The 980967-nt window shown below is 42.5% G+C and overlaps 5 protein-coding genes and 1 long non-coding RNA gene across 7 annotated transcripts; 2 read left to right on the top strand and 4 right to left on the bottom strand.

Annotated features, from left to right (window-relative positions):
• Window positions 1–28563: 28563 nt before the first annotated feature.
• Window positions 28564–115516, top strand: RASSF5 (Ras association domain family member 5). Its single transcript, XM_040337530.1, has 5 exons — window positions 28564–29010; window positions 78561–78665; window positions 88837–89125; window positions 107117–107232; window positions 115036–115516. Exons 1-5 carry the CDS (start codon window positions 28906–28908, stop codon window positions 115180–115182), a joined length of 762 nt encoding a protein of 253 aa, XP_040193464.1. The 5' UTR covers window positions 28564–28905; the 3' UTR covers window positions 115183–115516.
• Window positions 115517–120816: 5300 nt separating this feature from the next.
• EIF2D (eukaryotic translation initiation factor 2D) lies at window positions 120817–216896 on the bottom strand. Of its 2 annotated transcripts, XM_040337529.1 has the most exons (13): window positions 216696–216896; window positions 208353–208543; window positions 202125–202208; window positions 198648–198738; window positions 197899–198006; window positions 189469–189514; window positions 175983–176086; window positions 157225–157380; window positions 155276–155365; window positions 146963–147058; window positions 131116–131236; window positions 125533–125707; window positions 120817–122624 (listed from the first exon to the last, which is right to left on the bottom strand). In XM_040337529.1, exons 1-13 carry the CDS (start codon window positions 216749–216751, stop codon window positions 122554–122556), a joined length of 1389 nt encoding a protein of 462 aa, XP_040193463.1. In that variant the 5' UTR covers window positions 216752–216896; the 3' UTR covers window positions 120817–122553. The 2 variants fall into 2 exon arrangements, with proteins under 2 accessions (XP_040193463.1, XP_040193461.1); XM_040337527.1 differs by lacking the exons at window positions 198648–198738; window positions 202125–202208; window positions 208353–208543; window positions 216696–216896 and adding exons at window positions 192923–193040; window positions 196352–196606 and having other exon boundaries at window positions 197899–197985.
• An 8934-nt stretch (window positions 216897–225830) lies between these two features.
• DYRK3 (dual specificity tyrosine phosphorylation regulated kinase 3) lies at window positions 225831–256254 on the top strand. Its single transcript, XM_040337526.1, has 3 exons — window positions 225831–226066; window positions 243679–243794; window positions 254458–256254. The coding sequence occupies exons 1-3, from the start codon at window positions 225958–225960 to the stop codon at window positions 256003–256005; spliced, it is 1773 nt and encodes a 590-aa protein (XP_040193460.1). The 5' UTR covers window positions 225831–225957; the 3' UTR covers window positions 256006–256254.
• Window positions 256255–311121: 54867 nt separating this feature from the next.
• On the bottom strand, window positions 311122–312014 carry LOC120928636. The gene is made up of 3 exons (XR_005747268.1): window positions 311763–312014; window positions 311443–311621; window positions 311122–311347 (listed from the first exon to the last, which is right to left on the bottom strand). It is a non-coding gene; the product is annotated as an uncharacterized LOC120928636 (long non-coding RNA).
• Window positions 312015–318629: 6615 nt separating this feature from the next.
• AVPR1B (arginine vasopressin receptor 1B) lies at window positions 318630–327217 on the bottom strand. The gene is made up of 2 exons (XM_040339661.1): window positions 326162–327217; window positions 318630–318928 (listed from the first exon to the last, which is right to left on the bottom strand). Exons 1-2 carry the CDS (start codon window positions 327054–327056, stop codon window positions 318648–318650), a joined length of 1176 nt encoding a protein of 391 aa, XP_040195595.1. The 5' UTR covers window positions 327057–327217; the 3' UTR covers window positions 318630–318647.
• Window positions 327218–377373: 50156 nt separating this feature from the next.
• Window positions 377374–856765, bottom strand: PLXNA2 (plexin A2). Its single transcript, XM_040337525.1, has 32 exons — window positions 856379–856765; window positions 778308–779590; window positions 759632–759814; window positions 642574–642708; window positions 579553–579653; window positions 574118–574241; window positions 566530–566683; window positions 561818–561914; window positions 557704–557818; window positions 542776–542976; window positions 534475–534571; window positions 531180–531370; window positions 515834–515985; window positions 512130–512247; window positions 504786–504922; window positions 500595–500762; window positions 484813–484906; window positions 483807–484046; window positions 481964–482107; window positions 480471–480705; window positions 470219–470361; window positions 451838–452106; window positions 432695–432761; window positions 428888–429034; window positions 428365–428524; window positions 423793–423896; window positions 402490–402589; window positions 389220–389410; window positions 387801–387970; window positions 387406–387618; window positions 387123–387273; window positions 377374–385201 (listed from the first exon to the last, which is right to left on the bottom strand). The coding sequence occupies exons 2-32, from the start codon at window positions 779550–779552 to the stop codon at window positions 385106–385108; spliced, it is 5742 nt and encodes a 1913-aa protein (XP_040193459.1). The 5' UTR covers window positions 779553–779590; window positions 856379–856765; the 3' UTR covers window positions 377374–385105.
• Window positions 856766–980967: the final 124202 nt, after the last annotated feature.

Below are 980967 nucleotides of genomic sequence, written 5' to 3'. Positions count from 1 at the left end.
CATTTAACATGTCTGCCTAGTCCTCTCCTGATAGACGGAACATAACCCTACTGTCAAGATTTGGAGCTGTGTCCGTCCATGAAGTGGCAGCTTTTTTACACTTTTTTTTATTTCATCATTTCTTATTTTTATTTTTGAGTTTTCATCAGGCGCAGTGGTGGTATTTGGTATCAGGGGCGGTCATATATGGATTACCAACAGCTTTAGTGTCCATAAATTACATTGTCTAATATAGTTACATAGTAGTAAGATTCTTCTCCACTGTACATATGGCACTACAATATAGGCCTCCTCTGTGGTCCACACCTCTCCTTCCATATTTTGGGGTTAAAATGTACCTGTTGTGCACTAGGCAATGATGTTTGGATTACTATTATATTACATAATTGTGTGTTTTCGAACGAGGGCCTGGCCAAACAAATGGGTTGCATAGCAACGCTGGGTGCACTGCTTTCATTTGAACCCACGCCCATTGAGGTGGGAAGTGTCTGACCCCACCCCTACCATATCATTCCTGGTTATTTAAGAAAAGGTTGAGCTACAGCTCAGTTGGCTGAGGAAGAGGTTCTACCTCAAAACATGTCAGCCAGTCTTTTTGTGGGACCTTCATCTGTTATGTGACATAATGGACGTGAAGCTGCTCTACATCTTATATGCTATTTACAAGTGCATGTTTGAGAGTATTATTCTTTCTTTTTGAATAAAGACATTTTTGAGGATAATGTACTAGGACAGTGCACCCTCTGTTTATTTCTCATCTTAGTGTATCCAGGCATCCCTAGTCTTATGAGGGCAGCAAGGCAACATTTATTCGAATCTACCAGGACAAGAGCTTAGAGTAACACCACTGTGGGCTCATCTCCGAGCACAGGAAATATGTGTTGTGTATGTTAAAGTTCTCTGCATCTATGTCAGAATTTCTTGGTCAGATTAGGGTCCTAATACATGGGTCTAGAGCCCAAAAATGGCCTGCCTCTTACTTTTCTTTTTCAAGCAGAGTCAGACCCTGATATTCTGGTCCTAGAAGATTCAGAATCAGAGGAAAATAAGGAGGATATTGGGGCAGTTTTGAAGGAAACTGCAGAAGATTTCTCTCCCCCACGTTGTCCATGTTGAAGAAGGAGCTTCACACAACATGCTTGCTAACATTAAAAAGCTCATTGCCACTGTTCTCAAACGTCTTAGCATACCAGTAAAAGAACACTTTTTTTCATTATACCTAAATTCATCATTACCTCTCTACCCTTATCACTCATTGCCCTTCCACGCCAAAACAATTGACCTACTTTTGAAAATTGGTGCAGGTTGAACCCACACTCAAAAGGTCTAGTGTCTGCTCGCTACGCGTCCTTTACAAACTCCCTAGGTTCACATAAACTTGCTACATGGCAACATGATCTTGTATATACAGGAATGGTAATCTATATGGCTGGCTCCCTCTAAATATTCACTTATCCACTTCAGCCCCGGACCATTTTGCTGGTCAATGACCGGGCCACTTTTTGCGAATCGGCACTGCGACGCTTTAACTGACAATTGCGCGGTCGTGCGACGTGGCTCAAAAACAAAATGGGTGTCCTTTTTTTTTCCACAAATAGAGCTTTCTTTTGGTGGTATTTGATCACCTATGCGGTTTTTATTTTTTGCGCTATAAACAAAAATAGAGCGACAATTTTGAAAAAAAAAAATACTTTTTGCTGAAATAAATATCCCCCAAGAATATATATATAAAAAAAAGGTTTTTTTTCCTCAGTTTAGGTTCAGTATTCTTCTACATATTTTTCATTAAAAAAATTCGCAATAAGCGTTTATTGATTGGTTTGCGCAAAAGTTATAGCGTCTACAAAATAGGGGGTAGTTTTATGGCATTTTTAAATATTTTTTTTTACTAGTAATGGCAGCGATCTGCAATTTTTATCGGTACTGCGACCTTATGGGGGACACCTTTGACGCATTTTTATAGCGATCAGTGCTATAACAATGCATTGATTACTGTAAAAATGCCACTGGCAGGGAAGGAGTAAACACTAGGTGGCGAGGAAGGGGTTAATTATGTTCCCTAGGTGTGTTCTTACTGAAGGGGAGGTGGAACTGACTAGGGGAAATGACAGATCACTGTTCATACATTGTATGAACATGCAATCAGTCATTTCTCCCCCTGAAAGGACCGGGAGCTGTGTGTTTACACACACAGCTAACGTTTCTCGCTCTGTAACGAGCGATCGCGGGTGCCCGGCGGTAATCGCGCCCAACGGGGACGCGCGTCGGCACAAGGGTGCGCGCCCCTGGTGGCTGAAATGCGAAATTACGTCCATATTACGTGATTTTGCGCAGCCGAGCCGACCTGCCGCCGTAAAACTGCGGCGGCTGGTCGGCTAGTGGTTAATATACTTGCTCAAGAAAATGCTTATGAATTAATGCCTCGTTTACTACATGACCCCAAATCTCATATCCACTTTTAATCCTGATATTTCACCTCATTCCTTCTGAGGCTGTACTAATCGTGGTACTTACATTTTTCCCTCTTTCGTCTTTCAGGACAGCACACTTGAGACCTCGGCTCCTCCCTTCCCAGGAAACACTGCCTCATCAGTCTTAAGCCACACACATTCCCATCAGCCTCTCAGTTTTGGTGTTTCCTCCGGTGAGGAGACATTGCTACAGGAACCTGGGCTATTTTCAGCTGGGGAGGCTGAGGCTGGTATATTCTGGAAGGAGAGAGAGAGGTCTCTCAGGCACAGCAGCAGGGCTGGGGAGTCCGTTACCTGCGGTGCCATGTCGCTCCCTTGGGGAATGTGGAGGCCTGGGTGCCATCTTCCGCTGCCTGGGGAGGGTGTTGCGGCAGTGTTTTTGAATTTCCCTCCCTCTGGGGGACCAGCATGGAGCTGACGCTGGGCCGGATGACATAATTTCTGGCGGGGAATAACACTTCCGGTTGACCCGCGGGTTCTGGTCGTGGAACGGAAGACGAGCGACGCAACGGCGGGTGTGAGCTCCATTATAGCCGTAGCTACGGCCGAAGGAGCAGCTTGGCGGACCACGTTCTACTCCACGGGATGTCAGAAACGGACAGTCCCCATTCTGTGCCGGGTGATGCCGGCACCAGCCATAAAAAAGTAAGTGGAACCCTGGGGTGGTGTTCCCTTACTATCTTCCCGTACAGCTCCACGGGTAAAAAAAACCCTCTGGGTGTTGGGGGGGGGGGGGGAAGGGCACTTCTGGGAACCTGGTGGTGGTCGGTCCTGGGGGGTGCACTCCAGGTGGCGGTCTGAGGTATTGCATTGCACTGGCAGACGTTTTACTGTTCTGGATTTTGTCATTTCAGAGCAAGTCCAGGGAAAAATCCAAGCCCCCCAAGAGAAAGTGCCCATCATGTAGGAGTACTTTTGGAGATAATTGGACAAAAGTCCTATGCAGGGTTTGCATTGAGGGATTAGTTCAGGAACATTCTGCGGAACAATGTTCTGACTTGGCAGCGTCTGTTAATGAGCTCTTCAGCACTTTTCAGTAATTTAAAATGCTTTGAAAATTTACAACTCCTGCAACCCTCAGCTAATCCTCTGCCAGTGCAGCAAGATGTCGCACCTGTTCCGTCAACAGGTCCCTCCGTCAGTGAAGGGTTACCTGGGGGCACTAGAGAGGCGTCGGAGGACGATTCAGACAGTGCATCCTCACACTCCACAAGGGAGTCAGACGGAGAGAGGGGGGATGGTGAGTCCTCCAGATCCTCCCAAAACAAACTCTCCTTGGAAGATGTGGATGAGCTCCTGGGAGCCATCCACACTACCTTCGGTATCCAAGTGGAGAAAAAGTCATGATAAAATGTATGAAGGTCTTGGAGAACAGAGGAGGAGGGTCTTCCCAGTGCACGAGGTCCTGGTGAATTCCATTAAAAAGGAATGGAGAGACCCAGAAAGCACTAAAAAGCAGATTCCCCTTTTCAGAGGATGAAGCGGCTGTATGGAACAAATCTCCCAGATTGGACGCAGGTGTCCAGAAAAACTGACTTAGCTTTTGAAGATATGGGGATATTAACAGACCCCATTGACAAAGGGATGAATTCCCTCCTCAAGAAGACTTGGGATTCCTCCCTAGGGAATCTCAAGCCGGCCATGGCAGTCACAGTGGTAGCGCATAACATGGAACACTGGCTAACACACATAAAATAGCACATTGAGGCAGGAACTGCCAAGGAGACGATTCTGTCTCCTTCCCAATGCTTTTGCAGGGGATCGCATACATTGCGGACGCTTCAGCGGAGTCAGTCCGCATGTCGGCTAGGTCCTCTGCCCTGGCTAATTCAGCCAGGAGAGCGCTCTGGTTAAAAACTTGGCAGGGGGACAATACTTCAAAAGTTAAACTTTGCGGAGTCCCTTTCATGGGGGACCTACTGTTCGGTCCAGACTTAGAGACTGTTCTTGATCGAACAGCCGATAAAAAGAAGTCCCTTTGTCAGGGCACCAGTCCTGCCCAGCCTGGAATCCCGCATATGCGCGGCAGATCAGCGATATTGCGCTCGCCTGTATTGTGTGCGGTATGGCCGCGCGCACGGGCTCGCTCCACTCTCGACCAATCAGAGGCCTGAGCGGCCTATTTAAACCAGCCTCTCCCTCCTGTCAGGTTGCTGGTTTGTCACAGCACCTGAGATTCCTTTCTGCTGAAGTTCCTGTTTGCTACCTGGATTACCTGACCTTTGGCTGACGTTTCCCGGATTGCTGCTATCTCCTGCCCCTTGACCTCTGGCCTGAACCTCGGACTTCCTGCTCTCTTCAACCCCTGACCACGGCTTGTCTCTCGGACCTGTCTTCAGCCCTGCTTCCTGTTTAAAGTGCCTTGAGTACCTGGACTGTCTTTGTTTGATCCTCAGCTGTTCCCAGCGGGCTGCTTCCTACTCAGTTCCTGCTCTACGCATCAAACCTTCACCTCTCTGCCGGTACCGGTGCCTTCCGGCACTTCCTTCCCCCTGTTCCAACCCCAGGGGGCGGATCGCGCTAGGTCACAAAGGGGAGCCGCCCTCAGCATCTCGGCCTTGGTAAGTTCACCCGTAATAGTACAAACCAGCCAGATGTCTGAGGCCGACAGGGCGCGCTCACCTTTTAAGACTCTCTGCCAACAAGTCTCAGCACTGACCGAAGCAGTACAGAAACTACAAGAGGGGTACCTGCAAATTGATGGCCGCCTCCAACAATTGACTGTCGCACCTGGACCTTCGGTCCCCCCGCGGCTCCCGGTACGGGGGCATCCACCTCCCAGTCTCCCACGGGGCCAGCGGTGGTCGTGACCCACCCGGAACCTCGTGTACCAACACCGGAACGGTTCGCGGGCGTCCGTAAGAAGTTTCGGGCTTTCAAAAATGCTTGCTCGCTGTACCTGGCCCTGCAACCCAGAACCTTTTGTTCAGAAGCCGTGAAGGTGGGCTTCGTAATCTCGCTTCTCGCAGATGAACCGCAAGCTTGGGCACACTGCCTGATGGAGCAGAGAAGCCCAATACTGGACACTATTGACACCCTTTTTGAGCATATGTCTAAGCTGTACGATGACCCTCTGCGCTCAGCCACAGCGGAAGTTACTCTTCATAATTTGAATCAGGGTAGGAGGCCCGTGGAGGACTACACTGCGGAGTTCAGAAAATGGTCCGCTGACACTGGATGGAATGAGGCAGCCCTAAAATATCAATTCCGCCAAGGACTTTCGGAGTCCCTTAAGGACGAGTTAGCAAGAACCGATCCCCCTGCCTCATTGGAAGGATTGAATTAGTCAGTCGCCCAGCTTGACAGACGCCTACGGGAACAACGGACTGAACGTTTCCAGGCAACCCGTCCCAACTGTACCCCGCCAAGGTTCTTCCAGCTCCTTCGCCTCTCCCGGTCCTGCCAACCTCCTCTCTTCCAGACCCTGAGCCCATGCAGCTCGGCTTGGTCCGTGCTCTTCTCACTCCCGAGGAAAGACAGCGTAGGTGCCAGTCAAATCTTTGCCTGTACTGTGGCGGAGTGGGCCACTTCCTCCGCACTTGTCCGGTGAGACCCAGTAAGTCAAAACCTCCACCCGCTCTCAGTTACCACATCTCCAACTTACCACAGACTTATGTTGTTCTCTTTCTCTCCTAACAGCTCCCGGAGGGGGCAACCCGTCTGCCGGCCATTGTTGACTCCGGGGCTTGCAGCTGCTTCCTGGATTCTGCCCTGACCCAGAAGCTGCATGTTCCCTGCAGCCCCAAGGACTTCCACTTGCAAATCCACTTGGCTGACGGCTCCCTTCCTCGTTCCGGACTAGTTATCCAGGAAACCCTTCCTATCTATGCTGTCTCTGATGCCGGCCATCAAGAGTTTCTTCGCCTGGACCTCATTCCGTCCCCTATGTTCCCCATCATTTTGGGACTCCCATGGCTACAAGTACACCAACCCTGTATAAACTAGCTCAAGAAAGAGATTAAGTTCCCTTCCTCTTATTGCTCCCAGCACTGCTTCATGCCCACCAAAGCCTCTTGCTCTACCTTGACTTCCGCACCGGAAAACCTCCAACACGTCCCTTCTTTCTACTCCGAGTTCAAGGACGTCTTTGACAAGCAGCAGGCTGACCGCCTTCCCCCACACCGGCCATACGACTGTCCCATCGACCTTTTTGCCCGGTTCCAAGATTCCATTTGGTCGTATCTTCCCCTTGTCAGAGACTGAATTAGTAGCCCTTAAGGCTTATATCAACGAGAACCTGGAAAAAAAATTAATTCGCCCTTCTTCTTCCCCAGCCGGGGCTGGAATCTTTTGTTGAGAAGGACAGCTCCCTCAGGCCTTACATCGACTACCGGGAATTAAATAAAGTTACTATCAAAAACAGATACCCGCTACCTCTCATCCCGGGAACTGTTTCAGCGTTTCTGATCAGCCCAAGTCATCTCCAAACTTGATCTTCGGGGGGCCTACAACCTCATCCGGATAAGGGCTGGGGATGAATGGAAGACCGCTTTCAGATCTAGATTCGGGCACTTTGAATATCTGGTGATGCCCTTTTGCCTCTGCAATGCCCCCGCCACGTTCCAGCACCTGGTCAATGACATCTTCTGCCAATACTTGGATGACTTCCTGGTCATCTATTTAGATGACATCCTCATCTTCTCGGCCTCACTTGAGCTGCACCGGTATCACGTCAAAGTTCTGGCCATTCTCAGGGAACACAAGTTGTACCTCAAGGCGGAAAAATGTGAGTTTGAAAAGACTTCGGTCCAATTCTTGGGGTTCATCATCTCCACCAACGGGATAGCCATGGACCCGCAAAAAGTCAAGGCAGTCCAGGACTGGCCAGCTCCGGTCGATAAAAAGGGGGTACAACGGTTCATCGGCTTCGCCAACTTCTACTGGAGATTTATCGTCGGCTTCTCATTCATCGTGGCTCCTATCACCGAACTGACCTGTCAGGGGCACCGTTTCCATTGGCCTCAGGAAGCACAGGAGGCATTTGCAAAACTTAAAGCAGTGTTTTCTTCCGCACCTGTTCTGCGGCACCCAGACCCAACACTTCCCTTCATTCTGGAGGTCGACGCCTCTGAGACTGCCACTGTCGCTATCCTGTCACAGAGACAAGGACTTAAATCCCTACTACATCCTGTAGCCTATGCATCCCTGGAAGAGTGGAGATATCTGCTGGAGGGGGCTCTCCACCCCATTTTAATCTTCACTGACCATAAGAATTTAGAATACCTATGATCTGCCAAACGCCTATGACCCAGACAAGCCCGTTGGGCCTTTTTCTTTACCTGTTTCAATTTCCACATTACTTACAGACCTGGCTCGAAGAATGGGAAGGCAGACGCCCTCTCTAGAATGTTCACGGAAACCCCTGGCCCGTCGGAACCTAGTACCGTCCTAACCCCCCAGAACTTTTTTCTAGTCTCTCAAGCGGACTTACTAACCTCCCTTAAAGTGGTTTCCAGACAATGTTCCGACCAATTAACATCTTCTCTGGAAAAACGGGACGACTTACTGTGGTCACGGGGCAAGATCTTTGTACCGGTGGAAACAAGGCAGCTGGTACTGAGCACCTTCCATGATCATAGGTTGGCAGGCCACTTTGGAACACGGAAGACCTCCGAGTTGATTGCCCGTTCCTTCTGGTGGCCGAAGTGGAGGCACGACTGCAAGACCTATGTTTCATCATGTACCCGCTGTCAGCGCTACAAAGGGCCAAACACCAAGTCCTGGGGCTTAAACCTCTCCCCATCCCGGAGCGCCCATGGACAAATTTTTTCATGGATTTTATTGTAGACCTGCCCCCTTCTGAAGGCTTTACCACAATTTTAGTCATGATCGACCGTTTGTCCAAGTTGGCACATTTCTTGCCCATGATTGGCACACCCTCCGCGGCAGATACGGCCAGAATCTTTTTCAAGGAAGTGGTGAGGCTCCATGGGGTACCCAAAAGTATCGTGTCTGATAGAGGTGTTCAGTTCACATCTAAGTTCTGGAAGGAGCTCTGTAAATCGCTGGAAACTAAAATTTGCCTTTCCTCTGCCTACCACCCGCAGACCAACGGAGAGGACCAACCAGACGTTGGAACAATATCTTCGCTGCTTTTGTTCAGTATCCCAAGATGACTGGTTGTCCTTATTACCGTCGGCGGAATTTGCCTATAACAACTCTGTTCATTCTTCTACCAACCAAACTCCATTCTGGGCCAACTTCGGCTACCACCCTTCCTTCCGGATTCTATCCCCGAAGCGCCTGTTCCAGCCGTCCAGGAGCACATAGCCTCTATTCAGCAAAACTTCCGGAAGCTCCAGGAGGTCATGCAGCAGGCCCAAGAAAATTTCAAAAGATTCTATGACAAGGGGAAGAAGGAGTGTCCGGCCTTTGAAGTCGGGGAGAAGGTCTGGTTATCTGCTACTAACTTCAAATTGCCAATCCCTTCACGGAAGTTGGGCCCCAGGTTCATCAGCCCATTCAGAATTAAGCGGAAAATTAACCCTGTGTCCTTTGAACTGGATCCACCCTGTCTTCCACGTCTCCTTGCTCAAACCTGTCATATCGGATCCCTTCCCTGGGAGAGAAGAACTTCCACCTCCTCCAGTGGAGGTCGAAGGGGAAAAGGAATTTGAGGTGGAGTCCATCCTGGGTTGTAGAAAGAGAGGGAGGCAACTCCAGTATCTAATTAAGTTGAAAGGATACCCTCCAGAAGACAACTCTTGGGAACCTTCCAGAAATTTGCATGCCCCCTGTTTAATCCGAGCCTTCCATCGGGAACATCCGGAGTTGGACAGTTTGGGCGGGGGGGGGGGCACTGTCAGGGCACCAGTCCTGCCCAGCCTGGAATCCCGCATATGCGCTGCAGATCAGCGCTATTGCACTCGCCTGTATCGCACGCGGGCTCGCTCCGCTCTCAGCCAATCAGAGGCCTAAAGGGCGGCCTATTTAAACCAGCCTCTCCGTCCTGTCAGGTTGCTGGTTTGTCACAGCACCTGAGATTCCTTTCTGCTGAAGTTCCTGTTTGCTGCCTGGATTACCTGACCTTTGGCTGACGTTTCCCGGATTGCTGCTATCTCCTGCCCCTTGACCTCTGGCCTGAACCTCGGACTTCTTGCTCTCTCCAACCCCTGACCAACGGCTTGTCTCTCGGACCTGTCTTCAGCCCTGCTTCCTGTTTAAAGTGCCTTGAGTACCTGGACTGTCTTTGTTTGATCCTGAGCTGTTCCCAGCGGGCTGCTTCCTACTCCGTTCCTGCTCTACGCATCAAACCTTCACCTCTCTGCCGGTACCGGTGCCTCCCGACATTTCCTTCCCCCTGTTCCAACCCCAGAGGGCGGATCGCGCTAGGACGCAAAGGTGAGCCGCCCTCAGCATCTCGGCCTTGGTAAGTTCACCCGTGATACCTTTCCCTTGAAGAAAATGAAGGGGGAACAGTCTAAAAAGAAGACTCTTCTGCAAAAGAAGTTTGGTTTTCCGAAGATGGAGTCTCAGAAAAAAGTTTGGACCAACAAGGGCAGGGGGCGTGGAGGAGCAACTTTTCGCCCTCCTGAACAGCCCCGAAATGCCCAATGACAATTTAAATTTAACCCCAGTGGGAGTAAGACTGAGGGCTTTTCTCCCACAATGGGAGCCAGTCACCTCCAGTCAGTACATCCTAGGAATTGTAAGAAGGGGATACAAACTAAGTTCTCAAGCCCCCCCCCCCCCCCCACACACACAGGTTTTTGGTTACAAACATGCCAAAGTGTGCGGAAAAAGCAGCGGCACTACTTTCCTCACTGAAAGAATTGGAACAACAGGAAGTAGTCACGCAGGTCTGACCAGGGGAGATAGGCAGAGGGTTCTATTCACACATGTTTGTGGTGAAAAAGCCCTCTGGGAAGTTCAGGCTCATCTTGATCCTGAAGCCTTTCAACCGATTAATCGCCTACAGAAGATTCCGCATGGATTCAGTCTTCTCGGTGAAGACACTGCTTCCCTCGAATTGCTACACAGCATCCATAGACCTAAGGGATGCCTATCTGCACATTCCAATTGCAGAGAACAGTCAGATTTCTCAGACTGGCAGTAAGGGCTGGGGAAGAAACAATACATCTGCAGTTCCAGGCTCTCCCCTTTGGGCTATCCTCTTCCCCCCGTGTTTACCAAAGTCATGGTGGAGACTCTGGCCTCCCTGCGAGGAATTGCAGTGATCGCATACCTGGATGACCTGCTCCTGTTTGCTCCCTCATTGGAGCAGTTGGTCCAGGATTTACAGATAGCAAAGACTGTGTTGAAAGATCTGGGATGGCTCTTGAATTTGGAAAAGTCCAACCTACCGTAGTCCCATCTCAGAGAGTTACCTTCCTAGGCTACATTCTAGACTCAACCCAACAAAGTCTTTCTCCCAGAAGAAAAAATTCTGAAGGTAGACAAAGCCTTGGCACTTATTCAGAGAAGCCAACTAATCTCAATAAGAAAGGCCATGTCAGCCCTAGGTCTACTGACCGCTACCCTTCCAGCCATAAGGTGGGCAGGAGTACATTCCGTCCCTTACAGTGGTTCATTCTGAAAGTTTGGGACCACACCCAAGGGTCCTTGGACTCTATGGTTGTTGTACCAGTAAGGGTGAAGAGATCCCTGTGGTGGGGGAGAAGGGCAGTATATCTATCCCAGGGTCTGGAATGGGTACTGCCAGTATCCAAGATCATCTCAACGGATGCAAGCGGCACCGGTTGGGGAGCACACCTAGGAGCAAGTCTAGCACAAGGATCCTGGGGAGTAGAGGATGTAGGAAAGTCCTCGAACTGGAGGGAGCTGAAAGCCATTTTTCTGGCTCTCAGAACTTTCCAACAGGAACTCCAGGGACATCATGTCCAGATCTGCTCAGACAATTCTGCAGCGGTTGCTTACATCAACGGACAGGGGGCACTAGAAGCAGTTCCCTGTGGGCCCTGATGGAAATGATATTCAATTGGGCCAAGGTCACGGTGCTCTCTGTCCACAGTACACCTGCAGGGGGAGTTAAACCAGCTGGCAGAGTTCCTCAGCAGGAGGACACAGAGCAACTGGATACTCAATCAGAGCATCTACCAGATGATTACCAAGAGGTGGGGGGTCCCTTGTATGGACCTCTTCGCTTCAGAGGAAAACACAAAAACTCCCCTCTTCTCTGTGAACGGTGGGACGGGGCATTAGGGGTGGATGCTCTTTCCCAGAGCTGGCATTTTGTGAAGTGTTATGTCTTCCCCCCTCCAGTACTGTTGCCCGCAGTCCTAAAATTACAGTCAGAGAACACCACCCTGATCTTGATAGCTACACACTGGCCCAAGAGGCAATGGTTTTCTATCCTAAAAGATCTGGCATTGGAACCTCCTTGGATATTTCCGGTCAGGGAAGATCTCCTCTATCAAGGCCCAATCTGCTGTCCTCAGGTGGAGAGGCGGAAATTGGCAGCCTGGCTTCTGAGGAGGAATTGCTGAGAAGTAAGGGATTCTCTGAAAGTTTGATAGTGACTCCTCTGAATCGTAGAAAAGAAGAGACACGCAATATCTACCTAAAAGTCTGGAAGAAATGCAATACTTGGTGCGCAGAGAGTTCCTTAAACGTTACCAGCCCAGTAGCAGTTCTGAAGTTCTTACAGAGTGGGGCAGATAAGGGTTTGGCCCTCAGTACTCTTAAGGGTCAGGTTTCTGCCCTAAGTGTATTTCTGGAACAACAACTAGCAGTAAACCCTTGGATAGCTAGGTTCTTTAAAGCTCTGGGTAGGCAAAGACCAGTCAGTTCCCACCATTTTCCTATGTGGGATCTCTATCTGGTACTGCAGGGTCTTACAGGGGATCCCTTTTGAGCCTATCGAGTCTTGTTCTGTGAAATTTTTAATGCTCAAGACTGTTTGTTTTTATGTTTTTTTGTTTTTTTTGTTTTTTTTTAGTAGCATTCACTACTGCAAGGAGCTAGAGGCCCTCTCTATGAGCACTTCTTTCTTTCAAATTTTTCCAGATCGGATATTTTTTAAACCCGATCTGGCATTTTTGCCAAAAGTGGTTTCTAGTTTTCATAGGGCTCAGGAAATCTGTTTGCCCACTCTTTATTCTAATCCTATGAGGGAACAGGAGCATTTGTGCCACAGACTAGATGTCAGGAGATGCATTCTAAAATACTTAGAGGTTACAGAACATTTTAGAACGTCCGATTTTTTTTTAGTTTCTTTTTCGGGGGCAAAGAAAGAGCATAAAGCTTTTAGAAATAAGATTGCCAGGTGGCTAAGGTTGGCAATTAGTCAAGCCTATGTAGTAAAGGGGGCGGAGGTCCCAGAAGGTATTAGGGCCATGGCAACGTTGCAAGCAGAGTGGGCTGGTGCTACACCCGAGCAAATCTGCAGAGCAGCGACATGGTCAAGCTTTAAGACCTTTGTTAAACACTACAGGCTGGATTTGATCTCTGCTCAGGATCAGGCCTTTGGGCGTAAAGTCCTGCAAGCAGTAGTCCCACCCTAGGATAAGTGCTCGCTTATCCACTCAAGTGTGCTGTCCTGAAAGACGAAAGAGGGAAAATAGAAGTTACTTACCGGTAACGTTCTTTCCAAGAGTCTTTCAGGACAGCACCGGTACCCACCCAAATATTTCTGCCACTAGGACTTGGGAACATCATGTGTTTTAAAGACCTTTTTCGGCCATACACCTTGGACAGAAGCCGGCCGAACGGCCAGCTTTTGTCGGACCGACTGCAGTTCACACCGACTACTGGCCGATGCCGCCTGACATTCGGCCCATGTGTACTGGGCTTTAGGTGCTAACTGGCCACACTGTGCACCACAGAATCATTCTCATCAGTGTACCTCAGGTTTCTCAAAACACTAGCAATGCTTCTCTATTAACAAACATGTCTCTGTATGACAATATCCATGTGGCAATCAAAGCGTTTAAAAAAAAAAAACAGGTCTGAAGCAGGGGTTTACATCTTGATCAGTCAGGATCAAGTCAGCACATTTAATCCAGCCAAAGTATTAGTAAATCTGCAGTATAAGAAAAAACTGCAGCAAGTCATTGCAATAGTATCAGCACAATAAAAAATAAAAAGCATTTATTTAGTGAGAAACTGTTTTGCTTTCAACAAGGAAATAATAAATGCAAAGAAGTCTTGTGGGCAAAAATGTTATCACTCTTGCTAGCAGCCTCTCCGGATGTACACAGAAACACTTCTGCTGTGTTTTTGCAAGAGGAAGTTAGGAAAGGTACAGAAAGTTAACTACTCTTGTGAGAATGAGTTTACAGATAGAGTAGAGAAATATTGCTAGGGTAATAAGAAGGGATTGAATGAAAGCTAAAGATATGGTCATGCAAGCAAACATTTTGAACCAAGAATTCATGAATAACAAGACAAATAACATATTCCTTATAGCAGATGATTAAGAAGGGAGTTTTAGCACAAGTTAACAGCATTCTCTTGGGTCAACTCAATCAAAACAAACAAACTGTTTTTTAAAGCTGCCTGTGCCCAATTTAAAAACGCCTACTACCTGTTCTGGTAAATTTACTGACACATACGGAAGATTCAGATATTTTTCAATAGCACCACCATCACAAAGTGACACTATTAATAATAAAAAAAAAAAAATACCTTAAACACTTCAATGAAGGGCATTTTCACCCCCTTCATGCCCAGGCCAATTTTCAACTTTCAGCGGCGTAACATTTTGAATGACAATTGCGCGGTCATGCTACGCTGTACCCATATGACATTTTTTATCATTTTTTCTCCCCACAAATAGAGCTTTGTTTTGGTGGTATTTGATAACCTCTGCAGTTTTTATTTTTTGCGCAAAAAAAAGAGTGACACTTAAAAAAAAAAAAAAAAAAAAATATTTTTAACTTTTTGCTTTAATAAATATCCCAATTTAAAAATAAAATAAAAATGTTTCCTCAGTTTATGCCAATATGTATAAAAAGGAGATGGTGGGATTGTTTCCAGATACAGATGACAATATCTCACAATCCCATTGTTAAGTACAATAAAAAAGAAGAGACAGTTTGAGAGAGATATCCACTCTCCCAAAATAAGGGATTTTAAAGTGAGAGATGTCAATACTATTTAACCACTTAAGCCCCGGACCATATTGCTGCCTAAAGACCCAAGGGGTTTTTACAGTTCGGGACTGCGTCGCTTTAACAGACAATTGCGCGGTCGTGCGACGTGGCTCCCAAACAAAATTGGCATCCTTTTTTCCCCACAAATAGAGCTTTCTTTTGGTGGTATTTGATCACCTCTGCGGTTTTTATTTTTTGCGCTCTAAACAAAAATAGAGCGACAATTTTGAAAAAAATGCAATATTTTTTACTTTTTGCTGTAATAAATATCCCCCAAAAACATATATAATTTTTTTTTTCCTCAGTTTAGGCCGATACGTATTCTTATACCTATTTTTGGTAAAAAAAAATCGCAATAATCGTTTATCGGTTGGTTTGCGCAAAATGTATAGTGTTTACAAAATAGGGGATAGTTTTTTTGCATTTTTATTTTTTTTATTTTTTTTTACTACTAATGGCGGCGATCAGCGATTTTTTTCGTGACTGCGACATTATGGCGGACACTTCGGCCAATTTTGACACATTTTTGGGACCATTGTCATTTTCACAGCAAAAAATGCATTTAAATTGCATTCTTTATTGTGAAAATGACAGTTGCAGTTTGGGAGTTAAACACAGGGGGCGCTGTAACATTTAGGGATCACTGTGTGTGTGTTTACTAGTGTAGGGGGGTGTGGCTGTAGGAATGACATCATCGATCGGATTTCCCCTATAAAGGGGATCACCCGATCGATGCGCCGCCACAGAGAAGCGCGGGGAAGCCGTGTTTACACACGGCTCTCCCCGTTCTTCAGCTCCGGGGAGCGATCGCGACGGAGCGGCTAAAAACAAATAGCCGCGCCGTCGTCCCGGATCGCTCCCCGAGCAGACCCAACCTCCGCATGTACCGGGGGGGTCCCGATCGGACCCCCCACCCACGTCTAGCAGAGGACGTACAGGTACGTACATGTGCCTGTCCGTGCCATTCTGCTGACGTATATGTACATGAGGAGGTCGGGAAGTGGTTAAAGGTAAACACACATTGTAGACACAGATTGTTCAAAAAAGTATATCAAAATGTAATAATAATTGTTAAAAACAAATATTCAAGTATTAGTATGGACCACAATAGTTACAAAAGCAGGATAGATAACAGCGTGCAGGTAGCCAACAAGTTTCATACTAGAGTGCTTCGTCAGGGCCTTGCAACTTTTCTTTTGAATTGTGTGGTCTGTGTAGGACATAGAAATACGTCATTAATACACATTATATAATATAATACAACAAGTTACATATTCATATCAGATAAAAGAAGAAATTGCTGTGTGCTCACCATCTCTGCTAGTAACTGAATTAAATGTACCAAAACGCAAACCAAAGGTCCCAATGGCTGAGAGGAACATACGGCCAAGGCAATGACCAGTGGTAGTCAGATCCACTAGGTCACAAGATGTGCAGATATTAGAGCGTTCAGAGACCCCATCAACAGAACAAAGGTCTGTAAATTATTAGAATAATAAATATAATAAGAAAAATAAATATGTATACATATAGTAACCGTAATGAAAAACATACAGCTAAACCAGCTTAGTACAGATACAATATGTAAATTGCCACAAAACTATTACATTGAATTAGCTTAGACCAAACCAATGGATACCCCAGATCTAGCACTTGCGTATATATATACACTCAGGTAAATGTAAAAGAGGAGAGCTGGACCGAAAAATAAATATAAAATATATATCATTTAAAAAAACAATCCTTTATATATTACTACAAACAGCCCCCCGTCCTTCTTTTCCTCCTACTCATCTCCTCCTCCCTCTCCCCCTCCAAGATGATGGTGGATAGGGTTAACATATACTAAAGATGGCATAGCAGGGTTTAATTACGGCAATGCCATAGTGATATAACATTATAGTTTCCCAAAGTAAAGCCCTGGATATAAGCTACATTGCAGAGCCATTTAGATAGAAGGGGTGATGAGATAAATACCTGTGAGTGATAACGATAATGTTTACTTTCGACAAATGTTGGGGATTGTCCAGTGCAGCGCACAGAAAGTGCTCACGGGTGGCTTAGTAGGGGTTTATGCCTCCTCCTCCCAAGACAGCGTCTGACATGGATGCTGTCAGTGCCGTTTTAAGAGCGAACACTCTCACCGGAAGTGAAAGGTCCATGGACCCCCGACATCACATCCGGTCTGCGCATCCCTAGTTCTGCGCGCACATAGCACCGCACGCATGGCGCATACGTTACGACTCCAAGTAACACCTCCTGTTACTTGGAGATTTCAACCTATGGGCCAACTCTACACAGGATCCCGTCGCAGATGCCTGCATTGACCAATTGGAAGGACTAGGTCTGCAGCAACTGATTTGCGCGCCCACACGTTTCAGGTCACACCCTCGACCTAATCTTCAAACAGGACATGGACATCAACATAACGGAGAATAGGCCCTTACCTTGGACAGATTATCACGCAATCGAATTCAAAATTACCACCAACATTGTCTTAAAAAAACGCCAAACCCGCTAATAACACACTGGACAAGATCCCAGAAGAAGCTCCATTCGGAACTCTTCAGAACCACACTATTAAACAAAATACAATTAATAGAGCAACATCAAACAGCAGTAGAAACACCATCAACAAAGCACTATTACAGACCGCAGACATAATCGCTCCGAAACGCAGAACGCTCATCCGGAAAACCAACTCCGGCTGGTTTAATGACGCGCTCACATTATTGAAGCAAGAACGCAGAAGAGCAGAAGCCGCCTGGAGAAAAAACCGAACAAAGGAAAACCACACAATCTACAAACTAATCACAAAAAAAGCCTAGAGCATGGGTGCTCAACCTGTGGCTCTCCAGCTGTTGCAAAACTACAATTCCCATAATGCCTCAGCCTTTGGGAGACATGCTTGTACCTGTCAGCGGCTTGCAATGCCTCATGGGAATTGTAGTTCCGCAACAGCTGGAGAGCCACAGGTTGAGCACCCATGGCCTAGAGGCTCCGAATTATGAAACACAAGATTTTTGCAATGAATTATCGGATTACTTCATTAACAAAATGTTAAAAATCCGTAAAAACAATTCAGCAAAAAATTACCAGCCCCACCCCCGTAAATCAACAAGTTAATTACAATACAAGTACGCCACAATCGACAAAGGTCACACTAAAGTCTATTTCCATCGACACCACAATAAATATCATCAGAACTCTGCGAGACAGTACATCGCCTAATGACATTATTCCCACAAAACTGCTGAAAGAATGTGCCGATATTTTGGTACCGGCAATCACGCACCTTATAAATTTATCATTTAAGGAAGGTACTGTACCGACCTCCCTAAAACATGGCATAATCAAACCCATTCTAAAAAAAAACAACCTCGACCCCAAAGACCCAAACCATCGTCGACCCATAACAGGCCTAAACGTCTTCTCCAAGATAATGGAGAAAGCAGTAGTGCAACAGCTACAACACCATTTAGACACCCACAAATTATTGGACCCACTACAATCGGGTTTTCGTCCAGGTCACGGGACGGAAACAGCACTTCTCAAAATATGGGCTAATGCTCTCGAAGCAGCAGACGAAGGAGAATCATGTCTTCTGATACTGCTGGACCTGAGTGCGGCCATTGACACAGTAGATCACAAAATGTTGCTGTCGCGCCTAGCAGAAGTAGCTGGAGTTGCAGATTTGTATCTTCCCTGGTTCTCCTCCTTCCTGGAAAATCGATCCCAAACAGTGAAACTAGGTCCTTTCACCTCAGAACAATGTACCGTGTCATGCGGGGTCCCCCAAGGTTCACCCCTGTCACCCGTATTATTCAATATTTATCTCCGCCCTCTACTTAAAATGTATCAGTAACCAGGAGTTACTCTACCACTCCTACGCCAACGACACCCAGATTTATTTTCGCAACAGCAGTAAAAAGGATCATTCTCTCGGGCTAGAAAAATTCCTCACTTTGATAGAGAACTGGATGACGGAGAGTTACCTTAAACTGAATGGATAAAAAACAGAACTGCTCCACGCAAATCGAAAGACTAGCGACGCCGACATGGACCCCCCCGTCCATTTTGGGACAAATCATCACCCCCAGCACCAAAGTCAAGAGCCTCAGAGTCACCTTTGACTCCGACATGACAATGGATGCACAAATAGGATCAGTAGTCAGCGGATCCCACCATCTGCTGCGCCTGCTACGTAGACTCGTCCCCTTCATCCCAAAAGAAATCACAGCAGTAGTCGTGGGAACAATAATCAATTCCAGGCTCGACTATGCAAACACCCTCTACCTTGGTCTTCCAAAATTCCAGGTTGTACGTCTACAAGTCGTCCAGATTACGGCGGTACAACTTGTAACAGGAAAAAAATCCTGGGAATCGATTACCCACTCCCTCCGGTCCCTTCACTGGCTGCCCGTGAAGGACCGGATCACATTTAAGGCCCTCTGCCTTACCCACAAATGTGTAAAAGGAACTGCTCCCCAATATTTATGTGAGAACATAAAATACCACAACCCCAACCAGGTTCTCAGGTCAACTAACCCAAATCTACTTAAAATCCCCAAGGCCCGTTGCAAAACAAAAGGAGAGCGAAGATTTTCAGTCCAAGGACCCCGACTATGGAACGCATTGCCAACCAATATCCAGACGGAAACGAATCACCAGGCCTTCAGGAAAAAACTCAAGACCCACCTATTCTGAAGGCCAAATTAGAAGTAAATGGATACCAAGCGCCTTGAGGCGATTCAGTTCGCATGTGTAGCGCTATATAAGTTTTTTTTATTCATTCATTCATTCAGTGCATGATGCACCCGAACACGTGGAACGCACGACGCACGCGTGGCGAGTGCATCGTGCGTTCCACGTGTTCGCGTGCGTCATGCGTTCCACGCATGCGCCGCGCGTGCGGTGCTATGTGTGCACGCGCACAACTAGGGACGCGCAGACCGGATGTGATGTCGGGGGTCATTGGACCTTTCACTTCCGGTGAGAGTGTTTGCTCTTAAGACGGCACTGACGGCATCCATGTCAGATGCCGTCTTGGGAGGAGGAGGCATAAACCCCTACTAAGCCACCCGTGAGCACTTTCTGTGCGCTGCACTGGACAATCCCCAACATTTGTGGAAAGTAAACATTATCGTTATCACTCACAGGTATTTATCTCATCACCCCTTCTATCTAAATAAATGGCTCTGCAATGTAGCTTATATCCAGGGCTTTACTTTGGGAAACTCTAATGTTATATCACTATGAAATTGCCATAATTAAACCCTGCTATGCCATCTTTAGTATATGTTAACCCTATCCACCATCATTTTGGAGGGGGAAAGGGAGGAGGAGATGAGTAGGAGGAAAAGGAGGGGGGGCTATTTGTAGTAATATATAAAGGATTGTTTTATTAAATTATATATATTTTATATTTATTTTTCGGTCCAGCTCTCCTCTTTTTCATTTACCTAAATGTGTGTATATATATATATATATATATATATATATATATATATATATACACGCAAGTGCTAGATCTGGGGTATCCATTATACCGGCTTGGTTTGGTCTAAGCTAATTAAATTTAATAGTTGTGTGGCAATTTACATATTGTATCTGTACTAAGCTGGTTTAGCTGTATGTTTTTCATTACGGTTACTATATGTATACATATATATTTTTCTTATTATATTTATTATCCTAATAATTTACAGACCTTTGTCCTGTAGATGGGGTCTCCGAACGCTCTAATATCTGCACATCTTGTGACCTAGTGGATCTGACTACCACTGGTCATTGCCTTGGCCGTTTTCTCCTCTCAGCCATTGGGACCTTTGGTTTGCGTTTTGGTACATTTAATTCAGTTACTAGCAGACTTGGTGAGCACACAGCAATTTCTTATTTTATCTGATATGAATATGTAACTTGTTGTATTATATTATATAATGTGTATTAATTATGTATTTTTATGTCCTACACAGACCACACAATTCAAAAGAAAAGTTGCAAGGCCCTGACGAAGCACTCTAGTGCGAAACTTGTTGGCTACCTGCACACTGTTATCTATCCTGCTTTTGTAACTATTGTGGTCCATACTAATACTTGAATATTTATTTTTAACAAATAATATTACATTTTGATATACTTTTTTGAACAATCTGTGTCTAGTGTGTTTACCTTTAAACAGTATTGACATCTCTCACTTTAAAATACCTTATTTTGGGAGAGTGGTTATCGCTCTCAAACAGTCTCTTCTTTTTTAGGCCAATATGTAATCTACATATTTTTGGTAAAAACTAGTAATGGCGGCGTTCTGTGATTTGTATCACTTTTGACATTATTTTGGGACCATTGACATTCTTACAGCGATCAGTGCTATAAATATGCACTGATTACTGTATAAATGTCACTGGCAGGGAAGGGGTTAGCACTAGGGGATGATCAAGGGTTTAACTGTGTGTCCTAGGGAGTGATTCTAACTGTGGGGGAAGAAGACTGACCTAGGGAGGAGACCGATTGGTGTTCTATACACTAGGGGGGTTATTTACGAAAGACAAATCCACTGTGCACTAGCTGTAAATCGGTAGATCTGAAATGAGGGGAAGCTCTGCTGATTTTATCATCCAATCATGTGAAAGCTAAAATGCTGTTTTTTTACTTACCTTGCATGTCCCCCTCGGGTTTAAAGCGACTACACTTCCTAGTGCACTTTCAAGTGCAAAGTGGATTTGCCTTTCATAAATAACCCCCTATGTGTTTACACACAAATTCACGTCCCTGCTCTGTGACATCGCAGCCAGCAAGAACACGCATTGGCTCTCGAGTGATGCGGTGGGCGGGCGTGCGCCTCCTATACGGCCAAGAAGCCACGGACGTCATATGACACTCGTCCAAAATGGGAGATCCCACCTGCGGACATCATATGACAATGGACGGGTAGGGAGGTGGTTAAAGCAGTATTAAGCACAAAAGCAAACATTTATTATATTGCAGCATACCAATTCTTAGATTCAACACTGACAGGGGTGCTCACAATGATCAGTATTTATGTTAAACCTTTATCCCAAAAAGAAAACAAACTGCTTGCTGTAACTGATTATAAAGTGTTAGCTGTAGTCTGGCCATACATTATTCAATTTTTTTCATTTATTTTTACCAAAAACATATAATATGAGTTTAAACCCAAACACTTTCAATTTGTATGCAATCAGGCAGGCCCTTGCACTACATAGTTGAAGGTCTAAAGGAAATTGAATAAAACCAAATGGTATAATGTATGGCCAGCTTTAGTGTACAGTATTTAAATCTGCTAGTACATCTAATACTATCCCCCCCCAGACTGACAGTGCCGCTCCCTGCTGTGCCACATGTGCTCATTCATTCAGAGTGGGGGCACTGTAATACAGTAGGCGTGTTACTGACCAGGGGAAAGCAGGGGGGGGGGGGGAACAAGTGCAACCATCACATCTAATTATTGGTAAGTTGCAATCTATAACATTTTTGGTTTGGGGTTTAATACTGCTTCAAGTTTGTAGATAACAAAACTAGAGTTAATTAAGCCCTACTTTAACAAAAATATGTCAGAGTAAGGCTGCATTGACACCTCGGCGACAAGTAACGTATTTTGCCGCGATTCGTGTAACTTTTTTTTTTTTTTAACAAATCTTTCCCATTGCTGTCTATGGCCGAACGCCAATGCCGCCTGAAAAAAAGGGTCCGGGACTTGTTTTCAGGCAGCAGGCGTATGGCGTCTATGAGATGTGAACCATTCATAGACAGCAATGGAAATTCACCCCTCCAGCGAATCGAGCGTCGGGCGTCTGGCGTTTTGTCGCCAAGGTGTGAATGGAGCCTAATAATACTACAACATTAGCAGCGCTATTAAAACTATCAAGAATAAAACTTGATAAATATAGAAAAGATGTATATATGAAATCCGGAGAAATTAGCACAATATAAGCTTCAAGTCCGTTTAAAATATGATGATTCACTTGTTGAACAGTCCATAAAAAAGATACAAAAAAAAGGTGAAATGTGATATAAATCACCCAAATCGGAAGGTATAAACACTCATTCCAGCTTGATACGATTTCCTCCACCACACCACTTTGTGTTCACGCCCTATGGGAAATCCACTTACCAGATTGCACTGGTGTGTAAGCCTGTCAGTCCAAGGAGATAGTCACAGGCATTTCCATCTGTATTAAGCTTGTTATGAGCCATAAACAAGAGTTCCACATAGTGTAATACCGTACAACACTCATTTATTGATAAAAATTCTCACGATAAAACACTCACATTATGTGCATAAATATAGGGCATATTTGCTCACTGTGTAGCAAAGTGACTTATTTGCAGTCACATCACTTTTCTAGCACTTGTGTGGTCTTTATTAACTTTAACTGTAACTTTAAAAACATGTTTTAATGTGTTTTATATTTACCTCATTGGTTGCTAGCACAAAGGCCTCCTGTGTGCTAGCAACCAATGAGGCAAGTTACACCAAATTGATAGTGGGCGGAGCCTGATGTGGACCTCTGATGCCTAGTACACACGATCAGTTTTCCCGACGGTCAAAAGACCGCTCGGTCCCTTTTCCCCTGTACACACGGCCAGTTTTCCCAACAGGAAAACTGCCAGGAGAACTTTGGTTGGGAAAACCGGCCATGTGTATGCTCCCTCGCAGTGTTTCCCATAGGAAAACTGCGGGGGGAAAAAAAGCCACGATTTGCAGCGAGAAAAAAGAGAACATTTTTTAAACTTCCGTTTTTCTATCGGGAAAACTGCTAAGGAGCATACACGCATCCGGTTTTCCCGGCCAAAAGAAAAACACTGCAGTTTTCCCGACAGGAAAAACGATTGTGTGTACTAGGCATGAGAGACTAGTTCTGCATCAGGTCCACCTTGTCTGTAATTGACAGTGAATGGCAGTGGGTGGACAACTCAAATTTATTATTGCTGCTCCTGGTGGGTGGGCAGAGCCTGATGGGGACCTCTGAGACTAATTCCCCATCAGGTCCGCCTTGCCTGTGATCAGTGTTGCCAACCGTCCGTATTTTTACGGACAGTTCGCAAAAATGGGCACTTTTTCCCTCCGTTCCTAAATGTCCGTGGTTGCGGGAATGTGCCAGTAAAAGTACCCGAGATCGGTTTGGCTTAGAACTGCGCATGGAGATTGGAGGCAGGGGGGTGATTGGAGGCAGGGGGTTATGGTGGCTGTGGTGGCACCGCAGAGGGGGATGGAGGCAGGGGGAGATTGGAGGCAGGGGGTGTTAGTGGCAGGGGGTGATTGGAGGCAGGGGGTGTTGGTGGCACCGCAGAGGGGGATGGTGGCACCGCAGAGGGTGGGGGATGGAGACAGGAGTTGGTGGTGGCACCTCAGAGGGGGATGGAGGCAGGGGTTGATTGGTGGCAGGGGGCCTGGGGGAGATTGGAGGCAGGGGGAGATTGTGGTACCACAGAGGGGGGTGAAGGCAGGGGGTGTTGGTGGCAGAGGGGGATGGAGGCAAGGGGTGATGTGACTAAATAGTTTGCCCTTATTAAATCGAAAATAACAAAAATATGTATATGTAATATATATTTTACCTTTAATATCTACCTAAAATCACATTGCTATTTGCCTTGTGTACTTGTTTGTAGCCTAAATACTGAAATTTGCATCTAAAATTTTTATTTAGTAACTTTTGTGAAATGCCAGTAAAAACGTGGCTGCGCCAGTAAATTTCAATCTGGTAGGTTAGCAACACTGCCTGTGATTGACAGCGTATGCCATTATACAGATTCCAAAACCGGTACTGGACTGAAAGTGTTAATCCGCCCATTGCCATGCACGGTCAATCTGACCTGATGGGAAACTGATCTCTCAGTTCCCATCAGGCTCTGCCCGCCCTTAATTCAAAACTCCTTGGCCATGCGCCTTTCACACTGATGGACCGATTAGGTCCACATGTCCGTTTTTCACCACCCATTGTTCTCTATCAAATGGCAAATGTTAGCGGACTTGTCCATCGGCATCCGTTCCGGTCCGCTAAAAACAGATGGATAGTGATCCGTCCCACATCCACCTATCAGATAAAAGTTGGATGGGAACGGACAACAGTCCATTTTCAGCTGACTGCTGTGGGCTGGCTTGTGTCTGTGTCCACTCTGCATAGTAGAGCAGACACAAACCTGTCATCCGCTTGCTCAGCAGGGATCAGCGGAGAGATGACAGATTCTGCTCTGTCTGAAAGGGGCCTTTGCGTGACAAGTGCAGTGGCTGGGAAGGAGGGAGAGGGAGTATGAAAGGAGAGTACTCCATCTTTGCTCTGTGTCTTTGCCCCATTCCCACCTATCTGATAATCTGATATTTGGTTAATGATGAGTATCCATTTGTCTTGTGACTGACAGTCTTATCTGAATCATTGCTTGCTTTGTGCTAGCGTAGATTACATTTACAAACCATCTAGATAGAAGTACAGTAGTAGAAATCCTAATACCTATTTATACTGTACTTGTTGTAAGGCCCTGTTTACCACTCCTCCACCAGGAGCTCTGGTCTTGCCCTTTTCAGTGTACTTTTAGCACCCCTTTCCTGACACAACTTCAAGTCATCTGTTTACCCAATCATTGATTATGTGTCAGTTGTCTTGTTTTGGAATGCTTACACAGTTCTAAAATCTAATATCAGTTTATTTCTTGCTTGGACATTTGACCCTTGTCTTTAGACTAGCCAGTCAGTTTCCAATTATGATATTGTCAATGCTTTCCCTCCTTCGGCACAAGGATTGCCCAATACCTTCCTCTGGCTTAAGCAACCCCCTTCTGCCTATAACATTTTTAAGGGAATGGTTTATGCAGGTACAGTTGCAATAAAAAGTATGTGAACCCTTTGGAATGATATGGATTTCTGCACAAATTGGTCATAAAATGTGATCTGATCTTCATCTAAGTCACAACAATAGACAATCGCAGTCTGCTTAAACTAATAACACACAAATGATTAAATGTTACCATGTTTTTATTGAACACACCATGTAAACATTCACAGTGCAGGTGTAAAAAGTGAACCCCTAGACTAATGACATCTCCAAGAGCTAATTGAAGTGAGGTGTCAGTCAACTGGAGTCCAATCAATGAGATGAGATTGGAGGTGTTGGTTACAGCTGCCCTATACAAAACACACACCAGTTCTGGGTTTGCTTTTCACAAGAAGCATTTCCTGATGTAAATGATGCCTCGCACAAAAGAGCTCTCAGAAGACCTACGATTAAGAATTGTTGACTTGCATAAAGCTGGAAAGTGTTATAAAAGTACCACAAAAGGCCTTGCTGTTCATCAGTCCACGGTAAGACAAATTGTCTATAAATGGAGAAAGTTCAGCACTGCTGCTACTCTCCCTAGGAGTGGCCGTCCTGTAAAGATGACTGCAAGAGCACAGCGCAGACTGCTCAATGAGGTGAAGAAGAATCCTAGAGTGTCAGCTAAAGACTTACAAAAGTCTCTGGCATATGCTAAAATCCCTGTTAGCGAATCTACAATACGTAAAACACTAAACAAGAATGTATTTCATGGGAGGATACCACAGAGGAAGCCTCTGCTGTCCAAGTAAACATTGCTGCACATTTACAGTTTGCACAAGAGCACCTGGATGTTCCACAGCAGTACTGGCAAAATATTCTGTGGACAGATGAAACCAAAGTTGAGTTGTTTGGAAGAAACACACAACACTATGTGTGGAGAAAAAGAGGCACAGCACACCAACATCAAAACCTTATCCCAACTGTGAAGTATGGTGGTGAGGGCATCATGGTTTGGGGATGCTTTACTGCGTCAGGGCTTGGACGTATTGCTATCATTGAACGAAAAATTAATTCCCAAGTTTATCAAGACCTTTTGCAGGAGAACTTAAGGCCATCTGTCCACTAGCTGAAGCTCAACAGAAGATAGGTGTTGCAACAGGACAACAACCTGCTAATTTTAAAGGTTAATATGCAAGTTATTGTCATAAAAAGTGTTTGGGGACCCGGGTCCTGCCACCGGGGGACATGAAACAACTGAAGTTTTTTTTCAGGAGCAGTGATTTTAATAATGCTTAAAGTGAAACAATCAAAGTGAAATATTTCTTTAAATTTCGTACCTGGGGGGTGTCTCTAGTATGCCTGTCAATTAGCGCCTCTTTGCCATGTTTATAACAGTCTCTGCACAAAATGACATTTCTAAAGGGAAAAAAAGTCATTTAAAACTACTTGTGGAATTGTCGGGTCCAGGCAATAAGTAATTGAAAAAAAAAATGCGTGGGGGTCCCCCTAAATTCCATTACTAGGCCCTTCAGGTCTGGTATGGATATCAAGGGGGACTCTGCGCCAAAATAAAAAAAATATGGCATGGGGTTCCCTCCAAAAATCCATACCAGATCCTACTCTGAGCACGCAACCTGGCAGGCCGCAGGAAAAGAGGGGGGATGAAAGAGTGCCCCCCCCTCCTGAACCGTACCAGGCCACATGCCCTCAACATGGGAAGGATGTCCCCATGTTGATGGGGACAAGGGCCTCATCCCCACAACCCTTGTTGAGGGCATGTGGCCTGGTATGGTTCAGGAGAGGGGGCGCTCTTTCGTCCTCCCCTCTTTTCCCATCAGGGTTTATTTCCTCTTTAAGAACAAACCTACAGACTCTATCTTGTTTGTAACCCGGGGACCGCCTGTATTCAGAATGTTCCGAGGTGGAAAGTGGGGTCCCCCAGAGTTCTGTCCTGGGGCCAATCCTATTTAACTTATTCATAAATGACCTGGAGGATGGGATAAACAGCTCAATCTCGATATTTGCGGACGATCCTAAGCTAAGCAGGTCAATAACTTCTCTGCAGGATGTGGAAACCTTGCAAGAAGATTTGAACACATAAATAATGCATTTGGGTGGCAAAAATATGAATGCAGACTATACACTGGGGGGAGAACCTCTGGGGGAATCTAGGATGGAAAAGGACATGGGGGTTTTAGTAGATGACAATGCAATGCCAAGCTGCTGCAAGCAAAGCAAACAGAATATTGCATTAAAAAGGGGATTAACTCCTGATATAAAACGATAATTCTCCCACTCTACAAGACTCTGGTCCGGCCGCACCTGGAGTATGCTGTCCAGTTGTGGGCACCAGTCCTTAGGAAGGATGTGCTGGAACTGGAGAGAGTCCAGAGAAGGACAACAAAACTAATAAAGGGACTGGAGGACATTAGGTATGAGGAAAGTTTGTGAGCACTGAACTTATTCTCTCTGGAGAGTGGATTTCATATTTTCAATAGGGATAAAACTTTTCCGCTAAAGGGAATTTAATAAGACACACGGCCATTCACTAAAATTAGAAGAGAAGCGGTTTAACCTTAAACTGCTTAGAGGGTTCTTTACTGTAAGAGCGGCAAGGATGTGGAATTCCCTTCCAAAGCCAGTGGTTTCAGCGGGGAGCATCGATAATTTAAAACAATTATTAGTTAAGCACCTGAACTACCACAACATACAGAGATATACAATGTAATACTGACATAAAATCACACACATAGGTTGGACCTTTTTTTGGTTGACTACTATGTAACTCTGTTGTCAACCCTGTTACACCACTTTCACCTACAGGTAATCCTTTAACAAGGCTTACCTGTAGGTACCGTGAATATCTCCTAAACTTGCACAGTTTAGGAAATATTCAGTAAATGGGCTTCTGCCAACGTCATGGGCACATGCACACTGAAGAATTGCTGCCAATCAGAGCTCCGGAGCCGCCTGTGAAAACTAGGTAACCGCCTCCCCCTCAAAAAATAAAAATAAATGACATGCCAAATGTGGCATGTCAGGGGGTCACCAGTACTTAAAGTGGAAGTTCCACTTTTGGGTCTAACTCCGCTTTAAAGTTTGTGTGTAAAGGCAGGCGTCCCAATACTTTTTGCAATATAGTATATATGTGTGTTGTTTGTGTATGTAAATGTCCAAAGTCACAACTTTCTAACTCAGCCTTACTCCTTCCAAAATATAAAAAAACAGGTAGTTGTGCAAGAGAGAAAAGCAGGAAGAACACATAGAAGGTAATGTGAAGCCCCTCACTATACAGTGTGCACTTGCCGACTTCCTCTCGCCCTTCTGACTGGCTGTGTATAAGAGATGATGAATCTACCTAGAAAATCGCGGCATGACACAGGCAATGAAGGGAAGTGGTTTACCCGAAATAGAGCCAGAGAAGGGAGGGGTCAGAGAGCGAGCAGAGAGCACGGAACTGAGGTCGGTGCGGAGCCCAGTGATGAGCAGAGCCGATGAGGAGGTAGCTCAGCTGTACGGATGAAGATGTAGGTGGTGGTACTGGAGACATAACTCTTATCTGATGTGATTGGTCCTCTCGGATTATTCCAGTTTTAGAGACTACCTATGATGGTCAGTGGAAGTATGAGCAGTGGTTACAGTAGCCTGGAGGAGGACATTGAGGACTACTTCTTCACAGCCAAGGAGAACCTGTCCAGGAGAAGTGCTAAGGTAAGATGTGTGTGATAAGGGGGTACAGGCAGAAACACGACTTCCGGAGAGGATCTTCTAGGGCACAGGTGTCAATCACAAGGCCCACGGGCCGAATCCGGACCATTTCATGTGGCCCTCGTACCTCTCCTGAAGCTGCAGGAGAGCTCCAGCCCTCCTCTGGTCCTCCTCAAGCCCTCCTCTGGTCCTACTCCAGACCCTTACTTTCTGCTTTCAAGCAATGAATCCAGCTTCTTCCCAGAAGCAGCATAAGGAAAGGGGGGTGCACCGTGATGTAAGGGATGGTGGGGTGGCTCTTGACATTTAATGTAAGGGGAGGGGATGCACTGGACAGCTAATCTTACAGATACAACCGGCCCCTTTGAGGACAATCATAATGCTGATGCGGCCCACAATGACACCCCTGTTCTAGGGGGACTATTCTGATCTGTGCAGTGCATGGTGTACCATGTGCTACTCGTGCACAACTAAGTCATTTGTATTTATTAGGTATAAATGATATATATGGCACCGACAGTTTGCACAGCCCCTGACAAAATGGAGGGAGACAGTATAGTTTCAATCCAATTTAATACACACAGCGATCAGCCATAACTTTATGACCACTGACAGGTTAATAAAACAAAATTGATTATCTTCTTACAACTGGCATCTGAAAGTAGGTGAGATATATTAGGCAGGAAGTAAACATGTTGTCCCTGAAGTTGATGTGTTGATAACAGAAGAATTTGGCACTGCAGTTTGTTGTGTATGGGGCTCCGTAGCTACAGACTGGTCAGGGTGCCCATGCTGATATGTGTCCACAGGCAAAATAACCTACAATGGGTATGTGAGCATCAGATCTGGACCACAGGGCAATGGAAGGAGGCGGTCTAATGAATCCTATTTTGTTTTACACCATGAGGATTACCAGGTGAGTGTGCATCACTTACCTGGGGGCGAGATGGAACCAGAATGCAGTATGGGAAGGAGGCAGGCCAGTGGTGGCAATGTGATGCTTTGGGTTGGGAAACCTCAGATCCTGCCATTCATGCGGATGTTACTTGACATATACCACCAACCTAAACATGTTGCCAACCAAGTACTTGAAAATAGTATTCCCTGATGGCGTTGGCATTTTCAGAAGGATAATGTACCCTGCCACACTACAAAAAAGGTTTAAAAAAAGGAAACAAAACAACAGGTTTGAGGTGTTAATTTGGCCTCCAAATTCTTCACATTTCATTCTATCCAAGCATCTGTGTGCTTAAAAAATTAAGTCTGATCCATGGAGGCCCCATCTTGCAACTTACTTATAGGATCTGCTACTGATGGCTTGGTGCCAGAAACCACAGCATTCCTTCAGAGATCTAGTGGCATCCATGGTTGTTTTGGAAGCAAAGGGGGGGGGCACTCGATATTAGGTTGGTGGTCATAAAGTTATGACTAATCTGTGTGTATAGCAACTCTTTTTATTGAGTGGTACAGATAAAATGATACAATGTAAAAGCCTGAGTGCTTTCACACTAAAGCTCCTGAAAAAAGTCCCAGTGTGAAAGGGGTCTTAGTGTTAAAAAAAAGCGCCTGAAAGAAGCCTCATCTGTAATCCCAATGTGAAAGCCCGAGTGCTGGCAGGGCGTCAAAAAAAGTCCTGGAAGCGGCTTCTTTGCAGCGCTTTAGGAGCGTTGAATACACCGCTCCTAAAGCCCCCTTCCCATTGAGGCTCTTTTTTTTTAACGCCAAAGCGCCTGAAAAAATGCCCCAGTGTGAAAGGGGTCTTAGCGGAGCTTCACCAGCGTTTTTCGGGCGCTGGCAGTGTGAAAAGGGCTCTGAAAGCACTCATGCCCCGTACACACCATCACTTTATGTGATGAAAAAAAACGACACTTTCTGTGAAGTAAAAAATGACGTTTTTGAAACTTCAATTTTCAAAGACGAAGTTGCCTACACACCATCGTTTTTCTCACAATGTTCTTGCAAAGTGAGGTTACGTTCCACCACGTTTTACCATTGAAGTAGCTTCATAAGTAGCTTCTGGGCATGCGTGGATGAAAAAACGTCTTACAAAACGACGTTTTTTGCTACACACGGTCAATTTCTGTGAAGTAAAAAGTGCACTTTTGAAAAACGACACATAAAATTGAAGCATGCTTCAATTTTTTTTGGTCGTTTTTTACAAGACATAAAACGACGTTTTCCCCCACACACAGTCAATTAAAGTGACGTTTTTAAAAACGTCATTTTTTTTCATCACATAAAGTGATGGTGTGTACGCGGCATCAGGCTTTCACATTGGGATTGCAGATGCTTTACAGGCGCTTTTTTTTAATGCCAAAGTGCCTGAAAAACGCCCCAGTGTGAAAGGGGCCTTACAGCTGGAATGTCAGGTGTATGTGAATGTGATCAAATAGGGGAACAGCGCTAGCAGTGCAATACTAGGGGACTAGTACCAATTAAATATAAGTGACAACAAGTGTAAAAAAAGGTGACAAATGTAGCAAAAGAGACCATATAAATCGATCACATACTTGAAGTTGAAGATTTGATCATATACTTGAAGTTTTAGCACTTTTTGTTCAGCAGCTGCAGCCTCTTATTCACATTTATTTTAGTTTTAGTTTTTCACTTCAGCGCACGTTTTTGTATTATATTAGGTGTATGTGAATAACTTGTTGTATGGCTTCATGCCTTTCATTACCTTGTACAGGCTAGGTGACCACCGCTATTAACATGCACCTGTCATTCCAGCTGTAAGAATCAGGTGTTTACGGATAAACACCTGTGTGAAGGAGGCCTTCAAAGGGTTGTAAAGTTTTAATTTTTATTTTTTTAAATAACAAACATGTTATACTTACCTCCACTGTGCAGCTCGTTTTCTGGGGTCCCACGGTGGCTGTCTTGGCTCCTCCCCACTTCTGATAACCCCCTCTGGGAAGCGCTCTCCCAAGGGGGTTACCTTGCCTCCATAGCCGCCTACTACAGGAATCAGCCCTGCCCCCGGCGGCCGTGTCATTGGATTTGATTGACAGCAGTGTGAGCCAATGGCTGTGCTGCTATCAATTTATCCAATGAAGAGCCGAGAAGACAGGGGAGAGGAAGAGCATGTTGCAGGGCTCAGGGAAGTAAAATGGGGGGGCTGCAGATCTTAAAATGCTTCCCTCCTGATTGGCTAAGACACACAGTCGATCACAGTCAGTAAGCCAATGAGGAGAGATAGTGAGTGGGGCTGGGTCACAGCTCCATGTCAGAATGGGGACACAGAACTGTGGCTCGGCTCAGGTGCCCCCATAGCAAGCCGCTTGCTGTGGGGGCACTCGGCAGGGGCTAGGAGGTACCCGAGAAGAGTAGGATCTGGGCTGCTCTGTGCAAAGCACAGGGCAGGTAAGTATAACAAGTTTGTTATTTTTAAACAAAAAAAAAAAAAAACAAGACTTTGGTATCACATATTAAGTATCATAGGATGCATTAAGGTGAAAAAACATGAGCCTTTACAACCCCTTTAAGCTGCAAAGATAGCCGGACAGGGTCGTACACTAGCAACAGCCAAAATGTTCCCCTCTTTTGTGTTCAGTTGGCTTGTGGTTGTGGCACAGTGGTGCTGGATTTAAAGGTTGAAACTGGCAGTGTGGAGGCAATGCCTCCTCACCACCTGACAGATGCCTCTGAAAAGCTTTCCACCTCAAATCACTTTCTAGAGGCAAGGTGTGTCACAAGTAGAGACTTAAAGTGATACTAAAGTCCTGTTTTTTTTTTTTTGTTTAAAAATAACAAACTTGTTACACTTACCTGCCCTGTGCTTTGCACAGTCTTGTTTTTTTTTTGTTTAAAATTAACAAACTTGTTATACTTACCTGCCCTGTGCTTTGCACAGAGCAGCCTAGATCCTCCTCTTCTCGGGTCCCTCCTAGCCCCTGCCTAGTGCCCCCACAGCAAGCAGCTTGCTATGGGGGCACCTGAGCCGAGCCAAAGTGTCCCCATTCTGACATGGAGCTGTGACCCAGCCCCACCCACTCTCCCTCCTCATTGGCTTACTGACGTTGATTGACTGTGTGTCTTAGCCAATCAGGAGGGAAAATCATGGACAGCCGAGTCTCTCATGCAACATCGCTGGATGGAGATGGGTCTCAGGTAAGTATGAGGGGGGCTGTTGCACACAGACGTTTTTTTTTTTTATCCTAATGCATGGAATGCAAAAAGATAAAAAAACACTTTAAGCTGCTCATAGATGGATCACAATTTTAATCCATCTATGGCCATTCCCACTTGACAAAAGTCAGTCTAACAGAAGACTGAAAGGCTCTTGTCGGTCAGCCAGCTGAAGCTACTGATCAGTGTTTACTGACAGAAAGGTTCTCACTGTCAGAATACAATGGCAAAGCAGAAAGGATTCCTTCTTCCACCTCGCTTATGTGTTTTCTTTTTATGTTTTGGAGAGTAGTGTAGAGTAGAGTGGGATTAGAACGCCTGTCAGGTTTTTATTGCTGTCTTTGTCCTCGTTAGGGTATGCATCCTCTCTATTATTCCTGGTGACTGTTATCATCCAGAGCAAAAGTGAAAGAAAGTCTTAATTTGGGGTTTGTCACTAGAACAGGAAGGAAATAGGAGGGAAATCTTCCAATGGGGACACTAGTTCTGGTGAGAATCAGGGATTCCCTCACTTTGGAGGAATTCCCCCTCACTTCCTGTTCTGGCTATGGGACAGGAAGTGAAGGAAAATCTCCCCAGTGGAACATAGATAGCAAAAACAATACACCTGGAATGGGTTATATACTGTAAATAACAAAAATAAAAGTACAGCGCTACCCAAAATTATACATGTGCAAAAATATACTCTCAAATATTACACAAGTATAGAATGGGAATATCAACAATCCAAAATGTGCTTGATGCATATTTTTCACTTTGCACATTTTGGATTGTTTGTTTTCCACTTTTACATTAGTGTAATATTTGAGAGTATATTTTATATATATTTTTGCACATTATTATTCTGTGTAGTGATGCACTTTTTTGGTATTCATATCATTGTGGAGGTGTGATGAGATCATATTTTTAGTGTTAGCTTGCTCCCCTTCGTATATTGGTTTCTGATTTAGCAGATTCATTTTCAAGTGGAGGTTCACCCGGAAATGACAATTTTTAACCTTAGATTGATGCTCATTTTGTTTAGGGGAATCGGGTAGTTTTTTTAAAATCGAAGCAGTACTTACCGTTTTAGAGAGCGATCTTCTCCGCCGCTTCCGGGTATGGGCTGCGGGACTGGGCGTTCCTATTTTGATTGACAGTCCTCCGACAGGCTTCCGATGGTCGCATCCATCGCGTCACGATTTTCCGAAAGTAGCCGAACGTCAGTGCGCAGGCGCCGTATAAAGCCGCACCGACGTTCCGCTTCTTTCGGCTACTCGTGACGCGATGGATGCGACCGTCGGAAGCCTGTCGGAAGACTGTCAATCAAAATAGGAACGCCCAGTCCCGAAGACCATACCCAGAAGCGGCGCAGAAGATCGCTCTCTAAAACGGTAAGTACAGCTTCGATTTAAAAAAAACTAGCCGATTCCCCTAGACAAAATGAGCATCAATCTAAGGTTAAACATTTTTTTTAGGGTGAACTCCCGCTTTAAGTTATTTATCTGGAATGTGCTATAATCATCCCTTAGGCCCCTTTTCACACTGGCAGAAGTCCACCAGCAAATCTGCATGCCCCACTGAGCAGGCGGATGACAGGTCCACTCCGCTGATGCAGAGCAGGCACAGACACAGCCTGCTGTTCTCTATGGGGCTGAATTATATAAAACGGATCGCCTGTCCGCTTTAATCCAACTGACATCCAATCCGATCCACCGGATGGATGGGGAAAAGTTCCCTTTTCGTCGGTTATTAGTGGACAGGGTTGGATCAGATGTCAGTCTGATCCAAATTAATTTTTTTCTTGTTTTGGACAGAGTAATGACGCGTACACATGATCGGTTTGTCTGATGAAAAACGGTATGATGGACCGTTTTCATCAGACTAACCGATCGTGTGTGGGCCCCATCGGTTTTTTAACCATCGGTTAAAAAAATAGGAACTTGTTTTAAAATTATCTGATGGATAACTAACCGATGGAAAAAAAACGATTGTTTGTAGCCACGTCCATCGGTTAAAAATCCACGCATGCTCAGACTAAATTAGGGGACAGGAGCGCTCGTTCTGGTAAAACTAGCGTTCGTTATGGAGATAGCACATTCATCACGCTGTAAAAGACAGAAAAGCGCGAATCGTCTTTTACTAACACAAAATTTAGCTAAAGCAGCCCCAAGGGTGGCGCCATTGGATTTGAACTTCCCCTTTATAGTGCCGTCGTACGTGGTTTACGTGACCGTCTTCTGACACGATCATTTTTTTAACCGATGGTGTGTAGGCGCGACAGACCGTCAGTCAGCTTCATCGGTTAACCGAGGAAAACGGTCCATTAGTCAGTTCTTATCGGATGGACTGATCGTGAGTACGCGTCATGAGTCAGCTGCCGATCAGGCATCTCGGCAGAACCTGACATTATTGTCGGGATCCCTGTAGAGACCAGAACTGGCTCTGCGAAGTCAACTAACAGCGGGCTAAAGTCAGCGTCTGAATCTGGGTAACAGGAGTGCAGAACTAAGTGCACTTTTATGACCCAGATGAAGAGTTTTACACCTCTATTACTAGCAATAGGAGTGATGTTCATACGCCAACCCATGGCCCAATGCCCTTACAAACGGTATTTGCCTGTATGTTTGTGTGATCGTATATAGCAACAAATATATAAGGCATATTTGACACCCAGAGTGAATTTTTTTTACACCCTACTTATCTGTAAAAATCATAAAGTAAAGCAAACAATACTAATGACTAGAAAATAAGTATAAAGTGTTAAATCTTTAATATACCTTGGTAAATGTGTTATATTAATGGTCAGTGGTGAAATGTCCCCTTACATTGGTGGTCAGAGGAGAAATGTCCCCTTACATTGACGGTTAGAAAAGAAACACCCTCTAAGCAGGGCTTTTTTTCAGGGGGAACTTGGGGGAACTCAGTTCCACCACCTCTGGCTCAGACCCTTTGGTGCCTGCTCACCACAATCACTTGTAAACACAGAAGTATGGTTTCTGTGTTTACAAGTGACAGCTCTGCACTCTGTGTGTAACCCCCCCCTGAACTCTGCACTCTGTATGTAATGCAATCCTGGTATTTAATGCCCCTTTAAGACCCTTCTACTGTTCGTGAAATCTGAACGGGTCGTGGTTGAGTTCCTGCACCTATTTCCTGAGAAAAAAAGCTCTGCCTCTAAGGCTCGATTCACACCAATGCATGTTGTTTTTGAACGTTTTTGCGGTGCTTGCTGCGTGCGTTTTTACCGCGATTTGCGCTGTTTTTTCTTTTAGCCTGTAATTTTTAATTTTTTACATTTCCTTTAACAACCAGCTATAAACAGTTTGGAGAAAAAAACGCAAAACGCGGCAAAATGCGTTTTGGATGCAGGTCAATTGAATTCTATTGCATGCAAAACGCTGCTTTTTGCTGGAAAAAAAGTCTCTGACCCTTTCCAAAAACGCAGAGGCACAAAAAAGCATTGATGTGAACATGTTCCATAGGAAAAAAATGTCCTTGCATTTCTGCAAAATGCAAAATGCATCAAAAAAAGCATTAGTGTGAATGGAGCCTTACATTTATAGCCAAAGAAGAAATGCCCCCTTACATTGATGATGAGTAGGGATGAGCTTTATGTGTGTGCATGAGTTCGACTCGAACATTGGCTGTTCGCCGAAAAGCAAACAATTTGGGATGTTCGCGGAAAATTCAAAAGCCGCGGACAATCCTTTAAAAGTCTATGGGAATAATCAAAAGTGCTCATTTTAAAGGTTAATATGCAAGTTATTGTCATAAAAAGTGTTTTGTATCAATGCAAAAAAAGTTTTAAAAACTAATGTTTTTTCGGGAGCAGTGATTTTAATAATGTTTAAAGTAAAACAAAAGTGAAATATTCCTTTAACGCGACCCCGCCCCCCACGTCACGGGTGGCCCCGCCCTCAGTTATTTAAGAGCTGTCAGACGGGTCACGCGTCATTTGGCAGGCGGTTCCTATGGAGGCTGTATTGATCGTGGCAGCGGGTCGTAGAAGGATTACAGCACTGGAATTATTTTTTTTTTTTATTAAAGGACTTGTCCCAAGCTGTGTATGTGTGTTTTTTTTTTGTGGCCTGGTACGGTTCAGGAGGGGGGGGCGCTCTCTCGTCCCCCCCTCTTTTCCTGCGGCCTGCCAGGTTGCATGCTCGGATAAGGGTCTGGTATGGATTTTTTGGGGGGAACCCCACACCATTTTTTTTATACTGGCACAGGGTTCCCCTTAACCACTTCAGCCCCGGACCTTATTGCTGCTCAATGACCGGGCCCCTTTTTGCGATTCGGCACTGCGTCGCTTTAACTGACAATTGCACGGTCATGCGACGTGGCTCCCAAACAAAATTGGCGTCTTTTTTTCCCCACAAATAGAGCTTTCTTTTGGTGGTATTTGATCACCTCTGCGGTTTTTATTTTTTGCACTATAAACAAAAATAGAGCGACAATTTTGAAAAAAAAATAATATTTTTTACTTTTTGCTGTAATAAATATCCCCAAAAATATATAAAAAAAAATACTTTTTTCCTCAGTTTAGGCCGATATGTATTCTTCTACATATTTTTTGTACAAAAAAAATCGCAATAAGCGTTTATTGATTGGTTTGCACAAAAGTTGTAGCGTCTACAAAATAGGGCATAGTTTTATGGCATTTTTATTATTTTACTAGTAATTGCGGCGATCAGCGATTTTTTTCGGTACTGCGACATTATGGCGGACACTTTGGATACTTTTGACACATTTTTGGGACCATTCTCATTTTTATAGCGATCAGTGCTATAAAAATGCATTGATTACTATAAAAATGCCACTGGCAGGAAAGGGGTTAACACTAGGAGGCGGGGAAGGGGTTAAGTATGTTCCCTGGGTTTGTTCTAACTGAAGGGGGGGTGGACTGACTGAGTGAAATGTCTGATCGCTGTTCATACATTGTATGAACAGACGGTCAGGCATTTCTCCCCTGACAGGATCGGGAGCTGTGTGTTTACACACACAGCTCCCGGTCCTCGCTCTGTAACGAGCGATCGCGAGTGCCCAGCGGCGATCGCGCCCGCCGGGCACGTGCACCGGAGTTGGGGGCGAGCAGGGGGTGAGTCCGCCCCTATTGGCTGCTCGGCGAGATGAGGTATAGCTACGTGATCTCGCCCAGCAGAGCCGACCTGCTGCCGTATAACTGCGGCAGGTGGTCGGAAAGCAGTTAAAATCCATACCAGACCTGAAGTGTCTGGTATGGATTTTGAGGGGGACCCCTATGCCATTTTTCTTAATTTGGTGCAGGGTTCCCCTTAATATCCATACCAGACCTAAAGGGCCTGGTAATGGAATTTGGGGGGGGGGGGACCCCCACACATTTTTTGGGGGGTTCGGGGTTCCCCTTAATATTCATACCAAATCCAAAAGGCCTGGTAATGGACTGGGGGGAACCCATGCTGTTTTTTTCAATGTCTTTTTTTATCTGTATTGCCGGGACCTGACAATTCGTTATAGCCGTAGAGTAGTTTTTAAGTACTTTTTTTTCCTTTAGAAATTTCATTTTTGTGCAGGGAATTTTATTTCAGTATAGAAAATAGACTGTCTTGTCAGTCCAAACAGGAAGTTAGAAGTACACTATATTTTTTGGCAGATTAGCAGGTCATTATCTGTACTTGCAGCATTTTTAAATAAATAAAAATAAACAACACATGGAAGTGCATTGGAGACATGTACTGAATATTTTCTTTGTTTTTTAATTGAAATTTGCCCTGAAAATAAGTTATTAAAGAGCAGCTGTGGTCCCTTTTTGTGCTCCTACGACAATCCTCTCACAATAGAAGTAGTGCAAACAGAAGAAGTGATGTGGGAGGAAGCGAGTCACACACCACACAGCTACACATAACTTACACAGCACACCCCATGAAAATCATTTAGAACTAAAAGATTATTCAAATACTGTATATGAATCCTTTGCTTTACACTTCCTAAAACTGTAAATTATAGTGTATCATAAACCAAAATGTTTCCTTTTTTTTTTAGTTTTAGATAAGTAAGGAAGGAACCCCTGCTGGGTTATACTGTTATCTGGGGCTCTGTTGGAGAGCTTTCCTTTCACTATAGTGGGGACAACATTTTACCAAAAAAAGTGAGGGCAAATCTAGAACAGGAAAACAGACAACATGCACACAGGGCATTTATTTAACCCTCCTAGAAGCATGCAGCATTTTTGAAGAAAAAAGGCCTGATGTTTGTAAAAGTGTCTAAAGCTTTTGCAAGCTTTTAGGAGCTTTTACAGACTTCAAGCTCTTGGGCGTTAATTAATTTCAGTGGCCTAAATAAATCCTGCATTCTGGCCATTGAAATTAATAAATACTTAGGCACTTCCTGAACGCACTGGCAGTGTTTTTTTTCTTGCCTCAAAAAGCCCCTGCCCCTAAACTCTGCTGAAAGCCTATGTGTGCATGGACTTCTAGGCTAACATACAGGGGAGTTTAGCCAGATGCCCCTAGGAGCAGCTTTAACATGTCCAGTGTGCATGAGGCTGTCAAAGCTGTCAGTATTCCCATTTTTTAAAGAGAAGTGTTTTGGCCATACTTCTCTTGTGGGTCACAGAAGTGCACTTGCATTTTGTTCTCTTGTGATCCAGTATCAGCTGCAAGTATTCTGATATATCCCAATATTTTCGGGATCTATCCAGCTGCTGGATCGACAGCATGGCTAAAAGCCGAAACCAGCTGCACCCACCCCCTCTCCAGCCAGGCACTCCAATGACCGTTGGAGAGGCAGAGCAGAGAGCAGTGACAGACTGTCACTGCTCTATGCTCCAAGCAGACTGAGAACTGAGGGATAAGCAAGCATGTGATCACTCCGTTCTTGGTTTTGGATCGGACGTGGGACAACTGCAGCCTCACAGCAATGCTGCAGCATAGAGTATGGGGGTTTATCCTTTTAGAAACCTCAATTTCTCCTTTAACATCAGAAAAAAAGCAAAGCACTGTTTTTTATTATTTCTGACTGTGTTGCCTTTTGGGAGTTTCCTTTACTTCCTTGTCTGTTAAAAAAGTTGTCCTTGAGTAAGTAGGGAATATCTCTATAATATAGCCCTGGACACCAGTCTTGTAATCTTACAGAGCTTGAGCTATTTTGCAAAGAAGAATGGGCAAAAATGTCACTCTCTAAATGTGCAAACGTGGTAGAGACATCCCCAAAAAGACTTGCAGCTGTACAGTTGCAATAAAAAGTATGTGAACCCTTTTGGAATGATATGGATTTCTGCACAAATTGGTCATAAAATGTGATCTGATCTTCATCTAAGTCACAACAATAGACAATTACAGTCTGTTTATCTAATAACACACAAATAATTAATTGTTACCATGTTTTTATTGAACACACCATGTAAACATTCACAGTGCAGGTGGAAAAAGTATGTGAACCCTTGACAACTGGGCACTTAAAACCCCTTAACCTCCCTGGCGGTATGATTCTGTCTGGAATTACGTACCAAAAGCGGTACAATTATTTTGCAAGGAAATTTGGCGTTTTATACTGTAGGCCTGTAATTTTATGAATAACTCACTTAAATCTGACCAAACAAGAGACTAGTAGGCATCCCGGGTATGATTTTTTTTTTTAAAACAAAATTATAAATTATAATATAATAAATAATTATAAATAATTATAACAAATAATAATATAATTATAATAAAAATTATTCAATAATGTAATCAACTCAAAGTCACTGAAATTTGCTCAGTTGCAGAATTGTCGCTGTCATTACTTTTATTTTTTTATGACGTATTTCCCCACAAATCGCTGTCGCACAATTCTGCAAGTGATTAGAATTTATTATCGCTGTTTTCTAGCTGATCTAAAACCATTTTTGACATAAAGGGACACTTTTGGACAATCTACAGTTTTCAGGCAGAAAGAACAGTTTGTATTATATAAAAGTACATGCAGGGCACTGGGCAGACCACTAGGGACAAGGGGGTGTGTTTTTTTTACATACAGTACTGTAATCTATAAGATTACAGTATACTGTATGTATTGTGTTTGTTTACTTACTTTGAATTTGGCGCCGTTCTCCGCTCCCGTGCGTCGTAACGTCGCAGGGAACGGAGATCGGCAGCACACAGGGAGACTGTGAATCGAGTGAGGAGGACCCGCTCGCTCACACAGCGCGGTGGCATCGCTGGATCCAGGGACAAGGTAAGTAACTTGCCTGTGGATCCAGCGAGAAGGTAAGCCGCGCCGCTGCACACTCTGCACGTCCACCCCAAGCGTGACTCGGGGATACCGATCCTAACATGGAAAACCCACCCCGAGTCACGCTCGGGTTTACCGCTAAGGGGGTTAATAACCAGACCAATTTTCAGCTTTCGGTGCTCTCACATTTTGAATGACAATTACTCAGTCATACAACATTGTACCTGTCATGGACCTTGAGATATTAAAGTGTTTCTACTTGACATATGTTACACAGGAGAGGGACATTCAATGCAAGGCTTTTGAAATGCTAAGTGGAACCAGCTTGCGAAATACCTTTTATTGTGTTCTGCAGGTTAAGAGCGGGTGTCGGAGTCAGGCCGTCTAGCTGGAACCAGGTTATTGTGTACATTGATTACCCCCTGGGGCTTCTGTCTCAATACACAAGTCTTTCTATCCAAGCTATTGGACCAATCCCTGTTGACAATTTCAAGTCCTCATTTGCATGGTCAAGGGGGACCTGAGTGAAGACTGGATATACTTTACAATTGACCAATAGGAAAGCGGTTGTTGGGAGTGGGATGTTCCAAAATTCTGTATAAAAGTGTGCTGTGTACTTGAAATAAAGAGTCCTGTTGGAACTTACATACAGCCTGCCTGGTGTTTGTTCTTAATGGGTCCGAATGGCACATAGCTGTAATTCGGATCCCGGAACCTTGGATGACTGGACCATCAGACGTTGCAATCTGCAAGCTGACTCACTGGTAGCAGAGGAGTGTCGGGAGAGCAGGACCTGGGCGAGGAAGGATCTCGTCACATTGGTTGGCAGCGGTGGGATTTGCTCTCCAGTTACTGGGACAACTCCAAACCACCACCATGAATGACCAGCTATGCAGCCTGGAGGAGAACCATGCTAAAAGACTTGCTTGAGAGCCGTGGAGGGACCGGTGGGAAGAACAAGGCCACCCTGATCATTGCGCTAGCCGAGATGGATCAGAGGGATGGTGATGCAGGACCCCGGTCAGTTGAAGACTTGTTCCAGCAGCGAGTTCAACAGCGGTTGGCATTATATGGTGCGAACCCATCAGAGACCGCCATACAGAATACCATTAGAGACCTCCAGCGGCAGGATGAGAGAGAACGAGAGCGACAACAGAGAGAACGAGAGCGGCAACAGGAGCTGAGAATTGCAGAAATACGGCGATCGGTGACAACGCCTAAAGAAGCAGCACCAAATGAAAGAAGAGGAGAGGTACAGATATCAGTAACCATGGAAGAGGAATTCAGAAGGAGGTTGCGAGAGAAGCAGATACAGCGCAGAGGACCAGTATCAGAGGAGGTCCTGCTTGGATGGTCTGATTCGATCCGCTGCGAACTCTGGAAAGAAGCGCTAGCCCGCGAGCAGCGACACCAGGGAAAAGCTCTCCCCTCCATCCATGTAAGGTACTGGTCACAGTATGAAGTACGGATGCTGTTATTGGGGGAACAACCAAAGCAGGAGTGGACAGCAGAGTTAAGCAGGCTGATCCGGGAAGAGATGCGGTTGGACGAGAGCTACAGAGCCCTCCGGTGGTATGTAGTCCAAGAGTGCCCGTGGTCAGCGGATGACAGCCCCACGGAAGGCTTTGACTATGATGGCCTGGGATTGTTGTATTGGAGGATGTCCAGGGATCCCAACTTTGGGAGCGATCGGGAGTGGCGTTGGGAGGAAATAATGGAGCACAGAGAGCGAAGACTGAATGTCCCGGAAGTGCACTGGTTACAGGAAGATTTGGAATTCCTGGCCGCTCAGGAATGGGAACTGGAAATCGCCTACAAACAGCTGCTAGACTCCGCTCAGCAGCAGGGTGAGGTTCCCTTTACCTGGGACTATGAGGAAATATCAGCTGACAGTGATGAAATCCTGGCTGATGAATCAGCAGTGGAAAATCGGGAGCTTGCCATTCCCAAAGCTGAAGTGCTGACCGCAGGGCCGAGCTCTGCTAACCTCTGCTCAGTGCCCATAGCATCTTCTGGGTTCCATGGACAGGAGATGGTGAACCTCTATCCCCAGACACCAGTTGTAGAGACAGGGGATTTGATAGACTTTTCTGCTGAGGAAGAACAACCTGGGGAGCCTCCAACAGAAGAGCTGGTATCAGGGCCAAACTTCACTGTGCTCTGCCCAGCACCAAGTACAGTATTTGTGGAGTTACAAGGAACTTCCCCAGCTGAAGCGCTGGTCACCGGACAGAGGGATCAAGACCTCTGCCCCACCCCTGTGGCAGTTCCGGAGGCTCAGGGTGAGAAGATGGCGATCACTCCCCAGCCACAGATTACAGAGTGTATGGACTGTTCAGAGGATGTTATGGATTATGCACCCCCAGCAGAAGTGCTGGCAACAGGGCAGAATGCTAGCCATCTCTGCCCAGTACTGGGACCAACTGTGGAGTTCCAGGGAGCCGGGGCGGTTGGCCCCCCTCCCCAGCAACAAGCTGAGGTGGTAAAGCTCGTACTCCCAGCTGAATCACTGGCAGCAGGACAAGATGCTACTGGCGGCTGCACCCCACTACAGCTTGAGCGGATATCGGTGGATGGGACTGTGGTCTCCACTCACAGCAACCCAGCGGAAGAGCTGGCAACAGAGCAGAGTGCCCCAGGCCTCTGCTCTCAACTAACAGGAGAGGGGGTTCCTGTGGTAGTGGATGGGACTCCGATCTCCATGGACACAACCCCAGAACATGGTGCGGCACTGAGACAGGAGGATGTCGGCTTTGCTTTGCAAGCACTGGGGGATTTTTACCTAGCATCAGTGGATGGGACTGCAGTCTCCACTGGTATACCCCAGGAATGGTGGCCAGTTGGCCCAGATTCCCAATGGCATGATGAACTGAGCCCAGCCACCCTGTCTTCTCTCCAGCGGCTGAAAGGACTCCAGGGAGAAGGGCCAGTCCAGGCCTCTCCCCAGCGGCAGGCGTGTTCTCTGAGAGAGGCAGAGATTGGCTGGGTGAGTAATGCTCTCTTTGGGACAAGGTATCTGGGGTACTGGGTGGGTACCGAAATTGGGGTCTCTCCCAGTGTTAGTCTCCTGCCAAAGGGGGAGATGTGTGACAGACCTAGCCGGGACAGGGGCTTTTGGAGAGGACTGAATGTGAGCCTCTTGCCGTCCGATTATGGGCCAGGACCTCAAAACAGGAAGGCAGATGGGTCATCCCAGCACAGTCCTGGAACTTTAAGACTACTTTTCCAACATCCTCGAGTTGACCCGTTTGGGTCCCACTGCGGCTGTTGGACTGGTTCCCAGGGGAAGTAATGTCATGGACCTTGAGATATTAAAGTGTTTCTACTTGACATATGTTACACAGGAGAGGGACATTCAATGCAAGGCTTTTGAAATGCTAAGTGGAACCAGCTTGCGAAATACCTTTTATTGTGTTCTGCAGGTTAAGAGCGGGTGTCGGAGTCAGGCCGTCTAGCTGGAACCAGGTTATTGTGTACATTGATTACCCCCTGGGGCTTCTGTCTCAATACACAAGTCTTTCTATCCAAGCTATTGGACCAATCCCTGTTGACAATTTCAAGTCCTCATTTGCATGGTCAAGGGGGACCTGAGTGAAGACTGGATATACTTTACAATTGACCAATAGGAAAGCGGTTGTTGGGAGTGGGATGTTCCAAAATTCTGTATAAAAGTGTGCTGTGTACTTGAAATAAAGAGTCCTGTTGGAACTTACATACAGCCTGCCTGGTGTTTGTTCTTAATGGGTCCGAATGGCACATAGCTGTAATTCGGATCCCGGAACCTTGGATGACTGGACCATCAGACGTTGCAATCTGCAAGCTGACTCACTGGTAGCAGAGGAGTGTCGGGAGAGCAGGACCTGGGCGAGGAAGGATCTCGTCACAGTACCTAAATGAAATTTTCGTCCTTTTCTTCACACAAATAGAGCTTTCTTTTGGTGGTATTTAATCACCGTTGGGTTTTTTATTTTTTGCGCTATAAGAGAAAAAAGACTGAAAATTCTGTAAAAAATGAATTTTTCTTCGTTTCTGTTATAAAATTTAGCAAATTTGTATTTTTTCTTCATCAATTTTGGTCAAAATTTATACTGCTACATATCTTTGGTAAAAATAAGTACAAATTGGTGGATATTATTTGGTCTTTGTGAAAGTTATAGAGTCCACAATCTATGGTGCCAATATCTCAAAATTCATCACACCTGAAGTACTGACGGCCTATCTAATTTCTTGAGACCCTAACATGCCAGAAAAGTACAAATTCCCCCCCAAATGACCCCTTTTTGGAAATACGATATTCCAAGGTATTTAGAAAGAGGCATTGTGAGTTTTTGAAGTTGTAATTTTTTCCGACAATTCTTTGCAAAATCCAGATTTGTTTTTCCTTTCTTTTTTTTTTTTTCACAACATTTTCATATTTGCAGGTTATTTCTCACACACAGCATATGCATAGCACAAATTACACCCCAAAACACATTCTTATATTCCTCCCGAGTATGGCGATATCACATGTGTGAGACTTTTACACAGCGTGGCCACATCAAAAGGCCCAACATGCAGGGAGCACCTTCAGGTGTTTTGGAGCACCCAAGCCAATTCTGACATTTCTCTCCTACATGTAAAAATCATCATTTATTTGCAAAAAAATTACAGGGAACCCCAAAACATTATATATGTTTTTTTAGCAAAGAGCTTTGAGAATACAATGGTGGTCGTTGCAACTTTTTATCTCACACTGTATCTGCGCAATTTTGTGCTTAAAAAAAACAAATCCGTAAAGTTAGCCCAATGTTTTTGCATAATGTGAAAGATGAAGTTACGCAGAGTAAATAGATACCCAACATGTCACCCTTCAAAATTGCACACACTCGTGCAATGGCGCCAAACGTCGCTACTTAAAAACCCCCATAGGCGACGCTTTAAATATTTTTACTGGTTATATGTTTTTAGTTACAGAGAAGGTCTAGGGCCAAAATTATTGCTCTCACTGTAACGTTCGCAGAGATACCTCACATGTGTGGTTTGAACACCGTTTTCATATGTGGGCGGGACTTGCTTATGCGTTCGTTTCTGCATGCGAGCACACGGAGACAGGGGTGCTTTGAAAAATATATATATTTTAGTGTTCATTTTACTTTGATTTATTTTAGATTGACATGTTTTTCCGTCAAAAATAAAAAAAATTGATCACTTTTATTCCTATTACGAGGAATGTAAACATCCCTTGTAATAGGAATATGGCATGACAGGTCCTCTTTACAGTGAGATGTGGGGTCAATAAGACCCCACATCTCACCTCTAGGCTGGGAAGCCTGAAATAAATAAAAAAATAAAAAAAACAATCCTGGCTTCAATTGTAGCGTTGAGTCGGTAGAAGCAGGATGGGGGCATATTGCAGAGTATTGCGGGGTATTGCAGAGTATTGCGGGGTATTGCAGGGTATTGCAGAGTATTGCGGGATATTGCAGAGTATTGCAGAGTATCCTCTGGACCCGGCGGTCACGGACACTCCCGTGTGCACGCCCCCAGGGGAGCGCGATTAATTAACGGCCTCCCAGAGTTAAGCAACTGCCCTGTAGCTGTACATTGGCTATGGGGCAGTTGTCAAGTGGTTAATAATTGGTTGAGCCTCCTTTTGGCAGCAATAACTTCAACCAAACGTTTCCTGTAGTTGCAGATCAGACGTGCACAATGGTCAGGAGTAATTCTTGACCATTCCTCTTTACAGAACTGTTTCAATTCAGCAATATTCTTGGGATGTCTGGTGTAAATCGCTTTTTTGAGGTCATGCCACAGCATCTCAATCGGGTTGAGGTCAGGACTCTGACTGGGCCACTCCAGAAGGCATAGTTTCTTCTGTTTAGGCCATTATGTTGTTGATTTACTTCTATGCTTTGGGTCGTTGTCCTGTTGCAACACTCATCTTCTGTTGAGCTTCAGCTGGTGGACAGATGGCCTTAAGTTCTCCTGCATAATGTCTTGATAAACTTGGGAATTCATTTTTCCTTCGATTATAGCAATCCGTCCAGGCCCTGACGCAGCAAAGCAGCCCCAAACCATGATTCCCCCACCACCATACTTCACTTTTTTTTGACAGCAGTGGCTTCCTCTGTGGTATCCTCCCATGAAATCTTGTTTAGTGTTTTACATATCGTAGATTCGCTAACAGGGATGTTGGCATATGCCAGAGACTTGTGTAAGTCTTTAGCTGACACTCTAGGATTCTTCTTCACCTCATTGAGCAGTCTGCGCTGTGCTCTTGCAGTCATCTTTACAGGACGGCCACTCCTAAGAAAAGTATCAGCAGTGCTGAACTTCCTCCATTTATAGACAATTTGTCTTACTGTGGACTGATAAACAGCAAGGCTTTTGGATATACTTTTATAACCCTTTCCAGCTTGATGCAAGTCAACAATTCTTAATTGTATGTCTTCTGAGAGCTCTTTTGTGCGAGGCATCATTCACATCAGGCAATGCTTTGTGTGAAAAGCAAACCCACAACTGGTGGGTGTATAGGGCAGGGCAGCTGTAACCAACACCTCCAATCTCATCTCATTGATTGGACTCCAGTTGGCTGACATCTCACTCCAATTAGCTCTTGAAGATGTCATTAGTCTAGGGGTTCACATACTTTTTCCACCTGCACTGTGAATGTTTACATGGTGTGTTCAATAAAAACATGGTAACATTTAATTATTTGTGTGTTATTAGTTTAAGCAGACTGTGATTGTCTATTGTCGTGACTTAGATGAAGATCAGATCACATGTTATGACCAATTTGTGCAGAAATCCATATCATTCCAAAAGGGTTCACATACTTTTTATTGCAACTGTAATTGCAGTGAAATGTGGTTCTAGTGTTGAGGGGGGCTGAATACAAATACATGCCACACTTTACACATATTTATTTGTAAAACATGTTGAAAACATTAATCATTTTCCCTCCTTATGTGCCACTTTGTGTTGTTCTATGACATAAAATCCCATTTATATTTACGATTGTAACATGTATAAATATTTCTTCAAGGCACTATACAGTAACTCCATCGGCATACTCAGTGGGGTTAGGCTGGAAGAAGATATCTGTACTGCGAGAGTCTGTACTGAGGGGTTAGGTTGGGAGGGGGTATCTGTACTGGGAGAGGTTTGTACTAAAGGGGGTGGCGGGGGGGGGGAGAATTGGGGCAGGGGGGAAATCTGTACTGTGGAGAATATGGACTTTGGGGGAGGAGAGGGTAATTTTTGGTTGTATTTCGTACAGTTGCTCGGCTGTCACAAACTCCGGAGCTTGCACTAGTGCAAAATGCACTCAGATATGCACTTCTGGCCCCTTCACTCTTGAGCCCTACACCTAATGTGTTACACACTCTTGAGCAATGAACTACACACTTCAGACCCCTGCACTACACATTCCCAACCCCTGTATTCTCTCTGTGTTACACACTCCAGAGCCCAGAATTCTCTGCGTTATGCACTCCTGACCACTGCATTTGCTGTATTATGCATTCCTAAGCCCTGCACTATGTGTGATACATCCATCTGACCCCTGCATTGCACACTTTAAAGCCTTGCACTCTGTTTATTATGAACATTGTGTGTTGTATTGAGAGTACCTGTGTATTGTGAGTATCTGAGTAGTGTGTGTGCATTGTTAGTACATGAGTGTTGTGTGTATTGTGAGTACCTTGGTATGGTGAGTGCCAGAGTAACTGTGTATTGAGAGTATTGTGAGTGCCCGTGGACTGTAAGTGGCCGTGGACTGTGAGTAAACGAGTGCTGTGAGTACACGAGTGCTGTCAGTGTACATGGACTGTGAGTGCATGTGTGCTGTAAGTTCACGTGGACTGTGAGTGCACGTGTGTTGCGAGTACCTGTGTATTGTCTTGTTGAGAACCTGTGTATTGTTGAGTATTAGTGTCAGGAAGCTAGTTGTTAGTTAATTTGGAGTATAACACCCAATCCCTATTAAATTAGTGGATGCGATGCCCGGTGGGTGTGAAGATGTGACTCGGTTTACATCTTGCATCATCTATGCGTTCCTTGATCATCCGATCGAGGGCAAAAACTGCAGTGCAAATGTTTCCCTGGAATCCCAGGTTAAGAATCTAGGGAAGCAACTGTCAACACTGAGAAGTCCCTCCATACTAAAGAAGAGTTGGGATTGTACTGTAAAGGAAATTTGTAAGTACTGTGTATAATTGTATTCTACTTTGTATGTATTGCACACTTCTTTGCAAAATAGCTCAAGCTCAGATTGGATGGAGAGTGTCTGTGAACAGAAATTTTCAAGTTTTGCCACAGATTCTCTATTGGATTTAGGTCTGGACTTTGACTGGGCCTTTCTAACACATGAATATGCTTTGATATAAACCATTCCATTATAGCTCTGGCTGTATGTTTAGGGTCGTTGTCCTGCTGGAATGTGAACCTCCGACCCAGTCCCCAAGACTCTAACAGGTTTTCTTCTAAGTTTTCCCTGTATTTGGCTTCATACATCTTCCCATCAACTCTGACCAGCTTCCATGTCCCTGCTGAAGAAAAGCATCCCCACAACATGTATGACTATCACATAAATTACCAATAAAATACATTTACGGGGTATGAATACTTTTTCAAGGCACTGTATAGCTTTCCTGCCAAGATCAGTTGTAGTGAGGACTGCTGAGCCCAGTTAGAAATGCTGAGGGAACATGGCATAAGTAGGGGTGGACAGTCTCTGCTGACACTCCCATATATGCTGCCCATCAGTGGCGGTTCGTCCATAGAGGGCGCTGGAGCGCCGCCCCCTCTGGCTCTCACCGCTACTAAGTCTAATAACATAGATTCATGCATTGCACGAATCTATGTTATTTTCGCCGCTGCCGCTGTTATTCAGATGGTCGGCGCTCATGTCCGCCCATCTGAATAACGCCAGCTGGTTGGCTGTACGGAAATGTCTATCAAAGCCAACAGCTCTGATAGGCTTTCCCAATACAGCCCTCGGGTCCCGGAAGCTTATTCTCTGAGCGCACATCATAAGATGACAGGCGTCTCAGCCAATCAGGTTGGCCGGTTCTGGCTACCGGTAACCTGATTGGCTGAGACGCCTGTCAGTCATCGAGGGCGGGAGAAGACATTGTGGGACGTGGATGCCTGACTCCAGTAAAGGTAAGTGCCGGGCAGGGGGGGAGAAAGCAATTTACAGGGCACAGTGGGGACAATTGGCTAAACCCCCTACCCAGAACGAAAAGGAAAATGCTTAGAAAAAACTTTAAAGCTCGTTTTTATTCCTGTTTACTACTGACGTTTCTCCAGCAAACTGAATGACAGCACTGTACTAACAGAAGCCAATAAACATTTCTGCTAAATGAATACATTACCATACCATACATCTGAACATTCTTGGGCCAACAAAAAGCAGCCATAAAATTGCTATACAAATGCAAATGTCAAGTAAAGATCAAACAAGATTACGGTATGCATTGTACAAAGCAGTTCTTTTTTAGTATTCTATATCAGATAGTAAAAAATATTCCATTCACTTTTATTGCTTGCAACATTTATTTACATGGATTCCAAATGCAAATCCTGTTTCTCGTTTGTTCTTCATTTATTTACAGAGGATATTGCCTGCTTCATATTCAGAAATGTAATCTGGGAATGCAGTAAAATATACAATATTTATATATATTAGTAAAATACATGAGAGAGTTAGGACTCATACATTCAACACTGAATGCAGAAGATCATTCGGAGTATGTGTCACCTCAGGCAGTGTTCTGCTCTTTCAAAGAGGAGATCTGTTGGGAGAAGCAGCATGCTTCACTAGTCTCCTATGGCCCCAACATTGCATGCCAGTGCAAGCATGGCTTAGTACAGTTTCTCAGAGAAAACATTTATAGGTTGCTCAAAGAGCATCAAAACCAGCGGCGACCATTGGCACAGCGGCGACCATTAAAGGGCACAGTGGTGACAATTGATGGCACAGTGGCTGCGTTTAATGGCATGGCACAGTGGTGACAATGGATGGCACAGTGGCTGCGTTTAATGGCATGGCACAGTGGTGACAATGGATGGCACAGTGGCTGCATTTCATGGCATGGCACAGTGGTGACAATGGATGACACAGTGGCTGCGTTTAATGGCATGGCACAGTGGTGACAATGGATGGCACAGTGACTGCATTTGATGGCATGGCACAGTGGTGCAAATTGATGGCACAGTGGCTGCATTTGATGGCATGGCACAGTGACTGCGTTTAATGGCATGGCACAGTGGTGCGAATTGATGGCACAGTGGCTGCATTTGATGGCATGGCACAGTGGTGCAAATTGATGGCACAGTGGCTGCGTTTGATGGCATGGCACAGTGGTGCAAATTGATGGCACAGTGGCTGCGTTTGATGGCATGGAACAGTGGCTGCGTTTGGGCACAGTGAGACTGCAATTTTTTTTTTCCTTTGCGCCCCCCCAAAAATTTTGAGCATCAGCCGCCACTGCTGCCCATGATATAAGTTGCTTCTGGCTGAATGTGCAGGAATTACAATGACTCCAGCTCAATCATCTTGTATCCTCGTTGAATACCTTTATGATATGCAATGCAGTTGTGGCCGTTTTTGTCTCTTTACATTCGCTGTCTTCCAAAGAAAGACCTTACAATTTGTTCTTTGAGCTGCTTTCTTTACCCAGGTATAGTACTTTAGGCATTTTAGTACTTTAGGCATTTTTTTTGTTTGCTACTCTGTCTCTTCTTAAAGCAGAGTTCCACCCAAAAGTGGAACTTCCTCTTTAAGCACTCCTAGCCCCCTGACATGCCATTTTTTTTGTGGGGGGGGGGAGTGTGTACCCTCTTTTTAGTGGGACTTCCTATCCCCCTTCTTGGTTCTTTTTTTGGCCGCCTATGTGACTCCTCCTCTCGCCCTAGGCGATCCCTCCCTCCCATCGATCTTCTGGGACACAACTCAGGTCTCAGAAGATCGGCTGGCCAATAGGAGAGCGCAGTGCGTGCAGCCATGAAGCCGTAAGCTGTCATGGCTGGGTGCCCACAGTTACTATGACGGCGCAAAGGAGGGGAGAGGAGCGAGCCTCCGTGCGGCCGCATCGCTAGACCGTGGGGCAGATAAGTGTCGGTTTATTAAAAGTCAGCAGCTATGCTTTTTGTAGCTGCTGACTTTTAATAAACTAAAAAACGGGTGGCAATCCACTTTGATTGATAGCCTGCTTCACTGCCATAATAAATAGCCTTAGAGGTGCAAGATGAGGCCTGATTAAATTGTACAGGCTTTTCCTTCCTGCTTTTTCTCATCGTTGAAAACTCACTTCCTCATTATATATTGACAGGCGTCATAACAAGGTAAATAACATAGGGAATGAAGACAAATTCCTGAAGTGGTTCTGCTTTGGGAGGTTGGTGGCAATGGTGTAATTTGCTACTATGCACCTTATGATTTTAGTGATATCTCGACTGTAGTATGTTTTGACAGAACACAATTAAAAGCATGTAAGGGTATTGTGCCTGATCTGGATTTAGATGCGATACCATTGTGCCATGAGGTCCCTTTGTGTTAGCAGATGAAAGGAGGTGCATCTCGAAAAGATTGTCGGCATAAGAATCCAAAGAAGACTGTGGCCCCTTCCGTGGGTATTTACCTTGCTTTTAACAGAAAGGGTTCACTTTTCAGAGGCGTGGACAGATTTTCGTATATTATTAGCTCACAGGATGAAGCTAAAAAAAAGAAAACTCCTGCACTCCTGTGGCCCATTTTCAACCGACAGTGGACTTTAGGTCACTCAACCTGTCAGCATGCTGCTCAGGGCCTGAGCCAGCTCCTCCTGCCCCTTCCACAGCCCAGCTTTCCGGTAAGCATTGGAGAGGCAGAGCAGAGAGCAGTGACTGCTTTTAAGTGCTCAAAAGTCTCTTCCAGATGAATAAAATAAAGGAAAGTGTCCCATGCATGGCTGAGTTTTTGTCATTCAAAGTGTGGCAGCGCTAAATTTCGAACAATTAGCTGGACTGGAAGGGAGTGACAAACTCCGGACTTGAAGTGGTTGAAATGTTTTAAAAGCCCAACTTTTTTTTCCGATAGAGTGTGTGGGGGGAGGGGGGGGGCTGCTTTTATTTATGTATCTTTTTTTATTCCATTTGTGTCTCTTTAGAAAGATTTCCCTTCACTTCCTGTAGACTGATGTGAGGAAGAACCCCAGAGAGTTGTCACAGGAACAAGTGTCTCCAATAGACATGAGCGTTGCTAATGTGACACAAAAGCCTTTTAACCACTTGAGCTCTGGAATGTTTAACCCCCTTCATGACCAGGCAGTTTTTTGCTATTCAGCACTGTGCCACGTTACCTGGCAGTTGCGCGGTCATGCAACTCTGTAAACAAATTACATTTATATTTTTTTTTGCATAAAAATAGAACTTTTTTAATTTTTTATAATTTAAAAAAGACAGGAAATTTTGAAAACAAACTCAGTATTTTCTGTTATAAAGCATATCCAATAAAATCAAATTTCTTCATAAGTTTAGGCCAAAATATATTCTGCTACAGGTGTTTGGTAAAACAAAATCTAAATAGGTGTATATTAATTGGTTTGTGAGAAAGTTATAATGCCTACAAACTATTGTATATATATACTGGAATTTACACAGCTATAGATGCTATATTTGTAATAGTGGTGATCAGCGACTTATAGTGGGACTGTGATAGTGTGGGGGCAATCTGGTGCGAACAGGCTGGGAGGGACAATAACTGACTGATACTGACACAGTTTGTGACAGTGATCAGTGACAATACTGTGCACTATGCTTATGACACTGGCTGGAAAGGGTTAACATCAAGAGGAAATCAAGGCGCTAACTGTGTGCCTAACAAGTACAGTGCCTTGCAAAAGTATTCACCCCCTTGGCCTTTTTCGTGTTTTGTTGCCTCACAACCTGGATATAAACATGGATTGTTTGAGGCTTTGCATCATTTAATTTACCGAACATGCCCACAACTGTGAAGATGTTTTTTTTTTTTTTTTTATTGTGAAGCAAACAACAAATAGGACACAATAACAGAAAAAGTCACTGGCCCAGATTCAGGTAGATCCGCGCAATATTTGCGTGGGCAAAGGGCAACGATTTTTGCTCTGCGCCCACGCAAATATTTCGATTTGCCCGCGATTCACGGAGCAGTGGCTCCGTAAATTGCGCGGGCGCTATGCTAATTTGCCCTGCGTAAGGGCGCCTAATGTAAATGATCCCGCCGGGGGCGGGAATCATTTAAATTAGGCACGCTCCCGCGCCGAGCGAACAGCGCATGCTCCGTCGGGAAACTTTCCCGACGTGCATTGCGGCAAATGACGTCGCAAGGACGTCATTTGCTTCTAAGTGAACGTGAATGGCGTCCAGCGGCATTCACGAATCACTTACGTAAACGACGTGAAATTCAAATTTCACGAGCGGGAAGGGTGGCTATACTTTAGAATTGGCTGCGCCTACTATGAGTAGGAGCAGCCTTATGCTAAAGTCGCCGTACGGAAACTCCGTACCTTGCGTGCGCAGGGCCCGCGCAACTTTTGTGAATCGGTGGTAGTATGCAATTTGCATACTATACGCCGATCACAATGGCTGCGCCCCCTAGCGGCCAACGCAAGAATGCAGCCTGAGATATGAAGGCATAAGGAGGCTTTTGTCTGTCATATCCTAGGCTGCAGTCCGCGTAGCGATGTTCCTGAATCAGGGGCATTCGCTACGCGGGAGCAAAACAGCTATTGCGCCGCGCAACCTATGGTTGCGCGGGCGCAATAGCTTCTTGAATCTGGGCCACTGTGCATAACTATTCACCCCCCTAAAGTCAATACTTTGTAGAGCCACCTTTTGCGGCTATCACAGCTCCAAGTCTCTTTGGATAAGTCTCTATGAGCTTGCCACATCTTCCCACTGGTATTTTTGCCCATTCCTCCTTGCAAAACTGCTCCAGATCCTTCAAGTTGGATGGTTTGCACTTGTGAACATCAATCTTTAAGTCTGATCACAGATTTTCTATTGGATTGAGGTCTGGGCTTTGACCAACTAGGGTGACCACATTTCCAAACTGCCATTCAGGGACACACCCCCTCTTTCACCTTCCCCCAAAAAATGAGGGGGGGGGGAATGTAGTCTCGAGGTTGATGGGGAATTTGGCGGCGGGTTATTTGTCAGGTGAATGTACCACTTGCCACCAGATGCAGTGCTGCTGTCACTCCCTCTGCATGAGCCATGTGCGTAGAAGGAAAGGAGTGGAGTCGCTATCTGGAGAGTGAAGATCACACCAGTCCCTGCTGCTTGCCACTGGGTGCCGGAGAAGGAGGAGGTGCCGAGGTGGGCGGGGACAGCTGTGCTGCACTAGGCGCAGGTCTCGCTCCCGGTCTCACTGTCTGAGAGTAAATTGTCACTGGCTGCAACCAGTTCCGGAAATGTAGTTACTAGTTAGTAGGGGGTGGCTGTGTCCTCTATTTCATTCCGGGACATTGTATTGTCCCGGAATGAAAGTGCCCGGGACCCAGGACAGACATGTCAATTGCGGGACAGTCCCGGGCAATCCGGGACACGTAGGCACCCTAATTCCAACACATTTACATGTTTCCCCTTAAACCACTCAAGTGTTGCTTTCGCAGTGTGTTTGGGGTCATTGTCCTGCTGGAAGGTGAACCTCTGTCCTAGCCTCAAATCACACACAGAGTTGTACAGGTTTTGCTCAAGAATATCCCTGTATTTAGCACCATCCATCTTTCCTTCAACTCTGACCAGTTTCCCAGTCCCGACTGCTGAAAAACATCATGAGATGAAATAAAAATCCTGGATTGCTGCACTCCTCAAAAAACGATGTCTTTATTCAAAACATGAAAAAACAACAAAAATTCAAATGGAAAAAACAGCCAAAATTCATGCAGTCAACCAAGAAGTGGATTAGGAAAAAAGAGCTGACATGTTTCGCATCCTGTGATGCTTACTCGTAGCTGAAAAACATCCCCACAGCATTTTTTTTTTTTTTTTTTTCCCTCCTTGCTAGGGCCGTGAGTTTTGGTGTGCGGCCGTCTCTTGGCAGGTTTGCTGTTGTGCCATGTTCTTTCCATTCGGTTATGATAGATTTGATGGTGCTTCTAGGGATCATCAAAGATTTAGATATTTTTTTATAACCTAACCCTGACTTGTACCTCTCAACAACATTGTCTCTTGCTTGTTTGGAGAGTTCCTTGGTCTTCATGGCAGTGTTTGGTTAGTGGTGCCTCTTGCTTAGGTGTTGCAGCCTCTGGGGCCTTTCAAAAAGGTGTGTATATGTAATAACAGATCATGTGACACTTAGATTGCACACGTCGACATCATTTCACTAATTATGTGACTTCTGAAGGTAATTGGTTGCACCAGGGCTTTTTATGGACTTCATAACAAAGGGGGTAAATACATACGCACATGCCCATTATCATTTTTTTTTTCTGAAAAATAGTTTTATGTATATATTTTTCAAGCTTTACTTCACCAACTTAGACTACTGTGTTCTGATCCATCACATATAATTCAGATTTAAAAAAACATTGAACTAAAGGCTGTAATGTAACCAAATAAGTGAAAAGCCAAGGGGGTGAATACTTTTGCAAGGCACTGTATAAGGTGTGTAATGTGTGCTGCTTTTTCTCCCTGGAGTCAGATTTGATTTCAGGGAGAAGAAACAGACAGATCACTGTCCATGTACAGAATTTTGTGTTTGTCAACTTTTTACTTTCTGTTATAGGGGCAACAACTCTGTCCCTGTCTCTCAACTGTGCTTCTGTATTGTAAACCTTTTACACAGGCTTTCAATGGAGACTATGAGTGGCTATGACTATGCTTGTTTTAACACAGTTCAAACATACCATTCCAGGTCAAGGTACTTCAGCATATGGGCTTTGGAACAACTTTTCTATGTTGGCTTGCCTTCCTATATAACCACCCAAGGGCAGCCCTGAGAATAGGACACACCCTTTCTCCATACTTCCCCCATTTAGAGAGGTACTAGACAGGGTTGCCCACCGTCACCCTTTTTGTTTGATGATGATGGCGCCTATGGCCATCGCACTTAGATGATCCTGTAAGATACAAGTGCTCTAGGTGGTGATGGAGGGGGGGGGGGGTTGTAAGAGAATACCTAGCATTGTAGGCCGATGACTTACTCATGTTCTTGATTGATCCTGGACCCTTATTGTAGCCATTTTACTGGATTTTTGATGAGTTTACTAGATACTCCGGGCTAAAGGTCTAAATTGGTCTAAATCCTGTATTCTGCAGTTAGATCTTGGTACTAGGTCCTCGGCAGACCCCGGTCTACCTCTGAAATAGGTGACTGAGATGACATATTTAGGGGGGAATATTACAGCTAATGTCTCAGATTACGAGGCTCTATTTGTTTCAGCATAGTAGGCAAGGGCAATAGATTTAGACGCTTGGCAGCGGCTTCCTCTGTCTTTAAAATTGTCAGGGTTATTCTAACAAGAATTAAGATCCTACCAGTTTTCCTTTACTACCTGAGACATACCCTGATATGGCTACCCCATTTTTTTTTAAAACAAATACCAGACTAGTCAGTTGAACTCTGGGCACTGCATGAACCTATAGGCCAGGTTGGTCTGGCACTACCTGACCTTTAAAAATACTTTCTGGTCAGACTAATGGTCTTTGCCTGCACATGGTTACTGGGGGACGCTGCCACGATGCTTGAGGCTACTCTGACAGGCTCCTATGAGAGTGTGAAATACTTACCTTTCAGAGGTCCCAGATACCACATTGTGTTACAGGCACTATGAAACTTACTATAAAAGCATGAGAGGAAGCCCATAAAATCCTGTACCTGAGGGGAAAGAGTTTCTTACCTAGGCCACTCTGGCTAAATATGCAACTACCCCATTTCCTCATATTGTCGGATTTAGCCATATGGGCAAATAAAGAGATTAAAACTATTGGGTATATAGTTTGGGCAGGCAAACTTATGACACGCTTAAGAATAAATATGTGCTTACCGACTAGTACTTTTTTTTCGGTATCTAGAACTGCACCATGCCTTTGTGTCATACTTTGGCTTGCTAAACTAAGTGACTCAGCTCTCTTGTCTGTAATCGCTGCTACGTTTTGACTCTCTGCTCAAATCATTTTCCGTGATTTACAAACAGTTGTTCCCAGTCAGACCTCCCTCTGTTGAACGGTGTAGAGTGAAGTGGATAGCTGATGTTCCCGACTTACTGGGGGATGACTGGGACGATGTGCGTCTATCAATTTCAGTACCTGTCTGACAAAAATCCTGTAGATTGATTCATTGTAAGTTCATTCACTGTATATATTTCACACCCACCCAACCTTATGGTATTTACCAGTCCTTGTCTGCAGAGTGCTGGCGATGTACCTTTGCCTCGGCTGATTTTATACATACAGTTGTATAATAGTAGAATTTATGATTTCTTGGCCATTTTTCAGAGAATATGAATAACACAAAAAAAATTCTTTCACTCATGGTCAGTGTTTGGCTGCAGCCATTTATTGTCAATCAACTGTGTTTTCTCTTTTTAAATCATAATCACTACAGAAACTACACAAATTACCCTGAAGTTTGCATACCCCAGTGGTTTTGGCCTGATAACATGCACACAAGGGGGTTTGAATGGCTATTAAAGGTAATCATCCTCACCAATGATCTGTTTGCTTGTAATTTGTGTGTGTGTGTTTAAAAGGTCAATGCATTTCTGGACTCCTGAACAGAACTTGCATCTTTCATCCAGTGCTGCACTGATGTTTCTGGATTCTGAGTCATGCGGAAAGCAAAAGAATTGTCAAAGTATCTGCGGGAAAAGGTAGTTGAACTGTATAAAACAGGAACGGTATATATAAAAATATCCAAGGAATTGAGAATGCAAATCAGCAGTGTTCAAACTCTAATCAAGAAGTGGAAAATGAGGGGTTCTGTTGAATCCAAACCACGGGCAGGTAGACCAACTAAAATTTCAGCCACAACTGCCAAGAAAATTGTTTGGGATGCAAGGAAGAACCCACAAATAACTTCAGGTGAAATACAGGACACTCTGAAAACATGTGGTATGGCTGTTTCAAGATGCACAATAAAGAAGCACTTGAAGAAAGATGGGCTGCATCGTCAAGAAGAAAGCCATTACTACGCAAATGCCACAAAGTATCCCGATTACAATACACCAAACAGCACAGAGACAAGTCTCAAACCTTCTGGCACAAAGTCATTTGGAGTAATGAGACCAAAATTTGGCCACAACCATAAATGCTACATTTGGAAAGGAGTCAACAAGGCCTATGATGAAAGGTACACCATTTATACTGTGAAACACGAAGGTGGGTCGCTGATGTTTTGGGGATGTGTGAGCTACAAAGACACAGGAAATTTGGTCAAAATTGATTGTAAGGTGAATGCAGTATGTTATTAAATAATACTGAAGGAACATTTGCATTCATCTGCCAAGAAGCTGCGCATGGGACGTACTTGGACATTCCAACATGACAATGATCCAAAACACAAGGCCAAGTCAACCTGTGTATGGCTACAGCAGGTTGAAGGTTCTGGAGTGGCCATCTCAGTCTCCTGACCTCAATATCATTGAGCCACTCTGGGAAGACAGCCCAAGAATTTACAGGAAATGGAGGATTTTTGCCAAGAGGAATGGGCAGCTTTGCCATCTGAGAAGATAAAAATCCTCATCCACAAATACCACAAAAGACTTCAAGCTGTCATTGATGTTAAAGAGGGCAATACACGGTATTAAGAACTGGGGTATGTAAACTTTTGATCAGGGTCATTTGGGTAGTTTCTGTTGTGATTATGATTTAAAAAAAGTAAACACAGTTGATTGATAATAAATGGCTTCAACCAAACACTAACCATGAGTGAAAGAAAATTTTTAGTTTTATAATTCATATTCTCTGAAAGAAATCATAAATTCTGCCAGGGTATGTAAACTTATTAGCACAACTGTATATTCTGGCACTTCCCTCTAATTTAACAATTTTGAACAGAGGTCACTAAACTACCAACACTGCAGCCTTTTTCATTTTTCTATTCACTTCTGTGACTGGGTCTGTGACCCAGCTGCAGCTCCCCGGCCACAGGAAAATTATGCATTTTCTTGCCAGGCTTATTTTATGCCCAGTTACATCTCTGTGCATGAGACCTTATGCCGCATACACACCATCACTTTATGTGATGAAAAAAAACAACACTTTCTGTGAAGTAAAAAATGACGTTTTTGAAACTTCAATTTTCAAAGACGAAGTTGCCTACACACCATCGTTTTTCTCACAATGTTCTTGCAAAGTGAGGTTACGTTCCACCACGTTTTACCATTGAAGCTTGCTTCATAAGTAGCTTCTGGGCATGCGTGGATGAAAAAACGTCTTAGAAAACGACGTTTTTTGCTACACACGGTCAATTTCTGTGAAGTAAAAAGTGCACTTTTGAAAAAACGACACATAAAATTGAAGCATGCTTCAATTTTTTTTGGTCGTTTTTTACAAGACATAAAACGACGTTTTCCCCCACACACAGTCAATTAAAGTGACGTTTTTAAAAACGTCATTTTTTTTCATCACATAAAGTGATGGTGTGTACGTGGCATTAGAGTTGCCTGTTACATAGTAGGTGAGGTTGAAAAAAGACACAAGTCCATCAAGTCCAACCCATATGTGTGATTATATGTCCGTATTACATTGTATACCACTGTATGTTGTGGTCGTTCAGGTGCTTATCTGTTAACCTGCTCCTGACTTAAAGCGGTCCTCCACCCTAAAGTGGAGTCCCGCTGATCGGAACCCTCCCCCCCTCCGGTGTCACATTTGACACCTTTCAGGGGGGAGGGGGGTGCAGACACCTGTCTAAAGACAGGTATTTGCACCCACTTCCGGCCACACGCTACGGGCGAAAGACGGGCATTCCGTCACATCCCGTCTGTCGCCCGTTGTGTGCTGGGAACACTCGGCTCCCAGCACACAGCGTGTGAGCCAATCGGCGGGCGCAGCGCGACTCGCGCATGCGCCGTAGGGAACCGGGCAGTGAAGCCGCAGCGCTTCACTTCCTGGTTCCCTCACCGTGGATGGAGGGGGGAGCAGCAGGGTGACGAGCGATCGGCTCATCCTCTGCTGCGATCACCGCTGGACTCCAGGACAGGTAAGTGTCCTTATATTAAAAGTCAGCAGCTGCAGTATTTGTAGCTGCTAGCTTTTAATATATTGTTTTAGTGGCACATCCGCTTTAACTACCTGAGGAGTATCTGATCTGGGACAAACACACAGGATGGGAATTCAGATTTATTTTTTTGATGCATGGTTGTTACAGGAACTTTGTAGGCCACGACTAGCCATTAAATTTTACAATACCACTTAAGTGCAGAAGCTGTGGAGTATCAGACAATTTTGATAAAATCTTGGCATCATAGCTATACAGACAACCATGAGTACTATAGTACACATTACAGGAGATTTCTGTTTTTATTGTCCAAGCTAAAGTGTGAAGCTGGTCACTTGGCACAGCTGCACAGCTGCACCAGGTTGTGTGTACAGCAGTTTTAGTAGGTCTCCCCCATCGTGCTACTTAGCCATATGTTAAGTTGAGTATTTCCCAAGAATAACGTTTGGATAATCATTTTAGTGGTGTGCTCTTGGTTGCACCTTTTGTCTTTAATTCAATAGGTACTAAAGCTAGGATCAGGATAATGGGGCATGCAAAATATAATATTAATTATATTTCCACAGATTTAAGTGGTGTCACTGCAGCAGGCATTCTCTAAAAATAAAAACAAGGGTAATTGGAGCGCTAGGCTGAAGCGATGATGCGTCTGCTGGGGGGTATGGTGTGTATGCAACAATAGGACACATCAATCAGGATACAGGGTTGGGGTGATACAGGGTTGGGGTGAAAACAAAGTCCATATAATCTACTTTTCCTCCTGGTAGCCACAGGAGGAAAGGACAGGGATCATTGTGCACATACTATGGAGGCAGTCCTCTGGAGAAACTGTAGATACGGGGAAAACGTTGAGAAAAACGTAGTGCCAATCTGAGTGTAGCATTGTCACAAACAGGTTTATTTAAAGGCAATGCACTCACTAGACAGTGATGATTCTAGGTGCATCTGTAACTATCAGCTAAGTTGTTGGCAGAGATCCAGGGTGGCAGCTGGGAGGTGAGGTGTCATTGTACACCGGAAACCGGCAGCGCCGCCGTGTATGATGACACTGCGCATCCCAGCTGCCACCCTGGATCTCTGCTAACAACTTTGCTGACAGTTACTGCCTCTCATTTTAGACATGCCTCTCATTGTAGTATTGTTTTTGGTATTAACACTAGTGACCCTTGTGCTGCATAAAAAAGTGAGGTCCAGCAACATTTCTGCAACAAGTGTGAGCTGCACACCCCAACCAAAGGCCCTAGCAGAATAAAATAAAATAAAATACCCCACCCCCCCCCCCCCAAAAAAAACACATATATATGGTATATATATATATATATATATATATATATATATATATATATATATATATATATATATATATATATATATATATACTGTGTGTGTGTATATGTATATATATATATATATATATATATATATATATATATATATATATATATACTGTAAGGGGTTAGCTCGGTAGCGGGGTGTGTGACCTCCTGAGTGGGTTCACTACACACTGAATTATACAGAGAGGCAGCCGTGGGTGGTTGAAAAACAAGGATTATGGTTTATTCTTCCATATTGCTGGAAACAAGTGCAAGCATCAAAACAGCATAAACAAAATAAAACATCAAATAAACCCTGGCCACTTGGGCCGTCTACCTTCACAACACAGGAACCTACCTATGGAGTCTGGCTCAGCCTACTGCTGGGCAGACACTGCTGGTCTTCCAGCAGACAATAGTCTTTTTGATTTTCTTATCACACAGCAAAGATATCAACTACCACTTCACCTTCAGAAGTCTTCCTCAGCTCACTGCTCTCCTTAACTCAACAAGCCTCAGGATGCAGCATTGATTAGTAATCCTCTGGACAATTTATAGAGGCATTAATTTCCTCATTCTGAACAGCTGAAGCTATCCAACGTCCTTAAACCTTTCTGGCTACTTCTGCAGCTGACACCCGATAGTAATTGGTGAATTTTCTAAACAAGGCAGAAATGTATCTCCCGTCTGTGACAACACCCCCAGATTTACCTGACTTCCTGTCACATACCCCCCCTCTTGTTTCAACCCTAGGGTTGGGACACAGGTTGCCAGGCACGCATGTACTCGGGACAAACCATCTGCATTCCCTATTTTAATACCGGGCTGATGTGTTACCACAAAACTAAATTCCTGAAGGGCTAGGAACCACCTATTTATTCTCCTATTGGTCTCCTTGTTTTGTGCCATCCACTTCATTGGGGCATGATCCGTCACCAGTTCCAACTGTCTACCCACAAGGTAGTACCGGAGAGAATCCAAAGCCCATTTCACCGCCAAACACTCTTTCTAAATGGTGGCATAATTCTCCTCATGGGCCTTCAACTTTCGGCTGAGGGAAAGAACAGGGTGTTCCTCCCCCTTAATAACCTGGGACAGTACAGCTCCTAACCCCACATTTGACGCATCTGTCTGAACCACAAAGTCCTGTGAAAAATCAGGCGAATTTAAAACTGGCTGACTACATAAGGCCTGTTTTAAAGCCTGAAAAGCTGTTTCTGCTTCGGGAGTCCATTTGGTCATGACAGACTCCTTCCCTTTGGTCACATTGGTCAGGGGAGAGCAGCCTGTGAGGCAAAATGGGGGATAAAACGGCGATAATAATCCGCGATCTCCAAAAATGCAGGAACCTGTTTCTTATTGGCTGGACGTGGCCAATCCTGAATAGCCTTAACTTTGTTTATCTGGGGCTTGATTAGACCTCTTCCAATGGTATACCCCAGATACTTCGCCTCTTCTAACCCATGGGTACATTTTTTTGGATTGGCTGTAAACCCGGCTTCCCAGATGGAATCCAACACAGCCTGAACTTTTGGTAAGTGTGAGTCCCAATCCTCACTGTGGATGACCACTTCATCGAGGTATGCAGCAGCATAGGCTCGATGAGGCCGAAGGGTCTTATCTATGGTGCGTTGAAACGTGGCGGGAGCATTCTGTAACCCAAAAGGCATCCTCCGATATTGAAAAGATCCTTCTGGAGTTACAAATGCTGTTTTTTCCCTGGCCGACTTCGAGAGAGGAATTTGCCAATAACCCTTGGTCAGGTCTAACGTCGTCATGTACCGGGCAGTGCCTAGGCGATCAATCAGTTCATCTATGCGGGGCATAGGATAGGTGTAAAACGTAGTGATTTTATTCAGGCGGCGAAAATCATTACAAAACCGTCAACTTCCATCTGGTTTGGGTACTAAGACAATGGGACTGGACCAATCACTATTTGACTCTTTCACCCCTAGCTCAAGCATTCTTTTTACTTCCTGGCGAATTGCCTCTCGCCGGGCTTCTGGAATTCGATAAGGCTTCAACTTGACCTTATCCGCTGGTGTGGTGATAATGTCATGTTAAACTCCGGAGACCCAACCTGGCAAGTCTGAAAACTTCTCCCTATTTCGGAGCACAAACTCTTTAGTAGGGTTGTCCCGATACCGATACTAGTATCGGTATCGGGACCGATTCCGAGTTTTTTCGGCGGTACTCAGACGCCGATACCCCGCCCCGATACACAAATAGAATACTTAACCCCCCCCCGCCGCCGCAGACCGCCGCCACCGGAGCCGCAATCCGCCGCCGCGATCCGCCGCCGTTACGCCGCATCCACGCTACCGCTGACTGTGTAATACGGGCGGGAACATTACAGCTTTGAATAGCTGTAATGATTTGCGCCACGCATAAACACTCCCCCTTGCTCGGGTGAACTGTCAAATCCCGAGCGAGGGGGAGTGTCTATACACGCAGCGCGGCGCCAATCATTACAAAGCTATTCAAAGCTGTAATGTTCCTGGCCGGCCGTAGTACTGTACACAGTCGGCGGTAGCAGGTAAGCAGGCCATGGCTGCATATGGGGGGGAGACATGGCTGGATGGGGGGGAGACACATGGCTGGATGGGGGGAGACACATGGCTGGATGGGGGGAGACACATGGCTGGATGGGGGGGAGACACATGGCTGGATGGGGGGGGAGACACATGGCTGGATGGGGGGGGAGACACATGGCTGGATGGGGGGGAGACATGGCTGCATGGGGGGTGACAATGGCTGCATGGGGGGTGACAATGGCTGCATGGGGGGATACATTGCTGGATGGGGGGTGACAATGGCTGGATGGGGGGTGACAATGGCTGGATGGGGGGAGACAATGGCTGCATGGGGGGTGACAATGGCTGCATGGGGGGTGACAATGGCTGGATGGGGGGATACATTGCTGGATGGGGGGTGACAATGGCTGCATGGGGGGTGACAATGGCTGCATGGGGGGTGACAATGGCTGCATGGGGGGTGACAATGGCTGGATGGGGGGAGACAATGGCTGCATGGGGGGTGACAATGGCTGGATGGGGGGGATACATTGCTGGATGGGGTGTGACAATGGCTGCATGGGGGGTGACAATGGCTGCATGGGGGGTGACAATGGCTGCATGGGGGGTGACAATGGCTGGATGGGGGGAGACAATGGCTGGATGGGGGGTGACAATGGCTGCATGGTGGGTGACAATGGCTGGATGGGGGGAGACAATGGCTGGATGGGGGGAGACAATGGCTGGATGGGGGGAGACAATGGCTGGATGGGGGGATACATTGCTGCATGGGGGGAGACAATGGCTGGATGGGGGGAGACAATGGCTGGATGGGGGGATACATGGCTGGATGGGGGGAGACAATGGCTGGATGGGGGGAGACAATGGCTGCATGGGGGGAGACAATGGCTGCATGGGGGGGGATACATGGCTGCATCTGTGGGGGGACATCGCTGCATTTGGGGACACATTTAAAAAAAAGTATCGGTATTCGGTATCGGCGACTACTTGAAAAAAAGTATCGGTACTTGTACTCAGTCCTAAAAAAGTGGTATCGGGACAACCCTACTCTTTAGCCTCCTGTTGCTGAGTTTTGGACAGAGTCTCCGCTATCCCAACTTCAGGGACAGCCAGACTAAATGGAGCAGAAGATCGGGTAGTCTTAGCGACCAAGGACTTTTTATCCTTCCATGGTTTCAACAAGTTCACGTGATAGAGTTGCTCAGATTTTCCTCTTCCCGGTTGGCTAATTTTATAATTCACCACCCCCATTTTCTCCAACACTAGAGACCCTGCCATTTGGCTAGGAATTTACTTTCGACCGTGGGGACCAACACCAACACCCTATCACCAGGTGCAAAGGAACAGACCTGGGCCCCACGATTGTAAATCCTTTGTTGAGCCAACTAGGCTTGGGCTAAATGTATCTTCACAATCGGCATCACTTGGGCAATTCTATCTTGCATTTGTGCCACATGTTCAATCACACTTCGATGAGGGGAACTCTCACCCATGTTTCCCTGGCAATGTCCAGTAGGCCCCGGGGGTGCCTCCCATACAATAACTCAAACGGAGAGAACCCTGTGGACGATTGGGGAACCTCTCTTATGACAAACATCAGATAATCCTAACTATTTCCGTCTTTATCCACCACCTTCCTCAACATTTGTTTTAAGGTTTTATTAAACCTTTCCACCAACCAGTCTGTTTGAGGGTGATATACTGATGTACGCAATTGGGTCACTTTCAGGAGTTTACAAAGTTCTCTAGTCACCCCAGACATAAACGGGGTGCCCTGGTCAGTTAGGACTTCCTTAGGGAGACCCACACGGCTGAAAACCTGAAATAACTCTTTTGCAATGGTTTTAGCAGAGGTGTTTCTGAGAGGAATCGCTTCTGGGTAACGGGTAGCATAGTCCATTATTACCAAGATGTGCTGGTGCCCTCTAGTGGACTTCAGTAAGGGGCCAACCAAATCCATGGCGATCCTCTCAAAGGGGACCTCAGTAATGGGCAGGGGTACCAACGGACTGCCGAAATGTGGCATGGGTGCAGTAATCTGACACACTGGACAGGAAGAGCAGTACACTTCCACTTCCTTAGTGATCCCAGGCCAATAAAACCTCTGGGTGATTCTCTCCCAGGTTTTTTCTGCTCCCAAATGTCCCCCAAGAATGTGCCCATGGGCCAGTTCCAACACCATCTTGCGGTACGGTTTAGGCACTACCAGTTGCTCAATGGTGTCCTCTATCCTCTGTGACACTTGATATAACAGGTCCCTTTCAATAATGAAGTAAGGGAGGGCAACCCTCTCGTCAGGGTTAACTAACTCCCCATCTATCTTCACTACATTCTCCCGGGCTCTTAGCAATGTGGGGTCCCTCAATTGCTCAGTGATAACATTTTCTCTGTGCACCTCGAGGTCATCAAACCTTATCGGCCGCTGTTCCTCTTCTGAGGTAGCCGGCTCCTCCCTAGGGACTGGTGTTTCCCCTGCTAGGACTGAGAATGAAAATTCAAGAGAATCCCCACAATTAGAGGATTCTGTAGTAGATGGTTCAGGCTCAGAAGAACCACTTACTGGGGAATCTGGGCAATCCCAGAGTTCCCAGAACTTTGTGAAATCCCTTCCCACAATGGCGTCATGTGGCAGTCGGGGAACTAGACCCACTTGGTGACACAAGTTACCGAGGGAGGTTTCAAAGGAAACCGTAGTCACCGGATATTCTCGAGTGTCCCCATGTATACAAACTACCAGTGGCGGCTGGTGCTCAAAATTTTTGGGGGGGCGCAAACGAAAAAAAAAAAATTGCAGCCTCACTGTGCCCATCACATGCAGCCACTGTGCCATCAAACGCAGCCACTGTGCCATCAACTGTCACCACTGTGCCATGCCATCAAACACAGCAACTGTGCCATCAATTGTCACCACTGTGCCATGCAACACAGCAACTGTGCCATCAAATGCAGTCACTGTGCCATCAATTGTCACCACTGTGCCATGCCATCAAACAGCAACTGTGCCATCAATTGTCACCACTGTGCCATGCCATCAAACGCAGCCACTGTGCCATCAATTGTCACCACTGTGCCATGCAACACAGCAACTGTGCCATCAATTGTCACCACTGTGCCATGCCACCAAATGCAGCCACTGTGCCATCAATTGTCACCACTGTGCCATGCCAAACACAGCAACTGTGCCATCAATTGTCACCAATGTGCCATGCCATCAAATGCAGTCACTGTGCCATCAATTGTCACAACTGTGCCATGCAACACAGCAACTGTGCCATCAATTGTCACCACTGTGCCATGCCATCAAATGCAGTCACTGTGCCATCAATTGTCACCACTGTGCCATGCCATCAAACAGCAACTGTGCCATCAATTGTCACCACTGTGCCATGCAACACAGTAACTGTGCCATCAATTGTCACCACTGTGCCATGCCATCAAACGCAGCTACTGTGCCATCAAACGCAGCCACTGTGCCATCAATTGTCACCACTGTGCCATGCCATCAAACGCAGTCACTGTGCCATGCCATCAAACGCAGCCACTGTTCCATCAGTTGTCACCACTGTGCCATGCCATCAAACACAGCCACTGTGCCCCTCAATTGTTGCCACTGTGCCAATTGTCACCACTGTGCCCTTTAATTGTCACCACTGTGCCCCATGATGCCACTGTGCCCATTGTCACCACTGTGTCCCATGATGCCACTGTGCCCATTGTCACTCACCACTGTGCCCCATGATGCCACTGTGCCAATTGTCACCTCTGTGCCCTTTGTCACCACTGTGCCCCATGATGCCACTGTGCCAATTGTCACCTCTGTGCCCTTTGTCACCACTGTGCCCCATGATGCCACTGTGCCCATTGTCACTCACCACTGTGCCCCATGATGCCACTGTGCCAATTGTCACCTCTGTGCCCTTTGTCACCACTGTTCCCCATGATGCCACTGTGCCAATTGTCACCTCTGTGCCCTTTGTCACCACTGTGCCCCATGATGTCACTGTGCCCCTTTCCCTGTAAAAAGCACTTATCTGAAGATTCCATGTCCTCCCTCGATGTCTTCTGCCGCTGTGGTGAAGCTTCAGCCAATCAGGTTCCTGATAACCAGAATCCAGGAACCTGATTGGCTGAAACGGCCGTTTGTCTTATGCAAGGAGTGCAGATTGCTTGCGCTCCGAGTATAGACATCTGAGAGCCGGAGAAAAGCCTATCAGAGCCGCTGGCTTTGATAGGCAGTTCCCCTCAGCCAACCAGCTGCCGCTATTCGGGTAACCGGCGTCCCGCGTCCGGTTACATGAATAGACCAGGCAGCTGGCAACCAGCAATAACATACATTCGTGCATTTATGCACGAATGTGTGTTATTTGCGAGAGGGGGTGGCGCTGCAGCGCCCTCTATAGACGGCCGCCAGAACTGCGGTTAAAATGTCAAAATGACATTTTAGCCGAATAAAAGTTCTTAAAGGGCCCGTTTTTGTTTTTTTGTGTGACTGTGGGAGGGGGGGGGGGCGGCGCCCGTGCGTCCCTATGGACGGGCCACCACTGCAAACTACAGCCATTTTCCTAGGATGTAAGGTTTTTCCCACCACTAGATAACTTTTCACTAAGGTGACCAGGCTACCTAAATCTAACAATACCACAACATCTTTACCATCTAAGCACATTCTACATAAAGGTTTCTCATTCCCCTTTACTGCAGTGCATGTGGTTGCAAAAAGGGACTGTCGTCTCTCTGTCAAAGTCACACTGCATGGGTTCATCAACCTCTGGGCAAACCGCTGCTACATGTCCCTCTTCCCGGCAAGGGTAACAAATCAACCTTCTGGTCCTCTCTTGTGGGATGGGTCTTCCAGGCCGCTCTCGCCAACCACTAGCAGTGGTCCCGATAATACCTCTAGTTGTTCTTTGGTCCCTCTCTCCACCCCCATCCCTTGATGCAGTCTTACCTATAGGTGGGGAGGGTCTGGTCTTGGGGTGGAAAGTCTGTGCATCTCTGGGGAAAGGGGAAAACATTTCTGTTGTTAGGTACCTTTCGACCAGGTCTACTAGTTTGTCTGCGGTTTCCGGACCGCCATGGCTCACCCATTTCTGCAGGGTGTTAGGCCCCATACACACGATAGAATCCATCCGCTGAAAAATCCCAGCAAATGGGTTTCAGCGGATAGATCCTATTGTGTGTACACTCCAGCGGACCTGTTTCCGCGGATATTTCTCCCCTGGGATGGATTCCAGCAGATCGAATATTTGCTGACATGCCAAACAAATCCATCTGCTGGAATCCATCCCAACGGATGGATCCGCTGGTCTGTATAGACTCACCGGATCCATCCGTCCGAAGGGATCCCCCGCATGCGTCGTAATGATTCGACGCATGCGTGGAATTCCTTATATGACAGCGTCGCGCACGTCGCCGCGTCATAATCGCGGCGACGGCGCGACACGTCATCGCCAGAGGATTTCGGCGCGGATTTCAATGCGATGGTGTGTACACTCCATCGCATTAAAATCTGCTGAAATCCTCGAGAGGATTTATCCGCGGAAACGGTCCGCTGGACCGTATCCGCGGATAAATCCTCCCGTGTGTATGGGGCCTTAGGAAGAGACCTAAGAAATTTGTCCATGACTACTCGTTCCCAAATTTTTGGTCCGGACAGAGTTTCTGGCTGCAGCCATTTCCTGGCCAAATGGATGAGGTCATACATCTGTGATCGAGGTGGCTTCTTCAGCTGATAACTCCAATGGTGGACCCGCTGAGCACGGACAGCCAGGGTTACACCAAAACGTGCCAATATTTCCTCTTTTAACCAATCATAGTTTTTTGAATCTGCAAGCTCCAAATCAAAATATGCCTTTTGGGCTTCTCCAGATAATAGGGGGGCCACTAGTCCAGCCCACTGTTCTTTAGGCCAACTCTCTTTTTCCACTGTTCTCTCAAACGTGGTCAGAAACATCTCAGGGTCATCATCTGCAGTCATCTTTGGCTATAAGTGGCTTACCCGAAAAGTCGGTATGTTACTGGCCTGACTCCCAACCTCGGCCTGCTGTCTCTGAAGCTGTGTCACGATGGCCTCCATTTGCTGCTGGTGTCTCTGTTCCAAGCCTGCAATGCTCTCTTGATGAGCTTGTTGTTGAGCTGCAATGCTCTCTTGGTGAGCTGCAATGCTCTCTTGGTGAGCTTGTTGTTGAGCTGCAATGCTCTCTTGGTGAGCTTGTTGTTGAGCTGCAAGGCTCCGCTGCAAACCTGCATTTGTCTGCTGTTGATTTGCATTTGCCTGCTGTTGATTTGCATTTGCTATAGCCAGCTGCTTAAGCATCTCCTCCATTTTGGGTTTACTTTAACTTCCCGGCGGCACTCCACCATGTGTAAGGGGTTAGCTCGGTAGCGGGGTGTGTGACCTCCTGAGTGGGTTCACTACACACTGAATTATACAGAGAGGCAGCCGTGGGTGGTTGAAAAACAAGGGTTATGGTTTATTCTTCCATATTGCTGGAAACAAGTGCAAGCATCAAAACAGCCTAAACAAAATAAAACATCAAATAAACCCTGGCCACTTGGGCCGTCTACCTTCACAACACAGGAACCTACCTATGGAGTCTGGCACAGCCTACTGCTGGGCAGATACTGCTGGTCTTCCAGCAGACAACAATAGTCTTTTTGATTTTCTTATCACACAGCAAAAATATCAACTACCACTTCACCTTCAGAAGTCTTCCTCAGCTCACTGCTCTCCTTAACTCAACAGGCCTCAGGATGCAGCATTGAGTAGTAATCCTCTGGACAATTTATAGAGGCGTTAATTTCCTCATTCTGAACAGCTGAAGCTATCCAACGTCCTTAAACCTTTCTGGCTACTTCTGCAGCTGACACCCGATAGTAATTGGTGAATTTTCTAAACAAGGCAGAAATGTATCTCCCGTCTGTGACAACACCCCCAGATTTACCTGACTTCCTGTCACAATACACACATACACTGTTTTTATATATTTATAAACCCAAGACAGGCATACTATGTTTATTTTTTTAACTTTAGCAGAAAATACCATAGAAACATTTTAAATTAATGAAAAAAGACACTAACCACATAAGAAAAAGCTGCAAAGGGATAGCAGAGAAGTGATAGAAAAAGAAAGGGAGAGTCCTAAGAAGGTTAGGTCTATGAAACTATAAACATGGGGGGGGGGGGTACACAAGGGAATGAAGTTCACCACAGTGCACTGTATGGCAAAGGCGCACTCCCTTCACAGATTTTCCCAACCAGTTCCAACACACCACCAATATGGCTGCTGATAGCCCACCGCTTTATAGTGAGGGCGCTTACTTGTGTATTCTTTTAGATTATTGGCTCCCATGGACCCTTTTTACAAGGGACATTGGTTATGCAGTGCAAAAATTCAGTTTCACTGAATTGTGAAACCATGAGGTCCATCTCAAACCTAAGGAACCCAAACCTCATCAACACCTTAATAAGAATGTGTATGTAAAGCTTCTGCGCTTAGTGTTAATTCCCCAAAAAAGAAATAAAATAATATAATAAATGGAGAGAGGCAAATGAGTATTTTGACCACATCATTCTCTTTATGCATGTTGTCTTCCTCCAAGCTGTATAGGCTCGAAAGCCTACTACCAATTAAGCATATTAGGTGATGTGCATCTCTGTAATGAGAAGGTGTGTGGTCTAATGACATCAACACCCTATATCAGGTGTGCATAATTATTAGTCAACTTCCTTTCCTTTGGCAAAATGGGTCAAAAGAAGGACTTGACAGGATATCTTGCAGAGGGATGCAGCACTCTTAAAATTGCAAAGCTTCTGAAGCGTGATCATCGAACAATCAAGCGTTTCATTCAAACTAGTCAACAGGGTCGCAAGAAGCGTGTGGAAAAACCAAGGCGCAAAATAACTGCCCATGAACTGAGAAAAGTCAAGCGTGCAGCTGCCAAGATGCCACTTGCCACCAGTTTGGCCATATTTCAGAGCTGCAACATCACTGGAGTGCCCAAAAGCACAAGGTGTGCAATACTCAGAGACATGGCCAAGGTAAGAAAGGCTGAAAGACGACCACCACTGAACAAGACACACAAGCTGAAATGTCAAGACTGGGCCAAGAAATATCTCAAGACTGATTTTTCTAAGGTTTTATGGACTGATGAAATGAGAGTGAGTCTTGATGGGCCAGATGGAAGAGCCCGTGGCTGGATTGGTAAAGGGCAGAGAGCTCCAGTCCGACTCAGACGCCAGCAAGGTGGAGGTGGAGTACTGGTTTGGGCTGGTATCATCAAAGATGAGCTTGTGGGGCCTTTTCGGATTGAGGATGGAGTCAAGCTCAACTCCCAGTCCTACTGCCAGTTTCTGGAAGACACCTTCTTCAAGCAGTGGTACAGGAAGAAGTCTGCATCCTTCAAGAAAAACATGATTTTCATGCAGGACAATGCTCCATCACACGCGTCCAAGTACTCCACAGCATGGCTGGCAAGAAAGGGTATAAAAGAAGAAAAACTAATGACATGGCCTCCTTGTTCACCTGATCTGAACCCCATTGAGAACCTGTGGTCCATCATCAAATGTGGGATTTACAAGGAGGGAAAACAGTACACCTCTCTGAACAGTGTCTGGGAGGCTGCGGTTGCTGCTGCACGCAATGTTGATGGTGAACAGATCAAAACACTGACAGAATCCATGGATGTCAGGCTTTTGAGTGTCCTTGCAAAGAAAGGTGGCTATATTGGTCACCGATTTGTTTTTGTTTTGTTTTTGAATGTCAGAAATGTATATTTGTGAATGTTGAGATGTTATATTGGTTTCACTGGTAAAAATAAATAATTGAAATGGGTATATATTTGTTTTTTGTTAAGTTGCCTAATAATTATGCACAGTAATAGTCACCTGCACACACAGATATCCCCATAAAATAGCTAACACTAAAAACAAACTAAAAACTACTTCCAAAAATATTCAGCTTTGATATTAATGAGTTTTTTTGGGTTCATTGAGAACATGGTTGTTGTTCAATAATAAAATGAATCCTCAAAAATACAACTTGCCTAATAATTCTGCACTCCCTGTACATGTAAATACACAAACTCTCCAGAAAACATCCAAAAACTAAATAGGAGTTAGTAGTGCATATAGTATTTGGACCTTAACTGGAATACAGGGGAAATCTTCCAATGGGGACTGTTGTGGTAAAGACCTTGTAAGAGGGAATTTACATCAGGAAGTCTTGAGATGTAGAACTCGGCCCATTTGTTGAGGTGTTGTTTAGTCTTCCCAATGACTACACTGTACGGCATGTGTCACGTTTTTTACACACATAATGCTGCTTTAACATTTATAATCCAGTGTTTTAATAACACTTCATGCATTCAGCTATCTAAATTGAAGGAGTAACACCTACAAAGCCTTCCTGACACCAATGGATGGGGTTATGAAACTAGAACAACAACTTTCACACCCTCCATCCGGTTCTTAGACAATAAGATCTGTATTTCCATGGTGACAAATGGACACCTTAGTCTGTGGTACATTTGTGGATGTTGGAGGAAGTGGTTTGGATGTTACAAAACATCTTTAACATTACAAAACAAGTCCAGGCAAAAGAGACTAACTACTATTAGCTATTTTCTATGGTGTGTTAACCTATGTTAAAGTGTAAAGCATTTAGCAGAGGTGTGGACATTAAAAAAAAAAAAATACTTGTCCAAGGGACTAATTCGGGGTCCAAGCTACTTGTTCCTTATGACTATTTACTTGTCCTGATAAGAAAAATAAAGGATGAAAAATATAAAGGGTTAATGTTTTTTATTAGGCGGAGGTGCTTTTAGGAATGTCTGGGGCTCTTAAAAAAAAAATTGTTTTAACCACTTGCCGACCGCGCACCGCCGTTCTACGTCGGCAAGTTGGCTCTGCTGGGCGAGAGCACGTAGTATAACGTCCTCTCTCTCAGCCGCCAATAGGGGCGCGCGCCGCCCGCTCGCCCCCGACTCCCGTGCGTGTGCCCGGCGGGCGCGATCGCCGCCGGGCACACGCGATCGCTCGTTACAGAGCGGGGACACACAGCTCCCAGTCCTGTCAGTGGGGGAAACGCTGATCTTCTGTTCATACAATGTATGAACAGAGGATCAGTGTTTCCCCTAGTGAGGCCACCCCCCCCCCCACAGTAAGAACACACAAGGACATACTTAACCCCTTCCCCGCCCCCTAGTGTTAACCCCTTCACTGCCAGTGGCATTTTTATAGTAATCCAATGCATTTTTATAGCACTGATCGCTATAAAAATGCCAATGGTCCCAAAAATGTGTCAAAAGTGTCCGAAGTGTCCGCCATAATGTCGCAATACCGAAAAAAAATCGCTGATCGCCCCCATTACTAGTAAAAAAAATATATTAATAAAAATGACATAAAAATACCCCCTATTTTATAAACGCTATAACTTTTGCGCAAACCAATCAATAAACGCTTATTGCGATTTTTTTTTACGAAAAATAGGTAGAAGAATACGTATCGGCCTAAACTGAAGAAAAAAAATGTTTTTTTATATATTTTTGGGGGATATTTATTATAGCAAAAAGTAAAAAATATTCATTTTTTTCAAAATTCTCGCTCTATTTTTGTTTATAGCGCAAAAAATAAAAAACGCAGAGGTGATCAAATACCACCAAAAGAAAGCTCTATTTGTGGGAAAAAAAGGACGCCAATTTTGTTTGGGAGCCACGTCGCACGACCGCGCAATTGTCAGTTAAAGCGACGCAGTCCCGAATCGCAAAAAGTACTCTGGTCTTTGGGCAGCAATATGGTCCGGGGGTTAAGTAGTTAATGGTGACTTAAACCTTTAACCACTTCCTTACTGGGCACTTAAACCACCCCTCCTGTCTAAACCAATTTTTAGCTTTCAGCGCTGACGCACTTTGAATGACAATTGTGCGGTCACACAACACTGTACCCAACATTTTTTTCACACAAATAGAGCTTTCTTTTGGTGGTATTTACTCGCCACTGGGGTTTTTGTTTTTTGCTAAACAAACAAAAAACCATAGAAAATTGTGAAAAAAAAATTTGTATCATTTTTTGTTATAAAATTTTGCTGATGAGGTGGTATTGGTGGGCACTGATAGGCTGCACTTGTGGGCACTGAGATGCACAGATAAGGCGGCACTGATGGGCACAGATAAGGAGGCACTGATGGGTGAAACTAATGGGAGCACTGATGGGTGGCACTGGTAGGTGACACTGATGGGCACTGGTAGTGGACACTGTTGGGCGACAATGGTAGGTGACACTGATGAGTGGCAATTGTTTAGGTCACACAGTATTTGCACAGCGTTTTTCAAATGCAGTTATGGGGAAAAAATACACTTTTTTTAAGTTTGAATGCAAAAAAAACCACAATACATAACCCAAATTTTGGGTAAAATATAAAAGATGATGTTACGCCGAGTAACAAACCAAACATTTGACGCTTCAAAATTGCGCACACCAGTGCAACAGCAACAAACAACGTTTATTTTTACTATCCATAGGCGACTTTAAAAGCCTTTACAGGTTAATCCTTTAGATTTACAAGGGAGGTCTAGTGCTAGAATTACAGCCCATGATCTGACATTCATGGTGATACCTCACATGTGTGGGATAATCGCACTTTTTTTGCTGTCACAAGGAATGTAAACATTTCTTGTGAGACAGCAATAGGCAGTGACAGGTACTCTTTATGGAGAGATCTGATGGGAACAAAGGCCCAAGGTCCCTCCTCTGCCCTTAAAAGCATATGATCGCACCAAGATCTGTGTGATCAAATGCTTTACATTTTTAAAAATGGCGCCAGGCAAACCGGGAGTGATGTTTGTTCACTGTTGCCGGTTTCCTATATCATACAGTGGAACAGAGCGGTTCTGTTTTTTGCCTGCTTCTATGATTAGCTGACGGAAGCTCCGGCTGGTCGATTGGGTTTCCCAGGTGGGTCAGAACAGTCCGCAGAAAGAAGCTAGAGGGAGTCGGGGGGGGGGGGGGGGGCACATCTTCTCCTGCTTTCTATAAAAGCGATCTATAAGCATGGTGCTTATATATTGTGTTATGGAATAAAAATTCAGTTTACATTTTGACTGGGTGGATTTGATTTTAATCAAGTCGATTTAAATCATGCTTTAAATCACTAGTAAAATGGCTTGATTTAAATAAACTTGATTTAAATCATAATTTTTAAAGAGCAAATGTGATCTCTGTCCTACAGTGGCTCCTCCTCTGAGCTGCTGTTGACTCAAACAGTCCCATTCACTTTAATGGGATGGCTGGTGATGTGGCAGTGACACAACAAGGTGAGGGACGTGGCGACAGCAGGTGAGTGGATGCCCGCTAACAGGTGCTGAAATGAATCTGAAATAATAGGGCTCTTTAAATGTAAGGACTCATTCTTGCTGGCAGTTAGAATCTTTAATGTTTGCAAACAAAATTAAGATTTCCTATTTAGAATAATAAGCTGTCAGGTTAGTAAAGAATCCCAAAATATCTCTTTTACGACCTGCTGCCATTTTGCTCCCACACATCTTTAAACTATGTGCAGAAAGGAAAGATCACAAGGTTTATAAGCTGCTTAGAAGCTTTCACTTTCATTTTTACTGCTTTACTGCTTGCCCTTCCTCCTCACACTTAGAGCCTGGTACAGATGCATTTCTCTTCAAACAATCATACAGTTTGTTGTGTACATAGATTTGAAAAACAATGGGATAAAGGAATTTTCCTGAATTTTGTTTTATTTCATGGTTACTGTGAAATTGTGTGAATGCCTCAATGCAGTGCATGTTATCTCAGCTTGCAAAGCTTGGATTCATTGAATGAGTTTACAAAATATTTAAATGTTGCACAATATACAGATTCATGCTACATAACTAAGCTCAGTTTCATGTTGAAACTATCTTTAGATACATTTTTACTCCAAAAGCATTTTATTAAAATAAATTTGATAAAAATCAAAAAATGTGATTTAAAACAAAATAAAATGATGATGGTGGTGATTTAAATATAAAACAAATCATTGACTTTTATACACCCTGCATTTTGAGTTGCTATGCTTTTAGAGTATCTCTGCCCTTCTCCATATGGAAGTGAACACAAATGCCACACAGTGTGTATGCAGCTTGTAGAATGTAAACATTTCGCCTTTCTCTACCGAAATATTAATCCAAAAGTTCAAACATTTCTCAGTGCCATAATAACAATCACTTTTTTTATTTTAAATGCATATATTTCAGGTCCAGAATGTACAGTCAGAAGAAAAAAAGCCTGACCTACAGGAGCTGATGCGGAAGATAGAAATCTTCAACAATGAGGTTCAAAATGGCCTTGTAATGAAAATGGTAAGGTTGTTTAAAACACATATATACTGGCTTTTGATCTTTACAAATGCAGCAGTTTAGAGCTTTTAGCACTGGGAAACACTTTTATGAAAGATAAAAAGTGCATTCTATATGTTTTTTTTTATATACTGTGTAGCACTACCCCTGAAGGAGCTGCTGGATATTTTCGGGCGGCACATTACCTCTATTTCCTCGCCGTCCAGGGTGATGGATGAGAGTAGAGAAAGTTTAACAGGAGCAGGCCGCTACATACTCCCCCCGCTAAATTAGAGACTGTCCCCAGTGTCAAGAACCATGGTGTCTCAAGCCTGAGCGCCAACACCTGAACCCATTTATTTTATTTTTTTAATGCAGAAGGGGAAAAAAAAGAAATAAGAGCACAACCGTTATCATAACATTATGATAAATCACATTTTACAGTGTTATTCCTATCTATCTATTGTGCCCCATTATCCGACAGTCTTGATAGAAGATCAACTGGACCTGAAAAAAAAAAAAAAACACACACACATAATCCTGTGTCTAAATTATATACATTTCCGAAGCAGAGCAAAACTGCACCTTCTGTAAAGGTGAAACTTTACTTTTCCTCCTAAAGAGCATTAGAACCTAAATGCTAAGCAAAGATATCAACAATCCCAAAAAAAAAATTAAAGTCTTTTCCTGATATGACTGAACACTGCCCTATGATGGCAGAGTTTAGAATTCACAAGTGCTATATAAGCTCTTAAGCAAAGATATCTCTTGATCATGAAGTCCTTGAAGTCCTATCCTAACTGACTAGGTTATTTCCCCCCAAAGTCAAACAGCACTCTCAATAGCAACAGGGGAAAAAGTGTATTTCCTCATAGACTTCTTGGAAAGGGAAACAAACCCCTGCAAACGAGATCTGCTAGTTCTTTTTTTTCTACAAATAGAACCGGGGATCGGGCAAAGTTAGGGTGTTTCCCTGATCTTCAAGGGTAGTGATTGAGTCGACCCGGTCATCCCTTCCAGGCCTCTGGATAACCACCCTATCTGAATAAATGTGCCGACCATAGCTCCAATATTCCGAAGCCAGGATTACAGGAACACGCACCTCCGGCCAGGAGGGCCACACACGGGGTGGTGGGACGACAGACCCAGGATCTGCGACGACCCCGGACCAGTGATGTCTGTCCCTTAAGTACCCCCCCAGCATGCACAGCGGGACAATCAACCCCCACTGATTGGCTGCCGAACAGTGCTGACATCCTTGCACCAATAGGAACTTTCTTCATCGCGCCTGCACAGTGTCCTTGCTTACATCTCTATGGTTTTTTTTTCCATACTTCCTCCCCCCTTCTTTTTGACTCCACCTAGTTTTTCACTAACCCATCATGTAATTTTATCTGTACCTCATTGGTTCCTTATACTCACACTTGTAATTGAGTGTACTGTTACCCATTTTCTGTATAGCTTTTTTCTGCTTTTTGTCATCACATAATGTTCCTTGCTCTTCAAATTACCCTAGCTTGGCATTGTACTGTATAATACAGTGACCACGGGCATTCACAAGCGTCTTTACTTGGTACATATGTGTAAAGCACAGTCATATCTGCTTAGAGGGTTCTGTTCATTTTATACTTCTCCCGTCCTACTTTTCTTCCTTTACAATATGCGTTTTTCTGACCTGCGTGGAAACTTTGAAGATTAGAACGGGAGTCCGTATATCTTTTTAATTTCATAAACATCCAGTGCAGATTGGGATGTTTTTAGTTTAGTGTTCATATTTATAAACTAAAATATGTTTTTCTTTTTATATCTATGGGATGCTTTCGATGTTCAGTGGTATGTATTGTGTATGGACAATGGATATTTAACAATTATAATATATATTTTTTTCTACTTGTGTTTTTTTATTCATTCATTGGTCCATACACATTGCACATTTTTTGTTTTGATTTGACTGCGATCCCATATGGACATGTGTTTAGTGTATGTAGACATATGTTGAAGAATAGGTGCCTGTTGGATTCACCGTCCAAACATACTGCAATATAGACATCGGTAAGATACACAACTTGGACACCTTCACATTCTCATGTCTACTCACTATATCCTAACATGTCAATATGGGAATTCTGGAATCAAATTGTAGTTATTTCCATTTTTTTGGTTAAATCCGGGATATTTAATTAATTAACTTTTTTTAATTTTTTAAAAATTTCAGTTCTTTTTACTATGCCTGAGATTTTTCTGTTTGTGGTCACAGCTATTTTAGACACCTGTACAACTTTGTTGGTGTCACATGGTTTACGTGCCGGTTAGGATATTTTATGTCCTCCTACATACTATATACATGTGCCCAATACCTAGGCTTGAAACAGAATTATGGCCATTTTACCGTCCCCGGTTTTTCGCTCCTAGCATGCGCTATTGGCCCATCAACGGTCTAATTTACGGCCTTTGGCTAATCAATAGCCCAATTTACAGGAATATATAGGTGTCATTTCTTGTACCTTTCTCTATTTCATCCTGTCCCATCCTTTCACCATGTTTTATTAACTTATTAATTCATGAATTTGTTTGGTGACAAATATGTTTGGGTATTTTACGAGTAAATAATACACGATATAAAATACAAGGTTTAGAAAATAAAATAAAAAACATTAGAGGTGGTAGAGGTATTATTCAACTAAGGCTTTTTTCTACATTCACTATTATGTTCCTTCAATTATTGAACTATGGAGGTATACATATACACATATATATAGTTAATGTGGTAGGTTGGCCGACCCTCTCTTTTTGCATTTATTGCGGATGGTGTTGTGCTTTTTTCACACCACCACACATTTTAGTTTATTTTTATTTATTTACTTTTTCACATGACACTACTAATTACATATGCTTTTCACTATATAATTTGTTTATATTATCATTCACCATATAATTTGATTTTTTTCCCCATTTTTTTCTTTTTGCACTTTTTAGACTATTCAAGTTTAATTACCACTACATGTGCCATTGGCAATGGCTACTTATATTAATCACTGTAGATGTATACACATGATATTCACTTAAGCAGGATACATATTGTTGTTTTTCACTTAATGGCGTTTGACACTTAATAAGTAGTAGGGAAACCCCTACCTGTATTCACAAACCATATTTATTTTCAAACTTACTCTATGTATGTATTTAATTATTTTTGTGGTTGCCTGTATTAATTTATATGTAACATATATGTATTTTTGCATTGTGTTTTCATTATTAATAACCTTAGTCTATTCCTTTTTAATACATTTTGATCACCTGCGACCTGTTCTATAAAATAGAAGGTCTTTATGACCTCCACTACAGCAGGTTTTTATTAGTCCTGATTGGATTGCTTTGGCAGTCCTTAATTGCATTTTCAATTTCACCTGTTTTTGATCACATGGATAGGATTGATATATATATATTAGAGGTTCATTTTATGAGAAATCAGTATGAGTAAACACTGAAGTTAGTGTGATATGCGTCAGCTGTCCTAGGTTCCGTTGCTGTGACTTGTAGTGCCTGTTTCCAGTTTTTTACATTAAAGTTACGTTGGATTGGAGTGCGGCTGTCCTGATCATCTTTTGTTCCTAGGAACTTTCTTCCACACAGCCAAGACCTCCATGTGCTCAGGTGGGGTCCATCTGTCTGGTAAGTAAGAAGAGGAAAAAGAGTGCCTTTCCGTGAGTGCGGCTTTCGTCTAATGATGTAACCCAGCCCACTCTCGCTTAAAGTATTTGTTAGTGAGTCTGTGAGTTCTCCAACCACTTATGCCAGCAGACTCCTGGCAAAACGTCAAGGACGCAGCCCTGCAGATAAGTTCAGAGAATCACAATTAGCCCTCCTATTCATGGAGGCCCCAAGCACATTACAGCGATCTTTGTTTGGCTCTGTGGGCATTTTTATCCAAGCCATTCACCCCTGTCTTACACCTGGCTGCACCAGAGGTAAAAGAGGGTCAGTTGTTCTTCTTGAAGAGACTTTTTGAGTGTCTCTTGCTTCCAGTCATTCATTAGGGCGCTTAATTAGGCCAGGATTGGATGACACAGATGACTGCCTTCAAAGTCAGAACATACTTCACGTGGAAGTAGTAATATGAAGTTTTACATAAGTAAGCAGAAGCAAAATTATACCTTACCCCGGAGGGAAATGCAATGCACCATGCTAATGCACTTAACATGCATTGCAGTAACACACACTTTACAGCACTGCACCTTATTGCAATGGTATGAATGCTACCATTATGCATTTTGTCAGGAGAATTATTATTCCGTTTCTTTTGGCTGTATGCTTGATCGATGAATTGACAGATATCTGAGAGATTCATGTCAAGAGGCAGGGGGCACTTGTAAGCCAGTGAACCCAGGACTATGTGACAAGCACAATACAGTTGGGACCCAGAATCTCGAGGTCGACATAACCCATAAATTGCTGAAAGAACAGATTATTAGGGCTCTTGGTAGCTTAAGTGCCTGGCAGATTTTGTGGATGAAGTAGTATTTGTTGTTATCAGTGTTCCCCTAAGGCAGTTCTACATTCAGTGACAATGAAGAGAGCCTAAGCCCAGTCCTTAATCAACAAACCTATCTTTAGGCAGGGTGGTTGTAAGTGCCTGTATGGCGACAAGTTTAGAGATGAGAGACTCATCGCTGCTCAGCCCTGGATGTCCACAGTTTGCTTGCAGTTGGTTCTTGATGTCCATTGTAATAAAGTTTGATTATACATTTTAGCCCTTCCTGTTTAGCTCATTATTTATCACATGTATGCTGCCATGTTAGAATCAGGAAAACAGAAAATTGTTACCGTAAAGAAAACAGAAAATTGTATAAAATACTGTAATTTTCCTTTCCTGATGCCAATCCATGGAAGCATATGAACCTCCCTTTTTTGATCATGTTATTTTTATGGAGAATACGGGAGGTTGCTCTAGCTTTTCTTTGTAGATTTAAATAGGTCCTGTGGCGTGAATATGTGGGGGGAGCTATATCATATGTATGCTGACATGGATTGGCATCAGGAAAGGAAAATTACAGTATTTTATACAATTTTCTGTTTTCTTTGTAGAAATGCAGCACCAAAGTTGCAAGGAACCTCCATAATTCTCTGCTGTCTGCAGACACTCATTATGGTACCGCTCTCTAGCCCTTCGGCAAACAAACTGCCTCCTGCTACAGTCAACTCTTTCACATTTTAACTCAACAGTCCAGGGCACCTGCTGTCATTTTTCTATGACCCAGTTCCTATGTTTAGTGCATAGTTTGAGTCACTTAGTCTCATTTCTACATTGGAGGTATGGCTTTTTGGCCTCAATTTTTCCATGAAGACCACTTCTCCAGACAATGGATGGGTGTATCTGGGTTTCACTGGTTTAAGCCAGTTCTGTGCTGATGGCAATGCTGGGCATCTTCAGATGTTGAAGTGAAGTAAGCATGATATGTCTTTCATCTGTTGCATTAAGTTTTCTTGGCCAACTATTGCATCTACGGTCCTCAATGTTGCCCGTTTGTGCTTCTTCAAGAGAGTTTGGATAGCACATCTTTACCCCAGTCTGCTTTAAAATCTTTGTCATTTGGATAGTTGACTAAAATATTTATCTATCTCTGTTAGGCCGGCCATACATGGTTCGAATCTCAGCTGGTTTAGCAGGAACCAGCTGGCCAGGCATGATTCAAATCTCAGCCAGTTCAGCAGGAACCGCCCGAGATTCAAACTGTTAATGGGCAGGCGGAATGTACCATGTTGATTGATCGATCAACTTGGGCACAACCAGCCTGTCGGATTCTCTTGCTATAGCTACTAGCGGTAGTCACAGACTTCCCCCGATGGGAGCAGACAATGTCTTGGCAGGAGGGATTCCCCTGTCAGCACTGTCTGCGTTGATAGGGGAATCGACCCGTGGTTGCAGGAAAGAAGTTTGCACCGTGTATAGGCCTGCCTTAGTTAGCTGATGTTAGTTCAAAGCTTCCTTGTTTGGACAAAGTAATAAATTAAGATATTTTGATAGACTTTTTTTTTTTTAATTCCTTTATTGTTATTATGGCAAAGTTTCACAAATACAACAAGTCATGTCAGTCTTATGAGCAGGGGTATATTTAATCAGCATACACCAATAACCGAAAACCAGCAGGACTTAGGAAATCATTTAGTTCCAACGTTGTTGTGAGCATGCGCAGGGGGATGCGCCCACGTCTCGGCGCATGCGCAGTTCGTGATACGTATTTGTCTGGCGCTCGGCCCATCATTTGCATGGGGTCACGCCTCATTTGCATGGCTCACGCCCACTTCCACCTATGCCGGCGTACGCCTTCGAAGCGCAGCGTTGGGAGCACTGGCTTGGTGAATTCCATGCTTTCCTCTCTGCGCTGCGTTGGCATAGCATACATTGTTTGCGCTATGGCGGTGTAATGTGCGCCCGCTCTCTGTGAATCTGGGCCCTACTCTGGAAGACCACAAATTCTATTATCACTTATAATTTTTAGAACCGCCGTAAAAACAACGACTGATGCCCTGTACACAAGATCGGTTCATCCGATGAAAACGGTCTGATGGATTTTTTCATCAGATATCCGATGAAGCTGACTTTCATCAGTCTTGCCTACACACCATCAGTTAAAAAAACGATCATGTCAGAACGCGGTGATGTAAAACACAACAACGTGCTGAGAAAAATTAAGTTCAATGCTTCCGAGCATGTGTCGACTTGATTCTGATTTTTAACCGATGGATTTCCCCATAAGACGATCGTTTTTTTTTTATCTGTGTTTTAACCATCAGATAATTTTAAAACAGGTTCTAATTTTTTTTACCGATGGGGAAAAAAACGGATGGGGCCCATGGAGGACCTATGTGCCAAAATTAGGATTTTTTTCCACCTGCTGTGGTGTAAACCGAATCTCTAAGTCCTCTTCCCACTGGCGAACAAATGTCAGGGCCAGATCGTCATTCTGGGTTGTCAAGTAGCTGTAAAGCAGAAACAGTGTAATGATTCAAAGGAGGTGAGATCACGTGGAGCATATGATGCCTTCTACAGAGACTGCAGAAAATGTCTGAGTTGGTTGGTGCTTAGACTATCTAACGGTGGGTCCGAGAGCCTGGATATGGCTGACAATTAGGGGAGCCCCCTCTGTGACCAAACATCAACTACGCAATGTTTCCCTGACAGTCTCATACTTCTGCTGGTCAGTCCGGGTATGAAGTCGGGGTTTCCAATAACAGGGGTTATAGGGGAAGGTAACGATGAAACACCCGAGTTGCGGAAGATCGACCTAACTACTGTAAGAGTGGCGCCGATCAGGGGATGGCTTCTCATATCTTCCAGAGGTGGGGAAGTGAGCCATGGTGACGTTATTTGGATAGTCTTTAAAAAAAAAACTAAAATTTTAGACAACTTTCCAGTCAAAATCCAATTTTTTGCAGCCTACCTATCCCTAAATTTACTTTGGCTGTATCAAGTTTCCTATTTTATGCTGTTATTTATTTATTTTTTCACTTAGTGATCCAGCCAATAACACCCTTCCTGTCTTAGGGTACCTCCACTCTGGGTGGAGGAGGAACAGAGACACCCTAGACAGATGTTTTGGAACTACATTCCCATGATGCTCAACTACACTGCTGAGTATCATGGGAAATGTAGTTCCAAAACATCTGGGGTGCCAAGGTTCGTCATCACTGCCCTAGGAAATTAGCATTGTCAGTCTGGGAAAAAAAAGATGCTCTAGCAGATTTAAATGATCTTCTTGACTAACAAATGAAAGCCAAATTCAAGCTAACATATTTTTTGCTTTGTGGGCGGTTTTACCCTTTGCGCCGCAAAGACGACCGTAAAGCACCGCTAAAAATAGTGGCGTTTTAGCACTAATCCCACGCGCTGGCAGTGTGAAAGTAGCCTTACTGAGAGGATCACCAGGTAAATAAACAAAAAAGGAAACAAATGCAGCCACCAAGTCTAAGAATTTGTAAGCTGCAACATAACAAATATTTATTTTTGAGTTTATTTAGTTTATTTATTGAGTTTATTTATTGAGTTTATTTAGCTTTAAATGGTTTAACCATTACAACCACAGCAAAAGTAACAATGAGAAACAAGGTGACCATCCTCTGCATAGTCTCACCCAAGCAGACCTAACTGGTGGAAATCACTGGAACCTTGGTACTCTTATCTACAGTCAGGAAAAGACATTCAAAGTACTCTTCACAGAAAAGTTGTGACTAAAGGCTCATACACACGGTAGGACATCCAACAAAATTTCCCTTGGATTTTTGTCCTAATTGATTTGTCCTGCCACACCCATAGCATACACACAGTCAGACTTTTCTGCAAACTTTTCTAAAAGTTTCCTAACATCACATGTTTTTTTTTGCTCTTTTCTGCTCTTTACCGCCACCCTTTGGTTAACTTCTGCTATTGTTTGTTGCTTTTAACATTGGTTTTCAGCATTCGTATTTGCACTTTGTCCAAAAGTTGGTTGGATTGCTGTACACACAGTCACACAAAGCACCGTCGGACTTTTGTTGCCGAAAAGTTGGTCCGTTCGCAGACCCAACTTTTTGTCGGATGAAACCAGAAAAAGTTGGTCCGATGGAGCGTACACACGGTCGGACAAATTTGAAAAGTTGCAGATTTTGAAGTTTGTTGGCCAAAAGTCCGACCGTGTGTACGGGGCTTTAGATGCCATTCTTCCAGTTCTGAAACAAATTCAAACAAATGGCATATGCATGAAAACAGAGACAGAAAGAAGGAAGACAACCAAAGTCTATACAGTATCTTTAGAAATTGCATGAAAGTGTCATTAAGAAATTTAGTGCAGGGGACTTACACCAAATATTGATTTAATTTCCATTTTCTTGATTAATAAAGATTTGACAGCTTCCCAACACTCTATGCACTGTTCTAAATATATTGGCTCATTGAGGTGTTAGTCCTATGAGGGCATGACTGTGAGTAGTAAAAAAAAATTAACACAAAAAATGTTAGTAGGTATCACATACCTACTAACATTTTTTGTGCTAATTTTTTTTTAGTTCTAGGCACACAGGCCCAGATTCTCAAAGGGCTTACGACGGCGCAACGCCATGTACGCCGTCGTAAGTCCTCATCTGGGCTGTCGTATCTATGCGACTGATTCTTAGAATCAGTTACGCATGAATAAGCATTAGATCCGACAGGCGGAAGGCTCTTACGCCGTCGGATCTTAAATGCAATTTTTTTTTCCGGCCGCTAGGTTTCGCCTCCGTCGTTTTCCCCGTCGAGTATGCAAATTAGCTAGATACGCGAATTCCCGAACGTACGCGCGGCCGACGCAGTGAAGTTACGACGTTTACGTTAGGCTTGTCCCGGCGTAAAGTTGCCCCTGGATATATGAGGCGCAATCAATGTTAAGTATGGCCGTTGTTCCCGCGTCAAAATGTGTAAATTTACGTTGTTTGCGTAAGTCGTCCGTGAATGGGGCTGGACGCCATTTACGTTCACGTCGAAACCAATGACGTCCTTGCGACGTCATTTGGAGCAATGCTCCCTGGCATATTCTTCGGACGGCGCATGCGCAGTACGTTCGGCGCGGGAATTTGAATTAGGCGGGCTTGCGCCGGGTGATTTACGCTACGCCGCCGCAACTTTACAGGCAAGTTCTTTGTGAATAAAGCACTTGCCTGTAAAACTTGCGGCGGCGTAACGTAAATGAGATACGTCACGCCCCCGCAGAGATATGCCGATCTCTGTGAATCCGGGCCACACAGTTTAAAGCCTATACCTATTTGTTATACATGAATTTAGAACATTATAATATTTTAATTTGATAAAAGCTTAGGGGCTTATAGGGGATTATATTGTATTTGGGTACATCAAAATAATGTGACCATATTTTTTATTCAAAAATAAATATTTAAATAGATACGTTTCATGGAACATACAAAATCAATACTGTCCTTGAATTCTATAGTGTTTCTTCAGAAAATCTAGGGCTTGGGGGGAGTTCCAGGATGTGTTTTTATTGTGCATGTGAAAAAAAAATGAACAATTGGTCAGGCAGTGAAAACATTAATGCCAACAAGTTGCAAAGACAGACAGTGAAAACTAGGAAGAGGGCAATTGTTTTCACAGCACTGTAAATGTAGAAAGATGCTTTATTACAATTTATAATAATGGCTTATATTAATTTATTCTTGAAATTGGCAGGCAGAGGATGGAACATACACTGGATTCATTAAAGTGCATTTGCAGCTTCGGCGTCCAGTCACTGTATCCTCTCAGACACCATCCGTTTACACCAAAAAAGAAGCATCATCGAATAAAGCAAAAGAAAACTGGACCTCCATCAACGTACCACTGGATGCAATGAAGCAGTTACATATTAGCAGTATCACAACAGCCAGTGAGGTCATCCGTGGGCTTTTACAAAAATTTCAAGTGGTAGATGACCCTCTAAAATTTGCACTATTCAAGAAAATGCAGAAGGAAGGACAAGGTGAGTACAGTAACTATATGTGATTTTATCAATGTGTCCTAGGATATATCTCAGTGCATGCTGCATGGGTATATGAATGCAGCAAAGGCCCCTTTCCCATGGATAGACTGCTCATGTTCACCTGTCAGATTTTCAGGTGGACCCGATCAGACCATCCAATGCCCTCTATGGAGCAGCGGAAGTCAACGAACATGTGTCCATTCACACTCGCTGATATCCAATCCGCTAAAAACAGATGGATGGGGATCTATTCCCCATCCATCTGGCAGACAGGCAGTCCATTTCCATCTGACAGTCCATAAAGAACAGCAGGCTGTATCTGTGTCCGCTCTGCATCAGCAGAACGGACCTGTCATTCGCCTAATCAGCGGAGAGACCCCCGCTCAGCAGGCAGATCTACTGGCGGGCTCTGGCAGTGTGAACAGGATATAAATATATAGCATACAATTACACTGTGTATTCATATAATATACTATAAAACACTTTTTTTCAAAGGTGTTTTATTCAGAATTTTCAGCCTATCATGTTCATAGCAAGATACACAATCAGGTTCAATAGAAAGTTCAGTAGAAATTTCTATTTCAATTCTATAGAATGTGAGGGGAGGACTTGAAAGAAATTTTGGCCAAGGTGGAAACACAGCTAACTAGCCTCTCTAGGATTTAGCAAAGATGTCATAGCAATTTGAAACCGGCCAATAAACAATAACAATACTGAAAAAATGACAGCAATTTTTTTTTTTAAATGGCATGTTTAACACACCACATTAAATTGCTGGCATCAAAAAATATTGTGTTTAAGGCTGGGTTCACACCTATGCAAATTGGATGTGGATTTCACCACATCCAATTCGCATAGCAGGAGATTGTGACCGGCTCTCTATGGAGCTGGTTCACATATCTCCATTGCGGCTGCGGAGCGCATTGCACAGAAATGCTGTGTGTCTTTGGCTCAGTTTCAGGGCCGAATTCAGGCATAGATTTGGCCCTGAACCGGAGAACAGGGATACACAGTGTTCCTGTGTGTTCCGCAGCCGGTTCCAGTGTGAACCGAGCCTAAAGCCCAGCTTAACTTTCAGGCCTCATGCACACAGTGATAAGATAAATAGGGGGCGCTAGAAAAAATTATTGATAGTACATATAAGAAAATCCAAAACAGTGACAATATTAATCACAACTAAAGTGCATGTGCAATTAGATTGCTCAAAAAAGTGCAGTAGTGCAATGATCCATATGCTGAATCCATAAAAAACTCAAAAATAAAACACAAAATGTCCATAAACAGAGTAGTAAGTGTTCATATAATCTTTGTAGATCACTGTGCAAGTGACAAAGAAACAAGCAGGTTTCCACCTTCACCGAACTAAGTCACCCAAAAGTGCAAATAAAGAATGGCCCCTTACCGCAAGATATTGACCTAATTCGCTAAAAAAAGGTCAAATAAGGCTTGTTGTCACCACGGACAAAGTTAAGGACACCTGGATTTCCTGTGGGTCAGCTGCTTAGAAGCGTCATGTGAGGTATAAGAACGAAGCAGAGAGATACCGCCATGACATAATAACGTTTTTTTTTTTTTTTTTCTTGCCACTTCAGACTTCACCACAGCGAGAGGCATGCTCATGATTTTATTCATAATTCCGTCTCTACATCTGGTTTAGCATCATTTGTGGTCTATTACTTATCATGTTTTATACTTGTTAATTTATTTTTATAGACCGTTCCCCCTTTTTTTTTTTTTTTCCTCCTTCGTCGGGAACTGTATCCAGTGTATTAAGTACGGATTTTCAATACAAAAAGAGAAGTTTTTTTTTTTTTTTTTTTTTTCCTTCCTTCCCCTTTTCCTTTCCTTTTATTTATCCGCGTGACAGAGAAAAAAAACAAAAGCCCCTTTACCCCCCCCCCCGACCAGAAAACCACCCCTCCTCCCCCCACCCTACCCCCGCCCTGGACCATCCCACGACTCCACTTGATGAATTCCTTCCCTTAGTTACAAATACATTCCTATTCCTCTCTCAGGTTTTCTGCGAAACTCCAGGACTTTTTAAATTCCAACCAGGGTGCCCACATATCCTTTTCCCCTGCCTTGTTTTTATAAGTTCCATATTTTAATTTCTCTCTCCTATAAGTATCCTCAACGGAGTCGATCCACTCCCACATTTGCGGACTTTCCAGATCTCTCCATTTTAGGGGTATCAGTCGTTTCGCTGCATTAAGCAAATGAGGGATCAATGAACCCTTATATTCCTTCTCTGGAACCTCCCCCCCGTGAAAGAGAACTACCCATGGGTTATCTTCTACTTCATTTTTTGTTATTACTTTTATCAGGGCCAAGATTTTTTTCCAATAGGCTTTGATTTTCAGGCAGTCCCACCAAAGGTGCGCCATCGTTCCTCTTGACGCAGAACATCTCCAGCATTTCTCTGACTCACCCACTCTGAATTTGGCCATTTTATCTGGGGTGGCGTACCACCTCGTCAGACATTTAAAGTTCATCTCAGCGGTTCTTACATCCACCGCCGAGGTGTGAGTCATGTTCAGGATTCTTCCTATGGACGTTTTCCCCCTTGGGACACCTAAATCTCTTTCCCAATCTTGGATGTATTTTAACGTGTCCAACTCTTCCGTTTTCTGCAGATAATTATAGATTTTAGATATATTTCCTTTTGAGCTTTCGGTGCTACACATTTGTTCCAAACTAGTGTACTCATCTTGTGACCGCAAAGGGTGTGGGAGGCTCTTGACGAATGACACCAACTGCAAGTATCTCCACTCGTCAAGCGCCCTAATTCCAATCCTATATTTGATATCGTGAAGTGTCCTAATTTTACCCTCTAGTGTTATATCTTTTAGTTGTATTCTATTTGTAATCCAATTTCCGCCTACTTCTTTTGTCCCTGGTGGAAAATATTCATTTTCTTTTAAATCTATTAAAGGTGAGTTAAATTCTGTTTTTAATTGTTTATGTAATCTATCCCAGATCCTCCACGCATTATGTGTAATTGTGTGTGTTGACTTGTGTAAAAATCTATATTGTGGTGGGTTCCAAATTAATCTCCCTAGCTGTGCCCTCGCTAATGTGCATTCAATGTGGATCCATCTTTTATCCTGGGACTCTTTAGCCCATTCTATAACCCGTGAGAGAACCGAAGCATTATAATACAATCTGATATCCGGTACCGCTAAGCCTCCCTTTTTCTTGGCCCGTTTTAGTGTTTGAGCAGACACCCTGTGTTTTTTATTATTCCAAATATAGTTCATTATGAGGGAGTTAATTATTTTGATGTATGACGGTGGCAGATAAATTGGGACCATTTGAAACTTATATAGAATTTTTGGGATAAGGACCATTTTTACCACATTTATCCTCCCGAACCACGAGATTGGTTTATTATATATGTTTTTAATTTCTCTTTTAATTTCGTTAAGCAGGGGGATAAAATTTATTCTATATATTTTCTTGAAGTTATTTGCCAGTTTTATGCCCAGGTACTTTATCTCTCTTTGCCATGTAAAGTTATATTTCTTCCGCAGATATTGTTCTTCCTCTTTAAGAATGTTAATGTTCAGGATCTCCGTCTTTTCTGTATTCATTTTAAAGTTTGATACCTCACCATATTGTTTTAAGGTAGCTATTAATTTCGGGATAGTGACTCTTGGGCTGCTTATAAAAAATAGAATATCGTCTGCAAAGGCGGACAATTTGTGCTCGTCTTCTCCTACTTCTACTCCATTTATTTCTGGATTTTGTCGGACCATTGCCAGCAGGGGTTCCAATGAGAGGACAAAAAGGAGGGGGGACAGGGGGCAACCCTGCCTAGTTCCATTTCTCATCTCGAAGGGTGCGGAAAGAGATCCGTTGATCTTGATCCTAGCACATGGATGGAAATAGAGAGTTTTGATCCATTTGATCATCCTTGGACCTATTCCTATAAATTCTAATGTTTGTATCAGGAACCCCCAGTCTACCCTGTCGAACGCTTTCTCAGCGTCTACTGACAGGAATAGACCGGGGGTCCCTTTTTCTTTGATCTGCTCCAAGAGAAGAAGTGCCCTGACCCCGTTGTCCTTACCCTCCCTCCCAGGTATAAAGCCAACCTGGTCTGGGTGGACCATAACTGTCATCATCCCCTTCATTCGTTCGGCCAAAATTTTTGCATACAGTTTAGTATCAGCATTCAGGAGTGAGATTGGTCGGAACCCTGAGCAAATCGTGTTGTCCTTTCCCTCTTTTTTAATGACAGTGATCGTAGCTGTTAATGCCTCTCTACTCATCTCGTAGTCTAGCCCCAGGCCATTGAAGTATTGGCAAAGTCTAGGGACTAAGATGGTACTAAACCTTTGTATGTAGGCTGACGTGAAACCGTCTGGTCCGGGGCTTTTCCCCTTAGGGGTATTTTTTAAGACCTCACTTATTTCCTGCTCAGTTATACATTCCTCCATTCTTTCTATCTCGTACTCTTCTAACTTCGGTAGGTTAGTTTGCTGTAATACTTCCCTGATCTTATCCTGTTTTTCGGCTGGGTCCCTAAACTTCTGTTGAACGTCGTATAGTTTTTCATAATAGCTTCTAAAAGATTCTGCTATTTGATTTGTCGCGTATACTAAGTCTCCATTCCCGTTCCTGATTTTTTCAATAAAATTCCTGGTTTTCTTTTTTCTTACCATTCTGGCCAAGTTTTTACTAGGTTTATTTCCCCAGATGTATCTTTCTCTCTCTATCCTGTCTATGAAATTCTTGGTTTCTTGCCCGGCAAGGGCTTTATATTCATCTCTTGTTATAGTTAACTTACGGAGTGTTTCCCTCTTTTGGCCCTGTATTTTATGTTCCTGTTCCAGCCTATATATCTCCTCCTTTAATGTTTTTAGTTTACTCATTCTTATTTTCTTTTTCTTTGCCCCTTCTGCAATAAAAATCCCTCTTATATAGGCTTTGTGGGCGTCCCACAGGGTTGCTCTTGAAATACCCTCCCTGTCATTCTCCTGAAAATACCATTCCAATTCTTTCTGTACTCTTTCGACCACCTCCTCGTCCCCCAACAGACTTTCATCCAATCTCCATTCCGGTGGGATGGTTTTTTGTATAGATGTACTTATTTTCATAGTTACAGGAGCATGGTCTGATAGTGTCGTAATCTCACAACTTGCTTCAACCACCCTCTCCAAAAGTCTGTGGTCCACGAGGATGTAGTCGATCCTCGAGTACGTCCCATGTACAGGGGAAAAAAACGTATAGTCACGTGTCTTGGGGTTGAGAATTCGCCAGACATCAACCATTTGGTTTTGTGACATTTGTTTTTTCAATAGCTTAAGATGCTCACCACTATTCCCCTGTACCTGGGACGTACTATCAAGGCTCGGGCACATGCAGAAGTTAAAGTCCCCCATCAACACCACATGTCCCTCTTCAAAATCTTTTAATTTTCTGAGGATTTTACTAATATATTTAACCGGATTCACATTGGGGGCATACACATTTGCCAGGGTGAAATCCTCCTCTCCTAGTTTTATTTTCAAGAACAGGTATCTCCCCTCAGGGTCTATCAGTCTGTCCACCAATGTGAATCTAACTCCTCTTGAAAATCCAATGGCAACCCCACGAGATCTCGATGAGACTGTATCTCCATAATACCAAACAGGATATTCAAGTGAGTGCAGCTTTATATTGGACTCTAAGGTAATGTGGGTCTCTTGTAGGTAGACAATATCTACTTTATACTGCGTTAATTCGCCAAGAATTTTATGTCTCTTGATATGGGAGTTTAATCCTTTTACATTGTATGATAGGAACTTAATATCTGTCATTTATCTTTTTTTTTTTTTTTTTTTTTTTATAAGTTTGAAGAGAATTCTTGTGGAGTCGTTCAGATGGTCCCCCTCCCGTTTCCCTCCCTCCCCCCCTCCCCCCCAAATCCCCATCCCACCCACCCCCACCCTGGCCCGCTCTTGGCCTGGGAGCCGCTGGTAGAAGACTCATCACCTTCATCCTCGGCTCCTCTTTTATGGTGGTGCTCAAAGCACTCCACTGACTCCCCCTCATCCCCCCCTCCCCCCCCCCAATCCAGCATCCTGAGATTCTAGGCCAACCAGTGCCCCGCTAGCCCACCCACTCCGGTAGTTCTGGAACTGTTAAGTCCATTTTCGAGCAGAAATCTTTTAGTTCCTCTGGGTGCCTTAGTCTTGCTGTTTTACCCCCCTTTATGCCTATCAGGCACGCCGGGAAGCCCCAATGGTACTTTATATTTTGTGCTCGCATCAGCTCTAAGAGGGGTTTCAGGTGTCTTCTTCTTGCCAATGTTTCTTTCGACAGATCGGAGAATATTTGTAGCTCAGTCTCTCTATATTTCAGGGGAGGTTTCCCCCTAAGCCTTCCCCAAATTTCTGCTTTATCGACGTAATTCCTGAAACGAACCACTACATCCCTGGGACCGAATCTTTCTATCTGTTGGGGATTCCCCACTCGGTGGACTCTCTCGATCTTAAGGGGCTTAGATTCTACTGGTCTCTCCAGCAGGGGGTTAAAAATTGTGTTCATGATCTCTCTGAGGTCTTCATCTTTTCCTTCTACTAGCGCTCTGATTCTAAGGTTCTGTCGCCTGTTGCGATTCTCCTGGTCCTCGATCCTATATACCATCAATCTCTGATTTTCGGTCAGGGCCTTTACTTGCTTTTTCAGGGAGTTTATTTCCTGGTCCTGTTCCTCTATTCTCCTTTCCGTCTCTACCACTCTATCGAGGAGCCCTCCGAGGTCTGTTCTTACCTTGTTAATTTCCGTCTTTATAATATTTTCCATGACATTTTCCATCCTCTGCAACATTGCGTTCATCTCCGCCTTTGTAGGGGGGTGTGTATCTTGGGCTGGCTCCTCTACGTTATTTTGCTCTTGCTCGCTTTCTAGCGTCGTTTCACCTCTAGAGCTCTCCGCACTACCTGCACCTTTTTTTTATCACTCTTCTTCTTTTCATTCTTCTTTGCGAGTCCCGGGCTTTTAAGGCTCCCTTCTTGAGTCATATATTGCTGTATGGAGCTATTCCCCGAATTAGTCTTAGTTGGTTTAGTAGTACCACCTCTCGTCGATCTATTCATTTTGTTGGAGGGTCTGATTCTCTTCCCCAGTTTGGAAATGATGTTATTTTTCTCTTTTCTTTTTTTTTTCTTTTTCTCCTTCCTTCCCTTTCTTCCTTCCCTCCCCTTCCTTCCCTTCCTCCTTCTCTCCTCTTCCCCTCTCTCCTTCCCCCTCCTTCCTTCCCTTTCCCAATCTACCGTTTATTTCTTATACTCGGCCTTGGTGGTCACTCCCCACGACACTATCTCTTCCTTTCTCGCTTTATCCTCCTCTCCCCTCACTCCCTGCAATCTAGCAGAATCTATTTTCGTTACTCAGCTCTACTATACTTATGGAGTTTGACACTTCAGTGACCGATTAGGCTGGTCAGTCTGTGGGGAGAGGATTGTAGAGCAACGGGGAAAAAAGAAAGGGCCCCTAAAAAAAAAAAAAAAAAAAAAAGGCAGGGGGAAGAAGGAGAACAAAAGAAACGTAACAACCAGAAAGAAGTCAGTGAAGAGGCGCCAATGAAAGAGAGAGCCCGGAGCGGGGCTGCCTCCACTGCCAATCCGACCCTTTTTACCAATCCGGTTCTATCTGTGACTAACAATGGCTATTATGGTCAGGCCAGCCGTATCTTCCAGCTTGTCCTCTTATGCGGGGGGTACCAGCGGTGTAGTTTAGGGATTTGACCCCGGTATTTTCCTCCTTGCACAGAGTTGTCAAACCAAACAGGTAATTTACTGATATAGACCGACCGCCTTTAAATCTTACATCAAATGTATCCTGCCTGGTTATGTATTTATAACCATTGGGCCGTTATTACTTCGGGGACAGAGTACAGCATGTTCACCCGCATCTCCCAGCCCAGAATATCTACGCTGGGACAAACACTACAAATGTCCTGTGAGATTTTCTACAGATTTATACAGTAACTGTACAGTATATGAGGGTTTTGCGATCTTTAATCAGTTAATCAGTTGAGGCTTTATACCGGTTTATCTCTCTCCCTTTTTGATCATTGCTTTGCATCATAGTCCAGGCTTACTTATCAAAGCTCCCAAGATCTAGGCAAATAATGCGTTATATCACAGCCCCGACTTCTTTATCAGTACTGACACAATGTAAGTATTGCATTATAACACAGTCCCGCTTACTTTTATCAGTAATCCCACATTCAAGGTAAGTATTGTATTTAAATCACAGTCCATCAGTATTCCCCTTATCAAGGCAAGTATTGTATTGTATCATAGACCAGACTTACTCATCAGTATTCCCAACATCAAGGCAGGTAATATGTATATTTTATGTAGAATTTTTTTTTTTTTTTTTTTAGATCACAAAAACCGTCAGGGGGGGAGGGGGGGGGGTCGGGACGGCGCCCGGTCCGCTCGGCTCAAATGAGCGTCTCACCCAACCTCGGGACCATTCGCAGACCCGCAGCAGCTGCTCCGTCTCTTCACATCTGATCACCCGACGCTTCCATCCGTCGGGTGTCTGTTGAGTCCCGAGTCCCGTCGGAGAGTTTGGGTCACGCTGAGCGGGACTGAGCAGGGCTCCGACTCCGGTCTCCGGGGTGTCAGCCTCACAAGCTGGCTTCCACCGGACCAGCGCTGGCTCCGTCGGATCCCTGCCACTCGCTGCCTCGGGCCATGGAGCGCTCCGGCACCTCCCACCTCACGCACGTCACGTCCTCATCACGTGACCCTCCACTCTAGGTCTTGACATAATAACGTTTAATAAAAAAAATTTAATAAAGAAAAAAAATGCACACAGGACATTAAAATAAATTAATAAAAACGGCAGTAGCTTTGCAGTGAGTTTTTCAACTTTTTTCAATGTTTTTGCAATAGCGATTTTTAGCGTTTATTAGCGTTAGCGTTTTTTTCCCCAATGGATCAACAATGTTAAAAAATGCAAGTGAGCAAAGTTTTTGAGCATTTATCGACTTTTATCAGCGTTAGAACGATTTTACAGCTGAAAAACATCTCTCAGAACCCACTCGTTTTCCATGCACACTAGTATTTCTTTAAGCTCCTCGTTTTTTTTTTTTTTTTATCTGCTCCTAGAAGTTAAATTCACCACAAACAGACCACAGAAACATACACAGTCTAGACCACACAACACTGCAATACAGTGCATTTTAGGACTTTACAACCCTTCCAAACTAGGGATTATTTTCACTGTAGAGCTTATATTGCAGTCCTCCCCGAAAATCACAGTAGGGCTTATTTTCGGGGTAGGTCTTATTTTCAGGGGAACACAGTAGGCAAACGTTTTAGGGAGGTGTGAAAAAATGCTGTAAATTAGGAATGCTGTCAGAAATAGAAACGTTAATTATTTATTTTTATCAGTTAACAAAATGGAGAGTAAATGAACAAAAGAGAAATCAAGAAATCAATATTTGGTGTGACCACCCTTTGTCTTCAAAAACCGCAGCAATTCTAGGTACACTTCATACAGTTTTTTAAGAAACTCGTCAGGTAGGTTGTTTCAAAAATCTTAGAGAAACTACCCACAGATCCTCTGTGGATGAAGACTGCCTCAAATAATCCTTTGGTCTATTCTTGTAATCCCAGACAGACTCGATGATTTTGAGATCAGGGCTCTGTGAGGGCAAAACCCTCATTCTTCTGTACGTTGAGAATAATTCTTAGTTATATTGGTTGTATGTTTGGGGTCATTGTTCTGCTGCAGAGTAAATTTTGGGCCAATCACAAACGCTTCCTTGATGCTATGGTATGACGGATAAGTATCTTCCAGTAGTTCTCACCATTGAGGACACCATTGATCCTGACCAAATCTCCACCTCCATTTGCAGAAATGCAGCCCCAAACCTCCACCATGCTTCACTGTTGCCTCAATGAGACACTCATTGTACCACTCTCCGGCCCTTCAACAAACTGCCTCCTGCTACAGCCAAATATTTCAAATGTTGACTCATCAGTCCAGAACACCTGCTGCCATTTTTCTGCACTCCAGTTCCTATGTTTTCGTGCATAGTTGAGTTGCTTATCCTTGTTTCCACATCGGAGGTATGGCTTTTTGGCCAAAAATTCTTTAATTAAAACCACGTCTGGCCAGAATTCTCTGGAATTTAGAAGGGTAGACCAAGGTCCAACTGGTTTCCTCCAATTCTATGTTGATGGCGCTGCTGGACATATTCTAATATTGAAGGGAAGTAAGCATGATGTATCTATCATCTCCTGCATTATGTTTCCTTGGCTAACCTCATTCTGTAAACTCTGGGGGAAGATTCTCTTGTGTGCATTTTCACTTGCAAAGCAAACAGTCTATTTGCTGTTAGTAAAATCAACCCCTATGGGAATGTAACTGAAATTGATCTGAGGTACCACTGTGAATGCAAACATGAGAAATGGTAGAAAACAGTACCAATCTCTCCCATTCTTCAACATTTTCTTTAGGGTTTTGTAAACTTACAAAATAAGCCCATCTGTGAAGTTGATACAAAGAAGAATCTATATTTTTTTACATTCCTCACTAGCGTAGCCTCAAGCTACCAACCAAATCAATTTATTTGTTCCTCCTAAGACCTCCTGCTCTCTCTCTTTTGTTTATTCAACAAAAAGTTTTTTTTATTAATGAGAACACAAGGCATTACTTGGTACATTCACATTTGCATGAAATACATGAATAACAGGAGTCTCAATCCTCATATCAACATAAGAGTGGTGATAACTGTATAGCAAACACTGCTATCATACATCTGAGAAACATTGCATAAAACCCTGAGTTCCTAGTGCTCTTGAACATAGGAAAGTGCAAACAGTCAAATAAACAGAATAGTGCTAGAAGAAACAAAACAAAATTAAATTAAAAAGGTTTTTAATCCGAAGGATATACAAAACACTACCAGCACGTCACCCACTGTTCCTTACATTACAAGTCTCCAAAGTCAGCACTAAACACCAAGGCCCAGATTCTCGTAGATGGGCGTAAATTTGGGCGGGCGTAACGTATCTCATTTACGTTACGCCACTGCAAGTTTTTCAGGCAAGTGCTTTATTCACAAAGCACTTGTGTGTAAAGTTGCAGCGGCGTAACGTAAATCACCCGGCGGAATTCAAATTTGGCGGGTAGGGGGCGTGTATCATTTAAATGAAGCGCGTCCCCGCGCTGAACGAACTGCGCATGCGCCGTCCCTAAAAAATCCCAGCGTGCATTGCTCTAAATGACGTCGCAAGGACGTCATTGGTTTTGACGTGGACGTAAATTACGTCCAGCACCATTCACGGACGACTTACGCAAACAACGTAAATTTATAAATTTTCGATGCGGGAACGACGGCCATACTTAACATTGGCTGCGCCTCATACACCCAGGGGAAACTTTACGCCGGGAAAAGCCTAACGTAAACGTCGTAACTTTACTGCGTCGGCCGCGCGTACGTTCGGGAATTCGCGTATCTAGCTAATTTGCATACTCAACGGGGAAATCGACGGAAGCGCCACCTAGCGGCAAAAAAAAATTGCAGTTAAGATCCGATGGCGTAAGAGACTTACGCTTGTCGGATCTAAGGGATATCTATGCGTAACTGATTCTAAGAATCAGTCGCAAAGATACGACGGGCCAGATTAGGACTTATGACGGCGTACATGGCACTGCGCCGTCGTAAGTCCTTTGAGAATTTGGGCCCAAGTATCCCATCAGCAACCTGTCCAGGGCCATCTGCGGGGGTGCCACTTCTGGGGAGTTCAGGAAACTCTGCCAGATGCTAATGATTTTTTTTAGGGATTTCCTATGATGATAGGTGTTTTTTTTCCCAAATGAGGATAGCATTAACCATTTAAATCCATTGCGCCTCTTTCGGGGTTTGTGCCGATCACCACAGACGGGCAATCAGCTTCCTAGCTAAGCATAGGAGCCTTGTAAGGGTGATGTACACTGAGGGGGAGGTACAAGTCTTCATCTATATTACCTGGCAAACATATCAGCGGTTCCACCCCCAAAATCTGGTCCCACTGTTCGCCATCAATGGGGCCAACATCTCGCTCCCATCCCTCCCTACATGGTAACAGGTCAGGGGCCTGTATATGGGACAATAGGTGAATATAGATTCTAGAAATGATTCCCTTCTTTTCCAGGTCAGAATATATGGAGTCGAGGAACGTGGAGTCCTCTAGTTTCAAAATAGTCTACTCTGGTACCTCATGGCATGTTGTAGTTGTATATTGAAAATGGTATCCTTTGAGTGCAGGGAATATGCACAGTAAATGGGTATACGGCTTTAGGACAGGCACGTTGAGTATTTGGGTAAGGTAATACAAGGAACTGCCATTCCTCCCTGGTCCTTGGGGAGTTGCAGAGTGACCAGTTTAATTCTTGCCACTCCACCTCTCCCTATGAGAGCCCTGAACTGCGAGTCTATGAGTCTATGAGTCGGAACCAATACTGTGGTGTCCAGATCGGGGTATTGTGTAAAACGTAGAACAGTTGCGGTGTCCAGATCATCTTTATGAGGTTTACATGACCAGTCACAGACAACGGTAATCTACTCCAACTGGCCTGCTTATTTTAAAAATGTTGTAGTATTGGTTTCAAATTCAGTGTTACATAATCTTGTGGGTCCCCAGTTACCACTATTCTCAAGTATTTGAAGGAGGAGACAACGTGTATGTGAGATACATCATTCTGCAATGGATCCATTGGCAACAGTGCCGACTTGTGCCAATTGATGGCAAAGCCCGATAACTGTCCAAACTGATCTATTAGTCGTCTGCGTACAAGGATATTTTTTCCTCTCTTTGTCCTCTATGGAAACCTGCAATGTTAGGGGGGCCTGCACCATAGCCGCCAGAGGTTCCAATGCCAGGGCAAACAGCAGGGGTGATAAAGGGCACCCCTACCATGTGCCACAAAACAGGGAAAGGCTCCGATAGGGTGTCATTAATCCTCACCTTCAACGTAGGTGCAGCGTATAGAAGCTGCACCCATGAAATTAATTTGTCGCCCAGACCAAAGCGCTGCAAAACCTCCCACAAATAGTTCCACTCAACGCTGTCGAAGGCTTTGGCAGCATCGAGAAAAAAAATATGGCCCTGTTGCCAGGGTTATCCACTAGGAGTTGAGTGTTGAGGAATAGTCTGCGAATGTTCAGTGCAGTAGATCTAGCAGAAATGAAGCCGGACTGGTCAAAGTGGACCAGCCCCACCACAATCCTCGAAAGTCTAGTGGCCAATACCCGTGCCAGTAATTTGACATCTGCATTGAGCAGCGAGATAGGCCTATAGGAGTCCAGCTGTAATACGTCCTTGCCTGGTTTTGGGATGACTATGATAATGGCCTCATTCTTGGAGACATGCAAGCTACTTTCCTGAAGACCATCGTTTAGGGATTTTAATAGATTTTAAGAGAGTGTCCACGTACTTCCCATACGTTTCTGTGGGTAGGCCGTCAGCTCCCAGGATTTTGTTTTTAGCCATCTGTGCCATCGCTAAAGACAGTTCCTCAAGTTTCAATGGTTCATTAAGGGCAGCAAGGCTCTGTTGTGATACCCGGGGAGGGAACACAGGTCCAGAAAGTTGCCCAGCTCCTTGTGTGTGGGATGTACTTTAGACGTGTAAAGATCCTTAAAGAGTTGTGAAAACACTTCAGGTATGTGGGTCTGGTCAGTAACCATTTTTCCTGCTACATTCTGAATGGCCTCTATATGTTTCGTGCCCTGCTGGGCTTTAGCTATCATTGCTAGTAAGAGACAGGTGTTTTCCCCTTTGTTAAAATATTTTTGCTGCAAGAAGAAACTCTTGTAGTGGAGACCTGCTGGTACAAGGCCTGTGCTTCCGGCCATCTACGCTCTGACTCTGAAGAGGGGGCAGCAATGCATCTCTCCTCCACCCTGGCGGCCTCACCCATCACCAAATTCTCCCATTCCTTCATCTTAGTTTTAATAGCGTTATTCTGCTTGATAAGCAAGCCCCTTAAATGAGCCTTCATAGCATGCCCGACCACCGTAGGCCTGGTTGTGCCCTGATTGAAGCGTACTAATTCTGTCAGAGCCTTGGGAATGGGATCCGGGAAAATTGTGAACCAGAAGGGATTTACATTCCATAGCTTCCACTGAGTGTTTGGAGAGACTGCTATACTAGCACTTATGAGGGAGTGACCCAAGATATTGCGCGGAGCATACTTCACAGAAGTGGTCAGTGCGTGTGTCAAGTCATTTCCCAGACACAAGTCTATGTGGGATAGTCATTTGTAGGATGAGTAACATGAGTAACACTGTACATTAGGATTCTGGTCCCTCCACACATCTCGCAGAGCAATTTCAGCAAGAAATCTAGCAAAGCGGGTGGGCCACCCGGCTGTGGGATTCTTCCAGCTCTGGATGTAAATGTATCTAGTTGTTTATCCATTACTTTGTTGTAATCTCCCATTGCCCAGACTGGAATGTTAGGGTGTTTTGCTAAACATTTCAGACTGACAAAGGAGAAGGGTGGAGGGATGTAGATATTTGTGACAATACATGTCAACCCTGTCAGTTTGCATAATACAAATATGTGCTGTCCCTGGTCATCAATCAGGGAGTGCAGAGTAGTTAAAAGGTGACAGCACGCAAAATAAGCATGCTGACACCTCTCCAGTAAGCTGTGTGGGTGGAGTAGAAAAAAAAAGTCTGTGCATCCCGTAAACAGTAAAGAAGCTTGATATCATTGGTATCATAGCAAGAAAATAATGGATATTAAGAAATGTCTTGGATTACTTAAAATGGGACAGTAATATTTATCCACAATATCTCCCAGGATATATGCCAAATTGGAAAGAGTGACTCATTCTTACTGTTGGGACATATACTGTAATGAGATGCTAACATATTAAACTCCAGACATCTGTCTGTCTGTTATAATGTAAATGAGTCTAGGATAACTTCTAAGGATCTTTCATTGTGGCTTGTGCTAATTGACCCCATAATTGTGTGAAGGAGTTTTGTGATTTAATGTGTATTTTAGTTAGGGAGAGAAGACAGCCAAGCTAGGAAACTCAAAGGTCATACATATTAGTCATCCTGGCTGCTTAAAGTGATTAGTTAATTAGCTCATGTAAATTTACGTCTCTGTGTATTGCAGAGTAATATGAGCAGAATGTAGGACCCTCCTCTTTTGGTGTATATAAGAGCCTGTATTCCTCAATAAAGATTGTGATTCCTGCTTGAACCTCAACATGGAGTGTCGTCTCGTATGTGGGGGAGAATTATTAGTATGGGTTTCTTGTTCGCCTGGTTGGAGTGTCTGGTAGCTGCCTTGGTGTTTGGGAATGGAATGTCCTAAACAACTTTAAACCCTCTCATACTCGGGGTGTCGTTACACGCACCACCCAGTAAAAAGGCAAAACACTATCAGGCCATAGGTACCGGCGCTCTTTTGAGGGTGTGCTCCACACAATATATTAGCAGGCTTACCAAAAAAATGCGCTTCGCTGTTAGCAGCGATCCTGACTTTGGCAGGGAACAACATAGCGTATGCGACAACATATTTGCGGAGACGCTTCTTAACTTCAGTGAACTTGGCTCTGCGACACTGCAACTCGGCAGAGAAATCCGGGTAGAAAGATATGCAAGCATTATCTGTTTTCATAAGGGCACCTCTGGTTCTGGCCTGATACAGAATGACATCACGGTCTTTAAAGTTCAGCATTTTGAATAAGAATGGCCTTGGAGGTTCACCAGGTTTAGATGGCCTTGGTGGGACTCTGTGGGCCTGCTCCACAGCAAACAAGGAGGAAAACGATTCTTTGCCAAATGTGTTAGTTAGCCAGTTCTCAATAAATGCCACAGGATTTTTCCCCACTGCCCTTTCTGGTATGCCTACCGCATGGACATTATTGTGTCTCTGTCTATTCTCAATGTCCTCAAAATGGGCTGTGTGGCCAGTGATAATGGATTGCATATGGCGGACATCTCTCTGCAGTGGAGCAACATCATCCTCCACTTTACTCACTCTGTCTTCCAGGGCAGCTGTGCGGTCATGCAGCTTCTGCATGTCCTGTCTAACCAAATTTAGCTCCAGTTTAACCCCTTTAATCTCATTTGTTAGTGTAGTGATGCCTTGCAGGATGTTACAGCTGCAAAAATATCTCTAACGGTCGGTTCAGAGGCCAGATTTTCCTGATCTGCCAGGGCCCTGGCAGTATTGCCAGAAGCTAGTGTACTCTGAGTCCTCTGGCCATGCCTGCTCTGAGTCCTCTGGTCAATGCCTGCTCCAAAGCCTCTGTGGGGGAGTCCCGATCGGTGGTATCCAGGAGATGGGAGGGTGTTTTAGGCAAGCCACCATTCCCCAGAGCGCCGCCAAACATCCGCATTGCTGCCTCCTTAGCAGAGCACTGGGTCCGGGCACCATCTTGGCCACCATGTTCTGCTGAAGGCAGAGATTCCTTGCCTCCTTTACGGGACATGTCCGCATCCGAATCGCGGAGAAACTAGCACCGCTGGATCGGGGATGATGAGGGGAAAACTCCGGAGACAGTAAGGAGTACCTGTGACGGGACAGGAGTAATAATCAGGAGAAATGCTCGGAGTGTCGGCGAAGCTCACACACCATGCTGCTTACTCCACCTCCTGTTCCCTTGTCACCTCCTCCCATGCTCACCTCCAGGACTTTTCCCGAGCCTCTCCTATCCTATGGAACGCCCTACACCAATCTGTCCGACTATCTCCTCTTCTGTTTGCTTTTAGGCGATCCCAGAAAAACCCTTCTCTTTAGAGAAGCCTAACCTGCCTCCACCTAACAGCTGTACTTTTCTCCATCAGCTCACCCCCCACATTTATTACCTTTTGTATCACTTGACCCTCCCTCCTAGATTGTAAGCTTTAAGGACCTCTGATTCCTCCTGTATTGAATTGTATCGTAACTGTACTGTCTACCCCAGTGGCGCCATCTGGTGGTGAGCTGTTGGTATTACAAGTTATTACCACCAGATGTGAGCTGGCGCCATCTGGTGGTGGCCGTTGGTATTACAAGTTAAGCATTACAAGTTAAACAGCAATTCTAATGTCATTTTACACTATTAATAAAATAGCGATCGTTGCAATACTTTCTGTTACGCCGTATTTGCGCAGCGGTCTTACAAGCACACTTTTTTGGGAAAAAATTACACTTTTTTTAATTAAAAAATAAGACAACAGTAAAGTTATCCCCATTTTTTTTAATATTATGAAAGATAATGTTACGCAGAGTAAATTCATACCCAACATGTCACGCTTCAAAATTGTGTACGCTTGTGGAATGCCGACAAACTTTTTTACCCTTTAAAATCTTCATAGGCGACGTTTAAAAAAATCTACAGGTTGCATGTTTTAAGTTACAGAGGAGCTAGAATTATTTCTCTCACTCTACCAATCGCGGCGATACCTCACATGTGTGGTTTGAATACCGTTTACATATGCGGGCGCTGCTCACGTATGTGTTCACTTCTGCGCGCAAGCTCGTCGGGACGGGGTGCGTTTTCTGGCTCCTAACTTTTTTAGCTGGCTCCTAGATTCCAAGCAAGCTGACTTACACCAGTGCTGGTGGTAATAATGCGCTCGCTGACACCAGTGCTGGGGGTTAATAATGTGTTCGCTGACACCAGTACTGTTGTTTTTGAAGTTTGAAAGTTTGCATGCGGCCCCCCATGGCATATGAAAACTTGTCTTGTGGCCCTCAGGTAATTTGAGTTTGAGACCCCTGGTCTACCCTAAGGTTGTAAAGCGCTGCACAAACTGTTGGTGCTATATAAATCCTGTATAATAATAATTATGAAGATGAATAGAAGCCTAAACTATGAATGTTGTCAGAAAAGTGTGATTGGAAGATTAGGGTTCCTCATGCAGCAATAGGGAACCTTTATTCTCTATTTGTTTTTTAAAAAAACATTTTAGTATTTTTGATCTAATCTTTATACTTAAAACATTTTGTTTTTGCAGCACACAAATATTAATGTTGATAGTTTTACTAGTTTTTTTTCAGAAGCTAGCAGTGACGGAGCACCCACTTTATGTCCGCCTTTTAGCTGGTCCAGACGCTGATGTACTGAGTTTTGTACTAAAGGAGAACGAAATAGGAGACGTACAGGTGAGTAATCCACACAAAACAAAAATGGCAAAAACCCCAATAAATTACTCGCTTTTAGCTTGAGGTGCATATGGAAAGGCTTTGCTCAGCACAAACAAAACAAAATGTATTTCCCAGCACACTTTTCCATTAGCTAGCAAACAAATAAATAAATTAGTTAATAAATAGCTTTAAATATAATCATGTGATTTTTACATATTTATATTATGTATTGTTTTCTCGCCCTCACTGAGATCCCTTCACTGGTTGCCAGTTTTTACTTTTGACAGAATTACATTTAAGACACTTTGTCTGACGCATAAATGTGTTCAAGGAAGTGCCCCCCAATATCTATGTGAAAAATTTAAATGTCACAACCTCAATCGCGTTTTCCGCTCCACAAACTACTCCGGATACAAGTCCAAAGGAGAACGCAGGTTTGCAATCCAAGGACCTAGACTGTGGAACGCTCTACCAACCAGCATCCGAACGGAAGTGAATCACCAGGACTTCAGGAGAAAACTCAAAACCCATCTACTCTGAAGGCTAAATACAGTAGGGAATAGATACCCAGTGCCCTGAGGCGATTCAGTTCGCATGTGTTGCGCTATATACGTTTTTTCACTCACTCACTCAAGATACTCCACTCTGTGCTATATGTCAGTGGTGGTGTGTCTATAGAGGGCGCAAGAGCGCCGCCCCCTCTTTCTTGCACCCGTCAATCAACAATAGATAGATTCATGCTGTAAGGAGACCCTTGCTCGCTCGGTTCCACTCTCCCGACACTCCTCTGCTGCTATTGAATCAGATTGCCACATCTTCCAAGGCTCCGGGATTCAAACTACAGCTATGTGCCATTCGAATCCAGCTGTGATAGTGTTGTGTCCTGTGTGTTGTGAGGGACACAAGACTCTGGTCTGGAACAATGGATGTTTATTCAGTACAGGCTGTACACTGCAACATGCATCTCAGGACAATACATATCTCTGCTTCCTACATGTGGTCTCTCTAAGATGGATACTATGCCCCTTGACCCTTGTCATCACTGCTGGGTGGAGCCAGCCTTAAAGTGCCAGTACATGTGAAACCCTTCAGGTATAACAGATAGCTCCGAACAAACACCAGGCAGGCTGTATGTAAGTTCAAACAGGACTCTTTTATTGGATGCACACAACACACTTTTATACAGCAGTTTGACCCCCCTGGCCCAACAACCACTTTCCTATTGGTCAATTGTAAAGTACATTGTAGTTCTCAATTAGGTCCTCTTAGCCATGCAAATGAGGACTTGAAACCGGGTCAGCAGGGATTGGTCCGATAGCTTGAATAGGAGGACTGCTATGTGTAACTGAGACATAATCCCCAGGGGGCAATCAATGTACACAAACAGCCAGACACAATGCTTTTCCTGCATGAATCTATCTATTGTCGCCGCTGCAGCCCCCTATTCAGGTGTCCGGCCCCTTGTCGGGCGCCGGGCAGCTGAATTACAGTAGCCGGGTGTATTTGGAAGTGCCTGATTAGAGTCATTGGCTCTAATAGGCAGCCTGATTAAAGCCATGAGCTCCAATATTCTTCCAAATTGTTAAACAGCGGGCACACTGCTGTGCGTTCGCTGTTTACACAGTGCTGTGTTAGGGAATCGAATAAATTGCTTCCCTAACACTGACACGCCTCTCAGGTGCACTGGGTCTGGTTACCTGTCACCTGATTGGCTAAAGCGACAGGCGATGTGACTGGACGCCTATAAGGCGCTCAATCATAGCAGAAGAGGATGGGAGAAGACATCGAGGACTCGGAGGAATTGTGGAGGACAGCGCTGACCCAAGACAGGTAAGTGCCGGCCAGGGGGGCACACTGGCAGCAATTGATGGGGCAACCTGGCGGCAATTGATGGGGCAACCTGGCGGCAATTGATGGGGCAACCTGGCGGCAATTGATGGGGCAACCTGGCGGCAATTGATGGGGCAAACTGGCGGCAATTGATGGGGCACACTGGCGGGAGCTGATGGGGCACACTGGCGGGAGCTGATGGGGCACACTGGCGGCAATTGATGGGGCAACCTGGCGGCAATTGATGGGGCAACCTGGCGGCAATTGATGGGGCAAACTGATGGCAATTGATGGGACACACTGGCGGCAATTGATGGGGCACACTGGCGGCAATTGATGGTTACAGTAGCTGTGTTTGGCGGCAATTTATGGGTACAGTGGCTGCGTTTGATGGGCACAGTAGCTGCGTTTAATGGGCACAGTGGCTGCATTTAATGACACAGTGGCAGCGATTGATGGGCACGGTGGCTGCAATTTATGTTTTTTTTTTCAGTTTGTTTGCGCCCCCCAAATATTTTGAGCACCAGCCGCCACTGCTATACGTTCTCAACTGCACACAAATCTTGAGTGTTCTAAGGTGTGTATTGCACAGCACTTGGAATGCTAAGCAATACATATAATACTCTACAACCTACCATTTACATACAATTTGCTGTATATGATATACATTTATCCATTTAATGTACTCTGCTACACATTATATACCCCGCCAATATCTGTGGTCCTGCTTCCAACTAACCAAAGAACAGATTTTGTTCATAAACATGTTCCCCCAACACACATTTGCTGGTCTTTTATTAGTGTTGTTTTGTAACTGCCATAGAGGGTTTTTACTAATCACCTTAAAATGATTGTTTATTTTATTTAAAAAAAAAAAGCTTTACATGTTATACTTACCTGCTCTGTGCGATGGTTTTGCACAAAGCAGCCCCGATCCTCTTCTTCCGGGGCCCCTGCTGGTGCTCCAGGCTCCTCCTCTTTAGTGAGTGCTTGCTCGCTCCTGAGCCAGCACAGTTCTCAAGTAATAAGGGTGGTGAGGGGAGTATTCTGTGACACAGAAGGTTTTTTTCCCCCTTAATGCATAGAATGTATCAAAGGTAAAAAATATTTAGGCTTTATTAAGCTAGAATACTAATTGTTGGGATACTTTTTAAAGAAACTCACAGGAAAGAGAGTATTTGTTGACACTATTTCTCATTTTCAATACAAACCCCTAGATTTTATTTTTTGAACATGCCCTCCTTAATTTAAAAAAAAAGGCAGAAACCCTTTAATTATTATACAGTGCCTATGCATACCCCTTGAAATTTTCAACATTTTGTCATGTTACAACCAAAAACGTAAATGTATTTTATTGGGATTTTATGCGATGGAGCAACACAAAGTGGGACATGTGACGGATCTCGGATACCCCGGCTGAGCACCTCCGCCAGACCTGTGTCTCCAGTCCTCCAAACGCACCACAGCCGGCAGACTCGCCCTAACCAGCCCTTAACCCCCCCAATCACAAGGCAAACCACACAGGTATTGACGGTTGAACATGCAGAGCATAACACTGTTTTTTGTACCTAATACATACACTTTTAAACACAGTTAGGGACACTCCCCTTAGCCTTGTAATAGAGGGGGTAGGGGACAAGGAATAACCAATGGGAACTCAACACTTGTACTTTGAAACAGAAACTACAGTTCAAACACATAACACATTCGCTGCTGGGATGTGTCTACACACCTTTTGTCTACGTGCCATGACCTAACATGATTAAACACAATAACAAGAGGGGGAGAAGGAATGCAATGTATATGGAGACATTACATTATCCTAACGCCATTTTGTACCCAAGTCTGCCAGTCTTTGGGTAGGAGGCCAGCCCACAGCACCCAAAAAAACACAGTGACAGTAGGTTCTGTCACATTTCTCTCCTCTTAAAAACAGACTAACCAGGTCCCTGACCCTCAACTGGTCTGAACCTGCGTTAGTCACAAATTCCCACCCCAGGCAAACAGAAAAAGGAACAGTACGACTCTGGCACTGGGGAGAAAAACCGCACATATGGTCTCCCGTGAATAAAAACAGCCGCTGCAGACCGGCTGTCTACATTCCCGTGATCCGGGCCTGGGTTGCAGTTATTGGGGAGAGGTGAATAACCCTCTGCTCTGATGCCAGTGCTTCAGCTGGTAGGGAACGTAGGCTGGTAGTGCTAAGCTGTTGGGGAGGAAGAGGTACTTGCTTTCCTCCCGGAGTAGTTACCAGCCACTGTGGAGGTATCTTGCAGGGACTATCTCCCGGAATCTCCATCTCTTTTTCTGATGGTGGACAGCGACCAACAATGCACTGCCCGGTAGCCAATGCTTCTGCTCGGGGGACGGATACAAAGGTAGAGATCGACCGCTGGAGGTTCTGTGACCTGGGGCGACTTCTGACAGGGACTATCTCCCAAATCCTCCAAAAACATACTGAGGGCTGGGCGGAGGACAGCGGTACGCTTGCCGTTAGCCAGTGCTTCTGCTGGATGGATGAACACTGGTGTAGTGTCCAATTGCTGGGGAGGGAGAGCGGATTCTCCACTCCCCGTGGGGATATCTTCTGCTGGGGAAACGGCTCACAGAGATCATCTCTAAGACTCTCCAGATCCAACTCTGAGGGTGGGCAGAGGCCAGCGGAGCTCTGCCCCATAGCCAGTGCTTCTGCTGGGGCACTGAATGCGATACTCAGGACTTGCTGCTGTTCACCATCTAACAGCCTTCCATCGCCCATCTCAGCTCCTCCTTCCGAGACCTTTATGCTATTCAGCTCATCTCACTGCCTGGAGAACCTCCGGTTTTGCATTGGCATTCTAGCACTCGCAGTGCCCTCTGTATTATCGCCACTTCTTCCAATGTGGTTAAGATGGGAAAACATAGGGGCACCCCTGGTCCCATTTTTTCCGCATCTTCACGATTGTCTGCTATTTCTCTTGGACAGTCCCAGGCAACGGGAGCTATGCTGATCAATGTCAAACAGCCGCTTTGTAGGCGATCTCAAGCTCCCATTCCTGCTCAACCAGGAACTCCAATTCCTCCAGGTCACACGCCTCTTCAGGGAGGTCCAGCACCTCATCTCGGAAGTCCAGGATGTCTTCCAGCCGCCACTTCGAAAAATCTGGGTCTCCGTACATTTTTTGATGGAGCAGGCCCACGCCACCATAGCCAATGCCTTCTGTCGGGCTGCCATCTGCTGTACCTGGCCACAGTTGAGCCGTGAACCACCAGGGCTCTGTAGCTGGCATCCAGCCTCATCTCCTCCCGGACCAATCTTCCGAACTCCGTCTTCTACTCATCTTGCGGTTGTTCCCTCAGGACCACCTCTCATGCACGGTACTGCGCCCAGTACATCTCTGTGGAGGAGGGAAGAATCTTCTCCTGATGGTGCCGCTCAGTGCTTGGCGTCTCTTGCCAGAGTTGCCGGCGGGTCACATCACCCCAGCTGAGCATGATGCGCTCCATCGCTGGTCCCCGATGTTGCTTCCGTATGCCTTGCAGCCTCCTCCCAAACTCCACTCTCATGCTGGCCGGTCCCCGTATTACTCTTTGGCGGCTGCCCGGATCTTGAATCCTGGTGGTGGTTTGGATGTCCCGGACTGCAGGATACATCTCACTGCTGCCACCAATGTGATGGATACCACCCGCCAGACCTGTGTCTCTTGTCCTCTGAACGCACTCGCAGCCGGCAGACTGGCCATAACCAGCCTTTAACCCCCCAATCACGCCATTTTGTCCCCAAGTCTCTCATTCTCTGCTGGGCCATGGTTTTTTGGTAGGCCAGCCCACAGCCCCCTCCAAAACACACATGGGTAGATTCAGGTAGGGGCGCGCTAATTTGCGGCGGCGTAGCCTAGCGTGTTTACACTACGCCGCCTTAAGTAAGAGAGGCAAGTATATGATTCTCAAGGCACTTCCCCCCTTACTTAGGGCGGCGTAGTGTAAACGCGGCGGGCGTAAGGGCGCCTAATTCAAATGGGTTGGAGGGGGGCGTGTTTAATGGTAATGAGGCTTGACCTCACGTTTTTGACGTTTTTTTGTCACTGCTCATGCGCGGGGCGACTACATTTCCCAGTGCGCATTGCGGCTAAGTACGCGGTACGGGCCTATTAATTCTGACGTGGACGTAAACAACGAAGTTTCGAATTTTGCGGCGGGAACGGCGGCCATACTTGACATTACTATTCCACTAGAGCCTAGCTCTATCTTTACGCGGCCTATCTCTTACGTAAACGGCGTAAAAGTACTGCGTCGGCCTGGCGTACGTTCGTGAATCGGCGTATCCCCTCATTTACATATTCTACGCCGACCGCAATGGAAGCGCCACCTAGCGGCCATCCAAAATATTGCAATCTAAGATAGGACGGCGCAAGCCGTCGTATCTTAGATATGTTTAAGCGTATCTCTGTTTGAGCATACCCTTAAACTTAGGTCGGCGTAGATTCTGAGTTAGGTCGACTTATCTACTGATAAGCCGGCCTAACTCTTTGTGAATCTACCTAACAGTGACAGTGGGTTCTATCACAGCACGTAATTGTAAAGTTATAACTTAGGAAAATTATAACTGTTTTTCACATAAAACAAAAATAAAAGATCTGAAAAGTGTGGTGTGAATCTGTATTCAGCACCCCAAGGCAATACTATTGTAGAACAGCCTTTCACTGCAATTACAGCTGCAAGTCTTTTTGGGTATGTCTCTATCAGCTTTGCACATCTAGAGAGTGAAATTTTTGCCCATTCTTCTTTGCAGAAAAGCTCAAGCTCTGTCAAATTGGATAGAGAGCATCTGTGAACAGCAATTTTCAAGTCTTTCCACAGATTCTCAATTGTATTCAGGTCTGGACTTTGACTTCTAACATATGAATACGCTTGGATCTAATCCATTCTGTTGCAGCTCTGGCTACACGTTTAGGGTCGATGTCCTGCTGGAAGGTGAACCTCCACCACAGTCTCAAGTCTTTAGCAGACTATACACACGCTTTGATTTTGTTTTTCTTGTGGACAGATTCTCCCACCTGAGCTGTTGTTCTTTGCAACTCCTCTAGAGTTACCATGGACCTCTAGGCTGCTTCTCTGATTATTGCTTTCCTTGCCCAGCCTGTCAGTTTAGGTGGTTAGCCATGTCTTGGTAGGTTTGCAGATATGCCATACTCTTTCCATTTTTGGATGATGGATTGAACAGTGCTCCGTGAGATGTTCAAAGCTCGGGATAAATCATTTTTTTTTATAACCTAGCCCTAAACTTCTCCACAACTTTATCCCTGACCTGTCTGGTGTGTTCCTTGGGCTTCATGACGCTGTCTGTTCACTAAGGTTCTCTAACAAACCCGAGGGCTTCACAGAACAGCTGTATTTATACTGAGATTAAATTACCCACAGATGGACTCTATTTACTAATTAGGTGACTTCTGAAGGCAATTGGTTCCACTAGATTTTAGTTAGGGGTAACACACCACACATTTAAGATATTTTTTGTAAAAAAAATTGAAAACCATTTATAATTTTACTTCTACTTCACGATTATGTGCCACTTTGTGTTGGTCTATCACAAAAAAAAAAAAATACATATACATTTTTGGTTGTACAATGACAAAAATGTGGAAAAGATCAAGGGGTATGAATAGTTTTTAAAGGCACTGTACTTTAGACAATATTGTGTTTGTGTAAAAAAAAAAAAAAAAAAACGTATTTATTAATTAAAGACTGAGAAGTTGGATATGGGTTTTCATCAGAAACATATTTCCTGAATGTTCATGGTGAATGACAATCTAACTGTGGGATCAGCTTCCATTTCAAATTACAGACAATATCTACTGTTCTCACTCTTTATTGGTTTGGGGTGGTAATAGTTTTTGAAATGGTTCTGTTGAATCAAATGTATACAATTCTATAAATGAAGGCATTACATATCAGTTTTTAGTAATTGGGGAAGGTTAAGACTCTTATCTGTGTTTTTGTTTCTGCTGACAGTGGGATGCCTTTACAGTACCAGAATTGCAAAACTTCTTGCTTATTTTGGAAAAAGAAGAACGGGAGAAAGTGCAACACGTCCAAAAGAAATTTGTAACCTTTCGTCAGCATTTGCAAGAAGCTCTTAAGGATAACAAAAAGAAGTAAATCTTTTGAACATCTTCAAAACAAACTGGACTCATTCAGTCTATTCCTACCTCTAAAATTACCATACCATTTTAAATTAAACGTGGTCTTAAAATTTTTAGGGGTACTTTCAATGGCAACTGGGAAATTGCACTTTTTTACCCGTTTTGTTGTATTTTTTACTGGAGCAAAAAACATGAGGTTTATTGCCTTGGTTTGATACTTGGTTGCTGAAGAGGTCGGATTAACCCTAGTACCTGCTTTGTAACAAAGCTTTCTAGTATTGGGTATCTTTAAAGTTTATACAATGAAAACCCTGAAGTTCATGTATCTTTCCATGCATACTATTTATTGTGAAAAAATGTGAAACAAAGGCTTTTTGGCATCTGCTGCATGCAACAGTTTGGTAATGCACCACACATAATTCCTGTAAGAGATCAGGATGCAGCATACTATTCAGATATACTATTCAGGTGTCAATGCAAACAACTACCTTGTTTGCAAAAAAGGAGGCAGAATCAAAATTGATGGATATTAGTGTTTATGTTCCAAACAGGAGTTTTTTTGTTTTGTTTTTTATATTACAGCACATCAAAATAAGATTTCAGTTATAAGTGCTCATACAATCATAAGAGGTTACATCTGTATGAAGCATGTTTCAATGATCAACTGTTTCGCATGCTTTTCGTGAACAGGCCTTCCCATTGAATACTACTGAGTGTTACTTCTGAGTATCTCATCAACCACAATACATTTTCAGATCTAATCTGACTCCCTCCAAGTGCATTAAGTGTTGTGCTCTCCAGTTGCAGAAGGACACTCTTTTTTTAAGGGAGCCTAGATGCAGTATTATAATACCAGGCTCACGTTTTCCGTTGCACTTAAATATTTCTCTTACATTGTTATTGCAGTTTGTTCTAGCTTTCAAAAACGTAAAAATATGGTATACAACCAGGGTTAGAATTTAAGTTGTATATACTTTGTTATTAATTTAAAAGTTCCTTCAGCAAAATTATTAAAAATTAAGATCTGTTAAAAAGCTGGTGTGAATCCTTTATTTTTAATCACGTGCAACCAAAAGCAGAATTCCAAGCAAACAGCATCTTCAACTCTTTCAGTTTCCTAACTGGGTGATGGCGGAAGCAATAAAGTCGAACCAATAAGTAAACTGCTCAAAAAAATAAATAAATAAAGGAACACTTTTTAATCAGAGCATCAAGTCAATTAAACTCCTGGGATATTGATCTTGTCAGTTAAGTTGCAGAGGGGGTTATTAATCAGTTTCGGCTGCTTTGGTGTTAATGAAATTAACAACAGGTGCACTAGATGGGCAACAATGAGACAACCTCCAAAACAGGAATGGTTTTACAGGTGGAGGCCACTGACATTTTTTTTTCCCTACTCATCTTTTCTGACTGTGTTCACTAGTTTTGTATTTGACTAGGGTCATTGTCACTACTGATAGCACGAGGCAATACCTGGACCCTATAGAGGTTGTACAGGCAGTCCAACTCCTCCAGGATGACACATCAATACATGCCATTGCCAGAAGGTTTGGTTTGTCTCCCAGCACAGTCTCAAGAGCATGGGGGAGATTCCAGGAGACAAGCAGTTACTCTGGGAGAGCCAGACAGGGCCGTAGAAGGTCCTTAACCCATCAGCAGTACCAGTATCTGCTCATTTGTGCAAGGAGGAACAAGATGAGCACTGCCACAGCCCTACAAAATTACTTACAGCTGGCAATTGGTTTAAATATCTTTGACCAAACCATCAGAAACATGGGGAGGGGAGCGGAGCTTCGGGTGGCCGCGTCGCTGGAGCATGGAGCAGGTAAGTGTCTGTTTATTAAAAGTCACTAGCTACACTTTTTGTAGCTGCTGACTTTTAATAAACACTAAAAGGCTGGAACTCCCCTTTAAATATATAGTACATTGAATGGTACAGAAGTAAAAGATGGGAAAGGTATAAAAGTACAACACATTACAGTACATCAGTGCCTATCCATGCCGCCTATCAGTTCCCATCCGTGCTGCATATCAGTGCCACCTATCAGTGCCGCATATTAGTGCCCGTCAGTGCAGTACCATCAGTGAAGGAGAAAACGTACTTATTTACAATGTTTTGTAAATGAAACAAAAAACAAAAATTTTTTTGCAAAATGTTCGGTAATTTTTTATAGCAGAAAATAAAAATCCCAGAGGTGATCAAATACCATAAACATAAAGCTCTATTTGTGGGAACAAAATGATAAAAATTTAGTTTGGGTACAGTGTAGCATGACCGCGCAATTGTCATTCAAAGTGCAACAGTGCCTGGTATGAAATTGGTTAAAAACAGACAAATTACTGCAGACATGTGGCACGGGCAAGCTAGATGACGTATATGTACATCAAGAATTTTGTGTTACTCTTTTTTGCAACCTGTCATTAATTTCAAATTATTTTTGTCTTGATTTCCTTTTTACATGTTCTGTTATATTTTTTGTAACTTTTAACGGATGATAGTGTTCGGTCATTTTTTTTTTAAATGCGCTTTTCTTATTATTTATAGCTTTTTTAACTTTGAATGTGAGACACAAATGTTTAATTTTTAGCCTTTTAACCACTTCCGGACCGCCCCATGCACATATACGTCGGCAGAATGGCACGTACAGGCACATTGGCGTACCTGTACGTCCCTGCCTAGACGTGTGTCGGGGGTCCCATCGGACCCCCCCCCCCCTCGGTACTTGCGGCGGTCCCTGTGGCTCTGGGAGCGATCCGGGATGAGGGGACGGTGGTTCGTTTTTGTCCGATCGCTCCCAGCCAATGCGCGTCCTCCTCCGCCTGCACTGTAAACACAGGCAGAGGAGGAAGTGATGTCTCCTCTCCTCCGCCGGACGAAAATACCGGCGGGAGGAGCGGTGACATCACACAGTGAGTACACAAGCACTACACTGACACCAGTACACATAGGCACACAAATCCCCCCCAGCCCCCCTGTCACTAAATAGCAGTGATCATTTATTTACTGATCACTGCATTTAGTTTCAGTGTGTCAGGCAGTTAGTGTTAGGTCCAGGGCAGCCCCCTACCCCCCCAATAAAGGTTTTAACCCCTTGATCACCCCCTAGTTAACCCTTTCACCCCCCCTTTTGCCAGCGTCACTAAGCGATCGTGACACTGGCAATAGGGGGTGAAAGGGTTAACTCTAGGGGCAATCAGGGGTTAAAACCTTTATTAGGTACCCCCATACATTTTCTAATAAAGGTTTTAACCCCTGATTGCCCCTAGAGTTAACCCTTTCACCCCCTCTTGCCAGCGTCACTAAGCGATCAATTTTCTGATCACTGTATTAGTGCCGCTAGGTAGCTAGTTATTTTTTTGAGGTTCGCCCGCTAGGTTTTTATAGCGTTAGGTACCCCCATACATTTTCTAATAAAGGTTTTAACCCCTGATTGCCCCTAGAGTTAACCCTTTCACCCCCTAGTGCCAGCGTCACTAAGTGATTGTTTTTCTGATCGCTGTATTAGTGTCGCTGGTGCCGCTAGGTAGCTAGTTAGTGCCAGCAACGCTTACACCCACGCGCAATGCATACTATATGTGGAATTACACCTCAAAATACATTCTGCTGCTTCTCCTGAGTACGGGGATACCATATGTGTGAGACTTTTTGGGAGCCTAGCCGCGTACGGGACCCCAAAAACCAATCACCGCCTTCAGGCTTTCTAAGGGTGTAAATTTTTGAATTCACTCCTCACTACCTATCACAGTTTCGAAGGCCATAAAATGCCAAAATAGCACAAAACCCCCCCAAATGACCCCATTTTGAAAAGTAGACACCCCAAGATATTTGCTGAGAGGGATGTCGAGTCCATGGAATATTTTATATACGGGGATACCACGTGTGGGACTTTTTGGGAGCCTAGCCGCGTACGGGACCCCAAAAACCAATCACCACCACTTGGGACAAAAAAAAAAAATTATTCAATGGACTCAACATGCCTCTCAGCAGTTTCTTTGGGGTGTCTACTTTTCAAAATGGGGTCATTTGGGGGGGGTTTTGTACTGGCCTGCCATTTTAGCACCTCAAGAAATGAGATAGGCAGTCATAAAATAAAAGCTGTGTAAATTCCAGAAAATGTACCCTAGTTTGTAGACGCTATAATTTTTGCGAAAACCAATAAATATACGCTTATTGCGATTTTTTTTTTACTAAAGACATGTGGCTGAATACATTTTGGTCTAAATGTTTGACTAAAATTTAGTTTATTCGATATTTTTTACTTTTTGTTATAAGAAAAATCTTTTTTTTTCAAAATTTACGGTCTTTTTACGTTTATATTGCAAAAAATAAAAATCGCAATTTACTACATTCCTGTATTCTTTCACAAAACCACAGTAAAGCTCTTACAACTGTACATGTTTCTGTTTATGTCACTGCAATACACATTGAGTGAAATTTATCAAAACTGGAGCAGCCAGAATCTGCAGTAGTGGTTTAAAACAGATGTCCCCCATAAAAAAAAAATATTAAAAGCCAGCAGCTACAAATACTGCAGCTGCTGACTTTTAATAATCGGCACACTTACCTGTTCTGGAGTCCAGCGCCGTCCGCAGCAGAGGACGAGCGATCGTATTCACAATGCATCAGGCCAGCTGCTCAGCATGGGACCCAGAAGCAAGTGGAGATCACTTCAGCAATTTCCAGCTTCCAGCGGCATCGGCCAGGTAAGTCATATACATAGTAACACAAGTCTAAGCTGGACCAATGTAACTATGCACAACATGTCTGGAACTATTCTTTACATAGAAAACTTTTCTTCTTTGGGAGAGGGAAGATCAAAAAAAAAAAAAAAGGATGTTACCTGATAAACACATAATCACAAGTCTTTCAAAGTCCTGTAAAAAATACACTACTGGTATCCATTTCCCTGCAATCCTTTTTTATGCCACCGAAATTAATATATATATATATATATATATACACACACACACACACACATACACACACACACACACACACACACACATACATATATATATATATATATATATATATATATATATATATATATATATATTTATTACACATACTTTTTATATATATATATATATATATATATATATATATATATATATATATATATATATTGCGTGCAGATTTCCAGCTGTGTAATCCACAAGACTTTCACTGTATTTTTAATAAATAGTGAACAGCAACCCAGTATGGTTTTACTGGCTTTGATCAATAAATCACCTGGCTTATCATTCTTTTACATGTATTTTGAAGGGATACCCAAAAATTGAGTGATATGAACAGGAGCATGGCAGGTGCCTCCACATATCCACAGATAACTCTATAGGCAAGCATGGTGTGACATACTTTATCTTGAGGTCCAACAATCTGGTAAGCATTTTTAGTGGTGGAGAATGCATCACGGAGGAGTCTTACTCCTTCCGTTGAAGCAAAGGATAATAGATTGGAGGACTTTGCTATTTATTTTTTCACCTTTTCGTTCCTCTGGACTTTTATTCACAGGAATTCTGGTGAAAATTACCGGTAGTTAGAAGCACAACCATTTTTTTTTTTTCTTTAAAAAAAAAGTTAGCGCTCCTTGTTTCAGAGACTATACCCACATCAAAAATGTAATATTAAAAAAAAAAAACACACACACATTGAAAAACTATACATTTAACTGGATTTAAACATACACATTACAGTAATTGGATAGATACATCAGGGAAGAATAGGTAGCAAAAGAGTTTTGTAGCTCCTGAGCTTTATTAACTCATTGCCCCAGATAATAGACAATAGCAAGATGCATTAGTGATTTCAATTTACAGATTTATACTTGAGCAGAATATTGGAAATCGAACCTCCAACATGGGAATAATTAAAAGGGAAATACAGCATAGTTTCACTGTGCACATAAATTGCATTATTTATGCAATGTGTTTCTTAATGTAAATTTTGATGCAGTGTTCACATGCCTGCACTTTTTCTTCTGTATTAAATCTGAAGTTCATAGATTATCTCATCATGCGACTACAGCATGCAGACCCTTCAACTAAAGAAGTATGAAGTCAGATGAATCTGCGTCGGTCAAACAGAAGCAGGTGTAAGTTTAAATAAAAACTGGCTAAAATCCTTGCAATATATTGACCAGCCGTTGTTGTCTACTGAAAATTTTAGTAACCTGGCTCTCACACTGAGCTTTTTCCTTTAAAAGTGGTAGCAAAGCCACCCTTCTCTTCACTTACAACCATGCTTACCTGTAGGTACAAGGAATATCTCCTAAAACGTACACTGTTTAGGAGATATTCACATCAGCAATAGCGGAAGACGTCACCCGCGCATGCGCAGTGATGCTCTGCATTCAGGTCACGCAGTATGCCGTTGAATGCAGAGCGTCACGCTGCGGCAAGGGCACGTGTGGGAGTATGGTCATCGTGGCCCCAGCCATTCAAACAGCTGGAGCCCATGAACCCAGAAGAAATAGTGAAGATGAAAGCACCAGGCTCCTCACCACATACTAGCACATTATGGCTTAGACCTGCAGGAGACCCTTTTTTTTGGCTGTTTACTAGCGCTCTAATACTGTGAGTCACAGATCTGGAATACTTATGCAAATAAGACTTTATGACTTTTCTCTGACTTTTGTGATTTGCATAGAAGCCAGGTGGTCAACACAAAAGTCAAGCATTTAGCACCTTTCAGCAATGGCTGACTCCATATTTCCCACATAACAAGGTTACTTTAAAATGTAACCCTTCCAACTTAACCTGAATACTAAAGATTTGTACACACTGGCTGAAAATCGGAGGGTGCAGCAAGAACTGTCCACTTTCAGCCCATGTGTACAGCCGTCTGTGCTAAAAAAGCTGTGGGGGGGGGGGGGGGGGGGAGGAGGAGAGCAGTCTGAAAAGGCACAGCGGGGGGAGATTGCTGCATGAACATCTTTTTTATCGTTCAGTCTGAGGTTGGAAGGGAAAAAAAAAAAACTCCTGGTGTGTACTAGGCTTTAGACTTACCCTGACATTTATGCGCCTAAACCTATCCGCCAACACTGACCTTGTCATACACTGTAACTATCAGTATCAAAATCTCCCTCTTCTCCCATATCTTGTAGATAAAAGTCACAGATGCTTTAATAAATATTGTCTTTTATTACTGTTATCTTATCACTTAGATAAGGACCAGATTGCATTCCAGGAGTCATTCACAAAAACTCAAGCAACTCCTAAAGGGCCACAAATGTTTTCTTACAACTGGTGTGCAATCTCAAAACTATCTGGAGCTCATACATACTGGTGTTTAGTTCACTAATGCCATCGTAATGTCTGCTGTCTCTACTTGTTCAGACTTAAAAAAAAATCATGTCCACATTAAAATTGGGTACAAGTTTTGAACTTATTTCTTCTTGCCAGCTTTCCCAGCCAGATCTAGGCCATTTATGTATTTCCGAGGAATCTTAAAATGTTCTGTTAAGAAAAAAAAAAAAAGATATACAATTTCCTTGTAAAGCTCACAACCGTTCAATTGGTTAAGATACAGCATATCGATAAAATTGACAAGACAATGGTGGAAAGGTGAGGCTCACCCCGAAAAAAAAAAAGGATATGGAAGATCCCCCGATGGGGTTTTTAGACACAGTTGATTCTAATTTTTATACAATAAATCTTATTATTATACACCTTTGCAATTTTTGAACTCAGCTGCCTAAAAACCCCATTGGGGGATCTTCCCATATCCAAGATATCAGCCTTCCAATATCTTTTTAACTTTAAAATACAGTATATGCATACGAAAGGACAATACTTTGTACATACCAACTAATTTATAAATGAAGGGCTGCAGGGTAGCTACCAGGGGTGTTGAAAAGAAATTGGCGAATCGATGCATCACGATTCAGCATTTCTCCATTTGGCAACGATGCACAGATCAGCTGAATTGCGATGTGTGCTGACGTCATTGTGGCTCCTCCCCCTTCTCACATTCATCTTAAAGGCTGTGAGGAGCCACGCTGTGTGCACAGGTTGACGGAGTTATAGAGGGCTAGGGGTGAAGGGCGGATCGGCCTGTCCGTGCTGGCGCTGCTGCTGATGAGAGTGGTGGCGGCCGTGCTTGTGGAGCAGGGAGCTCTGAAAAGCAAAGCCATCAGTACATTGGTCCTGGGAAGGGTTCAGGGCGGCCACGGCGTTCCCAACCTGAGGTGTGATGGTGGAGGACGACTAGGCCGAGCTGGAGGAGAGCCTGGAGAGTGGCAAAGCCGGATGAGGAGGTCACAGGGAGGACACTGAGGGGACTGGACATAGAAAGGGAGGTGCCAGACTGTCCTGTCCAAGCTGACCTATACCCCACCTCACCAGCAACCTGTTCCAGCTGCCACCCCCCCTGCTTATTACCATAGCGCTCCCCTGCCCAATGTCACCATGAACCAATTCCTATCCTTGTCGACCAGCATCCACACAGTCCTATATGACAATAAAACAAAAAATGGTGTGCAGTGCTTTGTTGGTGATAAATGTACAAGAGAGTCTTAAAGTGGATGTAAACCCAATTCATGAAATTTGAGCTAGGCACATATATCTGCAGTATTTTGTTATCTCTCTTCAAAAAGCTATGTCCCGTAGCTCTCTGCTGAACCGTTCCTCTGTTATCAGCCTGATAACTCCTGACAAATTCTCAGACACATCAGATAAAAGCAGCCTGACATTTCTGTCAGGGGAGGTTGCTAAAATAGATTAGCAGAGAGCTGGCCCTGTTACAAAACACCTCTGAGAGTCTGTCTAGGAGGAGAGGGGGTGTGTGCCTTTCCTCCAACCAGCAATTTTAGCTATCCTAGCTGTATGTCCTGACATCACATTCTGTGTTAAACGGGAAGAGAAAATTTCCTACCATGATCTGAACTTTCTAAACAGTATATAAATGTGAAGACAGCAGATATACATGTAAAACCTATGTAGGGAGATTTGGTTCATCCCTGTGTATAATCTGAGGCTGTTCAATTCACTGGGTAGTGAACAAATTTAGTGCTGAATAATATATAAGTCTGTGACACGATTGAAAGAAATCTTCTGTGTATTCAAAGTAATTCCAGTGCTGATTGTGCTGTTTTCAAACTATTTCTGTTTTTTGGTGAGTGGTTTGAACACAGCACACTCAGCACTGGAATTACTTTGAATACGTAGAATATTTTTTTTTCAATCATGTCATGGATTTATATATATTTCACGACTATATTTGTTCACTACTTAATAAGACTCTCTTGTACATTTATGACTGCAAAGCACTGCACAGCATTTTTTATTTTATTGTCAATTAAAGGTTGTATATTCACTGTGTGCTAGCTACGAACTATACATACAGTGCCCATTTTTTTGTTTTTAATGCAGATATGGCAGCATGTTCCCCAGCTGGCTGTCAAACTGCCTGATGTTCTCCACAACCTGTTCCTTCCACCTCAGTTTCCACTGTCACTCGCCCCAACCCCCCCTTTTATAGGTCTCAAACTGCTCCCACTAACCCTAGATCACCCAAATTCCACAGACGGACAAGGCTCACAGCCCATGCCTCTTCCACCTTCCCATTCAAAACAATGCCACCGCATAGCCACCACCCTCAACCACCCCACCTATATTCACAGTCTCCTAGTCCCAACCCATGCAGCCCTGAACAATCTAAGGTCCCATCCATTCTTATCTCTGGACCCCTCCATCCTTTAGTTCCTATCAACCCCCCCCCCCCCCGATTCTTCCATCAAATTAAATTACTGGAGTCTTCCATTCCTATCCCGGGATTCTTCCATCCACTCTCTTATTCATGGATTTCTCCTTCCCTATCCCCAGACTCTTCCAGTCTCTATCCATTGATTTCACCATTTTTCAATTGTCATCCCTTGACCCCTCCATCCTTCAGTTCTATCCCTTGACTCTTCCATCCTTTAGTTCCTATCTCCAGATTCCTCCATCCTTCCTTTCCTATTCATGGATTCCTCCTTCCCTATCCCCAGACTCCTCCATCCTTCCTTTGATTCATTCATCCTTCAGTTCTTCTGACTGCTTGAATTTGTTGATGAAATCCATGGGCAGTAATTGTGATGCATCGCGGAATCCAATTGAATCGTTGACATGATAATCATAATCGAATCATGAGACCACTGAAGACGTGCACCTCTAGTAGCTACTTTTCTAGGTGTCTAACCCAATAGATATTACCAGGACAGTGGTGCATCAGATTCTGATGTTAGTTTGACAGCCAGCTCCCACAGCTGTGTCCTCCTAAATTATCACCAAAGGAAAAAGCCTCTCCTGCCCTTTCATGAGCAAGACCCTGCTAACCAATAATGTAGCAGTCAGTCCTTAAGTTTGTATGCACCAATATACTCACCAACCAACAACTTTCCAGTTTGTGACACTTGATTGCCCTGAATCTGCACCTGTACTCTGTCTTTTGTTCCAGGGAGGACTGTACAGGAGAAGCTTGCCTGAACTCTTTGCTGTAATAAGCTGCCAACTGAAACAGGATCTAGGCCATAAAGCTCCAGGTTCTTGATGATGGTAACCTGTAGTAAACAAAAGACAGCAAGCAAAGTCACATTTAAACAGTTTTTTATGAGTTTTAGAAAATATCACCTGAGAAAATTACCTCTGATTTGACTGTAACAAGTTGCTCACTATTTAATCCAAGGTTATTCTTTAATTTGATGCATTTAAACTAGCAACCCAGGATCAAGACTCCTGTGGGGTCCATACCTGCATCCTGAACATACTTCCAACACCTACTGCTGCCTACTACTATTTACCACCTTATTGCTGGTTGGATGCCAATTTACCATTATGTTCTGGACTGCCCCAAAGATTCACTGTGGTGTTTTTCTTAACATCCCACCCCATAACTTACTGCCTACATATCCTTTTCCTAGACAAATGGCATAATGACTGCAGACTGAATGGCTAAGTATCTGAATAATTTCCTTTCTGCTTTCTCAGCCCTTTCCCTCCTCCTGTGGAAAAAAATATAAACCCCTTTATAGCACACATTGAAGGTACCAGGATAATGGTCCTGCAGTTATACATTTATTACAGGTATAGGTACAGGCAGTTGTGCCACATGGTGCTGCTGTGATAGTCGCTGTATTGTGATTGGGCTTCTATCTGTGTGTTCATGGTGACACTCGCCGGAGATGGTTCATTGGTCGAGAGGTTACTACAAAGGACCCGCGATTGTGTTGGCGGTTTCTTGGAGTTAAGCTGTGAGCGATTACATGCATCCTTTGATTCTCTGTCATGGGGGATTGTGGCAAGCTGGTAAGAAGTAATTTCTGCTGATTGGTGGTGGATTCAACATGTTTTTTTCTCACAACCATATGGACTTTTTTTTTCACAAAGCACTGATGTACAATTACTTTAAATGGGTGGCCCCGCACCTTACCTATTTAAGCATTTGTTTCATGTATGTTAGCCAAACATTGCAGGCGACCACTTCACATCCTCAGCTCTGAGGGGCTCATGGGGACGTGTAGTCCATTAGGAGGATGAGGTCAGTGGCAGCTGTGGGTAGTGTATGAGTGTCAGTGCTTGAGGGGGGGATGGGATAACTCTCAACTGTTAGTCAGTGTCCACTTGGGAGGAGTTAGTGGGTTGGTGAGGGGGGTGAGAGAGATGGGATGGGTGAGCGAGAGGGAGAGGGGGGGAGAGAGGGGGGTGGTGAAAGAGAAGGAGGGAGGTGAATGAAAGTGACCCCCTATCCCCTGCCTGCAGTCCTCATGCTCGTCCTCTGGGCACTTGGTCAACCTGTCTTCCTTCTTGTTGATGACAGTGACAGATAGGAGAGGAGGCTGGAGAAAGTGTGCAGGCTCTGGGAGTTTTCTGGGGATGCTTGCACCCACTGCTGCTCAGGTTAGGGTGGCCGGCAGTGAGGTCTTCTCCCACTCCCTCCTGAGCTATTGATTCTAGCCAGCATCGTGCTGCTCACCGGGGGCCGCCTCTCGCCGTTTCAAGATGCTGCTGCTGCTGTTGGCACCGGCTTTAGCTCTGCTTCCCCTGCCCTGCACCCCGCCACCACTGTCACTCTCTAGGCTGATAGCATGGCAATGGAGTGGCAGCAGAGCTCAGCTCAAAGGGCAGCTGCTTTGGGCCCCAGGAGCACTAGTGAAATCCTCCTCCGCTTTCAGCGCTGGGCAGGGGGGGAGTCACAGCCGTGACGTCACTGGTTGCCAAACGCTAGGCAGCTATAGCAACCAGTGATTAGGAATACAGTCAGGTGGAGGTGAAGCCAGACCCAGGGATATGGCGGCTTGGTCCGCCACTGTCCAAATGAATTCCTGAATGTTCCCAGTGTCAGTTTCATTCCAGGATTCTGTATTGTCCCGAAATGAAGGTGCCCGGGAAACGGGGACAGAGGTCAATTACGGGATAATCCCGGGAAATCTAAGACACATGGGCACCCTAATTACATACCTCCTCCTCAGACTGTCCATGTCAAGAGCATTGTGTGCATTACAAGCCCCCTCAGAGCACTGTGAATTACAGGCCTCCTCAGACCACCGCCTACAGCACTGTGAATTACAGGCATCATCAGACCACCATCCAGAGCACTGTGCAGTATTACAGGCCTCCTCAAACCACCATCCAGAGTACTGTGAATTACAGTCCTCCTCAGACCACCGTCCAGAGCACTGTGCAGTATTACAGGCCTCCACAGACCACCATCTAGAGCAGTGGTCTCCCAACTGCGGCCCGGGGGCCAGATGTTGCCCTTTGATTACTTCTTTCTGGCCCTCTGGACACTATTCCTCCCACTGACACCAATGATGGGGCACTATTCCTCCCACTGACACCAATGATGGGACACTAGTCCTCCAAATTACAATAATGATGAGGCAGCATTCCTTCTCCCACCGACACCAATGATGGGACACTATTCCTCCCACTGACACCAATGATGGGGCACTATTCCTCCAACTGACACCAATGATGGAACACTATTCCTCCAAATGACAATAATAAGGCACCATTTGTCCCATTGACACCAATGATGGGACACTATTCCTCCCACTGACACCAATGATGGGGCACTATTCCTCCAACTGACACCAATGAGGGAACACTATTCCTCCAACTGACACCAATGATGGAACACTATTCCTCCAAATGACAATAATGATAAGGCACCATTTGTCCCATTGACACCAATGATGGGACACTATTCCTCCCACTGACACCAATGATGGGGCACCATTCCTCCCACTGACACCAATGATGGGGCACCATTCCTCCCACTGACACCAATGATGGGGCACCATTCCTCCCACTGACACCAATGATGGGGCACTATTCCTCTAACTGACACCAATGATGGGGCATCATTCCTCCCACTGACCCCAATGATGGGGCACAATTCCTCTTACGAAGACCAATGATGAGGCACTATTCCTCCCACTGACACCATCTATGGAGCAATATTCCTCCTGTTAAAACTAATAGCATTTTGTTGAAAAAGGCAATGCGATTTCTCAACTGAAATTCATGGTTATAGATGGAGTCAGTCGCAGTTTGAGAGGTTGCAATCGTGAGTTAATTTTGAGAAGGAAAGTACGGTGGATTCACTCTTTAGATACTATGTACCCCAAAGGGTTAAACTGATTGATCTGTATTTGTTTTTTTGAGTGACTCATGCAGTATGGGTTGCTCAACATATGACCACTTTTAAATTATATAGTATTTATTGAATATGAAGATAAAAGAGCATTTTTTTCTCTATTTTTTCTATTTTATATCACAGGTTGTCACCAGGGATGTGTGTTCGACTGAATAGGTTATTTGTATCCAGCTTCTAGCCTTTTCATTTTGCTATTTTTGATTAAAGAGATCTTTGATGTGATGATGGCTAATGACCCTGTTAATGCAATTGATTCCAATTATGCTTTCTTATAAATGGTGTGAAAAGAATACTTCATTTGTAATATGTTCAAGTCTGAGGAAGGGCGCTAGCAATATAGCCCGAAACTAATTATATAATGGAATGTTTTTGATCATTTTTTTGTATGTTTTTCATTTCAATAATTTTTTTTGTGCAGCAATCCTCTGAACTTTATTTCTATATACGACTGTTTGGGATGGTCCGATTGCACTGGGAGACTGCTGATGTTCTGTCCATCACCACCTGTTTGCTGATTTTATTTTATATATATACAGTGAGGAAAATAAGTATTTGAACACCCTGCTATTTTGCAAGTTCTCCCACTTGGAAATCATGGAGGGGTCTGAAATTGTTATCGTAGGTGCATGTCCACTGTGAGAGACATAATCAAAAAAAAAAAATCCAGAAATCACAATGTATGATTTTTTTAACTATTTATTTGTATGATACAGCTGCAAATAAGTATTTGAACACCTGAGAAAATCAATGTTAATATTTGGTACAGTAGCCTTTGTTTGCAATTACAGAGGTCAAACGTTTCTTGTAGTTTTTCACCAGGTTTGCACACACTGGAGGAGGGATTTTGGCCCACTCCTCCACACAGATCTTCTCTAGATCAGTCAGGTTTCTGGGCTGTCGCTGAGAAACACGGAGTTTGAGCTCCCTCCAAAGATTCTCTATTGGGTTTAGGTCTGGAGACTGGCTAGGCCACGCCAGAACCTTGATATGCTCCTTACAGAGCCACCCCTTGGTTATCCTGGCTGTGTGCTTCGGGTCATTGTCATGTTGGAAGACCCAGCCTCGACCCATCTTCAAAGCTCTAACTGAGGGAAGGAGGTTGTTGCCCAAAATCTCGCAATACATGGCCCCTGTCATCCTCTCCTTAATACAGTGCAGTCGCCCTGTCCCATGTGCAGAAAAACACCCCCAAAGCATGATGCTACCACCCCCATGCTTCACAGTAGGGATGGTGTTCTTGGGATGGTACTCATCATTCTTCTTCCTCCAAACACGGTTAGTGGAATTATGACCAAAAAGTTCTATTTTGGTCTCATCTGACCACATGACTTTCTCCCATGACTCCTCTGGATCATCCAAATGGTCATTGGCAAACTTAAGACGGGCCTTGACATGTGCTGGTTTAAGCAGGGGAACCTTCCGTGCCATGCATGATTTCAAACCATGACGTCTTAATGTATTACCAACAGTAACCTTGGAAACGGTGGTCCCAGCTCTTTTCAGGTCATTGACCAGCTCCTCCCGTGTAGTCCTGGGCCGATTTCTCACCTTTCTTAGGATCATTGAGACCCCACGAGGTGAGATTTTGCATGGAGCCCCAGTCCGAGGGAGATTGACAGTCATGTTTAGCTTCTTCCATTTTCTAATGATTGCTCCAACAGTGGACCTTTTTTCACCAAGCTGCTTGGCAATTTCCCCGTAGCCCTTTCCAGCCTTGTGGAGGTGTACAATTTTGTCTCTAGTGTCTTTGGACAGCTCTTTGGTCTTGGCCATGTTAGTAGTTGGATTCTTACTGATTGTATGGGGTGGACAGGTGTCTTTATGCAGCTAATGACCTCAAACAGGTGCATCTAATTTAGGATAATAAATGGAGTGGAGGTGGACATTTTAAAGGCAGACTAACAGGTCTTTGAGGGTCAGAATTCTAGCTGATAGACAGGTGTTCAAATACTTATTTGCAGCTGTATCATACAAATAAATAGTTAAAAAATCATAAATTGTGATTTCTGGATTTTTTTTTTTTGATTATGTCTCTCACAGTGGACATGCACCTACGATGACAATTTCAGACCCCTCCATGATTTCCAAGTGGGAGAACTTGCAAAATAGCAGGGTGTTCAAATACTTATTTTCCTCACTGTATATATATATATATATATATATATATATATATATATATATATATATATATATATACACACACACACACACACACACACACATACATATACACACACACACGTATTTAAATATTAATATGCGTACATGCCAAACATTAATTGAAATAAAGTTTTTCACTTGTATAGTTACCTTCTTGTTTGATCCCCTCTGTGCCACAGCGACATCAATGGCCTCAATATTTCCCTTACGGACAACGGGAGAGCTTCCAGGGAAGGAAACTCTATGTGAAGGTTGCATTCTTTCCAAGCACCTAAGACAGAAACCAAAAAGAGGAAAGTCAGAAAACAAAACCATTTTAATATTCTCCAATACAAAACACACGAAAAAATTGAAAGTGCACTGATCAACATTTAATTGGATCCTCCAGCTTGCTGTATATCACAATTTTTTAGAAAGGATAAGTCAAAGGGGTGCTTGCTGCTCTCTATTTATCCAGCGGGTGGCAGGAACATATCTAAACAAAAACACAAGAAGACAGAGCGCAAAGCCACCCTAGTGAAACTTGGCTTTATTAAAATATCAATAAAAGACACACTTCAATGTCTGAACTGACATGTTGTTGTAATAACTGTTCAGCACTTTATTATGGAAGTCCAATCATTTAGAGAAACACCCATTAATCTAGGCACCTAATCCCAAGCAAAAATATTGGAATTGTACAAGAGGAGAGGAGGGGGATATATTACGGTGCAATTGATGTTACTGTAAAGATGAGAAAGAACTTGTCTTATTCATAAAAATTACAAAATGGTTTTATTAAATACATAGAAAAACATTTAAAATGAGTGGTCCAATCAATAACACGGATATTGGTGGTCGTGAACTGAAATCACAGTTTAAACCATACAGAAATCGCACATTCCCGACATGTTTTTACAATTTTCGCTTCTTCAGGGGAAAGCGATATCCATTGTAAAAATTGCAACTAGGTAGAGAAAAACACACAATTAGCCATATAGAGTCACATAAGGAAACTACATGGGTACAAGATGTATATAAACAAAATATGTAAACAAAAGTATATATATCTAGTGGCTTGAGGAATCTACAGGTCCTGTAGATTCCTCATGTACCACGGGGACCCACACATAGAACCCCCAAAGGAACGCAGACCTCTTTTCTCCAACGTATATCCAAAATAGTAAAGAAGAATGAAGAATATGGTATAACCTTGAGTAGGGGTATATAAATAAATAAGCTTCCAAAAGGTGAGCATGCAGCATGTGTGTGAGGAGAGGGGGAACCCATATGCCAGGCACCTAGTGTATGATGTGCTGCTCATCATCCTTTACCACTCGGACCAAGTCTCCTATGGCTTTGGTCTTCAGTGTCAGAAGGAATACCTTGCTTAGGGTCGTGTCTATAATCATGCCCAAGTACTTTGGCATTTTTTAGAGGCTGCAAGGAAGATTTCTTCAGATTGAGGACCCAGCCTAGGTACTCTAAATATGCCACTGTGCTGTGCACATTGTGGCCCAAGCGTGCGGCGGACTAATCTATGATCAACAGATCATCCAGGTAGGCTTTTAATCGCTATGCCTTGTGCCCTTAGCCTTGCCAGGGCAGGGGCCAGTATTTTCGTGAACACTCGTAGCCAACTCGAGGTGCTGTCCGACACCTCCGTTTGGTTTTGGAATCATAAACAGGTTTGAATAGAATCCTGACCCCGGATCCTCTGGGGCTAAATCCAAGATTACCCTTTGGGACAACAGGTGTTCCAAGGCCAATAGTAACGGCCTTTTTTCTGGATCTTTGGCAATTCTTGATCTCAGAAAACGGGGTGGCGGAAGTTCTCTGAACTCTAGCTTGTAGCCTGAGGACACTGTGGCGATGACCCACGTGTCCTGAACCTCGTTTCGCCTGGCGTTTGCAAAACGCAGCAGCCTTGCCCCCAATCAGCCGAATGGGGGCATCCCTTCATAGGGAAGTTTTGGGGGTCTGTTTAGACCTTGAACCCCAAGTTCTTTTCTGCCCTTGGGCTTGGCTATGTGCTTTCCCCTAGTGTTATACTGGGGCGGCCGTCGCCACTGCCTGGAGACTGAGTTTTCAGGGGCTGGAGAAAGAGTAGGTTTAAATGAGGGACGCTTACTCTTTTTCTTAACCAGCAATAGGGTAGACTTGCCTCCGGTAATCTTTTGGCTGTATTTATCCAGGTCATCTCCAAAACAGGCATTGTCCCCCAAAGGGAGATGCTGCCAAGTATTTCTTGCAGGAAGCCTCGGCCTCCCAATGTTTTAACTAAAGGGACCTGCGCATGTGTACCTGTAGGATACTCAAGCGAGATGCTTGTTAAACAGAGTCCATAATCGCATCAATGGCAAAGCACAAGGCATTAGGAAGGTCCTCATATACCTCAAACTCTTCTGTAGGGAGGAGGTTAATCAGCTGCTTCATTTGTTCCTTGAGGAATTGACATTCACCAATGGCTGTAACTGCAGGTTGTACTACAGCCCCAGCCATGGCAGAGAAGGCTTTTAATAGGGACTCCAGCTTTTTATCAGTTGGATCCTTAAAACCCTGCACATTGTCTAAAGGACAGGTCAGGTTTTTGTTTGCACAAGAAATAGCTGCATCAATAGCAGGTACCCCCTATTTCTTGGTGAAACCTTCCTCCATAGGATAAAGGAGGGAGAACTGCTTAGGAGGAGAAAACAGTTGAACTGGGTGAACCCAGTCATCATACATCAGTTTATCCAGCAAGGGACGAACTGGAAAGGTGCATGCAGCCTGTGGGGATTTCCAGGATCCCAAAGAGGAAACAGAGGGCCTAGAAGCAATTTGTAAGTGGCACGCACCATCTCTGCATAATATTGCACCTGCATCTTTAGCGACTGAGAAGTCGCAGGAAACCTCTCATCCTCTGAGTCCTCAGACTGCACATGATCCTCATCTCCAGAGAGGGATTTTTGACCCTCAGAAGGCTCATCTAAAAAGAGAGCCAGAGCAGATGAAGGGGATCTACCTCGTTTTCTGCCATCTTTCAAGGAGGTTACGACAATATTAGCAATCCTTCCTTCCAGGCCATCCAAAGCAACTTTTAAAGCGTCCTCAGTGACGTATACAGGAGCTGCCATAGGAGAAGCTGCAAAACCAGACAGGGGTTCATCCTGTGAGGCTGTTATCAGGCTGACAGAGGGGGATGGTAAACCGTAGGCAAGCTCAGAATCCTTAGCCGTACGTGGGGATTTTCTGGAGCCTCTTTTACTCGCCCTAGACCCTCTTCTCGGGGACATAGTTCTTACTGCAAAGCAAAGGTACTATCCACAAATATAAAAGCAATCACTGTTGTGCTATAGTTTCACAATACATAAAAATATCAGTTTACTGCACAACCTGATGCAGAGTAGGAGTCTTAGGTTTACCTGGTTCAATCCACAGGGATGCTTACAGTCCACGGCTCTGTGTCCATGATGCTTACAGAAGGCTTTGGCGTGCTGGGCTTTTGAACCAGCCTCTTGGCGCTCTCACACAGGTGTCCTGCATTGTGAACGGGCACTAGCAACCACTTTTGGCCCTCCCCCATCCATGTCTCGATCTGACAGAAAAGCACGCTCCGGCGCGCGCGCATGTGCCGCTGTCATGGCGGCGCCCAGTAGACGAGGAAGAGGGGGTAGAGATTACTGGGGGGCATCTTGTGGACCCCTGTAAGCGCATCGTGGCAGAGCCTGCAGCGGAAGGAGGTGAGTGGTGTTATATTTGACCGACTTCACTGAGCATGTTATCCTGGAAGGCTATGTAAGAAAACACCAGGTTGTACTTACTCCCTCAAGTGGTGGGAACCAGGAAAGACATCCTACTCCAAAGAAGATAATACATAAATAAAAATGATCTTCTTCTTACATGATCCACGTTGCAGGAAAGCTACTAAAAGTAGCTCCAGCATTTACCCATCATGGCGGGCAAGTTGTGCCAACCTTCAGGTTTACCAAGAGTTTTATTAGAGAAAACCTCATACCTGGACCTGTAGAAGACTCTGCCAGAAACTTTTTGTGCCACAGATGTATTATTACACCAAAGTCTGGATCTTAGAGCCCAGACCTCCGCAGAGAAGCATTACAGGCGGCGAACCTTGTTCCTTCTTACACGAGGCCCGGGTACCGACCACCTTAGGCCTTTGATATCAGCCCGAGGAATGGATCCAGTTATAGCGCCTAGGTCTCCGCAGCCAGACCATCAAAAGAGCATTTTTCTTCTTGGCACATGTTGAACGTGACCAACCACCTTGACACTGGCGAAAAAACCGAGGTACTCTCCATTTGGGAGGTGTTATACAGGGGAGGAACTCAATTTTAATTGGGTTTGCCAGTGTCCAATCACCTGTGGTGACTACATAACCCATTTAGTAATTAAGGCTCTGTGTCCCGTGATGTATGATCAAGAAAGTGTTATTTTCTGCAATTTTTATTTATATTAAAGACATCAACATCTTCAGGAATGTTCTCAAACCAGGGGCTCAATTCTCTAAAATACCACATGAACATTAGTAGTAAAATATTGCATGTGGTATTTTTCAATAAAGTTACTCATTCATAAAAAATGGTACTAAATAACACATGTGCTATATCATCAAATGGTATGGCATTTTATTTAGTAGTTATTCTTTAGTGGCGGCGACCTAGAGATCTAGAAGAGGTGCATCTCGGAGGTGCCACGGCTTAACCACTTCCCACCCGGCCTGTAGCAGATTGACGGCCGGGAAGTGGTTTTGTTATCTTGACTGGGCGTCATATGACGACCAGCAGGAGAACATGGGGGCGCGCAGCAATCGCATGTGCGGTGTGTCAGTCTGACACGCCGCATCTCTGTTTGAGGTAAGGAGCCTCTGACAGAGGCTTCTTACCCCATGTTCAGCTGTGACCAATCACAGCTCATCATCGCGTGAACCAGGAAGTGCCGGTAAACGGCATTCATCAGGTTCACGCTGATAAGGAGAGCCGATCTGTGGCTCTCCTTGTTAGAGGGGGGGGGGGGTGTCAGCACATTGATTATCAGCACAGTCCCCATCAGAAGCGCCAATCAGCTGCCCCCTCAATAAAGTCTCACTGCCCACCACAGTGCCAATCAGAGCCCAGCAGTAACACCTGTCAGTACCTCATCATCAGTTCTGCCCATCAGTGCTATGTATTAGTGCCCATCAGTGCTGTGTATCAGTGCCCATACATTCTACATATCAGTGAATCCTCACCAGCACCCCTCAGTGCCGCCTCACCAGCACCCATCAGTAAAGGAGCAAACAAAATTTTATGACGACAGAAACAAATATTTTTTTTTTAGTTTGTTTAGGAAGAAATAAAAGCCCCAGGGGTGATCAAATAGCACCAAAAGAAAGCTCTATTTGTGGGAAGAAGATGCTAAAAATGTAGTTTGGGTACAGTGTTGAATGGCCGCGCAACTGTTATTCAAAGTGCGACAGCACTGAAAGCTGAAAATTGTCCTGGGCAGAAAGTGCCTGGTATTGAAGTGGCAGATTTTAAAGTAGAGGTAAACAAATGAGAGACGCCACCCAGATGACATCAGGTGACCCCGCCTCTTGTTTACTTTAGTATTGAGACCCTGAGAGGACATCCGGTTTCTCTCCTCGCACCAAAATGACACCTCTGGGTCTTCGCCGCTCAAGTAAACAAATCGTATATTTGGTCAATGAAGTAATTACTATTACCAATTACTACTTACTAATTACCATGTTGAGATGCCCCCCCCCCCTCCTTTCCTGACCAGCCAGGTTGTACACTTGGTGAAGAGTCTTATATGGAACTTGGCTTTCGGCTGTCCTTAAAATTCATAGCAGACAAATTTAAGAGCAAGTATGGGGCCAAGCTCCCAGAAGGAATAGGTCCTAAAAGCAACATGTGGGGAAAAAATGGACCTGGCGAGAAAGTCCAGCAGGTCCATGCGGGAAGGCCTCAAGTCCTTGCACCCCTGGCCTCTTTTGGATCATGGGAAGGATCTCTATGTCTTTTACAATTAGCCAAGCAAGACTTACCTCCACTACATAACAGAGTGCATGAACTTGATCCCACATACTGTAGTAATTTCGAAAGTAGGGGGAGAAGAAAACACTCTCCAGAAAAGGGAACAGGATATGGGATGTAAACTCTCTTGAAACTGGCAAGATCAAACACTGAGGGCCACGGTAAAGAATACGGTCACTGATACAGTGGAGGTATCCTGGGATCCTAGTTAGGAACTATTCTGCCTATGACCTGCTTTTAACCTTTCAGGGGTTGTGAAGGTTAGTGTTTTTTCACCTTAATGCATCCTAACGCATCCTCTTCTCCAGAGTCTATGCGTTGATTGGCTAGAGCGATAGAAGCGCATTCATTACTCCCGCTGCTGTCAATCAAATCCAATGACATGCCTGCCGGGGGGGGGGGGAGAGTCAGACACTCGGTGGCTATGGACGCAGAGTGTATAACATGGAAGTGCACCCGCAAGGCAACCCCCTCGGGAGAGAGCTTCCCAGAGAGGGGAGCAGCCGCGAGAGCCGCAGGAGGATCGGGGCCATTCTATGCAAAACGACCTGCACAGTAGAGGCAAGTATGATATGTTTTTTTTTTTTTTAAATAACAAACAATCTTTACAACCACTTTAAGTCTAGACATGCTCCTGAACTCTAATGATCCAGCAAATTGTTTGCCTTCGTGAGCATGGTATATTGGAACCTTAACCTGTTTGCTCTGTTTGATGATGATGATGATGATGCCAACGTGACTTGGGTGCCGGATTGAGCAGAGGAGGAAAATGAGAGGGAGGCACAACCCCGAGGCAGAATGTCCACCAAAGGCAGCCATCATGAAATAGAAGAGAGCAGCCACTCTATTCCATCAGATTGTGGAGCAGTTATCTCCAAGCTCACTTCCCACAGCTCAGCTGTGTGGGGCTTTTTTTTTAGCACATGTGAAGCTGATCACACTGTTGTAATTTGCAATTTCTGCCACAAGCAGATCAAGCGTGGCAAAAATACCAGCCATTTGGGTACCACATGCTTGCAAAGGCGTTTAACTTCCCACCACTCAGCCCATTGGCAAGAGTCCCCCACACAAAAGGGACAATTCTTTTCCTCCTCGCTCCTTATCTTTCATGTCTACTCCCCGCTATATCTCATGACCTCCCAGAAGCCTCCACTGACAGGGATGATTGTATAGCAAAGGGTGTCACAGGTACTTGCAACACGTCTGCCAGTAGCACACCACCAGCTGTAGAATATAGCAGGCAAAATTTCTCTGCCCTAGCATCAAAAAATAAAATAAAAAATACACTCCCTGTCACCCATATGCCCAGCGTCTAAATTAAAATCATTTTTTTTGTTAGAAAATTACTTAAACCCCCCCCCAAACATTATTATTTTTTTCAGAAACCCTCGAGAATAAAATGGCAGTCGTTGCAATACTTTATGTCACATTGTATTTGCGCAGCGGTCTTACAAACACAATTTTTTTTTTTTTTAAAAATACACTTTTTTGAATAAAAAAAAATAAGAAAACAGTAAAAGTTAGCTTAAAAAAAAAAATTATATTGTGAAAGATGTTACGCCAAGTAAATTGATACCAAACATGCCATGTTTCAAAATTGTGCCCACTAGTGGAATGGCGACAAACTTTGACCCTTAAAAATCTCCAAAGGGGACGTTTAAAAATGTCTACGGGTTACCAGTTTTGAGTTACAGAGGAGGTCTTTTGCTAGAATTATTTCTCGCACCAATGATCGCGGCGATATCTCACATGTGTGGTTTGAACACTGTTTACATATTACATAATTATTTACACAATTCTGATTTAAGATTTTACTTTTTATTAACACTGTTCCTTTAAAAAATTTGGATCACTTTTTTCCCCTATTACAAGGGATGTAAACATCCCTTGTAATAGAAAAACACCATGACAGGACCTCTTTAATGTGAGATCGGGTGTCAAAAACACTTAAGTGCAATACAAGGCCGAAGAGACGTTTTACTTTGCATCAGTCATCCAACATTATTGAGTTGAGTGGGGGCCATAATTCCCTCACAGCCTATGAGGGGAAAGGATCAGACTGTCTCCACCGCTTACAGAAAATGCAGTGGGAGGGGGGTGGGCATCGCTCCCACCACCGATAAAAGTGATCTTTTGGCGAATCCGCCACAGAGACCACTTTTATCTGAAAGAGGACTGCTCGCTATTTCTGAAAATACCAGTTATGTCAGCCATCAGCAGGAGGTTTTAAACAGATTTAAAAAAAAATGGGTCTGTCCACAGACTCCATTGACCAGCTGACATTTGTCAAAATGAATCAGTCCTGGATTAGCAGCAGCCATCAAGCCCCTGATGCCTATGTTGCTGCTTAAATGTTTTTTGGAATCTGGAATCTCTGCAAGACTGTCTAGGCTGCCTTGCTTTGTGGATGTTAATTTTATCTTGAAGAAATTTTTTGGTATAGGTTTCATGGCCACACTTAACACCCAAGGACCAATTTTTCGACACCCGTTTCACAAGTGCATAGAATTGAATTTTTTTACAGCTAGGCCAATCCTTGCTGTTATCAAGAGTACCTCTATAGGTTTACGGTGCGAAGGCACCACCAACACCCACATCCCAATATTTCTGCATCTGTTTGACAGGTGCATATAATTTCATTTTTTTACAGAAAGGCCAATTCTTGCTTTCATCAAGAGTACCTCTAGCCATTTCCTGCTCTCTCCAGCAATGTGTTCTCAGAGCATTCCTCTGAATTTTTTCTTCCTTTCATGGGTCTGTAGATCAGCGGTGGCTTCAGCAGCAGAATGAATTTGCCACTAAACCCAAAACCATTCCTTAATGGCCTTACTGGTAAGGCCAGTAATGGTGAAACTGAAGTGGGGTATGGAATACAAGGGATACCTGGTCTCTGTGGATGGCTACATGAACATGCAGGTCACCAATACAGAAGAGTATATTGATGGGGCATTGTCTGGACATACTGGAGAAGTTCTAAAAAGGTATAATAATGTATTGTGTAGAAGAAGAGGAAGAATTGTACATTTATTATGAAACTTCTCTTTTGAGGTTATTGTTTGACATGATTTTTCGTAACAAAAACATACAAAAACGTTTTTTTTCAAGAGTGCCTCTATAGGGTTACGGTGTGAAGGCACCACCAACACCCAAAGCCCAAATTTTCCACAACTAATACATCAATCAAAAGTCTGTGAAAGAAATGCCAGACTGTCAAAAAAAAAAAAAAAAAAGAGAGTTAGGTACCTGGTAACTTTTTCTAAGAAGTCTTCCAGGGCAGCATCCGAGAGATAGGCTACTCCACCCTGAAACAAGAAACACATAAGTCCACCATTATAAATGTCACAGTCTCACCTGCGTGCCTTAGTTGTATCAAAGTACCGAAGGACATCTCAGTAAGCTTAAAGCTCCCCCATTGTACCTGGTATTTGTCTTTTAAGGGAGGGAACTAGTGCTGCACTGGTAGACTTTTTAGAAAAAGAGTTACCAGGTACCCAACTCTATTTTCTCAAATCGTCTTCCAGGGCAGCAGCCGAGAGGATGCATCAAGCAATACTTATTAGGGTGGTGGTAGAGACTGGAGTACCTTGCGACCAAATGGCTGGTCTTGGTCAGATAGCTGGTCTATACGATAGTGCCTTGCGAAGTTACTGAAGCTCAACCATGTCGCTGTCCTGCAGATCTGCTCCGGAGTCGCCCCTGCTTACTCTGCAACTGAGGTTTCCCAGGCTCTGGTTGCGTGTGCTCTGATCCCGTCTGGAGGAGTGGGGTTTTGTTCTCATAGGTCGTCTGTATGGCCATTCTTATCCATCTGCTGATGGTATTCTTGGATGCCTGCTTCCCTTTGCTAACTCCCGCATAGAGGACAAAAAGAGAAGTTGTTCTTCGTCAATTCTTCATTCTTTCGAGGCATGTTAAGAGTGTGTTTCTTACATCAAGTTTGTTGCTGTCCATGGTTTTTGGAAGCAAAGGGATGATGATATTTTTAGGCAGTATGGTTCCATCATAGACAGGGCTTGGATTTCACTCACTCTTCTGGCTGATACTAGAGCCACAAGAAGTGCAGTTTTTAGAGTGAGGTTTTTGTCTGAGCCATCTTCCATTGGTTCGAATGGAGGGGAGAGAAACCTAAGCACCGTGGTTATGTCCCAAGTTGAAGTGCTATTCATTTAAGCTAGTCTAGCTCTTTTAAGTGACATCAGGAATTGCTTTATCAGCGGATCCTCTGCGAGTCTGGCATCCATGAACGAAGAGAGTGCTGCCACTTGTACCTTCAGCGTGCCTTGGGAGATATTTTTGTCTGCTCCATCTTGTAGGAAATCCAGAATTGTTGGGATTATCCCTCTGTTGGGGAACGGTTTGTTTTTGTTCCAGGAGACAAACTTTATTCTCACTTTCTTGTAGCTTGCCCTAGTTACAGGCTTCCAGCTGTCTAGGATGGTATTGATCACCTTATCTGACAGCCCTTTGCTCTGAAGTCTTACCCTTTCAGTAACCAAGCCAAAAGCTTCAGGATTCTGTGGTTTGGATGGTTGACTGGGCCCTGTGATAAGAGATCTGGTCAGTGTCAGTTGAGATTGGATGCTGAGGTTCTTCAAGTGGCTGAACCATGCCCTTTGGGGCCAGTGCGGTGCTATTAGTATCACCGTTGCGCTCTCTGGCAGTTGGAGGGAATGCATAAAACAGTTGCCATCCCCAGCTTTGGCTGAAGGCATCTACTCCGCTGTTGCCATCTGTAGGATCCAGTGAAAAGAATGTTGGTGATTTTACGTTTGCTTTGGAGGCGAACAAATCTACCTTGGGTATCCCCCATGTTTGAGTGATTTATGCGATGGTCGTTTGGTTCAGTGACCACTCCTTTTGTTTTATGGTCTTCCGGCTCAGGAAGTCTGCCAGCGTATTGTCTGTTCCTTTCAGGTGGGTGCCCAATATTGACCTTGCGTTCGATTCTGAGCCTAGCAGGATTGTTTCCGTCAGCCTCATCAAGCTTTGGGACTTTGTGCCTCCTTGCATGTTTAGATATGCCACCATTGTGGCATTGTCCGATTGTACATTTACGCCTCTTTGAATGCTTTTAAATGCTTCCCCACAGCTTTTAGCCCTCTCATATTTGAGGAGGCTTGGGATCATCTGGGACTCCATTTTCTCCTGTGTGTGGAGGCCCTCCATGTGTGCCCCCAGCCTAGGGCTCTGGCATCGGTGGTGATCCTGACTGGGTCGGACTGAGCCTATTTTTACCCTTCGATGTATCGAAGTGGATTGAGTCACCATTGGAGTGTTTGTTTGACTGTGGTTGGAACAGGAATGGACTTGTCCAGGGATGAGTGGTTGCCATCCTACTGGGACAGAATGTAATTCTGTAGAGGTCTCATGTGAATCTGTACCCAGGTGACGGTCATTCTCTGATTGTAATGGCATTAGTATCTCTTAGAGAGGTTACTGCTTGCGTGATCCATTTGTTCTTTTCTTCTGTTAGGAAGGTCTTGGTTAGTCTGGAGTCCAGTACATAGCCCAAATATACCACTCTGGCTTGGAGTCATCTGAGATTTTTCTGCATTCACTATCCACCCCAGGTTTTGCAGATAAAACATACTTGTGCGCAGGTTGTTCTTTAGGGTCTCTGCTGAATCTGCAAAAAACAGTAGATCGTCTAGGTATGGTATTATGCCAATGCCCTGTTGTCTTAGAACTTTTAGCGCTTCTGCCATTATCTTCGAGAAGATTCTGGGTGCCAAAGAGATGCCAAAAGGGAGAGCTGTATATTGCAGGTGAAGAGTGGTTGCTGGCCCTTGCATTGCGAATCTCAGGAATTTTTGATGATCTCCTTTATGGGTAGGCATCCTGTAGGTCTATTGTTGCCATAAATGTCTCCCGTGGTAGGATGTTTTTGATCGAGTAAATAGACTCCAATCTGAATTTTTTGTATTTTATTACTGTTGAGTGGCTTGAGGTTCAGTATGAGCCTTCGCTTGCCTGACGTTTTTTTTCTTTGCAAAGATATGGGAATAAAACCCCCTTTGTTCCTCTTCTTGAGGTACATGGCAAATCACTTTCTGATCTAGTAGATTTTCCAGGGACTCTAAAAAGGCTTTTGCTCGATGATGAATTTGTTTTTGTTGCTTCCATCCATTCGTGGGAAAAAGCTGCGAGTCTGCCCCCCCACCTGATGACAGTCATTGTTTTTTGTTCTTTGGGTTAGGAGGCTTGAGGATGAATTCACCCTTGCCTTTTTTGTTTTGTTGTTCCCAGCGCTTCTTTGCTCCCAGCTTGTTGAATTTCTTGAATTGCAGAAAGGGAATTTCTTGAATTGCAGAAAGGGGGCCTTCCCTTGTTTTTTTGGTTTGGGGAAAACCACTTTTCTTTACTGTGGTCCTGTCTAGTACCGTTTCTAGTTCAGGCCTGAACAATAGGTCTCCAGTGAATGGAATTCCGCACAGTCTATTCTTGGAAGGGATATCACCTTCCAAAGATTTCAGCCACAGGGCTCTTCGGGCGGAGTTAAGTAGCGCTGTGGCCCTTGAAGATATTCTGACGGTTTCAGCTGAGGCATCTGCTAGAAAAGCTGCCACTCTGGTTAGTGTAGGGATGGTTTTTATTAATTTCTCTCTAGGTGTGTCACTTTCTAGCAGATCCTGAAGCTGGGTTAACCAGATTAGCAAGGTGCGGGCTGTGCAGGAGGATTCAGATTCGCAGCCCCTGCTTCCCAGACCCTCTTTAAAAGGGCTTCTATTTTCTTGTCCATGGGATCGTTTGGGGTACCCGCATTGCCAAAGGCCAAGTCAGATTTATTTGTAACTTTTGACAGAGAGGCATCCACTTTGGGGCATTTAGCCCAGGTTTTAATGTCTGTCCCTGAAAATGGATATCTGCGCATCGCAGCTGGTATGAAGAGTTTTCTCTCTGGGTCTTCCCACTCTTTTTTGACGATATCTTGAGTTTGGTGTACAGGAAATGTTCTAGGTTTCCTGGGTTGTAGCCCTTTATACATCTTGTCATGTAGTGTAAGCTCTGCGGCTTTCTGTTCTTTGATACCTAGCGTGTCTGCTATAGCTTTGAGAAGGTTATCCGTGTCTTCTGAGAGAAATAAGTTGTTCTCTGAAGTCGGGTCTTCCTCCTCAGAGTCTGAGTAAAGTCGATCCCCTGATTCAGATTGTTCAGATTCGTCGGAGTCCTCCTCTTGTTCCTGTTCTGCCTGTTCCCTGAAGGGACGCATGTCCTGCTGGTAGATGGGGTACTGGCCTGACTGGCATTTGTTGGTGCTTCTAACTTCTCAATTGCTGATCATAGCGGTGCCATGGTGTTCTTTATTTCTTTTTTAAAAGAGCTGAGCAGATCTTTCAGGTAACCTTGCGACTCTTTAGCCACCATTTTCTCTAGGGTTTTTTCCATTTAGGGGGAAAATCGGTGGCTGCACGAAGCACATGTTTTGTTGCTTTTCGTTTTCCTTTGCTCTGGGGTTCTTGCCTGAAATCAAGCACAAAATGGTCCCTGTGAGTAAGGTGGTTAAAGACTGCCTGTAAATGGGCATTTTTTTCAGTGAGGTTGAGACAGAGGTGACCCAGGAGTATTTTGGCTTACCTTCGAGCTGTCCTGGCTTGCAGGATCTGCAGGGCAGGGTGGAGAAGCGTCAGACATGGTCAGCCACCAGGATCCTCTGCTTAAAGGAGCCTTTTTAACTGCTTCCTGCTTAAGCTCTGGCCCCACCCCCAGCTGACCCTATGCAGGTTGGTAGACGTACCTGCACATGCCATTGTTGCTGGTGTCCTCCTTCCTGAAATGTCATTAGGGAGGGGGAATCTGCTGCTTTTTTTTCTTAAAAATTCTCGCCTTCCGGAAGTGATGTCACAGGAAGTGCTCGCTCTGCTCATGACCGGAAACTACGTCCCAACACCCCCAGTGCTATCTTGGTACTCCCTGCAGAGCCTCCACATGCTGCTGGGTGCGGTGGTACAACCAGGTGGAGCTAATCGGGCGGGCAGTAGGTAGACACTTACCCGCATGTCGTCATCTGTGGGATCCAGTGTGGCCTGTGGTCAGGGGCAAGGCATCCTTATTGCTAGGGAACAGATCACCAGCAACGCCAGATTGAAGCAGCAGCAGGTCCCTCCAGCATGCGGTATGGGAAAAAATGGCAGTGCATTTGTTTCAGGCTGGGGGATGATTGCAGACACCCCTGTAGGGTGAAATCTCAGGCAGAGCAAGTTTTTGCTCAAAATTTGCTGCACCTGCACACCTTCCCAAGGCCCACTGGGCTGAATGGGATGCTGGCAGGGGGTCTCCTGCAACTAGCACAGAGAGGTAAAATAATAAACGTTTCTTTGCAGCTCCTGTGGGTCCGGAGGAAACACAAAACAACTGAGGCACACAGGTGAGACTGTGAAATTTATAATGGTGGACATCTGTGTTTCCGGTTTCAGGGAGGAGGAGCCCATCTCTCGGATGCTGCCCTGGAAAATGATTAGAGAAAAAAATATTAATCTTGGCCAGAGTGTACAATAATTTGGCTTCTTCACGTAAGGCTTGCTCACTGTGGTGTAAAAATTTGTTATTTCCATCTGAAGTCTGCCAAAGAGACACCGGAATTTAGCCAAAAAATCTCTAATCTTGGTTCGAGTGCACTAAATTGTGGCCTCATCATACAGACTGGCTCCCCAAGCCATTGTTTACAAAATAAAGAAAGCTTGCAGGGAAAATCAATTTAAGCCTGGGTTCACACATATGCGAACACAGACATTGCATGTGATTTGCACCGCATTGCTGTGCCGATCACATGTTATGTCTGTGCAATGCGAATTCAGTCATACAGGTGTATGGCTGTACTCGCATTGGAATTGCACAAAAAAGGTGAGGAAATCCTTTTTTTCCCGCCGGACTGGAATCGGATCACATGGGTATTCACACCCATGCAATCTGATTCCTGTCCAAATTCAAAGTTCGCACTGTGATCTGTGAATGCAGATCGCCACCATTACCAGTAAAAACAATTAAAAATAAATAAAAGTCCCTAAATATATGCAGTAGTTTGTAGACACAATAACTTTTCCGCAAACCAATGAATATACGCCTACTGCAATTTGTTTTACCAAAAATATGTAAAAGAATATACATGGGTCTAAACTGATGAATACATTTTTTTTTTTTGGATATGTATTATAGCAGAAAGTAAAAGAAAAGTTTTTTTTTTTTAAATTTATAGCAGGAGGATTATGGCGATCAAAGACCACCAAAAGAAAGCTCTATTTGTGGGTAAAAAAGGACGTCAATTTTGTTTGGGTACAGCGCTGCACCACCGCGCAATTTTCAGTTAAATCGATGCAGTGCCGTTTTCGCAAAAATTGGCCTGGTCATTTAGGGGGCAAATTCTTCCAGGGCTGAAGTGGTTAAACATTATTTTTTTACATTGGTGTCCCCATGGTACTACCCGGGCCCCCATACCCTTTTTATGGCCAATAACTTGCATATAAGCCTTCAAAATTGGCACTTATTTTTTATGTTCGAGTTCCATAGAAATGCTGCACTGTGAAGTAAACGCTAAAGCCTGGAGTAAAATACTGAAAAATTTAGCTCCACACCAATCAAAACCTTTTATAGAATGAATGCAAAGTGATGGCAAAAGGAGGTTGAGCAATTTTGTTTTTTCATTTGCTTTTAGACAGACAGATGCAAGGATTCATGCTTTAAAAAAGGAAACTGTGTAAAAAGACAAATCCGGGAACCATGTTGTTCTATATGTCCTGTACTGATCACTTAGGGTCTCGGTGTACAGATGTAGGATACAAGTTTAAAACAAAGAAACCGGCTGGAATTTATGCTTCATATAGTACATTGAAATAGCAGATTATTGCTATGGAAGCCACTTTACAGTAACTTTGCAAATTGCAAAAGTATTCAATACTTAACATCTTTAATGTTTAGATGTTATAAAGTGATAAAATATGCATGCACACAAACACAATATACTTTTTCACTTCAATCAGCCTTTAAAAGGAAATAATCCTGCACTGTACCTTGTAACTAAATCATCCCACTTGAGAAGGAGGAGGTCATATTTTTCAGATGCATTCAGCAAGCAGTCACATATAATAGGGTCAACTGTTACAAAGCTGAAAAAAAAACAACAACAGATATTCGCTTAATAAGATTATACAGTTTAGCCTAGTCATATATTTATTAAAACATAATAAAAGACATTTTTAAATACAGCTAGGGTAGTTACCCGAGTTCTGGTTACAACTACATTACAGTCAAAATTGAAAAAGTACGTCCTAAAGTATATGCAGTCAGGTCATCGGAAAATAGATGCCTATATCCCCGAGAGCTATGAATATCCAACCAATATCCAACGTGTCATGTATCAACTTAGTGGTTGGGAACCCCCGATTGTCACTTTTACCTATATCTAGGCTTACCTATAGGTAGTGGAAATATCTCCTAAACTAGATATTTACCTCATAGTGCGCCGATGATATTATCGGCAAATGCTCTGTGAAGAAACGGACCTTTGTGACATTTTATCACTCGCAAGTAGCGTCACAGAGTCTGCGGCCCGGGAAGGAAGAGGATGCCACCACTAGCGGGGACAGCGTGGACTTCCTTTGCAGGAAAGTGCCACATAATGGGCTAGTATGTGATGCATACTAGCCCCTTATGCTTTTTCTTTGCAGGGGAAAGAAAGAGTAGGAAAAATCGACCAACTGTGCTTCCAATTCCATCTCTCTAACAGAAATCTCCTGGGGATGTAGCCCATATGACTCTGCTCTGGAATGGCAGCAGTCATAATACCTAAGGTCTGCATGATTTGCCAGACAGACACTTCTCCTCAAGAGCTATAATTCACCTACAGAGAAAATGATTTTATAGTAAATCCTTTGCTATACTGTGCCTTGTTCTGTAACCTATGAAGATTACAGAGTGAGATGGTTCAGATTTAATTTGCCAACATTTATCTTCCAACACACACTTTGGAAGGGAGGAGGCCAATTCTCCTTGTCCTGGGAGAATATCAGAAATGTGTCTACAGGAGAACCAAAACATAAAAAAAGCCATCACTTCTGCCAAAATGTTTGTACAATTTCAGAGAACTGTGTAGAGATCGCAGGCAACGGCCCTGAATTGCTGTAAGCATTTTTTGGGTTTGGATGTCAAATCTTTTCGGTGTGCTGGATGAATAGAAACATCCAGGTAAGCATCCAGCAGATCCAATGAGACCAAATGAGTTCCCTATGGCACTTTTTGTTGAGGTACTTTTCGGGTTTTACAATCAATCATTCTGTACTTCCCAGAGGTTTTTTGGAGACTGTCTTTGAGAAAAACATGGGAGTAAAACCGCTTAAATACTTGGTCCTCTAGGACTTGCAGAACGACTTGACCTTCCTTCAGATAAGAAAAAAATTCCCTATGGAACTTATACCAGGGAATCCTGCAGACTAGCAGTGAAGGCAGGGACACTTTGCAATAAATGCTGTCCTGCCAGAAGCCACTCATGAGTGTCCTGAAAGTATATCAGCCCATACCCCCTACCACCAACCTGCCAAACAGGGAGCACCAAACTGCCCCACAGGGTAGAAGACATGCAAAATGTTATTCTTCTAACCCCACCCATAAGCTGGAGGGAACAAACTGAGCACAGATAGCATGGACACCCCAACACTTCAGAGGGGGGGGGCAAGGTCCAGCCCAACAGAAAGGAAAGTCCCAGTAAGAAGGGGAGGACAAAGTTCAGACACTGGCACCTGACTACACCGAGGAAGGTCAATGACTACAATCACTAGATTCAGGGAAGCAACAGAACGTACGTTACGATGTTTAGTCCTGGGTGTTTGAAATCACAATCACGATTATGGGAAAAACTTAACATTAGGATATTTATCAGTGCTATAGCTATAGTCAGGCTCCCACAGGACAAAGGAGCATTGGAAACTAATCCTTATTTATGCAATAAGTCATGAAATCGCTCTAAAAGGGCATGGACTTGAAAACTTGAAGCATCTGAAGAGGACAGAAAAAGTGTCCCCAGTGTGCAGAGTAGAGTGGGATCAAATAACATACTACTCTCGAGAAAAACCTGTAAGGGATCCATGCTCTCATGCTCTGCCGGGGTTTTTTGCCTTCCTCTGGATCAACTGTGGGTATGGAGTTGGGTGTATGGGATTGTATTGTGTTATTTATTTTGTTTATTTTTTTTGTGGTTGAACTGGATGGACTTGTGTCTTTTTTCAACCTGACTAACTATGTAAGGCTGGGTTCACACTACGGTTTTCCCGTCCGTCAGCCGCATACGATTTCAGTATTGAAAACGTACGGGCCCGGACGGGAAAACGTATAGATAGACAATGCATTGCAAATCGTATGCACTCAGATGCATCCGGGTGCGTACGATTTGCTGGCAAAACGTTTTTTAAACGTACGCAAAAGCGTGTTCAACCACGGTTTTGCGGTCGTTTTTAAAACAGTATGGCAAACGCATACGTTTTCCTTTAACATTAATGTCAATGGAAAACGCACATATGTGCGGTTCCATACGTTCCCGTCCGTTTCAGCCGCATACGGTTTTTCATATAAATCGTATGCGGCTGACGGACGGGAAAACCGTAGTGTGAACCCAGCCTAACTATGTAATCCAGCAGGATGAGCAAACAACCTCTCACTTGTAAAAGCAGATAGGAGGATGGCTGAGAAGATTAACAAGAGGACTTCTGAACACAAGATCTGCAGTTTGAGCGAGAGGTAGACTGACAATTTGTCAGGTACTGCTGCAATACTAGAATCACTCAACTAATTTAATAGCGCCAAAAAACTCAGAGTTTAACCTCGGAATAGAATCGTATTGAACCGATTCACAAATCTGAGTTACTGCCAATAGGGTAGAGACTGCTATATCAGATAGCAATAGTTGATACTTGAGTCCAATTTGTGTTCTGTCATTTAACTACATAAGCAGGAAATATAACCGATAATCAATGAAATCCATAAAGTCTACTTCACACAGACTTGAGTTTTTGGCAAGCTTTGAGCAGCGTTCTTGAACCCTTCAGCTGTAGTTTGGGAATGATAATCTTTGTAATAAAAGTGGCTGTAAACCTTAGACATGAATTCTGAACAAAGCACATATTTCCATATGTTTACTTGCCTCTCTCCAAAGCATCATTTCTCTCTGCTGCCTCGTTCCTCTTACCAGTATGACTGACTTTTGACAAGTTTTGCTGAAATCAGGAGCTTTTTAGGGGGACAAGGTAGGGAGTGTGTCTCCTCCCTTCAATCAGCTCTCACTTGTACAGTGTGTAACTGCTGTTCCCTGACCCCTGCGTTGTGTGTGTGAAAATTCCTTTTCATCTCTGAGTTTTGCTAGGATGTACAGGACATATGGCATCAAATAAACAGGTGTAACTTATGAAGGCGGATTTGTTTCACTTCTCTGGATCACCCGAGTCAAATCATTTCACTGAGTATAGGTGAAGGTTTACAACCACTTTAACATTTTGTTTTTATAATATATACAGGCAGGCATCGGGATTCATGATATACAGAACTCCTAACAAGAGTACCAACTCATTTTAAGTAATCCGATAGCAGGCTTTTCAAGTTCTGCTAAAGCTTACGGAAGCCTGCTACCAGCCTGACTAAAGTGGAACTTTAGTCAGAAAATTAAGTCCTGCTAGATCACTTCAGCCTGGACCCTTTTGCAGGTATAGCTATGCAAAACATAAAAAATAAGTGTCTATGCTGGTTACCTGCTTGCCGACCAGAGCACGACAATTTACGTAGACAGCATGGCACGGACAGGCAGAAGCATGTCCCCTTTAAGAAGCCGGAATTGTTGGCGCGCCCGCCGGGAGCTCCGTGACTCTGACCACGGGCATACCCACGATCGTGTCACGGTGAGGAAGAAGGGGGAAATGCTTATGTAAACAAGCATTTCCCCAGTCTTCCTAGTGACAGGACAGTGTACACGGCTTCCTGTAATCAGAAGCGGTGATCACTGTCGTGTCACAGTAAGCCCATCCTCCCTACAGTTAGGCACTGGTGAGGCTGCATTGATGGGCACTAATCAGGCTGCGTTGATGGGCACTGCGCTGGTGAGTCTGCACTAATGGGCACTGTCTGCACTGGTGAGGCTGCACTGATCAGGCTGTGTTGATGGGCACTGTCTGCACTGGTGAGGCTGCATGGATGGGCACTGATGCCTGGACACTCTCTGCACTGGTGAGGCTGCACGGATGGGCACTCTCTGCACTGATCAGGCTGCACTGATGGACGCTGTCTGAACTGATCAGGCTGCACTGATGCCTGAGCACTCTCTGCACTGGTGAGGCTGCACTGATAGGCACTGATCAGGCTTCACTAGTGAAGCTGCACTGATCAGGCTGCACTGGTAAAGGCTGCACTGATCAGACTGCACTGGTGAGGCTGCACTGAGGGGCACTGATCAGGCTGCACTGATGATGGTGAGCCGATTCGGTGGTTTAACTACTTCAGCCCCAGAAGGATTTACCCACTTCCTGACCAGGCCATTTTTTGTGATACGGCACTGCATTGCTTTAACCGACAATTGATGTGTGATGTTGTACCCAAACAAAATTGTCATCCTTTTTTCCCCACAAATGATATTTGGTCATTTTGCGCTATAAACAAACAAAAAAAAAAAGAGCGAAATTTTGAAAGAAAAAATAAAATCCATATTTTTAACTTTTTGCTATAATAAATATCCCCCAAAAATATATATTTCTTCATCAATCTAGGCCAATATGTATTATTTTACATATTTTTGGTAAAAAATAAATAAAAAAAAATAATCGAAAAATTTGCGCAAAAGTTATAGCGTCTACAAAATAGGGAATAGATTTATGACATTATTTTAATTTTTTTCTAGTAATGCCAGTGATCAGCGATTTTTAGCAGGACTGTGACATTGTGGCGGACAGATTGGACATTTGACACTTTTTTGGGACCAGTGACAATTATACAGCGATCAGAGCTAAAAATATCCACTGATTTTTGTATAAATGTCACTGGCAGGGAAGAGGTTAACACTAGGGGGCAATCAAGGGGTTAAGTGTTCCATAGGGAGGTGTTTCTAACTATGTGGGCCGTGTAGTGACTGGGAGTAGAGAGAGATCGATGTTCCCGATCATAAGGAAAAGCAGATCTTTCTCCAACTCCCCTGTCAAAACGGGGATGTCCGTTTACATTGACAGATCCCCGATCTGTCTCTCTCAGGAGCGATCGCGGGTCGCAGGCGGATATCGCAGCCGCTGGCCATCCGCATCTGCTCTAGTGTGACGCCGTGGCCAACCTGCTGCCATATAATGATGGTGGCTGATCGGCAAGGTGTTAGTGGGCCACTTGACTGGACTTGCCCCCCAAGCCTAAGGCTGCCAGCCCTCCCCTGGTTCTATAGCAGCTATTCTCAACTTTTGGTATCTTTGAAATCATTTTGGGCTTTAAGGAAATCAGGCTAAAAATATATTTTTTTTTTCTACAGCTCAAGACACATTAGCAGTAGTTTGCACAACAGAGCAGAGAGTAATATTAAAGTGATTTTCTCAGGCACTTTTTCAGGTGTATTTTTGGCATTTTTTTACTTGTGTCAAGCATCAGGGGTCTATTTTCCAGGCTGGGCAAGGAAAGAGAGTAGTTCTATAGGAGGAGAGAAACTCTTCAGGTGTAAAAACATGTGTATCGTGCATTTACAGAGTTCCAAATAAAGTCTATGGGATCAAAAAACCTAAATACACAAAAATGAAGAAAAAAAATCATCCCATTTGAGTGAAAGGCGTAGAGCAGTGGTCTCCAAACTACGGCCCGGGGGCCAGATGTGGCCCTTTGCTTGCTTTTACCCGGCCCTTGGGGCCATAATTCCCCCCCAATGACACCAATGAAGGGGCACAATTCCTCCCAATGAGACCAACGATGGGGCCCAATGACAACCAATAATGGGGCACAATTTTTCCCAATGAGACCAACAATCTGGCTCAATGACACCCAATAATGGGGCACTATTCCTCCCAATAAGACCAATAGAGCCCAATGACACCCAATAATGCGGCATTATTCATCCCAATAAGGCAGACAATAGGGCGCAATGAGGCCCAATAATAGGGCACTATTCCTCCCAATGAGACCAACAATGGGGCCCAATGACACCCAATAATGGGGAACAATTCCTCCCAATGAGACCAACAATGTGGCCCAATGACACTCAATAATGGGGCACAAATCCTCCCAATGAGACCAACAATGGGACCCAATGATGGGGCACAATTCCTCCCAAGGAGACCAACAATGGGGTCCAATGACACCCAATAATGGGGCACAATTCCTCCAAATGAGAACAATGGGGCACAATTCCTGCCAATGAGACCAACAATGGGACCCAATGATGGGGCACAATTACTTTCACTAAAACAAAATGATAGGGCATACCGCCCTCCCACGGATGTCAGGACTTTTTCTACTCCTGATGGTCACAGTCCGGCCCCCCTAAAGTCTCAAGGACAGTAAAACGGTCCTTTGTTTAGAAAGTTTGGAGACCCCTGGCGTAAAGCGTAAGGTGACACAGTACAAGTGTGAATAGGAACTATTAGAAAGAATGGGATTCTGCTCAGTACGGCATAATAAGGCATAGGAAATGACCTGAAAAACGTCCAAGTGTAAATGTGGGGCTAAATTATGGGAGATTTAAAATAAAAGAACGTAGCATACCAAGAGTATTTGACACCAAGCACACTTGCTCTGTGCGACAATATTAATCTTAACATGAAAAAATAATTGGGAAAATAAAAATTTGACTTAGAAAAGGCTGGTCAGTGTAGCATCCTATAGCACTGATGTTAGGTAGAAAAGCCCCTTTACATTGGCGGTCAGTGTAGAAGTTTTCACTTGTATAAAAGGGGGATGGTCAGATACTATTGATTAGCATGCTAAAACAGAAGATCGGGAACTGCAGACATGTGGCAGGAAATGGTCAGAGATTGGGGGACATGATTCAGGAGACAGGAGAAAGAATGCATTAGACTGCTGGGGATCACTGCTTTTACTGTTCCTCGACCTGTTCTCTTTACAGCAGTGGTTCTCAACCCGGGGTCGGGACCCCTTCGGGGGTCGAATGATGATTTGCCAGGGGTCACCGAATCCTGGGCTGTTCCTAAACCCCCACTGCTCTCCCAGCCTTTTTGCGGCTGCCCAGCAGAGCTGTCCCTGGAGCCTTTGGCTGCCCAGCTTGGTGTTCCTGGAGCCTGTGACCGGCCACTCTGTCTCTTTGCAGCCGCCCATTCAGTTCACAGCATGACTGGGGGACAGAGACTAGAGGACAGCTGACTGGTGAGTAATGTGAAGTGGGAGGGGCTGGAGGAGACCCTATCTCCTGATTTCAGCATAGGTGTCACTGCTATGAGACACCACAAAGTCAGAGACACAGTGAGTAACACTGCCTGTGATTATAGTTGCCATTAAAAGTCCCCACTACAGTTCTCAGGACAGCAGATGACCTTGATCAAGAGCACCTAAGTTGGCTGATCAGAGCTCCCCCGCGGCGCATCCCAACTCCCCGCGAGCACGGCCACTTATCCCAACTACCCACCAGCACTGACACTCATCCCATTCCCCCCACTCCCCACCAAGAGTAAGAGAAGGAATAAAATAGAGAATGCATTGAAGGGAGAGGTAAAGAGTGGAAGGAACAAAGAACAGGGAAAGAAAGAATAAGAGAAAGGATAAAAAAAGAAGGCTAGAGATAGGGATGGTGGAAAAAAACAAAAAATTGGGATAGAGAAACAAAGGAGAACAAAGAGAAAGAGTGGCACATCATAAAATGTACCATAAGGGGTTTCAATACTATACGGGTGGAAGGCACTTGGGGAGCACTAAATGTCCATTAGGGGTGAAAATTACTTGTCTTGGCTTGGATGCCGACAACCTATGCTACGAAAATATTTTTACTGTTAGGGGTCCCCACAACTTAAGTAATTTTATCAAGGGGTCACAGCACTAGCAAGGTTGAGAACCACTGCTTTACAGCCTCTTAAAATAGAACTTCCTTTCTTTCAGCCAGATCCATTATGGAAGATCAGAGGAAAAAAACAGACATAAAAATGAAAGACAGCAGAAAAAAGTAAAAAATCCAAAACCAAGCAACTACTAAAAGCCTGTCTAATGATTATTTTTCTCTACTGGCTTAAGCAAACAAAATGCAGACCAATGTCGACAGTGGCCCCAAGGTCCGCACAAAAGGGGCCAATGTGCCACAGAGGTCGGGCACCAGAGTCAGGAGAAATCTTTGTGACATGAATCAGTTTACTTGTGGGTTTTGTCAGCATACTCACTTTTTGTTATCAGAATGAACCAGCTCATTGGTCTTCACATATGTTATGATGACACTTCGGACATCATTCGGAGTGAGCAGGTCACCCTTCCTGCAACATCAAAAAACAAACATTGTAAACCATGAAATCACAAAGGATTATATGTTGTCTAGGCTTAAATGCTGATCACTGATTTAAATACTTATGAACTGAGGCTAGCATGGTTCATATACCAAATATGCACCAATACATCAAATTATTTAAAAGCAAAATACTCAAAATGTAACTGTTTCAGTAACATCTCTGTCCGCCTTTACATCGGTTGCTTTAGATTTACTTGCTGCACATGCAGTCTTTTGGACCTTGTTTGCTGCACACTTGCCATGCACATCCATTATTTAGCAAAGGATTTGTGGAACAGCCTATATTATTAGTCAATTGAGTTAATGGAGCCATATAGGTCATCAATGACCCACACAAATCATTTACAGTATTTCTACTTTCATACACGTCTTATACAATATCTTGTAATTTTTCATTCTGAACTTTCTTCACGTGAGTAGATACAGACTATTAACTCTGAGCAAGCTAGATGATCAGCAAAGAAATGAAAAGATTGGGAAGTGGGTATTAAAAGTAAAACTACGAGGAGAGCGAAAAGTGGGGAGTTGCAGAAAATGCGTGGATAGAAGTTTGGAGGGCTAGATTCAACACCTAAGAATTATTATTTTTCTCTGAGAAAATATCTCTTCCTAGAATCATATATCTTAACAACTTATGAACTATAATTATTCAGTAATAAAATGCTTTAAATAAATTAGCAAAATCATAGGGGGTATAGGTAGGATTACCAAAATGAAAAAAAAAAACATATATAGCTGACATATATATGCATTTTTACAAACTACTATCTTAGATATAGGTAAACCACTTAAGCCCCGGACCATTTTGTTGCTAAAGGACCAGGCCCCTTTTTGCGATTCAGCACTGCGTCGCTTTAACTGACAATTGCGCGGTCGTCCGACGTGTCATTTTTACAGTAAACAGTGCATTTTTATAGCACTGGTCGCTGTAAATATGACAATGGTTCCAAAATGGTGTCAAAAGTGTCCGATATGTCCGCCATAATGTCGCAGTCACGATAAAAATCGATGATCACTGCCATTACAATTAAATAAAAAAAATAATAAAAATGCCATAAAACTACCACCTATTTTGAAGACGCTATAACTTTTGTGCAAACCAATAAACACTTATTGCGATTTTTGTTACCAAAAAAATGTAGAAGAATACGTATTGGCCTAAACTGAGGGAAAAAAATGTTTTTTTAATATTATTTTTGGGGGATATTTATCACAGCAAAAAGTAAAAAATATTGATCTTTTTTCAAAATTGTCGCTCTATTTTTGTTTGTAGCGCAAAAAATAAAAACTGTAGAGGTGATAAAATGCCACCAAAAGAAAGCTCCATTTGTGGGGAAAAAAGGACGTTAATTCTGTTTGGGAGCCACGTCGCAAATTATCAGTTAAAGCGACGCATTGCTGAATCGCAAAAAGCGCTCTGGTCTTTGGCCAGCCAAATGGTCTGGGGCTTAAGTAGTTAAACTGGGTATACATGGCCAAATTTTTTTTTTCAACCAGGAGATTGAATGGAAAAGAATTTGAAACATTCCAGAATCCATGCAAGCCATGTGGATGAAGGGATCTCCCCCACTGTGCTATTGAATTATGAAAGTGGGGTCTCCCCCGCCCCTTTCATTATTATTATTCAGGAATCATATAGCACCAAGTGTTGCAGCCATTGGCTGCATGTTTTATTTGAATGCTAGTTTTCCAGTATGACTGTTTAAAAACAGTTTCTAACAGAAGAAAGGGGTATGTGTGTACCAAAATGAGTCTGATTCCTGCTCAAACAGCCGAATTTAGATACACTGCTTTACTCTCAAGAACTTATCACCTTCTGTTGCTTACCTGTGCCCCGATGCTTGGAACAAAGGAAGCATTTTCGCATTGATTCCATACAAAGAGAGGATTTCGGGAGGCTGATAAGGCTGCTTTCGACCACCATCTGATGTTTCACAAGTCTCTAATGGAAGAACAGTTTCTGGAGCAACAAATGATATCACACTGCCAAGAAGAAAAAAAAGTTACAATAAAATTAAGATGCTTAGGATTTTTGTCTGTACTTTTATGGAAAAAGATGTGCAGAATGACTTGATCAAACGTGCGTTCTAAATAATGGCACTCAAAGTCAAATTGAAGGAAATGATGTATGTCTAATCATTTTAAAATCACCAACTGCAAGTTTCAGTTTCAAGGTCTCTGGCAACGAACAGTCCCAGTTACCTTGGAGATTTTCTAGTCTAGGAAGTAAAGTAGGGCTGAAACAACTAATAGACATAATCAATAAAAATTAGGAATAAAAATAGTTGTCAACAATTTTCATTATCGATTATCGGTACACAACTCAATACACCATTCATACATGTCAGTATACATAGTACAGTACACCATTCATACATGTCAGTATACATAGTACAGTACACCATTCATACATGTCAGTATACATAGTACAGTACACCATTCATACATGTCAGTATACATAGTACAGTACACCATTCATACATGTCAGTATACATAGTACAGTACACCATTCATACATGTCAGTATACATAGTACAGTACACCATTCATACATGTCAGTATACATAGTACAGTACACCATTCATACATGTCAGTATACATAGTACAGTACACATAGCGCAGTACATCATTCATACAGGTCAGTATACATAGTACAGTACACCATTCATACAGGTCAGTATACATAGTACAGTACACATATAGCACAGTACACCATTCAAACATGTCAGTAAGAGGGAGATTTACTAAAACTGGTGCACACAGAATCTGGTGCAACTGTGCATAGTAACCAATAAGCTTACAACTTCAGCTTGTTCAATTAAGCGTTGAAAATTAAACCCAGAAGTGGTTACTATGCACTGTGTGCACCAGTTTTAGTAATGTGATGTGCATTGCCATGTACATCCTGAGGAGCAGAGAGGAGACATTTTAGACCCTGGATGTCTCAAACAAACTTTATTAAAAAATAAAAAATGGCTCCCAACTTTTAGCTGGCTCTTAAAATCAAAGCAAATTTGTCCATATATATAGTTTGCATCAGGTTGACTTAATAAAGAATAACAATGAAAAGTTTTTGTACTGCAGCATGCGGTAATACTGAGCTTCAGTTGATATACCTGACATGGAACGAATCAGCGAAGCACAGTATTGTTAGCTAGTGAAGAATAGGGGAGCAGGACATGATTCAGACCAGCGGATGGGAAGAGATATGTAAGGTCCAGTGCAGGGCGGTTAGCTCCATGCCCCATGTAAATTAGCCTTTTACCAGCACAGGGATACAGAGGTGCTGCATGCATCCCTGTGCCGGAGTCCCATTTTAGTCTATTGGGACACACGGCTGCATGGACACAGCCGCTTTGTCCCTACGACATACTGGTCTGTGTTCCCCAACTCACCCTGTGTGCATTCATGGGAAAAGCACCTGCATTTCATATAGGGAAACACAGCCACTGTATCCGTGCATCCGCATGTCCCGATAGCGGATGGGATGCCGGCATGGGTATGCACACTGCACCTGTGCATCGCTGTGTTGATAAAAGACAGACCTGCACAGGCTTAATTACCCTGTGTGAAAGGGGCATAAGCCAGCAAGAGGAGTCAAAAGTACAACCTCAGTTCCAAAAAAGTTAGAAAAAAAAAAAAAGAATGCAATGTTTTACAAATCTCCTATCACAATAGAAAATAGAAAACATATCAAATATTTAAAGAGTTACTAAACCCACACCAGTAAAATCAGTCTGTATATGCAGTAAATAATGGTTGTTAGACTAAACTGTGGAACCTAAAGGGTTAATTCTGTGAATTGTATAAAAAAAGGTTGTCTTCTCTGATTATCCCCTTCTTCCACAGTCCCCAATCCATCTCCTGATAGAAAAGAGCCCTGGAAGCACTCTGTACATGCTCAGTTTGGAGTGTACTGCTAGAGATTTATTTTTTTCCTGGGAGGGTGCATGTGATCGGTACAGGGCCAATCATCACTGTCCAGACAGAGGGTCAGGGGTCCAGCAGGCTCATAGGAGCTTTAGCCACTGATAGAAGTTACAAGATTGAAAAAAAAGAAATTTATAAGTTTACATTTACTAAAATAATTGCATTGCCATGTTCTGTGTACTGTGGGGGGCCAGATATAGTGGATAGAGGGTCCTGGGTTAACTAACAATTTAAAACTGTAAAAACATACCATTTTAAGAAAAAAAAATAAGGCAATTTTGAGGTTGATGGTAGCAACACTCAAAAAAGTTGGGACAGGGCCATGTTTTCTTTTAACCATTCCTGCCAACCACTTCCTGGCCCCTTAAAGGAGTTGTAAACGAAAAAAAAAAAAATTTGGCTAAAATTAATGTCTGCAAGGTAGACAGACAGAATAGTGTAATGATTCTGTTAAAAAACAAGTAAATACCTATTAAATTCCTTCATCTATATCACCTCCGGCATTCTAGTTTCTGTTCTCTCATTCACTTCCTGGTTTGCGGCGCTCGTTCATGCAAGAACTACATTTCCCAGTATGCATTGCAGCACGCCCATGTTTACATACAGACACATTTATGGGGCTACTTTGCATCAAAGCCCGCCCACCCACTGAGAGGCCGCATGCATGTGTGCAGCCAGTAGGAAGGTTAACAGCACTCTGTAAACGTCTGGCAACTGAGGAGTTTTGGGAGAGTAAAGTTGTCCCATTCTTGCCCGATATAGGCATTCGAACTGTTAAACAATACTAGGTTGTCTTTACTATATATTTTTAGTTTCAAGATGAGCCAAATGTTTTCAATTGGTGAATGGTCTGGACTGCAGGCAGTCATATGACGTCCTTGACTTTCGGGGGGGGGGGGGGATCTGAATGATGCCTGCAGCTACAGGCATCATTCAGATATCCATCTTTTCAGCCAGCGATTCTGTGCACCATAAGAACGATCATAGGGGCAGTTCCGCCGCTTGATTGTTCTTATAGGCGACGGAAGGTGACATCCACCCCCCCCCCCCCAGGGGACCAAAGGTTTCTTTAATGCTAGAGATCACATCACAAAGGAAAGTGTAACGTTTTGTAGCTGCGCAGGGCCCCTTCGACTGGTAATCGGTGCAGCACCCACCATTTTATGGGCCATATTTGCCAGGAACGTGTGCGATAGGAATATTGACCTTAATGGTTCAAGACAGGAACCTTTTGAGACAGGATTCTAGCCATCCAATTTGTCCCAACCTGGCTGGTGCAACACTGCATGGGCTTAAAGTGATAATAAACCAAAACCCAAAACATAAATATATTGCAGCTTACCAATCCTCAGATGTGGTGGCTGCTTTAGTTTTCTTCTTTTCTTTATCGTACATCACGGGACACAGAGCAGCATAGCCATTACATATGGGTTATATAGTGTACCTTCAGGTGATGGACACTGGCACTCTCCGACAGGAAGTTCCCTCCCTATATAACCCCCACCCATAGTGGGAGTACCTCAGTTTTTTCGCCAGTGTCTTAGGTGTTGGTGCACGTTGAAGGTTGTGCCTGCAGTTTGTCCTTGGGACCAGGGCCAGCCGACCGGATCCGTCCAAGGTGCTTCATAGCCAAAGTGGACGGTACCCGGGCCCCAATTCGTGGATGGGGTTTTGCCTATAATGCCTCTCCTTGGAGGGCTGGACTCTGGGTTCCAGGACTGGGTTTTTTAACCTATGAATACCTGCTGCCAGTAGTGCTGTATAGGTCCAGGTGTGTGGTGTTCCTGACTTGGACCCCGGTCCCTGAAGGTCTATGACCATACCCACGGTGAAGGGGGAAGATTGGGCCTCTTGCATGAGCAATACCCTGCGGCGTGGAAAGGTAAGCGGGGGGCCTACGGAACTTGGTTTGTCAGTGGGCTCCCCACAGGGGACTCTGGGGAAAAGCCTTTTTTATGCCTCTGTGCATGGGCTAAAAGAGAAACCACAAAGTCTGCATGACTGGATGGCTCAAACACCCAGGTATACTGTTCCTCTGGCTGGGCTAATAGACTGCTGCTGCTGCTACAAGGTGTTTTGCTCCATGAAATGTAAAAGGGAGCATGTCAGGTTTAAATTACTTACTTCCTGATGTCTGTGTATCTCCAGCAGCTCCCGGGCTCCTCTCCCCACATGGATTCTGCTTCCTGCTTCCTGAAAGCGGCGTCGGGAGCGTGCGCGCGCGCGCACTGTTATAGGCGCCGACGCTGCGTGGAGGGGCGGGGGACGCCCAGGGAGTTCCCTCCCCTCTGTACATCAGAGGGAAAAACTCTATTTAGCCTGACAGTTTGCTGAAGGCTGTGAAGGGACACGGAGCAGCGATGCTGAGCTGAGCAGGATAGGTTTGCCTATGTTATGCTGACACAGTGACACCTAGTGGCCGTTTTTTTGTACACACCTTGCTAAAGAGCTGTTTAAGCTCATATTTTCTCTAAAAAGCCGGTGTACTAAGTAGCAGTCAGAGTACTTAGTATTTGGTACTCTCTTAGCCCAGCATTAAGGGAAGCAATATTAGGATATGATTAAGCCCTTGGGGCTCAATATTGCTATCTCTTGTTAGGTTTTGGGAAGTTTAGTTTCTGTCTAACATTACCCTAGCCTAAATTTTTTTCCTCATTTATTTAAATGTGTGTTTTTCTCCAGCTATTACAGTTAGTTGTATATTAGCGGAGTATCTCAGATTTGTTATTATGGCTCCTAAGGGTGCAGGGAACGCTAAAAATGCTAAAGGTGTTAAAAAGCCGAAGGGTTCCCCATCGGGCTCGGAGGATATTTCCCAGAATCCACCTGCCCCTACCTCCCCGGAGGATCCGGAGGTTGCTGCCCTGGGTGAGCCATCGGGGTTGCTAGGTGCTATGGCGGGCCCTATTCAACCAACTCCTTCCTATGTCACGGAAGAGATGTTAGCCTCCACCTTGGGTGGATTTGAAAAGAGGATGGCCGCTCTTATTACGGCCTCTTTATCCGGGAAGAAGCGGGCTAGGTCCCCGTCTCCCAGGTTTGAATCTCCTGAGGAAGATGTCCTTTCCACTGAGGAATTGGAAGATACAGGAGACCAGGCTGAGGATCATTTGGACCATTTGGGTTCTGAAGATTCTACTATAGAAGAACCTTTTTCAGCTTCTCACGCAGAAAAATTGTGGGTTCAGTCCTTAACGGATATGGTGCGGTCAGCTTTTAAAATGCCTTTGCCTCAGCCTCTGGCCTCCGCTGTGTCCTCATTGGGCTCCCTAAAAGCGCCCCAAGCCAACCTGGTGTTCCCGGTCCATCCTTTGTTAAAGGACCTGATATTTCAGGACTGGGTTAAGCCAGACAGGATTTTTCTGCCTCCTAAAAGGTTCGCAGTTATGTACCCTTTAGAGGAGGAGTTTTCAAAAAAATGGGCTGTCCCCACTGTTGACGCAGCCATATCATGTGTCAATAAAGCTTTAACATGTCCAGTGGACAATATTCACATGTTCAAAGATCCTGTGGATAAAAGGCTTGAGACCTTACTAAAGGCATCCTTTTCCACAGCGGGGGCAGTGGTCCAGCCAGCTGTAGCTGCCATTGGCGTCTGCCAGGCTTTAAAAGACCAGGCCAAGCAGGCCCTAAAGGACCTCCCGGCTCAACAGGCTCAGGACTTAGCCGATCTACCTAGAGCCTTATGTTTCGCGGTAGACGCTATCAAGGATTCAATCCAACAGGCGTCCCGCCTATCCCTGTATTTGGTCCACATGAGAAGATTACTTTGGTTAAAGAACTGGTCTGCAGAAACCCCCTGCAAAAAACTCCTTACAGGATTCTCCTTTCAAGGAGAGAGATTGTTTGGAGAAGATCTTGACAAATATATTCAAAAGATCTCTAGTGGTAAGAGCACCCTTTTACCGGTTAAGAAAAGGTTCCGAGGTCCCTCTTAAGCGCCCAACCTCTCCAGTTCCAGGGCCCTCATTCTCTAGGCAGTATCGACGGCCTCCTGGACGCGCAGCTGCAAACAGGCCCCAGGGGCAAGCTGCAGGGAACAAGAGACCGTGGAACCGTAAGCCGGTTAAGGCTGCCCCTAAGGCAGCCTTGTGAAGGGGCGCCCCCACTCTCTCGAGTGGGGGGAAGACTCCGGTTGTTCTCGGAGTTGTGGGGGGCCCAAGTTACCGACCAATGGGTTCTGTCCTCAGTAACTCAGGGGTACAAGCTGGAGTTTCGGGAGTTCCCCCCTCCTCACTTTCAAATGTCAAGACTTCCAGGCGACCCTCAGAGACAGGCATCGCTTCTGTCCGCCCTAGAGCGACTCCTATCTCAAGGAGTGATTATGGAAGTACCAGCAGGGGAGCAAGGACAAGGGTTTTACTCAAACCTCTTCGTTGTCCCGAAGCCAAACGGCGACGTCAGGCCTATTCTGGACCTAAAGTTATTAAACCGCTTTTTAAGAGTCCGGTCTTTTCGAATGGAGTCCATTCGTTCGGTGGTGGCCGCCCTCCAAGGAAAGGAGTTCTTGGCCTCCATCGATATAAAGGACGCATACCTGCACGTTCCGATTTTCCCAGGCCATTACAGGTATCTGCGTTTTGCCCTAAACTATCGGCATTATCAGTTCGTGGCTCTTCCGTTCGGACTAGCCACGGCCCCTCGGGTTTTTACGAAGATCCTGGCCCCCGTATTAGCCATCCTAAGGGAACAGGGCATTCTGATCATGGCCTACCTAGACGATCTTCTGGTAGTCGACCACTCAGCGGCCGGTCTAAATCGGGCAGTGTTGCTAGCAGTAAACTGCCTAGAGTCCCTGGGTTGGGTTCTAAACCGGGACAAATCGGCTTTACAGCCCACAAGAAGGTTGGAGTATCTAGGTCTGATTTTAGATACAAGACAACAACGGATCTTCCTGCCCAGTCCAGAGTGGACTCGATAAGGGAGTTAATCCACATAGTCCTAAGCAGCACAAGGCCATCTATACGCCTCTGCATGCGCCTGTTGGGAAAGCTAGTGGCCACCTTCGAGGCAGTGCCCTATGCCCAGATCCATTCTCGGAGACTACAGAGAGCAATTCTCGCGGCCTGGGACAAAAGACTCCAGGCCTTGGATCTTCCCATTTCCCTTCCCTATGAGGCAGAGCCTGTGTTGGTGGCTAGTCACAAAAAATCTTCTGAAAGGAAGATCGTTCAATCCCCCCTCATGGAGGATAGTAACCACGGACGCCAGCCTATCAGGTTGGGGTGCAGTCCTAGACGATTTAACCCTACAGGGGAAATGGTCAAGGGCAGAATCAGCCCTACCCATAAATGTCTTAGAGATCCGAGCAGCTCGGTTGGCTCTTTTGGGCTGGACGGAGGTTCTGCAGGGCTCCCCAGTAAGGGTACAATCCGACAATGCCACTGCCGTAGCATATATAAACCACCAGGGTGGCACCAGGAGTCAGGCAGCCCAAAGGGAGGTAGATCGGATCTTTTCATGGGCAGAAGCCCATGTCCCCTGCATCTCAGCTATCTTTATCCCCGGGGTGGACAATTGGCAAGCGGACTTCCTCAGCCGCCAACAGATGTCCCCAGGGGAGTGGTCCCTCCATCCCGAAGTGTTCCAGGTCATTTGCCGGAAGTGGGGTACTCCGGAGGTGGACATTATGGCGTCCAGATTCAATGCCAAAGTAGCAAACTTTGTCTCTCGAACGAGGGATCCATTGGCCTGCGGGACAGATGCCTTGGTGTGTCCTTGGCATCAGTTTGCGCTAATCTATGCCTTCCCTCCAATACGGATGCTACCCCGTCTTCTTCACAGAATTCAAAGGGAACGCAAGCCAGCGATTCTAGTGGCCCCAGCGTGGCCCCGAAGACCTTGGTACTCCTTGATAAAAAGGATGACCGTAGAGGAGCCTTGGGTCCTCCCTCTACGTCCGGACCTCCTCTCACAAGGGCCATTCTACCACCCTGCCTTACAGGCCCTAAATTTAACGGCCTGGCGGCTGAGTCCCTGATTCTCAGAAACAGAGGCCTTTCAGGGCAGGTCGTTTCTACCCTTATAAACGCAAGAAAACCAGTTTCCAGGTTAATATACTATAGGGTGTGGAAGGCCTATATTACCTGGTGTGAAACCAGGAAATGGGATCCCCGCAAATATACTATTGGGAGAATCCTGGAGTTTTTACAGTTGGGAGTGGAAAAAGGTTTGGCGGTCGGCACAATCAAGGGGCAGGTGTCTGCCTTGTCGGTCTTCTTCCAGAGATCGTTGGCTGCCCATTCCTTAATGAAATCCTTTTTACAAGGTGTTATTCGGGTGAATCCCCCGATTAAAGCTCCCCTGTATCCTTGGGATCTAAATTTGGTTCTATCGGCCTTGCAAAGGCAGCCCTTTGAGCCCTTGTCCGTGATTCCTTTGGTCCTTTTGACTAGGAAACTAGTGTTTCTGGTGGCCATGGCATCCGCCAGAAGGGTGTCGGAGTTGGCAGCCTTGTCATGTAAGGCACCTTATTTATTATTGCATAAGGACAGGGTCGTTTTGCGGCCGCTTCCGTCCTTCCTGCCTAAGGTGGTATCAAATTTTCACCTTAATCAAGATGTGATTCTTCCATCATTTTTTCCAAGGCCTTCTTCTAAGGAAGAGAGGTTACTACATTCCTTGGATGTAGTTAGAGCTGTAAAGATTTACTTGGAAGCTACAGCCCAGATTCGTAAGACGGACGTCTTATTCATTCTGCCGGAAGGGCCCAAGAAGGGCCAGGCAGCGTCTAAGGCCACTATTGCTAAGTGGATTAGACAGACGATTATTCAGGCCTATGGCCTGAAGGGGAAGAGTCCACCCTTATCGGTTAAGGCTCATTCCACTAGAGCTATAAGTGCCTCTTGGGCAGCGTATCACCAGGTCCCTATGGCTCAGGTCTGCAGGGCAGCAACCTGGTCATCTGTCCACACATTTGCAAAATTTTATCAAATGGACGTTAGGAGGAACGCTGATTCAGCCTTTGGGCAGGCGGTACTGCGGGCCGCAGTTTAATCTCCTCTTGTCCGGTGGCACCTCTTGTTTGGTTTTTTCTGGTTGTCTCCCTCCCCTCATGGAGCATTGCTTGGGGACATCCCATATGTAATGGCTATGCTGCTCTGTGTCCCGTGATGTACGATAAAGAAAAAGGGATTTTTATTAACAGCTTACCTGTAAAATCCTTTTCTTGTAGTACATCACGGGACACAGAGCTCCCACCCCTCTTATGGGGAATTTTGGGATGCATATTGCTTGCTACAAAACTGAGGTACTCCCACTATGGGTGGGGGTTATATAGGGAGGGAACTTCCTGTCGGAGAGTGCCAGTGTCCATCACCTGAAGGTACACTATATAACCCATATGTAATGGCTATGCTGCTCTGTGTCCCGTGATGTACTACAAGAAAAGGATTTTACAGGTAAGCTGTTAATAAAAATCCCTTTTTTTTGGGGGGGGGGGGGGGGCTTTTCTACCTCTGTTTTTACCTGGTGATCAAGCCAGTAAACACACCTCCTGTATTAGCATGCCCCCACTCTGGATAAAGGAGCATTGGGGCACCTTTGGACAGCAGCATTGTCAGTCTGGGGAGAAGGGGGGTGTAAGCTGTGCTAGCAAATTTAGAATTGACAAATTTACGCCAGTTACATCAACAGTATTTTCTTTTGGAATAACCTTTTTACGGGATGTCCCCTTCCGCCCCTTAGGGTAACAGCCGAGCAGATTTTAGCCGCTTCAGTTGTTACCCCTAAAGAGCTAACCGTCAGCTTCAAAAATAAGGCTGGGGGGATGCCTGCAGCTGAAGAAATTACCCGGTAGAACCCCTTCAAGCCTGAACACAAATTTGCGTACGGTTGGCATGAAGGGGTTGAAGATAGCTTCGCAAAGCGCTTTACAAAAGGAAGCACAAGAAATATACAGGATAAAACAATGGGGGAAAAAATAGGATTTTTATAACAGCTTACCTGTAAAATCCTTTTCTTGGAGTACATCACGGGACACAGAGAAGCATAGTAATTACTATGTGGGTTATAGAGAGTACCTTCAGGTGTGGACACTGGCACGCCCTTAAGGCAAGAAGTCCCCTCCCCTATATAACCCCTCCCATACTGGGAGTACCTCAGTTTTGTAGCAAGCAATAAGTGTCCCAAATACCCCAAAAGAGGGGCGGGAGCTCTGTGTCCCGTGATGTACTCCAAGAAAAGGATTTTACAGGTAAGCTGTTATAAAAATCCTATTTTCTTTATCGTACATCACGGGACACAGAGAAGAATAGTAATTACTATGTGGGACGTCCTAAAGCAATGCTATGATGGGAGGGAGACCCCAAAAAATAAGCCGGGCGCCATCAGACATGAGGAATCAAACTGCAGCCTGCAGCACACTGCGCCCAAAGGCGCTCTCCTCATTTTTTCTTATGTCCAATTGATAAAATTTTGTGAAAGTATGGACAGACGACCATGTTGCGGCCTTGCAGACCTGAGCCATGGAGGCTTGATGATGCACTGCCCAGGAAGTACCCACCGCTCTAGTGGAATGTGCTTTAACCTTAAACGGGGGAACCTTTCCTCTCAAGCCATAGGCTTGAGTAATGACCTGCCGAATCCATTTGGAGATAGTGGACTTCGACGCTGCCTGCCCACATCTGGGACCTTCTGGCAGTATAAACAACGTATCAGTTTTCCGGACCTGAGCAGTAGCCCTAAGATAGATCTTAACTGCTCTTAATACGTCTAGCGTATGCAAAGCCTTCTCCCTTGCGGAACTAGGTTCTGAGAAAAAAGAAGGGAGAACAAGATCCTGATTCAAATGAAACTTTGAAACAACTTTAGGCAGGAAAGCCGGGTGGGGCCGTAGAACCACCCTATCCTTATGGAATATAAGGTACGGTTCCTTACAAGATAACGCCGCCAACTCCGAAACCCTCCTAGCGGAGGTTATGGCTACCAAAAAAATCACCTTCCTGGTCAGAAGGACCAAAGGAATATGAGCCAAGGGCTCAAATGGTTGTTTCTGCAAGACAGAAAGGACCAGATTCAAATCCCACGGACACAAGGGAATCTTGACTGGTGGATTAAGTCGGATCACACCTTGCAAAAAGGTTTTGATCAGGGAATGTGTAGCTAGTGGCCTTTGGAAAAAAATCGATAAGGCCGAGATCTGGCCCTTAATGGTGCTTAGGGCCAACTTCATGTCTGCCCCTAATTGTAGAAACTCTAGAATTCTGCCAATGAGATACCTTCGGGATGCCAACCCCTGGTCTCGCACCAGGCCACATAAGATTTCCAGACTCTGTAATAAATGAGTCTGGATGCCGGTTTTCTGGCATTAATCAAAGTAGATGCCACCGAATTAGAGAGACCCCTTCTCTTTAAGATATGGGACTCAATAGCCAAACCGTCAAATTGAGAGACGGTAAGGAAGGATGGAATATTGGCCCCTGGGACAATAGGTCTGGCCGAAGCGGAAGGGACCACGTTTGCCCCACGGACATCCTTACAATGTCCGCGAACCAGGCCCTTCTGGGTCATGCTGGAGCCACCAGAATCACTGGTCTTCCTTCCGATTTCACCCTGCGAAGAAGACGGGGTAATAATTGCAGCGGAGGAAACGCATACATTAGGGAGAACTGGTCCCATTGGAAAAAAAGTGCATCCGTGCCGTAAGCAAGTGGATCCCTGGTCCGGGACAGAAAGTTGCCCACCCTTGCATTGAACCTCGATGCAAAGAGATCGACATCTGGTGTTCCCCACCTCTGACAAATGTTCTGGAAGATGTCGGGGTGAAGCGTCCATTCCCCCGGAAGCACCTGTTGGCGGCTTAGGTAGTCTGCTCGCCAATTGTCTATTCCCGGAATGAACACTGCAGATATGCATGGGACATATTTTTCTGCCCAGGTCAGGATTTGATTCACCTCTCTTTGGGCTGCACGACTTCTTGTGCCCCCCTGGTGATTTATGTATGCCACGGCAGTGACATTGTCTGATTGAACCCTGACCGGAAGACCCTTCAACCTGTCTGACCAAGCTGACAGGGCTAGATAAACTGCTCGAATTTCCAGCAGATTTATGGGTAGAGACCTCTCGGAGTTTGACCATTTCCCCTGGAGAGACAAACCTCCCAGGACTGCACCCCAGCCTAGCAGACTGGCGTCCGTGGTCACAACCTGCCATGAAATGGGAACAAAGGACTTCCCTTTTAGTAGGTTCCGGGGAACCAGCCACCAACAAAGGCTCTGCCGGACAGACCGGGAGAGGGACATAGGTAGATCCAAGGCTTGAACTTTTTTTTCCTTGCGGACAGAATGGCATGTTGAAGCTCCCTTGAGTGGAACTGCGCAAATGGAACGGCCTCGAACGAGGCTACCATTTTTCCCAGTAACCTTATACAGAGGCGAATGGGAGGCTGACGCTTTGCTTTGACTAGTTGAACTAGTTCTCTTAAAGCCTCAAACTTCCTTTGGGGCAAGAAGACCTTTTTTAGCTTTGGGTCTATGAGTAGACCTAAATATTCGAACCTTTGCACAGGCATTAAGGCTGACTTGTCCAGGTTGAGAACCCAACCCATGGATTCCAGAAATGTTACGGTTCTGTGTACCGCTGAGTTTAGATCGGCCACTGACCGGACTACCACCAATAGGTCGTCTAGATAGGCTACTATGGATATGCCTTGAGACCTTAGATAGGCTAACAGTGGAGCCAATACCTTCGTGAAAACACGAGGAGCGGTGGCCAGACCAAAAGGTAAGGCCATGAATTGGAAGTGGAGCTGATTTACCGCGAAGCGAAGCAGCTTCTGATGGTCGAGGAAGATAGGAACGTGCAAGTATGCGTCCTTTATATCGATGGACGCTAGTAGTTCCCCTCCTTGCAGGGAGGCCACCACCGACCTGATCGATTCCATCCGGAATGATTGGACCTTTAGGAACTTGTTTAAGGCCTTGAGGTCCAGGATGGGCTTTACATCTCCGTTTGGTTTGGAGACGGTGAAGAGATTGGAATAAAACCCCAAACCTTGTTCTTCCACTGGCAGCTCTCTGATTACCCTTTGGGATAACAGATGATCTAAGGCCAATGCTAAGGACCTTCTTTTGCCGAGGTCCTTTGGGACGTTCGAGGTTAAGAAGCGCGGTGGAGGAAATTCGCTCAACTCCAGTTTGTAGCCCCCGGAGACCGTAGAGAGGACCCACCTGTCTTGGATCCTGTCTAGCCAAGCCTCCGCAAACAGCTGAAGCCTTCCCCCCACCCGACTGAGTGGGGGAGAACCTTCATAATGCTGACTTAGATGCTGGCTTGGCCTGTGGCTTACGGTTCCAAGGCTTTTTGGAAGCCTGAGGCTGGCCCTGTGGCTTCCCACCTGCATTGAATCGCCCAGGAGGCCGTCGGAACTGCCTGGTACCGGAAGTACTAGGGATAGGAGAGGAGGATCTCTTAAAGGAGGGGGAACCCCTAAACCTTTTCTTTACTGGCAACAGTGTACTTTTGCCACTGGAAATTTTCTGAATATAAGCATCCAGATCTTCCCCAAACAAACGCTCTCCATGAAAGGGAAACCCCGCCAGTAATTTTTTACACGGGGCTTCAGCAGACCAGTTCTTCAGCCAGAGTAACCTGCGCATATGAACTAGCGAGAGAGTGAGACGTGAGGACTGCTGAATGGAGTCCTTGATAGCATCTATGGCAAAACATAATGCTCTGGGAAACTCAGCCAAATTCTGGGCCTGTTGTGCCGGCAATTCCTTTAAGACCCCCTTAAACTGGTCTTTCAAGGCCTGGCAAATCCCAATAGCCGCAATTGCAGGCTGGGTTATTCCTCTAGCCGAAGCAAAAGAGGTTTTTAATAATGTCTCTAATCTCTTGTCTGTCGGATCTTTGAATACCAGAACGTTGTCTACTGGACAGGTCAAAGATTTGTTTACGCAGGACACAGCTGCGTCAACCTTGGGGATGCCCCATTTTTTAGTGAATTGTTCCTCCATAGGGTATAAAACTGAAAATTTCTTAGGAGGATGAAAATATCTATCTGGATGTTCCCAATACTTGTAGATAAGCCCTTCCAGCAGGGGGTGAACCGGGAAGGAATAATTAGCTTGGGGAGCTTTTAAGGAGCCTAAAGATGAGACTGCACTTGAAGCTGGCTCTGAAAGTGGCAACTTGAAGGCCGAACGGACCATCTGAGTGAGGGACTGGACCAACAACTTTTCGGATTGCGACGCCGAAAAAGGTTCTCCCAAAGTGGAATCCTCCGAGTCCACTACTTCCAACTGACCTTCTGCCAGATCTCCAGAGGGTAAATCAACCTCTTCTGAGGATGCATGCCCCACATCGAGGGACTCCTCAGAGGGAGAGGGGGACCTTGTGCGTTTTTCCCTTGAGAGAGAGGATGCAATCAAGGTCGCTAATCTCTGCTCCAGACCCCCCATAGCTGAGGCCAGAGCCTCCTGTGTCACAAAAACTGGAGCAGGTGGGACAAGGGCAGAACAGGCATCTGACAGCCCTGATGGTTCACCCTGGGCCTCCTCCAATTTATCAGGAGCAGCCGCAGGAGCATGCCCGAGATCCTCTGAGCCAGATGGCGATCCCTTTGCTTTTTTGCTTCTAGCCCCTGAGCCTTTAGCCATGATAAAGCTGAGGTACTCACAATAGTTGCAGCTACTTGCGAACCTATAGACCAGCACTGACGCTGCTATTTGATGGTTGGCAAGGTGCAGAGCCCACTATGCGCCTTAAGCAGATGTCACTGTCCACCACCAGTACTAAATACTGAAAGTATGTGCACAAGATCTCTGTGTCTCCACCGTCAGCCAGAACCAGTTAGGTGGACTGGAGCATATAAGGACTAGGTGTAAATCACCTGACCTGCTCTGTCCTGTAATCTCGAGTCTCATAGAGAACAGCTAAGATAGACCCCCTGTGCGCACGCGCCGCTGCTAGGCATGCACCACGAGGCTACGCGCGCACATGTCGTCACACGCTACTCACGGACCACGCCGCGCACATTCGTGCGCACCGAAGCAGCGTACAAAAAAATGTCATTCGCGCGCGCGTGCGCCTAAGACACAATCAAGGTCGTGCGCGCATGACGCCACGCGCTCATGCATGAGGATGGAACACCGCAGCTCCAAGTGAGGACCAGGTAAGCCAAGTGAAGCCAAACATTTTGGACAACTTTCTTTCTGCTTTTAACCTGCACAGGAGGGGCCAACTACCTGACTAGAGATACCCCTCCTCCCCACAACACACAGGACCATATAGGAGATAGCACAGACAGATAGCTTAGGCAACCATAATGGCTCAATAAAGGAAGGTTACTGCTAGGACCAAGTCCTGAAGCATCTTCACTTACCTGATCCAACGCTGCAGGACTCTGCATAAACAGACAGTCCAATCTTCGCCCATCACGGAGAGCAGCGTCTGTAGACCTTCAGGGACCGGGGTCCATGGACAGGAACACCACACCCCTGGACCCATATCGCACCCTGTCAGTAAACTTTTGGTATTAGGAAATTGACCAAAGTACTGAATACCCAGGATCCAGCTCTCAAAAGAGAAGCATTACAGGCCAAACCCCGTTCTTCTTAACCGGGGCCCGGGTACCGTCCACTTTGGCTCAGAAGCACTTTGGACGGATCCGGATTTTATGGAGGCTTTTTACATCCAATATGGATCCCTCCAGTGGAGCTCCTTGGAGCACATGTTCACTCGTGACCAACACCTAAGACACTGGCGAAAAAACTGAGGTACTCCCGGTATGGGAGGGGTTATATAGGGGAGGGAACTTCTTGCCTTAAGGGCGTGCCAGTGTCCACACCTGAAGGTACTCTCTATAACCCACATAGTAATTACTATGCTTCTCTGTGTCACGTGATGTACGATAAAGAAAAGGGACAATTAAGTAAAAGCTTGTCTAAAGAAAAAAACGTTTAGATTTGATTTGAATACATTTAGAGAAGATGACTCTTTGGAAGCGAATTCCAGAGTTTGAGCATGGCAGGAGAAGGCTCTGTCTCCCATCGTGTGTAGGCAAGTAGGGGGGACACACAGAAGACCAGAATTTTTTTGAGGAGTAGAAGTTATGAAGAAGAGGGTAAGTATATAAAAGTCCAGACAGATAATGGGGTGCTAAGCCTAAAAGGTGAGCAAGAGGATCTTAAAGTCTTTTGGCAAAACCCGACAGGTAGCCAGTGCAAGGACTCCAGGATAGGGGTAATATCAGGGACGATCCACCCTATAGGCTCACTATGCAAGCTGCTTAGGGCCCCGCAAAGCTGCGGAGGGCCCCCCAAATTACTAGAGGCCCGCCTGGTGAGAAGTAATTTTCGGCCCCTCACCCCCCTTCTCAACTCGCTGGCTGCATGGGAGAGGAGGTAAGAAGTCAGTACCCCCCCCGCTTCTCACTTTAATGTAAGATGCCATTTTCGACAGCAGAACACCCCCTCCCTCCGCTTCTCAACTTTAATCTTTAATGTGACATGTCACTGTCGGCAGCGCCCCCCTCCTGCTTCTCAACTTTAGTGTGACATATTTTCGGCTTCTCAACTTTAATGTGACATGTCATTTTAGGGCCCCAGGAAGGTCAGGATCGGCACTGGGTAATATGATCACTTGCCTGCAGAATATTGTACGGTTAATAGTGGATTTAGGTACATCAGGAAGTAGAGCATTGAAGTAGTCAAGTCAGGAGAACACAAATTTATGGATTGGCTTTTTGGCTACAGTGCATCACAGGATAGGACGCAGTCTAGCAATGTTTCTCAAGTATAAACAAAGATGGTCTGACAACATTTTGTACATGTGGATCAAAGGTTAACCTAGCATCAAATATCACCCCTAGATTTTTGAAGCTTAAAGCGGTGGTTCACCCTCAATAACAACATTCTAGCATTAAATTAAGCATAGTAGCGCGAGCTACAGTATGCCTTCATTTATTTTTTTAGCCCCGTACTCACGGTTTAATCCTATAGTGAAGATTCAGACTCCCCGCGGGGAATGGGCGTTCCTATCCAGAGGGAAGATGATTGACGGCCGGCTATGGCGTGTCACACTCCCCGAAGATAGCCGGAGTAGGTCTCGGCTCTTCACGGCGCCTGCGCACAGACTAGGCACAGGCGCCGTGAAGAGCCAAGTCCTATTTCGGCTATTTCCGGAGAAGCGTGACGCGCCATAGCCGGCCGTCAATCATCTTCCCTCTGGATAGGAACGCCCATTCCCCGCGGGGAGTCTGAATCTTCACTATAGGATTAAACCGTGAGTACGGGGCTAAAAAAATAAATGAAGGCATACTGTAGCTCGCGCTACTATGCTTAATTTAATGCTAGAATTTTTTTTTTTTATAGGGTGAACCCCCTCTTTAAGTACAGTGCCATCTATAGATAAGCTATCAGGACTGGTCTTACATAATTGATGGGGGGGGGGGGGGGGGGTGCCAATGAGCAGGACTTCAGTCTTGTCACAGTTTAATTATAGGAAGTAAGACCAATGTGTTGGCTGAAAATCCTAGTTTATTTTTTAGGCTTTCCCCCCCCTCTATTTTCCCCTGTTTAATTGAGCAAGTCTGTTATTCTCCAAAACATTTTTTTTATAGTCCACACTTATAAACAAAAGTGGCAGTTAGAGGATTTAGACATACCATTTAACAATGACCAGGGGTTACAATAGTCAGTTTGTATTCATTCATTTTATTCATTTATGTAAAACCTTTATCCCAAAAAAAGCCTGTTGTTGCAACCAATTAAGGCCTTATTAACACAAGACGTTAAAAATGCAGCTGTCAGAGGTGTTTGACTTTTTTTTCCCTGACTCGAAGGCCCCGTACACACGAGAGGATTCACCATAGAGGTGAATGTTAAATCATCCCTCTGGCGTCTCGGGGCTGCAGCGGCGTCGCACTACAGGCGTATATACGCCTAGGTGTGAACGGGGACTAAACGTCTCTCTGTGTTAACCTATATATCCTTGCACACAATGCTTACAGGCATTTCGAGACATAAAAAAAATCTCACTTGCGCATGACAGGAGCGTTTTTAAAGGTTGATGTGTCTAAACAGGTGTAAATGCGCCTAAATACTTGCGCGTTTATTCATTCCAATGACCAGAATAAAATGAAAATCCTGCCCAATAAAATGAAATGAATGCCTGAATGGTTAATGCGTCCAACAGGTTTGAAAAACAGTGTTAAATTGGAGTTCCACCCATAAATATAACATTACATCAGTAGTTTTAAAAAAATGTCATTAGTCCTTTACGAAAAAAATTTTTTTTTTTAGATGCCTTCAAAGTGTTGTTGCTAGGCAGCATAGTTAATCTTCCCACTTCCTGCACCTAGGTGCTTAATGTGTCCTAACCTACACCGCACAGACTCCTGGGAATGTAGTGGGTGTAACTTTCCAGGAGTCAGTGCACTCCCCAGTCTCAAAGAATCATGTGACTTGGACAGATCAGGTGCTGAAACCTGATCTGACACTGCTTGTGCAGTACTGAGCATGTACGAGATCTGCAAGGCTGAAATCCAGGAAGTCATACAGTCTGGCTTCATGATGCCCACACTTAAGATGTTTTTTTTTCTCCCCTGGTGTAAAGGGGAGGGAAAAAAACATCCTGGGTGCACAAGGCCAAAAGGTTGCAATAGTGTGCTTATCCATGTCGTGAATTACAGGGAAGGATATAAATTGTACTTACTCTGGGTGCTTCCAGTGTATTTCAACAATGCTCTCTACCCCTTTACTAAGCTCCTTCACCTGCAAGATGTTACGTTGCTGCATGGCCTGTAGAAACTTGGACAGCTGGTGTAGGAAAAAAAAAAAAACACATTAGCAAAGAAGACTTAATACATAAAATATGTACAGTATACTAGTTGATCAATGACAATATGAAGAGATCCATTAAGATCAAAAAGAAACCCCCACAGGAAGAAATTTGCTGGAAACTACAAAGATATTGTCTGACAATAATAGAATATGTGACACCTATAAATAGCAGAATTATGAATATTGGTCCCTTAAACCATAACCACTTCAATATCAGGCACTTTCCCCCCTTCCTGCCCAGGACAATTTTTATCTCTCAGCGCTGTCACATTTTGAATGACAACTGCGTGGTCATGCAACACTGTACCCAAACAAAATTTTTATAATTTTCTTCCCACATATAGAGCTTTTGGTGGTATTTGATCACCTCTGCGGTTTTTATTTTTTGCGCTATAAAAACTGAAAAAAAAAAAAAAAAAAAAAAGAAGATGGGCACTGATGAGGAGCTATTGACAGGCATTATAGGGTGGCACTTTGATGGGGCACTGATCGGTACTGGCATCCATTTATTATGCAGACAGGCTGGCAGAGGTTGGGCACTGATTGGCAGCTGATGGGCACCTTTTGATGGCAGCTGTGCTGATAATCAATGTGCCGATCATGAGCAAAGACCCCCCCTCTGACAATGTGCCAATTATCAGCACAGACCCCCCCCCCTCTGCACAGGGAGAGCCGCTGATCGGCTCTCCCTGTCAGCGTGAACCGAGGAGAAGCGTTTATCGGTACTTCCTGGTTCACGTGATGATCAGCTGTGATTGGTCACAGCTGATCACGTGGTAAGAAGCCTATCAGACTGACACACAGCACCTCCGATTGCCAGGCTGTGCGGGTGCGCGACAGCTCCAGTATCCCGATCACATCATACGATGTCCGATCGGGATAGCACAACCACTTTGCCGTCATATGGCGGGCAGCAAGTGGTCAAGGAACAGGCCTATTTTCCAAACTTGTTGTTTACAAGTTAAAAAAAAATGTTTTGCTAGAAAATATAAATGGCGGTTGTTGCAGTACTTAATGTCACACCATATTTGTGCAACGGTCTTACAAAACACAATTTATTTGGGGGGGAAAAAAACACACACTTAAAAAAAAAAAAAAAAAAAAAAAAAAAAACAGTAAAGTTAGCAAAAAAAAAGAAAAATTATATTGTGAAAGATAATGTTACACTACGTAATTGGAATGGTGACAAACTTTGACCCTTAAAAATCTCCATAGGCGACATTTATACATTTCTACAGGTTACCAGTTTTGAGCTACAGAGGAGGCCTTTTGCCAGAATTATTGCTCTCGATAACCGAGATACCCCAGATGTGTGGTTTAAACACCATTTACAAATAAATGCGGGCGCGACTTACGTATGTGTTCGCTTCAGCGTCCGAGCACGGCAAAACGGATCGCTTTAAAATGTATTTTTTTTTTTCCATAATTCTTTTACTTTTTTTTTTTTTTTACACTGTCCCTTTAAAAAAAAAATTGGATCACTTTTTTTCCTATTACAAGGGATGTAAACATCATGGCATGACAGAACCTCTTTAATGTGAGATCTGGGGTCAAAGAGACCTCAGATCTCACATGTACACTTAAATGCAATAAAAAATAAATAAAAACAAAGTCTTTTTTTTCCCCCCTCCCAATAAAAAATAAATTCCCCTTTAAGGCCGTTGGCCATTTGACTATGCTTCTGTGATCCAATGTCATTGAGTCGAGTGGGAGCCATCATTCCCTCATTTGACTCACAGCCTCAGAGGAAAGGATGGTCTCTGCCGCTACCAGCTGCTCCGGTAAACAGATGACCCAAGGGGGGTGGGCACCTCTCTCGCTGCCAATAAAGGTGATCTTGTGGAGAATGCACTGTAGACACCACTTTTATCCTAAAGTGGACTGCCCGTCGTTTCAGAAAATACCAGGGTTTTGGCAGCTTATCTGCTGCCATAAACCCGATATTCTACTTCAAAGTATAGCTTTGGTTAACATCTTTGATTACCATGGTTCTAAAGTCAGAATATTTTTTATCTTTAAGGCTTCATTTCCATGGACGTTTTTACAGACACTTTTTTTAGCCTTTTTTACAGCTTAAAAACGCCCGTCCATGTTTATTTATTTTTTTTTGAGCTGGAGCTTTTTGCGCGTTTGAGCGTTTTTGAGCGTTTAACGTCTGGTGTTTTTACAGCTCTAAGGCTGGAGCTTCAGAACACCACTGGTCCTGTTTTTTTTTTTGCAGCTTAAAAACGGCTCAGCCATCTACAGCTCAAAAACGTCATGGTGGGCATGAGGCCATAGACCAGACCTGGGCAAACTACGGCCCGCGGGCCGTATACGGCCCGGCGGACCTTTTAATCCGGCCCCCCCCGCCGCAGCTGCCACGTTAATCACCGCGGCGGGGAACATTACAGACAGCGTTCGTTTGAACAGCTGTTTTCCCTGCCGCGCATAAAACACTCCCCCTTGGACGGATCTGTCCAATCGTGAGCAAGGCGGAGTCACATAGACACTCCCCCTTGCTCGCGATTGGACAGATCCGTCCAAGGGGGAGTGTCTATGCGCAGCGGGGAAAACAGCTGTTCAAACGAACGGCACCTAGCAAGCAGAGTGATCAGGACATCAGGAGGAGGAGCCGAGGACGCCGCGGCCGCCCCAGCATTCACAGCGCGCCTCCGCGCCTAATTGCAAATTGCGTCCGCCCATCTCGAGTCCACAGCGTGAGGGAACTCAGGGAAGTGTGGGGTTGAGGACTGAGGAGTGGACAAGGAGGTGAGAGAGCTGCAGTGCTGACTGTGCTGAGTGTGGCCGACCACCGACCTGACTGACAGTGTGAGCCAGCCTCTCAGACACTGAAAGAAAACTAAGTATAGCTGTGGCATGTGTGCTGGGGGCCTGGGCAGCTTTTACTTCCTCATGGTACTGTGCACTGTCTGTCTGCATTAGTTTGTCCAGTGGCCTGCGGCTGGTGCTCAAATTTTTTTTTGGGGGGGGGGGGCGCAAATGAAAAAACAAACAAAAAAATTGAAGCCTCACTGGGCCCATCAATTGTCACCACTATGCCATCAAACGCAGCCACTGTGCAATCAAACACAGCCACTGTGCCATGCCATCAAACGCAGCCACTGTGCCATCAATTGTCGCCACTGTGCCATGCCATCAAACGCAGCCACTGTGCAATCAAACACAGCCACTGTGCCATTCCATCAAACGCAGCAACTGTGCCATCAATTGTCGCCACTGTGCCATGCCATCAAACGCAGCCACTGTGCCATCAATTGTCGCCACTGTGCCCATCAAACGCAACCACTGTGCCATCACACGCAGCCACTGTGCCATCACACGCAGCCACTGTTTGATCAATTGTTATTGATTAAATAGTGGCTGCCTGTCCCCAGCGTCTGTCCCCCTCCTGTGCCATGTCCCCAGCGTCTGTCCCCCTCCTGTGCCATGTCCCCAGCCTCTGTCCCCCTCCTGTGCCATGTCCCCAGCCTCTGTCCCCTCCTGTGCCATGTCCCCAGCCTCTGTCCCCCTCCTGTGCCATGTCCCCAGCCTCTGTCCCCCTCCTGTGCCATGTCCCCAGCCTCTGTCCCCCTCCTGTGCCATGTCCCCAGCCTCTGTCCCCCTCCTGTGCCATGTCTATAACAAGTACTTGTACCAGTTGTCCAACAATGATATTTACTGCTTTTTATAAAGAAATACAATTGATTTTATGCAGTATTGAGTTTAGCCTTTTGGCCCGGCCCTCCAAAATATTTTTTAGTTTCTCATGTGGCCCCATCCAAAAAATAATTGCCCACCCCTGCCATAGACTAACATGGAGAGCCGTTTTTAAGCTGCAAAAAAAGCTCAGAAAAGTGGCTGTAAAAACGTCTAAAAACGTCCATGGAAATGATCCCCTGCAGTAAAAACATGTTATGACTTATCCAAGTACTCTACTGTCTGCAGTGCTATTGTTGCACAGAGCAGGAGAAAAATAAAACTTTTCTTATTTTAAAACAAAAGAACATGTTGCTTTATTTTTACTTTAAACGTTGCCAAGTAATTCTTTAAAGGGTCGCTAAAGGAAAAAAAATTTTTTAGCTGAAATGACTGTTTACAGGGTATAGAAACATAATAGTTAACTGATTCCTTTTAAAAATGATTAAAAATAGATAAAAATCAATCATATAATGTGCCTGCAGTTTAGTTTCGTTTTTTTTGCTGGTTCTCTGATGTACAGAGAGCCAATAGAGGGCAGTGATACTTTGTCTAAAACTCCTCAGCACCAATCCAGTTTCGTTTTACAAACTGTAATCACACCTCCTTCATTAGTCACCACAGTGAGAAATCTCCCAGTACTGTGGTGATCAGGAAACAGACAACCAGGAAGTGTCCAGAACAGAGAGGAATTACAGCAACATCAGAGCAAAAACGAACAATGAGGACATGAAACCAGGACTGCAGTAAGGTAAAGGAAGCTATTTAGCTAAAAAAAAAAAAAAAAAATCCTTTAGTGACCCTTTAAGCATTCTTGCCATATACTTTATGTTCCAGGAGCTATGTACACTAGCACTTCTGTGTTTAGGTTATCTATATGCAGGAGGATTAACTGGGAAGTATAACGAAACTTTATGCTTCCAAATTAGGTTCTCTTGCATCTAGATGTATTTGCTTTCTCCGAGTTTACTTGCATTATTGCGCAGTTACGTCTTTTTTTAGCTGCGTTTAGATTATCTAATCTGTCTCTAAGCACAGAAGTCTGTTTTCTCTAAACAATACAATATAAATCCCATAATTGTTAGACGTATATAAAGACACATACAAAGAACATTCATAAAAACTTTCAAACACTACGTAACAGAAAGAAGACAAGACTTACAACATGTTAAAAGAAAGCATGCAAACTTCATAGCCTGGATAGTTAAAGGATTGCAAATTAGGAATCCATCAACACTCACATTTCAAAAATGCCTTCTCTAAATAACCTCCTATCACTAGGGCGGATTCCATCCAACATACAAAACCACAAACATGTTGCATGTACAACATGTTTAAGACAAAATGAGTAGCTACTGGAGAGCTCAAATTTACGCTAAAGATGTGATAAAAAATGGTTTACAAATCAGGATCAATAATAGCCTTTTAATTTTGCCTTGATAAATTACGTTTGTGCTTAGATGATACCTTTCAGCCCTGCACTCTGTAAAAAGATCAGTGCACCCACTCTTTAGGTACCACCACTGCGCCAGGAGTACCCTCAATGTGCAAAAGCCGCTACTTTAAATAGAATGATATATATATATATATAAGTATTTACAATATAGGTTAAAGTAAATCGTAGCGCTAATTAAAAAAACAATATAAAAATCAGTGAACCCAGTGACAGGTGATAGTGATTAAATAATGAAGTCCATGATTAAACAGTCCATCAATGAAACCAGGATGTTTTAAACAAAAAAATGAATGAAATTGTCCCGATCTTCAAAGCTTTTTACCACACCACTTTGCACTCTGTTTTCCACTACCATTTGGTTATGCACTCACCAAATAACGAGTGCATAAGCCCGATCCATCCGCAAAATTGGTCTTTGATAACAACCCAATACAGAGTTACCCGGATCTTATTGGATCACGCTTCAGAAAACGATGACTACTGCAACCCCTTCTCCACACCATACAAGATGAGGACATTGGCCCGGATTCACATACAGCGGCGCACATTTATGCAGTCGTAGCGTATCTCCTTTACGCTACGCCGACGCAGCACAGAGAGGCAAGCACTGAATTCACAAAGCCAGTGCTGCCAAAACTGGCGCTGGGTTTCCTAGGCGTAAGCCGGTGTATGTGGAAAGTGGGCGTGAGCCATGCAAATGAGGCGTGACCCCATGCAAATGAGGCGTGACCCCATGCAAATGATGGCCTGAGCGCGCCAGACAGATACGTATAACGAAAGGCGCATGCGCGTCCTGTGGACGCATCCCAATGCCGCATGCTTAGAATCACATCGGAAACTACTCTCTAAGATACGTCGGATCACTGCCTACGGCGGAACGTAACCTACGCCTAGTCATATTCACGTCCTACGGTAAACTACGTAAAATACGCCGGGCTTTGGCGTTCCCTGGTGCAGTCCTTTGCAGGGATGCTGCTGAGTTACACCTCCTTTATGGGGCATAACTTTACGCCCGACGGTATGACTTTACGCGCACTGTGTCGGTGTTGCACGTACGTTCGTGAATCGGGCGTTAGCTCCCTCATTTGCATATGTGAATAGAAAATCAATGGGAGATCAAATGCGTCCAGCTTAAATATGTGCCCACTCTCTACGCGGGCGTAGGGGCCACGTACGTCGGCGGATGAAGCCGGTTTTTAGGCGGTATCTTAGTTTGTGGGGCACGGCGCATAGATACGACGGTGCCAAATTTGGCACTTACGCGGCGTATCTGGAGATACGTCGGCGTAAGTGCTTTTGTGAATCCGGACCATTATCTATATAGATGGGGATACCCCTTCAGCCTGACGCACAACGTCAGGGAAAATCTGGCTACTTTACGGCTACCCAGAAGATCTGCATACCTTCTGCGACACCCTAAGCATCCAATCCCTGTTACCAGAATGGGACTGGTGGCCACTCCGCCACCCCCACCAGTGGTCTGGCAGAAGGTTCATCCTTCCAAATGACCCAGGGGACCAGACCCCCTCTCCTGCAAACCCAACTAAACACAGAAAATCCTGATCCCACTGGGCAGCAGACCCCTGATCTCAGTTCACACCAAAAATGTTACCCCGGTCGATGATCCATTCCGCGCTCTCCCTTAGCACCACTCCCTGTTGCCTTTGGAAGAAGGGAGTAACCGCTCAGGTGTAATTAATGAACCTCTTCACTGCATCCAAAGCCACGGGTGCTGGCAATGCATAAAATAATGCAAGAATAAAAAGGAAGGTTTGGAGACAGCCGCACTCCAAAAAAAATGGTTCCTTTTATGGCAGCTTGCATTCTGTTTTTTGCTGTGGCATGTATTTTTTTGTGATTTGATTTTACAATAAAAAAGGGAACAATTTTTTGGAGTGGTGGCTTGCCCAAACCTTCCTCTTATCCCCGGTTGCCTTTGCTTCACACTACGAGCAAGTCTCGACAGAGACACCAAAGAGGTTGACTTTCTGATACCAACCCCCCCCTTGGTTTAGCATCCAAAGTTCCATTCCTAACGCCCTTACGTCATACGGGGGGGGAAAACAGCTGCGTATGACGGTCACCCACTGCTGTACAGTCCACGAGGGTTTTACTACATGCCGTCTTTGACTCGATCGTTTTGTGAGTAGCCTTGTTTTTTAATAAATACTTGTGTCGTTTAAAAAGCAGAGAGCACTTAGATTGTTCTTTTTGTTTCCTACACATTATACATTGCCTGCTGAGGCCTAAAGGAATTTCATGTTCTCTGTGGGAATTTTAAGCAACGTATTGAGGATTCATTGTGGAGGTCCGATCTTTGACAGTATCTGCTTTGCATGACTTCCTGGTTATTCAGGGATCCAGGCTAGGAGGTGAGAAGTACCTAGAGAGAACTCATGGTGGAGGGATTTACACTTTATGTGAATTTTCAGCACTGGTGATCATCTTTATGGACTTTTCACTTGCAACATGCTTCATTTTCATTTTTGTCTTTATTCAAAAATCTTTTTGAAATATCATATTGCACTAGTTAAATTTTATATTCATATTTATTATAATTTATTTATAGTTTATATTGCGTCTTATACTATTTTGACACTAGAATCTTGTGTTATTCAAACAGGGTGTCAGCTTGCATAGGGTTTTTTTTTGCTCTACTAATTATTTTATTCTGATTGGCACCTTCTTGCTTTTGTATGCATTTTTTCGATGCCTGGAAGGCTCTCCACCCAGGCGATCGCCGCTCTATCTTCTACTCGGCCCTCATACCCACTCACGCATAGACTACTTATTTGTGAACAACCACGCTACACATCACCCGGATTTCGCACAGATACTCCCCATCTCCTGGTCCGACCATGCCCCCATTACAATAACACAACCTCGGCGTTCCCCTACGTAGGCCATACAACTGGCGGATGAACAACTTTTTTTGCAGCACGTCACCTCTAGAACTGAACTAGAAATCCACCCTAAATTATTATTTTACCGAAAATGACACCTCGGACGTATCCCTTACCACTCTCTGGGCCTGCCCATAAGACGGTCCTTATGGGTCGCTGCCTTGTCCTCTCCTCGGCTCTTAAGAAAGATGCCAAGGCCGCCAAGCTACAGGCCGAAAAGTAACTTGGGGTCCTGGAGGCCCGGCTGCAATCCTCCCCATCCCTATTACTCCCTAAACGAATCACTCGCATATGGTCAACGCTGAGGGAACTCGCGATGGGTCAGGTGGAGAAATTGCTGATCCGATTGAAGCAGCTATATTATGACAAGGGCAACAAGGCGCAAGCACTACTGGCCAGGAAACTGACCGTATGCTTACCTCTACCCCACACCATGTTAGGAAGAGATCAGACGACCTGCTGTCCCATCCCTAGGACATAGCGAACACGTTCACAGACTTCTACACTGACTTGTACAACAAACCTGAGATACCACATAATCCCCACACCTGACCTAGTTGACAGAATGATTTACTAACTAGAGCAGGCTGGAATTCCCCAGCTTCAAGCCTCAGACTTACTCACGCTAAATGCTCCTATCACCAGGGAGGAACTTACAATAGCTATAAAAGCCCTACCCGCCCACAAGTCCCACGGACCGGACGGGCTGCCCTACGAATATGTCAAATCCTTCCTCCCCCCTACTGCTCCTGCATATGACTAAACTATATAATGCCTTCCTTCAGCAGACCCCCATCCCGACTGACATGCAAAGCTCCTTTCTCACCCTAATCCCAAAGCCAGACAAAGACTCCTCCTCCTGTGCCAGCTATAGACCCATAGCCCTACTAAATTAGGACATAACATTTTCCCCAAAAATCCTTTCAATACACCTGAACACGATACTACCCTCTCTGATCCTTAAGGACCAGGTGGGCTTCACCCCCGTTCGCCAAGCAGGCGACAACACGAGAAAGGTCATAGACCTAATCGGCGTGGCAAATAGAGACAATTCGGAATCACTGATCCCGAGTTTAGATGCAGAAAAGGCATTTGACCGCCTTGGTTGGCCGTTCATGCTCGCCACTGTATGCCACATGGGGTTTAGGGGACCTTTCTTGCGGGCGGTACATCTCTGCACTAACCCCACATCGCAAGTATAAACTCTATTTGCCACCTTGCCCACCTTCCCAGTAACTAATAGTACCCGCCAGGGCTTTCCGTTCTCCCCCTGCTATTTGCCTTAAGCGTCGAGCCCCTGACGGCGACTATTCGGGGAAATCCGAACATTTGGGCATATCCGTGAAGGGAAAAGAATTTCAAATATCTGTTTGCGGATGACATTATCCTTACCCAACCTAGGATTTCCTTGTCCAACCTACACTCTGAACTTGATAAATATGGTGCGCTCTTGGGCTACAAAACAAATGCATCAAAGTCAATGGTCCTCCCACTTAATATCCCGGAAAAGGAACTTCTCCATCTACAGTCCGGGTTCCCCTACAACTGGGAGCGAACTTCCCTAAAATACCTGGAGGTCAACCTCACGCCGTCTTTTGCCTCCCTATACCAGACCCACTTCCCTCCCTTATATAGGTCGATTAGGGAGCTGGTCCAAATAGGACGGATTGCATCCGTTAAAATGGTTCTCCTCCCTAAGCTCCTATACCTATTCCAGACTCTAGCCAACCACATCCCCTATGGTCACCTGTGTAAACTAAAGGCTGACCTCCTACGTTATGTATGGAACTACAAGCGACACAGGGTCCCGTGCTTTGTCATTATGGCGTCCCACATTGACGGGGGCCTGGCATTCCCCAACCTGGTTAAATACTACCAAGCAGCTCAATTGCGATCGATAGAGTCCTGGTTCCCCCAAAGGTCATACAATAAATGGACAGAGATAGAGAAAATCTGTCTGGATCGCGTACACCCGAATAGTCCCCTCTGGAATGCGAATGTGGAGGTAGAACCTGGTCGATTGTTGGGGTCTAGGTCTCAGTTCGGTAATGATGGAAGCTGCCCTGTGAATGCGAGCTTAAATCTGAATGTTCACTGATGACTTCCTTCCCAAAGTGCCAGCAAGTCTCACCCATCAGATGTCGAGGCCCTGGGCCTCGCGGAAACCTTTTCCACTTTGGACACCTAGTGGATCCCAGGTCCCGTAAGGTGCTCCCTTTCTCTGAGCTCCAAACCAAACATGACCTCCCCTGACAGGTGTTCTACAGCTACCTACAGATCCGTCACTACGCCCAAACCGTAGCCCTACGCCTGCAGTTTTCTGCACGTTCCTCGTTCGAACGCATCATACTTGAGGGGCATTCATGTAAAGGACTGATCTCAGATATATACCATATTCTAAACAAGCACTCCATACAGGCCAGGGCAAATACGCATACATGCTCCTTTGGGAGAGGAGATCCCAGAGGAGGCCTGGAGGGCGGTCTGGAGTCAGGCTGCCAAGAGCTCCTTAGGTACCCTCTATAAAGCAAATGCTTACATGATTCTCTTTTGGTACCTGACTCCGAATGTACTTCATAGAGTTTACCCCTCTACCTCTGATCGCTGCTGGCGCTGCCAGCGAGCCAGGGGCACCCTTTTCCACAACTATTGGACATGCCCCTTAATAATCACATTCTGGACCTCAACACAGCAATTACTGTCTCGCCTCATCGAGGCACCCATACCTCGGACCCTGAAACTCTTCCTGTTAGGTCTCTCTCAACCGAAAATAGCCAAACCAGACAAAAAACTGCTCAGGCACGTTCTCACGGCTGCAAGGTGCTTATTAGCCCTCCACTGGAAGAAAACCGTGCCCCCATCTCAGGAGGACCTTTATGATAGGTTCAAAGGCGTGGAACTAATGGAGAAAAATTACGGCCAGAATACGGGACAGACTGGACGACCACAACGGTTTCTTGGGAGCAGTGGCATTCTCTAGAGGACCAGTTATGAGCCGGCAATAGAGTCATCGAGGTAACTTAGTGTCTTCTTCCAAATGGTTTCCCCTTCTTCTCCCCCTGCCCCTGTCTTCTCTTCTTTTATCTCTGGATGCTACCTATGCAAAGTTAAGTGAGACATCAGTCTTAGGGTACTGCACACTATATATTTTATTTGAGGCATTGTTAATACTGTTTAAATGTGTGGCGCCAAAGATCGGAGGAAGGCTTCCTCCTTCTCAACTTTATTGTATATACACTAGGCATATTCATAATCTCATTTCTGCTTTTGTCAGTTTACTACATTTGTACCTGTGTACTGCCGTTTTAGCTTTCTCAAAATAAAATAAAAACATTATTTGAAAGAAAAAAAAAATGGCTTGGTCATGCAGCATTTGTAGTACCCTGTATTCATCTGTCTCTGCTTTCGTGAGCACACAACTAGCTTTTTAATTGAGTGGTCTATAATTTACTACACTATGTGGATCCCTCCCCTCTTTTTATGCTACAGATCGACCTCCAAACCATTTGATGCTTTGCTGTGGGTCAATCATCCATCCTGCCAAGAAAGACTTTGTACTATTCATTCTGTTGTCAGATTGTAAGCGCTACTTGACCTCCTCAAATGTGGGGTCTTAGGTTCTGCTAAAGCCTGTTGGTGACGGCGATTTAAAAGGTGGATGCTTTCATAAAATCACTGCAGGACTCTTTTCAGGTGGACTTCCCCAAACTTTACCCACAAAGTTAGGAGCATGAAATTTTCCAAAAATGTCTTGGTATGCGGACGCCTTAAGAGTTCCCTCCACTGGAAATAAGGGGCCAAATCCAACCCCTGAAAAACAGCCCCACACCATAATCCCCCCTCCACCAAATGATTTGGACCAGTGCACAAAGCAAGGTCCATAGATAAGAGTTTGGGGTGGAGAAACTTGACTGGCCTGCACAGAGTCCTGACCTCAACTAGATAGAAAACCTTTGGGATTAATTAGTGTGGAGACTGCAAGCCAGGCCTTCTCGTCCACATCAGTACATGACCTCAGAAATGTGCTTCTGGAAGAGTGGTCAAACTTTCCCATACATACACACACACACACACACACACTCCTAAACCTTGTGAACATCCTTCCCAGAAGAGTTGAAGCTGTTATAGCTGCAAAGGGTGGGCCAACTCAATATTGAACCTTACGGACTAAGACTGGGATGCAATTAAAGTTCATGTGAGTGTAAAGGCAGGCGTCCCAATACTTTTGGTAATATATGTGTATATTGGTCTAATATCAAGGTATTCAGATATCTGTGAATGCTGCGGTTATTGATATTTGTGCCCACACTTCATTATATATTTTGTATTTGTTGCACTTAAAAAAGTATTTTGCGTTTTTAACCACTAGCCGACCAGCCGGTTATACGACGGCAGGTCGGCTCGGCTGCGCGAGATCACGTAGCTATACGCCATCTCGCGATTCAGCCAATAGGTGCGCTCGCCCCTGGTCCCAACGCATGTGCCCGGAGGACGCGATCACCGCCGGGCACCAGCGATCGCTCGTTACAGAGCGAGAACCGGGAGCTGTGTGTGTAAACACACAGCTCCCGGTCCTGTCAGGGGGAGAAATGCCTGACCGTCTGTTCATACAATGTATAAACAGCGATCAGTTAGAACACACACAGGGAACATAATTAACCCCTTCCGCGCTCCCCGTGTTAACTCCTTCCCTGCCAGTGGCATTTTTATAGTAATCAATGCATTTTTATAGCACTGATCGCTATAAAAATGGCAATGGTCCCAAAAATGTGTCAAAATTGTACGAAGTGTCCGCCACAATGTCGCAGTACCGATAAAAATCGCTGATCGGCCGCCATTACTAGTAAAAAACAAATATTAATAAAAATGCTATAAAACTATGCCCTATATTGTAGACGCTATTACGGCCTAAACTGAGGGGGAAAAAAAAAATTATATATTTTTGGGGATATTTATTATAGCAAAAAATATTTATTTTTTTTCAAAATTGTCGCTCTATTTTTGTTTATAGCGCAAAAAATAAAACCTGCAGAGGTGATCAAATACCACCAAAAGAAAGCTCTATTTGTGGGGAAAATAAGGACGCCAATTTTGTTTGGGAGCCACGTCGCACAACCACGCAATTGTCAGTTAAACCGACGCAGTGCCGAATTGTAAAAAGTGGCCCGGTCATTGAGCAGCAATATGGTCCGGGGCTGAAGTGGTTAATAAGGTAAAACATACATTTTAGATATCTTGATATCTTGCGCCTAAACTTCAGTAAGTGCTAGGCTATTGGAGAAGGACAACAGGCAAAATGTAAAGCTAATAAACCATATTACCTTTTTGTAGCTAGACTTTTTAATATCCACTTGCTGTCCTTCAGGGCTAAAGATAAAAACACAAAATTACAAGGTCATCACATTCTTTAACCAATTCAATACCGGGCGTGTTCACCCCCCTCTTGCCCAGGCCAATTTTCAGCTTTCAGCACTGTCACGCTTTGAATAACAATTGCGCGGTAGTGCGACATGGCTCCCAAACAAAATTAATGTCCTTTCTTCCCCCCACAAATATAGCTTTCTTTTGGTGGTATTTGATCATCTCTGCGGTTTTTATTTTTTGCGCTATCAACCAAAAAAGAGCATCAATTTAAAAAAAAAAAAAAAAAAAAAAAAACATTTTTTACTTTTTGCTATAATAAATATCCAATAAAAAAAATAAAAAAAGTTTTTCTCAGTTTAGGCCGATACGTATTCTTCTACATAATTTAACATAAAATAAAAAAAACATTCTACATAAAAAATAAAAAAATAAATTGCAATAAGCGTTTATTGATTGGTTTGCGCAAAAGTTATAGTGCCTACAACATAGAGGCTAGATAGGACATTTTTTTTTACAATTTTTTTTTTTTTACAAGTAATGGCGGTTATCTGCGATTTTTGTTAGGACTGCGAAATTACGGCGGACAGATCGGACACTTTTGACACTATTTTGGGACCATTCACAAATATGCACGGATTACTGTGTAAATGTGACTGGTAGGGAAGGGGTTAACACTAGGGGCGATTAAGGGGTTAAATGTGTTCCCTAGGGAGTGATTCTAACTGTAGGGGAAGGGGACTGATTGGGGGAGGTGACCGATCAGTGTCCTTATGTACAAGGGACACACCATCAGTCTCCTCTCCCTGACAGGATGTGGGTCTCTGTGTTTACACACAGAGATCCAAGTCCCTGGCTCTGTAACTGGCGATCGCGGGTACCTGGCAGACATCGCAGGAGCCGGGCACGTGCATCGGCACCCTAGCGTCCGGGAGGGGGTAGGGAATAGGCAGGTGGTTAAATATTTCTATACAAAGGAATACATTGACATTTTATTTCATCACTATACTAGCCTCTTTTAGTTTTATTAATAGAAAAGTATGGGCTTCTGAAGAAAAAGAAAACCTACACATTCACCTCCTTGCTACAGAATCTGTGTGATGCCACAGTTGTCCCACGTTGGCTCCAAAACTAGACCGAGAGCTGAGCGACCACATGGTTGCTCAGTCCGCTCTAAGGCTCCAAGTGGAGAGCAGTGACTGTCAGTCACTACTCTTCACTTTCCACAGCGCTCACTTGAGGACCTGGGGTGAATAAAGGAGCAGCTGATAGCATTAGCCCGCTATCAACTGATCTCTGGGTCAAAGGAGGGGGAGAAAGAGCAGTGTACTCCTTTGACCAAGAAAAGTATGGCCAAAGAAGCTTTGGCCAGTCTTCTCTTTTAACCACTTGACAACCGGGCCTATTTTGGCACTTCTCTCCTTCATGTAAAAATCAAACTTTTTTGCTAGAAAATTAAATCAGAACCCCCAAACATTATATATTTTTTTTTAGCAGACACCCTAGGGAATACAATGGCGGTCATTGCACCTTTTTTTCTCACACAGTATTTGCGCAATAATTTTTCAAACGCCTTTTTTTTTTTAGGGAAAAAAACTGTTTCATGAATTAAAAAATAACAAAAAACAGTAATGTTAGCCCAATTTTTTGGTATAATGTGAAAGATAATGTTACGCCGAGTAAATAGATACCTAACATGTCACGCTTTAACATTGCGCACACTCATGGAATGGCGCCAAACTTAGGTACTTAAAAATCTCCATAGGCGACGCTTTAATTTTTTTTACAGGTTACCATTTTCGAGTTACAGAGGAGGTCTAGTGCTAGAATTGTTGCACACGCTCTAACGCACGTGACGATACCTCACATGTGGGGTTTGAACGGCGTTTACATATGTGGGCGGGACTTGCATGCATGTTCACTTCTCCGCGCGAGCTACCGGGGACAGGGGCGTTTTAAAAAAAAATATTTTATTTTACTTCATTTTTTTTTACATATTTTTTTATCACTTTTATTCTTATTACAAGGAATGTAAACATCCCTTTTAATAGGAATCACTGTGACAGGTCCTCTTTATGGAGAGATGTGGGGTCAATAAGACCCCACATCTCTCCTCCAGGCTTACAAGCATGAAATTGGTGGAAAAAAATTCACAGATCACTGCGGCTTTGTTTACTTCCGGGTACCAGGCGTGATGTCATAACGTCACGCCCGGGCCTCTGACGGTCATAGAGATGACTGGTGACCATCTGGTTGATTAAAAGCAGCGCAGCCATTTGCTCGCGCTGCTGTGAATCATATCCAGTGACGCGGCGCGCCGGGGGCCTATTGATACAAGCGGCAGCTATGGCCGCCGGCTGTATCATGGGAGCGCGCACACAGAAACACAACACCATGCGAGCTTGCTCGCATGAAGGTGTTGTGTCCGTGTGGGGGGGGAGCCGAGACAGTCGCTGAGGGACCCCAGAAGACCAGGTTTGGAGCCACTCTGAGCAAAACGAGCTGCACAGTGGGAGGTAAGTATAACATGTTTTTTTATTTAAAAAAAAAATATGTAACTTTAGTGTTCCTTTAAGCTTCTGTTGAAGAGGCTTGACCAAAAAAGGCCTGCTGATCGGCATCCAATCAACGCTCTCAGTCAATGGTTGAGAGCGTTGACCGGTGTGTTCTCGCGGGGGGGGGCGAGTGTCAGAACACAATAGCTCAACGGGGGAGGATCACTGTACCCAACATTGCATTGTTAGTACAGATTTCTTCCTGGGCTCTTCAGTTTTTTTCTCGTTCAGCCCGCTGGGTTGAATGAAAAAAAAAATTAAAGTGTGTACTAGGCCTAAAGCGGTAGTAAACCGCCATTTTTGTTTTGTCTTTTTCCATTTTTTAAATCCTGCAAGGTAATGTCAAGGCATACTAGCACATTATGTGAAACTTGCCTTAAAACAAAGCCCTGCAGCGGCACACTGTCACCACTGAAGGCACTTCCATCTCCTCCCGGTCTTGCTTCCAAGTTTGCGGACTTTGCAACGTTACTTTCGCGCATAAACAAGGTGGGGGGGGGGGTGCTGTTCAGGGCACATGGCATCACTGGCTGCATCAATAGTAAATATCTAATAAACAGTGCACATTAAGGACAGATTTACTGTTCCTATAGGCAAGCCTATACTAACTATAGTCATGCATGGGAGTTTACCGCCACTTTAAGGATCTTTTACAACGTGGGAAAATGCTCAGACTGCCCTTAACATCAGTGACAAATTAACATCCAGAACACAGTTGTGACAGGCAACCTACTACCAAATTCGTCCTGGATGACTCCTATTTTGCAATGATTGATTGCTAGCATGATCTGGCACTATTTGGACCATATATGTTTAATGTACATTCATGGACATAGGATAATGAGAACCTAGAACTCACCAACACGCAAAGAGGTAATTCCTAAGAAATGCACTTGTAAGCAGGGGGAGGTCCGATTTCTTCACTTTATACTTCAATGCATGAAAAAAGCACTGGTGTAACAAGTCATCCATGGTTTCTAAAATGTGACAAGAATGGATAAACATCAAAACATAGTTTTATGATGCCACAGTAAAAAGGACAATGGATCATTCTTGACTATTGCCAACAAATTGGAAAATAGAAAAGGCATTTTTCAGGAACAACTTTTTCAGCACGTTATGGTAAAAGTAACATATAGCGATCGTAAAGTAAAAGTAGATCTAAATTATGCAAGAACTTTTTATGCATCAGTGAAAATAAAACATACTGATTATAAAAGGTAAGTCTAAATTCCTACTGGATGATGTTTAGCAAGCAGTGTATCAAACTGATTTGTTTTCCAGAAAAGACTATCTTTACCTCGTTTATACCCCTCTATGCATCTTAATGCCAGCGGCTTTCTGTTTAAATGCATGCGCCGACTCCTGCGTTGTCCGCTTATATTCTTTGAGCAAGTTTTCTGTTAAGCAATGGTGCAATTTTCTTTCCTGCAACTACAATTGCCCTATCAACCCAGTCAGTGATGATCCTGGAATCCCTCCCAGCAGGGGGGGCACGGGGATCAGTCCCTACTGGAAGAACACAGCGATTATTGCTAGTGGCTATATACCCACCAAACCTTCACTTGTATTAAATATAAACAGATTAAACAGAACAGGACCCAGTACAGAGCCTTGTGGTACACCACTAGTGACTGGTCTCTGTTCCGAATGAACCCTTTTTTAGTATGTTAAAGTGAAGTCCCACCCAAAAGTGAAACTTCCGCTCATTTTACTCCCCCCCCCTCCGGTGCCACAGGTATGCTGTCCCCACTTCCGGGAGCCTCCGCCGCGGGTATCAACGTCACCTTCCCGCATGCGCAGTAAGGGGTTCCCGGTGTGAAGCCGTAATGCTACACTGCTGGATTCCCTTACCCGCAATGGAGGCGGCAGCACCCGACAGTTGATGGAATTATCATCTGCGGTGTGATATCACTGGACTCCAGGACAGTAAGTGTCCTATAATAAAAGTCGAGCAGTTGCAGTATGTGCAGCTGCTGGTTTTTAATTTTGCAGCGGTGGCAGACCTCTGCTTTAAACTCATCGCCCTGTAGTTGCCTAGTTCCATCTTTAGTACCCTTCTTCTGGACCTTTCTGCTAACTCAGCAAAGCAGCACAAATCATTTGTGCACAGTCTGGGAGGGATATGAGCAGCCTTGTCATCTATAATCCTCCCCGTTTGCTACTGGGGAAAATTTGACACACGCAAAACATATTTGTCGCCACCTCTCCTTGACAGACATGCAAAGGAGACTCATGCACGTGCAGGAGTGAATGGCCATGAGTGAAGTGAAGATTAATTTTAGACCTATTTGGATGAATACTACATACCCAGAACTGGCGAAACATACTTATGCTCCCAAGTGGGCTGCATGCCACAGCCTCAGTGGAAGTCCATTTAGTTGTTGTAACCCTCATATACATTAGTTCTCAAACGAACCATTTCATAGCTTGTTCATTCTTTCCTGGATTCTTTCCTAAATGTACATAATATAACTGGATACTAACATTTATAGGTAAAGTTGATCTGGAGCAAATTGGATAATGCTCTGCTGCTGTTTTTTGCCTTCCTCTGGATCAACTGTGAGTATAGAATTGTGTGCATGGGATTGTATGATTCTTTTTTTTTTTTTTTATTTACTTATTTTTTATTGGTTGAACTAGATGGACTTATGTCTTTTTTCAACCTGACTATATATGTTTAATAAAAAACCAAAGCGCTGTATTTTTACCTCAGTATTTTCATCTCTAAGCCTAACACAGCTCTTTGACAATCTTCAGGCCATGGGCAGCGGAGTCCTGACATCACTGGCCCCAACTCCTAGGTGCACATACCACCTCCAAGCGGGGAGCGGCATGCGCGTACACTTCCACCACCAGGCACGCTGCTAAGCCGGCTTAGTGTGCGAGTGTAGAGCTGAGAGGTGGGGCCAGTGATGACACAACTCTGCCTCCCGAGCGCCGGTGCATAGACATGCCAACGGACCAGACATTTTCTGAGAGCTGTGACAGGCTTACAGATGAAAATACAGAGATAATAATGCATATGAGGTTTACAACCACTCTAAGAAAAAATTGATTTCAGCCCTATTTGGATTAATACTACTTACCCAGGAACAGGCAAAAAAACGTACTTATGCTCCTAAGAGGGATATGCATCACATACTTTAGACAGGTATCTGCACCCCCCACCCCCCTCCCCCCTGAAAGGTGTCAAATGTGACAACGGAGGGGGGGAGGGTTCCGATCAGCGGGAGTTCCACTTTAGGGTGGAGCTCCGCTTTAAGACCCGTCCTGAAATTTTTAAGTGGGGACACTAGTTCTTAGGGCCTGGGTGGAGGGGGGGGGGGGTGGATTCCCTTAATCTGCATAGATTTCCTCTCACTTCTTGTTTGGCTATGGGGCAGGAAATGAAGGGAAATCTCTGCAATGGGACAGGGAGGGTACAAAATAAACTGACCGGGGCTATAACCCTCCCTTACTCTATCCAAACTGAAAAAAAAAAAAGTTTGCCTATAGTTCTCTGTGTCCCTTGTACATAGGGACACAGATTGGTCACCTCCCCCAGTCAGTCCCCTTCCCATACAGTTAGAAACACTATGCAGGGTACACATTTAACCCCTCCCTCACCCCCTAGTGTTAACCCCTTCAATGTCAGTCACATTTATACAGTAATTAGTGTATATTTATAGCACTGATCGCAGGATAAATGTGAATGATGCCAAAAATGTGTCAAAAGTGTCCGCCATAATGTCGCAGTCCAAAAAAATAAAAAAAATAAATAAATCGCAGATCTAGTAAAAAAAAATAATAAAACAAAATAATTCTGTCCCCTATTTTGTAGGCGCTATAACTTTTGCGCAAACCAGTCGCTTATTGCGTTTTTTACCAAACATATGTAGAATACGTATCGCCTAGACAGAAAAAAAAAAATGGGATATTTATTATAGCAACAAGTAAAAAATATATTTATTTTTTTCAAAATTGTCACAATTTTTTTGTTTATAGCGCAAAAAATAAAACCGCAGAGGTGATCAAATACCACCGAAAGAAAGCTCTATTTGTGGGAAAAAAAGGACGTCAATTTTGTTTGGGAGCCACGTCACACGACCGCGAAATTGTCAGTTAAAGCAACGCAGTGCCGGAAGCTGAAATTTCACCTGGGCAGGAAGAGGGTATATGTGCCCAGTAAGCAAGTGGTTAAACGCGAAATGTATATGTTTGAGCAAGTAAATACTGTTTTGTCAAAAGCATGTTGTACAATAAATAGTATATGTACAGCGGTTTTAATAAACAGAAATGTTACAACCTTGTGAGACGGTATTGCAGTTCTCCACATTGGGCATGTCTACTTTCTCTTCCTCTAATGTCTCAGTACTCTCTTTTATTTCTCCACCTTCCTGCTGGGCTGTTGCTGCAACTTCCTCCAGGTGCAGATTTTCCAACTCTGCGATATAAGCTGGGCTTTCAGAGTCTAAATACCCTTCCTCCAGGTTGGCAGATTGCGCAACCCCGATCTCCTCTGGTGGAATGTTAGGAGGACATGACTCGTCCACCATAAGCCTGATGCAACATTTAAATGTCAGAAATAGTAGAATGAATGGCCTAGCACTATACAATTAGCTTTGGAGATAAAAACGGCTAAGTAAAAAAAGCTGGTTTTTTTACGTCATTGTATAGCTTCGCACCAGCATCTGTAAATTATGGCTAAATTAGTAATATATGTGGAGGGCCTAAACAATTACCCAGAAACTCCCCACTATAAATATCAAGACTAAAAAGGTACAAAAATAACTTTTCCAATGATCTAGTGCCACATAGTATAACTATACAATATATGACTGGCAAATGGGAACTCTTACGTTACCTTATCTAGAACTGCTTATTCTAAATATTAGCTTGACCAATGAAGGCAATACAATCACATTACAAAATGGATCAAGTGTAAGATAACTTTCCTACATTTCTGTTCACACTACAATAACAACAAACAACAAAAGTGTTAGCAATTATAGGACAGATCTACAAAGAAGTTACGTTGGCGTATCTATTGATACGCCGCGTAACTTCTAGGATGCTCCGGCGTATCTTTGTTTTGTATCCACAAAACAAGATACGCCTGAATGGGGGCTAGATCCGACTGACGTACGTCTTAGTACGCCGTCGGATCTTTGGGGCATATTTAACGCTGGCCGCTAGGTGGCGCTTCCGTTGATTTCCGTGTTTAGAGTATGCAAATTAGCTAGATACGCCGATTCTCAGAACGTACGTCCGGCCGGCGCATTTTTTTACGTTGTTTACGTAAGGCTTTTTTTCCAGCGTAACGTTACCCCTGGGTCTATGAGGCGTACGCAATGTAAAGTATGGACGTCGGGCCAGCGTCGAATTTTCCGTTGTTTACGTCATTTGCGTAAAACGTTCGCGATTAGGGCTTTGCATAAATTAAGTTCACGTCGAAAGCATTGACTATTTGCGACGTGATTTCGAGCATGTGCACTGGGATACCCCCACGGACGGCGCATGCGCTGTTAAAAAAAACGTCATTTACGTGGGGTCAAGTTGAATTAACATAAAACACGCCCACATCTTTTTAATTTGAATTCCGCGCCCTTACGCCGACAAATTTACACTACGCCGCCGTAACTTACGGCGCAAATTCTTTGTGGATAAGGAACCTCTGCACTTAGTAACGGCGGCATAGTGTATCTAAGATACGCTACGCCCGCTTATATTTACGCCAAGCTACGTAGATCTGGCCCTATGAGTGCCTATTGGAGGTTGAGCATACAAGAAGAATTGTATTTATCCAATTTAATCAGTTATTATTCACGGTAACACATAAAAAAAACGATTTACCAAAGCTGATCTTTATAGGTGTGCAAAATGTTAAAACCTTTGCCCTTCATTCCTGAAGCCAGCATGCCTTTTGTAGACATAGTGGCCACACCTATTGCCACAGGAGCCCTGTAGAAGAATAAAACATTTTTCATTAGAATAAAAAATAAAAAAATAAAAACGTATTCAAAGTCCTGTTATTTACTGGGGATATAAATTAAAATTATTTTTAACTGAACCATAGAGCACAACTACATTAGTCATCTTTTCACTGTGTGAATTCTATAAAGACTCTTCAAGAATTCTAATTTCTTTTAGGCTGCAGCCTGCATTACTCAATGCCACCCAACACAGCTTACACAACTTCATCAATTACTTTCCAAGTCACATACACAAAACATGTTTTACTGTATGGACTACCACCTTCCTACAAAAACTAAAGTGTATGTACAGCCATAACTTTGTTTCATAACTTTTCAGATTGTTTTTGTATTGGGTAGAGTGAAGCAGTTACAAAGCTCGTTGTATATTTTGTCATTATATTTGTCCGCACTACAGAAATGCACCCTCCTTTCCTTATTGGTCTTTTTAAGACTATGTTCTCAACGCTTACTGTATGCTTCTATTTACCTTTTTTATGGTGAATTTAAAAAAAGTAAAGCAAGAGGTTTACTAACAAATAAAAAAATGTAATAAAAAAAGTATAGCAACATTTCCAAGAATAAAAAATATGATCTATTCTACCCAATTACATATTATATACTGTGTACCTGTTTCCCACTAGGGTGATTGCACATACGGTGCCCTGCTGTACCTCAGGTAAACCAAAAGATGACATCAAAATGCCAGGCAGCATCAAATCTGAAAGAAAAGAAATATACAATATATATATATCAATTGTGCAAAACTCAAAAGCTAGAACATACAACAAATAATAAAAGTATATAAAAAAAAAAAAAAACAACAGCAATATTTAATATGATATATTCCTCATTTACAGGGGTGGTGGCTCCTATTAATTTATTTTCTTCATTGAAGAGCAAAGACGAGCTTCTTTGAGCAAGAACACTGTCAGTCCATGGATGTGGTAAAGGAGCCAGTCTGGAGCCCTGCAGTGGGTTTGCAAACAGATTACGTTTGGCCTATCTGGTACCCACAGAGATTCATTCCACTATATGTTCAGTAACTGCATTTCGGCAGGAATGAATCTGAAGTATGATGGGGACAGACATACCTTTCAACTTCCTTGCTACGAGTTTTAATCTACATACTGACACTGCTGGCTATATATCAGATATCGTGTGTTTTTCTTGTAAATAACCTAATCTTGTAGCACAGCAAAGCTAAGAACTACCTTAGGGATCCTCAAACTACGGCCCTCCAGCTGTTGCGGAACTACACATCCCATGAGGCATTGAAAAACTCTGACATTTACAGACATGACTAGGCATGATGGGAATTGTAGTTCCTGAACAACTGCAGGGTCATAGTTTGAAGACCCCTACTAGCCATTCCATTTCACAAATAGGCATTCTGAATGCTCCTTGTGTGGTAAGATCTGACAATACATACTGCAGTTTGTTTAGGTTCATACAAAGGGCTAGATTCAGCAACAAGTTACGGCGGCGTATCTCCAGATACGCCGCCGTAATTTCAAATCTGCGCTGTCGTATCTTTACGCCGATTCTCAAAGGCAGATACGTTGAAAAAAATAGGCTTCCTCCGCCGACGTAACTTGAATACGGCGGCGTATGATTGTGTGCAATTTTACGCTGGCCGCTAGGGGCGCTTCCGTTGTTTTCGGCATAAAATATGCAAATCACCTAGATACGCCGATTCACAAACGTACGTACGCCCGGCGCAATTTATTTACGTCGTTTACGTTAGGCTTTTTCGACGTAAGGTTACTCCTGCTATTAGGAGGCGCAGCCAATGTTAAGTATGGACGTCGTTCCCCGCTTCAAATTTTTTACGTTGTTTGCGTAAGTCGTCGCGAATAGGGCTGGACGTCATTTACGTTCACGGTCGAAAGCAATGACGATCTGCGTCGAATTTCGAGCATGCGCACTGGGATTCTTTCCCGAACGGCGCATGCGCCGTTCGTAAAAAACTTAAATACGCGGGGTCAACATTAATTTTAATAAAACACGCCACCTCATCCTCATTTGAATTAGGCGCGCTTACGCCGGCCCCATTTACGCTACGCCGCCTTAAGTTAGGAGGCAAGTGCTTTGTGAATAGAGCACTTGCCTCTATAACTTACGGCGGCGCAGTGTAAATACGATACGCTGCGCCACCGTAATAATGCGTGCAGCTACCTGAATCTAGCCCAAACTCTATATCTAGCAAACAGCTTTTAAAAGTGCAGTAGATTCATACAAAGCTATCAACTAAGGTCATATTTGACTGAATGTCTTATGTTGCTGCTAATTTTTATATGATTTTCTTTCAAATCATTTAAAGCCCAAGGCTGGCCATACATGGGTCGAATTTCAAAAGAATTTGCTTTAAAAAAATCAGAAATTTTGTGCGTTTTGTGATCCATGGTGCCACCATCATTTCAAAATTCACCAACCAAGCCTCTTCTTGCACTCACGCGCATTTCTTTTTCGAATAGATTTCTCACACGATCCTGCCATCATTGATTAGAACATCTTTTGTGTTTCAAACAATTTCCAACATGCCCGATTACTCAAATTTGATGGCCGCGCAAAAATCGGCTGTTGCTGCAGGCCACTAATGGTGTGAAATTCGAACAAAAATTCTTAGATAAGATTTTTGAAAAAAAATTAAAAAATAAAAAAAACTTTTGAAATTCGACCCATGCATGGCCAGCCTAAGTGTAGCCATAAAAAAAAAAAAAAACATAAACATACACATCAGCACATAACTTACAGTCATTAGGATGTGTACCTATTTATTTTAGGTAAAAACTTCTTCCGTCCATGACCCCCCCCCCCCCATCCCCACCTTTACTGCTGTAAGGTATAAGCTCATAACCGAGATCTTTAACCGCTTCCTGACCGCCGCATGTAGATATACGTCGGCAGAATGGCACGTACAGGCACATTGGCGTACCTGTACGTCCCTGTCTTTCCGCGGGTCGGGGGTCCGATCGATACATGCGGCGGTCGGGTCCCCTCGGCGCGGCTATTCGTTTATAGCCGCTCCATCGCGATCGCTCCCCGGAGCTGAAGAACGGGGAGAGCCGTGTGTAAACACGGCTTCCCCGTGCTTCACTGTGGCGGCGTATCGATCGAGTGATCCTTTTTATAGGGAGACTCGATCGATGACGTCAGTCCTACAGCCACACCCCCCTACAGTTGTAAACACACACTAGGTGAACACTAAATCCTACAGCGCCCCCTGTGGTTAACTCCCAAACTGCAACTGTCATTTTCACAATAAACAATGCAATTTAAATGCATTTTTTGCTGTGAAAATGACAATAGTCCCAAAAACGTGTCAAAATTGTCCAAAGTGTCCGCCATAATGTCGCAGTCACGAAAAAAATCGCTGATCGCCGCAATAAAACTATCCCCTATTTTGTAAACGCTATAAAGTTTGCGCAAACCAACCGATAAACGATTATTACGATTTTTTTTACCAAAAATAGGTAGAAGAATACGTATCGGCCTAAACTGAGGGAAAAAATATTTTTTATATATGTTTTTGGGGGATATTTATTATAGCAAAAAGTAAAAAATATTGAATTTTTTTCAAAATTGTCGCTCTTATTTTTGTTTATAGCGCAAAAACTAAAAACCGCAGAGGGTGATCAAATACCACCAAAAGAAAGCTCTATTTGTGGGGAAAAAAGGACACCAATTTGTTTGGGAGCCACGTCGCACGACCGCGCAATTGTCTGTTAAAGCGACGCAGTGCCAAATTGTAAAAACCCCTTGGGTCATGTAGCAGCATATTGGTCCGGTCCTTAAGTGGTTAAGGGATGAAACTCACAAGCAAGCCCATAGCTAAAGTAAAATGTCTCAGCTTGGCTCCACCAGGTGCCACATTGAAAATACTTAACCAATACTCAGTGCAGTAGACACTTATCTAAGCTCAAGACTCATGGAGTGGTCAAAGGCGCTTGATGCCCACATGACCTTTGGTTAAACCGGACACTCAAAAATCAAATTAGAACAAGGGGGTTCATCTCCAGGGTTTACTGTATAAAATCTATATTGGCCAATGACAGTTAAGTTTGAAACAGCCTTTTAGAACCATACACAAAGCAAAAAAGTTACCTGCACCGCCAGACATTCTTTCAAATACAGGTGGCCAGGTGGTGAACACTGGTAGAAGATCTGGATAGCGCCATAAAGTGTAAACTGTTTGGAACACAAAGTCAAGCATGATTACAAACATTATATATATATATATATTTGTTATAAATTTACAATGCAAAGTATATATAAGGCAACCATAAGTTAAGGGGTAACCAAGACCAAACTTTAGGTAGTTTAACATTCATCCTTTAGGCACTGGCCATTATATGCCTACAAAATTCTTATACAGTAAAACTTTGGATTGAGAGCATTATTCGTTCCAGAAACATGCTTGTAATCCAAAGCACTCTTATATCAAAGCAAATTTTCCCACAAGAAATAATGGAAACTCAGATGATTCGTTCCACAACCATTTATTCATAGGTCTTTCAGTCTATAGTCCATATAAAAAGATTTGATAGGTTGTGCAACCATAAAATGTCCATCCACAAAGCAAAATCCAGCAGGATAGAGTATAAAAGAGTAGAGAGGCATCTGAGGTCAAGTCTGCAATCATAACCGGGAAGACTACCCTGCAGTAGAGCGATCTGAAAGCGAGGCTTGAAGTGCTCATGGAGCACAGCGTGGAAGGGATGACGTTGATGGTGGGGTGGAGAATGGTCTATGTCAGTGATATGCAATTAGCGGACCTCCAGCTGTTGCAGAACTACAATTCCCATGAGGTATAGCAAGACTCTGACAGTTACAAGCATGACACCCAGAAGCAGAGGCATGATGGGACTTGTAGTTTTGCAATAGCTGGAGGTCCGCTAATTGCATATCCCTGGTCTATGTGGACAGCTTCACCCCGGATGCCTGCATACTTGGTGTCTCTTTTTAATCATGTGAGTTGCTCAATGTTGTACCTTCATTAAATGTAACCATATTGCTACACTTAGAGCCGCCTCTCTCCTCTTTTATACCCAAGCCTTGTACACACGTACGGGTTTCCTGGCGGACTTTTTACCGCCGGGAAACCTGAGGGGAAAACCGAGAACCTGCTCGGTAACTTTTTCCCCCTACACACGACCGGGTTTCCCGACAGGAAAACTGCCATGAGAGCTATGGTCAGGAATCCCGGCCGTGTGTATGCTCCACTGCAGTGTTTCCCATAGGAAAACTGCCGGGTTAAAAACCGCCGGGAATCCCGGCGGGAAAAAAGAGAGCTGGTTCTCTTCTCTTTCCCCGCCAGTTTTCCTGTCGGGAAAACTGCGATGGAGCATACACACGGCCGGTTTTCCCGGCCAAAAGCTCTCATGCCAGTTTTCCCGACGGGAAAACCTGTTGTGTGTACGAGGTTTCAGTTGTGACATGACACTACTCTTATTTTAAGACATCACTTGTATATCAAGTCAAAATGTATTGTAGCGCCCCCTTACTTTCAGTATGGGCACTACGCTAAAGTTAGTGGGGAATGGGAGAGTTATTTTTGCTCCCATTCACAATTTGTCAAATTTGGGCTGCTGTCATTCCAGAACTGTCCTGTAGGTCAGCCTGCGCTCCAGGGGTGTTGTTTCCACCCCTGGGCGACAGGTGGCGCTAGAGGGGATCTGGCAGAGTTTCCCCAGCAGCCAATTAGAGGAGTTTTCCCTCGCGGAGCATGCTGGGGAGGGGTATATCTGTGGCAGACGCCATCTTTATTGGTTCTTCCCGCGGGTTCCAGGTGCGGCATCCACCTTTAGGGTGTGCGCATCCAACGGACCCCCGCGATGGCCTTCCAGGCCGGGGTCAAATGCTATGCAGAGTTCTATATTGCTGAGAGGGGCCCCAGTGACTTGTTGGGTCCCCCGCTTTACTGAGCCGTTCGATTGGGGGCTCGGCTTGAGGAGAATCCAGAGGCAGGTTGTTCAACAGAGCTTGAACCAACCATCAGGGATCTGGTGACCGGAATGCTGACAGGTACGCTTTGCTGTCATCCGGTGACCTATGCTAAAACCTACTGGGAGGATTCGCTCAATTCGTCCATTTAGCTCATCTGAAGTAATATTCCTGTGGCAGAGGCCCTAGAGCCAGGTCTGTGAGAGAGATCTGTTCCTCCCAGCAATTCAAAGTGACACTTCGGCTGCCAGGCTTGTGGCAGGAGTCTGTCCGGGGGCACTTCACCCACTCTGGCTAGAGTGGCGACGAACTGCAATTTGATACTACTGAGAGCAGGATTGCTCGGTTCATATCCAGGCCCTTCTGCTTCATCAACCCTTTTCTTCCTATTTGACATTGATGTTGACCGTGTTGGCCTGGAAATAAAGCATTGGAAAACCTTTATTCATTGTCTGGACATTCGCTCACTACTCTGTTCTCTAACTGCAGCCCTAGACAGCACTAAGGTAACTCAATACGCCGATCCCAACAACAAATCAGCGGCTCCTTCGGGGGTAGCGCTACAGTATTTAAAAATTTTGCTCGTCTTCCAAAACGCTCTCAAACCAAGTTGCTGTCAAACCAAGGTTTTACTGTATATAACTGAAAAGTGATCCGTTTGCTTTTTTTTTTTATAAACTTGGCTACAGTTTAACAGAAAAGTGTTGACTGAGGTTTTATCCCTTCTGTGCTGCAACCAAAACCTGGGAAAAAAAGAAATTGGCTTTACATGGACATTCAAATATCTCAATAGATGGTGTCATACTGCTTTCCACACAGCACTAAGAAGGTGAACTCATGCTTCATGCTTACAATTACAACAATAGATTTTGAACCTTGGATCAACCGCACATGCTAGGAGCTCTATTACCTAGCATGAGCCCTGGGTAAATCAATGCTGGCCTATGATACTTATGCCGCATACACACGATCGGAATTTCCGACAACAAATGTTTGATAGGAGCTTGTTGTAGGAAATTCCAACTGTGTGTAGGCTCCATCGGACATTTGCCGTCAGAATTTCCGACAACAAAAATTTGAGAGCTGGTTCTGAAATTTTCCAACAACAAAATCTGTTCTCGTAAATTCCGATCGTGTGTGGACAATTCCGACGCACAAAATTTCCACGCATGCTCTGAATCAAGTACGAGAAGGAAGCGCTCAGTCTGATAAAACTAGCGTCTGTAATGGAGATAGCACAGTCATTACGCTGTAACGGACTGAGAAGCACAAGGCTGAAAAGCGCAAATCGTCTCTCACCAAACTTCTACTAACACAAGATAAGCAGAAGGAGCCCAAAGGGTGGCTCACCGGGTATTGAACTCAAGTTTGAGCCAACATTCCGTCGGAAAAAAATCCACAGTTTTGTTGTCGGAATATCTGATCGTCTGTACGCGGTATTAGATTGCATCAGGTGCAGACCACGTGACTCAAACAGACATAATACAAAAGGAAAGATAAACTCTCCAAGGATAGTCACTAAGTGGCACACTTCAATTGAGTAAAACACACATTGCTTTATTGAAAAAATGTTCAATTAAAATGGCAAATCCAATCCCTTCACCAACACTTGGTAAAATAAAAAGTTGTCTTGCTGACAGGAAGCAGCTGCACACTCGCTCATCCAAACCGCTACAATATAAAAGGCATCAGAGGAAGTTAGCAATAGGCTAACAAAACATGTCAGTGTGTTAACATCACGCAGGTGATGCTTCTGGCGGCCAAGCAGCTAGCGGGTCAGCCTCAATGGTGAGAATGCGGCAATTCATCTGAAACATTTTTACCTTGCTATTGGACTTGAAGGACCCACTTGGAGGCACTGGATGGCTATTTGGATGCAGGGCACTGGATGGATGGACTATATAGAAGACATTGGTGGTGAGATCTCCTGCTTTGTCTATACTGACCCTCTATTGTGCATTAAACTTTTCCAAGTGCATCTACTAGTTGGGGGCTGTATTTTAGCAATCTATTCACCACACCTGAAGAGCAATTTAGTTTGCAGGTTCTTCATACATAGGAGTATTGACTTGCATTTGCACGAGCACCCTCCTAGTTTATTTTGGAGCCAACCAGCGGACCCAAACTTACCTGGCTGATTATCTCCAACATCCTGCCCCCAGCATGACCAGAACTTAAAGCGGAGCTCCACCCTAAAGTGGAACTCCCGCTGATCGGAACCCTCCCCCCCCCCGGTGTCACATTTAACACCTTTCAGGGGGGAGGGGGGTGCAGATACCTGTCCAAAGACAGGTATTTGCACCCACTTCCAGCCACAGTCTGCGGGCAGGATGTCACCTGCCGCCCCCCGTCCCCCCCGTTGTGTTCTGGAAACACTCGGCTCCCAGAGCACAGCGGGAGCCAATCAGCAGCGCAACTCGCGCATGCGCCGTAGGGAACCGGGCAGTAAAGCCGGAGAGCTTCACTTCCTGGTTCCCTCAGCGAGGATGGCGGGGGGGGGGGGGCAGCAGAGTAACGAACGATTGCTCGTCCTCTGCTGCGGATGGCGCTGGACTCCAGGACAGGTAAGTGTGCGGATATTAAAAGTCAGCAGCTGCAGTATTTGTAGCTGCTGACATTTAATATTTTTTTTTTTTTTCAGCGGACATCCGCTTTAATACATGATGTCACGCAGGAGAAATCAGGCGGTTTATGAGTGGACTATGGGCTAAGAGTCTTTGGGACACTTGCTTCACTATCACAATCCCCTAAATCCTTGATTACTAGAACTCATTAACTGGATTCCCCTGTGAGTGAATGGTGGTTAGGATGGGCAAGTATGCAACTGCTTCCGGTCAGCAAGACAACTTTGTCTTTTTATTTTAAAGGGGTTGTAAAGGTTTATTTTTTAATTTTCTAAATAGGTACCTTTAAGCTAGTGCATTGTTGGTTCACAGCATCCCCCCACAGGGATGTAGTCCCAAGGGAGGGGGCAAGCAGGCTGACTAACCCCCAGCCAGAACGGCTCAGATGATGGGGGCAAGCTTACTGAGGAGGAACAGGAAGTGAGAAAATCAGACAAAGGAAAAAAAAATATTTAGAAGGGAAATCAAAGAAAAAGGTAAGTGAACCAACAATGCACTAGCTTAAAGGAACCCATTTAGAAAATAAAAAACAAACCTTTACAACCCCTTTAACAAGTGTTGGTGAAGGGATTGGATTTGCCATTTTAATTGAACATTTTTTTAATAAAGCAATGTGTGTGTTTTACTCAATTGAAGTGTGCCACTTAGTGACTATCTTGGGGAGTTTATCTTTCCTTTGTGTTATGCTTACAATTACTGCCTTGCATATCAGACATCGCCTCTTTTCCTCAACATTCATTTGTGATTTTTCTCTGCAGAATATTAGGCATAATATATATATTTTTCTTCACTGGTAGGACAAGTGGATAGACTTAGCTGATGACCTCTTTAAAAAAAAAAAAAAGAATTAAAAAAGAGCATATTTCATGTTTCAAGCTTGTAAAAGTATGTCAATTGAATTATAAAAGTGTCACTAAGTTGCCATAATTGTAACTGAACAAGCACCCCTGCAATTGTTGTAATTTTTCCAAAGCCTTGACACAATCATTTTTCTGGGCTGCTTGGTTTGAAGGAACAGAAGGAAAAAATATAAGAAGGCACGAGAAATTAAATATTTATTCATACAGTATAATTATTATCATCAACACAGCTCTGACTGCAGTTACAATGCAGTGCTGGTGACTCACATAAAAAAAAAAAAAAAAAAAAAGAAGAAGAAAAGCAAAGTTTTAATGCTCTTCACAACTGATAAAATATGAATTTGAGTCTGCGATGCCCTGGCACAGCACTCTGGATTGATGGTACATTCAGTGTGCCCTTAATTCAGAGTGCATGTCACTATCTCCTAAACATGCAAATATTTATTTTACCTATAGGAAAGCTGAATTATAGGTGACAAAAGCAGAGTTTACTACTGCTTTAAGCGTAAACGCAATTGGATTATGGTTAATAACAGGTTATCAAGCATTTTTAACACGTTACAATTCAAACGTGAAGACATCTGGTACCAATACATCTCACCCCTACGACCCCATGCAGAGTTTCCATTGCACTTGTCCCCCTCTTCCCCACTACTCGTTTTCCTCCTTCTTGCCCTTTCTTCTTTTGCTCTTCAGAGTTTGCTTGTACCTGGTTTAAGTACATTCATCCCTGTTGTACTTTCGCATGTGTGTTGGTAAAGCAAGACCAATATGCTCTGTAAAATACTGATGACCATTTCCATGTTTATTCAGGATCATGCAAAATTTAGCAAAAATATTGAAGCAGAAATACCGAATTGTGACAGTTACAATCTGACAATTGTCTAGTGTATACAAAATCAAACCTGTTGGGTAGAAATTTTTTCCTAGTTCAAATATGATAGGATTCCTGTTGTGGACGTAGATTGACACTGCATCTCCTTTGTGGACAAATACTTTAGCAACGGTCAAGTCTTCTTTGGGTGGCATTAGTTCAGCAAGCTTTTCAGCAGTCAGTGAAGGAAATGTGGAGCTAAGGTCTCCTCGCAACTTTTTCCTATTAAACAAAAAACATGAATAACTGAAACACAGATTCTTCTTAAATTAGTTTAAAGGCGTTGTAAAGGTTTGTCTTTTATTTTCTATATAGGTTCCTTTAAGCTAGTGCATTGTTGGTTCACTTACCTTTTCTTTCGATTTCCTTTCCTAATTTTTTTTTCTTTGTTTGAATCTCACACTTCCTGTTTCTCCTCAGTAAGCTTCCCACCATCATCCGAGCGGTGGAAAATGATTTAGAACAGCTTACTGAACACCTTACTGAGGAGAAACAGGAAGTGAGAAATTCAGACAAATAAAACAAAGAAAAAACATTTAGAAGGGAAATTGAAGGGAAAGGTAAGTGAACCAACAATGCACTAGCTTAAAGGAACCTATTTAGAAAATAAAAGACAAACCTTTACATCCCCTTTAACTTTCTTTGCATTGCTTCTTTAAATTATATCAAGTAGCCCACACATGCAAAAGACAAGCATTGAGTATACAATTTGTGTATTAGTTTAAGGACTTCTACAGACAAAGAACGTGGGGTATGCTCTCCCATTGGCACCAAAAATAAAGGCACAATCTCCATCCACTGACACCAAAAATAAGGCACAATCTCCATCCACTGACACCAAAAATAAGGCACAATTCCACCCACTGACACCAAAAATAAGGCACAATTCCACCCACTGACACCAAAAATAAGGCACAATTCCATCCACTGACACCAAAAATAAGGCACAATTCCATCCACTGACACCAAAAATAAGGCACAATCTCCATCCACTGACACCAAAAATAAGGCACAATTCCACCCACTGACACCAAAAATAAGGCACAATTCCACCCACTGACACCAAAAATAAGGCACAATTCCACCCACTGACATCAAAAATAAGGCACAATTCCATCCACTGACACCAAAAATAAGGCACAATCTCCATCCACTGACACCAAAAATAAGGCACAATCTCCATCCACTGACACCAAAAATAAGGCACAATTCCACCCACTGACACCAAAAATAAGGCACAATTCCACCCACTGACATCAAAAATAAGGCACAATTCCATCCACTGACACCAAAAATAAGGCACAATCTCCATCCACTGACACCAAAAATAAGGCACAATCTCCATCCACTGAAACCAAAAATAAGGCACAATCTCCATCCACTGACACCAAAAATAAGGCACAATCTCCATCCACCGACACCAAAAATAAGGCACAATCTCCATCCACCGACACCAAAAATAAGGCACAATCTCCATCCACTGACACCAAAAATAAGGCACAATCTCCATCCACTGACACCAAAAATAAGGCACAATCTCCATCCACTGACACCAAAAATAAGGCACAATCTCCATCCACTGACACCAAAAATAAGGCACAATTCCACCCACTGACACCAAAAATAAGGCACAATTCCACCCACTGACACCAAAAATAAGGCACAATTCCACCCACTGACATCAAAAATAAGGCACAATTCCATCCACTGACACCAAAAATAAGGCACAATCTCCATCCACTGACATCAAAAATAAGGCACAATCTCCATCCACTGACACCAAAAATAAGGCACAATCTCCATCCACTGACACCAAAAATAAGGCACAATTCCACCCACTGACACCAAAAATAAGGCACAATTCCACCCACTGACACCAAAAATAAGGCACAATCTCCATCCACTGACACCAAAAATAAGGCACAATCTCCATCCACTGACATCAAAAATAGGGCACAATTCTTCCCAATGATTTCAAGGATGGGGTGCAATCCCTCCCACCGACGCCTGCAATTATTATTATAATTATCATTATACAGAATTTATAAAGCGCTAACAGTTTGCGCAGTGCTTTACAACATGAGGGCAGACAGTACAGTTACAATACAATTCAATACAGGAGGAATCAGAGGGCCCTGTTTATTAGAGATTACATGTAAAAGGCAGGGTCAAGTGATACAAAAGGTAATAAAGTGGGGCACTATTTCACCCCTAATACCGCAAATAGGACATGGTTTTATCCAACTAGCGCCAGGACATTTTCTACTCCCACTTGTCACAGTCTGCACCCCCCCCTCAAAGGTCTGAAGGACAATAAACTGGTCCTTTGTTTAGAAAGTTCGGAGACCCCCCGATATCCTTATTCAAGTTCAGCATTTCATGTTTAGATGGCATTAGTGTACCTACTATGTGCAGAGAAAATTCACACGCTATAATTTTGTTTTTACAGATTCCTTTTATTTATGTAAAGGGTAAAGTCTCTGTTCGATCCGATACCTACAGGCACAACATTTTTTACCATTAGCAGCCACTGTTTGAGGTTGCTTAACGTTCATCACTGGTATTTAGGTGCCCATAATACCTAAAGCATTTCTAGAATCATACCATGGTATATACATAGTTTATTAAAAATGCTTCTGACATTAGCAAGGGCTCACAGTGGAGAGCTTCGAGTCAAGAGCCCCTGTCAGTCAAGCTGTGAATTTCTGGGAGGGGGTATGTCAACAGTAAACAAGCTATAAGAGAAACAGGCATGTCATGTGTTGAAATAGCATACTGTAACTCCAAGCAGCAGCCTAGGTATACAGACCGATCATGCAAGCACAGATCTGCTTTGATGTTTGGCAATTAACAAGGGAAGTTAGTTGAATCACCAGGCATTTTACAGTAAATGAACAAACAGGATAGATTTCCAATAACTACATACACATATATGCAATATAAATTTGTGCTGTGTTGTATGCAAATTTTCCCAACTTTCGTAACCTATTGGTTTTTGATACAATACTAGCATGTGTACTAAGCTTTAGAGTCTGTGTTGGGTTATACCACTGTCTCTGTCTTTACTGGGAAGTTTTTCCCCTCACAGAAATAGGAAATCATTTCAAGAAGAACACACACAGCACATTTTTTGTGGTCCCAGGCAGGAATACAAACTTTAAGTTTGATGTCTTCTTCATTGTATTTAAAGGGGGTGTAAAGGTTTGTTTTTTACTTTCTAAATAGGTTCCTTTAAGCTAGTGCATTGTTGGTTCACTTACCTTTTCCTTAAATTTCCCTTCTAAATGTTTTTTTTCCTTTGTCTGAATTTCTCACTTCCTGTTCCTCCTCAATAAGGTGTTCTGACTGACTTTCCACCGCTCGGATGATGGTGGAAAGCTTACTGAGGAGGAACAGGAAGTGAGAAATTCAGACAGACAAAGAAAAAACATTTAGAAGGGAAATTGAAGGAAAAGGTAAGTCAACCAACCATGCACTAGCTTAAAGGAACCTATTTAGAAAATAAAAAACAAACCTTTACAATCCCTTTAAAGCCCCATTTACACTTGTGCGACTTGACATGCGACTTTGGACCCCAAATTCACACCCCATGTTTCCCAATGAGTACCATTCACATCTGTGCAGCTTAAAGTAACAGCAACTTTAAAGTAGTTCCAGCACTTCCAGTTTTCTTAGACTTTCTTGTGACTTGAGGGCCACAGACTTCAATGTAAACCCTCTTAAGTTGCCTGAAAGTCGCACCTGCACGATATACATGCGACTGGTGTGCAAAAAGAATGCCAGCAATAAAAAAAAGAACTACAAATAAATAAAAAAAATAGCATGGGATCATATTTGTTATTGAAAAAAATAAAATAAAAAAACTAGACTTTCACATCACTTTAAGAATGGTCAGATGGCAGGAGCCTTCATCGGGACCAGAGGTTTCTTTTTTTGGGTCGGCACTTTTTTGGTGAATGAGTAGGGGTACCATGTATAGGTTCTGATAAGCGCCCCCACCCCCAGAACCACCGGCCAGAGTTGTGGGGAAGAGGCAGAGCCCCCACTGCTACAAAGCACCCCCTCCCATGTTGAGAGCATATGGCCTGGTATGGTTCAGGAGGGTGGGGGGCGCTCGCTCATCCCCAAACTTTCCTGAACTGTCAGGCTGCATGCTCGGATAAGGGTCTATGTATTTTGAGGGAACCCCATGCCGGTTTTAATTTTAAAAACTTTGGCATGGGGTTCCACTTAAAGTCTATACCAATCTATATTCAGCTATCAGTGGGGAAACCTGCTGACAGCTGATGAGTCATTGTTAAAGACGCAGCAGCTTTCCCCCCTAATTCCCCAACAACCAGCTATGCTTCACATAGAATTCAGATCAGTTGACACATTTTTGTCAAATTCAAATTCTGAAAATATGGAATGCGTTAAAAAAATTTAGAAACCAAAACAAAGCATTTTTTTTCCATGATTTTTAAGTGCCACAAGTGTGAATGGACGGTAAACTAAAAAAGAAATTTGGCTGAAGTTTGGTTTTAACTGGTTTTGGGTTCGAAGGATGAAAAGCTTTTTTATTTTTGATTAAGATTTATGGGCAGGTCTTTTTAAGGCTATCAAAGTTATAATGTTTGTTTGCACTAAAAATCAAAGCCACAAAAGTATCAATGTGTTCTATAGTCCTTGAAGAGTATTACTGCTTCTTAATATCAATGCAAAAGTAATATGAAGTTCAAATTTAATTTGACATTTTGGAAGCCATGTTGCTTTTAATGTCCTTGCTAACATTGCATCAGCCTGTTACAAGTTATAGTTCTGTTTACAGGACTTTTGCTCCGCTGGTAACATGCATACCTGGGAACTCACCAGAAATTACCCAGCAATGCCTGAATTTCATTCACATCGTCATGTCATTACTTGATCTATCAAAATCGCCAGAATGCTTTTAAACCAGCCATCATACTCATGATTCATGCACATTGTACTGCTTGAAGCTATCACTTCAAGAGGCGTAAGGGGGGGGATGTGGCATGCATGAGAAGCCCAATATTGAGAAATAGGCTGCTTGCTACCAGGAGGTGGGTTAAGAAGAAGGGTGGGATAAGGTCTGGGTCTTTGGACTGAGGAAAGGGGAAGATGCGACAGAGGGAAGAGAGCAAGGATCTGAGGAGGGGATTGAATGACAGTTTCCAATTTATTCGATTTGCATTCCTTAGGCTTCATTTCCACTGGTGTTTTTACAGCCACTGTTGTTAGGCTTTTTTACAGCTTAAAAACGCCTGTCCATGTTTATTTTGTAAAAAAAAAAAAAAAAAAATTTTTTTGTGAGCTGCAGCTTTAAAATTGCCGCGGTCGCGTTTTTGAGAGTGTTTTCGCGCGTTTTTGAACGTCTGGCGTTTTTACAGCTCTACTCTGGAGCTTCAGAACGCCCTGGTCCTGCGTTTTTTTTACAGCTCAAAAACGCCTATGCCATTTGCAGCTCAAAAACGCCTATGTGGGCATGATGCCATAGAATAACATGGACAGGCGTTTTTAAGCTGTAAAAAACGCTCCGAAAAGTGGCTGTAAAAACGCCAGTGGAAATGAAGCCTTATAAGTAGAGCTGCACGATTAATCATCGAGTTCTCTGCTCACTGCTCACAGCTGACAGCTGTCTGTCTGTCAAGAAAAAAACAACACAAAACACAGGCAACCCATGAAGTTTATGACAACATCGCTAAGGCTCCTTTCACACTGGGGCGGGAGCCATGGTGGCAGTATAGCGCCGCTAAAAATAGCAGCGCTATACCGTCGGATTTGCCGCGGGATTCGGCCGCTAGCGGTGCGGTATTAACCCCCGCTAGCGGCCGATGAAGGGTTAATACCGCCCGCAAGCGGGGGGTATTGCTGCGGTTTCCCATTGTTTTAAATGGGAAGGAGCATACCGCTCCTCTCACCGCTCCAAAGATGCTGCTGGCAGGAGATTTTTTTTCTCTCCTGCCAGCGCATCGCGCGCCTCAGTGTGAAAGCCCTCCGGCTTTCACATTGAGGTTGCTGGGCAGGAGTTTTTCAGGCGATATAGCAGCGCTATTTTTAGCGCTGTACCGCCTGAAAAACTCCTCTGTGTGAAAGGGGTCTTAGACAGAGATAAGGAGAAACATTGTATAACTTCTTCCTCTTAGATCAAATGAATGAACTTCGGTCTGCAAATGAAGGAAGTTTAACCACTCAAAGACTAAACTTTGTTAAAAGTTAATTTAGCAATGGAAGCTGCCTGCCCCTTCTTGGGTCCATTTGGTAAAACAAAAAAAAAAAAAAAAGATCCTCAGATCTCCGCAGACCTAGACAAATATACCCTGACTGCCCGGACAACGTCCAAAGAATGCAGCCGTCTCTCTACCGCCGAACAAAGCTGAGAGAAAACAGAAGGCAAAATAATGTCCCGATTTAAATAAAAAGGTTGACACTACTTTTGTCAAAAATTATGGAACAGGTCGTAACACGACCCTGTCATGGTGAAGGATTAAATACGGTTCCCTGCATGACAGGGTCGCCAACTCCGACACCCTCCTATCCGAGGTGATATCCATCAGGAAGGCTAGCCTGCGTGCCTGCAAGTCTAATGGAATTTCCTTAATAGGTTCAAATGGTTGTTTCTATAACACAGATAGCACCAAATTCAAGTCCCAAGGACACATGTGACCTAATAGGGGGAAGCAATCGAGTTGCCCCCTTGCATAAAGGTTCGGATCAGTGAATGGGAGGCTAAAGGCCTTTGGAGGAATACTGATAGGGCTGAAACTTGACCTCTGATTGTACTCAAAGCTAATTTGATTTCTACGCTGACTGTAAAAAAGAGAGAATTCTCCCAATCATGTATTTCCGAGGATACCATTTTTGGGCTTCACACCAAGCAGTATAAATCTTCTAGACCTGACGATAGATTTTCCTAGTGACAGCTTTTCTAGCATTTACTAGGGTAGACACTACTGGTCCCGATATTCTGTGGTCCTTTAACACCCTGGCTTTAATAGCCATGCCATCAAATTTAGAGACTGTAAATTGGGGTAGAATATAGGACCCAGAGACAGTAGATCAGGGCACTGTGGAAGCGTCCTTGGCCATCTACTGTCAGTCTCACAATCTCCAGGTACCAGGGCCTTATGGGACAGGCTGGTGCCACCAGAATGACTGGAACTCCTTCTTTCTCAACAAACGTTGAAGGAGAGGGATTGGAGGGAAAGCATAAACCAGTGAGTATTGGCTCCATGGAACTATCAGAGCATCTGCTCCAATTGCCAGAAGATCCCTTGTTCGAGACACAAACTGCTGTAGCTTTTTGTTGAACCTGGATGCCAGTAGGTCGACCTCTGGCCATCCCCAACGTAGACACTGGTAAAAAAAAAAAGTGAAGTAACTTCCTGTATGGGAGGGGTTATATAGGGGGATAATTTCCTGTCTAAAGTGGTCTACCAGTGTCCATTCACCTCATGATGGAGTATAACCCAGCAGGTAATGAATATTAGCCTGTCTCTGTGTCCCCTGATGTATGAAAAAGAAAGATCATAGTTTTCAGTGGTAACTTATCTGAGTAGCAGAAATTGCTCAAGCTGGCAACCTCTAGAGAAATCCGGTTGGGAAAATACTTACTGCAATTTTCCTTTTTAAGCACCAAACCACGACAGCACATATGTGGTAGTGTTCTGCCCTGTTGGTGCCAGGAGAATAGAAATGTATACATTTTTCTAATGCCATTCTAACTGTACTGGGGCATTATCTGCCCTGCGCATATACAAGGGGCATGTATAAATGCAGCATGCTGTGGACGCCAATGATTGGTCCTGTACAGATGACAGTTTCTTAGTGGGCCCTCACATGTGTGTTAGGATGAGCTCAGGCGTGCCCGCCAGAAAGCTGACACTTCGCAGCACTAATCACAGGCAGTAAGACATTTCTCAATCCGGAGTTGCACAGATCCGGAAATGTCTCACTACCTGTGATTAGCGCTGCAAAGTGTCAACTATGCACTCATTTTTACGAAAGCCAACCCAAAACAGTAAAAGATCTAACGTTTGATCTAGCTAAATCAATTCCCTAATGACACAAGCAGTATTAGATTTCCAATTGCCTCGGATCACAAGCAAAGTGACTTTTTGTATAACAATGAATAGTGAAAGATCGTCAGAGATCAGAGCAGCTATAGTAGAGGGATATCTGCACCCAGCAGGAGAAAAAATAAAAAAATAAACTCCCCCCCAAAAAAATATACACGCATACTTCCTCTGCCTCTAATTAAACCATACTGCATCTGCATGGCCTTCCTAAACACAACCAAAACACATGTCTATGGCCCTGACCATACTTCTCCAGAACACCGAGCAATCACAAAAGTACAGACAACACTCATCATCACCTGTCCGAGCTTTTCAAGGCACTGTGTGACTTCACTCTGAACGCCTTACAGAACATGGCCGGCGACTGAAAGACAGGGCAGCAGAATAAAAAATAAAATAAATAAAAACTGCAACCAATAAAACCAGTTATGGCATGGGAACTATCGCTTCCGGTCCGTCATTGAATGCGGTCCGTCTGGAAACTGCGTCTTCCTGTAGAATAGGTCCTTCCTCACCCTCGCACGCTGACGCTCTATTCTTCCTTCTACAGTACAGTGCTGTATAGGGAAGGGACAGAAAACAAGACCTGGGCTATTTACTGTGCTTAGAAATATTCTCAGCTTCCTGAGTGTCCCTCTGTATAGAAAGAAAGAACTTGGTTTAGCCACTCGAAGACCAGGCATTTTATGACAGATTTTTTTTGCATTTAACAACCTTTTTTTTTTTTTTTTTCACTAGAAAATGACTTGGAACCCCAAACATTATATATATATATATATATATATATATATATATATATATATATATATATATATATATATATATATATATATATATATTTTAAAGCAGAGGCTCTAGAAATTAAATTGGTGGGTTTTGCAATTATTTTTATGTCACACAGTGTTTGCGCAGCGTTTTTTTTATAATTTTTTTTTTGGGGGGGGGGGGGGGGACTTTTTATTTTAATGCAAAACAAAGAAACAATACATAACCATAGCTCCCAACTTTTTGAGATGAGAACAAGGGATACCTGCTGTAGGCATTGGGCACACCTCGTGCCACACCAGAGAAGTATACAAAAAATGATTAGTTAAACCATATTGCAAAAAATGGCCTGTTCGTAAAAGGGGGGTAAACCTTCCAGAGTGCAAGTGGCTAAAGTGGTTGTAAACCCTTACAGACCACTTATACTTACAGGTAAGCCTAGGTGCAACAGATATCTTCTAAATCTACATGTTTTAGAAGATATTTGCAAAAATGACAGCACCGATGTCTTCGGTGCAGACAACGGCGCAGGCGCACTGAGCGTGAAGTTTTTTTTGTGAATGGGGTCATGCCGTTAAAGGTGGCTCTCACACGACTCTGGCCAGTCACAGAACTGGAGTTCGCGGACCCCGGAAGAAGAGGGGTGAAGATGGACACCCGCTACTAGCAAGGAAGAAAGGGACATCGCGGGCTTCTCCTGCAGGTAAGTGGCACATAATGGGCTACTATGCGATGCATAGTAGCCCATTATGCTTTACCTTTGCAGGGTTTACTTCCTCTTTAAAGTGGAGTTCTACCCAAAAATGGAACTTCCACTTTAAGGGAAGGTGACCCTCTGACATGCCACATTTGGCATGTAATTTTTTTTTGGGGGGGGGACCCCGGTGACTGGATGCAAGTCACTTCTCCCCCCCCTCCCTCTCCGCAATCACCTGGAACACAGCCAGGCGCCCACAGTAGTGATGCCGGCGCCACGGAGAGGAGGGGAAGATGAGCGGGGCTTCGTTCCGCCGCATCCCTGGACCCTGGGACAGGTAAGTGTCTGACTATTAAAAGTCAGCAGCTGCAGTATTTGTAGCTGCTGACTTTCAAAAAATGTTGTTTTAGGCGGAACACCCCTTTAATAATAAACATAAAATACCTGCATTTTTATTTTTATTTTTTACAAATTCCCCCCTCAGAGCTACCTTTCTATAATTGTGCCCTGGTTCACACTGACTGCAGGAATGACATTGTGCAAGTTAAGCTGGTTTCTGCACAGATGTCAATGGAAATCACACCTCGAAATCGCCAAACGTAGTCGAGAAACTACTTTTGGTAATCGGCAAATGTCGATGGCATCGCATCGATTTGGACACTGCAATTGCCGCTGATTTGGCATGCGATTTGACATCGCATCAATGTGAACCAAGGCTCATTCTGATGGATTTTAAGGTTAGCAGAACAATTTGCAGGACAATTTGCCTTTGATGGTTGGTTTACCCAGCTATACTCCAAAATGTAGTGTTTCTTTCTGTGTTTAATAATTGTTAAAAAAGACTGCATGCAGTGACGTCTATAACTTTTGTTGACACATTTCACCACTGCTGGCTTGCTCACAAGTAAGGATGAGCTCCAGCGTGTTCGCATAGTACACATGCAGAGCCCGCCAGGAAGTCTGCACGGCGCTGCGCTAATCACAGCCAGGGAGACATTTCCCAATTTCTGCAGCCGAGCATCGGGAAATGTCTCCCTGGCTGTGATTAGCGCAGCGCCGTGCAGACTTCCTGGCGGGCTCTGCACCTGTACTATGCGAACACGCTGGAGCTCATCCTTACTCACAAGGATAGGTGAATATCTCCCATATCCTTGTCAATGAAGGTTGGTTTTGGGTGGAGTCATCAATGTATGCAGTCTTTTTTCAAATAGACCCCAGATGTTTGAAAAAAAAGAACCTTTTATCTACACATGCTATCAAATAGGGGACTTTGTAGCCCACTTGTGGAAGCAATAAAGTAAAATAAATAATTCTGAGCTCCAAATTTGAGTTGCAAATTCAGAGTTCTGTGTTCCGAATTTTAAATTCTGAGTTCCAAATTCCAAATTATAAGCTTTCAATTCTGGAATTTTGTATTTACCGTAACTCTATTGCTATCGCTGGCATCTATGAGACCCACAATGTCTCCCCTGCCCTTCAGTGCAGCTAATCAAGGAAAGCTTGTGCTTAATTAGCTGCATCTAGCTGAGGAATATCAGCTGTGAATTCAGAAAAGATGTAATGCACATTGCTTCCGGGTTCATTAGTTGTAGAAAGGATCAGGGAATGGATGTTTCCCAATCTGTACATTTAGTTACTGTCACTAACCACGGTCATCACCTTTGGAGCTCTGTAAAAGGGATCTGGTGAGCCACCTAGATCACCGTTACCCTAAATCCCCTCACCAGCTGTAAGCCGTGAGCTTGTTTTAACTCCTTGGAATTTCAAAATTTGAAATTTTAGAACTTGGAATTTGAAATTCAGAATTTGGAATCTGGACAATGGAATTAGGAACTCGCAATTCAGAACTCGAAATGTGGAACTTGGACTTCAGCTTGTGCATCTAGCTGAGAAGTGGCAGCTGTGAATCCAGAAATGACGTAATATACATCACTTTCAGGTTCATTAGTCGTAAGCATAGGTGTGCGCAGCCTATGGCATTAGGGTGTGCACCCCAAAGCTCAAACACATACGTGTGTATGTGTATATATACTGATGGTGTCAGTAGAGCAGTGGATGATGTCAGTAAGGCAGAGATTGGTGTCAGTAGGGCAGTGGATGGTGTCAGTAGTTTTAATTTATTAAAAACGTTTTTTTTTTTTACAATTTTTTTAGGAGCCCTGTTAGGGGGCTTTGGCAAAATATAAGGGGTCTAAATGGGGAATCTGCAGCACATGGAATTATTAGGGTGTGCCCTGGCACATCCTGTGCGCGCACCTATGGTCGTAGGGGTGATTAGGGAACAGATGTACTCTTAGTTACTGTAATTTACTCCGGTCCCGCCTCACCTTTGGAGCCCTGTAAAAGTTATCGAGTGGCTCTAGAGCGACCAGGATCATTGTTACTTTAAAACCCCTTTCTCACTGCGTTTTTCAGGCGCTTTAGCGTTAAAAAAACGCCTGTAAAGCCCCTGAATGAAGCTGCATCTGCAATCCCAATGTGAAAGCCCGAGTGATTTCACACTGAGGCACTGTGCTGGCAGGGTATCAAAAAAAGTCCTGCAAGCAGCTTCTTTGCAGCGCTTTAGGAGCGGTGAATACACGGCTCCTAAAGCCCCCTTCCCATTGAGCTTTTTTTAACGTCAAAGCGCCAGAAAAACGCCCCAGTGTGAAAGGGCTCTGAAAGCACTCAGACTTTCACATTGGGATTGCAGATGAGGCTTCTTTCAGATGCTTTACAGGCTTTTGTTTTTTACGCCAAAGTACCTGAAAAACGCCCCAGTGTGAAAGGGCCCTTAAACCCCTCGCCAGCTATAAGAATCAGTACCAAGCTCACAACTGCAGCAGCAGCAACAGCCGTGAGCTTGTTTCAACCCCTTCAAAAACAGAACTGCAATAGGAGTAGTTGCAGCGTGGCGTGAACATTTTCGTGTGGTTGCGGCAGCGCCCTGTTTACTTGAATGGATCACATTTGGTGGAGTGCCTGCTGAACACGACAGGGGATCATTTTTGCCATGCCTTGCTGTATGGCATGTATGTACAGTAAAACCTTGGTTTGAGAGTAACTTGGTTTGAGAGCGTTTTGCAAGACGAGCTAATTTTTAAATAAATTTTGCCTTGATATACAAGCGATGTCTTGATATAAGAGTAGCGTCATGTCACAACTGAGTAGAAAAGAGAAGAGAGGAGCCTCTAAGTGTAGCAGTATGGTTACATTTAATGAAGATACAACATTTGGCAACTTATTGCTACACTTAGAGGTGCCTCTCTTCTCTTTTATACCCTGTAAAAAAAAATGCTTTGATATACAAGTGCTTTGGATTACAACAATTATTCTGGAAGGAATTATGCTTGCAAACCAAGGTTTTACTGTATCCCCATATGGCTTGGGGGGGCTGTACTGCCTGTTTTTACTCCACACCACCATGGTTGTGGAATCTATGTCCAGTGAACACTGTGTACTGGCTCAGACTCTAACTAGCATACTCCCTGTGTTCAGAGCAATGTGGCGCCATATATTGTCTCCATACCTTGGTGTCCCTTTCCTTAAAGTAAAACTGAAGATCATTTTTTTTTTTTCCATTTTAAATAGAGTATGAGATAGTTTATTTTTTTCCCTGTAACTTTATTTTGCAATTGGTGTTTGGTCGGAGAGATTTCTCCGCACTTCCTATGCTTTGTCCACCATAGGAAGTTAGAGGAAATCCTTGTTAGTCACCAGAACTAGTGTCTCCAATAGAAAACTTTACCTTTATTACTGTTCTGGTGACTGGAGATGATTTTGGGAGTCCTGCAAACTCCTCTATAACCCAGACTCACACTTTTTTGTACTCCAATGAGCGGCGGGTTGGATCATTCCCCACCCTCCAGCTTCCATGAGCTGTCAATCTGGGAATGACCTGGCCCACAGCTCAATGAAGTACAAGAAAGTGGAAGTTTGTGTTAGAAATGGGTTTGAAAGACGCTTGTGTTCATCTCTTTTGGTGACCGCTCAAGTTCTGGGATTTCCTTTGCACACCTCCCAACATTTTAAGATCGGAATGAGGGACATAGCAAACATATGTAGGTATATGACACGCCTCTTGCCACACCCCCTTAAAGGAGACTTAACTGGAAAAAAAAGGTTAATTAAATCCACAAGGGCATTTTTTTACCACTACTATTCTTTCTATATTGGCTTTTAAAATGTATAAATGCAGCAATTTATAAATCAGATGAAAGGTTTAGCATTGAGAAAGATAAAACATGCATTTTATATACATCTATATAGATCTGACCAAAATGACGGACAACTAAGGAGGAACGAGGGACAGAGGGACATTGCTCCAAATCAGGGACAGTCCCTCGAAATCAGGGACAGTTGGGAACTATGTCTTTGTTTTTCATTTTCGGTGATAAAGATCACGGTTCAAATTGGGTGAATCTCCCTAGGACTCTGGAGGCTTGTCCCAGCATCACAGCTTCCCTGGCTTCTCCTCCCAGCCAACCCGTTCTACTTTAGATGATTGACTGGGAGGAGAAGCCGAAAACCGATAGCGAATATTGATTCGCTAGTATCACAAGTGGGAGGGTTTGGGGTGCAGTGCTCTGCACTCGGAGCCCAACCTTTTTCAATCCAATTAGAGCCTCAGGCTTTAATCATGTGCGTGAAAAAAAGATCTAATAACATGCACCATTTAGGGGATATTCACCCTGGATGGATGCAGCCGGTGACGTCGCTGGTGCATGCGCTGTGAAGGTCCGGAATACCATGACGGTACTTGAGCAATTCAGGCCGGAGCCAAGGTTTCCCATGCACATGTGTCACGTCATTACGGCCACTCATACTGCCGGACCCTGCGAACAGGAAGAAAGACCAGGGGAAGATGGAAGCCCTGTCAGCGGTGACAGTGCGCCGCTGGCGGGCTTTGTTCTAAAGGTAAGTATTTCATAATGTTGCCAGTATGTGATGCATGCTAGCACATAATGCAATTGCCTTAGGGCTCTTTCACACGGAGCAGACCGTTTCTGGGTCCGCTCCGTGTGTCTCCGTCGGCTCAGCGGGGATCCCCGCTGAGCTGTCGGCAGATAGGGCGGTCCCCGCACACAGTGCAGAGACTGCCCTGTCTCAGCTCCGCTCTGCCCTATGGGGAACCGGATGCAGACGGACCGTGTGTCCGTCTGCATCAGTTCCGTTCCGCCGGACGGAAGAAAAAAAGTGTTTTCTTCCGTCCGAAAACCGGATCCCGACAGACGCGGACGTTAGCGGATGCTCCATCCGCTAACGGACGCGATCCCATAGGGATGTATTACAAGTCCGTTAACGGACTTGTAATAACGGACAGGCAGAGCGGACGTCTGAAAGGGGCCTTACTCGTGTTTTTTTTTTTTTATCTAAACTGTAGCGGTTTATCGCTTAAAGAACTATCTACATGTTTGTAGCTTAAAGTGGTTCTAAAGGCCAAAGTTCTTCTTTTTTATCTTAATACATTCTGTGTTGCACAAGTGCCTCAGCTGTCCGGGACTCTCCCTCCTGATTGGCTGAGACACACAGTGGGTGCCATTGTCTCCTGCTGCTGTCAATCAAAGCCAGTGAGCCAATATAGAGAGGGAGGGGGCAGGGCTGAGCCATGGCTGTGTGTCTAAATGGACACACAGAGCAGGGGCTCAGGTTTCCCCTCATAGCAAGCTGCTAGCTGTGGGGGCAATCAGTAGGAGGGAGGGGCCAGAAGCGCAGACAAGGGATCTGAAAAAGAGGAGGATCTGGGCTGCTCTGTTCGATGGTTGGTCAGGTAAGTATGACATGTTTGTCATTTTTAAACCAAAAAAAAATAAATAACTGTAGCGCTACCCCCGAAGGAGCCGCTGGTTTGATGATGGGATTGGCATATTGAGTTACCTTGACATGGGCCGCGGGTGCAAATAGAGAACAAAGCAATGAGCGAAGGTCCAGACAGTAAATAAAGTTTTTTTCCAATGCTTTATTTTCTAGGCCAACATCAACATAAATTGGGAAGGACAAGGTTGATGAATAGAGAGAGAGAACCTTGCAGTATCAGGCCTGGATATGAATGGAGCAGTCCTGCTCTATGTAGTACCAATTTGTAACTCGTCGCCACTCCAGCCAGAGTGGGTGAAGTGCCCCCAGACAGACCCCTCTCACAAGCCTGGCAGCCGAGATGTCACTTAGGATTTGCTGGGAGGAACAGGTCTCTCTCACAGACCTGGCTCTAGGGCCTCTGCCACAGGCCAATTACTCTAAGTAAGCTAAGTGGATGGATGGAGCAAATCCTCCCAATGGATATTAGAATAGGTTACCAGATGACAGCAAAGCGTACCTGTCAGCATTCCGGTCACCAGATCCCCGATTGGCTCGTTCAGGCCCTGTTGGACAACATGCCTCCGGGTTCCCCTCAAGCCGACTCCCCAATCGAACGCCACGCAGCCTGGGATCTTCTCAATAGGACCAGGAACCCAGCAAGTCACTGGGGTCCCCCTTTACCTCCGGATGAGGTTCCGTGTAGTCTGCAACTTTGGCCTGGTGGGCCACGCCGGCGGGGTCCATGGATGCGCGCACCCTGAAGGTGGATGCCGCACCTGGAACCAGGACCCCGCAAAGATTTTAGAACATGACACCTGTCACAGATATACTCTCCCCCAGCATGCCCCGCGAGGGAAAAACTCCTCCAATTGGCTGCTGGGGAAAACTTGCTCTGCCAGAACCCCTCTGGTGCCAACTGCTGGCCAGAGATGGTATCAGACTGACCCAGTGGACATTTCTGAAAAGACAGAAAAATTGTAAATGGGATCAAAGTAACTCTCCCATTCCCCACTAACTTTAGCGTAGTGCCCATACTGAAAGTAAGGGGGCACTACATAACACTTTAAATTTTTATACCAATTTGCACTAAATACTGTAATTTTATGAACCTTTTTGAAGTGCCAGCAAAGAAAATTGGCTTTGTCTGTAAATTTCATGATTTGTGTCAGTAAAAAAAATGGCTCTGGGGGCTACTTCACACCACATGCAGTCTCGTGCATTTTTTTCTGCATCAAAAACGCATGGAAAGTAGGTTCTATTGTTTCCAATGCTGTAGTTCACACCAATGCGGCCAGTTCCCGGGCTTTCCGGTTGCAGAAAAAAGGTAGAACATGGTGCATTTTTCCTGCAGTAAAATGCTTAAAAAACGCAATGAAACGCATCAAAAATGCACTGGACCCTCGTATAGTGAAATAAAAAGACAGGAGAAAAGGATTTAAAAAAAGCAGCTGGAATGAATCCGGTACTGCATCAAAAATGCACCGAAACGCATAAAAAATGCGGTAAAAAACACACATGCATCTGGAACTGATCTGGGGTGCGTTTTTGTGGTGTAAACCGGCCCTCAGTAAACTTCATGATTTGTGTCAGGGAAAAAAATTGGTTGCTGTCAGTAAATTCCACTTAGCAGGGTGGAAACTCTGGTTCTCTCATCTCTATCCAAAACAATTGTCATCAATTCTACTTTAAGTTCTAATTCACTTCTCCTGTTATTCCTGATGAGCTCATCTTGCCCAACCTCCCCCTACACACAGCTATTTCCTCCTCGGGAGACTTCCCTACAGAACCCTATGGGAAGCTGCTGTGCAGGCGTGACGGCTCACATGTAAACAAACAAGTATTCCTTCTCCTGTCCCTAAAGCTCTTATATCCGTTGCTTAGCTGTGCACGTCACTTCTCCCTGGGAACTTTTCTCTAGATAGCCTCCGCCTTTCCCTACCAAGTCTCCGCCTTTCCCTACCAAGTCTCCGCCCTTCCCTACCAAGTCTCCGCCCATCCCTATCTAGTCTTCGCTCTTCTCTTTCTAGCCTCCACCCTTCCCTACCAAGTCTCCGCCCTTCCCTATCTAGTCTTCGCTCTTCTCTTTCCAGCCTCCGCCCTTCCCTACCAAGTCTCCGCCCTTCCCTACCAAGTCTCCGCCCTTCTCTGCCTCGCCCTTGCAGATTACTGGTAAGCGGATACAGTACTGTTTTTTCTCCAAAATGGCCCGGCCCCCTTCCCGCGGCTAGCCCCGCCTGTTCGGCCTCTGTTTGGGTGTTGTATGGAACGTTTCCTTGCGTCAGGTGTTTAGAACGGGCCGGACAGGACGGGATGTGACGCGGATGAGCCCGAGCAGTGCTGGGGATGGATTACAGCAGGCGGAGGTTGCTTCTGTCCCGGCGGCAGATATGATGCTCCTTACAAGGAAGCCGGAGGGCCCGATCACAGCAGGTAGGTGGGCCGGCAGTGCCTATGTTTAGGTTGCCAGTGCTGACCTTATATAGATGTGAGATGAGGGAGAATGCGGTTGCCTAGGATCCGGCTGTGTGTGAGTGATCGATGTGCTCATCTCAGTGTTAGAGGAAGGAAGGAAGGAGTGTGCAGTCTCCTGTCATAGGAGGCTCCTCACTCCTACATCATGTAGGTAACCAGTAACGCCTTGATTTCTTCTTGCATTGGTATTAATCCCCTGAATTATTATTGTATAACCACCTTAGATGATCCTATTTTCTGCTTCCCTTAGCAACAGACGTTCCACCATGTAAGGTCGCGCTATTTTTAACCCCCGCCTCATGCAAGACCGTAAAAAAATATCAGAGAAACAAAGAGACACTCCCCTAAGATCATGGCTTGGTCCCCCCTTGCCTAGGCACCGATAAAACGCACAAACGCATTTGTGCGACATTTGCGTAAGTGACAAAATCATGGCGAACCTTGGCACCCCAGATGTTCTGGAGCTACATTTCCCATGATGCTCCCCTACACTGCAGAGTGCATGAGCATCATGGGAAAATGTAGTTCCAAAACATCTGGGGTGCCAAGGTTCGCCATCACTGGTTCCCCCCTTGCCTAGGCACCGATATAACACACAAACACATTTTTTGTGACATTTGTGTAAGTGACATCATCATGGCCTAGGACAGTGATGGTGAAACTCGGCACTCCAGATGTTCTGGAACTACATTTCCCATGATGCTCACCTTCACTGCAGAGTGCATGAGCATCATGGGAAAATGTAGTTCCAAAACATCTGGGGTGCCAAGGTTCGCCATCACTGGTTCCCCCCTTGCCTAGGCACCGATATAACACACAAACACATTTTTTGTGACATTTGTGTAAGTGACATCATCATGGCCTAGGACAGTGATGGTGAAACTCGGCACTCCAGATGTTCTGGAACTACATTTCCCATGATGCTCACCTTCACTGCAGAGTGCATGAGCATCATGGGAAAATGTAGTTCCAAAACATCTGGGGTGCCAAGGTTCGCCATCACTGGCCTAGGCAATGGGACCACAAGCCGTGGTCTTTAATGGTTAAAGAAAGTAGACCGAGGTCGGCATAGAATTAATCCTAATCAATATGGCACCAACATCCTTGAAATTATGAAACAATTTTATACAGGATATGGGACTTAAGTGTCAGTTCACACAACAGCGACTTGGGATCCGCCTTGTCAGACCTTAAGTCGCCCCAAGTCGCTGGACATAAGAAATTCCATTGAAGTGAATGCAGACATCTTAATGTACACTACTGAGGTCGCTCCGACTTCGGAAAAGGTTCCCGTACTACTTCAAGGCGGCTTGTACCCATTGATTTCAATGCATACTTCCCAACATTTAGAAAATACAATGCGGGACATCTTGTTGAGCGGGGAGGGGGAATCAAAGTTGATGAGCGGGGGGGGTCTCCTACCTGCATATTCCTCTGTCCCGACACCCCGCCTGCGCCATTCAACTGTAGCCCGATCCGAATTTCCCGCCGCACTGTGATTGGGCGTATAGCGGTCATGTGCGAAGGCGGGACTTCTAGACGATCAATGACAGGCCAGCCCCACGCCGCACATGACCACCATATGCCCAATCACAGGGAACCGGAAACCAAAAATGGCGGTGAAACGCAAACATGGAGGTGGAACGCAAACATGGAGGCACGGAATGTCTTGCCCTGTTTTGCTGGATCGTAGTCTAGTCCGCGGGACCCCGGGACAGACTTTGAATTGCGGGAGGATCCCACGGAATCCGGGACAGTTGGGAGGTTTTTTATAGCGGGACGCAGTAGCCTAGGCCAGAATGACATCTCTTCTTCCCACTTGATGCCCATGCTGTTCTCAGGAGGTTTGGCTATAACCTACTCCATATAGGCATTGCCGTGTCATCGGGGGAGGTGGTAGGACCTGGAGGTCCTGCAAATAAGATGGCAGTGTGGGGCCTGGCTGTACAGCAGCTTTTGGTGGATGAAGATGCAGAATTGGGTGGGTAAGTGTTATTTCAGCTCACCCCAACACACCTGGTAAGAAGGGGTTAATATTAAAATTAAGAAGTAAGGTTCCTGTTTGAAATAAAATGCTCCCTTTCCCTTTAACCCCCTTCTAACTGATCGCCAAGGTCTCCAAACTATGTTCAGGAACTACAATTCCCATCATGCCTAGTCATGTCTGTGATTGTGAGTTTTACAATGCCTCATGGGATGTGTAGTTCCACAACAGCTGGAGGGCCGTAGTTTGGAGATCCTTGGTTTAGGAATAAATAGGTAGGAGCAGAAATGTGAAGAGGTCCTGTGTGACCCCAAAACATTGCACCTTAAGAAGGGTATACGCACACTTTTTATTTATTTTTTAATTGAAAAGAAAACGGGACAGATCCCCCGCATTGTTGCCAGTTCTATGGATCCAGGGACCTCCGAGACCGTGGGTGACCGCGGGTCGAGGGAGGTCCGCCCGGGTAGGGGGACACCTCGGCCGCGTCCAGGGACCTCCTTCAAGATAATACTATTTGTATTCTGACAGTGGGGACTTCACTCCCACCCCTTACCATCAGAATGCACAGATCATCGCTGCAGGCACAGATCCAATGCTAGCTTCTGTCATGTGACTTAATGACGTTTATTTTGACCATCCATGGTGTTCTGGCATATATGTACGTCGTTCTATAGTGTCACCCATCCCCCCAGATGGCATCTGGTACAGTACCCGCTTACTTTATAGCCTTTTCCAGGAACGTGTTATGGGAATATTGCCCAAAAAATTGCCTATGATTTAGTCACAGGCTGGGGGAGGCAAAATATGCAGGATGCTTTTTTTTTTTTTTTTTATATATAGTATTATTATTAAAATGTATTTACATTTTTTTCTTCTTTAAACATTGTATTGATGTTTTATTTATTTTTTTCTCACCACAACAAAAGGCAGTTTACTTTATTTTGATTTCTTTAACGTGTGCTGGCACATTGGTGCATGTGCCATTTTTCACCCTGTACATATCAATGCTGTGTGTTGATATCGGTCAGATTGTCATTGTGTTGGTCCTGCTGTAGACATTTCATGGGGGACTAGAAAATAGTGTGAGCCATGGACCGGAAAAAATGTAAGGTCTGCGTTAACACTAGCCAAAAATAGGCATTTTAAAGAGTGGTTCAAAACACAATAACAATTTATGTGCCGAAAATATACATTATATTGCACAGGAATGAAAATACTGTATGTGTATGCTTTCCTTACAAATGACATATTACAGATGTCATGGCTGTACCCTTTCTATGGGCTCTTTCACACGGGCGGACCGCATGTCCGCTTTTTCATCCATTCGTGTACGGATGATAAAGGGACATACATTGGTCCCTATGAGATCGCCGCTGTCAGCGTATGAACATCCGCTGACACCCTATCTCGCCCGGTTCCACAATCCTCCGATTCTGCAGACAGATGGAAAACCCTAGTTTTCCATCCGTCTGCGGATCGGGTGAACACAGACAGAAGGTCCGTGTTCATCCGAACCCCCACCCCCCCCAATAGAGGAAAGCGCAGAAAAGACAGTGTGCAGGGACCACCCTGTCATCCGCCGGCTCAGCGGGATCAGCGGAGCGATCCCCCGCTGAGCAAGCGGAGGTTCACGGAGCGGATCATCACTGATCCGCCCCGTGTGAAAGAGCCCTATGGCTACTTTCACCCTGAGGCGCTTTACAGGCGCAATAGCGCTAAAAATAGCGCCTGCAAAGCGCCTGTAAATTGCCTCTCCTATCACTCCAGTGTGAAAGCCCGAGTGCTTTCTCACCTGAGCAGTGCGCTGGCAGGACGCTAAAAAAAAAAAGTCCTGCAAGCAGCATCCTTGAGGTGCTGTGGGAGTGAGCGATGTATACACTGCTTCTAAAGCGCCCCTGCCCATTGAAATCAATGGGCAGCGCCAGCAAAGCGATACTGCGGCAGCGTTTTGCCGGTGCTTTTTTTTTTTTTTTACCGTTTTTTGGCCTCTAGCGGGGGTTAAAAGTGGCCCGCTAGTGGCCGAAAAATGCTGCTAAAGTGACGGTAAAGCGCCGCTAAAAATAACAGCGCTTTACCACTGACGCCTCAGTGTGAAAGTGCCCTTAGATCGACCTTGACAAATGTGAGTTTTCTAGCATAGTTACATTAATATACCTCTAGCCTATATAAGTGATATTCCTGGCTGACCCCTGTGGAAGATAGAAATCACTGTAGTAGTCCTCATTACTAAAGTGATCGCTGCTTCTTACACGTCCCTTGCCGATTGGCTATACCATTTCATAGTGAACACAGGAGGCCAGCTTGGCATAGGGGTCCATCATTGAATGTCTTGCAATTTTCTTGAAGTACGGCCAAAGCTCGTTTGACTTTACTTCTGTGGATCACAGGAGTGAAGTTCATTCTGCACTCCTGTGACCTGTTTTCAGCAGACAGACTGAAGCCCGCTGTCGGCTAACATCAGAGCAGGTGCAGGCCCGGGGCAAGATCGCGACAATGATGTCAGGATTTGTGCACACGCATGAACCGCCACCCAGCTCAGCCCCTCAGCGAGCCTGAGCCGGCCGATCCCACCCCCTTCACAGCCCAATGAGCGCGGGGGGCGGGGTAGAGCAGAGAGCTGGTGACTGACAGTGCTCGGGGAGCCCCGAGAACCGAGCGATCAGCTGTGTTTGATTGTTGGGTTCTCGTTGTTAGTCATACTTTTCTTTTAATGAATGCAAGGTGCTCTTTGATTGGGCAAGGTGAAGATTGTGACGTTACCTCCCTGCCTTTCTCATCCAATCAGAGGATGCTTTAAATGCAGTACGGAGTGTTCCCTGAATGGGGCCCCAGCTGGACCAATATAACTATGCAAAAAATAAATGCCATACCAAAATGTTAGCTTTAAAAAAGCTTAAGGAATTAACTTGATTTTGACATTGGCCTCTCCTCAAACTATAGAAGAATACCCCCTGTTCATAATGCAAACAGAAATCTTCTTGTGGCATTTAATTCAGTTCAGTTTCAGTACAGCAACAGAGGAAAAAGGAGATCCAAGACTCTGTATCCGTACGCTGCACATGCAGCACACAGGGGTAGGCACATCTCCGATAAGAGGACCGATTACTCCTTGGGGATACAGTGAGGGAAAAAAGCGTTTGATTCCCTGCTGATTTTAGAATGATCCGTCTATAATTTTAATGGTAGCTTTTATTTTAACAATGAGACAGAATAACAGCAAAAATATCCAGAAAAAGGCATTTCAAAAAAGTTATAATTTGATTTGCATTTTAATGAGTGAAATAAATATTTGATCCCCTATCAATCAGCAAGATTTCTGTCTCCAAGGTGTCTTCTATACAGGTAACGCGCTGAGATTAGGAGCACTTAAAGGGAGTGCTCCTAATCTCAGCTTCTTACCTGTATAAAAGACACGTGTCCACAGAAGCAATCAATCAGATTCCAATCTCTCCACCATGGCCAAGACCAAAGAGTTGACCAAGGATGTCGGGAACAAGATTGTGGACCTGCACAAGGCTGGAATGGGCTACAAGACCATCGCCGAGCAGCTTGGTGAGAGGGTGACAACAGTTGATGCGATTTATTTGCAAATGGAAGAAACACAAAATAACTGTCACTCTCCCTCGGTCTGGGGCTCTGTGGAAGATCTCACCTTGTGGAGTTTCGTTGATCATGAGAACAGTGAGGAATTGGCCCAGAACTACACGGGAGCATATTGTCAATGATCTCCAGGCAGTTGGGACCATAGTCGCCAAGAAAACAATTGGTAACACATTACGCCATGAAGGACTGAAATCCTGCAGCTCCTGCAAGGCCCCCCTGCTCAAGAAAGCACATGTACAGGCCCCTCTGAAGTTTGCTAATAAACATCTGAATGATTCAGAGGAGAACTGGGTGAAAGTTTTGTGGTCAGATGAGACCAAAATCAAGCTCTTTGGCATCAACTCAACTTGCTGTGTTTGGAGGAGGAGGAATGCTGCCTATGACCCCAAGAACACCATCCCCACCGTCTGGGTGGAAACATTAATTATGCTTCGGGGGTGTTTTTCTGCTAAGGGGACAGGATAACTTCACTGCATCAAAGGGACGATGGATGGGGCCATGTACCTTCAAATCTTGGATGAGACCCTCCTTCCCTCAGCTACAAACGTAAGGGAGTTACAAACGTCAGCCTCGAAACCTTAATGATTTGGAGAGGATCGGCAAAGAGGAGTGGGACAAAATCCCTCCTGAGATATGTGCAAATCTGGTAGCCAACTACAAGAAACCTCTGATTGCCAGCAAGGGTTTTGCCACCAAGTACCTAGTCATGTTTTGAGAAGGGGTCAAATACTTATTTCATTTATTAAAATGCAAATCAATTTATCCCCTTTTTTTTATTTTTATGCATTTTTCTGGATTGTTACCTTATTCTGTCTCACTGTTAAAATAAACCTACCATTTAAAATTATAGACTGATCATTTCTTTGTCAGTGGGCAAATGTACAAAATCGGCAGGGGATCAAATACTTTTTCCCCCCCTCCCTGTACTTGTCAACCCTCTTGTTACATTAAAAAGAAAAAACCCAATCTAAAAAGTAAGTAATGTGTGATGAAATAATACTAGTCCGTTCACACACAACACACCTGGAGGAACATAACATATGCAAAGGCATAATTAGCATTGACAGATGGACTTGTCCCCATTGCAGTACACAGAATAGCTATCCCTTGTACATAAAGGGCCTGTTTTGTTGCTAGGTGGTGTTTTTAGGTATGTGTTTGAGAGAGGACTGAGACCCAAACAACAATAACCACTTTGTTATAAAACACCAATCTTGTTGAGCAGCTTAACGTGAGGTGATATTCGTAATTCCAGATATTCTGCTCCAACTCATTTCGCAGAATATAACTGCTTCCTCTGGGAACGTGTGTGTGTGTGTGTGTGTGTGTGTGTGTGTGTATATATATATATATAGCGCCAGCTTTAGACTAATGCTTGGTACACAGGGGCCGAATATGAATATCAGTCTGCATCGGCTGGTTCAACAGATTCCAGCGTTCGCCCCATATGTACAGCAGAAGCCGGCCGAACAGGCATGCCAGAAAAACATTTGCTGATCGGCATCTGATCAGCGCTTGTAGCCAATGGCTTTAATAAAATTGCATCGTTTGTACAGCAACCTCCTTCTGAGCTCTTCTTCCTTCTTCTTGTTTTATTTATTTTAAAAAAAATATATTATATTATATTTTTTTTTTCAGTCTGCTCAGCTGAATGAAAAAAACTCCATAGTGTGTACCAGGCCTACCCTTTTTTAAAAGATGAGGAATGATTATGGATCTAGTGCAGGGATATGCAATTAGCGGACCTCCAGATGTTGCAAAACTACAAATCCCATCATGCCTCTGCCTCTGGGTGTCATGCTCGTGGCTGTCAGAGCCTTGCTATGCCTCATGGGATTTGTAGTTCTGCATCAGCTGGAGGTCCGCTAATTGCATATCCCCGATCTAGTGGGTGGTGTTTTAGCTGTTTGCTCTTTGTGAACTTTAGCTGTTGCTGCATCCAAAATTACCCGCTGTGTTGGATAGAATGTTACCCATTCTGCTTCCTCCATCCCTACGTCACTACTATGTCATGTAGTGGTAGAAGGATCAGCAGGAAGACCCACAGGTGGGACATTTCATCCAAATCACCCTGAAGTGTTGTATGGCGTCAGCTGCTGTAGCTAATGAACGAATATTTTTCCCCCCTCTCCTCCCTTCTTTTTCCTCCCCTCTCCTCCCTTCTTTTTTCCCCCTACCTTCCCCTCCCTTCTTTTTTCCCCCTACCTTCCCTTCCCTTCTTTTTCCCCCTACCTTCCCTTATTTTTTTCCCCCTACCCTTCCTCCCCCCTCCCTTCCCTTCTCCCCCCCCTCCCTTCTCCCCCCTACCTTCCCTTCTTTTTTTTTTCCCCCCCCCTACCTTCCCTTCTTTTTTTCCCCCCCCCCCCTACCTTCCCTTCTTTTTCCCCCCCCCCCCCCCCTACCTTCCCTTCTTTTTTTTTTTTTTCCCCCCTACCTTCCCTTCTCTTCTCCTTCCCCCTCCCTTCCCTCCCTCTTTCCCCCCCCCCCTTCCCCCCCCCCCCCTTCCCTTCCCCCCCCCCTCCCTTCCCTTCTCTTTTCCCCCCTTCCCTTCTCTTTTCCCCCCTTCCCTTCTCTTTTTCCCCCCTCCCTTCTCTCTTTTTCCCCCCTCCCTTCTCTCTTTTTCCCCCCTCCCTTCTCTCTTTTTCCCCCCTCCCTTCTCTCTTTTTTTTTTTCCCCCCTCCCTTCTCTCTTTTTTTTCCCCCCTCCCTTCTCTCTTTTTTTTCCCCCCCCCCCTCTCTCTTTTTTTTCCCCCCCCCCCCCTCTTCTTCCCTCCCCCCCCCCCCCTTCCCTCCTCCCCCCCCCCCCTCCCTTCCCTTCTCCCCCCCCCCTCCCTTCCCTTCTCTTCCCCCCCCCTCCCTTCCCTTCTCTCCCCCCCCCCCCCCCCCCTGTCCTTCTCTTTTCCCCCCCCCGCCCTTTCCTTCTCTTTTCCCCCCCCCGCCCTTTCCTTCTCTTTTCCCCCCCCCCTCCCTTTCCTTCTCTTTTTCCCCCCCCTCCCTTTCCTTCTCTTTTTCCCCCCCCCTCCCTTTCCTTCTCTTTCCCCCCCCCCTCCCTTTCCTTCTCTTTTCCCCCCCTCCCTTTCCTTCTCTGTTCCCCCCCCTCCCTTTCCTTCTCTTTTTTTTCCCCCTTTCCTTCTCTTTTCCCCCCCTCCCTTCTTTCCCCCCCCTCCCCCTCCCTTCTTCCCCCCCCTCCCCCTCCCTTCCCTTCTTTTTTTTTTTTTTTTCCCCCTTCCCTTCTTTTTTCCCCCCCCCCTCCCTTTTCTTCTCTTTTTTCCCCCCCTCCCTTTCCTTCTTTCCCCCCCCCCTCCCTTCTTTTTCTAATGTTGTGTTAAATCTATCTCCATCTCTGTTAAGGGTTCCAAAGCCCCAGGCTCATTCTCTACCCTCGTTGTCGGTAGTTGAGGCGGACCCTGATATGCTTGCTGTAGAAGGAGGTAGACATGGAGAGGAATAAAGAGGAACTGTAAGCGTTGGTAATGGAGGCCATGGAAACATTTTCAATGCACTTCATGTTATGGTTTCAGGCAGTATGCTTCCCAATGTTGATATGCTTGGTTTGCTGTGTGCTAGAGCCTCTGTATTGTCACACTTGGTTTTCCTGTCTCTCCATGTCCTTTGGGTAAAGAGACCTGCTAAGTCTACAAAACCATTCCCCGTTCATGACTAAATAGAATGGGCAATCTATGACAATAAGGTCAATCCAGCAAATACTTCTACCCCTCCAAGAATCCTTGCCGATCTCTATTCAGAGGAAAATAAATCAAAGTAGGTTGTAGACCCAATCATTTCAGCCTTAAACATCTTCCTGTACCTATTGAAGATTTTATTTCAGGCAAAGATTCTGCTGACAAAGTTTTAGAAGCTTTAAAGGCTCTTTTTATTGTCACAGGCCCAGCTCTACAACCATCAATTACTGCCATTTCTGTTTGTCAAACCACAGCCAATTGGGCTAGAGCACTAGAGCTGTATACAAGGTGCCTCCTATGTGTTCTTGTATAGCTTATTACAAATCTGAGTCACAAAGTAAGGTGGTTTTATAGGCGGGACACCTAGGGGACATGTCCTCAAAAGCTTTGCTGGTGTCCAATGGCCTGAGGATGTATTCGCGGTATGTGTGGTGACAGATGGTTTTCTGCTTAGTTAAACAATTGTTTCCTGTGTGTCCCATTCACACTGCAACTCGGCTTAGGGCTCCAGTAAAATGCAGACATGCTGCATATTATCGTAACTAGGGTTTCACCGATACCACTTTTTTTTTTTTTTTTTTTTTTTTTTTTTTTTACAGGTACCGATACTTCTTTTCTCCTTTTTTATATATATATATATATATATATATATATATATACCGTTACTTGTGCAAATGCTTGGTATCGGCACTGATGCTGGTATCGGTGCAACCCTAATTGAAGTGTACTGTGCTGAATCGCATTGCAATGTACAGCAGCTCACCGCATCACGCTTCAGTACATTGCCATGAATGTAGTGTACATTTTGAACATTTACATTGCCCTCAATGTAGTGTACACTTCAAATGAACAAAAAAAAAGGGTGTGATGCTTGCACTAAATCTCACACCACGCTGCCCCCTACCTCCGTCGCCAATGGAGAACTGCCAGGGCAGTGAATCGCTCACTTGGTCTAACGTCTGCTGCAGACAGCAACAGAGTCGCTTGAAAGTCTAAATTCACATTTATGGCGTCCACAAACCATGATGCATGCTTTGGAAGATGTGAAGCGTGGTAGAAGAAGATCTGCACAAATACTCGGCATCAGGAGGAGGTTGTCACTCAAGATAAGAGCACTAAAAGTACACTTATCCTTTAGCTACTAGCAAAGCGATTAATAAGTGACCGCACAATATGTCCGTAAGCTACATGTGCAGCAAGATCAGGTTGGAAGGTAATCCCTGCATAGTAGGCTGTAGAAATGTTTGTTTTATTTGCGGTTTATTTTTGATACTGTGTACATAGTCTAATATTATGTCTTTCTTTACCAGTTGATTTGTTCAATTATGAATTTGACTAGAATTGTCTAAGTGTATTCTGATTATAGGAAGTACTATATAAAAAGCACAAACTTCTTTGGCAGATCTACTTATTGTTAAGCTTCTTATGATTATATCGTTTTTTTTTTTGTATTGATGGCACAGATGTAACTAGCAGCTGCTACTTTTAGCAATCCTTTATTTTTGGTACCGTATTTTCCGGCGTATAAGATGACTCGGCGTATAAGACGACCCCCTAATTTTCCAGGAAAAATGTTGGTTTTGGGATATACTCACTGTATAAGACTACCCCCTTCTTACTGTCTTTCTGGAAGCTGAGGGGGAGCCAGAACCGCTGACAGAAACAGGCTTTTTCAAATCTCACTGTGCCATCACTTGCCCCTCACTGTGCCATCACTTGCCCCTCACTGTGCCATCACTTGCCCCTCACTGTGCCATCACTTGCCCCTCACTGTGCCATCACTTGCCCCTCACTGTGCCTGACCTTGCCCCCCAGTGCAATCACTGCAAACACTCACTTTTTTGCAGGCGGTGACAGTCTTCGTGCTGCGAGCGTCAATGATTTGAAAGCCGCGCCTTCTCCTCAGACTGTTCTGTGATAGGCGAAACACAAATGTTCCCAGCAGCGCCTCTGTTCTGTGTTCCGCCTATCACGGACGTCTTCTCATCTCGTCCGAGGATGAGAAGGCGTCTGTGATAGGAGGAACACAGAACAGAGGCGCTGCTGGGAAAATTTGTGTTCCGCCTATCACAGAACACTCTGAGGAGAAGGAGCGTCTTTTAACCAGTTCCCGGCCCCCGCATGTACATATACGTCCACAATATGGCACGTACAGGCACATGGGCGTACACGTACGTCCTCGCCTATTAGCGGGTGGGGGGTCCGATCGGGCCCCCCCCGCTACATGCGGAGGTCGGGTCCGCTCGGGGAGCGATCCGGGACCACGGCGCGGCTATTTGTTTATAGCCGCTCCGTCGCGATCGCTCCCCGGAGCTGAAGAACGGGGAGAGCCGTGTGTAAACACGGCTTCCCCGTCCTTCACTATGGCGGCGCATCGATCGCGTCATTCCCTTTATAGGGAAGACACGATCGATGATGTCATTCCTACAGCCACACCCCCAAACAGTTGTAAACACACACTAGGTGCACCCTAACTCCTACAGCGCCACCTGTGGTTAACTCCCAAACTGCAACTGTCATTTTCACAATAAAGAATGCAATTTAAATGCATTTTTTGCTGTGAAAATGACAATGGTCCCAAAAATGTGTCAAAATTGTCCGAAGTGTCCGCCATAATGTCGCAGTCACGAAAAAAATCGCTGATCGCCGCCATTAGTAGTAAAAAAAAAAAAATTAATAAAAATGCAATAAAACTATCCCCTATTTTGTAAACACTATAAATTTTGCGCAAACCAATCGATAAACGCTTATTGCGATTTTTTTTTTTTACTAAAAATAGGTAGAAGAATACGTATCGGCCTAAACTGAGGAAAAAAAATGTTTTTATATATGTTTTTGGGGGATATTTATTACAGCAAAAAGTAAAAAATATTGAATTTTTTTCAAAATTGTCGCTCTATTTTTGTTTATAGCGCAAAAACTAAAAACCGCAGATGTGATCAAATACCACCAAAAGAAAGCTCTATTTGTGGGGGGGAAAAGGACGCCAATTTTGTTTGGGAGCCACGTCGCACGACCGCGCAATTGTCTGTTAAAGCGACGCAGTCCCGAACTGTAAAAACACCTTGGGTCTTTAGGCTGCATATTGGTCCGGGGCTTAACTGGTTAAATCATTGACGCTCGCAGCACGGAGACCGGACCCGGCGTATAAGACGACCCCCGACTTTGGATGCATGTTTTTGCATCCAGAAAGTCGTCTTATACGCCGGAAAATACGGTACATTTCTAAAATTATCAAACATGTCATGTTTTTTCCCCAGACATCCTGGTCTTTATGAAAGCTTTAGGCCTCATGCACACTGGATGTCGGTAGATTCAGCTGTAGAATGCTGTGGTAAAAAAGCTGCTTTTTCAGTGTTTTTTTACAGCTGAAAAACTCTTCTTCAAACCCACTAGATCTGGGGGGAGAAAACGCCCCAGACAAATAATGCTGATAAAAGCCCTGTGTGCATGAACACGGGACACTGGCTGTAGAAAAAAGAACATCTAAAGCCAAAAACAGCAGCTGTAAAAAAGAGGAACTGTAGTCTGCTCACATAATTTGTAATAAAAACATTTGCCATTTTGAAGCTTCCCTCCAACCACCTTGCATATAATTTTATATATACTGAGATTCTGTACTTGCAAAATATACTGCCAAAATCTCCTTCCACTGAGTCTGGCTGCATCCATTTTAACTGTGGGCAGCTGAAGCTGTTGCCTGTTCGCTTCCTGGATTTACACAGACACACACCTCCCAGCTCGGCAGCTTTCATTGGCCCTCTTATGACTCACCCCCCTCCCTTCCTGGCAAACTCTCACAAGAGTGAGAGAGAGAGCCTAGGCTAATGACCAGGCAAGAAACAGGAATTGGGCTGTATAAGGTATTTACTGGCAGAAATAAAAAATGTTTCACTATCCAAAGATAAAACAAGGGCAAAAGTTTAAAAATATACAATTTTGATATCTGTTTAAAAAGGGCAAAGAAATACCTGTTGGTATTGTCAGAAATCCAGCAAGCATCTTGCTTGTGCTGCACGAAAATGCTTAAAGTGGAAGTAAACTTTCATCATTGAATTTTACCTATAGGTAAACCTATAATAAGGCTTACATATAGGTAGTGTGAATATCTCACAAACGTGCACCGTTCAGGAGGTATTTACCATACATGCAGCCAGCAAGATCACTGGCACATGCACTATGAAGGAACAGCCTCCTGTTTCTTCAGAGCCCCGTGCCGTGCATGCGCGGGAGGTGATGTCATCGTGGCTCTGGCCAATAACCGAGCTGGAGTCCGCAAACCCGGAAGCAAGACGGCTGAGGACGGAAGCTGTCTCCAGCGATTGCATCGCTGGAAGGCTTTGTTTTCAGGTAAATTTCACATACTATGCTAGGCTAGGCACATAATGCATTTGCCTTGCAGGTAAAGGGGGGGGGGAAACCCAAGCAGCAGTTAAGTACCTTTTTAAAGTATTATTAAACCCTCAGCATTTTGTTAGCATAATACATTGAGCACAATAATGAAAACATTCACCAGAAAATGTTGTTACCTCAGCATTTGCAGTTCACCACTTTTAATGTTGCTGGTGCTTGCTATCTCAGTGCTACTTCCCTGAACTTCTGGTCCTCATAGGAAAGAGATAACAGTGGACAGTACAGTCTGCAGTCAGTCTGCTAGCTTGGAGAATGAAGGCTACATAGCGGTGTTCTTCTCTTGATGCATATATTATTGATAGACCCAACTACAGTCTCTGCATGCTGGGATGGCTCCATAGGATGCTGTAGGGGAAATAAACCACCCTGAAACAGGAAACCATATACATGGCAACTGCTTACCACCCGAGGGAAATGTATAAACTGCCCGTTGGCAGCTAGTTAATACCAGAATTGTGGCTTCGGCTGCAACCATGATCTTGGTCCTGTGTTTTTCAGCCAGCAATCGGCTGTTATGTAAAAAACATCTGGCTGGTTTACAGCTGATCACTTTTACAGTGCTACAACGGACCCGTTCCTTCAGGTAACTTGGGATCACGTTAAACAGTCAGGACAGCTTCCTGCAGAGGAGATGGAGGAACATCTGTTCCACCATCTCCTCTGTGACAAATAAAGCTGGGTGCAGCTGACCAAACACAATGTGTGTTTGATTAGCTGCTTTGAAGGACAGGGGAGACATGAGGGATCTATTGGCTTTGGGCAAGTGACCGCTACTCTTTATCTAACACAAAGTTTCTTGTTTGTCCCCTTGTGATGGCAATAAATTTAAACAATATTCTTTTTAAACTTTAACAAAAAAAGGTATGACAGCAGGCAGTATGTGTGGGAGAGGCGTGCACAAGGTATGACAGCAGGCAGTATGTGTGGGAGAGGCGTGCACAAGGTATGACAGCAGGCAGTATGTGTGGGAGAGGCGTGCACAAGGTATGACAGTGACCTATAAATGTGAAAGACTGGTGCACAAGGTATGACAGCAGGCAGTATATGCGGGAAAGGGGTGCACAAGGTATGACAGCAGGCAGTATATGCAGGAACGGGGTGCACAAGGTATGATAACAGGCAGTATATGCGGGAACGGGGTGCACAAGGTATGACAGCAGGCAGTATATGCAGGAACGGGGTGCACAAGGTATGACAACAGGCAGTATATGCGGGAACGGGGTGCACAAGGTATGACAGCAGGCAGTATATGCAGGAACGGGGTGCACAAGGTATGACAGCAGGCAGTATATGCTGGAAAGGGGTGCTCAAGGTATGACAGTGGGCAGGAGATGAGTGCGCAAGGTATGACAGCAGGCAGTATGTGTGGGAGAGGCGTGCACAAGGTATGACAGTGACCTATAAATATGGAAGACTGGTGCACAAGGTATGACAGCAGGCAGTATATGCGGGAAAGGGGTGCACAAGGTATGACAGCGGGCAGTATGGACAGGAGAGGGGTGCACAAGGTATGACAGTGGGCAGCATGTGTGGGAGAGGAGTGCACAAGGTATGACAGTGACCTATAAATATGGAAGACTGGTGCACAAGGTATGACAGTGGGCAGTATTCTAGTGAGGAGTGTGGAGGGGTATGAGAGTGAACAGTATATACAGTACAGAAGAGGTGTAAGGAGGGTATAACCGTAAGCAATATGTGCAGAAGAAGAGTTTGAAGGGTATGATTGTCGCAGGGTGGATTTGATTTAAATCGCTAGTAAAAAGGCTTGATTTAAATCATAATTTTTAAAGAGCAACTGTTATCTGACCCGCTATTGACTCACCGACCAGTCCCATTCACTTTAATGGGATGGCTGATGATGCGGCAGCAGGTGAGTGGATACCCGCTGCCATGATGGATCTGAAATGACTGGTCCTCTTGTAAGGACTTATTCTTGCTGGTAGAATCTTTAATATTTGCAAACAAAATGAAGGTTTCCTATTTAGAAGAATAATCGGTCAGGTTAGTAAAACGGCGACATCGGAACCGATTCATTCATACATTTTGAAGTATGAAATTGTGTGAATGCATTAATGCAGTGCATGTTCTCTCAGCTTGCAGTGCTTTGGTTTTATTGAATGAGTTTACCAAAGATGTATTCCAGAATATACAGCCTCATGCAGCATAACTAAGCTCCATTTCATGATGAATAAACAACGTTATTAAAGCGGATGTGCCACGGGAAAATAATATTAAAAGCCAGCAGCTACAAATACTGCAGCTGCTGACTTTTAATATTAGGACACTTACCTGTCCTGGAGTCCAGCGCCGATCGCAGCAGAGCACGAGCGATCGCTCATCTCTCTGCTGCTCCCCCCGCCATCCACGCTCAGGGAACCAGGAAGTGAAGCGCTGCGGCTTCACTGCCCGGTTCCCTACGGCGCATGCGCGAGTCGCGCCGCGCCAGCCGATTGGCTCCCGCTGTGTGCTGGGAGCCTAGTGTTCCCAGCACACAACGGGCGACAGACGGGATGTGACGGAATGCCCGTCTTTTGCCCGTAGCGTCTGGCCGGAAGTGGGTGCAAATACCTGTCTTTAGACAGGTATCTGCACCCCCCTCCCCCTGAAAGGTGTCAAATGTGACACCGGAGGGGGGAGGGTTCCGATCAGCCGGACTCCACTTTAGGGTGGAGAACCGCTTTAATGTAGCCTAAATGGAAAGCTATCTTTAGATAGATTTTTTACTCCAAAATGCATTTTTATTATTCATTTTTTTTTTTTCTTCATAAACACATACCACATACACTGCATATATAATTTCAGGAAAATATGCTTATAAAATAGTTTACCATTTGCCAATAAAAAAAAAATGTTCCCGGATTTCATTTTAAAAATCTGGTCACCTTATGTTAGTGGGGCTCTAGGTTAGAAAGCCAGTGAGGGATGTATGTGAGTGGTAGGCTTGTGTTGGGGGAGCTGGGATGGGCCTCACAGATGGAGGGTGGAACTGGGAAGGGATGACTGTCACTTTATACTTGTACCAATCTTGCCTATGTCTATACAGTCATTGTTCAATCTTTTTATAGAAAAACAGGCAAAGTGTGGCAATGAGTACAAAGGAAATGGGTCCAGTGGGAGGGAAAGCTCTTAAGCGGCCTATTACTCCCTCAGGGATGGGGCAGGCACATTACAGGATGAGGGCAGTCACGCACATTGGGTTATACTGTTGTCTTCAGGAGATTGGACATTGCCAAAACATAGCTGTAATGGCCTCCTACTCCCAGCATGCCTAGGGTTTTTTTTTAGTAGGTTTCTTCAGCTGCTACAAAGCCAGAAAGAGCTCATATTGCAACTCTCATGATTGGCTGATCCTCGGCTCTGCCACGGAAAGCCATACCCGGACATACCCTGATCTGTGCCAAAACAAGATTGTGTCAGGCTGAGCGCTGCTTATCCATTCACAGGAAGCCTTGTATTTTATCAGTATATATGGCTTTCTCTGAATGGCTGAGAGTGCGACATGTGCTTGATGTGAAGAAGCCGGCAGAAGACATTACGATCTCCTCCACCCTAGCCATTTAGAGGCACTTTTGTGTCCATTGATAAAATGAGCAACTCGATTTTAGTTCTGGCAACAGACAAGAAGGCCCGTACTGCTGCTGGAACCCAGTACATTTTAAAGTAACATCTTGACAACTGACTTTTTGACATAGTATGTGCAGATGCATGCAAATTCCAGTTCTGTTATTAGATTTGTATTATAAGATTGGTTTTAGGGTTTGTGAGACTATGAACTTGATGGCAGTGTCTTGTGCTCATGGTGTTTCAGAAGATCGGGGGGAGGGGGGGGGGTTACATAGTTCAAAATCTGTAAAGGAGATAACTGTATGGTTTTGTTTCTTGCAGTACGATATGGAGATGGATTGTATGATTCCTATATGAGGGTCGACCATGAGCTAGCACAGGATGCTGCAGCAGGAAAAGAGAGTCCCTCCACTTTACCTTCTATTGGTGGACTTGTTGTAAGTAGCATGTCACTCTTCCACTATTCTTTTATCCTTACTGTCCTGTCATCATGATCTGATTTGTTTATATTGTTGCTTAAAGGCTAAGTTCACCTGAACTTGTTACACCTGTATTTAGGGTGTTACATTTAACATGATCAGCACCCCCTCCCCCCCCCCCCCCCTTTCCCTACAACAGTGGGTGGAAATTCTTCTCCCCACTGTTAGATTTTGAATCTGTGCAACTCTGCGGGTCTCCAAGATCTGTGAATGAATAAACTACAAGTACTAAACTGTGAGCGCACTAATCCGCACCCTGGTAGTTCACTCTCACACTGCAGCGCAGTAACTGTCCGTTTTGAAGTTTGTGTGTGCAGGAACCTGACATTGCACCCATAATTTAATGCTTTGCAGTAGGGTTGTCCCGATACCGATACTAGTATCGGGACCGATGGCAAGCATTTCCCCAAGTACTTGTACTCTGGGAAAATGCTCCGATACTTTACCGATACCTGACTTTCCCTGTATCCTCCTCCAGTTCCCCCATCTGTTCTGCTCTCTCCCTCCATGCTCCTGTGTCCCCCCCTCCGTGCCGCTGCTCTTCCCCCTCCGTGCCCTGTGTCCATTCTCCGTGCCGCTGCTCTCCCCCCTTCGTGCCCTGTGTCCATTCTCTGTGCCGCTTCTCTCCCCCCTCCGTGCCCTGTGTCCATTCTCTGTGCCGCTGCTCTCCCCCCTCCGTGCCCTGTGTCCATTCTCCGTGGCGCTGCTCTCCCTCCTCCGTGCCCTGTGTCCATTCTCTGTGCCGCTGCTCTCCCCCCTCCGTACCCTGTGTCCATTCTCCATGCTGCTGCTCTCCCCCTCTGTCAGGATGGAGAGCAGAGGTAGAAGCCGCTAAATCTGGCTCCTACCTTATCCGAATGAACAGAGTTAGTGATCACTGACTCTGTTCATTCATATAACTGAGCATTGTAAACTTTGTTTACGATGCTTCAGTTTATGAATGGAGAGGAGCTTCTGTCTCCTGTCCATTCATTTCCAGTGCAGCTGAGAAAGGGACTGGGGAATCTGTGTCCTTGGTCCCTTTCTCTGTCTCAAAGGGGAGATGTCAGAGGTCTATTAAGACAACTGATATCTCACCAAAGCCCCCCAACAGGGCTAAGAAAAAAAATTAGCAATAAATAATAATACATATTAAAATAAAAAACACACTGACACACCCCCCCCCCCCCCCCCAAGGAAGCATTGTAAAAAAAATCAACCAAAAATTGTGAAAAAAATAAATTGTAAAAAAAATAATGACACATGACAAAAAAAAAAAAAAGAATCGGTATCGGCGAGTACTTGAAAAAAAGTATCGGGACAACCCTACTTTGCAGGCTCCAGTATAAAAAAAATGCATATTTTTTTTTTTTTACCGGCAACATCATATGCTATTATTATTATTATTCAGCGGGGGGGGGGGGGTATACTCTGTGAGGCCTCTATACTTCAATATTACTTTCACTGTGTCCCATACTCTCACCATTTAATTCAGAGTGGGGAGTTCTGTAGAAAAGGATCTTGCCACAAGGGATTCAACTTCTTGCAGGACCGCCCTTCCAAATCATTTCCCTAAACACAGTATCTATCCTTTTGAAACCACTTTTTATACAGCCAGATTGGGGAATTATGTAATGCATAGAGGAGCTGCGGCATCCAAATCATTTAAATTAAATTACAGCGACCTGCCACAGATATTGGCAGGCGTTTTTTCACACTTTTATTTTTCCCCTAAATTTGGCCAGTAACAGGTCAATATTGTCTGCAGTGTAATGTTGGGGGTCTCTAGAGATATTTATGCCTGGGAATTTAAATTTGTTCACCACTTGGATCTGGGCCACTTTCTTGGGCAGGGGGCCTCCCAAAGGGTCTACTGGTAGAAAACTGGATTTTGCCCAGTTTATCTTTTTTATCCAGGACAAACTGTAAGCCTGCAAAGAATGGAAACATCAAATGGGGGAGGGAGGTATACATTTGCCAATACGCAAGCTCTGTTTTCGATCTTGCAAAATAGGAAAATGTGTATCGCCCTAATTCGTCTACCTTAGACTGTAGACAAGTAAAAACCACCCCGGATCTAATAAAAATGCTCACCCCTCTAGAGTAGGAGGTGTGAACTGAATGGAATTGTATACCATAGTCCCGCCACCTCAATTGAGGGATAGAGGTTTTGGTGAGGCGTGTCTCCTGTAGACAAAGGATAGCTGCCTCATATGTTTTAGCAATCAGGATAACTGCTGCTTTTTTCACTGGGTCTCTGATTGCCCGGATCATTCCAAGAACACAAAATTAATTTTTTTATCTGGGTGCTTTTAACCATCAAAATTTAGTTTTCTGTGAGCCATGTGACCAATACCCTTTTCCATTTATGTGACTTTATTGTGTCAACTTTTTCTAACTGTAATTGGTTTCAAACAATCTTGTGCACCAAACATACCACTTATTCCATCTCGTGCTCCCATACATCCCTCTCACCTGCTGGCTAGGCCTATTTGGGGGCGTCCTAATGTGATCGTTGCATATTCATATCATTTTTAGGTGTTACTGACATCCTTTAAACTTGTTTTCTTACATGCTTCCCACCCCTCTGAGCCCCTTGCAACCAACATCTATAAAAACAAACCGCAAAAAACGGATATGGAGAAAACTCTTCGCAATACCCCTTAATAACCAGGTGTAAATTGCCCATTGATCCCTCCCACCTATCCACCCCCCGCCCCCTCTCCTCTCTCCCCCTAGTTATACAACAGTGTACTAATATGTACCACCAACTAAATCATATTATTAATAGAGTTCAAGAGTAGTATGTCTACAGTCTCCTATTATAGGTTGCTATCCTGTCCTCCCACTCCCTCTGGTGTATCGAAAAACGCAGTCTCCCCCATAGCATGTATCCGCAATCTAGCTGGGTATAACAGTTAGGGCCGAAACAACTAATCGATTAATCGACAACTAATCGATTATTAAATGAATCGATTACAATTTTCATAATCGATTAATCGGCCAGTAACATAATGGGGTTAAAAAAACTGAACTTAGCCCTTTATAGTACAAAAAAAGCAAATTGCTATTGTAAATATTACTTTCACTGTCCCACAGTAAACAAATGAACCCCTTACAGTAGCGATTATTTGCTCTTTTTGTACTTATTTTTGTTTTTTTAATCCCATTATGTTACTAAACATCTCAGGCCCGGGTCACACCTCTGTGTTTTTTGGTGCTTTTTGCAGAAACACACTACAGTTCATTTACATGTTTTCCTATGGGACACGTTCACATCCATGATTTTTTTTCAGTTGCTGCGTATTTGGAAAGGGCAAGGACTTTTTAACGCAAAATGGTGCGATTGTTTTTTTTTTTTTGGTTCAATATACTTCAATGGAGAAGCTGCAGAAAAGCATGTAATGTGTTTTTGCGGCAATTTGTGTTTTGTAATCTGCCCAACAACAAATTGGCCCAAAAAAATGCTAATTTCTTTTTTTTATCCAATTAATCGAAACAATTATCGGCCAATTAATCGATTATGAAAATAATCGTTAGTTGCAGCCCTAATAACAATGCATAGTTAAATTTTAATTGTTGCAGTTTGTTTGACTTCTCCAAAATTTTGCCCTCTGTTTTTGTAGGTCAGGGTACATGGAGACCCTATTACCATTGTACAAGATATTACCCATTTCTCTGGCTTTATTTAATATAGTCACTTTGTCCCTGTAATAAAGTATTTTTACCAGGAGAGATCTTGGACTGTTCTCCAAATAAAGTCTTTGAACCATTTTTCTAAAACATGCAATGAGATCTGACCCCTCACTACGTTCGGGGAGCCCCACTATCCTTACATTCTTCCTTCGCATCCTGTTCTCCATTTCATCAATTTTTTTATCTGATAATTAGCCATTTGTTCCTTTATAGTTCTCATCTCCCGTTTTCAAAGGGTTCAGATCATCCTCTATTAAACTGACCCTTCCCTCGAGAGCGGTGGTCCTCTCATGCACTTTTTGCATATCATGCCCAACGAGGTGCAGTCAGGGGCGGACTGACAGCTCATGGGGCCCCCGGGCAAAAGGAGATCATGGGGCCCCCTGTGTCTCTGTCCATGTGTCCCCGCTCCCACATTAAAGCTACATCCACACAAAGTCCCACCTACATATTGCACTGCCCACATTGCATGCGTTCAAAGAATTTCTCTACACAATGTTTAAAATAAATGTTTATTATAGGAATTAAAACATTCTTCTCACTGATCACCAATGTAAGGAACATTCTTCTCACTGATCACCAATGTAAGGAACATTCTTCCCACTGATCACCAGTGTAAGGAACATTCTTCCCACTGATCACCAGTGTAAGGAACATTCTTCCCACTGATCACCAGTGTAAGGAACATTCTTCCCACTGATCACCAGTGTAAGGAACATTCTTCCCACTGATCACCAGTGTAAGGAACATTCTTCCCACTGATCACCAGTGTAAGGGACATTCTTCCCACTGATCACCAGTGTAAGGAACATTCTTCCCACTGATCACCAGTGTAAGGAACATTCTTCCCACTGATCACCAGTGTAAGGAACATTCTTCCCACTGATCACCAATGTAAGGAACATTCTTCCCACTGATCACCAGTGTAAGGCGCATTCTTGGTGTACAGATGACCGTGTTAGGCCACTTCCACACTGGGGCGGCGTTGGCGGTAAAGTGCCGATATTTTTAGTGGCGCTTTACCGTAATTTTTGTGGAGGTATTCAGTCGCCAGTGGAGCTTTTTTAACCCCCTGCTAGTGTCCGAAAAAGGGATAAAACAACCCGCAAAGCGCCGCTGCATTTCAATGGGCAGGAGCGGTGTGTACACCGCTCCAAAGATGCTGCTTGCAGGACATTTTTTAACCACTTCAGCCCTGGACCATTTTGCTGGTCAATGACCAGGCCACTTTTTGCGATTCGGCACTGCGTCGCTTTAACTAACAAATGCGCGGTCGTGCGACGTGGCTCCCAAACAAATTTGGAGTCCTTTTTTTCCCACAAATAGAGCTTTCTTTTGGTGGTATTTGATCACCTCTGCGTTTTTTTGCTATAAACAAAAATAAAGCAACATTTTGAAAGAAAACTAATATTTTTTTACTTTTTACTATAATAAATATCCCCAAAAATATATAAATTTTTTTTTTCCCTCAGTTTAGGGAGATACGTATTCTTCTACATATTTTTCGTAAAAAAAAAATCTCAAGCGTTCATTGATTGGTTTGCGCAAAAGTTATAGCTTCTACAAAATAGGGCATAGTTTTATGCCATTTTTGTTTTTTTACTAGAAATAGCAGGAATCTGCGATTCTTCTTCCTTTTTTTTTTTTTTTTTCGGTACTGCGACCTTATGGCGGACACTTTGGACACTTTTGACACATTTTTGGGACCATTGGCATTTTTATAGCGATCCGTACCATAAAAATGCATTGATTACTGTAAAAATTTCACTGGCAGGGAAGGGGTTAACACTAGAGGGCGAGGAAGGGGTTAATTATGTTCCCTAAAGTGTGTTCTAACTGAAGGGGGGTGGGACTTACTAGGGGAAATGACAAATCGCTGTTCATACATTGTATGAACATGCGATCAGTCATTTCTCCCCCTGACAGGAAACACACAGCTCCCGGTTCTTGCTCTGTAACGAGCGATCGCGGGTGCCCGGCGGTGATCGCGGCCGCCAGGCACGTGCGTCGGCACCAGGGGCGAGCAACTGGTTAACGTCCTGCTAGCGCATCGCCTCAGTGTGAAAGTACTCGGGCTTTCACATTTACACTGCAGGGGAGACGTTTTTCAGGTGCTTTACAGGCGCTATTTTTAGCCCAAAAGCACATGAAAAACATCCCAGTGTGAAAGGAGACTTGGGGGAAAAAGCACTCGTTGTATACATTTCAATTAGATTTTTATATATAATGTGTGTGTGTGTGTGTGTGTGTGTGTGTATATGGAATAACACTCACTTAGCCCAGGTTCACACTGACAGCGGGAATAAAATCGTGCGAGTTCAGCTAAACTCGCACGACTTCATACCCGCATGTCAGTGCGAGTTTGGCGGGCGATTTCAGAGACATCTGTGCGGGTTGCTGCACAGATGTCTATGGAAATCGCACCCAGAAGTCACCAAAAGTTGTACAGAAACTACTTTTGGGAATCGGTGCGGCGCCCAAATGGGGCATCGCACCGATTCGGGTAGTGCCATTGCCATGCGATTTGGCAAATTGCTCCAATGTGAACCAGGGCTAAGTGCTATTCCCTATATATAACACTGACATCTATACACTGAGTGCATTAAGTGGCATTCAGTGTACCAGATATCAGTGTGCACTAGTGAATAGCACCTGACCTGTCACCTGGTAAATAGGCACACAGCACAGGGCAAGAAGGAAGGAACCAGGAAGTAACACTCAGCATGGCTCTTCTAACAACACAGACACAGTAACTGCAGTGCTTTCATTATCACACTGACCTGCTGCTGCACACAAGACACACACTCCGCTCTATGTGCAGTGCTCTCTGCCTCCAGCTCCTTCACAGACTGTACCCCACGGCAGTGACTTGTGGCCCCGCCCCCTCAGCTGAATTCCCCAGGGGGAGAGGTGGCCAAAACGCCTGTCACTGAACATCCCCGCACGGCTCACGGCTCTGATGAGCCATCCATCCCGAGCCGCTCATACAGCCACAGCCAATGGTTCAATGGCACTGCGTCCTTGGGGGGGGGGGGGGGGGGGTACATTTTTTTTTTTTTTATATTTTGTGTATAAGCTGCTGCGGGCACCTTCAGGGGCGGACTGAGCCGGCCCGGGCCCTCCCACCACGGGGCCCTCGGGCATTGCCGACTGACCGAATGGTCAGTCCGCCCCTGGGTGCAGTTCTTCCCCAACGGTTTTAAGCTGATCAAACATTTCATTTATGGAAGTTTTGCAGGAGTTAATTGCTTGCAATATTTCCTTTAGCAATGGTTTGATTTCCTCCAGGACTACCATACTAGGTGGTGACTTTGATCATCTCTGAACGTCCTCCATCCCTTCCCCCAGTGGATTTCCTATGGAGACATTCACCCCCTTCACAGGGGTTGCCTGGCCATGTCCCTGACTCTTTTTCTTGTCACATTAGTCCCAGACTGTGGTTTGAACAACAAACTGGAGTGTTGGCTTTGTTGGCTACTTTTTGGGGGGGTCTGTCCCTGCGTGTGTGAAAATTCTTTAATCTGGCAGCCGCTGCCTGGCTCACATTTTTGCAGGATATACATTTGTCTCAGTCCCTTTTTCCTCTCCTCTACCATCCTCCAGGCCGGCCGTCTAGAACAAAAAGGAGATAAAAAAAAAAAAAAAGGAAGAGGGGGAGAAGTGTGCCACAAAAGAATAAGGGGGGAAAAGCTTCGTCCCCCACAGTTAAAATAATAAAAAAAAAAAATGATCCTTTTACAGTCCCAATCTTCACACCATAATGCCGCGTACACACGGTCGTTTTTTGTGATGAGAATAAAAACGTCATTTAACCACTTCCATACCAGGCACGTACGCACCTTCCTGCCCAAGCCAATTTTCAGCACTGTCGCACTTTGAATGGCAATTGCGCGGTCATACAACACTGTACCCAAACAAAATTTGCGTCCTTTTTCCCCACAAATAGAGCTTTCTTTTGGTGGTATTTGATCACCTCTGCGATTTTTTTTTTTTTTTTTTTTTTTTTTTTTTTTTTTTTTGCGCAACAACTAAAAAAGACTGAACATTTTGAAAAAAAATTACGTTTTTATTTTTTTCTGTTAATTTTTTTGTAAGTAAGATTTCTCTTTCAATTACGGACACTGATATGGCGGCACTGATGGGCACCGATGAGATGGCACTGATGGACATCGATGAGGTAGTACTGATGGGCACAGATGAGGTGGCACTGATTGGCAGCACGGATGGGCACACATAGGCGGCACGGATGGGCACACATAGGCGGCACGGATGGGCACACATAGGCGGCATGGATGGGCACACATAGGCGGCACGGATGGGCACACATAGGCGGCACGGATGGGCACTCATGGGCGGCACAGATGGGCACTCATGGGCGGCACTGATGGATAATTATGGGTGGCACAGATGGGCACTGATAGGTGGGCACTGGGCACGGATGGGCACTGTGGGGTGGCACTGATGGACACTGTGGGGTGGCACTGATGGACACTGTGGTGTGGCACTGATGGACACTGTGGGGGCGGGACTGATGGACACTGTGGGGGCGGGACTGATTTACACATGTTGCCAGTCAGTGCCCATTTGTGGGCACTGATTGGCATCTTTTTTATTGCTTTTTTTTCCCCAGACTTTTTTTTTTTTTTTTTTTTTTTTCCGCTTCCCTGGTGGTCCAGGGTGGGCTTCCCTGGTGGTCCAGTGTGGCGATCCGAGGGGGGGCTGCACTGATAAACAATCAGCGCGAACCCCCCCTGTCAGGAGAGCCGCCGATCGGCTCTCCTCTACTCGCGTCTGTCAGACGCGAGTGAGGAAGAGCCATCAACGGCTCTTCCTGTTAACATCGTGATCAGCCGTGATTGGACACGGCTGATCACGTGGTAAAGAGTCTCCGTGAGAGACTCTTTACCGAGATCGGTGTTGCGGGGTGTCAGACTGACACGCTGCAACAACGATCGCCGCGATGCGCGCCCCCGGGGGCGCGCAGCGGCTCAGAATCCTGAGGACGTCATATGACGTCCAGTCAGGATTCTACAACCACTTTGCCGACGTCAATTTGTCATTGGCGGGCGGCAAGTGGTTAAAATAAGCGTTTGTGGGCAAAACGTCATTTTATGTCTTCTGAAAAAAAATTCGAACATGCTTCAGTTTTTTATGTTGTTTTTCAAAATGTCGTTTTTTGTGTCATTTAAAATGATAGTGTATGGGTAAAACGACGTTATGACGCGAGCTTGAATGGAACAGAGTGCCGTCGTACGTGCTGAACGTAACCGCACTTTGCTAGAGCATTTTGAAAAAACGATGGTGTGTGTAGGCAACGTTTTTCATGAGAAAAAACAACGTTTTTTTACAAGACAAAAAACGACCGTGTGTACGCGGCATAAGACACAAACAAGGGGGAGAGTATTTGGGATTTTCCCATAGATGAGCTTGTGTGTAAGGTGTTTTCTTGTGGCTAATGTGCGAGATGAGTCTCAGAACTGGCAGCTTTATCCCAAAAAGAACCCGTCTTTGTTCTTCATAAAGACGAGGTGGTTTTGAGGCCTCGGGTGGGCCTGAGGAGGGAAAAAGCTGTTGCGGGGAGCTGCACTTGGGGTGTAGGGGGTTGCTTGGCAATGTTTCATCCTGAATAATGCATGTTGCTGAAGCTGGAGTTAGCCTTTGAACAAACTATATGATTTGTGACAAAATTTATCTTTACCTGATATTATACCCTCTCCCTTCATGACAGAAGTGACCCAACTAAACTTTTCTAAAAAAAAAAAAGTGTTTATCCTGTTTAGAATCTGAGTTTCAAAATGTTTCTTTCCTCTTGCATAAGTTAAGGCCTAGGTAATTCTCAAACGACCTGTCCTGCCAAATTAGATTGCTATATTCAGACCAGCTTAACTCCTAAATACTGACCTCTAATAATGTTATCTAACTTTTATAAACCACGCTTTGAACTAATCAATAGGACACCTGCACCTGTAAGCATTACCCAATTGTATTTTCTTATGTGAAAATGTATTTTTCTTGTCTTGAAAAATTGCTTTTTTTGTAACCTAAGGCCCAAAAGGCATTAACTAATGAGATTATATATAATGTCATTAATGCAGTAACGGTCAGGTCAATTTTAGTAATGGCAGTGTGTCTGTTTCTAATTAACAGCAGGGACCCCTGCAGTCAGTGACAGCTGCAGTTGCTGGTGAGCAACCACGCTTTTGGCTGCTTGCTCTCAAAGAGAAGGTGTTTTATTAAGCTATCTCAGGTAAGGGGCATCGTTACTGGGCAATGTACAGTACATAAACCAATTGCAGATGAAAAGGGTAAACTCTTTGTTTAGCTACTTCAGATCCGCGATATAGCCAAAGGATGCCTATAGCGTGGACCTAATTTGCCAGGAGTGCGTTCATAGATGACCTCCAATTCTCGAGTGGCATGCTCGGTGATCAGCGAGTCAATGAGACTCAGCTGATCACAGATCCCGACCCATTACCATGTGATCAGCTGTCACAGCTATAAAACAACAAATTCAGTTAAAAATAGAAATAAAAGACGAAACATTTTTTGTATGGATATTAAAATACATTATGAATACTTATTTATTTAGTGTTTTTTATTTTTTAGTGATCATATTCCCTTTGTTCTCAGCTGCATAAGAGCTGGGGGAGGAGAAGCAGGGGTGAGTCAGGACAAGTCTGATTGGAGGCGAGTACACTGAGTTCCCAGCATAGCTAGAGAACTGACCATGGTGTGCTCTTTTTAGTGTGGTCAGTTTTTATTAGGAAAGCAAGGGGACTGGCAGGAACCCCAGGGATTTCACATGAAGGAAGCAATATAAAGGGAACGGGATACTTTCTCGTAAAAGTACATGGTACAGCAGGCACATATCAATAATGAAGTGTTGGGTTAACAAACGTTTTTATGCAGTTTACCAAGTTTACTCTCTTTTTGTTTGTTTTTATAGATAAGTGGAAATAAATTCACAATGAAGGATCACCAACAGGTAAAAGTTCAGCAATTATTTGAGAACTCTGGAAACCATAGAGTTGGTGCCAAAATCCCTGGGAATGACCGGGTATTGCCAGTACTGACCAAAGAGAAGAGTTCGGACAGCTCAGGAAACTCAAAATCTAGTGATGGATCTGTCAAGTCTGGAAAGGCCACCTATCTAACCCCTGACCAAGTGCTGAAGCTACACAAACCTCAACTGACATCTTACGAACTGCAAGAGATCAGCAATTTTCATGAGATTTACTTTGTGGGTCCAAATGCAAAAAAGAGACAAGGCATTGTTGGGGGTACAAATAATGGAGGGTATGATGATGACCAAGGAGGATATATTTTAGTCCCTCATGATCACCTTGCTTACCGCTATGAAGTGATAAAAGTCATTGGAAAAGGTAGCTTTGGCCAGGTGGCAAAAGTTTATGACCACAAACTTCATCAACATTTTGCACTGAAGATTGTTCGTAATGAAAAGAGATTCCATCGCCAGGCAGCAGAAGAAATCCGCATCCTGGAACATCTGAAAAAGCAAGATAAAACTGGGAGCATGAATGTTATCCATATGCTGGAGAGTTTTACGTTCCGTAATCACATATGCATGACTTTTGAGTTGCTGAGCATAAATTTGTACGAACTAATTAAGAGAAACAAATTCCAAGGTTTCAGTTTGCAGCTAGTCCGTAAGTTTGCTCATTCAATCTTGCAATGCTTGGAAGCACTACACAGGCATAACATTATCCACTGTGACCTTAAACCAGAAAATATATTGTTAAAGCAACAAGGACGCAGTGGAATTAAGGTAATAGACTTTGGATCCAGCTGCTTTGAGCACCAGAGGGTCTACACATATATACAGTCTCGTTTCTATCGTGCACCTGAAGTCATCTTGGGAAGTCGTTATGGAATGCCAATTGACATGTGGAGCTTTGGCTGCATTTTAGTTGAGCTATTGACTGGCTACCCTCTATTTCCAGGAGAAGATGAAGGAGATCAGTTGGCATGCATGATGGAACTTCTGGGAACTCCTCCTACAAAGCTTTTAGATCAAGCAAAAAGATCAAAGAACTTTGTCAGTTCAAAGGGCTATCCTCGCTACTGCACAACCACTACACTACCTAATGGATCTGTTGTCCTAAATGGAAGCAGGTCACGAAGGGGCAAGATGCGTGGTGCTCCTGGTAGCAAGGACTGGGTGGTTGCTTTAAAGGGCTGTGAAGATGCTGTTTTCATCGACTTCCTAAAAGGTTGTTTGAATTGGGATCCATCTGCACGCATGACCCCAACTCAGGCGCTAAGGCACCAGTGGATATGCAGGCGATTTTCTAAGCCGCCGGGAACGGACAATTCCACTGGAAATAAAGTTACCAGTCACATCAGCTCTTTCCCAGGGATTAGTTCTAAGCTTCCCCCTGTCGCAGGTCTGACCAATAAGTTGCGGGCCAATTTGCTCAGTAACTCAGATGGTAGCATACCACTCAGAACTGTCTTGCCCAAATTAGTCAGCTAGCCCTAACAAGTTTTATTCACACTATAGTCCTTATTTTACAAAAAATACTGTATTTGTTTTTAAATGTATTGTTTAAAAGAAGAAAACAAAAAGGAAATTCTTGAAGTACGAAGCTATATGCAAACCAGTTGAAACAAATATGTTAAGGGCTAAGCATTTTAAGCAACGTGTGGTACAAACATGCGTACATTGTGTACGTGTCACGCAGAAGCACACAAATAATTTGTTAGGAGTAAATTTAGGCTTGAAGATCTTTGAAGTCATTTTATACTTGCTTTCTTGCACTTTACTTGTTGAAAAATATCAGGTTACTAATTTTACACATTGACCAGGTAATGGGCCCAGGTAAAAATACTTTTGGTAGTAAAAGTAGATCCGTAATGCCGCGTACACACGATTAGGCTTTTGCCCGGCCAAAAGCACATCGTAATTCCGACAGAGTTCCAGCGGAGTAAAATAGAACATGTTCTATATTTAAAGGCTGATGGAATTCATCTGAATTTCCGATGGAATTTCTCCGATGGGGCATACATACGGTCGGAATTTCCTATGGGAAAAAGTCAGTCTGACTTTTTCCATCGGAAATTACGATTGTGCGTACAGGGCTTTGGTGAACAAAGGTTGTAATTTTAGAGTTTATACTTGCTTTCTTCCACTTGTGTGAAAACATCAGGTTACTAATTCTGCAATTGTGCGCAAATGTTACTGCTTGACAAGGTCATATGTCCACATTGCCAGGGTGATGGGGCCAGGTAAAATTACTTTTTGATAGTAAAAGTAGATCAGTTATTTAACAAAGGTCATCCTAGAGTTTATCTTTTCTTTCTTACACTTGTTGAAAACATTTCAGGTTACTAATTATGCAATTGTGCCCATATTTTCCTGCTTGCCATGGTCATATGTCTGCTTTGCCACAGTGATGTACTGGGCCCAGGTAAAAATGCTTTTTAAAATGAAAATGAGTTCAGCTATTGAAGAAAGATTGTCATGTTAGTCTTTATACTTCCCTGCACTTGTTAAATAACAGGTTACTAATCCTGAAATTGTGCCCATGTTTTCCTGCTTGACAAAGTCATATGTCCACTTTGCCAAAATGATGGGGCCAGGTGAAATTACTTTTAATACCAAAAAGAAGTTAGTTTTAAAGTAGTAAGTTCATTATTAGACAAAGCTTGTCATTTTAAACTTTATTTGGTAGTAATCAAGTCCTTGATTTGCTAAGAATCGTAATTTTCAAGTACAAATCTCTCTTCTCTTGCTTTCTATAAAAGATCACAAAATGTGGTGAAGATCAAGGTTTGTAGATCTGCCTACATCTTTTGAACATTTTCATTATCCACTCCTAAGGCTGCATTTACACCTGAACGCTTTCAGCTCATAAAACGCACAACAAGCAAAATCCCATTCATTTCAATGGCACCTGTCCACATCTGAGCTCAAAAAAGGACATGAGCTTCTTTGGGGCAGATTATAGGCATTTTTTCTGCTTTTTACATTGGTGACCTGTACAAAATCGCGGTAAAAACGCGACTTTGAAACGCTCAAGTATGAATGCAGCCTGAAGGGATGTTTGATGCATATTTGTGCTGTGTTCTGTGAGGTTGATTTACTAAAACTGGAGAATGCAATATCTGGTGCCCCTGTGCATGGTAACCAATTTGCTTTCAGTTGTGTTTGTGTTTTTTTTTCTTTTTCTCAAAGCTTAATTGAACAAGCTGAAGTATACAGTTGATTGGCTACCATGCACAGCTGCACCAGTTTTTTCACTCTCCGGTTTTAGTAAATTCAACCCCACTATGTTGCCAGATGAGAGCTGCTAGTGCCACCATCTGATAAATATCTAGACTTCATTCCCTGTGTAATATGTATTCTGCAGCAGATAGATATTTGTTCACGCTGATATTTTATATCACATGACTAACATGCCAAGAATACTGTCAATAGTTGTCTATTCTATCACTTTGGGATTTATACTGCAACAATGTGGTGGTCCAACTCAGATCGTATAAAGAGTGTGTTTGCCCCCATTTTTCCAGTTTTCATTGAAATGTAAACATTTTTAGTCTTGTGAATAACATGAAATATTGCAAACTAAGGCAAGCAGTAAACTACAAGATTAGGTTAACAAAAACTGAAAAATAATGTATGTTTCAGAGTTTTACAAAAAAATACTTTTTCGGGGTAGAAGTAATGGGTTAACATCTCGCAGTTCTGCAGCCTTGAAGCCTTAAAGGTTTATACTAAAAATTCCTACAGTGTGTCCCAAACTTTTGTTTATTACTTACAAGCTCTCTGTAGAAACGCACTGTTGAAACAGACTGTTAATACACTTTCTTAGGCAATATTTGGACGGTATTGTACTGCAGGAAGTATTATATTGCTCTCAAAATGAGACAAAGGCAATTAACAGACCAACCATTATAACTCTAAGACCCCTTTCACACTGAGGCGTTTTTCAGGCACTTTAGCATTAAAAAAAGTGCCTGTAAAGCGCCTGAAAGAAGCTGCATCTGCAATCCCAATGTAAAAGCCTGAGTAGTTTCACACTAAAGCGCCTGAAAAACGGCCCAGTGTGAAAGGGGTCTTAGTGTTAAAAAAAAAAAGCACCTGAAAGAAGCCTCATCTGCAATACCAATGTGAAAGCCTGAGTGCTGGCAGGGCGTCAAAAAAAGTTCTGCAAGTAGCTTCTTTGCAGAGCTTTAGGCGCGTTGAATACACCGCTCCTAAAGCCCCCCCGCCCATTGAGGCACTTTTTTAACGCCAAAGCGCCTGAACGGCCCAGTGTGAAAGGGGTCTTAAAGTGTAGGTCTTTCCTTTTAGAGAAATTGCAAAGAAAGTCAAGATGTCACTGAGTGCAGTTCCCCTCTACACAATCAAAAGGCACGTGGGATGGAAACTAGAGGAAACTCTGGCAGGAGGAGGTCTGGCAGACCCAAAGCCACAACAGAATCAGAAGATAAGTCAACAGCTTGTGTGACAAGCGGCATACAGAACAACAGATTCAAGCACCGCTTAACACTGATCGAAGTAAGCAAGTCACAGTTTCAACTGTGAAGAGAAGACTTCGAGCTGCGGGTGTGACAGGTCAAGTTGCTGTAATGCCTCGTACACGCGCCCGGACTTTCCAAGAAAAAGTCTGACGGACCTCAGAGAACCTGTTCTCTTTCTTTCCGGTGGACTTTTGCATTGTCAAAAGTCCGACTGTGTGTACAAAGGCATTAGAAAGCCTTGGCAAACTAAGAAAAAGAGGCTTGCCTGGGCTATGAAGCACTGCCAGTGGACCAGGGGTCAAGTCCTGGCGAAAAAAGTGTGGGAACTCCCACCCAAGATCCACTCCCCCACCAAAAAAAAAAATGATACGCTCATATGCATAATTACTAAACCGCATGTTTTTTTTTCGATCCACTGTACCTTAGTAATCCTTTATGTTACTGGCCGCTTCCTATATATGGATTCATTAGGTAGTGTGTGGGTTTTCTGTCACTTCCTTGATGCCGCAATGTCTCCTGGGATTTTTTGTCATTGTTCCCAGGAGACATTGCGGCGGAGAAGCAAGTTCTTTCTAAATCCCGCGATAACTCACGGTAGACCTCCGCAATGTCTCCTGGGAACAATGAAAAAAGCTCCCAGGAGACATTGCGGCATCGAGGAAGTGACGGAATACCTGCACACCCGATACCCGATGAATCCATATACAGGAAGCGGCCAGTAACATAAAGGATTACTAAGGTTCGCCTGCCCCTGACAGTGACTCAAACTGGGCATTGCCGCTTGGTGAAGGATTGGCTCGGGCGGCTCAGCTGCTTTAGTTCTGCAAAGGGAACTGAGTTCCTGCTGTGAAAGTGCAGGAACTCCGTTCCCACGTGTTCCCGCAGGACTTGAGCCCTGCAGTGGACTACTTTAGACAGAAAGTCTCATGGACAGATGCATCGAAATTTGAGATCTCTTGTTCATCAGGCAGGGTTTTTGTACACCATTGAGTAGGTGAAAGTATGGTTCTGTGTGTGTGGCACCAACTATGAAACATAGAGGAGGAAGCGTGATGGTCTGGGACTCTCTTGCTGTATCCAGAATCGGCGACTTGCACAGTGGGTGGCACCCTAAACCAAAACTAATACCATAGCATTTTGCAGCACCATGCAATACCCTCTGCAAAATGCCTAGCTGGTCATGGTTTCACCCTACAGCAAGATAGTGACCCAAAACATACATTGAGACTGTATCAGAACTACCTTTTTTAGTAGAAAAGTACAATATGGTAGGCTTCAAATCATGGAATAACCAGCACAGTCTCCAGGCTTAAACCCCATCGAGCTGGTTTGGGATGAAATGAACTGAAGGATAAAAGCAAAGAATCCTACAAGTGCAACATATTTGTGGGAACTTCTGCAGCAGTGTAGGGAAAGAACATTCTGAACAATATTTGATATCCACTGTAGAAAGAATAGCAGGAGTGTGTTTTGCTGGCATATCTGCAATAGGTGGCCACTTTGAGTAAAACATTTAGATTATTGGTAAAGAAAACAATTCTAGGATTTTTGTTTAAACTGTAAATTTTCATAAAAACTGGAACAATGGGGGCGTTTTAAAACTTTTGTCCTGTAAAAAAATATATATCTCCTAAAATTGCACAACAATCTAAGCACAGGTGAAGACAGAAATATGTAAGCAGAAAAGCCCTGCTCCTTCAATGGTTTCTTAGCCACTTTATCCCCTTCCTGCCTCCCTCACACACACTTTTCAACACATTTGGTATTTCCCCACATGCCAAGGAAGACAAATAATTATACCACCATTTACAATTCGCTCTAGATTTAACTGAGGTTTTTAATTTACAAAAAAAGGGGGGGACTAAAGCGCTGGTCAAAACTAACAAAGTGAGGGTGAAAATTGGTGTATAAACTACCTAAATAAATATTAATGCAGCTCAAATCTAAATTGTGCGAACAACAAATATGGGAATGAATAAAAAGTGATGAGCGCAAAAATTTGGATAAATGGTGCATATATCACATCAACAATGTGTATAATGAATAAAATATAAGCAGTGAATGAGATCCACCACTAAGAAGGGTCTGACATGAACATTTTTAATTTACAGTTTGAGATTTTGTAGTTTTTTGAAGTTTGACATTATGATAAACGTGTCAAGTAAAAAAAAATAGGGCTGGGGAAATTAAAGATTAATTCCTCAATTAATCTTTAATTCTTTTGATCAATCAAAATTCTTGACGTCACCGGACAGTGAGATTACCCTGCTGGATGCAAGCAAACTGCACCCATTGGATTGAGGTACCTTTGCATCTGTGGAGCAGGAGGATGCATCAGGCTCCATCAGGGGAAGGGGGCAAAAATAACCACCGTTTTCCTGTCCTAAGCAGTTTTGTGCAGACAATTCTTTGTGTATCGGCAACATCTGTTCTGTGCGAAAGACTGTTCAGTTCTTCAGGGTATAAAGTCAATAAAATACGATCATGTCTAGCTAAAGTGATGCCTACTATAAAGTGACTGACCGTTAATATACTAGATACGTTTTATAATTAAAGTTAAATTAACTTTCTACGTTTTTCTTAAAGTTTAATAAGAAAAAATTACTTACGTCAGTGCTACAGTTTTGAATTTAAAAAGTATTTGTGTAATCTGTGAAGTTAAGTCATGGATTGTGGAAACTAACTAGTGTCGGGTGATTGTATATCCACTTAAGCCCCGGACCATATTGCTGCCTAAAGACCCAAGGGGTTTTTACAGTTCGGGACTGCGTCGCTTTAACAGACAATTGCGCGGTCGTGCGACGTGGCTCCCAAACAAAATTGGCGTCTTTTTTTTCCCCACAAATAGAGCTTTCTTTTGGTGGTATTTGATCACCTCTGCGGTTTTTATTTTTTGCGCTATAAACAAAAATAGAGCGACAATTTTGAAAAAAATGCAATATTTTTTACTTTTTGCTGTAATAAATATCCCCCAAAAACATATATAATTTTTTTTTCCTCAGTTTAGGCCGATACGTATTCTTCTACCTATTTCTGGTAAAAAAAATCGCAATAATCGTTTATCGGTTGGTTTGCGCAAAATTTATAGCGTTTACAAAATAGGGGATAGTTTTTTTGCATTTTTATTTTTTTTACTACTAATGGCGGCGATCAGCGATTTTTTTTTCGTGACTGCGACATTATGGCGGAAACTTCGGACAATTTTGACACATTTTTGGGACCATTGTCATTTTCATTTTCATTTTCTTCGTACGCCTTCGGATCGTAGATGCAATTTTTCGGCGTCCGCTGGGTGGCGTTCCCGTCGTAATCTGCGTCGAGTATGCAAATTAGCTATTTTCGACGATCCAAGAATGTACGGCCGTCGCATTCTTTTACGTTGTTTCCGTTCGGCTTTTTTCGGCGTATAGTTAAAGCTGCTATCTGGTGCCGTACGCAATGTTAGGTATGGCCGTCGTTCCCGCGTCAAATTTTTTTATTTATTTTTTTATTTCGTTTGTGTAAGTCGTCCGTGAATGGGGCTGGACGTAATTTACGTCCACGTCAAACCAATGACGTCCTTGCAACGTCATTTAGTGCAATGCACGGCGGGAAATTTAGGGACGGCGCATGCGCAGTTCGTTCGGCGCGGGGACGCGCTTCATTTAAATGAAACACGCCCCCTATTTGCCGATTTAAATTACGCGCCGTTACGCAGCGAGAGATACACTACGCCGCCGTAACTTACGGCGCAAATTCTTTCTGGATTCAAAGCTTTGAAAAGTAAGTTACATCGGCGTAGTGTATCTCGCATACGCTGCGCCCATGCAAATGTACGTGAATCTGCCCCCATATCTACTAAACAGTCCAAGTCGTTATAAAAAGTCTTACTTGTGGGCGCAATTCTAAGCTTACCTGTAGGATAATAATATTTTGACTTTACTACCACTTTACAAAATGAAAAAATTGGTTTAGTAGCATCTTAAGGCCTAATGTTCACAGAAGTGAGCCATACATTGTAAAAAACAAAACCATCCTATTCTCTGTACCTGGGAGTGACAGTGTTTGCTCTACTGTTAAACTTAATGTGGGTGATGTATAGGGATTTGAGCTGAAGCCTGTCATTCATTTACTTCACACTGGAGTCTACTACATTGGGCAGCGATACGTGTATGCAGCAGTGTCTCACGTTTTTGTGAATATTTTTATTATATCTTTTCATGTGACAACACTGAAGAAATGAAATTTTGCTACAATGTTAGGTAATTGGTGTACAGCTTGTATAACAGTGTAAATTTGCTGTGCCTCAAAATACCTCAACACACAGCCATTTTATGTCTAAACCGGTGGCAACAAAAGTGAGTACACCCCTAAGTGAAAATGTCCAAATTTGGCCCAAAGTGTCAATATTTTGTGTGGCCACCATTATTTTCCAGCACTGCCTTTACCCGATTGGACAGAGCTTCACAGGTTGCCACTAGAGTCGTCCGCCACTGTTCCATGAGGACATCCCAGAGCTAGTGGATGTTAGCGACCTTGGGCTCCTCTACCTTCCATTTGAGGATGCTCAATAGGGTTTAGGTCTGGAGACATGCTTGGCCAGTCTATCACCTTTACCCTTCGCTTCCTGAGCAAGGCAGTGGTCGTCTTGGAGGTGTGTTTGGGGTTGTTATCATGTTGGAATACTGCCCTGCGGCTCAGTCTCCGAAGGGAGGGGATCATGTTCTGCTTCAGTATGTCGCAGTACATGTTGGTATTCATAGTTCCCTCAATGAACTGTAGCCCCCCAGTGCTGACCGCACTCATGCAGCCCCAGACCATGACACTGCCACCACCATGCTTGACTGTAGGCAAGACACACTTGTCTTTGTACTCCTAACCTGGTTTCCGCCACACACGCTTAATACCATCTGAACCAAATAAGTTTATCCTGGTCTCATCAGACCACAGGACATGGTTCCAGTAATCCATGTCCTTAGTCTGCTTGTCTTCAGCAAAACTGTTTGCAGGCTTTCTTGTGCATCATCTTTAGAAGAGGTTTCCTTCTGGGATGACAGCCATGCAGACCAATTTGATGCAGTGTGCGGTGTATGGTCTGAGCACTGACCGGCTGACCCCCCCCCCCCCTTCAACCTATGCAGCGAAGCTGGCAGCACTCGTACATCTATTTCCCAAAGACAACCTCTGTAGAGCAACAATTATTTTTTTCAGATCCTCAGAGTGCTTTGCCATGAGGTGCGATGTTGAACTTCCAGTGATCAGTATAAGAGTGAGAGCGATGATGCCAAATTTACCACACCTGCTCCCCATTCACACCTGAGACCTTGTAATGCTTCACATGACACCGGGGAGGGAAAATGGCTAATTGGGCCCAATTTGGACATTTTCACTTAGCGGTGTACTCACTTTTGTTGCCAGTGGTTTAGACATTAATGACTGTGTGTTGTTATTTTGAGGGGACAGCTAATTTACACTGTTATACAAGCTGTACATTTACTACTTTACATTGTAGCAAAGTGTAATTTCTTCAATGTTGTCACATGAAAAGATATAATAAAATATTCTACAAAAATGTGAGGGGTGTACTCCACTTTTGTGAGATGCTCTATTTAGTGTTTGCGTACAGTTGCCTCTACAAATCAATGAAAGGCTGTATGCTGATAACTGCACATCTGAGAATTTGTTTTAGAACAGCAATGGATGTGCAACCCTGGACGCAGACCGTTTGCATTCAAGGCTGCATCACCCATCTCTGTACACTGCTAAATGCGCAACTGCTATGTTACCAGCCTGTCATTGCTTTGTACAAGCGGCTGTATACAAACCTCTTTCACTCACTGACACCGAGATATATATCCTCTTGCACCCATGCAAATTAACCCTTAGCAGAGTGTTGGCATACTTAATGTATTATGCGTGTAGCACAAAGCTGGTGCTCTGTTTTGTTTATATTGGATGGCTAACGGGTCTCCATTTGGGGCAGAGTGAACTACAGGCACACTCTCCTAACATTGCCTAATGGGTAATTGGGATGGCTAGTATCTGCAAATCTACATTTAAAAAGTGCACCGTGACCAATGCTAGACTAAGAGCCCCAGGTTTATCATTTATTTTTTTCAAGTTTTAAGTATTGCCCAATAAAATCCTTTTTTGCATATTTGATGTATTACTGTACTGTCTGTTTTTTGTTATTGTTTTTTTTTTTTAGTACACGTGTGATGCATAGTAAAATAGATTTTGCAAAAAGTATATTTATGTTTTTGTTCCTTATTTTGTTTTTTTTAGTGGTACTTCAATAAGTAACGCACCTAATGGATATCTATTTAATTTTTTTTTTTAGGTAATAGTAAAAGCATAACAGAATAGTACAGCAGTAACTAGAGGTCGACCGATATGGGTTTTTCTCTGGCCGATGCCGATGCCGATATTTAGAAATCGGGGCAGCCGATGGCCGATATATGAGGCCGATTTTTGCGGCCGATATTTTGGGCCGATTTTTGGATTGGGATGCATTGTGGAGGAGGATGGATGGTGCTGGGCGTGGGTGGGAGATGCGTTGTGGAGGGGGAAAGATGGTGCTGGCTGTGCCTGGGGGATGCATTGTGGAGGGGGATGGCTGGATGTTGCTGGCCTTGGAGGGGGGATGCTTTGTGGAGGGGAAGAGATGGATGGTGCTGGCTGTGGATGGAGGGAGGGGGTGGATGGATGCAGCTGGCCGTGGGTGGGGGATGTATTGTGAAGGGGGATGGATGGAGCTGGCCGTGGGTGGGGGATGCATTGTGAAGATGGATGGAGCTGGCCGTGGGTGAGGGATGCATTGTAGAGGGGGGATGGATGGATGCAGCTGGCCGTGGGTGGGGGATGCATTGTGAAGGGGGATAGATGGATGGAGCGAGCTGGCCGTGGGTGGGGGATAAATTGTGAAGGGGGATGGATGGATGCAGCTGGCCGTGGGTGGGGGATGCATTGTGAAGGGGGGTGGATGGATGGAGCTGGCCGTTGGTGGGGGATGGATGGATGGAGCTGGCCGTGGGTGGGGGATGCATTGTGAAGGGGGATGGATGGATGGAGCGAGCTGGCCGTGGGTGGGGGATGTATTGTGAAGGGTGATGAATGGAGCTGGCTGTGGGTGGGGGATGTATTGTGAAGGGGGATGGATGGATGGAGCGAGCTGGCCGTGGGTGGGGGATGTATTGTGAAGGGGGATGGATGGATGGAGCTGGCCGTGGGTGGGGGATGCATTGTGAAGGGGGATGGATGGATGGAGCGAGCTGGCCGTGGGTGGGGGATGTATTGTGAAGGGTGATGGATGGATGGAGCTGGCCGTGGGTGGGGGATGCATTGTGAAGGGGGATGGATGGATGGAGCGAGCTGGCCGTGGGTGGGGGATGTATTGTGAAGGGTGATGGATGGATGGAGCTGGCCGTGGGTGGGGGATGCATTGTGAAGGGGGATGGATGGATGGAGCGAGCTGGCCGTGGGTGGGGGGATGTATTGTGAAGGGGGATGGATGGATGGAGCTGGCCGTGGGTGGGAGATGCTTTGTAGAGGGGGGTGGATGGATGGAGCTGGCCGTGGGTGGGGATGGATAAAATGAGTGTGTATACAGGAGAGGTGTGTGCTCTAACATGTACACACTGTTCCCTCCAGCACTGTCCATTGGATGACACCTGTGAGCTCCCACGTGAGTTGGAGTACAATCACTAGAGAGCCGAGGCACCTATCAGAGATGATAGGAATACTGTACATTACCCCAGTCTCCAGCAGCACGAGAAATGAATCCTTCAGCCACGCTGCTGGTAGCCTGCGCGCCGGCCCCGCCCCCCCTACCTCGACGGGCTGTAGCAGAAAGCAAACTTGTCACAAGCCCGAGCAGCTGCAGTAGTTGCTTGTCTGCGCGAAGAGATCACAAAAGCTTCCTGCATGCTGGGACGGTGGCGGGATTACTTAACATGGGCTCTAGGCTACGGCAGCCGTAGCCTAGAGCCCATGTTAAGTAATCCCGCCACCGTCCCAGCATGCAGGAAGCTTTTGTGATCTCTTCGCGCAGACAAGCAACTACTGCAGCTGCTCGGGCTTGTGACAAGTTTGCTTTCTGCTACAGCCCGTCGAGGTAGGGGGGGGGAGGGGCCGGCGCGCAGGCTACCAGCAGCGTGGCTGAAGGATTCATTTCTCGTGGAGCGGGGTTTAGCGCGGCAGCCGAAAATCGGCCGATTTTTTTACAATAATCGGCCGATGCCGATTTCTTAAAAACTGCCAAATATCGGCCGATATATCGGCCGACCGATATATCGGTCGACCTCTAGCAGTAACACAGTTATTACTGCTCAAAACTAGACACAGAAGCTTATCATTGACCCTTTAATTCATCCCACACTCTTTACTGCATTCTTGGTGCAGTGATATATTTTAACTTTTGTCATACTGGATGCTTTTCGAGTTATTTTGTAGAAGGCTTCCTGCCATACAAAGTAGACAGGAAATCCTGTATGTTTCTAGTTATGCAGATGGGACACAGTCACATCTGTGTTTAAAATATTTTAAAAATATATTTAAATGTCCTAATTGTGCCAGTGTTTTCATCACAATTGTATACCCGAATTTAACCGCATATATACCTTTTTTATTTTTATTTTAAGAGGCCTCTATTTTCATGAATTAATCGAATAGAAACTTGCTACACTTTCTAGCGCTGCTGTTTGGCGATATTGTTCCACTCAGAACTCCTACTGATAGGTTGCTTTACCAAAGCAACAGTGTTCATTTTGTAGACAAAACACTATTTTAGTTGACTAAAACGAAAACCATTCAGATGACTAAAACGCCATATTAGCCAAAAGCCTATGACTAAAACGAAATTTTTTTACATCAAAATTAACACTGGTTATATATCACAATGGCTTAATCTGTGTCTGTAGTTCATGTTCAAACCTTAATACCATAAATAATATGTTTATATTACTTCAGGAGTATATGAGTTTGCAAATTTGAGAGAAATGCTTAAATAATGCATTAACAATTTAACTAAACCCATTAAGATTTTAAAATTGGGGTGTGGGGGTAGTGGCGCGCCACTACCCCCACACCCCAATTTTATTCCTTTTTTATTTGTATCCTCTTGGGGATACAAAAGAGGGGGGCTGCAGTCTTATAATTTACATTATTTACATTTCCCACCTCTTATCCTAAGCGCGGGTATTCCATTTATTTTCCATTAAGGTTTTAGTCGGCTACAATGTACTAGAGATTTTAATCAAGTAAAAGACAACTAAAACAATTCAGATGACTAAAATACGATATTAAAATTGCATTTTAGTACTACGACTAAAACTAAATCAGAATTTGACGTAAAAAATAATACGGCAGAGCAGCCAAACGGCGCTGGGAGTAAAACAGCTTAAAACTGTGGAAAGAAGCGGCACAAGCAGGCAACTGGTTCATGTGCTGACAAGGAGCATGTTGATAGGATAAAGCAGAACCATAAGCTCACTTCTTTTTACTATCAAGTTAAGTTTTGGTGGGCCTATGCGTCTGGGCTCTATGGAAATTAAATAAATGATGCTGGTTGTGAGCTTGAGGAAATCTTGTGGCAAAAAAAAAAGTTCTTTGCTTTTAATCCAGAAGTCTCGACCAAAGAAGTTTTTTTTTTTTTGTTTTTTTTCTGACCATATTTCTTGTTGCACCCATATCTACACTAGATAAACATGATCCCCAACCCCACCATCACAAAATCTAGGGCTTCCCCCCCCCCCTCCCCATCAGCTCCTGCTAGATTTGTATTTGTCTTGGCTGTACTTGGATCCACCCTCCACAGTAATGTCATTTGTTCACACAGTGAATGGAAAAACACCATGGCAGAGGGGACTGTAGTCTCAATGATATCACTGTACTTTTAGTCTGTGATATTTCCTCCAGCTCTGTCAAGGTCCATACCTGGGTACGGACCTGAAGTGGGTGAAAAGTCTGCAGGAGCCAGGGCATTGCACCCTTTTGTTGCAGATTTTGTGCAGCACTCACGTGCCACTAGTCAGTATTTTTTCCTGCCTAGGTGCTTGCTTGGACCTGACCAGCAACAAAAGTTGGAAGTTTGTAAGAAGTGTTGCAATAAATATCTCGGAACACATCCCCTCACTCTGAGAATGTGCTCCCTATCACAATACATGTACTATGGGAATTGCTGCACTTTACTAAGATACAAACACTGCCAAAACATTTGCACCATGCTGCAATACCTGCACTATGTGGACCAGAAATCTTTTCAGTGCACACATTATTTCACTCCAATTTCTGTGCAGTTCATTCCATTTTGCCTTTGAGAAGGGAGGCATAAATGTGTTTTTAATTGTAATGTAAAGGAACCATAAAGGTGATCTCCAGTCACTCTTGTAAAATGTCTGAAGTCTCTGGCTGTTTTTTCTATGGTGGTCTATGTCTAAAACGTTCACAGTCCAGCAGTGACAGACATGCGCACCGAACAAAAATTACTGTTTTATCTGTAATACGTTCCCCCCCCCCCCCCCGAAATACTTCTATCTAGGGGAAAACATACATTATGAACACAAAATGGCACTGAGAATATAGGAACAACACATAACAAAGGACAGGTTCATTTTTGATGTGACCAAGAGAGAGGTTTTAATCTCGCAGAGCCTGTGCATCTAGGTCTGTGCACCTACAATGCACGTATGTCAAACCAATGTGTGGGTGAGTTCATATAACTTGTATCTATGGGCTGCCTGCACACAGCTCAACAATGTAAAAAAATTGGCCACTGCTTGGAACAGAGTGTTTGTGTCAATGACCACTAAGTATCAGCCTAGGTTCACACTGCTGCGAATTCAAAATCGCGGTAAAATGCGCAATTTTACTGCGATTTCGGCCGCAATTTAATGTAAATCGCAGCCCAAAATCGCAAAAGGTAGTACAGGAACTACTTTTTGAAATCGCAGATGCGGCGTCGCACTGATTAGGACAGTGCCATTGCCGACAATTGCCGCCGATTTGAGATGCGATTTGACATGTCAAATTGCATCTCAAATCGTACCCAGTGTGAACCAGGGCTTAAACATCTGAAAATGTTCCATTACAGTTTATAATTTTTATAAACCATTTCTTTATTAACCATTTTTTATTTAAATATAACTTTCAGCACTGTATTTTAATCCTCCTAATGCTATTGCTTGTTACATTCAATTTGCTTTCACACAGTGTATTATTGTGTTTTTATATTAAACGTATGTTCCTTATAACCAACATAAAGGGCTCGGTCAGCGGTGTGGTGGGGTCGAGATCAGTTTAGTGATTATGTGCTAAGCTCCCTGCATCACATGGTTTCCTCCTGCTCTCTTCATATAAAAAAAAAAAAAACTTTATTGAGATGTTACAGAAGACATCTAAAAAAGTACAAGTGTCCATCACGCAGTGCAAAGCAGTGAATTGCCTCGCTAAGCAATAAGACTAACCTGCTGTTTCACAGACGTTCCTTTTTCATCTTTATTTTTTTTTTTTGAGCCACTTCCACGAGTCTATTCTCATCTGTGCCCCCTATACAGTACTGATCCTATGGAGGCAACTGTGCATGCACACTCTCAGGCTTAGGACTACATATTGGCACCCTAACGTTGCCTGTCCTCGTATACAACGGCATCCCTGCTTTAGAGGACACTGGAGCCTCACATACTATGCTTTGTGATTGACATCTGCTCCAAGGCTCCTTACACCAGCCCTGCATTTGGTCTGGGACTGGGAGGTGGGAATGGACATGCCTGGTAAGAGAAGCTGAAACCGTTTTCTTCAGCTGCTAACAAAGTCTGTTCATCCTCAAGTCAGCTGGTATCAAAGTAAAGAGGTTTGCATGCCTGTTCGCACACAGCATTATGGAAACTGTAGTCACGAAAGCTGGGCCACGATGACGTAGGAGTGTGCTCTGCCAGACAGAAATTTTATATGCAGCAAAGCAAGGAGGGAATATAATACAGCTAATAACAGTCATATATTATGATCAAAAAATCACCAGAAAAGCTAAAAGTGATCAGCAGCACTAAAATTAACAACATACAAAAATACAGAAACTAAACGCTGTGTAAATGGAAAATCGGCAAATGAAAGTCCATAAAACAGTCAACAATGATTAAAAGGATGTCCAAAGAAGTGTGTCCAAAAAAGTGTAGGCGATCTTCTAAAGAGTGATAAAGTCTTTACACCACACCATAATTGTAAGAAGCACCAATATTAGAAATAGGTTTTATAAAACCGTGTTTCCCTGCATTTTAGAATGTACATGGTAGGGACCCATCACTACTGCAGTTCTGTGGTATTGATGGGGTCTAATTGGAGAGGGTCTAATTTAGTGAGGGACCTGTCAAAAAGAGAAACTAAATTTGGATATTTTTATTAAATACTTTAAATTGAGTTCAATATTCAACCCATTGGGTCTGGCAAACAAAATAACGAAAATGCATTATACTAGTAATCGCTGATGAAACAATTTGATCTTAGAATGTGTCAACATCTTCCTCGGACTAGGATTTGTGGATGGGATAGGGTTCCTGTCTGGAGGAGTATTATGATTGCTCTAAATCTAGGTATGGTGTCACGATTGCCTTTGCTTAGGGTGCATTATGGCTCGTGTGGCTGTTCTATCCAAGGTACTATGTTACCTGTGATGGATTAGGAGATGGGTGTGTAAGTGATAATTAATTGCATCCATTACGTTCTATTAGGAATGTTGCCTTGCCGTACAGCCAATCCCAAGTCAAAGTAAAGGCGACAAAATGTGTCGGGGGATGGCTGTACGGAAACTAGTAGGAAGGCTTGAACATCACGAGAGACGCTCTAGCCTGTATCTTCAGTGTGGTGAGATATTACCGGCTGGATTTTCACATTGGCTGCTGTAGCGTTCTGGTTTTACATGTTCTATGCTCATTTTTATTAATGTATTTTGTAAAGTGCAATGTACGAAGATTTTATTAAACAAATGGATTAGTATGTTTGACGTTATCGCACTAGTGGAGCTTTCTTTGTTATCTTCCCCCCGTCGGTAAATCTACCTGTCTTCACCAAGTGGAGAGGAGCAATTTGTGGATTTAACCCTTTAGGGGTAACAGCGCTGCTGCCAAACACGTGAGTGTGAGGCAACTACTCTAGGTGAGCCCAATACTAATGGGTGTGGTGCTTGTGACACTTATGGTATGGTGTGAAGACTTTATAGCTCTTTAGAAGATCACTAAGGCCCCATACACACGATAGAATTCATCCGCTGAAAAATCCCAGCGAATGGGTTTCAGCGGATAGATCCTATGGTGTGTACACTCCAGCGGATCTTTTTATCCCCTGGGATGGATTCCAGCAGATAAATATTTGCTGACATGCTAAACAAATCTATCCGCTGGAATCCATCCCAACGGATGGATCCGCTGGTCTGTATAGACTCACCGGATCCATCCGTCCGAAGGGATCCCCCGCATGCGTCGTAATGATTCGACGCATGCGTGGAATTCCTTATATGACAGCGTCGCGCACGTCGCCGCGTCATAATCGCGGCGACACGTCATCGCCAGAGGATTTCGGCGCGGATTTCAATGCGATGGTGTGTACACTCCATCGCATGGAAATCCGCACAAATCCTCGAGAGGATTTATCCGCGGAAACGGTCCGCTGGACCGTATTCGCGGATAAATCCTCTCGTGTGTATGGGGCCTTACACTTTTTTGGACATCCTTTTAATCATTGTTGACTTTTTATGGACTTTCATTCGCTGATTTTCCATTTACACGCTGTTTAGTTTCTGTATTTTTGTATGTACCGTAGTTAATTGTAGCAATGCTAATAACTTTCATTTTTAGTTTTTATGGTGATTTATTTTAAGTTATAAGCAGCTGCAGTTTTGATTTCTTCAGTATATATGTACATAGACATATAATTTATAGGTTTATTTTATGTTCTTTGGCACAATGGTACGCAAGTGATTTTTTTTTGGTTACTCATCTGTTCTTTTTAAATTTATAATAGGCTTTTTTTCTTTCTTTTTTTTCATTTAAAGGATGATTGATTTCATGAAGGTAATAGGTGTATTTCATGTAAAAATTTGCCTTTTATAACCACTTTCATCTTTTGGACTTACCCCTTGGCCAATCAATAGCGTAACCAAAGCCATTACTATGGTGGGCTGACATTTCTAACCTACTGTGTGTGCTGAATGTAGTGAAACTAAAACCCCTATAAGGATTTGCAGTCAATTTGCACTGCTAGAGATCACACTAAACTGTATGACTGACCATTTGTTCTTCTCTGTTGCAGTAGGTTCACACTGTTACAGGTCCTGTATGCTGCATTTGCACAGGCACAACAGCCTATTCATTTGAATGGACTGCTGTACCTGTGAAAAAACGCAGGGAAAAGGTCCCCAACTCTTTCCAAAACGCAGCTGTATGAAACTGCATGGTGCTATGGATCTTAAAGTTTTGCACACCTGAAAACTGCATTTTTAGATGTGGGGGTGCCATAAACAATTAAAGAAGAGTTCAGGAAATGACAGGAGGCTAATCTCAGGAAATATTCAGGCACTTATGCAAATTCTATGATGTGTCTGATTCTCTTGAGGAGACTGTTGGAATAAATTATGTTTTTGTTACACATAACATTCAGCTTGGTTTATTATTTGAGAACTGTGCAAAAAAGTTTTTACTGCAGTGATGCTATTAATAGCTATAATAACAAATGGATAACTTATTTTGCCCTTTACAGTGGCATAGTAAAAGCTTTTGATGCAGTATATGTTCATTTTGACACATTTAAACATTTATAGGGAAGGATAACTAGGAATGTGCTTGCCTTTCTTTAAAAATTTTTTTTTTCAAAATAGGAGATTATGGAGATGTAGCAAATGTGTGTGTGTGTGTTTGTGTGTGTGTGTTTTTTTATAATCTACATAATCCACTTCCAACCCCAAATAAAGCTAAAATTGAAAACAAATTACCTTAATTGCTACTAAAATCGCATAGCATGAACCTAGTATGCAGGTTTTTACCTAGTTCCCTAATCAAGAGACTGGCAGCATCCTGTCCCACCTTGTAAACCTAAATTTTGTTCATCGTCACTCAATAATAGTAACGGCTTGAGAGATAGCAAGGGGATGCATAGAATCTCCTAACTGGGGAAGCTGGGTCAGTATTTTATTAATGGAGCAATTTAGGATTCTGGCCATCTAGGATACCAAATAGTATAAGTTTTCTAATGCGTAACTCCAGGTATCTGCTATGTGGTTTCATTGGTTGTTTAGGTAATTTTTACATTCTAAATGGCCCTTAAGTGACATATAATCAAACATTTTGTGTATATATATTTCCTTTGGTGTAAATTGGTCCAGAATGTTTTTCCATTGGGCTCTGTGCAGAATATAACGCTTCAGCAATGCTATTCCCCAGCTGATGTACATTTAATTGTTGCAATATTTCGATGTTTCCATAATCAATCCATTCAGTACTGAAACTCTAAGACCCCTTTCACACTGAAGCATTTTTACAGCGTTTTATAGTTAAAAATAGCGCTATTAAAACGCTCATAAAATGCTCTCCATGCATCTCAATGGACCCTTTCACACTGAGCCCTGCAAGCAGCATGTTTGGAGCAGCTTTTGAGCGCTAAAAAAAACGCTCCAAAAACGCCCCTCTCCATTGAAATAAATTGAAAAGCGCTGTAAAAACGCGTTACCCTTTCACACTGAGGCACTGCAATATCGCCCTAAAACGTTAGGGTCTTAGCGGTGCTTTACAAGCGTTTTTCGGGTGCTGGCAGTGTGAAAGGGCTTTGAAAGCACTCAGGCTTTCACATTGGGATTGCAGATGAGGCTTCGCTCAAACGCCCCAGTTTGAAAGGGGCCTTAGGGCGAATCCACACTATAACACAGAGGAGCGGCAGGAGCGATTCACCTCTCCGGCCGCTCTGCATTACTGGCTGCACTAGGGTGCAGTGTGTTGACATGACACGGTTTATTTTTTTTGTTTTGTTTTACACAAGCTTTATTTGAAGTGTACAAAATGTACACTTCACTGCAATGTTCGGCAGGTCAATGCCCTACCCGTCGTTGCAGTGCAATTCGGCCTGGTGCGCTTGGCTGCATTGCAGTGTGAATGGGACACATGGGAAACGACTGTTTCCTGTGTGTTTTTGCAGTGACAGAAGTTTTTCCATGCTGTAAGACATCTGTCACCACATATAGTGTGGATTTGGCCCTAAGGCAAAGATGTGCAGTGAAGAGGCATTATACGCCCTGTCACCTTCTGGTTTATCCTTATAATGCCACACTGCCATGCTGCAATCGCATGCATATTGCGAACTGTTGCGGCACAGCCCCATTTAAACTTGAGTGAGTGAGTTTCCTGTCATACTCTGCCCCATATTAAAAATGGAGGGAAGCAAGCATTGCAGGTGCTACGTTTGTACAACCCCATCTGCTGTATTGGGATAGTTCGAGTGGGTGGCTGGATGATGGTAAAATTATGCCCCCCCAAGCTGCCTGTCTGAAAGTGCACAAAACTCATCAATTTTTGAAACCTCTGTTTTTAATGTCTCAAAAAAGGTATTCCCATCGTAAATTTTGTTCTAGACTGTAGGTTTTTTTTTTTTTTTTAAAAACCTGTGCTCTAAACTTTGTTGTGTGTGTACTTTATAGTCAGCTGTGTATTGTATATATGTGGAACTTTGAAATATGCATGGTTTTTGTGGTTTTGGATATTTTTTAAGAATGTATGAAATTTTGTAGGCTTTTGGATCCAGGGCTGTGTTTCTACCAAAAAAAAGGGCCAGTGTCAGTGGGCTTTAATGAACAAGTGCAGCATGCCTTTGACATTTGGAATTCATTGCTTTTGCAAACCCCTAGACTTTTATAAGGAAATAATTTAGTTGTGAAGTCAACAGAAGACTGTCAAACACTGTCCCTAAGATAATAACTGAAATATGCAAATTTTTGTTACAATAGTAAATTAATACGAACTTTGTAAATTAGGGGCCATTTGTATTGAGACCATGATAAAATAAAACCTTTTTTAAAATGTGTTCTGTTTTGTTTATTATGTAAACCGTAATCCCCCTAGAACAGGGGTAATGAATTAAAATCAGTAAAACTTTCTTCTAGAGGTCTGAATTGCATTTTCTTCCAATCACTCGGGTCTTCACATCACAGCCCCCTCTACTCTTGTATTACATAGTTAGTCTGGCTGAAAAAAGACACAAGTCCATCTAGTTCAACCAATGGAAGGGGAATAAAAATCCCCCACCCTTCAGAGCCAGGTCCTCTTCTCCCCTTACCCCGCTACCGGATAGGTGCACACAGTGGAGATTGGGAGGCAGGACAGATTGTGAGAGAGGCACAGTATCGCTGCATGATGGACAGCAGCGGGATCTGCCGAAGTTAACTTTGCATATTACTAAGCTGGGGATTGGTTGCTAGGACCGCTCTGTGTCCTAGCAACCAATCACCTGCTAGTTCATCTGCAAAGTTATCTCAGGCAGCTCCCGCGCTTCATGCAGTGCTACTGTGCCTCTATTGATCTGTCCTGCCTCCCGATCTTCACTCTGCTGTTATAATGACAGTGGCGGAAGCTGGGGGGCAGAACTAGCTCCTAAATGGCATGACCATGGGGCAGTGTCTCGGTTCGCCATTTAGTAGTACATGTCCTAGAGGGAACCTCTGCACAATTAGTGGGACAATCTGTACTTCATGCAGCTAGCACCTATTGTTCACATGAGTTCAACTTGACCACCATGCCTAACCGTAAATTTACAGATTTTCTTTGTTTTCTCTGTTACTGGTGTGCAGATTTCCTTGCTGATATTTTTAATCATTATAAGTATATCATTTTAAAGTTGGATTTGGGCACAAAAATGTTCATTCAAATATTCATATATTTAGCGCTACCTTTGTGAGGGCCACTGATAAAATCTGTACCCCACTGGTTGCCCCAACTCTGCAAGTTTTCGGACACCCTGGGTTCAGTCATTTTTACCGACTGTCACTAATAACAGGAAACTTGCACAATACCAGTGAAACAGTTGGTTTGTTTACTGTATTAAAAGTGACACACGAAAATGCATAACATAACCCTGCAGATCACAAAAGTATTTTATGACGGATATGACACTATTTGCTATTTGATCATTTTAGAACCTTTTCAATCGTAAAGGAAAATACAAAGTAGGCAGTATGACCAGAACTCGGTTCTGGTCATAACCTATGTGAACAGGTTGGCAGATGGTTAGAGAACTGACACTCGGTTTCCTATGTCAGATTTGCTCCCTTCTATGTCCTCAACCCACAGGCCAGTACATCAACACAACATGACGAACACTATCCAAACCATTATGTTTAAAGTGGTTGGCTCCTTTTTAAATAGTTTCAGGAAAAGTAAGAGCAGACTTTGTGTTAAGAACAACCTTAGTCACTTTAACCTCTTGGGACCCGCGCTATAGTCAAATGACGGCTACAGCGCGGATCCCAAAATCCAAGTGGACGTCAATTGACGTCCGCCCCTTTGCGCGCTCCAGAGCGCGCAGCGGGAAACTGCTGTGCTGGCCGTGTCCCTTGGACACAGCCAATCACAGATCGCCGCGAACGGCCAATCAGAGTGGCCGTTTGCGATGCGATCTGTGCGGCCAATGAGAGATTATCTCATATGTAAACATATGAGATCATCTCTCATTGCCGTTTTACACAGAGACAGCGGTGCTGTCTCTGGAGAGGAGACCGATTTGTGTCCCTTGTACATAGGGACATAGATCGGTCACCCCCCTTCCCCCACAGTTAGAACACTAATTAGGGTACACATTTAACCCCTTCCTCACCCCCTAGTGTTAACCCCTTCAATGCCAGTCACATTTATACTGTAATTAGTGCATATTTATAGCACTGATCGCAGTATAAATGTGAATGGCGCCAAAAATGTGTCAAAAGTGTCCGATGTGTCCGCCATAACGTCGCAGTCCCAATAAAAATCGCAGATCACCACCATTTCTAGTAAAAAAAAAAATAATAAAAAATAATAATTCTGTCCCTTATTTTGTAGGCGCTATAACTTTTGCGCAAACCAGTCGCTTATTGCGTTTTTTTTTTTTACCAAAAATATGTAGAAGAATACGTATCGGCCTAAACTGAGAAAAAAAAATTGTTTTTGTTTTTTTAAATTGGGATATTTATTATAGCAACAAGTAAAAAATATTGTATTTTTTTCAAAATTGTCGCTCTTTTTTGTTTACAGCGCAAAAAATAAAAACCGCACAGGCGATCAAATACCACCAAAAGAAAGCTCTATTTGTGGGGAAAAAACAACGTCAATGTTGTTTGGGAGCCACGTCGCTCGACCGCGCAATTGTTAGTTAAAGCGACGCAGTGCCGAAAGCTGAAATTTCACCTGGGCAGGAGGGTGGTATATGTGCCCAGTAAGCAAGTGGTTAAGCAAATCAGGAGAGGATAAAAAGGGTTTGAATATTTACGCCTTGAAATTCGTCAATCTTCAGCTAGCTTTGAAGTACTGTGAATAGGGTAATCCATTGATGGTATGGTAGAACAAATTTAGTGGATCTGTGATTTATCCCTGTTTTTACTTTAAACTCTTCCTATGTGGCTTAATGTTGTATCAATAAGATTACAGGTGGTAGAAATGTGAACATGGCACAGATTTCTGCATACAGTATTCAGTGAAGAGAATAAACTGGTTTCAGTAGTACTACAAGTACCAGGAAGTTGGGCTAAGTAAGTGATGTCTATATGCAGGAGAACTAAATGGTCAAATGATCGCTCACCACCTGCGTTACAGAGATTGCTGGTAACAGTGCAGATGATAAGAAAGACTCCTTCAGGGACTCCCTCTGGATCCTGGCTCTGGGAATGGCTTCTGACCTCCGTCACACTCCACCGTGGCCTACCCGGATCTGAAGTGCAGAAGCAGCTGGAGGACCCAGATCAGCCTCTGGTCCGCTAGAGATAGGAAGCGATGCTGTCTGCAGTTGTCCCTCTGGATGCAGCGGTGAAGTTACCTTCTGTACAAGCCACAATTCAGCAACAGCTTTAACTAACACAGCCCCTGCTAGCAGATTCAAGTCAGCGTCCCAAGAGGGCGATCTTGGCCACAGCCACTCTTTTTTTATGTCCTCTCCCAGCATTCCCTTCTCGCCTCTATCTGGCAGTGGTAGTTAAGATCAGTTCTGCTGTAATTGAAACCTCAGTATTCTGAACTACACATCCCACAATGCTTTGCTCTGCTCTAAGTTTTGTCTCGATGGAAATGACACATGGAGTCCAAGCCAACACTAAAGGGAGACCGCTCCACAATAATAGTGCTGTACACTGTCCCTGAATTGCAGGCATAACCGCCAGCTCCTGAATATATATATATATATATATATATATATATATATATCTCTATGATTGATATCACACCAGCCCATTTTGCACATGTGTTAAAGGATAAGTTCACCTTTTTAACATCAGCCCTCAAAATTTCCATTTACCTGCTCGCATTTGGTGAGTGGAAATAAGGTTAGGGGGTGTGGACCTGGCGCACCTGCAGGGCCTGGGAGGCACATGGCTGAAGTGTCTTTCTCTGACATTCATTCACAACAGAAGAGTCGGCAGCTGCTGCTCTGTTATTTGGCTCACATTGGGCTCTTTACTGCCACCTGTGGCTGCTTCTTGCATGTGTTCTCCTCGTGTTGCTGCTTTTATCCTTGAATGTGATCGACTGCAGCTCCTCTGAGACTCAGGGACATGTCAGCTTTGTGGAAACAAGCTGGGGTTAGGAAGACCTCCTTTACAAGTAGGGTCTGTGTGTATAAGTGAGGGGAGGGGCTGTTTGTGTACAAGGGGGGCAGAGTTGTGTGTGTGTGTTTTATGTATGTGTGGTGTTTGTGTCAGAGGGGACTGAGTGTGAGCAGCTGTGGGTTGGTCTTGTGGAATATTGGTGGTCAGGCCCAAAGCTGTGTAAGGGGCCCTAAAATTTCTGATGGCTACCCAGTCTGCTTTCAGCCACCTGATACCGACTTCTAGAGCCAACCCCCAGGATACCTAGCTGATCTTGGAGAAAAGTCACTTCTGGGAGAGGGGAGATCTGCGGCCAGGTACAAAGGGGAGGAGGCAAGGTGAGTGCACTGCTGTCCCCCCAACTAACCAAGAGAAGGGGGAAGAAAAGGGACACATAGATAGACCCTGGAGGGGGAGGAGGGCAATTCAATGGGGGGGGGGGTTAGGACACAACCATGGCAGGGTGAAAGAACATTGAAGGAGAGAGCAGAAGACTGTATTGGAGGAGAGGGATGACAGCACACTGGGGGGGGGGGGGGAGAGTTACAGAACACTGGAGGAGGAGAGGGTAGACTGGACAGTGTGTGTGGGGGAGGGGGGCATTATGAATGGGAGGGGGTAGCAGTATAATGAAAGGGGTTGGAGAGCAGGGTGCTGCAGTGAGGATGTGAGGGGCAGCATTGAGATGGAAATTCTTAGCCCTGTGTTACATGTTACGCCCCCCGATCCCCGCTGTGACAGCAGACTGTTTAATCTTCTCTCTCTGTCTGCTACCACAATTTAAAAAAAGATGCCGTTGTGCGGGGCTCTGTCCACCTGGCCGCATTCACATTATTATGTGAAAGGGAAACTACAATTACCAACAGCCTTTGTGGCTGCCAGGTTGTAATTATTGATTAACTACCACAGCACTGTTGAGTGTGGTAGTTAAAAAAAAAAAAATTATAGACAAGGTAAAATCTTGAAAAATCAGGGAAAATCTCAAGGGCACCTCATCCCAAAATAATATAGAACAGGATACTTGGGAATGATCTTGTATAAGAGCTGGGATTTTTTAGGTGCCAATGACTCCAGTCATGGTCACATGTTAAAATAAATCAGTTTATTAGGTGTGTTCATATTAAAAAAAATAGGCATGCTAAAAACATGGACAAAATTCATGTTTAATATACATCTCATGAATTCATTGCAGTTGCTTATCATGGTGTAGCAAATCCCGACATGTTTCACCAATTGATAGGTTTCCTTAGGGCAGGGGTGCCCAACCGCTGGCCCGTGGCGCCCTCCGATGTGGCCCGCAAATGTCTTGCTCTGAGATGGCGGCTCGGCAAGCCCAGATCGCGGGTTCCCGACCCATCATCTCCGAGCATTAGTGCGAAGAATGGGGTCATGTGCGGAGGCCGCGGTGGGGCTGGCCTATCCGTGATCGCGGCCAGCCTGGAGTCCCTCCACCGCATTGTGATCACCGCTGCCTTCACTTCCCTCCAGGCTCTCCCTCTCCTATGGACTGATGAAAGCTACAAGTTGCAGGTGAGGGGATATACACAGTCTGGGGAGAGAGAGAACAGCCAGCCAGAGTTAGTCAGTATAAATAAAAAAAACGTCTGGTGTCAGTATAAGTGTAGTGTAGTAGTCCGTGTAGTGGGCAGTGCAGTGAAGTGGACAGTGTAATTGTCAGTGTGGTGAAGTGTATTGTAGTGGTCAGTGTAGTAGTAAGTGCAGTGTAGTAGTCAGTGCAGTGTAGTGAAGTGGACAGTTTAGTGGTCAGTGCTGTGAAGTGGACAATGTAGTGGTCAGTGCAATGTAGGTGACAGTGTAGTGGTCAGTTCAGTGTAGGTGTCAGTGTAGTGTAGTGGTCAGTGCAGTGAAGTGGACAATGTAGTGTAGTGGTTAGTGTAGTGGTCAGTGCAATGTAGGTGACAGTATAGTGTAGTGTTCAGTGCAATGTAGGTAACAGTGTAGTGGTCAGTGAAGTGGACAGTGTAGTGCAGTGGTCAGTGTAGTGCAGTGTAGTATAGTGGTCAGTGTAGTGTAGTGGTCAGTGCAATGTAGGTGACAGTGTAGGAATCAGGTACTGAAGTGGTCAGGATAGTGGACAGGTAGGTCAGTGTAGTGGCAAGTATAGGAAGCAGGTAGGTTAGTGTAGGGGTCAGGTAAGTCAATGTAGAAATCAAGTAGGTTAGTGCAGTGGTCAGGTAAGTCAGTGTAGGAATCAGGTAGGTAGGTTAGTGTAGTGGTCAGTGTGGGAATCGGGCTGGTCAGTACTATTGTAGGAAGGGAGGGGACTCAGGGAGTGCTAAAACTCCACAGGTTAGGGGGCGCAAATTACTTGCCTTGCCCTGGGAGCTGACAACCCACGATACGCCACTGACGCTCATTGTGGCCCGCGACCGGTTACTAAGTCGATAAAGTGGCCCTCGCTCCTCAAAAGGTGTACTACCACACCATAAAGGGCAGTTGGAAAAATCCCTTTGGATTCAATGTTAAATGCAAATGCCAACTGCCCTTTATGGTGTGGTAGCATACAGTACATGAGATGAGATGTTTTTTTCAAACATGACTTGTGTCCATGTTTTCAGCATGTCTATTTTTTTAAATGAACACACTTAAAGGGGTGGTTCACCCTAAAAACTACTTTTTTTATTACACTGCCCCCCCACATTACAATACGATTAAGGCTATTATTTTTTTGTTTGATGCTGTACATACCTTTGTACAGCATATTCACCCGTGGCATCCGGCTTGCGAGTCCCACGGGAGTGGGCGTTCCTAACATGTCTGTGATTGACGTTTTGACCAAAAACGAGCTGCGTCACGGTTGGCGAAAGGAGCCGAACGGCGAGTCGGCGCTATACTGCGCATGCGCATCGCCGTTCGGCTCATTTCGCCAATCGTGATGCGGCTTACGCGACGGGGGGAGCTCGTTTTTGGTCAAAATGTCAATCACAGACATGTTAGGAACGCCCACTCCCGCGGGACTCGCAAGCCGGATGCCACGGGTGAATATGCTGTACAAAGGTATGTACAGCATCAAAAAAAAAAATAATAGCCTTAATCGTATTGTAATGTGGGGGGGCAGTGTAATAAAAAAAAGTAGTTTTTAGGGTGAACCACCACTTTAATAAACTGAATTTTAACATGTGACTACGACTGGAGTTATTGGCATCTAAAAAATCTCATCTTATACAAGAGCATTCCCAAGTGTCCTGTTCTTTGTTAAAAATTCCTGTCAGTGTGTAACTGAATGCTCATACGAGCACACAGCTCACATACAGTGTGCAACAGCCCTGCCTAGCACCCAAGATCTACTGATCGTGGGTGCAATGCTTTGCAGGCTCCCAATTAAAGCTTCCAATTAAAAAACAAATAGTAAATGCATATATTTTTTTTACCTGCAAAAAGATGATCATTTATAATAATTTTTAACCTTTAACCACATAAAGACCCAAAGTATTTACCACCTTAATGGCCAGGCCATTTTTATGCGATACAACACTGCGTTACTTTAGCTGACAATTGCGTGAGCTTGCAACGCTGTACCCAAATAAATGTTTTATTTTTGTCCCATAAATGGAGCTTTCTTTTGGTGACAATTTTGGGAAAAAAAACAATATTTATTTTCTGCTACAAAACATATCCAATATCATCTCCAATGGGAACAGGAATTGGGGAGACAGTTGGACCTGGAGGACTATGGCCCTCTCCAAGTGCTCTAGAAATGTTCTTATATTAGAGAATGCTTACAAAGTGTTATATCGGTGGTATTACACTCCAGCTAGGTTGGCTCGATTCATCCTAACCTACTCCCCACTTTGCTTTCGAGGCTGCTCACAGGAAGGCTCTATGGCACACATTTGGTGATCTTGCCCGAGGGCATGCAGACTATGGGTCAGAGTTTATACCATTCTTCATAACATGTTTCATACAAATCTTAAAAGGGACCCCTTTGAAGCCCTCCTCGGGAAACCTATTGTAGAGTTATTACACCCAGAGCGGCAATTGGCTCAGCATCTCTTTACTGCAACTAAATTGACCATTGCGAAAGCTTGGAAAGCCCCAGCGCTTAGTTTTGAAGCGGTAAAGAACCGTATGAATGAGCATGGCTTGAAATTGCCCGAATCATCTTGCCTGAGTAGAGCAGCTGTTCCTCCAAACTTCAGGATGACAAATGTAAGTATTGTTTTCACTTTCTAGATTGGCTATCTTTCGACCATTCTTGTTTTGTTGGCTTCTTCATCACCAAATTCTTCAGTTCTTCCCATATGAATATGAAAGTTTCATGAACAATGCCACTAATGCCGCGTACACACGACTGTTTTTCAGGTTCTAAAAAATGAAGTTTTTAAGGGTCTAGAAAAAACAACGTTTTTTTCAACCCGATTGTTAAAATGGCCTTGCCTACACAGGACCATGAAAAAAAAATGCTCTAGCAAAGCACGGTGACGTACAACACGTACGACGGCACTATAAAGGGAAAAAAGGAAACATTGTTGCGCAGACCCAACGTGTGATACAAACATAAATTGTCAGCCGCGTCTTAAGTGTGCCATACAGCACAAACAAACATAGTAAAAAAAGGGAAGTCGCGCTAATTAGATTGATATAAATACAGTGAAACACCAGTGATTAATGAAAATAAACCATACGTGAAAATAAACAATTCTATATATGGTGATAAACACCCTCAATGGGGTAGGTGTATATTATGAATAGCTAATAAATGGCATAAGTGTCTATTCAGTTAGTATGGGCAAATTGACAGTCCAGACAAGCCAAGCAATTTGTAAAGCAGTCCACAGGTGTAGTGATGAAAAGAAATCCTTAGGTAATAGTGACAATGACCACTCTGTGTTCAGAACAAACAGGAGACCTCCACCACAAATTGTACTGACTCTTACCAGAATTCAGTAAGTAATAGGCATAAAGATAAATCCAGCAGCAGCCCGCAAGATTAGACTTCACCCAGCGATATCCGTACTTAAGTAATCACCATTGGAATCCAGACTCCTTGCGTCGGCGGTCCTCCCTTCTCTGACGTCGGAACAATCAGATCTTGAATCTCCTATTTCCATCGAGGATATATCAGCCACAGTAAAATCTTTGCCTCTAGTGCCCACCCGACATCTCTAGTGAACAATATTCCATACAGCCAGTATTTGAGAGTTAGGCGTAATTGTACAAATGATGATGAAGAAAGTTGTGGCCCTTTATAGAATCCTTGGAGATTTCAGACTTCTACATGTTCCAGTAAACACAAATTCTGACTGTGGTCCCGAAGATAGTCTGAGAAAGGAGATAGACGACTGCTTTTATTCTATTCCTTAATGAATGTCTTTTCCTCTGGCACTCACTGCCTCTTCACATCAAAAGCAGAATCCACTTCCAGGCTGTTCTCAGTTCGTCAGAGACCAAAATTTTTAGGATTTCTTTATCTTCAACATTTGACAGATTCTGGCGGCAGTTGTCAGTCTCCTCACTCCCTGCGCTCCTCTGAGGAGCGCAGGGAGTGAGGAGACTGACAACTGCCGCCAGAATCTGTCAAATGTTGAAGATAAAGAAATCCTAAAAATTTTGGTCTCTGACGAACTGAGAACAGCCTGGAAGTGGATTCTGCTTTTGATGTGAAGAGGCAGTGAGTGCCAGAGGAAAAGACATTCATTAAGGAATAGAATAAAAGCAGTCGTCTATCTCCTTTCTCAGACTATCTTCGGGACCACAGTCAGAATTTGTGTTTACTGGAACATGTAGAAGTCTGAAATCTCCAAGGATTCTATAAAGGGCCACAACTTTCTTCATCATCATTTGTACAATTACGCCTAACTCTCAAATACTGGCTGTATGGAATATTGTTCACTAGAGATGTCGGGTGGGCACTAGAGGCAAAGATTTTACTGTGGCAGATATATCCTGGATGGAAATAGGAGATTCAAGATCTGATTGTTCCGACGTCAGAGAAGGGAGGACCGCCGACGCAAGGAGTCTGGATTCCAATGGTGATTACTTAAGTACGGATATCGCTGGGTGAAGTCTAATCTTGCGGGCTGCTGCTGGATTTATCTTTATGCCTATTACTTACTGAATTCTGGTAAGAGTCAGTACAATTTGTGGTGGAGGTCTCCTGTTTGTTCTGAACACAGAGTGGTCGTTGTCACTATTACCTAAGGATTTCTTTTCATCACTACACCTGTGGACTGCTTTACAAATTGCTTGGCTTGTCTGGACTGTCAATTTGCCCATACTAACTGAAGAGACACTTATGCCATTTATTAGCTATTCATAATATACACCTACCCCATTGAGGGTGTTTATCACCATATATAGAATTGTTTATTTTCACGTATGGTTTATTTTCATTAATCACTGGTGTTTCACTGTATTTATATCAATCTAATTAGCGCGACTTCCCTTTTTTTACTAGGCACTATAAAGGGGAAGTTCCATTCGGATGACGCCACCCTTTGGGCTGCTTTAGCTGATTTTGTGTTAGTAAAAGACGATTTGCGCTTTTCTGTCTGTCACAGCGTGATGAATGTGCTTACTCCATTACAAATGGTAGTTTTAATAGAACGCTCCCTTCTCATAACTTGCTTCTGAGCATGTGCGTTTTTTTCACGTCGTTCAAGCCCACACACGACCATTTTTTACAACCTTAAAAACGACAACGTTGAAAACGTCGTGAAAGAATAGAGCATGTTCGAAAAAAATTTGCCCATTTTTTAGAACCCGTAAAATGCTCTGAAGCCCACACACGATCGTTTTTAATGACATAAGAAAACGTAATTTTTTTAGAACCCGAACAACGGTCGTGTGTACGCGGCATCATAGTTGATTTTGCCAACTTGAATTTGCAAGTCTGCACTTTGAAAATTAATTATCTTTCGGTTTGCTTTTAGGTACCTAGGTACAGGAAATATATTAATTCTTCTGATTTAGAGTGCACTACTACAGACAAGGTGGCGCAGCATGCGGGATGCATCCCGCAAGTATCTACGCCACCTAAAAGAAGTGAGGATTGGCTCATAGGGCAATGGCTAGGGTACCCTATAACTTTGTCGGGGACTTAGTAACTTTTCATCAATATCATTATCCTGCAAGCGATTGGTGCTATTCCCTGCAACCCTCTAAACTTATATTAGGCTTTGTTAACTCCCATCCATTTTTTTTCCCCAGCACACGAGCCAGTTGGGAGGAACAAGATGTGCTGGAGGACCAAGCAGAGCCCCCAAGAACAGAATATTAGAAGAAGGTCCTGAGGATCTTTCACAAATCCAAATATCATCTAATATTAGGGGACCAAATGGAGGGGTAAGAGTACAGAATGTACACAGTAGCTGGGTCTGCTGCCTAAGCCACGATCCGACGGCTCCATCATCCATGTGCACTGGGGTCACAGGTTCACAAGACAGGAAGAGAAACTGACCAGCTCTCTCACTGGTCTCCCGTCCAGATATGAAATTAAGTTTTAAAAGTTATGAACTTAGCATTGATGGAATGGAGGACAAAAAGACTGAAGATTGGGAACAGATGTAATTTCTTTCCCTCATGTTTCAAACGTGTTCAACCCTTCCCCCTACTACATTCTAAAGTGGACTTTAACCTTCCCTCCCCCTTCCTGTCTTCAGCCCACCAAAGGGATTTGGTGTCTCGTGAAAAGCAGAACTGTTTTCCAAATAAGGACTTTCATTCCTTGCCCCCTTGCTCCTAGACAAGCTCTTTCCCTAGCTCATATCACCGTCTGAAATAAAGATGGCTCCTGGACTTTAGCAATATGTGCCATGTGCTACAGAGTCACAGAGGGGGTGGGAGAGAGGGAGGATTAGTGGGTGTGTCTGTATTATGTGAACCAATCAAATGCATGTATTTGTGATTCTATGCTTTTATTAAAGCTGTGTGGGCCATAGCTCGCCCCTCTTTGCTGGTGAATGTTGGAAAGGTGAGATGTGGTCTGTTTTGTCTATAGATTGCACTGTCTCACCATATTAATTTGAATCAAACGGCAGGATAGGTTTCACCCTGAGAAATTGTGTCAGGAAATTAATTAATCCTTTACATTTTCTTTGTGAAAAAGAAGAGTGGCGAACTGAGACCCTGTATCGATTTTATAGGGGTCTCAATTTCATTACTGTTAAGAATGCTTATCCAATTTGATTACAGAATTATTTGACAGCCTCAAGGTAACAACGGTCTTCACTAAGCTCAATTTGAGAGGGGTGTACAAACTCGTAATGATTAAAGGGTTTGTAAAGGTTAGTTTTTTATTTTCTAAATAGGTTCCTTTAAGCTAGTGCACTGTGCACTACCTTTTCCTTCGATTTCTGTTCTAAACTTTTTCTTTGTCTGAATTTCTCACTTCCTTTTTGTTCCTCAGTAAGCTGTTCTGACTGACTAAACACCGCTCGGATGATGGTGTCAAGTTTACTGAATAGAAACAGGAAGTGAGAAATTCAGACAAAGAAATAAACATTTAGAAGGGAAATCGAAGGAAAAGGTAAGTGAACCAACAATGCACTAGCTTAAAGGAACCTATTTAGAAATTAAAAAACAAATCTTCACAACCCCTTTAAAGAAGGTCATGAATGGAAAACTGTATTTAAAACTAGGTATGGACACTACGAATACCTTGAATTGCCTTTTGGTCTCTTCAATGCTCCTGCAGTTTTCCAGAAATGTATTAACAATGGCCTCTGAGATATGCTGCAGCAATGTGTGGTGGTTTACCTTGATGATATTCTCATATATTGTAAATCTCTAGAGAACCACCACATCGACATCTCCCGTGTTCTTCAGAGGTTAAGAGAGAACAACCTGTATTGCAAGATAAGTTCAAATTCCATTGTGAACAGGTTACATTTTTGGGTTATGTCATTTCTGCTGCCGGGCTTTATGAATACATTTCCGATAATAATTTGCAATTTCTCCCTGACTGATATGACCAGGAAAAACGACAACCCACAGGATTGATCCCCAGCTTCCATTAAAGCCTTTGATTTCCTTAAATCTGCTTTGGCTACAGCTCCAGTGCTGGCACATCCTGATCCTATGTAACCCTTCATTCTTGAAGTTGATGTGTCTGAGACTGGAGTAGGCACTCTCCTGTGTCAACGTCCTACCTCTGAGAGCTCTATGCATCCCTGTGGCTCCTTTTCTTTTTTTTGTCATAAAGATTTTATTGAAAAAGAAGAGTTTTTACAGGCATCTTCAACATCATCATCAGAAATAAGTCAAAACATACAGACCAAGGGGCTTCATTTGCATGTAGGACACAGATACATATAGTGCATTCCTAGAATATCCAATCAGAACTGCAGTAAATAACATGAACAGCAGCATATGTAACATACAAGTTAGGTAACCTACCCGGCAATAAGGCTTATGTGGGTCTATACTAGCTCCCATGAATTGCGTCCCGGTAATGTAGACCAATGGGTCTACCATATCCATTTTAAATCTTTATATTATCGTTTCTTTCCCGGAAAGGACCCAAACCCCTACAGGAGTGGAAAGAAGTAACCCCTAAGGCAGGTCTATCTCCTCACTAAACCTTACCAGTAGATCCCGTACAACTTAAAAAAAAAAAGGGGGATAAAATAAAATGGATGATCAGTAAGGAGGGGAAGGGGGAGAAGGAAATAGAGGGGAGAGAAGAGAAGAAAAGAAAAAAAAAAAAAAAAAAGGGGGGGGGGGAGAAGAATCATTTACAGGAATTCTTAATGCACGTATTCGGGAGAGGGGATGGGAAAACCACCAACTACCCTCTCCGGCTTCTATATCTAGGTATCAGTGCAGATCCACCAAACCGTTATTTTTTTCCCCGGACTGGGCATCAAAGTCGCTTTTAGCTCACAGTCTGTGTAAGATCACGGTAAGCCGAAGAATCTCGAAACTTAAGCCAATCATCCCAGATATATGTAAATCTGGAAATTCTATCTTGTGCGTTGTATATCAGCTCCTCCATCGCTGAAATGTGGTCAATGCGTGTCACCCACTCCTTAATAGATGGTGACCTCACAGCTCTCCAGTGGACAGGTATGCAGAGCCTAGCTGCATTAATCATGTGTATCGCTACTGATCCACTGTATCGTTTCTTGGAGATTTTTGAGAGATGGAGAAGACATTGTTCTGGGGAAAACTCCAGGGGTAGCGAGGATACTTCAGTCGTCACTCTGTGAACCTCCCTCCAGTAAAGTTGGATAATCGGGCACTCCCACCAGATGTGGAGGAAAGAGCCTGTGCCCTGTCCACATCTCCAGCACTGATCCGACACAGACGGAAAGAATTTGTGGATAAGATCTGGGGTCCTATACCATCTAGTCCTAATCTTGTACCCGTTCTCTTGGGTGTTCACATTAAGCGAGCCTTTATGTATGTACCAGTGAACTCGTTCCCAGCTCTTTGCTTCAATTTGTTTGCCCAGCTTATTTTCCCAAAAGGAATGCTCCTTCTGCATAGCCGCAGAAGGGTTTGCGAACATGGATGCATATAATACCGAGATCACATGTCTTTGAGGAGCCGTGCCCACGCATAAAGACTCAAATGCCGTGATCGGCCTCATAAAGTTTTCTCTGATCTTTGGGTTGTCTAAAAAATGCTGTATCTGAAGGTAGGGCATAAGGGGAAAGTCTCCAGTCCGAGACGTCAAGGACAGCTCTCTTATGGAGCAAAATTTACCCCTAAAGAAGAAGTGCTTGGCCAACATTTCCGAGTGGGGCCATGTGCTCATCAAGTAAGATCCATCCATTCCCGGCTGAAAGTCGGGATTCCCTCTAAGGGGAGTAATGCCACATTCCGTCGCCGAGATTGAATGTGCTCCACAGGCTTTCACAAAAGCTGTCAAGGTTGCCCCAACCAGAGGGTGGGACTGAGCATCGGGCTTCCAATGCTTCCTGGACATCCAAGGCACCTTGCTCAGATCTGACCCAGTGACCATGCTCTCCAAAAGTACCCAACTTTTGTGTCGGGCGTGTATCCTCCAGTCCACTACTTTCGTCAGGTGCGTGGCCCAGTAGTATCTCTGTATGTCCGGGAGGCCGATGCCCCCATCTAATTTCGGGAGCACCAGTTTCGACCAGCTGATCCTTGGTCGTTTAGACCCCCACAAAAACTTGCTACATATCTTCTTGTAAGTCGCAAAAAAGGGGGGCGGCAGGGAGATCGGCAGTGTCTGCATCTTATACAACATTCGGGGGAGCACCGTCATTTTTAAGATAGAGGCTCGTCCGAACCATGAAATTGTGGGAACATCCCATCTAAGCAAGTCTTGTTGTACGGCCTTCAACTCACACAGGAAGTTCTTATCGTAGAGATCTGATAAGTTGGTCGGTAGCCTAATGCCCAGATAGGTAATGTCATCTGGCTTCCATCGGAAGGGGAAGTTCTCCTGACATAAACTGACCATCGAGGGTGGCAGCGACACATTCAGAGCGAATGATTTAGAGTAATTAATTTTTAAATGAGAAATAATCCGGAATTGCTCAAGCGTATGCATCAGGTTGGGCAAGGAAATCAACGGGGAAGAGAGGAATAGCAAAACATCATCGGCAAAAGCCGCTATCTTATATTCTTTCTGGTGTACTCTAATACCTGTTATGTCTGGGTGTGCCCTTATGCACCGTAGAAGAGGTTCCAATGTGAGGATATACAAGATGGGGGAAAGGGGGCATCCCTGTCTGGTACCATTATGGATGGAGAAGGCCTCCGACAAGTGGCCGTTGACCCTGACCCTGGCCCTCGGTCTCATATATAGGGCCTCAATATAAGCCTTCATCTTGACCCCTAGGCCTAAGGCGTCCAGGACCGAGTACATGTAGTCCCATGCCACTCGGTCGAAGGCCTTCTCCGCATCCATGGACAAAAAAAAACCTTCGAGCTTGGAGGACGTGAGCCAGTGATGAAGATTGAGGGCCTTAATGGTATTGTCCCTGGCCTCCCTGCCAGGGACAAAACCGACCTGATCTAGCCCCACCCAAGCCGGGACATGGTGAGCTAAACGGGCTGCCAGGATTTTTGAGAAAATCTTGACATCCACATTCAAGAGTGAAATTGGTCTGTAATTCGCTACGTCAGAGGGGTCTTTGTTTTCCTTGGGTATGACTGAAATATATGCCTCTAACAGAGTGTTAGATGTACAAGGAGATGTTGAGAGAGAGTTGAAGGCTCTGAGAAAACCCGGTGCTAAAAGGTCTGAGAAATACTTGTAATATTGTGCCGTAAGGCCATCAGGCCCTGGACACTTGCCAGGTTTCATAGCTTTTAAAGCATCAACCCATTCCTCTAAGGACAGCGCTGAGTCTAGGGCTTGTCTATCTTCTGCGGATAGGGCTTTCGGACAATGTTTACGCAGAAAGCCCTCCATCAAAGTATCCCTCTCAACTTTCGATCCAGAACTGTCCTCACTCGCTTTAATATTGTACAACTTGCTATAAAATTCCTGAAATTGGCGAGCAATGTCTTCGATCTTAGTATGGATCCCCCCTTGTCCATCTCTTACATGATGAACAGTAGAGGTAAGAGTCTTCCTCTGAGTGAATGCAGCCAGCAGTCTACCCGGTTTATTTCCCTGCTCATAGAACAATTTCTGCGACAACATAAATCGCTTTCTTACTTTTTTGTACAATTCCTCACGCAAGAGAATTCTCGTGTCTGCTAGTTCCGTCGCAACCACAAGGGCTAACGAGCTTTTGTGCTGGGCTTCTAATCTAGCAATCTTATCAGACAGTGTCCGAATACGAGCCAAATGCTCTTTTTTTTTTTCCTAGCCGCAATGGACAAAAAGTGCCCACGCAGCACACACTTGTGTGCCTCCCATTGGGTCATGGGAGGAACATCTTCCGTATTGTTCAGGACAAAGTATTCTCTAATAGCTTGCTTAAGTGTGACAACATCTGGGAGATCAGTAAGGAGGGAAGCGTCCAACCTCCAAATCTTCGTGGACGTTACCTTTTGCGGGAATCGGAGAGTCACAGTCACTGGGTGATGATCCGACAAGACCATATTCTCAATGGTAGCTTCAGAGAGATACGATAGATCTTTTTGGGAGATGAAAATGTAGTCCAGCCTCGAATAACGCTGGCGTGGGGCAGAAAAAAAGGTATAATCTCTACCCTGGGGGTACAGGGTGCGCCACGTGTCGTGGAGGGTTAGGGAAGCCAGTCCCATTTTAGCTTGTCGCAGGGCCGAGAACGGGAGAGAGGAAGTCCCCGTGGACGTATCCAATGTCGGGTCTAGGGCCATATTTAGGTCTCCACCCAATATCAAGAGGCCCGATTTAAATGAAGTGAGCTTCAGCAGAGTATCCTTTAAGAAGGGTACTTGTTTGGAGTTAGGGCAATAAATGTTGGCCAGTGTCACTGGCCTGTCTTTCCAGGTCCCCTTGAGAAAGATAAATCTCCCTTCCGAGTCGATCAGCTTGTCTATGAGGGAGAAATCGCACGATTTAGCAAGTAAAATCGCCACCCCTTTGTCTTTGAATCAGCACAGGTTGCATGGAAAGCTTCTGGAAATCTCTTATTAGTAAGGCGTTGGATAGCACTGGATTTGAAGTGAGTTTCTTGGAAAAAGACAACTTGGGCTCTTTGTCTATGAGCTTCCAGTAAAAAACTCGAACGTTTCTCAGGGAGGTTGAGGCCCTGAGCATTGACCGAAAAAATTTTCAGCGACAGAGGAGCCGACGACCGCACTACCGAGGCCATACTGGCGCACAGTATGATCAACCACGCACCGCTTTCAAGTACAGCCAGAGAGGGTAGTTAGTGGCACGTGCTTTGGTGGAAGCAAGGGACGAGAGGGGGAAGAAAGAAAGGGAAGAAGAAAAAAAAAAAAAAAAGGGGGGGGGATTTGTAAATAGGGAACTGTCAAGAGAGAAGAGAAAGTAGGTATGTATCCGTATCCTATATTCTGGATAACTTGTCGAACAAACCAAGAAGCCTACCTTGGTCAAGAGGGACCCTAAAAAGGGGGGACCTCAGGAAAAATACCGGAGGTAGTCTAAGTCCTGCCTAACTACCTAAGAAGAGTAGTGGAGTGCCGAAATTGGAACCTCCACCACTGCGCCGGAAGGTTCAAGAGGGGAACCTGCCTCTCCCGAGGTGGGGAAAATAACCTGTACCAAAACCTAACAATCCTCCTTACCACCCAGACTCCCCATATGTATATTTAACCATTTCAACATAGAACCCCCATATATAACCCGGGTAGGGGTGCCCTGCAGGAGCCCACCCAACAGTTTTAGGTGGACTCCTCCAGTGCCTCCCCCCCCACGTATCCCTCCCCAAGAGAGCCAGGAGGGAACAAACCAACCACCCCCCCAGTCCACAAGACCTCCCCTTTTGTGACTTCGGGAGCTATAGCATGGCTCGGGGGGCCTCCAAGTGCCTCCCTCATTCCTGAGCGGGACCTCTCCATGTGAGCATCCCCCGCTCCCGGGCCCATAAGGCCTAAACGTGGAGCAGAAAGATAACCGTAGAAAGGGGGAGGAGGAGGAGGATCCTCAACGCACGGAGAGGTGCCATCAACCAGTAGTATATTAGTTCCTATTAAGGCTAAGTGTTGGGCCATACGGTAACATAAAATGGCGACAGGGAGAAAAAGAAAAAACACAAACAGTAACATTAATAATTGACATTAAGGATAAAGTTCCAAGCTCCCACACTCCATCAATCTCCTGCTGGGAGCATAACATAAATTGGAATCTTCCATACTGTATTTACATTTCAAGTTTAAAACGTAAAATGAGGGGGAAAGAGTGGCTCCCCCTTCCCATTTTAATCATATAAGGCACAGTAACCTAACTACTAGCCACAGGTCTTTCTCATCCACGGATGAGTCTCCCCGGTTCCCAAGTCCGATCCCAGTCAATGACCCTGGATCGGGCCCCGGGGACCACAGAAGATCCACCACAATCACATTAATGAGATGAACACAGAATGAACATGAGGTGAACACAAAATGAACATGGCAGAGAATGAACTCAAACAAACAAACAAACAAATCCCCACCACCCCACCTCTAGTCCCCCATACTCCAGTTAAGATAACTCCCATATCTACTAATAAGCGATCCCTATACACATCGGGGAAGGAGGGATGTGGCAACGAGTTGGCGGAGCAGGGGTAGAGGCAGGGCTAGAAAATCAGGGAAAAAGGGGAGGGAAGGAAGGGTAGTGAAGGTAAGGGGGAGGGAAGGAAAACCAGGGATGGGATAGAAGGGCAGGGGGAATACGGTATCGGAAACCAGGGCACGGGGGTACCAAGATAGGGGTAGCAGCTGGCCAGGTACCATTGCTTATAATAACCAACTTAACTAAAGATATGGTGTGGAACTATGCAGTAAATCCCAATAGCTGCAAGGGCATTCTATGGTATCAGGCCATCCAGACCTGTGATAGCAGAGCTACCTACTAGGACCATTAAACCACTTAGCTATGTTTAAAGCAAAAACCCACATGAAAATCAAGATCCTTGTGTCAGGTATAAACAGGGACCCTGCAAAACAAAAGATACACTGTGGAAAGCAAAGCTTGCCTCCCTGTCAGGAGGGGCCGGTGCGTCGGGTTATGCAGGACCAATTCAATGCATTGACAATCCAATGTCCGAGTCTATACTCACGAGCCCCAAGCCTGGGGTACATTCGTCTGGGGATCAGCAGATGAACAAGCCCTTGCATGCATCAGGTTGTCCTGGTTCCACCGTGCAAAATAGTCCAGCATCAGACACCAAGTGGTACTCGGCAAGAATAAAGTTGCAGCGGTCATACCCCCAGCAAAAAAAAAAAAAAAAAAAGGGTTCTAGGGGGGAAGGGCAGTCAGGGGGTATTGGGTAAGTGGTGGGGCAAGGATCATCTTACCAACCATGTTCAGTGTCCTCATTTTTCCGTCCGTCTTCGGACCGACGACGGCGATGCTCGTGGGCTTTCTTCTGTTTCCATATCCCCCCGTCTAGCGGGTGGCGAAGCATCCGAGGGTCTGCGACGTCTCTGTCGATTTCTCTGGGACCGTGGGGTGTCATCAGGGCGAGTGGAGATCCAGGGCTCTGGTTGAAAAAAGACGCCATACCAATCAGGAACATTGACGGTCGGGATGCCCAGCGTGTCGCAGAATAGTTGCAAGTCCGCAGGTGTCTTCAGGTACGCCGTGCGATTACCAGCAGTCGCTTGGAGACAAAATGGAAACTTCCATTTATAAAGGATATGTCTATCACGCAGAACTTGCAAGAGGGGCCTCAGATCTCTCCTATGCTGCAGGGTAATGGCGGATAAGTCCTGATATAGTTGGATGCGTGCCCCCTCATGCTCCAAGTTAGCCTGATTTCGTGCCAACCGCAGAATTTCTTCTTTTTGAACGAAATTCACCAGGCAGCATACAGTGTCTCTGGGTGGATCTGTGTCTCTACCCCTGGGCCTGAGTGCTCTGTGACATCTCTCCATCTCCACTGGAGCATCCGGTGGTCTGCCCAGTAGTGTATTAAAAATAGCCCAAACAGCCTGTTGCAATTGTTGGGGTCCCTCTACCGACTCCGGGATCCCCCTAACACGTAGATTCCGTCTGCGGCCTCTGTTGTCTAAGTCTTCCATGTATCTATGCATGTCAATGAGATGGTGTGCGTGAGCAGTGGAGGCCCTTTGCACTTGCTGGATGGCTACTCCATGCGTTATGGCGACTGACTCCACGTGTTCAATGCGCGTGGCAACCACTCTGATCTCTCCCTTTAGCTCCGCTATAGCGGCGAACATGGCCGTTTTAATGTCTAGGGCCACTTGTTGTAGGTCAGCCATGCAAAGAGGGGGCGGCATGCGACCTGCCTCTGTACCTTGTGGGGATCCCTGACGAACAACAGACGCGGCCGGCGTCGGATCCGTACCAGAGGCCGAGGCTTGAGTTGCGGCCTGCAAGTCCGTGGGCTGGGTGCGAAACATCGCCGGGATGGTCTTCCCCAACTGCGTGGAGGGGTCCAGCTGTGACCGGGTGACAGGCTGACTCCTCCCGGTCATCGTGGAAGAAGGTAAGCTAGTTTAATTGCTAATGAAAAGCAAGTTAGGGAGTCTGGGTGACGGAGCTCTCCTACTAAGCAGCCATCTCGCTCCGGTGCCAGGCCACGCCCCTGTGTGGCTCCTTTTCTAAGAAGTTTTCTCCAGCAGAATGCAATTAGGAGATTAAAGACAGAGAATTACTAGCCATCATTTTAGCTCTTATGCCTCGTACACACGACCAGTTTTCCCGTTGGGAAAACGGCCATGACAGCTTTTGGCCGGGAAAACTGGGCTTGTGTATGCTCCATGGCAGTTTCCCCCACAGGAAAACTGCAGAGAATTCCGGCGGGAAAAGTGAGAACATGTTTTCTTTTTTCCTGCCGGGATTCTCGGTGGTCTTTTTCCCGGCAGTTTTCCTATGGGAAACACTGCGGTGGAGCATACACACGGTCTCTCATGGCAGTTTTCCTGCCAGGAAAACCGGCTGTGTGTAGGGGGAAAAAGGTGCTGAGCAGGTTCTCGGCTTTCCCCTCGGTTTTCCTGGCGGACTTTTTACCGTCGAGAAAACCGATCGTGTGTACGGGGCAATAGGCTGTGTGGAACGGCTCACAGCAGGGGTCAGGTGCGTCCCTGTTCACTATTTCAGGTCCGATTTCGGTCCGAATTTTTGGCTGAAATGGACCAGAAGACGCACAGGACTAGTGTGAAATTTACTCCACAGCCGTTCCGGAGTTGTGTGAACCAGCTTCATTGACAGCCGGTCACAATCTCCTGACATGCGAATTTGATGTGGATTTTCTGCATCCAATTTGCAATAGCGTGAACCCAACCTTAAGGAGTGGAGGCATATCCTCAAAGGTACCACTGGGCCGCTCCTCATTTTGATGGACCATAAGAATCAAATTTTTTTCATATAGGCTAAACTGCACAATGCTAAACTGCCATTAAAAATGTATTACACTGCAAGTGCGATCTGGGTTTGCAGCACATTTACAAAACGCGCAGAAAGTTGCACATCTTTGTGTGGTTTGTCGCACATTTAGAAATTATGCAGGTGTGAATGCAGATTAACTATCTTTTGGATAGAGTTTTTTTTCCCCCTAAATTAATGGTGGTACATTTCCTGTGTGTGTGGTTTTAAGAACCATCCATAAACTCTTATAATGACTAGTAAGATTGAAGATTTTTGGGGAGGGGGGCATGGCCTGCAGCCGAGAAGAGGGCCAAATAGGAGAGCGGGTCTAAGAGCACCTGTAGGTTCCCCCAACTCCACAGCAACGTGAGAGCACCCATACCACTTTCTGCAGCTCGGCATAGAAAAGGGGAAGCCCGCACACCCAATGGGAAAGCAAAAAAACAAAGAGGGGCCCCGATGCTTCCTCTCCCCAAGATGGTGCCAGACCAAGCAGATCTCCTGCTACACAGAACAGTAGCCAGAAAGGTGGGCAGCCCCAGAAGAGGAGTGGCTCCTTCTCTAGGCAGAATGACTCTCAATTCTGCAGCCCTCAGAAGTCTTGGCAGTGCTATTCATCAGGAGACAACCAGGTGGGTGATCACACTGACGATTCCTTCTCTCTTGACTCCACCAGACAATTCACTGAGCAGTTGGAAGTTTTTCAGACAGTAGATCTCCCTCCCACAATTCAAAACATGCTGTCAAGTACCTGATGGGTAAAGTCTGGTTTTTGCAGAGGAAGGCCTCTCTTGCACCTCTCACTTAGGGCCCCTGGTAGTGTATACAGGTAGCGCAGGAGTGCAGAGTCACACGAGTGCTGGAAAAACATGCTTGCTGTTGGGCTGCTGATCCAGTAGTCTGCCAGATGGCTGTGGGGGTATAGTGGAGGAAAAAAAACCACCCTCCTACTTACACAGTACGCACAAAATGTGCTGGTGGCACTGCATCGGCGACAACCGTCACATATCTCTGCCGGGAGCTGAGGGGGCGTGGAAACCCAGGGGATAGGGAACCCAACAAAGAGCCTCCAGCGGGAAAGTGATGCCCACATTGGCACTGGTGACGATGCCGGGAGGGGACCTGTGAAATGTGTGGGAAAGATGTAAAAATATGTTGGGAACAAGAAAATGTATACTAATGTGTGGGCTCGTGTGTGAAGGGACTGGGGTAGTGAGAGAGAAAAAAAGGGAGGAAAATAAGAAAATGTATAAAATAGAGTAAGAAAAAAGATGGAAGGGAATGGGGAAGAAGAAAGAAAGGGATAGAGGGAGGTGAGACTGAAGGGGTGAGGATAGGTGTAGGTGAAAAGGACATGGAATAGCTGGGATGAAAGAAAGTGTATAAAGAATAGATATAATTTTCAGCCCCAGATTGCTATTCTATCTCCTGAATGCACACGGCCTTAAAGTGGATGTAAACCCTCACATATACCCAGTGAAGTGAACAGCCTCAGATAATACATGTAAAACTTACATAGGGAGATTTGTTTCATCTCTGTGTATCTGCTGTCTTCATCTGTATATATCCTTTAGAAAGATGTTTTTTCATTCACTTTGCACATTTATTCACCTATTGTGTGTTTCCTCATGTTGTTTATGAGTGCTACACTATTTGTTTTTATTTGTCTGTATATATCCTTTAGAAAGTGCTCCTTGTGTTAAAGTTTTTCTCTTCCTGGTAAGCACTGGGAGTGGATTATTGGCATGCAGCCAAGAGAACTGATTGGAGGAAAGGCACACACCCCCTCTCCTCATAGGCAAAGGAAAAAAGGAATGTGCACAGCTCTGCTCTTAGACAGCAAGCTGAGTGCTAATCTTTTTATAGCAACTTCCCCCGACACAGACTTTCTATCTCCCGTCTTGGAGAATGTGTGAGAAGTTATCAGGCTGATAACTGAGCTACGGAGCAGGAGACATCTACATTTTTGGTATGGGACATAGTGCTTTGGAGAGAGATAAGAAAACACTACAGATATATGTACCCAGCTCAAATTTCATGAATTGGGTTTACATCCACTTCAGTTTGTTTAAATGGAAGCTCATATGGAATGACGCTAGGAAACTACAAGGGGATGTTTGTTGTGTCCAGGAGACTCATTTTCATGCTCAGAAAGCCCCAAAGTGCTCCCCACAAGCTTTATCCACATATTTTTACCGCCAAAGCATCTATCAAAAACTCTGTGTTTTGATAGCTATTGAAAATTCAGTGTCTTTCCAGCTGCATACCATCATCACCAACACGCATGGCAGATACCTGATACTGGTGTGCGATCTCAAGAATACCACTTACACTATAGTGAATTTGTATGCACCCAACATGGGACAGCTCCCATTCCTGAAAGCTTTACTTAGAATTTAAATTGCCACTGAACAAGAGAAGTCTGCGATGTACCTGTGAGATTTTTCTATTATAAATCCTCATCTGGACTCTACTTCTACGAAAACGTCCTATAGGCACACCCTATCCTCCTTCCCAAGGGGCAACAAACTGTATGACCCATGGAGATTTCTGCATGCATCAGAAAAGGCTTACACCTTTTTTTTCATATCCTCATCAGTCATACTCCAGAATAGACTTCTTCCTTATGGATCCTCAATTACTCCATAGAACCACATATGTGGACATTTATAGCACTACCTCTTCGGACCATGCTCTAACATCAGTGACCATCGAGGATTAATGCATGATCTCTCCAACATACTTTTGGCGCAATGACACCACCTTGTTCTCGTAGCCTTCTACCAAACAAAATTATTTAGGCTGGTCTTTTAATCTAAATCAATTTAATGCTAAAGAGAACATGGTCTTCTTTGCACTTTGGTGCTCGCATAAGGGTGTACGTTTATCAAACAGAGAAGAGCTGAGATCCTGATGATCACGGGTGATCTCTCAGGTGTGCCAGTTTATGAAGCTGAGATGAGGAGTGGAGAACATGTTTTTCACTTCTCATCACAAGACACACCCTTCTGTCATTCACTTTTACACAGATGACCAGTTTATGAAAGTGAGATCTGAGGATCTTACTGGCTATCTCTGTAAAATATCTCCGTCCCAGATTCTCCAGCTCAGAGGTTGAGAATATGGGTGAGAAGCTGCTGTGATGTGAGAGAAGGAGGTTTCTTTCCTCCTAATATCAGCAAAAGCAAGCTTTAAGATTTATATAAATATTAACTATATATGTTTATTTATGTATATAGGTGATTATATATATATATATATATATATATATATATATATATATATATATATGTATTACACACACACATACACAGTATAGTTATAATGTATTTTCTTTTAGGACCCATTCACATCTGAGCAATGCAGAATTGTGCTATTCTTTCCACAATTCCAAATTGCTCTAAAATTCTGTCAAAATACGCAATGCGTTTTTGGGTGCCATTCATTGTTAATGGCACCCCAAATGCAGTTAGCAAACATGCATTTTGCCACACATTTTGTCATTTGACAAATACTCTAGCAACTTGCCAAAATGCGCATTGAAAAAATGCACAATGCTCCATGCCCAAAATGTACATTTTGGTGCTTTTTTTTAACATATTTTGGCTCATTTCTTTACCTGCGTTTTGGAGTGAGTTCCAGAAACACATGCAAAATGCATGATATGCTTGCGGTGTCATTAATTGTTAATGGCATCCCAAAAGTGGCTAGCAAATGTGTGGTTTGCCAAAATATGCATAAAAAGCAAATCAAAATGCACGTTAAAAAGGTGTCAAACTAAAAAAAGCGCCAAAGTGTGCATTACAAACCATACCAAAATGCATCTTAAAATAACCTGTGCCAACATGTGTGTTTAAAAAAATGCACAATAAAAAAAAACCTACTACCAGATGTGTGTTAAAAAAATATGCCATGTTAAAAAAAATGCCAAATATGCATAAATAATGCCAAAATTAGCAATTAAAAACACACATTTAAACAATGTGCCAAAATGTGTAAAAAAACTGAGTTAAAAAAGCGCTTATTATTTTCATGTAATAACACAGCCTTTTTATTTTTGGTTTCACTTTTAAAACTCAGCTGCTCTGTAATCACACAAGTTTCTCAGGAGATCACAGGCAGCCCCCTCCCCCTTCTCCTCAGATCTCAGTGTTCTCAGAGGAAAAACTTCTCATCTCTTCTGAGAACAAATGTTCTCCGCTTCATAAACAGGGTGCCAGAGGAGAAAATTGTTCTCTGATACCGGCTGAGAACTGAAATTAGATAAATTATCACCGTTTGATAAACGTACACCTTTGTGATGTTTCGCTCCACATACTTGTTTGTTTGTTTCTTGTTGTGTATTGAAAGTAAATAAAAATGTACCCTTAAAAAAAAAAAAAAAAAAGTAAACTGTGTCTATAGTTTGAAGATTGACACAGAGTCCTGTGAATTCACAATTTCTTTCTGAAGTATTCACTTTTGAGACAGAAAAAGGTTGAGGATTCTGAAAATAAATAAAAATAAATGAAGGACTTATTTACATGGATGCTATGGCCCTTACAGCATGAGTGAGCTGTTTGTTTATGTGGTCGGAGCTGTGTACAGGCAGCCTACTGTATGTTATTCCATGAGAACACAGTGACTGTAAGGGCAATAATTAGAAATTCACAAATATATGTTATTTATTAACTCAAAATCATTTTAGCTTTTTTATTTTTTTAGCAATTGTATACGTGATGTTTTGTTTGAGTGCTAATAATGATTTTGGTGTACTTATATTGAAAATATTGTATTAGGTAAACATTTGCAAAACTGTCATTTTATTCTGCCAGTCCTATGCTTTTATAAAACGTATGGTTTTAGGAGTCTTTAACAAACTCTGGGATCTATAAGTGAAAATAAAAAAAGGAACATTTCAAAAAAGTCCTGGCTGTCTGAGGTTTACAGTAGAGCGCAGGGCCTGGCAGCAAAGGGGTTAAACATACTACACTATGAAGCTGCTCTTCTATTTGATATTCTTATGGTGGTGTTAAAAGTTTTCTATGATGTGAGTCTGACATCTAGTGGTCATTTAATGTATTGTACACCTACATTTCTTCTACAAAAGGCTACTCCTACTCTATATATTGAATGGCATCTTTCTGTATATGTGTACTTAACACATCAACTATTGGAAGAAAAATGTAACATAGTAAAAGTACTAAATTGTATAAACAGGGCTGGAAATACACTATTTTAGTGAGGCTTCTGTTGAAATTCTGAAGTTTTAGGTGAAAATTATTTTTAACCACTTCCGGGCCAGGCCAATTTTCAGCTTTCACAATTATATGGTCATGTAACACTGTACCCATAAGACATTTTTAGCATTTTTTCCACACAAATAGAGCTTTCTTTCAGTGGTCTGCTACATTATACCCAAATGCAAAATGCCCTGCTTTTTAATGGACGCACAGGGGTGTCGAATAATTAACGGCATGTCCACGCATTGGTAAATGGGGCACATTTTTATTTCCACAAAACCATAGGGCACTGCAGCACCATGTGTTGTTGTTTTTTTTTAAAGGGTGAAGGATTTTCCCCCCACATTTTTAGTGTGTTTAGAGCTGCGTTACCTGTGATGTTCGTGTGCAAATACGTATGCACGACCCACACATGTGAACCTACTCTAAGCTATTGTGATGTTATTGCCTGTAACGCCCACAGAATAGTTTTGGTAAGGTTTTTATCTTTCAAATATAATTCGGAAAGCATGTTATATTTCATGGACTATCAAGAGCTACTGCTTTAGGTGTGCAAAGACAGCGCACTCTTTCTGATTTAATGACAGTGGAGATCTGAAATAAATATCTTGGTAAAGGTTTTAGCTATGTCAGTTCTAAATATATAGATGATGATGATAATGATGACTAATAATAATTATTGTAATTATTAGGCCAGTTCACACCACATGCAGTCCAGTGTGTTTTTTCTGCATCAAAAACGCATGGGAAATAGGTTATATGGTTTCCAATGGCATAGTTCACACCAGTGCTTGCAGTTCCAGTTCCAGAAAAAAAGTATAACATGCTGCATTTTTCCTGCACTGGACTGTACTGGACTGCACTGGACTGTACTGGAACGCTGTAAAAAGCATCAAAAACGCACAGGAAAGCAATCAAACGCACACCAAAAAATGCACTGGAACACACACATGTCCTTATTTAACCGCTTTCAGACCAGCTGCCGCAGTTATACTGCCTCAGGCTGGCCCCCCTGTACAAGCCATCGTAACTGTACGCAGGCTCTTTAAGACTACTCCGGCGTAAGCAACACACATCCTCTGAAGGGCAAAGAGACAGATCGGGGGTTCATACAATGTATGAACACACGATCACTCTCTTCCCCTAGTCAGTCCCATCCCCCCTTCAGTTAGAACACACAATAGGGAACACATTTAACCCCTTGATCGCCCCCTAGTGTTAACCCCTTCCCTGCCAGTGTCATTTATAATTATACTATAATCGGTGCATATTTAGAGCACTGATCGCTGTATAAATGACAATGGTGCCAAAAAAGTGTCTGATGTGTCCACCATAATGTCACAGTCACAGATCGCTGTCATTACTAGTAAAAAAAATATTAAAAATGCTATAAATCTATCCCCTATTTTGTAGACGCTATAACTTTTGCATAAACCAATCAATATACGCTTATTTCGGCATTAGTGTCAGATTCATGTTTATCTTCTGACCACGAGTAAGCCAGAGAGTCCTGTTTTACTTCCTTCTTTTCTTTCAGTGTGGACATCTGTGTCATCTTAGTTGTTCTTTCTGTGTCGAAAAACGAATTTTTAGCTGACTTCTGCAGCTTTTCCAACTAGCCTGAAGCTAGGATGGACCGTTGGAACGTTTTCATCAGACGAACCGATCGTGTGTGGGCCCCATCGTGTGTGGGCCATATCAGTTTCGACGGATTTTGACAGAGTACTTGTTCGGAAATTCCGTTTGTATAGAACTTCGACGGAGAAAAAAACATGCATGCTCAGAATCAAGTCGACGCATGCTCAGAAGCATTGAACTTCATTTTTCTCGGCTCGTAGTAGTGTTGTACGTCACCGTGTTTTGGACGGTCGGAATTTGGTGTGACAGTGTGTATGCAAGACAGCTTGAACGGAATTCCGTCAGAAAAAAACAGACGAAAATTCAGATTGTGTGTACGGGGCATTAGACTTGGTGCTTCCACATTATTAGGCAGTGACAACAGGAGCTTAGACCAAGGAAGCCACTTTCATACCTGGGCAGGGTGCTCCCTAGTAGCAAAACATTTTCGTGCTCTTTCGTGATTGAAACTAGACCCACTATACACAATCAGGTGAAAGAAGTGATTAACTTTGCTGCTGTCTCATTTTTCTGTGACACATCATGTCACCAATATTAGTAGAGCTTTTTTTGCCAGGAATGTCCACCACTGACAGATGGAAAAAACTAAGATGAAAAGAGAAATTGGCCTTAAATTATTATTCCTTTCTGTTTATGGTCAGTATGGCAGTCCTAGTTTTATTGTACTTACTTACTTTATGGATATGTCTCACAATATATTCTTGATTTGGTTCAGTTTACATTACCTGTGACCACGGAGAACAATGCTTGTGAAACTTGCTTGAAGCTTATACAGCAAGAGGACTCCTAGATTAAATTTGTAGATACTAATCGCCATACAGAGATACAGAAATTGATGGCTACTTACCTATTCAAACGCATTAAGCAACAATTTGATCTTTAGCACGATGTTAAACGTTTAAAAAATAAACTCCAGCAACTATCTAAGAAAACTGACATGAAGTTTTTACTCTTCATTATCATGGATTGGCCTGTTAACTTTTAAAGCAGTAAAGATACCTTTAAGGAAAGATGGGAATCACTTTTACAACAATACAAATATTAATCTTCTTACATGAAAATCCTAAAAAGAGCACAGTGTTGCAAGTCTTCATATGTTAATAAAAACTAGTTTGGAAAGACATTCCCCATTTGATGTACTTCTGCCAAGCTGGTGCTCTGGAGATGTCTCATAACATGATGTTGAAAACAAAACAGAAGAAGATCAATTACAGTTTTGACTACATGAAGGCAGGAATTAAACTGCTGGACGTTACACACAACAGTAATGTCCTAAGGACTAAAGGCAACTTTGAAAATAGGCAAGGGGATCTCAGTGCATTCTCACAAACATGTAAAAATTGGATTTTTCCACAGGAAGAGTGTATGCACATCCTCATATTGCTTCAGGTGGATTTTTGTCTGATAATACTTTGTCATATCCAGGTGTCGGTCAGTATATCATGCAGATTCCTAACAAAGGGATGTCACAGAAACTGAAATGTATTTTATTAATTCATGGAAAGTAGGAATATTTCCCACATTCTGGCTTGCTTGGTGCCTTGGTGCTCAACCTGTGGCCCTGAGGCCACATGCAGCCCTTTGCACTTTTTGTGCAGCCCTCACTAATTTGTACTTCCCTATTCCCCCATTGTAGCAGTAATCTGTTGCAATCTCATATAATGTGTCTCCAATTTATGACTCCCTTGAAGCATGTTCCCAAGTCTCCAACAAATGGTATATCATGTTCACAGTCTCTAACAGTCGTCTGAAGAATGTCCGCAGTCTTTGACCATCTCTTGTTTCATGTTTGCAGACTCTGACCATCTCTTGTATGATATCAACAGTCTCTAACCAACTCTTGAATCATGTCTGTAGTATTTGACTATATCTTGTTGTGTGTCTGCTGTCTTCATGTCCATGCAGCCCTTTGGTGATATTGGGGGCCACACTTCAGGCCCTCATATCAAGAAAGTTGACCACCAATGGCTTAATGTTTCCCCTTATTGTAAGGAAGAAATTGATAGTCTGTAAAGTATATGAAAGATGTTGACATATCACACTATTCCAATGATGTCTGACATACAGTTAACTAGTGATGGGCGAGTGGTGCGAGCCATGCGTAAGTTCGACCTGAACATCGCCCATTTGTCAACCCCGAATTTTGTGGTGCGCTGGGTCTGGTATGGATTTTAAGGGGAGCCCACGGCACATTTTTTTTTAAACAATGTGGGGTCCTCCCCAAAATCCATACCAGACCCTAAGGTCTGGTATGGATTTTGAGGGGAACCCTCAAGCAAAAAAAAAAATAATGAAATGGTCTCCCCTCAAAATCCACACCAGACCCTTATCTGAGCATGCAGACTGGCAGGCCAGGAAAGGGGGGGTGAGCTCCCCCCTCCTGAACCAAACCATGGGGATGATGGGGCAAGGGCCTCTCTAGGCTAGGCTGTAGTTGTGGGGGGTCTGCGGGCAGGGGGCTTATTGTAATCTCAAAGCCCCCAGATCCCAGACCTCCCCTATGTGAATGAGTATTGTCATTCACTAAAAAGTGTCAAAAATAAATAAAATTACACACACAGTTTTTAACAATTCCTTTATTGAAATTAAAAAACATTGTCCTCTGATGTAGATCCAACATCAATCATGACGGCCGCCACACTGTCTAACCCGAAATGAGAAAAAAAGAAAGAAAAGCATTGCCCATGATGAAGGCTAACTCTGTTACCCCACTGCTTGCATTTTTTTTTGCTGTTGTAGTTTTCTTTTTACTGGAAAAAAGGCACAATTTTTTACACTTTATTGGAGTGCGGCTGTCCATCATCTCCTCCCTCTTATTTATGCTTTGTGCATTGCCTGCACCCATCGGGTTTTGAACCATACTCACCGCTGAAGTGCATTTGTCTGGAGCGGCGGTTTTCTTTCTCTATGAAGGCTAACTCTGCTGTGCTGTTTGACAGTTCTTAAATAAGTAAGGAGTGGGGCCACCTGGCGAGGTCACCTGGTGGCAACGCCCCATGTGACATCACCGACTCAGCATGCAACGATTGGTGATGTCACACGGGGCAGTGCCACCAGGCCCCCCTTACCTTTTTGAGAACTGTCAGATGGTGGAGCAGGCGCTTAGCCTTTGTCACGGGCGTAACTTTCTTTTTGTTCGTTTTTTTGGGTATGGCGGACATTGTGATTAATGATGGATCTACAGTGGGGGACATTGTTTTTTTTTTTCATTTTAATAAAGCAATTGTCAAAAACCGTGTATTTTTGACACCCCACACTAATTTACGTGGAGAGGCCGGGGTCTGGGGGTTCAGGAGGGGGGCACTCGCTCGTCCCCCTCTTTCCTAACTTGCCTGGGGGTTGCATGCTTGGATAAGGGTCTGGAATTATTTTTTTTCTTAATTTTGGTGTGGGGGTTTCCCTTGAAATCCATACCAGACCCAAGGTTTTTTTTTAACACTTTTGTATTGCATGCACTAGCTTGCAGCCAGGAAAACCAATAAAAAAAATGTCTTTATATATGTCAGTTTTGCTGCAGCAGGTTGTATACACTTTACAGGTAGACTAAGGAGACTCCACAGGCACTATATTTAAAGGAATTTTTCATTTTTGTTGTTTCACTTTAAATCATTGCTCCTGTAAAAATGATCTGTTTTTAACATGTTTTGTTGCATTGATACGTGTCCCCCCTGGGCAATACCTGGGCCCTCATACCCTTTTTGTGGTCAATAACTTGCATATAAGCCTTTAAAATGGGGACTTTTTATTTTTCAAGTTTGGGTCCCATAGACTTTAACCACTTCAGCCTTGGAAGGTTTTACCCCCTTAATGACCAGGCTATTTTATGCGATATGGCACTGTGTTACTTTAACTGTCAACTGAGCGGTTACGCGACGTTGTACCCAAATACAATTGATGTCCTTTTTTTCCACAAATAGAGCTTTCTGTTGGTGGTATTTGATCACCTATGCGGTTTTTATTTGGATTTATTGCATTTTTTATTTATTAATTTTTTACCAGTAATGGCAGTGGTAAGCGATTTTTAGTGGGACTACTACACTGCGGCGGACAGATTAGACACCCAACTGACACCTTTGACACTTTTTGGGAAACCAGTGACATTACTAATCAGCGCTAAAAATATGCACTCTTACTGTACTAATGACAATGGCAGGGAAGGGGTTAACACAAGGTGTGATTAAAGGGTTAAGTGTGTCCCTAGGGGATGCTTTCTAACTGTATGGGGGATGGACTCACTAGATGAACTTGTGATCTTGTGTTCCTGCTAATCAGGAACACAGATCACTGTGTTCCTGATTAGCAGGAACACAAGATAACAAGTTAATCTTTGACAGAACGGTGGTCTGGCAGACCACTGTTCTATCTCTCTGGGGAGCAATCGTGGGGGGGCGGTGGACCCGCTGATTGGCTACCTCTCTGCCCAATCAGCACGTGCACCTCCATTGGCTATTACACAAAATGACGTACATGTATGTAGTTTTGCGCAATAGAGGCGACCTGCTGCAGTATATGTACTGTGGCCAGTCGGCAAGTGAATAATGGGGTTCGTGGCTCAGGTCCAAACTTAATATGGTTATATGTTAAGCTAATGCTGTTTTTTATCTTTTTCTTTTTCTTTTATGCCACTAGAACGAGTATACCAGTTGATAATACAGATTTAAGTTTCTTGTTAAGCTGTGACTTTCTTTTATGATAAAATCCCTTGAAGCTAGCGTTAGGTAAATTGTGTGATTGTTACTTGGAGTTTAATAACTAAATAAACTTAAGCACAGGAGTAACAAATTATACTGGGTTTACACATTAGTGTGAGAGCCGGTTCACACTGGGGCAACTTGGGATCCGACTTGAAGTCGCCTCAAGTCGTCCCAAGTCGCGCTGTCGAGTAAAACAATGCAAGTGAATGGGAGTGGTGTTAATACACACAACTCGAGTTGCTCCGACTTCAAAAGAAGTTCCTGTACTACTTCAATCCGACTTGTAGGCGATTTGTACCCATTGATTTCAATGGAAGTCGCCTCCAAGTCTGATCACTGTCTTAACTGAAGCGACTTTCCAGGAAGATAACATACATTTCTCAGGCAAACCTCTCCCTCCCCCTCCCTCCCCTAGAGCTGATTGTTGTTTGATTGGCCACTGGAAAGTCTCCTGTCCTGGAGACGACTTCAAGTCGTGTTGTAAATCGCCCCAGATCGCCCTGTGGTTCATGCTCAAGTCGTGTCGGAGTTACCTCTGAAAGTCGCGCTGGAAGTCGTGTCGCCCTAGTGTGAACCGACTCTTAGGCTGCATTCACATTGTAACGCCGCGTACGCAGCGTATTTTGCCGCGATTTGTTTACTTTTTTTTTTTTTACACAAATAATTTCCATTGATGTCTATGCCCGAACGCCAATGCCGCCGGAAAAAAAGGGTCCGGGACTTGTATTCAGGCGTACGGCGTTTCGGCGTTCGGCGTGAGATGTGAACCATCTCATAGACATCAATGGAAATTCGCCCCTCCAGCGGCACGAGCGTCGCGCTTCAGGCGTATATACGCCGAGGTGTGAATGCAGCCTTACAGAACAAGTTTGCACATGTTGATGTTACTGTGACATGTTTCTTGGAAAGCTGTTGGTTGACCTCTTGAAAGGATACATAGAATAAATAGAAGTACAACAGTTAAATTATTGTATTGGTATTTTTAGTTTGATTAATCAAAGTAAACTGCTAGCAATAAAGTTGAGGTTACATTACAGTCAGTGTTACTGAGTTTGACAAACAATTAAAAAAAAGTAAACATTGCGAAAGACTTATAGTGTAACAAAACTGCTTATTAAAGAGACCCCCCCCCCCCCAAAAAAAGTCTTTCATTCCTAAAATGTACATGTCTTGCAAGACAAGTGAGAGAGCACAGACATATTAGCAGCAGTGGAAAACATAGATAAGCCTAATAACCCTTGATAAGTCTAATAACCCATAATAATCTACAGTATATGCTGAAAAGCTTAAAATTGTAGCAACTTGAAGAAACAGGTTTGTATGTAAGTCTGTGGGCTGTGGCTACTTGCAAAAACTCCTAAATATCACCCCCTCCACTTACTAACACTTATGCTTTGTCAGCAGATTTTGACACTTCAAAAAATAACTTTTTTTTTATCAAGGGCGACTGTCAATTTTGTAGGTGGATCTTCCATCCTGTTTATAGAGTCGGTTACTTGTAACCAATGTGCCCTGTGCAGCCTTATCTCCCATGACCATAAATAAAAACTTACATTTGCTGAATTGCAGTTCTGAGTTGTTATTAAGATTACAAAATGTGCCACAGAGGCACTCTTGCTTAGCATTTGTAATTTTAAAAATGCAACTTTTGAAAATGACCATGTTTAAACCTGAAATACATTGTTCTTTGCTAATATTTCATGGTATGTTACAATTTGTGAAATTACTGGCAAGATTAGTGTTGCATTATAAATGCCTTAACTAGTGATGATAAATAGTACAGTATGAAAAATAAGCAAAAATATGTATAATTTTTATATATAGAAGAGAGGAGTTTGTGGGACTTTAAATGAGGGAGCGCCATGTAAAAAGAAATACCATAAAAAGTAAATTACAGTACATGATTTAATTTTACAATCTTATATACATGTCAAATATTTTGTATTAAATAAATAGGTAGTCACAAGGCTTACTCTAGATATGCTGCTACATAGCATGAAATACAGAAATAAAATCATAGACATGGCAGATATATGTAGTAAAATCGGTAAGTATGTGGAATATGAACAGGTGATTGTTGGCATCTGGGGGCACTCTACGCGTTTCCTGGCATTTCAGCCAATCATCAGGAGTGTTTTTAGGACAGTATACTGGAAATGAGAATAAACAGAAATAAATGATGATGCATGAAAAATGGGAAAGTACAGGGACTGTCCAACAGAATGGAAATAGTTGGGAAACTTACTATGCCACCACAAGACCCGGTCCGGTATCTGCCAAGGAAAGAAGGGGGGTCCGGGCAGGATGTCTCCCCCGGGGTTGAGACGGGGAACCCATGAGAACGAGGAACAGTGCCTGGAGTAAGACACGGTGGTCACAGCCTGATCCAAAATGTTATGTGTGCACGTAAAGTGCATAGTGTACCTAAAACAATGTATCAAAAATAAATAAGTAAATAAAAAATAATTGTAAAGAAGGGGTAAGGAAATAACAATGTGTTCCCATAAGGGGATGCATGGGAAAGTGTGCAAAGAGGAGAGCCAGACAGGGGAAGAAAAAACATACCATAAAATGGTGACTAGGCTCCCAACAAGGGAGGGTGACCTGTGTGCAGGATCAGATGTGTTGTTCTTAGTGGTTGAGTCAAGCAAATGAACCACCAGCCACTCCAAGGCTACTATATACCTCCATTCCCAGGTGGGGCCCCCATCAACATCATGCCTAATTGACCATTTAGCACAAGGAAGGCGGGGAGGGAAATCCCAGCTGCGTATGGTGAACCATCAGCAGTGGGTTCCCCGCCCAGCTAGTATGGTCAAAGATGGAATTAAACATCAAAGTGATGTCAGTGACGCTGTTAACCACTTAAGCCCCGGACCATATTGCTGCCCAAAGACCCAAGGTGTTTTTACAGTTTGGGACTGCGTCGCTTTAACAGACAATTGCGCGGTCGTGCGACGTGGCTCCCAAACAAAATTGGCGTCCTTTTTTTTCCCACAAATAGAGCTTTCTTTTGGTGGTATTTGATCACCTCGGCGGTTTTTATTTTTTGCGCTATAAACAAAAATAGAGCGACAATTTTGAAAAAAATTCAATATTTTTTTACTTTTTGCTATAATAAATATCCCCCAAAAACATATATATATAAAAAAAAAAATTTTCCTCAGTTTAGGCCGTATTCTTGTACCTATTTTTGGTAAAAAAAATCGCAATAAGCGTTTATCGATTGGTTTGCGCAAAATTTATAGCGTTTACAAAATAGGGGATAGTTTTATTGCATTTTTATTATTATTTTTTTTTTTACTACTAATGGCGGCGATCAGCGATTTTTTTCGTGACTGCGACATTATGGCGGACACTTCGGACAATTTTTACACATTTTTGGGATTTTTGTCATTTTCACAGCAAAAAATGCATTTAAATTGCATTCTTTATTGTGAAAATGACAGTTGCAGTTTGGGAGTTAACCACAGGTGGCGCTGTAGGATTTGGTGTACACTGTGTGTGTGTTTACAACTGTAGGGGGGTGTGGCTGTAGTAATGACGTCATTGATCGTGTCTTCCCTATAAAGGGGATGACGCGATCGATGCGCCGACACAGTGAAGCACGGGGAAGCCGTGTTTACACACGGCTCTCCCCGTTCTTCAGCTCCGGGGAGCGATCGCGACGGAGCGGCTATAAACAAATAGCCACGCCGTCGTCACGGATCGCTCCCCGAGGGGACCCGACCGCCGCAAGTCGCGGGGGGGGGGGTCCCGATCGGACCCCCGACCCACGTCTAGGCAGGGACGTACAGGTACGCCAATGTGCCTGTACGTGCCATTCTGCCGACGTATATGTACAGGCGGCGGTCGGGAAGGGGTTAATACAGCATCAGAGCATGATGCCGATGCGCAGGAGGCTGACCCGCAACCCCCACCTAAGGGTGGGGGGAGGGGCCGGACTGCCACGCATCGCAACCCCGGAGCCAGAAAAAACACCCAGGCCCCCCCAAAAAACCCAGACCACACCAGACAAGGAGTTGGGAATTGGTCTGGTAGCAATAATGGGTCAAATATAACACATGGAAAAGTAGTAGCTAAAGGGTCTATTGAAAAAGGAGGGGGTTTAATAACAGTGTTACTAAACACTGATAAAGGGGCAGTAAACAAAAATGAGGAAATTAGTCTATTATCAGTAGTAGACCAAAAATAATACATGGGAAAATAGTAAATGCAGGGATTTGTTCAAAAATAAAAAAGTGATCTAATAACAGTGTTGCTAAACACTGGTATAGGAGCAATAAACAAAGGTTGGGAATTGGTCTGGTAGCAATAGGGATTAATAATATAGGGATATATTCAAAGGTAGGGAAGGGATCTAATAGCAATGGGGCTAAACATTGGTATAGAAACAATGAACAAAGGTTAGGAATTAGTCTGGTAATGCATAGGAAATTTATAAGTAGCAGTATTGCTAAATGCCAATATGGGGACAATAGGCAAAAATTAATAGCAGTATATTAGGTGTGACAGGTCACTTGGCGGGTGTCTTCCACCCAAATCTTTGTTATATAGTAAATGGATGTGACCTGACACACACTATAATAAAAGTAGAACACATGGCGGCCTCCATCCCTAAATTTGTTATATAGAAGAGAGGAGTTTGTGGGACTTTAAATGAGGGAGCGCCATGTAAAAAGAAATACCATAAAAAGTAAATTACAGTACATGATTTATTTTTACAATCTTATATACATGTCAAATATTTTGTATTAAATAAATAGGTAGTCACAAGGCTTACTCTAGATATGCTGCTACATAGCATGAAATACAGAAATAAAATCATAGACATGGCAGATATATGTAGTAAAATCGGTAAGTATGTGGAATATGAACAGGTGATTGTTGGCATCTGGGGGCACTCTACGCGTTTCCTGGCATTTCAGCCAATCATCAGGAGTGTTTTTAGGACAGTATACTGGAAATGAGAATAAACAGAAATAAATGATGATTTTTCATGCATCATCATTTATTTCTGTTTATCTGTAAATAAATAGTGAGTTCCTGGCCCTAAAACAACAGCAGATTTTGTGAAAAAATATCCAGAACATTTGCAGCATTTAGTTCACTGGTTTGTAAATAAGCACACCCCAGATAAAAACATCCATTTTGTCAAACCATATTTCAAATAGAAGCTTTTACATTGGAAATTAATTGTTCCCTCCTCAGACTAAAAGAAAATAAAGGATAAATACTTTTGCTTGGCAACCCAATGCACACTTCCTACTTCCACCCTACACAACCTAAATTTGTATGCTGGGCTTTTTTATGGGGAAGGTACTATACATTTCACCTTTGCTGATTAGCTGCTGCAGGTATTAGGTAAAATAGTTCAGAGAGGATGTGTCAGGAAAGTGGTACCAGCCGTCAGGCTAGAACATGCTGTTTACGTAATGCGTGTGCGCATAGGTATAAGCATTTGTTCATTTGCCCACACATATGAGCACTTGAGCATGTGTGAGCACAGCTGAAAAGCAGCCTATTTAAACTTAAATCCTGCACTGGTTCTGTGCAAGATTTAAGTTTAAATAGATTGTGATCCAGTCTTGATGTATATCTGTGGTCCTGTTACTGACACGGCTTCTGCTCTGACGTTGCTCTGGGGTTATCACTACCTGCTCATGTTTGCTGTCTGCCTCCATTACCAACCCTGACCTAGACTACTGACCATGCTTCTGCCTAGGGATTCTGTACCTCGCTGCCTGATTGTTTTCAACCTTTGCCTGTTCTTGACTTTTATTCTGTGTATGCCCTAGTGTATGCTATCCACTGAACTTGCCGCTACCACAGTGCATCACCAGCTGAACCTCTGTTCATCAGAGACCAGCGCTATCAAGTTCCTGTTCACAGCGGCTACACCTTGGCACTTGTGCCTTTCTTTTTCCCTTGTACTCTCTGTCTCACTATCCAGAGCTGCTCGGATGGGAACTGTGCAGGAGGCCACCTTCATCCTCTCAGGCTCTGAATACAGGTACGTGACAGGATGATAGTTATTGAAGGGAATGAAACCATGGAGTTCTGATCTATAAATCTTAGTGTGAAGCAAACAAGCTAGATACAGTGATGAAAATAAGTATTTGAACACCCTGCTATTTTGCAAGTTCTCTCACTTGGAAATAATGGAGGGGTCTGAAATTGTTATCGTAGGTGCATGTCCACCTGCATGTCAAAAAAAAAATCCAGAAATCACAATGTATGATTTTTTTTAACTATTTATTTGTGTGATACAGCTGCAAATAAGTATTTGAACACCTGAGAAAAACAATGTTAATATTTGGTACATTAGCCTTTGTTTGCAATTACAGAGGTCAAACGTTTCTTGTAGTTTTTCACCAGGTTTGCACACACTGGAGGAGGGATTTTGGCCCACTCCTCCACACAGATCTTCTCTAGATCAGTCAGGTTTCTGGGCTGTCGCTGAGAAACACGGAGTTTGAGCTCCCTCCAAAGATTCTCTATTGGGTTTAGGTCTGGAGACTGGCTAGGCCACGCCAGAACCTTGATATGCTTCTTACAGAGCCACTGCTTGGTTATCCTGGCTGTGTGCTTCGGGTCATTGTCATGTTGGAAGACCCAGCCTCGACCCATCTTCAAAGCTCTAACTGAGGGAAGGAGGTTGTTGCCCAAAATCTCGCAATACATTTCCCCGGTCATCCTCTCCTTAATACAGTGCAGTCGCCCTGTCCCATTTGCATAAAAACACCCCCAACGCATGATGCTACCACCCCCATGCTTCACAATAGGGATGGTGTTCTTGGGATGGTACTCATCATTCTTCTTCCTCCAAACACGGTTAGTGGAATTATGACCAAAAAGTTATATTTTGGTCTCATCTGACCACATGACTTTCTCCCATGACTCCTCTGGATCATCCAAATGGTCATTGGCAAACTTAAGACGGGCCTTGACATGTGCTGGTTTAAGCAGGGGAACCTTCCGTGCCATGCATGATTTCAAACCATGACGTCTTAGTGTATTACCAACAGTAACCTTGGAAACGGTGGTCCCAGCTCTTTTCAGGTCATTGACCAACTCCTCCCGTGTAGTCCTGGGCTGATTTCTCACCTTTCTTAGGATCATTGAGACCCCACGAGGTGAGATTTTGCATGAAGCCCCAGTCCGAGGGAGATTGACAGTCATGTTTAGCTTCTTCCATTTTCTAATGATTGCTCCAACAGTGGACCTTTTTTCACCAAGCTGCTTGGCAATTTCCCCGTAGCCCTTTCCAGCCTTGTGGAGGTGTACAATTTTGTCTCTAGTTTCTTTGGACAGCTCTTTGGTCTTGGCCATGTTAGTAGTTGGATTCTTACTGATTGTATGGGGTGGACAGGTGTCTTTATGCAGCTAATGACCTCAAACAGGTGCATCTAATTTAGGATAATACATGGAGTGGAGGTGGACATTTTAAAGGCAGACTAACAGGTCTTTGAGGGTCAGAATTCTAGCTGATAGACAGGTGTTCAAATACTTATTTGCAGCTGTATCATACAAATAAATAGTTAAAAAATCATAAATTGTGATTTCTGGAATTTTTTTTTTTGATTATGTCTCTCACAGTGGACATGCACCTACAATGACAATTTCAGACCCCTCCATGATTTCCAAGTGGGAGAACTTGCAAAATAGCAGGGTGTTCAAATACTTATTTTCCTCACTGTATGCTCTAAGGTTTAGCTCATCCCTCATTACAAGTAATTATAGTCATCGGGTATAATTACTAAAACATAGTAAGGAAATATTTTAATATTTTGGTTCATGAAACTGATACTTAATGGGATCAGGAAGAATGTGTTTTGTTCCCATGTAAGAAAAACATGGTCTCAGTTACAGCTTCTTCAACATAGTTTAGTATGTTACAATTATTATGCATTTTTTCTAAGTCATAGAAATAAACCTGACTATATTTTTGTAAAAAATACTTCCATTCAGTAGAAATCCTATGTGCACGTGAGCCTGCTCAGAGCAGGATGAACATCAGAGGAGTGAGCTCTCAAACTCTGAGCTAAGATCAACTGCATTATGGGAGAATTCGTTTTAAACCTCTAAAATAAATTGGTAATCAAAAGGTTTTTAAAAGAACAGTACCATTATCCAAAGTATAGTAGAATAGCAAGAGGACTCAGGGAACCCCAAGGACCCAAGAGAACTAAAAAGTAGAGTGGGCAGGGAGACACGACTCCTATTCCCCAACATTTATTATTAATACATGTTTTCCATTGCTGGATGTTTCGCATGCAACGGATCTGTTTTGTTTTCATTTATTGTCATTGTATTTATGTTTGTTGTCTGTATATCAACTTGCAGATCTCCTGATGAAGCGATTTTGAATCGTGAAACTAGTTGAGAGACTTCTCGTATCGTGACTCCTAAATTAACCCGAATCCCATATCAGGGAACTGCACCCCGGTGACTTAATCGGCTGTCACGCTACATGTATCATTTTAATTGTCATTGATGTTTGATGTTTTTTTCTTTTGTCCTGTGTCTGTTACTATGTTAATAAATTGATTTATATTTTTTGATAAAACTGCTTTTCTTCGAGTTCACTCACGTATCTTGAGTGAAGATACGTGAGTGAACTCGATAGAGTTCCGCAATAGTCCTCCCTGCCCACTCTACTTTGTGGTTCTCTTGAGTCCTTGGGGTTCCCTGAGTCCTCTTGCTATTCTGCATTATGGGAGAGAAAGAATATGTGAGGGGGTTTGAATCAGAGAAAGAGCTTGCTTATGTACTGGTGGAGGTGTACAGCAAGCTAAGAGTCTCTTAGCAATGTCCTAGCAACAAGGCAAGAGGGAATGATGCAATCTCTAGGAGTTTTTCAGTCAGTCTTTGTGAAGTACATAAATGACCTACTACTATAGAAATGGTATTATTACATTTTAGTCAAATATACACAGTTTGTTTTTATATACAGGTGCCCCTTACCTCCATAGGCAGCTTTTTGGAAAAGGTAAAATATGCTTTTAACATTTTGTTAGTGCTTGCAAATGTTGGGCCTAACACACATGTTTTGCAGAGAGCTCCAGCAATTCAAAAAGACGTGTGTGTAATGTAAGCATTCTTGATCTTGCTCATACAGGTGTCCATCTTATTTATTCACTATGTAGGTAAATGCTTAGAACCCTCCCTGCTCTAAAGGGAATCTATTACACTGCCCTGAATGGGCAAGAGACAAATTTGCTTAAATAAGTAAACATTATAAGTAGATGCACAGAAATATATACCGTAATTATATAGATACCAAAAGCAACAGTGCAGATGTGCATTGCTCAATACACTGTCTATAGATAATCAATCAACTATGAAGCAAAAAAATATTAAAGAGCAGATTTAAAAATCCTTGGTTATTTTATAATTCTTTCTTTTATACATTTTTTTTTTATTATTATTATTATTATTGTATAGGGCTTAGAGGAGACCCGTTTCTATGACTGTGTCATCAAATGCTGGATACAGGTCCCTAATGCTCTGGCATGTGGCTTGCATCTGCATTGAGTGTGTCCGAATCTGAATCAGAAGGGTATCTCGATGGCTTGATGCACTTCCTGTAGAATTCTGCCTATGGGAATGAGGGAGACGAATCCGTGGACACAACTGGGGACTACTGTAGAACATATAGATCCAAGGGTTACTACAACTGCTTAGGCAGGCCAAGAGCATGGTGATAGTAAATGCAACATCTGAAGAATCTGAGTAGAAAAAAAGAACAAAATAAAAAAAAAAGACATGATGATATGACACATAGATTCTTTACATGTTTTACACATGGACTTGCACTTTAACAAGATGGCGTGAGAATGGTTATCATATGTGTTCTGTCTGTGAGAATCGGCATAGTGTTATATCAAATTATCTAGAAGTGACTATGGTGGTAAAAAAAGACATTGTTATTTAATGAACTGAAGATTTACCTTTAATGGATGGTATCTGTTTGCATTCCTTCAGCATGCTTTGCACACTTCCTATTTATATTGCCTGTCTGTGCAACCAGGATCTGTGCCGTTTCCTGTCTGCCTTCCAGTTTCTGAGCATGTGCAGAGAAACGGCTGCAGATTGGTGTAACCAGTAGAGGGAGCTAGATGGTGTTTACTGGAAAGGGCAATTTTTGCAAAGTAATTGGATCTTTAATTTTACAAGAAGGGCTAGTTAATGAAAGATTGTACAGGTGAAAAGGGTGGAACAGTGTTATCGAAGGGTGGAATCTTGGTCCCTAAAAAGGAAACCTAATGTTGCTTTTGTGGAAGCATGTCCATAAATAAATACAATTATAAATAAATCATGAATCCTTTGAATCAGGGTCATTATACAATTGGTGTACAATTAATTACAAGTAATGCAATGTCTGTTTGACAGGAAGGTTATAGTGAATAATATATGTTTCAAGACCAATAAGCATAAAAGGGGCTAATTTCATTATAGAAAATGTATAGCATAGTTATGTGGAGTCTTGGGATGTATCTAAATAAAATGCTGCTGTGCATTGAAATTTAAAAATAAACAAATATCAATGGTACTATCACTCTTCTATAATTTCAGTGATCTCAAATAAACCACCTGGGAGCAGTGTTTTCAAGGTTAAGATCAAGTAGGATTCCTATGATTTTAACCTTCTGTATCATATTGGTCTGATGTTTTGATATGTTTTATAGGTGTCACTTGTAGTTGGCTGGCTGTAGTATTTTGTACTAGAGCATAATGCCCCCATGACTTCTCCTATCCAGGTATACAGGGGGACCTGCACAAGCCCGCTGCAGCATGGGACCGGGTTGCAATTGTGACCCCTGTAGGTATGCCCCTGGCTGTGTTGATAGCAGATCTTTGTGGACCAGGACACATAATCTAAGGACTAAAAGGGTGGTTCAGCACCTATTTTTTGTATTCTTATGCTAAATGTTTTCTTACACCAATATTTAGGGTGTAGCATGTTACATGTTCCAACCCCCCCCCCCCCCCTACCCACTAAGATCCCCTTCCTGTGACATAGGGCAGGCGTTCTTCTCCCCCACAGCCGCTGTCACATGTAAAATTGGCGTGACTGTGCAGAGCTCCACCTGCCATGTCATAAATTTACAGGGATCTGTGAAAGAATAAACTACAAGTAGAAGATGTCACGCAGTGCATAAGGATGCCAAATGAGATGATGAAGCTGTGTTCCAAAGGTGGGGGACCTTTGGAACACAGCTTCATCATAATCTCATTTGGCATCCTTATGCACTGCGTTCCATGGTTGTAAAAATAGATACAGATGAAATAATATTAGGGCAAACTCGCACAAGCCTGGCCTAATCCAGCATTAAAATGAGTCTGCATATATTACACTAAATGGATGCTAAATTCCCATTAAAAATCAATAAAAAGATGATATCAAAATGCAATGATAAAGCTAATTTCAAGACAGCAAACTAGATTCCCAGAAGCAGTCACTCATCACATGATGAATCACCTTACTCAATGGGGTAATAGAATGTAGACACAGCAATGCCCATGCATACATTCTAGATGGAGCTCACGAGTCATGAGTGCAATACTCACAATCCAACTGTCATGTGGTAAACACAGAAGCATGGCAATGTTAAAGACAGCTGCCAGTAAAGGCAAGTAGGCTTGGACATGAGAGTGTGCAGTGATCCTGGCCATGGATAAGCTGGCCGACAGCACCGCTATTCAGAGAGCACAAAAAAGAACTCCCCTACTTAGGTGATGTCATTATTGCACTCAAACTGACACATTTCAATTGGAAAATGCTGCTCTTTATCAGAATTTATTTCACCGGATTTTGATGTACTTTTTCCTCCCTTACTAAAATGTTAACCCTGTTTAGCCTCTATGGTGCAGTCAACACTGATTAAAGCAAACACTTACACACAGGGGGTTATTTACGAAAGACAAATTCACTTTGCACTACAAGTGCACTTGTGAGTGCAGTCACTGTAGATCTGAGGGGAAGCTCTGAAATTAAGGGAAGCTCTGCTGATTTTATCATCTAATCATGTGCAAGCAAAAATGCTGTTTTTTATTTTCCTTGCATGTCCCCCTCAGATCTACAGTGACTGCACTTCCAAGTGCACTTGTAGTGCAAAGTGGATTTGCCTTTCGTAAATAACCCCCACAGGGAGCAAGTTTATCAAATAAAGTGCAAATTTGTCACATGTCCTGAAAAAAGTAAAAAGATGTACGTCAATACAATGGACGACAAATATGGAGTTTATAAATTAATTAAAATATCAAACCTTTGTTAGGAGAAAACCGATTAAAAACAAGTCTAAATAAAACTATAAATCTTAATAGCCATAATCTCAATTTAACTCAGAATGTGCCACCATGGCAGACGGCTTGTAGTTCTTGTTTCCACAAGAAATAAGTCTTTGCTTGGCAACCTCTTCATCATAAATGAGTGATATTATGAATTTGATAGACCTAATCATTCTTGAAGATTTATCATAACCTGCAGAATTTTCAGGTTGTACTGAAAAAACAGTACAACCTAATATTCATGCTGCAGGCAGTGTATACCTGCGTGTAAGGGCTTTCAAAACTTGATAAAACTTGGGAGACCATGACTTCTGGTCTCTCTCTTCTCCCCCTCTGACACCAGTGACCTCATTCAGCCTCACCAGGGGATTCTGAGAAAGCCAAAGATTCCAAACCTCAGGAGAATGTGCTCACTCAAACTCACTGTGGTATGACAGCTCACAGTCTCATTAGAATGTGCTCATCCGCTAAGGCTGAATGATGTCATCAAAGCCTGGTTGAGGAGTGACTATGTGTTTTCACATGGTGGCATGCTGCTAAATAGTGGGTCCTTAAATTTTCATGGCAAACCTTTACAGAGGACTACTATATTACCCAATTTGAATTGAGAAACCCTGTTCCTGTTGAAATAGGTGCCTGATCTGCTGATGAAAATTATGTTATATTCTGTGGTTGACAAGAAGTAAAAAAAGTAAAAAAAAAAAAAAGCTGATGTCAAGGAACACACACACTTGATTTTATTCTGATAAAGAACATGTACTGGTTAGTAGGGATGAGCTTCGAGTTCGAGTCAAACTCATGTTCGGCTCGAACATTGCCTGTTCGCCGAACAGCGAACAATTTGGGGTGTTCGCGGCAAAGTCGAAAAGCCGCAGAACACCCTGGAAAAGTCTATGGGAGAAATCTAAAGTGCTAATTTTAAAGGCTTATATGCAAGTTATTGTCATAAAAAGTGTTTGGGGACCTGGGTCCTACCCTAGGGGACATGTATCAATGCAAACATTTTTTTTTTTAAACGGACGTTTTTTCAGGAGCAGTGATTTTAATAATGCTTAAAGTGAAACAATAAAAGTGAAATATTCCTTTAAATTTCATAACTAGGGGGTGTATAGTATGCCTGTAAAGCAGCGCTTGTTTCCCGTGCTTAGAACTGTCCTTGCACAAAGTGTACTTTCTGAAGGATAAAAAGTCATTTGAAATCACTGCTCCCGAAAAAACTGCCGTTTTTAAAACGTTGTTTTGCATTGATACATGTCCCCAGGAGCAGGACCCGGTCCCCAAATGCTTTTTAGGACAATAACTTGCATATTAGCCTTTAAAATGAGCACTTTAGATTTCAAACCTTCACACAAACTTTTGGTCTGTTCACAGGTTCTGGTGCAAACCGAACGGGGGGGGGGGGGGGGGGCTGTTCGGCTCATCATAGAATTTGGACCAGAAGCAAGGTGTGCAGCAAGCGACCATTTAGAAGTAGGTTCACTGAAAGGCCACTGTTGCCTCTCAAGTCTGGTTAACCTCCGGTAATTAGTCTATGTCTGCAATAGAAGGGGTTGAATTTTGGATGTCAGTAACTAACTGCAGTGTAGCTTGTAAACTCCCAAGAAGTCTCATGAAGATGTAAGGCTGGCCATACTTTAAAGGAGTCGTAAAGGAAAACATTTTTTTGGCTAAAATTAATGTCTGCAAGGTAGACAGACAGAATAGTGTAATGATTCTGTTAAAAAACGAGTAAATACCTATTAAATTCCTTCATCTATATCACCTCCGGCATTCTAGTTTCTGTTCTCTCATTCACTTCCTGGTTTGCGGCGCTCATTCATGTAAGAACTACATTTCCCAGTATGCATTGTGGCAAACTGACAACCGGCCTTGTTAAACTGGCCGAATTTCAGTCTGTGAATTGCTAGCTTAACTATGTGTAAGGTGAATGTGTATTGTTTCCCCTTCACATACAACTCTCTAGGCTTAACATAAAAGTTTCCCATGCTCTAGAAACAGGGCTTGGCTGATCAATATTTATATTGATGAGCACAACATCCCTGGGTTGGTTTTGAGCAGGGTAAAGCAAACTAGACTACAATTCGGGTGCCTAATCTGAACAACACAGAAGTCAATAGGCGTTGAAAATATATATATATAAAAAAAAGTTCTAGACATTTTCTAGGCTAATAAGCAAGAAATTGCCAACCAAATGGCATGGTGGGTAGGGCACTGCCATGGGGAACATGTATCAGAGCAAAAAAAAAATTGGTTGGGAGCAGTGATTTTAGTGATTTAGGTGTTTAACCACTTGCCGCCCACTAACAGTGCATATACTGCTAGCTGGTGGCACAGACATATACTTCAATATTCCATATACAGCAAACATAGAGCAAGGTAACAGTCTTAAGATTATTAGTAAAGTGTATGCAGTTTTTAAAAACTGATTCTATTGCACTTGCTCCATATGGCTGGATGCAATGTACTACAATACACTGAAGGATTACATTGATTGTGTGGAGGATTCACCTGGAGCAGCAGCTACATAAGTAATTCCCCCTTTTGACAGCAGGGACGTGTGGTGAGGTGAGTGGCTGGTGAGGCACTGGCGATTATCAGAGCTAGATACATACACACAGGTTACATACACCATGATTGTTGGAGCGAGAGCAATAATTCTAGCACTAGACCTCCTCTAACGCTAAACATGTAACCTGTAAAAAAAATTAAGTTTTACCTATAGAGATTTATAAGTACTGAAGTTTGGTGCCATTCCACAAGTGTGCACAATTTTAAAGTGTGACATGTTAGGTATCTGTTTACTTGGTGTAGCATCTTCTTTTACATTATACAAAAAAATCGAGTTAGTGTTTTTTTATTTTTTATTCATGAAACATTGACACGTGACACGTGTCACGACACGTGACACGAAATGTTGCAACAACCACCATTTTATTCCCTAGGGTGACTGCTAAAACAATATATATAATGTTTGGAGGTTCTGAGTAATTTTCTAGAAAAAAAAATTATGATTTTTACATGTCGGAGAGAAGTGTCAGAATTGGCCTGGATGGCAAGGGGTTAGTTACCATAAGTAAGTAATACACAAATAATTAATATATATTGATTTTAAGGTAATTTACTATATTTTCAAAATCTGTACTCAAGCAGGTGGCTTAAGGGAAAAATTACTGAAGTTTGAGGTTATAACTTTCAACCAGTAATTTCACAATAAATAGATAAATAATAAATTATGTTATAACATATAACATATAGCATATAAATATATGATTTAGCTTGAATATAACAGAACCTTTTCAACAGAATTTGTTTCTCCTTCTTAACTGTGTGAGAAAAACATGGGATTGTGGGTAAATCTTATACCTATAAACACATTTTTTCCTTGTAGTTAAGAGGGCTGGGCTGAAATGGAGCATTTGTCTTTTAGACACATGCTCCTTCTTTGACACTGCAGTGAGAGGCGTGCCTCCACTACAGCATTTTTATTTGACAGCTGGGACCAATGGTACTTTACCATTGGTCCAATACTCCAAGCTGTTCATTGAGATCAGTGCCTCTGACATTCTTGTGAGAGGCACTCTGAACTGAACCTCTCAGTCTGCTGCAAACAGAGTGTGCCAGCTTGTATTTAAAGTGGCTGCTCTGTATTCAGGTTCTGATAGGCTGTGCAAGGAGTCCCATATCTCTGGAACCATAGGTCATAGGAGCCCCAAGTGATGGGGTAGGACTTGGGCTACATGTCCTCCAATTTTGGGACCCCAGGTCACCAAACTACGACCCTCGAAGCGCAATTTATTTTTATTTTTTTTGTAATGTTCATGGCAGGTGCTTTACCTGCCTCCTCTGATTGCACGTCCCTGTTTGACAGTAATTTCGATAAGTCTCGTTGAAAGATTTATCCCATTACTTTCTGTCTGGGGGCACAGACAGCAATAAAAACCTAATGGGTTATAATCCTTCCCCACTCTATCCAAGAAATGGCTATACATAGACTTTATGAAAAAAACAAAACAAAAAAAAACATAATTAGTTCATACTATATACTGTATGTAGAATGAAGCATATTTCCAATTACACACTGCAAAAACTTAAAAAATATATATTAATCCCCTTATACCAAATGTATTACATTTTTTTAATGTCCTCATTCTCAACATTTTCTATTGTTCTACATCAGTTAAACACTTCAAAGGAAGATAATTATTTTTTGGGGTGGACAATACAGACTGTCTAAAGCCGGTCATATACAGATTGAAATTCAGCTGTTTCAGCAGGGACTGGCTGAATTTCGATCCATGTAAGGGCAGGGAAGTTGCACAGAAGTGGATCTACCGATCCACTTCTGTGCAGCTGCCCTGTTGGATTTCCCCCACTCAATCAGCACTATAGGCAATAGCCTGCAACACTGATCTGTGTATTCTGATAGGAGGTAAGTCTCCCTGCTGTCAGAATACAGTAGCTCAGCACGGAGGATTTCCCCATCCACATTGAGTGACTGGTGAATGAAATAATGGAGTCAGTTTTTTTTGTTCAACCCACTGGATAAATGAAAAAAAATAGCCTTATCTACAGGCTGCTTAAGACTAACTAACTAATGTACACCTTTAAACCAAGCTCAGTGTAAATAAGTTCTAATGATATTTGATAGTTTGTACAATCTTAGTACTTACCATCATCTGGGGCATTTTCATCCCATACAGACCACATCTGAACACTGAAGAAGGGTGTCCAGCATATAATATATGAAATTACAATGACAAAAGTCATCTTCACTGTCCTGATCTTGGCTCTGGAAATAGTTTGTACGCTGCTTACTCTAGAAGGCATCACTTGTCTCTGTCTTGATGTCTGAATCTTTCCTTTCAGGTTCTTGCAGATCTCACAGCAAATTAAACTGTAGCATACTACAAGGATTCCAACGGGCACAGCAAATAAAGAAATGGTGGTCCATGTAATGTAGGCTTTAGCACCCCATGGATATCTAAAGTCAGCCCAGCAATCTACAATTCCTATGTGCTGTTCAATTTCTTTTAGAGAGAAAATGAAAATCTGAGGAAGACTTAAAAGGCTACTGATGATCCATGTAACCCCAATCATGATATAAGCATGCTGTGTTGGCTGTTGCAAAGTCTTTAGTGGATGACATACTGCAATGTACCTGTCTATCGTCATCATCATCAGCATGTAAGTAGATGCAAACATGCTCATAACTTGAGTATATTTCACAGTCCTACAAACAAAATCAGAACCAATGAATCGAAAAGTAATATCCCAGATCAACTGGGGTAAGATCTGAAACAGGGCTACTGCCAAGTCAGTGATAGCAAGATGAACAATAAAGAGATGCATCCTGGTCATCTTCTTCACTCTTCTGTATATAGCAAATATTACTCCTACATTTCCTAGCATTGTGATGGCCAAAATAATACTTAAGACTGCCACTTCAGCTTTAGCTAGATCTTCATCTCTCAAGTCTGAGGAATTCACAATATTGTATAATTTCACAGATGAATACAGAGGATAACGGTCCAAATCCAAAGCAGTAGTGTTATAATTAGAACTCATATTCCTGTAAGCAATAGAGCAGAGAATCCAGTAGTTATGCAGAGTTGTAGTATATTTTCCAAAATGCCTACAAACAACAGTTCAGTTGTGGTCCAAATTGAGAGATATTATTGCAAATTATACAGTAAAATAGATAGTCCTGATGAATGTACAGTTTCCATTAATGAATCAATATTTTGTAGTGTTCCTTACTGATATGTCTTTGCAAAGTTGACTTGAAAGAGTTGATATGTATGTCCAGTTATATACTGATGTCAAGGCACATGGGTGTACTTGTTTTTCAATTGCTGGTAATACACCAAGGTGATTAATACTTGTTCTACAAACAGAAGAATCAGTGGCAGTCCATACTTTTCGAAGAGCATAACATCAGCAGAGTATTGAAGTGCAGGTGCAGGTCTAAAGCACAACCATACCTATATTAAATTTACTTCTGTCTGCTCTCGGTCCCCACCTCTGACATCATGAAATCAAATTCTGTAAGACTCTATGGAAACACCAATCAGGAAGAGAGCAGAGAATTCAATACAGAGTTATGAGAACACAATGGGATACACGTTGTTCGCTTCCAATTTACTAAAAACTGATAATGTTGTTTTATAACTTCTAATACACTTATTTAAACATAGGGAATTTATTTTTATTACGTTTTTTTATTTATTTTTGCATGTTTAACATTTAAGTATCCTTTATTAAAAAATATTATAAAGGATATTGACCACAATATCAGCCAACAATATGGCACGTTCTAAACAAAGTCAGTAGCTTTCTTGTGCCTCAGGTGACAGCTGTGCTAGAAAACAGGGTCACAGAGAATACAAAATGCATATATTGCAGAGGGAGCCACAAGGGAAAGGCACACTGCTCCCTCAATTTCTTAATCTCTCAATTTTTATTTTTGCAGCTGTGATAAATATAGGTACATTTTTAAACCTAGTGTCAGGACCTGGATTAACTGCTGGTAACACTGTAGTTCCCAGAGCTGAAGGGAACAGTTCCTGTGGCCACCAGCATGTGTCCCCTAGCAATTTGTATTTAGGTTTAAAAAACCGATGTCACAATTACATCATCAGCAGGTGAAGGGGAAGTACAGAAAGTAGTTTTTTTCATTTTGGATAGAGTAAGGGAGGGTTATCGCCCCTGTCAGTTTACTTTTTACGACCCCCTTCCCATTGCAGAGATTTCCCTCTACTATACAAATTATGGGAATACATTGTCCCCCCAGGCCCTAAGAACTAGTGTCCCCTTAAACAGAAAGGGGAGTGGCCTTGACAGGAAGGGGTGGGTCATATTTAAATTAGGGGGTCACGAGTTTAGTCAGGCCTAGGACAGCACAAAACCTAAATACACTACTGGTGTATAGTGTGGTCACGGCGGACCCGAGGTGTACAGCTTAGATATCACTCTCACCCGCTCCTCTAGCTTGAACCATAACCCTCTGATCTGGTGTACAGAGTGAAGTGCTTACGATGGTTGCCGTTTAGCCACGCCCCCAACATGTTTAGTCATTGTAACGGTCACCACCGTTTACGACCTTCCATCCCAGTCACGACAGCTTATCGACACTCCAACCAACAGGACCCGATCCATAAGAGTTCCCCCCAGACACGAGACACACAGCTCTGTGCTTCTGGTTTCAAATGTAATGATACTTTAATGGTTTCTTCTCAGCTTTTAATACAGTACCAGGCATTAAAGCAACAATGAGATCTCCACCCCCCTAATCACACACTAAGGCTAATTACTAAACATTCCTTAATTAACAGCATAACAACAAAACCCCATCACACACTGAGTTCCCTAGGCAGACATTTCGTCTCTGCATACAGCTTGACTCCTATTCACACCTCTGAGCATCAATAGGTTTTAGACAGTGTTATCACACAATTAAATGTCTTCCAGGAGCCTGACTCAATTAGCATGTCACTAGTCAGGGCTAATCATAGAATGAGTCACTATTGACTGGTTGGGCCAACATCCTGCAGTATCTCAAAATCCTGCAATACGAACTATCAGTGATGTCAAATCTCATGTAATACATGAATTATGATTCACTTGCCACCCCATGCCCAAAAGGCACAGGGTGGACTCAGACCCAAGAGTTATCAGTCACGCTGACACAGGAGTATCCCCCATCCTCACAAAGTCTCTGGGTGTCCCGGGTCATTCCGTTACATCTCTCCCCTTTCAGTGGGAGACTGACACAGGAGGAGACCCCGAACGGGTTGACTCCGAAGTCAGTCAGTAGATCCAGTCCTCCAATGCTGGTATCCATACCGTACCCCAAATAAATTGCTCCAAACAGAGCATTACTCACCCTGCCAACCTCTGTCTCTCTCAGAGAACCTGCCTGCCGCTGGGGAGAGGCCTGGACTGGCCCTTCTCCCTGGAGTCCTTTCAGCCGCTGGAGAGAAGACAGGGTGGCTGGGCTCACTTCATCATGCTGCTGGGGATCTGGGCCAACTGGCCACCATTCCTGGGGTATACCAGTGGAGACTGAAGTCCCATCCACTGGTGGTAGAAAATCCCCTGATGCTTGCAAGACAAAGCCGACATCCCCCTGTCTCTGTGACGCACCATTTTCTGGGGTTGTGTCAGTGGAGACCACAGTCCCATCCACTGCCCCAGGAACTCCCTCTCCTGCTAGGTGAGAGCAGAGGCTTGTGGCACTCTGTTCTGTTGCCAGCTCTTCTGCTGGGTCGCTCTGAGTGGAGACCACAGTCCCATCCACTCCCACAGGAACTCCCTCTCCTGCTAGTTGAGAGCAGAGACTTGTGGCACTCTGCTCCGTTGCCAGCCCTTCTGCTGGGTCGCTTTGAGGGGAGACCACAGTCCCATCCCCCGATGTCAGCTCAAGCTGCAGTTGTGTGCCGCAGCCAGTAGCATCCTGCCCTGCTGCCAGGGATTCAGCTGGGGGTAAATGCTTTACCACCACAGTTTGTTGCTGGGGAGAGGGGCCAATTGCCCCGGCTCCCTGGAACTCCACTTCCATGGTGACTGGCATCTGTACCTCTTCCCTCTCTTCAGTTGGTGCTGCTGTGACTTCTGCTGCTGCAGCACCTCTTTGCTCTAGCCAAGTGGCATCCACAGCCGCTATAACCCGGTCTATGATCTCCAGTGGAGGATTAGGTCCATACTGTGCCAGTCCACGTCTAACAGCCCGGTCAAAAAACTCTTAATCGGGTGTCCTGTCTGTTACGCTGGGCCTCTCAGCTCTATCCATTTCGACAAGTTGTGCGATAATGTCCCTTCTCTTACGGTTGCTGGCCGATCTCCCCCGGCTCTCCAGTAAGTCCTTGAGGGAAGAGAGCTTCAGCCGTTCATACAGCGTCTCCATCGTCCTGTGTCCTTGTCGCCGTCCTTTAAGCGATGGAATTATCCCACTGCTGTGCCACCACTGTAACGGTCACCACCGTTTACTACCTTCCATCCCAGTCATGACAGCTTATCGACACTCCAACCAACAGGACCCGATCCATAAGAGTTCCCCCCAGACACGAGACACACAGCTCTGTGCTTCTGGTTTCAAATGTGATGATACTTTAATGGTTTCTTCTCAGCTTTTTATACAGTACCAGGCATTAAAGCAACAATGAGATCTCCACCCCCCTAATCACACACTAAGGCTAATTACTAAACATTCCTTAATTAACAGCATAACAACAAAACCCCATCACACACTGAGTTCCCTAGGCAGACGTTACGTCTCTGCATACAGCTTGACACCTATTCACACCTCTGAGCATCAATAGGTTTTAGACAGTGTTATCACACAATTAAATGTCTTCCAGGAGCCTGACTCAATTAGCATGTCACTAGTCAGGGCTAATCATAGAATGAGTCACTATTGACTGGTCGGGCCAACATCCTGCAGTATCTCAAAATCCTGCAATACGAACTATCAGTGATGTCAAATCTCATGTAATACATGAATTATGATTCACTTGCCACCCCATGCCCAAAAGGCACAGGGTGGACTCAGACCCAAGAGTTATCAGTCACGCTGACACAGGAGTATCCCCCATCCTCACAAAGTCTCTGGGTGTCCCGGGTCATTCCGTTACAGTCATACAGACTTATTCATAGGATTTGGCCAAACGGCACGGCAACCCATCCTCTTATACCCCCCACGTGAACCACTGGCTCTGACTATTTAATGGCACATGCGTTCACCTCGTGTCTCCGTGTCCACAGTATTCCAAACACCACTTCAGTACAAAATGGAACATAGGTCCTTTCACAAGGAGCTACCATATTCACATAAAAAGTACTCTATTTGCATTTAGCTTAGACATAATTTTTGTTAAAGTGTTTGTTAAAGTGTCGACCTTGTTGTGCAAACCAACAGTAACTAAAAATTGTGGAATTTCAATGTATCAAATGCATGTCATAATATTTCCTGTTGATGCCTAAGTAAAACAATATTTCTACAATTAATATGAAGACATGGGGGTTGATTTTAAAGGAAAATATACCATGCACTGCAATTGCAATTGCTCTAGAGCAGTGGTTCTCAACCTCTAGTGCCGTGACCCCTTAAAGCGGATGTGTGCTCAAAAAAAAATATTAAAAGCCAGCAGCTACAAATACTGCAGCTGCTGACTTTTAATATTAGGACACTTACCTGTCCTGGAGTCCAGCGGCGTCCGCAGCAGAGGACGAGCGATCGCTCGTCACCCTGCTGCTCCCCCCTCCATCCACGGTGAGGGAACCAGGAAGTGAAGCGCTCGGGCTTCACTGCCCGGTTCCCTACGGCGCATGCGCGAGTCGCGCTGCGCCCGCCGATTGGCTCACACGCTGTGTGCTGGGAGCCGAGTGTTCCCAGCACACAACGGGGGACAGACGGGAAGTCAGAAAAAACCCGTCTTTTGCCTGTGACGTGTGGCAGGAAGTGGGTGCAAATACCTGTCTTTAAGACAGGTATCTGCATCCCCCTCCCCCTGAAAGGTGTCAAATGTGACACCGGAGGGGGGAGGGTGCCGATCAGCGCGACTTCACTTTAGGGTGGAGATCCGCTCTAATAACATTTTCCAAGTTGTGGGGACCCCTAACAGTAAAATTATTTTCATAGCGTGGGTTGAAAGCACCCAAGGCAAGACAAGTAATTTTCTCCCCTAATCCGCGGACATTTAGCGCTCCCTGAGTGCCTTCCACTCGTACAGTATTAAAACCCCTTATGGTACATTTTAGGATGTACCTCTCTTTTTCTCTTTGTTCTCCTTTCGTTCCCTTTCATCTCTCTCTATCCTAATTCCTTGTTTTTTTCCCCATCCCTCCCTCTAACTGTCTTTCTTGCTCTCTCTTTTTACTTTCTCTCCCTTTTTCTTTGGTCCTCCCCCTCTTATCTCCCTTCCTGGGAGAACAGTGCGGGCTTCAGGAACAGCCCAGGATTGGTGACCCCTGGCAAATCATCATTTGACCCCCAAGTTGAGAACCACTGCTCTAAAGCTTAGTAAAGGAGGGGAAGCTCTGCTGTTTTTTTTATCATCCAATAATTTTCATTGCATGTGATTGAGTATTCTTTGCAAAGTGAAGCTTTACCTCATTTACTAAGCTCAGGTCCAACTGCACTTGCAGTGCACAGTATATCTACCTTTAATAAGTCCACCTCCCTGACTTTCCCTGCAAGGGTTCATTATGTACATACATGCATTGTCAGTAAAATTCAGTTGTAAATTATTTCTATATCTTGTTAAATAATGCTGTATTCTATATAACTATAACAAGTTGTGCTAGAATCAGTCATTTAAACTGCATGTCACTGGATATAAAAACAATGCTTGCATAGATGGTGAGGTTATGTTTCTGCATACCCTGTTCACAGTACTTGCTGTGATTAGATGGGTGCAGTTAATCCCCCCTTCTTTGTCTTTCCTGACTATACAAGCACAGCTTCATCTCAGAATTCTTGATATCTTTATCCCTGGGTGTGTTATTTCATCCAGGATCTGTACTCTGGGCAGATTAGTTTTTGGAATCTAATAAAAGGATTTAACACAAACAGTGTCAGTGATATTACAGTTTGTTTGGCACCTACTTGTTCATAAACAAATTTTAATCTTTAAGGGGTAAGCTTCATGGGCAATTTTAATCTCTTGCTCCTAAAATATCTAACCACTTGTTGGTAATCAGATAAAGCTATCATCTATCTCATTCTGCAGTTAGCTCCCTGTCCCTAGCTATATACAGGTTCACTTTGACAATATGCAGGACTATATGGGAGTGAAACGTAAAAAAAAAATTAAATAGACATTATATACCTTTTGAGTATTGTGTAAATATACATGTAAATGTAACTTTAATTATAGATTTCCAAACAAATTTTTCTGTATTTTACCTTATTCTGGGAGTCACAACTTTAGACTTCATAAGGAGAAATGCCACTTACCAGGAGAAATGATAGACACATCTTTATAGAAAGTATCTCACAAAAGTGAGTACAACCCTCACATTTTTGTAAATATTTTATTATATCTTTTCATGTGACAACACTGAGAGCTGGTTCACACAGGGACGACTCATCAGGCGACTTAGCCGCCTGACAAGTCGCGCTCCGTTCTGTACTACGGAACTGTTCTAATAGGAGCGACTCAAGTCGCTCCGACTTAGAAAAAGGTTCCTGTACGACTTTGGGATGACTTCAGGTTGACTTGCATTGACTTCAATACAGAAGTCATTTTGCAAGTCACCTCTGAAGTCGTGCGCAGATCGCCTTGCCGAGTTGCTCAGCAAGTCGTGCTGCCCATGTGTGAACCGACTCTAAAGAAATTACACTTTGCTACAATGTACAGTAGTGAGTGTACAGCTTGTATAACAGTGTAAATTTGCTGCCCCCTCAAAATAACTCGACACACAGCCATTAATGTCTAAACCACTGGTAACAAAAGTGAGTACACCCCTAAGTGAAAATTACCAAATAGGGCCAATTAGCCCCCCCCAGTGTCATGTGACTTGTTACAAGGTGTCAGGTGTGAATGTGGAGCAGGTGTGTTAGATTTGGTGTTATCGCTCTCACTCTCTCATACTGGTCACTGGAAGTTCAACAAGGCACCTCATGACAAAGAACTCTCTAAGGATCTGAAAAAAAGAATTGTTGCTCTACATAAAGATGACCTAGAGCTAGGCTATAAGAAGATTGCCAAGACCATGAAACTAAGCTGCAGCACAGTGGCCAAGACTTTACAGCAGTTTAACAGGACAGGTTCAACTCAGAGCAGGCCTCACCATGGTTGACCAAAGAAGTTGAGTGCATGTGCTCAGAGTCATATCCAGAGGTTGTCTTTGGGAAATAGACATATGAGTGCTGCCAGCATTGCTGCAAAGGTTGAATTGGTGGGGGTTCAGCCTGTCAGTGCTCAGACCATATGCCACACACTGCATCAAATTGGTCTGCATGGTTGTCAAACCAGAAGGAAGCATCTTCTAAAGATGATGCACAAGAAAGCCTGCAAACAGTTTGCTGAAGACAAGCAGAATAAGGACATGGATTACTGGAACCATGTCCTGTGGTCTGATGAGACCAGGATAAACTTATTTGGTTCAGATGGTGTCAAGCGTTTGTGACGGAAAACAGGTGAGGAGTACAAAGACAAGTGTGTCTTGCCTACAGTCAAGCATGGGGGTGGGAGTGTCATGGTCTGGGGTTGCATGAATGCTGCCAGCACTGGGGAGCTACAGTTCATTGAGGGAACCATGAATGTCAACATGTACTGTGATATACTGAAGCAGAGAATGACCCCCTCCCTTCAGAGACTGGGCCACAGGGCAGTATTCAAACATGATAATGACCCAAAACACTCCTCCAGGATGACCACTGCTTTGCTAAAGAAGCTATGGGTAAAGGTGATGACTGGCCAAGCATGTCTTCAGACCTAAACCCTATTGAGCATCTGTAGAGCATCTGTTGGGTATCCTCAAATGGAAGATAAAAGAGTGCAAGGTCTCTAACTTCCACCAGCTCTGCTCTTGTGTCATCATGGAGAAGTAGAAGAAGACTCCAGTGGCAACCTGTGAAGCTCTGGTGAACTCAAGAGGGTTGAGGCAGTGCTGGAAAATAATGGTGGCCACACAAAATATTGAAACTTTGGGCCCAATTTGGACAATTTCACCTAGGAGTGTACTCACTTTTGTTGCCAGCGGTTTAGACATTAATGGCTGTGTGTTGAATTATTTTGAGGGGACAGCAAATTTACACTGTTATACAAGCTGTACACTCACTACTTTACATTGTAGCAAAGTGTCATTTATTTAGTGTTGTCACACGAAAAGATATAACAAAATATTAACAAAAATGTGAGGGGTGGTGTACTCACTTTAAATATTAAAAATTGTAGAAACTTTTTTAAGACCCTCGTCTATCAGAAATAAAAAGTTATTTATGTTATTTCAGGAAGCCAATCTTTTGCAATAGTTTTGAGTACATTGGAGTACTCATGACATCATGTTGGTGTTTCTGCCTGCCTGAACTCTACAAAGTATAAATCTATATAAAATGATTCAGTCTCTTTTTCTTGTTTGTTACTCAATCTCAACCTGCTCCATCATCTTAACAGTTCTGGTATGAACTTCTGTGTCTAGGTCAATAAAGTAGTGTGCGATTGACCTAGAAGTAGAATCCTTTCTCCCTTAGCTTGCTTGAGCAGCATACCCTCCATGAATCAGAATAGAGAGTGGATCCCAATTTAATACCTTGGTTATAAGATGTGAGAGATTAGTCAAGGGTCTGTCGGGGACTAAAATGAAGAAGTATTTCATACTCCGTACAAATACCAGTTGTGAAAACACATAGCCTGCGTTACTGCTCATGCTTGTGAACAGTTTCATCCAGTTCTACAATTAGGTTTGGTCCTCCTATTTTCTTCCCATCCTTCTTACACAGTTCAATGATGCACACTTGAAGTCATGTGACACAGTCATGCCTCATGAATTCCTCTAGTCCACTTCAGTTGTGTGACTCGTCTTCCATTGCTCCTTATACCATGCTATGGAAGTTAACTCCTTGTACCAAGAATAAATAAACCTTGCTGCTGTGATGAAGGGTATCCTACTTCTCTCCATCCAGTTGCCTTCTTAAATCCTTATACTGAACCTACAGCTCCTCATGTCACACTCACACTGGATCTTCCTGGAAGTTTAATGTCATATTGGGAATCTTCTTGTAAATTTTTCTCATCGGAGGGACTCCTTTCCTCTTGAAGAAACATACATCTACCTGCTCCTTGCATGGATGGTCCCTAGTTAAAATTCCTTCATTAGAAAAGCACATAGAGGGCAATAGAATCACAAGAATATTGGCAAGAATAATGGGAAATTCAGGGGATGCAAATTACTACAATATTTGGCCTTCAGAATGTATGTTGCAGTTATGTGAGAGTGGTGAGAGTGTCTCTTTAACACCATGGGCAAATAATTCTCCTCATAGGAGGCTGTCCTCATCTTACTGGTTCTAGGGGTGGGGCAGATTTCATACTGCCCAATTAGATGAGGGGAGAGGCAGTCAATTACAACGCCAAAGTAAACTTGTCGATCTCAGTCAGACAATAGCAATAATGGCTCCCGCACAATGGAAAGGCGGAGCTACGTGCTGACATCACCGCGCTCCATACGATCCTGGAAGGATGGGTGTACAATTAGCTTGTTGGCTAAAGAGATTCTCATGCGCATACGATTTTAAACTTTGTAAATTGCCATTTGGCTTTTTTATCTTAATAAATACTGGTTGAATGGTATTACACTATCTGAGCCTTTTTCTTTCCCATATAATTCTGTGAATGGTCTGGAGATAACGCTGCCAGCGAAGTGGTGGCCTTAGTAAGAGCTACCTGTAATCCGATTTCCTTTAAGGATATCCCTTAATATCTTGCAGAGGTCATTCTGCTTGCCCAATTGACCATCCTAGTGATAGGGTGTCCCGAGTATCTAGTAAGAGTTTCCTATTACCACTCTTCGTGTGACACTGAAGATAATTAATCACTTGGTGGAGGTCTCTACTATACTGATTTTTCTTTTTTTTTTACCATCATATGGGCTTATAATTTATCAATCTATTGATTTATGTTTTTGTCAATTTTGCACCTTGCACTTTATAACACTTAATGTGCTGTTATGAATTGTTTACAGTGAATATTTTTTATTTTAGCTATCTAATCTATTGATTAGTCTTATTGTGTTAAAGGGGAGTTCCAGCCATTTGTATGTTTATTAAAAGTCAGCAGCAACAAAAAGTGTAGCTGCTGGCTTTTAATAAACAGCACTAACCTGCTCCAGCGACGCGCCGGCCGGGGCTCCGCTCCTCTCCTCTCCCCCCCTCCCCGGCCGGCGTCTTCATTTTCAGTGTGGGCACCCGGCCGTGACAGCTTTCGGCTTCACGGCCGGGCACCCACTGCGCATGCGCGAGCGTGTAATTGGCCAGGAGATCGCCTAGGACCTGTGACGTGTCCTAGGCGATCGCCTACAGCAGCCACTTCCTGAAGGCGATTAAGCTTAGTCGCCTACAGGAAGGAGGAAGTGGGACAGGAAGTCCCACTCGTGCTGAAGCCCCCACCCCCCCCCCAAAAAAAAATTACATGCCAAATGTGGCATGTAAGGGGGAGAGGAGTGGGTTAAGAGGAAGTTCCAAATTTGGGTGGAACTCCTCTTTAATATTGGATCTTGGTGATATTAAAAATGCACCACCTTCTAATTTTATAGAACAAAGAATACTTATAAGGCAGACAGATGGACTTTGAATTGCCTCTGTTCCTTAATTCAGTGTCAATAAAACACTATTACTAATTACAAAACTCTTAAAGGGGTTGTAAAGGAATTTTTTTCTCCCCTAAATAGCTTCCTTTACCTTAGTGTAGTGTAGTCCTCCTTCACTTACCTCATCCTTCAATTTTGCTTTTAAATGTCCTTATTTCTTCTGAGAAATGCTCACTTCCTGTTCTTCTGTCTGTAACTCACCACCGTAATGCGAGGCTGTATTCTTGGTGTGGAGAAAGCCCCTTGAGGGGGGATGGGGCGAGCAGGAGTGTCAGGACGCCCACTAACACACAGCTCCTTTCTCTATCTGCAAAGTAGAGAGTGTCCTGACTTGCCTGCTCGTGCCCCCCCCCCTCTCAAGAGGCTTTCTCCACACCAGGGAGAAAGCCTTGCATTACTGTGTGGAGTTACAGACAGAAGAACAGGAAGTGAGGATTTCTCAGAAGAAATAAGGACATTTAAAAGCAAAATTGAAGGATGAGGTAAGTGAAGGAGGACTGTACTAAGGTAAAGGAAGCTATTTTGGGAAAAAAAATGTTTCCTTTACAACCCCTTTAACTTTTATTTCACAAAATATTAAAAACAAATTAAAAGTACAATAACTTACCAACGAGCATTGGATTTCTAAATATTGTGTAACTCTTCTCAAAATAATGTATTCCATCTCTTTATATCAAGTACATGGATGAATCACATCAAACCTTTTTATCTGATTTATGAAAAAAAAAGATTGCTTTAACATTTTATCAGCTAAATGGTATGGTTTCTTACCAGGCATAAGAGGGCCTTCATTCTTTTTTATATTATAATGTGATATTGCTGTTATTCAATCAAATGTCATAAATTCAATTCATTATTTCCTTTCCACTAAAGCATATAGTCCACTGCTATAATAACATACAATTCCACTACAATGTGCTTTTGTGTTGTCAATCAATCGTGCATAAATATAATAGCAACAGGGCACGTTTCTCTTTAAACGGTACTCTAGCCAAATACTCTATAACTAGGTAAATCTGCTTGCATTTTAAAATATAATATGTAATAATGATTACAGAACTGCCATGCATCAATGTCATGAATTCAAGTAAATATTTATTTTCTGCTACAGCTTACTACTATAACAAAATCATAGAGAAACTTTGTAGTGAAATTTTAACAACCATGCATAAATGTAAAAACACCGCACTTTTCTCAAAATTGTTAGCATTTAAAGCGGTTGTATGGGCTGAAGGTTTTTTAGGCATTCTATGCATTAAGATAAAAAACCTAAATGCAGCTCCCCCCCCCCCCCCGCCCCTCTTTATGAGCCAAGAGGCTTGCTATGGTGGAAACTTCATGAGGGGGAGGAGTTAGGAGCGCCGGTGAGGGACCCGAGAAGAGGAGGATCAGAGATGCTCTGTACAAAACCATTGCACAGAGCAGGTAAGTATGAAAAATCCTTATGCTGTACAGACACTCCTCAGAAACACTTGTTCTCGATAATATATAGGTATTTAACTAACTGTCAGCTATAATGGGGATGGCACGTGCAGTGTGCAACAGGAACCTGGAGATTAAGCTAATGGAAGATGACTGGTAAGCCATCAATATAGTGACACATAAGGGCAGTGCCGATCCTGGGGCCCTAAGCAAAATGACATGTCACATTAAAGTTGAGAAGCGGGGGGGGGGGGGGGCTGCCGACATTGACGTGTCACACTGGTACGATTTGAGATGTCACTGCCATTGCCGGCAATGGCAGTGTCCTAATCGATGCAACGCCGCATCTGCGGAGCTGCACCGATTTCTCAAAGTAGTTCCTGTACTACTTTTTGCGATTTCGGTCCGCGATTTACATTGAAACCTGCACAGATGTCTCTAAAATCGCGGCCAAAATCGGGACTGCCAGCGGGAGTGAAATCGTGCGCGTTCAGCTGTACTTGCATGGCTTCACTCCCGCAGCCCAGTGTGAACTGGGGCTTAAGTTGAGAAGCGGGGGGAGGGGGTGTGTTCTGCTGTCGGAAATGACATCTTACAGACATCTTGAGAAGCGGGGGGTGCTGACTTCTTCTCCCATGCAGCCAGTGAGGAGGTGAGGAGCGGATTGAGGGGCCGAAAATGACTTCTCACTAGGTGGGGCCTCTAGTAATTTGGAGGCCCTCCGCAGCTTAGCGGGGCCCTAAGCGGCTTGCATAGTGTGCCTATAGGGCGGATCGGCCCTGCATAAGGGAACCTTGATTAAAACAATTTAGGAAAACAGTTGTAAAGTTAGGTCTCTACTTCTGTCTCCAATCAATATATTTCAGGCATTTCTATGCTCTTCCTGGACTACACCCCAGCTCAGTATCTCCTACATCTCTATTTTCTGCCTGCCCAGTGTTATCACAAATCTTTAGCAATACACATGGTATATACCATCAGACTGTGTATTCCCTAACACTGGCATTCAAAGCAAACTCCTTCTGTGAAAGAATGGTTTACTAAACGTAATCACATTGCAGATATAGAAAAGTTGATGCACATAATACAAGAAAGACTATTTACATTTACTGTATATCAACTTGGACGCATTGGATGCATTTCAATACAACCCCCATGTACCAGACCCTCATGACAAATCCCAGTTAATTGAGAATCCTGCATATGTGTCATGGAAACCTAAAAAACTCAACGGTAAGTTTTTTCTGCATAGAGTGAGAGTGGGGAACAGGCAGTTTTTTGTCCCTTTTTTCTTTTTCTCTCAGTTTTTTTTACGCTTTTCTATTAACTTAAAAATGACTAGATACCTATCCTTAGTTTTGAGAGTCTCTTTTCCTGTCATTAGACCATGCCGAGATTGCAAGGACCCCGAACCCTATTAACACATCTCTGTTCCTAAACATACACCACTTCTTATCCTCTTTACTTTTGCCTATTCTCATACTCGACACACTATCATGATAAGAGCTGTCTTGCTCTTGCCCTGTCCTAGGCCACTAGGTCTTACACAAAGAGGGAGGAATGGTTTGAGACCATCAGGCATCCTGTAACAGGTCCTTTTCTACCATATATTAGCTTTGAATATTTACTCTACTTAATTCTTTCTCTGTTGTTCCTTATCTTTTTCATTGACATATACCCTATACATTACATTTTACATTGGTAAAATATACTTCACCTTGTTATGACAACAATGTAACCATTCAATATGTATTGGAATAATTATACATCTGTTTACAAAATAGAAATTTTATCTGTGACACTTAATAAAATACTTAGATAAGAAAAACGATTATAAAATAGATAGAAGCCCCTCTTTTTTTCATTATAAACATGTTCATAAATTGCACTTATGGTTCAGTCAGGGCCGATCCACCATATAGGCTCACTATGCAAGCCGCTTAGGGCCCCGCAAATCTGCAGGGGGCCCCCCAAATTACTAGAGGCCCCGCCTAGTGAGAAGTCATTTTTGGCCCCTCACCCCGCTTCTCAACTCGCTGGCTGCATGGGAGAAGAGGTAAGAAGTCAGCACCCCGCCTTCTCACTTTAATGTAAGATGTCAGTTCCGATAGCAGAACACCCCCTCCCTCTGCTTCTCAACTTTAATATTTAATGTGACATGTCACTGTCGGCAGTGCCCCCCTCCCCCACTTCTCAACTTTAATGTGACATGTCATTTTGCTTAGGGCCCCAGGGAGGTCAGGATCGGCACTGGGTTCAGCATAACTCTTTTGGTGGTTTTGCAACTATTAGGTGGCCACCTTGCACAACGAATCCTCCAACAGTGTTCCACCTGGCCCAATCAGTGTATTAATACCCACAGTTTTGAACTTTAATGAAATTCACTGTACTAGTCCTCCAAAACGAATATACAGTGCCTTAAAATGTAAAAGTAAATTCATCAATAGGTGGGGAAGAGGGCGCTAGTAAAGAATATATGGGCCTGATTCTCAAAAGAGATACGCAGACTTAACTGCTGTTCAGCCTGCGTATCCCTGTGCCTAACTTTGGAAAAAGCCTTTTGAGAATCGTTTCCAAAGTTAGGCAGAAAATCTGACATGTGTAAGACACTTACACGGTCAGATTTTAGGATGCAGTACCGCATCCGCCACTGGGGGCATTTCTCATTGAAATGCAGCTTTGCGTATGCAAATGAGGACTTAAGCAGATTTTCAAAGCATTTCAGCACTGTGATTTCTGCGTAAGTTCCGAATTTGCCTGCGCAAAACTAGGGCTGGTTTTATAATGTGGAAAGTTAGTCACACATTGTAAAGGCCCATTCCAGCGACGGCATTTGGTATGCATTCCTGAGGGAGAACTCCACGGCAATTTTTAAATTCAAAACCGGCATGGGTTCCCCCCCAGGAGCATACCAGGCCCTTGGGTCTGGTATGGGTTGTAAGGAGACCCCCCTCCGCCGAAAATTCGACGTAGGGGGTCCCCCTACAATCCATACCAGACCCGTATCCAAAGCACGCTACCCGGCCGGTCAGGAATGGGAGTGGGGACGAGCGAGCGTCCCCCCCCTCCTGAGCCGTGCCAGGCCGCATGCCCTCAACATGGGGGGGTTGGGTGCTCTGGGGCAGGGGGGCGCTATGCGGGCCCCCCCACCCCAGAGCACCCTGTCCCCATGTTGATGAGGACAGGACCTCTTCCCGACAACCCTTGCCATTGGTTGTCGGGGTCTGCGGGCGGGGGCTTATCGGAATCTGGGAGTCCCCTTTAATAAGGGGGCCCCCAGATACCGGCCCCCCACCCTAAGTGAATGGATATGGGGTACATCGTACCCCTATCCATTCACCTGGAGGCAAAAAGTAAAAGTTAGTAAACACACAACACAAGGCTTTTTAAAATAATTTATTATTCTGCTCCGGATGCCCCCCCTGTCTTCGTTATTAGCTCAATTACCAGGGGGGGCTTCTTCTTCCACTCTCCGGGGGTCTTCTCCGCTCTCCGGGGGGGTTTCTTCTTCCGCTCTCCGGGGGGGGCTTCTCCGGACTCCGGGGGGCTTCTTCCATCTTCTCCCCTCTTCCGCTGTTGACTCGGCGAACCCCGGTTCTTCTGCAGCTCTCCGGTGCCTTCTTCTTCAGCGCTGGCTGCCTGCTATGTTTGTGTGTTAGCTCAATTAGTAACAGGCAGCCGGCGCGGTCTTCTGTGACGTCAGGGTCTTCTGTTCTTCTCCCCTCTTCCGATGTTGACTCGTCGCCTGTTGTCGCTGTAATGATGGAAGCGCGCCTTGCATCCCATTTATATAGGCATCACTGTCCCATCATGCCCTGGCAGGTACCCACGTGGTGGGTGCACGTGGGTAGGCACCCACCACGTGGGTACCTACCGGAGCATGATGGGACGGTGATGCCTATATAAATGGGATGCAAGGCGCGCTTCCATCATTACAGCGACAACAGGCGACGAGTCAACATCGGAAGAGGGGAGAAGAACAGAAGAGAAGACCCTGACGTCACAGAAGACCGCGCCGGCTGCCTGTTACTAATTGAGTTGTGTGTTTACTAACTTTTACTTTTTGCCTCCAGGTGAATGGATAGGGGTACGATGTACCCCATATCCATTCACTTAGGGTGGGGGGCCGGTATCTGGGGGCCCCCTTATTAAAGGGGACTCCCAGATTCCGATAAGCCCCCGCCCGCAGACCCCGACAACCAATGGCAAGGGTTGTCGGGAAGAGGTCCTGTCCTCATCAACATGGGGACAGGGTGCTCTGGGGTGGGGGGGCCCGCAGTGCGCCCCCCTGCCCCAGAGCACCCAACCCCCCCATGTTGAGGGCATGCGGCCTGGCACGGCTCAGGAGGGGGGGGGACGCTCGCTCGTCCCCACTCCCATTCCTGACCGGCCGGGTAGCGTGCTTTGGATACGGGTCTGGTATGGATTGTAGGGGGACCCCCTACGTCAATTTTTCGGCGTGGGGGGGTCTCCTTACAACCCATACCAGACCTAAGGGCCTGGTATGCTCCTGGGGGGGGAACCCATGCCGTTTTTTTCTTTGAAAATTGGCATGGAGTTCTCCCTCTCAGGAATGCATGCTGAGCGACGCTGACATTTTTTTTTATAATTATTTGTTTTGGCGCGGTCTTTTTTTTTCACCCGTCGCAACTTTAGTGTCCCGTCGAAATTCTCAAAGCCGCCCGGCGTTAATTACGTTCGCGCGCTGCACGTCGGGAAAATTACGCCACACGCATGCGCAGTACGGCCGGCGGGGAGCGCGCCTCATTTAAATTTTAAACGCCCCCAGGAGAGGAGGACCGCCTTACGACGGCGGCACTTAAAGTTACACGGCGTGTAATTTCTACCTAAAGTGCTTTGACGATCGGGCACTTAGGTAGAAATTTTAAGTCAGTGTAACTTAACTGCTGAAATTTAAGTTAGGCAGACTTTTTGAGAATTTGGCCCATATATACCTAATATTGGGACACCCTCAGTGCGAGGATCCCAATGGTATAAGTGGGAAAAAAATTGAAATTGGTATTAAACACTCTAGTGAACATAAAAAAACATATATCTATTATATATATATATATATATATATATATATATATACTAAATTGTGTACAATGATTAGTCACACAAAAACTATAATGCATGCAGCAAAAACAAATATCTGATAAAAAATAAATGCGGCCAGTGATAGTGCAAACACCTCACTATGCAATTAAGTGTCTCTTGAGTGGAACCTCAAAAACGCAATATAACAGAAAGAAACGGAAAAAAAACAGTCCATAAGTGATTCTTTCCACAGGTGAGTTCAATCCAAAAGACCATCAAAACATGCAAAAGGTCTTGAGTGCTACTGCTGCCACCACCATCTAATACGGCTTCACCCGAAGTGATCTTGCCAAGAGATAGGCTTACCAGATGCAGCGGACCCCTTTTGTGAAAAATGGGTCTAATGAGCTGAGCAGGTTTAAGTGCCTGCACACTGTTCACCACCTTTCAGACTGCTATCGATCTTTCAACCAATGGTATCCAGGAATCCATCCAAAAATTAAACAGGAGAGAGCTATAGTGCATTACCTTTTATTAAAATATTAAAATATGACAAATATAAAAAGCTCATTGGCCCCTTACTTGGAGGGTGCCTGCCCGGCACTAGGACTGCATGCGTCTTTGTCAGGACCCAGACTGCCTCTCGTATTTGTTTTTGCCACATGCATTATAGTTTTTGTGTGACTAATCATTGTACACAATTTAGTATATATATATATATATAATATATATATATTTATATATATATATATATATATATATATATATATATATGTTTTTTATGTTCACTAGAGTGTTTAATACCAATTTCAATTTTTTCCCACTTATACCATTGGTATCCTCCCACTGAGGGTGTCCCAATATTAGGTATATATATTCTTTACTAGCGCCCTCTCCCCCACCTATTGATCCTATTGCACAACATATATGTTTTGACACAGAGGAGCAGCTTGTCACATAAGCATATATTATTATTCCACCTGTGATTAATTATTATATACTTATATAAGTTTGGCGCGGAAATACACCCCACTCACAAAAGTAAATTCATACCCCTTGAAATTTTCCACATTTTGTCATGTTACAACCAAACACCTAAATGTATTTCATTAGGATTTTATGTGATAGACCAACACAAAGTGGCACATAATTATGAAGTGGAAAGAAAATATTAATTGTATTTCCACATTTTTTACAAATAAATATCTGAAAAGTGTGGCGTGCATTTGTATTCAGCCCCCCTTACTCTAATGCCGCGTACACACCATCACTTTATGTGATGAAAAAAAACGACACTTTCTGTGAAGTAAAAAATGACGTTTTTGAAACTTCAATTTTCAAAGACGAAGTTGCCTACACACCATCGTTTTCTCACAATGATCTTGCAAAGTGAGGTTACGTTCACCACGTTTTACCATTGAAGCTTGCTTCATAAGTAGCTTCTGGGCATGCGTGGATGAAAAAACGTCTTAGAAAACGACGTTTTTTGCTACACACGGTCAATTTCTGTGAAGTAAAAAGTGCACTTTTGAAAAACGACACATAAATTGAAGCATGCTTCAATTTTTTTGGTCGTTTTTTTACAAGACATAAACGACGTTTTCCCCCACACACAGTCAATTAAAGTGACGGTTTTTAAAAACGTAATTTTTTTTCATCACATAAAGTGATGGTGTGTACGCGGCATAATACTCCTAACTAAAATCCAGTGGAACCAATTGCCTTCTAAGTCACCTAATTAGTAAATAGAGTCCACTGTGTGTAATTTAATTCGAGATTTTCTAGCTTGTGACGGAAAATATTAATTATATGAAGACAGAGGCGAGTATCTTATGCATTATCTTTCTTTAAATACTGCCCATAGCAGAAATACAACTTTTACAGTGATTTCAAGTAGAAACGTTTTAACTTGAAAGAAAAAGCAAAAAACTACAATACCCAGCAGCCCTAGGCTGGGTCTGCCAATCAGAGGCAGGACAGCCGGTATATAAGGGGCTGCCTCCTTAGAACCTTCCTCTTTCTTGAGGCGAATCGGCAGGAAAACCTTGACAGAAAACAGTTCGAAACATCGGAACCGTGACAAACTGAGCTTCGGTACAGGAGTCAGTCGACGATATCCAGATTCCGGATCTGGAACGCAGTAGGTACCTCCACGTTCGGTCTGCGGTGAACTAAACCCCATGGATCGAAACGAGAACAGAAATCCCACGGGGATAGTGAAGAACGAACTCCCGGGACGTATCAGCCTCCGACTTGCAGGATGCGTGATTCAAACCGCCTAGAACAAGAGAGACAACACCGTGATAGGGTTGGGTCGGGAGGGAAGATACTCGCCTCCTGTCTTCATATAATTAATATTTTCCGTCACAAGCTAGGAAAATCTCGAATTATACATTCAGACAGGAGGCTCTATCTTATGCAAGTTCAAAGCTATAACATGTAAACATGACCAATAACAATCGAAATAATCTACAAAACTGACATAGATTGTGTTCCTCCGGTCCAAGCGGAATTGACGGAAAGCGGTCGTTGACGACAGTCCGTCGTTTAGCAGCAAGTCACAGAGGGAGGGGGCCTCCCGAGGTGACGACCTTAGAGTCATCGCCCCTCCGGAGGAGTGGGCACGAACAGGATTTTGTCAATCCCTGCCATATCCATGACCGACCCTACCGCTCTGGCTAGCGTAGCGAGGAAAGCCGGAAATGAGGTATAAACGCAGGAAACGAGGAGTTGGAAGAATTGCGAAGATGCAGCGAGGCTGTCAAGGACTCCTAAGTCTGTAGACAGCGGACCCACACATAGGTGTGGATGCGCGGGGAAGACGGGTAGAAAAACCGATTGAAGTTCCGTCTTGTCCAACGCACGACGGAAGGATTTAACTCTCCTGAGGCGAGGAATGACGCCTGGGTATGTCCGACCCCCAGGAGCCCTGAACCCCCATGCTGAGCTGGAAATCAGACACAAGAGGACAGTAAGCTTGACAGACAATAACCCCAAACAGAGTGTCAATGTCCCCCAGTCCGGAACATGGTCAGGACCTTGGTCAACTCCCAAGTGTGCTGGTAATTTGGGCGTTTAGGCTTAACGCCTTCAAAATCGACACACCAATGGATGTTTACCACTGGTACGAGCCTACAAGGGAGTGGAAGGTTGAGATCGCAAGCGATGGAAGTTAAGGGAGTTATAGGACCTCCCGGAATCAAAGAGTCCGCCCTACAGTTGGCCATAGCAGACCTAGGCGCCTGAAGGGATCAACCAGTCGTTGATCACACCAACAAACCCAGAGACGCCAGGCCTGATCGATATGTCGATCTAATTCCGGGGCCCAGGCCAAGACAAGGCGATCCCATTGTTGTTCTTGAAAGGTCGCTGTCTGCGACCAGCGCCCCGAAACCAACCATACGAGGAAAGATAGGTTGTGTTACGTGATTAGAGAGCGTAGGTCCCCGTACGGCTCGGCGAGGGAAATGAGCGATGTGAGGAAGCGACCTGGGGGATCCACAGTCATCCCAGAGGGAAGGAGAATCATGGTTGAGTCGGCCATCACGGAGTGATCAGTACGACTGGTGCTCTCAGGTTCACTATGTGAAGGAGAACCCTAAGGATCGTCGAGAACAGGGGAAACGCGTATGAGTCCCATGCGGTCAGTTTCGGAGGAGGGCGTCCACAGCGTGCGCCCCCGGATCCGGCCTCCAGCTGTAAGAGTGCGGGAGCTGATGGTTGAGACGGGAGGCAAGCAGGTCCATAGAGAAAAGGACCCCATAAGTGAGCGAGGGCCATGGGCACTGACCGGTGCAGTCGCCGGTCGCTGGAATCAGTCAGGTGACGAGAAAGCCAATCAGCCACCCTATTGGAAGTGCCCGTAGCCGGGAGAGTTGCGTACCGGGCAGAAGTGCCAGGAGTCTTTTGCTAGATCCGCTAGGAGTTAGGATCTGGAGACCCTCCAAGTGATTGATGCACCGGCCTGCGGTTACGGACCAAGGCGACTTCGTCTGGCATTAGCGAAGCCCTGGTGAAGATGAGAGCTTCGAATCTCTGGAGGGCTCGAAAAAGAAGAGGGTTGGAAAATTGGTCCGGATTGACCAAGAATCTCAAAACTCCATCTCCTAAGATGGGGAGAGAATAGATTTCCCGTGATTTATGAGGAATCCCAGATCCTGAAGCAATCTAATCGTCCAGGAGGCGAGTTTGTTTGCCAGGCGAGGGGAACGAGCCATAAGAGTAGGTCGTCCAAGGAAATGATAGACCTCACCCCAACCAAGGGGCGGAGGAGGGATTGAAGGGAAGGCAAGGAAATTGCCTCGTTCTGTTTCTCCCCAGGAAGCAAAGCAAGTGTCGGGGTATGGGTGGATGAGTCCACCTTTACTAATCAGACCCCGGGGCGTAGGAGAACCCGTCGGCAGCGGATGCTTTCCATTAGAAATGTCAGAATACAACATGTTGGTTGAGAGTTCTCAAGTTTATTACTGGGCGATAACCGCCACCATTTTCCTGACCAGGAAGACGTTGTTGAGGAATCCCGGAGAAAGCGGGTCCCCCTCTGCTACCACTCGTGAGGTCCGAAGGTCCTGCAACTCGTTGTCTATTAGGACGATGCCGAGGTTTGAAAACCGCATGGGGTGGGGGACCCGGGTCATGTCTGGTAACATAGCTCTATCTGATAGCCCACTATTGTACTGTGTTAGACCTTTTAAATGATGTATGGGCTGCATCCAGGTTGGAGTAGAGCCCTACCCACTGTCAATATCTTAATCAGCGTGTCCCCGAATAACCTACCTACGGCGACCAGTCCGAGTTCTGATTCGGCTAGGTGGGATAGCTGGGGGTCAAGGCTGATCAGGAATGAGCGGCGGCGCTCTGGAGAATGTGTAGTGTTCGCGCATCCCAGGAGGCAAACTGCCCATTGGGCCCAGCCCCTAAGGTGGGATAGGTCAACCGGCTATACAGGGATGTTAGCCTGTTCAATAGGGCTTAGGATTTTGGCGATAGGTGCAGGCGGGTTGGGATAGCCGACGCCATGGCCGCCCGGACGGATCTACCGATCCGTTGTTGAACCTGTGCGGCACTGTCGAGACTGGGTCTATTAGGACTGTGTCCACCACTTCAGGGGCACTAGCAGAATAGGGTCTTGTCGTCAGTCATAGGAAAAAGGTCTGCGAACAGCACAATAACACAGCATAGTAGAATCTGGAAATATTTACAGGGGCAATGCTGTGATATATTTATATATTTGTATAATACATTTATTTATTTGTATAATTTATTTATTTATATATTTGTATAATTTATTTAGGTCCAAAAGAGACTAAGACCTTTGTCTTGTATGGTCCCAAAGGACCTCTCTATTCCCTTTTAGGAATACTCCCCGTGCTTGGTGGGATACCTCAGGTATGGGGTCCACCTCGGGAGTGCGCACAACCTTTTTGGCACTGGAAGGGCGGGGGTATACCGCTTTCAACTTGCCGGGTCCGGTATTCAATACCTTGGGCCACCTCGGGAAGAGGTGGCCAGTCACCGGAGCGTGATTGGCTAATCGCCCCCTGGGAAACGGGGTTGGCGTCGTCATGAAGCGCCATGTGCCCACTGCTCTCATAAACATCACCTTTCTCCTCAGACTCGAAGGAGTTAGCCGCCTCGGACTCCGCGGACGCCTCTGGAGAAGAGTCCACGAATGAGTCTGGCTTAGTCCATCCAGCGGACCGTTGCCTCTGCATGTGTATCTCCCTGAGGCTCAGGGGTCGATAGGAGTCTGGAGGGCAGTGGGTCGGCAGTCCTGGGAGGGTACTGCCTGGTACATGTTATAAACTTCCCCTGCCGGGGAGTCGGAGGCCACATTAATGTGACGGCGTATATGGGACACCTAGCCCTTCATGGGGTGGTATACCATCGCCGGATGGTCCGGACCCAGTGGGTGCAGGCGGGGTTTGGAATGACCGACGCCATGGCGTCCTGGACGGATCTACCGATCAGGCCTGGAACTGTGCAGCACTGAGGTAGACTGGGCCTACTAGGGCTGTGTCCACCACTTCAGGGGCCCTAGCGGGGGTAACGTCCCGCCTTCAGTAATAGGAGAAGAGCCCGCTGTCTGCTGACAGCACAGTAAAATAGTACAAGGTGCTATATTAAGTATTCATCATTATTATTTCAGATTATTTGGATACATCAATTTCCAGAAACAGGATTGATGGAGATGCTACTATTATCATATATATATATTATATATATATTATATAATATATAATATATATATATATATATATATATTTATATTTAAGTATTTGTAATTTACATTAATAAAAATATCATAAAATAATTAACAAAACTAAATAAACTATCGTGTGGGAAAAGCAGTGGAGACAAGCCCCAGCAGATAAAGTCCCAACACAAATAATAATCTAAAGCAGTAAAATAATTGAATAATGATAACTTATCTGAGTTCTGGCTATGAGCAGAAAGAAAGAGGAAGGTTCTAAGGAGGCAGCCCCTTATATACCGGCTGTCCTGCCTCTTGATTGGCAGACCGAGCCTGAGGACTGCTGGGTATTGTAGTTTTTTGCTTTTTTCTTTCAAGTTTAAAACGTTTCTACTTCGTGAAATCACTGTAAAAGTATGTATTTCTGCTATGGGCATTATTAAAGAAAGATAATGCATAAGATATGAGCCTCCTGTCTGATGTATAATCTCAGTATAGATACAGCTGTTCTGTGAAACCCTCAGAGGTTAGTTGAAGAACCTTAGTGAATAAACAGCGTCATGAAGGCCAAGGAACACACCAGACAGGTCAGGGATTGGAAAGTTGTGGAGAAGTTTAAAGCAGAGTTAGGTTATAAAAAAATATCCCAAGCTTAGAACATCTCACAGAGCACTGTTCAATCCATCATCCGAAAATGGAAAGAGTATAGCACGACTGCAAATCTACCTAGACATGGCCATAAACTGGCAGACCGGGCAAGAAGAGCATTAATCAAATTAACAGCCAAGAGGCCCAGAAAGGAGCTGCAGAAATCCACAGCTCAGGAGGGAGAATCTGTCCACAGGACAACTATTAGTTGTGCACTCCACAAATCTGGCCTTTATGGAAGTGTGGCAAGAAGAAAGCCATTGTTGAAAGAAATCCATAAAAATTACAGTTTGCAGTTTGCGAGAAGCCATGTGGGGGACACAGCAAACATTTGAAAGAAGGTGCTCTGGTCATACAAGACCAAAATTTAACTTTTTGGCCTTACCTTTTTGTGGCGGAAAACTAACACTGCACAGCACCCTGAACACACAATCCCCACTGTGAAACATGGTGGTGGCAGCATCATGTTGTGGGGATGCTTTTCTTCAGCAAGGAAAAGGAAGCTGGTCAGAGTTGATGGGAAGATGGAAGAAGCCAAGTACAGGGCAATTTTAGAAGAAAACCTGTTCCAGTCTGATGCCTTTCAGTATAACAGCAGCGTGCAGCATGGGGCGATCAGTGGTGCGGTGTGTCAGTCTGAAAAGAGTCTCTGACGAAGACTCTTTACCACGTGATTAGCTGTGTCCAATCATAGCTGATCACAGTGTAAACAGGAAGGGCCGGGTATCGGCTTTTCCTCACTCGCATCTGACAGGCGCGAGTAGAGGAGAGCCGATCGGCTGCTCTCCCAAAGGGGGGGTTTTGCGCTGATTGATTATCAGCACAGCCCCACAGTGATTCCCACCCGGGACCACCAGGGATGCCACCAGGACCACCTGGGATGCCCACCACAGATGACCACCAGGTATGCCACCCATGGCCACCAGGGATACCAATATGTGCCCAAAATGATGCCAATCTCTGCCCATCAGTACAGTGATGCTCATCAGTGTCCATCAGTGTCACCTATCAGTGCCCATCGGTGCAGCCTTTCAGTGCCCACAGTGTTGCCTATCAGTGCCCATCAGTGCCACCTATGAGTGCAAATCAGTGCTACATATTAGTGCCCATCATCAGTAACCATCAGTGCCACCTTATTGGTGACACCTCATCAGTTCCCATCAGTGCTATCAGTGCCCATTAGTGAAGGAGAAAACATATTTAATTTACAAAAAATTGTATTTGTTTAGCAAATAATAAAAACCACATAGGTGATCAAAATACCACCAAAAGAAAGCTCTATTTGTGGGAACAAAATTATAAAAATTTAGTTTGGGTACAGCGTTGCATGACTGCGCAATTTGTGATTAAAAAAACAAAGCGATGAAAATTTCCTATCAAATACTTACTGTAATTTTCCTTTACTGATAGACTCCTTGGCAGCATACGTGTGGGTTGGTCCCACCTCCATAACTACCCAAAAGGACACCTCTCCCATAAATCTTTGCTCTGGACTACCAGCCATGTTCCGTAACTAGCCTACTCCAAGCATTGGGAGGGACTCCTGCTGCCATAGAGCCTATCAGGAAAGGAAAATTATGGTAAGTATTTGATAGGAAATGTTTTCGTTTTCCTGACAGTTTCCATGGCAGCATACATGTGGGAAATAACTCGCCAAACACACCCAGGTGGGCACAATGCTGAGCAAAGAAAATACATTTATTAAAACACAGTCAACTGACAGTACTTGAAAACCAAAATTAACAGATGGCAAGGCGGCTGGTTCAACACAATAGTGGGACACAAAAGTATTAATAGACGACCAGGAGGCTGCTCTACAAATAACTTCAGGCGAGACATGACGTGAGGCTGCCCAGAAAGTTGAGATGCTCCGAGTTGAGTGTGCAGGCACTGCCTCTAGAGGAGCCAGCCCCTTTGCTTCATAAGCTTTGTGAATGGTCTGTACTATCCAAGCAGCAATGGATCTAATTGAAGCCCATTTTCCTTAGTTTTTTCCATGTATAAGAATGAAAAGAAAGTCTGATTCCGTAACTTCCAAATATTGACTTAACGTGTGAATCACATCAAGGGGATGGATATCTTGACCCTCTGATGTCCCAAAGGTGGGAAGTACAATTTCTTGATTTTCATGGAAAATAGATGTAACTTTAGGGTTTGAGCCCAGTATGGGAATTAATACTGCTCTGCCTGGAAAAAAGGTCAGGAAGGGTTCCTTTGAACCTAAGTTTCTGATATCAGACACTTTTTTAGCTGAAGTGACCGCTACTAGGAAGGCAGTCTTGAGAGTAAGGTCTTTAGCTGATAGAGGTTTGTCACGATCTGTTCCGAGCATGGAAATCCAGTACAAGAGGGAGATCCCACTTGGCAAACCTTGGTTTGCTTTGAGGTCTAAGCCTAATAGTACCCTTGAAGAACTGTCGAACCAGGAAGCGATTGGCCCATGAGACTCCTGTAAATGTCGAGATGGCTGATATTTGTACCCGAAGTGAACTTACTGCTAGAGACAAATCCAGCCCTGTTTGTAAAAAAGATAAGGATATCCTGGACTTCTGGAGAACTGCAAGGATTAGGTCTGGAAGACACTATGATCCGTGAACTTAGACAAGATACGTTTCATAAACACTATTGGTGCTTTTCCTTCTAGCATTAAGAAGAGTCAGAATTACTTCTTGTGGACAGCCTAAGGCAGGGGTGTCCAAACTTTTTTGAAAGAGGGCCAGATTTGATGAAGTGAACGTGCGTGAGGGCCGACCATTTTGCCGACATTCTTTGAACCAATAAAATTCTGTGTCAGTGTGTTCGTCCGAGCATAAATACACTGCCCAAAAATAATTCTCCTACCTTTGTGGCTGTGTGTGGTGAATATATATTATATATATATATATTATAATATATATATAATCCTCTTTGGCCCCCAACAAATCCCAGAGCTCCGCTCAGGGTAAGGGATGAGGTCAGGCCTGAGAAATCTGGCCTTTATCTCTCTGTGGCCCCCAAGCTCCACTCAGGGCAAGGATGAGCCATTATTATTAATTTTTTTATTTTATTATTATGAGAATATATATATATATATAATTTTTATTTATACCAAGCTCATCCCTACCCATGTGGGGCCACAAAAGTGAAAAAAGCAATTGCAAATGGTGGCCATATAAAACCAGGTCGTGGGCCGCAACTGGCCCGCGGGCCGGACTTTTGGACATGCCTAGCCTAAGGTTTTGAGCCTTCCCCTCTCAAAAACCACACCCTGGGGTGCAGATGAGCAGGACATGGGTGCAGAGTTGCGCCTTGTGACAGAAGATCCGGCCTGAGAGGTAAAGGAATTGAGTCTTGATAACTGAGGAGTATTTAGAGGGGAAACCATGGCCTGTTGGGCCAGAACGGAATCACTGCTATGACTTCCACTTCCTCTGATCTGAGCCTGCGGAGAAACTTGAGCATTCACAGGTACTGGAGGGAAGGCATAAGCCTTGCTAAATCTCCACTGGTCCGTGAGGGCGTCTATCTCATAGGTTTGGGGATCCCCGGAACCTCGAGTAGTACTTGGTCAACTTTTATTGCATGGGGACGCAAAGAGATCCACTTCTGGAGAGACTCCCAGAGTGAATTGAACACCTTTTTGTGTAGAGAACACACATTGTTCATTAGAACTCGGACAGAAAATACGCCTGTACGTCTGGATCCCCAGAAATATAAACCGCCAAAATGTTGGACAAATGTTTCTCTTCTGAACATGGGAGACTTGTAGGAACGAATCTGAGTCTGGGGTGTTGTTGAAGACCCAGGTGTGGCCTGAGGACACCGTCTTGAGTGGTCAGAAGTCAAAAATTGAGGCCGCCCAAACTTGCCAAAAGTGGAGAGACGAGCCCCCACTCGACATGTTTGAGCGGACCCAACTTCCACAGGACTTAGTGGAGTTTTGGCTGCCAGAGTTACCACTTTTTGTGGGCTTTTTAAAAGAGGATTGCTTGGACTTCCAGGACCTTATAAATCACGACCAGGCCTGTAGCTGGCATGCTTCCCTTGCACAATCGGTATTCTGTGTTCTCGGAAAGGTGCGTTTCTGATTCTGTAAAATGTCTATCCTGAGGGAAGAAACCCTGACTTACCCCGTGGCCTGGGTTAGACGTTATCAAGTTTGCTTGCCAAGAGAGATGTGCCCTCAAAGGGAATATGGCACCAAGCATGCTTGGAAGCTGGATCCGCCAGCCAGGGACTGAGCCACAGGGACGGGCGGTGACTGCTGACATCACCCGGGCCACTAGGCAAATTGCATCAATAGAGGTCTCCCCCTAACAAGGTGGATGCCAGCCCTGAATTTCCTGAATAGAGAGCTTTTTGGCCATCTCCTCAGAGATACTTCTAAGAGAATTGTCCATATTATTAGACCATGCCTCCAAGGCTTTTGAGACGGCTGCCAAGGCCAGGACTGATTTACAAACTGTCCCTGCTGTTTCAGGTCGGAATCAATCCGTCTCTCCAAAGGATCTTTAAATGAGACCGTATTTTCCAAAGGAAGCGTCACATACCTAACAAGTCTCATTAATGCTGCATCGACCAAGGGAGCTGAATCAAGGTGTTTAATCTGTTTTGAAACTTTAGACTGCACAGAGCTTTTGTATCTGTTTTGCCCCATTCATCAGAATTATGGCACCAACTTCAGTGAGAAAAGGAAATTATTGACGTTCCTTACTGAGCTGTTTAAAGAATTTCATATGCTTAGAAGGAGAACTAACTGGATCTTCCCAAATCAGAGCTTTTTTAAACAGCTTTCACTAAAGCAGGAACTAAGGCGTAATCAAACCCCATCCCAGGATCATCTGCTTCTGAACCGCTCTCCGAGGGAGGAACTGAAGGGTGCTGGGTTTGGAAGTTTCCAATGTCTCATGCACTTGTACCTCTCCTGAGAGAGGAATCAGTGGGTCTGGAGGGGGAATCATGAGGCTTCCGAAAACATTAAAGTTGAGAAGCAGGGTTGGGGGGGGTGTCTGCTGCCGAAAATGACATGTCACATTAGTGAGAGGCGGGGGGTTCTGACTTCTTACATCTTCTCCCATGCAGCCAGTAAGTTGAGAAGCGGGGTGAGGGCCGAAAATGAGTTTTCACCTCTAGTAATTCTAGCTTGATGTTTTTTTGTTTGTCGAATAGTGAACAATATGCAGTGTTCGAAACCCGTGGAACACTGTTAAAGTCTATGGGAGATTTACATAGAAACATCAAAAGTTCTAATTTTAAAGGCTTATATGCATGGTATTGTCATAAAAGTGTTTTGGAGACTTTTTTTTCTTTTTTTAATAAAGGATGTGTCCCAAAGTGTCTCCTGTGTTTTTTTTAACATTTTTGACACTTGTTTTGGTGAAATGGTAGGAGTACAATGTACCCATTACCAATTCACATGGGGGGGGGGGGGTTCCAAGATCTGGGGGTTCCCTTGTTAAAGGGGGATTCAGATTCTGATAAGCACATCGAACCGCACACCCCACAGCCACCAGGTTGTGGGATAAGGCCCTTGTCCCCTTTGTGAGGGCATGTGGCCTGGTACGGTTCAGGAGGGGGGGCGCTCTCTCATCCCACCCTCTTTTCCTGCGGCCTGCCAGGTTCCATGCTCAGATAAGGGTCTGGTATGGATTTTGAGGGGGACCCCATGCCATGAAAAAAAAAAATAGCGCAGGGTTCCCCTTAATATCCATACCAGACCTGAAGGGCCTGGCATGGAATTTATGGGGGGACCCCCACGCCATTTTTTTTTCTCAATGAGTTTTATCTGTATTGCCGAGACCCGACAATTCATTACAGCCACGAGTAGTTTTAACCACTTAAGCCCCGACCAATATGCAGCCTAAAGACCCAAGGTGTTTTTACAGTTCGGGACTGCGTCGCTTTAACAGACAATTGCGCGGGTCGTGCGACGTGGCTCCCAAACAAACTTGGCGTCCTTTTTTCCCCCACAAATAGAGCTTTCTTTTTGGTGGTATTTGATCACATCTGCGGTTTTTAGTTTTTTGCGCTATAAAAAAAAATAGAGCGACAATTTTGAAAAAAATGCAATATTTTTTACTTTTTGCTATAATAAATATTCCCCAAAAACATATATAAAAACATTTTTTTCCCTCAGTTTAGGCCAATACGTATTCTTCGACCTATTTTAGTAAAAAAAATCGCAATAAGCGTTTATCGATTGGTTTGCGCAAAATTTATAGCGTTTACAATATAGGGGATAGTTTTATTGCATTTTTATTAATTTTTTTTTTTTTACTACTAATGCGGCGATCAGCAATTTTTTCATGACTGCGACATTATGGCGGACACTTCGGACAATTTTGACACATTTTTGGGACCATTGTCATTTTCACAGCAAAAAATGCATTTAAATTGCATTCTTTATTGTGAAAATTACAGTTGCAGTTTGGGAGTTAACCACAGGTGCGCTGTAGGAGTTAGGGTGCACCTAGTGTGTGTTTACAACTGTAGGGGGGTGTGGCTGTAGGACTGACGTCATCGATTGTGTCTCCCCTATAAAGTGGATGACACGATCGATGCGCCGCCATAGTGAAGCACGGGGAAGCCGTGTTTACATACGGCTCTCCCCGTTCTTCAGCTCCCGGATCGCTCCCCGAGCGAACCCGACCGCCGCATGTAGCGGGGGGGGGGGGTCCCGATCGGACCCCCCACCCGCTAATAGGCAAGGACGTACATTAACGCCCATGTGCCTGTACGTGCCATATTGTGGACGTACATTTACATGCGGAGGTCGGGAAGTGGTTAAACTGTTCCAAACATGGGAAAAATCAGCCACTTGCATACTATAGACACACCCCAGGTACGAAATCTAAAGGAATATTTCACTTTTATTGTTTCATTTTAAGCATTATTAAAATCACTGCTCCCAAACAATTTTTTTTTTTTGCATTGATACATGTCCCCTGGGACAGGACCCAGGTCCTCAAACACTTTGTATGACTATAGCATATTGTATGTATAGCTTGCATATAAGCCTTTAAAATGAGCACTTTTGATTTTTCATGTTCGTGTCCCATAGACTTTAACTGTGCTTGCAGACCGCTCTACGCTGAAAATGGGTCACAGGAGTGCAAAACTAATTGCACTTCTGTGACCCATAGGAGAAGCCCAGTCTAAAAAGCTCAGGCTGGATTTCTCCTTTAATAGCCTTCTGCTGCTCATGCAGCCTGGTCCATGTTGAGTTCCAGCCTAGGCAGTACCACATATCAGGCGGTTGGCAGGCACCGTGTGTTGGTGCCCATTCAACAGTTATACAGCAAATACAGTTATGCTGATGCAAACAAAAAGGTAGCCCTAGAGGATTGTTGGGTCCTTAAACTTTAAAGTGGTTCTAAAGTCAGAAGTTTTGAATGCATTCTATACGGTAAAAAAAATAAAAAACTTCTGTGTGCAGCAGCCCCCCTCATACTTACATGAGCACACTCTCAATCCATCGATGTTACACAAGAGTCTCAGATGTCTGGGACTCTCCCTCTGCATTGGCTGAGACAGCAATGGGGAGCCATTGTCTCCTACTGTTGTTAATCAAAATCTGTGAACCAATAAGGAGAGAGAGGGGATGGGGCCGAGACGCGCCTCCTTGTCTGAATGTACACACAGAGCAGCTGCTCGGCTCGGGTGCTCCCATAGCAAGTGGTTTGCTGTGGGGGCACCTGGCAGGAGGGAGGGGTCAGAGGGAGGGAGCGCTGGTGAGGGGCCCGAAAAGAGGAGGATCTAGGCTGCATTGTGCAAAACCATTACACAGAGCAGGTAAGTATAACATGTTTATTATTTTTAAAGGAAAAAAAAAACAAGACTCTATTATCACTTTAAACATAGGGATAACACCATAATATGTAGCAGATCACACTGCAATTCACAGTAATGTAACACAGTATAGTATTGTATAGCTCTGTACAGCAGTAACTGACTTTCCCTAATCACAGACTGTCAGCTACCCTATCTACTCCAACACTGACAAACATACCTGGGAACTCTTTGTACATCGTAATTCCTGAGATTGTGGGTGGGGGAGGGGGCTGAGCAGGGCAGAGGGAAATAGTTTGACTAATTCTAGCAAGTTCCCAGATAGTCTGACACATTGCTGATGGGAACCCAGTCTGTTATGTGCGAGCCCCTTCACTATAAAAAATAAATAAAAAACATTATTTGCCTCGCTAAGCCACATGATTTACGTTTAAAGGCCATGAAGTGCATGAAGTGGGACATAGGGCATGGATTAAAATACCCCTCTGGATTACAGCATATAGGGCAGACCAGAGTACGAGTTGCACTAGATTCAGTAAACTTGGGAATTTAAAGAAAATATTGTTATATCATGGTGTTTCCAAGACTTTTGGATAAATGATTTTGCGCTTAGTTTAGCATCTTACGTAGACAGTAAACGATTTTTACATGAGATAAAATATCACCAGAAGATCTCAGAGAAGAGATAGAAATAAATATAATTTTATGAGAAGCTTTAGCCAGACTTTTGTATGTGTGTCCTTCTATATTATACCATACATTGTAGCTGCCTTGAAGGATAATACAGGACAACAGAGTTTAGACCAGAGTAAAAAACAAAGTAATTTGGCTCCATCTAGTGGATTTTTCTAAATATTACACAGTGCCTCTTACATGTTTGGCAATCTATCTTTCTCTTTTTTTTGTTTTTGTTTTGTAGATTGCAACTAAGGAGAATATTTATAAGACATTGGCAGGGACTTTCACTAATGAATCTTTAAATTATGATTTGCTGGTTGTGTATTTGATGACCCTGCATGTTATGGCTTTATTCACTTTATTTAGAATCTGTGCCTTTTGGGGCAATGTCGTGAAAAGAAGGGCAGTCAATGTTAGAAAGAAAACTAAAAAAAAGTTGTCTTTTGTATTTTTGTTGTGCAAATTATGGTTTAAAAATATGTTACACAAATTTAAAATGCTTTCTGTGGCCAGGATGATCTTCCTTTTCCTGGAATATGGCAGGCAACATATCCAAGGGTGCTGCTGACAGCTTCTTATGGAGGAGGAAGCAGAGAAGGGTTTTTGTGCCCAGTCACAAATCCTGACCTGGTCCACCCAGGAGAACAACGTGCTAATCACTGCCACTTCTTCACACTTTGAGTTGAAGAGCTAACATTTTGGGGGCCAGCAGGCATTCAGAGCCAGTGGCGGCTGGTGCTCAAAATTTTTGGGGGGGCGCAAACAAATAAAAAAAAAAAAACAATTGCAGCCTCACTGTGCCCATAAAAAACGCAGCTACTGTGCCCATCAATTGCTGTTACTGTGCTCATCAATTGCAGCCACTGTGCCCATACATTTTTGCCACTGTGCCATCAAATGCATCCACTGTGCCCATCAATTGTTGCCACTGTGCCATCAATTGTCGCCACTGTGTCATGCCATCAATTGTCGCCATTCCATCAAACACAACCACTGTGCCATCACATGTCGCCACTGTGCCATCAATTGTCGCCACTGTGCCATGCCATCAAACGCAGCTACTGTGCCATGCCATCAAACGTCACCACTGTGCCATCTTTTATCAACTGCTCCTAAACTCTCCTCTATGTTATCTTATCTATCCATGTACACAGGGTCGTTTATAGTCGTTTCTAGGCAGTTGAGTTTAGAGGCTTTTTTGGAAAGCAAAAAAATGAGTTTAGACGCTGAGTTTAGAGGCTTTTCAAGCACCAAATGCTTAATAAAAGCGGCAAACCGCATTTAGCCGCATTTCGTTTACAGCCCTTTTAAAATTTTTGGCTATTTAAAAAAAAATATATATATATTTTTTTGGAAGCGCTTCTAAACGCAAACGGGGCAAAACACCGCTAAACATTGCATATAAATGCAGCAAAACGGACGTTTTAAACATATGTGTTATTATCTGTCAAGTTAAATCATTCAGGAGAGGTTGTAAAAACATCCCGTGTACATTAGGAGCAGGAACTTTTGATTCCTACTGACTGTATTAAAGTGTATTGTATTTGTACGGTCTACCCTCAAGTTGTAACGCGCTGTGTACACTGTTGGTGCTATATAAATCCTGTATAACAATAATAATAATAATAATGAGGTGAACACACATCGCCACTAAATCTGAAATAAACATACCGGTACTTCCAGAATTAATTGAAGGTAGATAAAATGATCATAGTACCTCAAATGCATATACAGAAATACCAAACCTAAAGGTTATAGCTACAATGTATAATACATGCTTAACCACTTCCGGACCGCCTCATGTACATATACGTCAGCAGAATGGCACGGACAGGCACATCAACCGTACCTGTACGTGCTCTGCTTGACGTGGTCGGAGTCCAATCGGGACCCCCCCCCGGTACTTGCGGCGGTCCGGTAAGCTTCAGGAGCGATCCGGGATGAGGGGGCGGCGGTTCGTTTTTGTCCGCCCCCTCCGAATCGCTCCCCAGCCAATCCGCTTCCTCCCCCGCCCTCCTCCGGGCCTGCATTGTAACACAGCAGAGGAGGAAGTGATGTCACCGCTCCCTCCACCGGTATATTGGTCTGGGCGGAGGAGCGGAGACATCACACAGAGTGTACACAAGCACTACACTGACACCTGTACACATAGTCCATACAATCCCCCCCCCCCCGGTCACCCCCCGATCACCCCCCCAGCCCCCCCTGTCACACTGTCACTAAATAGCAGTGATCATTTACTGATCACTGCATTTAGTGTCAGTGTGACAGGCAGTTAGTGTCAGACAGTTAGTGTTAGGTCCAGGGTAGCCCCCTACCCCCCCAATAAAGGTTTTAACCCCTTGATCACCCCCTAGTTAACCCTTTCACCCCCCTTTTGCCAGCGTCACTAAGTGATCGTTTTTTTGATCGCTGTATTAGTGTCGCTCGTGCCACTAGGTAGCTATTTTTTTCGCCGCCATGTTTTTATAGCGTTCGAAAATTTATGGGGGTACCTAACGCTATAAAAACATGGAGGCGAACCTCAAAAAAACCTAGCTACCTAGCGGCACGAGCGACACTAATACAGCGATCAGAAAAACGATCGCTTAGTGACGCTGGCAAAAGGGGGTGAAAGGGGGTACGGGGGTACTCAGGAGAAGCAGCAGAATGTATTTTGGGGTGCAATACCACATATAACCATGGCATGTGTGAGAAATATATCATTTAGTGACAACGTTTTGTAATTTATTTTTTATTTATTTTTTTGGTCAATATTCAATCACTTGGGGCAAAAAAATTAAATATTCCATGGACTCAACATGCCTCTCAGCAAATAGCTTGGGGTGTCTACTTTCCAAAATGGGGTCATTTGGGGGGGTTTTGTGCTATTTTGGCATTTTATGGCCTTCGAAACTGTGATAGGTAGTGAGGAGTGAAATCAAAAATTTGCGCCCTTAGAAATGCTGAAGGCGGTGCTTGGTTTTCGGGGTCCCGTATGTGGCTAGGCTCCCAAAAAGTCCCACACATGTGGTATCCCTGTACTCAGAAGAAGCAGCAGAATGTATTTTGGGGTGCAATTCCACATATAACCATGGCATGTGTGAGCAATATATCATTTAGTGACAACTTTTTGTAAAATTTTTTTTTTTTGTCATTATTCAATCACTTGGGACAAAAAAAAAATATTCAATGGACTCAACATGCCTCTCAGCAGTTTCCTTGCGGTGTCTACTTTTCAAAATGGGGTCATTTGGGGGGGGGTTTGTACTGCCCTGCCATTTTAGCACCTCAAGAAATGAGATAGGCAGTCATAAAATAAAAGCTGTGTAAATTCCAGAAAATGTACCCTAGTTTGTAGATGCTATAATTTTTGCGAAAACCAATAAATATACGCTTATTGCGATTTTTTTACTAAAGACATGTGACTGAATACATTTTGGCCTAAATGTTTGACTAAAATTTAGTTTATTTGATATTTTTTACTTTTTGTTATAAGAAAAATATTTTTTTTTCAAAATTTTCGATCTTTTTCCGTTTATATCGCAAAAAATAAAAATCGCAGAGGCAATCAAATACCATCAAAAGAAAGCTCTATTTGTGGGAAGAAAAGGACGCAAATTTTGTTTCGGTACAACATTGCATGACCGCGCAATTACCAGTTAAAGCAGCGCAGTGCCAAATTGTAAAAAAAAACACCTTGGGTCTTTAGGCAGCGTATTGGTCCGGGGCTTAAGTGGTTAAGGGTTACAGATGTTCATACATGTTAATACAAGGTATCTAAATTTTACATGTTTCTTAAGCTACCGCTCACATCAGTTTTAGAATATAAACCATGATGGTAAGTTATGTCTTGCGAGAGACCCACCCTCGGTCTCCCTTCAGCTCCTGGACCAGATATACCTCACCATCACCTGACAGAAATTTTGCCTTGGTATTCTGGCTCAGCCAATTTGTAAGTATGGGGTCCCTTAAGGGGTCCCCTTTGACTCGCAAGACATTTCTTAGGCCCCATACACACGAGAGAATTTATCCGCGAATACGGTCCAGCGGACCGTTTCCGCGGATAAATCCTCTTGAGGATTTCGGCGGATTTTCATGCGATGGAGTGTACACACCATCGCATTGAAATCCGCGCCGAAATCCTCTGGCGCGACGCTGTCATATAAGGAATTCCACGCATGCGTCTAATCATTACGACGCATGCGGGGGATCCCTTCAGACGGATGGATCCGGTGAGTCTATACAGACCAGCGGATCCATCCGTTGGGATGGATTCCAGCAGATGGATTTGCTTGGCATGTCAGCAAATATTCGATCTGCTGGAATCCATCCCAGGGGAGAAATATCCGCGGAAACAGATCCGCTGGAGTGTACACACCATAGGATCTATCCGCTGAAACCCATTCGCTGGGATTTTTCAGCGGATGGATTCTATGATGTGTACAGGGCCTTACTATCATGGTTTCTATTCTAAAACTGATGTTTTACTTTTTAGACATGTTTTATATGCATCCACTCCTGAAGAAGTAAGCGGTAGATCAAGAAACGTGTCAAATTTTGATTCTTTTTATTAGCATGTATCAACATCTGTAACATTTAAAAACATTTTTACATTTAAAAACACAGAATCTAGACATATTTAAAAAACTGACAGCTACACACATAGGGGCAGATCCACAAAAGAATTACGCCGGCGTATCTATTGATACGCCGGTGTAATTTTAAATTTCCCGCTTCGTATGTTTGTTTTGTATCTACAAAACAAGATACGACGGCATCTGGGATCGATCCGACAGGCGTACGTCTTAGTACGCCGTTGGATCTTAGATGCAATTTTTCGGCGGCCGGTAGGTGGCGTTTCCGTCAAATTCCGCATCGAGTATGCAAATTAGCTAGTTACGGCGATCCACAAACATACCTCCGGCCGGCGCAATTTTTTACGTCGTTTGCGTTCTGCTTTTTCCGGCGTATAGTTGAAGCTACTGTTATGAGGCGTACTCAATGTTAAGTATGGTCGTCGTTCCCGCCTCGCATTTTGAATTTTTTACGTTGTTTACGTAAGTCGTTCGCGAATAGGGATTTGCGTAGAATGACGTCACCGTCGTGAGCATTGGCTTGTTCCGGGTTAATTTCTAGCATGCGCACTGGGATACCCCCACGGACAGGCACATGCGCAGTTAAAAAAACCATTGTTTACGTCGGGTCACAACGTATTTACATAAAACACGCCCCCATCACAGAGATTTGAATGCTGCGCCATTACCCAGCCAAAGATACACTACGCCACCGTAACTTACCGCGCGGATTCTTTGTGGATTTGAAAAATAAAAAGTAAGTTACGGCGGCGTAGTGTATCTTAGATATGCTACGCCCGGCTGATAAATGCGCCGCTGTACGTTGATCTGCCCCATAGTATGGATACTACATAGACATACAGACATATGGAAATATAAAACCGTTAAAGTATTTATGAAATGAAAATAACAAATGAACATATAGACAAAAATAAGTATTACACATTATGGGCCGGATTCAGAGAGACTTATGACGGCGTATCAGTAGATGCGTGCTGTCGTATCTTTGCGCGCATTCTCAAAATGAGATACGCCTCACTGTTGCTAAGATACGACCGACTCCTACGGCGTCGTATCTTATGTGCATATTTACGCTGACCGCTAGGGGCGTGTACGTGGATTTACGCGTTGAATATGTAAATGAGCAAGATACGCCGATTCACGTACGTACGCCCATCGCAGTAAGATACACTGTTTACGTAAGACATAAGCCGGCGTAAAGATAAACCACCAAAAAGATGGCGCAGCCCATGCAAGGTATGGATGACAGAACAGCCGTCGTATTTTACGTTGTTTGCGTAAGTGTACGTGAATGGGGCTGGGCGTAGGTTACATTCACGTCGATAGCATTGAGCTGACGTCGTTATGTAGGGAGTATTTGCGATGTGATTCTGAGCATGCGCGTGCATGCGCCGTACAAACGGCCCTCATTTACATGGGGTCACGGTTAATTAAAATTTAGCCCACCCACTACATGCCTACTTTGAATTAGGCGGGGTTACGGCGGCCAATTTACGCTACGCCACTGCAACTTACAGAGCAAGTGCTTTGTGAATACTGCACTTGCTCCTCTAAGTTGCGGCGGCGTAGCGTAAATAAGATACGCTACGCCCGCACAAAGATGCGCCCAGGTACGTGAATCTGGCCCATCTAGACTTACTCCAGTAAGGCGGTGCAAAAAGCAAAGCTAAAGTGCAAACTGCAACAAATCAGAGCAACCAATTAGGATTTCAGTTAACGTTAGTAGGATAACTAGAGAATTAATTTGGATAGGTGGCACATGCGTTTCTGCGATTATTGAATAATATTGACTGATTGAGGAGTTCATGGACAGGAAAAATTGAACAAAAAGGCCAGTACAGAGAAGTACATAGCAGAATCCAGAGCTACAGAGCATGTGTGTAATGAACTACAAGTACCAATTGTAAAAGTTGGTTCTACACCAGCTGTTTGCCACCATTGCTGCTGAATTGTGTTACAAAATGGAGACGCCAGTGAGAGTCTTCTAGAACCTGTGCATTGAGCAGTCACTCAGGACTCATAACCACCATTGGTACTGAAAGGTTTTCCTTAATATGGTTCATAGAACATGCTAACTCAGAGAACCTGTGGCCAGAGGGCATATACCATGTAAAATAATATTTTTTAAGGGAATTATGAAAGAGGAAATTACCAGGTCAACCATATCAAGGTAAACAAGTCAGTACCATAAAAGTGCTAAACAGGCTTAAGCAGTACAAGTAAGTGGGCCCTGGGCAAACATTTTTTTTGGGCCCCCCTCCAGCTTATTTTGGGCCTGGCTGGTTCACATGTATGTGTTTTGGCGGTCCTCATTTGTGCAGGTACAGCAGCCCATTGATTTGAATGGGCCGCCATGCCTTCATTTCCTGCAGAAAAAAGGTGCATTCAGCATTTTAAAAATACAGTTGCCTTGAAATCCATTCTGCTTTTGCACCATGCTACTTACCTGCAGTTCTTGCACACACAAACGCACTGTGTTTTTAAAAGCGTGACCTAAATGTCTAAAAATGCAGCAAGTTTGACAGTGCGGGAACTGCAGATAAGTCACAGCAGACAGCAAAATGGACAGACAGTGCTGTATTTCAGTGTTCTAGGAAGGCTGTCCACAAAGTTTAGGAGTGTGTCTATGGAAATGCACATTTGTGAGGTCAGGCACTGATGTGTATGAGAAGGCCTGGCTCGCAGCCTCCACAAGTCATCCCAAAGGTGTTCTATCAGGTTGAGGCCAGGACTCTGGGCATGCCAGTCAAGTTCCTCCACCCCAAACTCACTCATCCATGTCGTTATGGACCTTGCTTTGTGCACTGCAGTCATGTTGAAACAGGAATGGGCCGTCCCCAAACTGTTCCCATGAAGTTGGAAGCATGAAATTGTCCAAAATATCTTGGTATGCTGAAGCCTTCAAAGTTTCCTTCACTGGAACTAAGGGGCCAAGCCCAACCCCTGAAAAACAGCCTCACACCATAATCCCCCTTTCACCAAATGATTTGGACCAGTGCACAAAGCAAGGTCTATAAAGACATGGATAAGCGAGTTTGGGGTGGAGGAACTTGACTGGCCTGCACAAAGTCCCGACCTTATCCCATAGAACATCTTTGGAATGAATTGTAGCAGAGACTGGGAGCCAGGCCTTCTTGTCCATATCAGCGCCTGACCTCACAAATGTGCTTTTGGAAGAATGGTCAAACATTCCCATGGACACACTCCTAAACCTTGTGGACAGCCTTCCCAGAAGAGTTGAAGCTGTTATAGCTGCAAAGGGTGGGCCAACGCAATATAGAACCCTACGGACTAAGACTGGGATGCCGTTAAAGTTCATGTGTGTCAAGGCAGGCCTCCCAATACTTTTGGTATTATAGGTGTGAGAGGTTAATGTTTCTATGATTATACTGGGTTTAGAACCTTATAATCTATTAAAAGCCTTCCTTTATTAATTTGGATATTGTTTTTACACCAAAATACTCAGTTGTGGGTAGTCTTGGGTAAGCTTTGATGCTCTTCTAGGACCACTTTAGGCATATCTTTCCCATCACTCGAGTGGCTTTGTTCAGTTTTATACTAAATAGCAGTGTTCCTGTTTTCTACATACAGTATATTTTTTTAAAGAGGCCAGTCTGGTAACATCAGGGTGATAATTGTACCCACATCATCTGATTGAATATGGGTTTCATAAAATGCCCTTTTTCCAGCTGCATTTTATGCACAATTGCATAAAGTAAAAATGAATGTGCTACCAAACAGGATACAGCTGCTCTTCAAATGGTGCAGGACAGATTGACCACAGTATTCAGCCACTTTCCTGCAATTCTAATGCTCTATGCATTTGTTATTGTTTGTGTTTAAGTTAACCATAGCACTATAGGAGAAAAAGTGTACCGAGTTGAATGTATTTATTTATTTAAAACGAATATTATGATTATACAGGATTTGTATAGCGCTGTCAGTTTTACCGAAAACCTCTAGGGCAAACACTAATATTTTCTACACCTTGTTGCCACTTCAGTAGGCTGCTTGGTATAGTTTTAAAGTGGTTCTAAGGCTGGACATTTTTTATCAATGCATTCCCTGTATTAAGGTAAAAAATGTCTCAGTGTTTGTATCGCCCCCCCAAACCGTATACTTACCTGAGCCCGATGTCAATCCAGCGCTGTGCCCATCTGCAGTGGTTCTCTCCTCTCTTATTGGCTCCTGCTGTTGTCAATCAAATCCTATGAGCAGAGAGCTGGGGCTGAGCCGTGCTGTGTGTGTCAGTAGACAGAAGCAGCAGGAGTAGCCCAGAGCACGGGTGGAGGTCCAGACAAGAGGAGGTTTGGGGCCACTCTGTGCAATACTATTGCACAGAGAAGGTAAGTATAACAAGTTTATTGTTTTAACCACTTGCAGACCATAGGATGTCCATGGACATCCTCGGTTTGCAGTGGTTATACCGGGATGAGGCCTGCACCTGCAAGCCTCATCCCAGTATGATAATTTTCAGCCAGTGATTCCCTGTAATGCAGAAGTGATTCAAGTGGCTCAACAGCCACTCCACCACTTCTGTGGGTGGCTGAAGGGGTCCCACCCCCCTTCTGCCCTTGCCTTTCCTGGGCTCTGCCATCCGATCAAGAAGCCTGGAAACAATGCAACTGGCAGGGACGGCTGCACAGAACAGAGAGAGAGGAACTGATGTTGTTCCTCCCTCTCTGTGACCCTGAAAACAGGAAGCAATGAGTATGTTGTCACTTCTGGCTCCGCCTGTTTATGTGGCCGCTAGCGGCCAGGAAAGCAGCCGCTCAGACCGATCTGTGTCTGATCGGCTGCATTGGAGGCCAGAGGAGAGATTTTGGGACTCCACATCTCTCCACAAAGAGGACCTGTCACAGCTCATGCTGTCACAAGGAATGCTGCTTATCCCTTGTGATAGTAATAAAGTTAATACAAATAAAAATAAAAAATAAAGTAAGTGCAGAAAAAAAAAGTTTTGCATAAAATAATAATCATTTTTGTAAAAATGTAAGCGCCCCTGTGCTTACGTGCAAATGTGAATGCATACATTACTCCTGCACGCATATGTAAACGGTGATCGCACCACATATGTGAGGTATTTCCGTGAACATCAGAGTGAGAGGAATAATTCTAGCACCAGACACCTCCTGTTTATCTCTAAACTGGTAACCTGTAACATTGTACACATGATATTTTACAATTTTTTTTTATTATATAGTGTTTGTGTGCAATAAAATTAAAGTGTATTTTTTCCAAAAACATTGTGTTTGAAAAACCACTGAGCAAATACTGTGTGACATAAAAAAATGTCACACGTTAGGGCCTCTGCTAAAAAATATATTTCATGTTTAGGGGTTCTGAGTAATTTTCTAGCAAAAAAAATTTAGATTTTTACATGTAGTAGAGAAGTGTCAGAATTGGCCCGGTTGGGAAGTGGTTGATAAAATAATATTACGCTTTGCAATCACTTTAAGCATATATTTAGTTGAGATCAAACAATTCTGGCCATTTTACAAACCAGTTATTATGGAATGCTTCTTCTGGAAAATGGTAGCTGTTGTCTAGAACATGTTAACAATTACTAATGACTTCCTTTGATAACACAGAAAAATGGAAAGCAAGTGCTATAAGATACCTCTAATTTCTGACATAAAAGAAAGTTGATCCCTATTGGCCTGTATTTAATCATTATTTATGAATGTAGACTTAAATTAGCCATTTTATTTTATACTTCATATCTTTATTAATCCATTTTCCATTATACGTCAAAAACACATTCAATCCCCCTTCCCACCCTCCTCTGGAACATTCAGATACAGTAATCATAATATATCTTTAAAAACACAGATAGTTCTCAATACCTTATAATTGAGCGGTTTATTCCAGCATTCGTTCCCTTATCTTCCCTTCAACTAAGCTTCCCTCCACAGAAACATTTATCTCAGGCCTCGTACACACGACAGAGTTTCTCGGCAGAATTCACCGAGAAACTCGGTCAAACCCGGATTCTGCCGAGAAACTCTGTCGTCTGTACACTTTTGGCCCGATGGAGCCGCCGAGGAACTCGTCGAGAAAATAGAGAACATGTTCTCTATTTTCTCGTTGTTCTATGGGAGAAGGCGTCCCGCCGAGCTCCTCGGCGGCTTCATCCCTGAACTCACCGAGGAACTCGACGTGTTTGGCACGTCGAGTTCCTCGGCCGTGTGTACGGGGCCTCACACTCTCATCCATCTACTTTCATTCCTCTACCATTTCCTTTTTGTCCTTTACTTCCTTAAATCATCACTTCCCTTCTTCACCAATTTTTCATTGTATTTAAATACTGCTTTTCTCCCACCACTGTCTCCAAATGTTATCATATTTTTTAAGAGCACCTTGTCTGATATACGTAACTCTTTCTTTCAGTTTTTTTCTCTTCATATTTTGTTCCCATTCATTACTGGTCGGTGGGAGAGCTGTTTGCCATCTCTGTGCAATCAGCTTCCTTGCCTGGAATAGGCATCTCAGAATTGCAAGCTGGTTGTTACAGATTTTCCCCACTCCATTTGTCCAGCCTAGTAGTACACATTGTATTGGCTCCAGTTCTATATGAGTTTTAAAAGTCTGCTCAATGATTCCCACTACCTCCCTCAAATACTGAAATAGTTTTGGATATCTCCAAAACATTTGGATCATCATATCCCCCTCTGTTCTCCTGCATCTGGGACAGCTGGCATCTGGTCTGCGACCAAACCGAAAGAGCTTATACGGGGTATAATAAGCTCTATTTAATAAAAACAGACATCCTCTGGGAGGGTTATAATGAAACCAATGAGGCGAGTTCCAGGATTCCTTCCCACTGTATCTCAGATATATTACCAACATCTCTTTCCCACTTCTTCTTATATGTCAGGCCTTGTGTTCCTCTCAGACTCCCCTTATATATACTAGGATAAACTTTTGATACTAGGCCCTTTGATGTTCTTGTATTGATAATTTCCTGGAGCAGTAGGATCTTACGCCATTCCATTACCGTTCCTTTATAGTGAGCTGCAAGTGCGTGCCCAATCTGTAAATATCTATAAAAAAAATATTTGATATTGCATATTGTTCTCTTAATGCCTGAAAGGTTTTTAATATACTGTCTTTTTTTTTTTTACCACTTCAAACTCCACCAAAAAGGACAACGAGACTTGCTCACGGTTTATTTGACCATTACGTCTCTTCTATGGTTTCGCATCATATGTGGTTTATCCCGTCGTTTGCTTTTTTTTTTTTTTGTTGTTTTTTTTTTTTACTTTTTTGAATATTCCTTTTTTCTTATACATATATATAAAAAAAAAAGTCATTCCTAAATGAGCAACCAAAATTAGTTGTAACCGTCCTTTCCTCAAGAGCACACTTTCGTCAAGTGGTCCCATGTTGCTTCCATTTATTCCCCCCTAATCCAACCCCCCACCACCCCCCCTTCCCCCCTCCAGATCTGTAGATCACCATTGGTATTCAACTTATTTATTTGTATCTCACCTGTCTGTTTCTATCATTGCCTGCGCAAATTTTCCTGAAGTTTTGAAAACTCTCCATTTCTCCCAGACTGTTCTACATCTGGCATCTCCTCCTAGTTCTCCTTGCCCCAGATATTCCATTTCTGCTATATAGTCTACTCGTTGTATCCACTCTTTTATGGATGGCCTCTTTGGGTGTAACCAATTTTTTGGAATTAGGCCCTTTGCTGCGTTTAGCAACACCGGAACTAGAGTCATTCCATACTGTTTTTTTGGCCTGTCTGTTCCGTGAAACAAACAAGTCAATGGATTCCGCAAGATCTTCTCCCCTGTTATTTCTTCTATTTATTCTAAAACTTCTTCTCAGTACTCTTGTATTCTCGGGCAGTCCCACCAGATATGCATTGTCGTTCCTATTTGTTTACACTTCCTCCAACACAACTCAGAATTATTTGGATGTATTTTACTCATTCTCTCAGGGGTCAAGTGCCAACGTACCATACATTTATAATTTGCTTCGATTGTGGTGATGTCAGAGGCAAAATTGAACACTGCGCCTATCATTTGTGAGTCCTCTAGTTTTTTGCCAATATCGTGTCCCCACTTTTCTACACATGTCAGTGTTCCCTGCGTCTCTAAGTCCGTTAGTATTCCATATAATAACGCTATTCCGTGTTTTAGTGTTTTTTCAATGGAACATAGCTTTTCTATTGGGTTTAAAGTTTTATCATCTCTAATTGGCTGTGGTAACGTGCTCACAAAGTGTTTTAACTGAAAATACTCCCATTCGCTAAAATGTTGGGTCCCTTCTAGTGTTTTTAAATCATGTCTTAGCCTTATTTTACCTTGTGTGACAATATCGCCTAATTTTCTAACACCCAGTTGCTTTCCCATCCGTGTATTATTACCTGGTAAAAAAAAAATTGTGCCTGCTAATGGAATTAATGGGGAATTGTATTCCCATTTTTCCCGCCTAAATAATGTGTCCCATATTTTAAATACATTCTTCGTTATACTGTGAGTGTCTGTGCCCAATTTTCTAACTTTAGTTGGTATCCAAACGTTCTTATTTAATTGTGTCATACTTATTGTGTCTTCCATCTGTACCCACTTCTTTTTAGTGTATATATCTGTCCATTCTGCTAATATTGCCGCGTAACAGTATCTCTTTATATCTGGGAGCGCCAACCCCCCATTTTTTTTTTTCGACTTAGAAATGTAGGGCCAGATCCACAGAACAAGTATGCCGGCGTATCTACTGATACGCCAGCGTACTTTCAAATTTCCTGCGTCGTATCTTTAGTTTGAATCCTCAAACCAAGATACAACGGCATTTGTGTAAGATCCGACAGGTGTATGGCTTCGTACGCCTTCGGATCTTAGATGCAATACTTCGGCGCCCGCTCGGCGGAGTTTGCGTCGTTTTCCGTGTCGGGTATGCAAATTAGTGATTTACGACGATCCACGGACGTACACGCGGCTGTCGCATTTTCTAATGTCGTCTGTAGTCGGCCTTTTCCGGCGTATAGTTAAAGCTGGTATTTTGCGGCGTATAGATAGACTTGCCATGTTAAGTATGGCCGTCGGTTCCGCGTCGAAATTTGAATTTTTTTTTGCGTAAGTCGTCTGAATAGGGATGGATGTAACTCACGTGCAAGTTCAAAAAATGACATCGTTGCGACGTCATTTCGCACAAAGCACGGCGGGAAATTTCAAAACGGAGCATGCGCAGTTCAATCGGCACGGGGACACGCTTCATTTAAATGAATCACGCCCCCTACCCGCCGATTTGAATTCCGCTGCCAGAAATACACTACGCCGCCGTAACTTAAGGCGCAAATTCTTTGAGGATTCGAAGATCCGCCAGGTAAGGTACGGCAGCGTAGCATATCTCCGATACGCTACGCGGATCTAATTCTATGTGGATCTGCCCCGTATAGTTTACTCTGGCCTTTTTGCCCTGCCAAATATATTTCGAGATTACTTTTTTAATTATCTTGAAGAAGCTTTGTGGGATTCTTATGGGAAGCATTTGAAATTTATAAATTATTTTCGGTAGTATCATCATTTTAAATGCATTGATGCTACCTATCCAAGAGATCGGTTTCCTTGCTAAGTTTTTCATATCTTGTTTTATTTCATTGACTAAGGGGATATAATTGGCCAAATATAGTTTTTCTACTCTGGGAGTGATCTTTATTCCTAAGTATGTTCGTGTTTTTTTCTCCCAAGTAAATGGGAACTCTTTCTGTAGATCTTTTTCTTCTTTTATATCTATACCCAGGTTCAAGATTACCGTTTTTATGGGATTTATTTTAAAATTGGAGAGTTCCCCGTATTTTTTTATTTCTTTCATTAAGTTGGGAAGAGAAAGTCTAGGTTTGGTCACATATAGGAGTATGTCGTCTGCGTATGCCGCCACCTTATGCTCCTCCTCCCCCACTCTCACCCCCCTATATCTGGATTATTTCGTATTTTAGCCAATAGTGGTTCCAGCGATATTACATACAGAAGGGCGAGAGCGGACAACCCTGTCTGGTTCCATTCATCATTTCAAACACAGACGACACACTCCCATTGACCTTCACCCTAGCCGTCGGGTAGTTATATACGTTTTTCACCCACTTCATAAATCTGGGTCCCAGGCCTATAGTTCGCAAAGTATCCATCATAAACCCCCAGTCGACTCTGTCAAATGCTTTTTCAGCATCTATTGACATGAGTATGACTGGGGGTTTCTACTTGTAGTCCTCCTGTAATAACAGTATGGTTCGTAAACTATTATCCCTCCCTTCTCTCCCTTTTACAAATCCCGCCTGGTCTATATTTATTAAATCGGGCATTAATGACTTTATCCTAGTTGCCAATATTTTTGCATATACTTTTAAGTCAGCATTCAACAATGCTTTTGGGCAGTAATTGGAGCATAGAGTTCCATCTTTTCCAGTTTTAGGTATAATCGAAATGTTGGCAAGGAGAGATTCTTTTCTTATTTCTTCCTCTTCTCCCAATCTTTTAAAATAGTTGCATAACTCTGGGACCAAAAGTTCTTTAAAAAATTTTATAATACTTAATCGGTAATCCATCTGGACCTGGGCTCTTACCTCCTGATGTTTCCTGAAAGGCTTTATAGATTTCCTCCTGAGTTATTGGATCTTCTAGGAGTTTCACATTCTCTTGAGATATCTTTGGTAAATTGGCTTCCTCTAAGTATTCCTTAATTTTTATTATGGGTTTCCCTCTCTCTGATAGAATATAATGCACTATAAAAAGTCTGAAAGGCCTCTGCAATTTCAGAAGTTGTATATTTCATCTGTCCTACCTGATTTTTTATTTTTTCAATATAGTTTATATATTTTTTTTCTTTAGATATCCTGGCCAAATATTTCCCTGGTTTATTCCCCCATGTATATCTTTCTTTTACAACATTCTTGAATATATTTCTAGTTTCTAGTTCCATCAAGTCTCTAAGTTGGGCCCTCTTTATCACTAATTTCTGATGTATTTCACTTTCTCCTTGATCTTTATGTTTTTGTTCGAGTTCCTGTAACTCCTTTATTATAATTTTCATATTTGCTTCTCTTGCCTTATTTTTCCCTGCCCCTATGGAGATCAACTTACCCCTGATGTACGCCTTATGTGCTTCCCATATTGTTGCAGTACTAACGTCAGGTGTATTGTTTGTCAAAAAATATTGCTCTATCTCTTTTTTTACTACCCTACTTACTTCCAAATCATCTATAAGTTCTTCATTCAGATTCCACGTCCCTTTTCTTTGTTCTATCTCATTGAACCGTATTTCAACTATTACCGGAGTGTGGTCAGAGATTGATATTATACCTATTGAAGCATTAATTACATATTCCAATACCCTGTGATCTACCATTATATAATCCAATCTTGAGTATGTACCGGTACGTACTTAATATACCATCTTGATCCAACTGGATAATTTACTTTATTTCTTGTCTCTCCCATTCCCTAATTGTCCCCATCTTCTGTATTTCCCCTAGGTTATTATTTTCCCACAAGGGTGTGTATTCTTTTAGTTAGGTATATCCCAGTGCTGCCTTCGTTGCCCTCCATATTCTCAACATTAGATCTAGTGTAGGTAATTTCCGAAGGAAGGATCCTGCCTCCAAGGTTTCTACTAAGGAACTATGTGTAGTATTCTGTAGGAATAGCCTCCTCTCTATTTCTCCTCCTCCCGTATTACATCCCTTCATATGTTGGAGTTGTACAGCAAGAAAATAACTAAACGGGTTCGGAAGTGCCACTCCTCCTTCCTGCTTTGATCTTTGTAAGGTGTTTAACCAAATTCTTGCCACCTCTCTCTTCTAGATTAATTCCCTAAAGATTGTATCTATCTTTTGGAACTACTTTTTGTATATCCAAACTGGGGAGTTTTGTAAAACAAAGAAGTTGCAGCATCCACACCATTTTTATTAGATTACATTGGCCTGCCACTGATTGTGGGAACCGCTTCAATACTTTGATTTTCCTCTTATAGTTATCCAATAATGGGGCCATATTGTCTGCTATATATTGATTAGGGTCTCTGGAGATATTTATCCCTAGATATTTTATTTGACTTGCTATTTGTATTTGTTCCGCCTCTTGCGGCAGGTTTTTTTTCTAAAGGATCCACTGGTAGTAACATTGGGCCAGATCCACAGAGCAAGTACGCCGGTGTATCTACTGATACGCCGGCATACTTTCAAATTTCCTGCGTCGTATCTTTAGTTTGAATCCTCAAACCAAGATACGACGGCATTTGGGTAAGATCCGACAGGCGTACGGCTTCGTACGCCTTTGGATCTTAGATGCAATACTTTGGCGCCCGCTGGGTGGAGTTTGCGTCGTTTTCCGCGTTGGGTATGCAAATTAGCGATTTACGACGATCCACGAACGTACGCGCGGACGTCGCATTTTCTAACGTTGTCTGTAGTCTGCTTTTTCCGGCGTATAGTTAAAGCTGGTATTTTGCGGTGTATAGATAGACTTGCCATGTTAAGTATGGCCGTCGTTCCCGCGTCTAAATTAGAATTTATTTTTTTGCGTAAGTCGTCCGTGAATAGGGATGGACGTAACTCATGTCTAAGTTCAAAAAATGACGTAGTTGCGACGTCATTTCGCGCAAAGCACGGCGGGAAATTTCAAAACGGAGCATGCGCAGTTCAATCGGCGCGGGGACGCGCTTCATTTAAATGAATCACGCCCCCTACCCGCCGATTTGAATTCCGCCGCTAGAAATACACTACGCCGCCGTAACTTAAGGCGTAAATTCATTGAGGATTCGAAGATCCGCCAGGTAAGGTACGGCGGCGTAGCGTATCTCTGATACGCTACGCGGATCTAATTCTATGTGGATCTGTCCCATTGATTTTCCCCATAGTAAGTCCAGTGAATTGGCCAAAGTTTTCAATTTCTTCTATAGCTTTCCTAAGTGAGTTCTGCATATCTCCTATAAGCAGGAGAAGGTCATCCTTATACAGTATCACTTCCTCTTCTAACTCACCTTGTTTAAACCCTCTTATCTTAGGATACGCTCTAGGGGCTATTGCTAAAGGTTTGATTGCGAGGGCGAAGAGAAGGAGGGACAACTGGCTCCCCTGTCTCGTTCCCCTCTCCTATTTTTGTTTAGTATATTTTTTTATCTTTCTATTCTAATAACCCATTAAGAGACTATGAAATTGTTTCAGATTTGTAAGGCTAAAGCTAAGATTAATTATATTCACAAAGTTTAGTATACTTTATTATTTTAATTATGTAAAAATAACACATTTTTCCAGTAAACTTTATTTATATATAACAATAGTACAAAGTGGGTCCTTGGCTTGCAAAATAGGAGTGTTTCATATTTACAATAGGTACACAATAATATATTAAAATAATAACAAAACTTTTTTTGTCTCCGAACAGTTTTTAAATAATTAAAACTTTCTTACATTTTTTTCACAACAACTGTAAAAATGACAGAAAAGAAGCAAAGCAGATATAAAAAATAGGCAAAAACAAAGACACAATACTCTTACAGAAGTGCAGCAGAACTGGAGAGCAGGGTGTCCCAACATTCAGCAATCAGATTGGTTGGTGTGGTTCATCTTGTGACACACTGAGAAACAAGAGCATTATCAGTGGCAAAGTAGAGTAGTCTATGTAGTAATGAACCATCCAGATTTTGGCAAACATTTCTGCCCTTCAATATTATCAGCAATGTTATTCCGCCTTCTGACACTTGGGAGTAGATAACTCAAATAACAAACATAAACTGACATGAATGAAATACAAACATTACAGTTCAACTTTCATTCAGCTACCAAAAATACAGCAACTATTTAGTTTGATTTGGCAAGAAGGCATATGGTTAACAAAGTCTGGAATGCAGGAGACACAGTGGATCAGTATATTCTGAAGTAAAGTTCAGCAACTGCAAACATCACACACAGATAAAGCCTTTGATATGCAAGAGGCCAGCAAATATTGCCCAGCAATATGTTACTTGGTCTCCTAGTTTTAAGAGGGACTCAGCAACAGACGGTGAAAAGGGGCTTTGGTCTGCAGGTGGGAGACTAGCAAGCTGCATTAAAAAGTGGGTGGCATAAGTCACATTCTTCTGATGGTACGTAAAAAGTACCCTTGACACAAACAAATTTCTATTGGCTACAACACTTCTCTGAACATAATTTACCTAGTTAAAGACTTTGAGAGATTCCCTGATACTACTTACATTTGCTATATCACTGTACAAAACAGTAAGTTAGGAAACGTTGCAACAGACTTAAAATTACTAATTTAAAATTATACATGAGGCAGGTGTTCCAAGAGCAAAGATTACAAAGAAAGAGATAGCAAATGAATATCCAACATTTCAAGTAATAGTTGCTGTAAACATATCATTAAATGGCCTAGCGGGCAATGATTTTGATGACACAAATACTTAGTAACGGATCCCCTGCTTGTAGGCATCTTGTGAGAAACCTCACAAATTATCATCATAACAAACACGATATAGGAAGAGAGAAAATTATGACTTTTTTTTCAACTCTATTTTCATTTTGCAAAATAATAATTTGCTAAATGCAAAAGTGTTTTACAGTGTTTGGTACTTTTACAATGTACTCACAATGTGCGCGAGCGTGGCCATAACTGGTTATTTGGCACTCATAGCTCCCATGTTCATCATTTCATTTGGGCTTTTAAGGACAAACATAGTTCTTATGAAAAAACAAATTGTACATAAATGTATACTTGTTTATCGGCTTTTCTCAGTCATAATAAACTGCTTGGCGTTACAAAACTCTGTTATTTCCCTTAAAACATTTAAATGCAGTGCTTGGAAGGCAACATAATATGAACAACATGAAGTTGTGTAGATATTGTAGATTGATGTGAACAAGCTGCTGCAGTTTTGACAAAGACCTATACTTATATTGTTAACTTTACCTATTATCAGGGTTTAATTAGTACTATCTAATGTGGTACAAAATGTACATTTAACATATAAATTCCCTATTAGAAGCTGTAAAGTAATTTAACAAACCTGACAGTGCCGAAGCAAACTCTGTTTTTCAAGCCTCACAGTAGCCTCTCAGTAGTTTTCAATTATTAGGAGCATATCCCACCCACTCCTGCTTTTTATCACTAGATTAGATAAATGGCATTTGGAGAATAGGACTAAGTTCTAGAAACAAGAAGTGCTGTCTTTTAATAGCGTAATAGAGTAGTGCAGAATGAATACCAAAGAGGAATTTGGCAAAAGAACGGCTGCAGAATTTCCATGAAAAAAGCTGTCAGTTACAGCAGACTTGACTTCCATCTTTGAAGTGCCCAAGCTTAGATCTGATTTAAGTGTGGCTAAAGCACATCTAGCTCATGTTATACAATATTTTCTGATTGGTAATATCACATGCGTGCGTTCTACTACAGCTAGTTTAAAACGCACGGTCCTAGTAATACAACTATTACCTATATTATTACACTTCAATGTGTGCCCATTTAGGTGCAGCCCTCAGCTTCCCCACAGACCTGGCTCAGACCATAGCAAAAGTTTAGCTAGATTTAAGATTATTATTATTTTGCAATATGTACTCATGTTTTAGCATATGGGGCATAACAATTTATATGGCACTGTATTAGTGGCAGGGGATGGATCCCTAGCTTTTGCAGTAGCTGTAAAACACGTTTCATAAAAAGTGCATAATGTAAATTCAACAATTGTGTTCTTTTTAGCCTAACACTATGGCATTCGCTGGCCTGAGAACAATGCAGAATAATACTACATTTAACACAATCCGCCACTTATAAGATCCCTCATTTAAAAAAATAACAGCTAGGAATGGCAGTCAATTCTTAATAATGTCCTGTTTCACAATCAATTTAACATCGCAACGACATATACATATAAATTCTGTAACCTGCACAGTGGATTGTTTGCAATGTAACTAAACACTTTTGTGAAATAATTACTTGTTTCACTCAGTGGTGTTTTATTTGACATTCCTAGCTACAAAATGTATCATATTATTGGAAATATGGACTGTTAAAATATCAATATATTAGCTTATCCTAACTTTAAAAAGCAGAATTCCTCTAACTTATTCCTTTCAAGGGCTCTGCTGTAAATATCCTGAGAGGCTCAAAAAGACATTATAACACCATAATCAAGCAAGGGGATGTTTGAGAAATTTTTTTTTTTTTTTAATTTACAAATTTGAAAATGGATCATTTAAATGTTTTATATTACTTTTATAAATCTGTATTTTACAAATAAATATTAAGTGAAGGGCAATTCTATGACACTTTGCAGAGCAACCTAGCACTGCTCTTTATCTTGTTGTCTCTGTTAAACTTAAGATCCATATAATTCTGAATATGCCAATTAAGAAGGCGGGGTGATATTCCTCCTCTGTCACATTTAGCTGATTTTGTGTGATTCCATCACTTGCATTCAGGCCTATTCATAACGCATACTTTTCAGACTATTCACAGCTTACAGTAAAATAATATGCAGAAAACCTAAAGTTGCATTTCCTAACTCAACATCTGCTGGAAGTGGTAACTCTTAGATGTTTATTTAAAAATTATTTAATTGTCTTGTTAAAAAAACAAAAACATTTTTTTCCAGAAAAGAATAAAGAAAATAATATAAATAAAATGTTCAATTAGGTTTAGGCAATTATCTGAGGATTACAAATAACATCCTCAAAACACCACCACAGGAAGACAATTCAACCAGCTGGACTGGAAATTTGTGGTTGGTCTTCCATCGTTCTCAGCTCATATTAGTTAAATGCGTTGTTTAGTTAGTGACTGGGTTAGGGATATGTTTGACTTTTAGGTTCCCTATAGAAGGTCCAGGCCTCAGATGGACCTTGCATTCGGCCATTATCTCAAGGTGGACCTATTATGCCACACAAAAGTTGTGAGTATATGGGTATTTGTTTGCATCAGAATGGCTTTTTTCCCTATACATATCAATGGGGATGCAAACACTGCCTGGTGTGGCTTATGAGGTCAGCAGCCAGTCAATGGCACCTCTGAAGAATCACAAAAGAATCTCTAAATCTTATAAAACGAACCTCAAAAGAAAGTGAAAAGCACTTGAAAACATGCTGCATTTGCCCATCTACATAGAATCCCCAACAGCCAACCACACTGTTTATGATCATCAGCTTTTTTTATCTGAAGATGACGTGAGCAACAAAACAACAGAAATGAAAGCTGATGAGCTCATGTAAACATACCCACATACAACAGTGACAGTCATTACCACATTTGACTGTGGAATAGTGGTATAGTTTGTAATTTTATGTGTATGGGACTTGGAATGTATTAATGTCAGAGAAAACTAGACAAATGTGTAGACATACAACCTACTGATGCATGTGATGTATGTTTTTTTTTCCCACTAAGATCACCTGACCAGCATTAAACTATGCTGTACTGCTTGGCTACACGTGAGCTGCCAGTCACGGCATGACCCTTTTAGAAACAGGACGATCGTGCCCTTTCTAAGGTGCGCAAGCGCCAGACATCGGCGCACGGGTATATTGAAAATATCTCCTAAAACGTGCAGGTTTAGGAGAATTTTTTCAGCACCTACAGGTAAGCCTGAATATAGGCTTACCTGTAGGTAAAAGTGGTTGTACAGCGTTGTCTGTAAATATTGTTTTAAATTATGTGAGACCATGGTCATGGTTCAAATGCTTCAAAGCAAAACACAGCCAACAGTAACACTACAATTTTGGACTGTCCCTCAGTCTGCACACAGGTACACAGGGAAGAAATAATGATGATGAGATTTCTCACGCAACTACAAACAGAAAGCAGAAAGCACATTTTACCCTCTGCTCTCATTACTTTTCAGCTAATTTATCAGTTCTCTTTTTTGCATAGGTGTAACATTAGAGCAGAGTGGGGTCTTTAAAGGCTTGAAAGAGAAGACAACCATATAAGAGGTTTTTGCACAGTTCAACATAACACAGTCCTCAGAAGTACAGTACCAATAAATACATCTGGAAAGTACAATTTTGCAGTATATTTTTGTGTAATCTTTTACAAATTATCGGTTTTCATCAGGAATGGTGTCATACAAAGGACCAAAAAAAAACAATACTTTACATACTTTTAGCAGGGGAATCTTGGAAATAAAGATGTGTATGAACAAAGCAGTTGGGTTCCATTTTACAACAGCACTGGGATAATTAGCTTTCCCAGTGACATTTCAAAATGGCACTGGGGATTCAAGTGGTTAAAATATTTTAAGGGAAACATTTTTCCATTTTGGACAAGGTAAAGGTTAGACCTCTGCCAGACTTTTACTGCTGTGTCGCCACTGGGGAGATTCATCCTTTCAATTTATCCTAGGGACCAGTATCATTGGGCCTCAAAGTGAGGTAAAACATTTAGAATTTTCCATATGTCAGGAATAGTAACAAAGATGATTTCCCTTACTTTGGAGAGACCATTTCCCACACCAAAAAAAGAAAAGTCTCCCCAATAGAACACAGGCAGCAACAAAAGAATTGTCACCCCTCATTATTATTATAATTATCATTCCCCCCCCCCCCCCCAAAAAAAAGCAAAGAAAAAAAAAAGAAAGACAGATAAACATTAAAGTTTTGTCTTTGGATATACTTTAACTGCCAAGAATCAGATTTATGAGCAGCACACAAATAAAATGGTGGTTCTGCTCTATCATTATTTTATGTTAAAGGAAAGATGTACCCAGTTCATGCACACTAAAATATTTACATATTCTAAACAAGCAGTAAAAGCATATTAAACAATCCCTCATTCATTTCTAATTTCTTCACTAACCTTGTGAAGAAATTAATTTTCAAAGTTCACAACACCGGGATTAAAATCTTAACACTTCCCTCCATACTTTTTGTTGTACCAAAAGCTTATCAAAGCTGCCAGCCTTCTAATGTAAACTAATAGCAAAGTTACTAAAAACCAACCAACCAAAACCAACTCATCTTTGTTGCAATCTGTAAATAAAATACATTTACAATAAAAGCATTTAGAGAGGTAATGAATGTCTTGTTTTAACCTGTTATCACTGGCTGTACATTTATATATGTGGCCGCATGGTAGTGTTCGTTAACACCATGCTGCTACACATATGCATTTAGCCGGTGCCACTGATTTGCGCTGTCACTGATGTCATTAAAGGACTAACTCCCAGCAAGATGTTAAAGCTTTTTCACTGCTTGTTATGAATCTATAAATAGTTTAATGTTTATAATCTGGAAATGTGCTCTTTAATCATGTTGGATCAACCTATGTTCTTAGATGTCTACTGTACATGTGTGTTATTTCAAAATCAGATTTTTGGGGGGATCTTTGTATGACATCATGCCTAGTGAAAACAAAATATTCTTCAAAGAATGCACTTGAATGCAATCCATTTCCCAACAAATCAGCTATATTTTTAATGTCCTGCTACAGGGCAGTACTTTGCTGATAACAACATTTAACATATTGTACATTAACCCCTTTTACAGTTAACAGAACTGTGCTGAAGTCAGATTTTTACGTTGTAAAAGGTTTGATTCAATGTGAATAATACACAAAGAAAAAAAAACAGGTTTGTCTTTAGCCTGGTTTGAGGTAAGCTAGGGGACCAAATATATTATTGTTGCCTAGGGCCCCAATTGGAATATATCCAGTTTTAGACATTCCATAGTCTTATAGCATCTATGGGCATTTTAATGTTAAATATATTTTATCCTGTTGACTTATAAGGCTACTATAGTACTTTTGGGTAGGTAAGTTTATAGCCCCTTTGGCACACATGGAACTTTAGTAATGGTGTAAAAAGAAATCACAAACTGCAAAAAAGCCAACAAAAAAATAAGCTTTCATATATATGTATCTTATGTACTCAATGGATGTCTATTTCAAAAATAATATCATCCCAGAAAAATATGTACTAGCTTTGACAGATTTAGAAATATTTCAGTGCTGTATTTATGTCGATAGCTTCCTTTCATAAGCCACTGAACACAATGCATAGTGTTATTATGATAAACCATATGCATATTATTAATAAAAAGGCTTGATTATCATGCCTGTAACAAAAACTGTTAAATAACTATTGGTCTACAGCTAACAATTTAAACAGACCATATTCAGCTGGGATTCATAACATGGCATTTTTCAAAATCTCTTATACCGATACCCTCTCAATGCGCTAAAGTGATTGTAGAATGAAAGAAAACAAACTAATGCACATTATTATGCTCTCTTAAGACCAACTGCTATACGCATCTTCAAGGATCTCAAAACTTTCTTTGAAAGCAAGCCATGGTGTCAGCACAGAATATGTTACAGGTTCATAAAGACTGATCATTTTGCTGTGTTATTAGGCCAATGTCTCTTACTACAAGGAATCCATCACATAATAAGCTGGTGAATTTAAGTGACACTCAGTACAGTTTCAACTTAGGCTATAAAGTTCTCAAGTAGACCAGCTGGTAGTGGAGGTATATCACCCACTCATATAATTAAGGTTATCAGATGAACCAGTGCAAATTCAGCCAAGAGTGGCCTTTTATGAAAATTCTGTTCCTTTTTCTCCTTTTTGGGTGAAAAAACAATGTATCCTTCAACACATTTCTCACCCATCCAAAAAACAATAAATAAAAATAAAAAAATAGTCTTTTGAAGAAAAAACAAGTTAAACAACAAACTGAACCAACAGACATAAAAGTTGAATCTTTTCTTTTTATGCAGTCTCTTAATTTATGTTGCGCATGCAATCAAGGTTCTGCTGGGCTCACTGAAATTCTAGTGACTTCTTCAGGCTTTCAGAGGAAATTGGAAATTTGGAGAAGGTTTGCATTCCTTCCCATCCATTCTGTTAGGCAATCAGTTGTTAGACTAACTCATGCCTTATTCACTTTTTCACAGTTGGAAGGAAAGTCCAGGGAACCCTGCAGCTCTATATCCGAGTCTTTACCAGGAGTCTGTCTCCATTTTGTGGATAAAAGGTTGCGCTATAATTCAGCTGTCAAAACTCATGGACACTATCAGCTGCTCCACTTTGTAAGCTAAGCGGTGTCGTCGCCCCTGTTCATCTTCTTCCAAGGCTGTAATTAGCTGTAAGAGACAATACAGATTTTATTGTCAGTGGTTTGCAGAAAGTGTATACCGCATATTCCATACTAAATGATGGGTTCATGTAAGTCTTGATGAGTATTTTTGAATGCTTTTTAAAGTACAACCTTATCAAGACCTATTTACTCCATCAGGTAAAGGAAGTCTTTGAAAGCATCATGAAAGAGCCTATGAAATCACATATATATTTATATAATGAAACCGATGGTTAGTACAGAAAGCATCGGTTCAAAACCCGCGCATACTCAGAATCAAGTCGACGCATGCTTGGAAGCATTGAACTTAGTTTTATTCAGCACGTTGTGTGTTTGACGTCAGCGCGTTCTGACCCTATCGGTTTTTGGAACGATGGTGTGTACGCACATCAGACCATCAGGCCACTTCAGCGGTGAAGCGATGGAAATGGCCCGTCGGACCATTCTCATCGGTTTGGAACGACCGCGTGTACGCGGCCTCACATTTTCTACACACACACATATGGGTATGTACATGTCATTAGAGAATTAAAGTTGATTTCCAGGCAAACACTGTATGGTCTTATCTGCAGAAAGATTCAGGGTGTTTCTGGTGCCCTGTGTGGCAAGAACATCTCAATGCCAAAACTGGGGAAAAAAATCCTGCTAAGGGATTAACATACATATTCTGGCGAGTGGTCACAAATGTGTAAATGCATATTCTGGTTACACTGAGGAGTAAATACACATGCTCTGGAGACTAGAAATTAAGGCTTTAATTAATTCTGGAGGCAGGTAGCTGAGGGGCTAATTCACAAATATTGTAGACTTGACATGCAATAGGCAAATGACTTAGTTAAGTGTTAATGCACATACACTGTAGACTGGTCTTTGGAGTGTAAATAACCATACTGTGGAAAATAGGGACAGATAGGTTAATGTAAACACTGTGTATTGTTATATGAGTAATACTGAGTTATAAAAGCATATAAATCAAGGGATACCAACAAACTCCAGACTGGTGGAGAGTTATGATCGTACACTGAAATGGGGTCACTGTAGGTTTAATGCACATATTAAGGAAACTGGTAATTGAGAATTTAAAAGGGTTGTAAAGGTTTTTTTTTTTTTCTAAATAGGTTCCTTTAAGCTAGTGCATTGTTGCTTCACTCACCTATTTTTCTTTGTCTGAATTTCTCACATCGTGTTTCTCCTCAGTACGCTTTCCACCATCATCCAAGCTGTTCTGGCTGGGGGTTAGTCAGCCAGAACAGCTTACTGAGGAGGAACAGGAAGTGAGAAATTCAGACAAAGAAAAAAAAAATTACAAGGAAAATCGAAGGAAAAGGTAAGTGAACCAACAATGCACTAGATTAAAGGAATCTATTTAGAAAATAAAAAACAAACCTTTACAACCCCTTTAACATATGGATCCCTGGAGAAGAGAAGACTGGAGAGGTGTACAAGGCTGAAAGAAATGTAGTTTTGTTTTTCGGGACCATATAACAGGAATTACAGAGGAAGAAGTAAAAAGTCGAAAATGTCTGCAGGAAACATGATACTAGAAGAAAAGGAGTTAGGAAGGATATGAGGAGCATTATTTTGACCTGAGGGTCCCAGTGCTGCAAGACAGAACTGCTAACTACTAAGCCACTTTGCTGGAAAAAAGTTTTCACTACAAAAGAGTTATACACATATAACATTTATTAATTACTTGTATTTGGATTGACTGTAAGGCAAACACTTTTCATATTTCATTCATTTTTGAAGATGAAAAGAAAAAAAATGATAGTTATGATACAACGACTAGCTAGTAGTAGTGTGTTTTAGACTGCACATATTGCCAAATGGAAGAATGATTTGCCACATTTGGTAAATGTTCAAAATTTACAACTAAATTGATTCTTCACGGATCCCATCCCCATTCTAGCCAACTTGTCATGTCTTACCTCCACACTGTATTTAGTGATATACGAGTAGATCTCATTTAAAGCGCTTAGCATATTAAACTCTGATGCATGCATACGAGACTGCTCTGCGAGGTAGGCATTCATGTCTTGATCACTAATGGCTGGGAGCTTGGCAATGTCAGCATAATACCTGAAAAACAAACGTTATCTTATAATACCATTGACCCATGGAGTTTTGGCATACATATATCCAGTAGATAATAAGAATAATTTATTTTAATTTAGAAACACCATTGTTGCACCAGTGGTGATGCACACTGACCTTTCAACCCAGTTCTTGTAATTAGGAATATCCTTGGCATACAGAAGCTTGTTGCTAGGGGAATCTTTTCCAAGCCGATGCTCTGAGGTGGAACAAGAGTCCATGAATGTCTGTGCCACAACAGACAGGCAGGCATCTGTGATGCTACCCTTGTGTATGTCAAACACAAACTGAGGGTTCTTAATGACATTCACCCAAAACCGAAGTGGTAGGCTGTTTAGGAAACAGACAAAAGAAGACAATGTTTCATTAATGGGTTCATATTCAGTATGCCTTTTTTCCCTTTCTTCCCCTTCCCCGTTTTATAGAATGGTCATACTTTTTTGGATTTTTATTTCTCACTTACTCATTACATATTTTCCTACTTTAAGGCATTTCTGTCCCTCTGTACTTACCAGTTGCTTTTCCACGTGTGTCTTACATCCGTATCATAGATGCCATGTCTGTCTGCCTGTTCATCCAGAAAGTCAAACATATACTTGATGGCAAGAGGCAGAGCACTCCCACGATGCACAGTACTGAACAATGTTTCAAACAAATCATCCACAAATTTTTGCAATGTTCCCTATGGGACAGAATAAGTTATAAGTGAGAGTTTCATGTTTTATACTGCTGTTTTTTTTTTCAGATTATATGATATTTAAAGATGAACCCTAGAAAAACAGCTGAACGCATGCTTGTAATACATATTTGAAAGCTGTTTTATCTATCAGAGGATTTGTAATTCTGTTTGGTCAGCCCTGAGATTTACAAAGCACTGCCACACAGCACAGTCAAGTTGGTGACCACAACTTTCTCTACAGTTTAAGGGAATATTAGGTTAAGCAATATATCCAAGTCACCTATGTGCCCCCATCCTGAGAACGGATAGCCAAGAAGAAGCGCAATGATGAGTTCATCACTGTCAGAATGTATATGTTTCACACAGCCCCTATATCAGTGGTTCTCAACCTGGGGGTCGGGACCCCCTCGGGGGTCAAATGATGATTTGCCAGGGGTCACCAAATCCTGGACTGTTCCTGAAGCCAGCACTGTTCTCCCAAGAAGGGAGATGATAAGAGGGAGAGGAACAAAGAAAAAGGGAGAGAAAGGAAAAAAAGAGAGAGCAAGAAAGACAGAGGGAGGGATGGGGGAAAAAACAAGGAATTAGGATATAGAGAGATGAAAGGAAAGAAAGTTGAACACAGAAAGAGAGGTACATCCTAAAATGTACTATAAGGGGTTTTAATACTGTACGAGTGGAAAGCACTCAGGGAGCGCTAAATGTCCGCGGGTTAGGGGCGCAAATTACTTGTCTTGGGTGCTTTCAACCCCCGCTATGAATTTTTTTTTTACTGTTAGGGGACCCCACAACTTGGGAAATTTTATCAAGGGGTCACGGCACTAGAAGGTTGAGAACCACTGCCCTATATCCTTACTTTGTCCTGTATTGACCTAGGGACCAGTACAAAAAACCATAGCATGTACAGTGGGGATAAGAAAATCAACACTCCCGGAGGTCAAGATTCAGCAGGATATTTGGAGAGTGTTTTTCTTATTCAGAGGTACAAGGAGCAGGAATAGTGAATATTCCATGTCTCCTTTGCAGGGGTGGGTTTATTTTGAAGATTGATATTGATATAGTCACTTTAAGAGGTGAAGCTGAAGAGCTTCCAAGAATAACTGTGTGTTAATCAGAAAACAACATTGTCAAAATTATTCCAGATTTGTATTTTCCAGCTAAATAGTACATTATGCAATCAAAGGTTATGCTCAGGAGTGAATTTAATTATAGCAAAGAAAAATATCAGTATGGCCTTTTACACTTTGTATACCTTAGTGGCCAGAAGCCGTGTCAGATAAATTTCAGATACCATCTTGCTCCCCCGATCACCCTCCTTCTGATCTCCATGCTCATGGTTTTTTACCAGATGCCAAACTTTAACACCACTTTCTAGATCTGGAGTTATCATAGGCGCACGAGACCGGAGACTATCGGGGCTGCCAGTATATCGGAATGTGGAGTCTGTAAGAGAGTTAAGTAGCATGTTTAAAGGTACTAAAAAGTAAACTGATATAATACTTTTGAAAAATTCAATTCAAGGTCAGATCTGTTTAAAAAAATGTATATCTTGTTTTGTCAATATTTTTGTTGGTTAAATTTCTTTTTCATATCCATCTATCTACATATGCATACATACAGTGCCTTGAAAAAGTATTCATACCCCTTGAAATTTTTATACATTTTGTCATGTTACAACTAAAAATGTAAATGTATTTTATTGGGATTTTATGTGATAGAGTCTAGACCAACACAAAGTGGCACATAATTGTGAAGTGGAAGGAAAATTATAAATGTTTTTCAAATTCTTTTGCAAATAAATATCTGAAAAGTGTGGTTTGCAATTGTTTTCAGCTCCCTTTACTTTGATACCCATAACTAAAATCTAGTGGAACCAATTGCCCTCAGAAGTCACCTAATTAATAGAGTTCACCTGCGTGTAATTTAATCTCTGTATAAATACAGCTGTTCTGTTAAGCCCTCACAGGTTTTTTAGGGGACCTTAGTGAACAAACAGCATCATGAAGACCAAGGAACACGTTAAAGCAGGGTTAGGTTAAAAATAAAATAAACAATATCCCAAGCTTTGAACAACTCACGTTCAATCCATCATCCGGAAATGGAAAGAGTATGGCACAACTGCAAACCTACCAAGACATGGCTGTCCACCTAAACTGACAGGTTGGGCAAGGAGAGCATTAATCAGAGAAGCAGCCAAGAGCCCCATGGTAACGCTGGAGAAGCTGCAGAGATCCACAGCTCAGGTGGTCGTGCACTCCACAAATCTGGCCTTTATGGAAGAGTGCCAAGAAGAAAGCCATTGTTGAAAGAAAGCCATAAGAATGTGGGGGACACAGCAAATATGTGGAAGAAAGTGCTCTGGTCAGATGAGACTAAAATGTAAAACTTTTTGACCTAAAAGCAAAACGCTATGTGTGGCGGAAAACTAACACTGCACATTACCCTGAACACACAATCCCCACCGTGAAACATGGTGGTGGCAGCATCATGTTGTGGGGATGCTTTTCTTCAGCAGGGAAAAGCAAGCTGGTTAGAGTTGATGGGAAGATGGATGGAGCCAAATACAGGGTAATCCCAGAGGAAAATCTGTTCGAGTCCCAGTCTCTAGAGTCCTAGAGACTGGGACAGAGGATCACCATTTAGCAGGTCAACAACCCAAAACCCACAGTCAGAGCTACAATAGAATGGTTTAGATCAAAGCATATTCATGTGTTTAGAATGGCCCAATCAAAGTCCGAACCTAAATCCAATTGAGAATCTGGGGCAAGACTTGAAAATTGCTGTTCACAGACACTTGTCATCCAATCTGACAGAGCTTGAGCTATTTTGCAAAGAAGAATGGGCAAAAATGTCACTCTCTAGATGTGCAAAGCTGGTAGAGACATCCCCAAAAAGACATGCAGCTGTAATTGCAGCAAAGGGTGGTTCTACAAAGAATTGATATTTATTTGTTATGTTACTTGTTTAAACCAGATCCACAGCATTTACATGGTCTTGTGCAATGAAATTCTGCTTTTTATAAGGATTGGTGACATTGAAGATGTGGTAAACCTATAGATGTGTGAATGCACTACCAAAATGTATGCATGTGGTCTTACAATAAATATATGCTGTGGTAGTAAATACTTCACAAGAAAACATCTTAATGGCGTCAATATTTATCCATGAACAGGAATTATGGTGGAACGGTTCTAAGGTATATAATGGTTCCCAAATTAAACCAAACAAACACATTAAACTTAGAGCACACATTTGCAGGATACTTGTAATACAGTATACATCACACACCCAATTGTAACTACACTAAAACCTTGGATTGCGAGCATAATTCGTTCCGGAAACATGCTTGTAATCCAAAGCACTTGTATATCAAAGCGGATTTCCCCATAAGAAATGGAAAGTCAAATGATTTGTTCCACACCCGTGTAACGCGGTGACGTCACCGCGTTACACGTGCGAGGACCCGGATCTCTGGGCACGTGCTTCCTTACACAGACCGGCCGGCTGTGTGTTATTTTTACATGCTACTATTCATCGGATTGATGTAAGTGTACTACTTTTTTTTATTAATAAAACATCTTGCAGTATTACGCTATGAGTTCCTTTTAATCTCGTTTCATACGCTGGAGCATTTTATTGGGCTGCCATTAGATAGGAATACTGCTTATCGTGGTGGTTTATTGAATGAAAGTTTTACCTGTTCCTTAGTGGAGGCTGGATATCGTTTATGCTGATCATTGATTGATCTCTGGTAAGAGTCAGTGTGATCCATTGGTGGAGGTCTCCTGTCTGCTATTCATCACAGCATCTGTGGATTCCCCCTTTTTTTTCGGCACTTTCGGGACACTCATTATTTGGGACTGTGTTTTATTTCTTTTTAGTTCATTTTGCTTTCGGTTTATTCCCTTTTTTAAATTTCTCACATTATGGACTATTTTATGTTGGAGCTGGTATGAGAACATCAGTTCATGCCCTATATATGTGCACTGTTCATTCACTGTGTTCATTCTACATTTGCATTCACTTCAATTATTTAGCGCGACTCCTTCTTTTTTATAATTAGTAAAAAGTGTCTGGTATATAAATATATTCCAGAAACATGGAGTGAAGTGGTGATTGCTGCATTCCATCACTGAGATTTATTTATTTTTTTGAAAGAAGATTCATTTGAAGAGCACACATTTGCTGTGGAATATATTCATGCACTGGACACAGATTACAGAACTATTGCACTGAAAATGTACAAGAGAATTCATGTGGCACTCAATATTGATTTTATTTATTTACAGTGGAGTTTCATATGAAATGGACTGGTTTATCAATTTTGGTATGAGATTAAATAATTATTAGATCTGTTTAGTTATATATTTTATTATTGCAGAATTTACACAGTATTTGATATGACATCTATATATATATATGTTTTATTTTTTCTTGTAACTCATTTGATTAATGTTAGCTTTGTGTCTGAGTTCATTCCTTCCACACAATTCTAAAAAGTTTAACCCTATAAATATTGTTTCATCTACTATAAAAAAAATTGTAAAAGTCAATAAATAAGAATACAAAAATATATTAATGTGTGTGTATTTTAATGCCCAACCTTTATGATATTTTGAAAGTGATTTCCTGAGGTAGAAAGCATGACCTGTAACCTAGGCACTTTTACAATTGGCTTTGCCTGCCAAGCATATCATGTGAGAGGTACATCGTCAGAGGTTAGTAGCACAATCCCCCAGTCTTACTGTTACAAACTATACAGAGTCTGTCATGCAAGTACAATAAAATTTGCTTACTGTGGGCACATAATAATAAAAAAAATAAAAATAGATAACTGAAGATTGGAAAAATGTTGCCTACTCTAATGCCGCGTACAGACGGTCGTTTTTTGTGATGAAAAAAAACGACGTTTTAAAAAACGTCATTTAAAATGATCGTGTGTGGGCAAAACGTCGTTTTATGTCTTCAAAAAAACGACCAAAAAAAAATTCGAACATGCTCGAATTTTTTGTGTCGTTTTTCAAAACGTCGTTTTTTGTTTCACAGAAATTGACCGTGTGTAGCAAAAACGACGTTTAAAACGACGTAGCTTTATATAGTATATAAGCTCAGTTTACTGGTAAAAATACATGTAAAATACAAGACTTTGGTGGGTGTAAAAAGATGTCCGCTTGCCGACTTCTAACTGTAGCCTTGCTGCGGACGAGAGTACCAAGATGGCCACCACTTCCGGTTAATATAATAGACGGGTTGCTGATGCTGACGGAACACCTGAGGTAACCTGAGGTACTTTGGCAAGCCAGGCACTAAATACCGGTAATTAAGGCATTTTTGTACTGTTTGTCACAGCAGTATAATTAATACATCGATTTTGATTAAATAAGTCTGACATGACTGTGAAAGATATAATTGTGGTACAATACATATCATTTATATATAAATGTCCCAGTTGGTTCCTCAAAAGTGGTTATTCCGTGTCAGTGCTAGATTCATGTTTGGGTGCTATACACTTTGAATATCTGACACGGAATAACCACTTTTGAGGAACCAACTGGGACGTTCATATATAAATGATATGTCTTGTTCCATAATAATTTTTTTCTTGCATAGCCACGTCATGTTGGACTTAAAAAAAAAAAAAAATGGCGGAACTCCGCTTTAAGTCCAACATGACGTGGCTATGCAGGAAAAAAATTATTATGGAACAAGACATATCATTTATATATGAACGTCCCAGTTGGTTCCTCAAAAGTGGTTATTCCGTGTCAGTGCTAGATACATGCTTGGGTGCTATACACTTTGTAAATAATTTTACTGTTGGGGATCCCCACAACTTGGGAAATTTCATCAAGGGGTCACGGCACTAGTAAGGTTGAGAACCACTGCTTTACAACCAACACATTTCATAACAGCCTGATTGGATAAAGGTAAAACTAGATTAAGTCACAGTCTACTCTTTTTTTTTTTTTGAGAAGGGGGACAAGCAAAAGCAGAGAGATAGAGAAAGATAAACATTTAGGACAAATGTAAGGAAACTCAACAATGTTAATGTATGTACAGTAAATGTTTTAAAATAACAGATTTGGATTCATTCTCCTACACTACTCTGTTTTATGAAAAGGCCACACTTTCTTACCAGTTAATAATAATAAATAATAAAGTCAATAAAGCTTAGTTTACAATGTACAATTTTTCTATATTTACAAAAGGCCACATACCAGGTTATGTGTAGTATGAAAAAGCAAAAGGAAACAAACATAAAATGAAATAAGCGTTCGCAATCGGATAACAAATCATAGGGAATTCAAGACAGAAACCAAGTTTTTGAGATTTTTGGATTGTGAGGACAACTTAACCACTTAACGACCGCCCACTGTATATATACGTCCTGTTTTTAAAGATGGATATCTCGGTAACAGCAGCAGCTGCTGCCACAACCGAGATATCCATCTCTTCAGTGAGCGGTCCTGTCAACGATAACGGCGGTCTCCGCAGCGGATTCGCGGCGAGATTGCCATTATCGGTGGCGGGAGAGGGCCCCCCCTCCTGCCGCTCTCCCGCGCCCTCCGCCACTTACCGGAGCCGTCGGTAGTGGCGGAGGCGATCGGGTCCTTTCAGCTGCTGTGTGGGGATGCGAGTGAGGGCAAGATGGCCCCCACCCGTCCCCATAGCATTGCTGGGCGGAAGTGACGTCAAAACATCAGTCCCGCCCATGCGTCTTAAAGAGACATTTTTTTGTTGTCATCTTTTCAAATGACAAAATTTCAATTTTTTTTTTTTTTTGCATTTAAGTCTAAATATGAGATCTGAGGTCCTTTTCACCCCTGATCTCATATTTAAGAGGACCTGTCATGCTTTTTTATAAAAGTGATACATTTTTTTTTATTCCAGTGTAAAAAATTATAAAATAAATAAAAATAAATAAGAAAACAAAACGTTTTTTTTTTAAAGCGCCCCGTCCCGACGAGCTCGTGCGCAGAAGAAAATGCATACGTGAGTAGCGCCCGCATATGAAAGCGGTGTTCAAACCACACAAGTGAGGTATCCCCGCGATCGTTAGAGCGATAGCAATAATTCTAGCCCTAGACCTCCTCTGTAGCTCAAAAAATGAAACCTATAGAATTTTTTAAACGTCGCCTATCGAGATTTTTAAGGGTAAAAGTTTGACGCCATGCCACGAGCGGGCGCAATTTTTAAGCGTGACATGTTGGGTATCATTTTACTCGGCGTAACATACTGTGTGACAAAAAGTATTGCAATGACCGCCATTTTATTCTCTAGGGTGTTAGAAAAAAATATATATAATGTTTGGGGGTTTTAAGTAATTTTCTAGCAAAAAAAACTGTTTTAGTCTTGTAAACACCAAATCTGAAAAACACCTTCTGTCCTTAAGTGGTTAAGGAGTAAAAGTAAATCAAGTAAGATGCCAATACAACTGGAATGTACAGTTTTCCTGTCTGAGAAAGTAGAGAAAAAAATAAAAAAAGTGAGCAGGCAAGAAAAATATGTTTAAAATCTAGCATGGGATGACCCTACGTCTTTCAATGATTGAAAGCGAAGTTTCCCCATAGGAGTCAATGGAAACTCAGATAATTTGTTTCACATTGACTGCTATTGTATGCAGTACCACATTTGGCCAGAGGTGGGGGGCGTCGGAGACACTCAAACACTCGGAGACTGCTAGGAGACACCCGGGAACGGAGTGTTTTTAAGTGTCTCCGAGCAGCTTTAATTGTCACCGGCGCCCACACACCTCTAGCCAAATGGGATACTGCGCACCCCATCGGCTTGAATCCTGCTCCTCTTGTGAGACAACGCTCGCAAACCGAGTAAAAAAAAAAATAACTCTTATTGCGAAACGCTCACAAACTGCGTTACTCGCAATCTGAGGTATTATGCCGCGTACACACGATCGGACATTCCGACAATAAAACCGTGTATTTTTTTCCGACAGATGTTCGCTCAAACTTGTCTTGCATACACACGGTCCGACCGCGTGTACACGGCATTACTGTATATTACAATTCCCCATGAGATGAGCTGGAAAGATTGTGGCAGTTTCTTTATTAAAAAATTCTCTCTTTTGATGGGGATATTGAATTTGTGGTTGAGTCTTTGGAATTTGTCATGTACGACCATTACTTATTTTTTGATAAATGTTAGTGCCTGAAAAATTTGTGTAAAATGTGTGCTTGTGCCTAGACAATTAGAAGGCAGTGTGGCTATGGTTTCACTATATAGATTGTGTACTGGTGGAGTGGTGTAGTAGAGTAGTTTTGCCAATCCCTCGTCATTTTTTGATCTTGTTTTCAATAAAAATAAGACAAAGAATAGACCCAACTCCACATCTTTAGTCATTTATAATTGAAGCTGAGATTTTAGATATGGCAATCCTATTGTTTTTAAATTGCAATGAGCAAGCATTTTGCTTAAATTTTTTCCCTAAATATCTTCCTTTACCTTAGTGCAGTCCTCCTTCACTTACCTCATCCTTCGATTTGGTATTTAAATGTCCTTATTTCTTCTGAGAAATCCTCACTTCCTGTTCTTTTGTCTGTAACTCCACACAGTAATGCAAGGCTTTCTCCCTGGTGTGGAGTGTCGTGCTCGCCCCCTCCCTTGGACTACAGGAGAGTCAGGACGCTCTCTATGTTGCAGATAGAGAAAGGAGCTGTGTGTTAGTGGGCATTCTGACTCTCCTGTAGTCCAAGGCGAGCACGACACTCAACACCAGGGAGAAAGCCTTGCATTACTGCGTGGAGTTACAGACAGAACAGGAAGTGAGGATTTCTCAGAAGAAATAAGGACATTTAAAAGCAAAATCGAAGGATGAGGTAAGTGAAGGAGGACTGCACTAAGGTAAAGGAAGCTATTTAGGAAAAAAAATTAAGCAAAATGCTTGCTCATTGCAATTTAAAAACAATAGGATTGCCATATCTAAAATCTCAGCTTCAATTATAAATGACTAAAGATGTGGAGTTGCGTCTATTCTTTGTCTTATTTTTATTGAAAACAAGATCAAGCTATTTAGGAAATTTTTTTTTACCTTTACAATCCTTTTAAGAAAAAAAAAAAGTAGGAAAGGAATGGAGTATTCACTCCTCCCAATAAAACATAAATAGGAGTTTATATAGTATTTTGTGTATGTGCCCTATAGAAGTCCAAAACCTTCGCATTTTTTATTGGCAGTTTATCATGGACTACAGTGGACGGAGAAGAGAGTTTTTTTAAAAACTATGTAGGGGGAGGTGGACACCATGCTGAATCCTGTCACCCTTTTAATACAGATTGAAGTCTTTATGTGTAATACAGCAAACGTGGAATAACTGGTACAAGTCTAAACTGACAACACATCTGACCCTATTGCGGAAAGGTTTTATTAGTAGACAAACCACTATCTGTCATCTAAGATGTATAAAATGAGTATACAGCAAGCATGGAATGAGCAAACCGGGAAATAAAAGATTGAATATCATTGCCTGACCCAAGGAGACTACCTAATAATTTATAGTTGTACATAATATAGTAGACACAAAATTTGAATGCCATTTGTTTTTAAAAATCCTTCACCATCCCTATGAATAAAGACAAGAACCGTGTCAGGGATTTATGAAGGAAGTCAGATAAGTTTGGCCCTCCTAAGCTACCCATGTTAATGAAAAACAAGCTCTACAGTTTATCCACATGAACGGCCACTGACATAGAAGTGATTAGAAAAAATGCACTAGATAGTAATACAAATGCCATTACTTAAACAGACTGCAGTGGATATTTAATTTAGATGGTCTCTGTTGTCAGGCTAAAGCAGATACAATTATACTGTGTAAGTGAGAGATGCAGGAAACATGACCAGACACATTCTTGCAGTAAATGCCAAACAGAGAGACTGAACAGACTCTAGTGCTTCTGTCAGGAAAGAAATCTTCCTATTCTCATTTGCTCTGTGCACAGCTCCATCAGTTGGAAGCAATGCAGGATTCATATTAACATTTCCAATATCCAAATGTAATACCACAGCAAATGTCAGATTTTCAAATGTTTTATAGAGTGCTGTGCTCAAACCAATTGTTAATTCTCAATAAAGTGTGTTGGTGTTTTTCTTTCAAACATAATCCGTTTTGTATTGGTTGTCATTGTTCAACGAATGAGACAGACAAATTGTATTGACACTGCCATCTTTTCAGACAGCTAGGGGCTAAACCATTGATGTTCTTGTTTGTTGATGTTTAGGATAAAAAAAATGCTGAATTCATCTAAGGCCTCGTACACACGACTGGACATGTCCGCTGAAACTGGTCCGCGGACCAGTTTCCGCGGACATGTCCGACCATGTGTAGGGCCTACCAGACAGTTTTCTGGCCTAGCGAACAGGTTTCCAGCGGACAAAAGTTTCTTAGCATGCTAAGAAACTTGTCCGCTGGAAACATGTCCGTCGGACATGTCCGATGGTTAGTACACCTAACCATCGGACCGAAATCCCCCGCATGCTTCGAAGTGATTTGACGCATGCGTGGAAGCATTGAACTTCTTGGGTCGCGCACATCGCCGCGTCATCGTCGCTGCCACATCACCGCGTTTTCAGTCCGCGGGGATTTTGGTCTGATGGTGTGTACACACATCAGACCAAAATCTCCCAGCAGACATGTCCGATGAAAACGGTCCGCGGACGGTTTTCATCGGAAATGTCCGGTCGTGTGTACGAGGCCTAAGAGTTGTAACCCTGTAAGAACATGTTTAAATGTCTTATTTATTACTAAGTAGCTAGCTCACATCTATGTAATACAGCTTAGGCTGGTCATACATATATTTTTTTTTTTTTTCATTCAATCAGTAGGTTGAACGGAAAAAATAATTAACCGATTTCCCCATCCACACATTCAAGGTGGACAGGGGAATCACTCCCGCTAAGCTATTGTATTTTGAAGGCAGGGAGCATACCCCACCAGGAGAATACAATGATCAGTGCTGCTGACTATAGCCAGTGACACTGTTTGTTTAGGAAAAAAACAACAGGCTGGTTGTACACAAGGTGGCCGACAGATGGTCTTGTGTACAACCAGCCTGCACATACAAGGATCAAAATTTGGCTGGTTCAGCAGGGACCGGAATTTAGATTCTTGTATGGCCAGCTTTAGTGTGCTTTTAAAATCTGTGAAATGCTAAATATTTGTGCATTTATCTATGTTAACTGATTGCCAACCGAACGACGATATACGTCAGCACAATGGCACAGCTGGGCAAATGGTCGTACAGGTACGTCCCCTTTAAGATGCAGCATTGTGGGCACGCACACACTGCCGGTCCGACCGCGAGTCCCTCAGACTTGATGTCCGTGGGGAGACCCGCGATCGTCTCACGGAGAGGAGGAACGGGGAAATGCTCATGTAAACAAGCTTTTTTCCATTTTTCTTAGTGACAGGACACTGATCACAGCTTCCTGTAATCGGGAGCGGTGATCAGTGTCCTGTCACACATAGCCACGCCCCCAAACAGTTTGAATAACTCCCTAGGACACACTTAACCCCTTTAGCGCCCCCTCACTGGTTAACCCCTTCACTGCCAGTGTCATTTTTACAATAATCAGTGCATTTTTATAGCACTGATCGCTGTATCAATGACAATGGTCCCAAAATGGCGTAAAAAGTGTCAGATGTGTCCGCCATAATGTCGCAGTCATGAAAAAGATCACTGATCTCAGCCATTACTAGTAAAAAAAAATATTAATAAAAATGCCATAAAACTATCCCCTATTTTGTAGACGCTATAACTTTTTGCACAAGACAATCAATAAACGCTTATTGTGATTTTTTTTAACCAAAAATATGTATAATAATACGTATCGGCCTAAACTAAGGACATTTTTATATATATATATATATATATATATATATTTATGTATTTTTTTTTTTGGGGGGGGATATTTATTATAGCAAAAAGTAAAAAATAGACTTTTTTTCCAAAATTGTTGCTCTATTTTTGTTTATAGCGCAAAAAATAAAAACCGCAGAGGTGATCAAATACCACCAAAAGAAAACCTCTATTTCTGGGGAAAAAAGGACGTAAATTTTGTTTGGGAGCCACGTCGCACAACCGCGCAATTGTCTGTTAAAGCGACACGGTCTTTGGCCAGCCAAATGGTCCGGGGCTTAAGTGGTTAAGCAGGCACATTGAAATTAATGTATCATGTAGCTTTGTGTGTTTTTACTGCATATGCATCATGAAAAAAAAACAGTTCTAAATGTTTCTTTCTAAATTCACATGAAACATATGCAACATAAAACATGAACAAAAAACTGATTATAAATAAATATATACAGTATAACTACATGCAGCAGTACATCAAAATGTAAGGTACTGCATGTGCCTGCGTTCAAAAGGGTCGGAAGTGCTGGAATAACCATCTGATTTTGTAGCAGCCTTTCAGCTTTAACCACTTGCCTATAGGGCATTTTTCAGCTTTCAGCGCTGTTGCACTTTAAATGACAATTGTGCGATCATGCTACACTGTACCCAAATTCAATTATTTATAACTTTCTTCACACAAATAGAGCTTTCTTTTGGTGGTACTTAATCACTGCAGGGTTTTTTATTTTTTACAAAAAAAGGCCAAAGATTTTGAAAAAAAAAATTCTTTACTTGGTTTCTGCCAGTACATTTTTTAAACAAGTAATTTTTCTCCATTGATAGGCTGAAATAGTGGGCATTGATGAGGTGGCACTTATGGGTACTGATTAAGTGGCACTGATGGGCACTGATAAGTGGCACTAATATGCCACACTTATGGGCACCGATAGGCGGCACTGATGTGCATTGATGGGTGACAATGATGGGCGACACTGATGGGTGACAATGATGGGCGACACTGATGGGCATTGATGGACAGCAGTGATGGACATTGATGGACAGCATTGATAGGCAGCACTGATAGCCAACACTGACTGGCATCACTAATGGGCACTGATTGGTGGCACTTGTGGGTGCTGGTGGGTACTGATTTCTGGCACTGGTGGGCACTAATTGCTGGTACTGATTGGTGACATGGTAGCGCTATATTGTAATCAGGGTACTGATGATCAGTGCCCTGATTACATGTTTTGTTGTTCCCTGCGAAGAGATTCCGCTGATCGGCTCTCCTCACCACACACCCTGTCAGTGTGAGGTGAGGAGCGCCAATTACCGGCATCTCCATGTTTGCATGTGACCGGATGTGATTGGACACAGCCAATCACATGGTTAAAGGAGCCGCGGACGGCTCTTTACAGCGCCCACGATTGCCGTACGCCCCCGCTGGTGCGCAAGAGCAGCTGTTCTGGGATGCTGTTATATGACGGCGTCCCAAAATGAGAACATTAAAGCTATGACTAATAAATTATACTATATTTTGCATGCAAATATATGGGATTCCCTTTCCAAGGATTTGGATTTTACCAGCAAAAATATCAAAACGTATGTGGTGGAACTCCGGTAGGTTCTTCACACTGCTTGAAACAACATAGCAGGTAAGCACCTTTAAAAACTATATGCAAGTGTACCTTATAGAACTGTTGCCGAGGATGGTCGCATATTAATTATTGATTTAATTTATGCTTTTTTCAGTAGATGGGTTTGCTCTGTGTTTGTAAAAAAAATTACCATCTATGCCTCATCTTTCCTTTACAATCTATTCTATGTTGCAAAAAAAACTTTTTTTGGCTGAATCCAGCCCTGAAATGGACCAAAAGATGCACAGGACTCCTTTGCAATTCGCACCGGAGCCACTGCGGAGATGTGTGAACCTGCTCTGTAGAGAGTAGGTCACGATCTCCTGACATGCAAATTGGATGTGGAGAAAACCGATTCCAATTTGCAACATTGTGAACCCAGCCTATAAGTGCCATCTGCCACTGCTGCAGATGGCTTGTAGTTCTTAATGAACTATAATGGCATTGATGAGCACCCTCATAGTTTATTCACATTTACTCCAGCCTTCTAATAGAAAGCCCCTACAGAGGTATTGGCAATAAAGCTGGAGGGAGAGTGACATTGCACCTGCAATACACTGATCGTGGTGCAATGCTCTGCAGACTCCTGGAAAAAATTATAAATGAGCATATTTTTACCTGCAACAACATTTATTATATTTTTAAGTCGGAAACGTTATTACAGATGAGAGAAAGCAGGGACGAACGGATTGTGGAAAATGTATTCAGTGCAAAATTTTGCATCCTAGTTTTAGTATTTTAGATGTTGAGGTGCTTATGTATCTATCTGCAGCCAAGAGTTTTTATTTTTACACTTCATACAGTAAATGATATCATGCTTGCTATCTTTCTTCCTAATCACTTGCTTGAAGGAACAGATACAAAGCATTTTAACTAAATAATTTCCACATGGTGGGACCACACAAATTCACCACAAGGGTCCATTATTTGTAGCTGCTCTCCTTATTTAAAAAAAAATGCTTTTGCACGTTATCAAAAAAGGTTGTACTCATGTATATATTGTATATATTGAAATAATTTAATGAAGATGTATTTTCTCACCATATCTGCTGATTGAAGTTCGTGATATGCTAGCTGAAGCTGGGATATTGTATGATGAAGTTTGTTTGGGTACCAGTGCCACCACCGATCGATCAGAGACCTATACAGAAAGAATAGAATAGAAAAGTTTTCTTAGATCTTAAAGTGGATGTAAACCCTCACATATACCCAGTGAAGTGAACAGCCTCAGATGATACACAAGAATGAAACAAATCTCCCTACATAAGTTTTACATGTACTGTATATCTGCTGTCTTCATCTGTATATATCCTTTACAAAGTGTTCTTCATGTTAGGAGATTTTCTCTTCCGGTTTAACACTGCAGTGAAGCATGGCCAAGACAGCTGATTGGAGGAAAGGCACACACCCCCTTGCCTCATTGGCAAAGAAAGGAAGGAATGTGCATAGCTCTGTTCTTAGACAGCAAGTTGTGTGCTAATCTTTTTTTAACAACCTCCCCCGGCACACACTTCTATTTCCCTCCTTGAAGAGCTTGTCAAAAGTTAACAGGCTGATAACAGAGGAACTGAGCAGGAGACAGCTACGGGACTCAGTGCTTTGGAGAGAGATAACAAAACACTGCAGATTTATATGGCCAGCTCAAATATCATGAATCGGGTTTCCATCCATTTTAAGGTAGCCTTGTATAAAGAGTAGTGTTGCTCACGAATATTCGTATTGCGAATATTCGGCTCGAATATGGCATATTCGAGTATTCGCAATATATTTCGAATTTCGCGGTGAATATTCGCTATTCCGAATATTCGCATTTTTTCAATTTTATTTTTAAAACAGATCACATCCTATCGACGTCTAAAAGCATTGCTGGTATGATTAGAGACCCTGGGCCGAGTAGCTAAGCTGAGGCGATCCTTTTATGTTGCCGAATATAAAAAAAAAAAATTGCGAATTTTCGCTAATGCGAAAATGATTGCGAATTTTCGATAACTGTGGTAGGAGAACTCTGATTGTCTCTGATGCAAAAGGGGGGGGGGCTTTGTGTATGTTTCTGTTATGAATATTTGTATGTTTGATATTATTTTTTTTTGTAAGAAGGAAAAAATTGCGCATACCTTAAAAAAAGGGGAGAATACAGCAGCAACTCAAAAATGTTATACAACATAAATTAATATAAGACAGAAAATGGAGTCGCTCTACAAGAATAAAAAATATGTCTAGTGACAAGACATGTGGGCAAATTATAAAATAAGCAAGCGCAAATAACTTGTGAAATACACAGTGAAACAAATATATAAAGAAATATAGTCCCAATAATAGAAAAATAATCTTTCATAAAAATGTCTTTGATATGTGAAGTGAAAAAAAGTCCAAAGCATGCAGCATGAACGTGTTCAATCTTCAAGGTGTTTGATTGACAAACGGCTGTGACAGATGGATAGAGTAAAGAATCACCACCAATGCAAAACACTTTTTATTTTCTATTGTAAAATATCACGAATATTCTGAGCCAATCAGAGTGCTCCTTCCGCATTTGCCGAATATTCGCAATTATTTTGTATTGTAAAATATCAAGAATATTCTGAGCCAATCAGAGTGCTCCTTCCGCATTTGCCGAATATTCGCAATTATTTTGTATTGTAAAATATCAAGAATATTCTGAGCCAATCAGAGTGCTCCTTCCGCATTTGCCGAATATTCGCAATTATTTTGTATTGTAAAATATCACGAATATTCTGAGCCAATCAGAGTGCTCCTAGCGCTGTTGTCGAAATTTCGCCATCAATATCGCATTCGCATTTTGCGAAATTTCGATAAAATATCAAGAATATTCTGAGCCAGAGTGCTCCTACCGCAGTTATCGAAATTTCGCAATTATTTTTGCATTCGCAATAGCGAAAATTCGCAATCATTTCATTTCGATAAAATATCACGAATATTCGAATTTAGCGAATATATCTCGAATATTCGACTATATATTCGAGATATATCGCGAAATCGAATATGGCGTATTCTGCTCAACACTAATAAAGAGTAATGATTTCATTTTTTATGAATATGTACTAAAAGCATATAACTTCTAAAGCTGGATTAGTTGCCACCAGTTGTTGTTAAAGGCCTTTATTAATCAGGATATTTAAGAACAGGTTAAGTATCATTATAGCAGTTTTTATTAAATACAATTGTCATTTTTTTATTTCCTTGTTAACAAGTAGGTTTAAAAGATGTTTTGGACATACTTTTTTTCTGGGTCACAGTAGTGAACTTATTTCTGCACTCCTGTGACCCAGAATCTGCCATTCAGCTGATGTCAAGGAGCCGGTCCAGGCTCTGGAAGGATCTCTACTTTAAGGTTGGTATATAACCATATACCTGACCGACAGCCACTTCTGCCCCCCTCCACAGCCTGCAACTCCAGTGAGCTCTGGGGAGGTAGAGCAGAGAGCGGATGACTGACAGTCGCCACTACCTGCTCAGTGAAGACAGAGAACTCAGTGATCAGTGGTCATGTGATCCCAGTTCTAGGTCTTAAAGTCAGAAGGGGACAGCTGCAGCATCGGACTTAAGTTTCAACCATATAGGTATGTAGATTTTTTACCACACTTCTACTTTAAGGGATTCTAGTGTGGCTACTCTTATTTACAAGCGCACCATACCCAACAGTGTTATGAAAATACCCATAGCAAACGAGTGTATAGTGTATTCTTGCAATTTGAATGGCAATGTGTAAGCAACTAAAGTATATTGTTTTCTCTGAAAATGTATTTTATTAAATATTATCTTTGTGTTTACACTTAATACATTTAGTGAAAGTAGATACATGTTAAAATCAACATTTTATGTTCTAATTGTGGTTGGTTTAGAATTCCTTGAGAATGTTCAAATCCTCTAAAGTGTTTTTAATCTAACTTTGTCATCTATTGGGGATACTTTTCAGAAAAGCGCCCTTTAGAATATGAACTGTGACACTGGCTGCACTCTTAATAAAATAACATGGGAAAGAACATATTTAAACTGTCAAATAACTATAAGATTCTAAGTATCTTGAGCTTATTTCAGGTGACGTTTCTTTCTCAAACACTGTCAGATTCCACCCTACTGCTCTCGCTGCTCTGTCTGTGTGAGGATTCTCTCTGAAGCTGCTGGAGTCTGTAGTCCATTGCACTAGCAGCTCAAAGAACAGATCTCCAGAGAAACTTTATGTCCTTTTAACCTCACAGAGGCAATAAAATAGGCTAAGAAAAAAGAGGCTAAGATCAAGAACCCAACAGGGACATGGCCCCAAACTAGCAGGAGGTTAAAAAAAGTTCAAACTGAATTTTTAGCAAATATTATTTTCATGAAAGAGTAGTTGGATTCACTACCTCTACTGGAAGTATATTCTATCAACAGTAAGTCGATTCAAGCATGCTTGGGACAAACATAGATCTATATTCCGAAAAAAAAGTAAAAAAAAAAAAAAATGGGGTAGACTTAATGGACTACTTATAAACAAAGAAAAGTGATGGTCGAGAAAAGACTAAAACTGTTAAGCCTTGTATACACGACCGGTTTTCCCCCCCAGGAAAACCGGAAGTGTGTATGCTTCCTGGCAGTTTTCCCCGTCAGGAAAACAGCTGGGAATCCCGGCGGGAAAATAGAGAACCTGCTCTCTATTTTCCCGTCGGGATTCCCGGCGTGTTTTTCACTGCCAGATCTACTACTTACCTATGGGAAACACTGCGAGGCAGTGCCGATGGAGTTTGCACACGGCGGGGATTCCCGGGCAAAGCTTATGGCAATTTTCCTACCGGGTTCTCGGCTTTCCCCTCGGTTTTCTTGGCGGTAAAACTTTTACTTTTACTTTTTACCGCCGAAAAAAACCGAGCGTGTGTACAGGGCTTCAGTTTTACATAAACCCTAAAAATGCAAAACTTCTTGATTCATGAGAAAAATACCCCTCTAATGTAATTAATAATTTACATTACTTCCAAGATACCACTGTATCTGAAGCCTCAAAACCTGATTAGTTTTGCACATGAATGTTTCACACAAGTCAGTGTTTGTAAGTAATCCCTAAATCTATTTTGCAATGAATGATGTTAGGCATCATGCCTCACAGTACACTGTGAATCTATTTCAATTTTTGTATCTGGAGATTCTGCCAGTAACAAGTATGTCCTTTGCAGGCTGACAAAGTTAAGCCACTGCCTCTCAGTAGGCAACAGCACGGTCAGCCTGCCATAGTTGCATCTTCAGTTGGTCATTTAGCTGCCTATGAGGTCTGTGCATGCCTCCTGTAGACCTGATCAGCACTAAATAAAAAAAAAAGTGTTTTTAGCATGATGTTGAATCTGCCCACAAGAGCTCTCCATGGTGCTTAAACTATGTTTATATAGTCTCAACACTAGTAAGTAAATAAACAGTAAATGCAAAAAAAGCATAGAACTGACAGAAGTATGACATACTTATCGGCAATCCTTTGGCATGTGTGAAACTCCTCAATGACAATTGCAGTTTACAAAAAAATGGTAAGTTGAATTTTTAGTAGTGCAGGAAATAAAAAATAAAATAAATATACCAGGGTTTGACAAATTTGCTTGGAATCTAGTAGCCACCTAAAAAAGTTAGGAGCCAGAAAACGCGCCCCGTCTCGCCGAGCTTGCGCGCAGAAGCGAACACATACGTGAGTAGCGCCCGCATATGTAAACGGTATTCAAACCGCACATGTGAGGTATCGCCACAATCGTTCGAGCGAGAGCAATAATTCTAGCTCTAGACCTTCCCTGTAACTCAAAACATGCAACTTGTAGAATTTTAAAGGGTAAAAGTTTGTCGGCATTCCACGAGCGGACGCAATTTTGAAGCGTGACATGTTGGGTATCAATTTACTCGGCGTAACATTATCTTTCACAATATAAAAAAAATTGGGATAACTTTACTGTTTTATTTTTTAATAAAAAAAAGTGTATTTTTTCCCCAAAAAAGTGCGCTTGTAAGACCGCTGCCCAAATACGGTGTGACAGAAAGTATTGCAACGATCGCCATTTTATTCTCTAGGGTGTTAGAATAAAAAAATATACATAATGTTTGGGGGTTCTAATTAGAGGGAAGGAGATGGCAGTAAAACAGTAAAAAAACACACATTAGAACTGCTGTTTTACTTGTAATGTCAACAGACACCACCAGATGGCGCCAGGTCACAGAAGCAAGCTTGGGCCTTCACAAGGCTGCAAAGCCGCAGCCTAAATTACCGTCCGTCACGGGCCCGCCGAGATCGTGCGGCGGTGGAGGTGGGGGCGCAGGGAGACACAGGATCCTGTGCCTCCGTGCGCCCCCACATCCTGCGACGGCCGGTAATTGAGGCCGCAAAGCCGAGGTCACAATTTCTTGTCGCAATTGCGACTGGGCGCCCGGATTTTGTCGAGCCCTGAAATATACACATTCTCACCTATATTCCTGCCTATATGACTTGTACATCAGGTGAGGAGAATATATCTACTCATTGTATCATCTGATTATATGACTACTCTTAGAAGTGCTCCCTTTTTCTTTAAGCTTGATTTTAACCTATATGACTGCGCCATAGGAGAACTGTGCCATCACATGACTTGCTGATCACTCAGTTCTCAGTCTTCACTGAGCAGAGAGCAGTGACTGACTCTCTGCTCTGCCCCTCCAGTGCTCACTAGAGTGCCGTGCTGTGGAGGGAGCATGAGTTTTGCTGGCTCAGGCTCTCAATGGTGTGCTTGTAGGCCGAGCAAGCTGCCAGTCAGGCATCTGGGTGTATCCTAACTTTAAAGTTGCGATCCTTACAGAGCCTGGGTCTGGCTCTGTGACAAGGTTTGAGCCCGCTGTCAGCTGAATCTGGATCACAGGTGTGCTCTCCTGTGACCCAAGAAGTATAGTCAAAAATGATTTGGCAATACTTCTCTTTAAATTTAAATGTACTGTTTCAGTAATTAAACAACCGCTAATTATGGCAGAGCACATTACCCTCTCAAAAGACTTTTTTGCATGACCACAGTTTTTTTCTGTCTAAATATTATATATATTTTTTAATAGCTAGAATTCAAGTATATTTTAAACTGCATCTTTGCATGCTAAAAGGTTGGTCAAACTGAAAAGAGATGCATTCTTGTAACACAGATGAGTAGAGATTTGTGCCCAGAATTTTTCTGGGAAGTGGATTAAAGTGTATCTCAAACCAAAAAAAAATTCTTCTGATTTGGAAAGAGTGGGGAAGGATTGGAACCCTTGTTACATGGATTTCCTATCACTTACTGCAAGGGAGCTTTTAATTGCTGACTGTGTTTTATTTCATTTTCTGAATTGTTCAAGCTTGTCACTCTAAGACCCCTTTTACACTGGAGGCGCTTTTCAGGCGCTAAAGGGCTAAAAATAGCACATGTAAAGTGCCTGAAAAATTCCTCCCCTGCAGCCCCAGTGTGAAAGCCCGAGTGCTTTCACACTAGAGCCGAGTGCTTTCACACTAGAGCGGATGTTAGAAAAAGTCCTGCAAGCTTCATCTGTGGAGTGGTTTAGGAGCGATGTATACATCGCTCCTCCACCACCCCTGCCCATTGAAATGAATGGGCACCTGTTGTCGAAGCACCTGCAAAGCGATTCAGCAGCGTCACTTTTCGGAGCTCATTTAACTCTTTCTTTGGCTGTTAGTGGGAGTTAAAAGCTCCCCGCTAGCGGGCGAAAAGCGCCACTAAAACGACGGTAAAACGCTGCTAAAACTAGCAGCGCTTTTCCGCTAACGCTGCCATGCTGCGAGTGTGAAAGGGGTCTAAGAGTAAAAGGAAAGGAAATCCTTCTGATATCCTAGGCTCCAATAGTCCAGGCTATCCAAAACAAAGAAAATACGTTTTTGCTGGAGATACAATTAAAATATATATATATTTTTATTTTTTTATCTTTCAAATGCTTTATTGAAACAAAAGTTGCATTACAATCGTGTACAATTGTAGACAAGACAAGTATTGGATGACAAAAATACATACACTGTGTTCGTCAGAGAACAGTGAGAACTTAAACATCAGTAACCGGTTGAGGAACAGGTATCAAAGAACAATGAAAGATTAACCAGCTACATTGAGCTAAAGTGATTGACAATAGTATTCCTCAGCTGCCATTTCAGCTAAATCGTCTTTTGTTTATTGTTGTTAGTGGGCTTGTTTTTCGGCTAAGGGCCGATAGAGGTTTAAGAGACAAGTGTAGAGGTAAGAAAAGTTGGAAAAGGTTCTAGAGGGGGTGAGAGTTTACTTCAACTGTATTCATCAGTGCCGTGTGTTGTTTATAGGAATCTCATACAGGTGATATATCATCCATGCGAGACAAAGGGTGTTTCCCTTCTCGCTGTGCCTAGTAGACATGAGGTGATAGATAGGAGAGAATTCTGGGTGTGTCAACCCAACTGCCGACCGAATCGGGTTAGCCTATTCATGTAATGGGTACTGTGAGTGTCCGCTCAAATTCTTCCGAGTACCTAAAGGCCACCCACGGGGACCAAGTGTCCTGGAATTTCACGGCTTCATCCGTGGCTTGTGCTGCCGTGTCCTCCATGTCATGGATTTCTGAAATTTTTTGTAACCATTCCTTAATAGTTGGAACGGAAGTGGATTTCCAGTATAACGGAATCAACGACTTAGCCGCGTTCAGCAAATGTCTGGTTAGAGATCTTTTATATCTTCTATACGAGAAGTTATTGACATGGAGCAAACAGCATGCTGCATCAAGCGAAAGTTCTGTTTCAGTTATGGTTTTTATCAACCTAATGATTGCCAACCAATACTTTTGTATCTGTGGGCACTGCCACCAAATATGGAGCAAAGTGCCCACGTCTGCACTGCACCGCCAGCACAGGTCCGAGGACTCCGGGTACCATTTGCGTAGCTTAGCAGGGGTAGCATACCACTGCGTGAGCAGCTTATATGCCGTTTCTTGGGTTCTGGTGCTAAGTGAGCATTTATGTGCGAATACGCACGCTCTGTGCCATTGTTTGTCAGTCAGAGAAATCCCAAGGTCTCCCGACCACTTATCTTTGAATCTGTTGTTGTCTATATATATTTTTTTTATGAATGATGAACTATAATATTAAAAGTATATTAGTAAAGTTCTTTTTTTTGGGGTTTTTACCTTCCTGAATGTCAAGCAAATGCACCGTGTATGTTCTATTTGTACATGATACATACTATGGCCCGGATTTACATACATTGGCACATATTTATGCCGGCGTAGCGTATATTTTTTACGCTACGCCGAACCAGCGCAGAGAGGCAAGCACAGTATTCACAAAGCACTCACTCCTAAATCTACGCTGGGTTCCCTCAGCGTAAGCCGGCGTAGGTGGAAGTGGGCGTGAGCCATGCTAAGGCGTGACCCCATGTAAATGGTTACGAATAATGTACGGCGCATGCGCCGTCCCGTGGATGTATCCCGGTGCGCATGCTCAGAATCACGGCAAAACTACTCCCTAAGATACGACGATCACTGCCTACGACGTGAACGTAACCTACGCCCAGCCCTATTCACGTACTACTACGTAAACTACGTAAAATACGACGTCTGTTCCCTGGTCCATACTATTGCTTGAGTTGCGCCTCATGGATGGGGAAAAACTATACGCCGGACGTAAGCCTTACGCAAACCACGTATATTATGTGCCGGGCGCAACTATGTTCGTGAATCGACATATCTCCCTCATTTGCATATTTGCAATGAGGCGGCCAGCGTAAATATGCGCCCACGATACGCCGGCGTAGGAAAGTTACGTCGGTCGGATGAAGCCTATTTTCAGGCGTACTTAGTTCTGTGGGCATGGCGCACAGATACGACGGCGCATAGTTACAATTACGCGGCGTATATCGAGATACGTCGGTGTAAGTGCTTTGTGAATCCGGGCCTATATTTATAAATTAGATGCCATTTTATATTATTTTATCATTTCAATTTATTTGAATTAAAGCTGCACAAAACACTACTAAACATATATTAGTAGTCTGATTTGTATGGAGGCGCCTTACAGTAGGACTATAAGCAAAATACATATAGTGCAGAAAATGACATATAACGTACATTCAAAGTATAAAAGGCTAAAAAAGATACAGGTCCATCCCGTTCAATTTGTGTGTGAAATTTTTACTCTCTAACAATCCTCATAGCCCTGTATATTCTTTTTCCCAAGGAAGACATCTAAAGGTTCTTTGAAATTGTCAACACTCCCAGCTAGTACCACTTCTTGAGGAAGGGAGCTCCACATTTTTACTGCTCAAACATGTAAATAAACCTTTAAGCAATCAATCAGCAATCAAGTTTACTACAGTTCCCGAAGCCACCTTTGATATATTTGTACATTGTAATCATATATCCCTTAAAGCCAAGTTCCACCTAAAAATTAAACTTCCGCTTTTTGGAATCCCCCCCCCCCCGTGTCACATTTGGCACCTTTCAGGGGGAGGGGGGAGCAGATACCTGTCTAATCCAGGTATTTGCTCCCACTTCTGTACATAGATTGCTGCAGGCTCCGCAGCGATCTATGCCATGTCCGGCCCCTCCTTCATCCCCCCCGCTGTGTTCTGGGAGACACATAGGACCCAGAGGACAGAAGGGACCAGTGAGGACGTGCAGCACAACTTGCGCATGTGCAGTAGGGAACCAGGCTGTGAAGCCGCAAGGCTTCACTTTCTGATTCCTTTACCGAAGAAGGCAGCGCCTCCACCCAAGAGCCAAGGGACAGATCAGCTTCGGGTGAGGACATCGCATGGCGCCCTGGACAGTGTCCTTATTTTAAAAGTCAGTAGCTGAAGTATTTGTAGCTGCTGACTTAAAAAAAAAAATGGCGGAACTCTTCTCCAGAGTGAATAACTGTAATCTATGTAATTATTAGTAATAGCTGAGATCTTTTATCCCCCTTATTAATTTTTATGCTCTTCACCAAACTCTTTTTTATTTAACAATTTATTTTCTGAAGATTGATGACCAACCCTGAACTGCATATGCAAGCTGAGACCAAACAAGTGTCCACAAAAATTTGAGTGCCAGTTAGGGATGAGCTTCGTGTTCGAGTCGAACCCATGTTCGACTCGAACATCGTATGTTCGACCATTCGCCGAAATACGAACGTTACGGGCCGTTCGCGCCAAATTCGAGTGGCGTGTCACGACCCATAATTCGCTGCGGCATCGCAGTGCGTTGCTGGCTGATGATTGGCCAAGAATGCACTATGACCCGCATGCTTGGCCAATCACAGCGCGCTAAAAAACAGAGAGCCATAATTGGCCAAAGCCAGAGTGGCTTTGGCCAATTATAGCTCAGGGGGATGAGTACACGCCCCACACTATAAAAGGCCACCTTCAGGTCAGCCTTGTGTAGTGTGTTGTGGCGGTGGTTAGAGACAGAGTGAGAGAAAGAGAGAGAGAGAGTCATTTTATCTAGGTAGATAAAGCAGGCAGGCTAGTCAGTTAAAGTTACAGTGTGTAGAGGATATATATGTATCCCAGGTGTTGTACATATATTTATACACTGTATAGTTTAGCTAGATCAGCTATTCCTAATTTACTGGCAGGCGGGCGATTGTGCTGGCTGCAGTATTCTCACGTGGTGTATTGCCTGTGTCCTCTGCAGTGGGCACCATAAAGCTACGTGGTGTGTGTACTGCCTTTGCCCTCTGTAGTTTGCACCTAAAGCTACTTGGTGTGTACTGCCCGTGTCCTCTGCAGTTTGCACATAAAGCTACGTAGTGTGTGTACTGCCTTTGTCCTCTGCAGTTTTCACCTAAAGCTACTTGGTGTGTACTGCCCGTGTCCTCTGTAGATTGCACCTAAAGCTACGTTGTGTGTACTGCCCATGTCCTCTGCAGTTTGCACCTAAAGCTACGTAGTGTGTGTACTGCCTTTGTCCTCTGCAGTTTGCACCTAAAGCTACTTGGTGTGTACTGCCTGTGTCCTCTGTAGTTTGCACCTAAAACTACTTGGTGTGTACTGCCCGTGTCCTCTGTAGTTTGCACCTAAAGCTACTTGGTGTGTACTGCCCGTGTCCTCTGCAGTTTGCACCTAAAGCTACTGTACATAGTGTGTGTACTGCCTTTGTCCTCTGCAGTTTGCACCTAAAGCTACTTGGTGTGTACTGCCCGTGTCCTCTGTAGTTTGCACCTAAAGCTACTTGGTGTGTACTGCCCGTGTCCTCTGTAGTTTGCACCTAAAGTTACTTGGTGTGTACTGCCCGTGTCCTCTGTAGTTTGCACCTAAAGCTACTTGGTGTGTATTGCCCGTGTCCTCTGTAGTTTGCACCTAAAGCTACATAGTGTGTGTACTGCCCGTGTCCTCTGCAGTTTGCACCTAAAGCTACATAGTGTGTGTACTGTCTTTGTCCTCTGCAGTTTGCACCTAAAGTTACTTGGTGTGTACTGCCCGTGTCCTCTGTAGTTTGCACCTAAAGCTACTTGGTGTGTAGTGCCCGTGTCCTCTGCAGTTTGCACCTAAAGCTACGTAGTGTGTGTACTGCCTTTGTCCTCTGCAGTTTGCACCTAAAGCTACTTGGTGTGTACTGCCCGTGTCCTCTGCATATTGCACCTAAAGCTACGTAGTGTGTACTGCCTTTGTCCTCTGCAAGCCACTAGTATGTCTGGAAGGACAACTAGGAGAGGCAGAGAGTCACGAGGGCAAGCAGGCTCTGCGTCTAGAGGCAACAGTGCTGGTCGTAGACACGGTGCATCCTCATCAGCACGTGGGCGTTGGACACGCTCGTCCTTGTTTCCGCAGCTGGCCGTGTTGAGCCGCAACATGCCGAAGACTTGGTAGAGATGATGACCAAGCCGTCTTCATCCTCTCTCACCCAGGCTCAGGGTACTTTGTCTGGCAAAGCAGCTGCCAAGGCGTCCTCTTCCCTCTGCTCAATGGCATCAGTCACTCCTTCCCTAGCCCCACCATGTCCTTCTGAGGAGTCCCCCCGAACTGTTTGACCACAGTGTTGGGTACATGCTGCATGAGGATGCGCAGCATTTTGAAGGCTCCGATGATGGTACACAGCTAGAGGAAGGCAGTAACGTGAGCCCAGAGAGAGAGGGTGCCTAAGAAGGACAGCAATCTGGCAGTCATATTCCCCCAGCTGCAGCATACTGCCAGGTTTTCTACAGTGATGAGGAGGGAGGGGATGATGAGGTCACTGACTCTACGTGGGTGCCTGATAGGAGAGAGGAGGAGGAGGAGGTGGCACAAGCACATCTCCAATGAGATAGGATGCCCTCCAGGGGCCAGACTAAGGGCAGCACACCAACTGCATCACAACGCAGAGCTACGCATGTGCAGGGCGCTGCTGTGTCTTAGCGTTATTCCAAAAGTTCTTTGGTGTGGGCCTTTTTTGAGACAAGTGCATCAGATCGCACCGCTGCAATTTGCAACATATGTCTCAAGCGTATCTCGCTTGGCCAAAACATCACCCGCTTGGGCACCACATGCTTGACCAGACATATGTCGACCTGCCATGCAGTCCGTTGGCAAGCGTACCTCAAAGACCCACACCAAAGAACAAAGCGGACCTCCCCTTGCACCTCATCAGCTGGGATCTCCAACCCCACTATACCCTCAGTCCTCTCTGAAGCCTGCTCTGATAGGACTAAAGGTGTAGTATTAGGTGTGTCACAGCCTAGTACATGTGGGCAATCTACTATCGGTACACCGATGGCAGATTGTACCAGGCAAATTTCGCTGCCCCAGCTGCTTCAGCGCCAAAAGAAGTTCTCTCCCAGCCATCCACATGCCCAGCGGTTGAATGCTAGCTTAGCTAAATTGCTAGCACTTCAACTGCTGCCTTTTCAGTTGGTAGAATCAGCCCCCCTCTGTGAGTTTGTGCGGTACCTCAGTGGCAAGTTCCCAAACGCCACTTTTTCTCACGGAAGGCGATTCCGGCTCTCTACCGCCATGTGGAAGGCAATGTCCATGCCTCGCTGGACAGGGCGGTCAGTGGTAAGGTGCATATTACCGCTGACTCATGGTCCAGCAGGCATGGACAGGGACGTTACCTATCTTTCACGGCGCATTGGGTGACTCTGCTGGCAGCTGGGAAGGACGCAGGACAAGGTACGGTAGTGTTGGAGGTTGTTCTGCCACCATGCCTCCAAAATGCTACTACTGGTTGCGACACACCTCTCTCCTCCACCCCATTCTCTTCTTCTTCCTCTGTGGCCTCTTACTGTGCTGATGTGTCCTCGGAACCAGCGGTGCTCCGTAGGCGATCAAGGGGCTATGCAGGTACGCAGGCAAAGAGATGCCATGCAGTGCTTGAGCTGGTGTGTTTGGGGGACAGGAGCCACACTGGGCCAGATGTTCTGTCAGCTCTGCAGGGGCAGGCTCAGAGGTGGTTGATGCCACGCCAGCTTGAGCCAGGAATGGTGGTTTTGCGACAATGGCATCAACCTCCTCTCCGCCCTGCGACAGGGACAACTGACCCATGTGCCCTGTTTTGCTCATGTCCTTAATTTGGTGGTGCAGCGGTTCTTGGGCAGGTACCCGGGCTTACAGGATGTCCTGAAGCAGGCCAGGAAAGTCTGTGTGCATTTCCGAAGGTCATATAATGCCAGTGCTCGGCTGGCAGACCTCCAAAGGGAATACAACCTGCCCAAGAACCGCCTAATCTGTGACATGCTCACCAGGTGGAACTCTACACTGGCCATGCTGCAGCGGCTGCACACGCAACAGAGGGCCATCAATGAGTATCTGTGCCAATATGGCAGCAGAACTGGGTCAGGGGAGCTTGTTTTTTTCCCCTCACACCAGTGGGCCATGATCAGGGATGCATGCACTGTCCTGTCACAATTTGAGGAGGCCACGAGGATGGTGAGCAGTGACAGTGCATGCTCTTATTCACATGTTGGAGCATACGCTGCGTGGAATAATGCACATGGCCCTTGAGGCAGAACAGAGGGAGGAAGAGGAGGACTTCCTTACCTTTCAAGGCCCCCTTTATCCAGACAGTGTTCCTGCTTGCCCGCCTATCACACAGGAAGAGGACGAGGAGGAGGAGGATTGTGTCAACATGGAGGTGGAGCCTAGCACTCAGCATCAGCAGCAGTCTTCAAGGGATCAATTACAGTCCCAAGGAACCCATGGACTTGTACGTGGCTGGGATGAGGTGGCTGCGGATCCTGTCGTCCTCAGTGACCCAGAGGACTCCGTACCGAATGCCTCAGCAAACATTGTATGGCCTCCCTGATCCTGCAAAGCCTGCGGAGATCCTCAAATTCATGCTATCAAGGAGAGGGATCATTACTGGCTGGCAACTCTCCTTGATCCACATTACAAGAATAAGGTTGCGGACCTTATCTTGCCGGCACAGAGGGAGCAGAAGATGAAACGTCTTCGGGAGGCCTTGCAGTAAGATCTGTGCAACGCGTTCCTAGAGACTGGGGGGTTACAAAATCCAGGTCCTGGACAACGTGTTGCTGAGGCTTCGGTCAGTCACAGAAGGAGCGGTGGAGAAGATGGCCGTCTGCCCGATTTTTTAGTCCACAGCCCCAAGGTATGACCGGTTCCAGCAACCATTGCCAGCGTCTGTTTTACATGGTGCGGGAATACCTAGGGGCAAGATCAGACTTGGACACCTTTCCCACTGAAAATCCTCTGGCTTACTGGGTCTTGAGGATGGATCACTGGCCAGAGCTTGCACAGTAAGCAATTGAGCTACTGGCTTGTCCTGCATCCAGCGTTCTTTCAGAACGCACATTCAGTGCTGCTGGAGGCTTTGTAACCGATAACAGGGTGCGTCTCTCCACCGATTCGATCGACTGACCTTCATAAAAATGAATCAGGCTTGGATCACCACCAGCTACCAAGCACCTGATGCTGATGTAACTGAGTATTTTTTTTTTAAATGTCAGATCCCTTCAAGACTGCCTAATGCTGATGCTGAGTGACTATCCTGTTATGCTGAGTGACTATACTTTTCCTCCTCAATGATCATGCTGATAGCTTGTAAGAACATTTTTGGTTCTGGGCACCGCCACCAGTGGCTAAGGCCCAATTTTTCTGCCCCTGTTTAACAGGGGCGTGTAATTACAATTTTTGATGCAATACTTTGCAGCGGGCTCATTCCTGCGCTCCAACTAGAGTATCTGTGAGGGGTTGCAGTGTTGTGGCACCAGCACCAGTGCCTAAGACCCAATTTTCTGCCCCTGTTTAACAGGGGCGTGATATTCTGATTATTTTTTCTCTCACTGTTAAAATAAAACTACCATTAAAGTTATAGACTGATCATTTCTTTGTCAGTGGGCATACGTACAAAATCAGCAAGGTATCGAATACTTTTTTCCCCTCACTTTATACTGTAATGCCCTGTACACACGATTGGTTCATCCAATGAAAACAGTCTGATGGATTTTTTCATCAGATATCCGATGAAGCGTGCCTACACACCATCGGTTAAAAAAACGATCGTTTCAGATTGCGGTGACGTAAAACACAACGACGTGCTGAGAAAAATGAAGTTCAATGCTTCCGAGCATGCGTTGACTTTATTCTGAGCATGCGTGGATTTTTAACCGATGGATGTACCCACAAACGATCGTTTTTTTCTATTGGTTAGTTAACCAGATAATTTTAAAACAAGTTTCTAGTTTTTTAACCGATGGATAAATAACCGATGGGGCACACACGATTGGTTAGTCTGATGAAAACGGTCCATCAGACCGTTTCATCAGACAAACCGATCGTGTGTACGCGGCATAAGAGAATGAAGAAATATTCATTGCCATGGACCTTTTTAGGTCTTTGCAGAACATAATTAGCATTTTTTACTAGGGCTGTTTTGTGTTCGATTAATCGTTTTGTTTTTTAATCGATTAATCGACTAATTTCGATTAATTACAAACCCACATACAGATCCAACTACTTTTAGCTGATCTTCTCCTTGCAGGCTGATTCCCAGTGCAGCTACCAACCACTGGAAAAAATGGATAGCAGGATACAAAAAACACACAAAGGCAGCGCTCGATGGGAATAGCATTAAAACTTTTATAGTCTTCAAGTAGGTAACAAAATAAACATTGCACTGGAGATAAAATCGATGTAGCTACATAAACTGTAAAAATGGTGCGAGTATTACCAAACGGTAGCAAAAGCAGTCATAAAAACATGTAGCCAAGTATGATACTGGTATAAAAATGTGTACAACGATGCCACTGCTGAATCCAGATGAGGAGGGGTTCACATCAATCCGTTGGCATGTAGATGTCCCGTGAAGGGAACTATCACAACTTCCAGTGGATGGCTGTAGAATCCCAGATTGATAGAGGGAAGTGTAACAGCCCTTGCGTGTGGCAGATAGTAAGGTCCCGCCAGCATGCATATATGAAGGCACAGCAAAGGAGCCCTTCAGATGGACACGGCAAGCCCCGCCGGTGTCCGTGACATCACCGGATCTCAGACAGAACTCCCTGAAGGCCCAGAAGCCGGCAGAGAGGTGATTACCAATCAAAATAATTTTGATCGATCAACAAAAAAATTGATCGATCAAAAAATTTTAAGATTAATCGATGAATTAATAGTTAATTTCCACAGCCCTAAATTCGACACATGCTCGGAAGCATTGAACGTAATTTTCTCGGCTCGTCGTAGTGTTGTACGTCACCGCATTCTTGACGGACGAAAGTTCAGAGATCTTTTGTGTGACCGTGTGTATGCAAGCCAAGCTTGAGCGGAATTCCGTCGGAAAAACCATCCAAGGTTTTTCCGACAGAAAAACCGATCGTGTGTACGTGGCATTAGGCTGGCCACAATAAAAGGCCACTTTAAAGAAAAGTTGTAGTTCTTTGAGTTCAGCTCACGATAAATAGGAGCAATCAAAGTGTTGCATTTATAATTTTGCTCAGTGTAGATATAACATACAATGTAATACTGACATAAAATCACACACACAGGGTGAACTTGTGTCTTTTTTCAACTACTACTACCACCTACTATGTAACTATGTAATATTTTATATTTCCCTTGCTATAAAAAAATAATTTTAGCTTTTTGTCCTGAGCTTGTAAAAAAAAAAACACTACATTTTCCTAACGTTTTCTCTTTTTTTCCTCTGTGCAATTTCTGCAACCTAAAAAAAACAGCTTGTTCTCTTTTCCATTAGGAAATCAACCAAATGACATCCAATATACCTGTCATTTATGACCACATAGAGATTTTTGATAATTTAACGGCAGGATCCAGATCACTGGAGGCTACATAGCTGACAACTTTGCCATGTGGTGATATAATTAATGGCATTGCTATCTGTAATTAGGAGCATACTGGAGTAGTTAAAACCATAAACAAACAAACTAGATGATTTTGGCAGTTGGCTCCACTGCTTCTCAAAAAAAATTATTGATATTCCAGAACATTCGCTGTAATAGGAAATGGAATAAATGCATGTATGTAGAATACATAAAACAATCTAACCTTATTGGGCAATCATGTGTCATTTTGAAATTGCATTTATACATAATACTATAATGATTTTAAATATTTTATCAGTTATTACTTGCTACAGCTAAATTGATTTTGAAAGCTCAGTATATTTTACCAATATGAACCTTTTTTTTTTCCAATGTGTGAAATGTTTTTCAAAAAAGTGTGTTTTACCTACAGACTTTAGTGTTAAACATTTGGTGAATAACCCCTATATTAACAATTTTCTGACACATAGGGGAAAAACTGTTGGCACGTCTAAATCCATTATGTTGTACTGCAAAATCAACTAAACAGTGAGGAATACATCACTGTATTAACAATAGTGCATGCAGTTTTCCAAAAGTTCATATCTAAGCAGAAGGTTGAAAATACTAGAAAATATAAGGATGAGTAGTGTAATCAATGAGAAAATGATTAAGCTGAAATTACTGATTTTACTTTCAGGCAGTACAACATGGCAAAACGTATGGGTTATGGAAGCTTGGTAAGATAGTGACAGACCATCAGGGATTTACATTTTAGTATTGGATGATCTCTGTCCAATCATTTGCTTTCAGCAGGACTCATATTTAAGTGCAGTGATTACCAATGACAATAAACAATTTCAGAAAACATTTGATTTCCTCTAGTGCATGGGTAGTGCATTAGCATAGTATTTGAATGGCAATTGGCAGTGTTCATTGAAAAAATCATGGCTGACTTATTAGTGTACTTAAACGCCACGTACTTTCTACTGAAAGATGTATTGAAAACGAATGGGTACGAGACATGGTCTTAAGCGGTTGTAGAAGTCGTAAGCGGTTGTAGTCATGTAGTATAGCATTACGACTGCCAGCTAAATATGTTAGTAAACTGGTGAACCTTCTTGTCATACCATTTATGAATACAACTGGAAACAAGCAACCTGGTTTGTCCCCAGGGTAACACAAACAAGCTGTTATTGATAGAGCCATTAGTTCAAACTGCAGGCTCAAAATAAGGACTGGTTAACAAGGGAAAAGACATAGAACAGCATACTTCGAAAAGTAATTTCAACATCTTTTCATTTAATTTACAAACAGAATAAATGAAAAAGTCCTGCAGAGGCCATATTTGATTCAAATTATTTTCTAATGTTGATTCAAAATCTATACATTTATAATAGGTGATTGCATTTGCATTACTGTCTATATAGATGAGATTAGCACAAAATCTATCCATGCAAATCTATTTTGTTAGCTCTGACATTATAAATTCTAACAAAAAATAGATCAGCCACTACCTGTTCGCTCATTGACTGCCTATGCTGAATTAAAAATAAATGAGTCCATATCTGCTAGTGCAAAGACAGAGGGTTCAACGGTGTGCCTGGTTGGAATTACAGGAGATCAAATTATACAGCTATTTAGGTGATTCACGATAAACAACAATTGAAGCCTTTAATGTGCCTCCAGCTGCAAAAGAGAACTATAACCATACATAACATTTCACATATCCTTGCCTGAAAAGTGTTTGTGTGTGTTCGTATGATTTTTTTTTCATCTAACCATGAACAAAAGAACATTTAACATGCAGTCACCATCAGTGATCTTAAAAACAAGACCTGATATTTCCAATTTTCAAGCCTCTCCTGTCATTTCCCCTTCCCAACCAAAACCTAAAATAGACAGCTCAGTCCTGCAAATTAAACAGTATAATCACTAGAGCTCTACTGTCTACTGTTGTCTCGTTCTGTATTGGGATCTGTTGTCTAAGTGACAGCAGAGTTTCACTGATCACATTGTGGCAGCCCAGTCATGCTCTCCATTTATGAATGGGTGCTGCTGTTATAGCATTTTTTCCTAAATTTGTGTTATATGTACATGATAATAGTTTTTTATGGCTATATTTATAATAGAGTTTGGCCATTACTCAGTGGTGAAAATTCACTGTATGGGGTTTATTTACTAAAGGCAAATCCACTGTGCATTGCAAGTGCTCTTGGAAGTGCAGTCGCTGTAGAGCTGAGGGGGCATGCAAGAAAGAATAAAACAGTATTTTTGCTTGTACACGATTGGATGATAGAAATCAGCAGAGAGTCATCTTATTTCAGGTCTTTCCCTCAGATCTACAGTGAGTGCACTTGTAATGCACAGTGAATTTGCCTTTAGTAAATCAACCCATATGAATCATGCCAGTTTACTAAAAGTTTGCCTAATATTCACCTAGTGAAAATTACATTCCCTGATTTCTGTTATTTTCTGTTTTTAATACTGGTTCAGTATTTTTATGGTCATGTATTTATTTAAAAACTTCCCTTCTGAGCTAACCAGCCCAGCATGCCAGCTGTAGAGTTTGTGTGTGCAGCCATCCTGCTATGCTTATTCCATTTTGCATGACTCTCAGCATTCTGGTGTAAGTGGTATATATGCCTCCTTTCTGGCATCCATTCATGGGCACTGGGTGTACCAAATAGCCTACTGTGGGCTTGATTTACTAAAACTGGAGAGTTAAAATCTGGTGCAGCCGTGCATGGTAGCCAATCAGCTTCTAACTTCAGCTTGTTTTATTAAGCTTTACAAAAAAAAAAAAAAAATGGAAGCCGATTTGCTTCTATGCACAGTTGACCCAGATTTTGCACTTTTAAGTTTAAGTAAATCAATCTCGTATGTCAAAATTGGTCAGTTTTTGGCTATGCTGTGCTATTTTTCGATACTATTTTTCCTGACAAAATCACATTAGTTTAACCATGTTGCAACCATTCCCCTCCATCCCATTCAGTTGTCCTTGGACCAATAGTTGGTATCCCTAGTGCTGGTGGACAGAGGCTGTCATTTTCGCACCCTGCATCAGCCTGACCACTTTACATACAGATGTGCAAGCATCAGGGTGGGGGCACTCTTTTGGCATCTTCATCCTGAGAGCACGAGAGAATCTTGTCCACCATGAATCTTCAAGAGGGCAAGAGTCAGATATAACTTTATAATCTGATGTATGAAAAGTATGCCCTCACAAACATTTCTTGTGGTCTAACACAAGCAATCAATTCATGTTTCATCTTTAGATCTACACAAAAAAATTATAGCTGGAAGCTAACTGCTTACTATAGACAACAATCTTTTTTGTTTTACTGATGCACACTGTTTATATATCAGTCTCTTAGGACAGTGCAAATTATTTGGACTTCAATCTATCAGTAATATTAATGGATCTGAGAATTTAAGTGATTCAGTACAAAATGTAATTATACTAACAAATGTAGAAAATAAATAGTGCTCTTTTAAAAGAACACAGCAATACTGCAAAAATAATTTATAACTCTCTTGACCGTCAACATTTATTGCTGTACTTTGCCAACATTAATTCACGTGCTTCCATGTCTTCCATTTATCTACAACTTTGCTTTGTAGAATGTCATTATTGGCCATGTATTTTCTACAATATTTAGATAGAAACATGCCCAAGATTTAGTATACTGAAAGTAGGATTCCTGTTGGTAGGACAAGTGACAGTTTGTTCTGCATGTGAGACAAGAATTCTGAAGTATAAAAAGTACAATTACAGAAAGGGAACACACATCAGGCTAATATTTCAAATCGGGAACAGCAATATTTTACATTTTACGTGTCCCTCTTTCCCATTGTGTTTCACCTTTTCTGAGCTTGTATCCATACACTACAGTGTATGCTTCCCACATTTGACCACTCCAATCTCCAATTTTCCTGTTGATAACTGATAGAGTGAGAATTTCAGGAATATTCCTATAAATGTCAGTGTATAGCACACTGATAGCCTTTTTAGGGAAGCTAACAGGCAGCTGTACACATTTAAATTAAATTTACTAATTTAATGATTAGCTTGACAAAGTGGATCTGCCCTGACACATTATTGCTTACTAAATTTTTACCAATTGTGGTAAAAATAATTAAATGATTATCATATAGGATTGTTTCGGTACCTGGTAGTGCATAAGGGTATTGAGCCTTTTCCAGTCACCTTCTATCTTAGTTGTTATATCTTCATCTTGCAAAACAACCCTTGCAATCCGCCCTTGTCTCCACTCTGTAATAAAGATGGTAAAAAAGCATGTAAACCTCTAATTGCAAGTAAACGAATTAACACAGTGTAAGGGAAGCATATTATCATATGTCAGTCAGTGTCAGCGGTGGAGTAGGGTGCTTCGGACCTTCCGCTTACGAGCCTGCTCTCACCCAGACCTGGCAGTCAGAAGCTAGGCAGACGCTCCATACCTGTGCTGCACAAGGAACAGCTCCTAGGAACCAGGAACCAGCTCTTTTCTCTCCTCGTGGACGCCATCTTTCTCCGCAGGTAAGACCCTGTCTCTCAGGGCCTGCCATCCTGGGGAATCACTGACGGCCGTCCTTCTCAGGGCAGCCGTCACACAGACCCCACACTGCGGCTCTCTGCCCTGTCTTTCGCCCGGCATCGCCGCCCGCACGGTCACCCACGATTGTGGTGGCCCCCAGACACCCCCCCCTGGGTGTATTTTCGGCGCTTTTCGGCGTTTCTACACGCCCGCGCCAGCCTACTCCTTTTCGCGGCCGCCGCGCCTCAGGAAAGTCCGCGGCCTCAGCCGCGGCCTACCGGCGCGCCGACCGTTTCTCTCTGCACTTGCTACCAATAGTGCAGATCGCTCTGGATTATCGCTCCCGCACCCCTAGAGGTTCCCTCCACCCCCTGTTCAGCAATCAGATCGGTAGAATTACTTTTTGCCAAGCTGACTGCCCCCCCAGCCTGGGTCCTGTGTTTTTGCCTGGCGGCCATCTTGGTACACCCCAGCAGCAGCGACACCCAGCATCCCCCCCTTTTCCCCTCCATAGGCCAACAGTCTTTGATCCAGGGTTTGAGCCGATCGCCTTTAGGGATCAGGAAGGAATTTTTTTCCCTGCCGCAGCACATTGGCTAGCTTGCCCAGGGTTTTTTTTGCCTTCCTCTGGACCAAAAATTGCTGAGAGCGAGGATTCTGCGAATCCTCTCTCACCCAACACCCGCACCCCCGCCCACGGTGACTGGCAACAATGGTTAAATTGCGATACTCTGCAGAAACCATTTGGGGTCTGAGACAATTCGCAACAATATTACCTGCCGTCACCACAAAAGCCTTAAAAACAGATCAACTCTTGAGGGTCGATCGTCGATCGATCATCAAAAATTTTAACCATTCAACACAGCTCAAGCACATATCATGTGCGTTGCTTAATACTAGATCGGCAGTAAAACACCGATCAGAAATCCATGATTTCTTACTACTAAACGATCTAGACTGCCTCTTTATTACAGAAAGTTGGCTTTCAGACGACTGCAACACCATTCTCGGAGAACTGGTACCAGCAAATTATCGCATCTTAACGGAAAATAGAATAGGGCAAAGAGGAGGAGGCCTGGCGGTGATTCATAAGTCTCATATTGCAATCACTAAACCGGTCCTTCAAAATCCTCTACCCTTTATGGAAACCCTTACGCTTCAACTTCAATCTCATTCCCAGGAGACCGTTCACATTCTCCTCTGCTATAGGCCCCCTGGGCCTAAATCGCAGTTGCTACCAGCATTAACGGAGTTCATATCCACTTACTCCCTCAACAGCAATCATCTTTTGCTGCTCGGGGATTTCAATCTGTGGGCCAACTCCTCACAGGACCCCATCGCGGAGGCCTGCATCGACCACCTGGAAGGGTTAGGACTACAGCAACTTATATGCGGACCCACGCATGCTTCAGGTCACACACTCGACCTTATTTTCAGACAAAATCTGAAAATAAACATTTTGGGTAATGAACCTTTGCCATGGACAGACCACCATGCAATTAGCTTCATAATTCCCAGAATTCCACTAGGTATAAAAGCACCCAAGCCGGTGACAATACACTGGGCTAGATCTCAGAAGAAGCTCCACTCGGAACTCTTCAAATCTACCCTGGGAAACCGAATTGGGGCTATTCCTCCTCAGCTAGCAGCCTCAGATACACTGGATGCCATAAATGCAGCTCTGCTACAGTCAGCCGACTTAGCAGCACCAAAGCGCAAAGTCCGCAGCCGGGAAAAAAAGTCCAGCTGGTTCAATAACCAGCTGTCGCTACTGAAGCAAGAGCGCAGAAGGGCGGAAGCCGCCTGGCAAAGAAGTCCTTCAGAAGACCGCCTCAACTTCTACAAAGCAGTAACAACACGATATCACAAAGAAATTTTCAAAGCCAAAAAACATCACTTTTCCATGGTGATTAACAGCGCAGTGAATCGCCCACGAGAACTCTTCAGGATGGTCACCCAGACCATGAATCCGGGATGTCTTGAAGTCCCCACTTCAGACACCCAAGAGTTCTGTAATGAACTATCGGATTTCTTCATCAACAAAATTGAAAAAATTCGGGTAAGTATTCTGCAAAACAATACTCCACTCAGCCCCCTCTTCAATCAACTACAAAACACCGACAGAAATCCTCTACAATCAACTAAGTTCATTCTGGAACCAATCTCCGTCAATACCACCAAAAATATCATTGGTGCATTGCGGAACAGCACAGCACCCAATGACATCATTCCCACCAAGCTACTGAAGGAATGTGCCGACATCCTGGCGCCTCCAATCACACAGCTTATAAATCAGTCATTTAAAGAAGGCATAGTGCCTTCCCTGCTGAAAGAGGGCACAATCTTGAAAAAACCTAATTTGGATCCTATGGACCCAACTCATCGCCGTCCCATAACAGGTCTAAATGCTCTGTCCAAGATAATGGAGAAAGTGGTGGTAAAACAGCTGCAACAGCATCTGGATACCCACAACCTACTTGATCCATTTCAATCCGGTTTCCGCCCCGGACACGGGACAGAAACGGCCTTACTGAAAATATGGGACGATGCGCTCGAGGCCGCAGACGAAGGAGAATCTTGTCTCCTGGTTCTGCTGGACCTAAGCGCAGCCTTCGACACAGTAGGCCATAAATTGTTACTGAGACGACTAACAGAAGTCGCCGGAGTCACAGAAGATGCTTTACCATGGTTCTCCTCTTTTCTCGGAAACCGATCACAAACAGTGAAACTGGGATCTTTCACGTCAGAAAAACGCACGGTGCCATGTGGGGTCCCCCAAGGATCCCCCCTATCACCGGTGCTGTTTAATATCTATCTTCGTCCTCTCTTTGATATTATCAGTAGCCAAGAACTACTCTATCACTCTTATGCAGACGACACGCAACTGTATTTTCGCATCTGCCACAAAAAGGATCATCATCTCAGATTAGAGAAATGTCTCTCTTCAATAGAAAACTGGATGACTAAAGCCTCGTACACACGGCCGAGGAACTCGACGTGCCAAACACATCAAGTTCCTCGGCCAGTTCAGCACTGAAGCCGCCGAGGAGCTCGGCGGGACGAGAGCTCCCATAGAACAACGAGGAAATAGAGAACATGTTCTCTATTTCCTCGTCGAGCTCCTCGTCGGCTTCCTCGGCTGAAAGTGTACACACGACCAGTTTCCTCTGCAGAATTCAGCCAGAAACTCGGTCGGAAGCTGAATTCTGCCGAGGAAACTGGTCGTGTGTACGGGGCCTAAGAGTTATCTTAAACTCAATAGCGCTAAAACAGAACTCTTTATGTTTGATGCCAGTCGGAAGAGTCAACTGGCAACAAACTGGACACCATCGCCCATTCTGGGACAAATCATCTCCCCTAGCTCCAAAGTCAAAAGTCTAGGAGTCACGTTTGACACCTTCATGACAATGGACGCACAAATAGGGTCAGTAGTCAGCGGGTCGCACCATCTGATGCGCCTACTACGCAGACTTATTCCATTTATCCCCAAAGACGTAGCAGTCGTGGTAGGAACAATCGTGAATTCCAGACTGGACTATGCAAATGCCCTTTACCTCGGGCTCCCCAAGTACCAAATCGCTCGTCTACAAGTCGTACAGAATACGGCCGCCAGACTGGTGACTGGGAAAAAATCTTGGGAATCAATCTCACCTTCACTGAGATCCCTTCACTGGTTGCCAGTGAAAGACAGAATTGCATTCAAAGCACTCTGCCTGACACATAAGTGCATCCATGGGAAGGCTCCAAGATATCTTTGCGACAAGATCAAACCGCACAATTGCAACCGCATTCTGCGATCCACCGACCAAAATCTGGTCAAGGTTCCAAAAACCAAATACAAGTCCAAAGGAGAAAGAAGGTTTGCGTTCCAAGGCCCCAGGCTTTGGAATGCTTTACCAACCAGCATTCGGTTGGAGCAAAACCACCTGTCCTTCAGAAAGCAGATCAAAACCCTGCTTTTCTGATGGCATGAGACACAAACAACCAGCGCCCAGAGGCGATTCAGTTCGCATGTGCCGCGCTATATAAGTTTTTCATTCATTCATTCATTCATATGATACATACACACACTAATAATAACTATTAACATCTATACTACAGAATATAAACAAAGAATAGTACATGATACAGATAACATCAATAAAATTAATAAAAACAATATTATAAATATTCCTGGTTTAGAATCGATTTCCAGTAACCTACCTAAGTCCATATCAACTGCTCTTGGCCTCTGAGAAAATGGTACATTTTTGTATACTGCATCCAAGATCTTTTCCTTGACCTGTGTGATAGTGTCACAGTTTAAGACTTTCACTGGAATCTCCGGGCTGTTCTCATTGTCAGGATTCACACAATTCAAGATCTACACAGCACAATAAAAGGACATATATTATAAATAAGGCTAGCTAAAATCTCATACAGTCACACAGATGCAATATAGGCACTATGCAAATAAAAACATTTACATGTTCTCCAAACATTTTGTGGATGAGTAACAACTCATTCACAAGATTATTTGCTTGGAAATTTGTTTCTATAATGTATTAAGATTAACCTCGACATTATATATGTAGCAAGTGTCTAATAATCAAAATTATTCGTTTTTGAAATTCCAAAAAGCGGTTTGTATATCACGCCACTGTATAGTACAGTACGCGCAAAGACATTTAACCTAACTGTATTATATTGACCCCTGAATTGGTTTGGGGTGTCTGCTTATAGTTACCAGCGTTTTGTATTCGATTTGTTGTCGAATTAGTTTATCTTCACTAAGCGAGTAGCGAGCTTCTCCAGTGATGGAATCAATAGGTCCTTTCTCCATCTGTTGCTTGATTGCACAATGCAACATGAATAGGGGCTCCCCAGCACACTCCTAAAAATACAATTTACAGATCCTATTATTGGCAAAACATATGAACCAGAAACATGAACACAGGGCAGCTGCAATGCACATATTTTATGTTTGGATGATTGATTACAGAGCTGTTGATTAACAAGCTTTTTATTTTCTTGAGTAATAAAAGCATATCCTTGTTATAAATGGGACCCAAATTTAAGTAACAAATTAAAAAATCATCTGAGAAGTTTTAAAATTTACAGCGGTGACAAAAAAAAATTGTGAACCCCAAGGGAGTTCTTGCATAATTGTATCCCATAATGAAGTCTTTATCTAGCTATAATAATAAATACAGTCATAACATACACATTTATTTAACAAAGTGCAAACGCAATCAAGGTCATTGATGAAAAAAGTATGGGGACTAAACTAAAGATATGTTAGATAGACTAGGATAAAGATATGAAGAGAGTAATTAATGTCATGTGCTTCAATCAAAATTAGTTATAGCTTTCCATTAGCAAAGCGAAAAAAGATAATTTACTGTAAGAAAAAAAACAGTTGCTATTTCTTCTCAGGATAAGCAACTTACAAATATCACTATGAAGTCACAAATTGCAATCCTTCATAGGCATGTGCAAAAGGGAAAATTTTGTTTCGTTTCGTTTTAATTCGTCATTTAATTAATTTCGTTAAGTTAGGTTCGTTACATGTTCGTTTTCGGAACTCGTTCGTTTTCGACCGAATTTTGAAAAATCCGGTCGAATTCGAAAATTCTCTCTTCGAATATAATTTCGAAATTCGATCGGAATTCGAAAAAAAATAAAAAAAAGAAATTTTTTTTTTCGAATTCCAAATCGAAAACCCGCGGAGGAAATTCCATCGGAATTCGAAAAAAAATTCGAATTTCGTCCGCGGGTCTTCGATTCGGAATCGAAAACGTTCGTTCGGATTCGGTAAATTCATTAATATTGCAATTCGGGAATTCGTATGCATCCGAATGTCCGAATAATGAAAAATTTGTCCGAATTTCGATTCGGAACGAAACGAAATGCACATGCCTAATCCTTCATCAGGTAACAAAGAAGATAAAGAAATCTGTAGTAAACCCTGTATGAGTAGGTGAACTGGTCAGCTAATATGTAAACTCCTAAAGGGGCATGGTTAAGGCTGTCCTTACATGGGCCCGCTCCACTCAGTTCAGCAGGGGAACTCAGTGGCGGTGTGTCCATTGTGGGCACAGGAGAATAACAGTGGTGGGTGTGTTTTGGAAGTTCCTGATTAGAGCGAGAGGCTCTTATGCCTTGTACACACGACAGTTTTCTTCGGCAAAAAACATCAAGAAAACTGCTGGCAGAGCTTTTTTTGCAGAGAAAAACGGTCGTGTGTATGTTTTTCATCGAGAAAACTGTCGTGGATCTCGACGAGAAAAAGAAAGAGAACATGCTGTCTTTTTTCTCGTCGGGAGTCTCAAATTTCTCGTCGTGGTGGCTGGCTTACGAAGAGAAACACGTTCGTGTGAATGCATAAAAACCCGCGCATGCTCAGAATGAAGTATGAGACGGGAGCGCACCTTCGGTAAAAGTAGCGTTCGTAATGGAGATAGCACATTCGTCACCATGTAACAGACTGAAAAGCGCGAATCGCCTCTGACCAAACTTTTACTTAACATGCGGTAACATGAGATTAGCAAAAGCAGCCCCAAGGGTGGCGCCAGTCGAATTGAACTTCCCCTTTATAGTGCCATCGTACGACACTGCGTTTGAGAACGACGAGATTTTGTCTCGACAGTGTGTATGCAAGGAAAGCTTGACAAGAATCTCATCAAGCTTGACAAGAACCTCGTTGAGGAAAACTACGTTTCTTTTACAACGAGATTCTCGGTCATGTGTACGAGGCATAATAACCTTCCCGATTACATCACACTATATATTTAACATTTTACTGTCTGACTCCCTTTTTGAGAAGTTTGCTTTCCACCTTTGAGCTTTGGCTTTTTACCTTGCATTCCTGACCTTTGCAGAATTAGTTAAAGATGCAAAACATCTTTACAAATTTTCTACACGCTATTGGATAATGAACTTTAGCATCCGCTCAGTTACATAATTAGCGGGATGCATTTTCTGAAATATATCACTATTTGTAAATTTCTTCCAAGACTGAATAAAAGTGGTGTTCAAAGTCATGGAAGAAATCACTGCTAGGATTTCAATTATCCTTCAGTTTAATTATGTAAGGTACATACAGATTTTATCTTAATAATTTAGGAACCATTTACAGAAATGTATCTAAGGTACCAACTTGATGTTGGTACTGAACATTTTTTTTTTTAAAAAGGTAAGTACACCTTTCATACGCATAGTCCTATTTTTAAATAGAGCACTAATGTACTGCAAAACACAGTATATTACTACTTGCAATAGGGGCTTGTACACCAGCTAAAAAAAAAATCTTTTACTCTACATAAGTGGCAGGTGTTTTAATGGTAAAGAAAAGATGAGAGAAAGATTTGTGTGAGCCTAATAACCTGGCACAAACCCAACCCCTCCATCTTTACCTCCTTATACACGTGGGCTGTGAAAAAGTGTACCAAAATGTACAAAAGCTACACAGCAAAATGGTTCATAAATATACTTGTCTATTTCTTCCAATAAAATGGTTGAATACTACAAAAACGCACAAGTATCTAATAAGAAATCTACACTGGCTGTTTGATAAGCTCAGGTCACTTTTTTTGCTTGTCATAATATTCTGCATGGATGTGAAAACCTCCCATCTGTGGCAGCATAACAGTTGTGCTACAGACATTTTTAGTTTTATTACACATTCCAAATTTTGGTTTTGGTAATAAACAGCTTCTAATTCCATGACCCACCCAGAGCTGCATAGGCAGACATGTCTTTTTTATTTCGTATGTCACAATTACACATTTTGGCCATGATCACATGGACATATCCATTCTTGATTTAGTGCATTTATGTTACAAAATATGGTGTTGGTACAAGCTTTAACTTAAATGTGTTGTATTAACCACTGGCCAATAAATAAAACATTAATTTAGAACACAAAAGGCTAAATTTAAAAAACATTAACACCAGCCTAAGGCATTCTTGTGACATTTTCAACAATAAAATTCTGATCATTGCAGACACTTAAAAATAAGGATAATTATCCTGGCATGTTAACTGGCTGTATTTTGTCCAGTATCACCCCATTCCAACTTATAAGGGCTACTGTATTTTTGAGCAGTGTGATATACATGCTGTGAACTGATAATACTAGCGAGAGAACCCTGGTAAGCAGGGTTCAAATTATCCTAAGCATAGCTAAGGCCCCGTACACACGACCAGTTTCCTCGGCAGAATTCAGCTTCCGACCGAGTTTCTGGCTGAATTCTGCCGAGAAACCCGGCCGTGTGTACACTTTCGGCCGAGGAAGCCGACGAGGAGCTCGACGAGGAGATAGAGAACATGTTCTCTATTTCCTCGTTGTTCTATGGGAGAACTCGGCCCGCCGAGCTCCTCGGCGGCTTCAGGGCTGAACTGGCCGAGGAACTCGATGTGTTTGGCACGTCGAGTTCCTCGGCCGTGTGTACGGGGCCTGAATGTTATTTTGAACTGAGCATTTTCGACTAGGCTACTTCTGGAAGTATGTAACACAATAAATTAAAAAAAAAAGTCATACTGATCATTGTACCTTAAGAAACTTGTGTAGAAGGAAAGCAAACCAATTAGTCAGCATCTTTTCTGCCACAGACTCTGTCCTGTAAAAAAAAAAAAAAGAATTATATTTTTACATTACATATAATCAAGTAAACATTTCTGCAAATCTGTAGTATCAGTGAAATACAAATGTATCCACTATCAGAGGAAATCCATAAAAATGTACTAAATAATAGAGGGGCTTTAAATGCCCATTACGGGTTTCTAAATTCTAAGTAAGGTATTCTCATTGTTTATGGCTCTATTGAATAACATGAGGAATAACTAGCAAATCCAGAAAGTCCAAGATACGTGAACAATGAGCCATCCATGGTTCCTGGGCTCACAATGTTTTTAAAGGATGTATGCATTAATGGTAACACTGGTGGACCTTATCATAATCACTAGCATGCAACAGCAAGAGCATACAGGGACAGACTGAGTGTTAACAGGCAGGCAAATTCCTAAAAGAAACTGCAAAGCTCTGTTCGACTACTCCTCATGTCCTCCCCTGAAGCGTTTCACCCCAATTGCACTTAATTGTAGAGGATTGAGGCAAATCAGGTAAGTGTTAAGCCTCGTACACACGACCGAGAAACTCGATGGGCGAAACACATCGTTTTGCTCGTCAAGTTCCTTGTCAGGCTGTCGAGGATCTCGGCGAGCCAAATTTCCCCATTCCCGTCGAGGAAAAAGAAGACATGCTCTCTTTTTGGCTCGTCGAGATCCTCGACAGTTTCCTCGTTGAAAAGTGTACACACAACCAGTTTCCTCGGCAAAAAAAAACCCAGCAAGTTTCTTGCTGGTTTTTGCCGAGAAACTCGGTCATGTGTACAAGGCCTGAGAGGGTGTGAACTAAGCCAGGAACTTTGTCTGTGGAAACCAATTACTTGGAATAGTTACTACAGTGTGATTTTACAGAGTGCATCTCTGTTTCTACTTTTTTGCAACATTACCAGGCAGGCAAGTTGGCAGATTATAAGCACATGCACTGGCTCACACATTTTTATCTTAACCTCAACTACAAACTATCAACTTCCAAATACAGTGTTCTAAAAAGTTGCTTATTTTGAGAAATGCATAGAAGTTCAAAAAGGCTCCTGGGCCTGTTCACACCATTTGCATTGCACTGCATTACTTCATGCAGTCCCAATGTATGAACAACTTAAATTGCCTTATTTTTATGTCCAGGTTCACACCAACATGGTGTGCTGGTTGAAAACAGAATGGCCCAGATTCACAAAGAGCAAGGCGCACATTATGCCGCTGTAGAGTAACCAATGTACGCTACGCCAACGCAGCGCAGAGAGGCAAGCAATGCATTCAGCAAGCTAATGCTCCCAACGCTGCGCCAGCGTGGGATTCGAAGGCGTACGCCAGCGTAGGTGGAAGTGGGCGTGACCCATGCAAATGAGGCGTGACCCCATGCAAATGATGGGCCGAGCGCCAGACAGATACGTATCAGGAACTGCGCATGCGCTGTAACGTGGACACATCCCCCTGCGCCTGCTCACAACCACGTCAGAAACAAATGCCTAAACTACGCCGGATCACTGCATACGGCGTGAACGTAACCTACGCCCAGCCAGACACACGTCCAACGTAAAATACGCCGGCTTGTGTTCCCTGGTGCAGACCTTTCCATGTCTGCTGCTGGGTTGCACCTCCTTTATGGGGAATAACTTTACGCCTGACGTACAACTTACGTGCACCTCGCGTAGCCTGCATCCGGCGCACGCAGGTTCGTGAATCGCTGTATTTCCCTAATTTTATGTTTGAATGGCTAATCAATGGGAGCGGCACCATGCACCCAGCCTAAATGTGCGCCCACCGTATGCTGGCGTAAGCAAGCTACGTCGGCGGGGTTTAGCCTGGTTTTAGGCGCATATCTGTTTGTGGGTCTGGCGCACAGATAGGACGGCGCACATTTGCACTTACGTCGGCGTAACTTGTTTTTACGTCGGCGTAAGTGCTTTGTGAATCTGGGCCAATGTGTTACAATTAAACATAAGCATTTATCTCCTGCTGTTAAAAAATGCACATCAATGCAACCTAATGCATTAAAAATGCATGTCGAGTTGACACAAGTTTGTTTAGTGTGCATTGAATTACACTTAATGCAACACAAATGGAGTGACTTAGTCTAATGCCGCGTACACACGATCATTTTTCGGCATGAAAAAAACATTGTTTTAAAAAAATGTCATTTAAAATGATCGTGTGTGGGCTTCACGTCATTTTTCCAGTTCTGAAAAACGACAAAAAAAAAAATTCGAACATGCTGCATTTTTTAACGACGTTTTAAACAATGTCATTTTTCAGGTTGTAAAAAATGATAGTGTGTAGGCTAAAATGACGTTAAAAACCTGCGCATGCTCAGAAGCAAGTTATGAGACAGGAGCACTCGTTCTGGTAAAACTACCATTCGTAATGGAGTAAGCACATTCATCGCGCTGTAACAGACAGAAAAGCGCGAATTGTTTTTTACTAACACGCAATCAGCTAAAGCAGCCCCAAGGGTGGCGTCATCCGCATGGAACTTCCCCTTTAGAGTGTCATTGTACGTGTTGTACGTCACCGCGCTTTGCTAGAGCATTTTTAAAAAACGATGGTGTGTTGGCAACGTCGTTTTAATGATGAAGTTGGAAAACATAGTTTTTTCTACATGCCGAAAAACATCATTTTTTTTTTCATGCCGAAAAATGATCGTGTGTAAGCGACATAAGTCCTAGGACTATTAATTCCAGTGTGCTAATTGCTGTGCTTGTTTACAAAAACATTAAGGCTTCTCTTGACAAAATATGATATTGTTTAATACAGAAGAAGGAAATTTATTTCCAGACTAATGTACTTAAAAAAAAATGTGTGTTTTGACCAAAAATATCGCTTACATTTTTGTGAGGGTAAAAAAGTGTATCATGCAATATAGAGGATCATTACACTGTGTGCATTTCTGGCCAATACTGCTTCTCTACTATAGCATTGCTGGAAATGAGTGCAATAATTTTGGTAAAACTGATTTCTCTGTGAAATTTTGCCAAAGTGTAAACTCTCAATTTAATTAAGCTCTTTAGGCAAAATACATTTTTTTTATTTAGGGGGCGTGTTTATAAGGAGAGGGCGTATTTCGATATGTTTACTTTATTTCAAATCAGTGGGGTTTATTTACTAAAACTGGAAAGTGCAAAATCTGCTTCCAGTTTTTTTTTGTCAAAACGTAATAAAACAAGATGAAGTTAGAAGCTGCCACCCACAGCTGCACCACATTCTGCTCCCTCCAGTTTTAGTAAATCAACCCCAGTATTCTTTGGTTTTTCCCTTTTTTTTTGGCTGGCCAGTCAAGTTCCTTCACCCCAAACTCGCCCATGTCTTTATGGACCTTGCTTTGTACACTGGTTCAAATCATTTGGTGGAGGGGGATTAAGGTGTGGGTTGTTTATCAAGGGTTGGGCTTGGCCCCTTAGTTCCAGTGAAGAGAACTCTTAAGGCGTCAGCATACCAAGACATTTTGGACAATTTCATGCTCCCAACCTTGTGGGAACAGTTTGGGGATGGCTCTTTTCTGTTCCAACATGACTGCACAACAGTGCACAAAGCAAGGTCCATGGATGAGTGAGTGGGGTGGAGACCTTGACTGGTCTGCACAGATTCCTGACTTCAACCCAACAGAACATGTTTGGGCGGAATTAGAGCGGAGACTGTGAGCCAGGCATTCTCATCCAACATCTGTGCCTGACCTCACAAATGTTCTTCTGGAATAATGGTCAAACATTTCCATAGACACACTACTAAACCTTGTGTACAGCCTTCCCTGAAGAGTTGAAGCTGTTATAGTTGAAAAGGGTGCGCCTACCTAATATTGAACACCACGGACTAAGACTGGGATGTCATTAAAGTTCATGTGCATGTAAAGGTAGGCATCCCAATACCTCTGACAATATAGTGTATGTAAACATATACACACACACACTGTATCCACTGTACACTGTTTACCTAAATATACACAATCCATCATGATACACATATGCACATACAAACACAATCCAGAACCATTCTTTTGCTCCTACAGAAAAAGGAGTGTGAATCTCTCCCCTGTAATGACGTATGCAGTTTTCTATAATTTCTACAGAAAGAAGAATATGGGAGGTAGATGCTGTTGATATGTGCTGCTTTTCCCCAGGACAAAATCTCTTGGTTTGTCGGGACTGAAGCTGGAATGGTGCAGATCTGCAGGTACAGGGGAAATTGGAGAACAGCAGAAAGCTCATTGGGAACCTGGGCAATGACAGGGGTTTTTTTCCCCCCATTTACAAAGCTGACCCTGACCATAGTTATAAAGAAATCAAAAAATTCAAACTCTCAATCTTTTTTGTTGCTGAATATTTAGTGGATATAGTAACTGAATGAAAGGATTTTAGTTCAGTCCCTTATTTCTACACTGAAAAACTGTGAAATATACTAAAAACTCTCCCACTACCAAACCCTGAAAATGGAAGGAACTGGAGGAGCCTCTACAAATGCAGGAAAGGTGGCATACAATGCATACATTAAGTGGGCTTTCTCTTTCCTCTCATATTGTTAATCCTGTGCAAGCTGTTCACACTCCATGTTAAGCTTTACAAAAGGAAGAACAAATCTGCTTTTCAAAAAGCAGCTGTAATTAATGTCCAAGCTGTGAGATTATAAAAACCTGAAAGATTATTCCAACAAATCTCTGCTCTCTTTATATTATTTCTGTACAGCAGCTGTGATTATTCGGTTTCTTTTCTCATCTTAACACAAAAAATAAAAATGCATCCCACTGTGCATTTAAAAAAAAGAAAATGGGGAGAGAAACTTTATTTAATTTTGTGGGTACATGCGTTAACTCTTTCAATAATGAAGGAGGGTACTATGGTTAATCCATACAATGTAAAAAATATATTGAACTTAGAGATGCTTTAATAAGTATATATTTTTGTTTTACTTTTTACTGTCATGATTGGGTTAATATAATATAACATAATATAGAGCCACAGCACTTTCACCTGAAAGCACTAGGGATGTCAGTTCAAATCCCAACCACGGCACTACCTGCATTGAGTTTGCATGTTCTCCCTGTGCTTGCAGGGTTTTCTCCAGGTACCACGGTTTCCTCCCAGACTCCAAAGACATGCTGGTAGGTTAAGTGGCACCTGTCTGAATTGGCCCTAGTATGTGTATGTTTGAAGGAAATTTAGATTGCAAGCTCCATAAAGACAGGGACTGATGTGGCTATATAATATACCGGTATATGTAAAGTGCTGCATGAATTGACGGTGCTATATAAGCACCTGTAATAAATAAATAATTTTGAAATCCTATCACCAAATACTGTAATAGCACAGTTCTTTGTATAAATGAAATAAGTATATCCTAAATAAAATAAAATAAAACATCAGGGAAACAAACAGAAATAAAAAAGCCCCCCCCCCCAGTCCATTATGCTTTTTATTACTGTCCCCTTATGATTCTATTTCTTGACAAATTGGTTGACCACAATACAAAGACACAGATAGCAATAAAAGCCTATGAATATATTTTAGAACTTTATTGATATGCTAGTAAACCGTATCAAATCCTTCAACTATTCCAAATACCAGTGTGCTGCAAGTGAAAAGTTGTTAAGTCACCCTTTTGTCAACTTGTGAGTCCTACAAATAAGGTGCAAATGCTTAGTGCATTATCAAAAACAATTTGAGAGATAAAAAAAGTACATATAGTGCCTTGAAAAGGTATTCATACCTCTTGGAATTTCCCACATTTTGCCATGTTACAACTAAAAAAAGGAAAATGTATTTTATTAAGATTTTATGTGATAGATAAGGGGTGCCAAACCAGTGGCCCCCAGAGCCCTCTGATGTGGCCCATGACCTTCTGCTCTGGGATGGAATAGAATACCGTTATTAACCACTTAAGCCCCGGACCAATATGCTGCTAAATGCCCAAAGGCGTTTTTACAATTCGGCACTGCGTCGCTTTAACAGACAATTGCGCGCTCGTGCGACGTGGCTCCCAAACAAAATTTGCGTCTTTTTTTCCCCACAAATAGAGCTTTCTTTTGGTGGTATTTGATCACCTCTGCGGTTTTTATTTTTTGCACTATAAACAAAAATAGAGCGTCAATTTTGAAAAAAATTCAATATTTTTTACTTTTTGCTATAATAAATATCCCCCAAAAACATATATAAAAACATTTTTTCCCTCAGTTTAGGCCGATAAGTATTCTTCTACCTATTTTTGGTAAAAAAAAATCGCAATAAGTGTTTATCGATTGTTTTGCGCAAAATTTATAGCGTTTACAAAATAGGGGATAGTTTTTTTGCATTTTTATTAATTTTTTTTTTTTACTACTATTGGCGGCGATCAGCGATTTTTTCTCGTGACTGCCACATTATGGCGGACACTTTGGACAATTTTGACACATTTTTGGGACCATTGTCATTTTCACAGCAAAAAATGCATTTAAATTGCATTGTTTATTGTGAAAATGACAGTTGCAGTTTGGGAGTTAACCATAGGGGGTGCTGTAGGAGTTAGGGTTCACCTAGTGTGTGTTTACAACTGTAGGGGGGTGTGGCTGTAGGACTGACGTCATCGATCGAGTCTCCCTATAAAAGGGATCACTCGATCGATACGCCGCCACAGTGAAGCACGGGGAAGCCGTGTTTACACACGGCTCTCCCCGTTCTTCAGCTCCGGGGAGCGATCGCGACAGAGCGGCTATAAACGAATAGCCGCGCCGTCGTCCCGGATCGCTCCCCGCGGGAATCCGCCCGCCGCACGCAGCGGGGGGGGGGGGGGGGTTGGTTCGCGATCGGACCCCCCACCCGCTAGAAGGCAAGGACGTATATATACGCCCTTCTGCCTGTCTGTGCCATTTTGCGGACGTAAATAGTCGTGCAGCGAGCGTTAAGTGGTTAAAGGTCAGTTTATTACTAAAATCACAATGTATATATGAGCATATCTGTTTTGCATTGGTTACTGGGCTGCTTTTAAACTGATCCGCAGGTGCAGAGCAGTTTACCTGCACTGAGCCATAGACTTCTGTTATTACCTGCGAGTTTGGTGAGCTTTCTGAAAGTGCACCAAACCTGCAGAATATAGTAGAAGTCTATTGCAAAGTGCAGTAAAGCCAACGGTACACTGTGTTGCACCCGTGGTGTGGGTAAACCGCAGCGCATCAGTGTGAAAGCAGCCTTGGGGCCCCTTTCACATGGTCAGTCCGACCAATTGGAGCCTCCATTCACCTCTAAGTAGTGGCAGACATAAACCAACTTGTGTCCTACCTCTAATCCGATTCTGCATATGCAGAGCAGACACGGACATGCCATCCACCCGCTACGCTCATTGTGGTTACCTAGTCGCTTAAGTGGCCCCCACTCTTCAAAAGGTTGGCCACCCCTGTGATAGACCAAAACAAAGTGCCACATAATTGTAAAGTGGAGGGAAAACGATAAATGGTTTGCAAAATGTTTTACAAATAAATATGTGAAAAGTATGGCATGTATTTGTATTCAGCCCCTCTGAGTCAATACTTTGTAGAATCACCTTTCGCTGCAATTATAGCTGCAAGTCTTTTTGGGGATGTCTCTACCAGCTTTGCACATTTGCAAAATAGCTCAAGCTCTGTCAGATTGGATGGAGAGCATCTGTAGAGCATTGTTCATGTCTTGCCACAGATTCTCAATTGAATTTGGGTCTGGACTTTGACTGGGCCATTCTAACACATAAATATTATTTGATCCAAACCATTCCATTGTAGTTCTGGCTGTATGTTTAGGGTCGTTGTCCTGCTGGAAGCTGGACCTTCTCCCCAGTCTCAAGTCTTTTGCCGATTCCAACAGGTTTTCTAAGATTGCCCTGTATTTGGCTCCATCCATCTTCCCATCAACTCTGACCAGCTTCCCTGTCCCTGCTGAAGAAAAGCATCCCCACAACATGATGCTGCCACCACCATGTTTCACAGTGAGGATGGTGTGTTCAGGGTGATGTGCAGTGATAGTTTTGCACCACACATACCCTTTTGCTTTCAGGATAAAAAATAAAATTTTAGTCTCATCTGACCAGAGTACCTTCTTTCACATGTTTGCTGTGTCCCAGAGCAAACTGCAAACGGGATTTCTTATGGCTTTCCTTCAACAATGGCTTTCTTCTTGCCACTTTTCCATAAAGGACAGATTTGTGGAGTGCTTGACTAATAGTTGTCCCGTGGACAGGTTCTTCCACCTGAGCTGTGGATCTCTGCAGCTCCTCAAGAGTTCTCCTTGCCCGGCCTGTCAGTTTAGGTGGACAGACATGTCTTGGTAGGTTTGCAGTCGTGCCAAACTCTTTCCATTTTCAGATGATGGATTGAACAGTGCTCCGTGAGATATTCAAAGCTTGGGAACATGTTTTTATAACCTAACCCTGCTTTAAACTTCTCCACAACTTTATTCTTGACTTGTCTGGTGTGTTCCTTGGCCTTCATTATGAGATACTGAGATTAAATGACACACAGGTGGACTCTACTTACTAATTAGGCAACTTGTGAAGGCAATTGGTTCCACTAGATTTTAGTTAGTGGTATCAAAGTAAAGGGGGCTAAATACAAATGCACACCATACTTTTCACAAATGTATTCGTAAAAAAAATTGAAAACCATTTATCATTTTCCTTCCACTTCAAAATTCTGTGTCACTTTGTGATGGCTTATCATATAAAATCCCAATAAAATACATTTACGTTTTCAGTTGTAACATGACAAAATTTGGAAAATTTCAAGGGGTATGAAGTTTTTGCACACACTGTAGCAACATACTGGGGATTTTCAGAAATGAGGAGATCATTAATGGTTTACATCCAAAAACAATGACAGTGGTGATCCATATTTTTTTGATCACACAGGATTTAGTCCTATACTACTGCGATTTCAGTGGGTAGAGAATTACTTAAAGTGATTGTAAAGTCTTGTTTTTTTTTTTTTTAAATAACAAACATGTTATCCTTACCTCGTCTGTGCAGTTGGTTTTGCACAGAGCAGCCCAGATCCTCCTCTTCTCGGGTGCCTCTTTGCTGCTCCTGGCCCCTCCCTCCTGTCGAGTGCCCCCACAGCCAGAAGCATGTTATGGGGGCACCCTAGTAGAGCCCTCCCCTGATTGGCTAACTGACTGATTGACAGCCAATGGCGCCGCTGCTGTGTCACAGCGAATCGGGAGGGAGAGTCACAGGTGGCTGAGGGATTTGTGGACATCGCTGGACAGAGAGGGGGCTCAGGTAAGTATTAGGGGGTGCTGCTACACACAGAAGGTTTTCTATCTTATTGCATAGAATGCATTAAGATAATAAAAAAAAAAACGTATGCCTTTACAACCACTTTAACCGTGTACACTCAGATTATCTTCACAGACATCTTGATAAACGAGGCACTTCATGGCTAACATTGATTCATTTTAATATTGGTGATGTCACAATAAATGTTTTTAAAGATTAGTTGATGTGCTGGTGACATATGAAGTATGATTGGATATGACATTTTGTAGATGTGTGGCATGTAGCACAAGTTTTCAAGAGATCTATAATGCTTTCAGTAACCTGCTCAGATGATTACTTTAGCTTCAGTGCATCTAGGTATTCCCAATCCCCGAGCACTCTATTATGCAAATACTGACAACTTCTTTGGTCAATATATGGCCTGCTTTTTCCCCAACCTCTTCACATTACTACTAGCCAATGAGATGTCACACTGTATTAGGATATAATATTGCAGTATAAAGTGAACTCCATGCTTTGGTCATGCAGAACAAATAAACATGTTTTCATTCATGCTGGATCCTGTAGAAGCTTATATTTTACTTTACTTCCCCACTACTCCATTTGCCGTATGAAACGAGAGAAGAAACTACAGTATATCATTAAACTTGCACAGGGTTCTACGTCACAAAGGGAACATCCCTGACTACCTGATCCTCCAACTTGCAAGCACCAGTACTGTAACATTGGAGGAAGAGGTGTGATCAAATGCACCTTATATACCCAAATGTACGGGGAACAGTGCAGTGAGAGGAAAGTATAAAAAAGTTGCTGTTGGAGTGGCCATTAAAATAAAATGGTTCACTTCAAACAGTTCAGATAATTCATGCCTAAAGCAAGTGGCCTTGGAACAAAAATATCTGCATACTAAATATTTTACGTTTTTGTAAAGAATAAAAAAATTATACCAAAAAGCGAAACATCAGCACATTACACATGCATGTAAATGTGCATGCAGAACTGGCCCACAATTCCCACATGCAGTGTGCAATTGTGTTTACATTTTTTTTTAATTAGTTGTTAAATTGTTCTTTTTATCCGTTGCTATGGCGCAATAGCTGGGTCTTGCCAGGAGGCAAGACAGGCTTCCCAATCATGTGATCACTGTGACTGGCTATCACAGTGGTCACATGATCAGAAGCCCACCCTGCCAGCTCCCAATCATTAACAAAGTTCAGGTGCTGTCTCTGACAGCTAAGGCCAGTCATACAGAGAGCGAAATTAGCTTGATAACCCAATTAATACAGAGATTGTTGATATCCCCTATCCCCCTATCAACAATCAGCCCTCCTACTGGGCCATTGTCTTCTGCCGGCAGGAGGGGGGCAGGGCAGAGCAAGCTGCAGTTTGAATCTCAGCCAGTTCAGCAGGTATTCGAACCGTGTATGGCCTGTCTAAATCACTGTTCTGGATGAGGGCTCTCAGCTCAGAAACCTTGCTTGAAATGGATGCATATGAGTGGTGTGTGGGTGTTAAGGCCCACACATTCTGCCCCTGGCAAATATGAGTTATGTGGTCATCAAGAGGTTAACATATAAATAAATACAAACAATTCGAGTTACAAAGATACAGAATAAGATCTCCCCAGCACTATAGGTTACCAAAAGAGAAAGCACAGCAGACATAGCATGCTCTGAGGCCCAGTTCATCTAATTTAAATCTCTGAGCAAACCAGTTGACGGGAGATATATTACTACTGTGGTGGTTCACCGAGTGCTAGCGCTCTCCCTGAAAGCTAGATAGTTAACTACATTCATATGACAGATTTCACTGTTCTCTGACCTACAAATCTGTGCAAACCGCATGTACTGAACACCAAAGCAGTGCAATGCAGAAACTAATATTTATTGCAGTTTATCCAATGATTTCAGCAAAGTGATATCACCTGAGATTTCATACACATTTCATGCTGATCTGGTTATTTTCATTGGAAAGTGTCTCCCATATCACCTACGCAGACACTGGATACATGCATTAGGTTGTTTGGTTAAGAGAAAAGTAGCACTTAAATTGTAAAGACACATTTAGGTTTGAAATAGTGCTAAAGTCCAAATAATTGTTATAACTATATATGGCCATAACAAATTAAAAAAAAAATTACATAAAGTGCACATATCTGGTAATCTTGTAAAGCAGCGGTCCCCAACCTTTTTGACACCGGGGACCGGCTGTGTGGACGAAAATTGTGTCAAGGCCTGGGGGGTTTGGGTTGGGGGGCGTGCACAGGGGGGGTAAGTGATTTTTAACGGGCAATTTATCGGAGCAACAGCTGGTGTTGAATCTTCTAGGTTTTGTGAGGCCTTAGGCAAAAAATATAGACATGAGGCCCTACTCACATGTCACATCCTTTGCAGGGGTTAAGGAAGAACCACAGGGTGGAGCATCTGGTGGTGCTGCTGCTTGTGTGGGTGGGATGTGTATTGCGCCAATCACATGGGATGAATAGGAGAGGAGGGTCAGCAAGGATTGGCACAGTACACATCACACCCACACAAGCAGCAGCAGCAGCAGTAGTAAGATGCTCTGCCTCAGGGTCCTTCCTTAGCCCCTGAACAAATGGGGGTGGGGATGGGTCTGGGAACAATGGGTTAGGGGAGAAGAAGGAGGGGGTAAAAAGGGGGGAGTGAATAGGAGATGAGTGATGGGTAGAGGAGAACTAGATTGAAACTGGGGGATCCTGGTCTGTATAGGGATAAAAAAGGAGGAGGATTTGTGCTGGCATGGGGGGGGGGGGGGGGTAGATGGATGTCAATGGGACTGGTGCGGGATGGGGAATACTGTTGGTTGGTGAGAAATAGCCATAGTATAATCCAAGCAAATAGGCTGGCAGGGAGGGGAAAAGAAAGAAAGAGTATGGCTGTGGGTGATATGTGCAGGAGGGGCACAGAGGGTATGGCGGTGGGTGGTATGTGCAGGAGGGGCACAGAGTGTATGGCGGTGGGTGGTATGTGCAGGAGGGGCACAGATTGTATGGCAGTGGGCGGTATGTGCAGGAGGGGGGCACGGAGTGAATGGGGGTGGGTAGTATGTGCAGAAGGGAGGCACGGAGTGAATGGTGGTGGGTGGTATGTGCAGAAGGGGGGTACCGAGTGAATGGGGTTGAGTGGTATGTGCAGGAGAGGGGCACAGAATGAATGGGGGTGGGTGGTATGTGTAGAAGGGGGGCACGGAGTGAATGGGGGTGGGTGGTATGTGCAGAAGGGGGGCATAGAATGAAAGGGGGTGGGCGGCATGTGCAGAAGGGGGGTGCAGATGGGTTGAAAGCCCTAATGCATTGCTCCAGTACTGCAGAGACCACTACTATGCACTGAGGAAGTGAAGCTAGCTTCACACACACACACAGCACCAGAACTGGCCTTGCACCTCCCTGCAGACATTTCTCTCACCCCCGGCATCTCAACACTCTTCCTCAAGTTGCTGCACACTAATAGCTCCCGGAAACTTGCAAAACCCTGCCAACTTACCACAATGCACACACCCTGCAGAATGGACTTGCGCTGCTTGTATCCCTCCCCGTGGGATAACGATCTCGGCCAATGAGCTCTCAGCATCTCATTCATTCCCAGTGCTTTGAGGGCGGAAGAGCTGTTATGCGGTGTGGACGCAGAGAGATTATATCATCTCTTTGCCTCAGACACCAGCGATATAAGGGCGGAAGAGCTGTGATGTGGGGCGGGCGCAGAGAAGCGGGTGGCTTCTCTCATCCACATGCCTCTGATCCCCCGGGCTCTCTCACCTGCCCACTCTTGTGATGCACCAGGCTCCCTCACCCACGGCCCTGCTGCAGAGACGCAACGGCCCGGGGGTTGGAGACCTCTGTTGTAAAGTATTAATGAGAACTACTGTTAATTTTTGGAGTCATTTCTTTAAGCAAGAATCGCCTATACCTATGCTCCCATATTTGGAACATTTTTGTAAAGAGTTTAGCTCAGAATGAAAAAGACAGATAGATTTCATCTATCTTTATGCACAAGAGATCTACATGTGTATTAATAATGTGACCCAATACAGGACACTAGTTCAATAAAGCATTGTAAAATAAATGCCACTTTATACCGGAAAATATGGTATACTGTAATACCAAGCTTTTCAGAAGCGGCATATTCTACCCTGCACTGCTTATTCCCTCTGATTGTGCACTCTTGCATCAGCAACCCCTTTCATACAACGTTTTACTTGGCCCTCCATAGACCTCCCCCCACCACCTTCTTGAAGGAAGCTGTCTGACTCCATATCCCATCACCAAACAAATTTCATTTTGAAACAGCCAACCATGTAATTAAATTGCAGGAATACGTCTAGCGTTTTCATTCTCTCTCTCCTTAACTGAGTATTTTCCCTCAAGCCATGGCTGATCTTTTGTGCTCCGCATTAATATTTACTATTTCCCAAAAATAATAGATATGTCCTTGCAGTGAGGCCTCTTGGATCTGCCAGTGTTTGAACCCTTGCAGACAATCCTACTGGTAATAAAATAAATAATACTTCTCTTTATCTTTCACAAAGGAAAACATCAATGGAAACATTTCTTACAAATGGCATAGTGGTACAGAGAGATAATTTGTTTAGAATATGTACTTAAACTAAAACAAGCATAAAATAAGCCTTGTGGGCACTTAAACATTGACTTATTCTCCAAATTTGTTGTATTAGTGGATCTGAATAAAAAGATAAATCTATAAACACATTGATACAATGAATTATGCTTTTATCCATCCTTTTTTCTTACATAATAGTATATTTTTGGTTTATGTGCCAGCACATTCTCAGTTTGGAACTGAGTGAGTTAACTACATGGTAGAGAGAGTCTGAATTAATATGCTTGCTGCACAAGGGTTAGTATTCCTCAAACGACACCTATTTTTAGCCCACTCGATAATAGTCATGAACTAATATTAAAAGCTTCCATTCTCTGCTTCCCTCTCCTACAATTCCCAAGGGAAATTAACAAAGGATTTCTTTAGAGTTTCTAACAACACACCGGAAGGAACATCAATTTCATGTACACAAAATCACACTTGTATTTCAACATGAAGCTTGTACCAAGGATAAGCTGTTAAAAAACCTCCAGTCAAAACTTTCTTTAATTTTTAAGTGGAGAGGTTTTGGAACCTCAGTCATGTGTTTGTTGCCATCTGTATCTCTGTTGATGAAAGGTTCCCTTTTTTGTCCTGGAGACTACCTAAAAGGTGAGAGGTAATCTGATAGTTGCATTTGAGGATTCTTTGAGGAGGAAATCAGTGTGGGAGATATCGTTTGTACATTTTTGCTCAATTGTATCACAGAGTATTTATAAAGTAGAAAAATCGACTTTATACATTTGCCGATGATCTATTACTCTAAGTTACAAACCCACACGTTTCTATACCTTCTATTTTATCTGAATTTCAGCGTTTTGGAACCTTGAGCAATTTAAAAGTAAATGTATCAAAATCTGAAATTCTCAGTGTGTCACTTACACCACAAGTTACGGCGAAATAACTTTTTATTTAAAATTTGTTCTTCTGCACTAAAATATCTAGGTATTATTATTCCCTCCGACCGAGCCAGTTATATTTAACAAATTATATCCCTCTTATGCAACGTACCCTACAGGATCTTATAAAATATCACTCTAATCAATATTCATGGTTTGGAAAGATCAATATATTGAAAATGGATACAATACCTTGGCTCTTATATCTTTTTTAAACTACCCCTGTCTTTGCCCCTAGATCTTTTTTTCCACTTTACAATCGGCTTTTACAAAGTTCATTTGGGGTAATAGGATACCAAGATTACACAGGAAAATACTATTGTAGCGCCTGGTTACTTCCAAGTACCGATGCTATTGAAATTTTGAGGGTGATCAGAGTGCTAATGACTCTGATTCCAATTACAGTGTTTGAGTAGGGTCTCTGTTTCAGCTTAGCTGTACTGTGGTCTCATTCTGTTGTTGCTAGGGTGTTATTCCACTACAGGACGACTGGTGGCAGCAGTCGAGTTGAGGCTTGGGTGTCCTTTACCAGCAGCCAGTCAGGAGGGAGTGTCCTCGCTGGGCATGCTGGGAGAGGGTACTTATGGAACAGACGCCATTGAGTCTGGGTCTTCTTCGTCCAGTGTGGCACCCACCTTTAGGGTGACCACATCACGGTGCCCCAGCATTATGGCCTACCTGGCTGGTACGTGTGTGCCACGCAGTGTTCCTGGACCATGTTGGTCCGGAACATTTGAGCAGGGACGGGGACCCAGTGATCGACTGGGTTCCCACTTTTGAGGATCCCAAGCGGTATAGCTGTTCGGTGGGGAGTCCATCTGAGGAGCGCCAATGAGAGGCTAGCGATCCAAAAGGATTTCGACAATCCACCGGGGTTCAAGGTAGCCGGACACTGAAGGATTGATCACCTGTCAGTCGGTACCTAGGGGACGTTAAGGAGATCCAGGCATAATTCACCTAAGGAGGATTGCCTCCGTATTTACAATCAGAGAGGGCCTGTGGCAGAGGTGTCTCCCTGAAGTCCATTCCAGGAGGGTATGTGGCAGAGACTTTTCCTCAAATCCAAGTTCATTCCAAGGAGGGTCTGTGGCAGAGACTTTTCCTCAAAAGGTTTGAGTGATACTCCGGCTGCCAGGTCAGTGAGAGAGGCCTGTCTGGGTATGCTAAGCTCACTCAGGCAGGAGTGGTACGGAAAGTGTTACGTATGGGAGCAGGACTGTTCCAAATACTACGCCTGAATCTGCTGTTCTTCTTCTTCCAAACTCTATCCTTTCATCACTGGCTCATTGTTTTTACCCGCCTGGGTAATAAAGAGCACAGAAAAGACACTTGTTGCGGACATTCCTTTACTATTGCTATATGCACCATTCACTCCTAGGAATTCGGAAGAACCACGCGGGAAAATGTGCCACCCAAAACAATCCAGCAGCTCCTCCAGGGGTAGTGCTACACTATCGTTACCTAAAACGAAAGGAGGAGCAGGCGCAGTGGACCTATATTACTACTATGTGGCGGCAGACTAGGCTAGTGAACTGGTATTAATAGAGCAATGGTTGAACCAATTTGATCTTAAGGCGCTTCTTTAGATAGATTTATCTACCAGTGATATTCACTGAGACCTATCCTTTACTCTGCCCCCTCTTTCATCCCATCTACTGAATATCTGGTTTAAAACAGCTTCACAGCTAGAGCCTCACTAGTAGGACCCTTTGACACCCCTATTTGGTAAACCTCAATTCCCACCGGCTTTAAACTGGATACGTTTCCTTGCATGGAATAAAGAGTCTCATCGAAGAGTGAGCCAGATTCTCTGCCAGGGAACACTTGCGTCTCTATTAAATCTATCCCCTATGCAGCAGCTCTCATTTATGCAATGGTTGAAATATCGGCAATTATTACAATTGTTGTCCTCTATCCCCTCAAATAAATCCTTCTATAGATTTGAGCCAGTTTGAACTTCTTTTGTTGCAAGACTCTAATCCAAAACATGTTCTATTAACAATATATAAGATGTTTACTATAAAAAATCATCCCGAGCCTCCGGAATACATAAACAAATGGGTAAATGAGCTTAATTTTCAAACTGAAGCTGGAAAGTGGGATAACCTAACACATTGTCTGTCACTAACAATTAAAGCACAAGAGACTAGCTATAAGCTCCTCTCCTGTTGGTACTGGAGTCCATTGTCACTCCAGCGTATATACCCAGATACATTTGATGTATGCTGGCGGTGTCATGTTGCCAAGGGTTCGCTGTTACATATCTGGTGGGAATGCCCTAAAATTTGACCTTTTGGGAAAGGATTATGCAACTATATACTAAAGTTACAGTTAGTCCCCAATACGCCTCAAATTACCCTGCTCTCTATCTTACCCGGACCATATAAAAACATCAAAAAAGAGTCTTCTTAGACATTGGTTAACAGCGGCGAGATTGGTTATACCGCGGCACTGGCGGTCAATACAATCCCCATCGGTTAAGGAATGGGCTATAGAAATGGATTGTATAGAGAGGATGGAGATACTCTTAGCACATGATTTGGACATATACGAAAAATGCCGCCAGATATGGACCCCCTGGAGGGTTTACAGGGAAACAACAACAAATTAGAAAGCTCCTAGGGAAATAAAGTAATTATGGATGTGATAAGTAAAGTTTCAATATAGTACATACATTTGTTGTGGTTTTCTTAGATCTGTGTATTTGTGTTTAAAATCTGTTTGATGAAATGACTATGCTATCTATATATGTATGAATTTGTTTATGTTTGTATTTTCTTATGTCTGTATAATAATTTTTAATAAGATTAGATTGAAGAACAAAATATGAAAACACTTTAGTATGTATTATCTAGACACAGGTTCACTTTAGAGTGGTAGTAAAGTCTTCCTTTTTTGTGTGTACCTACAGGTAAGCATATAATAAGGCCGTGACGTGGCTGTGACTCCCGTCTAATCATGTAAAATCCACATACATATTCATCATCACCAATAAATAATTCTGAGTGAATTTTCTACCACTGTGTAATAAAACAAACATTACACTGGTAGATAAAACTGGCTTCAAAAGCATTTCACAGTAGAACATGGACTCCTGCAGGGCTCAGCACTGTCAAGCAAGGATTGCCAGGGCATCCCAGGTATTCTCAACTCAAAATATAACACTGATTTCATAAAGCCACATGTCATGAGTGAAACATGGAGGCTGCTATCGCTACCCTATCTTGATTTAAGGCAGTGAATCAAAGCATTAAGGCCAGAGGCCAGTAAAGGCAGCCTCCCCAATTTATTTTATAATAACTTTATATTAAAAACACAGGGCATGTGTCATTTCCATCCTAAATCCAAATAACAGGGCCGATTCAGATTTAAACAATTATGGGTAGAGAAATGGTAATTATTTCTTAAGGATAGAAATATGTATGTCAGAACCTCACTTCAAAACTATTATTTTTCAGCACAGGTCATTTTAAAAGTGTTGATGGGCAAATCCCTCCAACGGAGCTATTGTGTTCACCCAAAAGTTATGCCGCGTACACACGATCATTTTCCGGCATGAAAAAAACGTGGTTTTAAAAAAATTCCATTTAAAATGATCGTGTGCGGGCTTCACATAATTTTTCGGGGTTCTGAAAAAAAAAAATTTCAAACATGCTGCATTTTTTCGGGTTGTAAAAAATTATCGTGTGTGGGCTAAAACGACGTTAAAAACCTGCGCATGCTCAGAAGCGCTCATTCTGGTAAAACTACCATTCGTAATTAAGCACATTCATCACGCTGTAACAGACAGAAAAGCGTGAATCGTCTTTTACTAACACGGAATCAGCTAAAGCAGCCCCAAGGGTGGCGTCATCCGCATGGAACTTCCCCTTTAGAGTGGCGTTGTACGTGTTGTACGTCACCGCGCTTTGCTAGAGCATTTTTTTAAAACGATGGTGTGTGGGCAACGTCGTTTTAATGATGAAGTTGGAAAAACTTTGTTTTTTCTACATATCGAAAAATGATTGTGTGTACGCGGCATTATTCACTCGGGTACAAAAACCCAAGATTTGATTCATCTATGGCCAGCTTAAGACTTTACACAACCTTCATCACTCCAGTAAAAGTCAATCAGCCAATCTAAATACATTCTAAAAATAATTTCCCATACCTCAAAAGGTTCTTGAAAGATTAAATACTTAAAAAAAAAAAAAAAAAAAAATACCTTTTCTCATGGCTAAAAAAAAAAAACACCCTGACCACAGATTGCATTTAAAGTATCCTGAGATTCTAAGTTCAACCATATCAGTGACAGAACTTTGTTTTCAGCATGATACTAACTGACATTTTTTTGTTTGCATCTGCAAATGTTACCTCCGCAACAGAAGCTTGGGGTGATTCTTGTTCTCCAAGTTCTTCTCAATTAGGTCCGACAGTAGTTGTTTCAAAACATCTGTGGCATATTCCAGCTTTCCTTGTAGAACAGTCATGATTAGAGATGCCACGTTCCCTCTATCACGCATGGAAAAACTACGCTGCATTTCCAGAGTGCGGATAAAAGTTAACAGGAAAATCTTGTTGTTGATCAACTGAGCAAACAAATTTAAAGCTTTCTCCACACTCTGCTGTCCTTTGCCCGACACCTAGAAAGGGAACAGAAAACTGCATAATTAACCATGATCATTCTGGAAGTCAGTTGCAATTGCCCAAAAAGTTACAATATTTAAAAAAAGAGTGAGATTTCTACATGTAGCCTTCAAACAACACAATCTTAAGCTGGGTATACGTGTATCAAAATTTGGCCAGTATTTTGGCATGTGTGTACTGTTTTCTGTTTAACAGAATTCAGGGAGAGTCCTTGTTGTTCTCCTTGTGCGGATCTGTCAGTTTTTTTCCATTGAATAAAAAAAAATTGGTCCGTGTTTACCCTGCTTTACAGACAGCAGAAACCAGTGTTATATTGTAGCTATACAGTAAACAATGATATGGCAGAAAGTAAGCTGGTCATACACCAGTAGGTAGATTTACACACCAACATGTTTGCGAAAATTCTCAATACATTTGGTGACTTGACAAATGTCATGCAAAAGTACTTAAAAAATGTGTTTGCATTAAACATTTTACTATTTTTAAATTAATGGACCTTACTGAACGAAAACCACGTACACTGTTAAAAATCTGTTAGTTTGAGATACATTTTCCATCATGCTCCTCAAATTTTCTCTTCACTGTGGTCAAAAATAACCATCAATTTGACCCCACTAACAACTGGAAACTTGAACAAACATTCCTAAAACAAAAACATTTTAATGAAAATCTACTAGTGTATGGCCAGCCTAACCACTTGCTGACTGGCGCACACACATATACATTAGCAGAATGGCACAGGCAGGCAAATGGGCGTACATGTAAGTCCCTTTGAACTTTCCGCCTAGCGTGCATGCCGCGCACTGTGGCAGTGTGCCTGCGGGGCCTGCGAACTCGATGTTTGCCGGTGGCCCGCGATTGCGGTGAGGAGAGGCAGAATGGGAGGATGCCTATGTAAACAAGGCATTTCCTTGTTCTGCCTAGCAACATGTCATCAGGAGCAGTGATCTCTATCATGTTGTAGTGAGCCCATCCCCCCACAGTTAGAATCACTCCCTCGGACACACTTAACCCCTTGATCGTCCCCTAGTGTTTAACTCCTTCCCTGCCAGTGCCAAAAAATATGTAGAAGAATACATATTGGCCTAAACTGTGGAAGAAGTACATTTTTTATTTATTTTTTGGGCGGCTATTTATTATAGCAAAAAGTAAAAAATATTGCGTTTTTTCAAAATTGACTGCCTTTTTTTTGTTTATAGCGCACAAAATAAAAACCACAGAGGTGATCAAATACCACCAAAAGAAAGCTCTATTTGTGGGAAAAAGAGGACGCAAAATTGTCAGCTAAAGCGATGCAGTGCCGAATCACAAAAAATGCTCTGGTCAGGAAGGGGGTAAAATCTTCCGGGGTTTAAGGGTCACAACTGGGTCCACAGAAGCGTACAAAGTCATCTGCCGGGCACTGCAAAAGGTGAATGTTTATCATATAGGCAGATAAAAGACAGTTTACTAGTGCCACAAGTCTATATACAACTTCACAATTATTATATATACAGGCAACAGTAATATATATTTTTATAATGTATATATTTTTTATTTTTAATAAAAACTGCACCTTTTATTAATAAAAAATGGTTTTACATGTGCTTCTAAAACTATAACAAACTTCAGTGCACAAAATTGTTCATAGGCAACACATTATTAGCTTTTGCAAATGATCAGTTTAGAGTTAACAGTGAACAATGGCCCTAGAATGATTGTTCTCACACCATTTGCAGAGATATGCAAAATGTGTAGCGCAATCCGCATCTGTTTATATTCTTATGTGCATGTCCGTATGGCCAGGGGGAACTTAAGAACATTTTTACATGTTTTTGTGTTTTTTTATGTATTATATGTTGCAGATCCAGTTTAAGCTCCATTAGTGTTACGGAACCATGAACCAGACGTACAACAAGAGATAAGTGAAAATAAGAAGGCTTTATTGAAAATCAAGCTGTAAAGCAAAAGTCCAACGGATGGTGAAACCAGAGGTCAGGAACCAGAAGGGTAGTCAGACGAAGCCAGGATCAGGAACCAGCAGGGAAGTCAGACGAAGCCAGGATCAGAACCAGAAGCAGCAGCAGTCTTAGAAGCATGTGCACACAGGAGGACCAAGCAAGGAACTGAAGTCACAGACCTCCTATATATGTGAGCCAGGCATCCAGCTCCTCCCAGTGGGAAGGAGGAGCCGCAGGGTGGGAGGCTACAAGAGACCTAGAAACCAAGATGGCCGCCAGCACATGTCAAACGAAGGAGACAGGAGAGAGGTAAGACCATGACAGTACCTCCCCCTCAAGGGCCCCTCCTCCGCGGTGCAAAAAACGGTTTCTGAGGGAAGCGTGCGTGGAAGGCTCGGAGCAAGGCAGGAGCATGGACATCTGCGGAGGGAACCCAGGAACGCTCCTCAGGGCCATAACCACGCCAGTGGACCAAAAACTGCACCCGACCGCGGACCAGGCGTGAGTCCAGGATATTGCTCACCTCATACTCCTCGTGATTGCCCACTTGGACCGGACGAGGCCGAGGAACCGAGGAAGTGAAGCGATTGCACACCAGTGGCTTCAACAGGGAGACATGAAACACGTTGGAGATCCGCATGCCAGGAGGAAGCGCAAGGGCATAGGCTACCGGGTTTACCCTGCGAAGCACTCGGAAGGGACCAACAAAGCGAGGAGCCAGCTTGGGAGTGGGCACTCGAAGGTTGAGGTTGCGAGTGGACAACCATACACGGTCTCCGACCTGGTAGGAAGGAGCAGGCGCTCGTCTGCGATCAGCCTGGAGTTTCTGGCGCTGCGCAGAGACCTCAAGGGACCTCTGGATCTGTACCCAAGAAGCACGTAGAGCAGAAAGGTGATCCTCCACAGCCGGAATATCCTGGGGAGAGAATGCCTCCGGTAACACGGCAGGTTGGAACCCATAATTGGCCATGAAGGGAGACGTCCCAGAGGAAGAGTTCACAGCCGTGTTCCTGGCAAACTCAGCCCAAGGCAGGAGGTCAACCCAATTGTCCTGGTGATCGGAGACATAGCAACGAAGGAATTGCTCCAAGGCCTGATTGGATCGTTCTGCGGCCCCATTGGACTGAGGGTGGTAGGCCGAGGAGAAGGAGAGATGAATCCCCAACTGGGAGCAAAAGGCGCGCCAGAACCTGGACACAAACTGACTCCCCCGATCCGACACTATCTCCTTGGGCAAACCGTGCAACCGGAAGACCTCCCGGGCAAAAATCGTGGCCAACTCTTGTGCAGAGGGTAACTTCTTGAGAGGAACACAGTGGCACATTTTGGAAAACCGATCCACAATCATGAGAATGACCGTATGGCCTCGGGATGCAGGGAGGTCCACAATGAAATCCATCCCCAGGTGTGACCATGGGCGCTCCCCGGTGGCTATGGGTTGCAGCAGGCCCAACGGAAGGTGCCGAGGGGACTTACTTTGGGCACAAACGGAGCATGCCGCTACATATGCGGCGATGTCGGAACGTAGGGAAGGCCACCAGAACAGACGTGAAACAGCCCAGGACAGCTGATTCTTACCAGGATGCCCCGCGGTCTTGGAGTTATGGTAGGTTCGCAACAACCGAGTGCGCAACTCCTCAGGCACAAAACATCTGCCGTTGGGTGTCCCAGAGGGAGCACCAGACTGAGCCGCCAAAATCTGCTCACCAAGGGGAGAGGTCAGGCTGGTGCGAATGGCGGCCAGGATCTGATTCGGAGGTATGACCGAAGTCGGTATAGATTCCTCCCTGGACAGCTCGGAGTACTGCCGTGATAAGGCATCCGCCCTGATGTTCTTGGAACCAGGTAGGTAGGAGACCACGTAATTAAAACGTCAGAGCCCATCTGGCCTGACGTGGTGTCAATCTCTTGGCCTCAGAAAGGTAGGTCAGATTCTTGTGGTCCGTCAGGATGAGAACCGGAACCACCGAGCCCTCGAGCAAGTGCCTCCACTCTTTGAGAGCCTGCACTATGGCCAATAACTCCCTGTCACCAATCTGATAGTTGCACTCCGCGGGTGACAGTTTCCGGGAGTAAAACCCACAAGGAAGCAGCGGACCCTCTGGTGTCCTACGCTGAGACAGAAGGGCGCCTACTCCCGTCTCGGACGCGTCCACCTCGAGGACAAAGGGCAACCCAGGGTTGGGATGAGACAGAATCGGAGCTGACACAAAGGCGGATTTTAGGGCCTCAAAAGCCCGGATGGCCTCGAGCGGCCAGACCTGGGAATTACTGCCCTTCCTGGTCAGATCCGTGAGAGGCTTGGCCAGCATGGAGAAGTCCCTGATGAACTTCCGATAATAATTGGCGAAGCCCAAAAAGCGCTGCAGGGAACGAAGACCACTGGGCTGGGGCCACTGTAAGACAGCCGAGACCTTCTCAGGATCCATGGAGAACCCCTCAGCAGAAATGATGTAACCTAGGAAGGTTACCTGGGATCGGTGAAATTCGCATTTCTCAAGCTTACCGAACAGCTTGTTCTCTCGTAACCGTTGCAACACTCGTTTGACATCCAGAATGTGGGCCTCCATGGATTCAGAATATACCAAGATGTCATCCAAATAGACCACCACACACTGCTGCAACAGGTCACGGAAAACATCGTTGATGAATTCCTGAAAGACTGCGGGCGCATTGCACAACCCAAAGGGCATAACCAAGGATTCATAATGACCGGTCCTGGTGTTGAACGCGGTCTTCCACTCATCGCCCGCCTTGATCCTTACCAGGTTATATGCCGCCCTCAGGTCGAGTTTGGTAAAGACCGTGGCCCCTCTCAGGCGATCGAACAGCTCAGAAATCAAGGGTATCGGGTAAGCGTTCTTGATCGTGATGCGATTGAGACCCCTGTAATCGATGCAAGGCCTCAACTCACCGCCCTTCTTTTTCACAAAGAAAAATCCAGCCCCTGCCGGGGACGAGGATTTGCGAATGTGACCACGGGACAGCGCCTCCATCACGTACTCCTCCATGGCCTCATTCTCCGCAACCGACAGTGGATAGACCCTGCCGCGAGGAGGAACGGCACCAGGTTGTAACTCTATTGCACAATCATAGGGGCGGTGCGGAGGTAGGGCAACTGCGCGTACCTTATCGAATACATCCCGGTACTCCTCGTATTCAGGAGGCAACAGAGAGTCCGAGGAAGTACACAGCAACTTGACAGGCCCATGGATGCACTTAGCCCCACACTGTGGTGACCATGAGAGGATCTCGGCCGATCTCCAGTCGAAAGTCGGATTATGCTTCTGGAGCCAGGGGTACCCCAAGACCACCGAGTAGTGTGGAGACGAAATAACTTGGAAGCAGACCGACTCTCTGTGAGCGACACCAATGGCTATCCCCACTGGAAGGGTCTCATGAGTCACGTGTGACGGCTGGAGGGGTCTGCCGTCTATCGCCTCTAGAGCCAGCGGGGAACCTCGAGCCTGTAGAGGAATGGAATTGGCGGCAGCGAACTCACTATCAATGAAAAAACCACCAGCACCAGAGTCCACCAACGCCTGGGTCGTCACCGAGCCCCCGACCCAGGAGAGGACAACAGTGATCAGTGGTTTATCAACACGGGAAACCGGGGACGAGGAGACTCCACCCAAGATCTGCCCCCGACAGGATCTCAGGTGCGAGCGTTTCCCGGACGGTTCGGACATGCCAACCGAAAATGCCCACCGAGACCACAGTACATGCATCGGCCCTCGCGTCTCCGGAGTACCCTCTCCCCCTCGGACAGGCGAGCAAACCCCAGCTGCATGGGTTCACCCCCAGACAAGTCAACACCAGGAGGCGTGGGAGGAGAGGGAGGCACGGGTGGGACAGCAAAAGTAGGCGCCAAACTGTTAGGAGGCCTCCGCAGGCGCTCCTTAAAGGAAGGTCTCTCCCTGAGTCTGGTGTCAATCAAAATCAGGAAAGAAATAAGAGCCTCGAGCTCCACTGGTAGGTCCTTAGCTGCAACCTCATCCTTCAAGGCATCCGAGAGACCATGAGAGAAAGCAGCGACCAGAGCCTCATTATTCCAACCTACCTCTGCTGCCAGGGTACGAAACTCAATGGCGTATTCGGCTACGGATCGTGAACCCTGTCTGACGGACATAAGGAGCTTCGCAGCAGAGGCGGCGCGAGCCGGCACATCGAATACCTTCCGAAGAGAAGCAACAAAACCGGAAAACTCGGCAACCACCGGATTGTTGTTCTCCCATAAAGGGCTGGCCCAGGCCAAGGCCTTGTCCGAGAGCAGCGAGATCAAGAAGCCCACCTTTGATCTCTCAGTGGGAAAGGCATGTGGCAGCAACTCGAAATAAATGCCCACTTGGTTAAGGAAACCTCGGCACTGAGTTGGCTCTCCCCCAAAACGTTGTGGAAGGGGGGCAGAACCGGACATACCCCGAAACACCGCAGGCGCAACATCAGGTGTCGGGGTAGACTCTGGCGCAACAACCGGAGCGGCAGTAGGAGCGGGCCCAGGAGCGACAACCGACCCATCGGCAACGGGAGCGACATGAGCCGTGCGTTCAAGCAGGGTTTGCAACGCCACGGCGAACTGACCCAACAGGGACTCCAGCTGATCAAGTCTGGCAACCAGCGTGGGTAGCGAGGATGGCTCTGTACCGTCAAAATTCATGGCTTGGTCCTAATGTTACGGAACCATGAACCAGACGTACAACAAGAGATAAGTGAAAATAAGAAGGCTTTATTGAAAATCAAGCTGTAAAGCAAAAGTCCAACGGATGGTGAAACCAGAGGTCAGGAACCAGAAGGGTAGTCAGACGAAGCCAGGATCAGGAACCAGCAGGGAAGTCAGACGAAGCCAGGATCAGAACCAGAAGCAGCAGCAGTCTTAGAAGCATGTCCACACAGGAGGACCAAGCAAGGAACTGAAGTCACAGACCTCCTATATATGTGAGCCAGGCATCCAGCTCCTCCCAGTGGGAAGGAGGAGCCGCAGGGTGGGAGGCTACAAGAGACCTAGAAACCAAGATGGCCGCCAGCACATGTCAAACGAAGGAGACAGGAGAGAGGTAAGACCATGACAATTAGCTTCTTTGCTGTCCAATGCAGCCAAGTAAAGTGACAGACAAGCCCAGAAGTAAAGTGAATTGCTTCCGTATTCATTTACCAGAGGGGTGATCAGCCAACATTCCTTTAATCCATCTGTCTACACCCACCATGCTGTTCCTGGGTCTGAAGAAAGGACAGCAGAGCTCAGGATACATGTTGTGGGGGGAAGGGGTTTAGGACCATTATTGAAAGTGAAAAGTGAAAGTGATTTACAGCTGCACAAATCACTTCCACCAGAAAGCCTATTACCAGCTAGGAGTGTGTTTAACCACCTCAGTACAGGGCACTTTCCCCCCCCTTTCCTGCCAAAGCCATTTTATTAGCTTTCAGCGCTGTCACACTTTGAATGACAATTGCATGGTCATGCAACGCTGTACCCAAATACATTTTTTATAATTCTTTCACCACAAATAGAGCTTTCTTTTGGCAGTATTTGATCACCTCTGCGGTTTTTATTTCTTGCGCTATAAACAAAAAAACAGTGACAAGTTTGAAAAAAAAAAAACACAATATTTTTTACTTTTTGCTATAATAAACATCCAATTTTTTTTAAACAAATGTATTCCTCAGTTTAGGCCGATATGTATTCTTCTACATATTTTTGGTAAAAGAAAAATCGCAATAAGCGTATATTGATTGGTTTGCGCAAAAGTTATAGCGTCTTCAAAATAGGGGATAGATTTATAGCATTTTTATAATTTTTGTTTTTTTTACTAGTAATGGCGGCGATGTGCGATTTTAATCGTGACTGCGATATTGTGGCGGACATATCGGACACTTTTGACAACATTTTGGGACCATTCACATTTATACAGCAATCCGTGCTATAAAAATGCATTTATTACTGTATACATGTGACTGTCAGGGAAAAGGTTAACACTAGGGGGCGATCAAGGGGTTAAATATGTGTCCTAGGCAGTGATTCTAACTGTAGGGGGAGGGGACTCACAAGGGGAGGAGACCCATCGGTGTTCCTCTGTAAAAGGACCACACCATCGGTCTCCTCTCACCTGACAGGACGTGGATCTGGGTGTTTACACACACAGATCCACGGTCCTGCTTCGTTACTGGGCAATCGCGGGTGCCCAGTGAACATCGCGGCCACCAGGCACGCGCTTCGGGTTTCCAGTGACGCGGCGGGAGACAATTAGATGGCCGGCAGGCAGCAAGCGGTTAAATTGCTGTTTTACCAGCCACAATTAAAAGGTGTTGGTAGAGAAGGAAGAAGTTTTTTTCACACGAATGCATTTTATGCTTCAAGGGAAAAAATCTTCTGCACCCATTTCCCCTCCCCAGCCCCCCTTATACTTACCTGAGCTTGATCTCGATCCAGCGATGTGCACGAGAGCAGAGGCTATTTCCTCATTGGCTCAGACACAGCAGTTGGAGCCATTGGCTTCTGTTGCGTTCAATCACAGCCAGTGAGGAGGGAGCGGGGGACTGGGCCGAGCCGTGCTCTATGTGTCTTCTGGACACATAGAGCCAGCTTGGGAGCGTGCACGTGCGAGTGCCCCTATATTAAATGGCTTGCTATGGGGGTACTTAGCGAGGAGGGGGGTGAGTTGGATAGCCAGCAGGGAATTCTAGTAGAAAAGGATTGGGGGTGATCTGTGTTTGTTATTAAAAAAAGGTGAGCCTTTAGAATCACTCTAAAACTCAGTAGCTACAACTACTATTATACTAAATATTGAGGAAGTGTGAACAGGTAAAATAAATGAAAAAGATATATTGATTAGCGTTCCATATTTGCTAATACAGTATATTTGTATTACATAATACTGTACAGTATTGGGGGTGTGTTTGTGAAACGTAAACCTGCCTGTGGAAATTAGCTATCATGCAACTACTGGCTCCATTTTCCTACAGGAGACTAGAGGAGCTGGAAACTCAAATTTGAAATCAAATAGTGTATAGTAAAGGCCTTAATCCAACGACTGTTCTTATTCTGAGGTCCACATGATAGCTGTTATCGACTGAGACATTTTTCGAGATCCTGGTGCAGAAATATACTTTGGTAATACTTTCATATTTTTTATTCATTTAAAATGATAGTTCTGCTTGCATGATTGTCTGTTAATACTTTTTATTTTTTACTTTTTGTATACTGTATAAACACCACCTGCTTTTGGGGCACTGAACCCACAGTTTAGTGATGTTACTGGTTTCAGTATTTTTTTTTTATTGCTAAAGAAAGTAGTGTGTGTGAGTTTTATGGCCCTCCAGTTGTTCAGGAACTACAATTCCCATCACGCTTAGTCATGTCTGTGAATGTCAGTGTTTCATAATGCCTCATGGGAAGTGTAGTTCCACAGCAGCTGGAGGGCCGTAGTTTGGAGATTTCCTATTGTCTACTAGAAAGCAAAACTTTCAGTATAGAGTAGGAGAGTGAGTCTTTCACAAATGTATAATTGTGAGCAGTGGCAGCCTGTTTATGATCCTGTGGGTTTTAATGTCCAGAAAGGGAATTTGTTGTCTTGCATTAATGAACAGCATGCTGGTACATTTTTTTCTTAGAGGATAAACATTTATTTTGTAGTTTTTTTTCACATTTCCGCCTCCCCTTTAGCTGCGACACCATGTAAAAAGTACTTTTTGGTATGCTGGTAGGGTAATTGGCTGCTGTCTAAATTGGGCCTAGAATGTGTATGTATAAATGTGTATGTATGAATGAGTGAGTGAGTTAGGGACCTTAGATTGTAAGCTCCGGGCAGGGCAGGGACTGATGTGAATTTTAAATCTAAATATGTAAAGTGCTGCATAAATTCATAAGTACCTGTAATAAATAAATGTGAATGTACGAAATGTAAAGCACTGCACTATATAAATGGCAATAATAAATAAAGAAAATAGCCATCATTCAAACCTATTAAATTAATTAAATGTACAAAAATATATTTATCAATGTAAGAAAATGTTTCCAATATCCCAGCACACAAATAAATCTACAACAAAAGACTGTTTTCAGACATCAATGCAGATATGTCAGCAATCTAGTGTATATGCCACCTTGTCCTTATGTCAAGATGACCGTCAGCAAGTCGGTGAAGCACAAAAGTACAGAGAAGCTGTTAAGCATTCCATCAGTCACTACAGATTATGAAATGAAACTGTCTTCAGGAAGCATTTTTATAACTTTTAGTACAAATACAGGGGGATTCAGTCTTGAGATGCTGTAAAACAGTAACAGTTGAAGACACGGACCACAACTGCAAACCGTTAGGTAGTTGTACTCAAAGTTTGTGTCCTGCCACTAAGAGAAGTCACGTGACTAGTCAGTCAAAATGGCAGTGTCTGCAGTGGAGAAAGCGTTTTGTGTTCTTGAGCAAAACAAAATCTATAACTCTTGTGCAACGGCATTTTCGATCATGATTTGGAGAAAAAAAAATAAGAATTTGGTTTGCGCAAAAGTTATAGTGTCTACAAAATAGGGGATAGATTTATGGCATTTTTATTGTTTTTTTAGAAGTAATGGTGGTGATCTGCGATTTATAGCGGGACTGCGACATTGTGGTGGACAGATCGGACACTTTTGACACTTTTTTGGAACCAGTGACATTTATACAGTGATCAGTGCTGAAAATAGCCACTGATTACTGTATAAATGTCACTGGCAGGGAAGGGGTTAACACTGGGTAGCGATCAAGGGGTTAAGTGTTCCCTAGGGTGATATTTTGAACTGTGGGGTCAGTGTACTGACAGGAAGTATAGATAGATCTCTGCTCCTGATCACTAGGAACAGCAGATCTCTCTCTACTTTCCTGACAGAAGGGGGATCTGTCTGTTTACATTGACACATACCTATTCTGTCTCTCTCTGGAGGGATCGTGGGTCGCCGGCCAGCGTCACGCTGCACGTGCTTCCGGCGGAGTGCGCGCACCCCCTAGAGCTCTTAAAGCAACCGACGAACACCTACGGCGATCCACGCAGTTGTGCCAACCTGCCACAGTATAATGACGACGGCTGGTCGGCAAGCAGCTAAACATCTTCATAAATTGATCAGCGATAGTAGCTTTCATATTTCTCGCTGAGACACCTGTTCCACTAACCCTTAAACCCTACGTTCACACCTATGTATTTTTCAGTGCGTTTTTCAGTTTGCAGAAACGTTCACTTATCATGGTTTTCTATGGTACATGTTCACATCTATGTGTGTTTGTGGAAAAGCTCAGGGACTTTTTCCCCCACGTTTTGCGTGTAATAGACTTCAATGGAGTCGCCATAGAAACACAAGTGTTGCGATCGTGATGAGATTTTTTATGCGTTTTGAGTTTTTTCCCTTTAAAAACACTGGCCCGGATTCAGATACATTTACGTATCTTTCGGCGGGCGTAGCGTATCTCAGATACACTACGCCGCCGTAACTTAGGGCGCAAGTTCCGTATTCAGAAAGAACTTGCGCCCTAAGTTACGGCGGCGTAGTGTAAATGTGTCGGCGTAAGCCCGCCTAATTCAAATGTGGCTAGTAGTGGGCGTGTTTTATGTAAAACTCATGACCCCACGTAATTGACGCTGTTTTCGAACGGCGCATGCGCCGTCCGTGAACGTTTCCAAGTGCGCATGCTCCAAATTACGCCGCAAACTGTCAATGCTTTCGACGTGAACGTAACTTACGTACAGCCCTATTCGCGAACGACTTACGCAAACGATGTAAAATACGACGCTGTTCGGTCGTTTCCGATGGCCATACTTAACATGACTTACCCCTGCTTTATGAGGGGTAACTTTACGCCAGAAAAAGCCTTACGTAAACGATGTAAAAAAATGCGACGGGCGGACGTACGTTTCGGAATCGGCGTATCTACCTAATTTGCATATTCCTCGCGTAAATCTACGGAAGCGCCACCTAGCGGCCAGCGTAAATATGCAGCCTAAGATACGATGGTGTAAGAGACTTACGCCGGTCGGATCTTAGGGAAATCTATGCGTAACTAATTCTACGAATCAGTCGCATAGATACGACCCCGCACACTCAGATACGCCATCGTAACTCCTATCTGAATCCGGGCCACTGTATATAGCTGGTTGCTAGGGAGTTGGCTGAATGCAGAAAAAAAAATAGTGAAAAAAAAATGGCGTGTCAGGAAAGGGAGAGGTTGAGTGAGCCCCCCCAACCATACCAGGCCACATGCCCTCAACATGGAGCTCTGCCCCCCCCCCAAAGGGCCTCTTCCCGTCAACCCTGGGCAGTGGTTGTGGGGGTCTGTAGGCAGGGGACATATTGGAATACCGCCCTCCCACATGAATGAGTATGGGGTACATTGCACCCTTACTTATTCACCAGAAAAAGTGTAAAAAAAAGAAAAGAAAAACAGTAGACGGTTTTTGACAAGTGCTTTATTAAAAATGAAGAATGCCCTGTCGTAGCTCCAATGTATCTTCTTTCTCCGGTATCGCCACCAATGTCTTCTTTCTTTAGTCTTCTCCCTCAGGTGATGTATTTCACTTCCTCTGTATTTCCCTCAATCAATCAATGGAGTACTTTTGCAGTGACAATTTCTGCAGAAGACTAGGCTAATTTGGACAAACTTTCCCTTGCTTCAAGTCGGTGGAGCATACAATAAAATCCTAGTGACGCCATGGATAACCTCACTGGCTTTCCTCTGTAGCCACAACTGGAACTGATTACATTATTCTCAACTCAGTTACTGAATTCAGCGCTGGGCCTTGGCTGTCACTGAAATAAACTGGAAGTCATTTTTAAAAGATGAGGTCACAAAGAACTACTTGTGATACAAAGTTTTAAACTGAACCTATGTCCTAAAGTGGTAAATAAAGCTGGTTTGTATTTAAATAAGTAATGTTTGTCACCTGTATCATTTATGTTTTTGTGTGCATATGATACACAAACATATCCGTCCCTGAATTCAAACCGCAAAAAAGCTCTATCCATGTAATTATAGTGCATGATGGCAATCAGTCGTTAACTATGTGCTTCAGTCGTTAACTATGTGCTTTATGGGTAAATTAACTAGAAAAGAAATGGCTGCCATGAGCAACAAATGCTATGCTTTTTGTTTGCATGCTGCTTGAGGTCTTTTTTTTTATTATATGTTATTCTGCATGACTGCCAGCAATTTCAGGAAATATAGTCTGTTTAAAACATCATTACTGAATATACCTTTTCAACAACAAGAATTTTTTCTGCAATGTGAGTTTATTTTACACACAGTAATAAAATGGTTAAAAGTTTAATTCAATAATAGTGTTGGAAACGACACATATCTACATAGGTATATGCTTACTCAAAAAAAAAAAAAAAGAATTAACGTGAAAATGGAAAATGCATCACCAATATAAATTACAGACACAAACACAATTACAAACACACTTTCATATGTATACGTAAACATTTTGTATATGCAGAAGTAGTTAGCAAACACCTGTATAACCACCATGAGCTCCAATGAATGGTATTTAGTTTGCTGAAGCACTGTGTATCATAAACTAACTTTTTTTTCAAAACACTCCTCCTGACACTTTATAGCCATGTTCTGTTTACATGCACATTCTCCAGCATTGGCGGCACATCATTTCTGTGCACTGGCATTATGACAGAAGTTGACCATGAGGTTGATTTACTAAAGACAAATCCACTTTGCACTACAAGTGCACTTGGAAGTGCAGTTGCTTTAGATCTGAGGGGAAGATCTGAAATGAAGGGAAAGCTCTGCTCACTTTATCATCCAATCATGTACAAGCAAAAATGCTATTTTTTTTTCCTCGCATGTCCCCCTTAGACCTACAGTGACTGCACTTCCAAGCGCACTTGCAGTGCACTTGTAGTGCAAAGTGGATTTGTCTTTAATAAATAAACCCCCATGTCTGCACAATGTGTGTTTGCAGAGGTACTTGCAGACTCAAACAGGGGCTCATGTAAAAAGTGGATAACAAAGGAAGGTAACTGGAAGACAGTTATCATCCCAGAACTTAAAAAGCATGCACAAAGATATTCATGACAGAATCATCAAGTATTATTTTAAATAATGTCACATTTGTAAAAAAAAAAGAAAGAAAAAAAGAAAAGGAAAACACATTTTTTGGAGTACAAAAACATAGTTAAGCATGTATGAGATTTTAGTGATTGAGTTTACATCTACTCTGTTTTGTGTCAAATTTTATATAAAGGAAAGTCATCAAGATTGTGACTAAAGCAGCTATTCACGGACTTGCATACTATATTCTAGGCAGTTACAAAGTTCCTTTGCATCAGGATTACCCAGAGACACAAAAGTAACAGAATTGCTGCTTCCAATAGGTGTTTTGCTGTCTTGACAGGGTGCTTTAAAATGCCCTTTATAAGGCTGATATTGGAAAAGTGGGGTGCAGCAATCTTAATCCGTGTGTAGTAAGAGCCAACAGCATCCCCCACTTGGTTCCATGTATATGCAATAGTTTATGTCTGCACAAAATAAAGCTGAATATGTGCTCAAAACTGAACCCAAAAAAAGCTGAGCAAGAGAAACAATCTTTATTACCCAAATGGCACTCTGAACAACAAGCTGCCAGAATGATAAAAAAATAAATTAACAATTGATTGCTACAATATTGAAAGAGCTTGTTGTCTTCATGTTTTGCACAGGTTAAGATTATGTATATTTTGGTTTTGTATCCAAAAAAATAATACAGAAGATTAAGCTCAAAGTCAGATAAAGAATGTGCCGCTTCCAAATCGCATTGTACATTTGTAAATAAAGTTATAATTTGTATCTATGTATGCTTTTAGTATATACACCCATAACATATTTCTTGTGGTTACAAAATAAATAGCTGCTGCATAACCAAATCGATTTTTGACTATGGCTTCCACATAGTTGGAAAAGTTGAATCTTCTCCAGAATTCTTAGCAATCTCATCATTTGGGCCTTGTAAGCGACTAGCAAGAGCATATCTTTAGGCAAACTTCATATGATTTGACTTATCATACATGCAAATGGTAGAGCTTTCTACTTTAAATGCAAATGTAATTGTTGAATAGGAAGGGCCAGTTGTAAGACACCTGTAAAGCAAACAAAAATAATAAATCCCTTTTGTTATCTTTACTACAGCAAGCAACCAAACAATGGCATAAAGTACACTAGAAGTGAAAGGTTCCCACCATCACAAGTAAACCATGAGCAGAGCAAAAACTACATCACATTAGGCATACTGTAATTTCTTTGCATTGAGTCCTTTCAGACAAATACGGGATGTTAAGTTTTCGATACAATGAGGTTGATTGAGTTGGGCAAAAAGGCTGCTCACATTGCAAGATAATTTTCATCTTGCAAGAAAATTTTCACTTAGCCTAGTGATAGTGTGGAAAATTCATTTTGCAAAGAAAACCCAAGAAACAAACGGTTTAGACAGAGACTGAAGCCTCGTACACACGACCGAGAAACTCGACGGGCGAAACACATTGTTTTGCTCGTCGAGTTCCTTGTTAGGCTGTCGTGGATCTCGGCGAGCCAAATTTCTCCATTGCTGTCAAGGTAAAAGAAGACACGCTTTCTTTTTGGCTCGACGAGATCCTTGACAGTTTCCTCGTCGAAAAGTGTACACACGACCGGTTTCCTCGGCAAAAAAAAACAAAACAGTAAGTTTCTTGCTGGTTTTTGCTGAGAAACTCGGTCGTGTGTACCAGGCCTAACTGCTACACCATTCATAAAATAGGCCTGAACCAATCAGACATCCCAATGTAATACAACAATGTGCCTATTTATCATTATAATGCAGCTCCACCATCTGTGGCTGGTTCTCATATGCAACAGTGTTCTCATATGTCTCAGGATTCTGAGGGCATTTTCCATGAATCTGCCCACAGCAACAAGCAGTAAAGGAAAACTTATCTCCCTCTACAACTATCCGGGAGTATTAAAAAAACAACAATGAAAAAATATTTATTTAAAGTTCTTGTGCTTGGTTTTAGTTTATAATAAAACAAGACCAGACAGGGTTGGTTTTCCTTGGCCACTACTTGTAATCAATAATACAACATTTTGACAAAATACTTAAATGTCAGACATGTCCTTCCTTTTAAAAACATGACTGGTATGGGTAATATTTGCACAAAATAAATACCCTTTTCCTACCATATTGTAACTTTAATGCCCTAACCATCTTCATTAACATTTTTTTTTAAACTATTTACTAATGCAATTTCACAGAAAAAGGGTTATAATGAAAACAGCACTTCCTTAAGAGTAGGCTAGATGTAAAATGTATATTGTTTTGAAAAATTATATTTAGCAATTGTTGACACCTTCTTTAGATAAAATCTGTGCTACTGCAAATACAATGACTGTCAAAAACACTGGGTAAAAATTCCTTTAATTATAGCCCATATAAGGTTGACACCATTTAAATAACATGGTGCTTCAGTGATTTGGTGCAAAGTAACATTTAACCTTTTCATTTAGGTATATGTTTATAAAAAATTCTCAAAAAGTAATTCCAGGCAAAGAATACATTTATGATATGTAAAATTTTAACACATTAGCAAAATATTCCCTTTCACGAAAAATTTGTTAAAAACAAATTTTAATCATTTTTAAAAACAAAACACTTACCGCTGGGCATATCATAGTAAAACTCCAATACTAGCAACACTTAATGCAGAACTCCAATAGCATAACGTAGTACTTTTTAGAAGCTAAAAAATAAAAAATTAATTTGTATAAGAAAATGAAAGCATAAATCAGAAATGTATTTATTGTGTCAAAAGCTGTTAACAAAATAAAAACTTACATGTCATCCAGAATATTTCTGAAACTTATCAGGATTCAGGCAAAGGTTTTCTCACAGCGAAAAGAATTAGACAGGGTAAGTACTTCTTTGTCTTTCGAGGAACATCTTTTAAAAGCGATTACCACCAGGATAATAATCGAAAAGGCTGGGCAATGACATATTTGCAAATTGACAGCAAACAAAACTACTGCCGATTTCAGATCAAATTGGTAGGAAATGTCACAGGAGGAAAACTTTTAAAAATGCATAAATAGTGGACATGCTGTAAGTGCATAAAAAAACAAAAACACAACAATATAGTAAAAGGCGCATTAAAAATTATTTGTGCCAGTGAACAACTGTCTAGTTTTTTTTAAATGAATGTAGTGTAGTGTAGTGTTGAAATGAATGTAGGGAGCAACAGTGCCGATAATGCTAGCTAGTAAGGAGATCGAAGGAAGAAGAATGGATGTAGTATCCTCTTAAATAATACATTTTCAGGACAAAAATATTATGTAATAAATTGCATGTATACAAAGTTAACGATAGGAGAATGAGATAGAAAACAGGGGTTATATTGATCAATAAGAAAATATTAATCAATGTATTTAGAAATTAATATAAGAGATCAAGAAGTGGAATAGCCATATTGATCCCCAATCTCTGATTGTATGCACCTAAGCTTATAACATTCTAGACTGCCGCAACATTCTGTAGAAATGTAATTTTGTTCTTTTGCTGCTTGTTAATTTTCCTCATGCATAAGCCAAACCACCTCTGTGCAGCCACCTCACCGCCTCTCCCATGTGAATATCTGGCCCCCTCTAATCTCTACCTCCTTTGAGACAGATTTAATATGAGGCCATTGCCTTCCCTGGAATTCATTACCAGCATATTTGCACTGAATCCTAGCTCGACTGCAGTCCATTGCCGTGGGTCAATGACCCATAACTGTACGAAGACAGAGAGTTAACAGAAAACAGCCTGCGCCATTAGCCTGAGAAATTATGGTTGAAATTCCCTAATGCCTTTGCTTTGCTGCCAGACACAAAAGCAGAGATGTGCAATTGTTACATATATATACACCCCAATAAAACCTATGCTTTATGCCTGATTATAAGCAAAACATATATAAAAAAATTCCCTATAAAAGCAGGTGCAATCTGTTAATATGTACTGGTAGGCTGAACCGGGCTGCACTACATGCAAATTTTTACCAAACGTAATCATGAACACTTCCATGATATATACACATGTGGCTTTATTAACCTTGCATGGTCCCACAAATATGAAACATACAGAAAAAAACAGCAATAATACAATATCAGTACATAACAAGAAGACAGAAAAAAAGAACAGTTTTATTGCTGACCTCTAGTTCCCGAAGTACAGGGTGATCTTCAATGCCAGGGAACAGCACTCGCATTGCATAGGTACGATAATCCAGGTAAGGGATTCCTGAGCGATCCAAGTCACTGGTTAATTCATTGATGTCAGTCTGCAGTTCTGCAAAAGCTGAAATTCCATAGCAAAAGAAACAATTAATTTAGCATAGCATGCATGTTTAAAGGTGCACTTTCCTTGAGTTGCAGACAAATCAATTACAACTACAAGTAAAAGTGGTTTTGACTGGCATGTACTGCGGTAGCTTGCTATTGGAGAAGTGTTTATAAAAAAAAAAAAATGTAAAAAATACAGTGATGACAAAGAATGATCATTGAATCTTGAGCATTATCTGACAAGAACACATCTCAACAGAGCAGGAATTCAGTGATAAACGACTGCTGTAATATTTGGAGCTACAAATTAAACCTAATTTTAAAACATACTGAAATTTTTTCTGTACATAAATAAAATAGGATTGAGTTATTCTTCAGCTTTAATGGCACTTACCCTATAAGAAAAAAAATATATGTATATTTGGCATATTACTTCAGTATCATAAGTAATGACATAATAAGTAAAAAGAATAGGCCTATAGCAAAAATGTAAATCTGAAAAATCATTTTCTTGGTCGACTGAAGCCTCCCACTGGTTTTCATAAAAGTAATTTCCTTAATTTCCTAAAATACTACGAGTTTCGCATTTGCCTCATGCAACTTTACAGTGCAGACAGTCATTTGAATCGGTCCTAGACAGCCTTGCTTTTTTCTCACCTTACTTTACCTAAACTCACCACCAAATGAGATTTACTAGAAAATTCTATCACTCTAAAGGCAGTGCTTGCGGCTACCAAATCACTTAAACTTAACAAACACCCTGGCCAAAATGGCTTGCCCATAGCTTACTATAAAACATTCACTGGCCTCCTAGCCCCAATGCTCACAACTGCCTTTAATAGCCTCCTCAAATTTGTAACACTGTCGTTTGGAAACCATGACTGCCATTATCACGATGATCCCCAACCCGAACACCGGCAGGCACCACGTCATTGTCAAATTTTAGGTCCATATCTCTACTCATTTTCAGTGTCAAATTACTGGCTAGCAGCTCATCTCAATCCTATCATCAGTTCCATAAAGACCAGGTGGGATTTATCCCAGTATGTGACAGCAGTGGCAATATTTCAATATTTCCAGAGCTTCTTTAATAGCCCACACAACGTGCACCCATTGCTTCCCTGCCCGCCTTCTTTGCCTCGATATTAGGAAGGCGTTTGACTCAGTGTCCTGGTCGTATCTCCATCACATAGTACACCTGTAGGGTTTTGAACCCGATTTTCTACAATGGGTAACCTCCCCATATCATGACCCGAAAGCCTATATAAAATATGTCGGGCATAGGTCAGATATGTTTCCCATCTGCAGAGGAACTAGGCAGGGTTCACCCTTATCCCCATTCTTGACATTGAGCCCTTAGCACAGCTGATCCGTTCAGACCCCAACATTCAGGGCGTTGAACTTGGAGGAGAGCACCATAAACCCTGTTTATTTGCAGATGATGTACTGCTCTTCATGATCTCATCCCTCACTTCCATGCCCAACCTTCACACTCTAAATAAAATATACCAGTATCTCTCCTGTCATCCTTCAAAATCCTAAGCCCTTAATATCTCTTTATTGCCCCTCAACCACCTCACAACTACAGACAACATTCCCATTCCCTTGGGCAACCAACCTCCTTCCCTCTCTAGGAAAAAAGTTATCAAACAAAGTGGAGGACCTATTTACAGCCACCTACCCTTCAATGTTATCCCACCTCTTCTCCCTCCTCTCTCACTAGGCCTCACTGCTAATCTCCTGGCTAGAGAGAATAATGGCATAATTTCTAAATCCTGGGTCTTTTTCGGGTACTACCTACCGCTGTCCTGGCCTATTATCTTTTTATCCTTCAACGCATCTTTTTTACATGGGGAACTCATAGACCTTGACTCACCATGTTTGCTGGAACTCTTCAACTTGGCTAAATACTATTATGCACAACCAGTTCAAATTATTAAATATCACTTGGTTTAGGAAACCTCCTTCTGGGTACACATTGAGGCAGTTGAATGCGACCCATCTTCGGTAGCATATCTGCTGTGGCTTAACTGTATGGATCACCAACAACTTATAAATCTGAAAATATTCTCTCATCCTCTGGGACTTATACCCCTACTGTCATTAGGATGGTACATACGGGCTGAATATCAGCTGGTAAAAACAGAAACCATCCAACATTTGGCCAGTGTGTACAGTAGTTAGTCCAGCTTCTGTCCAACAGGCATGCTGAAAAACCAGCAGCGACCCCACATCCAATTATTGAAATGGCTGCGAGTGCTGACTGGTGTGTTCTGGCGGAAGGGGGGGCGTCAGAAAACAATAGCTCAGCGGGGAGATCACTATACTAACATCACGCTTTCGTTCAGCTTGCTGGGTTAAATGAAAGAAAGTTGTACCAGGCTTTAGACCAGGGGTCTCCAAACTTTTCAATCAAAGGGCCAGTTTATTGTTCTTCAGCCTTTAGGAGGGCCGGATTGTGGCCAGCGGGGGCAGAAAAGCCCCAGGCCCAACATTGGTGAGAATAAATGTGGCCTCATAGTTTGCGATCAGTAGGATAAGGAGTAGTGCCCCTATTAGTAGGAGTAATTGTATCTCATCATTGGTATCGGTGGAAGAAAAAATGCCCCCTTGTTGGAGTCAGTGGGAAGAATAGTGCCTCATATCAATGGGAGGAATAAAGCCCTGAGGGCCGGATAAAGGCTAGCAAAGGGCCGCATCTGGCCCTCGGGCCGCAGTTTGGAGACCCCTGCTTTAGACTAAGCCTGATAGCCTATAAATTCTTCCTGCTTTTAGCTACACCTCTCTGGTCAGTCCCTTATAAAGTCCTATTTATGTTAGTACCAAAATCTGGACCACACCACTTTTACATGATCGCCTTCCAGTCTATTGTATTTTCATTTATTATGTTATACAATATTTACCTTATCTATTGAGCCACATTTTTGGTTGTTAAAATTGTAAACCTTGTGTTGTATAGCCAATGTGATTTTCTTGGAGAATAGTAGAGGACCCAATGCACTATATAACCCCTTCCACGCCCATCAGAGGGGAGGGACCTGTATCCTGTACTGTACTCCAAGAAAAGGATTTTACAGTTAAGTAAAAAATCCTGTTTTCTTATTCGTCTAGAACAGGACACAGGATCTTAGGGCCAGATTCACATAAGAGATACGACGGCGTATCTCCTGATACGCCATCATATCTCTGTTTCTATCTATGCGACTGATTCATAGAATCAGTTACGCATAGATATCCCTATAATTGTTTTACACTGTCGGATCTTAGGATGCAGTACCGCGGCCGCCGCTGGGGGGAGTTTGCGATCCACAACGGATTTTCGCGTTCGATACATCGCCGCTAGTCTAGTTTCCCGTCGCAAAGTTAGTCGTCGTTTTTGGTGCCCTAACTTTAGTCAGCAAACGTATTGCTGTCTAAAGTATGGCCGTCGTTCCCGCGTCGAAATTTAAAAATGAACGTCGTTTGCGTAAGCCTTCCGGGAATACGGAATTACGCTACGCGCGTCGCCGTTCGAAAAAATGACGTCACGGCGCGCAAAGCACAATGGGAATTGCGACACTGAGCATGCGCAGCAGGTCCGGCGCGGTAGCGCGCCTAATTTAAATGGCACATGCCCATTTGAATTGGCCCGCCTTGCGCCGGAGGCCGCCGGCGTAGGTTTTCATCGCAGGTACTTGGTGAATCAGGCACTTGCAATGAAAACTTGCGGCGGTGTAACGTATCTACGATACGTTATGTCGCCGCTCACCTACGTGAATCTGGCCCTTAGTCTTAGCCATGTCCAGCTGAGGAGCAGGCAACACAGGAAACAACTGTTAATAGGCCGTGTAACAATGGGACAAAAAGGGCTCAATAGAATTCATAAAGCAGCTTGCAGCACTTTTTGACTGAAACTGGCATCAGATAATGCCTGAACATCTAACTGGTAAAATTTAAAGCAGTGTTAAATCTAAAAACAAACATTTATTATGTTTTAGTTTACCAACTGTTATGGTTAAATTCGTTTTCTTTTTTTGGCTTTTTTTCTTTTCACCTGGTGATCTGGCCAGTAAGTTTGTTTTTCAAGAGAACACGCTCTCCTGCAGATGTAGCATTTAAAGGGATGAGAAAAAAAAACATTTAACACCGACAAAAGGAAAATAAACTGTTGCTGTAACTGCTTATAAAGCTAGAATTTGGCTTCAATTAGTGTATTTAAATCTGCTAGTGCATCTAGCACTCCCCTCTCCCTAGACTGACAACGCTGTTGTTCAAAGTTGTCCCTGTACTCGTCTATCCAGAGTGGGAGCATTCTAATACAGGAGTCATGTTACTGGCCATATCACCAGGTGAAAACAGAGGGAAAATAGCCTAAAAAAAGAAAGCTAATCCAGCCACCACATCTAATGATTGATAAGCTGCAATAATACACTTTTGGTTTTGGGTATAATACTGCTTTAACAAACATCTGAACAGAAGACAGGGTAGCAGCATTGAACAATGGGAGAAAACAGATCAATGATGCTAAGAAGCCTTTGACGCGCCTTTTTACCAGATCTAGTAGAATGAACCTTAACAGGGCAGTGATAAACCCTGTCCTTTAGACTTAAATGAATACTTGTCTAATCCACCTAGCAATGGTGGAGTGAGAAGCAATGAGCCCTCTGCAGGAACCTTCAGAAAGGACAAAGAGGAAATATGATTGCCAAAGAGAGGCCGTAGTTGAAAGGTAGACTCTCACGTATGTACCATGCCAATACAGTGGAGAAAAATGTTTTTTGTATGTTTTGGAGCAGGTGGGAAGAACAATGTTGTGGTTGAGATGGAAAGAAGAAACTATCTTAGTGAGAAAAGAAGCTTTATGCCGCAGGAGAATCCTTGTGTAACACTAGGAAAAGCTCTTTAGGGCAGAAGGCCGCTAACTCACTTGAGACTAACTTGAGAAAAAAAATGAATTTAAGATAGATAAGCTTCTCTCAGTAGAGAGAAGACAACCATCACAAATAAAATAGGTTAGCTGGTCTATAAATATCCAGTTATATTTCGTGCATTTAGGAATCTAACCAACTTGCTGCATATAAACCATGATTAACTTCCTGTGTCTGTACAACATGATTAAGAAACTTTCTTTTGCTGTTTTGACCAGTGGTAGTTTGAAAACCATGGGTCTATTTATAAACAGTTTTACCCAATATTCACACAACTATTCCTCAGGATTAACACAGTTTTCAGTTGAACCCAAAAAGAAAAATGTGTAAATCTTGAGTGAAAGTTGTACGAGTCTTGTATGACAACATTTATGAACAGACCTCTAGTATTACTATAGATATAGGGGCAGATCCATAAAGAAATTACGCCGGCGTATCTATTGATACGCTGCGTAATTTCAAAGTTCCCACGTCGGATCTTTGGTGCATTTTTTCGGCGGCCGCTAGGTGGCGTTTCCATTGAATTTCCGCGTCGAGTATGCAAATTAGCTAGTTACGGCGATCCACGAACGTACGTCCGGCCGGGGCATTTTTTTACATCGTTTGCGTTTGGCTTTTTCCGGCGTATAGTTACCCCTGCTATATGGTGGCGTACTCAATGTTAAGTATGGCCGTCGTTCCCGCCTCGCATTTTGAATTTACGTTGTTTGCGTAAGTCGTTCACGAATAGGGATTTGCGTAGAATGACAAGCATTGGCTTGTTCCGGTTTAATTTCGAGCATGCGCACTGGAATACCCCCACGGACGGCGCATGCGCCGTTAAAAAAAACATTGTTTACGTTGGGTCACGACGTATTTACATAAAACACGCCCCCATCACATCCATTTGAAATCCGCGCCCTTACGCCGCCAAAGATACACTAATTCTTTGAGGATTCGAAAAAAAGTAAGTTACGGCGGCGTAGTGTATCTTAGATATGCTACGCCCGGCGGTAATATGCGCCGCTGTACGTGGATCTGCCCCATAAAGTATAACGTACAAGGTACAAATGTGATTGAATGTTTTCTGACGCTAACATTTTCTTTCCCAAGTACAAAGACTGATAAACGAATTTACAAATAAAATAAATTAACACAAATATAACAGTTTGGATTTAAAGCACTAGCTAGTGCTAGAAGGAGACCGGAGTAAGTAAGACTGATGGTAAAGTGTAAGTAAAAAAGGAAAATCGTTCTAAAAGTCTTACTAGGGAAGATTTACACTTACTTGCTGTCCCAGTGAAAACATATGTGCTAGGGTGTGAAATACACATTAGATGATGGGAAATGCCCTTAACAAGGACATGCACGTGAACAAAAACTTAACAAAGCTTAATCATTCTCCACCCAACTAGAAAGGGTGTTTTTTTTGCTGTCATGTTTCTGCGAAAATTCCCCTCCTTTTCCAATGATTGGAACAGGAAGTAAGGGAAAAGGTTCCTAACGGAGACCTTGACAGCATTAAAACTGACAAAATGCTTTATCACTTTCCCATGCTATAAGAAAACTTACAAAAAAATATAAAGGCTATCATTCCTATGCAACTGGGCTGTCAATCATCCATACAGACAGCCTTTGAATTTAGATTACAAAAGTGTGTGTCCATAAAGTAAATTCAGTAAAATTTATTAGAGATTTTGTTTAAATTATTGGTCGGTAGAATTGATACTTTCATAGGGCCACATCTAGTGTAGTTCAGTCCCCAAGCATACTTATCAGTTTCTGTGCCAGTCAAAAGTAATCGAAAGGAGCGCTAGGGGTGGGCCTGCTATAAAGCTTGGTAGCTACTTTCTTGTCCTGCTGAAGCACCTCCAACCTGAAGTGGGTGTGGAGGCAAGTTTATTTTTTGTAAGAGATCCCAGAGAATATTTTGAACTGGGTGTGGAGGTGAGTTTAATTACTCTAGAACAGCGTTTCCCAACTCCAGTCCTCAAGGCACACCAACAGGTCATGTTTTCAGGATTTCCCTCAGATGAAACGGCTGTGGTAATTACTAAGGCAGTGAAACTGATCAAATCACCTGTGCAAAATAATGGAAAGCCTGAAAACATGACCTGTTGGTGTGCCTTGAGGACTGGAGTTGGGAAACACTGCTCTAGAAGACCCCACAGAATAGTTTGATCTGGGAAGTAGGTTACATGGCAGCAGTGAATGTTTGTAATGCCATCCTAGAACAGCTGTCAATGTCAAGGAAAGTTGCCTCCCTTTTCCTAAAAGCTTTCAGTTCTGTCAGTACCGTCTTCGTCCCTATAACAGCATTAGTATTCTTATTTCAACTTACAAATGTTATCACTGTAAGCTAGAAATCTTCTGGGATTTGTAGAGGACATTTATTTACTAGTCAATAAAAACAACAAGAAAGAAAGTGTTGTCGGGCTGCTTCACAGGTTTCAAAACAAATCTGTTATCTTAGTATTGACTGTGGAAACTCAAGAGTTTGTACTTGAGCCCCCAGCAGAGGAAGCCATTTGGGTATCCTTCCACAATTCAAAAGATCATTTAACAAACACAAGGCCATATAGCTAGGTAAGTTCTATTTATAGCCTAAAACATATAATGAGATAATAAAGCACAAAAATACAACAATCACTAGATCTCAGAGTACCCTGTCAGATTTGCTTTAATGCTTTTAATTCTTGCCTACAAAATACCATTCTGCAATATAAAATAAATCCCTAAATCTTCCGCTGCCTGAGCTGCCCTGTTGTGAAATAATCCTCCTCTTAAGTGTCTTCTGAAAGAGACACTATTGGCAGTGTCGATTTGCTGTTTTCTCTGCCACACTCAGTAATTGCTCCCTCTGACCTCCTACGTCCAGTAGTAACATGTAAATTGGAGGAACCTCTTGTGAGGGAGGGAGTGCATGTCATTTTAAATAATACCAAGTTTACACACGTGTAAAACCTCCTCTGGACCGGGAGTGTTCCACGCATCAGTCAATTACACTTTACATGTGCGAGGGAGGTAGCATGAACTACACATACATGGACACATTTTAATACCCTGCCTCCTCTAGACCACAACAGATGAATCCAGCTATGTTCATCGCAAATTCATATCCAAAAATACTATCTTGGAAAAATACAAATCAGTTTCTTGCCAGTTTTTTCTCTGATGCCATAGGGTCAAGGACTAACAACACATATAATAGGGTCCATCAGTTAAAAGGTCGACCTAGGGCAGGCCCATACTTTCAGATTTGGAATCACTATTGATCATTTTTGCTATTTTTTGCTTTTTTTTTGTTTGGCCCTCATATTGCAGTACCATTTTTTTTGCTTAGGGTTACTTATCCAAACTTATAAAGCTTAGAGCACAATATAAAAATATGCGTATTTCATTTCTCAAGTAGTTTGATATAGGTTTATGAGGAAATTGGGTGAACAGCAGGATATACTTTTTAGCATAGTCTTGCGTCTTGTGTTAAATGTGTACCATTTATGTATTTTAATATATAGAATAAATATATTTATTTTAATACAGTCGGGAGCTAACATGCATCTATATATATATATTCTCTTTTAATCTTTAAATAAGCCTAAACCTTCTTAATTAGTAATTAGGACAAACAAAGGCAGGGGTTGAGCCCATATCCATTCATTGTGGAGTTTTTGTGAGATTGGAGGAACCACTGGGCACTGTAATGGAGACAGAAAATCGTCACTCCCCTCTGCCAGAGGTGTCAGTTTCGGAAGCCACTTTAGAGGAAGATCTTTTAGTGGAACACTATCATTTAAAGTATTACTCAATTTTCTTATAGTTATAGTCACTAGATCTCAGCTATATAAGCTTCAAAGTATGACTTCAAAGCACTTTAATTCAATTTGCACATTTGCTGTCTATTGCCTCACCCATTAACATCCTAGACCAAGGATTAGTTATTGAAACAAAACCTATAAATCAGCCCCGGAAGGATATACCCCCTTCCTGACCAAGCCACAGTAAGCGTCTACAAAATAGGGGATAGATTTATGAAATTTTTATTATTTATTTATTTTTTACTAATAATGGCGGCGAAATGCAAATTTTATCAGGACTGCCACATTGCGGAGGACAGATTGGACACTTTTGACACATTTTTGGGACCACTGATAGTTATACAGCGATCGGTGCTATAAAAATGCACTGATTACTGTATAAATGTAACTGGCAGGAAAGGGGTCAACACTAGAGGACGATCAAGGGGTTTAATGTGTTCCCTTAGTGTGTGTTCTAACTGTGGGGGGATGGGACTGACTTGGGGAGGAGGCCGATCGTTGTGCCTATATACTAGGAACACAAGATCTGTCTCCTCTCCCCTGACAGGATGTGGATTTACACACACAAATCCTAAATTCTCACTCTGTCAGGAGCGATCACAGGTGCCGGGCACATGCATCGGCTCCATGCACCCCCTATACTCCTTAGAAGCGACTGCCCTACAGCTATGGCGATTCACGCAGGAGTGTCATTCTGCCACAGGGAGTCGGCAAGCGGTTTAACATGTTCAAATGTTCTGTTGAATGAAACATGCTAGAATACCAACATTCAGTACAGTGTGCTAATAATATTGAGCTTGATGCTGCTGTTCTTAACAACAGTCAATCAGTGTTCATGACAGCAGTCAAGAAATGTGAAAAAATAGGTACATTTACCACAGCGCAAAAAAAAAAAAAAAGCCATATCCTATAAGCAGTGCTAGTATGCAAAATAAATAAATAAAATTGTGCACAATAATGGGTGCAAATATGAATGAAAAAAAAAAATAGCAAGCATGTAGCCAGTGAAAGTTCAATGGTGTGCAAATAAACATAAACGTTCTAATTGCAGGTTTTCTTCACAGGTGCTGCTGTTGCTAGAAATAGCCAAAGTGCTGAAGTGCTCTAATAGCCAAACAGGTAATCTGTGCTCCACACCCCCTTCAAAGACGCAGACAAACTTTTCACCCATTATTGCTCACAATTGTTTTATTGTTGCATATTAGCACTGCTTATAGGATTGGCATTTTGGTTTGTTTGCACTGTGGTATATTTACAGCACAATGATTTGATCCAAACGGTACATATCAAATCAATTAAAATGTGGTGGAACAGAAAATCTTTCTTCACACAAGTAGAAACATACACAAACAATCCTGGATCTGACTCTTAAGATAGCGAGCAATGAAAAAGTATATTCTGACAAAAAATATATCACTTGCCTTCTTTGCACTCTAGAGCTACCCGTGACTCCAGGTTGTCCATCTGCATCTGCAGTCTCTTCAAGGTTAAGTCATTCTCTCTGGACTTGCGTTTGTAGGCAATTAACACAATGATGACAATGATAAGAAGGAGGCTTCCACCAGCAGCTATGCTTACAATAGCAGGAAGAGTTAGGAGGCTATCTGATAACACATTGATAGAACCAGGTGAAAACACCATGCCACCAACATGGACCTAGAGGAAAATAAAAAATGCTCAGGGAAAGTAGAATGGGAATGACAAATGATGCTATATGCAAATTACACCAAACACAGCAACCAGTTAAAAGGCCTCTTGCAAACAGGAGTGTCTGAAATGAGATGCATTGTTGTCTATGGGACATTGCACACAGCTGAGTAATGATCAGTAATACAGCACAGTAAAACAATACAGTACAGAGCAGTAAAACAAATTTTTTTTTTTCATTTGAGTGCAGTAATTTACTTGTATGCACGAGTTTACTCATCTATAAACATGTTTACGCAAGTATATTACAATACAGGCAATAAAGAAGAATTTTACTTGTCTATATGCTTATGCACCTAGCCTATACTCAACATTACTCAGGTATTTACAAATAGTATTTGGCTCCTTGTATGCGGTCATCACAAGTTCCTGAGTACACATTGGTAAGGCTGGGTTCACATACTGTATGTGTGCCCGCGGTTCCCAGCATGGGGTCCAATGCGTCCCTGTTCACTGGTGCAGGAGCAATTCAGGTTTGAATTTTTGTCTGAATTTGCACCTGAACCAGACCCAAAGACACACAGGACCCTTTCGGAATGCAGACCACGGCCACCACGGACCTGTGTGAACTGGCTCCATTGCGAGCCGGGTGTGATGTTTTAACACCAAGAATAGGCAGACAGCAAGAGTTTGAACATTAGCCTGGTGTTTATTCAGCAGGATCCATCTTACAACTAACAGCTCCCCGCCCCCAGATCACATGACCAAAACTGTTAACTGTTTCCTAACATGCATAAGGAACTAGGCGTAACAATTGAACTTGAATTATAACATAAAACCTACACATCATTACACCGGGCACACTTGCATGTAATGCGAATTGGATGCGGGAAACTCCAATCCAATTCACACATATGTGAACCCGGCCTAAATTATGATGCCTGTGTGCAAGAGGCCTAAGACAGCTTTATTTTACTGGCCCTCTGTAAGATGTTAAAATATGACTTCTGGCTAGTTTTCAAAGGTTTCTCACAACATGACAAGTAATTAAAATTGTGCAGATGTGCTTCAAAAGGCTAAAAATAATAAGTACCATTTTCATGCAATAGCAAGAAGGATGAATAGTCAAAATAGTTGAAAAATAGTGATAGTCATTTATAAAAATTATAGTATAATTACATTTTATACTTGCAACAGCCCCAACAATCCACTTGATGCTCAGTGTAAAAATATATGAAAATGAAGAAAGAAGTATGGAGGAACTTACAGTCACTTTATGTTGGCCAGTAAGATTAGGCGACTCGCAAAGAAGCTGGGTTTCCGAGACAGTGACATCACATGGTGTGTCTCCAATCAGAACAGTGTAATTCAGTTTTACCCCTCCTGCTGCAGGTGGACACAGATTCTTTCCCTGCTCAGAAAGTAACATCACATTACTTCAAACCTTTGAGGTTGCATTTGTCAACATTACAGAAGGCATGTCAAATGGTTTTGGACTGCATGCAGCCCCCTCTCTCCCTCTTTGTTGTCCTGAATGGTTTTAGCCCCCATTTACACTCAAGTGCGTTCCTGCTCGTTTCCCTATGCCTGTCTGTGACTACTATTCCATTCTTTACTATTCCACACTTGTACACTCAGTTGCTCAAAAAGTAAATGAGCTTTTTTGAACGTATTCAGGAATTTTTGATACAATAGACTTCATTGGGAATGCCTGTAAACATGCAATTGTTACTAAAATGTAGTGTACGTAAGTGCTATAAGCTTTTTATTTCTTTTTTTTTTTTGTAGTTAGCAGGCATGGCCCTTATAAGACAATACAGCCCCTACAAGATTAATTCCACTAAATTCAGGCCATTGTTTGAGATTGTCATGCTTAACGTACATGATTCCATGTTCATGCTTGCAACATTTCTATTGCTTTAAATGACTAATTATGCAATAACATTAGGTCTCATACTAATAAATGTTCTTGGAACTATGAATCAATAAATGTCACCTTCATAAATTCTGTTATTGCGCACAATTCCCCATAGCATCTCTATTGGAACTCTAAACCTTAAACTCCGTGCCTTATATACAGTAACATAACCTGTGCTTTAGAAAACACCATCATTGTCAAATCTTCCTTTTAGCATGCTTCAAATTTATTTTTCACAACAATTTGCTAAACCATTTTACACCAGGAAATTGCACATATATTACAAACACATATATACACAGTGCCTTGAAAAAGTTTTCATACCCCTTCAAATTTTCCACATTTTGTCATGTTACAACCAAAAACGTAAATGTATTTTATAGGGATTTTATGTGATAGACCAACACGAAGTGGCACATAGTTGTGTAGGGGAAGGAAAATAATTTTTTACATTTTTTTTTTACAAATAAATATCTGAAAAGTGTGGCGTGCATTTGTATCCAGCCCCCTTTACTCTGATACCCCTAATTAAATCTAGTGGAACCAATTGCCTTCAGAAGTCACCTAATTAGTCCATCTGTGTGTAATTTTATCTCAGTATAAAAACAGCTGGTCTGTGAGAGCCCTCAGAGATTTGTTAGAGAACCTTTGTGAACAAACAGCATCATGAAGGCCTAGGAACACACCAGACAAATCAGGGATAAAGAAGAGAAGTTTTAAGCAGAATTAGTTTATAAAAAAATATCCAAAGCTATGAACATCTCACTGAGCACTGTTCAATACATCATCCAAAAATGGAAAGCGTTTGACACAACTGCAAACCTACCAAGATATGGCCGTCCACCTAAAATGACAGGCCGGGCAAGGAGAACATTAATCAGAGAAGCAGCCAAGAGGCCCATGGTAACTCTGGCGGAGAAGGAGAGATCCTCAGTTCAGGTGGGAGAATCTGTCCACAGGACAGCTATTAGTCGTGCACTCCACAAATCTGGTCTTTATGGTAGAGGGGTAGTACGAAGAAAGTCATTGTTGAAAGAAAGTCATAAGTCCTGTTTGCAGTAAAAATTCCAATAAAATACATTTACGTTTTTGGTTGTAACATGACAAAATGTGGAAAATTTCAAGGGGTATGATTACTTTTTTGAGGCACTGTATACCGTATTGTTTTCATGTAGTTCTGATGTGCCTTCACCTTTAGTATAATTGGAGATCCGGGCTTTTGCTCAAGAATGCCTGTAATGCTGAGAAGCTCAAATGTTGGGTTGGGGTAATAGATGAATTTGGTATTATTGAAGATCAGTAGTGACTGCACATTATTAAAGATAAATCCAAACTCGTCTGGCCTCTCCACAGCATCCAGTCCGGGACGATATTCTGGAGTAAGGGCTGGAGCCCAGCACATCAGACAAGAAGCATTAACTATCTTACATACCTGGTGAGAAAACAATAATATTACAATACCATCTAAAATACTGGAGAAGTTTTATGAAACAGATTTAAAGGGAACTGAATTGAGTTATTCAGTGTTTGCTGCAAGTTCGTGATACTTTATAAACAAAGTCAATTAGGCACAATAATTAATGTATGATGAAATCTTTAATCTGTCAACGGAATTATTTTTGAAAATGGATAATACCGTACTAATATAATTTTTACCTGATGAAAAGTCAAGAAAATTAGTTGTGTTGGGTCAGCAAACTAGTCTTTTCTTCTAAACCTTATTAGGTTTAGTTGGATTTCTCATAAAACTGATTGTATTCAGAGAACATAGAGGTCAGTCTGGAATTAATCCACCTCGTTTCCCCTGAGTGTGGGATTTTTAGAAAAAACAATTTCCATGATTAAAAATAATTATATGGGTCTTTAAATTTGTACTTTACACACATATATTTCTGTGTTTTATTGATTTTAGAAATTTCTGTTTAGAAAACATTGCATTAAAACTAGCAGCATTTATTGCATTTTAGTTCCTCCTACTAGCAGTAGGTGGTGCTATATCATCTTAAAGCTGCACAATTGCTGCACATAGGCAAATAAAAATGTATAGACCAAATGGCAGTACAATAAACAATCAAAATCTGCATAAATGATCACACAACAGTACTATAAAAGCTTGATCATCCTTTCTCCAAGCTAAACAGGCAAAATCAGAAATCTTGTTACAAATTACAATGACAAACAGCTCGAGGCAGACGTACATTCACAGATTCCTTGCCATTATACTTCACTCGAATTCTTGGCTCCTGTATGATATCAAGGTTGGTACCAGTAATTGTAAGGGATGTGTGACCACTGTCAATTAAAAATAAAAATAGGTTGAACAACAGAAACACAAAATAACTAGAATAAATTAGACAACTTGCAAAATAGGATACTTTATGGATAAAAATTAAATACATACTTTATAAAAGCACTTCAATATCAACCAGAATTATATAACAAAAAAAAATAAGAGGTCAAGCCCTATTTGTGTAGACCTTCATATGATCAATAAATTGCTAGCTTACAATGTCTGCAATACAGTTCCAAACCCATACAATCACAGTTCTAAAGCTGACCACACGTTACCAGCAGTGGATCTGCTAATGGCAGCCCGTGGCTCCCAAGGGTCCACAATTTCCCCAAGGGTGCCAATCTCATGTCAGTCAGTAACAAGGGGTCCCTTATGTGGGTTCAGTAAAAGATGATTCTTGCATACAGAGCAGAAACAAGTCTGTGAATTTGTGCCTTTCCATCATTTTCTGCGGGAGAAAGAAGGCAGCTGAGCTTTTGATAAAAGGTATGAAGCCAGGTTCAGGTCAAGCTCACATAATGCTCTTGCTGTGGGGCATTAAGTGCAAAATCTGTGACAGGCAAACTGCTTGTTTTAGGCTGTCTTGTATCTTTGAAAGTGGAACTATCTAGACAAACGCTAAAGATAAAATACCTAGAGAGCTGTTTTACCTGTCACAGTATTTGTTTTTCTGCCCACCCAGTCAGTCTGAAATATACACTGTTATACAACACAGCTCTGCCTGGCAGGGCAGAGGGCCTGATTTTTTTTTCTGCTACAGTGAAGTAACATTACAGGGTAAGTCCCTCCTCCAACCTGTGACTGAACAGTGAAAGGAGAAGTAGCACACCAATGAATCTCTTTGCTACTATCAGCATATTCCTTGTTAGAACATGAACACTGCAGAAAAACTGATTGACTCCTCGCATTGAGCTTCTCTGTAAGGAAATTGCTAGTAGCCGATATCAAGTCAAATACAGGTACTTACACTGCCCCCATGCCACTGTAAAATATACACCTGATGCTGCACTTCAACTCCACTGTGTCCCATTTTCCTCTCCTGTGCACCCCTCCTCCTCCAAGTCTTGCTTCCTCCCAAGAACAATTCAACCTCTGCAAGGAACTAGGTGTGTGGCCACAATTTTGTGGTTTCATTTTAACAGGCTTGCAGGGGATTAAATTAAAGTAATAGGACCCCTACAAACAAACATTACACATCTCTTCCTGGTACATTCTCCCTGTACAAAGTCAACTTGCTGCTTCTTCCACTGTGTAACTGGAGTAGTGACATGAGGGTTGCCAGCTGTCCATTAAATTGCAGTCTGTAAAAATCAGAATTTTTTCTCTAGTCTCTTAATAAATGTATTGTTTCATTGTATTACTATTTCATTCATATGTAGGTTAAGGCCCGGTTCACACCAGTGCAGATCGGATGCGGGTTTCCCAGCATTCAATTTGCATGACAGGAGATTGTGACCGGCTCTCCTGTGCCGATCCTGACCTCCCTGGGGCCCTAAGCAAAATGACATGGCATATTAAAGTTGAGAAGCGGGGGGGGGGGGGGCTATCGGAACTGACATCTTACATTAAAGTGAGAAGCGGAGGGTACTGACTTCTTACCTCTTCTCCCATGCAGCCATCGAGTTGAGAAGCGGGGTGAGGGGCCAAAAATGATGTCTCACCAGGCGGGGCCTCTAGTAATTTGGGGGCCCCCCTGCAGCTTTGCGGGGCCCTAAGTGGCTTGCATAGTGAGCCTATAGGGTGGAACGGCCCTGCGGCTCTTTATTGAACCAGTTCACACATCTCCGGAGCAGCTCTGGTGCAAATTTCACAGGAGTGCTGTGCGTCTTTTGGTCCATATCGGGTCCAAAATCAGCCAAAAATTGCAGATGAAATCAGACCTGAACCGGTGATTGGAGACGCAGGACACCTGCCATGAGCCGCTCCGTTCCTCAGTGTGAACCCCTAGCCTAAAGGTTTGACTCTGCATGTGACATTACTTAAAGGGGTTGTAAAGGTAAAAAAAAAACATTTCCCTAAATAGCTTCCTTTACCTTAGTGTAGTCCTCCTTCACTTACCTCATCCTTCAATTTTGCTTTTAAATGTCCTTATTTCTTCTGAGAAATCCTCACTTCCTGTCTGTAACTCCACACAGTAATGCAAGGCTTTCTCCCTGGTGTGGAGTGTTGTGCTCGCCCCCTCCCTTGGACTACAGGAGAGTCAGGACGCTCTCTACGTCCTGACTCTCCTGCTCGCCCCCTCAAAGGAGGGGGCGAGCATGACACTCCACACCAGGGAGAAAGCCTTGCATTACTGTGTGGAGTAACAGACAGAAGAACAGGAAGTGAGGATTTCTCAGAAGAAATAAGGACATTTAAAAGCAAAATGGAAGGATAAGGTAAGTGAATGAGGACTGCACTAAGGTAAAGGAAGATATTTAGGGAACAATTTTTTTACCTTCACAACCCCTTTAAAAGGTTACAATTTATTTTTTAAATAAAATGTATTCCTATAAAATTAAATATTAACCCTTAGTTAACCCTAATCAGCCCCAAATAACTCCTTACTCTCCATTAGCAATCATTTGTTTTTTCTATGCTTTTCATTTTTATTCCTTTTGTTTACGGCTTCATGTGTCATATAGGAAGTAATGATATTATAAAAAAAAAAAATGCTATAGATTACATATGAAATAATAAAGGTAACTGCAGCTCAGGGACCCAGTAATCTGTGTTGCAGAATATTAGCTCCAGAGTTCCCCCCATTTCTATTTCCAGCTCCACTCATCAACCTCTGGAGACTTTCCAACCCTAAAGCCTCGTACACACGATCGGATATCTGATGGAATCTAATCCGATTGATTTTTTTCATCGGATATCCAATGAAGCTGACTTTTATTAGTCTTGCCTACACACCATCAGTCAAAAATCCGACCATGCCAAAACGCGGTGACATAAAACACTACGACGTGCTGAGAAAAATGAAGTTCAATACTTCCGAGCATGCGTCGACTTGATTCTGAGTATGCGTGGATTTTTGACCGATGGACTTCCACACAATCTTTTTTTTCTATTGTTTTTTTATCCATAGGAACAATTTAAAACATGATTTTTTTTTTTCACTGATGGAAAACAAACCGATGGGATCCCACACATCGGTTTGTTCGATGGAAACAGTCCATCGGTCCAAACCGATCATGTGTACAGGGCTTAAGGCTCTGTCCACATGTTTACACAGTTTGCATACACACATAAGTGTGTTTCACATTGTAGTACTGTACTGCCATTAATTCTTAGTGATTGTAAAAAAAAATTAATACAATAAAAAACATGTCATACTTACCTGCTCTGAACAATGGTTTTGCATACAGCAGCCCCGACCTTCCCCTTCTGGGGACCCCCTACTGACGCTCTACATCCCTGCTGAGTGCACCCATATCAAGATGCTTACCCTTGTCCATAAGACACACATAGCTCAGTCCTGCCCCTGCTACATCCTCACTGGCTGTGATTGACAGCAGTGGGAGCAAATAGCTCCTGCTGCTCTCTCTGAGCCCATGAGGAGGGAGAGAGCCAGGAGTACAGCCTTTAAAAAAAAAAAAAAAAAAAGGACATGCACAATTTGCATTTTAGTCAACTAGGGACCCTATTGAAATGAATGGGCTACCCTAACACAACACACATTATCACACAAAGTAACGCTTATTAACGTGCTTTGCTTTATTGCACCGCAAAGATGTAAACATGGCCCAATACAAAATGGCACTATTTTTATTTTAATTGTTGGGTTTCAACAGAATTCTAACAAGTTCGCATGGATTGGGGGTTGATTGCTGATTGCAGTGGGGACTGAACACAGCACACGCTGACACTTCCCAACGTCTGTTTTTTACTGGTACATGAATGCAATTTGCAATTTTTTATTTGAATAAATTAGTTAATCTGCACAATCCGGAGCGCTCTTGCTTATTGCTCATTTTCAGTTTGAGCAATTTCAAGGGAAACTAGTTAGAAGCTTGCAAGGATTAGTGTAATTGCTTGACTGTGATGTGGATCCTTCCCTTTTTACTTTGTTTGTCTGATCTTGGTGAGCGTATCAGAGTTAGATTTTTTCCCTATTTATCTGTATCTTCCCACCATACATACTACTGCTCACGTAACGATATCAGTACAGACAGACTGGTTAATTAAAAGAAATTGCACAGTGTCACACAAATTTTCCTGACAATTTAAAGCAACTATGTTGCTTGAATGATTCCTGAAATAAAGGTCTCCTTAAAAAGAAGCAGCTAGATTCTTACCTCTTCTGTTGCCCACACTGTTAAAGATTTTTTAGAAAGTGGCACTTTTGAGAGTGACGGGACAATCTGCTGGCAGTGGGAGGAATCACAGAGTGCAGGGGGGATCAGGAAACAAACTCCCAAAAATGTTAGCTTCTAATGCCCTGTACACACGATCAGAATTTCCGATGGCATAAAATCCAATGGAATTTTCTGTCGAAATTCCGTTCAAGCTGTCTTGCATACACACTGTCAGACCAAATTCCGACCGTCCAAAACGCGGTGACGTAAAACACTATGGCCCGGATTCACAAAGCACGTACGCCGACGTATCTCAAGATACGCCATCGTAAGTACAAATGTGCGCCGTCGTATCTATGCGCTGACCCAGAAACCAAGATACGCCTAAAAATAGGCTTCATCCGACGTAACTTGCCTACGCCGGCGTATCCTGGGCGCATATTTACGCTGGACGCATGTGGCGCTCCCATTGATTTTCGATTCAAATATGCAAATTAGGGAAATACGCCGATTCACAAACGTACTTGCGCCCGGCGCATAATATACGTGGTTTGCATAAGTCGTACGTCTGGCGTAAAGTTATTCCCCATATATGAGGCGCAACCCATGCAAAGGTATGGACCAGGGAACATAAGCCATCGTATTTTACGTAGTTTACGTATTTTACGTTGGACGTGAATATGGCAGTGATCCGACGTATCTTATGCAGTTGTTCCGACGTGATTGTGAGCATGCGCACTGGGATGCGTCCACGGGACGACGCATGCGCTGTTCGTTATATGTATCTGTCTGGCGCTCGGCCATGGGGTCACGCCTCATTTGCATGGCTCACGCCCACTTCCACCTACGCCGACTTACGCCTTGGAAACCCAGAGCAGATTTGGGAGCAAGTGCTTTGTGAATTCGGTGCTTGCCTCTCTGCGCTGCGTCGGCGTAGCGTAAAAAAGATATGCTATGGCGGCATAAATATGCGCCGATGTCTGTGATTCCGGGCCAATGACGAGCCGAGAAAAATGAAGTTCAATGCTTCCGAGCATGCATCGACTTGATTCTGAGCATGCATGTTTTTTTCTCCGTCGGAGTACCACACAGATGATCGGAATAAAACATGTTCTATTTCTAAACTCCGACGGGAAAAAGTCTGATGGGGCCCACACACGGTAGGATTATCCGATGAAAAAAGTCCATTAGACATTTCAGTGGAAAAAGTGTGCTGCCATTCAGTCTGACTTTTTTCATCGGAAATTCCGATCGTGTGTACAAGGCATAACAATTCTTCAGTGGGCAACTACTATTGCAGTGATCAGTGGCACAGGAAGGAGGAAAGATGAGTATCTAATAGAAAATAGTCATCTAAATACTTTATTTGATTGCCAGTGTTATTATTAAATACTGTAGATCATTAAGTTAATACGTTTTATAAGTATCCGTAAGGTAATTTATTTTTAAACCTTCTGATGTCTGCAGGAATTTCTGGTGTGTGTGTGTGTGTGTCTTATTATAGTGTGTAATATTTTTAGAACACACCTCATTTCTTTCTTTCTTTGTTTTAAGTGAGGTGAATTCACAAAGCAATATAGACTGTGGCGTGTAAAGCTGGCCATGCATGCACCGAAATTCGGATAGTTCAGCAGGGACTGGCAAAATTTCAATCCATCTATTGATCGATTTGTGTACAACCAGCCTGTCGGGCTTCTCCTGAACAATCAGAGTCACTGGCTATAGCCAGCAACACTGCTCCTTGTACTCAGATGGCAGGGAAGGCTCCCACTGTCAGAATACAATACAATGGCAAAGATTCCCCCCATCCACATTCAGTGTGTGGATAGGGGGAAATTGGATAATTTTTTCGCTCAATCCACTGGTTCAATGAAAAAATAATGATCAACGTATGGGCTGCTTTATACCTTGCTTTTATGGATGAATTAACTCCTATTCTGACAAAAAAAACTCAAACAGAGTAGTGTCAGATCTTGGCATTTTCTTCTAACCCCCCCCCATCCTACTTGTCCATTACTATGACTCTGTGGCCAATAAAATGTGAAGGAGGTAGAAATTAGAGGGCAATCAGAAAATGTTAAAGCTTGCCTGTAAAAACAGCATACCATTCAGCTATAAATACCGTATTTATCGGCGTATACCGCACACTTTTTTGCCCTGAAAATTTTCAGGGCAAAATCGTGGGTGCGCGATATACGCCAATACCCGCTTCCCGATCCGTGTTTGAATGCCTGCGCCGACATATACCGAGCGCAGTATACTCGGGTACTGCGGCCAGGCTCGGCTTCACTCGTAGTCACGCTCTGTGACGTTTATGCGTGAGAAGCCGAGCCTGGCCGAATATACCCGAGTGTACTGCGCTCGGTATACGTCGGCGGAGGCTTCAAACTGAGCGCGGGAAGCAGGGATTCGACATGAGGACAGCGCGGGAGAAGCCGGGAGGACACCACCGAGGCCGCAGGCGGACGCCGGACCGGACGAGGACGCCGATGGACGCCTGGCAAGACACCAAAACTGTAAGTAGTAAAATGTAATAAAATGTTTTTTTTACAGGATTTTAGGGTCAAAATTATAGGTGTGCGCTATACGCCGGAGCGCGCAATACCCCGATAAATACGGCACAATCTGTTTGTACTTTATACCTGCAATTTTTTATTCTGCTTGATCACACATTATTTTTAAACCAATTTTTAACACACAGCCTAGCAACTGCAATCTAATGCTTAAGAATTTACTCCCAAGAAGGTCAACAAAAATGGACCATCACTATAGTATGTAAAAATTATGAATTCCTGATTTATTAAAAGACAGAGAAGGACATTTTATCATTGACAATGTATTTGGGTAAGGCTTATCATGATGACGACTCAAGAACCACCCAAATGTCATTGTGAACCTTGTAAAGGCCAGCCATCACAATGTAAAGGTCACTATGTAATTGCGATTCCCCTGGGTTAAGATTTTAGATGTCTGGGAACTACTCTCTTTCTCTGCCATAAAAAGTATACCTTCAGTTATTGAAATGACCCCAAGTTGATATATTTTGTACCAATGTGTTATAGATAATAAAAAGTACAAAGACAGCAATATGATAGCAATCATAGCAGGCTATGCAGTGCTTGTGTATCTGTTGTATGTCTTCAGGTCCTGTGGCATTTTCAATACAGAAAACAAGTAAATAACTAATGGGAAAATCTCAGATCCCTGATATTCCCCAAACTCCACATTTCAAAAACCATCATAGATAAGTTTATAGGAGATATTCAATTAGAACTGGATATGATGAAAGTTTTACTTAACAGAATATAATCCGAAATACCTTATGGCATAATTTCAGTTCAATGTACTCTCCTTAATTTATTACATAGCACTGACAGTTAATATAGTGCTTTATATATTATACAATCACATTTTAGTGATTTTTGTTTATGCCCTCAAGGATCTTACAAACTAAGGTCCTGAACTGCATACATACCTGCACACACCAGCTAGGACAGGAGCCAATTAATCTACCAGCAAGTCTTTGGAGTGTAGGAGTAAACCAGAGAAAACTTACACAAGCAAAGGGAGAACATGCAAACACCATGCAGAGGGAGAACATGCAAACACCATGCAGATAGTGTCCTGGCTGGATTTTTACCAAGGACCCAGTGCTGCAAGGCAAAATCTGCAATTTATTTTCCAAATTGCACTTTATCTCCTCACCTGATAAAAACAACAAATCGGCAACCTGGCAATCCCATTAAAATAGTAAAAAGGTACTGTACCACTGCACTTATTTAATCAGATACAAACCAATGTTTTTCTTCCTTAAAATGTCAGGAGTATGGTAAATTGTTAAAAAAACTTTATAGGTTTTTAAAATTTACATCAATCAACAGTAAACTAAACAGTCTGAACAAATCATAAGATTTTGTAAAAAAAAGTAAAATGTTTCTTTATAGTGCACAATAAAATGCTTATGTTATCTAGAGCTATGACAACGAGGATCTCCTAGTCTTTAGCTAACAGGCTGTCTGTGGGTGTTTTTCACTGAATGAACAATCTGCTTTGTGGAGGGAGATCAGAGTATCAAGGATCTATATGCCTTTAAAGACAGTGTCTGCAAGTAATAGGACTTCCCTGCAGAATCTATGAATCTAAAATGGTACATGCCCTCACCATGGGACCCATAAGTTAGTGGATATTATTGCAGTAGCAGTGCCTAAAGTTTAGCCTTACATTTGTAGCCCTCCCATGTGGGTTGGTTACCCCAGCAAATAATTTAATTACATAATGATTTTTTTACAAAGGATCTTGGCAAATATCCAGGCATCAATGTTAACTGGGAATATAGGCATTACGTTTCTTTTGATACTTACTGGACTTTAATATCAGTACACTGAGCACCTCCAGCACTGATACATTAAGTAAATGGTAAGTAGCACAAAAAACACAAATGATTTCTGAAGTCTCCAAGATGACCTGTTAGACCTCGTACACACGATAGGTTAAACAGTGGACAACGGTCTGATGGACCGTTTTCATCAGTCAAAACCGATCGTGTGTCGGCCCCATAGGTTATTTAACCGGTTAAAAAAAAGCCAACTTGCTTTAAATTTTCCCGATGGATTCCTAACCGATGGGAAAAAAACGATCGTTAGTAGGCACAACCATGGGTTAAAAATCCACGCATGCTCAGAATCAAGTCGACGCATGCTTGGAAGAATTGAACTTAGTTTTTTTCAGCACGTCGCTGTGTTTTACGTCACCGCGTTCTGACACGATTGTTTTTTTAACCGATGGTGTGTAGGCGCGACGGACCATCAGTCAGCCTCATCGGATGGACTGATCGTGTGTACGCGGCATTACAGTGCCTTGACAAATTATTCATACCCCTTTTATTTCCCACATTTTGCATTTTGCCATGTTACAACCAAAAATGTATTTTATTGGGATTGTATGCAAGCCCGAAAAAAGGTGCCACATAATTGTGAAGTGAATGGAAAATGATAAATGGTTTTCAATTTTTTTTTACAAATAAATATGTGAAAAGTATGGTATGCATTTGTATTCAGCTCCCCTGAGTCAATACTTTGTAGAACCACCTTCCGTTGCAATTACACCTGCAAGTCATTTTGGGTATGTCTCTACCAACTTTACACATCTAGAGAGTGACATTTTTGCCCATTCTTCTTTGCAAAAAAGCTCAAGCTCTGTCAGATTGAATGTAGAGCATCTGTGAGCAGCAATTTTAAAGTTTCAGATTCTCAATTGGATTTACGTCTGGACTTTGGCTGGGTCATTCTAACACATGAATATGCTTTGATCTAAACCATTCCATTGTAGCTCTGGCTGTATGTTTAGGGTCTTAGTCCTGCTGGAAGGTGAACCTCTATCCTAGTCTCTAGTCTTTTGCAGACTCTAAGCAGGTTTTCTTCTAAGATTGCTCTGTTATTTGGCTCCATGCCTCTTACACATAAACTCCTATTAAGATTCCCATGACCAGCTTCCCTGTCCCTGCTGAAGAAAAGCATCCCCACAACATGATGCTGCCACCACCATGTTTCACAGTGGGGATGGTGTGTTATGTTAGTTTTTCTCCACACATAGTGTTTTGCTTTTAGGCCATCGCATCTCGCATCTCGCCAGTGCACCTTCTTCCACATGTTTGCTGTGTCCCCCACGTGGCTTCTCGCAAACTGCAAACAGGACTTCTTATGGCTTTCTTTCAACAATGACTTTCTTCTTGCCACTCTTCCATTAAGGCCTGATTTGTGGAGTGCACAACTAATAGTTGTCCTGCAGACAAATTCTCTCGCCTAAGCTGTGGATCTCTGCAGCTCCTACAGAGTTACCATGGGCCTCTTAGTTACTTCTCTGATTATTGCTCTCCTCGCCCAGCCTGTGAGTTTAGGTGGATGGCCATGTCTTGGTAGGTTTGCAGTGCCATACTCTTTCCATTTTTGAATGATGGATTGAACAGTGCACAGTAAGATGTTCAAAGCTTGGGATATTTTTTTTATAAACCTAACCCTGCTTTAAAAACTTCTCTACAACTTGTTTCCTGGCCTTCATGATACGGTATGTTAACAATGGTTCTCTAACAAACCTCTTAGGGCTTCACAGAACAGCTATATTTATACCGAGATTAAATTACACACAGGTGGACTCTATTTACTAATTAGGTGACTTCTAAAGGCAATTGGTTACACTAGATTTTAGTTAGGGGTATCAGAGTAAAGGGGACTGAATACAAATGCACACCACACTTTTCAGATATTTATTTGTAAAAAATTATTTATCATTTTCCTTCCACTTCACAATTATGTCCCGCTTCGTATTGGTCTATCAAATAAAATCCCAATAATATACATTTATCTTTTTGGTTGTAACATGACAAAATGTGGAAAATTTCAAGGAGTATGAATACTTTTTAGAAGCACTGTTTTTTGATAATTTATGCCTGACAAAAAACAAATAGTAACCTGGTTCTAATCCACTTTTCCAAATGATGATCACTGATGATCATCTAGTTATGCCAGGGCAATATGATTTGAAATGGAATAAAATTACATATGTATACTGCAGCTGATAGAAGTCTAATAAAAAATAAACACGTTTTATATTTCAAAGCAAGGTTACAATGAGATACGTGTAACTATTAGTCTTTGAACCTGGTGAAATAGGCCTGCAGACATACAATTATATGTCAGATTTAATATCTCAGAGACTGGGGGTAAAAACATTAGACCTGTTTTAGAAATTGTTAGGGTATGAGTTGCTTTTTATCCATCCACTTACTGCAACTGGCAACCATAGAATTTCCAGAGTAAGCTTCCTCAACATCATTTACTGCATTTTTTAACGTGAACATATTTACTTAAAATGTTTTATGTTTGTTGCTAGGGAAGTCAAAAAACGACTCCATGTGTAAAGGTAATCTACACACTACAAATCTGGATGCACTTTCTTCATTAGCTTCCTAAAAGAATGATGAATCAATCTGCCTTATTAAACACCAAAGCAGTAATAAAGAATCCTCAAAACACAAAAAAAGAATTCATCATCATCATCAACAACAAATAAATGGAACCATTTCATGACAGTCATTATTAATGAATACTCAGCTTTATACATTGTATAAATGAATACTCAGTAAATATACATTATATAAAAAGGTTTTACCATATGTACACAAGTAGCCTCATAACTAACAAATCACGGAAATTGGCAAGCTATAGCATATTTGTCGCTAAGACATTGTTATAAGTTGTTGAAAGGTACACAACCATTTTCACTATCACAACATAATTATCTGAAAAACACTTCATTCCCAATATGCATTTTAACCTGCCCCATTTATTAGTCTGTGACATGACACTGTGCCACATCTTGCATACAATTTTTTTTATCCAGCAGTAAAGTAGTACAGAAATGTATCTAATTTCTAAATTGCTACCATGTTTGTTTTATGGTTGCACTTGCTTTGAAACTTGACTTTAGTCCAAATAATTTGTGAAAATGTCTGTGTTTGCTGATTATTTTGCATTCCTAGCATTGTGTTGGGTAGCTATTCAAAATGAGTGGCACAACAAGACAGCAGTGTTCAAAAACATGCATAACCTTGCATTTCTGAAATGTAATGGTATAAATCTGCCCTTATATGTTACAATATAAGGGGATTATCAGCTGTGACTGGAGATTACTGGAGATTTTGAACTGTAAGTGAGGAAGGTTTCTTTTTTTATACTGTACCATGCTTAAAATGACAGATGTTTTTTCTAAATGTATACAAAGCTGATCTCTTAAGCAAAACTACACTATTCCCCCAGCTGCCTACTTTCCTTAAGCCTAGTACACACTACTAGTTATTTTTCGTTCAACCCAGCAGGGCTGAATGAAAAAATAAAAAACTTACAGCTCAGAATCCGATGTTAGTACAACATTCTCTTCTGTTGTGCTATTGTGTTCTGACAGGGGAATGCCGCCCCCTACCCCACCAGAACACTCAGGTCAGCGCTCTCAGTCATTATCTGAAAACGCTGATCAGGAGCCAATCAGCAGACCTTTTTTGGTTATGCCACTTCAACAGAACCGGCTGAAGTACACAAAGGCCTCTTCTATTGTTTACAACCTGACTTTAGCACTAGCTGATATAGGCATGGTACCAGTAGCACAAAGCATATATGTAACCTATATTTATAAAAGGAATCAAGGTGTTTAACTTTGAGTTCTTTCTCTAATCTCTAGTGGTAATTGTGCTTATACAGTACCCTGACAACTGTACCTTTTGGCTGTAATTTCTCTGTGAAAAAAGCAGTGCACTTCTTGGTGTGTGAGAGTGCCTAGGGATTTCTGTGCCTATTGTCTCAAGGCTCATGTCTAGAGTGAATCTAGGACACTGCTGAATCTGACTGCTAATAACAGGAGTGAGATTTGGTGATGTCACTTGCTTCTACCAATATGGAAGCCTCCATACAGAGACATAATGAAGAAAATGACAAGGTAAGTCAGTAACAGGAAAAGATCAAGATCACAGGCAATACTGGTGACAGGCCCATTGTTCTTTGCCTTTTTTTGGCACAGCTTCCAAAGTTCAGTTCCTCTTTAAAGGGACTGCTACGAGGATACATATAAGAGAATTATATGCAAGAAATATTGTGTTCACCTACAAGGGTTTATCAAAAGATAGATGATGTCAAACAAATCTACTTTTTGGACTTTGTTAAAGCATTTGGTACAGTTTCCCAGAGGTGACTAGTAAGTAAATGAAGGTCTATTGCTCAGAAAATTCAATTTGCTAATTGATAGAACTCTTACTCTTAAGACTGCATTAAGAAAGCATTGATCAATATTTTTTTTCATTCTAAATAGTTCAAGGAGTTTGCATCAGTTAATGAAATATCCAAACCTGCATAAAATGAGAAGGAAATCACATTATGCAAGAAGCCCTAGCTATGGAAAATACAATGTTGCAGGAAAGGCCATCTCATTCACAGTTGCACTGTGGCACTGAATACAACCTGTTATGTGTGTGGTGTAAACACTCTGGCAATAACACATTACTTAACCACCTCAATACAGGGCACTTAAACCCCCTTCCTGCCCAAGCCATTTTTCAGCTTTCAGCGCTGTAACACTTTGAATGACAATTACGCTGTCATGCTACACTGTAACCATGTGAATTTTTTATAATTTTCTTCATACAAATAGAACTTTCTTTTGGTGGTATTTAACCGCTCCTAGTTTTTTTATCCCCCCCCCCCAAAAAAAAAGACCAACGTTAAAAAAAAAAAAAACGTTTTCTTCTTCTTCACTGATGGGCACTGATAGGCTGCACTGATGGGCACTGATGAGGCAGCAGTTATGGGCACTGATTAGGAGGCACGGCTATCCCGCACTTATGGGCACTGATAGGCCGCACTGATGGGTGGCACTGGGCACAGATATGCGGCATTGGTGGGCACAGATAGACTGCACTGGTAGGTAGAGATATGCTGCATGGATAGGCAGCACTGATGTGCATTGATGGGTGGCATTAATGGGCAGCAGTGATGAGCATTGATGGGCAGCACTTGTGGGCACTGATTGCTGGCACTGGTGGGCACTTAATTGTAATCAGGTCACAGCCGGTCACATGGTTAAAGAGCCGCGGCTGCGTCTTTTTACACAGATCGGGGTAATGCCATGTCCTAGCAACACGGCACGGGCAGGGGCGCGCGAGAGCGGTCTTTCTGGGCAGCAGTCATATGACGACCACCCAGGACGAGAGCCGCATCGCCCAGCAGTCATTTGACTGTGGGCGGGTGGCAAGTAGTTAAACTACATAATAATGCTAACATAAATAAAATGTTTAAATAACATGGGGATACAACAGTCATGTCTGGCCATACGTCTCTATTAACTTCAGAAGTCAGATCTGCAGTATGTGTACAGCATACCTATGTGGATACAATGAATAGATTTTCCTAATTGGCTGGATTTTTTTTTAATTTGCTAGGAAAAGGTATAGATCACTTTGGGTTGATAGATGAATGTAAACACGGTTTATCCAGGTTTGAAAAAGTAAAAGGTTTTCGGTTAGAGATTTACAAAGACCCACATGTAATGCTTGGTGCAAAGTCAAAGAACTTTGTTAGGAGCAGTGGTGGCCTGTCCATTAGTGGTGCACGGGCGCCACCCCCCCATCCATGCATCCGGCCCCTAATCTACATGCAGGGCGCCGGATGCATGGATTCCAATGGGGAAGGGTGTTTTTTTTTAAGCATATGATTAGGGCCAGAGGCTCTAATAGGCTACAAAAAGGGTGGTTTTGGGGCACAGAGCACTGTGCTTCAAGCCCACCCATTTGTGTGACAATAGCAAATGAATATTCGCTATTTTCACATTGAATCTCCTTCCCGCCAATCAGGAAGCGGGTTGTGAGTTCCCAGTTGGCCAAAAGGAGAAGTCATCCTATTGGACTATGAGGAGGAAGGAGGAGGAGAAGGGAGGAGACGCACGGCTGAGGAGATGCATGTAAAACCCGACCGACGGAACCAGGACACAGAGGAGACTGAGTGGGGAAGCTGCCGCCACCTCCTTCACCTGTCAAGCACAGGGTGACTGAGCTGGAAATCTGGAGGGTGGTTATGATGCATGGTGTGGGCTGGAGAGACAGGGGAGCATGGTCAAGTCCATCCGCTGCGACCCCCCCCCCACCTGATGAAGCACCACCACTAGTTAGGAGTACAATTGTAGAACAAAAGCTTCATGAATTACAAGAACACAATATTACTGAGCAAGTAAACAAGCCCACCCTCTATTATCTCCAGAGCACAAAAACTAAAACTGTGTACACACTAGTATTTTTTTGTGCAAAACAAAAACCTGACAGCTCCAGTCAGAACCGCTGTACTAACTATGCAAGGTTAGTTCAGCGATCTCCCCCGCTGAGCTGTTGTGTTCTGATAGGGGGAAAGCCCCTCTGCCAGAACATTCCGATCAGCACACCCTGTCATTGGCTGAGAGCACTGATTGGGAGTCGGCCTGCTGCTGGTTTTTCAGCGTGCATATCCGTCAGACCGACATACACAAATGCTAAATGTCCAACTTTTTATTTTTTTTACTGGCTGTTGTCTCCTGACATTCTGCGTGTGTGGCTTAAAGCTGGACATAGCTGAATCAAATTTCAGCCAATTCAGAAGGGACCGGCTGAGATTTGATCCATCTATGGGCAGGCTGGTTGTACTGAATTTGATCCATTAATTTTCTAAAAACCCAAACAATAAACAAATAAGAAATGTTAATCGTTTGGGTTTTAAGAAAATTTAACCAGAAGCCAATTAACATAATAATATTTTCTTTGACTATGAATGGAAATTGGAGCACATGAGACAAAAAATAAAAGAACATTTAAACGCATTTAAATATGAAGTCAACATACCTTGCAATGCTCCACTCAGGTTCAATGCGGAAGACCTTAGGGTCATCAATGTATTCAAACTGTAGGTTGCTCTCTATCTGGGCTCTGTCCACGCTGACAAACACATGAACTGGACCCATGCCATAAATAGATGGAGCAGACACACACACAATTTCGTTAAGAGACCTCCTGTAATATGAAAAAGAGAAAACGTTCACATTTACCATTCATAGATGATGTACCTGTTGTTGTTTTCATTGAAATTGGTTGTATAGTGAGTAGTGTGGCAGCCAGGAAGTGTTTTTCCATTGCACATTGAAGGACTTTGTGTTCTTGCAATAATTGGCTGGTGTGTTGGTAAATGTTTTAGAAACACAGATTTACAATTTTTTCCCTCTATATTCCTTCATACCCCCCCCCCCCAACTGTGATGAAAATCTTTGGACCATTCCACACTCTGAGAAAATATTACTATGCTTGCAACCATTTGTTGAGAAAGCATAATGTCTTACAGAGCCAAACCCTTTTTTTGTATTTAAAGTCTATCTAAACCCAACCAAAAATCTAATATATTACAGCGTATCATTCTTAACTGATATGTGTGCAGCACAGGCAGAGACAGGAAATTATAAACTCGGTTATTGCAATTATTTAACAGATATACCAACATGCTTTCAATAGTATGTTTACCAGATCAAAAGGGAGAAAATAAGGGAAGTTCATTTTTAGGATTTATGTATACTTTTTTAGCATTTACAGCATTTATGTTGTTGGATCAAGGAGGAATTACTGGCTTCATGAGTGATGAAAATTAGTATATTAATCAAAAAATCGATATTTGCAAATATTGTGCTTATATAGTTGCATTCTTGGCTGTAGGAGCTGGAGAATGACAGCTCTGTAACCAGAATTGCTCAGACCTGAGAGCTTCCAGCTTTACAAACATCAGAGAAGACCAGGGAATGGATGAATTTTTCATTTATTTTATTATGGAGAATGCAGCAGCATATGTAGACCACAAAGGTGGGCCAGAGAAACCTAAATGCTAAGACTGACAAGAGGTAAGATGGCAATAATAGTAGACATAAATTAAAGAAAAAACTGCGCTAATATAAAAATAAGTAACAAGCTGCTACATACAAACAAACAAAGCCAGAAAAATAATAAACAAAAAATGTAGCGCTAACAAACTCAAAATTATATAGTACCAAGTGAGGTAACAACTCTCATAGTGTAAGAGCATAAAAATAAACAATTAGCATGGATGAAAGTGACTAAAACAATGCTCAATGTAAAACAAAAAATGAATAAAGTCTATGTTTAAAGATAAGTAGACATCAGATGGAATAGTTGATGCAGGAAAACAGGTGAGCTGCAATCCAGTGATTAAGATGCAACAGGTGTACAAGTTGTCTGTAGAACCCCGTGAAGATCACAATCACATCAAAGTATGAAATAGGTAAAACACTCTTACCAGATGGTGTTGGACTCTACTACCTTATAGCAAAGAGTCAGCCAAACGTTGTGGTCTTTGAGAGCCGGGACCACTAGAAACCGGACTTGGATCATATGCAGGGCTGGAACTCCAATGGAATGGACAACAGAAACCCGCAGTACTGGAATGGTGTATTTGCGTCAATGCCACAGGCTCTGAATAGGATCTTTGGACCATCAATCAGGAGATGCAAGCAGAGGACGTGGCTAGAGCTCACAATGAAGCCATGCGGTGGATGATATGAAAATAGGAAAGAAAAAGGACTCCAATGGTGCAGGTCAATAAAAACCAATAGGTTTATTTGTAAAAGTCATATAAATGACAAGGATAAAAGTGATCACGTACAGGGGTAGCAATGTGGGGTGCTCAATGGCAATACCCGACGCGTTTCGGCTCAGTAAGCCTTCAACAGGGGCATAAAGATGCACCCCCACATTGCTTGCTTAAATACACATAGTGGTTACAAGGCCCTCCCCCAACAGGGTGGTGCCATAAAACAGGATATGATGTAACAAGTATGCGTTGTAACAAACATATAAATAAATAAATAAAAAACACAATAGATCTCCAATCTAATATGCATAAAATACCGATATCACATGCATCAAATACAGTAAATCTCAACAAAATGCATATGTCATATTAATCGGAGCTAGTATTCTGCAACACTTTATAGTTCAGCAAAAAACATAATTTATACTGTGTCACCAAACGAGGAACTCTCTAATTAATGTCTATGGGAACACTATACCACCACGGTATATTCGTTGCATACTATGACATGATGTAGCTTAGAATGATATACAACATTTTAAAAAACAGCGGAACTGGACATAGCTCATAGTTGTGTCACCAGACAGGGAAACTTCCTGAATGTTGTGTATGGGGACACTACACTACCATGTTAAATTGTGGCCTTTACATAATCGATGTACTGAAAAAACGGGCCCATCAGCAACCTGTCATCAATAGGTGACAGTGCTGTTATATAAAAAACTAGAGTCCCCATGGATGGTTGGATAAATGGGGAACAACCCCGCAATAACTCCGATCGGTGCAGCGCTGGTATATACAAACCGCGCAAGCACCAATCAGACGTGCCAAAAGGCGTGGCCAAAAGCCGCGCCCGGCGCGGCTTTTGGCACGCCTTTTGGCACGTCTGATTGGTGCTTGCGCGGTTTGTATATACCAGCGCTGCACCGATCGGAGTTATTGCGGGGTTGTTCCCCATTTATCCAACCATCCATGGGGGACTCTAGTTTTTTATATAACAGCACTGTCACCTATTGATGACAGGTTGCTGATGGCCCGTTTTTTCAGTACATCGATTATGTAAAGGCCACAATTTAACATGGTAGTGTAGTGTCCCCATACACAACATTCAGGAAGTTTCCCTGTCTGGTGACACAACTATGAGCTATGTCCAGTTCCGCTGTTTTTTAAAATGTTGTATATCATTCTAAGCTACATCATGTCATAGTATGCAACGAATATACCGTGGTGGTATAGTGTTCCCATAGACATTAATTAGAGAGTTCCTCGTTTGGTGACACAGTATAAATTATGTTTTTTGCTGAACTATAAAGTGTTGCAGAATACTAGCTCCGATTAATATGACATATGCATTTTGTTGAGATTTACTGTATTTGATGCATGTGATATCGGTATTTTATGCATATTAGATTGGAGATCTATTGTGTTTTTTATTTATTTATTTATATGTTTGTTACAACGCATACTTGTTACATCATATCCTGTTTTATGGCACCACCCTGTTGGGGGAGGGCCTTGTAACCACTATGTGTATTTAAGCAAGCAATGTGGGGGTGCATCTTTATGCCCCTGTTGAAGGCTTACTGAGCCGAAACGCGTCGGGTATTGCCATTGAGCACCCCACATTGCTACCCCTGTACGTGATCACTTTTATCCTTGTCATTTATATGACTTTTACAAATAAACCTATTGGTTTTTATTGACCTGCACCATTGGAGTTCCTTTTTCTTTCCTATTTTCATATCATCCACCGCATGGCTTCATTGTGAGCTCTAGCCACGTCCTCTGCTTGCATCTCCTGATTGATGGTCCAAAGATCCTATTCAGAGCCTGTGGCATTGACGCAAATACACCATTCCAGTACTGCGGGTTTCTGTTGTCCATTCCATTGGAGTTCCAGCCCTGCATATGATCCAAGTCCGGTTTCTAGTGGTCCCGGCTCTCAAAGACCACAACGTTTGGCTGACTCTTTGCTATAAGGTAGTAGAGTCCAACACCATCTGGTAAGAGTGTTTTACCTATTTCATACTTTGATGTGATTGTGATCTTCACGGGGTTCTACAGACAACTTGTACACCTGTTGCATCTTAATCACTGGATTGCAGCTCACCTGTTTTCCTGCATCAACTATTCCATCTGATGTCTACTTATCTTTAAACATAGACTTTATTCATTTTTTGTTTTACATTGAGCATTGTTTTAGTCACTTTCATCCATGCTAATTGTTTATTTTTATGCTCTTACACTATGAGAGTTGTTACCTCACTTGGTACTATATAATTTTGAGTTTGTTAGCGCTACATTTTTTGTTTATTAATAATAGTAGACAGCTAGGGGCTGGTTTAGCACATCAGGCTTCACCTATATTTAAATGATACATTTTTGATATATCAACACTTTCAAAGGCATAGACTTCTATTAAGATTATTATTATTTATACTCACCCATAAAATTCACAGGTTTGGTTTCCAAAGCGGATAGAAACGGTACTACCAGCTCCAAGATTATAGCCTGTTATCGTTATCATGGTACCCCCAGATTCAGGACCCCTGCTTGGGCTAAGATGTGAAACTGTTGGATTCTGAAAAATGAAACAAAAACTTTTTATTTAAGCTTATATAATCACCTGTCCAAACTTTATTTAGTAACATGCACTGTTACAAAGGTATGTTATTTTTAAGTAAACACTTCATAAATATTCAAAGGTGACTGAGTGTTTCGCCCTATTGTACTATTATTTGTATTGCGAATGACATTGAAAATGACTGCAACTTGGTTGCCAAAAATAAAAACATAAGCCAAATACGATAGGGGTGTTTTTAGTGCCAGTCTACCCAGCCAAAAACCTTCTCTGTGCTTTGGTGGATAAAAGTAGGAGAAAAGTGACCCTGGAGCAGGCAGAATAAATTAGGTGGATGGCTCTATTGGTGGTGTCACAGACCTCTCTCAGGAATATAAAACCTATCTGGTCTAAGTGCATATCTGCATATGGAGAATAATGCCCTGTACACACGATTGGAATTTCTGATGGGATAAAACCTGATGGAATTTTCCATCGTAATTCCATTCAAGCTGTCTTGCATACACACTGTTAGACCAAATTCTGACCGTCCAAAACGCGGTGACATAAAAGACTACGACGAGCCGTGAAAAATTAAGTTCAATACTTCTGAGCATGCGTTGACTTGATTTTAAGCATACGTGGGTTTTTTCTCCGTCGGAGTTCCACGCAGACGATAGGTATTTCCGATAGGATTTTTTTCCATCGGAAAAAAATAAAACATGTTCTATTTCTAAACTCTGACGAAAAAAGTCTGACTTTTTTCATCGGAAAATTGGCCATGATTTTGGAAAAACTGCACATTAACATTTTAAAGAGTTACATCACAATGTAAGGGATTCTTGTCCTCCTTGGGAATGACAGCAATGTGTGCCCTGAGCATATCCACTAGGGGTTGGTTGTCATTAATTATGGAGTTACAGACCTGCAAGAAATATGGTATATGGATTTCCTGAAAGGCCTTTGAATAGGAAAGGGGAAGGCCATTAAGGCCCAGCTCCAAACTGATTTGGAAGGAGGAAATTACATGCTTAAGCATTTCAGCTGAGAGGAGGGCTTCCAGGCTGTTTTCCACTTGGGAGATAGTTGGGATAAAAGTAGGCAGTCAGTGGAAGAGTCAATGGTCTTTGTGGGGAAGAGACAAACAGTCCATATGCAAGTATGTCTGGCGCGAGGTGTAAAAATAATTTATGTATATCTCTCTTCTGAGGATTGGTTAATTGCCACATGTCTACTAGATGAGCCAGGCAAAGATAGTTTTTGAGTTTGTAAAGGTAAAATGTCCCCTGTAGAGACATTAGTGAAATTGAAGTCACCTCCCAGAATCAGAAGACCTTCAGGAAATTTCAATATGACCTGGGCAAGTTTTTTGAGAAAGGTATGCTGGTCAGTGTTTGGAAAGTAAATACTGACCAAAGTGAGGGTACTTTCTTCAGTCCTCCCCTTAACCCTTAGATACCTCACATTCTGTCTAATAATTGTGTTAGTGAAGTCCAAAGGACTGACTTTGCAATTAGTATACTGACTCATTTGGCTTTAGAGAACAAAGAAGGACCGTGGTAAACTGCAGGAAACTGATGATTAAAAGCTTTGCAATTTTCTCTTCTAAAAAAAGAGTTACTTGTAGGGATACCACTTAATTCCCCATTTTTGCCATGGCAAAAAAATAAACATGAGCTTTTTTTGTAATATTGAGCCTTTTACATTTTTAGGTCATCAGCTTAATGGGAGTAGTCCACCATGGAACATGGGTTAACAATTTTCACAATAGAGGTTAGTTGGGAGAGGGAAAAGATAAGAGCTGGTAGTAGAGAGAAATAAATAGCAGGAAAAGGGAAAGGCAATGTCAGTCAAGGGGAGAGGAGGGGGAGGAAGTGTGGGAGAAGCAAAGTAAGGGATCAGGAAGAAAAAAAGGGTAGGGGAAGTGGCTCTAAAATGTTAGGGTGGGAGAAGAAAGTGAAAAGGGATTAGAGAAAAGAGGAAAGATGAGCAGTGTGATGAGAAATACCAACAAAGCAAGGTCAGTCACCCAGTCAACAGGGCACGGATGAAAACTATGGCAGTTAACCCAGAAAAATAGCGGTTTCCTGAATACTGATCTGCTGTGAACCTATTTTTAAAGAACAAATATGTAGCCCCAATGGGGAGGAGAAGAGCAGTTCTATTGAAACAGATGTTGGAGGTTCTGTAACATGCAGAACTGCTTAAATAAACCACAGTTATGAATACCGGGTCCCCCATACCTACAAGGGAGGAAGGATGGGGTGCATGCTTTCACACCACTATGGCTCCTGTTTAAATAAGCAGAAAGCAAGGTATTGCTGAATAATGTAGTACTGCTATGATAATCAAGATTCGTTTTAAATAAGGGCCAATGATAGCCCCGGTTTAGTTCAGGAGGAAAAGGTAACCCAGAATCCAGTTTAACTTAGAGTGACCAATGGATGAGCCCTCCCACTGGCATCAATATAAAATGGCAATGACATGCCAAGTGGAAGTTTTGGTTTTGAAAAAAAAAGTCTTGGATATAACTGATGACTGAGGGAGATAAGTAAAGGTTTGTTTTAGGCTACTCCAATCCCGACCAAAGGTTTAGAGACCAAAAGTGGTGAAACAAATTTGAAGAGGAACAATCCTCACTGGGCTAGTGCTGGACAGGTACAATAATTGGGTGACCATGTGGGGTCAACTGCAGCAAGATAGGGGTCAGGAATCCAAATGAAAATGATAGTAACTGGTGTAGCTTCTCAGATAGATAGAGAGTAGTAAAATACTGATAATGTAAGTCTTGGGTCAGTTCAAGTGCAGTTAGGCAGGCACTAACAGAGTCAACTATGGGCTCCAATTTAGTTACCTAGGTCTCCATGCCCCTTCCCTCCTGTTTGAGCTTACACATCTCCCTACAAAAGGGTAAACTCTATTCAGCCTGATACTGCTTCCAGGTCCTTCTGCCTATGGGGAAATTGCAGGAGATCACAGATTTCCAGCTCCTCTGCCCATATGGATGCTGGGAGGCCTCTGACTCCAATGGGCAGAATTCCCATGGAAATTGAGAGATTGGAGATTGAGGAGAAGCAACGTTACAGCTGTGGCAAAGTCAGAGTGATGGAAAGGTTTAGTTTTCTCATTGCAGGGTGCTGGGCAGGTGGCCGCATAGCTGCCATATTGGCCTGCTTACATGTGGTCTAAACTGTTGACTTCAGGGTACATAAATTGTGGATCCCCGCCTTTACAGGTGTCAAGGCAGGACCCTGGTGATTTCTGCTTTTGGGAAAGGAAAAAAGGCTTTTCTGTACCTTGAAACACAGACGTTTAAGGCCAAAGTGGTGCACACTTCCAAGAGGTAATGTCTGCTCTGCTCTATTGCCAGGCCCTACCCCAGACCCCTCCTTTAGTTTATAAGGACACATAGTTCAAAGATAAACTTACTGAAGAATACATTTTTTTTAGGTTATCACTTACCCAAACTGATACTATATCCTTTTGTTTGTGTACAGTAGATATTTCATAAATTACAGAAATTTCGAGATCTGACTTATTTTTACCTACTATCTGCTATTACAGATATTAACTAAAATAAATTCTGTATAAACTGTATATGCTTGACACTGGGCTGTGAATTTTCACAGGTAGCAGATTAGCACACTAATACCATCAATAGCTTTGAAATCTGTCATGCTTCTAGACAGAAAGGATGATGCGAGGCAGATCTACTGGGAATAAAAGGTCAAACAGCCGCACACCACCATGACTAAGTCCTGTGGGCAGAGCAAAACGTTAAAAAAAATTCACGGGAGTGTCTGTATAGAGCAGAGACAAGATTTTTTTCTGCCTGCACCAAACAGTAGGAGTCACCAGACTTTTTTGGATGTTTGTCTGGAGCAGTGCCCCAAGATGTAATCCAAAGCATCAGGTAGCAACACAAGTGTGTCCCTGGTATGTAATTCAACTTTAATCTTTGTATAGTTGTATTCACTTATTACACCATGGAGATTTGTGTACTCCGCTGTTTAAAAACAGCCTGGCATAAGACAGATATTCTCTAAAATTGGAACAGTATTTGAAAGCCAAATTGCGGGACTAGCATTTATAAATGCCCTTTAGTCCTACAAAGTCAGGTTGTATAATATACGGATTGCAACCCTCAGTGGTGGTGCAGGTAAATTCAAGTGGTGGGCCACAGGGGTGGTAGTGTTTTGTTACATGACTGTCACGTGTGGCTTTTCTGCACATGCTCATGATGAACATGATGCCTGGTGGGAGAATCTTTTTTTCCTCACCACTGCATGTCACTAAAGTTCAGGTCCAGGAGAACTATGGCATGTAGAACCCCAACATACATTGCCAGACACCACTTAAGTTCACCCAGCAGGTGACAGGAAGATGTACTCTATTCTTTCTGCCCACAAATCTACATCTATTCACTGATATATTGTGACAAACCAGAATAAAGCTGTTAAGTTGGCAAGATATAATGGCATGCTTGGGCAGCAATAAAAAATAAGCATTACTGCAGGGTAGCCTTTTTATTAAATATACTGTAATTATAGACCACTTCTTAATAAGTGTAGAATTTCATTGAATTGTGTCCAACTAAAAAGCCTGAGATGTAGGGTGCAGAAATAAAAATGGGAGTTTAATGACAAGGTCAGTGAATGCATGGGGTTCTCTGACTTATCCATTTGTATCGAAACCAAACTCTACCAACATATGTAAAAAATGAATATTTTATATAAATTGGCTTCCTGATCTTTTGCCAATACTTTATCTAGTTTTATGCATTTTAACACCTCCTGCTTACTGCATCCTTAAAGCGGAGCTCCACCCTAAAGTGGAACTCCCGCTGATCGGAACCCTCCCCCCTCCGGTGTCACATTTGACACCTTTCAGGGGGAGGGGGGTGCAGATACCTGTCTAAAGACAGGTATTTGCACCCACTTCCGGCCACACATTCTCGGGTAAACTGCGGGCATGACGTCACCTTCCGCCCCCCCCCGTTGTGTTCTGAGAACACTCGGCTCCCAGAACACAGCGGGAGCCAATCGGCAGGCGTAGCGCGACTCGCACATGCGCCATAGGGAACCGGGCATGGAAGCCGGAGCGCTTCACTTCCTGGTTCCCTCATCGTAGATGGCGGGGGGGCAGCAGAGTGATGAGCGATTGCTCGTCCTCTGCTGCGGACGGCGCTGGACAGGTATTATTAAAAGTCAGCAGCTGCAGTATTTGTAGCTGCTGGCTTTTAATATTTTTTTTTTCAGCGGACATCCGCTTTAATGCAGTTTGATAATAATACAATACAGATTGCATAATCATAGAAGGTAATGCACACAAAATGCACCTAAAAATCACCAAGAACCTAAAGTGAACTATACCCACAATGGGCCAGATTCACATAGAACTGCGGTGGCGTAACGTATCATAGATACGTTACACCGCTGCAAGTTTTCATCGCAAGTGCCTGATTCACCAAGCACTTGCATGAAAACTTACGCCGGCGGCCTCCGGCGTAAGCCCCCGTAATTCAAAGGGGCGTGTGCCATTTAAATTAGGCGCGCTCCCGCGCCGGACCTACTGCGCATGCTCCGTTTTGAAATTCCCGCCGTGCTTTGCGCGAAGTGACGTCATTTTTTCGAATGGCGACGTGCGTAGCATACTTTCGTATTCCCGGACGTCTTACGCAAGAACAAAAACATTTTAAATTTCGACGGGAACGACGGCCATACTTTAAACAGCCCATACGTGGGCTGTGTAAAGTTAGGGCAGGTAAAAAGACGACTAAAATTGCGACGGGAAACTAGACTAGCGACGACATACCGAACGCGAAAAACCGTCGTGGATCGCCGTAAAACCTCATTTGCATACCCGACGCTGGAATACGACGCAAACTCCACCCAGCGGCGGCCGCGGTACTGCATCCTAAGATCCGACAGTGTAAAACAATTACACCTGTCGGATCTTAGGGCTATCTATGCGTAACTGATTCTATGAATCAGTCGCATAGATACTCTGAGAGATACGACGGAGTATCCGAGATACTCCGTCGTATCTCTGCTGTGAATCTGGCCCAATGTGCCTGCCAAAACAAAAAACGGTGAGAATCAAGCCTATTTTTCCTTGTCATTTCCAAAATACTTTTGTTAAATAACATCATAAAACACAGAGTGACAGTTATGGCCTTGTACAGTTCAGCTGCAGAAAGCTTAGCATTGATTTTTGCAAAAGAAATGTGTCATTTTATCATGAGCTTGAACCAACCCATAATTTGCTGCTAGGGATGACATAGTGCAGCTGATAAGAGATGAGAACTTACACTTTCATATTACTATTAGCTTTGAGCTTGCAAAGTAAATTATAGACAGTGTGCAGAAAAGAGGGCCAAAGGAAATATAATGGGCTGGGAAGAGAGCATTGTGGTAAGAATTATCCTGGCTTTTGAGGCATCTCCTGGATAGCAGTCAGCTCCAGAAAAGGTAATGTTTTGTGAGTATACCAACTCAGAGTACTACTGCAGTGAACACTGGGAATGATTAAAAGGGATCAATCATATGCCTAAATGCACAGGGTCAGTGACCTTCCCACACTTTCTCAGTAGATGGTGCATCCTGGGAAGCAGGGGAGAAAGTTACATATTCACCCCCATCTATATCCACCAAATATTCCTGAGGACTCTGAGAAAGTCACATTGCTTCATCATATCTGCACCAGGAATTTCCAAGGACTTACATAGCATTTGGACCAGCAGGGGCGCATGGCAAAATTAAATCTGTGGATGGGGGGGTGGGCAGTACCCAGCTTGTAATAGTCATTTTGCCCAATTTATGAAATCTTGCATGCAGGCTAGCAACTAGCTTCTGTGTGAGGGTGGCAAACTATTCTATGAATAATCATAAGATTAAAAGGAATCTCTAGTAATAGATGAGTCTTCCTTTATCATAGCCCAAGCCATGCAAACAATTGCTTCACGAGTGCCACTGCATTTAAATGATCAGATATACAACCTGTTCTGACAGATATATAGGCTGCAGCTGTTGACCTCTTTCTAAGAATGGCAGGCTGTCATGCTGATCTAATAGCGCTGACACAAGAAGTGTGCAAGAAGAAGTGTGCAGCAAGTGAAGTTGAGTTGTTTTTGCCAATTAGTCCAATCCCTTTAACTTATAAAGAAACAAAAAATTGTGGTAATGAATTAACTATGAAAACCATCTCAGGGACATCATTGATTACTTACCACAAAGCTGTACTGCTGCAAGGATCGTGCCATGAACTCTGGTTTACATTCTCCAACGCAAAGAAGCACTGGTCCAGAGCTGAATGCATTTTGAGCTGGACCCATTTCACACACAATCCTGCAAAAGATGGAAGACATGGGTAGTCTACTCATTTTAACAAGAATATAAAGTTTTCTTTATTATGAATAATTTGTAAATGTAATGCTCAGAACACTTGAACTGGCCAAAGAATATGCTGTCTAGTAAATCAAACATGTAAGCAAGCCGGTTTATTCAAATTACATACCAAACATTTTGTATAGGAATGGTAATGATGAGGGGGAGTAGGGGATGGTCCTTCTATGGAGTGTTGGTTGACGGGTGACACTGGAGTACTCAAAAAGCAGACGTGTGTCTTGTAAGTGAGAGTGTTGATAAGTGGAGATAAATGGGTGGAAAGGAGAATTCGATAAAAATTTGAAGTATAGTATGCCACTATTGTGACATGCTGGTCCCCCATGAATCCCGACAGTATAAGTTAGTGATCCTCAGGATCAGAACTTTTTACGGTGTGGAAGAATAGTGTTGATATTTTTTTTTAAGGCTGCATTTGCTGAGGGTGTGCAGCCGAAAAATACTTAGGACATGCATTTTTTAAATAATACATTTGCAGGCAGATTAGACCATTGTAAATGGAACAACAAATGGAAAGCTTTAGTTTGCTTGTTTGTGGAGTTTAGACCCTGAGCATTCAAAGTCAATAAATGTAGAGTTATTATTGATGGGAATAAGAGGCAGAGGGGGAGGGGGAGGGGCAAAAGATTTGAGGGGATCATGTGGAAAAGAAGTAAGAGAAAAAAAAGGGGCGAAATGAAGTGTGAAAGAACAATGAAGACAGACTGCTGTAGTTGTTTGGGGCAGTCAAAAAACAGTCACCATCACGGCATTTGGTGACACTGAGGCTGGCAGTGTCAACCATCTGCAAGTGAAACTGGGAATACATAACATGAATATAACATATGCATAATAATAACAAAGTATGGTAAAAAAAAATTAGAACATATTTTGTCAAAAAGTGTGCAGGAAACAGAAAGCAATATCAGGGCTAAAGACCAGAAAAGTAAATATTTCCAGGCTCCAAAGTGACCAATCCACATTTAGAATGAAAACTGTGAATTTGCTAATCCTCAGGGTTCAGCCCATACCGTAGAACGAGGTAGGTATGCTCATACTGGACCAGGTTCACTCTACCACATACATCAGGTCACACATCACCACAGGGGTCAAATAAATCAGGCCCTTGGGAGCTATTTGAGAGAGGTTCACATTAACTAGGTGATCCAGTGGCTTTATGGCATATAGGAAAGGGTAATTAGATTAGAATCAGAGGGTCTGACAAGCGAGGAGGCATATGATATTTAAGTGCAGGAGGTAGGCCCAATCAAGCACAAGCACCAGGGTTAACATGTACACATAAACATAACACCATGACTAGGTAAACAGAACAGAACAGTTAACTTTACAAGAAATAACATTTTTTAAACCATCTTGTACTACATATGGTCAGGAGAGAACCCCACAGCTACCAACTGACATTGAACACAGAAGGCTGAAAAGAGGAAAAGGACTGTTTGTGAAAAAGCAGAATTAACTAAGTTGAGCCCTCCTAGCAAACTGAGAGAAGTGATGGTGTGCTATATCTAAACTATGCTGTGGGTAGTGAGTCATGGAACTGGAACTGGAGAGAGTTCAGAGAAGGGCAACAAAACTAATAAAGGGACTGGAGGATATTAGTTATGAGGAAAGGTTTGGAGCACAGAACTTGTCCTCTCTGGAGAAAAAACTCTTGAGAGGGGATATGATTTCAATGTACAAATACTGTACTGGTGACTCCACAATAGGGATAAAGCTTTTCCAGCGAAAGGGAATTTAAAGGGGTTGTAAAGGTAAAACATTTTTCCCTAAATAGCTTCCTTTACCTTAGTGCAGTCCTCCTTCACTTACCTCATCCTTCGATTTTGCTTTTAAATGTCCTTATTTCTTCTGAGAAATCCTCACTTCCTGTTCTTCTGTCTGTAACTACACACAGTAATGCAACACTTTCCCCGGTGTGGAGAAAGCCTCTTGAGGGGGGAGGGGCCGAGCAGGAGGGTCAGGACGCTATCTACTTTGCAGATAGAGAAAGGAGCTGTGTGTTAGTGGGCGTCCTGACACTCCTGCTCGCCCCCTCAAGAGGCTTTCTCCACACCAGGGGTAACGTGTTGTATTACTGTGTTTAGTTACAGACAGAAGAACAGGAAGTGAGGATTTCTCAGACAAAATAAGGACATTTAAAAGCAAAATCGAAGGATGAGGTAAGTGAAGGAGGACTGCACTAAGGTAAAGGAAGCTATTTAGGGGGAAAAAATTACCTTTACAACCCCTTTAATAAGACGTGTCCATTCACTAAAATTTGAAAAAAAGCGTTTTAACCTTAAACTGTGTAGAGGGTTCTTTTCTGTAAGAGCAGTTAGGATGTGGAATTCTCTTACACAGGTGGTGGTTTCAGCGGGGAGCATCGATAATTAAAAAAAAAAAAACGATTAGATAGGCATCTAAACTACCAAAACATACAATATACAATGTAATACTGATACACACACAGGTTGGACTTTATGGACTTGTGTCTTTTTTCAACCTTGCCTACTATGTAACTATATTTAAAAGTAGTAGTAGTGTGTCTATTGGCAGGTATGGGATGTAGGTATCCCCCAAGGAATAGAGAACAACACATTCCCAATCAGGAAACCCATGGAGGATCGCAAATAAACACATTATATATCACAGAATATAACATGACACTAATGAACTACATTGCATTCAAAAAGGAAAAAATAAGAGTTGTCACTGTCTGTGTTATCACACTATGAGATATGTAGTTGCTGAGAAATCTATAATGTGGGTGAGAACAGGTAATTAAAACTATAGTGCACAAGTCACCAACTGCAGCATGAAATAAAAGTGCTGTCATAACAGCATCATTAGAACAAGCCATTTTCCCCTATGGTAAAGATACTTTAAGAGGGTTTCATCTTGTAAGTATGACTCAGTGGCAAAAAGAGTGTGAATAGCTAGAAGATACATATTTATACTGTGGCGTGCAACCAGAATAATGCAAATAAATGTAAATGCAAAATAATAAACAAGAACATTTGTAATAAAATCCTTTCTAAAATATATCAAATCATTTCACAAAACCTTTTTTAGAATCAGCATAGTGCATACCACTTTAAAAAGCCTGGCCACCCTGTTTAGGCATTCAGGGATCAGACAGTATCTACAAAGTTTATAGCAGTCTGCACAGAGTTCTTCTAAACCCATATTTGCATTCTACACCTTCTCTTAATGTGTGAAAACTGCAGGCAAATATGCCCAGACTCACCAACTCTTAATAAATATGTCTCCAAGTTAATAATGGTATAGTTATCACACTAAATGCAAATCAGTGCAACTGTAAAGAACTTTATCAAAAGTTAGCCAGGAAAAGTCCATGTGTGAAATATTATTGCATATTGCGCTCTTCACATTCTGTAACAAAATATATATATTTTAATATTTTCCAGATTGGTGTGTTTCTGGTTGTTATTGCAGGAAGATCAGGATTGTACAAATTATTTTATCACAGTTTTTATATTTCAGAACCATAACGTCCATACAATGCAATTTAAGATAAAATAAGACTCACTGTTCTGCGATTATGTATTCCTCCTGCACTGGAGTGCACTGTACTCCAGCTACGAGCACATTGTGAGCAATCTCAGAGAAGTCCAACCCAAGATTCATTCCACGGATTGTCACTAGGGTGCCTCCTTCAGGTGGTCCAGACACAGTGAGAATCTAAAAGAGGCATATTGAAAATTTCATATTTGTCATTTCTTTCTACCTAAATGCATGTCAATGTATAACCACAATACGCTAACACAGTGGGGTTTATTTACTAAAGGCAAAACTATTTTGCACTACAAGTGCTGTTGGAAGTGCAGTCGCTGTAGATCTGAGGGGGACATGCAAGGAAAATAAAAAACAGCATTTTTGCTTGTATATGATTAGATGATAAAATCAGCAGAGCTTCCCTTCATTTTAGATCTTCCCCTCAGATCTAAAGCGAGTGCACTTATAATGCAAAGTGGATTTGCCTTTAGTAAATCAACCCCAGTATTGCATAGTGTGTAAATGAATACCACATATTTAGATACAATGTTATATAGAAGTAATTCACAAAACACATTCTATAGCCCCTTTTAAATGCACTTAAGCATACAGAGTGCAGTGGTCAGAGGTATGCAACAGTGTTTTCCTTCGGATGCTGCTGCCGCCATCTTCGGTAAGGGAATCAGGAAGTGAAGCCTTGTGGCTTCACTTCCTGGGTTCCCTACAGCGCATGCGCGAGTCATGTTACACATTCCCACTGGTCCCTGCGGTCTTCTGGGACAAGTGTGTGTCCCAGAAGATAGTGGTGGGGGAACAAAGTAGGCGCCGGACGTGGTGTAGGTCACCGGGATAATCTATGCCCGGAAGTGGGAGAAAATACCTTTATATCACAGGTATCTTCATGTATCTTCTCCCTCCTCCCCCCTGAAAGGTGGCAAATGTGACACCTGAGGGGGGGGATTCCAAAAAGCGGAAGTTCCATTTTTGGGTGGAACTCCGCTTTAAAAAATGTGTGCTGCAACTGGGGCAGTTAGATGGCTAGGTAGAGATCACACGTTCCTTGCCATGCTGGGCTCAGATCCTTACAAGGGCACCATACTGCATGGAGATCATTTCCTTTCTGTTTGCAATTTTTTTGTGTATTTAGAATTTTCCCTTTTTGGCCTATGTACATTGGCCAAATCACAAGGTTAGTTCCTAGTTTTTACATGACTTCATATAACAGCAGCAAGTATACTCTTATTGTGAAGGCAAGGATACTAATGCACAAACCAACAAAAAAGGGGGGTGCTAATGGGTCGCTGCCAACATAACATAAGAAGGTGTTCTCACACTAAAGTCAACGTTCTCTGGTCTCGGATACCTCTGGATACTTATTGAGTGCTCTGGAGGCTTGGCTTGACCTGTAAATTCAATTAAATCTCCTGCCCAGAATAGTCATCAGGATTTGCATTAAAGGGGGCTGACTTATGTAGTAAGCCCTCCAATCACGATCCAAGCTATGCCAGCCAATGGGGCATCAGCATGCATGGATATACACAGAGTCTAGGGCAGGAGAATGCTCTCGTTATGGAACGACAGCCATCAGGATGGGACTAAAGGGTATTCATGGAAAAAGGTCTGTTTTACTTGTAACTGAATATGTTTGTACATTAATGTTTTAAAGGAATTTACTCTGTATTCCTTCATGTAATTATTTAACTTTAACCTAATATTTGCTATGTATTAGATAGCCATTACCAACTATACTCCAATAAATGTTATTTTGTTAACGCTTTCACTCCTGGTCAAAAGAACTCTCATTGAACCCACATCATATCTTTGAGATATTAAATCTTAAATATATACATTATTTACGGGTATCATATCAGATTGAAAAAAGCAGAAAAATTGCGCCAACCTAATACATGCAATAAAGTCCTTATGTGTATCCACAAAAATGTATCAAATTATTTAAGGAAAAGATCGCACAAAATACGTGCAAAAATAATTGTAAATGAGTCCTTAATAGTGCACATATGCAACATAAAAGTCCAAAATAATGAAATCCAGAACAAACGACACCCAGTGTGTGATTAATGACATAAGTGTGATCCGCCACCACATGGACTGAGGCTTACCACAAGGCAACCAAATAACAGCGTTATTTATGGTTAACACCAGGATACTCCAGAGTATGAGGAACAGCTTGGATTGAACCCGGGATGTAAACAGACCACAATACACAGAAATCCTCGGCGGGATATACGAGATATAATGTGCAGCACTCCTCCTCAAACCGTCTCTTATTGCCCAGTCTCTGCTTTACTATTATAGCTGCTATGCTGGTGGTAAGTATGGCTTAGCAGGCAGCAACAGTTAGGCTGTGTACAGACAGATCGTAATTTGTCCAATTCAGCAAGGACCAATTGCGTTTCGATCTATGTGGTGCCCTCCCCGTTTGACAGAAGTTGATTGGTAGTTCCTACTCAGTAAAAAAAGATGATATCCAGTGTTGTACACCCACATATAAAACACTGCAGCTTACCAGAGCATTATATCACTGGTGCATCATATCAGATTGCACCAGTGAGGTGTAATGGAGCTTCAAAGCTCTTCTCGCTTGGGCTAGGAAGGAAACGTTTTCAGGTGTTGGATGCGCCGTGAAGAGCTCCAACGCCATATCGTTTTGTTCAAATTGAGTGGTCTGCACTGTAAAGCCGGATCTCACTAAATTAATAGAGGAGATATATTCCCCTTGGGCATGAGCCTTGCCTGCCTCCCAGACCACATCAAGGGAAGTTGAACCCACATTGAGCACCAATTATTCTGTAAGTTTGGGTCCCACCACCTCCTGGATTTAAGGTTTGTCTATCCAATGTGATGCCAACCTCCAGCATCCCAGCTCAAGGGAGGTCCCAAGGGTCAAGCATAACTAACAGGGAGTGATCGGAAAGACCTGCCTGGAGGTAGGAGGCCACCCTGACATGTGACAGATTTGAAGAAGACCCAAACAGCAAATCTATGGATGATCCTGATTTATGTGGAGCTGAGATATGAGAATAAGTCCTGTCCTCTGGATGCCTCCACCGCCAAAGCTATTGAAGAACAAGAGTGTTCGCCCACAGCACCAGTGGGATGGGCAGATCTAAAAGGGCTAGAAGTGTTTTGGTATGGTCTAGGATGGCATTAAAGTCCCCCCCCCACTAAAATTTTAACCCATGCCCTCTTAAGAGCCACGATTTTACTGCCCATGAGGTGAGTTTCTTTCAGAAACAAAATGTGAGGTTTGTGAGACTGCAGAAACTTAAACAGAGTTATTTTCACTTTGTCGTTTAGACCTCTGATAGTCCAAGAGATCAACTTCAGATCTGTACCCATTTAAAATAGAAAACTTTGGCAACATTAGGAGCATAGGAGCCCACACCCCACAGTGTCCCGCTCGGAAGCCAGGGGAAGAGGCAGTCCAGATGATGTAGTCGTCTGGGTATTTTAAGGGGTAGATAACATAGTCCAGCAAGAAAAAAGCATTTTCAATCCAAAAACTTGATAGTAGAAAACGCCTACTTGAGCCTCAGAGTTCCAGGGGTATTCCCAACTCGTGTGCAATCTGTAACGATAGGCGATATTGGGGGGACATGTGTCCCATCATGATAAAAGGGACCGGGATAATTCCTCCAGGTAGATGGAGAGCATCAGGTCTTCTACTGCTTAGGAAACAAACAAACCGTGGGGATTAAGTGTGAATCTTGTGTCAATGTACCTTTGAGGTGGCTCCAGTGTTTACAGGAAGTTTGGTTGGATAGAGCAGGCTAGGATGTGGGAAATCCGTGCAGCAGATAACTTTGTGGGGGGAGACCTTCAATGCAAGGTGATCAGCCAGTCATCCGCTGGGTTGTCAAAGAACTGGATTGCTCCATCGTACTGAACCCACAGGCGGCTAGGGTAGAGCATGCAGTATTTTATGTTCTTATCTCGGAGCCATCTACAAACATTGAAGGTTTTTCTCTTCCGCCGCAAGTCAGCCAAAAAGTCAGAGAAGAGAAGAACAGAGGTGTTGCCATATTTAAGGGTGGGATGTTTGCGGGCTTCAGAGAGAATCCTGTTTCTGCCCCGGTAGTTAAGGAAGCGGAGCAGAAAAAGCCTGGGAAGGTTCCCTGGGATAGCACGGCCTGTGGGTACCCGATGGGCCCTTTCAACCATGTAGATGGGAGGGACATCTGTAAGGCCCAGGAGATATTTAAAGAACTCCACTGCAAATTCAGCTGGGTGATCCCTTCCTCCTTCTCAGGCAGCCCCAGGACTCTAATATTGTTGTGCCTGAGGCGGTTTTCAGCATCGTCTGACATTGCAACAAGTGACTGTACTGTGCGCTGAAATTCAGCAATGAAGGTGGTATGGGTGGCTGTAAGATCTTTGGTGGCTTATATTCTAGACTCAGATTCAGCCGTTCTCCCTCTTATTTTGTCGAGGTCATACCTTTATAAGAGCAGCAATGTCCGTACTCCTGAGCCCAGGCCAGCCGCGGCGTACCTCCACGGGGCAGCGGCCTAGGAAACAGCGGTGATCGGCAGGCTTCATTAGGCCGCGATGAGCAGTTTCAGCAGCTCAATAGACCACTGGCCAGGCAGGTGGAAGGGCAAACAGGATTACCTCTCAGCCGAGGTTGTCTCACTCCAGCAGGGTACAGGACGGGAAGATGGCAGCGGCCATGGGTGTGTGGGATTGATGGTGCCCTAAATCTTCACGGTGGAACCTCCAGACAATACAGGCTCAGGACTCGGCAGGGGATGGAGAGGAACAGGCAGGCAATCGGGTCTTTTTGAGCAGTTAGGTGCACGAATGGCTAAGGATGGAGTACAGGATTCCCGGAGATCCTCACTAACACGTCCACCGCCGCTCACATCCAGACACACCCCTGTACATTATTGTGTTTTGAATATATATATATAAAATGAATTGACTTGACTTTTGGTTTTAAAATTTGACCAGCAGTCTTTCCTTTGGCACATCTTGTTGCTTTAATTGTATTAATTACACTAGTGATTTTGTGCACATCTTGACACACCCAGAGTCTAACAAGTCAAGGTAAATACTGTATATGGAATTGCGTTTGTTTTGACACTATAATACTATCTCAATGAATCTTGCACTTTAGAGATGCCCTGGATCTTTGACAAGGACAGAGGACATACAGTACCTGCCTTGAGAGTCAAAGGGCACTAGATAAAAGACCAACACCAATGATGTGGTAGAGTGTCAGCTTGTTTCTTAAACCAAGTGCATAGAAAAATAAATACACAAGCTCTATCACTGTCAGTGATACGTATGTACATACAAAGTCATACGATTACTCCAACAGAAAAGCAAAATGGTTGGTTGTGCGAATTTAAAATGGATTAAACTACAAGCTGGGCAGACCAATTAAGGAGCAGCATTCCAAAGATTGATCCATGATCAATTCAAGGACAAGACCAGCTTGGATGAATGTAGGAAGCTAAGAGTGCAACACCAGTATGATATTAAGTCTGGAGAATGAATTATATAATTAAAAAATACAATTTATATTTCCTAGTGTTCATATTAGGCAGGCACAGTCTCCAGGCATTGGATAGATACTATTTTGGAAAACAAACACAAGAAGCACTGTCTTTTAGGTGCCTGTAATTCATTAGAACAAAGAAATGCTACAGATGAAGCCCAACTTTGTTGTTTAAAGCATAATTACCAGCATGAGTTATAAAAGAAAGTACATCATATGCCAGATGGTATGAAACACAAAGATAAGAGTTATTTTTTATTTATTTTTTTGTTAATGAAACATTGTAAAACCACGTGATAAAGGGGGTCCCTGGTGATTATGAAGCATTAAATGATTTTACAAACTGTTAGATAATAATGTATACTCTGCAGTAACAGGGGATCCAATATTGGGTTCAGACAAAATATTTAATCCCTTGTACACTGTTGGATTAGCTGCCATTCATTACCAAATGTGTCACTATAGAAAAAAAAGGCATTTTGCTAAATGTTTTTTTTTTTAACACTAATGCATTTTTTCTGTGTTGCCATCATGATTTATCATCTTTGGTACAACAAACACAGACATATTTCAGCGACAGAAATAACATTTTGAAGAAGGTTAAACATTTTAATGATTATTTGATATTTATTCAGTAACATGGAATTTTTCCAGCTTTTACACATCGATTTATCAGAAGTCTAGTATCAGAGTTCATCATCTATGATCAAAAGATGTGATTTACCCTTAATTTTTTTTAAGTACGGTACTTTGCATTTTATGTATGAGAACAACCACTTTTATCTAACACACACTACAACTAAGTAACCTTTATGTGAATCTATGACAGTACACAAAAATATTGCACAATAATTCCTGGGAATTCAGCTTGTATGCAGTGTATAGTCATTTCCATCCTAGGATATTGAGTTATTAACAAACTGATGTGTGAACAATAGGATATGTATCTTTCACTTTCTCAAATGTGTTATTTTCTTGCTTGATATTAACATATTTATAACACTAACCAATAATGTACTGTGTGAATTGTTTTTTTTCAGAGAGTTTTATTAAACGTGGTTTTGAAACAACACCACAAAATATTATAGAAAATAATAATAATACATTTCTTCAACAGATGACGTACTGTAATGCAATAGGGTTGATTTGCTAAAACTGTAGATTACAAAATCTGGTGCAGCTGTGCATAAAAGCCAATCAGCTTTTAACTTTAGCTTGTTCATTTTAAGCTTTGACAAAAAAAAAATGGAAGCGGATTGGTTTCCATGCAGAGCTGGACCAGATTTTGCACTCTAGTTTTAGTAAATCAACCCCAATGTGTACAATTAAAGAGAAGGGGAGATGTTGTACTTCATGGACTTGTGTCTATTTTCAACCTCACCCACTATGTAACTATGTTCATTGTAGTACTGTGGTTTTCCAACATCCCTTAATTGTATGCAACCAGAGGAAATATCCCCCATGGGACTTTTAAGGAAACCACTGAAATGGCATCTTAAAAACATATATCATTTATTGATTAACACATATAAAACATCTAAGATAAAAGACAATTTGTGGCCTACTGGTGTATAGAATTAACAAACATATAGGCATCATCATTTATACATGCAAATATTTACACAAATTACCATTCATATATGCAGAAAAACACCCTCGTTTTTGTTTTTTTTGGTCCCATGGGGGAGATTTTCTCTGGTTGAATACACTGTGTACTGTGTACTGGGAGTTACAACCTAAATGTTTTTACCACAGGTAGCCAACACTTTGTGGTACTTTAACCAGTAGTAAAATTGTGGATCTATTGTACTTTAGAGTTTTAGGACATCCTAGCTTTAGATAGTGGGAAAAGACTGTTATAACAAAATGTCTAGCAGCTGCTCCAGCAGTGAAGGAGTTACAGCCAAAAATCTTAGTGACACTGCAGCAAAGTGTGATTAATTACATCCAGACAAGCAGCACTGTCACTTATGTTGTCCAGACAACCAAAGAGTATTCCTTACAAAAGTTAAATTTCAGCTGGGAACATTGGGGAGATGCATACTTAAAATCATCAGTTCTGCTTCATTGATCATCATAGCTCCCTTAGCATCCCATGGTCTACACTACGGCATTCAAAAAAGGGCCCCCCCTTTACAGCTGCCTCCTCCTCTCCTCGAAAAATCAATTTCTCAATGGGCACATCTGCTCCACAGCGCTTGTCTCAGGGCCAGCATTTCCATAGCAAGTGTCTTGCTGACCTTTGGCACTGGAAGGGACACAGGACCCAGCAGGAGATTCAGTAATGATTAGTACTGCTCACAGGCATATAGAGGAAGCAGAACCATGGGAGCTAGATGTAAACAAAGGATTTCAATTGCCATGGTGCATATTGGTTTATTCTTGTAACAGCATATGCACTCCTGCATGTGAATTTAACGTGCCGGTGAGCAGATCAAATAGGAACAATTTAATGCATCTGTAAAGGTGGATCTCAAAAGGTACCTTGAGCTTTTTAATGGCTGAGCAAATAGAGGCATCCCACCTGTTAAAAAAGGTTGTTCTACATATTTAAAAATGAAACTCAGTTTACTGAAAAGGTCAGACCTTCATTCCTTCCTTACTGTAGAATTTCTCTTTTAAGCAAACAGTATACAGTGAGTAACTTGGTTTGAGAGCATTTTGCAAGACGAGCAAAATGTTTTAATACATTTTGCTTTGATATACAAGCGATGTCTTGATATAAGAGTAGCGTCACAACTGAGTAGAAAAGAGAAGAGAGGAGCCTCTAAGTGTAGCAGTATGGTTACATTTAATGAAGGTACAAAATTTAGCAACTTATTGCTACACTTAGAGGTGCCTCTCTTCTCTTTTATACCCTGTAAAAAAAATGCTTCGATATGCAAGTGCTTTGGATTACAAGCATGTTTCTGGAACTAATTATGGTCGCAATCCAAGGTTTTACTGTACTGCCTAAAACCAATTAATCTAACAGTTATATAAATGGTTACACATTTTTTACATAACTCCTTTGTCAATGAATACATTTAAAGTCCTATTCACACTCTATAAAAATAACAATGCTATTATCAACAATGAGATAAAGTGGAATTACAGTTAATACCAGGCAAAATCAAAATTAAACAGGCTTAACAAAAGTGGAAAGCTTTATTTTTAAATGGAAGGATATTAATTGAAAAAGATTAGTCTTGGGAATAAGAAATTAGGCACATAGTGTGACATTAGTGCAAAAAATTACTGTATAAAGAAATCACTCTTTTTTTAGTCACATGGCAAAGTTTTAGTGTTAGCACTATATACTATTTTGTTTAGAAATAAATACATGTTTTTAAAGTGCGGTATATTTTCAGCCTGGCTTCTTTGATTTTTTAAAGTATTCTGGTCATTGTGGTGCCAACAGGGTTAAAGTAATACTAAAGTCTCAGTCTTTGCTCTTTAAATTTAACAAACATGTTATGCTTACCGGGTCTCTGTAATGGTTTTGCACAGAGCAGCCCAGATCTTCCTCTTTTGGGATCCCTCACTGGCGCTTCTGCCCCCTCCCTCCTGTTGAGTACCCCCAAAGCAAACCGCTTTCTATTGGGGCACCTGAGCCAAGCTGCTGCTCAATGTGTCCATTCAGACGCGGAGCTGCAGTTTTGCCCCGCCCCCTCTCTTCTCCTCACTGGTGCACTGACTTTGACAGCAGTGGGAGCCAATGGCGCTGCGCTGCCTTCTCAGCCAATGAGGATGGAGAGTCCAGGGCAGCCGACACACTCCTGCAACATCGCTGGATTGAGATCGGCTCAGGTAAGTCTTAGGGGGGGCTGCTGCACACAGAAGGTTTGTTATCCTAATACAAAGAATGCATCAAGATAAAAAACCCTCTGACTTTAAAACCACTTTAAACACTAATTATATTTCTGATATATTTATGAACCAGACTAAATTCATTAATTGTATGGCCATCGTTAGGCTTGTGATTAGTATGATAATATTAAAAATATGGGGATTTTTCTGTGCAGCAAGCCCTAAGAAAACTTGTGAGGGTAGAGGGTAGAATCCTGAAGGAAAACTTGATGCAGTCTGCAAGAAACCTGACCCCAAGGAGAAGATTTGTCTTCCAACAAGACAATAAACCCAAGCTTAAAGTCAAAACTACACAAACTTCCTAAAAACATCAATGTTAATTTATTGAAATAAACAAAACAGAGTCCAGATTTCATTTCATTTGTGGCTGGATTTGAAAAACAGGATTCACGTTTTATCTCCTTGCACCCCAAACGAGCTGTATCAGTTTTACAGACAGGGATAAGGAAAAATTGCAATTTCTAGGTATGCAAAGAAAATGTCTAGATGACCTATCTAGAAAATGAATATGTACTGTTCTATAGGGATTTTCTCATGAGAGTATTGTTTTATGATAAAACTTAGGCCGCGTACACACGGTCGGTCAAAACCGATGAAAACAGACTGAAGGACCTTTTCATCGGTCCAAACCGATCGTGTGTGGGTCCCATCGGTCAGTTAACCTTCGGTCAAAAAAATTAGAACTTGCTTTAAATTTTAACCGATGGACGCCTAACCGATAGGTCAAAACCGATGGTTAGTATGCAAAAGCATCGGTTAAAAAACCTGCGCATGCTCAGAATCAAGTCAACGCATGCTTGGAAGCATTGAACTTTGTTTTTTTCCCGCACGTCGTTGTGTTTTACGTCACCGCGTACTGACACGATCGTTTTTTTAACTGATGGTGTGTAGGCACATCAGACAGCTTCATCGGTTAACCGATGACAACGGTCCTTCGGACCGTTCTCATCGGATGGACTGATCGTGTGTACAGGGCTTTAGACCTTGTACACATTATAAGATCGCCAGAGGAGAATGGTCTGAAAGACCGTTTTCATCAGTCCAAACCGATCGTGTGTAGGCTCCATCAGTTATTTAACCGTCAGTCAAAAAAATGAGAACTTGCTTTAAAATGTAACCGATGGACATGTCAAAACCGATCGTTAGTATGCAAAAGCATTGGTTAAAAACCCGCGCATGCTCAGAATCAAGTCGACGCATGCTTGGAATCATTGAACTTCGTTTTTTTCAGCACGTCGTCGTGTTTTACGTCACCGCGTTCTGACACTATCGTTTTTTTTAACTGATGGTGTGTACGCACGACGGACCATCAGTCAGCTTCATTGGTTAACCTAAGACAACGGTCCTTCAGACCGTTGTCCTCTGGCTATCCTATCGTGTGTACGAGGCTTAATAGGGGATCACAGGGAGATCACTGTACAGATATCTACCCCACCTAGCATTCCATGTACACCTGTGCACGCAATACTTCCCTCATTTAAAGTAAATTTGAACGTACACCGTAAAACAACCCATTACATTTAATATAACAATGCAAAGCAAAACATTTGTGTATATACTGTATTTAAAAAATGATAAATACCTTATTTATCAGTGTATAACATGCACAGGCGTATAACACACACCTTAATTGCATGGGGGGAGTTTCAGGAAAAAAATGTACATTTTAAATAAAGAGCTTTAAAGCAAAATAAGAGTCAGCGCTCAGCAATGCAGCCTTATTAGTGCCCATCTGCAGCCTCGCCAGTGCCCATAAATGCAACCTCACCACTGTACATCATTGCAGGAACAAGAATTGTCTCTGGACAGTCGCACTCTGAACAAATTGTAGCCTTTGTTAAAAGAAGGACAGCACTACAAGTCACAGCAAAATGAAATAAAAACCCGACTGCTGACACGTTTCGCACTGAAACTAGTGCTTAGTCATAGCCCTAGCCAGTGCGAAACACGTCAGCAGTCAGGTTTTTATTTCATTTTGCTGCGACTTGTAGTGTTGTCCTTCTTTTAATAAAGGCTACAATTTGTTCAGAGTGCGGCTGTCCAGAGACAATTCTTGTTCCTGCTTTGCTAAGTGCATTGCCTGCACCTGAGTTATCTGCAGCGGAGGATATTCATCTGGGTTCCCACCTGGAGCGGCTATTCCCTTTTCCCTTACTGTACATCATTGCAGCCTGATCTGTGGCCATATGCAGCCTCTTCTTTGCCCATTATTACAGCCTGATCTGTGCCCATATGCAGCCTCTCCATTGCCCATCATTGCAGCCTGATCTGTGCCAGATTACACAGAGGAATTTCCTGTTTACTCAGCACTCGCAGTCACATACAGTCCCACCTTCTTGGCTGGCTCTTATGATAGACAGAACACTGGTCCAATGCCGGGACATGTGACGTCTATCCTAAGAGCAGGTCCAGGAGGCAGGACTGTGTGTAACTGCGAGATCCCAGCACACACGATTTTCCCCCTGTTTTCAGGGGGGAAAAGTGCATATTATACGCTGATAAATATGGTACCTATTTTTTTTTCTTTTTAATCAGTGATCACATTACCTCTGTTTTCAGGTGCATAAGGGGCTTTGAGAGGTGGGGTTGGAGATTGCAGGGGGGCATGTCAGCAGGAGGCAGATACAGAGCAGCACACTGATCTTCCTGGTGAAGAGCTGTGCAAGTGGGCATGTCAGCTTAAATCTTGGTAAAACAGCCGGAAAACTAACCACACTGGGATATATGTGCCTAGTGTGGTCAGTTTGAAACAGTAAAGCAGGGGAACTGGCAGGCAGAGGCGGACTGACCATTCGGGCACTCGGGCACTGCCCGAGGACACCATGTCACTAGGGGGCCCCCATCAGGGTTGCCAGCCTCAGTGAAACCAGGGACAGTATGTAAAAATCTGTGTTTTTTTTTAAATCCCAAGATTATAGCTGCCCTGCCTCTCCAGTACCTTTTCATGTGTGTATGTGTATTCTGTGTGTATGTATACTGTGCATGTATACTTTGTGGCCCCATAATCTATTGTCTGGGGGCCTCATAATCTCATATTGCCCAGGGGCCCCATAATCTCCTATTGCCCGGGGGCCCCATGAGTTGTCAGTCCGCCCCTACTGGCAGGATCATCAGGTATTTCATAGAAATAAAAAAAATACACAGAGAACAAAATACTTTTTTTTACACAAGTTCTGTACATGGTACAACAGACACCCCCCCCTCTCCCTCCCGCCACCCGCTGGTGCCTCTGTGGGATCTCCCGCACCCAGAAGCGAGTCTGGAATGAAAGAGACTCTGCTTAGAACAGACATCATGGGGGACTGGAAGGTCCCTGATAATCTCTGTGGTACAGTCAACAGGAAGCGATGTCATGTCTGGTTTCCTGGATATAAACAGCACCACTTTGAAATGGGCAAAGCATTTGATCTTGGTGTGATCAGATGCTTTAAGGGCAGAGGAGAGATCTGGGATCTTCTCTCCATAAAGAGTACCTGTCACTGCCTATTTCTGTTATAAGGGATGTTTATATTCCTTGTAACAGCAATAAAAGTGATAAAACATTAACCACACGCATACGTAAACACTGATCGCACCACACATGTGAGGCATTGCCGTGAACATCAGGGCGAGAGCAATCATTTTAGCACCCAACCTCCTCTGTAACGCTAAACTGGTAACCTGTAGGAGCTTTTAAACTTCACCTATGGCGACATAGTTTGTCGCCATTCCATGAGTGTGCCCAATTTTAAAGCGTGTCATATTGGGTATACATTTACTCAACGTAAAACCATCTTTATTATTTTACCAAAAATTGGTTATCTCAGAGTCTCAAAGTCTAGATAGGCTGAAACATGTTCGTGTTGGCTCTGTTTGGAACATGTGTACTCCTTGGATGAAATAAAGAGACATTTTAGTCATCCTCATCTGGTTGCTGAACATGAACATCACTTTTATTTAATTATTAGTTTTATTAGCTTGTAGATATTGTGTGTAAAGCTGGCCATATGTTATACAATTTCCTGCCTGCCTGATTGGATACAAATTGAAAGTGTTGTTAAGGTTTGATCTCATATTTTTTTTATTAAGTGTAAGGGAAAATTGTACAATAAGGTTGTATAGTGTATTAAAGTTTGTTTTTTGTTTTTTTAATAACAAACATGTCATTACCTCCACTGTGCAGCTAGTTTTGCACAGTGTGGCCCTGAACGCTCCTCCCTGCCTCAGATAACCCCCTATGGGAAGCGCTCTGGCGTCCATAGTTGCCAAGTGCAGGACACGGCCCCGCCCCCCGGTGCCCTCATCATTGGATTTGATTAACAGCAGCAGGAGCCAATGGCTGTGCTGTTATCAATCTATCCAATGAGGAGCTGAGAACCCCAGGGAAACATCAAGCACGTTCTCGATGTGGGACTTTCTAGGTCTCAGGTAAGTAAAACGAGGGGCTGGTAAGTGTCAGATGTTCTTTCACCTTAAAGGATCACTAAAGGAAAACATTTTTTTTTGCTGAAATTACTGTTTACAGGGTATAGAGACATAAAAGTTAACGGATTCCATTTTAAAATGATTAAAAATAGATTAAATTCTATCATATAATGTGCCTTTAGTTTCACTTTAGTTTTTAAACTGGTTTCATGTTTATGTGAAGTAAAGAGACCCACAGAACAAAAACAAACAAATCCAGGGCAGTGTTTTGTTTTTAAAATTAATCTGATTGGTTCTGAGGAGTTTTAGACACACAGCTTGGACCACAGTGAAAAGCTGCCATGAGATTTTTCAGAAGGAGCCAGACAAGCAGGAAGTGTGGAGATCACAGCAGAATTAAAGCAACTTCAAAGCAAAAACGAACAATGAGGACATGAAACCAGTACTGCAGTAAGGTAAATGAAGCTATTTAGCTAAAAAAAAAAAATTCCTTTAGTGATCCTTTAACCTCCTTGGCGGTATGATTCTTTCAGAAAAAACATGCTGAAAGCGGTACCATTATTTGCAAGGAAATTTGGCGTTTTATATTGTAGGTCTGTCATTTTTAGAAATAACTCACTTAAATCTGACCAAACAAGCTTCTAATAGGCATCCCGGGTATGACATTTTTTTAAAAACAAAATTATAAATTATAATATAATAAATAATTATAAATAATTATAACAAATAATAATATAATTATAATAAAAATTATTCAATAATGTAATCAAATCAAAATCACTGAAATTTGCTCAGTTGCAGAATTGTTGCTGTCATTATTTTTTTTTTTTATGACGAATTTCCCCACAAATCGCTATCGCACAATTCTGCAAGTGATTATAATTTATTATCGCTGTTTTTTAGCTGATCTAAAACTATTTTTGACATAAAGGGACACTTTTGGTTGCTATGGACAATCTACAGTTTGCAGGGAGAAAGAAACGTTTTTATTATATAAAATGACATGCATGACACAGGACAGACCACTAGGGACAATGGGGGTGTGTTTTTTTTACATACAGTACTGTAATCTATAAGATTACAGTATACTGTATGTATAGTGTTTGTTTACTTTTTTGAATTTGGCGCCGTTCTCCGTCCCCGTGCGTCGTAACCTCGCAGGGAACGGAGATCGGCGTCACACGGAGGCACTGTGTGAATCGAGCGAGGACCTGCTCGCTCACACAGCGCGGTGGCATCGCTGGATCCAGGGACAAGGTAAGTAAAACTCCCTGTACATCCAGCGAGGCGAGCCCGAGTCTGACTCGGGGTTACCGATCCTAGCCCAAAAATCTCACCCCGAGTCAGACTCGGGAACACCGCCCAGGAGGTTAGGATGCATTAAGGTAAAAAAACATGAGGGTATACAACCCCTTTAAACAGTTAATACAGGAGCAATGAGAAGACAGGATATGTGGAAATGCTTTTAAGATGATAATCATGAAAAAAAGATGTGAAAAGATTACAGAAATCAAAAGGTTTATATGGTCACACAGGCTAACCCATGAGCAGATACAAAGCAAATTTTATCTATTACATATTCATAATAAAATAGCCTATTACAAACCTCAGTAATGCGTGGGTTGGTGCACTTTACATTCCTACTGGACCAGTCCAGCCACCGGTTTTGGTTAGATATACAATGATGTTGCAGGGTACACCGTCCTTCCCCAATGCACCATCCACATTCATATTTATGATCAGCTTTGAGGCAGAGACCACAGCTTTCTCTTTGAGCCGAACATTTGTATAGATGAACTATAGGAAGAACGAAAAATGTAAAAATAAAATAATTAAATCTTTAAATGCTGTAATATGTCATAAGCAAGTGCAATTAAGTGATGTGCATTTTAATACATCATCCCCTAAGCTAGCTGCCATAACCCTAACAACTTTGTTTTCATTAGGCAGGCAGCTTTCCAATAAAAGGGATCCCAGCTGTTGATTTGGCACGAGATGACATACATAGCTTCCGGATGGCTAGGCAGGAAGTTGAGTGAGGGCAAGATAGCCCACATTTGGCTCTTTGCCCTTGGAGGACCGGAGCGATCTTCTCACTTCTGGTTCTCGGGCTTAAAGTGGAAGTAAACCCTTCTAATGTTTTCAGCCAAAGAAGCTGCCATTTTGGCCTCTGTTTTATCTTCAGCTGCCATGATGCTGCACATGTGATCAGCCATTGGATGGTTTGATAGTTCGGTTGAGAACACAACCAATGTGACAGTCATATTCCCGCCACATACCCGCAATGTACCAGGTTCTTTAAACTGTTAAATCGATGAGTTTACTTTCGCTTTAACCACTTGACAACTGGGCACTTAAACCCACTTAATAACCAGACCAATTTTCAGCTTTCAGTGCTCTCACATTTTGAATGACAATAACTCAGTCATACAACACTGTAACCAAATGAAATTTTTGTCCTTTTTTTCCCACAAATAGAGCTTTCTTTTGGTGGTATTTGATCACCTCTGTGGTTTTTATTTTTTTCGCTATAAATGAAAAAAGAACGAAAATTTTGAAAAAAAATGAATTTTTCTTCATTTCTATTAATTTTTTTTGCAAAAAATGAATTTTTCTTCATAAATTTGGCCTAAAATGTATACTGCTACATATCTTTGGTTAAAAAAAAAAAATTTGGATATTATTTAGTCTGGGTGAAAGTTATAGGGTCTACAAGCTATGGTACCAATTACTGAAAATTTATCAATTTGATCACACCTGAAGTACTGATGGCCTCTCTCATTTCTTGAGACCCTAACATGCCAGAAAAGTACAAATACCCCCCCAAATGACCCCTTTTTGGAAAGAAGACATTCCAAGGTATTTAGAAAGAGGCATGGTGAGTTTGAAGTTGTAATTTTTTCCCACAATTCTTTGCAAAATCAAGATTTATTTTTTTTCACAAAATGTTCATATTCGCAGGTTATTTCTCACACACAGCATATGCATACCACTAATTACACCCCAAAACACATTCTGCTATTCCTCCCGAGTATGGCGATACCACATGTGTGAGACTTTTACATAGCGTGGCCACATACAGAGGCCCAACATGCAGGGAGCACCATCAGGCGTTCTAAAGCACCCAGACCAATTCTGACATTCCTCTCCTACATGGAAAAATCATCATTTATTTGCTAGAAAATTACATAGAAACCCAAAACATTATATATGCTTTTTTAGCAAAAACCCTAGACAATACAATGGCGGTCGTTGCAACTTTTTATCGCGCACGTTATTTTCGCAGCAATTGTTTCGAATGCGTTTTTTTTTAAATAAAACGGTTTTGTGCTTTTAAAAAAAAAAAAACATTAAAGTTAGCCCAATGTTTTTGCATAATATGAAAGATGAAGTTACGCCGAGTCAATAGATACCCAACATGTCACCCTTCAAAATTGCACACGCTTGGTATTGCAGAGTATTGGTGCGGGGGTATTGCAGAGTATTGGTGCGGGGGTATTGCAGAGTATGGTGCGGGGGTATTGCAGAGTATGGTGCGGGGGTATTGCAGAGTATTGGTGCGGGGGGTATTGCAGAGTAATTGCGCTGGGGTATTGCAGAGTATTGCCGGGGAGTAATGCAGAGTATTACGCAGGGGGGTATGCAGAGTATTGCGCAGGGGGGTATGCAGAGTATTGGTGCGGGGGTATTGCAGAGTATTGGTGCGGGGGTATTGCAGAGTATTGGTGCGGGGGTATTGCAGAGTATTGGTGCGGGGGTATTGCAGAGTATTGGTGCGGGGGTATTGCAGAGTATTGGTGCGGGGGTATTGCAGAGTATTGGTGCGTGGATATTGCAGAGTATTGGTGCGGGGTATTGCAGAGTATTGGTGCGTGGGTATTGCAGAGTATTGGTGCGGGGGTATTGCAGATTATTGGTGCGGGGGGTATTGCAGAGTAATTGCGCAGGGGTATTGCAGAGTAATTGCGCTGGGGTATTGCAGAGTATTGCCGGGGAGTAATGCAGAGTATTGCCGGGGAGTAATGCAGAGTATTGCGCAGGGGGGGTATGCAGAGTATTGCGCAGGGGGGGTATGCAGAGTATTTCGCAGGGGGGTATGCAGAGTATTGCACAGGGGGGTATGCAGAGTATTGCCGGGGGTATGCAGAGTATTGCGCAGGGGGGTATGCAGAGTATTGTGCAGGGGGGGTATTGCAGAGTATTGTAGGGGGTAATACACAGTATTGCAAGGGGTTTCAGGGATAGCTGAGCAGGGATGGATGGATCTGTGACTGCAATAGTCACAGATCCATCCACAGCGCTGCTGACACCCGCGCTCCCCCCTCTCACAGTGTTCCGCTCGGTACAGAGAGAGGAGGGAGGAACCGGCGTCTTCAAAAGACGCCGGTTTGTTTACATGTGATCGCTCCGTCATTGGACGGCGCGATCACATGGTAAAAGACCGCTGTTACTGGTCAATTACCTTGATCTGTGTAGCGCCGGGTCTCATAGACCCGGCGCGCACAGAATTTTCTGTGTGCGCGCCCGAGGCGGCGCACATTACTGCTTCTGCTGGGCGCCGTTTCAGAACGGCGACCCCCAGTTAAGCAACCACCTTGCCGCCGTTTTTGGACGGCGGCTGGTGGTTAATTGGTTAAAGGCATGATTTTTTTTGTTTCGTTTTTTTAAAGTCAAAAGTGTAAGAAAAAAAAAATCTTTTGCTTTTAAGGGTAAATGAGAGATCTGGGTCTTTTTGACCCTAGTTTTACTTGAAAACTAGTACTATCCATAGGGTTACCAGCACAATGTATCTATGGGTAACATGCTTACCTGGTTTATTTAGGTAGTACATTTTATTTTCTAAGTTTGCTATTTAAAATCAGTGTGAAATGAGAATATTTGCTTTTATTTTTATTTTTTACCTTTGATATCATGTGGATTGTCAATGATGAAATTTCCATTCCAGACGACCGAGAAAACCACAGGCAGGTCACTTATATCCATTCCCTCATAAAAATACTGAAAACAAAGTGAACATGAAGTTAGAACCGCTGTAAGGGAAATATATGTGCAGAATTAAAAGCTAACTGATACTACAGTGAACTGAACTTTCAGCCTGACTACCTAGAGATAGAAGCCGTGACATTTATAAGAACATATATACAGCTTGCCCAGATTCAGTTATGCAAAGTTTGGATCCATGCCAAATCTCGGGTCTACACTACACGGATGTGCTATATACGATTATCTCTCAACAACGTTACAGGAACAACTGTCTGCAAACTTAAAGTGGAACTTCCCCTTTAGGTGTTTGCACTTAATTATTTGGTGGTGGTGGGGGGGGGGGGGGGGGGGGGTTTTGACAGGTACCTGCTCCCACTTTCAGTCAGATCACCACACCAATCAACACGTCACATGTCCCAGAAGGCTGTGAGACCATTCAGAAAAAGCACAGCTCGCACATGCGCAGTGGGAAGCTGACTGTAAGGCGGCACACATTTATATTCTGTGACAGATATTTGTTACGCCCTGTTAAATATTTCACAGAGCCTGAGCTTTTAGGAGGCAGTACAGGAATCACTTCCTGCAGGCAGCAAGGTACAGTAATATAGGATATGCAAATCTAAAGAATATGAAAGAAATGATCAGAGGATAAGGTGAAACTTATTTAGGGAATCCAGGCAGTTTTGATAAGTGTTTCTATCACTCAAAATATGAATGGAGAATGGAGATTTAAAAAAAAAAAAAAAATTATATTGGATTGTCAGAAAAAACTATCATTTGTACTGCTATTACAATGCTGATGTAATAAAATAAAAAGATAGGCTATAACTATAGATCTCATTTAAAGTAATAACCAAGACATTCCTCTAAGCTCTCTCACAGAAAATGTACATGCAGAGAGGGATAGGGTGTATCCGACCAAGCCCCATGTAAATTACAAAGACTACTGGGGTCTTTTCTGGTGCCTATTTGTAAGGAATGTTTTTATTTACTGCCGTGGAATGTTATTTATTGTGTTTGGATCGCAGCTGCAGAGGCTTGTCAGGTCTAACCACCAGGTCACTCTCTATACAGTTAGAAAGTTTGGGGTTAAATCATCATATCCTCTTACCGATACCAACTTAAACTAGCTTATTACCTCATAAGCTGAAGAGAAGAGATTAATGAGGATACTGTTTTATGTGGACTATAAAGCAGGTGTTGAGATAATGATATAACTATATGAACATCCACAGTAGATAGGAACTAATGTTACTTCACATTAGAGTAGATAATAGATATAGATATAGTCCGTAAATATCATGAGACATGAGTAGTGTGAGACTTCAGTAATCACCAATGTAACTAGTAACAATGTTGGTAGGTAATCAGATTAAATATCAAGATACTTGAGGTTCTGCTGAGAGCAGTAGTCCATGGGGTTTATATACTTAGTAACAATGCTGACAGATAAACAGACTAATTATCAAAGATACTTGCGGTTCTGCTGAGAGCAGTAGTCCATGGGGATTAGGATCCTGTATGTATAGAGGGTGTCAGCAGTGAAGATGTTTTAGAAGGGTCAGTGGATGTCAGGTAAAGTCCTCTGAGGTCAGTGCGGTCCAAGCGCTGGTGGCTGTAGGTGAGGACTGGTCTCTGGAGGCGTCTGAGGTGGAGCGTGTAGGCAGGGTGTTCCAAGGTGACGGCAGGTATCCGACAAAATAACGGAACACTCTGCCATCATCTCTGGGGGTTTAAATAGCCGGGAATTCGCGGGGAAATTTGGAAAAGACGCTGGTCGCACTTCCGCGTTCCAGCGTGGAACGCACATGCCCGCGCACCGGAAGTGACGCGGGTAACTTGCAAAACTAAGCGCAGCTGTCTGAATAGGACAGAACGGGGTTTGTATCAGAGAAGTAGCATCATAGATGTTACACTATTAGACTGTGCAATCATATTTAGACACCCTGGCAAGAACAGTAGAGGTAAAACCATAAAAATGAAGGTTACAATATCTATCTGGCTGCATATCTATTTCTGTGACTTCAATTGGGCATCAAATGGCATCAAATAAAAAACTGAAATTAAAAAAGACCTTCTTCATAAAATCATACAACGCTGCTTAATGGTTTTTCATAGTGAGGTATTGGCATCTCCTGAAAGTAATGGATGATGTATTCTGACAGACTTAGACTGAATTCACACCTATACATTTTTAGTGCTTTTTGCATTTTTTGCATTTTGCAGATTTTCACTACAGAACGTGTTCCATAGGAAACCATGTTAAATGGACATCACATCAGCCTTAGAGCCTGTTCAAACTTGCTCGCACACTAAGCCAGAGAACTTTAGTTTGCGGGCAGCAGTCGTTTTGGGCTGCAGTTAAAGTGTTATTAAACCCAGACTAAAACTTTCATTATATGCGATTTAACAGAGTGTTCATACGCATAAAAGCCCCAAACTGTTTTGGTGCGATATTATGCAATCATGTTGCATTATATCGCACAGCTCTGGAACACAGAGAAAAAACATGTTCTTCTGTGAATATGACACATACAAAACTATTGTTTTATGTGTGTCATTGCACTTACCTGTGTTTATCCATGAAGAAATACGCAGGTAACTGCACATAGTGTGAATGGGCCCTTAGATTAGTGGACAAAGAAAGGCATGGCATTCTTCTGTCGCTCTGTCTAGAAATTCAAATCAATGAGAATATAACTAAACAATTTGTGCTTGATCTGGGCCAGTCTAATGTATACTGGAGCACAGGAACTTATTTGCTCAGGACTACTACTATTTAACCTATGAATACTGGGGTATTCTGATTTGACTTCTCGCTACAAATATACCAATGCTCACATAAAGATCTTTGTATAGATAGACAGGGTATTTAAAGCGTAACTCCACTTTTGTTGAGAAAAAAAAAAAACATTCTCCTCTGTGTGATCTACAGTATGTACATTTCAAGGATTTTAACAAACTTTGTTGCAGATTCCTACCTTTAGTTATTCTGGAGAAATAGCTGTTTGTTCCTCTGTGCCCCTGTGCTAGGTGAGTCTAATGGGAGTGGTTTCATTCAATTATCAATCAGCTGCTGCAGCTGTAGGGCTCGGATGAGGAAAGCTGCTGGATCTGCATCCCTTTAGACGTGGGATCCTATTCCTATTGGGAGTATCTCACAAAAAATGAAATTTTTGCTGCAGGGGGATGCCCAAAATCTGACTTGTATCTTAGTGTAGACATATGGGAAAATCAGTGAGCCAATTACACAAGCAGGAAATGACATTTCTGGGGGAGCGTTCTGTACACATTCTGTGTACAGAACACCTCTAGGTAGCCATATTGCATTTATCGAAAATTACAGCGGCTGCAGACTAAAAAGGAAAACTACTTTTTAATAACACTCAATTACAACATGACTTGTGTCACAATTGTTTTTTTATACGCCATTTTTATTTACCCATGAAAGTGGGGTTACCCTTTAAAGGTATTTTGTACTGTATCATACAGATATGCCTCAATATTGAACTACCCCAGTGCTAGCATTGTTATTATGGACCAACAAGCTGGAATTATTATTGGTAAAAATAAAATAAAATACTATAATGTAAGAGCTTTTTAAATACTTAATTCTTGTGTCTAGTGTCATTTCCAGGGTAGGTGTGTATGGTCTGGTTTTGAGAAATAACAGTAAGTTATTGGTTTAGAGTCCCTATTTTTGTCAAGTACCCCCTATTTGTTTTAAGTGAGATCTCAATGAAATGCTAGAGTAAATATCAGGGATAGATAGAGGGAAATACAAATCCTTTGGAAGGTAAAACCTCTCACAACTGCTTTGCAAGTCAGAGGGAGGAATCCGTGGAAAGCTGTGGGATCCCAGGAGACTGACAGTTCCAGAAGTGTCAGTTTCCCAGCAAACTTTCAAGGAAGCTTCTCAGCATTGAGCGGGTGGCAAAAAAGATAAGTATGTACACTCTGCTTCACAGGTATGTGCTTTTATTGAAATGTTTTTAATGTTACACTGTTTCTTAAAATTACATGATGTATAGGAAAGACACATTAAAAAATGGAACTCTTGCTCGAGACTTGCATAATAATATTTAAAACAATTTTTATCCTTTCTGGACCTTTATATGTTCCCAACTACCTAGTAATATAGTATTAAAGAGGAACTGCAGTCTGCTCACATAATTTGTAATAAAAACATATTTGCTATTCTGAAGCTTCCCTCCAACCACTTTGCATAATATTTTATATATACTGCGATTCTGTACTTACCCTCCACCGAGTCTGGCTGCAACCATTTTAAAGTGGAGGTTCACCCGGAAATTACAATTTTTAACCTTAGATGGATGCCCATTTTGTCTCGGGGAATCGGCTAGTTTTTTTTAAATAGAAGCTGTACTTACCGTTTTCTAAGGGACTGGGCGTTCCTATTTTGATTGACAGTCTTCCGAAAGGCTTCCGACGGTCGCATCCATCACGTCACGATTTTCCGAAAGTAGCCGAACGTCGGTGCGCAGGCGCCATATAGAGCCGCACCGACGTTCGGCTTCTTTCGGCTACTCGTGACGCGATGGATGCGATTGTCGGAAGCCTTTCGGAAGACTGTCAATCAAAATAGGAACGCCCAGTCCCGAAGACCATACCTGGAAGCGGCGGAGAAGATTGCGCTCTAAAACGGTAAGTACAGGTTCGATTTTAAAAAAAATAGCCGATTCCCCTAGACAAAATGAGCATCCATCTAAGGTTAAAACATTTTTTTACGGTGAACTCCCGCTTTAACTGTGGGCAGCTGAAGCTGCTGCCTGTTCACTTCCTGGATTTACACAGACACACAAAAGGCACGCCTCCAGACCTGCAGCTCTTAGCGCTCTTATGACTCAACCCCCCTGCCTTCCTGGCAAACGCTCACGAGAGTGAGAGAGAGAGAGCTATGCATGATGTCATAGCCTAGGCTTTTTTCCAGACAAAGAATTGGGCTGTATAAGGTATTGCCTAGCAGAAAAAAATGTTTTACTATCCAAAGTTAAAACAACAAGAGCAGAAGATTTATTAGAAGGAAGGTTGAGAAAATGACTGACGTTCCGCTTTAATTATATAATACTTGTACTTTTCAAAGCTGGTATAATAAAACAAACACTGTTGTTATGGCTGTTATTAGCAGCAGGCAAATCTTGCTGATGTTAACAAGGGCAATGGGGAGTGTATAGATGATCTTAACCACTTCAGCCCCAGAAGCTTTTACCCCCTTCCTGACCAGAGCACTTTTTACAATTTGGCACTGTGCCCTTTAACTGGTAATTTTACGGCCATCCAATGCTGTACCCAAACTAAATTTGCATCCTTTTTCCCCACAAATAGAGCTTTCTTTTGGTGCTATTTAATCACCTCTGCAGTTTTTTTTTGTATTTTTTTTGCACTATACACAAAAAGAGTGATAATTTTGAAAAAACAAACAAACAATATTTTGTAATACATTTTTGCTATAATAAATACCCCCAATTTTTTTTTTAAAAGACGTATTTATTCATCAGTTTAGGCCAATATATATTTTTCTACATATTTCTGGTAAAAAAAAAAAAAAAACGCAATAAGTGTATATTGATTGGTTTGTGCAAAAGTTATAGCGCCTAAAAACTATGGGAATACATTTTTATCGCTTTTTTTTTACTGGTAATAGCGGTGATCTGCGACATTGTGGCAGACAGATCGGACACTTTTGACACATTTTTGGGACCAATGACATTTATACAGGGATCAGTGCTATAAAAATGCACTGATGACTGTGTAAATGCCACTGGTAGGGAAGGGGTTAACACTAGGGGCGATCAAGGGGTTAAATGTGAGTTTTCTCAGTGTGTTCTAACTGTATGGGGATAGGACTGAGTAGGAGAGGAGACGTTTTGCTGTTCCTACTTACTAGGAACAAATCAACATGTCTCCTCTCCTATGACAGCACAGGGATTTGTGTGTTTAGACACACAAATACCCGTGATTGCATGCGAACAAGCGTGGCCAGCGGCGATTGAGGCCACCTGCCACGCGCATCGGGTCCCCCGCCGTGCAGCGGCTCTTAAAAGGAACACCGTACCTGCACAGGGTTTCACGCAGCGGTGCAATTGTGCTGCAGTATATGTACATGACTCGGTCAGGAACCGGTTAAAATGTCCTATCGAAAAAAAAAAAAAAAAAAAAATGTCCTATCGTTGTGCTGTACCAAATTATTATATTTCTTAGTCTAGAATTTTTTTGTGTTTTCATATATACCTGTCAGCTAGTTACATTAAGCATTGGATGCCAAACCCCAGACAAAACGGTGTTTTTCATACAGAGTTTTATCCCAAAAGAAAAGCCTGCTAGCTGCTGTGTATGAGCTCTTTGTATTGACTTAATTAAAAATCTATTATATCAATACATAGCCATGTAGTGATTAAATATGGCATATTGTACTTTGATCAAAAGTATAAAACTCTTGCCGCCTCCATAAATATAGTGGTTAGTATAATGATACATGATATTCATTCACATATTCATGCATCTACACTTCATACATTGAAAATACTTCCTGCAGCTGTTTGTTCAGTGAAAGTGTTTATTTACTTTTTTTTGCGGTTTGCTTCTGTCTCCTGCAGACCATATGCTGCACTGCCAGGAGCAACTGTATTAAGAATTCTGCTGAAATGAGCAGGGACTTACAAAGATAGATAAGACTTTCCCGCTCTGTTTTATCAACCTGCTGTGAATTAGCATTTGGTTGCAACCCTTTTGTCGGGTTGCTGTCTTTTTCCTCGAAGTGACCAACCCCCAGGCTGCAGCACCGAAAGACCAGAAAAACTTGGCAATTCTTGCAAAACATATTTATAATTTACGATGCTTAAGGTTAGAAACGCAACAGCAGTTTAATTTTATTGCAAACTATGTAGATTAGAGCTGCTTTCTTTAGAAAATGCTTAGGCCTCATGCACACTGTTTATCGTAAAATGCAGTTTCTCCTGACAGGGGAAAATCAGCGCTAAAAACTCACCTTATTCTCATATAAGCACTGCACTATTAAATTAAATATAAATATACCTGCTGCTACTTAAAATGCAAATAATAAAATAAAGGGTGAAAAATGATGTAGTGTCAAATTACATAATCACAGTCACGCAAAAGGTTTCCATAATAAAAAAAGTAATGAATTCAAATATCACAATTGATTTTTAGAATTTTTACAATTGATTCTTTTTGATATTAGAAATAATTAATTTATGATAGACAAATATTTTAGATTTTATTATAGACACTTTTTTAAAACATGTTATAGTTCTTTTGCACTACTGTGATTGTGTAGATTGACACTACATTGTTTTTCATACTTTATTTTAAAAACTCACTGTAGCTGCGTTTTTTCAAACCAGTTTAGCAGAGTTTAGCAATGTTTGGTGTTTGGGAATTTATTTCATTGGCAAGAATTTTTATTTATTCTGGCCATTAAAATGATTAAATGCTGAAGTGCTGAACACATCTAGCATTTAGGCGCGTTTCGCAGGGTCAAGTGTTTTTTCTGCTAAAACTTTGCTGCTCCTGGTTGCACTGGCAGTGTTTTTTTTCCTGCCTCTAAACCCTCTTGCCACTAAACACTACTAAAAGCCTATGTGTGCATGGACACATAGACTAACATGTAGAGGAGTTTAAAGGCAGGAATAAAAAACACCAGACGCCCCTAGTAGCAGCTGTAACAATGTCCAGTGCGCATGAGGCCTTAAGTGGTTGTAAAAGCAGAAGGTTTTATCTTATTGCATTCTATGCAGCAGCCCCCCTAATACTTACCTGAGCACTATCCCGATACAGTGATGTTGCACAAGAGTCTTGGCTGTCATGGACTCTCCCGCCTTATTGGGTGAGACAGCAGCTGACTCCATTGGTTCCTGCTGCTGTCAATCAAAGTCAGTGAGCCAATGAGGGGAGAGAGGGGGCGGAGCTGAGGCACAGTTCGATGTCTGAATGAACATACAAAGCAGCGACTCAGCTTGGGTGCCCCCATAGCAAGCTGCAGTAGTGGCGATGAGGCACCCGACAAGGAAGATTGGGGCTGCTCTGTGAAAAAACACTGTACAGAGCAGTTAAGTATAACATGTTTGTTATTTTTAAGCAAAAAAAAATTAAAAACAAGATTTTAATATCACTTTAATAACCAAATAAGTGCCATTTTGCAGCCAATTGTAGCTGACTTCCTCCATAAAAATACTCACCGAACTATTCTGGCACTGGACACTAGAGCTGTTGAAGCGCAAAGCAGGCATTCTGTGCATCACACCCTGTATGTTTAGAACACACTCATAACCCCTCTGGCCTGATTGTGGCTGGGGCAGGTTTCTGGCCTTAAGCGTGATTGGCTTCACTTCCCCAACTGGGATCAAGATCTCTTCTGTGGGTACAAGCTGTGGGCAGTCCTGGAAGAAAAATGCACTAGATCAGAAAATAAGGGATTTCTTTTTTTTTTTTTATTTAAAAACATTACCTTGCACAGTAACAGAGACACACAATGTAAATGTTCCATCTAGGATTCCCACACAAGCATAGTGCTGCATAAGGCTGGATTCACACCTATGCATTTTTAGTGCTTTTTGCATTTTGCAGATTTGCACTGCAGTCCATTTAACATGGTTTCCTATGGAAGACAATCTGTAGTGCAAATCTGCAAAATGCAAAAAGCAGTAAAAATGCATATGTGTGAATCCAGCCTCATGCATTGTACACACTATTGGAATTTCCGATGAAAAAAATCTGACGGAATTTTTTCATCCGATATTCCGACCGCTTGTGGGCCCAATCAGACTTTTTTCCATCAGAGTTTAGAAATAGAACATGATTTATTTTTTTACGATGGAAAAAAATCCTATCCGAAATTGTGATCGTCTGTGTGGAACTCCGACAGAGAAAAAACCCACATGCTCAGAATCAAGTAGACGCATGCTCGGAAGCATTGAACTTCATTTTTCTCGGTTGGTCGTAGTGTTTTACGTCACTACGTTTTGGACGGTCAGAATTTGGTCTGACAGTGTGTATGCAAGACAGCTTGAAAGGAATTCCGACGGAAAATTCCATCGGAAATTCGAATCGTGTATAGAGGGCATAAGAGTCAGCTCCGTTGCCAATCTGTGTAGAAACGGTGTAAAGTACCTGCACCTGCAAAGTAAGCAGCTATCCACTGGCTGCTGTTGTACAAGTTTTCCTTGTGGACTAAGGGCAACATTACATCAGCAATTCGGTAGCATTAATATACCAGCAATATGTTTGTTAAGTTGCTGAGTGACGGACTTTATATCACATATTGGAGCTGACTAAAGAACTACCAGGTTCAGTAACTAATCATGTTATCCAGTTTATATACTGATGATCATGTCACACCAGTGATTTATAGCTATATATGTTATACCTATATGTTTTGTTTTTTTATCACGAACCAGGCTTTTTTTCTGGTGATTTTCAACAATCTATTGACACTATGGGGGAGATTTACTAAAACTGTTGCATCGTAAACCAGTCAGCTTCTAGGTTTTATTGTCAAAGCCTAATTAAACTGAGCTGAAGTTAGAAGCTGATTGGTTACTATGCACAGTGGCACCAGATGGTGTATGCACCAGTTTTAGTAAAACCCCCAATTATGTAAAAGCATTCACTTTTTTTTACCAAAATTAATGAACTAAAGGAATTCAAACTGAAAAAAAAAAAATATATATATATATATATATATATTTTTTTTTTTTTTCTCAAAAAGAATGTTTATTGACACATATGACAACAATCACAGGTACAGGATATTTGTACTAAACTAGGTCAGTCATTCCAGAACATTTTTGGCATTGCATAGAACAATCCCCCCCCCCCAAACAAGAAAAGAGAGAAGGGGAGAACAGCATTATAAAACAAAACGTTGAGATTCCCTCCGCACTCCATACAATTGGCATTATTACACACGTCACCCACCAGGCCCTAACTGAGCCCCATCCTCCACTCCGGCACCATGCTTCCGCCACCCGCCTCAGCATCTAAACCAATAGTCTCTCCAGGACCAATTCAAGAGGTGCCATCCCAGGGGTATCTAGCCATGGAGCCCACAGGAGATCAAACTTCCCCCGTCGGCCCCTGTGCTGATAAATATACTTTTCCAGGCGTAACGTGACTCCCATCTGTGCTATCCATTCATTAATCTTGGGAGGCTCAATCGCCTTCCAATGATGAAGAATGAGTTTACGGGCCTGGAAAAGGGCCCTACCAATAGCCTGCTTAGGATTGTCCTCCACCGGTATATCGTCCAGGATCCCCAGGATACAGACCTTCGGGTCCCGGGGGACCGTGGCCGAAAACACCGCGGACAGAGTACTAAGAACCCCGCTCCAGTATAGGTGTAACTTGGGACACCTCCACATTAAATGAATGAGGTCCCCACGGTCTCGTGCACATCTGGGACAGATATCATCTTCCCCCAGGCCCATTCTAAGCCATCTTGCAGGCGTGTAATGTACCCTCATCAAAATATACAATTGTGATAGACGTTGTGCAGCGTTAAGTGAACACCCTTGAACTGCCTGCAATGCTCCCTCCCATTGATCCTCCTCGAATATACCAACGTCCCTCTCCCAAGAAGACAGCACCTTTGCAGGAAACCCCGGCAGAAACGAGGACAGCAACATGGAGTATGAATCTGAGATAAAACCCCGAAAACATTTCACTCCCGACATGTATTGGAAGATCGGGGCGGAGGAGAGGGTCCAGGGGTTATCTCCCGCTTGGGCCCTAACGGCATGCCTGAGCTGTAAATAATAGAAGTGCATGGACTGAGGGAGTCCAAATCTCTCCTGTAATTCCGCAAAGGAACGTAGCCTACCGCCCGAAAAAATGTGGACCAAATGTGTCACCCCCATCCTTCTCCATCTCTCCTCACAGGTCAGCTGAGCCAATTCCTTATAATACTGGTTCTTCCATATGGGGCTGTGCCTTGTAAAACCCTCAACATCCTGTAGCTGTCGTGCCTTGTTCCAAATTTTTTGGATCAAAGCATATGTGGGAAAGCGTTTATTAGATTTGGCAAATTGTAATGCTTCTAGGCCCATAATTACTGTAGCTGCGCCTGTGGTGTGCCTCAACAAATCATTTACAGGATCCCTTCCGCGACCTCCCGACACCCACCGGGCAATGTGCTGTAATTGGGCTGCCAGATAGTAAAGCCACAGATTAGGAAGGGCGAGCCCTCCAAGCTCCTTGGGCTTCAGTAAATGTTCTAGTTTGATTCTAGGGGACTTGTTAAGCCAGAGAAAGGCCCTGAATAGGGAATTTATTATCCTAAAGTACTTCAGTGGGATTACCATCGGGGTATTATGAAGGATATACAGGAGCTGTGGCATAAAAATCATTTTTATAAGATTTACCCTACCTACTAGGGACATTTTCAGTTTTGACCATATTTTCGCCTTGTCTCTAATCCGGTTCAGTAGGGGGGAGAGGTTCAGATTGATATAATCACGCGGTTGCGGTGTGACCCATACGCCCAAGTACTTAAATTTCACTGATACAGGGATATTCTGCAGCTCGGGTCCCTCTGGCGTTGTAGAGTCTAGCCTCATAATTGCTGACTTGGTCCAATTAATTTTCAGTCCAGAATACGACCCGAACCTTTGAATCACTGACATGGCCTCCCCTAGGGAGCCCGTCGTGTCCCCGAGCAGCAGCATAGTGTCATCCGCATAGAGCATAATTTTTTCGTGTATTTGTCCATATTGAAAGCCAGATATCAAGGGGTTGGAGCGCACCATCTCAGCCATAGGTTCTATGGCGATGGCGAACAACAGAGGAGACAGGGGGCACCCCTGTCGGGTTCCTCTGTGTAACGGGAATGGGGAAGACACTCTGCCCGCCTCTCTAATGACCGCCGATGGGGAGTTATACAAAAGTTGAACCCAGGATTGAAATATCGGCCCAAATCCAAATTTTGACAGTGTCGCCCATAGGTACTGCCACTCGATGCTGTCAAATGCTTTGTGCGCATCAAGCGACAGCAGTGCCCTATCCCCAAGACTGTCCGCCGGTGACTGCATGTTGAGGAAAAGCCTCCGGAGATTGATGGCTGTGGACCTTTCCGGTATAAAACCGGATTGATCCGGATGGATAATGGACTCTATTACCTTATTAAGTCTTACAGCTAATACCTTAGCTAAAATTTTAATATCGGTCTGGAGGAGCGATATCGGCCTGTAGGAGCCCGGATCTAGTGGGTCCTTTCCTGGCTTAAGTAGTAGGACTATGCTCGCCTGTCTCATAGAGTCAGGGAGTCGCTGCAAAACCCTGGCTGAGTTCAGTGTCCGGAGCAACCTGGGTAGGATTACCTCGCCATACTGCTTGTAGACTTCAATTGGGATGCCATCGTCCCCGGGTGCCTTGGAATTGGGGAAAGAGTCAGTGGCAGCAACCATCTCCTCCATAGTAATGGGAGCCTCTAGAGTCTCCGCCTGGGACTCCGTCAAAGACGGTAGCGCTATCCCCTGCAGAAAATCCCGAACCTCCTCCACTGTGTGTGCCTGCCTCGTGCCATAGAGCTCTGAGTAAAAATCCATATTTTTTTTTTTTTTTAAATTGTACTTTAAATCTGACCATTATTTGCAGATCAAAAGGTAGCAATGTTACCTTGTATCTCCAAATCACCCTACTGAGCAGTGTTTACAAACATCAGTGGGTAGAGCTGCCTGCTGTAATTATACATGTACCGGTTGTAATTTTGACAGCTAGGAATTGCAGGCAAATGTGTTATGGAGAGTGTTATGTATGCCATGTGCACCTTGGCAATATATTTTTGGGTGTATGTAATACGCCCAAGGCACAGACAAGATTGGTTAAAATAAAACATTGCTCTTTCTCAATACACATACTTATACAAAGTTAAAAATGTTGGTATAAAATCTGCTTTTTGGAATTTACATATTATTCTTTTACTTTGAGTTTATAAATTGATAAGCTTAACCTTTCTCCTAGGAAGTACTAACTACTATATATAATATTTTAGTTATCAAACAGACAAATTACAGATTGTTAAAAAAATATATAGGTTAGCATTAGAATACACTAAACAAAATGTATAAGAAAAGTGGGCAAAAATGTAATTGGTGTCAGTAGGGACCAAGTAAACTGCAGGTATAATTTTGTATGGTGCAAGTTAGACCATAAATATTTTTAGTGAGAAACTGAAATACTCCATTTCTTCCAGTCCATGAGTTGATTGATTTTTCACTCATTTAAAGCCTTTATCCACCCACTTTTTGTTTTTTTTAGCCCAAAGGGGTTAAATACTGATGTTTTTTCATCTATTCACCTTTGTGTATATTTGATTAATCTCTAAATTGTGTGTGTTTCTAGCTCTACAAGTCATGCATTATCCCAGTTTCTATTCCGCAGCAGTACTGGTAACTGACATTCTAAAGGTCTTTGCTCCCACAGAGAGTTGCGGATACATACACTGCGTGTTTAAACAAATTTCATTACTTATTCTGCTAGAGTGCTATTCATATGCCAAGCAACCCCAGGGAACTGGACCAATCCATCATAGCTTTTGCCACTAACTTCTAGTAAGTTAAATAACAGCCCTGGGATAACAAACACTTACAATCTGTTGTTTTTTTTTGTTTTTTTAACTGTGTTGGCTCTACTATAGAAAGTATGTAAATCATTTTAGTAATGGTTCCCATAATTAAATACCTTGTTTGTGAATTTTCATAAATTATACATGGAGCGTAAATAATTTGAGGTCAAAAAGTTCACAAAACACACAAATATTTTATATATATATATATATATATATATATATATGCATATACGTGCTGCCTGCTTTTGAGCCTATATCCTAATGTGTGTCATGAAGCCTAGGATGTAATTATTCTCACTACTGTTTGCCACTACTATACCCTAAAAGACAGGAAGGAACCCATATCATGGCCAGCCTTCCTTCTATGTCCTGCCTGCCTCTGTTCACTTAGAAAGTGAGGGATACAGGTGCCTGTACATAAACAAATAGTACAAATATATATATATATATATATATATATATATATATATATATATATATATATACATATATATAATAATTAAATACACACCCCCTTATTCACTACAATGCTTTTAAAATTCATAATTAGAACAATTCACAAGTGACAACGCTGAAGAAATTACACTTTGCTACAATGTAAAGTAGTGAGTGTACTGCTTGTAAAATTGTGTAAATTTGCTGTCTCCTCAAAATAAAAACACACAGCCATTAATGTCTAACCCGCTGGCAACAAAAGTGAGTACACCCCTAAGTGAAAATGTCCAAATTGGACCCAAAGTGCTAAAATTTTGTGTGGCCACCATTATTTTCCAGCACTGCCTTAACATTAATGGCTGTGTGTTGAGTTATTTTGAGGGGACAGTTCACTGTTATACAAGCTGTACACTCACTACTTTACATTGTAGGAAAGTGTAATTTCTTCAGTATTGTCACATGAAAAGATCCAATAAAATATTTACAAAAATGTGAGGGATGTACTCATTTTAGTGAGATACTGTATTTTGGTGAATGCTTGCAATTGCAACACCCATACAAATTATCTAAGCACTGGTAAGCCAAGTTCTGTTGCAAAAAATAAAAAGACACAAATAAAATGTGTGCATACGTGTTGATTATTTACAGTAAACCAGTCATCAGTGAAATGCAATAGCTGCTATTGCTGACCTCCTTCAAAAATCTTGACATCTGGTTGTTAAGGTTGTGCAACTTGTTCAATAGTTGAGTTACTGACCCAGAAAAAGTATGCAGATTGAAAAAAAAAAAAGTGAAGAGGCAGATTTCTTTATCTACAGTACACAATTTTCCTGGGTTACTTTGAACTAAGGAACTCAGCATAACACCTTTGAAACTAGTAGACATGTGCATTCGTTTTCGTTAGAATGCATTTTCGTCCGAAAATCTGTTTTTTTCGTTATCGTTTTAACAAACGATAACGAAAGTGCAAGAAACGAAAACCGAAAGATCCGACATAAAAAATGCTTTATTTTCGTTTTCATTGCGGTAAAAATTCGATATAGAGAGATTCGACATTATAGGGAAAAGATTCGACATTATAGAGAAAAGATTCGACACTATAGAAATAATAGATTCGACATTACAGAGAATAGATTTCGATTTATGAGAAAATAGATTCGACATTATAGAGAATAGATTCAACATTATTACTAGTCATACAACATTAGAATTCTTGTAGGCGGAATATTCGAACGGAAATGTACGATTCGGCGTAAAGATTCAACGTTTCGTCGAATATTTTTTAACCATTAGACAGAAACCAACAAAGATTCGACGTTCCGTCGAATATTCTTTTGACCATTCGACAGAAACCAAGTATTATTGGATTTTCGGACGAAAGCTATTCCCCAACAAAAAACGAAATAAATCAAAACGATTTTTGGGGAGTAACTAAATAAATTTATTTTGCAAACGAAAAAAACGAAACAAAATATTCCAGTCTGCACATGTCTAGAGGAATAGCAATTGTTTTCAGATTTCCCTCTTGACCGGTTTCTTGCAGGTTTTATATAAAAAAACACTACATACCTGCATTTATAATGCCTTGGATTATAAATTGTATTTTACACTTTATTTTTTTACACAGTACATATATTTTTCTGTATTTGACATATATATCAACACTAAACAATAAATCTTTATAGAAATGCACTTTAGATTCATTTTAAAGTAGAACTATGAAATTATGTGTTTCAGCACTTAATTATGAGCCCATCTACACTAAGGCTCCATGCACACGTTTATTAGCATTTTTGCAATAGCTTTAATCAGCGTTTTTCAGTGTAGTGTTTTTCAGTGTAGCTTTTTTTTTTTTCTTTTTAATGGATAAAAAAAACGCAAAAAAATGCTGGCGCCAGAGTTTTTGAGCGTTTAGCGTATTTTTTCGCCCGAAAAACAGCACTTTGAACGCAAATTTCGGGCATTCAGAAAAAAGCTAATAAACTCCAAAGCTCAACACTAAAAAACACCCAGGTGTGCATGGGCACATAGGCCAAGATAGAGTTCAGTTTATGGGCTTTAAAAAAAAAGCCAAAATGCCAATAAACTACAGTTTATCAGCTTCAGTGTGCATGGAGCCTTACAGTTTTCTCTTAGTCCCCCACAAACACCTGTTTATATATACTGTAATTTTTTGGGGTTTAAAAGAAATTCCTATCACCAAAACGCAGAATTTAACATGTTTGTGAAAATGTTTAAGAATTGCCCAGATAGACTAGTGTTTAAGCACTGATAGCTCAATGAATGAGTAACTTGAATAAATTGCCTCAAGGCGCTTTTGCAGCCAGTGTTCACCTGTGTCTTCAGAAGAGATGGGTCTTAAGCTCTTCCTGAAGGCCAGATGGTTTTCTTCCAAGCGGATGTCCGCGGGTATAGTGTTCCATAGCCGGGGTCTTTGGACTGCAAATCTTCGTCCGCCTTTTGATTTGTAGCGGGTGTTGTGAATGTGGAGGAAGTTCTGGTTAGTTGACCGGAGGGGCCGACATGGGGTGTAGTGCTTTATTTTTTTGCAGAGGTATTGCAGGGCTTTTCCTTGTGTACATTTGTGAGTGAGGCAAAGGGTCTTAAATGTAACCCGATCCTTCCCGGCTAGCTAATGGAGGGTCCTCAGGGACGGGGTGATTGATTCCCATTTTTTTCCCAGTTACCAGCCTGGCTGCTGAAATTTGGTATTTGGGAAGTCCTAAGTAGAGGGAGTTTGCGTAGTCGAGTCGGAAGTTCATGATTGTTCCAACTACTGCTGCTGTGTCTCCTTCCAGGATGAAGGGGATGGTCTATGCAACAGGCAAAGAAGGTGGTGAGATCCGCTGACTACTGATCCTATCTGTGCATCCATTGTCATGTCTGAGTCAAAGATGACTCTGAGGCTTTTGGCTTTAGTGCTGGGGGTGAGGAGTTCTATTTTGGATCCATTAAGTTTTAGGGAGCTCTTCGTCATCCAATCGTCGATCAATGAGAGGCAGTTTTCCAGTGCGTGGCATTGGTCTTTTTTGTTGGTGATGCGTAGGTAAAGTTGGGTGTCATCAGCATAGGAGTGATAGAGCAGGTCCTGGTTGCTTATGATTTTGAGGAGTGGACGGAGGTAGATGTTGAAGATCACAGGTGACAGGGGTGATCCTTGAGGGACTGAAGTGAAAGCTCCTAGTTTCACTTTCTGGGATCGGTTCTCTAGGAAGGATGGAAACTAGAGTAGTTCTGAGTCTGCCACTCAGGCTACTTCTGCGAGACGAGTGAGCAGGGTTTTGTGGTCTACTGTGTCGAAAACTGCGCTGAGGTCCAGCAGCACCAGGAGACATGATTCTCCTTCATCTGCTGCTTCAAGGGCGTCATTCCCAGATTTTGAGAAATTTAGTTTCTGTCCCGTGGCCAGGGCAAAAACCAGATTGTAGGGAGTCCAAGAGTTTGTGGGTGTCCAAATGGGGTTGAAACTGTTGTACTACTGCTTTATCGATAATCTTGGAGATGGTGTTAAAGCTTTGATAGGTCTGCGGTAGTTTGGGTCTTTGGGGTCGAGGTTGGGCTTCTTTAGGAGGGGTTTGATTATGCCTTGCTTGAGGGAGATTGGAATGATTCCTTCTTTGAATGATTGGTTTATGAGGTGTGTTATGGTAGGTGCCAAGATGTCGGTACATTCTTTCAGAAGTTTTGTGGGAATAATGTTGTTTGGCGATGTGCTGTCTCGGAGGCTTCCGATGATGGTTTTGGTGGTGTCAATGGTGATTGGGACCAGAGTAAATCTCGGTGATTGTAGAATATTTGTATGGTCTTTGTCTTCTTGCTCTGGCCAAGTGGGGTTGCTTTCTATGTTCTGCTGAATTATTTCACAAATGTTTGTGATTTTGTCAATGAAAAAAAATCAGATAGCTCATTGCAGAATTCTTGTGTTTCGTTTGCTGGAGGCTCTAGACAGGTGGGGTTCATAGTCTGTTCTTTTTTTGCTATGAAGATGGCTTTGTGGTATTTTGTGGTGAGTGATTTATAGTTTTTGTGGTTTTCTGTTGTTGAATTCCTTCTTCAGGCTCCTTCAGCTCTTCTGCGTTCTTGTTTCAGTAATGAATATAAGAGAGTCGTTGAACCAGCCCGAATAGTTTTTGTGGGTGGGTGCTCTGCGTATTGGTGCGACTGAGTCTGCTGTCTGTAATAGTGGCGTGTTAAGGGAGTGTGTCTTCAGTTAAGTAGTTTTGAGTTAGCATCGCTATTTTGTTGGATAGTGTGGTTTTGAAGAGTTGTGAGTGTATTTTTTTCTGTGATCTTGTCCAGTGTGTTGTTGTTAAGAGTGTTGGTTTTTGGCAAAAAGTGTTGGTAGTTATTTTGAATTTGATGGCGTAGTGGTCAGTCCATGGCAGTGGCGTGTTTTCCAGTGTGTTATTGTTGATGTTTTGTTTGAAGATGAGGTCGAAGGTGTGGCCCAAAACGTGCGTGGAAGCATTTATCAGGTGCTGCAGACCTAGTGCTTCCAATTGGTTGATGCAAGCTGTGGCGATGGGGTTCTGGAAGGAGTTAGCCCAGAGGTTGAAGTCCCCGAGTAGTAGGAGGTTTTTGGTTTTCAAGGTGTATGTAGAGATAAATTTGGTGAAGGGTGTGTGGAGATGTGTCTTTGGTCCCGGTGGTCTGTAGCATAATAGTATGGGTATGGTGTCCTGGGGTGTTGTTTAAAATTGAAGTGTGATTTTTTCCATGAATGGCAATGTGCTATGTAGAGTTGGTTTGGTGAAAGTGAGGTGAGATTTGTAGATTACTGCTAGGCCGCCTCCTTTTTGACCGACTCTGTGCTCAGTTAGGATGCAGTAGTTATCAGGCACTAATTGTGATACGATAGTGTTACAGTCAGGTGTTAGCCAGCTTTCCATGATAAAAAGACAGTCTGTGTTATATTAAGTAATGAAGTTGTGGAATTCGTGTTTGTGCTTGACTGCTGATCTGGTGTTGATCAGGGCGCATGATAGGTGTTGTACTGGAAGTGGTGCAGTCCTGTTTTGGGCGGTTAGTTGCAGCTTAGTTCTTAGAAGTTGTTCTTTTTGTAGTATTGTTTGGGTGGCGGTTGGTAGTGTTGTGGAGGTATTCATTAGGCTGTGGAGGGTGTCAGCTGAGTATTTGATTGTGCACATGATGGGAGAGTGCTCTGGGGTGAGTGTTATAGCTCTCCTTGTGCACCAGAGCTTCCAACTCACCTTATCTGCTTGGCAGAAGACTTCTGTCTTAACTCCTGTTTTCAACTCCTGGATATTAAAGGGGTTGTAAAGGTAAAACTTCTGAAAATTCCACCCCCCCCGAGCCGCCCGTTATACTTACCTGAGCCCTCGAAAGTCCCGCGCTTGTCTGGGGGGCGGGGCCGAGTGATACAGTGAGCGGCAATAGCCGCTGGCTGTATCACGGGAGCGCGCCCGCAAGGACTTCACACCATGCGAGCTCGCTCACATTAAGGTGTGGAGTGCTTGCCTGGAGAAGCCAAGACAGCCGCCGAGGGACCCCAGAAGAAGCAGTTCTACATGTTTGTTATTTAAAAAAATAAATAATAATAATTCTTTACTGATCCTTCAACTCTCCACTTTAGTTAAAAAATCCACGTATGTTCACAAAATCCACATGCAAGCCAACAACAGCAGGGAGCCAGCTTCACAATTAACCACTCCCCTTAATTAGCAGGAAGAAAAAAAAAGCCGTTTAAAAAGTGTCAGAAAAAGGAGGGAAAAAAAGTATTTTAAAAACTGATAGCAAACTTATCAAACAAGAAGAAAGAAAAAAAACACAACACAGCAGTCAAAAGCACAACTCCTGGATATTAAAGAGGAGTTCCACCCAAATTTGAACTTCCGCTTATCCCACTCCTCACCCCCTTACATGCCACATTTGGCATGTAATTTTTTTGGGGGGGGAGTGGGGGCTTCAGGAAGAGTGGGACTTCCTGTCCCACTTCCTCCTTCCTGTAGGCGACTAAGCTTAATCGCCTACAGGAAGGGGCTGCTGTAGGCGATCGCCTAGGACACGTCACAGGTCCTAGGCGATCTCCTGGCCAATTACACGGCGCAGCGCCGCACCGCGCATGCACAGTGGGTGCCCGGCCGTGAAGCCGAAAGCTGTCACAGCCGGGTGCCCACACTGAGAATGAAGACGCCGGCCGGGGAGGGGGGGGAGAGGAGCGGAGCCCCGGCCGGCGCGTCGCTGGAGCGCTGGAGCAGGTAAGTGTCTGTTTATTAAAAGCCAGCAGCTACACTTTTTGTAGCTGCTGACTTTTAATAAACATACAAATTGGCTGGAACTCCCCTTTAACTCTCCACTTTAGTTCAAAATTCCGTTTATGTTCACAAAATCCACATACAGTATGCAAGCCAAAATCAGCAGGGAGCCAGCTGATGTTGTCAATATTGTGTTTTTTGTTATGTGTAGCATGTAATCATGCACTGTTCATGTGGTTCCGTGTGTTTCCCTGATGGGATTTTTATACTCCTATATTTTTAGATGTTTACCATCCCTTGATTTTCAATAAATAGATTATTCATATTTTGGTGGAAGTCAAGCAGTCCACACTCATTGTCACTTATAAAGCCTTTTATATTTCCTAATCTAGGGGGGTATTTTTTCTTGTCTGATGTGTCAATATTATGCTTCATTGAGTTTTCCTTGTGCTTTGGCCTTGATAAAGTCCATCAAAGAAATGTAATAAAACAAGGTAGAAGAAATATAAACACATTTAAATAGGCTAATACCCGATTAAAGAGCAAATACAAATGCAGCTTCATAATAACTTTTAATATGCTTCTATATAGTCCACCACTTACATCAGTAGTTAGAGAATACTGTATCAAATCTCTTGTAATTCAATTGAATCATCAACATGTTAAAAGTCAAATGTATGTGGTCACACTGTAAAAAACACACCTGCAGGTGACACTGGAAACCTTTCTTCATTAATTATATTCTCAAATATTATTCATGTATTATTAAATCTAAAACTTGTGATAAGGATCTTGCATAAATTATACTTATAAAAAAGCCACATATATTGTAGTCCTTCTACACCGTATACAATGGGAATATTGCATGTAATAAATACAGCAAAGTAAAGTTACTAGTGAATAAAAAGAGATGGCAGGCTTGCTATAGTTGATAAAAGATTAGGATTTAGAACAAACACTGCAAAAATCCAATACGAAGTGATCTTGCAGTAATTTATTGCAATGCAGTTTTTCATTGTATAAATAGCTGATTAATATCACGCTAATTACAAACCAATATGTATCATCATATGGTTAATGGGGCAATATTCAAATAAAAGCACAATCCTAACCACTGGTCACTGCAATAATTGAGGTATATGATCCACAATGCCACTGCATGATGTAATCAACAGAATAGCTAGTTTACTATAGTTCACAGACAACTGAACAAACACTACTTGTTAAAGATATTCACTATATGCAGTGATGTTGTAATATTTTAAAATAGTACAATTTCTGAGAATTGTTTTATTCCAAAACTTGTTTTGGATTACAACTTTACTTTCTTATATTCATAGTAAGAAAGGAGAAAGAACATTGGGACTTTAAGAAAATGAGGCGGTGACCTGGTAAGATCAGTTGCCTCTATTGTTTTATAGTGGTTGTGGGGGGGTTATCCTAGGCAATATTACCTTATCCTAAACATCCTTTCCATGACAGGGTCAGACCTTGCAGATATTTGTGTTATCAACACACTACAGCATTCAATTTCCACGTGCATGCTCCAGAAGAGTGGATGAATCCACAAAATGCATAGCGCTACTATATGCTGTGTTTTATGTCAACTGTATATTTTAACTACATAATGATCACTTGTACTATGTGATTTGTATTATTATTTAATGGTAAATTGTAATTGCTGTATGGATATCCATTGAGTGGAATTTATTGGTTCTTTATGTTTACCCATGACTACCCAAATGCAACTCATGATTGATCTCCAATAAATTTAAACCTCTTACACCTGCCTGCTTCATTTAAAGTCCCAACCTTTAGTCATCTTGTTTGTGTTATATTCATAGTAAAATAAGAGCATTACAAATGATTTCCAACTTTGAATTTTAAAGTTTTCTAAATACAATTGTAAGTGGTGGAATAGTCCCCGCTGATATTATTTATTTATTTATTTATTTATTTATTGTGGATAAAGTATCCTTTTTGGAGCACTATTATCTACCTTTAAAGACTTTTTGATATGCATCTGGTTACTGAAAGAAAAATACCACTATAGGAAAATTGTATTATGTGCACATCTGACGATTTGTAAGGTAATGCAAATGTGCAAGCTTAAAGCGGGGGTTTACCCAAAAATACATTTTTAACATTACATTCTGCCGAGTTGCCATAATGACAATCGGCTGTTTTTTTGGGGTTTTTTTCGTACATACCGTATTTTCACCGCCGCTTCCGGGTATGTCTTCTGCGGGACTGGGCGTTCCTAATTGATTGACAGGCTTCCGACCGTCGCATACAGTGCGTCACGAGTTGCCGAAAGAAGTCGAACGTCGGTGCGGCTCTATACGGCGCCTGCGCACCGACGTTCGGCTTCTTTCGGCAACTCGTGACGCGCAGTATGCAACGGTCGGAAGCCTGTCAATCAATTAGGAACGCCCAGTCCCGCAGAAGACATACCCGGAAGCGGCGGTGAAAATACGGTATGTACGAAAAAGAAAAAAAAAAAACAGCCGATTGTCATTAGGACAACTCGGCTGAGTGTAATGTTAAAAATTTCTTTTTTGGGTGAACCTCCGCTTTAAGTGTAGGCCAAGAGTCCCTAACTGTGACTATAACATCAGCCATGCAATGTAATGGTGGAGAGCTCTGTAGCCAATTGGTATCACTATCTGAAATGGAATGCGTGAGCACCTGACAGAACACCAACACATCAACAGAGGTCTGGGATGGCTACACAACTAAACCAACCCTTGTTGCTATCATTGTTGGTAAGTGGACATTTTTCTGTAACTGTGGAGGAGTGAAAAAGATTGGCAGGGTTCTTTATAAGGAGACCAATATCTGTCAATACAAGCCAATAGATCATCCTAGGAAAAAAAAACTGTACAGTGTAATACCTCAGAGACGTTGACACGGCCTTCCTGAAAAGAGCATGTAGTTGGATCATGAGTGCAGAGGTTGCGGTATTTGCACCAGTGGCAGCGAAATGCACTATTCACACAGGACAAGCACCTGTAGAAAACAGAAAAAGCATGTCTCAGAGCTGGTTAAAAGTCTGACTAAATAAAAACAATATCCCTGGGCCACCAATATCGTATTTCAACATTTTTAGCAGTTGGGCAGTTTGTGGTTGTTAACCTACCCTACTGCTAATGTGTAATCTACATTTAAATACAATACATCTCTACATTTAATAAAGTAACTAATATATGGAATGGCAAGCAGGCAGAAATGTAGAATCACACAAAAAGTACATAAAAGGTAAGCAATACCTTAAAATACATCTAGCCTGAGAATACCCTTTAAAATTAAACATATTCAAAAAGTTCAGAAAGCCAGTGACAAAACATACAGTGGGAAATAAAATGGCTTTTTTTCCTGAGAGGTGTAAATGACAGATACATACACTGAAAGACAGACAGATGATTCAGTATACAAAGAGACCACCCGTGACTGGATGACAGAGGGATCTGTTTAGATTTCTGTGACAAGTCCATCTAAACATTTAGCAGCAAATGGCAAAAAAAAACACTCTATGGTCTAAGACAAAGTCTGGACTCCTCCTTTTACCGTGATTTTTGTATTTAACCATCTAGATTTAGCACTTCATGCAAGGCATAAACGTTTGCAGTAAAAAAGCATAGAATATCTCTAGAACCAGCCAACTAGTATAAACAGCGACTTCCTCTGCATATACACTGAACATGGACGAGCATAAACAGTACAGGTTTCCTGTAACCAAGAAAGACTCTTAACAGCATAAACACTGCATCACGTTGACATACTTTAAACATACATGTATTTGCTTTAAATATATCCAGTTACACACTTGTAGCAAGTATCGTCTGTCAATACAACCTCAATATTTATACCAAAGCATATCAAAATACCAGATTTAAATGCATCACATTACATATTAGTCTCTGCTCTGGCCCTGAACCTGCAATTGTTCAATTGCACAAAATCTTCTGCAGTTATGAACCATAAGAAAAAATTTAGATTTTTAAACCTCAAGAAAACCTGCATTACAGAAGAACTTGTCTACTGCCACTTTACCTAGGATAGATTTTGTATGGCAATAAAGTACAGTCTTTATGAAAAACTGTGCCATACTGCTGAAGACCGTGTATGTTGCTAGGTCCAGGCCAGCTGTGTGCCCCCGTAAGAGAAACCAGGCCTACAGGTCAATTGATCTGTAGCCATGGTGGATTGGTGCCTGCATAGTTTTTGAGCATACAATACTCAACAGAGCCAGTGCCATGGAACCAAAAGAGTCACTTGTCTCACCTATGAGTGAGTGATCTCAGTTGCATTCTGTACTGCATGCTGTATATTGCATACTCTGGACCACTGCAATTTGTATTCTTTTTTTCATGTGACATACTTTGAACTACTGCAATCTGTATGCTGTAATGTATGCTGTACATATTATGGAACACTGTATATTGCAAACCACAGAACAATGTGTACCTCACATAAGACAATTGTGATCTGCATTTTTTGCTTTAAATTGCAATGATCCTGTGGATTACTACAAAATACACCAGGCACACACTCTCCACCTCAAATAGCTGCTCTTTGTATATGATATGGGTTACATTCCCGAGCCTAAACTTTGTACATGCATACCACTAGGATATTTTTAGGATCCAGAATTTCATCTTGCTCAGAGAAGGGGCAAACTTTTGCTAAACATAACGTCAAATACAACACAATTAAGAAACTACTCACAATACTCAATACTTAAGCGAGAAAATAAAACCCTACCAATACCCACCAATCGCGTCCTCCGGTCAACCAACTAAAACCTCCTCCAAATTCCCAAATACCGCTACAAATCTAAGGGAGAACGAAGATTTGCAGTCCAAGGACCTCGGCTCTGGAACGCTCTACCCATGACCATCCGCATAGAAGAAAACCATTGGGCTTTTAGGAAACTAAAGACCCACCTCTTCTGAAGTGTCAGGACGACACTGGATGCAAAAAGGGCCTTGAGGCGATTTAGTTCGCATTTGTAGTGCTATACAAGTTACTCACTCAATCACTCACAATAATCACACAATTTCTGTGATTTGTATATATTTAGCTACAAAAGGAAAACTATGCTTTTAAACAACACAAGTTAAAGAACTTCCCCTCTCATTTCTCTACAAGCCACCTATACCCCATGTACTTAAATGTGGGCAAACCGGTCGGAAACATGCTTCAATTCTCCTCAGAGTGCAATTAAGCCCCACAGTAGTACAATTTTGCTGTCTAATCTCCAGATTAAAGCCTCTGGAAAAAAGCCACATATACGTTGTACTTCAGAGCCTGACCAGTTCAGAAGAGGACAAGACCACAGTCGGCATAGGTCATAACTCCTCCTGATCAGAGAAAAGTACAAAGAGGTATATGTAGTGGTTGGGGGGGGGGGGGGGTTAGGTCTAAGTAATACAGTAACCCACAGCATACATATTTTTTTGTAGTGACTCCATGAAAAAAAACAAGAGTATAAAGAACTTGATCCTGATTATGGCAGAAAGATGCATAATTTGGCCGTTTTGCAATGGCGAGATAACAGTGAACAGAGTAAGCCTGATTTACTAAACTGTGAAATGAGGTTTTGTGCAGTAAATTAACTTGGTTTACTTCAAAAATCCAATTGAAGACTAAGAGATACTCTATTTTTTCAATATGCATACACATGAATGCATGTGTATGTTGATTTTAATCCACTTCGCTTCACACTTTTTTTTTTAGGTCAAACCCAATAAAATGGCAGATTACACAGAATGTTTTAAGGTTGCATTTTATAGCTTCAATGCTGATATAAACTGTTATCCTCTTTGGTGAAATTATAGTTTTCAGTAAAACTACTATATATATAAATATTTTACATAATCTATACATTTTGTTTTGTAAGTCTGTTTCATTAACTACCAGCCGCCGCAGTTATACGGTGGCAGGTCGGCTCCCCTGCGCGAGAGCCCGTAGCTCTACGTCCCTGATCCAAACGCGCGTGCCCGGCAGGTGCGATCACCGCCGGGCACCCGCGATCGCTCGTTACAGAGCGAGGACCGGGAGCTGTGTGTGTGAACACACAGCTCCCAGTCCTGTTAGGGGGAGAAATGCCTGACCGTCTGTTCATACAATGGATGAACAGTGATCAGTAATTTCCCCTAGTGAGTCCACCTCCCCCTTCAGTTAGAACACACCCAGGGAACATACTTAACCCCTTTCTCGCCCCCTAGTGTTAACCCCTTCGCTGCCAGTGGCATTTTTATAGTAATCAATGCATTTTTATAGCACTGATCGCTATAAAAATGCCAATGGTCCCAAAAATGTGTCAAAAGTGTCCGAAGTGTCCGCCATAATGTCGCAGTACCGGAAAAAAAACCGCTGATCACTGCCATTACTAGTAAAAAAAAAATATTAATAAAAATGCAAAAAAACTACCCCCTATTTTGTAAACGCTATAACTTTTGCGCAAAATATGTAGAAGAATTCGTATCGGCCTAAACTGAGGAAATGCGCGCGGGAGACTTTTCCCCGGCAAGGTCCGGCGGCTGCCGGGCCTTCAGCCGAGGATCTCCGCTGCGCATGCGCCACTGCTGTCAGCGGCGCATTGCGGGGGGAACCTTACAGGTTTAGGAGATATTCTTTATACCTACAGGTAAGCCTTATTATAGGCTTACCTGTAGGTTAAAGTGGTAGTACAGAGTATACTACCACTTTAAATATTCTATGAGCAAGGGCCTCCTATTCCTTCTGTATTAAACTGTATTGTAATTGTACTGTCCCCCCATCTACATTGTAAAGCGCTGTGTTAACTGTTGGCGCTATATACACCCTGTATAAAGATAATATAATATAATAATTAGCGATGTTGGCACTATATAATAATTTACCCATAAGGCAGAAAGACAAAGTTGAGGGGGTTGCAGTTTTTATACTCAGCTGACTGTCAGGACAATTCTAAAAAAATTAAGCCAGAATGCATCTTAAACTTTTGAACAAGAGGTTTCTTACAGTTGATGACCACTGCAGTTGTAGAATTTGAAGTCTGTGCTCACAAAAATCTTTCCGGTCTCTTTGGAAATCAGTTGAAGTTCCACACCATACCAGTCTAAAAGAAAATTGACTACAATTACAAACATCATAAAAAGGCATAAACTGACATAAATTCAAGATGTACTAATAGTTTGAAGTTTCTCCCCCATCTGCTGGTCTTCATGTAAACATCAACAATTTAGGGAATTCTGCTAACCTACAGTATGGAAGTACTAATAGAGGCACATATCTAAAGACACATCTGCCAACCTCAAGGGTATAGGAAAACAATGGGAAGTCGCTTTAAGGAATAAAAAAAAGGTACTGTATTTGACATTGTAGACTTTTAAGTGTATCAAAAGCCAATGATGTTGATCTACTGTACTAACTGGACTGTTCACTTTGCAAGGGAAGTTGCACATTACTAAAGGAAATTTTCCCAAGAGCTTAGTAATTTAATTGCATTTGATTGGGTAGTCATTGGAAAGTGAAATTTTACCAAATTTACTAAGTTTTTTGGAATATCCCCAAGCTAAGGGCAACTTTCTATTCGGTTTTAGTAAAATAACCCAGTGCATCTAAGTTTTGCACAGTGTGGAAAGGTTAAAATCCAGGGTTCTGGGAACTATCTAGTCTGTGTAACATTGAGGATGTTCCCTTTAATAGTTTCCTGAAGACAGCAAGTGTGAGAAAAGCTCTCCAACACAAGTGAAAATGATTCCTTATCCTAAATCATAAAGTGTCTCCTTTAGAGAAGTTGGATTTCCCCAGGGGCAAAACAGACAGCACACTAAGGCCTCGTACACACGACCGAGAATCTCGACGTAAAAGAAACGTTGTTTTCCTCGACGAGGTTCTTGTCAAGCTTGACGAGATTCTTGTAAAGCTCTCCTTGCATACACACTGTCGAGACAAAATCTCGTTGTTCTCAAACGCGGTGACGTACAACACGTACGACGGCACTATAAAGGGGAAGTTCGATTCGGCTGGCTGGCTTCCTTGGGGCTGCTTTAGCTAATCTCGTGTTACCGCGTGTTAGTAAAAGTTTGGCGAGAGACGATTTGCGCTTTTCAGTCTGTTACAGCGCGACGAATGTGCTATCTCCATTAAGAACGCTACTTTTACCGAAGGTGCCCTCCCGTCTCATACTTTATTCTGAGCATGCGTGGGTTTCTAAGCATACACACAAACGTGTTTCTCGTCGTATACCAGCCTGACAAGAACCACAACGAAAAAATTGAGACTCCCGACGAGAAAAAAAAAAAAAAGAGCATGTTCTCTTTTGTTCTCGTCGAGATCCACGACAGTTTTCTCCACGAAAAACACACACACAAATGTTTTTCTCAGCATAAAAGCTCTGCCAGCATTTTTCTTGATGGCTTTTGCCGAGGAAAACGGTCGTGTGTACGAGGCTTTAGGCTGGGTTCACCATATCTGCTGAGCGGCTCACAACACGGGGTCCGGTGCGTCCCCGTTCATCGGTTCAGGTCGGAATTAGGTCTGAATTTTTGCCTGAATTCGCACCTGAAACAGGACTAAAGACACACAGAACCCTTCTGCAGTGTGTTCCACGGCCGCCTCAGAAATGTGTGAACCAGCTACATTGGGAGCTGGTCACACTCTCCTGTCATGTGACAGGACATCCTTTGATACCAGGGAGTAAATAATCCTTCTCCCCAAAAGTCATAATTCAAGCTCTTATGATTTTCTAAATGGCTGGATTTTTTATTTATCCTACAATGTACAATATTTGTAAAAGTGCTTTAAATCACTTTAAGGTGTGCTGTCGGCCAGCTAACCCTTGATGTGCCTAAAGTAGTTTGCTTTTGACCACTATTCACTTTTTTAAATGCACGCTCAATGTAGGAATGTAACAGTAGCAAGTGATTTAAAGAGACCCTAGAAAACTTTACTTACCAAAAAGTCTCAGTGAAATGTATGTGGTAGTGTATTGCACTGCACATGTACAGAAGTTCAGGCACTAGCCAGAATATGAGATTCCACTTATTGGTGCTTGATGTTATAGTGTATGAGCTTTATTAAGTACAAAACCCATGTACATTTTACACTGCCTTTTTCTTCCTGTAACAGCATAGCATTGGGATTTTATGACAAGCTGTTTGACATACCTTTGGCACATTTCACTGATTAGCATATTAATTTATGTGTACTGAATTAACTTTTGCTCTACTGGCTGCCTGTGTGAACACTTCCAATTTGAAAATTTGTTGTCTGTGTGAAACTCATCCTATGTCCTGTATCCCAAATTTAACTTTATCTTTTAACTTATCTATATTACAGAGACTGAATACCTTCCTGATTTGTTTGACTGGAAAAAACTGATGTTAGCTTTATGACCCTGGCTTGTATTGTGTAAAACGTTTGCACCCCACGCTGAGGAAGTTCCGCCCATAGGAACGTAACGCGTACGAGGGGGAGGAGCTTCGTGACGTCACCCGCGCTCGCCGACCCAACGCTGACGTGTGAGCTGTGTAAAGACTCGGAAGCCTTGGAGCTCCGTTTATGCTGATACGCTTCACACTCGGCTCTGAGTGTTGTAAAATGTGAGTTTATTTTGGTCTTTTTACCTATTAAATCCAGTTTGAGACAGAGAGCACTAGTCTGTCCCCTTTTTGTTTTATATATTTCTCCGTGGTCGTTGGGAGTATTGAGCTGTCTGCTGCCTGCTGGTAACCTTTAAAGCTTGGACGTGTCCTTACACTTACCTTGGAGGTTTTTCAAAAGTTTTGTGACCTAGCCATGGTCGAATGGCTGAGGTGAGGGGCCATCTTTAGCTATTGGTGAAGGAACCTTCCTGTAGATCACAGCTTTTTGAGATTTAATCACAATCAGTCACTTCATTATTTGGAGCACCTTTTGGACTTTTTTCACTGATGCACTTTATGGATTTCTTTTTGTGTTAATATTAGAGTTATATTTATATATATTTATATATATTTTATATGCTTTATCTGATCATCAATTGTGTTATTACTTAATTTATATGTTTTGCGCTGCACTTTATTGTTATTGATCACTATTGGGATTTCTATTTGAATTTATCCTCCAGTGCTGGCTTGCATTTTCTAAAGTTTTTTGTGTATTTTCCAGCGCGGAATTTCTTCTTTATTTTTGGTACTACTCTCTTTACCCTTAAACTGTGATTCCTGTACTCTGGGCCATATTCTGAGAGAAGTTACGATGGAGTATCTCAGGATACGTCGTTTGCGTAAGCGGAAACTTACTCCTGCTATATGAGGAGTAAGTTTCCGCATGTCCCACGTAGGCCATGTTACGGATAGCGTCGGGTCCGCGTCATGTTTTTCCGTCGGCTACGTTGTTTCCCTAAGTCGTTCTTGAATACGACTTTACGTCAATGACGCACACGTCGGCGTCATTGACGTTTTCCGCCGAGAACTGGAGCATGTGCACTGGGCTTTTTTAAGCCCGGCGCATGCGCAGTTACTTAGAATCGGGGGCGCACTTAATTTGAATAGAAGCCGCCCCCTTGAAGATACGCGTGGCTACGCCGGGCCATTTACACTCCGCCGCCCCAAACTACGGAGCAAGTGTTTGGGGAATACAGCAATTGCTCCTGTAGTTTGGGGCGGCGGAGTGTAAATGCCTTACGCGCCGCCTGCGGACATTTAGAGAGAATATGGGCCTCTATCTCTCCACCCCCACAGCTTATAATCAGTCTCACTCCTGAACGTTCCTTGTTACTGCACCCATCACCTCCTACTCATTCTGAACCCACATGCTGTTATAACCCTGAGAACATTGGGGCATGTGCATTTATATAAATCTTGCTTCCCTTATCATCATGCTTCCCCTGAGGCATATTTTATCCAGTCCTAGCCCTCTGCTATCTAACCTTTACCCTCGCACCTTGCAATAGAGTCTACACACTCTAATTTCTATTCCTGGGCTTCCAAGAACCAGCCTCTTTCCCTTCCAATCTTTTTATCTCGCATAACCTACTAGGTCATACTGAAACCTGGCTTGAGGTATCTTGACCCTACCTCTCCAGCTGCTCCCTCTCATGATGGCCTCTTCTGAACTCACTCACCCAGATTTAGCTGACAAAAGTCAGGTGAAGTTGGAATACTTCTATCCAAACAAAGCACTTTCAGTTTTTTTTTTTTTTTTATACCAAACTCTGTCACTCTCCTCTTTTAAGACTTACCGTATGTGTCTTTTTTCTCCAATTTATTCTAGGTTTGCTGTGATTTCTTTGCCCTCCAAGCCTGGGGTCATGCTTTAATAACGACATCTCTGCATGGGTACCTTACTTTCTCTACTCTGAAATACCGACCAATATTCTTTGTGACCTCAACATTCCTGTTAGTGCCAACACCCTGGCTACTTCTCAAACTAATCTCAACTTTTGACCTAATTCCTACTCAGTCTGACTGCAACAACCTTGTACGCTCCCACTTCTGCACTCCTTGCAACCTCTCCAACAGCCCTTTTTTCTCTACTATCACATTATCAATACTTCTTTAGTCAAGGATCAGGAACAATACATATAAGGTGTCAAGCAAGTCAGCATTCATACTCCTTTCCACACAAATTGGTTATAGTGTAATACCATTGCCCCAGTCTTACAGTTGCACACAGACTCATTGAAAGTCTATTGTGAGCTATAGATGTAAAATTAATTAAATACAATTGAAGGAAAAAGGTCATACCTTGATCTGCAGGAATGATGGGTACGTCTTTTGAGGATGGTGAAACACAAACAATTTTATTGCCAGACACTTGCCCCTCGACCTGAGTAATGTTACCAAATGAGCAAGTTACCCCAACAGAAAGATCTGGGACATCAGTGACTTCCAGAGTGAGCTAGAGAGAAGAGTAAGATTGCATATTTTATTCATTTAGACTTTTCGAATTTTTACTTTACAATTAGAAATCATACCAAATTGTATCAGTTTGTCTGTGTACAGGATGGATTAATATTGAAAAGAAGGAATAAAAGAACTGCTTACTTACATTTAGTAAGTGCACCTATTGTGGCTGTGCTTTTGTAATAAGTGTATATTTTTGACACCATTAGCAATGTTTACTATTGAAGGAAAGCCTGACTTCTACTGTGTGCAATTTCTTTGAAATTATTCTGAAATATTTTCTTATGATTTAAAAGAGAAATAAAGTATTTTTTTTTTTTTACAAAATCATACTTACCACGGTGCATGCAGCATGGGTCCAATGTTGCATCTGTCCCCTGGCGCCTCTGCACTGAGAACCGATTGCTCACCAGCTCTCTTCTCTGCCCCCTCCTCGCTTAATGGAGAGCTGCGCTGTGGAGGGGGCGGCCTGCTAAAGTCTCTCATTGGCTCGCTCAGAAACTGAGCCGAGGGTGTCAATCCAGGCACCTGGCAGATCCAGACATTGTTGCAATGATGCAGTGCCTGGACTGAAATCTGTGACGCCAGCATAGAGCAGACTTCAGACCGCTCTCTGCTGAAAACGGGTCACAGGAGTGCAAAACACATTGCACCATAGGAGAAGTACAGTCAAATTTGTGGAACCTGTTAAGTACACAAAAAAAACATCCCAGGGCATCCCCTCCAGCTGAACCCCACTCTGGCCATGTAATAACTGGAACCTTGCTGTAAATCTAACAGCTGGAGCATACTCTTTGTTACAACAAAATTTACAGTGGCACCGTGTGAATAGATAGTATGATGGCTGTTACATTCTTCACTCAAATATAACTTATCAATATTGTTAAAATGTATTTTGATGCAGCTCCTATGAGTAGATTAAAGCTTGCTCTTTGCTCACTAAAGAGATTGCAGTGATTTCCAATGTTTTAAATTAAAATAACAAACATGTTATACTTACTTGCTCTGTGCAACAGTTTTGCACAGAGCATCCGTATCACTTTTCGGGTCCCCTGCAGGCACTTCTGGCTTCTTCGCACAAGTCCAGCATCCCCATAGAAAACCCCTTGCTCTGCTTGCTCCAAAGCATCACTTTGTATGTCCAGTAACACAAACAATGTGGCTCAGCCCTGCCCCTTGCTCTCTCCTCACTATCACACACAATCACTGGCTGCGATTGAAAGCAAAGGCTCCCGCTGCTGTCTCTGAGCCAATGGGGAGGGAGAGAGCCACTGCTCTTGTACATATCGCTGGATCAAAATCGGGCTCAGGTAAGCATGGTGGTGGGGGGGGCATGTGTTGTATTTTTACCTTATTATTATTTACCATTAAGGTAAAACAACGTCTGCCTTTAGAACCACTGTGTCTGATGTCACACAATATGGGAGGAACAAAATAAGTTCCTCTTACTGTGTTAATGGAGGCCAATACCACTGGTCACATCCTTACCAGGCTCACTGATGGTATGGGAGAGCCTGGTAAAGGCGGCAGCAGAGGTAGGGGTGACACCCTTCTGCCACCTGTAAAAGTGATCCAGCGGCTGTATAGTCGCTCACATTATTTTATATTGTGCAGGATCGCCTGCTCTAAAAAATTATAGCGGGATCACAGTTGTAGCCTCCACCATGATCCTAGTTTAACATATATACAGTACATATGGCGGAATTGAGGTGGTTAGGGAGAGACTTTTTCTCAGATCTTCGTCTCCATCACATAGATTGTCAGGAAGTATTTTTACAAAAAAGATACAGAACATAAATCAGGAGTTCAATTTAAAAAAAAAATCTCTTCCTTCCCACCCCCCTTTTTTTTGAGTAACTTGGAAAAATATGGGGGGGGGGGGAGACAGACACACACATATGCGGTATGGGTTTTGATGGATGGGAGTGAAAATGAGGAACAAGTGGTGTGGGAAACGGTCACTAAAAAGCCCCTAGGGATACACCTAGATAGGTGGTGGGGGGAGGAAACACAGGAATAGATCACTTATTACCAGAGGCGAAATGTAGATTAAATGAGAGACCAAGAACTAAGTACACATCACAAAAGAACAATATAATGAATTGCACTTGGTGGTTGCAATATAATACACAGGGGGATAATGCTTGTTACAGAAATAGGGTGTTTGAAATTCACATGAAGCAGTTTTTGAATGCATTTTTTTTTTTAAAGCGGTGTTAAAAATAATAAAAGGTAATACAAAAGAGATGTATGCACGGGGGCCTCAACACACAATTAAGGGTATTAATGTAGAGATTAGTTATGATTTAAATATAAATTTATTTTTGAATGGGTATCTTCGACAGCTTTTTATACCTCCCCCGCCTCCATATGCAAGCTAAAACACTTCACATAGGATCCTGGAATGTTAGGGGCTTAGGCACATCAGCTAAAAAAGAAGCAGTATTTTCCATGCTGGAGTAGAGCTGGTCTGTCTGCAGGAAACACACCTAACAAAACATACAACCCAACAACTAAAGAACAGGAAATATCAACTTCAGTACCATTCGGTATACTCCTCTTACTCTAGAGGGGTAAGCGTCATGGTGAGAGCAGGGGTGACCTTTACCTGCAGACAGCAGCATAGATGAGAATGGACGATACATTTTTATGTATTGCTCAATTGAGAACAGAATGTATATCGTGGCAAATATTTACATTCCTCCACCATTTAAAATGGATGTTATGTTTAGATTAAACAAATTTATGTTAGATAAGGAGGATGTACCAGTCATAGTAGTAGGAGACTTCAATGAGGTCCTAGATAAAAAGGTGGACAGGTTTCTTATTCTTATACACTCAGAGCCTACAGAGAAGAGCTGATTGAGCCAATTCCTGGATGAAACTGGGTTAATAGACATGTGGAGAGCGCAGAACCTGGGCATCCAACAATATTCTTGCTATTTAAGCTCGTACTCCATGCTGTCCAGGATAGACATGGATATGGAAAATGGAAGAGCATTGTAAATTACAGAAAATATTGTATACTTGCCAAGAGGGGTATGAGATCATTCCCCAATGGTGCTCACATTGAATCTAGGGGGGAAAAGAGCTCAGAGAGAGTGGAAAATAAATCCATACTGATTCGAACTAATAAAGAAAACAGATGAGGTCCTGCGCAAACTGAAAGAATTCGTAAAATTCAATGAAGGTACAGTGGCTGCTGGGATGCTTTGGGATACCCTGAAGGCATATCTTAGGCCCCGTACACACGCCCGGATCTATCTGCTGAAACTGGTCCGACGGACCAGTTTCAGGGGACAGATCCGGTCATGTGTAGGCCCGAGCGGACAATTGTCGGGCGGATCGGACAGTTTCCTGCGGATAAAAATGTCTTAGCATGCTAAGAAATCTGTCCGCTGGAAACCTGTCCGTCGGACGCGTTCGGTCGTCTGTACAGACTCACCGCATGCGGCCATCCCTCGCATGCGTCGTACTGATTCGACGCATGCGTGGAAGCTTTGAACTTCAAGGCCTCCCACATCGCCGCGTCATCGTCGCGGCGACGGCGCGGCCACGCGTATTGTTTACGCGCGGATTTCTGTCTGATGGTGTGTACAACCATCAGACAGAAATCCGGCAGCCGGATGCAGCGGACAGATCCGATGGTGTGTACGGGGCCTAAGAGGCATTTTGATACAGCAGGTTGCCAAATTTAATAAAGAAGTCAGAGTATGGGAGGAAAACATTTGTAGAGGTGCTAGGGGCTGAAAATAACTATGCAACAGATCTAACCCTGGGGAAGAAAAAACATGGCTAGATAAACAACAAGAATAAAAGATAGCACTTATACGGAAGGTGAAGACTAGATGACTCCTCCTGCGGCAATCTTCGTTCGCAGAGGGTGAAAGCGTAGGAAAAATGCTGGCGCAACTAGTAAAGTCTAATTCCCCCCTCACCATCCTTACTATTAGTTCAATAGGAGGAGAGAATGCATCTACCGCTTTGGAGAAAGTGGAGACATTTAGGGCTTATTATAAAAAAAACTCTATACAGCACAGAAGGTGGGGGAGGAGGGAGTAATGGAGGATTTCTTGGGGAGACTGGAGATACTGACCATCGCGCAAGGGGAAACCCCAATAACTCTTGCATAACTCTAACAGGCAGTAGCTGGTATGGCAAACCAAAAGTCCCCTGGCCCAGACAGGCTTCCGAAGGAGACGTATAAATACTATGGAGAAATATTACTCCCGGAACTTCTAAAAGCATTCAGGGGAGCGGCTAAGGAGGGAAGACTGCCTGCTTTAATGCTAGACGCAACCATCATAGTTATACAAGTAGGGGAAGGACCCGCTGGACACAGCCTCATATAGACCAATTTCCCTTTTATGTTCGGACACCAAAATACTAGCTAAGGTCCTGGCAGCTAGGTTGAATAGTATTATCCAAAAATGTATCCATCTGGACCAGACGGGATTCATTGCTAATAGATCCACCAGTACAAACATTAGAAGGACATTCCTAAATCTACAGATCCCGATGGAGAATGAGGGATCAAGAGCCGTGCTGTCACTGGATGTGACCAAAGCTTTTGACAGTTTAGAGTCGGAATATATCTGGAGGGTTCTGGGGAAATTTGGATTTGGTTCCTCCTTTACGGGTTGGATAAAAATGCTTTACAACAACCCTAGTGCTAAGCTTAGAATAACTAACTCTAGGAAAAGATTGAGCTGGAGAGGGGGACGAGACAGGGGTGCCCATTGTCACCCCTGATCTTCGCCCTTGCGATGGAACACTGGCCACCTCTCTAAGATTAAGCTCTGAGAGAACTGGTTTTCAGAGGAAGACAGGAGAAGAAAGAATCGTGTTATACGCGGATGATATGCTGCTCTTCCTGGGGGATTACTGGGCAGTCGCTGGCAAATTCAATGAGTATAGTGGAGGAATTTGGTAGTTTTTTCTGAGCTTCTACCAGTAGACCCTATTAGAGATTTAAGAATACAAGGAATGTCACAATTGGCAGTAGTGGATACATTGAGATACTTGGGATATCCGTGACGAAAGACCCCAACCAATATACAAGTAAAAACCTAACACCATTACTGACCAAATTTAAACAAAAAAGTAACATCTGGAAGCGGCTTCCCTTGTCGGTCGCAGGCAGATGCAATCTAATTAAGATGATCTGGCTGCCACATCTAATGTACCTATTGCATAATTCTCCAGTCTGGATATGCAAGAAATGGTTCAACAAAATTGAAACCCTTTTCAGGGAGTTAATATGGAAAGGGGGACAAGCCAGGATCCGACTACGAACAATGCAGCTGCCGACAGGGGAAGAAGGCCTGGCAGTACCTCATCCCGAGAGTTATTACCTGTCGGCACAGCTGCAACATCTAATGGGATGTGATATTCCAGGAGGAGGCACCCCTAACGGGAGAATAATGCTAACTGGTGCTTTACACAATACAATCATTGATGCGTTAGAGGCGGACTCTTTCGGTTATAGGAATCCAACAATAAAAATGATAACAAAAATATGGAAAAAAATGTTAAAAAACAGATGGGATACACTGGGTTAACTGAATATTCCCCCATTTGGAACAATAGGAATCTGCAGGAAATCCTCCAGATAGGAAAGGTTAGAGAATGGGAAACACAAGGCATCAAAAGGTTGGGACAGCTGTATGAGGGCAACAACCTTAAAAAAATCTCAGGTTTGAGACGGGAATTTAACATATCAAAACATTCATTTTATACTTACTTACAGGTGGGGCATGCCCTTGAATCCCAATTTAAGACACAAGTCTTAGAGTGGAATAAAACGCCTCTCTTCCAAAATATACTCCAGGCAGGTACTTATATCCAAATTATACGGTCATATAAGCAAAAGAGTTAACACCGGATCTAAACCCCGTAAGGAAAGAGAGAGATGGGAAAAGGATATGGGGGAAATAACACAGGAGCAGTGGAGGAGAATCCTAGAGATGGGACCAATGATATCGGTCTCGCCCCTGCAGAAGGTATCCCATCTGATGCTGATATATAGAGCTTATTACACCCCCAAACGACTGTTTAAGTATGGTAGAAGAGCAGATGACAAATGTCCCAGATGCCAGGAGTCAAGAGATCTCATACATATGATATGGAGATGTCCAAACCTGTTTCGATACTGGGAGGGAGTGCTTAATACTGTGGGCGGGGTATTTGGAATAACATTGGAGATGGAGGCCGCACTATGTATACTGGGATACAGGAAGGAATGTGAGGAGAAGAAGAGCACCACAGTTGCAATTTTAAGATGCTTGTTCCAAACTACAAAAAATATAGCAATGAGATGGCAGTCGACAACACCCCCGACAGTGAGGAACTGGATTAGTGTAGGAAATGAGACCATCTGTAAAGAAAGAGCAGTTTATACAAAAAGAGGTAACCTCAAGGAAATTGAGAGGCTGTGGAGGCCCTGGTTGGAAAACATGGGTTCCCTTCTTTAGAGCGGAAAGTATACAGTAGGTCTGGAGAACCACTAAAAATAGTGTACTCGATAGGAAATTTGTATATTAAGACAGTTTAGATGTAACATGTCTCTTAAACTTATTAAGTGAGGCAACGTGAAGTGAAAGAAATGGTAGAGAGAAATTATCTATGAACTTAAATACAATGAGACTAACTGAATATTAATAGGAGGGGGATAATGAGTATTGCCATGTATACAATATTGGAACTAGGAAAGGTAATCGGGAGAAACTTGTTTTTATTCGCCCTTTTATTCTTCTACCGTTTCTTTTTGTAGTTCTTAAAGGGCTTCTGACAGGAGGGAGAGCACAACTCAGCGCACCTCCTGCTGGATGTTTCCTCTCTGCCTCTTTCCCTATCTCTGCTCCAGCCTCCTGTCTCCTGTCCCCAGCTGTGAGTACGGGCGGGGGCGGGGAAGGAGCTCAGTGACGACAAGCTCATCATCCAAGGAAGGGACGGCTAAGCCCCTTGTGTATCTCACCCAGAAAACTGGCTTTTAGTTACTGGGTGAGAGACAAGGAGGGCATTGTTCTGTCATCAGTTCTTCTCTGCTCAATTGAACCTCCTGCTGTCTGGGCCCCCCTGTGCACCGGGGCCCCTTACAGGAGGAATGGTGACCCCCCCATCAGCGGCCCGGTACACACCTATAACCCATGATATACGAATACTCTTAGAACAGCACGTTGAATGAGCAACTTGCATTGCCAGTATGCTAAGAGTTTTTAAATCACCCTAAAATCTTTCACACTAACTGGGTGTAAGGCAAGCACACATATAACCCCAGTTCATACCTGGACAAAAGTGGATTGATGCACTAATAGTTTTCAGGAGCACTAATATTTTAAAATGCATGAAAATCAATCTCTGCATCTATTCAGAATGCATGTTTACTTATTTGTACTAAAGCATCTGTTCATGCCCTGCATTGTCTTACCGGAAGGCTGTGCTCAGAAACTGGAAGGCTGTTGGGGTTCACAGTGACCTTAACACACTGTTCTATTTTAGAAGCAAACCGTGAAGGTTCCACTGCACGTTCACATTTATCCTTCCGAGAACACCTATGAGAAAAATAATACATATTTTACTGATTTATGAATACATTTTGTTGACAAAAATTCATTCCAATCCATTTAATATGAATGTTTTATTAGGCAAGCAGCATATGTCCATGCAATAGCAAAACAAACATCTATTACAGAGTGGAATGATGGGCAAAGAGCACTATGCCTTATGTTCTTAAAGTGGTTCTACATGCAAAATAATTTTTATCATGATGCATTCTCTGTATTAAAGTGGAGTTCCTACTAAAAAAAAAATGTAATACTGCAGCTGCTGACTTTTAATAATCCGACACTTACCTGACCCAGGGTCCAGCGATGTGGGGGGAACGAAGCCTCGCTCCTCTCCGCGGCGCCGGCATTGTGACTATGGGCGCCCGGCTGTGGCTTCACAGCCAGGCATGCACTGCGCATGCATGAGCTGCGCTGCGCACTGTGAATGGCCGGGCAATCATCTGGGACCTGTGACGTGTCCCAGATGATTGCCGAGAGGGAGGGGGGAGAGATGAACTTCCTTCCGGCGCCACAGTGCCCTAGGAGGAAGTGGGGGTTGGATGCCTTTAAAAAGAGGGTTTCTGCCCCCCCCCCCAAAAAAAATAAAAGACATGCCAAATGTGGCATGCCAGGGGGGTCACCATCCCTTGGAGCGGAAGTTCCATTTTTGGGTGGAACTCCACTTTAAGGTAAAAAAGCTTCCAATATCTGTCTCCCCTATCCCTAAATACTTACCTGAGTCCTCTCAATCTCCGGCACTGCTCTCCTCCTTACAGGAGATTCTGAGAGAAGCAGATTTCGATGGCTGTCAGTTATATCCTGTGAGCAAAGAGCATGACCAAGCCACACTGTGTGTCTATGGATGGACACAGCCCACCCAATGCCTACTTGGGTGCCGCAATAGCACAATGCTTGCTAAAGTGGTACCCAGAGGAAGAAGGAGCAGGCAGTTCCAGCAGTGGACTCCAGAAGAGGAGGTACAGGCTGCTCTGAGCAATATTGTTCGCATGGCAGGTATCTCATCTTTTTTTTATTTTAGCAAAAAATACGAAATTATTTCACTGGTTTGAGAAAATCCTTTTTTGATTGAGAATAGGCATTTGGTAATGTTGAAAGTACCCATTATGGTTCTCTGCAAAAAAGGATTATTATTTTTATCAAGTACCCCACATCTAAACGTAAGCAGGTTGAAAGAGAACGTTCTGAATAAGTCTTGGAAGCATTCAGTGGAGGATGTGCCCCTTATTCTGGGAGAAGAAACGGCCTAGCTACGGGTATCCTAACATAACAAAATATAAACATAAATCAAAATGCCAGCATAGATGTCAAACGGTACATTGCTGGCCAGTTTCCTGTGATTTTGTAATTTTGTTATCATAAGAAAGCATTAGGATGGACATATTTTCCAACTTTTCTGATACATAGTAGATAATCTATAACCCTGCTGCACTGCATATGCACACCATGTCATTTTTTTCAGCTTGAGCTATAGAACCATGACATAATTTGGCTTTAGAGCTAGGGAAAATTAAACATATTCACAAAAAAGATAAAAGTGTATCGTTAATTTTTTTTAGTCAATCAAGAAAAAAATGTTTCCTTTAAACACATGCCAGCCTAACACCCCCACACTTCCCAAAATGCTGAATCGATATAATCTGTATTATTAATCATCAATGCCAGCATATTAACAAGCAGATGGCATAAGCAGGAGGGATCATTCAACTTCACTCTGGAGCACAACATTCCTTATGGTGTCAAAGTGTAATGTATAGCCTCACCCTCTGTTTTGGATCTGTTTAAACCCAGCTTATCCATGAAGCCCTGTGCTTTGTAGCCATGTCCCATCTTATTTCTTCTTGATATTATAAACAATTGCACTTCTATGTGACAGGTCGACAAGCTCAGCTTGTTGCATTGTTTTTTTTCCCTTTATTTAGTGATTAAGTATGGCAGGTGCAAGTTGTATAAATTGCAAGATGTGATTGCATGTATTCAGTTTGTGCTTTATGCTTGGAAGAAGGATGGCCTGTCATCTCAAATGTCACAAGACGAAGGAATGACATTTTTTAAAGCTTTGGTGCCAGCACTGCACTATATTAGAGCCTCAGCACTGTTATTACCTCAGCACTGTCAGGGAAGAACAATAGGTTAATGGCAAAAAATCCTTCTAAAATGTGGGGGTTCTACATTTATTTTTGGAGTCTTATGAAACAGAAAATACTAAATGAAAGTCATCTATTGTTTTGGCTCCAGACAAGATACCTCATGTCGTGTACAACAGTCATGCGTGAAAAATGATTGCACCACCACAACATATTTAGAAAAAAATAACAGCCATGCATGAAAAACAACTGCACTACCATTTTCTATTTAGAGAAAAACATTGTCAATATATTATGAATAGTAGCAAAAGAATTATGTTGCATTTCAAATGTTTATTTTCACTCATTTAATAAATAAATTACTAAAAGTGTACCTGAATACAATGCTGTATTTTATTGCACTATGTAGTTAATACATGGAAGATCCAGCAAGCAGTCACCCTACATGGCAGAAAATATAGGCACATACCTATAGTATAAAGTAATGTAGGCTGTACAAATGACTCATTTAATCAAAGCTGGTGATAGTAAATAATACCAACATATGAAAGGGCACTAAAGGCAATAGAAATGACTGCAATAGGTTTATTTCTGTACTGAAAGATAGTTTAGTTCAAATTCTGGGCACCTAATGTTCTCTTGGAAGTCTCTATAATAATATGTTTTTTACTGTGGGTATAAATGCTAAGTGAAGGTTGTTACTCTTGCTCGATAAAAGCATTTTTCAGGTTTCATCACCTTTCTTTCTTATTTATATATTTTTTTAAAAACTGTCTGATCACTAAGCGACTTGATACCCTACCTAAAACAATTGACAACTAAAAGATTCAGGAGCAAGGATACTTCTATATGCTGTGCGGTATTATATCATTTAAGATGATTCAGGACTAGAACCTAAAGCGGTGTTAAACCCAAAATTGAAAATGTTATCTATTGCAGCTTACCAATCAATAGATCTAGTGGCTGCATTCGTTTGACATTTTTTACGCTTTTTTGCCCCTCTGTCACCTGGTGATCTGGCCAATAACATACCTTCTGTATTACAGTGCTCCCATTCTGGATGAAGGTGCACAGAGGCACCTTTGGAAAGCAGCATTATTTTAGTGGGGAGGAAAGAGTTGGAGGCACTTGCAGATTTAAATACACTAACAAATTGAAGCTAAACTCCAGCTCACACTTAATAAGCACCTGCAGCAAACACTTTGGGCCATATCCACAAAGAAGTTACGTCAGCGTATCGATTGATACGCCGCGTAACTTCTACGATGCCCCGTCGTATCTTTGTTTTGTATCCACAAAACAAGATACGCCTGAATGGGGGCTAGATCCGACTGACGTACGTCTTAGTACGCCGTCGGATCTTAGGTGCATATTTACGCTGGCCGCTAGGTGGCGCTTCCGTTGATTTCCGTGTAGAGTATGCAAATTAGCTACATACGCCGAATCTCAGAACGTACGTCCGGCGCATTTTTTTTACGTTGTTTACGTAAGGCTTTTTTCGGCGTAACGTTACCCTGGGTCTATGAGACGTACGCAATGTTAAGTATGGACGTCGGGCCAACGTCAAATTTTCCGTTGTGTACTTCGTTTGCGTAAAACGTTTGCGAATAGGGCTTTGCGTAAATTACGCTCACGTCGAAAGCATTGACTATTTGCGACGTGATTTCGAGCATGCGCACTGGGATACCCCCATGGACGGCGCATGCGCCGTTAAAAAAAAACGTCATTTACGTGGGGTCAAGTTGAATTAACATAAAACACGCCCACATCTTTGTCATTTGAATTCCGCGCCCTTACGCCGACACATTTACGCTACGTCACCGTAACTTTAGACGCAAGTGCTTTGTGAATACAGAGCCCGATGGCAAATTCAAAAAGTACAAAAAACATAACACATACAGTACACTGTAATATGTAAGATTACATTACTGTATCAAATCATTTCACTTCCCTTTTGTCCCCAATGCTTTGTCCAGGGCCCTCCATGCACTTTTATATTATAAATACTGTTATTCCTGCCTGGAAACTGGAGATTGTCCATGGCAACCAAAAAGTTTCCCCTTACATAATAAGTGGTTTTAGATAAGCTAAAAAACAGCTATAGTAAATTAGAACACTTGCCGAACTGAGCGATGGGGAAGTGATTCGGGGGGAAATAAAATATTGTATTATTATTTTTTATAATTATTATATTATAATTTATGATTTTGTGATTTAAAACTTTATCATACCCGGGATGTCTACTAGACTCTTGTTTGGACAGATTTAAGTGTCTTATTCCTAAGAATTACAGGCCTACAATATAAAAAGCCAAATTTCTATGCAAAACAATGTACTGCTTTGAGATTCAAAAATCTGACATAATCATCCCCCCAGGGAGGTTACCGTTTCCTGGTTAGGTATATATATGAATACATTTATAGATGATGGCCAAACAGATATAAAACACCATTTAATTCAGTTCTGTTCTTAAAGTGGATGTAAACCCGATTCATGAAATTTGAGCTGGGCACATATATCTGCAGTATTTTTTTTTTTTTTTCGAGGAGCTAAGTCTTATAGCTCTCTTCTGAACGGTTCCTCTGTTATCAGCCTGAGAACTCCTGACATATTTTTTGACTTTTTAGACAAAAGCAGCCTGAATCTTTTGTCAAAGGGGGTTGCTAAAATAGAGTAGCAGAGAGCAGCTCCTATTCCAAAACAGCTCTCAGAGTCTCTGCCTATGAGGAGAGGGGGTGTGTGCCTTTCCTCCAATCAGCAATTTTAGCTGTCTTGGCTGTATGCCCAGACATCACACTCTGTGTTAACCAGGAAGAGAAAATCTCCTAACAGATCTCAACTTTCTAAACAGTATATAAATGTGAACACAGCAGATATACATATACAACTTATGTAGGGAGATTTGGTTAATCTCTGTGTATCATCTGAGGCTGTTCACTTCACTGGGTGTATGGAGGGTTTACATCCACTTTAAGGGTATTTACAGTTGTGCTCAAAAGTTTACATACCCTGGCAGAATTTATGATTTCTTGGCCATTTTTCAGAGAATACGAATGATAACATTAAAACTTTTCTTTCACTCATGGTTAATATTTTTCAATTAACAAATGCTTTAAATAATGACACCAAGTGGCAAGGCTTTATTTTCTTGATAACTTTTTGTTTTACTGTTTGTGCCTGTATCTGTAATGCCTTAAAGTAATCATACTTACATGTTATTCAAAACACACCAGCCACAATGAGGATCCCCAGAACTCAAGCACTCCCCGCATGTAGTATATTGCTCACATAACTCTACCGGAACTCTGGACACCTGAAACAGAGCACAACAAATGCTAAATACAAGAGATAAGGTAATGTAAATATCTTATCAGTATTATAAATTAATATTACCGTAATTCCTAAAAATGATTTGTAGTTTTGAGAGAGAGAGAGAGAGAGAGAGAGAGAGAGAGACGGACGATAGACGCTGCCTGATCACTTTTACAGGGGGTGGCATAGGGGTTCCCCTCCACCACCTTTCCCAGGCTCTCTTGTTCCACCGGGGAGTCTGGGACTGTGGGTGATTGGGCCAGCTTACCATAAATTAGATGGAGGAACATGTGTTCCCCGATCATCTCTATGCTATATGGAACTGGAAGTGATGAGGATGCTTTTGGAGGGTAGAGGAGAGATCTGGGGTCCAATATTGTGTGTGAATGGGGAATAACATTAGAATTCAGATATTGTCTCTGGTGAGCCATGGTGGACAGCATAAAACTCTCTAACTTTTCCAATGCTGACTTGGCCCTCTGCTGGGACAAAATTGAATGTTACTAGACAATTTACAGATCAAATGTAATTCATTCATAAAAATAAAGTTGTCTGGGAAAATACCACATTATGGCTACTACTGTACGTGGAGATGATGATCATAGCAAATGGGTATTTATTTTCTATAATCAGCCCCATCTAGTGGCCCAATGTAGTATTTCATGATTCTCTTTAATCTGTATGAATTAATGACATTCACCCTAGAGAAATTAGACTAAACACTATATTTTTGCGCCAAAAATTCAGTCAGCATTGGAAAAGTTTGGAGAGTTTCTTGAGGTCCATCTTGGCTCACCTGGGACTGCAACATCCAAAGTCTAGTGTTTTGGAGTTACTGCTTGTTTTCACTTGCTGGCATCATTGTCTCCCCTCTGAAAAGTGATCCACAGTGAATCGCTTTGCAGAGGCATTTCACTGGCAGCTAAGAGGTGATATGTCGCCTTCTGGACACCAGTTTTAACCACTGAAAGCACAATCATGTGCGCTACACTTGGTTGCAGGGCCTATGTGGCATTGCCCAATATGCATAAATCGGTTGTAGCTTGTGGCCAGGTGAAGTACATGGTAAAACTGCAGTGCAACCACTTATATTTAAAAGCCCTCAGCAACCATATAAACCAAACCTTACCTCTATTCCCGTATACTCCTTCCTTAAAACTGAAGCTTACTCTGTTTATATTTGTCTTTCCTGGTTGCTTCCTCTCCCTCTCATTAACACGCTAATGAAAATTGTAAATGAAACCTTTCTGTTTTTATTACATACATTAGTTTAGACCAAACAATGTCATCACTGAGTCTCTGTGCTTCTTTGTAAATGCAGGTAGATCATGGCAGGTTGGAGGGGGTCATCAAAGTCCTGTACATAGCTTCCTGAAAACATCACAACACCCTTCCTGAGTACTGCTCTCATTAATCCTCAGCCCTTATTCAAGCAGTGTGCTGACTCTTGGGATAAGGTATGCAAGTATCAATATGCCTTAATATGTGGATGTCAGTCTGGAGGACCAAGAGCTCCTAGGCAGGCTAGATTTGCATGCAGACTGCCCTAGGCAAAACCCATATGTGATCGTGCAGCTCCGTGTTTAAATAAACTAAAATAAAATAAATGGGTGTGTTAAGAGCAGTCATGCTGAGAAGAAAAGGCAAGATGATGCTGAACTAATCAAGCCTTAAAGCGGGAGTTCACCCAATTATGTTTTTTTTAATGTTTTCCCCTTAGATGGATGCTCGTTTTGTCTAGGGGAATCGGCTAGTTGTTTTAAAATATGAGCCGTACTTACCGTTTTCAAGATGCATCTCCTCCGTCGCTTCCGGTATGGGTCCTCGGGAGCGGGCATTCCTTCTTGATTGACAGTCTTCCGAGAGGCTTCCGACGGTCGCATCCATCGCGTCACTAGTAGCCGAAAGAAGCCGAACGTCGGTGCGGCTCTATACTGCGCCTGCGCACCGACGTTCGGCTTCTTTCGAAAAATCGTGACGCGATGGATGCGACCGTCGGAAGCCTCTCGGAAGACTGTCAATCAAAATAGGAACGCCCAGTCCCGCAGCCCATACCCGGAAGCGGCGGAGAAGATGCATCTCGTAAACGGTAAGTACGGATCATATTTTAAAACAACTAGCTGATTCCCCTAGACAAAACGAGCATCCATCTAGGGGGAAATAGTGTCCTGTGCGGGTGAACCTCCGCTTTAAGAAGACTGGAGTTCAGGTTTAATTCACCAGAATTCCATTTAAACATTCAAAGATAAGTATCCCATCTTCTTTCCACACAAAATATTGAAGAACTGAGAGCATTAGGGCAGAATTTGGGCAAGGCTCCCCATTGCTTAGAGTTGGTTATAAAATTCCTCTGGCATGAGACACATGACTACAAATGCAAAGGTAGACTTTATTCACTGTATATACCGTTTTTATCGGCATAAAACATGCACAAGCGTATAACATGCACCTTCATTTTAAGAGGGAGGTTTCAGAAAAAAAAAACTTAAATTTTTAATAAAGAAATTTGAAGAAAAATAAGGGTCAGTGCCCATCAATGCAGCCTGATCAATGGCCATCTGTAGCCTCAAAATTGCTCATCAGTGCAGCTTGATCAATGCCCATCTGCAGCTTCACAATTGCCCATCAATGCAGCCTGATCAATTCCCATCTGCAGCCTCACAATTGCCCATCAATGCAGCTTGATCAATGCCCATCTGCAGCTTCACAATTGCCCATCAATGCAGCCTGATCAATGTCCATCTGCAGCCTCACAATTGCCCATCAATGCAGCCTGATCAATGCCCATCTGCAGCCTAACAATTGCCCATCAATGCAGCTTGATCAATGCCCATCTGTGGCCTCACAATTGCCATGAATGTAGCCTGATCAATACCCATCTCAGGGAGGGGAGCGGGATGAGCGCCATCAGATTACATACAGCGAGAATTTCCTGTTTACTCGATGGCCTCTTTAATACAAAGGCCCGCCTCCTGGATCGGCTTTTATGATAGTCAGAACACTGGTCTAATGCTGGCCCAGGAGACCCAGGTGTCCCGCCCCTCTCCCGGTTCTCTCCGAGGCAGCCCAAATTGCAGTATCGGCGTATAACACGCACACACTATTTGCAACTAATTTGCAGGGTGAAAAAGTGAGTGTTATACAGTACAATAATTATCACCTAGCATAACACCCGCTATAGTTCAAAATGATATATTTGCTTTGTTTTAATGTAGATTAATTATGCCATTTTGTAATATTCCTTTCCTAAACAACAACAATTTACAAAATAATTTTACCTTTCTGGGGCACAGGAGCATCAATAAAATTTGGACAAGATCATGAAGAAATTAAATTAAAACGTTAATTTGTTAGCTCAAAGGCAATGATTCGACCAGCGAACAGCTGATTCAGATTAGCCCCTTTGCTGTAAGGTAAGGCTTACAGGAAATCAACAGAAGATGATAGGTTTGAGCCCCTTCTGACCTCTGATCTCGAAGCATGCCACTAACCACTAGATTTTCATTCGCAAGCTCCAGGCTTGGCTAGTGACTAGGCACGGAAAAATTCTCTCTTTTTTAATGACATTGGGGAGAGCAAAGCGGCTCTTGCCGCAGTAATTCAGTGTAATTAAACCTATCTATCACTCCAGCAGCTGGAACACGATTCCTGATGAACTTTGCAATGGGATTTCGCAGTCACAGACTCGAAGCCTCAAATTCTCTAAGGGAGACGGGGTAAAAAAAACTCTCCTAAAATCACATTTTAATGTAGCCTCTGATGACACTTCCAAACCATTTTTCTTTTCTTCCTTTTAATATGGTTTCTAAATGTGATCACACACACACTGAAATTCATGTACAGACTACAAACATAAAAGACTGCTTCATGTATAACTATACACATCAACTCATCATCCATGTATACACTTGACTAACCAATAAAATAACTGCAGCTCCCACATTTCATTAAAATGATTTATAATTTGCATTAATATAAAATCTAAATGAATGTACAGGCAAGCATTAATGTGTGGATAGAAAATAAATAACATTTGTATTTATGTATAAAGTATAGTGTGTTAAAAAATATAGAAATGCAATCACACGCAAAAACTTTCAGTAGTCTTGCAATTCTCGAATAATTTTAGGTAGAAAAGGCTTTATTCAAACCTGTTATCCAACAAAGATGCGTGTTTTAGAACTATTTATTTTGAAGTTTCAAAATACAACTGTAACTTTGCACTGTATATTTAAATTCAAAGAGATTTTATATGCATAGTATTCGGTTTTGGGGTACAATCTCAAGTTCTCTCCATATTCAGATAACAAAGCCATACACCAAAAGGCGATGCCACTAGAGCCTTCTAATTGTCAACTGAGCCCATTAAGCAACAGATCTATCCAGTGAACAGCTGTACTGTGTATAGACAATAAAAGCATTGAAGTGGGCATATACAACAGCATACCTATGCCAATGTGACCTTTGTAGGAATTCATCTTTCATTCGTGTCATTTAATGCCTAGGAGAACATCTATCAGCTTTAAAATTAAGAGCAGCTCACACACCAAAGAAAAACATTACAAAATCTCTAGCATGACCCTTCTTGGCCATAAGCAACAATAGATGGTTTGTAGGAGGAATATGGAGGGAATGCTTTCTTACAACTACTAAAATGGGTTTCAAACAAATGTCTTTACTTCATACAGCAATAGCAGCGATAACAGTGTATCCTTTTAACACAATCATCTTCCACTAATTGAGCCTCAATAAACCAATAATTGTATCTATTTAATACAGGAACTTATATAGCGCCATCAATTTACACAGTGCTTTACAGATTATCCTGTATTTTGTACATTTACATCAGTCCCTGCCCTCAAGGAGCTTACAATCTAAGGTCCCTATCTCACATTCATAAATACACAACCCAGTGCCAATTTTTAGATAGGGTCCAACCAACCAACCTACCAGCATGTTTTTGGAATGTGGGTTGAAACCAGAGTACACAAACTCCATGCAGATAGTGCCATGGCTGGAATTCGATTCGTTGACCCTATTGCTGCCAGGAGGAAGTGCTAACCATGTGCCCACTGTGCTGCCCAGGATGTTGGGAGTTTTAGTTTATTAATGCTGCAGGGGAAAATCTCTGGATTGAAGGTGAACATTGGAGCAAAAGCTGGTTTTGTTATTTTACCTTTCATTGGGCTATTAATTTTATCTTGATATTTGTGGCTGGAATTCCATTTTAAAGAATTAAAAAAGACCCATATACATTTATGCACATGATATACAGTAATTTCCACTATGTCCATGGCCCCTAAAATCCTCAGCTTTGTTGTTTTGTCCATGTATGCACAATAGAGTGAAATGAATGGTAATGCAATTTGTAGTCTGTGCTTTGTTATACTGCACATTACAAAAGTATCAAGGTTAGCTAAAGACAAAATATGCACAACAAATATAATATGCCAGTATTATGATAATGTATTACATTTGTTTAATACACTTGGAATCGTTTTAGTAAATAAAATACATATAAAAGTATAGTGTTGAATAAATCAAATATGGAACACTTTTGTGAAAATGGTTCTTGCTGCTCGTATGTACACTGCATTCTATGGAAATTATTATGTACAGCTAACTGACAATGCTTTTAGATTTTTTTTTTTCATTTTTTTTTTTTATCCTGCAATTTCTTTAAATTTTATTTTTGCATTGTTTCCTTCACAGTATTATGGTTTTCATTGAACAACAGGGTGTGTGGAGGGGAGTCCAAACTGAATTTCTTCATAGAGACCCCTTGACGAGTTGTCCACAACTGTATTATGTAATGATTAGCCTATTTGCCGGTTCTTGCAGCTAGACCAGCCAATCCTTTTAGCAAATTAATCAAAGCATAATTGTAACTTGGTGTTCAGCTCAGCCATTTATCCCAAATATAGCACTTGGAATAATTTGGGAGTTTAAGCTGAAGTAATTAGGCATTCTGCAAACACCTACACAGTTGTGGAATGCTTATTAAGCCAGAGTCTTAAGCACAGGCTCACTGGGGACTCATTAATAACATACACAAGGATTTTAGTGCCACTGTCATTTATCCTGTATAAATCCTACCTAAGGGACTCCACCTGTGCTTATTTTATGCCTGAGGATAGTTAGTGCCTGCAGGATTTGGCCCCTCATCTAATTTCTGGGTCTAGTAAAATTCTGGTTGCTTAACGCTTTCACACTCACAGATCCTAAAATGCTCTGAGAGACCATGGATTTACCTAACCTAATGATAGAATTTAATCTGAAACGTTTCTAACAGTTGAAGACTTAGGTTTATATGTCTGTAATCTAAGAACTAGTTTCAGTTTTCTGTTAATTTATTTATTTATTGTATATGTTAATTGCAAAAATCCTTATAACTTCTCATGAAAAAAAAAAATCTTTTTCCTCGACGGGAATGGAGAAAATCGGCTTGTCGAGTTCCTCGACAAGCTTAACAAGAACTCGACGAGGAAAACGATGTGTTTCGTCCGCCGAGTTCCTCAGTCATATGTACGAGGCCTAAGATGAGCTTTGAACCACATTAAAATACCCCCCCCCCCCAAATACCTTCTGAGAATTGTCATCATATAGTATATATTTCTATTTTTAACTCTTTGAGTAACAATACAGTGCTGAATCAGCTGAAGTTCCTTTGTTTTATTAACTCATTAAATAAGCATACAATTATGCTGAAATATTGTCACACTCTGGTGGTTGCTCATCTTGCATACACTATATCCAATCTCCCCATGCCAATGTGAAGCAACTTCATAACAGAATGCTGCATTTCAGAGTAAAATATGGATAATTGTTTTTTCAAGGTTGGCATAATATTGTACTCCAACACTGGCCCATTGCCATTAGTGTCGAATGACAAATGCAGGCACACAGCCATACGTGCAGATGAATAATTTGGCTGATGTGGTAGCTCACGGCTTGGGCCAAGTAGCTGGTCCATTGGCTGATAAACCTTCACTGTTGGCAATAATGAACCATACATGAACAAGCAGCCATCATCTGTTGACCAGGAAAGAACATACTAGAAAATACTCCAAACAATCTCAGTCACTACAGAACAACAACTAGACCTAGACGCACATTAGCAATACTGCTAATTGTTCTAACATATGCATCTTAGCCCATTATCCTTCCACAGAGTTATCATGTTTTCAATCAAAACATGTTTGCTTGCCATCAAGTGTGTCTTTACTAAATGTAAAAACACACATACATACTTACTTATTTACTTGCAAGTTTCAACAGAAGACAACCAAATAGAACTTTTTATGAACAAGGTATCATGCAGTTTGATTATAGCAAAGCAATAAAAACTTTCATTGCATATAGGAAGTCAGTTCCTTTTAGGTCCCTGCTACCTAACCTGCAGCCTAAGCGCCACGAGAAACTCTGAGGCCCCGTACACACGACCAGTTTCCTCGGCAGAATTCAGCTTCCGACCGAGTTTCTGGCTGAATTCTGCCGAGAAACCCGGCTGTGTGTACAATTTCGCCGAGGAAGCCGATGAGGAGCTCGACGAGGAAATAGAGAACATGTTCTCTATTTCCTCGTTGTTCTATGGGAGCTCTCGGCCCGCCGAGCTCCTCGGCGGCTTCAGGGCTGAACTGGCCGAGGAACTCGATGTGTTTGGCACGTCGAGTTCCTCGGCCGTGTGTACGGGGCCTCACACTTGTTGTAAAGCCCATGGACCCAAAAAGTTTTTAGTGGGATTTGGAGCATTCCTTTGTAAAGGATTAGTAGCAGCGATCTCTACTAACCTCATGTAAAAGATCCCCTGTTACTGAAAGTTATGTGTGGACGTTTTGTAATGCCCAGGGCAACAGTTGAGGCCCCTATAACCCATTATTTGACAGCCACTGTTCTCTTCTGAACTGCAGAAGTACACACACAGGGAAAAATACAAACCTCACTACAGATTTCCTGAACAAAAAGGGGGTTCATAAAAAGGAAAATATCCACAAAAAAAGTGTTGTAAAATTAAAAGATTATGCTACATGGTAATTTTAAGAAACAAACTAATTTATTTCAGAATAATACAGGCATACTGCAACAGAACATGCTTCTCATTTATTAGTCTGGGAAATTAGGTCTTATTTTTAGTATTGTTACCAAAACTGTTAGGCTGGATTCATACCTATGCATTTTTAGTGCTTATTGCATTTTGCAGATTTGCACCACAGAACGTATTCCATAGGAAACCATGTTAAATGGTCTGTGGTGTAAATCTGCAAGATGCAAAAAGCACACAAAATGCATAGGTGTGAATCAGGTCTTAATTAAAACAGAATATTTGAAATGAAATTCATACAAAAAAAAAAAAAAAGAAGAAGAAGAAAAAAAGCAGGTTACTAATCAGTTACTTCTCCGTGCAGAGCTTGATTCGATCAGAACTCCTTTAACATAAAATTTTAGATCCAATTGGCACATTTATCTAATTGGTGCTGTAATCCTGATGCTGTTTTCAGCACCTAGTAAGTCCCAGATTGAAACAATCATGCAGGACTACTTTTCAGACTTTACAAGCTATATACCTGTTTTGGTTAGTGACTGTTAAGTAATAAGGTGGGCACCAGTCCTCAGGAAGAATGTGCTGGAACCGGAGAGAGCCCAGAGAAGGACAACAAAATTAATAAACGGTCTGGAGGACCTTAGTTGTGGGAAAAGATTACGAGCACTGAACTTATTCTCTCTCGAGAGAAGACTCTTGAGACTGGATATGATTTCAATGTACAAACACCACACTGGTGACACCACTATAGGGATAAAACTTTTCGGCGAAAGGGAATTTAACTGCTTAAAGACCAGCTCATGTATATATACGTCGACACAATGCCTCCTGTAGGCAGATCAACGTATATATATGACCCCTTTAAGATGCAGCATTGTGGGCGCGCCCGCCTTAAACTCCGTGAGTCTGACTCTATGTTCACGGGGATACCCGTGAGCGTCTCACGGAGAGGAAGAATGGGGGAAATGCTGATGTAAACAAGCATTTCCCCATTCTTCTAAGTGGCAGGACACTGATCACAGCTCCCTGTAATCGGAAGCAGTGATCAGTGTCGTGTCACACACAGCCCATCCCCCCGACAATTAGAAGCACTCCCTAGGACACACTTAACCCCTTCACGCCCCCTAGTGGTTAACCCCTTCACTGCCAGTGTCATTTTTACAGTAATTAGTGCATTTTTATAACACTGATCGCTGTATCAATGACAATGGTCCCAAAATGGTGCCATAGACTATCCCCTATTTTGTAGACGCTATATATTTTACGCAAACCAATCAAATGCTTATTGCAATTTTTTTTACCAAAAATATGTAAAAGAATACGTATCGACCTAAAATGAGGAAAACAATTGTTTTTTTATATATTTTTAGGTGGATATTTATTATAGCAAAAAGTAAAAAAATACTGCTTTTTTCTTCAAAATTGTCGCTTCATTTTAGTTTATAGTGCAAAAAATTAAGACCGCAGAGGTGATCAAATACCACCAAAAGAAATCTCTATTTGTGGGAAAAAAAGGACATCAAATTTGTATTATTTTTTGTATTACTCTTAGTACAATAGAGAATTGCAGTGACCCAAAACTGTTTACTTGTGACTGTTCTTTAGCCATTATAAGGTTCATATTTAGATCATGTGGTGGATTTACTTGCGGTTTAAATACTATAAATGCAGAACATTAAAGACATTAACACTGTTCTATAGAGTCATAAATCTAAATGTTGCAGAAGAGACATTTTATGATCCTATATTAAGCTATCATTAACAGGCCTTGCATCTGAAGAGACAAGTGTCCTACTGTCATAAAAATGAAAAGACGGTGTACCAAAGGACATCCTCTTATTTGCAATTTAGCTATCAAGCATTGAGCATCTCTTTAATTACAATTTAAAAAGGCATGATATAACATAGAAGGGTATTTCTATTTTAATATTCAACTATCTATATTTTAACCAGTACCACTCACATGTATTTATTGCACATTTTCAAATACAATATACCATTTCAATGGATGGTGAAAAAAATGTTGCACTGACTATATATTGTCATATAGAAATTTGTATTTGAAAAGTACAAAATATTGCACATATACAAATACTGAAACTAGTCAAACCATAACCACATAAAACACCCAAAAAATTTAAGTATCCCTGCCCCCCATGTACTTACTACATAAGCCTAATGTGTGCATAAGGATTGCACACACAGGGGCCAGGACCATAATTTTTGTTTAATTCTAAATGTATAACCTGTATAGGCTTTTTAAAGTGTCGCCTATGGACAATGTTGGTATTGTAGTCCACTGTTTCACAGGATGCTCAATTTTCAGAATAGACATATTTAGTATCCATTTACGTGACAATCCATCTTTTGTATTTCACCAAAAAAATTGAGATTATATTGCATCTGTGTGCCCTAAAATGAATTTGAGTCTATTTTTTTAAATATTGTAGGCACTAATAAAATGTTTCTAACAAGCCAAAAGATAGGCTAAGATTGTTGATTCCCAGATAGTAAACTTACGACATTTGATTAAAGCCCCTTTTAATTAGTAATCGGTGGCGCCTCACATGTATTTTTTTTTTTGTTTAATATTAGTATCGATCAAAGGCATCACAATGTGACAAAACATGAGACTCAATAGGATAGGTGGACTTTGCGGTGTGTAACAGATATACAGGATGCATTACAATATAAAATATATATATACTGTATGTAATTCTCTTATATAGAAAAGCAACCACAAGAATTGCAGAGCTTTTACATTTGCAACATGTAAAGCTGAATTCCAGGAAGTCAAGCACTTTGTAAAAAGTGCAGGCATGCAATGAGCCAAGTACATTGCGGTACGTGCCACCTCCTGGAATTACCGTATCTATATTATTTACATCTGACATGTTAATGGCACTCCCAGAGAAAACACTCATGGCTCTGAGAGGAGAGAAGCCCTCACAACAGGTCTGACAGTCCCTCCCCTTTTCTGCCAATTCAGAGAAGCATTTGTATTTTGTGAATGAGTCCACATAATACAAGGCTTCTGTGATCGGGCAGGAGGAGGGGGTGGGCATAGCAGCTGCATCAACTCTGCACTTGAAAATGCTGAGACCAGAAGGCCCAGTGTTGAAGGTCCAGAAGATTTCCTGGAGCGCCATAAACCTGTGAAATGTAAATAAAAGAGTTAAGTCCAGGAGGTGGCATGCACCTTGTTGGACTTAAAGATATTCTTCAGTCTGTAGAAAACAAATTGAAAGTCAGCAACTACAAACACTTACCTATCCAGGGATCCAGCGCCATCCTCACCTGAGCTGGTAGTTTGCTGTTTTAGAGTCGGGCTGCGCTTTGTGAAGTTGCGGGCAGGGAGGGGAACAGGGACAACTCCTGGCAGAATCGTCTAGCTGAAGTGGGAGCGGGTACCTGCCAAAACTAGGTACCTGCTTTTCCCCCAAAAAAAATCAGCTTCCCCGCTTTAACTCATAGTATGCCATCACTTATTACAAAGTAGCTGAATTCCTAAGTTCAGCTGTAAGGAATATTGTCTTTAAACACATTGGGGTTTATTTACTAAAGGCAAATCCACTTTGCACTACAAGTGCAAACTACAAGTGCAAAGTGCACTTGAAATTGCACTGAAAGTGCACTTGGAAGTGCGGTCGCTGTAGATCCGAGGGGGACATGCAAGGAGAATAAAAAACAGCATTTTAGTTTGCACATGATTGGACAATCAAATCAGCAGAGCTTCCCCTCATTTTAGATCTACCCCTCAGATTTACAGCGACTGCACTTCCAAGTGCACTTTCAGTGCAATTTCAAATGCAGTTTGCACTTGTAGTGCAAAGTGGATTTGCCTTTCGTAAATACCCCCCAATGTCTAAAAACACAGTGGAATGCAATGGGTCTAGTAAATTACAAAGTACTAAAATTAATTAAAAATCAAAAGTAAATTTCTCTTATTCTACACATTTGTACAGATATGTTTTAAAGTTGTATTTCTATCTGCAGTGGTTAAAGAGAAAAGATTATGGATTCTGGTAAACGCGTCACTGCCCTTGGTTCAGTTTTCGTCATATCATGGACTGATCCATAACAAGCACCAGAGAGCCTGCCAATGGTTTTGGCTCACAAATCCAATTATACATCGTCACCAAGGGCATGAAGAATGAATCTCTTTAAAGCATCTAATCTTTATATTTCCAAGTGCAAGGCCAAAAGGAAAAAAAAGACCAAACTTCTTAGGTGTGAAAAATGGCCCCAATGCAAATCTCTTGCTGCTGGAGATGACAGTCATTTATAAAACAGCAGCCTTTACTAGTGAACTCTGAGTTTGTCTATATTTTTTGTTGTCTTATCTGATCTAATTTTTTCTTTCCGATAATCTTTTGTCATTTGCACAAGAACTGATTACTTCAACTTACTTGCTCAATTTATCTCTTGTCTGCAGTTCAGTGCCTGACAAACACTTAAAAACTTTTCCAGCAAGACGCAGTCCTGACTGCAAGAGGATGCAGAAAGATTTACCAGTCTAAGCATTTAAATCTAAATCTAGCTACACACATTGCATTCCAATTGCAATATCCACTTAAATAAATCCTGTACTGGGATTTGTCATTGTTGGCTTATCGATGAAAATGCTTTTTGCCTGACTTTCATTTTATATTTATGCCTACGGCATGTTAAAAGTTAGAACTACTGATCTGCATCTGAGTCATTGGGGTTGATTTACTAAAGGCAAATCTACTTTGCACTGCAAGTGCACATGGCAGTGCAGTCACTTTAGATCTGAGGGGAAGATCTGAAATGAGGGGAAGCTCTGATGATTTTATCATCCAATCATGTACAAGCAAAAATATATTTTTTTCCCCTTGCATGTCCCCCTCAGATATACAGTGACTGCACTTCCAAGTGCCCTTGCAGTGCACTTGTAGTGCAAAGTGGATTTTCCTTTCGTAAATCAACCCCATTGTGAATTACCACTTACCTTTCTACCGTTTCTAAAAACATTGTTGCAATGCAGATGTCTAGCCACTATTGGTATCTAGCACTTTCAGGTGTGTCAAATACCTTGCCATGTGAACACAACGCATGGTGCGGGACCATGTCTTTGACACATCCAGAAGCTGAAAATCTACAATATAGCCAAGTTTTAAGACACCGCCCCCAAAAACATATTTATCTATGCCTTTTACAGGGTGGTCTTAGTTTAAATTTGCTGCAGTTAGTAACAGGGTAACTTTAAACTGTGTATCGGTAGTCACAACATTCTTTTCGATTTTGGATAGCTTAGGCAAACTTTAGAATGTTAGACAGACAGTCAGTATCCTATTAAAGAGATGTCCCTTGATTTCCTATCTGGATGAAGGCATTAGGCAGCCCATACATTAATCATTTTAGGTTGAATAAAAAAAAAATACCCAATTTCCCTATCAACACATTCCAGGTGGGTGGGGGAATCCTTCCCGCTGAGTTATTGTATTGTGACAGTGGGGAGACTTGCCCTCCATCAAAATATAATGATCAGTGTTGCTGGCTATAACCAAGGCACATCTGTCAAGACCTGACAGGGTGGTTGTATAGAAGTTAATTTGTAGATCAACTTTTATAGAACCAACCTGCCCATACATGGATTGAAATTTGGTTTATGTATGGCCAGCTTTAGGCCCCTTTCACACTGGGGTGGGAGGCGCGGTGGCGGTATAGCGGCGATATACCATCGGATTTGCTGCAGGATTCGGGTCACTAGCAGTGCGGTATTGACCCCCGCTAGCAGCCGATAAAGGGTAAATACCGCCGGCAATGCGCCTCTGCAGAGGCGCATTGCGGGCGGTATTGCCGCGGTTTCCCATTGTTTTAAATGGGAAGGAGCGGTATACACGCCGCTCCTCTCACCGCTCCAAACATGCTGCTGGCAGGAGATTTTTTTTTCTCTCCCGCCAGCGTATCGCCTCAGTGTGAAAGCCCTAGGGCTTTCACATTGAGTATGCAGTGCAGGAGTTTTTCAGGCGGTATAGCAGCGCTATTTTTAGCGCTGTACCACCTGAAAAACTCCTCAGTGTGAAAGGGGTCTTACTGTGAAAGGAAGTGAGGGAAAAGCTTCACTGGGGCACACAACAATAAGAGGTTCAAGCTTTTCTCCACTCTACTAATAAAGAGTGGAGAAATTATCGCTCATTACAGGAAGCAAGGGAAATATCTCCAGAACAGGGCCATAGACACACAAAACAAATATTCTAACTATTCCCTGCTCTAAACAAACAACCAAAAACATTTGCTTTAGAGACACTCTTGAGGGCCTATTTACATCTTTGAAAGGCACTGCATCAACGTGCATAATGTACGTTACTGTAACTCTGGCCTTGACGTCCACAGCACCCTATTGTGCACATAGCTAATAAACAGCCCATTTCATAATTTGCATGTACTAGGAATATTTTCCTATCATGAATGAACATTCCCAGAGTTGAAACACTGAAAAAGTCAAAATATTTAACCCTCACCAATATTTCTTTACAGGCTTCTATAGCATGTGCTAGTAACATGTGAGGCCCCGTACACACGTCCGAGGAACTCGATGTGCCAAACACATCGAGTTCCTCGTCGAGTTCAGTGTGGAAGCCGCCGAGAAGCTCGGCGGGCCGACTTTCCTCATTGAACAACGAGGAAATAGAGAACATGTTCTCTTTTCGGCCCGACGAGTTCCTCATCGGCTTCCTCGCTAAAAAGTGTACACACGACCGAGTTTCTCGGCAGAATCCAGATCCGACCGAGTTTCTGGCTGAATTCTGCCGAGAAACTCGGTCGTGTGTATGGGGCCTGAGAGTTCTCTTTGGACGACACTACTACTTACTAATTATTTTTCATGATTTTTTTTTGGTCACATAATCATTTTAGATGTTAGCGTTTAATAACATTTTAACAAGTACATTTGGTTGCTTGGTTAGAAACATTGCAAACTAAAAAGCGGTGCCATGGCCTAACAATAATATAAAAAAAATGGGTACCATATATTTATAAAGCACATCTTTTTGTTGCATTACAATTGTGCTTTGTGCTCCTCTTGCTTCAGTACTCTAAAGCAAGTGAAGCCCCATTCATTTTAATATTTGGGAAAAAAAAGTGCCTGAAGGAGGCGTCACATGACTTTTGATAGGGTGTTTGACAGGGTTCTCCTTCTCCTATCCATAAGTGTCCTCTACAGCATTATGATGAGAACACACTGTAGGACACCGCAGGCTCCATTTTATGAATGTAAGATGCAGGTGCACTCTAGAGTAATCATCAATGTCCTGTACAGCAAATGGTATCTGTTCTCGATTTAAAATGGGTCTACATTGGCTTTTTGTGTTGATGCATCGTAAACACAGAAAGGAGTTATTTACAACGTATTAAGATCAGAAGGAATATGTACCATTCTTACCCTAAGCTTAAAGAAGCATTTATAGTACCCTGCAGTTGATGGATAGGAGAGTGAGCGATAGAAGGTGTTGCTGAATCCTGTTAGTGACTGCAGAGGAAGTGTAAATTGAAAAAGCTCCAGGGTGAGAAAGCAAAAAACTAGCTGTCCTCCGAGCTAATGAAACCTTGCAGAGCCAATACATTTCACTCTTAATGCTCCAAGCGTATGTACTTCTTGGTCACCTTTGTTTTATTTTGTTATAGCTAGATCATATAGCATGCAAAGCGTTCTATACTGGAAAAAAAATTGATAGAGAGAGAGGGGAAGACACAGACACTCATTAGCTTGCTTATATTTGTGATATTTTAATTTACAGCCTCAGATCCTTTCTCTGTAAGGGAATTTGGTATTAGAGTATTATTCCAAGCAACAAATGAGCACGTTCAGTGAGCTGCTAATGCTATCCAGTAAACGCATCACTGTACTAAAGTCGCTCAATGTCGACATCAAATTTTGCAGCATCTGCATACATCAATTAACTAAGCTATAACTATATGACCAATTTGTCACATTGACAGAGCTGGAGAATTTGGAGCACACTCAGGTGCAAATTCCTAAATCTCTGCTGCAAAGTTAACGTTTTTACAGAATGGGATTCCGTGTCTGAGGACTTCGATGGGCATACTGTAGTCACAAAGCAGTTAATGGAGAACTCGAGTCAAGCTATACGATATATCAAACCAGGAGAGTCAGTGATTCAAAAATTGCAGCTGTGTCTAAAATTGACTCAATATTAAAATTCAAGCAATCATGATTCAAGAATTGCATGACACTCGGCAATTTGCCTATTTCTCTTTATTGATCTGAATATACTTGTACACATGCATAGTTGTTTAATTCTTTCATTAATATTAGAACTACAAATATCTTTTTTTTCCCAGCTCAATTATTTTTACATCCGAACTGACAAAGGACTTCTGCCCACGGTCGTTTTTTGTCTTGTAAAAAAACGTATTTTTTTCTCATGAAAAAAAAACGGCGTTTTTCAAACTTCATTTTAAAAAACGACGTTGCCTACACACCATCGTTTTTTCAAAATGCTCTAGCAAAACGTGGTTACGTACAACACGTACGACGGCACTCTGTTCCATTCAAGCTCGCGTCATAACTTGCTTCTTAAGCATGCGCGGGTTTAAAAATGTCGTTTTAAATGTCGTTTTAGCCCACACACGATCATTTTTTTATGACACAAAAAACGACGTGTTGAAAAACGACATAAAAAATTTAAGCATGTTCGAATTTTTTTTTTGCCGTTTTTCAGAAGACATAAAACAAAGTTTTATAAATGACGTTTTTAAAAATGTCGTTTTTTTTTTCATCACAAAAAACGACCGTGTGTACGCGGCATTACAGTATATTTCTGTCTGCCAAGTTCTGAGATTTATACAGCTCTGCCACACCACACAACCCTGTCCTGATTTTCCTCTGCTGTATTTTATAACACAGTTCTTTTCCCCATCCTGTGACTGGACAGTGAAAGAAGAAGAGGTAGACTTATGAGCTCATCTCTCTTTAAATTAAATTAAAAACAATCATGTATGAAAGAACACAGAACTACATTTGCTGCATTTTATATCTGCTCAAAGTTCAGCTCTAATTCTTCTCTGTTCTGACATTGTTGTAATTTAGATACAGCTGTCACATTGCATATCCAGGAAGAATCCTTTAACTCCTGGTTCAGCTTTACATCTTCCACGTACTTGCTCATGGGACAGGAAACCACCGTTTAATGTGTAATGACGCTGCTTTGTTTCTCAGTGAGCAGACTGTGGATAGGTGACATGGGAAGCTTCAAAGGTAAACTATGAAACAGCTGTGTGTGTGTGTGGCTGGAAAGTGTGGCTCACAAGACTGATTGAACAGAATTACAAATCATTTGGTGAGTAAAAATATTCACCTATAATCCAACTGTTCACCTGAAGCAATATAAGTAAACCGGCTGTGGCTGACATGCACATACTGTACTGGTAATTGCCTTTGTGTTAGATTTTCTTGCAAGAAAAATGGGCCCCAAGTCTGTATGTACATAGCGAGGCCTGACTGTAGTCCAGGGTTAGATCTCGACCACAAGACCTGCACCCCTAGCCAGCACCGTTGAGTTAGGCTGGATTCACACATCTTGCATTGCATGCAATTGGCACAGCAGGCTTTTTGTGTACATCTTTTTTTTTCACAGCATACCACAGTATGTCATATGTTGCAGCTGTGTTTTAATGCAGCAGGTTCCACTGTCACCCAGTGCACACCAATGCAGCGTGCAGTCAGCTGGAAATAATGGATTTGGATTTCGGCTTGTCATTGCATTGGGCAACACAGCCTAAGGTGTTTTGCGAATGAGCCCATAGTGACCATAGGATAGAGGGAAGAAGAGCTGGGAGGAGCACAGATTATTCTCTCTCCATTTATAACCACGCATTAGCAAGTAAGAAGATGGTGTAATGCCGCATACACACCATCACTTTATGTGATGAAAAAAAACGACACTTTCTGTGAAGTAAAAAATGACGTTTTTGAAACTTCAATTTTCAAAGACGAAGTTGCCTACACACCATCGTTTTCTCACAATGATCTTGCAAAGTGAGGTTACGTTCCACCACGTTTTACCATTGAAGCTTGCTTCATAAGTAGCTTCTGGGCATGCGTGGATGAAAAAACGTCTTAGAAAACGTTTTTTGCTATACACGGTCAATTTCTGTGAAGTAAAAAGTGCACTTTTGAAAAACGACACATAAAAATTAAGCATGCTTCAATTTTTTTTGGTCGTTTTTTACAAGACATAAAACGACGTTTTCCCCCACACACAGTCAATTAAAGTGACGTTTTTAAAAACGTAATTTTTTTTCATCACATAAAGTGATGGTGTTAGAGTAGGATGGCACAATCTGCTCTGTCCTGTCTATATCTTGCATTTTCTTCTAGTCTTCAGATGTAGAAAATCACAGCAATGAAAAGGTCCTGGTAACCTGCTTGTAGTATCCATTTGTCTTTCACTACTGACATTTAGGGTTTCAGTATGCATCCTGACACTGAAGCAACAGAGCGTTCTAAAGTGAATTGCTGTGGAGGGAATTCTGAGGAGAACAGTGCTATCCTACCTACAAAAAATAGTGACTAGAATAAATGTGTGTTGTCACACAGCACAGATAAGCATTCGTTCTAGTTATAGATCATGGGTTGGCACTTTATCTTCTTGTTCTCTATAGTCATCAGGGGAACAAGTTACCGATTTCACTAAAGAATGGGGAGGTTCCAGAGCTTGCTGTACTATACTTTTGTTGCTCGCTTCGTGTCTGATAAGGAAAAAAAGAACGAGTTGAGGTCACAGAGTTACACAGTTTACCCTTATTAAATATAGAGATCCACATCTTGGGAGTTGGCCTATACATTGTAGCTACAAGTACCAGCAATCTTGTTTTTCAAGGGGAGATCGCCAATACTGATAATGAAATAAGTACAATTGATAGATACAGAAGGTGGGAGAGTTTACAATTCATTAGGGTATAAGGGAAGGATTCAGAAAATGTAAGAGCTTACCATCTTTAAAGAACACAAAAAGGTGGAAAAGCTTACAACCTATTAAAGTATATATGGGCAGGGCCCCCATAAGGGGGGTACAGCCGATACAACTGTAAGGGGCCCCAGGGCTTGAGGGGCCCGATTGGGCTAGAAGAAGGCAGGAGGGGTGAAGGGGAGCCGTGTTGTGCACTATAGAATCAATTTTGCAGCTTCTGCTGCTCTCGGTGTCATTGAGCTCTACTTCCACCTCTGGCTACTATGTGCATGTGCACCCCTCGTGTGAGCTGTCTGTACTGTGCTCTTCTGTGAGAGCAACATGTCAGCTTTGTGAAAATGAGCTGGGACTAGGTAGGATGATTTCCTTTGCAAGTAAGGGCTGTTAGTGCACAGGGAGGGGCCAGAGGCTTGTGTGTTTACATATGTGTGTATGTGTGGGGCTGGCATATATACAGGTGTGTGGGGGGCTGACATATATACAGGTGTGTGGGGCTGGCATATATACAGGTGTGGGGGTGGGGCTTTACCTTTTAGATAATTTTGGGAAGCTTACAGGTGTGGGGGTGGGGCTTTACATTTTAGATCATTTTGGTAAGCAATTGGTGCTTACACAGGAATGGGCACATACAGCCATTCACTTGTATTGATGGCTGTACATGGCACCTGCGTGTCTGAGCATTGGTAGAATGCAAGGATTTTTATGCTGGAAGACATGTAAACATGTATATGCTTGAGGCCTTATTGTTTTAAGTTAACCTGTATTTATTTAGTATCTTTAGATGTACTTTTGTACACTGCACTTTAGTTTTCTCCTGCTATTCTCTATCAGACATGTTAATCAATCATGATCATGTTCTCTAAACTTTTTGCAGTGTTTTTCTGTATAATCTTTAATTAATATTGCATGCATTATCTGAGATATTTATGCTCCCCATGCTGACTTTGACAGTTGTTTGTAGCAGTCTGCAAGCCTTCTCAGTGGTGAATCAAGGTTAATACAGGAGAGAGTGCTTGTCAGTGCAGGTCCACAAATTATGAAAATAACTATGCAATTTGGTGCATTTCTTTGCCAGCTAATTAGCATATCTGCACTGATAAGCATTGTATTCTGTGATAAGAGTTACATGGGTTCCTGCAATCAGCACAGGAGAGCAGATATGCAGACACTGCTGCCCTTAAAATCACAATATTGTACTAGAGTATTGGACCTTTCTACTGCTGTTCAGCCATTTTTCTATTAAAAAGTGTTGTAGTAATCTTGCTGCTAATAAATCCTTTAATTTACTATAAGTTTTAAACCATATCCACTTGAACTTGTAGTCTACCCTGTAAAGCAATTGTAAATGATACAATTTTTTTTTTAAATAAACTTTTTATACTTACCTGCTCTGTACAATGGTTTTGGACAGAACAGCCTTGATCCTTCTCTTCTCGGGTCACCTGCCGAAGCTCCTGGCCCCTCCCCTAGTGCCCCTATAGCAAGCCACTAGCAAGGGGGAACTTGTGCATTCTCACTCACGAGCCAGCTGTGTGTGTCCATAAGACACACAGAGCGCAATGTGGCCATGCCCCGTCCTTAGCAGCAGGAGCCAATGGCTTCCGCTGCTGTGTCAGACCCAATGAGGAGGGAGAGTGCCGACAGAGCCTCTGCTCTCATGCACATCGCTGGATCGAAATCGGGTTCAGGTAAGTATTTAGGGGGGACTTGGGGAGAGCTGCTTGAATGTTTTTACCCTAATGCAGAGAAAGCATTAAAGCGACCTGTTCCTCAGCTCCCAGCATCTTCAGTAAGGGAATCAGGAAGTGAAGCTTTGCGGCTTCACAGCCTGGTTCCCTAGTGCACATCCATGAGTCGCGCTGCGTGTTGTCAGTGGTCCCTGCCATCCTCTGGGACCTGTGTGTCTCCTAGAAGACATCAGGGGGAGACAGAGGAGGGGCCGGACATGGCGTAGATCGCCGCAGATTATGCTGCGATCTTTCGCAGGAATTGGGAGCAAGTACCTGTATTAGACAGGTATCTTCTCCCCCCTTCCCCCTGAAAGATGACAAATGTGAAACCGGTGGGGGGGGGGGGGATTCGAAAACCAGAAGTTCCATTTTATGAGTCATACGAATCAGAGCAGAGGATGTGAAGAGTGTCAAAGCAGGTTATGGCGCTTGAGCGGTATTAGATTACATGTTTTGGGGTTTAACCCAGTGGCGGCTGGTGCTCAAATTTTTTTGGGGGGGCGCAAACAAATGAAAAAACAAAACCAATACAACAATTGCATCCGCACTGTGCCCATCAAATGCAGCCACTGTGCCCATCAAATGCAGCCACTGTGCCCATCAAATGCAGCCACTGTGCCATGCCATTAATTGTCGCAACTGTGCCATGCCATCAATTGTTGCCACTGTGCCATGCCATCAATTGTCGCCACTGTGCCATGCCTTCAAATGCAACCACTGTTCCATGCAACGCAGCCACTGTGCCATCATTTATCACCACTGTGCTCATCAATTGTCACCACTGTGCCATGCCATCAAACGCAGCCACTGTGCCATCAATTGTCGCCACTGTGCCATGCCAAAACGCAGCCACTGTGCCATCAAACACAGCCACTGTGCCATCAATTGTCACCAATGTGCCCATCAATTGTCACCACTGTGGCATCAAATGCAGCCACTGTGCCATGCCATCAATTGTTACCACTGTGCCCACATCAATTGTTACCACTGTGCGAACATCAATTGTCACCACTGTGCCCTTTAATTGTTGCCACTTTGCCCTTTAATTGTTGCCACGGTGCCCATTCATGCCGCTGTGCCAATTGTCCCCACTGTGCCCTTCGTTGCCACTGTGCCCCTTCCCCCCCCCCACCCGGGCACTTACCTTTACTGGAGTCAGCCATCCACGTCCTCGACTCTCGCTTCGATGTCTACTCCCGCCCTCGATGACGATTCAGCCAATCAGGTTACCGGTAGCCAGAACTGGCCAACCTGATTGGCTGAGACGCCTGTCAGTCTTATCCAAGGAACGCACACCCCTTGCAATTCGAGGATAAGCTTCCGGGGACCCGAGGGCTTTACTCGGAAAGCCTGGCTTTGATGGGCACTTCCGTACAGCCAACCAGCTGCCGTTATTCAGATGGTCGGTGCCTCATGTCCGGCCATCTGAATAAAACAGCGCAGCGGTGACAATAACATAGATCAGTGCAATGCATGAATCTATGTTATTAGACTCAGTGACGGTGAGAGCCAGAGGGGGCGGCGCACCAGCGCCCTCTATGGACGAACCGCCACTGGTTTAAACCCTTCCTCAGATAACACGCGAAACCCCGAAACATGTAATCTAATACCGCTCAAGCTCCATAACCTGCTTTGATTTGTATGACTCATCAGGCTTTGCTGACATCTGCCTGCGGTCGGACTGTGTGACGCGGCCGGGGAGGGGTCCTGCATTGTCCGAGACCCTGAAGCTCAGCCTCGCTCTCGCTGCTCCTCCAGAAACCACCTCTGGCTTCTGTGATGAGCCTTTCTTCTCCCTGATGTTGCCTGGCAGTTTGGATATGGTCACCGCTCCCAGCTTCTGGATTTTTTTTTAGACTTCCTACTTTTGGTCAGTAGCCCCCTCCTTCCATAGCCCCCACGGAAGCAGGACAGCCATCTCTTCACCAACTTTGGCTCCATTACCAACACTATCACAGTGAATTTGGCTCTTCTGACTGTCATCTCTATTTGTACTGTGTATTGGTTACACGATTTGTCAGCAATAAACTGGTTATAAACTTTGCATGGATTCTTGCTCTATTTGACCTTTTGCCACTTCCTGGATCTGTGCTTTCCAGCTTTGTTGTTCTCTTCGCTCCCCACACGCTTCAATGAGTCTTGATCGTCCATGACCCTGTTGCTGGTTAACCAGTTTCCCTGCCTTGGACCATCTATGGCAGGTTCTGACCTCTGCAGACAAGGAACATCCCACAAGAGCTGTAGTTTCTGAGATGCTCTGACCCAGTCTTCTAGCCATTATAGACTGGACCTTGTCAAAACCGTTCAAATCCTTACATCTGCCCATTTTTTCTCCTCTCAACACATCAACTTCAGGGCCAACATGCTCACTTGCTGCCTAATATGGCCCACTTTCAGGTGCCACTATAACGAGATTATCAATGTTATTCACTTTACCTGTCAGTGGTCATAAAGTTATGGCTAATCGGCATAAATACATTTATCCTTTAACATTACAATACATTCCCAATATGAGCAGCCTTTAAATTTAGGACAATAAATAAGTTTACTCCAAATAGTAATGATATTTGTTTATGCTGACACATGCCTTACTGATTCACATGAAGCATGGATTTTAATTATGGGCCCATTTCAACCTCAGTGTTTTCTCTCAGAAAATAATTGAATAAGACAAATAAGACCAGTCTACTGAGAACACAACATCAGTCAACGACTGGCCCTAGGGTATAGTAGACTTGGACTGAGCTGCATTTTCTAAGCCAATATCCAAACTCTCACTCTTCTAATAGACCATTGGTCCTTTAAAAACAAAGCAGTCAACACATTGTGACAGTGATAGACTGAAATGCATTATCAATATCTGATACAGCAAAACCCATCTAGAAGTTTCATGGCCTGCTTGCTTTACAAGCCAATGCGAGTTGATCCAACTGATTAACCCCAGCTACATGACACGGGGCCTATAGAAGGAACTACTGGTCCTTTCAGTTTCTCTGCTACCAATTTTGTTAAGAAATATTCTGCTTTCTATACACACAACTGTGTTTGCTGCCTTCATCTTGGATGCTGACAAGGAAACAGCTCCTGATGTTGGAAACAGAATATATATTATCTGTTTTCTTTTTATCCAACACTGGAATTAAACTCTTGAGAATTCAGAATAAGGTCTGTTACATTTCAATTAGAGTGATTCTCAAAATGGCAGCAATTTTAATTGCCTTGGGAAATAACAGACAGCAATTCATTCTTCTCTGCGCAACCATATTATTGTCTTTTACCGAGAAGCATGCAAGTTTAATGTATCAAATAATATACTAATTTAAATTAATATATTTCACCCACATCAGTATGTATTATGAGCCTCACAACTCGTCTCAGCTCTCTTGTCAAATTTAGTAAATTATTTAATATGCTACACAAAGAATTGACTTTACATTGTAGGCTATTTACATGCTGCACTACTCCATGCTCACACTAATCTTCATTTTTCTTCAGCTTCCAGTACTGCACACTGATCATTGCTAGTTCTGATTCTCTTTAGGAACCCAAGACCTAGGATTTTCTTTTCCATCTCTGTGTGATTTAGGGTCTCTCTTTCGACAGTATTTTTCCCCTTTAGCCACTGTCTGATTAGTGTGTAATGTGTGGCTTTTAGATTTTATTTTGAATAATCAATATTATTAATAGATGTTTCTATATACAGATAAATATTCCCTTGTGTATCAGGGGATCCTATTAGCATCCCTAGCAGAAGTAAACCGGTGTACTAAAAACTGCCAATATTCAACAATCCTGAAAATGATTCCAGTGCCTAATAGCAGAAATGCCATTATGATTGATCCTGTGTAATGTTTTTTTTTTTTTTATTCTGGTAGCATCCCATCATTTCCACTTGCCCTGTGTGAGATGTTTTCCCCACATGACTTCTATGAGTGGTTGACCCTCATATGGCAACCCAAATATGTTTATCTTTTCTTTCTTTCCTTTTGCTCTTTTCTAATTGCCTGAGTGTGCAGAATCTCATTCTTTATAATTGTCTCTGTCTATACTTATACACTCGGTCGCTCTATGCTCAAAAAACAACATGTGCTTTTTTTCCAGCATGATCAGGCTTTTTGGCATGTCTAAACTCTTGCTACACTCGTTAACACCCATTGTTGTGCCTGAAGAATTACTCTCCTCCTATATAACTGATCTCCTCACCTTGCCTAGGAAACAAACTTCTGAAGTACATGTGCAAACAATGTGGATAATACGCTTAAAAAAGTCTGAAGATCACCAGGAATACACTCTGCTCAGGCGTGAATGAAGACGTATGTTGTTTTAATTCATCGATCTACCACACTATAGGTGGGATATTTATAAAAAACTAACATCTAGGCACACTTACCTACTTATACTCACCAACATAGACTTTTATTAACCGGTAACATTAAGCTGCCTGCCTGTGCTCAAGCCAATAAATGTCAGAAAATGTTTAACCACAACTACCAGATTTTTTGACAGAGCAAGAAGGTGTTTGAACCCATTTGAACTTGTTGTTGCTGTATACATTAGGGAGATGCTCCTTCATCTCCTGCATGGCCACCAAGACAGAAAATGACCAGAACCATTCAAAAGGAGGCACCAAATTAATTAAACAAACAGTTCTTTTGTTTTAATTTCCTTTTTTGTGCTTATTGGGGAAATCCTCTCAGCTTAACCTTCTGCTCTCCATTCTGACATGCTAGGGTTCAATTGCTCAAGGAGGAATAAGGCGAGCCCTAGGATCAGTTCAGAAGTTATGAAAGTGAATTGGGAACTATTCAAGCTTGCAGAAGTGATCAAGTGACTTTACATCCCAAAGATAATTGCTGCAATAACAACTAAAGCTTGGGGGATTAAAAAAAAAAAAAAAGATCTTGGTCACTACTGAGTTTGATGTCAGCCTATGAATGCAATGCCAACATGGTTTTGGTCATAGCAGTAAAAAATTCTGTAAGAAAGTGCTAAACCTACATAAAAACACAGTTTCAGACTAATGAACAGCTGGCTTTCTTAGGGAATTATTACATTATAGTAAAATGTAATGGTTTGCTATTTCAGCATGGTGTAGTTATATATTTAACAGGTTACAAAAGGGTAAAAAATACAAATCAGCACAATTTTCTAAGAAAGAACAGATAATGGCAAATGTCAGCCAATGTTATTTGATTGTATGAATCCTATGTGGATATTAGAGGATATGCAAATTAAAAAAAATATATATGAATGTGCATTAGAAGCTCTGAGTCTGCTAGCAGTTTCTGAGACATCGGTACTGTAAGTGCAAAAGATTGCTGTACTGTAATTCTAGTAGAGATACATGGACACATGACGCTTGTTAGCAGTGGGTTGTGTGAGTGAATGTGTGCCACCAATCAATATGCTGTAGTGAGTTGAAGAGAAATGGTCTTCAAACATTGACTGCTATCAAAAGGTATAATTAAAACTTGTTGTTCAGTAAGTGCTACAATAAATGTGTCTATGGCACAGGAATTTATATCGCATTATTTCAAGAAATGTTACTGTGTGCTTAAAGGGGCACAGAATAGGAACATGACAATATTGCAGTATTCAGTAGTTAATGAACTGTTAACTTGCTATCTGTAGTTGAGATGTTACAATTCTGCTCGATAAATCTTTACATCTAGCAAGTGAGACTAAGTATTTTCTTTTCATTTGCTCTCATTGACATTTTACAGATTGTGAATGGTATATAAGTAGGGTTCTAGTAAATTTTTTAGGTTTTCTGCACGTATTAACTATACCAAAGAGGCACACACTATTGCTGGTCACTATAATAATAATCCTTGAATGTGGCCCCCACATGTCCAGAAGTCCCTTTGAATGGCAGAACATTTCTGATACTCATCAGTGTCATTCTTCCTTCTACTGACCACCTTATTTGGTGCATTCTTCCTCCCATGGACACCAGTGGAGGAACATTTTTTGTTACCTTTAACTGACTAGCAGCATGCACTATATTACATGCTTCCTCCTAAACTGCTGCTATACATAAGACGTGCTATAGGCTACATATGGAAATGGGGTACTACGCGCCAAAATGCTAAACTATATGATAAGCTGCTACCCAAAATAATCAGATGATTATGCAATTGTGTGTGGGTGAATGGGTGCGCTAAATTAATAATAATAATAAACAATATTTGTGCAAATAATACAAATACTATATCATCTTAAAGAAACAAATTAATGTGATAAACCAATGGATCCAGAGTCCCTGGATGCTAGAAGTGATTGTTTTGGTAAACCAAACGTGAGTCCACAGTAAAGAAGTCCAGTGAAAACGTATATGGCTGGAAAAAAATGCTTCCCATGTGTGATTCTTAATTGTAAGAAATAATGTGCTTCCAATCAAAGTTGTAATCCACCTTCACCATAACGTTATCAAACACCCAGTGTGAATAAATAGGCAGGCTCCTTACCAGATGGAGTTGCCCCCACAGGTACTGGAGCGTACGGTTGGGTGATTGGGTGCCGCCCCGACGTACGTTTCAAGATGATCGTCCTCAGGAGGCGTGGTGAGGACGATCATCTCGAAACGTACGTCGGGGCGGCACCCAACCACGCAACCGTACGCTCCAGTACCTGTCACTTCCTGCATTGCTGGCTCCACACCGCCGCGGCCGTGGAACGCACGCTCCGGAGATCCGGAGAGCATTCAGCTCACAGCACTCAGGATCTTCCATAGCTGACCTTACACTACTAAGCCTCAGTGCCGGGTTCAAGGCACCCCCAAAGACGCATCCAATCCTTATACAGGTGATCCTGTTAAAGCTTTATTTGTCCTCCCTTTTTGGTATCAAAACTGGGGGCAACTCCATCTGGTAAGGAGCCTGCCTATTCATTCACACTGGGTGTTTGATAACGTTATGGTGAAGGTGGATTACAACTTTGATTGGAAGCACATTATTTCTTACAATTAAAAATCACACATGGGAAGCATTTTTTTCCAGCCATATATGTTTTCACTGGACTTCTTTACTGTGGACTCACGTTTGGTTTACCAAAACAATCACTTATAGCATCCAGGGACTCTGGATCCATTGGTTTATCACATTAATTTGTTTCTTTAAGATGATATAGTATTTGTATTATTTGCACAAATATTGTTTATTATTATTATTAATTTAGCGCACCCATTCACCCACACACAATATAGGCTACATATACCAACTCCTGCATACAATACACTATATGATTTACTAAAACTGGACAATGCAAAATCTGGTGTAGCTCTGCATAGAAATCTGTGAGCTTTCAGGTTTTGGCTCCATGCACACTGAAGCTGATAAACTGCAGTTTATTGGCGTTTTGGCTTTTTTTTTTTTTAAAGCCCATCAACTGAACTCTATGTTAGCCTATGTGCCCATGCACACCTGGGCGTTTAGTGTTAATGAGCAGTGGAGTTTATTGGCTTTTTTCTGAACGTCCGAAATTTGCGTTCAAAGTGCCGTTTTTCGGCAGGAAAAACTGCTAAAAAACGCAAAATGCTGAAAAACGCTCATACATGCTCAAAAACGCTGGCTTACGCGTTTTTGTATCCATTTAAAAAAAAAAAAGTAAAAAAAAAAAACAAATTAAAAAAAAAGCTACACTGAAAAACGCTGATTAAAGCTATTGCAAAAACGCTAAAAAACGTTAAAAGGCTCCCTGCAAAGCTACTGTTGTTTTTTTAATAGCTTTTTTTAGCTTCAGTGTGCATGGAGCCTTTTTGTCAAATCTTAATTGAACAAGCTGAGGATAGAAGGTGATTGGGTACCATGCAGAGCTGCATCAGATTTAGCTTTCTCCAGTTTCAGTAAATTAACATCATTGTATCTTATATACGGTACTCCTGACCCTGCTGTGTTATATGCCAAGTCAATGCTCTTTGGTGGTATAAACGCTGAGTCTTGCTCATTTTTCTGCATAAATATGTTCTAACAGTATTCAGTTTTTCTTGAAAGTCCTAAAACTAGCTAATGAAAACCCAACTAAACAAAGGATTCAGGAGTGTTATTTTTACTGTATTTAGATTAAACACAAGTGTCAACATATACCTATATTTGTTCAACTGATACAAGAGATTTCAGGACCATTGTGTAAAAAAGGGGGAATGAATTGGGCATGACTGCTTTAAGTACAAATACAGTTATATGCAGTGAAATACAGTGGCCCATAGCAACTAACCCTCTTTATGATTGTACTCAGGAGATAAGACAGGATCCGTTTGGTTGCTATAGTCTACTTCACTATCTACATGTCATAATGGCACTACCTTAAAAAACATAGTAGCCTTTTTTTTTTTAGCACATTTCATTATAGGAGTTGAAAACAGGGAAGGCATCTGCATCTGGTTTGTTTTAATGGAGATAATTAGCTCTATTTCAATCATCCAATCATGTAAAAGAGAAATTCCTGTATATAATTGGGTGTTGAAAGTGAAAAATAAACTCTTTCACTAACACTTCCTTTACGGATGGAAAACATATCTTTAAGACCACTATACTGCAATGCACTCAACGTCATCAATGGAGATCAGAAACTGCTGGCCGTGCAAAAAGAAAAAAATCTGGCTGCATACAAACAATAAAGTGTTCAAAAACCTTTTTATTTCCTGCATAATGGGTTACATTTTTAAAAGCCTAAACACAGGGCCCTGCATATATTTAAAGCGGTTGTATACCCTCCGGTCCTAATTTAACCATGCATACGGTTTTGAATATCAAACAGTTCTAAAACGATCGAGCGCTATGGTTTGAACTACATTCGTTTACTCACTGTTTTACAGATGATCATGTAAAATCATTTCTGCTGTTATATCCGCGCCATGTTAGTTGTGGTCTTCCTTGTTTAGTTCCCTTTCTACTTCCACCCACAGTTTCTTCTGCGCTGTAAGTTAACTAATCAAACCATCTTGTATGCAGCCCAGATGCATACGTTTATCTGGCACTTCTCTTTAGTTCTCCTTTTTTGATAATGGCGCCGTCTGTCTCCTTTAGCCCTGTGACGTTGGAGTCACATGGTAACCATGATCCTCTTGGGGTGAAGATAGCTGCCTAACCATCGCGGAATGTCAGGGCTGACAACAACAGGAAATGATGCAGCCCCGACATAAACAGAGAATGTATCCGGCCGGGTCTCGGCTTGCCGGATCTAACGACGATACGGCGCCTGCGCGTGTCTACGCCATCACTCGGGATTACAGCGATTATATGGAAACAATGCAGGTAGGCAAAAATAACACATTGCAATTGATTAAGGAGATTAGGAGATGTATTTACATGTAAAGTTACATTTTTGGGTATACAACCACTTTAAATAAGCATACACCATAGCTGTTACCAGCAACCCATAAGGGTATTACATTTATAAAACTAGTATAATCAAAAAAGCAGAACACAGTATTCCCAATCTCATAGAAGGTTGTGCTTATAAACCTCGGCACATTATTATAGTTCAAAAATCCAATGCATGTGATATTAAAAGACATAAATATGGTCAACTTCTATGTTTTAATCATTTGAAATTTGCTAGGTAAATAGAACAGTCCACAGACACGTTTCGATTTTCCCTAGGGCGAGACCTCTATATCCACAAAGGTTAAAGCAAATATTTCCATAGAAAATTGGACATTTGTTATTTCCTTCTTCGGAGACTGATGCTCGGTTCCTATTGGTAGAAGGTAGTGTGTGCCAATAATGTAAAATAAGAAAATAGGATAATAAGAAAAAGTATAATATAGATATGAGGAAGTCTTGAACACAGGAGCTAACCGGCAATGAATTATGCTGGGTTCACACTATTCTATGGAGTTGGTTCACAAATCTCCGCAGTGGCTCCGGTGCGAATTGCACAGTGAATGGTAACACACCGGACTCCTGCTGTGAGCCGCTGTTTTCTCCAGTGTGAACCCAGCCTTAGGGAAGATCACATCATCTGCCCATGAAATTATCAATTCTTAGAGCTGGTTATGTGGCCTAGCAATCTGAAACATATCACTTGTTGATACAAGATGCTTAGACTGCATGTTTTTAAATATCACACAGTTCAAAAGCAAGTGTCAGAGCACCCAAAATTAAAGGGCCAAATCCTCAGCCAGGCGGTGTAACTTAACTTTCAGCAGTTAAGTTACACTGACTTAAAGTTTCTACCTAAGTGCCTGATCCACAAAGCACTTACGTAAAAATTTCAAGCCGTGTAACTTAAGTGCCGCCGTCGTAAGGCGGTCCTCCTCTCCGGGGGGCGTTTACAATTTAAATGAGGCGCGCTCCCGCGCCGGCCGTACTGCGCATGCGTGTGACGTCATTTTCCCAACGTGCAGCGCGCGAACGTAATTGACGCCGGGCGGCTTTGTGGATTGCGACGGGACACTAAAGTTGCGACGGGTGAAAAAAAAGACGCGCCGGGAAAACAAATAATTTTAAAAAAAAATGACAGCGTCGCTCAGCATGCATTCCTGAGAGGGAGAACTCCATGCCAATTTTCAAAGAAAAAACCGGCATGGGTTCCCCCCCCAGGAGCATACCAGGCCCTTAGGTCTGTTATGGGTTGTAAGGAGACCCCCCCCTCCGCCGAAAAATCGACGTAGGGGGTCCCCCTACAATCCATACCAGACCCGTATCCAAAGCACGCTACCCGGCCGGTCAGGAATGGGAGTGGGGACGAGCGAGCGCCCCCCCCCCTCCTGAGCCGTGCCAGGCCGCATGCCCTCAACATGGGGGGGTTGGGTGCTCTGGGGCAGGGGGGCGCACTGTGGGCCCCCCCACCCCAGAGCACCCTGTCCCCATGTTGATGAGGACAGGACCTCTTCCCGACAACCCTTGCCGTTGGTTGTCGGGGTATGCGGGCGGGGGCTTATCGGAATCTGGGAGTCCCCTTTAATAAGGGGGTCCCCAGATACCGGCCCCCCACCCTAAGTGAATGGATATGGGGTACATCGTACCCCTACCCATTCACCTGGAGGCAAAAAGTAAAAGTTAGTAAACACACAACACAAGGCTTTTTAAAATAATTTATTATTCTGCTCCGGAGGCCCCCCCTGTCTTCGTTATTAGCTCAATTACCAGGGGGGGCTTCTTCTTCCACTCTCCGGGGGTCTTCTTCCACTCTCCGGGGGTCTTCTTCCACTCTCCGGGGGGGGTTTCTTCTTCCGATCTCCGGGGGTCTTCTTCCATCTTCTCCCCTCTTCCGCTGTTGACTCGGCGAACCCCGGTTCTTCTGCAGCTGTCCGGTGCCTTCTTCTTCAGCGCTGGCTGCCTGCTATCTTTGTGTGTTAGCTCAATTTCTAACAGGCAGCCGGCGCGGTCTTCTGTGACGTCAGGGTCTTCTCTTCTGTTCTTCTCCCCTCTTCCGATGTTGCCTCGTCGCATCTTGTCGCTGTAATGATGGAAGCGCGCCTTGCATCCCATTTATATAGGCATCACCGTCCCATCATGCTCCGGTAGGTACCCACGTGGTGGGTGCACGTGGGTAGGCACCCACCACGTGGGTACCTGCCGGAGCATGATGGGACGGTGATGCCTATATAAATGGGATGCAAGGCGCGCTTCCATCATTGCAGCGACAAGAGGCGACGAGGCAACATCGGAAGAGGGGAGAAGAACAGAAGAGAAGACCCTGACGTCACAGAAGACCGCGCCGGCTGCCTGTTAGAAATTGAGCTAACACACAAAGATAGCAGGCAGCCAGCGCTGAAGAAGAAGGCACCGGACATCTGCAGAAGAACCGGGGTTCGCCGAGTCAACAGCGGAAGAGGGGAGAAGATGGAAGAAGCCCCCCGGAGTCCGGAGAAGCCCCCCCCGGAGAGCGGAAGAAGAAACCCCCCCGGAGAGCGGAGAAGACCCCCGGAGAGTGGAAGAAGAGGCCCCCCTGCTAATAGAGCTAATAAAGAAGACAGGGGGGGCATCCGGAGCAGAATAATAAATTATTTTAAAAAGCCTTGTGTTGTGTGTTTAATAACTTTTACTTTTTGCCTACAGGTGAATGGATAGGGGTACAATGTACCCCATATCCATTCACTTAGGGTGGGGGGCCGGTATCTGGGGACCCCCTCATTAAAGGGGACTCCCAGATTCCGATAAGCCCCCGCCCGCATACCCCGACAACCAACGGCAAGGGTTGTCGGGAAGAGGTCCTGTCCTCATCAACATGGGGACAGGGTGCTCTGGGGTGGGGGGGCCCGCAGTGCGCCCCCCTGCCCCAGAGCAACCAACCCCCCCATGTTGAGGGCATGCAGCCTGGCACGGCTCAGGAGGGGGGGGGGCGCTCGCTCGTCCCCACTCCCTTCCTGACCGGCCGGGTAGCGTGCTTTGGATACGGGTCTGGTATGGATTGTAGGGGGACCCCCTACGTCGATTTTTCGGCGGAGGGGGGGTCTCCTTACAACCCATAACAGACCCAAGGGCCTGGTATGCTCCTGGGGGGGAACCCATGCCGGTTTGGATTTTACAAATTGCCGTGGAGTTCTCCCTCGGGAATGCATACCAAATGCCGTGGCTTGAATGGGCCTTTACAAGGTGTGACTAACTTTACACTTTGTAAAAGCAGCCCTAGTTTTACACCAGGCAAACTAACACTTACGGCGAAAAAACTAGGCACAAAAGCTTTGAGGATCGCCCTAAGTGCCAATTTGCATACTAGAAGAGGCATTTCGACTCGAAATGCCCCCAGTGGCGGATGCGGGACTGCATCCTAAGATCCGGCAGTGTAAGTCCCTTACAGATGTCGGATCTTCTGCCTAACTTAGGAAAACTGCTTCTGAGGATCAGTTCCAAAGTTAGAACCAGAGATACGACGGCTTACGCCGGAGTATCTCTTTTGTGGATATGGCCCAAAGTTCTCAAATACAAAGAATGTCATATATAAACCACCATCAGGTACAATGGGATCATAGGTGTGCGCAGCTTATTGCATTAAGGTGTGCACCCCAAAGCTCAAACACACATGCCTTTCTCTGCAGCCTCAGCTGCACGGGACAGTGAATGAATGGGAAATGCTCTGTGCTGAGTGACTACCTGTTCATTCACATACTGAAGCATAGCAAACACTGTTCACTATGCTTCAGTTATGCACAAACACAGTGATTGACTGTGTTCATTTAGAAAAGGGGAAGGCACTGGTGAATGACATATCAATTAGCCTCTTTCCCCACTCTCCATCCTTAAACATCCCCCGCGGCAGCTGGGAGGAGAGGAGAGGAGGGAAGCCAGCAGCACTCTGGGGGGGGGGGGCAACATGGGGGAAGCTCGGACAGTAGGGGGAATCAGAACTTCTTGTAGTGATTAGGGTATGCCCAGGTAAACCTGGTACACCCCCTGTGCACATCTATGAATGGGATGTCTAACAAACCCAACACATTTCACAGTCAGTCATTTGTTTATTGTGCAGTTCTCCATGAGGTCCACCAAGGCTATAATTTCCCATAATTCCAACAATAATATACAAGAACAATTCCCAAAATGGAAATTATTAGGGGTCATTGTTATCAACAAGGATACAAGCATTTTGCACCAACACTCGGTGGCAACAGTGGGTGCTATTAAAGTGCCTAATTCTAATTCATGGGAATTCCAGAGATCTACAAACATTGACTTTTTTTCTGCCAAGCTTTCATATTTTTCCTTATCTACATATCATACACCAGTGGTTATTATTATTATGGATGATATTGGTTTCCCCCATATTCCCCCTCCCAGCTCGGGGTCATTATTCATGGCCTTGCTTGTATCCCTCTTCTTTTTCTCACCTCACCTATTATTTATGGACTTGGTTGTATCCCCCTTCTTTTTCTCACCTCACCTATTATTTATGGACTTGGTTGTATCCCCCTTCTTTTTCTCACCTCACCTATCAGTTTTTCAGGCGGACCTAAACAGACGCTCCATTCACCTCTATGGAGTGATGGATGTCAGCGCTGACATGTCCGCTGACATCCGATCCGCTTAATGCAGATGGTTAGAAACCCTATTTTCCATCCGTCTGTCGGACCGGATGAAAATGGACAAGCAGATCCATTTTCCTTTGATTCCCCATAGCGGAGAGCGAAGCTCTGACAGGTCTGTCTCCATCATTGGTCAAGCTCAGCAGGGATCAACGGAATGATAACTGTTGAGCAAGTGGAGTCGTCAAAACAGACAGCCCTGTGTGAAAGGGGCCTAAAGCATATTCAAGCTTAAACCCCAACATATCAAGATCAAGGTGTATGGGAATACCCTATACCAGTGATGGCAAACCTTGGCACCCCAGATATTTTGGACCTATATTTCCTATAATGCTTATGCACTCTGCCGTGTAGTTGAGTGAGCATCATGGAAAATGTAGTTCCAAAACATCTAGGATGCCAAGGTTTGCCATCACTGCCCTATATATAGTCTCTTGTATGTGGTGGTATAGGGTGAATTATTTGATTAATTTCTTATATTGTTTAAAATCATTCTGAATAAATGTATATGTTTTAAAATGTAAGTGGTGCCTGTAAAGTCCATTTTTGTAGATCTCTATAATTCCCATTGTTATCAGCAACCTTGTGGGTTTTTGATAGCAATGACAATATATCATTATATGAATAAATAAGGACCCTATGTGCAGTCTCTTACGAATTGTTAACCAATTTGGTGACAAAATTTTTTTTTTTAAACACTTTACCATTTGTATCTGCTCTGAAAATAATAAATTATCGAATATGCTCTTTCTCAGGCATAAGGTGCTTTTGGTTTGAAGACCTTTAGTGTGTACATTTTATAGTCAGACACAAACCCAGCATGAGCATGAAAAGTACGCTATTACACAATACAATTTGATACATCTTGTAAATGGTAATGACTACGAGTTAAGATATCAATTGGCTTTTGATGGTATCAGACATTTCTCTAGATGTGCTTTCCACAACTGGATGCCTGAAATTACATGGGATGGGGAAATATACAAACAGATTACCTAAACATATGGAGAGGCTGCATGATTCTACCAGCTTGTTTTTTTTATTCTGGCAGATGCCTTTACTGTTCTCATTTCTTATTTGTAGAGCTATGTTTTATTTTCAAAGTTGCTTCGTGCAATTTTTTAAGCCAATGTAGTTAAAAGGAAAGCTATCCTTAATTACATGTCGACTTTTTTAAAGACCCAGACAACCAATTTATGAAGCCCAAGGGCTAGTGCAGTACAAACCATTGTAACAAAAAATAGAAAGGTAATACAATATACTGTGCACATCTTACCCATAGTAGTTTCATTCAATGCCTTACTGCAGCAATGGATTTGTGCTTTGATTTAGGAAACAAATAGAACTGCCATCTTCTGTACAATAGCGATGTGTGAAGATCAATTGCTGGGTAGCATAAACTTGTTAGAGAAACAATGCACCCATGCCTAACCTCAGGGTTGTTTGGAAAAATGGGGGATACACCATAGAATACTGTAAACGTACACTAACACAGTTGCGGTCTAAAGAGATTTTCCATCTTGCCTAAATAAAACTCCAGCAAATGATGATTAGGCAGGATGATTGGGATATATACACATAGGCCCAGATTCACAAAAGAGATACGACGGCGTATATACTGATACGCCGTCGTATCTCTGTTTTAGGGTCTTCCTAACTATGCGACTGATTCATAGAATCAGTTACGCATAGTTAGCCCTAAGATCTGACAGGTGTAATTGAATTACACTGTCGGATCTTAGGATGCAATACCTCGGCCGCCGCTGGGGGGAGTGTGCGTCGTAAACCAGCGTCCGGTATGCAAATTAGTAGTTACGGCGATCCACAACGGTTTTTCGCGTTCGCTACGTCGCTGCTAGTATAGTTTCCTGTCGCAAAGTTAGTCGTCGTTTTAGCTGCCCTAACTTTACACAGCACACGTATGTGCTGTATAAAGTATGGCCGTCGTTCCCGCGTCGAAATTAAAAAATTTTTTGTTCTTGCGTAAGACGTCCGGGAATACAAAAGTACGCTACGCACGTCGCCGTTTGAAAAAATTACGTCACTTTGCGCAAAGCACGGCGGGAATTTCACAACGGAGCATGCGCAGTAGGTCCGGTGCGGGAGCGCGCCTAATTTAAATGGCACACGCCACTTTGAATTACGCGAGCTTATGCCGGAGGCCGCCGGCGTAAGTTTTCATGCAAGTGCTTTGTATATCAGGCACTTGCGATGAAAACTTGCGGCGGTGTAGCGTATCTACGATACGTTACGCCGCCGCGATTCTACGTGAATATGGCGCAGAACCTTTAATACCACAAAAGTTCTAAAAAGAGCCTTCTTTACACATAATTTGTACTCATTTGTGCACAGGGCAGACTGGGCCAGGTGAAAGTGGAGCAATTGCCCCCCAGCCCGCTGTGATCCCCCGTAAAAATGTGGCACGGCTTCCGCTGCAGACATGCCTAAAGGCTTCCTGGTGAAGGAGTGAAAAATGTCTGAGTGTTGAATAAGGACGAGGACAGAGCACAGGCAGCCCCCTAGCATGGATGGTGTATGCGGTGTCCAAGCAGAGGTTGGCTCTGTGACACAAAGGAAGCTCTCCTCCCCCCAGATAGCCCAGACTGAGCTAGTCCCTGCAGGCCCTGGCCTTCCCCTACTGCTCATTTTGGGAATAGGTGCAACAGGAGCTGTCCAGCCCAACTAGCCAAGTGAGCAGAGAGTACCTGGAGCAGAGCTTTGGCCTTAGATGACAGTTGGGAGGATACAGCGAAGAGGGAGAGTGGAAGGGGGGGCCAAGTCGCTGCACCATGGGCCTCTGGGCTGTACATGCCCCCTGGGCCAAAAGTTGCCAGTCTTCCCCTGTTTGTGCACCTATACAGCCTCTTAAATTGTTACCAAGCCAAAACTTAGTCTGAACCATTTTATTAAAAAAAAAAAACTTTAACCAATTGGCACCATTCAAGAGTATAAGGCAAGCAATAAATCATAAATAGAAACAATAGGTGAAGTTCAGCACCTATTTAAGACCCCTTTCACACTCAGGCAGTTTACAGGAGCTATAGCGCTAAAAATAGCGCCTGCAAAGAGCTTTAACCCTTTTTTGGCTGGTATCGGGGGTTTAAAGCGTCCCACTAGCAGCCAAAAGGGGTTCTAAAACTACGGTAAAGTGTCACTCAAAATAGCGGTGCTTTACCGCCGACGCTTAGGCGCTGGCAGTGTGAAAGAGTTTTCTAGGCAACATTTGCGATCCTCACCCAAATGAGTGTACTTTCCTATAGCCTATAACACTTATGTTCACATGATTGTTTTTTTAGAAAAACAGGCTACTCAGTTAAATAATTGTATAAGCTGGACTAACTTATAGGCAGCCAGGTTATTTTTTTTTTCCTGTTGCAGAGTATGGATTAATCAGTTTGTTTTTTCAAATACGTTTTTCATAATTTTCATACCATCTGTATAAAGGGAAGTGAGCCTTTTTATGTATTGATGGCTCATTTCTTTGGTGCAGCTGTGAACTCACAAAGCAAAGGGCTCCAGCTGTTAGAGGTAAAACACTTGGATGTTCCTGTGCTTGGGAAGGCTGGAGAAAAATCTGACTGTTTGTTTTGACATTTGACTGGTTACTTTTTTAACATTTGACTGGTTACTTTTTTAAAAGGATGCTCTGAATGTGAAAAAGGACAGAGGAGAAAAAATACGCTTCATTGAAATTCCTCACGTTTCAGGCCTCATGCACACAGACATTTACATGCCGATGGTCTTCTAGTGTAAAATTAAACATTTTCTGGGTCATTCCTCTGCTTTGGAACTCGCAGGTACTACATACAGCTGCCCATAAAATTGTATGGCTGTACCCACATGTGCGTTCATTTCTCCAGCTGCAAAAAGGTTGCATTCAGGTTAATACGCTGATGCCATTAAATTGAGCGGCTGTACGTGGCACCTGCAGTTCTCACAGGATGAGACACAACATGGGAAATTTTACACTGAAAGACCATCAGCATGTAAACATCTGTGTACAAGACCAAAACTGCGACAGAAGTATGAATTTTTTTCTTTCGCTCCCGTTTTGGTAAATCAACCCCTTATATTACAAAATAGGGTGTCTAGTAGATGGCAGGCTGGCTGACCAATATTGTCTTAATATCATTAAAAATAATATTATTAAGTTTGTATTTTGAGCCCAATCTGATTGTGCCTTGTCATTGTGGGGGTTATTTACTAAACCTGGAGAGTGCAAAATCATGTGCAACTCTGCCTAGAAACTAATCAGCTTCCAGGCTTTTTTTTGTCAAAGCCTAATTGAACAAGCTGAAGTTAGAAGCCGATTGGCTACCATGTACAGCTGCACTAGATTTGGAGTGCACTGGTTTTTAGTAAAGCAACCCGTTTGCCTATTGCATGTTTCTAATTGCCCTTTGAAATCAAATAAATATTTATTTACTCTTAAAAAATCGTAATAAGCTGATCGGAAAAAAAAAATCACATATGAACAGAGGGGCTCAAAAAAAAAATACGATCTAATTCGGAGTCACTGGCATGAGGGTGGGGATGGCCTAGATAAACCTTCTGAAGCCAGGAAGATACACCAGGCATGTAGGATATGCATTCTGATACTCTCTAATTATTATTATTATACAGAATTTATATAGCGCCAACAGTTTACGCAGCGCTTTACAACATGTTTTAATATTGTTTTACATGTAATCTGATTCTGCATATTGGGTCTATGTCGACTCTTCATGAATCGATCATTTGATAGCCCTCGGCACTCTGTTTTTTATGGTGCTGCTGCACTGTAATGCTTGTATATTTATTGTTACCTATTTATTTATACAAAAGATGAAAATAAAAGCTGCTTAAAAAACTAATCTGAGGTGATCAAGAATCCAGTAAAAATGTGTATGTGTCTGGGAAGAAACTTATTGCCAACAGGCAATAGATACAACGAGCAATATTTTTCAAGAAGCACCCAAAAAGTTGTCAGTTTTGGTTACAACAGAAACATTTCTTTTTTTCAGATGGCAGGTTGAATCTACAAATGTTCTATACAGACTTCTTTAGCATAGGTAAAATCGCCCAAAACACACAGGATGACTTGCAGTGGGGGAGGGAGCACTCTGCACTACTGCCTTGTACAGAGCTATCACTCAAAATTTGGATCATGCTTCAAAAGGAGAGAATGATCTCATCAGCATGCTGCTGCTCCTGTCCAGCTCCAGTCACAGGCTGCGGGCAGGCAGGTCACCAAGCTGTATTTTTTACCTGGTTTGTGCCCACGATCCGTAGATTAATGTTCCCCTTCTCAATGTCCCATGCTTAGGGAACATTAATCTACATCTACCCTCAAGCTCTTCTTTGCGTGCCAGAATTATGCATTTATCAGAAGACACAAATGTTACTTAAAGTGCAACTAAAGGAAAAATGACTAGGCAAGGTATTTCTCACAGGAGAGACATCTAATGTCTCTTCTGCAATAAACCTTACTACCTGCTTGCAATCTTGCACACGCACAGCTTAGTTGGCAAGGTCCATTTGTGGCAGGATGGCTGACTGCTGCCCATGCCCAGGAGCTATGACTTGTCATCCCACGCTGGCCAATCAAGATGGCCGACAGCCAGCAGCTGCATGTAAAAACCCATTATTTTAACGAACCAAAATGTTTAAAAAATAAAATATTGCACCACAACCAATGAAAATTAATAGCACTGCAATGCACTAACACATGTAACACATGTTAAAGTGCACTGCCGTAATGCATGAAACACAACAGTGTGAAAGAGATCAATAATGGCATGTCGTAAAAAAATAACTCCAGTCCAACAGCTGGGACTGCAGCTTGGTGGGGGGATCTAATGCATGATGATAGTAAAAGGTTTTCTATAATGAGCAGAGATTGTCAAGGTTTATTTGTAAAGAGGGATATTCTTATCACCCATCATAATCTCATCCCATTCACTTCCTAGTAGTGGCTGCCATTCAAGTGCAAACCATAATAAGCATATAGACTGTGAAACATCAAAAAGCCAGCTCAGTATACTAGGAATAAAACTGATTACAACTTACATGAAGAGTTAAGCTATTTCTGTAGCTCGCACATCTCCAGTTGTTTTCCTTGTGTAAGCATCATCAGATTATTCCGGCCAACTTGCTGAATGATTGTATTCAAATGTGTTCCATGCAGGGGCAGACTGACAACTCATGGGGCCCCCTGTGTCCCCGTCCAAACTCAATTCACACCCACACAAAGCCCCACCTACATATTGCACTGCCCACATTAAATGCGTTTAGATATCCTCGGACTCCCTACCCCCAGTTTTTCTCACAATTCCCCCCCCACCCAAGTATCCCCTCCCCTGGTGGTGTCCCTATTGTTTCTCTTACCCAATCCTTCATCCTCCAGATCTTGGCCAGGGATTTGCAGTTCTCGATGTGTCTCTTCTTCATTAAGGCAGCTGGTAGGTTCAAGTCACTGATCTTGGTGTCCTCCTCCCTGGGAAGTCCCGCCAGTACCGGGCTCTGTAGCTCCATCCCACCCTAGATGTTCTGCCGCCTCTCATCACAGACGGTCTATGGGTGCAGCAATATTGGCCGCTCCCAGCATGCACTGCATGGATGGATCCTCTGATCTATATCCCCCCTACACACCTCTGCACCCCTCAGAATACCCTGTATGCCCAAGTACCCCAGCACACCTCTGCACCCCCAGGATTCATTTTTACTCCCCAGCAAGCCTTTGTTATCTCTAGCAGGCCTCTGCATCCCCCTCCCAGCATATGTCTGCGTCCCCAGCACACTTCTATACCCCTTTGCACATCTTTGCACCCCCCGAATACATCCAAACCCCTTAGCATGGCTCTGTGCCCCCAGCACATCACCATACCCTCCAAAAAACCTGGGTATGTGACCACTTAGGTATGCCTTCAATCTTATAATTTAGTTCAAGCAAAGCAATGCCTAGACTGTGACAATAAAAACAGCTTGGCCAATATTATGACTGTGCACACATCAAAATAATAATGCAATCTCTTAAATTTTCCTCTCTGAGCTTTGAATTAAATTGCAACTGCACCATGAGCTTCTGCCATGTTGGACTGCTCAGGGAGAACCTGGTTTGCTGCATCATGGCAACCATGTATGCTAATCACATTCTGCTGCTACAGCCTCTGTTTACATAACACACACTGTTGGGGAGACCATAAATGATCAGAGAGGTGAGATGAAAACAAATGCAGTGTTACAGACAGGAGGGGGAATGAGTAGGGTTAGCCGGACAGTCTGAATAGAAGGGGCAATAATTAGGGTTGGCAGGACAGTTGCAGAGAGCAACTGGAACACAAGCTTCCCATAAAATTACTCCATAGAGTCAGCAGATATGTTTTAGAGGGAATATAATGCTTAGAATACAAATGTAATTAGTGGAATTTCCATACCCTGGTCACAGGCTCACCTTAGGTGTAATTTAAAGCAATTTTGATAGTAAATAACATTGTTCAAGACAAAAAAAATGTGTGAAAATGTTCCCACTGCCAGTCAAACATTGATATTTCCCATCTTTTATTTGTTATGGATGACCAGTCTTGTAATTTGTCTTTTGCCCCACACTGGGCTTTTTTGGAATTGGTCTCAAGAATCCCAACCCTGCTTAAACAGGGTTACCACTAACTGCTAGTGAATGATATTGGTACAACAGGATAAAAAAGGAGTAATAAAATCGGTTTTAAAAAGTCAGGCTCAAATTAGCCTGTTATCCAGATGGCCATAGATAATCAGTTTTAATATGTTAAAGATTAGCACCCGCACTTCCCCCGATATTGTGGGGTTTCGACGCAGGCATGGAGAGACTAGACTGTCCTTGTATGCGGATGATGCTCTGCTGTATTTGGGGGATACGGAGGGATCTCTGCTCGCCGCGATGCAACTCATAGAGACTTTTGGGGAACTCTCTGGATTTGCCATTAACTGGCATAAGTCGGTACTCCTCCCACTCGACGACCCACCATCGGAATTGCCAGGGATAGCGTCCAGGATACAAATTGTAGAATCCTTTAAGTACCTAGGAATTGTAGTGACCAAGGACCCAACAGATTATGTGTCCCTAAATCTTAAGCCTCTACTGCATAAATTTAAAACTAAATGTTCTGCCTGGTGTAAGCTGCCTCTGACGGTAACGGGACGGGTAAACCTGATTAAGATGGTTTGGGCCCCTCAGCTGTTGTATATCTTACATAACGCCCCGGTGTGGATCCCAAAATGTTGGTTTCAACGAATAGACTCCCAGTTCCGATCCCTTGTCTGGAACAACAGAGTGGCCAGAATAAAACTCCTCACCCTTCAATACCCTAAAGATCAGGGGGGAATGGCTGTCCCCCACGCCCAGACGTACTTTTATGCGGCCCAATTACAGCACTTTGTAGGGTGGAACCAGTCAACGGTGATGGATCCCTCTAGAACATTGCTCATTGACCCCACCACTTCGTACTCTGCAATGTCACACATGGAGATGGGCTTCCCTGAGGTCCCGGACGGTGGCCCCACGGTTTGCCTCTTAAAAAAATTGTGGAATGCTGTCAGGAAAAGGATGGGGATCACTGGTTTCCTGACTAGCACGCCCATTTGGAGGAACAGGTTCTATACCGAATTAGTCAAAATTCAGGACTGCTCCAGATGGGAGGCAGCGGGTATTCAATACTTACGCCAGATCTTCGATGGAGCGGCCCTGAAATCTTTTGAAAGGCTGAGGGAGGAATTCCCCTTATTGGAAGGGTCGCACTATCACTATCTCAGGCTAGCTCATGCAATTCGATCTCAGGGTCACTGTTCCATATTGCGACGGGAGGAATCCCGCTTCTTGGGTTCGGTCTTTGATGACACTGAGAAGAAGGGGTTTATCTCTAGGGCGTACCTGCAACTACTGGCACCCTTACAGGCACCCGATGTTCTTCCTTGTAGAGGGAAATGGGAGAACGATATAGGACCAATAGATGGGGAGCAATGGGAACAGATATTGAGTACAGGGCCTTTGGTTTCGGTCTCAGCTGCCCAAAGACTGTCGCATTTGTTTATTCTCCATAGAGTCTATCGAACTCCAGTACAATTGCACCAATGGGGTAGGCGTGATTCACCCATTTGTCCTAAATGTCAGGCACACCCTGGTGACCTCATTCACATGCTGTGGAGGTGCCCCAAACTAGTGAGGTACTGGAATGCTGTGGTCAAAATCATTAATTCTACCTATCAGGTCCAGTTGCCGGCAAGCCCACTGGTATGCTTGTTGGGGGGTATTGATGAGGACCTATACTTACCTCCTGTGTACACTGCCTTGCTTAGACTACTGTATTTGGCACGAAAGCTTGTAGCGAGATACTGGCTGTCTGCCCGGGTTCCATCGAGCCGACAGTGGATACAGGAGGTCAATAGAATTCTTATTAGAGAAAAGAACACGTACTTGCATAGAAAGGCACCGCACAAATTTGATACCATATGGCAGGGGTGGCTGAGTTCTCCGGAAGTGGCCCCCCCACAACTGGTCCTTGATAGATTATTGCTTGGTTGAGGACCTGGAGGATTGCAAAAGTGGGATGGGATCATCCCTCTAAAAACTGTGAGTCGAGGAGCTAATGAGATGTATGGGTTAACAGACAGGGTGCCTTTGGCAGCAGGCTGGGCTGATTCCCCCCCCCCCCCTTTTTTTTTTTTTCCCCTATTATTTGATCTTTACTTTTATTATTGTTTACCTGCCTTATATTTTTCTCAGGCTTGTAGTGCCTACAGAAGGAATGCCAGGTTTATGGAAATATTGTTTTAGCACCGTCACTGGGAATATGTATCATTCATAGGCTATGGGTTTGACTAATTATGTACTGTGAAGGTGCTTATCTCCTTTTTGTTGCTTATTCGTGTTGTACATTCCTGGTATTCTGTACTGCTACTGTACTTCTTTTTTATTTTTCAAAATAAAAACTTTTCTGATTAAAAAAAAAAAGATTAGCACCCAAAATGCAAAAAATAAAAAAATAAATCCTCCGCTTAGTTTAAAATGTTTTATTTAACTGCTACAAGACAGTTTCAAGTCAAGTTAATTTAATATCAACAGATTAATGGAAACCAACTATGACTTTCTACCACTGCCAAACAAACACTATTCTTTTCTTGCAACCATGGCAACAGCAGACAAATCTTACAATAATTTTCATATTCCTGCGCATGTAAGTGGCTCGCTGCTTTGAAGTAAAATTGCAGGCACCCTCAGCAATGACCTAAGGTAACCGTTTCATATTGGTAACATTTGTCAAGGGTGCTGTGTCTTTAGAAAGATGGCAGGAAAGTGCAATGTATGTAATTAGAGTTTTACTTAAACATTGTTATTGAAGGTAAGCAGCTAGATTAGCACACGTCAATAAGCAGCAAATATCAATTTATTGTATAACAAGTACAAATAAAATAACAAATGTCTGTCATAACAAGATGTTGATGTTTACCACTATGGTAATTGTGTACTTTGAGGAAGGAAGCCATCGAGGTTATGAAATGTCAGTATCTTGTTATAATGGCATTTTGTTTTTTATTCTATTTAACTGCAAATGAAAATCAGTGCCAATTGTTTTTTCCTGAATCATTCTTTATTATTTCCACCTGTTTTGCATCGTGGGCTGTAAACCCTTCATTGGCCCTTATCTTCCCAAATTGGAACGCACATAAAGCCTGAATGGCTGGGAGATATGGGGGGTGATTTATACAACATCATGCTGAGTGGGAGGAGGGATACATTTCCCATGATAATAATGTATTCCTTATGGGAATGTATTCTTGCAGTTATTATAATTTTTTTTATCACTTATGGGTTTATCACTTATTTTATCAGTTCCAGGAAGACCTCCTGATAAACTGCAGCATAAATTAAAGAGTCACAGCTGCTGACAAATGACTTCAGAAGAAACTTTAAAAAATGCTAGACTATCAAATACAACAGGAATGCTAGAGCTTGGGCAAGCGCTTCTTCAATAGGTTGGCAGGTACTTCAATTCAAAAGTTTATAGGAAATATTTACTGACTGGTTGGTCAAATATGATAATGAGTGGCGAGAGGAGGAGAACAGGGGTTAAGGGAGTTGTTGCTCTTTTGTGATACCTCCCTGTTGCTCATACTGAGGGCACAGTGGAGTACAAGAAGTACCGTAATATCAGAGGGATACATTTTAGACATAGTAAATACCTGAAACAGACAAATGCTAGAGTCCCTCTACAATATTTATTATACATAGATCTGCTGCTTATTTAGATTTTCTAGTGGCTTTCTTTCAATGTCTGCATTTGGGCTGGAACCATCTACCACCAATTGAAGAATATATATGGTTTGCGAAGTGGATCTACTGTTTAACCACCAAATATGCACCCAACACCAAACTCACCCATTGTCAATGTGTTTAATGATACTAACACTATGGGGGTTATTTACAAAAGGCAAATCTGCTTTGCACTACAAGTGCAAAGTGCACTTGAAATTGAACTGAAAGTGCACTTGGAAGTGTAGTCGCTGTATATCTGAGGGGGACATGCAAAGAAAATAAATAAAGCATTTTAGCTTGCACATGATTGGATAATAAAATAAGCAGAGCTTCCCCTCAGATTTACAGCGACTGCACTTTCAGTGCAATTTCAAGTGCACTTTGTACTTGTAGTTTGCACTTGTAGTGCCAAGTAGATATGCCTTTTCGTAAACAACCCCCTATATTAGATATATACTGTATTTGTTGTGGCCTGTTAGTTACTGATTTTTAGCACTGCAGGACCTCAGCCCTTTCAGAAAAAAAAGAGAGTTTACCCATTCTGCATGGATTGTCGTAACGAGAATTAGTGGAAACAAAATTCGGAATAGGTATCAACCACCACTATATCCAATAAGGTTATGAACAAATAAATGATAACCAAAAGTAGAATAAAATATGTGTTTCCAGATAACTTTGGTATCTGGGTTATTCGGATAACTTTGGTAGTCATTGTACAGGGCGTAACAAAGCTGCCATATTATGATGCATAATTACTGAAAGGAATATTGTATATTCCTGTAAAATTATAAATACGGTAGTTACCAAAAAAAAACTTCTTGCAGGCAAAATAGGAAAATCAAATGCCTCATTTTACTTCCTCTCCTCTGTCAAAGGCAGCAGTTCATTTCTGAATGTTATAGACTCAAGTGTACAGGTACTACAGTGAAGCAAGACAGATCTGTAATTCCCTGGTTATATTAATATACCAAAGAGACCCACCCTATCCCTTTTTCCATTTCACCCTTGGATGGGTTATTTTCCGCCACTATTCCCATAGCTAATTCGAACTAATTAAAGTATAAAATAGAAGAATTTGCGTTTCTTGGTTACTCTCCTGCCTACAAACTGAGTTATGTCTCCGTGTTAGCACTCAGTTTGAGCATTCCTCTTTCTGATCAGCTCACTAACCATGGAACTCATTTACTACAGAGTATTGCTACATCGAAAAGACCATGAAATAATGAACATTTGAGAAGGGAGAGAAGAATGAAAGAAAAATACAAGTACTAGGTGTTTCTGCTTTGATTTCAAATTTCACACTTCAGCACTTTCAAAAATGGGCAACATAAAAATTTTCATTCTCTTTGTAATTATCCAACATTGGTTAAATGGATTTTTCCTCTTGCTTTTATAAAAATGCATAGGCAAAAACCAAGGCACAGACTGAGCGGAAGAGTAGTAAAAGGAGGAGGAAAATTAGGTTATACAGAATACACTGTAAATGGAAGACTTAACCCCAAGGGCTCATTCAGATGGCATATAAGGCTGGATTCACACCTATGCAGTTTTAGTGCTTTTTTGCATTTTGCAGATTTGCACTGTAGACCATTTAACATGGTTTCCTATGGAGCATGTTCTGTAGTGCAAATCTGCAAAATGCAAAAAGCACTAAAACTGCATAGGTGTGAATCCAGCCTAAGGGCAGATAAGGGCCATATACCACCAATAATCTGCTTATGTCTGTTGTAGGCAGCACAGGTGATTGTGATCAGCCGCAGGCAGCACTCTGTACAGATCAATGATAGGTTGGAAGGTGAGTGGTTACATGCCGTTAAGAACAGACATGTTGTGTCCAGGGGCGCTCATGTATTCCTTATGGCATGTAACCACTCTATGTACAATTACATGCAAAAAGCTGATGCGACTGTTTTTGATTTGTACAGGTTGCTGGTCACGGCAAACAGCTGTGCTGCCCACCAAATAAATAAGCTGATTCTAGGCCTGGAATGACCCTTAGTGGCCATGTGAATGACCCCCAAATGAAAAGAATTTACAAACACATCTTAAAATAGAGACCTCAAGGACTCAAATTAATAAATAATAATTAAACAAATATATTAAATATGGCAAAAAATAAAATTGTAAAAACAAATTATACAAAAGCAGAAATATGTTGTTCCTTATGATGGATGCAATTCTTAGTATCTTTTCTAAGGCCTTATGCACACGGGCTTATGAAAATAAGCAGCATTTTTTTCTTTCAGGGTTTGTGACAAAAACAAAAAAACACCTGTAATGTCATAAGATGTTTGAGCGTGTATGCACATATTTATGCTTGTATGACATTTGAGCATGAGGCCGGAATCACACTAGTGCGGTGCGAATTTCACCTCTTTTATCTCTGCAGAGAGATAAGAGAAGTGTTCAACAGATCCATTGCGTTTTAGATGCAGATTAGCTGCGAATTTGGAAACCTGGGAGGGGGGAAGTGTATTGAGCTCAATGAGAGACATACTGAAGAGAAATGAACACATCTGCGATTCAGCAGCGTACCCATAGAAGATAATGGGACTGAATTCGCACCTGAGCCGCACCGCAAGACCTAAAAAACGCACACGGTTTGGCGGCAATGCGCAGTGCGAATGCATCGCACATATGTGAACCAGCCTCATTGAAAACAATGTATTTTGAAATGTTCTGCGAATTGGATGCGGTTTAAGCCGCACTCAATTCGCATAGGTGTGAACCTGGCCTCAATGAATTCTACCGGCCACAATATTAATTAATTCTGGCCATTGGAAAACATTTACATGCATACGTGTGCTTATGTGCATATGTGCTTTTTGTGCTCCAAAGCTACTCTTAGAATGTGCCTTTGGTATATTTTTTTTTAAACGCTCATCCGCAAATACGCTTGTAGACGTCTATATGTGTATTGAAAAATAGGCTAACATACAGCCTACTTTTACAGGCATTAGAAAATAATAAAAAGGGTGTTTTTTAAGCTCTATGCGCATGAGGACATATTGAATCGTATCTGTATATATGGATACTATACAGCAGTGGTGGTGCGTCCCAAAAGGGTGCAGAAGCGCCACACCCCCCCCCTCTCCTGTCACTCTCTCTCTCACATAGATTCATGCATTGCATGAATCTATCTACGGTCGCCGCTGCCACCCCCTATTCATGTGCCTGGCCCCTTGTCGGGCGCCGGGCATATGAATTACAGTGGCGGACTTCTTTGGAAGCGCATGATTAGAGCCATAGGCTTCCAAAAGGGTAAACAGTGGGCGCACTAACACTTCCACCCAAATAAACTACAAATTTCTATAACATACAGTCAGGCAATATATAGTGCATCCGTAAAGTATTCACAGCGCTTCACTTTTTCCACATTTTGTTATCTATCTATTATACCATTACTTGAACTTTGTGCAATGTCGTCGGAAGATTTGCCCCTAGCAATGAACGCCTATGTTAATCACACATGTAGTGTTTTCCTTTTCATTAATTACACTGCACCAAGACGGACTGTGATGGGGGAAGGACATCATATAAAAAAGGAACCCCTGCACACTGTCATCACGTCCAGATGAAGCTACGGACTCCAATGCGAAACTAGTCAACGTCATTTCTGCCCGGCCACAACGCGGCTACACTCCCCTATAGTAACCCTGAGCCTGAAGAAGGAAGTGTTACAAACCGGACACTGGACGGAGACCGCTTCTAAACAGCATCTGAACAGGATACAACACATAGGATATACCGTTCAGCCTTTCCCGGACCCGGGTCAGGGTCCTTCATCCTGTCCGTTTATCAGCTGTTTGTCACAACATCTTCACGATCCATATGGAACACTCCAGCCAGTGATGATACCGTCATAGACACAGCGGTTTAATGAACTCTCCTTGCAACTAATTATTGGGAGACATCAAACGGTCTGTATACAGAGTACTTGAATATATGGAAGTGGTAATGTATCAATTCATTACGCTGTGACATCTATAATTACTTGCTGGCTACACACACATGATGTATTGTCAATATCAGGACATTGATATCTATAGTACCGGGTAACCTCAGTTTGGTGGTCTTTACATTTACAGCGAACTTTCAGTGGAGAACTCTTTGACGGATGGAAGTTCCTGTTGTTTCCCCATTATCCACAGTATTGATCACCTCTAGGGTGCTTTTTCATCTGCTGCTAGTTCTGTCCTCTTCCCTTCCTCTTTCCTTTTCTTGGCTCGAGCCTCCAGGGGGATTCGGGAGGTGGCCTTTTCTCTTCATACAGGTTTTGCTATCCACATGGGATTTCCCGCAAAGAGTTAAGACCCACTCCCTAATTACCTGGCGTCCGGACATTGTTCATTGTTATATGTTGTGTGATATATGTCCTTGTCATGTGTGTATTTAGTGTAGATCTGGATATCATTTTTACCCAGGTCTTATTGCACCTTTTTTAGCCTCCTGTATGTACTTATCCACCAACCATATTGATCATCCAATAAAGTATTTATATTTTTTGATATGCCACAATAGTGTGTTGTTCTGTAGCCCCCTTTTTTTTTCAATCTTCTTTGGTTGCAATATTGTGTTTACGCAGTTAGGGGCTAAACTACACCTGGCTATTATATGATCTCACATGGTATATCTCTAGCCTCGATTCCTCCCCCACCTTTTTTCACTGTGGATGAGAAGGCCTGGCTTGCAATCTCCACTCTAATTCATCCCAAAGGTGTTCTAGCGGCTTGAGGCCAGGACTCGAGGCTGTGCTGCTTGTCAAGTTCTTTAACCCAAACTTGCTCATTCATGTCTTTATGGACCTTGCTTTGTGCACTGATCCAAATCATTTGGTGGAAAAGGGGGTTATGGTGTGGGGTTGGTCTTGACCCCTTAGTTGCAGTGAAGGGAACTCTTAAGGCGTCAGCATACCAAAACATTTTAGACAATTTCAAGCTCCCAACTTTGTTGGAACAGTTTGAGGATGGCCCCTTCCTGTTCCAACATGACTGTGCACCAGTGTACAAACAAGGTCCATAAAGACATGGATTGTCGAGTTTGGGGGGGAGGAACTTGACTGCCCTGCACAGAGTCCTGACCTCAACCCGATAGAACACCTTTGGGATGAATTAGAGTGAAGACTGAGAGCCAGGCCTTCTCTTCCACATCAGGGCCTGACCTCACATATGCGCTTTTGGAAGAATGGTCAAACAGTGTCACAGACACACTCCTTAACCTTGTGGACAGCCTTCCCAGAAGAGTTGATGCTGTTATAGCTGAAAAGGGTGGGCCAACTCAATATTCACCCCTACGGACTAAAACTGAGATGCCATTAAAATTCATGTGTGTGTAAAGGAAGGCATCCCAATACTTTGGGTAATATAGTGTATGTTCTTATTCTGTTTGAATGGATACTGTAGGAAAGCAATTTGTTTCCACCCAAATAAACTAAAATCTCTATAACATACAGTCAGGCAATATATAGTGCATCCGGAAAGTATTCACAGCGCTTCACTTTTTCCACATTTTGTTATGTTACAGCTTTATTCCAAAATGTATTAAATTCATTATTTCCCTCAAAATTCTACAAACAATACCCCATAATGACAACATGAAAGAAGTTTGTTTGAAATCTTTGCAAATTTATAAAAATAAATAAAAATCATAATAATACATAAGTACTCACAGCCTTTGCAATGACACTCAAAATTGAGCTCAGGAGCAACCTGTTTCCACTGATCATCCTTGTGGTAAATTTAGGTGATTGGACATAATTTGGAAAGGCACACACCTGTCTATAAAAGGTCCCACAGTTAACAGTGCATGTCAGAGCACAAACCAAGCCATGAAGTCCAAGGAATTGTCTGTAGACCTCTGAGACAGGATTGTATTGTGGAACAGATCTGGGGAAGGGTACAGAGACATTTCAGCTGTATTGAAGGTCCCAATGAGCACAGTGGCCTCCATCATCCGTAAATGGAAGAAGTTTGGAACCACCAGGACTCTTCCTAAAGCGGGCCTTAGTCAGGGAGGTAACCAACAACCCGATGCTCACTCTGACAGAGCTCCAGTGTTTCTCTGTGGAGAGAGGAGAACCTTCCAGAAGAACAACCATCTCTGCAGCACTCCCCCAATTAGGCCTGTATGGTAGAGTGGCCAAACAGAAGTCACTTCTCAGTAACAGGCACATGACAGTCTGCCTGGAGTTTGCCAAAAAGCACCTGAAGGACTCTGGGACCATGAGAAACAAAATTCTCTGGTCAGATGAAACAAAGATTGAACTCTTTGGCCTGAAAGGCAAGCATCTGGAGGAAACCAAGCACAGCTCATCACCTGGCCAATATCATCCCTACAGTGAAGCATGGTAGTGACAGCAATCATGCTGTGGGGATGTTTTTCAGCTGCGGGAACTTGGAGACTAGTTTGAGGGAAACATGAATGCAGCAATGTGCAGAGACATCCTTGATGAAAACCTGCTCCAGAGTGCTCTGGATCTCAGACTCATTGTGAAGGTTCATCTTCAAACAGGACAATGACCCTAAGCACACAGCCAAGATAACAAAGAAGTCATTGAACCTCTCTGGAGAGATCTAAAAATGGCTGTGCACCAACACTCCCCATTCAACCTGATGGAGCTTGAGAGGTCCTGCAAAGAAGACTGGGAGAAACTGCTCAAAAATAGGTTTGCCAAGCTTGTAGCATCATATTCAAAAAAGACTTGAGGCTGTAATTGGTGCAAAAGCTGCTTCAACAAAGTATTGAGCAAAGGTGTGAATATTGTTATCCACAGTTCCTTAAAAAATCAATGCAAGATGAGCGTATGTGCCTCCATAAATGCTGTTAGACTTGCAGACACAGACAGAAAACTGACTCTTTGCTAGTAAAGTACCACAGTCGAAAGTACATATTATTGGGGAAAATATTAGTATCTGGTTATTTTTGTGCAATGTCCAACCATAGGTTTTTCTGTTGGTGAGACAGGGCATGCACTCCTACCAATGCTAGGATCATCTCTGTAAAAAAAAAAAAAAAATGCACACATTTTTGGAGGAATATATATATATACACATACACACACACATATACATACACAGCCCTCAAAAATTGGAGAAGGCAGAAGCAGCCATGATGCTGCTGAGGGTGGAGAAGAGGCGCTCCGTGGATGCTGAGGGGATAACCCCCAACCATTCTGGCTTGCTAGCAATGTCTGCTCTCCCCTCTCCTCAATGCAGACACGGATCGCACAATTTTTCGGCCAGCTCCACCCTTGCTCTCGCTTTCTGCCCTCGTCTCATCAGCTCCCCTGGTACGGAATCCTGCAGCCCCTGGATCATGTTTTTATTTGCAGCTTTTTTTGTGCGAGCGCCAGGCACCAAGGGCATATGCCCTACATTTGCTGGTGGGTGTCCCGGCGTGGCGCTGCAACCACCCACATTGCTGTTCCAGTCCGAGGTGACATCTTTCTCAGACTGTCGGGTCTGTAGCATAGAGCCGAGTGAAGTGCCGTGAAACTTCTCCTCGGCTCTGTGCAACAGTCAGAGCTCTGTCAGCGACACTGTGCTGAAGAAAACAAAAAACAATCAGCACGGTGCCGGCTGCATTCTATATTTGCAAGAGGTGACAGAGCTGCTGGGGGGTATTCGTGAGAGCTGGGGGGGTATTATTGAGAGACCTGGGGAGGTATTATTGAGAGACCTGGGGAGGTATTATTGAGAGACCTGGGGGGGTATTATTGAGAGAGCTGGGGGTATTATTGAGAGAGCTGGGGGTATTATTGAGACATGGGGGGTATTATTGAGAGAGCTGGGGGGGTATTAGTGAGAGGGGTGTATTAGTGAGAGAGCTGGGGGGTATTAGTGAGAGAGCTGGGGTGTATTTATGAGAGAGCTGGGGAGCATTGGTGAGAGAGCTCAGGGTATTAGTGAAAGAGCTGGGGGCAGCATTGGTGAGAGAGCTGGGGGGCATTAGTGAGAGAGCTGGGGGGCATTAGTGAGAGAGCTGGGGGCAGCATTAGTGAGAGCTGGGGGGGTATTGGTGAGAGAGCTTAGGGGGTATAAGTGAGAAAGCTGGGGGTGGCATTGGTGAATTAGTGCATTTGCAATAATGGCATACCCATGTATGATCTGCATAAAATATGATAATTTAACAGGGTGTTTAGGGGTGGGGCAACTTCTGGCGATTAACTCTTAAGGCCTGGCGAGTAGCTCAGGACATGACATTTTGAGCCCTGATATATATATATATATATATATATATATATATATATATATATATATATATATATATATATATATATATATATATATATATATATATATATATATATATATGTGTATATGTATATATCTATATATATATTTTTTGTTTTGTTTTTATTATACACACAAAGCATTGGATCCACAATCAGTGGCAGAAGGCTTTTGCTGAAATAACCATAGTATTGAGAATATGAGGGTCACTGTTCTGGTGAGGAACTTTAAGATCCAGAGGAAGGGAAAACAATTGAAAATTATCCTAAGCTATCATCTTTGCATAGTTCACAATTCGGCTTCTAGACAGATAACATAAGAAATGATCAAATGTCATTACCAAATGTCAAATGTCCTGCTGATCTTTATCTATGTATCCTCATCTACCATTCTGTGTCTGCTGTTGTTAACCTCTCCATTGTACTTATGGGCATATGGTTATGATTTTACAGTGTATGACACCATATCTTAAGGAAACAAAGGAGTATAATAAAAAAAAAAGTGTCAGCATGGCTGCATATTTATAAAGCACAAGGATGAGCTTCACAAATATGATTTGAGTTTTGCTGGCTTTAGGAGTGTGTAGCTTAGACACAAGGGGCTAGTTTCAGCAAGAATTTACGCCGGCGTATCTATTGATACGCCGCGTAAATTCAAAGCTGCGCCGGCGTATCTTCTTTCTGTATTCAGAAAGCAAGATACGCTGAAATTAGGCTAAGATCCGACTGGCGTAAGTCTCTTACGCCGTCGTATCTTAGTTGCATATTTACGCTGGCCGCTAGGTGGCGCATCCTTCTATTTCAGCGTGGAATATGCAAATGAGCTGGATACGCCGATTCTGAAACGTACGTGCGCCCGGCGGATTTTTTTACGCCGTTTGCGTAAGGCTTTTTCCGGCGTAACGTTACTCCGGCTATATGAGGCATAGCCAATGATAAGTATGGACGTCGTTCCCGCGTCGAATTTTGAAAATTATACGTCGTTTGCGCAAGTCGTTCGAGAATAGGGCTTTGCGTAAATTCCATCCACGTCGAAAGCATTGACTATTTGCGACATGAATAGGAGCATGCGCACTGGGATACGCTCACGGACGGCGCAGGCACTGTTCGTGAGAAACGTCATTTACGTGGGGTCATGTTTTATTTGCATAAAACACGCCCACCTCTTCAGAATTTGAATTTGGCGCGCTTACGCCGGCAGATGTACGCTACGCCGCCGTAACTTAGGGCGCAGGTTCTTTGTGAATCCAGCCCCAGCCTCACTAAGTTACGGCGGCGTAGCGTATCTGAGATACGCTACGCCCGCACAAACTTACGGCGGGCTTTCTGAATCTAGCCCAAGGACTTTTTGTATTAGCACTGGAATACTGATTCATGGACTGTTGTATGCATTAAGTATTGGCCAATTACAATCACTGATGTAATGCAATTGGCACTTTGAAATATATAATGATCACTTTATAAAACTATTGCACTTCATAATTTTATATATACAGTATATATATTTTTTTGGTTCATAGTATTAGGTAGATATGGTACTTTAAAATTTTGTATGGTCCATATACAGTGGGGGAAATAATTATTCGATCCCCTGAAGATTATTCAAGTTTGCCCACTTACAAAAAAATGAAGGGTCTATAGTTTTTATCACAGGTGTATTTTAAATGATAGAGACAGAATATCAAACAAAAATCCTGAAAAAAACACATAAAACAAATCCCTAAGCAGAACATGACTTGGTACCTGGCAGAGAAACCCTTGTTGGCAAGCACCGAGGTAAGAGGTTTCTTGTAGTTGGTAACCAGGTTTTCACACATCTCAGGAGGGATTTTAATCCACTCTTTACAGATCTTCTCTAAATCCTTAAGGTTTCTCGGCTGTCTCTTGGCAACTCGAAGTTTAAGCTCCCCTACATAAATATTCTATAGTATTAAGGTCTGGAGACTGGCTAGGCAACTTCATGACCTTAATGTGCTTCTTCTTGAGCCACGTCTTTGTTGCCTTGGCCATATGTTTTGGGTCATTGTCATGCTGGAAAACCAATCCACAACCCATCTTCGTTGTTCTGGCTGAGGGAAGAATGTTCTCATCCAAGATTTTACAATACATGGCCCGGTCTATTGGCCAATGCAGCAAAGTTAGCCTGTATTTTTAGCAGAGAAACAGAACCAAAGCATGTTTCCAGCTTCATGCTTGACTGTAGGGATGGTATTTTTAGGGTCATAGTCAGCATTTTTCTTCTTCCAAACATGGCAAATCGAGTTAATGCCAAAGAGCTAAATTTTGGTCTCAACTGACAAAAGCACTTTCTCCCAATCCTTCTTTGAATCATTTAGATGTTCATTGCCATGACTATACATGTGCCTTCTTAAAGGAGGGGGACTTGCCATGTTTGGAGGAAACACCATCCCTACAGTCAAGCACAGAGGTGGAAACATTATGCTTTGGGGCGGTTTCTCTGCTAAAGGTACAGACTGACTTGCCATTGGAGTCCATGTATTGCAAAATCTTGGAGGAGAACCTACTGACCTCAGCCAGAACACTGAAGATGGGTCACAAATGGGTCTTCCAGCATGACAATGACCCAAAACATACTACCGAGGCACATTACAGTGGTTGTAAACCCTTACAGACCAGTTTAACCTACAGGTAAGCCTAGATTAAGGCTTACCTGTAGGTGTAACAAATATATCCTAAACCTACACGGTTTAGGAAATATTTGCAAGAGAAAGGCACAGATGTCTATGGTGCACTGAGCGTGCCGTTACTAACGGCAATCATGCCGTTAGTGGCGGCACCCGCGCACATGGGCGGGAGTGCCGTCATCGCAGCTCCGGCCAGTCACAGCGCCAGAGCCACGATATGCGGAAGGGACTCGTGAAGAGATGGTGCCGACGGAGGAGGTGACCGAGCACTGCTGCGGGGGCTTCGATCTCAGTTAAGTACTTCATGATGAGCTAGTATGCTATGCATACTAGCTCATTATGCCTTTACCTTGCAGGGTGTCTTTAAAAAAAAAAAAAGAGGATAAACTTCCTCTTTAAGGTCATGGAGTGGCCTAGCCAGTCTCCAGACCTTAATCCTATAGAAAATGTATGAAGGGAGCTGAAACTGAGTTGCCGAGTAAAAGCCAAGAAACCTTAAGGGTGTAGAGAAGATCTGTAAAAAAGAGAGGACCAAAATCCCTCCTGAGATGTGTGCAAACCTTGTCACTAACTACAAGAAACGTCTTTCCTCTATGCTTGCCAACAAGTGTTTCTCCACCAATTACTAAGTCATGTTTTGCTTGGGGATCAAATACTTATTTTACTCACTGAACTGAATTTATAACATTTGTATCCTGTTTTTTTCCTGTTTCTATCATTTAAAATACACCTATGATAACAATTTTAGACCCTTAATTTTATCTACATGGGCAAACTTACAAAATCTTCAGGGAATCAAGTAATTATTTTCCCCACTGTACACAATACTTTGAATAGTGGAAAAGATTTATTGCAGTCATGTATTATTGCACTGCAGTTTACAGAATGCTACTCCTCATATATACCGTATGTAAATATAAAGAGGTCTACATAAAAGTCTGTTTTTTGGTTGCATATAATTAGTCAGTGAAAGGTATGGCCTACATTTTTACTTTCCTACTGCTATCTATGGCTAACATGGTAAACGCTTCACTGCTAAGAATGTTACTTAGTGCTGTTACTTCATGCTAAGTACCACAAAATTCTTTATTGAAAATGTATAGATCTATGCAAAGATCCAGTATATCATTTATGAAGTGTGTGGCTTTAATTTAATATAGAGGCAAATTAATGTATAGAACCAAATTAAAGGGTCACTAAAAGGAAAACATGTTTTTTGTTTAAAATAACAAACATGTGCAGTTCGTTTTGCACAGAGTGGCCCTGATCCACATCTTCTGGGGTTCCTCGGCGGCTGTCTCTGGTCCTCCGCGCACGAACTACACACGTTCATGCGAGAGAGCTCGCATTGTGTATAGTCCTTACAGGCGGGCTCCCGTGATACAGCGAGCGGCCATAGCCGCTCACTGTATCACTCGGCCGCACCCCTCGGCGTCACTGGATGTGATTGACAGCAGTGCCAGCCAATGGCTGCACTGCTTTCAATCCATCCGCTCTAGCCAATCAGCGGCCAGGCTGAGCGGCGAAGAGGATCTCGGGACCGAGCACGGGACTTTCGAGGGGTCAGGTAAGTATAACGGGGGGGGGAGCGCTATACTCTAAAGTTTTTTCACCTTAAAGTGGTTGTAAACCCACTTTTTTTACTTTTACCTACAGGTAAGCCTATAAACAAGGCTTACCTGTAAGCACGGTTTAGGAGATATTCCCCTCGCAATGCGCCACATGCACAGGGGGGATCTACGGCGAAAGGACCGGCAGCCGCCGGACCTTGCCGAGTTTTAAATCTTCCGCGCGCATGCGCGGGAGTAACGTCATTGCCGCTCCAGCCAATCACAGCGCTAGAGCGGCGATACCCGGAAGACACGCCGAGGAAAGATGAAATCTTGCTCGGCGTGGACCAGGTAAGTGCTACACACCTCGTTCCGAGGTAAGTATTTCATAATGAGTTAATATGCAGTGCATATTAGCTCATTATGACTTTTGCCTTACAGGAGAAAAAATAAATAAAAAATTTGATGCGGGTTTACAACCGCTTTAATGCATAGAATACATTAAGGTGAAAAAACTTTTTCCTTTACAACTCGTTTAAAGCTACCTTAAAGGGGTGGTTCCCCCTAAAACAAATTTCTAACAATACATTCGTAAGACCCGTTACACTGCGGGTAGGCTGGCTTTTGTTTTTGTTTTTTAGTACATACCTCGATATCGGCGTTTCGTCCCTTGGCGGTGGGCGTTCCTAGTTGATTGACGTTCCTCCGACGGGCACATACGTGACGTCACGACTTTCCGAAAGAAGCCGAACGTCGCTGAGCAGGCGCCGTATAGAGCCGACTCTATACGGCGCCTGCGCAATGACGTTCGGCTTCTGTCGGAAAGTCGTGACGCGCAGTATGCGCCCGTCGGAGGAACGTCAATCAACTAGGAACGCCCACCGCCAAGGGACGAAACGCTGAGATCGAGGTATGTACTAAAAAAACAAAACAAAAGCCAGCCTACCCGCAGTGTAACGGGTCTTACGAATGTATTGTTAGAAATTTGTTTTAGGGGGAACCACCGCTTTAAAATGAATCTAAACCCAAGAATAAAATGGAAAATATTCCGGCTTTCGATCCTTAGATGTGGTGGCTTCATTATTTTCTTTTTTTTTTAGGCACCTCCCTTTATTCTCGCCTGGTAATAATACTATCTGCAACGCAATTCCTGTCCTAGGGTGACAACACTCACCTGTACTGTATTTTTGGAGATCAGCATTGACACCCTATAACAGGATTTCAGTTACAGTACGTACTTCATGGTTCACTCAGAAAATTCAGTACTTATTAAAATTCAGACACAATTATTGTGGGCATTTATGTCATGCATAGAGTTTAGCAGGGAGTGCTCATTGTAATTTTTAAGATTTGTCATTTCTATATACTTAGACATGGAATTCATACTTTTGAAAAGTGTCACCTACATCAGGCTTCCTCAAATTTTTCAAAACAGAGGAACCTTTTAAATACATTTTTGATGTCAGGGAACCCCTGCTAAAAATGACTGTATCTACAGCTCATGATACATTAGTGTAATGGTCAGTGAGAAGAATGCTCCTTAGGCCCCGTACACACGGCCGAGGAACTCGACGTGCCAAACACATCGAGTTCCTCGGCCAGTTCAGCCCTGAAGCCGCCGAGGACCTTGGCGGGCCGAGAGCTCCCATAGAACAACGAGGAAATAGAGAACATGTTCTCTATTTCCTCGCCGAGGTCCTCGTCGGCTTCCTCGGCCGAAAGTGTACACACGACCAGTTTCCTCGGCAGAATTCAGCCAGAAACTCGGTCGGAAGCTGAATTCTGCCGAGGAAACTGGTCGTGTGTACGGGGCTTCACACTTGTGGTCATTGGGATGAAATACCCCCTTACAGATAGCTATGATTAATGGTGTCAGTAGGAACTTATCTGACAGGCAGAAATTGCTCAAGGAACACCTATTAACCTCTGGTAGAACGCTAGTTGAGAAACCCTAATATAAATAGATATTGGCTTTTGTAGCCATTTTCATCCCACATACAGATTTCGGGTAGGCTAGTCTGTAGAGCAAAAAGGGGCACATTTATTGCACCTATCCTCATTTTCATAGTATACCTTATTTAACCACATTCATTTGCCAATATTACTACAGACAAAAATGAAAGTACAAGTGTGCACACATAAATGAGTGTTTGTATATAAAAACATGCATGAAAAACATCGCTCTGACCTCTAACCTGCTTACAACAGTATCAAATGGGACACATTGACATTTTCTTCAGCCTATTGCACATAGGTATACTGTTGCCCAACTGCCCAGTTACTCTGATTTGCATTTAGGCTTTCATTATACAGCTGCCAGCAGCCTGAATTACTTTCCTAAATTTGCATGAAATCTGAATTCTAAGAAGCTGCTATGCAAGCTGAACAAACCAAGGCTGCTCTAATCTTTACACTACGAAGTCAATTTGCAAGAGAAAAACGTGCATTAATGTCCCCTGCAGCGAGAAAGGGAAAAGGTTTAATATCTTTTGCTTTAATTCTGAATTATCATAAGCCCGACACAAACAATTACGAAGTGTGGAGAAAAGGCTTCCGTGTTTTGGATACAGGCTGGCTCAAGATGACACCTTGGTAAATGCGATTTGGACAAATTACACAGACCTACGTCAATGTATTTATTTTTACATTTTCCTCCACTTTGTTCAGAGGATTGCCAGAGCTGCCACTGCAATTATTACTGAAATCTTTTAGCGTGATTAATAAATTTACACATCAAAATAGAAAAACTGTGCTTTTGTATGATGGAAAAAATAATATTTGTTAAAATATTTGACGTGTGATAGGAAGAGAAGCTTATTAAACATGCCGCTTCTTTAAGTCCCAGCCAACCTTAACATAAAGCAGTATTTAACCCAAAAGCAAACATTTATTAAATTGCAGCTTACCAATTTTAAGATGTGATAATTGCATTAGTTTGAATTGTTGGGCCTTTTTTCACTTATTTTTCACCTGGTGATCCAGTCAGCAAGTCTGTTGTTTTTCAAAAGAACAAGCTCTCTTGCAGATGTAGTAGTTACAGGGTTAAGATAAACCATTTACCACTGACAGGAGTGCTTACAATGATCAGCTTTTATTTATGTTAAACCCCAGATCAATAATGCTACTGTCAAAAAGGTGCCCAAGTGCACCTTCATCCAGAGAGGGGGCACTCTAATACAGGAGGTGTATTACTGGCCAGATCACCATTGGTAAGCTGCAATATAAAACATTTTCAGTTTTTGGATTAGTGTCGCTTTAAACTGAAACTGTGGCAAGCCAATAAATTCCATTTGCATACATAAGCATTACAATATTTTTAAAGATAAACTTAAACCTTTCCTTCAGTTTTGCACAGTGGTACATGCTCCTCTCCTTTATTGAATTGTCAGCTTTTTATAATGTGCATTAAAAGATGGAGCAAGTCGGACAGAGCCTGCATTAGCCCTTTCCAACCCTGGCTTGCCTCTTTCTATCATTGGATTTCAGTTCTCTCAATCATGGAGGCTCAGAATTCCATGTGGGCATTACCACCGTTTCCTATTTTTGGGAAGATCGGTACAGCACCCTACGGGCCCCTCCCACAAACCATGATCTGCTTGCATTGCACAGAGAAGCACGGAAACCCAGGGAGCTTGTTTTTAAATTATTAACTCCTGGGTCCAAGAAAAGCAAAATATTTTGTATTAACAAAACTATATTTTTCTCCAAGAACAGCTAATCCATAAAGTTCAGAGATACATTGACAGCACTTGGACTTAACCAACAATATATTTTGTCAGAACAAGCATCTATCTTTTCCAAAGAAACAAAAGCTTTTACTACACAAAATGCACATATAGTCAGCTCCTGGGACTAAAACAGCAAGGTATTTAGAAAAAGGGCCTCTATTGATTCTCCAGGATGTACAGAGTTTGGAATATGGAGTTTGGAAACCGATTACAAGGCGATATTGGTTTGGATATCCATTGAGACAGCAAATATGCTTCCAACACAGGATGAGTTGTGGAACTACAGACCTCTCATTATAATCACCTATTACTGCGTAATAAGACATTTTTGCATTTCAATTTGCTATGATTTTCTAAATTGCACAAAATAAAAATAAAAATACAACAGGGATAACTATGTAAAATAGAAAATACTTAACGTCTGGGAAATTTCTACTTACGACCTGCTCTGTCTCGGTCAGTAAGTTAGGGGAAATTTTCTAGACATATCTTTCCTCTTAGGGATGGCAAATAATAAAACCCAATAGAGAAACAAAAAATGCTTTTTAACTATATGTAAGTCCATACCGCCTCCCAAATTTTGCAATCCCAAAAACCCAATAGAGGCTATAATCATTCCCTACTCTATTCCAAGCTATTAAAAACAAAAGAAACCAAGCACTTATGAATAAGAATAACTTTCTCTAGTAAGAGCCAGAAACTAGCTCTGGTTGCAGGATTTTCAGAAATGTTGTTAAATAAAGTATTTTGAGGATGTCAGTACAGATGCTTTCTGGAATTGGTACATTTCTCTAATTTGATTACCTGCCTCTCCGACATAACATAAAGGTATGTGTTGTCAGAGGAAAAAGCAATGTCTCTTAGAATGGGACTTCCATCTCTCATCACCGTTACCACTTCATACTGAATGCCACCATACGGAGGACCATCTGCACGAATCTGAGAGAAAAAAAAAAACGCTCAAATTAATTTTTTTATCCCTTCAAAGCATTTAAAAAGTAAATCCAAGCATTGTCTATGCATTTATTAACCTTACTATTTGTAGAAACGACTTTTTTAAATATTATTTTATAGATGAACTAATTTATAATTGTTCTCATCTTTTCAATATAACCTAAACATTATTCATAATTAGTGGTTTATTATAATCTATGATGACCCATAATGATTCATTATTAACTCCTTGTTGATTGACAGTAATTTTGTTAATAAATACAAGATTTCAAACCACAATTAACATATTTTAAGGGCTAGATGTATTTCATCTATGCCGATTAAATTTTATGAACACAAATATTTTTGATGGGTCTTTCAATTTCTTTTCTTTTTCTTTTTATATATCAGATATAACCGCTTGTTTTGTATAAACTGACCCATTTTATTTTAAGGTGTATGTAAAGCTTTGTTGTCTGTGCTTCAACAAGGAGATTTTCCTTCCCTTCCTTTACCAGAGAAAAAGCAGGCAGTATAGGAAGATCTCGTAAAGGGGGACATTACCCTCTTAAACACTTGTTGCCAGAACAGGTTTCCTCCTTGGCAGATCTTACCCTCATATTCCTGTAACAATTTAAAATATTGGCTTTTCACCAGAAACACTGATCTCCAAAACCAATAGTATGAAGAAATCTCCTTAAGAGGGGGCCCAGGCAACAATAAGAAACAGACAGGTGGATTTCTAATTTAATAAAGACTAAAAGCATATTTTTAGCGGCCTGCTCCTGTTAGACCGGCGCTGCTTTAAATTTAGGGGCAAGTCTTATGCCGCGTACAGACGGTCGTTTTTTGTGATGAAAAAAAACGACGTTTTAAAAAACGTCATTTAAAATGATCGTGTGTGGGCAAAACGTCGTTTTAAGTCTTCAAAAAAACGACCAAAAAAAAATTCGAACATGCTCGAATTTTTTGTGTCGTTTTTCAAAACGTCGTTTTTTGTTTCACAGAAATTGACCGTGTGTACCAAAAAACGACGTTTCAAACGACGTTTTTAAACCCGCGCATGCCCAGAAGCTAGTTATAAAGTGAGCTTCAATGGAAAAAAGTGGTGAAACGTAACCTTGCTTTGCTAGAGCATTGTGAAAAAACGATGGTGTGTAGGCAACTTCGTCTTTGAAAATGATGTTTCAAAAACGTTGTTTTATTTCATGATTTAAAACGTTGTTTTGTTTCATCACAAAAAACGACCGTCTGTACGCGGCATGAGAGTTAGTTGACTCAGACATGTATGATTTTTAGCAAATTGGGCCTCTGTTCCAGCCATGGCTGTGCTGTGAGTGACCACTATTGTTCGCCTGGGGTGTCGTTACCACCTCAGGCCAAGAGTGGCAGCAGCTAGGTCAAGGTGATTTTGGTGTCTCCCCTCGGCAGCCAATCAGTGGGGGTTGATTGTGCATGCTGGGGAGGGGTACTTAAGGAACAGACACCACTGGACCGTGTGTGGCCCTCCTGGTCAGGGGTGCGTGTTCCTGTAATCCTGACTCTGGATCACGTTGGTCCGGGGTTGTGATCTGTCTAAGTAGACCCAGTAGTCAGATTGGGTCTACGCTTTCAAGGGTGATCCTGTGCTGTCCGTCCTGGAGGGAGGAAGCCGCTTGATGAAGGACCTATCTTGAAAAGGACCTAGCACAAGGCTGGTATCTCGGGAGAGGCCTTGAACTTCATTGAAGGATGCACCGTTACTGAAAGGCTTGATGGTGATCGCCTGTCAGTTCTAAATTCGGCAAGACGTTAATCTGGAGAGATCCGGGTGCTGAATCCTGTACTACGAGGATTTTGGACCGAAAAGAGTCTCCATCTGTGGGAAGGTCTGTGGCAGAGACTGTACCCTATTCCGTGCGCCACTCCGGCATGCTAGACTAGTGAGAGAAACCTATCCTGGTGCGCAATACTCACTCTGGCTGGAGTGGCGACGAGAACTGTGTTGCTGGAAGCAGGAGTGTTTCCTGATTGAAATAATGCACCTGAATCTATCTACTTGTTACCCTTCCACCCCTTCAACCACTTCTTTCCTTATCAAGTTCTACAAATAAATCTTAGAAAAAGAAGTGTAAAGTGTGAACTTTTTCTGCAATAGCTACGAGAGATAACAAGGGGGCACCACCTTGCTCTTTTTGGCTGATTAGTTCTTATTGAGAAGACTGAAGCACGAGCCAGGTAATTAGGACTTTCCAAAACAGACAAATGTTAAGGCTCATACACACGGTAGGACATCCAACAAAATTTCCCTTGGATTTTTGTCCTAATTGATTTGTCCGGCCACACCCATAGCATACACACAGTCAGACTTTTCTGCAAACTTTTCTAAAAGTTTCCTAACATCACATGTTTTTTTTTGCTCTTTTCTGCTCTTTACCGCCACCCTTTGGTTATTCTGCTATTGTTTTTTGCTTTTAACATTGGTTTTGAGCATTCGTATTTGCACTTTGTCCAAAAGTTGGTTGGATTGCTGTACACACAGTCAGACAAGGCACCATCGGACTTTTGTTGCCGAAAAGTTGGTCCGTTCGCAGACCCAACTTTTTGTTGGATGAAACCAGAAAAAGTTGGTCTGATGGAGCGTACACACGGTCGGACAAATTTGAAAAGTTGCAGATTTTGAAGTTGGTTGGCCAAAAGTCCTACCGTGTGTACAGGGCTTTAGAAAACTTTCATGAGCTCTTCCAACACCGGAAGCATGTTTTAGTTAATTAATTGATATGTTAAAACTTCCTTATCAGCTTTTGATGTGTCAGACTTTAACTAATGAACCCTGGGTTGGATAATGCTTACATGGCCTATATCAATAGACTGAATAACAAAAAATGTTCACATTTCACATGTTACCATTAAAGGATGTAAAAATAAATGTTTAAAGTACTGTACATCTAAATTCAAAACGTTTTTAATGAGAAACACAACAGGAAACGAGACAGTTGATGGTGGTACCCAAGAAAAGATTTCCCCTATTTTCCTTTCAGTGTTTCAGCACTTCCCAGTTCTCCACCAAATGAAAAAAGATTTAGTTACACTTTAAATATTACATATATACTATAATATCAAGACTATCACTGCTTAAAATGCACTTTCCACTCCTATACATTACGCTAACCATAGACTGCTCAATTATTGGCTGATTCCTGCTGCATGGGCAGAAATACAAACCTTGGGTGACCCTGTCAATTTAAAATCAACCCCAGGTGGAAAATTATTGAAAAAAATGACTGCATCCAACTGTTTACTGCTGTCTGAAGACAATACCCCACAGTGACAATTCCTCAATCCACACTATTAGAGTAGAGGGGGCAATTGACTGATTTTCCATGGTTAAATCAGCCAGCTGAACAGGAGAACATCAAGCCTTGTATAGCTACTTTTACCCACCTTGTGTTTGTAGGTCTCTCTTTAATTCTTGCTAAATAAATGATTAATAACAGTTATATATGCTGAATTGTAGAAGGGGGGGGGGGGAAATACATGGACAGGATGGAAATTATTTTTTATATGATACATCGTATCTCTGTTTCTAACTATGCGACTGATTCATAGAATCAGTTACGCATAGATAGGCAGAAGATCCGACAGGTGTAATGGACTTACACTGTCGGATCTTAGGATGCAGTACCGCGGCTGCCGCTGGGGGGAGTTCACTTCGTAAACCAGCGTCGGGTATGCAAATTAGGAGTTACGGCGATCCACGAAGATTTTTCCCGTTGTTGCAAGTGTTAGATTTCCGTCGCAAAGATAGGGCACCTTTAACATGGTGTAAAAGTACTCCACCATGTTAAAGTATGCCTGTCTTTCCCGCGTCGCTTTTGAATTTTTTTTAAATCTTTTATTTTTCCCGGCGTAAATCTTTTTTCACGTCGCGATTCACAAAACGTCGGCGCGTCGTAATTTCGCGCAAAGCACGTCGGGAAATTTGCGACGGGAGCAAGCGCAGTACGTCCGGCGCGGGAGCGCGCCTAATTTAAATGGTACCCGCCCCATTTGAATTGGACCGCCTTGCGCCGGACCTGTTTACGATACACCGCCGCAAATTTCCAGGTAAGTGCTTTGGGGATCGGGCACTAAATCAGAAAAATTGCGGCGGTGTAACGTAAACCGGTTACGTAAACTTGCGCCCGCTGTACGTGAATCTGGCCCTTACTTCCTTATACTGGACCTGATCAGCAGGTCCTCCAGCTGGGTAAAGAAAAACTCTATCCACTAGGTAGACAAGCATGTAGGGCACCCCTATTACATATTTGCTATGTAGCATCCTGAGTTATCTGACTGCCTATTGCACAACAAGAAATTGGGTCCCGAGTTATTTTACTGCCTATTGCACAATGAATTAACTACAACAAGAAATTGGGTTTTCAGCTAAATGACTGACTATGCAGTGTAGCAAAGATACAATACTGGTTGAACAGAATAAAAAAACCTTTAGCAGGTAAAATAGTTCTCATATATGCATTTCAATGAGGTAATAATCTTAATGCCTAGAATTTTAAGTTGTAATGCATCACTGAAGCTTAGATTATAACAAATGTGACACATTTTGTCTACTGCGAGTCTTTAAAATGCCCACAGGAAATCAGAAACAGCACTGGGGAAAATGCACTAAATAGTCTAGATTATGGCACACTATTAAAACTCCACTGCCTTTAGGCACAAGGTGATAATTTGCATGTGACAGGATTTGCACTTTTAAAAGGCCATTTGACTGCAACAAGATGTTACCATATCTGAGAGACACATTGGAGAATGAAGCTGACATGTGTCTAGAGACAAGCCAGCCAGCCAAAGAAACCACAGGATTTTAGTAGCCTAGTGGTCTATTGTGACATGGATGCTGCCAAATGCTGTCCAACAAACCAGGCCCTCTGGGACTTTGTACGTCCTAACCCAAAGCAGCAAAGAAACAGCAAAGAGTAACCAACAGCTTAATAGGAAGAGAAATATTTCTGATTTTCCTCATGGTCTTATTCAAATTGAGGGGTGAAAGAACAGTGTTGACACAGAGAGCAGATCCCTCAGTTTAAGTAATGTTAAGATAATTTGTTTATAGGCCCCTTTTCACCTGAAGAAAGGGAACAACAAAGTTGGAAAATATCTGTATGTAAAAAAAGCTTCCAAACTTGGAGGACCACCATATACTTCTTTAGGCAAAACTTACACAGGTACAACAGCATGTGGTCTGCATAGCCACAGTATCTAAATTAGCTGCCAAAAACAAGAAATACCCTTATGTTTGGCAAAATGCCCATGTGGCCAACTGATCTAGATAGCAAACATCATGTGGCATGAAATTGCTTGCATAGTCAGTGGCCATATGACTGCACACGCAAGACTCAAGTAATAATGTAAAATAAACTCTGCTTTTACCTGATCTAATGAATAATAGAATTATTTGCACAAACTGAAGTCATTTTCAGTTAGGCATAATCTAATTAAATCCATGTGAATATAAATTCAATCTGAGCGATTATAGATAAAAAAAAAGGTCCTTTTTTTAAATATACAATTCTAAAGTTAAAACATTTAACAAGTGATCATTTTTATATAAAGCAGACTTGGATAAGCATGTCATTTTTAAGGCATAAGGTGGTGCCTGGAAAACATTAGGTGAGGGGTTGCTGGGGACAACTGTGCAAAAGTTAGGAGGGACTAAGGGCCTGTTCACATCGGAATGTGAAACCCATGTTCTGTGCGCATTTCCTCATCGTATTTCAAATGCACTGGTTGTGCGATCTGCTGCAGGTGTCAATAGCTTTCTAAAGACACAACAAATGCAGATCACAAATGCAATGCATTACATTTGACTGCAAACGATCCTGTTAAAGTGAGTTTCTAAAAGTAGCACACATAGTACTTTTGGTGCAATCCAGTGCAATTTCTGTGCTGGTAATTGCATCATGCAGGAACATGGAGTGCATTCCTGTGCAATTCAGGTGTGAACACCACTTAGAATGTATGTAAATGCAAAAAATCTACTTATTTTATTTGCACTGTTTCAGTGTTATAAATATACCATTGAAAGGGTCTGTTATACCCGATTGGAAAGTGCATGAAAATAACTGCTGACTTTGCTTTGAGCTCCTGAGCAATTTGCAGTGGTATTTCAAGCAGTGCCATCAGCACTGAACACGTTTACAGCACAAACAGAACACCTTACTCCTGTTAAAAATTACAAGGGGAGGTGTTATGTAGCCGCAAAAATCTTTGCGAAGTGTGTTACTGGCAGTATCACTTGATGGGAAAAAAAACCTAAAACAGCCACCACATCCAAGGACTAGTAAGTTGCAATATATAATATATTTCCTCTTGGGTTTAAGTACACTGAAGATAATGTGACTTACAACAAGAGTAAATAATTTGAGAAACCCTACATTAGATAACTGACGATTTTTTTAGATCTAGAATATAGTGGCGTCATCATAATGTTGTGTATTGTTAATGGCTAAGTAGAGGGAGAGGACAGGCGCACAAAACTGGAACTGCTTGCTGTAATAAAAACTGTTCTGATGCACCTGTGAGCCGGAGGAGAAGCTGACGATTTTAGTTCCAGCAGCTGCTCTGTGGTGCCTGCTGGAGTTCGGCTTTAAATTCACTGTCTCCTGGTTATACACCCCCCCCCCCCCAATTCATCTGCTGTAAAATGTTGTTTAGGAGATTATTTTGAAGGGGCATTAACAAGCATGGGCAAACAAAAAGGGGGCACAGTATGGGCCCACCTCCTTGGGATTGTGGCCACCACAGGTGATAAGGGGTAGATAAGGTTAATAAGGAGCATGCAGTTTGTTAATAAGCATATTTGAAAGAAGTGTACTGCCGCTTTAAATCTGGGTTCAGCAACCAGCCAATGGGATGACACAGAAGATGCTGGAAGCTAGGAAGCCTTTATAAGGAATCAGCTGAGCTGGGATTTCCCCTTTTCCTGCTTGGAGCACCAGTGGAAGAACTCCCTTCCCCAGTTGCATGCACTATTATGTGGTTGGGTCACCCTGGATGCCTAGGGGGGACGTTTTATTTTCATGTGATAATGTGGCAATGCTGCTTGAGTTCTGAAAACTAAGCAGTTACACAAATTTTGGTTTCATTAAAAGTTATGCTGTTTGGTGGTTAATAATAAGAGTATATGGTTAATTTATTTTCATATTTAAACCAATAAAGTGCCGCAGCCATTATTTGCCAAACTGTTGGTTGGGTATATTTATTTTAGGTGTACCTGGAGTAAGTATGGTTTTAAGGAGTGTGTCCTACAATCTCATTAGATGCCTGTCTGTCTAGAAGACCCGCAGACCCACATAGTCTAGTAAACTGTTTTTCATTGCAACCTAAACAATTGAATGTATATTATTTTCTGCTCCAAAAAAAAATAATCTCTCTGGTGCGGAAATATAAAAGGAAGGAAACACTGAAGAAAAACAAAACAAAATATATTTTATTTGAATGTAGAGCCTAATGCACCAGAAGCAAGTTCATGATCACACTAAAAATCATGGACGTGATGCTGTGGAAGAAGAAGACTGAACTGTAGTCATACAGAGGGTAGCCAACATATACCACGCAGAGAAAACATATCTGGCAGTGTGAAAATGACATTCAAAGAATTGGAGAATCAGAATCACGTGCTACTAAGGTGGTAAGTCACAGTTTAAGTCGTGTGCTCACTGAGACAGCTTAGAAGTAGCAGCTCTGCAAGAAGTCACCTCCAGCAAAGCAAAGGCTTAAGTATTACTTAGTCTCATGATGGTGCCTACTGAAGAAGTGATATATATGAGAGCACAATCAGGAATACTTCCCTCTAAATCCCATAATGAATGCTTCTACAGATGTTTCCACATCGAAAACAGCTGACGGTATTGGATTTTTTTTTTCAGCAAATACTTTTTTTTTTTAAAGTGATAAAACAATTTCCTATGATTAGCTGATATAATCATTCTCAACAGGCAGAGCATTATGTGTATCATGTAAACTTTAAATTTGAAGCATGCATTACTTTAAATATAACCAGTCCAACAAACAAAAATACTTGAACGTTAAGACTAGTTGCAGCTGCTCTGGGGTGCCTAGAGCTCATTGCCTAACATGATCCATTTTTTAAGGCCATATGTAAAACTATGGAAGATGCAGTGTCTTCCAACCACAGTTGATGGGTTTCTTCACTGGAGGAAATGTAAAAAAAAAACATATTGTTATAAGTATTGTATGTCTGCTATATACAATGTTTTACAAGCTAGAATTCATGAAGTTAATCCTCTCAATCCTCTCATGAATTTAATCCTCTCAATCGCTAAAAACTGCGCGTAGAAAAAAAAATGACTTGTCTTTTTCATCTTCAAACCATTGATAGGATAGGAAATCGATTTAGCAAAGCTCCTCTAAACATTTATGTAAAATTCTTGCCATTTACAAAATAGACTGCCCATTCTATGCTCCCAGATCATTACTGAAAGATTTTGAATAGACATATGAATATCATTATAAGCCTGAAGTATTGTTAGAATACATAAATGGTTTAGAACCTGCTACTCTGCTTGTTGTGTGGGGCACATACTAGAAAAGCTGCATGCTACAAGTTTTTCTTTTTAATTTGGTTGAATGTTGCAGTGCACACACACAAAATCAACACCAGGTACGGTGAAGTACACGAAAAAGTGGAGAGTGTACCAGTTGCTTGCCAAACACGGAACCCCCCGCAGCACACAATTCTTGACAGAGGGTGTACTCTTGGTACACTTTGCTGAAACCAGGCAGACTATTCTCCTGGGAACCTGCTGAGGCATGGTCCACCTGAGTAATGGATCAGGCTCCCCCCAAAAAAAGACCCAGGGGGCAGGAAAGGCTGCATGCCCACTAAAGTGACCTATTTCAAAAGTGCAAAGTAAGTGCTTTCAGGTGACAAAGTGCATGAGAATGCCTGGTCTTCCGGCAGGATATATAAAAATTCCTCCGGCCAAAGGGTCCAGTGTAGGAGGCAGGTGTAAAAAAAAGTGTGCAAGCATGATGTGACCTTGGTGCCATACTAAAAACACTGAGCTTCTCATCTAAAAAATCCCAGTGGATTTTTATGACAGTCCAGGGGCATGAGCATAGTGGGAGTTCTCATTTTGATCCTAGCCCCATCCCTACAACAAAGGCACTAGCACTAGGGGACTCCTACCTAGAAATGGGAGAATCCTGGTACAACAGGAGAGAATCAATCTGGGAAGAAAAGACTCCAAGGCACCCACCTAATACATCAAAGAATACTAACCCACCACCCTCCATCCATCCAAACATTAAAACACTACATAAAGTGTAAATAGCCAAGAACTACAAAAATATACATTTTCAACAAGATACGTTTGACACTTTCAAGACAAGCTGACAGTGGCTGTCTACTGTAGAAAGGAAGTACTTCAGCTAATACCCTGCCTGCTGCCATCGCTAAAGAAAATACTATATCCCTTTTCTGTCTCGGGAGAACTAAAAACAAATGTAACAACAAACTATGGGGCCAGATCATCTATCAACAGAGGGGGTTATTTACAAAAGGCAAATCCACTTTGCACTACAAGTGCACTTGAAAGTGCAGTCAATGTAGATCTGAGGGGGACATGCAAGGAAAAATGTACATTCCTAAAAACAGCACAGTACAATGGGGGTTATTTACTAAAGGCAAATCCACTTTGCACTACAAGTGAAAAACTACAAGTGCAAAGTACACTTGAAATTGCACTGAAAGTGCACTTGGAAGTGCAGTCGCTGTAGATCCGAGGGGGACATGCAAGGAAAATAAAAAAACTGCATTTTAGCTTGCACATGATTGGATGATAAAATCAGCAGATCTTCCCCTCATTTCAAATCTTTCCGTCAGATCTACAGTGACTGCACTTCCAAGTGCACTTTCAGTTTGTAGTGCAGAGTTGATGACCATGAGGATACTTTGGCAAAGGCAAAATCATGCAAGGTTAAACGTCAATGCCCAAATCCAGACAAAATGAATATTTCAGTTTTGGAGGAAGTGGAGAAGAATTGCAAAATCTGTCAAACTTAAATTGTTGTTTGTGGTCCCCCTGGGAGTTTTTTCTACTGTGACACATTCTAATGCTTTCTAACACTTGTAAAAGTATGTTTATATTTGTTTGCCTTGTAGAGAGATTTCCCACCGCTTCCTACCCTGACCAGAAGTGAAAGTAAAGCACCCACTATGAATAATTCAATAAAAACCTAACCGAGGCTCTAACCCTTCACTACTCTAGTTAAAACAAAATAAAATCTTTTGGCTGATGCTGGGCTTTAGTGTTAAGTCTTTACATGAATTAAAGCAAAACAAACAAGCAACACATAAGGTTATTCCTAGAAATTGCATATAGACAATTTGCCTTCTTCGTATGTGTGACTCACTTGCCAGATTCGGCCATTATGCATTGTAACTATGCTGCCAAAAATGCCACAAGTAAGAGCAATGCCTCACTTTAGTGCATGCTTTAAACAATGTCCCCCGTCATGAGTGTCAGGATCGCTAATCTGTTGGAAGTGTGGCATTGGCCTTACTTTCATTAGGGTGATATGTCGTATATTCTTCAAATCTAATTTTTTGGTTTACATTTTTTGGCAATTTGGTTTTCTATTATTGTTTCAAGGTGTTAAATGCTGCTAAATGTTACAAGGCAAGTCATTTTGTTTTGTTTAATCTTTTGGTTTAATACTATGTAGCATGCTTGTACTTTTTCACACAGGGAATTATGTATCTTGTATTTTAACAAAAATAATAATTTTAATAATGTGTACTTCGAGGTTCCTGTCTTAATTTGTATACTTGCAAATTAGGGATTAGAATGCACTGCAACCACCTAAAACAAGTTTATTGCCGTCAGCCACTTTTTAACTGCAACTATATTATCTGGCTAGATTATTACTGGAAAGTTTATCCTGTTAATATCAGGAAATTGCACTTCATTTACATGAGCTGAAACTTAGGCCTTGTACACACGAGGAGACATGTCTGATGAAAACGGTCCGCGGACCGTTTTCATCGGACATGTCTTCTGGGAGCTTTTGGTCTGATGTGTGTACACACCATCAGACCAAAATCCCCGCGGACAGAGAACGCTGTGACGTAGAAGACACCGACGTTCTCAAACACGGAAGTTCAATGCTTCCACGCATGCGTCAAATCAATTTGACGCATGCGCAGGATTTCGGTCCTCTGGTTAGACGTACTAACCAGCGGACATGTCCGACGGACAGGTTTCCAGCGGACAAGTTTCTTAGCATGCTAAGAAACTTTCGTCCGCTGGAAACCTGTCTGCTAGGCCAGGAAACCTGTCCGCTAGGCCAGGAAACCTGTCCGCTAGGCCGTACACACGACCGAACATGTCCGATGAAACTGGTCCGCGGACCAGTTTCATCGGACATGTTCGGTCGTGTGTATGGGGCCTAACACATACTGCACTACAGAACCTCTCTGCCCCTCCAGGTAACTATACTGAGCAGGATGGTAAGCATTTATCCAGCACTCAATTCTTATATTGTATGTGTGTGAGTGTGTGTGTGTGTGTATATATATATATATATATATATATATATATATACATATACATACACACATACACACATACACACACACACCTATATACACATACATACACACATTATTTATATATATATATATATATATATATATATATATATATATATATATATATATATATATATATATATATATATATATATGTTTGTGTATCAAGAGAGCGAGAGAGAGAGAAAGAAAAAAAGAAAGAAAGAAAATCATTCATAGGATATACTGTAATAGATCTTTCTGTGACTGTACCTCTAATTTCATGTATTTGAAAAAGTAACAAAAAATGTTGTGATCATTCCAGTTCATTCTGATGCCAAAAGGTACAGTACTTAAAACAGCATAGCAAACTCTTTCTGCACCTGTACACATTAATACCTTTTTACAACCTTCCACAGGGGTTTTACATGGAGCATAATAGAGCCAATTAAACTCTGGCCTTTGCAGGTGAAATTCCCATTGATAATAGTAACAATAATAATAATAATCATTATCATAAATTACATGGATAATCATTTCAAGTTGGCCTCTACCACTCAGTACAATCAGGGTTTTGAATGTGAAATAGAAGGCGTACAGACCTTTCTCCTGTACTGAAAATGCTTACTCTGATTTCACTGCACAATGTGAGTTTTTCACAGTGTGCAATAGAAGCACATCAGACAGAGGTTATCATTATCTGGCTTGGGGAGAACCAGCATTTTCAAGGCATTTTGATATTTGCATAACTGCTCCCAAAAACCACTGCTTGCATCAGGACTGAGGGCTCTCGACATGACTCCTAAGACACCGAAAGGCAAATCCACTTTGCACTACAAGTGCAAACTACAAGTGCAAAGTGCCCTTGAATTTGCACTTGGAAGTGCAGTCGCTGTAGATCTGAGGGGAAGCTCTGAAATGAGGGGAAGCTTTGCTGATTTTATTATCCAATCATGTGCAAGCTAAAATGATGTTCTTTTACTCTCCTTGCATGTCCCCCTCGGATCTACAATGACTGCACTTCCTAGTGCACTTTGCACTTGTAGTTTGCACTTGTAGTGCAAAGTAGATTTGCCTTTAGTAAATAACCCCCATTGTACTGTGCTGTTTTTAGGAATGTACAGCAACTTGCTTGCCCCTCACACCAGCAATGGCCTGCCTAATTTACACAGAGAAGCACTGAGACACGGTATTGATGTAGCTGGGTCTAAAAAAAGGTTTGTAAGGTATGTTGATGAATGGTGAGGAGGAATAGGGAAAGGTAAAATTAAACAGATAAACAACTTGCAGTCTGGTCGTTGTACTTTAACGGCTGGATGGCTCACTCTTACAGGAGGAAGGCTGGTTTAAAATGACCTACTACTCTCACCAATCATGAACACTCTTTGGAGGCTGTGATCAGTGTCCTTCCGGCAGTCACAGAATTTGGCCCTCTACCATTTGATTGCTCTGATCAATCACATAGTCTAACTAATACATGCTTTTTTGCTTGTTTTTATCAAAGAAATATAGCAGAATACAATTTAAATTTATGAAGAAAATATTATTTATTGGCAAATTTGTATTGGAGAAAGTACGGGAAACTGTTTTTTTTTTTCAAAATGGCCGGCATTTCTTTTATATAGTAAAATGTTTTTTAAAACAATGTGGTAAATGAATATTACCAAAATAAACATCGATCTGTCCCAAAACAATAATATAAAATGCATGAAGGTGCAGTCCTACACGACAAGTAATTGTCAGTCAAACTATCACTGCTAAATCACAGCTAAAACTGAAAAATTGCCTATTCGGGCAATTTTGTGTGGCGTGACACAGTTATCATGCTGGTCCTCAAATGGTTAAACCTCAACTTTAAATGTTGCAGATACTGTCCACTGAAGTGGGAATCCCAGTAAGCACTGTAGAAAAGAATTTGAATGGTAAAATACATCACACCATGGGGCAGATCCTCAAAGAAATTACGCGGCATATCTCTTGATACGCCGCGTAATTTCGAATTTTGCGCATCGTATCTTTGTTTTGGTATCCACAAAACAAGATACGACGGCATCTGTGTTAGATCCGACAGGCGTACGTCTTAGTACGCCGTCGGATCTTAGATGCAATTTTTCGGCGTCCGCTAGGTGCCATTCACGTCGTAATCCACGTTAAGTATGCAAATTAGCTATTTCCGACGATTCACGAACGTACGACCGGCCGTCGCATTTTTTTACATCGTTTTCGTTCGGCTTTTTCTGGCGTATAATTAAAGCTGCTGTATGGTGGCGTACTCAATGTTAAGTATGGCCGTCGTTCCGGCGTCTAATTTTGAAAATTTTACGTCGTTTGCGTAAGTCGTCCGTGAATGGGGCTGGACGCCATTTACGTTCACGTTGAAAACAATGACGTCCTTGCGACATCATTTGGAGCAATGCGCCCTGGGAGTTTTTACGGACGGCGCATGGGACGCGCTTCATTTAAATGAAACACGCCCCCTACCCGCCCAATTTGAATTCCGCCGCGAGAGATACACAACGCCGCCGTAACTTACGGCGCAAATTCGTTGAGGATTCAAACCAAAGCCAGGTAAGTTACATCGGCGTAGCGTATCTCACATGTGCGCCGGGCGCAGTCTATGTATGTGGATCTGCCCCTATAAGAATGTTACAATACCTGCTGCGTAAGATACATATTTTTTGTCTTGGAAAACGTGTTGGACACACTAAAATTTTTTTTCTTATAAACAAAGCTAATAAATGAATAAGTTGATCCAAAAAAAAGACAAGGTATTTTGTTCAAGCCAAGGTCACAGGTACTCAACAAGCGGCTTATTCGGTTTCAAAGACAAGTGTCACAGCTCCCATTTCTGAGAAAGGCAGGCAGTGTGTTGTCAGAAGGATGCTGCAGTCAGTCTGGCTCAGTTGGGGTCCCTTCTTCAAAGGTGAGTGATGACTTTCAGAGTCTCTGTGTCTTTCTTACTCCCACCCTCTCCGTTATGTGCCCACATCTTCAGGGCAGCTGTTTAATAAAGCCGTTGCCATGACAACTGCCTCTGAAGCCCATCCACTAAAAGACCTAATGTTATTTTAATGAACCCTTCAGCTCCCAGACTCTTAAAATGATGTGCCAGTGTCCAAAGGAAGAGCAAACACCATGGAAAATGATTCCTAACAGCCTTTTTGCTTTTAAAGAGACACTGTTATTAGGATTGGTGTTCTGTACTTTAACTAGACATGCATTGTTCTTCTAGGAAAGCCTCCATTGGATGGAACCTTCGCTCTCTTGCAGAGCTATTCATTCACTGAAGTCAGAAATAGTAAGTATAGAACATTTATTCTAAATGCCTTTAGACATGGCCTTTAACTATTTCCTTGTCAAAAATATTTATTGATTATACAATAATAAGTACATACATTGGTTATTTATGACGTTTACATAAAGGTTTTTAAAAAATAAATAATGCACAACATAGAATATTTAAAGAGAATTAATGGCCTTTAACTATTTCATTACCATGAAGATTCAAAGGCAGATGTTGCTTAACTGCTTTACTACCGGCCGCCGTCAATTGACGGCGGCACGATAATCCTCTCGTTCTGGGAGGACGTTATATGACGGCCTCGCCTAGCCACTAGGGGGCGCGCCGCCGCTGCTTTACTGGGAACCCGATGCGCGTGCCTGGCAGCCGCCGGGCCCCCGCAATTGTACAGTAACTGAGCAGGACCGTGGATCTCTGTGTGTGTAAACACAGAGATCCACGTCCTGTCAGGGAGAGGAGACCAATGCCGTGTCCCTTAAACATAGGGACACCGATCGGTCACCTCTCCCAGTCAGTCCCCTCCCCCCACAGTTAGAACACTCACTAGAATTCACATTTAACCCCTTGATCGCCCCCTAGTGTTAACCCCTTCCCTGCCAGTCACATTTACACAGTAATCAGTGCATATTTATAGCACTGTTCGCTGTATAAATGTGAATGGTCCCAAAATAGTGTCAAAGGTGTCCGATGTGTCCAGCCGTAATATCGCAGTCACGATAAAAATCACAGATCGCCACCATACTAGTAAAAATAATAAAATAAATAAAAATGCTATAAATCTATCCCCTATTTTGTAGCCGCTATAACTTTTGCGCAAACCAATACAAATACGCTTATTGCGATTTTTTTAACCAAAAATATGTAGAAGAATACGTATCGGCCAAAACTGAGGAAAAAAAAATGTTTATATATTTTTGGGGATATTTATTATAGCAAAAAGTAAAAAATATTGCTTTTTTTTCAAAATTGACGCTCTTCTTTTGTTTATAGCGAAAAAGTAATTAAAACCGCAGAGGTGATCATATACCACCAAAAGAAAGCTCTATTTGTGGGAAAAAAATGATTACAATTTTATTTGGGTAAAGTGTTGCATGACCGCGCAATTATCATTCAAATTGTGACAGCGCTGAAAGCAGAAAGTGGCTTGGGCAGGAAGGGGGTGAAAGTTCCCTGCCTGGCCGCTGACATCTTCAGGGCCGCTGGCCTTTGGATCTCGATTGCCATCCACTTTCATTGGCCGGGCAAGGATGTTGTCACTCCCGTGCATGCGCAGGCATTCAGTAAAATTTAGCATTGCCGAATTTGTACAGTTAGTGTGAATGCACGGCTCACTGTACAGGGGAGGACAGGCAGTTGAGTAACGTTAATGCAAAAGAGACAAAGCATGTTCGCCAATTTCAAATTTTGGCCTAAAGTTCCACTTTAAAGCAAAACTAAATCCTCCTAACGTTTTCAGCCAAGGAAGCGGCTATCTTGGCCTATGTTTGATCGTCAGCTGCCATAGTGCTGCACATGTGATCAGTTAGGACACCAGCCATTGGATGGTTTGACAGTTTGGTTGAGGGCAAAAGCTAATGTGACAGTTAGCATCCCAGCATGCCAGGAATGTAACTGTTTTTTAAAACTGTTAAATTGATGGGTTTAGTTCCAAGTAAGGCTCCGTTCACACTGCCACAACTTGGGAGATCCCAAGTCGCATAACATGTGAAATCCCATGTCTTAATTAGCACTACTGAAGTCACTTTAGAAAAGGTTCCTGTACTACTTCAAGGGGACTTCTATCTGACCTGCCCATAGACTTTAACCACTTCCAGCCCAGCCTATAGCAGAATGATGGCCAGATGGTGGTTCAGTTATCCTGACTGGGCGTCAAATAACGTCCAGCAGGATAACAGCCGCCGCGCGCCCGTGGGGGAATGCATCACGGCAATCAGTGGTGTGGTGTGTCAGTCTGACACACCGATACACCAATTTCGGTAAAGAGCCTCTGACTGAGGGAAGAGATGTTGATCTGACAGACACGAGTAGAGGAGAGCCGATCGGCTGCTCTCCTGACAGGGGGAGTCTGTGCTGATTGTTTATCAGTGCAGCCCCCCCTCGGATGCCCACCCAGGACCACCAGGGATGGCCACCACACTGGACCACCAGGTATGCCACCATAGACCACGAGAGATATGCCAATCAGTGCCCAGGCAGCTGCCAATTCGTAGCAATTAAAAATGCCTGCCAGTGCCACAAGTGATGCCCATCAGTGCAAGCCATCAGTGCCACCTATCAGTGCCGCCTATCAGTGCCGCCTATCAGTGCCACCCATAATTACCCATCATTTTATAACAGAAAAAGAAAAACGTTTTATTTTTTAATCTTTTATTAGTTTTGCAAAAATGAAAAAACACAGAGGTGATCAAATACCACAAAAAAAAAGCTCTATTTGAGGGAACAAAATCATAAAGCTGAATTTGTCTCCATACAGCTAGGCACTTTTACCACTAGTCATATTGCTCCTCTGTACTCATCAATTTAATGACTGGCATGGTACCACTGGATTGGCAAAAGGTCAATGTGGTGCCTACATTTAAAAAGGGAAAGTCTTTACCAAGTAACTGTTAGTTTAACTTTTATAGTTGGGAAGATACTGGAAAGTTTAATACCAAATAGATGAGTTTTTGCCAAAAAAAAAAAAAAAAAAAAATCAGAAAAGTTGTTAGACAAATCTGATTAATATATATTTTTTTAAATGAGGAGGTAAGTAAAACCTTAGATAAAAAAGTACTAAATGTGTAAGATAAAGTCTACAGGCTTGGAAATATCAATTTGTAAATTGGCTAAAAGTCAGAATTCAGAGAGTAGTGGTTAGTGATTTTTACTCTGAGTGGTCTAAGGGTATTAGTGGTGTACCCCAAGGTTCAGTGCTGGAACCCTTACTTTTTAATAAATATATATATAAATGATATAGGGTCTGAGATTGAAAGTACCATTTCAGTCTTTGCAGATGACCCAGAGATATACAGTAGAATAACGTTGTTACAGGATGTATTTAACTTACAAGCCGGCCTCAATGCTCTGTTTAATTGGGCAGCTGTGTGGACAATGAGGTTTATCGTTGATAAATGGAAAGTTATGCACTTGGGGCTAAGAATATGCATGCATCATAGATACTAGGGGGATTACAACTGGAAGAATCAGTGGTGGAGAAGGATCTGGGGGTTTTTGTAGATCAGAAGCTTAAAATGACCATGCAATTCCAAGCTGTGGTTTCCAAAGTGAGAAAAAGCCTTTTTTGTGGTATGGACGAGAGAAAGAGAGAGAGAGAGAGATTTTGGGCACCAAGAGGAGAAGCCAGGAGCGCTGCTGACGGACCCCAGAAGAGGAGGATCAGGGCCACTCTGTTCAAAACCAACTGCACAGAGGAGGTAAGTATGACATTTTTTTTTTTTTAATGAGACTTTAGATATCCTTTATACATTCTATTTCACAAATATTAAGCTACAGCTGATTTTTGCAATGCAATGTCTCAGTAGCATTCAGGCACACAATATGCAATGAACACTTGTGTACTAGTTAAAAAAAAAAAACTGCTACAGGCAGGACTTTTTTCCCCCTCATATAGACCAGATCGATATTTAAAGTGTATAAAAAAAAAACAACAATGAACTACTCTTATTTGGTCATTTTGGTCTGTTAAAGGAGTAGTATGGCCAAAATTCTTTAGGCTATACTTCGGTAGGTCGCAGGAGTGCACTTAGTTCTGCTTTCTTGTGACCCAGAATCAGCCGACAGAGGGCTAAAGCTGTCAGCTGACATCACAGAGCTGGCCAGGCTCTTCAGGAATACAGACAATAATGTTGGAATCCACCCTGATGTTTGACCTGCAGATGGCTCAGCCCCTCAGCATGCCACCAAGAGCCTGAGCCAGCCACTCCCATTCCCAGGTACTCCAGGAGATTTGAAAATTTTAATCACATGTGTAAAATAAAGATACTTATACTTGTGTTAAAGCTTTGTAAATTGAGCCTTTAGTCAACAGTAAAAGCTTCATTCTTCTTGCTACCTCTTCTATTTACTAGGTAATAGTGATGACACTAAGTAATACATAAAGTGGATGAAGTAATTTGCTTTAATGGGCTTCTTTGTTGCAGCTGTCCCTATGAAAAATGATGCCACTCTGCTAGCTTTCTATTTGCCAGTTTAAGTAAGTTATCATCACAATGAAATTGAAAATGATTAGTAAAAACGTTCATATGAAAAAAAAAAAAAAAAAAAAGAAAGAAAGGAAGATGAGTCTCTTCAATAAACATCTTTTTTATCCAAAACTAATTTCTTTGTTTCCTCCACCCGATCTTTACTGCTGCCCATGCGCCAAGCAAGGAGATCTTCTAGAATACTTATGCAGCTATTTTTATGGACAGTCTCTACTAAGCGTCACAGGACACAGAAACGGTTTCTACTATCATATATATATCTATATATATATATATATATATATATATATATATATATATATATATTCAGATGATATCTTATGGTAAGTTATTGCAACAATATGAAGAGTACCCACATGTCACAGATATGCTGAAAGGGGGAGGCAGGGTCACCGACCACACACATTCCTGGAGACATGAATCCTGTTGTACACCGTCCAAAACTGAAACATTTTGGATGAATTGCCTCTTTTTGCGCACTATAATACAGGCATTTAGCAGCAACCTAATGGCATAATGAGTTTATTTAAAAGTCCGAATTTACTAGGGCAAGTACAGTGAATGTTTAATGGGTATCATAAAAACAACACATTTGATCCATAAAGGTATAAAATCTAGGTTGCCGTTTTCGAGCAGAGATACCTTGGAGCAATACTTCTGGAATCCTTGGAATCCTAGGGCATTCTGGGAGTACCATCAACCAAAACTAAATAGGTTAAAACAGTTCTATTTGGATATCACACAAAGAAAATCCTTTATCTTGTGCCATTATGGTTCAATATTTATTGAAGACAATTTGTTTCCCTAATGAGAGAGAGGCGTAAAATCCCCAAGGCTTTACAGAGACATAACAAGGAGCAAGTGTTTACCAGCCTTTGTTCTAGCAGCTTTACAAAAATAAAGGGAGAAATTACCTCTCAACTTACAGAATAAAAGAATGTAAAAAAGGAAAACGTCTGCTCATATGAAAAGGTTCTTTGGAATAACCACTTAGGCATAATGTAGATCAGACTTAAATGCCTTTCCAATTCAGACTCACTTATTTAGTGAAAAGGAAAAATATAGCAAATCTCCTTTCTCTGGCTCTTTTGTCTCCCGCAATTGTAACAAAATGATCTAATCCGTCATGCAGGTCATTAGAAGAAGTGACAAATGGGTAATGACAGAGAGGGGAAGCAAGGGACTTCTGAAGACAAGCTGTACATTAAAGGACATTTCAAAGGAGTTTATTTAATGTTAACCTGTGTTCTTGTGCTACTCCTCACACATGCAGTACTAATGTTCTTAATTAGGGATATAATCCAAAAATAAAGTGCCAGAGCTGTAAAGGTGAAGGGGGGGGGGGGGATTTCAATGGGGGCAGTGTATTACAACTCATTTAAAGCTCAGGTTTACAAATTTCAACCACTACTACTCCCAACCCACATATCCTGGTGTATGTGTTACAGAACATGTAGTAACTCACGGGTGTAGGTGTGAATGGACTCGTATAGAATTCCTTTCTTTTTCATAAAAAACTGCAGTGCATAGATTTGAACCAACCAAAAAAAGGAAAGAATTACGTTTCTACATAAATTACATTTTAATGCAACAACGTGCATTGGTTATACTGTATCAAAATGGATAAGTATGAAGAGGCCCTTAGAGTCTTTTACCCCAATTTTGCAACACACGGTTCAACAATTATATAACTAAATTATGCACTTTAAGGGGATGTAAAGGTAAAACAAAAATCTCTAAATAGCTTCCTTTACGTTAGTGCAGTCCTCCTTCACTGACCTCATCTTTCGATTTTGCTTTTAAATGTCCTTATTTCTTCTGAGAAATCCTCACTTCCTGTTCTTCTGTCTGTAACTACACACAGTAATGCAAGAGAAATGTGGAGAAAGCTTCTTGATGGGGGAGGGGGCTAGCAGGAGGGTCAAGATGCTCTCTACTTTGTAGATAGATAAAGGAGCTGTGTGTTAGTGGGCGTCCTGACACTCCTGCTCGCCCCCTCCCTCCTCAAGAGGCTTTCTCCACACTAGGTAGAAAGCCTCGCATTAATGCGTGTAGTTACAGACAGAAGAACAGGAAGTGAGGATTTCTCAGTAGAAATAAGGACATTTAAAAGCAAAATAGAAGGATGAGATAAGTGAAGGAGGACTGCACTAAGGTAAAGGAAGCTATTTAGGGAAAATAAAAAATTACCTTTACAACCCCTTTTATATTCCTAATAGTTATATGACATAACAATTCAGTAACTATTAGCATGAAATAGTGAACATCTGTAACATCTAGGGATGTCCCGATACCGATACTTGTATCGGTATCGGTACCGATACCGAGAATTTCCCCGAGTACTTGTTCTCGGGGGAAATGCTCCGATGCCTCAGCCGATACCTGGGCAGTCAGGGGAGTTGCAAGTCTTCTGCTCTGTGCCGCTCTTCTCTCCCCCTGTCAGTGCCGCTCTTCTCTCCTCCCCCTGTCAGTACCGCTCTTCTCTCCCCCCCCCATCCGTGACGCTCTTCTCTCCCCCCCCCGTCCGTGACGCTCTTCTCTCCCCCCCCCGTCCGTGACGCTCTTCTCTCCCCCCCGTTCGTGCTGCTCTTCTCTCCTCCCGTCCGTGCTGCTCTTCTCCCCCCCCTGTCTGTGTCGCTCTTCTCTCCCCCCATCCGTGCCGCTATTCTCTCCCCCCCCGTCCGTGTCGCTCTTCTCTACCCCCCCATCCGTGTTGCTATTCTCCCCCCCCCCCCCGTCCGTGCCGCTCTTCTCTCCCCCTGTGCGTGCCGCTCTCCCCCCTCAATTTGTGAGGATTGAGAGCGGAGGTAGGAGCCGCTAAACCCGGCTCCTACCTTTTCCAAATGGACAGAGTCAGTGATCACTGACTCTGTCCATTCACATAACTGAGCATCGTAACCTGTGTTTACGATGCTTCAGTTTATGAATAGAGAGGAGCTTCTCTCCATTCATTTCAGCTGAGGCTGCAGAGAAAGGGACTGGGGAATCTGTGTCCTTAGTCCCTTTATCTGTCTTAAAGGGGAGATTTCAGAGGTCTTTTAAGACCCCTGATAGCTCACCAAAGACCCCCAACAGGGCTGATAAAAAAATTGCAATAAATATTTAAAAAATAAAATAAAAATAAAATGTAAATAACAAAAAACAAACACACTGACAATTAACCCCCCCCCCAAAAAAAATCACAAAAAAAAAATAGTAAAAAAAAATATTAAAAAAATACCGCCACTGTCACATGACATTAAAAAAAAGTATCGGTATTCGGTATCGGCGAGTACTTGAAAAAAGTATCGGTACTTGTACTCGGTCTCAAAAAAGTGGTATCGGGACAACCCTAGTAACATCGTAACTAGGGATGTCCCGATACCGATACTAGTATCGGTAGTACTAGTATCAGTACCGATACCAAGCATTTCCTCGAGTACTTGTACTCGGGGGAAATGCTCTGATGCCTCAGCCGATACCTGGGCAGGCAGGGCAGTTGCAAGTCTTCTCCCCCCGTGCTGTCTTTCCTCCGTGCTGTGCTGTCTTTCCCCCGTGTTCCGTGCTGTGCTCTCTTTCCCCCGTGTTCCGTGCTGTGCTCTCTTTCCCCCGTGTTCCGTGCTGTGCTCTCTTTCCCCCGTGTTCCGTGCTGTGCTCTCTTTCCCCCCGTGTTCCGCGCTGTGCTCTCTTTCCCCCCCGTGTTCCGTGCTGTGCTCTCTTTCCCCCCGTGTTCCGTGCTGTGCTCTCTTTCCCCCCGTGTTCCGTGCTGTCCCCTCTTTCCCCCGTGTTCCGTGCTGTCCTCTCTTTCCCCCGTGTTCCGTGCTCTCTTTCCCCCATGTTCCGTGCTGTCCTCTTTCCCCCGTGTTCCGTGCTGTGCTCTCTTTCCCCCGTGTTCCGTGCTGTGCTCTCTTTCCCCCGTGTTCCGTGCCGTCCTCTTTTTCCCCCATGTTCCGTGCTGTCCTCTTTCCCCCATGTTCCATGCTGTCCTCTTTCCCCCATGTTCCATGCTGTCCTCTTTCCCCCATGTTCCATGCTGTCCTCTCTCCCCCCTCAATTTGTCAGGATGGAGAGCGGAGGTAGGAGCCGCTAAACCCGGCTCCTACCTTTTCAGAATGAACAGAGTCAGTGATCACTGACTCTGTCCATTCATATAACTGAGCATCGTAACCTGTGTTTACGATGCTTCAGTTTATGAATGGAGAGGAGCTTCTCTCTATTCATTTCAGCTGAGGCTGCAGAGAAAGGGACTTGGGAATCTGTGTCCTTAGTTCCTTTCTCTGTCTTAAAGGGGAGGGGTCTGTTAAGACCCCTGATATCTCTCCAAAGACCCCCAACAGGGCTGATAAAAAAAAACTTGCAATCATTTTTTTTTTAAATAATAAATAAAATGTAAATAAAAAAATAAATAAAAACACACTGACAATCCACCCACCCCCCCCCCCTAAAAAACACACAAAAAAAAAAGCACTGAAAAAAAAGTGTAAAAAAAAAAAAAACACTGTCACATGACATTAAAAAAAAGTATCGGTAATCGGTATCGGCGAGTATTTGAAAAAAAGTATCGGTACTTGTACTCTGTCTCAAAAAAGTGGTATCGGGACAACCCTAATCGTAACGAAGCACAACGTATTACATGTTACAATAAATAGTACTTCCATCAGAGCAAAACTACATACAAGGCTAGGACTGTATAAGCAGCATCTACTGCCATCAACAACCATCTTACTCAGCTTTATGCCCATAGACACAACCACAATAAACCATAAATGATATTAGTAACAAAATAGAATTTATTGCAATATAATGTACCAAAACACAGGCTGCAAAATGGTAGCAAGATTTGTTGTGTGTCAAGTCTCATATACTGTAAATAAAGGTCAGATTTACCCCCTTTTTTGTGCTGTAGACTCTGACAACATTTCCCCATCATTACTTCATTGGATAAAGGGCTTTTTAGTCTTGCTAGTTTGTGGCTGGGGGGGGGGGGTTATTTACTAAAATATAAGTATACAGTATACAGTATACTATAAGATTACAGTATACTGTATGTAAGTTGTTTGTTTACCTTTTTGAATTTGGCGCGGTTCTCTGCCCCCGTGCGTCGTAACGTCGCAGGGAACGGAGATCGGCGGCACACAGAGGCACTGTGTGAATCGAGCGAGCACCCGAGACAAGGTAAGTAAACCATGCCTGTGTATTCAGCGGGGTGAGCCCGAGTCTGACTTGGGGTTACCAATCGCAGCAGAAAAATTTAACCCCGAGTCAGACTCGGGAATACCGCCAGGGGGGGTTAAACTATTGGTGGTAGAGTTTCTTTTTACATATAAATAATGGCTGGTGAAAGGATATATTGTATACTGTACAAATTAATACAATTTAGTATACACTAGCAAAAAAAATAAAAAATCCAAACAGGAAATGCATCAGCACCTGTAGCCCTTAAAATGTTACTAAACCCGGAACCTGCATTCACTATATCTGGTCTCCCACAGTACACAGAACATGCATATACAATAGTTTTAGTAAATATAAACTGCTAAATATCTTTTTTCATCAGCAGTTAGAGCATTCTTGTGACTTATATCAGTATCTGCTTAAAGCTTGTAGGAGGAGTTTTCATTCTCCCCTCATCCTCTGTCTGGACAGTGCTGATTGGCCCTGTGCTGATCACATGCACTCTCCCAAGAAACAAAAAAAAAAACTCTCTAGCAATAAACACCAAACTGAGCATGTGCAGCCTGACACCTAATGCTCTGTTCTACCAGTAGATGGGTTGGAGTCAGTTAAAGAAGAGGAGGATCACAGAGACAGGATCACACAGGCTTTATACACAATGCAGAGTATTAACCCCTTAGTTTCCACAGTGAGTGTAACAAGCATGATTTACTGCATATACAGACTAATTTTACTGTTGTGGGTTAAGTAACACTTTAGAACTTAGACAAACAAGCAAAAACCCACCCAACAAAATTGGCATCAAAATGTAGCTCACTAATACACTGTAATAGAAAAATACTGCTGAAGTTAATACTTAATATTATAATAAAAAAGAGGCTAGAATATGGGTCATCCTTTACACCAAACAGGTTTGAGCAGCAGGTCTCTGTACCAGGGATTTCTTTACAGGTACCACTCTGGTCCAAAACTCTTTACATGTGTAGAAACAAACAGAAAGCTATAGTCGGACATTAACATGGCCTTACATTGGCTGAGTTTTACCAGCTGCAACAGAACCCAAGATAGCTGTGGGTACGACTTGCACCAATGATGTTTCCAGTTAAAGAGGAATAGTAAAATACCATTGCCCAGATAAGTAATATATGGTCTTTTGATATCATTGCACGTTTACACTTATACAAATAGGGCTGTTCTCATCATAGGAGTAGATTTGTGTAGTGGAGAAAGAATAACACTTCCAGTTCACTTACAATTTCTATGTTTGAATATTTTTTTTAGCCAGAATCAAAATTAGATAGTTTTTAAAAGGAATTGCAAAGGAGGGAATTCATTCCTCCTTCCCTCATGTAGTGTGACATATCCTCTGCAACCGGGCAGGTGCCTGGACTAATAAATCATTCTGCTCCTTGCTGTATTATACTTCTGTTACTCTCCTAGAGCACCCTGGTGCCACTGCCTAGGTAAAAAAGTGCCAGGCAGTCCAAAAACCCACTTTTAAATACTATCCACCTGAATATAAGACACCCAATGGCCCTTAGTTATTGCATATAAAATATGACAGAAAAGAAGATGTTCTGTGTTGCGCTAGCAGTGCAATGTGCATCTCAGGCATACTGTTGCCCTTAAACATGTCTTTAAAGTGCTTTCCCAAGGAAATTAAAGCCCTAAGGATCAAAAAAGAGAACCTTTCTTGCTGGAGCACACAGCGAAGTCCTTTGAAGAAACCTATTTTAGCAGAAGGGGGTTCTTACTTTATCTTATTAAAAGTTGAGATAAGAGACTTATAAGAGATTTAGCAAAAGCATATCTTCTTGCCTGAAGATGTGAGCGCAAATAAACATTTATGGTCTGCCATAGTATACTTTGGTATCAGCTTTATTACTAAGCCCTCTGTGTTTTGATACATGCTCCTAACAAATATTATCTATAAGGGATTCAATTAAGTGTTAAACACAATGATATTTAACCAATAATTTATTGCACAACTGTGCCTTTACATTGAAGAATATGTATATTTTATAAAGAGCATTCTTAGTGCCGGTTCACAGAGGGGCGACCTGTCAGACAACTTATGAGCCTGACAAGTCACGCTCTATTCAGTACAATGGAACCATTCTAATCAGAGCGACTCAAGTCGCCCTGTACTACTTTGGGGCGACTTTGGTTTGACTTGCATTGACTTCTATTAACCACTTGCCGACCAGCTGCTGCAGTCGTACAGTGGCAGGTTGGCTCTCTTGCGCAAACCGGCATACATGTATGGCGATCCATGCATGTGAAACTCTCAGGGTGCGCACAATGCGGGAGCACGCCTGTTCGCCAGTGACCCGCGATTGTGTAACATCAAAGCAGATCCCCGTTCCGACAGGAGACATTTAAGAGATCTGCTGTTCCCAGTGATTTGTCTGCCGCAATCCCGATTAAAGATCCCAGCCATTACTAGTAAAGACATAAAAAATTAAAGTCTGTAAAGCTATCCCCTATTTTGTAGACGCTAGCTATAATCTTTTGCGCAAACAAATCAATATGCGCTTATTGCAATTTTTAAAAATTCAAAGCAAACCTCATCCATCCATGTCTCCATGCTTTGTTGAGCTGAGAAATCACTTAGAAAATCACCCCATTGCTTTTCTGGCAGCGGCCATCTTAAGGGTAGATGATTCATATTGCATTAACTTCCCAGAATCCATCTGCCCTTAGTTCAGGCATGCAGGCAGGAGGGTGTGCTTAGCTGAGAAAAACCCTCCTTCCCTCCTGAAGACTCCAGGGATGCATAACATCATTTGCCTAGGCAAGCAAACCAGAAAGTAACTGAAGAAATGTAAGAACGATTTTTATTTTTTAAAGTAAACATGATACACTTTCCTGTCTATTTACCAATGCTAGCAGCATAAGGATTAAAAATAGCCAATGTTGACTAAGAGAGTCACTTTAAGCGGTGGTGGCTGATTTCATTTTTCGTTTCTTAAATTTCACTGGGTGATCCTGTCAGTAACAGAAATTCTGTCCTAGAAACATTGTACTATACTGTATGCATACATTAGCAGCATGGAAGTGTGCTACAACTGAAGAAAACTTCCCCTTTTCCTCATTTTTATAACATAGAGGTAGAAAACTACTTCAGATATCACTGCAAAGTAACTTACATGCTCACTGAATTTTTGGCAGGATCAAATGGTATTTTTTCACTTTCTGAACAGATAAAACAAAACGATTTCAATGGTATATTCAAAAGACCAAAATGCAACAAATTCGAGTCCATTATCAGGGTTTGCACTGGTTCATATATTATATATAATTTATTAGGCCAGCCCTCAAAAATTCCACTTGCCTGCTCGCATTTTGCGAGTGGAATTTGAGGGCTAGCGAGGATGTTTTTTTTTATGGACACCCCGCCGGTCCTCAGGAGCTGAGGGCAGGAGTTTTTAGGCGAGGAGTCTTGCCTAAAAACTCCTGCCCGCAGCTCCTCAAGACCGGTGTGGTGTCAGCGCCAGTCCTGTGGAGAAAAAAAATCTAACAAATAGATTTTTTGAAAATATGGATCAATTTGACCTACCAACTCGATTTTTTAATTTAATCGATTTTTTTTCCCAGCCCTACTGGAATGAAAGTCCTTCTCCCTGCGATCACAGAGGGGAAGAGAGAGAGAGCTGCCCAGATGATCAGAGCGCAGGGAACACATCGATAACAGGTTTAATTTCAATTGCTGTGTTTCCCACTGCTCGCTGTCACATACAGCCCCTCCTCCTGGTCCCGGGACTTTGAAAGACAGATCACCCGTCCAATTCCAGGACAGGTGATCTGTCTATCAAAGTTTCCCAGCCAGGACGACGGGCTGTATGTGACAGTGAGTGGCGGGGAACACAGCAGAAATTAAAGCCGTTATCGCTGTGTTCCCTGCGCTCTGATCATCTGGGCGGCAATCATGTTCTTCTCTTCTCTTCCCCTGCACAGGCAGGCTGCATGGTGGGCACAGGCTGCATTCTTGGGCACGGGCTGCATTGGTGGGCACAGGCTACATTGGTGGGCATAGGTGAAGCAGCATTGTTGGGCACAGGTGAGCGGCATTGTTGGGCACAGATAAAGTTGTTAATATTTATTTTTATAATTTAATTCAGAATAAAATATTTAAGTGTCATTTCATGAGATAATTTATGAGGGTGTGATTAAGGGCAGGGCAGGGGCGGGATTGGGGAGGCAATTGGTGACGAGTAACCCTTGAGGCCTGGCTAGAAGTTGAAATTTTGAGCCTTGTATTAGGCATAATCAGGCATTACGCCTATTACTTAGGCATTGGAAAACCAAAAGATCAAGGCTGGTCCACCTACTCTCAGGGCAGCAAATATTCAAACCTATGCATGGTTTTCTATAAACTTAAACTGCTATTAAACCCCAAAACTATGTTTCAGCTTAGCAGTTCTTTGATGTGGTGGCTGCATTCGTTTTCATCTTTAAGGCATTTTTTTCAACGAATGATCTGGCCAGTAAGTCTGTTAATTTCCCTTTACCAGACAAACTACAGGGGTGCTTAGAATGATTTTTCATTTATGTAAAACCTTTATGCAAAATAATAATAAAAAAACACACGCTGTTGCTGTAGGTGCTTAACCACTTCAGCTCCAGGATTTATCTGCTTAATGACTAGGCCATTTTTTGCGATATGACGCTTTAACTGTCAATTGAGCGGTGGTACGACGTTGTACCCAAACAAAATTGATGTCCTTTTTTTCCTATAAAAATAGCTTTCTTTTGGTGGCATTTGATCACCTTGGCGGGTTTTATTTGCGCTATAAACAAAAAAGGCAGTCAACTTTGAAAAAAAAAAAAACAATATTTTTTACTTTTTGCTATAATAAATAGCCCAAAAAAAGTAAAAAAAATGAATTTATTCATCAGTTTAGACCAACATGTATTCTTCTACATATTATTGGTAAATAAGCATATATTGATTTGTTTGCACAAAAGTTATAGCGTCTACAAAATAGGGGATAGATTTATGGCATTTTTATAATTTTTTACTAGTAATGCCGATGATCAGCGATTTTTAGCGGGACTGCGACATTGTGGGAGATCGGACACCGTTGACATTTTTTGGGGACCAGTGACATTTATACAGCACTCAGTGCTATAAAAATGCACGGATTACTATATAAATTACTCTGGCAGGGAATGGGGTTAACACTGGGGGGCGATGAAAGGGTTAATTGTGTCCTAGGGAGTGATTCTAACTGTGGGAGAGTGGACTGACTGGGAGTACAGAGAGATCGCTTTTCCTGATCACTAGGAACAGACGATCACACTGTACTCCCCTGACAGAACGGGGATCTGCTTTGTTTATACAGGCAGATCCCCGTTCTGCCTCTCTGTGGAGCATTTGCAGGTGGCCGGCGGAAATCGCAACGCGCATTGGCTACAGCGCAGCACCCACTGTATATATTACACGAAGCGCCGTACCGGTACAGCACCGTACCGCTGGCTGGTTGGCAAGTGGTTAAAAGTGTTGGCAGGAGTTTGTTAGTCAAGTCCATCTAAATCTCCTAGTGCAGATGAGAACATAAGAAAAAAGGGTTTTGGAAAACAAATCCATCCACCACTTTAAAGATTGATAAGCTGCAATATATCATATTTCTATTTTGGGTTTTAATAACATTTAAAAAAATAAAATCACCATAGGTATTCCTTGTTTGGGTAATTATCAGACTGTTCAGTTGGCTGGGGCCACTAAGAAAACAAAACAGATCTAGGGCATCCAGAGGTCTGAATGAATACGCTTTTGCACTCAGGCTCCATAAGGTATAAAGCGTGAGATGTATACCACTGGAGGTACTTTCATTCATCTTATGTAGGGCACTGGATCACTCAGGATTTATCTGCATTATTGCCTTGTGGGAAAAAACAATTACCGCCAGGCATTACCGCAGTGGGGCACTGTCACTTCTAATTTGTTCTTGGTTGAGCAATGAAAGGGAAGACAACCTCTTTAAGATGAACATAAATAAAAGGGTATATTTTATTCATTGATATCCCTATGAAGAGCCTTAATACCTCTGCCTGAAAGGAAGTGTTTAGGTTGGTGATAAAGGTTTACCCTTAGATCAGCAGAGATGTGTTCCTTTCTCAGGTGGACTTTGAAGTTGCAGGGAACCATCATACTTCTCATCCAACTGCATCATCAGAAGACATGTGGTTCTGTGATCATCTCTGCAATTGCTACACAAAGGACATAAAAAATCTCCCACCTGTGGCAAGTCCTAGTGTGTACCTGTGTGCTAGTGACACTTTCCAGAAGTTAAAGCTAGCTCAGTTGTTGGAATGGACAATCCGTAATTTAGGCCATCTATGGCCATCCACAGCAGCAACTAAGATCTTTTTGGATTGTTAGCAGGTAAGTATCCTTCATGCCTTTAGGAATTACCTAACAAATACATATTCTAATCTATATGAAGTGGGGTATATGAACTTTGGTGCGGACAGTCAATTCTGACAAATACAGTATATATATTTTAGGGTTGGTAGTAACTAAACCAAGCATTTGCATGAGTACTTGTGCCCCGATACCTAAAACGAATACCTTTTTTCATGCAGTCCCGTGCAATTTGAGCTCAAATACGTATGGGCTCAAATTGCACTGCAAAGAATTACATGTGATTTGATGAGGAATGTCCAAAATAACATGCTGTTTCCTGCAATGCTTGTGTGTGAAGCCAGGCTGAAGTCACTATTATAAGCCTGCATTCACACAGGAGCGGTGCAGGAAAACCCATGTAATTCGGACAGAAATTGTTCAAATCATATGCGATTCTTTGCAGTGCGATTTGAGCCCTTTCATTTTGTATGGGTTCAAATCGCACCACACGAAAAATATAGGTGTAGGTAATTGGCATCGGCAAGTACTTAAGGAAAAGTATTGATACTCGTACTTGCTCTGAAATAAATAAACATTAATGCATCTCAAATATATATATATACATACACACACACACATACACACACTGTATGGTCAAAAGAATTGGGACACCTGCCTTAACACGCACATGAACTTTAATGGCATCCCAGTCTTAGTCCGTAGGGTTTAATATTGAGTTGGTCCACCCTTTGCAGCTATAACAGCTTCAACTCTTCTGGGAAGGCTGTCCATAAGGTTTAGGAGTGTGTCTATGGGAATGTTTGACCATTCTTCAAGAAGCGCGTTTGTGAGGTCAGGCACTGATGTTGGACAAGAAGGCCTGGCTCGCAGTCTCTGCTCCAATTCATCCCAAAGGGATGTGCAGGCCAGTCAAGTTCCTCCATCCCGAAACTCACTCATTCATGTCTTTATGTACCTTGCTGCATTGGTCCAAATCTTTTGGTGGATGGGGGATTATGGTGTGGGGTTGTTTTTCAGGGGTTGGCTTGGCCCCCTAGTTCCAGTGAAGGGAACTCTTAAGGTGTCAGAATACCAAGATATTATGGACAATGTCATGCTCCTAACTTTGTGGGAACAGTTTGGGGAAGGCCCCTTCCTGTTCCAGCATGACTGCACAACAGTGCACAAAGAAAGGTCCATAAAGACATGGATGAGTGAGTTTGGGGTGGAGGAACTTGACTGGCCTGCACCTCAACCCAATAGAACACCTTTGGGATGAATTAGAGCGGAGACTGTGAGCCAGGCTTTCTCGTTCAACATCAGAAATGGTAGGTTGAGATCCCATTCGGAATGTACGGTGCCACATTGCACCATCTTGCATTACACATTTCCGCAACGCAGTGGTGTGTGCCCCTTAGTGTATTTATTATTGACAGTGTTCTGTTGTGGAGGTTTTCCATTCACTTCCTGTCTAGAAGTTGCAATAGTAAATATAAGGTAAACTTTACAAAGTCTCACCTGTAGACAGCGGTGGCGGCTGGTGTTTCTTTTTTTTTTTGGGTGACAAATCCACCCAGGTTACGGGGGGACACGGGCGCCCCCCCCTCCTCCCCAGTTGGTCAGTCAGTAGTCGGGGCCCCGCACTTACCCCATCTCGTGGGCAGCGCTCCGGGCAGCTGCTTCCTCATCTCCCCTGCGTCTTCTTCCTACTCCTAGCGGCCAATGCGATTAGATCTCCTTTTGGCCAATCAGGTGATGAGTCTCAGGACACACTTACTGATTGGCCAGGAGGGAAATCAGTGTTACAGTAGCGAATATTCATTTCCTATTGCCACACAACTAGGTGGGCTTTGGGCACAGTGCTCTGCACCCCGAGCTCACCTTTTTTTGAAGCCTTTGGCTCTATGTGCTTAAAAAAAAAAAAAACCCCAATTGGAATCCATGCATCCGGCGCCCTGCATGTAGATCAGGGGGCCAGACGTATGGATGGGGGATCAGCACCCGTGCGCCCCTATGGATAGGCCGTCACTGCCTGCAGAGCATTAAATTGAGAGACCTAGGGATTATGGTATATGTATTTTCATCACAGGTTAGTTCATAGACTACAGACAGGTTATGCAGTAACCTATGCAGTACCAGGCAGCATGAGACCATGTAACTACATGATCAATGCACATCTTAAGCATGTGAAAAACAAAAAGGTGCAGGTAGAAAGGTTTATAATGCCTTTTGGATGACTAGGAAATCATAAAAAGTATTTTGTCACCTTAGTGTGATGATTTTTTCTTGCTTCCCTGTGACACTAGGACAAAAAAATGAAGTGACTGGATGTCAATTGAGTCAAGAAGACAAAGGAGAGTTTAAAACCGGACAAAATGTTCTATCCTTTCCACATTCTGCATTACAAAAAATGTGTTTTGCTCTTGTTGGAAGGATTTTCCATTATTTTCTGTCCTCCTGTCATGATTCATGCTTGTAAGCTGAACTCTAGACATAGTAGAAAAAGTTTAAAAACCTCAATCTACGTCTTTAGAACCATTAACCACTTGCTGACCGCCCTATAGCTGGAATGATGGCTACAGGGCGGTTCGTTAATTCATACATTGACATCCCCCCAGAATCGCACTCCCACTCGCCCCCTGGGGCGCGCACACAAGAGGACCTGGCGCATCACGGATCACGTTAACTGGCCGCTAATAGTAGTCGTTTTCCACGTTATCGCTCCGTCAGTGTCATGTCATGACGCCGGTTCCTCTCTCCCCTCTGTGTATCGATCGGCACAATGTGAGAGGAGAGGGGGAGAGATCGGTGGCAGCAGCGCTGTGTGCTGGATCTGTAGTGCCCACAGCGCTGCTCTGTGACAATTGCAGTCACATCCATCCATCCATGCTCATCGATTCCTCCATGCTCAGTCATACCCTGCCACACTCTGCGATACCCTGCCACACTCTGCGATACCCTGCCACCCTGCCACACTCGGCGATACCCTGCCACACTCGGCAATACCCTGCCACACTCGGCGATACCCTGCCACACGAACTGGATGGACTTGTGTCTTTTTTCAACCTGACTAACTATGTAACTCGGCGATACTCAGCCGTCCCCAGCCTTGTTTGGCCATACTCTGTTGTACTTGGCCTCTGTATGTGACCAGGCTGTGGAAGTCTCACACATGGTGGTATCGGCGTTCTCAGGAGGAGTAGGGGAATCTATTTTGGGGTGTACATGCTATGTGTTAGAAATATTGTATAAATGGACAACTTTTGGGTGAAGCTCCGCTTAACTTAGTTAATCAGGGAAAAATTCACTATTCATTTTTGCTTGCACATGATTGGATGGAAGACAGCAAAGTTTCACTTCATATATTACATGAAGGGAAAACAACCTATTTTCCTTTAGCAAATCAACCCCAATTCCTTTATTTTATGGTGCACAGGAATAACTATAGCTAAAAAGAAGACCTGATCTGCAACAGGTATGCCATATTACATTTACTTCTTTTTTTTCTTCTGCCCAGAGTTCAGCTTTTAAATGTTCAGTTCTCCCCCTTGAAACTTGAAAACCCAAACTAGCAATTAAGAAATATTTCACGTTTCATTTTTTCCACCTCATCAGACTACAATATATAATCAGAAGGAAATTAAGTTAAAGCAAAAGAAAAACACCTGTAACGAATTTGCCCCCAAGAGAACCTGATTTAATTAATTTGAACTATGTTTGCATAAAATGATGCATATAAACGCTTTCCTTATCACACTGTAGTAGGCTGCTTGATAGCAACCAGCATTTCACACTAAAACGCAAACAGGTAGAGTTAGAAATAGTGTGTAATAAGTTTATAGTACTTATTTTTTGCTTTTTTTTCACATAAAATTTCTAAAAACATTTTGCTAGATAACGGTTTCAGTTATGCAAATTTATGTAATTTAAAAGGCATTTCCAATTGAAATGGGATAGGGTATAACAACACTTTGGCTTTCCTGTTGTTGCCTTATTCCCATTACCTTTTGTCCAGGCTAGGGATAGATTCTGCCTTGTGTAGCAGAGCTCAAATACATCATTTTTATAGTAAGTATAGCCAGTAAAAAAAAAAAAAAAAAAAAAGAAGTGAATTCTACAGCTGGTTCATAAATTAATTTCAGCCATTTGACTTGGCCGTTTAACCCTTTCACGCCTAAGCTAATTTGAGACATTTGTTGCTTATTAGTTAAAATCCATATTTTTTGCTAGAAAATTACTAAGAACCCCCAAACAGGGAATAAAACGATGATATTTTATGTCACATGGTATTTGCGCAGTGGTATTTAAAAAAAAAAATTGGGGAAGAAAATACACTTTCATGAATAAAAAAAAAACAACAAGTAAAGTTAGCCAAATGTTTTTGTATAATGTGAAAGATGATGTAATGCTGACAAAAGAGATATGTACCGGTAAATGGCATGCTTTGAAATTGCTCACACTCGTTGAATAGCATCAAATTACAGTGCCTATAAATCTCCATAGGCGACGATTTAAAAAAAAATATTAATGGTTACCAGGAGTTGCAGAGGAGATCTGGTGCTAGAATTATTGCTCTCACTCTGACGATCGTGGTGATACCTCATGTGTGTAATTTGAACACCCTTTACATTTGCGGGCGTGACTTATATATGCGTTTTCTTTGCTGTGCAAGCACACAGGGATGGGGGTGCTTTGAAAAAACGTTTTTGCTGTTTATATATTTTTTTCTTACATTGTCCCTTTAAAAACAAAAAACAAATCGGATCACTTTTATTGCTGTGACAGTAATAGGTAGTGACAGGTACTCTTTATGGAGGGATCGGGGGTCCAAAAGACCCCAAAACCCTTATTTGCATTTCAAAGTATTCAGATCACCAAAAACGGCGATTGTGAATACTGTAATTTTTTTTTTAATCAGCGCCATTGGCAACTGAGTAAACCGGAAGTGACGTTGCTTCCGGGATTTTACATCAGAGCCGAATCCGGCTTCGTTTGGGTCCAAGCCTAGCCGGCGGACGTGTTGGCTGGTGACTCGGTTCTCCCAGGGGGACGGGAGGCCCGGGAAAAGTGGCGAAAGGCGGCGAGAGCTCCTTTAGAATAACAGCCAAGCAGCTTTTAGCCGCAACGTTTGTTATTACTAAAGAGCAAACCGCCCGCTCTAAAAACGGTAACGGGGTGATGCCTGCAGCTGAAGGCATCACCCCGGTATAACCCCAACAAGCCACGAAAGCACATTTGCGTACGGTCGGCGTGAAGGGATGAAATGTATTTAGCTTAGTTTCTTCTACATAAAGTCAGTGATACATTGATGTTGAGAGGTGAGAAGAAGCCTTTATGGACGTTTAGGAAGAGTTTCGGTGGCCATGAAGCTGGATCATTTGTAAATATTCCAACACAAGTTTGCCATTATATACATTTTTTATTAAAAACACGTCCCTACTCTTGTAAATATGTGTAACGACTATAACTTTTGTGGGGTACTGTATCTGATGCAGCCCAAACTGAACAGAGTGATCTCAATATTATTGGCATGTCGTGTTTTTCTCTGTACACACTTTTTTCCCCCCGTCATCATCAGTATGCAAAATTGGATTTGATTTTATATGATTGCATTTAATTTTGTAGGTAATGTTCTTGAGGCACACTCTGCCTGAAATAAATGCTTAATACTGCTGCAGTAAAAAAAAGTATATAATGCTAAGAATCCATCTTCTCACTTCAATTATGTATAACTTTTAGTGAATCATTTTAGCATCAGTTTTCACTTAACATGGAACTTTATGGACATTTTGCTTTATATTTGGTAATTTGTCCTTTGCTGTTTTAGAGAATGTTCTGGTACTTTTGTGCTCTATCTGGGGCACAGTTTTTTTTACTATATTATATATAACTACACAGTGTACCAACACATAAAGTGGTTTTAAACCTCAGACATGAAATCTGAACAAAGCACACATTGCTATAGTGTGCTCTCTCCAAAGCACTAAGTGCCATTTCTCTCTTCTGTCTGGTTCCTCTGTTATCAGCATGAGTCACTTCTGACAAGTTTTCCTGACAGTAAGAGCGATCTCCAGCTCACAGCCTGTGATTGACAGCCTCAGCTCTTTTCCTCTGTGCTGTGTGAAGGGGTGTGTCCCCACTTCCCTCTAGCAGAATGACAAAGAGTTGAGCTCATCGCTGTGCTGCATCTCCTTTCACTCTAAAACAGTGATTCTTAACCAGGGTTCCTTCAGCTTTGGGCAATTTCTGCCTATCAGATAAGTTCCCACTGACACCATTGTTTCTTTATCTATCTGTAAGGAGGTAATTGTTCCCAATGACCACGAGTAAAAGGACCATTCTTCCCACTAATGTATCATGAGTTGTAGATTTCAAATTTTAAGCAGGGGTTTCCCGAGACTGGAGAACAATTTCAAGGGTTCCTCTGTGTTGAAAAGGTTGAGAAAGGCTGCTCTAAAGTCACAGGCTGGCAAGCCATAGGTCAGGGATGAACTGGGCTCACAGGAAGTGACTGGCCATCAGACCAAGGACATTTAGTGGCAGAAAAAAGTAGGATTAAAAAAAGTGGAGTAAATCTCAAGATTAAAAGGTGAATATTGAAACACAAGCTAGTTGTGTTATTTTGTCTTTTAGTGCGCTATTATTTTTCAGTTTGCCAAGTGTTCTGTTTTAAAAAAAGACACAAGTCAAACAGTAAAAATTGTTTTGTATAACAGTACAACAAAAAAATTAAGCACAACAGTAAAATTAATAATTTTCCATCAAGTAATCCAATTTTATAAAAAAAATTCATAAAGTAGTTCTTTTTTTCTGGCATCCGCTAAGAGACACCTTAACGTTGCTGTAAATATTTTAGTTGAATGTACACTAGATATATATATATATATATATAACAGTTTAGTGAACTTTAGAGCACTATGTAGTAAGCATGTTTTGTTGCAGGAAATGCTATACTATAAAAGGATATAAAAAAAAAAAGCCACACCTCCGCATTATACAGGTCCTTTTAAATCACTACTTTTTAGTTTTGGAAAGAGTAGGGAAAAGTTAGGTCCCTGTCACTTCCTGCCTCAGAGACATAACAATAAGATATAGAAGGCCTCTCCGTGGGAGGGGATATTCCTTCTTAGACAATTGTAACTAAAACAAGTTTATCCATTGTAGGATTTTTCTCTCATCTCCTATTTGACAACGCTAAACTTCTAAATTTCCCATCTCTTGTAGTACCAGTGATGGTGGACACCAGGACCAACAGGTGGGGTGGATCTCCTTAACATGGAAAACAATATAAGTCTGATAGAGACCATTTTCCATATTCTATCAAAAATTTAAAAAAAAAATATTTACATACAGCTTCATTTAAATATTTTTTGTAAAAAAAATTCAAGTGGAATATGTAACCACACAGTTGTATATGGTGGACACTGGCTGTTTATGCCAAACAAAAGCAACCAAAGTAAGACTTTCACAAGGAAACATTAAGTAGACATCAGGACTGTCCACTACTCTTATTCCACACTTGAGCTCATAAAAAATGTAAACTTCTGGGTTTGCATTACACGTCCCTTAGGCCTCGCACAATGCAGTGCTTAATGTTCGAGTGGTCGATTGCCAGGCCTGAGTGCTGTCCCATGAGAGGGATTGCCTAGCCCTATGCGAAGATCAACTTGTAGAAAGTTGAAATTTACATAGTATTATTTCTTGGGGGTTCCAGCAGCAGATTTGGGTAGTGGGTGGCACTGAGTCCCGGTTCACACTTATGCGATGCAAGAAACGCACAAGATTTGCGGTGTGCAATAATCTGCTGCGGGTATCAATATTATCTTAATGACACCCCGAAACAGATCGCAAAATGCAGTGAGATTCCCAGATTTGCATTGCATGGGTGTGAACATCCATGCAATGCGATTCAGGTGCGGGGGAAAAAAGGAGTCTGCACCATTTTGGTGCGGATGCGATTTTAGCCATACAGACGGATATGGCTGAAATCGCTCTGTACAGACATTGCATGTGATGTGCACAGGAAAACGGTGCGAATCACATGCTATGTCTGCAATTGTACCAGCGTGAACCTAGCCTGAGATCAGAAAATGAAGCCTTGCAGTTCCTGCTATATAGTATCAGGCTTAGTTAACTTTGACATTGATAGAGGTTTACTGTAGGCTAGGGCCATAGACTTCAAATGACTGCACTATATCATGATGAGGACTGTCAGCGCTCCATGGCCAGACACAGAAAGGGTAGGGCAGGCCAGTCTTTACAACAATGAGATAAGGATTGCTACGGAATTTGTTTCTATAATGAATGCTGTTAAACTGCTGATATGGACCTGTATATTTAGCACGTGTACAAGAAATGAATACTTGCATTACAGTTGTGTTCATACAGTATTGATATAGGCTTCATCAATATATAATAATGATATTCACAAACATACAAAACTCTGTATGACAGCCATGAACTGTTTCTGTACATGTAAATGAATCCAAGAAAATTCCAGAATGTGCATAATAGAATTAGGAAATTATATTAGAAAATAAAACATTATATTGCTACCATCATTTCCATTGTGCTTTATATCTATAATTTCACTGTTTTATTCAAACAAAATCTAAACTCATTTGAGGCACAAGGTTTGCAGTGGTTGAGAATTCTATTAGATCAACATTACAGATTAGATGTACAGACAGGTCAACAGAAGGGGATGAGGAAATGCACCTTGGACAGCTGCCTGCAGATAACTCTATTACAAATGCCCTGCTCTTGTCTCTTTCTCTCCGAGGTCAGCAAGTGAGCATCTTGCAATTTTAACAAGGTTTAATAAGGTTAATGGAACTAGACTGCTACTCAAGGCACAGAATGAAGATGTAATGGATATAAAAAAAACAAAGAAAAATAAGATAGAAATACAAACTGTCTACTGTTCCGTTAAGACAGTATATTGCTTCTGTGGGGGTAAAACCGTTATTACCTGGAGAAGGTTAAACTGGGTTTTCATTGCTAATTTAGCTTTTTTTTTTTTTTGGGGGGGGGGGGGGGGGGGGGGTCACAAAAAACAAAATGATCCCAGAGCTGTATTAGACACCCTTTGGTGTTTACATCCTTGTAAATAATATAACCCCCTAACACTTATGATTGATACAGACACTTATATAGTGCTGTCAATTGATGCAGCACTTTACAGATTATACATTCACATCAGTCCCTGCAATTAAGGAGCTTACAATCTAAGGTCCCTAACCCACTTTCATACATACACATACTAGGGCCAATTTAGACAGGAGCCAATTAACCTACCAGCATGCCTTTTGACTGTCAACTGTCAACAAAAAAATTATCCCCCCACATGATTGGATGATAAAATCAGCAGAGCTTCCCCTAATTTCAGAGCTCCCCCTCAGATCTACAGCAACTGCACTTTCAAGTGCACTTGTAGTGCAGAGTGGATTTCCCTTTAGTAAATCAATCCCAATGTCTCAGTTGGAGTGATTCACTTGTCATCACTGATACCCATGGTTGCAGGAAATAAATTTGCTCCGTCTATGGTTGTCCTTATGCCTCGTACATGCTTCCGAGCATGCGTCGACTTGATTCTGAGCACGTGTGGGTTTTTTTATCCGTCAGAGTTGCACACTTATCTTACCGTTTTTTTTTCCCCATTGAAAAAAAAATAAAACATGTTCTATTTCTAAACACCGACGGAAAAAAGTCCAATGGGGCCCACACACGATCGGAATTTCCGATGAAGAGTCCCTCTGACTTTTTTCATTGGAAATTCCAATCGTGTGTACGCTGCATTAGGCCTCGTACACACGGCCGAGGAACTCGACGTGCCAAACACGTCGAGTTCCTCGGCCAGTTCAGCCCTGAAGCCGCCGAGGACCTCGGCGGGAGGAGAGCTCCCATAGAACAACGAGGAAATAGAGAACATGTTCTCTATTTCCTCGCCGAGGTCCTCGTCGGCTTCCTCGGCCGAAAGTGTACACACGGCCAGTTTCCTCGGCAGAATTCAGCCAGAAACTCGGTCGGAAGCTGAATTCTGCCGAGGAAACTGGTCGTGTGTACGGGGCCATAGACATTTCAGTGGAAAAAGTGTACTGCTATCCATCCTGTGTTTTTGCACACGATAATCACGTTATCTTACTTCAAATAAGCTACTGTCAAAAAAAAATAAGAGTCACAGTATATGTATATCTTAACATACATAATTCACTTCACAATATTCCTGAATGAAGAACCATGTATTCACCATGTATTCGTATTTCACCAACGCTGCAAAACATTTCACACTGTATCTTTACAAAACCTACTAGCATTGCCGGTAAATTAGAAATGACTAAAAGCCCACATACGTATACTGATTTTATACTGATTTACACTCAGGCTGCCATAATGAAAAAAAGGAATTAGTGATTAAAACTTCCAACATAACACCTCTTGGAGAATTCAACAACCATAATTCTTCCCTTTTGCCAGTGATCCTAATTCAGTCCTTTACATTGTGCCAAATGATTGAAAAGCCCTCTGTACAGCTGACTTCAGCTTTTATACCCAGAAAAATACCTTAATTGTCCTTTTTAGACCTTCCTTTGCCATCCCAGCTGGCTTGTGACGCATAATTTGTTTTGCCAAAGAAGTATGTTAAACACTATTATTGTGTCTATAAACCACACTTGTGCTTAAAAAAAACACGAAGCAGCTGTTTTTAGGAAAACACTGGGGACCTACAAATTAAAGCCCCAGTATAACTAAGGATAGGATCTTACATCTGTCACCCAACAACATCCCAACCTTAATCTCTGGAAACCCATCTGGCAGCACGGACACTACTATAGTAGGTCAGAAACATGCTACTTCTGCATCATTTGCAGAGAATAGGCTTCTCATACATGATTACTGGGGCTATGGCTCTGCTGACTACTGACAAAAGTAGTGACCTCTGAGGAAACCTATCATTGGAGGAGAGAAGAGGACTGCTAGGAGTTGTGGGCTTTGCTTTCTCCTCCTTCTGGCCTCCAAAGACATCCATGGCCAGGAGACAGGACTACCACCTGCTCCTCAGTAAAGGTATGGGAAGAGGAAAAGGGGAAGCAGACTTGGCCTCAATTACTGGCACTCTTATTTCAGCCAGGTATAGATGGTACTAAATAATGACACTAAAACTTAGCGAAGAACAACAGCAGATGCAGAACAATGGAGCCCATGTGCCTAAGCAGTAACCCAAATAGTGACTCTTTTTGTGTTGAACTCCCTAAGATTTGCAGTGAACATACTGTGCCTACAGCCTCATATCTGTACATATGCAGTGTGCAATTTAAGGCAATGATGCCTCTGACTGCTAATCTCTAGAGCAGCATTTTGCCCTTTTACTGGGCACCCTGGTGTCCCTTAAAGTGAAAAAAAGAGTAATAAAGAGTCCTAACTGGTACAGTGGAGCAGTGGTTCTCAATCCTGTCCTCAAGTACCCCCAACAGGCCATGTTTTCCTTTATCCTGCACAGGTGTTTTAAATCACAGTCAATGGCTTGGTGTTTTGGACAAGCTATTTTAACCGCTTAAGCCCCGGACAATTTTGGTGGTCAAAGACCAGGCCCCTTTTTGCGATTCAGCACTGCGTCGCTTTAACTGACAATTGCGTGGTCGTGCGACGTGGTTCTCAAACAAAATTGGCGTCCTTTTTTCCCCACAAATAGAGCTTTCTTTAGTGGTATTTGATCACCTCTGTGATTTTTTTTTTTGCACTTTAAACCAAAAAAAGAGCGAAAATTTGGAAAAAAAAAATCAATATTTTTTACTTTTTGCTATAATAAATATCCCCCAAGAGAATCAAAAAAACATTCTCCACAGTTTACGTATTCTTCTACATATTTTTGGTAAAAAAAAAAAAAAATAGCAATAAGCGTTTATTGATTGGTTTGCGCAAAAGTTATAGCATCTACAAAATAGGGGACTATTTTATGGCATTTTTATTAATATTTTTTTATCAGTTATGGCGGCGATCAGCGATTTTTTAAACGGGACTGCGACATTATGGCGGACACACCGGACACGTTTGACACTATTTTGGGACCATTGTAATTTTTACAGTGATCAGTGCTATAGAAATGCAACGATTACTGTAAAAAAATACACTGGCAGTGAAGGGGTTAACCACTAGGTGGCGCTGCTGGGGTTACATGTGCCCTAGGAAGTGATTCTGTTAGGGGGCGTGGCTACATGTGACACGTCTGTGATGACCATTCCCAATCAAGGGGAACAGTCATCAGTGACAGTGTCACTAGGCAGAATAGGGGAATGCCTTGTTTACAAAGGCATTCCCCTGTTCTGCCCTTGCAATCGCGGGACTCCTGGGAACATCGGCGGGTGCGCGAGCCCGCTGGGCGGCAGATTTGAAAGGACGTACCGGTACGCCAATCTGCCTACCCGTGCCATTCTGTAGACGTAAATAGACGTGCGGCGCTCGGCACGTGGTTAACCAAGAGAAATTCCCCAAATATGGCCTGTTGGGGGTACTTCAGGACAGGGTTGAGAACCACTGCGGTAGAGGATGTCAAGTCATCTGTGCCCAGTCTTGCCACAAAGAGATAATCCAGCACTGAGCAATCCTCTTGTCTTTTGGTAGTAAGATACAAAAACAACACTTAGGTACGTTTGTGTCGCCACATCCCCCACTGCTGTGACTGACATCTGATTTCTTTATCGCATGAATGAGCAGAGCGTGTGTTACAATTCCAGCTTCACATCCCTCCTCCTTTCTTCTCCAGCTCTCCCAGGATTGGCTGCTCCACACCTGAAGTCATGTGGTGCCTTTCCTAAGTTTTGACTGGATGTTACTGTTCATGGGGCATGATCAGTGTGACTGAAGAGTAGGAGAGTGTAGAGGTGGGCGGGGAGTCTTGTGACAGCATGACTCCGCCCACCAAGCTCCGGGAAAGAGACCCACCCATTGATCCCACAGTTTTGTGGAGCTCCTACTGCTGAAGAGGGTGGCATTTACAAGGTAGGGATACCTGCAGGAGGTTTGAATTAATACTGTACCATTCGTTTATATTGGGTGAGTGGTGTGTTTACAGCCACTTTAAAGTTTAGGTTTTAGACAAAATCCCTAAAATTGCTCAACAATTGTATACAAGCAGGCAAAAAGAACAATTGTGCCTTTTAGTTACACAAAGTCACAGGGTTTCATCGTGCACCATTACAGCCTTGTAGCCACTGGAATCCTAACAACCAATGAAGTCATCAGTTAATCAGATAAGAAAGATGTCAGGCGCCTGCACACCATCCTTGTTTGCCCTTCTCCTGCCTTTCTCAATCAGTACTGGGGTCAAATTAGCTAAATGAGGGAAAAAAATAACACTGGAATACTAATCAGTACCAGCGTGCAAGGGTGTATTTGCTCTGGAAGAATAAGTCACCTCCAACATTGGGCGTCTTCAGCAGGAACCGGGCAATATTTGAACCATGTACGGGCAGGCTGAATTTACCCAAGTTGATCAGTCAACTTGGATACAACCAGCCTGCTGGATTTTACACGTGATTATTGCTAGCAGCAGTTATAGCTGCTGGCAATAATCACTGTGTTCTCGCGTCGGGGGCGGCTTCCCCCTCCCCCACTGGGAGAACACAATAGCTCCACGGGGAGGATTCACCAGTCAACTTGGTCTGTGTTGATGGGTGAGTCAAGTCCTGCAGCAGTTTTCTTTTCTTGTGAAAATGAATAAATGCGCTACTATTAACTATAGTGGTAAGACAGTGTTAACTGAATAGTGTCAAACCTAACCAGGTAAATGAACACATAAAAACCAGTAAAATAAAATCGTGCCAATAATCAATATGATGGATACAATTAGTCCCAATACAAGTGATTATAAACCAACACACCCCCTGTGGAGGGAGAACAGTTCACAGTAATTGACTTGAATGGAAAAAGTCCTCTGCATTTCCTAACATCCGTCGATCCTGTCATTAGGCTCCTCCCCCACGCGTAACATCACTAGACACGTGACTTAGTCATGGGTAACTCATGTTATCCAAATGAGGAGATCATCTATCTGAGCGGCATTACGAGTTTCTTTCTGTTATCCGCGGATTCGTGAGTGTACATCCACACAGTGCAGTCTTTTGTCTCCCACTTGGTTTTACATATTGCACCATGGTTTTTTATTTCTCTATTCCTCTGTTTCATATGAGCTGTGCTGGTGTGAAGAGTCTCCACATTTAACCTGTGACAGCCAGAGGAAGTGCATAGGATTTTTTCCATTCAAGTCAATTACTGTGAACTGGTTCTCCCTCCACAGGGGGTGTGTTGGTTTATAATCACTTGTATTGGGACTAATTGTATCCATCATATTGATTATTGGCACGATTTATTTGACTTTTTTATGTGTTCATTTACCTGGTTAGGTTTGACACTATTCAGTTAACACTGTCTTACCACTATAGTTAATAGTAGCGCATTTAGTCATTTTCACATTTATTATTGGTTTAGTTATTTATTTATGCAGCAACTATTATTTGGTTATTGTTGTGGTTTATTTTTCTATATTTACATGTAATAGCGCGTAGTATTTCACATATCACAGTTTTCTTTTCTTACCATCTATGGTCGGCCTTAGTCATGCACTGGAAAATTAAAGCTAGCGACTTACTGTAAACGGCACTTTTTTTAAAGCAAATTGAACTTTTGAGGTGCTCAGGAGCTCTTGCAACCATGTGCAACTATAGGGAAGTTAGGATAAGGTTTGCATGAGATTTAAGACCTTTTGATTTAAGATACTTTTTTTTTCTTGAAAGGGTGCATTTGATTCATTTTTTCAATACTTTAAACAGAAATGTTGCTAGCGTTACTTGCGGGTCATCGACCATATCACCCCACACAAACTTAAGGCTATATTGCAGGGTTTAATGCGTGAGATTTCAAAGAAAAATGGACCTCCTTGCTAGTGTGACATGGCATTTATAACTATGCAATGAATTTGCATTCACATTCAGATTTGAAAAGGCTCTGTCTTGAGGCTAATGTCTGTAGTTATGGCTCATTTTGTTGAGGTGACATTCATCTAATTATTCCAGTGCTGACGCTGCATTGTTTGGTATTGTTCTATGGAACGTCTATGTTCTAAATGCTTCTCAGCATCAGAGTGATTTCCTGTGGGACCAGATGCACAGCTGTGTCATGGTTAATTTCCAGCTGTCCTCTTGACATTCCAGCACACAGCAATGACACACTGTTTTGGCAAGGGCAAAAGGCTTTCTTTTCATTTTAGGCACAAATTATTTATGCCTTAGTGATATTTATTTAACATGTCTGCTATCCAGGGTACACTTCAACAACCCACTCCAAAATAAAATTGCAAGACTGATAACCTTAAAGTGACCCTTGTTATTCCCTCTGCTATCTCATCTCACAGTACTTGCAGATAGGCAAATGTAAACGCTTTCTTTTCAGAAATCACATGTGCAGAGCTGCAGAATGTGCAGTAAATCGGCACAGTCGAAATGACACAATCCCTCCTTTCCTAATTGGCAAAAAAATTCTATTGTTGTAAGCTCACTGCCATATCCCAGTACAACTTACTGTCAGGCATTAGAAAAAGAATAGTTTCACACTGCCTATAGTGAACTTGTTGCTGAGTTATTCACTTTACGGGCACAGTGAGAATGGGCACAGTAAGGCTACAATGGGCACAGTCAGAATGGGCACAGTAAGGCTGCAATGGGCACAGTTAGAATGGGCACAGTAAGGCCGCAATGGGCACAGTGAGGTTGCAATGGGCATAGTGAGGTTGCAGATGGGCACAATGAGGTGTGCAAATGGGCACAGTGAGCCGTGCAAATGGGCATAGTGAGGTTGCAGATGGGCACAGCGAGCCGTGCAAATGGGCACAGCGAGCCGTGCAAATGGGCATTGTTGACCCTCTTTTCCGCTTACAGTAGCTGCTGCATTTTCACCCTAGGCTTATACTCGAGTCAATACGTTTTCCCATTTTTTTGTGGTAAAATTAGGGCCTCGGTTTATACTTGGGTATATACGGTATATCTAGGGGAAAAGAGATTTCATCTCTAAATACGGAAAGGTTTCTTCACAGTAAGAGCTGTGAAAATGTGGAACAGACTCCCTCCAGAGGTGGTTCTGGCCAGCTCAGCAGATTGCTTTAAGAAAGGTCTGGATACTTTGCTAAATGTACAGAATATAACAGAGTACTAAGATTTGTGGGTAAAGTTCATCCGGGGAAAATCTGATTGCCTCTCAGGGGATCAGGAAGGATTTTTTTCCCCTGCTGTAACAAATTGGATCATGCTCTGCTGGGGGTTTTGCCTTCCTCTGGATCAACTGTGGGTATAGAATTGGGTATATGGGATTGTACGATATTTTTTATTTTGTTTTTTATTTTATGGTTGACCTAGATGGACTTGTGTAGACTTGTGTAGACCCGATCGCCACGGGACTTGTAGACCCGATCGCCACTGGAGTCCAGCGATTGGTCCCTGGAGCTGAAGAACGGGGAGAGCCGTGTGTAAACACGGCTTCCCCGTTCTTTACTGTGGCGGCAGCATCGATCGGGTCATCCCTTTTATTGGGGGACACAATCGATGACGTCACACCTACAGCCACACACCCCTACAGTTGTAAACACACTTCAGGTCACACATAACCCCATCAGCGCCCCCTGTGGTTAACTCCCAAACTGCAATTGTAATTTTCACAATAAACCATGCATTTTAAATGCATTTTTTGCTGTGAAAATGACAATCGTACCAAAAATGTGTCAAAATTGTCCGAAGTGTCCGCCATAATGTCGCAGTCACGAAAAAAAATCGCTGATCGACGCCATTAGTATTAAAAAAAAATTTTATAAAAATGCAATAAAACTATCCCCTATTTTGTAAACGCTATAAATTTTGCGCAAACCAATCGATAAACGCTTATTGCGATTTTTTTTACCAAAAGTAGGTAGACGAATACGTATTGGCCTAAACTGAGGACATTTTTTTTTTATATATATATTTTTGGGGAATATTTATTATAGCAAAAAGTAAAAAATATTGAATTTTTTTCAAAATTGTCCCTCTATTTTTGTTTATAGCGCAAAAAAAATAAAAAACGCAGAGGTGATCAAATACCACCAAAAGAAAGCTCTATTTGTGGGAAAAAAAGGACACCAATTTTGTTTGGGAGCCACGTCACACGACCGCACAATTGTCAGTTAAAGCGACGCAGTGCCGAATCGCAAAAAGGGGCAAGGTCCTTTAGCTACATTTTGGTCCTGGTCTTAAGTGGTTAAAAACTGCAAATGCAGAATAAAAAATGTAAAGTTAAGAAATCTAATAACTGCAAAGATTTTGTTTGTGATCAGATATGGGGAGAAAAAAGTACTGTTGAGGTTGTGTGAACATGGTTTACTTTCTTACTTTTATCATAATTAGGTCAAAATAAGATTTTTCTAGCTTCCTTGCTTTTAGCATTGTAGGAATCACAGATGAGGAGATGCCACTGATGTACACCACTACCGTGGGGGTGTCTGACTGACTGCAGAATAGATAACCATCCAGCAGTATGGGCCAGTGCTGCAGAGACAGCCAAATCAGACAAAGCTCCAGAATGTTTATCAGGAAACAAGACTCTTGTGATGTCCAAGTACCCTGCACCAACAGGGTGCCTAGGACGATTTGCTAGCCATACAGGCTAGCATCCATTATAAAGATCCTGCAGACCCAAGATCCTCATGCAAAAGCAGATAGTCCAGTGAGTACTAGAATCTAGAGTGCTTGAATCTAGGAGGAGAGAATCCAAAGTTTCTCCTACGATTTAAGGACCCTTTCACTGCTAAAAAGACCCTTGCGGTCAGTTTCTGCATCTTTACACAGTGACAGGCTGTCCATCTATCAATTTATATATAATAGCTATATCATTTATTCTCTTTTGTGTGTATACACGTTTACAAATATATATATTAAGGTTGCAAGGAGGCTACACAACAGCTTGGTTTATATGCACTCTGACATGCTGCATAGTTTAATAAAATAAGTAATGTATTATGTTTTATTTTATATCCAAAATACATGTAACATTGATATTATTTAAAGTGGAATAAACTGGTAATATGTTTCACTTGCTTTGCTCAACCAAAAACTTCTTAGATTGGAGCATACCTATAATTATGCTTCATGCATACTAATCTAGGAACAAAATGCAGAAGCCTGAAAAATTAATGTAAACATACACAGGACTTAATCAATTGAAGCAACGGAAAGGGGAAAATGCCATCTGCCTATCACTGTAGACATCTCACATAAAGACTTGCTCATCCCAGGGGGTGAATGAAGGAAAAAATTATTACGGAGGAGAAAAAAGCTATCACACACACACATCCATATGAAGCAAGCAGTAACAATAATGAATTTCTCTGGGAGTTATTACTCTTATCCTAGGGATATAAATCCTATTACCATCTATTAAACACCAGCAGAGATGTAAGGGGGATGATTAACCCCTTCCCTGCACTGTGCAGAAATTGTAACTAAGGGGTTAATTTACACAAAGGCCTACAAACAGCTGATTTTTTATTTTACATTTCATGATACATGCTGGTGAACAGCTAAAGTGAATGGTAATGGCTTATAAAGTCAGTAGAGATATTAATGCCACGGTCTATGAATTCAGCCCTATTCATTATGGTCTGAGAACCTAAAGCTTTTTTTTAATAAGAGGTTCATAAAGCAGTACCATTGTTCAAATTGCAAAAACCCTTAATAAAAAGCTTTTTAGTCACTAAAGCCAACCAAGTCAAAAATGAATTGAGCTATACTGTAGGTTACTGCATTTCTTCTTACCCCATACTAAGTAGCGCCCATTTCATTAGTGGTTCAAAGGACAAAGATTTTCTGTAGCCCACAACAAACATGCAGATGTCAGAAATGAACCATTTAGCATTACAATCCAACATACATAGTGGCCCGGATTCAAGAAGCAATTGCGCCTGTGTAACCATAGGTTACACAGCGCAATTGCTTACTTGCCCCGGCGTTACGAATGCTCCCGATTCAGGAACTTTGTAACGCCGACTGCAGCCTAAAATCTGCGTGGCATAAGGCTCTTATGCCACGCATATCTTAGGCTGCATTCTTGCGATGGCCGCTAGGGGGCGCTCCCATTGTGCTCAGTGTATAGTATGCAAATGCATACTAACACCTATTCACAATGTTGCGCGAGCCCTGCGTACGCAATTTACGTTGTTTCCGTACGGCGTGTTTAGCGTAAGGCTGCCCCTTCTAATAGCAGGGGCAGCCAATGCTAAAGTATACCCGTCGTTCCCGCGTCGCAACGTTAAAATTTTACGTAATTTGCGTAAGTGATTCGTGAATGGCGCTGGATGCCATTCACGTTCACTTTGAAGCAAATGACGTCCTTGCGACATCATTTGCCGCAATGCACGTCGGGAAAGTTTCCAGACGGAGCATGCGCTCTACGCTCGCGGCGTGAGCGCGCCTAATTTAAATGATTCCCGCCCCCTACGGGATCATTTACATTAGGCGCCCTTACGCAGGGCAAGTTTACACAGCACACGCAATTTACGGAGCTACTGCTCCGTGAATCGCGGGTAGCGCAGGAAATTTGCGGGGTCGCAGGGCAAAAACTATGCCCTGCGCCTCCGTAACTAAGGGGCAAATCTACCTGAATCCGGGCCACTGTATTATGCAATGGTGTATGGCTGCTTGTAATGCATGCCCCTGCATAATATGAAGCTTCTGAGAGATTGGTATCAAACTGCAAGAGAAAGAGCCAGGGATCTCCGCATACCAGGCCCAAGCACACCTTTTCCAGATACTTTGAGAAAAGAAACACAAAGGTACGTTCAAACAAAATGGCAGCTGCTTTCTTACCCATATGCAAAACTGTATGTGGGGTTTCTTGCCGATGTTTTTCCTAAAACACAACAATATCTTCCCTCATGGGGTACATTAAAAACAAAATAAAGATGGTCAGCAGATTTAAATGTGTTTTGGGATCACCCAGATAAAGCCTGAAATAGCGCTTTTTTAAAGCCGCACCGGTGTGAACCAGAATTGACCGTGTTGATGGTGGAATAAAACAATGTTCTTTCCTTTTACCCGTTGCTGAAGGAAATACAATTTGATAATATACGGCCTGCTTTACCCTTGCATAGCAAAATTAAAGTGAGCTGGCACACCCTGAACCACACTAGTGAGCAAGCCAATTTAGATATCCACTGTTTGATAATAAACCCTCACACAGAAACCATACTATCAAGCCTATTGTTGGTTCATACCATGCATTCTGACATTTCAGATAGGCAGATAAAACATAACTGGCGTGGACTTAAACGTTTGTTTGTGTTGAACTATGCAAATACACATACGCACACACCTCACAAATTCTTACATACCTATGTGTCAAAGTTTACTATTAAGGGGAATAACAAATAGGACATGATAAAAGTACATACCAATAAGCAGAGCTTTTTTTCTCAGAAAATAGGTGCAGGAACTCAACCACGACCCTGTTCAGATTTCTCAAACAGTAGAAGGGTCTTAAAGGGGCATTAAATACCAGGATTGCATTACATACAGAGTGTAAAGTTCGGGGGGTTACACACAGAGTGCAGAGCTGTCACTTGTAAACACAGAAACCAGACTTCTGGGTTTACAAGTGATTGTGGTTAGCAGGCACCAAAGGGTCTGAGCCAAAGGTGGTGGAACTGAGTTCCCCCAAGTTCCCCCTGAAAAAAAGCCCTGCCAATAAGTGTTATTTTAGCAATGTATTCTGTTACCAGAAAACGTACTGGTCTATTTAAAATTAGGCCAACATTAAGCCCCACTGTAAAAAAAAATTGCTCGCAGTTTAGAATTTTTTTGGCAGAAGATACATACAATTACTCTTGTTAAAAACCTTTCCCCCATGCTGCTAGCAATTTTCTAAATTCTTATCTACAATTCTACACTACTGGCTCAATTTTAGCATAGTGAAAATGTGCCAGGTGTTGGTGACAAAGTAACTTTTTTGCATATGCGCAGGAGTTACATTGTCAGTGGCTATCCAATTACGAAAGAGGAGCGCGTCATAAGAAACAGGAGAAGAATAAGGAGATGGCGCCAGTGTCGGAGCATGTACCTGTCACCACTGGAATCGGGAATTGAGGTTAATCTACAGATAAGTGTTAGCCAGGGGTAAGCAACCTCGGCCCTCCAGCTGCGGTGAAACTACAAATCCCATTAACCTCCCTGGCGGTATGATTATTTCAGATTTTAGGTGCTGAAAGCAGTACCATTATTTTGCATGGAAATTTGGCATTTTATACTGTAGGCCTGTAATTCTTAGGAATAACTCACTTAAATCTGTCCAAACAATAGTCTAGTAGGCATCCCGGGTATGAAAAAGTTTGAAAAACAGAATCATAAATTATAATATAATAAAGAATTATAAATAATTATAACAAATAATAATATAATTATAATAAAAATGATTCAATAATGCAACTCAAAATCACTGAAATTTGCTCAGTTGCAGAATTGTCGCTGTCATTATTTTTATTTTTTTATGACGAATTTCCCCACAAATCGCTATCGCACAATTCTGCAAGTGATTATAATTTATTATCGCTGTTTTCTAGCTGCTCTAAAATCACTTTTGACATAAAGGGACACTTTTGGTTGCTATGGACAATCTACAGTTTTCAGGCAGAAAGAACAGTTTTTATTATACAAAAGTACATGTAGGACACTGGGCAGACCACTAGGGACAAAGGGGGTGAGTATTTTTTACATGCAGTACTGTAATCTATAAGATTACAGTATACTGTATGTAATGTGTTTATTTACTTTTTTGAATTTGGCGCCGTTCTCTGCCCCTGTGCGTCGTAGGGAACGGAGATCGGCGGCACACAGGGACACTGGGTGAATCGATAGAGGACCCGCTCGCTCACACAGCGGGGAGGCATCGCAGGATCCAGGGACAAGGTAAGTAACTTTGTCTGTGGCTGCTGTGAGACGAGCCCGAGTCTGGCTTGGGGATACTGCTTTTGGTACAGAAATCTTACCCCGAGCCAGACTCGGGAATACCGCCAGGGGGGTTAAGGATGACAATCACAGGCATGACTCCTAGAGGCAGAGGCATGATGGGATTTTCAGTTTCACCACAGCTGGAGGGCCAAGGTTGCCTTCCCCTGGTATAAGCGATGCTTACACTGCCTAAAAATGTTCTTAAATATGCTACTGATATGCAATCATTTATATGTAGCACTCATCCTCTTGGAGTGATGGCTGGATGAACTCTAAGTAGTATGGGAGGCTATATCAGGGTCCAGTTCTTGGTGTATAGTAGGCACCAGTCACTTTAGTCATATTTCCTTTTATTGCTCAATTCTAGGAGAGAGTAGGTTAGGGGTACCAGACACCCCAAAACAGGCCAGGTATTTTTTAACCAGTTAACAACCGCCCTATAGACGAAATACGTCTACAAGGCGGTTGCTTAACTCTGGGAGGACGTCCATGGACGTCCTCCCAGAATCGCGCTCCTGCACACCCTCTGGGGCGCGCACACAGGAATGTCCGTGATCGCCAGGTCCTCCGGACCCGGCGGATCACGGAGCACGGTAAATCGCCGCTGATAGCGGCAGTTTACCATGTGATCGCTCCGTCCAATGACGGAGCGATCACTTGTAAACAAACCGGCGTCATGTGATGACGCCGGTTCCTCCCTCCCCTCTCTGTACCGAACGGTACAGTGTGAGAGAGGAGAGGGGGAGAGTGAAAGCAGCAGCAGCTGCTGTGGGCTGGATCTGTGACAAATGCAATCACAGATCCAGCCATCCATCCCTCCCTGTGCAATACTCTGCAAGAACACCAATACTCTGCAATACCCCCCATACTCTGCAATACCCCACAATACTCTGCAATACCCCACAATACTCTGCAATACCCCACAATACTCTGCAATACCCCACAATACTCTGCAATACCCCACAATACTCTGCAATACCCCACAATACTCTGCAATACCCCACAATACTCTGCAATACCCCACAACGTCGCCTATGGGGATTTTTAAGTAGCGAAGTTTGGCGCCATTCCACGAGCGTGTGCAATTTTGAAGGGTGACATGTTGGGTATCTATTTACTCGGCGTAACTTCATCTTTCACATTTATGCAAAAGAATGAAGAAAAAATACAAAATTTGCTAAATTTTATAACAGAAACAAATAAAAAATCATTTTTTTTACAGAATTTTCAGTCTTTTTTCTCTTATAGCGCAAACAATAAAAAACCCAACGGTGATTAAATACCACCAAAAGAAAGCTCTTTTGAAAGCGCTTTGTGTGAAAAAAAGGACGACAATTTCATTTGGGTACAATGTTATATGACTGAGTAATTGTCATTCAAATTGTGAGAGCACCGAAAGCTGAAAATTGGTCTGGTTATTAAGTGGGTTTACGTGCCCAGTGGTCAAGTGGTTAAAGAGCAGTCTCAATTGCTGGCCCTATGAGAGCAGCTAGACAGATCAAGGACTCCTGAAGAGTAGTCACAGTGCATCTCTCTTTTAATAAATCTGGCCCTTGATCCTTTGATAGCAGTCACTTATAGTCCTTTAAGAAACGGTTGCCATCACGAGAGAGTACAGCCACCACTGTTACATAAGTACATCCTTATTTTACATATATTATATGTTTAATAAAACTTGTTTGATATGTTGGTCCATATTTTAGGATGTATTTATATATTTTTGAAGATTTTGGTAGTTTTGTGGGTTTTAATAAGTGTAACTTTGTTTTTGCCTTGTGTCTTTAAAAATCTCTAAAAAAAATGTTAGCTGCTTAAGAGTCAGATTTTTTCCTTTCCTTTTGTTTTTTCTTTGTAATTATTTAAGCTTTTGTGGAAGCTCTATGAAAGAACAAAGAACAAACACTATTCATACAATAGTAGGGTCTTGAAGTCTACTATGGACTCCAGATTTGTTATTATTTTCACTAATCTTGCAAGGTGTAGGGCCTGGAGGTCTATTCACCAGTTTGGTTGTCGATTTAAAAAGTTATGTCGCGTACACACGATCGGAATTTCCGATGGAAAAAGTCAGACAGACTTTTTCCATCGGAAATTACGATTGCGTGTAGCCCCATCAGAGTTTTTTCATCGGAAATTCCGATGAATTCCATTGGAGTTCAGATATAGAACATGTTCTATTTTTCTCAGATGGAATTCTGATGTGATTTGGCCGGGCAAGAGCCCAATCATGTGTATGCGCCATTATGCTTCATATATTGCACGCAAAATACAGCTTTCAAAAAGATCGTACAATAATCTAATCCTGAGTACACAGCTTTCGAGAGCTGAACAGGACAGGTCATAGAAAATTATCCGATGGACTCAATTTTTCACGTACGATACCAGATAGTACGATTTTCATTTAATCGGTACAGTTTTCACTTGAAAATATAATACAAATACAATACAAAACATTACTTCTGAATTTTTATTCTGTCATATAAGGATTTTCGTAATTTTAGTAACCTCTTCATTTTTCGATATGGAGAATAGCATGCAAAAAACAAAACAGACGATCATTCGTCCAATAATCTCATTGTGTGTATATGAGAACAGTGCAGAGCTTGGGGATAACAAATAAATGATTGCAAATTTCAGTCATATGATCTCATACATAGTCTCAAAAAAATAAACTTCAATCACGATATTCGGATAATAAATCCAAAGACATGCATTTAAAGCTAAGTTCCACCCATTTAAAAGTCAGCAGCTACAAAAAGTGTAGTTGCTGACTTTTAATAAATCAGACACTCACCTGTCCCACGGACCAGCGCTGCAGGCGCACAAAGCCCCGCTCCTCTCCTCTCCCCCTCTTCTCTGAGGCACCGACATTCTAACTGTGGGTGCCTGGCTGTCGCTTCGCAGCCGAGTGCAAGCTGCACTGTGCACTGTGAATGGTCGGGCAATATTCTGGGACCTGTGACGTGTCCCAGAAGATTGCAGCGAGGGAGGTGGAAAGGAGGTAAACTTCCTTCTGGCGGCTCAAAGCCCAGGGAGGAAGCATCCGCCCCCCCCCCCCCAAAACAATGACATGCCAAATGTGGCATGTCAGGGGGTTACCATCACTTAAAGCGGAAGTTCCATTTTTGGGTGGAACTCCGTTTTAAAATGTGCAAACTGTAGAAAAATATCCATAAAAACAAATGTGATGAAAAAAAAATGATGAAAAAAAGTCCTCATCTGTGCTTAACATGACAGGCACAAACCAAGAGAGGAGAATGTAGAAGTAATGTAGATCACAAAGAGTGACACTCCACACCCAATGTGAGTTTGCACAAACTGCTTACCAGCTGTGAATGACCACTAAATTATATGTGAAATAAGGTGAAATAAGTCTCCCTCAAACCATGTAGGCTCTTCTCATCTATACCACTCCACTGGAATTCAGAAAGTGCTTCCATAGTGCAGTACATAAAATACAAAGCAGCATAAAATTGTAGCGGCGTCCCTACAGGCTTTCTCATACATCAACCAATCAGAAAAGAATTACGTGATGAAATCACTGTCATAGCCCCCACCCAATCATTGTGTGTACCAGGCTTTAGAAGTGCATGCACAATATGAATAAATACTAATTGCAATACAATTATAAGTAAACTACCTACACACATAAGGGGAAGAGATGTACACACCTGGAACATATAATTTCTGGTTTGAGTCAATGCATCATAGGTGAAAAATTAAAGGTCACTAGGGTCTGTATCATACATGTATTCTTCAAATAGTATTTAGTCCCACTACATTATACTATAGTATATCTATTCCCCAACACTTTTTTTTAAGACTTAGATATAATAGAGTTTTGCTGCAGTTGGAAGCTCCATTTAAGAGAATCCTTCACTTCCTGTCTGGTAAACGCTTGTCTCTAGGGCAATAAGTGATGGAAAATCTCTTTTAAGCCCTGTACACACGGCCGGGAATCTCGTCAGGAAAAAAACGTTGGTTTTCCTGACGAGATGCCTGGCAAGCTTTCTTGCTCGCAGAGTGTACACAAACACCGTTCAAAAGAACCGCCGTTCTTTTGAATGGCAAGAACGCAGTGATGTCATCGACTTTCGATGCGGCGGTGACATTCGATGTCGTCACTGCCATCTTGCTACACCCTACACTATGCCTTGGAAGCTACCGCGGATGCGCCAAAGTCTTATCAAGCATGCGCATGTTTCCATGGAGGCAGGTAAGTATACACACGGTTGGGTTTCTCGGCAAGAAAACACTGCTGAGAATCCCGACGAGAAAATAGAGAGCATGTTCTCTATTTTTCTCGTGGAGATTCCCAGCAGTTTTCTCGACGAAAAACCATACGGTTTTCTCAGCAAAAAGCTCTGCCAGCAGTTTTCTTGCCTGTTTCTGGCCGAGAAAGCCGTGTGGGTGTACGAGGCCAATGAGCAACACAGACAGAAGTGAATATTTAAGTAAGGTAGGGGGATGCGAATACCTTGGTCAACCTTTCATGGTTAAACATAAAATAAGGGGTAATCTATCTAACGAAGCCCTTAACTAGTAAAGAGTTGGGGTCTGAAAGAGTTTTTCCTGTCTGTGACCCCAACTGTAGATATATTTCCCTTACTTCCTATCCCAGTGACACAACAAGAAGTGTGATGAAAAACTCCTGTATCAGCTGACATCCTACCTCTAATGGTTTTAGATTTCTCTTCTACTCAATGACTGGTGATGGAGGACCGGAAGTGAGAGTGAACCTCCCAATAGAGACACAGACAGCAATAAAAACTTGGCAGAGGTTTCTTCTAAAAATGAGAGAAACATTTTCTGGAGGTGTGTTGGCTTTCTTGCAAAACCTCTGTTTTTTGGTGGTAAACCTGCACTAACAGTGTCCTTTACTTACAGTGTTAAATGTTTAAAATAAACATCAGCTTCTATGCAGAGCTGTGCAGGGAAGCATGTCTACTGAGGCTCTTCTATAGAGGTCACTCACACCCCTGACACCACAGGGTCCTCAATTAAAATGGATGCCCAGCTGAAGAAGGAGCTTATCTGCTCACAGCGGACAATGAAATCACGTCTAATCCTGATCTCACTGCATTACCCTGAGCTAATGAGGACACATGAGGATGGTATTGCATCCCAGCATATTTTTTCAGACTGAACAACTTACCCACAAAACAAACATTACAGCTCATTAGGTGTTTTCTAACACAGAAGGAAATAGATTCACAGTTCAGGTCAAATGCTATGGGGATTAGGATGGTCCCACACTACACAATGTTTATGGCAAACCCAGAAGATAATTTCTGTTCTACCTGTAACATCGAAACTTGGGACTACTGCTGAATGGATATATTATGCTGGACAGCATTTGTAGACTCATAAATCATATTTAACAAAACAAAAAAAAAAACTTCTCTAAACTCCACACCATAAATCTAACTCAACTTTTCAGGCTATTATTTTCGATATACCAGGCTTTACATCCAAAAGAAACAAAGTTGACATCACTACATAAACCAAAAGGCCTCCCAGTCTAGCTCAGACAGATCAGCTCTTACTCTAAACAAACTAAAAGCAAAAAAAAATACACAACCCCTAAAATATACTCATACCTGCTCAAACACGCAGGACAAAAATAAATCATTCCCTTTCCTGTTGAGTATTTCTATATACCAAGAGCACAAAAGAGTTAAAGTACAAATCTCCTTTTGTCCTGTTTACCATTATCCTCAAAAGTGAAAGTAAATGATACTCCCAAATTTGAGGTTGTCCCCAGAACAGTAATAGAGGAGAAATCTTTCAATGGGGACATTAGTTCTGGTGACCTAGGTGGTCCGGATGGATTCCCTTAATTTAGAGAAAAGTGCAAGCAAAAATGCTGTTTTTTTCCTTGCACGTGATTGTTTTTTTTTTGCAAAGTGAAGCCTTACCTCATTTACTAAGCTCAGGTGCAACTGCACTTGCAAAGTGCACAGTTTTTTTGCCTTTAGGCTGCATTCACACCTAGGCGTAGGCGATTTGCGGCGTTTTTTACCGCGACAAAACGCTGCGTTTTTTACCACGATTTTCGCTGGAGGGGTGATTACACATTGTGTAATATGGCCGAACGCTGAAGACGCCTGAAAAAAAGGGTCAGGGACTTGTTTTGAGCTTCAGGCGTACGGCGTGGAGATGTGAACCATCTCCATAGCCGACAATGTTAAATCACCCCTCCAGCGTATTGCAGGCTGCAATAGCGGCGGACGTCAGGCGTGAAAACGCCTAGGTGTGAATGGAGCCTTAGTACATCAACCTCACTGAGTCCAGAAAGTCTATATGGACACACTGGGCCAGATCCTCAAAAGAGATACTCCGACTTAACTGCTGTTCAGTCTGTGTGTAACTTTGGAAAAGATCCTCAAAAGGCTTTTTCCAAAGTTAGACAGAAGATCCGGCATGTGTAATTGAATTACACTGCCGAATCTTAGGATGCAGTACCGCATCCGCCGCTGGGGGCATTTCGAGTCGAAATGCCGTTGCTAGTATGCAAATTAGCACTTAAGGCGATCCACAAAGCTTTCTAGCTTCGTTTTTGCGCCGTAAGTGTTATTTTGCAAGTGTAAAATTAGGGCTGGTTCTACAAAGTGTAAACTAGTCACACCTTGTAAAAGCCCATTCCAGCGACGGCATTTGGTATGCTTTCCCGAGGGAGAACTCCACGGCAATTTGTAAAAAACAAAACCGGCATGGGTTCCCCCCCAGGAGCATACCAGGCCCTTAGGTCTGGTATGGGTTGTAAGGGGACCCCCCCTACGCCGAAAAATCGACGTAGGGGTCCCCCTACAATCCATACCAGACCCGTATCCAAAGCACGCTACCCGGCCGGCCAGGAATGGGAGTGGGGACGAGCGAGCGCCCCCCCCCCCTCCTGAGCCGTGCCAGGCCGCGTGCCCTCAACATGGGGGGGTTGGGTGCTCTGGGGCAGGGGGGCGCACTGCGGGCCCCCCCACCCCAGAGCACCCTGTCCCCATGTTGATGAGGACAGGACCTCTTCCCGACAACCCTTGCCATTGGTTGTCGGGGTCTGCGGGCGGGGGCTTATTGGAATCTGGGAGTCCCCTTTAATAAGGGGGCCCCCAGATACCGGCCCCCCACCCTAAGTGAATGGATATGGGGTACATCGTACCCCTATCCATTCACCTGTAGGCAAAAAGTAAAAGTTAATAAACACACAACACAAGGCTTTTTAAAATATTTTATTATTCTGCTCCGGACGCCCCCCCTGTCTTCGTTATTAGCTCTTTTACCAGGGGGGGCTTCTTCTTCCGCTCTCTGGGGGTCTTCTCCGCTCTCCGGGGGGGGTTTCTTCTTCCGCTCTCCGGGGGGGGGCTTCTCCGGACTCCGGGGGGCTTCTTCCATCTTCTCCCCTCTTCCGCTCTTGACTCGGCGAACCCCGGTTCTTCTGCAGCTCTCCGGTGCCTTCTTCTTCAGCGCTGGCTGCCTGCTATGTTTGTGTGTTAGCTCGATTTCAAACAGGCAGCCAGCGCGGTCTTCTGTGGCGTCAGGGTCTTCTGGTCTTCTGTTCTTCCGATGTTGCCTCGTCGCCTGTTGTCGCTGTAATGATGGAAGCGCGCCTTGCATCCCATTTATATAGGCATCACCGTCCCATCATGCTCCGGTAGGTACCCACGTGGTGGGTGCACGTGGGTAGGCACCCACCACGTGGGTACCTGCCGGAGCATGATGGGACGGTGATGCCTATATAAATGTGATGCAAGGCGCGCTTCCATCATTACAGCGACAACAGGCGACGAGGCAACATCGGAAGAACAGAAGACCAGAAGACCCTGACGCCACAGAAGACCGCGCTGGCTGCCTGTTTGAAATCGAGCTAACACACAAACATAGCAGGCAGCCAGCGCTGAAGAAGAAGGCACCGGAGAGCTGCAGAAGAACCGGGGTTCGCCGAGTCAAGAGCGGAAGAGGGGAGAAGATGGAAGAAGCCCCCCGGAGTCCGGAGAAGCCCCCCCCCGGAGAGCGGAAGAAGAAACCCCCCCCGGAGAGCGGAGAAGACCCCCGGAGAGCGGAAGAAGAAGCCCCCCCTGGTAAAAGAGCTAATAACGAAGACAGGGGGGGCGTCCGGAGCAGAATAATAAAATATTTTAAAAAGCCTTGTGTTGTGTGTTTATTAACTTTTACTTTTTGCCTACAGGTGAATGGATAGGGGTACGATGTACCCCATATCCATTCACTTAGGGTGGGGGGCCGGTATCTGGGGGCCCTCTTATTAAAGGGGACTCCCAGATTCCGATAAGCCCCCGCCCGCAGACCCCAACAACCAATGGCAAGGGTTGTCGGGAAGAGGTCCTGTCCTCATCAACATGGGGACAGGGTGCTCTGGGGTGGGGGGGCCCGCAGTGCGCCCCCCTGCCCCAGAGCACCCAACCCCCCCATGTTGAGGGCACGCGGCCTGGCACGGCTCAGGAGGGGGGGGGGCGCTCGCTCGTCCCCACTCCCATTCCTGGCTGGCCGGGTAGCGTGCTTTGGATACGGGTCTGGTATGGATTGTAGGGGGACCCCCTACGTCAATTTTTCGGCGTAGGGGGGGTCCCCTTACAACCCATGCCAGACCTAAGGGCCTGGTATGCTCCTGGGGGGGGAACCCATGCCGGTTTTTTCTTTGAAAATTGGCATGGAGTTCTCCCTCAGGAATGCATGCCGCTGTCATTTTTTTTTTTCCCCGACGCAACTTTAAGCCGTCGCGATCCTCAAAACTCGGCGTAACGTAACTTCGCGCATGCGCAGTACGGACGGCGCGGGAGCGCGCCTCATTTAAATGGGACTCGCCCCATTTGAATAGGAACGCCTTGCGCCGGCGGAATTTTAGTTACACAGCCTGAAATTTCTAGATAAGTGCTTTGTGGATCAGGCACTTAGGTAGAAACTTTAAGGCAGTGTAACTTAAATTGGATTTTTTAAGTTACGTCAGGTTTTTGTGGATCTGGCCCACTGTCCTCAGTGCAACTGCGCTTCCTCTCATCGTGGTAGCTGTCACACAAACAACGCTAGACAGTGAGTTATGAAGCTGGGTGGGCCGAGCCTGATGGGGATTCATATATAATTATTATTATTATTTAGGATTTGTATAGCGCCAACAGTTTGTGCAGCACTTTACAAAAAGAGGGTAGACAGTACAGTTACAATTCAATACAATACTGGAGGAATCAGAGGGCCCTGTTTATTAGAGCTTACAATCTAGGCGTTCATAGACGCTAGTTCTCCTTTTGGTTTGCTCCCCTTGTGACGGACAGCAGGCAGTGGGCAGATCCTTAGCAAACAGACAACCTTTCATTGGCTATATAATCTGATGGCTGCCTGCTATCAGTCACAAGGAGATAGTGTGCCCAATGGGGAAGTAGTGTAAGGCTCACTAGGTGGCTGTCGACTAAGTAATTTTTATTTTTTCTCTCCATGTGTGTTTTAATTGCAGTTATCTATAACTTTTATGAAATTCTTTAAGAAAATAAATTTATGTCATGTGGACAGTTAGGCCTCATGTACACTGCTGCTGGTAAACGGACGCTTAGGAGCAGTTGGGAATTTTTTTCAACTACTCCTGAACTCTTATCAGTACATAGTACATCAGTACGTATATCATGTACACAGGGTCATTTATAGTCGTTTCTAGGCAGTAGACAGGGGTGCCAAACTCAATTTCATCGTGGGCCGCATCAGCATTATGATTGTCCTCAAAAGGGCCGGTTGTATCTGTAAGATTAGCTGTCCAGAGCATCCCCTCCCCTTACATTAAATGTCAAGAGCCACCCCACCATCAGAAGTTGAGTCCCCTACTCTCCTTTACATCACAGTGCACCCCCCTTTCCTTATGCTGCTGGGAAGAAGCTGAATGCATTGCTTGAAAGCAGAAAGTAGGGGTCTGGCGGAGGGCTGGAGCTCTCCTGCAGCTGCATAATAGGTGCGAGGGCCACATGAAATGGCCTGGAGGGCCGGATTCGGCCAGCGGGCCTTGTGTTTGACACCTGTGCAGTAGAGTTTAGAGGCTTTTTTTGGATGCAAAAAAAATGGGTTCAGAAGCTGAGTTTAGAGGCATTTCAAGCACCAAATGCTTCTAAATGTGGTAGCTCACGTTTAGCCGCGTTTCGTTTACAGCCATTTTTTCATTTTTGGCTATTTTGAATATTTTTTTATAGAAACGCTTCAAAACACAGGCGCGGCATTGAAAAAGAAAACAAAACAGACGTTTTAAACGTGGGTTACTATCTGTCAAGTTAAATCGTTAAGAAAAGGTTATAAAAAAAATGTCCTAAAGGGAAATATCCCAGGTGATCTTCTACTCTTTTACAGTCATCCTCCCAATTAAAGAGAGAAGGTGGGCAGAAATTACTTGACCACACCAACATTATCAAGCACATTCTCGAGCAAAAACACAATGGGGGTTATTTACAAAAGGCAAATCCACTTTGCACTACAAGTGCAAACTGCAAGTGCAAAGTGCACTGGAAATTGCACTGAAAGTGCACTTGGAAGTGCAGTCGCTGTAAATCTGAGGGGTAGATCTGAAATGAGGGGAAGCTCTGCTGATTTTATCATCCAACCATGTGCAACCTAAAATGCTGTTTTTTATTCTCCTTGTATGCCCCCCTTCGGATTTACAGTGACTGCACTTTCAGTTCAATTTCAAGTGCACTTTGCACTTGTAGTTTGCACTTGGTGGATTTGCCTTTCGTTAATAACCCCCAATGTGTACATATTATACAAAGATTAAATAAAAAATGCTATGCTTACAACAGTCCTATCACACTGTACTGCTAAAGATATTAATTACATTAACAGCAGCATGGCAGAAACAGAATTCACCGAGCAAGTGTTTTAGCTGGACAAAGACATAATCAGCCTGTTCAGCTTTTGAAACGTGTCCAAATTTGGAAATGTATTGTGCGGTCACAGACTGATGGCTTTTTGCATTGATCATAAAAGAGAAGCCACAGCTGTTCTGAGCAGGCTTGTAGATGGATTTGTAGGTGATGTGATCGTCCATCAATCTCAACGGATTTCAGCTCAAGAGATGGCTGTAGGTCATGGGCAACGTTGAAGATTGGTCTGGAAAGATCCAAAGCTGCTACTTTTCTAAATAATCTTCTGTACCAATAATAATTAAATGTAACTTTTTTGTAAGGGTGCTAGATTTGCTAGCAATATATTTCAGGAGGCTTCTAATTAATCTGCAGAGATTATTTTTTAATGTTGCATTCAAGGCATAGTTTTTTATTTTTGTAACTCCCACATGTTATCCAAAGAAACGTTCTTACTAAATGCTTTATACATAATATTGTTATTGTTCTGCCCCTCCAGAAACATAGAAACCCTATATACTTGAGTATAAGCCGACCCGGGTATAAGCCAAGGCATTAATTTTACCACAAAAAACTAGGAAAACTTATTGACTCAAGTATAAGCCTAGGGTGAAAAAATGCAGCAGCTACTGTAAGCGGAAAAGAGGGTCCACAATGCCCATTTGCAGCTTCACTGTGCCCATTGTAGCCTTAAGCCTCGTACACACGACCGAGTTTCTCGGCAAAAAACAGCAAGAAACTTGCTGGGATTTTTTTTTTGCCGAGGAAACCGGCCGTGTGTACATTTTTCGACGAGGAAACTGTTGAGGATCCCGTCGAGCCAAAAAGAGAGCATGTCTTCTTTTTCCTCGACGGAATGGAGAAACTTGCCTTGTCGAGTTGCTCGACAGCCTAACAAGGAACGCGACAAGGAAAACGATGTGTTTCGCCCATCGAGTTCCTTGGTCGTGTGTACGAGGCTTCACTGTGCCCATTCTCACTGTGTCTGTTCCCTCTGTGATAGTCAGTGTACCTGTCAGGTCGCGGGCGTCCATTTTTCAAAACTTGCGGCTTCCTCCTGGTCTGTGATAGGCGTTTGACACTGTGTTCTGCTACCGCCTATCATGGAGGTCCTCTCATCCTGGGACTCAGTTTCCCAGCAGACACTGTGTTCAGTGTTGTGCCAATCACGGACCTTCTTTCATCCTCGGACAAGAGGACGTCCATGATAGGCGGAACACTGAACACAGTGTCTGCTGGGAAAGTCACAGGATGAGAGGACCTCTGTGATAGGCGGTAGCGGAACACAGTGTCAAACGCCTATCACAGACCAGGAGGAAGCCGCGAGTTTTGAAAAATGAATGCCCACGACCTGACAAGTACACTGACTCGAGTATAAGCCAAGAGGGATGAAAAATGTGGCTTATACTCGAGTATATACGGTAAGTGGCTGTAGAAAAAGAAAGTAGTCCATTGAATCTACCCATTTTTTTATTTATTTTTATTTTTTAGGAGGGGGGGGGGGTTGTTAACATTTTTGTCTGACTATAGATCTATGTTTGTACCAAGCATGTTTGAAGCAATTTAAAGTTGACTGTCTCGCTAACTTTGCTGGAAGTTTATTCCAAGCATCAACTACCCTTTCAGTAAAATAATAATTTCTAAAATCAGAATTATCTACACTGGCAAAAAAAAAAAAAAACAGCTGAACCACAAAAACAAAACAAAAGACTGAACCACAATTTTTTTAAATACTTGATAATTAAGTTGACATTCCATAGCAGAGCACTTTTGCATACCAACCAGGCCACAGCAGAGAAAACATGACAGCATGTATATTGGAAGAACAATTCATAACTTCATTAACCTCCCTGGCGGTATGATTCTGTCTGAAAAAACATGCTAAAAGCGGTACCATTATTTGCAAGGAAATTTGGCGTTTTATATTGTAGGTCTGTAATTTTTAGAAATAACTCACTTAAATCTGACCAAACAAGCTTCTAATAGGCATCCCGGGTATGACATTTTTTTAAAAACAAAATGATAAATTATAATATAATAAATAATTATAAATAATTATAACAAATAATAATATAATTATAATAAAAATTATTCAATAATGTAATCAAATCAAAATCACTGAAATTTGCTCAGTTGCAGAATTGTTGCTGTCATTATTTTTTTTTTTTTATGACGAATTTCCCCACAAATCGCTATCGCACAATTCTGCAAGTGATTATAATTTATTATCGCTGTTTTTTAGCTGATCTAAAACTATTTTTGACATAAAGGGACACTTTTGGTTGCTATGGACAATCTACAGTTTGCAGGGAGAAAGAAACGTTTTTATTATATAAAATGACATGCATGACACAGGACAGACCACTAGGGACAGGGGGGGTGTGTTTTTTTTACATACAGTACTGTAATCTATAAGATTACAGTATACTGTATGTAAGGTGTTTGTTTACTTTTTTGAATTTGGCGCCGTTCTCCGTCCCCGTGCGTCGTAACGTCGCAGGGAACGGAGATCGGCGTCACACGGAGGCACTGTGTGAATCGAGCGAGGTCCCGCTCGCTCACACAGCGCGGTGGCATCGCTGGATCCAGGGACAAGGTAAGTAACTTGTGCCTGTGGATCTAGCGAGGCAAGCCCGTGGCTGACACGGGGTTACCGATCGTAGCAGGAAAATCTAACCCCGTGTCAGACACGGGAAGACCGCCAGGGAGGTTAAGATAGGAAAATCTGGGAGTGGAAAATTAGGTAAATCTTCAGTATACTGAAAGAAATGTTTAATTTAGGACCATAATTTATGTCTCCTTATGCAGACCTACTGCTTTGTCATACCCCATTTGACTTTTCACACTTCAATGCTAATGAATGAGGCTCTGAAAAAGATTTACTACATCTGGATCTTTTATTGCATTGATAAATACTGGTTTTCATAGTATTTGTTGTATTTACAAAGCAGCAAACGTCACTTATATTAAAAATGATTCACTAAGAGAAGTTTGCCACTCTGAGTTGGCTGATGCAATGATTTCATTTTGTTACCCGTCCTCTTTTTTACCTAAATTAACAATCACTGCAAGTTTGCCATATTCTTTCATTTGAACTCACTGGTGTTCATGTTCTACAGCCTTCTAAACACCAGTGAAAGTTGCTGGTGAATATGATCCCAAACCTAAGCACATGCTAGTACCAAGCAACAAGAAGGTATGAATGACTGGCACTTCAGTGCACCAATTTACATAAAATACATTGCTGAGTGTTATGACAACACATCACTTTGAATCCTGCCAAAGGCTCCGCTCACACTTGTGCGACTTGTCATGTGACTTTGGACATTAAAGTCATATGATTCAAATATGTGCACCTTAAAGTGGCTGTAAACCTCAGTCATGAAATCTGAACTAAGCGCATACAGCTGTAGTGTTTACTAGTCTATCTCCAAAGCTCTAAGTGCAATTTCTTTCTGGTGTGTCATTCCTCTGTTACTAGCATGAGTCACTTCTAATAAGTTTTGCTGACACAAGATACATTTGTGACGGGGTACTTGTCTGTTCAGAACACAGCTCTGTATCCTTCCTTCAGTCCTGTGCTGTGCCTGAAGGACCGTGCATCCCTTTCCTCCAATCAGTAACTACAGCTTTCCACCCCCTCCTCTCTGCTCCTCGTAGATGCAGAAGGATTTTATCACAAATCTGCACTTTTGAAGGGATGCAGGGAAGAGAAGACTGCAGATAAACAAGTAAAACTTATGTAGGAGGATTTGTAGGAGGATTTTGTTTCATCTCTATCACCTGATGCTATTCACTTCACTGGGTATATGAGAGGGTTTACAACCACTGTAAAGTCATAGAGACTTTAAAAAGGTTCATGTACTACTCTAGTCTGACTTTCATGCGACTTAAGTGCCAAAGACCAATGTAAACCCTCAAAAGCTATGCTAAAGCTGTGTAAGAGTTGTTCATTATCACTGATCAAAGCCAAAGTTGCATCAAGTTTGATTCACAAGTGTGAATGGAGAATAAAGCTTTAATCTTTTTTTCCAGAATTAAGCTAATTGTAAAGCTATACTTTTTTTTACTTTTTAAAGCTATACTTTTTTTGTCATACTAACCTGCTCTGTGCAGATCATCATTTTCAAGGGTCCCCCACCGATGCTCCTCCTCTTCAGCAAGTGCCCCCATAGAAAGTCACTTTGAATTGGGGCACTCGCTACTCGGACAGTGCAGCTTAGCTCTGCCCACCGTACAGTCTGCCCTGTGAGGAGAGAGAGAGTGGAGAGAGCTGCTGCTCTTGTGCCTAACACTGGATTGAGATCGGATTCAGGTAAGGATAAAGGGGAGCTGGGGGGATCCTGCAGCACAGAAATGTTTTATTTTGTAGCATAGAATGCTTAAAAGGTAAAAAACCTTAAGGCTTTAAAACCAGTTTAAGGAAGCAGTAAAGTTTAAAAATCTTCCTCTAAGATAACAGGTGCCATAGTTAGGGGTGAACATAATAGGCACAAGTTACTATTCTCTACTGGGTCAAAACACTCTGACTGTCACTGGCAATGCTCTAGATCTGGAGTGCATGTCTTGCCATTATGTAGCCATTTATGCCACTTAAAGTGATACTTATCTGCTCTATGTAGTGGTTTTTCACAGAGTAGTCCAGATCCTCCTCTTCTCGGGTCCCTCACCGGCGCTCCTGGCCCCTTCCTCCTGCCCCCACAGCAAGCGGCTTGCTATGACCCAAGCCGAGCCGCTTCTCTGTGTCCATGCAGACATGGCGCCGCAGCTAGGCCCCACCCTCGCTCTATCTTTTTTTGGGGCTCACTGACTTTGATTGACAGCAGTGGGAGCCTATGGCCCCCTCTGCTGTGTCTCAGCCAATCAGGAGGAAGAGTCCTGGACAGCCAAGGTTCTTGTGCAACATCGCTGGATCGAGATGGGGCTCAGGTAAGTATTAAGGGGGGCTAAGGGGGGCTGATACACACTGAAGGCGGTTTTATCTTAATACATAGAATGCATTTATATATTAAAAAAAACTTCTGCCTTCAGAACCACTTTAAAAAGACTACTTTGCTATATAGTAATGTCTGTTACAGACACGGTTTCTGTTCAGAAAATTATTAGAAAAAGTGTTTCAGTGTAACTAAATACGTGACCTAAAAGATTAAATGGAATTAAATTAATCTTACAAGTAAAGTTCCCTGAATGTCTCTCTTCTTCATATATACAATATAATGCATGAATGCCCTCTTTATCTACATAGAATAACAGCTCTCTAACATGAAATAATCATGAAACAATATACTAACTATACATATCAAATACCAGCTCTTCCTAACTTCTCACATTTGAATGATAAATCCAATGATCTTCTAGAAGACATACCAGGAACCACCACAACACATAATCGCTAATAAATAATTCCTGGGACAAAATGACACAAACAGGGGCTGACCCTTTAATAGTTATTTTGTGTCTGAATAGGATTTCTCTGGCCTAAATCATCACAAGTTTCTCACAAAACAGGAAATAAATTCCTGCTTTGTTATTGCTCTGGCTGCAGCGGATGTCTGTCTGCTAATTTGTACCTTTTACACAACAAAAGCATTTTTTTCCTAGGGTCACCATGATAATTTGAAAAACTACCATGAAGCACTGATGCCTTGCGTCATTATCAAAGCGTTAAAGGCTTGCAGACATACTTCCAGTGAAGTATGACTAGACGTGTATGCATTTCTACAACCATAGCAACTAATATGAGCAATTTAGCGATCACAGCCATGAAAAGAGATGTATAGATACAGTATCTCACAAAAGTGAGTACACCCCCTCACATTTTTGTAAATATTTTATTATATTTTTCATGTGACAACACTGAAGAAATGACACTTTGCTACAATGTAAAGTAGTGAGTGTACAGCTTGTGTAACAATGTAAATTTGCTGTCCCCTCAAAATAACTCAACACACAGCCATTAATGTCTAAACCGCTGGCAACAAGAGTGAGTACACCCCTAAGTTAAAATGACCAAATTAGGCCCAATTAGCCATTTTTCCTCCCCGGTGTCATGTGACTCGTTAGTGTTATTAGGTCTCAGGTGCGAATGGGGAGCAGGTGTGGTAAATTTGGTGTTATTGCTCTCACTCTCTCATACTGGTCACTGGAAGTTCAACATGGCACCTCATGGCAAAGAACTCCCTGAGGATCTGAAAAAAATAATTGTTGCTCTACATAAAGATAGCCTAGGCTATAAGAATATTGCCAAGACCCTAAAAACGGAGCTGCAGCCCGGTGGCCAAGACCATACATTGGTTTAAGAGGATAGGTTCCACTCAGAACAGGCCTCGCCATGGTCGACCAAAGAATATGAGTGCACGTGCTCAGCGTCATATCCAGAGATTGTCTTTGGGAAATAGAGTTGCTGCCAGAATTGCTGCAGAGGTTGAAGGGGTTGGGGGGGTCAGCCTGTCAGTGCTCATGGAAATGTGAAAAACAGTGCGCTTACCCAAAAATACAAATAAACAGCAGCAAACTCAAAAAATGTTATACCAAGAGATAGAGATAGACTTGGTCCCGTGACCAAGTCTATCTCAGACGAAACGTCGGGAGGAGACGTATTGATGTCACCACAAGTGAGGACGAACCTGTCCTGTTACCGGCCGGCTTTTATTACATGCTGTGTTTTTTCTACAACATTGTAAGTGTGCTACTATATTTTTTATTACATTTTCTAAACGATATCATGCTATGGTGAGCTTTCTTCCCTATGTCTACCTGACTGCTTGGTGCATATGAGGACTGTCTGGCCGTTTTGTGCTTAAGAGGATCACGTCTGTGAGAGGATCTACTGCTCTGTGTTATTCATATCTCCTCTGCTATTTCCGATCCTTGAAGGGATCCAGGGCTCTGGTAAGGGTCAGTGTGTCCATTGGTGGAGGTTTATGTCACACTGTCTGTTGCCCATCACTGGGGGATGTCCTGTGTCCTACCTATTATCCCACAGTATCAGGCCTCGTACACACGACAGAGATTCTCGGCAGAATTCGCCGAGAAACTCGGTCAAAACCCGGATTCTGCCGAGAATCTCTGTCGTCTGTACAGTTTTGGCTCGATGGAGCCGCCGAGGAGCTCGACGAGAAAATAGAGAACATGTTCTCTATTTTCTCGTTGGCCGCGTTGTTCTATAGGAGAAGGCGGCCCGCCGAGCTCCTCGGCGGCTTCATCCCAAAACGAGACGAGGAACTCGACGTGCCAAGCACGTCGAGTTCCTCTGTCGTGTGTACGGGGCCTCACACTATTTTAGTTTTTTTGTTTTTCTGGTCACTTTGCTGATGAGCTCCCGGGAGGATTATATCAGGATTTCGATCCCCTGTGTGGCCCAGGTGTTTGGCTTCTTGCTCGTTTTGATCCATTAGGATCCCACATCTCGGTAAGGGTCAGCATTATCAGATAGTTACGTCTCCAGAATTTGTTCCACCCGAGTAGCAGCGCGCTACTACATTATCTTTCTGATTGTCAGTGCTCATACCATACACTGCATCAAATTGGTCTGTAGGTCTGTCATCCCAGAAGGAAGCCTCTTAAGATGATGCACAAGAAAGCCCAAAGCGTGTGTGGCAGGAACCAGGTGAGGATTACAAAGACAAGTGTTGTCTTGCCTACAGTCAAGCATGGTGGTGGGAGTGTCATGTCTGGGGCTGCATGAGTGCTGTCAGCACCGGGGAACTATCATTCATTGAGGGAACCATGAATGCCAACATGTACTGTGACATACTGAAGTAGACTTCAGAGACTGGGCCGCAGGGCAGTATTCCACCACCTAAATCCTATTGTGCATCTGTGGGGCATCCTCAAGCGAAAGATGGAAGAGATCCACCAGCTCTGTAATGTCATCATGGAGGAGTGGAAGAGGACTCCAGTGCCAACCTGTGAAGCTCTGGTGAACTCCATGCCCAAGAGGGTTAAGGCAGTGCTGGAATATAATGATGGCCACACAAAATATTGAGACTTTGGGCCCAATTTGGACATTTTCACTTAGGGGTGTACTCACTTTTGTTTCCAGTGGTTTAGAAATGAATGGCTGTGTGTTGAGTTATTTTGAGTTAACTCACTACTTTTACATTGTAGCAAAGTACCATTTATTCAGTGTTGTCACATGAAAAGATATAATAAAATATTTTCAAAAATGTGAGGGGTGTACTCACTTTTGTGAAATACTGTATATGTATATCTAAAACACACACAGAAATATACACGGTACAGTAAATATTTTTTATAGATATACTGTACATATACAAATGTAATCAGTCACAAGTAAAATGCCAGTAATTTGATTTTTTTATGTCTTCTTTTAGTTTTGGAATACAGAAAGGAAGGATTAAAACCTCAATGAGAATTTTATCATGTGCAATTATCTCAGAGAAAGAAAGTGAGAATAAAATAAGATTTTTTCTGTAAATGAACGCTGGGAGAAATCTCTTTTTTCAAATGACAGTGGCAAAGAGTTTGAACGACTACTGGATTTTTGTTGCTACCTGTATTCCTTTTAGGGAGACTCTCTCACTTCTTGTTATGGTGGACAGGGCAACAGAGTGTCCTGTAAAATATTTCCGACAGAACACAGATAGCAGTACTTGCATTTTCTCAGCTTTCACTCTCCAAAGGGTCAATGTAATGTTCTGGCACATCATAGCGCTAGTAGGGCACACAGCAAAAGTAGGGCTTCATTTGTACAAGATACTTTAGGATTTTTACAGTGGCTTGTTATTGGGTGGTAGCAGAGCTTTGTGAAATGTGTATAAATCAAGAAAGTAAAGGCAAGGTTTTACATGATGGTGTCATCCACCAACCAACATCTTATGCCGCGTACACACAATCGGAAATTCCGACAAGAAAAACGTGAATTTTTTTCCGATGGAATGTTGGCTCAAACTTGTGTTGCATACACACGGTCACACAAAATTCCGACCGTCAAGAACGCAGTGACGTACAACACTACGACGAGCCAAGAAAAATGAAGTTCAATGCGTCTGAGCATGCGTCGACTTGATGCCGAGCATGTGTGTTTTTTTTGTGTGTCGGAATTGCATACAGACGATCGGAAATTCGGCCAAGAACTTTTCTTGTCGGAAAAATTGAGAAGCAGCTCTCAAATTTTTGCTGTCGGAAATTCCGACAGAACAAGTCAGATGGAGCATACACGGTCAGAATTTCCGACCAAAAGCTCAAATCAAACTTTTCTTGTCAGAAATTCCGACCGTGTGTACACGGCATTAGTCAATGAAGAGAATGTTGATCCTGGATGAACACCGAAAAAAAGATGGCACTGGCCATGCATTGTACAACTTTTTGCACACACATATATCTCAGACCCGCTTCCTGATTGGCCGGGAGGAGGATCAGTGTTAGAATTATAAAATAGTTAGACTATTCATTCGCTATTCTAACACATGGGTGCGCTGTGAGCGTATGCTCTGCACCCCGAGTCCACCCTATTTTGAAGCCTATTATAGTCTTTGGCTCTAATCAGTGCTTCAAAAAAACACCCCCGCCATTGTAATTCATTCGCCCCGAGAATACTGCAAGGGGCTGGACGCATGGATGGGGGGGGGGGGGGGTGGCACCCGTGCGCCCTTAATGGATGGGCCGCCCCTGAGTCTATTTGTATCAGTTATCAAAATGTAAAGTAAATGAACAGAAGAGAAATCCAAATCAATATTTGGTGTGACCACCCTTTACCTTCAAACCAGCATCAATTCTTCTAGGTACCCACAGTGCTTGTGTACACAGTTTTTTAAGAAACTCGGCAGGTAGGTTGCTCTAAACACCTTAAGAAAATTAACCACAGATCGTCTGTGGATGTAGGCTGCCTCAAATCCTTCTAGCTCTATTTATAATCTTAGACAAGCTCGATGATGTTGCGATCAGGGCTCTGTGGGGACAAACCATCTCTTACAGGACTCCTTGTTCTTCTATATGCCGAAGATAGTTTTTAATGACATTGACTGTATGTTTGAGGTTGTTCTCCTGCTGCAGAATATATTTGGGGCCAATCACACACCTTCCTGATGGTATGGCATGATGGATGCCATGGAAGTATCTGCCTGAATTTCTCAGCATTGGGGACACCACTGATCCTGACTAAATCTGCAATTTTATTTTCAGAAATGCAGCCCCAAACTTGCAAGGAACCTCCACAATGCTTCACTGTTGCCTGCATAACTCATTATTGTACTGCTCTCCAGCCCTTCGAGAACAAATTGCCTCTTGCTACAGCCAAATATTTCATATTTTGACTCATCAGTCCAGAGCACTTGCTGCCATTTTTCTGCATCCCTGTTCCTAGGTTTTTGCACATAGTGTGTATCGGGATTCAGAGACTGAACTATCAGTTTTCCTGCAGGTTTTTCTCTCCAGGTTTACCAAAACCATGTAGGGCCTGCTTGATTGCATACAAATTAAAACTCTTAAGGTTTGACCTCATATTAGATGGTTTTGGTAAACCTGAAGAGAAAAACCTGCAGGAAAACTGATAGTGGGTATGGGGCTTTAGCCTTGTTTCAATGCCGGAGGTATGTTTTTTTGGCCATAATTCTTCCATGAAGACCACTTCTAGCTAGACTTCTCTGGACAGTAGATGGGTGTACCTGGGCCCTACTAGTTTCCACCAGTTCTGTGCTGATGGTGCTGCTAGCCATCTTCCAGGTTTGATGGGAAAAAGGCATGGTGTGTCTTTCATCTTCTATATTACCCTTCCTTGCTTCTATGGTCCACAACAATGCCTGATCAATGATGTCCTCAATGCTGAGAAATTCCAGACATACAGCCAATGCCATTAAGAACTATCCTTAGCATAAAGGAGTCCTGCAAGTGATGGTTGGGCCTCCACAGAGCCCTGATCTCAACATCATCATTGAGTCTGTCTGGAATTACATGAAGAGAAAGAAGGATTTGAGGCAGCCTACACCCACAGAAGATCTGTGGTTAGTTCTTTAAGATGTTTGGGAACAACCTACCTGCCGAGTTCCTTCAAAAACTGTGCACCTAAAATAAGTGTACCTAAAATAATTGATTCTGGTTTGAAGCCAAAAAGGTGGTCACACCAAATATTGATTTTATGATTTCGATTTTTCTTCTGTACACACTCTTTGCTTTTTTGTATATTTAATAATAACCAATTAAAAGATATATTTTTGAAAGCGTTCTTACTTAACAGCATTACTTCTCACCTGCCTATAGCTTTTACACAGTAATGTATATCATTGTGTTGTCACAGAAGGAAGAGATGTTTATTTCTTATACATATTCCAGAAGGCCCACTAACCAGACTTCAGAGAGCTGTAGAATAATATGCCTTCTAAGGCAGAGCAGAGGAGAATTACTCTAGAGAAGCAGAGGCAGACAGGTTAGGTAAAAGGCAGAAAAACAGTGCATGTTAAATGTCATTTTTACTAAACATTTTTTCCTTTACCTACCCTTCAGTTTTCTGCCGATCTGCTGTGAGGCGCATTTATACTCAAACAGATGAAAGGCATGTGTATTTAAAATATGTGTATATATCAGAGGATCCAAGACAGTAGATTTTATACAATGTGTGTTTTTGCAGCAAGCTATTCAATTATTTATTATATGCTGTGCTTTAATCTCATAAGTCTGCTTCTGGCTCCTGTTTGCTATAGCCGCAGCACACCAGGGCTTATTGAAAGTGTTATTTGATATTCCTGAAGGAAAAAAGAATGTTATGCTGCCTCATAGAATAATAATAATAATAAATAATAATAATAATAATAATAATAATAGGACAGGAGCTGCTGAAAAACGAACTCCTAGAAATTTGCTCAATATTTGCTTTATCCACTTAAAGAAAAAAATAACTGTACACTGTATAAGAAATATATATGTCTGCTTTATATCATTTTATCAGCCATTTTGGTCAGCATTAACAGCATCTTCTAATCTGTTATTGCTTATGGGTCTAGTAGTGAACTTCTTTAATTTCTTGTATATTTCGTTTTTTAATTGTTAACATTTCTGGAAAGTTTCTTGATAGAAATTGGTTAATTAAAAGAAACGTAATATTGTATAGAAAACGCAATAGCATATCCTATACAAGATGAAAAAAACAACACGCAAGCATAATTTTTTTTTGGACTAGAAGTAAACTAGACACATAATTGATTTCCTCAAGTTGCAGGTGTCCTATCTGTCACGTGGACCATGCAATGGGAAATATTTCAGAATGGAGACAAATACTGAAATTGCATCAGTTGCAGCAGTGGTTGGTTTCGTATTCCAGGTGGGCTATAACCAGTTCCTATACTACAGTGGCCATTTTAAAGAATAAAACGGATGGGATAAAACAGGGGCTCAACCCTTGTTCCAGGTCAATATCACTATTCATATACTCAATGAGATCTGCAATAATGTTTTCTAATGCTCATGAAATCAGCTGACACAAATGTACTGTATGCAACGCTGTATCCTGGTCTAGGCCAACAAGGCCCAGGCCTAGGGCAGCACTTTGCAGGGGGGAAGCATGGAAACAGTCCCCGCCGGCTTGCACTACACTGTTAGGCCTCGTACACACAATAGGTTAACCCAGTGTTTCTCAACTCCAGTTCTCAAGGCGCCCCAACAGGTCATGTTTTCAGGCTTTCCATTATTTTTTCACAGGGGATTTGATCAGTTTCACTGCCTTAGTAATTACCACAGCTGTTTCATCTGAGGGAAATCCTGAAAACATGACCTGTTGGGGCGCCTTGAGGACTGACGTTGAGAAACACTGGGTTAACCAGAGGACAACGGTCTGATGGACCGTTTTCATTGGTCAAAACCGATCGTGTGTGGGCCCCATAGGTTATTTAACCATCATTTAAAAAAAAGCTAACTTGCTTTAAATTTAACCGATGGATTCCTAACCGATGGGAAAAAAACGATAGTTAGTAGGCACAACTATCGGCTAAAAATCCAAACGGTCAATCGGTCCGTTCTCATCGGATGGACTGATCGTGTGTACCCGGCTTTAGTGTAGTGCCAGTCTTATGGGGCAGACTGGGCTGAGAGACAAATTAGTATAGCGCCCCCATAAAGCGGCCGCACCGCTTCCAGTATGTGGGCAGCCAGCATTCTGCAACTGTGGGTCTCCTACTATTTTATTGTAAATTGAATGGTAAGAGATTATGACATTACTGAGGGGAGCACAGAAAGGTTATGCCACTACATGAAAAGAAAAAAACCAAACTACTATGCAATGCATACATATATATATATTTTATGTTCCTCTAGTGAAGCTATTTTCAACCAGAGGCTTCAGGGGTGCCTTGGCAAAATGCTTAAAAATTGCCCCAAAATTGTATACAAGCCAGCAGGTGTATCAAGCCTGCCTTTTAGTTATACAAAACCCTATGTTTTCATTGTACACCATTAAAACCTTTCAACCACTGGTATCCTAACAACTAATGATGTCATTGGTTGATAAATAGGACCTTGGAAACTTGCACAGCATCCTTCTTTGCCCCCCCCCCCTTTCCACTCAGCACTGGGCTTCTATTAGCAGACTGAGGGAGTAGAGAAACATTGGCATACTGGTCAGTACCAGTGTGCAAAGATGCATTTGCTTTGGAAGAATAAATCACTTTTAAGGTTGGGTGTCCTATTAGTGTGGATGTTGCTACATTAGGTAAAACTATTAGTTTTGTTTTTTACATTTTAGAATGGGGTGCCCCAAGTTTGTATAGAATATTAAAGGGTGCCTTGACTGAAAAGAAAATGAGAAACACTGCACTAGTGTTTGTCTACACCACATTTAACAAAGCAGAATGGCATCCGCTCAGATTGGGGAGTGTGGCTTTATGTCTATTTGCAAATGCATGCAACAAAACCTCTCATTTTAGCCAAAATACTGAAACACTAATTCATTTCACAGTGTTAATTTACTGGTTTAAGTGCTGGGGATTTAAAGCACACACAGGGAAATACTTAGTCATAACGCAGCCAGAAAGCGCTTGTAGTCACAACACACGCACAAATTGCACATTTAGTCACAGAAAACAGATTATACAGTAAGTCCATACATTAAAGGGTTTGTAAATGTACACGTTTTTCACATGTACATTTACAGGTGAAAAAACATCCTAGGATTAGGCTATTAGGTTATAGCCGCTGGCTGTATCACGGGAGTGCGCCCGCAAGAACTAACCACCATGCAAGACAGCTTGCATGAAGATGGATAGTTCTTGCGGAGAGGAGCCGAGACAGCAGCCGAGGGACCCCAGAAGACCAGGTTCGGGGCCACTCTATGCAAAACGAGCTGCACAGTGGAGGTAAGTATAACATGTATGTTATTTTATTAAAAAGAAAAAATAATTGCCTTTATTGTTCCTTTAAGTACACAGAACACAGGCAGCCCATGCATTCAATAATCAGCACTCACCCAGTCACAGCATACAGACAGACAGATTGTATAAAGACTGCTCAGTCACAGCACAGGGACATCACATACACAAACTGCACTCTCATTCGCTGCACAAGACTCGCTTGACTCAGATCGCACACTAGAGGCCATTTATTAAAACTGAAATGTGCAAAATCTGGTGTAGCTCTTCATAGAAACCAATGGTTTTATTGTCAAAGCTTAACTGAACAAGCTGAAGTTAGAAGCCGATCGGCTACAATGCACAGCTGCACCAGATTGAGTGTTCCAGTTTTAGGCAAACAGTCAAAGCACACATATTACACAAGGCATGCACAGTCAGAGCACACACACATTACAGGATGTCACTTAAAGGGGAGTTCCAGCCTTTTTTACTGTTTATTAAAAGTCAGCAGATACAAAAAGTGTAGCTGCTGGCTTTTAATAAACAGACATTCACCTGCTCCACGGTTCAGCGACGCGCCGGCTGGAGCTCCGCTTCTCTCCCCCCCTCTCCGGCCGGCGTCTTCATTCTAAGTGTGGGCACCCGGCTGTGACAGCTTTCGGCTTCATGGCTGGGCACTCACTGTGTATGCGCGAGCGGCGCTGCGCACTGTGATTGGTCAGGCGATCGCCTGGAACCTGTCACGTGTCCCAGGCGATCGCCTACAGGGAGGGGCTGCTGTAGGCGATATGACGTATCGCCAGGGCGGAAGGAGGAAGTGGACTCCTCCTGAAGCCCCCACTCCCCCCCCCCAAAAAAAATGACATGCCAAATGTGGCATGTAGGGGAGCAAGGAGTGAAGTATGGTGGTACATGGTTATGAAATTACTATTTCTGCTCTTAAAGTACTAATAATCTTAATGCAGTGCATTAATGTGCATGTAGGAGATTTCCCTTTTGTGTGTCAGCAAGGTGGCAAAAAAAAAGGTCTGGTGAAATTTTAAGGTTTGGAAGCAATGCGTTGAGCAACATTCTGGAGATACCGGGAAGATGTCTTTGCAAAGATGGCAAATGCCTGCACAAGAAAATGATTTAGCACAAGGTTATGGAAAATGTCACTTCTGGTTTGGCAGGCGAATAATTGGATGCTATTTCAGTAGTCACATGATCACTGTATGCATACAAGGGAGCACGCTATTATCGGATGTCTGCTATCTTGATCTCTTACAGTAAAACAATTTGCATGGAGCATAATTTCTATTAAGGGAACAAACTGACAAAGCTACAGCAATGGTCTCTTGAATTATGTACAATACACAAATATTTTTTTAACGCCCTGAAGATATTTAGTTCTGCATAAAATGGAAGCACAGATCATACCATAAATTAACATGCATACGTGGTTTTATGCTAAACAGACCAGTTTGTGGATGTGGAGTTCTGAAAATATAGAAAGATACAATAAAACCCTGTGGCTGCCATCTTTGCTATGCTAACAATGCAATACTGCTGAAGTCTATGGGGTCCATTTACTAAAACTGGAGTGTGAAAAATCTGATGCAGCTGTGCATGGTAGCCAATCAGTTCAATTCGGCTTTGACCAAAATACAAGAAGCTGATTGGTTTCTGTGCATAGCTGCACCAGATTTCTTACTCTCTGCTTTTATTAAATCAATGCCTGTAGGTTACAGTTCATATGACCAAGTGACATTTTTCTTGTGCATGAGACAACATTCAGCACATATAAAGCTGGTTGAATCCGGTGAAGCCATAGGGTTGATTTACTAGAATGAGTAGAGAATGTTCTCATTGCAAAGTGAATTTCCACTACATTTCTAAATAATCAAGATACATGTTGCAAAGAATACCCAATTATCTACAAGAAAAATAAAAATCATTTTTCCTTGCACATTTGAACTACACACCATTCACTGTTCAGATTTGACAGGTGGAGTGGAGACATTTGGGTTGATTTACTAAAGGCAACTAGACTGTGCACTTTGCAAAGTGATGCCTTAACTCATTTACTAAGCTCTGGATTAATTGCACTTGCAAAGAATGCCCAATCACATGCAAGGAATAGAAAAACTGCATTTTTGCTTTCACATGATTGGATGATGGAAGTCAGCAGAGCTTTTGCTCATTTACTAAGCTCTGAAAACATGCTCTTGCAAAGTGCACAGTCAATTAGCCTTTAGTAAATCAGCAGAGCATCGCGATTCATTCGAATGGGCATTCGCATTGGGGCTGCAACATGTGTACCCTACAGCCGCTGCCTCTTTACTGTAAATAAAGGGGTAGCGGGTTGGGGGGCAGTAAAAGCGCAGCTCAACCATGGGGTTTTACCACTCTCCAACCTCATATGTGAACAAGCAGCAAGGACTCATTCACACAGATATGCTGGCCATGTGAATGAGTGGTATGTTCATGCTGTTTGAGCCTCCTGTTAGGCCCGTACACATGACCGAGTTTCTCAGCAGAATTCAGCCAGAAACTCGATGGGAGACGTATTCTGCCGAGAAAACCGGTCGTGTGTACACTTTTCGCCGAGGAAACCGACGAGAATCACGTCGGGCCAAAAAGAGAACATGTTCTCTATTTCCTCGTTAGTCAATGGGAAAAGTTGGCTCGGCGAGATCCTCGGCGGCTTCACAAGGAACTCGACGAGCAAAACGATGTGTTTTGCCCGTCGAGTTTCTCGGACGTGTGTACAGGGCCTTACTGTATGTGGATGCAGCGGCTGTATAAACACAGCCACAGGTCCTAATTTGTTAGATGTACAGGTGTGAGTGAGTGGCCCTGAATGCACACTGGTGTAAAGCCTTGTACACACGATCAGATTTCCATCGGACAAATCCGTAGAATTTTGTGCGAAGGGCGTTGGCCGTGAACTTGGTATGCATACAGACGGCAGAACTTTTTTGGCCAACAAATACGAAACTACGTGTTTTTCTGCTCTTTAGCGCCACCCTTTGGGCAACTTCTGCTAATGTCTTATGGTTAGCATTGGTTCGTAGCATGCGTGTTTGTACTTTGTTTTTTATTCCAATATAATAATAATAGGATAATCCGACAGCACACATCTATTGTTGGAAAATTTGAGCGCATTCTATCCCACATGTGTTGTCAGAAATTCCGACAACAATTGTCAGATTATCTGACAAAAACCCTGCCATCACACAATTGTTGTACAAGGTTTTAGTTTACTAAAACTGGAGCGCACACAATCTGGTGAAGCTCTGCATAGAAACCAATTAACTTCCAGTTTTTTTGTCAAAGCTTAATTGAACAAGCTGAAATTAGAAGCTGATTGGCTACCATGCACAGCTGCACCAGATTTTTCACTCTCTAATTTTAGTAAATCAGCCCCACTCAGGGCCGTACACCTACACCCACATGCCTGTCAAATTAGGACCTGTGGTTGTGTTTGTACAGCTGCTGTGTCCTCATATTATAAAACATAGGCTTGCCTGCACCCTGCTCTAGGTGGCTCCAGCACGTGTGGCAACAGCATCACATGGTACTTTTGTAAAATGCAATGCATTTGCAACCGGCATTAACCTTAAACTGACCCCCACAACAGATTGCAGTCCAGTATGAACGGGGCCTTACCAGGAATTGTGTTATGTTTGGTGTTTGTGTCCGCTAAGAATGATTTTAGTGGATTTTTAACACAAAATATTCTTTTGATATTTTACCGGAGGAGGGGCCTTGTCAGGTAGGCTGTACGAGCCCCGTGATTTGTGATTTCTAACAGCAGCCTTGGTGGCATACTCCAAGGTTCAGTGTTGGAAGCCTTTGTTTTTGCAATGTTTATAAACGATAATAAATTTACCATTTCAGGCTTTGTAGATGACATCAAGCTATGTTGTGGAATAATGTCCTTGCAGAATGCCTCCAACTTACAAGCAGCCTTCATTGTACTGTTTGATTGGAAACTATGTGGCAAATAAGGTTTAATATTTATAAGTTATGCACTTGAGAGCCAAAATCATGCATGTATCATACATTCCAGGATGAGTACAATTTGGGGAGTCAATTATTAAGAAGGATCTGGGTGTTCTGGTTCATCACAGACTTAATAATAGCACATAATGCTTAAATGCAGTTTCTAAAGCTAACTAAACACTATCTTATATTAAAAGAGGTAGTGGGTTGATTTACTAAAGACAAAGAAGACTGCACACTTTGCAAGTGAAGTTGCACTAATTTCCCCAGAGCTTAGTGAATGCAGTGAAGATCTGATGATTTCCATTATGCAATCATGTGCAAGCAAAAATGCAATTTGTTTTTCCTTGATCCTGATCGGGTATTCTTTACAAACTGAAGCAGAAAGAAAATTCAAAGAGCTGTGCATGTCAACCAATCAGTTTCTACCTTTCACTTTCAAAGCTCAACTGAACAAGTTAAGACTGGAAGCTGATTAGTAACCAATCACAGATTTTGTCTGCTCCAGTTATAGTAATTTGCCCCTGTACAAATCATTAGTAACATAGTTGGTGAGGTTGAAAAAGACAAAAGTCCATCCAGTTCAACCTGTGTGAGTGTGTGTTTATGTCAGTATTACATTGTATATCCCTGTATGTTGTGGTCGTTCAAGTGCTTATCTAATAGTTTTTTAAATTATCAATGCTCCCCGCTGATACCACTGCTTGTGGAAGGTAATTCCACATCCTAACCACCCTTACAGTAAAGAACCCTCTACGCCGCTTGAGGTTAAACTGCTTTTCTTCTTAGTGAATGCCTGTGTGTCTTTTAACCACTTAAGGACCAAGCCTGTTTTTCAGCCATTTTTTTTGCTAGAAAATTACTTAGAACCCCCAAACATTATAGAAAAAAATTCTAACACCATAGAGAATAAAATGGCGGTCATTGCAATACTTTTTGTCAAACCGTATGTGCACACTTTTTTTATAAAAAAATAAAACAACAGTAAAGTTTGCCCAATTTTTTTATATGGTGAAAGATATAGTTACACCGAGTGAATTGATACCCAACATGTCACGCTTCAAAATTGCGCCCGCTCGTGGAATGGCGTCAAACTTTTACCCTTAAAAATCTCCATAGGCAACGTTTAAAAAATTCTACAGGTTGCATGTTTTGAGTTACAAAGGAGGTCTAGGGCTAGAATTGCTCTTGCACTAACGATCGCGGCGATACCTCACATGACAGGTCCTCTTAAATATGAGATCTGGGGTCAAAAAGACCTTAGATCTCATATTTAGACTTGAATGCAATAAAAAATAAAGAAAATGTTGTCATTTGGAAAAATTACAACAAAAAAATGGCCCTTTAAGACGTATGGGCGGAAGTAATGTTTTGACATCTCTTCCGCCCTGCTATGGTATGGAGACGGGTGTGGGCCATCTTGCCCTCACTCGTATCCATACCCAGCATTAGAAAGGACCCGATCGCCTCCGCTGCTACCGATGGTTACGGTAAGCGCCGGAGGGCGCGGGAGCGGGCTCTCTCCCACCGCCAATAACGGTTATCTCGCGGCGAATCCGCAAGACCGCCGCCTGAAGAGATGGAAACCTCAGTTGTGGCAGCAGCTGCTGCCATTACCAAGATATCTCTCTTCAAAGTAAGGACGTATATAGTGGTGCAGTGGTCCTTAAGTGGTTAAAATTCCCTTTTACTGAAAAGTTCCCTATTGTGGGGTCACCAGTACAGTATTTGTACACATATCATATCCCCTCTCAAGCATCTCCTCTCCAGAGAGAATACGTTCAGTGCTTGTAGGCTTTGCCCATAGCGGAAGTCCTCCAGTCCCTTTATAAGCTTTGTTGCCTTTCTCTGGACTCTCTCAAGTCCCAGCACATCCCTCAAGAACTGCATGGCATGCTGGACCAGAGTCTTTTAGGGTGGGAGAATTATTTTATCTCTTGAGTGAATCCCCTTTTTAATGCATGCCAATATTCTGTTGGCTTTGCTTGCAGTAGCCTGGCATTGCACGCCATTGCTGAGCCTATCATCTACTAGGACCCCCAGGTCCTTTTCCACCCTAGATTCCCCAGAGGTTCCCCCATAAGGGATAACTTTCCCCCAAATGCATTACCTTACATTTTTAAACATTGAACCTCATTTTCTATGTAGTTGCCCACACCATTCATTTGGTTAGGTTTTTTGCAAGGTTTCCACATCCTGCGAAGAAGTTATTGCCCTGCTTAGCTTTGTATTGTCCACAAACACAGAGATTGAGCTGTTTATCCCATCCTCCAGGTCGTTTATGAATAAATTCTATAGGGTTGATCCCAGTATAGAACCATGGGGGACCCCACTTTTCCACTCGCCCCTGTAGCCAGTTTTTAATCCATGTACTCACCCTATAGTCTATGCCAACTGACCTTAGTTTGTACAGTAAACATTTGTGGGGAACTGTAAAAAATCCAGATACACCACGTCTACGCCTTCCTTTATCTAGATGCCAGCTCACTTCTTCATTGAAGGTTATTAGATTGGTCTGGCAAGAATGATTCTTCATGAATCCATGCTGATTACTGCTAATGTTACCGTTTACATTACTGAAATCTTGGACATGATCCCTTATCATCCCCTCCAATAGCTTACAGACTATTGATGCAAGTAAGGCTTCATCTGGAATATGCAGTTGAGTTTTGGCCACCAGTTCACAAAAGGGATATCGGAGATCTGGAGAAAGTAAAGAGAAGGGCAACCCAACCAATAGGAGGCATGAAGAGGCTCAGCTATGAGGAAAAACACTCTTGCAGGTTTGTGGCCCCCATTTATGTGGGCACGGCAGCCCATTCAATTGAACGGGCTGCTGTGCCTGCATGTCAGGCAGGAAAAAGGTTCCTGCAATATTTAAAAAATGCAGCAGGAAGGAAATCGCATGGTGCTTTTGTACCGTGCAATTTCCCTGGGGTTCCATCACCCGCAAACGCCCTGCATTTTCTTGGATGCGTATTAGGAATGAATGGCAGCCCTGCACATTTTTTAAGAACAGAGTGTTTTGACTGCGGCTGGGGGATTACCGCACCCAAAACCACCCACAATAGTGTAAACCTAGAATATGGGGGCATATGATCAACATGAATAAATACAGAAGTATTCCAGACAGTGAAATTGGTGTAAAGCTATTCACTTTAGAGTCTGGAGGAAAAGAGGTTTTAGCTTCCACATACGGAAAGGCTTTGTCACATAAGTGCTGTGAAAATGTGAAATAGACTCCCTCGGGAACTAGATCTAGCCAGCTCACTTGACTGTTTAAAAAAAAGCTGGATGCATTCCTAAATAAACAAAAATATAACTGGATATTAACATGTAACACCAACGATTGTTTCATTGCTTCATATAGGTTTTTTGCCTTTCTCTGGGTCAACTGTATGTATAGGGGTTTGTATATGGAGGTTTTCTATTTATTTATGCTTTTTTTCCCTATTGGTTGAACTTAAAGTGGAACTAAACTCTTTTTCTTTTCTATTTTTTTGTTTTCATTTTTTTTTCCCCTTTAGTTGCTTCTTGGTTTCTGGCCTAGGCCATAATGCAATACATCCCGGGAGTCTTCATGGGCAAAAGCACACCATCCTGCCTGCATGCCTGAGCTAAAGGCAGATGAATGCCATAAAGTAAATGCTACATGAATCATCTGCCCCTACGCAAGATTGTCAAGGCTAGAAATACAAAGTTTTTTTTTTTTTTACAAAGTGGTTTCTCAACAAAAAAAAAGATTGGAGACATGGAAGGATGGGTGAGTTTGCTTTGAATATTAAACATGAATTAAATAGTGTATTCAGTTACTTGTGCTTTTTTTTAAACCTAACTATAACTAACAACACATACACTTATATAATGTACACCATTCTGAATTAGCCGTTAAGGAACAGGCACAGATTTCTTATATATATACATATATATGTTATATAGTTAAAGTGTATGTATAGCAAAAACCTTTGCTAGTTTTGGATAGAGTAGGCAAGCGTTAAAACCCCAGTGCATTTTATTTTTTTGCTCTCTGTGTACCATGGGGGAGATTTTGCTTTACATCCTATCCCAGAGAAACAACGGAAAGTCAGAGGAAATCTTCAAAAGGTAAAGGGAATTCCCGCAGTGGTTACTGAAACACATATTCCTGTGGAAAGATTATCCTTACCTCTTGTTCTAGGGATAACTCGAATTTTAGATTTTCCATCACTTTCTTTTTCATAAGAGGTATACCTTAAAGTTGAATTTAAGCCAATACCCCAACTAGTTTCCTCCCAACACATATTGCGCCTAATATGTCTAGGAAAGATGTATATACTGTACTTACCTACTTTCAGGATGCTGTGATTTAATCACATGATCTCCAGTGTTAGCCAGCAGAGTGGAGAGATCACTCGATAACAACTGGTATTGCCTGGGAGCAGTAACATCACCCATAGGCTCCTATGTCTCATCTATTGTCTGCTCTCTCTTCTCCCCTGCAGCTACTGCTGATTGACAGACTGATCCAGACCCAAGCATGCTGAAAAATGGGAATATTATACATCTTTCTTACACAGGTAAGTCAGAATAGGGGTTTGTGGGAAGGGGTGTTTGGGAAAGAGGGTGCCTTTTTAAGACTAGTTGGGTTTTACTTGAAATTGTATACATGTTGGTGAACACTAGACAGTACCAAACATGTAATATGCAAGTTAAAGGTTAACTGTACAATTAAACACATCAGGTCTTTTAAAACTAAACTTCGGGTAAAGTAAAAAACAAAAGCCCCGTACACACGATTAGAAAATCATACGAAAATAAATTATTTGGGATCAATCGTACGATAATCTGACCGTTAGTACAGAGCTTTTTGAGAGCCGATCAGGACAGTTCGTCCGATATTACTTGATCGGACATGCACGAAAATCTTTTTCATACGGTAACCGATCGTACAATTTTCGTTTAATCAGTACAGTCGTCGTTCGAAAATGCAATACAAATACATTACAACACATGACGTCACTTCTGAATTTTTATTCTGCCATACGAGAATTTTTGTGACTTTAGTAAACTCTTCCAGGTTTGATTTGAGATTAGCATGCAAAAAAAAAAAATGGACGATCATTCGTCGGATAATCTCATTGTGTGTACCTTGCAGTGGGGCTTCTCCTTTACTGCAAAGGTTAAATTCTTGTTTTTTCTAGAGGGAAACAGAAAAGGCAATTCTAGCAATTTTTCTCCACTCTCCAAAGCACTGGGTTGTGGGCACGTCTACATTGTGTCCTACATTGTATGCAATAATGTCAGAGTGCCTGTCATCAATGGAGTGGAAAAGAAGTGTATTCGGCAAACCAATCGTGCACCTGGAGGGAAGCCTGTGTAAGTGAGAAATACGGTAAATACACCTTATTTTATACTCAACATAAACAAGCATCCACTTTGCAAGCTGCAAAGCATCAATTTCCATTTGTAGCGGAGTTTAGGTTTAATATATTCAAGGATGAGATGCAACTTTTCAGATATAGGCTGTTAGCTTTGCTGTTTATTTATTCTTTGCCTATATGAAGTTGTTATCTCAGGCCAAAACAAGTGAAAACATTCCATAGATTACAAAAATGCAGACAAGGACTGAGAAGAAAGATATCTACCCCACATAATAGTTTGAACAAAGGCCTTCACTGCCACAAATCCCAATTTCTATGCTGCAAATGCACTCCAGTAAATACTATATAGCTCACAAACCTCTAGAAGCAGGCAGCCCTCTTTAGGTAGACCCTTTTTCTACCACTGTGTAATTCATGATAGGTTGTGGAAAGTATTATGTAGAAAGTATATCTGCAAGTATCCCTGATGCTTTCCTTATTCCTAGTCCTGCTCTGAAGATTATCCTTTTGCTGAATTTAGACTTTGGAGGCAACAACAAGCAGCAAGCACAGGTTTTAACGATATGGTAAAAACACCATAACATTACCAAACAATAGCACAAATGCAGGAAATAGGCTGATATGCTGGCACCATATAGGATATAGGAAACAGAATAATATTAATTGGCGGAGAAATCAATCTGACAATGACCTCGGTATCGCAGCGCCTGGAGCACTCAGGACTGTTGTTCTGAGAGGAATGCAGAAATAATAGGGCAGTGTCCTGCTGATAAGATAATGGGAAGAGACTCTTAATTGAAGGGAATTTGGGACTTTATGACAGCCTGAGTTGACAGCTCTAGAGAGTTGACCCGTTAACATGGATACAGTCTTGGTAGCGAAGGTAATATTCAATGCAAGAACAATCAATTATTCTTACAGCTTAAAACATATACAAAATGATAGTAGAACAATGTTTATCAATAAAAGAAACTATAAAAAAATCATATATGATACTACCAAGTTAGGTACTAATTGGGTGACAATCTTACAGTACAATATCAAACATAAAAAATATATTTGAAAACAAGGATCCCACGAAAAATAAGTCCAATGGGTCTCAGTTTTTTATCATGTCTCGTGGGTGCAGTACATACACACTAAATTAAAATAGTCGTTTTATGTACTTGTACCTACAGGTAAGCCTATAATAAAGCTTACCTATAGGTGTATTGAATATCTCCTAAACTTTAGGAGACATTCTGACTGGATATAGCCGGTGATGTCACCAGCGCATGCGTCTCTTATGGTCCGGTATACCGTGCAACGTCATTGCAGCCCTGGCCACTCATACAGCCGAAGCCGTGAACCTGGAAGGAAGACTGTGGGAAGATGGAAGCTCGATCAATGGTGACAGCATGCCACTGGAGGGCTTTGTTCTAATCAAGTTTTTCATAATGTGCTAGTATGCAATGCATACTACCACAAAATGCCATTGCCTTTTCAGGGGATTTTTTTGTTTTTGCAAGTTGTGGTTTACTACCATTGTAAATTGAAACTAAAAGGCAAAACGTTTTTTTTTTATTTTAGATAAAGGAGAGTTATAAACCCTGTACATTTTTTTTTTTACATATGTGTCCCATTGTGAAGCTTTCCTTTCACTTCCTGTCCCATAACCAATACAGAAATCCCTTCAAATACAGAGATTGTCACCAGGGTCACTTTAACTAGCATTCCCATTGAAAGATGTCCCCTCTATTTCTGTTCTGTTCTGTTCTGGTGACAACTCAAAATTTGGGTTTTTATTTTGCTTTCACTTTCAGTGGTAATGGTAAATCATACAAATAAAGAGAGAGAGAGAGAGAGGATCTCCCTAGCATGGTCAGAGACAATTGAAACGGACAGAAGGCCCAATTCCCCTCCACTCTATCCAAAACTAAAACAAAAATAATGTTGCTTTAATTTATATTTTAATTATGCTTCATTGTATAAATATGTTTGTGCCCATAAGGGATCAAGCATCTTCCTTGACCCAAAGGAGCTATGTTAAGACATTGGACGATATAAACAGTATATAGAAATATATAATATTAAAATCATTTAATGTTAGAGGCGTTAGAGGTTGGTTACCAGAGATAAAAGCCTGTGATAGTGCCTTAGTTCTATTAAACCTTGCTGCACTGGAAGATAATGACAGAGGGGGGGCATCTCGGACAGAAGATTTTGACTGAATTAGAAGACAGAAGACAGAAGCACAAGGGACACATTACACTGTAGGAACGTAAATGTGGGTTTTTTGTTTTTGAAGATAAACTTAGGCTTAAATAAAATAAAAAAATACACAAACAATGGATCCAAGAAAAAAATGCATTAAAATAAAGAATGAAGAAAGCAAGAAGAGAAGGGAAGTTTATTATAAAGGTTCTCTGTATAAGAAAGAACAAACATATCATACTTACCTGCTCTGTGCAAGGGTTTTACACAGAGTGGCCCAGACCCTCTTTTTCTGGGGCCCCAGGAGGTGGTCCTGGCTCCTCCTCTTCATCAAGTGACCCCCATGGGGAGCCGCTTCTCATGGGGGCACCCTGCGGTCATGCTCCCATGTCCTTCTGCTGTGTCCATTGACAGACAGACTGTGTCACTGGATTTGATTGACAGCAGCGGAAGCCAATGGCTCCTGCTGCTATCAATCTATTCAATGAGGACCTGAGACAGTGGCTGGAGCTGCTGGGCTCGTGCTCATCCCTGGAACGATCATGTTTAGGTAAGAAAAAGGGGGGCTCTGGAGGGCAGCTGCAGCACAGAAGGTTTTTCACCTTAATGCATAGAGTATAGACTTTACAACTCCTTTAAGTGATGCTTCTCCTTTCCTCTGATCCTCTCTGCTTACATTTTCCAATGAATGCTGAATACTTGTTTAAGTGTTTCTATACGTCACCACAAAGCTCTGACTGATCTGTGCACTGTAAAGGCCTGTCAGTTAAAGCATTGCAGTGCCGTATTGCAAAAAATGTTCTGGTTATCAAGGGGGCAAATTGTCGAGGGCTGAAGTGGTTAAAGGAGACGCTAGCAATGGAAACCCATATAATCTTTTATTTCTGGTTCTGTAAATACCTAATAAGCTTGAGGTATATTGCTTCACTATTTAAACATAGCACAGGAGGCAAAAATGACATCTAGGCAATTGGATCATGAATTCAATAATTCAGTACAAATTTGTGGCTTTTATTTTTAATTTCCTCACTTGATTAAAATCAGCTTTCAATGTCAACATATATTAGGGATGCAGTCATGGTTGATTTGTTGGAAAAAAAAAGATAGGCAGCATAAACGAAGATATTATGAATTATTAAACAGGTTGTAAACCTAAAATAGATGTTGATTTTAAAGTAAAAACTACAGCAAAATATATAATGTGGGTAAACTGATAGTGGAATAAACTGACAATCTATAAAAACATAGGTTATATTTGATACTTGCTTTTATCCTCTGGTAAGAACACAGAGTGAAATATGGACTTGAAATACAGCAATATATTTGTTAGCGCAACCAAAATAACAGGTTGCTTCCTACTTGATATAAGAGAAATGCAGGATAAGAAGGTGGGAAAGACTGGCTTAGGCTCTCAGTGGCGGGTGGAAAGTCTGAGCCAGCTGCCGGTCAGGAAACTGGGAAGATCCTGACATCATCCCTCAGAATCCCTGCAGAGCATGGACCGGCTCAGTAGCTTTAGCCTGCTGTCGGCTGATTCTGGGTCACAGGAGAGCAGAGCTTAGTGTACTCCTGTGACCCACAGGAGAAGTATGGCAGAAAGAGCTTTGACCCTACTTTTCCCGTAAGTACCAATTTGCTCAACCAAAGAACCCACACCAGCAACAGGATTGCTTTTTCTGGACACATGGGCTCCAAATTATTTTAAACAAAGTGTGAAAATTCAGTTCTGAAAGTTTGCTTGAAAGATCTACAGTCACCCTGTAAAGGTCATTTTCCAGGAGCTAAACATACAGTATATTGTGTTAGCCTTAGGCCCCGTACACACGACCGAACATGTCTGCTGAAACTGGTCCGCGGACCAGTTTCAGCAGACATGTTCGGTCGTGTGTATGGCCGAGCGGACAGGTTTCCAGCGTACATTTGTCCGCCAGACCGTTTGAGCGGACAAATGTTTCTAAACTTGTTTAGAAACATGCCCGCTGGAATCCTGTCCGTCGGACATGTTCGGTCGTCTGTACAAACTTACCGTACATGTCCGAGCGGCCGCCATCCCTCGCATGCGTCAAATGACTTTGACGCATGCGTGGAAGCATTAAACTGCCAGGGCCGCGCACGTCGCCGCGTCATCTTCGCGGCCTCGTCGCCGCGTATCGTGTACGCGCGGATTTCTGTATGATGGTGTGTACAGCCATCATACAGAAATCTCCGGGCGGACATGTACGCTGAAAACGGTCCGGCGGACCGTTTTCATCGTACATGTTTGCCCGTCTGTACGAGGCCTAAGATGTGGGGAAGATAATTGTGGCACTGTTAATGTCACACGTATAGGTGGAAATAATTAAAGTCCAGATGTTTGATTTTAGTTTTGGATTAGTAGGGGGTGTCCTATTGGAAATATTTTTTTTCACTTTCTGTCCCCAAAGACACTACAGGAAGTGAGAGTGGGAAAATTTAAAGTGCATCTAAATCCAAAAACATACATTGATACAACTGCAGCTTACAGATCCGTAAATGCATCGGCTGCATTTGTTTTATTTTTTCACACTTTCTCCCTTTAGTATAAACTGGTAATCCTGCCATCAACACAATTACTGTCGTAGAGTAACAAACGTACCGAGCAACACTGTCGTCCTATGACAGGGGGTGTGTTAGGACTACATAACACCCTTGAGGAAATTTATAGTCCGAAGAAATAGCAGACAACAAAGTTACGGATAATGGTCCAGAGCAAAGGCAGCTCTAGGCTTTGTGAGGCCTTAGGCAAAAATTAAACATGAGGCCCCACTCACGACCTTTGCAGGGGTTAAGAAAGAACCCTGAAACAGAGCATGTTATTACTACTGTTGCTTGTGTGTGTCAGGGATGTGTACTGTGCCAATCACATGGGATGAATAGGAGAGGAGGGTCAGCAGGGACAATGTTCTTTCTCCCAGGTTCCGCCTCGTGTGGTCTGTCAGACACGTCAGAGCCGAGGAGGCGCCTGTGAAAAGCGCCCATGGCTCTGTTACTCTGGGCTGGCAGGCAAAAACTGGCATGGTGTCAGAGATGCTGCGGGCGCCAGCAACTTGCAAGTAAAGTGTCTGCATGGATGCCTGGCACTAGCAGTGGGAGAGTTCAGTGCGGCCGCCCAGAGAGTTGTGCTTTCACTTCTGCAGAAGCCGGGCTTCTGTATTCAGAAGTGACAGTGATGATCAGAAAGCATAGGGCAGCACCATAAATAGTGAAACGCCACCCTGGTGATTGACCACATGGAAATTAGGTAGCCGCGAGGCCCCCTGTGAGTGCGAGGCCTTGGTCCAGAGGCAGACAGCAGAGAAAGTTATCAGCGCATAAGATATATGGTTGGATGAACAGCAATAAAGATTTGATAAGAGGTCGTGCTTCTTCCCACTCTATTTAATCTAATATTAAAGAATTATTGCTGAGCTACTGCTGGATTCTGCTTTCATCCTGCACCAGTGACCACCCAGGTAATAAAAGAATATCCTGAACAGGGTCACTGGCAGCAATAAAAAACCTGGCAGATTTTCCAACCTTCCACATTCTGTCCAAAATTAAACAGGCGATTAAAAAAATCTTTGTTGATGTTCTGATCACGTCCAATAATGAGGCCAATAGGATTTTACCTTATGTGTTTCAAGTGCAGAATAGAGACAACTGGGAGGTTCTGATTGGATACCTTCTTTTTATATGAAACTAGATTGGATTTTCAGAATACTTAATGTTTCACAAAAGGAAACACTACCTACAAAGGATTTTTTTTTTTTTTAGATAGAGGCACGTGTTACAGATATATCTTTGAAGTATCATTATCAAAGAAAACGTGCCCTGTTCAAAGCAATGGCATTTTCCCTTTGATACACATTTTTTTTTTACCATTAGGCTTTACTTTCTTTACATTTGTGAGTGGTATACATGGTTTTACCTGGACTAGAACACACTAAACAGTACTTAGCAATAACAACACATTCATCCTTTACATTGGTTATAAAAAAAAAGGTTGGTTCTGTTGGGATGTTTATGACATTTTTATCCAACAGCTAAAGTGCTGGAGATTTTGACAGTAAAATAAGCTGAGGCACACAACCACACAAATCATTTTCCAATCAAGTTGGTGTTAAGCGACTTTGTGAAGTTTGGCAGCTTGTTACTCTGGAACAGGCTCTGCATTCCAAACTGACAAAGTTACTTAGCCACCCGGAAACAGCCACATCCGAATACAACAGAGGGCAAGCTCTGGCTTCCTCCTCTTGTGACACCCGGAGAGAGCTGTGCTCTTTGCTCAGGGAGTTGATCTGGAATAGTCTGATGATTACTAAACATTTACTTCCCCTCCACTTGTGTTTCCCAGGATGGGTGCTAGCTAGGGAAAGTTGGAGAGGGAAATTCTTCCTCTAAAGCAGCCCAGCCTCTTATTTAATGCCCAATCAAAGTGATATAATGTTAGTTTACAATTTTGTCTAGATGCAGTGCTGCTGGTTTCATTTCAAAATCTTCATAAGTTGCAGTGTGTTTAGCAGTCATTTTAAAGTAGACAACTCATCTGCACTACAATGGGGGTTATTTACGAAAGGCAAATCCACTTTGCACTACATGTGCAAACTACAAATGCAAAGTGCACTTGAAAGTACACTGAAAATACACGTGGAAGTGCAGTCTCTGTAGATCCGAGGGGGACATAGAAGGAAAATAAAAAACAGCATTTTAGCTTGCACATGATTGGATAATAAAATCAGCAGAGCTTCCCCTCATTTCAGATCTACCCCTAAGGCCCTGTACACACGACCGAGGAACTCGACGTGCCAAACACATCGAGTTCCTCGTCGAGTTCAGTGTGGAAGCCGCTGAGGAACTCGGCGGGCCGACTTTTCCCATTGACTAACGAGAAAATAGAGAACATGTTCTCTTTTCGGCCCGACGAGTTCCTCGACGGGTTCCTCGCTGAAAAGTGTACACACGACCAAGTTTCTCGGCAGAATCCAGCTCCGACCGAGTTTCTGGCTGAATTCTGCCGAGAAACTCGGTCGTGTGTACAGGGCCTCAGATTTAAAGCAACTGCACTTCCAAGTGCAATTTCAAGTGCACTTTGTACTTGTAGTGCAAAGTGGATTTGCCTTTTGTAAATAATCCCCAATGTGTAGTATAAAGACAACAAATGCATATCATAAAGTATATACTATTAATTTAATGTATATATAGCATAAGTGTCACAAATCCTGCGTGTGTCCCCCTTTAAAGTGTCAGGCCTCGTACACACGACCGCATTTCTCGGCAAAAACCAGCAAGAAGAGGAGATATTTTTTGCAGAGGAAACCGGTCGTGTGTACATTTTCGTTGAGGAAACTGTCGAGAAACTCGATGAGACAAAGAGAGAGCATGTTCTCTATTTCCTTGACGGAATGGAGAAAATTGGCTTGTCGAGTTCGACAGCCTAACAAGGAACTCGACGAGCAAAACGATGTTTCGTCCGACGAGTTTCTCGGTCGTGTGTACGAGGCCTCATATTTAGCCACCCGGAAACAGCCACATTAATCCACCCCATTTCACCTGTGTCTCATCTTTCCTTTATTTGTGGCTATTTAGGGGTTCTGTCCTCACCAACCCTGGGCTGGTATATCTGTCAGAGTTGGTCTTTATTGACTATAATACTTCTGCGGTTTTTGCATTTGGTCCTTCTCTTGTGCAGGGCTTCTGACCCAGTTTATCTGTCTTTATGGCTTGGCTGTGGGTTCTGCATGTGTTGTTAGTATTGATCTTAAAGTAGAACTATAAGAAAACTTTTTATTTTTATTTTGGATAGAGTAATGGAGGGTCAGTTTTTTTTTTTTTTTTTGCCATCTGTGTCCCATTTGGAGAGATTTCCCTTAACTTCCTAGCCCATAGCCGAAACAGGAAGTTAGAGGAAATCCCTGTAAATTAGGGAAATCCCTTAAAGACCCCCAGGTCACCAGAACAAGTGTCCCCATTGGAAGATTTCCCCTCTATTACTGTTCTGGGGACAACCCAAAATTTGGGATTTTCTTTTATTAATAATGGGGGGCACAGACAGCATTAAACATCCTTCTAATCCTTCTCCACTCTATCCGAAACTAAAAAAAAAGTTCAGCCTTTAGTTGATTTACTAATGGCAAATAGGCTGTGCGCTGTGCGCTTTGCACAGTGCAGTTGACCCAGAGCTTAGTAAATGAGGTAAAGCTTCATTTTGCAAATAAGTGAATGGAAAGTTTCCCCATTGTTGTAATGTATGTATTTTTTAGAGCCAATTGTCCCCCTGAGGAGACCGAACAGAGGTCGAAACGCGTCAGCGCTCGCTATGGGCGCCTGCTATGTAACGATGTGCACAATTATGTTCTTTTATTGCATTAAATTGTATTTGTACTGTACATATACTGTATCATTGGACCAGATTAAATTCAATTGTATTTTATTCATGCTACTGGATTACTCTTCCAATAAATAACTCCTTTTATTATTCGAATTCCTTATTTTGTTACATTGCTGTCCAAAGCCCCACTGGGGAAACTTTCCATTCACATTTGTTTTCGGGGTGTGCAGCTCTTTCGTCTCTGCCATGTGTGTCTTTTCCATATTTGTTTCATTTTGCAAAGAATACCCAATCATGTGCAAGGAAAAAAAAAAAACATTTTTGTTTGCACATGATTGGATGATGAAAGTCAGCAAAGCTTCTGCTCATTTACAAAGCTCTGGAGCAACTGCACTTTGCAAAGTGCACAGTCTATTTGTCTTTAATAAGTCAACCCCTTGGTCTTTTCCCATCTTTCTGAGGGTTAACTAACCAAAGTATTTCATTGTATGGTATACTGGGAGTTGTCCTGCTGCACCTCTGTTGAAGAGGTCCTCCTGTTCCTGGACCCTGACGAGTGCGATGTGTATCTGTCCTCATCAGTCAGTCCTTTCTTTGCCTAAATTCTGAGGCTACTTGGAATTTGATGCTACTTTCATCAGGTTCCCAAACCCCAAGACACATTCAACAGACCCATTTAGCCTGTGTCAATATGGAACACAGACACCTCCCATGCAGAAAAGATATGATAAAAATAAATAGAGGACATATGCTTTCTTTAGCATTAGTGAACATTTGTCAATTTCGTATTATGGGAGAAATGCTGCACAAACAATTAGTGAATTCCTAACTTCCTGATTGCAGCCCCACTTATTTACCTTACTGCCAGATCCCATTACAGTTGAACCTCGGATTACGAGCATAATCCGTTCCAGGAGTATGCTCGTAATCCAAAGTACTCACATATCAAAGCGGGGTTTCCCATTGAAGTCAATGGAAACGAAAATAATTTGTTCCACATTGACTTCAATAGAATACAATGCCGAATACGGCCAGAGAGCACCAAAAACGGCCAAAAGGGTCAGAGGACACTTCGGCTAGGCTCCTGCGCCCCCGTACCTCAGGCCAAATGAGGTACTGCAGGCCAATGTTCGGCTCTGCTCGGCTTCTGTGCCCCCCCGTACCTCAGGCCAAATTAGGTACTGCAGGTTTATTTAGCTTGAATTCTGCTCGTCTTGCGAGTCAACACTCGAAAAAAAAAAAGTTGCTTGCAAATCAAAACGCTCTCAAACCAAGTTACTCTTAAACCGAGGTTCCACTGTATATCTGCTGTGCATGGCATCATAAACCCTACGCTAGGAAAAGTTCTTGGGCCAGGTCCTATACGTACTGTACATACATGACAAAGGCCCATCCAGTACTATTGTTGAGCTAAAATGTGCTGGACAGCTAGAGGAATTCCTGAAGCCACAGCACTTGTGCATAATAAGAATAGAACCTAGCTGGAACGTTTTTCTTGCAAAGGCTGTGAAGTGCAGGGATGAATACTGAAGATCATGGAAGCATATGCATAACCAAAGGCAAAACAGGGGTTATAACCCTCCCTTACACTATCCAAAAATAAAAAAAATAAAGTTTTGCCTATATTTCTACGTTAGGCCTCTTTTACACATGCTGTCCGATCAGGTCCGCCTGTCTGTTTTTCAGGTGGACCTCATCAGACGCTCTATTCACCTCTATGGTGCGGCGGAATGGATCGGATGGAATCAGATGAAAATGGACAGACGGATCTGTTTTCATACGATCTCCAATAGAGGACAGCAGGGCTCTGACAGTCTGTCTCAGGTCCGTCTCGGCACAGTGAGTGGAGATGGACCTGTCAATAAAATGATCCCTGCTGAACAAGCGGAGCCTGACAAAATGGACATGCAATGTGTGAAAGAGGCCTAAAGCAGGATTTCTACCTATAACAACGTTTTTAGATTTAAAGTGGCACTAATTTCTGGTTTTAAAAACAACTTTTCTAGCATGTATTCCTGACAAAAATCTACCTTCTATTGATTTTTTTCTGCTGTTATCCGACTAAATAGAAGTCTAAATAAGAATAAATACCTCTAAATAGATACCTTAGATAGAGGATGGCTATATAGATTCTCCATGGCCCCACTGAATGCAGAAACATAGCCACCCTCTCCAGAGATGAACTATGTAATTTGTAGTGTGCAAAGATTGCGCACTTTTTTTGCACTGCTAGTTCCAAACAAATGGGAAAAGTGAGTGGAATAAGGAGAGGCTTGGGAGCACACAGAGAATGTTACAAAGAGGCAGGAAAACACACTAAGAAACAATAAGAGTGAAATATGTATAATTTCATTTTAGGGCTGTCTTTTGGGTGTTTTTCAGCCAGGAGCTTTCACTTTTTGTAAATTGATACAGTATATTTTTAGTAACCAGCATTTCTCTAATGTGTCAAAGGGGCCCATACAGCATTTAGCCATTGTTATATGTGTCTCCTTTTACTTCCCTTTTGACAGGCACTAGAGAAATAGAGAAACCTCATTTTCCTCTCACGTCCAGGCTGGCCATCGCAGAGTCTAGTTATTTTGACACAATCAAAGTTCTGTTCCGAGCTGTTGAGAACTCTCCTGAGACCTCCTCTTAAACTAGTCACACATACTACAATCACTTGGATGTTGCAGCAACTATATAGTGTTAGGGCCTACCAGATTAAAAATAAACTGAATGGACTGTTTTGGTGGCCCCTGAACAATGTGCTTGTTGGCAAAATCTGTAAAAGATTCTACGATCTGTTTGTTACATGTGTGGCCAGCTTTATTATCTTCCTCAATAAAACGGGTCACACCCTGATATCTTTTAATTGCTTCTCATACACTTCACAGAATTAAGCTAAACTGCGCACTCCTGTCCACAGATGTCCAGCAACTCAAGTGTTTTGTTACACACAGGGGACCAAAAAGACTATTTTCTCCTCAGGCCTCGTACACACGACCAAGTTTCTCTGCAAAAACCAGCAAGAAACTTGCTGGGAGATATTTTTTGCAGAGGAAACCGGTCGTGTGTACATTTTCGTCAAGGAAACTGTCGAGAAACTCGACGAGCCAAAAAGAGATCATGTTCTCTATTTCCTTGACGGGAATGGAGAAAATTGGCTTGTCGAGTTTCTCGACGGCTTCACAAGGAACTCGACGAGCAAAACGATGTGTTTCGCCCATCAAGTTTCTCGGTTGTGTGTACGAAGCCTCACAGTCCCAGGCTCTATTTGCACAGCTAATATCAAAATAAGAATCTTTATAATAAATAAAGTGAACATTCACAACAAAGACATTGAAATCATAGCTCTTTCCCCATTAGGCCTCACGTATGATGCTGATTAGAAGTACAGACAGGTGGAACATACAGACGCCCTAATAGTGGCTGTATGTGCCTTGTCCACTCATGTAAACAAAGTCTATGGGTGGTTGTATGTGCCACCTGCAGCTCCCCGTCTACAAGAATCCGTCAGGAATTTTACGCCAGACCCTGCCTCCTTGGCTAAGGCTTCATTCACATGGCTGTACAAATTTTACAGTGGTTACTACATATGTGTTTTCTAGGAGAAAAGTTCCTGCATAATGATCAGTAAAACATTTGCATATATATGCATTTAAATGCGTAAACTCCCATATGCATACGTAATGATATTGAATTTTTCTCCTTTGTTTGCAATTAATTTACGGGCTTACAAACGCATATATAAGCATTACAGATCTGAATGCAGTGTATGTTTACGTGCCTGTGTGAATGGCTCCATTGAAAAGAATGCAGCTGTGTTCAGATCCGTAATTAAAAAACACTTGTATATGAGTTTTTTTATGGCCGTGTGAATGAAGTTTTGACGTCCATGTGAATGAAGATATACTCCTTGTTGCACCAGAATACTGGCAGACTGCCAGTCCTTTAATGCAAATAGCGGGCATTTGTAAGCTGTTGGAAATTAAATGAAACCTGACTCTGAGACCTTTAAGAAAAAATAACTTCATGTTAAAATCAGCTAGAAAGGTCAGGAGTTGCTCATTCACACTTACTTTGCGCGTTTGTTTTATTTAAAAGCAGGAGAAATTGATCTGGAATATATAAAATGAACTTTTCTCAGATCAAGTTCTCCTGTGTTTTAATGTACCGTACCTGCGTTTACATTAATTTAGATTATCTAATTTGCTGCTGGATTCACAGATGTCTAATATGTTCAGTCCTGACACGAGGGACTAAAACTAACATTTGATTTTATAAACAATAACAATATTTTCTGAATTTAGGAAAGCTTTATAAGGCCCTCCTACTTCACACTCCAGTTGCTGAAAGAGGTGGCCAGGTCACTCACCTAAGTGCAACATCACTCTCAAGTGACTAATACTAATTCTAAGCCTAGGTTCACATTGAAGCGATGTGGCATGGGATTTGACATGCCAAATCGGCAACTAGTTGTCGTCAATGGCACTGTCCGCATCGATGGGGCGATTTGTATAGACACATGTGCAGGAACCCACACAGATGTCTGTCAAATCGCAGATGAAGTCGGACTGCATTGTCGGGTTGAAATCGTACGAGTTCAGCTGAACTCGCATGATTTCTAACTTGCAGCAATGTGAACCTAGGCGAAATCTGCTAACAGCGACACCCCTGCTAAGGCCAAAATCACAAGTATCAGCATTCTGACAAAAAGGGGTTGATTTACTAAAACTGGAGAATGCTAAATCTGGTGCAGTTGTGCATGGTAGCCAATAAGCTTCCAGGTTGTTGTTTTTTGCAAAGCTTAATTGAACAAGCTGATTGGCTACCATGCACAGCTGCACTAGGTTTTGCACTCTCCAGATTTAGTAAAACAACCCAAAAGGTCCACAAGTAGGATAAACTTTTATAATCCTGTTTGTAGCTCCACCTATTGTTTTCTTGCTTTGTGAAACTACAAATGCCTATAAACTAAATACGTATATATCCAGAGCCTAAAAATTAAAGGGGTTGTAAAGGTAAAATAAAAAAATTCCCTAAATAGCTTCCTTTACCTTAGTGTAGTCTTTCTTTACTTACCTCATCCTTCGATTTTGCTTTTAAATGTCCTTATTTCTTCTGAGAAATCCTCACTTCCTGTTCTTCTGTCTGTAACTACATGCAGTAATGCAAGGCTTTTTCCCTGGTGTGGAGAAAGCCTCTTGAGGGGGCGAGCAGGAGGGTCAGGACATTCTCTACTTTGCAGATATAGAAAGGAGCTATGTGTTAGTGGGCGTCCTGACACTCCTGCTCGCCCCCTCCCCCCCCCCAAAAGGCTTTCTCCACACCAGGGAGAAAGCGTCGCATTACTGTGTAGAGTTACAGACAGAAGAACAGGAAGTGAGGATTTCTCAGAAGAAATAAGGACATTTAAAAGCAAAATCGAAGGATGAGGTAAGTAAAGGAGGACTGCACTAAGGTAAAGGAAGCTATTTAGGGAAAACAAATGTTTCCTTTACAACCCTTTTAACCCCAAAAATGTTCCCGTTTCCTGCAGAATTATAAGATATCATGTGACTACAGTACTACTATAGAGTACTAACTCGCCATGAAACTACTACATGTTCCTGCAGATCATTAGAGCTACTTCACTTTAGTAGCTCTGCTGAGCTCCCTAGATTCCAGTAATAAGTGTGCTCTTAGTAGTACAACACTGCTGGTTCAAGGCAGTCTTGTGATCTCAATGCATCTTTTGCAAGGGGTATACATTTTACAGATGTTAGAGGAGCCCTAAGCTTTGAAAGTGCAGCAGCCTGCAAAATTAGTTCAGCAACCACATCTGTGTTATAAGCTTTAAAACCAGAGATGTGGATACAATACTGACCAATATAACAAGAAAGCAAGCTTCTAATACACTTGTCTTTGCAGACTCTCACTCCGATAGACCTCTGCACTTCCTGAGCCTGTTGCCATGGAAACTGCCCAGCTAAATAGAAGCCTCCCTTTATCTACCACCCAGCTCCCTCTTCTCTTACTGGATATCACATAAATCAAACATTTCTCATACTATCTAGTTAAATGAGCATTGATTGCTTGATAGGACACTTTCCCAGCCCCCTTTCCAGATTAATAAATATTGAACATGGATGTCAGAGCATTGAAAAGCTTTGTGTAGAAGGGTCTGAGTGTCAGACGCTAGTCAGATGCAGCATGCTTTTAGGCACTTCTGAGATGCTTGAAAGTGATATCAAAGGTTCTTTTTTGCTTTTAAATAACAAACATGTCATATTTCCCTGCACTCCCGGCCCCTCCCTCCTACCTAGTGCCTTCATAGCAAGCAGCTTGCTATGGGAGTGCCCGAGCAGGCTCGCTCCCAAGCCACTGATCCGTGTGAGCCAATGAATTCTGTAGCTGTCTCAGCCAATGAGGGGGGAGAGACCTGGGAGTGTCGAGGCTCTTGTGCACATCGCTGGATTGAGATTGGGCTCAGGTAAGTATTGGAGGGGCAGGGGGCGCTGCTGCACACAGAAGTTTTTTTTTTTACCTTCATGTATAGAATACATGAAGGTAAAAAACGTTGAGCTTTACAAACACTTTAAAGCAGAAGTAAGCGTTAAAAAAAAACTCTGTCACCGCTGTAGAAGCTTACATCTTCACCCTGTTTTCCTTCTGGGTTCGCAGACTGCAGGCCAATTGAATGGGCGGGCCACACTGATGTCATCCTGGTGCCTGCATGTAGGAGTCACGTCTACGGCACACAGCTCTGAAGGATTAGCACAGGTAAGCTGTTCCTTCAAAGAGCATGTGCCGGTGACGTTACCAGCTGCTGTTCACTAGAACATCTCCTAAACAGTGCACATTTAGGCGATATTCATTTACCCTATAGATAAGCTTTTATACGCTTACCTGTAGGTAAAAATAAAAATAGAGCGTTTATTGCCACTTTAAGTTGATTTGATTGACATTCAGTTTTCTAAAGTGTATGTAAACTCTAATGCCGCATACAGACGGTCGTTTTTTGTGATGAAAAAAAATGACGTTTTTGAAAACGTCATTTAAAATGATAGCGTGTGGGGAAAATGTTGTTTTGTCTTCAGAAAAACGACCAAAAAAAAATTCGAACATGCTCGAATTTTTTGTGTCGTTTTTCAAAATGTCATTTTTTGTGTCAATAAAAATGATAGTGTGTGGGCAAAACGACGTTTTTAAACCCGCACATGCCCAGAAGCAAGTTTTGAGACGGGAGGTAAAACTACCATTCATAATGGAGTAAGCACATTCATCACGCTGTAACAGACAAAAAAGCACGAATCATCTTTTACTAACAAGTAACCAGCTAAAAGCAGCCTAAAGGCGAATAGAACTTCCCCTTTAGAGTGCCGTCACTTTGTTCATCATTTTTCAAAATGATGGTGTGTATGCTACATCGTTTTTGAAAATTAAGTTTCAAAAATGTCATTTTTTTTCATCACTTCAAACGTCATTTTTTTTTCATCACAAAAAATGACCGCCTGTATGCGGCATAACAGCGGACTCTTTTTTTGGTCTGGTAAATAAACCACTGAAAGTGTTTTGTTATATCTGTTGAATAAAAGCAAAAAATACCTGTCAAATTTGGCAGAAATTTTGGGAGCTGAAAACTTCTTGTGCTTTCGGCCTGTGCTATGAAGTTATGAAGATGAGTAGAGGACTGTGTTCTTTGTAATCCGTCCGAAATGTAGTAGGCAGTGCTTAGGAATTCAGAGCTGTGTTGTCATGCCAAAGAGGAAGGTAGATACCTACTATTTTTTTGGCACTTTAACTGGAATTTTTCTGTACCTGCAGTATGTTTAAAGTGACAAAATATGGGGAAACGTGTAAATATTCCAAAGATGTACTAAATATGTTTTATTTCCTTGACATGTGCTTTAAGAAATTGCTTCAGACGGCTTCTAATTTGCATCAAGCGGTTTGGGAGTTGCTCTTGCATTCTCATTTGTAGTATTTCGCATCAATGTGTCAAACTGTGAACAGTAAAAATTGTTACATTTGCATGACACATCCCAGTTTATGGAAAGTGAGTTTCAGTAAGTAAACTGACTAGCGATTGAATAAAGAAAGCAACCTGAGATATGCATGGCTTGGTTATTCTTACACTTTTGACTTGTATGAAGAAGAAAAACAGTTCGGGTGCACACAAAAACCTATGTACAAGAACCCGAATACTAAGACCACCCTTAAAGTGTCACTAAACCCACATCATTAAAAAATATCATGAAAGGTTGTATTACCTGCTGTACATACTCAATCACTACAGGATTTGTTTTTCTTTGTATTCTACAAAAAAAAAATGGTTGATCCTGATGTGCTCTATCTCCCTCTTCCGTCCATGTCCCCAGTGCAGTTTGCGATTTTGTTGGCAACTAGTGCACATGCTCAGTTTTCAGTGTATATCTACCCTGAGCATTTCCTCCCTATCACATCTGAACAGCCCATGTGACTATAGAGTCACACATGTGGGAGTATACACAGTGGTAAATGAAAGCCCACTCCCTCCCTCCTCCATGTCCACTAACCAGCTAAACCCTATGGGGGGGATTAAAGGGATATGGTAGCTTCACCTTCCTTTTTATTATAAGACACAGGCTGGAGCCTGTGACTGGTGGAAATAAGCCCCTATTATGTTATTGCATAAAAATAAAAAAATATTTAATTTCAAATATGCATTTGTATGACCATTTACATTTTATTCATAATTATTATTTATTTTTACTCTGTATTCCTATGTTTTTTTTTTTTTTTTTTAACATGCAACCAGTAGCTGAGGACTAGAAGGTCCTACTACCACCTTTTTCCTACAGACAGGCTGAGAGCTGGGTCATGTGACAGCTGTATATCGCTTACGGAAATAAGGGTCTTTTTTTATTTTATTTAAGTAATTACAGTGCCATCATCCACATACAGAGATGGGAGGGATAATGAAATTAAACAGTGTGTGTGTGTTTAGTATCACTTCAAAGTGCATCTCCAGGCAAACAGCATAAGTAGCTAAATACCCCATTCCATCTTCTGCATCTTATGAAACCACACTGTGTTCAGCCCTCTGTTTCCTCTAGTTATTACCTGTTGAAAATTAGTGTCTAAGGCTGGGTTCACACTAGAGCATGGAGCAGCTCACAGCAGGGAATCCAGTATGTCTCCATTTAACGGTTCAGGTCTGATTTCAGCACAAAGTTTTGTCTGAATTTGGACCTCAAATAACCAAAAGACGCACAGGACCCCTGTGTAATTCGCACTGGAGCCGCTCCAGAGATGTGTGATCCGGCTCCATAGAGGGCCGGTCACAATCTCCTGCTATACGAATTGGATGTGGGGAAACCTGCATCCAATTTGCAATCGTGTGAACCCAGGCTCAAAAGGACAAGACATTTTCAGCGACTGGCTGACACTGCTGTAAAAAGACAGCAGAATTTGGCAGCAGAGTTGTTCACCTCATTGCTCTATGCAATCTCATGTCCCCTCCCTTTACACATATGGTTTCGCTGCAAGATTCTAGACCCAGACAGGAATGAGCAAAATCCAAGTCTGAGCAGTCACATAACTGTAAAGAAACTGAAAATGAAAAAAAGTGTTAATGGATTTTTTTTTGCAGCAAAACATGGAAAGCAGTGTAATGCTATTGATGCAAAATAGTTACAAGTGTATACGTTTTTGCCATCTACTTTAAGAGGCACTGGAGGGATTTGTGTTACAGACAACTTGACTTGATGTCTGATTACGTTTCCACCGACTATAATTCTCTTCACTAGCCCTGCTTTATACTGTACATTTACCCACTACACTAAACTTCAACCCAACATCTCAATATATTTCTACAGAGTAGGTACACAGTAAGGATTATTTCCATGCAGCAGCCTGCCAGCTATAGATCAGAAAATGCTGCCACTTCTTATAAGATTCAATTCCCTATAAAGGAAAAGAAGACTAAAAATAAATAAAAAATAAATGGATTTACTCCACATCAAAGACAGGCATTTAAAAGGCCTCCACTGTACAGCTAGCATCTGGGATTAAAACCCATGCTAGAAAGAATGTTCATTCTATAATCCTACATAATTAATGTGGAGCATTTTCATTTTGTGTTAAATACCTAACATGCAGCAACAAGCTGTTTGCTTTAACCTTTTATCAATGCAACTTTACTCTATGCACGCTTATCATGCTGCATTTCCATGCCACATGAAATTCACACGCAGAAATTAACTGGAAACTGCTGGCCACCTCGTAAGCGCACCACATGTTGAATAAGATCCTTAAAGCTAAATTCCACCCAAAAATGGAATTTCTGCTTTTCGGAATCCTTCCCCCTCCAGTGTCACATTTGGCATCTTTCAGGGGGGAGCAGATACCTGTATAATACAGGTATTTGCTCCCACGTCCCTGGTATGGATCCTGATCTGGAAACTATCTGCATGTTCTCCCTGTGCTTGCAGTAGTTTCCTCTAGGTACTCCTCCCACACTACAAAGACATGCTGAAAGGATAATTGGCTCCTGTCTAAATTGGACCTAGTATATGTGTGTTTGTATGCATGTCAGATAGAGAACTTTGATGTAAACTCCTTATAGGCAGGGACTAATGTGAATGTACAAAATGTAAACTGTCAGTATAATGTAAAATAATGATGATAATAATAATGCTGAACTGGAATATACAAATCAGAAGAGTTAAAAAAAAAAAAAAAAAAAAGCTGTTATCTGCATAGTTGTTTAGGGTCAAGGGCTCAATATTGAAACATTATTTGCATGCAATAAATAAAAAATATAAAAAACATTTTTTTTTTTTTTTACTATTTATGTAAAATCTTTGTTTTACAAATAAGTGTTTAACTGCAAGTTAAGATTAGCTTAGATACAGAGGCCCAGATTCTCAAAGGAGATACGACGGCGTATCTCCAAATCTGAGCGGTCGCATCTATGCACCCAATTCTTAGAATCAGTTACGCATAGATTTCTATTAGATCCGACCGGCGTAAGTCTCTTACGCCGTCGGATCTTAACTTCATATTTACGCTGGCCGCTAGGGGCGTGTACGCTGATTTACGCCTAGAAATATGTAAATCAGCTAAATACGCGAATTCACGAACGTAAGCCCGGCCGACGCAGTACAGATACGCCGTTTACGTTAGGCTTTTCCCAGCATAAAGTTACCCCTGCTATATGGTGGCGTACATGCGGCGTACCAATGTTAAGTATGGACGTCGTTCCCGCATCGAATTTAGAAAATTGTTTGCGTAAGTCGTCCGTGAATGGGGCTGGACGTAATTTACGTTCACGTCGAAACCAATACGTCCTTGCGGCGTACTTTGGAGCAATGCACACTGGGATATTTCACGGACGGCGCATGCGCCATTTGTGAAAAACGTCAATCACGTCGGGTCACATGTTATTTACATAAAACACGCCCCCCTGTTCCACATTTGAATTAGGCGGGCTTACGCCGGCCTATTTACGCTACGCCGCCGCAACTTACAGAGCAAGTGCTTTGAGAATACTGCACTTGCCCGTCTAAGTTGCGGAGGCGTAACGTAAATAGGATACGTTACGCCTGCACAAAGATACACCGATCTACGTGAATCTGGGCCACAGTATATACAGTATATAAGAAACAGTCATATGTGAAAAATGTCAGGTACCTGTTCAAATAAACAGACAGGTCCCCTTGATTCAAAATAAAAGAAACTAACAGCAGACTGGAGAGAATCTGTTTGGCAGTTACTGCCCTATGTACTTTAGCCATTGGTATATCTCCCTTCTGTGATGGTAACAGAAAAGAATGATGCCTTTCATGATTCATCAAAGTAATAGCTACAAACAAATGCTGTTACGTAGCCCCAGGGACTCTCTACTGTCTAACGGCTTAGTGCTTAGATATATCTGTCTACTAAGATGTCACTGTGGACATGCAGTAGCAGCACTCTAATGAGTCAGTGCGCAAGCACGTTAAAATTGACAGGAGTTAACCTCCTAGTTGCTTAGCTGTAACATAATACTGGTGTTTTGGTCTCAGAATCTCCATATAAAAAAATATACATCCTCAGTGTATGTTTTTTTTTTTTTGCAAAATTAATGATTTTCTACAGAAAAAAAAGAAGACACCAAGCTTGGATTTGTACATGCAATATTATGGATACTGTTGATGATTCCAAGCATTCCCCAGAGGCAGTCCTGGAATAAAGTCCTCTGGCACCCATATGAAGAATGGCAAAGCTTGACTCTACCCCCTGAGCAGGTGGCCATTCTTGCACAAATGGCCACACATACAGTGGGCAGTCCTGTCCAGAAAGTAGAAACAACAGCCACTGATATTAGGTATCTTGCACACAGCATAGTAAAGTTATTTCAAATGTAATAAAGTTTTATTTTTTTTATTATTATTTAATGTGGTCCTATAAAAATTAACTGAAAACGAAGAAAAACCTTACATACAAAAAAAAAAAATAGCAAAGGGTAGTTTAATAAACAGTACAGTTAAAGGGTTAATACGAGATTAAAGTATTTTTGTTATAAAATTGTAGGTTTGCTGGAAAGGACATTATGTGTAGTCCAAATGACAATGACATAAACCCGACTAATTACACCTATATTGTTAAGATGCACTGTTTGAGCACTGAGAGAAGCTGTTGTTATCACTTCTTATACACACAAAGGGACCTGCCTGTCAAACACTCTGGATTCAATGTAATCTGGGGAGTTCAGTTATCAGTTTGACAGCCTGGTCAAGGTTCTAGTTGTTTTTTTACTAAACAATGCATGTCTTTTCAAAGATGCACAGAGGACATTCCCCCTGCAATGAGTAACCTCAGCCTAGACTTCCTCTGCTTCTAGAGGAGCATGCTCATACCCTCAGAAGGGACCCATGCCTGTATCTTAGATCCTGGGGCCCCTATTATTATAGAGTCATCCTCATTGGAGTCTTCAAGGTCCCTTATATCCTCTTCAGACATTTTGTGTATGTATGCACAATTATTGAAGCAATCATCTTCAGAGGCTCTGGTGTCAAGGTATTGTCTTTCAGATCCCCTCCGATTTAGGGCACAGCACATGATTTCCCCTCCTTTCCTCCTTGAATAAAGAATCTATCACTGGGTCTTATATTCCCCTGGACTGTCAGCTGCCAGGACACATTGGTAACCTGTTGATTTCCCCTTAAGAGATAGCATAGGTTTGGAAGCTTTCAAGGGAGGAGTTGGGGGACGTCACTTCCGGTCACGGCCGAGACCGGGAGTCTTTGTTTTACACGCTGTTTTTATACACACTGCTGATCTTTGTTATTTAAGATGCAACAATGTTATCCATTTAACTACTACATTATGGAGATCCCTAATAACCTTTGCATAATATCCCTTATCTGGAGGAGCTTTGGAGATAGGTTGTTTTAGAGCGCAGACCACACAGGAAAAGAGCCGTTTATACTTTACAGCTGCAGTCCTTTTCTGTCCCGCTGTAATATCTACAGCAGAGAGGAAGGAAGCACATATTGTCACTAATGAATACCTTGATGCGTTACTAGACCCATTGGGGTCTACCTTGGAGGTGAGAGGTTAGAACACATGGGGTGTGGATTGTAAAAAGTGATCTCCAAGCTATCATCATATTTAATACTGTGTTTTGCACTTGGACACTTTTGTTCCCAACCCCTCATCTTTTGCACTAATTTGCACAGTTGAGCCTATTAATTATTTGTGAAGCTCTATGCACAGTTTTCTATAGTTTGGACCATTATTGCCATTGAATTTCATTTTATACATTACTGCATATTTGCACTTTTATCTATTCTAATCACTTTTTTGAATATTATTGTTGCATTTGCACTTTGACAAATTTTATGCATTTTTTTGCACTTTATATTAGGCTATTTTTGAAGATTGCACTTTATTCGTTATCTAAGAGTGTTTATATATAGCGCCGCTTCACTTGATTGCTATTATATCATTTTGGTGCTGGTGACACTTCAGAAGTCCAGCAGCTATATACACATTTATTTACACTTTTTATTATTTATATCTTAATCTCCAACACTTTGAGTAGCGCACAAGTATCCCACTTGTTTATTTCAAGGAAGATAGACTTTCTTTCTCTGGCCGAGCTTTCATATTCTGGGGAAGTCTATTTAGAAGTTTATAACAAAATGCAGTCTCTTGGACCATGTCTAAATAAGTCTGTAAAGCCTCGTACACAAGACCAGTCCATCCGATGAGAACGGTCCGAAGGACCGTTGTCACCGGTTAACCGATGAAGCTGACTGATGGCTCGTCGCGCCTACACACCATCAGTTAAAAAAACAATTGTGTCAGAACGCGGTGACGTAAAACACAACGACGTGCTGAAAAAAAACGAAGTTCAATGCTTCCAAGCATGCGTCGACTTGATTCTGAGCATGCGCGGGTTTTTAACCGATGCTTTTGCATACTAACGATCGGTTTTGTCCTATCGGTTAGGCGTCCATCGGTAAAATTTTAAAGCAAGTTCCTATTTTTTTAACAAAGGTTAAATAACCTATGGGGCCTACACACGATCGGTTTGGACTGATGAAAACAATCCTTCAGACCGTTATCCTCTGGCTATCCTATAGTGTGTACGAGGCCTTAGAGTAATGCCGCGTTCACACAACCGTTTTTCATGAAGAGAAAAATTGCATTTTTTTTTATTGGTCGATGATTTATTGGTCGAGTCCAGAGCATTTGTCGCGACGAGAAAAATGGCCATTAAAAATTTATAACCTGCTCTATTTTTTCTCGTCGCGAAAAACGGTCGTGTGTAGGCTTTAACGGCAGGAAAAAAACACGCATGCTCAGAAGCAAGTTATGAGACGGGAAATTTGCATAATCAGCCCAAAGGGTGGCTCCATTCGAAAGGAACTTCCCCTTTATATTGCCGTCGTACGTGTTGTACGTCACCGCACTTTGGTCGAGCATTTTTTATCACGATCGTGTGTATGCAAGGCAGGCTTGAGAGGAATCACGTTGAGAAAAACTTTTTTTCCATGACGTGATGAACGGTCGTGTGTACGCGGCATAAGGCAGTTTAAGAAGTCAGTCTCATGTATAAATTGTGCAAATAAACCAGGAAACATATTGCAAGTGATTACATTTTATGCCAGGGATATGGGTACTTATCTGTGACTACAAAAAATACAGATTGGTAATAATATACACAGTAATTTTAAATGCCATAACATTTCTTCCTTATTTCTATGTCAGTTATGACAAAGTTGTAAACAGATTAGAGGAAAAAGTATCTTTGTTTTTGTTTTTGCTATTGAATGACACACATACGGTAGCAAACCCAACAGCAAAATCTTGGTTAGTAAAGGAGGTCTAGAAAAATGTTATTTACAATAGGGGCTAACATTGCTAATTCTGGAATATTTAACCACCTTACCCACATTTTTTTTTTCTTCCAGGGACTATAACTATAAATATTATAACTATCAGTTAGTTGAAAGGAACAGTCATATAGGCGTCTACTGCACAACTAATGCCGCATACACACGATTATTTTTCGGCTTGTAAAAAACAACGTTTTTCAGCCTCTAGAAAAAACAACGGTTTTTCCAACTTCATCATTAAAACGACGTTGCCCACACACGATCAAAAAAAAAAAAATGCTCTAGCAAAGCGCGGTGATGTACAACACGTACGACGGCACTATAAAGGGGAAGTTCCATTCGGATGGCGCCACCCTTTGGGCTGCTTTAGCTGATTTAGTGTTAGTAAAAGACGTTTCGCTCTTTTCTGTCTGTTACAGCGTGATGAATGTGCTTACTCCATTACGAACGGTAGTTTTACCAGAACAAGCGCTCCCGTCTCATAACTTGCTTCTGAGCATGCGCAGGTTTTTCACGTCGTTTAAGCCCACACACGATAATTTTTTACAACCCGAAAAACGACATTGTTTAAAACGTCGTTAAAAAAAAAAAAAAAATTTGTTGTTTTTCAGAACCCGAAAAATTATGTGAAGCCCACACACGATCATTTTAAATGACATTTTTAAAAAACTTAAAACTATTTTTGACATAAAGGGACACTTTTGGTTGCTATGGACAATCTACAGTTTGCAGGGAGAAAGAAACGTTTTTATTATATAAAATGACATGTAGGACACTGGGCAGACCACTAGGGACAAGGGGGGTGTGTTTTTTTTACATACAGTACTGTAATCTATAAGATTACAGTATACTGTATGTAATGTGTTTGTTTACTTTTTTGAATTTGGCGCCGTTCTCCGTCCCCGTGCGTCATAACGTCGCAGGGAACAGAGATCGGCGGCACAGGAGGACGCTGTGCGAATCGAGCGAGGTCCCGCTCGCTCGCACAGCGCGGTGGCATCGCTGGATCCAGGGACAAGGTAAGTAAACACTCCCTGTGCATCCAGCGAGGTGAGCCTGAGTCTGACTCAGGGTTACCGCTCGCAGCAGGAAAATCTAACCCCGAGTCAGACTCGGGAATACCGCCAGGCAGGCTAACTAGCATGGAATAACACTTCGAAATAAAGCCTTTAGAACAAACTGTCCAACTGATGAAACATGGATAACAAATCAATTCTCTATTGGGTAACAAAACTATGATATTGAAAGTACATGGTTTATGGTACACTACAGTTGATAAAAGATCTCCTTTTACATAACTGATGATGTATCTTACCCAATTTTTTTTTCTATTTCACAAGTTACTGACATTTAGACCCCTTTCACACTGGAGCCGTTAGCGCTAAAAATAGGGCCTGAAAAATGGCTCATCTGTAGTCTCAGTGTGAAAGCCTGAGTGCTTTCACGCTGGGGCCCTGGGGCCCTCGGCGAACAGGCGAACAGCGAACAGCGAAACTCATGTTCGACCCGAACATAAAGCTCATCCCTATTCATCATTAAAAAACAAAAAAACAATAATGAAAAAGTTATAAACCAGCCTATGGTCATTTAGTTTTGAGTCACCACTACCAGTCTGACTTATCACATGCAGGAAAACAGCGATCCTAAAAATTAAAAACGCTATTCTAAAAAGGTATAAACCAAGTAGTCTCTTAGCATACAACACCAGGACATGAGATAAATATTCCAATGCTTCCTAACAAGTCAGTTTTTTAAGTGTTAAAATTTGATTATAAGAAGCACTAATTGATGGGAACTTTGTCTGCAAATTTGTCCTTTGCTTTCAAAATTCACGCTATCAGTTTTAGAACAATTTTAAAGCAAAACTTTTTTTTTTAATATGGTTACAATTACCCAAACCATGGGTGACAAACCAAATTTCATGAAGCCACTGGCATGTTTGAGTTATTAAAATATTTTGACAATTCAAAAAAAAATATTAAATGTAATGTCTTCACAGTAGTCAAACCTAAATACTAAAAGGGTTAAAAAACATTCCAATCTCTACTAATTCCAGCACTTATTCCACCCTCATAAATCAGGGACAGCAGTAACTCTACAACTGTGGTTTGCCGACACCCTTCCCAAATCTCTTGGAATGTTCTTAAGCAGTTCTGCCAGCAGTGCCCATGGAGCAATGTCATCATCTTTTTACCCCATTAGTCTTTCCTGTCTTCTCTGCAGTGTTGGCCAGTTACAGAAGCCTTATCTGACAATTGAGAATATTCAAACCATGAGGGACTGAAGGTGGCAAGCAGGTCTGTGTTTAGTGGAAGCTATGTATTACAGTTAGGGGCTCATTTATAAGAGAGAGCAGATACAAAATATTCACTTTCCATTATGCACCGCTATGCTACGCACACTGCAGCCCACTCTATGCATAAAAATCAGGCTGAAGTGTGAAGCTGGTTAAGCCCCACCAAGCAAAGAGTGCTCAGTGATTGGTGGAGAGTGGATCATATGACTAACAGGTTACATGACCAGGGCCCCCTCTTTTTTACTTTCATTCAGTCCTGTGACTTTTCTCCATGGTGCTGATATACCACTGGTTTTTGACTGAGTTCCCCATTGTCAGAACTAACTGATTGATAGTTCTGTTACACACTTCCATGGCTGCCAAGAGAAATGCAGGAAATAGGCTCAGCAACCAGTAGTTCAGTTACTGTAGATGCCTCCAGGTTTAGGCCCTTCTAAATCCACAGGACATTTGCCTAACTTACACTGTAAGTAATCTGGCTCCGGCAAGAGGCCTGCACCTGCAGCAGTTGGTAAGGTTGAACAACAGTCCATCCAGTTTAACCTGTGTGTGTGTGGAAAAATCATTTCCCATACCCCCTTAAGTTGTATTAAGTTATGATGCACGTCCAAGTATCCATACTTTCTGCGTGATCAGGCCAAGAGCAGTGCTTTCAATGCTTTTGGATCATAGTTGTTTAGGCTTCACGCACACTGCTCCTTTGGACACCTTTTTTCCTTAGAGGAGAAGGTTTTTTTCTTGCTCTAAACGCATGAACACATAGGCGTACATGGAGGGTCATTTAGAGGCAGAAAAAAAAGTCAGGTGGGTTTAGCTGCAGTGTGCATGAGACCTATTTGACTGAAAAATTAACTGATAGGGCATCTCAATTTAAAATGAGGGCAAGTGCAGAAGGCACTTCACGACCGCTAGCAAACCATGCTATTTATTTATTTTAAACGCTTCAGTGTTTGGACATCGCTGTGTAGACCTTTGTTGATCTGAGGGCAGGAACCAATTAACCAAACCAACCAATTAACCAGCAGCTGTTACTGTAGCTAAACAAATTAGCAAAGCGGGAAGAGAGGAGAGACTGAGTAACAGTGCAAAATATGGTGCACGGCAGTGAAACATTGCATCATTCCTGGCACAAATAATGGCATGCCTAACAGGACTGTTTTGTAGATAAGCTATTACTTTTACTACCTGCAATATCTAAACTCTTAAAGAAGAGAAATATGCAATAACAGAACATGAACACAGTACTGACAGCCACAGACCTTCTAATCATATACTTGGAGTTGCCCAACATTTCTCAGTTGTGAGAGCAGATTGTAAAGCAATGTTTGAGCCTGACCTTGCTATGGTCATCATTCACCCATATCATAATCAGAAAATTAGTGGCAGGCTGCCCCTTTTCTCTTTCAGTTCATTCAGTGTGAATAGAAGAATTCAGTGCCAAATCAGGCGCACACACACACACTAGAAATAAGCCCAGCCTTGCCACCCCTACTTCTCCTTGGCCCCCTCTGCTGCATCATCCACCCCCTCCTGTGGGTGTCCCGATGCTAAAGGGTTCACTTAGCATTGCTGAAAGGAAGAGAAGAAAGCAAAACTTCACTCCTCCCAGCTCCTTTTTCTAATTCAGCAGCTTTTACGGTGGCTGAGAGTCAGCCTTCAATTCTCTAAGCCCTGGTTCACATTGATGCTACTTTAAAATCACGCTACTTCATTTGAAGTAGCGTGATCTCAAAGTAGCAAGGTCAGCGCGATTTCAGGTGCTACTTGATAAACATCTGTGTGGCTTCATACACAGATGCCTATTGAAGTCGCACATGAAATCTGCAAAACTAGTGCAGGAAATACTTTTCCAAATCTGCGCGGCGCCGGAAAATCAGTGTCATACCGATTGGAACGGTGCCAATGCCGGCAATAGGCTGCGACTTGTCATGCGATTTGATCTCTCAAATCACATGACAAATTGCTTCAATGGGAACCTAGGCTTACCCAGTGTTTCTCAACAGGTAATGTTTTCAGGATTTCCCTCAGATGAAACGGCTGTGGTAATTACTAAGACAGTTAAACTAATCAAATCACCTGTTCAAAATAATGGAAAGTGTGAAAACATGACCTGTTGGGGCGCCTTGAGGACTGGAGTTGAGAAACACTGCTCTAACCTATACAGAATGTTAGAATTAAGAGTGTCCCCAGCTTCATCCATCCAAGACATAGGAATAAAAAAATACTATGTATAGGACTACTGGGTGCCTATTATATGTGGTCACTTGTTTAATCAAAAGTATAAGTAAAATCAGCTTAGATGACCATGCATCATATATTTATGGAGATATTGTGCTTTTGTTACATCATGCCTAACTGTAGACTAATAGAATTAAAGAAATTTGTGTTCTATATAGGTGCATTTTAAAGAAAGGTTTTACATTGGTAGTATGTCAAATTTACAGTTATGCACTATCCCTTACATATCAGGCAACATTTTTAATGAATACGGGAAACCACATATGTGGCTCAAACCAAACATATCAAACAAAATGTATGTGTGTAGCGGGTGTCTCGTTTCTCCTGTGACCCACCAAGCTGGCCGGAGCAATGTAGACAGGCTTTCCAGCTGTAGTTAGTGAGAAAGCACCTGTCAGTGTCTGCATGGGCTTTTTTACCCTCCTCCTCCCTGTTTCACTGACTGAGTCTAATGTAATATGAGCCCCTATGTGCCTTGTGCCCCTATTGGCAGGAAGAAGAAAGACAATTAAAGGCACAGTTACAGCAGCCAATCGGGGAGACTGTACTGAACTGCAGGCAGCAGCAATGGATTCTGGGACATGCAGTTCCCTCACAAAACGGTGGTATACAGAGAGAAACTACAAAGCCCTGGCTGCTCTGCACAAAAAAGAGCTGAGGACTCTATTTTGTGTCCTGAGGGAAGGTCAGTCACGATGAGACAGTGAGAGAGATCAGACCTGTAGGAGAGCTGCTGTCTCTCAGATGATCTCCCTGCACAATTCAGTACATGCGGGATCGTTGTCACACAGGCTGAACTTCAAAATGTCTGCCTTTGTCCATCTCCATTAAATGGTGGGACGATAGGGCTATTTAATGGATACTCAAAGTTCTTTGAGTATTATTTTAGGATTACATGCCAGTGACAAGAATGCTGCCCTTCTGATAAGATCAAAAGGCATTTTCTGTGCATGCCTAAACATTTTTCGATGTGGTGTCTGCATAATTTTTTAGGCTAAGGCTTGTTTTCAGGTTTAGATACGCTTTATATAGCTTTACTGCATATCTAGCATGTTAGTTAAAAATCTATTTTTATTCCATGTCTGACAATAAAATGCATTGGGGACCCATGCACCATGATGTAGGTTTGTTATATTATGGTTTCATACCTTCCATATATCCAATAGAATAAAAGAACTGGGGAGGCATTCGGTACTCTCCTACACAGAGTATATAACCAATTTAAATTCAGATATTATATGTATATATATGTAGAGTGTAATTACAATGTAAATCTGCACACACAAAAAAATGGTTATCCCTTACCAATTATTACGATTTAAACTTTGTAAGCATTCTTATACCTAAAATTAATATTTATACAATGAAACGCTACGCAGGTAAATTTTCTGTGTGGACGTCTAATAAAAAATCTTAGACAATACCTTTGTTTTTAGTAAAAATAAATAAAAAATGCATACCTTTTTAATTTTGCCACTTTTGGTTCCCACAAACACCACACTGTAATTGTTGTAGATGTAGGAGGTCAGAGAGGTCATCCTGTCTCTGCTTTCTGTATATAATGTAACACCCTCAACCAAGTTTAGTCCGCCCAAGGGTTGGTTAATATCCAAACCACAGAAGTTGTCATCAATGGGTACTGGCTGAAAGACAGAGATAAACAAACACGTCATTGAAGAAATAAATATTCCAGATGCTAAAGGAAGTAATATAATAATATCACAGATTCCACTTTGTGATTTTGTAAAAACAAGTGGAATTTTATTTCAACACAGAAGTGATATTACTTACAGTAGTAATATCAGTCATTTGGTATTTCATTGTGCCAAAGGAAAAACACAACGTAAGTGATGTGGTCTATGCAATAAATTACAGCTTCTTTAGTAACTAGCTATCGTTTTATGGGGGGGAAAAATTACTCTTTCAACCCAATTTCTAAAATTCAGTAATACAGTTAAAGTAGTATTAAACCCTCAACACTTTTTAGTATAATACATTGAGCACAATAAAATAAGCATTCTCCAGTAAACTATTTGTTACAATTCTTACTCCAGCACATGCAGCTTACAACTTTTCTGCACGCTCAGTGCTGCTTCCCTGAACTTTGTGTATTCACAGGAAAGGGTTAACAGTGGACAGTGCAGTCTCTAGCATGTTAGCTTGGAGCAGTGGTTCCCAACTCCTATCCTCAGGACCCACCAAGAGGCCAGATATTAAGTATAAGGATGGGTTCACACCGCAGCACAGAGCAGCTCAAAGCAGCTCAAAGCAGGGGTCCGGTGCATCCCTATTCACTGTCTCAGGTCCGATTTCAGCCCGAATGTTTGGCTGAATCCGGACCTGAAACGGATCAGAAGATGCACAAGACTCCTGTGCAATTTGCAACACCGGGGCCGCTCTGGCTCTCCCCAGAGAGCTGGTCAAAATCTCCTGACATGCAAATTGGACGCGGATAAACCTGTATCCAATTGGCAATAGTGTGAACTCAGCCTTGGGGAGATGCAGACTACTGCAATCACTGAGCAGCAAATGATATCTCCTGTGATGTATTTCAGTTATCTTGCAAACCTGGCATGTTAGTGGGTCTTGAGCACAAGAGTTGAGAGCCACTGGCACTAACGGATGACTCAGAGGAGTGCTTGTCATTCTGACACCATTAATGGGACACTATTTCTCCCACTGACACCGTTAAAGGGGCACTATTCCTCCCATTGATACCAACTATGGCGCACTATTCCTCCCATTGACACCATCGACGGGGCAGTATTCCTTCCATTGATACAAACTATGGGACACTGTTCTTCTTGCTAAAACCAAACATGATGGAGTACTGTTTACTTCTACTGATGCTGGGACATTTTCTACTCACACTGGCCACAGTTCGGCCCCCGTAAAGTCTGAAGGACACTAAATTGGCCCTTTGTTTAAAAAGTTTGGAGACCCCTGTTCTAGGCTATGGGGGCTGTGTGTTTCTACTAATGCACTTAGTTTAGGGAGACTCAATTATAGTCAGTGCATGCACGGATGGCTCCATAGGATGGTGTAATAAGCCACCCTTAAACAGAAAACTTGGAGCAGCGGTCATGGCACAAGCTTAAACAGGAACACAGCCAAGGATTACAATATAATTAGGCTACATACTCAGTTTAGTGATTCAATCTGCTGCTGAAAGTGCTCAAAAATCTGAGGGTTTGATATCACATTATGCCACAGGAGCTTTTCTTTGTAAACTGTGGACTCAGCTGACCACTACCTAGAATGAGTTTGTGCTGATGAGAGTTAGGAAACATTTGTTTGCAAAGATTTGTTCCAGCTATCACAATAAAGCCAACAATTCTTTAAATAACTGGTAAAACTGCAAATTGATACCCAGTGGCATTGGTGGCCATAGGCTGGTGGAGACCTGAGTGAGTGAAAAACGTATATAGCGCAGCACATGTGAACTGAATCGCCTCTGGGCGCTGTATCACTTCTATATGCGAAAAATGGTTCAATCTCTCCTTCAAAGCTTGTCACTTTTGCCACATATATAGAATCTCTTGAAAAGCCGTCCTTCCAAGATACTTCTTGGTATGGATGTCTACCTTGAATTAATTCCCATTCATATCCCATGAGGAGAGAAGATAGTCACCGCTCCAATTAGGTATGTGGATGAATCCGTATCCTCTCAGAGAAACCCAGGTGCCGGCAATGCACAAAGCAATTGCAGAAAGAAATGTTTGGACAGCCGCAAACTCCGGAAAAACCTTCTTGGTTGTCTTTTATTGATAAAAGTATTCAAACGCCACACATCACAGCAAAGACAGGGGCATACAGCTGACGTTTCGCACTACAATCAGTGCTTACTCATAGTGAGTAAGCACTGATTGTGGTGCGAAACGTCAGCTGTATGCCCCTGTCTTTGCTGTGATGTGTGGCGTTTGAATACTTTTATCAATAAAAGGCAACCGAGAAGGTTTTTCCAGAGTGCGGCTGTCCAAACATTTCTTTCTACAATATCCCATGAGGAGACCATGAGGAAAATGGACGAATACAAGAAGTATGCAAATTTGATTGGCAGAGAGGATTGTGTGGCAGGATATTCCCTGTCATTCGGAATATAATTTAACTAATAAGTATCAACTAATAAAGAAGTACAGCACTTCCTTGTTATAGTAATGATGTCATAGTCTGCCAAAAATCCACTGCAATCTGCAACAATTGTAGCAGCTAACTTCCTACAGGAGCTTGTTCACACAAATTACCGCTAGGGACCCTACACTTCAGAATGGAACACAAGCTCCCTGAAGGTCCAATGGACCTTTTCATTAATTTATCAAGTGGTGTGAGAGGACTGCTAAACTGAAATCACTGGAAGGACAGATTTTGTGATATTCATCAGCATACGTCACCAGCTTCAACCACATCCCTTCACATTCATGGTAGACCTGTTGAGCTGTCTTGACTTTTGGTGTCCTTGTAGATCAGTACAGACAATATTGTCCTAATGCTGTATTTGGTAGTACAACATGATTGTATGTGGATATAATTTCACAAAATATGTCATTTACAGAGAAGGAAAATGCACAGGATGCATTAATATTCTGTCAGAGTTCTTTATAAATGAAAAGGCTAGTTATCTTGCAAAACATTATTATGACAGCTGTTATGTCAGGGTTTCTGACAGGACGACAAGAAGATGGGCATGGTGTCACTTTAAATCTGTCTGTATTTTTCCCCTAAGACAAGTGCTGGCGTTTTATTTGTCTAACACCATGAATGGAGGAATAAACATCCAGTTCTTCCAGTCTGAATAAAATGGAAAGCACAAATAAGCCCCACTCCAGACAAAATATTTAAGTTCTGGACTTGAAAGGTTTCACAAAGAACAAGAAGTGGAAGAAAATTTTGAAGTAAAAAAAAGTCAGCACATCACAGAACTCCAATTGTCTTAAGTGTGAACCCAGCCTTAATATTGTGATGGAAGTTACTAAAATTCCTATTTTGTGTTATGATTGGAACCACTGAAAGGTTGTTTTCTCTTGTATATTCTTATATATTGTTTTTATTTATTTTTTCATTTATTTATCTATATAAGAGATATACATATGCATGTGTGAAAGATATGTATATTACAATAGGTGTTATATTCCTTAAATGATATGCCAGATTACAATGTTTTAAAGATACAGTACAACTCAGCATTGGAGAGGAGACAAAGAGCTATTCAGCGGTCATCCCCCCTTGCTCCTCATTCCAAAACCCCCCCTCCTTGTCCTTGTTTCACTGAAGGAACCAAATATGGCTAAACCCTGGAAAATTGAGAATGGAACCCTGTTTATGGACATTCTATAAAGGAACTTTACACAAGGCTGTTTGTGCCATGAGGGCTCCATACCATATATGGACTTGCAAGAAGGACGTGTGTAGTATGCCGAGAACAGACGTCACAGGGGCGTGTAATAAGGGACTGGACTATATGAACTGACCAATCTGTATGCTTATGTTTGTGATGTCATGTTGTTAATAAAAGGAGCCGCACAGGCTCCACCCCTTTCTCTCGTGCCAGAACGTTGGAAGGGTGAAGAATGTAGACTGTTTCTCTGGTCTGCATGTTTCACTTTCATGATTTGGGTCAAACGGCAGAAATGGGGTTCGCCCTGAGGTTGTATCAGGGGTCAATCCTTATCAATATGTATACATTATATCAAAAGCACATGACATAAACCAGGTACAAAAATGGGATATACATACAAAAACATGTGCAAAAAGTAGATACAAAAAGTACAGAGAATTGCTCATAAACAGAAGCCACTACCACCACTAGCATTGAGCTATAAAAGGGAACAGCTAAATAAATATATAGTGAAATGGAGATAAAATGTACAAAACCAGAACATAATATTAAGGAGAAGTGTAAACAGCAAGCAACTGGAAGCAACTGACAATGTTTCAGGGTCAATACTCCTTTATCAAGTCAAGTCCCACCTGCTGTTTGGTGGCCTGGGCTCAAATTAAATGGGGCAAAATGGTACCAAAGGCCCTAACCCTGCCTCCTCCTGTGTCAGGAAGTAATTTTTACTATCTAGACTTGGACAACTGGGAAGCACATGCTTCTAGAAAATTACATTGAGCTTTATCCACAGTGATAAACAATTAGTATCTTACAGTGATGAGTGTTAGTAAATCCAATAGTTATGCTAGATTTTGCCATTTTAAACACCAGATACCATATATAATGAGTAGATTCAGGAACAGTGACTACAATGTGGTAACATTAGGTGAGTATTCAGTTTAGATGGCTACAGAGGAATACAATCTTTCTAAAAAAAAATCATATTAAGAATGTTTGTTCAATTTTCTAATCAGTGGGGTCAAATCGATTTTTTTTCCACCAGAGTTATGGGAAAATTCAAAGGAGCAGGATGAAAAAATTGTTTTTGTTTGTGAAATCACATTCATTCCAAAATTGAATGTTAAAAGCAAACAACATTTTGAAGTATTTTCAAACAACATTTGTTCAGTCGTCAAATGTACAAAGAATTTTCGTACGAATATTTGTATGACCATATGTTTAGAAGTCTACCAGCATATAGCAAGGGCTTGGGCAAGGAAGCTACAAAAACTATGAACATCGGGAAAGTTTAAAGAACATGGCACTTAAATAAACAAACAAATAAATAAAACTAAGAGATCACTGTGAATGTGTGAGGCATGTAAGCTCATCCACTAGAGTGCAAAGACTTTGCCAGTTCAGAATTGTAATGCCAACACGTTGCCAGCACATAAAATTTGACCATGCTCTGATACAGACATTATTTTATATTCAGTGTAGTGTTTACACACCACCCTGACCCTGATTGTTCCCTCAACAGTATGCACATAGCAAAACTCTCCACACCCCATGTAGCACCCTTTCCCCAGTGTCTGCACTAGCTTACGTGATAGCTCATTGCCTGCGATAGCTTACTTGCAAGCTCTCCCTCTGATTGTCTGCAATAGATTCTCTGTTTTTGGCTGATTGTCCAAAGTAGCTTCTCTTGCAGGATTCCTACCACTGTGTGCTCGATTTTACTCAGAAGGAAGAAAAAACGCCTCAGAAACAACCCATTGGACCACACCAGGATGTCCCACTTCACTCTCCAGTCCATGATCAGGTCCTTCTCTGCATCCTATCCCAAAAGGAGGCCAGCTGCTATTCCTCCAACACCCAGATCTTGTCCCCTTTCCAGGACAATCATCTCTTCCTTTCTTCCCCCCAGCCATAATCTTCTTACCTTTTATCCTCCAAAGATGCTTGCTAGCATTTTCTGTCCATGCTCAGATCCCACCCCATCATTTACTATGTTGATCAAATCATTTATGTCCAGCTAAACTATTATTTGATTGGGAGTAATATGCAGTAGTGTATTCAATCAATTAGAGCTACAAAACAACAGAGCCTAAATTAATCAGTTTCTCAAGTAGCACACATTTTCTAATTATTTAATAGGGGCACTGAAACTGAATAGGAAATGTTTAAAAATATTTTAAACAAATAATGTAGCAAATGCATTCCCTCTGGCAAAAGAGTCTCCAGGAAGCAACAACAATTGATATAGCTGAATAGGCAAGTTTAAAAAACTATAAGGCAGAAAATTAGAACATTTAATTCTCCAAAAGGTCAAGGGCACCAATATTTAATTAATAAAAACACGTACTATAATAAAGACTTAATGGAAAAAAAATGGAGATAGCAAGAAGCTAAAAACAGATTGCTGGTAATAATCTGCGGGAAAAGGTAGGTGAACTGTATAAAACAGGAAAGAGATTTACAAAGATATTCCAAGGAATTAAGAATGCCAATCAGCAGTGTTCAAACTCAAGAAAAGGAAAATGTTGAAAACAGGTTGACCAACTAAAATTTCAGCCACAACTGCCAGGAAAATTGTTTGAGATGCAAAGAAGAACCCACAAATAACTTCAGGTGAAATACAGGACTCTCTGAAAACGTGTGGTGTGGCTGTTTCAAGATGCACAATAAGGAGGCACTTGAAGAAAGACGGGCTGCATGGTTGAGTTACCAGAAGAAAGCCATTACTATGCAAATGCCACAAAGTATCCTGCTTACAATACGCCAAACAGCACAAAGACAAGCCTAAAACCTTCTGGCACAAAGTCATTTGGAGTAATGAGACCAAAACACCATTCCTACTGTGAAACATGGAGGTGGATTGCTGATGTTTTGGGGATGTGTGAGCTACAAACGCACAGGAAATTTGGTCAAAACTGATGGCAAGATGAATGCAGTAGGTTATCAAAAAATACTAAAAGAACATTTGCATTAATCAGCCAGAAAGCTGCGCATGGGACATACTTGGACATTCCAACATGACAATGATCCAAAACACAAGGCCAAGTCGATCTGTCATTGGTTACAGCAGAATAAAGTGAAGGTTCTGGAGTGGCCATCTCAGTCTCCTGACCTCAATATCATTGAGCCACTCTGGGGAGATCTCAAACGTGCAATTTACAGGAACAGGAGGCTTTTTGCCAAGAGGAATGGGCAGCTTTACCATCTGAGAAGATAAGGAGCTTCATCCACAAATACCACAAAAGACTTCAAGCTGTCATTGATGTTAAAGGGGGCAATTCACGGTATTACCACTTGACATCAACGCTATAGCCGAATGACGGCTACCTGAATTTCCTGGAGGCCATCAATAGACGTCTTCCCTTTACACTCGCGGCGCGCACTGAGTCACTGAGACTCGGGTGATCACAGATCCGAGTCCCGGCCCCTTACCACGTGATCAGCTGCATTCATTCAAAGTGCTGAATTTACATAGCTTGTCTGAGAGTTTAGAAAAGGGGGGCGGATAGATGAAAATACACTCAGCAGAGCTCTGCGAGGAGAGGTCTGAGAGCCGATTGGAAGAAAGGGACACACCTCCTCTACACAGCACACAGGAACAGAGCTGAGACTGACAATCTGCTTGAGGTCCCTCACGTATCACCATTTTTCTCTTGGTGTCAGGAAAACTTGTCAGAAGTGATTCATGCTGATAGAAGAGGAATTAAGCAGCAGACAGAAATTACACTTGGTGCTCTTAATTGAGACAAGTACACACTACAGAGAGATAGGTTTTTGTTAATATTTCATGTCTTTTGTGTTTTACAACCACCATAACTTGTAAACGCACACCATGGCAAGAGTAATCATAGCAACAGGATACAAAGTAGCCATTCTGCATCAGCAAAGGCCATCCCTGTTATTATTATTTTTTTAAGGCAGTTTTTTCCAGATGTGTTGCCCAAGCTTTTATGCAGAAACTCAGGCAAACAAGATTTAGGACTAGTCCTTAAAAAGAGCACAGAAGATGAGAAATACATCAGCTTTACTGCTATGAATATAGAAGATGTTTAGCAGCGCTATCAGTTCAGAATAGACGGTAACCGCAAGGACTATGGTACATCTAGCTACAGTCCATAGAAATCTGGTGGTTTTCATATAATTGTTGCAACCAAAAGAAAATTCCTGCAAGAAACACAAAGACTTTGGTGCGCAAAAGGGCTACATGTTCTGGAATAATGAGTCAGAACAAAGAAAAACAGGAGGTTTCCTGCAGGTTTGGGAAAGATTTCCAGGAAAAGAAATTGATGATTTTGGCAAAATTTGATTGTGCGTAGTACAGACAGATTTTTTTCTATCAGAGCTGGTTCACACCTTTTTTTTTTTTAACAAACTTTATTAACCACTTCAGCCCTGGAAGATTTGGCTGCTCAATGACCAGGCCATTTTTTGCGAAATGACACTTATGCGGTTGTGCAACGCTGTACCAAAACAAAATCAACGTCCTTTTTTCCCCCACAAATAGAGCTTTCATTTGGTGGTATTTGATCATCAGCAACTATTTAGAAAAATAAACGCAATATTTTGTACTTTTTGCTAAAATAAATTTCCCCATTTTATTTATTTTTTTAAAACCACATTTTTTTCTCAGTTTAGGCCGATATATATTTTTGGTAATAAAAATAAATAAAAAATAAATCGCAATAAGCGTATATTGATTGGTTTGCACAAAAGTTATAGGGCCGGATTCAGAAAGGACTTACGACGGCGTATATCTCCAGATACACCGTCGTAAGTCCAAATGTGTGCCGTCGTATCTTAACGCGTATTCAGGAAGCCAGATACGCCTAAATTTTGCCAAGATACGACTGACGTAAGTCTCCTACACCGTCGTATCTTGGGTGCATATTTACGCTGGCCGCAAGGGGCGCTTCCGTAGATTTACGCGTTGAATATGCAAATGACCTAGATACGCCGATTCACAAACGTACTTGCGCCCGTTGCATTTAGCTACGTCGTTTTTACGTAAGGCTTACGTCCAGCGTAAAGTTACCCCTGCTATATGAGGCGCAAGTAATGCAAAGGTATGGACGTCGGAACAGCCGTCGTATTTTACGTTGTTTACGTAAGTCGTACGTGAATGGGGCTGGGCGTAGGTTACGTTCAATTCACATGAATGGACCCGGCTTATCTTAGGGAGTACATTCAACGTGATTCTGAGCATGCCACGCATGCGAAGTTCGGCGCTTTATTTACATGGGGTCACGATTCATTTAAATACAACACGCCCACTGCCTTGCTACTTTGAATTACGCAGGCTTACGCCGGCCCATTTACGCTACGCCACCGTAACTTAGGGAGCAAGTGCTTTGTAAATACTGTACTTGCCTCTCTATGTTACGTCGGCGTAGCGCATATGAGACGCGCTACGCCCGCACAGAGATACGCCGATCTCTCTGAATCCGGCCCATAGCGTTTACAAAATAGGCATAGTTTTATGCCATTTTTATTATTATTATTATTTTTTTTTACTAGTAATAGCGGTGATCTGTGATTTTTATCAGTACTGCGACATTATGGCGGACACTTGACACAGAGAAAGAAGGAAGCAAGACCACCAAAGTCTTTGATGAAACTGTGTGACATTCTCCATTTGTCTAAAATTAAAGGATTGCAATACCAAATATTGATTTAATTTATAATTTTTTATCTTCTTAACTGTACTTTTTAGGCAGCTTCCCTGTTAATAACACATTCATGACATTAAATAACTTTTGCACAGTGCTGTGCAGAATCCAAATCCCTAACAAAGTATGAATTTGGTTGCCTCTTTGTCTGCCACCCCAGTCAGAGGAAGGAAAAGTCAAATATCCTTGTTAAATATGAAGTGCTAAAAACACATTGGAAAAGCAAGCTGCTGAAATAAAACTAATTACTGCCCGATTGTCTACCTCTTTAGCCTGTTAGCTAGAAAAGAAAAATGTGTATGTATGCAATGCATGCGAGACAGGAACCTTAGATTGTAAGCTCCTTGAGGGCAGGGACTGATGTAAAGGTACAATATGTAAAGTACTTGGTAAATTGTCAGTGCTCTATAAATACCTCTAATAAATCAATAAACTGCTCACATGCTCTGGTTTCCATGGACTTCATGCAATGAATCATGGGCTAAGTAATGAAGATTCCAAAAAATCCTATCATTACTCATATATAAAGGTCTTACAGCAAAGGAAAAGGCTGCTATGTTTTCTTTATATCCCATACATCTATGTCTGTGCACGCCTCCTGTAATTGACTGGGTGAAAATCTGGCAGCCTGGAGATGAAATGTAGCAGGACAATTAAAGCAGTATTAAACCCAAAACTAAAGATGTCATATATTGCAGCTTACCAATTATTAGATGTGGTAGCTGCATTCGTTTTTTTTTTTTTTTTTTACGCTTTTATTTTCACCTGGTGCCAGTCAGTACACACCCCCTCTATTAGGGTGCATATGCCTTGGTTGAAGTAGCAACAAAGACATCTTTGGACAGCAGCATTTTCAGTGCGGGAAAAGGGTATTGTTAAATGTATTAGCAGATTTAGATACTCTAAACAATCCCGCAAGTAATCAAAAAGATAAATGGGGAAGGATTTTCTACAAGAGTGTAGTGTACTATATGATCCTTGGCCTAGCAGAAACTGCCCTGACTCTATTCAGAGAATGTTTCCTCTATGCAGTAAGTCACAAAAGGTATAAAGCTTGAAGAGAGTCAAGCATTGCAACATAATGGAAAAAGACGGCACTATGGAGAGGAGTGTGGTAATGAAAGGTATGCCACTCACTAGCAGGGAACAAAAATAATTTTGCAAAAATACATCGCACTGCATGAGGTGAAGGAACGCCAGTTAGAGCTGGCTAGATAAGGATGCCTGATCCAAAAGGGTGAAAGTGGAGATACAAGATAAAGCCTGAGCATCCATCCACAAACCAATAGAACATGTCAGTAATCTAATCAGGATAGACAAACTCCCGCTGGCAAAAGTGGAAAGGTACCTTTCTAATGGAAGGCCAAGCAGATTTCTGGCTTTGAGATGTGCTGTGTAAATGAGAGGTAGAAAGATCATCTGTGAGGTACAGAAGTACTAAATGAGTTAAGGGGTTTTCATGACATACCAAGAGCTCCTGCATTGAAGCTCAACACAAGAGGCCTCAGAAATAACAGTGTCAAGTATGGAATCAAAAACATAGAGGCTGTCCGATACGGGTTTTTCTTTGGCCAATGCCGATATTTGGAAATTAGGGCGGCCGATGGTCGATATATGATGCCGATTTTTACAGCCAATATTTTAGGCCAATATTTCTTTTTTTAGTAGGTGGCACCAATTGACACTGGCAGTTGGCACTGGTTGGTGCTGGCAGGTTTGACACTGAGCAGATATAGTGTAACTGTGTGAAATGGACATATGTAACTGAATGCAGAGAGAGATGAGCTCTTTAAAATTCAGCGGTGATGTCGAGGGTTGGAGGGACCCAGCAGCTATCAAAAACCAGCCAATGATTGGGCTGCTTAAGAAAGGGGGCAGGGCCACATACACGTAGCGGCCTGCCCAGATCCCATCCTATTGGCTTGTGTTTGATAGCTGAAAACTGATTGTTTTACACTGGAAATCTCCTGCTTCACCAACCTTGACTAACTGGAAGTCCTTGGTGAACTCTGTCCTCCCTTTATACAAAGCTACCTATAACAGTAGAGGATGTCCATCTAAATTTAAACAGTCTTGTCTGTATGGCTAGAGAGTCATAATACAACAGCTTAACCTCCCTGGCGGTATGATTCTGTCAGAAAAAACATGCTGAAAGCGGTACCATTATTTGCAAGGAAATTTGGCGTTTTATATTGTAGGTCTGTAATTTTTAGAAATAACTCACTTAAATCTGACCAAACAAGATTCTAATAGGCATCCCAGGTATGACATTTTTTTAAAAACAAAATTATAAATTATAATATAATAAATAATTATAAATAATTATAACAAATAATAATATAATTATAATAAAAATTATTCAATAATGTAATCAAATCAAAATCACTGAAATTTGCTCAGTTGCAGAATTGTTGCTGTCATTATTTATTTTTTTTTTATGACGAATTTCCCCACAAATCGCTATCGCACAATTCTGCAAGTGATTATAATTTATTATCGCTGTTTTTTAGCTGATATAAAACTATTTTTGACATAAAGGGACACTTTTGGTTGCTATGGACAATCTACAGTTTGCAGGGAGAAAGAAACGTTTTTATTATATAAAATGACATGCATGACACAGGACAGACCACTAGGGACAAGGGGGGTGTGTTTTTTTTACATACAGTACTGTAATCTATAAGATTACAGTATACTGTATGTAATGTGTTTGTTTACTTTTTTGAATTTGGCGCCGTTCTCCGTCCCCGTGCGTCGTAACGTCGCAGGGAACGGAGATCGGCGTCACACGGAGGCACTGTGTGAATCGAGCGAGGTCCCACTCGCTCACACAGCGCGGTGGCATCGCTGGATCCAGGGACAAGGTAAGTAACTTGTGCCTGTGGATCTAGCGAGGCAAGCCCGAGTCTGACTCGGGGTTTCCGCTCGCAGCAGGAAAATCTAACCCCGAGTCAGACTCGGGAAGACCGCCAGGCAGGTTAACCTATTAAATAATCACTTTTTGGTTTTATGGTCAGAGAGCTATCCTCTTTGTTGGGTACAGTTGCCCTAACACAGATTTATTGTCAGCTAACATGATACATGTTTTGCTGTTGTGTGAGGCTTTATGACATTTATCGATATTCTCTGTATCATGTGTGAAATAAACCTGAGCTTATGTTTGTATATGGCCATTACTGCTGTGGACATTGACCATTGTTTTCTTGCCTCAGCCTGTAAATCTGATTGATGGTCTGGTAATGTGGAGCACTACGTTTTACTTTCAAGTTGTTTACAATTGCTGCTGTACTGACTTGTTTTGTAAAATTGTATAAGACTTATTTAAAGAGAATTTATGGGGGGAAAAAAATGGTAATTGAAGTCTCAGGCACACTCCAAGAGGTGGAGGTCCAGTAGGGTTTAGAATTAGATTCTCTTGTGGAAGGTGCCGGAGTGCATTTATAACTCCTGCAAGCAGATCATTGCATTACTTGTGCGCACACCCATTAAAAAGGGGATATTAAAGGTCTTGTGGGCATATGGGATATCTCATACTCATGCTGCTGAGCTGTATACAGTGCCTTGAAAAAGTATTCATACCCCTTGAAATTTTCAATTTTTTTTCATGTTACAACCACATTCACAAAATTTAATTTATTGTTTTTTTTTGTGATAGACCAACACAAAGTTGCACATAATTGTGAAGTGAAAGGAAAATGATAAATGGTTTTCATTTTTTTTTACAAATACATATCTAAAAAATGTGGGTGCAATTACAGCTGCAATGTCTTTTTAGGGATGTCTCTACCAGCTTTGCACATCTAGAGAGTGACATTTTTGCCCATTCTCCTTTGCAAAATAGCTCAAGCTCTGTCAGTTTGAATGGAGAGCGTCTGTGAGCACCAAATTTCAAGTCTTGTCACAAATTCTCAATTGGATTGGGGTCCGACTGGGCTATTCTAACACATGAATATGCTTTGATCAAACCCATTCCATCGTAGCTCTGGATGTATGTTTAGGGTTGTTGTCCTTCTGGAAGGTGAACCTTCGCCCCGTTCTCAAAGTCTTTTGCAGACTTCAACGAGTTTTCTTCTAAGACTGCCCTGTATTTGGCTCGATACATCTTTTCATCAACTCTGACCAACTTCCCTGTTCCTGCTGAAGAAAAGCATCCCCACAACATGATGTTGCCACCACCATGTTAAACGGTGAGGATGATGTGCTTAGGGTGATGTGCAGTGTTGGCTTTCTGCCACACATAGCGTTTTGCTTTTAGACCAAAAAGTTACATTTTGGTCTCATCTGACCAGAGCACCTTCTTTCACATGTTTGCTGGAGACTTCTTATGGCTTTTTTTCCCCAACAATGGCTTTCTTCTTGCCACTCTTCCATAAAAGCTAGATTTGTGGAGTGCATGACTTAAATAGTTGTCATGTGGACAGATTCTACCATGTCTGCAGCTCCTCCAGAGTTATCATGGACCTCTTGGTTGCTTCTCTGAATAATGCTCTCATTGCCCGGCCTGTCAGTTTAGGTGGATGACCATATCTTCGTAGGTTTGTAGTTGTGCCATACTCTTTCCATTTTGAGATGATGGATTCAACAGTGCTTCCTGAGATGTTCAAAGCTTGGGATATTTTTATATAACCTAACCCTGCTTTAAACTTCTCCACAACTTTATCACTGACTTGTCTGGTGTGTTCTTTGGCCTTCATAATGCAGTTTGTTCACTTAAATTCTCTAACAAACCTCTGAGGGCTTTACAGGATAGCTGTATTTATACTGAGATTAAATTACACACAGGTGGACTCTATTTACTAATTAGGTGACTTCTGAAAGCAAATGGTTCCACTATATTCTAGTTAGTGGTATCAGAGTAAAGGGGGCACGGCACACTTTTCAGATTTTTATCTGTAAAAAAAATAAATTGAAAAAACATTTTTCCACTTCACAATTTTGTGCCACTATGTGTTGGTCTATAACATAAAATCTCAATAAAATACATTTACCTTTACATTTACCTTTTTGGCTGCAACATGACAAAATGTGGAAAATTTAAAGGCATACGAATACTTTTTCAAGGCACTGTAGGACTCCAATAAGGACGACTCTTTAGTAATAGAAGGACACCGAATCTTTGGTACATGGATTGGTCCCTTTTGGAGATACCTTAAAGTTGCCCCATCTACAATGGCGTATGGGCTGAGGTCACCTGTTGCAGTGGGTCTGTCCTCAGTGTGTCTTTGAAAATCCCAAAGTGAGACAATGCCCCAGGTACTCATAAGCCCAAGAAGCTGATGCCAATGAGAGTCATGCCGCGTACACACCATCTATTTATGTGATGAAAAAAAACGACATTTTCTGTGAAGTAAAAAATGACGTTTTTGAAACTTCAATTTTCAAAAACGACGTTGCCTACACACCATTGTTTTTTCACAATGCTCTAGCAAAGCGAGGTTACGTTCACCACACTTTTCCATTGAAGCTCGCTTCATAACTAGCTTCTGGGCATGCGCGGGTTTAAAAACGTCGTTTTAAACGTTGTTTTTTGCTACACACGGTCAATTTCTGTGAAACAAAAAATGACGTTTTGAAAAACGACACATAAAATTGAAGCATGCTTCAATTTTTTTTTGTCGTTTTTCACAAGACATAAAACAACGTTTTCCCCCCCACACGGTCATTTAAATTGACGTTTTTAAAAATGTCGTTTTTTTCCATCACATAAAGTGATGGTGTGTACGCGGCATCACAGGCTGCCAGAGGTGACCAAGTCACTGTAGGTAGGCAGTAGCTCAGAACCTGGAACTCAGGCAACCCAAAAGTTGTCTTAGAATCAGGAACTTGCTTCCTCATGGCTGAATGGTGAGAGAAAGCATGTGCAATGTGTGCAACACTCTACATATTGGTTAACTTTGACTTTCAGTACCCTCAGCCTCAACTGTTACCATGGTATAAAAAATTAAAACAATGCTTAATGGTACAAACTGTGATAAAGCTCCTAGTGCGATCTAACTTTGTGTTTGAGTCTTCAGAGACTGGGTCACACCATAGGTTCTGCCATGGCTCTAAGGCTGGAGAGCACTTTGCAGCTAACCAACACAGTACAGCAGGGTCTGGAAAGCACCACAATGACTAGTGTTAGAAGTTCACATTTCATAAAAGCACTCAATTAAGTGGGGTTTAAAGTTTTAAAATGATAATTTACTTCAGGCCCTATGGCCACAGCTCTGAACCTGGAAAGCTAACTAACACAGTACATAGAGATCCAAAAAGTGCCACAATGCAGAGACCAATGCCCAAAGATCATATTCCAGCTGCCCCTGCTATATTCTTCAGTCCAGCAGTTCCTGGTACAACCTCCATATATGTGCGAGAATCACACATATATGCACATTCAACTTAATTATTAATGTATAATGAAAAAACAAAATACTTTCTTATTTTCAAGTAGGTCATTGTTAAACCCCCTGTGAGCTTTTTTGGGTGTGTGTGTGTCCCAAAAAAGGGGGGGGTTCTCTTTGTTTCCAGTTCTTGAGACAAAATAGGAACGGAATGTAAAAGTGATAAAAAATTCTCTGTTAAGACAGATGTTACTGGAATAGCTGTCTCCAATGAAAGAGTTTCCAATTTTAGTAACAACTGTAAAGTTTGGATTGCCTAAAACTTTCAGTCCCCAGTGGCAATTGTCACCATGGCAAAGAGTATAAAAAAAAAAAAACTTGACAGAGGTTCTAACCCCTTGCTATCATATCTAAAAAAAAAAAAGTGGTTTAAACACACTTTAGATGTATTTAATAAAATCCAAATAGTTCCATGAGGCTGTGGTAATAATTAGTTAGCATTCTTATTACGTATAGCACAAAATGATTTAACCATACCAAACATTTAAAACAGTATTCAAAGTAAGTGTATATACAGGGGCGGACTGACAACTCATGGGGCCCCTGGGCAATAGAAGATTATGGGGCCCCTCTGGCTTACAGATGACCACCACGCCAGGAGGTAGTGCAGAGGCGGGCAGCTAAAATCTTGGGATATTCACATTAAAAGCATGTCATTTTCGGACATATCAGGGACAGATCTAAAAAAAACACAGATTTTTACATACTGTCCCTGGTTTTACTGAGCCTGGCAACCCTGATGGGGCCCCCTAGTGGCATGGGGCCCTCGGGCAGTGCCCGAGTGACTCAATGGTCAGTCCGCCCCTGTGTATATACAATAATGCGCAAACCAAATGGTGTTGTGAATCAGGCTGCCAACATACCATATGGATGTAAGGTGATAAAAATGTGAAAAAATGTAGAGCCTAAAACAATGAGAAAAGAGGGGACCCTAAAAAGGGGGGGTTTCTATGTGACCAAAGGGCGATTGACTTATAAGAAAAGTCTTGCACCCTTTAATACACAGTGATGAAACGTATAGAGTTTTTTTTAGGGTCCCCTCTTTTCTCATTGTTTTAGGCGCTACATTTTTTCACATTTAAAACAGTATTAACACTGAATACATACGTGCAATAAATTGTAGCTTACCAATCTATAAATGTTATAGCTGCCTTAGTTTTACTTGTTTTTTTTTTTTTACCTTTTTCTCTTTATTTTCATCTGGTGATACAGCTACAATGCATTTTTATTGTAGGCTGTCCCCACACTGGATGGAGGAGCAACAGAGACACCTTTGGACAGCAGCACTGTCAAACTGCAGAGAGGGTGGCGTTAGATGCACTAGCAGATCTAGATAGACTTTACTAACAATTTAAAGCTGAACAAGCTAACACTTTAGGATAAAGGTTTTATCAGGGGTGTCCAAACTTTTTTCAAAGAGGGCCAGATTTGATGAAGTGAACATGCGTGAGGGCCGATCATTTTGCCTGACATTCTTTGAACCATTAAAATTAAATGCAAATTAAATAATACACTGCCCAACAGTAATTATCTTGCCTTTGTTGTTGTGTGTGGTGAAGAGTCTAAGGATGAGCTCAAGCGTGTATTTTGGATATACCGTATTTAACGGTATATAACACGCACCTTCACTTTAAGAGGACGTTTCAGGAAAAACGTAAATATTAATTAAAGAACTGTGAAGCAAAATAAGGGTCAATGCCCATCAATGCAACCTAATAAGTGCCCATCTGCAGTCTCACCATTGCCATGAATACAGCCTTACCATCGCCATCAGTGCAGCCTGATCGATGCCCGCCTGCAGCCTTGGAGGGGACAGGGAAGAGATGAGCACCAATAGATTACAAACAGGAGAATCTCCTGTTTATGCGGCGGCCTCTTTAATACAAAGTCCTGACTCCTATGATAGACAGAACAGCTGTCCAATGCCAGCCCAGGAGATGGAACTTCCTATTACAGAGGCCGCTGAGTAAACAGGAGATTCTCCTATATGTAATATACGGCACTCGTCCCTGTCCCCTCCAAGGCTGCCAGAACGATAAATACGGTATATATCTTTTGTGGCCCCCCAACAAATCCCCGAGCACCGCAAAGCTCTCAGGAATTCATTGGGGGGCCACAAAAGATATATATATCCAAATTATCAGTGGGGCCGCAATAAACCAAAATGCGGGCCGCAATTGGCCCGCAGGCCAGACTTTGGACATGTCTGTTTTACATAAATGAAAGCTAACCACTGTAAGTCCTCCTGGTCGGTAGTTGATGGATTTTTTCAAATCTTTAACTACCAGCTTGGTCTGTTATAGGAAGATAAAAAAACAACAGACTTATTGGCAGGATCAACATGTAAAAATACAGGATTTATTATTTATTTTTTAACTAATGCAGTAACCACATTTATTAACTGGTAAACTTCAATAGAAAACAGATTTGTTTTTGAGTTTAATACTGCTTTAAGACTGTTTTGCCAGACATTATATATGTCCCATCTGACACTGCAGTTTACAGAGATAACTTTTAGTTTCTGACTACATACTCACATTTAATAGGGAGATCACTCAACATATACTACATCACAGAAATACATACTTTGGGAAACAAAGCTCATAGAAAAGTCTTATAAATTAGTTGTTCCCTAAGCATAGTAGTCTCTTCCCCTTGTATGGCCAGCCGGGAAAAACTTAGCTTACCTGGCAGTTGAAAAATTAAATAGGGCACAACTACATAACATTTTTGTAAAAAAGAAAAAAATACTTACAGCTTTTGTGCACTGCACATCTTTTCCTAGAAGCCAATTTAACTCCAGATTTCCTTCACCTTGATAACAAGACTGTAGTCTCTCTTTTATAAGTCCATTAATAGTCTTGATGGGGAAAACGCAGAGCGTGGAGTCATCTGGTGGATTGTGATACTGCTTTTGACCTTTAGAGAAAATAGCAAATAGCACATCATCCTGAACTGAGACTTTTAAGGACCTAGCAAGCGTGGCACCTGGTTTGGTTAGATAGGCCGCTTGCAGAAGCCTATATTCGGCCCCATTCTTGGTGCATCCAATTGGCAAAGAAACATAGGAGTGAAATTTTGGGTCATTTTTACATAACCTTACGATACGCGAGGTGTAGAATAAATCATTAGCAGAATTGCTGGAAATACCTTCTGGAGTTTCTGGTTGCACAGTGAGAAAATAGACATAGTTGCCACTCTCAAAACCATAAATATAAAATATATCAAAGTGGGAGACCAAAGCCAGAGTATCTGAAGGAATCTTTATGAGGGATGACACAAAGTCACTGTACAGTTCATAATCCAACATATGAGAAGATTCTGGGTCCCTGGGCAACTTGCGACTTGAAAGAGTTGGAAAATAATCTTGTTTGCCATCCACTGCGGTTCCAATAAACAGTTTCCCATCCGGTCCTTCAGTTTGAACAATTACACCATACATTGTTCCGGTCTCATTGACACTAGAGAGGTAGTGCTCCTTCTTATGGGATGGTTCTACTAAAATGAAAAGATCATCAAGACGGAGAAGTTTACATACACCTTGGTACAAACTTCCACAAGCCAACAGTCGGTTCTCTGAATAATCAATAATCAGCAGTTTGTTCACATTGTTGGTTAGTGTACGAGGTTCACTACATGGCTGGACATTCTGAGGAGGATAGCATGACTTGTTGTCCTCTCCAGGACCTGTAGTATGAGATACCAAGAGGGTCAAATTTCCTGATAGCTTATATATCCGATTTACTGCACCCAAGTATACTGCCCCTGTACTCCGATGCACAGTCAGATGACTAAAAGTCCAGTCTCGTTGCTCAGCATGGAATGTGTTGATGAGAGAAGCATCATGAAATTCCAGAGACAACAGGGCCAAAACCAGAAGGATTGCAGAGGCTGTTCGATGCTGGAGACTGACAGGATTTACCGTCCAACACTTTAGTCTCTGTTGTTCCATTACAACGGAATAGGGAAAGAGAAATACAACCCGAGCTCCCTTTGGCATTCACTGTGTCTAAGAATTTAAATTTTCCTCACATGGCTCTAAAAGAAAAAGAAGAAGGGGGAAAAATAGTGACTATTAATTTGTACTCTAAAGAAAATCAGAAATGCATTGAGAATTCTTTAAAATATAGAGAAACATATATTAGATCATTTCTGTGAGATGCTAAACAACCTCCATGTAAAATGTTAATTTGTCTGATAAAACAGAAAATAGCATTGAGATCCACAAGGCAATTTTACTATGAGAAATGTAATAAAACATAATGTTTGCCAGCCTACAAACTGTAGCTGAATATTTTGAAAACCTTATTTAGCACCCCTAAAATGCTAGCCATGCATACATTTTCTCACAATTTGAAAAATATTACAAAAAGCTGTAATTGTTTTCCCTTTCCACCACAAAAAAAAGTTTTACTGGTAAGCAATACAATAAATGTCAGACAATTGAGTGCTAGCAGTATTGCCAAGAAGGAGCTCCTGTCCATAGACCCGAAGGCTACCTACCCTGGACAGATTGATTTCCTATTTGTCAACAACCAGAGCTGGAGGCATGGAACATGCACCATCTTCTAGGTAAATGACCCACTGACACAGCTGTCTAGAGGGAATGGATCTGGTCAAGGAACAACCATAACATGAAGGTTAGATTGTGGTTTAACCTTCAAATCTCACACCATCATGGCAAAAGTGAAAGCAACAAGACACAAAGTGGTCATCCTGCATTTCCAAGCAGGAATTTCACAGCAAACAAGTGTTTCTAGATGTATTGTCATGTCAGGACCCTCAGGAAAGAACAAAACACAACATTAGGCTACACCCAACACTTGCTAAATGATCATAAGGAATATATTTGCCAATGTCATAAATTGATCAGTTTTTCTGTTAGGTAAATTTAGCCATGGGGTTTTACTTGCCTTTTCAACCAAAATCTTATTTTCAAATAAGGCTAATGATCATATTGACTCTGGTAAATGAGTGGGGTTTGAAGTGTCTACTGCACAGCTATGCCAATGATTGAACAAAAGGTGTACATTATCACGCTCTGATGGGTAATAAAAATGCACACCAACACAATAAGTGACCTTGAGATATTAGACAGGGGGATAATGAAGGTAAAAAGAAAAAAAGAAAAATCAATATCCTCAAATATTTACAAACAAGCTGGCCAATAATTGTGCACATAGTAATTAGGGCAAAGGGAAAAAAAAAACACACACAACAACAACAGAGAGGTTAAAAGGTTAGATTGCATGTTTAGACGTGGAAAACATTTTTAGTGCCCTTTCACACATGCAGACAGTATGTCAGTATTTCATCCATCTGTTTTTGGATGAAATACGGACATACATGTATCCCTATGGGATAGCGGGTGTCAGCGATCTCATCGGTCCCTGCTATGGTCCGTTTCTGCAGACGGAGGAAAATCCTATTTTTCCATCTGTCTGCGGATCAGATCAGATGAATACGGACAGACGGTCTGTATTCATCTGATCCCCCCATAGAGGAGAGCGGAGATCTGACAGGGTGGTCCCTGTCATCTGCCGGCTCAGCGGGGAACAACGGAGTGATCCCCACTGAGCAAGTGGATATTAAAGGAACGGATCCTCACGGGATCCGTAAGTGTGAAAGGGCCCTTAGAGCCACATAATTACAAAGTGCAATGTGATACAAACATGAAACTGTGCTTAGTGACTAGCGAACTCATTCCTTTACAGTAAAAGACCCAACAGGGATATCAGAACCATTATGATCCCAAAGGGAATTAAATAACTTCATTTTCCAAGGCTTTCGGGGCACGTGTACACTCTTTTCAATACTTTCTGTGCAACCAATCTTTTGAATTATTATAATTGTGTACGGCAAAGTATTGGAGTTATGAGTTATTAAACTGTTTGTAACCACAATTGTTATACTGTGATAAAGAAATGCCTAACAATTAACAAGATAAAAGCACTTCCGGGGATCTAGGAGACAGTACATCTACCAAAATATTTGAAGGAGGCTTTGATTAATTGTCCCCTGCTGTCAGCAAAGCCTTATGCAGATTTCACGCAGTGCTGATAAAATACTATCTGCATGATATAACAGCCTCAGAGATGTTCCATTCTTTTATACCAATAATAATAATAAAGTTATGGGGGAATTGTATGATTGGAAGTATTTCTGAAAAAATATAATTAGACTGTGTATGTATATATATACATACACACACACACACATATACACACACACACACACACACACACACACATATACACAGACAGTACATAGTGGTAAGGAAAACTCATATATAACAAAGCTAGGTGTAGGCTTTGTTCAGATAAAGGCCCTGACCATTTGGGCCTGTGTTTTCAGTCTGACTGTAGGCAATTGAATCATTATAAAAACGTTCTAATCCATGTATTATCAAAGGAAAGGCTACTTGAGATCCAGTATATACAGTATATGCATTCACATGCATTGAAGACACATACTGTAGCTACATCTATAATGGAAATATAATCTGGATGTGTGGAGTGTCTGTGTCCTTGCTAAAATGGCATGAAAGGAAGAGTCTAGGACTCATAGGGGGAGATTTACTAAAGCTGGTGCAGAATCTCATACAGCTGTACATCAACATCTAATTTCAGCTTGTTCAATTAAGCTTTGGCAATAAACCCTGGAAGTTGATTGGTTTATATGCAAAGTTGTACCAAATTTTGCACTCTCCAGCTTTAGTAAATAGTGTTTTTAATTATTGTATTATTTCACATATACCTAGTTGGATATGTGTGTGTGTGTGTGTATGTATGTACAGGATGTATTATCCAATAATGTTACATTCTCTGGAAAATAACAGAGGTTCCCTAGAACTCACCAGCGATTGTTCCCCTGCAGAGACAGAACGGGGAGCTGCCAAAGTAAAATCTCCGGTCTGACCGGGGATTACACTGAGATCTTGTCTTTCTGCTATGCAGGAAGACGGATCTCTGTGTTATCCCAGGCATCTCATCCCCCATACAGTTAGTAAACACATCCAGGGAACACAGTTAACCCCTTGATCGCCCCTGATGTTAACCCAGGGTTTCTCAACTTCAACCTCAAGGCACCCCAACAGGTCATGTTTTCAGGTTTTTCCTCAGATGTGGTAATTACTAAGGCAGTGGAACTAATCAAATCACCTGTGCAAAATAATGGAAAGCCTGAAAACATGACCTGTTGGGGCGCCTTGAGGACTAGAGTTGAGAAACACTGTGTTAACCCCTTTCCTGCCATTGTCATTAGTACAATGTCAGTGTGATATTTTTAGCACTGATCACTGTAATAATGTCCCTGGTTGTCTGTCCGCCACAATCCCGCTAATTACTAGCCATTACTAGTAAAAAAAAAAATAATAATAATAAAGGACGCCATAAGTCTATCCCCTATTTTGTAGAGACTTTTGCGCAAACCAATCAATATACACTTATTGGGGGTCTTTTTTAGCAGAAAACATATTGGCCTAAATTGGTAAAAAAAAAAAAAAAAAAAAATTTTTATAGCAAAAAAAAAAAAAAAAATCTAAAATGTCAGTCTTTTTTTGTTTATAGTGCAAAAAGAAGAAACACAATCACACAGAGGTGATCAAATACCACCAAAAGAAAGCTCTATTTGTGAAAAAACAAAAAAGGAATTTTATTTGGGTACAGCGTTGGGCAATTGTCAGCTAAAGTAACGCAATCTTGTATCGCATTAAGGGGGTAAATCCTTTCGGGGGTGAAGTGGTTAAACTCCACCCATTATCTTATAATTCTCTTCTACAAATGTTGAATGAAAAAACTAAATATCACTTTGATGTCTAACTCTTTTTTCCTCTTGAAATCAATATTTTATTTTTAAAATGTTGTATGTTTGATTAATGTGTATGTGAAATGACAATAAAAATTGATTTCCTTCAATATTGATCAGCTATCAGCATGGGAAATTTTATAGCTGCAGGCAAACCCACTGTGTCTAATGATCAGAGAAAGTGCATTATTACTACAGATGTCAATACTATAACAATCAAAACAAAGCATTCATGAGAAATGTATCCAATAGTATTATTTAAAGCAACCCTGTCACACTTTGTGGGAGACATATATTCGCTGATAAGCTAAAGCACCGATTTGTGTTGAAAAGCACTGAGTACACACACTGTTGGTGCTATATAAATCCTGTGTTATAATAATAATGATAAGGTCAACACAGCAATAGGAGACAATATAATCAACCCGAAACGACACTCAGCTCTCCCGTACCGGAAAAAACAGCTAGGTAAGAAGGGGCATCACCAATGCGGTAAAAAAGATGGTTGTAACAGTAACAATATGAGTGATCGGGGTCAAGCTGGCTGAAGACATAAAAAGGGGACATCCTCTTAGGGGGGAAAAGAAAAGGCAGGGTGGTACCGAGACGATCTCAGTGGGGGCAAGAAAGTAAAGAGGAAGATTGTGGGGAAAGTACAGAACAAAATATTACAGCGCACACATACACAAATGACATTTAACCCCTGCAAGGCTATTTAAAACACCTGAACATTTTCCCAAAAATATGCCGATTTGGTCACATCATATGGCTATATGGTGCTTAAGCTCACTTACTGCGTCAAAGTACCCCATTATTAGTGGGTCCTACACTAGTGATAGAATTAAAAATCCTGCTTCTCTGAACCATTGGAGAAATACACTCCTCTATATCGGGGCGCGTCCGCAGCTCTTTAACCATGTGATCGGCTGTGTCCAATCGGCACTCCTCGCCTCACACTGAGAGTGTGTGGCGAGGAGAGACAATCAGTGGCATCTCCACGCAGGGGGACATCTAGGAATGTAATCAGGGCACTGATCATTACAGTATAGCAATGTGGTGTTACCAATCAGTGCCCACCATTGCCCACGAGTGCCAGCAATCAGTGCCCACCAGTGACAGCAATCAGTGCCCATTAGCAATGCCAGTCAGTATATAGAAAAAAATCAGTCACCGGCGCAAATGAAACCTTAACCCTCTAATTATTTTATGGGTCTGCTGCAGTACAGTGTACACCACCAGTGCTGGGGGTATTAAAATAGTGAAAAAAAATGGTAACCACCCTACAATGTATTGTTACTATAGTGCTACTGTACAAACTATAGTGCTATTAAAAACAATATTTTTTATGAACAAAACTTTAGAGCAAGTAACAATCTCTGTGTGCACATTCACATGTGCCTAAGGAAATCTATCACACAAAACAAAATTGCTGAAAAAAAAAAAATTAACATATATAGATCATTAGAATGTGCTCTTAACCACTTAAAGACCACAGGTGTTTTTCAGATTTGGTGTTTGCAAGACTAAAACATTTTTTTCTGCTAGAAAATTACTTAAAACCCCCAAACATTATATTTTTTTTTTTTCTAACACCCTAGAGAATAAAATGGCGGTCATCGCAATACTTTTTGTCACACCGTATTTGCGCAGCAGTCTTACAAGCGCACTTTTTTTGGAAAAAATTTACTTTTTTGAATTAAAAAATAAGACAACAATAAATTTGGCCCAATTTTTTTATATATTGTGAAAGATAATGTTACGCCGAGTAAAATGATACCCAACATGTCACGCTTTAAAATTGCGCCCGCTCGTGGCATGGCGTCAAACTTTTACCCTTAAAAATCTAGATAGGCGACGTTTAAAAAATTCTATAAGTTGCATTTTTTGAGCTACAGAGTAGCTCTAGGGCTATAATTATTGCTCTCGCTCTAACGATCGCGGCGATACCTCACTTGTGTGATTTGAACACCGTTTTCATATGCGGGCGCTACTTGCGTATGCGTTCGCTTCTGCGCGCGAGCTCGTCAGGACGGGGCGCTTTAAAAAATTTTTTTTTTTGTTTTCTTATTTAATTTTATTGATTTTATTATTTTTTACACTAAAATATAAAAAAAAAAAAAATGATCACTTTTATTCCTATTACAAGGAATGTAAACATCCCTTGTAATAGAAAAAAGCATGACAGGTCCTCTTAAATATGAGATCTGGGGTCAAAAAGACCTCAGATCTCATATTTAGGCTTAAATGCAAAAAAAAAAAAAAAAAAGGAAAATTTGTCATTTAAAAAAATGACAGAAAAAAAATTGTCTCTTTAAGAGGCTGGGCGGGACTGACGTTTTGACGTCACTTCCGCCCAGCAGAGCTATGAGGACGGGTGGGGGCCATCTTGCCCTCACTCAAGTCCTCACTCTCCAGGCGGCAGCATCGGATCTCCTCCGCCGCTACCGACGGCTCCGGTAAGCGGCGGAGGGCGCGGAAAAGCGGCGGGAGGGGGGGGGGCCCCCTCTCCCGCCACCGATAACGGCGATCTCGCGGCGAATCCGCCGCGGAGACCGCCGTTATCGTTTACCGGACTGCCCACTGAAAACATGGATATCTCAGTTGTGGCAGCAGCTGCTGCCGTTACTGAGATATCCATGTTTAAAAAGAGGACGTATATATACAGTGGGTGGTCCTTAAGTGGTTAAAAAAGTCCCAGTGAACCTCTCAGGCCTCGTACACACGACCAGACATGTCCGATGAAAACATGTCTGCTGGGTGAATTTGGTCTGATGTGTGTACAGACCATCAGACCAAATTCCCCGCGGACAGAATACGCGGTGACGTGGCGGCGACGATGATGCGACGATGACGCGGCGACGTGCGCGAACACGGAAGTTCAATGCTTCCACGCATGCAACGAATCACTTCGATGCATGCACGGGATTTCGGGCCAGCGGACATGTCCGATGAGTCGTACTGACCATCGGACATGTCCGACGGACAGGCTTCCATCGGACAAGTTTCTTAGCATGCTAAGAAACTTTTGTCCGCTGGAAACCTGTCCGCTAGGCCGGAAAACTGTCCAGTAGGCCCTACACACGGTCGGACATGTCCACGGAAACTGGTCCGACGGACCAGTTTCAGCGGACATGTTCGGTCGTGTGTACAAGGCCTCAAAGGTATTCAGTTAAATCCTCATGTGTACAAATCCGTGCTATAAAGAAGTAGCTGTTAATCCACCAATTTGTGCTACCACCACCAACTTCTGAAGTGGGCCCTCACCAGAGCTGGGATTTAAAAAACGCCTTTGGTTTATCTTAGTGTTAACCACTCCACACCTAGGAGCCAATCTGCCGTTTGTTCAGCCAATATGATAAACATTCGTCTCATAAATCTCCTTATTTGTAATTCTCAAGCTCTCATGAAAAGCAAAGAATTGATCATTGTGCAATATATTGAGCTCTCTATTATAAAAGTATAGATAAAACAATGCTCACTCACATTTTCTAGTGCCTTCAGACCGGCACCAAGTCTTTCCAGCAGTGCTGTGACAATAGTCACAAGTACAAACCCAGAGGGTGAATCCCCCCATGAGGACTCAACAGAAGGTCTAGGCCTTTCTACTGTATCCAAAAACGTAAAAAAAAAAAATTGATATGTATATGATTTCATTACAGCATCCAAAGCAAATGTGTGAAGGGAAGGGGATTTCATGTTTACTGCTAAACTGGCTTGGCTGACCATTAAGAATGCATTATGTCACAACTGTTTGCGTATCATATCAGTTATACACACTTATTACTGAGAGTACACTCCAGTGTAGCCCACTTCATGAACTAAAGCCCACCCAGTGAAGCAGGCCTCAGGGCTTTCTGCTCAAAATAAAATTCAAAAACACACAAAATGTTTTCAGCATCACAATGAAAAATAGAAATTTTCCAGTCTGTAATCCCTGAGCCTGTCTGGTCACAAACTCACCTCAATATCTCAATCATCCTTGTGACAAACAACCTGCCCAACTTGGGTCTGTACAGGATCCTGCCTAATTGCACCCTGGGGTTGAGCTACTAAAATTAAAGCGTGAAAATTCTGGTGTAACTCTGCATAGAAACCAATCAGCTTCCAGGTGTCAAAGATTAATTGAAAAAGCTGAATATGCTACCATGCAGCAGATTTGGCACGCTCTAGTTTTAGGGCCAGTTCACACCAGACGCAGTTCTGTGCGCTTTTTTTCTGCACAAAATACATGCACAGTGTTTTCCATGTATTCCAACGGCTCTAGTTCACACCATGCAGTCAGTTTCCGGTCAGTTTCTGCACTCGAAACTGTATGGAACTGTGTCTGGTGTGAACTGGCCCTTAGTAAATCAATTTGTCTCTTAATACCTCTCTCAGGCGACGATCTGGTCCAAGTATCTATTCATACATGTTGCTTATGCAGCAGATTATCTTCAGGGAAAGGAAGCCAGAATCTTAGACACCTCTTGACTAAAAGGGCTGTTGCATACTGGTTCCAGTAAAATATGGACCCAATCTAGGAGCTGCCACTCCTGGAGAAAACTGTAAAATTGCATAGTTCACTCAGAACAGACATCCTGGAACCCCTCAACCTGCATAGGTGAGAACCCTGGGTGACATCTAACCCTTCTGAAACCTTGACAAGGAGTAGCACTGTGTCACTGTATTTATTTTTTTGAAAACTGGAGGAAATTGTTGGGATTGCAATAAAAATGTAAAAACCAGCATTATAAATGTAAAAGGTACAATTAGATTGCAACATGTATGATCAACTTAACTTCTATCAGTGATATAATTACAAATGAGTTCCAGAAACCATGTTCATGTTTACATTTCCTCAGTGTACCAAGGCATGCAAATAGTGCTTTATATGCCGACGTATGGCTGAAAATAAAATGTATGGCTGTAACTGACAGTAAATTTTGACAGTCAAATGTGAAGTAATTTGCCTTGGGTTTAATACACAAAGCCCAACAGAGATAGTATACTGTATCAAGCCATTTGTGTCTGTTTCACCAGCAATGACAAAGAAATCATGTACCAAGGCCAATCCAAATGTATAAATCCCCAGTCCTCCTTATCATACCATGCTTACCATTCAACATTTTACTTATTCAATGTATCCTGAATGTGAACATTTAAATTAATATAATATTATTGAAGATTAGCATTCAGGCTGCTTCCTGATAGTTTTATTTTTGAAAGGTGAGGCGTAGTGTTTAATGTAAAATAGGCCAAGGAAAAAAAAATCACATTTATCCTTTATCATGGGGAAAAAGAAGCTGAAGCAGAAAAGATGGAGAGGTTTAGGAAATGTTCTTACTACTCTAAAGTGTGTCCTTGCAGGGTAGGGGGGCCTTTGCTCAGTGGTGGGACAAGGTCATACAGTGCCCAGGGCAAAGATGCCAAACTGCGCCCCCCTTTCCATTAGAGTGAGGGTACCCCCCCCCCCCATCCCTGCAATAAACCATTGCGCCAGGGGCAGCCGCCCCTCCTGCCCACAATTTGTTTGTGCATCTCCCACGTTTATAGTTGGGGTGCCATTAAGAGCAACAAAAAATGACCTACAATTAAATTGCGTGATACGCACCTATCTTCTGTGATTTGTGAGTTAAAGTGCATTGCATTTTAATGCTTTACCTTGTGCCTGGGCTCTATTATATTTTGTAACCTCTATTTTAAGGAGGGGAGGAGGGAAGGTCCCAGGATAAAATTAAACTGCATTGAGAAAACATGTAGGTGCCTTCCCTAACTTCCCGGTGGTCATACGGATTCAACAAACTTTTGAGTTATTGATCCACAATAAGAACTCCAGAGGTAGCCAACTAGCATTTTACAAAAGAGGATTTAATAAAGGCAATCTCCATATTTCTCTAAATACAGGTTTCCCCAATATCTATATAATACATGACTTATTTATCTGTTGTCTGGTAAGGGTTTCTAAGTTATGCAATGGCCCCTTTTCAGTAAAGGGCTTTCAAAGCAAGGTGTTTGTTGAAGCACATCTACAATTTCCTTTATCCATACAAAGTCAACTTCTCCAATTTGGATTTTCAGTACACTGGGCTCATACTGATCTAGACACATGAATGATGAGTTGTACAACAGTTAATGTCACTTCTATTGCACAGCTCTTCTACAGCTGTCCCTGGCTACTGCAGTTTAGCTGCATTTCTGAGCCAAGTACAAAAAGGAATGCCACAAGACTTTTCTCAAATGTGCTAGAGATACAATACAATGTAGTAACAGATTAGTATACCATTTAGACTATGACTTGAAAGTATGTTGTTTCTACTGTGCTTTAGAGTAGGATCAATCCCAACGTCCCCTTCTCTCTCCAAAACTACCACTATACACAATAGTTGAATCTATAATTATGCAGTTTCTCATTGGGCTCCGAGTGTCACGGCTTAAAAAATTGTTCATAACAATAGAAAAATGTTATAATCGGAGATACCTACATAGCAATATGAACCTCTTTATAAGTTGAATGCCTTTGAATATAATTGTGCTACATAGCTAGAATCCTAGACATGAGCAGAACACACAGTGCAGGAGTGGGCAACCAACAGACACCTTTACTGGGCTAAGCATGCATGTGTCGGTCTTTATTTGGCGACTGCAATAACCCCGCCTGTTTATGGTTGCCAGAATGGGCTACAAGGTCTAGTGAAAGCATTGCTATACATATGCACTCCACTGATGACACTTGTGGATTTTTGGCCAACCAAAAACTGATACTAAAAGTCTCCTGGGTGCCAATATGATGAACAGACTTTAAGACTTTGAGGTGCCCCATAGCAGACATATCAAGCATTAGAAAATGGCAGATGCACATAAATGCTTTTGAAACAAACATATTAGCCTATACTTCCACTTGAAGCTAAAAATGTTGAAGTTGGCCTCACACCTATGAGTTCTGGAAATTCACAATCTGCACTGCGATAAGTATCAGTGCCTCTCATTTTTAATGGCATCCTAACACACTAAGGCTATGCACCTGAACTAAAGAGCGCTACAGCTCACTCATTCACAAGTTCTTCTAAGTTCAGTGCAGTGTTAGGCAAGGCCCTTTCATACGAGCAGTTCAATCAGGTTTGGCTGTCCCTTTTTTAGGCAGACCCAATGGACTCTTCATTCTCCTCTATGGAGCTGTAGATGTAAACTGACTTTGTTTACACCCGCATACCTCCAATCTGATCTGGCAAAAACAAATAAAAGGTCATCAGTTCCCCTCAGTCTGTCCGGATTGGAGGGCAGTTGGGTGTAAAAAGACAGCTGGTCTGTTTACATCTGACTGCCCACAGAGCATAAGTGGGCTGTGCTTGCTCTGCTTATGTCATCTGCCCACTCTGATCAGCTCAGCGGAGGATCAGCAGATAGGTGCCCTTCTGAGAAAAATGGATCCAGCCTGCGTGAAAGGGGCCTAAAAGTGCTCATTCATCTAAGCTGTAGTCCAGCAGGCAAAGAGTGCAACACCGGTTGGAATTCCAGTGTAGCAAAGTTACTGTTGTCAACCTAAATGGAAAGTTGACAGCACACTGGATTTCTGACAGATCAAGTTTTTTTTCTATGCTCTGATATACACATTACACCAATTTTGTGTAGACTGACCGTTCTAAGCTGCACTACACACCCAAGTCCAAGGAATCTAGGCTATAGCTATAGCTGAGATAAATACATTTGTCTGACTAATAATGGCTTTCTGTATTTAAATACTGTATACAGTTTTCTCTGAATAAATCCTTAAAATCTTGTTGTTAACATGCTGAAAGACCAATCTTCAGCAGAAGTACAGTTTATCAAACAGATAAGTACCGTTATGTAGTCATTGCCACATCTTTTGATTGCAAACACTGCCACATCTCTTACTACCTGGACAAAGGAGAAACAAATATGGAATCACAATATAAATAAATCTAGCATTTTGCTTCTCTCCCAACTTCACTGAAACGGTTAGAGTAAAGCAATCCATACAAGTGTGGGCCTCAGAGATGGATCTGAAAGGCTTCAATTAAGCTGAATGGAGTTATTTGGTATTTAAATAATTACTGGATAGAAGGAGTAATCGAGGGTCTCTGCTGATTTCTTTCACTGTCATCTTAATGGAGGCTATAAGATTATTATTCAAATGGATTGAGATTTCCTTTTGAAGGAAAGAAAAATGCGAAGACTGAGGGAACAGGCAGGGACTGATCATTTAACTGTCACTGGTAAGGTTTGGAGAAGCATTATTAGTCTTTGCTTATTTCAGCTGTCAGTCATTCGAACATGCAGCGCATTATTAGCACACATTTTATGCACAAGGAATAGAAGGAGGAAATCTGAAACAAGGAAAAAAACCATAGGTTGTCCTCAGCAGAAATATCAGGAACAATTTATACGCCATTGAGCACCAGCTGCACTGCATTTTATTAAGACAAGCAGCGATCCCCGCCCTATCTCCCATATTTTCACAAAAGATCCTCATGTACCATTGTAGAATGCTTTAGTACCTCTACACCCTAGGAATAAAATAGGTTAAATGGTGATTATAAACAAACCATATCTTCCGTTTTGTTATAGTGTATGTCCCTGACAATAAACTTCATTTATTTATTTATTTTCTCTTTTGTTCTGTTGAATTTTACAGTTTCATATTTATATCTGTTGGACAAATGCACAATATAAATATTAGAACCTTGTCAGAATTTTATAGCTGCTTCCAGTTATTAGCTTTGATTACACAACTATTATTCTCTCTGATGTGAAGATGAGGAGAGGGAAAAGGTTGTAGTAATTTAAAGCAGCATTAAAGTGTCATTAAACCCAAATGATCAAAAACTGTCAATACATGTTATATGACATTGTCTTCATGCTCACTCCACTAGAGCATGGGTGCTCAACCTGTGGCTCTCCAGCTGTTGCAGAACTACAATTCCCATGAGGCATTGGAAGCCGCTGACAGTTACAAGCATGACTCTCGAAGGCAGAGGCATGATGGGACTTTTAGTTCCGCAACAGCTGGAGAGCCACAGGTTGAGCACCCATGCACTAGAGCATTTGTTTCCTCTATTCTGCAAAAAACTGGGTTGATCCTGCTGTTCACTGTCCCTCTCTCCTTGTCTGTGTCCTTGCTGCAGCCTGAGATTGCTTAGACCAGTTGTTGACATCTACTGAGCATGCTCCAGTTTCAGTTCCCTTCTACGCTGTTCACTTCCTCCTTTTTCTGATCTGTGCAGCTTATGTGATTTTAAAGTCACACATGTTGGCATATACATAGTGTTAAATGTCACTTCTCCCTCCCTCCCTCCTGATCCATGTCCTCATGTTGCTAAAACACTATGGAGGCAGGATTTAAGATGGCGATTGATGGAGGCTTCACTCCCCTATTAGTCCCAGCATATACACACCATAGACACAGGCTGGAGGGGGTGTGACACAGCCTGTGACTGACAGAATGTCCTCCAGATGTGAAAAGCTATGGTCAGTCAACTTCAATTCCACCTACACAATGTATTTAAAAAAATATATAAATAAACATTTGCTTTGAAATATAGATTTTCATGAAGCTTTAAAACATTTTGTTGCTATCAATCATTTGTTTTATTTCTCTAAAATACTTTTTTTTATGTCATGTGACCGACACAGCACCAATTAGTGCTGCGCTGCTGACACAGATTCATACATCAGAACTACAGTACTTTCCCTGAGGACAGGAAAGACCTGGGAAATGTCACGTGATCTCTGAACACCAATAATTAAATAAGGTACGCAGAGGATTTTTATATAATTCCTAAATACGGTGACATGAGCTTTATACATACATACATACCTGAGTCCCATCATGATCAAGCAATGTGCATGAAAGCCTCGACTCTCCAGTGACTCTCCCTTCACATTGGCTGTGACACATCCAGTGAGCCAATGAGGAGAGAGGCGGCATGGCCTAGCAGAGGCTCAGTGTGTGAATGGACAATCACGGCAGTGGCTCGGGAGCAAGCTGCTTGCTGTGGGGGCACTTGGCAGAAAGGAGGGACCAGAAGCGGGAGGACCCAAGAAGGAGGAGGATCTGGCTGCTCTGTGCAAAACCGCTACACAGAGCAAGTAAGTATAACATGTTTGTGATTTTTTTTTTATTGCCTTTAATATCACTTTAAACATTACACATTGAGGCCCGGATTCACGTACAGCCACGTATCTTTGAGCGGGCGTAACGTATCCTATTTACGTTATGCCTCCGCAACTTATACGGGCAGGTGCAGTATTCTCAAAGCACTTGCTCCGTAAGTTGCGGCGGCGTAAGCCCGCCTAATTCAAATGTGGAACAGGGGGGCGTGTTTTATGTTAATCACTCGTGACCCGACGTGATTGACGTTTTTCACGAACGGCGCATGCGCGTCCATGGACATATCCCAGTTTGCATTGCTCCAAATATGCCGCAATGACGTATTAGTTTGGACGTGAACGTAAATTATGTCCAGCCCCATTTACGGACAACTTATGCAAACAACGTAAAAAATTTAAAATTCGACGCGGGAACGACGGCCATACTTAACATTGGTATGCCGCATGTACGCCTCATATAGCAGGGGTAACTTTACGCCGGGAAAAGCCTAACGTAAACGGCGTATCTGTACTGCGTCGGCCGGGCGTACGTTCGTGAATTCGCGTATCTAGCTGATTTACATATTTCTAGGCGTAAATCAGCGTACACGCCCCTAGCGGCCAGCGTAAATATGCAGTTAAGATCCGACGGCTAAGAGACTTACGCCGGTCGGATCTAATAGAAATCTATGCGTAACTGATTCTAAGAATCAGGCGCATAGGTACGACGGCACAACTCAGAGATACACCGGTGTATCTGGAGATACGCCGTCATATCTCCTTTGTGAATCTGGGCCTGTATGTTTAGTAGCACTTTAAACCCAAAACCACCCAAAAAAAATAATGTATTGCAGCTTATCAATCATTAGATGTAGTGGTTTTCTTTTTTATTATTATTAAGTATTGTTTTTCTTTTTTTAGTCTTTTTTCCTCTGTTTTTACCTGGTGTTCTGGCCAGTAAGACACTTTCTGTATTCTACAGACACCACTCTGGATGAAAGAGCACAGGGGGTAGATCTGGACAGCAGCACTGTCAGTCTGGGTGGAGGGGAGAGTTAAAAGTACTTTTAATACAGTAAAAAATATTGATGCTGAACTCCAGATAATACTTTATAAATCGGTTACAGCAAATCCTTTTTTTTTCCTTTTGGGATAAAGGTTTTACATAAATAAATAAAATCTGATCATTGTAAGCACCCCTGTCAATGGTAAATGGTCTGTCTAAACCCTTTAACAGCAAGAGAGTTTTTCTGTTGAAAAATAACACACTTATTGGCTGGATCACTGGATGAAAATAGAAGAAAGAAAGTCTAAAAAAGAAAACTAATGCAACTATCACATATAAGAATTGGTAAGCTGCAGTATCATAAAATGTTTGATTTGGGTTTAGTGCTACTAAACCCACAACATAAAAATCAGTGTGTATATGCAGTAAAGCATGCTTGTTTTACTCACTGTAGAGGGGTTAATCCTGTAAAAAGGCTGTTTGAGTCTGTCTTCTCTGATCCTCAATTTTAGCTGTAAAAACGCTGCAACTCTCAAAAACTCAAAAGAGAAAAACGCTGCAGAACGCAGCTATTCAGCGTTTATGAGCGTTTTTGAGCCATAAGCTTTTGTAGGAGTTTTGCTTAAAAAAGCTAAAAACCGCTGCAGAAAAAAACGACTACATATATGCTGTAAAACACTCATTCCACAGCCAACGCTATTGGCGTTTTTATAACGCACAGTGTACACGAGGCCTTAAAGGGAGAAATGTGCATGTATCGGAGGAATGTCCAGCACATGTCCTTCTCCCCTGACATACACACATAAACAGGGGCTTGCTGATAGAGGAGGGTAGTTAGATGTACATGCATGCATGAATGCCATATGGTAACAGTGACAGAAAACTCCATATACTGGAAAATTGTTGGTAGGCCTTTTTAGTGCACAGAAAATGTGATACAATGTATATTAGAATATGCAACATGCATGTACATTTATGTGTTGATAATTTCAAAAGGCTTTTTAACAGTCACATAGATTTCAAGACATCACTTGCCATTTCATGCGCAAAGCATAACTGCTCATTCACATATTTTGATACAAGGAGCATATCATAAAAACATCATTTTTTAAAAAATATTTGGAGCATTTTTTTTTATATTGCTAAAATTACCATCCAGTTTTGTGATGGAAAATGAGTCGGTGTAATTGCTTGCAAATAGCATACCTCATTGTTGTACCCTGTATTGATGGCCTAGTTACTGCTTTTCTCAATAGAAACCTATTACAATTCAAAGTTATCGCCAGTCAAGAGCCTCAATAACATTAGTGACATTCTCTGTCATCCCTTGAAAAGAGATCCACTGTGGATTGTTTTTCAAAGAGCAGTGAAGCAGCGACTGTCAGACACTCAGAAGGTGATACTCCCACCTCCAGAGAGCCTGTGTTTTTTTTTCATTTGCTTTTTCTTTCAACCAAATGGAGATTTTGCATTGAAAAACTGCACTGCGAAATGAGCCAAGTATTTGATAACTCAACATGCTGGGATAAGTTTTAGGAGGGGGTGTGCTAAAAATGTAGGTCAGCTGTCTATTTTTACTGCCCCTTGAGCAAGGCCTTAAGGTGTTACTAAACACACAACAGTAAAATCAGTCTATATATGTGGTAAAGCATGCTTGTTTTACTCACTGTGGAACCTAAGGGATTAATTATCTGCATTATGTAAAAAGGCCATTTGATCCTATCTTCTCTGACCCCCCCTTTCTTTTACTGTCTGACAGACAGAGCCTTTTGGAGTCACTCTGCACATGCTCAGTTTGGTGTGTATTGCTAGAGAGATTTTTTTTCCTGGGAGGGTGCATGTGATTAGCACAGGTCCAATCAGTACTGTCCAGACAGAGGGTCAGGGGTCCTGCAGCCTCATAGAACAGTCAGAGTAGAATGAAAGCTCCTCCTACACGCTTTAAACAGACACTGATAAAAGTCCCAAGACGGCTATATACTGCTGATGAAAAAAAGGTATCTAGCAGTTTATATTTAATAAAACAATTGCATTTCCATGTTCTGTGTACTGTGGAAGACACCAGATATAGTCAATGCAGGGTCCTGGGTTTAGTAACACTTTAATCTAGCATTATTTTAAGGGGTGATGCCTGTGCGGTAATCTTTACTTGACCCAAACTGGATACTCTGAACAGCATATAAAGCAAAAAAAGCAGTAATAAAAAAATCAGACAATTGGAGACCTTAAAGTGATTTTAAAGTCTCTGTTTTTTTTTTTGTTAAAAATAATAAACATGTTATACTCACCTCCTCTGTGCAGTGGCTTTGCAAAGAGCAGCATGGGTCCTCCTTTTCTTGGATCCAACTTCAGCTCTCCTGGTCCCTCCCTCCTGACGAGTACCCCCACAGCAAGCAGCTTGCTATGGGGGCACCTGAGGCAAGCTGCAGCTCTGTGTATCCATTCAGACACAGAGCTGTGGCCCAGTCCCTCCCCTTTATCGCCTCATTGGCTGACTGACTTTGATTGACAGCAGCGGGAGCCAATTGAGCCATGCCGCTATTTCAGCCAATGAGGAGGGGAGTTCCGGCAGCCGAGACAATCTAACAACATTGCTGGACAGAGATGGGGCTCAGGTAAGTATTAGAGGGGCTGCTGTACACAGAAGGCTTTTTATCTCAATGCATAGAATGCATTAAGATATAAAACCTTCTGACTTTACAACCACTTTAATTCCGGTTATGGATCTTCATTCATTAAAAGCTTATTTTCCCACAGACTGGACCCAGACACTGCCATTCTCTATTTAATACTGGGAGATAAAAGGTTTTAGAAGTGATGTTCTAATAAGCATCAGAGGATGTCTGTCCGCTGGGCAGATGCATGAAGGTGGAATGAAGGTGAATCATGCACCAACCTAGGAGAACAGATTGGTGAAGCACATTCAGACGTGTGTTCTACTAAGTTTTTAATAAAACTGTTAAGCCTCGTACACACGGCCGAGGAACTCGACGTGCCAAACACATCGAGTTCCTCGGCCAGTTCAGCCCTGAAGCCGCCGAGGAGCTCGGCGGGACGAGAGCTCCCATAGAACAACGAGGAAATAGAGAACATGTTCTCTATTTCCTCGCCGAGCTCCTCGTCGGCTTCCTCGGCCGAAAGTGTACACACGGCCGGGTTTCTCGGCAGAATTCAGCCAGAAACTCGGTCGGAAGCTGAATTCTGCCGAGGAAACTGGTCGTGTGTACGGGGCCTTATACTGCGTACACACGATTGGAAATTCTGACAAGAAAAACTTGTCGAACTTGTGTTGCATACAGACGGTCACACAAAATTCCGACCGTCAAAAACGCAGAGAGGTACTACACTACAACGATCTGAGAAAAATTAAGTTCAATAATTACGAGCATGCGTCGAATTGATTCCGAGCATGAGTGTTTTTTTGCGCGTGGGAATTGCATACAGACGATTGGAATTTCCGACAAGAACTTTTCTTGTCGGAAAAATTGAGAACCAGCTATCAAATTTTTGCTGTTGGAAAATGGGGCCTACACACGGTCGGATTTTCCGACCAAAAGCTCACATCAAACTTTTGTTGTCGGAATTTCCGATCGTGTGTACGCGGCATTAGGGCTCATGCACACAGGACATTTGCAGCTCTCTTCTGAAAGCCTTTTCTCCTGGCATGACATAAGCAGCAAAAAAAAGTGCCCAAGTTGTGTTTTGCAATTTGGTTTAGGTGCATTTGGGCATTCATTCATTCGTTCCTTTGGTTAGAATATTAACTTATTATGGTCTGTGAAATAAATGAACATTCGAAACAATGAAGGCACCTAGTATTTAGGTACATTGGGCATTTTTCTAATGAAATGCTCCTCTGACTGTGCAAGTGATGTTCTTTTTCTGCCTCTAAAGGAATGTAGACACATAGGCTAACATCATAGAGGGGTGTTTGGAGTCAGAAAAAAAATGTCAAACTCACTTGAAATTGAAAGCGGCATTTTTGATGTTGAGTGTGCATGAGACCTTGGAATTCCAGATCATTCCCAGATAAAGGATTTAAGGCTAGTGTGAGGCTAAAAGTGTTGGTGTAACTAAAAGGGAAAAGGTTGGGGACTAAACCTGCAGTATGAATGAGTAATTAACATAAAACATTGTTACTTGGCTAGAACACAGAATATTACTCTAAATAAAAGCAAATGTAAATGTATCTGCACATAGACTGCTTTTGAAAACACTATCCATTATAACATTTTAAGTAATGTGCCTGGACATCTTTTTATATACTGTATCTATACACAAAACTTTGGATATAGGGGGGAAGGAGTTGAACATTTGTCAGGATTGACTTCAGGGACTTTGTTAGAGAGACAAGATGTTCATCCACCCCCCCCCCCCCCCTTATCCATTCAGAGATAGTCTTGTGTTCTGCGAAAGGAATATAAAACATTTTCTGAATAAAGGACTTATAAGCCCTGTACACACGGCCCGGGAATCCCATCAGGAAAAAAAACGTTGGTTTTCCTGACGGGATTCATGGCAAGCTTGCCGTGCATACAGACGGCCACTCAAATAAACCACTGTTCTTTTGAATGGCAAGAACGCAGTGACGTCATCGACTACGACGAGTCGGCGTCTCGTCACATTCGATTCCGTCGCCGCCATCTTGCTACACCCCACACTAACCTTGTATGCTACCGCACATGCGTTGAAGTGTTATCAAGCAATGCATGTTTTTTCACCCATACAGATAACCGGTTTTCTCGGCAGGAAACACTCTGCCAGGAAACCCAATGAGAAAATAGAGCAGGGTTCTCCATTTTCCCGTCGGGATTGCCATCTGTTTTCCTGACGGGAGAACTGCTAGGAAGCATACACATGGCCAGGATTCCCAGCCAAAAGCTCTCCTGGCAGTTTTCCTGCCGGGAAAACCGGTCGTGTGTATGAGGCTTTAAAGTGGAAGTAAAGGCAAAGCCTAAATTAACTCTAAACCTACTCCAACCCCCATTCTAAGCCTAATCTATCTATCTCTGTAAAGAAAAGATCGCTATAATTACTTGTTCTGAAGCTGCTCTGGTCCAGTATCCAGCGGCGCGTGTGCCATACTATGGGGCTTTTGTTGTCTGCTGCCTCTCCTATAGACTGAAGATGCTGTGGACAGTTTAGCCCGGGAGCGGAGCGTCTTCAGAATAGGTACCGTAATTATATCAATCTTTTCTTTGCAGGGCTAGATAAATTAGGCTTAGAATGTGGGTGGCAGTAGGTTTAGTTAGTTAGGTTTTGCCTTTACTTCCACTTTAAAGAGTGAGTGACCCCTTTGCTCACTGTAAGAAAGGTTAAAATCGTGGAAGTGTAATGCAGAATAATACAATAAATATGCAGTGAACACCAACACATGAATAGTTTTTAGCATCCCCAGCAATCGTCTGGATGTAGTATATTGAGAATTGGCAGTAACTATGCTGGACCCAGTTTAATGGAAACAATTTTTTCCCTTTACATCAGCTTTAAGTAGGGAAATTCTAGAACCCCTGTCAGATTTTTAATATGTTTCCCTGTGGCAGATTTCCCTCACTTTGCATCTGCTAACACATTGTCCCCCAAAAAGAAAGTGAGGGGAAATCGTTCTAGCAGAGTCTCAGATAGCATCAAAACCTAATAGGGTTTTAACCTTTCCCCATTCAATCCAAAATAAAAATAAAAAACGATTTTGAGAAAAGATACATGTGACGGAACGCTTGGCACCCCATTTTTGGTGCTGCACTACAAACCGTTCGAGTAGACCCAAAGCTAATACAAGCCCTTTTACCACAAGCATTGTACACAGACTAGATGTTGAGGTAAAATCCAAAAGGAATGACTCCCTATTGAATAGAAATACGTGTTTTTATACATTTCAAAAGGTAGGTCAGTCACCACATGAATATTAAAACTAAATATTAGGGATGCACCGAAATTTCAGCTGAAAATTGCCTTTTCGGCACTTTGCTGAAAGATACATTTTGCCGATAATTGAGCTGAAAATGGGGACAGTCGCGGGGGGTGGGGGAGGAGAAACTGGCAAGCTGCATGACGGGTGAGGCTGCATCCTATGGGCACAGGCCGGCTGCCTCTTATGGGCACATGCAAGCTGCATCTTAGGGGCACACGCGGGCTGCATCTGAGGGGCACACGCGGGCTGCATGACCCCTGTACCATGTCCGCTGTCTCTGACCATCTCGTGTACCATGTCTCCAGTCTCTGACTGTCTTCTGTACCATGTCCCCAGTCTCTCACCATCTCCTGTACCAAGTCGCCAGTCTCTGACCATCTCCTGTACCATGTTCCTAGTCTATGACCATCTCCTGTACCATGTCTGCTAGAGGTGCACCGCATGGAAATTTTGCTAATACTATTAGCAATGTGTTATATAAAAGTAATTTTCGGTATCGGCCATTTTTGATATCGGTTTTTGGCCTAGTGTATTTTTCATTATCTGTATTGGTTTCGGCACCAAATAAACCCATTCAGTGCACCCCTACTTAATATACAACCAAAACATCACACAAGGGTTTAGATAACCAGCTAAAGTTAAAGGACTTGTAAAGGAAAATTTTTTTTTGCTGAAATGACTGTTTACAGGGTATAGAGACATAATAGTTAACATTTCCTTTAGTGACCCTTTAATACAAGTCTAATCCCATCATATGCACCTCCAAGAATTAGCCAAATGAATGAACAGACAGAAACAATAGGTGACTCAATTAACAATGGTAATTCACACCTAGACAATGCTTTGAATAATCAGGGATCCCAGACTGTCCGGAAACAGTATTGAAGAATACCTGGGGCTGTCCAAATCTCATTAACCAGCTTTCTTTTCACTTACATCTGCTCACTGAGTTACAAGTTGGTAGAGACCGTCATGGCTTCCTTGACTGTAATAATGTCCTTTTGCATTATATAACAGGACATCTTCCTAAATGCTTGTAGCTCCCTCAAATGCCAGGGCCCATAGTCAGTACACAACAGGCTACCCTGTAGTCCCCTCCAAAGGCCCCTGTCTTGGTTGGGTCTGTCACAATACACTTTAATTTTTTTTGTAAATAGGAGTTTGCACAACTTGCTCTGTTTTTTGCTAGGTTTTCATTAGACTCCTGTTTCATTCATTTTACTCATTGTGGGGCATCGCATACACTGTCCCATCTGCACTTAAGGATTTATTGCACTTCGATACAAAAAAATTGTAGAGTTTAAAGAATGACTGCAGTCATCATTGCTCCATGTTTACAAATGAAAAAGTCCCTCACTGTAAACTGTCATTCTTCTTATTGAAAGTTCTGGCTTATACATCAAAGCAACAATAAGAGCAATGAGGCTGCACAAAGTTCTTATAACCTACAGCAAACACAAGTACTGTATAATTTGTTATGAAACCAGTTGGCTGATCTGTTACTTTAGGCATTTTTTTATGCAATCAATAAAAAAGTTAAATATGGAGTAAAAAAAGCAGCTTGTTATAAAGGAAGCCATACAGGCCTTGACAAATTGAATTTACCTTTATTGATCATAGGTAAAAGATCTATGGACTAGTCTGCCACAAATGTCTCATAAGGGTATGTCTACTGCCACCAGGATCCCTGCGTTTCCCCCACCAGAACTGGGTTAATTTAAAGTTCAATTGTAGGCACTGGGCGCTTTGCAATTCTCCATACCGGGGAAGTACTACCAACCCCCACCTTATCTAGTGGCACTTTATTCAGATTCCTTTCCACAAGGAACATTTCAACATATCAGCAGGGATACTATACAGCCAGACACCCCAGCCGAGAAGCCAGAATGAAGGTGGAGCACCCCTACTGGACACTGATAAGACTACATACTACACTTGATCTTAGCAAAAGTTTAAAAAAGTGATAAACACATATGCTAAGGCCAATTTAGACAGGAGCCAATTAACCTTTTAGCATGTCTATGCAATGTAGGAGGTAACCAGTAAAAAAAAAAAAAAAGCACAGGGAGAACATGCAGGTAGTGTTCTGATTAAGATTCAAACTGAGGGCCCTAGTGCTACAAGGCAGAAGTGCTAACCACTATGCCTCTAGGCAAAAAAAAAAAAAAACGATATACAGCTGTCACATGACCCAGCTCTTTCCAAGCCAGTCTGCAGGGAAACACAAGCAGGAGCAGCTTCTAGTGCTCTGCTACTGGTCACATGTTAACCGCTTGCCGACCAGCCGCCGCAGTTTTACGGCGGCAGGTCGGCTCAGCTGGGCGAGATCACGTATATCTACATCATCTTGCCGAGCAACCAATAGGGGCACGCGTGCCGCCAGAGGAGCGCACGCTCGCCCGTGACGCCGACGCGTGTGCCCGGCAGCCGCGATCACCGCCGGGCACTGGCGATCGCTCATTACAGGGGGAGAAATGCGGGGGCTTCGATCTAAGGTAAGTAATACATAATGAGCTAGTATTCTAGCTCATTATGCCTTTGACTTGCATTTTTTTTTTAGGGTTTACAACCACTTTAACACTATAGGGATGAGGTGCCGGATCTAAAAGAGGACACACCAATCACTTTCATTCACAAACCACTTTAACACTGTTTGTTAAAAACCAAAAGAGATGGTTGTAGATGGCATATGATATCACATGTGCAGTTCCACAAGCTGTCCTAAATTCTGTATATTTTAAAACTCAATTTCAATGGCAGTTAGAAATTAGGAAATGCCCAAACAATTGAGTTCTAAGGAAAACAGATTATATTTTTCTGAAGTACGTCTAAATAAAATGATTTTACTCCAAAAATGTCTGCCAAAACAAACTTGTATTACATACCAACAGCAAGTTTTCCTGTCCTTTTTCTAACATTTTCATCTTGGAACAATGATACATTCCACCTATGTGTGTTGTGTATTTTCTGTCCCTCGTTGCCTCTGTTTTTAGTAGGAAATAAAGAAGATATACATGTACTGTGAAGCTATCAAATATACACCATATATTTGCCCTGTGCTTTCTCTTACAACTATACAGTCAAATGCACAGTAATGAGGTTGCAGAACAAAATGTACCTATTTCCAGAACCCTGTCAATCTTAGCAGACATTTCACAGATTTGTTGCTGAAATTTGGGGAAATACACTGAATTACTATAACACCCTCTCCCCCCAGTGGCTCTCCTGGGAGAAAGGAAATATCCAGTACTTCCAGGTATGCAGTCCCACATTTCATTTGAAAATGCCACTAAAATAGCAGCCATTTGTCCCTATGCCATTTTAAAATGGCATCTCTGTGCAAAACCCTTGCACAGAGCAGGCAAGTATAACATATTTGTTATTTAAAAAAAAAAAAAAAAAAAGAACCTTTAGCCCTGGTTCACACTGGGCTGCGAGAGTGAAGCCGTGCGAGTTCAGCTGAACTCGCACGGCTTCACTCCCGCTGGCAGTCCCGATTTCGACCGCGATTTAAGAGACATCTATGCAGGTTTCTGCACAGATGTCAATGTAAATTGCGGCCCAAAATCGCAAAAAGTAGTACAGGAACTACTTTTTGAAATCAGTGCAGCGCCGCAGATGCGGTGTCGCACCGATTAGGACGGTGTCATTGCCGACAATTGCCGCCGATTTGAGATGCGATTTCACATGTGAAATCGCATCTCAAATCGAAGCAAATCGTACCCAGTGTGAACCTGGGCTCACAATCACTTTAAAGCAGGGGTAGGCAACCAGGGGCCCTCCAGCTGTTGTGGAACTACATTTCCCACGAGGCCTTGCAAGGCTGGCAGTTACAATTACTCCCAGATGCTTGATGGGACTTGTAGTTCTGCAGCAGCTGGAGGGCCCCATGTTGCCTACTAGTGTTGAGCAGAATACGCCATATTAGATTTTGCGATATATCACGAATATATAGCCGAATATTCGAGAAATATTCGCTAAATTCGAATATTCGTGATATTTTATCGAAATGAAATTTTTGCGAAATTTCGCTATTGCGAATGCGAAAATAATTGCGAAATTTCGACAACAGCGGAAGGAGCACTCTGATTGGCTCAGAACATTTGTGATATTTTGCACTCTGATTGGCTCAGAATATTCGTGATATTGTATCGAAATTTCTCAAAATGCGAATGCGATATTGATGGCGAAATTTCGACAACAGCGGAAGGAGCACTCTGATTGGCTCAGAATATTCGTGATATTTTGCACTCTGATTGGCTCAGAATATTTGTGATATTGTATCGAAATTTCGCAAAATGCGAATGCGATATTGATGGCGGAATTTCGACAACAGCGCTAGGAGCACTCTGATTGGCTCAGAATATTCGTGATATTGTATCGAAATTTCGCAAAATGCGAATGCGATATTGATTGCGGAATTTCGACAACTGCTGGCTCTGATGCAAAAGAAGGGCGGAGAAAATAATCGTGCAATATTCCTATTGCCGAATAATCGCAATGCGAATTTTCGGCAATATAAAATGATGGCTTCAGCTACTCGGCCCAAGCTCTCTAATCATACCAGCAATGCTTTTAGACGTCGATGGAGATCTTTATTATGTGATCTGTTCTAAAAATAAAATTGAATCGAATATTCGGAATAGCGAATATTGACCGCGAAATTTGAAATATTCGCGAATACTCGAATATACCATATTCGAGCCGAATATTCGCAATACGAATATTCGTGAGCAACACTATTGCCTACCCCTGCTTTAAAGGATCTGCTATAGACGGCTTTGTGCCAGATACCACAGCATACCTTCAGAGATCTAGTAGTGTCTATGCTGCAACAGATCAAGGCTGTTTTGGTGGCAAAAGGGGGACCTACTGAATATTAGGTGGATGGTCATAAAGTAATGGCTGATGGGTGTATGCACGTGTATATATTATTATAGTAAAAATATTTCCTCCCCACATTTTTGCCTAGTTCCCAACAATTACACATGGTCATTGGCATTTACTCTGTGAAAATGGCAGTCATACTAATTTCTGTCAACTAAAAACATTATCTTATTGTTTTATAGTCAAATTGGAAAAAAAATAAAAAAGACCCGACTATGAAGTTGAACCAATTTATGCTAACAATTTACAATATCTATTGTGTGTGTGTGTGTGTGTGTGTGTGTGTGTGTGTGTGTGTGTGTAACATAGCAACACTGAAAGAGGAAACAGAGCTTTCCTGAATAAAAATTAACTTTCACTAAACTTTCAGCCTACCTATTTGCTATAAATGTATAAGAAAGTGACATATTTAAGAAAACTATAATGAACAAAGTCTTTCAGTAAATATCTGGGGCTTCACAAATAATGTAAAAGTTACAGGAAAATATGCAGAAAATTAAGACGACATTTTTTTCACCAAGTCTTCCTAAATAAAACCAAGAAAACAGAAATATATGTTTACTAATCTGCTATGAAATATGATATAGGGAAGAAAAGGCTCTGGGACCAAAGTGGTTAAAAAATTGTCCAGTAGCCTGACAAATGAGCTGGAGACAAGTCTGAGCATTTTTATGTATGTAAGTCAACTGTCAATGTGCAACCAATTCAATTTAGGGTGTGACCCTCCGATAAGATCACTGCCTTTGGAATTCAATTTCCATTACCAACTTATGTCAGCTATGTGATGCCTTCCCTGTGCCTCGGGCCCAACATTGTCCTCTCTTCAAAACAGAAAATTCTAAGAATGTCCAATAAAGAGAAAAATAAATAAATTGGGTGAAACATGTAACATGTCCTCAAAAAGGTGAACTTATCATTTAACCCTTTTAAAAAAAAGAGTGGTCATCACAGGCGCCGAGCAGTGTAAGCACCATTTGTATGCATTTGGTCTCTCTGCAATCTGCGCTGTGGAGAGTATTAGAACTAGAGACCGGGACTGAAAGCACTGTGGATCCTTATAGGAATGCATTCTAATTTTCAGAATTGCCAACCCTAAATCAAGAGAGAATTAGCCAGCCTCAGCTAAACCTATACAAGAAATGCCTACATTCTGAGTTGTCTTCATTGTGATTATATGAGTGGGGCGCCATACAGAATTTGCCGTTTGTGGCTCTGGTCGTTGAATCAAATGTAAAAGGATAGAATAATAAGGACGTCTTCCTTGTTGTTCTTAGTCCTGGTCTGCAGTAATTTTGCTCTCTGAACTGTACAATGAAGACTACAAAGCACAACAGTGCTCAAAGTACAATGTAAGGAAAGGAAGGGATCACGTTTGCTAAAATTTCTTGGAAAAATTGTAAAAGTATGGCTCACATTGGTACGATTTCACATGTCAAATCGGTGGCAATTGCCAGCAATGGAACCGTCCTAATCAGTGCGATGCCGCATCTGCGGCGCTTCACCGATTTCAAAAAGTAGTTTCTGTACTACTGCACAGATGTCTTCGACCAAAATCGGGACTGACAAGCGGGAGTGAAATCGTGCAAATTCAGCTGAACTTGTACGACTTCTTTCTGGTAGCCCAGTGTGAACCTGGGCTAAATGTGTTAAAAGTAAACAGTAATGCTGCGTACACACGATCGGACATTCCAACAACAAAACTGTGGATTTTTTTCCGACGAAATGTTGGCTTAAACTTGTCTTGCATACACATGGTCACACAAATGTCAGAAATTACGATCGTCAAGAACGCGGTCATGTACAACACTACGACGAGCCGAGAAAAATTAAGTTCAATGATTCTGAGCATGCGTCGAATTTATTTCGAGAATGCGTATTATTTTTGTGTGTCGGAATTGCTTTTGTTGTTGGAAAAATTGAGAACCAGCTCTCAAATATTTGTTGTCGGAAATTCCAACAGCAAAAGTCCGATTAAGCATACACACGGTCGGATTTTCCGACAACAAGCTCACATCGAACATTTGTTGTCGGAAATTCTGACTGTGTGTATGCGGCATTAAAGTGTATAACAGAACAGAAAGTTAGCCACACATCATATCTTTTTAGAAAGCAGAAGACCTATAGAATAAAAAAGTTATATTGTTAACTCTTCATACCCAGTGATAGCTGTGATTTCCTTTAAAACTGTTCTTGATTTTGACAGATTAGTTTTTTTATTATAGTTATTAGATTTTCCTTTTTAATGTCTTTTATATATATTTTTTTACGTAAATGTATTAGTGTCACAAAGCAGCGGACGAGTGTGTGTGAAGGCATGTAAAGACAAGACTGTTTGGAGAATTCATTGATCAAGATAGGCTAAGGGACGCCACACTTAGTTTTTAGTAGCTTTAAAATGACCGTAAAGGCTAAAAAGGTGCTTTCTTTACCCTAAAGTGGATGTAAACCCGAATTTCCTATCATCTGTGCCTAGTCTTGCCACAAAGAGTTAATCCTCTGAGCTATCCTCTTTTCTTTTTTCAGTGGGATAAACAGACAAACAGGAGAAAACTTTTGTCTGTTCTTGGTGGGCGGGGAGTCTACTGACATCACGACTCCACCCACCGAGCTCCAGACAACAGACCCACCCACAGAATCTGCAGTTTTTCAGTTCTTATAACAGACAGAGGGGAGACATTTGACAGGTAAGGATACATGCAGGAGGCATGTATATCCTTATAGATCAGCACTATTTCAGTAGTTTAGAAAGGATGAGAGTGGGTTTACATCCACTTTAAATGAGAAGTACAGCCAAAGCTTGTTTGAATCACAGGAGTGCAGTTTGTTCTGCACACCTGTGACCCATTTTTTGAAGCCCGTGGTCACAGGGCAAGAACATGACAATGAAGTCGGGACCTGCCCACCTGCCTGGACCGGCACACGGCTCCGCCTCTCAGTGAGCCGCTAAGAGCTTGACCTGAGGGGGGACAGAGCAGTGCAGTGACTGGCAGTCACCAGCTGTCTACTCAGGGAGCCCTGAAAAACACATACTTCTCTATTAACCCCCCTGACGGTAAACCCGAGCGTGACTCGGGGTTGGTTTTCAATGCTAAAATCGGTATCCCCGAGTCACGCTCGGGGTGGACGTGCAGCGGCGCGGCTTACCTTTTGCTGGATCCACGGGCAAATTACTCACCTTGTCCCTGGATCCAGCGATGCCATCCCGCTGTGTGAGCGAGCGGGACCTCCTCACTCGATTCACAGTCCCCGTGTGACGCCGATCTCCGTTACCTGCGACGTTACGACGCACGGGAGCGGAGAACGGCGCCAAATTCAAAAAAGTAAACAAACACCTTACATACAGTATACTGTAATCTTATAGATTACAGTACTATATGTAAAAAATACACCCCCCCCCCCTTGTCCCTAGTGGTCTGCCCAGTGTCCTGCATGTACTTTTATAAAAATAAAAAATTTCATTTCTGCCTAAAAACTGTAGATTGTCCAAAAGTGTCCCTTTATGTCAAAAATGGTTTTAGATCAGCTAGAAAACAGCGATAATAAATTATAATCACTTGCAGAAATGTGCGATAGCGATTTGTGGGGAAATTCGTCATAAAAAAAAAAAATAATGACAGCGACAATTCTGCAACTGAGCAAATTTCAGTGATTTTGAGTTGATTACATTATTGAATAATTTGTATTATAATTATATTATTATTTGTTATAATTATTTATTATATTATAATTTATAATTTTGTTTTAAAAAAAAAATCATACCCGGGATGCCTACAAGACTCTTGCTTGAGTTATTTCTAAAAATTACAGGCCTACAGTATAAAACGCCAAATTTCCTTGCAAAATAAATGTACCGCTTTTGGTACGTAATTCCAGACAGAATCATACCGCCAGGGAGGTTAATGCATCATCTGCATTAAGATAATAAAAAAAAAAAAACTTTTAGGTTCAGCTTCCCCCCCTAAATACGTACCTAAACCTGATCTCCATCCAGAGCTTTGCCCAAGAGCAGTGGTGCTGCTCTCTCTACCCTTCCCCACTGGACTGAGGGAGAGCAGTGCAAGCCACTGGCTCCTGCTTCTGTCAATCATATCCAGTTGACAAGGGAGCAGGGGGCAGGGCCAAGCTACCTTGTGTGCGTCAATAACTTGGGATCAAGCCTGAACGAGTGCACCCCTAGCAAGCGGCTTCCTAGGGAGTCACTTGGAAGGCAGGAGGAGTTAGGAGGGCCAGCATGGGACCCCAGAAGAGGAGGATTGGGGCTGCTCTGTACAAAAACCATAGTAGAGTAGGTAGGTACAGAGTAAATAAGTAAAACATGTTTTTTTTTTATCCTTTACAACCACTTTAAACTGCCCAGAAGATATTTACAGTTTGCACAGATGTCGAAGATCAAGAATAGAACAGGATCATGGTCAAACAAGACATGCTGTTTCCATATGTGTGTGGCTACGTACCTAGTAGAGGGGTATCCAATATATATGGAATATTTAACTTGCAATAAAAGGATTAAAGTGGTTGTAAGCCTCAGACATAAAATATGAACTAAGCATATGCCTTTATAGTGTATACTTGTCTCAATCCAGGGCAGTATGTGTCATCTCGCTCTACTGAGTTGTTCCTCTGCTACCAGCAAGAGTCATTTCTGAGAAGTTTTCCTGACACAACAATAAAAAAGGTGACAAGGGAGGGAGCTCCAGCACACGGCCTGTGGTTGACAAGCTTGGCTCTGTTTCTGTGTGCAGGGGGGGGGATGTCTCTTCCCTCCAATCAGCTCTCAGAGCTCTCTTAACTGATCTCTGCAGAATGTAACTTCAGCTCCCCACCCCTTGCTTTCTGGAAGCTCAGACAGACTGTATAAGTTCTGGAATTTGAACAACTGTATAGAGTAGACAACTCTAGATAAAAAGGTACACATTATGTATGAGTATTTATTTTATCTCTGTGTATCAGGCCAGTCATTTTACTGGGTATATGTAAGGGTTTACAACCAGTTTACAAAGAAGTACTAATTAAAACAAGTGGGCAGAATTTTGCATATAATCTCGGTATCTATACACTTGCATCTACTGATTACTGTGACATAAACGTTCACTGAAGGTAAACTCCGCTTAGGCAGTTTTTTATATTCATACTCTCAGTTAGAACTAACCAGGTTCATTACAGACCTACTTTAAAAGCCAGTTGCACTGAAAACTGATGTTTTAGCCAATGGCTTCTGGGACCGCTACTCAAAAAAATAGGAAAGTATTCCCAAGTTCGTCTTTTTGCAGCCATTTAAGTGTCTCGTTTCATGTCTAGGACAGGTCTCTGTCACCACGGAGCAGCCACAATCTGTGGGGGGGACAAATTGTCAAGCAGCTGAGAAAACCAGCCTTAAATGCTATTGTTCCCTATTCTTCTGTCCACTGACATGTAAAACGATTCCACTGAGCTGAAGATTCATGTCCTGGGAACACTCAGATCCTGCAACAATGTTCCCAACTGGCTGCACAATATCACTAGAATTCTCTCATACATCTCGTGCTTTAGAATCTGGTTATAGGTTCAATGCAAGTCTGACCGTAGATCAATCCTTCACTACCAAAATTACTCACTTTTACTTTTCTCATTTAGAAAATAATATATGTTCAATGCCTCATTTAACTTTACAGACCTCTAGGGGAATTGGAAGAAATCCATTAAAATGTTACTAAACTTCTTTTTGTTTTAGGTTTAACCACTTCAGCTCCGGAGGATCTGGCTGCCAAATGACCAGGCCACTTTTTGCGATTCGGCACTGCGTCACTTTGCGCGGCCGTTGCTATAATAAATATCCCCCAAAAATATATAAAAAAAAATAAATACATTTTCCTCAGTTCAGGCCGATACATATTCTTCTACATATTTCTGGGGGGGGGGGGGGGGGGGGGAATCGCAATAAGCGTATATTGATTGGTTTGTGCAAAAGTTATAGCGTCTATAAAATAGGGGGTAGTTTTATGGCATTTTTATTATAATTTTTTTTTTTACTAGTTAAGACGGCGATCCGTGGTTTTTATCCTGACTGGAACATTATGGCAGACACATCGGATACTTTTGATGCTGTTTTGGGACCATTGTCATTTATACATGCACTGATTACTGTGTAAATGACACTGGCAGTGAAAGGGTTAACCACTAGGGGACGAGGAAGGGGTTAAGTGTGTCCTAGGGCGTGATTCTAACTGTAAGGAAGTGGGGTGTGACACCACACTGATCGCTGCTCCCAATGAGAGGGAGAAGACGATCAGTGTTGTGTCACTAGGCAGAACAAGAAGATGCCTTGTTTACACAAGGCATCCCCCTGTTCTGCCGTTCCGTGACCCGACCGCGGGACACCGGCGGACATAGAGTCCGTGGGTCCCACGGTCACGGAGTCTGCGGCGGAGGGTTCAAAGCAACTTATATATGCGTTGTTTTGCCTGCCCGTGCCATTCTGCCGACGTATGAGTGCGTGAGGCAAGCGGTTAAAAAGTCTGGGGCTACATCTTAAAAAAAATCAATTAGCTCCAATAAGCAAAAAAAACATAATAATATCAAAAGAATAGAATGTCTCTGACAAAACTGCACCCCCCCTGTGGCACTTCGGACACAGCTGATCACAGATCAGGGTAAAGCGCCAATCACATTGGCTGTTTACCATGTGATCAGCTGTGCCCAATCACAGCTGATCATGATGTTAACACACTTTCTGGTTATCTGCATTCCTTTCCTCATGCTGTAACAGCACGAGGAGAGGCGAGAGATGGTAACTAGCTAGTGTCAAAGGGGACATCTGCACTGATCATCAGTGCCCTGATTATCAATGCAGCCCCAACAGTGCTCATAAGTGTTGCCTATCAGTGCAAACCAGTGCAGCCAACCAGTGCCCGTCAGTGCTGCCTATTATTGCCCATCAGTACTGCCTATCAGTGCCCATCAGTGCCGTCTATCAATGCAGCCTCATCAGTGCCGCCTATCATTGTCTCTTCATCGGTGCCCATTGTGCACATGTTGCTTTTTTTTATTCTACCTAAAACACACTGACACTACCTGGCCCTGATACTAATTAATTTTTATTTATTTTTTTAAAGTCCAACCCCCCCAAAAAATACCTACTCTGACCTTTGACCACAACAATAACCTAAATCAAACCTTGATCTAGCTATTCTTATTTGTTTAATTGTATTTATTTTTTTATTGTTTTTCACATTCAGAAGAGAAAGTAAATACAGGGGTGGGCTGTATAGTGACTAAATCACTGTGATAACCAATCAGATGCTAACACAGCAATCAGGTGACCCAGAACTGGGAGTTCCAGGTCCTGATTAATAGTACGAGACCTCCCAATCTCTGTGATCTGCTGCACAGTGTACTCCTAGCAAAAAGATAGGTAGGCAGATATGCGGCCTCACGGATAAAGGCCCACATAAGTGAGGCTGCATATCTGTGTACAGGAAGGAATTCATTTTATTTATTTAGGTACCACATATAAAAAATGCAAAAGTGAAAAAAAAATAAAAATAACTTTAATTGCAAATGACTTTGCAATGTTTTGTACCAGTATCATAATTTTCGTGTAATTTTAAACAAATTATAAAATATAATTTACATGTTTATTTTACAATAACGTTGCTTTTTTATTAAACAAACACTGTTCAAAAAACAAAAACAAAAGTATTTTTATAATTTTGTTACTGTTTTTGTGTAAATGATTGCACAAAAAGTTCATATTTGAAAGACTTCTTAAAGAGTCTTAAAGAGGTATTGAACCCAAAAGCAAACCCTTATTATACTGCAGTTTACTAATTCTTACATTGCAGCTTATCAATTCTTGGATGTGATAACTGCATTGGTTTTCTTCTTCTAAGCTTTCTTTCCTGGTGATCTGGCCAGTGAACCTGCTTTTTTTTAATTGAACAAGGTGTCCTTCAGAATTAACAGTTACAGGGTCGAGACAAACCATTTACCACTGACAGGGGTGCTTACAATAGAGAGGAGATAAGTGCGGTGTGGTGGAGGTGGATAGCTGGTCAGAGGGGTGATAGTGATGAGATGGCACTTCTGTCTCCCCACTGACATCAGCCTTGTGTGCCCCACACTGAACCCAGAATACAGATTTCCCTGCTGCCTCCTCTCTCCAACACATATGAGAACGCTTTACAGCTGCTGGATGGTTCTGCATTGCTCTCTACCACCATTCTGAGGATGGACACAGATAAGGACTCCTGTCTTTTAACACTCAACAATCTTGTAAGTGCTTTTAACCCTTTTTAACCCTTTGTGCACTTTAAAAAAAATCCTTTCCTTTTTTATATCTTCAGGGGTGCCTACAAATGGTCAGCTTTTATTTATTTACATTATGTAAAAAATGTATCCTAAAAAGGAAAAAAAGCTGTTGCCGTGACTGATTAAAAAGTGTAAGCTGTGCATCACCTGCCAGACACTCCGTTACACAATTCTTCTGGCAGCCAGGCACAGTGTAACGAGACTCGGGAAAAACGGTCACCCCCCTAATGTGCCTGAAACCCTAGACTTGATTCATAAGCATCGTACATATTTATTTATTTCAGGCACCATCAATTTACATATACATTGTACATTCACATCAGTCCCTACCCTCAAGGAGCTTACAACCTAAGGTCCCCAACACACATTCATGCATATACTAACTAGGGCCAATTTAGCGAGGAGCCAATTAACTTATCATTGTCTTTAGAGTGTGGGAGGAAACCCACGCAGGCATTAGAGAACATGCAAACTCCAGGCAGATGGTGTCGTGGTCAGGATTCAAACCAGCGACCCTTTTTGCTGCTAGGTGAAAGTGCTAACCACTACTCCACATATGCTTGCCTCTAGTAGAGGCTCCTAGGGGAAATCACTTTCCTTATGGCAACCCTGGCTGCACCGGTACCATTCCAACCACCAATTATACCCACCTTGACCCCTGCATGTATTAGCCCTTGTGGGTGCCTTTTTCAATACCTGTCCTTCCTTCCACATAGATAGTCCCACTAGGCACTAAGGGCCAGATTCACGTAGGTGAGCGGCGGCGTAACGTATCGTAGATACGTTACTCCGCCGCAAGTTTTCATCGCAAGTACCTGATTCACAAAGCACTTGCGATGAAAACTACGTTGGCAGCCTCCGGCGCAAGGCGGGCCAATTCAAATGGGCGTGTGCCATTTAAATTAGGGGCGCTCCCGCGCCGGACCTACTGCGCATGCTCAGTTTCGCAATTCCCGTCGTGCTTTGCGCGCCGTGACGTCATTTTTTCAAACGGCGACGCACGTAGCGTACTTCCGTATTCCCGGACGTGTTACGCAAACGACGTTAAATTTTTAATTTCGACGCGGGAATGACGGCCATACTTTAGACAGCAATACGATTGCTGACTAAAGTTAGGGCACCCAAAACGACGACTAACTTTGCGACGGGAAACTAGACTAGCGGCGACGTAGCGAACGCGAAAATCCGTCGTGGATCGCCGTAACTCCTAATTTGCATACCCGACGCTGGTTTACGACGCGGACTCCCCCCAGCGGCGGCCGCGGTACTGCATCCTAAGATCCGACAGTGTAAAACAATTACACCTGTCGGATCTTAGGGATATCTATGCGTAACTGATTCTATGAATCAGTCACATAGATAGAAACAGAGATACGACGGCGTATCAGGAGATACGCCATCGTATCCATTTTGTGAATCTGGCCCCAACATCCTACAGCTACTGCCCGGCTTAGTTAGCCACTGGAATCCACCATGGTTGTTGTTTCTATATTTCTATCACTGTTACGGCTCTGTAGCCAAATTTATATTTGAATACGACTCAACTGTATTTTTGTCTTGTTAATATGTATTGTTTACCACCTCTATAATTTGACAGCTTTTTTGATCTATGTATTGATCTGCTGTGAAAAATAGAAAACGTGTAAGCTGGATTTTGTCTTCAATCTGTTAGCATAGCTAAATCTGCTGATGCATCTAATACTCCCCTCCCTCCAGATTAACATTGCTGGTGTTCAAAGATGCTCCTGCATCCAAAGTCTAGGCACGATAATTCCGAAAGTGTATTACCAAGTGAAAACAAAGGGGAAAGAAAAACAAATGCAGCCACCACATCCAAGGTTCGGTACGCTGCAATAGGTTACATTTTTGGTTTTGGAATTCGTACTGCTTTAAGTAATTAAGTTATTGCCAAACAGGCCCATAGCAGAAATGTAAAATCTGCTCCGGTCCATAGAGGGTGTACAAGCGTGAGAAGGGAAGTGGTTAAAAGTCGCAAGACCTTATAATAGCATGAATTGGCCACATATTTTATGTCTACTATGAAAACATCCTCCGTCCATACATCTTCCATCAGAACTTTTTTGCAAATCGCACTTCAAACATTTGTACAGACTGGTATATTGCCAGATAATCTCAAAAAAGGTTTTGTGGCCTTCCCACGATTATAAACACAGATCAACAAAGGCATTTGCTAGTTACATTAGAATCAGTCCATACTAAACTGTAGTTGTTCTGCTCCCAAATATTCTTAATGGTATAAACTAATGCAATCCTTTTAATCTAAGTCCAAGACCACACACATACCCATTCTAAACAGTCACTAAATATTGCGGATGCAGTATATTTGCTGCATACAATCTTCCTCTAAAAGAGGTTGCATCGTACATAGAAATTTTTCTAAAAGACAAACATTTGTGTCATAGAAAAATAAATACACTGCGCTAAAGGATAAAATAAAAAGCTGTCAGCACCAAGAGCCAAGATACAAAAAAACTCCAAACAAAATATTCCAAAAGAATAATAATAAATAATCAGATTTTTTTTTTTTTAAATCGATTTTTTTTTAAATCATTATTACATTTCTTTTAATAAAATTATTTTATTTAAAAAAATCTTTCTGAAAATAGTTTTCTATTTAACCACTTGACCACCAGGCACGTAAACCCACTTAATAACCAGACCAATGTTCTACCCATAAATATAACATTACATCAGTAGTTTTAAAAAAATGTCATTAGTCCTTTAAGAATTTTTTATTTTTATTTAGATGCCTTCAAAGTGTTGTTGCTAGGCAGAATAGTTAATCTTCCCTCTTCCTGCACCTAGGTGCTTAAGCTTCCTAACCTACACCGCACAGACTTCTGGGAATGTAGTGGGTGTAACTTTTCAGGAGTCTGTGCACTCCCCAGTCTCGAAGAATCATGTGACTTGGACAGTACAGGTGCTGAAACCTGATCTGAAACCTATTACACTGCTTGTGCAGCACTGAGCATGTGCGAGATCTGCAAGGCTGAAATCCAGGAAGTCATACAGTCTGGCTTCATGATGCCCACACTTAAGATGGCCCCAGTCAATTTCTATTTTATAAAGTGTCTAAATGCTGTAAAAACCTAACAAAACGGACCTTAGTTTACAGACTAACTTTACTAGAATACATTAAGCTTGTGTATTACAGGGGTATTTATATTTAAAAAGTGAAATTGTGGCCGGAACTCCGCTTTAAGTTATTAAGTTGTACAGTTTATAGGTCACATTAAAGGTGGAATAAGTTCTGAAATTGTTTTTTATCTTTGTCTTATTTTTTTTACATTACAGAAACTTGCCATTTTAACAGGGAAGTGTAGACTTTTTATATCCACAGTACTGTACCTGGGATCTGAGCAGTGCTGATGTGAATAATCATCCTTTCTCCATTCAGAGTGGTATCGCATAACTGTTAGCCCCCCTGGAACAAACTGATCTGCTGTACTGAGGTACTGGGGTGAGCCTTTAGAAACAAAATCCCACTCTGTCTCGGGCCAACCAAGGAACAGACAGAGCAGCAGAAAAAAAAATCTAAGCCACTGAAGGAAACCTCTTAGTGGGGCTGCCATTACAACTTCTCATTCTGCAAATGCTATCTGTCATGTTTACACCCTCTATCTTCAAACAGTTGTGTTTGCCTTACTCTGATATGCAAACGTGTTCAGATCAGTGAATCAAACTTTAATTGTATCCAGTTGGTCAGTGTATTAGCCAGTAAACTAGCGTCTTTAGAATGAGATTGACAATAGAAGCCCCCTCTCCTAATGGTGTTTCTAAGGAACGGACTGTTTTAAAAGATGCAGACTTGACAACTGGGATAACTGTTGCACTATTAAGGCGAGACACAAACGTGTCCACAAAAAGTGAGGCTGTCCAGTTTAATTTGTCAGAGGATAAGTAGAGGCTATCAAGAAGTTCAGGAGCCGCAAAATGCATTTTCAGGATCTATTCATCCTACAGAGAGGATATCATCAAGCCACTGATTGTTTGTAAAACACGTCGCAAATAGAACAAGAAGCTCTACTTTCTGACAATGTTTTCCTGCCAAGCAAGGAAAGAGGGTATCTGATGTAAACTGAGCGCTGATGGAAATGGAAAGTTTGGTGTTACTATAATCGAGACCTGGTCTAATACCTTAAAGTGTTAGTAAAATCAGTCTGTATATGGAGTATAGCATGCTTGTTATACTCACTGTTGAACTTAAGGGGTTAATTCTCTGCATTGTGTAAAAAGGCTGTTTTATGCTGTATGCACAGAGCCTTCCCTTCTGCACTTTCTATCTGGTAAAGGCCAGCTAACACAGCCAGATTCGCCAACCTGCACATGCTCAGTTGTGTCTTTTATGCTGTAGAGAATATTTCCTTGTTGAGCTGAACTAGTCGGGTCACGCGATATTGACATCACACATGTGGGCGTGTATACAGGCTGCAGCGGAAATCTCTTCCTTCCTGAACTCTCAGCACTGGAGAAACTGGTATACATATCAGCCAAAAGGTATACAGTGGCAGTATTTTAATGTAAAAAGAAGATTTATAAACTGTGGGGGGGGGGGGGGTGGTCGAACTAACTATTTTTATATTACTGGGTTTAGCAACACTTTAAGTATAGGGGCAACTGTGGCAAACCAGAAACACTATCCACACCCACCTAGGGTCACAACAAGGTAACCTGTCACAGTGATAAAAGGGCCTTACACCACCCCAAAACAGAAGTGGTTCTAGGTCAAAAAGTAAAACATTTGTTACCTATATGTCGGAGGTGGAAGTATATGGGGGTAGTTCAGAGTGGGTTTCAATGCCATAAAGTTGTTCAGCCTAATCACAAGGAAATTTGAAGTTTTAAGCATGCAACATCTGGTGCAACTATTTCAAGAGACCAATCAGCTTCCAGGGTTTATTGTCAAAGCTTAACTGAACAAGCTGAAGTTAGAAGTTGATTGGCTACAGTGCACAACTGCACCATATTCTGAGTAGGGTTGTCCCGATACCGAGCATTTGCCCGAGTACTTGTACTCGGGCAAATGCTCCGATGCTTCACCCGGTACTTGTACAGTCATCGGTGATCAGTGCGGTGGGGGAGTTACACGCACCGCTCACCGCTGACTGTCCTTGTATCCTCCTCCAGCCCCCCTCTGTGCTGCTCCTCTACCCCTCCGTGTCCCCCTCCATGCTGCTATCTCCCTCCGTGTCTCCCTCTGGGCTGCCATCTCCCCCTCCGTGTTCCTCCTCCACCCCCTAGATCTGTCAAGATAGAGAGTGGAGCTAGGAGCAGGTAAATCCGGCTCCTACCTTTTCCGAATGTACAGAGTCAGTGATCACTGACTCTGTCCATTCATATAACTGAAACATCATAAACTGTGTTTACAATGTTTCAGTTTATGAATGAAGAGAAGCCGCTGTCTTCTCTCCATTAATTTTTAGCACAGCTGAGGCTGCAGAGAAAGGGACTGGGGAATATGTGTGCTTCGTCCCTTTCTCTGTCTCAAAGGGGAGAAGTCAGAGGTCTGTTAGGACCTCTGATATCTCACCAAAGACCCCCAACAGGGCTGATAATTTTTTTTATTTTTATTTAAAATTAAATAAAAAACACACTGACACTGTACACCCCCCCCCCCCCCCCTTAAAAAAAAAAAAGCATTGTAAATAAATACTGACACATGTGCCATTGTAACATGAGATTACAAAAAAGTATTGGTAATAGGTATCGGTGAGTACTTGGAAAAAAAGTATCTGGACAACCCTAATTCTGAGTGCTCCAGTTTTCGTAAATCTCTCCCAGACCGAGCAAATCTGCCATTGTCTGTATAGCAACCTTTCCTCTTTGTAATTTCTCACATAATACAAGAGTTAAAAGAGGAGGAAATCTAAAAGTGCAGATAGTGCCAACACACTACTGCTGACCAAAAGCTCTTAATCCTGAACCTTCAAAAAGGATTATCTAGGATACAGCAGTAGCTCTTTTTAATTTTCATTGTTAATTGCAGGGAGAGCCTGGTGGGCCATGTCAGACACTGAAAACTTATATGTCTTGGATATTTCAACAATGAGATCTCCCTGCTACAGTTCTTACTTTTTCTGGCCCTTCTTTACATGTCCTGTTGCATTCTCCATAATATTATTGTAATTAAAATCCTAACAGTAGCATAGAACCTCCTCATAATGACCACAGCAGATCTCTGCAACAGAGCCAGATAGAAATATAAGAAACTATCAAGTGCTTTGAAGCTGGGTTCACGCTACTGCAAAATGAATGTGGTTTTCCCCACATCCAATTTGCATGTATTTGGAGCCAGTTCACATATCTCTGGAGCTGCTCTGATGCGAGTCCTGTGGTCCGTTTCAGGTACGAATTCAGCCAAAAATGTAAGCTGCCATTGCTAATGGTTGCAAATGCACACCCCAGGGCTGTCATCTTAATCCTGGCATTTTGGGTCATGTGACAATGATAGATACAGAGAAGTAATTGTCCAAAGAATAAAGTTTAACAGTTTCCGTCCTAATACTGTACAGTACTTTCAGCTTTCCAACTGGTGCACAGAAATAAGTGCAGTTCTGCTACAAACCTTTTGTCTTTTAAATGGACCAAACATTCAACTCAATGGGCTGCCCTTCACGCAACAAATGCAACAAAGTAGCTCACACACCTGTCTGAGCTTCAAACTTCTCACATTTTTTTACTGTGTGTTTTGCCATGCGTTTGTACACGTAAACACGCGTTCGCTTGTTGCATTTGGTGTTCCATAAACAATTAATGGCGCTGTAAGCACGACAACATTTTGCATGCAGTTATGAAAAGCTACAGTGTGAATGCAGCTTTAAAGTTTGTTGATTAGCCCTGCATATTAAAATTATTTTGATTACAATCACAAAAAGGTATTACAAAGCGGCAAGGTTGAATTATAGAAAGCTGAACAACAGTACAAAGATCCAATAGATAGTGAACATGATAAACTCGGTTTGCAACAAACAGATAATACAAATAATGAATTTCAATTGAAAATGTCAAGATTGTTTCTTTGACAGAGCATAACATTGAATTCCGGGGCACTGAACAATTTGCATGGCAGAGCTTATCACATAATGTATAATAATTCTTTAAACAAATTTGTGTTTCCACTGTATCCTGGATAATGACCTCTACCCTGCCTGATTTGAATAAATTTGAATGTTCGCTGCCATTATCAGGAACTGGGGCAATCATGTCTTAGCAGTTATTCATAACCACAGATACAGTCGATACAGAACTACATAAAAAATGTGTAAAAAAAAAAGTATACACATACATACATACACACATACACACACATACACCTATATATATATATATATATATATATATATATATATATATATATATATATATATATATATATATATATATATATATACACACACTTACAGTATATACACATATACAGGGGTTGCACAAAGTTATGTGAACACCAGGTAAAAGAAAAATTGTTACCCAATATGGTGTTGCATATTCATATAACTGTATTTACTTCACACACACACACCACATCATGCTCTAGGAGCCTTTACCACAGTTCTGTCAAAAACGTTGGCTGACTTACTTTCTTATATCTCTGCAAACTATACCAAACCGGCTTGGTAATTAAAGGGGTTGTAAAAAAAAAAAAATGTTTAGTGCAGTCCTCCTTCACTTACCTCATCCTTCGATTTTGCTTTTAAATGTCCTTATTTCTTCTGAGAAATCCTCACTTCCTGTTCTTCTGTCTAACTCCACACAGTAATGTGAGGCTTTCTCCCTGGTGTGGAGTGTCGTGCAGGAGGGTCAGGATGCTCTCTACGTTGCAGATAGCGAAAGGAGCTGTGTGTTAGTGGGCGTCTTGACTGTCCTGTAGTCCAAGGGAGGAGGCGAGCGCGACACTCCACACCAGGGAGAAAGCCTTGCATTACTGTGTGGAGTTACAGACAGAAGAACAGGAAGTGAGGATTTCTCAGATAAAATAAGGACATTTAAAAGCAAAATGGAAGGACGCAGTAAGTGAAGGTGGACTGCACTAAGGTAAAGGAAGCTATTTAGGGAAAAAATGTTTTACCTTTAGAACCCCTTTAAGGCCCTATGGGGGACAAAAGGCCCTATTGCACAATTAATTGGTTTTCTTTCCACTACCATTTTATGATTTTGCCCAGGTGTTCATTCTTTGTCATGCTAAAGAATGAAGCTGGGACCAATCAAATGCCTCTTGGACAGCACTGTATAATGGGTAACAATCTGTGTGTGTCTCAAAGTTCAGTGGACTCACTGCGTCACCAGTGCAGATATCAAACCATGCAGGACAGATACTAGAGCAGTGTGAGGCCTCTTACACACGACCGTTTTCCTCGGCAGAATCCATCAAGGAACTTGGGAGAGCTTTTTTGCCGAGGAAACCAGTCGTGTGTACGTTTTTCATCGAGGAAACTGTCGAGGAACTCGACGAGCAAAAAAGAGAGCAAGTTCTCTTTTTCCTCGACGGGAGTCTCAATTTGCTCGTCGTGTTCCTCGTCGGGCTGGTTTTCGACGAGAAACTCGAGCGTGTGCATGCTAAGGAACCCGCGCTTGCTCAGAATAAAGTATGAGACTGGAGTAAAAGTTGCATTTGTAATGGAGATAACACATTTTTCAAGCTGTAACTGACTGTAAAGTGCAAATCGTCTCTTACTAAACTTTTATTTAACACGCAAACTCATGAGATTAGCAAAAGCAGCCCCGAGAGTTGTGCAAGTGGAATCGAACTTCCCCTGCAGTTGTATGTGTTGTACTTCACCGCTTTTGAGAACGAGGAGATTTGGTCTGTAAAGTGTGTACGCAAAGCAAGCTTGTCGAGTTCCTCGACAAGCCTAGCAAGGAACTCAACGAGGAAAACGATGTGTTTCGCCCAACGAGTTCCTCGGTCGTGTGTAAGAGGCCTAAATCTATAGACAGATGTTCAAGGTAAACAGCAAACAGTCAGTAGATTCACATTCCCAAACAGGTAAATTGAGCAATGACTGAAAAAGCTTCTAACAGGCTGATGATCAGGATAGGCACAGATTAGGTGCATAGAAAACCAGTCCATACAGCCAATAGTCTTTTTATTAATTGGCTGCAGGACCCTATGGCCTATTATGTTATGGGATTAAGTGGCGATGTATGCTTCAAAATGTAGATTTAGATTTCTTATAGATCTGTTGAGGACTACAAAATATTGAGGGAGTAAAAAGTGGTTCCTTCATTACAAACATTTCATGCAAAGATGGCAGTTTATCATAGCATTAACAAGCCTTGACTGACCTTTAGCTGTATGCATTGTGAGGAAATGCATCTTCACAAGCACCAAAATTAGAGCTCCTCTTCCTTTATTTTCTATAGCAGTAGTCATCAACCCTGTCCCTCAGGGCCCACTAACAGGCCAGGTTTTATGTATTACCTTGGGGAGATGCAGACTAGAATACTGCAATAAAAACACAGGGTAGTGGCACATAACTATAATATAATGAAATAACTAGTCCATATAAAGTCCTTTGAGCTAATATAGCTCTGATGTGAGATAACAGTTTTTTATACCCAGGGCTGCCTTGCAAGAGGAGCTGAAGCAGGACTCCAAAGCATGTAAAGAGAGGAAAACAAAAAGTGGACGCCACTTGACCACCAAGTGTCCAGTGAAAAGTCAATCTCCGCTTGGGTCAGCTGTCTCTAAACAGTTTGTGACATCATCCCACCTCACGTTGCGCCTCAGCACTCATCCTAGACCCATAGCTTGCGCTCCAGACCTCGCTCTGGTTGCCGCCCGAGAACCGAAAGTCACCTGGCGGAGACTGTTTAGAGACAGCTGACACGAGTGGAGATTGACATTCCACTGGACACTAATATGCCTTCACAAAGAATCTTCTAAGTGAGTGTTTTTATACCTTTTGTCTATTAAAATCGTACAGTTTACTCAAGCGGCGCCCACTTTTTGTTTTCCTCTCTTTAGAATCCTGCAATCACTGAGCAGCAAATGATATCACCTGTCATGTATTTCAGTTATCTTGCAAACCTGGCCTGTTAGTGGGCCCTGAGGACAGGGTTGATGACCACTGTTCTATAGCAGCCAAACTTGAAGGACTGTCAGTCTTCTAATGTAAACAAATAGGTACTTGTAAATGTTTAGGGCTTAGTGTGATTAGGGCTATAGTGCACATTTAGAATTTAGAATTAGGGGCTTTTTCCAGTTAGAATTAAAGATGTTTGCGAATAGCAGTAGCGTATCAGCCTATACAAAGCAATGACAGCCTAACAATAGCTGTAGCAGTCTGCTGCTGTTTGCTCATCCAACAGTTAGCTGTGGCTAGGGACAGATGTTCACCCAATTACACCCAAACAGCTATGGACAACTGCTATTCACAAACACCTTTTTTTTCTAACAGGAGAAAACCTTTTAATCTTGTTGTCAGAATTTGCAATATCTCTCTAATTGTAAGTGTGAGGCCCCGTACACACAACCAGTTTCCTTGGCAGAATTCAGCTTCCGACCGAGTTTCTGGCTGAATTCTGCCGAGAAACCCGGCCGTGTGTACAATTTCGCCGAGGAAGCCGACGAGGAGCTAGACGAGGAAATAGAGAACATGTTCTCTATTTCCTCGTTGTTCTATGGGAGCTCTCGGCCCGCCGAGCTCCTCGGCGGCTTCAGGGCTGAACTGGCCGAGGGACTCGATGTGTTTGGCACGTCGAGTTCCTCGGCCGTGTGTACGGGGCCTGAGTGGCACCCTTAAAACTGATTGAAACTCGACTTCAGAGTCTCCGTTGTCATCTTTGAGGATGGATTATTTTACATGTAGAAGGTCAATCAGGGCTTATTGTAAAACACACTTTACTGTTGGTATGAAAATGTAAAAACATTAAAGATAAACTTGTTTCACCCATGAAAAGGATTTTATTTCTGTCCATCCAGCCAGAAGAGTTTGGCTCCGTTCACATTTGGGCGATTAGGAATCGAGGGCAGAATTCTATGCAATTCTGCCTATGATTCCAAATTTCTGTAACCTTTTACACCGTGACACGCCAAATGCAATTCAATTTTGTTGTGTGACAAAACACACAAGAATTGTGACAAAATATGCATGTAAAAACACACCGGGCTCAGGGACAAAATGTGGTCCCTGAGATTCCTTAGCATGACAAATGCACATAGGGCAGACTATTCAAGTCGAATCGACACGAAGAAATGCATGTGAATTGCGCTTTTAAACTGCTAGTGTTCACGCTAAGGCCAAGCGGTATGTGAACAGGGCCTTACACAGACAGCACAGTCCAGCCAGGCAGGGGAGGGGGGGTCAGATATCTCTCTGCTGCAGTTTCAATTTCACTTATAGGTCCTCCACTCAGTCCCAGCCTGTGTTTAGACAGTGGAAGCAATAAAACGGATGAGGTTTGTAATTCTACTCTCATCATCCTCTTGCACTGCAACACACCTGACTGATTCTATGTGCTGCTCATCCTTCCCCTTCTTTGAGCTCTGCTGTACAGGGACTGAAAGAGCCCAATACCAATGAGGTATCCTCACTGCTTGCATTTAAAAATATATTTAAGGAAATATTAATGATTACAGAACAGCATATTTTTTTTTGGTCTTTTATATCTGCCTGAAATTAATCTTTAATGTCCACTGTTCGGGCACAGGTGCACTTTTAAGAGTATTAATATAGAAGCTTAAATTGAAAATTTGCTGTTAGCTTTACTGGCAGCCAACAACAAAATTACCAATTCACATGCTATATGACTTTTTTTTTAAAACATTGTAATTGGAAATCACATAGTTACATAGTCAAGTAAAAAATAAAAATGATATCAGTTCATTATGTTCAACTAAAGGGCCAATGCAAATAGGCAAATATTTATAAGCGTAAGTCAAAATGTACCTTGAGTTCATGCCCTGCAGTTAGATGATTAAAAACAAATTTTCCGAATAACTTAGGCACTGGTGAATTTGGAAATAAATTATAATTATGTGATGGCTACAGGCTTATCATGACATGCAGATGCCTTAGCTACTAAGTGTTTATATAGAGGTTTTAGGGCTCATTCAAACTATGCTGCATTAGCGTACATGAGTTAGCATGCATTTTGGGAATGCTGCGCATTACTGTGTGTTGCAGCAATACGTGTGGTACCGTGCCGATATACAGGTGATACATGAAAAATTTGAATATCGCGCAAAAGTTCATTTATTTCACTAATGCAACTTAAAAGGTGAAACCAATATATGAGATAGTGCAAGCCGTGATTTGTCATAATTGTGATGATTATGGTTTACAGCTCATGAAACCCCCAAATCCACAATCTCAAAAATTAGAATATTGTGAAAAGGTGCAATATTCTAGGCTCAAAGTGCCCCACTCCAATTAGCTAATTAAGCCATAACACCTGCAAAGGGTTCCTGAGCCTTTAAATGGTCTCTCAGTCTGGTTCAGTAGGAATCACAATCATGGGAAAGACTGCTGACCTGACAGTTGTGCATAAAACCATCATTGACACTCTGCATAAGGAGGGAAAGCCTCAAAAGGTAATTGCAAAAGATGGATGTTCCCAAAGTGCTGTATCAAAACACATTAATAGACAGTTATGTGGAAGGGAAAAGTGTGGAAGGAAAAAGGTGCACAAGCAGAAGGGATGGCCGCAGCCTGGAGAAGATTGTCAGGAAAAGGCCATTCAAAAGTGTTGGGGACTGAGGCTGGAGTCAGTGCATCAAGAGCTACCAAATACAGACGGATCCTGGAAATGGGCTTAAAATGTCATATTCCTCTTGTCAAGCCACTCCTGAACAACAAACATCAGAAGCGTCTTACCTGGGCTAAAGAAAAACACACCTGGTCTGCTGCTCAGTGGTCCAAAGTCCTCTTTTCTAATGAGAGCAAATGTTGCATCTTATTTGGAAACCAAGGACCCAGAGTATGGAGGAAGAATAGAGAGGGACACACTGCAAGATGCTTGAAGTCCAGTGTGAAGTTTCCACAGTCTGTGTTGATTTGGGGAGCCATGTCATCTGCTGTTTCATTAAGTCCAGGGTCAATGTAGCCATCTACCAGGAGATTTTAGAGCATTGCATGCTTCCTTCCACAGACGAGCTCTATGGGGATGCTGACTAACTTTTCCAGCAGGACTTGGCACCTGCCCACACTGCCAAAAGCACCAAAACCTGGTTCAATGAACGTAGGATTACTGTGCTTGATTGGCCAGCAAACTCGCCTGACCTCAACCCCATAGAGAATCTATGGGGCATTGCCAAGAGAAAGATGAGAGACATGAGACCGAAAAATGCAGAAGAGCTGAAGGCCGCTATTGAATAATCCTGGTCTTCCATAACACCTCAGCAGTGCCACAGGCTGATAGCTTCCATACCACGCCACATTGAGGCAGCAATTGCTGCAAAAGGGGCCCAAACCAAGTACTGAGTACATATGCATGCTTATTCTTTTCAAAGGTCCGATATTGTTCTATGTACAATCCTTGTTTTATTGATTGCATGTAATGTCCTAATTTTCTGAGATTGTGGATTTGGGGTTTTCATGAGCTGCAAGCCATAATCATCACAATTATGACAAATCACGGCTTGAACTATCTTGCTTTGCATGTAATGAGTCTATCTCATATATTAGTTTCACCTTTTAAGTTGTATTAGTGAAATAAATGAACTTTTGCACAATGTTCTAATTTTTCGTGTATCACCTGTAGTGTAACTGGGCCCTTTGGTTACCAAGTTTGACTGTTCCGGGGTAAAATCATTAAAATCTGTTAATAGTCTGAAGCATGTAGTCAGTAAAAATATTTATAAGCAGATTGCTGAAGGGTGAGTGGCTTGTCCTTTTGACAGTCCGCCTTTTGGCAGATTTCACTTATCACCAGTGGGGATTATGCCAAAGCAGGATCCTAATTCTTGTAGAATTATATACATCATTTGTCCTTTTCGAAAGGGGGATCTCTAAATGATGAAATGCGTGTTGAGCTGGCTTCAGTTTCTTGTGTTACTTTTGAAAAAGCATTATCTAAGATCAGACCTTTGGGTAAAAATTCTTTGTTAGCTAAAGCTGATATTAAGTCAGCTTTGGATTCTTGCTAATTCATCTTCAAGCTTTTAACTCTCTAGGATTTCATTTGGATGGAAATTTTGTCTTTGATGAGTGCTTACCCATGTCATTCTCTCCATTTTTTTTTTGGACTGCTTTGTATTTTTAATGTTTTCTTACTTTACTGGAATGTGTAGTCAAAGATAAGTTTCGTTCATCTAAACCAATTCATTAGTTGGATAGTGTTCTGCCTCAGTTTTTCTGTTTCAGTTTACCAATTGATGTACTGGTCACGTAATACAGACTTAATGATAAACTGAAGCAGAGAAGTCCTTACACTACAAAACTTCTGTTACGGCTTTCTCTCCGGTAAGAGAGCAGCTCAGTAGCTACATCACTAAATCCCACTTTAAATCTTATTAAACTAACAGTTAGAGACACAGTGACTATTACATTTTCTGCAGATTTACCAAGACCATGTAGTGCAAGGGCCTGCCTGACTACAAATAAATTGAAGGTTTGACCTCATATTATATGGTTTTGGTAAATCTGAAGACAAAAATCTGCAGAAAATCTAATAGTGTGTATAGGCCTTTAGATGGTCTGACACTGCACTCGAGGCACAGAAAGAGCACTGCAGTTTTAAGGAAGAATTTACCATACCACTTAGGCACAATAAGCATTTCTACATGAATGGAAATTCTTTTGTGCATGTGTGGCAAAACCTACCAAGGATACTTTCCATGGAGTGGCTGCGTAGCAAAGATCTCAGTGGAAAGTAGACAGATCATTTTTTTAGGCGGACCTGAATGGATGCTCCATGCACCTCTATGGAGCAACAGAAGTCAGTGGTTGACATCCGACCAGCTCCGATCCACCAAAGTGTGACGGATGGAAGCCCTATTTTCCATCCATCTGGTAGATCGGATCGAATGAAAACAGACTCTACGACTCTACAGCCCGTCTTCATCCGATCTCCCATAGAGGAGAGCGGTGCTCTGACAGGTTGGTCCCTGCACAGTGTGCAGAGACAGACCTGTCACCTGCCTGCTCAGCGGGGATTGACGGAGCGATCCCTGCTGAGCAAAACAGAGCTTGTACATGGACATGTCCGTGTGAAAAGGCCCCAAGGGAACTTTTGTCCTTTTTTGCAGCTTTGAGGGCTTCCAAATTAGTTCCCAATGTTTATGATCTTATGTTAGGTGGTAACTCATTATTTAGTTAGGAAAGAAGAGACACATTATTATTTGGTTAGAAAAGGAAAGGAAAGAAAATCATCGGCTTGGTAAGGGTACGTGGTTAGGCTAAAAAACTTAAAAGACCAATTTATGGACATTTTTAGTTCATCAATAAGGTCTTTTCCTACAAAATATCAAAGTAATTACACATTAATAAGATGCTTAAAGTTTATTAGTTTCAGTCATTTGCAATTTTCTTCACATTTTTAGAAAGCCTCAACCAGAAATTAACGATGACACAGTACATCTACAGCTTTCCCTTGGAGGGAAAGGTAATAGAATGGAGGAGCTACAAGAAGGAACGACTTAATAAACACACTCAAAGAGCGCTGTCTCCCCTAGGGAATACCAATTGTTTTGCTTAGTATTATTTAAGCATGATTTGCTTTTCTATGCCCTGCAGTATGATAAATCCATGGGCCAGCATTGTACACAAATCCTTATGCGAAGGGCAATGTCAAAAACAAACATTTTCCAGTGGCAAAAACTGGAAAAGCCAAGTAATAGAAAAAATCATAACACTTTATGTTGCTGTACTGAAATACAGATCCTTGGATCTTTATAAAAAGCATTGAAACGTCACAAGGGGTAATGCTGTTACTTTGAAATATTCACTATCACACCAAAATGGGACCATTGTTGCTGGTTTACATCCTGTATCCCATGATGGAAAGCATGTCCTGATTTTCTTTTGATCTCTATTTGTGTATCTTGGGCCCATTTACACCTGTGTGGTGCATAGATGCATGCATGCCAAGTCATTACACCTGTGTGGTGCATAGATGCATGCATGCCAAGTCATTACACCTGTGTGGTGCATAGATGCATGCATGCCAAGTCATTACACCTGTGTGGTGCATAGATGCCAAGTCATGTGTTGTGATAAGGCAGCCCATTATTTTGAATTAGCTGCCTAACATCAGAACACACAAAAAAGGTACATGCACCATTTTTATCAACTCAGCCCAAAACAAAACCAGTGCGCTCATTTGCATTGCTACACGTTACCAATTAGCACGGGGTGTTAGCAATAGCATGAATCCAGCTTTCTGTGGAAATATTAAAAAGCCAGGTAAAAGTGTATGAAGTTTTGACAGTCTGCATACGTTATCTACTGGAAAAAAGCCAAACCTAGTAGCCAAAAACCTTTATTTGTTGCGATTAAGAATTTGGCTGGGTTTCCCAACATGCAGATATGGAATTGTGACATTCACAGCAATGGTTAAATAGTGATATGCTGTCACTGACATACCAATTCTCAGTCCTTTGAAACAATCAGAGGACCTAAAATTCCACATTTTTCTCTTGTGCAGTATAGACCTGCATTAGGCTGGAATCCCCAAAAGTACTTGCAAAAGTGACAAAACAGCAGGGATTTTCTTGATATCAGCTGGAATGATTCTGAGCAGGATTTAAACAGGAATAGCTGCAACTTAACCTACTTGTAGGCAGCCAATGCTGACTGAGCTGGTTTTAGAAGACAGACAGTTGGTGTACTGAATGTTACTTTTTGGGAGGGTTAGGTCTGCCTTGCAAATATGCAGATGTCAGTGCTTTTTGGTTATTAAGGCTCCATGCACACTGAAGCTGATAAACTGCAGTTTATTGGCGTTTTGGCTTTTTTTTTAAAGCCCATAAACTGAACTTTATGTTAGCCTATGTGCCCATGCACACCTGGGTGTTAATGAGCTTTGGAGTTTATTGGCTTTTTTCTGAACGCCCAAAATTTGCATTCAAAGTGCTGTTTTTCGGCGAGAAAAAACGCTAACAAACGCAAAAAAACGCTCAAAAACGCCCAAAAACGCTGGCGCCAGCGTTTTTTATTCATAAAAAAAAGTAAAAAAAAAAAAACCTACACTCAAAAACGCTGATTAAAGCTATTGCAAAAACGCTAAAAAACGTTGAAAGGCTCCCTGTAAAGCTACTGCGTTTTTTTATAGCTTTTATCAGCTTTAGTGGGCATGGAGCCTTAAAATCAGACCCAGTCAGGTCTGATCTGTAGCTATTAGGAACAGCACTGCGATTTCCTTTTGTTACAAAACATTGCTCACAGTCCAAACATGACCAAGTGACTCAGTGTACAGTGTTTTTCTTCAGAGTTCACAAGAGTTCATTCCTAGCATGTATACAAGACAATGGCTATCCTTTTTCCTACCTTCCCATGAACCACTGGTATTTTAGTTTTGCTAATGTCATTTCTGATTAGGACCTCATTCATTTGGCATTTTATTGCCAACTACGGATTCATAGGTAGATGCAGATATTTGCAGCTGCTCAGCTTGTAAAAAGCAATGACAGGCTCACAGCGGCCATTCTCAAGTGTTCAGTTGTAATAGCACATGCAGCGATTACCTGCTGCTAGGGACAGTTGATCACCTCTGAGCACAAACAGCTTGCATTGAGGACAATTATCTGTTCTAATTGCAGGTAATCACTTCATGTCCATGTTCTCTGATTATCCATAGACAACTTTGGCTGCTGTTAGCCTATCATTGCTTTGTACATACTGAGCGTCCGCAACATCTGCATCCACCTGTGAATTTAGATGCAGCAATACAGCTGGCAATAAAATCCCATGTGAATGAGGCCTAATACTAGGTCATGTGAAAAGTCCCACTGTCATATCCTCCATTTCTGACTGTGCCATTTGATATGCACTCTAAGGGCACATTTACACTTGCTGTTAGGAGTGATAAAAAACACAGGATTGAGCCATGTTTTTACTGCCTCTAACTGCTCCCCCCCCCCCCCCTTTTAAGCTTCAAAGGCACCCTGTCGCGTTCAGCATGCAGTCCCATCCTTGAACAACTGATTCAGGTCATGCCGTAAATTCTCCGCAACCACGTGCAATGCACTCAGTTGTGGGGCAGAAGTGAGACCTTTTAGGGGTTAAAAGCAGGCAGTGAGACAGCGACATATTAACTTGTGGCTTGTCAAACACCCTTTGAAAAGCAATCCAGTGCAGATTTATTTTTAGAGGGCTGACACTAGTGTAAACTAGCTCTAAAAAAATGCCTGATTGATGATTACTTTATGGCTAACATCTTTACTTCCCAGTACTCAAACAGGGATGTACCCATTGACATTGATTCAACTGCTGCACTAGAAACAAACAAGGTGCTGGGAATGGCCATTCTCCTATCTCAGCTCTGTTTTCTTAAAGCAAAGTTCCAACGACAGATACCATTTTTTTTTTTTTTGTATCTATGATTTATAATCATATTATACTAATGATGCACTCATTAGCTTGGTAAATTGCGCCACTATTGTTCATATTTTTTTATAAAACTAACCTCATTTTCCTCCTGGTTGGACATTCCCATCTTGCTTGTGGGCAGGCGAAGCCCACAAGGATAAACTTCCAGGATACAGTGCTGCTCAATAACCATCATGCACCGCCTGTTCTCGTGCAGTAAGCACACCTAGCAGCGCAGGAAACTTCTCAGGTTGCCATCACAATGGGCGGTGTCGTCAGAAGTGCCCGCCCCATTGTGAAGGCAACGAAGATAAGCACTCAAGTGCTTGCGCCATTTCAGGTTTCCAAATAACACAATGATAGCCCTCGGCGTTTCCCACTGACTCCTGGGAAAAAATGACACAGTTCTCCCAGGAGCACTAGCGAGCACAGGCGCCGAGGCAAATTAAGTCAATCGCCGCGGAGTGGAAGTGACAGAATACCCCATAGCAACAGTGCAGAAGGGGTGAGTTAAAAAAAATAAAAAAAAATACAAATGTTGTTGCTGAAAGATTATGCTGTTTATTTATGTAAAGTAAATTTTATGGGTGGAACTCTGCTTTAAATTACACCTGTGTTAAATAAATCTGGAGGCTACCACCGCAAACTTCTCCTTCTTAAACTTCTAGCTGTCGGACTGTAATACTGACCCAATGACTCCAATAGATTGAGGCACTCAGCTGAAATAAGTATACAAATCATTTCTGGCTTTCAAATCTTCATTAATGTTCGGGTTAGAGATGACTAGGAACTAGTTTTCTTTAAATTGTCAGCAAGATGGTGACAGGGTCTCCAAGACGGGCATATAACTTATGTATTACCATCAAAGGATTTACACTAGTTGGACAGGACTGCTGCCCAGGGCCAAGAGATTGTATGAGGCCCTTGCCTGCCTACACACAGTTTACAGACTCATTTGTTTGAATAGAATAAAATGTCACTGTATGAGGAGGGTGGTGGAAACAACAAATTACCCTGTGATGACGTGCCAGTTTCTCAAATTGCTTTATTACAAAATATGGAGGGGCTTTTTATTTTGGTCATGGCTGGTACTAAGGCAGAGGGGGAGCAAGAAAGGACAGAGACAAGGGGGGTGGAGCGAAGTAATTATGCATTTGAATGTGAGTTAGGACCTTAGGGGTAAGCTCCATGAGGGCAGGGACTAACGCCCCTTCCACACATGGACGGATCCACTTTCAGCGGTCTGCCAGCTCAGCGGGAGATGTCTTCGCTGAGCCGGCAGATAACAGGTCCCTCTCTGCTCACTGAGCAGGGAGGGGCTTGTCCAGCGCCGCTGTCTTCTATGGAGAGATGGGACGAAAACGAACAGCATGTCCGTCTCACCTGATCCGATCCGCCATAGACGGATGGCGATACGTCTGATTTTAGCGGATCAGATAGGGTCGGATGTCAGCGGACATGTCTTCGCTGACATGCGGCGCTCCATAGAGATGTATGGAGCGGCCGTTCAGGTCCGCCGACAAAACTGACAGGCAGACCTAAACGGTCCGACCATGTGAAAGGGGCCTAATGTGAATGTACAATATATTAAGCGGAACTTGACAGAGCTATATAAGTACCCATAATAAAATGTAATCTCAGCCCCCTCACCACACTGCTAGTATAACGAATAGCCAAGTCCTGCTCTGTATTTGAGCGCCGACAGCGATTTCTATATAAATGCATCCTGCAAATGGCAGCAGTCTTCATTCAAAAGGAATTTTTACAATGTAACAATTTTTTAAATGTACTTAAATGAGTGCTTTTGTGTAGAGATTAAAACCATTGTTCTTTGATCTGAACATAATGTCAGTTCCAGAACCTTGAAAGAAAAACAAAAAAAAAACACTTTTTTTTTTTTTACGCATTAGAGTACCATGGTGAGAATTACTAATACTGACATTTTGTTTAGGACACAAAAACATGCAGAAGTATTAAAGTTTAGCACGTCCATAACATAATCCAGAACTATCTTGACAAAAATGGCAACTTGCGAGATTAAATTTAATGTTTATAAATGTAAAGTAGCTAGGCTGAGCTAATGACACTGCCCTCTATACAGCTGGGGGAAAAAAAAAAAGAACTGGAGAAGGACTTGAGAATAATGGTAAAGTGGGAAGCAGAATTCAATGTAAAAAAAAAAATCAGCTGCAAAGGCAAATAAAATCCTCAGATGTATACTGAGGAAGATAATATAATGTTGTCCTTGTATAAAGTCATGTTTAAGGACCCTTTTCGGAAAATGGAAGTACAGGTTTTGTCATTATACTGTAAGAGGGCTTGATTTGAAAAGACCACAAAAATAGGCAAATAAATTATTAAAAGGGAAGGTTAGAAACCGGTTTTACAATACTTTTAATAAATATTACACTATATGCTTTCAAGTTGGCCCCGAGTTTGGTGAGCACCTGTTCCACATAGTCCTGCCATCTGTCGCAGAGCTGGTACATGACATAATTTCCGGTAGGTGCTCCATCAAGGATATTTAATTAAAGGGACTGCTCTCTAAAGCCTCGTACACACGATCAGTCCATCCGATGAGAATGGACCGATGGACCGTTTTCATAGGTTAACCGATGAAGCTGACTGATGGTCCGTCGCGCCTACACACCATCGGTTAAATAATCGGTCGTGTCAGCACGCGGTGACGTAAAACACAACGACGTGATGAAAAAAAATAAGTTCAATTCTTCTAAGCATGCGTCAACTTGATTCTGAGCATGCGTGGATTTTTAACCAATGGTTTTGCCTACTAACGATCATTTTTTTCCCATCGGTTAGGAATCCATCGGTTAAATTTAAAGCAAGTTGGCTTTTTTTTAACCGATGGTTAAATAACCTATGGGGCCCACACACGATCGGTTTTGACCAATGAAAATGGTCCATCAGACCAATGTACTCTGGTTAACCTATCGTGTGTACGAGGCCCTAAGGGGTCAATTGCGGAAGACTAGTTGATTGCCATTGTGCCCATTTGCTGTTCGCATGATGTGCAGCCATTTGGTCTGGTTAGTGCATTTAAACTGGTTGCACCCTGTGCAGATTTGTATAGATACACAGACTGAGTCGCTAATACTGTACTTAAGCTGAAGGCCCAGTAGATGAAAGTATATAAAATATATAGTTACATAGTAGGTGAGGTTGAAAAAAAGACACAAGTCCAACCTATGTGTGTGTGATTATATGTCAGTATTACATTGTATATCCCTGTATGTTGTGGTCATTCAGGTGCTTATCTAATATTTTTTTAAACTATCGATGCTCCCCGCTGAGACCACCACCTGTGGAAGGGAATTCCGCATCCTTGCCACTCTTACAGTAAAAAACCCTATATGTAGTTTAAGGTTAAACCTCTTTTCCTCTCATTTTAATGAGTGGCCACGTGTCTTAATAAACTCCCTTCCGCAAAAAAGTTTTATCCCTATTGTGGGGTCACCAGTACGGTATGTAAATTTAAATCATATCCCCTCTCAAGCATCTCTTTGTAATTCCTTTTATTAAAATGTTTTCATTAAAAGGAGCAAGTTAAAACATTTAAAATGACTTAAGGAAAGTAACGTCAAAGCTCTTTGGAGATTTTAGTAATTGGGCTTAATTATAGATCAAAAGGAAACAATGATTTTGTATTTCTTTTTATTATTATTAATAATAATAATAATAATAATAATAATAATAATTAGTGTTCACAAAATGATTCTGCATGCAATATGAAGATTGCGCGACTCATTTTTGAAAAATATTGTATGATATAATAAAAGACTCAATTCATATAAAAATATTGAATGTGAGGTAAATGCCACATATTTGCTAAAAATGAGAGAGGTACATACTGCAAGAAAGTGAGATAAACCAGTAAGTAATTTCACTAAAAACACACATTCATTATTTATTACCTGTGGTACGTAGTCAGGATTTTAGTAAAATACAAAATCTCAATGAGGGGAGCTCTAAATGTATACAGTGTATCTGTATGAAAATGGTCTACCCTCAGGAATGAAAATATATTGTAACATTTCACCAGAGGGAGATCTTTCTGTGAATAAAAGCACACTAGAAAGTTTTCACAGTTTTACAATATTTCTGTGTTTATTCAGTCACAGAATAGTTCAAATATCAATCTGTGCAATTAAATACCATATACTAGTGCAAAATAAATAAATAAATAAATAGTAATAATAGCTGCTATCACTTACAAGTGTTCTCACTCCACTTAAATGTAAAATAGAAATAACAAAATCAGTGCTGCCCTATTAATAAACGTAGCCAATAGTGATACATCCAAATAACCAATGATCAATAACATAATCATCAATCAATAGAAAAAATGAAGTGCTGTAAGTTCATAAATTAAATCCAGTGACTGATTGAAGTGATTTGAAAACATCAATACATGAGTGGTGCTTGTGCTCTCCTTTACCAGTCTCCCCACCTCACATCTGAATAAAATCAGCAGTGTTCCCCTCTGGGGATAATAGAGAAAGTTGGCGTGTTTCTGATAATCACCTCCTTCCTCCAAGACACCTGCTCCCATGGGACATCAACCCGGATCCTCTCACCAAATAGGATGGGTATGCAAGAGAAGGGAGGCAAAATCTAGTGCTCTCTGTATAAAATATTTATTTGTATAGAAAAAAGTTAAGAGTACAATGCACAAGGGTGGCACTATATGCCGTGCAAGCTGGATACACATTCAGACACAATAGGTCTTGAGATGGCTACGATGTGACGTCAATACACAAGGTCTGCCCCCTAGACGCGTGTCGTCAGGGTGTTGACTTCTTCATAGCTTATAGTGCCACCCTTGTGAGTTATATTCTTAACCTTTTTATATACAAATAAATATTTTATACGGGAAAACAATAGATTTTGCCTTCCTTCTCTTGCATACCCATCCTATTTGGTGAGAGGATCCGGGTTGATGTCCCATGGGAGCAGGTGTCTTGGAGGAAGGCGGTGATTATCAGCAACACGCCAGCTTTCTATATTATGCCCAGAGGGGAGCACTGCTGATTTTACTATGTGAGGTGAGCAGCCTGTGAGACTGGTGGAGGAGAGAATAAGCACTTTGGTTTTATTTGCACCACTCACGTATTGATGTTTTCAAATCACTTCAATCAGTCACTGGATTTCATTTATGAACTTAGAGCCCTGCATTTTTTCTATGGATTGATAATTATATTATTGATCATTAATTATTTGAATGTATCACTATTGACTATTTTTATTATTAGTGCAGCACTGATTTTGTTATTTATAATATTCATTTACAGAACTAAAGCGAAAGCATAGCAGAAACTTCATGCGTGGAAGCTTGCTTTGTCTAACTAAAACCCTGCACTAAGGCTGCATTCACACCTCGGCGTACTAAATCGCGGCGTTTTGTCCCGCGAATTGCGGCGACAAATAGCGGTGTTTTGTACCGCGATTCGCGGCGACAAAAAGCCGCGATTTAATGCAGCCTTCACCCCCTCTATGGAGATGGTTCACATCTCATATTCCGAACGCCGAAAGACGCCTGAAAAAAAGGTCCGGGACTTTTTTTCAGGCGACAGGCGGCAGGCGTTCGGCGTGGAGATGTGAACCATCTCCATAGAGGGCAATGTTACATCATCCCTCTGGCGTGTCAGGGCGGCAGCAAGCGGCACACTACAGGCGACAAAACGCCTAGGTGTGAATGGGCTCTAAGGCTTATCGGGATGATTTACTAAAGGCAGACTGTGTATTTTAGAAAATGAAGCTGCTCCAGGACTTCATTAATGAGGTTCATTTTGAAAAGAATACCTAATCACATGCAAGGAAAAAAAAATAGAATTTTTGCTTACACATGATTGGATGATTGAAGTCAGCAGAGCTTTTGCACATTTACTAAGCTTTGGAGCAACTGTTTTTGTAGAGTTCAACTGTACTTTGCAAAGTGCACAGCCTATTTGCCTTTAGTAAATCAGCTTCTGTATGTCAACACTGACTGCCATGTGTGATTTCTATAACATATAGACAGATTCTATAGGGACCTATTTCTGCCTCGTCAATGTGAAGTACACCACACATGACCTTAGGTCTTCTAGTCCTGACATATACACTGCTAGGAGTAGTGATGTAGAAAAAAGACCAACTCACATATGGTAGCATGTAGTTGCCATCATCCCATAGTACTAGAAATTAATCGAAAATACCTCATGGAGTGGGATTGTATAGGCAACACAAAAAGAAGTTTCAAAAATATATATGAAAAAATATATCAATTTATTACAAAAATAGATTCAGCATATACAAAAAAATATATCTCGAAAATTACATGAATATACATAATACAAAACATAAATGATGCAAATACTGTCCGGCATACAGTACCATCACCAATTTGGGAGGTAAGTTGTAGCTGAAAGCCGACGCGTTTCGAATGCTACGCATTCTTCATCATGGCATAAACAAGTATTACATTTATTGCTTAAAAATTCCGCGCCCAAGGGTGTGGAGCAAAAGGCCCCCCGATGTCCTGGGACCAAGATGTCTCCTATTGCAGGCTGCACCATACAGAGAAATCACCATTTGATGTCACTCATAGAGTGGATAGAACCAATTGGTTCAATTTAAGTGGCGTTGGAAATCCACCAGTAGTTGGGAATCCTGTATCCAAAACCGGCTGAATCCAGGTAAATCCTGAAAAGGATTTTTGGTTTCCCCAGGCAAGTTCCCCTTGGGGGTAAAAAACAGCTCCTCCTTCAGCCGGTTTTGGATACAGGATTCCCAACTACTGGTGGATTTCCAACGCCACTTAAATTGAACCAATTGGTTCTATCCACTCTATGAGTGACATCAAATGGGGATTTCTCTGTATGGTGCAGCCTGCAATAGGAGACATCTTGGTCCCAGGACATCGGGGGGCCTTTTGCTCCACACCCTTGGGCGCGGAATTTTTAAGCAATAGATGTAATACTTGTTTATGCCATGATGAAGAATGCGTAGCATTCGAAACGCGTCGGCTTTAAGCTACAACTTACCTCCCAAATTGGTGATGGTACTGTATGCCGGACAGTATTTGCATCATTTATGTTTTGTATTATGTATATTCATGTAATTTTCGAGATATATTTTTTTGTATATGCTGAATCTATTTTTGTAATAAATTGATATATTTTTTTATATATTTTTTTGAAACTTCTTTTTGTGTTGCCTATACAATCCCACTCCATGAGGTATTTTCGATTAATTAGGAGTAGTGATGTAGTCGGACATTAAGGAACTGAAGAGTTAATAAACAAATGAGATGTAGAAGTGCGGATACAGATTTCAGAAGGTGAAAAGAGTAGAGAAGCTTTCATGTGAATTGAACATTATGGAACTGAACATTTTTGCGATATGCTAAGGAAAAACAGGTTACAAAAGAGCAAACACAGGTTGCGGGAGGTAAAGAAAGTTGTGGAGTGCCCCAGAGACTGGACAATAATGAACAGAAGAATTGAAATATATGTCAGTGTGTTGGATGACCTTTTGTGGTAGAGCAGACACAGATTGCAGGACAGTAGTAGTTTAGTGGAGGAGCCATTAGAAAAGATAGCAAAAACTGATAAATTTACAGATATTTTCTGAGTGAGAGTGATGATAGGTTGTAGGAAAGGGCACAGGTAACATAAAGGTAAGTTATGTAGTAGGGTGCTCAAGAGAGCAAGGATCTGAGGAGTTTGAGGGGGACAAAAACAGGTTACATTTCAGAGTGAACACAAGTTGCAGCAGCTAAGGAGTGGTGTGTCCTGAGAGAGCCTCGTACACCCGTTCGGTTTTCCGGCAGAAAAAACTGCCAGGAGAGCATTTGGCCGGGAATCCCGGCCGTGTGTATGCTCCCTAGCAGTTTTCCCATCAGGAAAACAGTCGAGAATCCCGATGAGAAAATAGAGAACCCTGCTCTCTATTTTCTCGTCGGGTATTCCCGAAAGAGTGTTTCCTGCGAGAAAACCGGTCGTCTGTATGCTTACCTGTCCGAAGGTAAACCCGCGCAGGCTCGATAAGCCTTCGACGCATGTGCAGTAGCATATAAGGTATAGTTTAGGGTTGTAGCAAGATGGCGGCGACGGCATTGAATGTGACAAGCGCCGGCTCGTCGTAGTCGATGACGACACCGTGTTCTTGCCATTCTTTTGAATGGCCGTCTGTATGCACGGCTTGGCAAGAAAAGCTTGCCCAGGAATCCCCGTTAGGAAAACCAACGTTTTTTTCCTGCAGGGATTCCTGGCCGTGTGTACAGGGCCTAAGGATTTAAGGTGGAGATGAGCGATTTTGTAGGGAAAAGGATGGCAAGTAGTGAAGGAGCAATGAAAGCTTACAGGTGGTGAGAGAATTATAATGGGGGGGGGGATATACTATTAGTTGTATACAATGTATCCCTTATGTTTAGGTTTCCTTTTTTTTTTTTTTTTTTTTAGCATGTTACCCCTGAGAAAAAGGGGTAATTTACCTGAAACACGTTGGCTTGATTTATACTCCTGACTTTCAATAAATTACTGTTATTTGCTCTTCAAGTGTGGTATCACTCTGGACACCGGGTGCTCCTCCCCCCATTTGAATACAGTTGCCAATTAAGCGGTATCGCAGCCATACCAGTAAAGAAGCAGGCCATACCCCAAAAAGGAGTTTAACACCACCATTCATTCACACAACTACAAAATAATGACAAAGAACAATCTAGCTAGTCCAGCATGTTCCCTAGTTCTAAGTAACCATTTAAAATGAATATCACTTCAGGCAGCGCACCTCGATTTATGCAATAAATACGTGTTGCCATGAAAAGTAACAAAGGCGCATTTTACCACATGTTGCTGTAACCCATCAGTGTGAATGGGCCTGAAATGCCATCAGTTTCCATGTCACTCTGCCATTCTCAAATTAATGTGTTTAACATTTTTGCATAAAAATTTAATCAAATCACAGTTTTTTCTAAACCTCAACTACCGACTAGCTCTGCTGATATAAAAAGCAATAAAATGCATTCCGCAGAGGTTTCATCATATGACATTACCTCATTTGATGTAGCTATTGCAAGTTGTTAGCATAGTCATAAAAAGTACATGGATTTGTTGATATGGCTTGTATGCGTTTGTCCATGAACCATTTATATACAGTATATGAAAGGTGAGCTCTATCACATCTAATATTGTATTCTTTGTATACATACGAATGTGCAGGAAATAAGAAAAACACAATATGCCTTACTGTGATTATATAAAGACGTTTATACTATGTATTTAGAAAAACATACATCAGATAATACCGGAGAAGGAGAACAAGTGCCAAGTACAGAAAACGACAGTCAAATATCTTCTCTGTACTGTTCAGAGTGCTGAAAAGAATCTAGACAGGAATTTCATCTCAGTCTCACATTTTCCTCATAGATTGTGAAAGTAGGATCACTACATAAGTTGGTGTTGCATAAGATCAGCCAGTACCCTATAATAAAAAGACATCAGCACTGCTGAATTTATTTTAATAAAATGAATTTGGAGTAAAATATATCTAAAGCAGGGTTTGACAAATTTGCTTGGAATCTAGGAGCCAGCTAAAAAAGTTAGGAGCCAGAAAACGCGCCCCGTCCCGACGAGCTTGCACGCAGAAGCGAACACTACGTGAGCAGCGCCCGCTTATGTAAAGATATGGAGATTTTAGCCACTAGCCGACTGCGCACCGTCATTATACGGCGGCAGGTCGGCTCTCCTGGGCGAGAGCCCGTAGCTATACGGCGCCCCCGCTCGCCCCCGACTCCCGTGCGTGTGCCCGGCGGATCAGTGTTTCCCCCTAGTGATGCCACCCCCCCCCCCACAGTAAGATAACACACAGGGACATACTTAACCCCTTCACTGCCAGTGGCATTTTTATAGTAATCCAATGCATTTTTTATAGCACGGATCGCTATAAAAATGCCAATGGTCCCAAAAATGTGTCAAAAGTGTCCGAAGTGTCCGCCATTAATGTCGCAGCAGTACCGAAAAAAATCGCCTGATCGCCGCCATTACTAGTAAAAAAATATATTAATAAAAATACCATAAAAATACCCCCTATTTTGTAAACGCTATAACTTTTGCGCAAACCAATCAATAAACGCTTATTGCGATTTTTTTTTTTACGAAAAATATGTAGCGAGTACGTATCGGCCTAAACTGAGGAAAACATTTTTTTTTTTATATATTTTTGGGGGATATTTATTATAGCAAAAAGTAAAAAATATAAATTTTTTTCAAAATTGTCGCTCTATTTTTGTTTATAGCGCAAAAAATAAAAACCGCAGAGGTGATCAAATACCACCAAAAGAAAGCTCTATTTGTGGGAAAAAAAAGGACGCCAATTTTGTTTGGAAGACACGTCGCACGGCCCCGGCAATTGTCAGTAAAGCGGCGCAGTCCCGAATCGCAAAAAGTGCTCTGGTCTTTGGGGCAGCAATATGGTCGGGGGTTAAGTGGTTAAAGGGTAAAAGTTTGTATTCTTTTTTTTTTCTGTAGGGAACGCATTTGCAACGAGGCAAAATGCATTAAAAAAAATCACTAGAATGCATCAAATAGAGTGCACTTGTCCTTAACTGAGATGGAGAAAAAAAAAAGGAGGAAAAAATAAACATAAAATAATGTATCCAAACTAATGTAATGTAGTCAAACTAATGTCTGCTAAACACAGTGTACGGTAACAGAGCAGTGCCCCAAAATGATTCCTTTAGTAAATTGGTGCAATTTACGGCGTTAAATATTTGTTTTTAAGTGGAAACAACCAAGGACTCCAGTGTAATCATTTTGAGGTGAATAATAACGTATAAAGTGCAGTATCTCATAGCAGGATATTACATTTCTGTCTACTGAAGTCAAGTCAGAAAAAAGTTGAACTCCAACCTATTGCTGTGGATTTACTGATCTGTGCGCAATTCTCCTCGCCAGAGTCTTCCAGTTTCTCAAGAACTCATTATTGCCCCCACATGAATATGGGATTTGTAACGCATGAATTTCTCTCAATACTTGCAGCCATCAGGAGGTATATGACCACCATTACTATAAGCATTCATGATTACCAAGGACTGCTGTGGATTAGTAATACATGGCAGAGGCGATTGTAACATTGGATAACAGTGAAAATGGTGGGTTCCAGCAGAGTATGTATACACTATATTTTAGTTTGTTATTGCCATTGATGACCTATAGAAAGCTCATCTGTCGCACAGTACAATCCTATTTTGTGAAATTTGCCATTTTAGTTATGACTCCCACTGAAATTAATATAGCAGATTTTACAAAATAGCCGGTTACAACCACAACACAGATACAATTTGGCAAATGAAATGCACAGTGACCATCCAAAATTCGATATAAAACAGGGTTTCTGACTACTGCTCCATTCCAAAACGCTGTAAAAAACGCATTTTGCACCATGCGACAGCAGGGTGTTTTTGATGCATTTTTGCTGTGTTTTCCATTCATTTCAATGGGGAGTTTTTTTGTTTTGTTTTTTTAACCGCACCAAACATGCAGGGTGCAGGACTTTTAAAAATGCAACTGACTGGTGTGAAGAGTTCCATAGGATTAATGGGCATGCATGTTTCTTCTGCTTTTAACCACTTAACTCCCAGACCATATTGCTGGTTAAAGACCAGAGTACTTTTTGCGATTTCGGCACTGCAACGCTTTAACTGACAATTGCGCGGTCGTGCGATGTGGCTCCCAAACAAAATTGGCGTCCTTTTTCCCCCACAAATAGAGCTTACTTTTGGTGGTATTTGATCACCTCTGCGGTTACAAAATAGGGGGTAGTTTTATGGCATTTTTATTAATATTTTTTTTTTACCAGTAATGGCGGCGATTCAGCGGTTTTTATTTTTTGTACTGTAACATTATGGCGGACACTTCGACACTTTTGACAAATTTTTGGGACCATTGGTATTTTTATAGCGATCAGTGCTATAAAAATGCATTGGATTACTATAAACATGCCACTGGCAGGGAAGGGGTTAACACTAGGGGGCAGGGAAGGGGTTAAGTATGTTCCCTGGGTGTGTTCTAACTGTAGGGGGGGCGGCCTCACTAGGGGAAATGAATGATCGCTGTATGAACAGACGGTCAGGAATTTCTCCCCGGACAGGACCGGGAGCTGTGTGTTTACACACACAGCTCCCAGTCCTCGCTCTGTAACGAGCTAGTGGCCGCTTCGAGAGCCCGACGTATAGCTACGGGCTCTCGCGCAGGGGAGCCGACCTGCCGCCGTATAACGGCGGCTGGTTGGCAAGTAGTTAAAAGGAAAAAACAGAAGTAAAACTAATCAGTGTGAAAGAGTCCTAATCATTTTACCGCAACATGTGTTGAGTTCTACTGTACCCTGTCACAGCAATCTGCACTTTCTGAAGACATTCTTGAGGCATTCTTCTTAGTTACAAGTCCACCCAGGGCTGGACTGGGACAAAAATTTCCCCTCCCCCCATGCTCCTCTGTAGTCGTCCCTGCTTCACTGTTCCCCCCAGATGAGCGCTACGGGGAGGGAGAGGAGATGAGCGCTGCGGGAAGGGAGAGACAGAGGAGCGTATGGGGGGCAGCGGTTTCGCTGTCACTGAAGCTGGCCCACTGAGCCATCAGCCCATCGGGAAACTCCCTGTAGGTCCCCAATGGCTTGTCCATCCCTGCATCCACCCTATTTATTTCTCCATCGTCTTCATGTATATGGGTGGGGGAGGGCATATTGTTACTGTGTCCCTGTATTATAGCCACTTCAGTACAGTTATTAGTTGCTTAAAGCGGAGTTCTACCCTCAAAAAAGTTTTTTTTTCTTTTAAAGTCAGCAACTACAAACACTGTAGCTGCTGACTTTTAATAAATACACATACCTGTCCAGGCGCCAGTGATGTTGCCCCCCCATGGATGATCCATCCATCAGATAGGGTGCAGGCGCCGCCATTGTAATTAAGGGAAACCGGCAGGTGAGCCTTCAGGTTTCACAGCCAGGTTTCTTACTGCGCAGTGCTTTCTGAGTGGCCCCGTCTTCTTCTGGGAAACACACAGGTCCCAGAAGGCAGAGGGGGGAAGGAGGAGGGGGCAGAGCCAGAAGAGGAAATGACGTACCTCACCACGGAGAGGCTGGGATGGAAGTTCACCTTTTTACTACTAAGGTGGAGAAAAAAAATCTGATATCTAAAAATGAGGAGTGGAGGGGTGGTCTTTTGTTTAAGACCAAGTACTAAAGTTGGGTGGAACTCCGCTTTAAAGTGATACTATAGTCTGATAAAAAAAACATTTCTAAAAGGTAAGTCGTGCTTACTCTGTACCATCTTCTGCTCTTCTGGCAGTCCCCTGCCGGCTCTGTTACTTCTCCCTGCTGGGTGCTAAGGAGGCACCTGTGCGTGTGTGCATCCATAGACGTGTCTGTTTACTGCATCCGATCTGATCCAGTCTGACAAAAAAAGATGGATGGGGATCTGTTCCCCATCCTTCTTTCCATTCGATAGTCCATCAGATCTGCTAGAAACAGGCAGTCCTTTCATCTGACCACCCCATAGAGAACAGCAGTCTGTGTCTGACTTGTCATCCTCCTGCTCAGTGGGGATCACCCGCTGAGCAGGCGGATTCACTTAAAGGGGTCTGCTCTGTGTGAAAGAAGCCTTATAATAAAAAAGATTATACTTTAGAACCACTTTAAGTTGCTCATACACAGATCTAACTTCAAAGTCATTCCGTAAATGGCCTTGTCCAGCACCCCCCCAGTCTACAACAGTTGATTCTTTAATCAAATTTGTTGAAGAAGCCAGGTGGTAAATTCTCAACCAGATCATGCCTGCATTCAATTAGTTGAAAAGGAATGTCAATTCGACCCATTAATGGATTAGAAAATAGAACAACTTTCTTAACCACTAGTCAAACGATGGTGATGGCTGTCTAGTTCTGGGGTGCCATCATATGATTGTGCCCCATGATCGCGCCCACAGCATGTCCGCTGCTGGGCATGGGCGGCGCTCTCTGATCACAGTGTCCTTCCTACACTGCTGATCACAGATTATGGTAAAGAGCCGAACAGCGGCTGATCACAGCAGTAAACAGATGGCAGTGATCGGCACTCCTTTCCTCATACAGTCAGCATGAGGGATCAGAGAAGAGAGCCGATGACTGGCATCTCTAAAGGAACATGTACACTGTTAATCAGGGCACTAATTATTAATGTCCTGATTATCAGTGTAGTCCCCAAGGTCTGTCAATCAGTGCCCATCAGTGCCACCTAAGCCCATCAGTGCTGCATATCTGTGCCACCTCATCAGTGCCCATCAGTACAACCTCATCATTGCACATCAGTAAAAGAGAAAAATAACCAGTTTGAAAAACAAATACGTTTGTTTTTTCCAAATTTTTTGGTCTTTTTTTGTTTATCAAAAAAATTTGTTCAGTAAGGTTGGACAGCGACTAAGAGTACATTGCCAATCATTGCATGGTTAAACACAGATGTCTGAAGTTTGGAGTCTTCCCTGCACATATCAGGGTATATCATTTGGACTGTTTAATCACATTAAACAAGTGGAATTCCCGTTAATAGGATTACGTTTAATATAATCTACCAACCAATGTTGCATTTTTGGTGTTGGACTTTTTTTTGCTGTCATATTTTTCACTACACGGTTGTCGTATATGATTTTACAGTAAACTATGTATCTCTTTATTCTTTTTTGTTGCATTTTTGCACAACGTCCATTTCTTTTTGTCCCTATCATATTACTGCACTTACCACTTGTCTGGATTATTCTTTATCTCTTCATTTTAGTAGTTGACTTTAGAGTTTCACTCACAAGAACACATTTTTATAGTTTGAGGTTATATACTGTAACAAGAGGGCAATGGCTAGCCTTTATAGGGTATTATTTGGTTAATAGGTAGGCCAAGATTTATATAGACTGCAACTCTGCTTCTGTACATCGAAATGGACAGTACACAGAGCCTTCAGGTAAAATCTGGATGGAATGAGCCTAAGTACACTTATCATGAAAAAAAATAAGGCGGGCACCATTGCCCGGTCTTTTTCAAAATACAGTTGCCTGGATGGGTACTTGAAAGGTTAACAAATGCACTTAAGTTCACCTAATCATTTAGATTAAACTGAGACCTGTGTGTTAGGACATCCATCTTCTGTATGTAGCTACACTCAAAGTACAAAAAATAAAAATATGATTCCCATTATGAATAGGCTGTCACTGCACAGCTATATGTAGCCTGCCATCTTTGTATCCAAAGCAGAGCAGTGTGCTATAAATGCAGGTTCATTGTGATGTGCTGTTATTCAAAAATCAATGATGGCACACAGCAGCCCACAGAAACCCATGCGTTAGCATACTCTGCACTAACCACACATCACATATGTAAATGCAATCTAAGTGTTATTGCTTTCCTTTCTGGAACTGTTGGGAAACATTGAGTGCCTTAAGTAGTTACAGCCATTTGCTATGTCACAAGGAGATTTTCCAATTTGTTGGAGACTCTCCTTGTCAGTGGATCCCAATCCTTCACTTTCCTAGGGTGAAGAGTGAGGGAACAGATGTACTATATATGTGCACAGCTGTCATGGGATTGTTGTGCATTCCAGTACCGCAACGAATTGTGTAATTAAAGCGACACTAAACCATACACCTCTACACAAACACCAAGGCCTTAACATACCCTACACAACACCAAACCAAAATACATGTTTTTTGCCTCAAATGATGTAATCCCCATGTGCTCTTGACCTTCTTTTTCCCCCCTCACTTCCTGTGTGCTTTAATAAGCAGTGCACCTACCTTTGCCATCATGTGCACTGCTCTTTGTGCACTATGAATCCCATAGATCTTTGCACAATTCTTTCTTACTGCATGTCACATCATTAAGACCCATTTCATGCTGAGGCAGTTTTCAGGTGTTTTAGCGCGAGAAATAGCAGCTGTAAAGCTCCTGAAACCTGCCTCCCATTCTCTGCAATGGGTGCTTTCACACCCAAAGTGTTTCGGAAGCGCAGCAACACAGAGGTTTTGAACCCCTTCTTTGGTGTTAAAAGCGTCCTGTCAGCGGCCTAAAAATCGCAGGAAAGCACCGCTAAAGTGAGCAGCGCTTTACCACAAATGCGGTGAGCGAGTTTGCACATTATGTTATAGTTCTTCACAGGAGCGAGCAAAGGAAGGGTGAATCACTTCTGACAAGTTTTCTGACACCAAGAGAAAAAGGTGACAGAGGAAGAAGCTCCAGCTGATTGACAGCCTCAGCTCTGGTTCTTTGTGCAAGGGGGGGGGGGGGTCCTTTCCATCCAATCAGCTCTCAGAGCTCTCTTCACTGAGCTCTGCAGTGTGCAATCTCAGCTCTCTGCCCCCTTTTATCTGACAGCTCAGACAAGCTTTTAAAATTCTAGACTAAGGCCCGTACACACGACAGAGTTTCTCGGCAGAATTCGGCGAGAAAACTCGGTCAGAGCCTGATTCTGCCGAAAAACTCTGTCGTGTGTACACTTTTGGCCCGATGGAGCCGCCGAGGAACTCGTCGAGAAAATAGAGAACATGTTCTCTATTTTCTCGTTGTTCTATGGGAGCTCTCGGCCCGCCGAGCTCCTCGGCGGCTTCAGGGCTGAACTGGCCGAGGAACTCGATGTGTTTGGCACGTCGAGTTCCTCGGCCGTGTGTACGGGGCCTGAGGCTCTGTTCACACCTAGGCGTATATACGCCTGAAGTGCGACGCCGCAGCAGCCCCTAATACGCTGGAGGGATGATTTTATATTGCCCTCTATGGAGATGGTTCACATCTCCACGCCGAACGCCGAAACGCCGCACGCCTGAAGCTCAAAACAAGTCCCGGACCCTTTTTTCAGGCGGCTTCGGCGTTCGGCATAGGAGATGTGGACCTAGGGTAAGGCTGCATTCACAATCGCAGCGTTTTGTCGCCGCAAATCGCGGTACAAAACGCTGCAATTTGTCGCCGCAATTCGCGGGACAAAACACCGCGATTAGGTACGCCAAGGTGTGAATGCAGCCTTAGTTTAAAACAGATGTTGAGAAGGAAGAGAAGAGAAGAGGAAGACGGCAGATAAACAGGTACAGCTAATGACTCGAAGGATATCCCCATACCCATCATTCTTGAGGTGGTATGTAGCTCTCAGTGGCATTTCTATTTTAGCAGGAGTTGAAGAAATATTTAGTTGCCCATAACTTTTCTCTATAGTGTATTATGAAGTGGTTGATCCATTTACAATTTTTACAGTAAAAAATTAAGATACTTGTGCAAGGAGTTAACCACTTTACACAGCCCACATGCAAGTTTGTTATCCAACGTAATACAAATAAACATGTTTAGTTACACATGCTAAAACTGTTGCATTGTTTTGCTTTTTTTAACGCCTTATAAGTACTACTTATTGTAAAGAAACTTCTATGATGTGATACAAGAGATGGAGCTAGTCCACACAAGCAGAGCACACAAATGTTTATCTGTGCCGTTCTAAACAGTTGAGATCACATGGAGTCTGTGACAACAAGTTTTTCAATGTCTCATGTTGCTCACACACAGCCACAAAAATGCCTGTTTACCTTTTCACGTCACCTGAAAACTGACAGGCTGACACCTCACATGCATTGCTCATCAAATCCCTTAAGCACTTTCAGGGCCCTGTTTACTCTCCAATCTGGTTTGTCTTGCTTGGACAGTGAATGCAAAGTGTCAAGTGAAAGACTACCACAGTGACTGGGAACAGAGACAAGCAACGATACAGAGCACATAATAATGTACATTCCTGAAGACAACATGCAGTAATCAGCTGTAGTCTACAGCAGCCCATACAGACGAGGTCACTTTAATAATAAAAGAACCATGCTTACTGTATCTGATATTTTACCATAGAACAGTGGTTCCCAACCCCAGTTCTCAAGTACCCCACAACAGGCCAAGTTTTGAGAATTTTCCGTAGATAAATAACTGTCGCATACTAAAACACTGACAATGATTAAAAGCAAATGTGTAAGGTGAAAGAAATCCTGAAAAATATGACCTGTTGGAGTATCTAAAACAGAACTTCACCCAAACACTTCTGCTTTTCCTCCTCCTTTCTCATATTTGGAATGTCTTTTTATAAAAAAAGGGGGTGAGGAATTTGCCAGGTACCCGCTCCTACTTCTGGTCAAATCACCGTGGCAACCTGAGTGGAAGTTCGCCGCCCCTTCCCCTGCAGCCTCTTGGGAGACATCACAGGTCCCAGGAGACTGCGGGCCCATTCATAGCGTGGCTCAGACATTTGCAGTGGGCAGCTGTGAAGTCGCAAGGAGTCACAGTTGGCTTCCCACAGTTAAGATGCTACCACCTGGACTCGAAGATCAGGTCGGGTGAAGACATCATTGAATCCTGTGGCAGGGAATTGTGTTTTTTAAAAGTCAGCAGCTACAGTATTTGTAGCTGCTGACTTTTACATTTTTGTTTACAGGGTGAAGATCCTCTTTAAGGTCAGCCATAGACAGAGCAATTTTCTTTCCTGTAACCACAGGTCTGCGTTGATGGGGGAGCCATTGTGTTCTCCTGGTGGGGGGGGGGGGCAGGGGAAGCTGTCCCTGCCAGGAGAACACAGTGATTATTCCTAACAGCTATAACAGCCGCTAGCATTAATTGCATGTAAATGCAGCAGGCTGGGTGTTCAAGTCGATCGATCACCTTGGGTACATTCAGCCTGCCCACACATGGTTCGAAACTTGGCCAGTTCCTGTTGAATCGTCCAAGATTCAAACGTCTATGGCCGGCTGAATGGTAGGAATGAGGTTGGGAGCCACTGCTATAGACTATCACTGTCTTCTGTAACAGCAATCCACAAGATAAAAAAATGAAAACAACAGTTCTAACCACCGTACCATTCTACATCTATTGTTCAATACCAAGCGTAACAGAGTGTTGAGAATAAGCTCTCCATGATACTTCTGAACACTATGTAAACTCACTATGGCATGCGATAACTTCCAGCACATCCAAGCCACTTATGCCAAGCCAATTTTACGTTCATCTTTTAGATGTAATACATGCCATTAATGCATTCAGAATGTGTTTTAACTTGGAAAGCGCTTGCTAACAATCCTGCAGTACTGCAAATGTGATGATTTATTTTCTTCTCCTTTGACCATCTCTATATACCCAGCATTTATTTTATCGTATTACTTTGAATTTTTAGTTATACGTCTGCACTACAGCAACATTCCTGTTATGTTAAAAACATAGCTAACTAAACTAAAAAAATAAAAGGCATACTGTAGCTGACGCTAGTATGCTGCATGGCATGGTAGAAAGTAGTTTTTTAGGGTGAACCTCCGCTTTAATATGTATTTACATGTATGTGCTGCTACATAACTGGCACAGTCTATCCTCCCAAAAAACCCTTCCAGATTACAACAGCAAAACCTAAACATACCACACAGTGTTCAAATACTGGATATTTACCAGTTGTAGCCATCAATATTCCTAGCATAAGCAGCCCCTTATAATGCATTGTATTTGAATTTTAACAATACAGCTTCTCACTTGTCCTTTATATTCCAATATCCAATTCCCACCCCCCCCCCCCCCCCCAAACTTCAGCAGCACCCTGGTCACATATGAAATTGTGCACTGATGAGGTATTGCCGTGCTGGGTGAACTGTGGAAGATCTTAATAGATGTGCATCTCACACATCATTTGTACTGAAAAATGGGATGCCGCATATTAATATTAAACAGAAAAATACAATCACACGACGAAATGCAATTTGAATAGTGCTGGAGGTGGGGTTTGTGTTTTAACCTCTTCCTTAAAAGATTGGGACGTCTAGAATGTATTTACTGACAGAGAAGAGCTAAACATGGCAAAGCCAAATAAGAAATCACAAGCTACAAAGGCATTAAGTGAAAATAAAAATGTCATGTATAAAGAATATGACTGGTAAATATATAATAGATAGGTTAATAGGTCATTTACTCCATAAAGAAGACATAATGAACGCCAAAAAGGTTTGACTCTTTGGGGACCATTATTTTCTGCTTTGAATGAGTAAATACAACCATTAACGATATAAAGAAAATGATTGAAAAATATAAAATAAACAGACCAATAAGACATTTACCCCATAAAGACATTAAAAAAAAAAAAAAACCTATGACAAAAGGGCCATGTGTTGTTGCTTTGGAAGAATAAATGCAACAGTAAGTTAAAAATAATGCTGATATATATATATATATATAAATGAAACAAAAATGTTAATAGGTAATTTATCCCGTAAAATAGACATAGAAAGCTTAGACTCTTAGAGATCAGTTGGTGTTGCTTTGAATGTGTAAATAGAGCCAATAATAATACAAATAATAGGACTGATAATATAGGGAATGGGATTGATAAGTATAGACCAAATAGGCAAACATTATATTTATCACAAAGACCTAATAACACCAAAAGCTTTGACTTTTATTGGCCCTATATTTGTTGCTGTGAATGAGTATACACAGCCATTCATAATCTAAAGAATAGGATTGAAAAATATAGAATAACAGGCCAATATGTCATCTACCCCCACAGACACAATAAATACAAATGATTTGACTCGTAAGGGATCATTTGTTACTTTGAATAAGTGAATACAACCAAGAATAATATAAATAATAACACTGATAATATAAAGAAAAGGGTTGAGAGATATAGAATAAACAGGCTAATATGTCATGTACCCTAAAGACATAACAAAAGCAAAAGCTATGGCTTAGTTGTTGCTTTGAATGAGTATATACACAACCAGTAATAATATAAATAATAACATTGATGATATAAAGAAAGAGTTGATAAATATAGAATAAACAAGCCAAGATGTCATTTAGCCCACAGACATAACAAAAGCTATGACTTAGGGGACCATTATTTGTTGCTAGGAATGAATATATGCAACCATTCATAACATGAAGAATATCATTGATGAATATAAAATAAAAAGGCTAACATGCCATTCACCCTAGTTGTCTCATAGGGCCCATTTGTTCTTGCTTTGAATGGGTAAACACAATCATTTATTATATAAAGAATATGAATGATAAACAGAAACGAAACAGGCCAATATGTCATTTACCCTATCAACATAATGGAAGCAAAAGCTTTGGCTTAAGGGGGGGGGGGGGCATTAGTTGTTGCTTCGAAGGAGTACATGCAACTATTGATAAATCTAAAAAATGTGATTGATACTAATAAAGAATAGTATTGATGTATGATTACTATAGAGTCTAGGCCGATATTGTAATCTACACCACAGATCTAATGAAAGCAAAGCTTTGGGGACCAGTGATCATTGCTTTGAAGGGGGTATATAGAATCAAGAATATGATTGATAAATATAAAATAAACAGGCCAATGTGTCATTTACCCCATAGATGTAACAAAAGCAAAGACTTTGGCTTATGGGGCCATTAGTTGTTGCTTTGAATTATTATAGGCAACCATTGATAAACATAAACTTTCTGATTGATAAATACAGAATATCCAGTCCAATGTGGCCTTTAACCCACAGACCTAATGAAAGCAAAGCTTTAGGGACCAGTAGGTATTGCTCTGAAGGTGGTATACAGAATCATTCATTATTATTGATAAATATAGACTATACAGGCCAATATGTAATTTAACCCATGGTTCCATGGAAGCAAAAGCTCTGGCTTAAGGGACTATTAGTTGTTGCTTTGAAGGAGTATATACATGCATGGATGGATAAATATAAAGAATAGTATATATAAATATAACAAATATGATTGATGAATACAGAATATGAAGGCCAATATTGCCATTTACCCCACAGACCTCATGAAAGTACAGCTATGGGGACCAGTAGTTTTTGTTCTTAAGGGGGTATACAGATATAGACTATACAGGCCAATATGTCCAATGAAAAAAAACGCTCTGGCTTATAGGACTATTGGCTGTTGCTTTTGAAAGAGTATATACAACCATTAATAAAAGAATCTGATTGATAAATATAAAAGACTGTGATAATATAAAGAATCTGATTGATAAACATGCCAAATGTGTCATTAGACACCCCATAGAAGTAATAAATCAAAAGCTTTAAGGGGACCAGTAGTTATTGCTTTGAAGGAGTATAGACAACCAGAGATATAAAGAATACAGCCGATAAATATAAAGAATCTGATTGATAAATATAGAATATCTAGGAAAATATGTCATTTACCCCATGACATCAAAAAGCTGTGGCTTAGGGGGCAATTAGTTGTTGCTTTGAAGGAATATGTACAACCATTCATGAAAGAATCCGATTGATAAATATAAAGAATGTGATGGATAAATATAGATTATACAGGCCAATATGTCATTTACCCCATACACCGAATGACAGTAAAAGCTCTGGCTTGGGGGACCCCTAATGACAGCAAAAGGCTGTATCTTAGGGGACCATTAGTAGTTGCTTTGAAGGAATACATACAACCATTTATAAAAGAATCTGGCTGATAAATATAAAGAATGCAGTTGATAAATATAGACTATACAGGCAAATGTGACATTTACCCCATAGACCTAATGACAGCAAAAGCTCTGGCTTGGGGGACCATTAGTTGTTGCTTTGAATGAGTACATACAAACCACTGATAAAATAATGTGATTAGTAAATATAAAAAATGTGATTGACAACTATAAATAATCTGATTGATTAAAATAAAGAACGTGATTGACAACTATAAATAATCCAATTGATAAATATAAATTATACAGGCCAATATGTCATTTACCCCATAGACCTGATGACAGTAAAAGCTCTGGCTTGGGGGACCATTAGTTGTTGCTTTGAATGAGTACATACAACCATGGATAAAAGAATGTGATTAGAAAATTTATAGAATGTGATTGACAACTATACATAATCTGATTGATAATTATAAAGAATGTGATAAATGTAAAGAATGTGATTGATAAATATAGATTATACAGGCCAATATGTCATTTACCCCATAGACCCGATGACAGTAAAAGCTCTGGCTTGGGGGACCATTAGTTGTTGCTTTGAATGAGTACATACAACCATAGATAAAATAATGTGAGTAATAAATATAAAGAATGTGATTGCCAACTATAAAGAATCTGATTGATAAATATATAGACTCGACAGGCCAATATGTCATTCATCACCCCGTTGACCTAATGACAGTAAAAGCTCTGGCTTGGGGGACCATTAGTTGTTGCTTTGAATGAGTACATAATACCATGGATAAAAGAATGTGAGTAATAAATATAAAGAATCTGATTGATAAATATATAGACTCGACAGGCCAATATGTCATTTACCCCATAGACCTAATGACAGTAAAAGCTCTGGCTTGGGGGACCATTAGTTGTTGCTCTGAATGAGTACATACAACCATGGATAAAAGAATGTGAGTAATAAATATAAAGATTGTGATTGACAACTATAAAGAATGTGATTGATAAATATAAAGAATCTGATTGATAAATATATAGACTCGACAGGCCAATATGTCATTCATCACCCCATATACCTAATGAAAGCAAATGCTTTGGCTTATAGGGGAACATTAGATGTTGCAGATATAGAACCATTAATAAAAGCATGTGATTGATAAATCTAAAGAATGTGATTGATCAATCTAAATAATGTGATTGGGAATTATAGACTAGGCTATACAGGCCAATGTGTCATTCACCCCATAGACCTAATGAAAGCTTTGGCTCATAGGGGACCATTAGACGCTTTGTAAGAATATATAGAACCTTTGATAAAAGAATGTGATTGTGACATCGATACAGGAATCGGAGTATTGTGTAAAGGAGAAGCTTTGCTCTGAGGGATCCTTAGTGGTTGCAGTGAGTGAGTATTAGAAAACATGCCTTCTTCTGCTGTCCATGACACCATAGCTCAGTGGTGATCTCTGATCTCAGACACATTTGGCGCATTCTAAGGTCATTGTAAGGGATGAAGTGACAAGGCTCGGGAGTTGTACGATCCTTTCTATAATAATGATACAGGGCAATGGCCACCCAGCACACTAATGACGGTGAATGGCAATGCAGACTGTGGCTCTGATGAATACTGGTTGCTAATGTGTATCCTGATCGATGGTCCCCGGCATTGCCTGAACATCACCTGCAATGAACGATCCTTCCCGCAATCCCGCACGCCGGCTGTCTCTCCATTGCGTGCCCTGAGCCCCGCACACACATTGTATACACACATATTGTACACACCGCACACCACGCACACGTCACCCCCGTTCCCCGGCTGTGGGGGTCCAAGGCGATTAGTAGAGATGAGCTCCGCATTACATAGAAGCCGGGGGGGTGCCAGCTCTTACCTCGTCATTTTCCTGTGCCCGTCATTAGCCTCAGTCAGCCGCAAAATAATCCTCATGTGAGCCACAAAAGGCAGACAGCTGGGGCGCCAGCAGCGAACAGCCCCGGCACTCAATGCACCAGCACTGAATCCAGTCCTCCCCGTGTTCTGTGTATTCCTTAATGGCTCCACACTCCCCCGTCCTGCCCTCCTATTCTTCCTGTGTGTTGCAGTAGCTCCCTCTCTTCTCCTCAGAGCCGCTTTTTTCCTCAGCTCCGTCCACTCCTCTCCGCTTTCCCAGGCAGCTCTACAGTAGCGCTCTCTCTCTCTTTCCCTCACATTCACATGCGAACAGAGAAACTCCCCCTTGCACACACATTAGGAGCAGCCATACTGCCTTCCAGAGCCTGCCTCCCCTCCATTGCCATGCAAATCATTAGCATACTGTCACAGAGGGCCGCTTAACGCTTTCCTCACACATGGAGGAGTCTCCACAGGAGCTCAAATCCGGGTGTGTGTGCTGTACCCCTCAATATCTTCACAAAGGGCCCATTCACCACTAGGCGCCTGCTATTCCGCCACACTTTATTTGCCCTTTATCACTCCATCCCACACATTTATTTGTAGTGCATGTGCAGTGTGTTTTTTTTTTGGTGATTTTATTTATGGAATTGCATTTATATGCAGTTGCAGTGCGTTCATATCCATTTCAGTGCAGAAAAAAGAAAAAGCAGTATGCTGTACTTTGCTTTAGCCCCGTTCACACTATTGTGATTTGTTATAGTTCGTCTGGCGGAAAAAGAAGGACACAAGTCCATCCAGTTCAACCCCAAAAAGAAAAAAAAACGCCCGTATACACAATCCTACACCCACAATTGATCCAGAGGGAGGCAAAAAAACAAAAAGCATGATCCAACTTGCTGCAGCAGAGGAAAAATGCCCAAAAAACAATCAGATTAACAGGATAATTTTTTACCTATAAAGATTAGTATCCTGTTATGTTCTGTACAAGTAAAGCGGAGTTCCACCAAAAAATGGAACTTCTGCTTTAAGAGCAGGTGACCCCCTGACATTCCACATTTGGCATGTCATTTTTTTTGGGTGGGAGGAGCGGAAACCCTCTCTTTAGAGGGCTTCAGCTTCCACTTACTCCTGGGGGGCGCCTGAAGGAAGTTCACCTCTAAATTTTTGGGTTGATTAAAAACACATAGGCAAGTATGAACTGTAAAAATAAATGACCATTTATTCTGGTATAGAATATAAATAAAATAAATAGAAGGCAGCGCTGAAGAACCCGCTGCCATTTGTGCAACTCTGTGTGGACACTAAAATTGGGACATTGAGAAGCACATACAGGAGGGAGCCCAATCTGGTCCTGGACTCCCAGAGGTCAGGAACAGCAGCAGGTCAGATATATGTCCCAAGTCTGTGGTACTACAACAGGCTGCCTTCTGTGAGACCACCTTGAAGCAAGGCCATCACTTCTTGGTCTTCCTGGTAGCCTTCCCTCCAGACTTCTTTGCTGCCTTCCTTGCTACCTGCTCTGCAGCCTTCCTTCTCCGCTTGGCTTGAGTTTTGGGTTCATCAATCACGCACAATTTTCAGCTCATGACTGTTGCAAATTGATTGAAAATAAATAGAAAAGACAATCATTCTGACCCCAGCAGTTTTCATTCTTTCTGCCCAACTTTTTGGGCCATTACTGTCTATTGATATGGAAAACTCTTTAGATCAAACATTAGATATATTTTATATATTAACATCTTATTTACAGCATTTTTTTTTTCACAATAAATACATTTTAAATCCTATACCTGACTCAGACAGCCACATCCGGGTCTTCCTCAGGATGGAAGGCTCATCTTGCTCATGAGAAGGCTCAGCTTGGCTGCAGGGAAGGCTGGAGGCTTGGCTGGAGGTTTTTCTGGAGGGAAGTCTAGGGGGAAGGCTGGAAAGTGACTGCCTTGATTCAAGGTGGTCATCAAGAAAGGACAGTCTACTGTAGTACCACAACGACGGTACATATACATCCCCTGCTGCTGCTCCAGATCTCTGAGAAGCCAGGACCTTGTTGCGCTCACCCCTGTATGTGCCTCTCAAGGTCCCAATTTTAATGTCCAGCTGTTCAGTGGTTACATGGGGCATGCAAGTGTGCACAAATGGGAGCAGGCTCTTCAGTGCTGCCGTCTTTAGCCCTTTTTGCCGGTGGATGGGGTCTTTTCTCGCCCAAAGAGCCGGCAGCTCCCGTAATCTATCAATGAATTAATTAAATGGATTAATATTTTCTGCAAGACAAAACAAAAGACAAATATACTAATGTCAATCACAGTCTATAAACTCTATAAACTCCATATAGGCCATCAAGCTCTTTGCAGTATAGGCTACTGATGTCCCAAGTTCAAATCATACCTTCGTTCACGTGTTCCTCGCTTTTACGACTTCCTCCGCACACCCCACGTAGGTACGACACATGTGTGTTAAGCTTTATATACACTACGCATGGGTGAGACTCCGCACATGCCGCACGCCCATGATGTTCTTACTCAATGTTTCCCTGTCCTTTCTCTTTCGGCGCGCAAACGACATGTATGCAACTACTATTACCTGAGCTATATTGCCTCTCATATGCAACTACTATTACTTTAACTACATTGCCTCTCATATGCAAGTACTAGTTGTTACTACAACTCCAATTTACTACGAGCTTGACATACGTACAATTCTCTTATAGGCCTTGTCCTAATTGTTTGAACATGTTCTCTCTAACTTTTCCATGCTAGGGATTGATGCTATTTCATAGCATCTCCCCTAGTGGCCTAATACATCCCTATATGCCCAAAGTGATATGATGTAGAGAACCCCCAAACTCCTGTTTGCGTGGAGTGACACCTGGGGTCCTTTACTGATAATCCCCCCAGCTCACTCCATTAGTCTCCTCACGCATCATCAACATAGTAGCAGACATATCAGCCTGGATGTCACATCACTTCCTCAAACTCAATGTATCCAAAACCAAGCTCTTGATATTTCTTCCCCCACGTGCCTCTTCTCCCGATTCCTCTGTCATAATCAAACAGCTCAACTATCAGCCCATCAACCCATGCCAAGGTCCTAGGTGTAATCCTCGACTTTGAACTATTCTTTCGCCCAACATCCAATCGCTGTCCAAAGCTTGCCGCCTCAACCTCCACAACATCTCCAAGATATGCCCCTTGCTAAGTAATGACACCATAAAGCTTTGAATCCACTTCCTGGTCATCTCTCGCCTTGACAACTGCAACTCCCTCCTCACTGGCTTACACCTAAATAGGCTCTCCCCACTTCAGTCCATTAAGAACACCGCTGCCAGGCTTATCCACCTTACAAACCACTTGGCGTCTTCTTCCCCTCTCTGCAAATCCCTCTATTGGCTGCCACTCAACCAACAAATTAAATTCAAGATGCTAACAGTAGCTTACAAAGCCATCTACAACTTGGCCCCCAGCTACACCACTAACCTAGTCTCAAAATACCAACCAAATCTCTTTGTTCCTCCCAAGACCTCCTGCTCTCTAGTGCCCTTGTCACCTCATCCCATGCTCGCCTCCAGGACTTCTCCCAAGCCTCTCCTATCCTCTAGAATACTCTACCCGAATCTGTCTGACCATCTCCTTTTTTGTCCACTTTCGGGCTATCACTGAAAACTCATCTCTTCAGAGAAGCCTATCTGCGTGCCTGTTACTTCCTGTAATACGTGGAACGCGGAAGTGCACCATAGCAAACGGCGCTTCTTTTTGAATTAGTGCTTATGCACTACACCTGCCCCTATCCTTTAAACAGAGTGGTGTGCCTCCTGCACACCGTTCTATTATTGTCAGCTGTAGCTCGGCCATGCTACACATACCGCTGCCTTGCTCCCCATGCTGCAACACTGCTCCAGGAAACAACTACTTATTTAGTGCCATTGCACCTACTACAATACAGAGCATTGCTGGGGACAACCTTGAGTCCTTTGCTGAACATCCTACACCACAGAAGCTATCTCCTACATAGAAGACTACAAACAGATAAGTAGCCATTGTATCACTTGTAGTCCTATAAGAAGATCTATTGCTAGTGTTCAAGCTAATACATTTGTGTTACTAAATATGTCATGTGAATATCAACATACTATTTGGGAGATACTGCTGTGCTAAGGACTGTTTGCTAAGGAGTATCTTAAAGGGTCAGCTACCCTCAAATTACTATAACAACATTTACCTGAGCTCTAACTTATGCTTGGCTCCTTAATTCCATGTGATCCAACAAGAAGTGTTGGCCCACTGTCTTTCACATCACATCTATACAGTTGACATCACCATTGCATTCGCCCCTGAAGAGTTGGTATATCACAACAAAACGCGTCGGGCATACATAGATGCATGATGTTCATACAGATGATTTTATGTTTTTTATACTGTTTTACTCCTAGATTCTCATTATACCATCAAGCCCATCCAGTGGTTCATGCTGTGCAGGTGTCACATACCTGGGTGAAGTCTGAAGTGACGAGGTCAGCCTCTCTTGAATCTCCAGCCCTGGTCCCGCTGAGAGTGGAGACAGGGGAAACCAAGGGCCAGGGGAGACACGAGTGCCTGCAGATGTAACTCCGGGAGCCCGCAGCAGGTGATGCGAATCTTGAAAGGCAGGAAGTCACAGCAGGTTGCAGGGACGAAGTCGCAGCAGGTTGCAGGGACGAAGTCGCAGCAGGTTGCAGGGACGAAGTCGCAGCAGGTTGCAGGGACGAAGTCGCAGGTATCCGGGAAGTTGAGCTGGGCAAAACAGGAGACAGGAGCGTGGTCACATGGGAAGCCGGGTTCAGCAGCGAGCGGGCAGCAAGGCACAAAGTCATCAGGCTGGAAGCAGGGTCACTTGGGAAGATGAGATCAGGAACCAAGAGTCAGAGGTGAAGCGAGTCCAATAGCAAGGTCAAGGAAGCCGAGGTTCAGTAACCGGGATCAGGAGCACAGGAAAAGGCACAGGAAACAGGGACCGGAACCGCTGAGATCCGTCAGCTCTAGGCTGGGGTCAGTGCACCCTTTAAATAAGCTGTCTGGTGCCAAGGGATGCGCAGGCCCGCTCCCGCGCACGTTGCCGCGAATTCGTGGGGACAGCTCTAATAGTTCTCTTACAGCATGACTTGTCCTTACTCCACGATATGCCAAGTACCATGGTGTTATTATGCATATGTAATTTGTAGCATATTTATGCGATTTTGTGGATGCAATTTTTTATCATTCAGTATGCTTTATATTATATCACAAGGCATAATAAAATGCTCTTTGCTAAGACTGCTCTTTGTTATACATCTCTCATTCCAAGTCCCGAACCAACTCCCCCCTTTTGTGTTGGAACCCAATTAAGCAATACTGTATACCTTATATGCTTACTCCGCATGGTGATTGGCCTCATTTAAAGTCCCGCTGACCAAACTCTCTTTTTTCACTTCCTGTTCCTCTGTCTGTAACTCCACACAGTAATGCGATGCTTTGTCTCTAGTGTGGAGTGTCATGCTCGCCCCCTCCTTTGAGGGGGGAGGGGGCAAGCAGGAGAGTCAGGACGCCCACTAACACACAGCTCCTTTCTCTATCTGCAACGTAAAGAGCGTCCCGACTCTCCTGCTCGCCCCCTTAAGGGAGGGGACAAGCATGACACTCCACACCAGGGAGAAAGCCTCACATTACTGTGTGGAGTTACAGACAGAAGAACAGGAAGTGAGGATTTCTCAGAAGAAATAAGGACATTTAAAAGCAAAATAGAAGGATGCGGTAAGTGAAGGAGGACTGCACTAAGGTAAAGAGAGCTATTTAGGATTTTTTTTTTCTTACCTTTACAAGCCCTTTAAGGTGCCGTTGTGATGCGTTTCAGTAAAAGTGAATGGAGACAGTCGCAAAGCATCACGGCCTGTCAAACTCTGCGTGTTATTTTTGCCTCGCACCGACGCAAAGAGCAGTGTGAACATCTCCATCCCTTTTCTAACAGTTTTGAGTACCATTGATAGGCATTCGGGAAGCATTAAAAACACTACCCAACTGCCTATTTTTAAAGACTGTGTAAAAAGCCCTTAGGCAATTTTTACATTTTTGCATCTGAGGGTTAATGCTGACCATACACTATATGAAAGAAAAAAAAAAAAAAAAAAAAAAATCGGACAAAATTCAGTAATTTAGACAGTTAATGGTCACAAAATCGATAATCGTTGGGACGTTTTTGAGCCGAAAAAATTAAGGACAAGTTTGGAAATTTTCTGCCAAACGAATAACAAATTGAAATGTTATTGCGTTTCTCGTCCAAACTGTCTGCACTAGGTATATGTAAAAAAACGACAAAAAATAATTTATTAATTTATGTCCACTGAACGATTTATCAGTCATTACATGGCACTATCATTAGCGCTCACGGCCGAATGTTCGATTTTCGAAAATGGGTTCGGACAATTTTTTGTATAGTGTATGGCCAGCATTAGATTACACTCTCATTCTTGTAGAAAAGCACATGCTTGTGCCTTGTGTCTCAATACTTGGGCCTGTTACTGCTGGTGGAAAAATACTCTGCCACTTGTATACAAGGGTTCTTAAGAAAGTTGACTTGTACGTTTAACTGCTGAAACTACTTGGAAAATGCCAATTTATATGATTCAAATAATAGTGGATTGGAGTGCTGCTTCTGTCTTCATGAAAAGCTTATTGTAAAAGAAAAAAATATGTACTGCTAAAGTATGCTGTCACTAGAAATTGTGGTATTCCATAACACCACATAGCTTTATTGCATCCTTCAAACCTGTAATTTGAAGTATTTGCATATTTTCCATGTCATCCTTGAAAAGAAATCTCTCTGTGCTGTTCTTTTAGGTTTTTTAGTTTTGGCACAGGTCCCCTATGAAATTGCCCAGCTTACCATGCATTTTTTTTTTTTTTATTATTATTACAATAGCTTGCCTAAAAACCTTACAGACTGACAATCACGGTTCACCTAAAAATCTGATTTGATGAACATTTTGAAGGATTTACCGAACTGTGTGCAAATCTCATTTTACAAAATTCTCTCATTGCTATTTGCAAGTCACTGTCCACATCAGTGTCAAAACTTATTTTCAGTTGCAGATTTCAAGAATTTACATGGTTAGTTTGACATGCAATGCACTAATACCCAAACCTTCATTATTTCGGAAAATAATCCCACCATCTCACTATTGCCTCATGACTGAAGCTCATGGTAGATCACACCATAGTGAGTCTGATACAATAGTGTTGGCAGCACACAGCATTTTTTGAGATTCCTATTCTTAAGACAATATTTGGTTTTAAAATATTAAATGTTTCCCTCTCTTCTTCTGAGTATTATGTGCTTTCAAGATACTGATAATGTGAACCATTTGAGATGCTTTACTACCCAGCCAAGCTGAGTGTCACGATCACCTGCCCATGCAAGGAAAAGTGACAGTGTATTCATAAACTCCCTCCACCCCCCTTCCTGAACTTCTACTCTTACCTTTCCAACCATCTCTCATCACCTTTTCCTTCTCTGGAGCTGGCACTGAACTGTCTGGTGTCAGCAACCAATGATGACTTAACTCTCATGCCTTGTACACACGATCGGTTTTCCCGGCGGTAAAAAGTCAGCTGGGCAAAACTGAGAACCTGCTCGGTAGCCCCCCCCCCCCCTATACACAGCTGGTTTTCCTGGCAGGAAAACTGCCATGAGAGCTTTGGTCGGGAAATCTGGCCGTGTGTATGCTCCACCGCAGGCTTTCCCCATAGAAAAACTGCTGGCCTAAAAACTGCCGGGAATTCCGGCAGGAAAAAAGAAAACATGTTCTCTTTTTTCCCTGCTGGGATTCTCGGCGGTTTTTCCTTTTAGCAAAACTGCAATGGAGCATACGCACGGTCGGTTTTCCCAGCCAAAAGCTGTCATGGCAGTTTTCCCGATGTGAAAACTGGTCGTGTGTACGAGGCATCACAGTTATTTGATGAGGAAGGAGCAGGGGGAGCGCTAGTAAAGGTGAATTTAAGGGGGTCGGACCCACTTATGCTCATCTTTTCAGTGCTCCCCTAACCTTTGTAATTTGTCCTGAGCAAGATGAGAGTGGTCCTGTAAGACCTTAAAGGAAACAATATTAAGCCAGATTTGATTAAACTGCATAAAGAATGTCATACAACTTTGATAGGTTCTTGTTCACGTACTGGATTGTTTTGACATATGGTAGCGAACCTAATTTATGTAAGAAAATGTATTTTAAAGTTCTTATAGAACACTGAATTGCATAAACTTAAATGAAACATTATATATACATACATACCAAAAGGGTACATTCTTTGCTTCAGGGTAAGTAACCTTCAAATGAAGTACATGGCTTAAAAACCGACATTATTTCAAACATTAGAATAAACTTAATTACAAACAGCAAAGTAATTGAACTGTGTTTAGACTCATTTGATGTTTTTGTTACTGCCCAAGAGTTTTAAAAATGTAATTTAGTTTTCCTGGTTGTCATGTGGATGCTTTGCTAAAGTAAAAAAATATCAGATTTTTCTATAACTTTCATCTACTACAGTATGCTTGCCTCGAGGCTATTAAAAAAGCCACTGCTGCATGGGAGAGAGAGAACCAACATTGGCTGGGCCATGAGATGGGCATCACAGGTCCCGAAAATTCATAACCATTGTCAAACTCTTTTTTTACAAAGAGAAGTCAGAATAGCAGAATCATGTGACCAAACCAGACAGGGTTAAAACAAATGTATACTCTTTTATACATGGTATGCAGCATAGGTTGGAAGAGGGGGGGTTGGGGGTGTTTTTAAAGTGGACCTTTGGTAATTTTTCAACTTTCCATCTATTAAATCTTCTGCCCTTGTTGTTTTAACTTTGGCTAGTAAAATATTTTTTTTCTTCCAGTAAACATTTTATACAGCCCACTTCCTGTTTCTTGTATAGTAAAAAGCCAAGGCTTATGACATCATGCACAGCTCTCTCTCTCCCACTTTTGTGAGCATTTGCCAGGAAGGGATCGAGGATGAGTCATAAGAGGGAAAATGAGAGCTGCAGAACTGGGAGGTGTGCCTCTGTGTGTCTGTATCCAGGAAATGAACAGGCAGCAGCTTCAGCTGCCCACAGTTAAAATGGTTGCAGCCAGACTCAGCGTAGGGAGATTCTGCAGCATATTTGGCAAGTAGAGAATCACTGTATATATAAAATAATATGCAAAGTGGTTAGAGGGAAGCTTCAGAATGGCAAAGATGTTTCGTGTTGTGATGCTGGAGAGGTTTGGACTGAATTTGTCCAGAATGCGGCTTTGTTTACTGTGCACGGAAACAAACAGGAAGTAGAAAATATAGTTAAGGCAAGCAGGAAACGGCAACAGCCAGGCAATAAAAAACAGAGAGCAGAAGTGAAGTCAAAGTCCCTGTCAAGGTTAAGATTAGATGGGCAGCAAAAGTACGAAGATGCCAGAAAGATGACAAAATCAGGACACAAGCCAAGCTTGGCAGTGGAAGATACAAGTTCAAACAGAGTCAGTAGGCAAACAGAGTCAAACACAGGAGAACAGAAGTGCCAGTTACATCACAGGAAGAGCTGATGACCACTCATCAACTTTCCAAGCTATTTCTTAGGTTTAACCACTTCCCGTCCGCGCTATAGCCAAATGACGGCTACAGCGCGGACCTACAATTGCAGTATATTATATTGAGTACTCAAATGAAAGTGCACCAAACACCACTTTAAATCAATTAAAGTGCATCTTACTACAGATTTCCACTTCTTCTTTATATTTGGTTATAAGCACCACTCCCTCCCTCCCAATAATGTCCGGGAGGACAAGGAGAGGTAGACATTCCACAGCTCACTGTGTAATGCTGCTTGTGACTTGAAAGGATGCAGGACAGGGCTTGGTGCTGCAGCTTGTTATGCCCCCACATCTCCATACAGCTGGTGGTGGTGATGATGCCAAACCTGTGAGCTCTACCCCTTCCTCCTCTGCCACCTCTATGTCCTCCTCTGCAGAATTGTCCTATGAACATCAGGTACACCCTAAGTGTTCAAAGGGCTAAAAGGTGCAATGCAGTGCTTCAGCTGGTGTGTTTAGAAGACAGGAACCACACCAGAGCAGAGATTCTTGCAGCTTTGCAGGGACAGGCCCAGAGGTGGTTCACACCATGCCAGCTGGAGCCAGGAATGGTGGCGTGCAATAATGGCTCAAACCTCTTGTCCACCCTCAGACAGGGAAAGTTGACACCTGCCATGCCTGGCACATGTCCTTGATTTGGTGGTGCAGTGTTTCCTAAGGGTTGCAAGATGTGCTAAAGCTGGCCAGAAGAGTCTGTAGCCATTTCAGGCAGTCATACACAGCCAGTGCTTGGTTGGCATAAGTTCAGCAGGAAATCCACCTGCCCGTAAACCGCCTGATTTGTGACATGCCTACCAGGTGGAACTCGACTTTGTAAATGCTGCGGAGGCTGTACATGCAGCAGAGGGCTGTCAATGAGTACCTGTGCGAATACGGCATGACGACAGGCTCAGGCTGCCTCTGCTTTTTTTCCCCACGCCAATGGCTGATCATTAAGGATGCATGCACTGTATTACATACCGTATTTTCCGGCGTATAAGACGACCCGGCGTATAAGACGACCCCCTAATTTTCCAGGAAAATTTTTGGTTTTGGGATATACTCACTGTATAAGACTACCCCCTTTTTTTCAAGCCCCACTGTGCCATTACATGCCCCCACTGTGCCATTACATGCCCCCACTGTGCCATCACATTAAATGCCCCCACAGTGCCATCACATTACTTTCCCCCACAGTGCCATCACATTGCATGCACCCACAGTGCCATCACATTGCATTCCCCCACAGTGCCATCACATTGCATTCCCCCCACAGTGCCATCACATTGCATTCCCCCACAGTGCCATCACATTGCATTCCCCCACAGTGCCATCACATTGCATGCCCCACAGTGCCATCACATTGCATTCCCCCACAGTGCCATCACATTGCATGCCCCCACTTTCCCCCCCACTGTGCCATCACTCACGTTTTGCAGGCCGGTGAGTGTCTCCGTCTGCTGCGAGCGTCCATGATTTCAAAGCCGCGCGCCGTCTTCTCAGCGTGTCCTGTGATTGGCAGAACACACATTTTCCCAGTAGCGCCTCTGTTCTATTTTCCGCCAATCACGGATGCCTTCTCATCTCGTCCGAGGATGAGAAGGCATCCGTGATAGGCGGAAAACAGAACAGAGGCGCTGCTGGGAAGATTTCTGTTCCGCCAATCACAGGACAGCGAGGACGTGCTGAGAAGACGGCGCGCAGCTTTGAAATTATGACGATCGCAGCTGCACGGAGACCGTACCCGGCGTATAAGACGACCCCCGACTTTGGATGCATTTTTTTGCATCCAAAAAGTCGTCTTATACGCCGGAAAATACGGTAGTTACATAGTTAGTCAGGTTGAAAAAAAAACAGTCCATCCAGTTCAACCATAAAAAAATAAAAATACCCCAATCCAGAGGAAGGCGAAAAACCCCAGCAGAGCATGATCCAATTTCTGCCTCTCAAGCCTCTGCAAATTTGAGACACATGGGTAACCTCATTCTTCAAGGCCTGCGAAAGGACCCATGAATACGTGGCTACCCTCCTTGACCCCCATTATAAGGGGAAGGTCTCAGAACTCATCCCGTCCCTACAGAGAGTGCAGAAGGTAAAATCTCTTAAAGGGGACACGTTAAAGGGGATTTTATTGAACATTTTTCCTGACTCCAGTAGGTTACAGTGTCGTGGAAAACGTAGTTTTGAGTATTTTGTTGGTCAAGAGAGTATCATTGGAGAAGGCGTCCGCCTAAGCGAGGCATTTCGGAAAAAATGTAGTCCTCACCGCCCAGGGCTGTCAGCTTCTATATTCCATCAGCAGCGTCTGCATTAAGTGGTGGACGATTACCTCGGGGCTAAAACAGAGATGGAAAGCTTTCCAGCTGACAATCCACTGACTTACTGGGTCATGAGAGTAGACCACTGGCCAGAACTTGCCCAGTATGCTATTGAGCTGTTGGGCTGCCCTGCATCCAGTGTGCAAGGGCAATTCTTGCTTTCATCAAGAGTACCTCTTGATGAAAGACCAAAGACCAATTTTTACGCACCCGTTACTTCTGTCCAAAGTCAAAGTGACACCAGAATGTATCCAAAAAATCTCTAATCTTGTTCCCAGTACATTGTGGCCTCATCATACACACTGGCTCCTCAGCTGTGGCTGAGGAAAATAAAGGCAGCTTGCAGGGAAAATGTATTTTTTTCCCGGCAATTATTGCTGCAGCAGATTCTAGACATGGTACAGATCTGCCACTTAACAGGTAGACCAAGGGGAAACCCCAGGAACTATATTGGAAGGAATTTTTCATTTTTATGCTTTCACTTAAAAAAAATAAAAAAATCACTGCTCATTTAAAAATGACAGTTTTTTTTATTGATACGTGTCCCCCAGGTCAGGACATGGACCCCTATAACCATTGTATGCCCAATTACTTGCATATAAGCCTAAAAAATGGGCACTTTTGTTTTTTGACGTTTGACTTTAATGGGGTTCCTTATTCAGGTCTGAACTTTTGCGGTGTTCGAAAGTTCTGGTGCAAACCAAACAGGGGTCAGTTCGGCCCATCCCTAATCACATACAGTATCTCCCAAAAGGGAGTACACCATTTTTATAAATATTTTATTATATCTTTTTATGTGTCAACACTGAAGAAATTTACTTTACTATAATGTAAAGCAATGTACAACTTTTATAACAAAGTAAATTTGCTGTCCCCTCAAAATAACTCAACACACAGCCATTAATGTCTAAACCGCAGACAACAAAAGTCAGTACACCCCTAAGTGAAAATGTCCACATTGGGCCCAATTAGCCATTTTCCCTCCCCGATGTCATGTGACTCATAGTGTTACAAGGTCTCAGATGTGAATGGGGAGCAGGTGTGTCAAATATGGTGTTATCACTCTCACTCTCTCATACTGGTCACTGGATGTTCAACATGGCACCTCATGGCAAAGAACATTCATTGAGAAGACCCTGAGAAAGAAACTGAGCTGCAGCATGGTGGCCAAGACCGTACAGCAGTTTAACATTTGGCATTTGGGTGGAAAAAATATGAATGCCATCTACTCACCGGGGGAGAACCTCTAGGAAGAAAAGGGACCTGGGGGTCCTAGTAGATTACAGGCTCAACAATGGCATGCAATGTAAAGCTGCTGCAAACAAAGCAAACTGAATATTGGCATGCATTAAAAAGGGGATTGACTCCAGAGATAAAACAATATTTTCTCCCACTCTACAAGACTCTGGTCCAGCTGCACCTGTAGCATGCTGTCCAGTTCTGGGGACAGTCCTCAGGAAGGATGTGCTGGAACTGGAGAGAGTCCAGAGAAGAGAAACACAACTAATAAAAGGGACAGGAGGTTCTTAGTTATGAGGATAGGTTACGAGCACTCGGGAAGGAGACGCTTGAAAGGGGATACGATTTCAATGTACAAATACCATACTGGTGACCCCACAATAAGGATAAAACTTTTTCATGTAAGGGAATTTAATAAGACACGCAGCCGTGTGTGTAACTGGACAGGTTCCATTCAAAACAGGCCTCACCATGGTCGACCAAAGAAGTTGAGTGCACATGCCCAGCGTCATATGCAGAGGTTGTCTTTGAGAAATAGATGTATGAGTGCTGCCAGCATTGCTGCAGAGGTTGAACTGGGGGTGGGGTAGCCTGTCAGTGCAATGCAGTGCTTCAGCTGGTGTGTTTAGAAGACAGGAACCACACCAGAGCAGAGATTCTTGCAGCTTTGCAGGGACAGGCCCAGAGGTGGTTCACACCATGCCAGCTGGAGCCAGGAATGGTGGCGTGCAATAATGGCTCAAACCTCTTGTCCACCCTCAGACAGGGAAAGTTGACACCTGCCATGCCTGGCACATGTCCTTGATTTGGTGGTGCAGTGTTTCCTAAGGGTTGCAAGATGTGCTAAAGCTGGCCAGAAGAGTCTGTAGCCATTTCAGGCAGTCATACACAGCCAGTGCTTGGTTGGCATAAGTTCAGCAGGAAATCCACCTGCCCGTAAACCGCCTGATTTGTGACATGCCTACCAGGTGGAACTCGACTTTGTAAATGCTGCGGAGGCTGTACATGCAGCAGAGGGCTGTCAATGAGTACCTGTGCGAATACGGCATGACGACAGGCTCAGGCTGCCTCTGCTTTTTTTCCCCACGCCAATGGCTGATCATTAAGGATGCATGCACTGTATTACATACCGTATTTTCCGGCGTATAAGACGACCCGGCGTATAAGACGACCCCCTAATTTTCCAGGAAAATTTTTGGTTTTGGGATATACTCACTGTATAAGACTACCCCCTTTTTTTCAAGCCCCACTGTGCCATTACATGCCCCCACTGTGCCATTACATGCCCCCACTGTGCCATCACATTAAATGCCCCCACAGTGCCATCACATTACTTTCCCCCACAGTGCCATCACATTGCATGCACCCACAGTGCCATCACATTGCATTCCCCCACAGTGCCATCACATTGCATTCCCCCACAGTGCCATCACATTGCATTCCCCCACAGTGCCATCACATTGCATTCCCCCACAGTGCCATCACATTGCATGCCCCACAGTGCCATCACATTGCATTCCCCCACAGTGCCATCACATTGCATGCCCCCACTTTCCCCCCCACTGTGCCATCACTCACGTTTTGCAGGCCGGTGAGTGTCTCCGTCTGCTGCGAGCGTCCATGATTTCAAAGCCGCGCGCCGTCTTCTCAGCGTGTCCTGTGATTGGCAGAACACACATTTTCCCAGTAGCGCCTCTGTTCTATTTTCCGCCAATCACGGATGCCTTCTCATCTCGTCCGAGGATGAGAAGGCATCCGTGATAGGCGGAAAACAGAACAGAGGCGCTGCTGGGAAGATTTCTGTTCCGCCAATCACAGGACAGCGAGGACGTGCTGAGAAGACGGCGCGCAGCTTTGAAATTATGACGATCGCAGCTGCACGGAGACCGTACCCGGCGTATAAGACGACCCCCGACTTTGGATGCATTTTTTTGCATCCAAAAAGTCGTCTTATACGCCGGAAAATACGGTAGTTACATAGTTAGTCAGGTTGAAAAAAAAACAGTCCATCCAGTTCAACCATAAAAAAATAAAAATACCCCAATCCAGAGGAAGGCGAAAAACCCCAGCAGAGCATGATCCAATTTCTGCCTCTCAAGCCTCTGCAAATTTGAGACACATGGGTAACCTCATTCTTCAAGGCCTGCGAAAGGACCCATGAATACGTGGCTACCCTCCTTGACCCCCATTATAAGGGGAAGGTCTCAGAACTCATCCCGTCCCTACAGAGAGTGCAGAAGGTAAAATCTCTTAAAGGGGACACGTTAAAGGGGATTTTATTGAACATTTTCCTGACTCCAGTAGGCTACAGTGTCGTGGAAAACGTAGTTTTGAGTATTTTGTTGGTCAAGAGAGTATCATTGGAGAAGGCGTCCGCCTAAGCGAGGCATTTCGGAAAAAATGTAGTCCTCACCGCCCAGGGCTGTCAGCTTCTATATTCCATCAGCAGCGTCTGCATTAAGTGGTGGACGATTACCTCGGGGCTAAAACAGAGATGGAAAGCTTTCCAGCTGACAATCCACTGACTTACTGGGTCATGAGAGTAGACCACTGGCCAGAACTTGCCCAGTATGCTATTGAGCTGTTGGGCTGCCCTGCATCCAGTGTGCAAGGGCAATTCTTGCTTTCATCAAGAGTACCTCTTGATGAAAGACCAAAGACCAATTTTTACGCACCCGTTACTTCTGTCCAAAGTCAAAGTGACACCAGAATGTATCCAAAAAATCTCTAATCTTGTTCCCAGTACATTGTGGCCTCATCATACACACTGGCTCCTCAGCTGTGGCTGAGGAAAATAAAGGCAGCTTGCAGGGAAAATGTATTTTTTTCCCGGCAATTATTGCTGCAGCAGATTCTAGACATGGTACAGATCTGCCACTTAACAGGTAGACCAAGGGGAAACCCCAGGAACTATATTGGAAGGAATTTTTCATTTTTATGCTTTCACTTAAAAAAAATAAAAAAATCACTGCTCATTTAAAAATGACAGTTTTTTTTATTGATACGTGTCCCCCAGGTCAGGACATGGACCCCTATAACCATTGTATGCCCAATTACTTGCATATAAGCCTAAAAAATGGGCACTTTTGTTTTTTGACGTTTGACTTTAATGGGGTTCCTTATTCAGGTCTGAACTTTTGCGGTGTTCGAAAGTTCTGGTGCAAACCAAACAGGGGTCAGTTCGGCCCATCCCTAATCACATACAGTATCTCCCAAAAGGGAGTACACCATTTTTATAAATATTTTATTATATCTTTTTATGTGTCAACACTGAAGAAATTTACTTTACTATAATGTAAAGCAATGTACAACTTTTATAACAAAGTAAATTTGCTGTCCCCTCAAAATAACTCAACACACAGCCATTAATGTCTAAACCGCAGACAACAAAAGTCAGTACACCCCTAAGTGAAAATGTCCACATTGGGCCCAATTAGCCATTTTCCCTCCCCGATGTCATGTGACTCATAGTGTTACAAGGTCTCAGATGTGAATGGGGAGCAGGTGTGTCAAATATGGTGTTATCACTCTCACTCTCTCATACTGGTCACTGGATGTTCAACATGGCACCTCATGGCAAAGAACATTCATTGAGAAGACCCTGAGAAAGAAACTGAGCTGCAGCATGGTGGCCAAGACCGTACAGCAGTTTAACATTTGGCATTTGGGTGGAAAAAATATGAATGCCATCTACTCACCGGGGGAGAACCTCTAGGAAGAAAAGGGACCTGGGGGTCCTAGTAGATTACAGGCTCAACAATGGCATGCAATGTAAAGCTGCTGCAAACAAAGCAAACTGAATATTGGCATGCATTAAAAAGGGGATTGACTCCAGAGATAAAACAATATTTTCTCCCACTCTACAAGACTCTGGTCCAGCTGCACCTGTAGCATGCTGTCCAGTTCTGGGGACAGTCCTCAGGAAGGATGTGCTGGAACTGGAGAGAGTCCAGAGAAGAGAAACACAACTAATAAAAGGGACAGGAGGTTCTTAGTTATGAGGATAGGTTACGAGCACTCGGGAAGGAGACGCTTGAAAGGGGATACGATTTCAATGTACAAATACCATACTGGTGACCCCACAATAAGGATAAAACTTTTTCATGTAAGGGAATTTAATAAGACACGCAGCCGTGTGTGTAACTGGACAGGTTCCATTCAAAACAGGCCTCACCATGGTCGACCAAAGAAGTTGAGTGCACATGCCCAGCGTCATATGCAGAGGTTGTCTTTGAGAAATAGATGTATGAGTGCTGCCAGCATTGCTGCAGAGGTTGAACTGGGGGTGGGGTAGCCTGTCAGTGCTCAAACCAAGTTTTTCTTGCCTACAGTCAAGCATAGTGGTGGGGGCGTCATGGTCTGGGGCTGCATGAGTTCTTCCGGCACTGGGGAGCTACATTTCATTATGGGTACCATGAATGCCAACATGTACTGTGACATACTGAAGCAGAGCATGATCCCCTCCCTTCAGGGACTGGGCTGCAGGGCACAGGGCAGTATTCCAACATGATAACGACCTCAAACACCCCTCCAATCGACCACTGCCTTGCTAAAAAAGCTGTGGTAAAGATGATGGACTGACCAAGCATGTCTCCAGACCTAAACCCTATTGAGCATCTGTGGGGCATCCTCAAACAGAAGGTGGAGGAGCGCAAGGTCTCTGACATCCACCAGCTCCGTGATGTCATCATGGAGGAGTGGAAGAGGACTTCAGTGGCAACCTGTGAAGCTCTGGTGAACTCCATGTCCAAGAGGGCTAAGACAGTGCTCAGTGGCAGTTTGTCCATAGAGGGCGCTGGAGCGCCGCCCCCTCTGGCTCTTGCACAGCCACTGAAATACATAGATTCATGCATTGCATGAATCTATATATTTTCGCCGCTGCCGCCCACTATTCAGATAGCCAGATGGTGAGCGCCGGCCACCTGAATAAGAGTGGCTGGTTGGCTGTGTGGAAGTGCCTATCAGAGCCAGCGGCTCGAGTTGCCGAGTTGTCGGCTTCCTAATGCTTATCCTCGGGGAGGTACCGTCGGGGGGTTCCTTTGAAAAAGACAGACAGGCATCTCAGCCAATCAGGTTACCGGTAACCTGATTGGCTGAAGCGTCATCGAGGGCGGGAGAAGACATCGAGGGACATGGAAGGAGGATGGCTGACCCCCAGAAAGGTAAGTGACGGGCGGGGGCATTTTACAGGGCACAGCGGCGACAATGGGCATAGTGGTGACAATGGGAACAGTGGCATCAATGGGCACAGTGGCGACAATTAAAGGGGACAGTGGTGACAATTAAAGGGCACAGTGGTGACAATTAAAGGGCACAGTGGCGACAATTGATGGGCACAGTGGCTGCTTTGATGGCATGGCACAGTGGTGACAATTGATGGCACAGTGGCTGCGTTTGATGGCATGGCACAGTGGCTGCGTTTGATGGCATGGCACAGTGGCTGCGTTTTATGGGCACAGTGAGGCTGCAGTGCTGGAAAATAAATAGTGGCCACGCAAAATATTGACACTTTGGGTCCAATTTGGACATTTTCAGGGGTGTACTCACTTTTGTTGCCAATGGTTTAGACATTATTGGCTTTGTGTTGAGTTATTTTGAGGGGACAGCAAATTGACACTGTTATACAAGCTATACACTCACAAATTTGTGTCATTTCTTCAGTGTTGTCACATGAAAAGATATAATAAAATATTTACAAAAATGTGAGGGGTGTACTCACTTTTGTGAGATACTGTGCATAACACTGTCAACTTACGCAGCTCTTTACATATACTATACATTTACAGTCCCTGCCCTCAAGGAGCTTACAATCAGAGGTTCCTATCTCACATTTATACATATTGTACACATATTGTACTTGGTCTAATTTAGACAGGAGTCAATTAACCACCAACATATCTGAAGTACCTGGAGGAAACCAATGAATGCACAGGGAGAACATGAAAACTCTATGTAGGTAGTGCTGTGGTTGGGATTTGAACCAATTACCCTTGTGCTGCTAGGTAGAAGGTAATTCCAGTGCTCTAAAAACCCAAATCCTTTCACCAAGTTATTAGCTCTAAAAACTCCTGCTATCTATCCTGCCTTTTGCATGACACAGGACATATTCCAGTGCATATAACCTTGGAACTCCTTCCCTTCAACTTGCAGCCTAGCTCTCTAAATTTATTTTTAAGGATGTCTTCTGTCATTGGTCACAAAAGAACTGGGTCATGCTCATCCCCTTTAAGTAATTTGTCTACCATATCCACCAAATGCTAAATTCTGGCACCAGGGAGATGGCAAACTATTTGGTTTAGGTTATCTTGGTGACAATGTATTCATTCCTCCTTATCCCTGATTACCACTAACTGTCTAGCTACATTAATGCTATTTCCAAAACTATCTTGTTACAAGTATTTGTACAACTTTCAATTTTATAAAATATAATGTTATTATTCATTTATTATTTATGAGATATGAATTTTTATTGCAATAAATAATACATTTGATATACAAGATTGAATGTTGTGTACCGGTAAAGTCCCAATTATTTGTTACAAGATAGTGTCACCAACTGTTTAAGCTTTCTTACTTTATTCTCACCATCTCTACTAGAAGGGCTGTCTTTTTGGCTGTTAGGGGTTGCAGTGACCTTTAGGGCTGCCATCTCTGGTTTTGTCAACTCAACACAGAATTGGCATTCTTTTTCTGTGAGTCCTTGCCACTCCCTCTAAATACAGTAACCCAGCTACCTAACTGATACTATTCTTATTTAACCCTTTACCCTCAAATGTGAGTTAAGCAGCAACTTATTACACCTGTGAACACTTAACCGATCACCTTAATTGGTAAACCATGGGGAAGAAAAAAAATAGTAAAAGAAAAAGTGAGAAAGGAAAACAAAAAGTGTTTTAAAGTTTTACTAAACAAAAAAGTGTTTATTGCCATTATACATTCACATAAATCATAATATGCCACTTTATTTCTTTTTTTAATCCTCTAAGTAACTTTTTTTCTGCATCGCTGTTGTGTGGTCACATGATCTTCCCCTGTTCTTTGGCATCTGCAGGGAAAGATAATTGGGAGGGTCTTTTATTACTCTGCTGATGTATGCTCTCTACAGTATGGGTCTGTGTCTGCACAACCCTGATTGTCATGTGACTGGCACAGCACCAAACAAAAAGGAAGAAACAGTTTTAGAAGAGCAATTCACAATGTAAAATTGCTCATGTGTGCCAGGCTGCCCAGAGTCAACGAATAGCTGTCCTCTGTGGGAGGTGTATCATCTGTGTCCTCTGTATCCCCCCAGCCACACACCAGTAATGGCCATGAGCTGGTCTGGATGCCACCCTGCTGTGAACATGGTTCCTCCTCCTCCTCCATGTCTTCCTCCTCCTCATCCTCCACCGCGTCATCCTCCAGAACTGTGCCCTTGCTGGACAATTGTGTACCTGGCCTTTGTTGGTGCACGAACCCACCCTCGGAGCCACTTGTGAATGACTGCCCTGAAAGCCTTGCAAATGATCCCGACGATTCCTCCTCCTCCTCCTGTGCCACATCCTCTTCCATCATCGCCCGTAGCGTTTTTTCAAGGAGGCATAGAACTGGGATAGTCACGCTGAGAGCGGCGTCATTGGCACTGGCCATGTTGGTGGAGTACTCAAAACAGCGCAACAAGGCACACAGGTCTCGCATGGAGGCCCAGTTATTGGTGGTAAAGTGGTTCTGTTACGCAGAGCGACTCACGCGTGCGTGCTGCAGCTGGTACTCCACTATCGCCGGCTGCTGCTCGCACCTTGTGGGCACATCACATATGAGGCAGTGAGTGGGAAGGCCGAAGTTACCCTGCAGCGCGGCCAGGCGAGCAGCAGCAGGGTGAGAACGCCGAAAGTGCGCACAGACGGCCCACACTTTCTGCAGCAGCTGTGGCATATCGGGGTAAGTTTTCAGGAAACTCTGCACCACCAAATTCAGCACATGCGCCAGGCAAGGGATGTGCGTCAAACCGGCTAGGCCCAGAGCTGCTATGAGATTTCGCCCGTTATCGCACACCACCAGGCCCGGCTTGAGGCTCACTGACGCCAACCACTCATCGGTCTGTTGTTCCATGTCCCTCCACAACTCCTGCGCGGTGTGTGGTTTTTCCCCCAAACAGGAAAGTTTTAAAACTGCCTGCTGGCGTTTACCCATGGCTGTGCTGAAGTTGGTGGTGAATTTGTTACGCTGACTGGATGAGGAGGCGGTAGAGGATGAGGAAGCGGAGTAGAAGGAGTTAGGAACAGGAGGCAAACTGAAGCGCCCTGCAATCCTCGGTGGTGGAAGGACATGCGCCAAACTGCTATCCGCCTCAGGCCCAGCCGCCACTAGATTTACCCAGTGCGCTGTTAGGGAGATATAACGTCCCTGACCGTGCTTACTGGTCCACGTATCCATAGTTAGGTGGACCTTGGCACAGATGGCGTTGCGCAGTGCACACCTGATTTTGTCCCCCACTTGGTTGTGCAGGGAAGGGATGGCTCGCCTGGAAAAGTAGTGGCGGCTGGGCACGACGTACTGTGGGACAGCCAATGCCATCAGGCTTTTAAAACTCTGCGTCTCCACCAGACGGAATGACAACATTTCAAAGGCCAGTAATTTTGAAATGCTGGCATTCAGGGCCAGGGATCGCGGGTGGGTAGAGGGGTACTTCCTCTTACGCTCCAGTGTTTGGGAGATGGAGAGCTGAATGCTTCCATGGGACATTGTGGAGATGTTTGGAGACCCAGGTGGTAGTGTTGCTTGCCGGTCCTCTAATTGAGGGGTGGCAGGTGGCACTGTCACTATGGAGGTGGATGAAGAGGCAGAGAGGCCCGAGACTGATGCAGAAGAGGAAGCAGGAGGAGCCAGAGACCTTTCTTGGTTTTTGAGGTGTCTGCTTTGGCACCATGCTCCCTCTTCTGCTGTGCTGGTGGCTCTGTGCGACCACCGCCTCTTCCTCCGAAGTACACGGGTCACCTGCATGAGGTTGATTCCTTGTCGGGTCGAGGACCTCATCGTCCTGCACATCATCTTACACCCAGTCTTCACCACTGCCCTCCTTGTCGGTCTGCACAATTGCAAAAGCACCAGCAGTTGGCAACTGTGTTTCATCATCATCATGCAAGATGTGCTGTGATGGTCCCCCCATGAACTCATCCTGAAATATAAGTGGTTGGGCATCGGTGCACTCAATCTCTTCCCCTTCTGAGGCTGGGCTAGGTGGATGGCCCTGGGAGCACATGCTAACAGACTCATCAAAAAGAAGAGACTGCTGCATGCTTTGGGGCTCAGACTGCTTGGCTGATTTGCAAGGGGGTGAGGTGAAAGACTGATGGTGGACATCGGCTGCAGGCGCCAACTCTGAACTTTCAGCACAAGACTGGTTGGAAAACAATGTGAAGGAACTGGAGGCACTGTGAGCAACCCAATCTACTACCGCCTGTTCTGCTCCTGGCCTCAACATTCGTAGAGCTGGATTAGGCCCAACCAAATACCGCTGCAGGCTCTGTCGGCTACTCGCACCTGAGAAAGGCGTTTCACTTGTGCGTGTAGCTGGCACAGATCGACCACGTCCTCTCCCTGTAACAGGAGCTCAACCAGCAGCACCACGACCGCGGCCACGTCCCTTATTTGACGTTTTCCTCATATTTCTCAAATTCAGAGTCTTGCCCTAATTTTGAGAAATTTTAAATACAAAAATTGTGTAATATGGTGAAATAGGCAGAGATTCACCTAAATATTTCTCTACCTATAGCAAGAAGCAGGAACCTACCTCTAAACAATGTACTGCACAGACAGTATATGACAGGGGACAGGTAGAGTGTGCTGGTGAAATGGGCAGAGATTCACCTATATATTTCTCTACCTAGAGCAAGAAGCAGGTAACCCAGCCCTAAACAATTGTACTGCACAGACAGTATTTGACAGGGGACAGGTAGAGTGTGCTGGTGAAATGGGCAGAGATTCACCTATATATTTCGCTACCTAGAGCAAGAAGCAGGTAACCCAGCCCTAAACAATTGTACTGCACAGACAGTATTTGACAGGGGACAGGTAGAGTGTGCTGGTGAAATGGGCAGAGATTCACCTATATATTTCTCTACCTAGAGCAAGAAGCAGGTAACCCAGCCCTAAACAATTGTACTGCACAGACAGTATATGACAGGGGACAGGTAGAGTGTGCTGGTGAAATGGGCAGAGATTCACCTATATATTTCGCTACCTAGAGCAAGAAGCAGGTAACCCAGCCCTAAACAATTGTACTGCACAGACAGTATTTGACAGGGGACAGGTAGAGTGTGCTGGTGAAATGGGCAGAGATTCACCTATATATTTCTCTACCTAGAGCAAGAAGCAGGTAACCCAGCCCTAAACAATTGTACTGCACAGACAGTATATGACAGGGGACAGGTAGAGTGTGCTGGTGAAATGGGCAGAGATTCACCTATATATTTCTCTACCTAGAGCAAGAAGCAGGTAACCCAGACTTAAACAATGTACTATATGAAGCAGATGTCACAGAAATCAAGATTGCTGGTTTAGATTTCTGAAGCAGCATACACCTCACTGACGCTGTCCCTCAAAATCCGGAGCCTGTCCCTGCCATAGCTACACCAGACTGACGAGCAGCCCATAAACCATAAGATGATAATGATGTCAAAGAAATAAATAGTGCTTTTTTAGATGTATGAAGCAGGATCAAACCTCACTGACACTGTCCCTAAGAATCATTCAGCAGCCTGTCCCTGTCATAACTAAAGCAGAGTGACGATCTGTGCCTCGATCTAATATAGAGGCTGGTCACATGCTGGGTCACATGCTGCACTGGCCAATCACAGCCATGCCATAAGTAGGCATGGATGTGATCAGTTACCAGTCACAGTAGTAAAACGAATGGCGATTGGCTGCCGTGCAGCGCGCCAAAACATACCCGAACTCCGAACCCGAACTTTTTCCAATTTACAGTTCGGGTTCTCTCAACCCTAATCAGGGGCGGTTATATCCAATATCAACACCACATTATAAATATCAAATACCTGTTTTACTGCTCCCAATAAATCTATATTGAACATCAAATGTGCATTGTTTGTACATTAATATGGTGTAGGCAGAGTCCGAGATGACTGACACTAGCTGTCATTTTGTTCAGATGACATCTGCATTCAAGGCTCTTTTTTTAAAGGAACACTTTGAAAACATATCAGATCTCAACGGGCAAAAATCTCATGCTGGATATCTATACTGATATGGACTGGATAATATGTTAGGAATGAAAGGATGGCACATCATTTGATGAAAATGAAAATTATTCACCTACAGAGGGCTGAATTCAAAGACACCCCGAAAATCAAAGTGAAAAAATTATGCAGCAAGCTAGTCCATTTTGCTGAAATTTCATTGCAACAACTCAAAATGGTCCTCAGTAGTTTGTATGCCCACCAAGTGCTTGTTTGCATGCTTAACAACATCAGGGCATGTTCCTAATGAGACAACGGTGTCCTGGGGTATTTCCTCCCAGATCTGGACCAGAGCATCACTGAGCTCCTGAACAGACTGAGGTGCAACCTGGTAGAACCAGATGGACCGAAACATAATGTCCCAGAGGTGTTCTTTTGAATTTAGGTCAGGTGAGCATGGGGGCCATTCAATGGTATCAATTTCTTCATCCTCCAGGAACTGGCTGCACCACATGAGGCCAGGCATTGTCGTGCACCAGGAGGAACCCAGGCACCCATACCTAATGGCAGTCAGGGTGCCATTGTGTAGTAGCCTGTAGAGGTCTGTGCGTCCCTCCATGGATATGCCTCCCCAGACCATTACTGACCCACCAACAAACCGGTCATGCTGAATGATGTTACAGGCAGCATAAAGTTCTCCACGGCTTCTCCAGACCCTTTCACGTCTGTCACATATGCTCAGGGTGAACCTGCACTCATCTGTGAAAAGCATGGGGCACCAGTGGCGGACCTGCCAATTCTGGTGTTCAATGGAAAATGCCAATCAAGCTCCACAGTGAGCACAGAGCGCACTAGAGGACGTCGGGCCCTCAGGCGACCCCCATGAAGTCTGTTTCTGATTGTTTGGTCAGAGACATTCACACCAGTGGCCTGCTGGAGGTCATTTTGTAGGGTTCTGGCAGTGCTCATCCTGTTCCTCCTTGCACAAAGGAGCAGATACCGGTCCTGCTGATGGGTCAAGAACCTTCTACGGCTCTGTCCAGCTCCCCTAGAGTCCCTGCCTGTCTCCTGAAATCTCCTCCATGCTCTTGAGACTGTGCTGGGAGACACAAAAAACCTTCTGGCAATGACACGTATTGATGTGCCATCCTGGAGGAGTTGGACTGCCTGTGCAACCTTTATAGGGTCCAAGTATTGCCTCGTGCTATCAGTAGTAACACTGACCCTAGCCAAATGCAAAACTAGTGAAAAACAGTCAGAAAATGTCAGACACCTCCACCTGAAAAAACATTCCTGTTTTGGAGGTCGTCTCATTGTTGCCCATCTAGCGCACTGTTTTCAATCTTTGACAGGTATTCTTTCCCACTTTCTGGAGTCCGTCCGCAGCCGTGACGTGGCAGTGACATCACCGCGGGGCTCCCTCCTCCTCCCCTGGCCGCCGGGCTAATGGGAGAGAGGAGCGGGGCCTCGCGCAGGCGCAGGAGGGTTCCCGGCATGAAGCCAAAAGGCTACACTGCCGGGTTCCCTTACCCTAAATGGCGGTGGCAGTGTAGCCTTACGGCTACACGCCGGGAACCCTACTGCCGACATCGCTGGACTCCAGGACAGGTAAGTGTTCATTTATTAAAAGCCAGCAGCTGCAGTATGCGTAGCTGCTGGCATTTAATTTTTTTTCCCGGACCTCCTCTTTAAGCAACCTGGGTTAAAAACTTGTGGACACACAGGCGCCTCCGCATTCTTCCTTCTAATTTTATCATTTTGGGGTAAACAAGCCTTCCTCCATTATCCACATATACGTGGTAACCTTTACCTAGGAGGAGAGAAAACAATGCAATAACAAGTTTCATATGATAAAAAGATTGTCTGCACATTTTGGAGCATCTACAAGCTTCTCTTTTCCTTCATACACAGAGAATATTTTGGTGTATCCAGTTGTAGTTTTACACAACTTGTAAAATTTAATCCCATAGGGGACACACTTACTAGGAATAAACTGTCAAAACACAGCACTTCCTTTGAACAACAGAAATTATTTATCAGTTGTAGAAGTGCATATATTGCTACAAAGCGGTCTTCCAGGCTGTTCAGTAAGGGCTTGATTTTATAGATCTGGTTATGACCAGGTTGGCCAGGGGGTACAGCTGTGGCATTGGATGTAGAAATCATTGCAGAAGCTCATAATGATTTATAGGCATGACAGCTGCAAACAATGAGATAAATAAACTGACTGTGTGTCACAGTAAAAGTGAATGCTGTTTATTTTTATTATTTTTACTATTCCCATGGTTTGCCTCAAGTACTTTTAAGTTCTAGTACATAAATAGTCAACTGTGAGCTTGTGCATTTGGTGTCAGAGTGATATGGGCTAAAAACTGTTCAGCATATGTGTTGGTCTGGAAAACCATGTTTTCTAGAATGCAGACTGTTGTAAAAAATTAAAGGAGTCAATTACTGTAAAATTATGGATGTCTACATTGACTCACAGCATGACTGTGAAGGAGTATACACAGACCTAAAAAGTTCAGGCGCTTTTTATTCTGGTTAATCTGTGTAAACAGATACAGCACTTATCCTTGGGAAGTCAACCTCTGTTTCTTACACTGCATCTGCTTTTATAATTTTTAGATTTATTCACAGGTATACCTTGGCTGTCATGTTCAGCAACAGTCTAACCTTTTTTTGCACTTGCCCAAGTTGTTGCTTGTGTTGTGACCACAAGTTAAACTTTTCAGACTGTGATGACAATAGTCATTTTCACTCAACTCTGATATTGCACAGATCTACAAAACAAAAAATATTTCCTAGCCATTTTTAATAAACACAGACCTTAGACCCGGTTCACACTGAGGCGACACGACTGGCGGCTCAGCCGCCTGACGTGTCGCGTCCCATTCAATGCAATGGAACCGTTCTAAGGCCCCGTACACACGAGAGGATCTATCCGCTGGTATTTATCCGCGGATCAGTTCCAGCGGATAGATCCTGTGGTGTGTATGGCCCAACGGATATTTTTCCGCTGATTTTTTTCGGCATGCTAAGAAATCTATCCGCTGGAATCCTGTCCTGTACAGACTCACCGGATCAATCCGTCCGATCCCCTCCCTCGCATGCGTCGTAATGATTCGACGAATGCGTGGGAAGTCTTTACCTTCCAGCGTCGCGCACGTCGCCGTGTCATCATCGCGGCGACGGCGCGACACGTCACCGCGGATGGATTCCGCGCGGATTTTGATCTGATGGTTAGTACAACCATCAGATCAAAATCCGCCAGAGGATTTATCCGCGGGAACGGTCCGGAGGACCGTTTCTAGCGGATATTCCTCTCGTGTGTACTAGGCCTAATAAGAGCGACGCAACACTAAAGCTTGTAACAAAATAAAATAAATAATCTAAAGTTTACTTTTGTTAACAGAACCAAGTATAATGTGAGTTATGATCATTAGGCAACAAATCTACACAGGCAATCAGAAAGTAAAACCGTTTAACTAGGTGTAATATTGTACACATTTTACACTAAATATCAGTAGGTTTCAGCCATACATCCCTAAAGCTTTATTTGAAATACAAAAATAAATGTTCAAAAAATGTACTGGTTCTGTTCAAAGTTTGTGATGGGGAGTTTGGGAAAAGTAAAAAAGGAAACGGAAAGGACTGAGGGCCAATCAATTGCAAATACTATATTTACTATGTACAAAAATTATAGGTTGATTGGCCACACCACCCATTCAGAGAACACCTTGTATTATTGAAAAAATATACAAGGTGTTCTACGAATGAAGATAGTGCCATGCAAGCAACATCTTGTGGTTACGCTGCGGAAGGGATTCCGCTCAGTACCGCACCGAGAAGACTGCTACTGCCATACTGTATAAAAACCCTTTTCAATAATTAATGGCACAAGACAAGGGTGCCCCTGTCTCCCCTTATACTTCTCGTTATGGAACCCTTGGTTGAAAAAATTAAAAATCATTCAGGCATCTCTGGTTTCACAATTGGCTCCACAGAGCATAACATTTACTTATTCATAGACCAGGCCTCAAAATTTCAAGTCCTGAGCTACTTGCCAGGCCTTAAGAGTTAATCGCCACCTGTTGCCCCACCCAAACCCTACCTTGCCTTGAAAAAAATGCATTATAATGGATAGGCAGAGGGCAAGTGAGCCTAGAGGGAGTCCACCCCTCCTTAATGGCACAGGGGCACAATGGACACCCAGGACATAGTACTATGCCAGCAAAGCTACACCTCTACCTGCAACACCTCCCGCAGTACACCTCTACCTGCAACACCTCCCGCAGTACACCTCTACCTGCAACACTTCCCGCAGTACACCTCTACCTGCAACACCTCCCGCAGTACACCTCTACCTGCAACACCTCCCGCAGTACACCTCTACCTGCAACACCTCCCCCAGTACACCTCTACCTGCAACACCTCCCCCAGTACACCTCTACCTGCAACACCTCCCGCAGTACACCTCTACCTGCAACACCTCCCGCAGTACACCTCTACCTGCAACACCTCCCGCAGTACACCTCTACCTGCAACACCTCCCGCAGTAAACCTCTACCTGCAACACTTCCCGCAGTACACCTCTACCTGCAACACCTCCCGCAGTACACCTCTACCTCCAATGCTTCCCCCAGTACACCTCTACCTGCAACGCCTCCCCCAGTACACCTCTACCTCCAACACCTCCCGCAGTACACCTCTACCTTCAACGCTTCCCTCAGAACTCCTCTACCTCCAAGACCTTCCCAGTACACCTCTACCTGAAACGCCTCCTCCAATGTCTCCCCTCTCCATCACACCTATGACTCCAATCACTTCTCCCCCAGCACACCTCTATACCTAGAATCCCTCTTCCCAGTATGTCTCTGCCTCCAATGCCCCCAAGCAAACCTGTGCTTTGTGCTTTTAACGACCCCCCCCCCTAGCACACCTCGTCTTCCAACCTCCCCTCACCAGCATACCTATGCCTCCAATTCTGTCCCCCTGCCCCCATTCTACCATACCTATGCCTCCAATTCCGTCCCCCTCCCCCCATTCTATCATGCCTATGCCTCCAATTTCGTCCCCCTCCCCCCATTCTATCATACCTATGTTTCCAATTCTGTCCCCCTCCCCCATTCTATCATACCTATGCCTCCAATTCTGTCCCCCTGCCCCCATTCTATCATACCTATGCCTCCAATTCCATCCCCCTCCGCCAATTCAATCATACCTATGCCTCCAATTCCGTCCCCCTCTCCCCATTCTATCATACCTATGCCTTCAATTCCGTCTCCCTCCCCCCATTCTATCATACCTATGCCTCCAATTCCGTCCCCCTTCTACCATTCTATCATACCTATGTCTCCAATTCCGTCCCCCTCCCCCATTCTATCATACCCATGCCTTCAATTCCGTCGCCCTCCCCCCATTCTATCATACCTATGCCTCCAATTCCGTCCCCCTTCTACCATTCTATCATACCTATGCCTCCAATTCCGTCCCCCTCCCCCCATTCTATCATACCTATGCCTCCAATTCCGTCCCCCTCACCCCATTCTATAATACCTATGCCTCCAATTCCTTCCCACATCTATCATATGGTATGATAGATGGGGGGGCAGAATTGGAGGCATAAGCATGATAGAATGGGGGAGGGGGGCAGAATTGGGGGCATAGGTATAATGGATTGGGGGGGATGGTTTAGAGTCTAAATCTGCAATTAACCCCCCCACCCCAATCCAGCACATATGTTCCTTCAATCCCCCCTTACTCCCAGCAAACTCCCAGTGCCAGAACATCACACTTCTGTCTAAAACATACCATTGTACTGCAGCCACGGTGCACTCCTTGGATGTGTGGGAGGTGGAGAGGGGCGGTCCGAGGCGGAGAAGGGCGGTCCCGGGCATCTGGTATACAGTGCTGGTGCTGGGCAATACTACTGGACTGTGAGAGGTGGAGAGGGGCAGTCCCGGGCAGCAGTTTTAGGCAATGCTACTGGACTGTGTGAAGTGAAGAGGGGCGGTCCCAGGCAGCAGGTACAGTTGTCGGAAATGCTACAGGCCTATGGGAGGTGGTTGAATACAGATATTTTACTGGCCGCACTGTGTGTGTCTGAGCGGCGTACACGGGATACTCGCACTGCACATAAATTCCCTCGCCAAATGCAAGCACAAATTTTGAGGGCTGACATAGACTACATAATTTTAATGGTGACATTTTGAATAAAACATTTTTTTTTCTCCTACTATAAAGTGAACGCATCCAAGTCTCATATTATGGCATACAGATTACTCTTGAAAACAAATATCCCTGTGTATGGGCCAAAGATTCCCTCTCTTATCTAGGCATCAAACTTTAAAAAATCAGTGTCCTCTCCCTACCCAGCCAACCTTGTTTCCATCTTAGATAATCTGCCTAAAGACCTAGAGAAAATGACCATGGCATTTAAAATGATCCAGCTGCCACAACTGCTGTACCTATTTAGATTGCAATGCAATCCATCCCAATCCCACTATCCTTTTTTACTTCCCTTCAACCTTCAGGCTAGGTTCACACTACTGCGAATTCAAAATCGCGGTAAAAATCACGATTTTACCGCGATTTCACGACTGCGTTTTTGCCGCGATTTCGGCCGCGATTTAAGAGACATCTATGCAGGGTTCAATGTAAATCGCAGCCCGAAATCGCAAAAAGTAGTACAGGAACTACTTTTTGAAATCGGTGCAGCGCCGCAGATGCGGCGTCGCACCGATAAGGATGGTGCCATTGCTGGCAAATGCCGCTGATTTGAGATGCGATTTGACATGTGAAATCGCATCTCAAATCGTACCAAATCGTACCCAGTGTGAACCTGGGCTCAGCCCTGGTTCACATTGATGCTACTTTGAAATTGTGCTACCACACTTGAAGTAGCACGATTTCAAAGTAGCAAGGTCAGCGCGATTTCAGCTGCTACTTGATAAGACATCTATGTGGCTTCATACACAGATGTCTATAGAAATCGCACCTGAAATCAGCAAAAGTAGTGCAGGAACTACTTTTGCAAATCGGTGCAGCACCACAAAATCGGTGTTGCACCGATTGGAACAGTGCCATTGCCTCCAATAGGCCGCGACTTATCATGCGATTTGATCTTTCAAATCGCATGACAAATCGCTCCAATGTGAACCTAGACTCAAGCTAGAAATGCTTAAGCCTGTCTCATCAAACACAGGTGGGGGGCAGGATACATCTGCTTTAGAGATAACTATGTAGCCTCCATACTAGCACAACTAAAAGTGTGGGGCCAAATCCTCAAAAGAGATACGCAGGCGGATCTGCTATTCCGCCTGCGTATCCCTGTGCCTATCTTTGGAACTGATCCACAGAAGCAGTTTTCCAAAGATAGGCAGAAGATCCGACATCTGTAAGAGACTTACACTGTCGGATCTTAGGATGCAGTACCGCATCCGCCGCTGGGGGCATTTTGTGTCGAAATGCCGCCTAGCGTATGCAAATTAGGACTTACGGCGATCCACAAAGCTTTTCAGCTTCGTTTTTTCGCCGTAAGTTTTAGTTTGCATGTGTAAAATTAGGGCTGCTTTTACAAAGTGTAAACTGTTTACACCTTGTAAAAGTAGACCCTTCTTCCTCGCGACGCGTTTTTTTTTTTATTTTGAATTTTTTTTTTTTCGCCGTATCTTTTTTTTTTCCCGACGCAACTTTTTTACCCGGCGAGATCCTCAAAACTCGGCGTATCGTAAAAACACGCGATGCACGTCGGGAAAAATTACGTCACGGGCATGCGCAGTATGTCCGGCGCGGGAGCGCGCCTAATTTAAATGGGAATCGCCCATTTGTATTAGGAACGCCTTGCGCCGGACGGAGTTAAGTTGCACTGCCGAAAATTTCCAGGTAAGTGCTTTGAGGATCGGCACCTAACTTGGGAGATTTGCGGCAGTGTAACTTAACTCGGAAAAGTTAAGTTAAGCCCGTTTTTTGAGGATTTGGCCCGTGGTCCCTACCTAGCTCCTCCTGTCTGTGAAGCAGCATAAAATTCCTCCAAGTCCCAGGACACAACTTGGAAAATTGGCCTCTTAGTACTCCCTCAAGGAAGCTGGTTAATTCTGCTATCTCCCCTACAATCATAGCAACCACAAGTGCATTTGACTTCTTCATTGCCAATGCTACTACAGGTCACCACCCTAGGTATATTGCTGTACCAATCTCTGTGCTTTCCCTTGTTATCCCTGATGGATCTGTGAAATCCTGGAAAAACAAAGGCATACAACTATTTTCTGACCTGTACTCAGACAACCTCCTTATCCTGTTTATCCTTTTATGGAACACTTTTTTCCAGCTTATTTTTGATATTACTGGAACTATTATTCCCCCCTCACCTGAGCTACTCCCCTCCAAAAATATACCACCAGCTGCCACTGCAGCTGATTATTTATCCAGCTGTAATAAGCCTGAATTGAATGGTGGGAGTAGCAGCTACAACAGATTTAAAAGCTACATGGAGGCGTTGTCATAAAAAAAGAAAGAAGCTAAAACCATCAATTTCATACAAATTAACCACTGGCAAAACAATTTTAATAGTATAGTTGTAAGCTTCTTTTTCTGCCGTACCAGTAAGTACATTTTTATGTTTCAATGATTTTTATTAAAGTTTTACAATACAAAAAAATTAGGGCTGCGGAAATTAACGATTAATTGGTCGATTAATCGTTAATTTCTTTGGTCGATTAAAATTATTTTGATCGATGACGATCCGCAGAGTGAGCTCCGCGGTCTCGCCCATAGGAAAGGCCGCGGCTTCGGCCTAGCTCCGGAGCCGCGGCGCGCTGACGTCATCATCACCTGCCCGCCTGCTTGTATCTTCTTCCCTTGCGCACGTGTGTCCATCAGCTACTCTGCAGATGGGTCTGCCTGCCTGATAGTCAGGTAAGAAAGGACAACCATCTGTGTGTGGTAACATTATGGGGCAGATGTATATATTCCTGGAGTATGGGGACAGATGTGTATATTAAAGCATGGGGGCAGATGCTGTAATGTACACATCTGCCCCCATGCTGTAATGTACACATCTGCCCCCATGCTGTAATGTACACATCTGCCCCCATGCTGTAATGTACACATCTGCCCCCATACTGCAAGAATATACACATCTGCCCCCATGCTGTAATGTACACATGGGGGCAGATGTGTATATTCTTGCAGTATGGGAGGCAGATGTGTATATTAAAGCATGGGGGCAGATGTGTATATTACAGCATGGAGGCAGATGCTGTAATGTACACATCTGCCCCCATGCTGTAATGTACACATCTGCCCCCATGCTGTAATGTACACATCTGCCCCCCATGCTGTAATGTACACATCTGCCCCCATGCTGTAATGTACACATCTGCCCCCATGCTGTAATGTACACATCTGCCCCCATGCTGTAATGTACACATCTGCCCCCATACTGCAAGAATATACACATCTGCCCCCATGCTGTAATGTACACATCTGCCACACAACTACTTTTAGCTGATCTCCTTGCATTGCAACTCTGCATTAGCCACTGGTAAATGTGGTGGGGGCAGTATGGGGGGCAGATGTGTATATTAAAGCATGGGGGCAGATGCTGTAATATACACATCTGCCCCCAAACTGCAAGAATATACACATCTGCCCCATGCTGTAATGTACACATCTGCCACACAACTACTTTTAGCTGATCTCCTTGCATTGCAACTCTGCATTAGCCACTGGTAAATGTGGTGGGGGCAGTATGGGGGGCAGATGTGTATATTCTTGCAGTATGGGGGCAGATGTGTATATTCTTGCAGTATGGGGGCAGATGTGTATATTACAGCATCTGCCCCCATGCTGTAATATACACATCTGCCCCCATGCTGTAATGTACACATCTGACCCCATGCTGTAATATACACATCTGCCCCCATACTGCAAGAATATACACATCTGCCCCCATACTGCAAGAATATACACATCTGCCCCCATGCTGTAATATACACATCTGCCCCCATGCTGTAATGTACACATCTAAACCCATGCTGTAATATACACATCTGCCCTCATACTGCAAGAATATACACATCTGCCCCCATACTGCAAGAATATACACATCTGCCCCCATGCTGTAATGTACACATGGGAGCAGATGTGTATATTCTTGCAGTATGGGAGGCAGATGTGTATATTACAGCATGGGGGCAGATGTGTATATTACAGCATGGGGGCAGATGTGTATATTCTTGCAGTATGGGGGCAGATGTGTATATTCTTGCAGTATGGGGGCAGATGTGTATATTACAGCATGGGGGCAGATGCTGTAATATACACATCTGCCCCCATACTGCAAGAATATACACATCTGCCCCCATACTGCCCCCACCACATTTACCAGTGGCTAATGCAGAGTTGCAATGCAAGGAGATCAGCTAAAAGTAGTTGTATCTGTATGTGCGTTAATTAATCGAAATTAGTCGATTAATCGATTAAAAAAAAAAACGATTAATCGAACACAACATTTTTAATCAGTCACAGCCCTAAAAAAAATATATAAAAAGTATTTTTTTTCATTGTACAGTATCAATACAGCACTTGGGAATCAGATATTTTAGGTCCTGCTCTTCAGAAGCCCCACTAATATCATCTATAGTCACTAAACAGACATTCGAGTGTAGGCAGGAATACATTAACACCATAAAGTACCCTACATAGGCCTACAACGCCCCGGACCTAATGTCCTTCTCATATCCCAAGCCCCAGCAGGTAGTCCACCCGCTCAGAAGAGCTGTCCCCCCATCAACCTGTCGGGGGGGCTCAACTCCTCCGATCATGCGGAAGCCTCTCAAGTTCGCCCAAACTGACAATGATCAGCAATAAACAAACAAAAGAAAACAGGCAGTCAAACCAACTCGAAGGCTCGGATCTGACCCCTAAAACAAGAATACCAAAGAAATAGAAGGGGAAAAGGAGGAAAAAAAAGAAACAAAGAAGAAACCAAGCGGGGGAAGAAGAGTTGGGGAGGGGAGGAGGAGCCACGGCCCAGCACCCAAGGACCCACAATTCAAAAACAAAGCTAGAGTGCTATCGTCCTAGGATCATTTGTAAGGTATTGAAGCCAGGGGTCCCACACTTTATGGAATAACTTCATTTTATCTTGTGCCAATGCTGTCAACCTTTCGTTTAACATTAGCCAAGATAACTTGTCTTTAAGCTAATCGAATGGCAGGGCAGCAAACTTCCAGTATCTGGCTATGGTTATTTTTGCAGAGATGAATATAAATGCCAGAAGCTGCCTGTGAAATTTAGAGACTTCTACTACCCCACTCCCCAGTAACGCTTGCTTCGCTAATTTAGGCAGATATATCTGGATAAGGGTGTAAATAAAATTATAAACCCTGATCCAAAACCTCCTAACCTTGGGGCATGTCCACCAGATGTGATAGGTGGTACCGACCTGACCACAACCTCTGAAACATAGCGGGTTAGCCCCTGACACAAAGGTGGCTAATCTGGCCAGGCACCATATACCATCTCAACAGAACCTTATAATTAGCCTCTATTATCGAGGTATTGATGAGCGAGCGAGATGCTGTTTCCGCTATCTTGTGCCATTCTCCCAGATCCAGGCTTTCCTGCAGATCCGTTTCCCATTGGACCCAGGGCCGTCTTTACCGCAGGGCAAATGGGGCAGGTGCCCTGGGCCCTGTCACTGTTGGGGGCCCAAAGCAAGCCCCTTTAAAAAAAAAAAAAAAAGGGCCCCAGATGGCAACACCCCAATTTTTTATTTATTTTTAAATAATTTTTTTTTTTTAATATATTTTTATTTTTTATTAAAGGGACAATTTTTTATGGGTCCCCCGGTGGCCCGGAGGCCCCCAGGACCCCAGATGGCAACGCCCCTTTTTAAATTTATTTTTAAATAAAAAAAATATATATATTTTTTTAATATATGTTTATTTTATTTTTTATTAAAGGGCCATTTTTTTTAGAGGTCTGGGGGTCCCCAGGGGCCCGTAGTTCCCCAGGGCCCCGGATGACAACCCCCCTTTTTTTTATAAAAAAAAACTTTTTTTATATATTTCTTTTTCATATATATATATATATATATATATATATATATATATATATATATATATTTTTATATATATATATATATATATATATATATATATATATATATATATATATATATATATATATATATATATATATATAAATATAATATAAATGTTATTATTATTATTATTATTATTATTATTATTATTAAAGGACCCAGATGTCCCCAGGGCCCCCAGATGGCAACCCCCCCTTTTTTTTTATAAAAATTTTTTTTTTTAATTTTTATTTCTTTATATATATATATATATATATATATATATATATATATATATATATATATATATATATATATATATATATATATATATATATATATATATATATATATATAATATTTTTTTTTTACTAAAGGGCTCAGAGGGCCCCATGTGGCAAACACCCTTTATTTTTTTTATAAATGTTTATTTTTGTTTATATATATTTTTTTTATTGAAGGGCCCAGAGGTCCCCAGGGCCCTGGATGGCAACCCCCCTTTTTTTTTCTTTTTTTTTATAAATGTTTATTTTTTATATATATTTTTTTTTATTAAAAGGGTCCAGAGGTCCCGGATGGCAACCCCCTTTTTTTTGTAATTTATTTTTATTAAAAAAAAAAATATTAAAGGGCCCAGAGGTCCCCAGGGCCCCAGATTGCAACCCCCTTTTTAAAATATATTTTGTATATATATTTTTTCTTTTTTTTTTCTTTTTATTAAAGGACCCAGAGGATGGCTACACCCCTTTTTTTATATATATTTTTGTTTATTTCTTTTTTCTTTTTTTGTAAAGGGCCCCCGCTTCTAAATTCGCGGCAGCCCCCCCCCCTGCTTCTCAATTTCAGGCGGCAGCACCCCCCCATCCCGGTTCTCTGCTCCAGGGGGCCCATGCTGCTGTGCCTGCACAAATGAGGACCGCCAAAACATACATGTGAACCAGCCAGGCCCATAATAAGCTGGAGGGGGGCCCAAAAAAAATGTTTGCACAGGGCCCAAACCATATTAAAGACGGCCCTGATTGGACCATATAGTTTAGCTTTGTCGAAGCGCTCATCAATATCGAATATATGGCGGATATGTGGCCCTTAGTTTTATCGTAATGACAACATAAATGTTCCATGGGTGTCAGGGTTGCTAAGTCACTCGTGCCAATGTTTGTAGGTAATGAGAGATCTAAGTGAATCTATAACTTTCTGCTGGAGGCATATGATATTTGTCCATCATGGTCCAGTAAGTGCATTTTTAATAAAATAGATAATTTTAACTCTCAGATACTGCACTATGGGATGTATCATTTTCCTTATGTCTCTCTTTGAGTTGTACGCCAAAGATGCTCATAGCCAGTGATGTGATAGCCTGAGTTGCCATAGCGTGGTTTGAGCACTTATTGATCTCTGTGTGGGATCTTAATATTCGGTAAGGAGTGAGTCACAATGTTTGGTGTCGATTTTGAGCACTCTGAGGGTTGCTGTGTTTGCACTCTTTCCGTTTGGAAATCAGCATGTCATCTCTCTGCGCTCCATTGGTTGCTGCACTGTTTTTTTCTATTGAATGTTAGAGAGGCAGCTATTATGGACCTAGCACCACAATAGTGAATAAGTGGCAGACCAGGAGAAGTGTCAGGAACTATAAATGATGGCATGACAGGAGTGGTGGCAGCAGCTAGTAATAGTGGCAGGTCAGGAAAGTTGGCAGGAACTGGTAATGGTGGCAAGATAAGAGAGGTGGCAGGATGGTAGTCCAGCAGAGAAGGAAGCAACTGGTAATAGTGGCAGTCCAGGAGAGTTGTCAGGAGCTGGTAATGGTGGCAGTCGCAGTCCAGGAAGGGTGGTAGATGCTGGTAATAGCCGTAGGCTAGCAGAGGTGTCAGGAGTTGGTATTGGTGGCATGCCAAGAGAGTCATCAGGAACTGGTAATAGTGGTAGTAGGAGACAAAGTCAAGCCTACACTTGTTCCCGCTCAGTGCTGTCCCTCTTCCCCACTTGATGTGCCATATGGTTATCTTCTGAAACCCCTTGTCAGACTACCCTCCCCATTGTTTGAGGCCACAGATTGTGGCAGATGCAGACTGAAAATCTTGTGAAGTGAAAAATGAGGAACGAGGAGGAGTGCAGGCATTTTTCTGCCAACTCATATCAATAAGTGGCTGTTATAACCAAGTTTTGTGGTGCAGATTCATGTGTCTCCTCATGCATTTTATAAACAAATGACTTACTGTAGTTTTACCACAACTTATACGCTGCAGGCAGAGGCTGCAAACCACAACAGTTGGCAGAGGATGTGTGAAAAATGATCAGAGCTATGTGAACCAGTGCCACCCAGATAAGACAGCTGCTCTCTCTCTAGTCCTCTGCAAGCTGCCCCTATCCTGGATTAAAATGCTCCCTCTTATGCCTCTCTCTTACTTAGTTGCCAACATGTACATAAATAGGGGTGGGACATTCATTTGAAAATGGTTGTGGTTCTACAAAAGGCATATAATTAAACTTTTGTACAATAATGTATATACAGGAAAAGTTATCATAATAAGGCTAGGAACACAGCCAAGAGGGCGTTGCTCATTAGTAAAATGATATTTGTTTTGCTAGCTGTAGCTTTTAGCCTATACTGTCAATTTAAAGTGCATCAATCCAACAGCTGAGCATGTTGAATCTCTCCCTATGCATTTGGACAGCTTTCACTATCGTTTTTTGTGCTATAGCTACCAGTACATTAAAGTTGGCCATACATTATACAAGTTTCTTATTGAATTTCCTTTAGATTTACCTTCAACTATGTAGTGCAAGGGCCTGCTTGATTGTATACAAATTTAAAATGTTTTGGTTTGACCTCATATTATATGATTTTGGTAAATCCTAAAGAAATGTGTACAAGAAAATAGTATAATGTATAGGCAGACTAACACCTGCTATTGGCCAATCTAAGGGCTCTTTCACACATGCGGACCATATGTCCGCTTTTTCATCCATCCATTTACGGATGAAAAAGGGACATACATTGATCCCTATGAGATTGCGGTTGTCAGCGGATGAACATCCACTGACACCCGATCTCATCCGGGTCCACAATCCTCAGATTCTGCAGACGGAAGAAAACCCTATTTTTCCATCCGTCTGCAGATCGGATCAGGTGAACACAGACACACGGTCCGTGTTCATCCGATCCCCCCATAGGGGAAAGTGGAGACCTGCACAGTGTGTGGGGACCGCCCTGTCATCCACCAGCTCAGCGGAGGTTCACGGGGTGGATCATCACGGATCAGTTCCGTGTGAAAGAGCCCTTAAGCAACTCAAAAAAAGTTTAAAGGCCCTCACAGATCATTATTACCATCAATAGAGAGCAAGCGAAATGGCCACATTAGATCCCTCTTATTTGCAAACGGGTTGGATGCGCAGCAAGCCAATACTCGATTGGAACCCTAAGCTCATCTCAAGCCATTACAAGAGATGGCTTGGGATGAAGTTTTACACTTTTTTTAATGCTATGATGTGTAATGCACAACTATTCATCCATTAATGGTTATGGGCAGGACAGCACTACAGTGGGGGTTATTTACGAAAGACAAATCCACTTTGCACTACAAGTGCAAACTGCAAGTGCAAAGTGCACTTGAAATTGCACTAAAAGTGCACTTGGGCATGCAGTCGCTGTAAATCTGAAATGAGGGGAAGCTCTGCTGATTTTATTATCCGATCATGTGCAAGCTAAAATGCTGTTTTTTTTTATTTTCATTGCATGTCCACCTCGGATCTACAGTGACTGCACTTTCAAGTGTAATTTCAAGTGTAGTGCAAAGTGAATTTGCCTTTAGTAAACAACCCCCTATTGAAAGCACGTCCTTGGCAGTGAAAGGTTAATAACCTAATATTAGGATAGCAATAGATATAAAGCAATACTCTTCAGACTATTCATTCCTGGAACTATCTGACCTATCAAAAAAAAAAAATTTTTTTTTAAATACATACACTATAGAGCTAGATTATTTGGAAATTATGTGGTTTTTAGTTACAGGCAATGTACATGCTTATTATATCTTAAGATGGAAAGATATTGTTGTTCCAAGCCAAACCAGCCGAAAATTCCAACTCTGTAGTCTTGATATTTATTTCTTGTGATATTCTTTAAACAAAAAAAGTCATTAGTATGAACAATCATAAGAACAAATGTTAAAGGGGTTGTAAAAGGAAAAAAATGTTTTCCCCAAATAGCTTCCTTTACCTTAGTGCAGTCCTCCTTCACTTACCTCATCCTTCCATTTTGCTTTTAAATGTCCTTATTTCTTCTGAGAAATACTCACTTCCTGTTCTTCTGTCTGTAACTACACACAGTAGTGCAAGGCTTTCTCCCTGGTGTGGAGAAAGCCTCTTGAGTGGAGAGGGGGTGAGCAGGAGTATCAGGACGCCCACTAACACACAGCTCCTTTCTCTATCTGCAAAGTAGAGAGTGTCCTGACCCTCCTGCTCACCCCCTCAAGAGGCTTTCTCCACACCAGGGAGAAAGCCTTGCATTACAGTGTGTAGTTACAGACAGAAGAACAGGAAGTGAGGATTTCCCATAAGAAATAAGGACATTTAAAAGCAAAATTGAAGGATGAGGTGAAGTGAAGGAGGACTACACGAATGCCCCTTTCACACTGGGGTGGGAGGCGCGGTGGCGTTATAGCGCCGCTAAAAATAGCGGCGCTATACCGTCGGATTTGCCTCAGGATTCGGCCACTAGCGATGCGGTATTAACCCCGCTAGCGACCGATAAAGGGTTAATACCGCCTGCAATGCACCTCTGCAGAGGCGCATTGCGGGCGGTATTGCCGCGGTTTCCCATTGTTTTAAATGGGAAGGATCGGTGAAGGAGCGGTATACACGCCGCTCCTCTCACCGCTTCAAAGATGCTGCTGGCAGGAGATTTTTTTCTCTCCCGCCAGCGGGCTTTCACATTAAGTATGCAGTGCAGGAGTTTTTCAGGCGGTATAGCAGCGCTATTTTTAGCGCTGTACCGCCTGAAAAACTCCTCAGTGTGAAAGGGGTCTAAGGTAAAGGAAGACATTTAGGGATTTTTTTTTTACCTTTACACTTTAAATTGCCTATTTCTACTGCCCACTATTTAATGTTTATAGTAAATCTCAGATAATTGAAGAAGAACACGCATTTTACCTTTCGCCACAGACATCTTGGAATTATTAAGGTTGTTAGCATCTTATCACTTTAATGCTAGTGGTTCCGCCATTGAGCGAAAAAGACCCAATGACAACACCTTGTGACTTTGTCACTTCATTGCTTTGTGTCCATAGAACCTACTAAATAAGCTTTCTATAAAAAGGATGCCGATTTCCTCTTTGATGTCAATGAGAGGAGACTATTTTAGGAAAAACAGGAGGGTCAAATTGATTTGCCATGATGTGATGAGAGATAAACTACAGCGAATTGTCAGCAGATGTTTTATCAGAAAAAAAAGGGGTTGCTTTCTTTTTCTCAGTTTGTAAAGACAAGGCATAGTTTTTCTCTGCAAGTCACAAAACCTCAGCATTCTTTATATAATGCCTTTGGCTCCTTCTGAGGCAAGCCTGTTTTTGGTACTTTTGTATGTAGAGGAAGGAATTCTGTGCCATTTATTTATCATGACTGAGCCATTGTCATGTAGAATAACAGAGGCTATTTATGACATGTTTCTTCTTAGTTTCCAGACAGACCTGCTGGCAGTGAGAAATAGATTACAAAAAAAGTAGCTGTACAATCAGATCTATTATAGTTTACCCCATTGCCCAAAGGTACCTTTTGTCAAACAGTTTTCTTTACTTTTTTTACTTGATTTGTAGAAGACCACATGTCATTATGGTAGCATGCTGAGCATTTATAGTTTGGTCATACATTAGAAGAAATTTGCAAATGCTACCACAAATTTGAGTTTTACTGTTGGTTGACACTTATGCACAGATCACATAATGTGCAGATACAATCATAACCCCAGGGATTAAAAAAAAAAAAAAATAGCATACCACAGTCTTTTCCCTGCATGTGTGCAGTAGAGTTGCATGAATTAGGAAGGACAGCTGCAGCAAATAACAGTGATTGTGATTGCTTGATGAGAACCAGGTTTTGCAGTATCTACGAGATTTGCAAAGTTCTGGTAAAAATAAAGGTTATTTGTACAAATAACATCTGCATTTTAGGTGTTTGTTTTAACCACCTGCCGACCAGGCTTTTTCTGTCACTTTTTGATTACAAGATCAAATCAGTATTGCTTGCTAGAGAATTACTTATAACCCCCAAACATTATAAATTTTTTTTTAGCAGAGACCGTAGAGAATAAAATAGCGATCATTGCAATTTTTTATGTCACACAGTATTTGTGCAGCAGTTTTGCAAATGCAATTTAAAAAATATAAAATACATTTTAATGAATTAAAAAACAAAATAAAACACAATATTTACCCCAATTTTTTTGTATAATGTGAAAGATGATCTTATGCGGAGTAAATAGATACGTAACATGTCATGCTCTAAAATTGTGCATGCTCTTGGAATAGTGACAAACTACAGTACTTAAAAATCTCCATAGGCGGTGATTTAAACACTTTTACAGGTTACCTGTTTAGAGTTGCAGAGGAGGTCTAGTGCTAGAATTATTGCTCTCACTCTAACATTTGCGGCGATACCTCACATGTGTGGTGCGAATACCGGTTACATATGCATGCACAAAATATGTATGCGTTTGCTTCTGTGCGTGAGCAAGGAGATATGTGGGCCCTTTAAAAAATATATATATATATATTACTTTTACGCTGTCCCTTGAATTATTATTTTTTTTGATCACTTTTATTCCTAATACAAGGAAAGTACTGTAAACATCCCTTGTAATAGAAAAATGAAAGACAGGGCCTCTTTATGGATACATCTGGGGTCAAAAAGGGCCCACATTTTTTCTTTACTTTTAAAAGCAAAAGATCCCCAAAAATATTTTGATCTCTTGCTTTAGAAAAAAAATTATAATAATTACTTCCAGCCTTGACCAGAAGTGACATCACAACGTCGCTCTCATCCTCCAAGACCATAGAGGCCATCAAAGATCTTTGATCGCCTATGGAAGCAGCTGGCCGCATTGTCAGATTGTTGGTAAGCCTGAGAAACATCGGCGAGCTGCGGGAGGTCCCCCCCACCACTTTGAAAACAGTTCCAGTGGCTTATGAGCCACTCGGAACAGTTTTGTGAGAAAGCCGACTGCAAAAAAATTATACCGGGGTTATGGCTGACTTCAGCCCTAATCCTGATAATACACTTGCAAACCGCAACGTGTGTGTATATATATATATATATATATATATTTTTTTTTTTTATTATTACACATGTATGTTTTAAAAGGACAAGATCATTTTTAATGAATTTCAGCCTGCCATAATAAAGTACTTTCCCCCCATTCCAGTGATTTTTACTTTGTGGTCTGTTTTTGGGAGAAGAATCATTTAGCTAGGTTGATGGCCAGCTGCTATTATTTTGCCACAGATAGGCCATGCTCAGTGATTCAAGTATAACTGTTTATGAATAATTATGCATGTTCTTTCAGCAACAAATATATTATTCGTGGGTAGCTCTATTGCTTGTGTGTGTGCAGTATGTAGGTCTGCTGCACAGCAATTAGAAATAGTGGGCATGCACAGGCAAATCTTTGTCAGTTATGACAAATGTTCATTCCAATCACACATGAAAGTCACCCGTATGGAGTTAATGTTGGATATATGCAACAAACTTAGCTTAGAATATATATCCGATGCAGTTTAGATAAAGGACACAAGATGTCGCTAGTGAGCATTGATATGATAGACTGTGTTCTTTATGATATGTTGTGCTTTCTGTATCACAATGATGTACTTGTTGGTTTCTTCTTCCTGCTTGTAATCTGTGTGTGTTCTCACCATGAGGCAGAGAGACATCTTTGTCTGTGTGATGATGTTTCAATAAACAAGCCAGTTCCTGTTACTACAGAATATGTCTGATCTGAATTAGACTCCGCTGCACTTATCCATCATACTCTGCAACAGGTTATGGGCCCAGAGTCCGGATAAAGTCTTATGACCAGGTGCGGCCTAAGCAGAACAAAAGCCTGAACGGAAGACAGCGTGGCTGATGCGGAGATCGACATAAAGAAGCTTTCCAGTGACATCTCCTATAGACAAGTAAGACTGTTTATATATAAAGGAGGGATAAAATGGCCGGAAACTCAGAGCTTAAACTCTCAGTGGCAAAGCTGAATAATGACAATTACCAGCTATGGAAGTTTAAAGTGGAAATGCTGTTATCCAGAGATGACTTGTGGGAGGTTACCACTACAGACAGACAACAGGATAATAATCAGGACTGGGACAAGAAAAACAGACAAGCACGTGCCACAATAAGTTTACTAGTAGAAGATGATCAGCTCATTCATATTCGCAATGAGGACACAGCGAAAGGCATGTGGAATGTACTGAAAATACTGCATGAAAGACCCAGTTTAAACAACAAGCTGTTTATGCTGCGGAAACTTTACAAAATGAGACTTGGCAGAGAACAGGACATGCAGGAGCATATAAACGCAATGCTGGAAGTGATTGCGCAACTCAGATCAATCGGGGAGAACATGACAGACAGTCACATTGCAGCCATGTTGTTATGCAGTTTACCTGATACATACACTGCATTGATAAATGCACTGGAGACACGAGCCGAAACAGATTTGACGGTAGCATTTGTTAAAACCAGGCTCATAGATGAGTATCAGAGAAGAAAGGAATTAATGCATGACTCCACAGAAACCGACACCAATACCGCTCTTAAAGCTACAGACGCAAGATTACACAGAAAAGAAACCAGAGTGTGTTTCAGATGCCACAAACAGGGACACATAAAGAAAGACTGTACTATATGGAGAGCAGAGCAAATGAGACAACGTCCCTCTTATGCTAAACAAAAGGTCAAAACCACAATCCATGACCCGAGGGAAGGCAACTGGAATGCCACATTTAAGGCTACAGGCAACAATAAATGCCAAGACTGGTGCATCGATTCAGGGGCAACCAGTCACATGACGAGTGATAGAAGTTTCTTCACAGAACTTGATCCGAACAACAAAGAAACTATTTACCTTGCAGATGGAAGCAAGATACATGCAGAAGGATGTGGGCACGGAACCCTTGTATGCCCTGATGATACAGGACACAATTTAACCATACCAGTGAAAGATGTACTTTATGTTCCTAATCTAGAAGGAGGACTCTTATCTGTGAAGCGTCTAACAGCCAGAGGACTCACTGTGAAATTCCAAGGTGACAAGTGTTCCATTCTAAACGGCAAACAGACAATAGCAAGTGCCAAGCTGGATGATCATCTATATCATCTCGACACAGTGAAAGAAAAGGTGAGACTATGTACACACAAGCACAATGACTGTATACATAAATGGCACAGACGTCTAGGTCACAGACACCCAGAATGCATACAGGAACTACAGAGGAGGAATCTGACAAGGGATCTGATAATATCCCCTTGTCCAGTCACTATAAAATGTGAGTGTTGCATCAAATCCAAAGCCACAAGAGCAACACTTCCCAAAGTCAGTCAAAAGAGGGCTTCAAGACCACTTGACTTAGTTCACAGTGACGTGTGTGGTCCCCTAAACCCACCAACATCTGGAGGCAACAGGTACATAGTGACTTTCATAGACGACTATTCAAGATATACAGTCACCTACCTAATGCAACACAAGAGTGAAGTTTTCGACAAATTACAAGACTATGTAACAAAGACAAGTAACAAGTTTCAGAGGAAACCTCTCATACTCCGGAGCGATAATGGAGGTGAATTCACAGGAGGTAAGATACAAGAATACTTAAAAAGGCATGGAATAGAACATCAAAAGACCGTTCCGTATACACCAGAACAAAATGGAGTAGCTGAAAGAAAGAATAGAACTCTGACCGAAATGATCAGATGTATGCTGACAGATTCTGGACTACCACAAAAATACTGGAGTGAGGCAGTAATGACAGCTACATATTTGCAGAACAGACTTCTTTCCAGAACAGTGGAGAAAACCCCATATGAACTATGGCACAATGAGAAACCAAGTGTAAAACATCTAAGAGTTTTTGGATGCAAAGCATTTGTCTACATACATGAAGAAAAACGCACCAAGCTCCAAAACAGAGCATTTGAAGGTATCTTCGTTGGATACAGTGACAATGTCAAAGGTTACAGAATCCTAGATCCCAAAACAGCCAAGGTTACCATTAGCAACAGCGTAACTTTTGTTGAAGATTTAAGAGACAATGTAATGACAACAGTAGAAGCAAGAATTCAAGAGAAAACTGACATTGACCAGCCAATCTCTGTAACTTCTGAACAAACAGTTGAAGTGAGTGTAGACTCAACCAGTACTGAAGAGCAGACACAAGAAGGCTCAGACACAAAAATGAGACGGTCAACAAGAGAAAACAAAGGTAAACCACCTATACGTCTCTCATACAAAGCAAGTACTACCAGTATCAACGAACCTGTAAAATGGGAAGACATATCTCAACTTTCAGAACAAGAAGCAACTAAATGGATAAAGGCTGCTGAGGAAGAGATAAAATCCATGCATGACACTAAAACATGGACACTTACAGAACTACCACCCGGAAGGAAAGCCATAGGCTGTAAATGGACTTTTAAAGTGAAATACAATGCAGATGGCACAATTGAACGATACAAAGCAAGGCTAGTAGCCAAAGGCTATTCTCAAAAATATGGAGAGGACTACGATGAGACATTTGCACCAGTAGTCAAGCACACTACAATACGGACTTTACTGACAGTAGCCGTCACAAGAAAAATGCAAGTAAAACATTTTGATGTGAAAACCGCGTTTCTACATGGCGATTTAACAGAAGAAATCTACATGGAACAGCCGCCAGGATTCGAAGATGAACAAAGGTCAGACCTAGTATGCAAACTTCGCAGGAGCATATATGGCCTAAAGCAAGCCGCCAGAGCGTGGAATATAAAAATAAATGAAGTGCTTACAGATCAAAACTTTCAAAGGAGCAAAGCAGACCCCTGCTTATACACAAAGAAATTGGTAAACAGATGGATCTATTTGCTTATTTATGTGGATGATATTCTGATTTGTTTTGAGCAAGAAGGGGATGAAGCAGAAATACTTGAAAAACTAAATCGGCACTTTGACACCAAGGACCTCGGCAATATAAAGAATTACCTCGGCATCCAGATCGAAAGAGAGGAAGATGGCAGCTTTCTTCTGAATCAAAGACACAAAATACAAGAAATAATTGAAACTTTTGGAATGGAAGACGCCAAACCAGTGAAATCTCCCATGGAAACCAACTACCTAAAGGAGATGAAATGTCAAGATAACCCATTACCAACTAATACTCAATACATGAAAGCAATAGGGAAATTGCTGTACCTTACCACAGCTACAAGGCCTGACATTGCAGCAACAGTTGGAATCCTATGCAGAAAGGTTTCAATACCAAATCAAAAGGACTGGAATGCTGTAAAGCGAATCATTCGCTATCTTAAAGGGACTTTGCACTACAAGCTCAAGTTACCAGCAATCGATGAAAGCACCTTAACAGGATATGTGGATGCTGACTGGGCAGGAGACACCAATGACAGAAAATCTACCAGTGGTTACTTATTTTTCCTGTCAGGAGGCGCCATCAGTTGGACTAGTAAGAAGCAACTCACTGTTTCACTGTCATCTACTGAAGCAGAATACATTGCTGCAGCGGAAGCAAGCAAAGAAGTTATATGGCTGAGACAGCTATTAACAGATTTAGGTCAACCACAGTTGGGACCAACAGAAATCTATGAGGACAATCAAGGATGCATTGGACTTGCACATACGGAAGGAGTTAATTCAAGAACCAAGCACATTGATGTGAAGTTTCACTTTCTTAGGGATCTTCAAGAGCAAGGTCTTCTTGAGTTACTTTATTGCCCAACAGAGGAAATGACAGCAGACATCCTTACAAAGCCTCTGACCGCCGAAAGACATTCAAAGCTTACGAAGAAGATAGGTTTAATGGACTAAGCCTCAGTTTGTTGAGAAGGGGTGTTGGATATATGCAACAAACTTAGCTTAGAATATATATCCGATGCAGTTTAGATAAAGGACACAAGATGTCGCTAGTGAGCATTGATATGATAGACTGTGTTCTTTATGATATGTTGTGCTTTCTGTATCACAATGATGTACTTGTTGGTTTCTTCTTCCTGCTTGTAATCTGTGTGTGTTCTCACCATGAGGCAGAGAGACATCTTTGTCTGTGTGATGATGTTTCAATAAACAAGCCAGTTCCTGTTACTACAGAATATGTCTGATCTGAATTAGACTCCGCTGCACTTATCCATCATACTCTGCAACAGTTAATCTGTCATGTACACTATACAGTTGCTCAGTTATGCTTGATGTCACTCATTATTAACGTTTACCCATTTATTTACATAGTATGGTTACAAAAATTACACATGTCGAGAAAAACTGCACAATGGACCATTAAAACCCTTAACTAAGTGCCGGTTCACACTGCCGCAACATGAGAGATTCTATTGAAGTGAATGAGAGCCGTCTTAATGCACACTACTGAAGTCGCTCCGACTTCGGAAAAGGTTCCTGTACTACTTGTAGGCAACTTGTACCCATTGATTTCAATGGAAGTTGCCTCCAAAGTCGGATCTCTGTCTTAGCTGAAGCAACTTTACAGGAAAAGAAAATAGTTTACCCCGGCAAACCCCTCCCTCCCACAGAGCTGATTATTGTGTGATTGGCCACTGCCAAAGTCGCCTGTCCTGGAGGCAACTTTAGGTTGCGTTGTAAGTTGCTCCAAGTCGCGCTGAAGTCGCCTTGCAAAGTCGCGTTGTAAGTCGGGTTGCCCCTGTGTGAACCGGCATTAATAGTTTATCAGGAGGAAGGCAAAAAAAACTTTATGAAATTGGAGGAAGTCTAAACTTTGTGTATTTTTTTTCTTTTTTTTAGGTTGGGTTATTAGGAAGCTGGGGAACTGCTAGAACCTCTGTCAGGTATTTGTCTATTTCTTTTCCCACTAGGGAGATTGTACCTCACTGGCTGTTCTGGTGACCATTTGTTATTATTTGTTATGTATCCTTTTTGGAGGGGTTACTTCTTGTGATCACCTGTCATCAGGACAGGCAGTGAGTACAAATCTTTTCAGCAGGCATACAGATAAAATACAATACAAACCTGACAAAGTGTCTAGTCTTGCATGTGGTATCTATAACAACATAGTGGTGTTCCATGTTAACCTCTTCAGCCCTGGAGGATTTGTCTGCCAAATGATTGGGCCACTTTTTGAGATTTGGCACTGCGTCGCTTTAACTGAGTCCTGCTAGCCGCATCTTTGATTAGATGTAGGAGCGCTGTATACACTGCTCTTTCAGCGCCCCAGCCCATTTAAATCAATGAGCAGTACCACCAGCAGCGGTGCTTTGTGGGCGATTTTAACCCTTTTTTGGCCGATAGACTAGTGGGGGCTAAAAGCACCCTGATAGCGGCCGAATAGCGCTGCAAAAACGACGGTAAAGCGGCGCTAAAAATAGCGTTGCTTTACTGCCGACGCCTCAGTGTAAATGTAGCCTTAAGGCTATAAAATGATTTCTATGTAGACCTCTTTTGGGTGAGGGTTATGGGAAATGCCACCCCCCAACAGGATATTGCAGTAAACCTGTAGTTAAATAGGAGAACTAGAACCTTCATAAGGGGAAAAGTGGGATTGATTATAAAGTTGGTAGTGCCTCCACTTAGGACAGGGCCTCTGAGAACAGTGTTATTGGGAGCAGAGGAACAACTGCAACCATTATATAACTATTGACCATAAGCAGATAGATGCACAGCAGTATAGATAGAGGTAATAAAAGCTTTATAAGAAAATATTAATAACAGTAAATACATTCAACGTACAAACAGATATCAGTAAATAGCATTATAGGAATCCCGGAATTGGGTATATATAGTTATTAATGACAATGAATGTGTTGCGCTAATAAGCCTATATACATATATATATATATATATATATATATATATATATATATATATATATATATATATATATATATATATATATATATATGAAAAAAAGGGGTGTACTGCGCTAATTCGATAAATAGTAAAGCGGCAACTAAAATGTTATACAACACTAATAATAATGGTCAAAGGAAGAGCTGCGCTGTTGTAAGCTAAAATGTGACACTAGTTATAATGAAATGCTAGATAAATATCAATTAAAATTATGAAACACCGACTGAGTGAAAAAAAATTATACCTGTAGATAGGTCCAACAATAAATAGTCCAAAATTAGTAACAGTCTCTCAGATGGACTATAGATTCCAAATGTGTCTGAATCAGTGATGCTCATGTAGACGAGACAAATCCATCCACCAGTTGAGTAAACTGCCACCCCAATTAAGAATGGACTCTTACCAAAAAACTTGGACCCTTTATTATGAAGGGTCAAACAGGCTAGAAGTTATAATCCCCAGCACTGGTCACCGATACAGTTGAGTTCCAGTGTGTTCGCATAGTACACGTGCAGAGCCCGCCAGGAAGTCTGCACGGTGCTGTGCTAATCACAGCCAGGGAGACATTTCCCGATGCTCGGCTGCAGAGATCGGGAATTGTCTTCCTGGGGGGCTCTGCACGTGTACTATGCGAACACGCTGGAGCTCATCCTTAGTCACCGATAAGGGGTGGAGAAGGAAACCACATCCAGATCAATCCCAGGATGTCTGAAACTTCATCTCTCAAAACATCCAGTAATAGCCAAAATCCCTCTTCTGGTTGAATGTTCTTTTCCCTTAGTGTTATGCCGCGTACACACGATCATTTTTCGGGTTGTAAAAAACAATGTTTTTCAGGCTCTAGAAAAAACGTCGTTTTTTTCAACTTCATCATTAAAACGGCCTTGCCTACACACGATCGTTAAAAAAAAAATGCTCTAGCAAAGCGCGGTGACATACAACACGTACGACGGCACTATAAAGGGAAAGTTCCATTCGGATGATGCCACCCTTTAGGCTGCTTTAGCTGATTTTTTTACTTTAGTAAAAGACGATTCACGCTTTTTTTGTCTGATGAAGGTGCTTACTCCATTACGAACGGTAGTTTTACCAGAGCAAGCGCTCTCATCTCATAACTTGCTTCTGAGCATGCGCAGGTTTTTCACGTCGGTAAAGCCCACACTCGATAATTTTTTAGAACCCGAAAAACGACGTTGTTTAAAAACTTAGTGAAAAAATAGAGCATGTTCGAAAAAAAAAAAAAAATTGCCCATTTTTCAGAACCCGAAAAATGCTTGTCCACACACGATCATTTTAAATGAAATTTTTTAAAAAAATGCCAGTTTTTTACAACCCGAAAAATGATCGTGTGTACGCGGCATTAGGCTATTTTCTCAATTTGTTGAATGTTCTTTATCTCTTCTGGTCAAATGTTCTAAAGGCTATTTCCTTTTTACTCTCCACTGGATATATTGGAAGATACTCCCAGAGGCACGATTGGACTTGTAGTTCTGCAACAGCTGGAGGGCCCCATGTTGCCTAACCCTGCGCTAGATTAAATGCTGCAGCAAAGTCCTGTTGTGGGGCCTCTAAAGCCCCATGCACACGGTCACACTTTTTGCCAACCAATTTCAAAATCGTCAACTTTTCTAATTTGTGTGACCGTGTGTACGCTCCATCGGACCAACTTTTTCGGGTTTCATCCAACAAAAAGTTGGGTCTGCAAACGGACCAAATTTTCGGCAACAAAAGTCCGATGGTGCCTTGTCTGACTGTGTGTACAGCAAGCCAACCAACTTTTGGACAAAGTGCAAATACGCGTGCTCAGAACCAATGTTAAAATCAACCAACAATAGCAGAAGTTAACCATGTGTATGCTATGGGTGTGACCGGACAAATCAATTAGGAAAAAAATCCAAGGAAAAGTTTGTTGGATGTGTGACTGTGTGTATGAGCCTTAAAGCGGTGGTTCACCCTGCTGAACAACATTTCAGCATACAATTCGGCATCGTAGCGCGAGCTACAGTATGCCGGTCTTACATTTTTTATCCCCGTACTCACTGTTTAATCGTACATAGACGATTCCGTCTGCCGCGGGGAATGGGCGTTCCTAGCAAGAGGGAGGGTGATTGACGGCCGACTCTGGCACGTCACGCTCCCCGAAGACAGCCGGAGTAGGTCTCGGCTCTTCACGGCGCCTGCGCACAGGCTATGCGCAGGCGCCGTGAAGAGCCAAGCCTATTTCGGCTATTTCCGGAGAAGCGTGGCGCGCCAGAGCCGGCCGTCAATCATTTTCCGTCTGGATTGGAACGCCCATTCCCCGTGGGCAGTCGGAATCGTGTAGGTAGGATTAAACAGTGAAATACGGGGATAAAAAATGTAAGACCGGCATACTGTAGCTCGCGCTACGATGCCGAATTTTATGCTAGAATATTTTTTTTTTTTTTTTTAATAGGGTGAACCCCCGCTTTAAGAATGATGCAGCATCTGTCTTGTCAGAGGCCTGAAGACCAGATCTTCAGTGACGAGGAGACCCTCCAGCCGTTACCCAACCGGTCTGGAATACAGACCTAGTTATCTGGCACTGTGCATATGAGATAGTAATAGGACGGAGATACTTTGTTTGTCACAAGGATTCCGCAATGCACTCAATGAGCTATTTGCAGCTGCAGTTAAACTATTGCACCGGACATGGAGCTAAACTATTAGAGCATAGAAAGAAATACCTATATAATCATCTTTTCTGATCTGGTATTAGTAGCATGGACAGGACATGTGACTTAAGCCTTCTCTCTCTCTCCACTTCCTCCATACAGGATCTTTTCCCAACAAAGCTGGAGTCAAGAAGTGACATATAGACATCATTTTACATTACAGTGTGACGCTGATAGCTCACAGTAGAAGACGGCACATCCCTACACCTTATTTTTATAAACATATGTAACCCTTTATGGGGTCGATTCACACTTCAAATTTTTCTCAGCAACCTATATGAATCAATGACAAGCTAATGGGTGTCACAGTTGTTTATTTGTAACAACACATCTGAGCAGTTACATGCAATTAGGGACAGATGAGTGTTGCTCATCTATCTTTAGGCCAGTTTCACTTATGTTTGAATTGGATGCGGTTTTAACCACATCCAATTCGCAAGACATGTGAATGTGACTGGCTCTCAATGGAACCGGTTCAATAGGGTCTGGTGCATTTTGTGGGTCCGATTCAGGTGAGAATTCAGGTAAAAATTTGCACCTGAATCGATGAACAGGAACAAACCTAAAACCCTGACTGCAAACCGCATCCGCACATATGTGAACCTGGCCTTAACCACATGTAACTGCTTGGATGCGTGGTTACATATGAACAGCCATAGCACCTGTCCCCTTGGTATCGATGAGATTGCTGGCCTCGGCTAACTGCATACACCTGCGCATACTCTCTGCACAGAAATGCTGATTCTTGCTTGTGTAAATGGGCTTTATATTGTTCTCTTTGGAATGCATGCTGCCATTTTAAGAAATAATTTACAGAATCTTTTAGAACCATTTCCTTTGGGAGAAAATGTCACATTTTACAGTTGTTAAAAAAGATGTAAACCCAGTCAATTAAAATCTCATATAATTCATGTTCATGTAAAAGTTACTGTATTGTGTCTCTTTTGTAAATCTACAGCTTTTATTAAAATAATGCCTGGGTATTCTGCCTTTAAAGCGGAGTTCAGACGAAAAATAAATGAAAATAAAAGTCATACTGCAGCTGCTGACTTTTAATATATGGACACTTACCTGTTCTGGGCGCCCGCGTTGTCGGCACCCGAAGCCGGTTTGTCACTCGGCTCTCAGGTGCTGCCGCCGCCATCTTTGGTAAGGGAATCAGGAAGTGAAGCCTTGAGGCTTCACTTCTTGGTTCCCTACTGTGCATGAGCGAATTGCGCTGCGCGATCCCACTTGCTGTCTTCTGGGACCTGTGTGTCTCCCAGAAGACAGCCGGCGGGGGTCAAAGAAGGCACCAGACGTGGCGTAGGTCACCGCAGCGACCTATGCCCGGAAGTGGGAGAAAATACCTGGACTACACAGGTATCTGCTCCCTCCTCCCCCCTGAAAGGTGCCAAATGGGACACCGGAGTGGGGGGCGATTCTGATAAGCGGAAGTTCCATTTTTGGGCTGAACTCCGCTTTAAGGTAATTTTTTTGGCGGGGGAGTGGGGGCTTTAGGAGGAGTGGGACTTCCTGTCCCACTTCCTCCTTCCGCCCAGGGACCACTAAGGCAATATGTCATATCGCCTTTTGGCAGCCTCTCCCTGTGTCAGGTCTCAGGCGATCCCCTGTCCAATCAGGTAGCGCAGCGCTGCTCGCGCATGAAGCCGAAAGCTGTCACGGCCGGGTGCCCACAGTTAGGATGGAGGCACCGGCGGAGAGGGGGGGAGGAGCGGAGCAGGTAAGTGTATGTTTGTTAAAAGTCAGCAGGAACTCCGCTTTAACCCCTTCCTCGCCCCCAAGTGGTAAACCCCTTCCCTGCCAGTGTCATTTACACAGTAATCAGTGCATTTTTATAGCACTGATCGCTGTATAAATGACAATGGTCCCAAAATAGCATCAAAAGTGTCCGATGTGTTCGCCATAATGTTGCAGTCATGCTTAAAATCGCAGATCGCGCCATTACTAGTAAAAAAAATATATATTAATAAAAAGGGAATAAATCTATCCCCTATTTTGTAAATGCTATAACTTTTGCGCAAACCAATCAATAAACGCTTATTGTGTTTTTTTTTTTTTACCAAAAATATGTAGAAGAATACGTATCGGACTAAACTGAGGAAAAAAAATGTTTTTATATATTTTTTGGGGACATTTATAATAGCAAAAAGTACAAAATATTGCTTTATGTTCAAAATTGTCGCTCTATTTTTGTTTATAGGGCAAAAAAAAACAAAAAAAAAAACACAGAGGTGATCAAATACCACCATAAAAAAAAACTCTATTTGTTTGGAAACCACGTCTCACGACCGCGCAATTGTCAGTTAAAGCGACCCAGTGCTGAATCGCAAAAAGTGGCCCGGTCATTGGGCAGCCAAATCCTCCGGGGCTGAAGTGGTTAATATGTGTTTGGTTTTAATGGGATGAGGTGGCAACCCTAATTGTCACCCTGTCACATGTGCTTCCAGTGATGACTACAAGTGGTCAATGGTCATGCCAGCGCTCACTGAGCAGAAATGTTTTTCGTAATTGCCAACATCAGGAAGCCCTTCCTGAACAATTGCATATAGCTGCCTCTGGAGTGCATGCATGTTTATATAAAGTGACTGCTAGGAGGCTGAAAGAAGATTAGCTCCACCAAGATGCGACTATAAGCATGAAAAAGAGAAAACAGTATTTTCTATAAGAAAAAGTGTTGTTCATGCAGGAGGTGATTGTAGCCATATGAGCACACTTGTAACAATGCATTTAAATACTTTATGTGATCATTTATTATTTGCACTTAATCTTTCAAGAAAACTTTTGAGGGTCTACCCGCTCCTACTAGTTTCAAGCAGTACTAATGCACATATGTTTAGCAAAATGTGAAGATATACCTGCAATTAGAATCTGTAAAAATTAAAAGGGGAGTGAAAAAAAAAACCACAGGATGATAAGTGTGGCAGCTTTAAGGGCTCACATTCCCTGCTACCATGGGTTTGCAGCAAACCCTGCAAGTCTAAGATTTGCTGCAAAACAATGCAGGAATTCACTATAGTAACCATAATGAGCTGCCTGGATTTTGGATTTAGGGTCAGGTGTCTTAGCATGGCCAATAAGGGTAGCATTTGCATAAACCAACCCTCTGAATATAAAAGGGTGTGGTCACAGCAGCCATATTGATAATGTGCTTTAGCTGTGATAGGAAAAGCATAGGTTGTGTTGCTGACAAACTGCATAAGAAGAAGTTAGTGCAGGGCTTGTAGATGCAAACCTTTAGGCCAGGTTCACACCTATGCGAATTGAGTGCGGCTTAAACCGCATCTAATTCGCAGGACATTTCAAAATACATTGTTTTCAATGAGGCTGGTTCACATATGTGCGATGCATCCGCACTGCGCATTGCCTCCAAACCGTGTGTGGTTTTTATGTCTTGCGGTGCAAATTCAGTCCCATTATCTTCTATGGGTACGCAGCTGAATTCGCAGATGTGTTCATTTCTCTTCAGTATTTGTCTCATTCAGTTCAATACACTTCCCCCCTCCCCCTCCCCTCTCCCAGGTCTCCAAATTCGCACCTGATCTGCAGCTAAAACGCAGTTGATCTGCAGAACACCCTATAGAGAAATTCGCAAAGACAACGGAGCTCCAAAACGCAACGCACTAGTGTGATTCAGGCCTTACTGATTGGCATTCTTTGTTCTAGCTTAACGCTGCTGATATCCCAAAGTCTCTTTACAGCCTGTCTATCTCCACATGCACTATGGTTATAACAAGCTGCATGTTTTTTTTTCATATTTTCTGATTGTTGCTAACCGCAACAGTTCTTTTTCACAAGCCCTTTATTTTTTTTAAATGGCAACAACAGTACAATATGCCTGTGAAATTTGCATCAACACAATTTAGTTTGCTTTGGGGGTGTATGTGACAGAGGAAATATGGAGGTGTGAGATTTGGAAAATGTATAGTGTACTGCCAACATCCTTATATAAATAGGAAGGAATGTGCAACTAGTACACAGGAGGTTGCCCCATAGGACTTTTTAGGCAGGAAAATTATTCAGGAGAGTAAATATATATAAAAAACGCACATAGAGTGCTAGTTTTATTAGTAACATCAAAAAAGTATATAGCATGCTGTAATTCTGTCTGCTTGACCCTAAATCGCATTTGGGCAGTGGACTGTAAGCTTTTGGGTTGATATCCTTACCTTGTACATGAGCGATTAATTTATTCCATTTTAAGTGATTGTTGTATTTTTATATATATATATATATATATATATATATATATATATATATATATATACCTTTTTCATGTTACTAATAAAACTAGCACTGTATGTGCGTTTTTTTTTTTTTTTTATATATATTTACTCTCCTGAATAATTTTTCTGCCTAAAGATTCCTATGGGGCAACCTCCTGTGTACTAGTTGCACATTCCTTCCTATGTGACAGAGGAATTTACAGGCAGGAGCTTGTGGGAGGCGGGCAGAGAATTGTTACCCCCTTAACACAAAGTGCTCTTAAAACAAAGGCGTTTATATTAGTTTTAGCAGCTGTTATTTTGAAGAAAGCTAGAGCTCTCATTATGTTAAAGTTTGTATGAGATTGTTAAAAATAGTTGTAAACACAACTATTACAAACTATGCTTTAGGCCTGGTTCACACTGGTGCGATTTGAATGTCAAATCGCATCTTAAATCAGCGGCATTTGTCGGCAATGGCACGTCCTAATCGGTGCGACGCCGCATCGATTTCAAAAAGTAGTTCCTGTACTACTTTTTGCTATTTCGGGCCGCGATTTACATTGACATATGCACAGATGTCTCTGAAATCACGGCCGAAATCAGGACTGCCAGTTGGAGTGAAATCGTGCAAGTTCAGCTGAACTCGCACGGCTTCACTTCCGCAGCCCAATGTGAACCTGGGCTAAGGTCGGGTTCACACTTGTACGACAAATGCTCTGGGAGTTTATGTCGCATGACGTGAAAATCATTGTTTCCCTATGGGAGCCGTCTTAACTGGTCCGACTTTGAAAATGCTTCCTGCTCTACTTTGGTCCAACTTTGATCCTACTTCAGCCCATTGAATATCATTGAAGTCAGATCAACGTGGGATCGCGTTCTTAACTGATCCAACTTTGGCATGCGACTTGTGCTCTGATGATCTTGAGGTACACTGATACTACACAACAGTCATACAACTGTCATCCTATTTTGCTGTGCGACATCAGTCCTACATGGGTCCTACATCCATCTGACTTGAATGAACAGGATATTACTTTGATCCAACTTTGTGATAGTCTGGCTTGTCCTTGACCAATCAAAACAATCTCAGTGTGACTGAGATTGTAATGGTGTAATCATCATGTCGAATGCCAAAAGTCAGAAGGTTAGGACAAGGATCCTACTTTGCTCAGACTTCAATGATATTCAATGGGCTGAAGTAGGACAAAAGTAGTGCAGGGAGCATTTTCAAAGTAAGACCAGTTAAGACGGCTCTCATTGGGAACCATTGATTTTCACATGTCATGTGACATGTGCTCCCAATTTCTGAGCATTTCTCGTACCTGTGTGAACCCTGCCTAAAGGGGAACTCCATGCCAAATAAAGAAAAAAAAATATATATATTTAATGTAAAGAAAACTGCATGGGTTCCCCCTCCATGACCATACCAGACCCTTCAGTCTGGCATAGATTTTAAATGGAACCCCCCTGGCCGAAAAAACAGCATGGGGTCCCTCCAAAATCCATACCAGACCATTATCTAGGCGCCCAGCCGGTCAGGGGATGGGGACGAAACGAGAGCCTCCCCTCCTGATCCATTGAACCATACCAGGCCCGCTTGTCCCCACCCCCTTTCCTGACCTGAAGGGCTGCGTGCTCGGATAAGGGTCTGGTATGGATTTTAGGGGGGACCCCATGCTGTTTTTTATTTTATTTGGAGTGGAGTTCCTCCTAAAGATTCATACCAGACACAAAGTGCCTGCATTGTCGGGATCAAAGTCGGATCCCCGTTCACTGAAGTCTGATGAAAGTTGCAGGGCAAATTCGGATACACTGTTGTATGACCGTTGTGTCATACCAGTGTGAACTCGGCCTAAGGGCTCATTCACACCAGAACATTGGTGTGGAAAAGGTGAGTTTCACACACTGCATGTGGAGGCACTGCCCTTGTTAGATGCACACAGGTGCCACTAACTGTTAATGACTCCCCAAATGCATCTAACAAATGCAGTGTGTTCATGGTTGCTAAAGTACTATGTAATTTGGTGTGGCGTGATTTTTTTTTTTTTTTTATCAATAACAATTTTATTGGTCAATGGTTGAAATGTACATAACATACAGTCACATAGAGCCGCAGGCCCGCAGTGGGAACATAAAGAATAAACACCGTAACAGTAGCCTAGGGCGTTCATGTTATCTCTGCCTAGCAATTGCAAGTATGCCAGCTTGCCTATTAAAACCAGTGCCGCCAACATGGCGAAGTGCAAGCTGGCCATTGTCCTTCCGGACTAACCACATGTTATGGCTATACTAAGCAGTAGACTTAACTTCTAAGTATCAAAGCAACCGGAGGCGTGATTTTTAAATTTCGTATCTGCTGTACTGTTTGCACGTTCCCATGTATTTGGCAGTCCAAAAACAGAACGCATGGAAAACGGCTCCAGTATAAACTGGCCCTTAGGCTACTTTCACCCTAGGATGGTTTTCAGGTGCTTGGTTTTCAGAAATAGCCTCTGCAAAGCTCCTGAAAACTGCCTCCCATTCATTGCAGTGTGTTTTTTCACGCTGGGGTGGTGTGCTTGTGCGATGTTATGAAAAGTCCTGCAAGCAGCATCTTTGTGGTGGGTTGGGAGCGCTGTATTTAGCCCTCCCAAACGCCCTGTCCATTGCAATGAATGAGCAGTGATTTCCAAAGCACCTTAAAAGCTCTTTGAAAGCGCTGCAAAACTGGACTTTATAAAAATATTTGGGGGATAAAAAGTGCCCCGCTAGCGCAAAAATGGGCGCCCTATTAGCGCTAATAGCCCAGCGTTGCCAGTGTGAAATGTCCTTATGTGCCCTGCTTGTGTGCACAAATCTGTACACCGAAAAAAAAAATTATGCACCAAAATCTGTCTGCAACAACTGATTGATAGCTATTCAGTTTCTTTTCTGCACATTGGAGTATTTCCCACATTTTTATGTTTAGATTTTACGCTTTAGTTTGGGGTGACTATAGCATGTTTGGTAGTTGTTGCTGATAGTCTGTTCAAGAGCTTCATAGCACCTCACTAAACATATGCGAATTGGCTGCGGGTTCAATGGAGCCGGTTCACATATGTCCGGGGCGGCCACATTCTGGATTGAAAAGGGGTCTGGTACATGTTTGGGTCCAGTTCAGGTGCGAACTCCAGGAAAAAACCTGAACCAGTGAACAGACACACCCGACCCCAGGCACGAACCCGCGGATGCACATATGTGGACCCAGCATTAGATTCTGCAGAAATTGTACACTGGCAAATTGACCACCAGCACAGGCCTAATATGTAAACAACAGATGGTTTGGCGAAACGTCGGGAGGACCTGACCACCAAACATGAGATATTTTCTCCCTTTTCAGTATTTCTGTGAACCATCTGTACTGTTTTATATATGAATTTTATACATTTTTCTTTGTAATTAATAAATATTTTGTATACATTTTCTAGAATAATTTTAGTATTATTTTTTCTGTGGCACCATGACAATCCCACTCTCGCTATTTCCTCTATTTAATGCCTATCAGTGCAGCCTATCAATGCCACCTATCGATGCTCATCAATGCAGCATATCAGTGCCTCCTCAGCAGGATTCTGAGCTAAGGGCATGTTTCTCATACAGCGCAGAGCCTGCACCACGGGAAGTGTGAAGCTAAGCAGCTGAATTAAATCATTCTCGCTCACGGTGGTGCATACAGGAGGAGAGGGGCGGGAGGAGAAGGAGCAAAACGGCTTTCTCTCTTCCCATCTATGTGAGGGTAGAGGGGGAAATGTCAGTGCAGGCTCTTGGCTGTATGAGAGAGATTCCTGACAGTGGCAGAACGTCAGGGCCTGGTCGCAAGTGCAACCTTTGCGACCGCGGTAGTTCCACCACTGGTATAACAACATATTGTGTATAGAGTGAAATTTTTGTTCTTCAAAATTTTTTATATCGTTTGATAGTTCTGTTATTTAGTGTTTGATTTATGGCATGTTTTCTTAATGCTTTAAAATCTCTTTTATTGAAAGTACTAGGAAATATAAGCTCAAATCTATCAACTATTTTATACTGTCACTCTTGAGAGTAGGTATGTAAATTGGGGCCCCAGTGCATTACTTTGCTCAGGGCCCATGATGCTATTAAGATGGCTCTGTAAGGCACGGAGAGTTCTCTCCCAAAAAAATGTGAACTTCAGCTGTTTTTGGATTTGAGGGAGGTTAACTGATTTTTTGGTGAGAGGGAGGAGACAGTGTCAGGCGGCAGAACTGTCAGCTGCAACAGCAATATTAACAAGAATTTTTTTTTTTTTTTTATAAATGGTATTGATTTGATCAGTAAAATTTGCAGTGGGTATTTACTAAATCTATGTGCTCCTTGTCTGATTTCATTTTATTAAAAGCCAGCTTGTCAGTCACAAATTGTCCCCATGGTGCAGAAGGCCCACTGTAATATAATTGGGTGCAGCAAGGCTGGCTAGTACCTCAAATGAATATTGGGCCACCTCCAGCCAATGGTACATCGTTGACACCCAGTACTGTACATTAAAAAAAATATATACAAAATTTAAATCGGTAAATATTTATGCTAAATGGGGAAAATGTTAATGTGGGAATACCAGACCATAAACTAGAAGAAGAGGGTTATTTTCACCAGCTGATACTTAAAGTGGTTGTACATGTAAAGTTTTTTTTTTTAATCTTAATGCATATCATTGTGCAGCAGTCTGCCTCTGTAGCTGCCCAGCTAAGACCTGTACTAGGTTGCTAATGTGACTTGCATGCATACACAGCTAGACCTGCTAATAACCTTAATACAATTCATATGCTCATATGTGCAAGCAGAGCTATTTACTGTGACTTTATATGTGGATGTCATGTAACAGTTGTATATTGTGTTCACAGAAGCAAAAAGAGAGAATATGCCTTTTAAAGGGTCACTAAAGGAATTTTTATTTTTTGCTGAAATGACTGTTTACAGGGCATAGAGACATAATAGTTAACTGATTCCTTTTAAAAAAGATTAAAAATAGATAAAAAACAATCATATAATGTACCTGCAGTTTAGTTTCGTTGTTGCTGTTGTTTCCTGGTTCTCTGATGTACAGAGCCAGAGAGCTAATAGAGGGCAGTGATGGTTTGTAAAACGAAACTGGATTGGTGCTGAGGGGTTTTAGACACACAGTAATCGCACCTCCTTGATTAGTGACCACAGTGAGAAATCTCCCAGTACTGTGGTGATCAGGAAACAGACAACCAGGAAGTGTCCAGAACACAGAGGAATTGCAGCAACATCAAAGCAAAAACGAACAATGAGGACATGAAACCAGGACTGCAGTAAGGTAAAGGAAGCTGTTTAGCATTAAGATTAAAAAAAAAAAAATCCTTTAGTGACCCTTTAAGTTTTGTTGTGTGATTGTGTGAGTGTAATATAAGCTTAATGACACAGCAGAATTGAAATCAGAAAGCATAGAGTTAAGCTTTTGTTATTCAGTAGGAGTCTTGGCCAATCACAGCCAATCTCACACTGAGCAGGAGTCTTGGCCAATCACAGCCAGCCGTACACTCATTCTATCTGGAAAATGAGAGAGAGAGAGAGAGAGAGAGAGAGAGAGAGAGAGAGAGAGAGAGAAAGAGAAAAAGAGAGAGAGAGAGAGAGAGAGAGAGAAAAAGAGAGAGAGAGAGAGAGAGAGAGAGAGAGAAAAGAAGAGAGAGAGAGAAAAGAAGAGAGAGAGAGAAAAGAAGAGAGAGAGAGAGAAGAAGAGAGCGAGAGAGAGAAGAAGAAGAAAAAAAAAAAAAAACACACGCCAGTCAGAGTTCTGTTTTATGGAAGCAAGTGGCCAAAATAAGTATTTAATACAGTTATATATGTTCCTATTGTTAATAATGTGATTAGAACAGTGTACTAACTAGTTATGTGTTCACTTGTAGTTCCCTCTGTATAAACCGGTTTAATAATTAAGGATACAATTTAAACACTCACATTTAAAATCACTCAAAGCCGAGTGTAAGCTGTATCAGCATAGTCAGCATGGTCACAGTAAACAGCGGCAATGATCGAGGTGACGTCCAGCGTAACTCCTCCTCCTTCGTACGCGTTACGACCCATGGACTTCCTCAGCGTCAGCGTATCTGCGGATACCTATAAGATTTGGTGATTTATCTGGAGGTCGGACCTGACTGAGAATTGTTTGCTGAAATGCTTTGTGACCCTTATGGGTCGAAGCAATGAGGTGAGAGTCCATCTTGACCTTGGTGGCGGATTTTCCTCTGGTGTCTCCTCTTCACCTGCACCCCTGCCGGATTTATTTGTGTGATCTTTCACTTAAGGACACTACTTGTGGACACTTGGACATTTATTCATTGGCATATTTTCATTTTATTTTATTTATTTTATTTATTTATATGTGTTAATTTTTTCTTTTGCGCCACACTTTTCTTTTTTCACATATGCTTTGGGAATTTTTTTAGGAATTCATTCTTAGTGCTGGCTAGCATTTATCTCTTTTTATTATTTGTATTTCCCAGCGCTGAATTTTCACATTTTGTACACTTGTAGTTCCACCAAACAAACAGCAAATTTCAATACCAAACATCACAGCCAGGGCCGGATTAACAAGGGGGCTGATGGAGCTGCAGCTCCAGGCCCCTTTCTCAAGATAGGCCCATTTGCCCCAAAAAAAAAAAAATCGGAATTATTTTTTTTTACTTCGGGGGTTGTAGCTCGACGACCAGAGGTCACAGAAACCCCACGTTTGGGGGGTAGGCAGGGGAAGACCTACCCCACAACTGGTCAAAATATGGGACGGCTATCATTTATGGTTCCGGAGATACGGGCCTGCTTGCACAGCCTGTCAGAAGCTACATTCAGAGCGGCCAATATAAATACAAGCTGACACACTGCAGCAGACTGAGAGGATCACAGGGCTTATAATAATTATTTGTATATTACTCATGGTAATTAACCCCTTACCACCCAGGCCAATTCTGACACTTCTCTACTACATGTAAAAATCATCATTTGTTTTTTTATAGAAAATTACTCTATGGTGGTCTTTGCAACTTTTTATGTTGCACGGTGTAGAGCTGCACGATTCTGGCTAAAATGAGAATTGCAATTTTTTTGCTTAGAAGATAGATCACGATTCTCTCCCGATTCTTGCAGCGTAACATCATCTTTCACATTAAAACAAACAAAAAAAAAATTGGTTAACTTCACTGTTTTGTTTTTATGGTTTTTATTATTCATTGAAATGGGAAAATGCAGTGTGACATAAAATATTGCAGCAATAGCCATTTTATTCCCTAGAGTCTCTGCTAAAATATATATGTTCGGCGGTTCCAAGTAATTTTCTAGCAAATAATATTGCTTTTTAACAAGTGTTGGACTTTAAGTGGTTAAATTTCCTGCAGACTGCCCAGATTTTTTCTTTACACACAGAAGTGTATCCCTTTGATCTAAGAAGGAAGCGTTAGTTACAATGTTTCCTGTTAAAAACTTGGCAGACTGCCCAGATATTTTCTTTTGACAGCTGAATGTCTCTCCACATGTTATATGAAAGAATCAGCAAACTCTGCATTGGAGATCGTCAGGATGGTTGAATCGAGATCACGTTTTTTTTAACGATTAATTGTGCAGCTCTACCACGGTATTTGCACAGCAATTTTTCAAACATGTTTTTTTTGGAAAAAAACAGTTTCATTCATTAAAAAAAAACACTAGTTAGTTAAGTTAGCCCGATTTTTTTTTGGTATCCTAAGCGATGCTTTCAATTTTTTTTAGGTTACATGTTTAGAGTTACAGAGGAGGTCTAGTGCTAGAATTATTGTTCTCGCTCTAACGATCATGGCGTATGTAACCTGTGTGTATCTGGCTCTGATACTAGCCAGTGCCTACCCAGCCACTGACTACTATCTCTCCCCAGCCTGTCCCCACACACCCTCTCACCTGCTGACCTGTGGATGGGGGAATCACTCCTGCAGTGTTATTGTGTTCTGCCAGTGAGTTTAATGATCAGTGTTGCTAACTATAGCTGGCAGCACTGATTGTTTTGGGAAAAACCTAACAGGCTGGTTGTACTCAAGTCGATTAATAGTCTGACTTGTGTAAAACCAGCTAGCCCATACATAGATCGACTATGGCTGGTCTCTGCATAATTGGCGTAATTTCAATCCATGTATGACCCGCTTAACCACTACGCAGTCCCTAAATATCCTTCCACTCCTGTACATAGTGCTCACTGTCATACTCTCCACACTCCTCTCCTGTACATAGTGCCCACTGTCATACTCTCCACACTTCTCTCCTATACATAGTGCCCACTGTCATACCCTACACACTCCTCTCCTGTACGTAGTGCCCACTGTCATACCCTCCACACTCCTCTCCTATACAGAGCTCCCACTGTCATACCCTTCACACTCCTCTCCTGTACATAGTGCCTGCTGTCATACACTTCTCTTCTGTACATAGTGCCCACTGTCGCACCCTCCACACTCCTCTCCTGTACATACTGCTCACTGTCATACCCTGCACACTCCTCTCCTATACATAGTGCCCACTGTCATACCCTCCATACTCCTCTCCTATACATAGCGTTCACTGTCATACCATCCACACTCCTCTCCTATACATAGTGCCCACTATCATACCGTACACATTTCTCTACTGTACATACTACCCACTGTCATACCCTCCACACTCCTCTCCAGTACTTACTGCCCCATCATACCCTCCACACTTCTCTCTGGTACGTACTACCCTCTGTCATACCCCCACATTCTTCCTGTACATACTGCCTATTGTCATACCCTTCACACTCCTCTCCTGTACATAGTGCCTTTTGCCGTACCATTTGCACTCCTCTCCTGTACATAGTGCCCACTGTTAGACCCTCCACATTCCTCTCCCTCACCTGCACATACTTCCCACTTATATACCGTCCATACTCCTCCCCTATGTCGCTTACCCACAAAAACAGTTCTTTAAAATTATACTGAATATCCTCAATGTTACCAGCTCTAGAATGGGCACACTTTTGTTAGTTTAACTAAAGTAAATCTCAGTTCTCATATTTGTTATGCCCTATTATTAGTACTTATTTAATTTTGTGATTACTACTATGATGTATAGAGGAACATAGGGGATCTCAGCTACTCTAAATATAGCACTTATATAAAAAAGTGTCCCTGAAAATATTTTTTAAATGTTGGCAACTGTGCACTTAGGCACTGCCCAAGGGCCACAGGGTCAGTAGGGGCCCCATAAGAGGCTCCAGGGATCCTGTGATATTAAAGTGGTAGTAAACTTTCCTGACATTACTACTTTTTAGAGGCCCTGGGGTAGGTTATGCCACAATGTACAAGTATGCACAGCATATTAGCACATTAGGGTACACTTAAATTTTCAGACTGAGCCCTCCAGTTCTGCACTGTGATGAATCAGGCGGGGCCAGGGCGCTTCCATCTTCACCCGGTCTTCCTTCTGGGTTCTGTGCCTTTGGTCACTTGCCTTGGCCGGGCTACGTTCATGTCATTCCCACGCATTTATTTATTATTCATAAAAGGCCCCACTAAAATCCTCAGCAACAGGCCCATGATGTTCTTAATCTGGCCCTGATCACAGCAAATGGTCAAACAAGCAAACGTGCTATCAAACAGCAATAAGAGAGAGTAAAACTATTGATTAAGCCTCAGAGAGATCATAAAGTGTTCAAATAACTTAAAGGATCACTAAAGGATTTTTTTTTTTTAGCTAAATAGCTTCCTTTACCTTACTGCAGTACTGGTTTCATGTCCTCATTGTTCGTTTTTGCTTTGAAGTTGCTGTAATTCTGCTGTGATCTCCACACTTGCTGCTTGTCTGGCTCCTTCTGAAAAATCTCATGGCAGCTTTTCACTGTGGTCCAAGCTGTGTGTCTAAAACTCCTCAGAACCAATCAGATTCATTTTAAAAACAAAACACTGCCCTGGAGTTGTTTGTTTTTGTTCTGTGGGTCTCTTTACTTCACAGAAACATGAAACCAGTTTAAAAACGAAAGTGAAACTGCAGGCACATTATATGATTGAATTTAATCTATGTTTAATCATTTTTAAAAGGAATCAGTTAACTTGTATGTCTCTATACCCTGTAAACAGTCATTTCAGCAAACATTTTTTTTCCTTTTAGTGACCCTTTAAAGTGAGAGTACAGATACTGAAGAAAGAAATATATCTACCATTTTATGCAGAATGACAAGATTGAACAGCTGAACCGCCATTTGTTATACTTTATTTAACACATGTTTGTACATGGACTGCCTGCTGCGAAATTGTCAGTGTTATATACAAAGAAAAGCTGAAGTTAATAAAGAAGTTATCATCTCAAGAGTTTGGTGTGCTCTTTAAACCTACTGCTTCCATAGAATGGTGCTAGAAGAATTATAGAGTAACAGATAGTCTTGTTTGGACTAAAAGATCAGAGAAATCAAAATTCTTCTAATGCCACAGCGCATAGAGGCACTTCATAGTGCTGCGCCTGCCACACCCTCAGCCCCCAAACACTTACCTCAGCCCCTTCTCAATCCAGCAATGTGAACGAGTGCCTCGGCCATTCGGGACCCTCCCTCCTGATTGGCTGAGACACAGCAGCAGTGCCCTTGCTGCTGCTGGCAATAAAAGTCAGTTAGCCAATGAGGAGGGAGAGGGGGCGGGCCAAACCGCAGCTCCTTGTCTGAATGAAAAATCAAAATCATTACACTGAGCAGGTATAGAGTATAACATGTTAAAATAAAAACAAACACAACTTTAGTATCACATGCAGCAGTTGAAATACCACGCTGGCAAACAGACTCTGGGTGTATGTGAGGTTTGGGAACTTTTTTTTTTCCTTTTGCTCCAGCTTTATTAACTTGGCATGGGAAAGTTGTAAGGGTGGTTGGTGTGTAACATTTTCAGTTTTAAGGTTTCACTTGGCGTTAGGATGCGCTGCTTATGATCATAGGATTGCATGCTTAACCACTTGCCAACTTGCTGGCTAGTTCTGTGAGGCTGTCAGATGACAGCCTTCCATGCTTGTGCTTCTCGTGTGCCCCCTGCACACCCGGAAGTATTCATGAGCGCTGAGTCCGTGGGACCCAGCGCATCACGGATCAGGGTAAAGGGCCGATTACAGCAGCCATTTACCACATGATCCCTCTGTCCAATGACAGAGCGATCACTTGTCAACAACTGGGATCATGCCCGGTTTAGCTCTTGGCCATATGAATATCTGCCAAGGAGATGAGCCTAGTCTCTTACAAAAAATAAGCCTCTAATTGGCTGAAAAAAAGAAGGCCAAGGAGCGCTTAGGAGCTCAATGCTGGCAACATTTATTGTCACCACTTTTAACTGAGGGGGAACCGCCATTTGGGTTTTTGGATGGCTTGCTTCTTCGCTCCCCTCTGTTGCTAATCACTAGAAGCCTCTCTCTTTCTCGAGGCCTCCTCAAACTCCATTTCAGATTCCTGGATGAGAAAATATCTAAATTGGAGCTCCTAAAACGGTTGGAGACATGCACTGGGACTTCCGATCCCTGTTCCATCCTCACTGCCTGCCTCTTTTGCCTCACAACCTTCCGTCTTGCCTCTGGTTACTGCAAGTCCAACTCTGAGATGTTCTCATCTCTTGCTCACAATACTTCTTTACAGAAGAGGCAGCAGCATTGTTTTTGGCACCCTCTACCACTCCTGGGAGGGGGAACCTTCTTGCATGTCAGACTTGGGAGGGGGAATACTCATGGGGAAAGGTTCTGACAGGAGGAACAGGTACAGTGGGCTGGAGGGACACAGAGACAGACACAGAAGGTGTGGCCACAGGAACTGGGGAGGGATCCTGAACAGGACCAGGGGATTCCGACACCGGAGAGGAGGATGTTACACTAGGGGCATCACCCTCTAACCTGTCCAGTATCAAGAGTTCATCTATCACCTCCTTCTCCACATTGTGCCAAGCCTCAGAAAATTGGCCGTAGGGGTGGCCAAGGCGTAGGCACAGGTTGAACCTTATCTGGGTGCAGTTTCTGACACATTGAACATATTAAAGCTGAACAGGAGAAGCTAAAATCCCCTTTTCTCAAAGGTGACACAGCTTCAGCTGACCAGGATAAAAAATTAGTCATCCTATCCCTTCCTATAAAAGCCGAGAAGGGCAGGTGATGGACAACATTCCGATCCCTGGACAGCACTATATAAGTACCTATAATAATAAAATTTTAAGGCACCAGTAAATGACAGTTCCTTGATTTACTGCCTATTAGTCATCTACAGATACTGTTACGGCAGTATTGGTAAAAGCTTTGATCTTATCACCTAAAAACAGGTGCTGGAGATGTTTGCATTTTCTCCTCCTACCTCATCCACCCTGTTCCTACCCAAAGACGTGTCACGCAGCAAAGATGCCTAAGGGTGTGCTCACACTGACTGTTTTAAGTAAATCATGACTGGGTGCCCCCTCCCTACCCCCCTGCTGGTTTGTACTCACACTGAACATTAAGCAAATGATAATGGGAAAACTTACATTATCACTATGAGACTGCCTACAGTATGTTTTTGATGTGTGCAGGAAATCTTCCTGTCAAAACACACTGTTTAAGCTAGCCACAGACCTGTGGAATTTTTAAGTAAAATTCTTGGTAAAAAAATTGTTCTAAGAAAGTTTGCTTTTCTAACCATTAGTGGGTCAAATCGACATTCGTTTTCAAAAGTACTGAGCCCGAACGTAAGCTCGTCTTGAACATTATGGGGCGTTCGCAGGAAATTCGAGCACCTCATAATGAACGGCGAGACCGTCAATGCACTGCGAGATTGCAATATATTGACGGCTGCTGATTAGCAAAAGCATGCACCTGCTTTGGCTAATCACAGCACGCTCTGCTATAAGGGTGCCTTTGGCCAATCATCGTTTAGGGGGCTGAGTCCACTCCTCACAATATGTAAAGCTGCTTACAGGGCAGCCGTACATAGTTTTATGAATGAGAGCAGCAAAAATACATTTGTAAAGGAAAACATTTAATTTAAAACTGCTTGCGGCTGTAATGTATTGCCGGATCTTGGCAATATAGATAAAAATCTATTTGGGTCTGGTATGGATATTAAGGGGAACGCCGCACCAAAATCTTTAAAAAAAATGGCGTGGGGTCCCCCCAAAATCCATACCAGACCCTTATCCGAGCACGCAACCTGGCAGGCAGAGAAAAGAACAAAACAGAAAACCGTAGCCTCGATGGGAGTCGTTTCATGACTGCAGGCTTTTTGAAATGACAGCTGTTATATAGCTGAGGGCGGGGCCACCTGGTGACGTAAACTGATGACACCGCCCCCCCTCTGACAATACGTGATGTCACATGATGTTAGGAGGGGCAGAGTCACCCTTTTACATCACCGGGTGACCCCACCCTCAGCTATATAACAGCTGTCATTGCAAAAAGCCTGCAGTCACAGGACGCCTCCCATTGAGGCAGAGGTTTTCAGTTTTTTTTATCGGGTCGTCTGCGCTGTCATTGAAGATGGAGTTACATCGCGGGACACTTTTTTCATTTTTTTTTTCAATAAAGGACTTGTCTCAAACTGTCTATTGTTGTTTTTACCCTTTTTTTGGTGAATGTGTAGGGGTACAATGTACCCGATACCCATTCACATGGGGGGCGGGATTTAAGGGTCCCCTTGTTAAAGACGGCTTCCAGATTCCGATAAGCTCCCGCAGCCCCCACAACCACTGGGCAAGGGTTGTGGGGAAGAGGCCCTTGTTCCTATCAACATGGGGACAAGGTGTTTTTGGGAGGACCCCAAAACACCCTCCCTATGTTGAGGGCATGGGGCCTGGAATGGTTCAGGAGGGGGGCGCTCTCTCATCCCCCCCTTTTTCTGCGGCCTACCAGGTTGCGTGCTCGGATAAGGGTCTGGTATGGATTTTGGGGGGGACTCCATGACATTTTTTTTCATTTTGGTGCAAGGTTCCCCTTTAATATCCATACCAGACCTGGAAGGCTAATTTTTTCCTTTTAGAAAGGCCATTTTGCTGTGGGATTATTCTAAACACGAGGCATACTAAGGACACCCCCAGGCACGATATTTAAAGGAATATTTCATTTGTATTTTTTCACTTTAAGCATTATTAAAAATCACGGCTCCTGAAAAAACTGCAGTTTTTAAAACTTTTTTTGCATTGATACATGTCCCTTGGGGCAGAACCCGGATCCCCATACACTTTTTAAGGCAATAACATGCATATACGCCTGTAAAATTATAATTTTAGATTTTTCACATTCGTGTCCCATAGACTTTATTGGTGTTCAAGGGATGTTTGGTTCATCCCTAGGACAAGAAAACTCAAAAGATAATTTTTCTTGAACAAACAAATATCTAACGGTGTGTGTTTTCGTTCAGTAGAGTCCATTCATTCCAAAATCAAATGCTAAGGGTCCATGCACACTGGCTTAACAAAAACGCTGCGTCTACCAGGGTTTGTGTTCTGCCTATAGAAGCAGCTCAATGTTATCCTATGTGTCCATGCACATTAAGGAATTAAGGCTCCATGCACACTAGCTTAAAAAAACACTTCTAGCAGCAGCTTTTGAGCATTTTTTTCTGCTTTTAGCAGCAAATAGTGTTATCCTATGTGCAGGGCTTTTTTTCTCAATAGGTGCTGGAACTCAACCATGCCCCTCCAAAACCCCCCCACCCCCTCCAAATCACATCAAATAGTGGGTGTGGTCAGTCAAATTTTACGAACAGTCGGAGAGTCTTAAAGGGGCATTAAATACCAGGATTGCATTACATGCAGAGTTCGGGGGGGGGGGGGGGGTTACACCAGGGTGACTAGACATCCCCAGTTTCTGGGGACAGTCCCTGGATTGAGGACACTGTCCCCGGACCAAGTCTGTCCCCAGATTGGATTTGAACAGGGGCTTGAACAATTTCAAAGACAGTCAGTGCAGAATATAAAAATAGAATTACACCCCCCTTCTCTGCCGCTCCTACTAGCTTGGGGGTATTGCTTTTATTATTTGTGCCCCTTTATAAAGATCATGTGCTGGTCGGAACAGATGGAATATTTCTTCAGTTTTGGGTGCATGCCCGTTCCGCTCCCGCTTGCATGTTCTTCTGCTTTGGCTCAAGTCCTGGCCAGCAGCCTACCTATCTCCTTGCCTTCCCTGGCTGAGTGATCTTCCTCCGCTTTCCATCCAGTAGTAGCCGGGGGCCAGAGAGTAAGACTTGACAGGTTGTGGCGACGGGCAGAGAGTCGCTAATTGCCGCCATTACTAGTAAAAAAAAAATATGTCCCTGGATTTCATTTTAAAAATCTGGTCACCCTAGGTTACACACAGATTGTAGAGCTGTCACTTGTGAACACAGAAACTGAACTTCTATGTTTACAAGTGATTTGTGGTGAGCAGCCCCCCCCTCCCCCAAGGGTCTGAGCCAGAGGTGGTGGAGTTCCACCAAGTTCCCCCTGAAAAAAAAAAAAGCCCTGCCTATGTGTCCATACACATTATTTTAGACCAGAAGCGTTTTTGAAGCTTCAGCTTCTAGGAGCAGAAAAAATAATATTTTTTTGCATTTTCGGGAGCGATTTTCCACCAAAATGCTGAACAATCCTAACTGCTGCTAAAAGCTGGAACAAAAACGTTAATATGAGCATTTTTCATCTAGTGTTTTTCTGGCATTTCTGTTTAGCTTATAGTGTGCATGGAGACTAAGGCCCCGTACACACGGTCGGACAAAACCGATGAGAATGGTCCGACGGACCGTTTTCATCGGTTTACCGCTGAAGTGGCCTGATGGTCTGATGTGTGTACACACCATCAGTTCCAAAACCGATCGGGTCAGAACGCGACGACGTGAAACACACGACGTGCTGAAAAAAACGAAGTTCAATGCTTCCAAGCATGCGTCGACTTGATTCTGAGCATGCGCGGGTTTTGAACCAATGCTTTTCTGTACTAACCATCGGTTTGGACCGATAGGGCAGTGGTCCCATCGGTTCGGTTTTGAAGCATGTTTTAAAATTTTGGACCGAAGGAAAACAGACCGATGGGCTATGCACACGGTCGGTTTGGATCGATAAAACTGAACCGCGGTCCATTCTCATCGGTTTTGTCTGACCGTGTGTACGGGGCCCTAGAGGCATATTTTAAGCTCAGCGTTTAGAGGCAGTAAAAAAAATAAAAACTTCTGGTTTGTGATTTTGAGAGCAGTTTTCTGGCAGAAAATAAAAGACAGAATGCTCCTAAGCTCTCCTAGAAGCTTCTGAACTCCTATATAAAAACGCTCTATATGAGCCGTTTATTAAACCCAGTGTGCATGGACCCTAGAAGTAAACAAAGTCTTTCAAACAACATACGGTACAAATGTTCTGAGAAAGCTTGTACAAATATTGTGAAGACGTTCCTAGGAATGTTTAACATTTGTATCTATCTATGGCCAGTTGTTTTAGGCCATAGATCTGTGCTATGTGCAGTTTAGCAGCCCTGACCTGATACCGTACTATAGAGCACTGTGTATGCACCAAAATGAGCTCTGTGGCTATTTTCTGTGCAGTGCACCAGCCGGGAATTGATGCCCTGCATGTTGCTTGTGCCTTTTGATGTGTATTGGTAGTGGTTACAACAACCCACCTCACTAGCCTTATAGATAGAGGTTAAAGAATTTTTTTTAATACAATTTTTCCAAAAGGGTAAATATGGACCCAGTAAACAATGATGTTTCAACCAATGTACATTAAAGCAGATTGTTAAACAAACATACTGAGCAAGCTCTGTGAGACTGACTTCTCCAAATGTATCAAACTTTTTGTAATAGCTGTACCGATGTATATTATGAATATAACATTACAGCCTGTAATTTGGGTCAGGTATTTGATGCAGTGTTTCAGTACTAAAAAGTATAATTAACACACATACAGGTCAAAAACAACACTCACTTAACTCTACTGCACTACAGTATTGAAAAAAACAGTACTGTCTCATGTAAAACTGCTTAACAGTATGTGGTATGTAGCAGTGTCGGCCCAAGACATTGTGCTGCCTGGTACCAAGAATGAAATGCTGCCCCCCCCCAAAAAAAAAAATTACGCCCACCAAAATGCCCATACATCCATTATTTTATATCATGATAACTAAAGTGGACCTATCATGGCTCTATACATGTTATGGCTCTATTCATGCAATTAACCCCACAGTGGAGCGGAGAGCGGAACGGGAGGAGCGGTCGGGCGTCAATTTAGCCCCACAGTGGAGTGGAGAGTGGAGCTGGCGGAATGGGATGGTGTGCAGGCAGGAAATTTGCTGCCCCCCTGAAAGTGCTGCCTGGTACAATGGTACCATTGGGTCCCATGGTAGGGCCGGCCCTGGTATGTAGCATGGCTACAAATAGCATACAGTACATTATGCACAGATTATTCTAGGAAAGATTATTCTAGGAAATAGTCTTAGGTAGGTAAGTAGGTAGGTGTTAAGTGTAAGTTTTTTTGTGTAAGCTGCCAGCGCAGGTACATTTAAGCAGGCCTATGCTGTGAGCTAGGCCTGTTTGTTTTGATCTTGTGGCAGGGGAGTGCTTTAGTATAGGAGTTGGTGACTGACATGTACTTCAGCCCTTGGGCGCCTCCTCTGTTTCCAGGGAGAAGGTTCTGGAAAGGGGTCAGGGCAGAGAGCTAGAGTGACGAGAGGATCTCTGACCACTCCCCAACTAGGATTGGCAGGGGCAGGTCTCCTACATATACCCATGGTTAGCCTGCTGGGGAAGGAGTTGTCTGCTGGGTGAACTGGATGATAGAGTGTTAGACTGTCGGGTCTGAGGGAACCCCCTTTCTGGAAGGGAACCTCTCCGTAAATGGACATGGAGAGGTGTCCTGGAACAGAAGCTGGAGAAGACAGTTGGTTCGCACGTCTGGAGTAAAGTCATTCAGGAAGGATCCAGGACAGGTGTCGGTGAGTGGAAATCACAGTTGGAAAGCTCTGGAAGAGGCATGCCAGGGAAGCTGGATGTAGAGCCGGAGGGAGAGACTGTGGGAATTTTGTGTCCAGTCGCTGCAGCCAGGAAGACGGGCAGGATATGCATGTCAGACTTGCTGGGATCAGCAGTCCATCTATTCTTCTCAAGTAAACCGGTTGGTGCCACAAAGGGGTACTGCAGGCCTCAACCTACAAAGGGCCATCAATTAAATACACTGGGACTTAGGCCCCTTTCACACGGGGCAGCGGAGGTGCGGTGGCGGTATAGTGCCACTAAAAATAGCGGCGCTATACCGTCGGCTAGCAGTGCAGAATTAACCCCACCTAGCGGCCGAAAAAAGATTAATACCACCCGCAATGCGCCTCTGCAGAGGTGCATTGCGGGCAGTATTGCCACGTTTTCCCATTGTTTTAAATGTGAAGAAGGGGTATACACACCGCTCCTCTCACCGCTCCAAAGATGTTGCTTGCAGGAGATTTTTTTTCTCTCCTGCCAGCGCATTACCTCAGTGTGAAAGCCCTCGGGCTTTCACATTGGGGTTGCTGGGCAGGAGTTTTTCAGGCGGTATTTAGGCGCTATTTTTAGCGCTATACCGCCTGAATAAATCCTCAATGTGAAAGGGGCCTTATTCAGAGTGAGGCCTAACCATGTGCTGATGGTGTGACAGGAGACTAAAGTTGGACAGGTGAAGTAGTGTGCTGAAGGAAGTGTGCTTGAAGAAGTGTTCTGAGGTAAAAGTCTGTCAAGTTTAGGGTCAGCCATCTTGCTCTGCTAAGAAGTGTGATGCAGTTACTTTTATTCTACAAAGTACAATTTATCCTATGGGCATCCCATGTCCCTTTTCCCCGACCAAGTTCAATCCCCTAATAAAAACAACAAAAACAACCAAGAGACTGTTCATTGACTGAGAATCGTGTCTAAGGGATGTCTGGCTCAGGGTGAAATGTATGTATGCTGTAACATGTAGCAGCCCCTTGGGGCCATCACTACATATATCACCTTTGATAACGTCCATTCGACGAAACGCGTCAGTTGACCAGCCTCCATTACGTCACACGTACCACGCCAGAGACAGCTTCCGGGTAAGGAAATACACAGCGGTGGAGCGCAAACGGACACCACGCTCCACGCTCCATATTGGACTTCCATCCTATCCACCCGGGACCTGCCTGGCTTTGTTTCTTCTATTGTGGAAACCTTTATATCGATAAAGGATTCTGGCCGCAGCTTGCATAGGAGCAAGCTTGTTCTTACATTTTAATTATGTGTCATTTTTATTTTTTATTTTTATACTGTCAATTTTTTTAACTTTTCCTGCTGGAAGGATCTTAGAGATCCACAAATCAATATATTTTGGTTGGGATTACTGCCCTATGAGGACTTTCTTCTTTTTTGTCATCACACGATCATCACCCTGAGTTCGAACAGTGACGGCAACCATCTGCTGCGGACCCCCATACAGCACAGCTGGTAAGCGATCGACACCTGCCCACTGATCCCTAAGGCTCTACACCCCCCTGAGGAGACTACTATCTGGTGAGTGGGGACACAAGTGGGCGGAACGTGGTATTCGCCTAGAGGCTGGGAATTAAGGCCGTCACCTACTGGAATACAAGCCTTTGCACACCCATCATCACATACTGCAGGGGGGACTTATAAATACAAAAATATATATATATATATATATATAAACTTATATGTATATATATATATATGCTTTCTGGTTTTTGGTTCCTGTATCCATATTCCTGCCAATAGTTGAGATCTGACTGTCATAAGCGCACATATCTTGGCATTGCTACACCAATTCATCTGGGACTGTTCCCATTGGGGTTAATTAACTCCTCCAAACCTAAGGTGGTTTTTGGGAATTACACACTTTGAACTTGGTCATATCCAGGAAGATTTATATGTGTTGCAATTTCACCTTGATTTTATTTTTATTTTTATTATCACTTGGTATGGTGTTTATTTCTGGTAACCCAGGTGCTTTCAGACATATGACGTCTGTGTTATAGGAACATACACTTCTTGCAAATATCAGCTGACACCTTTTTCACGTTTAAAGCTATCTCACTAGCACACTGAGAGGGCGTACTTAGCCCCAGGATCACATACAGAATATATCACCCAATGTTGTTTTTCTTTTACGCCAATAGGGAGGCTTAGCTCATGTCACACCCACTGTTTGTGCACTGTCACACGGATTAATAGGGGACCTAATCCCAGTGGAGGTTTTCACACATAAAACCTGCCACATATAGGTACCCGACACCTGTAATACACATTTCACACTAGAGTGATTGGAGTAACTGGGACCCCAGTCATATCACAACCAAGCCACCACCCTGTATATTTACCTTATTACCCATCACTACATATATTAGTTGCAGTCACATGCATTGCTCGTTCATGGTTACAGGTTGAAAAAAGACCACCTAGTTAAACCAATAGAACCCCCCCCCCAAAAAAAAAAAACAATAAAGCATGGTCCAATTTGCTCAAGAGGGGGAAAAACTCTGAAATGCTACAAATCCTATAGTCCATAATCCATCTTGGGAGCGAGCAAGAGAGGGTGGCTACGTTCCTACCTACAGTGGGACCATGGGGAAAGAATGATGCCACTGCCTAACAGTCCTAAAAAAAATTGATTTGGCAGAGGTTGAGAGCAAAATAAGGTGATTTTCTAAGTTAGGAATACATACTTGAATTGTTGTGTTTAATACTATGATTTCACTTCTGTAAATTGACTCTACTGCTTGGTACCTGCAATCATCATAAGCTCCAACCAAGTCTTAAAGCAAACTCAACAAGTGAGAGCCGCAACTCCTTGATATCTCAAATCCAGTTGTTTATTGTACAAGCAGGCTGCTTTCACCCCATCCACCTTTTGCTCCCAACTAAGCTTAATAAGGCAAATCAGAAGAACTTCTATTGCAGTGTATTTTTTTTTGTGGCAATGCTCTCCCCATGGTTGAACCTTGTAAACCATTTGGTTTGATTTGAAGGCAGGTTCAGTGAACAAGTCCTAAAATCCATAAATTGCACACATTAAAGAGTTATGCCACGTTTCTTGAGAAAAAAAAAAAAAAACATTCCCCTCATAGAACAAGCTCTTCTGTAAATGTATCAGTAATAGTATTGAGACAAATCATTTACCACTGTCAGAGGTGCTTACAAATATCAGCTTGTATTTATTCATGTAAAACCTTTATCCAAAAAAACAAAAACAAAAAAAAACATTGCTGTAAATGCTTGTGTAACTGCAGTGACTGTGAGCTGGAGTTTGGTTGTAATTTATTGGTGCCTATAAATCTGCTAGTAAATCTTATGCCCCGTACACACCATCACTTTATGTGATGAAAAAAAAGGACATTTTCTGTGAAGTAAAAAATTAGGTTTTTGAAACTTCAATTTTCAAAGACGAAGTTGCCTACACACCATCGTTTTTCTCACAATGTTCTAGCAAAGCGAGGTTACGTTCCACCACGTTTTTCCATTGAAGCTCGCTTCATAAGTAGCTTCTGGGCATGCGCGGGTGAAAAAACGTCGTTTTAAACAACGTTTTTTGCTACACACGGTCAATTTCTGTGAAGTAAAAGTTGACGTTTTGAAAAACGACACATAAAATTGAAGCATGCTTCAATTTTTTTTGGTCGTTTTTTAGAAGACATAAAACGACGTTTTCCCCCATGCACGGTCAATTAAAGTGACGTTTTTAAAAACGTCATTTTTTTTCATCACATAAAGTGATGGTGTGTACGCGGCATTACACTCCTCTCCCCCTAGATTTACAACGCTGTTGTCCAAAGGTGCCCCTGTGTGCCTTCACTCAGAGTGGAGGCACTCTAATACAGGAGATGTCTTACTGGCCAGATCACCAGGGAAAAAAAGACTTAAAAAATAAAAAAATAAAATAGGAATCTAGCCACTGCATCTCATGATTGATAAGCTGCAATATATGAAATTTTTGGTTTGGGCTTAATACCGCTACAGATTGAAAAGGACAGGTAATTTTTAATAACATTATATTACAATATGGCTTGTGTCACAATTGAATATGCTATATTATTTTTTTTTTATTTGCTATATTTTTTTCCTACCAAATCCTTTGGGGCTGGTATGGATTTTTGGTCGGGCCATATACTTTTTTGTTTTGGGTTTACACTTAAAATCAAAACCAGATACAAAGGATCTAGTTTCCAGTCTGGCCAGGAAGTATACGGCTCTCCCCTCCTGGACCATACCAGGCCACATGACCTCAACATGTCTCACTTTCATAATGTTTCATAAATGTGTTACACTGGCATAAAAACATAGGGAAGATACCATTATGGGAGGAAAACCTGGCAAAGCACCTTGTTCCCCTGTTAATAGGAACCAGGGCCCTTTCCTTTGTGGTCTAGTGAAATGGGGGTCTGTGTGGGGGAGACTTATAAAAATAGGGTAGACTTTAACCCCTTGGCACCGAGTGCATGCAAATTTGCATCCCCTCTTGACGGCTGGGCCTTGGTGCCGCATATTTGCATGCAATAGCACCAAGAGAGCGACGCTGAGAGCGCATTCCCAGCAAAGCTCCCATTTTACGATCATGCGAATGCCAATCGTGGCAGTCACATGATAAGCCCTGCACTGCCTCTCTGCATTTTAAACCCCTACTTATTTACAAACAATGAAGTAGTAAGGTCCATAAGCGTGCACAGGGGGTGTGCCGGATGTGCCTGGGCACACCCTAATCACCCTGTGTGGTGAAGATTTCCCCTGCTGATATTTAACCAAAGCCCCCAATAGGGCTCCTAAAAAAAATTGTAAAAACAGAATACAAAAATAAGAAAGATGAAACACTACTGACACTGTCCACTGCCCTACTGACACATCTCCTGCTCTACTGACATCATCCACTGCCCTACTAGCACCATCCATGTTTTAATACATTTACAGAGTGTGTGTGTTATATATATAATTACTTTATATACATGCATACACAAACACACGCAAATGTGTTTTATTTTTTGGGTTGCACACTCTAATGCAATAGGCTGCGCGCATCTATGGTAAGGTCCTTTATTATAAAAAAAAGTCTCTATAGTCACCTATTTTACATAATGATGCAGATCCATTGTTAATCACAATGTACAATACCCAATGATCCCTCAAAAGAAAACACCCTGGACTGCTTGTACATCATTTGGCTTTATAAAATCATTACTTGGGTTCTATGGGGAGCAGCTCTCCCTTCCTTTGAAGTATTCAAAATGTTATATATGCAGCAGCTTGCACTCATGAGTATAGAGACCCAGCTCCTGCAGCCCAGAGGTAAGAGAAAAAAGTATAGCCTGCAGCGGAGTATTGTCTGTTTATGGACATATTTGGTCAATAATGTCAACCCCTGTACCCTTTGTTTACAGTCAGCTGTTGGGGGCAGGAGTGCGCTTTTTCAGTAAATCATTATTATAATAATTAGCATTTCAAGAATAAAACCACAGGTTGATTTAAGAAGGAGCACCAAACATGGGCGTCTGCAGAACTTTTTTCAATGGGGGGCATTATTTTAAGGTCACTCATGCAATATAGAAAGATGCACATTCTCTGTGCTATATTTACAGTATATGGGCATGGTATGCCTGGCCTGAGTAATGTCCAATGCAAAATGACGCTGAATTATTTCTTGTATAACACATATAACTTTCCAGTGGAAAGCTATATGTGTTATATAAGAGATAAATCGGCTTCACTTTGTATTGGAAGTTACTCAGGCCAGGCGCGTACCATGTCCATATAAATATACCCTAGAAAATGTACATCTTTTTATATTGCAATACATCTGTTGTGGCCATATTTTGATCTTGATGAAAACAGCCTATACAAAGTAAAGAAGATGAATTAACATACACAGACATATCAGTGTCAAGTAATAGGTGTCCAACTTTCCAGCAATATATAAATCAAAATGCTCCTCCTAACTGCTGTTACCTGCGGTTCTTCTTCTGTCGGTCAGCATTTCCTGTGATGTGGTGATGAGTAGGCACTGGCAGCGTTTCATCGATGGCTCGGCCACTGACTGCACGGAGTAGGCGGCACCGACGCCGGCCGGATCTACACAACATGCACACAGGCAGGCAGCCATTCACTGAAGAGGAGCTGCAAAATGGCCGAGATATCTCATCCGATGATGAGGAAGGGACATCAGATGTGTCAGGATAGAGAGCAGCCGGCTGAAAAAAAGTCAGCGGAGACCACGGCGGACACTGCAGCTGGCAACTACAACACCTTCTTGATGATTCCAGGGGAGGAAACTGCCCCCCTTGCCCCTACCTGCAGATGCCCATGGCACCAAAATAAATATCTCCTATGACTGAGATATAAAACAATCTTGCTGTATACAGTATACCACAGATTTCTATGGAAGCCACTGGTGACATTGCCTTCCCAGGATGCACTTGTGAGGTCCTGTCAAGGTCACCAGTGCTCCAGGAAATTAAATTGCAAAAATATTCAGAAAAAATAAATGCTTTATTTCAGCTAACACATACATATTTTATTTCATTACAGCTTGCATGGGTGCATTGTTTACAGCAGGGTTCCCCAACCCCCTGGTCCGCGGCCCACTGGCCTATTTGCAACTGGGCCGCAAAGGCTGCACTGTGTGAGGTGTGGTGGCAGGCAAGAAGAGAGATGACATCTCTCACCACCCACCCGGATCATGGCACTTCCGCCCACACAGCGGGGCTGCTATACTGCAGCGAGGCACGGGAGCAGAGAGATGAGATCATCTCTCGCCGCCTGCCCAAAACACGGCACTTCTGCCCACACAGCGGGGCTTGCTTTACTGTGGTGAGGCGCGGGAGCAGAGAGATGAGATCATCTCTCGCCGTCCGCCCCAAACAGGGCACTTCTGCCAACACAGCTGGGCTGCAATACCGCATTACCTTTATTCTCCCTCAATGGCCTGTTCTGCCACCACGGCAGGTGAAAAAAAAATCTAGTGGCAGGTGGCAAACCACATCAGGTGATGTGGCAATCCATACATGGTGGCAGGTGACATGGCAAATATCAATCCACACCTGGTGGCAGGTGACATGGCAAGTAGCAATCCACACCTGGTGGCAGGTGATGTGGCAAGTGGCAATTCGAACCTAGTGGCAGGCGACATGGCAATCGACACCTGGTGGCAGGTGTTGTGGCAATCCACATCTAATGGAAGATGACGTGGCAATCCCCACCTGGTGGCAGGTGTTGTGGCAATCCACATCTGGTGGCAGGTGTTGTGGCAATCCACATCTGGTGGCAGGTGTTGTGGCAATCCACATCTGGTGGCAGGTGTTATGGCAATCCACATCTGGTTGCAGGTGACATTGCAATCCACACCTGGTGGCAGGTGACATGGCAAGCGACAAGCCACACCTGGTGGAAGGCGACGTGGCAAGTGACATACCGCATCTGGTGGCAGATTCTGCTTTATGGTGAGTTTGAACTATTTCATTTTATATATACCATATCAGCCATTGTTCTGTGGTGATTGAAGCACTAACACCAGCCATTTCCCCGACAAATTGCCCGCGAAAAGCTACATAACAATCCAAACCCCCCCCCCCCCCGGGCCTTGGCCCGATTATATTCCACAACGCCGGTTCTCGGTGGGGAAAAAAGGTTATCAAATTGTGTATTATGCTGTTTTTACATAAATGGTGTCAGGGCCGCTGATAGGGGGGGACCACCAGCCCTCCTGTAGGGGGCCCGGGCAAACAGGGTGGTCAGATGGAGGGGCAATTACAGAATTACTTCCCCTGCACCGATCCCCCTTCGTGTTCTGCCTGCTTCTGATCCCCCTCTGTGCCCCATGTCACTGTGCTGCCCCCCCAGGGCACCTGTCTCATAAAAAAATTACAAATTGTAAAATAAAATAAATTTTAACATTCTTTAAAAAATTATATTAAAAAAGTTTAAAGATTTTTCAAAACTATTTAAAAAAGGGCTAATTCACACAGGTTTGTGTCCGCTAATTATGATTTTAGTGTATTTGTTTGTGAAAATATTGTTTTGATATATTTGGGAGGGGGCCTGGGGGGCCCTGTCAGTTAGGCTGTACGGGGCCCCGTGATTTCTAACAGCAGCCCTGAATGGTGTAGTGCTTGACACTTTATCAAGTAGCCATGTTGTGGTTGAATCTGTTTTAAATATTCTTGACTGTCCTAGGATATGGGCATAATGACAATAGCTGGGAAACAGGTGATAGTGTCATCAATACATTTTAGGTCTCATTCACACAGTATTTTATTGTCAGTTGTGTAAACAATCCTGTGGATTCCTGCAACTGGATTCACAGGTAGATGCAGAAAGTTGCCGCTGCTCAGCCTGTGCAAGAAATGAAAGCTTACTGTATGAAATTCAGGGCAGGAGCTTGACATCTTAATATATTTAAAGTGGTTGTAAAAAATGGTCTGGTCAGGAAGTGGGTAAAACTTTCTGTGACTGAAGTGGTTTAGAGTTATGTGATGAAAGGACTCTTTCTGACAAAAATTTGGGGAAATATCTTACAAAATATTCCTAAAATTTCACTACTGGCCTGCTAATATGATGCTTTTTTTGTTGTGTATTTAAAAGCTGGTTGGGACCAGTTTGTTGTGACCTACACTGCTATGTGGACTCGCTACCTGTGAAAAATTCCAGCAAACAAGTTTGCAAAAAACAATTAAAGCATTCATGGTAACTAAGAAGTGCTAGTGTAAAGAAAAACATTCCATGGACATACGAGTGACCAGTAAGGGAGTGGCAAGATTCAGATTGCTTAGCAGTGTCTTAACCTTGCAGGCATGCACTGGTCAAATTTTCCCAGGTACAGAAAAAGTTGCAATGCTTGGCATACATACTGGGAGTTTCCAATACCAGCTGATAAGAGCACAATAGCAGCAAGGTAAAAAAGAATATATGGTAGCTAAACACATCAGGCTAGTAGCACATGGTGACTATGTATCATTGAAGCAGGAAAACAAAATTCCAGATAGACTTAAGGGTAATGGTATTTCTAGCAATAATTGGATGATTGGGAACACAGGGATGATTGGAAACACAATCAAACAAGTGAATATTCCCACGTTCCCTAATCCTCAGTTGAGATTAAAGTAGGAAATCTTCATGAGTGCATGAGTGGAACTGTAAATCCCAACACAACAATAAATCCAGTGTGGGAAGTAGGCCTGCTGTCCTGGAAGATTCCCAGAAACACCATTACCAGTAATTCTAACTGAGATTTTCTCCAATCCTCTTTCAGGACAGCAAACCTTAGATGAAAATCAAGTAGTCCACCCAGGCCTACCTTAGGGTGGGACTACTGCCTGTAAGACTTTTCTCCCACATCTTGTGGCGAGAGTACATTCACTCTATGGTGTCTGGCAAATGTGACTGCTCTGCAGATCTGTTTCACCGAAGTTTGCCCTCTTCACCGAAGATGTGGCCAACAACCTGGTGGAGTGGGCTTTTAACTCTGAAGAGATCAGGGAACCTGTATTCTTGTAAGCTAGGGAGATGGCCTGCTTAATCCATCTTGCAATAATTACTTTAGAAGCTTGCAACCCTTTCCTGTGCCCAATGAAAACTAATGGCAAGATCTTCTAAAATGTTTATCTCTTTCTAGTTAACTTAGGAAATACCTTGTTATATCCAAGCAGTAAAACCCCTCCTCTCTTTGAGTTATTGCAGAAGAAATAGAGGACTTTTTCTTGAGTCCTATGAAACAAGGAGGTCACGCAGTAAATGCAGAGGATCTGGTTTCAGTATGACCCTGCCCTGCAAAAAAGGTTCCTTGATAGATAGGATCTAAAAATCCCCTATTCTGACCATAATGATGACCAATAAAAAATGTCATTTTAAGTGTCGAAACTTTCAGGTTCAAATGGTTGCCTGGTCAAGGCATCCAGTACCTTTTGATAAACCTCATGGGGGAAAATATTTTATGCTAATGGAAATGACCCTCTCTTTCACTAATAAAAAAAACTTCTTCCCTACAGGGTCCTGTGACCATCTTAAATTCAGAAATACGGCCACCACCTGCACTCATAAGGAATTGAGCACCACATATTTTTCGACTCTATCTTGGAGTAACTCAATTACTGTAGGAATTGAAGAGAGCGTAACTCATGCCACACTTTCCAAATCATTGCATACATTTTTTATAGTAACAATCTTTCAGCTTGACAGGAAAATATCACTTTATCTGAACAGCCGCTTTCTTATAAGATTTACCATTTTAGAACCCAACTGTCAATTGAAAGAATTCTGGTCTGGGATGATGAAACGGACTCTGGACCAAACAGATCAGTTTGTACACTGAGTGATTTAACTTTTGCAGTACACAAGTGTAGCACTACCCCCGAAGGAGCTGCTGGTTTATTTTGGGCAGCATGTTACCTCTATTTTCTCCGCCGTCTAGGGTACTGGATGAGAGCTGAAACAAAGTCAATGTCCACACGTTGCGTTTCTTATTCTCTGCTTTATTTATCGAACGTGGTAAAAGAACAAACAATAGATTGAAGAGGTGAAATGGGGTATAGGTAGTGGGTTCAGGTGTAGAACTTAATCAGAAGCACTCCTGCTTCCAGACATAAACTCTCGTCGCCACTCTAGCCAGAGTGGGTAGTGTGATCCTGGATAGGCCTCTCTCACTAGTCTTAGCAGCCAGGGCGCTACACGGAACCTTGGTACAGTCTCTGCCACTGACCTTCCCAAAGGTGGAGATACGTTCGGTCCAGAATCCTCACTTTGGGATTAGGATCTCTTCTTAAACTAATTACTTGTGAAATCAGGAAAACTGACAGGCGACCACTGCTCAGCCTTTCAGTAGTAATGTGTCCATCAATGAAGTTCAGGCCTCCCTGAGTGTACCAGCCTCGTGCTCGGTGCTCTCCGGAACAGGTACTTCATTCGGTGGCTTTCTCCCTCTAGGACGGATAGCACAGGACCACTTTTATCAATGCAGACCCAGTTGAGCTACTGGGCCTGCCCGGCAAATCACGACTTCAGACCAACGTGGTCCGGAGCCAGGAACTCTGAACACGCGCACCCGGCCAGAAGAGCCACACACAGGGGTAGTGGGATGACTGCCCAGGGTGGACGATGACGACCCAGAACCTGTGACGTCTGTCCCTTAAATACTCTCCCCCAGCATGCACAGCGAGGCGATCAACCCTCACCGATTTGGCCGATGAGAAAGAATACCCAACACACCTTGATCTGACTGCTGCCACCCTCGGCCTGGAGTGGTACCGACACCCCAGACAACAATAGTGGTCATCTGCAGTACAGCCATGGCTGAAACAGAGGCCCAAATTTGAAAACAAATAGGTCAGAGGTAACTAATCCTCTGACTACCCTCTAAATTTAAAGCAGGGCCAGCAGAGAAAAACAGCTGCCCGCTACACAAGGAATTGGGGTCATAGGAGGAAAGGCATAAGCCAGACAGAAATTCTAGTCCTGGGCCAGGTCATTGATGCCCCAGGACTCCAATTCTTGGACCAGAGAAAAGAGCTTTGCCTTTCTGTTCTGTTGGCAAATAAATCTATTTCTGGAACCCCAAATAGGTCCACTAACTGTACAAACACTTCTTAGTTTAGTTCCTACTCTTTCTGTCGAATGGGCTTTTGACTCAGAAAATCAGATGCTATATTTAGACACCCATTTACAAGGACTGAAGAGAGAGAGAGAGAGAGAGAGAGAGAGAGAGAGAGAGAGAGAGAGAGAGAGAGAGGATTCTGACCTCTGCCCAGTGTAAAATCTGCAAGAAATTCAGGAGTTCCATGGACCTATTGCCCCCATGGTTGCATTGTCAGAGAGGATCTGTAGCTCATATACTTGAATCATCTATTTGAGCATCCATAACATCCAGCTGCTGAGAGCTCCATTAAATTGGAGGAGGCCCATCTCAGAACCAAGAGCTAAGCCCCAAAGGTCCTTTAGATAGACACCCCACCCCACTGGGGCTCACTAAGTATAAGGTCTGCCCTCCACCAACCTCAGTGGATTTATCCACCAATCAATAGAGGCTCTCAAAGAAGGAAAGAAGTTTGACTATCATATCCATGGAGTCTCTCATCCGGTGCCAGTTTGAAAGAGGAAACATTGTAACTGGGCCCAAGGAACTGTTGAAATTGCTGCCATCATGAGATCCAGCACTCTGCAAACAAGGTGATTCTCCTTTAAATATCTCAACAATGCAGTATAAGAAACAAAACACTATACAAAATGGTTTCACGGTGAATGAATAACTTAATTAGAAAATAAACTCAAGTCCAAAGAGGAATCCAAATCAAGTCCAAAAATAAAGGGCCAGATTCACAGAAAAAGTACGCCGGAGTATCTGCTGATACTCCGGCGTACTTTCAAATTTGCCGCTACGTATCTTTATTTGTCATTCACAAACAAAGATACGACGGCTTTTGGCTAAGATCCGACAGGCGTACGGCTTCGTACGCCTTCGGATCTTAGGTGTAATTTTCCGGCGGCCGCTGGGTGGAGTTCGCGTCGTTTTCCAGCGTCGGGTATGCAAATTAGCTGATTACGGCGATCCACGAAGATACGCGCGTTCGTCGCAATCACTTACGTCATTGCTAGTCGGTTTAGACCTTCTACTTAGAAAGGTACAGTGGAACCTCGGATTACGAGCATAATCCGTTCCAGGAGAATGCTCGTAACCAAAGTACTCGAATATCAAAGAAAGTTTCCCCACTGAAGTCAATGAAAACGAAAATAATTTGTTCCGTATTGACTTCAATGGCATGCAATACTGCATGCGGCCAGAGGCGGGGGGACCAGAGAGTCTTGGAAATGGACAGAAAAGCCAGAGGACACCTCGGCTGACCTTGGCAAACCTCGGAAAAACTCTATTCCCAGAGTTTGCCGAGGTCAGCCGAGCTGTCCTCGGGCCTTTTTGTGCATTTCCGAACGGCACCGTTCGTCTCCGCTCGGCTCCTGCGCCCCTCCACCTGAGGCCAAAGCGGTGTGCAGTAACACCTTTGGCCTGGGTTGGAGGGGCGCAGGAGACGAATGGCGCCAATTGCGGCTGACCCTGCTTGATTTGTGAGTCAACACTCGCAAACCGAGTTAGGATTTTTTTAAATACAATGCTCGTATTGTAAAATGCTTGTTACCTGCGTTGCTCGCAAATCCGAGGTTCCACTGTACATGGGAAACTTCTTGTGTATCAGCTGCCTCAGGGATGTACAATATGCCTCGGGTCCAGATGGACACTTAATAAAGATGATATTCCCTCATTGCATACGTGTGTAAGAGACATGGGAAAGGAAGAGTCACAACTAATAATGTAAAGCCATATGGCAATATAAGTTACGAAATCCTGGACCAAAAAGAAAGGCAAACCCACCAAGTCTCTGTGAAGCAGTTCCACTGGCCCAGTTTACACAGACCTTCTGCCCAACGGCCATCAAGTTAAAAAAACCAATACACATTGCACTGGCCTGTGGTTGGAAACACAATCTTAAGTGAGGCATGTGGGGGTGAGTGGGGATATTTCACTGCTTGTTTGATTGTGTTTCCTGTCAGGGTGGAGCCAATCATCTCTCAGGTTTGCTGTCCTGGAGGATGATTGACATGGTGGAGCTTATCATATCTCAGGATTGCTGCTGCACTATAGACATGATCATCTGTAGGGATTCCATTTTGAACTTCTTGATGAAAATTAACCCCTGTTCTCCTTTTTTTCTTTGGTAAAAATACTATGGATCCTTTGAGACAGAGATAAAAGGACTTCCTTTTCTTGGGATCCACTGGCCGTTGCATCTGAACAAAGAGATCCCAAGCGAGTACCCATTTCTCAATGTGTCTTTAAGGATATTAGACTTGCCCCTAGTGGAAGGGCATGGTCAGGAACACTTGCAAAAGGACTTCTTACTTGATTTGGGGGCTTGCATTGTTTTGGACTTGATCTCAAAAAATAACTTTGTGTCCCTTTTCTACTGAGCTCTAATGAACTTCTGCCCAGGCAGGTCCATATGACTTAGATTCCAAAATCATCTGAAGCTTGACTGATTAGAATGAGTAGATTGCTACTTTATGCTGGGCTGTAAAAGAAGACCCCAAATCCCACTGTGCATTTAATGGCATCTATCAGGGTTTCCCCAAATAACAATTTGCCATTGTAAGGAATATTCCACAAGGCTTGTTTAGATGCCCCGTCTGCTGTCCAGTGGTGTAGGCACAAGGCCCTCTTAGCTGTGACTAAGTTAGACATTAATCTTGCTAGCAGTCTTACTAGGTCACCTGAGTCTTCTGCTAAAACTGAAATATTTAGCTCTTCCAGAGCTATAACTAGCCTTGTTGGATTCATACTGGAATTTAAGGCTGTTTCTACATTAGCGAGCCGTGTTTTTTGAGGCCTTTGATATGGCAGTTAAAGCTAGCTGGCCGTATAGCCGACCTGGCCCCTGCTTGCACTCTTCTTAGATCTGAGTCTACTCGCTGATTCAGTTACCCTAAAGGTTACCGAAATTTCTGTAGGTAGATAGACATGCCAAGCTAAACTCTGGAGGGCTGTGCCCCCCCCCCAAGAGGAGATTCCCATTTAAGTCAACCACAGGCATAGGATAGAGCTTGGCAGATCTGTTTTGCAAATTAGGCCTTTTGCACGGCTTCTACCATTCATCGTCTATCAGCTCTTTGATCTCTGACATAACTGGAAAAGATGGACCTTCCTTTTTCTGCCTCTCAATATAGAGCCTCCTCTATAGCTGTAATAAATGGTCCGACAAGGTCAAAATAAAAGTTAAGCTGCCTGAAATCTTCTGGTTCTGATCTGATGACGTGTCTGATGAAATCTCTTTGGGTAAATCGCGAGATGACCTCGGCTCGTCTTGCTGGACTGTGATGCGAATTTGACATCTTGTGAAGACTTTCTTCTATTGCCTCACAACTTTTTTAATTTTTGCGTGTCTTTATTTGTTGCTATTTTTTTAAGGCAATCTTTCGTTTCCCTGACAATTCTGGCTGCATGCAGGCCCAGCATAATCCTTGCGTTGGATGTTGGGTTTTCAGCTGCGTTGAAGCAGATGCATGTGCACCAAGGCTTTGGGAAGCATGGATATATATATATATATAATATATATATAAAATACTGTGCTAGAAAGAACTAATGGTAAGCAGCAACACAAATAAGATACACACATAAACAATAGAAGAATAAATGTGTGAAAAAAACAATTAATTTGAATAATTGCGTAAATAAATGATCATAAAAATAACAATAGTGTGATAACTTATAATTTAAAAAAAGGAAATTTTGTGAAAAAAATCCTGTGAAGAAAAGATTATATGATCGTATACAACCAAACTAGAAAAACCCTTAGGTGAGAAAAAACTATAATAAAGGTCCAATGAAGTAATAGTTCAAAGAAGCTTGTGGAAATAGTGACAAAACGCGTCAGATGGAGCGACGTGCTGACGTCACCGCGCGATACGTCCCATTGTTTGTATGCACGGGCGTGTTTACTGCTGCCGGACGCAATATTTTATACTTGTTTACCCCTTGTCATTTACACTTGGTGGCAATTATGTTTTATTAATAAACCCACCAGTTTTTACCTATGGCAATCTTTTGCATATCCCCTTAATTTGAGACCCATTGCTACCTTTGAGCCATCACGGGCTGGAGGAGAAGGACTGACCGGTTGCAATCCTGCCCATGTGGTATCAGTGGTGGAGTGAGCTGATTAATCCGTTGAAGCACTACGAGGAAAAGAGACCCTGTCTGGGTGATAGCCACAGGCTCCATTGGTCTGTGCAGCTGCATTTTCCCTTGGTGGTGGATTCACTGTGTCTGCTTAATGACTCACATGAAGTTTGAATTGTATAGATTCATCTTCCTCACTTGAGCCTTTTCCTTCAAAGAACTTCCTGTGGAAAAATATGTCCAAAATAGAAAGTTTCAACAAGCTTCTTTGAACTATTACTTCATTTTTTTTACAGTGGCATTTTATTTATTAAATCATATTTTATGGGTACAAGAATGCGTTCTATTTAACAATGTCCCTTTCAGACCCTCCCAATGCAATTTGGCAAACACTCACTTGTTACTGTGGCGCACCTAGCACGCTGCATTTTTCTACTTTCCTTGAGGCATTCAGAGGTGTCCTAGGTCTTTTGCAATCCTATAGTGTATACTCCACTAAAAAACAATTGTGCCAATAAAGTGTTCGGGTTTGACTTGAAGAAAAGGTGCCAACCCTAGTGTAGAGGCAGGAGACATTGAAAACAAGTTGGCCTGAGTGTGCGTTCAAGGGCATGTAGGGACAGTCAAAGGTAGGGGTAATCCAGAGGTTTTGACTTTTGAGGATTTAGAGTGAGCACAAGTTTTGCAAGGTTTTACATAGGAACAGGAGAACTTATGGAGAGAGGGCCACCAAAGCCCATGAGAAACCAAATAAAAAGTTTTAGTAATCCTTGGGTGCCCGGCTGTCTTAGTGACATGTGCTTCTGAAAGCACTTTAAGCCTAAGGTGGAGGGGAACAAACAGCTTTTCAGGGGGCAAATTGGGCAGCGAACTAGACTGAAACTTTGAAAACAGTGGGATTTGTAGTGGTGCTGTGTAGAATAAGATCTAGATATAACAATTAGTTTTAATAATTTATTAAAATGTCAAATTTAGACATAATACAACACATAATACAAAATGTAAAAACAATTGTATTTAGTCAGAACTTGGATATCTGGGTCACTGGAGTTCCCAAATTAGTGGATAACTGGTCAGTTTCAGGTGTTGTCACCCAATATATTTTGCCTTATTAGGCTTCCTGAGAAATTATACATTGTAATTTGTCTACATATATTTAGCAAACCAAAACAAAAACACAACAAGGCAATTGCCTTCCTTAAAGGGGACAGATGCTGACATGACAACCCGGATGGGGAGAGAGATCAACATCAATGCTAAAGGCACCAGGACACAGAGTCTTATGCCGTGTACAGACGGTCGTTTTTTGTGATATAAAAAAACGACTTTTTATGTGATGAAAAAAACCGACGTTTTTCAAACTTCATTTTCAAAAACGATGTAGCATACACACCATCGTTTTTCCAAAAGCTCTAGCAAAGCGTGGTTACGTTCAGCACGTACGACGGCACTCTGTTCCATTCAAACTCGCGTCCTAACTTGCTTCTGAGCATGCATGATCTGATGCCAGATCCATATCTCCGCTGGGGTGACTGAAGTCTGCTATCTCGATCTTGGATCCAGGTGGAGGTTTGGATTCACAGCCAGGAAGCATGATCCCGCTGCTGCCAATCAGTTTTGCAAACTTTTGTCTTCAACAGGACTATGTCCGCCGTAAATGCTTCCAGAACCAGCACTATCCAAGACCCCTTAGCTCACCCATTCACCAGCCGTACTTCAGTGTAGGGTAAAAAACAGCAGACTAACCTTATTTAAGCACATGTTACACAGATATCCAACTCCGAGACACTTCCCCCAACCCTCGGATTCAGGGCAGGTTAAACTGTCCAAAGATACTAGACACACAGGTCAGGTGTATTCAAACTTATCATCAGTAAACAGTCTTATCAGCAGAGGGGCTGCTGGAGGAGTCCCCCTCCCTCTTTCCTCACAGCAAACACACTTACACATCCCATAATATTTGAGGCAGACCGCTACAATAGAACAATAGAATACAGTCATACCCCAAACGATCACAGAAAAGAGTACACAACAAAAATTAGACAATAAAAATATATACACACACACAACATTCCAATGTGGCTGTACAGTGAGTCCGATTAGTACAGATCAGACTGGAATTATAAATAATAATATTGAATCCATTGACACAGAAACACAAACAGTCAGTCATCATCAATGGTTATAAATTCTAACAAGTGTACAGCATGGCAGACATACTCATAATAGCCTAAAAATGTTAATAAATCTCCATAGGGGAACATGCTGACATTTACCATACACGTATTGCCCAAATCCTTGGAAAAAGCCCCATCTGAGGCTGACCAAAGGATTGCAGGGGGTTATATGTATAAGTCCCCCGTGAGGGGGCCAATCAGGGCATGTAAATTGTGCTTGTCCTGGTGCCAAAACCCCCCTTCCTGTCTGGCTGAGAGGCAGATTGGGGGGGGGGTCCTCTAAGGTACTGACGCGTTCCAAGGGGCGGGGCGAAGTCCCGCATCAAAGCGTCACCAGCGTCATGTGCTTGGCTGCGCAGGAATGCTGCGGTAAGGGCAGAAGATGGCCCCCCATGGGACGTCAGGGACATGGAGTCCCAGGGGAGGAGAGGGCAGCTCACATTCGGTGGGGATCCAAACAATCCCCAATACATTGGGAGCCCGCATGCCGGGTGGTACATAGGCTGGTCCCAAAGCGCCCTTCAGTAAGAGTGGGTGCACACGACAGCCTGATCTGTAAAATGTTACATATATGATATACAAAAAAGGACAAAGAAAAAGAGGGGAAGAACAAATAAGAATCAAAACATATAACACATGGATACAAAAGAAAGAGAAGTAAAAGAAAAAACAGGAGGATAGAGGGAAAAATTTGGGGAAAGAGGAGAAAGGAAACAAAGGAAAAAAGATACAGTATATATAAAAATAAGTATCAAAATAAAATAAAAAGATAAGGTTGTGAAAAGGAAAGAATATAGACAATAAAAAATGGGTATACAAATTGTATAATGCAATGGATTGGAGCACATAAGGGGTGATAAGTAAATAAAAGTATAAATATAAATGCTGGTAGGAATGTTGGATTGCCTAGGTGTATTATTGGGTCCAACTAAACACACACTGCATTATATGATTCACATTGAGGTAATTTGACATGTCAAATCGCATGGCAAATCACAGCCTATTGCCAGAAATGGCACCATCTGAATCAGTGCGTCGCTGACTTTGCAGCGCTGCACCAATTCCCAAAAGTAGTTCCTGCACTACTTTTGGCATCTTTGGGAAGGATTTAAAAAGACATCTGTGCTTGAACCTGCACAGATGTCTTTCAAATGGGCCCTGAACACTAAAATGCATGTTAGAAATTGTGCGAGTTTATCCCCGCCTTCAGTGTGTACGAGGGCTAAAGCCCATAGTAGCCAGACATGTTTCAGGTGGGCTCACTAACTCCTCAGCCAGCCCAGCAAGCTCACTACACAACAAAAAAAGAAAAATACATACAGTCTGAACCATAGAAAAATCTATCTCCCATCCTGGACACAACCAGCAGTTTTTCAAGTCCTCTACCCCCCCCCCCCCCCAGAAATACATATAAGACCCTTAGCTCACCTTCATGATAGTCTGGTATGGATGTCAAGGGAGAACCTAATGCAAAAGAAAAAGAAAGCATTGAATCCCTCAAAAATCTATACACCAGACCCTTATCTAAGCATACAGCCTGCCTAGCCAGTAAGGGGGGAGGATTCAGAAAGTCCCTCCTCCTAAATTATACCGGGGGTGACACCCCATATTGATGAAGACAAGGGCCTCTTACCTACAATCCTGTCCAGTGGTTGCTGGGTCTGCATGCAGGGGGCTTATCAGAATCTGGAAGCCCCTTCAACAATAAGGAGGCCCTCATGACAAAGATGGCACTCCCCCATGTGAATGAGTAAGGGTTATGTAACTAAAGACACACCGTTTTGACAAGTCATTTATTAAACCCCCCTCCCAAAAAAATACAAACACAATCACAGTTACCAAACCAGCTGCAATACCTACAGTCGAAACACTTTATACAATTCTTACTCCAACAGGATAACCTGTACTGAAAACTAAGAAATTTAGAGAACATTTGCCTATCTGGTGATATTATGATCATGCTAAATTCTGGTTATATAGGGCACAGGTGTCAAACACAAGGCCCGTGCGCCGAATCCTAATCCATGTGGCACCCCTCCCCTTGTCTCCGCCCCTACCTAAACTCAGCAGTCAGCAGCAGAGAGGACAAGAGTCCTCCACTAGATCCTGCACTTCTTTGTCTAGCCCTCATGGCAGCAGCACAAGGCAAGGGGGTGCACTGATGTAAGGGATAGTGTGGGGGGGGGGGATTCTCGACTTCTGATGGGGGGGGCTCTTGACATCCGATGTAAGGGGGGTGAGGTGCTGATACAACCGGCCCTTTGAGGGCAACCATAATGCTGATGTGGCCCGCAAGGAAATGGAGTTTGACACCCCTGATATAGGGCCTTCTTTCTTCCTTCTACACAAGACATTTTCATTTCTTGTGTGTGTATAGAAAAATAAACTGGGTATTGCTCTCTATGCCAAAGCTAATAGCATATGCCTCACTCATAAACTAAGCATGATAAATCACATAAAAGAGTGAAATTTCTAATTGCTGATTCGCTTATACAGGTTGCTACAAAAATTGCATTAAATGTTTCTCGATAAATTAAACCTTTGTTGACACACAAGAATTGGGCATACTTATCCACAAATATTGGACATACCACTTGAGTAATAATTTCTGGAACATCCAAAATCTATAACAAAATGCAAATCTAACCAATTGAACTTGATCGTGGAACTTGCATTATTCCCTGCCTTTTCCGATGCTACAGCTAAAAATATTTTCACTGGGTGAAAGTGGTCAATTGGTATTTTTAGTAAAATTCCTTAATTTATGTATTTATAAAGGGGGAAAAATATTTTCACATTTTATCTTGCTTAAACCTTCAGTAATCTTAATATAAAATTTCTACAAATGTTCAAAATGTTTTACACAACTAGCATTAGCTACAGAGCATTTACTTTCCCCTCCGTGACTGTATTGGATGCTGCAAACCCCATTTCTTTAGGCTGGAAGGAGGAGTAGCAATGAGGGGCAGGGATCATGAGCTTTAAAATAAACTTCCCTTATCTGCTTACCGGGACATGTGTATAATTAAAGAGATACTCTGGAATATAATCCTTCATTTCAGCTATATTCCAACAGGGACACTAATGTAAGAATCAAGTAAAGTTTTCCCCTTGAGAGTTTTATGACTGACTGATTAGAGCTTGATAAGCTCAAAATATCTATGTAGATCAGAGGCTTGATGACAATGAAATTTTCTAGCAATCAAAATATTATCAGCTTTCTTTTCAACTTAAAGCACTTTAGTTTTATTGGTAATACATGTCTTTAAAAGGGAAATTATGACACTTACATTCAATGAACCCTCCGGCTTACATGGACTGGATCTGTCCTATGAAAAAAGTCCAGTAGGGTTTAGAAGATGGACCTGCTTGTAGAATTACAGATAAAAAAAAAAGCCATTGTTGCTTTTTCCTTCCCCAGAGTGATAGCTAAACTTCCATTGTTATTACCCAAGTTTGTTTTGAATTGTTACAGAATTATTAAGAGTGATTAAAGTTAAAGTAGAACTATAGGAAAACTTTTTTTTTCATTTTGGATGGAGTAAGGGAGCATTATAACCCCTGTCAGTTTTTTTTGCCATCTTCAATTCCTGTCCCATAGCCAAGACAGGCAGTAACAGGAAATCCCTCCAAATTAAGGGAATCCCTTGGGGCCACCAACGTCACCAGAACTAGTGTCTTCATTTGAAGACTTTTCTATGGACAGCCCACAATTTGGGTGTTTCTTTTACTTTCACTTTCAATCATAACATTAAATAGGACAAATAGAGAGGGTGAATCTCCTTAACAGGGGCCCAGACAGCAATAAAAACCTGATGGGGGGATCTCACTCATCTCCACTCTATTCAAAACTAAAACGTTTTGTCTTTAGTTATACTTTACCTTTCCTAAGAGAAGCAAGAAGGCTGAAATTGCTGATATTCTTTTGAACATGTTCGTTAACTGCCTGTTATCCTTGCCTTTGGCTTTAATAATTTCTGAACTATTGACCTGGAACAAGCATTGAGATCAGGAAAGTCTGTGTAAAGTAGGAGATAATCAGCTTGTATAATTGTTCAGGGTAAATTATTCAATGTGTTGACTCCAGTTGGTTAGTAAGACAGCTTACAGGATGTCTCCAATTTACAAGCCGACCTCAATGCTCTGTCTAATTGGGCGACTAAGTGTCAGATGAGGTTTAATGTTGATAAATGTAAAGTTATGCACTTGGGGGCTAAGAATATGCATGCATCATACATACTAGGGGGAGTACAACTGGGGGGATCTGAAGTGGAGAAGGATCTGGGGGTTTTGGTAGATCATAAGCTCAATAATGGCATGCAATGCCAAGCTGCGGTTTCCAAAGCGAGCAAAGTCCTTTCTTGTATTAAGAGAGGTATGGACTCCAGAGACAGAGATATAATTTTGCCCCTGTACAAATCATTAGTAAGACCTCATCTGGAATATGCAGTTCAGTTTTGGGCACCAGTTCTCAAAAAGGACATCGGAGAACTGGAGAAAGTGCAGAGAAGGGCAACCAAACTGATAAGAGGAATGGAGGAGCTCAGCTATGAGAAAAGATTAGAGGAACTGAATTTATTCACTCTTGAGAAGAGGAGAATTAGGAGGGATATGATCAACATGTACAAATATATATAAGGGGTCCATATAGTGAACTTGGTGTTGAGTTATTCACTTTATGGTCAACACAGAAGACAAGGGGGCACTCTTTAAGTCTAGAGGAAAAGAGATTTCATCTCCAAATACGGAAAGGTTTCTTCACAGTAAGAGCTGTGAAAATGTGGAACAGACTCCCTCCAGACGTGGTTCTGGCCAGCTCAGTAGCTTCCTTTAACCACTTAAGGACCGCCTCATGTACATATACGTCAGCAGAATGGCACAGGCAGGCACATCAACGTATATATACATCCTCTGCTTGACGTGGGTCGGGGGTCCGATCGGGACCCCCCCGGTACATGCGGCGGTCCCCGTGGCTTCAGGAGCGATCCGGGACGACGGCGCGGCTATTCGTTTATAGCCGCTCCGTCGCGATCGCTCCCCGGAGCTGAAGAACGGGGAGAGCCGTATGTAAACACGGCTTCCCCGTGCTTCACTATGGCGGCGCATCGATCGAGTGATCCCTTTTATTAGGGAGACTCGATCGATGTTGTCAGTCCTACTGCCACACCCCCCTACACTTGTAAACACACACTAGGTCAACCCTAAATGTTACAGCGCCCCCTGTGTTTAACTCCCAAACTGCAACTGTCATTTTCACAATAAACAATGCAATTTAAATGCATTTTTTGCTGTGAAAATGACAATGGTGTCAAAATTGTCCGCCATAATGTCGCAGTCACGAAAAAAATCGCTGATCGCCGCCATTAGTAGTAAAAAGAAAAAAAAAATGCAATAAAACTATCCCCTATTTTGTAAACGCTATCAATTTTGCGCAAACCAACCGATAAACGAAAAAAATTTGAACATGCTTGAATTTTTTGTGTCGTTTTTCAGAATGACGTTTTTTGTGTCATAAAAAATGATCGTGTGTGGGCAAAACGACGTTGAAAACGCTGTTTTCAACCCGCGCATGCTCAGAAGCAATTTAGGATACGGGAGCGCTTGTTCTGGTAAAACTACTGTTCAGAATGGATTAAAGGATCGCTAAAGGAATTTTTTTTTTTTAGCTAAATAGCTTCCTTTACCTTATTGCAGTACTGGTTTCATGTCCTTATTGTTCGTTTTTGCTTTGAAGTGGCTGTAATTCTGCTCTAATCTCCACACTTCCTGGTTGTCTTTTTCCTTATAATCATCGTACTGGGAGCTTTTCACTGTAGGTCTAAGCTGTCATTACTGTGTGTCTAAAACTTAACAGAACCAATCCGATTCATTTTAAAAACAAAACACTGCCCCGGATTTGTCTGTTTTTGTTCCGTGTGTCTCTCTAGTTCACAGGAACATGAAAACAGTTTAAAAGTGAAACTAACCTACAGGCACATTATATGATTGATTTTTTATCTATTTGTAATAATTTTTTAAAAGGAATCAGTTAACTTTTATGTCTCTATACCCTGTAAACAGTCATTTCAGCAAAAACATTTTTTTCCTTTAGTGACCCTTTAAGCACATTCGTTCATTTTAAAAGTAATGAAGAAAATAATGCGCTACATTTTACACAATGCATTTAAATGCTACACTAAAATCATAGTTTGTTGTGGCTCATCTTGTTACATAGTTCTGTCAACCTTTTTACTTTATTAGTTATTTATATTTTTATATTTTTTTGGTGTTTTTATTTTATGCACATCTCCATCTCCAAAAATCCTAATTTTTATGTTTTGGTTTTGTGTGTAATTTCTTTTATCAAATGTATCCCAACATTTAATTTTTGTTTGATTTTGGAGTGTGTGAAGTGAGCACAACAACATCATTATTTTTTTTTTTAAATGTTATTTTTTTTTTTTTTTATGTGTCTGCCTACTCACTAACGATCTCTATATCTTGGAAAAACTACACATGGTCAAATTTCGCCCGGAAAAAAATAAACATTTATTTATGTATAAAAGGAATCAAATAAAATTATACACATCTGGCAAACATAAATCAAAAATAAATAAAAACAAAGAAGCCGGGAATAAAGCAAAGGAGACCCTGCTTGAATTTTTAAGGACAAGGGTCCACCAAACCAACAATGAAGGCTGTCAAGCAAAAATTAATTCTTGTAGGGGCACCATCTCCTCACTTCTTCTTCCCTGAAGTCTTCCCTGCAGCCTTCATTGCAGTCTTCCCTGCAGTCTTCCCTGCAGCCTGAGTCCTCGGGGGCTGGGTTCCTGGAGCCAATGTTGTGGCAGGAGCCAGAGCAGGCTCAGGAAGAGGAGGAGAAGGAGAAGGAGCAGGAGAAGGAGCAGGAGCAGGAGCAGGAAGAGCAGAAAGGACAGGAGTGCCAATCAGCCCAATGTCAATGTCGTCATTGAGCTTGCCCAGTGAGGCCATGCTTATGGCCTTGAATATGAGGAATTTGCAGCGCACACGCTGGCCCCGCTCCAGCTTTTTGGGCTTGGCTGCGATGAGCGCTCCGAATCCCTCTTCTTCAGTGGGTTGCTCTCTGATGGCCGCAGTTGCTTCACTGAGCAAGGCCTGGGTCTCCTCCTCCATTTGTATCAGTCTCCTGGCCCTTTTTGCGGGAGTGCGGAGAGGAGGGATCTGGGAGATGCAATCTCGCCGGCGTGACATTTTTGTTTTAATCACCAGAAAAAATAAAATAAAAAATAAAAAATTGATTTTACATTTTTGTTTTAATCACCAGAAAAAAAAAAAGGATTGTACCTGTTTTCTAATCACCAGAAAACATGTATAAATGTTTAAAAAAAAAAACTTGATTTTAGAGAACTTCAAAAATAAAAATAATGGACAACCAAAATCGTGTGGCTTGTTGTTTTATATCAATGCTGACATTAAAACTAAAAATGGTCGATTTATGCTGGTAACATAAAACAATGATGGAGATTTAGTCCATCCAAAACACATGGCACTATGATAACCTAGGAGACAAATAAAATAAACACATGAGAATGTTTCTTGCAGAAAATAAATGTTTTAATCATTCAGCCAAGATCTGGCATTGGAATGGCCCCCCTACCCATAAAATAGTCCACATAGGCCTGGCGCACTGCATGTGCGTTTTGGGGGACCAAGCCTGGATGGCCTGCCTCACGGGCCGCCTCTGGAACATCAACTGCCTCATCAGGCAATAATGTTAAATAATTGGAAGAATGTCTTCGAAGAAAATTATGTAAGATACAGCAACATGAAATAATAGTGTTCCACTTATATTCTGCCATGTTTATGGCGGTTAAAAACAAGCGGAATCGGCTGGCCATGATGCCAAACGCATTTTCGACCACTTTTTTAAACACCCTCCTCTCAGGGGTGAGGGCACGTTGGGGAAATGGCCTCATGAGGTGGGGACCCAAGCCAAACGCCTCATCAGCAATAAAAACGAAGGGCAGCCCCTCTTCATTATCCTCCGCACGTGGCAATCCAAGGTCCTCCGCCTGAAGCCGTTGGGCAAACTCGGTCTCGGCAAAGACCCCGCCGTCTGACATCCGCCCATTTTTCCCAACATCCAGGTACATAAAGTCATAATTGGTAGACACCACCGCCATCAGTACGACACTGTGGAACCCCTTGTAATTAAAATAATGGGATCCGGAATGGGGTGGTGGCACGATGCAGACGTGCTTGCCATCAATAGCTCCTCCACAGTTTGGAAAATTCCATCGCTGGGAGAAGTCCGCTGCCACAGTCTGCCATTCCTGTGGCGTGGTGGGGAACTGTAGAGAAAAAAAAATATTCAAACAAACATTGCTAACAGAATATCACAAAACATTCTTGGATCCTAAAAAAAGAAGATCGTTAAGTTCAAGTATTATTGAAAAAAACCTCAAAAATAAGGGATCACTAAGCAGATTAATCGCACCCTCTGATGGTCACAAAACAAAAATAGGGTTAGGGGGGGCCCAAGATGAGTTTGTGACCTCTAAAAATATATATTTTTTTAAAATAGGCAAATTAGACAGTTAGAAAAATAACATTGGGGGGGGGGGCGGGTTTGGGTTGGGCGTGCACTACAATGGAGGACAAAAATCTAGGGGGATATAGGGACAAAAAATAAAGCACTACAATGGAGGACAAAAATCTAGGGGGATATAGGGACTAGGCTAGGTGGGTTTGGCCATTAAAAAAAAAAAAAGGACAGGTTGGCTATATAAAAGATGCATGTAGGACCAAATAAAAAAGGAATACAGCATGCATGGAGACAAAGGGAACATTCACAGCATATTATTACAAACAGGTTAATTAGGGACTGTTTGAAAAATAAAAAAAAAAGATACAAAAAAATACATAGTTCGTGCATTTAAAGGACACCACTTACCTTAATATAGTCCTCCTGCAAAACCTGGATTATGGCAGAACAGGTCTCCGGGATTATGAGGCCCAGAGACTGGGGGGAGATGCCCGTAGAAAACTTCAAGTCCTAAAGACTTCTCCCTGTTGCAAGGTATCGCAACGTAGCAACTAGCCGCTGCTCAGCAGTGATGGCTTCCCGCATAACAGTGTCCTGCCTGGTGATATATGGCGACACCAAAGCCAAAAGCTGCTGGAATACGGGGTCAGACATCCGAAGAAAATTACTGAAATCATCAGGATTATTTTCTTGGATCGCCCGCAGCAGAGGCATATGAGAAAACTGGTCCCTGCGAAGAAACCAGTTCTTGGCCCACAAAGTCCTTCTCGCCCTCCTCAAGGACTGGAGCCGGGATGCAGCACACATCCTAACAAGCTGCACAGCACGATCTCGGCGACGAGAACGTACCCGCAACATGGCTAGAAAACGGTCGTCAAATCAGATCGGACTAAAAATTACGCCCTGAAGTACAGAAAGGCCTCTGAAGAACAACCTGCAAAACAGCACCGTGCACACACGAACGCACTGCCAAAACAAATACGTTCTGAATACAAGCACTGTAACACAGATCCGACCACAAACACACAAACTGTACGACAGAACACAAAATTTAAAGCACAAAGACTGAAAAGCGCGAATCGTCTCTCAAACTTTTACTAACACGCAGCAACACGATATCAGCAAAAGAGGCCGTCTTCCGCATGGAAATTACCCTTTATAGTCCCGTCGTACGTGATGGACGTCACCGCGCATTGCTAGAGTTTTTTGCAAAAACGATGGTGTGTATGCTGCTTCGTTTTTGAAAATTACGTTTGAAAAACGTCGTTTTTTTTAATGCTAAAAAACTACGTTTTTTTTCATCACAAAAAACGACCGTCTGTATGCGGCATTAGACTAATTTAAGATTTCTAAGAACACTAAGACCCCTTTCACACTGGAGGCATTTTTCATAGTGGAGCGCCTGTAAAGCACCTGAAAAAAGCCTCAGCTACAGTCCCAGTGTAAAAACCTGAGAGCTTTCACACTGGGGCGCTGCGCTGGCAGGACATCCAAAAAAATCCTGCCAGCAGCTTCTTTGCAGCGCTTTAGGAGTGGTGAATACACCGCTCCTAAAGCACCCCTGCCCATTGAAATAAATGGGCAGTGCCGCCAAACCGCCGGCAAAGCGTTGCTACAGCAGCGCTTTGCTTTTAACCCATTTTCGGCCGTTGGTGGGGGTTAAAAGGTCCGTCGGACTTCCAAACAAAAAAGTCCGATGGAGGCTACACACGGCCGGACATTCCGAGGGAAAAAAAGCCCGTCAGACTTTTTTTCTCAGAAAGTCCGGCCGTGTGTACGAGGCATAGGGGACACATAGCTTTCCCTTAGGTTTGGGCAGATTGAGGGTTAGAACCCTTCTCTTCATTCAGGGACAAAGGTCCACACTTCCTGCTTATTTCACAGGCGTCAGACTGATCAAGTTATTAGGAGAACCTCCCATACCAAGTCACAGATGACAATAAAAACACATGTATTAATAGAATGAGGATGACTTTTTCTTGCTGTCTTTTTACCGACAAGTGGGATTTGTGCATAAACCAATACTGTTTGCTATGCTTCAATGCAACTTAAATTTACTGGCCGGCCTTTCTGCTGACCACAGTTTGGTTTTATTTTCACCAGGTCTTCTAAATTATCATGGGTGCTTTAATTTAAATACTTGTTGTGGATCATGCTCTTTTTTTCTGTCGATCTGACAGCTATGTTGCAAATAACTTTGATATTTTTAATGTTAATTATTTTTTCTTGTACAAACTACCTGTCTTTCACAATTTTCTTGTTAAGCAATCTATGAGCATTGTCACTGCTGGAAACCTGCTGACAAAAACAGCTTCAGGTTTTTACTTTATCAGATATCACCGAAGAATGTAATATTTCCCTGGACAGTTTCGACTGCACTGGATTCCTTTTCTTAACCTTTCTGTTGGCCTGGGGGTGTGGGGGTCCTACATAGTATTCCATGTTTGCTGTCAAATCCTTGATATACTGGTTTAACTGGAGCCAGTTAGTGGCTTCTCTCCCAACCAACTGACCTTTTAGGTGATCCAGTCATGCAAGGTTATTTAAGGGTGTGATGAGTCAGTTGTATCTCCTAAGGGCAAAACAAAATAGTGTAATTAAAAACTGGAAGACCATGTTTTACAGCTGACATGTAACAGCAAAGGTTGAAGATACAAATGTGTAATTATACATATTAAATAGTAATCTGGGCAGTAAACATCTTATTCAAAGTATATTTAAAGGAAAAACGTTTTTTTCCCATTTTGAATAGCGTAGGGAAGAAAGAAGTACTCACGAGTACTCAAAGAAAAAAGAAGAGTAATTTGCATGGCTTCTTGTACTTGGGAAACCCTCTTTGTCTGTGTACAACATAGATTTTTTGAATGACTTAGCACACTATCCTAAAAATGAGAAATAAATACCTTTTTGGGGTATTGTGATATAAGTAAGATATGATGATTTATTAAGAAGGCTCTGTTGTACAAGTTCATCGGAGAGCCTTTTGGTGCATTTAAGCCCATAACGTGTCTGGGTATACTATGCTATATATGACATGGTATAATGGAGTCTACAGCTAATAAACATTAATACTCTGTACACACGATTGGAATTTCCGTCAGAATAAACTGTGACGGGTTTTTGCGACGGAATTTCGTTCAAGCTGTCTTGCATACACACGGAAACGCCAAATTCCGACTGCCAAAAACACAGTGACGTACAACACTAAGTCGAGCCTAGAAAAATTAAGTTCAATGCTTCCGAGCATGCGTCGAATTGTTTCCGAGCATGCATGTTTTTTTCTCCGCCGGAGTTCCATACAGACGATTGGAATTTCTGATAGAATTTTTTTCTGTCGAGGGGAAAAAAAAAAGAGAACATGTTCTCTTTCTAACTCCGTCGGAATTTCCGACGGAAAAACTCAGATGGGGCATACACACTGTCGGAATATCCGATGAAAAAATTCCGTCTGACTTTTTCTATCGGAAATTCCGATCGTGTGTACAGGGCATAAGACTTTTAAGTATAGTATATGTATTGCATCAAATTTTGCTTTTGCGTTAGATTAGGTCTGCTACTGATATTCAGTTCTAAAATAGTGGTTTGAAAAAAAAAAATTATTACAAAATGACAAGATGTCACCAAAAAGTATTCTTTGAAGTTTTGGAGGTCCTTTCAAAATGATACATGTTTGTAATAAACATTAGTGCTAAACAAGATAAAGCATTAATGCTACATTGTCATTCATTTTGAATGGCGCTCCACTACACCTTACTAACAAATCTCATGCATGTGCATTTTAGTGCAGTGCCACACACAAATGTGAACCATCTGTGCTCAGTGCGGTGAATTGAAAAAAGGGGGTCATGTAAGTTTTTTTTTTTAACGCGTTGTGTGCTGTTAACCCATTCAAGATTTATAGGCTGCCTTAACACAGTGCACCTAATACCAGACATTGTGTTTGTGTTATCACACATGCATTAAACAGTATTAAATCCAAAATGTAATATATTTGCAGTTTACCAATCATTAGACGTGGTGGCTGCATTTGTTTTCCTTTTTTTTTGTCTTTTTCCCCTCTGTTTTTCCCAGTGATCACGCCAGAAGCACACCTCCTGTATTAGTGTGCCCCCACTCTGGATAAGGGAGCACAGGGGCACCTTTGGACAGCAACTTTGTTAGTCTGGGTGGAGGGGAGTGTTAGATGTACTAATAGATTTTTTTAATAAACTAACAAATGAATGCCAAACTCCAGCTAGAACCTTTTAATCAGTTACAGCAAACTGATTTATTTTTCCTTTTGGGATAAAGGTTTTATATGAATAAATAAAAGATGATCATTGTAAGCATCCTGTCAGTGGTAAATTATTTGTCTCAACCCTCTAACAGCTACATCTGCAGGACATCTTGTTCTTTTAAAAATCGCCAGACGTATTGTCTGGATCAGTAGCTAAAAATAGAACAAAGAAAGGCTAAAAAGGAAACAAATCTAGAAATTTCATCTAAGGCCCCATACACACGAGAGAATTTATCCGCGGATACGGTCCAGCGGACCGTTTCCACGGATAAATCCTCTCAAAGATTTCCGCAGATTTCTATGCGATGGAGTGTACACACCATCGCATTGAAATCCGCGCGGAAATCCTCTGGCGATGACGTGTCGCGCCGTCACCGCGATTATGACGCGGCGACGGGCGCGACGCTGTCATATAAGGAATTCCACGCATGCGTCAAATCATTACGACACGTGCGGGGAATCCCTTTGGACGGATGGATCCGGTGAGTCTGTACAGACGAGCGGATCCATCCGTTGGAATGGACTTCAGCAGATGGATTTGTTGTGCATGTCAGCAAATATCCGATCTGCTGGAATCCATCCCAGAGGAGATTTCTCCGCGGAAACAGATCCGCTGGCGTGTACACACCATAGGATCTATCCGCAGAAACCCATTTGCTGGGATTTATCTGCGGATGGATTCTATCGTGTGTATGGGGCCTAAGAATTGCTAATCTGCAATATAATAAATGTTTGATTTTGGGTTTAATATCACTTGAATGCAAAACCTAGGGGTTGGTTTACTAAATGCAAATAGGCTGTTCACGTTGCAAGTGTATTTTACTGGGCTTAGTGAATGTGGTAAAATTTCACTCTGCAGAGAATACCCAATCATCTGCAAGGAAAATAATACAGTATTTTTGTTTGCAGATGATGGGATTATGGAAGTCAGCAGAGCTTTGCCTCATTCTCTAAACTAAGGGAAACTACATTTTCAAAGAGAACAGTCTATTTGCCTGTAGTAAACCAATTCCATAGTGTGCATAAGTCCCTAGTCTTTTCCAGTTTTAAGAAGTCCTCATACGCAAAACATATTAGATGCAAATAAAAGAACATGGCAACAGCTACCCCATATACCTTCCTGGTAATATTCAATTATATTTGTCACAATGCAACCAATAGTAGACTTATAAAGGTAATAAAGATGACAATTGTATAATTCTGCACAGTGTGCATTTTGTGGTAAGCTGTCATGTGGTGTGAATTGAGCTCTACTTTTCAAAAGGAAAGACAAATAAGTAAAAGAACATTTTAATCTCTAATCAAATACTGCAATCCACCATCAAACATTCATTCAATGTCTCATTCTTTTCCCACATCCACTCTTTCCTCTAAATTATCAGTTCAAAAACTCTTGTCAATGAAGGACCAACTACAGTCGTGCTCAAACCCTGGCAGAAATTGTGAAAATTAGGCATTAGATATGACAAATTTGACTGATCATGCCAAGTCTTTGATTTAAGGATGGCAATCACATGAAGCCATTTATTATCACATAGTTTTTTGATCCTTTTAAATCATAATGATAACAGAAATCACCCAAATGCTCCTTATAAAAAGTTTACATACCCTGAAATGTTTGGCCTTGGTATAGACACAGAAGGTGGCATACATAGGTTAATTTAAAGTGGTTGTATACCTGCATTTTTTTTTACACCTGTAAGGCAAAAGCCATAATGAGCTAGTATGCAATGCATATTAGCTCATTATGAAATACTTACCTTAAAACGAGGTGTAGAGAACTTACCTGGTCCACACCCAGCGAGATGTCATCTTGCCTGGCGTGTCTTCCGGGTATCGCCGCTCCAGCGCTGTGATTGGCTGGAGCGGCGATGTCGTCACTCCCGCGCATGCCCTTTAGCCGAGGATCCCCCCTGCGCATGCGCCGCTGCAATCGGCGGGCGCATTGCAAGGGAAATATCTCCTAAACCGTACAGGTTTAGGAGATATTCTTTATACCTACAGGTAAGCCTTATTATAGGCTTACCTGTAGGTAAAAGTGGTAGTAAAGACTTTACTACCACTTTAAAAAGCCACAATATTCAAGGCTTTGTTTATCTTTTTACATGCTTTTCCATCTTTGTAATGTTTCATTGTCTTGTTACGCAGGTCTTTTGACTGTTCTTTTCCACCTCCTAATGGCTCAGTGTCTAGCCTGCTTAGTGCATCCATGTGAAAGCTAACAAACTCATTGACTATTTATACACAGACACTAATTGTGATTTAAAAAGCCACAAATGTGGGAAATTTACCTTTAATTTTACATTTTAACCTGTGTGTGCCACCTTCTTTGTACCAAGGACTAGCATTCCAGGGTATGTAAACTTTTTATCAGGGCAATTTGGGTGATTTCTGTTTATCATTATGATTTAAAAAGGATCCAAAAAGCAATGTGATAATAAATGCTTCATGTGATTGCTATCCTTAAATGACAAAATACGTTTTTTTGGTATGATCAGTCATATTTTCACTATTAATTCCAAAATTTCACAAGTTCTTCCAGGGTATGCAAACTTTTGAGCACAACTGTGTGTGTGTGTGTGTGTGTGTGTGTGTGTATATATATATATATATATATATATATGCATTTACTCCCCTTTGAGACACTCAGGTATTCATTCTTTCAATTATTTTTATAATACAGGATTTATATAGTGCCAAAGGGTTGCGCAGTGCTTTACAATATATACTGAATGACTTTTATGCACCATGCTCTTCTTTCTTTTATCTCCACAACTTAATACCCCTCTAATCCTATTCTGCCACAACAACCGTTAAGCATGACAGTGACAGTCAACAGTAGACTTACGAATGCTTTTCCAGTTCCTTTTCTTTTTACATATTTCCAGTTTTCCTTTGTATTATTAAGTTTGTATGCAAAGACACATAACATTACTATCCAGGATTCTAATAACAAATTAGTATGCAAAGACCATGCAGTAGCATCAGACAAAACAAGCTAACTGCATAGTAGTTACAAGGGTGGAGTAACAAAAAAACAAAAACAAAAAAAAAGCATTTAATGCTCTTTAGGGGTGCAAAAGCCATGGAAATCATTCACCAAAAATGCTATCTCTTCCAGGATATGTTTGTTCATATTTCAGGTCTGAGGTTTACAACCACTTTAAGTTTCAGGGAAACTAATTGGAGGCTTAATACTCCTTGCCAGATTTCATTATTAATAGGACGTAAATCAGTCTCCCACAAAATCGTTCTGGTATAAGCCGTGGGATCCTGGAAGGCTTTACAATTATTTACACTTCCTTAGTGAAATGGTAGGGGTACAATGTACCCCATTACCAATTCACATAGGGGGGCGAGGATCTGGGGGTCCCCTTTGTTAAAGGGGGTCTTTCAGATTCTGATAAGCCCCCAGCCCGTAGACCCCCACAACCACTGGCCAGGGTTGGGGGGATAAGGCCCTTGCCCCCATCAATAGAGATGTCCCGAACTATTCGCCGGCGAACAGTTCTCGGCGAACATAGCTTGTTCGCGTTCGCCGCGGCAGGCGAACATATGCGATGTTCAGTCTGCCCCCTATTCGTCATCATTGAGCAAACTTTGACCCTGTACCTCACAGTCAGCAGACACATTCCAGCCAATCAGCAGCATACCCTCCCTCCCTGTATTCAGTGTCCACTCCAGTCCTGAAAGACTCATCTGATCTCTGCTGTAAGGACAGCGTCCTGATAGCTCCCCAAAAAGCCCTTTTTAGGGCTAGTACATCAGTCTGCTTTTTTTTTTTTTCTCTGTAATCTAATTGCAGTTGCCTGCCAGCGTGTGTGTCAGTCAGGCTCACAGCGTATACTGTGCCCACTTGCCCAGTGCCACCACTCATATCTGGTGTCACAGTAGATTACATTTAAAAAAACAACAACAATTTTGACTGTAATAGAATAGCAGTCAGTTGCCTGCAAGCGTGTGTTTCAGGCCCTGCAAGTGAACAGTGTCACCAGTGCAACTCATATCTGGTGTCACAGTAGATTACATTTAAAAAAAAACAACAATTTTGACTGCAATAGAATAGCAGTTAGTTGTCTGCAAGCGTGTGTGTCAGGTCTACAGCATCTACTCTGCCAACCTCTGCCAGTGTCACCAGTGCCACTCATATCTGGTGTCATAGTAGATTACATTTAAAAAAAAACATGCAGAGCTTTTTAAGTCCTACGCATTGCCACAACCCTTCGGGGTCCACCCTCAGAGAATGACTCGACCGATAGGTAGCAGACTACCTCTCCTTAACTGCAGATATCGACACTCTGAGGAGCGATGAACCCCTTGACTACTGGGTGTGCAGGCTTGACCTGTGGCCTGAGCTATCCCAATTTGCGATAGAACTTCTGGCCTGCCCCGCTTCAAGTGTCCTGTCAGAAAGGACCTTCAGTGCAGCAGGAGGTATTGTCACTGAGAAGAGAAGTCTCCTAGGTCAAAAAAGTCTAGATTTCCTCACCTTTATTAAGATGAATGAGGCATGGATCCAGAAGGGACTGACAGTGGGCGATACATTTGACTAAAAAAGGCCTGATGAGATGAGCTACCTTGGGCTAAAAATGGTCCACATGCTGCTGTATTTTATCTCTGCATGCCGGATAACTTGCGTGGCTTATCCGCCACCAACTAGGGTTCAAGCCGCAATGTTTTAGTGCACTTTCTGCCTGGAAAACATAAATTTTTCTGTCCGCTGCTACAACAATACCACATTTTTCAGGCATGTGTACATGCCTAATTTTTCTGGCCTCTGGTGCTGCACTGTGGCTGCAAAAACAAAACAAAAAAAAAGGCACATACATGTGTCAATTCCCCTTCATGATCGTTACCTTGTTGTGGTGAAGGGGCTTGCGTATCACAATGAAGTGACCACCTCTATGAGTGTGTTGGCAATGGCAATGTTGGCACACCCCAGATGATAAGGTCATTGCTTCATTGTGAACAGACCAAAAGCCATCGGCTGTATAATTTTGCATAGAAAAAACATAATTTTTTTTGTGATCATCTAAGGTGATCATTAAAGCCTACTAGGCCAACAATGGGCTCACACTGCAGAATCATTGTTTTCTGGGTCACTTAACTGTCACTGAGCTACCTCAGCACAACCATAGGCTTTGAAAAACTCCCATCGCCTGCAATCTGCCAAACGTGCGCACGAGCACAGTCATCACTACACCAAGATTGACACATAGAGGAGTAAAATTTATGTCATGAGTGTGTCAACTATTGACAACTCTTTGCGGTTGTCTAAAATCTATTCCATACACGTCCCCTGATAGGGGACGTAACAGGGATTAAACTGATAGGAATAGTACTACTTAACATACCACTCGTATCTGGTGGCACAGTACATTGCACGGCGTACGCACAGTGCCCCAAATTGGAAGTAGCAGGACCAACCAAGCATCTTTTTCCATCTCCCGGTTCCTAAAATCTATTCCATACACGTCCTCTGATAGGGGACATAACAGGGATTAAACTGATAGGAACAGTACTACTTAACATACCACTCATATTGGGATTGCACAGTACATTGCACGGCGCACGCGCAGTGCCGCAAATTGGAAGTAAGAGGACCAACCAAGCATCTTTTTCCATCTCCCGGTTCCTAAAATCTATTCCATACACGTCCCCTGATAGGGGACAAAACAGGGAGTAAACTGTTAAGAACAGATTTTTTTTATTTAAAAAAAAGAGGACAGCCTCTGCGGAGCTGGGTATTTTTTGGCCGCGTTACTGAACGCTCATGCACAATGGCTGTAGGCTCATGCGTCCTTTTGCGGAGGTGACAAACCTGGTCAGTCAAACCCAAGGCAACATCATCGACCTCATCCCATATGCGTTTTTCTGGAGCGTGCCCTGCGAAGAGTGCTGGATCAGGCCGTAGATGAGTTGTGGTCACCATCACCACCAGAAGCAGCCTTGTCGTCGTCGATTGCTGGACCTGCGGCAATGCAGAGAGAGGAGTCTGAAGAAGAGGAGTCAGAGGAGGAAGGTGGCTTTGAGGAGGTGGAATACCAACCACAGCAGGCCTCCCAGGGGGCTTGTTGTCACCTTTCAGGGACCCTTGGTGTTGTTTGTGGCTGGGTGGAGGAAGAGACATTCAATGATGTCAGTGAGGACAAGGAACGGGACATGGCTAGCTTGGTATCCAACCTTGTGCAAATGGGAAGTTTGCGGTTGTGCAAATGGACTGTTTGCGGTTGTTTACGGTGCGTTAAACGGGGAGTTTGGTCTGTCAGTTTGATCTGTCACTGTGAAGCGGGCGTAACCCTTACACTATTCTTCTCAAAAAAAATTTTAAAAGCACACAGAAAAGACATAAAACTATAAAGCTTACATGAATCTGCCCATACAGTTATGACATAGTGCTTACATATTACTTTAGTGCCCTTATCCAATATGAAAAAGGTGGCTGCCCATCCACGGCAAACAAGTGTTATAATAAAAAATGAAAAGAATATAATCTGAAAAAGGTACTAAAAAACATATACAGTATATGTGACAATTAGATAGAGGATTGCAAAATGGGTCCTCTATTCATTAAAGTCCCAGTGTGCTGGTCAAATATTCATACAAGTGCTTCTCCCGTGAGTTTATAACACAGCGATAATGACACCACTTCTGTGATATGTCTGTTCACCAATTGCCAGATGCCTTGAATGTGCCAATGGGGTCTCTATCTCTCCAACAATGGCTCATAAAAAAGAGGAATGCCCCTCATGGTGTAGTATGTAAAAAATGTATTGACTATTTAAAAACAAACAGCTATTGCACTTACATTTAAATGTGCCCGTATGCCGGGACCAAGCTTCTCCAACCATGTATGCAAAGTAAAGCCAAGATGGAAGGTAAAAGTTGTTCCTTTCGTGTTCCCCCAGCGCCTACCTCACGATTAGCGCGCGGTTCCGTGGGTATCAGCAGCCTCCGCACGCTAATCGTGAGGTAGGCGCTGGGGGACGCGAAAGGAACAACTTTTACCTTCCATCTTGGCTTTACTTTGCATACATGGTTGGAGAAGCTTGGTGCCAGCATACGGGCACATTTAAATGTGAGTGCAATACCTGTTTGTTTTTAAATAGTCAATACATTTTTTACATACTACACCATTGTAGGAGAGATAGAGACCCCATTGGCACATTCAAGGCATCTGGCAATTGGTGAACAGACATGTAAGAGGATTGGTTATCCTGGGAATGAACCAAAGGCATTTGATTGATTGAGATCTAGTGAGTGGCCATTTCTAGCGGTGACGGGAATATCACAGAAGTGGTGTCATTATCACTGTGTTATAAACTCACGGGAGAAGCACTTGTATGAATATTTGACCAGCACATTGGGACTTTAATGAATAGAGGACCCATTTTGCAATCCTCTATCTAATTGTCACATATATATGTTTTTTAGTATCTTTTTCATATTATATTCTTTTAATTTTTTATTATAACACTTGTTTGCCGTGGATGGGCAGCCAGCTTTTTCATATTGGGTAAGGGCACTAAAGTAATATGTAAACACTATGTCATAACTGTATGGGCAGATTCATGTAAGCTTTATAGTTTTATGTCTTTTCTGTGTGCTTTTAAAAAAATTTTTGAGAAAAATATTGGTACATATATTTAAACAGAGGTGATACGTATCTATGACCAATAATTTAACTAGTAAATAGGTGGTGAGAGAAAAAAGGGGAGCGCAATGCACGTACCACACATATTCCTTAACCGCTTAACGACCGCCGCATGTACATATACGTCGGCAAAATGGCACGGACAGGCAGAACGACGTGCCCGCACGTCGCTGCCTTTCCGCGGTTCGGGGGTCTGATCGGGACCCCCCCCCGGTACATGCGGTGGTCGGTAAGCCTCAGGGAGCGATCCGGGATGAGGGCGCAGCTATTCATTTCTAGCCGCCCCCTCGCGATCGCTCCCCAGAGCTGAAGAACGGGGAGAGCCGTATGTAAACACGGCTTCCCCGTGCTTCACTGTGGCGGCTGCATCGATTGTGTCATCCCTTTTATAGGGAGACACAATCGATGATGTCAGACCTACAGCCACACCCCCTTACAGTTGTAAACACACACTAGGTGAAACATAACTCCTTCAGCGCCCCCTGTGGTTAACTCCCAAACTGCAACTGTCATTTTCACAATAAACAATGCAATTTAAATGCATTTTTTGCTGTGAAAATGACAATGGTCCCAAAAATGTGTCAAAATTGTCCGAAGTGTCCGCCATAATGTCGCAGTCACGAAAAAAATCTCTGATCGCCGCCATTAGTAGTAAAAAAACAAAACGTGTAAACGCTCTAAATTTTGCGCAAACCAATCGATAAACGTTTATTTCGATTTTTTTTTACCAAAAATAGGTAGAAGAATATGTATCGGTTTAAACTGAGGAAAAAAATGTTTTATATATGTTTTTGGGGGATATTTATTTTAGCAAAAAGTAAAAAATTTTGCATTTTTTTTCAAAATTGTCGCTCTATTTTTGTTTATAGCACAAAAAATAAAAACCGCAGAGGTGATCAAATACCACCAAAAGAAAGCTCTATTTGTGGGAAAAAAAGGACGTCAATTTTGTTTGGGAGCCACGTCGCACGACCGCGCAATTGTCTGTTAAAGCGACTTAGTGCCGAATCGCAAAACCTGGCCTGGGCATTTAGCTGCCTAAAGGTCCGGGGCTTAAGTGGTTAAAGGACCAGGCACCATCCAGGTGTCTTGAGCCCTCTTTCTTGATTGCAGCACACTCACTATTCTAATTTAATATATTTTCATTTGCGCCAGCAATACCTCTATTGTTTTTATGTAACCCTTACACTACCTGTTCGATACAACATCATACCTGATGTTTTAAAGCATGTCATTCCAACCAATTTAGGAATGTTAGGTGATTTATGCCCTTTATGGATTAAAACCTGACTCTGCGTCAACTACGTAATTTACCATGGGAGTTTTGCCATGAATCCCCCTCCGGCATGCCACAGTCCAAGTGTTAGTCCCCTTGAAACAACTTTTCCATCACTATTGTGGCCAGAAAGAGTCCCTGTGGGTTTTAAAATTCGCCTGCCTATTGAAGTTTTATGTTCGACATCTCTACCCATCAACATGGGGACATCCTCCCCATGTTGAGGGCATGTGGCCTGGTTCGGTTCAGGAGGGGGGGGTTCTCTCTCGTCCCCCCCTCTTTTCTGCGGCTGGACAGGTTACATGCTCGGATAAGGGGTCTGGTGTGGATTTTTGGGGGAACTCCACGCCATTTTTTTTTAAATTTGGGGTGGAGTTCCCCTTAAAATCCACACCAGACCTGAAGGGTCTGGAATGGTAATTTGGGGGGAACCCCCACGTTTTTTTTTAATTGACGGCAGGGTTCCCCTTAATATCCATACCAGGACCTGAAGGGACCCCCACGCTTTTTTTTTTTTTTAATGAATGAATTCTCTCTGAATTTCCAGTAGCCGACAATTCATTATAGCCATGAGTCATTTTTTAAATGACTTTTTTTCCCCTCAGAAATGACACTTTGTGCAGGGACAGTTTTAATCACAGGAAACATGCACTATTTCACAGGCATACTTTACACCCCCCTAGGTACAAAATTTAAAGGAATATTTCACTTTTATTGTTTCACTTTAAGCATTATTAAATTCACTGCTCCCTTTTTTTTGCATTGATACATGTCTCCTGGGGCAGGACCCAGGTCCCTAAACACTTTTTAGGACAATAACTTGCATATTAGCCTTTAAAATTAGCACTTTAGATTTCAAACGTTCGAGTCCCATAGACTTTATTGGGGTTCTAAAGTTCACACAAAAATTTGGTGTGTTCGCAGGTTCTGGTGCGAACCGAACAGGGGGGTGTTCGGCTCATCCCTATTCTGTAGCATACAAAACACCTAGGCCCGGATTCACATACCTGAGCGCATCTTTATGCCGGCGTAGCGCATCTCATATGGGCTACGCCGACGTAACACAGAGAGGCAAGCACAATATTCACAAAGCACTTGCTCCAAACGTTGCGCCGGCGTAACGTAAATTCCTAGGCATACGCCGGCCTAATTCAAAGTAGGTGGAAGTGGGCGTGATACATTTAAATGAACCGTGACCCCATGCAAATGATGGGCCGAACGAACGGCGCATGCGCCGTCCCGTGGACGCTTCCCAGTGCGCATGCGCAGAATTACTTCGGAAAGAACGCCTAAGATACGTCGAATCACTGAACGTAACCTACGCCCAGCCCTATTCACGCAGTACTACGTAAACGATGTAAAATACGACGGCTGTACCGTGGTCCATACCTTTTTCATGTGTTGCGCCTCCCTATATGTGGAATAACTTTACGCCGGACGTACGCCTTACGTAAACGGCGTATATTACTGCGACGGGCGCAAGTACATTCGTGAATCGGCGTATCTCAGCCATTTGCATATTTGACGCGGAAATTAATGGGAGCGCCCCTTGCGGCCAGCGTAAATATGCGCCCAAGATACGCCGGCGTAGGAAAGTTACGTCGGTCGGAGGAAGCCTATTTTCAGGCGTATCTAGTTCTATGGGTACGGCGCATAGATACGACGGTGCACATTTACACTTACGCGGCGTATCCCGAGATACGTTGGCGTAAGTGTTGCGTGAATCTGGGTCTCAGGCCCCTTTCACATTGAGGCGGTTTTCATGCGGTACAGCGCTAAAAATAGCGCTGCTATACCACATGAAAAAACCTGCCCTGTGGTGTTCAATGTGAAAGCCCGAAGGCTTTCACATTGAAGCGGTGCGCTAGCAGGAGCGCTCCAAAAGTCCTGCTGGCTGCATCTTTACCGCGGTATAGGAGCGGTGTGTTCACCGCTCCTATACCGCGCCTTCCCATTGAAATCAATGGGAAAGTGCGGTAATACTGCGGTAATACCGCCCGCAACGCGGGCGATATTAACCCTTTTTCGGCCACTAGCGGGGGTTAAAACCTCACCGCTAGCGCCCGAATATCGTGGTAGATACGATGGTATAGCCGCGCTACAAATAGCGCGGCTATACCGTCACCGCGGCTCCAGGCCTCAATGTGAAAAAGGCTTTACTCTCCACAGGGGCAGTTCATAAAACTAGAATTATCCAGAAATTCTTTCTCCTTTTTAGAGGGAGGGATTTGGGTATTTTCCTTGGGGCATTATCGTTACTATGTACTCTAGTGAAGTCCAATTATTCAGTAAAAGATGTGGTAAGATTTAAGATGCAGTTTCAGATGCCGCACTTCACAGAATTGTTCTGTTCGACATGTACATATTGACTATAAATTCACTTTGCTATGTATTTTTAGCAATCTAGAAATTTAAATAAATAGAGAGTTGGAAATAAAAAAATATAAAAATATCACATTTTACTTTTCAGAATTCAACTTTAAAATGTTTGTGGTGTAAAATGATAAAAAAAAGATAAAATGCCTTGATAAAGTCTACATCACATTAAATTATCTGCAGCAATGAAGTATATCAGAACCTGTCATCCCAGTTCTTTGCAATTTCTTAAGACGTTTGATTGATAAATTGAAAGCAAGCTGTGAATATGAATGCACTTTATCTAATAGTACAGTGAAAATAAATGGATTTTGTGTGTCTACTGACCTGTGCTTAAATTTAGCCTTAAGAAAGATTTTAAGAGTGCCGAGACTTCCACAGCACTACCCTCTAGTGGCTACAAATTAAGACTGGACGTGTAAAATCAAGGTCTTACTTCACAAAGCTTGGTATAATTTGCTTTTTTAAGCTTGGAAGCCTAAGATTTTTTGAAATAATATTTTATATAAGTAAGAAATAATATTTATTGTTTGTTATAATGTGTTTTAATTATAATCTTAATGCTTTTAGACTTATTTTTTAAACACATTAATTCATTTTTAAATACATGAAAAGGATGCTATTATTCAATACATTTCATCTCTAGCTAATAGACAGCAGATGCCTGCTTTCTTATATTATCATGTCCATTTTATTATAAATCTTTATGTGAAGAGAAGAAATGGTTGAACAGTTCTAAAGACATAAAAGCAAGGCTTCAATGTAATTTTTGATTAAAATTCAGGCTATTTTATAACCAATAAACCATACATAAAGCGGAGCATATGCAGTTACTTAAAACCAATACAAAGGTGAAGTACAGTGGGAAAAAAAGTATTTAGTCATCCACCAATTGTGCAAGTTCTCCCACTTAAAAAGATGAGAGAGGCCTGTAATAGTCATCATAGCTATACCTCAACAATGAGAGACAAAATGTAGAAACAAATCCAGACAATCACATTGTCTGATTTGAAAATAATTTATTTGCAAATTATGGTGGAAAATAAGTATTTGGTCACCTACAAACAAACAAGATTTCTGGCTCTCGCAGACCTGTATCTTCTTTAAGAGAATGAGAATGGAGGCGCTGCCTACCCCTACAAAGAAAGAAAGAAAGAAAGAAAGAAAGTGGGGACCCTCACAGGAACTTCTGAGGTGTGGACTATAGTGAAATGTTGAGTGTGCAAAACCATCCATGTTAATAGATACCATTTAACCCAGGGGTGGGCAATTATTTTTTTGATGGGGCCACATGAGAAACTAAAAATATTTTGGAGGGCCGGGCCAAAAGGCTAAACTCAATACTGCATAAAATCAATTGTATTTCTTTATAAAAAGCAGTAAATATCATTGTTGGAAAACTGGGGGACAGAGGCTGGGGACATGACACAGGAGGGGGACAGAGGCTGGGGACATGACACAGGAGGGGGACAGAGGCTGGGGACATGACACAGGAGGGGGACAGAGGCTGGGGACATGACACAGGAGGGGGACAGAGGCTGGGGACATGACACAGGAGGGGGACAGAGGCTGGGGACATGACACAGGAGGGGGACAGAGGCTGGGGACATGACACAGGAGGGGGACAGAGGCTGGGGACATGACACAGGAGGGGGACAGAGGCTGGGGACATGACACAGGAGGGGGACAGAGGCTGGGGACATGACACAGGAGGGGGACAGAGGCTGGGGACATGACACAGGAGGGGGACAGAGGCTGGGGACATGGCACAGGAGGGGGACAGAGGCTGGGGACATGGCACAGGAGGGGGACAGAGGCTGGGGACATGGCACAGGAGGGGGACAGAGGCTGGGGACATGACACAGGAGGGGGACAGAGGCTGGGGACATGACACAGGAGGGGGACAGAGGCTGGGGACATGGCACAGGAGGGGGACAGAGGCTGGGGACATGGCACAGGAGGGGGACAGAGGCTGGGGACATGACACAGGAGGGGGACAGAGGCTGGGGACATGACACATGAGGGGGACAGAGGCTGGGGACATGACACAGGAGGGGGACAGAGGCTGGGGACATGACACATGAGGGGGACAGAGGCTGGGGACATGGCACAGGAGGGGGACAGAGGCTGGGGACATGGCACAGGAGGGGGACAGAGGCTGGGGACATGACACATGAGGGGGACAGAGGCTGGGGACATGACACAGGAGGGGGACAGACGCTGGGGACATGACACAGGAGGGGGACAGAGGCTGGGGACATGACACAGGAGGGGGACAGAGGCTGGGGACATGACACAGGAGGGGGACAGAGGCTGGGGACATGACACAGGAGGGGGACAGAGGCTGGGGACATGACACAGGAGGGGGACAGAGGCTGGGGACATGACACAGGAGGGGGACAGAGGCTGGGGACATGACACAGGAGGGGGACAGACGCTGGGGACATGACACAGGAGGGGGACAGACGCTGGGGACATGACACAGGAGGGGGACAGAGGCTGGGGACAGGCAGCCACTGTTTAATCAATAACAATTGATTAAACAGTGGCTGCATGTGATGGCACAGTGGCTGCGTGTGATGGCACAGTGGTTGCGTTTGATGGGCACAGTGGCGACAATTGATGGCACAGTGGCTGCGTGTGATGGGCACAGTGGCAACAATTGATGGCACAGTGACTGCGTGTGTTGGCACAGTGGCTGCATGTGATGGCACAGTGGCTGCGTTTGATGGGCACAGTGGCTGCGTGTGATTGGCACAGTGGCTGCGTTTGATGGGCAGAGTGGCTGCGTGTTATTGGCACAGTGGCTGCGTGTGATTGGCACAGTGGCTGCATGTGATTGGCACAGTGGCTGCATGTGATTGGCACAGTGGCTGTCTTTGGGAACAGTGGCAACAATTGATTGCACAGTGGCTGAGTGTGATTGGCACAGTGGCTGCGTTTGATGGGAACAGTGGCTGCGTTTGATGGGAACAGTGGCTGCGTGTGATTGGCACAGTGGCTGCGTGTGATTGGCACAGTGGCTGCGTGTGATTGGCACAGTGGCTGCGTGTGATTGGCACAGTGGCGACAATTTATGGTGGCGAAGTGGCTGCGTGTGTTGGCACAAGTGGCTGCGTGTGTTGGCACAAGTGGCTGCATGTGTTGGCACAAGTGGCTGCGTGTGATGGGCACAGTGGCTGAGTGTGATTGGCACAGTGGCTGCGTGTGATTGGCACAGTGGCTGCATGTGATTGGCACAGTGGCGACAATTTATGGTGGCGAAGTGGCTGCGTGTGTTGGCACAAGTGGCTGCGTGTGTTGGCACAAGTGGCTGCGTGTGTTGGCACAAGTGGCTGCGTGTGATGGGCACAGTGGCTGAGTGTGATTGGCACAGTGGCTGCGTGTGATTGGCACAGTGGCGACAATTTATGGTGGCGAAGTGGCTGTGTGTGTTGGCACAAGTGGCTGCGTGTGTTGGCACAAGTGGCTGCGTGTGATTGGCACAGTGGCTGCGTGTGATTGGCACAGTGGCAACAATTTATGGTGGCGAAGTGACTGTGTGTGTTGGCACAAGTGGCTGCGTGTGTTGGCACAAGTGGCTGCGTGTGTTGGCACAAGTGGCTGCATGTGTTGACACAAGTGGCTGCATGTGCTGCGTGTGATGGGCACAGTGACCCCTCCCGGCCCTGCCTACTGTTATCACCGCGGCGGGGAACATAACAGACAGCGTTCGTTTGAACAGCTGTTTTCCCCGCTGCGCATAGACACTCCCCCTTGGACGGATCTGTCCAATCGCGAGCAAGGGGAGTGTCTATGTGACTCCCCCTTGCTCGCGATTGGACAGATCCGTCCAAGGGGAAGTGTCTATGCCATAGACACTCCCCCTTGGACGGATCTGTCCAATCGCGAGCAAGGGGGAGTGTCTATGTGACTCCCCCTTGCTCGCGATTGGACAGATCCGTCCAAGGGGGAGTGTCTATGCGCGGCGGGGAAAACAGCTGTTCAAACGAACGCTGTCTGTTATGTTCCCCGCCGCGGTGATAACAGTAGGTTGCGGCGGCGGGGGTGGGCCGGATTAAATGGTCCGCCGGGCCGTAGTTTGCCCAGGTCTGATTTAACCGATAAGGCATCTAAAAAAAATTAATATAAAAAATGTAATAATAATAAGAGTTCCAAGCTTGGAACTCTTATTATTATCACTTTATATTACATTTTTATATTAAATTTTTTTAGATGCCTTATCGGTTATATAGTATCTATTAACACGTATGGTTTTGCACACTCGATATTTCACTATAGTCCACACCTCAGGAGTTCCTGTGAGGGTCCCCTCTTTCTTTGTTTGTAGGGGTAGGCAGCGCCATCACCTCCATTCTCATTCTTCATCACCTTTGTAGCCTCCCTTCTGGGGGACTACATTAGGAGGGGCCTTTGTTCACACTTTTCCTAAGCGCAGGATTACATTTATTTTTCCATTTCTTCTTTAACCACTTAAGGACCTGCTCACGACTATATACGTCCTTTTTCTAAGGACGTATTTCGAAGGATTCGCCGCAAGATCACCGTTATAGGCGGCGGGAGAGGGCCCCCCCTCCTGCCACTCTCCCGCACCCTCCGTCGCTTACCGGAGCCATCGGTAGCGGCGGAGGCGATCAGGTTCTTTCCTCTCCTCGGCTGGGATACGAGTGAGGGCAAGATGGCCCCCACCCGTTCCCATGGCATAGCAGGGCGAAAGTGACGTCAAAACGTCACTTCCGCCCATGCTTCTTAAAGCAATATTTACTTAATGTAATTTTTTCAAATGACAACATTTTTATTTATTTTTTGCATTTAAGTCTAAATATGAGTTCTGAGGTCTTTTTGACGCCAGATCTCATATTTAAGAGGACCTGTTATGTTTTTTTCTATTACAAGGGATGTTTACATTCCTTGTAATAGGAATAAAAGTGATAAATTATTTTTTTTTCAGTGTAAAAAATAATAAAATAAAAATAAATAAGAAAACAAAAACATTTTTTTTAAAGCGCCCCGTCCCGACGAGCACAAGCGCAGAAGCAAACGCATACGTGAGTAGCACCCGCATATGAAAGCGGTGTTCAAACCACACAAGTGAGGTATCACCATGATCGTTAGAGCGAGGGCAATAATTCTAGCCCTATATCTCCTCTGTAGCTCAAAAGATGCAACCTATAGAATTTTTTAAACGTCGCCTATGGAGATTTTTAAGGGTAAAAGTTTGACGCCATTCCACGAGCGGGCGCAATTTTGAAGCGTGACATGTTGGGTATCATTTTACTCTGCGTAATATTATCTTTCACAATATATAAAAAAATCGGGCTAACTTTACTGTTGTCTTATTTTTTAATTAAAAAAAGTGTTTTTTTTCCAAAATAAAGGTGTGCTTGTAAGACCGCTGCGCAAATACGGTGTGACAAAAAGTATTGCAATGACCGCCATTTTATTCTCTAGGGTGTTAGAAAAAATTATATATAATGTTTAGGGGTTTTAAGTAATTTTCTAGCAAAAAAAACTGTTTTAGTCTTGTAAATGCCAAATCTGAAAAACAGCCAAGGTCCTTAAGTGGTTAAGAGGCCCCTCTGTCCTACACTCATTACCTGTATTTATGGCACCTGTTTGAACTTGTTATCAGTATAAAAGACACCTGTCCATAACCTCAAACAGTCACATTCCAAACTCCACTATGGTGAAGACCAAAGAGCTGTCGAAGGACAAAATTGTAGGCCTGCACCAAGCTGGGAAGACTGAATCTGCAATAGGCAAGCAGCTTGGTGTGAAGAAATCAACTGTGGGAGCAATAATTAGAAAATGGAAGACATACAAGACCACTGATAATCTCCCCCGATCTGGGGCTCACCCCTTGGGGTCAAAATGATCACAAGAATGGTGAGCAAAAATCCCAGAACCACACGGGGGAACCTAGTGTATGACCTGCAGAGAGCTGGGACCAACGTAACAAAGGCTACCATCAGTAACACACTACACCGCCAGGGACTCAGCTCCTGCAGTGCCAGACGTGTCCTCCTGCTTAAGCCAGTACATGTCCGGGCCCATCTGAGGTTTACTAGAGAGCATTTAGATGATCCAGAAGAGGATTGGGAGAATGTCATATGGTCAGATGAACCCAAAGAAGAACTGTTTGGTAGAAACACAACTCGTGTGTTTGGAGGAGAGAGAATGCTGAGTTGCAACCAAAGAACACCAAGATCAACTCGCATTTTGGTGAGGTATAATGTGTATGGCATAAGTAGCTTGGGTTCCTGTAGTCCAGCTGGGCAGCGGTGGTAGTCAGCAGTTCCCGGTGGTTCCTGAGGCTCCGAGGCTGAATACCGTCACACAACAAGCATGTCAGCGGGGATGAACGGGAGGTGTGGTCGAACTCCGCAAAGCCAGCTCTCACCACTCTCAATCTGCAATCGTGACCAAAGAAGACTACCCTGCAGCAGAGCAATCTGAAAGTAAGGCTTGAACCCCTCGTGGAGCATTGCGTGGAAGGGATAACACAGATGGGGGTGCGGAGGATGGTCTATGTGGACATCTTTGCCCTGGATCCCTGCATACTTAGATGTGCCTCTTTTAATCATCAACCATGTGATTGGCTAAATGTTGTACCTTCAATAAATGTAACCATATTACCACACTTAGAGGTGCCTCTCTTCTCTTTTACACTCAGTTGGGACTTGACGCTACATGTATATCAAGACAGTGCTTGTTTATCAAGTAAAAATTTATTAAAGAGTGTTGCTTGTCTTGCAAAAAGCTCTCAAACCAAGTTACACTCAAACCAAGGTTTTACTGTATTAACTTAGTTGCAATGAACAAGAAGAACAGTAAGGTATAGAGATCTACCAGGATTGTGAGGAATAAAATGAAGACTGAAAAAAAAAACCTTCCTTGGCAGTATGAGAATCGTACATATACAATCAAGAAAAAAACCTAGTGAGAAAACTCTTAATATATGTGTGAGTAGATCATGAAAAAAGTCCTAAAGATTGAATCAGTCAGTCTGTAGTGCTCCTTCCCTAATTGCCAAGCTCTCACTTCAATGTGATCAAGTTACAACAACCTCCAGCAGCGATCAGATGTTTCCAGTTTCATTCAGTCACATGCAAAAGAGGAGGAAAGGAAATATAGCGCAATATTGTACCATATAGATGTGGATAAAGGTTGCACTTAGTGCACTCACGTATCCTCGCTTATAATATAGGCAGGGTAGGTTGCCGCTCAGTTTAAGTGGACTCCTCACTCGGGATAGACATCCGATGGTCTGTCACTGTAGGCTCCTCCCCCACATGTATCGTCACTCGT

Source organism: Rana temporaria, chromosome 2 (genome assembly GCF_905171775.1).
Source record: "Rana temporaria chromosome 2, aRanTem1.1, whole genome shotgun sequence".
Lineage (NCBI taxonomy): Eukaryota > Metazoa > Chordata > Amphibia > Anura > Ranidae > Rana > Rana temporaria.
Note: the sequence above shows the minus strand (reverse complement) of the source record. Positions and strands in the feature narration are given on the sequence as shown.

Coding starts and splice junctions, on each gene's coding strand:
- RASSF5 (XM_040337530.1), top strand. CDS start 28,906: ATGATGGTCAGTGGAAGTATGAGCAGTGGTTACAGTAGCCTGGAGGAG. Junction 29,011..78,560: donor TGTCCAGGAGAAGTGCTAAG/GTAAGATGTGTG, acceptor CATATATTTCAG/GTCCAGAATGTACAGTCAGA. Junction 89,126..107,116: donor AATGCAGAAGGAAGGACAAG/GTGAGTACAGTA, acceptor TAGTTTTACTAG/TTTTTTTTCAGAAGCTAGCA.
- EIF2D (XM_040337529.1), bottom strand. CDS start 216,751: ATGTTCTGTAAGGCGTTCAGAGTGAAGTCACACAGTGCCTTGAAAAGC. Junction 198,007..198,647: donor ATCACCCTAGTGGGAAACAG/GTACACAGTATA, acceptor ATTCTTCTACAG/GGCTCCTGTGGCAATAGGTG. Junction 131,237..146,962: donor TGGGATGATTTAGTTACAAG/GTACAGTGCAGG, acceptor TTTCTGTCTTAG/GTGCTTGGAAAGAATGCAAC.
- DYRK3 (XM_040337526.1), top strand. CDS start 225,958: ATGAGCCCGAGCAGTGCTGGGGATGGATTACAGCAGGCGGAGGTTGCT. Junction 226,067..243,678: donor GGAGGGCCCGATCACAGCAG/GTAGGTGGGCCG, acceptor TGTTTCTTGCAG/TACGATATGGAGATGGATTG. Junction 243,795..254,457: donor CTTCTATTGGTGGACTTGTT/GTAAGTAGCATG, acceptor TTGTTTTTATAG/ATAAGTGGAAATAAATTCAC.
- AVPR1B (XM_040339661.1), bottom strand. CDS start 327,056: ATGAGTTCTAATTATAACACTACTGCTTTGGATTTGGACCGTTATCCT. Junction 318,929..326,161: donor TGAAAATGCCCCAGATGATG/GTAAGTACTAAG, acceptor TTTTCTACTCAG/ATTCTTCAGATGTTGCATTT.
- PLXNA2 (XM_040337525.1), bottom strand. CDS start 779,552: ATGCCAAAGGGAGCTCGGGTTGTATTTCTCTTTCCCTATTCCGTTGTA. Junction 557,819..561,817: donor AACTGCAGTGGTCATCAACT/GTAAGAAACCTC, acceptor TGTTTTCTACAG/GTGCTTGTCCTGTGTGAATA. Junction 387,971..389,219: donor CACGGCTTCTGGCCACTAAG/GTATACAAAGTG, acceptor TCTGTCCCATAG/GGAACATTGCAAAAATTTGT.